The 954,554-nt window shown below is 39.7% G+C and overlaps 2 protein-coding genes, 1 non-coding gene and 1 pseudogene across 15 annotated transcripts; 2 read left to right on the top strand and 2 right to left on the bottom strand.

The window, feature by feature from the left end:
• Positions 1 to 18,260: 18,260 nt before the first annotated feature.
• LOC141416017 (small nucleolar RNA SNORA51) lies at positions 18,261 to 18,389 on the top strand. Its single transcript, XR_012440950.1, has one exon. It is a non-coding gene; the product is annotated as a small nucleolar RNA SNORA51 (small nucleolar RNA).
• A 4,122-nt stretch (positions 18,390 to 22,511) lies between these two features.
• Astn2 (astrotactin 2) lies at positions 22,512 to 910,745 on the bottom strand. Of its 6 annotated transcripts, none has more exons than XM_074051155.1 (23): positions 910,129 to 910,745; positions 793,282 to 793,469; positions 716,857 to 717,241; positions 644,942 to 645,094; positions 607,105 to 607,212; positions 564,677 to 564,823; positions 528,771 to 528,938; positions 488,625 to 488,709; positions 488,032 to 488,106; positions 487,154 to 487,291; positions 386,144 to 386,294; positions 349,196 to 349,362; positions 334,181 to 334,369; positions 271,967 to 272,091; positions 267,724 to 267,828; positions 264,247 to 264,426; positions 204,333 to 204,598; positions 173,723 to 173,856; positions 171,884 to 172,032; positions 74,139 to 74,280; positions 36,545 to 36,645; positions 34,736 to 34,919; positions 22,512 to 23,361 (listed from the first exon to the last, which is right to left on the bottom strand). In XM_074051155.1, exons 1-23 carry the CDS (start codon positions 910,577 to 910,579, stop codon positions 23,124 to 23,126), a joined length of 4,029 nt encoding a protein of 1,342 aa, XP_073907256.1. In that variant the 5' UTR covers positions 910,580 to 910,745; the 3' UTR covers positions 22,512 to 23,123. The 6 variants fall into 6 exon arrangements, with proteins under 6 accessions (XP_073907256.1, XP_073907257.1, XP_073907254.1 ...); XM_074051156.1 differs by having other exon boundaries at positions 487,154 to 487,279; XM_074051153.1 differs by having other exon boundaries at positions 644,942 to 645,091; positions 910,129 to 910,700.
• Positions 228,079 to 240,509, top strand: Trim32 (tripartite motif containing 32). 8 transcript variants are annotated; one of them, XM_074051161.1, is made up of 4 exons: positions 228,099 to 228,148; positions 232,074 to 232,207; positions 235,439 to 235,555; positions 237,457 to 240,509. In XM_074051161.1, the coding sequence occupies exon 4, from the start codon at positions 237,535 to 237,537 to the stop codon at positions 239,494 to 239,496; it is 1,962 nt and encodes a 653-aa protein (XP_073907262.1). In that variant the 5' UTR covers positions 228,099 to 228,148; positions 232,074 to 232,207; positions 235,439 to 235,555; positions 237,457 to 237,534; the 3' UTR covers positions 239,497 to 240,509. The 8 variants fall into 8 exon arrangements, with proteins under 8 accessions (XP_020039694.2, XP_020039692.2, XP_073907262.1 ...); XM_074051159.1 differs by having other exon boundaries at positions 237,454 to 240,509; XM_074051160.1 differs by lacking the exon at positions 228,099 to 228,148 and adding an exon at positions 228,201 to 228,219 and having other exon boundaries at positions 237,454 to 240,509.
• Positions 910,746 to 921,397: 10,652 nt separating the features above from the next.
• LOC109701719 (ferritin light chain pseudogene) lies at positions 921,398 to 921,896 on the bottom strand (annotated as a pseudogene).
• Positions 921,897 to 954,554: the final 32,658 nt, after the last annotated feature.

The following is a 954,554-nucleotide window of genomic DNA, read 5'->3' as shown; positions in this document are numbered from 1 at the left end:
GAGAATCATCTATGCTGTTTTTGGAAAGAGCAGTCAATATTGATTTACAGAATTTAGAAGCATAGTCCACAGGAGGGAAAACATTTGGTTGAAGTTAAAATATCTAGTAGGAAAATAAGTTTTATTTCTAGCTCACTCAAATTTCACATCTGTCTTCCACCTTGTCTTATGTCCATATTCAATAAAAATAGGTAAGCTACCTATTCTTAAAGAGAAGCATTAAAAATTCTTTCATTTTTTTCCTGATTAAAAAGATGCTACGACAGTATCTAAGAAAAAGATAAGCATGACCCAAGACCCAGAAATTCCACTTGTAAGAGTGGAATATGCCTATGTTCACCAAAATATGTGCTATAGTGTTTTTGTAGCAATGGTTTTAATAGCACCCAATTGGAAACTACCCAATGCTCATCAACGGTATGATGAGCAAGTAGAATATATTAATGCATTAACATGATTAACATGCTAGCTAAGGTTGGGGCAAAGGGGTTGACCTGGTGGTACACAGCTTGCTCATAGTATGCATGAGGCCTGTGTTAATCTCCAGCACTGCAAAAAAAAAAAAATGTTATACAGCAATGATCTACACTGATCGTGGATCTACAACTTCATATAACAACATTAATGAATTTCACAAAAATGTTGAATAAAAGAGGTTAAACACAAAAAGTACATACCATATGATATCTATTTTTATGAAGTATAAGAAAATTTAAACAAATTTCAAAATATGGAACAATGAAGTTTAGACATAACCTCATATCATACACCAGTTAAACTTAAATAGATCACAACCTAAATAAAAGAATTAAAACTGGAACACACTTAGAAGAAAATATAAGAGTAAACTTCCATGATGTCATATTTACCAGTGGGTCATTACATATGACAACAAGAAAAAAATAAGTAACAAAGAAAAAGATTAGCTTGGACTTCATCAAAATTAATTGAACATTACCAAAACAATGGAGAAAATACTTGCAAATCTTACATCTTCAAAGGGTCTAATATGCAAAATAAAGTACATTTATAAAAAGACAGACAGACCAATTAAAAATGGACAAAGAGCTTAAACATTTCTCCAAAGATTAAAGCCAAAGGACAATTATTTATTATTTTTGAAAATGGGAAATAAGTGTAGGCAAAGAGGTGAAGAAATTGGAACCCTCACATATCAGATGTAAAATGGTTCAGTCACTGTGGGAATAGTCTTTTTGCTCCTCAGAAAGTTAAATATAGAATTACCATATAACTCTAAAAGTCTACTCCAAGATGTGTACCCAGAAAGCAGAGAAGCAGATATTAAAATAAGTATATCTGCATATATATTTTAGCAGCATTATTCTATAATAGCCAAAAGATTAAACAAACCAAATGCCTAAGAACAGATGAATAGATAAACAAATTGTTGCATATATATATATATATATATATATATGTTTTTATTATTCAGCCACAAATGAAGTGTTATTAACATACTACAAAGTAGATGGACCTCCAAAATTTTATGGTAAGTGAAAAAAGTCAGATAAAAAGGTTATACATTATATAATTCCACTTATATCAAATGTCCAGAATAGATGAATCCATTGACATACAACAGAGATTGATTGTTGTCATGAAGTGAACGAAGAGGAATGAGACAAAAAAGATTAATGAGTAAGGGGCTTTATTTTGGAGTGATTGAATTGTTTTGAAAATAAGTAAAGATGATGCTTGCACAAGATTGTGAACATATTAAATGCCACTCAATTGTTCACTTTAAAATGGTGAGTTTGATGTGAATTTCATGTTACTACATTTATTAAAGACTGGGGGAAACCCAAAGATGAATTGTGTCTTAATCAGCTTTCAGTTTCTATAATTGAATACTGGAAACAGTAACCTATAAAGGAGATAAATTTATTTAGCTTAAGGTTCTGGAAGTCCCAAGATTAGTAGCTACATCTAGTAAGGGCCTCATGCTGTATAATAGCATGCCAGAAAAGTGATACAGTAGTGGGCACTTTCAAAAGAGGCAAACATGAGGCACAGCCTTATTTTACAATGACCCGCTCTCTTGGTAAGCTAATCAAGTCCCTTGAGAGGGGTATTAATACCTCTTAATGACTTAATCACCTCTTAAAGGCCCCATCTCTTACTACCACCACAAAAGCAATCAAGTTCCCACATGAAAGAGAGAACATGGGGTTGAATACGATCAAAACATATTGTATACACATATGAAAATGTCACAATGAAACCCATTACTTCATACAATTAATATACATGAATAATAAAAAATTCCAACATGAATTTTGGAGTGTGAAATCCATACTCAAAATTAATAAGCAAAATATTTATGACACTAGAAGTCAGGATAGCAGTTACACTTTAGAAAGGTGTAAGGGGTCATCACTGCAAGGGGACAAGACTTTTGGAGTACTGGAAATGTCCTGTTTCTTGATTTGGATGCCCGTTACACAAGTGTACTCAGCATATGAAAATTCAAGAAGTGCTTATAAGTTCACATATTTTTCTGAGTGTACATCATATGTCATTATAAAGGTTTGTTGAAGAGTCATTAACAAAAAGTCCCCATAGAAAAAAAGCATTTTTCTCTAGCAACTGGAAGAAGGGAACTAAGATTCCACTTAAGTTCGGCCACAAAATTTGATCCCCACATTTTCCCCAGGTTAGCAGTGATACTTTAAAATATAACAAACTTTGATAACGTAAAGGATAGGGAGGAAAAGCGATGTATGCTGGTATCGTGGAGTAAGAGTAGTTTAAAAGCTCAGGTTTCAGTTCCACTCTTCTGTTTTATATTACTGTGATCATAGAAAAGTCACTCCATCTTCAAGTCTTATGATTCTTCAGCTGGGCAATGGGGTTAATGATGACCAAGGCGAAAGTGGAATGAGCTGGTTTGGGTCTGTTGCTGCCAAACTTAGTGCGGTGATGAATTCTAAGTGATGCCATGGAGAAGAGGGTGAAGAAGCAGCCAAAAAAAATGAGGCTGATACTCTGGGGGAAACTTATCCTACTCCAAACTGAGCAAGAGTAGCTTTTTATCTGCTTTACATAAGAATCTTCCATGTAATCATAATGTACCACTGAACCATATATCCTAGGTGATGTTTGCTTTCTCCTTCCATAGGCCTCATATTTCTGAGATTCTAGCTCAAATGTAGTCAAGTCAAAGCTTCCCCAAACCTGTTTGCCATGCAATCCGATCTTCAAGTTCAATACTTACATAAAATGCCAACAAATCCAAAGTGTTTCTTTTATTGATATGAGGAGAGTGAACCGTCCTAGGCAGCCAACCGTTATTTTCTCTAACCAACACAGAATCATCTGAGCAACACCTCCCGAGAGCTTTGGGGTTCCAAAGAGCATGATGCAAAAGCAGTGGGTCCGATATACTCTATTTTACATACAGGGAAATTGACAGAAATTCACTCAGAATTTGAACTTGTTACTTTACCAGAGCCCCTGAAGAGACGACAGGGATCACTGACTTACGCTGACCTTCCTCCTCATTCCTGGGCTCTACCCACAGGAATCGTCATGGAATCTGGAGATCTTGGGAGCTTGCACACCTGAGATGCTAAGAAGGTGGAGTACTTATCCAATCTCTCCCATCAGTTACTGGTTGAAAGATTTCCCTTTAGGTTAATCTTCTAGCACATCTGCCTTTCATGCTAGTGGGCACAGTGGGCTCAGGCCACCAAAAGGTGCGCTCAGGCAACACGATGTGGATACTGATCATGGGAAGTCAGATCAGCATAGTTTACAGTGACAAGGGATAGTGACTGAAGTTTACTGAGATCTGCTACTGCAGAGAGATGTTCAGAATCTATTCAAAGGACAAACATGGAAGATTTTATGAAAGGAATACCTAGAATAAATTTCAATTGTGAGATAAATTCATTTGTGTTGAACAAAGGCTGCAGGGAAGAGCCAGGATTCACTGGGACCAAACAGGAGGCTAGAGCAGTGATGTAGGTGAAAAAAATGACCTAGTGATGCTATGAGATGATACATAAAAAGGAGTTGGAATTGAGAGTTATAAAAAGTGATAGAGTAGCATTAGTGATATATTTGGTATCGAGGACTGAGGAAAAAATACATGGTATGATTTAGTTAAAATGCACATACTTGCAGTAGACAATTGGATATTCCAAAGTGTTTAGGGGCTAGAAAGTAGCCAGAAAGGTTTAGACATGTGAGGTCAAATCCATACAAACTCATTTTTCATATCAAAGGAGAACTGTACATAGGAGATGATGTCATGATAGAACTGGATGATTGTGTGAGTCATCCTACCACTTTCAATCCACAGAAAACTGTCCAGAGAATTAACTTCCTAAAAGAGCAGAGAACATGTCTTCCATAGCTCATGATGTACTTGAGTTCAATGGAAGCTCTAATGTCCACAGAACCACTTTGGAAATATGATGTTCTCATTACTGTGGTTCCACCCCTTCTTTTACACTGGTAGTCCTCAAACATTAGGATGCATTAAAATTCCCTGAAAGGTTTATTAAAACATTCATTTCTGGGTCCCAGTGATTTCCAGTTCACTAGGTCTTGTGTAATGCTCAAGAATGTGAATTTCTAAAAACCTTCCATGTGATTGTTACTGCTGCTGACTGATAAGGTTGGTCACACTCTGAAAACCAGAGATGTCAGAGCCTCCAATAATCTATAAACTCAGATATCTGCTATGCTAGGTGGTAGAGATTACTTAATGAGTAAGATAAACAGCACATGGCTCCTGCCCTCAGGGAAATTCCTGTCTTTTGGCTGAGATACAAGAGTGGACACATTCTTAAATTCCAATGCAAGGACAAAACCTGGCAAAGACTCAGACTTTGGGGTAAGAATGTGATGCTTAAGTGGAGTTTTGAACATGAGTAATTCCTACTCAAGTAGAAGGGGAGAGGGATATTCCAGGAAGAGAGAGAGTAGCCTGAATAAAGGGAAATGGACAGAAATGTATATAGAAAACTGAAAGTTGTTACGTATGGTCAGAGTATTGTTAGCATATGAGTAATTCCAGAAGATGGGGCTGGAGAAGAACCCTGAACCTTCTTAAAGGAAATAGAATATAAGCTGAGCTTCGAAGAACAATTATCTCCTCATTTCCTCTTCCTTCACCAAATGTGCGAGGAAGTGTAGCAGTGGTAAGTGGTGTGCCTTGACAAGAAGGTGGGTTACTCTCCAATGGTTCTTTCCAGAGGTCTGTCTGGGCCTTGCATGGAAAGGAGCAGGTCATTTTCTTTTATACCACTGAGCCATGCAGAAAACATTCCTTTCCAAGACTGAAATTATTTCAAGGTAAGATAGACCACATATAGGGTAGTGACCAAGTGTCCCATTTCTCTAATCCTTTAAACACACACATAGTGCATCTATCCATCCATTCATCTACACACACATACTACCAACATAGACTCACATACCACGACATTTGCCCCAACATAGAGGGGCAAAATTTCCAAGGACCAGTTGCCAAGAGACAACAATGGAACTTAGTTCCAGACCATTCAATGCACCATCCAAAACCCTGAACACAAACCTTGATATTTCTCTTTGGCTACAAGAATGGCATCTCTGTGAGTTGTTACAAATATTCCTCTGTGTTGATATTTTAAAAATATTTTCCATAAAGCTCCTTGCCAAATGCTTTAATGTCAAGCATTTGTAGTTCTCCTGGACTCATGTTAACAAAGCACCAGTTGTTGGGATTCCACTCACCTGTAAATTTAGGTTGTCTTCAGAGTTTGAAACTGGTAGAAGCTCACTTCTTCAAGAATATTGCTGTTCAGAGTCTCAGTTTGCCTAACTTACTTTTCACAATAGATTCTACTTATCTCACAAGCTTTGTCTCTTCCTAACTTTCTTCCATACTCAACCTGTTTACCACTCCCTATCCACCTGTCGCTTTATGCTTCTGTTAAACTGAACTTTTTTTAGTTACCTTTGTATTCCATGTTCTCATCATTCTGGGCTTTAGATTCAGGCATTTCCCTCTACCTTGAACATTCTCCCTTAACTATACTATACTGTATAACTATACTAAATAGCTCACTTGTATTCATTTTTCATTTCTCAGCTTTGGTAAGTTCACTTATTTAATAAACACAGTAATCCATTGGGATAAATATAATTTCCACTATTCTCATTTTACACATAAGGAAATTAATGCAACAAATTGTAAGTCAGTTTCCCAATGTCATGTGGCTAGTAAGAAGGTGAAATCTGAATTTGAGCCCAAGAAATTCAATTCTGAGCTCCCAAACATCCATACCAAATAATACTTCCCAAATCCTGAATCCTTATCAACACCTACTTCCTCCACAGTTGTTTTAAAAATACTGTGGTAATTGTCCATTTTCTTCCTCCATTGCTTAGAAACTCACAGAAGTTGTCTCTCATTAAATTTGAGTTCCCGGGTACATAGTAGGTTTTCTGTGATTACTTGAGGAAGATATGAGTAAACATGAATAAAACATATGTTGATCTAGTTTGTGACATAAACTTTAGACCATGTCTAAACCAATAAGGAGAACAAAGTTTGTTCAATACTATGGAAATGGCTACCAACACAAAAATTATGTATTAATTGCCAGTCTTTTTCACTTTTCATTAAAGAAGGTGCTCCCCAAAGACCATCAATTGTGAAGACTTCCTGAGATGACCATCTGTTTAGAGGAAGAAAATTTGATCTGATAAACAATAATTCCAACACTTAGTACACCCAACCAGTTGCCTGTGTTTGAGTAACAGATTTAAATATGAACAGTATAGTGGATCAAACAGAAATAAAATGCTTAAATTTTGATGCTCAGTACAGAATTGGGGCACACAGGAGAACACTTGATCACCTGAGGATGGCTAGGTACAACCGAGATGTGTTCCCTCCCCCCACCAAGGAAGTCTGCTAAGTTTCACTTGGAAAATGAATCTTAGTCTTTACAGGCTGAGGTGAGGGGTTATTAAACTCTACCTTCTCAATCTGAGATGAGATCTACTACCCGAACCTCTAACTGGTCACAAGGAACGTAAGGTAACTTCTTAGATTAACACCCCCAAGTTCTAAATGGGAGAGTTGTTGGTTTACAGATAGTTCACAGAGCTGACAATTAGCCATAATTCTCACCTGGGACTTCAAGTGTGATCAGGGTTGCCCAGACCCCTGACCTCTTGATCATCGTCTATCTAGTTCAGTTAGAAATCTGCTTCCATTATTTCCATTGTTATCAGTTTTCTGGTAAAGAAACACATTTTTCTTGCCTTTGCCATCTAAAGTTGGTCATTCTTCCTTCTTTTCTTATGCTTTTTGTTTTTCTTCTTTGATCTTTCTATCCCAAAGAAATTAGCCAGAAGAAAACTATGAAGTTGAAGATATTAGGCTATCCTTCTACTAAACTGATACCTAAAAATCCCATTAACTGATGCCAAAGCCCTGACTCAATTTGTGGCCCATATGACCCTGAATAATCCAGCATGGATCTGTCCAATCTAGTAACTACTAGCCACATATTGCTAGTGAACACTTGAAGGGTAGTCAGCATAAATCAAGGTGTGGTAAAAGTGGAGTACACACAGTAGATGTCAAAGAATTCATACAAAAAGAATGTACGCTCTCATTAATAATTGTTTTTTAAATATTGAAGTGACAATATTTTGGATATTCTGAGTTATATAAAGTTTATCATTCAGTTTAATTTCCTTCTTTCTTTTAAAGATTTTAATTTGACTGCTAATTAATTTAATACTACACATGTGGCTAAAACTTTCTTTCTATTGGGCAGCCTTGATCTAACTGATCCTTAATATTCAGTATCAACTTCTTCCACTCTTCCTATAATCTGTGCTACACACATGATAAGTTCCTTTAAGATTCTCTAATCTTGAAGCCTTTTAAAAGTACTCAACTTGGAATATCTTTTTTTTAAATCTCATCTCTTATTGACCCTTTAGCGAAGAGTTCAGATACAGCTTGCTTGAAAATAGGATGGTGTGTGTTTGGTCTTCCAAGTTTGGTTTCATGGCCCCTGTCTGTGACCTCATGACCCCCTATGCTTCCATTTGTCACAACACTCATTAGACTGCTACAGTGGACTGCTTTGGCCCCTCAGTCTGTAGGCAACAAAACTAAACTTATTGCTGCTACACATGGTACATAATAGGGTTGAACATAAACTTAGAAGGAAAGGAGGAAGGAAGGAATGAAGGAGGGAAAGAAGGAAGGAAGGAAGGAAAAAAAAGTAATCACAATACATTTATAGCCCCCGACATCATACAACAGACATCAGCAAACTACAACCAACAACCTATTTTTGAAAATAAAGTTTTATTGGAACACAACTATGTTCATTCTTTTACATATGTTCTGTGAAGCAAAAGTGAGTAGCTGTGACAGAAGCTGTATGACCTACAGGGCTAGAAAATTTAACTTATGGTCTGATAAAGAAAAAAATTTCTGACTCTTGTCATATAAGATAATGTCCGTGTTTTCAAGACAGGGTCCTGTTTACTTGTCCATACATATCTGAAAGGTATTTCACCTATAATACCTCTCCATTTTGTATGTGTTAATATATTGGCAATGCCAGGAAATCTTCAACACTCCTATGCCAACCCATCCCATCTCCAAACTACACTACCTTTAAACAGTCTCTATCATGTGTTATTCTTATTATATAATATGTAATAAAAATAAATGTACATAACCATACAAGTCTTTCTCCTCCAGAACATGAACTATTCAAGAACAAGGACAAGAGCCAACATCATACGAAATGGAGAACCAATGAAACCATTCCCATTAAAGTCAGGAATGAGACAGAGCTGTCCACTTTCTCCACTCCTATTCAATATAGTTTTGGAATTCCTAGCCAGAGCAATAAGACAAGATCAAGAAATAAAAGGGATCCAAATAGGGAAAGAAGAAGTCAAACTATCCCTATTTGCAGATGACATGATCCTGTACCTAAGAGACCCCAAAAGCTCTACCAAAAAACTATTAGAAATCATAAATTCTTTCAGCAGAGCAGCAGGATACAAAATAAGATAATGTCCAAAATTTCTTTATGTTAAAAGTTAATATAAAGAAATTACAGCTTTTCTATATATCAACAGTGCACAATCTGAGAAAGAAATCAGGGGAAACAATCCAATTTACAATAGCCTCAAAAACAATAAAGTACCTTGGACTAAATTTAACGAAAGAAACCAAAGAAGTTTTAATGAAAACTATAAACCACTGAAGGGAGAAATCAAAGACAGCTGAAGATGGAAAGACCTTCCATGGCTGTGGATCAGTAGAATAAAAATTGTGAAAATGGCCATACTACCAAAAGCAGTCTACATGTTCAACTCAATCCTTATTAAAATTCCAATGATTTTCTGCACAGAAATAGAAAAAGCCATCCTGAAAAACATATGGAAATACAAAAGTCCTTGAATAGCCAAAGCTATTTGGAGCAAAAAGTCCAATGCTGGAGGCATCACAATACCTGACTTCAAACTATACTACAAAGCCATAACAATAAAAACAGCATGGTATTGGCACAAAACAGGCAGGAAGACCAATGGATCAGAATAGAAGATCCAGACATAAACCCACACATCTATAGCCAACTGATCTTTAACAAAGGAGCTCAAAACACACAATGGAGAAAAGACAATCTTTCAACAAATGCTTCAGGGAAAATAGGATATTCACATGTAGAAGCCTGAAACTAGATCCTTGTCTTTCTCCTGTACCAAAATCAACTCAAAGTGGATGAAAGACCTTCACACAGTTGTTTCAAAGACCTGAAACTTTGAAACAACTCCAGGGAGTAGTAGGAAATGCACTGGAACAGATAGGTATAGGAAGCAACATCCTAAACAGAGTTCAAAATGCTCAGCATCCAAGAGAAACAGTGAACAAATGGGACTGCATCAAACTACAGAGCTTCTGCACAGCAAAGGAAGTAGTCACCAGACTCAAGAGACAGCCCACAGAATAGGAGAAAATCTTTGCTATACTCATCCAATAAGGTACTAACATCCAGAAACTACATGGAACTCAAAAAACTCAGTCCCCAAAGAATCCACACCCCAATGAAGAAATGGGCACATGAATTAACCAGGAAATTCTCAAAGGAAGAGGTACAAATGATCAGTAAATACATGAAGAAGTGTTCAACTTGCCTGGTTGTAAAAGTGATGCAAATCAAAACAACACTTAGATTTCATCTCACTCCAGTTAGAATGGCCATAATAAATGACAGTAACAACAAATGCTGGTGAGGATGTGGTGAAACAGGATCCCTTATACACTGCTGGTTGGAATGAAAATTAGTACAACCACTATGGAAAGAAGTATGGAGATTCCTCAAAAAACTAGAGATAGAACTGCTATATGATTCACTGATACCGCTCCTGGGCATCTAACCCAAAGAACGTAAGACAGGATACAGTAGAGACACCTGTAAACTGATGTTCATCACAGCACTATTCACAATAGCCAAGCTTTGGAAACAACCCAGGTGCCTTACAATTGATGAATGGATCAAGAAATTGTGGTATATAAACACAATGAAGTATTACTTGGTCATAAGGAATAATGACATGTGGTTTGAAGGTAAATGGATGCACTTGGAGGATATCATGTTAAGTGAAGTAAGCAAGCATCAAAAACACAAAAGCTGCATGTTTTCTCTCCAAAGGTAAACATATACACAAAAACAAGCATGACCATGTACAAACTCAGATGTAGAACATGTCTGTAGCAGTGGAACTAGTCTATGGAACTCAGGGAAAGAGGGAAAGGAAAAGAGAGTGATAGAACATCATTAATATCACATAACATAAGATGTGAAGATAGAGGATATAAGGATATGTATTGTAAGCTGTTGAAAAATGGGGGGGGTGGAAGGTAAAGGGGTAAGGGAGAGTAATGGAAGGGGTTGAATGGACCAAAGTAAAGCATACTCACAGTGGGAATACACTGAGACACTCCTTTGAATATCAAATTAAATATTAATAACAAAAACCATGACTGTAAAATAGGTACAGTGTGGAGGCACACTAGTGGAAGGGTGGAGGGTAAAGGAAGGAATTTAATGTGATGGGTATATGGCAGATGGACTTCATATACCTATATGAAACATAACTAAGCAACCTCTTGCAATTGCTTTCAGTGGGGTGGGGAGATGGTTGAGGGGGAGAAATGATGGGGGCAATGTAAATAAATGTATGACATAAGACTAATTGGAATTGTGACTATGAATCATCCCCTGTATAGTGAATCTATCCTAATAAAAATTTTATTATGAAAAAAAGAACAAGGACAACCCATTCATTCAGCACATATTTATTTACTAAGTGCCCAAAATACATCATGCTTCATTTCAGGAGCTAGAGTTAGAATGCCCACTATGCTAATGACCTGTGTAACTAATCAATTGTGGTTAAAAGTCCATCCTGCCTCCATTGTATCTCCACTGACAAACCCTGTGCCCAGCATGTTTTAGTCACCCATCACATATTTGAATGAATGAATAAATGTCTCCTACCAGAATAACACTTTTATCTTTACACAATACTAAAAGCAATGATGTGAAACTTAGTCAACTTGCTTTTACCTCTACCTCAACAGCAAGGTAGGCAGGCAGGACAAAAGTTAAGAACAGGGATTTGGCATGCTAAGATTGTAGCTCAATGACAGAAAGTATGTTCTTAACATGTGTGAGGTTCTGGGTTTAGCCCCTAGCACCAAAAGTAAACAACAAACAAGTAAATAATAACTACAAAAGAAAAAAAAACTTGGATTTTGGAAGAAAACTTCCTAGCTTCAAATTCTGGCTTTGCCAGTGACTCTCTCTGTGATCCTGAACAAACTACTAGATCCTTGTGTGACTCTAAAGTTGGGATATAAATACTCTCCTTAGAGAAATGCCATGTAGATTAAATGAGGTAATATTCTAAAATACTTAGACCAGTTTCTGGTCCATGATGAATGCTTTATTGTTGTTATCTGACATTATTTTTACTACTATCACTGCCAAAGCAAGGGCCTGTAACAGTTTTAGGAGCCTCACAGGTAAAATGGGTATAATGATGCCTGTTCTGCTGTGGGAGTCAGATTGGAGATATCAGTAAAATTTGTAAACTGCTCTCCAGATGTGAGACAGAGTAGTGATATCTCCCAGATGTGCAGGACAAACCACTGCTGACCATCTGCAGGAGCAAACATCTGGAAGACTGGCGTGCCACCATCTCAGCCTCTGCTGCCCTTTCTCCTTATAGCCCTTCTCTTACCCAGGGCAGATTGCCTATTCTAAGGTTGCAGTGAGAAGAATAACATTCTTGTGTTCCCTGTCCAGTGTGGAAATTCCACCTCTTTGCAGTTTCCATCATGTCAGAGTCGCACTGAGGGTCCATTAAAGCTCCTTATGGAAAGGGAGGAGGGTGTGGGGGTAAAGAGGGAATGGGAATCCCTTTCACTTGGAGTTTTAACTAGCACTCTTAGATGAAATCTTTCCAACCAGTCACCAAAGAGCTTACTAGGTCATGACTACTGCTAGAAGGTGATCTTTTAAAAAGAGACTAACAGCAAAAGAATGCCTCATTGAGGCAAAACACACATCCATTGCAATATTTTTCAGGCCATTTTTCCTATTTGATTTCCCAAACACAACAGTGTCTGGCTTAGTTCTCAGAGCAATTTTTGATATAAGGTTGCAACTGCTTCATAGGGGTCCCCAGAAATAAGTCAATTCAGTTCCACACACATTTATTTAGCATCAAGTTTGTGCCAGGCTCAATGCTGGCCCTAGAGACCTAGAGGTGAATGGAGTTTCACATTATCTCTGAAGATTGCACAGACTTTGGGAGATAAATCACAAAACTCAGAGCTTCCAACATGCTAAGTCCTGGCTCTTGGGAATCTCAGAGGAGGGGCAGGTGCCCAGGTACTAGGTTGCCTGAGCCCAGCACAGAGCCACACACATAGTAAGTCCTCATTAAGAATACCATGAATGAGTACAGAGCCCTGTCTCTGAGAGATGGCTTCCCTCCCCCACCCAAAATGGTCTTGGATCATGGTTGAATATATGCATCAGAGTTCATAGACTATAAAATGAAGCAAAAGAATTTGGCACCAAGGAGACTTGCTGCAAGCATTTGGAGGAGGCTGGCTCAAGGTTTCAACTTATTCTCAGAAGGCTGAAAAACAAATTTGAGTGAATTAGAAGATCAGGTTGTACTTGGGGTTTTCCAGCAAGAAAAGCTCAAAAATTTCATCCAGGTTTTACAGCTCATCAAACACCTGAATCATTCTATACGAGATTGAGAGTACTGAGAGCTGGACTTCAGTTGCTCACATGCAGGTCAGATGCCTACGCAATGACACGGGATCATCTGAAGTGGGAGAAGACAGCACTTTAAATTACACCAAGACAAAACAAAAGGTGGCAGAGGTGGAGGTGGTTCTCCATTACTTCCCTCCAAATCTATCAGGCCCCTAACTGTTGCTGAACAAAGGCATGGGATTCTGAAAAAAAAAAATTTAACAAACTTTGGCATTACTTGGGTATAAGGCCCAAGATAAAGGATCTTAGTAACAGATTATATACAGAGGCAGAGCATGGGGATGATTAAAGTTGACTCTGCCCTATGATATGATTGGGATAAGGGAGAAGGCAAAGGAAGCCAATGTCATTCTTGTCTGTGTCACTGCTGCCTGGGAATATTGGGTTGTTTTCCTCAGCTTAAAGGGATACAGTGTGTACTGCGACTGTTACATCCCATTGACACTGGGATAAATAGATTAAACAAGTCCAAATACCATTAACCCAATTACAAATATACTCAGCACACTCATAGCTTGGCCCATTCCCAAATGGAAGTTCTACTTGAAGACTTAAAAGTAAGGCAGAAAATTTTTATCTGTAGCCCATGCACCATGCTCCCAGCCAATCAAGAAAACCCCCTCTGTTCTCAAACCATACTTTGTTTTGGTTTTGTTTGTTGATTTTGTTTTGAGTGCAAACCCTAGTGTCTTATGCAATAGAACATGAGCTTGGATGTGAAGCTCCTTCTCCCTGAAGTTAGGTTTTGTGGGAACAAATAGTAATGGCACGGGAATGGACAAGAGAAAACTAAGGAAAATGCCACCAAGAGCTTTCGTTGAGCACTTACTGTTTAACAGGCTTTATGCCAGAGTCTCTTATTTATTTATGTCTTCTTAGCATGGTAGTGAGGTCAATGAGTCTGACAGTTCCTGTTTTTCTGTCAAATAAATTGAGCTCCGGGTCTCTAAAGTTTCCATGTTTGGGGAAGCAGGGATTTGGACTCAAGTTTGACTTTAAAGACTGTATTCATTCCTCAAAATTACTCTATCCTTAGCAATTCCTTCTATAAGTATTTTGTTTCTTGTTACCTGAACACATCTCTACTTGGAGACCTCTCAACATGTTCTTTTCTTCTATGAAAGCAATGTTAGGAATCTCTCTGTATAGCTATCCTTAATTCAACTAGCAAAATCACTTTGTCTTCCTTATTATGCTTGTGTCTTTTCTTCAACAAAATCAGTGATAAGGGCAGAACAGGACCTGCCCTGAACTGAGGGGGGGGGGAAGTGGGGGGAGGAGAGGGGGAGAGGGGGGCAGGGTGGAGAAATGACCCAAACAATGTATGCACACGTGAATAAATGAACAACAACAAAAAAAAAGAAGACTGGTAAAAAAAAAATGTTCTTGTCTAGTGACAGAAAGCTCATTACAACCTCCTTGCCATCCCCACCCCAGTCTCTGAGGAAACTGCATCTCAAATAAAGTCACTTGTCTTGAACTCCAATGAAGAACTATGTTCCTTCAGCTGCATGCCTACTATTGAAATATAGATGAGATTGTCCTTGGTGTATTACTTATGTAAACTCACAGACTGTGTGCACTCTTGTTAGAAAGTCTCTTGGAAATCATCAAAGTCACCCTGGCAAAATTGTAAAAATACAGATTCCCAGGTCTCTCTCTCAATATTTATTCAATTGGAATCCTCAATAATGGGGACCCAAGCTCCCAGTTATTTGGACATTTCAACCAATTACATTGCATGGGAGATCAAGATCCAAAGATAGAATGAAGTTTGCCCAAGGGTATATAGCCAGTTGGTTGTACTTTTATTTTCTGATAAGGCAAAGCATGCCTGGCGGATCTCTGCAGACAGCCCCTCTAATCCTTTGCTTCTTGTTCTGCCCCAGGAAGACTGTTTGTTGACTGTGGAGTTGGATAGCTTGCAAGTGAGTGAAGAAACTACGTCATCTCTGATCATAAAACCTAGTGAACCGCAAGCAAGCTGGTGTTTGTGTTACAAAACCACCTAGGGAGGCTGGTCTGACTTGGCACTTGCCTTGATTCTTGAGAAGAGGTAAGTCTTTCTCCCTGCATTTTCCTCCCTACCCAGAGTTCAGGAACAGGGATAGGTCTGGGGTTACCATGAGGTCAGGAATGCACTGAAGATAAAAATCAAGGAATATTCCATTCTCGATTCTGCCACCTGAACGACCTTGGACAGGTTCATTTTCTTTCCTGGCCCTCAGTCTCTTCATTTCTAAAATGGGAGCATTGGCCTCTGAAAAGGTTATGAGAATGAAGTTTACAGTTACCGTGTCTTAAGTTAGAACTGTATACTGGCTCCAGAGCAATCCTGAGCCTGAAGCCCTGTTCTGTGAAATGGGAGTGTTGACAGCAACCATATGGAGTGCGTATGAAACTAAATGAGATACTGCAACTAACATGCTCGGCACAGAGCCTGGTCATGGAAAGTGCTCAACAAGTGGCAATCATTTCTCTTGTTATTGAAATTTGTCATTCTAATCTGAGTCTCTTGAGACCAGCCTCATTTACGGGGGTGAGCAGGTAGGGAGTGGGGTGCTAAGGCCTGTGTTCAAACAGACTTTTCTAGTTCTTGTACACACAGTCTTCTGTCCTTCCGTAGCTGTTCAGCAATCCCACAAATGGGCCTCTTTGCAGACTCCAGAGGAAACTGGTTTGGAATTCAGAAGAAAGAAGCCCACAGGCCATTTTTTGGCTTAGAGATCCTGTATGAATACAAATCCTTATTTCAGCCTCATGTCTTCATTTGCATAGAACATGAGTGCCACCCTAGAAAATGAAAATAAAAATGAGTTTGAGATAAAATGTGTGTCAGTACACATTTTCTGAGCAATTTAGAGTTCAACCTGTCCTCAACCCTGGAGACATAAAACATGGTCCTATCTAAGAGCTCACATCTTAGGGGAAAATGGACATTTCATTAGGACCCAATGAGATGGTAGAAACATCACAGAAATAGAGAAGTTGGAAGAACCAAACTGTGGGAACTCTTTCCTGAATTTGGTCTGGTCAAAGCAGCATCCCTAGAATAAGTAACTTTTCTCTAAAAGCTGTCTTTATAAACATCAATGTTCTCTACAAATATATAGGATTGTTTACCCCTTCTTTCCCAACCTTGGCCCGTAAGAACTTGAAAATTCTAGAATACTCAAGCTGGGATTCCACAGTGAAGTTCCAGTCCAATCAATCCCTTTATGAAGATATGGATGTTACCACAGAATAGAAACTGAGAAGAAACCAGAATCTTCCAGTGTCACAGCTGTATCCAGAATCTGAACTGGGTACTTGCTGCTACCTGAACTGACAACCTCCCCAGTCTTCTACCACACACACACACACACACACACACACGCACGTGCGCACACGCATGCACACACACACACACACACACACACACAGAGGTACACATGCCTGCTTATCCAGCAGGGCACACCTGTGGCCCCTTGCTCTCCCCTGCTGCCAACTCTTGTAAAAGAGGAAAACAGAACAGCTTGGCTTTGCTATAACATGTACAAACACATGGAGCAAAGTTTCCAAAGGGAGACAGACAGTGAACACCATTCAGGGGCTGGCAGTTTTATGGGCAGAGGCCAATTAAAAAGCACACCCCACACAAAGCCTGTGGATTTTGTTTGGCTGTGGCCTTCTCTCCAGGCCCTCATATGCTGCATTGATGGTGCAAATTTGGAAGAATCACTGTTCTCTATGGATCCTGGGTACTCATGATGATGTGAAGGATTTTCTCTCAGGGTGCATTCATCCTAGGCATCAGGCTCAGTTTTACTGGGGACTAGCTGTAATCTAAGTTCAGTGCAAGTCCCCATGATACACAGAGAATCCAACCCAGATTCTCTTCCTATGGAAGAAAATGACACTGAGTGAGAAAAGACTTAAAGGCAGGGAGTCCCCACTCTAATAGTCCAGAGGAAAGAAAATTGCCACTTCCTGATGGAGGCAAAAGGTCTCAAGGACCCAGTGAACGGCATTTAAGCTGGTTCTGGCCAAACTGCAAAGCCATTTCCAGCAGAAGAGCAGCACAGAGAAGATGATTAAGAGTGCATTTTTGAGATTTTAGTATGGCTGGAGAGTAAGATGTTGAGTATAAGAATTATAACAATAATTAACATTTATATAGCTGGTACTGTTTTAAGTATCTAATATATATTAACCTATGTCATTCTCTAGAAAAGCTTAGGAGGGGGATGATTATTTCTCCTAATTAGCAGAGGAGAAAACTAAAGCATGGAGGAATTGTCATTTTCCCAGGCTATTGGACCATTATACCAGTTTTTGTGGCTATGACTGGGATTGGCATTGTCTCTAGGGTGGTAGAGTTAGCTTGGATATAATCTTATAGGAAAAGCTGAGAGTCAGGGAACCCATATTTTCCATGACCTTCTGTCATCTCCAGAGACCTGAATCCTCTCTAAACTTGTTGATGGGGACAATTATTCTACTCCTGTCAATCTCAAAGGGAGGTAGTCAATATAAAAGAGAAAGAAAAGTATAAGTGTTCTTTATATAGAAGTCACAACCTAATATAGTTCCTCATGTCCATGACACATACATTTTCCCAGTGTAGTGGGAGAATATGGAGAACTCAGAGCCCACAAAAAGTGAATGGTTTGTTTCAGGTCATATACCACTGTACTTACAGAGGGAGGGCTAGAACTTTGAGCTCCCCAGCTCAAGAGAAAACAGAAAATAGTAGTAAAAATACTGAGATCAGATGATAGCTGGAGTGGAATTTAGCTCTGTCATATACTAGCTGCCAAGATAGGAATTTTCTTAAATTATCCTTCATCTATAAAATGAGAATGATAATTTATACATCACAGAGTTGTGAGAAGTACATGAAATAATATATATGTAATAAATCTGAGCCTCCTGTTACTCTCCATAAATTGTTCTTACACTGACTGTATAGAAAGAGAAGGTGAAGGAAACCTACCCCTTGTACACCTTAGCCAGGCCCTGTGTCTGGTTTGTACTGTGAATGCAGAGACACTGGGTGAGAGAAAAAATAATCTAACAATTGACAAGTAACCAATCAATTAAATTATGACATTGATAAAAATGAGGATCATAATGATGATAATGAAGATGAGGAGGAAGAGGTAGTAGAAAAGGAAGATGCAGGACTGGTGTGGTGGTTCAAGTGGTAGAGCCTAGCAAGAGTGAAGCCCTGAGTTCAAACCCCAGAAACACCACCAAAAAAAAAAAAGGAAGATGGGGAGGTGGGTGACTCAGAACTTTTTGCTTAAGTCCCAAGCTTCTCACGATTTCCATATAGAGCTAAATGACATTCTTGGCTCTCTGATGGTCTGGTCGCTGTACCTGCATGATGCAAATCATCCCTCATTCATGCATTGCTCATTAAGACCACGTGATTCATTATCTACCTCATCTCCCAGCTTGTTCTGCCCAGTCTAATACTCAAACAACAGTGGAAAACAGAAAACCCAGTCACCAGGCTTCTTAGCTAGCAAGTCTTCACAAGTCAATTCCTTACTATGTCTCAGATCCAGCATTTCTCTGCAATCTCCCCTCTAAACAATGCCTAACCTCCTGTCCAATCTTCCTGCTACTGGCTCTCTTTTCTCTTCATTTTCTTACTAGAAGAAAGGATCTTTTAAAAATGCTTATCTACCCATGTCACACCTCCACTTTCAATAGCTAATGTGGCCTGGCTCTGACTACCTCTCCAAACATACTCTCCCTCTCACTATCTACACCAGTTAATTACCATCCCTTAAATGTGGCACACTCTTTCTAAGAAATACCTGTTTGCCCACAACACCCTTTCTCTACTGCTCTACTTACTGAACTTATACATCCTTCCACTGTGAAGTCGTTCCTGAGCAGTCCTTGTCTACCATTGCAGAGACCATTGCATCTACCATTTCTTATGTAAGTAAGTCATTATCATAACTATTTATTGAGAGACTTTGTTGGTAAGCACCCATTTAATCTTTTCAACAGATTTTTGAAGCAGTTCATTTAGCCCTTCAATGGATGAGAAAAGTGAAGCTTAGAGCATTTAAGTTGGTGTCTGTTATTTGAGGCTCTTAGCAAGACCTACAGAGTTTGACTTCCAAATTTCCCTGAGTTCAGCCCCTCCCTCCTGTTAGTTGTCCAGTCAGTATTTAAAATCAGATTGGCTTGACTCCAAAGTGTCTGATGTTATCGGACTGTATTTAGTTAGCTAAATTCTGGGAGTTCCTTAAGGGGCAGAAGCCAGGTTTTTTACATCTCTGTGCCCCAATTCTGGTATTAATTGAAAGAAAAATTTAGCATTTAGTTTATGAAGGAGATTAGGAGTATTGCGCCATTTTCCCTATGATGTAGTAAACACAGTACATACCAGTTGGAATTCTTTTGTCTGCCCAAGTTTTGATCTCAGTAACTAAACATCATCACTTACTAGCTATAGAACTTGGGGCAGGTTATTCAGTCTGCCTAAATCTCATTTTAAAAAATGTAACCACAACAACACATGGTTGTTTTGCACATGGTTTATGAGATAAGCACAGAGAGTCATTGATAGCATGAGGATTCCCTACCTGGAAGTTATCAGCATTTTTCTGTGCAATGCTCTCTATACTAAAGTATGCTTAGAGAAGATTATTCCTGACCATGCAGAAGGAAGGGGTCATTTAAGGGTTATTTCCTATACACCCTTAACACACACCACTGTGTGTTCACAACTTCTTTATCTGATGGTGGAGACCACATGAGAAGTTCCATCTTTGCCAGCACAGTGGTACATGAGCAGACTGGCATTTTCTGTGGCAGCACATGAATCAATTTGTCTGTGCAGAGGCCAGGGCACCAGATCCAGCAGCTACATTTGCACTTCAAGAATTTTTCTTTTTCTTTTTCCAATGAAACATCTTAACAAATATTGGTCTAACCTCCTTTCCTGCCATGGCAGAACACATACACACACACACACACACACACACACACACACCTGCCTTACCAATCTTCTGGCTTCTTACTTTTGAGAGCTTTATGATGGCTGGGAAGGGCAACAGACTCTACAGTGGTGCCAGGCAAAAGAAAGCTGAAACCAGAGAGAGTTGTGGGTGAGGAATGAGTTGAAGACAACCTGTGGCAAATATCCTCTGAGACCACCATTCTCTATGAAAGCCTCAGAGAAAAACCACATACTTCTTGGGGATCTTGCATTGCCTTAAGTTCCAACATTATGACACTTCTCTTTGAGTTAAGGTTTTGATACTATTTACAATTGATATACTTCACAGAGCTGTTAGATATTGATTCTTTCTCCTAAGAAGAATTTGCTAGACTTTTCTGGTCAAATTTTCTTAGTCATGTCCCTAACATTCATAGAATTATGCATATTGTCTTTACTAGGAAAAACACCACTGTGGGCTGCAATATAATATGTTGGCTAGGTTCCAGCTCCAATCTTATTGAAGCTGTACAGCAATCCCACCAGATGAGACTATCATTGACCCATTGCACTGATGAGAAAATTGAGGGTAAGATGTAAAGTTGCTCACCTAAAAGCAATAGCTAATCAACAACAGTGGAGTGAGATTCAAAATTAATCAGGCTGAGATCTCACCCCAGCATATCTCACCCCAGTTTATTTTCCTAAAATTGTGGAGCTATATTTTTCCTCAGGTTGAGCCAAGAAAATGGAAAACTGTAGTAATAAATTGGTTCACAGAAGGCCTGGACTTGAGGTTTAGGAAAGGATAAACATGACAGGTATTCAGAGTAGGGCTTGGCCTGTGCCAAGTACTTCATTTATAGTAACTATTTTTCCTTTTAATTTTTAGTAAGATGATGGCTCCTTTGTGAATGTCTTATCCCTTGGAGAAGAGACATCAACACTATAGAAGGAATTTACATATCTAAACTCTACCTATATACTTGTGGAAATGTAAACCCAATAATAATAAAACTTCTTGAAAAATCACCTTTCACCTTAACTTATAGGAGGTTAAGGAGATCTCCAGGCACCTATGTTGTTTGGAAGAATGGCTGTCTGCTTTCTTTTCCTTTGCATTCTCCATTTTCCTCATGTAGATCAGAGTCTTGGGGAAACGAACTTCAGTATGTAGGTTTACTAATCTCATGAGCACTCATCAAAACTGGGAAGTGGGCACCTTTAACTGCTTATGCTTTACTGATACTTGGTATCTTTTCTTCCTCTGAATCCCTACAGTACCCTACTCTCTTCTCTTTAACAGGAGTCATCCTTATACTATGTATGGCTTACCTTGACCCACATCTCATTTCCTTTAGCTAACTAGCTTAACACTGCTAAAACCAAAGTGTTGAGAATGTGTAATTCCTCCCTGTACTCATTACTTTCATCGGGAATCATACAACCACCACTTAAATGGAAATTTCAATTAGGCCTCAATTCTTCTGGTAGTGCTAGGGATTGAACTCCGGGCATAGCACTTGCTAGCCAGGCACTCTATGACTACTACTACTGCTACACACACACACACACACACACCTTGGTACTTTTGCTTTTGGTTTGTTTTTGAGAATAGATCTCATACTTTTGTTCAGGCCAGCCTCAGATCTCAATCCTCCTACCAAGTAGCTGGGAAAGGAGAAGAGCACCACCACCCCTGGCTTATTTTTTAAATCAAGACTCACTAACTTTTGCCTGGACTGGCTTTAAGCCTGAATCCACCTGTCTCCATCTCCCAATGATTCATTTGTGTTAATGAAAGTATTGCTGGCCTTCGAATGACTTATATTTTCTTTTCTCTCTGGGCTTTCCTCATGGTTTTCCTTCTGCCTGGAACAAATCCCATACTTCCCACCATTATCTGATATATTCATCATCATTCTTTGAGAAAAACTATCACTTTTGCAAGGAAGCATTACAGAACTCTTCTAGTGTGACCCAAGGATGAGTTCACAGAACCTCCATTCTTCCCCAGCAAAGACTGAAATCACCAGATAACTTCCTTATAATAACTACTAGGCCATAAGTTCCCAGAGGGCAGAGAACTTCTCTGACTTTAGTGGTACGTCCTGTGTCTTTCACACAATATCTACCCAATGTATATTTGTTGCATGAATAAACACAGGTCCTCAAACATACTCCACTGGTAAGAAATACCACCCAAGCGGAAAGAGAGACAATAGGAATTTTTAATGCACAGAAAGTCCTGCAGGGACTCTGGGCAGACCCACAGGTAGCAGGAAGAAGCAGAGGTGCTGCAAACTCGATAATGTCCAAAGAAGAGAGAAAGAAAGAGAGAGAGAAAGACAGAGAGTCCTTAAAGGCCCAGCTTCCTCACTGCAGCAATCCTCAGGGCTTCCTTCCTGATGCTGAAGAGGTGAAACTGTCTCTCCAGAAGTCTCCTCCAGGGGTCCGTGGTAGGAAGGAAGCTGAGTGTGGCAGGAGGGAGGAAGAAGAGGAAAGGCCGCTCGGTCTCCACCTGAAAGCTCCTGCCTCCCCATTGACTGCCATTCATAAGAAAAGATTTAAAAAGGAGAGACATTTGAGAGAGTCAAATAATATTTTAGAAAAAATAAAAGATAGAGGAAAATGAATAATTCTATTGATTACAAAGTCCTCTGTCCACTACCCACAGGAGAAACAGTTTGCTTTGGCCTTGCTGGCAAGTTTCATCTGCCAGGCCCATCCTTTAGCTGGCCCCCAGCCCACCCAGGCCCCAGGATCCTCAAGACTACTGCTCCCCATAGGAGAGTCTCTGTGCTCATGGAGGGTGGAACCCTCCCTCACCGGCCCTTGGACTCCCCATACGTGTTTCGGGCCATGGACACCATCTTCTCTTCGCATGTGATTTTGGTGTCCTTGAGGATGCTGTACCACACCATGCCTGCAGGCCGGACCTCCTCACTGCGGCAGAAAAGGTAGGGCACAGTGTCCACACGGCTCTGGATGTAGGCGCTTCTCAGGAGGCTGGAGCAGTGGCTGCTCACCCTCTCCAGCCGCCGCAGGATCAGATGCGCCTTCCTGAAAGGCAAAGGAGATAGCAATGGTTAGGGAAGAAGTCCAGAGCAGGTCTTAGGCCTTGGAGGTGGTGAAGAAAGATCAAAAGACATATAAGGGCATCTTGCCCCAATAACTTCCTTATCATTCTCAACCTTAGTGTAGTTCCTTTAAATGCCTATTAAAAATCTACCTTAAGACTTAGCCTCTTCAGGTGTGCAAATTCAAAAAACTGAGGAGGTGGAACCTTTGACTTAGCACTTTCACTTCTAGGATATGGGATCCAGAACAGTTTGAAGATCACTAGCATTGGGACCTGACCACACAAAATTATTATAGTAATGATTTAAAAAATACCTCAAAAAGAACAGCTAAAATTTGACACTTACCATGTGCTAGGCACTGGATGTGTGCTTTACATACATTTTAAAATTCCATTTAATCTTCACATAAAGATGCTTTGCTCCTTTTTACTCCTACATAACAGATGAGGAACACAAGCAAGGCTCACAAAATGACCTTGATTGATTAAGGTCAAATATCAAGTTGACCATTGGAGGTGGGCATTTGAATCTAGGCCTGGACACCCACAAGTCCTCTCCAACTGTCTCTTTTTGCTTCTCTCAGTCTCTCATAAGCTTTTCTCCCAGTTACGAAATTTGGAAATCAAGCCCTCTATGCTTCTCTTTCATCAAAGCCTAAATATAAATGTCCCCAAATCAGAACTTCTCTGTGTCCCATTTTTCCCATCTTTAAAATAGTGATGACAGTCTTATCCTGACTGTGAGATAATCATGAGTGAGAAATTTTCAGTAGCTGGTAAAGAGTCAGCTTCTAATAAGTGAGAGCTACAATTATAAAGATTGACTCAGAAACAAGATTAACATGAACACTAACTGATGCAAGTATCAATCTGTGTGATGGTCATCATTAGGAACATACCTAGAACCCTTTACCAAACACCTGAGAGGATCCTTGAGAGAGGTGATGGTTTCACAGCAGAAGATAAGAGGGATCTTTGTGATTACCCAGTCCAGAGTTTCTCAGCCTTGGCACTATCAGTCCTTTCTCACATGAACAATGAAGTGGGATAGCAGCATTCTGGAGCCTCTACCCACAGATGCCAATAGCTGCCTCACACAAGTTAGGACAATAAAATTAACTCCTGATGTTGTTAAATGTCCTTTTAGGAGACAAAATAGATCTAGTTGAGAACCACTGATCTAGTCTGACCTACTTTCATTAAAAATGTGGCAACTGAGGAGTAGAGAGGGAAAAGAAGATCTTTTTCTCAGGTCACACTACAAATCAGCTTCATTGTCCAAGTGTCTGTCTCCATGTGAAACCGATCTTTTTTACATTCCAGCATCTTCAAGATACTCCGGGATCCCAGGAGGCTAGTCAAGAGGCTCTCTCTCCTTCTGTCCTCTCCATGCCCTTCTGAAACCCCAAGGAGAGAAGGAGTTTTATAACATAGACCCCACAAATGGGAGACTGTATTAGGCACCTGCATGGCTGCTGAAAAAAGGACTGGTCTTATGGATTACATTTTGTGGTCATGATTTATGAGATGCCTTTCAAAAAGTCCTCTTTGTATAGCTCACCACTTGGGCGGAATATTTTCTGAGGTGCCAAGAATTCATCACTTCCACAATCACACTCTATCCGTAGCCCGGCCTCCACTCAGGCCTCACCACCAAGAGGAGTTTGAGAAGTTGATTTCTCATCCTTCTTTCGTTTGAGTTTTTGTCCTGTTACTTAATAGCTCTGTGACCTTGGGAAATTTACCTCACATCTCTAAACTTGTCTCTGCCTTTGAAAAGCAGACTGTTGTGAAGTTAAAGGAGATAGCATAATACATGCTCCTGAGTGGAGGACATACAGCAGAATTCAATGGGAAAGACAAAACAAGTAAAGATTATAATACAGGAAACATGAGCAATGATTTCATTTAAAAATGATCACAGGAGTTGTGTGAAGACAGAGGGAGATTCCCAAGTAGAATTGGGGATATCCAGGAAAGCTTCTAGTGGGAGGGGAATTTGTGTTGAGTGTCAGAAATGAATGGAGTTGAATAAAGAAGAGGGAAAAGGCATAGAAGGCAAGATAGGCAAAGCCACAATTGAAAGAGACTGCATGGAAGTTATGAGAATTTGTGGCTGTAACACAGGGCCTAAGTGGGAACCCGGTGGGTCCAACCAAATAGAAAGGAGCCAGGGTGTTTACATACCATCAATGCCCAGCATTGTCTCCACTTTGTGGAGAAATGATGCATCCAGAGGCTCTAGAGTGCTGGCTGTTCAGATTCAAATTTCAGCTCAACCACTTGCCAGCTAGGTGATATTGAGCAAAGTATACCACTTGTACAAATGTTGTCTTGCCTTTCCTATAAAATGGGAATAACTGTATATACCACAGCATATTGTTTCAAAACTTAGAAAGGAATAATGAATCTATGATAAGCTGTCAAAGTTATCTATGATTATTTTCCTGAGGGAAAGTGGGGGGGGGGGGAGGAGCATTGAAGAGTTTAAAGAAGGAAAGTAACTGGTTTGGAGCTGGAATGTTTAAAAATATTTTTGGCTGCTTTGGAAATTGAGTAGAGAAAGGGAAAAACTGGCCACAAGAAACCAGGTACAGGGCATATCCAGGTGTTAACTGTTTCCCATCATTGTACTTAGGGGTGCTGGTTTGATTTTTCTCTCTGAACTTACTCTGTTTTCTTATCTATGAAAGGGATTGCCATATTGCTCACCTTGTGGGACTTAAGTAAGTTCATACATGTAACTCTTTGAAAAGTGTTATACAGGAAGCTTAGAAAAGCTTACATAGTAAGCATCTGAAACATGTTAAAAACAAACATCATCATAATCACAACCACCATCACTGCATTATTAGGTGTTCTTTATATACCAGGGAATAGGTATGAACTGGTGGACACTGTGTCACCATAAGGCAGGGGCAGAAGACAGACAGAAATATTAATAAGGACAAGTTTGGGGTTGGAAGATATCAAGCTACTATGAAATATATCAGATGGGCATCTAACCATCAATTTGGGGACTCAGAGAAGTCTTCCTAAAGGATGTGACAGCTGAACTGGGTCTTCAATGATGAAACAAATGTTTCAGGTATATGAAAGAGCAGAGGAAATAGGCCATCCCAAGTGGGAAAGAGAAAGCATAAACCAGCAATTGTTTGAAATAACCAATGCAAAGAATGGGTGGGAGACCAGTGAGCTTGGCAGAGATCAGACATTCTATTCTCTTCCATGCCATGTTGAAGGACTTGGCTTTCATACTTTGGGTGATGAAGTATCATTGGCTGATCCAAGCAGTCACAAAAATAAGCAATAAATACAAAATGAGGTTGAAAAGGGTAATTTTCTCAACATGGCCAAATGCTTTGCCTCCAAGGGCCCAGCCATATCCTCAGAAAGACTCTTGAAACACAACTGGACAAAATCTTCTTTTGCATAGTTGCAAAAGAAGGTTTGGAGTGAGAAAATGAATTGCTTGGAATTAATGTTTTGTTAATAATAGGCACATCTAGAAGCAGGGTTTCTGATTGCATAGAGGTAAGATGAAGTATTAAGCTTTGGGGCCCCTGATTCAAGTCCTAACTCTGTCACTTAACAGCTATGAGAATCACGAGCAAGTTCTTCAATGCAACAAATTTTTAGTTAGCATGTTAGTAAAATGGAAATAGTGTTGGCAAGATGAGATAACGTTGGCAATTTGATTAATCCTAAGTAAATGTTAGCTGCAATTAAAAGTAGGATTTATAATAGAAAGGTCATGGGCTTTAGAGCCCATTAGCACATGTCACTTCATCTCTCTGAGCCTCAGTATCCTCATTTGTAAAATAGGAATACAAATACTTACTTTGTAGGTTTGTTGTTAGACTGAAATTAAATGAATACCCTAACCATCCAGCACAGGGCTTAGCATAAACCAATGTTTGCATTTAGACAACAAAGATAGAAAGGAGGATTCAGAAGGTTAAGGCATGGAAAGATGGATTAGAGGTTCAGAAAGGCTGGAGAAGAGAAAAGAGAGCGAGAGATACCAAAAGTAAGAGTGCTGGGTAATAAATTGAAAGCAGTGGAGATCCATAAATCAAAGGTCAGGCATGCTTCAAGCTTTTCCTAGAGGGGAAATCCTAGGTCATGACCACTTTTCTCAAATGCCAGAAATGAAATCTTCCTCATTGGAGTTGGAACTCAAGCCTGCTGGGATTGGAAGCAAGAGGTGAAGGAGGGACACTACACATGCATTTATTGTGTCTCAGCAGGCAAGAATGAGACAGGGATGGCTTGCAAAGGAGTCAGGGGCTGGGCCTGGATGCAATTTCTCCGGGAATTGTAGAACCTTTGACCGGCCATTCTATTCCCAGCACCATTACCCAATCAGCTGCCAAAAACGGTTATCAGAGACTAATTTCTAAGGGGGCTCTTAGATGGAGAAAAAGAGGAGAGGAAACAAGGGAATGTCCCCATTGGACTCTCTCCCTCCTCTCTACCTCGAATGCAGCTGAAATGACTCTATGTTAGCTAACCCCAAGCTTAATGAGAGTTGAGGGCATGATGTGGTTGCAAAAAAATAAAAAAAAATTGGAACACAATCTCCAAACATGGAGGGGGCTTATTAAGGAAAGTAATGACTTCATTCATGCTGCCCTGGTCAGACCACATCTGGAGAACCCTGGTCTCTTCTGGTAAGAGGAGGAATACAAACTGTAGCCAGATTGTGAAGCTGGAGTGGGTCTCAAAAGCCAGCTTGCTGAGCTGAGAGCTGGAATAGAGAGGAGGAGGGGAGCTAGGCAAATGATTATATAGTTGTAGCAACTGAAGATATGTGAGCAAAAAACTTAGTGTGAGGGATAATGATGACTATAATTGAGCATGCACTACATGCCAGAAAAAGCACCCATACAACACCACATTAAATTTAACACTTGCCACACTTATAAAAAGTATAGTTTATTCTCAGTCTATTGGTGACCTATGGCCAGTCATGAGACATGACCAGGATGATAGAGTACTATAATTCAGTTTCAAATCTCTGCTACAAGACTCCCAAGTGTTAATGAAGCCAATCTAAAATGAACAAAAGACAAATTTGGTTCCATATGATAATAATTTTTTGAAAACCATATAAAGTTTCCTTTAAATATAGAATGAGTCCTTGAAAATGGTAGGGGGCTCCCTATCACTGGAGGTGATCAAATCAAGTATGTTTTACAAAGGAGACTGATGGTATGGGAGTTGGAGGAGGTATTTCTTATGGTGATGTGTTAGTGTTTCCATTGTAAAAGAAGTGAAGCCTTAGTTCACAGAGAAATACCATCTGATGTGCTTCTGATGAATAGTTCACAACAGAAACTGCTGTGACACAATTGCCAAAGCACTGAGATTTGAGGCTCTATTCTTGGAATTTTATCTTCACAAAGTCCTAAGTCATGCTTTGCCCTTTGCTGCATGTTATTTATCTGTTGAGAGTCACAATATATGCTCTCTTAATCATGTACACATCTTGTAATGTAATATGTTGTACTACATAGGATGCTGGTTTGTCACCAGAAGGCAGCATTTTTGAATTTGTGCTTCAATTCTTATTAGCTGTGCAATCTTGAATGATTTTGTTGCTTAATCTTCAAAATCTACTGTTCAGGTGATGAAACATGGTATAAATGAGTGGGTCCATACTAGGTGCTCAATAAACATTCTTCAGCTGTTTTTTTGGACTACATGTCATTCCTCTAGTGTCTAACTTCTGACTGTACAAAAAGAAGGGAAATTTTCAATCCCAGGCTTTTAAAATACAGCAATAATCAACAAGTGTTAATGAAGGGAATAAAAAGGCATAAGAGTATCATGTGAACTGAAAGAAAGAATTAGGCAAGTGGACAAAAGTTTTGTGCAAATTTGTCTGTAATAGAAAAGAAATGGAGAGAAATTTAGTTGGTATTAATAGAGAACTAGACTGTGTAGCCATCAAGGGACTTTCAAAAAGATAATGTGGCTATATGCTTACATATATGCATTTATATATGTATCCATGGGAAAATGCTTGTCTAGTATATGGTTAAGTGGAAACAGCAGACAACACAATATAGCATTTATATTTGTTAAATACAGTAGAGATCATAGAGATGGAAATGTGGTTATAGATATAGACATCTCCTCCAACTTGTATCTGTTTCCCTTTCCTATAAATATCCATGCCTATATCCATATCTATATATGGCAAGTTATGTACACACTGTCAACATTTTTATTTGTGGCATAGGGTTGGGATTTTAGTGTTCAGAGGTAAAAAGTTTGGCTTTCTATTTTGTATAATTCTGCATCACTTGTAGAACAAGCAAGAATGATTGAGAATGAAATCCAACAGAAGCATTTCCACTTTGAAAACATGAATATGCACACTGGTGTGATGAATTCATGCAATGAAGCCATAGTTTTATGGCTTCCCAGGAGTTCATTAGGATTACTTTCAGAATAAACCTACATTAAAATTTAGCTTCAGGTCACCTGCCCCCCACAGCTAGCAGCTCAGGTACTTCCTGTGGAGATATATAGATATAGATGAAAAAGATATAGAAACAGACATAGACATAGATATAGATATATATTCAACTTCAGGTTTGGAATGTGGTTTGTAAGGAAGTGAAAATATTTGTTTGCTTCCTCATAAGGAACCATGAATCTTTTTCTTTTTCTTCTCTTGTCCCCTCCTCCTCCTCCTGCTCTTCTTCCTCTTCCTTCTTCTTCTTCTCTCTCTCTCTTCCTTCCTTGTTTTCTTTCATTTTTCTTTGAGTCAGTCTCAAACTTGAACGTCCTGCCTCAGCCTCCCAAGTACTAGGATTACAGGTATATACCACCATACCTGGCCCATGACACCTTTTCAAGAATTCATTTCTTTACTAATGACAATAATGACTGACCCAAAACTATTTCAGTTGGAGTTGATAGACTTCAAATGGTTCTCTCAGAGGAAATGGATCCATGGGATACTTGTTCAAAGGCACAGTGTGTTTCACTAGCATTCTCCATGCTAAGTTATCTAAGACATAAAAGATGTGAGTGCCTTTTGAGAAAGAATGTATTTAATGCACACATTCACTGTATGCAATTCATCTTCATTTCAGAAATGTCACAGCATGCAGGAAAAATATTTAAGTGCACCTAAGATTATAGGAACCTGGTTCTAAATACCTTAGTCTGTTCTTTTTTCCAATACCTTAAAATTCTAAGACAGTTATTCCAAGATACCTAAGAAAGGAGTTAGTATAGTCTTTGAAGAATATACAATGACATCCAGGTTTGCTTACTTTCACTAAAGGAATAGTAATGGATGTGCCAGCTCTTTTTCAGATGGGAAAGCATTTTTCTTGCAACTTTCAGAAAGATCTCAGTCTTAACCAGGCCTTTGATAATTTCTGGGATCTGTTAGCAATGTCTGCCATGGAAGCAAAAGACAACCCCATAAATATAACATTCTTAGTCTAGATTTCACTGAAACCAAATCTCTTCAAGCATTTGCTCTCTTCTTTCTTCCCTATCAATTTGATCAAACATAACTGAAAGTGTAGAGAAGCCCAAGAGTGGTCAAGAATGCTCTGACAGGAGCAAATTCTGTCTCTGGCCACCTATGAGCTCAGTTTTTAAAGTCCCCTAATAGGAACCTTATGGCTGGGACAGCTGGGTGTCAGCAGGTCTTCTTTGAGCAGCTGTTTGCAGTAACCTATAGTTTCATGAGAACCAGGCTCTGGGGAACACGAGCCTGATAGATTTATTAGGCAGAGGTAAGAGATGCCCTTTGTCACTAAATTTTATAGGGGTATGTAAACCCAGATCCAGGGAGGAGTTGAAAACATTTGGGGTTTGGTGATTATATAGGACAAGAGAATCCTGATAGGGTTCCCATGATATCAGACCTCAGTGTGTTCTGGGAAAAGCTCTTATCTCCCTAGCTAACCTGAGTCCCTGAGAAACAGGATGTGTGGGCTGGAGGTGAAATGACACTCAAGTTGTCTCTGTTTTCTGGTCTTTATGACCTTCAGGACTTTCTAGTTTTGGGGCTTTCCAGCTAGAAGAAGCTTTCGAGTTAAGCCCTTTTATGTTCCAAATGAGGTCCAGAATGGAGATGGAATTTGTCCAGGTCACACAGCAAGTAGGTGGCAAAGCTAGGACATAAACCCTGAGCTCCAGCTCCAAAGAAGTGTCTTGCTCCCTCTCCTTTACACTTTGCTTCTGCACACTTGCTAATCTTTGAGAGGCAGACCAAATTTATTCAAATTGTTCCTCCTTTTAAGGCCTTTATATGACTTCTGGAAGAAAGAATAAACTTCTGATCAGGACTCATAAAAGCTAACAATATTTGACCCTGGTTAAACTCTCCAGCCCGATTTTTCATTTTTCCTTTCCCTCTCACCTTGAACACTCTGCTCCAGTGATATTTATAGTTCCTGACTAAAGTATATCCCTTCTCATCTTTGCATTGGTGTTCTTTCTGATGAAAACACCCTCCCCCTTCCACCTGGAAGAGTCCTGTTCATTCTTTGATTCTAAGCATTAACCTTTCTTTCATCTCCAGGGAATTCTTACTTGAGCTCCAGGTTCGAATTTGCTCCTTCAGCATCTAAAATGTTGAGACTCCAAGCATGTTTTCTGTACCAGCAATATTGGCCATGCCTGATAACTTGTTTAAAATGTAGGATTTCAGGCCCTTCCTAAGTGGACAGAGATTGTTATAACATCTACAGGTGAGTCTTGTGTGCATTAACAGATGGTAAGTACTGCTCTAAAACATCCTTCCACTCTCTTTTTTATAGCATGTGTCTTGTGATAATGTTCCACTGTAACTTCCTGATGACCAGTCTTTGTTTCATTAGATGCTGAACTGTGTACAAGGCCTGATCTGTCTTCTTTACTATTTTATTTCCTGCCTCCAGAAAAAAGGAACATAGTTAGCACGGTATATGAATCAATAAATCAGTTAATGAAGTGATGTCTCTTCAAGTCTTCTGATATTTGCAAGGACATTGCATTCTTTAGAATGTTAGAAGACAGAGTTTATGGACTCAGTTATTCCCAAACGTGATCTATATAGTTCCTTGAGAGCTTGGAATGAAATAAGGAACCCTTAGCATTAGATGGAGTGGAGATACACAGAAGAGATTTGACAGGTGGGACTCCAAGCCACCCACTAGAACTTCTACCAGAACAACATGATAACCATTTGGTCTACACATTTATAGATTCATTCTATTATCCAATTATTGTGCAAGTAATTATTTAGCACCTACTTTCAAAAGTGAGGAAAACATAAGAGATCATTAACTATGCATAACTTGCATCATAGCAGGGACAGATGGGAAGTGATATGTAAGTAAAAATGGACAACATGACACCAAAACTAATGAGTGTAACACAGAGAATTAAAATATGAAGGTGTGGTAGAACAAATGGGTAGAAATTTTAAAGAATTCTTTCATGAAGCAGCATTCTAGTTATAATCTGAGGTTCTCTGTAAGATTTATTTAGAAAAAGTAATTCCACTGATTTAAAATAAGAACACCACTGCATTAGTTAATCCAGATCATTTTATAGACAAGGAGGCAGGACCAGAAAGGAGCAGAGTCCAAAGAAGCACAGTGGTCTTACTAATAGGACCATGATAGGTTAGTATACAGCTTCTTTGATGCTTGCTGACATGCCAGGGTATGATATTAGAGAAATCTCAGATCCCCTCTGGGATACTAGAAAAAGCAGAGAATGTGCTACATTGGCATTGGCTGGGGACTGGATAACTGGAGGTTAGCAGGTTATCACAGTCCATTACCAAACGGGTTACCCTGCCTCTGTGGGCGGCCAGGAGGCCTTTCTGGAGGATTTATGTCCTCAAAGGTCATAAAGGATCCTAGCAGGCTGTAAAGACAAAGTCAGGAGTGGGGCTCTGGCTTAGTTTCTACCCAAACTCCCTGAGTCCTCTGGGAATGCTCAATAAAGTGGAAGGCTTTTCTCCATCCATAGGCAAGATGGCAGCTGAGATGACTCATGCAGTGACTTTCATCTAGGGCTCCATACTGTTGCCTGCCAGTCCACCTCCTTTTAGCTTTTATCTAAAGAACCTTCCTTTCATGTGAAGTGGAGAAAGTTAAAGTCCAGGACCCAACAGAACTGATAAGACCTGCCCTATGGAGATACCGCTTTTATCTTCTGACTAAACTTTCATCAAATCTCATCTCATCCCTTGAGGACCTTAAATTCTTGGAAGATCATTTCAAGTGTTATAAGGGATCAGGATGAGAGTTCAAGGCACAATCACCTTCCATGTCATACTCTGTGCAACTCTGGGCAATTCACTTAATCCTATGGGGTCTCCACTACTTCATTGTTCAAAAAATAGAAGAATATCCTACAGGGTCATTTTGAAGTATTTAAAACATGAAGTGCTGTCCACTAAGTACTTTGGGGAGTCACACAATTCTCTTCAATGCCACCAGTGTTGCCTTGGATGAGAATACTAGACTCTCTTCCTGGGACTACTGTCCCAACTTTGGTTAGAGTTTCACTGTCTCCTCTTGCCTTAACTCCTCCACTCCTTATTACCAACTGCAACCAGAGGGATCTTTTTCCCTTGAAGATTTGATAATATCACCCACCATCTGAAAAATACTTGGAAAAACTTGTCATTACCCTAGAGAGAGAATTTAAACTCCTCAAACCTACTTCAAGGGCATTCAAGATCTGGCCTGTGATGACCTCTCCCTTCTTCTCTCTTACCACTCCTGCTGACAGGCACTTGCCTGCAACTGCACAGAAATTCATTTCTCCAAACACAGTGCTCACCTAGGTGTAGAAGGAACTCCTCCGAGGTAGGGGAAAATATTTGAGGATCATTCAAGATGATCCCAGACCCAATGAATCACATTTGGAAAAGTAGTTAGATTTCTTCCTTCATTTTCTTCCCTTCAGGCTACTTTGAAAATAATATCTGGGTTTGAGGCTATCACTTTAACACTTCCCTTACTAATATGTCTTCTATAGGAACAGCCTTGTATTCTAGAATTGGAGAACATTTTAATTTTGTTTAGGTTTTGTTGTTGTTCTATTGCATTGACATTTAATATCAATGACTAGGTTTCCTTTTCTATTAAGGGTAGGTGGTACTGGTTTTCCCTTTATAAGATAATACAGTGTTTTCTATTTAAATATATTTTCAGCAAGAAGTGCTCTGTCATTTTTCATCTTCAGCCCTGACTTGACTGTACTGATCACCACTCTTTTTTGTTGGATACATCTCATTGGCAGCCTGGGGTGAAAGGATACAGTAAAAGTATTTGAAAGCAAAAAGAATCTGTCCCTTCACTTACACTTCTAAACCCATACCTGGGTCCCAGCTCATCCTCACTCCTCCAGACAAAGTCACCAAACTTTTCATAGTGTGAGTTGTAATGGTGTTGGACTCGGAAGAGCATTGAGGCTGAGACCTCCATCAGTGTGTTATAGGCAGTCTGCTGCTCCTTTCCACTTGTGTACCCATTGTACAGGTTGTAGATTTTGTCAGCTATCTCTGGGAGGAAAGAAATGCAGGATCAGATCACTGGCAGTAGGAAAAAGTGAGGAGAAGACAAAAGTATGGCTTGCAACAAGGAAGGCATAGCTGTGTGGGTGTTCATTCCTGGGGTCTTTGGAGATAGAGAGGTCTTCATTCTATCTTGATTATGTCATTGCCTAGATGTGTTAGCTTTTCTTATCTAGCAACTGAAGATATAAGGTCTTCTCTGGAGGTACACTGGGAGAACTAAATTAATATGTGAATGCAAAATACTCAATACAAGGCCTAGCACAAACTCATGATTATAAACTCAATTAGTGATATAATTATTATACTTAATATTTAACAGATAATTCCAAACTGAAGCTGAGACTTTAATCAATCATTTTCTATCTCCCCTCTGAAATATATGTATAATATATTTGTACAATCAGGTCTGATAAGGTCCTGTTCAAAACAGGAAAATAGAGAGGACTCTTCTTGCCATTCAGGGTCATTCCTGTAGGAGACACCTTTTTTTGGCTTTGAAGTATCTAATCAAAATCTGTATGTGTCCCCAGATCATTATTAACAATGGGTATCCCTAGAAGAATATGTGGGACTTAGAGTCAAAATGGGAAATGCATTTACTCTGAACTATTTTCTACTCTAATTTTAATTTTCTTTTATTTTAACCATATATATGTATTATTTTAAAATAACAACAATAACAAAAATAACCAGGAAAATATCTCAAATCCCCTCACCTTTGAGTCTCAAAAGCTCATTGTCTCTTCTCATCTAGTTGCACATAAAACATTTATATAGGATTCTTAGTGATTCATTTGTGGAAATGTCTGTTTATGCATCTAAAATGTGAACTCTTGAAATAAAAGTAGAGACTCTTCTCCACTGCATTACTTGGAGCAGAGCACTTGGGAAATATTTGTTTGACATAGGTACACCACCAGGACTCATGAGCTACCATCACATTTTGCCTGTATAGTTTTAGAAGCTGTATACACATTGCCTAAGTACATGGTGAATCTGATTGGCTAGGTGTATCTTTTGTCAGGTGTTCTTACTAATGTTTACATGGACCAATTAAAGCAAGAAGGTCTAATTTTTGCATGCTAACTCTGACTGATAGCCACTTACCATAGTTCTATGCTGAAGGTTCAGAGGCTACCTACCACGGGACTGGGTAGGTTAGCGTGCTGTAATCAGCTAATGTCATGGGCACAAAAAGGTGAAATAATCTCCTAGGTGCCACCTATTTGCCAGCTCTAGCATAAACTTAAGTAGAAGAAACTAATTGGCCCCTAAGAAGGCTAAACTAAAGACCTCGGACCCTTACCATGCTTTGTCCATTAGTCAGAATGTAAGTGAACACTATAAAGAGCAAGTCTTTCCACTGGCAAAAATATTGTTACTTGATCTCAATTTTTTCCCTCTGACTTTGATTAATTTGGGTCCATGGTCCTCCTGCTCCCTTGGTTCCTTCATTTTCTTCTCCTTGTGCCAGTGTGTGTGCGTGTGTGTGTGTGTGTGTGTGTGTGTGTGTGTGTGTGTGTGTGTGTGTTTGGTGATTTGTGACTACTGGTATAGAATTTAGGGAAGATATTGGAGTTACCTCTCAAGTGAAGAAATAGGTCACATACCTTCTGCCTTGATGTCATCCACCAATGGACAGGCTGTCCTCAGGGTCACGGTGCTGAGCTCTGAGTGCCTGCCCCGTGTATCCACAGCATACAGAGTGAACCTACAGCACAGCAGGAAACAGAACACCAGACTGAGACTTTACAGGAGACCCTTGTAGTTGAAGGGAGGAATACAAAATCACGACAGAAGTAGTAGTCCAAAGAACTCAGGGATGCTTAAACTGCAAAAGAAATTATTTGGAGAAGAGAATGACAATTCTAAAGCATTTACTGAGCATTGAATGCCTACTAGACATTTTGCACTTAATCTCCAAATTTGCAATTACATAAGTCTAAAATTCAGGAACTTAATATTCACCAATGAAGACACTGACACTTAGAATGCATATCTTTCCTTGGACTCATGTTGAGGAAAGAACAGGGGTTTGAACCCAAGCCCCTGACTGAAACTAAGGCCTTAGAAGTAAGCCTCAATGCTAGCCTATTGGATGAGTATCCTCATCCATTCATTTAAAGAATACTCAATCATTAACTACATGCTAGAAATTATTTCTGAGGTTATAGAAATTGTTGCTGAAGTTATAAAAGTAAACAAAGAGTCAAGGTTCCTGCTTACATAAGGCTAATCAAAATAAACAAAGAATCAGATAATGGTAAATGTGCTGGAGAATAGAAGAGGATCACATGAAAAAGGTGAACATAAAAGTGTGGGATGCTTATAGTTTAGGATAGGGGCAGTCCATGAAGGCCTTCTTAAAGCAAGAGCTAAGACCTGAATAATGAGGAAGAACCAGCTTATGGGAGGCAGACCTGGGGAAGAACATTGCAAGTGCAAAGTCCTTGAGGAGAGATGGAACCTTGACTGTTGGAGAATACACAGCTGGTATGGCTGGGACAAGATGAAATGAGGGGGCAGGTCAATGGAGATATTGTAGACTGTGACCAAGGGTCTGGGAGTTATTCTAGCTACAAGTACATCCCACAATGTCATCTGAAGTTCCATGCTGTCTTGGTGGAAGCAGATACAGCCTGTGTGGGTTTAAAGAGAGAACTGGTAAAAGCAGACCTGGTGGATTCAGGTCTAATCCAGAGCCCAGAATTCCTTCTAGAGAAGCCTCTATCTATCTTGGAGAGGCTCTGTGATCCTTCACATCTCCAGGTCTCTGAGTTATGACGTTTTTGAAGTCTAAGGAGGGAGTAGAGAATATTTTCCAGAGGAGGCAAGACTTAAAGGTCAAGAACAGAAAGAACAGAAAGATTATGCATCTGAGTGACACAACCTTGTCATGCCATCCTTTTTCCACCAGATCTTAAGGTTAAAGGTAATAGTGTGCAATGGGTAGAGAGTTCCCTATATTAAGTAGAAGGTTCTGAGTCCTACTGCCCCTATTTCTTTTCCTACTTCCTCAGCCCCTCAATTTCACTCATACTATAAAATGGGCATAAGGTCATGATTGCAAGATTTCAGAATTGTGACTCTACATTTTAGGCACTTAATAAATACTTGTACAAATTAATTTACATTAAGAACTTAATCTGTGTCAAGCATTAAGCTAAGCAGTTTTAGCCATGTTATAACAATTAATTCCCCCAAACACCCCTCAAAAATAGGTACTATTACTCTGCTTACTTAATGCTCAGAAAGGGAAAGCAGCTTATCCAGGATCACACAGTAATTACTAGGACTGGCCCAGGTTTGTCTGACTCCAAAATCCATGCATTAACCACTGTCATGTGGCTACAGGTATCATCTTTGTACAGATATAACTCCATTAGCTACACTTGCTGCATACAACTATGCTCAGGCAGTGCCGCCTCATATGTTTTTCTGATCTCATGAAACTACACTAAAATAATCACCCTCAGTTTTTTCATCTTTTAGAAACTGAAGATAAGGGCTATCAGAGTGGCTCAAGTATAGAGAACACAATTAGCAAGTATGAGACCCTGAGTTTAAACTCCAGTATTAACCAATTAAAAAAAAAAGAAAAGAAAAAAGAGATTTTTTGGGCTGGTGGAGTGGCTCAAGTGGTAGAGTGCCTGCCTAGCAAGACAAGCAAGCATGAGGCCCTGAGTTCAAGTCCCAGTACTTCCTAATAAAAAAAAAAGAAACTGAAGATAAAACAGCTAAGCAATTTGTCTAAAGTCACAGGTTTATAAGATGGAAGTGTCAACCTATCGTCTTACTATAAAACTTGTAACTCTTGCTCTCAGCTGCCACTTTTCTGCACCTGCTCTACCTGCTCTACCTCTCACTGACTTGGAGGGTCTGGTGTTGGTAAACTACCTGGGCCTTCCCAGCTTCCATACCCCATGATCTCATGCCTTAAAGATGGCTTATATAAAATGTTGCAAGAATCAAAACTTCTTAGAACAAAGGAAGGAAAGGGTGACAGAGAAAGATGCCTGGTTTGGAGGATGACCAGATGTGGGTTCATATTCCTGTTCTACTCCCTTGTTCTGTGACCTTGAGCCAGTCATTCACCCCGGGTTTACCTCATCTCTCTACACTAAGTATCTGTAACAGGGAGACTCTTGCTTACCTTACAGGTTCACTGAGATTGAATATGAAAGATAAGTTCTCTCTGAAGTAACTTATCATTGGAAAGCCATGAAAAATGGTTGGGAATAGGATCATAAACTTTCAGACTGGATGTGGTGACACACAACAGTAATCTCAGCATCCAGAAGGCTAAGGCAGGAGAACTGCATGTTCAAGGCAAGCCTAGGCTATACAGTCAGCACGAGCTACATAAGGAGACATGGTCTCAAAAAAAATGGGTGGGGGAGAAGGAAAGCAAGAGAGCAAGTAAGAGGAGGGGAAGGGAAGAGAAAGAGAGACACAGAAAGCATAGAAAGAAAGAGGGAAAAGGAAGAAAGGAAGGAAGGAAGGACAGAATGAAAGAAGAAGGAAGGGAGGGAAGAAGAGTTTAGAATGTGAGCATAGGAAAGTGAAAAGGTATGGAAAGGACACTATTGGGTAATACTGAGTAAGCACTTTCCACCATCTGCATATCAACTCACCTAGAAAGTGCCAGAGGCAGCATCCAAAGCCCGACCTGAAGGTCCAGAGGGACACAATGTAGCTTGGGTAGAGCTACACTGCAACATTTAATATAACACTAGGCACAGATAGTCACTCAACCAATACTTGTGTAAATGAATAAACTTGAGTATACTGCATCTCATTTGTCACCTTCAACTTTTCCATCAATAGAATAGGGATGATTTTACAGACTAAGCTATTTTATAGGGCTCACTCAAGGATTACATGAGGTGATGCATGAGTAAGTGGCTTGTAGCTGCAGATTTTTATAAAGACCATATGTACAACACTTATGTGGGCAAGATTACACATTGCTAAAAACACATTCTTGGAATTTGAAGAGAAGGAGATGTATTTCAACTGAGGAACACATAGAAGGCTGATAGTAGTAGAATGTGATGGATCCTCAAGACACAGGACTTGGGATATGTTTATCACTACTTTCCTATTGGTCACTTGTGTTTTTGCAGTGGTTCTGCAACATATTTCCTTTACCAGAGGGCTCAGGGTCAGCTCTCTGCTTTGCCAAGCAACATAGAGAACAACTGGCTGGGGGAAAAAGCAGTTTTAGAGTTTTTGGTTTTTGCTTTTGTATACTGGAGATTGAACCCAGGGCCCTGCACATGCATGCTAGACAACTTCTCTACCACTAAGTTACATCCTTAGCCCAGTCTAAAGTTATAAAATCTAGGTAGAATCCCTGAATACTCCAACTGCAGGCTGAACATTCTTTGGGAAGTCAACTCACCTTCTCTGAGCTTCAGTTTCCTCACCTATAAAACAGAGTGAAATTATCCATATCTCACATGTTGGGGATCAAGACTCAATGATATAATCATCATATTAATAGGCCTGAATCAATCTTTGTGACTAAAAACATAGCTTCTATTTTTTGTTATTACTGAAACAAACATGTCAGGCCACCCTGCTTGAGGTGTGTGCTTGGGTTGCAGGGGAGAGAAAGAGGAAGATGTAACCTCACAGACCTGGGTCAAAAGTCACCAGGCCATGTGCTTTCTGCCTGTCTCAGCTGTAATTGTAGAACTGTTCCAGAGACACATCTGAAATCTGTTAGGGGACCAGGCATGGCCTAGAGGGGTTCTTTGTGAGGCAGAGAAAGATGGGGAGGAGAGAGAGAGAGAGAGAGAAGAGAGAGAGAGAGAGAGAGAGAGAGAGAGAGAGAGAGAGAGAGACTGTCATACCACACTGTTTCTTGGGACAGGTATCAATCAAGTACTCTCTGCTTGACTCTGCCATTCTCTCTGATACAAACTGAAGTTCAATGACTTTCATGGAGGAAGAAAGCAAGGCCCAGAAGGGAAAGTGACTTGCAAAGCTAATAAATTACAAGTGAAGACAGCAGTCTTCCTGGGTCCTCCTCCCATGATTTTATTTGCTGTATCACTCCTCTGATGCAGCTGGCTGATCTAAGTCCATGTCTCAAAATTTTCATTATAAAAGAGACTCTAGGGGTGAAAGAAGATGGGCTTTCTAGGAGTAGAAGCTACAGTCCCAATCCATTACTATTCCTACTCCTGACCTTGTTTTGAAGGAAAGAACATTGGCCACGGTAGCTGAAAGCCTGAGTTTGACTCCCAGCATTTCCTCATACTGTGGTGTGAGATCTTAAGTACCTAAAGTGATATGGTCTTCATATATCAAAGAGTTGAAATGAAAACAAACAAACAAAACATGGTGTGAAGTAATGCCTTGGAATGACTAACTCAGATGCAAAGAACTTTTTACTCTCTCTTCATCAGTGAGGACATTGTCAGGACAAATGCCTTCCCTTGGGACCCTGGATGTGGCTACTTGATGTCCACTGATTTACCTGTACTCTGTCTGTGAACCCCAAATAGCCCTGGCAGAAGGTCCAGGCTTGTTTGCTGATCTTTTCTTCTTATTCTGTTTCACAGCAGAGAGGTATAATAGTTCTGGAACATGCTACACTTCCTAAGTGGGTCACTTCTCCTTAATTTGAACACTTCACCTTGTCCTTGTGGCTTCCTTCAGACCTAGTCTCTTTCAGAAAGCCTGTTTCGGGGTCTTCCGAATAGCCACTTAGCCTCCTCTTTCACAGGGTGTACATGGAGCTCCCATGAACATGTGAGTATCTTCAGGACCACACTATGCCTCTGCCCATCTCTAAGCACATATGTATACCTGGAAACCCAACACACAGCAAATGCTAGCCAGAATGAGTGACAGACTAAATGAATGCACTTAGTTATTTTATCAAGGTCATTGCTGTCTTCTGGAAATCAGTTTGTTGGTCTTTAACAAGAACAATTGAAGGGTTATAAGAAGGGGTAACAGAAGGGCTAAAGTCCTGGCTCTGAAATCAATTTGTTTTAAAATTCTGGTTCCCTACTTATTGACTGTGTGAGGCTTTGCTCAATTTACTCGCCTTTAAAATGAGAATCAATCACAATGCTAAAACCCACACAAGCAGAGTAGTAGTTGGAATAAAATTAGATGTTGTATGGAAAGTGCCCGGCATGATGCCTGGCGTGTGCTAAGCAATGAATAAGCAATAGCCAGTAATATAATCATTAGTATTATTATGCTACTGCCCAAGGCTCTGGCTTTACCCCCACCTGGGGTAAGTGGCCCTAGTAGATATTAGAGGAGGGTGGGTGGTGGGTGAAAAGGGAGCTGTTGCTGTCCCATTCAATACTCCCAGACCTCCTCACAGCAGGGGTGAGAGAATGAAACTGAGAAGTTAATTGGTGGTGAGAGCTTCTCACGGATCTGACAGGGGGTAAGAGCAGGGATGTTACCCTAGAGGCCGTGTCAGGCCCAGGTCCCCAAGAGTACAGGAGAATGTGTTTGAAGTCTCCAGGCCAATGCCTGTTCTTCCCCAGCTGCCTTATGATTTAGGCATTCTGGGGAGGCAAAAGTCTCCTTGCTGATTTGAAGGGAAACAGATGTTTCCAGGCCAGAGGCCCTGATCTTGTAAAATGCTCCTTCTCCCCACACAGTTTTGGCAAACAACTTCCCATTAGCTCACGCCCACCCCTCCACTCACTCCCCATCACTTCCCTCCCTACCTTCCCAGCACACAATGTGGCAGTCAGGGTGGTGGGAAAAACACCAAATCCTAGAGCCAGCTCTGGTTCTGAACAGCTGGTTGTTGGGGACACCTACTGCTGTTCTCTGAGTTTCAGTCTCCCATCTTTACCGTAGGGAGTTGGACCAAGATCACCTCTAAGGGATGAGTTAGTTCTGATATTCTAGGGACAGATCATTTTTTCCTCTGGTAAAGCTGATTTTACCTTCCAAATCATTCTCCATCAGAATCTTCACAAAGAACATAGGCTTACAAATCAGACTCTTCTGGGTTTCAATCTGGCCTGCAACCAGCTACTGGGAAAGCAAGTTAACCGTTTAATTTCCATTTCCATATCTATAAAATGGGGAAAAAAGTTCCACCTTATGGAATTGTGAGAGTCAAATCAGAATTCAGTCTCTTCAACTCATATTTTAGGTTTCTTATGAACAAAATTGAGTACATACCTTTTTCCATTGTACTACACACAGTGCCCAGACAGTCTGGACCAAGAGTAACTATGCAATAAGGTTTATAACCTGGTTGTTGGTTGGGACTCTACAGTCCAAAGACAGGTTTTTTAATACGGGGAAGAGCATTTTCACCTTCATAATTGCAGTAAGGTAGGACATGCAGACTATGGAGCCTGACTATGGTCTTTATTACTTTAGCAAGTGAATTAATCTCTCAGTTCTTGTCTTTAAAGTTAGTATGATATTATCTACCTCAAAGGGATATAGGAGAAATAATGTACTTGAAACTGTGCCTGCTAGATGCTAGGTAAACATCAAATGTTATTTGATGCGTATATGTTTAAATTATTAATCTTTTCTATAATGGATTTAAAACAAGCCCCTCCCCCCAATTTTTTGATATTTTACCTTGAACATGGCCTGGGTTCATGAGTGCTTTGACTAGCAGAGCATGGTGGAAGAGATACTGTATTACGTCTGAGTCTGGTTATGCAGAGCAATGCAACTTCCACCTTGCTCACAGAAACATTGTCAGTTGGAACCCTTAGCCTCCCATAAGAAATTTGAGTGCTCTGAGGCTGCTGCGGTGTGCAAAAGCTAGGACACAGAGGGAGATCACGTGTGTGAGCATCAGTAGCCCAGGGGCTTGGGCTCCTGAAAATAAGTAAAGGAACATGCAGATAATTTCAGCCCAAGGTCTTGAGTCATTCCAGGGTTGAGTCTTTACAGCTAAGGTCCCACACTTTATGAAGCAGACACAGCCCAACCTGCTGTGTCTCGTCTAAATTTTTGAATCCCAGAATCCATGAGCAGAACAAAATTGTTGTTCTAAGCTGTTAAATTTTGGGGTCAATTATTGTATCATCAATAGTAACTGTAATAACTTCCAAGCATAGAGAGCAGGGTCAGCAAATGATATCCCATGGGTTAAACTGGCCTGCTACCCATTTTTGTAAATAAAGTTTTAATGGAAAACAGTCATGTTCTTTCTTGTTTGCTTTTCATGTATTTTCTATGGCTGCTTTCACACTAGAGTGGCAGATAGGAGTGACTGTGACAGGTACCATAGGGCCCAGGAAGCCTAAAATATTTACTATACTGGACCTCTGGAGGAAAGTTTGCAGACCTGCATGCAGAGCTTTAACATTATTTAAAGAATTAGCTTTTGTTTACGTTATTACATTTCATTAAGGTGACTAGTCTATGGTCACAGTTCTTTTGACTCCTGGTCTGATGCCACAACTGCCTGCTGAAAAATTTAGACTCCAATTTGGGTACTGACACTGAATAAGCAGTGTGACCTTGGGCAAGATCCACCATGATTTCCCCTTGTGTCTAAGTCTTGGATATGAGGACCCTGGGTGAGATGGTCTGCAGTGGCTGCCAGAATTCAGATGTCCAAAGTTTCCCCAACATGTGTGCTGGCTACTAGGCAAAATATCTCTGTTCCCCTTAATCCAGGAATAGCAAAATGAGCCTTAAGAATGAGTAGGTAACGGATACTATGAATTTATGCTCTGTATGCCTCCCACCAGAACCCAACCTCCCTATCCCCCAACTTGGGCTGAAAACCCATGCTTTCTGCCAATGTAAATATTTAATTCTAGTGCCCAGCACAGAGACACTGTAATGGTAGTAAGCACTCTAGTTAGGTTTCTATTTTCAAAACAACATGTTTTGAGGAGTGATAGGGAATCCTTGGCTGAGACAAAGGTGAGGCAGTCTGTAATTGGGTAGGACTCTGAATGCCATCTCCCCAAACTTATACTCCCATCAACCTCTCCAGCTGCATGAGCTAACAAGGAATGAATCAGGGGAGTGGGAAGCTGTCAGGGAGAACTCTGATGGGAGGCCAACTCTGGAGACCAATGCTGGCACTGAGTTTAGGTAGAAACGATGGCAACTAGAATCAGTTCAAGCATCACTGCTATCTGCCATGGCCCTTGAAATTCACTGGCATGTGCACATCACCCTAAAATTTGCAGTGCCAAGAACACTAGAAATAAGTGATTATAGTATTGACATGTAAATTTAAGTAAATATAAAATTATTTCAACTAAAGCATGTTGAACGTATCTCCAATTGAAGAGTAAGTGATTATCCTGGCAGTGCCACTCTTTGTGCCCTGCTACCTGTGGAAAGCCTACAAGGTGTGAAGTTCTCTGCTAAGTAGAGGAGAATAATCCACAAAAAAAGATTCTTTGCTCTCATGGAGCTCTCAGAACAGCCAAGAGATAGTCAGTGAATAAGTAATGGGATGTAGTAAGTACCCCAAACTCCACAGTAAAACTGTATTCTTGGCCTTGTATTTGCTTGAGGTGTTTTCCTTCTTCCTTTTTCAAAACAGTGGACTAAGCCTTGTATATGGGTTCAAGAGCTACTTTGAATTGGATGTTATACTGATGGATCCTACCATAGATGCAAAATGAGGTTATCACATTTTCTCCTATGAAAAAGTGGTAACAATTCTTGCACTTCCCATCTGAAAATCCTTTGATGAGCGGATAAATCAGTAGATTTGAACATGTAACTACTATGTAAATGATCTGAATTCATTCACTCACTCTTCAAATAAACTTACCTCTCTTAAGTGAAAAAAATTAGGCTGGCACTTGACTTGGCCTTAGCAATAGTTATTATCCTGTCCTTCCTTTTCTTCCCTCTCTTTTTCTCCTTCTCCTTTTTTCCCCCAGGGCTAGAACTAAATGATAACACTAAATGGTGACTGACCATTACTCCTAGTTGGAAGATCTTTATCATGTAGTAGGTTATTTTAAGGTAAAGCAGACAGATTAATGTCATGGTCCCAAAGCAAGGAAAAAAATTAAGCACAAAATGTCCAATTGTTCCACTCAAACTTAACATTCCTGGGATCTTTAAAACAAATTGTGGGCTTTTTCTTACACTTTTATTATATATTGAACAGCATCTCTGAAACCCAGGTACAAAGAAGTTTTAAACAATCTCATTTATAGAAATGATGTCACAGGAAAGTATAACTTGGAAGTATATTAAATTGAGAGGTACAGGACATGATATTTAGGTTTTGCCTTGTTAATAATTCACTATGTGGCCTCAGTCAGATTATTTGACCTCTCTTTGCCTCATTTGCATGTTGATTGCCCCATGGGATGCTATGAGAATGAAGTAGTCATTGTGGAAGTAAAAGTGTCTCAGAGATTCCACACACATTTCCTGGGCACTTAATCCATATCAAACACAGTTCAGTGAACTTCTACACATGGGTGTGTGTGATTAAATCCATTTCACAGGGAGGCAAGCTAGCTATGGAATATTTAATTGATTTTTCCAAGGTTGTAGAGACATTAGTAGCAGGGACCAGCAAAGGTCTACCCATTCAAAGTTAATGTTATTTCCAGACAGGCAGAATTATTAGGCATTCATTAGGCCTAACTGGGTCTTGGGTCACAGTTCAGAGGAAGTTAGAGTTTATTGGAAGAATGAACTTTATGTTTCCAACTTTTGACAAGGAAGGGATCGTATTAAAAAATACCTTCATCCATTGCCCACTTTCAACTCTGACATTGTTCTTCTTTTATGTCTTACCCAAAGTCCTTTTCTTCTATGGTACCTTTTAACACCAAATTTTGCTAAAGGAATGGCTGAGAAGACAAGGTCAACCAAAGGCCATTGATGTGGATGTACCTTTGCACATCAAGCTAGGGAATGCTACAGACAGGTCAGTTCTTATCTACTTTAAGCTAAGTTCACCCCCTACCCGGTCTGTGAGCTCTACGTTCCCACGGGCAGAGGGGTGGGAATAGGGAGAATGAACAGGCCATGTACTTGGAGTCTGAAAGACTAAGTTGGTATGACAAATTTGTCTACTTCCCATTTCCACCATCTCTGAGAGTCTTACTTTCCCTATCTATAAAATGGAGTCAATAATACTTGCTTCACAAGATTGTGGAAAGAATGAAATGACATGGAAACACTTAGAACCATGGTTGTTGCCGTAAATGTTACATAGCTTATCTTGCTTACTTATGATGCTCAAATGAGATAAAGTATAAAACAGTGCTTCTTAAAAGTGAAATCATTGCAAAGGCTATGTCCTGGAGGTTGTTTTAAGCAATAAGATCATTGTTTTTTTTTTTTAAGAAATAAAACCAGCTCAGCAACTAGATATATAGGCAAATTGCACCATGTCTACAAGTCTGAGCATTCTCATCAGTTACACAGTGACAGCACCTACTGTCAGTGGTAGTTAAGAACATTAAAGACAATGCAGTGAGAAACTGACTGAGCTGGGGCTGAACACAGGGCTGCCTGACTGTACAGTCCTATTTGCCCCTGATCAACACTATGACCTTAGGTGAAGTTCTTCCCCACGCACCTTGCTTTCTCTTCACTGGTGAATTATGCCAAATGCTAATACAAATTAGTTCTGATTATTCACAACCTTTCCTCAAAAAATAATTGGAAGGGAATACTGACACCTAATTCAAGGAACTGAGAATTGTCTTGGCATCAAAAATCAGATAAAGACATCACAAGAAAAGAAAACTATAGTCCACTATTCTTTATAATATTAGCACAAGATGCAGCTAAATTGAACAACTATAAAAAGGACTCTGCCCCATGACCAAGTAGGATTTAGTCCATGAGAGCAAGATTGGTTCTCATGTGAAAACTAATTAATGTATTGTCATGTTAATTAAATAAAGAACAAAAATTATATGATCAACTCTATAAAAACAGAAAAAATTCTCACAAAACCCAACAACCTTTTACAATGAAAATGCTCAATCAACTGTGAATAGAAGAGAATTTCTCCAATATGATAAATGGTATCTTTGTAAAACCCCACAACTAACATTATATTTAATGGTAAAAGATTGAAAAATTTCCCCCATGACATGAAAAGGATGTCAGCTTTTACCACTTCTATGTAATATTACACTGAAGATTCTAGAAAAGCAAATTGCGGGGGGGAAAGGCACCCAGATAGTGAAGAATAATGTAAAACAATCTCTATTTATAGGTACATGGTCTTATATACAGAAAACAAAAAGGTAATCTCCTCAAAATATCAATATTAAAAAATAAACATATTAAAAACAATAATTAAAAGATTTATATTAGCATGAAGTTAGATGTAGAACAATGAAATACAACTGAGAAATTCTGAAATAAACCCATAGATTTATAACCAATGTTTTGACCAGTGTACCTAGACAATTCAATGGGGAAATAATAGCCCCTTTCTTTTGGCAACATATATTTATTTAGCATTATCTGTATACCAAGAACCCAGTGAGTTTAGAATGGGAGAGAGATAGCTCACTGAAACACAGGTGCTCTTCCCCAAAAAAGCATAAAAGATTTTCTAAAGTCCAAATGATGATCTGGGGGAGCTGCTGAATCAATTAGGGAAAGTCTGTGTGACAGAATACACTCTTGTTCTTCTATGCACATCAGCTACACTCAGTGTCAGCAGCCCTGGAGATCTTGCCCAATTAAAAATGAGAGACCTACAATTCAGAGAACTTGGGGGAATATGTGGATATAGTGAGAAAAACATTGAGCTGGGGATTAAGTGCTTTGGTTTTATGCTTATTCTATAATTAACTAGCTATCCCACCTAGGCAGTATTTTAAACCTCTCAGGGTTTTTTTTTTTTGCTAAATTATTTAAAAAAAAAACAAATACTATTGATCTAATTGACTCAAAGGTCTTTTCTAGTTTTGGATTTCTATGGCTTTAACAAATAGATCTAACACGCCAGCAGCTTCCAAAATAATTAGAGTAACTTCTAACTTCTCATAATAACTTCTTCTAATGATAGCTTGACATACATGGATTACATTTATTCATGTATTTAATAAAGATATTAGATGTTTGCACATGTATGGCAAAGAAAGAACAGTCTCCTTAAACACAGTCTCTTCAACAAATGGACTCACTGACCAGTCACATGTGAAAAAGGAAAAAGAAAATAAAGTTGCAGCCCTAAATCACATTATATACAATGGATTGACAACCTTAAAATTAAAGGTAAAACTCTTAAAAGAAACCATTAGAGAAAACTTTTATGATGTTGGATTCAGAAATGGATGTCTTAAGATACAACATCAAAAACACAAGCAGCCAAAGGCAGCAGACAAAACAGCCTTCATCGAAATTAAAGACTTGTAATTCAGAACACCATAAAGAAGTTAAAAGACAACTCAGAACAGAAGAAAATATTTGTAAATCCTATGTCTGATAAGGGGCCAATATTTAGAACACATAAAGAAGTATTACAGCTCAACAATATAAAACAAATAGCACAATTTAAAACTGGGCAAAAGGTTTGAAAAGACATTTCTCCACAGATGATAAACAAATGGCCCATAAGTACATGAAAATATGTTAAAATCTTCAGTAATTTGGGAAATGCAAATGAAAACTGCAATTAGACACAAATCCTTATACACTTAGATGGGTATAACAAAAAAAGACACAAAACAAAAAGTTAGTGAGGATGTGAAGAAACTGAAATCCTATCTATTGCTGGTGGGAATGCAAAATGGTGCAGCTACATTGGAAAACAGTTTGCTAGGTCCTGTCAAAGACAAAAATAGAGCTACCATATGACCCAATGATTCTAGATATATACAGAAGAAAATTTAAAACATATACACATGGAAAAACTTAAATGTAAATTTTCATTGCACCATGATTCACAATAGCCAAAAAGTATAAAAGGACCCTAATATCCATGAACTGATGAACAGATAAACAAAATGTGGTATATCCATATAATTGAATATTATTCAGCCATAAAAAAGAATGAAGTCCTTACTCAAGCTACAATTTCACTAAACCCTGAAAACATTAAGTGAAAAAATCTAGACACAAAACCCATATATTGTATGATTCCATTTATGTGAAATCACCACAATAGGCAAATTCCTAGAGACAGAAACTAGATTAGTGGTTGCCAGGGGCTAGCGGGAGGGGGTGATGGGAATGACTGCTAATGGGTTACAGAGTTTCTTCTTAGGGTGATGAAAATGTTCTGGAATTTGTTGTGATGGTTATACAAGTTTATGAATATCTGAAATCTGAAGTCTACTGGCTTGTACACTTTACAAAGGTAAATTTTATAGTACGTGAGTTATATTTCCAAAACAAGGCTGAATACAAAAATAAACAAACCTCAGTGGAGCAGATAGGGTACAGTTCAGTCATACAGCATGTGCTCACTGTGACCAAACCTGAAGATCAATCCCTAGCATCAAAAACAACAAGAACAAGAAGAACCCAGGGGAATCAGTTAAAAGGAGCCTGCAGGAGTAATGGTTGCCTTGGCAGGGGTTTGGGCACTATTTGTATTTCTAGCTTTCTGATTTCTGAGTTTGAGCAAGTACCCCCACCCCATATTTTCTATGGAAGTAAAATGGATCACTTAACAGAAAAATAGGAAACTCTTGATAAATTTTAAGTGAACAGTTACAGCTTTGGTTTATTTGTAAATGCAAGAGGAATCTAAGACTGAGAGGATGGAACTAATCAAATCATGAGGATGGTGTCGAACTTAGGAGTACTTACATGAAAGTAACATCTCTTGCTTACAGCTTGTGTGACACTCGGAGAGTACTTTACTTCCTCCAACGTCAGTTTCCTTGTCACAAAATAAACACAGTTCCATTGTACTGTTTGGAAGATTACATGTAGTTGATCAGATATACTTAGCCCAATTCTTGCCAGATGGTAACTGCTCAATCAGTAGTTAGAATTATTATCGTTAATGATTCTCACCTGCATTTCCTAGCGCATTGCTCAACAGAAAAAAAAAAAACAAAAAACTATTTTCAATTGAGTGGGGCTTCACCTTGAACATCTGGCATGATCCCAGCAACATGCATTTGTGCTTTCTTTAAACATTCTCTCCCCATTCTTTCCCTTGTCACTTTTATATCTTTGTGGTAATGCTTCCCTTTCAATGAGGTTCCCTTTAATTTCTACTGTATCAAAAATGTTTTTCTACATTTCTGATATCATTTGTCCAGCTCTACTTTTTTCTTCTAAATATTTATGATTTTCTAATATATTATATATTTACTTGTTTGTTATATTTATTAGTTTTGTCACCCCACTTGAATACAAAGTTCACAAGAACAGCATTTTAGTCAGTTTTATTCACTGTTATCTCTCTAGTGCTAAAAACTGTACCAGGTTACATAGTAAGCCCTCAAATATTTGCTGGATACATACACATACTGAAAACGTGTAGCCACAGAAAAACTTGCAAATTTTTTCCATGGAGATATATGTATATACATGTATGTATGTGTGTATATATATATATATTCAATAAATTGCATGTTACTCCACATCTTATTATAAAATGGACTTTCTATTAAATGAATTTGCACAACTGTAGATAAATATAAGTGTTCTGAGCTTGTTTAAGGTAGACTAGGCCAAGCTATGATATTCAGTAAGCATTAAATGCACTTTGACTTATATTTTCATTTGTAATGGTTTGTTGGAACATAACTCCACAGTAAATAAAGGAACATCTATCTATCTGTTTATCGCTATCTATCATCTATCAAACTATCTGTCTGTCTATCTATCTATGTATCAAATCTGTGCTCTTAGATTGTGGCCTCCCCTACATAAAAACTATGCATGGAATCTCAGCTCCTAGACTAAGATTACTTCAGCTGAGTCCATATGATTCTATGTGATGAAGCATGTGTTATGATTTGGTATGCTTTCTCCAGGTGCACCCCACAGGCCAAGGCATTATAGCAGGTATGTTGACAAGACGATGGAGCCTCCAGCAGAGTGGGTCCCTGAGTGACTGGTATAACAGAGCTCTCTGTCAACATGTACTAAATATGTTAAGTGAGTGAGAATTAAGCCTATGCTATATTATGTACATTCTGGTATTGTTAGTTCAGCATGATTTGGACTATCCTGAATTATATATGTGTCATTTACAGATGGAAGACAATAGAAACCAATTCAAGAACAGTAGATCATATGAACATGAACGTGAATTTTAGTTCAGGTAGCTTTTCTTTTGCTGGGAGGTCTTGTGGAGACTCAAACTAATTATCCTCCTGTCTTCCAAATTCTGAAATTCTAGGTATATGCCATTACACTTGGCTTGGTTCAGATATCTTGTTAGAAACTTTACATGAATTGTCTCTAAGCCTCCCTTTGTCCTGCTAAATAATGGCTATTATTGCCATTTTATAATTAAAAAAATCTAAAACTATGGTTTGACACTATTGTTTACAGTTCACACAAACAGTAATTGGCAAGCCAGTGTTTGAATTCAAGTTTGTCTGATTCTAAAGACCATTTTCTTTCTGTTACAATATGATTCCCCTGTGGGACATTTTTAAGTACTATACCACAGACCTATTGTCTTTGGCTTGATGAAGCACATAAAATGTGCTAGGAGGACCATCTAAGCTCAATTCATAAGTTATATTTTAGCATTGTCCTCTTGTTGCAGAAGAAGAAATGAGATGACAGAGGTTAAGTAACTTGCCCGATGTTCCCTGTCTAGAAAAATGGCAGAGCTAGGATTCACACCTAGGCAACATGGTTTCAAAACCATGGCTCTTAATCCTTTGGCCATTCCACATCTCAATGCTTTAGGAATTCCTGTCTTACTCCATGGCATTTGATAATAATTACATTTCCCTTCTGAAAAAGACAAAGAAAGGGCAATTTCTTGTCTTAGGAGAAGCAGGCGTCAGAAAATAGCCAGAATTATACTTCAAAATTAAAAAGTTTAAAAATCCAATATTTTGTTCTAAATTTACTATTGACTCTGATTCTTTGAAACAATTAGTCACCTTTCAAGGGGCCAGTAGGTTTGGCTATAAAATAGGGACAATATGATAATATTTTCCTTTTTGGATTAGAAGGGGGTTCTTGCTTTTTACCTCAATAGACTTCATCCTCTTAGGATTTCTCTTTAAAGGTATTGAGTGAGTGAGTGAGTGTGTGTGTGTGTGTGTGTGTGTGTGTGTGTGTGTGTGCAGCTGCTTATATAAAAATTCTAAAGTAAATTTCTAATCAGTATAATCCACTATCCCCTGATATCTCCATTTGGATAACCATATATAAGTCAAACACTTGCCTTCACAGTTTTCACCACCTTCCCAAACCATTCATCTTCTGTCTTCAGAAAGATGATTGGATTCAGTTATGTTCTGGGTATTACCTTCAACCTGTCCCTTCATCTCACTTCATATCCAATCATTTTCCCCATTGAGACCAGTCTCTCATTATTTCTCAAATTTATTCACTTTTTCTCTCCATTGCAATTGCTCTTATTTGGGCTTTCATCATTTCTCACCTGTAAAACTACAACCATCTCCCAATCAATCTGTCTGCTCCCCTCTTTACAGCTTACCTCCTCCCTGAAGACATCTCTTTCTGAAATGATTATCCAGTGATATCATGCATCTGTATAAAGTTCTTTGGTCTCCCATTACCCATATGTTCAACACAGACCTTTAGGGACAATTCTCTACCTTGCTAACTCTTGCCTAACCTCCTCCCAACTTCTAACTCCTCATCTGCTTCAATATTGTTTCCCAAAGTATGGTTTTCAAGGTGTATGTTGTTTCCCAAACATGCTGTGTCCCTCAGCCTGTGATGTGTGAAAGTTCCCTCTGCCTGAAATATCCATTTCTTCATTCCTCCAGGATCTTCTACTCCTCTTTTATATGTTTCTTCTTCTGGGAAGACTTCCCAATTCATTTGACAGATATAAGGGGCATAATGTGAGATATGGAGAACAGATCTCATTCTTCTGTGCTTTCCTTAGTGCCATGCACAGAACTTAATTATATCCTCACAAGTTCTTTACATTACCTCCTCCACTATTGGAGAAATTTAAAGGCAATATAAAAACCCAGCACCTATCCTCAATGCGATCCAACTTACTTGTATATCTATCTATCTATCTATTTATCTATCTATCTATCTATCTATCACTTACCTATGTAAATGATCTGACATATATAGTAGCTATATATAGAGAAATAAATAAGACTATATGTTGTGAATGTGAAATTTAGATGATAATCATTTTTGCCAATCATTGGTTATAGGTTCTTTAATTTGCTCTTTATAACAATCCTAAGTAGTAGGCCATATTACCTATCTTTGTCTATAGTTATACATGAATAAATAAAGTGATGAAATGAGATGTCTGAATTACAAGGATAGTCAGTTCCTGGGCAGGGTCCAATCCTAGAGTTTATCTGATTCCATATATGTGGTCTTTGTGTTATATAGTACCCAATGACATGAACTGACAATACTTTAGTCTTAACTGAAAAGGTAGTTTATAATCTACTTAAATAGATAAGACACACCCAGATGAACAAATGGTAAACAAGACAGGATACAAAGTTAGGCCCTGTTAAAACTGTTCAGAGACGGCATAAGGAGTTGGCAAAGTCTTCCCATAAGTAAGAGCTGGGACTTGTCACCCCCACTAAATATACATAGAGATAAACTATTCTGTCCAGACTGCCAAAAAAGGTTAACAATAGTGAAAGAATACTGGATCTCTGATGTCTTGGTAGGATTCCCAACTAGGTAGGAAATGCAGGAAAGATGGAAGCAGCTGAGGAAAACTTTGCTTCTGTTCACCCTGGGTTCCTATTGACAACTCTGAGAACTCTCACAGCTTAGGAATTGTAAGCACCAGGATGAAATTTTTCAAATCTCTCATTCAACTCCTTCATCTAACTAAGGCTGATAGAGACATTCAATTTGTCCTAGGCCACATAATGAATTAAAAAATGAATTCAAAGATAATCCAAGGTTGGGATGCTGTATAGACACTCACCATGATTAGCAGTGTTCAGCAAGGACTGAGAGCAGTGCCAAGAGAGGGGTGCCCTTCCCAAACATCTCACTCTGCCTTCTCTCCTTTGCATGAGCTGTCAGTGTGGTTTTCAGACATTCTTTATGTGGGGAAATTTCAATTCTGTTTGTTTTTTTCCTTCATTTACCTGCCTTCTCTTCTTTGATGCTTGATCTCTGGGTCACATTGCTCTGCTGTTCGCTTGCAATATGGATCAGCTTACCACCAGCCATAAGCATGGTTCTACAGGCACAGTGAGTGCCACAAGCCTGATCCCTAGAAACTTGCAAGGGATGTGGTCCTCCCACTCCCATGTAAAAACAGCCTCAGAGTGGTGATACAGTCACCGTGTAAGGACACCTGCCTGAGATACTGCAGAATGTAGGACTCAAGCCCAATCCTGTCTGCATCCCCCACCAGGGCCGGGTGCTAATCACCATGCTGCCCCTCCTTGTTTTAGCCAGCAGATTTGATTTCTACTTTGAACTCAGGCAACACTGTATAGCCTTCATCTTATATCTCAGAGCCCAGCTCTGAGAAGGAAACCATCCGGCTTCTTTTGCCCCATGAAGATAAGCCTCCCTGGTCGACTGGACACATCAGCCTTAGAAACCTTGAGTTACCAGAATGGAGGCATCAGGCTGGTGGGGCACGATTGGGGCATCCGGCCCAGATAAGACCTTGCCACGGCTGGATAAGCTTTCACAAACGTAAGACTTTGCGTAAGCACAAGATTAGAAGAATACATTATTAAAATATTTATTATCTTACAGGTATTGACAACAAAAAAGGCAGGGGGGAGTTCTCAGGAGAGAGATAAGATCCAGTGGGCCTTTCTGTGTCTTGGTTTTAAGTATGGGTTATTAGAGAAATTAAATTTGTATTAGCAATAAACAAAAACAATCCAAGCTGTAAATGTTGACTAGAAGCAGATGCAGTTTCAACATGTTTATATGAAACTAGAAGTGGTAGTAGAAATTAAAGAACAAAAAAGTAAGCAAATAAGTGTAAGCCTACTGTGCTCGGGGAGTAGAATACTATGGATTCAGGACAATGGTGGTGTTTTCAGAGGGCAGAGAGGGGCAAATGGGGGAGGGAATAGTCTTCAAGTGTACTTTTAATTTAAATTTCTTTTAGGAGAAAAGAAAAAGCTCAGAAGCAAATATGGCAGGGTATTGACATACATTAATCCTTCATGATGGCACATAGTAGATTATTGTACTTTCTCTGGACATCCTAGTATTTTAGTTTTCATAATTAAAACAAATAAATGAACATATCTGTGACACCTATTGATTTACACTTTGCAGAGCTTATTGCACAAATAACCTTGAAAGCCAGACAAAGCAGGGTTTATTGCCTACATTTTACATTCAGAGAATTTGCTATTTGTGGGGAGGGTGTTAAGGGGGCTTCTAAATGAAGGACACCTAGTGGGAGAGTGATAGAGCTGGCACTTTATCAAGTGCTGGGCTCCTTGTACTACATTTACCTTGACTTTGAAGACAAAACTGTTCCCCTCTTGCACAAAAATCACTATGAGGTTTGTATTGGTCCAAGGACTAAGATGGCACCAAGGTACTTCTAATCGCCCACTTCTTGGCCACTACCTTCTCATCACTCCACTGTTCAACAATGAGCCTTGGCGTCATTGGCTCTGCAGATATCTTATGAAGCTTGGATATGAGGCTGGAACTTCTAGGCAGCCTGCTTCACAATTCACATCAGCCTATCCTCTCTGTGACCCTCCTCACCCACTCCCTTTTCACAAGTTTGGCTGTTGTACCTTTGTAGGGTTCTCCAACTCCCCATAACTTCCTCAGACAGAATTCTGAATGTAAGGTGAGGAAGCACAGTGAAGGAGTTAAGGATCCATGACACTGGCACCAAAAAGACTGAGATATGAACTCTGCTCTGTGCTTCAGCCCTATGAACTTCTATTTTCTCATCTGTGTAATGGGGGTAATAAGACTTTGAAGACAGCCATTTTTTTTCTTTTAGTTCTGTTTCTCTTACAGCTATTCATACTCTTTCTGGAAATACAGTACCTGGGAAGAAACATTTCTCCAACTCCCAATGTGGTTTGAGTGAGACTAATTCCTTTCCTGTCCACCTACATCCCACCATTTGGAGTGGTAATATCACCTAGGCAAGGCAATCAGAGTCCTTCTGAATTTACTTCCACAGGTCTGTCTCATCAAGATGGTCTTACCAGTATATTAGCTAGAGTGATCCTACTAAAGAGCAAATCTGGCAATGTCTACACAGCAGTTGGCTCAAGACCCTTAATGGCTCCCTTTACCTCAACTCAAAGTCCACACTTCCTTAGTTTGGCCCAGAGTCCCTTTATGACTTGAGCACTACCAACTTCTTTGCTTCACCACCCTTATTTGTTTCACTGACCCATGATGACCCGAGTACAGTTTGTAAACTTGCCAGATTGCCTTGCTCCTCAATAACTTTGCACATATGGCTTCCTCTCCCTGGAAAACCATTTTCCCTTATCTCCCTATCTTCATCTTACTGATCCTAATCATCCTTTAAAGTTCAATTAAAATGTCATGTCATTGTTTCTGGCCAACTTTCTCTAGGCAGGGAGGCAGTCCCTCCTCCGATCTATCACATCACATACTACATATTATTGTGAGTTCTGTGGAACCAGGGACAATGTCTTGTTCATCTCTGGGTTCTAAGAATGTAGTGCAGAGCTTTACAGAGAAGTAGACACTCACAAAGTAATGGAATAAACACCAATGCTAATAGGGAGGATGTCACCTTTCAGTTTACCCTTAGAGAATAACTATGTGTGCCTTACTTAGGTAAATAAAGAAAGGCAAGAAGTAGTCGGTCCTGGCTACAAAACAACTTCCTGTTTTCCCAATCTTTTTCTCAATAGCTCATGATCTACATGATATTATAGAACTAATTCATCAGTTTTAGTTAGCTTGTGGAGTAGTAATTTTTGTATCTATCTGGCTCTTCCCTAAAGAGTAGGAAACCCAGGGCAAGTACAGTGTCTCATTCCTCTATGCCTCCCATACAGGGTTTAGCAGGGAGGAATGTAGTGCAGAGGGTAAGAACATGGACTCAGGTCAGATACAAGCTTTCAAATACAAGCTCTGTCCCTTATTCTCCTCATGACTTTTGTCAATTTATTAAACTACTATGAAACTTTATTTTCTTAACTCTAAAGAGACAAGAAAGAAAAGAAACTTCATACTTCAACTTATGAGAAGTAAGACTAATACATTCATTTATTTCTACAATAAGCTACTCACTAGAAATAGTTATTGACTGCCTTCTGTGTGTGTGCAGTTAGGTATATATAGTAAAACAAAGCAGACACCATCTTTTCCACATAAACTGTCAAGACAAATAGGGATAAATATGAAAATATATGTAAATATATATTAAAAAGTTTGATAACTGCAGCAAAAGAAAAAGATGAAGTAGATATCAGATAATTCAGAGTATGGATTGGGATATGCCATTCTGAGAAAGCAACATTTTGGTGAAAAACTGAAGATAACAACCAAGGCAAGGATGTAGCATGTGCCAAATTACTGTGGTGGATGAAAGTACTTGATCTGATGTTCAAAATATTCAATACATGCTAACGTGGCTTCTAGGTCAGTTAGTGATTAGGAACTTGGTCTCTGGAGCCATGGTGTCTGATTCAAATCCTTGCTACGCTATGTACTTGTACTGTGTCCTTTGGCCAATTTCTTTACTTCTCTGACTTTTGGTTTTGTCAGCTGTAAAACTGAGATATTGGAATGTAGTCCGTATTGAGAGGACTGGATGAGTTAACTAATGGAGAGCATTTAGCATGGCAGCTGCATGTTGAAAATACTTTTTAAATAGTAGCTATCAATATTGATTCTTGTTTTGGAATCTTCAAGTATGCACATGGATGGTATCATAAAGAAGAAGAGGGAAGTCTTACCTGGAGAAAACATATTCAGGTTAAGAACTGGGCAATCAATGGGAAATTAGAGGAGGTTGTCTGATCAAGTGCCAGGGACTCAGATGCCTCTCTGTAAATAATATAACCCTTGCCTCAGAAGCAGCACATTTTATGATGTCAATGGTGGTGATGAGACATCTCCAGGGGACTCCCTTGGCCTGCTGTTGGCTTTCTAGATTTGAACAAGGATATTGAGATTCCTGGAAAAAAGTTATGACTCCAAGATAATGTAATGTACAAAAATTCACAAGATTAAAGAAAAAAAAAAAACAAACAAATATCAAATCTCTGGAAGTTACCTCTTTTTTTTTTAAAGATATTTTTATGGGTTTAAAATCCATCAAGAAGCCAGCAAAATTAATGTTTATTTATCTGGTGGCTTCTTAGTGTCCTCCTTGCTCCTGTGCTCTCCCTTCTCTCCCTGTTACAGGACATAGATATGATTCAGAAAGAGCTATTTAATGTTATTAAGTCACTATACACTTTGGAGGAGAGACTTCAGGGGACAGCCTGTGATAAGGGTGAGAGGAGTTGGATACAGCTGTGGGAGTCAGATTTGCAGCTCACCCACCCACAACTTTTCCACCAACAAGACAGCTCCTCAAGCCTTCCTTGCTTGCTTTAATCTGTGCATGTTTCCCAGAAATAAATAGTAACTTCTCCTTTTTCTGGCAAGGATGCCTGATGAAACTCCCTGCAAACAGGGCCTCTCCCTCCCCTTCTTGCTGGCCTCACACATGCTAATGCAAATCAGTCCTGACCCAGCCAGGGGTCTAAGGGAAGGCTGCCAGGAGCTTAGAACAAACACGCAAAGAATGTTATTTCATTTCTGGCATCCTGCAGAAAGAGGGACCAAGAGAGGGAAGCTGGGCAGTGAGGGAGCTGGAGAGAGACTGAGAATTAATATGAATACACATAGCAATAAGAGTGGAGAAAATGGAAAAATGGAAAGGATGGGAAGAAGTCTGCATGAATAAAGGCCCTACTAGATGCCAGAAATTGACATGAAACATTTAAATTGCACATGTACTATTTAAGTAGAATTTATTATTCCCACTTTTTAGATGCAAGATAAGGTTTGGCCTCCAAGGTTAAACAATTTTGCAAAGGTCACTCAACTATGAACCCAGATTTTAAAGTTCAAATCTTTAATTGTATCTTCTCACTGAAGCTATCTTATTAGTTGTCCTTTGATAGATTCCCAAAGAAAACTTGGAGCACAGCAACTCCACATTCTATAATTCTCATTATCTGCCTCTTCTTCTTTATCCCCCATTACAGTTTTAATTCCAGACTCATTATTTCTTACAGTTATTATAACACTCTCCTAACTAGTCCCCCCACCATCAGTGTCTTATATTCTAAGTCATATACCACACAGATCTTTCTGAAACTCAAATGTGGCCTTATCACTGTTGCTCAGATCTCATCAGTGACTCCTGGGCTTGCATTGCAAGGTCTTGCCAGTCTATATTTCAACTGTACTGAACTTTCTGCTATCCTTCATATGTACACCTTCAATTTCCCACCTCCTTGCTCTTGTTTCACCTACTCCTTCTGTGTGTGATGCTATAACTTCCTCAGTTCTCAGTGTTTAATGCTGTCCAATCTTCAAAATCAGTTTGAAGTCACCTTCTTCAAGTAGTACTGGAGGCTGTTAGAAATCATACCCTCCTCAGAACTCCCATGCCTTTGTTATGGGGCAAATCACCTTCTTCCCCCACCATAATTAGCTGCTTGCAAGTTTATCCTCACCACTGAGCAAAGCTCTTTCAATTTGAGCAATAAGACTTCAAATTCCAATTGGATCCCTGCCTAAGAGAGGGATGAAACAGAATATAATCATGTTAGAATCATGGTTCTGTCATTTACCAATCAGGTGACCTTGGCAAGTAATTTTTAGACTTTCTGTCTTAATTTCCTTATCTATAAAATGGGATGTTATAGTACTCACCATAGAGGGTGCTGTATTGTTAAGGTTCAAAGAGTTAGCAGAGCTAAAGTTCTCAGCACAATGCTCGCATGTAGTAGCTAAGTTCAAAGACGGTTCATGATGACAGTGAAGACAGGCAGGGACCATGTAATTGCTTTATTCTTGGCTGATAGCTATAATTGTTTGCATGAAACGCGGACTCCATTCAGTCTGTAATGCCTATCATTGATTTTTGTTGCTTGCCAAGTTGAGTAGCCATTAAGTGCCAGGCCATATGTTATGGATTCACAAGTTCCTAAAACATGATTTTGGAAACCTGCTTTGATCGCTAGGCATCTTGGTTCTCTGTGATCACAAGAACTATGGTAGGAATGGGTTCAAGGAACAGTAAAAGAAAAAAGAGAGAGGGAAAGTATTTCTTGTTATGTTATATGTTTTGGGGAAAAGACACCAAATTGGACATGTTTCGTGTCAAAAAGACATGGGAAGATGCTCAAGGAGAGCAGAGAGATATGAGCAAGTGCCCGGAAAGCAAACCAGATGAACACTTATTTAAGAAAGGCAATCATCTTTTTTGTTGTTATTGTTTTGTTTTTTGTTTTTTTGTTTTTGACAGGGTTTTGCTATATAACCCAGGCTGGTCTTGAACTTTCCATCTTTCTGCCTCATTCTCCCCAGAGGTAGGATTACAGATTATGTATGATTATATCCAGCTTAAATAAAGCTCTTACATGATAATATACTGGACACCCTATGCCTGAGAGCTCTGAATGTGTTAACTTCTCTGTTTTTGTCTCACAACAAAATTCTAGCATAGGAAGTAGCAACTTTCCCACATTATGGATATAGAAATTATGACCTAGGGAAAATAAGTATCTTGTATAGCCAAAAAGTATCTGAGATTTGAAGTGATCCTGGGATAGCAAGACTCCATGGTCTTAGAAGATTGGTAACACGTGAATGTTTGGATCTACGAAAAGAGAGTAGCAGGTGAGTTACAGTGGCATTAGGAGCCCTATTATAGCCCAGCTCTGACACTGGCTTTCTTAGTGACCTAGGATAGTTTCTCCTATAAAGAGAGGTTTTAATCAATGATGACTGTGGCCTCAGGTGCTACTATTATGTGAGACAATATGAAGGCAGGTTGGGATTGTTGGTAGATGGAGAAGTCTGTCTTTGGTGGAAAGAACAGAGCTTAAAGAAAAATGCCAGAAGTCTGGATTCTGTCTTGCCTCTGACTCTCTACACATCATTAATGGTGATCCCCTGCAGTCTGCTAACACCTTTCCAGTGGTGACCTCAAGCCTGCTTGCAGCAACAGCCTCCTCCACAAATTGAGGTAGGAGCTGGGAGGGTGGGGGGCAGTGAAAAGGCAATCCTTAGTGTTCAGTGTTTAACTCACAGCTAAGATTATGGGAGCAGAGAAAAGTAAGGAGCACGTCTTCTAGCCTAGGTTCATTCCTAGAGTTCCTATATGGTAAGAGAAGGAAGGGACATTGCCATCAAACCCCTCCCCCTCATTATACTTGGAAGAAACTGAAGTTTAGAAGGACAAAGTTCTTTGCCCAAGCTCCTATGTGTGTGGGCAAGAAAACTGGGCACAGAGACTATGTGAGACTTGTGACCCAACTGTAGAAACCTCTCCCTATTCTGAACTGTCTCTGTACTTGTCCCTAAAGGTGATGCTAATGTAGAACATGACAATCACAGCCTCCTGGTAAAAGCCATGGACTGGGAATTAGGATCACCATGCTTAATCCTGGCCATGCTTAACTAGGAAGCCTATGATCCCTCATGCTTCCTCATCTGTAAACCTAGAGAATTGACTTAGAATTCCCAAAATAAAGACTTACAGGTTAATTGTTACCTACCAAATTGGTTTATTTGGCTAATTTCAAATTGATTGACATACACTGTTTAGGATATTTCACTTGAACATCTAATTTCTGGCTTGGAAAAGTCAATATGGGGTGAGCATTCTCACATATTAAGGAGTAGCAGGAGTAAGTATTCTCTGCTCCATTTCTAGTTCACCACAGTCCCCACTTCTCCCTGTTATCAAGCATCTGGCCACATTGGCCCATTGACATCACTGCCTGGTTCCTCCTTTCAAAGCCAAGTTGACAGTTCTCATCTCCATCAACTGTCTGCTGCCATCAGCATGGAGTTCTTGCTGCCCCTGAGATTTCTAGACATTGAGCATCCATGATAGAATGTTACCTGATGACAAGCTGAAATTCATTTCCCTTGTGTCCTTATACCACTCTCCTACTATCTGATATCACAGTGAGCACACTTGTGCCCTTTATCTTCTGCACAGATCTACAGAGGCTTGAACACAGTGGGCTAGCTTCCTGAGTATTTTAAAAATATGAATAGTCAGTCCAGGTTCGTTGGGGTTGTCATTTCTAGGGCCTTTGGTGATCTGTATCCTCTTTTCCATTACAGGTAACCTCTTCTCTGGAACCATGAATCTCATTCATACCATTCCCTCCCTTGAAGCTTTCCCATGGTCCTTCTGGATCCACAGTACTGCTAACGAGGTTCCTGCCTGCTCTGTTGCCCCAGTTCTCCTATGTCCCTGGCCCTTCTCACTCCAGCTACACTCTCTGCTGCACACTGTGTCTTGTTTTCCATTGTTTCAACAATCTGTCCTCTGCTGAAAACCCCATTGATCCCTGGATTAGTATGTTATGGCCACCATTTTTAAAAAGCCCATGAATTTGATGGCTGAAAACAACTGAAATACATTATCTCACAGTTCTGGAGGGTGGATGACTAAAATCAGGGAGTGAGCAGGACTATGCTTCCTTTGGAGTCTCTTGGGAAGAATCCTTCCTTGCCTCGTCCAGCTTCTGATGGCCCAAGTATTCCTTGGCTTGGAACAACAAAACTACAATCTCTGCCTCCATCCTCACATGCTTTTTTCTCTTGATGTGTCTTTGTGTCAACTTCTCTTCTTACATTGACATCACTCATTAGCTTTGGGGACCAACCTAATCCAAAATGATCTCACCTTGATCTTAAATAATTTTATCTGCAAAGACTATTTCCAAATAAGGTCATATTCTGAGGATTTGGTACACATGAATTTGTGGGGGAGAACATGGTTCAACTCATTTCAATGCCTCCTCTCAACACCTCAGGGAAACTTGGAAGCAAAGCAGCTCCCTAGCTGTGTGAGTGGCTCTTCTTTGGTATTCCAGTGCCTCTCTGGGCATTCCCATCAGAGCCTGAAGGAAAGCATCATGTAACAGCCTGGTTCCTTCTCAGTCTTACTGCCATAACTGTGAAAGCCATGAAGGTAGGAACTTTGTTTAGTTTGGTCAGTTCTGCATCCAAAGCACCGACCTTAGGGTGAGACATCTTGCAAATGGCCAAAAAATACGACTTTCTTGAGCACGCTACTCTGAAGTCAATTATGCAGAAAAGGAAAAGCTGTTTCCAGATCTTTGCAGAAGTGAGGTGAAACTATGCTCCACTGGCCCAACACCTTCCTCACTCAAGAACAGACTCATCAAGTCTTAAACTGTGAGGACCCAAATCTTCCCTTTTTTCTTTGCACCCAGTGGCCTCAATAACTCTCAACCCAGATAATACTCCATACCATATTCTGAATTGTTACAACAAAGCATAGATTAAAATACTTCCTAACCCTCCTCAAAAGCCTTTGATGGCTCCCTATTCCCTTCAGGAAAAAGTCCAGCTCCTCTTCTCAGCCTTCAAGACCTAGCTCCGCAGCACAGCCTCAATTCTAAGCTCCCTCCAACTTCTGAGTTCACATGAGCAGTCTGTGCCCTGTCCCTTCAGAACCCTGGCTGATGTCCCATTCCTGGGAAAAGTCCTGACATAGTCTGAGGAAAGAAACAGCCTGCCTGAAAGTCCCCAGCAGGTTTTAGGAGCCTCACTGTCTGTCAGCTAAAAAACAGCGTTATTTATCCTGTACGAATCTCTCTTGGCTTAAGATGCGTGACTGTATTTGCTTCTGGCTTGTGGACAGCTCTTTCCCTCTCTGGGGCCCCAACTGTGCACTTTGGAGAGGTCAGCGTGACCTGATGTTAGATGGGATTGAGTCTTTAGGCTCCCCCACCCCTCATCCTCACTCTCTCACCAACAGGACTGGGTACCACATCCAAGAATGTTCACATTCCACTTGAGTTTGGGGACACCAGAAGCCCCAGGGCCCTGCTGACCTTTGGGAACCTTTGACACACTCAGCTGTCTCTTCAATGCAGAACCTGAGAATAGGCACATGCCTTTGACCTAGGCTGGTGTGGGGTGTTGCAGGAGCAGGGTGAATGTAAGGGAAAAGGCACAGGAGGATGGAAGGAGAAGAGAGATGCTGGGACTGTGCAAGACAGATGTCAAGAAATGATAGTCAAAGAGAAAGGGACAGAAATGCAGACACAGATAGAACAAGTGGAAGAGAGGAAACACAAATGCAAAAAGACAGAAACAGATGGACAGGAAGTGAGAGTGACACAGAGTGGGAGGTAGCATCCATGACCAAGAGAGAGAACAAAAAACAAAAGAGAAGAAAAAGAGGGGAAAGATAAAAACAATGGACAGAATTAGAAAGCAAAGAAGTGATGTAAAATGAGACAAGATGCAGGAAAGCAAGTAGAAAGGAAGAGGAGGGAAAGAAGGAGGGAGGGATGGAGGATGGAAAGAAGTAAGGAAGGGAGGGAGGGAGGAGGAAAGAAAGGAGGGAAGAAGTGACAGGGGAATGAGGGACAGAAAAGAAAAAGAAGGGATGGAAGAAGGAAAGAAAGAGGAAAAGAAAAAATAATGAGAAAATTTCACAGTGACAAAGAAAAAGCCAGAAAAGATCAGGGCAGGACCTGTGTCAGGCCCCTCCTGGCTTCTTTCCCTGGTGTGTCCTAGATCCACCTTGGTCAGCAGCCTTAGCTTACATTGATTTCAGAGGCTGCGTCCCTGGCCCTGGTCAGCATGGAAGGCTTCCTCTCTGTAAATCTCCTTTCTCATAGTGTCTGGAAGGCCTCTCATAAATTGGCCAGGTCATATCTGGAAGCCCATGGAAGAGATTGTGCCAAGAAAAAGGAGTATACCTAGCTGTGATCTGAGTGAATTCTTTCATCTAGATGTAGACCTTTGCCTCCCCAAATGCCAAGGCTTGATCAATCTTCTTGCTGCCTCCATTTCTTGTGATGTGAAGCTCATGAATTCTAAAAAGATTCTTGGAAATGGCCCTTTGCAATCTATCTTCTAGAAGTGGATTTTCTCAAAGGGAAATCACTTGCCCAAGGCCCCACAGCCATTTAGGGCAAGAGGCAGGATGACCCTTTCAGGTCGTGGCCTTCCTCCCATCCTCTAGGCAAGTAGTTTTGAAAGCCAGCCATGGAGGGCTCCTGATGACTTTCATCCTGTTACCAATAAATTCTGTGCTGAATCTTGGCACGAAGAGAGGAAATGAAGAGTGTAAAGTAGGAATGCAAATAAAGAAAAACATTGGAATTTCATCAAATATATAATTATAGTATCCATAGTGGGGGCCCTGTTTGTGTGATATACTTCCCAGGTTTTACCTAGGGATGGTGGTGTCCTAAGGATGGTGGGGAGCCAGTGATACTCCAGCCAAGGCTCCAAGTTCCCTGGGTTTTTGTAATGGTATCTTTGGGCCAATAGCCTGATACAAACATCAGCGTTTAGAGACTAGCAAACAACAAGCAGATGAGAGCTGGGGATCAAGACATCTAAAAAATTGCACAGGAAGTATGTACCTAGAGAGGAGTGGATGTTCTCAAGGAGGCTCAGGGTTTTACTGTGTGGCACTGTGGGGATTGGTAGGCAGGACAAAGTTTGGAGTTTAGAAATAGGCATATAGCTTTTGATGGAAGAAATGAAAATTGTTTTCCATATTGTTTCCAATCCACCCAAGCAAGGATCTTTGTATAAAAGATTCCTTTCTCACAGCTTCTACCTTGTGGACCCCACCATTTCTACATGCCCAATTCATGTCATAATCTAGTATAGTAATATGGAGTTCAAGCACTGGACCTAAGTTGCCTAGGTGCAAATCTTGACTTTTCTACTTATTATCTCTATTGTTCTGGTCAAGTTATTGAACTTCTCCATGCCTTAGGAGCCTTATTTATTGGATGAGAGCATTACCAACTTCCATATTATCTCAAAGTTGTCTTTTTTTTTTTTTTTTTTTTGGTGGTGGTAGTGGTAGTGGGGTTTGAGCTCAGGGCTTTGTACTTGCTAGGCAAATGTTTTACCTCTTCAGCCAAGTCTCCAGCTCTTGAGGAATAAATTAGATAAGATTTATGAGAAAGGAGAAAGAGGAGGAGGAGGAAGAAGAGGAAGAGAAGGAGGAGAAAGAAAGATTGGAAAGAAGTAAAGACATAGAGAAAAAGACATAGAAATCTAGAAAGAGATGTAGAAATATTGTATTAAACAATACCCTGTTATATAGTAGGTGTCTATTGAATATTTGATGAGAGTCAGTAGGATGTTGTAAATGAGTGAGAGGAGAAGTAAATGTCTCCAGCATTTATGCCTTGACTTAGAAATTTGTTCAGGTCATTCAACAAATATATTTTGCATTTTAAACTAGTGTCAGACACTATATTAGACATCAGGGATAGAGAATGAAAAAGGAAGATACAGACCTTGTTCTTTATGTCTTTTCAGTGGGGAAAGACAGACACTAAATAAGTAGTAACCAAATCATTACAGCTTTACTAAGCACTACAGCTTAGTAGTAGTAGAGTGTGTGTGTGTGTGTGTGTGTGTGTGTGTGTGTGTGTGTGTGTGAATGAGGCGGGTGAGATCTATGTTTGATAGTGTGGTCAAGGAAGTCCTCTCTAAGGAGTGGCATCTAACTGTAGACTTTAAGTAAAACAAGGAACCATCATGGAAAGAACCAAAGGAAGAGCCTTAGGGACATTAGAGTTGAAGACCCTGAAGAAGGAAGAGACTGGTACATGTTAACATGTGTACTTGAGGAAAGAGGATGGTGAGGAATAAAGACTTAACCTACTCTCCCACTGGAATGCTATGAACATAAGGGTGTCAACAGAAGCCATGACAGGCATGATTGCTTAGGTAAATGCACAATCACAAATGGTTACAACAGCAGTTACTACTCTTTCTGCCATTTGTTAATTCTGGACCATGAACTACATAGTATTTTGTGCTGTTTCCAAGCTTTGGAGTGTATAGATCCTATTACAGTTCCATCTTATGTATGAAAAAACTAAAACAGAGGGAGGTAAAAAAAACATGCCCAATTCTACACACTGGGCAAGTGTTGGAGCCAAGATAAAACCTACCTCTATCTGATCCTAAAGGTCTAATTTAAATGAGTGTGTGTGTGTGTGTGTGTGTGTGTGTGTGTAGTGGTATTGAGGGTACAGATTCAGAGGACCCATTGCCTTTCCTGTTGTTACTCTTTGACAAACAGAAGGATATTCATAATCATTTACACATAAACACAACCTGATGAAATGTCAAAACATTTCATTATCTACTATCTATTCTAATATATGTAACAACCTCAGGAGGTACAAATAGTTCTTTCCATTTTATGGAAGAGATCAATTTTACGCATTTTACAGATGAGAAAGATGAGGCATGAAGTACCTTCCTCTGGGATCTGTAGGCTTTGATCTGGGTCTTCTGGTTCCCAGGGCTGGCATTCTTTCCACTGAAAACAATGTTTCTTGCAGTTAGAAAGCCTTCTCTCATCCCTATCCTCCCCAGGCACTTCTTACAATTCAAGTATGTATGGGAAGGGGAGGGAGGACAGCCATTTAGGTATGAAGTCCACCAATACCCCTTCTTTCTTTTTTTCTTCTCTCTTTCTTTTTTCTTTATTTTTGGTGGTGGTGGCACTGGAGTTTGAACTTTGCCTCATGGTTGCTAATTAGGTATTGTACCACTTGAGCCACACTCCCAGCCCTTTTTGCTTTAGATATTTTTCAGGTAGGGTCTTCCTTTTCATAGACTGGGCTGGGCCATGATCCTCTAAAGATTCCTGTGTAGATGGGATCACAGATGCGTGCCACCATGCCCAGCTGCTTGCTCACTGAGATAAGGTCTCCATAACTTTTTCCCAGGCTGGCCTTGATCTTTAATCCTCTGAATCTTTACCTCCTAAGTAACTGAGATTAGACACATGAACTACCACAGTGGGGCTCTATCCCTTCTGAAAGGTGACTGGACAAAATAGTTACCCCCTGAAGCCCCAGTTTTCCCATCTGTGATATGGGAGATGATAATAACTCTGCTACCATCTGCACAGGGTTAAATCAGTTAACACATGTCTCTTACATGGTCAAAGGCACTTTCTGCTGTCCAGAAAGTACTTGTGGCACTGAGAATGAGGATGTTGGTTTGAAGTTTCCATGCCTACTTCAATGTGCAAGATATAGAACTCACTGAGTTCAACCTTTTCTTATCCAGAGGGAACATTAAAGCCAGAGAAGGAAGGGGGAAGAACTGGCCTGAGATGGTACTGAGAGCAGTGAGAACTGCTTTCTGACTCTTGACCTCAAGCTGTTGTTTTTTGCAATGCCCTCCCTTCTCCAGGGCCTTGGTTTTCCTTTTCTTCCTCCAACTTCACCCATCCCTATTAAGGAGTCTTTCCCCTAAGACTCCCATTGCCACCATGGCTGCTGGCACTTAAATGCAATACCCAGGCTCACTTGGCATTCTTTTCATAAAGATGAAGCCAGAGAGGTGAAGGTGGGCCTGGGGCAAGCCTCTGAATGTATGGGAATGAACCCCCACCCCAGGAATCAGGCCTGGCTGCCACCGGCATGTTCACTGAGGACCCTTTGGCAGCCATCCATGATTAGAGAAAGGCAAGGCAGCCAAGACAAGACAGAGGCTAATTACCTTGGGTAATAAGAAATTGGAAAGCAGCTATAAGAAGGGTGTCTAGGCTTTTAGCCAGGCAAGGACAGGGACCACAGATGCCCAGCCTTGCCTCAGTCATTGGTTCTAGTGGAGGCTCCTGTTCAGGATCACCCTTGGAGTCCACATTTCAAGGGAACAGGAGCTGGCCCCATTGTTAGACCTTATAGAGACCCTCTCCCTCTCCTGTTCTTGTTTGTTTTCATTCAAAGCAAAACAAATGAAATAAACAAGGAAATTCCATTTAAATAGGGCATGGGTGCTGATGTTTCTGTTTTGTTACACCAGGGTAAGCTTAGGACAGAAAATCAGCCTTGACTTTCACTCTTCCAGTTGGTCTTACCCTGCAGCACTGTGTAAAATTACATGGATGGAGGGGCTGCAAAAGCAATTTTTCCCACCTAGGTGGGGTGAAGAGATGGAATGGAGATGGAAGGGGGAGGGAGGAAGACAACAGGGAGGAAAGAAGAGAGAGAGAACCAAAAATTCAAGTAAAAAAATAGAACAGAGAGACTGAGATGCATATATAGAAACAGAAACTTAAGAGAATAACAAATTAAAAAGAAATAAGGAATGATAGAGAGAGTAACAGACAAAGACAGGACTCCATATAGAAAATTCTTAGCCAGAGAGGGTTTAAAAAGCAGAAATATAAAGAAACAGAGAGGCACAGTTGAGGCAAAACAAAAGTGAGAAAAGTAGGTAAGCTGGAAGGGCAGGAGTCCAGGAGGATAAAGAGAGACAGAATGAGAATAAATCCCATGGCAAAAACATATATATCCAGAACTCTCAAGCTGTGGGGGATCTAACGTATGTTTGTTTTAAAGATGCTGAAATTGTGGGACAGGGAGAGAATATGAAACTTCAGCACAAGGTCTCAGAGGCAGAAGTGATGGTATCAGGATGTAAACCTTGGCTCCCTGATGAAGAGGTTAGTCCTCCACTCTCCTATCAGCTGACTCCTTCTGAAGACCTAAATGGGGAGGCTGGTGTCTGACTGTGTTTTTACCTAAAAACTCAGCTCTTTCTGAGACTTTTCTCCACTGGATCCATCCTATCCTCCCCTTTTTCTCCTACAGGGGATTTGGATGGTCATTTCTTTCAGGACTAGTAGGACCCCAACTTATTTCATAAGGAACAGTTCCTCCAGGGTTGTCCTTGGAAGAAAGAGATACTGATAACTAAGGACTGAATGAAGAGACTGAAATGGGAACAGAATTGCTAATGCTTTCTGCAGGCCTTCCATGTGCCAGGCATTCTGGTAAACCCTGTTCTTGTCGTTTCTTAATTTAGTCCTCTTTTCTACCACCACATGAGACAAGGGTGATTTCCAGCCTTCTTTTCCAGAGGAAGAAACTCTCTAGAGTGGTGAGAAATGACTTGCCTGGGGTCAGGTTATCAGTACATGCTGGGTAGAATCAGGATTCACACCCAGCCCAGCCTATCCCAAAGTCTGTGCTTTTTCCACTGCCACATGTGGCTTTTTGGGTTTAAGAGAAAGAACACAAATTTTAGTAAAGAATAAGAAGCAAGGAGAAAATGAGAAAGCCCAAGTACTATTTTAAAACTCAAGACTGAGTGGGTCAGCACTCACAGGAGGAGTGCTGCCGGTAGAATGAGAGAATGTTCCAAACAACACCCTGGCTCTTTGTCAGAGTAGCCCAGATCCCAAGGCCATTAATAAAGTCAATTTCAAAAATAAATAAATAAAATAGTGTTCTGAGATAGGGAAGATAAGTTCATGACAAGCACATTTCCAAGACAGAGGAAGATGTTCCTTTTCTACTTCAAGAAGTGGGAAGGAGGGGAGGTCCTAGGCAGTGAGGAAAAGAAGGGGACAGGGAAAATGTTCATTGCTTAAAAAGATGGCAGTTGATTTGTCAACTCTCAATATTAGTTGCTTTTGGGACCTGTAAAAATATATCATTGTTCTCTAATGGGGCTGTAGGCATTAGCCCAGCTAATACCTAGTCCTTATAATGTCACCCAGAGACAGGGTTACTCCTTCTGACTTAGTAGATAGGAACCACCTAACAGGGCTCTAACCCTCTCTGCTAGTCTGCTAGATGCTGTATCTTCCTCCTTCAGTGGAAGGATAAATGTGTAGGGAGATGAAATTCACTGCCACAGTAAGAGCAACAGCAGTAACAAGAATAACAACTAATATTTGTTATACTTTCTACTGGGAACTCATCACCAAGCAGACACTTGAACACTACCTAATTAAGTATCATGGATGGATGGATGGATGGATGGACAGATGGATGGAAAGAGGTATAGAAGGACAGAGGGAGAGAGGAAAGAAGGAAGAACAGGAGAGTCCTGGTGAGTCAGACATCACCTTACTAACATTCTCACAGGGGAGAGAGTGGAGGCTCAGAGGATTGAGCATCTCACTCAGAACTCAATTATCACATAGCTGATAAAAGGCATAGATTTGTACCCAGGTTCAAACTGGGTACAGTTCAAACTCTTGAGGAGTTACAGAGGATCCGGAAACCAGCCATCAGGAAGTCTGTACATGCCATTTTCCTCATATATTCATAGTTTTTAGAGTTTGGGAGGGCCCTATAGCTCTTATTCCAGTTACATGCTTATATTGCATAGATACTGCGACCCTAGAGCCCAAGGAGTTCAGTGCTTACTGGTTAAGAGGCTAAAGAGTCGCACTCTCAAGGTCTGGATCCCATTCCTACCACTCACTATGGTCATTCTTTAAGGCCCAGAGCACATCCCACTTCCTCTGTTTACTTTGCCAAGATAACTCATCAGGAGAAATCTGGTAACCTAGTGTATTTCAGAGATTCCATCTCTAGGGCATTTACTATTCCTAAACAATTTAAGACAAAGTTTGAACCCAACATCTCTGAGATAGTCAGTGGTAGAGCCAGGATGAGAAGGTCCAATTCCCAACTTACTGTGATATTCTTCAGTTTGGTTCACTAATGTATTAGATATTATCAAAACAGCATAAATCTGTCAGATATTCAAAGGGAACCACAGTATTTGGAAAAGTCATAATCTTCAGAAGGGAGAAGAAGGGGGAGATGCAATGTGTTTTAGAGGTGAGAGGTTTTCACAGGACTAGGATTTATTGAGCACATACTTGGGAAGGCTGTGCTAGGGTATTTCTTGTTTAATTCTCACACAATACTTCAAGCTAAGTTTTATTACTTCTGCTTTACAAAGGCTGAAACTGAGACCTACAGAGGCAAGGAAACTTCTTTAAGGTAATATAACTAAAAAACATTAAAGCCACATTCTGAATATAAAGTTTGTGGCTTTTCATGTCACCATTAGGTCATACATTTTCTGAGGACAGGACCTCTGCTTTGCCACATCCATACCTTTGAATGGTGATAGAATACAAAACATAGAAATCCTCAGAAAATATTTAATAAATAAGTAAAAGAAGTATGAATGAGTAAATAAAACTGTAAATAAAAATAATTGATAAATGAATAAGTGAATCAAATGAAGGAATATAAGAGTGGTTAGATGGATGAATGTGATGGATGGATGAATAAAGGGAAGAAGGGAGAGATCAAATGGAGGATGGGTGAATGGTTAGTAGATAGGTGAATGAATGAGCAAATAAATCACTGAGTAAATAAAATTATGGTTGAACAATTAGTAAATAAAACTCAACTTCTTGACAATTTCAGCTTTCTAAGCTAATGAAGGAAGTGATCTATGGTTTCATAATTTGAGTATATGAAAACAGTTCATCTCTAGAACTCTACATTATAGGTTATGATGGCTATATCCAGATGTGCAATACTTATTGAGGAGGTAGGAAACAAATAAAAAATGAGCACCTTTTCTCTTCTGAGACTAACAAATGAATCTCGGAGTGATTTCCTCTTACATCTCCAGAACTTTGAATACAATGAGGCCAATATAGTCTATAAAGCACAAATAGATGTATTTATGTATAAATATGTATATATTTCAGCATATAGGCATCTCACTATGTATACATAAACACATGTAATATACTAATCCAATATTTCTAAAGGGAGACTCCATGGAAGACAAAAAAGAACAGTAGGCAGGGATGTCCATCCCAGTACTCTTTGATAAGTTCTTCTATGATCTTGAAGAAGACAGTTTCCCTCTCTGGACTGTAGATTCTTCATCAGTAGGAAGTAGTGGTTTTGAATTTTTGTCCTCCCTAGGCCCTTTTGGACTAATCTTGTGTCACTCTGTGACTCACTGCAACCACCCTTTTCAAATGAATACTTCTAAACCTTAGGCTCTTGGTGCATATTCAGGCTAGCTAATAAAACATTTGGTTAGCCTGGAGAGAGCAATTCCTGCCGCCATTCCTCCCAGGCTAAAAATCATCCTATCTGTTATATACCCCAAACACCCATACCACCTTACTTGTAGAGACCATCAGGCTCCAAGCATTTGAAGATGACCGAGTAGATACTGACTTCAGGGACCTCTCCATGGCTTCGACCAGCTGCTACACAAGATGTGCCCAGGCCAGAGAGTAAGTCATCAGCAAAACTCAGGAATTCTCCTGGAGGGAGACAAAGAAATGTGAGCTCCCCAGCCCAGGCATTGGTGAGTCTACATTCATGTCCTATCCAAACCCATCAAATGTCTAGATACCATTATTAGGAAAATTAGTGGGCAGAAAAAAACACTGATCTGAAAATGATACCGATTCACATCTAGCCTGATGACTCTTTGTTCAAATTTATCCCTGATTTTTTTCACCTGCAAAGTAGAACTGCTAATACCTACCTTTATGAGGTTATATCAAAGCTAAAAAGAAGTAAATTATCCTATAATAAAAATTCATGAAAAGACAAGGGAATTATGCTTTCTTTCTGTCCAGAGTAACTATTTCGGCCTTGTCACTGCCAGTAACGTCGCCTAAATCCTTGAGCAAAGCCCTTCTTTCTTGGAATTGTGTTTTCCTCCTTCATATAATGACAGAATGACCTAGGGATATAAGAGATTTCATGTCACATGACCACTTTTATGCACTGATGCTAGATTCATGGAGTGTTTACATTGAGACGGACAGAGACCCAGATTGGTTAAAGAAAGAGTTCTATGAGTGATTAGCAATGAAGATCATGGACTCAGGAAGTGACAATGGACAAAGTGCCACATATTTGTGCTCCCTGAACTCCACAATTTCTAAAAGTTCATTTAGCCAATGGATTTTAGGAAGCAGTTGAAGTTTACTAGAAAGAGAACTCTGTAAAGAAGACTAAAAAATAAAGAATGAATAACTGGACTTGTAGAATTTTAGGATCTAGACTTAACTCTGATAAGAATTTGCTATATAGATTTGGACAACTAAATCCCCACATCTGTGCTTTAGCTTTCTCCTATGTAAGGGACAGGTATTAGAATCATTCTTAGAAACATTTTTTAAAAATAGATATATATAAAAATGAAGTTATAAGGATAAACTCTGCAGTACTGTTTATACTTGCAAGGATTTAGAAAAAACTTAAGTCTTTAACAATATAAAAATGGCTATATTAATAGTAGCTTGATGATGTAATGGGATATTTCATAGTCGTTAAAAATAATTTGTGTGCCAGGTGTTGTTGTATATAGGTTCGCACCTATAATCCTAGCTACTTGGAAGACAGAGATGGGGAGTAATTGAGGTTTGAGGCCAAATGTGTACAAGACCCTATCTCAACTAAAAAAGCTGGGCTCAGTAGTGGTGGTCATCCCAGCTGTAATGAAAGCATAAATAAGAGAATCACAATCCAGGCCAGCCCAGGCACCAAAAACCCAGACCCTATTTGAAAAATAATAGAAGCACAAAGGGCTGGAGGAGTGGCTGAAGTGACGGAGTGCCTACCTAACAAGCACAAAACCCTGAGTTCAAACCCCAGCACCACCAAATAAAAAAAATTTTTTTAAACTTGAGGAATAATGTGAAGTTATATGAAAAGATATTCATGTCATATTGTAGGTTAAAAAATAGGTTATACTATTAAAGAATCAGGCAATTTTGTGGAAATTTTACATATGTTTGAGCTTAAAAACAGGAGGAAAAAAGTAAAGCAAATGCTTAATAGTGGCTCTGTCTGGAGAGTGAGATAGTGGGTACTTTTTCTGTCTTATTTTTGCTTATCTCTACTTTTAAAAAATTATCTTCAAAAAACATACATTGCTTTTATAACAAGAAAAAAATCAATAAAATTACTTAAAAATAGATAAAGTAAGTGAGCCAGTCTGAATGGCTTCCTAGTTCCCTTCCAAATGCTAAAACTGGATGATTTAGGAGCAAAATTGGCATATGAGGTATTTTATACCAAACTGCATAAAATTATATGAGGTCTCCCACCTATTGCTTCCTTGTGTACCTTCAAGCTTATGTGGAGACCCTCAGACTTGTATTTGCATATATTCCCAGTAGAAAGTAAGAGGACGATGTCTGCTCAGTTATATCCTTTCTACTCGGGATTAAGGATAAGCCAATGAATTAGAAACATTGTGAAACAAAATGTTGGTCAAGTATTTGAAAGGACTGGGATGCAGAGAAGTCACATGGTATTCTTCTGCCAGGGAACTATTTAGGGAGCATATACCCATCACTTCCTATTGGTCTTTCAAAGAAAAGTTAACATTCTTAAAGAAGCACAGTTAAAAGAGAACCCAAAATATTTCATTCTTCACCTAACAATCAATCTTCGAACACTTGTCTGACTGAATTGCCTGGATAGCCCTGGGATTCAGTGGAAAAACAGTTGCATGATATATTTGCCCATGTAAGTCCAATATAGCAGATCTGATGGGTAGTAGGTTTTGCTTTAATAAAGATAATATATAGTTCATAAACTCATCATATAATTACTGAATTAAATGTCTAAATCAGGCTAATGACAGCAATATGCAATTTTGGCTATTGTTTCAAGGAGAACTGAAAATGACAGCTATTTCCACCACTTGTTGCAAGCCCTTAAATTTCTCAAAGTCTCAGTGTTCCCTTCTGTAACAAGTAGTTCATAGGTCTTTTATGGGCTTAGAATCTAGAAAGTAAAGCCAAGTATCTAGAAAGAAACAAGTATGTCTAGAACCAGAGGTTTTTCTGGAAAATGAGCAGGTAAATAAACTTTTATTCATTACAACCTTTGACATTCCACATTCACATCATCTTTTTCCATGGTACATTTGTGAACCAGTAATATCTCCACTCCAATCGATATCCAAAAGAACAATTATGGGGTGAACAATTTTTTAAAAAAGAGAGAAAACATGGGATTGTTCACTGGATGGGGTGAGGGTCTTGTTTCATTTGGTTTCTCAGGATTTCAAGTCTGGCTGCTTATATTTGTTTTCTTTGAGCATGGTTCCATGTCTGTTTTGCTTTTCAATTTATTTCCAGATAGCCATTTAAAGAATTGGCCATTTGTGAGGGAATTCAGTACTCCTGTGGCCAGTATTAATTAACTGTCTCGAAGCCAAAAGATGGATGACATTCATTTTCAAATGGGCATACCTCTGCAGATATTTTCATGAATTTCAGAATAATTTGGACCATGGATAAAAGCCCCATAAACATGTTAGGTTAGTATCAGCACAGTTCTAAACAGTTCTAAGGTTTATATGTTTAGTTCAAGAGAAGAAATTGTATAACTTGGGGTTAAGTACTTATACTAAGGGTATCATAAGTATATTTAGTGCCTAATTCTAGTCAAGACTATGTGCATATAATGACCTTGAAAAAAGGCAAAAGGAAGGGACCTGATGCTTAGTACATACTTTTTCCCATTTAATCCTCACAGCAACCTAACAAATTAGATGTTGCCATTGTATAGTAAAGTTGAGGTTAAAATTGCAAATTAAGCAAAGAGAGCTGAGATTTGAACCTCTTTTTTTCTAACTCTAAAACCATATCTTTTCTTTTGTACTATGCTGCCTCCTACAGAAGATTTTAAAATGATAGTGTTAGAAAGCAAGCTTCCTCAAAGCTATTCAATTTGTGATTGAATTCATGCTACTCTCTTAGTTCTATGGGTTTGAGGAAGGAGACAATAAAAGAAATGTTCCCTGACTTTCTACAGCTTGTAATCTGACATCAGGAAGGGTTGTTAAATACAAGAACAGACCTATAAAGTGAATTGTAAGATTGCTTTTCTTGGCACTCTATTTCAGAAAGTTTGAATGCAGTGTAGATTGAGACAGGTGAATGAAGTCCCCTGCAGTGTCTTTCCTCATCTAGTGGAGGAGGTCCTAAGAAAGGCCTGGGGGCTTGTCTATGCACTAATGCAATCAAAGCAATTCATCCACATATACTGTAGTTCCATAATATACCCTATTCCACATCTGGCAGCAGTACAACTCAATAAGCAGTAATATAGTGCAGTGATAAAGAAATCAGGCTCTGAATTTACACTGCCTTGGACTAAATCCTGGTACACCCCCACTTACTGCTTGCTTTGGATAAGTTCCTGAATTCTCATCTGTATTTTTTCATCTGTAAAAAGGTAATGGTAGCTGATATAGCATTGCAAATATCATATAAAATACTGCATATAAACCAATTAGCAAAATGTCTAGTACATGGACCTCAAAATCTATATTAACTGTCATTGTTTTTGTTGTTATAATTCTTGTCATCATGACAAAGTGGCGATAAGGACTCTTAGGCATTCTAAAAATCCAAAATTCTTCATTCATAGGTGATAAAACTGAAAGTCAGAGAAGGAAAGTGGCATGTCCATCACCATACATGGAATAACAGGTAGATTTGAAGCAAAAACTTGGTGTCTTGACTCCTATAATACTTAAGATCATTTATGTAAGATAGCCTATGAGATACACAGAGAATTAAAGAACTTTCAAAACTGCCACCAGAGCCCTTCCTCCTCACCTTCTGAATACTTCAGTCAACATGAATATGACATATATTTACCAGGCATTTACTATGCAGTAAGTATTGTGTTAAATAAATGGTTCCACCTTGTTATTTTCTTAAGCCTGGAATTTCTGAGAAAGATCCAAAGAGACAGAATCAGTGCAGTAGGTCTTTAATATATAATATATTGTAACAGTGGTTTCCAAATTAGAATATGTAGAACTCCAAGGATAAGGATGAACATGAATAAGGGAGGGGCCTGAGTTGGTCTGTCCTATATCCACACTAACCTTCAACCAGATCAGTTCCAGTTTGATCTATATATTAGTGGTCCAAGTTTTATTTAGGTTTTTCAAAATGTTTACGAAAACTTAACTTAAAAGTTTTGTTGCTTGCCATGGTTGAATTCCCAGACTGTGCCACATTCCTTCACTGAAACACAGATACTCAAGGATATTGCACCCAAATCCAAGAATTTGTTACTACTTAGGGTGCAGACTTTAGAATCAAACCCCAGGTCTCTTGCATCTGAGCCTCACGTTCCCTACGCTAGCCCACTCTGCCTGGGATACCTCTGTTTGCTCTTTCCTGGCACAATGTCAAGTCCTCCTGGTAGAACCCTCCCAGAACCCAGGTTGCTGCCCCTGCCTCACCCAAGTCTGTCCAAGTATCTAACATTCTTTTTTGTTTGTTTGTTTTGTTTTTCTTTCCTTGGAAACAGATAGGGAGTTGAGGGTCACTGTACAGGAATGTGCCTGTTCCCCATTATAGCTCTTTTGGGGCTGTAACCCAAGTGGGCTGGGGCCAGACCCCCACACATTTCTTCATCCATTCACACTGGAGCCCTGCTCTCCTTATGTTCCACAAAAAAAGGTTAATAGTGATTCTGCTGCAGCTTCAAAATGAACCAACAAAGCACAAAGCAATTTTCCTAAAGGCCCCACCCCCTGTCTCAATTCTCTCTCTCCTTCTCCTTTCAGCACTCCCTCAACCCTCTTTCTCCTTGTTTTCCCTCTTTCTCCCCTCACCCTCTCCCTTCTGATTGGGTTGAGGTCACAGTCAAAGCCAGCCACAAGAGCAAATTGAAAACAGGTTGGGAGAAAAGCAGCAAAGAAATTCCAAAATGGAGAGGGGCGGGCAGTAAGTTATTTAGCCCAGGTGGGGAAAAAGGTCTCCACCTCAGGACTCCATACTCTTTCCAGAAAACACCAAGGGAATTTAGGGGCCACTTCAGGGCTGGCCTCTCTGTAACCTGCACATACTGTGCGATGGCACCCAAGGAGAAGCAAGGCTTTCTCCGAACTTCCCCATCTTTCCCTTTACATGGGCAAATGTGGACATTAATTCTAGACCTTATCGTGACAAAGTGCATCTTTAAGGACCTCACACCTGTCTACTGAAGTTGGTTTGTTTCTTCCAAAACATGGTGTTATTTTAAATCTGAAGAACAGTATGTAATGATTCTCACCTTTATTGTAAAGGCAGTATGAGGTAGTGGGAAGAATGGGAGGCAGACAAGGTCTGGTTGTAAAGTCAGGCTTACTACTTGTGAACTATGTATTTTACCCAGGGCCAGATAACTAAACTCTCAAGAGATTGCTTCTTTGTCTGGAAAGGAAATGATCACGTCTATTTCAGAGACATGGGTAAGGAATAAATGGAATTATATATGTTGTTGTCTTGTATGGTTTACAAATCTTAGTGCCCCAGCCACCATACCAGCTACCGCACCCCAGTATCTCTCATCAGACTTTTGGATGACAAAATTTTTATTGCAAAAACTCACTTGCTTTTAGGTAGATTCCATAATATAACTCCCAGAATCTTCCTGTTTGTGCAAATGTAGGTAATTTGGAAAGGAAGGAAGAAAGGAGAAGAAGGATGAGGATGTTTATTTGCCTCTTATTTTATGGCATCAGTGGTGCAAGATATTTTTACTCATATTGTTTGGTAAAAGATCCAAAACAACTTACTGTGTTTAAACTTAAATACAGTCTTGTGAATTAGGTTAAATGTGTTTTTACAGGTGAGGACATAGGTTAAGGAGGTTAAATAACTATTACAAAGTTCCACCTAAGAATGGTAAAGGACTGAACCAGAGAATTTGGGATTCGATATTTGTGCTGTTCTTACTCCACACTGACTTCCAGATGGGGAGATGCTTGAGGTGGGAATTATGTTTTGATTACATCTGTGTTACCAGAATCCAGTCCAGGCTGGCCCTGCAGCTGTTTACAGAATTCTGTGGAACTGACCTTCAGTGTTTGGATCCTGGATCTACCCCCATTTCATCAACACCAGTACCAGATATTAGATGTCTCTCTTGGGAGAGCCAAACTGCCTCCTGTGTGACATTTCTGCACTGAGTAGGCCTTACATGGCACAGAGAAGAAAAGACTGGCCCTCAAAGGGGCAGTGGTAGACTAAGCCATATCCACTAAGGATACTCATGTGCCAGGGCCTGTGCTAAAGGACTCCTAGTTCATCCATATGCTTACCCTCTAGTGGGACCTAAAGGGTGGCACCTGGTGGTTTGACTTGAAAATCCATGCTCCTTTTTGCCAACAGCATCCCAGTGTTCCATTGGGGATCAGTTCTCCACCTATATAATTTAGGTAGAGCTAAAGCCTGTTTCATCCTTGTAAGATGATCAATAGCCAGTCATCCCATGCAGGAGGCCAAAAAGAAACTGACCCAAGCCTGATCAATCAGGCTAACTCCAGGGGACAGAGACCTAGTCATGATGACATCATTTAAGCTCTGGACCCAGTTGTGTATACTGCTTGATATTTCAGACACACAAGTCAGTTTTTTCCTTTTCTGCCAAAGTTAGATTCCATTTGTTTTCTGTTACTTACAACAAGGCATCCTACCAGATGCAAATCCTTGCGATAAGTTTTGTGATTGCCATTTTACAAATAAAAAACTAAGTTCACAAATCTAAAGCAGGTTGCCCAAGATTATACTCCATCTAAATAACAAAGCTGGAATTCAAATTCACATCTTTAAAATTCTAAAATCTCAGACCTTCCTATCATAAAACACTGCCTAAGACTAGGGCAACAAAGATTTTATTACTCAACAAGAATTCACTATGGTGCTGGTAGAGTTGCTCAAGCAGTAAGAATGCCTGCCTAGCAAGCGTGAGGCCAGAGTTCATACCACAGTTCCACCAAAGGAAAATGAAGAAGGAATTCACTGCTTCAAGGTCCTGCTTCTTTTGCCCCCTCCCCACACCCCCTGCCTTTCATATTGAGTGTGTTCCCTTCCTCATTCGCCCATTCCATTCAGATGACATTCTTCTTCCTCCAACATGTCAAACATACTGCTGCCACAGGGCCATTGTACCCATGTTCTCAATGTCTGGAAGGCTCATTCCCTTTCCTTACACAGATCCTGTTTTAAAATGTCACTTCTTCTGGAAGGTTTTCTATCATTCACTTAATCTAAAGGAGCATTCACTGTCACCCTCTCCCCTTTCCCTGAATACTTCTCCTCACAAAAATGATTGTTATCTCTCACATATTGAAGAATGACTATATTGTGTGCATCCTCCCCTCCTGTGAGTCCCAAAAGGAAGGGACTTTGTTCACCTAGAATGGTGCATGCCCACATCAGGTTCTCCATAACTATTAGTCTAGCAGTGAATAGATTTCCTGTGTGCTATAAAGTAAGCTCATGGCTGGAAGCACGTCTTAGTTTGAATTTTCTCAAAAGTAAAGTCTATGGCAATGGCTTTGGTGAGTATAGCTTATTTGGGAGGCAATTCCAGGAAGCAGACATGGGGGAAAAGGACAAAAAAAAAAAAAACAGAGAGGAAAAGAGGGCTTGCAGCTGGGAGAGATAGGGACTCTGGATTCTGGAGGAACCTTTTAAGAAGTGAATGGGATGTCTTCCAGAATTGTTTGGCTGGAAGTTAGGTAGCTGGAGTGCTTATCCCCTAGTTCCTAAATGCTTCACTCAGAGTGTTAGCTTCCCTATTTCTTTTTTAGCTGTGCTGTGATCTCTCTTAGTCTTGTATGAAGCTGTGTGACAAAAGATGCAAGTATGCATTAGAATCAATGCAGCCCCAGGTGAGCCTCCATTACTCTTCACAGCTGTGGCTGAAACAGCTATGGGCCAAGAGGCTATCGATATGGCCTCAGAGGTATCTGTGACAATGACCTTATCCCTGCTTTTGAGGAGTTTGCAGAAAGAACAGCTGCTTTGCATTCCTCCCTGAGGTCTAGGACAAATGTGTTAGACCCACTGCTGAAACAGTGGGTTAGACAACCACTAGGTGCCAGGGAAAGTATTACAACAGTGGACACAACTCTGAGCCACAGGAACAAAGACCTTTCCTGTGGTGTCCACAGTTTAGCAAGGGAGAATTGCAAGGGTTGCTTTTGCGTGAGACCTACCAAGGAGTCCTGCCACTTAATACAGAATTTAATAATATTAACTCCGGCATTAATATGCACTTGGCTAATAGAGCCTTTCCTTTTCTACAGTTGGATTAATTAAAGCCACAAAAGCCCTCGTCATCCCCACAGTCTCAAGGACAAATGATGCTAATACATTTGGCCAGAGTGGGTATTGCTACCATGTGTGAGGAGGGCTGATCTGAGGACTGGACAGGGGAAGAGGAGGATGGTCCAAGGAAAGACAAGCTTCCCTCCCCCTCCATCATTATTTAAGGACCCAGCATGCATTGACTGCCTGCACAGCACTCCTCCACAGAGAGTTTTCTTTCCTTTCTTTCCTTTTTTAAATCACATTCCCAAATGCTTCACTATTGTGAAGTGGAAAGAACCAACTGTACAAAATGTGCTTCTCATCAGATTCTCGCTCCTCTAACACTTCCAACTTTCTCTGGGCCGAACACTCCATCCAACATCTCCCTCTCTATGTAAAAAGGCAAAACCACGAGGTTGTTGGTGGGTCCTAAGAGACCCTATGTCCACAAATGTTATGGACCAGCATAAGCGGGGTTGTACTGGCAGGATTGAAGTTATTATTCACATTTTGTGAAGAAGAAAAGAGGCTCAGAGAGTTGAGGCAAATTGCCCAATCACACGGCTACTGCATAGCAAAGCTCGGACTTGAACCCAGGTTGATCCAATTCCAAAGCCTGTGGTTTTAGCAAAACAAAACATACTTTCTAATTGTTCTGCCTCCGTAAGCTTCCTTTCTCTGAAACCTGTCTGCAAGGGGTTTATGAAGAGCAAATTAAGTACTACTTAATCTGAAAAGCATGATTTATGTGTAAGGGGTGTTGATAAGGGAAATCCACACAATGTCAAGTAAGGATAAAAATGTCCAATGAGTACTTCTGGAGTTAGAAGGAGGAAGAGGAAGTACAAAGACATATCAATGTTCAGCTACAATGACATGCCAGGTAAAAATAAGTGTGATAGTGAAAGACTTTTCCCAACTTGGAAATATATTCATCCATGACACAAAGAAATTCCAGCACTGAGGAGCTACTAGCTCCTCACAGGAGCAAGGAGTTGGGGCAATGAGGACACTGTAATGATTTGGGACAAACTTCTTGGTACTGGAGCTCTTCTCCAGTTTTCTGAAGAGATGGCTTTCCTCTCTTCCTTCAACTCAGCTGAAGTTCCACCTCTTCAGTGCCCTCCGCACCAGCCTATCTCATATCCATCTTGTTTATTATCCATCTTGTTTATGATCTTCGCAGTGTCTAACAGAGTGTGGGGAACACAACAATTATTCATTAAAGATCCATTGAGTGAATGGAGGGTGGAGTGAGGCTGGAGAAGTAAGTAATGACTCAGACAAGACTTTGTAAATATATTGAGAAGACTCATGCTCATCCTTTAAGTTTATGTTCATGACCAATATTTTTCAAAAAGCTCTTCTTCATCCTTTGCCTATTTCCCCTCCTCTGGGTTCCCACAGTTCCCTGTGCCTCTCTCAATTGTGGTCCTTAACTCATTATTAGTTGTCTTCCTCTGCCCCCATAGCCTGGGAGGATTATGGGAAAGAACCTGCCCTGCCTTATTCACCACCTGAGCCTCATGCCTGGATTTATGCAGAATGAGTGATTTGATGGACAAGTATGGCTTCCTTCCCTAGCTGGAAGAAGGCCCATGGGGTAGGAGGTGGGAGATGTTAGAACTTCCTTGTGCTTCAACCTTTGAGCCATGTTGGAAAGAGTGATGCCATGAGGCCACCCAGATCTTGTGTGAAAGGACTCTGAATATGGACTCAGGGGACGGGACGACCTGTGCCCTGCACTACTGTGAGACTCTATATAAATCATTCACTGGCAAAGCAAATGACCATCAGAGAAAGAGTGCTTATCAGGCTCTCTCCCAGCCTTTAGCTGATTTGGTCTTGGAAGTTACCCAGTATTCTCTCTCCTTTGTATTTTTCTCTATTTCTCTATCTCTTCACTTCCTCAGTCTTGGCTTCCTTGGGCTCTTTGTCTAGCTGCCAGACCTCCACACCCCAGAACATTTCTCAAATTAATATTACTGCTTTTGATGTCTACCCAATTCTGACATTTCTACCTGGCTAATCCCTCTGCTGCATCACTTCTGCCATCCACACTGGCTATCCATTAATTCTGTGACTACTCTCCCTTGATAACAAGATTTGCTTTTCTCTTTCTACAACCTTCTCCTGTGAAGCCCTTGACCATTGCCTTGTATTCCCCCATTGCCTCATTGTATTTAAGCTTCATAAGTTCGAGATAAAGTGGGTACAAAATGGATATGAAAAGTTACCATTTCACAGAAGGGGAAACTGAAAATCTGAAAAGAAATGTATCTACCTAAAGAGATGCTGGGACTAAATGATGCATTTCCTAACTCCTGGTCCTCTGCATTAGTAGCTATATCATGTCCTCTTGTCTCCTCATGTAGACTGGGAATCATTTCCATGACTAATGCAGATTTACAGCCACCCACTGGGTGCTTAGGCAGGAACCTACCCTTATGGAGACCTCTACACATGACCACCAAGTTAGATAGTTATATTTACTGAGACACAAATATCAAGTCCCCTTTGGAGAGGGAAAAGTAGCAGAAAAGGCAACATTGTAGACAGCCTGAATTTGAATGTTAGCTTTGCTAAATGACTCTGAGAAACTTCTATCATCTGAGAATGACTTAATCTTACCAAGCCTCATTTCTACAACTGTAAAATGAAAATGCCTACGTCCATGGGATCAGTGGATCATACGGAGAATTAGCTTCAAGTAAGCAAAGCACTTGGCATACTGTTCTTACTGTGTTGCACGTGGTGGTAATGCTTGATGAATGGCAGCTTTATTGTTACCATCACTGCTAAGAGAAATACCAACTCATGAAACGTTTCATATGGGGTAAGCTGAAATGAAAAAAAATCAATAAACCGGGGAAACTGAATTGTACTTAGCACATGATTTTTTGGTTATATTGAGGTTTGAACTCAGTGTCTCATACTTGCTAGGCAGGTGCTCTACCACTTGAGCCTTGCCCCATCCCTTTTTTGCTTTATTATTTTTTGGATAGGGTCTTGTACTTTTTGTTGACATTCAGCACTTCTTGTTCCTTGTTCCTCCCCAACAACAAACTTTGTGCTGAGGTTTAAAAAAATTTCAGTACTCCCAAAGTTTCCATCTCTTTTCTAAATATAAACCTCAAAGCCTGTGGTTGTTAGATAGCTGGGATATCTTCAGTATATAGCTTAGCCTGTTTTTCACCTGGTCTCTAGCATGGGAGAAGACCCCATCTCTCAAACACATATCTGACCAGGACCTCCAAAGGCAGCCAACCTCCACAACCCCATCAAAGATCCAAGGGGATTGAATGAGAGCCTGTGCCCATTTTCTTCTCCAAACTTACTTCCTCCTCACACATGCATGCTACATAGACATGCATGCTAGCACATAAACACACACATACACACACACACACACACACACACACACACACAGACAAATGTACCTCCCCTCCCCGTTTCCTTCCTGGAGGCAATTAGTCTCCACAAGGGTGGAGAGAAGTCCTGGGCAAAAATGAGTCAGGTTTTCTGGTCATGCAAGCAACACCATTTCACCGGGCTGAGGTGAATCATTATCAAGATGTGGGACCTGGAAGGTAGCAGAGAGAGAGGTGGTTATCAAATGTGTGTGTGAGAAAGAGTGACAGAAAGAGAGAGAGACAAAGAGAGAGAGAGAGAGAGAGACATAGAGAGACAGGGAGAGAGAGAGAGAGAAGAGAGAGAGAGGCACAGAGAGACACAGAGAGAGAGAGAGGGAGAGAGAGAAATGAAGACAGAAAGGAACCAGTAGAAAGAAGGAAGAGGAAAGAAGAAAGGAGGGAGGGAGGGAAAAAGAGAGGAAGGGAGAAAAGAGAAGTGCCTCCTCTGGAGATGGATGCCCTTGAGCACTTGACCAGGGCAATGTTACTGATCTCTGGAGCAAATGATCTGGGAGGTAATGGAGTTAGTGGTGACCACTGTTTTCATCCAACACCCTCCACCTATCTCTCCAACCCTCACACAGATTTTTTTTTCATTCTTTATAAAAATGACTCCCTTGTTACCCATTTACATTTAAAATTTCCTTTAAATAGAAAAGAGGAAACAAGTTTTCTCCTCAATCTAAAATGAAAGATATGGAAGAGTTTTTAAGTTTGGAAATTTTAGCTTGTCGGTTTTTCCTACTGGTTAACACATGCCTTGGGTTACACTGAATGTGTTAAGTATGTTTTACAAGCCTAACTTATACCTAACCCTGTGGGTTTACAGTTTTACACACTACATATACTGTATATGTACGTTACACATACATACTACATAAATACATGAATACACATGCACATACATACCATAAAATACACATATAATGTACATAAATACATACATGAGTGTGCGAGTGTATTCATGTACGTGTATGTGTGTTTGTTTCTGTCTGTCTTTGTGCATACAAGTAATACTTCAAATTTGGATAGTTCATTAGGCTTTACAAAGCACCTCCTTTCTTCATTTGATCCTCAAAATAATTCTTGAGGTAGTAGCATTGATTATCACCTCCTGTTTCCAGGTACCTATAGTTGAGGTAGAGACTCCAGGGACCTGCAGGTCTCTAAGGGGTCACTGCTCATGTCAAAGTTCATGTCATGGTCACATAGACTGACTTCATGAGCTTAGGTAGTATAAGGCACACTTCTAGATCTACAAGGACCCAAACCCACAAGAGGCCAGATGTATCAGTTCTTTCAGGGCTTCATTTTACAGACTGGAATATCAGTGCTCAGAGAGTCACTGCTAGCCTACACGATGCCTCTCTGCAAATCATAAAAAAGAGAAAGAAAAATGGCATCCTTCCTTTAAGATACTTTGTTTCCATGTATCTGAAAATTGTTCTAACATTATGATTTCTTAGAACGAGACACTAGATCAATGATAAACAAATGCCTATGTAGTTTATAATTAGAATGGTGAGCTTTTAGATGCAGAAGCATTGTGAACTGCAAAACCAGTGCTACTATATCTGACATCCTTGGGACGGGCACTCCGCCAAGTTCATAGCAGCATAACAGACAGAAAGAAAGGTCAAATGAGACCTTTCCAGAGCTGTCCTGGATTTCTGAAGCCTAAGAAGAAAACTTATTTTTTTCCTAAAGAACTAAGAGAATAATAGGCAGTACTTATTATTAAGCACTTAAGCCTTTCTAATATATAACCAGCAAGAGAGGAACATATCCCTAACTGCTTCTTGTAGTATTTCTGTCTTGCCTTCTCAATTGACAATAATATTAATAATAATAATAGTGATAGGTAGACACTATGCTTATCACTTTATGTATTTCATCTCATTTGAGCTTTACGACTTTGAGTTAGCTATTTACCCAAATTTACATATAGCTATATCAAGATTCAGAGAGGTGACATAACTTGCCCAAAATCACATGGGAAATTGTAGAGCCAAGATCTGAGTTTTATTAGAAAAAGGTGGATATCATAGACACTTTCACATTCTCTAGAAGTTATTGAAACTCTATGTGTTCAATAAATACTAACTATCCTGGCACAGTAGGCATATAATGCCATATGGAGTAACATCAACACACAGAAGGGGGAATGATTTGCCTCAAGTCACCAGAAAAAGGATCAGAGCTGATCTCTGTCTTCTCATTCCATATGCTTCCCAGTATCCAATAGTCTATTCACTCCTTTAATCACATTGAGAATATTGCTAAATGGAGCCATCCAGATACAGCTTCATAGAGTCTCTGCACACCCTTTCCCTTGTACCCAGCTTGCTTCTCTGTTTCTACCTCACTAGGTGCCCAATGGATATAAAATGGATATGAAAAGCCATCAGATATTTTTAAAGCAAGACAAAACAAAACCAAAACCAGAAATCTTCCACAACAGTCAAAGCACTGTCTTTGCATTCCAAAAGACATGGGCTTCCTGCCTTGTACATTCTCTTTGGTAAAAAAGGAATAAGAAGTACTCTCACTTTGATAGAATGTTTTCAGAACTTACTGTGACATAAGGTGTCGAGCCCAATTCTTGCCCTTGATGCATAAATATGTTCCCAAGACCAGAAGTGGCTGTGGGTTAGAGCATTCACAGTGCACCAGAGTTTTACAGCTTACTTTTACATCCACCAACTCCTCACTATGGTCCATAAGACTCAGGCAATCCAAGAACTCACTGACATTCTCGCTAGAACTTCTCCTCTCCCTTTCTACACGTCTGTAACTGTGCCCTCCTTAGTTGTCCTTAAGCATGTCCCAGGGCCTTTGGTATTGCTGGGTTCTCAGCCTGGTGTAGCCTTTACACAGCTAGCCACATAGCTCATCCCCTTATATCTTTCAGACTTCTATTCAAATACCATCTTCGCAGAGAGGTATTCCCCGATCACCTTAACAAAAAGGTATTCCTAACCCTATCCCAGTATCCTGTTTTATTTTCCTTTCAACTACATATTACTCACTGAAATTATATTGTACATCTGTTATTTTATCATCATCCTCACCCCCAATTAGAGCATAAGCTCTATGATAGAAGCTTGTTCATGTCTTATCCTCAGCTTCTAGCATAGTATCTAGCACATAGTAGTTTCTCAATAAGTTGTAACTGAATGATGTAAGTCATGACTCATCATGAATCCCTCAGGCTGGCAAGTCTGGCCTTTTGGCTCAGTTTATAGGTTTGAAGCCCAAGTTTGTAAAGAAACATTTTCAAAGTCCTTCAGCTAGTTGGTGACAGAGGCAATACTGGTGAACTGAACTGTCAGACTCAAATCCAAAGTCCTTTCATTCCACTGATTTGTGCTTCCTGTTATTGCTCCTCTCACCTCTAAGTATACACTGGACATAGGTGTTATTTTTGGTTCTGTATCTTAGACAAGAAGCCACAGGAAATGGAAGTAGGAGGAGTGATTTCCCAATGTGTTCCCCACGCAGACACAAGCCTTGCTAGAGTCCTGTGAACAAACAAAAGCCTTGGCCCCAGCTGGGAGTAAGCAGCAGAGTTCACATATGCCAGATCAACCACTGGCAGCCAAAAGGAGGAAGGAATTGATACCGAGTTGGCAGAATGTGAGAAGAGGACAGGAAGAAAATCACTCTAGCCATCTCCAAGGCTCAGGAAAGTCAGGCAAGGGACGTTCAGTTGCCCTTTCAGAGTATAAAGAGGTGATGACTTCATTGCCCCTTGGTTCAATTTTTCTTCTGGTGATGGCCAAGTTTTGCAGAGGAGGGAAAAACTTACTGACTCTTCAGTTCTCTGAAGAAGAAAAGAAGGTGGGTTTGGACTTGGACTGTGCTCTGACTTACTTTTTACTTTGTGACTCATCTGCCTTCTGTGGACCTCAGATTTCCATCTATTCAAAGACTTGTTGGACCTACAGGAATTCTAGGGATTGATTTAGAGGAGACGCTATAGAGAAAGGTATGTACTACTGCACATGCCAAGAGTCAAGGTCTTTGCTATATGCAAGTCAGACACTGCACTTGGTGCTCTACATACAGAATTTCTCTGATCCCCCATAGCAATATGGTGATGTTGGCATTATTGTGCTCACTTTGTAATGAAAGAAATGGAGGTGCAAGATCAAGGAGCATCTTCGAACTCATACAGAGAGTGAGGAACAGTTTTAAGACTGGAACTCATAGCTAGCTATATCCTTAATAATTTGTCCCCTTCCAGTATAGAGTTAGAATATTGTCACTTGACAGTCTCAGGGTCAGTTGGGGCCATAGAGACCATTAAAGTGAATCCTCTGTTTGCCACATAAAGAAACAGTCACAGAAAACCAAGTGAGTATCTGGAGTGATGTAGTGGGATAAAAGAAAGATCTACATAAAACCAAACCAGACATGGCTACTGAAGTAGAAAGAGAATGCATGTGCCAGTGATCCATATGCCATTATTATTGCCAACTCAGAAAGAAGTGGGAAGCTGGGTTTTGTAGCTCCTGCTTATAATCCCATCTACTTGAGAGATAGAGATAGGAAGACCATGATTTGAGGCCAACACCAAGCAAAAAGTTAGTGAGACCATATCTAAAAGAATAAGCCAGGTGTGATGGTGCATACCTGCAATCCAAGCTACTCAAGAGGCATAGGTAGAAGGAACATTATCTAAGGCTGACCCTGGGCAAAAAATCACAAGACCCGATCTGAAACATAACTAAAGCAAAAAAGGGTTGGAGGTGTGGCTTAAGAGGTGGAGTGCCTGCTTAGCAAAAGGCACTGAATCCAAACCCCAGGATTTCAAGAAAAAAGGAAAAAAAATGGTTGGCAGGTGAGCTGCTGTTAGTCTGAAGGACAAAGTTTCCTAGTGAAGGTATCTTCCCAAGCCTCTCTGTGGAAAACAGTACTCTAGAGCATACCATCCAGTGCTGGCATCTAATAGAGAGTCAACATATTTTGAAATGTTATAAACTGATTATTCAATAAATAAATGAATAAATTGGTTTCTAGGCCATATTTACTCTACTCTTATTATTCTTGATACCCTTCCCACTTCATGGCACTTTTGGTCATATTTTCTTCCTAGTCTGATGTGTTCTTTTCTTCCTTCTGCAATCTCAATCTTCAGGTCCCAGCCTAAGAATCACAGCCCATTCTCACTACCTTTTCTTTGTTTTAGTTCATAAAAGCTTTATTACATTATCAAGTTGGAGAAGTCTGACAACTTTTCTAAACCTTAGTTTTCTCATCTGTATAGCAAGAATAGATAGTAACTGAGTCTTCAGTGAGCTACTGTGGCAATCATGATGTCAAATGTGGCAAATATAACCATTTACTACATGGGGTGGTGTCACAGTCAACACACTAAAATATCAGTTTGTTACAATCGCTCCTCTAGAACTTCAGTTTCTATTGATGTGTCCTTCCAACACAACCAGCCAACAGCCTACAAGGATGTGTGTGTGTGCGTGCGTGCGTGCGTGTGTATGTGTGTGTGTGTGTATCCACTATTTGGCAAACCATGATTTATAAAGACATCATCAACACCCTGGTCCACAGGCATAGCACTTTACAGTTTACACAGCACTTACTTTGCTTTCTATATTTTGATCCTGGTAGCAGCATTTCTGAGCAGGTGATATTATGTTCACTTTATAAAGGAGAAAAGTTGAGGATCAGAAAGGGAGTTGATTTGCCACAGCCAAAGTTGGAGATGCAGAACTATTGTGAAGGATCAAGGATTTGGACCTAGCTCTGCTAACTGCCTATCAAATATTTGCCTTGGCATCTGTACTCACAGGATAAAGTAGCAAAGAAGGAAATGCTTCCATTGAAGAAATGCTGGGAAGAAAACAGAAACCATGACTCTCAGGGGAAGGAAAGGTGGCCTGGAAGAATCTCACAGGTACCATTTTCTACTAAGAGAAGGGATGGAGCTTCTGTAGCTTCATTTCCATCCTATACCTCTTCTTCACCTCTGAACGTTTAAACACATTTTCTAATAACCTGAAAGTTCAAATTACTCCCATTTAGATATCAATATCTAACCTTGATTTCCCTCTTTTTTTTTTTTTTTTGTCTTGTGATGGAACTCTGACTCTGTTCAGGGGTTGACTTCTTATGAAACAGCAAATCCTAACTCATAAGCCAGTCATTGTTTGACACTGGCTGTTCAGAATGTTGGGCACGTGATCGAGATGTGAGGGAGAATGTGCTGAAGAGCTTCCGAGAAAGGTTTCCTCCCTGTCTTAAGATGGAAACACAGGAAAAGTCCAGTTTTGTTTCTGAACATGTCTGGATACGATGCGAAAAGACCCTGTAAGTTTGTGTTCTGGGGAAGTTACCAAAACTAAACATAAAAAAAGAAGGCCTGCAAGTCATTTTGTGATCATGACAAGGCAACCGTCTTGCTGCAAGCCTGAGGAAGGAACCCATAAACATTTGGGGGATAGAAACAAAGACATTACCAAGAACTAGAGCTGGATGGCAGAGAGACCACATTTGCATATACCCCACCTTTGGATTTTCGGTAATGTTAACATGACATAGTTCTTTTATTGTTTTAATTAATTTGTGTTGAGATTATTGTGACTAGCAGCTAAAGACCACCTGAATCCAGTGGCTCTTATGTGCAAACTGCTTTGTGCCCCAATGCAGCTTTTCCCTTAAGGTGTTATAATACACCAAAAAGGAAGTCAAGAAGCTACTAGTTACCAACAATAAAATCAAAATATCTAAGACTATCTGGCATTTTTGATCTCTCAAATATGTTGGCTGCTCAAACACATCCTCAACAGTCCTCAACAGCTATCAAAGTTTATCATGTATTAAAACCCTTTGGAACAGTCTTGTTAAAATACAGGCAGTGGTACCCAGCTCCAGATCTACCAATTTAATAGGTCTCTGGTGTTTAAGAACTTAAATGTTCAACTGGTACTCAGGTAATCCTGTTGCTGCACCACATTTTGAAAATAACTGATTAAAACAATTGCATAATAATTTCCCTATACTTATTTGCATATAAATGTAATTTCTTGAGCAGGAGAAACAGAAAGTGGAATTACAGCTTATAGCCGGAAACTATAGCTTATGGCTGCAACTGGGAACTTCTCGGGGACAGTGTTATGCCTTGACTAAGACCTTCAAGGGTGTCATGCAGGGACGGGGCAGGAGGGAAGGAGGTGATTCAAGGCTTTGGGTGGTAATTGCTTCAGACTCAGTGATCTTAGGAGATAGACACAATGATGAAAAGATAATATAGAATGAGTTTCTCATCTTCATGTCCTGCCCAGAGGCAATAAGTGACATGTTTGTGAGATCAAAAAGGCTATTGTCATTATCAGTGTGTCATTGTCATGCCTTAAACTTTACACATTTCTTCTGTATCCATCATCTCACTTAATATTCATATAAGGATGATCATTATGGCTATAAATAAGATGGAGACAAAGCAGCAAAGGAGGGAGAAGAGGAGCAAACAAAAGAGGAATGGAAGGAAGACAATGACGCCCACCATACAAATTTGGAAACTGAGTCTGAATGACTTTTCCCTATCATACAACAAGTAAATTCCTGGGCTAATACTCAGACCCATGTTTATCTCCAGTAACTTCTGTAATTTCCCTTCTAAATCATGCTGATTTCAGTGAGTTGCCACGGATATTAACTATGGATAAGAAAGCCAAAATTTAGGAATTCTGGGGCTATCTCATTTTTCAAAATGATGCTAACTTCTTGCTTTGGAAACACTTCATGTGTCCTAATAATCCACAAAGAATCTTCATTTAGAAATTGCAAATACATTTATAAATAGAGTACAAGAAGTCAGCATAACTATCATAAAGTTGTGAGAGACTATTTCTTGACCTCACTTAATGGCTGTTAAGGTATCATTTAAGACGAGACTGGGAGTGCAGTTTAGTGGTACAGTGCTTGCCTAGCATGACAAGGCACTGGGTTCAATACCCAGTACCAAAAATAAGACAAAGTAAAATAAAATATGCAGTTCTAATGAGTTTGATCTTCTCATTACCAAGCCCATCAAATAATTCAGAGACCATTTTTTTATGATAGTCATAAGAAGTGTCAGAAGACAGTGTGGTAGCAAAGGAAGAGATAGGACAGAAAGAACTTCAAAAGCAGGAATAGGAACTCAAAGTTTAGACCCTTAGATTTGCCCTGAAATCTGTCTTGCTCTACAAATCTGTTATGGATGCGTTTTCCCTATTTCATTGACAGAATATTTGTAACATGGGTTGGATTCATGGTGAAAGGAAGAGAAAAGTGATTTATGGTAGGGGAAATATTATGGGGCTCCTATTTGCTTTTGAGATGACTTAAACACTATGATGAAGACATTTTGATAAAAAGGAAAGGTTAACAAGAAAGAGAAGAATAAACCTCTCTACTCTGAGTAAGCCAAAAGCATTTGGTCACCAGCAGAGTGGATTCAGCCTCCTAGCATGGAATAGTCTAGAAAAGAGATGATGGTCATCTTGGGTATGTTACTAAGTTTCTCTGAGATTCCATTGCCTTGCCCTTAGTATGGAAGTTCCTAACACATTTTTTACATTACTGTGAGGACTGAAAATATGATATATAAGAGTCCTAATAATCCCAGGTCCAACAGGCCCTAAATAACATGGAGCTTTTGTGATTTTGATGATGATGAGCACATATGTGGTAAAAGAAGGAGAAGAAGAAGAAGAAGAAGAAGAAGAAGAAGAAGAAGAAGAAGAAGAAGCAGCTGCTCAAATGGGGTGGCTACCAGGTTTGGCTTAGGTAAGCATGGGCACTTTCTATTTAATCAGGCTTTTGACATCAGCTTCAAATACTATTTTCTAAGGTCACACCTTGCTTAACCAAGAAGTATATGGGTCTTACTTCACAAATTATTGCTACACTGTTCCAAAAGCCTTCCATGATGAGAATTAGCCCTTCACAAGGCAGACAAAGAATCAGAGTTGAGTCCTGTGAAGAAAACATTTTATCTGGGGCTAAGCTTCATAGAGTATATTTCTTGACCAGGACTGGTTGGATTTTTTTAGCAAGGACCCCCCCCCAAAAAAAAGCCAAAATGTTAATTAAAAAGAAACTCACACAGTGGCAAAGTTTAGATCCTTAGATTTAGACAGAAATCTGTCTTGCTCTAAAATTCTTTTATGGATGCTGTTTCCCCATTTCATTGACCTAATATTTGGAACATAGGTTGGACTCGTGGTGAAAGGAAGAGAAAAGTAAATCATGGCAGGAGAGCTCCTATTTCTAAATAGCTTCTGCATATGATTGTAACCCTCACCAGATTAGAAAAGAAAGTCTTTTTTTCTAGTTTGTTACAGTCTTACCTACTAGGTGCTATGTGAAGTATAACCAGATTGACTGGAGGACAAGTGAATTGCCAAAACACAATATCTTACTATTTGAGCCACAGATTACAACCAACTGGGTGAAAATGTTTCCAGGGGAAAATGTGGTCAGAGTTCCCTTCTGTGTAGCAGTGCCAGAAGCACCTTTGCTTTGCAGGCTTTCACTGATTTCTGGGACGCGTGATTAGAGCAAAACAACATGAGTTTGAGTCCACTTTACCTGCTCTGTGAGTTGAATGACCCTTAAGCATTCTGCATCTCAATTTCCTTATCTGTCAACCAGGCACAAAAGTTCCTATTCCCTTCTGCTTTAATGAGCTAGAAGGAAAATAACATTGGCAGAATCTGTTTGAAAACATCCCTAAACAATTTTGAAGAGTTGTTAGTAACTCTCAAATATACCAGAGGTAAGCCCCTTTCTACAATGGTTAAGGTTCTCCTTTCTTCCTGTAGAGATGTGCCTGCTTCTCTCTCTCTACACTGCCTAGGACACTCTGATTCAACATCTTCATTTTCCAAACTTCTTAAATTCAAGAAAAGGAGAACTAATAAGGGACAATTTTTGGAGCATATGAGAACAATATATGGTAGAGATTGTGGCCCTTCTTGGGCTCTCTAGATAGAGTATGGGTTTTGAGGATGGAAGGTGAGGCATGGAAGGAAGCACCCGAGCACAGGAGCCAGTGACTCCTAAGGTCAAGGTAGAAACTTCCTCATCTCTTCTCCTATTGTCCAGTCTGGGAGCTTTTGCAGCACTCATGGCTTCTACCCTTTGTAGCCAGTGCAGTAAGTGAATAAATTAAGCTTCAGATCTAAAACTTATTCATTTCCCGCTAACTCTGATGCTTGTATTTGACTGCCAGTGGTCATCCAGGGCAGTGACCACAGAAACATTATTAAAGCAAACCACCTGCATTCAATAGAAGTGTAGAAAAGATGTGTTGAGAATTGCCAATGTGCCTTTCTACTCACTCCTTTATCTTCTGGCTCCAGCCTAAGTTAAGTGCTTACTATGTTTACACTCTTCTAACAGTTCCTTAGTGAATCTTCATGGGCCTCAGAAAAGTCTCTGAGCTCCTAGAAGTTGCCCTAAACAATGCAGTCCTACCTCCATTCTGATCTGCTCGCTCCATAACCCAATTTCTTCAGATTCAGCTTCAAACAAAATTAATAGTCTCATACTTCTGTTCTTTTTTTCACAGGCTATTGCCTCACCTTGATAGATCATATCACCTTGTCCACTTGCTGCCCCTGGCATAGTCCCTCTTACTGAACTCCTATTTATTTCCAAAGCCTAGCTCACATGTCATCTTCTCTAGTGCCTCTTCATCTAAAACTGGTATGACAGCCCTCTCCAATCCACAGCTGACTTCTATTATTTGGTGCTTATTTCATTCATGCAAAGGACGTAAGATTGAGCTTCACATACATGCTTTAGCACCACCTAAATGCATGTGCACAATAAAATGGAAATCCCCAAAAGCCCCTCTTTCTTTATTGGTAATATGAGGATAACAATAGCACTTACTCTATGGGTTTGGTATAAGTAGGAAATGTGACAATAGAGAAAGTAAATTTTAATCTCAGTAATATAATTGATGGGTTGTTATGATCTTTAATATGCCTCCCTATCAGGTTTTCCTAGTTTCATGGTGAACTCACTCTGATATCTGTACCTTAGGTGTTCAGACTTAATTATGTCCCAGGACAAGTGATTAGAAAATGTCTGGTAAGGCATAGACCAATGGAGTATAATAGAGAGCATTTAAGGTCAATTAATTCTTGATAAAACACCAAGAATACACAATGGGGAAAGATGGTCTCTTCAATTTAATAGTGCTGGCAAAAGTGAATTATCCACATTGAAAAGACTGAAATAGACTCTCATTTCCCACCATACACAAAATTCAACTCAAAATGGATTAAGACATAAAAGTAGTATCTGAAATTAAAACTTCTATAAGAAAACCCAGAGGGATAGTTCTATTACATTGGTTTGGTTTTTCAGATGAGTCCAAAGATATAGGAAACAAAAGCAAAGATAGACAAATGAAGTTACCTAAAACTAACTAGCTTTAACATAACCAAGAGAAAAACAATAAACAGAATTAAGAAATAACCTATAGAATGGGGTTATATACTTGTAAATTATGCATATATAATATAAAATGTTATTATATTATCATATAACATATAAGGAACTCAAACAACTCAAAAGTGAGAAAACAAATAACCTAATTAAAAATGGGTAAAAGACTTCAATAGACACTTATCAAAAGAAGACATATATTCATATTAATATATGAAAATATAATAATGAAGCAAATGGTCAAAATCTCTAATCATTAAAGAAAGGAATCACCTCATATTTTTAGAGTGGCTATTATCAAAAATATGAAAGATAGTAAGCATTGGAGACAATGTTAGTGGGAATACACTGCTGGTAGAAATGTAAATTAGTATAGTTGCTAAAGAAAACAGAATGGGGGTTCCTCAAAAAAATTAAAAATAGAACTAACATATGATCCAGCAAACAAATCCAAAGGATATCAAATCAGTGTTGAAGAGATATCTGCACTCCCTTGTGTGCTTGCAGCATTATTCACAATAGCCAAGATATGGAATCAGCCTAAGTGTTCATCAACTGATGAATGGATATATAAAACATAGTATGTATATACAATGGGGCATTTATGAAGCTTTAAGGAGGAAACCCTGTCATTTGTAATAACATGGATGAACCTAGAGTACCTTGTGTTCAGTGAAACAAGCCAAGTATAGAAAGACAAATACACCCTGGTCTGAAAAAGTAGAACTCATAGAAAAAGGAAAAATGATGGTTACTTGAGGCTGTGGGTGGTGGTGGTAGTAGTGGAATGGGGAAGATGTTGATCAAAGGACACGACATCTTAGCTAAACTTGAGCAATAGCTTGATAAATCTATTTTATATGACAGTGATAATAGTTGATAAAAATATATTATATATTTGAAAATTGGTAAACTTAGATTTTTAACTATTCTCACCACACACACACACACACTATACACACACACACAGACACACATACACAAAGATAAGTATGTGAGGTAATGCATATAAGTAGCTTGAATTATATAAATATATAAATACACCATTCCACAGTGTATTTATATATGAAACATCATACATACAATTTTTACTTTTCAATTAAAATAAAATGAGTGTAATTAATGAGTAAATGAATGATTAAGTAAATGATAAAAATAAATAAAACAGGAGTCCAAAAACAGGAAAGACTTTTCAAAATGAGAACCAAAACTAAATTAGGGTTCTCCTGATACTTCTTCTGAAAACACCTAATCCTTCCTTTCATAGCACTTATCACAGTGTGCATTTCCTAAGTGTGTCTGTTGGGTTACCAACAGCTGCACTTGACAAGTCCCCAATAGTGGGGACCATTTCTCTTTTCTTCATTGAATACTCAGCAACTAGGACAGAGCAACAGGCACTAAGTACATACTTATTAAATGAAGACATATGCAAGGATTTTTAATTCAAGAAAACAGAAAATCGTGCCAAGATGAAAGGTGAATAATCAGTTACATTATTAATGTAACCTTCTTGTCCTCCATCCCATCCCTTAGTCAGGGTCAAGGGTGGCCTGTGCTCCCATTGGCTCTTCCACTCTCCCTACAATGGGAACACTTATCACAGTGCTGAATGTGTCTGTGTCCTTGTTTGTTAACCTATAGACTATGATCTCTAAAACAGAAATACCTTTCATCTTTGTGTATGTCCTAAACCCACACCCATGGTTACTGACGCATAGTAATAAGGCACAATTGCATTTATAAAGTTCTATTTGACATGCAGTGTGAAGTCTCTCTCCTTTTTGGCACCCACAGATATGTTTTTCATATTCACATATTGATGGGATAGAATTGTGGTTTTGGCTTTGCAATTTACACTGGTAACTTCACATTCATTTGGAAATTCTATCCTATTTATGACAAGTACAGATTTTCTCTCTACCTGAGACCAACAGACATAAGGTGAAGCAGAATGACACATGTAATGATGTGTTACCTGTATGTGTGGAGGAGACACTGGAAACTGCAGACATATGGGAAAACCCTGGGCGATCAATAATTGAACTCCAGTTCAAGTTGACTGTCCTTGAGTTCCCAAAGCCAGAAAACCCAGCAGAGTTTCTTGGGGAAGAGTTTTAAATATATTCAAAACTTTGGAAAGAGTATTGCAAAATGGTGAGATGAAACAATTCCGTTGACTATCAGAATCAGGGAGCTGGAGCACATGGTACTAACACAGAACCAAAAATATCAGATTTCAAGAGATAAGTGTTGAGGGGATTGTGGTAATGATTCAAACCAGAGAGGCAGTTGGGTTTATGAGAAGTATCATTTGTGCATGCAAGGCACTAGAAGTATTATTTTACATAATTATTAATTATCACCAGAACCACTGTAGGCTGCATTTTTTTTTTTTTTGTGGTACTGGGGTTTGAACTCAGGGCCTTCACCATGAGCCATCCACCATCCCTATTTTTGTGATGTTTTTTTTCAAGATAGGGTTTTGTGAACTATGCCTGGGTTGGCTTCAAACCATGATCCTCCTGATCTCTGCCTCCTAAGTAACTAGGATTATGGGCGTGAGTCACTGGAGCCTGGTTGGTTGCTATTGCTTTATAGAAGATCAAATTGGGTGGTTGGACAGGCCTAGCAATTTGCCCAAAGTTCATAGTGCTCCTAAAAAGTCATTTCAGGATTTAAAACTGGATTTGTATGACGTTAAGTTTTGTGTTTTCATTTATAGGAAGTGCACTGATAGAAAGTAGATTAGTAGTTGTGCAGGGTTTGGGGAATAGCAGGAAGATGCAACTGCCAAGGGGTGCAGGATTTATTTGGAGGTTGTTGAAAATGTATTAGAATGGACTGTTACAATAATTACACAACTCTGTGAATGTGCTGAAAATATTAAATCATACACTTAAAATGGGTGAATTCTACAGCATGTAAATTATACCTCAATAAAGCTGTCTTGAAAAAACTATAAGGGGAAAAAAGAGAAGTGTGGCATGCCCAACTCTATGATTGCCAAAAGAGAAGATAATGTAATAAAAAAAAAAAACCTACAGAATTTAACTACCTTTAGTCAAAAAAGAGATTTAGAAAAGCAGATGCTGAATGTGAAGAAGTTTTATGAATATTTGAACATTCATTTTGCTTTATATCATAAGAATTATATATAAAAATATAACCCAAACAAATGAGTTCTTTCAGTAAGTACAAAATCTAGAAGTTCAATTAATAAGAAAGCACTTGGTGTAACTCAGTTGGCAGTATTTCCTTTACTTTTTAAAAGGCCCTTAAAAAAAACTGACTCTTAAAATGAATGGCATCTCAATGTGATAAAATATACTTGCATACGTTGTAGTTAGGTGAGGCTGACTCTCCCAGCCAGTGAGTAACCAGCTGTAAAATACTGGGTACATCCCAGCTTTCCTATCACTCTAATGGATTTATTTCTAGAGGTTGTCTTGGCTCTGATATTTCCTAGTTCTAATTTAAATTAGTATTCATGTCTGGTGGAACATTCACCATTCATAAGATCCTACACCAGATCACAGGATTAAAAAATAAGGACAAGATCATAACTATCTAAATTTATCTTCCACTGAAAGGAATATGATGGAAGAAAAGAGCGAAATGATTTCTTACAGTTTTCCCCTTGATTATGTGTGGATTTTCATCTCTTAATCCTCTCTGAATTGCAGTTCCTCAGAGGCCTGAGGATGAATGCAATAGCACATTAAATAGAGAACTCTAGACCCCTGCTCAAAATATGCTCACCACGACAGCTTGGGCATCAGTTTTGGCCACTGAGTTGTTCTGCTTGGTGAGTGACCTTTCAGCCAGCAGGTACCTTCTGGCTGATTTGTGTGCAGGACACCAACCGGGTCATCTAAAATCACTAACTCCAAAGATAGCTCATGCAGAGTCAGGGCTTTCAGAAAGAAGAAACACAACAAAAGTAGAGAGGGACTGTTTTTAAGTTTCAGCAGAGAAGTGAATTTTTAAATAGATTTGAAATTTCCCTCTAAGTAGCCAATCTTCATAAAAGATGCTTTTTGTCTATAATCCAAAGACTAGCATTTATTTTAGCAGTCCTCCAAATAAGTGGGAAATTCGAAGTGTCTAAATGTCCAATCCTGCATAAATGGCTAGCAATAACAGGGACAGCCATATGGTTAAACAGTAAGTATATCCACATTTCAAAACGCTTAGAAAAGTTTTGTGATATCATGAGGAAAATCTTGAATGCCTTATCTAATGAGAAAAGTAGAAAAATGAGAATGCATGCATTATGTTCTCCACTATGTAAAGAATAGGAACTGACTGTAAAGGAAGTATGCCGAAATCTTGATAATCTTAGGCTGGTATAGTTCTGAGTGATTTGTTCATGCCTCCACATGAATAAATGCAGAATATATATTTATTACTCCAAATCTATGTATAATAAATGTGTGATATCATATTTGGACATAAAATAATCTCATATCATTTTGAGTATTTGAATTATTACTAAAGGCAAAATATGTTCGTTTTAGAAAATTTGGGGAATAAAGATGAAAATATAAGTCTGCCATGCTTAACTTATTACAACTGGTAAGATGAGAATATTTTGTAAAGCACGCACGTAACCATGTTTGTTTGAAAATAGAACACACACACACAGTGGAAGGATCTTTACATGAGCCTCAGTGAGTCTATTCAGCCTATCACTCTGCTTTCTGAGAACAATCTCTGATTTACACAACACTGGTCTTTTTTAGTCAGGAATTTCCTATGAAAATATTATCCTTTAAATCATAGCTGATTGGATAAATAGTGACAACATGGTCCAATCACATTTTCCTCCAAGGAGTTAAGAGTTGGTACAAGGAAAGCAGGCAGCCCGGGCAAATAGTTTATGAAACCCCCATCTTCAAAATAACCAGCACAAAAATTGACTGGAGGTGTAGATCAAGTGATAGTCTATTTTGCAAGCATAAAGTCCTGAGTGCAAATCCAACTCCCACCAAAAAAAAGCAACATAAACTTTTAGTGCTTATAAGATCCTCTCAGGACCATTGTTATAAGAGAGCATAATTAATCTCATCACTTGAATAAGTTGTTTTACAATCAAGTCAGTTCATGGTAATCTGTTTAATATCTTGGTCAAAGATCATTACAGTGGGTTCAGGGAAAAAACGTAAGTTCAAGGTTAGCTTTAACAGCAGCTTATGTCTGCATGGATATTTCTCAAAAGAAGTACAAATGTCCAATAAATATATGAAAAAATGCTCAACATTGTTATTGGTCAAGGATATGCAAATCAAAACTATAATGAGTCTCTTTCTCACCCCAAACATAATGGCTATTATCAAAAGCAAACAAACAAACAAAAATACTGGCAAGGATGTAGGGAAAGTTAAATCCTTATTCACTATTGGTGAAAATGTAAATTAGTACAGCCTCTATGGAACAGTATAGAGACTCCTCAAAAAACTAAAAATAGAACTACCATATGACCTAGCCTTTACCACTCCTGGAAATAAAACCAAAGGAAATGAAACCAGCAAACCTAGGAGATCCCTGCAATGACATGATCTTATACCTGCAAGATCCAGAAAACTCCACTCCCAAACTTCTACACATCATAAACAGCTTCAGCAAAGTAGCAGGATACAAAATCCATTTACAAAATTCAGTAGTCTTTTTAGATACCAACAATAAACAGACTGAGAAAGAATACAGGAAAACAATTCCATTTACAGTAGTCTCAAAAAAATACCAAGGAATAAACTTAACAAAGGAAGTGAAAGACCTCTACAATGAAAATTACAAGTCATTGAAGAAAGAAATTGAAGATTACAGAAGGTGGAAAGATCTCCCATGCTCATGGATTGGCAGAACCAATATTGTGAAAATGACTATACTATCAAAAGCAATCTGCACGTTCAATGCATCCCCAATGACATTCATCACAGAAATTGAAAAATCAACCCTAAAGTTCACTTGGAAATATGAAAGCCAGCAAATAGGAAGGGCAATAGTAAGTAAAATAAGCAACACTGGAGGTATCACAATACCCAACGTCAAACTATACTACACAGCCATAGCAATAAAAACAGCATGGTACTGGCACAAAAACAGACATGAAGACCAACGGAACAGAATAGAAAATGCAGATATGAATCCACACAGCTAGGCCCACCTGATTTTTGACAAAGGGGCCAAAAAGACAACCTCTTCAACAAATGTTCTGGTAAAACTGGGTATCTGCCTGTGGAAAACTGAAACTAGATCCATGTCTTTCACCCTGTACAAGTATCAACTCAAAGTGTATCAGAGACCTTAATATAAGACCTGAAATTCTGAAGCTAGTGAAGGAAAGAGCAGGGGACACACTGGAACAAATAGGCATAGACAATGAGTTTCTAAATAGAACACAAATGGCTCAGCAACAAAGAGAAAGGATTGACAAATGGGACTATGTGAAACTAAAAAGCTTCTCTACAACAAAATAAATGGTCACCAGACTGAAGAGACTACCCACAGAATGGGAGAAAATCTTTGCCAGCTATACAACTGACAAGGGATTAATAACAAGATTATATAGGGAGCTCAAAAAACTAAACTCCCCAAAACATCAATGACTCATTGAATAAATAGGCAAATAAACTGAACAGAGCTTTTTCAAAGGAAGAAGTCCAAATGGCTAAAAAACACATGAGGAAATGTTCAAAATCCCTGGCCATAAAGGAAATGCAAATCAAAACCTTACTCCTATTAGAATGGCTATCATCAAGAACACAAGCAACGACAAGTGTTGGCAAGGATGTAGGGGAAAAGGAACCCTCACACACTGCTGGTAGGAATGTAAATTAGTATAACTACTGTGGAAAATAGTATGGAGGCTCCTCAAAAAACTGAAAATAGAACTGCCATATAATCCAGCAATACCACTGCTCCAGATATACCTGAAGGAATTTGCACCTGTTCACAATAGCCAAACTATAGAAACAATCCAAATGATCTACAGCTAATAAATGGGTTAAAAAATGTGACATATATATGTATTTATATATATACATGTATATATATATATACATATACATAAACTCATATATATATAAACTCATACATATATATATGAGTTTTATTCAACCATAAGGAAGAATGAAACCATGTGGATTGAAGGTAAATGTATGCAATTGGAGGACATCATGTTAAGTGAAGTAAGCCAGGCTCAGAAAATTAAAAGCTGCATGTTTTCTCTCATATGTGGGAGACAGACACAATATAAATATAAGAAATATTATGGAAAACAGGTTATGCTAAGGCTAGGTCACTAATGGGAGAAGGAGGGTGAAAGAAGGAAGAGAAAAAGGTAAATATGGGTGATGTAATTTCCATATAAGAATGAACAGAGAATTTTTAAACCTGTTGAAATCATAAGAAGGGGACTAAGGACTAAGTTAGAAAGGAGAAAAATTGAAGGCATTAACCAATTGAAGTTATAATATATATACACATGGAAAAGTCACAAGGAAACTCCCAGTAGAGCTATCCTAAACAATCAAAAATGCCTCTTTTCAAAAACAGAGAACAGAAATGTAAAACAGATCCTTTCTGGGGGTTGATACCGATGAGCGGAGGGAAGACATTAGTAAAGTGTGAAGGAGGCTGCATGTAGTGGAAATATTATGTACTCATGTATGAAAATGAAAAAATGAGACCTGTTGAAACTACTCCAGGAATGCAGGGAAAGGGGATGAAGGAAAATGATGGAAGGGGTAAATCCAATTATGATCATAAGAACTTTTGTAAATATCACAATGTTCCCCCAGTAGAGCAACACTTTAAAAAAACTAAAAAGAGGTACTTGCATACCCATGTTTAATGCAGCACTATTCACAATAGCCAAACTGTAAATTGGCTTAGGAGTCCATCAACTCCATGAATGGATAAAGAAAATGTGGTTTCTCAAAATGGATCAAGGATCTTAATATCAGACCACAAACTCTAAAGTTGATACAGGAAAGAGTAGGAAATACTCTGGAATTAGTAGGTATAGGTAAGAACTTTCTCAACAAAACCCCAGCAGCACAGCAACTAAGAGATAGCATAGATAAATGGGACCTCATAAAACTAAAAAGCTTCTGTTCATCAAAAGAATGGTCTCTAAACTGAAGAGAACACCCACAGAGTGGGAGAAAATATTTGCCAGCTACACATCAGACAAAGGACTGATAACCAGAATATATAGGGAACTTAAAAAACTAAATTCTCCCAAAACTAATGAACCAATAAAGAAATGGGCAAGTGAACTAAACAGAACTTTCTCAAAAGAAGAAATTCAAATGGCCAAAAAGCACATGAAAAAATGCTCACCATCTCTAGCAATAAAGGAAATGCAAAATAAAACCATACTAAGATTCCACCTCACTCCTGTTAGAATAGCCATCATCAGCACCACCACCACCAACAGGTGTTGGCGAGGATGTGGGGAAAAGGGACCCTCTTACACTGTTGGTGGGAATGTAAACTAGTACAACCACTCTGGAAAAAAATTTGGAGGCTACTTAAAAAGCTAGACATTGATCTACCATTTGATCCAGCAATACCACTCTTGGGGATATACCCAAAAGACTGTGACACAGGTTACTCCAGAGGCACCTGCACACCCATGTTTATTGCGGCACTATTCACAATAGCCAAGTCATGGAAACAGCCAAGATGCCCCACCACTGACGAATGGATTAAGAAAATGTGGTATCTATACACAATGGAATTTTATGCAGCCATGAAGAAGAACAAAATGTTATCATTCACTGGTAAATGGATGGAATTGGAGAACATCATTCTGAGTAAGGTTAGCCTCGCCCAAAAGACCAAAAATTGTATGTTCTCCCTCATATGTGGACATTAGATCAAGGGCAAACACAACAAGGGGATTGGACTTTGAGCACATGATAAAAGCGAGAGCACACAAGGGAGGGGTGAGGATAGGTAAGACACCTAAAAAACTAGCTAGCATTTGTTGCCCTTAACGCAGAGAAACTAAAGCAGATACCTTAAAAGCAACTGAGGCCAACAGGAAAAGGGGACCAGGAACTAGAGAAAAGGTTAGATCAAAAAGAATTAACCTAGAAGGTAACACACACGCACAGGAAATCAATGTGAGTCAATGCCCTGTATAGCTATCCATATCTCAACCAGCAAAAACCCTTGTTCCTTCCTATTATGGCTTATACTCTCTCTACGACAAAATTAGAGATAAGGGCAAAATAGTTTCTGCTGGGTATTGAGGGGGTGGGGGAGAGAGGGAGGGGGCAGAGTGGGTGGTAAGGGAGGGGGTGGGGGCAGGGGGGAGAAATGAACCAAGCCTTGTATGCACATATGAATAATTAAAAAAAAAAAAAGAAAAGAAACTGCTAAACAACGAAGAAAAAAAAAGAAAATGTGGTTTGCATACATAATGGAGAATTATTCAACCACAAAGAACAAAATCATGTGATTTGTAGAAAAATGGATAGTCATCATGGCTAAGAGAAATAAACGGGATGCAGAAAGACAAGTATTGCATGTCTTCTCTTATATGAGGAAGTAAGAATTGAAAAAAAAAGATATGTAAGTGGTAGAGGGACTACTAGGGAAGCGTAAGGGAGTAGGGAGAGCAGCAGAGAGGGGAGGGTAACATAGGGTAAGTTGGAAGGGTGGATGAGAACAAAGGATGTTAGATGTATTATGGAAATGTCACAGAAAAATCCGTTAGTATGTGAAATTAACATGCATTAATATAATTTGGCCAGCTATGGCAAATACCTGTAATCCCAGCTACTTGGGAGGTGGAGATCATAAGGATCACAGTTCTAGGACAGCCTGGGCAAAGTTAGTGAGACCCCATTTTAACAGAAAAGAGCAGAGTGTGATGGTGTGTGCCTGTCATCTCAGTTACACAGAAGCATAAGAGGATCATGGTGCAGGCCAGCCCAAGCAAAAATGAATGCTAGGCCCTATCTCAAAAATAACCAAAGCAAAAAGGGCTGAGATTATGGCTCAAGAGGTAGAGCACCCTCTTAGCAAGTAAGAGGCCCTGACTTCAAATCCTAGTACCACCAAAATATATATAATTTTAAAAGTATGAACAAAATCAAGTTATATGTTCTGGGAAACATCAATAATATTTTGGTATTATTGAAGAATATCATCAGCCCTATTTATCAAAGTGTTGTTTTAAGACTATTATTTTGTGAATAAATAACCCTGATGTTCACATTTTGAATGATCCAGTCCAAAAAGTCATATAATGTCTGTGTTACACAGAAATATAGCATTTGGGGGTCTATTTTAAACTGAAGATTAGCTACTAGATAATAACCCTAAAGACCATCTGCAAGTTTTTTTGCTGCATAGAAAAGTTTGAAAGGAAATGAGGGGGCTCTTCATACTCATAGCTTTGGAGATTATAGCATAAAAGCAATCTAATGACTATTACTGATAGTCATAATTTTTTAAAAAAATTGCCACTTGAAAAGCAGCTTAATATTGGTTAAAAACCAGAAGTTCTGCAAGATAGGATAATGCACTGCTGTCATACCCTGTGTTGCTTAGTTGAACCAGTGATCCCTTTCAAATTATGTTCCCTTAAGACAATAGTTTTTATTTTCCTTATCCCCGCTCCGTGGCCTCTCTTGAAAAAGCATTCTCATCCACAGATGGTCAACATTATGATGGAATTTTGTTTTCCTCTCATGTGAATTTGGAGCTGATAGAAGTTTCTCAGCTCCTTGCTGGCCCCAGAACTCTCTGTGACGTCAAGATGATGCTCATGAAGTTTCTGTTGGTATCTTCTGCCGAGCTAGTGGACAAGCACTGATAAGGACAGGAATTCAAACCTTGTCATTGTCCTTCACAAAGCCAACATGAGCTAAGGTAGATGACTGAAGCCTGTGAGTGTTCTGCCATTAGAACACGGTATAGTATAGTTCTAACAGAGAGAACAGGGCACAAGTTAGAAATGTCCAAATTCCCTGAAGTCATTCTTTGGAAGAGGCTGCCAAAAGGACCTCATTTTTAGACTAAGGGGGTTGCACTCAAAACTCTCTATGGACACTTCATGGCTGACATTCTAGTATTTTGTGATGAATCAACCTTGAAATTTGCACTGAGGCAATCATACTAAGGAATATGAAGTGTCTGGGGAGAAGCAACACATCTGAATGAAAAATGGAGTGTCCCTAGATATTTGGGGTAGAGATAGGAACAACCCCAAAACCTTCTATGTCTAACCAAATGAGTCACCTTGTGATAACAACATCCACCCAGCTGGCCAAAAAGATATTTAGCATCAAAAAAATCTTCACTGACAAAGGACACGTGTGTCAGACATAATAGTGGTAGGGCTTACCCTTTTATTTCATTCTGTTTTACAGGTGCTTAGCTATGTTTACACATCCCAGAAAAAGAAGAAAGGGTGACTTGGTCGTTCTATTTACACAGATTTCGTGTGCTTCTGTCACATTTCTGACAACTACACATTTTTGTCCATGATGAGTTGTTTGGTGGATAGTTCTTAGAGATTCTAGTTTACACTGGAATACAGTGAGGGCACACAGATCATATACTTCTAACACCAAAGGTCACACTTTGGATTAGGCATTGGGGGCCAGGACTCTAGACCACAGGAGCAAACACAACAGCAGTTTTCCAGGAGCCAAATCAATGGAAAACATGGCAAAGAAGATGAAAATGAGAGACATTTTTTGTGGCTGTTTTAAGGACATAAAAAGTCATGAAGAATAAAAAGGCCTTAGAGGGATTCCCTAATCTTCCCAGCTGCAGAAACATTCTGCCTAGCTTATTTTGGAAATTGAGCCAGAAGACCCTTATTGAGATTGCCAATGGCCAGGTCACTCCTGGCCTAGCTACCTGCTCCCCTGCCTGCCTTAGAAAACATGGATAGACCCAACTCCTCCACAGTCCCTGGGACAGTTGCTTCCAGCTTCTCAGTGGTGTTCTTGGACTGCACCAGCAGCTCCTGGCTCAGAGTTAGGCCAAGTGCCCAGATGTGCCAACTCACAATTAGGGATGCCAGACTTGGCATGGGGGCCGCCTGCTTGGGGCCATGGGCTATCCTCAGGAAAACAGAGTTTGAGAGAGGACAGAGTTTTTAGCCCCTAGCTGAGACTGTGTGCCAGTGGGTTTGTGTAATTCTGTAAAGGGTTGTGTAACAGCCATTAAGGTTTATATAGAAAGTGATGCTCTAAAAACTGGAGATTCAACTATGGGTAGAAGTCTTCACAAGCATCCATCATTCTATATTCAGCACCTCATTTGGGAATATCCCAATTCCTTCTCATTACCCTAAGGCAGTCATTTTCCAAACATTTTCAAAGCAGTAAAATCCACCATCATAAAACCTTATGCATATATATCCTATATGGATCGAGATGGGAGGAAGGCCATGAAAGTGTAGCCAAACCCCTCCCAGCCATCAGCTATTTCATTGAACAGCTTGTCATCCACTAAAATCTAGTCACAGATCACTTAAGCTCTGAAGGAAACTTATTTAAAACTATGGCTTAAGAAGTTTTATAAACAAATACAATCTTAAAATCCAGTTAAAATCTTAAAATGAAAAGTTTATAGCAGGAAAAAAATTCAGCAAATTTGCATATAATTCATGTCAGAATGTATTGAACAAACATTTTCTGAATATAGAATGCAGGCCAACCACTTTTCCTAGGCAACAGAAGAAAAGGATAAATAAAACAATTCTAGCAGCAAAATAGACTTATTTGCTCAGTGGTCTTGGGAAAACCATTTGTACCTTTCTGAGTCTCTGTTGTTTTATAACCTTATGAAGTAACAAAGTGCCAACCATGTGAGAGCTGAAGATTATTTTCAAGTGGAATATCTTCACTTTTACACTATAATAGGTTGAGTTACAGAGTAGGATACTGGACTCAAGGTACAGACCCAACTTCTGGTCTCCTGACTTACAGTTGAGCAGTGTTTCAGATTCTCTGATTGTAAAGTTATAGGAGAAGTCAGCAAGGAGATAATGACAGCGACTTGGGACTAGCAGGGATGGCTGATGCCCTGAGTTTTTCAATCCAGTAGTGAAGACTGAAAACGTTGGTTCTTAGATGATAGTGTGAAAGGAATCCAGAATTTGGATACTCAGAGCTTAGTAGAAATGACACCCAAACTGAATATACCTATTTGATATATAGCAAGTTACTAGCATAAATGACATTCATTTCTGCTTTCCAAATGTGTACAGTTTGCAAAGCATTTTCACTGCCAAGATCTTATTATGTCCTCCCAGAAAACATCTAGAAATAATAGAAAGGACATTGTTCTCACTTCAGAGATAGAGAAGTTGAGTCACAAATATGTGTCCTGATTTGTCCAAGATCAGACAATTAATAAGTTACAGAGTCTGCATATCACAGAATGTCAGGGGTCTTGATTTCTGTGCTTTCTGTTCCAATTGAGTAATATATTGAGTTATAAACACAAATGGATCTGAATTCTGACCTAGGAGCATGAAAACAGAGTGACTATGAGAAAGCTACAGAAGAAAGGACATTTATGGAGCATATGCTATCATCAGAAAATGAAACATAGCTATTGCATTTGAAATTTTCAGAAGAATGAGAAAGCCAGGAATGCAAAGAGGTAAATAGTATCTAGGTTGATGGGTCCCATACCTCCTATACCAGAGATATATGCAGAAACTTGTTTAATTGGTATTGCAACAAGGTGACATATGTTTGTATATATTTGAACACATGTATGTGTATATATTTATACACATGTATATATATACACATATATACATATGTATATATGTAAACATACATACATATATATATGTATATATATAATTTACAAGTCTGATGAGGAAACTGAGACTCAGAAAACCTAAGTAACTAGCCCCTAGGTCCTGCAACCAATACATGAAAGGAGCAAGAGCTGAAATCTTGTCACCAACCCCAAAGACCTTGCCCTTTGTATTTCACCTAACTGCCTTCAGCTTCTAAGAGAGTGTCTACAGGAATGCCAGCTGAAGGGGATAGAAATAATATTATTCCATTTATGTTTTATTTATGTGGCATTCTGATATTTATCTAGAAGCTTTCATCTGGGAGATGTGAAGTATTTTATAAACAGATCCTTTATTATTTTCTCTCTCCCCTTCCATTCCTCTACCTGAGTCCTTGGGAACAAAGGAGGTTGCCGGGGATGGCCAAGGTCACAAGTATGGACAGGTGTATGCATATGGGATGGTGGTTCCCCATGTATGGACACAGCTGTGTTTGGTGATAACAGAAATAATCTCTTACATTTGTATATCTCTCTGTTATTTACTAACCCCATTCATGTTCAACTTTCATTTGGTCCTCACACCCATCGTGGGAAACAGGTAGTGTAAGCATCAATTTACAGAGGAAAAACCTGAGGATCAAAGAGATCAACTAACTTGTCTTAAGTCACATGGACTGTCATGAAAGGAGTGGGGAGTCTGCTGATTCATATGAAAACAGTCTTGCATAGTGGCTGAGGCTGAGCTTTGGAATCAGGCGACCTGAGTTTGATGTAATGGACACTTAGGGCTGTATACCTGGGGCAGTGAACTTAATTTCTGTGATCCCATTTCCTGGGGTGTGAGTAAACTCATCATTCCTACTGCATTGAGCACTGAAGAATGCACGTGAGAGCTGTATAAGTATTAAAATCTTTTCATAGTGTCTGGGACATAGGGAGCACTTAATGAAAAGCAGCTACAACTAAAATCCCAAGCAAGGTCTCTTTCCACTACAGCAAATGTCTGGGAGGAAAGCTTGGAACTGGGATACACTTGACGGTCTATGTGGAGACAGGTCAAGGTACAGGCTTCACTTGAGTTGCCACCCAAGTTGAGGTTCAGTGCCCTATTCTCTCCCATGTAGGCACTGGCCTCTGTGTGGGGTGCATTCTCAGGCAGCCTTTTGGCAGCTGCTATGGGAGGCAAACGCTCCTGACTCACCCCCACAAATTCTGCCCACCTGTCTACTCCTCCTCGCATTTGGCAGCCCACTTTGCCTCAGAGAAGAGCAGCAAACCTGCGTCCTCAGGTGCTCCCCTCTTAGCTCCCCAACCCCAGGATACAGCCAAAGAAAACCAAAGCACTCTGTTTGTTTTCTAAGCTGGAGCCAGGAGCAATTCCCGTAAGGCACTGCCTGGGCTTAATGGGGCTGTGTCTGGGCCTTGCCTCTACGCCAGGCTCTGGCAGAGTCAGGATGCAGCTCCCCTGCCTGGCTCCACCAGAGGCCATGGCATTTGCTTAAGGTGATTCAAAACAAAGCCAAAGGATGATAAGAGACTTAGTTCTGGTTCTGTCTGCACTGACTTACTGTGTGACTCTGGACATGTCCCTTCCCAGCTCTGTGCCCCTGTGCCTCAGTGTCTACCATTACCAAAAGGCAGCTGCTTCAAATACAATAATTCTTCACCCTGGTTGCATAGTAGAATCACCTCAGGGAGCTTTTTGAAAAAATAAAATTTTGTACTCCCAGGCATTGCTCTGTTATGGTGGTCTGGGCAACTGAATTTCTTAGCAGCTTTTTAAGTAAGCAGCCAGGGTCTAGACCCATGACCATAAATAAATGCTAAGAATCTTGTGAGCACTGCCATTTAGTAAATCTATGAAAGGGAGAGAAGGTTCTAGGAACAACACTATCCAATCATATTACTTCATTGGACAGTTGGAGAAATTGAGGCATGGAGAAAATGAGTGAGCCTAAACTCACATAATGAGTCACTGATGGTCTGATCTAGAACCTAGGACTCCTGAATCAAATTGAAAATAATTAAAGTATAGGTAATGAAAGGATGCGAATGAAAAAGGGAAAAACAGAAGGAATTAAAAAAAAAAGAAAAGAAAGAATAGGAGACAAAGGAAGAGAAGGGGCAGGAGGAAGAAAAAGAAAAATGGAAGCCATGACGGGCATGAGGAGCTCAGATTGTTCCCAGTGAGTCAGGGCAGCTCTGAGCCACACTTGGCTGTACAGTCCGTATTCAGCAAATGCAACCAGGCAAGAGCTCCCATCCCAGCTGGGGCCCCAAGCCTGGGGCTGGAGCCTGCGTGGGGGCAGACTGACTCACAGCTGCTGCTTCCTCATCCTGCGTCCAGCCTCTTGCTCAACCCAGGCAACAGGCAGGAAGGATGCTCTTTTGCAAGACGATCCCTGCAGAGAGGGCCTTGCAACCTTTACAAAAGGATTCTGGCTAGGAGTAGGAATCAGTGGCAGGGGACCCCATAGACCTGCTGTGTTGAACAGTTGGAAAACTCCCAAGGAAGCCTAACCTTTCTGCCTCCAGCCCTTTGTTGGATGACATTACCACTGGACTCCCTGCATAGCATGGCATTTGAGGCCTCCCACATCTGGTCTTGCAATATTTCTGTACGTGTTCTTTTGCACACTTTTTACACTACCTATGAGACCACTTACTTCCCTAACTGTAAGTAGAAGTATCCTACCACATCACCTTTGCTTATGATGACGTGCTCACTGGACTCTCCAACTGACCCCACAGGCATCCTTCACGTTACACACACACACACACAATGCCCCGTGCCCACTTAAAATTTTAAATCTCATCTTTTCCAATCAGCTTTCTCAGACCACCAAAGTCAGAATTATTCCCTTCCATAATTCCACATCAATTATTCACTCTGTCCTTTGCAATGCTCAACTTTCTGGACATTTAATAACAGAACACAAAATTGAAAGTTCCCAAGTGACCAGATTTGTATCCAGATAATATTCTCTGGCTGTGGACTCAGAAAGACTCAGGTTTTAACTAGGTTCTACTACCAACTACCCATCTGCTTTGAGGGACCACCTGCTTGTCTGCAATACAAACATGTCAATTTTCTTTTTTTTTTTCCACCTCCTAGGATAGTCATGACTATCAGCCAAATAATATGTGAAGAATACCTGGGATATAGTTAAAATAATCCAGAATTGTTTCTGACCTGAAGTGGTCTTCAGAAATGAGGCTTTTATTATACAATCAAAGTTCAGTCCCTTTCTGAAAGTCATGTGAGACAAGAAGGAATCCTGCAATGCTGCAGTTCAAGGATGCTGATACGCTCTTTTACTGATGAAGAGATGAAAGATGGCAGAGCTAAAGAAACTTTCTTATACAAGACCTCATTCCCTCTTCCCAATAGTACTGTGAGCTAGGCAGGAATTCCTGTTCTAAAAAATGGAGAAAGACCCTATCTAATGATCTAATGTAGGGTAGGTTAAAACCCAGACTCTCTTGAACTCCAAGATGCCTGGTCTTGCTAAAGGGCTCTGCAGCCTACTAAGAAAAGTACTGGTCTCAATCTCCACATGAACAAAAATCAGCCTTAGGGCACAGTGGGACCTGATTGTATGCCTTAAGAAAGCTGAATGTGCCCAGGGAAACCTTGCTTTCTCTATTTTTCATGGAAAACCAGGATATGGAGCCAGGAGGGAAGAAACATTCAAAGGCCTGGGAAACCCTTTGGGGAAACAGATATTAAGTTTCATCATCCCAAGGAGATTATCAATTAGAGTGAGTGTCAAACATTAATAGACATAAGAATCATCACCTGGGGTTGGGCATAGTGGTGCATATCTGTAACCTTAGCTATTTTGCAGGACAGGATAGGAGGATCACTAGTTCAAAGCCACCCTGGGCAAAATAGCAACATCTTGTTTCAAAAGCCAAAAACCAAAAAAAGTCACTGGGAAGAGCATAAAAAATTATTCCCAGAAATTCTGATTTAGTAGTTTGAGGGTCAACACAGTCATTCACATTATTAACATGTTCTCCCTAATGATTCTGATATAATTGGACCACACATTGCAAAACACTTTAATGCATTGCCTGATCTAAATTAGCTCTCCTTCCTCCCAACCTAGCCTACCCCTCCCTAAGAATCATCTTTTACTGAGAACTCAGAATAAATCAATATATATGCCCCTTTCCCGTTCTTCTGCCATCAACCATAATTTTCTCTTGTCCTGTCTCATCTAGGCACTCTAACAGGAGAGGGGTGTCCTTTGCCCTCCATAGGATTTTGCCCATGGGTTCCAGATTCTTAAAGACCTCCTTCTGACTCCTTTGGTACTTAGTTCTATCAGTTACTCTACTTCTTTTCCTCCAAAATTGCTTCTCCTTCACTCTTTTTAACTTGGGAGACTGCTCCAGCACCTATGGTCATTAGTCATGATTTACTCTTGGTACTTATATCCATCTTGGCTTCTCCTGCAGTAATCCTATAATCCTACACACCCACACACACAATTACCCATGTCCTATGAATTCTACCTCTCAGCACTCACACCCCAACCTCACATTCTAGTTTAGTCCTCATTTATTCCTAGGGCACTGTAGTTCAATCAAGCTGGAAAGCAGAGACTGAGGGTAAGAAATCAGGCTGGAGGTTTTGGGAACAGGACCTTCTAGTCTCAGATTCTCAGGATATAAGGAGAACTATGGAAAATTAGAAATAGGTAGAAAAAGAAAATGGTATCTAAAAAAGTTTGTAACCCCATCCATAACTATGTGCTCAAAAGAATTTGAAATAGCTTTTCCACATAGATATAGATAATAAAAAATATTCATATATACCCAAATATATGTATTTCAGAGAAGCAAAATGCTTCTATTAAGATTTTGCTCCCTTTTCCAGCAGCTCCAGAGGCCAAAGTTGGCACACTGGCTCTCCTGACACCAATGATTCATATGTCATGGGATGTTTGAAAGTGTGAATGAGTGAGAAAATTATTTTCTTAGTTAATTTCCTTACCATGTCCCAGATCTATCATCTAGCATGGGCATATTACTGGAGAAATAATGTCTTGTTCATTTTACTTATTTCTTTTGGAAGAACTGGTATGTATGTATATATGTGTATGCATATGTGTGTGTATGTGTTTGTGTGCATGTGTGTGTATGGTGGGGGTGATGGGTATTTTTCAAACACATTTAAACACAGAATGATTTATTCCTAATAAAATCTGATAGAAAGGGCTGGAGGTGTGGCTCAGTGAGAGCACATTTGCCTAGTATGTTTAAGGCTCTGGGTTTAATACCCTAGCACCACCAAAAACAAAAAAAGAATCATAGGAAAACCCAGCAAGTATAGATAAGGCAGTCTGCTACAGTAGGAAGTGAGTAGGCACAAGCTCCTGTCCATTTAAATTTGCCTTTTTTGGTGACTCTTGGCACACCTTGAAGTGTCCATTGTGTCTACTAAAATAGTTTTAAATACTGTTGATCCTGTAAAAACTCATATTTTGTGAACCAGAGAGGGATACATGCTGTAACTCATACCTCGATTTGTAGTAGAACCAGGATTTGAGCTCTCGGTCCTCACTGCCTCCAGCTAAATGACTCTACTTTATGTGCTGGGTGTCAAACCCATTCAGGAATCAGGGGAAAGACAGAGATCCCAAGGCTTTGTATCCTGAAACCAGACATCACCTAGGACCAGGTTTGGGGCCAGCCACTCTGGTCCAAAGTTCCCTGAACATGGTTAGTGAGCATACCCAAACTTTGTCCAAGGTTGGTAGAAGAGATCTCATGGCTTCCTTTGGAAATCTATGAAATTCTTATTATCATGAAGAAAATGGAAAAGGTCCCACCTGTGCAGATCAGTAGGCCTGAAGGTGACAGGGCCAGTACAGAGAAGATTTAGGCAAACCATCAGAGACCAGGGCAAAAGTTCCTGCTTCTCTCTCTCTCTCTCTCTCTCTCTTTAATGTTTTGCTGGTTTGAGGACTATTCTGTGAGTTGGCAGACAGGCCAACAAAGAACCCAGAAAGTCTACTTTTGACTCTAAAACGAGACTGATCAATAACCAATCTGACCTCACTTCATTTTAGTTCCCAAATTAAAAATAAATAAAAGATGCAATTTTAGCTGTTTAAAGAGTTCACTTGTAAGTAGCTCTAAGGAAGGGAGAAGAGTCAAGAGAGCACTGGCAGTGCTAGTTTCCTTTACTGTGTTTCCTCTGAAACTCAACTTATCCCCATCTGCTGTGTCACCATTATCTTCAGCCAATATTTTCTATGCAGCAACTTTGTGTTGTGCACAGTGTTAGACTTTACGAAGAAGTTGAAAGCACATGTTAGAAAAAATGTTCTGCTCTCAAAATACTCATAAGCATGGAGCTCTGAAATGCAGTAGTAAAAGGGAAGCCTGGCCCAAGTCAAAATTTTACCTCATTTTTGATTGGGCTGGTGTGACAGCTAAGTCTCCACTTCTCTACACAGGAGGTAGAGACAACAGCACCTATGTAGAACAGTCTGGGACCCATTGTTCTTATTCAATGAAGGTTACAGCCTCCTTTCCCTTAGAAAGTCTGGGGAAGCTAAATATGGGGGTAACCCTGATTCTTAGGTCTCTGATTTTAGGCAAAAGTTGAAACTTTAGAAAATTGTTATGGAAGGACATGATATAAACCCCCAAAAGGTTTTCTACTAACTACAGGTGGATAGGTCTAAAAAGATAGTTGCTGAAATGAGGAATCAATGAATGAGTGAGTGAATGAATGACTATTCAGACTCAAAGTTCATTGACCTTGTGACTGATTCACATTATAGTTTTTATAATTTAACACAGATTGCTTTATCACTTTATCACTATAATAGTCTGTTTACTTCACATAATTTTAATGCATATCTTAGATATGTAGAAAAGTATGAAGTGGTAACTAGAATGCTGAAAATGATACTACAGAGACAGTGCTGTGGTTAGAAACAAAATATATTTTTCTTGACCAAAAATCATTACCTATGAGACCTCACTCTTGAAAAAAGCATTGTTCCTTCAAAAGGCAACTCTGATGTGATTGAAGGGGCAGGGAGGACCTGCTCTGTGGTCTGGTGTCCTGGGTCTGGCCCCATCATTGTCACAGATTTACTTTGTGAGCAGGAGGCAGTCTCTTCCCTGGTAAAGATCCTTCTACTAGGTTACATGGTATTTATCAAAGTGTGGGACACATCGTAATTAAATCATTTGCCAAAAAAAAAAGAAAAAGGAAAATATTTCCTAATTTTCTTTCAGCTCTGCAAATATTGTCGTGAAGAATGGCTTGACTTAGTGTGGATATACTTTTGACACACCTGCAACATTCACCAGCTTCCTTTCTTTATAAAAGAGAGATGGTGGTAAGCCAGGCATGGTGGGTGATTTCTGTGATCCCAGATACTTAGGTGGTGGACATTGGGAAGATCAAGTTTCAAGGCCAGCCCAGGAAAAAAGCTAGTGAGAGCCCATCTAGATCAATAACAGGCATAGCAATGTGTGCCTGTGGTCCCAGGTATGTGAGAGGTGGTAGGTAAGAGGATAGCAGTTCAGGTGGGACCAGGCAAAAACACACATGAGAGACCCTATTTAAAAAACAACCTAAAGCACAAAAGGACTGGAGGCATAACTCAAGTGGCAGAGTGCCTGCCTAGCAAACACAAGGCTGTGAATTCAAACCCCAGCCAACTGGGAGAGAACGAGAGAGAGAGAGAGAGAGAGAGACTTAGAGATGGTGGAAATGTGGATCAATGGATACTAAACCACAGTTAGAAGCACAAAGTTCTGGTGGGCTATTACATAGTAGGGTATATATAGATAATAATAATGTACTATACATTTTAGAAAGCTAGAAAGATTTCATTGTTTTTGCCATACAGAAACTATAAGTGTTTGAGGAGATATAAATATGTTTACCCTGATTTAAACACTACAAAATGAAAAAAATAAAAGATAAACACCACACAATTTATAAATATGTACAATTATTTTGTTTCATATATCAGTTTGAAAGAAAGCAAGACTGATTCAGAACCTTTTAGGGGTCACAACATCTGTCGAGAATTTTGTAAAAATTGTTTTGTTTTCCATTGCATTGATTTTTAGAGTTATCTTCTATTTATGGCATGCAATCCTGGTTTTCCATTTACTGGTAGTGATATAAATTTCTATTTTTGACATCATTGATTTTAACCAAAAATAAAGAAATGAGTCAACTTGAAGAATACATTAAGTTAATAATTTCTCAGGTATGGCAAAATGTGAAGGCAATGCTTGAAGGGGAGAAATTGTGTTTAGTGTCTTTCCAGGGACCTTTGAGGAGGGAAACTGAGATTATCTACACTCTCCAAACCCTAACACTGCAGATAGAACATTCTAATGGGGATCAAATGAACTTAGGTCTCCAGGATAGAATTTCTGGGGGAGCAAATTTGCACAAAGTGATGCCAGGAGCAGGAGTAATGCTCAGGAGAAGCTATTCTCTTCAACCAGTGCCCGTGATGGAGAAAAGCAGGTCTACAGAAGCCCTGGAAAGAATAAAGTGCCCTTTAACTGTCCAGGCCAGAGCAAACAGCCCACAGCTGCCCAGAGGCCACCACAGCAAGAGGCCCTGCAATCTCTCTGAGCTTCCCCAGTCTGAGCCCCTCTGCTCCCTGGCCAAGGAGAGAGGCGAGGCCAGCTACACAGGCCAGCCTACTTGTGTGCAGACGGGATCTCCAAGCCAAAGTGAATCAGGGGCCCACAAGCAGGTCTTTTCTTCACCCCCAGCTTGAAATATAGCAGGGCATGAGGGTGAAACCAGGACAACCCCAAACTGCAGAGAATAGGTTTAGGTGGGATAGGGACTGGCTTTCCCCTCCCCATTCAGTGCATTCTCCCTCCCCATCCTCAATCCCAAGACCATTAGGCTCACAGAAGACCTTTGCTGAAGTTGACCTCCAGGAAAGCTATTGGGTATACTGTGAAGTTGAAGAAGGAGGAAAAAAAGGAGGAGGAAGAAGAGGAGGAAGAGGTTCCCAGTTCTACAATGGGAAGAGAAAAGAAAGAAAATGAATTTCTGTGTCTGACAGCTGAATGACAGGAATTGCTAGCTGTGGAAAGGGAAGAGGCATCAGGGTGTAGGGGCATGGGGAGAAACTGATTACGATTCAGGATAATTAAAATCTAGATTTAGGGCTGCTAAGTCTGTGATGCACATGTGTGAGTGAGCATACTGACCCATCATTTGGATGTGCCATAAACACAGCATGACAGCAACAGATTAGGCATAAAGGATGTCCATGTATCCATCTAACCAAAAGCACTGTATTTCATAGTTTCCAGGTGCATAGCTCTGTGCTAGGTACTGATGATACAGAAGAGAAGGGCTAGACATTGTCCCTGCTCCCAAGTACTTCACATTTCATCAGGTAAGATGGAAAACCTGAGTGAATAAGTGAAATGAAGTATGAAAATGGCTCTGAGTCGAGTGCTCAAGTCCCATCTCACCATAGTCAAAAGTTTCTGAGAGGGGTGGTATGGGGGTGCATGTGAGGAATACCAGTTACTCAGGAGGCAAAAACATGAGATTGCAGTTTGGGGCCAGTCCTGGCAAAGTTAGCAAGAGACCCATCTCAAAAATAAAGTCAAAGCAAATGGGCTTGAGGAATGGCTTCAGTGTTAGAACACTTGCACAAGACCCTGAGTTTAATTCCCAGTATCAAGAAAGAAGAGAGAAAGAGAGAAGAAAGAAAGAAAGAAAGAAGGAAAGAAAGAAAGAAAGAAAGAAAGAAAGAAAGAAAGAAAGAAAGAAAAAGAAAGAAAGAAAGAAAGAAAGAAAGAAAGAAAGAAAGAAAGAAAGAAAGAAAGAAAGAAAGAAAGAAAGTTACTGGAAGTCTAATGCTGAGAAACTTGGAGAAGTAGCTTTGTGTCCCTCTTGGTCTTGACACCATGTTCCTCTTCACTAGTAACAGAAGTAGGGAGGCACAGATCCATGGTTTTGAAGCCCCAAGTCTCTTCAGACATGCTCACAATCTGCTAAGAAGGAGGCTTCAACCAGAACTAAGTCACTAGCATATATTGGTATTATTTTGTACATTGGGCTTTTCTTCTTTTTTATTTTTTTTAGGATTTTAAAATTAGCATGCATTAATAGTACAAGAGATATTTTCATTGTTACATTGGACTTTTCTAAATTGTATTTGAACAAAGGGTTCTGCTGATAAAAAAGGGAAAGGGGAGGACATTGGCTATAGTGGCACAGATGTTCCTAAGTTTATCCCAGTAATTCAAGGAAATAAGCAAACCTATCTGTGATCATACTCACAAGTTGAAGTAATTTTCCACCCACTTTAATGCTTTGTTTTCTGCAAACACCTAGAAATCTTAAGTTATTAGTGTACATTTATCTACATATTATACAGGCACACATATTTATAGTATATATAGACTATATAAATATATCCACTGCTGGGTTTAGCTTAGAGTAGGTAAATTCAGTGATATAGTGGCTAAAATTATTCTATTTTGAGTCTAAAATGATTCTGATTTAAATAAATTTAATTTCTCCATACCACATTCTCTTTTTTCTATGAAATGGGAAGAAAAATAAGTGACTTTGCATCATTCTTGGATTAAATGAAAGTGTGTAATTGCAGCACTCAACATGGTGGGTATAAAGTAATAGAAGCCTAACAATAATATTTTTCTTTCCTTTTATGCACCTTCCTAAATAATCTAGGCAGGGATGGCCACCATTTTTTTCTTTGTATTTTTCTTGCTCTCAATTTAGACAGGAGCATTGCCACTCAGAAATTGTTCTTAAAGAAGGCATAGGTGTACAGAAGTGAAATACTATAAATTGGAGGATATTAGTTGTCCCTTCACATGCCTACATAAATTACCTAAGTAATGTAGGGTCCTCCACTTAAGTGGTAGAAAGTATATATAAGCAAAAAGAAAAAAAAACTAATGCTTTATAGTACATAGTATTCTGCAGTAACTTCACTTAAAAAAATGACATTTTGGTATGTGTTTTCAACATTGTTTTCCTAAGCATATATAAATAAATGTAATATTTTCTGTCCTTGAGCAATTATAAACTCCCAGGATAAAAAAAGACACAGTAATAATACAGAAAATAAACAAACAAGCAAACATACACCTCTCATTCTCTGCTTTGGTTTCTCAGCAGTTCTGAACTTGCATTTAATTCAAGTACTTCCCACACTCCAAAAGCCTTTTTTTTTTTCAAAAGTCCCATCATGGAGCTATAAACTTGGGAATTTAACAATCATATTCTCCCTGTTGCTTGGTCTTTCCTTCAGTGAATGAGGACTGGGGGTTCACTGTGGACATTGTTCTATGTGATGGGAGACTGACATACAGAGTAGAGTTCCAGTCTCACAGGATCTCAAACCCCTGTTAGCACACAGCCTCATGCCATCTTGAGTCCCTAGTGATAAGGTGATATGAGTCAGTCACCCTTATTTGTGCTTTAAACACAAATCAAGCAATAGATTGTTGCCTTAGGTGGTTTTATGTGGGGGTAGAGGAAGAAGAACTTACCCCACCCTACCTTACTTTGCCTCTTGTCAGCCAATGACAAAGGAACTTGCCTCTTGTGTGAGACCCAAGCCCTGTGGGGTTGTAGGAAATTTTCCCTCTTCTTGAGTGATAAATGTTGCTCTTAGAAGTACCCTTAAAAATTCCTCTCTGGGGAACTTGTTTCACTGTAAACTCCTTGCCCTAACCTTCCTTATTCTATCCCACAGGCCAATTCAGAGAGTTGAGAACTTGGGAATCTCATCAGACCAGATGGATGACAGAAAAATCATCTAGGGAGAGGTAATATAACAAACATGCTGAATACATCTCTATGCCGGGCCTGTGCAGCTGATGCCAAGGAACAAGTTGGAACACAAGCACAGTTTCATTCACAATTTATTTGGAGGAAAATCTCAATCCGAATAGATTAGGATGTATGGGTTTTTCCCTTTAATCCCAATTATTGTCTTTGTGAAAGTATATGTCTTGCTGCAGAAGTAAGAAGTTTGATTATGGGGATGTTGTCTGCAAATGCAACGAGAATGATATCAAATTTACAGAATATGCACTTCACTGCCTTTCTAAAACCAAAATTTGAAGTCCTAAACACATCTAGATAAGGTATTGTAGGCTTATAGTAATATTTTCCCAATTTTATAAATAAGGAAACAGAGCTACAGGGAACCTAGGAAACTTGTCCAAGGTTATATAACCTGTGAGTAACAGAATCCATATTTGAACCTGAGAAGTCTGACATAACCTGAATTTTTGTCTCTATACTATTCTGCCTTCTCCCTGAACTATTATCATATTCTAGACACTTTATCTTACTCTTCTTATTGTTCTTCTTTCCTCATACCAGTCAAACTGGTAGTTACTATTATTTAATCTGTTCTGTCAATAAAGAAACAATTGCTGAAAGCAATGTATTTAAAGTCATACTGGACATAGTGGCAGGACTGAGATTTGAACTCAGGACTGTCTGGCTCTAATGCTTTCACCTATAACTGCTGTACTGTACTGCAACAGCCCACTGAGGACTGAAGTGGGTTATAATTACATGACTACGTTTATTTTCCTTTATGCATCCCTTCTCCTGCCTCCTTGCAATTCATTCTTCATACAACATTCCAGTGATATTTGTAAAATAAAATCTTGTCACATTACTAATTCACTAATTTCACAAACATTTATTGAGCTCCTTGATGTCAAATACTTTTCTGGTCATTAAGAAGAAAATGATGAATAAATAGAATCTTCCCCCAAATTTTCCATTGTATTAAAAATAAAATTCAAAATGCTTGCATCAGACTCAGGGGATCTAGATATACCTATTCTTTCCCTTCCTCTCTTCCTTTTCTTCCTCCTCCATTCACAGTAACCCTCAACAAGTTCATCCAGCATTCCTTCATTCCAGCTTTGCTCCAGCCCCATGAAAGTGTTCTCTCTCTCTCTCTCTCTCTCTCTCTCTCTCTCTCTCTCTCTCTCTCTCTTTCTCTCTTCCAGTGTAACTGGGATTTGAACTCTAGGGTTCTTTTATTGGACTATTCTTCCTTAAACATTTATTGATTTTATAATTTGACTGATGTGATCTTCTCAAACTAGACTGAAGTGCTATGTGGCCAGGATATGCCTTTTCTTGTTGACATATGTTTCTCTGACCTCAAGCAAAATATCTGAGGGACTCAGAAGTATCCATTAAGTATATGTTGAATAGTTGAAGGGATCAACATTATTTTAGAGGAATAGTGTTCAAGTATTAACATTTGGGTCTGGAAGAGGGGTAGAGAAGGGAGATAGAAAGTTTCCCAGAGAAAGTAAAAGTGATTTAAACTATATATTGTAACCCGTGGCTGACAGGCAAAGGATCAGGGACTGATACCATGGGAGCAGCAAATAACATGTGCAAGTTGTTATGCTGTAGGATGGATATAGAGGTGACTAGGGGAACCCAGAGTAGTTTGTAAAAATGAAGCTGAGAAATGGTTTGAGGAAAATAAAGTTGGAGAAGTTGAATATGTTGAAAACCAGTGATCTCTAAAAATAAGACTCTTCCTGCCTCAGACTCATCCCATGAGTATGAATCCTCTACATGCTGTGATCTGGACTCCCCTCTCCACCTGCTTGTATCCTCTAATCTAGTATGCATCGTGTTGTTTTTCCATCACCTTGTAATGCCTGTCTTCATACTATGTGGGAATAGTGGGTAGAACTTATTTATCTTTGTTTTTTCAATGGCTATTGTAGGGTGCCTGGTAGAAGTTCAAGAAAAAATGTTTATTGATTGGAACAAAACTGAAGTAAAATATGAGATATTAAGGTAAAACCTGTTGTATTTTTCTATCTTCTGTGCCAGTTTTCTTCTTTCTATTTCCTCAAGTTTAGCTGGATCATCAAGTTCCAAGTTGGAAAAAGTCATTCCAAATTTATGAGACAAAGGAGACCACCAAAGAGAAAAACAGAAATAGAGAATGACTTGAGAAAGACAGACAAAATGAGACTGAGAAAAACAAGTCTCCTTTGTCAAAATCTGGAGGGGCCTGCTAGTGTCTCCCACAAGCCCCAAGGAGAAAAGATAAAGATCCAATCCCTATGGGTATCAAGCTGAATCCATTACATACCACCACTAATTCAATTTTTACAGCATAAAATGACCTGCCAAACTTTTATTGTTGAGACAACTTGAGAAGGTAGCTATGAAGAGTAAGAAGAAAAGAGCCATGCTCTCTTCTTCCACAGGCCGAGGTCATAGGTGTCCCCTTCTCATTTCCTTGGCTTCCTCCCAATTCTCATAATTGTGACTCTTTATATTTCATTAGAGGTTCCCTACTGGCCGGAAAATTTTAAAGTCTGAAGTCATTTCTCCTTCCTGAGCAGCCTTTTTCTCATCAGGCAAGTGGGAGGTAGAAACCAAAACCAAAACCAAAGTGGCTGTCCTGGGCTGTAAAGCTTGAGTGACAGAGGTTGGTTGAGGGCAAACCAAACATTCCAGATGACTGGGGAATCCCAACCAAGGTTCAACTTAGTATTTCCTGAAGCGGGTTCCTAAAAATTGCATCATAGTCAAATACATTTGAAAGCATCCTTTAACTATTCCTTTGGAGATTCAAAGTACCCTTTAACACAAAGTCTCTGAAGTCACTGCATGAAGAGGCCCACTTACCATTGATTAACAATTATCTAACCTTATAAGGACTCTTTTTGTGTTCCATGTTTCCATTAACATTCCATAAGACTAATATGCACACTGCTAACCAGTTTTCCCAGCAGTTTTTGTTGAAGAGGCTGCTATTTCTCCATCATATATTTTTAGCTCCTTTGTCAAAGACAAGTTGGTTATAGTTGTGTGGCTTCATATCTGGGTCCTCTATTCTGTTCCACTGGTCTTCATGTCTGTTTTTATGCCAGTACCATGCTGTTTTTATCATTATTGCTTTGTAATATAGTTTGAAGTCGGGTATCGTGATACCTCCAGCATTGTTCTTTTGACTGCGTATTGCTTAGCTATTCGTGGCCTCTTGTGTTTCCATATAAATTTAACAGTAGATTTTTCAATCTCTTTAATGAATGTCATTGGAATTTTGATGGGAATTGCATTAAACATGTAGATTACTTTTGGGAGTGCAGACATTTTTACTATGTTGATTCTACCAAACCATGAGCATGGGAGATCTCTCCACTTTCTATAGTTTTCCTCAATCTCTTTCTTCAGAAGTTTATAGTTTTCCTTGTAAAGGTCATTCACATCTTTTGTTAGGTTTACACCTAGGTATTTGATTTTTTTTGAGGCTATTTTAAATGGAATTGTTTTCATACATTCTTTTTCAGTTTGCTCATTGTTAGTGTATAGAAATGCTAGTGATTTTTCTATATCACCCTATACCAATATTAACTCAAAATGGATCAAGGATCTTAATATCAGACCACAAACTCTAAAGTTGATACAGGAAAGAGTAGGAAATACTCTGGAGTTAGTAGGTATAGGTAAGAACTTTCTCAACGAAACCCCAGCAGCACAGCAACTAAGAGATAGCATAGATAAATGGGACCTCATAAAACTAAAAAGCTTCTGTTCATCAAAAGAATGGTCTCTAAACTGAAGAGAACACCCACAGAGTGGGAGAAAATATTTGCCAGTTACACATCAGACAAAGGACTGATAACCAGAATATATAGGGAACTTAAAAAACAAAATTCTCCCAAAACTAATGAACCAATAAAGAAATGGGCAAGTGAACTAAACAGAACTTTCTCAAAAGAAGAAATTCAAATGGCCAAAAAGCACATGAAAAAATGCTCACCATCTCTAGCAATAAAGGAAATGCAAAATAAAACCACACTAAGATTCCACCTCACCCCTGTTAGAATAGCCATCATTAGCAACACCACCAACAACAGGTGTTGGCAAGGATGCAGGGAAAAAGGAACCCTCTTACACTGTTGGTGGGAATGTAAACTAGTACAACCACTCTGGAAAAAAATTTGGAGGCTACTTAAAAAGCTAGACATTGATCTACCATTTGATCCAGCAATACCACTCTTGGGGATATACCCAAAAGACTGTGACACAGGTTACTCCAGAGGCACCTGCACATCCATGTTTATTGCGGCACTATTCACAATAGCCAAGTTATGGAAATGGCCAAGATGCCCCACCACTGATGAATAGATTAAGAAAATGTGGTATCTATACACAATGGAATTTTATGCAGCCATGAAGAAGAATGAAATGTTATCATTCACTGGTAAATGGATGGAATTGGAGAACATCATTCTGAATGAGGTTAGCCTGGCCCAAAAGACCAAAAATCATATGTTCTCCCTCATATGTGGACATTAGATCAACGGCAAACACAACAAGGGGATTGGACTTTGAGCACATGATAAAAGCGAGAGCACACAAGCGGGGGGGTGAGGATAGGTAAGACACCTAAAAAATTAGCTAGGATTTGTTGCCCTTAACGCAGAGAAACTAAAGCAGATACCTTAAAAGCAACTGAGGCCAACAGGAAAAGGGGACCAGGAACTAGAGAAAAGGTTAGATCAAAAAGAATTAACCTAGAAGGTAACACACATGCACAGAAAATTAATGTGAGTCAACTCCCTGTATAGCTATCCTTATCTCAACCAGCAAAACCCCTTGTTTCTTCCTATTATTGCTTATACTCTCTTTTCAACAAAATTAGAGATAAAGGCAAAATAGTTTCTTCCGGGTATTGAGGGGGTGGGGGGAGAGGGAGGGGGCAGAGTGGGTGGTAAGGGAGGGGGTGGGGGCAGGGGGGAGAAATGACCCAAGCCTTGTATGCATATATGAATAATAAAACAATAAAAAAAGACTAATATGCTCCTGTGTAGACCTTTCAGATCACCTAAGGAGAGATGAGTATAATAGTAGAATGTTTCTGGAGGATACAAAGCTTTGCATGAACTTGAATAATTACAGAGGAGACAAGAAAGAGTAAGTTCAGAGGCTTTCTGTTCATTGAACAGTGTATCCACCAAAGATTCGTTCAGTGCCCACTGTGAGCCAAGGAATATTCTTGGTGTTGAAGACACAGAGATGACCAAAAGAGATGTGACCCATACCTTCACGGAACTTGCATTCTGAAGGATAAGAACAGATATAATCAGATAATCACAGAGTAATTCCTCTGCTCAGGACAGTCAAGAAAAGGATCTGAAGCATGAAGGTTAATTAAGAATTCTTCCAACAGAAACAGAGAGGGAAACATGAACAATGGTACAATTATTATACCTCAAAAACACTAGGCATGCTTTTACTTTAGCCTTTTGCATGTGCTCTTCTTTGTATCTGGGACAATCTTTCTCCAGATCCCTCACCTACCTCCAGTCTTTCCTCTAATGTTGTCCTTTTCTGACTACTTTATTTAAATTTATGTGGCCTTGCTCTTCTAACACTTTTCACCCTGCTTTTCTTGTTCTTCACTTCTAGTATCACTTATAACCATATGATAAAGTATATAGTTTGTGTTTTTCTTCTTTTCTAACTCTCTTACTAGGGACATTTTTGAGAGCTGGAGAATGGTGCCCTTGGAGTTATACAGTACTTCAACCTTCTGCTCCAGAATGTTGATTTCTTGAAGACAAGGAGTTCTGTCTCCTGATTCACTCCTGTATCCTCAACACTGTACATGTAAGCATTCAATATACACTTGTTGAATAAATGAATTAGTGAATGAATTAAAACCATGGGAAATTTAAAGGGCAAACAAGAAAGGGAAAGAATAAGGATTTATTTTCCATAAACTCTTTGCAAAGCACATAGATTACCAAAATAATGAGTTATGTCCATTTTATATATGATTAAACTTAAAAGGAGAACGTTAAAGGGCCTTAAACCAGTGTCACACAGCAAATAAGTAGAAAGACTCAGATACAAGCATAGATCTGATTCTAATAGTTAAAATGACTTAGGCCTGATTAACTTTTAGTGAGTTCAGGTGGCTTTTTGGTCCTCATTTTAGTGCTCTTCTTTCATAACTCATCATGCAGCTTTCTGAGGTGGCCCAGAGTACATGGAACTGATTGGCCCCTAGTCATGGGCCTGATGAATAATGGCATGGCAGCACTCAGGGCTGGGGATGACTCAGCAGACCAGAACTGGGGAAAAGAGCCCATCTCTCCCCACCCCAAACACCTCATTCATTTTCTGATGTCAGGCGCTTTGCTACCCCCATGCTGGGCCAGTTAATAGCTCACCCAATAAATGGGTACATAACAAAGTCTAAAGAAAGGCCGTCATCATTTGGTCAAGTTTGGCTGATCTCTGTGTTGTCCACATGATTAATTAAAACTGGCTGTTGTCCCCTGCCTGGGGTCATTCAGAAATCTTTCATTCCTTGGCTGTGAGCCTACAGACTTGCAGTCTGTAGTCTTCCCTCTCTTATTCCCTCCCATCCTTCTTTTCTTCCTTCATCTACCCATTTTCTCATATAGTTAATACTCATAAATTCATCTCTTCATTCATTCACTTACTCATGTAATTATATTAATTTATAGCCTATATTCATTCTTAAATACAAACACTGATGCACTCATTTTCTTAATCAATCCTGGTATTGGTAAGGGATATTATGAGAGATATCTAATCATGGTGAAATTATCTAACTTCTCCAAGCATATTTTCCAACTCAAAGAAGCAGAGAGGAGGCCTAAGTGGCACAAGCTTTCTCAATCTGTTAGAACCAAAGGCCTCTTCCAGCCTATAATTCCATGGGTTTAAGATATACCCCACCCTGTCCTGCAAGAGTTCATAATCTAGAAAACTTTTTTGAATGTGAGTCACATACTTCTCATCCCAATCTAGTATACACATGTATGTGTATGAAGATTATGAAAATCATTACCCTTGCTACATGCAATATAATCAGTTATATTCATTTTGTTTTTTAAATGTTGGCCACAATCCAGTTGATTTCACAACCCACTGGATGGATTATGACCAGAAGTCTGAAAACTATCTAAAACTGCCCTCGAAAGTCTATAGAAAGAGTTTTGGTCACATATTTAGAGACCCTTTTAGAATATCTAGTCTTGTCATCTTCTGAATTCAACAGCCATCTCCTGATACAGGCTGTGTCTCCTCTATTCCTCTTGATTGACTTTGCTTCCCTACATGAATTGTTCCTGCCTCCTCTTCCCATGTGGCCCAAGCTTCCTGTCCTGTCTTTATGCTTCTTGCCTTACCCCTACAGTCCTCCAAACTGCAGCCAATGATCCTTCTAAAATATGCATTTTTATGATGTATATAGCACTCCTCACTTATTTATAGTCTAAAGTGAATGTATCCAGTGCCTGAGCCTTGTCCAGCCTTGATTCCATCTCCTCTGTCATTTCTCAGTACTTTTACTCTGGTGTCTTATGCAGGGTCCATATTTATTGACTCGCAGTCCTTCAGTCTTCCATGCTGTTTCATATCTCTGAGCTTTTGATGATTTTTCTGCCTAGATTTCTCATTTCACCTAATACTAGGCTCATTCAAGGATTAGTTCAATTGCTTATTTTTCTAAGCAGCCCCTCTAGCCATCTACTTACTTTCTGCATTATAACGAATATGCCTTTTTACTTGACAATCTCCCTTGTATGAAGCCCATAAGTTCATGGACTGTGTCCTTAAATATTTCTCCATCCCAGGACTCAACACAGTTTTGGCATAGGTGAGGTACTTAGAAAATATTTTTAAAGTACAAATATGATCTAGGTAAGTGAGATTTGGTGTATTAATGTCTGTGGCAGTCTTGAGAATGTACCTTGTTGAAATCCAATTATAGGAGGCTTAATTAAGCAAAAGCCCTGGGTATTCAGAATTTTTTCCATGCTTCTGCACTGAGACCATGCTTCCTATAGACTACTCCAAGCCAACAACAGGACATGGCAGGGATACTGAGGCAGACTTGTCCTAAAAGATCTGCAGGACTTCTCCTTGGGTGGTGGACTGAAGACTCCCTTAGACTGTTTAACAGTCTGAGATGATTCTTCATTGCCTTCCTTTCTATTCTTCACTCAGGGTCAGACACTCACTATAGTCCTGTGGCCTCCAGCCTTCATAGCAACATCCCATCTTCTTTCATATAGGCCTTTTTTGCCACAACAATCCTGGATGTTTTACCCAATCTCAGCATATGCTTCCCAAATGGGGATGGGATGTAGCTCTGTGGTACAGTGCTTCCCTAACATACACAGGGCTCTGGTTTAATTCTCAACACTGGAAGAAGAAGAAGAGGAAGAGGAAGAAAGAGAAGAAGAAGAAGAAGAAAGAGGAGGAGAAGGAGGAGGAGGGAGGAGGAGGAGGGAGAAGAAGGGAGGAGGGAGAAGAAGGGAGAAGAAGGGAGGAGGGAGAAGAAGAAGAAGAAGAAACAAGAAGAAGAAGAAGAAGAAGAAGAAGAAGAAGAAGAAGAAGAAGAAGAAGAAGAAGAAGAAGAAGAAGAAGAAACAAGAAGAAACCAGAGAACACAAAGTAACATACTCAATATACATATGATGGAACTGAGTCTCAGAGAGGTCATGTGACTTGTGAACAGCTGGTGAGACTGAGTTCAATTGAGGGGGGTAAATGTTTAATGACTAGCTCTCTGGGGGGAAGAAAAGGTACTGATTTGTAATATTGGCTGCTTTCCAAGTTGTAAATACTTCTACCCTGGCCAATGTCACACTACCAATATGACTTGTCTGAACACAGAGTTGGAAATAGAAATGCACAGTGGTCCTCAGGAGTCAGACAAATTGACTCTAGCACACCTCTGTGAGGCTTTAAGGCTAGGTTTCTATCTCTGCCTAGCATCTGTTGGCGGTCCTCCACAGCTCTTCTCATGGGGACCCTGCCCCCGTCAGGCCACTGGACTGGAACCCTTGTGCACATGCAGTGTCTCCAGGGGCCCAGGAGCCTCAAATCTCTAGAAGTGTATATTTTGCTAGAAGAGGAAGGTCTCGGAAGACCCATAACACCAAAATGGCTTTGCATGACCTTTTCTGAATATGACATGGAAGACAGAACTGAAAGAACAAAACCAGAAGGCAGCAAGATCAGTGAGAAATGGTTTAAATAAGAGACATGAGCTTATGTGAATGATGATTGTGTGAGAACTGTTTCACAGAAGAAATCAAGGAAAGGAAGGGAAAGGGAGGAAGGAAAGACCATAGTTGTTAGTTACTGATACTTTATCACCTGCCAGGCTCTATGCTAAGTACTTTCTCATTTCAAATCCTCTTCATCAAATGCCAAGGTGAGAATTATTATCACTATGTTGCAGTTATGAAAACCAAACTTCAGGAAGATTATGCCTATAATAATTATAATGAAAGAGGTTGCAAAAAATAACAGCTAATGTGCACTGAGCCTTTAATATATACGTGAATGGTAAGCCCATTTTAAAGATGTGAGTAAGCAACTAACAAATGGTAAAGCTGAAGCAATAATTCAAGCACACATATTCACTTGACCAGGGTCTAAGTACCCTGCTCCAAATGTTATTAAAACTTCAGTTAAGTCCCCAAATATTAGGTACACTCCTTTACAATTCTTCTTCCTAGATTAGGACAGAAATTTAAAAATGCATAATGTAAAAGGAAATAACTCTGAGATCCATTTCACAGATGGAAAATCTGAGATGGCCTCCCTGTTGGGACAAGGATGCCTTGCATTTCAGATCAGTCTTGTATCATTGGTCTAACCTAGAGCAAACTCACCACGTAGACAGAATTTTGGAGATGTTAACTAGACTGAAGACCAAGAAAATCTAGGGAGAAAATTAAATGTATTTGAGAACAAAGGTAGCCATTAACTTTCCCATCCTGAGAATCTGAGTCCATAGCCAAATCTCAGCAGACAGATCTGGATAATGCCAGCATAAATCCCCTTGTTGAATAAGAGACAGAATAAACAACAGTATTTGAGCACTGTGGCCTCAGCTTTACCAGCCAAGCCTCCATCCTCAAACATATAACCTGGGTGGGGAGATAGATTCCAAATAGTTGTTTCCCCACCATGAGTCTGAACAAGGACCAGCTACTTAGGTCAGTCCTGAAGTGAGGGAAGTTCATACCCTCTGAAGTTTTACCAACTGAACCAGGCAAGTCTTAAGAGACTGACGGGAGAAGATCCAGTTTCATAAAGGAGTCAATTGGGAAGCAGCAATTGGGTGACATGTTAAAGACAAAAGAGGTCCAGGAGAAGAATACCACTTTTGAGAATACCATAAGGACCCTTTCTAGGGTCTGACATCAAACTGAAAAGAAAGTTGATAGGGTCAAGCCTGGTCCAACAAGCAATAAGTAGGAAAGCAGATGAGCAGTTCATAGGTCTATGACTTTGAACAAGATACTCTTCTTTTCTGCACCTGAGTTCTCTTCTCTGTAAATTAGAGCTAACTTCCCCCTTCTTATTTCTCCAAGTTGGTCAGGAAAGCAACAGACAAGTGCAATTAGGAATGAAAGCTACTGGTCAGACAGGCCTGGTTTGAATCTCAATGCTGTCACCCATAGCAAGTTACTGCATGTTTCTCAGCATTGGTATGCTGATGTGAAAGTGACAAATACAGTGCCTTCCTAACAGGAGTGTTGTGAACATTTAATAATAGAAAATGCAAATCACTTAGCATAAGTTCTGGCCTAATAGTAAGTATTTAATAACTGTCTGTTATGATCATCGATCAAAATACAGCAGCAATAAATTAAGGCATGATATTGAACCTCAGCTTTTCTACCTACAAAATGCCTAGATAATCCGAAATGTTTCTTCCAACTCTGTTGTTATCTGATAACCCACAAGAGAAATACAGTGATGCAGAAAAGAAAGATATGCTCCAGACCACATAACCAGAGAACAAAACCAGCCCATGTTTGTATTCACCAATTTTGCTTTCATTTCTTCTTTTCTCTACCTATAAACAGCTAGAAAAACTCCAGAAGCCAGAGATCCATCCCTTACCCCCAACTCGTACCATAGACCAGGTGATGGCAGAGCCAAGGGCTGTACCATGTAAGGACAAAGGGCCTCACCAGGGACTTAAGGGACTAGCACAGACATGATGCCAGAACCAGAAACTGGAGCACAAGAGTCCTTGGGGGAAGAACCACTATTTTACAACCTTTATGTGCTTTCCTCTTACTGACGGGAGAGTATAAAGTGCTCCCTCACACCATCTGACTTAGAGCCTCTGTGCTTCAACTGCATCACGCCCCCTTCTGTTGGCTTTTGCTCAAGACTTAAAAAGTCAAAGGAAATGCTTAATTTTACCATGCAGTAGGAAATACAGGCAGGCTGTGAAGTCACACAGCCTGAATGAATTTGGACTTTCTAACTCTGCTGTCTTGGGCAAGTGGCTTCATATGGAGCCGATAATCTCTATTTTTCATAGTTTTATTTAATGAGCTTTAGTTGAGAAAATGACTACACAGTGTCCCACATAATAAATGTACTAGATTTTCAATTAATGTCCCCCATTTCCTTATCAACATAAAAGAACCAAATTCAATATATTCACCTAACCTTCTCCTCTTTCTTGGTAAGTTTTACATTATATATATCTATCCCACATTAGAGATATATGCATGCTTTGGAGGGTAGATTTTGAGGCTCTTATTCTATATCCCAACATCTTGCATTGGTCTAGGTCAGGTTGATTGCTCGAGAAAGTTTGCTGATCTGAATCTATTTCACTGAAAATCTTGTAATTCCAAGAAGTGAGTTTTACTTGGTTAGTTACATAATGAGCAATCTTTGCTTGAGTTCTGTACCATCCTGACCTGTCCGGCCCTACTGTCTTCTCTGACAGGATAAGACTTCTTAGGTTTACTCAGCCTCTCCCTCCTCCTTTTAAAATATACTTTTAAGAGGGAGAGGGGGATACCCTGAGAGTTTGGGTAATAGTTTCTTTATAATACTTGCTGCCTAGGAGAATCAAATGTGAACCACCAGCAATTCATAGACAACCTTAAGGGGAAGGTTAAAGCAGGTGCCCTGGGAATGAACTGGAAGCTGCAAGGACTTGGGAAGATGTGCTTTTGGTGCCACTGCTCTAGCTGAGACTGAGGCCCAAGCCCTCGCCCCAAGTTAATGGCTCACTCACCCTGGGGAACCATCAGCCCCTGCAGTAGCCACCAAGTCTGTGTGGCCTCCCCAAGGGCACTGCTGAAACCAGCCTGCTGTTTGCTATAGTGACAGATGCAGAGTAGAGAGAAGAAACAAAACTGAGCAGTAGATCCAGACTCCAGTCCTCCTTCCCTGGGGCTCCTCCTTACTCTCCTTTTATTCCTTGTCTGTCTTTCCATCTTTCACAACCTTCTTTCTCTTCTCTTTACCATTTATGGCCTCTCTTTCTTTTCTTTTATAGAAACATTTATCGAATTCTGAGTGGTGTTGATGCCCGTGGACTTGTGTCCTTACAGTGAGTGTGAGTGTTGGGTGGTGTGTGCTGCTTGAGTGGATGCCATTTAATTCATTATGTGTGCTCGTTTGTGCCTGGTAGATGGACATGACATATGGTACATATGTATTTACAGTAGGCCTGCCGGGAGGTGGCTATGCTTATGTATGTGTGTCTCTGTTGTTTATCCATGACATGCCTCTTGGGGGAACTGTTGTGGGTAGAGTAAGAGCTCTGCGTTGTCTGTGTGTGGTGTACTCTCGCCTTACTGTGTGTCTGTGTGTATTGTGATCTGTTGCATGTGTCTGTGTGTTTCCTACGTGTGTGACTATGTGTCTTTGTTATCACCCCTCATGAATTGTGCATAACTTGAATGTCTGTGTGGTGCTTGCATGTGTGTTTACAAGTGTTTGTATTGCTGTTGGGAGAGATGACCGTATGTATGATCTGTGCATGACAGATCGTGTTTATGTTGTGGCTGTGAATTTCATGTAGTTTTTTTTTAAAAAAAACCTCATGGCTATATGCTGTGTCTGTGTGGGTATATTGCGTTTGTTGTTTGTACATACAATGTGCTTATTCTGTGGGTTTCACCGTGCCTCTGTCTCTGTGAAATGTGTGTCTGAATGTTTTCCCTGCCAGCTCTTCTTCCCCTTCTGGTGCCCCAGCCTCCCTCCCTTCCTTCTCCTCCCTAGGCTGTGACCGCTCTCAGCTGACACCTCCGCTGCTCTGGCAACCCAAGAACGGCCTGGAGAAAGGTCAGCTGGCCGCCTTCTCCCTGGGCCTGCCAGGAGCCTTCCAACGCACTGTTGTGGTGTGGGAGCGCCCTCTGTTGGCTGCATGAACCGCAAACAATAGTAGAAGCTGAGGGTTTCCTCTTCCACCTCCCAATAATTGCTGAGATTTCCAACCTCCAAAATAAAGGTACTCAGAAGGGAAATGGGCAAGGTCTCCATATAATTTATTATTCAAAGTGAGACACTTTTTGAGAAAGAGGGTTCTTTTAGCCACACTGAGGCACTGAGTGCACAGTGGATATGTCCAGGGCAGAAGGTGAAAAAGGCTTCCCTGACCACCTACTCAAGTCACAGCCCCATGTAAATGAGCCTGCACCATGCATGTAGCCCTCGTTGGTGAAAAGGCCAAGTCCAGATACTCTCAGTTTACATTTCAGTAAGTTAGACTCTCAAACCCACACTTAATGGATGACCTCATGCTCTTCCTTAGGGAGTCATTTCCCAAGACTTTAATTTCCCCTTTGCAACAGGGACCCAAGGTTGAAACCTGAGTTCCAGGTCCAGAAAGAGGGAGGGATCAACTGTGCAAAATGAGGACTGAAGTTTCCAGTAGATTTAACATAAGGAAGTCAAAGGCACCCTTGTGAAAGGAGAAGGAACAGTCACAGAGGCACCCAAGGTTTGCCCCGACATGTTTCTTAGACAAGAGACAGGGTCTGTGTGCATACCTACGTGAGTGAGTGCATACACAAGCACACACACATACACATACACCCAGAGGTAGAACACACAACAGCTATTGTGGCTAACATCTCTGGGGTTTGAGAAGAAACACATTTACCACTTCTTGATTTATTGATAAAACAGAACTAAAAGACATCATTTCATGAGGAAAAAAATGAGTTTTCATCACATTCTTTTGCCAGTGATTAAAGAGGAGACTCTGATAAGCAGTGGCTGTTTCTGTAAACTAGGACGACAGCTGCAGGGGGACCAAAGGACCACTTGGTACAATTGGTCCAAATAGCTTTTTCTGCAATATTACCTACCATGAAACATTGATCATTATTTCAAGTAAATTTGAAAACTACAGGGTTAAATAAAGTTAAACAAATTCTTTCCCACAGAATATCTCAGAGTATTTAATATGATGTCTTATGAGTTTTGAAGAAGGGGGCAACTGTACTCATTCTTTCATAAAAAACAAAAAAGACATTGGTAATAGAAGTTTCCTCTGGGGAAAAATTCTATATTTACATGTCAGCCTAGTAAAATTCCAAGTACACAATCCACTTACTATTAAATTCTCACTTATTGACTGGGATGGTGGTGTTGCCTGTAATCTCAGCTGCACAGGAGGAAGAGATGGGAAGATTATGATTCGAGGCCAGACCAGGCAAAAATGTGAGAACCTATATGGAAAATACCTCAAAGCTAAAAAGGACTAGGGGCGACCACAAGTAATAGGATACTTGCTTAGCAAACTCAAGGCCCTGAGTCAAACTCTAGTACTGTCAAAAATAAAAACAAAAACAAAAAACTCATTACTACAAGAATCATGTTTTCTATTTTTGCTTTTGTGCATTTGTTTTAGTTTACCTCTTTGGATCTTGTACTAATTTATATAGGCAGGTATCATGTTATCATGCTAAATTTCAAATGAGAAAAGAGACTAAGAGAGATAAAGTGACTTGTCCCAAGTCATGGCACTGTTTAGTGCCAGAGCAAAATGACACCAGGTGTCTCTCTGCAAAACACATGAGCTTTTCCTTGGCTAACTAATGCTGAGCAGAACTTTACAGAAAGTTTAAAAAGTGGCCCCTGCCCACAGGAGCTGTTCATTGTTCTTAGAAACTTCTTTAAAAATACACATTTAAAATGAAAGGAGAACGTAGTACTAAAAAAAAAAAAGAAGAAGAAGAAGAACAGATACTAAGTGGCATTAAACATCTAAGGTAAGAGAACTAAGTGGGAACTGAGATGGTTAGAGAAGCTTTCCAGAGGAGGTGAATTTGAGCTTTGCTTTGAAGGATGGAGGAAGCTTAGTTAGATCAAAGGTCATCAACTTTTTAACATACAGCACCCAACAGTAAATATATTCTTTTTTGTGAGCCATACAGTCTCTGTTGCAAGTACTCAACATTGCCATTGTGGTGTGAAAGAGTCATAAATAATATGTAAATCAAAATCCATGGCTGAATTCAAATAAAACTTTATCTGCAAAACAAGAGGACAGTACATGGGTCATGGGTCATAATTTGCCAACTCTTCTTCTTTTTCTTTTTTTGGTGGGGGTGGTGCTACAGATGCCACCCAGGGCTGCATATGCTAGGTGAAAGTTATCACTGCCCTACATCCTAAACCCTTGTGGTTTAGTTTGTTTAATTTTATTTTGATCCATGGTCTACTACATAGCCAGAGCTGGCCTTGAACTTGAGATCATCCTGCCTCTGCCTCAAGAGTGCTGGGATTACAGCCATGACCCACAATACCTGGTTTAATTTGTCAATTCCCGAATTAGAAGTAGGGAAATGGGGAACGAGGCCTTTCTGAGATAAGAGATTCCCTTTTATAGAACTAGTAAGCAATATACCCAAAGGCTAGCATCAGGACCCAGGTCTGCTTGTAACTGTTCCCATTCAATCTTCCACTCCACCTCAACCTTGCTTCAGTTGTGTTCTAAGCCCTGAGGTAAGCTTATTGCAGCTATCCAAAGAAAAAGCTGCCTGCATTTTATATAAGCTAAATAAGCAGCTCACTGATCCCAGTGGAAAGGTACTTGTGAACAGTGCCTGGATTTAGTCTGCTGGAAAGGCAAAGAAAGACAACAAACCTTTCCTCTTGAAAAAAGGATCGACTCTTTTTTCCTTTCAAGAAGTTAAGGTCAGTACTAAAACCTTTGCCTGTTTCTATAGACTGGGCATGGACCACCTGTCCCTGTGAAAACAGCCAAGTAAGTGTACAAAGTCCCTGTTTTATCAGATGTAATATACTAGAGCATTATCTCCACAATGCTATTTCTTTGTGCATTGAACTTCAGTAATTCACCACTTAGTAGGGGATCAAAGTCAAGTGAACAGCCTAGTATTCAAGGCAACGTGCATGAGACCTCAGTATAATTCCTGTCAGCATCCACTCCATCTAAACTCCACTTGTCTCTGTATCTCTTGTCCCTGTGCATGATTTACAAGTGCCAACCTTCAGACCGTTGGTCTTGCACCTAAAATACCTTTCTTTCCTCCAAGTCCTACCCATCCTTCAAGGCTCTGCTCTTAATTCCTCCAGCTTGTGAAGACATACCATTCTCACCTCTAAAGTACTATAATTCTGATATGTGTTTCTTAGCAGTGTCACTTTTCTTGGCTTCGTTTTTCCTTTGTTTTACAAAATGATTACAAAAATACGAACGTATTGTTTGAAAGACTCAAGAATCCTAGAATCTGTCATGAGAAAAATTCAGAACTGCTAGGTCAAAGATAAAGAGACAATATGGCAAAGTCTTTCAGGAAACAGAAAGACTCAGTGTGGCTGAGTAAAGAATTCCTTTAAAGGAGTGATAAGCAATGAGATGGGAGAGGTTGCAGGTCTAGACCACCTCAAATTCTGTAGATTTCTGTTGATTGATAGATTGTTGGACCAAAAGTAAGTTAGGGACTTTCTCAACTAAGAGACTACCTTGACACATACTAGGCAATTAATAAATACCTGTTAAATTAATAGCGTGTTATATTAATATAGATGCTGAAAAAGCAGCCCTAACTGAATTCAACATTGCTCCTGTAGGAAAGGGATTGTGTGAGAGCGTGTGCAGCAGAAAGTTCAAGTTGGCTGGCTTCTCCAGGAGGTCCCATAAACTAATTCCTTAGTCATTTCCCCCTTACAACAGGGACTGAGTGGCCCCCATATTGGTCCATGTGCCAATGCTAGGCAGGAGAATGCAGATGGAATTTTTTCCACAGTGAGTTGATGAGGGATATTAGAACAATACATGATGGAGAGTCATCCATTTTATGGGTAACAAGGAAAAAAGCTCAACATACTAGAGAAGGAGAGAAGGAAGGGGAGGAAGAAGCTTGTAAATTATTCTCTTGTCCTCACTCTTGACCTTCTCAACCTAGGAAGCATTTACAGAGTAGCAGAATTATAAGTTCCAATGAACCCAAAAGGTCATCAAGCCCCACCCTCAATCTTTATTTGGTTACCATTTGACCCCACTTGGAATTGTCTCCATTACATGGGACTCATTCTATGTTCAGTAAACTGGTGCAGAACAGTGTCCAGATGCAAGTATAGACAATGAAAAGAGGAAGGGGAACTAATCCTCTAAGAATAACTTGCCATATGTCAGGCCATGACTTGGCATGCGGCCTGTGGTGTTTCATGTAACCCATGTGACAACCTTGTGAATGGGGATTAATATCCCTATTTTACAGGCAAGGAAACCGGGGCTCAAGGATATTGAGTCATCCGACCTAATTACAAATCTGTTAAATAGTGACGCTGGAATTCAAAGTCAGGATGTTCTACCGCACCCTGTTTTAGCCACAAAAAAAAAAGGAGCTCTGATCAGACCAAGAAAAGGCAAGACAATTTAAGTAGCTCACAGGAGACTGGGATGGAAGGGGATGACCCTGCTGGTTGGTAAGGCCTCTGGGAGAACGTGAGAGGATGCCAGGCTGGGCCCGGTGTACAGGAAGTGCTTCAGGACAGGATTACTGCACACTGGCAAGGACAGAACTACCAGCTCATGTGCTGCTGGTTCTCTGTGTGCCTGTGCCTGTGCCTGCCCCATAGTGAACACTTTGGGCATTCTCCCCTTCTGACCCTCCTTCCCAACTCCCAAACAAAAGAGGAAGAAAGTAGGGCTCAGGGGATCAAGAGTGCCCTGACTTGATCCCATAATCACATAAAGCAAGCCCCACCTTGTATCTGTTACCAATTCTCCTTTGAAACCATCAGAGAACTCATCCCATTCTGTGTGCTTATAAAGCACTTTAATCCTTTCAACAGTCATTGTCTCTTCTCTGGGCCAAGCACTAGGGATACAGAAACAATAACATCAACAAGAACAGCAAACATGTATAGAGTTCTGTGTATCAGGAGCTCTGCTGAGTGCCTTATGTGAATTTTTTTACTTAATGCTAACAACCTTGTGAAACAGATATCTTTATTCCCATCTTACAGATAAGGCCATTGTGGCTCAGACTAATTCTCCTGAAGTCATATACCATAAATGATGGAGTTGGAATTTGCAATCAGAACCCAAGTACAGAACCAGAAATACTGTCAAAGAACTGACTCACAGCCCAGTAAAAGAGGAAGACATAAGAATGGGTTGGTATGATCCAGTGTGATTTAACACCTGGTTTGTGACAACAGGGAATCTGAGTTGAGAATGAAAAGAGGGAAGACTAAACTGTGAAAAATAATTAGTTCATACCAGGTACTAAGAAAGTTATGTTGGTTATCTCATTTAATTCCTTCTTTGACCCTGTGGGGAGGAGGTTGATATCCTTATTTTATGATGAGCAATGCAGATTTAGAAGAGATTAAGTTATTTGACCTAAATTATAAATCCAATAATTTGAGGGCTTGTAAGTGAAACTCCAAAGATAGCTGCAGGCTGAAGTGGAGCCTCTTAGACAGATAAGCAAGGGACTTTTAGCAGATGGATTACAATCTGCGGTGTCCAGAAATAAAAGGTGGTCAGGGTAGGCCAGAGGATGTGTAAAGGTGAGTTTAGATAGTCAAGAAGCTATAAAATGGCTAGGGCTGTGGCTCAGTGGTAGAGCACTTCCCTAACATACATGAGATATTGGATTTGATCCTCAATACTACCTAAAAAAAAAAGTCAGATTTTGGCAACCTTATAAACCATACTATGAAATAGGGGCTTTTATTGCAAAAGCTAAAGAGAAATATGATTTTAGAATCTCTCTTCAACTGTAAAGTGAAAAGTGGATTATAGAGGTAATGGCAGAGGCAGACTAGTTAGGAAAATACTACAATAACCCAGTAGAATAATGATAAGGATGGGTTAAGGGGCAGTGCATCCAGAGACAAAAGATAAGTCTCAGAGACACTGTATTAAATTCTATTTTATCGATTGGGAAATCGAAGCTTAGAAAGGTAGGTTGAGTCACTGTTAGAACTGGGACTCAAATTTTGGTCTTATTCTGATCACTCTTTTTAGCACTAATCACATCCTTTCTTCTGGAATTTTTTCTCTCTCACTCATTTCTTCAATAGTGTGAGTATCTACCATGAACAACACATCCTACCACATGTTTTAAGAACATGTTTAAGCCAGGCACCAGTAGCTTACCTTTTTAACCCTATTAACTTGGGAGGCTGAGATCAGGAGGATCATGGCTCATGGTCTGTCCAGGCAAATAGTTCTCAAAACTCCATCTCCAAAATAACAAGAGCAAAATGGACTATAAGTGTAGCTCACATGGTAGAGCTCCTTGTATGCAAGCATGAAACTCTTAAGCTCAAACCTCAGTCCCACAAAACCACCAAAAAAAAAAAAATCAGAGAACATATTTAATTCTCACAGCAAATACTAGATAGGAATTTTATGATCATTATTTTGAAATTATGAACCAGAAGTTCAGAAAAGCAAAATAATTGTGTCTAAGATCATGTTAATAGGGAGTAGCAGAGCAATGATTTGAACTCAGGCTCTCTCTCTCTACGAAGCCTATATTCTTTCTACTCAACCAGGCCAATCCCTGAAACAATATTCTTGCTTCTTCTTCTCTCAACCCTACCCACCCCCCAAGCTCCAGCACATTTTATTTTAAAAAGTTGGGTTTTCAAATGGAAAAAATACTGACTGAGGAAACACAGTATGTAATATAATCTTGGATAAAGTTATTTTTGTTCACAGTGCTTTCTCCTCTTTGGAAGAATTACAGAAGGTTCAGATCAGCAGAAAAGCAGCCTGGAAATTTTATGCTTTAATAAGTTCCAAATATTTTTTGTATTATTATTTACTTATTTTCTTAGGAAGTAAATTCTACACTTGGAGAAAAGGAAGGCCAAGAAAGTGGCCACATTCACAGGTTTTTATTCACTCTTAAGAAGTAAGTCATGTGGAAAGACCACAGCCTCCTATTATTGATCCTCTACTATAGTTGACCATACACACTAGCTGGTTGGCTTGTCCCAGCAATCCTAGGAGGGTAGTACTTTGTTCCCTACTTGCAATGGAGTAACTCATGCCTACAAATATGGAGTAACTTACTCAGTATCACCCAGATAAAATGAGTGGGATAAGATTCAAATATAGACTCTATCTGTCATAAAAGATTTTTTCTTTCTACTGGAGTCATCTTCCTCTTCTCTTCCTTTTTCCATGACTGATTTTATGAGAAGGTAGAGAATGCAGCTATTACCAGTGTATAATGTGAGGAACATAGAAAACACCACCTCTCCTCAAGACTACAACTTTCCCTCCCCACCATCATGCTGTCTGAAATTCTACTGTTGGAAAGACATCTTTAGGAAGGATGATGAATGAGTGTCTGACCCAGGGGTTTAGCCCAGGGTCTGCTATGCCATAGGTGTGGGTCTATGTACTAACCATTCCCTTCATAGGCCTTCAGTCTTGCTACCTGTAGAGTGAGAAAATTAGAGGTAACTGAGGCCATTGTGGTTTCACATTTTAGGATGTTGGCACTTCAGGGGAAATGTACGGGATAAATTATCAGAGTGAAGGTGAACATATTCAGGACAGAAGAGGTGAAGGTCTGCAGTGGGGAGAGAAGGAGTGAGGAAACTTGAAATAAGAAAAGATTTCTACTGGACAGTGCAAGAGACAGCACAAGTTGACAATTCTGTCCTCTACTCCAGAGCCTTGCTGCAAGCTTCCAGATTCAGGACCTACAGTCCTAGGAAATCAACTAGGGATTGATTCCAATCTGGGGTGCAAAAGGTAGCAGAAGAAAGCTGGTGACAAATCATCCAGTCATTCTGAATGCTCTGAGAGACCAGACTGTGTTTCAAAAATTTTCTTTGTTGAAGGACAACTGAGTTGGTGGCATAGGACAGCCAGATATAATAGCAGAACCAGCTTAGCCTTCCCTCTCTCTCCCTGGCTGCCATTTTCACATGAAAACCATAAAAGATCCCAGAAATGGGAGGTGCACTTAATGGGTTTTTTTGGCACCAAGAAATTAATCTTTTTTTAAACCAAGGGGAATTTTTTTTTTCCTAAAGATCTTTGGCAAACAGGAGCTAAATTGCTTCCAGGCCTCATGAAAGGTATTTTGTGCAAACGAGGTGTGATTTACACTTCCTTTAATTAGTCTGAACCCTGGAAAAAGAGAGAAATAATAGAAAACAAGCGCTATGTAGAAAACAAGTCCAAACAGCCCTAAAATAACAGTTTTGTAAAGGCATCAGTTGAGGGTGTTAGAAGGAGACCAACAACAAAAAATCCTTCTGGGAGTGGAGCAATTACAAGTGAATTGAAGTTTTGTTGGACTCTTTTCCCTGGGGATGGGGGTGGGGAAAGACTTTGGCAAAAAGGAGCTTTAGTGTTCTCAGAATGAGTTTCAAGTTCTGGTTGACCTTCCTTCCGTTAAGCCTCGGTCTTTTCCTAGGGCATTTGGGGTCTAGAAAGCCAGACTCTGGGAAAGAAGAGGACAGCTTTGCTTGCAATCATGGATATTTTACCATCAACTATGCCTCATAGCTGAGTGGCAACACTGCATTTTGGAAAGGGTATGTCCTCTAGAATCACAGACCTAGGTTCAAGTTTTGGCTCTGCCATTTTCTACCAGAGTGACTTTGGGAAACTCAAGTCTCCAATCTGTTGACCACCCTCTTATTGCTTGAAGTTTCTTTTCCTGGCTACCCTGTCCTCTGCTCTTCTAGGTGTTCTATCAAGTTAGTGACTTTTATAGTTGTACATCCATCTGCCTAGAAATTAGTTGAGGCAGTTGCTCAAGCCTTAGTCTCAAGCCCACTTCTCCTCTTGTTCAGTTGACTTTATGAAGAATGTGTGTTGTTTCACTCTTGATCTGAGAACTCTCAAAATTCTGTTGCCCAGTAGATCTCCCCTCTTCGTTCTGGTCCTTGTATCCTGTCTTGCTACATCATTACTTGGATATTTTCAAGTACCTCAGATTCAAGACATCCAAAACTGAACCCAGAATATTCTATCTTAATCAAATCCACTTTCTAAAGTATTCTTCTCAATAAAGCAACATGCACATCCATGAAAATATCATCTGTGACCCCCCATACTCCCCCTTCTATATCTGATCCAGTATCAGGTCCTATTGATTTCATCTTCGTAGTGACAAATAGATTATTTGAGCCAACTTGCCCTATTTCTATGCAAAATGAGAAAACTGAGCAAGATGGTCTCTGAACACATGTTTGCTTCAACCTTGTGTGAGGATACCATTTTATTTCTCTTCTTTACAGGCTCACTTACAGCTGACAACAATCTCTGACTGCGCCACACCTTGGTTCAAGGAGTCCTTGGAGGATTTTAAGTTTATTGGGACAATACTAGACATAGGATAAACAGCTTCAGAGATGTTCTTATCTTTACCTTCACTAATCCCATTCCTTATGACAATTCCTCTCCCTCAGGGGAAAAAATGGGAAAGAAATCAAACTACTTTTAAGGCAAAAGGAATGGAATGGGTAAGCCCACATTCTACATAAGCTCTAAGAATAATTTCTCTCTGTCTGTATCTCTATCTCTTTCTCTCTGACCCTCCCTCTCCCGTGTGTTTGTGTACTTGTCTGTGCATGTGCACGTGCACACATATGTGTGTGTGTGTCTGTTGTATTGTGTAATGCTAAAGATTAAACCCAGTCTTGGTGCATACTATGTACATGCTTTACTCTTTGCCTTGGAGAAAATTTAAGGACCTAGGGCTCCATCCTTTCTCTAGAATTTCATTGTTCATAAACAAAAAGTAATGAACCAGAGAACCTGGGCTCAAGTCCCAGATCTGCCACTAACTCACTGCAGGATCTAGAATCAGTACCTTATCTCCAAACTTTGATCCTCTCACTATACAATGAAGGGGTTGAAGTGTGTGGTTTTCATGGATTCTGACAGCTCTAAGGTTTGTAGGATTGTATCATAACCTATACAGCGAATGACCAAAAGCTCCAGGAATTTTTTTTTGCAGCAAGTAATGATGACTGATATTTATTGAACACCTATTATGTGTCACACACTAATAATGTCCACTGCTAAGAATTAAACTAAGAGCAAACATAGAAAAAGAAATTATCATACCAAATATCATATGGCTAATAAATGACATGATGGATTTCAGACCTCACCTCAGTCTAACTGATTTCAAGCTTGTGTTGAAACTAGCCATTTTTGTTGTTGTTCTTGTTGTGCCTTTGTTTGTTTATTAAACTATCCATTCATGCTACAAACATTCCTAAAGTACCCTCTCTGTGTATGAAACTATGTAAACACAGGGCATGAATAGAGCTCCACTAGGAACCTCATGGTCCGGCCCACAGCTTGATCCACAGGTTTAGAAAAGTTATCTTTCTTTCCAAAGCACCACTATGATCATTTATGATCCTCTTTGAAAGGCTTCAAAGGGTCTCCTTTGCCTACAGGATAAAGTCCAAATAGCTTAGCCTGTTTTCTAATCCCTCTGAGATCTGGCCCCCATCTCATATCCTGTCAACCTCATTCATCCAACAGCATTCATTAAATGCTAACCATGTGCCAGATACTGTACTAGGGTCTAGGAATGCAATGTTGAGTGACACAGACTTAGTCTCTGTTCCCCTGTAGCTTATAGATATTAATCAAATTATCACACTGATACAAAATCAAGCATTTCCTTGAACATTCAGTGGTCTAGTCCCACTGGATGCAAGGTCTCCCCTTCCAACAGATGCTCTAAGTAAGCATGCAGTGAGACAGTTCTCCTTGGACTTATTACATAATCAGCTAACTTTTAACAATTCAATCCATCCTATTAAAGAGCAGAAATATCTTTCTCTGAAGAGAACTTTTTGGCTCAATTAAAAGTATTTATTTTATTTCAAGATATCTTTTCACCAATAGGTTGAAACTCCTTGTTATGAATTACCATAGAGCACCAAGCTTCCCTTCCATAGGAATCACTGTGCTTAAAGTTAACTGCTTGCTGTCTATGTCCCTTATTCACTATAAATTTTGCTTATTCTTGTTCACTAATGAGTTCCCAGCATTTCAACCATGGCCTGGCACATTGTAGACAATCAGTACATGTGTTGGTTAGATCGAATCATCCTTAACTACATGGAATCTTAATTCGAAAGCAGACTGTGGTAGACATAGATTCCTATCCTTTTTAAGGTAGAGAAATAGTCTGAGATGAAAAACAACTTCCAAATGCCATAGAGAAAGTTGCTTAATTGAAGTCAGAGCCAAAGATAATTGAACATCTTAGCTTCTGCTATACCACTCCCATTCACAAACTCTTGAGTTTTAAATGGCTAGAAAGACAGGGCCTCAAGAAAAGATGGTCCATAACCTGAGGCAAACACAGTCCCCTAGCATTTGTTGTGTATTTACCTCAGAGAGATTCACTGAGTGGGCTGCTCCAGCTAGAGGAGACTATCTTCATAGTCTCCCTTATAGAAACCCTTGCCTGCCCCCTGCCCCCAAAAGACCTCTGACTAAAAAAAAATATTCAATCACTCCCTCTAACCCAAACTCTCCCAAATATCATTTCCTATTATGTCTCCAGAACCAAATTTAACCCACACACATCTCAAGATTTGATCTGTGAGCTCACAAGGGCTCAATCACTCAATTAAGAGGGAAAATCTGATCCTCTCCAAACAAAGTGAAATGTGACATAACCCAGTTGCTAGGATTATGTCTCACTCAGGAAGAAGCAGAGGAGCTAGGAGAGAATGGGTGGGTCATCCATTACAAGAAATTTTCCAGGGAATTTGAATGGTGTAGCTATGTAGATCTCAGTGTTCCAGGCCTTAGAACAATGCTAGAGGCAAGGCTCTGACTTTGTAAGGACCTAATATCAATGATGAGTTTTATATCCAAGCCCAGAAAACCCAAGAAGAAAATATCAGCCCCAAAACCCTACTGAATTAGGCTAATGCAGAGAGTAGAAAAATTCCTCTTCAAAACATGTCCCTTTCCTTCTCTAGGTCATTCAATCTCCACATCCTTAAAGTAGAAACTGAAAGGAAAGTGATTTGAGTAATATCTAAAGTTTCTTCCAACACCTATAGTCTCTGACTCAGTAAATGAGAGTTTGGTATACCAGAAAGGGTAAGGACTCTGGGAGACCTGGGTTCAAATTCCAGTTCTGTCTTAGAAAAATTATTTCCCCTGTCACAGTACCAATATTCCCTTAAAAATGGAAACAAGTTCTGGCTCACAGAATTTCTGTAAGGATTTGAGAAAGTATATTTAATATCCTTAGTGAAGTGTCTGGCATACAGATGTATGCAGTAAATGGTAGTGATTACTCCAAGAAGGTCTTTGGACTTTGGCTAATTACTCAAAAATGTGACCTTTATGGATGAAGTCTTGATAGAGGGTTTGAGTGTGTTCTAAAGTAAAAGATTCTTCAAACTCTTCAGCCACTGGTCATCTACCAGAGGCCGCCAATTAACAGCTGGAAGAATCTACTTTCTATAATCAATTGGCCATGTTAAAAAGGAACAGTGTTCCAGAATGTGCAGATCTCAGGCCAGCTTGTACCATTCTTTTCCATGTGGATGGTTACTAAGAAGGACCTTGGTATGGATGCAGTGATAACTTCTGCTGGTGAATGAACCATGAAATTAACTTGGGCCACATACATTACCATACCCAGATTTCAGTTTTCCCATTTATATATTAAAGATGATGATATAAGCTTCTAGGACTTTTCAGACAGACTGTGATTACTCTAAATCCTTGCAGAGTTGCTAGCTGACAGTAACAGCAGCAGTCCTTTGTATCTGGGTACCCGCTGTATGTCTTGTGTATGTCCTTGATTAAGTTGCTTCTCTTTTTTTTACCCTCCATTTATATATTTGGAAGATGAATCCAAGGATACATCATGTAATGTGGTCATTACAAGACCATTGTAGAAAACTGATGAGGCAATGTGTAACAAAGGTTTTATTTTTATGTATAATGAAAGGCAGAAGATACTGATTCTTATGCCCAATATCTCTCCTATTTTTCTTGTCTTAGAATGATTATACTTCTTTGTAGACAGTAATATTAAGGCTCTATTTCCATCTCTGCCCCTGTGAAAAGGGTATCAATATTTTGTTTGCTTGTCATTTACAGTGACCTGAGGGGGAACTGGTCAGACTATTGTCTTATGTCCAGAGTCTTACAACAAAACTGAAACCCCACCCAAAAACTCTAGTCAACTGAAGAATGAGGCACTGGGCATAAACCAGGCCAAAAATATCCACCCTTTGATTTCCAGGATCCCAAATGACACTGGTCATTGAAAAACCTTCCCTCTAACCCTGAGGGAAAATTCAGCTCTGCCTAAGATGAATTTAATGCCCAATATTAGTGTTAAAGCTCAATAAAGAACCTTTCCAAACTGTGACCTTCTATTCAAGGACTTGCTTTTGTGTGGTTGTATCTTGTAAAACAATTTAGCAGCAAGTTTAAGACTTACAAAATAGAACAAGGCTGGGGATGTAGATCACCAGAAGAGCATGTGTTTAATATGCATGAAGAAGTGGGTTCAATACCCAGCACCTAAATAAATTAATTAAATTAAAAGGGAAGACTGACACCCTTGGAAATTAAAAGAATATTTATTTAGCAGTGATGGTGTCACACAAGATGGTAATTATGCCAGGATTTCTGGAGCAAAGATACCTTAAAACACAGAATCTTAATGGAAGCTAATGTAGAAATTAGGAAAGACTTCATGGAAAACCCAGTTATAATTGCAATAGGTTTTGACATTACAATGGGTTATAATTGGATAACACTTGACCTTGGATATGTTACTTCATCTCTCAGAATAGCAGCGTCCTCATCAGTAAAATGGAATGATAGATTTCCTTCTTCGTGGCTACTGAATAAATGGTAGCTTTCTTCTCTGGCACTTGTTCACATTGATATTTTTTCAAGGAAAAATGTCAGTAACATATAAAATGCTAGTTCATAACTCAATGTTTTTAAAAATGACTGGATTATCCACTTTTATATGAGTGGCTGACTCATGTCATAGAGACATAGACAAGATAAATAAAGGAAAAAGATTATCCCTTGGAGATCTAGGAAACAGATTTATAAAGGAATTTAGACATGAACTTTCCAGCTTTCTCTTTTTCTTTTAAAGTAGGAAAGCTTAAATCCAGAAAGTTGATTTGGGAAAGCAGAGTAGAGAAGGCCATATGATTTTATACTTATAGAAATGATCCCAATAATTAGCAAATTTAGTGTTTACTACTCAGTCCCATGAAGGTAACTTTCTCCACTAAATACTTCAACATCAACTGTATTCAGGAAGATGGAAGCACAAGAAAACTTCTAACCATAGCTCAACCACCAGGTTGTATTAGGTCAGGTAGAGGAGTAAAGAATGCCGAAGAGAGGTACAGATTGTAGCTAATATTGTTACTTCTAAAAGTATTAGACATGTTGAATATATAGCTAGACGAAATTCAATGAGTAATTTTTGAATGCATGATAACTGCTTAGACAACTTCAACTTGGGCTACAAACACTTCTTTTAGTGTTTGTATTAATTGCCCTCTTAATCTCAAATGCACAATGGTCAGAAGTCCATTGTCTCTCTGAGAGTTAATCTCTCTCCCTTTGGATTGTGAAAGATTTCCAAGGCTTCCTAATGCTTTATGGAGAAAGAAGAGAGAATTGCATCATGTCTCCCAAGTGGGTTTTTTTCTTCTTTGCCTGTTAATTCCTGCCATTGCTATATGATGTCACTATATGAAACAGGGGTTCTGCATATTCTATATTGTTATGATGGAGGTGTAAGCATTAGAAGGAAGCATTATACAGATCACAGGGGTTCTCCAATAGAGAGTAATCCCACTCCCTCAAGAGGGCCAAGTTAGGATTCCCAAATCTCCAACTCTTTTTGTTTCATGCTTTATTCTCAGGCCATGTGCTAAGGTGGCCAAGCTACGGCTGACTTCAAATATACCAATCAGATTTCTTCCCTCTCTCATCCTGATAACCACTAGATGTTAGATGTTGGGACATTCTTTTTCTTTTTTTGCGACAAGTTCTCACTATGTAGCTTAGGCTGGCATGTAATTCTTCAATGTAGCCCAGGCTGGTCTCCAACTCATGATCCTCCTGCTTCAGCCAGCCAAGTGCTGGGATTGCAAGCATGTGCCACTATACCCAACTGATGTAACAACAATCAACCCACATGAGAAGTTCTAAGACAATAAAATCAGGATCTTCCACCCATTTATTCCCATCAACTCCTGGGTTTATAAACAAATTTTGACAGCTACAATCCAGAGTTTTTGAACTTTATACACTCATTGAGTTGGTCACTGAAAAGGAAGCCTTCTTCAGGACACAAAACACTCCCATTTAATCCTTTCTACTGAATAATCTGTTGGCTTTATCTTTATTAAAACTTTAGAGAACTAGATGCACCAATCTGTGTCCTGCATACAGTAGGTATTCATGGATGATGCCATGAGTACCCACAAATTTCCCTTGATCCCAATTAAACTTCCACTTATTAAAAAAAAAAAAACTTTAGGGAGGCCATTCACAAGAACCTTTCCAAACAAAAAGTTCAATTCCTGGCTAACTTGCTATGTTTATATTTAAGAACAGCTACCATAGTTTTAAATGACAACATACCTTGAAAAAGGAAAGGGAGGAGGAAGAAGAACAACAGAAAGAAGAGGAGGAGAGGTAGGAAAAGTAAACTATAACTTCATCTAACAATATGAATGGATCTCACAGAATGGTGAACAAAAGAAACCAGACACAATAGAATGCATATCATATGAAATTTTTTTACAAAAAGTTTAAAAAAAGACAACCATAATCTGTGCCCAGTAATTACAAGTCAAAACAATGTTTTACTCTTGCAGAAGGGGTTGTGACTGAATGGGAGTTCTGAGGCTGGTAGCATCTTGTTTCTTTATCTGGATAAAGCACTCTGCCACTAATGAACAAAAGAAGAAAGGATAGTTTGTGTATTTAATAATCACAGAGCCTTGAAGGAATTAAACTTAAAAACATAAAGGCCTCAGAGCTGGTTGATTCAACCAACACAAATTCTCAGATGGAGAAACTGAAGCCCATAGATAAAAATACCCAAATCATATCAGGACTCAGTGTCAAGATCAGGTTTCTTACTGTGAATAGTAAGAAACTACCCACAGCTCATGGATCTTTACCCTTCATGATGTTGCCTTGTTTCCTCAAATGATAGAGGGGAGATGTGGATGAAGTCTAAAGATGAGCCATGCATCAGAATGTCACAGTATAAAAATTTCTGAATTTCATATCTGCTCATAAATGGCCTCAGCAGCTGAGACAAAGCAGATGTGACTACACCAACTGTTGTCTATGACACATGGGTTGAAAGAGTGGGGTGGAGGTAGCTCTTGAGTGAAGGAACAAGAGAGGAATTTATCTGTTTGGAATGCAGTGGGACTGAAGATTCCAAGGGGGTCATCCAGGGAGAAGCTGTGCCTGAATCCCACAGAAGGCTGGGTGCGCACTTACTGACATTCTAAACATCTGTGCTTTTGCAAGGAAGATAAAAGGGAATCTGCTTCTCTCCCTCAAGGCATGATATATGGGCTTCTGAGGCACTGGGTGTGGGCTGCTGTTGAAGGCATGGTGCAGGGTTTGATGGATGAAGGCTGAGGCAACTCACTAGGCAACACATTAATAAAAATTTTCAACCTGTCCTGGACGGTGGAGGAGAATGCTAATGCCATTCTCCATGTGGATGTCAAAGACAGACAATATCTGGAGGGAACTAACCTGCTTTTACATCTTTACCTTGATTCTACTTGTCCAAATTAGATCCTCTTTTTTTTCTGATTTTTTTTTATTGTTGTGCTGGGTGGGGGTACACTGAAGGATTTGCAAAACAAATTAGATCCTCTGTTCTTCTGCCAACTCCTCCATAAGCCAAAATTGGCAGGTTGGGCTCTATCCTGAAACCACCCATGATTCCTCACCTGCCTCTAGCTAGCCATTCTTGCCTTAGAGTGAGAAGGCATACTCTATTCGCAACTTAAGCCCATAAACACCACCCATCCCTCTCCATTGTCCAATGAATAGAGCCCACATGTTTTAACCTAGCCTTTGAGGCTTTCACTTAACCACAAACTCCAGTCTTTCTCATACTCTGCTCCTTTGGGTACCTTCAATTTCCATCTCCTTGCCTTTCCCTCTGTCTGAATTTCCTCTTCCTTTCTTTCTTCTGTTGAAATCCTTTCTATCCCTCCAGGCTGAAGTGAAAGGATACTTTCTCTATTAAGTCATCCTTACTTACCAGTTCCCAATGCCAAACTAATCCTACTTCCATTGTAATATTTTTTACCATACCATCATGCAGTTGTCCATTTTTCATATCTTTCTCCAAATTGAGTGTTCCAAGAAAGAAGCAATGATAATATTTATAATGTTCTCCATAGATTTTCCAAGAGCACAGCAATATTTCTGATATGTGGTTGCATGATATACACATTTTTTTGAATGAGTATGCAAGGGAATCCTTGGAGCATTGGCATATCCTTCACTGTGATTTCAGCTCTATTGAAGTAGAGTTTTGGTGTGAATTCAGATTCATTTTTTGCTGCTCCAATAGTTTCCATCTCCAGTGTACAACAGCTATATATTTCCACTTTCTGCCCAAGGACTTTCTACGATATCTTGGGGATTCTCTCAGCTCACATGGGTAAGCACACCCCAGAAGGTTAAGAAACAGCAATTGTCAAATAATATGGTTGGTGAGCAAGAGTAGAGACTCCAGCTTTGTGTCTTTAAAGTAACAATACCCTAGTTCCTCCATAATAACCTTGCAAACACTTTCTTATATTGGTCTTTTCTTCTTTTGCTGTCTCTGTGATCCCTCACAACTGTTCCTTGTACATATTTACCAAGAACTACTTGCAACCAAACATGCTCAGGCTGTGTTTTTTATTTCATTAAAATGAAAACAAAACAAAACAATATAAGCACGTATCATCTGCTTTGAATTACATTTAGGTCTGTCTTTGGCATTTCTCTAGTGTACAGAACTAATAGCTAATAATCATTTGTCAGCTATAAATGAATTTCAAAATAGGAGCCATTATCATCAACTTAACTTGATGGAGAAAAGCTCCATTTCCAAAATACAATCTTCAGGACAACTGCCCATAGTTTTTTAGTCTTTTGGCTAAGATCAAGTGTGAAGACAGCTGTCTATGTAGCTCATTATAGGTGAAGAACGTTAGAGGACCCCAATGTCACTGACATTTGATTTTGCTGTATCACTTTAGGTTTAGCCAGTTGACTGCACTCTTTGGACTTCATTTTCATCACCTATTATCTCCCTATGCTACAGGCCCAGAATTCCCTTGAGAAGCTTAACTTCTGCAGGACAGCCAGATCTGACCTTCTTAGGCATGATTCATCATATGCTTTATGACAGAACATCTGCACCCAATGCATAAAACATGGTGAGCTGCACCCCTGGTCCAGGATGTGACCCAAGTGGCTAAGAGCTTACATTTTCTAATGGTCCCTGCCCAAAAAACAACTCACAGGGCCAACATTTCCCCTTTTCCCCCAATCAAAAATATATCCCTTAAAATTTTATTTTTCTTATATTCTTTTCTTCTTTATTTCATTAAAAAAGTTATCCCTTTCCTGTTCAGTGATTACTTGGGAGTGATCTAATAGCAAAGATAAAAAGTATGCACTTCTGAACAAGAAAGAATGAGTTTTAAACATTAACTCTCTCACTTAGTAACTATATGCCCTTTAAGCAAATGACCATGTCCCTGAAAACCTCAGTTTTCCTGCCTATAAAATTAAGATAATAATAACTACTTTTCAGAACAATTCTATTGATTATATAATAGCACCTGATACATAAGTACTTGATAGGCACTGGTTTTCTACACTTTCCCTACAATAGCTTTGTAGTTCTCACAATGCTTACAAAACTGCTGGTATGGATTAGGTGCTTAGTCAAAGTTGTTATTCTTGCTTGGGTTGTCTATATATTAGATACCATTCTGCTTCTTAGCTTATAGTGAATCTAGCTAATTTCATGACCTCTGATCATAGTATAATTTATATTTTGGTCCTAGGGATACAGTAGGAAATGAGGCAGGCAAGGTCCTCATTCATATTGAGCTTATACTCAGGAGCATGGGAACCCTTATACACTATTGGTAGGGATGCAAAATGGTGTAACCACTCTGGAAAACAATAAGAAGTGTCCTCAAAAAGTTTTAAAAAGAACTGCTACATGATCAAGTTATCCCACTTCTAGGAATATATCCAAAAGAACTGAAACCCCTTACTTGCACCCCCCATGCTCAGCATTATTCTCAAAATCAAAAAAGATAATAATAAAGAAAATATGATGTAGCCAGATATGGCAGCACCACCTATAATCTCAGCATTTAAGGAGCTGAAGCAAGAAGATCATTACTTCAGGGCCAGCACAGACTACACACTGTGTCCCAGGCCAGCCTGGGCTACATAATAAGACCTTGTTTGAAAGGGAAAGGAAGGAGGGAAGGAAGGAAGGAAAGGAGGGAGGGAAAGAAGGAGGAATGGAGGGAGAGAGGGAGGGAGGGAAGGAAGGAAGAGAAAGAAAGAGGAAAAATAATATATAAATACAATGGAATGTCATTTAGCTTTTTTTTATTATATTCATATGTGCATACAAGGCTTGGGTCATTTCTCACCCCCTGCCCACACCCTCTCTGCTCCCTCCCTCTTCCCCCCACCCCCTCAATACCCAGCAGAAACTATTTTGCCCTTATTTCTAATTTTGTTGTAGAGAGAGTATAAGCAATAATAGGAAGGAACAAGGGTTTTTGCTGGTTGAGATAAGGACAGCTATACAGGGAGTTGACTCACATTAATTTCCTGTGCGTGTGTGTTACCTTCTAGGTTAATTCTTTTTGATCTAAACTTTTCTCTAGTTCCTGGTCCCCTTTTCCTATTGGCCTCAGTTGCTTTTAAGGTATCTGCTTTAGTTTCTCTGCGTTGAGGGCAACAAATGCTAGCTAGTTTTTTAGGTGTCTTACCTATCCTCACCTCTCCCTTGTGTGCTCTCGCTTTTATCATGTGCTCAAAGTCCAATCCCCTTGTTGTGTTTGCCGTTGATCTAATGTCCACATATGAGGGAGAACATATGATTTTTGGTCTTTTGGGCGAGGCTAACCTCACTCAGAATGATGTTCTCCAATTCCATCCATTTACCAGCGAATGATAACATTTTGTTCTTCTTCATGGCTGCATAAAATTCCATTGTGTATAGATACCACATTTTCTTAATCCATTCACATTTAGCTTTTAAAATGAAGAAAAACATCACTTACAACAGGGTGGATAAATTTAAAGGACATTGTATATGTGAAATAAGCCAGCCACAAAAGAATAGATATTGCATAATTCCAATCACATAAAGTATCTAAAATAGTAAAATTCAAAGTAGCAGAGAATATAATGGTGGTTTCTACCAGCTGGGGTGATATGGAAATGAAGAATCATTTTTCAATGAGATATAAACTCTCTGTTATGCAAGATGAATAAGCACTAGAGCTCTTCTATAAAACATAGCACTTATAATTTACAATATGGAATTGTGCACTTTAAAATATGTTGCAATATAAATATGTTACATGGTAAACATTCTTACACACACACTCACAAACACATGGAGAGAAAAGGAAATTTGTGGGTTGATGAGTGTACTTAGTTGTGGTTGTGATGATGGAAACATGAGTGTATTCACATGTTCTACACATCAAGATGTATACATTAAGTGTGTACAATTTTTTGTATATCAATTATTACTCAATAAAGCTATTTTTCAAAAGAGCAGAGAAATAAAAAATAAAGATCAAATGCATAATAAAATGAGTTAATTTCATAAAATGCTAATACATTTCCTGTATTGTATTAATAATACAGAAAAGCAACCTTAGATTTGTAGAGTCAGGAAGACCTTTCTGTGAAGATGAGAATGGGATTAAGATGCAAATTCTATAAAGGAACTAGCAATGCAAACAATTGGGGTGAGAATAAGATGGAAAATTCTAAGCAGAGAGAAATAGATGTGAAGAAACCAGGTTGGTGTGTCTGAAGACTAAAAAGCAGGGTAGTGTTGTTACCTCCCTCACATGTTAGGTTAGTAACCATCTTCCTGAGTGTTAACTCAAAAAGAGGAAGAGGTTGGGTTATATTACTCTCTTTTCCAAGTAAAAAGGAAATATTCTTTAGGATGGTTATATAAAGGGACTTATTTTCATGACTTTTAGGATATATGGCTTCCATTTGTGTTTGACTATTGGAAATAGTATTCTGTCCCTAAAGTAATCCTTTCCAAAAGTGAGACGCCCCCAAGTATGTCTGTTTCCCAGAAGTCTGAAATAATCAGGTTGAAACAATCTGAATCAGCATACTCATTGTGAGCCAACTCTTTGGCATTTGGGGGGTCAGTATTGAGGGCAGGAATTATTCCAGAACTCAAGTCACTTTTTTTCTGAGTCTCATCCCTTATCTATACGATATAACTGAGTTATAAGAGTGGATGGGGCCATTCAGCAGAGGGCTATTGTGATTTCCCTGGTTCTTCCCTGATTTTCTGTGATTCTAGAAGGCCCTTTGAAATCTTGGAGTGAATACTCCCAGGGAACCCAGATGTGTTGAAAAACTGTGCTATAACGCTAATGTTGCTGTGCCTGGACTTTTAAGTGGATCACCAGTCTCCCAAGTTGAGGTAGAGAGAAACCTTGCGATTATGGATTAAAGGACAATTATAACATGGGTCATAGTTTCTCTTATAAGCCCATTCTCATTGTTGGTTAATAACGAAATTCTCTTTCCAGAGGATTTCACCCTCACCTTTTCCCACAGGGGTGAGTGAGGCTGGATCAGAACAGAGTAATTGAGTTCCCCTATGGAGTTTGGGGTCTAGTGAGCACAACTTGTTCATCTCATCTCACATGGCTCCAGGGATGTCCCCAGAATCTGCCTCTTGGGAGGCAGGCCAGCACAACTTAGGGAGAGAAAAGTTGACTGTAAGAAGTTTATGAAGACTAGGAATAGGGTTGGTGGAAAGCCAACACTGGGCTAGGACACAGGAAACCCTGCCTATGTGCTGACCATAACTTACTCATCGAGAGACTGAGGAGAGAGTTCCTTAACCTCTTGGATTCAGTTTTCTCATCTGTAAAATGTTTCTTGTAAATAGAATATTATTTTAGTATTCTAGAAGCATGTTATTGAATGGTCTACTTCTGAGGCTCAGTTTCTGCTTTGTGAAAAAGAGAAAACTATTACCTTTATCATAGATTCTTTATGAGGATTAAATGTATTTAACATAGCATCTCTACTTTACTTGTTCAGTGTACTCATTTAATTTTTATCCATTAGAGTTTACTATAAACCAGACTCTAAGCTAGGAGAGAATGAACTGAATTGTTTATTCACAGCAATGAACTAGAGATATAACTTCACAGTGCTAGAGGTTTTGTGGGGTAGGGTATATAGCAAGCATTCAAAAATGGAAGCAATTTATTTATTGAACAGTCTAATCAAACTTCTTTGACATGTTATGAATAAACAACAGACAAAAAAATTCTAAGATATGGTGAAGAGCTCAAGGGAAGATATTCTCTGTCCCTGGTCTAAATTAGAGATAATGCATTGAAAGAGCTACAGAGCAAAGCAGATAATGTAAAATACTGTATTGGGTTGGATGTCAGAAAATCTGGAAGGAGACTTTGAAAAACTATAGAGTTTGTATGCATTCTCTAACTTGGGCAACTGCTGCTCAGCTCTCCTACCTACTGCTGCCATGTAGGAATGTGAGCCCATGGATGCCAAATCTTTTTTTAGTGGTATCCAGGTCCAGATTTCCATGTAAAAATCATCCAGATTTCCAATGATGGCAACTTTGGAAATATTTTAGCACATATATAGCTACTGGTTTGCTATCTCTAGTTTTAAGCCAATCTTGCAAACTAGCAAGAACATGGTGAATATTTTTAGGAGTAAAGAAATGAAAAGAGAAAGGGGATGAATGATTATTGAATATCCTTTATGTGCCAACATCTCACATACATCATATATCATTTCATATGTTGCTCACAACAATGCTGAGAAGGCATTTAGTTCTAATTTTCTCCCTGATGTTACTCTAACATAGTGAATATGTTTGAGAAAACATTGTATAGACAAATTTGACTCTGGCAGAATAAGGGAGATTGAATATAGGGGCAAGATTAGAGCCAAGAAAGCCAAGCCTGGTGAGGAAGTAGTAGTGGGAATATTGACAATGGCCCTTGTGATGAGGAAAACAAGGATAGACTGAAATAATATGAAGAAATAATTAACTAATATTTATTTTTTGTTTGTTTAATTTTCACTAATAAGCACCAAACTAGAGCCTTGCAGATGCTGAGAAAGCACTCTACTCCTTCCACAAGTCAATCTCTAATGTTTTAGAGGGGAATTCTACTTTCCTTCAACTCCCCATGTCATGTAGAGGCGGGATGACTTCATAGCTATATCTCTTCTCTTATTTTCTCTCATTACCACCAGGCTATGTCTTTAATGTCTCTCTGCTCAGTTCCATTTAAGCCCATCCCTCTACATGGGCAAAAGAAACTGAGTCCTAGATTTACAGACTTTACATGCCTTGATGCCATACAGAATAATTTCTTGGGATGATGATGTTCTGTAGAAAAGACCACTCAGCCATTCTTGATCCCCAGAACTAGGGACTTCTTGGCTCTGGCTGGCATTATATTGGCAGTGAGTAATGGAAAGAAAGGTAGATTAAATTGTCAAAAGACATAAAATCAATTCTTAGCCCCATGCTTCTTAGAGGTTTGACCTTCACAAACCTGATCTTCAACTCTCTCATCTGTAAGAGATAATATTTCCCTTCTACTTGAAAGGATTAATTTGCAGATAAAATGAGGTAATGGATTTAAAGGTTCTTCAATTCATCCTTCATACAGCAGCCACAGACTAAAACTTTTAGTCTTTATCATGCCCTAATTCATGCCATAATCCCACCCCTTCTATAGTCTCTTTCCTTTTTGTTCCATTATTCCAAATTTGTTATCCAGGCACACCACTGTTCGATTCTTTAAGGCCACTACTTGTACATTCCCATCCATCCCTCACTCTTCACTTTATCTCACTATTTCATGCTCATACTTCAGGTCTTTTGTGGGTGGTTGGCATTGTATAAAGCACTGGAGACAGAGTGATAAAAAGATGAACATAACCTTTTTTTCTATAAGGAGATTTAAAGAGCAGATTAAGAGGACCCGGCAAGGGAGACTGAGTTGGAATCAGAGACGAGAATGGAAAACCAGGGCATTATAGTACCAAAGAAATTAAGACAATCAAATGTTTCAGAAGAGAATGGTGGATCTTATAAAATGCATAAAAGTAACAAATAAGTTAGTGACAATAAAAAACTCATTAGAGTTAATATCTAGAGTCACAAATGTTCATGAAGAAAAATGGTTAGTGACTTTATGATAGCAGAAGACATTGTAGAATTAGTTGAAGAATGAGTAGGAAATTAAAAAATTGGAGTCAGCATCAGAGATAATATTTTCAAAGATGTGTTATAAAAACAAGGAAAGAGCTCATTAAAGTAGTAAAGATGGGACGTTTCATTTCTTTGCTTTAAAAAGAAAAGTTTGGGGCACATTTAAATGATGGTGAAAATAAGATATAGGAAATAGAGGATATGTGGAGAGAATTTATATGTAGTTTCCAAAGAATTTAGGAAGGTATAAGAAACACTATAATAGAAAGACCAACTTTAGAGACTTTAAAGCATTTCCTATATTATATGAGGAGGGAAGGGAAAGAGGTGCATGAAGAATCATAGATTTAGAATTACCATGGAGGTAAGCTGAACTACTCCCTGTTGTTTTCTCTGTCAATGCCATGGGGTTAAGGATGATAAAGAAGAATGAAAGTGGATGGCAGAAACCTAAAAAGACTGCCTGGGAGCATGAAGAGCCCAGCTGACATTGGCAATTAATGATATACTGGCACCAATATTGTACATCCTGTGCTTCCCTCCTGCTGTTTGACCATGCTATCATGGAAGATGGGGAATTACATGCACCCAGGTAGGTGTTCGGCAAGCAGAACAATTAAAGGCTAGAAAGGAAATGGAGATCAAAAGGTTGGCAAGAGCAGTGATTAAAATATCAACAATAAATTTACCATGGATAGGGAGATCAGTTTTAAAAATTGTTACTCTTGATGGAGAGTTATGATACAAAGGGACAGGAAGTCCTAATGAGTTAAAGGATAGACATAGTAGGAGGGGGAGATTTACAAACTGATAGGGTAAAAGATTATGGTCAAGAGTGGGATGTCGAAACTAATGGTTTTGATGGAAAAATATCCTGTGAGGGCAAAGTCTACAGTGTGGCCTAGGCATGGTTAGTTGAGGTAGAATGAAGAAAAGGTCAAGGAAGGCTGAGACTGCATTGTTGGATAGTCATACATGAGGACCCTGAAATAGTCTATTATGATGACAGGAATAGAGATGAAGAGAAAGGTCCAAACCACAAACTTAAATAATTAAAGAACCAGTTTCAGTTGAAGCAAAAAGATGAAATCTGGATTTTTTATGATTTTACCTATTGGGGAATATATGATGTTCTTGACACAGATGGATTTGGTCTATGTATGAAATATAGGTACCTACCTAGCATAATTCATACTTGTTCTGGTAGGAGATTCTGGTGAGTACAGAGTATAGTCTCTCTTCTCTTGGCATCTGTAACGGCAGCTGGTACTAGGGATAAGAATGGTAGCAGAGGGCATCAAGAAGGAAGTGAGACCTGCAGAGCAGTCTTTTCAGTCAGGGGGTGACATACATGAGGGTTGGGAACATATGAGGAGTTGCTCAGCATGACTAATACTGGGACCAGAATTTCAGACAATTATCTCACTCTGGGTACCCTTTACTAGCCCCACTAGGCTGAGTTAGAAACCCCTTTCTATGCTCCTACAGTATCTGAGTTATCTCAGTAGCTATCATGCTATGACAGAAATTTCTTACTAAAATTGTTTGTCTTTCCTAATAGACAACAAGCTCCATGAGGGCAGAAATCATTACTCTTTTGTTTTTATTCTATTCCATGCCCAGCATGCATTGATGTGCTTGGACTGTAGTAATACACATTAATGGGATAAATGAGTGTGTTTTGTAACCTGTAAAGAGCTCTGTGATATAGACAGCAAGCTGGGTGGCATGGGGAGATACACAGAATTAAGACTCTTTAAGTACCTTTTCTTTTGGAAGGCTTTTGGCTTTAGAAAGCTCTCATCCAAAAAGCAACTGGAGTGACAGAAACATTTTCTGAGGCCCTAATATCAGTTCCAGATGTTTGCAGTCATGTCGTTTTGTACCTCACCCTGTAAAACATATTTCCCTAGCCCCCCCCCCCCTTCTAGCTGAAGGAGTGGAGTCTAGTCTCCGATGACATCACCTCCCTCAAGTTGGTCCAGGGCAAGCAGACAGCAGGCGGGTGAGAGTCCCTCTAGTTTCTCAGACAAAGCATGGCTCAGCCATGGCCCACACTGCTTAAGAAGCTATGAGTAATTTCCACAGGATTTCATAAACACTCCAGTGTAACTGCTCCATCATAGCCACTGCTTCCTCTATCCTCTCAGCTACTGGAGAAAAAGGGTCTTACTGTTCTTTGCTTAAGTTACTTCCCATACATGTTCACCTCTATAACTTCTCTGCTTTACTTGAGAAGGACCTCATTCCAAGGTCTGAGATGGGATAGAGTGTGTGTGTGTGTGTGTGTGTGTGTGTGTGTGTGTGTGTGTGTGTGTTTCAGGGTAAGAATGTTGAAGAGAGGGTCTTTTCAATTATAGATGAGACTTAATAGCACCAGGAACAGAAAAGGATACGGGGGGGATGGGAGTGAAGAGAGATATCCTCTGACCATTTGGACATTCTTCTTGACCCAGATCTGAGTCTAGATGAGCAACTCATATCATACCCAGTTTGGGGAGACAAAGAAAAAAAAGGTAGACTGAGGCATGGACAGAAAGGGACATGGAGCAAAAGGGAAAGACAGAGAGAAAGACATTGAGAAAAAGAGGCACACATAAAGAGAAAAAGAAGAAAGGAGAGAGGACAAGGAAGATTCAGGAAAGGATAGAGAAAGGAAGAACAGAAAAACGAGTTGAGAGTTGGCAGGAGGCAAGCCTAGTACTAATCAGTTGAGGAGTAGCCCATCAGGCTCCCAGATGCCAGGACAGAAAGGGCATTGACTGGCTCCAGATGTCGTTGCCTTTCGTGAGGAGATGTGGGGGATGGCAAAAAGGTCCTGCTGCCTCTGTAGAAGCCAAATGAACCAGCTGGCCTTCCAACTCTGAACCAAACAAACTGAAACTGTGAATCCTATGGTGAAAGAGAGAAGCTGCTGATGTTTTAAAAGGTTAAAAAAAAATCCATCACAGGAGACTCAGATGCCTAAAGAAAATGCATAGTAGTGCAGTAGGGATATCACCAGACTGGGAAGTGGAAGACTGTGATGCTGGGTGAGACTCCTCTCCTTCTTTTCTAATGCTTCTGATCCTTACATTGAATCCTTAAAGTCCTTGTGTTCCAAACTTTTGCATTTTTAGAAGCTAAAATACATGAAAGAAAACAAAGAAGTAACAATTCTGATAGGATACGCTCCCTACAAGGTCAGAACCTTTTGATTACTATCTAGTAGCAAGGGTTTTCATTCTGTCCAGTCACACATTGTTGCATCTCCTTTGACATCAGCCTCTAGACTTATTCTCAGCCAGAGCAAAGCACATCAGATACAAAGTGGACTGGTGGAAAGATATTGGGCTTGGGGGTGAGAGTGTAGGGAAAATGCCAGTGCCCCAGTTCTAGCTTAGCCTCTGCCACTTACTTACCATGTACGTAAGCTCTGGAGAAGTCCTTCCTCTCTGAGCCTTTTTCTTCATAGGTCAAACAGGGGTTTGAATTCATTAAATCTGCTCGTTCCTCAGGCCCCCTTCTTACTTCCCCGCCCCACATCTACCCTGCCCAAGAGGCTGAAAACCATGCCAATTTCTCTGATGAGGCCACGTGGGAGAACCAGACGTCTGTTTTTAATATTGATGACAGATTAGCGTGCAGGGAATTCAACCACCCCCCCCAAAACAAGCCCCATTTCTGCTCAAAACAACTGGAACAGGAGGCTACTTATGCTTGGCTTTTCCAACACAGTCCCAGAACCAACGCTGCAATGGCTTCAACTGAAGGAAACAAAGAGGTTGCCAAACCCAGGGGAGGGGCAGGGGCAGGAGACAGGAGGGACAGTGAGTATGTCAATAGCCCACAGGGTGTGGAACAGATGGCAGCCATAAAGGGTGTGTGTGTTCTCCTGCATGCATGGGAGAAAAAGAGAGAGATTTGAATAGGCACCTATGTCTATGTGCTCACACACACATGCGCGTGCGCCCGCAGACACACACACACACACACACACACACACACACGGGCTGGTGAATAAATAAATAATTCCAGCATTGGACTTGGCTGCTGCAAAAATCCAGAGAGATCAAAGGAGAAAGCCCACATTTCCTTATCCTGGCCTCACCTGACCAAATGTATGAGTAATCCTAATTCTATCCAAAATAAGATTTAGACTTCATTTTCTTATGAACATTTATTTTTCTCTTCCTCTTTTTTTTAAATTCATGGAAATAGGAAATAAACTAATAAAGTTTATTAGTACTAGCTATGTCCCAAGAATTGTGCTATATATTGATCTTCAGAACGACTTCTGAAATAGGTATTATTTTCCCTATCCCATAGATAAGGAAACAGACCTAGAAAAGATGTCAATTGGTCCTAGATCTCTCAGTAAAAAGTGTCAGAACATGAAACCAGAAGCCAGTTCTTTCAAAGTTCCTATTCTTATTCCTTCATTAGGCTTATGTCCTCCAATATTAAATTCATTCAAGTAAGCTAAAAGATTAAAATCTGGACCAAGTTCAACTTTCAGAGGTGTCATCATTTGGGTATGAAGTGTTCCTCCAAAAGGCTCATGGGTTAAAGGATAGATGCCCAGCTGGTGAGTCCAATCACTGAGAGATGATTGGATCATGAGGGCTCTCATCTAATCAATGGAATAATCCACTCATGGATTTATAACTTAATGGCATTATCGGGAGGTAGAAAACAGGAGGTAGTAATTGGTTGGAGGAAGTCTGAGACGGGAGTGTGCCCTTGAAGGGTATACATTGTCCTTGATCCTTTCTTCTCTCTCAATGATTCCTGGATGCTATGAGGTAAATTGCCACACACTACAATGTTCTGCCTTTGTTTCCTCAGGTGCAAAGCAATGGAGCCAGATGACCTTGGATTGAAACAGTCAGCCCAAATGATCTTTCCTCCTTTTAAGTTACTTTTCTCAGGTATTTTGTCACAGCAATGAAAAGTGACTAACATTCTTGGATAACCTTCAGTGTACCTTAGTACTTACTCAATAAAGTACACTGAAAATTAATATGATCATGATTCATATTTCTCCTCTTGGCCTATTTTTGCTGTAGTCCCTTCTAACTCTCTCTCATCACTTCATTATATCACATGGTTCTTCTCCTTGTTACCTCTTCTAAAGATTTATTAAAATAAGCTGGGTATAGGGAAGCACACTTGTAATCCCAGCATTTGGGAGGTGGAGGCAAGAGAATTTCAATATCAACGCCAGCCTGGGCTACACAGAGAGACTTTGTCTGCAAAACAAAAACTAAAACTAAAAAAAAAAAAAAAAACTCAAACAACAAAAAAGACTTATTAAAACATATTTATGTCACATATATTGCTAACTCTAAGTGAATAGTGTCATTTGCTTGCTAGCTTTCCTTTCAGTGTTCTGTCTTCAAATGTATGGCATCTTATCAGGTGGCAGGGAGAAGCCTTTACTCTTCAGATCTCCCTTTGTCATCTGCTTTTACACATGGGAGGCAGCATCTGTACTCAAAACACCACAAGAGATTCAGGAGGCCTTCCTAGTGCTTCCTCCAAGATTGTGCAATGATCAACCAGACAGACCTCAATAAGCCATCACTCTTGGAGCATAGGCCTGGGAGAGGGGAATCATCTCAGAGTGCTCACATTTCAAGACTGCTCTCTAAGCTAGGTATTGCTACCACTTGCAGAATGGAGAGTTGAGAATTGCAATAACAACCCACTTACTCAAAGTGTCACAGCTAGTGCACAACGGAGTTTGGATTCAAATCCACATCCATCTGAATCCAATTTCATAGTCCCCCTTTGAGGAGAACTGTTACAGTTTGTCTATCAGAAACCTAACTCAATTTCAGTCCTCATTGGGAATCTTTCTGAAAACATTAGACAACCTTGGGAAGTAAAGACTAGAGATTGTAGATGACCCTCTTTGTAAAGTGAAGGACCAACTAGGGTTAAAGGCTATGGACTTCACACTGTAGAGGGAGAAAGTATGGGAGACTGAGCAGACAGAGGCCCAGGGGAAACATTAAAAAAATGATCATTTTAAAATAAATCTCTGAAATCAGCTTTCTACTTTTGAATTGTTTTCCTTGTGTTTCCAAAACAAGTGTAGATTTAGCAGAGTATTGTATAATAAAGATCAATTCCTTCAAATGAGAAAGGATAAGAGACAAAATAATGCATAATAAAGAACACAAACTTGGAAGCAAAATAGTTTTGATTTCAAAACATATATTGGCTACTTCCTAGAAAGAACTCTTTGTCATTTAACTCCTTAGTAAAACTTCGGGATGAATTTTTAAAAAGTGACTAATACAAGAGCATTGAGACATGGTAAAGGTGACATGAAGGCAAAAAGTGATGTGAGTGCTTCAGATAGCAACCTCTACAGCAGAGCTCTGCAATTCAATAATGTGAAGAATGCAAATCAAGTCCCACAAGAAAGGGTTGAAAAAGCCTGTAAAATTCCACACAGATATATCATAATCTTCAACCTTGTGAATGGCTGAAAGAAGAAGTAGGGGGCAGATTACCAAGAAACAAGTTTTACCTCAATTTGTTAAATAAATAAATAAATATTTGCATAAAGCACAATTTCCTCGATAATTTTTTGGATGCCTATTTCTGGACTAAATGGAGTATGAGGTACTGGATTTATTTGCCTCACTGCCTGAAACATTTTTAACAGTTAAAAAATATACACACATAGAAAAAAGTACATAAAGCAAGTTTTCAAACAAAAGGAAATCAGGCAACAAAGGACGGAGATCCTGAAAGATGGAAACCAAAGTCTGTGAGTCTTAAAATATTCCCTGGCTTTTAGGAAGTTTCTAAGCCACTGTGCAGAAAGGGAATACCTAGTAAATTCCCTAAATTGAGAAGACAGAGTTCAGAGTTCAGAGAGACCCAAAGTGACTAGAACTTGCAAGACAGAGTGATGGAAATGAGAAATCTGAACAGAAAAAAAAAAAAGAGTGATCTTCGCAGGGTCCCATTTTAGTATTTAGCAGAGTACTGGTTGGTGCATGTGAATGAAGAGCCTATCAGTGCAAGAGGATTAGAGAGAACAGTGCCCAGTGCGTACCCAACAGCCAGTAACAGTGCCTGTCAATGTAAGCAGAATTGGAAAATTTTGTAATTCATGGCCTGTTGTGTAGAGTATAAAAAAAAGATCTTGGATCTCCCTTCAGCAATATGGAGCAATTAACTTTAGTCTTAACACTGCTCCAGTTCCATCTAACAATTTTTTTTTTCAGTAGTAAGGATTGAAGCCAGAGCTTTGGGCTTGCTATGCCCCAGTCTTTTTAAAATTTTGTTTTTGATATAGGGTCTTCCTAAATTTGCTCAAGCTGACTTTGAACTGATGACTCCTGTCACTGCCTCCTTAGTAGCTGTGACATGTTTCACCATGTCCAGCTTCGCCTGACAAATATTAAAAGAAATATTTAAAAATAAATTGTTTCCAAGTAACTTAACTGTCTCCTAGAATAGAGTTCAAATTATTTTTAGGAATACAAAAATACTTAGCACTCAATAAGGCAAAAATCATAATATTTGGCATCCAATACAAAATTAACAGGCATGCAAAGATAGCAGGAAAATACTACTTATAATGCAAAGAAAAACGAATCAAGTGAAATTGACCTAGAACTGATACAGATTTTGGAACTAGCCAGCAAGTACATTCAAAGTTATTGTAACTATATTCCATATCCCAAAAAGTTAAGATATGGGACATACATAGTGACACATGCCTATAATCTCAGCACTCAAGTGGCTGAGTCTGGAGGATCACAAGTTCAAAGCTAGCCTGGGCTTCATAGTGAGACCCTGTCTCAAAACAAACAAACAAAAATGTTAAGAAATGGGATATACCACCAAGACTAAAAATTGAACTTCTAAACATGAAAATTACAATGTCCAAGATGATAAATTCACTGAATGGGGAAAAAAGTAGATTAGACTTTGCAGAAGGTATTGAGGACATACAACTAGAAATTATCCAAAGTGAAAAACAAAGAGAAGAAAGAATTTCAAAACAATTAAATAAACATCACTCAGATGAATAAGACCTTCACATGGTTGAATATATATATATATAACTGGAGTCACTGAAGAAGAAAAATGGAGAGAGAGAAAACATATTTGACAAAGTAGTAGCCAAAAATCCTTTCAAAAGTGATGAAATTACAAGCACACAGGTCCAAGAAGCTCAATAAATGCCAAACACAAGAAATAATAAAATTGCTCAAAATGAATAATAAAGAGAAAACTCTTAGATGCAGCCAGAGGAAAAAAAGGCATGTACAATCAGGGAAACAAAGCTAGAGATAATGACAGACTGCTCATTTGAAACACTGAGAGGAGAGGAATATTGGGCTGGAAGGGTCAGGAAGGGTCAAGAAGCATTTGTAGAAGAAGCCACACTTGAGTTCTGACAATAGATACTGCGTAGTATCTAAGAACTAACACTGTTCTTGGAGTAAAACAGACCTGGTTATAAAGTCTGGCTCTACATTTACTGGTTGTGGGACTTGGGGAAAGTCACATACCTCTGGGACTCACTTTATCTGTAAAACAAGATTTGTGGTCATTTGTATTTTATATAGTTTTTTTTTTTAATTCTGAAAAGAACAGCATGCTATAGAAATATAGAACATGGTTGTTAAAGTATAAAACCATCCAGAGGAGGACTTTCATTTCCCTTGGTATCTGTGGTCTAGAAATATAAAATAGCATTCCACAAAGATTAAAAGATGAAAAAATACATACTCACCCATTCACAGATACTGGAAAATCTCACTTTACATAAAAAAGTGCAAACAAATGAACAAAAATACATAGACACTTAAGCTTGTACACAAGCTCAGACACTAATCTTGCACAAACACACATGCAACAGAGTCAAAAGCTAGAAAGAATTAACAAAGTCTAAAACTTGAGGTGAAATAAGATGCCCAATTACTATTCCATGACCACCCCCTCTATGAAATTGAAGTTCCCTACAGCCTTTCCTACTTTTTCAGCTAACATCAAACAAGCCATATCAATCCTGGATCCCCAAATACTAGCCCACGTGGCTTCTCTTTTCATTCATAACCTGGGCCTTTCTGACCAATTTCACATTCACAGCCTCATTGTACCAGTTTCTTCTGAATTTCAGGGGACTCAAAGCATAATGGCTTAGAGTGGAAAGTGAGAAAGACAAGGTGGAGAGAGACAGAAAAAGGACAGGAAAAAATGAAGTGTTTTCATTCATTCATTGCTCATTTATTCAACAAATATTTGAATCAGACTTTATCGTTGGTTTGATTTAAGAAAAACAAGTCATCTCTCCTCCTTGTGTTTATAATATAATTGGGTAAATAACCAGATAATTATACTTCTTTAATTGTTTCAATAATCCAGTCTTGGGTCAAGATTAAAACTGTGAATTTGAGGAGCTATCATTAGTTGGATAACCTTGGGTTTCTCAATTTTCTAATCTGTGAAATGGGCACAATGAACACCAGATACCTTAAACTTGAGGAAATTCAGAGAGATGTTCAACAAAATACATAGCTCAGTAAAAGTCATAGGAAGTTTTCTGGCTGAAAAAGAATAATTACTGAGTGGAAGTCTCAACAGAGAGCAAAGAATGCAAGCCCTCAGTACAGGTCACAGGTAAATGCTTAGGTTCTTGGTGGTGTCAGGGATTTGGAAGAACTCAGAACTAATGTTCCAAGTTACAACCAAATGTAGCATTCCTAAAATCCATCTTTCACAGGTGCTTGGCTACCTTAGGTGGTAGAGTAGGAGACTATTAATATCTTTCTCAAATACTATGGCATGCTTGAATCATTTCCAATTCTCTCTTCCCCAGCACCAGTTAACGAAGACTACCTCCATGCATCTAATTTAAAATGACAGTTGTTTGAATGTCCTCAGCTCAGTCTCAGAGATAATATATTTACAGACCAGAGTTTTCAAACATGAGACCCATAGGCCTTCCCAAATGGGGAAAGTTCAAATTTTCAAAATCATCTAACTCTTTCATATATAATTTTGAAAGTCCAACTCAGAGAAACTCTTTCCAACTACAACTTGTTATCTTTTCTTATTCAAAATCATACACAAAAGTAAATATGGAGGGCCACCAGAAAAATCACTGAACAATGAAACTTCCCAATGCCTTCCCAATCAGATGACATCAAGTCCCCAGAGACAGATTCTCGAAGAATCTTTTTCCCTCCTGTCATACTATCCAACAAAATGCTAAAGCATCTATTTACCTGTGTACAGGTCCGTGTCTGTGTATTCATCCACTTTCTTGTGCTGTAGAATATAGTCAGATACCTTGGTTCCAATAGCTGGCTGAACATCTACCCACTCCAAGGAGACCACAGTGCTGGAGGGCTCCACAGTAGGGGACAGCCGCAACCTATAGGGGTAACAGGAATGATTGCTTGTTTGCCAGCCAACATCAATTAGGGCACAAGCATCTGCTTGTGTCAAGATGAAGCAAAGCCTGGGTGAAAATTCTGACTTCACCTACCACCAAATGCTTGGGTGGCCTTATATAAAGTATTTCACTTTTCAAGGCTTCTGTTTTCTCATCCATAAAATAGGGATAGACAGAGCCACATTTTAAGAACAATGTGGAATTCAACAACTTAATACATGCACACAATATGTGTTCAATTGAAATTGATTAATTTTCCATTTATTTAAACTGTTCTCAGTGATGTTTCATTTTCACATAAATTGGCAGTGACTTCAAACGTAGGTTTCAATCTTTTTACAATTCCCTTCAGTTCCCTAATGTGTCAAACAACTATTTAATATTCTTAAATCTCTCGAAAGGATACTTAGTACTTAAAATCTCAAAAACAGCAGGAATCCTGTAATGAATCCTTTTGTAAAGCAACAAAAACCAGAATAGTTGAAGGTTGCAACTGGATCAGTCCTCAGAAATAATGTAGTATAATTCCTTTATTTCACAAAATAGGGAAAGTTAAGACATAGAAAAGGGAAATGGTTTGCACAAATTCACACAGCAAGATGGGGACAGTAAGATGGGGTCATTTTGCCTATCCCCAGCTTGTATTCTTTCTTTTTCCTACTATACCATACTACCCCTTCAAGGACCATCTTACAGTGTGGTTCTTCTCACCCTACAGAAGTATACTATTTGACTCTGCTTCACAGGATTGGCTCCTGGCCACTGCTCTTTTGCTTCTTATACCACTTCTTCTCATTCACATTCCTCCAATCAAAACAAGCTTCCTTTATGTCCTCAAATAAATTCTCTTTGTCAGGGTCTTCTCATATGATGCTCCTTCTGCCTAAACCATGATTCGCACCATCTGTTGCCTGTCTGACTCCTACTGTAATTCAGGTCTCTTCAAACAGATTTCCTGATTACTCCCCCTCCTTTCCTCCTAAAGCATCTCCCCATGATTCTCCCTATGAGAAAAACATTTGTTTTTCTTTATTCTTATTTTTTTGTGTGCTTTTGAGATGGTGTTTTGCTGTGTAACCCAGGCTAGACTCAAACTCAAGATCCTCCTGCTTCTGCCTCCCAAGTGCTGGGATCATAGGTATGTATCACCATGTCTAGCTCTTATTGAACTTTTTCAACTGTGCCTTATTTCCATTGGTATCTGTCTCCCCGTAAACCTCCAGTGCTTAAATGCACAGTCTATGCCTGTCTTGTCCTTTAATATATTCCTCAGTGCCTGACACATAATGGGTGTTTAAAATTATGTGTTGATCAAATGAATATAATGAAGTTCTTAAGGAGAAGTTCTACTCTTTCTTTATCTCAGTAGCTCCAAAATAAGAAGTGACAAGACAGAAGTCAAATGCCCTCTGCTAAAACAGCTGAGTCAAGGAAGATGTGAGACATCATTTAAAATAGGGCACACTGTGGTATCAGCATCTATCTCTGCTCCACTATTCCATTCTTCCAGAGCTCCATTCTTTCTCAAAGAAGGAGTTAGGCACCAGAGATTTCAGGGATCTGGCTAGATATCTGAAGCACAGAATCAAACCATAGCCTGGGCTGGCAAGACAAAAATATGAAACCACTAACAGGGCTGGCCAAAGAAAGAGGGGCCATACATACGTACACCGGCTGCGGAAGGGGGCTGCAGTTGGGGAGCCCACTGACATCAAAGGCACTGAGGTCACACCTGCACCAGTCATCGATCACATCCCCTTTCCCTGAGCACCAGTAGGAACTCATCAGTGCACTCTTGAAGGCCTGGAAGAAAGAATTACATAAGGGGTGATGACTAGGGTGGAGAGACTGAGAATAGCCATGATGTCTGCTAACCAAGGCTCAGATTAGCCTATCTAGACATAGAACACCATCTTTGCTTAAGTTGTTGGCACCCTACCACCAGGTTCTCACATCCTGAGATATTTCTTAACCAGCAGCCAGAATGATCATTGAATACTAACAGCATTCATTGAAACTTCTCCTGACCATGACACGCTAACTACATTTAGTTCACTAACTACATTTCATCTTCACAATAACCCCATATGATAGATATTGTTATTATTGCTGTAATTATCAAGCACACAGAAAGTTGGTAACTTGTATGAGGTTTGCAGCTAGTAAGTGATCAAGCTTGGATCTGATCCAAGGCAAACTACTTGCTCCAGAGCTTGCTCTGTTTAACACTTTGCCACAATGCATCTGTCCATCTCACTGCCCTTAATAAAAACCTATAGAAGCTTTCCACAGTTTCCACAGTTCTCAAGACTCAGTCTTAACTCCTAGTTTTAGCTCCTGGCTACCTCCCCAGTCTTACTCCTCACCACTCTGATGACCTGTGCACAGTGCTGCTCACTCCCATGCAACCACTACCATTTCCACCAGCAGTGAATTCCTGTTTATATAAAGTGTGCTCTAAATCAGAAGACAGTAAACTTTTTCTGAAAGGATCAGAGAATAAATATTTTTGGCTTTGTGGCCAGGTGTCTCTGCCACAATTACTTAACACTGCTTTTGTAGCATGAAGGTGACATAGACAATACTTTAATTGAATAGGGATAGTTATGTTCCAATAAAATTTTATTTACAAAGACAGGCAACAGGCTAGACTATGCCTGATGGGCATGTATGGTTAGCTTTTGCTGTAAATAATGATCAATGTTCTATTTAATTGCAATATTCTTCATTGTCTTTTTTTTTTTTGATGTTCTGTCCTCATCCTGAAATATTCCTCTCCCTGCACTCCAACTCACTCTTTTGGTCTCATATGAAACTTTCCCTTCTCTGAGAATTCCAACATTACTTTCTTAAACCTAGGATTGATCGTGTTCCCTTTTTTAGACACCATAACACTAGACTACTCCCCTCATCACATATACATGCCTAACTCATCCAATAGATACTGAGCCCACCAAGGGTAAAGGTTGGGCCTTATTCCATGAGGATTTTCCTAGGACTTTTATTCAGCCAATATTTAGTGAATAAATAAATGGGTCCTGAAAAACTGACCATGAATGTTAAGCAGTAAAGAGAACTTGGAAGGCATATTCTTTTTTCAGTTTCTGGGAATCAGCCTTGAGTCTTGCCTTCTACTTTCTTCCTTTTCGCCAGGCTCAGGTGTGGACAATACCTTCCAAATATGCTCACCTCTTAAGTATTTCAAAGCACTGGGGACTCAGAATGTGTGACAGCTCTCTTTAAAATGTAAAGGTTCTAGAAAACAGTAGTTTCTTGCTCCTTGCCACATTCGTGATATGCCATCTCTATGTGCTTTCTTCCCTTTCCCTTCAATACTTTTACTTTCTGTATGCTTTTTAAATGGAAGTTGCATACTACCAATCACCAAGGACACGTGATTACCTAGAGATCTCCTTTTCCATCCTGCATTACCCAAGTACAAAATGTTTGTAGAAATTGAGTCCAGGGCCTCCTTACTTAGCTCCCAGAAGCTATTCAGACCAAGAAGAATGTGTATTTCAAGAATTCTGTTGTGAGCTAGGTGTGGTGGTTCAAGCTGTAATCCCAGCACTTGGGTGGCTGAGGCACACTTGAGACCAGCTTGTGCTGCATAGAGATTTAGAGACCAGCCTGGGGTACACAGAGAGATCCCATCTCAAAAAAGAGAAAAAAAAAAAAAAGGAATGCTGTGTGTAAGCCTCCATCACATTTAACCCAGAGGTTTTGATAATAAGAATCTAGTTATTCCCGCCACAAGCTCTTAACCAGATTCTTTCCTAGGAAAGGAACACATTGCCTAATTTCTCCTGAGTTAAGTGAGCATCCAAAGAAATGAAAAAGAATTATATAAAAAGCTACTATTCATGAAGGACCTAATTGCATAGTTTAAGGCATTTACATGCACTAAAAACATAATCCTTTGGGTACCCTCTCTTGGGAATCCCCCCCAACACTAGGGTCTCTATCCTCCCACTTTATGGTTTTCTATCTCAGTGAACTCTTCTGCTTTACTCACACACACACATGAAAATGCAATACTTACAATAATCCTGAAAGGCCCTCATTTATAGATGGGAAAACTAAGAATCAGAGTAGCAAAGCAATTCTCCCAAGATCATAGAGCAAGAAAATTGTGGAAGCAGAATCCTAACCCAGATTTCCATTATTTACAAGTGCAGGTCTTTTCTGTTCAATCATGCAGATCAGTGGGATTAACTCCATGTAAGGTTGCCAGATTCAGTAAATAAAATTATAGCATGCTCAGTTAAATTTAAATTTCAGACATTTGTTTTTAGTGTAAGTATATTTCATGAAATATAAGTTTCTAGGTCAGAGTCTAGCACACAGTAAGACCACTGCTCCAGAATCTATACTGGGAACAAATGTCCCTTCTCCTACCAGTATGAGAAGGAGGTACTCTAATGAGGACAGAAACCAGATGGAACAACATGAGAATATGCTGTCAGACCTTTTCTCCCTTATTTGCAGGTTTCCCCTTAGTGAAATTAATGTGTACAACTGCTCATAGCTTAAGATTCTGTAACATCTCCAATCAGTGATAAGGGTTTAATTACCATAATGGTGAAATCCTGGGCCGTGGGGGAAAGTGACACAGATGGTAAAATTGCACTGGGCTCCAGCAATGGAGAAAGAACATCCTGTTTCGTGTGTGTATGTGTTTTTGTTTTTGCATGTGTGTGTGTGTGTGTTTTCTGTAATCAATAGGAGCTTGAGCTTTTGGAGAACAAAACAGGAAATCTCTCTGGACTTTGTGAGTTTCACCATTCAGGCAGTTCTCAGGAAGAAATCCTGCCTGTGAGTCTCCACATCGACTGGATCCTTCCCAGAACCCTGAGGAACAGAGCAAAGACTGGTGCAATGGCCAGGCAAACCCTGGAGAGAACACAAACGCACTCTGATAAAAGGCTGACATCAAACAGGGAGTTACCGCAAGGCAGCAGAAGCCAGCCTTGTGTCAGCACAGGATCATGCTTCCTTACGTCTTCAGTCCTTGCAAAACTCCATCCAGAGTCCAACTAGATCCCAGAGGAGGAGAATTGTAGAATGTTCCAGCTTCGCAGGACTCAGTAAATCATCTAATCTAATCCATTCACAGATGTAGATACAGTGGCCCAGAGAGGCTAGCTGGCTGCCGCAAGGTCATAGAGCAACTTTGTGATGAAACTACTCTATTCCTCCAGTTTACACTCAAAATCACCCTGAGATGCATTTCCTATCCCCATTTACAGACAAACATGGAGGAGAACGGAAGAACTTGATGAACTAAAATCCATTTGAGTCCTGGCACCCTTGACATTTGTAGGTCACAAAGAAATAATAAATACCAAAATTTCATCCAAAATATCCTTTTCAGCTTCTCTGCTTTGTGTTATGTGCTTACATGAGTGTGTGCTCATGTGTGTGTGTGTTCTTAGAGGAAAATGAAACTTTGCATTGGAGCATCTTGACTCCTGGCTTTTAAGTAAATGGAGAGACCCAAGAAACAAATCCTATACTTAATACAAAGCTACATTTGCATGGTCATTGGTTTTCATAACAAAGAAGATTTGCATTTCCAGAACTTATAAATGCTTCCAACTTCCAGCTAATTAGTTAGCAAACCAAGTTGTACAGGAGGAGAAAACAGCCACAAAAATGTTAAGCAATCAAAATAAACTAGGATTTATTCCTGACTCTATTGTTACTTTTCTATTTGAACTTGCATAAGTGATTCCTCTTTCTAAACTTCAATTTCTCCATCTACACAATGAAAGGGCAGAAGATATATTTTTGAAGGTTGAATTAAGTTCAATAAACATTTACTAAACTTCTTGCTTCTTACCATGTGCTATCTAAAAGTTAAGAAAGAGGATGAACAGGACTCAGTGGCTAACTTCAAAGGATTCATGATTTAATGGTAAAGACACACAAAGAATCACACTTCTTATGGTTCAAATGCTATGAAGTAAAACACACAGGAGGCTGTGGGAATACAAAGGATGGGGCCCTTCAAGCTCTAAAACTTATGATAATGTCTTAAGAATCTTAAACTTTAAGTAAACATCCTGTATTTGATTAAGAAATTTGGGACCATCTACACAGAATATCATTAAGCCAATGAATTGAATTCCATGTGCTATACTTCTAATGACTGTATATTTTACACTCAAAATTAGTCTCATGTGCTGACACCTAGTCAGTTATTTTCGATATTGAGATGGTTATGGTCTATAAGACTCCAAAAAGATGCCATGAAGTCCTCACTCTAAGATTCATAGATATTGCTACCTCCATAGTACAAATAAGCTTGGTAATGTGACGAAATTCATAACAAATAAGGAGAAGAAAATATAATATATTATCTTTTGGCTCCATTTCAGGGCCTAACACATTACCTCATGTATCAGATAAGTCTGTCAATATTTATCAAATTGAATTAAAAGTTCATACAGAAATACGAATGAAACAAACCAATTTGCAAAAGGTAAAAGCAAAGATGTGTGTGATCCACTTCATCCCCACAAAATTACTTGGATTACTCATGTCAATTTGGTGCCTCTAGCCAAAAATTAAGAGTTAATCCTGACTCCTCTCCTTTGTCTCTAAACCAACCTTCCAAGGCATGGAGATGTGGCTTAAGTAGTAGAACATCTGCCTTGCTAGCACTGAGTTCAAACCTCCTTAGACTTACTGTCAAAAAAAAAAAAAAACCCTCTTTTCCCTGGTCCCACTGCCATCTCTCAGTTACAGTTTAGTCATACCTCCTCCATAGGCAGCTACCATGTCTCTGAACTAGAATCCCAGCTCCAACATCAGCTAGTTCAGCACACTGTCTCACAGACTTCTAAAGCATCACTTCTTCCACCCTCTTGCTTAAACCTCTTCAAAATTCCCATTGCCTTTTTGGTCAAAGCCTCAGCTAATTATTTTCACATTCATTGTCCTTTATTCTTCAGCTAGAGTCTCTTCTCCCATATAATCCCCACTGCTCCTACTCTCTGGTCCAGCACAACCCAGCTTTTAGGTTACTGCACTACTTCAACAAACCTTTTTTCACACTGTGACTTTGGTCTGAAATACCCTTTCCCTATTTTCTCCTCTTTGCTGAACTCCAGGAAACTTTCACTGTCCACCAGGACCCTGCCATACCTTGACAGATATTTGTCTTTCCCTCACTTCATATCATTCAATTTTTTTTTTGCAGATTTCACATTCCCTTGCAGTTTGCTTATGTATCTTCCTCATCTATCAGACAGTGAACTCCTCTAGACCCAAGTTCATATATCTGATTCATCTCTGTGTCCCCAACCCCAAGGAAAAAGAATAACACATATCACAGTCCCCCAAAAAGGATATTAAATTCCCTAGAAATAGAATAGAAATCTCCATCAGGAAGTGAACTTGTATACTTGTTATTGTGCTCTTCTAGCAAAACAGATGAGAAAAATGTAGTTGATCACCATGAAAGGACTAAATCACCCTGAAGCCATTGAAAAGGACAAGGGTGGGTTATGTGTGTAGAGTCTGTTTTAGAGACAATCAGTAGTACTGCATGGAGGAAAGTGAATTGACAGCTTTTTTCACCCAGAAATGATTTAAGGCATAAAATAAGAAGTTTCTAGGGCCCTACAGAGAGATGTGAGAAAAAGGCAATGGTGGACATCCCAAATTTGTAGGGAGAGTAGCCGATGAGCCCATGCTAACCATCTGTTTAGCTGTCAGGGCAGATGAGGATTTGAGCATAGGAAGAGGGCATCATAGTACTGTCTATACAGAAGCACAAGTAGAAACTTCTAGTTATCCCGGAACTCTGGGGTAGGCTCTACCTGGGCCATCTGCCACTCAGTCATAAGCACACCCACTTGTAGGGACTGAAAGAGATTCTATTTTGGGAGGGGGCTTCAAGACTATTAAGTAGAGGCCTGGCAGAGTCACATAAGTGGTAAAAGCACATGTGTAGCAAGTGTGAGGACCTGAGTTCAATCCCCCTGCTACAAAAATAAGACTAATAATTGGTAAATACCACATTGTGTATTCCAGAGATACAGTTGTTGATATCAAAGTGGCAGATGAGCACTATTGGACAAGAAACACATTCTGAAAGGAAATTTATCTTGCACATCAGAAATGATTTCTTATTTCTCATGTATCTCACTTATTAAACTAGGTTCATCAAGGGAAATTTTCCATATAAAACCTTCATCTTCTTTTAACTGTTTTATTTTTGTCTGAGGCTGAAATAATTTTCCTTGGTGGTTAATTAGACTCACTTATTATAACCTTTGGTGTAAAAGCAAGTTCAGATGAGGCTGCAGGGGTTGGGGGTGTGGCTCAAATGGTAGAGCACTTGCCAAGCAAGTGCTACTCTGAGTTCAAACCCCAGTATTAAAAAAAGAAAAAAGGCAGATGTGCCTATAGGAGATTCCCATCATTCACTGCCCTAGTAGCTTTAGGAGATAAAGAGAAGAGGGGAAAGGAAGAAATCAGTCAGTGCATGTGCCATGACAGTGAAAGGAGATTAACTGATCAATCTGTTAAAAATCAACAAATGCATAGTTAAATAGCATGTGTGAGAGAAGTGGGTATTGTTAGTTGACTTCAGTCTTATTCCTAAGGAAAGCAGGAAGATAGATATGGTAAGTCATCTCAAAGACTACTTGAAGGAACCAGGGGATAGCTGAGCAAAGGGAAATAGAAACTTTCAACTACATGCATATCTCGAGGAGCTCTGAAGTGCACACAAGCGCTTTCATCAGCACAGATCTTTGCATGGTTCTGGTATGGTGTGCACATGCCATTGTATGTTTGTCAAAATTCATAGCATGTATTATCCCAAGGGAACTTGAATATGAACTGTGGACTTGGGGCAATAATAATCACCCCAAGTGTCAGTGCAAATTCATCAATTATAACAACTGTCCTACTCTGATGTGAGATGTTGATAGCGGGGGAGGTTGTGGGTGTGTGTGGGTAGAAGACATGTAGGAATTCTCTGTACTCTGTGCTCAGTTTTGCTGGAAACCTAAAACTGATCTTAATAGTCAATAAGATGTACTACTAGCTAACATTGATTATGCAGAGATCACACATAGTGTTGACAGTGTGACAAAGACAGGAACAGGATGAAGAGAATAAACCCTATTAAGTCTGGCCTGATTCTAGGCCTGGTAGTAGGGCATGGTATCTGCCTGTTAACTTCTTTTTTTCTTTGATAAGTTCTCTTTGTGTACCCCAGGCTGGCCTTCTAACTCTGAATCTTTCTGCCTCAGCTGAGTGCTGGGATTACGGTCTTGCACCACAACACCCAGCTTCTACCTGTTAACCTCTATAAGTTTTCCCCCTCAATGTGTGGATGAACTTACTGTCTTCAGTATTTCTTAACAGATGAAAGTGGCCCGGGATCACCTAAACAGAATGAGTGGAGTCTACTTTGGGCTTTTAGCCCCCAAACCCACCTTTGCCAGCTTCCTTTAACATTTCTTGTTTTTAGTCTCAGATATCCCTGTTCAGTGAAGAAATACCAGTTTTCAAGTACCCATTTCCTTTGTAAGAAATTGTACGTCTCTATATATGGCTATATATATCATAGAAACAACACCTAATTTCCCCTGTCAGAATAAACCACTTTTTAAGTCATTTTCCCCTAAATGATGAGCGCCCAAAAGAACAGCTCCTTCATCTAGGTGACAGGAAGAAGGCATTTATGGCCAGCCAAAGCCCCATCTTGCCACATTTACTGCTGCTAATGAAAAAATATTAGAGAAATAAATATACAACCCACTGAGACATCCACATGGGGCCCTGTCAGTTGTCTATTTTCCAAGATGTACAGAAGCACAATGACAGGGTTATATGATTCTCAGACATGTAACTGTTTTCTTGCTAGTTAATCCTATAGTTCTGCTCCCATCCATCTCAGAAGATGAAATACTAGGCTTCAGTGCATTAAAAATAAGAGAGAGCATTTTTTGAATGTTTTTGTGTACCAGACACAGTCCTCAGTGTTTGACATATAGGGAATCATTTAATTATTACAGCTATACCAAGAATTTTTCCCAGTATATCAAGGATGAGATTGAAACCATAAAGAGTTTGAGTTCCTTTCCTTACTCACACAGTCAGAATTTAGCACAGCAAAATTCATGCTCATGTTCAGATTCCAAAGCCTAAATGCTTAACCACTATGAACTAATTTAATCCCTATATTAAGCCTGTGCATTAGGCTTCATATATCAAGGATTGCATAATCTTCGTGCAATCTTTGAAAACAAAGATTGATGCTATGATCAGGTGACTTGATCAATGTCACAAATCCAGTATGATTCAAACAAATGTTTGTTAAAAACACTCAGCCCCCTTCTCTGTCCTGGTCATTTTTTCTAAATGTTGAAGAGAGCTGGCAGTTGAGGTAAACTACTTTTTCTTGAGGGAAGGCAGTGACTGGTACCATTAACGTTCCTCTGGTGAGCCCCAAGTCTCAGATTCAAAGTGTTTATGGGACATTAACTGACTTTGAGCTCAACAAAATTGTGGTGGGGGATACATGTTATTTCTATGGTCAAATAAATCTGGAAAAGACTAGATCAAGTAAAACCAAATAGATTGTTCTATATAGGACTTCTGTTAAAGCTTGTGATTTGCTAATGGTCACTGGGAAGTCCTGAGAAGATAATGTATGAAAAGCAGCATTTATCAAACAAACATATCTATAGGACTTTTTTTCCACATGACATCTGGGGATATGGAACACTTCTCCAGATTGTGCTAATCTCGATTCTAGGCTAGACACAACGTCCTCTACCACTAAAAACTGTTTAAAAAAACAATGGAGAGGGAGGGGATAAGACAGAGTAATGAATGTTATGAAAGTACTGATATGCATATATGGAAATATCACAATGAAACTTTTATAAAATTAATATGTGCTAATAAAAATAACATTTAAATTGAAATTGAAAAAACAGTCCTCTAGCAGCCAAGAGCTGCCCAGGAAAAAAAAGTTCACTCAAATTCTGTCAGTGACTGTTCACCCATAGGCAAGGCAATCTTTGGGCCTCTTCTCTTGCCTATGGAATGGAGGTGTTGAGCGTTCTTATTTCCAAGGCTCTGGCCTTCTGGTATCACCGTGGATACCATAAGCCTGTATATGTAGCTATGGGTTCCAGACTAGGCCTTGGGTTACATTAATTGCATGATCCCATCATGACTCTGGCCACGGATTGTGCCATACCCCACTCAACTACTATATGTAATTTGAATGTCAGCTCTCCCAAATCTCTGAGCTCTGCTTCTCCCTTCAACATCATTCCTACCACTACCGATTTAGTGTTCTAGGCTCCAGCTAGGCTTTCTCACTTCTTCTAGACTTGCTATTTCCTTTCCTTTGATGCACCTTTCCTCCATCTGATAATGTTTTTCCATACTAGTCCATCAGCTCTCAGCTTAAAGAACACTTCTTCCAGGCAGCTTTCCCTAATCCCCTAAAGCTGAGGTAGACTTCTTCTTTTGAGATGTATTCTCTCCTACAACTTCCTATAACAAAACTACTTATTTTATTGTGTTATACTTCATTGTCTATTTAATTACTTTACTTGTATCTCCTAATAGACCATGTACATGTTGCATTTGGGGGTCCTATCTGTTTTATTTACTAATTAATCTCTAGTACCTGATATAGTGTAAAAGCTACAAAATTGGCTAACCAATTTATTAGTGTATCACAAATTAACTATCAGGATTTCTGGTTCTGTCATATCTCTCCCTATCAGTTTGCATCAGTTTGTAAGATTTCTCCTCTGCCTGACCTTAGGATTAGTCTGTCCCTTAAAGTTTGCCATATTCCTACTAATGTTATATTCACTCCTACAAATTTCTCAGAACTTGTAAGGCCCAAAGCTGTTGGCTTAAAAGCTTTCCACATCCTCCAGTAAAGTACGGAAGGCTTTTTCAACCCTTTTATACAAAGCATCCTAAATAATAGAAGGGACAAGTGCAGAATTCTTTGACCTCTCTTTTTTTGTCTTAAACAGATACATAAATACATATTCAACTCTATAATGGATGAGTTGGTTGTTGATTATTGTTTCTGGATTTTTATTTCATTTATTTATTTAATTTATTTGCAGAACTGGGGATTGAACACAGGGTGCACTCTTCCACTTGAGTCATGTGCCTCAGCCCTTTTGTTTTTATTTTATCTTTGTGATAGGGTCTTGATAACTTTCCCCTGATTAGTATCAAACTCATGATCTTTCTGCTTCTGCCTTCAGAGTAGCTGGGATTACAGATGAGTATCATCATGCCTGGCTCTTATTTTATTTTATTTTTTAGATAGGGTCTTGCTATTTAGTTTAGGCTAACCTTGAAGTAATGATTCTCTTGTCTTATCCTCCTTAATGGTGGTATTAAAGAAATGCACCACCACATCCAGCTCATTTGGGTTGTTTTTTGAACATAAACAATGGAGATATTTTTCCCCAAAATGTTTCTTATACAGTGATCCCTGGGCTTTGTCTCATTAATGACCTGAAGCACCTGAACCAGACTGAACCCAGATTCTCAGACTGAACCAATAAATCAGACCCACATACGTACCTGTTTCCTGAGAGTGGTGTTTCACAATCTGTGATTTCATAACCTCTCAGGGAATGCTTATGTATCACTAAATTTAAGATTATCTTATCTTTTTATACTGGATATATATTGGCACTTCAGAATGTTTCACCCTGAGTTTGTATACTCCTATTTGAAAATTTTGAAACATACAGAATTTTACCAAATGCTTTCTGGTTTGCTAACTGGATACAAGAGTACAGTTTAGTGGTCATATTTAAACTAAATAAATCTAATACTATGCTTCGACTAAAGATAGTTGGACTGAAGTTGATTACTCAATAAAAATTGGGCTAATCAGAATTTTAGGAATTTAGATTCAATTGTTTTTTGGTCTCACTGAGTATTGAGATTGGTACTAGATACACTACTGGACTTGGTGAGGCTACGTTTGTCATGTTTAGATACATATCAGGAGACCAGAAAGGTTCAGAGAGTGAGAGAAAGAGATCAAGTACAAAGTTAATAGACTCCAGGATTATTTCTGAGAGTGGCAACCTGGATACGTCATCCTTGCCCTCTGCCCTTGAGTTACATGATAAATACCAACATCATTGTAATAATTTATTCATTTTGACTTAGAAAGTTTCAGTGAGTTTGTTTCTTACTATTAACAGAGCTTTGAATATGACAAGTATAAATATTCTGCTTCTTAACTTAACACACAGGGTGTTTCACAAACTGATACTAAATAATCTCCCTAGATCTTATCCCACCACCATAATCTGACCCCACCTTGTATGCCCATGTGTCTTCATACATGGCTTCTCTCAGCCAGTGAGGTCCCTTTCCTCCGTTCCACTTTTGAGAAAATCAAACTCATACTTTAGGATCCACTACAACTATAATCTCTGTTAACCCTTCCTTAATTTCCCAGCATTGAAGGCTTCCATTGTAACTTGGACAATACATCTGTAAGTGAATTTATATTTTACTGAATTTACTTATTTGTCTTCCCCCTCCACTGGACTCTGAGCTCTTTATCTTACTTTATCATAGGCTCTTTGAACAAAGCATGACTCGAAATAGTTGCTCCATAAGTGTCTATTCTATAAAACAAATATTGAATGGATGTGTTGTCAAATCTGAGAAATAGAAAACTGGGAGCTCCTTGGATGCCTAATCCATGGGATCCTAGTAGATATGCACAGTCACCAGGGCACTAGCCTGTGCTGACATTGTTCTAAACTATCTCCAGACCATTTGTCCTGCCTGTCACTGAGCTGATAGCAATTGTGAAAGTGATGGATAGCAGACCAATTATGAGCAATAGGAAACATCAGTTATAACTCCAGGGAGAAGATGTAGCCATATCAGTAGCCTCATCCATCTAATTGTGAGTCATCTTCCCAAGGCATCTTGCCCTGTGACCTTGAACTGCCAAAGCCTTCTCAGTTTTGGACAAATTCAACTTCTTCAGAGAATGGCTCCTCCTCCCAGTCTGTTTCCTATAAGGCGTTGATCCTGGCCCACTCAGTCTTGAAAGGGGAAAGCTGGATGGAACCCATACACTTCTCCTAAGGGAAGCTTTTAGCCAAGGATCCCAGCCCCACCCAATAGAAAAGGCCTATCTTTTAAAGCCTGCTATCGTTTGACAGATAGTAACTCCTCTCCTTTGTGGTAAGAACATCTGGAGATGAGAGATGGGTGGGAAGGTTTCAAGTGCAGGATTTGTCCAAGACTGTGGAGTGTACATGGCTAAATGCTAGCTTAAGTTAATGGCAAGTTCCTGAACAAAGAGCTACAAAATTTCCCTTCTGTGGCCACTAGTGATCTCATTTTTCCAATAAGCCCAGTTACTATAGGAAACATCTTAGGTAGTAAGCCTTTCTTGCTGTTAGAACTTTCATGGTTGGGACTATGAGTGGGGGCAGGGAAAAAACACCCAAAGGACAGGATGGGACCTATATTAAGCTTATCTTGGCTTTGGAAAGGGAGGTGGAAATTTGGCTGAAGAAGTTTGAGAGAATTCTGATCAGAATGAGGAGATGCTTACCAGATTCATCATAGCTTTATTTCAATAATGGCAAGTTGAACTATGAAGAAGCCAATTCTCTTAACCCCAAATAAGACACTGTACATGTTAGAGGGATGTGAAGCAGAACAGAAAGGGAGAGTGTGTTCACTGAGCTCAGACTCGTGTTCAAATCCTAGAACTATCACTAAGCAGGTTGATAGAAGTGACATTGACTCTCTGCACTCTGCATGTTAAAGTGCTTTACTTCTTGCATGTTAAATGGGTGAGATTAATATCCATCTCAATAAGAACTACTATAAGTATCATTACAAAGTGCCTAATTAATGCCTAATTTCTACACAGACACACACACACAAAGGCACACACACAAATATATACATTTAATAATTAAATGAATATTTACTAAGACCTGAATGTGAATATTCTCTAGATCAAAGTAAATTAATGAATATAACAATAAAAAAAGTTGGACATTTATTTGCAGATAAAAGATGTTGTAGACACATCAGCATTCAGTTAGACTTATTTTTATTCCTTTTAATAAATTCAATATGTCAATGTAACCAAATATCAGAGATTCTATTTTTGCCTTTGAGGAAAGATGCTTTCCTTTTCTTTGACTGTCCATCTGATTTTAGGAATCAGTGGATCTATGAAAGTAAAGCAATTCCTATTTATTGTACACCAGCTCTGTGCTGGATCATCAGAAAGATGATCAGAAGCAAAAGTATATGACAGGAGAGAAAAAGAAAAGTATGGCAAAAATGAAGAATGCAAAGGAAGAAAAAAGAAGTTGCTTATAATATTTCTCAAATGTTTAATCATATGAGGCATTTATTAAATATTTTATGTGCATAATCTTACTTAATCTAACAACAACTCTGTGAGTTAAATACCATTATCATTCCCACTGAACTTCTAAACCATTAAGTTGTAATCCCATAGCATATGGTAAAATCCAAACTTAAATCTAAGTCTGGGGGTGCGGGGGGAGGTGGCCCAAACAATGTATACACATGTGAGTAAAAGTAAAAATGATAAAATATTTTTAAAAAAGATAAACAAAAATATCTAAATCCTTATGATTTGTGTACTGTCTTTTCTTTGTATCTATCATTTCATATAATATCTAGAATCACCATGTGAAGCAGGTCCTTTTATTATCCTCATCAACAGATAAGAAAATAGAGCTCTAATAGGTTGCCATGTGTGAAATGCCATCCAACAGGTAAACATAAAATTAGAATTCAAACCTAGATCGGGTTGACCCCAAAACCAAGATTCTTTCTATGATATTTCACTAATCCCCTCAAAATCTCAAAAATTTCACTGAGAACTGTGTCTGCCTTGAATGTAACTAATAAAAATAAACACATAAACCTATATATAAATATATACAATATCAATATCTATGTTTTGTGTGTCTGCACATTTGAGAGAAAATAACCAGGGAAGTACTGTGGTGAAAGGGGAAAAGCATTACTAACATATACTCCCCCTCCCCCAAGCAGCTCCCATGATTCCATTATTAGTGTTCCATCAAATTTTTTTAAAGAGAACCAACGGTTTAATTTTTTTTATAAAAATGATTCAGGTTGGAGCAAGCTAATGTTGAAAAAGTCAAGTGTATGTATGTTCTCAAAAAACAAAAAAAAAACATGGTCAGGAAGAGGTTTTGGATTGAACTAATAGAAAGTCTGTTAGATGGTGGAACAGTACTTACCTTCAGTGGGCTGAGGAGTAACTAAGAAGTGAGAATGAAGTTTTAGCAACAAGGAAAGATGAAGAAGAGGTTACTGATATGAGGGGATCTAGAATCCAAGAAATGCTACTTGATGATAGAACAGGCTTCTTAGTGTCAAAGTATAGTGAAAGAGGCCAACAATGGATAGAGGCTCTGTATTTAACATGCTGAGAACAAGGCTATGCAACCAGAAGAACAGGAGTATATGTACTAGTTCTATAACTTACTGGATATGAAACATTAATAAGAAATTTCTCCTCCTCAGCTTCAGTCATCTCTAGCCACTTAAAAGTTGTGTTCTGAAAAAATATAGAAGCTTTTTTGACTAAGAACAAACTTAGAAGTACAAAAGCAAAAGACTTAGCTTCTACCCTTAACTCTGAAGGGAGCTGTAGCAGTCTCTATGTGTGTTCTAACTTCTCTCTTCATAAATCATAAGTAATACATTAAGAAGAACCTAGACATGCTCTCTCATTTACTGCTCACTTGGGTTTTTTTCTGTATAAATTTTTTTTATTTCTAAATTTTTGTATAATATAATAACGGACAATTAAATTATTTTATCTCCTCCCCCCCAAAATTAGACATTCTGGAGTTCTTTCAGGAACTAAAAATCAGGTTGACTAAGATAAGGCAGAGTATGCTATGATTTGAACAATGCTGACCACTACTAAATTCATGTTGAAAATTAATCCCCAATGCAAAAATAGTAAGAGGTTTAGGCTACCAGGCATGGCAATTCACACCTAAAATTCTAACACTCAGGAAGCTGAAGTAGAAGGATAATGAGTTCAAGACCAGCCTGAGTTACCTAGGGAGACCCTATTTCAAAAGAAAAAAAAAAAAAAAGACATGGTCTTTGGAAGGAGATTAAGTTCTGAAGTCTCTAACCTCATGAATAGGATTAGTATCCTTATAAAAAGCCCCAAGGTAGAAATACTACCATGTGAGGACAGTGTTCCTCCCTCTAGAGAGGGCTGCAACAAGACATCATCTTGGAAGCAGTGAGCAGCCCTCAATAGACACTGGTCCTGCGACAACTAGATCTTGGACTTCCCAAACATCCAAAACCATGAAGAAATACATTTCCATTCTTTTTAAGTTATCCAGTGTCAGGTATTTTTGTATAGCAGCACAAATAGACTTGGACCCATGTGATGAAAAACTCTGGAGAGAACCAAGGATGACTACTGGGTGAGAAGAAAAGTCCAAGTAAGATTTATGGTAGTGTCACATATCTGAAAGATATCACTCAGCACCAGGAAAGAGGACTAACTTTTACTGATTATCTTCTATGTGGCAGGCATTGTTACTAAGCACCTTACATAGATCATCTCAGTTAATTTGCAAAAAAATCTACACAACAGACATTATTAATTCCATTTCACTAACAATAAAACAAAAGCTTGAAACATAAATGTCGAAACATGCCCCAAAACAGAAATTTTGTTGCAAAAGTGATATTTAAACTCTTATTTTGCTGATTCCAAAGTTTAAGCCCTGTCTAGAAAGTCAATAGCTAAGACTTGTTCAATGGATGGAACTAGATACAGCAAGGAGAAGAAATGTATAGGAAAATATTTTGAATCAATATAAAAAAGGTGGATCTAGTAGTAAGAGAACAAGCCTCTTATGGGCCACAGAACAAGTCATTTCTAGGAGTATTCAAGTAAAATCTCTGGCCAGGCAGAAGAGAAAGGAATCAAGCAATAAATAAGGGTTGCCTTAGATCCCAGGATAATCCCATCTGTGCTTCTCTTCCTGTGGGAACTTTTGTGAACATAGAATAATATAAGAAAATGTGGCAAAGAAGGGGGAGGACCAAGAAGAAGAAGAGAAAGGAAGAAGGATACGACAAGTAAGAGCTTGTCCTTACTTAGCATTTATTATGTGCCAGGCACAAGGTTCAGCATGTTATTACCCAACTGTAACACAATAATCTCAGAAATTAGGAATTATTCTCACTAACCTCATATCAGATCTGAGAGGATTAAGGCTCAGAGTCCCTTGTCAAAAGTCATGTAGGAGAAAGGAAAAACAAGGATTTGATGACAAATTTGACCTGCATCAGAGATAAACAAACTCTTAACTACTAGAGTTGAAAGCCCAAACTATTCTTTTTGAACGTGGTCTATAAATATATTAAAACTGGTTTGGGTAGATTACCAGACAAAAATAACAAAAAATGTGGTCAAGGCTCTAGACCTAACTACCAAATTATAAAAAACACACACGAGGAACACACTAAATGGAACAGTGGAGTTGCAATCAAAAGAATCCAGGCTGTAAAGGATCTAGTGCACAAACAACTCTGATTCATTATGAAATATCAAGAGAGAGAGAAAGAAACCATAGACCAAAAAAGACTTACTTAATATCCAACCACAAAACTTAAATCCTACTTAGATATCAATTTGAATGAACACACTAAAACCAAAAATCTGTTAAACATGAACAATGAATGGATTTGATGATATAGAGGAATTATTGCCAATCTGGGAAAATTAGTAGTGGTATCATTGCTATTTTGTATATATCTTTTAGAGATGTGGACTTTACCATTTATGCATAAAATTATCTAAAGTTTTTCGAAATCACCAGGACAGGTGGGAAACTGATGGAAGAGCAGGTGAAACAGGGTACTTTGATCATTGTTGGAATTTGGTGTTAGCTATGTGGATGTTCTTTATGTCTGCTATGCTTCCCCAAAGAAAATTAGTTTTAGGGTAGGTAGCAGATCCTGTAATTTAACAGTAATCCCCCAAATAGTATAAGATGAAAACAAAACTAAAATAGTAAAGAAACACATGTTTCAAGGAGAAGCTACATTCCTTGTGGTCTTCCCCTGAGTATAGATGTATGGGCTGGAACCCTTCTCCTCAGAGATGCTAGGAATGGTGTGACTGTTGGGTAGGGAAGGCAGTGCACAGACTGACCTTTAGTATAATGGTACAAACTCATGCTGCTTTCAACTGCATATGGCTAGTGAGTTGTAAGGCACATCTGGAATGAGTTTTTTTTTTTCCCTCTTAGATTAGAGAGGAATAGCAAGAGAGGGAGTTGGATTGTTAGTGAATTCTCTCTGGGCCCTTAGCATCACTGCTGACTGAAGTTGCCTAATGACCCAAGAAGAGCTCCCTGTGAACAAGGCTAAGCTCCAACAAGAATGGGGCCTGCAGCTCACTCTGTTCCTGGGAGCCCAGCACTGCCCTGGCTGGGGCAGTCTTTGTATGACACCCTCAGATAAATGATGATGGTGTGATGAACGAGTAGATGGGGGACAGCTGGAAAAGGGATTCCAGCCATAGTTCTGGCATTTGATAGCCCAGTGGTGCCTCAAGGGATGGTTGCCTCCACTCTCTGAGAATGTTTTCTTGCCTATAAAATGAAGATAAGCATTGCTATCTTCATAGCCCTATTGTGAGGATTAGAGTCAGTAAATGTAAAAGCACATATAAGCCTACCAAGGCAAGTTTCTGGCCTTTGTTTCACTCTCCATTCATTTATTCTCACTTACATATATTTATTGATTTTCTAATATGTGTCAGACCTACATTATAAGAGGTTGATGCCATACAGAGCAAAGTCGGTCCAGGCTCTGATCTCATTTAGTCCCCTAATGTATGGAAAAATATTTTGACTCAATGGAAGGAAAAGTGTTCTCTCAATCAGGGAAACAGGATACTCAGGGGTCATTGAGCAAACCACTTGAAAACTGGGAATGTTCAAACACAAACTCTATAACCTCCTGCAAGGTGTGATAGAAAGGAGTGAAGAAATAAACTGGGGGAGGGGCTAGGGAGTGAATAGAATTCAAAGTATAACATACACTCTATGTAATTATCACAATGAAAGCTTGTATGCTAATTAAAAATTTTTTCTAAAAAACAGACTAGGGTTTGACCAAATGTATCTGTAATCCCTTCTATTCCTGAGTCTACCTGTTCTTTCTTCCTCACAAGCACTGCTGTGATCATAAATTAAATAACAGAATGTAGAGGAGACATAGACATCAAAACAAATAAAAAATTACAAAACATCAAGGCCTAACTAGAAATTATGATAGCTGCTATGGAAGAAAGATAAAGAGACTCAAGAAAATAATGAACAAATAAATATACAGGAGGGTTTATCAAGTCAAGAAGCCTTGGCAATCTGGAGCATAAGTTGTGGTTCGTTAAGTAGAAAGAAAGGGATGAAACACATTCCAAGCACAGAGGACAACATGTGCAAAATGTCTTTGGCAAAATAACACATAGTGTGTCCAAAAAAATGGAAGAAGATAACTGTTTCTGGAGCATAGAACTAAGGCAGGAAGAAGTACAAAGTGAGTTTTAATAAATTAGAAAGGTCAAGTCTAAGCAGCCCCTTATAGGCCATAGTTAAGTAAGACCTTGGTCTTCATTCCAAGGGCAAATGAAAGCCAATAAAGGGTTTTAATCAGGAAAGTGATGTGAGCATGTTTTAGTTTTGAAGATATCTCTGGCTTCAAACATACAATTGACTAAAAGAGACAGGGTCTTTATTAGCCAGGTAAGAGACTACTGCAACAGCACAGAAAAAGATTTGGATCAGTCTGGATAAAAATGAACATATTTAAGAAATTCTTTTCTTTTTTTTTTTTCATTACTGGGGTTTGAACTCAGGGCCTTATACTTGGTAGGCAAGCGCTCTACCACTTGAGGCACACCACAGACCCTTTTCATTTAAGTTTCTTCTTCAGGTAGGTTTTCTTACTTTGGGCACTCATCCAGCCTCAGACCACAATTCTTCCATCTCCACCACCTGCATAGCTGGTAACACAAGTGTGTGCCACCACACGTGGCCTGAGAAATTCTTAAGAATACAAATCTATAGGATTTGTTAATGGGTGTATGGGGGTGGGATGAGAACTGGTAGGAAGGAAAGATATTTATCTTTCCTTCAGGATTTCAGGATTATAAAAACTAAGAACAGACTGTCAGAAGAAACACAGGCCTTTTGTGGGAAATGTTGTAGAGTGGTCTGCAAGGGAAACAAATGAGGAGAAGTCACTATATTTCCACTGAATGATGGGAGCCACCCCTGGAGTAAATGAGGATGAACCAACACAGACAAGAGACACAGTCTATCTTTTTTTTCAAAAATTTTGACCATTAAGTAAAGGAATGAAGAGACAATATCTGGAAAAGGAAATAGAATGAAGTGATAGTATCATTAGTATCACATTTTATTTTAAAATTTGATGGGAAATAGCTAGTAGAAAGATCACAGCAAAGTAAGAAAGAATCCAAGGTCTCTAGTCAAACCTTTTCTCTATGAGCTACTATTTGTAGAACTTTGGGGCAAGCAAGTGATTAGACTTCTCCGTGCTTGCATTTTCACATTGGGAAAAGAGAAATGATAATATTCACCCTGTGAGGTTGATGACAGGGTTCAGTGAGCTAAGTACATAAACTGCTTTAGCTGAGCTCCTGGCACTATTGCACTGCTTAGTAAAGGCTTGTTATCATTAAAAGTACCACAGAAGGTAGTCTACCAGTTTCTCTCTTCTTACATTTAATAACCAAATTAAATGTCCTATAAAAACATGCCCTACTCTCAGCCGGGCATGGTGGCACACACCTTTAATCATAGGACTCAGGAGGCTGATGCAGGAAAATTATGGGTTTGAGGCCAGCCTGGGGTTCATAGTGATACCCTGTCTCAAAAAGAAAATAAAGTTGGGGCATAGCTCAAGTGGTAGAGTGTTTACCCCAATACTGCAAAAAAAAAATGCTCTCTGACATGCAATAATGTTTGCATTTGCTATGAATACACGTCTTGTAGTCTTCCGGTTCCATGAGAGAGTTGTTTTCCAGTTTAGTAAGTAGGCAGCCAAGTATTAAGCTCCTCTTTAGTAATTGACCATGAGTGTGTTGAGTAATAGGTGGGTAATTTCCCCTTCTCTTCTTTGATCTTCCCTGTTGCCAAGGATTGCCTGACAATCTGATTTCTGGCCCGTTCACCTCGCTCTCAGCATGCACCATGATGGAGAGGAAGTAGCCCATACTAGCAGGGCAGATTTAAGGTAGATCCTAACAATTACTTGACTGTGTTATTCACCAAACAAGGAATTTCCTGTAGGAATTTCAAAATGAGAATGACATATGAACCAGGGTTTTGGTCAGTGATTCACAAACACTGTCAGAATCACCTGAGGAGCTTGGGAAAATTCAGATTACCATCTCCAACCCCCACAAAAACACAATCAGTATGGGGAGGCTAAGAAGCTAGATTTTCAACAAACACTTAGCCTGTGTTACCATAAGTAGTTCACTTTGGGACACTCAAAGATCTAGATCTCCATACTTTACTGAGTGCTCTTGATCTCTCTTATTTGGCTGTACTTAACTGTTTTCCTGCATGTTTGTTTGTTTAACACAGGGCCCCTAGACTGGTCTGGAACTCATGATGTAGTCCAGGCTGGCCTCGATCTCACAATCCTCATGTCTCAGTCTCCTGAGTGCTAGGATTACAGGCAGGCACCATCATGCCTGGCTCTTTCACATTTCAATATTATGTTATTTATTAAACTGATTGCTTATTTCTACCTTTCACACATACTCCAACATAAATGAAGTTTACAGATAGTGGAATGTATGTCTGCTTTTTTCCCCTGTCGGATCCCAAGTTCCCAGAACAGTGTCTGGCCCCTAAGAGGCTCTTAGGCAATATTTTGTAAAAGTAGTTGAACTGAACTTCCACTCTCTTCAATGATTTCACCTAAGGATTTCTGTAGTAGACCTCACAACTAACTAGTCCTCTTATTTTAGTCTAACATTTTTGTCAAGAACATTCAAGAACTAGCAAGTGCAAGGCCTTGGGTTCAAACCCTAGTAACACAAATTTTTTAAAAATGAACATTAGGAAAATTTTCCTATGCCATGGGTCTATTTCCCAGGAAAAACTATTACAAAAGATGTATAATTCTGCAGGAGCTTTCTGAGGATGGGGTTTAAAGTCAAGGTTATACAGACCTCATAACCCTCTCTCTAAAACCAGTCCTGACCTCTGAAGTTCTGTAATGATTAGCCTAAACTTCATATCTAGTTACATCTCTCCCTGGAATAAAAATTAAAGGGCTCTCTAGAACTTACACAGTACCCATATACCTCAATGTAGCATTCAGAGTTGCCCACTATTCATCTTCCTGCATAACACTGTTCTAGTTTATCTCTCTGAAATCTTTTATTTCTATTGCAAGAGTAACTAATTGAACACCTAAGTTTTAGGGTCACACATCTTGGGTTTGAATTCTCTCTCCCCAACTCACTAATTATGTGATCTTATATAGTTTAATTCCTCTCTAAAACTCAGGTTTTGAGATTTAAAATTTGTGAAATTAGCATAAGAGTACATACTTCAAATGTATTATAGAGGTATAAAGAGTAAGAAAATATAATTAATACAAATTTATTAATGTATTATAAAATTATGGCTTATAATAGCATTAAATAACATTTATTATAATAAGCATACATTAATACATACTTTTTTAAATGCCAGATAGGTCTTATTCTTCTATTCTATATGTTTGGCACACATTAGTTGAGATACCTTTCTTTCCCCTTCTTTTCCAATATCTATTAGTGTAGATGATGGCTTGGCAAACATTTTATGTCAAGGACTAGTGAAGAGTATTTGGACTTTGCCCATCAAACTCTTTTCTGTGGCTGCTATTCAGCTCTGCCTTATAACAGGAAAATAGTCACAGATATTATACAAATGATGGTGTGTTTCATAAACGTTATTCATAAAAACAGTTGACAGTCTAGATTTGACACATGGGTCATAGTTTTCCAACTGTAGTCTAAACTAGGTTTAGTTTGTTAAATACTTTACTTCAAGCTTCTGTAGGCTTCAGTCTTCTTATCTGCGAAATAGAGGTAATAATGGTATTTATAAGTTCTTGGATGGTTAAATAAAATAAAGCTAGTAAAGCCCTTATCACTGTTTGAGTATAGTATATACATCTGGTAGATGTTAATTTCAACACAAGTAGACTTGTCTCAAGTTAGTCTACCATTTGCCTATATCTACCTTTACTTCCCCAAGAATTGTTTCCAGACTCTTCCTCTCAGAGTTTCTCTTTCTGTTTTCTACCACTGTTGGAATGCTTATTGTAGTATTTGAAAACAAGTCATGCATTAATTTAGCATATGCAAGTAATTATAGCTGTTTATGTGGCTTCTGCCTCATCTACCAGACTGTGGCATGGTCTATATTTTATTCCACAATGTATCACATTTCTTAGCACAATATCTTGCATACACTAAGTACCTAATACTAGAGGATGATAGTGACAGGGTTATAGTGACGGTAGTAGTGGTGTGATAGTGGTGGTGTTAGTGGTAGTGACAGTGGTGATGGTAGTATGATGTGATTAGTGGTGGTAGTGGCTGTGATGATATTGGTGGTAGTGGTAGTCTTTGTTATAGTGATAACAGTGATGATGATGGAGGTGGTGGCGGCAGTGGTAGTAGTGATGGTGGTGGTAATAGAAGTGGCCATGGTTCTGCTAATGGTGGTGGTGGTGGTATAGTGATTATGATGACTGTACAGGTCGTACTCGTGGATGTGTGATGGTAGTAGTGGTAATAATTAGGGTAGATGAAACTTGCTTGTTAATTTCTTTTCAAATAGTAATCACTTGGAATTCTCTTCACACTTTGAGCCAAGAAATAGAAATGAAGCAAACAAGCCTTTCTGGCTGGGAGAAAGGATCTGCAGGAAGGCCAGACAACCACAACAAGACCAAAATTATACTTCCTAGGGCAGCATGAAAAGAAAAATGCTCTTAGGACTGGAAGTGAGGAAATCTAAGGACTAGAAAAGAATCATCCAGATCTAGGGTATTTTACAGTTTTCAAAATAGTAATAACCAGTGACTTATTTTTTTCTATGTGCTATCCCTGTGGGAAAGTCACTACCATCCACTTTACAGATGAAGAAACTGAGTCTCAGAGAGACAAAATATATTTCTGAGGTCAAATGTCTTTGCTACTCCAAATTCAGATTTGGATGTGTGAATTGTAAAGTCATTCCTTATCTCTAGGCTTTAGTTTTACTACCCAAAAAATAAAAAGGTTGATCAGTAAAATAAACAGGACATGATTTTAATATCTCTTAGCTAATAACTGATTCATCATTGGGATGGACTATAAAATATATATCTTTCTCCTCCTAGTAATAAATTTAAAGAGTAAAACTGGCATTGTCTCTGGATGGAAAATAAATTATAAATCACAGGATGCTTCTTTCAACCTCTTTATATTCTGTTTAAAAGTTAGATCTGACCTTTCACAGAGCCAAAGAGGACCATGAATGAAGTTGGCCTGCATTTCTCATCATACAGATAAAAGAAATAGACAATGGAGGCATGTCCAATGCCATACAGCAAAGCTGGAGCCTAGTTCAGATTCCTGGTGTTCCAATTCTCTAGTTCACCAAAAGAAAACTTCTAAAACTGAAATTAATGTGATAGATATTATAATTCGAACTTTACAGATGAATAAAAGAAAGGTCACATTAGACACTAATTGGCAGAGATGGGAGTAAAATCCAGCTTTCTGGCTCTTCACCATGACACTCCTCTGTCTACCCCACTAGGAGACTCTATTTCACCAACAAGCTGAACTAAAACTATACAAAGTCTTGTACATCTAAGCATAAGCTGTGCTGAGCCAGGAGCTGTGGCTTTGGACCATGTAAGTACCATTTAACAGGTAAAGGGAGGAGATTTATGCATTAATCAAATTCTCCATCACAAAGACTTTTTTTCCCCTGTTTTGCTTGTTCAAAACCATGGCACAAAGTGCAATTAAAGGTTCTTTGGCCGCTGAGGCAGAAGGTATCAATCTTTCCAATGTGATTGCTGGATTGGACCCAAGGTGACCCCCAATCACTCAATGAGCTAGTATCCAATGAGCTTCAAGGCCACCCAACAGTCATTCTGACTGCCATCAGAATTAGATACCAGGACTTCCCGACAAACTTAGGTAAGTTGTATACCCTCTCAGTGATTCCTTGTCCATGCCATAAAATGGGGCTCATGAATTCACTCACTGCTTCATATAACTCAGAGTCAGAGGCTCTCACATAGAAATTTCATTCTGAATTAGAAGGACTGTAAGAAAAGGAAATCCTTTTACCTATCTATAACTCCATCTGTGGTGTTCTTTACCCACAGAGTATGGTATGAGTTCCAGAAATGCTCATGAAGTGAAGAAATTCAGGGCCAGGCACAGTGACTCACTCCTGCAATCCCACTATTGCAGAGACAGAGATCAGAAGGATTATAGTTCAAGGCCTGCCCAGGCAAAATGTTAGCAAGATCCTATCTCAATCAATTAACCAGGTGTGGTCGTGTGCACCTGTGATCCCAGCTATGTGGGAAGTGATAGTTAAGGGGAATCACCATTGTCTGAGACCAGTCTTGGGCAACAACATGAGATCCTGTCTGAAAAATAACTAAAATGAAAAGGGCTGAAGGTATGGTTTCATTGGTATAGTGCCTGCCTAGCAAGGGTAAGGCTCTGAGTTCAACCCCCAGTACTACCAATAAATAAGAAAGAAATAGTAAGGAAATGCTCCTAAGATCACTGCACTTGTAATTTGCCTTTTAGGTGAGCCAATGATCTCATCAATACAAAATGCAAATCCCACTCTAAAATGGCATGCACTTTTGGCATCAACAAAGTTAATTAGCACTCCCTAGAAGAGCAGAAACAAAGAAAGCAGAGAGAAAGGAAAGGGCATGTTAGATATGTATTATTTTAAAACATACCATAGGCATTTGTTTATTACATGCACTATCCATTCATTATCTCATTTGATTTCCATAGAAGTAGGGATTACAAAATAACATTTTACAGATACAAAAACTGAGGTTTGCAGGTATCATGCAGCATCACCTAATGAATACGAGATTAAGGCAGGTGTCCAACACAAACCAGCATGGCACACAGCCTGCACTAACTGCTTCTAGAAAGACAAAGGTTCTTGTAGAAAACTCACTTAATTCTCTGGCTTTTCAGGTAGGAAAAAAAAGTCCCAGAAAGGGAAAAGGACTTATACAAGGTCTTGCTATGATGTAGTGTCAAAGCGTAGGCCCCTTAACCCCAGATCAAGGCCCTTTTGTGCTTTATCCTTGTGGCCTCTTCTTAGCGTGTACAGATGACAGAGAAGAGGAGAAGCCATAGTAGAGGGAGTAACAGAAGTTTGAGGCAGAGATGGACAAATGATGGACAAAAATGAGAGCGCTTTCTTCATTTTCATAAAAGCTTTATTGAGTGACCACATTACCCTCCTCAAGGGTAACTACTAGACCTGAAGTGAATCTCTCCCATACATTCCTATTGCAAATCTGACTTCCTTGAAAATACCTAATGCACCCCAGCCCCTAGGTTGTTATGACACTTTAAACAAGCCCATCAGTGGAGATGTAGAAGAAGCCACTTGTCAACAACCACCTCTGACATTTCTTTGTAGGAGTCACTGAGGGGAAAAGAACATGAACTAAGAGGACAATACCCATGTCTGTCTGTCTGCCCTCCCTTCTCCATGATTCCCCCATACTTTGGTGTAGAACTCCTCACCACAGCCATCACAGCTCTGCCTGACTTTTCCACAGAACTATCCATGGGAGCCCCCAGCCACAATTATTCTCATTCAATTCTTCAAATAGGTTATGTTTAATCATTCTTCAGATCTTTTCAGGAACTGGGCCTGCTACCTGAAATATTCTTATGCTCCTTCTATGTTCACTTTATAAATCTGAACCCAAGAACTCAGTTTAAATATCATTTCCTCAAGGAAGCCTTCCCCAACCCCACAAAGTAAGGTTCCTTAGCACACCCCTTCTACCCATCAGCCTACACTTAACCTTGGTACTTTGCATAGTCTGACTTGACATTCTGCAATTGTTTTGTGAATATTTGTTTTCTCCACAAGTCTTAAACTCCATGTAGATAAAGACCATGTATCAGTAGAGTGTAGCCCAGTCATAGAAGTCCTTGCCTAGTATATATGAGGGCCTGGGTTGGATCCAGAGATACACACACACACACACACACACACACAAGATAAAGACATGCCCATTTGTCTTACACTTCATATTTCAAGGTGTAACATACTACATGGCATTGAGTGGATACTCAAAAATACTCACTGAATTAATGAATGAATGACTAGTACATCTAGCTTTCCAGGTCTGTTACAAGGAGAGCAGTGACATCTAGTGACCATGTTCACACTTTTGGGATTCTCTCATATACCACAAACTGGTCTCAGAAACATTTCACTGGATTTCCAAACTATTAAACATTTCAACAATGCTGAGGAAAACTGGGATAAAGTCCACACAAAGGAAAATCTGGTTCTTAAGCAACAAGGAAAGGAATGACCATCCTCCCTGCTGCCATTCATATTTCAAGGACAAGTTATAAAAGTCCCATGACTTAGCTTGTATTGTGCCCCACTGCAAATGAAGAAAGTATGGCCCAGGGATGCAGTCACTGGGGCAAATTCACAGAGCAGTACATGGGATATTCATGTCCTCATCCATGAAGTTCTGGAAAGCCAGCCCTACACAGCCACCAATGCACAGTTTTTCTCATCCTCACTAACACAACACTATTCAGACCACCCTTTATTCATTGCAAGTTGCAAGAGCTTCTTCACAGGTATCCTTGATTCCTACAGTCTGTTCTCACCCTGAAGCCAGAGATGCGGAGACAAATATGTACAGTTGGTGTTGTTGTTAGCTAGCTAGTTAGTTAGTTAGTTAGTTTAGGGACCTTTAGTGCACACAGACTATTTGTGATGCTTGGTTCAGGATTCAAGCTCATTGTGTTATGTGTGGTCAGGCCTTTTTATTCATTTCATTAGTTAGTTAATAAGTAAGTTAGTTAGTTTTAACACTTTAATAGACTCCAACAAATCTATCACCAAAACACCAGCAAAGAACTTGACTACCTACATGTAACATATGGTTCCTCGTAATGTTATACTATCCCCCAGAATGAAGATTGCCTCATTTCCTACCCTTATCATTTCTTTGGTTCTCCTTCCATGTAGAGTTATTGTTTCTGTACATACTACATAATATACTACATAAAGGTAATATACTTGAGGTGTGTGTGTTTTGGAATGAACCAACCCAGGGTACGATATATGAATATTTGGAAATGTCACAATAAAAACCTCTGTATAACTCTCATATACTAATAAAAACTTTTTTTTTAAACAAAGAGAAAGGGTAGTTCTACTATTGCAAACATGTTCTCTCTATATAAATGAATATATGATCATGTTTGTTTTGTGTATATGTTTATCTTTTGGATCTATCTTCCATTTATGAGAGAAAACATGTGGACTTTGCCTTTCTGAACCTGGACATTATAACCTATAATTCCATCCATTTACCTGCAAATGACATAATTTCATTTCCTTATGGCTGAATAAAATTCCATTGTGTATATATTCCACATTTTCTTAATCCATTCATCAGTTGTAGGGCATCTGGGTTGTATCTATAGCTTACTTATTGTGAACAGTGCTGCAATAAACATGGGTGTGCAAGTGTTTCTATTGTATACTGACTTACATTGCTTCAGGTATATGCCCAGTAGTGGTATCATTGTATTGTATGGCAATTCTATTTTTAGTTTTTCAATGAATCTCTATCCAGCTTTCCAGAATGACTGTACTAATTTATATTACCACCAACAGTGTAAAAGGGTTCCTGTTTGCCCACATTCTCATTACTTGGGGGGAGGGGGAAAGGAAAAGAGAATAATAAGAGAGTCAACAATATTGAAATACATCACATCTGTGCAGGTGAAGAATATAACACTATGTATTGAAAGCTGTGAAATAATATGGAGTGGGAAGGAAAGGGTAAGGGAGAGTAATAGAATGTGTTGAACTGACTAAAGTAAAGTACATTCATAGATGGGCTACATTGAGAAACCTTTTGAGCACTGACTGAAATTAAAAATGAAAGACAGGATTGTAAAATAGGTACAGTGTGGAGAGGTACGTGTGGAAGGGGGAGGGTTAATGGAGAAGATGAAGGTGAGGGAATATGGTTGATGAGCTTCATATACATATATGAAATAGAACAATGAAACCTCTTGCAATTGCTTTAAGTGGGACAGGAAGAGAGTTGAGGAGGGAAGACAGTGGAGATGATCTAACATCTTACATCAATGTAAGGTTATTCTAAATTGTCCCAATGAATCCCCCTGTATAATTAATATATGCTAATAAAAATGAAAATAAAAAGGAGAAAGGGTAACATGTTATACAATGTGCTATCTTTGGAACTTATTTTTTTTCATTTAATTTTATGTTCATTTATTCCCTGTTGGTAGATTTCATAGTAGTTCGTTAATTTTAGCTGCAATAGTATAATCTACTGTATGAGTATCCCACAATTTATCTGTTCTCCATTGGTGGCAGCTTGAGTTTTTTATAGATGGTTCCTTCTGGAACACAAATCTAATTCCATCGACCTTCTACTAACCATGTATCTTCATCATTTCCTTGCCCTAAGAATTAGGACCCAAACTTCATGACCTAGTTCACAATTATCCTAAATGGTCAGGCTCCTTCCAACTCCTTTGGCATCATCTGGATGTCTCTTCATATCTTGGTCTTAGTCATGGAGAATTTCTTTTGATCTTTTAAAGAAATTTGCTCTTCCACAGGTCATCTTTCTGACATCTACCTCCTTATTCCAAACACTTCTCTGTCCTCTATGAAGTCCTGTCTGAACTTCTGTCACTTTCCAACATTTGTCCCATTAGGGCACTGTGAGAAGGTCACATAATCTATTGAGTTCTATCTAACTCAGTCAGTAGTATACCAGATTGACTTCTTTAGAGGCCCAGCTGCTAAGAGTTATTTTGTTCACTTTCCTCTTCCTAGCTAAAGTAGTAGCACCACCATTTATGGTTTTATGTATTGGGGTTCTTAGAGGACTGCATTTTAAAAAGTGTCCCATGAACATAAGTTCTTAAACCAGCGAGCCAAATAATTGATACGATCCTTTCAAGTCAAGATATTCTGAAATTTTAAAATGAGAGACAGAAGAGGAAAATAAAAGATATCATTTCATAATTAAGCACATAAGCTCCGAACAAACCAACTTTAAGAAAATCAGTTAATGTCTTTGAGGTAGGTTTTCTTGATTTTAATATGGCTAGGACATTAGGTAGAACCATATAGAACTGCCCTTTTTATAACTAAGTATGGTCAAATGACAGCAATTTTACACTAATCAGCTCAGTATTTTTAAGTAAAAATCACAGTTCTGGAAGGCAGGTTAAATGAGGTAATCCAAGTATAGTACTGAAGTAGACACTTTTAGGTTTTCACCAAACTTATACCTTCTTCTTCTAGGTATACGGTCAGAATACAGTTCCCTGTTTTTATTGCACACAGGTGTGGACAATGACTAAGTTGTAATCTGTGGGCTCAGAATTGAAATAGCATTTGCCCCTTTCAGGACTCATTAAGAGCTTTCACATGCAACTCTATGGTTCTTTTTCCACAGTGACCATAGGAGCATCAGATCAATAGAGCAGAAGATGGAACATGCTGGGTTCCTGAACCACTTCTCAGAGTAAAGCCATCCATCAGTCAAAAGTATCTATTTAATACTGTGCACAAACAATAAAATAATGTCTACTGTGTTAAAACACTGAGAATTCAAGACTTATTGATTATAGTAGCTAGTGTTACCAAACTATATTAAATTTTTAGAGCATAACAAGGAATCATTAAATGCTAGTAATCATTGTGATGCTGTTGTTGATGATGATAATGATTATGACAATTCCCATGGGCAAAGGGTCAACAAAGGCAGGAGGCTGAAGAGTTGGTCAGGTTTGACTTTGTGGCTAGGTCAGGGGAGCTCACCTCCTTCGTGCCGTTGTCTTGGATGAGGGTGTAAAGTGGTACCACACGGTTGATTTCTAGCAGCACTGGAGTGGGGCTCAGCTGCTCCTTGCCTGGCCGACGGCAAAGGTGGCAGGTAGAGGGACAGCGTCCTTTCTCCTCACAACGAATCTCCACACCTGAGATAAGCTGGTCATCTGACAACATCTGGGCCGTCAGCAGACCTGAGAGGTAGGTGATGAAGGGCATGGACTTGAGCTCTTTCTTGCTACCCAGCTCTGTGGTCTCTGGAGAGGCACAAAACAGGCAGAGGTACAGTGCATATTTAGTATTATTCAAATGGCCAGATTCTTGAACCCACAAAGAGCATGTGCTAAGGAGCTGTTATCTGCTGGAAAAGAAAAAAGATGATAGGGTGATTCCTTCATAATGCCTTGGAAAGACTACTGACCTGAGGGTTTGGGGACCAGAATGCAGTCTTGTCTATCATTTACAATGGGTGTCCTTTCGCTTTCTCTAGCAACTTTGCAAGATGTAATACTTAAGTTATTTTCTCCAAAGAGAAATTTTTCTGTCAACTGTCAACTCAGACAGATTACACCCTTTCTTTTGCCCCAGTTCTATATTTTGCATGAAACAATATAATGAGAGAAACATAAGCTTTGAGTAGTCAAGTCAATTTCAGTTTAAATCCCAGTTCTGCTTGATAATACCTCTGCAAACTTGGAAGAGTCTCTTAACATTCAGTTTACTTGAGTCATTAATTCTATAAAATGAAGTTAGTAATACCAATGCAATCACTTTTGAGTAATAAGATAGGAGTTGGAACTGTCTAAAACACGTACTTCCCCTTTCTGTGCTCACCTGTTCACTTGTTCAAACATTTTTTCCTGTCTGTTTCTTCATGTGCACACTGAGAAGTGAATCATGCATGCTCCATTCTGTATTGTCTTTCATGACCTACACAACTAGTATTTCTAACTTAGTATTTGCCTATTCTCATCCTGACCTGCTTTTCCCCTCTGCATCTCCAAATCTTTTCTGTCCATCAATACTCAATCTCAATCTTACCTTCTTTAGGAAGTTTTTTCTTATTGTCCCAGCCCCTCTTCTCTGAATAAGTATTTCTACTTATGACACCTTATGTTAAATTCACTTTTTCTTCCATTTTCTTCTGACTTCTCCAGTAGTATTACCAACTTTTTTAAAACTCTCCATTTTGAAGACCAGGGGCCATGTCATCCATTCCTGCCCACATTTGGTTCCTACTATGATACAAGAGATGTACTTGAGACTCAGAGAGGGAGCTTGTAGAACTCTGAATGGCTGCAACAACATTCATGATCTAGTATAGAAGCTCCAAAATTCTTAGGTAGTTTTAGAAATCCCAGGAAACATCTCAACAATTGCTTACATAGGACAAGAGGAAACTGAATAGGCAGGACTCCAAACTCCCATCTCTGCTTCAAATAAAGAAGTCCAACCTTCATTTCTTTAATAGACTGGACTTCTATATAAGATTTCATAAAATGAAAGGGTTCTATGCTGTATCAAAAAGCCTAAAGATACAAAGTGATTTACATAACCCAGAGGATTACACTTACAGACCATATGAACGGTGTCCTCAAAGATGTGTAATACACAATCTGTGTGCCAAAAAAGAGGGACCCTATATTAAAGATCAGAGCATGATTCAGATGTCAACTTCTACCAACACTGGTGAAACCAAGGTAAGTCCCAACCTCACTGGACACAGGGGCCCTGGGCAATGAGGTCAGGAATTAAAAAATGAGTTTTCTCCTGCTCTTGCCCTCAGCTTGCAGTGACATGAAGCTGATCTGGAAATGGATTTGCCAATTAGAAATACAAGTAAATGCAGCCTTCATTCATTACTCCCTGGGCCCTCGGGCCTGGGATCTGGGCTCCACCTTTTTCTGTCTGGCTGTCAGCAAATGCTTCTGAGCATCAGATCAAAGACTCTGGGGGAGGAAGACAAGGCAAATTCCAGCTAGCCATTCCTTCAAAGGGATTAAGAAGGGTAGTTACTAAGATAAACAAAACAAGGCTATGAAGAAGGCATCCTAGCAGCTGGGGAGACAGAGATAGTCATACACAGACATGTCAAAAGAAGATGATGACTTTTGGAACTGCATGCCAGAGAATTTTGGATAAAGATGACTTCTAACTTGGAAGAGAATAGCCAGTTGAGGGGAGGAGAAAAAATCAGAGCAGTGAGGATATTAGAAATCAGTTAGCCCATACTCGGGCCTAGAAGTTCACAAACTATGGATCACAAGGACAAATTCATCTCACTTCCTGCATTTATAAATAAAGTTTTATAGGAAAACAGCCACTCTCACTCATTTAAGCATTGTGTATGACCACAATGGCAGAACTGAATAGTTACAATAAAGACTATATATGGCACACAAAAGCTAAAATGTGTACTATCCAACACTTTCCGGAAAATGTTTGGCAACCCCTACAATGGTTCTAGTTTATGGAGGTGCAAACTGAGTTTCAGAGAAAGGACCCACCTGGGATCATAAAGGAATATGGTAATACACTGGATTATTTAAAAAGTAGAAACTTTGGAATCAAATAGACCATCAATATATTTGGAGTGTTATTCTCCGAGGATCAAAAATGGAGGAAGACGTCTTTTCTCCATTAAAAAAATATATTGAAAGAACCCACTTTTGAAAGTGCTTTCTAGTATGAAACCCCCCCATTTTAAATAAGAAGAAAGTGTGTCCCAAAGAGGGAAAGTGACTTCCCAAGGCCACATAGTGAGTTTGTGAGTCTTCCAGCACATGACCTCAGTGTTCTGATAACCAACTCATCACCTGAACTACTGCGGTCTTATATTTTGAAATGCAGATGGCATGCCCTGCATAGCATCTTGTCATATGCACATAATTTAGTTGGGAAGAAATATAATCTGGTATTCGGATTAAAAATTACCTTGATCAAACAAATGTTCATAGGCTTTAGGTTAAAGATACTACTACCCATTCAATAATAAAATAACCCACCATTTTTTGTTACCCTGCTTGCTTCTGTTCAATAAATCTTTAGCATTTTCAATCTATCATTCCAATAAATGGGGCTGAAAGCCAATAGTCTAGGGTAAAAATTGTACCACAGCAGCAATATAGAATAACAACTGAACTAAAGGATTGTTTTTGCAAAACAAGGGCACTTGGTAATCATCTGGTTCAACTCTTTTGCTTGACAGGTGAGGGAAAGAGACTTACCTCTAAGTTCTATGCATATTTATTGGCCATGATTCTTTTCTTAAAGGTTATGTCATGCCTAACTTATGATCAAGGTGAGAGTTATGGCAGGGAAAACCATTAACCATTTCAAAATTATTCCTCTGTAGACATGAGGGTATAAAAGCTAACCTTCTGATATGACCCCACCCTGTGACTAAAGCAACCTTTACAAAAAATCCTCTCCTGCTTAAAACTCTTTTGTGACACTTCACTACTCTTAAGATAAATATCAAAGCCTTTAAGGTGGCAGCCAATGGGGGACCTAAACAACCCACTGCTCCTCCAGTCTGATCTCTTATCCTTTCCATCCAGTTCTCCTATTTTCAACTCAATGTCTTCTTTTTGGTTTCTTGCATACACCACTGGATCTATCTCTGAGGTCTGGCACATGTTTGTTCTTCTTTCTGCAAAATGCTTCCTTCCATCCCGCCCTCAGTGGGATGACTTTATACTCATTCCTAAAATCTAGTTCAGGTGCCAATTTCTTAAAAAAGATTTTCCTGAATTTCCCACATCATCAATGTATTTAATGCCACAGATCCTCACAGCATTCTGATTGTTGTCTCACTTGTTAATGTTAGTTTTGTTTGTTTCCGTATCTACCTCACACAGGCTTTCAAAATATTTTTAATAAATATTTGTTGTATATATAGTATACTTATATACCTGGATCACTGTGCTTTTTAGCAAAGTATTGATGACTAAGAGCCAGGTTTGGAAATTATAAGGATGGTAACTAATTGAGGCTTGCAATCAAGATACATCATCCCAAAGTAAAATGAGTTCTCTCAATGGAAAGGGCAACAGATGAAGAGCTGATCAATTTTTCATTTGTTCTGACCTCTATATTTGCATGTAGGTCCTTGCTTTTTTTTTTTTTTTTTTTTGTAGGTCCTTGCCTTTGAGGGACTGAGAAAGTTAGGTTAAAACAGGCTGTCTTTAGCAGGCCAAGGATAAAGAGCATTTTGAAGAGACTTATCCTCTGTTCACATTTCCCATCCCTCTGAACAATGCTTCCAAAATAGGATCATGTCTGGTTTCAAGCCCAATTCAGTTCCAATGACACTACAACCCATTCATTTGAGAACCTGCCAACTGAACTCTCTTTTTTCTCCTCCCAAATTCCTGCTGGGTATTATTTTGTTGCCACCAAAAAAAAAAAAAAAAAAAAAAAGCCTCAGTTGAAGTGACAACTCCTTGTTGGGAGGGCAGCCAGGGCTTTTCGGCAGGAGGTGATGGCACTGCTTGCCCTCATCCAGAAAACAAAACAAAGGCATCAGACTAAGGGCTTCTGGGAGAGCCAAAGCTGCATGGATGTTTGTTCAATATTCGGCAACAGTGCAGGGCGCTGCCTCCCTAGTCAGACAGGCTTGCTTTGGCAATAGGCTTGTACTTGAAGCATTTAAAGGCTCCACAGGGACCAGAGGGGCTCAAATTAGAAACATTAAGGGAGGGGGAAAAGGGTGAGACTTTTATATCATAAAGAATGGCCTTTCTTACAGCAACAGCCTCCCAGGAATTACTGAAATGGGATCATTTCTTAGGCGGAGTTACTGTCTTCTGTTGGAGGAAAGCAGTTGCTCTGAGGCCTGACCCATACAAATATCCTTAGCAAAAGGGAAAATAGCCAGTTGAAATGCCATCAGCAAGGCCTCTGCTTCTGTGTTGTGCAATCTGAACTTCTTAGCCTAACAAAGCCCAGCATCATCAGTGTGTCCTTTATAAAATACAGTACCAACCTAAAAGAGTCATTGTAAGGATTAAAGAAGGTGCCTGGCATAAGTTACACATCAATATCAGTTGTTGTGGCTGTTATAATTATATTGCTGTTCTTGTAACAGGATATAAAACTCGAAATTTCTATTGAGACACCAAGACATAATAGAAGTGAAATCTCAAAGTTATGCCCCTAGATGGAGAACTTACAAAGTAGCTGAATCCTAACTAGTTTCATAACGCTAGAAACCTCAGCCAGAACAAGGAAATAAAATGAGATCAGAGAGTAGAAAGGAAAGCTGTAGAGGAGATTTTTCTTCAGAAAAAAATTATTACTGTGTTTGGCGTCTCCAGCGCCCTGAGTGGGATGTATGGAGCATGCTATCCTCTAATGCCAAGTTTTGTACCAAGGATCCTCATGAATGCCAATTGAAGAAACTTGTTCTCTACTATCAGCACCTGGGAGGATAATGGGCTAAGGTCTACCATCACCTGAAAATGCACAGGTGGCCTGTGCCAGCAGTACAGAAGAGGCTGCAAAAGGATCAGTGTAAACTCTCAGAGGGTGCCAGGAGAGAAATGCTGCTGCTTCCCCTGGACCAGAGAAAAAGCGGACTGAAATTCTTGAGTCCTGCCCAAGAATTTTAACAGAGGGTGAGGATGTACCCATAGTGAGTCTTCATGAAATCATCAGCCAGAAAAATGGTAAGTGGGATTATTTGAAGCAAAAGACAAATCCCAATGCAGCAATGGGAATCACTACAAAGCCACTAAAAAAAGCTCCCAGGAGAAAGGACCAACTTTAAAAACCTCCTAAGGCCAGAGAATGCAGAGCTAGGTAGAAGGATACCAGGGCAAGTATGATCATCTTAATCCTTGCCATTCTTCTCTCTTTTTGCTTCGGTTGTGAAGGAGAGGAGGTAGAAGTGCAAGATAAAGAAATAGAACGCAGGCCAAACGTGTCCCCAATTCTTAATGCCCACACTAAGAAAAACAAGGATATTTGGCTTATCAAATTTAGATACTTGAATAAAATCTTGGTGTAGATATCCTACTTCTTAATTTGAAAGTGTGTTAGCAATGCAAAATGAACTCAGCACTGTCTATTACACAAGTGATAATACATTGAATGTGGCCTGCTATGATTTTCATATGGGGTAGTAGAGGAAAATCATTCCAGTGAATACATTAAAAGCAGCATGGAAATCAATACACACACATACTATGTATATATATTCATAGATTATTTTCTGACTATTCTCAATTTCCACTAACAACTGCACTATTGACATCATAATAGTGCTTATCATATTTGTAATTTTAGTTAATGTGTGAGGTAAATGAATATCTGTCCTGCCAACTAAACTGTCAGGTCCATAAGAACAAGAACCATGGCTAGTTTTAATCAGCATTTGTATTCTCAACACAGAGCTCACAGTATGAAACTGTGTATGCAGTTTGCAGATAAATACCTGAATAATGCATAAATGAATGCCTGACTGCTTTTTCCTTTAATCCTTCTATTTGTATCACATTCATTAGTCTCCAGACCCACTTAGTTTACCACCGCAGTACCAAAGACAGTTGGCCTTCACCGTATTTTATTCATACACACTCACAAAGGTGAAATCACTTGCTCAGAGCCGCACAGCTACTAACCCAGTTTTAGTGCTCCTTACACTGTACATATTTCCTCTCTGAAACAATTTCAGCACTAATTTTGCCTTTCTGCACCATGAGTTCTCTCTGCTACAAACACTGGTGTCTTCCCTGTACCTGCCACCCCCACACAACACCCCCAATCTCCTCCACCCATTTCCATGAGCCAATAGGTTCTCATAAGTAGAAGGCATCTTAAAGGTCACTTGATCAGAAATCCCACCTAATGTTTCCTTCACACCCAAATCATCCTCCTAATCCTTCTCAGACACTTCTCGTGGTATGGAATTTTTTAGCTGTCCAGTCCCATTTTGGGAAAGCTCTGTTAAACTTCATTTCTCATCTGAAGTATCATATCCAAGCCCAGAGTAATTCTCTTTATGCTATTTTTCTGCAAAATTCAAGTCTTCCCCCTACTTGGGGGTTATGCTAAGATTAATCAACTAGCTAGGTGGATGAAGTCCCTATCACAGAAATTGTGGAATATTTTTGAGTGGCTTCTTGTAAGATGTATGTGTTACGTGCTGTGCATGTACATTTGGGGAATGGAAAAAACAAAAGCAACAATGGAGATTCAAAAAAAAAAAAAAGGGTAGGTTTACAAAGCTTCCAAATTAATGATTCCCAATTTCACCCAATTTGGCAGCTTTCTCACTAAATTCACAAACAATAAAGACACTCATAGAAGCCAGGTGCCAGTGGCTCATGCCTGTAATCTTAGCTACTTGGAAGGCTGAGATTGGAAGGATCATGGTTTGAGGCCAGCCTGAGCAAATAGTTTGCAAGACCTCATTTCCAAAACAACCAAAGTGTCTGCTTTGCAGTCATGAAGCCCATGTTTCAAATCCCAGACCCTCCTAAAAAAAATCACAAAAAGGCAGTTATGCCATACTGGTATGTCTGAGTTTGAGTTCCATTTTCAGCTGGGTGGCTTGAGTCCAGTTACTTAACCTCCCCCAGGCTTCATTTTCTTATTTGTAAAATGCCAATAATATTATTACTTAAATCTTGGATTATTTGGAAAATTAATGAGAAAAAAGAACTCAATGAATTTCAAACTCTACAATGACAAGAGCATTTTCAAAGATCATTTGTTCTGGCCCTTGGTCTTCATCCCACCATTATTCCATTTTTGTGCATGTCTGAATCTATAAACTTATCTGCTTTCTGTCTATTGAGTAGATAGGGATAGAACTGAACACAACTCTAAAGCCATTGAGACAGAATACCTGATTCCAAACCATAGGCAAGTCACTTCGCCTCTCCAATATTAGTTTCCTTGTTTGTAAAATGGAGACCCTAAATCCTTATTCAACTGTTCTGAGAACCAAATGAGAGATGGTGAGTTAACTATGATCTCATATGGTCCTCAGCATCATCCTACAAAGTAGGAATTGTTGCCCTCTTTTACAGATGAGGGAACAGAGTTACTGAATGATAAAGTATAACCTACAGGAGAACTGTTTTCAAGTGAAAGCAATTAATCTTCTGAGGAAAGTCATACTCTCTGTGGGCACTGCCTAATAGCCTCGTAGTGACTGATGTTTTGGCCAGAGTCAGGGACCAAAAAGCATAGAATCATATTATTTATTTCTGCCTCTTGAAACAAAGTAGGTTGTAAGTATAACTGCAGGCTGTAAAAAAATAATAAAGGCCATGTGTGGTCTCCTGCTGCCCTCTAGTGCCTGTTTAAGATGATTGCTCTTGGGAAACATTTGATTCTTCCATGCCAAAGAACTTGCTAGGTACTGAGGATAACAGAGAAGACTGTAAATGCTTAGCTTTGATACAAGAGAACCTAGAACAACAACTTATAAAATTCAGAATGAGTCTTTGCTTTCAGGACCATTCAGTGCCAAGTTTGAGCTAAGGCAATATGGGTTGAAAATACGAGTAACTATTAGTTCTAATCTTAGCGGTGCCCAAATGTAGAGATTTGATTAAGTGCATCAGTTATGGAGGAAAATTCAGAGAGATGAAGGAGAAACTGGATATATGGAAGATGATAGACCTGTATCTTAAAGGAGACAGAAAAAGATAAACTTCCAGATGGCAATAGAAAGGATACGGTGTCAATATCAGATGGATCTGAGTTTAAACTTCATCTTTATCAAAACTATATATATGATCAGGGCTTCTGTGTATATTTATGCAAGTTGAGCCCTGTAGAAGGGTAACATAGCAACAGGTTGAGTGGAGACTGAATCCAGTCTCAGCTCTACTTGCCAAGCTCTGCCCATGTATTTGAACTCGGGTGGAAGAGCACCTTTACCTAATCCACATATAAGTGATTTATAAGCTAGCCACAGGCCTACATGTGACAAGAGGCAAGCTATTTCCTCAACAGAAGCCTCTGTGTTTTTATGTGTAAAAATAAGTGAAATGTCACTGATAATACAATGTTGTTAAAATTTAAGATAATGTATGCTTGTGCCAGACACATAGTAGCCACCCAAGAGATGCCAATTCTTACTGTTTTAGCTATTACCAGCATTGTTGTAGCCACATAGTTGCATCTTTAAGATGCAGTGGGATAAGTGCTTGAAAAAGCAAGACAATGAAAAAGAAACTTGCATTTCCCAACCTGATAGTTTTTGGTAACCACAAAATATTGTTGCTTTCATTGAATCCTCACAACAGTGCTTTGGACTACAAATATTATAACTATTACAACCATATTAAAGCTGTTAAAACAGAGTCTCTGAAAAGTGATAGACCTTAGTCAAAGTTCATTAGCCATTCAGGATATGACTCCAAAGGCCCTTTCCTGTTCAATGGAGCTCAAAGCATCATTAATAGGCCTGCTTTCTCTTCCCTGGGATCCAGTTCATTCACCTTCCTAAAAACTCTGTTCAAAACTTACCCCTCCAGGATTTCAAAGACTAGTTCCTTCCAATTCCTTCTTCCTCCTTCTAGTCATTTGTAGGGTTAGGGGCCAAAGGGCAAATGCTCAGAATGGATCAGTCTTGGCAAGGGCTTAAGGAACAAGAAGCTTTGGAGATGCTAATGTGCTGCTTTAGATGAAAACTCCCAGATTTTCCTCAGACATGACCTGGAGACAAGAGAGCAGATCAACAAGGCATAGCAGGCCACCCTGGTGCCAGGCACGTTGCCAGGCTCAAACTTCCAGGAAGTTTGTGAACCTGAGATGGGGTCAGCTAGAGGCTTTTGTTAGAGGAGTCATTAGGAAATAAAACTGCCACCCTCTGACCACTTTCATAGGGGAATCACAATCTCACTTTCACACTTACCTATTTTCATCAAAATCTAACAATTCTCAGGTTAAAAAATCACTTTTAAACATGTTCACAGGCATTGTATAACATATTCAAGAGTTGAGTTACTTCTCTTAATAGCTGCCCTCTTCCCTGTAGCTGCACTGTTATGGGAAGAGGACTAATGAGTCATCCAACAATAACAATAAAGCTATATTAAATTAAAATAATGGGTTGAAATTCATCAGGGATTCCCTGCCTTAAAGTTGAGGCAACCACAGGTTCAGAAAGCCAAAGGCAGCATGTTCTCTCCTATATTTGGAATATATGCCCAATATAAATGCAAGCATTATCATATATACATATAAATATATATAGAATATTTACCTAAAAATGGGTCTGGAAGAGGAGACTAGGAAAGGAGGAAAAGAAGGAAAGAAAGGTAGTGAATATTAATGAAATACATCACATCTGTGTAGGAACAAGATAAAATGAAACACACTGAAAACTGTTGGACAACATAGGATAAGGGAAAGGTGAGGAATTGCAGTGGAGGGGGGTTGGAATGACTTAAGCATAATACATTTACAGGTAAAAGATCAAGGCAAAAATCCCACTGAACAATAAACAGACACCTAAACAACAAAGGGCAAGAATGAAAAACAGGTCACACTAAGGGGAAGGCATTAATGGAGAGGGAGGTTAAATGAAGTAAGGAAGGTGAGAGTAAAGATGTACTTTCTATAGAAGTATGAATATGGAACATTCAAATCTATTAAAATCACAAGAATAGGACTAAGACAGAAAGGAGAGTAAAGGAGGGATGAACCAATTCAGGGTATAATACATATATATACATGGGAATATCACAGTGAAATTCCCTATATAACCATCATAAACAAACAAAAATGTCTTTTTAAAATGAAGGACAAGAAGGTAAAACAAGTCCTATCTGGGAGATTGGTAACAGTGGGAGGGCAGAGGATATAAGGAAAGGGTGAAGGAGGGAAAATATGGTGGAAGTGCTATGTGTTTATGTATGAAAATGGAACAATGTGACTTTTTGATATTGCTCTAAGAAGCAGGGAGGGGGAATAAAGAAAAAAGATGTAGGGTGTGAATCTAAGATACATTTGTAAGTGTATATTAGTTCAACTATAATATGCTAATAAATTTTTAAAAATTGAGGCAACCAGTAAAATTACTATTAACAATGACTACACTTTTACAGGCACATATTCCAGGCCAGATATTCTGCTCCTTCTTTTGTATACATTATCACATTTAGTTCCTATAAATCCTAATAGCAAACAGAGGTATGTTTCCTTATTGCTTTTTAAAGATGAGAAAATGAGATATCATAGAAAGTAATCAGTCTAAGAAGAGCTGAACTGTTGCTTGTATCTGTTTAAGTTGTAAGAACCATTCCACTAATATTAAACTGCTTCCCACTCTGCTATATTGCTAGACTCCAATACAAGCAGTTATAAATTCTGGATTTGAATATATACTTTATTTTTGTTACTTCTGCCCATTACATTGTAGTGATCAGCAATAAAACTACAGAATAAGAATATAAGCCAGTGTGGTGGTACATGCCTGTAATTCCAGCACTTCAAAGTCAAGGGAGGAGGATCTTGAGTTCAAGACCAACATGGGCTATATAGAGACTTGCAGTACAGCCTAGACTACATAGTGAGACTTTTGTCTAAGCAAATCTAAAAAGCAGTCAGACATCAGTGGCTCACACCTATAATCTTAGCTAGTTGGGAGGCTGAAAGCAGGGTCATGTTTCCAAGGCCAGCCTGGGCAAATAGTTTTGGAGACTCAAACAATAGTTGGGTGCAGTAGCATGCACCTGTCACCCCAAGCTACATGAGAGGCTGAGATTAGGAGGATCACAGTTCTAGGCCAACTCTGAGCAAAACAGTTTGTGAGATCCATCTCAGCAAAAAGGAACTGGGCATCTTGGCACGTGCCCATCATCCAAACAATGGTGGAAAGTTTAAAATAGGAGAGTCATAGGCCATCCTGGCAAAATAACCTCTCTCCAAAATAACCAGAGCAAAATGGACTGGAGGTGTGACAGTAGAGAGCTTGCCTAGTAAATGCAAAGTTCTGAGTTCAAATCCCAGTGATATAAAAAAAAATCTGAAAAGCAAAACAAAAAAAATTGTGGGCAACCAATCTGTTGAAAAAGTATATAATTGGTGGAGTATGGACTAGTACTTAGGGACTTGGCATTAGAACAATTTTTATTATATGTAGTATGGAGTAATCACACACACACACACACACACACACACACACACACACACACACACATATAGGTGGTACTGAAGTTTGAACTTAGGGCCTACATCTTGAGCCACTCCACCAGCCCTTTTTTGTTAAGGGGTTTTTTTTGAGATAGGGTCTCATGAACTATTTCCCTGGGGTTGGTTTCAAACTGCAATCCTCCTGATCTCTGCCTCCTGAGTAGCTAGGATTACAGGCATGAGCCACTGGAGCACAGCTGAAATATATTTTATTAAATGAAAGCAAAAATGTGCAGAGCAGTGTTTATGTAAAAAGAAGAAGAAAAGAAAAAAGAAGTGAGGAGCAGTGAGTGGTGATGCATGCCTGTAATCTCAGCATTTAGGGGGCAGAAGCAGGAGAACTGAGAGTTCAAGACTAGCTTGGGGTACAAACACAGAGACTATCTCAAAAAAAGTGAAGAAGAAAGAAAGAGTACAAATATACACACACATATGATACATATTATGATATTTATCGACCTATTGACCTACCTATTTATATTATTTTTCACTAAGAAATATTGAAAAGATTAACCAAACTAATAAAATGGTTACCTATGGGGGAGCAAAGAAACAGGGACTGTATCTTTGTCAAAAGGGCAAAGATAGAGTTTTTCAGTATATCTTATAAGTTTTAGCTTTGAATCATACAGGTCTATACACTTCTTTTCAAATCAAAAAATGAAGTCACAATTTATCACTATAAATTATATACAAATTGAAAAGAATCTAGCTGTATACTAAAGTGTTGATAGAACTAAATACAGAACATAATCATTTCAAATAACTTTAAAATGCAGTATTTGGTATATGCTTAGTGAAAAATATTACAAATATAAAATGATCTGCAAATAAATTTTAAGCTAGATTTAATGGTTTTATTATACGATGTAATACTGGTATTGTTATTTTGAATATATATATATTATATATATATATAGTGGGTTGTAGCAAAGAAGCCATTACGTCACAGGCACTAGAAAGGAAGACATTCGGCATAAGACAAACAATCCAGGTGTAAAGTCAAAGAGATCAAGAAAAATTATGTAGGCTGAAATTACAATTGGAAATCAACTCTGTCCACTGAAAAGACCTAGAAATAATGACAACCTTCTAGAAATAAAAAGTTCAAATGATCAGGCTCTGGTTCCCAAATACTAGGATCAATGATTCTTTAAAAACATCTGATTTAAGTCTGAAGCAAGTATGGTGCAAACTAAGCCTAGGATGTTTTACTGCACCAAAAAGCAAGGTCAAGACAAATGTAGTTATTTCCAAAGGACATAAAAGCCAACTTACAGGGACCTAACATGAAACAATTTGAACATTAAACTGAATAGCTATTACTGATTAAAATTTATCAAGTAAATACATTTCCATTAATCCACAGTGTTCCTCAAGCTAAATGCAAAATAAAAAACAAATACATAAATGAATAAGTAAATGCCAACAAGCAAAGCTCATTAATCACTATTGAAGACTGGCAAATCGGTGTATTATTCTGAAAATTCTAAAAAAGACTCAAGTATTAGTCATATTTTTATAATATGAACTGGATTTCAAGGCAGCCACATTTTTATTTATGGAAATATTAGGAAATATTACAGGTAATAAAGACAGGAAGAATGATAGAATTATAGGATTACTTTTTTGCAATGTCTAATAATACCATAAACCTAGACAACGATCATCAATGAACCCTAAAGCCATTAGGAGAAAGGCCGATGGGAAATTTCTAATAAATGGATCAGACTGACAGCCACTGAACCTGCTAAGCAAGCTTATCATAACTAGAACTAGTGCAACAAGGCATTAAATTGTAATGCTGTAGGAAGTACATAGCACTGCCTGTGTACTTCAGGTAAACCCATTGGTAGAATTCAGAATTCACATGAACATGTATGAGGAAAAAAAATACATCTTTGTTTTCAGAGTCCTATAATAGCAATTTAGTACTTCCTTAAATTATGAGTACAACCAATACACTATACAGTAGAAAAATTTCCTATGACTTTGACATAATAGAATTCGTATGTACCTTTATTGCATAGCAGTAGTTACAAATATCTCAAAATATTTGTGCTCCACACTATTTAGAAATTATGAATTACTAGATTCTCCTCTAGATCTTAAAATTAATAAAAGGAGCTGTGGTGGTTTGGATGCCAAGTTCGCCCCCCCCAACCCGGCCCATAGGCTCACGTAATAAAGGCTTTATCCTCAACTGGTGGCTCTCTTGAGAGGCTGTTGGATCAGGATGTCCATAGGTTAATCCATTAATATTTATCATGCTGAATGGGCTGTTAGGAGGTGGGTCTGATTGGAGAAAGCAGGTCAGTGAGTGTGAGTCTTTGAAGGGTACATGTTGTCCTGGCTCCTTCCTATCTATTTGTCTGCCTTCTGGCCACCATGAGGTGAGCAACTTTGCTGCATCATGAGCTTCTGCCATGATACTCTGCCTTATCATGGCTCAAAATCAACAAAGGCAAGTGATCCTGGACTGAAACTTGTGAAAGTATGAGTCAAAATAAATCTTTCCTCCTTTAAACTGTGTCTCTCAGGTATTTGTCACAGTGACAAAAATTCTGACTAACATATTAATATATATTACTACATTTTTTTCTGATGACTATATCTTGATATTGTCCTTCAATTTTTTAGTTCCTGTGTATTTTCTTTTATGCATTTTAAAACATCATTCCATAAAGGAAGTTAGTATCTTTATCATTCTATAATAAAAGATCAGTAAACAAACCAAAAACAAAATGGTGAATCCCAAAGATAGAAGAGTAAGTTAACATGACTAGAAAATAATTTGTTAAATTTGCAATGTAGAAAAATCTAAAAGACAAATGAACCAATGTCTTCGACAAATAACTGCACACAAAATTAAATGTTATAACTATTACAGATTAAAACAAGCAGTACAACATATATATATTTTGATCCTTATTTAAGTATATTGACTATAAAAAGACAAATATGTTTATATTTGAAATTTTTAAACTTGACTATTAATTCTTGAGAAGGTAATCATATTGAAATTATGCTAAATATAGCTATCTGTTAGCTGTATACCAAGGTATTTATAGAAGGAATGATATCTAGTATTCGTTTTGATATACTCCAGCGGCAAAACCAATTGAGGATAAACAAAAGCAGAAGCAAAATTGGCAAAATATTAACAACAATTATTGTTGGGTAATGGGTACACAGAGATTCACTACACCATTTCTCTTTCCATTGTGCTTTTCCTTAATAAAACATTAAGACATCTACCAGAAGGACTGTAAAAAGTTAACAAAGGCAATTATTGCTGGGAGTAGAATGGGGGAGTTCATATTCCACATTAATGTAGTTACTTGATTCTTTCTTGTACTGCATGTTCACTTGTATTATTTTCATTTTATTGTTTTGGTTTTTTGAGACAGGGTCGCCTATATAACCCAGCCTGGCCTTGAACTCATAATCTTCCTGCCTTAGCATCCCGAGTGTTGAGGTATATAGGCATACATCATGATCCCTGGTTCTATTGTTTTTTGTTATTTTTTTAAATACTATTTTTAGAGCATTTTGGGGTTCATAGCAAAATTGAGAGGAAGTTACAGAGCTTTCCCAAATACTCCCTGTCCTTACACATATATAGCTCCCCCCACCAATATCATCATTCCTACTAGAATGATATATTTGTTACAATTAATGACCTGGTAATGACACATTATGTCCCCCAAAGTCCGCGGTTTACATTAGGGATCACTCCTGGTGCTGTATATCTATGGTTTTGAATAAATGTATAATGACATGTGTCCACCATTATGGTATCATATAGAATATTTTCACTACCCTGAAATTACTCTACTTTCCACCTATTCACTTCCTCCCTTCTACCATCCTCTGATAACCATTTATCTTTTTAAGATCTCTTAAAAAGTTTTAACTTGTCCAGAATGTTATATACTTGAAATCATATAGTACATAGCCTTTTCAGATTGACATCTTTCATTTACTAATATACATTTAAACTTCCTCCATGCATTTTTATGACTTGAGAACTATTTCTCTTTATTGCTCAGTGTGGTATGTTGTTAAGATACACCAGTTTACCCATTTGCCTACCAAGGGATGTCTTAGTTGCTCCCAAGTTTTAGCCATTATGAATAAAGCAACTGTAAATGTCCACATGCAGGTTTTTGTGTGGATATATGTTTTCAATTCCTTTGGGTAAATACCAAAGAACACATCTGCTAGAGCTCATGATTAAGACTATTGCTTTGTAAGAAATGACTAATCTGTCTTCCAAAGTGGCTGTGCCATTTTGTGCCAGCAATCAATGAAAGTTCTTGATATTCCCCATCTTGTGAGCATTTGTATTTGGTATTGCCAGTGTTACAGATTTTGACCATCCTAATAAGTGTGTAGAGCTATGTTGTTTTAGTCTGCATTTCTTTGATAATATATGATACAGAACAACTTTTCATTTGCTCATTACCATCTGTATATCTTCTTTAATGAGGTCTTTATTAAGGTTTGACTCATTTTAAATAAATCTGTTGGTTTTCTTACTACTGTTTTTTCTGAGTTCATTGTATGTTTTTTGGTTTTTCTTCTTCTTTTGTTTGTTTTTGGTTTTTGGGTTTTTTTTTTTTTTTTGGTGGTACTAAGGTTTGAACTCAGGACATCACACTTGCTATGCAGGCACTCTACCACTTAAACCACTCCACCAGACCTTCATTGTATGTTTTAATTAACAGTACTTTATCAGATGAGTCTACTACAAATATTTTCTCCTACTTTGTGAGATGTCTTCTCATTATCTTTACAATGTCTTTTGCATAGCAGAAGTCCTTAATTTTAATAAAGCCTAGCTTATTATCTCTTATGTATTGTGTTTAAAATTTTATAATAGCAATAAAAAATTCCTATTTTAGGAAAATAAAATATCGAGTAAGCAATGACATAAAAAGAATACGTGGAAAATAAGTGAGGATTTTGGATAAAGGAGACTGTATCTGGCCATGGCCAATCAGTCTTAAGGTGACAATTGATGAAATGGTTAGTTGTAGCCACCAGGAAGAGAAAAGCTGGTTAAAATCCTGGAGCCGAGAAGAACAGGAAATCCGAGTCTATGATTAAGATGTGAGCTTAGAAGAAATAAGGTGAATAGAAAACATCTAGCAATCCTCATTTAGTACTGAGTTGAGTTGAAGTTATTGACACTACATAAGGAATGTCCTCTGGAAAAACCTTTGATGTGTGTAAAGATGCATTAAGTACTTACTTAGGCAATGTTTCATTACTACTGATCTTTAGCTATTCCCACTAGTTCAAACTTTCATAATCTGGGTGTGGTCAATGAACATAACATACATGATATTAAAATAAAGCTTTAAAGTTCTGAACTAGTTGTTGCCATATCAATTCAAGGAATAAACTGAAATGGGGAAAAAATCTACCTTATCAGGACATTTATGCATTCTTATTCATTCAAAAGTGGGTTTGTCGATTTGACAAACTCTTTCATAGGCACTTTGGACAGTTATGAAGCCCAGAGAAAAGTGATGTCAAACATTTTCCCATATTAGATAAATAAAATATCAATATTTCAAAATATCAAAATTGGAAAAACACTTGCTATATACCTAGCATTATCATAAATATGTAGGAACAGAATAAAGAGAACTTTTTAGTGGTTATAGGCATCTAAACATAACCAAAATGGTGATTATATTAAGGTGGTAGGTAAAGGTGACTCTTTTCAAATGTTCTTTTATGCATTAAATGTAAATTGAATTCAAACATACATTTATTAAGCACTTACTGTATATCAGCCATAGCCTAAACTGAAAAGTACACAGCAGGTATTAAGTCCAGAATATGGAGACTAGAGTCAGTTTCACCAAAAATTAGAACTAAGTAGATAGACAAATGCAATAAAAATGGAGAATAATATAGGTAGGGAGGGATGAAAGGAAAGGGAATGGAAGGAAGGCTAAAGGTAGGGAGAAGCATCAAAAATGACTCTCAGTAATACTGTCTCCTGATAATCACTGCCTATTATTACCTTGAATAACTAGCTCCTAAACAACAGGATATGACAATATGGAGGGGGTGCCACTTTTGTGATTAGCTTACAAAAGATTGTGACTTCTATCTTGTTAGTCAACTCCCTCTTCCTGGCTTTAATGAAACAAAATTAATTCTGGATAAGCTCCTGTGGCAAGGAGTTGAGGGTGATCTCCAGGACAAAGCTTATAAGGAATTGAGACTCTCCATCCCAGCAACTGAATCTAGCCAACAACTATGGAATTGATATTGTAAATGGATATTTTGCCACTCCAACCTTCAGATGAGACTCGAGCCCTAGCCAACAGCTTGACTGCTGCCTTAAGACATTATGAACCAGAGGACCTAGCTAAGCTGTGCTTTGTACTTCTGATTCACAGGACTGTGAGATAATACATAAGTGTTGTTTTAAGTGGCAAATTTTAGAGTTCATTTGTTATACAGTAGCCCTAATTTTATATTACTTCATGAAAATTCCCATAATTATAAACCTCTAGACTCAGACTAATTTGGTTAAGATGTATGAGAATTTTAACTGTTTATATATTCTGCTCCATATTCTGTAAGCGAGACATTTCTCTCCTCAGAATTCAGTTGCTAACGTGGGAAGACAAGAAGACTATTTTGTATGGAATAAAAATAACAACAACAACAATGACAATACTAGCTAACCTTCACTGACCACTTTACCAGGTAGGACCCTAAAATCCTTTAGTCATCTAACATCCACATTTGTATGTGGTAGATAACTACTATCATCTCCATTTCATAGAGGAGAAAAGTGAAGTACAGAGATGTTAAGTAAGTTGCCCAAGGTTATAGTTTTGTTAGTTGCAGGAAGTTACCAAGCATTACTTCAAATCATCTTTCTCATTTATACCCCAAAGTAACCTTCAGGTGAGTGGAACTGGGGTTCTATCTGATTCTAACACACTTCCACTTTCTGTATAAGAAAACGTATTTTTAATAACAACAAATGTAATACAATGAACAGTAGTACAGTTTAGGTAAAATGCTAAGTCTTTTACATTCATTTGTTCAACAATATTGTGAGTTAGCTATCTTATTTATTTATTTAGTACTGGGGTTTGAACTCAGGACCTTGCTCTTCTTGCTAGGCAAGCTCTCTACCACTTCAGCTATGCCACCAGCCCTTTTTGCTTTTAGTTATTTTTCAGATAGGGTTTTGTGCTTTTGCCCAGGGTCAGCCTTGAACCTTTATCTTCCTATCTATGCCTTGAGTAGCTGAGATCACAGAGGTTTTTGCTTCTTCCCCTTTCCTTAGCTCCTGGCAACTCTGGTATGTTCACTGCATGAAGACATGCAATTTGATGACTTCTCATAAAAGACATTCCTTCAGGTTGTAGTGATTCATTTACCTATCATCTTTACAGTGGGCTTTGAACTTCCTGAAGGACATTACTTGCTTGCAGCCACATGTGTTAGCACAGAGTCCAACATAGAAGATTTGTTCAGTAAGTGAGTCATACTCAGAAATGTGACCTGAGGCAAATCACATTCGCTGTCTGACTTAGAGCTATTCTACTACAAAATGACTCAGTGCAATGAGTCAGGTAGGAACTGGTCATATTTTGAGCACTACCAACATATATGTCAGAGATATTTATATGTCATAATTAATTCTCTCTACAATTCTTCAAGTAAACCATATTAGCTTCATGTTACAAAAAAGGGAACAGAGGCTCAGAAAGATTAAATAGCTTGCTTACAGTCACCCACTATGAAGTGGTAGAGCTAATAGTACAAATCCATTCTAGTTAGGCCTACACGATGCTCCAAATCACTATTCCAAAGATGAACCACATCTTACAACATGAGGTATTTTTCCATTTTACTGAGTAAGGTTTGTTTATACAACTCAAAAGAGATGATAGGAAATCAAGGAATATGTGGAAAATTATGACTGTTCCTATGAGTAGATAGAGTAATCCTGTCAAAACAGAGGTTCTCACTTGAGAAGTTCTGAGCAATACCACCAGAAAAGAGCAGAAATTGCCCTCTGCCCTCATTTTTTACCGTATTGGAGGTTCAGTATGGCTTGTTATTTTTTCCACTAGAAAGGTAGGGAGGGCTTCAGGACAGGGGCTTGAGACACTTCTACTAGCTACTGTGTTGTAGGTGGGAGATATGGGAGAGTTGCTGTCAAATGGTTTCTAACTTGTGCTTTCTTCTCAGACCAGGTGGGGAGAATTAGTACACTATTTGCTAAAAACAATATTAACAGCCCAGAGTTTCAATTCAGGACTGTTCATATATACATATATGAACATATAATATGATGTATACACACATACATATATATATATACACATGTATAGATATGTGCAATGTATATAGTACATGTATGAATGCATGTAAATTGATATTTCTCCAATCACAGAGAAGTTAATAGTACTCCTGAAACTCTAAGGATAAAAACTCAAGAACGCCTTTAAAGAATTCTCTTTTGTCTTTAAAAAATAGTGTTTCTTTTTAATGTTTAAAATTCTTAACAAATGAATTAATAACCACACTTCCCACAAAATCTCAGAGTAAAATAAGTACTCTGGGGAACTGCACTCATTTTTATTCAGTAGCTTTGCATACTCTGGCAAAATATTAGCATTCCTCTTACACGGAGATATTTTAAAAATACTTTTTGTGCAGCCTGTTAAATACTATTTATTCAGCATTTTAATGTAATGGTTTTTCATTTAACATTTAAACCATCTGTGTCAGTTTCTTGTACTGCAGTAACAAACTACCGCAAAGTTGGTGGCTTAAAACAAGAGAAATTTATTCTCTCACGGCTCTGGATGCTAGAAGTCTGAAGTCAAGGTGTCATCAGGGCCATGATCTCTAAGAAGACTTTAGAGGAAGATTCTGCCTTGCTTCTTTCATCTTTTGATGACCCCAGACATTCCTTGACTTGTGACACCAACCATATTGGATTAAGGGCCTGCCCCACTCCAGTATGATGTTATCTAAGACAACCTTATTTAAAATAAGGTCCTGGGGATTAGACTTTCAACATATGTAACTGGAAGACACAAGTCAACTGATAACACCATCCTTTGAGTTAAATTTTTTTCCTTCATTTTCTATAAAACAGGGATAACAGGCTGGATATGTTGGCACCTACCTGTAATATCAGCTACTTGGGAGGCAGAGATCTAGAAGATCCTGGTTTGAGGCCAACCCAGGGAAAAAGTTAGCAAGACTCCATCTCGATCAATAAGCTGTCCAAGGTTCTGTCTGTATCCACCAGTTGTCAATCTTGATTAAAATCTGCTCTAGGCAATTCAATCTCCAACTGGACTCCCTTGTTAGCCCAGTTCTGACTCAGTCTCTTTCTGTCTGCTCAAACTCTATGTGGCTCTGGATTGCAAGTGTAGCACTGAGGTCTCAGATAGCCAGAGAGCTAGCTCTAGACCAATCTAAGAATCAAGAACTCTGAGGCCTGTTCAGAGGTGAACTGTTCAGTGTGAACTGAAGTTCTGTAAAGAACCAACATTGGTGTTGAAGATTTACAGACTTACTGACTAGATCTTCATGACTGTGAAGAGATGGAATGTTGGAATGTTGCAGATCTAGAGTCAAAATTATCTTGGGCTATTTTTAGTCCCTTTAATAGCCATTTGCTAACAACCACTGTATCTAACCTAACATCCTATGACTATTAGGTTAAACTTGAATGTATTGTTAAACTTTGTAGACTACTAGTTTACATCACCTCTAAAGTTAAGAATGTTATAACATCCAAAACCTATAGAAGAGATTTTCTGCTGTGCTGGTAGCCAGTCTGCCTGATGCCCCCAGCAATGTATTTGGTAAATACATTTTTTTGTGACTCTCTTTTGTTCTGTGACTATAAAAATATATGTAAACTCTTCCACAGTGGGACATGTCATTCAAGGTAACCTGAATCCCAGTTTGGGAGCAACAGTCACTCATACTGAGTTCACAATAAATTCTTATTTCCTTTGGAACAAGAGCAGTGTTTTATATTGACCAATGCTATGAAGTATGCTAACTAAACCTCGTGCCCCCCACCCCATATCTAAAATGCTACAGGCTACTGGGTGCCAGTGGCTCAAGCCTGTAAACCTACCTACTCAGGAGACAGAGATCAGGAATCAGGAGGATCACTATTCAAAGCCAGCCTGGGCAAATAGTTCATGAGACCCTATCTTGGAAATAGCCAACACAAAAGAGCTGGTGTGAGTGGCTCAAGTGGTAAAGCACCTGTCTAGCAGGTATGAGGCCCTAAGTTTAAACCTCAGTACCATCAAAAATGAATAAATAAATAACATGCTAGAGGCTGGAGATTATGGAACTAGCAGCCAAGATGGTGTAAGGGCTATTAGCAAATTTTTAAAAAGTTACCTTTAATTAAATGCAAATCATTCATAATCTCAACTAATCCTTACATCAAATATCATCTGCACTGGGAGATAAAAGAAGTAAGCAGAAAGATTAAAAAGGTTGAGAGGGTGAATTCTCAGAATTAGGTTTAAATCTAGGCCTTGACACTTAGGAACTAGTTAGTGGCTTTGCTAATTAATCATCTAAGCCTCAGTTACTTTGTCAAACGGTTATAATGAGTATTAAGTAAATTATGCAGATGAAATACTTAATTGTAGTCAGTCCAGGGTTCAAAGATGTTAGTTTTGTCATTGTTTTTGTTTGTTGTTTTATCATTGTGCAGGAACACATAGCTAAGTGGAATTTTGTATCCCAAAAACATACTTCAAACTCCTTTTTGTCCCTAAACTGGACAGTGTGGTCACATTCAGAAGAAGACAACTGGTACAACTGCCCCCAAACTACCTTAAAGATTCCTTAGGTCCTGGCCAGCTAGCAGGACAGATCACCTTCCCCATTCCCCAAAGGTAGTCTTGGGTATGGGCTCCTAGGTATTTCCAACTACAGGGAAAGGAACAGCGGTGTTTCCCCACATTTACCTCTGCCCAGGGCCTCCCATCTGAGTAGGCATACAACTCTTAAACAAGAGCTGTATGTTAAAAACTTGTCTCTAGTAAGACAAGTAATGTGTCACAGGCAGAAATACAAGGCCTGGGGCTCTGTCCTTCCAAGGGAGTCAGGTTGTGTGCTTGTCTTCCTTTGCCCATTTCTGAGCTGGGAAAGCTGAGGTTCAGAGAGGCCTTTCTGCCAGGTGCCCAGACTTTCTTGAAGACTGCTGGGGGGTAGGGAGTTCACGGTTTATAGAAGGGTAAGACCTAGAAACTGGAGTCAGACGCAGGAGTTCTCGCTTGGCTTCCGCCTCGCTGAGTGAACTTGGGCGCGCTCTTTTCGCCCATCGGCCTCCATTTCTTCTTCAGTTGGAAGGCAAGCTGAATCCGCCCCTAGCAAAGGCCTCCAGCTGTGGGAGGAGCTCTGGCCCCAGGGCGCCGCCGGGACGGGAGCGCTCGGGCCGCACGGGCCTACAAGCCCCAGAATGCCTCGGGGAGGGGGCGGGAGCTGGGTGATGAACAGGCAGTTCTGCGAATTAGCGCCTAGCGAGGGGGCGCCCGGTGGCGCGTGCGCAGAGGGCGGTGGCGGGCGGGTGGGCTGGCAGCGGTGGACGCGTCGGAGCCGCGGGCGGTCAGGTAGGGGGTGGGAAGGAGGGTTGGGGACCAGAGGCCGCGGACGGAGTCGCAGGTGGTGTGTGAATGTTAGGGTGAGGGGACCCATGCCCCAGTGGCAGAGTCTGAGAACCGGATTGCACGGGCAGGACCGGGGTGGGGGTGGGGTGTGGTTCTGAGATGCAGGCTCGGGAGGGATTTGATGGGGTTGAGATTGGAGGAGGTGCACCTGGGGGAGGGGAGCTAGGGGATCTGACAAGATTCGCAGTTGCAGCCAGTCGGGAGGTATGAGGTAATGTTGGGGCCCTGCGGAGAGACGGGGTTTAGTATCTGTAGATGAGAGGGAGGGAACCTGAAGCCCTTGAGGAATCTGGGTGCAGAATTTTAAAAAGAGGGAGGAATTGGGGGAGAGGGGCTCTTGATGAGACTTGGGGTGCAGAACCCCAGGAGATCTGAGGACTCTGGGGCCGCTAGTCGTTGGGGGTGGGGCAAGATCTGAGATAAGAGGAAGGTGGGTCTAGGGCGATCTTAATTGCTAGAAAGAAAGGGATTTCCGGAGTGGGGTCTGGGAGAGTTGAGGGGTGAGTTCCTGGGAGAATCATTTAGAAGCAGTACCCTGTTAGTAAAAAGGACGAACCTGGCAAGGGTTTGAAGGCAACACGTGATGGTAGGATGAGTAGTTGAAAGAAAGCAGCGATTGGAGATGGGAAATGCCGGAGATGGGAGCTCACATGAAAAGAGGGCAGAAATCCGAGGTGTAGGATTTGGGTGCCGAGCTGGAATACAGGGTTGAAGGCCACAGAGATTTGGAAACAGGGATCAAAGGATATGTTAGGGATTTCGGGGCATATGAGTGAGTGATTGGTTGAGGGTTGCAAGGTTGCTAAATACAGCTCAAAAGATTGAGTTTCAATATTGAAAGAGGGTTGGCTACAAGGATTTGGAGAGAATTGAATGGCTGGTAGAGATGTCATAACTGGGCTGAAGAATTCAAAAGCAGGGTAGATTTGTGGGTTACTCAAGGAATTTTCTTGAAGTTTCTGCATAGGAAGCAGAGGGAGTTCCCGGGACCCAAGGACCTACAAGTGACTTATGAATAAACTATATATGAGTGTATGAAGTTTTAAAAAAACTCGGGGGTTCAGGAATAAATACGTAAGTCTTCAGAGATCCTGAAGGAGAGTGACATACCCTGTGAGGGGCAGAGCCTTCCTTACTTACTAAAAACCCCTTATACTGAGACAGGCCTGGTACTACTATTAACTCTAGTCTGACTATCCCATGCTTCTCACTGCCCACCCATAGTGATAGGCTTTGGGGAAGAAGAGAGTGGTTCATACAGGGGTGAAGTAGGAAAGTATTCAATGTTTTCTCCCTACTCCTTCCTTCTCTGTACCCCCAAGCTGTGATAGCAGATGTAAGAAACATAAAGGGGAATTAGTGGAGCATTGTTTCAGTCCTGAATTAATCCTATACAAGGTCTAGTATAGCCTGAAGAACCAGTGGCTCTGTGAATGAGGTGTTAGAGATGGATGGAACTTTCTCATTTAGTCCTGTGCCATTTTCTAAAGTCATGGTTCCAGGAGTGATTTTTCCTCCCAAGGATATTTGATAATATCTGGAAGCATTTTTAGTTGTTACAATTGGGATGGAGTATACTGTTGGCATCTACTGGGTAGATACCAAGGACCACTGTTATTATAAGCATGGAACAGCATGCACAACAAAGCATTATCTGGCCCAAAATGTCAATAGTGCCAAAGTTGAGGGACATTGCTCTAGAGTCCTGTATTCTGTGTTCAGATCCTGATCTTACCTCTTCTTGACTGTGTTTCTTGAATGAGTTACTTAACCTCTTAGTGATACCTTGGCTTTTCATAAAATGGGGTTAATGGCAAAACCTGTGTCATAGTGAAATAAATCAAGGCACCAAGTGTCTGGGACATAGTGCTTAAAATTTAATAATTTTTTGTTTTTATACTTACTTTCTTAGTTTTCATAACAACCCCTCTCTAAGTAGGCTCTTTTACATCCACTTTTACCGATGAATAAACTAAGGCTTAGGAAAGTGATGTTTAGGGTTCCATAATTAAAAATGGCAGAGTTAAGCTCACATTCAGATCTGTATATTCCCCTCTTTCCTTGCTTCTTGGCTGAGACTGGCTTACTCTTATTTTCTTAGCCCATTCTTCTGTAATGAAAAGGAAGATTGCTCATTGTCACTGAATATCAAATTGAACTGTAAAGGGGGAGGGGATGTCAGTGGTTTTGATTAGGTAGGGAGGAGCTCTAGACTTTGTTTTTTGGTTTGCTCTTAAACCAAAACCGTATAAGGGACTACAAAGTGAGGTATGAAGGCTATTGGCTTGAAAAAAAAAAAAAAAAAAAAAACGCTTCCAAGCAAGGTCTCAGGCTGAAGACAGTTATTTCCAAAGGAGAGAGATTACTCTGTATGATCTCTTTTGGGCATATTTCCTCTGGGACAGAATCTGTCAACTCCAAGTCTAGCTACAGCATTGCTAAAGCCAGTTTAGAAACAAAGCTGGATTTGAGGGCAAGAAACTTAGCTGAAATATCCAAACACATCCCTTAAGAAAATATATAGTGGGAATTGAGTCAGCCTGGAAATCAGAGGCTTCAGGCTAGGCTCTTTACTTTACTGCTTTTGTCTGTGTGATCTTTGTCAAACACTTGTCTTATAAGCCTCTATCTATTAAAAATACAATTAACTGCATTTGTTGAGTGCTTATTAATGTGCATTATCTCAGTAGATCCTGCCAGCGATCTTGGTGATAATCTAGATGTTAATCCTTATTTTATAGGTGAGAAACCTAATGGGTTAAAAGACTTATCTTAGGCTACATAGCAAGTGGCTAAGCAGGGACGCAAACCAAGTACTGTTTGACTCATAAATTCTACTTGTTTCATTCCAAAACTTAAGGGCCCCTCTTAATACTTAAGAGCTTATGTCTGGAGACTGATTAGAAGCCAAAAGTTTATAAGGATCCTGAAGGGGAGCATTGCATGCACACAAATGTGTTGCGTTTTGTGGCACTCCCTTTATTATGTCTTTCTGGTAAAACTATCCAATTTAATAAAAGTCATTCCTACTTGCTTTTACCAACCTCTTAGCCAGATTCTGCCTGGAAGTAAAGTTAGTATAGGGAAGTATAGGTAGTTTAGGTAGTTAGGGTAGTATAACACATCTTTTGAGTGTGGTTTTATGGCTAGGAATTTGGGCATTTCATTTCTGTTCTACTATTTACCAGCCCTAAGGCCTTGGACAGGTTACTTTTCTCTAAGCATTGTTTTCTTTATTTATAAAGAGTAATAACACATCCTTCACATAGTTATGAGAAAAAGAACGATGTACAAAAGGTGCCTACCACTAAATAAATAGTTTTCTCAGAGGTAGCAATTATAAGACAAAAGTAAAGCTGGAGGGATCTAAATGTTGGGCTGGCAAATTTTGGTGACCCTAAGGGGTGTTTGCCAGTCTTCCCCAAATCCCATCCCTGTTGGACCTTTTCCAGTATCTGCTTCTTATTTCTTTTATCCAAAAAAAGAAAGTCTTGTGATTAATGAACATTCATTATATGCAAAGAAAGGAACTATGAGAATTGAATGGGTGAAGATGAGTTGGAAAACCCCTGAGAAATGGCTGTTGATTTTTCCCTTGTCTTATATTCTTGTTCTTTGAGTCATATTGGCAATATAGGTTTCAACTAAAGGTTTGTAGTAGATACAAGGGAATCTTTTTTTTTTTTTCTGGTGGTCCTAGGAATGGAACCCAGAGCTGAGCCCCAGCCAAGGGAAACTTTTTAGCTCTTGTAGTTTTTGAGGAAGACAAACACAGGCACACATTTTTCTAGCAAATGCTGTTGTTGATTTAACTTAACCTTGACTTAGTTTAGCTAAAGTTTCTTTTTCTGCAAACATTTTCTTCTAGGTTGTTTTTTGGGGGCATGCCTGTGTCTGCCAATAAGCCCTTACTTGTTGAGTTTATCTTAGCTGTCTGTAGTGTTTTAAATGCCCTGAATAAACTGAATTTCATCAGAATCCTCTCCTGCAAAACAGACTTGGGTGAGTATCAAGTGGTTACCATGAATGACCTTTGTGGCATGGTTAGTATTCTGTTGAAATGCCTGAGGAATAAATACAGTTTAGAAAGCTGACATGAAAGGAAATGTGATAAACCTTAAAAAAAAAAAAAAAGTCAAACCATGGTAATGTATTAATAGTAGAATGGACCTTTATGTCTTATGAAAAGAATTGTAGTATTTTACATGTGATGTAGTTTTTTAGGTGAGAGCTCTATTCATGTTTGCTTCTCAAAATTGAATCTCCAGTGCTTTACATGAGCATTGACTCTTAGTAGGTGCTTAGTAAAGATGTATTTAATTAATTGCTTTAAGGTTCTTCAGTTTTGCTCATGCTCAAAGCCCCCAGGGACTGATAATGGGCATAGTAAATAGAGACATTTAGAGAACTGTCCCATGATAGAGACTTAAGCATTGGATGAAGATGTGAAACCTTGGGTCAATTCTTAACTTTTGATTCTGAGATCAGATTTTTAAAAATTTTTAAGAAGGCTTGGAATTTTTATTATTTAAGTGTATGTATCTAATGCCTTAGGTATAGTTGCCTATTGAAAATTGCCTATTCATTTTTTCTCAGGCTGGGTAGTAGCAGTGACAGGCAATAGCTATTGCTGTTACTGCTGCTAATAATAATAAGGAAACTATTATTTTCTGTGTAGTTGATTGTATGCCTGACTTGGTACTGTACTAAGTGTTTGACACACATAATCTCACTTAATGGTTGCAGTAACCTTGTAAGAAAGTACTGTGTTAAAGCCTCATTTCATAACTAAACTAAGACCTAGAGCTGTTAAATAACTTACCTAGGTCTCCACAGTAAGTAGAAGAGCTGGGATTTAAATCCAGTATGCCTGATTCCTGAGGGCATGTCCTTAGTCTATATAATACTGCTCACTCACAGCTCAGGACTTTTAGTCCTTGTTCTGCCATATGATTTATGAGTGGTTAATTTTTGCCCTCCTGGTCTCAGTTTCCTCATTTATATTACTCTTTGAGATCACTAATTCTAGCCTTCCATAGTTAGCTGGAAGGAGCTACAGCGGTTTATTTTTTGGTTAAGAAAAGTTGTGAACTCTTACTCATTAGTTTCTAGCCTGAATAGCTAGCATTTTAAATCAAATCCCTCCAAGGCTGACCAGTCCTTTTATTAATCTTCATATACCTTTATATGCCATGAAAAAAAAAAAGGTTCTTCATCCTTTCAAAATTTAGTTTGTAAACTGAATTCTTTGTTAAGACTAGTTCTGGTTATTTTATATACTATTCTTGACTGCTATTAAAATTATGGCAAATAGCATCCTTTTATGTATTATCCCTCCTTATCACATGATTTTTTTAATAAACTAAGAAAATAGGACTAGAGTGGTTAAGTAACTTGCCACCTGTTCCAAACTTATAATTGGTACTGCTAAGATATGATCCCAGTTGTGTCTGACTTCAAGGTTTATGCCATTTTGTTTTGTTTGCTTTTTGTACTACCTGGTTACTTATTTCTTCAACTGGGGAAAACCCCATAGTGCTAAAAGAGGCTAAGGCTGGTGTACAGTTACAGAATTTTCCTGGTGTCTTAGGTCAGCCAGAGCAGAAACAGCTTACAGGCTATAGTCTCATCCGGAGTCAGAGGTGCTGGTGTCAGTATGAGATGAGTAGTATAAATCATAAACTCAGAAGGATAAGGGAAAGGGTAAACAGGTTAGATGAAGTGGAAGGGTAAGATGTGGGCGTACAAAGTCCACAAAAGGAAATGTGCTTAAAAGATTGTGGAGGCAGCCAAGATCATAAATAGCATGTTGGAGTTTCATTCTGGTTGGACAGAGATTCTCCTAGCTGACAGAAATAAACAGCATACTTAAAGGTTTGGGTGATGAGATAATTTCTTTCACTGTGTAGTCTTTTTGGGAAAATTGAGCTTCCGTATGAACCATTCTCAATGTAATGACCAGATGTGCCCTTCTGGAGGAGAGAGGCTGCATTTGCCTGTCTTTTAGTTCCATTTCAGGCTAAGAACTTTCCGAAAGCTATATTTCCAGGTCGAAGGCTTTCCATGCCTAATGCTTTAGTGATGGGTACTTAAGTTGCCGTGCCAAAGTATGGCAGCTTCAGGGCAGGAATTTTTAACATCCCTTGAGAACCTGGTAAAGCTGTAGACATCTTTTGGTATGGATGTGGGCATAGTAAATCCATTTTTATAAACTGATGGTTGAGACAGAGAGGCAAGAAGCTTTTAAATTGAAGGAGATGGTATGATATCCACAAAGCTTGGAAAACAATTTGCTGGTATTTTTACAAGTTGGCAGACTTGTTTAATTAGCTGATCTGTGCCAGCTCTGGGAAGAACAGATGTCCCTGCACATTGTAAGGTAACATGCTCTGGATCCAAACACCAAATGTTGCCCTCAGTCTGTTGTCCCAGATGATGGAGGAGAGAACAAAGCTATTGGTTTAGAACTGAGAAGGTTTGCATGGATCCTGAGTTGAGGTTTCTTTCAGTATTTCCATACCATTGCCCCTAGACCCATGGCATTTTAGGAATTCAGCATTAGCAGTTTCAGATATCCATAGGAGACCATTTAGACTCTTGATAGGTGACAGTTTGTTATTTTGTTGAGACATGGATTTGAGGCATAATAGGTTGCAAGGCTAGTGTGTGGGAGTGGTTCACTCAGCTAATAAATCAGGCTAACCCTCTCTAGCAGCTGAATCTCATAGCTATGTTAATGTTCTTTCCTTGAGGAGAAAATTGTATGTTATAAGGCAACATTTCCCAGAGCACAGTCTAAAGAACACCTGTTAATAAGTGTTATATGGTGGTAAGAGAAATAGCTTGAAAGTAATGTTGAGTTAAACAAACTAAAAATGTGAGTTCTGCAAGCTATCACCATGGTGGAGCTGTGTGACCTTGAGTCAATTTTTCTGAACTTTAGTTTTCTCATCTATAAAATAGGATAATAAAAATATTACTTACTTTATATTGTCATTGAGAGGATTAAATGAGATTAAGTCTATTAAATACTTGGTAATGGTATCTATTACATCCTAGGCAGTAGATGACTACTAGATGAATTCCTTCACAGGAGAGGGATTTCTAGGAGGTAGGACTGACTAGATAAATTGTGTGTTTCTGCTGTAGAGTATTTGTCCGATTGCATTCTGAAACTAATGATGTTGTGATATATATCTCTACATTGACTCCCTTTCTGGATGCCTGGAAAAGTTGACAAGGCCGGCAAAGCTTTTCTCACCTAGCTACATTGTCCTTAAAATCAAGCTAACTTGCTCTCCACCTCCTCCTTCTCCTTGATGGCTGACCATCTATCACCAGACTGCACAGGTATAGCTATAAGATTTACATTTAAGAAGGGCTGCATTTATCCACATGCTTCACCTTTCTAGATGTATTCATTCTAATTTTGGGTATAAAATTGGCAGTGATATAGCATGAGCATATGTGTATCGAGGAGAGTGGGAATTCTCATAATTTATACTAGGGGAAGCAGAGAATATTCCAAGCCTGAAATAAACTATCTTAATAAGGAACTACTATTTTTTAAAATCATCTAGGCGTTCACATTTGGCCAGTTTAGCTCATCACCATTCTACCATAATCCACTCTGTTTTCAAATCTTAGCAGTTGTACTTCTGGAATATTGCTCAAATACATCTTTCCACTTCTACCTGTTTTTTAGTTCAGACTCACCATTATTCTCCTAGGTATTTTGCTATAGCTTCCAAACTAGTTTCTTTGATGTTTTTCCCCACTCCATTTCAACTTTAAATATCACTTCCCTGCTCCCGAACATTTGTTGCCTCATTGTGCCCTTCAGAATGACTTTCAAAAATCACACATTGCCCTGAATACCTTTTATAATCATCCCAATTGACCTTCCCAAACTTACTCTGTTTCCCGCATATTCTCATACAGTTTTAACTAAGGACATGGAAAAACAGAACAAAGGCTCATTCAAGACTCTTTTTTTAGTGCCAAGCCAAATCTTAGCATTCCATATACTACATGTATTACTTCACTCAGTCCTTACATTAGCCCTGTAAAGGCAGTTTTATTTCCATTTTACAGATCAGGAAAATAAAACCTAGTGAGGCCACGAGTTCTCTGTTCTCTGTTCTCTTTCCAATACACAAAACTTGTCTTTTCCCTACTGTCTAACCTTGTTAAGGCTGTGCTCTTTGCCTGGTATTCCTTTCTCCCATCTCCACATTTCTATGTATTCTCTCAGATACACATAAAGTGCCATCTCCCCTCTTGAAATTCTGACTTCCTTCAAATTAGAATTAATCTATATTACTATCTGTCAAACTTAGTTTATAATTAATTTATAAAACTCTTTTCTATCCTGATTATTTACTTACATGTCTTACCCCCTTTTTTGAGAGTTAGAGATCTGAAGAACAGGGTCTGTATCATGAAAACCTTAGTGTCTAGTACAGTATATGATACCTAGACTAAGATGGGCAGATAAGTGAGTTAGGCAGGAGGACAGATGAGTGGAAAGCATGTATTTTTCTTATCTAATGTTTTGCAAATCACCTAAAGGTAGTGATCAGAACTTTGTATTTCTCTGGATGATTCCTAGGCCCCCAAACATGACACAAAACTCTATGGCGTAATGAAGAGTTTTTCCACACTTTTGCTCACAGTTTTCCTTGCCTCAAATACCTTTATCTCTCATTGCCTCATTTCTTTCAAGACATATCTCTGGAGTGGTACCACTCTGGGCAGCCTTTCCCAGTTCCTCTGACTACCATAGTCTCACAGGATGTCCTGTGAACCTTCATGTTGTTCTTTTTACTATACATAATTTTTGTGTGCTTTTCTCTTAGTTTATGAACCATAAACTGCATAAAGTATGAAACAATCTCTAGCATTTATTACAAGTATACCTTTTACCAGGATCTATATTAAAGGCATCATATTTACCATGTCATTTAACACTTAAAATAAGCATGTAAGGTAGACACCATTATTATGTCTCTGTTACAAATGAGTGTTAAAGAAACTGAGCTTTAGGAAGTTTTAAGTTCCTCCCTGAATTCATATACTATGCAGCACTCCATCTGGTTTGTTTCCTTGTATGGCACTATTGTCTAACACATAGTAGACCTGTTAAGTAAGTGGAGACTGAATAATCATAGCTATTCTTCAAGTATTTCTTGTCGGAAATCATTTATATAGGCAGAAGAAAATGAATAATGGTTTCTTTTTCTCTTTAGCAGAACTTTGACTTTCTGGGGCATGAATACTAAGCTGTTTGGTTCTGGGCTCTGCTAGCACGACCTTTGACAGGAAGAACAATGGCCACTGCAGCGGCATCTCACCTGAACCTGGATGCCCTTCGGGAAGTGCTAGAATGCCCCATCTGCATGGAATCCTTCAGTGAAGAGCAGCTGCGTCCGAAGCTCCTGCACTGTGGCCATACCATCTGCCGCCAGTGCCTGGAAAAGCTGCTGGCCAGCAGCATCAATGGCGTCCGGTGTCCCTTTTGCAGCAAGATTACCCGCATTAGCAGCCTGAGCCAGCTGGCAGACAACCTAACGGTCTTGAAGATCATCGACACAGCTGGGCTCAGTGAGGCTGTGGGACTGCTCCTGTGCCGGGCCTGTGGGCGGCGGCTGCCCCGGCAGTTCTGCCGCAGCTGTGGCCTGCTGTTGTGTGAGCCATGCCGGGAGGCAGAACACCAGCCTCCCAGCCACTGCACCCTTCCTGTCAAAGAGGCAGCTGAGGAGCGGCGGCGGGACTTTGGAGAGAAGTTGACTCGCCTGCGGGAGCTCATGGGGGAACTGCAGAGGCGTAAGGTGGCCTTGGAGGGTGTCTCCAAAGACCTGCAGGCAAGGTATAAGGCAGTTCTTCAAGAGTATGGGCACGAGGAGCACAGGGTCCAAGATGAGCTGGCTCGCTCACGGAAGTTCTTCACAGGCTCTCTGGCTGAGGTTGAGAAGTCCAACAGTCAAGTGGTGGAGGAGCAGAGTTACTTGCTTAACATCGCAGAGGTGCAGGCTGTGTCTCGCTGTGACTACTTTCTGGCCAAGATCAAGCAGGCCGATGTAGCACTGCTAGAAGAGACAGCCGACGAGGAGGAGCCAGAGCTCACTGCCAGCTTACCTCGGGAGCTCACCCTGCAAGATGTGGAGCTCCTCAAGGTAGGTCATGTAGGCCCCCTCCAAATTGGGCAGGCTGTGAAGAAGCCCCGGACAGTTAACATGGAAGACTCCTGGGCCATGGAGGCTGCAGCCTCTGCTCCCTCTACCTCTGTTACATTTAGAGAGATGGACATGAGTCCTGAGGAAGTGGTTGTCAGCCCTAGAGCCTCACCTGCTAAACAGCGGGGTTCCGAGGCAGCCTCCAGTATCCAGCAGTGCCTCTTTCTTAAGAAGATGGGGGCCAAAGGCAGCACTCCAGGTATGTTCAACCTGCCAGTCAGTCTGTACGTGACCAGTCAAGGTGAAGTCCTGGTTGCTGACCGTGGCAACTACCGTATACAAGTCTTCACCCGCAAAGGCTTCTTGAAAGAGATCCGTCGCAGCCCCAGTGGCATTGACAGCTTCGTGCTCAGCTTCCTTGGGGCTGATTTACCCAATCTCACTCCTCTCTCAGTGGCCATGAACTGCAATGGGCTGATTGGTGTGACTGACAGCTATGACAACTCCCTCAAGGTATATACCTTAGATGGCCATTGTGTGGCCTGTCACAGGAGCCAGCTGAGCAAACCATGGGGCATCACAGCCCTGCCATCAGGCCAGTTTGTGGTAACTGATGTGGAAGGTGGGAAACTTTGGTGTTTCACTGTTGACCGAGGAGCAGGGGTTGTCAAGTACAGCTGCCTTTGCAGTGCTGTGCGTCCCAAGTTTGTCACCTGTGATGCTGAAGGCACCGTCTACTTCACCCAGGGCTTGGGCCTCAATCTGGAAAATCGGCAAAATGAACACCACCTGGAGGGTGGCTTCTCCATTGGCTCTGTGGGTCCTGATGGTCAGCTGGGTCGCCAGATAAGCCATTTCTTCTCTGAGAATGAGGATTTCCGCTGCATTGCTGGCATGTGTGTGGATGCTCGTGGTGACCTCATTGTGGCTGATAGTAGTCGCAAGGAAATTCTCCATTTTCCTAAGGGTGGGGGGTATAGTGTCCTCATTCGAGAGGGGCTTACCTGTCCAGTGGGCATTGCCCTCACTCCTAAGGGGCAGCTACTGGTCTTGGACTGTTGGGATCATTGTATCAAGATCTATAGCTACCATTTAAGAAGATATTCTACCCCTTAGAGGATGAGAAATACCAATCTCTTTTGTTCCCCAGCCAATTTTCCTTCCCTTAGTCTTTGGTTGTTGGTGGTAACTATAGTGTAGACTTGGCCTATGTCATGATTCCATCTGGGTTGTCGTAGAATTTTAGAAACTCTGGTTTTTATTGTTTTTTTTTTTTTAATTTGATACTCTCCTGTACCCACCCCCAATCCAAATTTAGAGCTTTAACTGGTACATTACCCCAAATAGGACACCTGATGGTATTAGCTAAAGTCTGATTAGAAATTAGGCACTTCTGAGGCTTTTGTGAGACAGCCACTTTAGCTCTTTGCCCCTGTGTTTGAAATTTGCCCCTGTATTGAATCTTTCTTGATTTTCTCCTTTTGGCTTTGATGTCCCTAGTCCATTGTTTCTTTCCTATTATAATGGTCTTCATTAGTGATACTTTCTCTTCATCTCTGATTGCTTTCTGTGTGCATGCTCTAGTGGGATCTGTTTTGCCCTTCAGTGATATGCCTGTAGCATGATGTCTCAGGTTTGATCACCTTTACTAATATGGAAGTGCATTCATTAAGTGCCACCAAGGATGATGCCTGGTCCCTTTGGGAAGCAGTACCTCTTGGCTGGAGGATTTGTGCCATCTCTCATTCCAGATGTGCCAGAGAATGGATTGATCCTAGTTGATTAGTGTTGAAGACTGCAGTCTGGAAATTGCTTGCCTTGTAAAGGAGCTCATGGATTAGAGTTAAGCCACAGCATAGGAAGATGAGGATAAGCAAACATTGATACTAATATAGTCAGCAAACTTAGTAGTCTCTAGGGCTTAGCACTTTCATACACTTTCCACTGACCTGTGCTAAGAGTTGCCTGAGGAACTGTACAACACAAACCAGGAAGGTAGACACATCATTTTCATTATTAAAACAACAGTGTGTTGGGTAGTTACTATGTATTTTACTCAGTGAATGTATACTGTTTGGTTTTGGGATTTATTTCTTCTGTTAAGCATTAAATAATTGATAACTGTTTCATCACTGGTGGTCATGTCTTATTTAAGCATGGGACTTGAAAAATGAAAAAAAGGGTAGATTTTACCATGCCACTTTGTTTTCTTATCTGATAGTACATTCTTTAAGAGCATAGGAATCAAAACTCAGTCAAAAGTACCATTATATAAAAGTAATCCAAATCTCATTCCCACGTAAATATGGACAGAAAATATGAACAGAATCATCACCCCTTAAAGGTGCTCATAATTGAACCTCTACTATATGTTTAGTTCTTGTAATTACAGTTCAAAAAAAGATAGTCTTGTACATTTAAGACCAGAAGTAAGTGAGAAAATTTGTGTCAAGATTCCACAGGCTTTGGTGTTTAATAAGCAACATATCTGGCTCGTTATGTGCAGGGATGATGGCAAGGCAAAGAGCTAGTCCCTTGTTTTCACAGAAACAAGATCTTTAAACTGAGCTGCTCAAACTTATATTTTGGTGGCAGTGGTTTTTTGGGTTTTTTCTTTTTTTTTTTTTGAGGGGATGTTGTTGGCTTGTTTGTTTTTCCCTTTGGCATGTGTTGTGATAGCTGCCAAAGGATAGGTAAAGAGGTAATTAAAGTGATGTTGAAGTAGTCTGTCTTATCATCTGGAGAAGACTCCAACTTCTGATTATGAAATTGCATCCGATTTTCAAAGATTGTGTAATTGAGAGGAAATTGATCCAATTAAAACTGCATCACAAATGACTACTTGTTATTAGTCATTTTATCTGTGGTGGCATTCAGCAGCAGGAGATGTGTCTTTGTTGTCAATGGGAAACTTGCAGAGGCAATAACAGCAAGCAAGGCCTTTGCCACATGGTTTGCAGTGGAGAAATGAATATAATATTGTGGGTTGGTTTGAGATAAAAAAGGGCAAGAATTCTCCAGCTGCCTGTGCTTTTGGGAGGAAGTGCTATCACTGATTGGCACTCAGCGTTTAGGTCTATCTATCTCCTTCTCTAAACTGCAGTCATGCCTTGGCCCTCAAGTAAAGCAAGTATCTGCTGACTCAAAGTGTGGTCTAAATGGTTTTGTTTCTCTTTCCCTTTCGATTTGAATATTTTAGACTGGGCTTAGTATAGTCCATTTTCAGTTATCTGCCATGTTGACTAAATTACAAAGTATGGCTCCAAGAAACTAATTTACTCAATTATAACAGTTGGATTTTGTTTTTTTAAAACAGCAGTACTAAAGTCTTATATGAAAGTCCATAGTATAAAATAGATCAAAGACCAACTATGTTTAAAGCAGATTTATGGGGCTGTCCTCACCACACTTTCCGTGCTACCATTGCAAAATTTTTGTGAATCTAGAGAATAACTTTCTGAATCTTTAAGCTACGGCATTGCTAACTTTCCAGTTCCATCTTACTAGCCACATGGCCTGGACAAGTCACTTAACTCTTTCTCTTCTGGAAAATGTCAGAAATGACCTCTGCCTCCAAGAAAGGTATGAAAAAACGTGAAAATACCTGGCTCAGTTCCTGGAATCCTCAATAAATGATGTCTGTTATTAAATTCTTTTATTGAGTTGCACACTGGTGATATGAGGTGGCCCAGCCACTCCAAACAATACTTTTCTTGCCTGTCTTTTTTCTTTACAGGTTTCTAGTTGGCAACCAAAACTGATCTCAGGCATTTCCTCCCTCCTAGCCACAAGTCTCCAAATAAATCTATTCATCTGTTCCTTTCTATTGCTATTTCATTTTTCTGGTACTGTATAAATCACTTTGTTACTATTATTTGCCCATATATCTGAGCTTTACTGAAGGCTGACTAATCTCTCACTACCAGTATGTAACATGGAGCCTAGTATAAAATATATCATCTTATTTAATTCTGTCAGTCATCTCCTTGACTTGATGGCAACTCCAGTAATCTTAGGCTTGCTGGTACAGCCCCTTTTATCGGATAAAAAGGTATTCTCAGATAAGTGCTTTTAAAGGTGAATAAGAAAAGCTAATAGCAAACAAGGTAGTTAAAATCCTTCCGTATATGATTCTGAATAATTATATAGAATTTTAAATATTAAAGCGTTGATTAATTCAGTTTTTATGGACCACTTGTTTTAGGCCAGGCACGCTGCCAGCTGTTTAAAAAAGAAAAACTTAAAGTGATACTAATGGGATTACTTTTTCATAAACTGTTCCACAGTCTTTCTTGTCTAAAATACAGTATTCTGTCACTGGACTTCTTCAAAGACTGTATCAATCCCAATGTACACTTCAGTCTGAGATACTCTACAGAAGAGTACTCCATTGTTCCAATCAGTGGAATAAACATGGTTTGAGTTTGACAGTGTTTTCATGAGTAGGTAAGTAAGTAAGGCAAATAATCCTTAAGTAGATGTATGTTTTGTTTAGTACTAATTAATGGCCTCTTAAGGAGTGGAGAGCTACTCTGGTCTGTAAGAGAGTAATGGAAGGCAGAGCTTAATATGAGACTCACATCTTTACCCTACCTTTGACTAGGATGCTGATTTACACTCAGGATATGCAGCCTCTCAAGGGATTTCACAATAAATTACAGATATGAAGCAGCAGATGCTTGGATGAATTTTACAAGCAGGGCAGAGGTAAGGTAGAAAGCTTTTTACCAAAATGCACACTTAGATTGCAGACCTTTGGCTGTATCTTGTCAATATCATTATATTCATGGAACCTAAGTGTGAAGTTAGTGAGACAGTTGTGGGACTGATAATGTATTCTAGTGGGAAGCTCACTGGACTCAAAGTCAGGCCTGTATCTGAATCACCGCTTTGCCTCTAAACTACTAGCTATACGACTTCAAGCAATCATCCTGTCTCTGAGCATCAGTTTCCTTACTTACGAAAGAAAGGTATTGAGCAAGACCACTAAAATCCCTTCTAGCACTATGATTTCAATCAATTTTTTAACCAGTGCAAATTGTGGTTAAGGTTTCCCCATTGTTTTTGCATAATATTTGTTATAATTTTATAGTGTGTACATTATAGTAACAGGGATAAAACCCTGCACTTTGGAATCAGCCCCACTTTGGTTCAGTTGTTTCTGTACTCCAACTATTGTGGCCTTGTCTCACTTAGTAGCAGTTGTTACCCTGCTGAGCTGTAGTTTCCTTATCTGGTAAAAAGGGCAGTAGTTGGAAAATTACAAGATCTTAATGGCATGGTATACATTAAAGTACCTAATTAAGAAAATGTGACTTTCACTGTGAGGGGCAAAGGCTTCCTTTCCTTCTTGGCAAGCTTATACACATTCTTCAAGTAAATGCTTGAGGCAATTTCACACCTGTATTGGTGATGCAGCAGCATATTCAGCACTGCCTGACTTCCTAATTAAAAAGCCTATTGGAGGAAGAGTGGGATCTCCAGAGGGGCAGAAAAACTCATTCACAGCAATGTTTCCCACTAGGAAAGCTACATATAAATCCAAAAGTATACTTATTTGATTAAAGCAATTAAGATAGCATCTTGACTCTTTTTGAGAGGTAAATGGAATCAGGATTTTTAAAAAGATTATATATAGTTGCATATTTAAATAAATAATATGTATGGAGAGAGAAAAAAAGTTTTAACTTACAAAGATGCATGTTTAGCTATTCTCATAGATGGCTAACCTAAGGATTTTCCTCCACATCAACCTTCATGAAATCAACTACAGATAAAAATAAGCCTTTGTAATACAATAATTCTGTTTCATACTTTACTATTTTGAAGAAATGATGGATGTAAAACACCTAGCAGGCTATAAAGCATTTTTGAAATTATAGTAAACTGAATATATCTAAAAGCTACCTTCATTTTTTGTGATATGGGATGATATGAAATTGGTAAGGAAACAACCTATACACTAACCCCAAAGGAAAATAATAACTCACTGAAACCCTAATAAAAACCATGAAGAGTTTGTATAAATCAAATGCATGTTTTTCTTGTGCAGATAAAATTAGGATTTTCTTTTGATGATTTATCCAGTTTACCTGGTTTGTAACTATGATGTCATTGCATATTTTTACAGAACAGTAAGACCTGAGATTCTATTTATTCATTCACTTTCTCATTAAACACATATAAGACATACACTGTTTATTATTAGCAATACTTACATGATTAATGAATGCAAAGTTAAATCAATCCTGAATCTTGCAGTCAGATAGTTTGTTGTCTGGCTACCAAGATTTGTAAATGAGTTATACAAATGCAGTGAAGAATAAGATAAATAATACAAGGTAGAAATAACGTTCCAAGTGTTTGGGCAAATATTACTTCTAACTGAGAAGATCTGACTGCTGAAAGGCCTTGAATGTAGGGAGAACATCATGAATAAAGGTGTAACATTAAAGAGAAGAATGAGAAGTTGGATCCAGTAAGTTAAAACCATTCCAGAGTGAGAAGATTCAGAAAGAAAATGCAAAGATCTAAAGAGGACCATTTGTCCATGTCTCTTCTTATACGTAATAATGCAAGTGCTTCTGTTTTTCTTCCCTAGGCTATGACATTCCTATCCAGTAACCATGACTCAGTGAGGTTGCATTCTTAGGTGGTAAGGTATAGATTAGAATCTCCTTAAGTTTTAGCAGTGGAGGATAATGGTATAGTTTGAAAGTGAGAAGAGGATGCCTCTCCTCTCACTTTCATAATATAGGGACTGCAGATTGGCATTGCTAGAAAAAATAAACTTTCTACCCTGAAGTAGCAGCAAATTGATTCCCTTCAAAAACGTAAACCAAATTAGTTTTGTAATCTCTACATAACTTCATAGACTTTGACTCATTTTTTGATGTTTGCTGACAGTTTTCCAAACACACCATTGCTGCTTTTGCTCCCTTTCTGGACGTAATGGTAAGAAATATTCTGCTGGGGTAGCTTAAGCCATGTAAGCTACAACCTTTTTGTGGGAACACTTACTCCAATCCTACCTCCAACCCACTAGAAAAAGCCAAGCTGGTCTCCACTACTTACCGAAGTCATTTTTTAACTTGCTTAGGAGTACACACTGCTGTTTCCATAGGACCTCTTTTTTGTGAGCAATAAATCTTCCATACCTACTTGGTGTGAGAGCATTGTCACAGCTCTCACAGCTGAGCCAAATTTTGGGTGGGGTGTTCCACCTCTTCTCTGCAATGACTACAGCAACTGACAGAACAAATGGGGTCTATGAGATCACCGCCACCGATAGAGGGCTTTTTCTGCTTTAGCTTACTGACTGGCTCTTGCTGGCTAGTAGGTTTTTGTCACTGGCAAGCTTGTGCTTTGGGCTATGCCACTTTGCTGCATTTGCTGAGCCCTACCAATTACTATAGGTATATTCAGCTAGGTTGGAAGTTTTAATAACTGACTTAAGGACAAGAGAAAAGGAGTCCCAATCACATGTCTTATTCCAGACCTGTCTGTGTGTCTCAGACTGGATCGTCTGGATTTCAGCATAAGCTGTGACTAACACTAGGCTCAGAGGAATGACTCTTACCCTGTGACTTTTTGATGGCTTGTCCCAACCAGGCCTTGCCCCCATGGTATAGAACATCCATGGGAAATACTGATGCTGCCATGTGCAATATGCGGGCCTATTGTTAGTCACTCCTAGAGTAAGACTGAAATGCTATGGCCCACATTCCTGAAGGCAGATGGGTCAGTAGGTCTTTACAAAATGCTATGCTACTGGTTATGCCACTGTGGTCCAAAAAAGATCGTGATTCTCATAGTTAGAGGGAAAAGCATTCATGGTACCCTGACAGTGTAGCCAAGGGATCAATTCAAACTTGACTTAAGTCCACAGTCCTTAAACCCTATAAAGTAACTTGTCAAATAGGAGCCAATAATCCTGATAATATAGCTCTAGGACTAGAGAAAAACAAACAGGAATAGTGTAGAGAGCCCCCCCCCCCACACACACATACCAGTCTGTATATAAAAATTACAAACACACAAAGCACTTTGACACACAGGGACAAAACAAAAAAACAGTGGTTCACAATTTCACCCAATTGGAAATCTAAAATGTACTAAAAGAATGTACATAGCAAAATCAAAGTAAGAGAAAAGTTTACTAATTGGTTTTTGTGCCTCTGTACTGTGTTTTGAATTAACTTTTTAACATGTACTAAAATTCACCAGTTGTCAAACCTTTGTGGTCTTACTACAAGGGTTCAAATTACAGTTACCTGGGAATTCTCCTAAATTTAAACAATATAGCCCTATAAGCCTTAGGGCAGTTACATTTAAGTTAGAACATATAAGGAAGACAAATATGCATACCTCATCTTAGTCATCAGAACTATTGCTAAAATTCCCCATAGCTATAGCACCCATTACCCTAAAATATTCCATAGTGGGTATGGGTGTTTTCAAATAATAAATAATAAATTAAAATTGAATTGTCTTTGACACTTAACCATTGTCTTTCCAAATAGGACGGCATGAGCCTTCCCATCTCCCATTAGTTAAAATAGTTAATACAGCCCAGTTTAAAACAAGGCCTTTGAGGTTTCAAACCCTTATAACCAGACATACCTGGGAAAGTTATTATTGCCACAGCTTCACCATTTATTGGCTCAATTTAGCCTTCTCTTAAACCTAGAAATGAATGGTACCTCACAGTAGATTGGTGCAATCCTAAAACCAAGGTTCCATCTATTAAGTAATTTCAGTTATTGAAATTGCTAACTAGCCAGCCAACAATCAAAAAATACTTGGCAGACATATGTTTTAATGTCTCAGTCAGCTTGCTTTCACCTTCAAAAGGACCCAGTACCACTTTACCAAACTATTCATGGGGTACTTCAGTAGCCATGCCCTGAAGTCTTTGAAGATAGAATCTTAACCACATTCAGCTATTTCCAGGAGTACAGTAATGACATCACACTGATCACACCCCTCTCTAGAAGATTTACTTGACACAACCACTGAGGACGTACAAATTAAAAGAACTTATAAAAATGGATGGACCAGCCAGGTTTGGTGGTACATGCTGTAATCCCAGCACTTGGGAGGCTCAAGTGGGAAGATTATGAATTCCAAGCCAGCCTGGGTAACATAGTGAGAACCCCTTCTCAGCAAACAAACAAAGGATGGGAGGGATGGACCATTGCCCGATACATAGTACAAGCTCTTGCTACCTTGGTTAAATTCCTGAAAGCTATTTACCTGAGTGTTACACCACTCTGCCACTTCAAGAAACAGCATCCGTAATGTTAAAATGAGCCCAGTATTTTTTATGTCGTTTTGGGGTTCTGGAAGGATACATTACTCATTTATACATTTCACTCATGCCTATGTAAGCTGTTAAAAACTAACCTAGAGAAAAACACAAATAGCCTACCTTAATTTGGTTCCTGTGCAACAGAAAGTTCTACAATTGCAATACAGTCTTCCACTTAAAGGCTTTAGCATCTTCTCTCATGCTTCCTTGAGTCTGTGGACCATACTTGATGGCTATAAATTGTCCGTGAACATCTGGCGCAAGAAACGGCCTGCTCAGCCCCATGCTTTATGCCTTAGAGTACAACTGCTGCTACATAGTTGACTCTCCAGGCAACAGGTTGGTTGTCACAGGCCCTGAGCTTGTAACCTTCTTTACTCAGCTGCCCCCACTGTGCCTTGAGTCACAGAAAAAGCACCCTGAAAATAGCATAGCTACTAAAGGTCTCTTTGGCACACTATAGAGCCAAACTTGGCATATCTCATCCATACAGAGTGGCCCTCTGCCATCCTCAGTTGTTTGCCAGGTACCATGGTACTGGTAAAAGTTATTGCCTTTCTCAGGCCCTGTGGAAAACTGGGGTACTCCTTGGGTCAACTGAGTTAAAACCAAGGGAATTGATGTCCTTTATAGATGGCATCACCATCATCAGATGGGATGGAACTTGCTGGAAAGCTGCTGATTTTTAGCCTTTAACTGAGTTGCCTCTGATAATGGGACAGGACCCAGGACTCAGCACAACTGGACAAACTTCATGTGGTCTTTTTAGCACTGAATGCCCTGGCCAACAGTCAGTCCCACCTGCACAGTTCTATTAACTCTTGGGTCATTTCCAACAATCTGCTCATCTGTGTCTGGCAATGACAGCAAAAACACTTTCCTATCCAAGATTGCCTCTTTGGGGCAATGAACTCTGAATCTCTTCCCTCATAGATACACAAAAATAGAAATCAGGGACACCTCTGCACATACTTAAGGTCTCACTAAGACATTCCTTGTTCCCTTCAATGTTCCAGACATTACTTACAGTGACCAAGGTGCTAATTTTGGCTCTTACAATACATGGTGCTGAGCTCTTGTAAAGGCATTTAGTAGAACTTTCACCTCCCTTAGCAGTCTCAGGCTGCAGGTGTCATAGAGAGCCATAATGGCTTACTTAAGTTCACATTCAACTAAATGAAAAACAACATCTCAGTTATCAATCAAATGTCAGGGGTGAATTGTGAAAAGATCCTGACTTCATTTTTTTAATTGCTAAAAACTTTCAAGCCCTCTCTTCCACCCTTCCTGTCCAGCCTCATATCTGGGCCAACTGGTAAGAAAGCCTAGGTGCTCTCAATTTTGATGCCAGTAGAAAGGTCAGTCCACACAAGCCCTAAATGGCATGTGGGAATCTACTCCAACTTTACCCAATGCCCTTACATCCGCTACATAAAAGCCTAGTCAGTCTCCTTTCCCTGCTCTCTCAAGCCATTTTTGGACCTGCTTTGGAAACCCCTGTGGTCTCCCACAAAAACTTCATTGTGTGAATGATACATCTTTTTATATACTCCTCTGTATGTGTGTGTGTAAACATCAGTCTCGATATTGGTTCAGTCTATCCCACTACTTCAGAGTGACAACAGATGTTCAGAATTAAACATTGGAAATTACTTCATTATATGTTTGTAAATTTAATCTTTGAGCAACCACATGAATAATAAAGTCACCTGTTTTATAAAATGGTATTTAATAGTTCAATTTAAAAATAATAAATGTATAAATATCTCAAGCCTCAGGATCTGAAACTTATTTGACATATTTAATGATTGTTAAATGGAAAAAATCATGGCTCAAAGGACAGAGATGGATTAGATATGTATATTCTGTCAACCCAATCTAAGACTTATGGGCTGGACCTAGAATAAAATTTGTACTAATTGATACACTGGAAGAAAGGTCACATAAGAAAGGATATATTTGCTGTAGACTCTTCATAGAAGACTTACTGTTAGCTAAATAAAAGTATGTATTCTTCCCTTCTGCTCTGGTGGCAATAGCCACAAAAACACTTTTTTCTTTTCATGAAATGGACACATTAACTCCAGACACTTGATGTGTGCTATGACTGTTCTTCAATGTCTCATAATATTTTGTACAAGTAAAAATTGGCCAAATCTGAGCAGCAAGCAAATGCAATGAAGACTATAAATAATGTCAGGAACAATATTGAGTGTGACAGGAAAATACAAACAAATTGCAAAAGGGGAACTTTATTCTAGATACTGTCTTTTGTATCTTCAAATACCTATGCAAATAGGTCCAAAATCTGTATTTTTCAAGTCTTAGCTTTCTTTGATCACAAGAATGGTATGTATCAAATTGCTCATTTTATATAATCAATTATATATCCTTAGGAACTCAGCATATGCAAAGGAGTTCAGCTGTACCATACCTGATGCTCTTAATTTGCTCCACCCAAGGAACACCAGCATACACTTAGGCACGTAAGCCAGGAATCTTGGAATCACCTCCCATCATTACCCTCACCTCTTACCTTCCATCATTCAATCATAAAGTTCTTTCTGCTATGATTTGAAAATGGTTTGAGTGTCCCCCCAAAGGTCCATTGTGATTGAAGGCCTAGTCTTCAGACTGGCAATGTTGGGAGGTGGTGAAACCTTTGGGTGGTGGAGCCAAGTGGGAGTCCTTGGTCACTGGAGCCAGGCTCTGGGAAAGTATTTCTGAAAGTATTTCTTTTTCTTTTTCTTTTTTGTACTGGAGTTTGAACTCAGGGCCTACATCTTGAGTCACTCCACCAGTCCTTTTTGTGTATGTGCATGATAGGTTTTTTTTGAGATAGGGTCTCACGAACTGTTTTCCTGGGCTGGCTTCCAACCGCAATCCTCCTGATCTCTTACCTCCTGAGAAGCTAGGATTACAGGTGAGAGCCACCTATCTACACCTGGCTGGGAAAGTATTTTTTTATGGGATGTCTTGGTAGTTTTCTCCAAAGAGGATTATAAATGCCTGAATTTGGAGCTGGGTGCCAGTATCTCGTACGTGTAATCCTAGCTACTTATGAGGCTGGGATCAGAAGGATTGCAATTTCAGGCCAACCTGGGCAGAGATTGCAAGATGGAGTCTTGCAAGATGTGATCAATAAATAGCTGGGCTATTGATCCCAAGCTATGTGGGGGTCTGAAGTCAGGAAGATCATGGTTCTAGGATAGCCCAGGCAACAAAAAATTTTGAGACCTCATCTCAACGGAAAAAAGGCTGGGTGCTGATGACATGCGCCTGTCATCCAGCTATGGTAGGAAGCATAAAATAGGAGGATCTTGGTCCAGGCTGCCTGGATAAAAAACGAGACTCTGTCCAAAATAACCAAAGCAAAAAGGAGTGGAGGATGAGGCTCAAATGGTACAGTGACTGCCTACCAACCATGAGGCCCTGAGTTCAATCCCCAGCACCACCAATATGTACATACATACATACATGCATATGTAAAAGCTTGTGATTGGCCTCACCCAGCTCCCTCTATTCTCTGGCTCAAGATGTGACTGCTTTCTCTAATATGAGCTGCCATCATTGCTATCCACTGGCCTCATCAAAGATCAAACAAATGGGGCCTGCCTGATTAGGACTTTGAACCTCCAAAAATGCTAGCTAAATAAACCTTTTCTTCATAAATATTCTGAGTCAGGTATTTATCTATAGTGGTGCACAGCTGACTGATACATAAAGACTAGCAAGTTATTAGTTTTCATATTCATTTATTTTCATACTCATGACTGCTAAATTTTAAGTTGCTATTGTTTTTCTTTTTCAAATACTGCTGAAACTTCCAAGATTAGATCTTTCTGACTCTAATCTAGTATCCCACATACATCTCCTCATATCCTACCCTGTGCTAGATAGAGTTAAATTCTAAAATACAGATGCTAATAATATATAGACCTTTTAAATGTCCTTTACTTGCCTGGTAATTTCTCACATGGTCTACAAATCCCAGTAGGTTTTGGTTCCTGCCTCTTTTCTAGGTTTGTCTTACTATGCTTCCTTCCCTCCCATGAGCTCTGCAGCTACATTTTTTTCTTGTACATGCTTTTCTTGCTACTTGAAACATTTTCCCTCTGCTTTCCCACCTATGTTGGCCTATATCCTTCTCCAGGTTTTCTTTAATGCCTTCATTGACCTGCCTCACTGTTTGGGTCAGGTGTGCATACCACACTTTGTATTTCCTCCTCTAATGTTTAAACATTGCATTGTGACTTTCCAATTACCTCTCTCACTGAGGCTAAAGTGAGCTCTGTGACAGGAGAACACCATTTAATTTAGTGCTGCATCTGCAGCACCTAGCACTGTACTATAGGGGACACTAAAATTGTTCCTGAATACTAGGGTAGAGGGGTCAGCTTAGCCTATATGTTGATAAATATAAGAATACTTTGGGTCACAATTTTTACCAATTGATTATGTCACCCCCTACTCCTCCCATCATTTGTCTCCCTGAATCACAAAGTATAGCTGTAAGAGAAATTAGGCTGTGGTTGAAACACTGGAGGAATGGTTCCCTCTGATTTACTTTACTTTGGAGAATCTTCTCAACTATAAATAATTGAAAGCCATGCTTTCTTCTGGATTTATCCAGTCTTTGTCTTGGTGCAGTCATCACTTGAAAAGAGGGCTCAAAAATATGCCTTCAATTGTGTGGTATATAAACTGTATTCAATAAAGCTGTTAGAAACAGATAACAAAAAAATGTATGTTTGGACACATGGTTTCTTGAATTTCCTCTCAGTAAACTTCCTTAGATGCGGTATAAAGGAGAGGGAGTCATATACTCTTTGAGTCCTAACCTTGCCATCTAATTTATGGTTCCTTTTGAGAAAATTGTTGCTTCTTTCTAAGACTCCAATACTTCCATCTATGTTAATAATTCTATTAAATTAAGGATCTTTCCAGCTGTAAATTTCAATGATTCTTGGAATCATTGATTCTTGAATCATTGAGGTCCCTAGACCTCAGGGACCTCTTGAGCCAAGATCTCCAAAATGAGTCACTTCCATCTCTCTTGGAATGGGAGAGCACAGTAAGGAGGACCCTAAGGACCCAGTATCATAAGAAGAAAAGCTTGAGTCTAGGGCTTGCATGTCAAGTGAAGACTACCAAGCTCAGCTCCAATCCAATTGATAGATGATCAAAAAACCTGGCTCAGAGCCCGCATTCTGACCCAGAGCTAGCTGGGAAGTATCACGTAGGCTTCGATCATACCAATTTGTCTGCCTCTATTTTCATTCTTCTTCACTAAGTACTTCTAATTGTTGCAGAGAGAAGAGATATGTTTCTCAGAGAGAATACACTTTGGAGTGCCCCCTGTGGTTAAGTAATAGCAAGATATAAATGATAAGAGAATTGGAGCAACAAAGCTTAGAAAAAAGAAGGCAAGAGAGGATACAGTTTACTAGCTCTGTGGCTTTGGATTATATATTTTAGCCACAAACCATCCCCTAATCTTAGTTTCCTAGACATAAATATACAAACTTCAGAAGGTTGCTGTAAGAATTAAATTAAATTAAGTATGGGAAATTCCCAGCATACTTCTTGACATATAGTGAGTTCTCAGAACATGACATCCATTGTGAGAGGGAAGTGGTAGGGCATGTAGACTTTGGACCCAGTCTTGGGATGGAAATCTGCCTCTGCCTATTACCAGCCACATGACCTTAAGTTGATGAGTTTTCTTGTTGGAAGGCAGTATTAGTCTGGACCTCTCAGGGTTATTATGAAGGTGATATGATATCATGTGATTAACTGGATCTTAATAGGAACACAAGATACGCAAGTCATTGTTGCCCTTTCCTCTGTTATCTTCTCCAACAAAATACACACACACACACACACACACACATTCTTCTTAAACAATATAACTTGCTATTCAGATGCACAAACATACTCCCCTGCTCCTCACTGTCGGGCTCTGGGATATGCTATCTAATACCACTGCCTACTTCCATTCCCATCTCCAGGTTCATACACAGCTCCAATTCAAAATCTGGCAGTTTATCCAGAGAGAAAGAGCTGTGACTTAAGAAGAATGGCAAGAAGAGGGTATTAGGTTGCTGATGTCAGCACTAGAAAGAGCTACACTGTCACATTTTTCATTTGGGAAAACTAATATTTTGAATGACCATCATTGGCTTAATTATGTCTCATAATAAGAAATAATAATAATAATATCTAGCATTCCCTAAGCGTTTATTATATGGTAGGTGCAGTGATAATCACTTTGCAAACATTGTTTCATTTAATTCTCATAACAATATTGCAAAACAAGCATTATTAGACTCATTTTAAAGATAAGTAAATTGAGACTCAGAGCTCTAAAATGCCTTGACCCAAGTCACACCTCTAAAAAAGGGACAGATGACTCACATGCAGTTTGATATGAGTGTTGTTATTTATTAAGATTTGCACCTTTGGTAAGAAGAGGGCATGAATGTTTGACTTATGTTGAATTCCTGCTATCAGCCAATTAGTCAATCATAGACTCTCATATAGTCTTCATAACAACCATGTGAGATCCAGTTGCTTTTCCAACTATTCCTTGGTACTTCCCAAACTGGCCCATTGTTTTTACTTAATATGCATTTGGAGATTCAATCCTCCCTCTTTGTGACATTTCTCAGCTGTATTCTGAGGCAATGGGAGCTTCTCTAACTACTTGAAAAATCAAGGCACAATAATGTACATTCAAAGTTCTATCAAAAAAGCCAGTGGCATTTCTTGGGAGCACCTGAGGGAATGCAGGCACTATTTCTCCTAACTGGTTCAACATGTCCCAGCATTCCTCAAAAATACCAGGCCTTTTCCCACATCCAGTTTTGCACCTTTGTCCTTTTGCCTCTACTCCCTTCTCTCCACCACTCCCCATGTCAAATGCTCATTCACCCTCCAAGACCCGGTTTAGCTATCTCCTGCAGGGAAACGCCTCAGTTCACCTAAGCAGGTTAGAGGCTCATCTCTCATCCTTGCCCCTTCTACTTCCTACCTTCCATCCATGTACCCACATTCTTCCTCTTCTCTGTCACAGCATTCATCAAAAGGGTAGTAATAGGTGAACAGACTAAAAGGGTGGAAATAGTCTGTTTGCCTGTTAGTTTTTCCCATTTGACTGTGAGCTCAAGAGTAAGGGACTATGTCTCACTTACCTTGTCATCTTTAGCACTTTATACTGATCCCAGCAAATGTTAGAGGTTCAACGCACTACTATGAAATGATGAAGGCATGAGAAAGGATAAAGAAAAGCAACGAGAGGCAGAGGAAGAAAGTGCCCTTGTGGTACGCCACCTCAGGGGACTGTGAGTGAGGCTGCTCTCAGGTTGGTAGGTTAAAACTACTGAAAATGACCTGGGGAAGGCAGAAGCTTCAGTCTTTGTGTCTCTTCTCTACAGATCATTTTTCTTTTCTCACTAAGAGACTGAAGAAGAAAAATAAAAGCCCCATATTCATGTCCAGGGAGATTCCCCATTCCTAGTGCAAGACCACAGATAAAGAAGCATCCTATCTAACAATCCTGATCCTTCAATCCCTGCATCCCATGTCTGGGACTGAGACTGGGACAGGCAGTTGAATGTGGTTTGGCCCCAGTTTGAATACAATCAAAGTAACTAGTTTACAGTGGGAACAGTCCTCAGAGTTTCAGGTAATCATGTAGTTTCTGTGTATTTGTGTGTGAATGCACAAACACATATCCCTTCCATAAGAAAATGAGCAGCCTGCCGACCAATGACTGTCTCTACAAATATGTGGGGCACTTTGGTGACCAGGAGTCTTTAAATTTGCTCCATGTTTCCAGAGGAAAATAGATAAAAGAATACCTCTAGCTGCTTATTAAATTTTTCCTTTTGCAACTGTGGGCTCTAATATTGCATACATTGACCTCAACTTTCCCATCTGTAGAATGAGAATGTCTAATTTAGAAAGGACAGGAAAACACTGACGTCAACATGAGTCGTTATCTCTTATTCTCAGGCCCATGACAGACATGGCTAAGCCATCACCATATACCTTCCCACTGAGCCTGGTGCTAGCCCAGAATATCTTTCAACCCAGTACTCTGAGCAACAACTACCATTTAATCATTGGTACAAATTGCAGGCCTGGCTAGATGATTTCAAAGGACTCTTCTAGCTCTGATAATTTAGAGTCTGGCTTTACCTTATAATGCCATCCCTAAGCAAGTTGTGCAGAGGGTTATTGGTGAATAAAGAGAGTATTTTCACACCTGCCAAGCTGAGATCTAAACTCTGAGTCTTAGCTTTCTTCACTTCTTTCAACTGTGATAAGAGAAATAGAACAAGAGAAGCAAATGGTTCCCTTGGGTTTGATGCCAACATCTAAAACACTCTTTGAGGCTGCTGTGGTGTAGTTGGATGAACACTGACTTTGTGATTAAAGAGGCCTGGGTTCAAATCCCTGCTCTGCCAAGTTTCCTGGTGTGAACTCCGACAAGTCACATCACCCTTCTGAGCCTTGGTATCCTCAAGCATGAAATGCAGATAACACCGCCTACCTTACAGACTTGTGAGGAGTAAATTGGATGAAATAATGTATGTGAAAGTGCTTTGTGAGATGCACTGCACTGAGCACATGTAAAGGATTATTATTCTTGGTGCGCACCAATAGAAAAAAGACTAGGGTGTTCCGTTCCAGATGGACTCAATCTAAACCAGGGAACAAATGCTTTTTTTGGTAATTTCATCTTGTGGAAATGGCAATCTCATGGGCCTATTTGTGCTTAATGAACCACATCCTGTATCGTCTTTTTTGCATGGTTCTGAGAAGAAATAAGTTGGCTCTCTCCTCTGGCATGCTGCAGACTAGAAGGTGGCCAGTTTATATTTAACCTCCTCCAGTCTCCCTACTCTCTCCAAAAAACAAAAATCCTACCAAGAGCTAGACTGATCCTACAGTCAGCTACACAGAAATCAAAGTGTAAGGGAAAGGAAAAGGAAATTTGTCCAACTCCTACCACTATGTTGGATCCCAAGCATAGACTAATGTGTTCAGGCTGAGATTTTAACCCATGTTACCATTAAGGAGGATAAGGTACTGCCTTGAGGTCATATAACTAGAAAATGGAGGAACAAAAATGCTCTCAGGCTCCCACAAAGTGCTTCAATACATCAGTAGTCTTCTTAAAGTCAGAAGACACTTTGGGACTGTAAGAAAGCTATGGAAACTTTCATCCCCAATAAAACACAAGTGCAGACATAATACTAGATTTTCCTATAATACTAAGACATGTCTGACCCACCCAGCCTCATTCATTCCTCTCAGCAAGCATTACGAACGGTACCTACATGCTAGACACTGTCTAATCTTGATGCCACAGTGGTTAGCCAAACAGAATGGATGCTGCATTCATGGATCTTTATTGTAAACTAACAAAGCTAGACATAAACTAATGAATGTGAAGTTACAAACTGGGGTTATGTGTGGAAAAGGAACATCACTCAATGGGAGAATATAAGAAGGACTCCTGACCTAGCCTGAGGCTTCATGAAAGTTTTCCTATAAAAGTGACATTTGAGTTGAGTCATCTGAAGTGATCTAGACTAAAAAAGGAAAACAGCAGCAGAAGGCCAAGTTGCAGGAGTTCAGCTTGTTCTAGGAGCTGAAGGAAGGTCAATATGACTGAAAGTCACAGAGCATGGGGACATAAGCAGCTAAAAAGGTTAGCTAAGGACAGATCATACCTGACAGGGCCTAGGGGCTATGGGAAGGAGTTTGGAAATTATCCTTAGGGCAATTACTACACATGCAGGAGTTTAAATCCAAGGAATAGCGTAATAGGGTCTCCATGATGACAGTCTGTGATGGTTAATTTTATAAATTAACTTGACTGAGCCAGGAGCCAGATGCTTGTTCCAACATTATTCCAGCTGTGTCAGTAAAGATGATTTTGGGTGAGATTAACATTCAAATCATTGGACTGAGTAAGGTACGTTACCTTCCCTGACCTAAGTGGGCCGCATCCAATCAGTTGAAGGCCTAAATAGAACATTGAGTAAGACCGCCTTGAGCTAGAATACTCCCTGCCTTCAGACTCCAACCTAAACATTAGCTCTTCCTGGGTCTGAAACCTGCCAGCCTTCAGGCTGACACATATGTCATTGCCTTTCCTGTTTCTTGGGACTTTGAACTTAAAACTGGAACTGCAATACATTAATTCTCTGGGAACATCTCAGCCTCTGTAAGTGTTCAAGCCAATTTGTTATAATAAATCTATACCTATATCTGTCTACCCAACTCTCTACATAGGTATATCATCCTGTCGGTTCTGTTTCTATGGAAGACACTGACTAATACAGATATTCAGGGCTACCATGTGGTTTGGATTGATGGGGGCAAGAATGGCTGCGGGTAGATAGGAGGCCAATGCTGAACCCTAGGCAATCTGTGATTGTGACTTTAAGTATGGTGGCAGCAGTGAGATGGAAAGAAGTGAGTAAGTTCAAGAGCTATTTGGAAATTCAAATTGATAGGATTTTGGGTGGCTTGAAAATGGGGTAGGGAGAACAAAAGAGAAGGAGACACTGAAAAGGATTCCTAGGCTTCCAGCTCTTCCTCTAAATAGGTAATAGTGTTTTTCACTAGAAAAGCACTGGGTTGTGTAGGGTGGAGTTTGGGCAGGCAAAGGAACTAGCAGAATAGGTTAGAACAAGAGGTAAAAAAGTAGGGACAGCAACAGAGAGCTTGACAGATTTGTACAAACAGTCTAAGAAGCGGGGGTCATAGGACAGGCTTCCTGTGAAGCAACATTTACTGGTTTTTCAGAGGAAGTTGAACCTGCAAAGGAGACAGAGGAACAACAGGCAGAAGAGAGGTGGAGACCCAGGAAGATCTGGTCCCACAGAAGCAAGCCCAAAAACTACCTCAAGCTGGAAGTGGTGGACGCTGTCAAATGCTACAGAAAGGTCTGCAAGATGGGAACTGAAAACTGCCCCCCAGGTTATGAAATCACTGGGAAAGTAAACCAGCACACTGCAGGTCTCAGATCCTGAGAACAAGTCCTTTCATGTCTTGTTGCTGTCTTTGAAGCAAGTTCCCTCAGGAAATGGAAAGCTCTGGAGAGGTCTCCAGCTCACATTAGCCCCTTAGCCACACCTGTCAACACAAGTGGAGATGACATTTTACTGTATCTTTCCCTTCTCCTCCTCTTACCCCTAACCCCTGATCTGCCTTTCAAACAGCCAAAAACTCCTGCAAAAAAAATAGTCTAGGAATGTTTTAGCTGACATTCAAAAGTATATCATAATTCAAATGGGAATGCAAAAATGCATTCCCTTGGACAGACTTGAGAAATTATAATAGAGATAAAACATCTTTTAAAAGTGGAGATGGGTATTTATCTGAGGGGACATCTCTCTCTCTCATAGATTCTCCCAATCAGAACTCCAGAGCAGGTAAGCTTTGCATGGGGAATGTTCTTTCACAATAGTCACAGAGGCTGGGAGATTGCACTCTTGGAAAAGCCATGTTAATTGTATAAATACCTATGTTTCTAGACTATTTTTCCATTTCTCTTTTTGAATTTTGGTTTGCCTTTGTCTATCTGTCTTTGTTTGTCTATCTTCTCTCTCCCTTTCTCTTTCCTTATCAACCTGTGTATATGTTCATTCACACACAGAATAAACAATTACTTCACATACACACACTTGTCACCTTCCAGAGTCATTTTCTCCATGAAAAAAAGGCAACTAAAAATCAGGAAACCTACCAGACTGGTAATGTACATTCCTAGCTAGAAAATGACAGAGGATGACAAAAGTCACAGATCCCTTTTGATATCTCTTTATGCCAGCTCCACAGCTTCTCCTCTACTGATTTCATAACTGCAGCTGAACTAACTGAGGCCCCTCCCCTTCCCAGGCTAGTCTGCCCCATCCTTGAGCCTGGGTCAACTGACAAGGAATGGGAGTAAAGTACCACTTATATATAGAAGTTATATAGTTATATGCCCATATTCATTTCACACACACACACACACACACACACACACACACACACACCCCTGACCCATGATACCAATGGATTTGGCTGCCATGGGTGGAAGGAACGGATTCTATGAATTTTCAGGTGCCTAAGTCAGTTCTAGGTGAATCCATCCAATAACCATTATTCAGTCTACACAAGTAGACTGCATTTTGCATATGGGGAAATTATCTCAGCGGGAGAATGCTTGCCTAAGATCACAGAACTGGCAAGAGATAGACCTAGGATTTTAACTGGGCTCCATCTCGCTACAAAACTTGTGCTTTATCTCCAAATGAGGATGTGTTTATTCAAGGTAGCCAGAGGAATGGAGACTTTGTAAAGCTATTATCATGACAGAAGGCTCATATAACAAGGTCAAAGCTAGGCAGAGCAGTGAATATCAAGACAAAGGGTAAAATGAGCCACAACTGGGATAAAGGGAATAGGAACCTGTAGTGCAAGTATTATACTAGGGCAAGACTCAGGACTTCATATGGGCTTGGAGAAAGGCATAAGGGCAGAGGTGATGGATAAAGGAAATTGAGAGGCTGAGTAACGTTCATGCTAATCACAGCTGGGACTTGGAGATTCCAGGTCTGACTGTGGCTACTCCAGTTGCCTCCTGAGGCTCACTTTTTCCTGGACTAGGGAGACCTCACTTTATTGACCTGTCTAGTGCTCCAGTCCCCTCCAGATGGGTGGAAAACCCCAAAGCCACATCTAATAATAGAAAATTCCACCTGTCTGCCTGGATCTTTCCAGTATTCTTGGTAGACACAGGGCACCCTCTGGAATCAACATCAGAAGATAGATCTCTGTTATTCTAGCTTTTAATTTTTCCTATTGTAGAGAAGAAAATTCACAGGACATGGACCATCATACCCTCTTTCTGCATCTAGAACAGACATTGCTAATTAGTCAGAGCTCTTTCACTGTGGTCTCAATGACCACCATGTAGTGGTCCAGATAAGCAACTCCTTAAATGGTCAGAGTTGGTACATGATAACTACAGGCCATATGATAGTGAGCGGGTGTCCTACCATGTGCCAACCCCTCCCTCTTCCCAGTTCTTCTCCTCCTCCTTCTTCTTCTTCTCCTTCTTCTTCTTCTTCTTCTCCTTCTTCTTCTTCTTCTTCTTCTTCTTCTTCTTCTTCTTCTTCTTCTTCTTCTTCTTCTTCTTCTTCTTCTTCTTCTTCTTCTTCTTCTTTTCTCCTCCTCCTCCTCCTCCTTCTCCTCCCTCTCCCTCTCCCTCTCCCTCTTCTTCTTCTCCTCCTCCTCCTCCTCTTCCTCATCCTCCTTCTTCTTTCTTCTTTGTACTGGAGTTTGAACTTGATAGGCAGGTGCTCTACTACTTGAGTCATGCTTCCAGCTCCTACCAATGGGTATTTTTAAAAGCCTATAACAAAAATGTTGAAATTTTGAGACTAAAGCAGGGTGGTAATGAGCAGGAACAGAGCCTACATCATACCTGTTACAAGGTGTGCAGAGTGAAGTCACTTGGGAAACGTTTAGTGAGCCAACGAACTGATGAATGACAAATGTGAAGGTTTTCCCCCTGTGGAATGCACACTTAGAAGTACTTAAGAAACAAACGTAAAACTTTTCATGGGTAATATTTTAGTCAGGCATACTCACTCCGTAACCCTTGGCATTCTAGTAATCTCCAGTAGCTTCCCCAGATCAAAATAATAGCCAAGGACCCACCTGGAAGGGCTGGAATATTTACTTTCAATGTCTGAGGATGCTGAGTCTAGGTGGAGGAAGACCTGAGCCCAGGCTAGAATCAAACCCTAGCTCCCTCACTGAAAAATGTGTGACATGAAAAGCCTCCTTTCTTCTATAAGCTTTGAGGCATCCTTCTACAAAGGGATAGGTGCATATTCTTGCTCTCTTTGCTTTGTAGGGAAGACAGGAAGATAACAGGAAGGCCATCTGTAAACCATAGAGGGCTGTACAAATGTTCATAGTTATTTTCTGTGTCCTATTTAGTCTTCTCCCTTATCTACTCTTCCAGGAGTGGACCATCCAATCAAGGAGAATCTACCATCTAAGGCTCAGGTCTCAAAGATTTCACAGATTTCAAAGAATCCAAGAACCCCTCCCCTTTGCTGTGTTGAAAAGACATTTGCAGAAATTGTCCCCTTCCAGGGGCATATGTAGTTCACAGGGAGAAATAAAAGTTGAGGTCACACATTAGCAACGGCTAGGGCCAGGGCTAGAAGCCTTAGCTGATCCCCACAATTTTTATTTTATTTCAAGTACCTACTAAGTTCCAGACATTTTATCTGCATTATTTCAGCTTATTCTTCCAAAAGCTATGTAAGGTAATTACTATCCTTCATTTAACACATGAGCAAACTGAAACTTAGAAGTTAGTTGGCCCGAGGTTTTTAAGGCAGGTATATAAGGGATCAGGATGTGAAATCTTTTTTGTCCCACTACAGTGTTGTCCTACCTCTCCTCATCTCACAAAGTCTGACCCCAGAATTATCAACCTTCAACCCTAGATTTATTCTGGGCTGGGTTCCAGTGTTTAGCAGAAGTCAGTGATGTATAACTGATGGCTTGGGAGAGAAGGGCCACAAATTAGCTCTGTATCCAGTGGGCTCCTCCAATTCTACAGACTCAAATTCCAAGCTATTCATCTCTTCACTTCTTAGCATCACTTCCAAATATAAAAACTGAAGTTAAAGTGCTTGATGGACTAATTAGGTGATAATGGAGGAAGAAACACAAAGATAACAATTAAGTTGGACTCCATGTTTTCTTATGCTCTTCTTGGAAGCAAGTATGGATGGAAAAATAAAAGTACCTGCAGTGCAGGAACTCAGAAAAGGAAAACCACAATACCAAGTTCACCCAGGAAGTTTGTGACGGAGTCTTGAAGGAGGGCCTTCACCTGATGTTTCAACATTCTCTTTACCCCCTCTCCCATCTTACTTGTAACAGAGTGCATCTAACCTCTGTATTAAAAATGGGATTTTTTGGAATGAGAATGTCGAAGCTCTGGAAGCCAGCAAGGACAGAGATGGGGTGGGATTTAGCATCTGAGCAGTATACAAGGCCCTGAATATGGCGTGAGGCAAATTAGTTCAGTGGCCGCAATGAGTGCAGGTTTTTATAAACATAACCTAATTGTGTTACTTCAAAGTCCTGAAGCCTATTGCCCTGCTTAATGGTGTGTCACGTTATTTATAGGGTAGTGCAATGAGACTCCTATTGATTTAATGCACTTCCTTAAAGACTGTCATTGTCACGGCCATAAAAACAAGCTATTCCCAGACAACTCAATTATGTCCTCTGAGCCTATAAACCACCAGTGCCCCACACAGTTGCACACAGGAAACGGGCAGGGGTCCAAGAACAACTAGGGACACAAAAATCCTACAGGCAAATGGAAAGGTTCTAAAGATGGCAAAGGCAGGAATAAGGGCTTTCTCCTGTTCTAAGATGTAGCAGCTGAGAAGAGGGTATGGCGCACCCTCACTTGGCCTTGGCCCTAACAGTGCTGCTGTGTGATTTTCAGTGAGGAAAACCAGAGTCCTATACTCAATGAGACCTTCTAGGTCCCTCCACAGTCTGTGGCTTATGGGTTATGATTCATTGAGTTCTTGGTGATAGGAAGGCTAAACCATATGAAGATGCAAAGTTTAGAACCTTGTTCCTCACCCTTTCTACCTTTCTTTTATAATTAATTGATAATAATTGTCGAATTATAACAAAAGGAATTGAAATATGGTTTTGCAGCTAGCCAGTCATGGGTTGCATGACTTATTAGCAGTGTGTCCCTGGGCACTTTACTTAGCATGTCTGAGACTCAGTCTCTCAAATGTGAAATGGAAGTATGAATAAAAATACATATATCTATGTGAGCAATATTATAACTTTCTCTAAATACTAGTCCACAAGCCAATTCTTTCTTTAATAGGGAAAGTACTCAAGAATAGCTACTTAAGTGCCTGTTTCACAAAAAAGAAAAACTGAGATAAGAAGAGAAAGACTTGTGTGAATGGCAAAGATTAGTCTCCTGCACGTGGTGCGAGGACTTCCAGTTCTGAAAATAGCTAAGAAACAGAGGTAAATAAGACTGGGAGACCCTTCATGCGTTAATAGCCTCTCCACTGAAGAGATGTGAAACTGTCCCTTGGGTGTGAGGTGGTCTTTTCCAGAGGAGCCTGAGCTCCTCCTGTGTTCTCTCAAGAAGCCTGGAGAAAAGAAAGCATTACAAGGACACCTGTCCCAATTCCTGGCAGCTGTTTGAAGAATAAAAAGTGGTAAGATGAGAGATCTATAGTCCAGAACAACTTGAGGACTCAGAAAATGTCTGAACTGAAAGAATCCAGAGAAATTATGTTTCTCTCACTCTGCCCCTGGTAAAGTGAAGCCCAGAGAGGGACAGGGACTTGCTGAGGGTTGCACAGCTTATTCACAGCAGAGTCAGGATTTAGATCTGAGGGAGTTCAGTCATCTCCCCAGTAGCCTTCCTTTTACACCACCATGGCCACCACCTCCAACAAGCACTCCAGGCTTACCTTTCTGATACTGGAGCCACAACTGCTGCTGGACCTTCTTGCTGGGGAAGTGGATGATGCAGGTGAGCTCTGAGCCATACAGGGCCTCTGCGATGTAGTGGGAGCCATAGTGCTGGATGAAGGATAGCAGCTCATCCCGACTGCTCTCTTTGGTCAGGATCTTGAGGACATTGGTGAAACCTGAACAGGAAAGGAGCATGTGCCGGTGATCAGATTTCAGGGACTGGTGGCTAGCAAATTATACACTTGCAGGCAGCTCTTTCCAGGTTGGATTTGGTGCTTTATTACTCACCACAGTGGTAGCCTGTTTGTTGCACTAGTCCAAACATACACATTATTCCTTCACTTACACAGTCATGAGTTGACCTCTCTGGTGGAGACTATGATGGAAAGGGACTCTACAGGAGAGGAACACCTTTCATTGGTGAACTAGATGGTGATGACTTTTAAGTCACAATCAAAAATCAAAGCTGGTGTCTACTGACTCAGGAACTAATGTGTACCAAGCACACAGTAGATGTTTTTAACCTCCTTACCTAATTTAACCTTAGCCAGAACATGGTACCCTTGATAACAACCCCCATTGTACAGCTGAGCAAGTCAAAGCTGACAGTTTGTAAGTGACATGTCTTGACCCTCCAGTAGAGAATCCAGATTCAAGCCCACTTCTGTTTTCACTCCAAGGTGCATGCACCAAATAAACTAGGGCTCGAGCTGTCCACAGCTGGAGTACTGAGGTTGGCTGAATTTGTCCAGGTTAAGTAAATGCTCTGTCTCTATTTCAGCTTCCTGTGGTAGTGCCTCCCTTCTACCTCCACTCTTGCCTCTCTGATGCAGTGATACATTCTCTCTCCCCAGATTGTCACAGAGCCTTCTTATTGCTCTGTTTCCCTCAGTCCTCTGCTAAGTTCTTGGCACCTAGCTCAGGGTCCACCCGCACAATCATCGCTCAACTGTTCCTCCTTCTTTTCCTTCTTCAAACCAAGCTATTCTTCCAGGGCTACTCAGCAGTGGGAGACTGGCTTACTGAGATCTCTTGCCACTCAGTGGTTAACACTGTTCTTTCCTCTACTGCTATCAACTTAGCTTTAGTGTGGAAAACTTCCAAGAAAGGTGGGGCTCAGAAAATGATACCCCAAAACATGCTGTTTTGGATTTCAAACTGAGAGTGCCTGGATAGTAGCAAGTACAGGGAAGGACTTTCTCTAAGTTCTGTTATCCACTTCAAAGGCCAGGTCCTTTGGAAGATACTCAGTTTTGTGAATTCCCTCCCCAAACATCTCATCAACAGGTGCATTTTGCAAGAAGGAAGATAACAGCTCACATGGCAGAAACAGATATCCCAGACTATTGTCTCCGATTCATTCCCCTAAAATTGTTTACTCTTCCTCTAGGATTGCCTACAAAACCCACTCTAAAGACCTGCCTGAGCTCCTGCCTGCTTCTGGATAAAGCCCAATGACCTTATCTGAGCATGCAGAGCCTCCAGGATCATCTCCCATGAACTACACAAACTAGGCTTTCACTCTATCCTAACCAGTTTCCTTACTTCTTCTAAATGTGATCTGGGATTTCCAATACATAACTCACTACTTTTCCCTTTACATATTTACTACCCCCAAAACCTGTGCCCATTCACTCCCAAACACAGACACCTGAAACCTCTTCCCCCTAAGTCACACCCAGGCTTCAAGGCCTGGGAAGTCACCCTTTCCCAGGTAGCCCTTGGCCCTGGCAGGAGCATCACTTGAACATTCACCATCTTGTAAGCAGAAGCTGTACCTCATCTTTCTCTGACTTTGTGCAGGCATCTTCCCCACCTAGCCAGATCCACCATACTGAAGCACAGGAAATATGCCAGCCACTATCATCACAACAAGAACAGGCAATTCTGTGCCACATCAAAGAACAAGAGCCTCTTCAACATGGAAAATGAGCTCCAATTTGCCAACATTTGATTTACAAGGGGGCTTCCAGGAGCATCATTACGGATTAATTAAAGCAGTACAACTCTGTAGTTCTAATAGGAACATCACAGTTATATTCACAAGTACAGGGTAAGGAGCTGGTAAGCAAACAGAAATAGGACTCAAAGAAAGGGTGCTTGATTAGAACAACCTCTCTTCATCAACCTGTTAACTTATGCAGCTGAGAAATTAATATAGTAGTATTACTAATGAGATAGTTTCTATTAAGTAATAAATAGCAATGCCTTGGAAAGGTTCTGTAGATCTTTATCCAGTCAGACAAAAATATAATCAAATCTCTGTTCTGCTACTTACTAGCTGTGTGACCATGGGTTAGTTACTTAACCTCTGTGATCTTCAGTTTCCTTATCTAAAGAAAACTGGGATAAGTAATGCTTTCCTTGTAGGACTGTTGTTAACTCATAAGATATGAAATAGTATAAAGTGTCAGCAATAATTACTATTTGTACTTCCCAGGGGTGAAGTCCTCTAATTCCCAAGCTGAAAGAGCTCCATTTTGCTGATGAACAAAGTAATATTGAGAAGGAAAAAAAAGTTAAGAACTCAGGGATAATTAGAAGATACATAGACAATAAGTCAGTGACAGTGATATGAGTAGGATCCAAGGCAAAAACAGTAGGACAGGTCTCATCTTTCCAGAGTCCTATATTCATGCCTTATTTTTTAGTTTTCCCTTACGTCTTAATCTTTTATTCTTCCATCAAACATGAGCAGCAATGAAGTGCTGAGTCTTTTTTAGTTTCTGGGGATCTTGAAGCAAACAAGCCACAGTCCCTGGCCCTCTTTTCAGGTCAGTGAGATTCAGATGTGAATCAGGAACTTAATAGTGATTTGCTGTAGAGCTCCCAATACAGGGAATTCCTTGGTTTGTTTGGAGGAGAATGGAGAGTGGAGAAGGTGTCAAAGAGTAGTTTAGTATATGAGCCACAGACAAGGAGAGCCAGGCAGAGGAACAGTAGGTGCAAAATCATAGGCACGAGAAAATGTGTCTTGTTGTGAGAACAAATTGTTCTCTCTGCTGAAGCTTGGGGTTCATGTGCATAAAGTGTGGATGACCCATGTGCATGGTGTGGGAAAGAGTGGAGCTATATGCTATTGCTATGTAGAGGTGCACAGGAAAAAAATTAGTCAGTAGAGAACAGAGGGATTGGTGCCAAAGAAGAATGTGCAATCCACAAGCCTGAAATCCTCCAAGAACAAAAACATGACTTAGATTGTTGTCTATCCTCTCTGATGTTCATCTTTCCACATGCTATTCAGATATCTCTTTTTTTTTGGGGGGAAGCTCCTTCTCCTGTGCCATGGCTGCCCCACTATTGTGTTGTCCCAATCACAACATACCTATGTCACTGTCAGCTTGGCCCCCTGCCCCACCTGGGAGCTCCTTCATTCCTTCAGCATCCCCAGTGCCAACCAGGGCCTGGTCCTTGGGAACATGTACCAGATTACTGCAAGTCCCTCGGCTGTTCACTCAGGTGATGGTCCTCACCTGCTGAAAGGGTGATGGTGCTAAGCTTCACACGGTAGAGGTTGCTCCGTACCCGCCACTGTTGCACCATGGGGTAACCCATAGCCTCATCATACCTGATGTCTCCTAAGGGGAAGAAATAAGATGATCACATGAGCACAGACTTTAGATGCTTCATACCACAATGGCCATCCTGAATCTCTCAGCTCTGGTTGATGGCCACTTCTTCAAAGTGAGCAGACACTCACTCTTTGAGTATGGGCTTTCATTGGAGTCAGACATTTTATCTGAACCTCATCTCTCTGTGTCTTATCTCAGATACATTCCTGTTATTTCCATCTTAGGCTTTCAAGGTCCCTTTTCCTTACAGACAAGAGCAGTTTCAGACCAGATTTACATCCCACCTAAGCCCATCAGCAACTTGCCATGGGATACTAGACATCTCAGTGCCTCAGTTTCCCCATCTAACACAGCAGCTATCTCTGCTGATCTTATTTCACAGCATGTTGTGAGACCTGAATATAGTAATAGAAGTGGAAGACCTTTGGCGACCTAGAAATTCTGTGCGCACAGACCAGGGGCTAGCAAACCACAGCCCATTTATTATATATTGTCTATAACTGATTTCGTACTACACAGCAGAGTTGGTCAGCTACAACAGAGATCACCTGAAAAGGTTGTCCCCTGATGTTTGCTTAACCTGTGCAGAGCATTGTTTCTTAACACAGAAACATAATTCTCATAAGTATTGTATAAAATACACATGTACCTACATAAAAGTTTCCCATTTCACCTAAGAGTAAGAAACACTGGGCTGACCAAATTAAAGTGTGCAATTTCTCAGCACCTTAAATAGATTAACATGTCTTTTAAGGCTATATGAAGGTAGTGTGTAAACTTATTTGACCACAGAACCCCTTTTATATAGGGGGATCATTAGAACACATTTCAGGAAACATAGGTACTGTATAAACAAAAAAACACACAAAGAGAAAACACAACAAAATGTTGGCAAGTGGTGAGCTCTGGTTATGTATGAAAAATTCTTGCTTTCTGATTTATATCTATCTTCATTTTCTAAAGTTTCTATCCTGAGCTTTGCAATCTCTCTTTTTTTTATAATCAGGAAAAATGCATTAAAAAAGAAATGCTAGTCATGTCAGCAGTTATTACTACTGTTGTTATGTAGCCATGCCTTCTTGTGCTTCTGCAGATAACAGGCATATTTTCTATCCTTTTCTCTTGTCCCCTGGTGAGGAGGCATTTAAAGAGATATTTGATACCAAGATTAAAATGAGAATCTCATTGGAACAAATGATATCTTCCTGGACATTACTGCAGTATTAAAGTTGTCCATTACTGTCAACTTTTTTTCTTCTCCTTCTCAGGAATAATATAATTTTGAGAGGCATCATTAAAGTAAAATATTCATGATTCTCAAAGACATGTCCACTGGAGTGTGGTTGTTTGGTTATAAATATGTCCTCTCTGCTTATCTGCTCTGTCTCTCCTCTCCTTCCTTTGCAGAGGTTGGGGAGAAAAGGAGAGTGAGTGGAGGGAGGCAGGACAGGGTGGTGGTTCTGACTCAGGGTGGAGAAAACGGTCTGCACATGAGGGCTTAGCCACTGGGACTCAGGCAAATTCTATTCCTTCTGCCACTGTTCATCCATGTTAACAGCTGGCTGATGGGGATAGCGGCAACCAAGACCCATTTCCAACAAAGAGAGGCTGAATATTTTGGTGCATTCTATTGAGGTAGTTCATATAGTTGGTGACCTGATGCCCAAAAGGAGAAAAATCTTCTGATTGTGACATAGTTCATAAAACTATGGTCTCTGCCCCTCATTCCATCCCTCGGCCTCCCCGACTTCTTTCCATACCTGGTCATTCTGAAATACAAACTTGTCCAGTAGAATGTTAATATTCCTGAAGTTAGAACATGGTTTGTATGAGTCCCACATCTCTTGAAGTGTCTAGAACAAGGCCCACATATGTAGTAGGATCTCAATAATTACCTATTAACTGACTGACTGACATACTTTCATCCTATTCTTGATCATAAACTCATCCCTGGTCTTCACCCTATTTCTGTCCACATCAAACTCTAGCTACCCCAGATCCTCACCTGGAGATGTGTGATGGAATGACACTCTGGGATAAGGGAAGGAGAGGAAATTTTCTTGGTAATTAGGTTAACAACAGTAAAAACAAAACTATAACAATTCCTTTATTAGGAAACTTTCAATGATCCTTGAATCAAGTCAGGCATGGTGGTACACACCTAAAATCCCAGCATTTGGGAAGCTAAGGTAGGAGGATCATGAGTTTGAAAACAGCATGTGCTACACCATGAGACCCTGTCTTAAAAACAAAAACAACAACAAAACCCCAAAAGATCTGGGTGTGGTGGTGCCTGCCTGTAGTCCTAGCTACTCAGGAGGCTGAGGCAGGAGGATCGCTTGAGTCCAGGAGTTCTGGGCTATAGTGAGCTATGCTGATCAGGTGACTCCCGGGAGTGGGGGACCACCAGGTTGCCTAAGAGGAGTGAACTGGTCCAGGTCCAAAAAACCCAAAAGATCCCTCAGTAAAAACAAGTAATCCTAACATTCTGTGACATTAGCAGAGAACCATAATAAACCAAGAATTTTACATACATGATTTTCATTTCTCACCATAATCGTGAAAAAGAATTGTTATGCTCCATTTTTCAGAATGAGAAACTGAGGTTGAAAGAGGGGAAGCTGCCCAAGGACATACAACAATCAATGATTGGTTCAGGGTTCTTTCCATTACAGCACAATACCTCTCCTTGGGCCATGGACATATCTGCTCTCAGAGGTGGTGAGCTCCCCATCACTGGGGGTATCCAAAGAGGGAGAGTCACTCAGTGGGGATATTGGAGGCCTGATTTCTCATCAGTAAGGAAGATTCAACTAGAGGCTCACTGCACTCCACGTCAGCTCGGCATTTCTATGATCTTATGAAAAATCAGAATTAAGGAAGACACAGAAGTTTTTAGGTGCATTTTACAAACCATTTTTACATCTATGACTTCATTTGATCTATGTCCTTTCTAAGGAGGACAAGTCAGGAAGGTGTAAGATAGTGAATAAGGCATCCACTTTGGAGTCAAGACCAACTAGACTTAACTCTTCATTATGTATCTATAGATGAACCATGTGACCCTGGCATATGACTGCCTTAACTATTTTAAAAGAAAACAATAATGCCCTTGCATGATCACCTGGGTTGGTTGATAAAAAGGCCTTGGCCCCAAGAGGATCTCAAACCATGTGCACTTTTCTCTATTTGTGCCGTTTTATAAGAAAGGATCATGGAAGTTGGATGATTTACCCAGAGTTTGCAAGTGATGCGGTAGGTGGTTGCTAAAACTAAGTCTATCACATTTCAAGGACTTCCCTGGGTGCACATCCTCTCTAAGTGAGGGAGCGTGATCATCCATGAAAGTCACCATTCTCCCTGGGCAGTGGTGCCACCCAACTACTGTATCATAAAGGCAGAGTAAAGGCCCATACATCTTAGGAAATCCCCCCAAAATAGATAGGAGAAGAATTGGGAGAAGACAAGGAGGAGCAGAAAGGCATACTGGGGCGAGGCAGAAAATCAGAAGACTCAGCCGAGCCTGCAAAATATAGCTTTCCAGTAGAGAGAGGGGATGGGGTTGGGGGGTGTGATAGAGTAGAGTGGAAAGGACGAATGACCTGTACTGTGCACAGGGTTCTAGTCCTAGCATATATTCTGTGTGATCTTGGGGTAGTTGCCACCTCTCTGACTCTACATTCTTAATCTATAAATGAAGACAAATAATATCCACCAACAAATGGCTCAGGGCCCCCATGCAAAAACAAGCTGTGTAACTCAAGTGCTTTTGAGTGGGAGAGACTCTTGGTTGGAGAATCCACTGATTTTACTTTAAAATGATTTTAAGTGAACCAAGAAAACAAAATACTGAAAATATTTTTTAAAAATTAGAAAATTGTCAAGAGAGTGAAAGATATTTTGATACTTGGACACAGAAACAAAACCCTCACTGAGCAAGGCTGAAAGTTTGTTTCTGTTATCAGCAAAGCCCCTCATTCTACACATCTTGTAAGAGAAACCGACATAATAGCAGCTCCTCTTCCCATCCTGTCCTTGAAGGAGAGGGCTGGATAGGCCCATCTCAAATCTGCTGAGGACTGTTATACACATGGTATCCAGGTGTGGTCAGGGGACCTGGGGATGTCTGGCATGTGTGTCTTACCAGTGAGCAGCTGGAGGTCTGGGAGGGGCTCGGAGAGTACCCCCCGACACTGCTCCTCCACCGGTAGTGGGATCACCAACAGCCCGTCAGCCAGCTGGGGAAAGTCCTTGATGAAGTTGTTCTCTCTGTGGAGAGGAGCAGAGAGACTGCTGAATGGATGAAGTGAAGACATTGGGGGCCATTAGGTAAAGAGGCAGGAATCTTATAGTTGAATAGACTCAAAGCGGGGGAGAGGGGCTCTGCTGTGATGACTCTGGCTTCCTAAATCACAGGTCTGAGACCACAGTGCTAAGGATGGACTGCAGAATTTAGAAGGCTAGGATTTCAAATCCTGGCTCCACCACTTACTGGCTGTTTGATCTGAAGCAATGTATTGTTTCTCTTGGAACTTCGGTTTCCTTGTCTATAAAATGAGACTTAGATCTCAAGGCTGTTGTAAACACTTAATGGGATAAAGCTGCCAATCGTTTAAGACACTTACCAATGCTCTATAAACTGAACATTTGCCTGCTAACTGTCCCATTGCATAAGCATAACAGTGATAAACTGGGATGTGAGGGAACTGATAATAGCACGGAATCTGAAGAACAAGGTTAGACTAAAGAAAGGAAAGCTTGGAAAAAAGGATGTTCATTAAAGTGAAAGGGACGTTAATATATTGTGGCTCAAACTCCTCCTTTTACAGATGGGGAAAAAGAGGTTGCCTAGGACAACCAGTGGGTTAGACTCAAACCCTGGAGTCTTGATTCCTAGGCTGGTGCTCTTTGCCTTGCCCTAACTGTTCAGGGAACGCCACCCCCACCACCGGCCCTGCCGCCTTATCCCTTCCCTGATGGGTAACTTTAGGTAATGGAAGACAAGCCCCTGAGTGACCTCAGAGGACTAAGCCCTGAACAAACATAGTTTTAAAGGATGGTGACAGTGCAGAACAGGTGGCAGGCTTCATTCTTCTAGACAAGTGGTCTATCTAAAGATGCAATAGCCAGCCAAAGGAGGCAGGGAGCTTGCTGCTTCTGGGGGTACACAAGCAGGAAACTGATAACAATTAGCATGGCTAGTATCAAGGGCATTTCTATAGTGAGCTTGACTTTTAGGGCCATTTCATATTCAGAGTTTCTCAGAGTAAGAGACACTAATTATAATCAGGAGAGGGAGAAGGAGGGGGAGGAAAAGAACAATGGGAAGAGATGTTTATCCCTTCATTCTGCCACCTGGAATGGGCAACCTTGAAATGAAAATCAGAAAGACAAAATCAAAAATCCATGATGGCGAAGCAATGCTTTTGAAGCCTAGACCTCAGGCAGTTCAAAAGCAACTATTAAAGTGTCTGGTGGCCTGTGTCACCTTACTGTAGACTCCATATCCTCACACTCTTCCCCCCAGGCACCTTTGAAGCTCATTGTCAATTCATTCATTTAGTGAATATGCTCTCTATGTTTGAGTTCAAATGAGGTGACATTATCACTGTATTGAACGTCACTAGTATCTCCACCATCTGTATCATCGCTATTATTTATTGCGTACTTGTAATTTGCTAGGATCTAGTTAAGCCCTTTACATATGCTTTATCATTTAACCTTCACAGTAACCCCACAAAATAGATGTTATTATGTTTAAATTACAGGTAAGTAACAATGAGATTCTGAGTTAACAGGAATAGGATTTGAACCCAGGTCTGGCCTCTGTTGCTACAGGTCTTCCTTCAAGGGTATAATGAGATGGAGGGGTGTTCCAGACCCAACCCAGTCAACTAGCATGTACTGGGCATACACTGAAGGAAGAGCCCTCAGCTGGGTGCTACAGATAAAGAGAGGTATCAGATTTTCTCCTTGTCTTCTCCATCTTCCCAACCTGGTCGGGAGGATACAAATTAGCTATACAGAAGAGTGAGTGGGGCCTTCTATCAGGAATTCTGGATTAGCTGAATGCTACTGTGAAGAATCCCTTCCTATGAGACCCCAAACACTTGTTTTGGGGGTGTGAGGATGCAGTGATGGCTGTGAACACTTGGCTCCAGGGCTGCCTGCACCTCATGCTAGCTGAGTGACCTGGAACAAAGCAACTTGAATTTCTCATCTGTAAAATGTGGATCTTAAAAACTACTCAGCCTGCCAGAGCAGAGTAGTGAAAATAACTTTCTTTAGCGCTCACTGTGCATGAGGTACAGTTGCAAGTACGTTACATTGTCTTCACTCTGCCCTGTGAAGTAGACGTCATTAAGATCCCAGTTTAAAGACTGAAAAGCTGAAGCACAAAGAAGTTTTGTAACTACTTAAGGCTACACAACTGGCAAGTGGGAGGTCCTAGGTAGTCTGGCCCCAATTCCCTGACTCCTCATCACTGCTTAGGTGCAGGGTTGAAAGCCCTGCCTAGGACAGACACAGCTATCAAAGCTGGAAGTGTCACATTGTCCATGGATGCCTTGAGCCCAGACAGCCTGCAGCTGAGAGAAGGGGCCCGTGGCTCCTCTCAGTCTGACTGAACATAGGGGCTCTGTTCTCAAGGTGACCTCAGCAATCCTCAGGCCATGTGCTCATGAGGTGAGCACAATTATAATTCCCATTTAAGTAATTGGGAGAAGGAGGCTCTGTTAGATGTGATTTCTGTGCACTTACACACTGAGTGCATTCGGTAAAGAGGATCTAGGGGCAAATTTAACTCTTCTCTTTACCACCTGAGGGGTTGCATTTCAAATTCTCTCTGGGAAGGTTTTTATAACTGCAGAGGAGGGAAGACAATGCCACTCTCTCTGTCTCTAAGTCCTTCTCCTCCAATCACTATGCCTTCTGGGAGGCATTCTTAACTCTGTAGGAAACTATGACACAAATGGACAATGGGAGGAGACACAGTTAACAAGCTCAGGAGACAAGATCCTGACTCATAGAGCCCCTTCTTCTTGGATTAAGGGTTTCCCTCTGAGTTTCACGAATCAGAGAAGGACTTAAAGAAGCACATGAGGGAAGGAGAGAATGGAAGGGATGGAGTTAGCAGACGGGGAGGGAGAGAGGCAGGTGAGGATGAAGCATTGAATGAGAAGAAAGCAGCTGCCTGCGTGATGGCCACAGTGCTGTGTGGCCTCTGCCGGCAGAGGGCGCTGGGGGCCTTTGTATCAGTCAGCTCTGTGGAGGCAAAAAAAAAAAAAAAAAAAACCAGGGATGGGAAAAGTAGACACTAGGAAAGTTCAGCTGGGCAGAGAGTCTCAGAGGGAAGACCAGGGAGCAATGGACTATCCCACACATGGGGAAGGTGAACAAGGAGACGGAAAGAGTGCTGGGTTAAACTCAGGCCATCAAAAACCGAATTCTGATTGTCCTATCTCTCGTGTGTGTGTGTGTGTGTGTGTGTGTGTGTGTGTGTGTGTGTGTGTGTGTTTAGTAGAAACTACTAGGCACATAATTAATCCTAATAATACGAGGATGGGGAGAATATGTAATATTTTTTAATAATATCTGTGATCTAGTTAGTTTATCCAGATGTATGTGTTTGTATGAGTATATTGTAAAACCTGTTAGGTAATTAACCATAATTGTATGAGAAGAATGAATAATGATTACTAAGATTTGTTGATTGTATTTGTTGATCAACACCTATACTTATGGTAAGTGGGTCAAGATGTGTGTGTGTGTTTGTGTGTGTGTGTGTGTGTGTGATCTTAACCTCACAAGAATTCTGTAAGACAGGTATTATTATTATTGCCATTTTATAGATGAAAAAACAGATGTGTAGAGAGGTAAAGGAACTTGTCTGAGGACCACAGATAGGAAATAGCAGTGGCTGTGACTATCTTCTAGCCCATCCAGCTCTTAGCTTGGTGCCTGTTTTCAGTAAACACATATCCCATGATTATAGCCAATGTGTGTGCTCTTGACCTTGGGAAAAGCTGACTTGTTCAAACACAAGACCAGCCAGTGCTCGTGTTCACCACTACAACAGAGTATATTTTCCTGCAGATGGGTTTGGCTGTATGATTGTCTGTGTTTGTTGTCTAAATGAATATATTTTGTTTCAAATTAGCAACAGGGCCACTGTTTGTTTATACAAACATCTCTCAAAGTTCATCAACAAAAACAGTTAAATCTTAGTTGACATTAGATGGAAACAACTCATTAATTTTCATGCAAAATAATATTGATTTATTCAACCAAAAACTCATCAAATTTTTGAGATAGTAGATCCTGGGTCCTGGGGACTCTGGGAACAAGAGGTGCCATTCATCCCACAAATATACACTAACTCAGGGACTATTCTGGGCACTAGGTATGCAGTAGTGGGAAATTAGAGGAGCTACACCCATTCATGAAGATCACCAGAGAATCTAAATGCTGTATTATGGTCTACAAGTTCCCCTACAATGAAGCCTCTGTCTACTCCTGTTGCCTATTTGGGCCACTGTCCCCCAGCTGCATGGACAGTCCTTAAGTTCCTCTTATGGGGCACGCTTGGCCCTACACAGGGCTTTCCTAGGATTTGCCCTTCTTCTAGGTAGCTTTTCCCTCCTCAGAGGAAAAGCATCTGGACAATCATTCCAATTCTCTCATTCTGACCACACAGCACTTCTCACTGCCTTTGAGAAAGTTCCCTAAATCAGTTCTGTTCCACACTCTTTTAGGAGCCTGCTCTTTGAGGAAGAAATTCACAGATTCTATCCTTAGACCTACTCATGGGAAACCTTATTTGGCTCCTCTTTCTCTGGCTAGATTCTGAGCTCCATGTGGACCAAAACTCTGCCTGTGCAATATACTACAGCAACTCTAGGGTCCATCTGCAAATTTAGTAAAACTGAGGAAAAGTGAGAAAGGAAATATGGAAGGGATGGCGATATGTGCACGACCTACATGTTTTGACAGAACCCTTTCGAATATTTTGCCACAGGGACACAGAATGCTTCAGGGTCTGAGGGATGTTGAAGATTCTGATAAAAAAAAAAATTCTAGCTTTTCCACAAGAAGCTTCAAAATCCTAATCTCTTTGACTTAATTCCTAAGGGCACATACCCCCTGACTATGAAGGTTAAAGAGAAGGGGCTGGGGCTCTCAGCTAGTGTACCAGATAGGAAAAGATGACCTTCCTAAGCAGGGGTGGGACAAGTCTCACTATGCATTCAGATGAAGGTGCAGGGGTGGCCTGAGGGTTGGGAAGAGAACCTGTTGAAAAACCACTTCCTCCGTGACACCAGTCCACTTTTTTACTAGTTGGAATAAATCCTTCCTACACATTTTCTCTCATTTATCATGCTTGCAATCAGATTCACCAAGTAGTGGGATCTGGTGGTGAAATATGCGTGGGCTTAAAAGTCATATGGATACAGATCCAATTCTGGCTGGCATGCAGTGGGGGTAGGCATTTAAGTTCTGAGTCTTAGAGAGTTCATCTGCAAAATGGGAACCATGAGTTCAGTTTCAAGGTGTTGGGAGGATTTATGTAAGGATACCTTTAATTAATGATAGTTTCTTTTCCTGAATCCCACATAAGTTCTCAATCTCTTCAACAGTCTCAGAGTCTAGCACAGTGCCAGGCTCACAGTATGTACCACCTAGCATCTGCTGAACCATGTGTAGAGGCAAGGGACAGGCCTCTGTCCTCTAGTGTCACCTGCATATCACCTTTAAGTAGCATAAATCCTACAAAGCATTTCTACTTGGAATGCCCACGTAATATCTACTTCCTTCTGATCAGCCATGCTGACAAGAGCAACAAGCACCCTCCTCTTCTCCAGGCCTTTCCTCTCTCCCTCCTGCCCTCTTTTAAGAATATGTGTAAGTGTTTGGGATACATTAATACACAGCAGCCTGCATGCTAGAGTCATCACCCTCAGTTCTGGGGAAATTAGCATTTAAATTGAGGTATTTCAGGAAAGTAAATCACCCTGGAGCTAGCCATCACAGTCTGCAGCCTTTTCTTACTTGGGAGAAGACTAGGAAGCCAGGTCTGGGAGCTTTTCAGTTTGCAGGGAAGATCTCAAACTCTCTGCCTACCTCTGTGGCTCTTCACAAGCTTTCCAGAAGCCTCCAAGAAAAGGACCTCATCAAACTCTCAATGCTGATGAGGATGGTTGCTCTCCTTTTAAACTTGCCACATCCCTCACCTCCAACTGATTTATGCCTTTTTGCCAAGTGAGAGGGATGACTTTGGCTGAGATCTTGTGAAAACAAGGCCCTGTGTTCCCATCTTGCTCTGTCATGCCTGGCTATAAGATCTGAAGAAAGCCATTCCTCTTCTTAGGAACTGAGAATGGTTGAGGATGGGGCTAATGCAAAATGCCTGTCCCAACCCAGGCTGGGGGGCACTGGATGTGATTCAGCAGCTATTCTGTAGGTGCTGAGGACTATTGGGTCCAATGGTGATTAAACTGATGCTAACACTGGCTTGGCTAACACAGCCACCCTGAAATGCTGGCTGCCCTTCTTGAGGAACAGTTAGAAATTCTGCTCCCCTATGATCTATGATCTACCTTTTTTTTTTTTTTAATGAGATTGGGTCTCTTTAGGTACCCCAGGCTGACCTCAAAGTCATCATCCTCCTGTCTCAGCCTCCTGAGCTCTGAGATATAGGCATACACCACCACACCCAGCACTGTGATCTATATTTTTCCCCCTCAATGGTAGGAAACAAAAAATGATCTATTTCTTAATGGTGGATCTTAGCTGAAGTTCTTGGATCAAGCCCTCAAACTTTCATTCACTCATCAATTTATTCAGCAATCTTTACTATTACATTTGAGGCACTGGAAATACAATTTTCTTTTTTTTTTAAATTCCTGTCCTCCAGTTATAGGCTTATAGGAGACACGCTCTTGCATTAATGCTGCCTACGTATGTGTGCACAGTGTGCAAAGCAAATGTTTTTGAAAATGTTAAAATGAAGCATTTTTCATTCCCCAGAAATCATACCTACTATGACATCCCATACACTAAATCAATGGCAATTCATCTCTTTGGTAGAAGAACAGATATCACCTAGAAGAGAAGAGGTTCACTACTCACCTTTGCATCTCAAAGTTGACTTTGTATTGTCCCAAGCCAGGCAGTTTCCTTTTTAATATCAAAAGCCAGGTCTGGCCAACTCAGATCATTGCATTTATTTTAATATGTAGATGGTGCAGGCAATGCCTTCAGGGGAGTTCCCACCAGACAGGAAAAGGAAATAGAAAAGCTCTTTTTTCTGCCACTAGTGCTTCAAGGAATGGCTGAAGAGGAAGGTCAAGAGGCTAAGAGTTCAGATGAGTGTCTAGATGACCCTTCTTCTGCCCTTTTGGAAATGAACCCTTCCACCAGATGAGATGATGATGTGAGATGATGTCAAAAAATGCTTAAGATACAAACAGAGGATTTTGAAAAATTCTTGGGACAAGTGAGCAGGGACAATGGGGTTTGCTCCCCCAGAGCCACGGAATACTCTGGGTAGTTTGTAAGCGCCATTCATTCAAAAAGCCAATGGGAACTTCTATGAGAATCACCAGAAGCAGATTATGCCCCCCAAGTTCTGCACCTATGGGATAAACGGGATAAAGCTGTCAAGCCTTATTGGCATAATTCCTCTGTTCCAATGTAAGCAGAGATGTTGGAAGAGGCTAAGATTGGAACATGGAGTTTTAGGGTGCAAAGACTTAATGACTAGACTTTGGCAATGGGTTACAACATATATTGCCCTCTTAAAAGATTGCTCAAGTTCCCCATACCATAAGAGATACCAGTGTATGGGCTCAGAGCCAAGCACCAACAAGAAACCATACAGTGAACATCAACAAGGATCCTAGGATCAGTCTGTTCCAGAGACCTTCCCCTACCAACACCTGCCTGCATCATGAAGCTAAGTGGGAGGGTGGGAAGACTATGCTAAGAGACAGATGTGGCTGGTGGGGAGTTCAACTTTGAATGGACTATTCACCCTAGATAAAATGTTTATTTCCTTAATCAACAAATGGAAATGCTTTTTGATATGAATGAAATGGAAACTTGAGGAAATGATTATATGTGTTGTAGAAATTTAAGAAGACTACAGTTATTTGCATATTGAGTTGTAGTGGAAAAATATTGAGACCTTGACTACGATGATTATAGGTTAGAGTGACAAAAGGTGGAGGTTTACAGGAGAACAGAGAAGGAACACCTACTACAGACCAGGGAATTATGGAAGCCTTCCTGGAAGAGGTGAGTCTGGATGGATTAGTAGGGATAATCCAGGGAGAGGGCAAAGAAATTAGATGAGGGAACAGATATAACAGCATGTGGAAAAGCCCAAAGAGGGGTGCATGTGTACGTGTGTGTGTGTGGGGGGGGGTGACTCACAAGGCACATTCTGAAAACTGGAGGATGATAAGATTTTAGATGCTAAAGCACTGAGTGAAAATCATGGATTGGTCTGCAGACAGGAAGGCAGGGGTCAGGTTTTATGGTCTTCTATGTGATCTTTTAGAATGCAGGCTTTATCTTGAGGGCCAGAAGACCCACTGTATTGTTTTCAGCAGGAAAGCATCAGATTGGAGCAGGCTACTGTGTGTAAGATGGACTGGAAACAAATAATGAAGGAGGGAGACCAGTTATGAGCAATCCAGATAAGAATGAAATAACTGTACAGCAGAATACAGAGAAGAAGCACAGATTTGCTATCTCAGGAAGTAGAAGCTGCTGATTTCTATTACCATCTGCATGTCATAGGGAGTAGAAGAAGGAATCATGAATCATGAGATCCACAGGAAGTTCTGAACCCAGACAGTCAAGCCTGTGCCCCTGAGCTGTTTCCACAATCTTCCCTTATTGGGAAACACAACAGCCCTCTGCATATGCCTGTGTTTATTGACCATGGCCAGAGAACAGAGCAGTGTGTAGTGGTCTGCCACTGGAGTCCTTGAACATGTTCTGCCTCTGATGTCAGTCCATCTCAGTTAAATGCTATTGATGAGACTTGTAAGAAGATGACCAGGTCTCAAGAAAGATCCCTGGTCCCAGAATTTCATTCAAACTCAGCCACTTCCCAAATGGAGGCTGTCAAGGCTGCCATTTCTCCTGTAAGGGCTGCCCTTGGATGCTTCTTTCCAGACTGCTTCAAGGATCAGGGCTGCAAAGTTGCCTCACTGACTGTACAGTGATCCACAAGTATGGAGCCATCCTAATCACAGCAGATGAGCCCACTGTTACCATTTGACAGGATAAAAGACAGAGACAGGACAGAAAAGTGACTCCCAGGCTGGTTTGTTTGCAGAGCCAAGACTGGTGTCCAGTCCATAATCTTGATTTTCAAGTAACGCCTGTTCCACTTGCATGTTCTAAACAGGGTAAGAATGACTACTTTACCTGTCTAGCAGGTAAAGTTCTCTGAACTGGGAACTCCTTCAAAGCAGGTGCTGTGCTTGATTCTTCTCTGTAACCTCTTCTGAATCCTCTTGAGAGCTTCCCAGACAAAATTCACAATGTCATTTTTCCCAGGAAGCAGTCCCTGGGCAACTTCCTTGGAAGCATGTCCTGCTTTCACAACATTTGACTCTGGCTCTGATTTCAAGATCACAACACCTTGCAAGAGGTGATTGTTCTCTGCATGTCGGTCTCCCATCTCAGATGATGTGGTTCTCTGTCCTAGGATCTATTTGGCTCAGAGCTCTTTTTCTCCCCACTATCTGAATTCAGGGTCTGGAACAGACATAGCACTGTCTGCTCTGGTTGAGGCCACCATCCCTTCTCCTGGGGACTACAACAGCCTGGTAATTATGTTCTCTGCATTCAGCATTGTCCCTCCAATTTGTTAACCATCAAGTAGCCTTAAGGATTTTTTAAAATGTTGATCCTAACTTAGAAATATCATTGGATTCCATGTATTACTGTTCTACTGCTACCATAACAAATCACCCTAAACTTAGTGGCTTAAAACTTTATAAACTTACTGTCTTGAAGTTCTGTGGTTCAGAAATCTGACATGGATTTCTGAGTTAAAATCAAGGTATCAACAAGACTGAATTTTTTTCTAGACCCTAGAGAGTATTCAATTTCTTTTCAATCTCTAGCTCTTTGAGGCTGCCCACATTGCCTGGTTTTCTTCCTCCATCTTCAAAGGTAGCAAGGCAAATCAAGTCCTTTACACACCACACATTCTGACCTTATCTTTTGCCTCCCTCCTTCATTTTCAAGACACGTCTGATTTTTTGCCTTCTTCCAAGATGAATTTGTCACTGCCTCTCCTTTTATTTGGGGGTTAAATGCCCCATCCCTCTGTTTCCACAGTGCCCATTCTGCCCCTCTGCTAGCATTTTAATACTGGATGCTAACTGTCTGGTTCCTGGGTACCTCACTGGACCATGAGTTCTTGAGGGTAAGGACCCTGTCTGCCTTATTCACTGCTGCACATTCAGCCCTGACTTAGTGGCTGATACATGCACTAGGGACTCCATAAGTGCTTATTCAGTGAATGAATGAATGCTTCAGCTGAACTGAAGTGTAGGAAAGATAATCTGTTGTAGCTGTGGCACATCAATCTCCCTCCCATGGGGCATGGGTATTGCCTTTTTCAGGGTCTTTCTTCCATAGATATTTAGGGAATCACACAGAATAACAAGTATCATTTTTAATGCTAATATCTATTGATTGCTTACAATGTGCTAGACATTATTCTACAGGCTTGCACATGTCATCTCATTTCACATGCACAACAAACCAAAGTGGTAAGTACTCTTATTCTAATTTTTTTTTAAGTAAGGGAGCAGAAACATTAAAATTTTAAATGCACAGAGCTTGAAAGATAGACTTTGAATAGTATACTCCATGTTCCTAAAAACTATGCAAAAATATGCTAGTGAATGTTTAATTTTGCTCATAAATGAAATGCTAAAAAGTAAAGGTTGACTTGTTGAAAATACCAGGGCTGATTGAATGTCCCAGATGGAAGCTGACATTAATACCAGTAACTGCCTTACTTAGAATGCATGCCATGTGTTAGGTGATCTGTAGACTTTGTTTCCAACTTTCTCTGCAATCTTGTGAGGTATGTTATTATTATCTCCATGATGGAAATAAAGGAACTGGGGCTCAGAGAAATGAGATAGTGAGATCACTTTAATAGAGGCACCCATTCCTCTCCTCTAACTAGCTCTCCAACCATATCTCTCCAAATATGGTACACCTATCTTCTTCCTCTCTCACATGGACACACACACACACACACACACACACACACACACACACACACTTAAGCCTGAGTTATCACCTATGCCTTCCCTCTCTAAATGCAAAACTGCTTCCACCCTGGCACCAAACTCACTTAAGCATTCCAGGCATGGCCGTTACTAACTCCTGCCCTGGTAATTGTGATCCCTGAAATTGAAAGAAACTGCAGGCTAGAGAAACATTTTCTTCTCCTCAGCCACTTCGCCCTCCATCTCCTCGCCTGTGTGTGTCAGCACCGGAACTCCTTGTCCTGTCATAATACCAAGAACGAGCCAAGTTGCTGTTACCTTGGCCTCTGGAGCATCCACAGGGCTTTTCCTTCTATTTCTCAGGGGAAGAAATAGAAGGTCCTGATACATGAAACTTTAGAGTTTGACATTGCTGTGTCCAACCTCTGCATTTCTTTCTTTCTTTTATTTATTTCAGTAAAGTACTGTCATTATTTCTTTTTTTTCAGATGCTATAAGTGAAATGCACAGAAGAAAATTAGCCTTGCCTCAGATCACACAGCTCATATGCAGCCAGACATTCAAAATTAAAGCCTGCCTCCTTACCTAGGTATATAGGATCTGAGGGAAGAGTTCCCTGTTTCCAGGGGACAATGAGCCTTTGCATGGAGGGGTGCCTCTAGTACAGCAAGCTGGCTCTAGCCCCATCCCTGGGTTACATCTCCCAATTCTTGAAGGATCCAATTGCTTCCTTATCACACGCAAGGGCAGAAGCCAATATCAAGTTCAGTTAGAATCTTCATCCCTGGCATTTAAGGCATTTTCTGTTCTCAGGAATCCTGTATCTCACATTACTATTTTACTATGCTCTCCACAAGGCAGGGCCTGGACCCCATTCATATTGCTATCCAGGATGTAACATAAAATCACATGCATAGTTGGTGTATAAAAGCATTTAAAACCAAGAACCAGGGCACCTGTATCCTTGAGAATCCTAGTACATTATCATCAGTATTCATGTGACTCAGTTGTGCTGTGGGCAGGCAGTCAGGATGTCACTGCTCTGTCAAGTTCTGCTACTCTCTTGATGTGTGGTCTTGAGCAAGTCATTTCCTGTCTCTGAGGGTTCATTTCTTTGCTGAACACAAGTGTCCCCAAATGGCTCCAACACAGGGGGCAAAAGGGAAGTTCCCAAGCTCTGTTCTCATGGGACACTTTGTGTCTTCTCTCTCTCTTTTTATTAAGCATGCTTTGCAGTTAAACACACTGGATTTGTATCCTGGTTCCGTATCACATTCCCTAGTTAGCTTTGGTTGAACAGAACACTGAAGATTTCCTGAGCTTCTGTTTCCTCATCAGAAAAAAAAAATGGAATAATACTAATCCTTGCCTCACATACTTGCTATAAAAATAAAAAGAGCCCATAAACTAAATTGCTTAACATAAGGCCTGAAAAAGGAGGCTCTCAATAAATGGTAGCTATTGCTGCTGAGGAATGTACCACTCTAGCAAATTTTAATTTAACATTCTTAAAAAGCTTGTGATTGAATAAGAAAAATATAAATTTTAGAACTGGAATGGACCTCAAACCCTTTTCCTACCCAGATAGCATACACAGTTTTCTGAGTCACATGATAGAACAATAAAAAGAACAGAGAACATGCAGCTACTAATTTGGGGTTCCTTTATTTACATCATGGGAGACTGTTTTTTGTTTTTTGGTTTTTTTCCTGGTAAATTTGATTCTTTCTTAACCACATACTTCTCCCACAGCCTCTGGCAGAGTTGTTAATGCTAACGGAACTACCCCCAGCACCATAAATGGAAAACCCCTCCCCCTACTAAAATTGCTATGGGTGTATTTATTTCCCTGAATTTTGGAGCAGAGACTAACTGTGTCCTCTTTCTCTTTACCCAGCTCCTATCAAAGCATCTGCACACATTACATGTTCGAAAAATGTTTGTGCAATTGAACCTCTAGTAGATTGGACTGCAAATTAAAGGAAAGAAATGTTTCAAAATTTCTAACTTAAAGCAACAGACAGACAAGAGAAAAATCAAAGCCACACTTTAACTAACCATACAGCATCAATTCATTCCTGATAATAGTTACAAAGGAAGAAGAATTTTCTTTTATCTTCATACTTAAAATCAAACCATAAGGTAGACTTTGGAATCAGAAAACATGGCTTAAGGACAGCTGGTTCTGGTGTGAATCTGTGGCTGGGGTCATATCTCTAAAAGTTTCTTTTCCCTTTTTGTCTTTCCCATTTCTCCCTGGGGCACCTTGGAAGTCTTTCCATATAGTCACCTCTAATGAGATTTGCAAAATGAGAAACCTGCTGTAGTAGAAGAAAATCTAATAGCAATTGCTTTCTTGTTCACACACTCTCTCTCCTCTTTCTCTCTCTCTCTTTTTTATTAGTCATTAGCAACAGTGAAAGAAAACACCCAAAGGCAGTAGAAAGGCAGCAATATTTGCACATGCTTTCTGCAACACTGTGCTAATGAGGAGCCCAACCAGGTCTCACATCTCCTCTTGCTCAGTTCCGACAGACATCAGCTGCAGCCAATTCCAGAACCCAGTTCCTGTGAACATTAACCGGTTTGCTTCATAACCAAGGTGATGGTGCAGATTGCTATAGGACAGCTGGAAATTTTTTAAAGTGCTCCTTAAAAAACAAGGGATGCCAAGTCTTAAAAAAAAAAAAAGGATATGGAAAAACAAGAATCCAAGTAATGAACACAATTTTTGGTCTTTTCAAATTGGACATAAAACGTAATTGAATTCAGTTTTGAAGACCCTATATCTAGCTTCCCACCTTGATGGGTACTGGTGATGCCGTCACCTGCAAACATATGATCATGCTGAGCCTTAGGTTTGTTTGTAATAACCCCACCCGCACCCACCAAGACAGGATCTTAAGCTGTGTGAGCCTGAGCTAGTTTATAATTTCAGGAGCCTCAGTCACTTTATTTGTAAGATAAAGATCATAATAAGACCCACTTTTTATAGGATCAATATGAGGATTAAAAGGAACAATGAATGTAAAGAATCTACGTGTGTATTTGACTGTATGGTGGTACTATTAATATGGTTATTTTATTTACTGATAAGAAGGACCAAGTTAAAAGTCTGCTTCTGGCTCTTACAACTTTGGACAAGTTGCCATCCTTACTAAGACTCATTTCCTTATTTGTAATAGGAACAAAATAGCTGTGCCAGTGTTGCAGCGCCTTCACTGAATTAATGAGATGATACATTTGGCATAGCACCTGACTCTCATACTATGTGCTCCATAAATATTAACTATTTATTATTATTTTAGCATGAATGTGGTTTATGTTTTCAAAAAATAATGTGCAGCAAAAATTCCAAATAATCAACAAAAATAAAAATCTTCTGGAACTAGTAAGTGTTTATGGCAAGGTTATGGGGTACAGGTTCATATACAAAAGCCAACTGCTTTCCTACATGCCAGCAATGAACAATTGGCATTTAGAATTAAAAATACAGCACAGTTTATATTAGCATCAAACATATGAAATACTTGAGTATAAATCTAACAAAATACAAGATCAATATGAGGAAAACTATGAAACTCTGAAGAAAGAGATCAATGATTTAAAAAATGGAGAATGCTCATATTCAAGGTTGTTAAAATGTCAGTTCTTCCCAACTTGACCTGTAGGTTCAGTGCAATCCCAATCAAAATGCCAGTAAGTTATTCATTCATTCATTCATTCATGGCTGGGAATTAAACAGAGTCTCACACATGCTAGTCAAGCACTGTAACCACTGAGCTACACCTCCGGATTCCAGTAATGTATTTTGTAGAAGTTACAAACTCATTCTAAGTTTAAATGGAAAGGCAAAAGACCAACACAGCATTAAGAAGAAAACAAAGCCAGAGGCCTAATATTACCTGACTTTGAGACTTATTACAAAGCTACAGTAATCAAGACAGTGTGATATTGGTGAAATAATAGAAAAATAGATCAATGGAATAGAATAAAAAGCCCCAAAATATAAATGGATGGAATTGGAGAACATCATTCTGAGTGAGGTTAGCCTGGCCCAAAAGACCAAAAATCATATGTTCTCCCTCATATGCAGACATTAGATCAAGGGCAAACACAACAAGGGGATTGGACTTTGATCACATGATAAAGCGAGAGCACACAAGGGGGGTATGAGGATAGGTAAGACACCCAGAAAACTAGATAGCATTTGTTGCCTTCAATGCAGAGAAACTAAAGCAGATACTTTAAAGCAACTGAGGCCAATAAGAGAAGGGGACCAGGAACTACAGAAAAGGTTAAATCAAGAAGAATTAACCTAGAAAGTAACATACAAGCACAGGAAATCAATGCGAGTCAACTCCCTGTATAGCTATCCTTATCTCAACTAGGAAAAACCCTTGGTCCTTCCTATTATTGCTTATATTCTCTCTTCAACAAAATTAGAGATAAAGGCAAAATAGTTTCTGCTGTGTATCGAGGGGGTTGGGGGAGAGAGAGGGGGCAGGAGGGTAAGGGAGGGGGTGGGGGAAGGGGGGAGAAATGACCCAAACATTGTATGCACATATGAATAAAAATAAATAAATAAATTAAAAATGCAAAATCTGAAAAAAAAAAAAGCCCCAAAATAGACTCACACAAATTTAGCCAACTGAAAGTTGTCTTGACAAAGGAGCAAAGGCAATTTAATGGAGAAAGATAATCTTCTCAATAAATAGAGCTGGAATAACTAGACATCTGTGTGCAAAAACAAAAAGGGAAAAAAAGAAAAAGACTATAGATGTAGACCTACTTTTCGTAAAAAATAAATTCAAAATTATCATAGACCTAATGTAGAAAAATGAAACCACTAAACTCCTATAAGATAATATAGTAGAAAATCTTGGTAACCTTGGAAATGCTATTTTTAGCATGATCTATATAAAAACAATTGATCAGTTAAACTTCATTAAAGTTAAAAATTTCAGCTCTGTGAAAAAACAACTGTTAAGAACAGACATGCCACAGACTGGGACTATTTTCAAAACATATATCTGGTAAAGGACTCCAATCAAAAATATACAATGAATGCTAAAAATGCAGCACTAAGAAAATAAAAAGCTCAGTTACAAAAGTGAGCAAAAGAGATGAACAGACACCTCACTCAACAAGATACACAGATGGAAAATGAGCATGTAAATATATGCACATATCACATGAAACGCCACTACAAAACTATTAGAACTGCTGAACTTCAAACATCAGGGCTGAGGATGTAGTTTATTTAGTGGCAGACTACTTGCCTAGCATGTGCAGTCCTGGGTTTGATCCCAGTACTGCCAAAAAAAAAAATTAAATTAAAATAAATGGTTACACTCAAAACACAAACAACACCAAATGTCTGCAAAGCTTTTGAGAAACAGGAAGAGTTCAGTGCTGGTCAGAATGTAAAATGGTACAGATACTTTGGAAGATAGTTTGGCAATTTCTTACAAAGCTAACAGTCTTACCACTCAGTTCAGTAATTATTTTCCTTGGTATTTATCAAAATGAGTGGAAAACATGTCTACACAAAACTCTGCACAAGAATGTTTATAGAATCTTATTAATACTTGACAATCCTTGGAAGCAATCAAGATGTCCTTCAAACAACTTATGGTTATCTATAAATGGAGTATACTCATCAATAAGAAGAAATGTACTATCTGTCCATAAAAGACATGGAAAAATCTTAAGTGCATATTTCTAAGGTTGTCTGAAAAGAATTCAGACCATATGGTTCTGACTATCTAAAATTCTGAGAAAAGCAAAGTTATAGAAAAAGTGAAAAAGATCAGTGGTTGTCAGGAGTGCACAGAGAGGGATGGAGGAATGAACAAGTGGGATAGAAACTGTAATGGTATGACACTGTGTATTTGCCAAAACCCATACAAATGTACAGCACAAAGTTAAACTGTAACTTCAGTTAATAATATATCAATTTTGGCTAGTCAGTTGTAGTGAATATACAGCATCAATGTAAGATCTTAATCATAGGAGAAACTGGAGGTGGTGGGTACAAGTTATATAAGAACTCTGTACTTTCTGCTCAATTTTTCTAAAACCACAATACTCCTTTAAATATAATTTATATTAGCTAGGCATGGTTGTGCAAGACTGCAATCCTGGCACTTTGGAGACTGAGGCAGGCATTTCATGAGTTTGAGGCCAGACTGTGCTATGTAGTGAGATCCTGTTTAAAAACAAAACAAAAGCCAAAACATACAGTATCTACTAATTAAAATAATACTTATATGTGTAGTTCAGGCAGTTGGTGTATTAAAGTCTATTGTTAAAGGGTAGAAGTCAAGAAACTATAGACTTCTAGTTAATGCGCCTCCCTGGTCTGTTTTTATAAATACTGTTTTATTGGAACACATCCATGCTCATTTATTTTTCTGGTTTTTTTTTTATGGCTGCTTTGGTGTATCAATTGCAGAGCTGATTACTTGTGATAGAGTACACATGACCCTCAAAACAGAAAGTGTTTACTATCTGGTCTTTTATAGAAAAAAAGTTGGCTGGCCCCTGTTGTAGAATATAGACTTTTCTGTTGGGAAGTACATTTGGAAACTGTTTAGTTCGATGGCTTAATAAAAACTGGAACCCTTGCAACCATGTTACCTAGGGAGGAATATTTCTCTACTCTCACCTCTCCAGCTAGTATGAACATTAATCTTGACATTGGAAATCAGCCTGTCTTTCACCCCTCTGCTACTTTCTGACCTAGAAATAACATGTCAGAATGGAACTTGGGCATGTACTCATCATTCACAGCCTTCATTCTAAACTGATTTTTTTAAAAGCCCAATCCCATCCTGTTTCTGAACTTCCTAGTTCTGATCTTACTTTTCATCTCCCTATTCCCAGCTCCTGCTTCTGATTTTTAAATTCAATGTCAGATCCTGGTACTTCAGCGATTGTTCTTGCTCTTTTGGATTCATTTAAATTGAAAGGTACTGTGATAGGCCAAATCATGACCCTCAAAGATAACTGGGTCCAAATTCTTGAAACCTGTGAATGTTAGCTTATGTTATGGATTGAATTGTGACATCCACCCCCGACACGCACAAAAATCACCTACCGTTTAAAGTCTTCACAGTACCTGTTAATCTCAGAATGTGACTATTCAGAGAGAGAGATTTAAAGACGTAATTAAATTAAAATGAGACTGTTGACGTGGACCCTAACCCAATCTGACCAGTGTCTTTACAAGAAGAAGAAATTCAGACACATAAATGCCAGGAAAGCACATACATGGAGGAAAAATCACGTGACCACACCTGCAGAAGGCAGGTACCTGCAAGTCAGGGAGAGAGACCTTCGAAAAATCCAAACCTGCCAAAACCTTGATCTTGGACTTTTAGCCTCCAAAACTGTAAGAAAATAAATTTTTGTCTGAGTCAGCCTGTCTGTGGCATCTTTTATATGGCAGCCTGAACTGGTAAAGATAGCTTAGAGGGCAAAAGGGACTTTGCTATAGAACAACCCCTTAATCTAACCTCTCCAGGCACATTAAGTTAAGGGTCTTAAAGTCTGAATTATCTGGCTAATCCTTAAATGTCATCATATTTTATGTCTCTAGAAGAGAGAAACCCATGTTTTTGGGTACAGAAGGGACGAAAGGTATGTGAAGATGGAAGGAGAGCCTGGAGTGATATAGCCATGAGTCAAGGAATAGTAACAGTGAAGAGACCAGCACTGGATTTTCCCCAGTACCCTCCAGAAGGAGAATGTCTCAAAACCTTCATTTTAGCCCAATAAAACTCAGTTGTTTTGTAGCTCCAGCCCTGTGAGAGAATGTGTGTTGTTTTAATTACCATTTGTGATGTTTCCTTACAGCAGCTATACAAAACTAATCCACACACATTTTCAGCTAAGCACCATTCTTGGCTTAGTTTGGTCTCAGATCCTCTTCTTCCATAGCCACCAGCTCTCAGGTAGGAGTCAGCCACTTAACCACCTCCCATCCAAGTGAGAGCAACCCACTACACAACCCACACTTCTAGGAACTCTGGGGAGCACAAGCTTTGGCATTAGCCAAGACTAAGTTTGAGTCCTTGCTCTAAAACAGGTCAGTCTGTGTGATCTTGAACACATTACTTACTTCATCTAAAACTCAATCTCTTGATTAGTGAATGGGCATCCAATTACGACACTTTTAGAGATGTTGTGAGGATTTTAAGAAAGTAAAATGAAGAATACCCTTTCTGGAATAAAGTAGGTCATCAATGACAATGATTGCTCTCAAAAGTTGTTCTGGGCTGCATAGAAATTCTGAGTGTAACTTAACTGATTTCTATTTCCCAAAGGCACTGAAGGAAAATGGAAACCTTGGCTAGGGGTTTAACTCTGGCCCTGATTGGATGAATTTATACCAGCTATTTCTCTTTAATTCTGTTGATTTCAGTTCTGCTATGTGGCACTTCAGAGAGATTGAGTGGCTTTAACTTCAGAGAAGGTCAGCCATTTACCCAAAGTCACACAGTTAAGTGACAACTCTCTGATTTAATTCATATTTCCGATGTCCATTATGCTACATTGCAACATTTGCTGAGCCTATCTCTCCAAGTTCTCCTCCTAGCAAAAATGCTCTCACATATAGTTCATTCTGCTGAAGTGGTGAATGTGCTTCCTGTCCATAAGGTCAGCCCCCTCCTTCCCTCGTTTGGGAACTCCTTTCCCAGGGAAGCTCCTAGTAAGGAGACAGATGGAAGGACTCTGAGCAGGTGGTGGAAAGCTTTGAGTCTTTGTGCCCTCATATGGAGAATGTGGCACCACACCTAATGTCCTCCCTCCCCCTAGGAAACCAGGAAACCAGCATTACCCAGAGTGCCTTCCCACTCCATCAGCAAGCCAGGCCATATGGTTAATTAGCTAAAATTTGCAACCACATCTGTGATGCTGTTTCTCTCTTTGGCATGTGTGAAGTTAATTACTAAAACCATGGGTGGCTCCTGGCCCTCGTGGGGCATGTAGACATGGGAGGTCACAAAGCATGCCCAGAGTTCCAGTGGTGGGATTAGGTAGAAGGGGGAAATAGCTCAGGATGGGTCTTTCTAGTGTTTGCATCATTGTGTGTGGGACCCAATGTCACCAGAGCCCCCAGCTGTGTAAGTTGGCAAGCATCCTTGGAGAGGCCAACCTCCCTAAATGGCAGAATGTAGAGTTCATTTTCTGATCACCCACTGTCCTTCAAATTGTCTTCCACAGAGTTTCTGTCTCTCCAGCACATCCCCTTATCTCCCTAGCAAACAAGGGTCCTTAACACAGAAGATGTTGGTCCAATGGATGAATCTACCCTTCTGAGCCTTCCTTTCCTCCGTAACGAAGATGATGAAAGTTATATCCTACCGTTTTATTAAGGATTAAATGAGATAAAGCATGTGTAACACCTATCATAGTCCCTAGCATAAAGATAGGCGTTCAATAGGATCTGTTGAATGAGGGGATGAACAAATGTACACATGAATGTCTATCAGAAACAGACAGCAACTGCAAAACCCCCCAAAGATCACAATCTTGTCCCATGCTTCCACTGTGCCTCAGTTTCCTGCTCTATAAAATGAGGACAATAAAATCACCTCCATAATGGGTAGCTTGAGGATTAAAACAGATAACATGTAGAAATTCTAGAAGAGTGACTGGTGTGTAGTACTCAGTAAATCTGGCAGCTCTTGGTATGTATAGGAATAAGATGGGAAGCTGAGCACAGCAGGAGAGAGGGCCTGATCTGATGAACAGCAGCTTGAGGTATGTCCTGCACTGTAGGTCTGGGGTCCTTCTCTCAGTTCACGCTGCTGCTCCCGGAGATGTATGGGGCTGGTGTCCTGCTCAGAGGGCTTCAGGGCTCATAGGACAGACATGCACCAGCTCTCAGGAAGCATTGGTAAGATGGAGCTACTTTGGGCAACACCCAGGCTGAGAAGTAAGGTCCAGAGATGATTTGGCCAATGTCAATAGAAGAGTGCAATCCATGAAGAGGTTTGGGCCTCCTGCAAATGGTTTAGCAGACTGTGTTCAGGCTGAGAGGACAAATGGAGGTTGAAATTTAGACTCTGCAAGCTGAGCTCTGTGCCTATACAAGAGAGGATCTCCATTTTTCTGGTTCACACATAGGCACTGTATTGCAGCTGTGGCCCCTGAGCTTTCTCTAGGGTCAGTGGACAGCCTGAGAGCCTGGGTGGGCATTTCATGAGACCAGTGTCCTTGTCTGACTCACATCTGCATCCCTTGTGCTTGCCCTGTGGACATGGAAGGAAATGCATATTGAACACGCAAACCATTGTATTCTTTCCCTTTTTTTTTTTTTGAGGCAGGGTCTTGCTATGAAGACAAGGTTGGTCTTGAACTCAAGTTCTTCCTGCCTGAGCCTTCTGAGTGCTGAGATTACAGGCACACACAACCATGCCCACCTCCCATAGTATATTTAATATCTCTCCTGGACCTTATCCTGGGTAAATGTATGACAGATGTAGTTGGAAAATTGATACCGTGTTACTCTTACGAGTCGTATGTCCAGCATTAAATCCTTAAATCTCACAGCAGACTTAGTAAATCTTTCACAATTTACAAAGGAGGGCAGGCTCTAATGCTTACTGAGGCTAAAGGATCTGCCTGTGGATAAGCAGCTCCTAGTAACATTGCTATAAGAACTGTTTTTCACTGCTTCCAGTGCCTTTTGTAACCACTGAGTTAGCTAATGAGCTGTGGGGGACCACCATTCCCTCTATCTGCTATGCTACTGCTCTCCTCATGTATAGTGCTCACTCCTTCACTTCATTCAGTACTGTGCCTGAATCATCACTTCCTCTAAGAAGTCTGCCATGATTGCCTGATAGAAAGTGAAACTTTCCAATTCCTTACCAGCTTTATTCTTCTTTCTATCACTTATTACCACAAGAAATATGTGCTGGTTTCTCTCGGCCTTGTGCACATGGTAATGTGTACATTTTATGAGGGTAAGGTCCTTATCTGTCTTCCTAACCAAAATGGCACCTGAAACATAAAAGCACTCAATACTTGTCTATGGGATAGCTGAGAGGATGACTGCATAACCTTGGGTGGGGAACTTAAATGTTTGTCTGATGTCTGATATTCTGTCCATTCCTTGAGCTAGGTTTCTTCCTCAGTGCAAAAAGACAAATGCCACACCTGAGGCTTCCCTGAGTCTATGGGAAAGGCATTGAGACAGGGTTAAGAGCTCACCAAAACAGAAGTTACTATCACTGTTGAACATTTGTGCAGACACCTCATGGGCGTGTGTCCTTAACCATGTCCAGGTATGAAAGCCCAGGTCACAGCCAAAGGCCTCTTACCTCTCCAGGGCTGGGCTGCACAGAAAGCCTAAAGTTTTGTCAAACCCAGGACAGCAGCTTCCACTAACACAAGTCGGCCTGTAGGGGGTTAAGACTGCTTTTGATCAGGAAAGAAGGGCAAGCTCTCCTGACACCCATACCAGGTGGGTGACCAAATAATACTGAGGGAATGATTTGTGCAAAAACTGAAGCAATAAGAACAACATCTTAAAGTGTTCTTGCTAGAATTGAATAAGCTAATGATTTTAAAGCACTTTGTGAACCATGAAGCTTCCCGAACCTGTGTGAGGTCCTAACCTTAGGCAAAGCCAGGTTGAGCAGCTCAGGACTGATGGAGAGTTGGGAGCCATGAGAGGATTCTGAGCTAGGAAGAGGCACATGGAGAAGTCATGCCTGGAAGCAAATTAGTAGTGTGTGCCGACAGGCTGAGCATACCCAGTTCCTTTTTCCTTCTAGATTGTGCCTTGTGAAAAGGGAGGGGACAGAGATAGAGTCTGCAGTGTGGGGAATCCCACTTCTACCTCTTGCAGAAGGGGTGGGGGTGATGGGGAACAGGCCTGGGTGACAGGCACCACTTGTGCCACCCTGATTAGCTGGGAAAATGCAAATCTGCACTTCCTTCCCCGCCGCAGCTAACAAGATAATGAATATTTTCATCAGCTGCAGAGAATACAAACATCTGTAGGAACACCAAACCTACTCTCAGGGGTAGGGGAGGAGGGGAGCATGTGGAGGTGGGGAAGTGCAGCATCTCAGCAGTTTTAGGGAAGAGGAGATGTGCAGAGATGCTTGAAGGGTGGCTGGGAGCTGGCAGCCTGGCCTGGAGCCTCCTGCTATGGCACAGTGGGAAATAGATACCTGTGCACCACCCGCCATGCCCACTGCTCATTCATGGCTGGTGCACTGCCCTGGGTGGATTTTGTTCAGTCTATCCACCTGCACATGCATCCATCCTCGCATCTATCCACTCATCAATTCACCAAACAATTATGGAATCCAAGGCTGTGTGTCAGATATGAGCCAAGGGTCTAGGGTTACACAAATACGTAAGACATCCTTTGCCCTCCTGCTTGTCCACAGGAAGCTCATTCTTTCACATAGTCATGTAATTGTTAAATGCTTATTCACAGAGCACCCATAGTTGATGGGCACTCACTTTCTAGTTGAGGAGGCAAACATGTGATTCAACCTGATACTGAAGGAGGGCCCTGATAGAGAAGAGCAGAGACAGATGGACCACCTAGTCTTTCTGGAAAGAGATATTCAAAGAATACTTCCTGGAGTTGGTGACAGACCTCTTCTGACAAGCAAGGATGAATTAGAAAGTTTTGGAAGAGAAACTGGAAGAGCATTCCAAATAGAGGGGAGATATGTGCAAAGTCATGGAGGCACGAGGAATCCAAGCGAACTCATGGTATACAAGCTGCTGTGTAGAAATGGATGATAGCGGGAAAGGCAAGGACCAGGAGCAGTGACAGAAGATGCCTGGTAGAACACGGACATGAGTCTAGCTGTATGGAATCTTGTCCACCACCTAAAGAGGTTGGACTTTAGGCTGGGCAAAATAAGAGAGCCATCGGGAAGTTTTGAGCAAAGGACTGATCTGGTCAGACCTGCATTTTAGAAAATCACCCTGGCTACTGCATGGAGAATGAATTGGGGATAAAGGTGAGTAAACAGGCAGTTGGGGATTTCAGTTCAAGGCAATCTGACATGGAGGGAGGAAAGTTCCCTGAGCCCTGGCAGAGACCTGCACATGCAGGGAGATGTAGCTTTGTTATTTAACCAGCTCTGTGACTTTGTAGGCTACTCACTCCCTGAGAGTCAGGAGAAACCAATAATCCCAACCTCATGAAGTATCAGTGAAGAACAAATGTGGCAATGTATGTCAAAAGATGTAAGGTCAGGCGTTTACAGAAATATCAGTTATCAGGATTTAATTACAGGAGTAATACTGGGTCTCATCATTGTTTTATTCTGTCCTTCATTTCTGTAGCTGCTATCCAGAAATAGAAAATGCTACATAGTGGGAGCCCCAGGTTTGCTGCTTATTATCTGTGAACTTGGAAAGTTCTCTGAATTTCTGTGCTTTAGTTTCTCCACCTCTGAAATGGAGATGCTATTCATTATTTCTTCTTCTTCTTCTTCTTCTTCTTCTTCTTCTTCTTCTTCTTCTTCTTCTTCTTCTTCTTCTTCTTCTTTCTTCTTCTTCTTCTTTTCTTATAATAGTTGTACGGAGGGGATACATTGTGACATTTACATATGTGCTTACAATATACCTTAATTAAATTCACCCCCTCTATTGTTCTCCCTCATCCTCCCTTCTCCCCCTTCTTAGAAGAATTTCAACAGATTTTGACACTATTCTTCTTTTAGTCTATTTTGCAGGCCCCTTGGGATGGCTAATCTGAATGACTGACCATAAAATCTATGTGCTATGAAAACAATAAATCTTCAGCAACTTGAAGAGAAAAGCAGGTATGAAACCAAATCCATTGAGAATCTTCTGTGAGCTCCATATTTTAAATTAGGGGTTGGTGAACTACTGTCTGCAGGCCAAATCCTGTCTTAGTCTACACCATAAGCTAAGAATGTTTTTAAAATTCCTAAATGGTTATTAAAATCAGAAGATGAGTAATACTTTATGTGACATATAAAAATTACAGAGATTCCAAATTTAGTGTCTATAAATAAAGATTTTTTGGAACACACTCACAACACACTAAGTGGATGGGTGGAGAGATGGGTTCACTTACATCTTGCCTGTAGCTACTACATACGCAATAGCAGAATCAATTATTGTATTTACAGCAAGATCATATGGCTGCAAAGCTCAAAATATTTACTAGTTGGCTCTTTGTGGAAAAAGTTTGCTGCCCTCTCTTTGAAATATATTGACTTATTTGATTATTTTAACTTTATGAAGTTGGAATTTATTTTTTCTCCCTATGATACAAATGATGAAGACATTGGATCACTTGCCCAGAGTGATGCAGAATGGAAATTGCTTCAATTTTATCATTATCTTATTTCAAAGCCTGTTTTCTTTTTACCTCAGTCCAATGCCCCTGGAAGGGGCCAATTTTCCTCCTTCTCTAAGGACATGAATAATCATGGGTTCAATGACTATCTTCATCCCTGGACTGCAAACTGAGGGTAGAGCCCGAGACCATGGTACTCACTATTGCCTCTGCAGTGTCTAGCATGGCGCTTGGCACACAGTAGGTGTTTAATAAGTAACTTTTGCTATTTTGGATGCTCATGGCTGTGGATAGCAATTTTGTTCAATCACAGTTTCCCCCCAGCTCATCAGCCATACATTTATAAGATAGATTCTTTTTCTTTTTGGAAATGAATGTAACCCTGCCTCTGAGTACAGCAATTTGGAGATACAGACACATCTTCTGTTCACATAGCCACTCATGGCATTTGAAGGACATCCAGAATTTCTTCTTCAGGCAGACCCATCACTAGGACTTCCTGCAAACAGGCAAGATAATACCTGCCTAGGGTAGAATGTTGAAACTGCCTGTGTTTGTTTGGGAGGATGGTGTCAGATGGACCTGGATTTTCATCCCAATTCCAATTATTGGATGTGTGACCTTGGGCAAGATCCTTTTCCTCTCTGAGTTTTTGTTTCTTTATAGGTAAAGAGGAGCCCAGCCTGCTGTCAGGATTATGGAGAGGACTGAACAGATCACTCAGTAAGCTCCACGAGTTCCCTTTTTTTATCACACACAAAGGACTATACAAGATTCTTGGATGTGGGGCTGAGGAGAGAAACAATAAGATGATTACAGCACCAGCTGGATAAAAGGGTCACAGAAGAAATGCAAAGGCTTTGTTGAGTGCCTGTGGCTCATACCTATAATCCTAGCTATTTAGGAAGCTGAGATCAGGAGGATTATAGTTCTAGGCCAGCTCAGGCAAAAAAGTGAGACTCCACCTCATCCAATAGTAGGTTGTGGCAGCACATTCCTGTCATCCCAGCTATGTAGGAAGCTAAGATTGGGATGATCATGATTCTAGGCCAATCTGGGCAAAAAAGTTTTTAGAATCCCATTGCAATAGAAAAAGCTGGGCGTGGTAGTGTGAGCCTGTCATCCCAGCTATGGTGGAAGGAGTAAAGTAGGAAGATCATGATCCAGGCTGGCTTGGGCAAAAATCAAGACTCTATCTCAAAAATAACCAGAGAAAAAAGGATTGGTGTGGGGGAGCAACTCAAGTGATAGAGTGCCTGCCTAGCAAGTGCAAAGCCCTGATTTCAAACCCCAGCACCACCAAAAATCAATCAATCAATCAATCAATCAATCAATGTAACTTATACCAAGGAACCCTAGATCCCTAAGGACTGAATATTGTGCTGGGCATATTGCTGACAGAACCTCTGAATCTTCACAGCATTCCTATTATCTAAGGCATTTTCCCTTCATTTCATGGATAAGAAAGCTAATGAGAGAGATTAGGGAACTGGGCCAATATCATTTGACTCATGTGGCAGAAATTTTAATGGTCTTTCCAGATCCCCTTTAGACTGGGAAGACTTATCCCAGCTGCTAGGTGTGTTGTTAACCTGCAGCTGTCATCACCTACAGGGGCTACTTCAGCCATAGGAAGCCACCTTGTCATGCCTGCCCTGCCTGGCTACATGTAATTGGTCACTGTGGGATAACAACCTAGAGGTCTCAGCCCAAAAGGGACCAATACTAAAGGGCCAATTCATCCCAGAGCCCCCTACAGGATTAGTGGATGTTGCCCTTGAACCTGCAGGGCTGCTCACCTTTTTCTAGTCCTTCATCAATGCTCTTCTTTCCAGGTGTTAATCCCAAGACCACTCCATAGTAAACATTCTGCTTGTTGGATTCAGATGCAGAACCCTTAGCAAACACAACTTGCCAGTAGAGCTACTAAGTGAGGAAGCTAACATTTTGATCACATCTATTTAGTTATCAATTTTTATGTCTTTCCATGGATAGCTTCATAACAAGCTAAAGTCATTCATTCATTCATTCACTTCTTCAAATATTTTGTTGTTACTGCTATAATATTCCTCCCACCTTTATGTGAGTGCTGACATGTGAGGATTTTAACTGCTTCTGTTGTTTTAATTGGAAGTTGAAGGTGGCATAAAATTTTGAAATAAAAATGATCTAATGGGAACGTCCATCTGATCCTCATTTCTTTTGAAAGGCCCTCATCATACTTTGTATCTGCATGTGCCTATGCACTCAGCCCCACTACTCTGGCTTTCATTTCCCTTTTTTCCCCTCATTTAATTCTGTATCAATCCTCTTTATCTTTGAGAGACACTGTGTGAGATGCTGATGCCTCTACAGCATGCCTGCTAATGACAAATTTGAGGATTGAGACAGCGTGGGTCTGAATTAGGGTAATTTAGCCCAAGAGGGTTCCTCCTGAGCAGAGGCCAAATTCTACCTGAGAGCATTCTCTGATGCAACAGAGCAGCATAACGAATACTTCCTTCCAGAAAAAGCTCCACTTTCCCTCCCTTCCCTGCAGCAGTCTACCAGGCACCTTGCAGCTGAATTTAGGGACAGTTCCTGGCCCTGAATCCTGCACCAGTCAAGGGCTCGAAGCTTTATCCAAAACTCCTCCCCACAGCAGTGTTTAGAGTTAAATGAGGACCCCAGAAAAATACCAGCAGCTCCCTCTCCCCCAACTCAAGACCTTCCTTAAGCCATTATATTAGGGACTTGAAATATAAACTGGTTTGACCAAGGCTATGTGACATTGGGTATCTACATTTAAATGTGCACATCTCCTATCCAAAAGGTTTAGCTTTGGATTTATCCTAAGCAGTCAGATGTGCACAGCTGTATTTACAGGATGCTCACCACAACATAGTTTCTGATAGTGAAAAGCTTGAAATAATCTGTCTATCAATGGGGGATTGATTAAATGAAGTATAAGACTAGATAATGGAATTCTGCCAGGCATTAAAAACATACAACTGATCCTTACAAATTAGAGAACTGTAGGGATACTCTCAAGGGAAAAAAAAGACAAGTATGTACTGTTTTTTTTTTTTAAGTTTTTCTCAATATAATATGTGACTATTAGCACAGAAGGACTTGTGGAAGGAAGTCCAAAATATGAAGGTGGTCACCAGCAGGTGAAACTTCAATGATTTTTAACATTTTTTTAAAAAAAATGTTGCTGGATTTTCTATAGAAATCTATGTTAAGTGTTGGGTGATAGTGTGTATGTGGTAGGGGGAGATAAAGGCTGTGGGACCTTAAGAAAATAATTTCTCCTTCAATTCTCCATGGAAAGGAAGCTAATATTACTTATTATTGAAGCTGTTAAATATTAAATAAAATGTATCTAAGGTGCTCTAAACACAGTTTAAGTCTTGGCAGACCTCCATTAATGGTCACTGACAATAGCTATCATAAGACACAGCGTTAGGGTTAGTGTTAGGGAGTGGATATCTTAAAGAAACAGACTAGAGTTATGGCAGATAGATGACAATTCAGCTGAGCCAAGCTTCATTGCTTCCACCCCCTCAGGCACACTCTCATACACACCCATGTATATGTAAACACATACACAAACACACACATCATATTCACACAAGCACATTAATACTCATACAAAAATACATATTCACACTCATACTTGCCAACTGTGTACACACAGTCACCACTTATGTATACAAATATTTACACATTCACAGATACACTCAAATACACAGTGACATACATCCATATCACATACACATAGTTACACATAAACAGTTACACATGTTTAGGCATATGCAGACATACACACAAACATGATCACACACATGTAAATGCAAACCACACAGGGTGGTGCACATGGTTGGGAGAGGAGAGGACAAGGCCCATGGAATTCATCCAACAGGCACCTGCTTCTCTCCTTGCCTACCAACCCACTCACACCCCAGGTCCCCTTTGCAGACTCTATCTGCTCTTTGCTGGCTCCCAGAGCTTGTCTCTCTGTGAGAAGAGGGAGGGGTGACTTGGGAGAGGCGATGATGATTGTTCCAGTTTAATTAAGCATGATGCCCAGAGACAGGCTTGGAGGATGCACTGGAAGACATTCTGCTGAACTTGGAACCCTTGTTCTCTAGGCATACACAGAGCTGACAAAACATTTCAAAGCAGAGGAGAACATTAGGAACGGAGGGAGCTGACAGCTCCTAATAGCACAGTAACAAGAAGACACTAATAAAGTGTTTGCCTGTGAGTTGAGCAGCTATGAAGACAAAAAGAGGATACAGGGCTTCAAAGGCATGTAGCCAATGCTTGGGCCTTCCTTCTGGGGCCTTATATCCCCTAGGCACCACAGGAAATGGACAGAAAGTCCCTTCATGGAGAGCCTTCAAGGTTACAATGAGGTAACAGCACAATGAAGTCATGTAAATATCTCCAAAAAAAGGAAAGGAGAGAGGGAGGGAAGAAGAGAAGAGGGAAGAAAATAGGAGGGAGGGAGGAAAAGGAGTAAAACCTCTATGTCCTAATCGAGGATCTACAGTAAAAAAGAGCTCATTACCTCCATAAACAACCTGTGCAATTGTTGATATTTCTAGTTCTCTTTCCAAGACAAAAGTTACTAAACACCTGCTTTGTGCCAACCCTATGCATCGAAAGATCAAAATGAAACAAAAAAAAGCAGAAAATCAAGCAAAGACCCTGTCTTCAAACACTTAGCAGCTTAGCAGAGGAGTCAGACAAATAAAAAGTCAATTAGAATATATTGTAAATTCCCCAAATTTAATGTTTTACCTCTGTTTTCTGGGTAAAGCTCTTCCTTGAGAAACAGTTATGTCACTGGCTCCAAAGTATCATCTTTCACCCTCACCCGACCCATTCTAATTAGTGCTTTGTCATATTTATTCCACCCATCCCCTTTACCAGTTATTGATGACTTCTAATTTGCACAGCCCACTTGCTTCCATCTTCCTCTTAAGTGACCTGTGAGCCACATGTGACACACTTGGCCACACTCCCCACATGCAGCATGTTCTCCTGGATACTCCATGACATCTAACCCTCGGGATTTCCTTCCATGTCACTGGCTAATCCTCAATCACCTTGGATGGCTCCTTTTCTTGTACACATCTCCAAATAATTTCTCTTGACTCTTTTCACTACCTATACTCTCCCTGGACACCTATGTTCTAAATTTCATAGGTTGATATTCTAATCAAAATGAGGTGATGTTATTAGAAGGTGAGGACTTTGGGAGGTCATGAATAATACCCTCATGAATAGAATAAGTACCCTTATTAAAGAGGCTAAAGAGAGACCCATCACCTTTTCCACCACATGAAGATACAGCTAGAAGCTGCTCTCAATGAGGCAAAATGAAGGCCCTCCTTGGACACAGAATCTGTCTGGATCTTGGATTTCCCAGGCCTCAGAATTTTAAGAAATAAATGTCTGCTGTTTGTAACTACCCAGTTTATGACATTTTTATAGCAGTCCAAATGGAATAAGATGACAATCTCATCTAAATTGAGTATTTACAAATTCATCTATAGTCCAGTGACTATCAAAAGGTTAAGTTTGAGATTCAACTGGAAGGTATATTTTCCCATCAAGTAGAGTCATTCTGAGGAAACTCAGGATGAGAGCATTTTTGGAAGACAGCATGCATGTGACACTGGGAACTTTATGGCCCAAGGAGAATGTGTAAGGACTGAGCATTAAGTCCCAAGAAGGCTGAGAAACATCTGAAAAGGCAGAAAGAAAACCAGGAGTGTATACACAGAAGTGAGAGAAGTTTTTGAGAGAGACTGAACAATGGTGTTAAATAAAGAGAAGAGCTGGGTTGAAGTGAAATACATGTCTTGGATGTAAACATGAACAGGTGCACTTTTGGCCTTGAGAGAGGCAGAGTATGTGAATGGTGGGTGTAAAAGCCAGACTGCAGTGGGTGGAGGAGAAAGTGGGAAGTGAGGAAGTGGAGACCATTTGCATAGACTTCCCTTTCTAGAAGGCTGGCTGTGAATGGAAGACATAAGGTGGTAGCTGAAGGCAACTGAAAATTTGAGGAGGGGGTGAGATTGGGGAGGCGAACATATTTATGGACTGAGAGGAAAGATTGGGTGAAAAGGAGATGCTTAAGACAAAGGGGAGGTGGTTACTGATGACATTTGCTTACTTAAAGCATGGGATAAGTATTAGGCAATACAAGAAATATTTCTTCCCTAAGGCAGGAGTGGATGTAAGAAAGGGTGTGTATGTTTGGAAGTTATGCCCTTTCTTGCTTGCCGGTCTCACAATTTACTCTTTAAAATAGTAAAAGATGAAGGAATGCTGAGGTGGTGGTGGGAACTTAAACAAGGAATCTGAAAGTTTAACAAAGCCACAGGGATAGGAGAAAGAGACCAGCAAGAGAACTAGTACAAATACTGAGGACTCAGCTTCTACTGGAGACCATGGGTGAGAACTGGTGCCAATCTGCCCTGTGGTGTGGATTATGCAAACTGCATATGGCTCTCCCCAGGATGTAAGAAAGATAGTCAATTTGTTGATTTACCTGAGAATCTATGTAAACTAGTCCTTCATTTTTCTTTATATCTTCTACAGGACAAGGATAGTAGTAATAGCAGTTACCATTTGTTGAGGGTTGGCTATTTACCAGGTACCTTATATACAATAACTTTAATACTGAGGGCACTGCAGAAAAGCAGTTGAGCAATGCTCCTTGTACTCTGAGGAACCCACGTCCCAGAGAGGTGATGGAATCTGCCCAAGGTTTCACAAGCTTATCTGACTCCAAATCCCTGGCTCTTTCATTTATTCTATGCCTTCTTACAACCTTTGAGACTTGATGTAAGGTCTTACTTTCCCTCTGAGTATTCGCTTCTGGAGGATAGACAACTGTCTTTGAATACTTTCTTATTCAAGCTTGTTTCCAGTCCTATCACTCCCCTGCCTTTCCCTCCAGTTGTTAGTTTCCTGTTCTTGAACACCCCTGTACTTTTTTCAAGGTAGTAATGAGTTCCCTATGGAAAAGTCAAGATTCCTCAGTAAAAAGATCTAGAGAAGGACTCTGTGGGAAGTTTTCCCTAAGGACACCTTAGAAGTGTGAACACTTCTATCTAGTTTCCTCCTTAAACCAATCTGCCAACTAAGATGTCCTTCAAGGAGTCAGGGCAGAATTGCACAGAGATTCACTACCTCCCTACCCCTTCCTCCAAAAATTGACCCTTACATTCCAGAAAAGTCCAACCACTTGCAGTCTTACCTGTTTTATTCCTACAACTATTCTTTGTTCACCTGCTGAACTCTCTGCTTGAAATATCCATTCCTTGGTCCTTTCATTACAACCATTTACCCTTCAAGATTCGTATCAGGCATCCGCTCCTAAAAACTTTCTGGTGTAACCTGGCTACGTCAGGTGGTTCTTGCACTTCATATTTCTATCAAATTACAGGACTACCGGGCACAGTGATCAAGAGATAAGCTAATGGGCTTGATAGTCGGACCTCATAAGATTTGGTACAGGGCACTTCCTGAATGTGTCGCTTTACCTCTTGATATTTCTGTTTGCTTAGCTGCAGAATGGGTATAGTGAATACCTACATCATAAGATTGTTTTGAAGAAGAAATTGAGCTGATCCATATAATCACATGACAGAGCTCAGCACATAATCAATGGCAGATATTTCTTAAAACACTTGTCAAATGTACTCTATTTTATTTATGACTATATTTTCCCTACCAACCCATGAATACCAAGAAGGTATGGATAGCATTTGATTCATGGTCCCCCTTTCAGCACCTCACACAGTTTGGCACATAGTAGAGGATTATGAATAAATGAATGGATGAATCTAACTCATCTCAGTGTTCACTGTCCTCAAGATCACATTATCTGAAAGCACCATTTAGTTTCCATTATTTTTGAAATGGAGATGAGGGGTAAGATATATCTTCTTCATTTAGAGGCCAAGAGGCTTCTCTAAGGACAGAATGGATGCTAGGGAGATTTATGGGTCAATTTCCAGGTCCCATGAAAGACCATGGACAGTGGTGGTGGCCATGCCTAATTGAAATGTGACCTCATCCACATAGAAGTGGTCAAAACAAAGAGGCCAGGCAACCAAGAGTGTAAGGAGGTAAGGGAAAATATGTCACATATGGTGGTAGGAATCTGTATCAGAGCTACCATTCACTGGTACTCATGCATTCAACCTTTCCTCTGGTTTACAACTGACAGTCAGTGTGAGAACTCCAGAGACCACTTTGATTGTCTAGATGCCGTGTCATTATAGTTATAAAACATCTGAATATTCCCTCTCTCTGAAACACCAGGGTTCTATGTTCCTAGCATGGCTAAGGATGGTGGCAAGGAACACAACTAAGGTACTGCAAATCCAAACTATAGATATCAAGTGGTCCCAAGCTAAGAATAAAGCCGCTGAGATCAGGTCAGGTAGAAGTCAGTCACCCAGCTGAATCGATGACTTAGAAATCTGAGCACTGCCATGTAAGCTACTCCATAGAAGACTCTGTCAGTCAGAGGCTCACTATGGTTTGAAATGATCAGCCCCTTGCCTAGGACTGTCTTCTCTATCTTCAACTATCATCTCCTCAGCTCTCTTCTCCTACACCTTAGCCATGTGATTCAGCTAGCACTCTTATCTTGGCTGGAGTTGCTAGGAACTTTGTCCAGTCAAAGGAAATTTATAAGCCCCAAAGTCAGAACTCAAGGAACAGAGCTTCAGGTTAGCACTTGGTTCTCATGTCTGTTAAGTATATATCAAATAGCATAGTTTTTATTTCTTTACAAATGTGTCTTTCCTACTAGCCTAAAACCTTCCTAGAAGTGGTAAGATAAAAGAAGGGAATGCAAAATAAAAGAATAGGAGGGCAAGAAATTAGGCTGGTTTTACTCTCTCCCTATAAACCAGTGTTAGATCTCCATTCTATTTTCCTAGATACCTGTTTTAACCTTCCAGGTGAGCCATGTTCTTTTGATCCTTGATGCTTTCCATTTAAGCACTAGAACTCTTTATATTTTTTTTCTCATATCCTGGGCTTTTAGCCTATAGACATAAACAATTCCCATTGCAAAGACCCAGGTCTCAACTCTGAACTAACATATACCTGCCCTGGGTTACCTAGTAAGGTCCTGCCTCCAAGGTCTGTGGATTACAGAGAGGAAATGCTGTAGTGGAGTTGGGAGCTCATGAGGAAGATGAGGTCACAGAAAAAGTGACAGCTTAATAACAGAAAAGGCAGGTGGGACCATGCCTCATTTTGGGGGGAGTACTTCATGCAATGACAGGCTTTGAAGAATTACAGTAAGTTCAGAACCAAGAATTCAGGTGAGGAAGAGGGAAAGAGGAAATATGTACAGGTGTAACTCTCATACCAAGAAAGGTGAGGTTACATATACAGTATTATCTGTGTATCATCCTTTGCTATAGGAGCCATTACCTCCACTTCTATAGATAAGAAAAGTCAGACTCAGAAATGTTAAGAATCTTGCTCAAGATCAGTCAGGCATTGTGGTGTACACCTGTAATTATAGTACTTTGGAGGCTGAGGCAAGAGGACTCTAAGTTTGAGGCCAGCCTGGGCTATATAGGGAGATCCTGTCTCAAAAAACAAAAATCTTGCTCAATAGTACAAAGCAAATGAGGAGTAGAGCATGGATTTGAATCAGCTCTGTTTGATTGTATAGGTTTTATTCCTCCTAAAGAATCAGATTTCTAGCCAAATAGACATTCTAACACTTTTAAGACATGCTTTGTCCCTACACTAGCCCTACATCTCTCTGTCCTCTGCTTGCCTGGATCCTTTTACTAGTAAGCTGTGCAATCAAAGAACATCAACACTGTAAGTACATTAGTAATCTGTTGGAGCAGTGTTTTCAAGTTTCTTTGCTTTATTAGAATCCAGTTTTGCAATTTTCATACAAGAAACAGACATTCCAGCACACTCTGCATCTCTCTGGGAGGGACTCCTGGGCATTTCTGAAGAATCCATGTCCCTACAAGAAACACAAATGGCCTCTCATTTGTAGATGAGAAGACTGGGGACCTGGTTTAGAAAGGGGCTGGTCCAAGGTTACCCAGTGACATTAAAGCAAAACAGAGACAACAATCTACATCCTGTGCTCTGCATTCCATACAATGGCCAAATCATATACATCAGCAGAGAAGAGAAGGTACTCTGGGTCTATGCATGTGTGCTGTCTGGATCAGATACAGAAGCTTCTTTCTGGCAAGGAATACCAATAATAATAGCCAGCATTTACTAAATATCTCTGTAGTGCTAGGTGTAATGCTAAGAGCTTCACTTGCATTCTTTCACTTAATCCCATCATCAGATTAGAATCCCATTATGCAGTTAAGGAAGTTGAGTTCTAATTCTTCAGCACTAGTTGACCCAGCTGAAAGACAGCTTTGGTAGAATTTGATCCCTGGCCATGTTGCTCCAGAGCCCAGCTCTTAACCAGTCTGCTATACTGTCTTCTTAGGAGCAGAAATAATCTGGTGAAGGCTAGAAGCTCATTCATATTTATCAACATGTACTTCCCTCCCCTCCTGCCAATCTCCCAGCAAACGCTTTGCACGATCAGACATCTCATTTTCCTCACTGTGACCGCCAATATGCAAGGTCTTGGGTATAAATGTGCACCCTCCTATCCTCCTCCCAGCAAACCCACGCGCACCCATAGACACACGTAGGCACGCACTCATGCATAATGTATGACTCGGCGGTCTCAAATCCTGCTAAATTGAGATTCAGCCAGCTGTTGGGTCTGGAGACACCTCAGTGCCTGCGTCATTAGCTGAGCTCTGAAAGCCATCATTACTGCAGCCACTGTGGCTGAGTCACTGAGACCGTGAACAGGTAATAGAATTGAGAGGGCACATAATAAAAGGGAATGGAATGGGACTCGACTGGAAAGGAGGACTATCTGTTATCCATTCCTGAAAGGTGATATGTAAACAAGGAGCTCGAAGCCCACAAGATGGCAGTTCCACTGAGTCTCTCAGCAGAGGATAATAAACAGCCCAATTATAACATCCACACTGTGAGATTTCAAAGGAAAAGAAGAAAAAAAAATCAATGAAATTAATTTAATGTGGGTCCATTCTTTGTTTGTTTTGCTATAGCAGTTGTATGAGATACTCCATGCTCATCTTTCCTCCTTCCACTGTCTTTACTCAAAAAAGCAAAGAAAAAAGGGTGAAAGAAGGGGGGGTAGGGGAAGCCAGGCCTTCAGGTATATTGTCCCTGGCATCTCAGAGAAGGGGGACAAATCAGAGAATCTCAAGACTAGAAGTAGCTTTCAAATCTCATCTTTCATGGCATAGGGAAAAATCCAAGTCTCTACATAGAATTGTGCAGGCAGTGCTCTGCACCAGCATACCCTGTTGAATAGTGAGTGAGTATTGAACTCTGGTGCTTGTTGCAAGTGGACAGTGATCTTGCATGGAGTTGCATTCACCTCTATATAATTAACAGGAAGAGCCATAGGTAGATCTAGTGAGTCACCATTAATAAGCTGTCAGAGATCTGAGTTCCATGGGAATTCACATGTGGCCTTCTACACATTTCCTTTTTCCATATATTCCCTCCTTTGCAAAGACAGGGTGTTGAGTGAGGAGCAGGTTGAGGGGACTGCCATTAACAGGGCATGGAATTCCCAGCAGGCACAATGCTGAAAATATGACGTATTTGTCCTTTCTTTCAGTCATCCAGCTGGGGTATACTTAGCCCTATTTTACAGACAGAAAATAAGGAAAAAACAACGCTCAGAGAGATGTGGTTACCTTCAGATGACCAAACACTTGAATAAAGAAGACAGGATTGCAACTGAAACATGTCTGTGCTCTAAACCAACAACATCCCTCCTCTTAAAAACTGTTTCCACCTTACGTTTTCTGTGACTCTATATGTAAAATGGCCATAGTTACTGGAGTGTGGGAAGACAGGGCAGGGGTGGGGACAGACAAATATTGTTACTATCCAAGTCATGCAACTGGGACTATACCTGATAGGAGTTATTGGGTCTGTGTGCAAGGAGGCAGGTGGTGAGGGAGTGGTGACAGTGAAAATGACCACGTGCAGAACTCATCTTCCAAGGAGGTTAATGAGAGGTAATCCTGAAAATCACTGTCCAGTAAGCCTGGTGTCAATATTTAGTAAAATAATTGGATGAATGTGCCCAGAGAAAATCTGTAAGCATCCAGCAGATAATGGAATAGTGAGCGATAAGGAACATTGGAGTTTCATGCAGAACAAATCATCCTGGACAACTTGATAGCTTCTCCTGACAAAATTACAAAATTAGTGGCTAAAGGAGATTTAGTAAAGGTTATGGATCTGAGCTCCAGCAAAATATTGAATAGCATTATGTGTGGTGCCTAACTTGCCAAGGTAATTCAAATAGCCTGTGATCCAAGCTGAACTGTGTGCATTAGTGCTACCAATTGCAAAATAGAGCCATCAGGTGCTGAGATGTGATACTACTCCAGTGACTGAGTCCTGTCTGTGGGAAGGGATGTCAGAAGGGCCTTTGGGACTCCAAGCAAGAAATAAAGCAGAGGAAGATCCTGGGACATCAGATGGAAAAGATATTTTATAGGTAATTTGCTTACCACCATTTCTCATGAGGCAGGTGTCATCATCTCATCTTCTCCATCATCATTAACTGTCCACATAATTTTACTTATAAGGAACTGGGAATCAGAGAGTGAGTGACTTCCCACACTTTGAAAAGTGTGGACACCTGGTTTCTAACCCAGATGTGTCTGTTTCTAATAACTGGTAATTCTTAAATTTTGGTGCATTAGAATCACTGGGTGAAAGTAGAGTGAGGGAGAGTGGAGGGGTGTTAAAGTATAGATCACTAACTAGGTCCCACACTTAGAATTTCTAACTCAGACGGTGTGGCGTGGGACCTGAGAACATGCATTTCTACCAAATTTCCAGGTGATGTTGCTCGTAGCTTACACTTTGAGACCTACTTCACTGTTCCAGTTTTATTTAAATATTAATTTACATATGAAAATATTATTAAAATGCAGATTCTGATTTAGTGGATTTTTCTGGGAAATGAGGGATATTGCCTTTCTGCTAAGCTTTTAGCGATGTCCATACCTTGAATAGCAAACACCTGCATCATGATGCTAGGAAGTGCGAAATCTAGAAAGACAATACTACCATTAAAGAATTTACTCTGGAATCTACAAGTTGAGGAAACAGATCTTAGGACAAAGAAAAAAATTAGCTGGAGAAAGGGTGTACATGGGGAGACTTAAGTTCAATGTTTGGCCTTGTTTTTCTTTTGTTAGCTTTATGATTCAGGGGATTTCTTTTTCTTTTTCTTTTTTTTTCATTTTTTATTAGCATGTATTCATTGTATAGGGGGGATTTACTGTGACAATTTCAAATAGGCTTGCATTGTATATTGTTTAGATTAGATTGCCAATTAGGGTTTTTCTTTAATTTCTTTAGGTATTGGTGTGATTATTATTTGAAGTTTGATTTATTTTTAATGGTCCATAAGGAAAATATTTGAGGAGTGGGGCCTTGCAAAATGACTGCTGAAAATATGCTCAAGGTATATCATAGCATTCCTGTGTAGAAAGCAATGGATAAAACTGTCATCAGATTGCAGTGCTAGCTGGTCCTCCCCTCAAGACTGCCTATCCCTCCACGTAGAACTCAATATACCCCTCCTTTTCAAGATTGTACCTGACTCAGCACCCATTTATAGTGACTAAATTAGCTCAGAGTTCTAGAATCACTGTTATCAAACTTAAAAATAATGTATACCGCCTGCATTAAATAACTCACTATATGTGTGCAATTTATTACCATCTGTCTGAAGGGGTCTCAATCTAAACTATTGATTGAATAAGTTCAAATGAAAGGAAGAAAGGCTCCTGCCCAGGCTCCTGATGATATACAGGGGAAGTTCAAGTGACAGAAATTAAAGAGGGATTATTGTATACTCTTAGGTACCATTAGAATTGAATGGTTCATTACTATAGTGATTATTATTATTGTACACTAAAAATTTTACACTTTAAACGTGCTATCTGAGGACCTTATAACAAATAGAACTAGAGAATGTCACACTGTGTAGCTTCCCAACCTCAGTAAATTCCTACCATTCTCCATACCTCTATGTGCCCTCCTCTCTTGGTCTGATGTGTTCCTCAAAATTCATGTATTGAAAACTTAACCCCCTGTGGAACAGTGTTGGAAGGTACAGCCTTCCTTTTGAGAGATGTTTAATCATAGGGATTTTCCCCCTCACAAATTCATTAAAGCTATTATAAAAGGGTTTGATGGGGTCAGTATGGAATCTCACCCCTCCCCCCGCTTCTGCATCTTCTTCCATGTGAGGACACAATCTTCTTCCTCCACAGCACTCAGAAACAACATGCCATCTTGGAGGGATATAATACCAGGCTCTTCACCAGACGAGTCCACCAGTGCCTTTGTCCTGGACTTTCTGCCATCAGAACTATGGCAAATACATTTCTATTCTTTATAAATTATTCAGTCTCAGATATTTTGTTATAGCATCATGAAAAATACCTCTTCACCTATTTCTTGTTGTTTTCTGAACCATTCCTGACCTTTTGGCTTTGTGTCCTCACACCACCCCAGTGCCTAGCGGAACAGAAAAGTCTAACTATTGATGATTATTATTTTATAATGTCACTCAAGCCCCAGGAAAGTCCTAACTAGTATTGTTCAACTCTTTTGGATTTTTCCAGAGTAATATATAGTTCCCCAAAGCCAAGTGTCACTTATGGCTCTATAAGCCAACATCAGATTCAGGCTTCCTACATGTCCAGCTGGGTCAATAATTAACTTACTCATTCATTCACTTTTTCACTCAGCTGTTTTTTATTCCCTCATCTATTTCAGGATTCATTCATCACTTCACTAATCCAGTCATAGAACCATTCATTCATGCATTTGTTATCTGCATATTTATTACAGTCACGTCACGTATACTTATGTTCAACCAATGAGCAGTGCATTACAATTTTCATTGACATATCCATTCTCGTTCCATGCTCATTCATTTATTTACCCATTCATTCATTCATTCATCCACCTTTGGGGGCTCATTGGGAGCTCACTCAGTCAGAATCTGTCTTGAACACTGATTCAAGAACAGGTAATCACTGTTTTTGAAAAATTCGCAAACCAGTCAAGAAAATAAATGTTGTGAGTCCAGGGTGGACCAGAGAAGGACAAGAGGTTAGAAAGATAAGTAAATAATAATTACTGCATGAGTACTAGTTGCCCAGTTCTTCTCCTGCATTATCTAAGTCAAATGCCTTCATCCCTTTAATGGATGACAAAACTGAATTTACTTAAGTGAACAGACATAGTTGAGATTTGAACTCAGGAATATTCATTCTGCACTTCAAGCTCTTAGCCGCTCTTCTATATTAAGTTACTATCACCAAGGACCTTAGTTTAGACTAGCATTTCCTGAGGAGTGGTATGGGAGACATCAAATTAGAAAGTTGTGGAGAGCAATTGGAAAGTGAGGAAGTGGTAACAATACATTTCTATCAGACAATTTGTCCTTTCATGGAAGATAGAAAAGGAAACTGAAGAGGAGCTTAGGAGTGAATCCCTGACAGAGCATCAGAAGGTTCTAATGAGCACAGGCAAGCAGATCTATCATTGTAAGTTTCTTCCATTTTTTCCCTTGAGTTGTGTTCATTTCTGTTGTCCCCACTGTGATTGTGAGCTGTTTTATTTACTTCTGTAAATACTAGGACTTAGCACAGGGCTTGTCAGAGGGCAGTTGATAAATTAGTACCTGTAGAATGAATGTCAAGTGCTGTGAAATGGATTCACACATTATCCAGAGTTGCATTTCACAGAAAGAAGGTAGGAGTAGGTCAGCTAAACAGGGCTTCCTACTAGGCAGCTTGTGGAACTAATTAGTTTCTAGAAGCGGTGATACAGAGAGTGCCTATGATAACCATAAGTAATAAAGTAAGTCAACATTGATAAGAAAAGTGTAAATTCAAGCATAGGAAAAGTCAAATTCTAGGCTTAACAGACAACAGGATCAGAGTTGAGGACAGGAATAGACATGTAGGACTGTTTCAAGAGCAGACAGAAAACTGGCCATGGCAAACTTAGACCTAGGGGGCAAATGTCACATGTCTACAACCTTTGGTTGTTTGTACAATTTCCTAGCAATTTGTTTCAGTCCAGGAGTCCCAGCAGAGAAAACAATCTTACAGGTGTGGAGAAAATGGAGGTTTTTTTAGCTCCAGTGGGGTGAGTTTTATTAAAAGTGTTATTAGTCTGTTGTGCAAGAAGTTCATTTAACACTCGTTGGAGCTTTCAAATGTGTGGACAGTTTTTTACAGTGATTTTCCATCTGATTCCTCTACGGGTTTCTTGATACAACCTGAGCACTAGATGAAAGGTATTTAAGGAGGGATGACTTTTAGTTTACTCATCATTTTAGTCCAGGGTCAGAACCTGCAGTTCATGTCCCACATGTTGTTGAAAGAAAAACAAACAAAAAAAAAGGGACATAGCAGGTGATGAATCATAGTAGGTGCTTTGACATGTATTATTTTGCTTCACAATGACCAGATGAAACAGGACCAGAAATTTCGAGGAGCTTTCACAAGGTGACACAGGTAGTTAGTGGCAGCATCAGCCAGTATTCAAACCCTGGTTAGTCTGACTCTAAAACTTATCTTGTTTCCACAGCCCCAAGTTGCCCCCAGCATTGGTTCTCTCTGTAAGAGAAGAGATTTCTCACTACAGGTTGACAATCTAGGATTTAGGGAAGGGAGACTAGGAGGAACAGGAAGAGAAAAGGAGAGGAGAGAGTCATTCCATGCCAGTTTCAGACTCAGAGATCACTCCCCAGCTGTCGGCTAAGCCCACAATCACTGTGGAGTTTTATTAAGGAGCAAGAGTCATAGAAGAGTGAAGTGACAGATTTAAAATTAACTTGCCAAACTTCCCATCAATATTATGACAGTCCCCAAGTGCCAGTTCAGCGACCCAATGCACCAACTTGACAATATTAACATAACTTTGTCAGAACAAAAGCTTCCCCTCTGTCTTTTCAAGAGAAGTTAATTTTGGGGAGACAGGCATTCTCTCTACTGTTTTTGGCATCTCTGTGACAGGTCCCTTTGGGCCAACCTGAGAGTACATGTTCATAAGCCTCCATTATCCTTCTATCTCCCTGGGGATTGCCACCCACGTGGGATGCTTAAGTCAGTCAGAAAGGTGCTTCTCCTCTTTAGGGATCTTTTGAGAGAATAAAGGCCAAGAAAGAGATTCTGCATACCTGTCCCTTCTAAACAATGACTTTGAATTTCCTTTGGCTTTCATATGTGGAGTGAGGATCCAAGATGGCCAGCCCAAACAAATTAGCATTTGAAGCACTATGATCTTTGTACCAGTTTTTATTAGCTCACTAGTCTAGTCTCTTATTCATCCTTTACCACTCAACTTAGACATTAATTCCTGAGGAACACTTAACTGGACTCTTAAACTCCATGCAAATTTGCTTCCACACCACTCTGATTTCCACATGTCATAATGCATGGGTAACTTTTCTGAATTTCACAGAATAAACATCTTTCTTTTGCTACTTTATGAGCTTAGTAGATAGAGTAACTATGTTATTTGTTATCTAACCCAGGCTAGTTTTGTCTCAGGTAAGTCCTAAACTGGAAAGGACTCTAGGATTAAAAATCATAAATTAGAGCTATCCTAGTTAAACTGGGATATAGGATCACTGCAAATGTGAACATATCTTATAACTGTTAAGCCCCCCTTTTATGTCTCTATCACCTCACCCAAAGGTTAAAATTTTGTCAGTGTAGGATGCTGAATACATGCATGAATGATTAATGAGTGGAATACTCTTTTCCTTGTCACAAATTCTACAGACAAACTCATAGAACAAATCCTTCCTTCCCTCCTTCCTTCCTTCCTTCCTTCCTTCCTTCCTTCCTTCCTTCCTTCCTTCCTTCCTTCCTTCCTTCCTTCCTTCCTTTCTCTCTCTCTCTCTCTCTCTCTCTCTCTCTCTCTCTTTCTCTCTTTCTGTGAAGGTAGGTATCAAACCCAGGGTCTTATGCATGCTAGGCAAGCACTCTACCATTGAGCTATCTCCCAGCCCTAAGTTCTGTTGATTTTCTTCATGCACATTTAGCTAAATATGGTTTTTGCCTTGCAAGTAAAAGGAAGAAACCATCAGCATGCCTGAGCATCTATACTATGTGTCAGTTGATTCAAACACTGAATATTATTTAGTCAGCTTTCCCAATGAGGCAGTTATAAAGGACAGTGAAGCTGAGAGGTCAGGTGTCTTGACTGAGGTCAGTGCTAATAACAACAGAGTTTGATTCAATTCCAGGTCTGCCTGAGACCAAACCTATGATCTAATCATTAAACTAACCTATTGTCTCAACTGTGTAGAGGAAAATTAAATATAAAGTAATACAGGGCACAAGCTATGACTAATATCAGTTCCCAGTTTAAAAATGGGCATAGAAGTTTCTCTGATCCACAAAAACTTACCACACCTTCCATGCAAAATTAATTAAAACCAAGAAGCTGGTGGTTCATGCCTATAATCCTAGCTGCTAGGGAGGCAGAGATCAGGAAGATCACAGTTAGAGGGCAGCATGGAAAAATGTTCAGAGGAGCCTATCTCCAAAGTACCCAACACAAAAAAGGATTGGCAGAGTGACTCAAGTGGCAGAGTACCTGCCTAGCGAGCTTGAGGCCCAAAGTTCAAATCCCAGTACTGCCAAAAAAAAAAAAATCACAATCAGTTTCTATTTAAACATTTTTATACAAAAAAAAAAAAAAAATCACCCCTAACTTACAGTGACCACTTTTTGAGACCTTAGTTATGTGGATGATTTGCTAGATCTTCGTAGCCTGTAATGGTGAGCCAAAGATGGTCCCAGACATTAGTTCAGCAGGAGGGTAGACATTAAAGAATCATACTAGTGTTAGTTTAACTTTTCACAGGTATTTCAGATAAAAAGTAATATAAAGACTCAACACACTTTTATTACTTTTCATTTATTTATTTGTTTTGATACTGGGATTTGAACTCAGGGCCTCATACTTGCAAGGCAGGTGCTGGACCACCTGAGCCACTCTACCAGCCCCAACAGTTTTTTTAAATCATTATTTGCTTGGATAAGAAAACTCAGTCATCTTATAAATGGTCAAGACAATACTGTAGAGAACTAAGGTTTGAACCCACATCTACTTGAACCCAAAATCCCTTTTGCTTTTCCTTTTCCTCTTTCTTTCTGGGCAATTCAATCAATAGTCACTAGTGGAACAGAGCAAATCCCTCACTATCACATTTTATGCTCTTTCAACCTCAGTGTCTTTCTATGAGAATGTTCATGACATTGGCTCTTTCCATGGACTTGCTGTGAGGTTTAAAGCAGATACATCATTTGAAGCATTTTGCAGGTACCTGTCCCATAGATGTCTGCTAACTGAATAGCAATTGTTGTCATCACTATTTGGCAGTATTAAATTACTGATGAAGGTTACTTGGTGGTCTATTGAAGACCACTACATTGAGGTCACATTAAGGAGGCAGTTTTGTTTTGTTTTTTTAAGTAATATTTCCTTCACCACCACCATTCTGTTACTGTCATCAGTGTTGGTCCCCTCAGCATAGCACAGTAATATAAATGGAGCAGACTGTGTGATTAACCAAGTAGTATAAAAGTGAGGAATTGTCTGAAGATGGGTTTGGAGCTGGACTACCTAGATTCTAACCCTGACTCCACCATTTACAAGACGGATGACGTCGTGAAAGGTGTTTAACCTCTCACAGCTCAATATCTGTTATAAGTAAGTGGATTAGCTGGGTATGGCAGTACAGGCTTGTAATCCCAGAACTCAGGAGTCTGAACCAGAGGATTGTGATTTTGAGGCCAGCCTGGGATATATTTGTGACCTTAATTCAAAAAACAAAAACAAAATAAACAACAACAAAATACCAACTTGTATGTGGAAGGCTTGATGGTGCCTCAGACCATATTGTAGGTTGTAAGAACTGAATGGGTTAGAAAGGTAAAGCTAATCCCTGGGTTTTCTTCTGATGTCACTGCGAGCTCATCCTCATCTTCCTTTATTGGTGGTTCCTTATCTCTAACCTCTCTGACCTCTGAGTATAGGACTGAGGGCTCAGGCAGGCTCTTCCACCTACTCCCTAGTGATTCACTGCTTGCTTCTTTTATATCTTCTGCATGCTAAAGAATCTGAAATTTGCATTTCAAGTCAGGTTTTTCTTCTAGACTATTGTCTTGTACTGGCTTCCTGACATCTCCATAAGGACCTATGTTAGACATGATCACATGAAGCAGATTGATGACAACTTGGGGTTTCATTATCCACTGCCTACTTTTACAAGTGACTGAAATTTTCCACAATCAAGTTCATTTTTTAACACAGTCAAAACCAAATTTTCGTTTTTACTCCCCTTCTTTCTGCCTATTCCTTTTTTTTTTTGTAATCTTTCTTGACTGCATCAATGGCACATCCATCTGTCCAATGGTTCAGGCCAAAATCAGGAGCCAACTTTGCCTCCTTGCTTCTTCTCCATCACCAGAAAATTTGGTTGTCCCACCTTCAGAATCTGCCTACCTCTCACCATGTCAACTCCTGCCAGCATGCTCTAAACCACTAGTCTTTCATCTGGACCGTGATAAAAACACAGGAACTGGTTTTGCTGATTTGACCCAGCCCCCCATGGTCTAGTCTTCATAAACTGGATGGAATGGTCCTTTTAAGACATAAGTCAGATCACCACCTTCATTTGCTCAAGCAATACATTGACTTCTTTCTCTTCTCACTCAGCGTAAAATCCAAAGTACTGCACTTATATGACTCACTGGACCTTCCCTACCCATAAGGCCCACATGCTCTAACTTGCCACCCACTACCTCTTTATTTATAACTTTTTCTCCTACTACTTATACCTTGTTCTAATGTTTCATCCACTTAGGCTCCCTTTTTATTCATAGAACATGCTGAGATCTATGTACTTGCTGTGCCCTCTACCTAGAAGCTGTTCTCCAGATACGTGCATGGCTCACTGCCTCCCTTGTTAAGATCTTTGCACAAATGTCACCTTCTCAGTCTTCTGAGTCCAGCCTATATAAGACAAATCCCAGGACTGGCACATTCTTGTCACCTGAACTTAACCTGCCTTTTCCCTAGGTTTTATCCACTAGGCAGAGTGTATAATTATTTGTTGATTATTCCCCATACTGCAGTATAACTCTTAAAAGGGAGTTCAAATCCTGACCTTCTTTTTCTTACAGCATTTACTTTAGAAACATAATTGCAAATTCTTTCTCTTTCCCTTTATATAATGTATTCCAAGTTTTCTGAAACAGTGAATGGCATATAAGAGGTAGTCAAAAATATTGATAATATGAAGATACACTAGTGCCTGGGGCAGGGTAAGTATAGTATGTGTGTCACTGTTATTCTTGCTACTTTTGTTATGTTACTGTTACTGCTGTTACTTTACTTTTACCAACTCTTATCTCAGTTGTCTCACAGTGTTATGTAATTATCCTGCTTTTTTATTTTATTAGGGGAGCACTACTGGGGTTTTAAATTCAGGGCCTTTTGCTTGTCAAATAGGCACTTTAACACCTGATCCACACCCCCAGCCCTTCTTTGCTTTTAATTATTTTTCAGATAGGCTTTTGAATTTTTACCAGGGTCTGGCCTTGAACTGTAATCCTCCTACCTATGCCTCCTGAGTAGTTGGGATTCCGGACATATATTATCAGACCCAGCTCAAATTATCTTTATTTTCTGTAGGAGGTGACAGAGGCTAAGAAAGGTGAAATCTTAGGCCAAAAAGCCCATGAGATGAAGTGTCCTGCCTCCAAAACTCAGGTCTTTCTGCCTCCCTGGAGCGCTTCATATTCCATAGAGTCATGGTGTTTGTTCACCAATGGGATCTCACACCCCTGTGTTTGAATGGTAGTATGTTAATGTAAAGCTTACTGTCTATGGAAAGATCATTAAGAGCTATCACTAAGTGGAGGAAAAAAGTGAAAACCAATATATTGTATTCATCTTTTGTGAGAGGAGAGAAATATTTAATCGCATTTTTTTGTATTTACATAAAGAAACACTGGAAAGATACCTGAGAAACTAATAAAAGTAGGGAAAAGGACAATCAGAAACAGAGAAACACATTCACTGGATTTCTTTTATATTTATCTTCTTTTTGAACTTTGTGAATTTAATGCTTTAACCATTTAGAGATAAACCTACCCAACTGTTATAGCCAAGAAGAGCCTATGAAGATGGTCTGCTCAGTGTAATGTGGTGACCAAGATGCCCAAACATTCCCCTCAGCTTGACAAAACTCCAGAATGACTTCTTCCAGACTCTGGATTCAAGACTCCCCTTTCCTTAGAGCATTTACTTTAGAAACTTGTAATTGTAAATTATTTCCCTGCTCCTTTAAGATGTAAATCTTTTTCAAAGTTTCTTGCTAGCTTTACAACCCAGAACACTGACATTTTCAAGGACATGAGAGCCATCCCTTTGAAAGCAATCATTAAGGAAGACAGTGTCCCTGTCTCCCAGAATCTGTGGGAGGGTGAGAGCCTAACCTCCATGGGTGCCAAGTAGCAAACACAGATGGCCTAATAGCAAAAAATACATTTGTAAATACAGGAATAACTCAATGTGCTGGATGCATATCATTGTTTAACCTCCCCTCTGTGTCTCTCAGTACTTTTATTCTTGCTCACCTCAGCACCTAAAAACCTTCCTGCATTTTGTTTCAACAGAACTGAGTTCAGACTTTGCAATAGCTTTCAATAAAAATCTTCCTTGCCTGTTTTAACACTGTCCAATACAATTTTTGCTTTGACAACTGAGTCCTGGATCAGAAAAGGGCTATTAGCTTAAAAACAAAGAAAACTGGAATAAAGTATGGACTTTAGTTAGCAATCTGAATCAATATCCAAGGGAAATAGGGTGTAGGATAAATTAGGACTCTGTACTATATTTGTAATTTATTTTCTTTAAATTGTTTAAAATAATGTTTTAAAAATAATCCTATCTGAAACTGGAGGACATGATACTAAATAAAATAAGCCAGATACAAAAAGACAAACACTGCATGATCTCATATGGGAGATCGAAAAAGTAAACCCATAGTAGAGAGTGGAATGTTGGCTACCAGAGGTCAGAGTGGGAGTGGAGGTGAGGAGACTGGGAGAAGGTAGATGTTGTTAAATTGCACCAAGTTTCACACAGGAGGAATTGTATAATTGTGGTACCTAGAGTTAATAATATTGTATTGCATATTTAAAAATTGCTCTCAAAAGGATCTTGTAAATGTTCTAAACACAAGAAAAATAAAGATGTGAGGTGATGAATAAGTTATAATTAGTGTGACAGTCATTCCATATATGTGTGTATGTGTGTGTATAACACTGTGTCCTATAAATATACACAATTATTATTTGTCAGTTAAATATGAAATCATGTGTGAAGATAGTATAACGTAATGCATGGTAAGCTATTGAGTAATAGGGGAGTAAGGTGACAGAGAAAGAGTAAGTAATAGAGTGGGCTAGTCTGATTAAAATATGATCTATACATGTATGGAATACTAAGGCAACCCCCCCTCAAACAATCAATATATACTTAAAAAATGAAAGACAGGAAGGTAAAGCAGGTCTATTAGGAAGTGGGTACCTGTGGGGGGAGGAGAGTAACCAGAGAGGGTGAAAGAGGGCAAATATGATAGATGTACTTTGCAAACATGTATGAAAATAGAACATTGAAATTGTTCTAAGAATGGGGGGAAGGGGATGAGGGAGAAGGATGGAAGTGATTGTTCTGATTAAGATGTATTGTAAGCACATATGTAAATGTCACTATGTATCTCCCCTCTACAACTACTATATGCTAATAAAAAAAATTGTGTGTGTGTGTGTGTGTATGTGTATGTGAAATCCTATCTGGGTGGAGTATTGTGATATAGAGACCATCCAAGTATCAATATGACCCAGATAAGCAAGACTGTGGCACTAGCCTTATGACTACTGGCAAGTCACCTGACCTCTGAGTTGAATTTCCTCACCTGTGAATGACATGTGTAAATGTACTTACTCCATACTCCTTCATCAGTGGCAGAAATTGTTCCTTGGTGGGAATCTTAGAAGACATCTTAGACATTATAGTGGCAGTGGTCCTTCAATGCTTAATCCTTCTTAATAAAATTGTATCTCTAAGTATTTAACTTCTGTTATCAGGGAGAAATCAATTTTGATTTAACTTTTCTCTGTGGGGTGGTTAATGATTAAACAAACAAAAAACAGGTAAGAAACACTGACTTAGATGATAACCAAAAGCTAGCATGTTCTTTTCTCTTTTATCCGATGTTAGACTCAGGCTTATTCTACTTGAATCCCCACAACCCGGCACATAACAAGAACTCAATGAATATTTATTGGTTGGTTCACAAGGCTGAAGGAGAATTTAATTGCAGTTTAGTTTAATTTTCAAGCTACATCTCCACTTTCTCTGCAAACAGAGATGCAAAAGGCCTGAATGGCCTATGGGCCTCACTGTTCCTAGAAACTGGGTCTTCAGGAACTACTAAGAGATAGCCAGGGAATTACTAGAAAACTAAAGGGGTATTCTTTGGAGTTCTCTGAGCTATGCAATGGCAAGAAAGACTAATTCCTTCATTACTTTTCCTTCCTTCTACTCTAGAAAGCTTCTGAAAGAAGCTAAAGAAGCTTCAAGGTCACAGTGACTTCTTGAGAGAAGGGAAAGGTGGCTGGCTGACTCAAAGTCACAAAGTACACACTGAATTAACCAGCTCTGAGCTACCCAAAAGCCTGCAGCCATGGCTCCTAGCTTGTGCCTGCTAATTAACTGCCCCCATAGGCTCAACTGAGAATCTTATATGGCATAAAAAATAAATGTTCATTTCAGACCCTTAATGCCACCTTTGTGGTATTCCACTAGATTATCATTAATAGTAATTATTCAGTAGGAATGTTACATAAAACCCCAGCTACTGCCCTTGGAGTTTTCTGTATTAATTTACATCCAATAAACTGTGATCATATCTTTCATTGGAATTGTTACCAAATACATTTCTATTCAGGGCATCTCCCTGAAATGGAAATATTTCCCTAAAAATTAATTTTCTTGCTATACATATGTAGGCTTATTAAAGTTAGCTTAGAATAGACGTTTTCATTTCTCTGGAAAGAATACAAAGAAAGTAATGCTGGCAAATTTGCCTCTCACATAATCTCAAATGTGACAGAATGCACACTACAACACAAAACTTCTGAGTGAGTTGTGCCTGAGTGGTCCTTGGATTCATGTTAAGACAATGTTCCTAATATTTGTACATGTCTTTACAAAGCCTTTTAACCTCATCTTAGCTAGTACCACCCCTTCTTTCCTATAATTCTCCTGTAGGTGGGTACTGTTATATTCCTGCTTTAATGGTAAGTAAACTGAGGCTCAGAAAGGTCATTAAACCATGCGTGTTCTTACAGCTAGTAATGGTTTCCTCACTTCGGTGCTTAAGTAGCTCTTCCTGGTTGAATGACTAAACTTTCTCAATGATTTTCCTAATTTTATGATTCCATCATCCCACCTTCTCCTTCTTCTTGTTATGGGGATTTAATCTAGAGCTTTGTGCATACTAAGCTACACCACCACCAGCTCCCCACTTCTTGACCTGCCTGATGTTCACGTCTGGAGACTCTCAGTACTGTCACTGGCCTACTAACAGTTAATGTATCCTTCAGGTCACAGTCAATACCTTTTCCAGAGAGTCTTCTCTGCTGCTTCCCCACTCCAACATAGAGTGAGATGCCTCCACTATGTTCCCTTGGCACTTGTACTTCCTTCCATCATGACCATAGCACAATGCAAAGAGAGCTTACTCAGTGAGCAGTCCCTTCTGTGTAAGAACTGGGCCCTTGACTCTTATTTTCATCCCCATTGCTCAGTACCTAGTAAGTACTCAATAAAAAATTTAACAAATGGGACTAAAGTGATAAAATCACAACTGGAACCTCTGACCTCCAGTGCATCCCTCGGGTGTCCACTCTCATTATTAATAAAACAATGACAATAACAAATGACTTCCCCATGTGATTTCTTCCAGGAGTAAGTTACCAATTTTGCCTTGACATAAAGCAAATATAGTAGAATTTGAGCACAGTGGACTCCATTAATGAGGATGCATAATGCTTGGCCAGAGGGTGGGCTGGATCGGACCTTTGGAGTGTTTATTTATAAAAGAGATTGTAAGCACATTATGCATTAGCAGTATAAACAAGATCGTGGGGGACATGGCAGAAAATACTTAAGAGAACAAACTGCCTGGAGTCACTTTGGAAGCACCCATTATGAACAAACAATCACTGTGCTAATTACAATTGCTCTGCTAATTACAATTACTGTGCTAATTACAATCTATCCTTATCTGTTCCATAGGTTCCCCAAGGACTTTTCCTTCTGAGTGCTTAGACCAGCCTGAGTTACTGCCTGCATTTGATTGTAATGAAATGGTGCGTCTTTAAAAATTGTCTCTGCTTCAAATGTCTCAGTGATTCACATAGGCTTCCCCTCTCCTAGAAAAAGTACATAGTCAGGGATTCTGAAGCCAGAAAAGTTACAACAAAAAGATGTGAAATGGGCCTGGGTGCTTTGGTTGTTTTAGCATCTTTTACAGACTAGAGATGCATTTTTGGATTAGTTGGAGAACACTTGAAATATGGTATATATAATTTGCTTTCCTTCATGTAATGACCATGTTTGGTATATTTAGAGATGCAAGCATTAACAATAAAACTTGAGGTCAGTTGCTGTGGTTCAAACCTGTAATCCCAACAACTGGGAGGTGGAGATTGGGAGGATCATGGTTTGAGTGTAGTCTATGCAAAAAGTTAGTGAAACCCCATGTCAACCAATAAACTGTCCCTGGTGGCATTGGGCCTAGCATCCCAGCTATGCAGAGGGCAGAGGTAGGAAGATCTAGGTCTAGGTATGGCTGGCAAAAGTGGGAGAACCTTTTCAAAAAATAACTAAAGCAAAAGGACTGGGTGGCATGGTTCACATGGTGGAGTGCTTGCTTAGTCAAACCCTATATCCAAATCCCAGTATGGTCAGAAAAAAAAAAAAAGAAAAGAAAGAAAGAAATTAAATCAGATATTTTTCTTTCTTTTCTCACTATAAATAGGGTAAATATTAAAGAGACCTTAAAAATTTAATTACAATTCCTTGCCCTCCTTTGCCCAAAATAAATAAAAGGCATCTTTCACTAAAGTTTAATTTTAATAATTTCTTTCTTTCTAGTAAGTGTCAATGGTATGATACTTTTGTTTCAGTTTTTAAGAAAAATAAAGTTTCATTCCAGGCAATGCCTTTCCAAATGGATATCTCAATACTTTTTGAGAAGTCTGTCTACTGCCCTTGACCTGAATGAAGCAAGCTGTAGCCTGGTCCTCTGCTGGTTAAGTAGGTTTCTATGGCAAGTTATGATGGCTGAAATCTCAGTGTGGGCACATAGAGGAGGCATGGATCTGGGCCTCCAACTGTGGCTTTGAACACTGGAGGTAGAAGCTTACCTCGAGTAAGTGCCTCTCACATTAGCACTGATCTCTGACCATCCCTGTGTCCATCACTGAGCAAGGTGAACAGACATGAAATAACCTATGCTGCCCTATGCACTGGAGCCTATCAGATTGCAGGACAGGTCCTGTTCTGTTCACATGTGCCATGGGAGAAACACCTGCCTATGCCCCTCAAAGATAGGCTTTGAAAAGAATAGAAAAAAGAAGTGTTATAATACTAATCATGTTTAATGGCATCAGAAAATGGACCAGAAGGATATGATGACATCATTATAGGTAAAAAAAATCAGGAAAAGTAGATGGTGTATGGCCCAGTCAGGTTTACTGGCTCAGCTTCATCCTGTTTGGATACATTTCCTTTCCTATTGGTCAGTGTCATTTCTTGGCTAATTATTAAATGTTTTTAATGTTATGATGAAGAGAAGAAAGTAACATACCCCTGACCTAAGTCCATTGCCAGATTTACATAGTAGATATGATCATCTCAGCTCCCATTCTTAGCAAGATGTATTTCACTGCAGGCCTTTCAGAAACAGAGGTACCTCTAGGGCACAGTTGATAAAAACACATCAGAAAGGTTATTCCAAGGGGAGGCTATATACTCCAGGGTGAAGGAAATTTTGAGCTTTGTCCTTTCCACACTGCTAGCTTAGCTGTGTGTCTCCCACAGACCCATAGAGAATAGAGGCTGCTTCTGCCCCTACCCTGGCAATGTCACTAAAACACAATGTTCACCTAATTGTGTGTTGTTTGGAGAAAGTTGAGAGGATGAACCTGACTCCAGCCTGGAGAAAGTTTTGATGGGGAATGAAATAAAAACATCTTCACAGGTTTGAGGGGAAAGTAATACAACTGAAGTCAGAGGAAACAATGTTTATTGACATCCTACTGTGTACTAGAACCTTTGCTTATTAGATTGTTAAATCCTTGTCACATCCCTTATAAGATATTTCAAAATAAAATCCAAATTTAGGGTTGAAGATCTTAGGGTTCATAGAAATTAAGAGATTTGTCTAAATTTATAAAGATAGGAAATTATAGATATGGCATGTGTACCCTGTTAGCTTTTCATGGCAGCATCCTACACTCAGAAATAGGATGGAATTCCTGCAGAATGTTGTACCTGGAGGTGACCCATGCCTAAGAATACTCCTTAGATATGGAATTGCCAATTTCTTTAGCAGTTGAGAACTTCTTATTTGCTAAGAACAAATGTGAAACATACATCAATTCCATTTAGTTATCATAACACCATAAAGGGGGAGTTGCTATTATAATTATTCCTAATTTAAGGATGGAGAAAACTGAGACTTTCTTAAATAATGTGCATATAGTCATAGAGTTGACAAATGGACTCAGACTCCAGAACTCAAAACCAGTCATCTTACCCCAAATTATTGGATATGTCAATCACCTAGAAATACTAGTGAAAATTCACTTTCCCAAGACCCTTCTCTGTGAGAAAATCATATTTGTTGGTGAGACTCCAGGCAATTGTTAACATCAGGTGAGTAGGAAAGTCTACACTAAACCTCTGGCTACGGAGGTTGAGTAGAAAGAGTACTCTGGGCCAGAAGCTGTCATTATTTGTCTGAGATCTGCAACAACCTTCTTCAGTTACAGAAGAGGCAACCAGTGGAGAGAATGGCCAAAGGTGACACAGCAGAAAATGGTAGAACAGTTTCAGAAACCAGGGGAAATGGACAGGGGATGAACGGAAAGGAATTAGGGAAGTGCTGGATAAAGGGTAAAAAGTTTCAGTTCTATAAGATAAGTAGGTTCTAGAGACCTACTACACATAGTGCCTATAGCCATCAGTAATGTATGGAACACTTAAATTTTTGTAAGAGTGTAGGTTTCATGCTGAGTATCTTTACCACCAATACCAAAAAAGCTCAAAATCATGAATGATGGCTATATCTACACCTGTGATAAGGATGATGTTTCAATGATACTTATCTTCAAATTAATTGAATTATTTACATTAAATATCTACAGCTTTTTCTATGTCAATGGTACCTCAATAGACGAATTTTAAAACAGAATAAGAAAATCAGCTTTCTGATTCCTTGAACCGTGGTACAACCTAATTAATTGCCTTCTCCTCTTTATGGAAGGAGGAGTGCTTATGGAGGAGGTTATGGGAGCTAAGTTTCCTTCCATCACTAATTCAGAAATAATTATAATAACAATACCCATTTCCTGGTGGTGTGAAAATTAAATGGGATTAGTACTTGTTTCATATTTGTTCTCAGCAGACAAGGAGGTCCCAGGTGCTATAGGAAGTTGGCAATTCCATAACTAAGGAACAATCTTAGGCAGAAGTTACCTCCAGGTTTATAATTCTACAAGAGCTCCATTCTATTTCTGAATAAGGGGCTCTGCCCTGGACAACTAACAGGGTCCAAATTCCATATATGCAGTTTCTTAAAATAGAATTCAAGGAAACACATAAAGGTAATTCTTCCATCAATTTTGACTACTAAATACTAAAATGACCAAGGCTCCAAACAGTTGAAGAGACTTGTAGTAGCATGACCAACACATCAACACCATCATGTCAAGCCATTGAGGTTTTAAGGTTTTTTATTCTCAAGGCATAAATTGATGCATTTGAGCATTGTGTAAAGCCTAATTGTTAATGATTATTTCATACCAGGTATTGGAAAGATCAAATGCAAAAACGCATAAAATAGGTAGTACGGGACAATACATATAAAAATACACACATGGTTAAAAAGGCAAAATGGGAGAGACAGAAAGTTCTAGAAATAGCATGTGCAATTTACCACGTCTCAGTAAAGAACTAGAAAAACCATAGGCCTGACAGCTTTGAGGGGCCATTTCGTCAGATCTGACTCAGTCTTCTCAGATGGGGAACAAGTTGGTGCCACTAACAAAGACCAGCTTTTCTCGCATTCTTAAGACAGCCCTTCTGTCTCACTAAGCGTGGGTTGCCGGTGCAGAATCCTAAAATCCCACATCTTACCCAAAACTGTCCTCTTATGCTATTCAGTATGCACATCTGATAAGCAGACCAGATTGGAAAGTGCCTTTCTAGTAAATCTGTCATGAGCTCCTCATGTCCTTTGTAGGTCATTCTTGGAAGCCTAGGAGCAAATGTCTGCTACCACGAGGGCTGTCATATATTTATGATGAGGCTTTGCAAACTCTACCATTGCAATTCGCTCAGTCTTTATTCTTTTTTTTTTTTCATTTTTATTATCATGTATTCATTTTACAAGGGGGATTCATTGTGACAATTCTAAATTGATTAGATTGCCTTCACCATCTCCTCTGTCTTTAATCTCCTAAGTGTCAGCCCTAATTCTTGAAAGGTGCTCTTATGGCTTGACTCACTCCCCAGCCCACAGCCCTCACTCTTAAGCAACCTCTATTGATGCCATTTCTGAGACTCCAGGCTCAATAATAGTTCTTTATCTAAATCCTCACAATCTATAACCTAAGTTGACCTTTCTTCCTATAGGAATGAAGTAGAATGGATAGAAGAGGGAAAGAGCAAAAAAGCAAACAAACAAACAAACATCAAATACCAAGAAGCTGTATGAATTTATCTCACTCCAACAGTCTGCTGATTCCCACACTGATCAAGAGCTAAGAGAAGGGGATTCTGATAGTAACCCTGCATGGGTCATTAAGACCAACACTGTACCCGGAAAAGGATTAGAACAGAAAGCCTGACATCACTCACTAGGTTTAGGGGCAATTCAGATGTGAGCTTGTTGGTGCTTCACATTTTCACAGAACTTGACATTTTACCAAAGGGTTTTTATAACTATTCACATCCATTTGAACCTGGTTCTTAATCTCTCTTAGCACCTCCCAGCCTCTTAAAGCAATCCTTATTCACTCTCTAGGAATAAACTATATTTTTATTTTTTCATGACCTCTGTGTCTTTTCTCTGTTATTTCAGGTCTCTTCTTTGACCCTTTTACTCTTCACACTTTCCCCACTGCCTCATCCTTTGGCACTACCTTTTCATTTCTCAAGCCCCTTTCAAATATGTCTACCTTTTAAAATTCTCTCTGTGCTTATTCTTCCTTTCTTCCGTGATCCACTCTTTTTTTATTGTCTTTGTTTCTCCCTCCTTATCTCTCCTTGGATCTCTGACTGCTCTTCTTGACACTCTTGCCCTGTTTCAATCTTTCTGCATGTCTCTCAATGTGCACCAGGCTTACTATTCACACATGGTGCATGACCTTGGCCCAGTCAGAAGTCTTAAACATCTCTAACCATATGTGCTCCAGAGGTAGACTGCAGCCTACCTGTGGCAACTTGAAGATATAGCCACCCATGGGCAGGCATTGCATAAGATCTCTCCTTAGTCAGTTATGAATTTGGCATGCTTCCATGGCACCTAGTTTCTACCTCTGTACTGAAAACAGGAATGGATGGAACACATGCTGGCTGTCCTCACCACATGCTAAAATGGAATATGAAGTTGCATATGTTCCTTATCACAGAACTGGAAACAAGGAGAGCTATAGTCTAAGAATCATGAACTCTAACTTTGGATCCCAGGGAAGACCCAAATCTGTGAGTGCTGGTAAAGATTTATCTTTCCTGGGCTTCAGTTTCTGTGCAGCAAGGGGTTAGGTCTGAACTAGTTAATGTTTAAGTACTTGTCTAGATGAGAATTTTAAATTTTAAAGCATTCTGTAAAGCAGAAATCCAGATTGCTTTTTCAGGGAGTATCGAGAGAGAATGAAAATACAGACCTTTCTTATAACAGCAGTTGCTAGGTTTGGTCATCTGGAAAGGGCAAGAGAGAAGAGCAAAGCAGAGCCATCAGTGTCATATGGAAACTCTTTGGCTGGCAGAGATTTGGTTATCCCAGGCCAGTCAGTTGTCAGGAAAAGAGCCATATGGTAGAACGGCTGGTGGCAGTGTCTGCTGGCTACTCTCTAGGGCTGGACCGGAGATTACTTGGAAAAGGAAAGAAAGGAAGGAGGAGGAGGAGGTGAGAAATGACAACTGCCTTTGATGATGAAAAACTTGCAGGCCTTCTGGAATGTGGAGGACAAAGGAGCTCCAGCCTTCCAAACCCCCATCTGGGGCTCAGGAAAGGAGACTTGAAGAAAGATCAATTTAGACTCATCCAGCTTTCCTTCCGGCACTAGGGGAAGTTGATTTAACATGTGGATCCACAATTGGACATGATCTGGTGATGGAAATAATTACAAAACCCAAGGAAAGGAGAGCTTGAATGGAAAGCATTACTCTAACGTAGTGGTAGTTTGTGAGTACCCTAAATTTTGAGGCTGTCATCAAAAGAGAAAAGCTCTGTTCACTGTATGGCCTTCCATAAACAGATCAGGGCAGACACAGGCCCTGGTTTTTGAGAGACAACTCAAGGATAGTGGAGAGGAGTTGGGAACAATGAGTAAAGTGCTTGAGAAAGAAAGAAGACTCTTGATAGGCTAAAATTCCACCTGGACTTGAGTACTCCCATGCCAGTCTTTGGGTGATATGTTCTTCCTTACTGACCAGTTGTTGGCAGTGGGAAGATAGCATGCTGAGCACTCAAAGACTTTAGATCATGGACCAGCCCTCATTAACTTTTTAAAATATTTTTTGCAGTACTGGGTCTTGAACTCAGGGCCCACTCTTTGAGTCATCCACCAGCCCTTTTGTGTAAAGGGTTTTTTGGAGATACAGTCTTATGAACTATTTGACCATGCTGACTTCAAACCACAATTCACCTGATCTCAACCTCCTGAGTAGCTAGGATTACAGGTGTGAGCCACCGGCACCTGGCCTGACTTGTTTTGTGACCAAGTTCTTCCTCCGTATGTAAAATGAGATCCCAGGAATCCATTAAGTGCATCCAGGATTTAGCATCTTAGTACCCACATGATACTCCCTTTGAACCAAGATAATCTTCACAAAATAGAATAGAAGCTAGTGCATTTGATCATTTATCTCATGCTAACCACTCCAATAGTATCTGTGAGAAATCAACCTACATCAAACATGCAATATGTCTATCACAGTAGCTGGCGTTTGATAAATTACTCCCTTTTAACAATGAGACAGTAGAATTTTGCTTGTTATGGGTGGAGCTGAGATTTGAAAACAGGCTTATTTGGAGGTTTGTTACCCTGATTTCCCTCCTATTTTTTTACATGTCTAAGATGTTATAGGTTCCTTCCTGGACAGGACAATGCCCTGTACCTCTCTCCCAAGAGGCATTGTAACTTCAAACTTCAGTTCCAATGCCTGTCTCTCTTCTAATTCCTTTCAAAATTTCCACAAAATTCTTTGGGAAACATGGGCATTCCTTAGAATACTGCTTTGCAAATTAAATTTTTGCTATTATTTTTCAATTGTGCATGTCATCTTTCATGCTTGCAAATTCCTTCCTCAAAGGGAAGGGATAATTTACTTGTTTTTCATTTGGATTACAAGCAGCATTATTCTATCCATCATGGTGCTCACAACACTTTCATAGACCATCCAAATTACAGAAAACCAGCATTGTAGAATCTCAGTATTGAATAATAGTTTGTGTCCTTACATTTCTCCTAAAACTTTTCCAACAAAGTTTCATTCAGCCTCAGCTTCAGCACCTAAATAGTTGAAGGAACCTTGGTGCTGGGAATTGGAGAATCTGTCTCTGCCAATAAATTGCTGTGTGACTGCCAGTCACTTTTATCACCCTTGAATTCTTTCTCGACCTTTCCTTCACTTGCAACTGCTCATTGGATCTCACAACTATGTCCCCAAATCCCTTTTCCCTCCAATATTTATTTCCACCATCCTTAGTTGGAGCCACCACTTGCTTACGTAGCTCCCACAATAAACAGCTAATTGACACCCCCATTCCACTCTCCTCCATGCATTCTACTTCCCATACAGCTTCATGAGGTTGAAATATGCCAAGCAATCATTGCATATTCCCTTCTTTTAATGATTTAAGAGATCCCCTACAGTTGTTAGAATAAAGACTCCGCCTGCAAAACCTCCACTCTGCCACTGCTTACTGCCCCAGCTTTACGTCCCACCATTCTCCCCTTACCTAACTCAGTTTCAGCAATACTAGACTCCCATTTCCTGAAGCCAACCAACTTCTTTTCCTTCCTAGAACATTTATCTCTGGTGAAAACTTCTGCATTGCTGACTCCTACTCATCTTCTAGGTATTTGCTAAGTAACATTTTATCTGAGCAGTATACTCCAAAACCTGGATTTGGCATATATTAGATTCTCCAAAGCTATCTTATCCAACAGAGGTGCCCTTACAACTTGTTAGAACCACATTAAATCCCATTGTTAATTGCTTTCCTGGAACCCTGTATTTCTGCTTTGTTAAGTAAATGCATAAGATCCCCCCTTTTAATTATGCCTAAGTGCCAGGATGTGGGGGCTATTTGTATCTCATTTTCCATTTTGTACTCAATAATCAACACAGTATCTGGGACAGACAGCATGTGGGGGCCACAAGGATGCATACTCTTAGGGAATTTTCATTTCCATTGTCATGTGGGGGGTATACTTAAAAAATAATAACAAAGCTTTCGAGACAAACTTACATCTGAATCTGAACCCTGCCTATCACTGGATGGTGACATTGAGAAATTCACTCAATCTCTCTGGCATTGACCTTTCAGTTGTGAAGTAGGGGTTATGGTTACCTCAAAAGTTTCTAAATAAGAGGTTATACTAGCATTTTCCTGGATCTCTCATGTCCTAGAAGGAGGTCTTTGGAAAGTTTCTTTAAATTTCTGCTTTTCAACTGTGGAAAGAAAATGATAATAGTTCCTGTTTCACAAGACCATTGTGAGGATTATACAGGTTAATGGATAAGGTAGTGCTACAATACCCTAGATATATGCTGAATTAATACTAGCAGCCAATATATTATTAGCAATAGTAGTAGTAAGGATCGGTTTAACATAGAATAATTCTTAATAAATGGTAATCACCTTGCCATACCCACTATAATAATCATTATTATTTATTTATTCTTTTCTGTTTTTGGTGGTACTGGGGTATGAATTCAGGGTTTCACATTTGCTAGGCAGGCACTCTACCACTTGAGCCACTTTACCAGCAGTAATCACTACTATTAAGAAGATGATGGGATGGGGATGGTGATAACTATAATAATGATTTGATATTACTTCTGTCATGTTTATATATGACCTCTAGTGAGAAGAAGGACTTGCTTTGTAATATTCTATTCCTTTTTCATGAAAAACCATCTGAAATTGTAGTTTTTATTTTTAGAACATCCATTCTTATATACAGAAGAAGACTTCAGACCCGATGACCTTTTGGATCTTCATATTTTGAATCATGAATAAATCCCACCCAATGTCTCTCTTCTCTAGGAAGAATAACCCCAGTTTATTCAGTTGTCCAAGAAACCCTTTCACCATTATCCTGTATGTCTAATTTTCATATAATCTGGCAAAACTAAGTCATCCTTTAATGAGTATTGCTTCTCATCTTTGAACTTTCCATGTACCACTCTATCATTAACAGAGAAAGAGATCTTTGACATATTGCTGGGGAAAAAGAAGCAATTCCTAAACAGCTCTATTAAAATTTGAGGTGTGTGCATGTGTGTGTATGTAGACAGACAAACAGGGAGAAAGAAGGAAGGTTGTGTGTGAGAGAGAGGTATTTAAGAGTGTTCAGACGAATATTAATGCTGGATGTTTCTGGGTGATAGGACTTTTATTTTCTACTTCATTAAATGTCTTTATTTTTAACTGCCTGAATAGCATCTATAAAGATATTTTTATTTTAATAGATTGAAAGATTAATTAAATTTTTAAAAATTCCATTAACTGTACTTACATGATGATTTCAGGTTGAATTTAAAATATGTGAACAGAATTAGAAAAATGGAAGGGTGGAACAAATAAGTGTGAGGTCAGTGAAAAAGGAATCTCATAGAATGGATTTTGATGAGATTTAACACGCCATGGGTGAGTATCAGTGAGCCAAGATGATGGCTGGCAGTATAACAGGTCTCCTTCCCACCATGCTAATAGCTTCCTCTCCCCTGCCTCCCAGATTTCAGGCTATTGACTAGCAATATGAACATGTCTGCCCCATACCTAAAGGTCATCTGGAAAACTTGGCCTTGATTCACATGCTGGGTCCGGTTGTTGTAACCATGTAGCATCTCTCCAAAGAGGGTATCATTGAATTTGGAGTCAGGTTTGAGGCACTTGGGGCCCTCGCAGACATCTGAGAGCATTAGGCAGGATTTTCCATCAGGTGCCAGCTTGTACTCTTCCACACAACTGCATGATAAAACAAAGCTGAGAGTTAGCTCCACATCCTGGGTGTCTTCTTTGGAGGTGACCTAAAATCAAGGCTTCCTTTGCTTAAAAAACAGGTCAGAGTTTAGGAATGGAGACAAGTATGTTGCTGAGATCTATCTAGGGCACAGGTGCCTAGAGAGAAGCATATTAATCCTGTAAATTGGTAAAATCAGGGAAAGTCATTTGTGACATTGTGGAGGAGTCAAGGGGGATACCAGCATGCACATCCATGCACAAAGCAAATTTAAAAATGGTTTTCCATGAACACACAGACTTAGAAAAGCATGACAGACAAATTCATGGGGAATTATCAACTAGTTTCTCAAACAAGAATCGATTCCCAGAGTATCTGTCGACCAAGGTTGAATACTGTAGCAAAAACACAGTATTTATTGCCCTTGTAGCACAGAGGTGACCTTTCCAGGACCATGGACAGCTCACACAGAAGGCACCACTTCTGTTCAATTATCAAAGTTATCAGCTTCTGCTGTTTTCTCGTCACAGCTCCTGACAGCTCCTTTGAAGCAGAGATGGACCCCTCTGTAGACCCATAATGGGTTGTGGAAGTAAGATTTGCAATTTGGGGATGCTTGCAGTGGGAAAAAGCATGGGGCAGGGCTAGGGGTTAAGGAGATGTAGCTTAGTGGTACAGTGCTTGGGGTTCAATCCTAAGCACCATCAAAAAGGAAAGAAGTAAGAGAGGGAGGGAGGAAGGGAAGGATGGAAAGCCTGGGGCATTAGGGGAGGGTGGAGTGGGGCAAAGAAGAGCAGAGCCTCTACTTCTGAAAAATCAGTCCAGAAGAACTGGAGTTCTTTGAGTGTCTACTCTTTGATGGGTCCATACTAGACTTTGGGAGTAGGGCATACATAAATCAACAAGACAGACAAGAGAATAGGGAGCACAGTTCGAGAGACCTCTACAAATGTCAGATCTATGCAAATCTGAACAAGTCACTTAACTTCTTTGGTTTCAATTCCCTCATCTGTACAATGTGTATGATCCTCCAATCTTACCATAATTCACCAGGATGCCATGAGGTCACAAGATACATTGACTACAAAAAGAAATTGAAATGTACTTAAGAAAATAATAAAAGTAGTGATGGCAATGGTGGTGTTTCTACTTATCGAGTAGGTTCTATCTACTGGACAAGTTGCATATTTATATTCTAGCCATGAAAAAAGGCAATAACATCATTTCTGCTGCACACATAAGCAAAAAGAAGATCCAAACATATCACTGTGAATGGCAAAGCTGACATTTAAATTCAGGTCTGTGTAGCAGCTAAGCATCTTCTTTTGCTCTTGTCTTCTCCAAATCTAGTAGTTTCTGTTTACGTAACATGACCTTGGTTAGATTAACTTTGAGGCAGTATAAAGCAGGCACTCCCTTCAAAGGGTGGAGTGGAGACCCAATGAATCTGATTGCAAAAATTCTAAACTCACGGGACAAGACAGAGGCTCTGTGAGGTGGTTTGGAAAGAAAATGTAACCAGGTTGCTGGAATCTGTTGCTGATGGACTCTAGAGACACAGAGCCCAACTAGAAGCAGAAAATAGCAAAGCTGAATACTTGATTGAATATCACTGTAGTGAAAATCCAGGAACACTTTATGCATGAAACAAATTGTTATTCCTTCCTTGCTTCATTCTAGCCCCACCATGTACTATACAGATGCTGACTTTCTATTGTTCACAAGTTCCTGCTCAATGTGCAGAACAAAGATTCTTAGGAGGACCTGTCCTGGATTCTTGGTAATGTCTATTCCCTGCCTTTATTTGCATCTGTTAAATATAAGGAACTTCCCCATAATGCATACAAAAATGTAGAACACATGATAAGTGCCCCATAAAGTCTAGTTATATCCATTCATCTCAGGAAATTCCTGGCAAATACGGAAGAAATGGTTAGATGCAACAGAATTCTGTCTGTCTGTCTGTCTCTGTGTGTCTCTTTTTCTCTCCCTCTCCCTCTCTCTCTATACAAATGACTATGCATTTATGAATAAACACATTATTGTTGTAAACGAGAAAACATTTTTAAAGTGTATAGAGCACAATGTGAAAGCTCGTCATTTCTCATTCTGCATTTCCCATCCCAGTGGTCATCACTGCTGTCTACAATGTATTCTTCTAGAGTATTTTCAATGTATTTAAATGTATATATTTGTATGCAGTGTGTGTATATATACACATATATGCTCTTATATACACACATTTAATTATAAACTCATAGCAGAATTATAAACTCATAGCAGAATTATATAAGGCTTGCCTTTGCACCTAACACTCTTGGAGATTTTTTTCAAGTCAGTAACATGTAGATTTGTCTTTTAAAATGGTTATTTGGCATCGCACAGTATAAATGTACCATAATGCATTTAACTAATTTTTATTGATGGGCACTTTCACTGTTTATAGCTGTTTGTTATTAGAAACAGGGCCATAATGAAGATGTCTGCGCATACATCACTGTGCACATGTGTGTGTTCTATGAGACAGATTCTTGAAAGAGGGATTGCTGCGTCAATGTTTTATGAATTTTAAAATTTTGATATATCTGCTAAATGGCCATCTGTAGAGGCTCTACCAGTTTATAACTCCATCATTGATAAATGAGAGAGAGACAGATTTTTACTCATAATTCATGCTCATTATTGCCTCCCTGGGATCGGAAAAATAACTCATTTTTGTTTGGACTTGCATTTCCCTGATTACTGGTGATGTCCGACATCTTTTTGTGTTATGGCTATTTGTATTTCTCCTTCTATAGATTGTCTGTTATGTGCTTTGACCATTTTTTCCTGTGATCCTTATATTTGTCTTTTTCTCATTGTTTTTATATGCTCTGCATATTTTCTGGATAGTTCTTCTTTACCTTCCATATATATTGAAATTTTCTCCCAGTCTGTGCTTGTGTTTGTCTTATAAACTCTGTGTGAGTATGGTCCTTTTTTGCTTCTGAATCTTATGTAAGAAGCCAAGAGGTGATAAAATGTCTTTCTGTATATTATTCTAGTACATTTATAATTTTTCCTCTTTGGTGATTTAATATATATAGAATTTATTTAGTGTGGTGGGAGTGGTAATTTTAACAACTGCCTTAAAAAAGCACAGCTACCTGAAGTATCCATCATTTCACCAAGTTATTGAAATCCTATTTTGTCAGTATGTATACATCATTAGGAGTTTCCTATTTAATTATTTCTATATTTCTACATAATTTAATTACTATAGCTTTCTGACATGTTTTGGATATGGTAAAGTCAGTTTCCTCCCCCTGATGAATGCTGATTTTCTATTTCAAAAATTTTTGATGGCCCTTCTTTATTTTTCCCTTCAGGTGAACTTTAGAATCAACTTCTCAAAATACACAAAAAAACCCTCGTGGAAATTTGGTGGCATTGCGCTGAGTTTAGGTGGCAATTCACTGAAGTTGGAGGAAAAATTTAACCTTTTTAGATCAAGAAATCTATATTGAGTGGTGGTTCAAAGCTGGGCACTGTTGATAGCTGTGTTAGAGACAAAGTCTTGCATTCACCACACTGTGCTCTTGTCGCAGATGCACACTGTTGACTGCGCATCTAAACCTCACTTGTAGGTGGGTGGAGAGGCCATCTGATTACACTCTGCATAATGGAATCTGCTCTGAGGAGATGGAGTCACTTAAGCCTTTCAAAGCATCCTGTGCTTCTCAGGTAGCTCTCCTCCCTTTTCATAGTAGGCTTGGAGACCATAGGTTCCTGATGCATACTATAAGATGGAGGAGAGCCACCTCAATAATAATGGACCTTGCACAAATAAATTAACTTTCGTGTCCATGCTTCTGGTTCAAGCTGGGAGGGGGAGGGAGAATTCATTTGTTATAGCAACAAAATGTATCTCACCCTGACTAATATAGCATCACTACAGTTTGAAATCTTCTAATTCAGAAATGGAATTTATATTGCTATTCATCAAGTGTTCTTTTAAAATTTTACTGAAGTTTTAGACTCTTTGCCACGAAGGTCTTTCATGTCTTGTGGGATTTATTCACAGACATCCATGGGAGGGCTACACTCTAGAGGTTACAAATATGTGTTTTGTATTCAAGTCAACAGAGTCTAAATTCTTATTCTAACACTTATAAGCTGTGTGGTCTTGAACAAACTACATAACCTCTCTGTACCTCCTTTACTTATCTATGAAGTTCCTAACTTATAAAGCCACAGCATGGATTAAATGTGTTATGTTTTGAGTTGGGTGTGGTGGTACATGCCTGTAATCCCACCTACTTGGAGGCACAGGTAGAATGATTGAAGTCTGAGGCTAGCTCAGGCAAAAGCTTGAAACCTTATCTGAAAAACAAGCTAAAGCAAAAAGGGCTGCAGAATGTGTCAAGTGGTAGTGTGCCTGCCTAGGAAGCACACACAAAGACCTAATTTCAATCTCCAGTACTACCAAAAAAAAAAAAAAGTTGTATTTGAAATATAGTATGTCTTTGTAGAGTGAAAGTTTCCATTGTCACAGTGTTTTTCACTTTAGGAACAGGATCATTTTTCACTTATGTTTTCCCTTAAATTTTCTAGTTAGTTATTACAGCTTTAGGAGAAACTATTACTGATTTTCCTAAGTTGATTTTGCATCCTATCAACATAAAGAACTCATTAGTTTTAATATGTCTACCAGTATTTTCTAGATGTATGAGCCCATATTTTCTCAGTTTGGTACCAGATTTCTTTCTCTGGATCAGCTTTTACAAGAAAGAAATCACTAATTCCTTGATGATTTGATAGGACCTCTTATAAACATGACTCCCCCACATTGCCCTGGGGCTGTGATGTCTTCTTCTCAGTTGCAGATATTTAGCTCTCTCATCTTTTATTTCTACATTATCTGCTTATTTAGATTTTCTTTTTTCCCTTTTTTGTCTTAAATTATTGTGACATTTGCAAAAGTTCTTACAATATATCATAGTTGAATTCGCTCCTTTGATCATTCTCCTTTATCCCTCCTCCCATTTCTGGAATTGTTTCAACAGGTCTCATTTTTTCCCCACATCTTCCCCTTCCCACTGGTACCAGTTCCCCCTCACCCCCAGACAGGGTGTGTTTTGCCTTCTTGTTCTCCTTTTTTTTTTTTTTAAAGGTATTTTTGTTTGTTTAAGATAGCTATACAGGGTATTTCATTGTGACATTTCTATGTGTTTATGTATTATAATCTGAATTGGTTCATCTCCTCTATTTTTCTCCTTTCTGCCTTAGTCCCCTTCTTATGGTGATTTCAACAGGTTTTAAAATTCTATACTCATTGTTGTATAGAAAGAGATTTTCTGTATCATTATGACTCAAACTTGGTAATTTATATTTTCTAAAAATACAATACATTTTCCTAAGACTTTCAAGTGTGTTGGTACAAAAAATTGTGCACTGTATTCTTATTAAATCTGTTTTATCTTCTGTACTTCTGTAGTTATGGCTCTAGCTCATCCTTAATGCATTTATTTGTGATCTCTCTTCCCCTCTCCTTTGAGCAGGCTTTTTGCATTTTTTTGATGGGGATTCTTTTTTTTTTCTGTTCTGTTTCATTTAATCTGGTTTTATTTGTATTAACTTCTTTCTGCTGCTTTCTCTACTTTGTTTTATAATTCTTTTCTGAGCTTCTTGAGTCAAAGACTTCATTTGTTCATCTTCAATCTTTCTAACATCTTAATAAATGCCATGGAAGATCTGACTGTCTTTGCCCACATCCTGCAAATTTAATATGTAGCCCTCCTGCTTCTACTCATTACTAAAGAGGTGATAATTTCAGTTTTCTTTCTTTTCCACTCCAAAGTTGTAGTTAAGAGGCAGATCTTTAAAATTCTGCAAGTAGATTTGTTCTTTCATTGTTAATTTCTGATAGTATTAGATTCTTGTCTGAGAACATAGCATGTATGATTTCTACTTTGGTGCATTATTGATATTTTGTACTCCCTTACTTAAGGGAGATGCAAGGTTCAGATTTGGGAGCTAATTACACCTGAGTTCAAGGAGAGGCTGTAACCTACCAGCTGCATGAACTTGATCAAGACTGTTAATCTGTCTAGGCCTCACTGTCACAATCTATTAAATGAGGATAATTACAGTCTTTACCATGGGGCAGATGTGAGAGTCAGAGGTAACTTAGAGAAAGGAGAAAAACTGCAGCAGCTACTGTACTTAATGTTACTGTTATTATAATTGTTATTTGGTCTATTTCCCATTACACTTTCCAGGGAGTATAAATTTATCTCCAGTGTTTTTAGATCCTAGTTGCTACATTCTTTAGATTCAGAATTCTTACAGGTAACAGAGTTGCCATTTGTTTCTTTGCTTCGAGTACATAATTAGGAACTCCTTACATGTTATTCACTGGAACTAGATTATACATATAATACATATGTAATTGTTATAGGTGAGACATGAGTGAAATAAATGCACTGTATACATAGTTATGTACATGTATACACATGTGCAAAACTCAGTCTGCATTCAAGAGCCAATAGTTGAGTAGAATTCTTTTGTATATATGACCTGATTTGCTCCTTATAACTTGTAATGGATAGAATAGTCCTTTCCAAAAATGTCCATCTTAATACTCAAAACCTGTTGCTATGGTTTGGATAAGTGTATCCCCAAAGGCCCACATGTTAAAGGCTTGATCAACCAGCCTGTGGTGCTATTGGGAGGTGGTGAGACCTTTAAGACGTGGGGCATAGTATGAGAAAGTTAGGTAAGTAAGGGTGTGCCCTTGAAGGGACAATTGGGGCCATGGCTCCTTCTCATCTCTCTCTTTTGTGCCTTGGCCACCAGATGCTGAACACTCTCCTCCAGCTTGAACAGGCCAAAACCAACAGGGTCAAGAGACCATAGGATGAATCTTCTGAAACTATGAGCCAAAATAAACCTTCTTCCTCATTAGTTGATTTCTCTCAGGTATTTTGTTATAGCAATGGAAAGCTGACTAACACATTTGTGAATATACTATCTTACATGACAAAAAAGACTTTGCAGATGTGATTAAGTAAAGAATTTTAGGATGGGACAATGATCTTGTGTTATAATCACAAGATCAATCACAATGAAGGAATGCAGATAGTCTCTAGCAGCTGGAGAAGACAAGGAATCAGGCTCTCCCCTAAAGTCTCCTGAAGGAATTCATTCCTGCCAGTGCCCAGATTTAAAGAATTCTGACTTTGGAACTGTAATATAATGAAATATGTGCTGTTTTAGGCCACTATGTTTTGGGTGGGGGGCTCCTTAAAGAAGCAGTAAATAACTGCATAACCCTCATAGGGAAAATGAGAAAACTGAGGTTCAGAGAGGTGAAATGGCTAGTTAACAATTGTACTAGAATTGAATCTAGGAGTTCATACATCAAGGTATATCTGAGCATATGTGAATATGAGTCTGTGTATGTTATTTTAACAATATCACACCATAGGTTCATAGTGATTTTTTTTTGCCTGGGGGTATCAAAGGATTATGGTCTAGTAAGAAAGGAAGGCAGGAGAGATAAATGGCCTGGGGTATGCTCAGTAAGACTCTTAAAGACATAGGGGAACAAACAGGGAGTCAAAAAGGCAAATGATCCTCTGAATTTTGAAATGTAAGCAATTCTCTGCCCCAAGGCACCTCGGGGCACAGGAAGATTTATGTGAAGGTCTGTTTAGTTGTTGGTTTCTTTTTTCAATCTTATTTTTGTATGATGCCGCATAATTATACAGCTCCCTCAGAACATTCTGTCGTCTGGGAGATTTTTCTTACAGAAATTCTGAAGAGCGTAGGCTCACAGGAAACCAGCCAAGATCTGCATGAAATTATATTTATACATATGCCAAAATGCAAAACATAAAATAAGTACAAAGACACAGACTGGGCATTTTAGCTGAAGGCAAAAAATGTGTTACCTTAACATACCCATCACATCACATGGAATAACAGAAGTAGATGGGACCTTAGAGACTACGCCATAAAACCTCCTCTGTGTTTAGCAAGAGTATGTTTTATTTAATCCTCATAGCAACATCACTAATGGGTACTTTTATTCCAACATCACCACTGAGGACATTTGAGTTTCTTGACCAAGTTCACATTAGCATTCTGGAAAAGGCAGGACATTGACATGAATCTTCTTACTCCAGTTCCAGTGCTCTTTCTGCTGTAGCACAAATTACTTTCTCTAATTTGCTTGTTTTGCAAAGCAGGAAACCAGTATCTACACAAAAATGGCAGATTCTAAAAGTAGAGAATTTGTTATTTATTTATGTATTTACTTGCTTGCTTATTCATTCACTTCTCAGTGGTTTATAGAGCGAATAACATTATTTACTGAAGTACATATACTAGAAACTATTTTTAATACTTCATGGAATCAAATCTTTAAAAAAAGTAAGAATAGAGGAAAGATAAGGGTAAGAAAAGGAGAAAGAACTGTATACCAGATAGGACCAATGTGGGGAAACTAAGCATCCTATCAGCATGGTAACAGAGGAGCAAGTTCCTTTTCAGTTGACATTAACCCTGTGAGAAATTCCACACTGAGGTCATCTAGGTCAAGGCCAGTAGCCAATGCCATTAGTCAATGCCATTGGAGTCTTTCCCAAGGAGACCCTCAGGATCGTCATAATGTTGACCAAAATGAAGATATGTAAAACTATTCTCTTTGTAGTCTTGGTCTGTAGTTGCCACTCAAGGAAAAATTGAATTTCTAGAAAAAACATTTTGGAAGTAATTTATTCAAGGCTATTATTTGAAAAAGAGGGAAGGAAAGGTAATGAATCACAATTCCACAGTAAAGTCTGAGTTAAATTATATAGTATATTTTATCTACTCTAACACCCCCGATAATTGTAAGGGCCACTAGCATTTCACTTAACACTGAGAAAGAAAAGAAAAAAAAAAAACCACAACTGCCAGTTAAACTCTTTTAAAGCATTAAAAATAAAATACAGTTAACTTCATAGGTACAAAAATGTGGAAAATATAGGCATTTCATAATCAAAGAAGTGTTTCTCCAGTGCAGAGCTCCTTGTCAGAGCTTCTACTATCCCAAGGTGTACTGAGAACCTGCAGGAGGCAGGTATAAAGTGCATACTTTCCCACATGGGCCTAATCTCTGTGCTTCCTTCTTAAAAAAAGAATTAAAAATTTATTAGCATATAATAGTTGTACATGAGGGATACATTGTGACATTTACATGTGCTTACTATATAATCTTAATTAGAGTTGCCCCTCCATTATTCTCTTTTATCTACCCCCTTTCTTAGAATAATTTCAACAAGTTTCATTGTTCTATTTTCATGCATGCATACAAACTACATAAATCTTTGAGCATGTTTTAGGACTAATGTTGCACAGAACCTCCCAGAAAACACTTAGCTGGACAAATGGATAGACTTCAAGTGTTTTGCTTAATTCTCCATGAATATTTCTTATATTTGAGATTCTGTAAATATTTAAACATCAGCAAGCACAAGATAATAATGTTTGACAATAATCTAATATGCAGAGGCCAGAATGTGGCTAGATGGCAGAATACTTCCTGGCAAGCATGAGGTCCTGGGTTCAAACCCACCATTGGCATGTAGATACTCAGTGTTATAATTGAGGTAAAATACACATCTGTTGACCAGAAGTCACAGGGGCAAGACCTCAGGCCATTGCCTAAAAGGTAGAAACTATCACCAAACAAATGTCCAATACTGATAGTCAACTCAAAACTGTCATCTCCATCCTCTAACTCGGTGTTGTTTAAAACCAGATCTGACTTCAGCTTTGATGGTGAAAACTAGAGGCTTCTAGTTAACTGTGGATATTGAAATGAGCATCCCTCTCCTCTCCCTAGTAAAGTCAGATAAAATGAACACTAAACAGATAGGCTAATAAGGACTCAGGCTGGACATGTTGTTTGAGTCCATGTTTTAAAATATATTTTCGTTGAAACCAGAATCAAGAGATATTTGGAATGTTTTAAGCTCTAGTCCCAATTTTATTTCCTAACTGGCTGTGAGATGCCTTTGGGCTTCATGTTGTCATCTCTAAATGTCTGAGAAATAAAGATATTTCAAAAATGTTTATGAAATTCTCTTTTACATAGGAATAAGTGGGAAAATCTCTTTCAACAAATAATGTCAGAGGAATGTATATAACCCCTGAAGACAAAACCAGGGGGTTTGTTTTCTCAAGCAAAGATGACTCTATGATCCACAATGTTTTGTTTTGGTTTGGTTTTTTCCTGTTTTCTTTGGTTGCCAAGAAGCACAAAGCTAAATTTATCTCATGTTGAGTGACTCTCTCATTTCAGACTCCTGAAATCATTTTCTCCCTTTCCTTACACATGGCTCTGATCAGTCCTATCTTTATATTAACAGCTTTTTAAAAATGTGTTGGGTTTATATGGATAAAATTAAGTTCTCTTGGAAGCATGCACAGTAGACATTGTAAACACACCCCCACAAATGAAACAGACAAACTTGGTTGCTAGGTTACTTGCCAGGGTCTTCACAGAAGGAGATGCTTCCTCACCTAAATGACTCACTCTAAGTGCTTCAGCTTAGTATCCAATGACCTTCTCAATCTATCTTGAATTGACCTGCTTCTGTCTAGCTCACTGGTGCCTGTGCTCTGCCAACACCAGTCAAGATTACACAAGGCTCAGTCACCTGTTCCCAGTATGTTCTTTGTCCCTGGTGAGCAAGACAATGCTCTATTGCATTCTTAGCATCTCATAAAAGACCACATATAGTATAGGTACAACAGACCTTAGGTGGATGTAATCTTTAGTACAACTATTATGGTTTGGAAGAAGTCCTTGGGTCAAGAAGTAGGGAATGGCAACACAGTCTCCTGTGTAGGTGACTAAGACACAGTCCATGCTTGGGAGGAGTATACAGTGTGATAACGCAGATAGGAGAGAAGGTAAGTCAACCAAGCAACGGGGTTTCCACATGAAGAGGTACTGGGGATGGGCTGAGTATTTCCAGAAAAACATGCTTTACTCTTTTTTGGGGAACTTGGTCTTGCAAGTGGGTGACTATTTAGGCACCTAGCCAGAGGTCCAGTGTAACTAGAGGTGTCAAGATTTCACGGAATAAATTAGAGTTGGAGCCTTGGCAGAAGGCATGGTGGGTAGAAATGAAAAAAGGTAAACACAAATTTGATAAGGAAAAAGTCCTTTCTATATGTGACTTAACTCCACTTGATAAATACTGAGCCAATATTTAAGTAGTTTTCATTTGAAATGAAAAGTATCATAAGCCAGGGCAGGGTGACTGAACATCGTCCTCTTGACCCCCATGGAACTCAGGGGAAGCTTGGTGAAGAAGGAGGTATCTGTATCAGGATGAGAGGATGAAATAGAGATGATCAGGGACAAATGGGCATCAGTGTGGGTAGGAGGAGAACTGGGGGAGACAAAAGAAATTGTTGTCAAAATTCCAGAAGCTGAAGCTAAGAGATCTAACACAGGAAGAGGGAGGTAGTTGGAAATGCAACTGGAAAGGCTGGACTGAGAAAACTTCCTTAGCCACATGAACTGATGAACTTCATTTAATAATTACTAACTAAGCACCTACTATGTGCCAGGCATTGTTCTAGGTGCTGAAGATAGACTAGTAACCATGACTAGTAAAATTCAGTAACTGAATGATTAAATGGAATGCCCTTATACCTATTAGTCTAACTATTATCAGTGTTTACTGAGTGCTTGATTAAGTATGCCAACCTCTGTGCTTGCAGAATTTCATTTAATCCCCAAAATGATGCAATGGTCACATCTGATTGCACATGAAAGAACAGAAGCTCAGAGAAATTGAGCAACTTGCCCAAGTCACATGACTAGATGTTAGCCAAAGTCAACAACTGACATCAGATCTGTACTGTTTGGGATTGAAGCCACACAGCCTAGGTTTAAATCCTGACATTCCCCCACTTACCCAGCTGGGTGACCTTTTAGCAAGTCACTGAGCAACTCTGTGTTTGGTTTTCTTTTTTTTTTTTTAATTTTCTCATTTTTACATTTACACACATGCATATACATTGTTTGAGCCACTCCGCTCACCCTCCACCCTCACTTCCATGTTTGTGTTTTTCAACAGTAAAATGGGAATCATAGCAAGATCTCTCTTGTAGACTAGTTATGAGAATTAAGTGAGATAATGTGAACAAAGCACTTAGAACAGTCATGGCGTGCAAGAAGTGGTTAATAGATTGTGAGCTGCTATTATTTACCAGGCTACAAAGAGAAGCATTAAACCTGCTCCTACCCAGGAAATGCTCAGTAAGGTCACAGAACTTGGCACAGGTTGGGAAGGTGTCCTTAGCAGAGATTTATTTTGTTTCCTCTGCTTAATTCAATAGCATCCCACCTCTCTCATCCAACTCTCTCACAAGTACCTGCTAATCACCTTCATTGTTTATAGTGCTTCTCACAAGTGTGGGTAAGATCTCATTTGCATGCTTAATAGACAATTTCCAAAGCATGTTGAAACTACAGTTGATTTTGGGAGACCTGGGTTTTATTTCCTTTCTTGTCCTGTTTGTCAACATTGGATGGGCTTTGACAGCTAAATCTTATTTAACACTTTCACAGAATTTTCATTCTAAAGAAGATCAGTAAGTCCTGTCTCCCAGATCAAAATATCAAGAGCATGAGGTCACAGAGCAAGTGGTGGGAAACTGTCACTAGGGTCATTCATTTTAGTTACTTTATGTAGTGAATGTATATAGTGCTAACTCCATACAGGGTACTGCTCCAAAATACTTTAAATATTAGTGTAAACTGTAATGTAAGCAATGTTTTTAGTTCTCAGAACAACTTTATAGACAGAGACTATTATACGTATTTTACAGATGAGGAAATTGAGGTACAGATGTAAGAAATGTTTAGTAATTTGCTCAAGGTCACATAGCAAGGGCACAACCAGTTACATAACTAATCATATGACTTTAGCATACTTCTTAACCTAATGGAGTAATAAATAGAAAGTACTTTGCAGTCTCTACAGCCATCCTTAAATTGAGCAGGTATTGTTAACATTTTGCAGATAAGGAAACTGAAGACTAGGTGTTATGGGAGACTGGCCCATAACTTTCCCTAAGAAAGAGAAGTCATGTTGGGATTAGAAAATATGTCTACAGAAGGCAGGGTTCCCTGTTGTGAGCTCTGGACAGAAAGTGGAGATACTTTCTGATGTCAAGCTCCATTATTGCTGTGGCTGATGCTGTTACTGTTTTTTTTTTTTTTTCCCCCACAGAACAACCTCCCCCCAAGTACACAGAGAGGAAATAGCAGTGATAACAGCAGAGCTGCTTCTGTATGCAAGCCTAAAGATCTGAGTCCGTGCATAATTTACTCAACACTGCCATGCAGTCACTTAAGCTGAATAGAGACTGCCATAAATTCAGGTCTGCAATTGCTAACTTATTTCTTTATTTATTTTACTGTTATATAGCTAGGGCCTCCAACAAATTGCTCCAACACCTGTTGGAAGGCACCCACAGCCCCAAGAGTAACTAGGGCAGAAACAAGACCCTGAAATAAGTAGTGAATTCTGTGTACTAGAAACATGTATGGTATATTAATTTATTGGTAAACTGGTGTTAAACCCATGCATGATCCCATCTCTCTCGCTCTCTCTCTTTTTTTTTTTTTTGTAAAACACAAGGCTGTAAAGGTTGCTAAATCACTTATTCTAATAGCTCTTCCTGGTAATGAAAGCATATACTTCTCATATGAGCACAGGATTATTTCTCTAAGTCACAGAATATCAAAAGGTGAGCGAATTTTCTAATGTGAAGACATAAGCAGAAAGGGGATGAAGAGAAGAGAAAACGCTGCTGTTTTCTTAAATGGATACTGAGGATCAAACACAAAGAAGATGTTGTAGGGGGCAGAAGTAACTCCTATTAACACGGATGGCAAACAAGGTTACTTAGAAGAAATGGATATGCAAAGATCTGATTTTACAGGTAGTTAAACTGTGGCCTCGAAAGAAAGGAAATGATTTGTCCCAGGCCACTCAGCAAGTTGCTCTCCTCTTTTTTATTTTTATTTTTTCTCAGTTTTAAAACTCAGCTTATGGGGCTGGCGTTCTAGTGCAGAGCTAGAGCAGCTGACTGGCATGTATGAGGCCCTGGGTTCAATCTCCAGCAACACAAAGTGAAAAAAAGAAAAGAAAAACATCAACCTGAGTTCTTCATGAACCAGAAGTTGTACTACAAGTTTTGCTTTAACTGCATGATTTCCTTTACAATTTCCTCCCCAGTTAGTTGTCTTTACCTAGACGGGTATCAGGGTACCTAAAGGCCAAACAATGAACTCACTACTAAGTTCTGTCCTATAGAATCTAGTTCTGAGCTTGGGCTACACATATGCAGCCTGGGCTGAACATATGCATGTTCCTATGCATCACACCAAGTGGTTTCTTGGTGAACACCTTCAAGATTCTTGCTTGTCTTCTCACACTGACTGGGGCTTCAGAAGAGACATGGGGGGCAGGGAGGGGGAAGAAGGACAAGAGACCCAGCAGGAAAAAAAAAATCCTTATCCTATGAAATAGGTTGGGCAGAGGCTCCATGGATTGCATGTATTCATAAGCTACTTTTCTTCATCCTTTCTTTCCAATACCCGAAAGGTCATACTTTCACCTTTTGGGCTGAAACACAAGAGGCAGAAAGACCATCTCCTTGAAAATCCGCCCCAGCCTGACTGGACTGTATTTCCCCACACACCACGATTGGACCATTTTCTCACATATCACCCATGGCAGTGCAGAAGCTCCTGGATGGTGGGGACAGAGACTTACCCACAAAACATGAAGATAGTGCTGGAGCTGGCATCATAGGGCAAAGGCAATGTCTGCTGCAGGCACAACTGCTCACAGCCACCATTAAAGCCATCAGAGCAGTCAATACCCTTCGAGTGGTCGTAGCAGCCAGAGCCATCCTTCATGGGCCTCAGCTCCTCTGGGCACTGCTCGGAAAGAGGGCAACAGGGAAGTTATTGCAAAGCCAGTGGTGGTCCCCATCACACTATCTCCTCCCACCGTCTAGAAAGGTCAGGTTTGGGATACTGACACAGAAGAACTCAAAATCTGCTTTGGTAAATGAACAGCTATGTGGCCTTGGGCAAGTCTCTACTTTTCTGAACTTCAGAGTTTTGAGAATGAAAGGAAATAACTTTGGCAAAGTGCTTAAAACAAGGCTTATGCAACAACCAAATAGCAAATGTTATGTTAGTTGATACTAATATTGTTACTAATATCTCCATTGTTGTTTTTATGGTTATTACCAGATAAGGCACCCTGCTATATAGGTCACTTAGGGAGGCAGAGAGAGAGATTTTAAAAACACTCGCAATATGAGTTTAAATTCCATCTCTTCACCTTCTCACTGTGTGACTGGAGACAGGTTACCACCCTCTCTGATTTTCACTGTCTTCATCTAATAAATGGATATAATAGATTTCTTGTGAAATTTAAGTAGTATCATGAGGGAGCATACCTTAATTCAGAATTTGACACATAATTTGGCACTCATAAAATGTGAATTATTTTCCTTTCTGTCTTGAATTGCTCTCTTCTCCACTTTTGTTCAGGGTTCCCCTAAATGAGTATCTCAAATACTCACCACAAGAGCAGGCAAAAGGCCTCCTAACTAGTCTGCTGGCTCCGATCTGGCCTGTCTACTCCATCCTCCAATGGGTCACCAAAGTGATATTTACAAATAACATCACTCCCCAGACTAAGTAAATATGTGAATTTTGAAAAACTTCAGTCTTCCTTAAGCTGATATTTGAGGTCCACTACAGGTGATTTCAAATCCTCTGCTTCCTCTAAATAACTCTCAAGTCACTAAGCAAACCCAGGATTCCTATCTTCTATGAGCACAGCTGGAAGGCTATTGTCAGTGTTCTGGTACCTGCTAAGTCTCTGTGAAGGGAGAGCTTATACTGGGGACATCTGGCTACTTATTTAGTTTCCCATCATTTGATAAGCTAAACTAATCTTCTCCAGCCCTACTGATGGAGAAACAGTTTGAACAGTCCTACCTTCAGAGGAGAACACAAGGCACCAGGTTTTAATTTCAGTCATCCTGCTGGCTTTTTTGTCCACAAAGATTTACACCCAGAGCCAAGCCCTCCTCATCCATCACTGGACGTCACTGTTTAAAATACCCTCCTATTGTGTCCCTCTCCAGCCAGCTCTCCAGTCCCCTCCCCACACCATCTTCCTAAGTGACATCAATAACAAAACACACAAGCGATCATGCACATGCATACCACACACACACACACACACACACACACACACACACACACAAAATTAATTTCCAAAAACCACCACAACAACAAAAGGTCAGCTCTCTTGAAAATTAAATTTATGCCTAAGAAAAATTTGTAATTACAAATGCATGAGAGAGTTCTTCAAGACATTTGAGACTGGTGCTGGGAAGGGTGATTGAGAAAGTAGGTTATAAATGGCCTTTGTCAAGCTGCAGAAAGGTTATAAAACTGCTACATTTTGTGCTTAAAAAGAAAAATCAATTTTCCATGTGAGTGAAGTGCTGTACATATTAATACAAGCTCAGAGGAAGGCCCCTGCTTGTCTCTGAACAGCCGCTGTCAGACAGAAGGGCACCTGGTCACAGGGTCATTTGGAGCCACTGGTAGTACAGGAGGCTGGGTTTTGTCTGTCTGCAGAGACTCAGGGACTTTCTCACCGGATAACAGGACTATTGGTCATGTTTCTTTCCCTGCCTGACTGATTCCCCGCCACATTTGTTTATCGAATGAGTGTCCTCTGTAATCTAGGTATTATCTAAGCCCATTACCTGCTCTTACACATTTAGTCCTCATAGCAAGCACATGGGGGTAGTGGTGGAGCTGACACAGGCTCCCAAAGATACCTCTCTGTCTGAAGGCCTAGAACCTGAAAACTGTGTTACCATCTATGGTAAAGTCTTTGCAGATGAGATTCATTTAAAGCTCTTGAGGAGACTATCCTGGGTTTTCCAAGTTGGCCTAAATGTTGTCACAGATGTTCTTATAAGAAAGAAGCAGAAAGAAATTACACCCACAGAGGAGCAGGAAATGTGCAGGTGGTGAGAGATTGGCACAATGTGGCCAAGAATCATAAATTCTGTTGCTACTCTAGGAGATGGACAAGGTGTAGATTCTCCTCCAGGGTCTCCAGAGAGAGCAGGACCTGTGAACACCTTGTTTGAGGAATTCTGACCTCCAGAATTTCCAGAGAATAAACTTTCTTGTCTTTAGACACCCATTGTATTGTCATTTGCTATAGTATCCAGAGGAAATAGTTCTAGTTGGGTACTATCACTAGTCCCACTTTGCAGATGAGGAAACTGAGGAGGGGGTTATACAGATTGTTGGTGGGAGGGAAAGGGCTTCTCAGGATTGCCAACTCTGTAGCTTTTTACTGCATCCTGGGTGTGGTGGTTAATAGTGATTATTAACTTCAATGAATTGAAAGACATGTAGATTAGTAATGCACACCTGTATGTGTCTGTGAGGGTATTTCTAGAGTTCGTTGGATCATAAGGGCTCTGATATAATCAATGGTTTAATTCATTGATGCATTCAGAACATGAATGCACTGCTGGAAGATGGCAGAACTGTGGAAGGTAGGGCTTAGCTGGTAGAGTGGATCACTGGTGGGGTACTATTGAATGGTCTATCTTGTCCCTGGCCTCTTCCTATTACTCTCTCTCTCTCTGCTTCTTCACCTATGCCCTTCTTCCATGATATTCTGCCTTACCATGATCCTGAAATAATGGAAACAGCTATCATGGACCGAAACCTCTGAGAATGTGAACCAAAATATATTGTTTCTTTCAGGTATCTGTCATAGCGATGAAAAGCTGACTAGCATACTGGCTGGTCATTTCACCATCCTGTAACTTTCTGACTGATGGATATTCAGTCTTAGAGACTCAGAGCAAAGCAGGCCTTAGAGCTGGTCTAACCTTCTTAATTTGTAACTCAGGTACGGAGAGTGGAAATACCTCACTCCAAATTCATCAGCCACAGGCATGGAGGACATGGAACCAGGATCCCTGCTCTTAGCTCTGATCTCTCTGCCTTCTGCACTCACAATTGTTCATGTTAAAGCATTGTGTATGTGACAACTAACTTGCAGAGCACTGAATCTCTTTTGTGAAGATGATTTATAGTTGAGAAACTGAGGCTTACGAAGGTAAAAGGACTTGATTAAAATCACACAGCAAATTAAAGCTAAGACAGAAATTAGACTTGACCCAAGAACATGGAGGGGAGTGAAGTGGGCTTACCAGTCACCATAGGGGATCCTTCCTTCATCTTCTGAACTTTATGTCCTGATCTAGGGGATTAGTGGTGCCAGATGAGATCTAGCATTGAGGTTGTTTGTAATTATGTGTATATTATGTCAATTATGTCACTGCTTATCATCTGTCTTCTCCATCAAATGTGAAATATGTGTGGACCATGGCTGCTTTGTCCTCAGCTATATCCTATACTTAGAATAATGTCTGGCACATAGTAGGTGCTTGCCATTTGTTGAATGACCTGGAGAGTGCCACACAGGATGTTCAGTGTATCTGGGTATTTACTGTGGGTCTGGGTCTGAATTCAAACTGCCTGGTATAAGATGTGTAATCTTTGGTCAATGACAAACTTTCTTGTCTTCCTATGCTTATTATGTGCTGGCAAATAGTATAATGGCCTGCTGTAAAGAAGGCCCCCAATGATTCCTGCCTCCTAGTGTTAACACTCTAGTGTGGTCTCCTCCACATTACACCACCACTGATCTATGTGATTCATGGTGCTCTCTCTCTCTCTCCCTCTCTCTCTCTCTCTCTCTCTCTCTCTCTCTCTCTCTCTCTCTCTCTTCCTCCTTGCACTTGGTCCAGGGAAAGCAAGCTGCTGTGTTTTCAGCAGCCCTATTGAGAATCTCATGTGGTTAAAAATCTGAGGACTCTGGGCAACAGCCAGTGAAGCTGAGCTGGATAATACACAGAAGTTTGGAAGTGAATTCTACAGCTCTAACAGAATGTTCAGATGGCTGTAGCTCCAGCTCGCATCTTGACTGAAAATTTACAGTGGTCAGTACTACACTGCTAAGGTACTCTTGAATTTCAGACCCTCAAATGTTGCACAAGATAATAAATGTTTTTTTGTTTTAAGCTGCTTGATTTGGGATAATTTGTTATACAGCAATAAGCTAATACAGTAGATAAATGTATCACATACTAAACAAGTGGTCAAGAAATGGTAGCTACAGTTATGAATATTTTAAGGAGCTTAGAATCTTGCTTGAGAGATAAGAAACATATACCTTTGTCAGACAGAAAACTAATTCTAGAAAAAAAGTGTATGGTTTAATGGAAAAGGAATACTCTGTAAATATGAGAGACTAGGGAATATTGGAGTGGAGAGACCTTAATCAGAGAGGTCTTCCTGGGAGAGGGGGTATAACTGAAGCAGAGGGGAGACATCTGAAGTAGTAGAAGAGGAATGTCAGAACACTTGCTCATGCATTACCATTCATTTACTGTGTGACCTTGCACAAGTCCATGAATGTATTCGGCCCTCAGTCTCTTTAAATTTCAGACACAGCTTGGAGATAAGAATATGGGAACTGAATTCAGACTGAATTCCAGTGCAGGCTTGCTGACAATAAGTTCTGGGCTGGGGGTGGTTCATCTCAAATTCCTCATCTGTAAAATAGGAACAATAATGCTTGTCTTGGAGGCATTTCTGGAGTGTCTGTTAGAAAACACATCATGTTCTCTGTGTCTGGCTTTGGACTGGGCACAAAATAACCACTTGATAAATAGATGGAGAAATTAATAAATGATAAATAAATGAATCCAATGTCCCAAGAGAAAACTCAAAACTGTTTTTCTTTTTCTTTTTCATTCCCATTTTCTAAATCCTTCATTGGACCACTTAACAAATACTTGTTGATCATCTACTCAATGCTGAGGAAATGTGCAAGGTGGTAGGAATGTGGTGGTAAGTGAAACAGCCAAAACCCTGCTCTCATGGAGTTTAAATTCTAGGGAGTAGAGACATGATTAACAAGAAAACAAACAAACAAAATGGTTATTTCACAGAGTAAAACTGTACCATGGAGAAAAAATATAATGTGATAAAAGGTTAGTAAGGATGGGGTGAAGGAAGGATAAATTTACCCTAGAGATAGGGTAAATGGACTTCTTCCACTGTTTTTTTTTTTGATGTTTGTTTTTCAAACCTAATTATCTTCAACTTTTATATCAATCTGTGGAGTATAGGCATCTTTATTATCTGTGTCTTCTGATTCATGAATATCTTTCCTTTTACTTGGATTTTCTTTTATTTCTTTAATCACAGTTTAAAAGCTTTCAACATACATATCCCATATGTGTTTTGCTAGATTCCCATTTTAACATTGCATTTGTTTTAGGGCTGCAAATGATATTGCATTTTTATTGTAGTGTCCATATGTTTAGTGTTAGGATATAAGAATATAATTGATTTATATTTTTCTTGAATACTGAGATGTTGCTGACTCATTTATAATTCCTAGAATTTTGTTTTTTGGGTTTTTTTTTTTGGCAGATCTCTTGGGATTTTATATGTAAACCATCATGAGATCTGTAAATAGGGGTAGTTTTTTTTCTTCCTTTCTTATCTAAGCCTTCTATTTCCCTTTCACGTCTTATTGCACTGGCTAGGACACCCAGCACTATGTTGAATAGCAGTGATTGCTGCTTCTGATCATTCAGAAAAAGCATTCAGTCTTTCATTGTAAATATGTGAGCAACAGGATTTTTATTGGCATTCTTTACAACTCCTTTGTTCATATTTTCCTGACAGTTTTTATCTTTTGAGGGTGTTGAATATTTTTCTTATATAAGTTGATATAATCATGTGATTTTTTTTTTCTTCCTTTACCTGTCAGTATATTTATAGATTTTCAAGTGCTGATCTGGTCTTGCATCCCTGGAATAATCTCCATTTAGCCATAATATAAAGTTATTTTTTATGTATTATCAAACGCTTCCTGCAATGTTTTGTTAAGGAATTCTGCAATTATATACACAAGGGCTATATTGGTCTTACTCTGAAGTTTTCTGGCTTTGCGTGGTCTTTTTCTAGTTTTGTTACTGGGGTAATGCTATATCTGAAAATAAATTAGAAAGTGTTCTCTCTTCTTTAGTTTTTGGGAAGACATTTTTAAAAAGTTGATGTTTATTTTCTTTAAACATTTGGTATACTTTTCTGTTGAAATTATCCAGGCCAAGAGATTGGGGAAGGTATTTAAAAGGTACAAATTCAATTTCTTTTCTAGTTATAGGGCAGTTCAAATGATCTGTTTCATACTTGTGAACTAGATCCATTTAACCTATGTTCTCAAATTTATTAGTTATTGGTAGTATTCCCTTGCTATCATTCTTATGTCTTCAAGGTTGATACTGATGTCACCTGTTTCTTTCCAGATGTTGGTAGCTTGTCTTCTCTCCTCTTTTATCAGTCTTGCTATTGTTTTTCAATTTTATTGACATTTTCAAAGAATCAGTTTTTGTTTCATTGATATTTTTATTTTGAGACAGGGTCGTACTATATAGCCCAGGCTGGCCTCAAACACAATTCCCTGCCTCAGCTTCCAAAATTCTGGGATTACAGTCATGCTCTGCCACATTCGCTCTCATTGATTTTTATCAGTTGTTTTTTTCTGTTTTCAATTGTGCTGATTTCCTTCCTTCTGCTTCTTTGAATTTATTTTACTCTATTTAGGTTCTGAAAGCAAGAGCTTAGATGATTGATTTTAGATTTCTTCTTTTTTAATATATACATTTAGGGATTTACATTTCTTAATATTTAATAGAAAGCCATAGATACATTGCCAGAAAAGGACGAATCACTGCTTTAGCTGTGTCCCACACATTTTGATATATTTTAATTTTATTACATTTGGTTCATTGTATTTTTTGATTCTCATGAGACTCCCTCTTTGACCCAAGGTTGTTTAGAAGTATGTTGCTTAGTTTCCAAGTACTTAGATATTTTTCTGTTGTCACTTTTATGAGCTGAAGGCTTTTGTCTGCACAGAATTATTATGTTGAATTGTAAATGCTATATATGACAAACCTATAGTCAACATCATACTTAATGGAGAAAAACTGAAACCATTTCTCCTAAAATAAAGAACAAGACAAGGGTGCCCACTATTCCCACTCCTATTCAATGTAGTCCTGGAATTCCTAGCTGGAGCAATTAGGCAAGAAGAAAAAATAAAAAGAATATAAATAGGTAAAGAAACTGTCAAAATATCCCTATTTACAGATGATATGATCCTATACCCTAAAAACCCAAAAAACTCTACTCAAAAGCTCCTAGACAACATAAACAGCTATAGCAAGGTGGCAGGATACAAAATCAACTTACAAAAATAATTAGCTTTTCTATACAACAATAATGAACAAATTGAGAAAGAATATATAGAAACAATTCCATTTACAATAGACTAAAAAAACCCAAATATCTAGGAGTAAACATAACAAAGGATGTGAATGACTTCTACAAAGAGAACTATAAACCCCTGAAGAAAGATTGAGAAAGACTACAGAAGGTGGAAAGATCTCCCATGCTCATGGATTGGTAGAATCAACTTAATAAAAATGGCTATACTATCAAAAGCAATCTGCATGTTTAATGCAATTCCCATCAAAATCCCAATGACATTCATCACAGAGATTGAAAAATCTACCCTAAAGTTCATTTGGAAACACAAGAGACTGCAAATAGCCAAGGCAATACTCAGAAAAAAGAGCAATGCAGGAGGTATCACAATACCCAACTTCAAACTATATTACAAAGCAATAGCAATAAAAACAGCATGGTACTGGCACAAAAACAGACATGAAGACCAGTGGAACAGAATAGAGGACCCGGATATGAATCCACACAGCTATGCTCACCTTATTTTTGACAAAGGCACCAAAAACATACAATGGAGAAAAGACAGCCTCTTCAACAAATGTTGCTGGGAAAAGTGGTTATCTGCCTGCAAAAAACTGAAACTAGATCCATGTTTATTTATCACCCTGTACTAGTATCAACTCAAAATGAATCAAGGACCTTAATATCAGACCCGAAACTCTGGAGTCAGTACAGGAAAGAGCAGGGAATATTCTGGAAGCAATAGGTATAGATAGGCAAGGACTTCCTCAACAGAACCCCAGCAGTTCAGCAACTAAGAGAAAGGATGGACAAATGGGACTTCATGAAATTAAAAAGCTCTGCACAACAAAAGAAATGGTCTCTAAACTGAAGAGACCATCCACAGAGTGGGAGAAAATATTTGCCACCTATACATCAGACAAAGGACTGATAACCAGAATATACAGGGAGCTCAAAAAACTAAACTCTGCCCAAATCAATGAACCAATAAAGAAATGGGCAACTGAACTAAACAAAACTTTTTCAAAAGAAGAAATTAAAATGGACAAAAAACTCATGAAAAAATTCTCACCATCTTTAGCCACAAAGGAAATGAGAACCAAAACCACACTAAGATTCCATCTCATCCCTGTTAAAGTAGCTATCATCAAAAACACCACCAACAACAGGTGTTGGCGAGTCTGTGGGGAAAAAGGAACCCTCATGCACTGCTGGTGGGAATGAAAGCTAGTACAACCACTTTGAAAAACAATATGGAGTCTTCTTAAAAAACTAAACATAGATCTGCCATATGATCCAGCAATCCCACTCCTAGGATACACCCAAAGGAATGCGACTCAGGTTACTCCATAGGCACCTGCACACCCATGTTTATTGCAGCAGTGTTCACGATAGCCAGGTTATGGAAACAGCCAAGATGCCCCACTGCTGATGAATGGATTAAGAAACTGTGGTATTTATACACAATGGAATTTCATTCAGCCATGAAGAAGAACAAAATTTTATCATTTGCAAGTAAATGGATGGAACTAGAGAACATCATCTTGAGCGAAGTTAGCCAGGCTCAGAAGACCAAAAATCATATGTTCTTCCTCATATGCAGACTTTAGATCTAGGGCATAGGCAGTAATATTGGACTTGGGTCACACGCTAAGGGGAGAGCATATATGGGAGGAATGTGGATAGATAGGAAACCCCAAACTTGAAAGTGTTGATGTCCTCACTGCAGAGGAACTAATACAGTAACCTTAAAAGAAAAGAGGTCAATATGGGAAGGTGACCGGGAAGATTGATTTAGGTAGAGCTGAATCAATTCGGGTTGTAATACACTTGTGCGTGGAAGCAATGCTAGGAATGAATCTCTCTGTGTAGCTATCCTTATCTCAACTAGCAAAAATATTTTGTCTTTCTTATTATTGTTTATGTCTACTCTTCAACAAAATTGGAGAAAAAGTCAGAACAGGTTCTGCCTGGAAGAAAGGGGGATGGCAGGGAGAGGAAGAGGGCAGGGGTGGAGGGGAGAAATGACCCCAAGAATGTATGCACATATGAATAAATGAATAAAGAAAGAAAAAGAATTATTATGTTGAAATCCTAAAGCTCAGGGAAATGTTATTTTCATTTGGAACCTTTGGAAGGTAATGTATCATGAGGGTAGAACTCTCATGAATGAGATTCATACCTTGTCTCTCTGACATATTAGTACATGGGGAGAAGAAGGCAGAGCCCTCACCAAAGAACTGTATCAACCAAACACTCATGTCAGAATTCTGGCCTCCAGAACTATGAAAAACATCTATTGTTCATCCACTCAGTCTATGGTATCTTATTTTAGCACCTCAAGCTGACAAAGTCACTCTCTCTAGTTTGATTCAGATGTGGTTGGGGAACAAACTCTTGTCTGTCTTTAAACTTTTTGAGAACTTTTTCATGGCCCAGGATTTGGTCTGGCTTGGCAAATGTTCTGTAGGTGCTAGAATATAATACATATGTGAAACACAAACAGAAGGATCACAGTCCAGGCTGACCTGGGAGTAAAGTGAGACTCCATCTCAAAAATAACCAACACAAAAAGGACTGAAGGTGTGGTTCAAGTGGCAGGGTGTCTTCCTAGCAAGTGTGAGGTCCTAAGTTCAAAGCCCAGAACTGCAAAAAACATAATAATAATACAAAATAATACAGATAATAGTATATGGCTAAATATGTACTAAGACCTTTTGGTTGATTGAATTCTTTTATAATGATACTGATTTTTTGTCCACCTTTTTCTACCAGATGTTGAGGGAACAGTGTTCAACTATAACAATAGATTTGTCTATTGTTCTTTTCAGTCCCATCAGTTTTTGCTTCATACATTTTGCTCTGTTATTTGATGTGCAAACATTCATGACTACTCTGTCTTCTTGGGGGATAACCCTTTTATCATTATTTGATGTTCCTTTCTGATAATTTTTATTAAGGTCTACTTTAACAATATAGCTATCTCAGCTTTGTTTTGTGAGCATGATGTGCCGTCTTTATCTGTCTACTTTACCTGTCTTTGTTATTATATGTGAAGTGAATTTCTGGGGGTTTTTTTGGGAGGGAGGTGGTACTGGGGTTTAAACTCAGAGCCTTATACTTGTTATGCTGATACTTTCCACTTGAGCCACACATCCAGCCATTTTTGCTTTTAGTTATTTTTCAAACAGGGTTTTGTGCTTTTTACCCTAGACTGTCTTCAGACCACTATTCTCCTGTGAAGCTGTAATTAAAATTTACCGTACCACACTCGGCTTGTTTTTTGAGATAAGGTCTTGATAACTTTTTGCTTGGACTTACTTCAAATTGTGATTTTCTAATCTCTACCCCTCAGCTAGTGAGGGTTTGTTTTGTTTAGTTATTTGAGACAAGGTGTGGCAGCCCAATCTGGCCTTGAACTCACAAATTTATCTCTACTTCTGAGTGCTGTAATTACAGGTGTTCACTGCCACACTCAGCATGAAAAGCGAACTTCTTACAGACAGTATATAATTGGGTTATGCCCTTTTAATACACTCCATCAATTTCCATGTTTGAATTTGTGTACTTACATGATTTACATTTAATGTGATAATTGATATGTCCTTGTTTATATACGCCATTTTATGTTTGTTTTTCTTATCAATGTTTTTCATTTCTCTGTTTTCTTTTTCCAGTTTTCCTGTGGGTTATTTGAATATTTGTTAGGTTCCATTTTGATTTATCAAAATGTTTTTGATGCATTTCTTTGTATAGTTTTAGTAATTTCTTTAGGTGTACTGTTGATAGTCTATTAGTTACATAATTTTCCCATGTCAAGTGATGTATAGTGACCTTACTTTCCTCTATGTTTTATGTCCCTTTCCACTCTACCATATGATACAATTTTCTCCCTTAATCCTCTAACTGCATTTAGAATCATATCAGACAATGCTCTCATTTTTGGGGGGCTTTAAGTATCAATGTAGATAAACTGAGAAAAGGAAAGTCTATTTTATCCACCCATATTCTTTTCTGTGTTCTTCCCTCCTCTTTAGTATTTAAAGATTCCTTTTTTTATTCTTTCCATTTCCCTCTTTGCTCCCTCTTTTCTCTCTCCCTCCCCTTCCTCCTCCTCCTCCTCCTCCTTCTTCTTCTCTTTCTCTCTCTCTTCCTCTCTCTCTCTTTCTCTCTCTCATTCTGACAGGGTCCCACTGTGTAACACACACTGGCCTTGAATTTGCAATCCTCCTGCCTCAGTCTCCTGAGTGGTGGGATTACAGCTGGCCTGTGCCTGTAACCACACTTGGCTATTATTTCCTTTCTTTCAGAGAATTTCCTATAGCCATTATTTTAGAGAAAGTTTGCTGGCCATACTTTCTTTTAGTTTTCCTCTGAGAATGTCTTTATTTTGTTTTCATTCTTAAATAATATTTTCATTAGACTTAGGTTTCTTTTTTATTCAGCACTTGAAAAATGTGTCACTTTTCCTGGCCTCTAGGTTTTTTTGAGAGTTCCACTATCATTAAAATTGTGTTTCTTTTGCAGATAAGATGTAATTTCTCTCAAGATTTTTTCTTGACAAACTAAAGCAGTTCAACTATGCTGTTTTGGTGTGAATTTGTGTTTATTCTGTTTGGAGATTGCTAAGCCTCTTGAATCTGTAGGGTTTGGAAATTTGAGATGTTTTCAGCTATAATTTATTTGAGTACCATTTTTTCCTCTTCTTCTGGGACTCCAGTGACACAAATGTTAAATCTTTTTAGATAGTCCTAAGGCTCTTAAGAATGTGTTCATTTTCTTTTTAGTCTATTTTCGCTCTAATATTTAGATTAAGCGATTTTACTTGTTCTACCTTTAAATTTACTGATTACTTCCTTTGTCTTCTCCATTTGTTCATCTGTTGAATCTATTCACTGAGTTTTTACTTTGCACCCTATCTTCTTAGTTCTAAGATTTCCATTTGATTCACCTTTATATTTTCTATTTCTTTGTTGAGATTTTCCAGGTTTTCATCTGCTTCAGAAGTGCTCATGATTGCTTATGGAGGCATTTTCTTTTCTTTTCTTTTTCTTTCTTTTGGGGCTTGAACTCATGGCCTTGTGCTTGCTAGGCAAGTGCTCTACCACTCGAGCCAAACCTACAGCTCTTAGTGGAGCCATATTTAATGATGATAATTTTAACATCTTTGTCAGAAAATTCTTATATCTATTATTTGGGGATTGGAATCTACTGATTTTCTTTTCCCTCTGAGTTTGAGGTTGTCCTGGTTCTTGTTATAACAAATAATTTTGGATGCAAACTTGGATATTTTTGGTATTGTCCTAAGTTTTGAATTGGGTGTTATTTAAGCCTTCTATTTTAGTTGTCTTCTAATGACACTCCTTAGCAGGGAAAGGTGTTTCTGACAAAGGGAGACTGAAGCTCAAGTTCTTTACTTGGCCCTGACTAACATCCAAGAGGTAAGGCCCACCAGTACTGCAGGAGGTAGGAATCTGGCTCCCCATAAGACATCAGTGACTATTCCCCACTTGGCCTCCACTTACACCACACTGTGGGGGTATGGCACCCCTTTCTGTTGGCCAGTGGGGTGGGTGTCCTGACTTCCTACTAGTCCTGCTCTGGCAAGACTCTAGCAGGAAGGAGGAGGGAGCTTTGTTGTCATGAGTTATGGGTGGAAGCCCAGGCTCTTCATTTGGTCTCCACTGAAAACGAATGGGTCTGGGTATGGGTGCTCACTATCTCTTGATGGAAATTAAAATTCTGACTTTTCACTTGGCCTGTACTGGCATGAGTAGGGGCAGGAGCCACATTTTTTTCCCCATAGTGTTGGGTTGGATGCAGCAGTTATTGCTTGTCAAATTTTCTGCTTTGCTAGGATGCCCTTTTCCCTAGTATGTTAGCTAGAGAAAGAATGCTTTGGGGATTTTTTTTACATATGCCTATTGGCATTTCTGGGCTGCTGGCTCCGTTATATCCAAGCTTGGTATGTATAAGGCAAAATTCAGGAAATTGACTCCCTTGTCTTTTCTTGAGTCTCAGTGCCCCTTGTTGGTCAGCCTTCTCTCCACCTTTCAGTCTCATGGGGTTTTATATACAATATCCAAGGATTTTAGTTGTATTTAGTGGGAGGAATAAAAAATATATATATATCTACACCCCTGCAGGCTGTTTTTGCACAGCCCTAAAGCTAAGAATGACTTTTACATCTATTTTTTAAAAGGAGGAACGTGAGACAAAAAAAAAAAAAAAAGACCACACGTGACTTGTATAGCCTAAAAGATTTACTATATGATTCTTTATACAAAAAAGCTGCTGACCCATGACTTCCACCATGGAAAGGCGTCTGGAGTTTATTCTAAGTGTACCTGGAGGGCTTTGGAGGGTTGTCTGGCAGAGGAATGAAATGATTTGATTTGCCACTTTGAAGAGATTACCGAAGTTAGTGAATTCAATTATCTCTAAGCATTTTCTTAGAGCTCACAAATGGAGCCTTGGGAAGCAGGCTCTGTGAGACCAGAATGGGCATGAGCAAGAGTGCTGGTCCCTCTAGCAATGAGCTCATCCCTTGGAGGGCTGCTTCTTTACTTGAGAAACTGTACCATAAGTAGATAAGAGAACTGGGGTGTTGTGGGGGAGGTCCATCCCAGGTCAGCTGGACTCCAGTGCCTCTCACCCAATCTGCTCCAATTCAGTGGAGGTCTGACAGGAACTCTGGTACAGGGTCTCTGGTCCTGGAGGCCTTGCAGTTCTAGAGAGAGGAACAGTAGGATGCCTGGGGATTCTCAGCTGTTCCTCCCTAGGCTGACTTCACACTGCTCCCAGCCTCCTCCTCCATCCCCTAAGCCTGTTCTTGCTGCTTCCCTGCCTAATTTTTCATCATCACCAAGTCATTTGTTTGTGTTTGTAATTATGAATTTTAATGTTCATTAATTATGGAATGCAAATTGCTCTGAGTGCAAAATTTGTAATGAGCTGTTCCACCACCCCACCCCCTGGTCTAGAAGGTGGGCCAGCTGTTCTGAGAAGAAGGAAAAACAATCAACTTACAGATTAGAATAACTTCTGGAGTCTGAGTGAATCATAAAGTAAATAAGACTGGGGAATTTCCTCATGGTGCCGGAGAAGGAGCTCTTTCCCTCCTGAGAAACCTCAGAGTGGCATCTTCATTCCTTTTTATAATCTTAATCCTTGAAAGCGGGATAGAGTAATGAAAAAGAACTCTAGCAGAGACCCAGACTCTTATAATGTAATTTTGTGACTTCTCTGAACCTGTTTCTTCATGAAGAAGAAAAGAAAATGAGGACATCATCCTCACGGTGAATATGGTAGGCAAATGGGATAGTGAAGATAATAAGCCAAATCCCAGCAGGCCTCCAAAAATGCATAGGAATGGCTCTCAGGAGCTGAATTCCAGTCCTGCCTGGCTTTAGTCTTTAATGGCTGAATGACTTTAGTCCAACACACTGGACTCAGTGGCTCTGTTTCTTCTACTATAACGTGAAGATATTGGATAGCAGAAGTTGGAAAAGCCATTCAGATCTTGATTTTTGTCAGAGCAACCATGAATTGTAAAAAGAGGAGAATTAGCTCTAAAGCACTTGAAAGGGAATTTCCTGGGAAGTGAATGAATACATTTTAAGATTTCCTAAGGATGTCTTTAATCCTGCTTAACTATGGGAAAAGCATGTCCTCCTCCAAGAACTCAGCAAGTACTTGGTTTCTGTAAGTCTCTTCACCAGAACAAGCACAATAATAGAACTGCCCCCTAGTCATAGTGCTCCTCCTAACAGTTGTGTGCCTCCTAATATCATGGTAGAGATCCAATGGGACAATGTGACAACAGTGAGACTCAACACATATGGGAGGCAGAGCATGCTGCAGTCACACAGGACACACACAACTGGAGTGAGGTTTGAAGGAGACACAATTTCCATAGGTGTCCTTCTCGGTCTGTTTCCACATTTATATGCTGGAGAAAGTGAATGAGATATTGGCTTATGAGAGGACCAGGTGAGATCACATGCCCTGACACAATTCTGACACATAGTAGGTGTTCATGCAGTGATCCTGTTGTGGTTACTTTGCTACTTTCTCCAAATAGAAAACACAAAATGTAAGAGACCACATTCATGAAAAGGATTGACAAACACTGCCACAAGTAACCTTTGTTCTTCTCAGCAATGCTGAGGTAGAATAGTATGCTCCTAAACACTTTGCAGATGAGGAAACTGAAGCCCAGAGAGACCAGATGACTTGCCTGAGGTCACACAGCATCTGAGAGGCAGACTGAGTCCACCACTGAAGATCCCTGATTGCAAATGTGTGTTCTTTCTCCTGATCCACACGGAGGTGGCCTGTGTATAACATTATATGTGGTTCAGACTGGCAAGGGGTACACAGGGATTCTGAGAATCCTCTGATGGGTTAAGAGCAGACTCAGGAACTCTGGGAACATAGGTTATTTGTAACAGGCTTGTCAGATACAGCATTTTAGGAAGAAGAAAGAGGAGGGAAAGAAGCAAGGAAGGAAATGAAATAGACATTTACTGAACACCTACCATGTGCTTGATATTTTCCCATATGCCATCTCTTTGAATCATCACCAAAGCTCAGAGGCATCTCTACAATACACTCATTTTGCAGGCAAGGTTACTGAAGGTCACGTAAGCTAAGCCAGGCTTGTGGGATTCTTCAGTATGAACCATTGCTGTGATCACAGACTGAGTGGACTTGGCTGTCTTCGTTCCAGCCTCTGGTGTGCTGCCTACAACATGAGTGAGTGGGGAAGGCCCAGCCAGTCCCCAGTTCCTAGCTTCCATCCTCAATCTGTCAGCAAGGTCAGCTAGCCCAGCTGTTAACACCAGTATTGATTTGGACAACCAGGGCACTCAAGAGCCTATAATCACTAGGAATTCTAATCAAGTCATGCCAGTTCAGCTGTTGCTTAATTTGTGTTGGGCTTTGATGCTGACAAGAAGGGAAGGGGTGGTTCTGCAATAAGGATTGCAGGGATCAATAGTCCTAGACAATATAGAACAGCAGCTGTAGTCCAGGAGACCTCGGGCCTCAGAGTGGAGAAAGCCAAGCATGCCCCAGCTCCTAGAAGAGCTCCCAGGCACAGAGCCCAAACCACCATTCATCCTGGCTTCTCCAGCCACCTGGGTCTGGAAACCACTCAGACACTACCAAACAGTGCCTGCTCTCCACAGGGTCCAACCTTGGTGCCTTTGTTTGAGCTCTCTCCTAGACAAGCTGCCCCTGTCTCCCCAAGGAATCCTAAATAGCCTATTTTATAGCTCCAGAGGCCCCCCTCTAGGGGTCTCTTCTTGACCTCCGAAGCAGAAGACTGAGGAGACAAAAAGAAGCGAAATCCAGTCCAGATGCTTGCCTTACCTAGCTGTGTGACTTTGGGCAAGTCACTGCTCCTTTATGATCCTGGTTTCCCCATTTTAAAATGGAATTTTTACCTACTCTGAAGGTTTCTGGGAACACTCAATTCCATTATCGACAAGAAATTCTTGTGTGCAAGTATCTTCTTTTTTGAAATTTTTTATCATTTGGTTCAGTGCTGGAAATAAACCCAGACCTTGAGCATTTTAGGCAAGCACTCTGCCACTGAGCCATACCCTGGGGCCTTCCTGGTCAGAAAGAATCATTCCTTGTCTCCCATACTAACTGGGATGATTTCTAGTTCACAGTTCGTCTCTCCATGAATCCATAGCTATTTGAGAAGAGGGACTGTAATATACAGCTTCCTCTCTTCAACCCAGATTGGCATTCAAGGTAATTGTTGTTTTATGATAGAGCAGGGCTACCAGGCTTGAGTCCCACCTGGCATTGCCAGTTACAAGCCAGGAATGTTAGTCACTTCACTAACACTTAAAGCCTCAACTTTCTCAGTATAAAATTTTACCTAGTCAAAATTGCCAGGGAAAATGTGAAGTCCTTAAAACAGTGCCTGGTACATGGCAAACCCCAGTTGTTATTAAGATTATTATTACTCTTAATATTTGATGCCTGGTAAATATTTTTGGAATGTGATAAACTGTCTGGTTGCATTGCCTAGTTTTGGCTTGTATTCCAGTGAAATATCAATAGGGCATTCTCCCCACATGCCAGCCATCTGTGCAGCATTCAGTATTCCCTTACTGAAGACACATGAGAAAGGAAATGAAAATGCCTTTAGAACATATTCTATGCCAGGAAGTACACTAGGTATTATATTTGTAATACTACCTTTTGAAGGCTCACAATTCTCTGAACTTGCTGTCAGCAGCCCAATTTTTTTCAGAAAAGGAAACAGAGGTTTTGAGGCTAAAGGGCCTTTCCCTCATTGCTCTGCTATTAATGAATAGGGACTGAATTCAAATGTGATAGTTGCTGACCTTAAGAAGAATCTGTACCAAAAGAAGTGAATAGATCCCTGGAAGGAAAGAAGTCATGGCTCAAGATGGCTAAACATCAAATATTGTGCTAAACAACGAGAAAACCCAAATAAAAAAATAAACAAAAAACTCAAATAAACGTTTTTCCAAAGAAGATATACAGGTGGTCAAAAACATATGAAAGGATAATCAACAAAACTGGTCATTAGGAAAATGCAAATCAAACTCACAATATGATACTACCTTCCACTCACTAGGTTAGGTTATATCAACAAATAATATATATACCACATATTGGCAAGGATTTCAAGAAATCAGAATCTTTCTGCACCATTGGTTGCATTGTAAATTGTTGTGATTGCCATGGAAGTTTCTCAGAAAACCAAAAATAAAATTACAGTATGACCCATCAGTTTCATTTCTATGTTTAGATCCCAAATAAATGAAAGCATGGTCTTGAAGAGATACTTAAATAACCTGGCTCAGAGTAGCAATTATGCACAGTAGCCAACAGATAGAAGCAACCCAGACAGCCATTGATGGAGGCATGTATTTTTAAAAATGTGGCATATACACTTGAGTGCCTTTGGGTCATGCCTGTAATCCTAGCTTCTTGGGAGGCTGAGATCTGGAAAATCATGGTTCAAGGCCCGCTTGCATAAATAGTGCACAAAACTCCATCTACGAAATAACCAGAGCAAAATGGACTGGAGGTGTAAGTCAAGCAGCAAAACACTTGCCTAGCAAGCTTGAAGGCCTGAATTCAAACCCCAGTTCTACCAAAAAAAAAAAAAAAAAAAGGTTGCCTAAGTTGCCTATATATACAATGGAATATTAGTCTTACAAAGAAAATTCTGACATATGCTATGCCATGGATGAACTTTGAAGACATTGAGCTAACTGAAATAAGTCAGTCACAAAAAGGCAAGCATTAAAATTTTAAACAGGGTAGAAAGCATGATAGCTCCTGCCAAAGTTCAGGAAAGCCTAGAGCAACTGGAGGGCTGGGTGAAGGAAAAGCAAAGTCATGTCTAAATGGCTTATGATGAAGAGCAGTGCTGGGGAGCATGATGTCACTGCACAGCTGGACCTGCTCACACACAGGGTGATTGTAGCTTACTAACTGCCTGTTGTTCCCTTTAGAGGAGCCCCAAGGCATTATAAGGCACAGACTGGCACTTCTGTTCTAGACACAGCCCTTCCATTCTTTGGCCCTCAGTCCTTTTTCTTTCTTTTTTTTTTCTAATTGGTTTCTTTTTTATTTTACGTTTTTATTAGCACATACTAGTAATACAGAAGGGGTTCATTGTGACATTTACATATGTGTTAGAATGCATCTTGATTAGATTATCCTGCTCCATCATTCTTCTCCATAGCTCCTGCCCCTCTTCTTACAGGTTTTGTTGTTCAACAGGTTTTGTTGTTCTATTTTCATACGTGAATACAAAATGCATTCACCAATATTCACTCTCCCTCACCCTCTCTATTTACCTTCTCCCATCACAAACTGGTACCCCCCACTCCCCAGGCAGAACCAGCTTTACCTTCCTGTCCTCCATTTTGTAAAGTGTGTATCGATTGTTAAGGGGTGTTTTGCCATGATACTTCATACATGTATATATTGTACTTTAATCAAATTAGCCCTCTCTATTACTGTTTCTCTCTTGCCTTGTTCCCCTACTATTCAACTGCTTTTAGTGCATTTCATTATACTATCTTCATACACAGATGCAACATCTCAGTATTGTTCACATCCTGCTTAGTCCCCTTAGACAGACCCACTATCACAATCCCATTCTCTCTCTCATTCTTTCTCTTTTTATATGTATATAAAATAATTTATGTATAATTTATCTTTTAAGGTGAGCTTCCATATATGAAGGAAACATGTGACTTTTATCCTTCTGAGCCTGGCTTATTTCACTTAACATAATACTCTCTAGTTTCATCCATTTAACTGCAAACAACATAATTCATTCTTCTTTATGGTTGAATAATATTACACTGTGTATATACACCACATTTTCCTTATCCATCAGTTGTAGGGAATTTGGGCTGTTTTCAAAGCTTGCTATTGTGAATAGTGCTGTAATAAACATGGGTTTGCAAGTGGCTCTGTGCTATCTGGTCTTCATTCTTTTTAATTGTACAATGATGAAAATGGCAGAAGGTTTCTAAGACCTTTTGCAGCCTGGACATCCATGGTTCTCCTCAAGAGGCTGATGGGAATTCCAAGGGAGGTCTCTTGTCATGCTCTGGCCATAGGCAGCACCTGAGCTGAGCAATCATGGAACAGGGGAATGTGGATTGAGAACATTCCCACAGTTCGTCTCTGAGATGTCCCACTTCTGGTGATGGTTCCAAACCTTATGTGTCTCCATCTGGAGCTCCCTTAGGCACTGCACTGAGTGGGACTTAAAGTTAACAAATTTCTCTTTGGAGCCTACTGTCCCCAGGCCTTCTAAAGCCTTATTCCTATTCCTTAAGAAGCATCTCTGATGGTGGGAGGAATAATAACCATATTCTTATAGTCCTTGAGGTTTTGAGGTTTTATATGGTAGGCATCAGAGCCAAGGGCTGAAGGAGGGAAAGCCAGGGACCGCTTTCCCAGGAAAATCTCCCAGGAGCCCTGAAAAATGTTCAATAACGGTCTGGTGATGATAATAAATAGCCTTGGTAAAGCTCATTACTACTAATAATAGCTAACACTTAATTGTGCTTACCATGTGACAGGCACTATTTTAAGTGTGTTTTGAAAATTAACTCATAATGTGAACAACAGCCTGATGATATAGATACTCCTATCCTATTCATTTTACAGAGAAGAAATCTGAGGCACAGACAAGTTTACTAACTTATCCCAAGGCCACAGGACAAGTACCAGGAAGAGCAGAATATAAGCCACACAAGGCTGCCTTTCACAAGTGTGTTAAGGTTTCTGAAGGACCTTGACTTCCCCATCTGTCATATTGTTCCAGTCTCATGTGTCTTTAAGAGGGAGATCCAGATCCCATTTGGAAGAGGAGGACCCAGAGATACATATATATGTTCTTCCCAAGGTCACAAGGTGATTCATGTGGCGTGGAGCTGAGTCTGAACTCAGGTCTGCACCACTCCAAAGCCAGAACCAATGGGCTGATGGCTGGGCTCAGTGAAGAAGCCCTCTGTGTTGCCAAGGTGGGGCTCTAACCATCCTTAGCCCAGGTTCAGGCACTTTGTAGTTTAATGGTGCTAGTAGGGAAATGGCATCCATTGTGCCCTCCCCAGATGCCAGACAGAAAATGGATCACCCCATTTTCCCACCTCCCAGAAAAGGGTACACTACCATCTTCTTTACTCACAGATGAGAACTGAGGCTGGGAGAGGGGAAATGATGCTCTTCAAGTTCACACTGTAGATGTTAGATTTCTTTTAGTTTTCAGAAACTTCGTGTCCTATTTGTGAGCAGCATAGAACCCATGGGATTTTGACAAGGTGTATAGGCTACAGTCCTATGTGCAGGGGACCACATGGGGTAAACAGCTTGGTATGGCATTGTCTAGGTACTTATAATAGAGTCAACTCCCATTCTAAGCACTGAATGTGCATTAACCCATTTCTTCCTCTTAAGAGCTGTAGTGGAAAATGCCATTTTTGTGTCCACTTAATAGATGGGGAATCTGGAGCACAAGGAGGGTCATTAATGTGCCCAAAGTCACACAGCCGGTAAGTGGTACAGCCAGGAGTCATTGTGCCTGAATCTCTTTTCTTAATTCTTCAGCTATACTTCCTCACACAATCACCATGGAAGACAGTATACAAAAACAAACTCAATTTCTCCTAGTTTGCTCTTTCATGGCACTGTCAGAACAGAGTGCTTTTGTGATCTTTAGTCACCCAGGAATGTGTGGAGATTACTCTCTATCAGTAACCTATCCTCCGGTGGGTTCTTCAGTGGACACCGACTGGGTGTCCTCTGGTTCCACTCAATTCTGATACTCTCTACCTGGAGATAGTGTCAGATTCCACAGGTTGAGGGCTCAGTCCCACATACTACCCCTATTTCAGATGTTGATTGCAAGCTCCACAGTTGTTCTGTGTTCATAACTAGCTAGTTTCCCACAACTACTTCTTAGGGTTAGATTGACCTGCTAGAGCAGCTATCAGAACTCAGGGAAACATTTCCCCTGGTTTATTATAAAGGATATACTGGTGAACAGCAGAAGAGCTGCTCAGAGCAAGGCATGTGGGCCGGAACACAGAGCTTCCATGCCCTGTTTGGCACTATGCTCTCTAGGAACCTCCACATTTTCAGCTATCTAGAAATTTCCCATGCCCAGTCTTTTGGGGCTTTTATGGAAGCTTCATTATATAGGCCACTGGGATCAACATAGCCTTCAGTCCCTCCACCCTTTCCAGAGTTTGGGAGGTGGGGCAAAAGTCCTAACTTTCCAATCCTGCCCAGTCTTTCCTCTGACCAATCCTGAAGATACCTAGGGGCTGCCAGCTAACAATCAACTTACGGGCATATCAAAAAACACTGGAGATTACAGGGGAAAAGACCAAATATATACCACAACATCACTGTTACTGCATCTTTTTTTAAAATTTGGAGACCAACACACAAAGAAGTTTAAAGCAATATGTCAAATATTATAAATAAGTGCAGAGACAGGATTTGAACCCACATAACTCGACTCCAAAGAACTCCATGTCTCTTACTACTGTGCCTGGATTGAGCTACTTATTCATTAGGGCTAGAGCCATAGGCCTTTCCAGGCCTACTGGACTTTATTGGCTGGTTTCCCTTCCCTACCTTTTGTATCTAACAACTCAATTTGCAGCTCGAGGCTATGTCCTCACACTGCACCTTCTCATTGATTGCCTGGACTCTGAGTGAGAAATGATTTTATAAGCTAGTTGGCTTTGAAAAACATAGAGCAGCAGCTATTGAACATATGCTTCTGTGGATATATATTTATTCAGCTTATGTCGAGTGTAATTTTGGATGGTTTGCATATTTTATTTTTTGTCGCAGAAAGCAATTTAAAAGAAAGAAGAAAAAAATTCCATCCCTAAATGGAGACAGATGCTATATATGTTGGGCCCTCAGAGAGTTGGAAAGGATGAGGTTCCTCAAGTCCAATGTTCCAGGAATGAAGGTGGGAGGAAGGAGACTCACAGGGGCTGAGGATCGAGCATCAACTCTGATGCCCATGGCAAGGCACCTACCACCCAGGCCCCAGGCAGGTTCCTGAAGTCTTTGTTCCGAAGCATCCCACCAGCTTGGCTGATTCTGTGCTCTAGGTGCTATTTGCTGAGTGCTAAATACTGGCTTTCCATGCCGCTTAACTCCCCCAGCAACCCAATGCTGTGGTACTTGTGTATAAGATAACATTGGATACATCATTACCTGATGTCATCCACCAGCACAGCAGAGGCCTGATTCCAGAACCAGAGAAACCAAAGTCTTCATTAGTGTCCTGAGAGACAGTGGGCAGGTAGCTTACCTTTCTGAATTGGAATCTGCACTTAAAATAGGGGAGACATGACCATTTTTCTGGGGTACTATGAAGATTCAGAGTTCCCAAGTTGTACTTAAAAGTCACTCAAGACATTTGTTTTCTCTCTCCACCCCATTCCCTGACTAAAAGGTTCTCCCTCACCCAGGATGAACTCAAGATGTAGCATTTTAAAATGAGCCTTAGAAAAAGCCTGCAAGGTTTTGGACCAGCTGGAGGAAAAAAAAATGCTGTGTAGGAGCCAAATATTCAAAGGAGAGAAGCAGCAGTCCAACCAGAGTTAACACCAGAGGGAATACGTATGAAGGGGAAACATTCATCCCAATGTGCACAAAGCATCCAAATGTGATTCCAGGTGATGGACCCAAAATGTCACTTGCTATCTATGCAAATAGACATGAGCTCCTTGCTGGTCAGAACACAGTTCATCTTAATGGCCCCAAAATAGTTCTAACAAATAGCAAATAATTAGGTGATGAGTTATGAATACATAGCTCTAAAATGAAAATATGGATCAGTTGATAACCAATTTTGGCTTCAATCAAAGGCAAAGATCAGTTTTACCTACATTAGTTTTACCTAGCTTGTTAGATGAGTTATATGCTGGAGATTTCACCACCAACAGTAAACAATAAAATAAAAGTATTACTCCATGTATTCCACATGGGAAAACTATAAAGAAAAGTTAAGGCAAATGATTGGTATAAAATCAGGGGCATAACTACTGCCAGAGTGGAAAAAGGGATTAAAATGGGGAAAGGAAGCATGGTAGGTATGTTGAGGAAGGGCTTTAGGCAATATTTCCATTCTTAACTTGGGTAATGGTTTGATGGTCATTCTTAATTACTATTGATAAAACTATAAATAACATTTTGTACATTTTCTACTGATATTTCACAATAAAATTATTAAATATATATTATATAGAAAAAGTAACAAGAAAAAATAAAAAAGAAATAAATATTAAAATGTTTGTGGTAGTTATTTCAGGTAGCATGACTATGAGTGATAATGTTGTTTACTCTTCTTTCTATACATTCTAAATATTCTTGTGTGTACCTATTATAATTTCATAATTTTAAAAAGATAAAATTTTAATAAGCCAGAGTGGTGGTACACAACTGGAATCCAAACACTGGGGAGTCTGAGACAAGAGGATTGTGAGTTCGAGGACAGCCTGGGATACGTAACAGTCCCAGGTCAAACTAGGCTATAAAGCAAGACCTTGTCTCAAAAAAAAAGAAGAATAAAATGAAATGAAAATAAAACAAGATTTTTCTTTTTTTTTTATTTGAAACACTTTGTTTCCTAAACTAGCCAACAACAAAACCAAAAAGGTTGATGACTCCACTACTCCTGCTTGAAATCCCACCATAGGAAGACTTCATCTGTTCCATAAGGTTTACTGTGTAAGGAAGAACAGCTCTTCAGTGGAAGCTGGGGGCACCAAGTCCCAGTGGCTCCTGTATAAGCCGATATTCAGTGTCTTCCTTACAGAAACACAAATGTAACTATGACTTATGGACTGTTAATGGGAAAGGAGACACAACAGGGAGAATCAATTTCAATTCTCAAATTGTAGAAAGGTTAAGAGCTTAACTAACAATGTATAATAAACAGACCCATATTGTGAAATGGGATAATTTTGTCACCTGCGTCCAGATAGTGCTCATGATAATGAGCTTCTAGGTCACCCTTCCCTTTCAATGATGGTGAAGGTGACGTTTGAAAACCAAGGAAAGCCAGAAAAGGACACCGTGTTTCCTACCAAACTAAGCTTCTCTTTCCAGAAAGGAACTGACCTTGGGAAGTGAGACCATGGAACTGGTTTTATTTCCTGCCATAGGGTCACACTAGGCCATGCCAACAGCATAGTAAGGTTCAGGTATCATTTCCAATTTACAGACAAGAGAAATTCAGATACATTCAGCAATTTGTCCCATGTCATACAACTTCCAAGTGACAAGGACAGAATTTGAACACAATTGTGCCATGACCAAGTCTGCTATTTCCACCAGACCACAGTTCTGACCCCATTTCCCTTGGAATGTCTATCACTTTGTTCAGGTAGCATTTTCTCAGTGAGAAGAAAAACTAGCAAGTGTTTGATGAAACCTTATTACTGTTTGTTACCTCAAGGTGAAGGAATTGAAAATGTTCCAGCTGGTGGATGAAGACTTTTTAAAATCAGGGATCAGGGAGAAGCTGTAGAACACAGGGGAAGGAGAATTTTTTTTTATTGATTTTATGCAATCAATACTGATGATCATAATGATTATCCAGTTATCTTTAAGACTATAATAACATATAAAATAATAAAGATAAAAGACAAATGCTGTCCTAGGTGAAAGAGAATACTAGAGTGGAAATTAGTACACCTTGGATTCTATTCTACCCATGGCTCTTGTGCTTTTTGGCCTCAATTTGATCTTATTTTATCTATCTATCTATTTATCTATCTATCTATCTATCTATCTATCTATCTATCTATTTATTTATTTATTTATTGTGGTGTTGGGGATGGAACCAAGAGCCTGTATTTGCTAGAGAAGTGCTCTACAACTAAGCTACACCTTCAGCTGCTCATGTTTATTTTTGATCAATTTATTTTCGATAAAATCAATCTACAGAACTAGTTGTCTTTAAAGAGGGAAAAAACAAAGGAAATGCTCTTTGAAAATTATATAGGAAGACATGTAGTTCTGAAATGGAAAATTATCCCAAAGAAACACAACCTAATGCTGTTTGTGCTTCTGTTTTCAAACTTACATATATAAATTCTTATTTACATTTGCATATTCATAGGGAAGAAACATATAGGAGATCTATACATAGACCAACCATAGCACAGTTATCACTAAAGTGGGTAAGTAGTAGAGAAAAAGGGCCTTAGTGTTTTTTCTTTATAGATCTCAGTAGTGTTTGAATTTGTTTAATTTTACAACGAACATAAGCTACTTAAAAAAAACCTCTAAGATAAAAGAAAACTGAAGACCAGATGGGGAAAATACCTTATAAATATAAAAGTTCTATTACTATAATTAAAATGAACACAATTTTCCAATTTTTCACTTCAGAGGAAAAGGTGTCCAAATATCAGAATTCCAATGATTCTGGAGTGAAGCAGGCTTTCCAGGTGCTGGCCCAGCCTCTAAGAGCTGTGCATGGCTTGTGACCTCCCACAACCTCAAGGAGACAGCAAGCCCACTGCCTCATTGACTTCTCTTGCATTTGGCTCCTCTCCCACTTGCATCTTGCACACTTCACTGGACTCCACTCCCAAAGGCAGAATTTTCATCTTATCACTCCTGTGCTTAAGGACCCTTTTGGCCAAACATCCTGCCCTTGAACTGCAACCTGAAGGCAAAACAGGATCCTAAAACACAAAATGTGTAGAACATCATATGCATTGTTGTGCCTTATTTGCTTTTTAAATCCATCCTATGTCTTTACCTACACATCATGGAGTACTATAAAATTGTCCTTACAAACTTCTGGGACCCTCTTCTAAACAAATAACCCAAAGCTCTTTCTGTTCAAATACACTTAGAGCAATGCAGTACATAATGGACTGAAGTTAGAAGCAATCAAAGTGTCCAAGAAGACAAAGCAATCAATGCTACTTTCCCCTCTAAGGACTACTAGCATCCATTACTGGTATTAGGCTGCTTGCCTTAAATTCCCTGCTGTAGATTCTAGTAGCTGTATGGAACCAAGCAAGGTCAGTTTTCTCATCTATAAGAAAAGAAGTAGTAATGAGACCTACCTTAGATGCTTGGAACATAGCAAGTACTTAAACAATTTTAGTTCTCATCATTGCCACCACCACCACCTTCGTCTCTGCAGGAGATATTGATAATGATAATAATAGCGAGCACATTCTGGCTTACTTATAACCATGTGCTAGCCATGTATATGCATTATCTCAGTCAGTCCTAACAGCAGCTTCAGCAGGTAAGTATTATTATCTCTGTTTTACTCAACATGATCCTGACACTCAGAGGTCTTAAGTGACTTGCCCAAAGGTCACATGGCTAGTAAGTGACAGATCAAGATTTTGGCCCAAGTTTCTCTGAAGCCAAACACAGTACTTCTAAGCACTACAGTGACTTAGTGACCACAGGTAGGTGGTAGCAGTAGGAATACACATGTTCTCCTCATAGGGGCACTTTTCAAAAGGTGGAAAGGTGTTTGAGGCAAGTGTACAAAATACAAGGATGCCTGTAGAAGGGAGGTAAAGGAATGGAGATTCTCCCCTTAGTGTATTTGTTTTTCCACCAACCCATAGGTTAAGCCCCATGCTCTGCCCCATGCTGTCCTTCTCTGATCTGAGGGCCTATCTGTGTCAGTACAACTGCCTCCTGCAAACATCAGCTATGACATCATGGATTCCAGAGCCCAGAGGAATCTGAGAAATCCCAAATTCCCTCTGTAATCTCCAAGGTGCCACCCACACAGATGGCACAGCCTTCCTGAAGTGAACTTCTTAGTGTTTACAACCAACAGGTGACAGAACTAGGCCTGTGGCTCCCATTTCCTGCATCTGATTTGGGGCTCCTTCCACCCACACCCTTCTTCTGAGGATCAGAGGATAAAACCTATCACTTTGGAAGAGCAGGGGAGGTCCCCTGACTTTAATAGATAATGACTTCCACACAATCAATCCAGCACACCAGAAATACCATTAGACCCAGAAAAACTGGGTCCCAAAGAAATAAAATGAGGAAAAAATAGAGGAGCCTTCAAACGTCATGGGAAGAATGAAATATTTAATGTCATAAAAGAGTGCATAGGTTTTATGAGAATGCCACATATTATAATCTTGGAAACCCCATGCTGCACCACCCTCTCCTGCTGGGCTAGAAGGGAAGAGGGCTTTGCAGGACATCCATAAAGGAAAGATGCAAATGTACTGCTCCTGGTCAGAAGTGACTCCCTTCTTTTCACTCCCCAAATCTGTGGCAGTTCCAGTTTCCCCTGTACTCATTCTTCTTGTCTCCTTTTTTAATACATCCTCTATCAGTATCCTCCAGATCTCCTAGGAGCACAGAAGAAAGAATATATTCTGGATACTGAGGGTGAAAGAGGAGCTCCTTGATGTCAGGAACATTATCTCTAGGGAACTACTTTAAGCCTCTGGAAGTTCCAATGGATGCAGTAAGAGAACGGGCTTTGGAACAGGGTGCAGTAACTCATACCTGTAATTCCAGGTACTTGGGAAGTGGAGATAAGAGGATAGTAGTTCAAGGCCAGCCTGTGAAAAGTCAGCAAGAACGTATCTCAAAGAATAAGCCAGGTATGGTGGTTCATGCCTATAATCCCAGCTACATAGTAGGTGGAAGTAGGAGGATCTTGGTCCATGGCTGGCCTAGGAAAAAAGCATGAGAACCTATCTGAAAAAGAGCTAAAGCAAAAAGGGCAGAGGTATGGCTCAAGTGAGGCTCCTGAGGTTACAAACAAACCCAGTACAGAGAGGGGAGGGGAAGGAAAGAGAGGGGAAAAAGGAGGGGAGAAAACAGGCTTTGGAGTTTGATAGAATTGGAGTTCAATTTCAGCTCTTTACCTGTCTATTGAACTTGGGCAAGTTTCTCATTCTTTCTGAGTCTGCTGCTCCTGGATAGATAGCATGGGCAAAGGTGCTGGTCTTACAAGGCGACTGTGAGAATTCCATGTCATAGTGCATTTCAAGCACTTATCTCAGGGTCTGGCATATGACCAGCACTCAAAAATTTTCTATAGGCAATACTATCACTCATGCTATTTATGGCATTCATTTATTTATTAATAGCATTAACAATATCAATCCTAGTATTCCTGGTGAAGGAAGAAAAGTCTTTGTCTGTGGACCTATTAGACCAGAAGGCTCTCTGATGAGGACATCATAGAGAAGATGACCCTCCAATTAAGTACAGTTTCTTAGTTTAGACATCTGAAATAGTTCCCATAAAGTTCTCTGACTCCTGAGTTTTTGCATCTTTCTAACAAAAATTTTAAAAAGGAAAATATGGCAAGGATTATTGCTCCTATTTTGGATGTTGGCAAACCCACTCTGGTTGTATTCTGCATTCTTCATACCCATGCCATTGATCTATAGAGATGACTAAGCCTTGACAGTCCACTTCTGAGAAGAAAGGACCCTTGCCCACAAGCCAGACCCCAGGGAGGTTCCGTCCCACTGCACCTGTCCAAGAGGTCTGGATGCCTAGGAAGACAGGGTCAGCTTCTTCTGATTAGCAGTGTCTGGGCTATGCTCCAAGGTGATTTCTCACTCTTCTGATTCTTCCTACTTGTCTTTTCTGCCCTCTTCAATTTCATTCCCTTTAATTACAGACCAATTGAGTCATTTAAAGAGGGAAGGAGAGGAATAGAGAAAAACAGCCTCCCTCTGCCTTATTGAACCAGATTCCAGTTCCTGCCTCCTTCTGAACAGTGTCAGGAGGTGCTTGACATATAATAAATGAAAATTCCTGACTTCATCTTGGCTTTAAAAGGCAGTATCTTATTGTTACCTCTCAGTATCTCTGAGCAAACATGGATTCTAGAGTCTTTCCTATTACTTGGAATGCCAGATAGCTTTTTGGTCAAAATGGAAACAGAAAAAGATAAAGCAGAGAATGTAGAAATGTGTCAGACTGACTGGGTGCTTCATAGAGGGTGGCCTGGCATTCAGAAGCAGAGCAGGAAAATGACACTGGGGACACTCCCTAGAAGATACCATCATACCCTCAGTTCCAAAAGTATGCAAATCTATCTAGCATTGACCCTCCTTTCCTTTTCCACTCTGTGTCTCCTTATATCCCAGTTTGCTACCAGATGGTTTTAATGTCTCTCACATAGAAAGCGAAGGTAAGAATAGTACCTACCTTAAAGGATCACTGAGTGGTCATGTGTGAATGGTTGCTCTTATACTACTAGCATTTCCATTTGTAAAATTAGTGTAACAGTGCTCATCTAGGAGTACGGTTGTAAGTAAGCAAGCATGTAGTAAAATGCTTCGTAAGTGTCAGTTGTCCCCATTCACTACCTCCTTCTCCTCCACACTCGCACCAATCCTCTTAGGTATTCTTACACAGAGAAACCAAGTGACTTGTTCAAGGTAAAACTGTGACTTTGAGAAGTCTACTTTGTCTTTTGAAATAGCTTATAAACAAGGTGGAGGTTTTATTTTTGTGTCTCCTGTTCTATTTAGTGCTGAATACAAGAGTGCTGCTTTAGCACAACGCCCTTAGTTTGAATCCCAGCGCTATCATGAGAAAGAGTGTTGGTAAATAACTGTTTGCATTGATACAGTGGCAAACTAATGCTTTAGGATCGTTAGCAAACAAAGCTACAACTGTGATTAAATCTAGATTCCATTACTGCCTTCTTTCATGAACTTGAACAATTTACGCATCTTTTGAGTCTTTGTTTTCCTATTTGTACAATGGAGAGATGTGGGCCTGGGTTATAAGATCTGCAGTGTCCCTTCCTGTTCTGGCAGTCTTGGCTGTGACTCAGCTGAAAGGGTAAAGGCAGCCACAAATTCTTTGCTATTCCTTTCATTGAAAATGAAGTCCAATTCTCTTCCATTAAATTTGGACTGACATTCATGATATTCTTAACAAACAGAATGTGGTGGCTCTTGTATTATTTGAACTTAAAATGGTCCCTTTGCTAGTCCAGACTCCATGGCATAAGAAGATCAAGTCAAATGGACAGCTCCTGCTGAGGTCCAGCATAAACAGTGACCCCTGCCAAATATACCAGTTCTAACACAGGACAGATAAGAAAGGCACACTACTAGAAATGAATCCTACAACCCAAGATACTCCATCTGTTGTGGATCACAGATAAACCATCTATGTCATTCCCATACTCCTAAACCACAGAATAGTAAGCAAATGAAAGATGTTTTAAGTCACTGAGTTTTGAGGTGGTTTGTTATGTAATAATAGATAGTTGCAACAATGAAGTTGAACTTGAACTGGCAATTCAAAGGTTCTGTGAAGGATGGATTGTGAGCACTAAATTGTCTGGTGTTGGGTCAATTCAGAAGCTTTCTTCCCTTGCTGAGGGAAACAAGAAATTCTCAAAGGAATAAAATGAATGGAATGCTTCAGGGGGCAGCAGTGCCTCAGAAATGGTGGTGGAAGTGTCTCCCCACCATGCCATGATTAAGTGCTTACAGTTTTCTTGTTTTTGAATGCTATCTTGATTAAAATTTTGCAACGTTTATACTGCCACACAGAATAAATGGACCCATAGCTTACATTTAAAACTGTGCCTTGCTGATATCATTACATTTGTCAGATTTGTAACATTTCTAATATGTAACAATCTTTCACTCTTTAGGACACTGAAGGGGAACTGAGGCTCCCTTTCACCCTTTCTGATGCTTCATTCACTGTTACTTCCTCCATTCCTGGTCATAAGGTGAAGTCTTTCTGGAAAAAAATAAAAGTAATAGAAAAATTCTCTGCACGTTACCTACCACATCAGCCTCTCTCCTCATTATTTTTCACTCTGCATTAGTATTGGCCTGATGTTGTGACAAATTACCACACACTTGACAGCTTAAAATGGCACAAATGTATTCAGTTCTGTTAGGTTAGGAGGCAAACACAGGTCTCACTCACCTACAATCAAAGTGTTGGCAGGGCTGTGTTCCTTTCTCTGAGTATAATGTGTCAGTCTATTCCTTGTGTTTTCCAGGTTCTAGAGACCCCCGCTAGAAACATTTCTAGTTTGCTATCCCCTTTCTCCCTCTTCACTGCTATCACTGTTGCATCTCTCTGATGCACTCTCTGCTTTCCTTCTAAGGACCCCTGTGATTACACCAGTGCTCCCCGATAATCCAGGATAATCACCATATTTTAAATATTAAATCTCAATTTTGTATGCAAACTTAACTTCCCTTTCTGTCACAAGGTCAGGTAACATAACACACTCACAGGTTCTAGAATTAGAATGTGACATCCTTGTAAGGGCATTATTTTTCCCATTACATGTTAAGATCAAACTGAGCAATTATATACCAGAGGATTAATATCATAGGGTAAGATTTCCAAAGCAGAATCAGAAAATCAAGCAAAAGATGCCCAATATTTTATTTTGTGTTCAGAAGTTGATGTCTTGATAGAAGATTTAAAAATAATAGATATAATTTTAAATAGTGGAAGATGAATGAATATAATTCCAGCACTTTGGAAACTGAGACAGGAGGATCAAAAGTTCGAGGTCAGTCTGGAATACATAGTGAGACACTGTCTCAAAAGAAAAAGAAAAGAAGCAAAGTAAGAAATAAAAAAAATCTGTGATGTACTGTAGAATTAGTCTCCCTCCCCCTGACTGTAAATCTAGATCATTTGGGTCTGGGCAAGAGAATAATTGTAGAAAGGCAAACAAGGTGACCTTGTGCTAATGAGTCCCTCACAAGGGGCTTAATACTCTATTCCCATCAGGCTAATCAGACAGGTGGTTGAATGAAATGTAGGACTATAGGAAATCAGGTGGCTTAGCTCAGTGGTAGAGTGCAAGGCCCTGGGTTTAATCTCTGACCACACACACACAGGGGCAGGGGTTTGAGGGTTCTGAGGGAAAGGGGCTCTGTGAGTTACTTGCCAGACAGCATCTGGTCAATGACAGACATGATTAAGAGCTCTCCTTTGTGTGAAAACACCTGACTATAAATGCTTTCACAAAACTCAAGATCAAGGGGGCTTCAGATCCATGGGGGTGGTGTAGAAAAACTGTTGGACATTCCTTATGACCTCTTACACATGGTAAAGCTAGCTGATGAACAGAGCCAGCTGGTCTTAAATGGTCCATGATGGAATGAAAGCACCAAACAGAAGATATCAACATGGATTACATGCCTGTGAACCAGATGGAAACAGAGGGGTCCTTACATAGACCAGAAAAGAAAGAGTGATGGATGAGGAGACAGCAGGCACCAGGCTAAGAGGTGTGACCCAACACCAAATAACTCATAGCTCCTAATGCCTTAGGAATACAACAGCTCCCATAGACATAAATGTTCAGAAAGAGGTCAGAGGTAGACAACCAAAATTGACTAGAATTAAGTTTCTTCTGCCTATGAGTACAGTAGAACAAAAATGACATTCAGTTATAGAAATAGTATAGGAAGGTAGTTACTCTGTGCTCATAAGTTTGTGTGGCCCTGATATCATGTATGCCACATATAAATATTGGTAATATGGCCGGGCACTGGTGGCTCATGCCTGTACTCCTAGCTACTCAGGAGGGAGAGATCAGGAGGATCATGGTTCAAAGCCAGCCCAGGCAAATAGTTTGAGAGACCCTATCTCAAAAATACCTAACACAAAAAGGGATGCTGGATTGGGTCAAGATGTAGGCCCTGAGTTCAAGCCCTGGTACCACAAAAAAAATCTGTATAGATAGATAGATAATGTAGTCGGTCTTATCTCATGTAGAAATGGCACTTTGTGAATCTCAAATCTTTGCTAGTTGTATTATTTAACTTTGCTGAAAATCTGAGTTCAAGAACTGTCGTTCCCTTTGAAACATGAAGAAACTGAGACTAATTAGGTCAATCTAGATTCCAACAATCAAGTCAGGGCTTAGGGCTGATCCACTCAGCTTAAGCTTCTTTCCATGTTCTTTATTTTCATTTCCTTTCAGTGCCATGGGGCAAACAACCCAAAATGGCCCTGGCACTAAGAATGGCATTGGAGATGTGGTCTTGATCTTCTATCTTGCTACCTGGTGATAAGACCTTGGAAAGTCCCTCTACTTCCTGAACCTTGTTTCCTCATCCATGAGGGAACCCAAAGTCTAAGCAAATGTGTTTTTAAATTATAAAATGATTATTTTTATACCAGATGGACTTTCATAGAAAGAGAGCTATGAGAAAAAGTTTCTTATGACAGAGTTTATAGGGAAATGAAGGGAATTTTAAATCTCAGTGCAAAAGTGGGTATTTCCCTATCTATTCCATAGAGCACAGCCTTACATCCACTGCACCCTGAAGTTAGTTTTAACATTAATATTCTTAATCAAGGAGGAAGCTCTCCTGACAGCTTCATCACACTGTTGAATTTTCTTTTAACCTACAGGGAATGAATGTTCTTTTTTTCTTTTTCTTTCTCTAGTTTATATTAATGAGAGGGAAAGAGAAAAAGCCCTTGCATGCATGCACACACACACACACACACACACACACACACACACGCACACACACACCTGAATACAACACACAAATGCACCTGCATATGCATATGCATACCTACATACACTCACACCTGCATACACACACACGCTCACACACCTGCATTTGGAGCTTTCATTCTTCTGGGGCATCTTCCCTGAAGAAGGAGCTTAATTACATCAGGAAAGAAAATTGATGTCAAAGAGGAAAGAGGCAGACAACTCAATCCTTTCAAAAAAGTCAGCCCCATGTTTTAGAGATGACATAGATTTGGCACAGTCTTTGGAGCTGTTTGTCTTCTGATGGGTTCTACGACTTGGACAAGCCCTTTTCTTCCTCACCAGGTCTTACTTTTCCAATACAAATAGCTGCTGGATGTCTACTACCCTCACAGCTGTAACTCCCCTTTCCCATTGCTGGACCCCGCATTTCCTCTGTGCCTTTGCCCATCTCAGAGCCAGAGATTTCAGGTGCAGCTTCTTCCTAGCTAAAGATCCCAATGTGACCCATTCAGAGATGAACCTGTCCATCCGCTTGACCATGGTGTTGGGAACCAAGTTGGCCCAGTGAGATGAATTCTGTAACTGTAGCTGGAAGGACTAGAAAAGAGGTGCTTTTGTTCTGTAGGATTCACTGAGTGGAGAAAGTGAACCTGGCCAGAGAACGCTGACACTAAGGAACACATCATGGAATGGGATCCCAACAAAGTTGTTTGAGCACTTTGATCCAACTGTGCCTAAACTTCCATTTGAGCCCTTTTTGCCTGAACTACTTTGTGTTTTTTCTGTCACTTGAAATCCTAAGAAATGTAATTATTAAAAATCTCTATCTACTTCTAAAGACCTGTTGATCTTCACATCTAAAATATGTTTTCATTGCATCACCTCATATTCTAGAATCTTCATCTTATACTGGTTTCCTGCTCTTTGCCTATTTCCCCAGCTGCTGTGTAGGTGTAAAAGGTCATTTGTATATTTTATTTTTCTTGGGTCAAATTAAGATAGCTTAGTTTGGAGCAAGGTTTCCCATCCATGACCTCCTCCCTTCCTTCCTGTTCTTTCTTCTATATTTAACAAGATGGGTATTGACAGGGTGCTGTGCTGATCAGCAGGTTCCCTGGGATCTCTTTCAGTTTATTTGAGGGACAAACTCTGGGAAGCCACTCTGTACTATAAAGTGTCACAGGTGATATAATAAATGTGGATATAGAGAACAGCAGAGCCCCATCAGGGAAGAGAAAGGCTTTGTAAAATTGCTTCATCTGGAAACATGTCTACTTGTTTGTTCCAGGGCAGGTAGAACAATTCACTGTAAGCAAGGGCCATGAGACATTAAACAGGTAGCAGGTTCAAATAACTACATCTAATTATATCTATTTGACTAGTATAGAATGAAAAAAAGCAGTGATAGATGTGGTTGGAGAAGTTGGAAGGGGCCAAGAGAAGAAAAGCATTGAATGCCAGGCCAAGTTTAGCCAGTGGGGAAATATTTCCCAACTATGTTCCTAACACACTCTAGCACACACTCACACACAGATAGACACTTTCATTACCTTGTCAAAATTTCAAGTTCCTTGAACATAACCCCTCTAAAAGTGTAATCCTGGAACTTGCATTTTGAACTACCCAAGACTGTTCTTATAAAACATACCATCAGTTTTGGGATACTCTTCCATTGGCAGCAGAAATCTTCACTTATCTTCTCCTGTGTCCTTATTTCATACTAGATTCTGAAACTCTATGCAAACAAGGCTGCCTACCCTCACTCCTACACTTCTGCCTTGCCATCTGCGCAATTTTCTTGATGTAAGTTGATTCATTTTTTCCAAAGCCATTTCCAATGTCAGTTTCCCAAGGAAGCCTATTGCAAACCTTAGGTCTCACCTGAAACTATCTCTTCTGAACCACACCAAAACTCCTACATTCTGTACTATTTATATCTCATGGACCCTCCCCTGCTCCCAATGTGGTCATATAGATAAGACTTGTGTTATTTTACTCTCAAGTGGACTTTAAGCTTCTGGAAGTCAAGACCACTCAAGGGCCTATTATATGGCAAGCACTTAAATTATAACATCTCATTTCATTCTTCTTATAATTCCAAGAGGTAGGTTTAATTATCCTACTTTACAGACAAGGAAACCAAGGGCACACAGGTAGGAAATTTGACCAGTGCAACTCTCCTTGACTAGCTTCCTGTTGCAGGTAATGGTCTCCAGCAAGTGGCCTTGGCCCCTGGGCTGGCACCATGTTCCTGGGCCAGCAGGCACTTACCACACATCCTGAGGAGTCCACCTGGCGGTCAGACACACACTTGAAGTTGCGAGTGCAACCCCCATTGTTCCGAGAGCAGTCACGAACTGGCCCAAAGGAGGACAGCAGGTCATTGATGGTTTCAAAGTATGTGGACAGCATTGCTTCTTCCCTTGGAGAGAAAGGGGATAGTTAAACTCCAGGGACATCTACATCATTGGATTCAAAAAAATTAATGGGAACTCATTACATTTGAAGTCATTGTTTGTTTTGTTTGTACTCAGAAAAATAATACAAGTAAATGGTTTAAAGGAAAAAAATAAACAGTAAGTATCCCATCAAACAACATGGTGCCTAATCCTGTTGTAATAAAGAGAACTAGACTTAGGATTGGGTACCCTTTATTTCATTGTCATAGTTTTGGGAGGTAGGTATGATATTTACATCTTACCAGCAGGTGAACTGTGCCTTAGAAATGTGAAATGTCTTCCTAAAGGCCACCCAGCTTGTAATGTGATGGAACCAAGTTTATACCAAATTCCACCTGAAAAGAAATCTTTTCCCACCACACAGCTCTGAACTTAGTCATATCTGTTTTTATAAATTCTAGAGCTCCCTATAGCAACTCCATGATTGGGTGCATTCCTATTATACCAACGTTTTTATTTCAATCAGTGTTCAATTTATAAAATTAAAGGTACGAAAGGTGGTGGGACTTATCTCAAATCCTGCAGCCTATAAATGCCGAAGCCAAGACACAAGACAGCAGTATGGCCCCTAGGACAACAGAACATTATTTTTCAGACTATTACATATAAGTTACACTGTCAGGACTGTCAGCAACAACTGTTGGGAAGATCATGAAATTCCAGGGAAATACGATTCTTCCCAAGTAAGGTTCCCAAAAGGTAAGAGTGGACTAGATACCATTATCCATGGATCTGCCAAAGTTTTGTATGGTATAGTACTACAAAACTGATTCTAAAAAATGGGGGTAGAGATGAAAGTTTCTGATGCAGTTTTCTGGAGAAAGGGCCTCAAATAAAGGTTATCCCATAGCTGCAATTGATATTAAAGGAGCAGCTACAGGCAATGGGAAGAGACACTACTTTCTTTCATAGTGTGTGGCTCATGGAGCCCAGAGTTGTAAAGAGAGAGATGCACAAGGGAGCAGGAAGAACCAATGAGTATCACTGATACTGTCTATAAACCTTCTTCTCCTCTTTTCCTATTCTTTCTTTCCCCAGGCTTGGAACTGGAACTACAGATTGGGTTTCTAACTCATTTCCTGCCTTCAGTCTTATCCTCTTCTATCCCATCTTTTATACTGACTGCCAGTGAACCTGGTAAATACCAGTTCTAATTAGATACTTCTCTGATCAATAGCTCCCTAGTACTTACAGAAGAGAGTCTAAATTAGTTTCATTGGTCCTCAAGCCTCTTTATAATCTGATCTTTGACTAGCCATCCAGCTACATTTATCCTGTCCTCAAACTCCTTTTTTTTTTGGTGGTACTGATGTTTGAACTCAGGGCCTACACCTAGAGCCACTCTAACAGCCCTTTTTCGTGAAGGTTTTTTTTGAGATAGGGTCTCACAAACTATTTGCCTGGGGCTAACTTCAAACTGGGATCCTCCTGATTTCTGCCTCCTGAGAAGCTAGGATTACAGGTGTAAGCCATCAGTGCATGGCATAATCCTGTCCTCATATTCTTTATCCCCTAACCACATGCCTTTTCTCAATCCTTGAACATAGAATCTTATGTCAGTTTCCCTAAAAACAGACTCTGAAATGCAGTTGGTGGAGGAGCACCCTTGGGAGATATATCTGTGCAAAGTGATCAAGGCAGAATTGAGTGAAGGACCTGCAATATGATCTGAAACCTCACCTATAGGAGCTCTGGAGCTGAAGGTGGCTCTTTTAAGGGCTATAATCTGGAAGAGAGTACCCTTGGATGAGGCAGTTTGCTGTGGCTGAAATGAATGCCTGGTAGGCTGTAAAGCCATGGCCATCAGTCACTGATAGTCAGAGATGGGGAATTGGTGGGTCAGCCCTGAAGAGGAGGGCTGGATCAGTTTGTACAGGTTGTATATCCCTTACCCAAAATGCTTGGAACCAGAAGTGTTTCAGACTTGGGAGGGTTTTTTATTTTTTTAATTTGAAATGTTTGCATAGACTTTACTTGTTGAGCATGCCTAATCTAAAAATATGAAATTAAAAATGCTCTGAAACTGAAAATGCTCTGAAATTTCCTAAGCATCATTGCATAATTTGTACCTTCGCCTCTCTGAATCCTTAGTCATGTTTTCCCTTCTGTCTGGAATGCTCATCTCTGATTTCTCTTACTGATGAAATCCTAAGACTCCTTGAAAACTATTCATGTCAACCATTCATTCATATATTAAACATGTTTATGGAGTGCTTATTATGTACTAGTCCCTATTCTATGCATCGGGCACACAGTAGTGACATTGGACAATTTCCTTACCTCCACAGAACTTATGGTTACCTCCTTTGTGAAGTGTTCTCTACTTCCTCCCACTAGAATGAATTCCCCTTTTGCTTTTGTCCACCTTGCCTAAATCTATTATCTTATTGACCTTAATTATCAACTATGTGATTTCTCAGAGAAACTGTAAGATTGTACAGCATTGTGCTCAGGATTTAGTCATCCCTCTCTAGTCCCCAGGACAGAGTCTGGAAGAATATGTACTAGGTAATGGTTTTCAAATGAAACAAAGAAAATACCAGAAGGCATAGATGCAGCCTCCACTAACCAATTCTTTTACTAAGAATGTTTTCAACCAGGAGACTCCTCTACCTGCTCCCATTTTGGGTTCCTATTCCATATCCTTCATGTTCAAGACTGTAGGACAGAGACAAAGGAGACTATGCCAGGAGAGCTGCTAGATTGCCCCTCACTCCTAATTTAGTACAGAGTGAGGTGACAGGTGTATGGGGAGAGGGAATTAACAATTCTCTCTGAAATGAAGCTTCTAGGAGACTTGCCATGTTTGAATCATGGAAATATTTGAGGATCCTGGGAAGACATTAAGGCTATTAAAATATTAACACTCTTAGAGGGATCAGAAATGAAAATGAGAGGAAGAGATAAAGACAGAGTGAGAGAAGATCCGAGAGAGCAAGAAAAGGCCTAAAAGTATAGAGAAAGTGCTAGGAAGAAGAAGAGAAACAGAGGTAGAAACACATACAGTCATCAAGAAGAAGATGAGTAAAGAGAGGCAAATAAATGGATAGGCAGAAGTGCTGACAGATAAGCAGAGAAAGACAGACACACATGGAGGAGTGTCTCAAAGATTTTAAGACAGGCAAGTGGAGTCACAGAAAGTATATAAAAGAGGGGAAAAATGAAGAGATAGCTGGGTGAGGTGGCTCAAGCCTGTAATCTTAGCTACTTGGGAGGTCAGAAGAACAGAGGTTTTTTTTGGCCATCCTGGGCAAAAAATTGGGGAGGTGCCTCAGTATGGTGGTTCCCAGATAGAGTGGAAGCACAAATAGGGGGGTGCCATCTAGGCTAGCCCAAGCATAATGCAAAACCCTATCTTAAAAATAGCCAACATAAAAAGGGCCAGTGGAGTGGCTCAAGTAGTACAGTGCCTGCCTAGCAAGTGCAAGGCCCTGAGTTCAATTCCCAGTGTTGAAAAAAAAAAAAGAATAAAAGAAGAGACAGAGTAGGAGAAAGAAAGGGAGAAACAGGAGTAAGGAACAGATTAAAAGAGGAGAAAACATCGAAGTTAAACACAGAACAAATGTGTAAGTGTGAAAGTAGAACAGGCAGAGGGAGAGAAAAAGGGAAGAGAGGGAAGAGACAGGTATAGAAAGATAGAAAATGAAAGTGAAGAGAAAGACACTATTTAGAAAAGAACACACAAAGAGACAGAGAACTACAAAGAGAAGGGAAAAACAAGCAAAAAATGTCATCTTTCTGTGGAACCCAGAGATGGCTCAGGATACCAAACAAGGAGGCTGCTAGCATTTAAAGAGATCAGTTTTGCATAAACACCAGTTACAAGTGAGGAGTGCAACTTAAAATGCAAAGACCTGACACAGGGGCTCTAAGTCAAGAGCAGTGATTGTGTCTTGAAGGGAAAAGAGAGAAAAACAGCTGAAAGCAAATGCTAGCCTTTTCTTAATTTGGGTACTCAATTCATCATCCCAGGCTGAGTCAGGAGTTTGGGAACTGCTGAATGGATCTTTGAGCTTACCAATCATGAGGAACAGTGAAGGGATCAATGCAGCAGCCCTGGGACCAGAGGTGGACTGGACTGATGTGTGTAGCATCAGGCCATCAGGAGACCTGGGTTGAGAGTTCAGGCCTTTTCAAAAGCCACAATCATCACCACAACATCATCGCCACCATTTATGATTTCCTGAGCACATGCTATGAGTTAGGTTCCTTTCCTGAGCTATTTCTTTTGATTTTCATAATAACCCTATGAGCTACACAGTTTTCCTCTTTGGAAAGCTGAGAAAAGAGGTAAAAATACATACAGTTGTCAAGAAAAAGATGAGTAAAGAGAGGTAAATAAATGGGTAGACAGGTAGAAGGACAGATATAAAGAGAAAGAAAGACACACGTGGAGTGTCTCAGAGATTTTAAAAGAAAGGCAAGTGGAGTCAGAGAAAGTATATAAAATTAAGAGATAGCTGGGTGAGGTACTTAGGGAAGTTATATCGCTTTCCCTGGTCAACAGGCAAGGCCAAGCAATATGCAGAGGTTTGCTGGACTTCCAATTTTGAGCTTTACCCAGGCCACAGTTAAGCATCAACACCTTGCTCTGTGTCTTAGGTGGTCAGAGATCTCAGAACAGTGAAGCCACTAGGAATCAGCATCCAATTTCTCTCTGACTTGGAGAAGGACAGAGGAGAAGAGCTGAGCTGAGCCTGTGTGTTGTGTGGAAGTTCTGTATGGAACTTCTAGCCAGACTCCTGGACTGTGTATATAATCTGCAGTAGCCTCAATTCATGTTGGGATAAAAGGAAAAACACAGTGTATTAGTTTACTAAAGCTACCATAGCAAGTATCATTAAGATGACTTAAAACAACAGAAATTCTAGCATAGTTCTGGAGGTTAGAAGTAATGCAAGGTCAAGGTGTTGGCAGAGCCATGGTCCCTCTATAGTACATAGGGAAGCATCCTTTCTTATCTTTTCATAGCTTCCTATGGCTCCTGACAAACCTTAGCTTTCATTCTTTCCTTTGTTTGGGGCTTCATGACTCCAATATCTACCTCCATCATCACAAGACCTTTTCTCTTGTGTGTATCTGTATGTTCTCTCCTCCTCTTAAAAGGATATTGCTACTTGCTATGGTGTGAAAGTTTGTAATGCATCCAAAGTTCGTGTTGAAACTTAATTACCAATGTAACTATTTAGAGGTGAAGCCTCCAGAAGGTGATGAAGTCATGAGGATGGAGACCTGTGAATGGGATTAAGTGGCTTTATAAAGGATTTGACAGTTTTTCCCTTTTGCCCTTCTGCCTTCTGCTATGTGAAGACTCAAAACTCCTTCACTTAGAGGATGCAACATTCAAAGCACCATTCTGGAAGCAGAGACAGGAAGTTCATCAGACATTGAACCTCCTGGTGCCTTTATTGTGGGCTTCCCAGTTTCCAGAACTATGAGAAATAAATTTGTATTCTTTGAAAAGTACCTGGTCTGTTTATTTTATTATATCAGCACAAGGGAACTAAGACAGCCAGCCTTTAGCTTTAGGGTCATGAAAACCCTGAAGTCAGTGTGGGATTTGGTATTTGAACTCAAGCATGTCCAACTGTCCTACTGAAGTCTCTTCTGAACCTCTGTAAATTATTATGAGAATTACAGTAACATGATATGTAAAACTATGTTTTCTAAACTCCAAAACTCAGTGCAAATTTATTCATTATTCATTCATCTATAAATATTTGAGTACCTACTGTATGCCTGGTAGTGAGGCGATTATTATTCTGGCTTTTCTTTGGCCTCTCTGTACCTTGTCTAAAATGTTTCTAAGTATCTCTTTAGCCCTCATATCCTAGTTCTTCTTTATCTCCCCCAAAATACTGGTTTTAGAACTGAGTCACCCGGACTCACAAAGTTGGATGAGACTGCCAGTCCATCATTACCTGGCTGGTCAAGGGCAAGTACATCACCATGGTTTCATTTTGCAGCATCAGCCTGAGCCCCATGCAGCGTGAGCATTAGGCAAGGTGGATGGGGAACAGATGCTGACATGGCTCGCTGTTAATAAACACCAGGAAAGGTCCATGCCACTCATAGAGAGGTGTGAATGAATGACTCGGAGCCCACACAGTGACAAGACCCCCATGGATGCACGCTAATCTTTCTGTGGTAACAATCAGCAACTTTGTTTCCTGAGCTCCTGAGAAAAAGGAAGTTTCAACAGCCAGTTGATAGGAATTTTCCTTCCACCCATCCTTCCTTCTCAGCACTTAGAGGCAAGAGCTGCAGTACAGACTAGTAATAATTAGTAGCATCTGAGTGTCCCTAAAGTTGCCAGAAGCATGAGTAGAATATGTAAAGAGCTCAATGGTGGTCATAGGACATGGGAAAGAGGGTCTGGGACCCCATGTGGAGCATGTACTCTTTTAAAATGTTTCCCTAATTTCAGTTTGTTCAGGGTACTTGGCTGGTTCCTGGATGAATGAAAGGATATGCTACAGCCTGTGCTGGGAGACAGGAAAAAATTTAACCAAGAATATAAGTGGGGCCAAAGGTCCCCAAATATCTTAGAGGTAGGAGGGTCAGAAAGGGCTTTTTTTTGGAGATTCTGAAGTTTGAACTAAGGGCTTCACATTTTCGAGGCAGGCACTGTATGACTTGAGCCACACCTCCAGCCCAGATAGGACTTTTTGGGGAAGGCAATATTGAACCTGAGACATAAAGAAAGGAATAAGAATGGAGTGGGATCAGGAAAGTCCAGGCAGAGGCATCAGAACATGTAAAGGCTTGGAGGTAGGAGAGGGTATATCCTGACTAGGGGAATTTCAAGAGATGCAGTGAGAGGAGAAGGAGAGTGTGGCAAGGAGGCACTGCCAGGAGCCAAGCTAGAAAGGGCTCTGTGTGCTGGACACTGGCGATTCTGAACTTCACACTGGGAGCTATGGGCTACCACCAAAGGGTTCTAACAGCAGATCCTGCTTTTATTCACTGATAACACAAGTGAATAGTTCACAGAAATCATTACGGAAGTAACAGCAACGACAACAATCACAATAATAGTAAATGCTTACTTTGTATTCATAATATGCAAACAATGATAGAAACACTATGTGTGTCAACCCGCTTAGTCCCCACTTAAACACAAGATGCAAATGATATGATCATCCTGTTTTATAGGAGGTGAGGACTAGGCTGCTTTGAGACCAGTGAAGATAATAGACTTAATGCTGTGCTAATGTACACCCTGTCACAAGGCAACTACTTTATAAGGATTAGTTAATGCAAGGCTTCAGGGAGGAGCAGGGACTCCCTGGCACTAAGCCACAGGGAGGTAGATTGGGCTTTTCCAAGATCAGAGCTGTTTGGCAATAGGAATGCTATTTTTACCCGAATGCTGCTGTTCTCTGCTGGATGTGCTGAGGAGGGAGGGGCACTGCCTGGGATGGCTTGGAGAGAGTCCCGATTGATTACTATATTGTGGTGGCAGAAACAATAACAAAGGGTAATATTGTTGAGAACTCATGACATGAGAACCCTTGACTTTTCATAGGTTACTTTATTTAGGTATTGCTATAGCAATAGGAGATCATGTTATGTTTATTTATTTTATTTTATTTTTTGGCAGCACTGGGGTTTGAACTCAGGGCTTCACACTTGCAAGACAGGTGCTCTACTGCTTTAGTCACTCCTTCAACTCCATTTTTTAAATTAAAAAAGATGTACCGCTGAGAGTACATCTGTGGCACACAGTTTTAATGTCAGCACTCAGGTTGAGGCAGCAGGATTATGAGTTTGAAACCAGCCTGGGCTACATTATGAGTGCAAGCCAGCCTGAGTCACATTATAAGAGCTTGTCTCAAAAACCAAGGTCTAGTTATGTAGTTTGGTGGTAGAGCACTTGCCTACATGCATAAGTTCCTGAGCTTGATAACTCCCCCACAAGATGTAGGTCCTTACATGTAGGTCTTGGCTCTTACAGAGGCAAGGGTACTGGAAGTAAGTCATAGTGGCAGAGCTAGGGTCATCCTAGCAGTCTCTAATTCCAGTCTTCTTGGTGTCTTGCCTTGATCTTTAAGATATCTGTCCACCCACAGATTCTGGGGCTAGTGTTCCAGCTGGCTCTTCATATTCCCCTTACACCAGCAATTATGGTGCACACTAATTTAGGTGGAGAATATGGATTGCTGTGCAGAGTGGTCTCAGAGCTTCCTGTGAGTGTCTTGTGTCTTTGAGCAGCTTGTAACTTCCTGCAAGCTGAGAGCCTCTACACTCGCATCCCCCAGTGCACTGGGCATGCCACAGCTGTTCTCTGAATGAGGACAGGGTTGGAGCATAAGGAGGAGTGGCAAGTGAGGCTTATAAGCTGTGAGGTCTTGGGAACAAAAGGAAAATGAATGTGATATCCACTGTTCATCTGTGAAATAGAGACAATAATATTCAACTCACAGGGTCGTGGGTCAGGACTCAATGAGTTTAAAGATAGGAAATTCATCATCACCACAAGGCTCCAATGGGGCCTCTCCATAAAAAGACTGCTATGTTTTAGAAATGCATTTGTTCATTTAACAAGTATTTATCTAACACTCACCATGTGGGTTGGAGTTAGGTGTACAGAAAAGAGCCACACAGATGTGGGCTTTGTATTCCTGGATCTTACATTCATTAATGGAATAGAGTTACTGCCTCAGTAACTGAATGTGTGTTTGTATCTAAGCTCATGCCTATGTTTATGTGATATCTACATCTGTGTCTATGTATCTCTCCCTGTGCCTGCGCCTCTATCTATATCTAAGTCTGTAACTATGAACTGTGATAGGTGCTTTGAAATTCTGCACACGGTGAGAGCATATGAGAGAGTGACCAATCTAATCTAGGGAGTGGAAGTGGGGGGCACATTTCTCTGGAGAGTGTCAGGCCCTGAGCCAAGTCAGCCTGTGGCCTGATGAGGTTTTGCCACCAGGGCTTCCCTAAGAGTGTCAAGATGACATGTGTCCCATCTCCTCTGTCCACAATGACCCTGGCTTCCACCTGATCTACAAGGCCATCATTCCTCCTCTGTACTTGTTCTGACTACTCAGTAATAGAAATTCTCCTCCTCACCCACCCATCTCTTGCAAGTCCCATCAGTATTTTTTAAAAAAAGCAAAAAAAAAAAGAGGTTCAATGACAAATTCTGAGGCTTGTGAATTATTTATTCATGAAATACCCACGCATAGTCACGGAGAGCTCCTCATGGCTCTCATCTCAGAAAGAAACTCATTAAGATGGGCACCAGGGGTGGGAAGTTCAGATTCTCAGTAGTGGGTGCTCAGGAAGCTAGCAACTTCCCCTGCTGCTCAGGAGCATGGGACACTCTGGTGGTGTAGGATGGCAGAGACGGCTTCCTTGAACCAGAAGTGCCCATTGATAGAGAGTAGATGGGGATATGTCTGTCAGCAGGGGAGCACTGCTCTGAACTAGTTCTGTCTCCCTCTGCTGTGTGTCCCTGGGTGGCTCAATATTTTCTGGGCCATATCTTCCACACTGACATAACAGTGGGGTGACCGCTAAGAGACCCTGCCAGCTTGAATTTCTAACAACGTTATGTGGTTCTCCAAGAAGGCCCCAAACCAAGTTTTGCCACTTATTAGCTCAAAGGACTTTAACAAGTCATTAGGCCTGTGAGCTTCAGCTTCTTCATGCAACAGTTATGGATACTCACACTTAATTCTTAGATTACCAAGAGGATACAGAGAAAATAAAAGTCCCAAGAAGGCAGGATCTTTGTTGTGCTCTCTACCATCCAGTTCCTTAAACAGTGCTGGCCAGGTTTGGTTGGTACATACCTATAATCCCAACATGTGGAAGGAGGAGGTAGGAGGATCAAGTGTTTGTAGTCAACCTGGGCTTCATACTGAGTTCCAGGCCAATCTGGCTATATAGGACACCCACCATTAAAAAACAAAACAAAACAAAACAAAAAAAACCCAGTGCCTGGGACTTCACCAGATTCTGAATAATAAATGGATGAACAGATGAATAAATGAATGGAAAGTTTTATGAAAAACTCTGCAAAGCACTGAGCCTAAAACAAAGACCAGTCCATTGGCTTTGATTGTTGCATGTTTTTAGCACCAACAGCAGGCTTTTCATCAATCCTGAAAATTGCTCTAGCCCAGAGTTTTTTTTTTTTTTTGTGGTACTTGGGTTTGAACTCAGGGCCTATACCTTGAGCCACTCCACCAGCCCTTTTTTGTGAAAGGTTTTTTCCAGATAGGGTCTCCATGAACTTTTTGCCTGGGGTTGGCTTTGAACCATGATGTTCCTGACCTCTGCCTCCTGAGCAGCTAAGACTAAAGGTGTGAGCCACTGGCACCAGCCTTACATTGATTTTTATATTGGTGCTTAGGACCTCTCTGTCAGTCCGTGAAGCATGAGACTCACATCTTACAATCCTGTTTTATATACATAAAATAAAATTCAAAGGATTACAAAAGAAATCATTTATCAAAATCTCTTTAAAGCCACTTGTAATATATATGCTTCTTTAGTGACACATTAAATGCAAAGATCTAATAGCAAATGTAATAATAACCATAAATTCAAAGTAGGGATGAACATACACTATATTTTAAGGCATGTTCAACAAATGAAATATAATATCAAACTATATGTAATATCCACTGGTGACAAAGCCATAAGTGTTGTTAACACACCCATTTGTTGCTTATATTTGTAAGAAAAGGAAATGCTAAATTTCAATGAGATGCTGCCAAAAGTAAAGATGTGTTCTTTTCCCTGGTAATTTCAAGACCTTCAGCCTGGATCCCAGGTTAAAAGCTCCTGCCTAGTCTGACAGTTTGCTGGGAAAAGTTCCTCCCTGAATACGTGTCACTTTGTGACTATAATCAGAAGTTTGGGTTCAGACAGGAAATTAAAACTCGTCTATGATCACACCAATATAATTGCATCCTGGAGGGGTACACATGTGATATGGTGAAAGGAGAACAGATTTTGTCATCAGAAAAACAAAACAGTAACAACAACAACAAAAAACCCAAACATTTAAAGCCCTCAGGGGCTTGCATGCATGACCTCCTTTGACCTTTAGTTTCTTCATCCATAAACAGGTCATTGCAGTATTTCCTGGAAGGGTGGCTGGGGAACTGCATGAAAGAAGGCAGAGCACTTTGTTCAAATATGCAAATACCAGCCCCTTTTATCTCACCTTCTGTTCCTTCTAATGGAGAAGATGTATATTATAGTCAACTACACATAGAGGGGCCACGGGACCATAGTGGAGATACATTTATAATTTCTTGAGCATCTACTGTGTGCCATATGCTCAGCACTCACTGGTACTGAGACAACACCCCTTTTGACAGGAAGTGCACAAGCTGGGGCAGAGACAGCAAGTAAAAAGTAAAGACAGAAAGAACGCTTACAGATGCACAAAGACACATCAGGAGAGCCCCTGATGTGGAAAGGAAACTATGACTCCTCAGTCTGGCTGGGGAAGGCTTCCTGGAGGAGGCAATGATTTATTGGGTGTTTAGGAAGAGAAGGACAATGATGATAAGGAAGGAAGATGATAAAAAGAGGTGAAGGGAAGGAGGAAGGATGGGAATTATTAAAGGACAGTACAAACAGAACAACAAAAATGAGGACCAGAGGAATGAGGGGGAGGGCTGCAGAAATAGGCAGTGAGCCTATTATTAAGGTAGGAATGGGCAGAAGAAAGGAAGCTCACTAGGCTCTGTTGTGTGTGGGTTTTTTGTTTTTGTTTTTTTTTGTTTTATTTTGCTTTGAGACAGGATCCACTGTGTAGCTCAGGCTAGACTCAAATTCTCAATCCTCCTGCCACAGCCTCATATGTGCTAGGATTACAAGCATGTTGTAAGTGTTTTATAACATTTTCTAGTTCGTATCAGAAAGAGTTCATTACCCTATTTTACAGATGAGAAAGCTGAGGCTCGGAGTGTTAAAGCCCTCACAAGCCCACCCCATTCCCTATGGAGAACTTGGAGGAAGTGATCCAATTATCTAGGCTGATGCCTGCTTCCTCAGATCCCAGAGCTGGAAGGTTTCCAAAAAGGTGTCCTGGAGGTGAGGGCTCCTTGCCGCAGCTCAGTGGAGCCACAAAGGTATCCAATTGTATCTGACTTACAGTCCACGTGGTCGTTCCAGAATGCCATGTGTAGAAGACTTTGTTCTCTGAAAGTCCGCCAAGTCAGATTCAGGAACAAAAAGCTTTAGAAGCAGGACTTTGGCAATAAGCAAAATGCTGCACTCTCTCACTCTCCTCCTCCTCCAATGCAGCACTCATCCTTTTTTCTTTGCCTGTACATTCTATCTGATCTCTTTGAGCTAAGGGGGTAGGGGAACAAACTGGGGGACAGTGAACATTGAGGTGGTATGTGGCAGCAACAGTGGTATGTGGCAACAACAGTGACTCTGGCTTGCTCTCCAGACAGTTCTTACCCAGAACCCAGATCCAGCTGGGTCTCAAGAGCTTCTCTCCAGCCTGCCTCACACCCACATTACCAGAGGCCTCTGTCTTTGGCTCCCGCCCTGTCTAACCTGGCTTCTGACTTGTGCTGGCAGGTGGTTCCCATGGCAAGCACAGGAACGGGTAAGCCAACTCTTGCCTTCCTCCCAATAGACTGACCAATGGCATGGAGTGAATCCTGGAGGCCAAGACTTGTTCTTGCTGAGCCAGAAGGAGATCTTTCTGAACAGTGCTGGGAGTTTGGAGGAGGGGGTGCAGGAGCCCCTGAGTTTTCCAACCCCACAAGCTGCTCTTTAGCCAGTGCAGTCAGAGTTAGTCTACTGACAAATGCTCATTGTCTTTGAATACCTATCCTTTCTTTCATTCATCTAAGACTAATTAACTTAGTCACATTCTCCATGGCCTCAGTGACCACTCAGTGGGTTGTATTATTACTGATTCTGGAATGATAGCCAAGATACTAAGTTATCCACCTGCATTATCTTATGCAATACTCACAGCAACCTTAAAAGAGAAGCATTTGTCACCTGACTATACAGATGGGAAAACTGAGGCTAAAGGTTGTGAAGAGATTTGCTGCAGATCACACAGCTAATCAAGAGAGAAAAGGGGGCAAAAGAAAGGGGATAGGAAAGAGAAAAGGAGGGTGAATATGATCAAAGTACATTCATTATATGCATTATATTTCATAATAAAACCAGTACTATGTGTAATTTATTACAGGCCAAGAGAAAAAGAAAAAAAAGTATTCAAGCTGTAGGGGAGTAGATGTCAGTCATTAAAGTATGTTATATGCTTACATGAAAATGTCACTATGAAACCCATCATTTTGTACAATTCATGTATGATAATAAAAAGTCTTTGTTTTTGTTTTTTAAAAACAACAACAACCAATTCATACCCAAAGTCAATTAGGTTGGTGCATATCTGTAAGCTCAGTGTTTGGGAGGCAGATACAGGAGGATTGCAAGGTCAAGGACAGCCTGGGCTATATAGGGAGTTCAAAGCCAACTTGGGCAAATTAGGGAGACCCGGTTCAAAAAAAATTAAAGCACAGCTTCATCTGATCTCAAAGCTGGGGACATTTGTAACTTCTGTGACATCCTGGGGACATTTGTAACTTTCATGAGGCTATGTGTTTAGAGTTTAAGTCCACTGTAAGTAGCCTGGCCTGGAGAAAGTATGGTGATGTTTGAGCACACAAGGAAAGAGGAGGAAAGGAGGCACTGGGGAGGGAAAAAAGTGATGTTTTACTTTTCACACTAGAGTGTGAGTGTCTAAAGACAGGAATCTCTCCACTTCCAGGGTTTGGCATAATGACACTTACTAGGGTAGGGGATATATTTCTTGAATGTTTAGATGAATGGCAAAAGAACTTCCAGAGAAGTTAATGAAAGAGCTGGCCCAAAGTTTCCTGTTAAATTGGCTTTTAAGTAACTATAGAGTTTTACAGAACTGAAAGTCCACTCTTGTTGCCTCCCCTTGTGGGAATTACAGTTATACAATATGTGTGGGGGGAGACATAAAAAGACAAACATCAATGTTGAAGTCTCTGCCCATTAAGACCCCTTGAAATGAAGAGTTGTTTGAATGGACATAAAGTTGCAGTTATGCAGGCACCACACAGTATCCACAGTTAATAACAGTACGCTGTATGTGTGAAAACTTGTGAAGAGGTTACTTCTCCTATCAAGTTGTTCGTCTCACAAAAACAACACAAAAAAGACAAAGAACGTTGGAGGTGATGGCTCTGTGCATTGTCTTGATTGTGTTGATAGCTTCACAGGAACGAGGGAGTAATTCTGTAAAGACTCAGGAAGGGAGGTGGCTGAAGCCCTATAGAAGATACAGGATAAAGAGATGATGATGGACCTTGAAACTAGACAATACTTTGTAATCTCTAAACACTTCATGACCAAGCTGATCCAGAGCTAGGATAGTTGGAAAAGCACCAGATCAAGAATTCAGAGACTTAGATCTCAAATTGTTTCTGCTACTGGCTCATGGTGATTATAAGCAAGCCCCTTCCATTCTCTGAGACTCAATTTCCCCATGTGTGAAAAGAAGCTGGACTTAATTCTCTTTAGATTCATGGGAATTGCTTCAGAACTCATTGGGGCTCCCTGAGGTAGGAGGGTCAGAGGACCATGTCTCTCAGCTGTCCTATTCCTGGTAGGGCCTGGAGGAAGTGTTCCAATTCTCTAGACTACTGGAATGTCTACTTCCTCTGACCCAGGAACTGGAAGGCTTCTATGGAGGTGTTCTGGATGGTAGGCCTCCTTGCAGCAGTTCATCCTGGCTCACCCTGATCTCCAGGCTCATTCTTCATTCAGGCTACATTTGTGGAGCACTTGCTATGTACCAGCCATGGTTTTAGGCTTGTGCAGGACTGTGGAGATGTCATTTGTCCTCAAAGAGCCTGTATTTGGGTGGAGAAGCACTGCAGATACATAGAAATGAACTAATGGGAGACCTGCTTGCAATGAGCTGTCAAATTAGCATCAGCAAGTACAGCACTCTATTGTAAAAAGTCCCTTATACATATGCAAAGATACATCATTTTCAAACTGATGGCACATGCGTCATTTTTTGGGACTGTTATGCTTGTGTCTGATCCACTCAGCAGATGAATAACTAAGTCTCTGAGAGGGAGAATCACTAGCTTATAATCAGATCCTGGAATTTCTTGGGCAGGTTCGACACCCTGAAACAAATTGTGGTGGTGTTGGTGGTGGTAGTTGTGGTAGTAATGACTGTGGTGCAGTGTTGGTCCTTGTGGAAAGAGGCCTTAAATGTGGCTCAAACATACAACTGTGGGAGAGAGCATCCCTACACAACTAGGAAGACCATACGTCATTCTGCAAAGAGAAAGAGACAGAGATACTAGAAGCCCTGGAGAATGCACTCCAACTCCATGATAGTGCCAGGAGAAGAAAAAATTCCAAGTGCTGTTAAAAAGAAGGAAAGAAGGAAATGAAGGAAGGGAACAGCTTGGCTGGGAGCATGAAAAGCGACTGAGGATTTGAGGGAGAAGAATCTGAATTGGACCTTGTGAGAGTCTCTTGGTGTCTCTGATACCAGCTTCCTTACTTGTCAAGTGGAGATCATAGCACCTATCTACAGGACCGATATGAAAGCAAAATGAAAAAGTACCATATGCATTACCAGGCACAGAGCAACAGTCCAACCCGTGTAAATTACCTTTTATGCACTTCTCAATGTGAACCTGGGTGGCTGCTGCCTTTGCATGATGTTGACGCACTAGAATAAAGCTCAATTTCCCAACAGACTCAGCTTATATAGAATGCAAAACACCTCTGCCTACCTAAAAGAATTACTTTATAAAATAGAAATTATCAGCAGAGAAAGGTTGAATCCAGTCTATCAACTACTTGCGATACCTTTAATAGTAGATTGTGAGTTATGGTAATTAAACACTAGTTAGTTAATTCATCTGTTGTATTAGTACTTTGCTATGTTGAAGCATCAGTCACAATTTAATGAATTTTTATGTTGTGAAAATCACCAGACAATTGTGTACTGATCATCAGTAATTATAAGACTGTTAGGTATTCAATGCCATAAATGATGATTACTAATATCTTTAGAAACAATGAAATAATTATTCACTTATCCATTTTCCCATCCACTCATTCACCTACCTATCTACTCACTCATCCATCCATCCATCCATCAATTGTTCATTAAAAATACCATTTATTCCTGCCAGTATACATCAGACAAGAGACTGATAACCAGAATATACAGGGAACTTAAGAAACTAAACTCTCCTAAAATCAACTAAGAAATGGGCAACTGAACTAAATAGAACTTTTTCAAAAGAAGAAATTCAAATGGCCAAAAAAACACATGAAAACATGCTCACCATCTCTGGCCATAAAGGAAATGCAAATCAAAACCACACTAAGATTCCACCTCACCCCGTTAGACTAGCCATCATCAAAAATACCACCAACATGTGCTGGCGAGGATGTGGGAAAAAAGGAACCCTAATCCACTGCTGGTGGAAATGTAAGCTGGTGCAACCACTCTAGAAAAACATTTGGAGACTTCTTAATAATCTAAACATAAACCTACCATATGATCCAGCAATCCCACTCTTGGGGATATACCCAAAGGAATGCAACACAGGTTACTCCAGAGGCACCTGCACACCCATGTTTATTGCAGCACTATTCACAATAGCCAAGTTATGGAAACAACCAAGATGCCCACTACTGATGAATGGATCAAGAAAATGTGGTACTTGTACACAATGGAATTTTACTCAGCCATGAAGAAAAATGAAATCTTATCATTTGCAGGTAAATGGATGGAACTGGAGAACATCATTCTGAGCAAGGTCAGCCAAGCTCAGAAGACAAAAAATCGTATGTTTGCCCTCATATGTGGACTTTAGATCTAGGGCAAATGCAGCAATGTTGTTGGACTTGGATCACAAGAAAAGGGGAGAGCACATATGGGAGACACAGTAATAGGTAGAAAACCCAAAACATGAAAGCGTTTGATGTTCCCACTCTAAAGGAACTAATACAGAAACCTTAAAATGACAGGTTATAATGAGCAGGGGATCAGGAACCAAGTTAAAGATCAGTTAGAGTTGAATCAACATGGGTTGTAACACATGGGTACATGAAAGCAATAGTAGGAATCTTTCTGTATTGCTATCCTTAACTCAACTAGCAAAAATGCTTTGTCTTTTTTACTATGCATATGTCCTTTCTTCAACAAAATCAGTGATAAGGGCAGAACAAGACCTGCCTGAAACTGAGGAGGGGAGGGGGGGATGGATGGGGGAGGGGAGCAGGGTGGAGAAACGACCCAAACAATGTATGCACATGTGAATAAATAAACAAACAAACAAAACTGAAAAAAAATCATTTATTCCTAATAAACGTTACAATCACTTTCACTATAAAATATATATTATTTATTAAGCACCTACTGTGCTTTGCCCTATGCTATGAGCTGTCAGCAATACAAATATGAATAAGCTATGGCCTCTGTGTTTAGCAAACTCAGCACTCTTGCAAAGTAGAAAAGACATGGGAAAAAGGCTATTGACAAAGTTCTTCAGGAGCTCAGAAAGGGAAGAGGATTTTGGGAGATTTGGGGGAAAGAGTTGTTGCATGAATTAAAAAAGACTTCAATCTTTTTGTATCTTTGGAAGTTGAACTGTGCGCATAAATGTGCTTATTCCAAAACCAAACAATTACATTATCTTAAAAAAATCAGTGATGGCACTGAGGGAGGAGGAAGAGAAGGAAAAAAAATGGAGGCAAAAAAAGGAGAAGAGGGAAATGAAGATTGGGACTGCAAGTCGTCATTATATTTGAGCTAGTGTTATGAGCAGTAAGGCACAAGGCAAACAAGACTGGATTGCAAAGACAGTGGGGATGGGGAAAAAAAATCTTGAGTTAAACTATTCTCCAAGAAATTATCTATGTCTTCATTTGCATCTATTTGACAAGAAGGTATTGGCTTTCATCAATCAAGTGGGCAAATATTTTTGTTCAATAATAATTCTCGGTGCTGTTGGAGGTATAGTAAAATGTTATTTTCCTATTCCACTTGTGGCAATATAACTTAACAAAATTTATGGAAAGCAATCTTGCAAAATGTATCAAGACTCCTGGAGTGTTCTTATATTTTGACTGAATGATTACAGTAATAAATTGTTGAGGAAAAATGAGCAATGCAGGTGGAGATATATTCGAAAAGATGTTCATTGCAGCATTGTCTATAATGAGGTTAAGAATGGAAATATTCAATCATGAGACCCCAAGTTCAAACCCCAATACCAGCAGAAAAATGGAAATAGTCTGAATACCCAACAGTGAGGAAATGATTATAGACATTATGGTCATTCTCACAACAGGATGTTATCTGAAAATTTAAAGTCGTGATTTCAAAGTCTCGGTAATTACATGGAAAAGTTTATGTTGTGATATTTTCAAACACAAGAAAAAAATAAACTGACATGAACACAGAGGCATTTATAATAGAAAAAAGAGAGTCTTCTTTAAGGAAGAGACAGCATCTAACTGGTGTTGATATGAGGAGATGGGCATGAAACCACACAGTGGACAGTTCTTGTATTAGCTTGTGTAATACCTATGTCCCCCTCTCCTGGTAACAGCATCCCATTTGGCTTTGTTAAAATTCACATCCTCTTCTCACACACATACACATACCCATTGGATACAGCTGTCTTTACTGACAAATCAGTTAAGGAGCCTTTATGTCATCTGGCTTAAAGATGAGCAGCTGAAATAACAACTAGTCCAACCAGATATCTAATTTGAATGTACATCCTCAACCTTCCTAAGAGGCACTAAGATTGAGGATGCAGTAACCAATCATTCTTAAACTTTCCATGCCTTTCTGCTTCTTGGAAGCAGAAAGATGCTTCCAGAAAGATGATAGGTCTACTTTGGTGTGCTGATCATTGTCACAGGACAGCTACTGGGGTTTCTAGGCAAAATAAACAACATTAATGTCTTTTTTATGGTGCTATTGGTGTTTGAACTCAGGGCCTCACACTTACTAGGCAGGCACTCTACCACTTGAGACACTCTGCTAGCCCAAGAAAAAACAATGTTAAGTAAGACTTTTTGTAAGCTTCAGTTCAGAGCATCTATAGTTGACGCATATTCTGAGTTTTGTCAGCAGAAGAGTCAGACTAAAGTAATGTGTTGAGAAAGGAGGCTGAGGTTCAAATGGTCAGACCAGGAGGAATGCTTCTCTTATGCCACTTGAGGGAGACCAGAAGAAGTTAGATGGCATGAGAAGAAGGAGCCTTCATCTTGGCCCTGTCTTCATCCAAGAGAACATGGAGAAAGTAGGAGGGGAAAAAGAAAAAGAGGCAATGTAAACTCAATTTCACAGCAGCTAGACGGGGCTTTATCTGGCAGCCCTTGTCTTACAAACCCAAGGCCTCAGCTCAGAAACCTATGATGTCTGGAGAACCATGGAGTTCAGGAGAAAAGCAGTGGACCTAGATTCTAGAAGTGGATTCAAGACCCCTCTCTGCTACTTAAGTGGCTTTACATTGCTACTTCCCCAGCTGGTTTGCTAGAGTTACCATGACAGAAAGCCACAGAGGGGTTTAGACAGATTTATTTCCTCACCACTCTGGAGACTAGATGTCCAAGTTCAAGGTATTCCCAAAGTGGTTTCCTTCTGAGGCCTCTCCCCACAGCTCATAGATGGTTTCTTTTCCCTCTTTCTTCACAGGGTCTTTCCTCTGTGAATCTGTGCCCAAATCTCTTCTTATAAGAACACCAGGTCACGCCTCTTTTCTCTTTTGATGGTTCATCCGCATCTTGGGTTTCCTTGGCTTGAGGAGATCACCCTGATTTCTGTCTTCATGTTCTTATCCTGTCCAACTTGTGTGCATGTCTGGCTCTGAATTTCCTCTTTTAATAAGGATAACAATTATATTAGATTTGCCCCCATGTCGATGACCTCATTTTACCATAATCACCTCTTTAAAGAGTTTTTCTCCAAGTCCAGTCACATATAGAGGTACTGCCTAGACACACCCATCTGTCTGCTTTAAAATATGAATTTTGGAGAGACATAATTCAGCCCATAGCACTATAACACTTCTGAGCATGAATTTGGTATTTTCAACAGAGTTCTTTGCTGGTCATTTAAAGTTTTTTGGTTTTTTTTTTTTGCTTTTGTTTTTGTTTTTTGCAGTACTGGGGTTTGGACTCAGGGTCTCACACTTGCTAGGCAGGCACTCTGCTGCATGAGCAGCAAATACGCCCAATCATTTACTCACTCAATCATTTATCAAATACTTCTTAAGTGCCCACTGCTAGCATTTAGGGACAACCATTAAGTCTGGGCTTGTATAGGAAAATAAAGTTACTTAGTTTTTTCTTTCTATCAATGGGATAAGTGGCTTTCTTTCGATACCACCCAAAGTAGACAGGGAAGCCAAGGACTCCTCACTTCTGGGCTTATCCCTGTCTCTATGTACTCAGGGCCTATGAGAACATACAATTTCAGGCAGCCAAAAAAGTTAGTCCTGGCCACAGACCTGCAGTCAGAGAGCTACAGGACCAGGAAAGGTGCAAGTTTCTGCTCCATTCTGTTCTGCTCATCTTGTTCTAGACAAGGCCACTATTTGCTTACTTGAAGGGTGTAGAAGAAAGAGTGTGGGGGATGAAGCCATGGAGAGAGTGCTGGTGTGTGAAGTATTTCAAATTCCATGGCAAGGTTGAAAATGGACCCCTCTTGCAACTGATTTTTTTTTTTTTTGGTAGGGAAAGAATTTGGAATTTCAGTAATAGAAAAGAGACATTGAACTGAGCATCTACTACATGGCAGGCATTGCTGTAGGTATAGCAAAGATTGCAATGTGTAGGAGGATTCCTTTTCCTCATGTTTAAGTTGTCGTGGGAGAGTCAGATATCAAACAAGTGTGGAAGGATTAAAGACTTAGGTGGCTCAGGGGTTAAATACTTACTATGAGAGATGGTGGCTAAGGAGAGCTGGGTAGGGTGTGAGGGTTCGGTGAAGTGGTCTGGAAAGGTCTCCTTAATAAGTTCCTCAAGGTGTAGGGCCATGGAGATCATCAAATGGGATAACGAAAGTGGAGTGATTAGCAGAGCTTTTGGATACAGCAAGAGCTCAGTAAATTGCTGCTGTTGATGTTGTTATTGTTAATTATGTTCTAAATTCCTTGCCTGAATATGGGGACATTATGCCTAATTCATAAGGTTGTTGAATAGATTAAATTTGGAAAAGCGTATAAATAAACTTGCATGACATATTCAATGATTTTTGAGTGCCAGCTAGGTACTCTGTTTTGGATGACAGATGAGGATCCTCTAAAGAGATGGCTTTTGAATGAGGCAGGAATGAAATGCTGGAAACAACCCGACTGGTAAAAGCCTGATGCAGGTGCAAAGGTCCAGAGGCAGGAGTGGGGCTGGCCACTGAAGGGGAAGAAGGGGCTGGGTTACAGAGGTCTTGGAGGTGACAGTAAGGACTTTGGCTTTTATTACAGGTATAAAGCAAAAGCATTAGAAGGCTTTAGGCAAGGGGTTTAATGATCTTATTTACATGTTATTTTTTTGGTGGGACTGGAGTTTGAACTTAGGGCCTCATGCATGCTAGGTAGGCACTCTACCACTTCAGCCAGTCTGCCAGCCTGATTTACATGTTAAAGGATAACTCTGACCACCATGTGTAGGTAACACAGTACATGTCAACTCATTAATGTGAAAAATAGCAACTAAATAATATTTATCTTTGACATGAGGTTGCCAGTAACATAAAATGTCTGACCCTCATTCAAAAGTGAATGTATTCATTAAGTGCCTCCTATCTGCAGGCACATCAGATACAGCCATGTAGATAGCAGTGTTACAACACACTGTGCTTGGGGGTCTCATGATTTATGATGGTTTATTGGCACAGGGTAGATGCTCAATAAATTGTTGCATTTAATGCAGAATTATCCATCATGGTATATTATTCACATTTTTATCTCTCTTGCTCCAAAAAGTTAACAGTAATAAAATATCAGTCTTATTCCTGAAGAAGCAGAAGCAGGAAAAGAAAAACAAAAAGAGGAGGAGGTAATGCATTTCATTCTCCCAGCCTCTCTGGTACTGGAATTTGAACTCAGTTCCTACACCTTGAGCCACTCCACCACCCTTTTTCAAGACAGGATCTTGTGAACTATTTGCTTCGGGGCTGGCTTCGAACCATGATCCTCCTGATCTCTGCCTCCTCAGTAGCTAGGATTACAGGTGTGAGCCACCGATGCACTCAGCTCTCATTCTCTCTCTCTAACCTTCCTCTCCCATTTGGAGCCTATTAGATAGACTCCACTTCACCTTCTGGGGCTCAGTTCATTCCTTCAACCACCCTACTCAGGCTGAATTGCCACCAGCCTGCCCTCCTTGGTTTCCACATTCATCTACTGAGGCACTTCTTACTACATAGGAATGTGTTGTTTGCTCACAAGACTCATTCTTCTCACTTATTTGTGCATCCTCAGGGATCAGCACAGAGTCTGATATATGGCTGGTGTAATAAATATTTGGTGGAAAAAGAAAAGAAGGAAGGAAGGAAGGGAGAGAGGGAGAAGAATCCAATTCTTTCCTCTTCCTTTTCCAGATAATGTTAAAGCTCATTTCAACCAGTGAGTGCTGAGTTTATCGATCAACATTTCTGAGATATTGAACTGAGTTTCTATTGACAGAAATAACTGGCAAGCAGGCAGGGGGAGTGAGAAATGTGCTGACAGCCAGGAAACCATACCCCCAATATTGGAGTGCCTGTCTATGCCAAGGGGGACAACCATTAATTTCTTGTTCCTTCGCAGTTACATTTCTTGGGATGACTGACAGGTTCATCTGGCCCTTTATAAATAAACTCCCTTCTCATTCCATGCTCCTAACTGCACCTGCCACCCAGATGATTGGCTGCCTGGGACTCACATAAACATTTCAAATTGGTAGCAATAGCTGAACATGGTAGTTAAAGGAAATCTCCTGGTCATTGTATGATATAATCAAGAGAATCCACTTTGACCAGCATTGTATTCATCTAAACCCAAGGCACAGCACCCAAGAAGTTAGCGTTTATTGTCCTTCCCCATATTCAAATAAATTACGACCAAGCACATAGCAATGAAATGATTCATTGGCACACAGAACTTGAAATTAGGTTCCCTACCAAAGCTTCGTGATTCTGAGTAAGTCACTTAACCTCTCTGAGCTTCAGTTTTCTTGTCAAAAAAATGAGAATACATTAATAGCACTGCCGACAAAGGAAGACAGGTGACAGAAGCTGACTTATTAAATGTTCTATATTGGGGAAAGACACTTCTAATATTATCCTGTTCCATCCATGATGTATCTCATGTTGCTACATGTGCATTTATCTCCCTCGTACAGACAAGGAAACAGTGACTCTAAGAAGAGACAAGACCTACTCCAGGCTGTAGGGATGGGATATGAACTCAGCTGTGCCTGAGGCAGCTGCTCACATAAGGAAAATGTATCATTAATTCTATTAGTGATTGTATTTCTATGCCTGGCCTCAAATTCCATTTGGTGCTAGTGGCCTTGAGGTTAGCATAGGAAGAATTTGGCTCTCAGCTAGGCTTCACATAAACAAAGCAATTCCAGTCCATCTAGAAATAATTCTGTGAACTCTTGGAGACCTCAAAGCAAAGTTCTTAGAACCCAAATGCCTGGCATTGATGCATCTAATGTATTAATTGTTCAGTTTGTTTTGCTAAGAGTAGCCAGAGGTACCTTGACATTTGCATTAGGATACAATTCTTCTTAAGGACTGTTTGTATTTTTGAAAGGTTTTGAGTAGTGCTAACTGTTAACTCAGGCTGAAAAATTTCTCTGTCGAAAGATAATCAGCCATGTGGTGGAGCTTTGTGGCAGAGGCAGGAGATCTTTGCTTTTGTTCACTCAATACACATTCAACTGGCCTGTCTGTTTTGGTGATATTCAGTCATTGTAGCCCTTTTTCAGCTTATGCTAAACTGGGGAAGATGACATTCATCTGATAGTAATGTTTATTAAGTGCTTACTATATGTCAAACAGGGAGCTAGGCACTTACCGTGCACAATTCTGCCACAACAGTGTGAAGTGTCTGTCGACTATGTTGCTCCCACTTTACAGATGAGGAAATTGAGGTATACTGAACCACAGGGTGCGCTCAAAGGGATTGGGTTGCAGACAGGTGTCAGTGAAAATGGGCTTTTATCATTTGAATAACAGCTGGGCTCTGGGCCATGAGATGAGATGCATGATTTTAGGTGGGTGATGAGCACATGGTAAGCCATTGTACTGACAGTTCCTGATTGAGGGTGGTTTGACTTCCAATTTTCGACTTTATCATGGTGCAAAAGCACTATGTATTCAACAGAAACTATATTTTGAATTTTCAATTTTGATCTTTTCCTGGGGTAGCAATATGAGATATGATATTCTCTGTATACGCTGGGCAGCACAGCCAGCAGCAGCTCTCAGTCAGCTTGGAGATCACGAGGGGAAACAATCAGTACTCTACTGGGTGCTGTTGCCAAACAGGAATATCTGGTGGGTTCAGTGTATTAAATGCATTTTCCACTTATGATAATTTCAATTTACAATGGCCTTACTGGGACATAAGCCTACTGTAAGTTGAGGAGCACCTCTGCTATTCTTTCTACATTGAATATGTTTGAAAACTTCCATAATATAAGTTATATATATATATATATATATATATATATATATATATATATATATATATATATATATATATATATATATATATAAGTACAGGCTTTGCAGCCAAACTACCCACACTATTGACTGTGAAGTGGAGGTAACAATACAAATGTTTTGTTGTGGAGTTGTGAGGATAAAATGAACTAATAGGACAAAACATTTAGAATTGATGGAATTGTAAGTGTCGAGGTCATGTGAACTATTGTATATAATACAGAAAATCCTGTAGTGCTTATAGTGTATAGCAAGCCCTCCCCACAGAGTTCTTAACATAAAGCAACCCATCCCTCATTTTCCTGAGATTTTAAGAGTTATTTGATCTGCTTGAATATATAAACCTTTTTCTGAAATGTAAATAAACTGGTACTGGAAATGGGAAAGGTCCAAGAGGGTCCCTCAGCTTCCCAATTTCTATGCAAATCATAGGAACTTGAGATCTACTATGAGAAGCATTTCATGGGGTGTCACAAAAAAAGGAAACTCACGAGTGGAACTTCACCAAGGATTTATTTAGCAAAGTAGGATAAAGTAGGGGGAAACAGAAAAGTAAAGGAGAAACATGGGAACAAAGAACACTAAAAATAGTGATTCTTGTCTGGGGGTATTTATATATCTGACCTGAGACCTATTTGGAATCTCCATCTAGATATGTGAGCATATCTCCTAGAACCCTTTAATCTTCCTAAGTTTCCAAGCCTAGAGACAATGGTTTAGAGTTGGTCTTCTACTGAAAACATGAAGACAAGGGGCCGAGGCCTACCCCAAACACCAGGACCACAGGTGTAATATTTAAGATGGTTACTTTCATCAGACATGCCCTTTTATTCTCTGTCTCCCTACTTATTCACAGACTTTTTAAGTAATTTGACAGCCAAAGGAAGAAGACTGACATGGCTTTTATTCTATGTCTCCCTATTCAAGGACATTGTAACTCACTTAACATCTAAAAGAAGGGAGGGTGAAGAGAGGAAAGCTTACTGTTTCAGCTTTACTTTCTGGTTTGTTTTAATTCCTAAATGTAGCCTTTTTAATGTTTCTGATTTTTTAAATTTCCTATTGCCTCATCTATCTACCTGTCTCAGAGCCAGTCACACATCTAACTTATATTTCACTGATTACTTTACCAATGACTAGATCTACTTAAAGTCATATATCATTATAATAATTAACAAATTTAGAAATATCCCACTGGTCACTATTATTTCAATAAAATGTAACATATAACTTTTGGTGCAGTCTCATGTCTTTTCCAAGCAGTTGTGTTTAAGATAAGTTTGCTGAGAAATTAACTCTCATATGTGAGAAAGTCATGCTCAAGAAAACATTGTCTTTTCTAAGGGAGGTTTTGAAGTGTAAATGTTGGTTTTATATATACATATTTCTGGTAATGTGGTCTAAGGGCTGGTGATCTGGCAAGAGGTCAGGGGCAGCTGGAGCCTAAGAATTTGCCAGAAGCTATGAGAATTAATAAGAGGCAAAAAAAAAAAAAGGCAGTTTGAAAATATGCCAGTTCCTGTCAAACCATAATACACAATATTCAGCTCACTGAATTTTAATCTATTTTTATATTATAAAAGTAATACATTGCTGTTGTGAGGTATTTGGACAACACTAGAAAGTAAAGGGAAAACAACAAATCCACTAATCCCTCTACCCAGAGAGCTCTAGAATCATTTCTTGCTATCTTTGATCCTAGCATGACTGTTCTTTCCCCAGACAGCCTGGTTACTCAAATGTCACTTTGCTCAATGTCATGGGATGACCACTGATTATCAGGATTGCCATATTAGCAAATAAAAAACCAGAGCATCCAATTCAACTTGGACTTTAGACAAACAATAAATAACCTCCTTTTGATATAAACATGTCTCAAATATTGCAATTATACATTGCTTGCTTGACATTCAAATTTAACTATACACTCAGTGTTTTATCTCATAACCCTATGCCACAACCATTGTACTTTAGATCCTTTAGCCATCCTCTAGCACTTCTGATCTCCTTTACTTGCTTTTTTGTCACAAGGCACTTATCACTGTATAATAACTAAAATTATTTATTTTGTTATACTTATTACTTATTTTATGATTCTTCCCCTTAGAATATAAATTATACAAAGTAGAGTTTTTCTGCTTCACTGAAGTATTTGCAATATCTCTTAGGGATATGTGCCATGCACATGCAAACAAATGAATTCACACACACACTTTAGAATGAGTGTGTGAACACACACATGCTATACATATATTTTTGTATTCTTCTTTTTGATTCTTAAAAAACACTCTAAGGGCACTCTTCAGGACACTTTTTAAAAAAAATCAAACACAGGATTTTCATGGCTATTTTAAATTTGATTTCAAAATTATTCAATTAAATTATATAATCCCCTATTAGAGAACACTTGGTAGCTTCAACATTTTCTCAAGTATAATTAATTCCCTGATGTACACTTTGGTAGGATTGTAGGTGCTTATGATTCTGCCCATTCAGAAACAGGAAGTATCTAGGTGCAATACTGGCCCCACCTTTTGAATGCATCAATGGCCTGGAGAAAGTAATTTCGGTCCCCCTATTAGTAAAATGTGTTGCCTGCCTCAGCAGGTTTGGTTGTTTCCCATTTAATGAGATGAAGAATCAGGGTTCTAGGCTGGTGCAAGGCATGGGGCGAGCACTCAGAAGGACATGCTGGTAGTACCTTTCCCTACCCTAATCCCTTTCTCTCCAGCCCTTCTCTCTTTTCTCCTCACCTTAAATGATTCTATTCACCCAACAGAAAAATCCATCCATTCCAAGCTGCCATATCCTCCTTCTTCTTAGGTCCATAATTCCCTTCTTTCTCCAAAGCCCATCCACAGATGAGCCCATCTTGCTTATCTTTGGACACTGCCAGAGATGAGTCCGTGGAAGTGTTTCCAGACGCCCTGATCTGCACGCCCCATATACCCTGAGCATCCGTATCACTCCCATCAGCATGTGTATAGCCTTGCCTGACAGTGACCTGCTTGCCTGTTCTTCACTCTCTTTGAGTATACACCTGCAGACAAGCAAGCATTCGTGTCCCTGCTGATCAAGTCTTCTTTGTGTCCCACTCTACTCATACACAATCCCCCCCACCCAGATTTTGCCTGCTAGGGTCTGGATAGAAGATACACAGGCCTCCTTTTTTCCTCCTAACCCAGTTTCTAGCTAGACTTCATTATTGTTCTGCAAAAGTAAGTGGAGGTTGGGCATAGTGGCATACTTTTATAATCCCCAGCCTTGGGAGGCAAAGGCATGAGGATCATGAGTTCTAGGCCAGCCTGGGCTACAGAGGGACACTCAAAACCAAAAGGAAAAAAAAAAGAAAGAAAGTAGAATGGTACAGTGAATGCTAATTGTATTTAACAGTCACAAAGAATTGCAAATATCTCTTTTTAAAAAGACAAAGACTGACATTACAATTAAAAAAAGAGAACAAAAGCAAAAGCCAAATGGTAGCAATCACATAACAAAAGGAACCAAGTACCCTGCTGGGGGTTTCCACAACATTCTCTGCAATTCTGACAACAATCCTGAGGTCAGATACAATATTGTCATTCTCTGTTTATAGGTAAGTAAACAGACGCTCAGAGAGGGTTGCATAATTTGCCATAGGCTTCAGTCAATCAGGGAGAAGCTGGGATTAGGATCCAAGGTCTATCTGACATCAAAACCTGTCCAACAAGTACAGACTTGAGGTTCCAGAAATTTCTAGGGTGTTAAAGCAACTTTTCATAAGTGTTGTTGGCTTTGTTATACATTTATTGCATAGGCACTTGTGTAAGCTGTCCTGTGAGTTAGAATATTTGGATAGAGTTCTCTGACATCCAAAACATTATGGAAGCAAACTTAATACATTTGCTTATGCTTATTAAGTGCTGGGAACCAACACCTTGGCTGTGCCATCCAGGCATTATTCTTCTGAGGGTGTGTGGTGGTGGTGGCTGTGGGGGGTGATGAGCACTAGATTCCGAAAGCATTCTAGATGGTGTTGGTGGTACCCTGTGAAAGTAATTTGGGCAAAATTTCCCTAGATTCAGATTTTCTTGTATTAGACAGGACAGCAAATGAAGACTACATTGATTTTCTGCTCAGATCAATAAATAAGATAAATTGACCAGAAGAGCTAAATACTGATCAGGGTGAATGGAACATCAACATTTACTAAGAGGAGAGAAGAAACACATATATCAGAAAAATGGAGATGCCAATAGAGCAGGTTCGTTTTTAGTTAAAATCTGTGTTTAAGGATTAATATTTTTAGTCAGGTCTTTAGAAAAAAAAAGGAGTGGAATTAAGTTATTATATACAATAAAACTTCATTTAGCCAGACTGATTGCTGAAAAGCCAGATTGAATTAAAAAAGAATGTCACTGAATTAAAATGCATAGACATGATACAGCACAAAGAACACTGGGTTGGAAGTCAGAGGAGCTGAGTCATTCCGTGTCCTTGCTAAGGGCAGAAAATCATATGTCATTCATACCAATACTCCCCTCGGACTCCTGTGCCTACAACAGAGCCTGGCAGACAAGCAGAGTTTTAAACTGCATTCTTAGGAAAGCAGATCAGCACGGAGGATTTGGGCATCAGAAGTGATTTGGGAGGTGACCCCAGGAAGCATTTCAAGGTCTGAGAAATGATACAAGGAAGGAAGAATGTGTTACTGAGTGGACTACCAGGTGGACAACAGAAACTCCACCTTGTACGGTCTCTTGGAGAGAATGGGTAGGAAACATCCAAGAATCTTTTCACCAAGGGACAAAGAACCTAGGGCATATTCTGGTCAACACTCTTTCTGCCATTGCTTTTTTTTGGATTCTTTTTTGTTGTTGTTGTTTTATTATTCATATGTGCATACAAGGCTTGGGTCATTTCTCCCCCCTGCCCCCACCCCCTCCCTTACCACCCACAAGGACTATGTGTGCAGCATTACTCCTTGTCCCTTCCTTCTCCCCAATAACCTCAGAGAGAGACATTCAGGTGTAGCTAATGGAAGCTGAAGGTGTGGTAGGTGGAGAGAATGAGGCAAACAGTAATCATAGCTAAGGTACTGCACAACTGAGTTCTGTGCACTGTGACCATGATCTGTCCATTGTGGTCATGATCATTGTGCTTCTCTGGGCATCAGTAACCACAAAATGAGGTTCAGACTTTATGTTACTGTAAGACTGAGTTCAGTAACTCTGAAAACCAGATGGTCACACACAGAATGGAGGGTTAGAGGCCTTTGGGAAACTGCTTCTCACAGATAAAGAGGATCTCTAATGAGCATTCCACTTGTTAGCTTTGAGGTGTGATCTTTTCAAGTGCTTGGACATACATACAAAGGCATCCATGTACAAGGTGAGCACTGAGACATTGTTTATAGAACTAAAATTCTGAATAACCTAAATATCCTTTAATTAAGGCATAGTTGAATAAAATTGGTTTATTTATATGCTGAAATGCTCTCTTGTAGTGTAAAGGAATGAACTGAATTTGTATGTGTCAACATGGGTAGAGCTCAAAAAAACATTGCACATGTTTTTTTTTTTTTTGTGGAAAAAGCACATTGCAGAATGTTATATATATCTATCTGTCATGACTCCATTTCAGAAAACACACAAGCATTATAGCTTTCCTGTGAGAAGATTACATATATGGAAATATATTTTTAAGGAACCAAAGTGCTAACACAAACTCATTTAAAGTTATTTTGGAAAGACCTGGAAAGATATAAAGCACATTTATATCAGTGGCTACTTTTGGGTAGGGAAAAGCAAAGGCAAGCACAGGATTAGCAATGATGAATGTGGGTAGGCTATTCAGAGTGGTTTTAGCTTTAGTGATACTGTTCTATTTTATAAAAGCTAGATTGATCTATGGATTTTCAGTAAATTAAAAAAAAATGTGTGGTACACAGCCTGGCATCCTAGTACAGTATATAATAATAGATGAACAGTTTGGGAAATAGAGCCAGAAAGCCCTAGTGATCCTGGAAAACAACTTCGCAGCTAAGAGGACCCCTGTTCCCCCACCACACACACACACACACACACACACACACACACACACACACACACAGTTGCAAAATGCACAGGAGACACCAGTTTCACAAAGCCAAGTGCTATCAGAGTGACCTCAAATGCATTCTGTCTGGGGTATCAGTTTGCATCCACTGACTCTGTCCTTTGCTCTCTTTAAAACAAGACATTCTAGCTATAATTCTTTTATTTATTTTTAAGTATTCTTTTAATGAGTTTAAAGTCGAGATTCCTGCCTAGTCCCAGTGAATCTAGAATTCAAGTTTAGTCCTAGTCCCAGTGAATTTAAGTCTACTGAAGCAGCCTTCAATAGACCCAATAGTATGAGATTTTTGATGTTTTTTTAATTGCCATAGTACTAGTTAACTTTGGAACTCAACAATGATACATCTGAACATGAAAATGTCATTTTGCTTGGTTTTGTGAGCATCAGTAAGAATTAAGGAAGATCCATTTCACAATAACAACATGCGGGGCCATCAAAGTCAAAGGGACCTGCCATATCTCTGATTTAGAACAGGTGAGGTGAATGTTCAGAAGATGGTTGTGTCCTGATATGATCTGTTGGGGCCGACAAACCTCTTTCCCAGTATTCACAAGTTAAATACTGTATTTCTTCTTTCTGTCATTTTTTTTCATGTAGATTCTGTGGATAAATTCCATCCTATCACCCATAAATAATAATGCCATGATAATACATATAATTAAATTCTCACAACAATCTTGACAATTAAACATCCCATTTTATGGAAGAAGAAACAAAGGCTCAGAGAGTGTATTAGACCATGAACCTAGGAGGGTTCTCCATTTTCCAGGGGATCAGTGTTTGGTATCTCCCATCCCTTACCATGGTTATGGCTTCCTAGAGTCTCTGGTTTCTGTGATATGTGATTTGTAGAAAGAAACATCATTTTCAAGGACTTTTCTTGTTGAGAGCTATATTCCTAGGGCTTAGACCTTGGAAACAAAAGTTTTAAAATTAAAGTTCAAATTAGAGAGAAAAAGTCAACATGATCTAAATAACAAGTAAAATTCATTCTTCAAGGCAGCAGTCTCAATGTAGAGGAGGCAGAAATCCACTAATCATTGAGGAAGGATGAGGAGGACCCAAGCGACCTTTTGCTGCTCTCCCACCCTTTCTCACTTCCCTTCCTGCTATTCTTTCTCTTCTCTCTTCTCCCTCTACTTCCATTTGGTTCTCAGGCTCAACAGGAAATAAGTGAGAAGGGATAATAAATTGCCTTTGCCAGGCAACAAGGAGCCTGGTCCTTTTCTTTATGGTCTTTTTTTGCTATTAGTTTGCTCATGGTTGCTAGCAAGTAAAACAATTTACCACACAAAAAACCCTTCCTCCTTCCCTTCTTTCTTTCCTTCCTTCTCTTCTTTCCATCCATCTTCTCTTCCCTCCTTCCTTGTTATTTACTGGACTTCCTGAAAACAAACATAGAAATGTGAAGAAGTCTTCCACTCTCAATCATACAACAAGTGGATAGGACTGCATTTTCACCCAAATTCTGAACGTAAAACCTTCTGGACATGAATCTACCTATCTGTCTATCTATCTATCTATCTATCTATCTATCTATCTATCTATCTATGTGTATGATTAAATTGTACTGTTTTATGGTATTTCTTACTTTATCTCACCTGATATGACTATATTTATGTACATCAAACTAATGAAGAGCAGAATTTAACTTGGATCCATCTCTGTATCTTCCAGTATGCTTAGCCTCGCACCATGCATAGAATAAGTGCTCAGTAAATGATTGCAGAACAAGTGGATGAACCAGGGACTCAATGTGCTGACTCTTAAGACTTCCTTACAGACAGTAATGGGGGAGCGGGGAAGAAACACATTACTCCTGGCAAAGGGCATCATCTGCAGGCAGAAATACCTTGCAGACTTGCAGAAAGGCCTACATACTAGAGGCCAGAAAAATCGGAGCAGCCTCTGGAACAGGTAGAAATAGGAGGCTCCAAATCTACATAGGTTATGTAACTAACACATGGCTACTTTGATTGTCTTCCCCTGGAGAGAAGGTAACTGAAATAAGGCCATCTTTCCCAGAACATTCTGAGGAAGTATGCTAGAGAAAAAATTTTCTGGTGCAAATAGTTTGAGAAATTCTGTGTTTATCAAAGTTAAACAGATTTCTTTTACTTCAGAAATTTTCAGTACAAATGCATATTATAAAGGAAAAATGAATGTAGTAACATTTTCCTTTTATATGATCATAGAAATTGTAGGCCCAGAGCATCTCATAAGGTTAGTATGCCACAGGAAATGGGTGAGACACTTCCTCTGGTTGCTTAAAGTACAAATTAGAGGAAAAAGAAAGAGCCCAGTGAAATCTAAAAAAATAAGTCAGATCAACTTTTTTCTTTTTCTCTTTCTTTCTTTCTTTCTCTCTTTCTTAGTTTCTTTCTTTCTTTCTTATTATGATTGATTAATTTGAGACAGGCTTGCTATGTAGTACAGACTGGTAATAATCCTGAGTGCTGCAATTACAGGTATGTGCTACCACATTGACTTAATAAGTACCATTTCTCAAGGCAGAATGCCCAGGGTATAGATAAGACAAGAAGGCAGCCTTCTTTTCTCTGTGAAGACTAACAATCTTGCAGAATAAATGAGAGAGAAGTACACAGTTGTGCTTAACACCTACCTTTCTGTCTCTAAATTCTAAGGAAATCTGAACTTTAAAATATTTTCTGAATCTAAACCCTTCTCCCCACCTTCAGTGTCACAACCTTGGTGCAAGCCACCATCATCCTGGACCACTGCAGTATCCTCCTACCTGTACTCTCTTCTTGTGGTACTCTTGTGCCTCTATGGACTTGCAATGGTTAATTTTATTAAACTTATTAAAATGTCAACTTGACTATATTCAGAGGTGCCCAGATAGCTGGTAAAACATTATTTCTAAGGGTGTCTGTGAGGGTTTCCAGAATTAACATTTGAATTGCCGAACTGAGTATAGATCATATTCACCAATGCAGGTGGGTATCATCAAATCTACAAAGGACTTAATAGAACAAAATGGCAGAGGAATGAATTTGCTTTTGAATCAGGACATCCATCTTCTGTCCTTGGACATCAGTGCTCTAGTTCTCAGACCTTTGGACTTGGATTAGTAGGGCATCATTTGCAGAATTCTCAGCCTCCGTGATCATGAGCCAATCCTTCAATATAATATACTTTTCTATCTTTTTCTATTTAATCTTAATGGCTCTGTTTCTGTGGAGCACACTGATTAATACAAGTCTATTCTAAACAAATCAGCTGAGGCTCTAGACACTTCAGGTAGATAATGTTCCTCTTCTGTTTAGAGTCTTCAGTGGTTTCCTATTTCTTTCATAGTCAATGATCTTCCAATATCTTTGAAGAATCCTACAGAATTTGGTCACCTATGGCCTCTTTGAATACATCTCTTACTATTCTTCCTGCCTTCTTCTAGGAACAGTAGGAATTCTCTGTCTCTGTTGCTTTGTACTTTCTGCTCTTCTCTTTGGAATAACTTTTTCCAGATATCCATCTCTTCCAGGATCATCTCCTCCTCCTTCTTCTCTTGCCTCCTTTAATTCTTTGCTCAAATGCTATATTCTCATGGAAGTCTAACCTAATTATTCCATTTAAAATTGCAACTTACCACACCCTCAGCACTCCTGATCCCCTAACTTTGCTGTGTTTTTATAGCATGTACCACTTTCTACCATATAATTTACCTATTTTGTCACCTCATCCACAAATGTATACCTTTGTTGGAAATATTTTTGTTTTATATATATAACTATATACATAGCACTTTTTATAGTACCTAGTACACAATGGCTTTTTGTGACAGATTGTATTTACCAAAGATAATCAATATCTCCCATCCTGTTGTACATCTTGCAATGTGACCTTATGAGTTAGGGTCTCTGTCCTTTCTCCTTGAACATGGCTTGATGTTTATGATTGCTTTAATCAACAGAGTACCGTGAGCATGATGTTTTGTAACTTCCAAATCCAGGTCATAGAAATACCATGAATATCCATCTTGATATCCTGGAACTTGTCCACTGGACTCCAAAGAAGTTCAAGCACTCCCTGGTGAAATCCATTTGGGAAGTCACTGAAGCCCTAAGCCCATAGCTGAGTTGAGCTCTCACTTAGTAGCCAGAACCAACTTTCCAGTTTTTGGGAGTGTGCCATTTCACACATTGACCCTTCAGCCCCAGATGAACTGCCCTAGCTGATACACGCAGACCAAAGAAGAACCATCCCTGCTCAAACACTCTCGCCAAACCTTGCTCAAATTGTAGATTTGTGAACAAAACATCATTATCATTTTAGTCCACAAAGTTTTGAAGTGGCTTTTTATGCAGCATAAGACAGAATAGATCCACAGATACTTGTTGAATGCTTGAATTAACAGAGCTAGACATATGAGTCAACGCACAAACTTGAGGATATCTACTGTATTCCTTAATGATAACTAGGAAATCTCAGACCCTGACCACTATAGAATATGAACTGAGAATAAGGTGTTTTCTGTTGACCCAGAGCTTACTTTTAATCCCACCTCTGACCTGTTAGATGATCTTAGACAAAACATACCTCCTTAGAGTCCTCATCTGTTGCATGGAAGTATGTGAGGGACATCAGATGAGATCATGTTCGAGGACTTTTGCAGTGTAAACCTTCTGAAGTTTATGACTGACAACCTGGGTCTCCTTTCAATGAAATCAGTGCAAATGTTAGTCACTGACACATAGAATCTGTAGACTGCCAACCTAAAGTAGTTTTCTATGACTAAAATGATTTTGAATATTATAATAATGACTCCTGTTGATTATGTACTTACTGTGGTCCAGACAAGTACTGCCCTACATAAGCCATTTCCATTTCACATAATTATCTGCATAAGTCAAAATAGGTATATTAGTTTCCTATTGCTGCTGTGACCAAATTTCATAAACTTAGAAGCATAAAACATCATGAATTTATTGTCTTATTGTTCTGGGAGTCAAAAGTTTGAACTTAGTTTTACTGGATGAAAATGTGTCAAGTGGGCTGCATTCCTTTTGGAGGACTGGAGGGGTAGGGATCAGTTTCATGGCATTTTCTGTCTTTCAGAGGCCACCTGCATTCCTTGGTTTCTGACCACTTCCTTCATCTTCATAGTCAGTGTTGTAGCATCTTCTCTCTGATCTGTTTCCATCCCATAACTCTTCTCTCTGATCCTCCTGTCTCCCTTTGATAAAGGCCTTCATGGTTACAGTGGGCCCTCTCACTTAATCCAGGGTAACCCTTCTTGCTCAAGATGTTTATTTAATCAAATTAGAAAAGTCTCTTTTACTTCCTAAAGCAACATATTCACAGGTTCCAGAGATTAGGCCATGGGTAACTTTGTGGGATGGAGTGGGGATTATTTAGCCTGCTACAATGACTGTTCCCTTTTAAGTGTGGTTCACAGAGGGTAAGTAACCTATCCAAAGCTTTACAGTTGGGCAAAGACTAGAACCCAGCCCCTTGTCCTCAGGGGGCTTTCTGCAATGTAACAGTCACATGCCCTGTTATCGAGAAGCCCCCAGTTGGCTGAAAACCATCCAAACAGAGGTAGCTAGAAGAATGGAGCTGCCTCAACAGTGAACAAGTGCAGCTTGACCAACAGGTTTCTGTCAGAACTCTGCAAATCAGGGCTTTGTGGGCAACACTGGATCATGCCCCATGGGCAGGTCTGACATAAAGGTGCAGATGTTAGAGGTTAGTCTTGGATACATCCCTTCTTAAGTGCTGAGTCCACCTCCTCCTCTTTCTGTTTAGGCGGTATGTTCTCTTTCCAGGTCTCTGGCTCCTTATAAGAAGAGTTAAGTGAGATGGCATAGGTAAAGAACTTAGTGATCCTTATGGGACTGTATTTTGATATTTTTGTTCTTCTGTGCAGAGGTCTGGTGATCAAAGAAGAAGTTTGCAAAGACAGCACTTCTGGATATATGCCAACAGGAGGCTGGCCCAGCTGGCGTCAAGAAGGGGCCAGCTCTTGCTTGCTTCCAGGTCTCTGTCAGAGTCATTGGTCACTCTATCTCTCTTTATTTTGGGACTTACAATGTCTGATTCTTACTTGCACATGGAAGTGTCTTTTCACCATTGAAGTTGTCTTCCATGTGTCCCAGGGTACCTGTTCATTAACCATCTTGGCAAGTGGCTGTTGGTCCCTCTCATTCTGCTACATGTGGGTAAGGACAGAGCATGTATTCTCTTGCTTTTGGTGCAGTCCTGGTGCCTCTCACAGGGCTGCCATAAAATAGATCTGAGTAATCCCCATGAATGTATATCCAGGACACAGGAATCCTAGAGGTCAGGCTGTATGAGGCTTTTATGTCCTCCGGCCCAGCTATCTTATAAGGCCACTTAATGGCTTTTTCTTAGGACACAGTCTGGGTATACCCATGAGGAGGTAGCAGGTCAACAGGGCACACTGTATGTGGTCAGTTGATACCTCTCTAGAGGTCACAACATTTTGCGGTTCAAACCTTGTTTTGGAAGTCAGACTGCCTGCTCTCCAATTTTAACTAAGCCTCCTTGTAGCTATGGGACCTCACATAATTTAATTAAGTTCTCTGGGCCTTATTTTCTCATCTGAAAAATGGGAATAATGAGATCACCATATCTCAGAAGGTTGGAAACTCAAGGATTAAATAAATTAGTATATGTAAACCACTACAAATGACATTTGGCATAGTTGAAGTGCTGTAGATGTGTCAGCTGTTACTAATCTGTTTGTTGAGTAGTTTTTGTGTCTGTTTTCTATAACAGGCCTGGACCACTTCTGTTTCTTAAAAACTTCACATGACGAATAAGAGTATAAAAAATAAACTCAAGATTAAGGTTGTGTGATGAACAACTTTCAGGCCCCCAGTGCATTTGTGTGACTGTATGTTCCTGTACATTGAGTGAGAATGTCAAAGCTCTGTGTTGTGGCTCCTTGTAACCATGAAGACCAGGACAAATGCCCCTTGATGTTCCCAAAGCCCAATTCTCCTCCAAGCCCTTTAGGGTGGGAAAGATGGGAATCTTGTGCAAAGAATGAGGAGCAAGACCAGCCTTCTGAAACCTTCTCCACCCCTGCCTTGGTGGCCTCCTGACACACCCCCTTCCTTAGAGTCTTGGCTATTTCAGGAAACTGCAAAGACTGCCTAGGGAGCTAATCGTGGGCTTTACTTCTGGGGAGGCTGGGGGTGGGTGGGGGAGGCAGCTTTTCCTGTACAGAAGAGCGTGTGTTCCTTTTCAAATGTCCTAGCGGAAATAAATGTACAACCTATTGTAAGCAGCGAGAAGCCACCAGCAGGAGTTGGTGTGATACAAAAGGGGCATTTGTAATGGCACAAAACACTTAGCACTTTACTGAGACATGCACAGGATATAAAAAGAGACGAAGGGCCCAACGAATCTGCCAGGAAAGCAACGTGCCCTGAATGCAGGACAGCCAATCACTACATTCCAACACACAGTTTTTATCCTCTCAACGATGCTAGAGCCTCTCTATCTAAGGCAAAAGGGAGCATTCGAATGCAGGTAGGAAAGGCCAGGTCAGTCCTTCTTCAGTGCCTCCCACTCAGGCACTTGAATCTGACTTCCTAAGTAGACAGCTGCTCCCAACATTCAAAGAGACCAGGGCAAGAGAACAAACAGAAGCCTGCCTATAATAAGACTAAATACTGAAAAGCTATACATTCAATTAATAAGACACTAAATATATGTATTTTATTTACCTAGATTGGCAAATGCATATTTGTATATCATAACCTGCTAAAATAAGGCTCAAATTAGCCTCCTTGTATTACTGTAGAAGGTGAGTGGCCTAGAAGTGTCCCACCACTGACATTCATGGTGCCCAAGGCATTCAAATAAGATTGAAAAGCAAGGGACTAAGTGATTCCCCCATTCTCTTTTGGCTGTGAGAGCTTAGAAAGCACAGATCCTTGTGCATGTGAAGAAAACCTTCTACCCTGAGTTCAAGCCTGTCTCTCTGCTGCTTTCTTTTGTCGTTTTCACTCCTGCCCTTCACCATGAAGTAGAGGATGCAGATTCCTGTTTTACATTGACATGTAAGCCTCAGATTTCAGACAAAATCTAAGGAGAGACTTGTGTGCTGGGCTCTGTTCTGGAGCTGTAGAGAGCCAGGGAGGGGGCTGCAAGGACCTGTCCCCAAAGGAACAAGGGAGAAGGATACTGGGGATCATGTGGGCTACTAATAACACAGGCAATAAGGGTCAAAAAGAGTGGATGTGTGCAAACACACACATCTGGGGAGCAAATTCTGGGTTATCAGTCTGGAAAGAGATCAGAGGAACCTTTTTGTTCAATGCTAGGGAAAATTTTTTATAAAGGCAGCAGAATCTTTTAATCAAATGTTACTTTATGTAGAATCTGGATACAGAAACCTGCCAAAAACTTCACTGACTGTTCTGGGTTGAAAGACACTGGGAGTGGGGCATGGAAACTATAGCCCTCCAGACTCCTCACCAGCCTCCATGGAATGTCAGGTGTCTGGGTCATCACATTTTTTAATATTATTGCTTTAGTCTAGCCTCTTCATGTAAAGGAAGAATGGTTTGCTTATGTGTCCTCATGAACATGGGCTGTCAGCTTCTAGGAGACACAGCCTGGACCTGGTTATTTTTTTGTACCCCAGCTTCTGCGACAATGGTGGTTATCAACAAATAGAGGTTAAAATGGGTTGAAGGAGAGATGCCTCCTAAAGCCAGAATGTGTGGAGGTACTTATGTTAGGTCATTCAGCCTTTTAACAAGATGCTTAGAATCCTTTTTAGAAAAGCAAGGAAATACATGGCTGAGAAGTTCCAGGAAAGGAAGAAAGGGGGAAAAAAGATCTGTGAGAATGAATACCTTGAAATGAGACCTCTTATTGTTATTGTTCTTGTTGCCATATCAATAAGCACAGTAATACTTCCAACCTTCCAAATTGTCCATATTTAGTATTTTTCTATTATTTGTCTATTAATCTCTTACTGACTTAAGTTAACAGCTGCTAGCATTTATTGAGCAACTACTGTGGAGCCTTTACTAAGAGCACTGCATGCATTTTATCATCTAACTTCCCAACAACTCTTTCGGTTTTATGACTCCCTTTATGCAGATGGGAATGCTGGGCCTAAAAAGGTTAAGGGACTAGCCCAATGTCATTCAGCAATGAAGTGGCAGATGTGGATTAGAATTCACACTGTGCATTTATTGAATGCACACCCAGAATAGGGGTGGACTTGGCGATATGGGGATGATTCCCTTTTCCTTTGACCTGTAGTCACAGAGCTGGGGACTACATTTGCTACGGTTTGACAATTACAAAACTTATCTGTAATTTAATCCATAGAAGATAGTATGAGATTGGTCCAGGTGGGACTTTTAAGAGGTGATTAGGGCTTTGTCTTCATGCATGTATTAATTCATTCATGTGATTAATGAATTAGTGGAATATCTCAATGTCTACAATATAAGCTAGATTGTCTAGGACTCTCTTGCATCTCTTTTCTCCCAACATGGGATGTCCTGTGCCTCATCCGGACACTGACAGGAAGATGCCCATCACTAGATACAGTGTCTGACCTAGCACAAGGTCTGTGAGCAAAATCAAGCTCTTTTCCTTATAATTTACCCAGCCTGTAGTATTATGTTATTAGCAACAGAAAATGGATTAAGGAAAGACAGTATTTCCCTCACAGAAGTCTAAAACCCAAGAGGTTGAGGTTACCTGTACCCCTGGCTGACAAAAGAAAGCAACAGAGAGACCAGGCCCCATACCACAGAGTGAGGAACTCAGAAAAGTCTCTGCAGCAGCCTCCAAGAAGTGACAGTTTGCCGAAACCTCAGAGCCAAGAAAATCTCCCGAACTCTATTTTGAAGAGCACTGTACCGTTGAAGGGAAAAGCAGGCCTGCTTCCATGTACTCTCCCATTGGTGTTAAGCAGGGCTAAATGGGGGCCATATTTCACCCTAGAAGTGGTTGCATTTCACCAACAGATTGTGATTAAGAAAGATGAATGGCAGATAATATCCGTTACCAACACCTGTATTGTGCACAGGGATCTATTTGGCAGAAAGGGGCTGTGTAAGAGCAAGATCATTACTGTTTGAACTAAAAAACGAAATGTACAGAAGTGGTAAAGAATGAGAGGGGAGGAGAGGAGAAGGAGGGTGATACAGAGACACAGAAATATGTCATAGTAGGAAAATCCCATGCTGCAGGAGTTGGGCTATGGAGCTATAAGCATGGGTCTTGTGCTCCAGCTCTTCTGATAACTGACTGAGAGGACTGGGAAAAGTCACCTCCCTTTCTGGCCCTCAAATTCCTCCTTAATAAGATGCTGATTCCTCAGAGGGCTTGTGTTGCTCATTGTCCAAGTCTGCAGGAGGCATCCTACAGAGCAAGCACACCCCACAAGGCTAGATCAGCCTTGGAGAAGGCCCAGAACGGAGTCATTAGGCAAATACAGATGGCTTTAATGCCCTGTATTTTGAGAAGCAGAGTGCTCTGACTGTGGAGTCTCAAAATGGAAGCATAAAGTGGTACAAGGCAAAGCTCATGAGCTAACAAGAAGGGCACAGACTATATGCCTAGATGGACATTGGTTCCAATGTTTCCTCAGACCCTGTAGATTGATAAATTTGAGCTAATTGTTTTCAGAAAGGGAACAAATGATGGATGGACCTAGGATAAGACAAAAACAGAAATGAGGACTAGATGGATTAGGGTTGGGGTGCCAGTCTCAGGCAAATTATAGCTCTTCTTAGAGTCAGCCTTTTTCTCAACTGTAAAATGGGTAAAAAGGGCCATCTCATAGAGCAACAGTGAGTATTAAATGAAGTAAAGACATCAATTTCTTAGCACAGAGCCAGCCATAGAATTGACTCAATAAATAGAGGCTACCCCTTCCATCCATCCTCCTCTTCACCACCAAAGCCATCATCATCACCATGGTTATCCTGGCTAAGGAAGCTTTCTCTTTTCATTTTGATTGTTTCCTTTCCCTAATGGTGCTCACAGAGAAGAAGGAGAGCCCTGTTCTTTGTGGTCGCTGAGGGAAGCTGGGACCAAGTATAAACTATAGAAAAGAGGTAGCCAAAGAACAGGATGAGTGAGGATTAGCATCATGTATCTGGCACAATCTTTTCATTTGTTCAGGACAACCATCATTTACTATTTGAGTAGCTGGGTATATACATTAAATACAGCATAAATATAAAATGTACAATAATAGAATAATGTGTATATATCAGTAATATGTACATTAAGCATTAAAATATGACATGGATATGTCATCTAGGTAATGGATTCAAAAGACCTGAGTGTAATGATGGGATAGCTACTTTAACATATGGAGATCTGTTTCCCTGAAGAGGAAATATTAAGAGCCAAGGCCTTGAAACAGAACTGAACTGGGAGTGGTAGAAGGATAACAAATAGGCCAGGGACTAGAGGGCAGTGAATGAGGGGGTTGCAGTAAATGGTAGAGATAGATGGGAGTCAGATCATAAACAGCCTTGTAAGCAATGGGAAGGACATAGTATTCATTGTAAGTATGCTGGAAAAACCAAGGAGGGGGCATTTGGGCAGGAAGTGATGTGATCTATTTTTGTTATTTTAAACTGATAGTCCCAGTTATTGTGTGGAGGTGAAGAATGGACTGTGATGGAGATGGGTCCAAGGAGAAGCAGAGACCAGTTGGAAGCTACTGCCATCTCCCAGGTCAGGGAAGGTGATGACTTGGACTAGGAAGTCAATGGAGGGTGTTGTGACATTGTTAAATAATAGGTACATTTTCAAGGTGGAGAAGATAGGTTTGGATGTGGGCTATGACTTGGTCAAGGATAACTCCAAGTGTTTTGGCCTGAGTAATAGAAAATGTATTAGTGTAGTTCCCAGCATGGGGCAGGCTATGGGAGGTTGAAGGAACAATGCATTCATTTTTAGCTATGGTACATTTGAGATGCCTATTACCCATCTAAATGCAGGCACTTTTGAGGTTGGGCCTGGGCCTGTTGGCATTTAAAACTATAGTATTGGAGGAAGTCACAGTGGGTATGAGAAGTCTGAGAATAGTGTCATGGTGCTTCTAACACTTTGAAGTCAGGAAGTAGGGAGAGAGTGAGCTAAGAGAGTGAGCATGAGCTGACTGGGAAGTAGGCAGGAGACAATGTTGTCTTGGAAGCCAAGTGAGGAAAATGTTTCTAGTAGCAAGGAGTGACTAGCTATGTAACAGAAGATAAAGAGTCTCAAGAAATTGCCATCATACAGGTTAAAAGTCCATCCCTGCTTCATCTCAATTAATGCTCACACAAGATAAGAGACTTTTAGTCACTTATCTGTAGTCACACAGCTGTTAAAAAATGTATTATCAAAATTGAGGAACATTCTAAAAAGTCCTGACCAGTGTTCTCCACAACTCTCAAGGTAATGGCAAATTCATAACCTTGCAATGAGTCTTCTGGTGAAGACCATGAAGGTTCAGGAGACATGGCATCCAAATATGAATATAGTATCTGGAATTGAATTCTGGAATAGAAAGAAGGCAATCGTGGAAAACAGTGAAATTAAAGAACAGTCGGGAATTGAGTTAATAGTAAATTCTGATGCTGGTTCATTAGCTTGGCAAATGTGTCATAATAAAGAAGATGGTAACAGAGGAAAATAAGTATACATGGAGACTCACTTTTGTTTCTGCAATTTTTAGGTAAATCTGAAATTAGTCCAAAACAAAACCTTGACTAAAAACAATAACAATATTAACAAGAACAGTAGCAGCACCAATAACAACAGTGTGATTAACTTGGGATTCTCATTCTAGAATCTTTTGCCTCTTTTGATGTGCAGGGCACTGAGATCCATAGGCCATTGTTCTGTATTTTTGTGACTGTGTCTCTGCTTTCTGGTTTTATACCTATTTATGTCCTCCAGCTGAGAGGCAGCCTGGTAGAGTGAAAGGAGATGGCTTTGAATCCAAGTAAATACTGGCTGAGCCTCAGCCTCCCTATTACCTAACTATGTGTAGAGAAATTGCTTTCCGCCTTAAACCTTTGGTTTCTTCCATTTATGAAATAATTTCTTCTAGACTCAGGGTGGGAATTTAACTAGCAACTAGGAGAAGCATAGCACTCAACACACAGTAGGTGCTCATTAACAGAAGGTTCGCCTTTTCTCAAGAGCTAAGAGCGGGGAGCTCACCAGCCCTTTCTTTCTGACAAAAACCTTTCATGTTTAATTTATAGGCTGGTTTAGGTAGTTGCATTTTAAATAATTCATAGTCTTGCTGTTAATATTTGTAGTTGTTGAATTCCTTTAATAAAACATTTAGAGATTTCTTTCCCCCCAAAGTGTATTTTGCCTGGAGAATGATTCGTTTTCTGAAATCTAGGACTTGGCTGCCCTTCCTTTTCTTTTCTGTGTTGAATCCTGTCTATTGCTGTGGCAGAGGTGAGAGATTCAGGCTCGAATATTCCCTCATTTAGGTTTGCAGGCAGGATGTCAGGTCACCTGTGACTGGGGCTTGGGAAGTCGGTTCATTTTAGTGGGGGCTGCATGGCAGTTAAAAATATTGACTTCCACATTAGAGTTGGGATGCAACACACACCTGCCATTCCCGTATTATGAAATCTCATACAGATAACATTTCTGAGCCTTTGGGTCCTCACATGCAAAGTGGGAAAAACACTGTCATTTTACTTTGCCTGATATACTTTTGGATCTATAAATGCTACTTCTGTTCATGGAGCCTGTCTTTCCATTCTCTCTCAACCTCAACCTGCATTTCGTGTATTTGATGTGGCAAGTAGACCTCCCACATACTCTGTTGTCTTGTACCCATGGTTTGGGTCAAGTCCACAAGAACCCCAGGCTTTGTCCTGAATCTCGTGAAACTCCACAAGCTTTGTCATTTCTTGGTTTCCCTGGGTTTGATGGAAGTAAAGAATGATTTGGACATGCTGTGGCATTTTCTTAAAGGAGGCTCTGGCTCCCTCTCAAACACTCAGGAGAATCTAAAAGGCAAGGCAAGCTTCACAGGTGTCAACACTATTGTTCAAAGAATATACTCCTTTTTATAGCACTTATATTTCATTCTCTACTGCCAGAATGGAGACCCATGCTGGGTTTCTGCATTTGTAATTGGGGAAGAACAGATGGGAGAGACGCAGTTGGAAGTAATACTGTCATTAAAATAATCTATACTGCTCGTAACTCTCAGGCATGTGTGAGAAGGTGAGTGGTGCCACGTGGATCGAGTTTCTTCATATCTATTCTGCATGGGAATTAGGGGGCATGTGCCTTCACAGTATCTGAAAAGCTACATTCTCTTCTGGTGTACCTCTGTGAATGTGTCTCTCAATCTAGGGCCCCAAAGAAGAGAAAAAGAACAGATAGGTGGCCATGTTTCCTTAGACAAAGGTCAGGGAGTGTGACCTCCATGGCAGAACAGCCTGGGAAAAGGTACAGAGGATGGAACATATGGACTGCTTTTCATTAACTGTAAGTAGAGCACCTGAGCTGGGAAAGAGTTTGTGATAGGGTAGGGGAGAGGGAAATGGCTGGAAGATCAACTTGTACCACAGTGATGAGATTCTTGACTACTTAAGGAAAAATTGAATGAGAGTTGCTGTGGCATGTTAGAAAGAGAATTAGGTTGCACTCAGGTCCCATTCAGACTGTTAGCTGAACAAGAGAAAGACATTTCCCTTTCCCTTTGCCTCAGTTCTTCACCTTGAAATGGGAATAGAACAGATGTAAACTTCTCTTATTTGAAGGACAAACCTTTTGGAACTTCTGCACAATATAGCTACTTCTGGAGTCTTTTATTTTTTCTCTTCTGGCCATGCAGGGCAGCCCTAGCTAAGCTTATCCCAGTCTCTGTTGCTTAATTGATAGTAATAACAGTTATGTCATTTGTAAAGTAATATAGCTACCCTTTAGTAAGGGCCCATTTTGTGCCAGGCACAGTGAAGTGCTTTGTCAGCATGCTTCAATCTCCATCATCATCATGAGAAGCCTACTGTTCAGATGTCACATCTGAGTATCAGAGAGGTAAGAAGATGTGTTCATGTCATCTAGTATTGAGTGGCAGGGCCAAGAATCATGCTGGCCTTTGTTGGCAGCTGCCCATCTGCCGTCCTCCTGCTAGTCATGTTGCCATAGCAATAATGGCATCTCCTAAGGAGGAGCACTGTAGAACTGTCTAATGTTTGTTGGGTGATTTAATTTTTCACACTGTGCTTCAAAGTGGTCCTTGGGATCCCCATTTTGTGGGTGAGTAAACTGAGGCTGCACAAAGAGAAATCACCATCCCAAAGTCATGACACCTTCACATGCTACAACTGGGCTTTGATCTCAGATGTGTCTGGTATGAAACTTCCATATGCTGCCTTGGGATATTTCAGCCATCAAATCCACGGATGGAGCCTAGGATTAGGGGAGCTCAACACGTCCTTTCCCCAAAGTGTGGGATGTTCTTTGAAAACTCTTTTCTCAGAGATACTCCATCTTGTCAAATGTGTAGACTATCCTCTCCAGCCCTGGGGAGCATTATCTCTTCAGACACATCAATGCTATTGATACAAAGCAGATATCTGGGGTGATATCTTAACATGTCTATGAAAGTGGCCTAAGACTCGCTGAAAGGCCAAGGAGTCCTAGGATGTGTGACTTACTGGTGAAAACACTTTGGGCTACCAGACTAGCATATCACATAAGGTCTATATATTGATTTTTTTCATCACTTACTCCTTGGAAAGTGTGACATAATAAAAAATATAGATTTGGTCTCTCCTGGTTCCTGACACAGAGCTCCTTGTAATTTCCTGAGCAATAGAAATAGCTTTCGTTTCAATGAGGTGATTCTTGGAGGCCCTGGGTAGCTTCAGGAGCGGGGCTGGTCAGTAGAAAGACCAAGCCCTGATGAAAAGCTTGGAACTTTTACATTTTCCCACCACTCCCAGGAAGGCGAGAGATGCTGAAGAGTAATAATCAATCATGCCTACCTGGTAAGGCCACCATAAAAATCCCTAAACTACAGGGTTTGGAGTTTCTGGGTAGGTACACACCTACCAGGAGTCACCATGCTCCAACTCTATGGTCAGGTCCTGAAATTTGGACCTTTGTGGATATCACCCTTCATACCTCTTTATCTGGATTTTCACCTGTATCCTTCATCTTACCCATATTTATATGTTAAGTCAATGTTTCTCTGAGGTTTTTGAGCTGTTCTAACTACTGAACATGAATTGGGAATTCTTGAGTTTGTAGCCATGGGATGCAGAAGTATGGGTTCCACTAGTGAGTTGGAGAATTGATTGGTGGAGGAAAACCACCCACACATATGGTGTCAGAAGTATTGTAATTAGAGAGTTGGGTTTTCCCTTAGAAGAGAACCTATTTCTACACACTGGGGCTCCTGATGTTACATGTGTGCACACGCGCACACACACATACACACACACACACACACACACACACACATGAGTGAGGGTGTGAAAAATGCTCAGCCATGTTCTGGGGTTTGAACTTAGGGCCTCAGGCTTCCTAGGCAGGTGCTCCTACCACTTGAGCCACTCCACCAGCCCATCCTCTAAATGAACTTTGGGTATCTGAGGTAGAAAGGCCAAAAGGGAGGAGAGGAAATCCGACTATTTTGTATAGATTAGCTCATAAACGTCTACTTACCTTACTGCATTGTTCATTATTCCCGTTTTACACGTGAGGAAACTGAGCTCAGAAATGCTTCAATGACTTGCCCAAGGTAAGCGGTGAATGATAGAAAATTATGAGTTCAGACCATCAGATGTCAAAGCTTGGGCCTTTTTATCTTCTATACCAGGAAAAAGTAGACTTGGATTTCCTTGTCTCGCATGCATCCCACTTTTCACCGTGTTCTGAGATTTTTCAATAGATTGGGAACAAAAGTGATAACTTCTTTATGGGGATCTCTTTTCTGATATTATTTGGCTTAAGTAATGAAGAAATTTTTTGTGGGCTCCTATGAATTACAAATGCCCTGGTCACATTGACCATATTCTTGCTGTCCAGAGACTCTGCACATGGTGTTCCTCTGCCTAAAATGGTCTTCCTCATTTTGCCTCACTTAGATCTGAGATTAGTTGTAACTTTAACCCTGCATGTCACTTACATTTCAGATCTGTTTTAACTTTCTCAGAGAAGCTTTCTTCTCTGGGATCCCAATGAACTCTCATAGCATTGCTTTACTTTCTGTCCTGGAAAGACTCCATTTGCAGCATTGACTGATTGGTGTGTGGTTAGACTAATGCTGGCCTCACCCACTAGACCATAATCTCTAATAGGGGAGGGCCATGTCCACTTGGATCACTATTGAGCCCCAAGTTCAAAGCACAGGGTTTGGAATCCAGTATAATCAGTGTTAATGGAATGAAATAATTAATTAATGAATGTGAAAAAGTACAGGATTCTAAACCTTCTGGGTCTGGAGACAATGGATTTTCCTATCTTGTACTTTAAAGAGACACAGTCTTCTCTTAAATGTTTTTTTATAAGTACAGAGCACCATGCTCCATTTCCAAACACTGAATAGGAATCTGCATTTTGACTCAGTCACCAGATAATTGCTATGCATATCAATGACTAATAATGACTATAGCAAGGAAAGAAGGTAGAAAATTATTATGGTAGCCATGATAATTAACTGATCAGTTAATCTGTTAATTGATTTTGTAAAATTATCTGAGCACCAGCCATGTAGTTGATACTGGCCTCTGGAATGAACATGGTGGATATGGCACTTGTCCGAACCTAGTGCTTCACATGCATGTGGATGAGCAAAGCATCCAAAGCTACTGGAGTGGAACAAGGAGTTGCTCAGTGGCCCAGAGGGCAGGACAGACTTCCTGTAGGTGGTGACTGCTGGTGAAAAGTACAGGGGAAGCTTCATAGGCACTGGAATTTATTGTCACATGCCCCTAGACTTGAGGCTGAAGGATGGGGTTAGAGGGTACCTTAATAATCTAAGTCTTTAGTCCTCTCCCCCAACTCTCCCCTGCATTGTGATGCAATTGTGAATCACCTGCCTACATCACCCTCAAAATAACAATAACAGGCTAAATACCAGATAACAGCAAAATCCCATGGGCTTCACTCAGCCTCCCTCTTTCCTCATTTATATTCAGCCCGTCAATCTTCCACCTTCTTCTTGTTTCTCTCTGTGTTTTTCAGTCCATGGCTTCCTTTCTTAGTCTCCCTCTGGCATATCCACTATGTGGACTATTATGCAGACATTAGAAATGATGTTTATAAAATTTGTGTAATAACATGGAACATACTTTTGTATAATAAGAAGCCAAGTGCTAAATTGTATGGACATAGACTATAGTCTTATAGGAATAATTATGCATACTTAGAGAATATTTTAAAAGCAAACATGAGAATGCAATATTTTTGTTTGCATGGGACTTTAAAATGTATTTATCTAAAACTTCTCTGTTTTCTATTTTTTTGATGTATAGAGATTTCTTATTTAGATGGGAAAATAAATAAATACCACAAATTAAAAACTGTTTCTACTTCTTTACTATGTCATGTTGGGCAAGTCTGTTTCACTCCCTGAGCCTCAATTTTCTAATCTCTAAAAGGGGTACGACAGCTTGCAGGAGCCCAGGGTATTCTGAGACCATCACGTTTACCATGGGACCTGGGCTGAGATTAAAAGTTGAGCCCTTAGTAGCTCTTATAATGTGGGTGATCAGCTTTCTCCTCACCTGTTCAGTACAGACTGGATCAAAGAATAGCATAGCTTTGATGTGGTATGGATGGGAAACTGGTCTGGTAGCCCTGACTTTGTAACTAAGTTTGCTCCTAAATGGTTGTGTGATCTTGGTAATTCCTTAGCATCTCTGGCTTTGGCCTCTCCAAATGCAGAAAACGAATTCAGCCCCTATGATCAACAGAACTCCCAGCTATGTGTCTAAAAGATAAGACCTCATCTCCCCTGGAATTCACACTGTGAATGCTTTAATAATCATAAATATTCTATCAGATAAATGCTGTAGCTTCTTTAAATATCTTTTAACCCTCTGAGGTTTGCTGATCTATGAAAAAAGGTCCATCTTTTTCCAGGTCAGAAGGTAAATTTCTTTGTATCCTAAAAGGAATAAGGATTCAACTCCTTTGCTGACCACAGAACAATTATTGGAGTTTCTTACGATTTACCAATTTTTTTTTAAGACAATTTTGCCAGCATGGTGACATGGGCCTATAGTCCCAGGTACTTGAGAAACTGAGACAGGAGGATTGCTTGGGCCCAGGAGTTCAAGGTCAGCGTGGGCAATATAACAAGACCCAACATAGCTATGTTGCTAGCTGAGCAATATATTTGTCTCCATAAAAAATGCCATTTTTATATGTTAGGAATTTTAGGGTGGTGCTCCCCAGTTTGAGGCTAGCAAATACACCTGCTCTTTGCAATTAATTTTGTAAAATAGTCAAGTCTTGCTTCAAATATTGCCTTGTTTGTTTTCTTCCCAACACTGCAAAATGGGATAAAGGTTGGATTATATGATCTTTGAAAATGCTTTGAGTTCAAACAGTCCCCTTCTCCCTGGGACAGCAGTAGTTTCTGTGGATGAAGGAGGACCTTTTCCATGAGCACTTGGCTCTGTGTAAGAAGCAGGCCTTCTTCCTCTCACCACACTCAATGCCTTCTTGTCTTAATATGTGAGTGAAAATATCTTGCTATGCTTTAGGCATAAGGCCAAGTTCCTGAACACATACTGCCACATTTTATCCTCTGCTCAAATGTGGACTCCATGGGGACAAGAGATTTTGTCAGGTCTATGTAGTGCTGCATTCCCATTTTTTAGAACAATGCCAGCTACTTTACATGTCTTCATTCGGTATTCAGTGAAATGATCAATGATGATGCTCTAAACTCACTAAGATTACTGCTCCATTTTACAGACAAGCACAGTGGCATTTCTACAGATTAAGTCACTTGCTCAAGGTCATGCTAGTTAGGAGCATCCCCAGGAGTCGAAGTCTGCCTTATTTGAGTCTATGTGCTCACAGACAAAACCCATCCCTTTCTATTCCCCAACCAAGACTGCTTCCTCTTTCAGAGGTGGCTCTCTGCTTTAGGTCTCTTACTTTAGGAAGTCTTTCCTGACCACTGATTTGGAATGTATCATTCCCTCCTCCCTGGCACAGCAGTAGCTTCTAAGGATGTAGGAGAACCTTTTTCTTTCTTTTACTTATTTTTTACTTTATTATTTATTAATTGAATGCTTATTTTGTACTTTTTATTATCATATTATTGTTGTACTGGGGGCACATTTTGACATTTACAAAGTTTCTTACAATATATCATATTTGAATTCACCCCCTCCCTCATTCTCCTTTATGCCCTGCCCCCCATTCCTGGAACAGTTTCACTAGGTCTCATTTTTCCATTTTCATACATGAGTACATAGTATTTCCACCATATTCACCTCCTCCACTCTTTCTTTACACCCTCCCCCACCCACTGATACCCATCTCTAGACAGGACCTGTTTTACCTTCCTGTTCAAGAAGGACATTTTTCCCTAAGCACATGGCTGTGTCTTAGAAGCAATTATTGTATTATTATTTATCATAGTAAAAATAAAAAACTTAGAGCCAAGTGCGGTGGTATATGTCTGTAATCCTAGTACTTGGGAGGCTGAGGCAAGAGAATGGAGAACCCAAGACTAGTCTGTGCTGCATATATAAATAGTAACTTAAAGGTTAATTGTTAACTGTTAGTCAAAAAGATCATGATACATCTGTATTGTGGAATATTAATCAGTCATGAAAAAGAATATTGTACCTTCTTTATTAATGATACAAACCATAGCCATCCAATCCATTATCAGGTCAAAAGTCACTTTTCCCACCTTCCTGAGGATGGCTGTGTATTATCCATATTGAGAAAAGTCTCAGTGCTGTATACTTTGAATTATTATTGTTGACAAAGTACTCATAACAAATTATTACACTTCTGCAGAACAATTGAATTATTTTTATGTATTGTCACAATGCCTGGTCCATATTCTTTAAATAAACATTTATGAAATAATAATTACTTTATCTCTTATATTAATAGTTGCAGGGGTAATTTGGAAGTGTCTATCAGTATTTAAAATAATTCCTGCTTTACCATATAATCTCAATGGAAAGGACTTAAAAATAAAAGATGGTCACAAATATATATGTATGTATACGTGTATATAATGCTGTTTATGATTTCATTGTTTATAATGGTCAAAAATTTAGCTCAAAAACTATTGTTGGCTGGTGCTAAATAGATGGAATACATCAATACTTGAGAATATTAATCAGTTGTGAAAAATATTGTAGATCTGTATGAACTGATACAGAGGCAGCTTTAACAATTTAACAGAAACTCAAGTTTCACAAAAAAAAATTCAGTGTCACTACATTTGGTTTAAAATTTGCCTATGTAGATGCAAGTCAACCACTCTGGAAATAAAATATCAAATTGCTAAGCAGAGGGTACCTTTGGGGTGGGCTGTAAGTTTGGCAAGTGCTTTTTTAGTCCAAATGCTTCTTTAAAGGAAATGGTGGGGCTGGAATGTAGCTCAGTGGTAGAGCACATGCATAGTATATGCAAAACTCTGGGTTTGATCACCCCAGAAGTAAAACTTAAAAATTAAAAAAAAAAAAACCCACCCCAAACAATGAAGAAATGGTTACTTAAGCAGTAGACTCCCAGACATGAAGATATATGAAACAGGTAGTGCAGGACCTGTCACAGACTGCATATGTATCTCACTTGTACCTTATAACAAACTCTAAGAAGTAAGAATCAGATGAGGACATTAAGGTTCAAAGTTTGCCTGAATCTCAAGCTTGCTCCCTTCTTTATAAAAGTGTAACAACAAGTCGACATTGTGGGTGAAGATTGGGAGACCTGTGCAAACTCACTTGGCTGGACATCAGCAGCCTGGAAGCTTGCTCCTTGCTATGTCTTCTAATTGCTTCTCGCATCTGGAAAATATCATTGCAACCAGCCAAGTAGCTCTTTGAGGAACAGGACCTTTGCCTCTGTTTCTCTGCTCCAGGTCTCTGCTGATCCCTTTTTCAGATACTTCCCAACTCCATAGTGAGAGTCACTCCTCGCCAGTCCAAGTGAGCACTTTCACAACTTGGTCTTGACCCCTTGTCTTTAGAAATGAAATTTCTTGGCAAAATTCAACTTCCACCTTGGCAAGAGTGGTGCCAAGGCTCCAGTTTTTTTGAGGTAAGTTGAGCAAGCAGTGGGGCCTTGTGTTTGATGTGACCAGGTAGATAACACATTCACTGATCAGGCTTGGCAAGATGCCCACCAGCTTTTATCCCTGGGATGGAGAAACCTGCAGGGTCTCCAATGGGTAGCTGGTCTGTGGTAAGGGTGGAGAAATCTTGAAAGGAGCCAGAGGATGGAAACCAAGAATTCAGTGTAGAATCCTTAGCTCTTAGGCTTGGAAAGAAGCTTAGCAGAGGAGATTTGATCCAACTTCTGATTCACGTGAGGGGTCTCTGGAGCATTCCTGCAGAGCAGACCTCAGGTCTTGCTCCAGGGCGAGCAAGGTTGCCACTCCAAATTGCTGATCATGTCTCACCAAGAGAAGGTGTCTGCTGATGGTATTCTGATCCACCTTGTTGGAAGCCCTCTCCCCTGTTCTGAGGAGCAGGACCCTAAGGTGAAAGCTCTGGAAGCATTTTTGAGTGGTGTACAATTCTACACAAGTCATCCAAGCAACTTAGGAAGGCTTAGCTTGGAGAAACACAATCAATCTCACATTTTGCGGATGGTAAAAGTGGGTTCTAGAGAGCTGACATCTTATTAAAATTCAAGACTGTTGGCCCTCCAATCAATGCTAAAAGAAGACTTTCATGTTTGCTTCCTCAACATAAAAAAAAAAAGGAATCATTTCTTCTTTCCCAATTACCAAAATGTTAGACATTTAAGTTCACTTTGCTCAGAGAGACAGCCCCTGATTAATCAACACCACCACCACCATCATCAAAGTAATAGTGATTATTCTCTAAGTGTCTACTATGTTGTCAGAACTTCTGTTAGGTGTTTTATATTTAGGGACTACCTATTGAGAACCTATGGGGGAGGGCTGAGGAGTACCCTAGTAAAAGAAGGGATGTGGCTGGCATCTTTGAACAGCTTTTTATGAGGCAGAAGATGTGCTTCTTCCTGCAAGATCTCAGCATCTGGGGATTGGAATTTCTGGGAAATAGAAAAGTGGGGCTGTTCTTCCCATGTTGAAAGGAAATGCAGATGTACATGTGTGCACACTTCTACACACATACTCATCCAGGCTTCCTGTGACACAAACACATTCAAGGAAGTGTAGGCTGGCTCCAGGGACCACCTTCTCCATCAGGTATTATCTGCAGGTACTGTATACTTCTTTTAATTTTTCAAACAGACCAAAACTTCTTCCTTCCTTCCCCTCACCTTTCGCACTTCTTTCCTTCCTTGTTTATATTTTAGGGCATGAAGACTGATTAAGGAAAACCAAGCTCACTCCAGGTTCTCTTCCTTCCTCCCATACACAAGGGGATACACACATACACACACACACACACACACACACACACACACACACACAAATACATGCTACAGCCATGCAGATACATTCAAAAGTGTCCAGTGATTCCTCACTGCTTCCTGAAATACTTTAGTGTGAAAGCGAAAGTTCTTTATGATTTAAATTCCATCGTTTCATGCAAAGTTTCTTCATTCTTCCTGATGATCTATCTAAAGTGGCCTGCTGTGCATACCATCCTGGCCCACCTTAAGTCCTTTCTTAGGCAGTGTCCCTACTCAGAATGCCATCCTCTGTCCCATGATTAAGGTTTACTTCAAATATCACAATGTCCAAGAAATTGTCACTGATGTCCCAAGGACTCCTGCTATAAATGATCTTTCTGCCATCAGAGTTCCCAAAACCATTTTCAAAAAAATGCCTCAGAACACATATTGATCCCACCCACTTCCACCCATGCTCCAATTCAGAGTCCCTCTGTCCCTGCGGTCCTGGGAATTAAACCCAGGAGCTCACACATGCTAGTCAAGAGTTCTACTATTCAAGGAATACCCTAGACCTTTTGTTTTTTCATTTTGACTTTGAGACAGGGTCTCTTTACCTTTGCACCAGCTGGCCTTGAATTCAAGATCCTCCTGTTTCCACCTCCCAAGTAGCTGTTATTATAGGTACACAGCACTATCCCTTGGCTCAGAGCTTTCTTTTTGGCGTTTATCTTTGCCACCTTCTATAGCCTAGGCAGTTTCATCTGGTCTTGTAGGGACCTCTGTCTCTCCTTCTTCTTTTTGTTCCTTGTCTTTCTTTTTTTAAAATCAGGCCCCACTTCAACCCCTTGGTCCTCATAAAACTAATGTAGGTAATTTTGGCATGGTTATAATGATTTTGACCATCTCTCATAATATTAAGCCTAACTATGGTGATAATAATAATTTAAATAAAATGTGTGAATACTGAGCTAAAGCACTGTCCTAAATGCTTCATTTATATGCATTGTTTTGTTTACTTTTTCATGAATTGTGAACTGGGAGGACCCTTTTAAAATTCCCTTTTTACAGATGAGAGAACTGAGACTTGGAAAAGTTAACTCAAGGTCACCCAGAAAGTGACAAAGCTGGAATTGAATGCCAGGTGGAGCTGACTCCAAAATGCAAGCTCTTAATTACTATCAGAGAATAACCCAGAGGCACTTAATTAGTTATATGCAGTTTACTATCTATGAAAGAGAGGCTATTATTTAGAAACAAAAGCAAAAACGAGATATATAAAAACAGAGAGAAGCAAGAACAATTGAACAGACAGTCTGAGGAAAATGAATCATGGTTTACAAGTCTTAGGTAAACTAATTAGCTGGAATACAGCAAAGAGGTCAGCCTGGACAATCTGTTCTTGAGCAGGCTGAGCATGAATATGAAAGAATCTCATTTGCACTGCTTCTGTTGGGCACTTAGCTGCAGAACATAGGTGGCAAGGCATCTCTGTCTCCTTCTATCAAGCTTCTGCTCTTTTGGTCTCTGCACCACCTCTCTCATCAATCTCTCTCTACAATGCATGGCTTCTTGTTTCCCAAAAGACAAATTTCTACCTTTAAAGGAATTAATGTATGTGGAGCCCTTCACATGGGAACCAATCATGTGATCATCCAGCAACAAATGCAGAGCTACTACAGCCTTCCTATTTACATTTATCATTACTAACAGAAAGCTGGTGAGTTTCACTGGCGTTCATGTACCTTCCTTAGCCAGCTCTGGTATATAACATACTCATGAGTATTCCTAGAGCTCACTGCTTTGGATTGATTGGCTCCATGTATTAGAATTACCTTGGCCACATTGACTGGATTACAGTTATGAAGGAAGGAAGTTTGTACCAGATAGTCTTCTTTTCAATACCTGAAGACCCCCAAGGAGTGGTCCCTAAGCTCAATCTATCTCTAACCCCTCCTGTAGCCAAGAGGGAGCGCCTCTTGAAGCACAGCATTTCAGAATGGATAGAGAGGTCTTTTCTGAATGTATCTTTGTTTACCAAGTACCCACCTCAGGCTCATGCCTGGGGAAGATGTCTAGTGAGTGTTCTTCGAATAAGAGAATGAGTGTTTGAAAACCTCACTATACTATCCTGTTGCTACATACAGTTAGCTGTTAGTACCAATAGCCCATGGTGGGGTTTGTTAACCCCAATTTAACATTGGCCATAGTTCTCTCTGCACACTCTTTAGTTTATGTGCAGCAACTTACCATACCTTCTTCCTGCTTTCTACTTACTAGGGTTCTACATTTCACATGATACTCCACAGCCAGACTCAACTCTCCTCCTCATCACTATCCCTAGTCTCCCAACTCCCTCTTCTAAATGATGATTCTAAAATAGCTGGCATTTATAGAATACCTACTAATAGGCAGGTACTTGGTGCATAAAATCTCATTGAACCCTCAAAACAATCCCCAAGGTAGGTCTATTGTTGTCTATTTTGCAGACAAAAAACTTAGGCTTAGAAACAGAACATTACAAGCCTAAAAGAAACAGCTGAAGTGCAGACCCAGATGTGGCTGGCACTGAGGTCTAGCAGTTTACCTCTTTAACTACAATGTATTATCAACTGGAAACACTGTTAATTGACTTTTCCAGACATTCAAACAAAATTAAATGTGTAAGTTTGAATGCTAATGGGCAGTCATACACCCCAGAACTATTTACTAACAAATCTTACTGGTGACAGCTCTCCCTACTGTAACCTTATAAGTACTTCCAGTGTTATAGCAGATACTCAAGCCTACAGCATGGTGGGAGTTTGCTGGGCAATGCTTGAGTTCAAAATGTGTGTGTTCTAAATCATACAATCCATAAGTTTGTAGTAGAACAGAGACATGAGGGGCAGAAAAGAAACAAAACAAAAAAATATAGTGAGACAAAGACATGTATAGGTGCAAAGGGGTAAGTCAGAAAGATAAAGAATCTTTTACTGAGCAGATGCCGTAAAGCTTGACACTGTATTAAGTGCATTAATAACAACAGTGGTCATTTTAAAGCATCTATTATGCACTGTGGACTTTTCAGACATTATCCATCATCTTCACAAGAAGTTAACAAAATAATAATTCATATCTCTATTTTTCAAAATGAAGAGATGAAGGCACAGAAAAGTAGAAAAAATACCCAAGAGTGCACAGCCAGCCAGCAAGTAACAGAACCAAAATTAGAATCCATGGCCATCTGGATCCATTTGCTGTATTCTTGCTGATAGATCTCTGACATTCCTCATCTAAGCCTGATCAACTTTCAGTTGGATCTGCCACCTTATCCCCATGCAGGTAAAGAGAAAGTGGCAATACCCTCAAAAGGACCTGGGACTAGAATGCTTGTTTGAGGGAAAAATAAGGAAGGCTTCGTGCAGATGTTCTGGAAGGATTGATAGGATTTATTGCAAAGACACTGTGGAAGCATCCTTTATAAGTTTTCTTCTTTGAAGAATTAGAGATTGAATTCAGGGTCTGGCATATTCTATACCATTTGAGCAATGTCCCTAGTACTTTTGGTTCTAGTTTGTTTTCCAGATAGGGACTTGTGCTAATTTTGCCCAGACTGGTCTTACACAATGATCCTCCTACCTCCATCTCTCCAGTAGCTGGGACCGTCATGTGCATCACCATGCCGGGCCTGATTTTGAGACAAGGTCTTGCTAACTTTTGCCAGAGCTGGCTTCCAGTTGCATTCCTCCTCTCTCTGCCTTCCAAGTGGCTGGGATTATAGATGTGTACAACTACACCCAGAAGGTGAAAGCGTTCTTGAAAGAAATGTCTTCATGAGCAGAGGTGGAAGTGCGGCAGATGCAGAAGGAAAAGAAAAAGCCACTGGTCAGTGTGGCTGTGGTCTTAGGCTGAAGGTGACATATTTGGAGTCCTAAATTAGGTCTAGCTACGATGCCTGACTTTGGTTGACTATTTGCATAGATTCAAGGGTATTGACACTATGGAGTCTATTCTGCAGGAAATCAACTCAGAGGAAAACACTCAGTCTATTTTTCTAAAAAAGCAAATTCACTGGTTCCAATTACTAGGCTCCCTAGCTCCCAGACATTGCTTCTGTGCAGAGACTTGGAGTGTTTTGTATGTATTTCTTCCAAACCCAGGGAAATTAGAGTCCACAGTTCCTTTGGGAGATGAAATGGTACTTGTTCCTCACCATCTAATCTGAACAACTCTTTGCTGACTAATTGAATTACTCTGGCCCACAAACTGATAGACAGCTGCTAAAAATGGTTATTGCATTATTAATTTGCTCCAGCAATTTCACATTAAACCTATACTGTTAATAATTTCTCCCCTTCTATTTCTTCCCTCTTAATTAGACTATTTAAAACTTTGAAGGAATAGTCTTTCCATGCTAAATGGAGTCATTGGGAAAATTACATTTTTGATTGAATACTTCTCTGATAGGCCAGCAAATGAGACTGTTGAGTTGTTAATTATTGTCAGAGTTCCACACAACGCCTGCTAATGAGGGAGTCAATCTCAGCTGTCAGTCCACAAATATTAATGGAGGCTGATAGGTTGTACTGGGAAGGATGCTTGCAGGAAGTCAAAGGTGTCCAGGTCCTGGGCTGGACATGGAAGGTCAATGACTTCCTGTTGCTAAAGCTAATGGCAATGTGTGGTGGGTGTGGAAAGGAATGAGCAATAGAAGACAGGTGAGGACAGCCAGGGCCTCATGGCACCATGGGCATCCCTGGGATGGCCCACTTAGTGGATATTCAATATTTGTCAGTGCTAGGGAGGCTTTATGTTTTCAGATTCTTGGTAGATGATGAGTATAAGGAGGTCCCTGTTGAGTAGTCTGGAGAAGATATACTCCAAAGATTGCTAATCTGGGCCCAGAATGACCCAGGCCCAGGATCCAGTACCAGATGATGTCTTGAGATTTTGTGACTTTAGTGTTGGTCATGATGGTATGAATGGAGGGAAATGTTAGGTTTCATTCCGCAAGACTCAGAGTGACAAAGAAGGGATGCTATCCAAGACTGGGAATCAGAAAACCCTATATTTAGGCTGGGACAGAGCAAAGGCTCAATAGAAGGGCAGGGAAGGGAGAGAAATTGGATTTGATTCAATAAATATTTACTGAGCACTTTGTATGCATGATAAAGACTTAAATTCCCTGTGGAAACTCCTAAGACAGACAGTATTTGGGAATCATTCTTGACCTTTATTTCTACTTCACAATTGCCCTCTCCCTATCCCCTCCTTTAGACTGCATCCTAAGGCTCACAGATTATCATCCACCAGTGCCTTGGGAGCCCATTCTTTTCTCCATCTCTTTTCCCCTCCCCTAGTTCAGGCCTTTCCATCATTCTCTGGGTCACTGTCACAATCTAATTTTTATTGGATTTATATCCTCTCACCCTGTTTTAGGCACAATACAATGGGTGACAAAACAGAATCTTTGACCACCAACAGCTTATAGTCTAAAATAGCCAAGTATGTAAATAAAGAAGTAGAAGGATAAATAGATATTTTAAATAACAGATATACCTCTTATGGGATAATGATGTGTGAAAGTGATGGGGTGTGTAATGACGGAATTATTGAGATGTAGATTACAGCTGAGATCTCGTGAAGATGAACTATCTGAATGAGCTTAGTGGGGCGTGGGGAGAGCATTCAGGCAGAGGTAACAGCAAACAGGAAGGGCCCAAGAAAAATATTAGCTTGGCAAATTGCAGGAACAGAAATAATGCCATTTTGACTGAAGTGTGAGGAAGAGAGGTGGTAAGGGGTGATGTAGTAAGGTATGACTTTGGAGAGAGGGCTTTAAAGGCCAAGGTAATAACATTTTTGTTATTTTTGCTATTGGTGCTGGGGATTGAACTCAAGGTCTTGTTCATGCTAAGCATGCACTCTACCACTGAGCTACACCCTCAGTTATAAGTTTGAATTTGATGCCACAGGCAATGGGAATTTTTTGTGCTTTTAATCAACATAAAGATACAATTGAATGCAGGTGCTTCTTCCCATCCAAGTACTAACCAGGCCCAATTCTGCTCAGCTTCTGAGATCAGATGAGATCATTCATGTTCAAGCTGGTATGGCTATAGACTGAATACAGGTGATTTCTAAAGATTGCTAACCCATATTAGTTGGTGGATGTACAATGGTGACATAGATATAGTCACTACCTTCTCATTGTTCCACTCATGGTGGAGACATCCACAATCAGGTGTGTGAAGCAATATAAAGATTGATGTTGAATCCCAACAGCTACTTCTTGCTTCTGCTTACAGTCATAGATATTTTTAAACTGTCTCCTAGATAGTTCAATATCACTTTTCCCAATCTTCCCTTAAGCTGGGTATGACTATGAGATTACTTTGTGGCTACAAGGCTATATTTGGAAGTAAATTATAGCAGCTCCAGGTTTTCCCTTGTTAGCTGGTTTTACATCCTGTGACTCTTCCTTCTGGCTTCATTCTCCTGCTTGAACTGTGGATGGGAGAGTTGCAGCACATCATGGAGCAAACCAAGGAGAGCTGAGACTTAGGGATGGAGGAAAGCAAAGCTGGTGTGACCCTGAATCTCCAGTACTCACTGACAGCTCATTAATATGGCAAAGAGCTATGATTCCAGCCCTATATTGCTCCCTTTGAAGTTTAACTCAAGAGACCAAGATATTCCTCCTGCTCATGTTGATGCCAGTTCTATTTTGGGCCACTGTTCTTGCAGACTGATTGTATCCTAAGAGTTAATCATTGTTGAAGAGACTGTTTAATGGCCATTCAGCAAGGGTCCGTGCAAGAGAGGAAGTAATTCCAGCTTCTTTATAACAAATGGAGTTCCCCTGCTCATTTCTTCTCACTTGCTCTCCACACCTTCTAGCTCAGTGTTGCACAAATGGATAAGACTGGCTCTCTCTGAGACCTGGGGATGATTTGTGTGTGCTTTTGCCTTCCCCTCTGGACCACTTCAGGCAGACAGAAGAGGAGCCAGAGTGAATGTGAGCATGAAGCACAGTCCCTTTCTCACAGAAAAGTATGGATATTCTGTATTATGTTTATGAGATAGGCAAGCCAAGCCAAGTTTGGATGAGAAACAAAGCACTTAAGCAATTAAACCAGAGTATTCATTTCACAGGGGGAGGGAAGAAGATGGAGAGGAAAACAGAACCTAACAAAATGGAGATGGCAGCCCATTTGAAGCTATCACTTATTGGCAAAGATTGTTCTTGAATTTTATTAAGAAGAAAAAAGTCCAAGAAAGTTCAGCAGTGACTAAAATACGGCCATTTAAATGCAATAGGTGGAGTGTAGCAATGATGCTGGAACCCACATGAACTGTGCAAGATGTTAGACAAAACAAAAAGCAACTCTGAGAGGATAAGATGGATGCTCTGTGCTGGACCATACTGACTTCCGGATAAATAATATTTTCAAACAGAGGTAACAGTCAAAATAGTTAACTATGGGTAAATGGAGGGCACCACTAAAGCGCCAATCTGAATGTAGTATGATCCTGGAGCCCTATGACATGCCAAGCGTTAATCCTTTTGGGGGGAATCAATGGGACGTCTAGGGAGTAACCAGCAGAGCAGATGAGGTGGTGAGCAGAACTTGAACTTTAGGCAACAGCTAGCTCAGAACCAATCCAGAGGCACTGCAGTATTTTAACGACAACAGAGTATGCTATTTCATACCTCCTGAATGTTATCTCCATTTCCACAAATGTGAAACTATTGCTCCAAAGAGGTGTCATGATGCCTTGAATCAAAGAAGCCCTTGGATCTTTTCTTCACAGCTGCCAAGGTGCTAACATTCTGCAAGCTTTCTTCCAAGACCCCTAAAGAGCCCTGGAGTACCCATCAGGAGCAAAGCCAGCTGCAGCCAATGCACACAAAACACTTTGCAATTAACAGAGCTGAGTGTGCCATTAAGAGAAACTTATGAGGAAGGCAGTACCCCAAGTAAGCCTTGGAGCATAATGAAGTTAGTCAGGCTAGTAAACACCTAAATGATGGCCTTGTAAAAAAAAAACGGCTTTTCAATTCATTTAGCTCCACAGGCTGTGGCATGGTACAGACAAATGATGTTCTTCCATTATTTTCTGTTGACATTTATATGCAACCCTGTCCACATTTGGTGGCTGTTGGAAAAACAGGCTTAGTTTCCTAGAGACTGGTTGTTATTGTGCATAACCCAGCTCTTTTACTGTCTGGCTGTGCAAAGCTTGGGAAAGTTACTTATTTTCTCTGAGCCATTATTTTTCTTATCTGTAAAAAGATTACAGTAGTAATCTTTGCCCTGTTGAGTTGTTGTTAAGAGTAATTACAAAGTGTGTCCATTAATGGTAACTCTACTAGCACTATTCATATTTGTGCTAGTTGAACATACACTTCTAGGTCTCACAGTTTACATAAAACAGGTATGGAACTGAATTCTAAGAAGAGTGTCCCGCTGCTGAATACACTGAAGATGTAAGGCAAATAGAGTCCAGTGCTTGAAGGCAGGGCCTTTACAGTTTCTTATACCAGAGATTGAGTCTTGTCCCTGCAATTTACAATACTTAGGTGATATTGGACAAATAACTTGGCCTCTCTGGCCCTCCATGAAGGGTGACATGGGTCACCCTTCACATGGAAATAATACTGCTTTTCTCACAGGATGGTTGTGAGGATTAAATAAGGTAATAATGTAGAGTCTAGTAAGTAGAGGACATTCTGTAAATGTGAGTTTTAAAAAAAGATTTACGTTATTCCAAATGCATGTTCCTCTGCAGGTCACAAGTGGAATTTGGAATGAGCTAGACAAAAACTAAAGCTTCCAGGCATATAGTCTAAATCATCATTCTTGCCATTTGGAGGAACAGCATTCAAATTTTCCATTTCTTCCCTTTCTTTGCTGCTAGTTCTCTGTCACTGTGACAAAACACCTGAGATAGACAACTTAAAAGGAGGACACCTTTATCTTGGCTCATAGTTCCAGAGGTTTCAGTCCATGGTTGCTTGGTCCCATTGCTTTGGGCCTGTGGTGAGGCCAAACATACAGTGGGGAATGTGTGTTAGATAAAGCTCCTCACATCATGGCAGCTAGGAAGCTGAGAGAGAGAGGCAGGAACATACTCTTTAAGGGTGAGCTCCTGGTGATCTATATCCTCCAACTAGGCTCTACCTACTAAAGTTTCCACAACTTCCCTACTGGAGAAGTTCAACACATGAACTTTTAGGGGACATCTAAGATACAAACCATAACATTTGCTGTGTTAGTTTTGTTATCTGTGAATTAAGTAAATACATTGTCTCCACTTGGGAGAATATGTGTTCTGTCTGGCTTTGAATATTAACAGTACCTGTATTTATTTAGCATGGATATGTTTGCCACGTGCTATGTGCAGTGATCACATTTTGTAGTTTTAGTCCATTTGACTTTCATCTTCATATCAATACTATGAAGTAAGTACTATTATCCCCATTTTACAGATGAGACATTTAGAAAGAGACAGTGAGTTAACATCCCAAGATCACATGATTAGTGAATGTGTACATACCTGGGATTTGATATCAATATATTCTGGTTTTGATATTGGTGCCCTTTATCACCAAGCTGTGAGGGCTCTAACATAATCAGTGCCACAACCATCACCACCATTCCAACTGCCTTCGCACTGAAACTTATACAACCATTACACTGCAGTCACCACCACCACAGTTACACCAATATTAGAAGCACAATTCCATGTACCCCAAAACCACAGTTTCAGCTATTATTATAACCAGGTATTGCCACAACCACATTATTTCATGAAGATCTTGGGTCCATGCATGGACCCATTCTTATGACAGCCCTGTGAGTGGATTATGTGACTCAACCAAAGTTATCCAATGAGGACCTTTAAGTAACTGACCCCAAAACTCTTGTTCTTTGGTATTTTATTAGACTTTTGAAATTACAAAAGCCCCCAGCACATCACCAGGACCATAAACGACATTTTCCAAAACATCTTTCTCTCTTCGAGAAATTTGCAAGCTCTAAAGGCAGAATTTTCTGACAGCTTTTGAATACTTGGTATCAATCTTTTCCTCTTGCCGGATTTGAAGGGTGAATCCAGTGGCTTCAGATAACAAATGAACTCCATACGTCTCCACCTTGTTTTCATTTAGCACAGCTGTGCCCAAGGCTTGGCACCTTGTTTGTGTCTTTGGAAAAGAAGAATGATCAGCAAAGGTGGATGGCAGAGCCCCATCTAACTCCTTAGGGTCTAAATAAAGTGTTGGATGCTAGAAAGCAATGACAGGAAGCGTCGGAATCCGGGGACCTCAAATGTAGGAGAAGGTCTGAATGACCTATTATTGTTTGCACTATATGGTGTTGGATTTAGAATCTTGTTTATCTTTATAGACACTGGTCTATTATTTCACAAGAGGATCTTGAACTTAGCCAATTCTACGACATCAACCATGGAGTCTCATTCTATCCATCTTCAGTACTGACAGAGAATAATGCTCTAGAATGGAAATCTAATAGTTTTCTCTCCTTAGCAACCACTCATGGTTTCATATTGCCTTCAGCCTTCACTCCGGTCATTTCAGATAACTCGTAGGTCCTGGAACGTGCTAGGTTTTACTTCCCTTTTGTTCAGGAAGTTAGCCTGGACAGTTCAAATCTGCCCAGTCCCAAATCCTCATTTCCTGGCATTATCTATCATTGCTTGGTGTAGTTCTCCACTACCTAGCCTACAGTGTGGGTGGGCCACCCATAAATATCTATTGGTAGAATGAATTCTTAAAATGAGTAATTACAAGGTTCACGAACTACTTTACTTTTTGGGAGGTGTGTAGAAAGAAATGTATTTAAAATACAGGCTAAGATGAAAGTACAAACAGAATTAAAACTTTTAAAAAATTAACAATTGTCCTTTTCTGATTCCTAGTTGATCTTGTTATTATACTTATTTGATTTTACAAATGTTTGTTAGTTTTTCCTGAATTCCCAAAGCAATGTGCTGAATTCAGCTACAAAGATAAATATGACATCTTTTCTGCACCATGAAGCTCACTGTCATATGATGGAGGCCACAAAATACCAAAACTAAGGTCACAACATATACCTCAGCTGTTTGAAGACTTACTGTGTACCAAACCTTTTTCAGATTTTTAATTTTCTCAGCAACCTGTGAGACAGATGTCAATCCTTTCTACAGATGAGAAAACTGAAATGCAAAGAGGTTTAAGCATTTAATTTTCTTTCATTCAATCAAACCAGTAAGTGATAGAAATAATGACGTGACACTCCTTAAGACCTGTGGTGTTTGTACTATGTGAATTTACACTCTATTGTGCTGTTAACACCATCACTTTGTCCATTTTCAACCATTTTAATTCATTTTACCTCATTTCAGTCTTTTTATGTGTGACTCAAATATTCACAGTTTATTAATTTAAATTTGCATATTTATATGAAAATCCATTCTTTTCATCAGACATGCAATTTTTTAATACATTTTTTATTAGTATATATTCACTCTACAGAGGGGGACTCATAGTGACAATTCCAATTAGACTTATTTTGTACATTAGTTACATTGTCCCCATCGCCTCTCCTGGTCAAACCCCTCCCCAACCCTCTTAAAGAAATTGCAAGAGGTTTCTTAGTTCTGCTTCATATAGATATATGAAGTTCACTTATCATAAACCATCAACTTAATCTCCTTCCTTTACTCCCCCCGCCCTTTCAGTCTTACAAAGCACCATTTGTGATATAGACACAGATGCTATTTACAATCCTCCATTTACAGATAGGAAAACTGAGACCCTGAGAGGCCAGGTCACATATTTTTGCAAACAGGAACAGACTGGTTTCCTGATGGTAAAGCCTTTTCCTTGTCACTTTACAAATGCACACTCCAAAGTTGTGTACTTCTCCTTCCAACATATACACTGACATTTCCTCCCCAGGGCACGTGGATGGCCCTGCCCTCAATTTGGATGCTGGCAGTTTCACAGTCCTCACAGGTCCTCAGCAATCCCCCAGCCCCAAGTAATGCATATACTAAGTTTGATTTCGGGCTTTTATCTATTGCTTTCCTGTTAGCTGATATCTGAAAGGGCCCTGGAGAGCATCAGCTCTTGGTTCTGTAAAAGGACAAGACATTGGTCCAAACCACAGCACATTATCTGTGCCTCAATATATTATCATAATGCTGTTTTCTTTAGAATGATATTGATTCATTACTTTAAGTATACAGGGGGGTAATTCCAGAGGAGAATTGATCGTCTCTCTGACATATTTCTTGCTATTAAAAAAAAAAAAAGAATATTCCCAAGAAGGAATTCCTTCTGTCCTCTTTGTTTCTCTAGGTTTGTTTTCCTTAATTCAATCTATCAAGCATTTACTTTACTTACTATGTGCCAAGCAGTATTTGAAGATTTGAAGGAACAAAGACTAATATGAATGGGACACTTTCTGTTAGGGTCTTTATTCTATTACAAAAAGACAGAACCAGACGTGGTGGTTCATCCAGGCTCTACTCAGAAAGCAGAGATTGGGAGCCTGCCTGGACAAAAAAAAAAAAAAAAAGAATAAAACAGGCATGGAGGGTCATTTCTATAATCCTAGCTACACGATGGCATACGTAGGAGAATTCTGATCTGAGGAATGCCTCAGGCAAAAAGTACAAGATCCTGTGTGAAAAATGACTAAAAAACATAAAAAAGTGCTAGGGCTGGGGCTCGAGTTGTATAGCACTCACCTAGAAAGCATGAGGCACCAAATTCAATCCTAGTGCCGCCACCAAAACATAAGCAAAACACAAAAAACAATGGCAGGGGTGTGAAACAGATACACTAACTCAGAGAGATGTACAGTAAATCGTAAATAGCTCAGACTTTGCTGGTGGACCAGCCATAGGTTCAAATCCCAGTTCTGTCACTGACTATCTTCACATCCTTGGGCCAGTGTCCTAATCTTGAAGATTTCAATTTTCTCGTGTAGCATGATGAAGACAGTGACTGTACTAACATTATGGCCTGATTTAAGGATGACCCCGTACCTAGATTAGTGCTCGCCATATTAAGGATGGATGGTAACCAGCATATACTACATCTCCATAATTATTTAAATACTAAAAGTACTTGATTGTACTACTTAAGTAAATTAAAAATACTGTTACTCTTACTCTCCTGATTGTCAATAGCACCGTGACCTCTGAGGGTTAGGGACTGCATGCTTCTCTTCTTTGTAATCCCCATCACTCATATTTAGCAAAGGGCCCATCACACATTTGATATTCAGTAACATGTAGCTGGGTATGTTCTAGACAGACACATTTATAGGCAGAAATGAAGTCATGTCATTCTACTGTACTTTTTGTGGATTCCAATTGACCAAATTAACAAAAAAATCTTTCATGAAAATCTTCTATATATAGACTCTGTTTGTTTACTTGTTTTTGAGACAGGGTCTCAAAACTCCTGGGCTCAATGATCTGCCTCCCTCAGCCTTCTGAATGCTGGAGCTACAAGCACTGCCACTGTGCCTGGCTGACACCCTGTCTAAAGAGAGAAAAGTATGTATAAAATATTTCCCCTGATTTCCCCAAGCTCACAGATCCCAGGTGCCTGGGTAAAGGAAGAAATAACAAAAATGGCAGTCAGTTTTCATGATGATTCACATAGAAAAATGGTAACAAATAAGCAACAATTGAGGCTACTATTCTGGGCTCCAAAAACATGGTTCCTGCACATTATTTAGCACAGTACCGAACCCTGTCAACCCTCGTAAGGCTTTCAAGTCCCTTTACTGGCATATTATCCTACTCTGAGATACTTGTGATTAGGACTTTCATTTAAGCATTTTTTTTTCTGGAATAATTTTAGATTCACTCATGCATACATGCAAATGGATGTCTAACATAAAGAACTGCCTCACAAAATTATGGAGGCTGACAGATCAAAAATCTGCAGAGTCAACGTCCCAGTTTGAGTTCAGAAGCTGGCAGGCTGCAAACGAGCCAGAAGGAATGAGGTCTGAGTTTGGTCAGGCTGGAGAATTTTCTCTTACCTGGGGAGAATCAGTTTTTTGTTCTGTACAGGTCTTCAAGTGATTGGGTAAAAGAGGCAGCCACATTAGAAAGGGCAATCTGCTTTACTCAGTTTATAGACCTACATGTTCATCTCACCTGAAAACACCCCCACAGAAACTCCTAAACAATGTTTGGTCGAATAACTGAACACACATGGCCCAGTTGAGTTTACACACAATTAACATCATAAGACGTCTATCAAAGTTTAGCAGTTAACATTGAGCAGTAACACTCTGAAGGTTTTACTTGAATGCCGATTGTCTTTTCATTAGGATAGGCTTCATGGAGCTAGAGGTGGGGCTTACTAGAATAACCCTTGCCTAGCATTCTTCAGATTCTCGGTTTAATCCACACACTGCAAAAAACAAACAAACCAAAAGAAAAGCTTTATGTAAAACAAATGGCATCAAGATTAGCACCTGCACTGGGACTACAGGCACGTCCTACCACATCAGAGCTAGCTGTTCAGCCATACAACATGAAGAGAGAAGGAGAAACAATACTGCCCTGGTTGGTTAAGTACCTGAATCCAATCTTGACTATACTCCTAAAAAGTTTGGGGTTTTTGTGCAAATTGAATCACTTTTCTGAATCTTTAGTATAAAAACAAACCAACAGCCACGTGTGTAGTACACACCTGTAGAGTCACCACTTAGGAAGATAAGGCAGGAGAATTGGAAGTGTGAAGACAGCGTAGGTTACATAGTGGTAACTTGTCTCAAAGAAAAACAAATGAGCAATCCCCCCACCTCCAAAAATGAAAAATCACACAAAATCTAACTACTTCATTTTTAAAAATTTTAGAAATTTGAGAAGGGCACACTGCACACCATACACCCATACCACCTCAACAGCGTCCTGCCGCTCTGAGATCTCCTCCCTATACAGTGGAGACTGGAAAGTTGGAGTAAGGTTACTGCCCCCATGGGTTCAGCCCTCAGTGCAGGATCAACTTGAAACAATGTAACATTGTGTTAATATATACTCTTTTCTCTATGGTTTACTCAATGGAAAATAAAGTAAAATATTTTGTTGTCAATTATTAGAAATATCACAATTAGACACATTTGTGCAATTAACATACGCTAATAAAAAAAGAAAAAAATGTCACCTTGCAGTTTTAAGTTCAGTATAACCTTTGACCCTCCTCCAAACACAGCAGACTGTGGTCTCAGCTCACTTTGAACTTGTGCTGAACTCTTGTGGGACCTTGCCTAATTTTTCCCTCTTCTATGATTCCTGACCTCCCAACCTCCTTGGGGTTGATGGCCTTTCATCCTCACTGCTAGTTTTCATGAGTTGGTCCTTTGCCCTAGAGGTCCTTTTGGTCTAAGGTACTGGCTCTGTCTTGCCTCAGCTTCCAACTTTTCATCCTACCATGTATATTGGGGGAATTTGTACTTCTGTGACAGCCCTGCCTTTTTTGCACAGGCTGGGGCAATAATTCACTGCTTAGAAGCAGGTGTGTACACCGCCTAGCAGAGACAGTTTGCAGGGCTTCTCTGAGCAGGTGGCCTTTCTGCACCTAATGAAGCTAGCCAGAGACAAGAGGTGTGACATTTAGAGAACATTTTTAGATGCCTTGCAGAGAAAAGAAGACTGATACAATTAGAGGCCAAGTTCTGCCCAAAACAAAGCAAAGGCTTCAGGGAACGCCTGGTTGGCTTAGTCCAGGGACTACAAGGGCTGATGAGTGTAGAGCTGATGCACTTGACCTATAACTTCCAAACAGGCAATAATAACCGAAAGCCTTTTTATTCCCAACTTTCCTCTTCATTACACTCTCATAGATGCTTATACCTTACAGAAATGTGGATTCTATTTCCATATTAGAAACAGGTTAATTAGAATAGATTAATTTCTAATTCTATTAGAAACTAGAATAAATGATGTGCTTGAGTTTCTTAATGATCTTAAATCTATACCTACCATGTGTCATGTCCTGTTGCCAGGAGTTATTAGATGGGAATGGAAAGATGAACCAGGCATTTTGCAAGATGTCAAAGAGCCCACATATTAAAGGGAAATAGCAATGGAAAAAGCATGTAATAAATTATATAAATGCTTAGTCTGAGAGGAAGAGGGAAGACTGAAGGACCAGGAGTTCAGGCTTAAAGATGGACAGATACTCATTCCTACTGCTAGCACCATCTTTTCTGGCCTACTGTTTTAAGACTGTGCCCCAAGCAACCTGCCTTCAGAAGACTGGCTACAGTTTAACTCATCCAAAGCCAAATTCAAATATTTAGATCTTGGAGATGGTAGTAAATTTTGGAAATTGATCAATGCTCATTGAAATGCACACGTAAAGTGGATGAGTGTTATTTTATGTATATTATATCTCAAAAATGTTCTCTAAAAAAGGCAGATCATCTGGATATACTTGGAATTGTGCAATTCTGAAGATCAAGATCATCAATACTTCCTTAATTTCTTCGAGAAAAAAAAAATCCATACTAGCGGCTTGACATTTAGAATATTACAAGCAGTAAGACTTAACTCTGTTCAGTGTCTTTGCTTTAAATGTACTGACTTCCCACATGACTTGCCTGTTCTATTCCATTGCAAGCATTCCACTTCTTTGCATTGTATTCCATTCCATGTCATCCCATCCCACAAAATGTTGTTTGTTTCTTGTTTTGTTCTTAAGAATCTACTTTAGCAATGCATGGTTCTATGATAGGTATTAATGATACAGAGGTGAATTAAGCAAAATTCTGCCCTCCAATAGTTCAGACTAATCAATTAATGATGAAGACCGATTTGAAACAGACAATCATGACAATAATAGTGAACACTAACACAGGCTTACTTTGTGCCATGGACTGTTCTCAGTGCTTCTATACATAAGACCTCATCTTATTTTTTGTAACTACCCTATGTAGAAGGTACTATTATTATCTTCATCTTCCAGAGAAGGGAGATGAAGCAGAAAATGATTAAGCAAAAACACCCAAGGTGGTGCTGGAATTCAAGTCCAAGCACTGCGTGGCTCCTGGGTTCATGCTTTTAACCTCCATGTAATGCACATACAGATCAGAGTTAGAAAGATTCCCCAAGAGAAATGACCCAAACATTGTATGCACATATAAATAAAAGAAAAAAAAAAAGACTCCCCAAGGAAATGGCATGTCAGTTAGTTTTGGGAGAGAAGATGTGGTGACATCATCTGCTGTACAGATATGTAGGAGATGAGACAAAATGAAAAGCAGGTGCGAAGACATGCATGTATAGAATGAAGTGTGTTTGAGGAACCGAAGACACTTTGCTGTTGATATGATGAGAGAGCGGGACAATGACTGCAGATGTGGGATGAATCATTATGAGGGATAGGTTACATCAAGTTGGGGTGCTGTGTCAGTTAGGATGACTTGGCGTCAAAGAAGGAAAGCATAAATGAAATTGACTTACACCATAAATACATGAATTGTTGTTTATATCACAAAGTCCACAGAAAGGGAGGTGCTATAGTTTGGATCTATAATGTTCCCAAAGACCTACATGTTAAAGATTTTGTTCCCAGCTTGGTGCTATTGGGAGATGGTGGAAACTTTAAGAGGTAGGACCCAGTTGGGGGGTCTTCAAATTATTGGGAGTGCCCTTAAAAGGTACATAGGGACCTCAACCCCTTTGTTTTTTTTTTAAAACTTTTTGTGTTTCAGCAACACACAAAAGAGGTGAATGGTTTTGGTCCACCATGTACTCTCACCTTGACACACAAAGGAATGGGGCCCACAAGCATATGCTGAAGCTTCCAAAATTGAGCCAAAATGTGATTTGTCTCTTTACAATGTGATTTGTCTCAAGTATTTGTTGTAGTGATGGAAAGATGACTAACACAGGAGGATTTCAGAGTTGGTCAATTCAGCAACTCAACTGTGTTACCAAAGGACCAGGCTGTCTGTCTCTCCACTGTGGCATGCTCAATGGTGGGTTTACCTCTTGAGGATGACTTCTTTCATGATCTGAAGGAGGCATGACACTTTCAAGAGTCTACACCAGATATGGCAAAGTCCGAAATCAGAAAGCAGCTATCATATATGATGTTTGCTTCTTAAGAGTAAGCAGAAATATTCTGGAAGATCATCTTATGTCTCTCACAAGCCAGGACTGAGGCTCACAGCAGTATTTCTAACCAATCAATGTGAAAGAGAATTTGCAAACTGTTTGTGACCAATCATAACTTAGCTCTAAAAGGGAGAGAGCTCACCTTTCTGAGTCACATGTGCAAGTGGTGGATATTTGCACTAAATCCATGTTCTGTGAGCAATGAAATGTAAACTGAGCCAGTGTTTCAGAGAGAAAAGTTAAGTCTTTTTCCTGAAAATTATGTAGTGATAGGTGGCTACTTGTCTGTCCCCAACAATGTAGAAACACAACCAAACTGATAAACTGATACTTAGAAGCTTTTTTTTTTTTTTTTCTGGCAGTACTGGCAGAAATGCTTCGAGCTTGCTAGGAGGCATTCTACCACTTGAGCCATGCCTCCAGAAGCTTAAAAGTGTGGAACTTCAGAAGCTATCTTTTATTCATTCTTCTATAGCCTTTTTGCCACTGCATTCTTTTTCAGTTTTGCTCCTTTCTTTTCTTTCTCCTCTCTCTTTTTCCATTTGTCTGTTTCCCTTGTTCCTTTTTTTCTTCCTCCTCCTTCCCTCTTTCTACTTTATTTGGGTGGAATACAAATTTACCAAGTCTTTCCTGGTTTTGTTCTTAATGGTGGAGTCATAGCCCTGAGCATCACACACACAGGTTTTTTCCTGCATTTTGTTCATCTGTGAATCCTTGTCTTCCTTCAATTTACCCCATCCTACTTCCTACAGAAATCCTTTTATGAATATCACAGCCCCCTAGTGATCACTCCCTTCTATTTAAGAGATTTTGCCATCCTGGGGCTGTTTGATAATGTATATGCAACCCAGTGTGAGAAAATAGGAAGTTATCCTGGGAGGTTCTATAGACATTAAAAGCATGCTAGAAATAGAGAGTGTGTCTCTTTCCCCCCACCTCCAGCTTAAACTCTCTTCTCCTTCTTTCAGACTCTTTAAAAATCCTCTGATGATTATTATTGGTTTTCTGTAGCCAAAGGGCAAAATTAATAAGTTCTTCAGCTGCACAACTTTTTTATAATAAGCATCTTCAACTGTTAGTGCTGGGATGAAGGATGAAGACAATAAAATGGAAACCAGGATGGAGGGCAAGGCAGTGTGTGTGTGTGTGTGTGTGTGTGTGTGAGAGAGAGAGAGAGAGAGAGAGAGAGAGAGAGAGAGAGAGAGAGAATAAAACCTGTGTACTTCAGAAGTGTTGCCCAGTAAGGGCAGAGATTTGGGCTTTTGTGAATGGGAGAGGAATTCTCTTATCTCCAGGTCTTGAAGTGGAAAAGATGCAAGGAAAGAAGACAGGGTAACTGAAGTGATGGGTAGTCCAGGATGTCTGCTGGCCAGAAGGTCAATGTGCTCCACTTACCTGGAGTTTAGCACCACAGGGCTCAACTAGCCTGAATGATTTTGAGTTTGCCTTTAATCTCAAAGTGGGAAAAAATGGGATAGTTATCAAATACGTATTAAGCTAGTACAAATATGAGCAGAGGGAAGGAATGATGCCAGATCGATATATGCCAGGTAGATATAGACAAGTCACTGGTACTTTGAGAGAGCCTTTGTCCAATGTATATCTTGAAAGGCACTGGATAGACTTCAAGTAGCTTTGGAATCAGACAGTTCTGTGTTTTATTCCCTGAGTCATCACCACTACAGATGTATGACAGATGTATGATATTGGTAAGTCACTTAAATTGTATGGGGCTTACTTTCTTTCATTTTTTTCCTTTTTCTCTCTCTCTCTTTCTCTTCTTTTGTGTGTGTTACTGGGGATTGAACCCTGGGGTTTGTAAATGCTAGATAAGTAAGTGCTCTCCCACTGAGTGAGCTATACTTCCAGTCCTAGGACCTAGTTTCTGACAGTGTGACTTAGGACTCTCGTTCTCTGTTCATTCTGCCTCTATGGACTGTTATAAGGAACACATCGGATAATGAATATGGAAGTCTCATAAAGGCAGGGAGGAGGGGAAGATATATGTATCTTGTTACTCATGACATTTCTTTGGTCCTAATTTGTCCAGCAGAGAAACAGACTCATTCTCAAAGAATAAAAAAGTTGGTTGCAATATTTTTTATTCCTATTCAGAACAAAGAATCTTCCCACATACCATTGGGGAGTGAGTTGCCAACCAGATGTCCCACTACTCTGAATGCATTAGTGACCTTTCCTACAAACAAACATAGCCTCAGACATAGTGACAATGTAATCTTCAATACATTACTACCATGAAATCCTCAGGTCTCATTCAAGTTTTGTCAAATGTTCCTGTAATGTTCTTTAGGGTAAAGTACTCAAGTCAAAATCATGTTTTCTTGATGTGTAATGTCTTTTAATCTTATTCAGTTGATAATATGTCCTCAGTTTCCACTTTGTTTTGAATACCATCTATATTAGGGCTTTTGTCACTATGACAAAATACCTTATATAAATATCTTAAGGGTAGAAGGATTTATTTTAGTTCATTGTCTCAGAGGTTTCAGTCCATAGACCTGTTGATTCCAGGTCCATAGGGGGCCAGAACATTGTGTTAATAGGAACATGTTGTAGAGGCTACACACTTAATGGTAGTCGGGAAGCAAAGACAGCATAAGGGGTCAGCAACAGGGTACAACTACAAAGACACCCTCCCAGCACCGACACATCTAAAAGTGTGTCTCAATCCAATCTCCCACGTGCCTCTCAATTTAACCAAGTTGATGATCAAACTAACCATCACACGTCCCATTTCAGTTCATGTTTATCTGGAATTTCTTTATGGTTAGATTCAGGTCATGTATCTTTGGAAGGACTATCATAGAAGTCTTGCTTCTTTGCTAGGTCATCCTCTCATGTGGCACATGATTTTAATTTGTTCCATTTAGAGTCAGGTTCATTTTACTCATTCCATGCATTGTCTGCTGGTCTACTCTACTGTAAAGTAACTCCTTTCCCCCCTTGCAATTATTAAGTCTTCTATGCAAAGACACATTGAAATTATGTAAACATTTAATTTCCTATTAAACATTCAATGTACACATTTATTAATGCAAGTTAGCATTGAATGGTGGTTTCATATTTATTGGCATGGTTATGTTATTATAATGACTTCGATACTTAACTTGTACAAAATTTGGCCAGTGTAAGCTTCTCTTAGCTGAATCCTGTGTCCTTTAACATGCCTCCACATTTCTGATTTGCTTTCTAGCCCAATGAAATATTCTAGGTTTATCATTTACTTTCCTTTTGCTAGCTCTGAAATCAACCATTTTTTCCAAAGAACTCTGATTCCTTTCACTTGAATTGACATTTAGAAGCCAAGATCTAGATACGATGTTTGCTTAATGCTATTTATTGGGTAAGGGGAGGAGAGGGAAGGAGGGTTGCTGCTCCTGAGTGCTATGAGTAGATTTAAATTTTTTTGCAAGGGGTAAGGGTCTAGGGTGGAGAGGGAGAGGGGGATGATTTGGTTCTTTTAAAGTTCTAAAATGAGAATAGCATTTCTTAAAACATAACCTGGTAAACTGTTAATAAGTAGCCTGTGAAGAAAAGAGAAGTCTGACTGGCATTCTCTGAGGCTGAAGATACTCCTCTGCTTGATGGTCATCCAAAGGGTTGTGTGGTGTGTAGCACCTATTTATGATATGTCAGTCCCAGTGCTAGAATTATTTGTTGCTTCTAAGTGATATAAACTGCTATGTATAAACATGCACACATGAATCATCACTGGCTGAAAAAACAGCATTCTTCCTCTCTCTCTCTTCTCTTTTTGGGGCAGGAAGGAAAGATGACAAGCTGAGACTGCACCAGAAATAGTGTGAGAGACAAGGCAGGGGGAGCTGATAATAAGGTGCTGGCCCTGTCTAAATGGGTCTTTGTGGGTTGGAATAGCTGGAGATTATATTCATGACTTTTAGAGGTATAGGGTCAAATCATGCACATTTCTAGAGTGTGTTAATATGCAAGTGACCCAATCTAGGGGAGAAGGGATGAGGCTTACCTTCATAGCTTGTTGGTATATATAGTGAGGGTTCCAGTGGTTATCAAGCCTTCATTGCTTCTTGGTTAAAGATACAGTCTTTGGAATCAGGTGTATTTGAATTTGAATCTTGGTTTGCTTGTGACAAGACTTATGTGATTTTGGGAACACTGGTGTACCTATCTTAAAATACTTCCTGTGGATTAGATATGACAGCTACATGAAATATCCTTAGCTCATTGCCTGTGACATGGCAAATATTCAATTAATAGGTTTTTTTCCTTTTCTTTCTTTTTTTTTTTTTGTTAGTGATTATTACTTCACCATCACGTGAGAGTTTGCATAGTCTCTGGGAGGTCTATAGAAGAACATACAAGCAATTGGAAATGAAGGAGCTAGCTCCAGGAAAAGGAACCAATACAATACTTGTATTTTGGACTAAATAATGCATTGTTTCATTGTTTATCCTATGTATTGCAAAATTTTCAGCAGCATACCTGGCCTTTGCTTGATAGGTACCAGTGGCACCTTCCCAGGTGTGGCAACCAATGTTGTTTCCAGACCTGTCAAGTGTCCTGGGAGCTGGGTAGAGGGACAAAACTGCTCCTGATGAAGAACCATTAAGATATAGTAACTGATTTTCCAGTGAGTTGGAAGTGAAATAATGAAAACGACAAAAATAAAGAATTAAGAGAACAGGGTGCCAGTGGCTCACATCTGTAATCCTAGCTACTTGGGAGGCTGAGATCAGAAGGATCACAGTTCTAGGCAAGTCAGGGAGAAAAACGTTTGAGAGACCTCATCTCAATGGAAAAAAAGCAGGGTGTGGTGGCACATTCCTATCATCTCAGAGACATATGAAAGCATAAAATAAGAGGATTGTCATCCAGACAGGCCTGGGCAAAACAGAGAGGCTCTATCTCCAAAATAAGCAGAGCAAAAAGGGCTGGAAATGTGGCTCAAGTGTTAGAGTGCCTGCCTAGCAAATATGAAGCCCTGAGTTTAAACCCTGGTACTCCACTGAGAAAGAGAGAGAGAGAGAGAGAGAGAGAGAGAGAGAGAGAGGAGAGAGGGAGGGAGCCTATGGCTAAATATATTAACATATTTAAATATAGCCAATGTTGAAGGAGAAGCTGAAGACTGTTATCATGGAAAGTTATTTTCATTTGGCAAGACTCTTTTTCTATGTTATCTTAGTCACATCACTAGATTTTCTTTTCTTTCTTTTCCAGTATCACTTTTTCCTCACTCCACATGGTTCTGGAGGTCGGAGAGGACAAATGTGCAAATATCCTTCCTTTCCTGATTGGTATACTGCAGCCTTAGCCAAATATGGTGACTGATCTTCCTTTATCAGTAACTGTCCCAGTGAAGGGCAGCGCACCTGACTGCACCAATACAATCCTTCCCTGGATATTATGCAATACATGGAAGCAGACAGAAGTTTTCTGCTTCCTTTGTGTTTAAGATGTTAGAGCAAGTCAGGCATCAGTGGCTCATACCTGTAATCCAAGCTAGTGGGGAGGCTGAGATTGGGAGGATCTAGTTCCAGGCCAGACCAGGCAAAAAGCCCATGAGACCCCATCTCAATATAACAAAAGCTGGTGGTGGCATGCATATGTCTCACAAATGACGGACCACTTAAAATAGGATGATCATAGTTCAGGCCAGCCTGGGTGCAGTAAGACCCTATCTTCAGAATAACCAGAGAAAAAAGGGCTGATAGAATGGCACAAGCAGTAGAGCACCTGCCTACAAAGCATAAAGTTTTGAGTTCATTTCCTAGTATCACCAAAAAAAGAAAGTTGTCAGATTGAAACAGACAACAGCTCAGGGTGGTTCTCCAGAGCTCCTTGTGCCAAGCCCCATACCTTAAAAAGGATGCAGAAAACTTTATAGTCCACAGAGAAAGCTGAGACAGAAGGAGGCTTGAAGACAGAGCTCTGTTACTCAATATTATCATGGGTGAACTCATCTCTATCACAGTCATGTGAATCAACAGCTTCCCATTCACAGGCTTTATTTTAGGAAGAGTCTGGTTTATATTACAAAGATGAATGAGTGGAAGAGTATAATGAATAGAACAAGGACCTTTCCTAAGCTGGCATGCATGAGGTAAGGTTTCAGGCAGAGAAATTTGTCATAGGAAGGAAAAGAACCACACCCTGGAGATCAGTGGAAGAGGGGTAGTGAAGATGAAGTCCAGCTGTTTATTTGCTGGTAGAAATTATTGGCTCTACCACAACTGAGGGTAGTAGGTATTTATGAGTGTACAATCACCACCAAGTTACTTATGATCTCACTGTTATGTCTACACTCAAGACAGCATTCCAAAGTAAGGTCTGGTGATGCATACCTGTAATCTCAGCACTTGGGTGGTGGAGTCACAAATTTAAAGACAGCCTGGGCTACATAGTGAATTTCAGGCAAGATTAGACTATATAGTGAGACCCAGTTTCAAAAATAAAATAAAATAAACCTATAAATTGTGCCACTGCAATTGAGAGCTACTATACTGATAAAATAATAAGATGTAAACATTTAATGTAATCTTAACTTCCTTTTAGTTTATTCTTAACACTAGAGAGCACCTGATAGAACTTGAGAGTTGCAGAAGATAGTCCAACCACTACCATCCCTGGATGAATGACAATGCACTGTGCAGGTCTACTCACTCTAGACCCACTGTGCACATCACTGATAATTCTGGCTTTCATTCCTACTGGGTTTACATGCAGCCTCAAAGTGCTTCTTAACGTCATGCTCCAGAGACTATATTACTCACTTAAAAGATGCAACTTATTTGCTCCTGTTGATTGGATTAAAAACCCTTGGGGTTTGTCTCTGTTGATTTCTTCATGAAGAAGAAAGGGCCTCCCAGATCTGCCAAGACTAAACAGCCTGGAGCAGCCCTGGGCTTCTAACACTTTCTTTCAGCATCTTCCTGCCATTAAGAAGAGGTGAGATGTGATGAGAGGCACAGGCTGTGAGGCCTTGGGCTTTTATCTCTGATAGTGACACGGGCAGCATGACATGCAGGGTAATGAATTGCCCTCCTTGCAGAAATGAATAAGTTGTGGTCGGTGATGCAATGATCAATTTGCTCCATCACGCTAAGCTGCCCATTCATCATCCACACCTGCTGTCAGGAGCCCAGGGCCGCTGATATTGGCCTCAAGCCTTTGCCTTAGTTGACTGAGCAAAAGCCTTTGGAGTTGCCTCCCTAAATTTCAAGGTTGCCTTGATTACAACTTCCAATGAGGGGCCCGATTTCCATTAAGCCACTGGAACTTTTGAAACCAAGAGGTATCTGTGATGACCTGTGCTATTGAAGTGCAGCTTAATAAAACATGAAGACCCTTAAGAGGGACCCAGATGGCCTGTTTCACTGACCCATAGTGTGGCCTTGGGCCAGTGCCATGTCATCCTTGTGCCTCAGCTTCTTCATTCTAAAGAGGAGCAATGGAGGAGACTATCTCCCAGATTGTCTCTGACCCCACAAATCATCCACAAACATCTGTGACAGGAAGGACAGTTTGTGATTTTAACTTCCTCAGTCACTGAGGCAAATAACAACATTTATTAACTGCAATTGTTTGGCATCCATGAATCAGCTCATTGATTTTCACAACTGAATAAAAGGTATAATTATCACAGTTTGCTGATGAGCAAAGGGAAATGGAGTAAAGTTAAGTGAGGTGCCTAAAGCCACAAAGAGAAGTTGTGTTAGAGTCAGAATTGAATCTACAGCTGCTTTACTACAAAACCATTGGTCTTTAAACTGAGAATTGTTTGGTTAAGGAAGGAGCAGGCCATTAAGACTGTCTAACCAAGCAACATCTGGAGGGTTCTGCAAGAACCAGGAGTTGCTAAAGTCCCCTGTCTGCTCAGAACAAGGCAGGGAGACCCAAATAGCCTGGAATGAGACAGGAATGACCTGAAAATTCATTTTTGCATTTTCAGTCCCAGTTTGAATTTTCAAGCCACTAGTTAAGACTCAAGTTATGGAGACTAGGCAGGTATCTAACAAAAATGACTACAGGCTTTTCAGAATTCTGTGGGGTAGCTGCAGAACCAGTGTTCTTGAGTCTTTCTTCCTTTCTTCCTTTCTTCCTAACAAAAAAGATTTTGGTGCATTATTTTAAGCATCTCATTCATGCCAGGCTCTAAACTGTAACTGATCCTTTATCATTTTAGTCACCTAAAAACCTAATGGCATTAGTTGTTTGCATTCTTGGATGGGGAAACCGAAGCTCAGAGAAAATACTAGCCCAAGATCATTTTGCTTATTAATGGAAGAGTTTTAGCACAATTGGTCCATCTGTCATCTGTCTATCAATGCCAGGGAAATGGAACAGGTTATGAAATGGGTTCAGAGGCAAAGAACCTTGTGCTAACCCACACACTTAACTAACCCATTGTGTGAGCTCAGATGTCACATTTCTTCCCAGGTCCAAATAGGGCCAATGGGGTTCCCATTTGCAAAATATCTATAAAATAACAAGGATCCTTATAACAGCAGTTGCCTTTTATTCAACGTTACTAAGAGCCAAGACTTTGAAAGTTTCATTTCATTACAATCCTTAAAATAAGGAAATAAGCCTTGGTATCCCTATTAAATGGATTAGATAACAGGATAGACAGGGAATATAACTAAGTCCAGGGACAAAGTGAATAGGAGAGTTAAAATTCTCTGACTTTAAAGTCCGGTTTCTCAAATAGTTGTTCGGGAGCAATGCTTCTTAATATTTATTGTGCACATAAATCACCTGGGGATCTTGTTAAAATGCAGATTCTAACTTAGTTTGTCTAGATTGGGCCTGCAATTCTACATTTCAAATAAGCAAGGGGATGGATGCCAATGCTGCTAGTCCAAGGACCCATTTTGAATAGCCATTCTAAAATCAAAATCAAGGGTTGATAAAATTTTATTGCAATGAACCAGCTGGTAATATTTTAGGTTTAGTAGACCATATGATCTCTGTTGCAAGGATTCAATTCAGAAATTGTAGCAAAAATAAAAAATCAGTCACTGATAATAAGTTTAACAAAAATGGAAGAGACTATGTTCCAGTAAAACTTTATTAACAAAAAACAGGTGACGGGATGAATTGTCTCATGGGCTATAACATGCCAACATCTGAGACAAGGTTTTTAGATTAATTAGTTTCCATAGCTCATTTATTGTCCTTATGTAGCCACTGTCCTTGCTGTAGTTTGGATCTTAAATTTCTCCCAAAGCCTCATTTATTGAAGACTTTGTCCCCAGACTATGATGCTATTGGAAGGTAGTGAAAGCTGTAAGAGATGGGGCCTAGTGAAAGAAAATCAGGTTATTGGGAGAATATTCTTTTTTTTAGGTTATAAAACGATTAGCTTCTTTTTTAAAATTTTTATTTTATTTTTTCATTTATTTATTCATATGTGCATACATTGTTTGGGCTATTTCTCCTCCCCTGTCCCCTGTCCCCTCCCTCTATCTCCCACACCCCTCACTTCCAGGCAGAACCTGTTCTTCTCTTTTCTCCAATTTTGTTGAAGAGTAGACTTAAGCAATATAAGAAAGAGATAGTGTTTTTGCTAGTTGAGATAGGGATAGCTACACAGAGAAATTCCTAGCATTGCTTCCATGCACAAGCGTGTTACAACCCGAATTGATTCATCTCTACCTGACCTCTTCACTACTTCCCGGTCACCTTCCTTGAAGGAATGTATTCATGCTCATACCTTCCTCTCTCTCTCACTTCCCAGTTGCCATGAAGTTGACAGCCTCCTTCCTCATGGGCTCTTGCATTAATGTACTTTCTTGTCACCTTTCTTCTTTTTAAGGTTATCTCAGGACTTTTGTCACAGTAGTGGAAAGTTGACACAACCCTGAATAATCTCATGCAGTGGTTTTCAAAGTGCAATCCATGGATCAGCAGCAGCAGAAGCATCGCAGACATGCAAGTTTGAAGACTCTACACCAGACCAACTGAGATATCTGAAACAAAGGCAAAACCTGGTGCCTTCCACTTTCAGCAGAATTAGAAGGCAACACATGACAGGGTGTCAGGCTGAAATATTAGCTCTTTCTTTGATTAGTTTTGTGATCATGGACAAGCAGCTCTCTGAATGAACTGAAATATCTTCATTTACAATAACGACAATATCATAAAAAGTACAAAACATCAATGAAGTGAAAGAAATGAGGTGGTACTCACAAAGCATTTGGCCCATTCCTTGGTTCACAGTAAGTGCTCATGTAGTAGAAGGCATTGTCATCAGTATGATGAGGACCAGGTCTCTAAATATTCATATTTGAACCCTAGTCTCATCAAAAATAAAAACCATGCTATTAAATATTCATATTTGGATAGGTATGGACCATCACCTATGGCAACAGGTAAGTTGGATGAGCAAAAATATTGTGACCAACAGTAGTGTCCTGCTTTATCCTATGGACACTCTAATAAGTATGTGTCAATCATTAAAATAAATCCTGATTTGCATCCTCTGAGCAGGGTGGTGACCTAAGAAGTATACCATGTGGTTGAGGTTCTGTTTGAGGTGAAAAGGTCCCAACTTTGTGTGTATATGACTTTTTATCTCTACCTGCTCTGTGGTCTGACTATGTGGTCTCAGCAACTTGCTTAACCTTTCTGAGACTCATTTTCTCTTCTGTAACCTGGGACTACTGTTATAAATCTCACGGCAGTGTTGTGAGAGTTACAGACTTTGACATTAAGTTTTTTCAATGTACTCTGCACCAGGCACTACTGCTATTGATGAATGTGAGGAAGCAAAGACAACCATCCCATCTCAGTCAAGCTTTTCAGTCTTCTGGAAAACTAAACAAGAAATCAAGGTGAAATGTGACACATGCTCTTATGAGAAAGAACAAGGGTCTCTTTCCACAGAGGTGAATCCAGAATTTCTTAACCCTGGCTCTTATTATAACCAACTGAGAGCTTTTCAGAGATTTCACTGCCTTTACTACCACCTTGGACTAACTGAATTGGAATTCTCGAGGCAGGGTCTTTGGCATACAGTTTAAAAATTCTTACTTTCATGTAACATGAAAGTAAAGTTGTAAGATTAAATATGAACTATTGCCATTTTTACTCAGCCTTGTACTGGAGGTTTTAGCCAGACAAATTAGTAAGAAAAATAAATGAAAGTTATCCCAATTGGAAGAAATTCAAAACTATCTCTATTCATATATGACTTGATTTTGCATATAGAAAATCCTAACGCACACATGCTCGTGCGCACACACACGAACACACACAAATTGGAAGTAATCATTGACTTCAGCAGAATATGAGGGCAACTTGCAAATTTCAATTGTATTCCTATGTACTAGTAATGACCAGCTTGAAAAAGAAATTAGGAAAACAATTCAATTTACAGGAGCATCAAAAAGAATGACATACTTAGAAATAAATTTAACAAAATCAGTGCAAGACTTATATCCTGAAGCTGGGTGCCAGTATCTCATGCCTGTAATTCTAGCTACACAGGAGGCAGAGATCAGGAGGTTCAGGGTTTGAAGCCAGACCCAGGCAAACAGTTTATGAGACCCTATCTCGAAAATTACCCAAAACAAAACAGGGCTGGTGGAGTGGTTTAAGTGGTAGAATGCCTAACCAGCAACATTAGGCCCTTAGTTTAAACCCAGTACTGCCAAAAAAAAGAAAGAAAGAGACGTGTACACTGAAAACTGCAAAACCATGCTGAAAAGTATTTTGAAGGACACATTCAAGGGTTTAGAGATGTTTTGTATTTGTTAAGATAGCAATATTCCACAAACTGATCCTTAGATTCAATGTAATCTCTATCAGAATCCCAGCTCAGTTTTTTTTTTCCTTTTTGGCAGAAATTAACAAACTGAATCTAAAGTTCATATGGAAGTTCATATGGAACCCAGAACAGTCAAAGCAGTAATGAAAATGAGTAAAGTTGGGGAATTCACAAATCACAATTTTCTTGTTTTCTGTTTCTTCCTCTCTTTTCCTCCTCCCTTCTTCTTTCCACTTATACCTCTATCCCACTTTCTGTGTGATGTGTTTGTATAAGTTTTATATGCTTCAGTATGCATTTTCTAAAAACCAGAACATTCTTGGTTTATAACTATAATACTGCCAAAGTACCATTACTCAATAGTCAATCTACAATTTTTTTAGGTGTTCCCTTGCTATTCTTTATAGCAAAAGAAAGTCCAAGCTCATGTGCTGCATTCAGTTGTCATGATCTTTTGAGATCCTTTAATTTGGACAGCTCCTCTGTCTGTTTTGCTTTCATGAACTCAGCGTTCTTAAAGATGTAGATCAGTTATTTTGTAGAATGCTCCATGGTCTCAATCTGTCCCATGCTTCCTTGTGATTAAATTCAGGTTATGTATTTTGGCAGGAGCATAGCAGAAGTGATGCTGTGTCTTTGTCAGTTCACCCTATCAGGTGAACTTTACTTATAATATAACTTGGTCACTTGATTAAGATGGCATTGCTCAAGATTCTTCACTGTAAGGTTGCTATTTTTTCTTTCTTAATGTTTATTTGTGAGGAGATACTTTGAGGATATGTGAATATTCTGTGACTCTTTAAAATTTTCACTGGTTCTAACACACCTCTGGGATTTTTAAGAGCTCACCAAGTTATAGGAATGTAGCCAGGGTTGAGAGCCACTCACCTAACAGATCGAAAGTTGTAAAAGTTGTCCTTCTGAGGCCTAAAGAATGAATGGGAGCAGACCTACTTATTGGAATTTGGTGAGGGTGGAAGCAGATGTTATGGGGTCACAATGGCCTAGACATATACAAGTTAACTAGAAATATACCAGTCTATCTAGCTAGCACAGAATGTAGTGTAGGATATAGGCAAGTGGTGCCATCAGGGCCATGCAAGGAGTTTGGACAAAGGTAAGAAAAGACCTTGAAATGGGGTAAATCTGTGAAATATTGGTTGGGTTCAGAGACTGAGAATATTTATCCCTTGATTACCATGTGGGGTATCAATTTGAAGGTGGAAAAAAGAGCAAGGTAGAGAGAGGGAGAAGTGTAGTAAGGATGTAGAAGGAGGTAGCAGTGGCTAAGAGGAAAGGGAGCATGGGCAGTAGAGGTGGGAATCACCCAATGCAGCCACACTGAAACAAGGTAGCACTGAGTGGGAGAGTGAGTGCAGCAATGTGAGAGTGCAGACACCGTGGTCAAAAGGAGAGAGGGTGTCTGCATTGGATTTGGGAGGCCAGATAACCTTCCTGGAGGAGAAGGCTATGCTGAGCCCTGATGAATGAATAAAAAGCATTCAGGTAAAGTGGTAGGTGTGTTCTAGGAAGGAGAAACAAGACATCTGAGGAATTAAAAGCCCTGGGAGAGGGGGGAGGTGCTGGCGTATCCTGTAGGGAGTCCAGGGATGTGACTGCAGAGAGGAGCAAGGCTTGATCCCCCAGGGCCATGAGAATCACGCTGAGAAGTACAGGGAGCACTTGAAGGCTCTAAAGGTGGTTTGTAATTCAGAGGAGGCCATGCCAGCTGCAAAAAGAGAATTGACTGGAGACAGAAAGAAACTCCAAGAGGCTGATTTGCAACACTATGGAGGAAGCGTTGCAAGGAGTCCACCCGTATTGATGCTCAATATATGGAAGCTACACCATAATTCACAGCTCAGAAAGGGCAGTGAGGCAGACCCATCAGGGTCTTTGCAAGCTCTAATTGGGGTCTTTTTCTTGTAAACCTTTAGGAGGACAGGTTAAAAGAAGAAAAGACCTTTTGTGCAGAAGAGAGGGAGGAAAAGAACCTGTTGGCTGGGGATGGGGAGAGGAGAGAAGAGCAAGAGGCTCGCTCCAGTGCAGAATGAAGACAAATGGGCAGCGAGTTCTGGAGAATACATCCTTTCTCCGGAACACTTGCCTCTCCATCAGGGCCCAGCCAAGGCCTGTCAGGCAGGAGTGACGCTTTTGTGCGTTAGCTGGCTGAGCTCCCGTTGCTATGGTGATGGGGCCATAAGTCATGTCTGCTGCTGCTGCACAGAGGCACTGTGATTTATTCCTGCCTGGCTGGGATTGTAAACTTTTTTTTTAATGCTCAAAATCCGTCATTGCAAGGGAGGGCAGGTGTCTCTGGCTCACTTTGGAGGAGGGAAGCTGTTTTCAGACTTTGGGCCACTCCCTGCTAGTGATGTTTCTTTAGGCTTCACTGATGGGGTCAGGCTCTGCAGAGCTCCCTTCTGACCTCAGTCCTAAGAGTTTCAAAAAACTGAGATTGATGCTTATTCCTGAGGCCACGCTGGTGCCTCATTCTCTAGACAAATTCTTTGTCCTGTCTTCACAGCCTACATCTACACATGCCAGTTCTTCTCTTCTTGCTTGTATTTATGGCCTAATAACCTGGACTATTTCCCCAGGTCTCTAGAAAGGTATAGTAGGTTTGAAGTCATACTTTCTAACCCTCAACATTCTCATCTGTTCAATGGGTGTGATGTACCCTCAACTAAGGCAGAGCCTCTCAACCTTGGCACTATGGTTATAAGGGGTTAGGGTTGTGGTATGCACTGTAGGATGTTTAGCAACAACCCTGGCTTCTATCATCTAGATGCCAATGGGATCCTCTGGGTTGTAGACAATAGAAAATGTTTCTAGAGGTTACCAAATGTTCCAGATGGTGGTGAGAATCATATCTCTTAATTTAATTTTTTGAGGTATGGAAGACTGATATTAAGGCCTCATGCATGCTTGGCAAACACTTTAGCACTTGAACTACACCCCTCCCTTTGGCTTCATATTTTGTTTTGAGACAAGGTCTGGCCAACTTTATCCAGGCTGACCTCAAACTCATGACCCACCTGCCTCTACCTCCTGAGTAGTAGATTATAGGCATCTACTATCATACTTGGTGTAAAATCACCCTCTATAAAACTCATTGTACAGGTGAAGGAAGTGAGGCCTTTTGACCAATGCTATTCTTAGCTTTCAGGGGAAACAAAAATATTCCCTCAAAGACCAGGCTTTTCTTGGATATGTGAAGCAATGGTCATCCCTGGTTATTTCCCATCATGCCTTCCAGATGCTATCTTCACCCAGCTAGACCTTACACTGTCCAGTGTATGAATCCAGATTTAGGGCACGAATCTTCTCAGGAAGTTCCATTTCAATACAGTCTCACTGTACCTCAGGGGTGGTGGCAGAGCTGAAAGTTGCCCTAAAGGGGAACAGGTAGCCAGAGGTATACTATAGATCCATGTTCTCTGCTCCAGGAACACTGCAACCAGGATGCCTTCAAGGTGAGTGGCATAATTGGCTAGGCACACTTCCCCCAAACCTTTCTCTTCCATTTTTCTCTTATTTCTTTACTCTGTTTTAAATGCTGTTAAAATACATATAACATAAAATTTACACTCTTAATAATTTTTCATTGTATAGCTCGCAGGGATCAAGTACATATTATGCTGCAATCATCCCATCTCCGTTTCCTGAACTATTTTCATGTTACAAAATGAAACTGTACACACTAAACAATAACTTCCCATTTTCCCCTCCTTCCAGCCCTTAGCAACCACCATTCTACTTTCTGTTTCCATGATTCTGTACCTCTAAGTACCTCTTATCAGTGGAATCGTAGAGTATTTGTCCTCTTGTGGCTGGCTTAGTTCACTTAGCATAATACAGTTAGGGTCATTCACGTTTTGGCATAGGTCAGAATGTCTTTCCTGTTTAAGGCTGAATAATATTCCATTGTATTTTTATACTGCATTTTGTTCATCTATTCATCCATTGACAGACACTTGAGTTGCTTCTTCATTTTAACTATTATGAATAACACTACTATGAGTCTTGCATTGCTTTTTGAAGGACCCTTGAGTTGCACTCCAATGAGTCAATCATTGTAAACTTATTGAATATTTACTGCAGTAAAACTTTAAGAAGGAAGGGTCAAAAAAAAAAGGAGTCATAATTCCTTCTGAAAAGGTAAGTGTTTAGACTCCTTCACTGGGTTAATATTTGAGCTAAATAATTATAACATATTACCAATAATGCCCAATATTTTTGTGTTAAACACATCATGCATCAACTTTATTCTCAAAGTAGCTATAGCTATCTCTATCTTGCAAACATAGGAACAGAGGCAGTGGGAGATAAAGTCACCCATTCCCTCCTGCCCAGATAGTACATGGCAGAGATGGGATTTTAGTGGGATCATCCAGCATTAGCACCTGTGCTGCTAATGGCTGGGCTCTGTTGGTCTAAAGGATTTGAAAATGCTGGGTTGTCATAAGATATTTCTTCTTTCTTCCTACTTTTTTCTCTTTGGCACTTCTTTATCCTTCTTTGCCTATTTTAGGTGACTTTGTATATCTGCTCACCCAGGACTTGCTAGCCCCTGGAATATCCAAGCATGGCCATTCCATCCAAATCCTGCTCCTCAGTGAAGACTGGTGCCTTCTGCAGAGTCAAGAACATAGAACCAGGAACTCAGCAGCTGGCTTGCCTGACTAATGAATCATCAGGAGACAGGCCAGATCCCTACTTTCGTTCCCCCAGATATGTGTGTACTTTGAAAGAAAGTAAGAACCAAATCCCTCTTTCTCTGCTGTTTGGCTTAACTAGTGCAGCCTCTGAGCCTTTCTGGACTAGGTGGTATTACTTGAAGTATGTCTCAAGAGATGTTGGCCCTGCACTTGTACCTTAGTGGGAAAATGCTGGAGAGACTGTAGTATGTAGAATTAATTTGCTAAAAATTCATGACATATATTAACATATAAACACCTCTGGGAGAAACTGTCACCAAGAAAATCAATAACAGCTGCTTAGTTTATAATAGTATTTCTCAAATTTTCAAAATGAAGGAACACGTCTTTTTATTTTATTTCATTAACTTATTCCAAACCACTGGTATTATTTGGGATCACTTTGAGTTAATACAGTCTAACACAAGACAATAAGCATTGTGAGATAGGAAATTTTTATAGGTCTAATTTGTTGCTAGAATTATGTGTACAAGGGATCAGGTGATATTTGGAGATATTTACTGAGAAATATTTGTTGGTAATATTAAAGTATCTTCAAGACCAATAAAAAATAACCACATTAAATTAGTGTCATCAAAATGCTCTGCATCCTTTTCTCTGAGCCACTACTATGCTTAGAACTGTGAATACAATGATGATTGAGTCAATCAACGACCTCCAGGAGCACAGATTCCTAGGTATTGGGGGAGGGAGGCCTCAGCTACAATTAACTGCAATGTAATACACATTTTACTAGTTCTGGAATAAATGTTCTAGATTTATGAATAAATCCACTCTGACACTTCTGCAAGGCTATGATCGATGAGAATTAGTGAGCTAGGTATAGAGGGGACTGTGTGATTGTTAGGCAGAGATACAACACCGGAAAAAGCAAGGAGATAGGAAAGTGTCATTTTAAGGAAATTACAAATAGAGACACAGTGGGAGATAAAATGGTAAAAGAAATGGTGGTCAGACTATGGAGTATTGATGTGTGCTAACTGACAGTTTGAACTTTTGTTCTGAGGCATTTGGGGGGTGGGAAAAGGCTGGCTCGGTTTCTGTAGAGTTTGCACTGGACATGTACATGGGATGGGTTGGGGACTAAATGCAGTAAAACTATTTAAGAAGGGCTGAGACAGTGGGGTGACAGTGAAGATGGAGAGGCATGGACATTTAGAGGGTATTCACAAGAAGGGACATGAATCCGTGTGCCCTTGAACATCCATCCTCAGTTCATTCTTCCCTGCTGTGTGTCTCAGGAGGTTGACTTTGATGCACAACCTCCATGGGATGGGCTCCCTCACCTCATTTTCCACTGGGCTCAACTCTCCCAGTGAGTGAAGTTAGAGCATTTATTCTCCTGGCGCCTTTCCTGCAGGGTCACTACAAGCTGTTTGTATTCCTTGACTGATTGCCACAGCTCCTTGGAATCTTCTCATCATGTTCTGGTAACTTCACCCTCATCTCAACCCACTGACACCTATGGTTGACCAGACACAGGATACTGCATAGTCCTTGTTACTGTTCTAGACATTTCCCAGACATTGTGAATAAATTCTCCCAGCTTGATCACACCACTTGTTTGTTGCTGGAATTCTCTGGTTAGTAAGGGGAAAAGGAGTCAGCCCTACCATACACATTACCTAATTACTCATTGGAATGCCTGGAGTGCGTGTGTGTGTGTCTGTGTGTGTGTGTGTGTGTGTGTTGGGTACATGGGGCCTGGTACTTACCTCACAGTAGTGAAAGATAAACTAAAGGAAACACGTGGTCTTACTCAGCTATGTGATTAAGTCTGAGGTGACAAAATATGATTGCTCATCTTGGCTTGTCTTAGTGATCACTGTCTCTGAGCTGCTGTTTACATAACTGACAGTGTAACCTGTGCAGCTCAGACCAAGAGAGAATTTTTAGGAAACACTTTAAGACTACAGCAGGCAACACAGCAGGATGCCATGAGATACTTGTAAATAGAGGGTGGATTCTATTCTAATAGAGACTGTCCACGTGATAGCAGGGGATGGAAGAAATGCCTCAGGTAGCCCCTTCTAGTCTGTGAGTTTGTAATTGTTTATGCATGCCTTTGGAACACTATGCTGGTATTCAAGGCCCCTGTAATTTGTTTGTAGCTTTAATCAGAATGTTCCATTTTTACTACAAATGACAATGATAGCGCCAGACAGTATCCAGGAAGCACTTACATTGGAGGCCTCAACTCTGCTACAAGTCAGAAATTTATTTCAGGAAATACATTGGCACCACGGTGCACCAAATTCCCCCTGAGATAACATAGATGGATGAAAATCTGTAGAAAAGACAGTTTCATTTCTTTTTTTAGTGTAAAGTGGGAGAGTTTATTGAGGTAGAAAAGTGTAAAGTGGGATAGTAGAGGCCCCAGGGTTGATGGCGGGTTATCCCAAGAGAGGGAGACAGTTCCATTTCTAATTCACCCTCAGCATCTCTATTCATATGAATATCCTTTCTTTTGTGTCTCAGAAACCAATGATCTGACTTCATTTGAGGAACATAATCATCAAATCATGAAATAGAAAATCGAGAGGACTTCTAAATACCATAAAGTTCAGAGATGGTAAATACCTGAGACTTTGTCATAACCCCCATCCAATCCTGAAGGGAGACATCATGAGTTGATCATGAAAAATCTCCCTGATGAATCTGTCTGTAGTATCAGAAATCTCCCCAACATAATATTCAAGGCAGCCCTATCTGTGTATCTGAGTTGGCACATGGGATGCCTGACACCCACTTTCTCTGTGTTAATGTAACCTGTAAGGTATAAGCTCAGGGAGAATTTTGAAAATATGGGCTAAAGTAGATGCTTCCTTGATTCTTCTCTTACTTGTATCTATACTCTGTGGTCCTATACTCTAAGACAGATGAGTAAGCCAGGGTTGGGCTCCTAGACATGCCAGGCCAAAAAATATTCCTTTTCTAGAATTTTCCAAAATGCTATGCAAGGAAGAAAAGCATTGGTCTCTGGCAGTAAGAGGAACAAAATACATGGGAAAACATGATTATCACCACTACGTCCCTGGCAGGGCAGAGGGGAATGGGAAGGAAGTAATTGCACAACAGGAGAAGATGAAGCCATCATCGGAAGATGCAGGGGAGGACAGAATTCTTCTTCAGCTCTGTGGCTGAGCTATTCTCTTACTTTTCCCATGACGACATTCCAATGTAGTTGACATTAAGATAACTTGATCAGGTCTTTGTGCCCTGAAACCAAACTTATCCTTCTTAATACAAAACAGAAAGTGCTCCCATGCAGCAAGGGAGGGAGGCACCAGGCCATAATGGATGAGACAAAAATTTTGAAGCCAGAATTCTCTGTTCAAATCCCAGTTCTTTCCCTGAAGCTGCCCTGCTTGAGGCCTGAGAATGCTGGCTTCCTCATCTGTGAAATGGGAGATTAAAATAGCCTAGCAATCGGAAGACAGCTGTAAGGATCAATGACAGGAAGCTGAGTGGAAGGACTCTGCTCTAGTCACCATGTGTGGCTGTCTTCAGGGCAGGGCCAGGCCTCAGACTCGGGTATGTTGACTGCCAGCCTAACATACTTGCCAAAAATCATACTTTAGCGTCTATCTTTTAAATATAAAGCTCTGCAGACCCACCTCAGCATCAGAAGCCCCATTTGAAAAGTGTTTAACATCTAATGCAGATACAACAAGTTATTTCTCAGTTTCACTCTATCTGTAAAGCCTTCTATAATTCAACATCAAATATTTATTATTACATTTATTAAAGTTTTAATAATTTAGCATCTTCTGCATGTAAGATAGAAGCTTAGCTAACTGGTCCCCCTTTATCCAACCTGGGTCACTTCAATATTTATGTTCCAAACGCTCCATTTGAGTTTCATTTAGCAGAGGCTGTGTCTTGAGCCTTCCACCCAGTCTGACAGTCAGTGGAGGGTACAGCCTCCCCAGCGGCAAAGACTAACAGAAATCTGGTGTTGAATAGTATTTGAAGAGATTTACTGAGCCTGGGCAGAAACTTATCCTAATAGACTTCACTTTTATTATGATCGCTCAACTGAAATGGGGAAAATATATGTCTCCAGGCTCACTGGCTGAGTGACAGGCAGAGAAGGAATAAGAGAAGAGGTTAGAGATTGGATCCATGTGGTAGGGAGGATGGTGGTATATATTGTAATACTTACCAGAGAGGTCTTATTTTTCACTAAAAGGGAGGGATGTGGTGATGCAGGGCAAATTCTAATGTTCAAATTCCACAAACCCAGCTGTGAGTGACAAGGAGACTCCCCATTTACCCACTGTTTTCCCTCCCCTATTTATATTTTAGCTTCTACTTGCATGAAGGACGCATCCTCTCAATGAATCAAGGGGTCAACAAGATTAAGATAGAATTTCTAGTGGCCCCACTGCTCCATCTTTCAGAAAGTTGTCTTGCATCATAGTAACCAACATTTACTGAACATTCATCCAATAGCCTAGGTTCAAATCCAGAGTCAGCTACTAACTACCTGTATTATGTTATGTAAAGAACTTAAAATTTTGTTGCCTCAGTTTCTTCATCTGGAAATAATAGTAACTACATCATTGTTATGAGAAATCATAACTATGGAGTGCCTAAACCTGGCCAGATATATAACAGGAGCTTAATCAATTTATTTATTTATTTTTTATCTATATTATTTATGACTATGAAAGTAAAAGTTTTAATGTATTGTTCAATTCTCAAAAACATCCAAGGTATAGTTGCCAATTCTCAAAAACATCCAAGGTATAGTTGCCAATTCTCATTCCTGTTTACAGATAAGAAATTGAGGGATTTGCTCAAGGTCAGTGAGCAAGAGGTGCAGCTGGAATTTGAATTCTAGCAGTCTGGTTCATGAGCCTGTACTATACACTTTGCCAAATACTCCAGTCTTCTGTGTTTTGAGCAGGTAAGTGGGTTGTCTGTTGATGTTCTCTTGCCCTTTGGGAAAGGAATGTGTAAGTAATTGTTGAGGAAGGGGAAAGTTGGAGGGAAGCCTGATGGGCTTGAGATTCTTCCTGGTGAGGGCTGAAGAAACACACCTCTGTACCACCATCCTCACTAAATAGGGAAATGCCTTTCTAGGTGGCCTACCATGAACACACACACACACACACACACACACACACACACACACACACACACTCATTCACAAAGTCTGCTGAGGTTGTAGGGAAGGCAAAGGTGCCAAGTCCAAGTTTTATTTACCTCTAATACAAGAGAGATATCTTAAGTATCAATTGATATAAGACCTGTAGTAAGAGCCATCCCCCATACTCTGCTGCATGGATCTCGAAGTTAGGTGCTCCTTGGCAATGCATCATCTGGCTGAGCCCCACTCCCACCTACTCTGCATGTCCTGCTATCTTATCTACAAACCCACCCTTGTTTTTCAACTAGTGCCTAATGTAACCCGGAGAAAGGAGGCAGACACCTTACCTCTGTACTGCTTCTGTAACATGAACTACATCTTTTTACGAGCTGGTCACACTGTATAAGCTGGCTTTAATTCCTTATCTGTGCAACAATTCCTACTACTTCTAAAATTTCACAGCTGGGCATGAAGACACATGCCTCTAATCCCAGCACTTAGGAGGCAAAGGCAAGAGGGTCATGTATTTGAGGCCAATCTGGGCTTCAGAGAGAGACATTGTCTAAACAACCAACCAAATAAATAAATAAATAAATGCTTCCCAACATCTGTTGAACATTAATTACATGTATTGTGCTATGCCAATTACTCTGTATACTTTCCTGATCCTAACACTGAACATATGAGGGAAATACACTAACATTCATCTTCACTGTTCTCAGTTGGAGAATCAAGGACAACACTCTTGATCCAAGTAGTTCAGATAACAAACTTGGAGCCAGGATTCACATCCAGACCCAGAAAATTCCAACTCCTACTCCTTCCCTTTCTGGTTTTAAATTTCTAGAGCCTATCTCAAGGTTCACTTCATAGCTCTGTATCCTGCCTGTAGAGAAGATATTTGTGGGTGTTTCTTGTCCAATGGCCTTATGCTGCTGTCTTGATTTTCCCCTGGAAACTATTCTCATTTGTATTCTCAATCCATATAGTCTTTCTCACCCTTCTGGTTTAAAAGATGAGTTGGTGATCCTGGTTAATTAAAACACTGTCCCTTCAGGTATTGATTGGGATATTGGCTAACGTCCCAATATAGGCAAAACGGAGGCATCACAGCCTAGAGATAAGGACTATGGATCCATGAGTCAGGCTCTCAGGATTCATATCCTGGTTTTGCCACTTATGGATCCATGAGTCAGGCTCTCAGGATTCATATCCTGGTTTTGCCACTTACTGGATGTGTGAGAGTGGAAAGTTGTATGACTTTTCTGTGCTTCAATTTCCTCATGTATTAAATGGATACTATGTAATTTTAATGATCTAACCCAAAACAGTGAAGTATAAGAGTGAGCTCTTATGGCTACTATGCAGAACCAGGGATACTGCTTCATCATTTGGAAACAGATCATCTCTTTTCCATGGTGATGTTAAACTCAGGGCAAGTGTGTGCCTGAAAAGTAAGTCAATTCAGAGAAAAACCAGCTATCAGGGATGAAAAGAGCCAGGAATACCAAGTCCTAGCAACATTTGAGAACATGTCAGTTCTACTATGCCCAAAGACATGGTCACTGGAGTTCCTAACCCCTTATAGCTTTTGTTTCCAATTTAAGCTATGTTATTTTATTCCTTGTTTTGTTATCTAGTAATCTGTACTAAAACTAGTGACACTAGAATCACCCAAGTACTTATTCCTTCAGGTTGCTAGGCTAACCTCCATATTATTTGATTTAGTATTAGTTTCCTGTGGTTTCTGTAACAAATCACACAAACTGGAATAGCCACCCAAATCAGTATCACTTGGTCAAAATAAAGGTCATACTCCCTGTGAGGGTTCTGGAGGATAAATTGGCTTTTTCCTCTTCTAGCTTGAGGTGGCTCTGTCTTTCCTGGGCTTGTGGTTACACCATGCCAATGTCTCACTCCTTCACATTCTGTTCTCCTCTGTGTGTCTCAAATCATCTTTTTCTGCTGTTCTATTATAAGGGTGCTTTTTATGTTTTGGGGCCCATCCAGATAACCCAGGACAATCAACCTATCTTAAGATTCTTAATAACATCTGTAAAGAGCTCTTTTTTTTTCCAAATAAGGTAATATATACAAGTGTGAGTGATTATGCTCTGATACTTTTGAGGATCATTCAGTCTACTATAGGTGCAGTCTCAGAATTTGCACTTCTAACAGGCTTCCAGTAATCCTGATGCTAATGGTTATGGGATCACACTTTGAGAACCAGTAGCCTAGTGACTTCCTAGATACTTCAAAATTTGTCTCAAAGGTTCTCCTCTCTGTAAGAACTTCCTTTTCACCTCTAAGTGAGTTTGATCACCTCCACCTTTATGTCATCTCTCTGCCTTGAAATTTCCCTCAATCGTCTTCAACTATCACAAAGTACACCTGCTGGTTTGTGGATTTTGTCTAATCTAATACACTGAGATCCTTGTTTTAATTTTTATAACTCTAAATACTTATCCTGCCATATAATAGGTGTTCAATAAATTCTCAATGTTTGAAATTGAAAGGGTAAAAGAACAAGGAGCCATTTTTAATTCTACTCAGAACTAATTCAATGTGAAAATGATCACCAAGTGAGCAATGCCAGCTTGCACCCTGATATCCCATTATTCTTTCAACATTGTTCAGGAATTAACAGCATTTCACCATTTCATTTTCATTGATTTAAGATCATAGAAAAATCACTGAGGAGCTCCAAAAGCTGAGCTTTGTGGATGATTATTATTCTAACTATAATAACTAGTCTCACATTCCTCTTAAAAGAACCAACTCCAGCTGAAATTGTGAAGAAGGCCCAGTATGAAGCAATAAGTGTTGTTTGCCATGTTTCCCTCACCACAAGTAACTTATTTTGTCTCTTGAGTTAGTCTCTTGTTTCAGGCTCCATGCTAAGCCACAAGGCTCCTGAAAACAGAGATGGGCCTTATTCATCTCTATTCCTGAGGCACCTGGCACAGTGCCTGGCACATGGGAGGGGCCGTATACTTTTTTTTCCAAAATTGAAAGGAATCTACATGAAGTTTAGCTCCTCTACCTTGTAGCCAGCATCAATTGTGACTCCAATGCCAAAAATCTCATTGCCAGCATCTTCCTGTTAGGACAGGTTAGAGAACAGGAGCTGTCCAGGTGAGAGTTCTCTTCTATTGCCCTTCAACCCCTGGAACTTGAAACTTTCCTCCTACCTTACATTCTACACAACCATACCTTATCTACAATTCATGCTTAATTACTAATATTTTCTCTCCTGGAAATAATTGTTTAATTCCTTTGATCAGGAATTTGTTCTTTCTTTTCCAACCCCTTAAAGCACTCAATGTGTTCCCTGCATGTGACTCTTCATGCATTCCATACATACCTCATATACATAAAGCCACAAACCTGACATACTGTAATACAATGTACATACTCATTTAAGTCCTTCCCAAATCTCATGACATGGAGATTAGTGCAAACCCTCAAAACTAAGATACAATTGATTATAAAATGCATCATCAGTTGAATACAGCCTTTTAGCAAAGAGAAAAGAACAAAAAAAGAGAAAAAGAAGAAAAGTCACTACACTACTGTAATAAGCATAATAAAACCACCTCTAGAGAATTAACCATTGCCAAATGCAGTGCTTTAAATGTATCAGTTCACTTAATCTTCACCTGTACTTTGTATAATTAAAAAAACCTCCTATCTCCATTATCTTCAAGTGGAAACACAACCACAGAAAAGCTTACATAGTAAGCAAGTAGTGGAATGAGGATTTAAACTCAGATGGTTCAGCTGGGTTCCATAGCTTGTATTTTTAAATAATAGACTTTATGTCTTCACCTGTCCTTTGTATGATTTAAAAAAAAAAAACTGCCTATCTCCATTATCTTTTGAAACACTACCACAGAAAAGCTCACACAGTAAGCATCTAGTGGATTGAGACTTTATGTTTAATCAATGTAAAACGTACTTAAAGCAAAATGTGCAACTTGATGCACTGTTTGTAAGAATATGCATATAACCACCACCAAGTGAAAGAACTCATCACACAAGGACCCTCATACTTCCCCTTAGTCAATGCCTCTTCATCAACCAAAAGTTATGCCTCCCTTTCTTCTAACAGTAAAGAGTAGTTTTTTTCTAATTAGTAAAACAAGGTTTTAAGATATTTATATAAATATATACATATTCTTTTGTGTCTGGATTGTATAATTCAATATTATATTAGTTAGATTCATTCATGGTACACCATAGAGTTGTTTTGTTCACTCATTTTCTTCTTTAATGGAGTTCCTTGTATATTACTCCAAAACTCATTTATGTACTTTTTGTTGATGGATATTTTTAGGGGGGGAATGAAGGGTTATAAGATGGGTATATGTCTAACTTTAGTAGATACTGTTCAACACGTTTATATGTGGTCATACTAATTTCCATTTCCACAATAAGGATATCAAAGTTCCATTTGCTTCATATATTCATGAATGTTTGTTATTATTAGTTGTTTTAAGTTTAGTTGGTGGGTGACAATCTGTGCATTTAACCACTAAGCTGCTCTGCTTCCAATAGTTAGGGGTGCCATACTTTCCCAAAAGTTTATCATAGACTTAAAATATCAACTTACAATGTACTTCCAACATTTCCTCTCCAATCCTACCTGTGTTTACCTGTGTTTCCCTTTGGCTTTGCTTTTCCACACAACCTTTCCTCTAATTTCTGTATTATAATTCCATGGCAGAATTATTGGCTATCTATAATTATGATCTATTATTTATTAATTTCTAACATATTACCTAACTGGAAGTTATTAATTCCTTAAATGCTCATGATATGCTTGCCTGGGCAAAGTCATGTCAAACATGGTTTATTAGTGCAGCTTGGAAAACTCCATCAACCTAATGTGGATCTTTTCAAATGATAATGACTGCAGTTTTTCATCTACATTTGCAGATCAGGGGTTGAAAGTTGGCTTCACTACTAGTAAAAATATCACATATGCCTCAAGTTTACTTATTTGCTTGTTTATGAATTTTTAATCTGTAAAATAAAAATAATATATCACCTTATCGGGCTGAAGATGTAGTGAGATAACACTAGTGAAGTATCTGTCATGTAGGATATGATCCATGGAGTATGAGCTATTATCATTATGCTCCTTGAAGAAAAGCCATTGTTACTCTCATTTTACAGAAAAGAAATGAAAACATAGGGTTGAACTTGGGTGAGATCATATTGCTCAGACATGGTGGAGTAGGTATTCTCACCCAGCCCTTTGCAACTCCAGAGTGAGTAATGATTAGCCAGTCTGACAGCTGTATCTTCTCTGAAATCATGAATGCAATGTCAACAGTACAGAACTCTGAGGAAAGCTAGCAGAGGCTGCTTTTCAGTTGATTTCAGATAAGGTCATTAGGTCTGAGAGTGGTCCTTCAACCAAATATTCCTTGATCTGACTTTAAAATATGTAATGTAGTAAGATGTTAACACATGCTTTTCTCAAGTTCATCTACTTCAATTCTATAAAAATGGAAATGATTATAATCTTCCATGAATCAACTTTGTGTGTGTGTGTGTGTGTGTGTGCAAAACCATCTTACTTCCTTAGTTCTTAGAAATTATGGCCTCATTTTCAAAAATGCTATTTCTCTATTATTCTATTCTTTTTTCAGGCAACCAGTTTTGGAAAACACATAGCATAACAAACCATGCGAGGCTCATCCTTCTAAGTGAAAGGTGACAAGCTGAGAATAAATTTATCGCAAAGTAGGAGATCTGGTTCTTGGGGCTTTCGATCTAGATGTCATGGACATATTAACAATATCTTAACTCAGAATGATTCAAACACAGCCATGGAATAATAGTATAACAGTCATTGGTAGTCAGTGATGCCATGTTTTAATTTTAGTTCACAAACCAATAAGCTGTGTGCAAGCCAGTCTTAGAAGTAAAACTTGAGTCGACTTTTGGTGACATCAAAATTTTTAAAGGCTTCCTTTAATCAAATTGAGAAGAAAAAAACCCTCCACTTGAAAGCTCCATAATAGTACTAAGATCAGATCTAAGACCCCTGACTTAATTAGATCAATAAACATTTAGTAGTTTTCCAATATATACTAGGAACCAGGGATTAAAAAACTAAATAAGTTATTTTCCTTGACCTTGAGGACCACATAATAGGACAGAATGATGTGTAAGCAACTAATTAGAACGCAGCAGAGTAAGCCTATAATGAAGTTAGCTTAAAAGGTGCAGGACATGTAAGGAAAGAAACAGTCTCTATCCTTTCATAAGTAAAGAACAAGATTTGACTTGAACATTTAGATATCATGGATTATCCCAAAGTTTGTTCCCAGTGCCAGAGTCACAAGAGAAAACATTGCATCCTCCAAACTTTGGCTTCCGTGACTCTCCAATATACTGTAAAGTAATGATTTTTTTCTATGATAAATTCGCTGAGTACAATAAGCAAGATAATATGTTAGTCTATCTTATATTTTATTTAAAAAAAAAAACCAAAAAGAGCAATGGCACTTGAAATGTAAGGCACTGAGGCACAGCAATAGAGGATGATTTTAGGAGTTTAGGAGCCTGGTGGATTTCATAGTATTCTTTACATCCACCAGGCAGCTGCCAGCATCAATAGCACAGATATCACTCCTTTCCAAGAGTTCCTGGTATCCTGAAATAGAAGGACTTCCAGGACTCTGGGGTCCTCGAGACGACTTCCCTACCTGACATCTGCAGGGTCTTCCGTGACGAGCACATCAGTCTTGCAGCTTGCCAGGGGGTTGATGGACAGCTCCACCGGTGGAACCACAAAACTTTTGCTCACCGGAAGCCAGAGGCCTTGGCCCAAGCTGAAAGTAGACCTGCAATGTAAGAGTTTCCATTGGGGTACTCCCTGGGAAGCAGAGAGCAAACAAAAAGGGGCCCCTCTTCCCATCCATTCTAGGACAGTTCCTCATTTTTCCACCCAACCAAATCCCCCACATAGTCCAAAGCACAATGGTGCACAGGTTTCCCAGACTTGGGCGGTCATTTCTTAAATCTGTTCATCATTTAGCCCCTTTATTGATTTTGATTTTTATTGGTAGGTTTTCTTTTCCTTAGTAAAAGGTAGACTCTGTGAAGATAGGGACTATTTCAGCCCTCCTTTCCCCATAGTCCTAATACCCAGTAGGAGTTCCACAAGTGACTGCCAAGTCAGCAGGAACATTCTGGCACAGAAGTTAAGAGCATGGACTCCAAATCAATTCAAACCAATGTCTAATTCTCAGGTCCACCATTTAATTTGCTGTTTGTCTTTATCTGCTTAAATATTGAAGTTTTATACAAGATTTTGTTTAGGTGCTCAGAAGAGGTTCTATGGTCACAGAATATTTTTAAATTACTGTACTTGAGCTTATAAGTCTATATGCCAGATAAGTAGGAATTAGATTCCCATAGCAACCTGGGCCATGATGGTGAATTAGTGCCCATGAGAGTTCTTTTGTGCTCAATGCAGCTCAGAGGTACACAGAATCAATATTCTAAGGATGCATGAACACACCTCCCTACTGGACATTTATCTATTCCCCATCACCATGCCTCAGAAAGACTGTCAACTCACCTGAGAATCTTTTCAGGGGCTTGCTCCCCTGTCACCAAATCATAGCCCCTCTCAAGGGTTGTGTAAGGCCACGGTCTGTGGAACAAACAGAGAAAGGGAAAGAAAATGTGAGAGGAGATGACATTAGTCAGAATTAAGTTGGAGTCATATATGGCACTGCTCAAGTGTAGCTGTACAAACAACCAAATTCAATAGAAGTAATGATTGGGGATAACCTTTCACATTCCAAAGGAATGCTTCCACTTTATAGAAAGGCTCAACACTTTTATTAAGTTCACTTATCCATTTGTGAGTTCATGTACAAAAGCCTGATTTCTCCTCAGTCCACTTAAGGGAGTACGCATTGATTACTTCCTGTTTGGGTGGATGATGTAAATGTCAGCCTTTGTTCTCTAGAAGATTCATCAATCATGTACTTTTAATATGGAAGTGTGAGTCAGTGAGAATGTAAGCTTCACTTCTCATTGGTTTTTGCTCTGTCTCTTTCAGAGAAGAACTCTTCTTTGTCAAGTAGCTTTGGGTGTCTGGGAACACAATAGAGAAGATAGGGATGGTCCACCACTGTTCTAGTCCCGCTGTCCTGTGTCACTCACCCTTCACTCTGTCCCCAGTCACTGCGCACACACAGATGTCTATGCACAGGGTCAGGGGCGTAGCCTTCATGACAGCTGCACTCTCCTGTAAGCAAAGAGAAAGGGATCTTGTAAAATATGGCCTCCCAAAGTAAGCTGTTCTTTGGTTCCTTTGTTTTCCTGGAAAATAAAGTGAGCTGCCTAGTTTTAGAAAAGGGTCAACCCAAAAGGTTGTTTGGGTCCATCAGCCACTTTGGGCAATACAGAGTTTATCCATGTGCTCACTCATTTGTTCACTCACTCATTTGTTTATTCAACAGGTCCTGGCCAAACTGCTAAGTTCTTATCTCAGCACTGGAAACACAGAAAATAAAGGTAAAACCCAGTGTCTGACGGAGTTGACAGCTTGATGAGGAAAATAGGAAGTGACCAGGTAGCTATGAATGCAGGATATGTTTTCAAATAATTAAATAATTACAGAGTGTATTTGCTGTACAAGTATAATTTTAAAATATTTAATTCTCTCTACATGAGTAAATAAGTATTGTATAAACCTTAAGTCAAATGCCGCCTCCTCCAAGAAGGTTTTGATGTACATTTTTGGAAAACTTGGTTTTGCCTATAGTCTCCAGGTTTTATTTTGTTTCAGGTATTTTACTTAAAACTTTAAATTTTGTTTTCCTCTCTTCTCCTTATCTCCCTTTCTTGTCCCCTCTCCTTCTCTTCCACTTTCTCTCTTTCAATCTCTTTCCATCCATCCATCTATTTATCTACTTATCCATCTTTTTCCCCCAACCATCTCTTTGTGTGGTTGCATAAGTACTTCAGGGCTTTCCATACCACCTTAAATATATCCTCCATTGCCCAAGTTCATTTTGGCTGGTCAGTGCATGTCAAATTTTCTGGAATATCTACAAAGTTCAAAATTCTAGAAGAGTTTTCAGAAGCTCTCTGTCCTACACTCTATTAATCATTTCTACCCCACCATGTACTTCTTAAAGTGATGGAATATATTTTTGATTCAATTACTTATTGTCTTTTTTTTCTCATCTGATTACAGATGCTTTACCAAGATAGACTCTCCATGAGGGAGATACCTATGCTTTTCCCCAGGCTTATTTTACTTTGAGAGACTTGCTGGTGGAACAACTCACAGGATTAGTGTTCTCTCTGTGGAATACATCTTGGGAAATACTGGTAAGAACTGCCCTGACCAAGCCTATTGCTTAGAGCAGAGTTAGTACACAACAGTGTGAGATGAATGAATGATTATCTGTTGTGACTTTGGCAAATTTCCAGGCTAGTGTTGTCTCTGTCCCATCTTCTGGTGATTACACATATATATACATATAAAGCCTTTTCATCCTATGGTGATTCTGGTTGGCCTGATCTAAGACTTTTCAAATCATGCCTATAGAAATGTATTCAGTGTGGAAGGTTTAGGGACTTTTCAGTTTTAGCCCTTAATTTTCCTTTAAAAAGCTTCATTTTAAACTGTCTTTAATATTTTGTTTTTAAATGAGCTGGCCATTGTGGTACAAGCCTGTAATCCCAGCTTCTCTGGAGGTGGAGGCAGGCTTGAAGCTAGCCTGGATAAAAAGTTAGACAAACCCTGTCTCTAAATCAAAATAAAACCAAAAGGGGTAGGAATGTAGTTCAAATGGTAGAGTGCTTGCCTACAAGGTCCTGGGTTAGATCCCCAGTACTGCAAAAATCAATTGATCAAAAAATAAAATGAAGGATAAACACTCAGATGTCACATGCTAGAATTAAGGACACTGGACAGTATCATCACATTAACTTATTTTACACAGGCCTCAGGGAAAAAAGTACCTCCTGTTGTCTTTGTTTCATTGAAGAGAATGTTGAGACTGTGAGTCAAGATGCCAACAAACTTATGCTATTTGTAACTACATGTCTTGTAAATCAGGATTTTCTCTACTTCATGAAATCAAAACAAAACATCATGGTAAACATGATACTAAGGAGGATGGGTATTATCAAATAACCTTTCTACTTTTATTGTTGAACTCTAAATGTTATATGTTTTATCTTATATGAAACATGTTGAGTATTAAAAACCTAAATTTTTCTATGTATTGCAACTTTGCTTAATCTTTGAATTGCCAGCACCAAATAAGCATTTAGCAAATAGCCTGAGATTCACACACATTGACCAAATTGAAATGGTACTAAGAGAGAATATGGAGTGGAGCATGGGCTAGAGTATTTGAAATATTCACAAGATTGTTGGAAGACAGAAGGAGAGACAGAATAGAGACAGCTATCTTTCTTCTTTTCTGTGTACTTGGTTAATCACCAGAGGGCTGCTCACAGGCAGGAATGCTCTCTACCTTTTTTTTTTTTAATTTAGGATTGTTTAAAAGTATAAGGGGATTTCATGAGAAAATTTCATATATGCATACAGTATATTTTGAGCAAGTTCACCTCCTAGGTGTACTCTTTATAACCCTCCCCTCTACCATCTTGTCCAGCACTGTCCACCCAGTGGGACTGCTGAAAGTATGTGCAATTTAATGGACTGGCTGAGAGCCTTGAATTTGGATGGGAATAAGTTACCAAGAGGGGAGGGGTAGGAGTCACTAATGATGTGTTAAAATGCAACAGCCCCTTCATGAAATATTCACCAGTTTAAACATGTCTAATATTAAAGATTAAAAGTCCTAGAATTTGTCCTCGGGACTCCCAGGACTGATTTATGATCTGCCGAAAACCAAAGACCTCGTGATTCATAATGGGAGAGGTAAAATGGTTACTCCTGGCAAGAAATCAGGCTGGGGTGGGCAAGAAGGATGCTCCTTCCTTTTGGAAAGGGCCGAGGGCCCTATCTCTTCTATCAGTGACTCCACAGAAGGTGCAGTATACCTCTCCTTCCCCTCTTTTGGGAATATTGGTGACAATAAGAAACCTATGCTGCAAAAGGATGCTGCTACATTTTTCTCTTTCCTCCTGTGTGCTTACTAAACAAGCTTTCCTTGACTTTGAATGGATTGTTAATTACTGTCACTCACACAACAAATACGTATTTTGCAAATGAGAAGCATCCACCCTAGGGGCCCCCAAAAGGGTGCCTGGAGAATAGGAAATAGCAGAAGAAAAAGACAAACTAAGGTTCAATCTTCACAGTCTTCCTGTCTAGTTGTATGGCTTTGGGGACATTGCTTCATTTCTTTGGTCTCAGTTTTCTCATCTATAGAGTGGGAATGATAGTAATGTCTCTATTTCACAGAGCTGATAGAAGAACAAATTGAATTAGTGAAGAGTAAAGGCTACAGCTCAGGTAGAGAAGAGTTTGTGGTCAATAAATTAGTTTCTTCTTCTTTTCCTTTAATTCCAGCATGTCCCTGGATTCTGGTCTATGCTCACTTATTAACTCTACGGACACAAGTAATTTCCCCTTGCCTGGGCCTTATTTCTACAGCTGCAAAACAGAAGGTTGGAGTAAGTGTTCATCAGTTCTGTGCATGGAGATTTAGCCATTAGCACTGCGTTTCAGAATACCACACTTCTGCCCTCTGGACAGTTTTAGTGTCAGCTGTGATTACTCTTAGCAGTGGGCTGGGTCTGGCAAGATCTCCATCAATGCCATTGCTATTGGCTTTATTGACTCCTGTCTCCAATTTTGCTGATTCAGTGAACTCTCCACTATTTGCAACCAAGCATTTCCTTCTTGAAAGATGCAAAGCCTCTGACAGCCAGAGCTGAGAATTACTAACCCCTTCCCTGGCTGAGTCCTTTCTCCAACTCTGTTCCTGTACATCCCAGGGGTACAGGTTATCAAAGAATAGCTGTCTTGGGACATGTGCTAGCATGCTGACTTTGAATGCCTATGCTCTCTCACACTGTCACTACCTTGGAGTCTCCTTAACAAAAGGTGTTCCATCTATCTTGTTCATAATTGTGTCCCAGTACCTCCTGCACTGTCTGGTCCATTCAGTATAAATGTCAAATAAGTGAAGGGACATATTTCACAATAGTAATGTCATTCCCAGTAGGACAGGGAAATTTTTTTACTTGTCTGTTTCCCATACTAAAGTAGGATTTTCTTTTTTTTTTTGGTGGGACTGGGTCTTGAACTCAGGGCCTTAACCTTGAGCCACTCCACCAGCTCTTTATTTTGTGTGATGGATTTTTTTTAGATAGGGTTTCACCAACTATTTGCCTGAACTGGCTTTAAACTCTGATCCTCCTAATAACTGCCTCCTGAGTGGCTAGGATTACAGGTGTGAGCCACAGCACCCAGTTAAACTGGGAAGTTCTTGATTTCAGGAACATTTTCATAACCATTCTGCATCCCAATAAATAGCAAGTAGCTGATAAAGAGTAGGCAGCTAATTTGTTGTATTAATGGATGGATGGATGTGAATTAGGAAATATCTAAATATAATTGTCATGAATTCAGGATGAATGCATTTAGAATTATTATGGGTCTGTAGGGGACTAAAAGAAACTTCTGTCCATGACAGGTATTTGTACCTGTCATGATGTAAACATCAGTGTTAATGAAATGTCTAAAATGAGATTCTATTTCAAATCATAGGAGAGGCCCTTAAAGATCCTTTATTTCAGCTCTTTCTGGTTTCATTTTTCAGATGGGAAACTAAAGCTGGAAAACTCAAGGGATTTGGACAAATCCCTGAACTACCCTCTGGGCCAGCTAGGTTTAGAATCCAGGGTTCCTGGCTACCAGAATCTCTGTTCATTTTGCTACTCTAATGGCATCAATCTTTCAGTGAACCTTGAAGCCCTTTCTAAAGCAAATTTTTATCCTTTATACTCCTCTGACATTTCTGACTTTCCTATAATGAGAATATTACATTTCTAAGCAGGTATTATAAAAAAAATTAAAATTAATTTGAAATATCCTTCAGTACATTAAAAACATACATTTATATGGGGTTAATAATGCAAATTTTAAAAAAAGGTTTAATCTCTTCATTAAAGTGGTTCCCATAAAGGAATTCAACTAAGTGAATTTCCATCATTCTAGTTACTAGAAGCCCATATCATCAGCTATAAATGAGCTGTGTTGGTTTTAAAATATTATTCCTCCTATCCTCTAAGTCCTATTTATTGAGTTCTCATTTTATGTTACCTGCTTTCTTTATAAACTCTTGGATAAAAACAACAGAACTCCTTGATTCTGAACAATCTGGGTAGATCTTATATGGTGCCTTTCAACCCACTTCCAAGTGGTAAACACCTTTCTGTTAATTACATAACACCAGTAAGCTGGTGAAATGGTTCAGTATGTGGGCCTTGGAATCACTTTGTTCTGGATTCAAATCTGCATTTGCCTCTTAGAGTCTGTATGATCTCAATTAAGTTGCTTCACCTTTTTCTGGGTCTCATTCTTTTCACCTAAGGAGGCTGATCCCATGCATCTGCTATAAAGTTCAAGAGACATATTTGAAAACTCCTTAGCACAATCTTTAGCACATTTTTGTTGTTGTTGATGAAAGTATAATAGGCCTTTGAGTTCTTCTTCTTGTTCCTAGGTAAGAAGGCCAGGTCAGCACCATGTTTTAGTGGAAAGAAAAGGTGCTTGGACAAGAAGACCGTGGGGTGAGATCTTCTGGGCACTGAATGAAAATAACTTCAACCCCAGGATACTCTACCCAGCAAAACTATCATTCAAAATAGATGGATCAATAAAAGTCTTCCATGATAAGCAGAAACTAAAACATTATGTGACCACAAAGCCACAACTACAAAAGATTCTTCAAGGGATTCTGCACGCAGAAAGTGAAACCCAACTTACCAAGGAAAGGACAGGGAGCACCAAACCACAGGAAAAGAAAAAGCAAGACAGTAGAGAGTAACCTCAACTGAGGTACACACAATCAAACCTTCAAACAACTAAGACAACTAAATGACAGGAATCACCACATACCTATCAGTACTAATGCTAAATGTTAGTGGACTTAATTCACCCATCAAAAGGCACCACTTGATGAAATGGATTAAAAAGGAAGATCCAACAATTTTTTGCTTACAGGAGGCCCATCTCATTGACAGAAATAAGCATAGGCTTAGGATGAAAGGCTGCAAGAAGATTTACCAAGCCAATGGCCCCCAAAAACAGGCAGGAGTAGCAATACTTATCTCTGACAAAATAGACTTCAAACCAAAATTGATCAAATGAGATAAAGAAGGACATTCTATACTAATAAAAGGGGAAATAGACCAAAAGGAAATAATAATTATCAACTTGTATGCACCCAATGTCAATGCACCCAATTTCATCGAAATACCCTGAAAGACCTAAAAGAATATATTAACTCCAACACAGTGGTTGTGGGAGACTTTAACACCCCATTATCATCAATATATAGGTCATCCAAACAAAAAATCAATAAAGAAATCCAAGATCTAAAATATACCATAGATCAAATGGACCTACTTGATGTCTACAGAACATTTCATCCAACTTCTACACAATATACATTCTTCTCAACAGCCCATGGAATCTTCTCCAAAATAGATCATATCCTAGGGCACAAAGCAAGCCTCAGCAAATATAAGAAAATAGAAATTATACCATGCATACTATCTGATCACAATGCAGTAAAACTAGAACTCAACAACAAAAGTAAAGACAAAAAACATGCAAACAGCTGGAAACTAAATAACTCATTACTTAATGAACAATGGGTCATCGATGAAATAAAAGAGAAAATTAAAAAGTTCCTGGAAGTCAATGAAAATGAAAACACAACCTACTGGAACCTATGGGACATAGCAAAGGCAGTCCTAAGAGGAAAGTTTATAGCCATGAGTGCATATATTAAAAAGACTGAAAGATCCCAAATCAATGACCTAATGATACATCTCAAACTCCTAGAAAAACAAGAACAAGCAAATCCCAAAACAAGTAGAAGGAAAGAAATAATAAAAATAAGAGCTGAAATCAACGAAATAGAAACAAAAAAAACCATACAAAGAAAAATTTGGTTCTTTGAAAAAATAAACAAGATCGACAGACCCCTGGCAAACCTGACTAAAATGAGGAGAGAAAAAACCCAAATTAGTAGAATCAGGAATGCAAAAGGGGAGATAACAACAAACACCATGGAAGTCCAGGAAATCATCAGAGACTACTGCGAGAACCTATATTCAAATAAATTTGAAAATCTAAAAGAAATGGACAGATTTCTAGATACATATGATCATCCAAAACTGAACCAAGAGGAAATTAATCACCTGAATAGATCTATAACACAAATTGAAACTGAAGCAGCAATCAAGAGTCTCCCCAAAAAGAAAAGTCCAGGACCTGGTGGATTCTCTGCTGAATTCTATCAGACCTTTAAAGAAGAACTGATACCAACCCTCCTTAAACTGTTCCACAAAATAGCAAGGGAAGGAAAACTGCCTAACACATTTTATGAAGCCAGTATTACACTCATCCCAAACCCAGGCAAAGACGCCTCCAAAAAGGAGGACTATAGGCCAATCTCCTGAATGAACATTGACGAAAAATCCTCAAAAAAATAATGGCAAACCGAATTCAACAACACATTAAAAAGAGTATTCACCATGACCAAGTAGGCTTCATCCCAGGAATCCAGGGGTGTTTCAACATACGAAAATCAATAAACATAATAAACCACATTAACAGAAGCAAAGACAAAAACCACTTGATCATCTCAATAGATGCAGAAAAGGCCTTTGATAATATCCAACACCATTTCATGGTAAAAGCTCTAAGAAAACTAGGAATAGAAGGAAAGTACCTCAACACTATAAAAACTATATATGACAAACCTACAACCAGCATTGTACTTAATGGAGAAAAACTGAAACCATTCCCTCTAAAATCAGGAACTAGACAAGGATGCCCACTATCTCCACTCCTATTCAACATAGTACTGGAATTCCTAGCCAGAGCAATTAGGCAAGAAGAAGGAATAAAAGGAATACAAATAGGTAAAGAAACTGTCAAAATATCCCTATTTGCAGACGACATGATCCTATACCTTAAAGACCCAAAAAACTCTACTCAGAAGCTTCTAGACATCATCAATAGCTACAGCAAGGTAGCAGGATATAAAATCAACATAGAAAAATCATTAGCATTTCTATACATTAGTAATGAACAAACTGAAAAAGAATATATGAAAACAATTCCATTTACAATTTCCTCAAAAAAAATCAAATGCTTAGGTGTAAACCTAACAAAAGATGTGAATGACCTCTACAAGGAAAACTATAAACTTCTGAAGAAAGAGATGGAAGAAGACTATAGAAAGTGGAGAGATCTCCAATGCTCATGGATTGGTAGAATCAACATAGTAAAAATGTCTATACTCCCAAAGGTTATCTACATGTTTAATACAATTCCCATCAAAATTCCAATGACATTCATTAAAGAGATTGAAAAATCTACCATTAAATTTATATGGAAACACAAGAGGCCATGAATAGCCAAGGCAATACTCAGTCAAAAGAACAATGCTGGAGGTATTACGATACCTGACTTCAAACTATATTACAAAGCAATAACAATAAAAACAGCATGGTGCTGGCACAAAAACAGACATGAAGACCAGTGGAACAGAATAGAGGACCCAGATATGAAGTCACACAACTGTAACCAACTTGTCTTTGACAAAGGAGCTGAAAATATACGATGGAGAAATAGCAGCCTCTTCAACAAAAACTGCTGGGAAAACTGGTTAGCAGTCTACAAAAAACTGAAACTAGATCCATGTATATCACCCTATATCAATATTAACTCAAAATGGATCAAGGATCTTAATATCAGACCCCAAACTCTAAAGTTGATACAGGAAAGAGTAGGAAATACTCTGGAATTAATAGGTATAGGTAAGAACTTTCTCAATGGAGCCCCAGCAGCACAGCAACTAAGAGATAGCATAGATAAATGGGACTTAATAAAACTAAAAAGCTTCTGCTCATCAAAAGAAATGGTCTCTAAACTAAAGAGAACACCCACAGAGTGGGAGAAAATATTTGCCAGCTACACATCAGACAAAGGACTGATAACCAGAATATATAGGGAACTTAAAAAACTAAATTCTCCCAAAACTAATGAACCAATAAAGAAATGGGCAAGTGAACTAAACAGAACTTTCTCAAAAGAAGAAATTCAAATGGCCAAAAAACACATGAAAAAATGCTCACCATCTCTAGCAATAAAGGAAATGCAAATTAAAACCACAAGAAGATTCCACCAAACCCGTTAGAATAGCCATCATTAGCAACTCCACGAACAACAGGTGTTGGTAAAGATGCGGGGAAAAAGGAACCCTCTTACACTGCTGGTGGGAATGTAAACTAGTACAACCACTCTGGAAAAAGTTTTGGAGGCTACTTAAAAGCTAACCATTGATCTACCATTTGATCCAGCAATACCATCTTGGGGATATACCCAAAAGACTGTGACACAGGTTACTCCAGAGGCACCTGCACACCCATGTTTATTGCGGCACTATTCACAATAGCCAAGTTATGGAAACAGCCAAGATGCCCCACCACCAACGAATGAATCAAGAAAATGTGGTATCTCTACACAATGGAATTTTATGCAGCCATGAAGAAGAACAAAATGTTATCATTCGCTGGTAAATGGATGGAATTGGAGAACATCATTGTGAATGAGGTTAGCCTGGCCCAAAAGACCAAAAATCATATGTTCTCCATCATATGCAGACATTAGATCAAGGGCAAACACAACAAGGGGATTGGACTTTGAGCACATGATAAAAGCGAGAGCACACAAGGGAGGGGTGAGGATAGGTAAGACACCTAAAAAACTAGCTAGCATTTGTTGCCATCAACGCAGAGAAACTAAAGCAGATACCTTAAAGGCAATTGAGGCCAACAGGAGAAGGGGACCAGGAACTAGAGAAAAGGTTAGATCAAAAAGAATTAACCTAGAAGGTAACACACATGCACAGGAAATCAATGCAAGTCAACTCCCTGAATAGCTATCCTTATCTCAACCAGCAAAAACCCTTGTTCCTTCCTATTATTGCTAATACTCTCTCTTCAACAAAATTAAAGATAAGGGCAAAATAGTTTCTGCTGGGCATCGAGTGGGTGAGGGGAAGAGGGAGGGGGCGGAGTGGATGGTAAGGGAGGGGGCTGGGGTAGGGGGGAGAAATGACCCAAGCATTGTTTGCACATATGAATAATGAAAAAATAAAAATTAAAAAAATAAAGAAATGGTGCTTGGAATGAAGGATGACTTTGCAAAGCACAAGGGACTGCAGTTTCTTTATCTGTTGATTTTGTACAAATTAATCTCTAAGATTATTGTTGCTCATCTTTCTGGAACCATTACCATCTTTTGTTTGGGTCTCTTGCATCTCCTGCTAAAGGAGGTACAGGTGAGAGTCTGCTGCCTCTTCTGTTTCCATAGCATAGAGGTGCTCACAGTCTTGTCCATGAGAGTGCTGGACACATGCAAAGCAATTTTCCCCAGCCTGCCTGGCTTTTTGACTCCCTTCCTCCCTCTCTGCCTTCCTTTAATGATTCCATTTTCACTTGCCTCCAACTCAGTCATCACTTATCATCACAGGCCAGGGACACTCCCTGCTGTTCATTTTCTTATTTACTTTTCTTGTCTCTGTGGCTTGGAAAGACATGTTTCTGGTCCCTCTGAGCAGTAAGCATGGCATTCTTCTCTGTTTAGACTCTGAATAGGCCACCTTAAGCTTCTTCACTTCTTCAGGGCTAGGGACATGGTAATGAGGCAGAGGTGGGCATAACATTACTGAGGGCTAGATTTTTTTCTATGAGTGTTAGAAGATACCTGATATGTGTTATTGCATGTCATACCATGATGAGTGCTAAGGTATTAATAACCTCATTGTAAAGAAGAAAATGAAGCACAGATTTGACTGCTCACTTGCCCAAGGTCACACAGTTAGGTCTTCAAAGCTGATGTTATTTTATGCCACTATGAATATCACATTAATAAACATAAGCACAAGGACAATAACAAGGAGATTTGCCTGTAAATTGACAGTTATCATGTATCTGACACTCAAGGTTAGGGAAGAAGTAGAAACCTCTGAACCATCTGTGTATAAATTATAATCCTGCTAGTTTTAAAATCCCACTATAAGTAAAAGTTAAGCCTTGTTGTTCATAATTATTCCTATTCAAATTCATATATTTTATGTAAGGATTGTCTTGATGGATTTTTGTATTGATTTTTCTGTCACCAGGTATAAGACAAAGGGTAGCATTATAACTATAGCTAACTGAGTATCTACCACACGTTGACCTTATGCAAATAATTTCTGGTACCCATATTGTTATCGGCTCCACTTCAAAGAGTACAAAGCTGAGGTTTGGAGAGTAGAAGTCGCACAAAGTTGTGAACAGAATCGTAAACATCCAAACTCCAATTTCTTTCACTACTCGAAGGCCCTGTCATAACTCTTTATGTAGACAAGTTTTAAGAAACTTCCCAATCTAAGACAAGTTTTAAGAGATGTGGAAAAAGACATAAAGAATGAGGGACTTGGGACTGCTGAAGGAAAACTCGATGTGTCAGAATGGTTAGACTTATTGGTTTCTAGTCTTCATCTTTCAGTAGAAGTATTTGTCATTCACATCTTTGCCATGGCTAATTGTAAGAAAAATAAACTTTCTTCCCTACTCTTTGTATTCAGGTTAATATGAGTATTCATGGTATGTGAGTTGCTTTGGCCAATGGGATGGTAGAAAATACATGATGAGAACCACAGCTGAAAATATGCTTGTGTGGTAGGCTTTCTCTCTGGTACCCTGGCCTCTTGTAAAAAGAAAAATATTTTTAAGTAGTGGCTGATCTAGATTCTAGATTCAGTCAGAACTTAGAGTCAAATACAGTTAAGTTTGCCAAGATCAACCCATCCAGAAGAGTAATGAAGGAGAAAAAAATCCTTATGGTAGTTGACAATTCAATATTATAGTTATTCTTCAGCATTATTATGGCAAAAGCTTGTGATATACCTCAAACCTATATGGTTCCATCTCTATAAATAATGGTTCAACTTCCTTTTCCAACTAGAAAATTTAGAGAAATCCCAAACTAGGGCCTGCTGTTTACCTTTAGCACATGCATCTCATGGATTCTAACTTCTGTTTTATTCACACCATTCTTTACTTTGTCTCTCTATAGCAATTCCCTGGTTCAAGCCCTCAACCTTGTCTAGGCACACTAATATAATAGTGTTGTCATTAATGAGCCAATTTTCAGTGTTCCCTATCTGAGCAGACAGTTGGCCAGTTATATTTTCCAAGAACAACTGCATCTGTGGCTATCAGTGGTTTCCATCTGCTTTTACCGTAGAGTTTCTCTTCAAAGTCCTTCATGAAAGGCTGTCATCAATCTTTCTATCATTGGCACTGTCTTTCCCTTCCCTGTGCCTTTCCTACTCTAATTTCCATGAGTCTATTGGTGAGAATTACATCACTTGGGATCTACCAGCAGACCCCATGAAGCTTCCTGTAGCCTTGATCTCTCTCAGTGAGAAAAACAGAACCTGGGTACTGGAGAGATTAGAGGGAGAGAGGGAGGAGGAGACAAGGGAAACTTAAGTGAGCATGTGCTTATTTAGTAACAGAATGAGATAATTACAGCAGCTTTTGAATATTGTCAGTGTCATCAAAGATTATATTCTATGACACAAATCCCTCTGCACATTGCCTTACCTTTCTCTGCCTCAGTCTTCCCATCTGAAAAATGAGTAGGTAGTAATCAGAGATCCTAACACTCTTCCAAACTTTATTCAATTTCTAATCCTAATTCTCCTTTAATGCTCTGATCTTGTCTCTTGAAGTCAGCATCTCTCTGGTGACTGGTGAGTGGGGAGGTCATAGGAGGTTCGGGGTTTGGGGAGTAAGGGCTTGGGAAGCAGATGAACATGACTGGAGTGAAATAGCAATAGGATATCATTTGGAGCTCCATGAAGGAAGGAAGACTTTTTAGATGTCTACTCAGTAAAATGTGCTGTGAGACCTAGGGCAGGTTTCCTCTCTCTTTGGGACTCAGTTTCTCTTATCTGTTCAGTGAGGTTTCATGGTGATAGCTGAGCAACCTCATGTGGGTGTCTCTGATATCCCTCCTTTCATCATAGTCCCAGCGTAAGACATTTCAGCATCATTCTTTCCAAAGAGACAAAGTCGTGCACCTACATATTAGCTGTTGTCTCTTCATTGCCATTCATCAGCATGCCTCTGAGAGTGCGGAGAAAAAAATAACCAGAGGCCGAAAGGTTCCAGTGGCTCAGGGTGGTGATTGGAGCCGATGGAGATTAGAGACATTAGTCAAGGCTACATGGGGATTAATTGGCATTGGCTCAGCCCATGTGGGGTGGCCTTGACGGGTGAGAGACCACCAGCCAAGTTACACAAAGGCCCCCAAACCAGGTCTCAGCCAGGTGATCCCTCTCCACTGGTTTCACGGCCTTTTTTTTTTTTTGGTAGCCTGAGTGAATCACACACAATTATCTATACATTGGTGTCTGAGAGGGAAAAAAAAAACCTTCCCATAAAGTCATGGCTGATTTAGGATGGACATGGATGAAGAAATCTCACCTACAGCCTGAAAATCTCCAACCACCAGGAGGATCTGGCCCTGGTAGATGAAGAAAGAATACTTAACAAAGGTACACAGAGCTGGGTCTGCTGGGCAAGGGGCTGCCCTCTCCCTGCTAAGTCATCCTTGCCCTCCAGATTTCTGCATTCTCAAAGCTTCTCAGATGAACTAAGAGAAATGGAGATCCAAGGGAGTCAGCTTGATTGGGGGAAGGGCATCAGCCTGGCAGTCAAGGTATTGTGAGGTCGAATTCTTGACCTATTTATTATCTACCACTATGCAGCCTCCAGTGATCATCGCATCTCAGGGCCTCAGTTTCCTCATTAGGAAATGGGCACCCTCAACTCAATTTGTCACAAGGATTGCAGAAAACATATTAAAAGCAATTGCCACATTGCCAGATACATTAGCAGCTCTCAGTTAGTGAAAGTGTTACCACTGTCCTTGCTGCCAGCACTTCCAACATCATTGGAAACACAGAAGGGGGCCTCTGTCTGTGCTTCCTCCCTATTTAGTAATTTGCACCTCTTGGCTACAGTTCTCCTGGGCTTCCTACTGTGAAAATGTCCTGTGTTTCTCCCCCTTACATGGACCTTGTCTCATCTCTGGTCCATACCTAACACTTTACTTCTTTAGTACATCTTCATTTTTCTGCATATGGGGAGATAGGGGCTCAGTGATGAATTCATCTGATATTCTGTCTTTGAGCAGCTACTTGATCAGCTCACGTAGGAGGGCTGGAAGGAAAATGCATCACTACCACAGGTGTGGTGTGAGCAGAAAGAGGAATGCATGCAAAAGCTGTGCAATCAAAAGAAGGAGCACAGAGCTCTGCCCCAAGGCCAGGGAACACTCTGGGGAAGAGGGAAGATAAAAATAATAAGAGAGAAAATGAAAAGAAATTGGCAGGCAGTGTTGGAAGTATTTCATTTATATTAAATCATGTGATCCCCCAAACAACCCTAAAAAAGCAGGCTATTTATATTGTTAGCCCCATTTTATAGACTAGAGGACTGAGCCCAGAGTGGGTTAAGTAAGCCAAGAGTATAGGAGTCAGCTCTGGAATTCAGGCATACTGGCTGCTGAACTTCTGTTGCTGTCTCAGCATGTCCTGCCTCCTCCATAGAAGTAAGAGTTTTCTAAACGCAGAGAAAGGAGGAGGGCAAAAGCAGGCATAACTCAAACAGGAAATTCTGGGCTTCATTGTTTCACTGAATCAGAGGGGTCCACTGAGGCAGAATCAGAAGACTTAATGGCACTGAAGAATCCTGCCATGCTTCTGCAAGTATGGGGAGCCAGCCCTTGAAAATCTCTAATTTCCTACACAAAAGAGTCATTCCCAAATGCTAAACCCAAGTGAATATCCATGGAGAGAGACAGTTTAAAGAAGAGCAGACAGGCCCTGGGGGGTAAGAACAGAGTTTAAACTCTGCATTTAGCAACCAATGGCTTTGTGACTTTGCAAAATTTCTTGTCTCTGACCAAGAGTCAGCTTCCTCATTTCCAAGTTAATAACCCCTGCCCTTTTCATTGAACAATATGAAGAGCGCTTGATTCCCAGTATGGGCTCCATAGATATTATCAGCAATTGCTATGATTATTGCTAGGGAGTCTGGTTGCCTTCTGGTTCCTTTCTGGCCATGACTATTATTCTGGACTCCTTGGTTATAACTTGGAAAACAGGAAAGGCTAAAAGAGACACTTATGGCACTTGCTAAGCATGATGTGTTCAATCTGCCTTTAATATACCTGGTGAGCAGGTGCTGATCCTGTCCTGGCTTTACAGATGAGGAAACTGGAGTCACCAGGGATTAAAAGACTTAACCCCAATTCCCACAGCAAAAAAGATACAGAATCAGGATTTGAACCTAGATTCACTTGACTCTGGAGCCAGAGGAGTTCACCACTACATAGTATAAGAAAAATGGGTTCAGTACAATCCTGTGTGTCATCAAAAAGAACCACTTTGATGACTCTACCTGTCTGCCATACCTCTAGTGGAGCTTAAAGGAATGCACATGATATAAAGTGATGTAGTTGTCAAAGGCATGGGTCCCTGGATCTCTGTTTTCCTGCAAGTTTCTAGGTGGCCCTACTCAAGCCATTCCATATTTCAGGGATTTGTCTTTCTAACTTAAAAGATGAGAAACATAAGTTCTGTCCTCTCCAATTCACAGAATGCTGTGAGAATAAAATATATGATTAGCCAGTCAAAACCCATGGTGATTAATAATGCAGTTGTTGCCTATCTAAACAAAACCTGAAAAAGCAAAGTGAAGTACACAATATAAATTAATCTGAGTAATTGTTCATTTTGCAAAAAGGGTGCTCACCCCCCAAAAAAGAGGCTCATTGATTTTTCTCTCCCCTCAATACATCAAGTATCAGTTATCTTTAGGACTTTAAAATCAAATTGCATTTATGTAATTAAAATGAAAAGACTAGTGCTTTTCCAGAGTACATCTGACTGCAAAGTGCCATAGCTATGTGTCCTACTCGTGTCATTGATGTCATAAAACCAGGAAGTCCAGATATCCAAGGGGATCAGAGAAGGGTGGGAACTCTGCCTTTATCTAGTCAAGCATTTGGGGAAATGAAAGAACCTGTGGGTAGCATGCAATGTTTGTTCTGTTTCACAGGAGCTACTTCCTCAGAGTGACCTCAACCTCAGCTGCAGGCAGATGGCCAGGGTCAGAGCTGACTTCCCCCAAGAAACTAGAGAATTCTTATTTGTAGTCCCATCCATCTAGATTATTATGCCATTTGACATAATGTGTGCACTCCGCTGAACTCAATAATTTTCACTTTGCTGATCTCATTCCTGTCTTTTTTCATAGTCAGGGCTATGCTCTCCTCTCACTTCCTAGTTTCTTTTCTGCTTTATGTCTCTCTTTTTCCCTTACATCTCTGACTCTCTTTATTTCTCAATATCTGTGCTTTCATTAATGCCTCTGTTTTCCCTTTAGTATCTGCTTCTTCTCTGTCTTTAGCTTTCTCTCTGTGTTGTCTTTACTATCTGCTGTCTTTCTCAAGACCCTCTTTTACAGTACTCTGCTGTAAGAGGAACTTGAGCTTGGAGTCAAGAAGCCCAAGTTAAATCTCCAGGTCCACCTTAATTTCTTCATCTCCAAACAGAAGTAAAAGAATCTACTTCCAAGGTTAATGTAAAGATTAAGTAAGACATGGCACATAAAGCTGCTTATGACAAAGAACACAGTCACTTTTTGTTAATTCCACCCCCTTCTTTATTTCACTTCCTGATTTTCCTTCCTCCCCCCTTCTCTCTCTTCCCATTCCCTTCCTTTCCCTTCCCTCTCCTTCTCTTCCATTCTATATATCCCACTGTCTTTGCCTGGCATCCCTACCCAGTCAGCCATACCACAGCCTTGGGCTCAGTCGCCCCCATCTTCCCCTCATGCAATGATTTAATTGCAGAATAGTGCTGGTGCCGGTTCCCATTATTTAGACACACATTCTTTTACAAAACATTTATATGGTACATTTCCTGGTATATGATGGAGAATCATCATGAATCATTACAATCAAGCAATGCATGTCCAAGCAGCCTGCACTAAGCTTCATTGAGTCAGGTTTCACTGTTCTGTCCATTTCCAGCCACTGAGAGGTTGCAGCAAGCTCTTCACATCATGCAGGGCAGGGCCACCTGACCTCCCTGACCTCTGAAGAACATCTTAAATTCCTGGATACCCTGTCCTAAGGAAGAATCCTGATGAAATCACATAAATTTATTCCCCTGGCACCCATAGAAACCCAAACCCATCCAGTGACACTTCAGTTAGTAGGCCATTCAACACCATAGCCAAAATACTCCTCCTTATCAAATTACGGGGAAACAGAAGATACCTTTATTTTTTCAAAAGAGAGGAGAGAGGACAGTATAGGGCAATGGACAGGTCCCCTGAAAATTACATCAAATCACCAGAAAAGACTGATGCTCTTGCTAAGTGCTGTGTTTTAAATGGCTTCCAGGAGACCCCTTCTGCTCAGAAATCTTCCATTCTATCAAGTCTTTTGTGAGTTCACTATTGCCAGCACTAGGGGGGTCTTTTTTGCCTCTGATTGATTAGTTTCCATTTGCTGAACACATATATTTGCCATATAATGTAGCACATACTTTGTACTGGTTACAATTATCACAATAATAAAGTTGAGTACTTTTTCCTTCCTATTAAAAAAGATTCTGCCTGGAAGTGGGGTGGGGTGGGGGGGAGAGGGAAAGGGCAGGGGGCAGGAGGAAGAAGTGGTCCAAACAATATATGCACATGTGAACAAATAAATAAAAAAAGAAAAAAAAAAGAATTTTTAATAATGTGAATTTTAGTCAACAGAAATTGTCAAGTAAAAAAAAAAGAGAAGGAAATTGAGGCTTATTGAAACAAAGTAATTTTCTTAAAACTGTGTCAATATTCAGGGTCAAAGCCAAGATTCTCATCCCAATCTGTCTGACTTAGGTGTCTAGACTTTTTCCATTTTACCTTGATAACTTCTCCAAAGCCAAAACACCTCTTCCTGGTGACTGAGTCAATCTTGTGTCAATGTCTGTGAAACAAAGACATTCATGAAACTTAGGGAGGTAACTGTCCCACCTCAAACACTCTGGACTGAACTACTTTGCAGGAGTGAATGCACCTGATCCATCCCTATTAAGCCAGCCCAGAAAAATACTAGCTGAGGTCAATACCACCTCCCTATGTTGGAAAACACATGCAAAATCCAATGGCTCCAGTTGTGGCTGGGGGTTGAATTCCCAAAGACAAAATGTTTGACTGCTTAAGATGTTCTTAAGACATAGGGAAATCTAGGATCAACATGGAAGTTAAGTGATCTCCACTCTGCAACTATGTCCAGAGTTACTGAGAGAATCCTTTCTCTGGCCCTCAGCCTTATTAAGTGTCCAAGGAAGAAGATGAACAAGGTGACTCCCAGTCCTCCCAGTCCTATAACTTTTTGTTCTATGCACTCCCATCTTGCTATTGTAGGCGGGTTTTTAAGGCTTCTCAGGAGGAGGGTTTGGAGAGGCAGTGGTTATGAATTAAGATTTCTCCCTCTCCAAACTTAAGGGAGCACACAGGGTTGTACAAGTGCAGGCTGCCACCTGAGAATGAGTGCCTATGTTTTGTGCCCAAGGCTCCTTCCATGCTTCTCTCTGGTTCCAGCTCTGTTTGACATAATAGCCAGCGAACTCTATTCAGCACCTCACTTGTATTATATAATATTTCAGTGTTTCCCCTCTCTCATCCTAGGTCCTTGGTGTCATTCTTTCTTGAGTTTTCTCTTCAGACACAGCATGAAAACTGGGCCTGAAACTCATACACATATTAGACACACAGCAAATAAATTCTCCAATTCTGATGTCAAAGCATGAAATCAGTTTCCTGGAAGCTCCATGGGGAGAGAGATGACAGCTTCTTTAGCTCACTATCTCCAATAGTGAGTACAATTCCTGACATATAAGTGGTGCTCACTAAATAAAAGCAATGAATGAACTTCAGTGTCTGGATACTAACCAGATCTTTTCACCTTCACTGCTACCACCCCAATCCAACCATCATCTTTGGTTTGAATCATCACATCAGGTTTCCCACTAGTCTCTCTATTCCTGCCTCTGTGCCTATAGATTTTTTTTTCCTCAATAGAGATACCAGAGTGATCCTCTTAAAATGTAAGTTAGGCAATGTTCTCCCCTTGCTCAGAGTACTCCAGTAGCTTCCCATTGCATTCAGGGCGAAAGCAAATGTTCTTACAATGTTCTATAAGGCCTACCCAAGGTTCCTGGCTCTCTGACCATTCTCTGATCCCACCTCCTAATAGCTTCCTAGTACCCTTGCAGCCCAGTACATTCTCATCCATAATTCCATAATCCCACCTAAATATTCAAGGCAAAATCCTCTCAGCCTCTGCACTGGCTCTTCCTTTTGCCTGAACTACACTTTCCCAAAGCATGCTTTATTTCCTCACCTTTTCAATTATACCTACCATGAGTAATCTATTTAAATGTGTAACCCTTCTCCTCTTCCTGAAGCCTTAACACACACACACCACCACTACTACCACCACCACTACCACTACCACCACCACCACCATCATCCATCATCTTCTTCTAACATGTGGTACATTTTATTGATCATTAAGAATCTGCTCCTTGTCCCACTAGAAAGGAGAGCTCCATGATGGCAGAGGGTTTTATGATTTGCTCATACCGTCACAACTTGCTTGTTAAATGTTCTTCATAAATACCTGTTGAATGTTAAATGAACAAAGGCACAAATGGAAAAACAAATAGCAAAACAATTTCTTCACTTGAGATGCCAAAACATTAAATCAATGCCTTAGAAAATGGATTTGCCATTTTTTTCTGTAAAAGGACAAAAATGATAATATTTTAGATTTTGAAAGTCATAGGGTATTACTTTTCAACTCTGCTGTTGTAGCCAAAATGGGGACTAATGAGCATAGTGGTTTATTTATAATAAACATCAGTTAGCCTGTGGGTTTAGTTTGCTAACCTCTACACTAGCCTAACTCTGCTAGGCCAGGATTTGGGTGTGCATTTCTTTCCTGGTGAATCCCTATATATAAACACAGTCTTTCACATAGAATTTTCAATGAATAAATATTTTGAATGAAATGAAGTATATACAAAATGCAGCTGTACACTTTACTCTCTGCCGTAGGGCTAACTGAGCTTGCTCTGGTAATGGAAAGACTACCTGTGCTCTCTATCATGGCAGCCACAAGCCACATGTGGCTACTGAGCACATGGTAAACATGGCAAATATGACCAAGGGGCAGAATTTTAAATTCATTTAAGTTCAAATATTTATTATACAAAGTGGGTTTCAGTATGACATTTTCATACCTGTAATACAATGTACTATCACCTATTTACTCCCTACTTTCCTCTCTTGCCCCTATACCTTCTCTTACTGCCCCCTCATCCTCACCAACAGTCCCCTTTTTAAGTTCTACAATTTAATGTAAATGACCATCTATGGCATTCCTTGCTTCCTGATTCAATTCTAGTCACTCTCTCTCCCCATCCCTGCAAAAACCATCTTTTTAACTGTGAAGGTCATAATCACTATTCTTTTCTTTATGATCACACAATACACATTTCATTCATCCATGTTTTTGCCACAGCTATAATAACAGCTAATGTTTGCTGAGCTTTATGTACCAGGCTAATGTACGAAGTGCTTAATATGCTTTACCTAGTTCAATCCTCATAATAATCCACCAAGAATTGTTTACATTAAATTGCTATTATTTTACTGTTAGGAAAAACAGAGATGAAGCATGGATCAGCAGTATGCAAAGTCATGAAGATCTGAAGTGGAAAAAGATATACAGAGTTTCAGTGTTCCAGAGCGCTTAGAAAATCTAATGTCCCCCTCTATTATAAATAGAGAAACTGAGGCCCAGAGAGGAAAAGCAGCTTGTTAAAGATTGCCACAAGTAAATTGCAAAGCTAGGAGTGAAGCTCATAGAATTTGTCTCTAAGTTCAGTGTTTCATCTTTCATACACTCAGCCATTCCATCATTTAGTATTAAACATTAAGAGTAAGCCGTACAACGGGCTGGGCTTGGGAATAAAGCTGTGAACCATGCAGGCATAGTCCTTGCCTTTGTACACCATGCAACCCCTTAGACAGCTAGAAATTGAATATAGACCCACACAAATAAATTTATAATTTCAGGTTGTAATTATGTTTGATAGCACATGCTGTTTCAGAGGATAAACTTGGAAACCAGACTTCTGGAATCAAATCCAGACTCTACCACTTGCCAGATGACTTTAGAAAAATCCATTAATTATTTGTGATTTAATGTCTTCATCTGTAAAGCAGTGATAATAATGTCATTACATTAATCTGAGGACACACAACTTTCCACATTTAACATCCCTGACATGAAGATTATCTAATAATTATTAATACATTATTGTTATTATCAGCTACATTTTTCTTAATGGTAGATAAAATATTGATATATATATATATATGATTGTGTCTTTATTTAATTAAAATATGATTTTTCTCTACCTCATAGTTATAAAGAGATTAAATGAGATATTTATGAAGTGCTTAGAAGAGTACCTGGTACAGAGTTAGCACTATATAGATGTGTACTATTTAATATTACTCATTATAAAGGAAAAATAGGAAGTACTAATGTTTGCATAGCACACAGAAGGAATAACCTAGTCTAGAAGGTCACTACTTTGAGGCAGTGGGATTTAAGATGAAATATGAAGAGTAAAAAGAGTGAATCAACTAAGGAAGGAGGCTTATAAAAAGTAGAAGTGGGTGAAAGGCAGACTATTACATGCAGAGGAAAAAGCACCTGCACAAACCTACTACACTGGCTATCAGAAATTACTCAGCATTAGCAAGTATGGAACATTTTAAGCATAGCTTTATATCCTAATAACACTCCCACCGCCAACCTATGATTTTATCATTATCTCCTTTTTCTGAACTTTTATTTATTGAAAATCCATTTATTACAAGTTTTACAAATGTATTCAGAAGCTTCTTGGGTTTATTTTTTAAGTGGTAGGACATATACCACTTTTAGAGGTCTAATATATTTTAAAACACACCTTTGGATAAAATGAAATACAGACTCTAATTTAAAGGTCAATAACTATATTTGTTTTTTTTTAATTAATGTGCTAAACCCAAACTTCTGTAAACTCTTCCTGAAAAAGACTAGTTTATTGTGAGTGTAAACTGAAGCCACACAACTATAACCAACTTGTGTTTGACAAAGGTGGTAAAAATATACGATGGAGAAAAGACAGCCTCTTCTACAAAAACTGCTGGGAAAACTGGTTAGCAGTCTGCAAAAAACTGAAACTAGATCCATGTATATCACCCTATACCAATATTAACTCAAAATGGATCAAGAATCTTAATATCAGACCCCAAACTCTAAAGTTGGTACAGGAAAGAGTAGGAAATACTCTGGAATTAATAGGTATAGGTAAGAACTTTCTCAATGGAACCCTAGCAGCACAGCAACTAAGAGATAGCATAGATAAATGGGACTTCATAAAACTAAAAAGTTTCTGCTCAACAAAATATATGGTCTCTAAACTGAAGAGAACACCCACAGAGTGGGAGAAAATATTTGCCAGCTACACATCAACAAAGGACTGATAACCAGAATATATAGGGAACTCAAAAAACTAAATTCTCCCAAGATTAATGAATCAATAAAGAAATGGGCAAGTGAACTAAACAGAACTTTCTCAAAAGAAGAAATTCAAATGGCCAAAAAACACATGAAAAAATGCTCACCATCTCTAGCAATAAAGGAAATGCAAATTAAAACCACAGTAAGATTCCATCTCACCCCTGTTAGAACAGCCATCATTAGCAACTCCATAAAGAACAGGTGTTGGCGAGGATGCGGGGAAAAAGGAACCCTCTTACACTGCTGGTGGGAATGTAAACTAGTACAACCACTCCGGAAAAAAATTTGGAGGCTACTTAAACAGCTAAACATTGATCTACCATTTGATCCAGCAATACCACTCTTGGGGATATACCCAAAAGACTGTGACACAGGTTACTCCAGAGGCACCTGCACATCCATGTTTATTGCGGCACATTCACAATAATAGCCAAGTTATGGAAACAGCCAAGATGCCCCACTACTGACGAATGGATCAAGAAAATGTGGTATCTATACACAATGGAATTTTATGCAGCCAAGAAGAAGAATGAAATGTTATCATTTGCTGGTAAATGGATGGAACTGGAGAACATCATTCTGAGTGAGGTTAGCCTGGTCCAAAAGACCAAAACTCGTATGTTCTCCCTCATATGCAGACATTAGATCAAGGGCAAACACAACAAGGGGATTGGACTTTGATCACATAATAAAGTGAGAGCACACAAGGGAGGTATGAGGATAGGTAAGACACCTAAAAAACTAGATAGCATTTATGGCCCTCAATGCAGAGAAACTAAAGCAGATACTTTAAAGCAACTGAGTCCAATAGGAGAAGGGGACCAGGAACTAGAGACAAGGTTAGATCAAGAAGAATTAACCTAGAAGGTAACACACATGCACAGGAAATCAATGCATGTCAACTCCCTGTATAGCTATCCTTATCTCAACTAGCAAAAACCCTTGGTTCTTCCTATTATTGCTTATACCATATTTGTGATAATAAAATCTGGTCTCCTTTTTGGTACCTGCACTCTAGAAATAGTTATCAGAGATATCTCAGGTTGCCTTCTTCTGATATGCTGCTTTGCAACCTGAGATTTCAGATCTCTCACAACTTCTTTCTTTAAGTTCTAAAGCAAAGGTTGCCTTGACTTTCAGTGCAACTGGCAGGCTCCCAATAAGAAAAAGTTTGCATAGTCCCTTCTGTAGACCATTCTAACCTCTTGTCCTCAATTTTGAACAGTCAAACCTGTTGCTTGCTGTTATATCCTTTCTGAAATTTCATGACTTTATCTTTGACACAGATTGTCCATTTTAAAAAGACTCAATCCTCTTCCACAACATAACATTTTGCAACACACTTAAACCAAATATAGCAAGAGTACTGAACGGATATAAAATAGTTTCTCTACAATTCATAAATACTTGAACAATTCCATCTCTCTGTTCCTTACTTTTCTCTTGTCCTCAATCCAACTGGGCTCTTTTATTTTTTTCAAGTGAACTTATTCTATAAATGCTTTACTCAAAGGATTCATCCTACCTCTGAGAATTTTCTTCAAATACCTTAAATGGAGAATGCCAGAATGTCTCTCTCCTCTCAAGCAAAGTCTCTCATACAAGGACTCTTCAAAACAATGACTTGTCATTCAGTTTGGGTTTAAATCGCCATAGAGATACTTAATAAATATTCAGCCTTGGGAATTTCAGTCAACCACATTAAGACCAGCTTCTCTGGAAAATGCAAACAATAATAACTATGTTGATGTGTTTTTATGAAGACTAAGATAGTTATATAAAGTCTCATCATGGTTCTTGTTGCACAGTAAGTGTGTAATGAATTGTAGGTGCTTTTATTTTCACTTTACTATTCATATACCTCTTGATAGCTCATCAAAAGTCCATATTACCTTTCTTAACTGTGAGCTATATCTGGCTATTATCTAACACCCCCATCTGTAGTACATAGAAAATGAGCCGGCATCAAACGGATTGACTGGATGAGAGAATTGGGCTTTTATGAGTAACTGACTTACTTCATGACATGCAAATAAAGAAAATACTTTGGTTTGTGGTTATGTCAATGTTTTTGTTGGAAGTGGTTTTTAAAAGTTTGTTTCCATTATCTTACATGTCTGAATATCAAGGTATGGTCTTCATTAATTTATACTTAATTTCAATGAGTTTTGTTAAATCCAAGTTCTAATGAAGTTCAGGATGGAGGAGTGGTGAGATGAAGTGCATGATAGATTCTGAGGATCAGAGTGACACTTCATGGAGTATTTCCCCAATGTAGGCCTAGGGGAATAGCAACATAGTTTGACAAGGACCAATTCTGAACTGAAGGACAGATCTCATTTTTTTTTTTAAATTCACTAAATTCAAGCAGTGCCCAGCTCACTAGAGAAGGTGACTTTCAGAAAAGACTTAGCTGTTACAAAGTTTAATTTAGCAAACACACACTTTAGCCAGAATGTTCTCGGCACAATGAAACCTATCCATGGTGCTGACCCCAGACCCCACTATTTAACTCACTGACTAAACCATGACCTTGAAACTTGACCTCCTTTCCTTCCCTCCTTCCCTCCCTCCCTCCCTCCTTTCAGAAAAGATGTATTGATACAGGAACTGATTCATTCTGATATAGCAACAAATAGGATGAGCAAAGGCAAGTCTTTCTAAAAATATTCTTGCACTCTAGTCTCTCCTCTCCAGTCTGCCAGAGCATTAGCGTCGATAATTACATTTCAGCTTATTTAACTGTACATCTCTTCTACACACTACCTGACTTCAACATGTCTGGCACACTATCTAGAAATCTCAATGTTACCATCTCCTTCAAAACAGGGACATTTTCCAGCTTTGTGAATTCTTGGGTTTTACAGTTTCATAAAGTCCTTTGTGTCCCCTTATGCTTTAATAACACATGGCTAAGTGAAGTAACAGAAAAAAATCTATAAACGTTAGAAATGTTTAGTACAATAGATGACAGCTATATGACATGACTACATACACTGTATTCTCATTTCGTATCCTATTACAAATGAAAAGTGGCTGCTGAAGACATAGAAATAAACTGAATACGATGGCCAAACATGACTGAAGTTCATGTCAATTCTGAAAAGAAAATTCAATTTGCCATAAATGCCATTTGTAAATTGTTTCAATCCTACTTACGCTCTAAGTTATTAGCACTTAAAAGGTCATAGAAACATGAATTTTGATCTGGAAAATATCTTAGGAATTATTTAGAGTTGTAATTTGTATCTTGCCACTAATTTACTGAGTGACATTGGGCAATTTGCTGTGCATTTGTGCCCCTCAGTCTTCTCATTCAATCAGATGAGATGATGCCCAGGGACTTCTCTTGCACTAAAAGTACATTTCCAGTCAACGCTTAGCTGAAGAGAAAGAATTTCAAATTTACAGTGTGTAATAGACCCAAGGTCAAATGGCAAATTTGTAGCAAGGTTGGCACTAGGATTGAGAGTTTGCAATTTTTTTATTGCCCAAGATTAAAAGTCACACAAAGACTAAATGAAAGGTTACTGCAAGCTTCTCTGCCAGATGGTCAACTTGTAGAAGGTGGTCTTATTTTCTTCTCACACAATTTAATGTAATTGCACATAGCTGGATTAGCTATCTCACAAAGAATTTATGAAATTGAAATGGGAAGACACCAATGATTGGATAACTAATTATAAAAATAAGAGTAAATTTATATCGAGTCTCCCCCATATATTAGCCACTGCACTATTTAAAAGAACCAGTGCATTTAAAATTTCATTTTCCCATTTATCCTCAAAAAAACCTGAAAATAGGAATCACTTTCCTCATTTTTCCAATAATTAAACCCTCTCCCCAAACAAAAAAACAATGCAATGAGACTCAAAGATGTCCAATTGCCGGTCAATAGCCCTACAATCAGTAAAAATTGAAGCAAAGATTTGAAGTTGAGTCTGACTCGAGGGGTACTATAATTCTGTTCTGGTTCACTAAATGCTTGCATAACTAGGTGAAAGAATAACTAAGTGACTAAACGAACTAGCATTCTACTGTCATTTACTTCATTTGGTTTGGGCCATACTGTCAAAAATATACAGAATGTAGCATGATACCACACATGCAGAACCTTACTGAGGTTGTTTCACAATAAGCTATTAACTCATAATGACATTCTCGATGGTCAAAGTCTGATCCTCTGAACTGTTTAGGGCTGCGTTATATGAGACCACAGCAAGCATTCCTTGAGTGATCACATTCTGTCCTTGGAGAGATGAAAAATAAGGATAATCTATTCTGGAAAGGTACATATTTTCATTCTCTGGTGACACGTTCAGGCCTCCACCAACCCATTCTTGGCTTCAGTCCTTGATTGGTTTTGTTCTCAGCCCATCATTCTGGTAAATGTTTAATGATTGATTGACTTTTTTTTTTTTTAAAGAAAATGAACCTTGGTTCTGTAGAACTTACCAATTTTATTAGTGTAATTATCCTTATCCTACCCAATTTCCAAGCTATCCAAATAACATCCACTGAACAAAGAGTTTGGAAGAGATGTTTCTGGCCCCATGGTCCACACGAGCTGGCTCTAGCACAAAATGGATCCAGAATTCTATATGTGGATGATAATAATTATTGAAATCCCTGGAAAAATACACTTGAACTGGATGATGGCACATAGCCAGGAAAACATGACAGGTTTATTAATGAACTATGGCAATCATAAGTTCTTCAGCTGTAGCACTTCACCTATTCTCTTCCCTTTTCCATGTCACTTGAGAGGAATGACACTTAAAGAAAGGAGTACAAGAAAGCTTTAAGACATGATGACTAATGCTTTGACACCATAACTCTGGTCAGCCTTATGGCTTTGATCCAGAGAAGATGAGCCTTCTTTAAAGGAAGCTAAGCCATTTTTATATCTAAGACTAGAAATTGTACAGATGCATGGGAGTTCAGTTTTTCCATTACTCCCCCCAAATTCTTACTCCCCATGGAATGCAAGCAGTTGCATTGCAAGGAGGTCCAGCTGTTTCCATGGGCAGTTAGATGTTCCCCCAAACAGCTGGGCAGACATGAAGGGCAATGTTCCTATTTCAGTGGGCCAATATAGCCTTATTAAATTCTTTGCTGTTTCTCAGAGTCTTTGGATACTTACCCTTTTTCTTTTTTCAGTGTTGGAGATCAAACCCAGAATCTAACACATGCTAGCCAAGTGCTCTACCACTGAGCTACACTCCCAGTCCCTATATTTAACTTTTTTTTCTTTTATTCATATGTGCATGCAATGTTTGGGTCATTTCTCCCCGCTTCCTCCCGCCCCCTCCCTTACCTCCCTGCCCCTTCCTTCTCCCCCCGACCCTCTCGCTACCTGGCAGACACTATTTTGCCCTTATCTCTAATTTTGTTGTAGAGAGAGTATAAGCAATAATAGGAAGGACCAAGGGGTTTTGCTAGTTGAGATAAGGATAGCTATACAGGGAGTTGACTCGCATTGCTTTCCTGTACATGTGTGTTACCTTCTAAATTAATTCTTCTTGAACTAAAACTTTTCTCTAGTTCCTGGTCCCCTTCTCCTAATCTGCATTAATTTCTCTGCGTTGAGGGCAACAAATGCTATCTAGTTTTTTAGGTGTCTTACCTATCCTCATACCTCCCTTGTGTGCTCTCGCTTTATCATGTGATCAAAGTCCAATCCCCTTGTTGTGTTTACCCTTGATCTAATCCTATATTTAACTTTTTTTGAGCTTTCTTTATCTTACTTTTCCAAAGTCATCCACCACTACTCTCCCAGTCCTCTGTATCTACATCCTGCTCATCACATTCTCCAGTGCCAACCCAACTACTCTGCTTTCTGTTCCCTAGAATGACTGCAAATTTTCCTGCTCTTTATGAAAAATCAAGTTCCCTCTGCTGAAGCACCCTTCCCTACTGATTCTACAACGCTAAGCTAAAAAGTCATTTTCTCCATGATGTATCTCCTGAGATTCCCATCTAGAATATATTGCTCCCTCTTCTCCACACAAGGCACTTTGTTAGTGCATTGTTATTGATTCATGTCACAGTCTTTTTTTAAATAATAGGTATATATGAGCAGTTTCTTTTTATCCCTGTGAGAATGTAAAATCCACAAAGATAAGAAGATTGTACAATTTGTCTGTGATTCCCCATAATACTTAACACACAGACTTATGAGTTGTAGAATTAAGAAAATCTTGCTTGAATTGAATCTAACAAATTCAACTAAATTTTACGAAGTGAATTTGAGTCAAGCTTCATGAAAATATGTTCATGGATATTTCTATGAACAGTAGTTCCCATTTCTACTTCTCATCTGTGGATAGTCCCATCCACTTATGCCTGAGGTGATTTATAAGAATAAGATACATTGCTGGGCATTGGGGTGAGAAGGATACAGGGGTAATTAGACATAGTTCCTGGCCTTATCATCTTATATTCTAGAAGGGGAAGAATTTTCAAACCATAACTCAAAGTTTAATCTTATTTTTAGTCAACATAGAACTCTAAAGATGCTGAAGAAGTCATCCATTCTACTGAGAGGAAATGAGAGGCAATTAACTGAGTAGGATTTGGGAAGGCAGATGATTAAAAGGTTGAAGGCATTTCAGGTGGAAAGAAGAGCTTGAAGTCTAGTCAGAGGGGAGGCCTTGCATGAATTGTCAATTGTGAATTGTGAATGTGAGCAGACAGAACAATGCAAGAGATGGTCTTGATGATATGGCAATGTGGGAGGATGAGGCAGGAGCACTGTGGTTCAAATGACTAGCTGTTGTACAGCTTTTTTTAGATTTTTAAGAAGACTCCAAAATTTTTTCCAGAGTGGTTGTACTAGTTTACATTCCCACCAGCAGTGTAAAAGGGTTCCTTTTTCCCCTGCATCCTTGCCAATACCTGTTGTTAGTGGTGTTGTTAATGATGGCTATTCTAACAGGGTGAGATGGAATCTTAGTGTGGTTTTAATTTGCATTTTCTTTATTGCTAGAGATGGTGAGCATTTTTTCATGTGTTTTTGGCCATTTGAATTTCTTCTTTTGAGAAAGTTCTGTTTAGTTCACTTGCCCATTTCTTTATTGGTTCATTAGTTTTGGGAGAATTTAGTTTTTTAAGTTCCCTATATATTCTGGTTATCAGTCCTTTGATGTGTAGCTGGTAAATATTTTCTCCCACTCTGTGGGTGTTATCTTCAGTTTAGAGACCATATATTTTGTTGAGCAGAAACTTTTTAGTTTTATGAAGTCCCATTTATCTATGCTATCTCTTAGTTGCTGAGCTGCTAGTTTTCCATTGAGAAAGTCCTTGCCTATACCTATTAGTTCCAAAGTATTTCTTACTCTTTCCTGTACCAACTTTAGAGTTTGGGGTCTGATATTAAGATCCTTGATCCATTTTGTGTTAATACTGGTATAGGGTGAAAAACGTGGATCTAGTTTCAGTTTTTTGTGGACTGCTAACCAGTTTTCCCAGCAGTTTTTGTTGAAGAGGCTGTCTTTTCTCCATCGTATATTTTTACCACCTTTGTCAAAGACAAGTTGGTTATAGTTGTGTGGCTTCATATCCGGGTCCTCTATTCTGTTCCACTGGTCTTCATGTCTGTTTTTGTGCCAGTAACATGCTGTTTTTATTGCTATTGCTTTGTAATATAGTTTGAAGTTGGGTATTGTGATACCTCCAGCATTGTTCTTTTTACTGAGAATTGCCTTGGCTATTCGTGGCCTCTTGTGTTTCCATATAAATTTAATGGTAGATTTTTCAATCTCTTTGATGAATGTCATTGGGATTTTGATGGGAATTGCATTGAACATGTAGATTGCTTTTGGAAGTATAGACATTTTTACTATGTTGATTCTACCAATCCATGAGCATGGGAGATCTCTCCACTTTCTATAGTCTTCCTCGATAGAAGCTTATAGTTTTCCTTGTAGAGGTCATTCACTTCCTTTGTTAAGTTTACACCTAGGTATTTGATTTTTTTTTTGAGGCTATTGTAAATGGGATTGTTTTCATATATTCTTTCTCAGTTTGTTCATTATTAGTATATAGAAATGCTAATGATTTTTCTACATTGATTTTATATCCTGCTACCTTGCACAGCTGTTGATGGTGTCTAGGAGCTTTTGAGTAGAGTTGTTTGGGTCTTTAAGGTATAGGATCACATCATCTGCAAATAGGGATATTTTGACACTTTCTTTACCTATTTGTATTCCTTTTATTCCTTCTTCTTGCCTAATTGCTCTTGCTAGGAATTCCAGTACTATGTTGAATAGGAGTGGAGATAGTGGGCATCCTTGTCTGGTTCCTGATTTTAGAGGGAATGGTTTCAGTTTTTCTCCATTAAGTATGATGCTGGCTGTAGGTTTGTCATATATACCTTTTATAATGTTGAGGTACTTTCCTTCTATTCCTAGTTTTCTTAGAGCTTTTATCATGAAATGGTGTTGGATTGAGTTGATCAAGTGGTTTTTGTCTTTGCTTCTGTTAATGTGGTTTATAACATTTATTGATTTTTGTATATTGAACCACTCCTGCATTCCTGGGATGAAGCCTACTTGGTCGTGGTGAATGATCTTTTTGATGTGTTGGTGAATTCGTTTTGACATTATTTTATTGAGGATTTTTGCATCAATGTTCATTAAGGGGATTGGCCTATAGTTCTTTTTGGAGTTGTCTTTGCCTGGTTTTGGGATAACTGTAATACTGGCTTCATAAAATTTGTTAGGCAGTTTTCTTCCCTTTCTATTTTGTGGAACAGTTTAAAGAAGGTTGGTATTAGCTCTTCTTTAAAGGTCTGGTAGAATTCAGCAGAAAATCCATCAGGTACTGGACTTTTCTTTTTTGGGAGACTCTTGATTGCTGCTTCAATTTCATTTTGTGTTATAGATTCATTCAGGTGATTAATGTCCTCTTGGTTCAGTTTTGGATGATCATAAGTATCTAGAAATCTGTCCATTTCTTCAAGATTTTCAAATTTATTTCAATATAGGTTCTCAAAGTAGTCTGATGATTTCCTGGACTTCCATGGTGTTTGTTGTTATCTCCCCTTTTGCATTCATGATTTTACTATTTGGGCTTTTTCTCTCCTCATTTTAGTCAGGTTTGCCAGGGGTCTGTCAATCTTGTTCATTTTTTCAAAGAACCAACTTTTTGTTTCATTAATTCTTTGTATTTTTTTTTGGTTTCTGTTTCATTGATTTTAGCTCTTATTTTTATTATTTCTCTCCTATTTGTTTGGGGATTTGCTTATTCTTGTTTTTCTAGAAGTTTGAGATGTATCATTAGATCGTTGATTTGAGATCTTTCAGTCTTTTTAATATATGGACTCATGGCTATAAACTTTCCTTTCAGGACTGCCTTTGCTCTGTCCCATAGGTTCTGGTAGGTTGTGTTTTCATTTTCATTGACTTCCAAGAACTTTTTAATTTCCTCTTTTGTTTCATCAATGACCTATTTGTTCATTAAGCAATGAGTTATTCATTTTCCAGCTGTTTGCATGTTTTTTGTCTTTATTTTTGTTGTTGAGTTCTAGTTTTAATGCATTGTGATCAGATAGAATGCATGGTATAATTTCTATTTTCTTATATTTGCTGAGGCTTGCTTTGTGCCCTAGGGTATGATCTATTTTGGAGAACGTTCCATGTTCCATGGGCTGCTGAGAAGAATGTATATTGTGTAGAAGTTGGATGAAATGTTCTGTAGACATCAAGTAGGTCCATTTGATCTATTGTATGTTTTAGATCTTGGATTTCTTTATTGAGTTTTTGTTTGAATGACCTATCTATTGATGATAATGTGGTGTTAATGTCTCCCACAACCACTGTGTTGGAGTTAATATATACTTTTAGGTCCTTCAGGTATGTTTGATGAAATTGGGTGCATTGACATCGGGTGCATATAGGTTGATAATTGTTTTTTCCTTTTGGTCGATTTCCCCTTTTATTAGTATGGAATGTCCTTCTTTATCTCATTTGATCAATGTAGGTTTGAAGTCTACTTTGTCAGAGAGAAGTATTGCCTGTTTTCAGGGGCCATTGGCTTGGCAAATCTTCTTCCAGCCTTTCATCCTAAGCCTATGCTTATTTCTGTCAGTGAGATGGATCTCCTGTAAGGAACAAATTGTTGGATCTTCCTTTTTAATCCAGTTTGTCAAATAGTGCCTTTTGATGGGGGAATTAAGTCCGTTAACATTAAGTGTTAGTATTGATAGGTATGTGGTGATTCCTGTCATTTAGTTGTCTTAATTGTTTGAAGGTTTGATTGTGTGTACCTAAGTTGAGGTTACTCTCTACTGTCTTGCTTTTTCTTTTCCTGTGGTTTGGTGGTGCCTGTCTTTTCATGGTTATGTTGGGTTTCACTTTCTGTGTGCAGAATCCCTTGAAGAATCTTTTGTAGTGGTGGCTTTGTGGTCACATATTGTTTTAGTTTCACTTATCATGGAAGACTTTTATTGCTCCATCTATTTTGAATGATAGTTTTGCTGTGTAGAGTATCCTGGGGTTGAAGTTATTTTCATTCAGTGCTGAAAGACCTCACCCCAAGCTCTTCTTTCTTTTAATGTTTCTGTTGAGAAATCTGCTGTGATTTTGATGAGTTTACCTTTGTATGTTATTTGTTTTCTCTCTCTTACAGCCTTCAATATTCTTCTCTAGTCTCTGTACCTGTTATTTTAATGATAATATGTCATGGGGTAGTTCTGTTTTGGTCAGGTCTGTTTGGAGTTCTGGAGGGTTCCTGTACCTGTATGGGCATAGTTTTCTCTAGATTTGGGGAATTTTCTGTAATTATTTTGGTGAATATATTATGCATCCTTTTTTCTTGCACTTCTTCTCCTTCTTCAATGCCCATGATACTCAGGTTTGGTCTTTTGATGGAGTCAGTAAGTTCTTGCATTTTCTTTTCACAGGTCTTGAGTTGTTTAACTAATAGTTCTTTGGTTTTTCCTGTAATTACCATTTCATCTTCAAGTTCTGAGATTCTGTCTTCTGCTTGTTCTAGTCTGCTGGATTGGCCTTCCATTTTGTTTTGCATTTTTGTTTTGTTCTTTTTTCTGAGGTTTTCCATGCCCTGAGTTGTTTCCTCTTTAATATTGTCTATTTTCAACCTGAGTTCATTTTCTTTATTTATCATGTTTTTTGTTTCACTTTGGTATTTATATAGTGCTTCTATAGTTTCTTTTATTTGTTCTTGTGCTTTCTCAAATTCTCTATTTTTGTTGTCTTGGAATTTCTTAAGTGTCTCCTGTACATTTTGATTGACCATATCAGTATCATCTCTATAAAATTCTTTTTGATTACTTGAAGGATTTCTTCTTTCAGAATGTTCTTGTCAGCTTCCTTGGGTTCTTTCGCATAGTTTATCTTTGTTTTGTTGGAGTCTGGATCTGGGGTATCTGTTTTCTTCATTTCCCTCTAGATCCTATACTAATTTATTATTGGGGGGAACCTGGTTTCCCTCTTTTTTCTGTCTTCCCATCATTGCCATTACTATTGTTACTGCCCTTGTACTGTGTGTAATTTAGTATTGTTTAGTTTGTATTAAAAACAATGGTGATATCTAAGAGTTCAAAGGTGAGAGGAGAGGGAAAGCAAAGAAGGTAAAGAAAAAGGGAAGAAAACAAACCAAACACACAAACAAACAACAAAAAACAACCAAACAAACAAAAAACAGAGCCAAAGAAATAAATGGTGAGAGATAGTGTACTAATCAATGGTAAGCTAAACAGGCATTAGCAAGACCGAGAGAGGATAATAATAAAAAAATTAAAAAATAATAAAATAAAAAATAAAATAAAAGGGAGTCTGGAGACAGCTTTGTGAATGTCTATCTGAGGCTGCAGCTCACCTGCCTCCTACTGTTAGCCATCTGCTGCTGCAGGCTTTGTTCATTTAGAGTTCTCCTGGATGCATGCCCCTTTTGTTTTCTCCAGTATACAGCCCTACCTGCCTTTTGCAATTGCAGTCTTTTTTTTTTTATTTAGAGTTTGCATGGGATTGTGCCTCTCCCCCACTCTCCATGGAGTATGCCACACTTTAGCACTGTTACAAGCTTTCCCCTCTTCAAGCACAGTGGGGGAGGTGGTTCCACACCTGCCTTCTCCAGCCAGCTTGTTTATTTACAGTTCCGTGAGAGAGTCCCCCTACCCCACTCTCTGGAGCTCAGGGCACCCCGTCCTCTTTGCTACGTGTCCTTTTTTTTTTCAGCTGCTTGTTTATTATTCAGTTTGTTTTTTCTCTTTTTTTTCCTGGGTGGGTGGGTCATTCTGTCCAGGGGACTATGCTGATCTGGACCATGTGCTGCTTAGGTCACCTGGTCATCTGCTTCTCCCAAGCAGGTTAGGCGCTAGCATCTGGTGGTGGCACGGGAGCCCTCCTGGTTTCTCTGTTTAACGTGGAGTGGGGATGCTATGTGTGGGTTGGGGGTATGGAGGTGCTGGAGTTTTGCCTCTTCTTGGTGGTTTTTCCTGCAAGGTGTATTTCCAGTGTCTCTCCAAGATTTTACTTTAGGAAGCACTCGTTCTGCTTCCTCCCTCTAGTCACCATCTTGGAATCTCCCTTTTCTATCTTCCTCTTTTCATTATGTGTCAATTTATTATACATTAAAGATAGAGAGATGAATGAGACACAGGTATCAAACTCCTCTCCTCAGGCTCCCTCCAAAGTTAACAGTCTAGTGATAGAGCCAGACAAAAAAAGAACAATGATTCCACAGAGGGACAAGAATGATAGTATATAGAAGAAGCACAGAAGGTTATGACTGTAAAGAAGAGGACTCTACTCAGGTCAGGGCCAGGAGGTAATTAGGGAAGCTTGTGGGAAAAAGAGTGTTTGTGTTCAATGTGAAGGAAGTAAAATGGAGCCACTGGTCTCCCAGTAATACAAAAAAGGCATTTTGAGGAAGGAAAGAGTCTGTGGGAAGCATGGAAGCACAATAGGGCCTGGTGCATTCAGGGAACTACAGGTGCTTGATGTATATGGCAAATAGAGGAGGGAGACAAGGTGACAGGAGTGAATATGACTTTGTCAAGATAATTTAGTTAACAAATTTGGCAGCTAGGCTTTCCCTAAGCATGTTGAACATGAGAAGACTATTCAGGATGAAGGGTGTTTGAAACCTTGCTGCAACATGGTAACCCTCATAGCCAGACATATCATCAACAGCTGACTATTTGTTAGAAATGCAGAATCCCAGAACCTATTCCTGTGACTTACTAGAGCTTGAGAAACAATGGTTTAGAGCATAAATCCTGGCTCTTCCTTCCTCTGGCTGTGACCTTGGTCCTGTCACCTGCCTCCTCTGGACATCAAAATCATCGGCAATAAAGCTAAGAATATTAACCCAGTGGATCCTAGTGACAGTTCTAGCTCTAAGGTGTGTATGTGTGTGTGTGTGTGTAATTCTAGAGGACATTTTCTTTTCTCTTTTTTAATGTTTTTATTAGTATATGATAGTTACACATAGGGTATTGGTGTGATTTATATATCTGTGGATATATATATATATCCACAGTTTAGTTTATCCCCTACATTAATCTCTCTTTTCACCCACTCCCCTTCATGAAATGACTTTGACAGGTTTGAATGTTCCATATTCATACATGTATAGAAAGTACTGCAACCATATTCATCCTCCTTTACCATCTTCATTTTTCCCTCCCCACTAGTACCCTCTCTGTAACATAATCTAGGAGATACTTTCCAAACTGGTTAACATATCCCTGATCCTTGGATGATGCACTGTTTAGAAGTATGCTCCCTAGCCTGTGACTAAAAGAGAAGATTATCAGGAGCTGCAAACTTGCACATAAAGCACATTAGCTAGGAAACCAGCCCTGCAAACATTCACTACTTGCTGAAGTTGGACTCATACAGGGAGGAACAAAGAGGCTCCCTTTTGCTTCTTTCCACCAACAATCATGCTTTTTTTTTTTTTAATGGAATAAAAAGGGAAAAAGAGGCTAATGTAAGGGACTAGACCCAGAAACAAATAATTCCACAAGTTCTTACCTGGCTGCTTAGTGAGGACAATTAAGTGTGTGTGTGTGTGTGTGTGTGAGTGTGTGTGTGTGTTTGTGTTCATGTGCATTCAGTGGAGGAGTACTGGTTGTGGTGACAGTGGCTTATAGCTTAAAAGGCCTAACTAAGAGAAGAAGTTTCAACTGTCTGAAGAGATGGTCACAAGAACTTCACTGCATTTTCCAAATAGCATCCTTAACAGATCTATGTAAAGGGTATAAAAATGTGTCTAAACAGGTTCTGTACTAAAGGATAAAGGGAGTGGTGGATACAAAGCAAGATTCTTGTCCTATCCTGCAGAGACTCAATAGTTAGCCTGCTGAAGCCCTTTCCTTCTTTTTTCCTTTTTTGTGGTATAGGGGCTTGAACTCAGGCCCTACACCTTGAGTCAATCCACCAGTCCTTTTTTTTGTTTGTGAGGGGAAGGGTTGTTTTCAAGATAGGTTGAACTATTTGCTCAGTCTGGCTTCAAACCGCAATCCTCTTGATCTCTGCATCCTGAGTAGCTAGGATTATAGGCAATGAGACATTGGCACCAGGATCTTAATTTTGAGAAGTAGAGAGGTTCTTTTTTTTTTAATTTTTATTATTCATTTATTCACATGTGCATATATTGTTTGGGGCATTTCTCCCCCCTTCCCTGCTCCCCCAACCTCTCTCCCTCCTCGCTTCCAGGCAGAAACTGTTCTGCCCTTATCTCTAATTTTGTTGAAGAGAAGACATAAGCATAATAAGGAAGACAAAGCGTTTTTGCTAGTTGAGTTAAGGATAGCTATACAGAGAGATTCCTAGCATTGCTTTCAGTAGAGTAGTTCTTGTATAGAAGAAGCATACCCCTGACCTTGGCCACCACACACAGCAAAGAACTTTGCCCTCTACACAGTGCTATCACCATGGTAACTGTTTAATGAGTTTTCCACACAAGCTTCCCATACTCTTGTGAATGGAGAGATTTATGAAGTTCCAAAGAAAAAGACCATTCCACATGTAAGGAAAAGCAGAGGACTGGAGGTAAGGAGACCTGAGTTCTAATCCTACCTCTGCTTCTAACTTCCTTTGTAACCTTGGCAAATCCTTTTCTATCCTCACTCCTCTTTCCCTCCTTGTAAACAAGAACTAATGTTTATTGAGTACCAATTACAAATGAGATATTGTCCATACAATAAACATTTAGTGTAAATAAAACAGTGTGTTTTGAATGTAAGTACTAACACACACTGTTGAATGGCAAATTTCTATCTACAGCTAAAACCATCTCCTTGAGTTATAGGTCTGTAATGAACTCTTACAATTTTGTGCTGCCTTGGTTCCATTCTGAATGCAAGTTTACCTTTTTGTGCCATAAGCAGGGTTAAGACAATTTTGATACCATTTGTACCTTTATACATTCTTTCAGGTACTCAATATGGTCAATCCAAATATCTTCCAGATATTAGGAATGACAGAACAAAAGTGGCTGACTGTGCCTGGGCATTAAAAGTAGAACACTACACCCAAATGGCTCAAGCTGGTGGTCAGATAAGAACTAGAGGCCATCCTTTCCCATCAGCAGATTGAGCTCTTGCCTTCCTGCCACTTCCTTTAAATGGATCGTTTGAATATTTTCTGATGAATTTAAAGTGATCCATACCTTATTCTCTAATACATATTCCTAGGTGCCCTCACCCCTACCTCCCATCTCTTCTTCTGCCTGACTTCATTTCAGTCTTTTGTGATGGGGGATGGAGGACCATCCTCCTGACTATTATACTCTCCCTGCTGTAAGGTCTGTATGCAATAAATCTATGAACTTATTTCTTATTGTGGGGGAAAATAAATGTGTGTCTTTCATATGCAGAAGCAGGACTACCCCAAGCTGTGTTTTCCCCAAGAAGCTAGGAAGAAGACAAAGTTGAGTTCTCCAAACCAGAAAAATGGTCAAGCAGAGATGAACAAGACATAGGCTAGACAAGAGACATAAGGGCATCTTCCATGTAAACAAGTTTCTCATATGACAGAGATCCTGGTCACAGAAATCATTCAGAAATCTAGAAATCATTCAGTCCACAAGGTAAAAGGTATATCCGGTGGAAGGCATACTGAAATTACACCAATATCCCCTTCATTTCCCATTAGGGCAAGGTTGCTAGCCACTCTGACACTAGACACCAATGTAGCCAGGAGTTCTCAAGACAGGAGTTCAGTAGTCAGGAAGTCATATCCAAATCACTGTTCTTTATCTCCCTCAATCAACCCAGACCCTTCCATGACATCTCTTGACTCAGGAAATGATAACTTCATTTATCCCCCCGTCAGACTGAACAATTTACAATTGTCTTTGACTCTACCTTTGTTTCTCACATTCCATACCCAATAGCAAATTCCATCAAAACTATATTCAAAATCATACTGAGTCTGATCATTTCTTACCACTTTCTCTCTTTATCCCCATGGTCCAAGCCACTACTAACTCTTTCTTAGATTAGAATAAATAGGATACTGAACATCTCCTAAACTGATTCCCCACACAGCAGCCAGGATGGTCTTGTTAAAATATAGACCATATTACATGGCCTCTTTGTTCAGAATCTTCCAATGACATTCCATGACACATGGAAAAAACATCCAAAATCCACATCATCCTACACCAAGCCCAAAACCACCCCTACCCCAAAACCTTCTGCTCCCCAGACTTTACCTCCTATTCCTCTCCTCTCTCACTTTCGTCCAGCCATCCCCAACTTCTTGCCAATGTTGAACAAATGATCTATTTGTAGGCTTATGCTGCAGAGGACTGACTCTTTCAGGTCCCTCTGCCTAGAACATGCTCCGCTCCTGCCAGATATTGACATGGTATTCCCATCTTAAGGAACCTACTCAAATGTAACCTCAGAGAGGCCTTCCTTGACTACTCTCTTAGTGAAAACTCCTCCCCAATTCCCTACTGGGTACTCCATATGTTTTGCCCTCTGTTATCCCCCAACACCAAATATATTTACTTGTGTACTTTTTTCTATTGCAGCATTGTCCAATAGAACTTTCCAAATGCTCTATATTTATGTTATATAAGAAAATAGTCAATATTCACATGAGGTTATAGAATGCTTAAAATCTGGTTAGAGTGACTAGGGATATGAAGACTTTTCACAAAGACTTAATTTTATTTCATTTTCATCAATTTAAAATAAATAGGCACCTACATTGTGGGTACCATATGAAACCCCCACTCAAGTATAAGCTTCACTAGGCAGAGATTTTGCATATTTTGTCTTTCATACCAAACAACATACCTGGCTTTTAAAAAAATACCTGTTGAATGAATGCATAAATGAATATCCTCCCCCACCCTCTATTCCAGTCCCATACTCCATTGCTTACCGGTTTCTGGGTCACAGAGTTGCTCACAGGCATCTGTTGTCCTTTGCCCACAGAGATCCCTCACCCATGGTGAAGTGGCATTGATCTGATAATACAGTGACAGCTTGGCAGGGTTTAACCAGTCAGAGATGTCCAGGTAGCTTCCTTCACTCACTACGAAGCTGCTCCCTATGGGTGAACAGAGAGAGATAGCTACTTTCTTCCCATTTCAGAGTTTCACTACTCATGCTTTTAGAACAGAGGTATATGCAAGCCACCATCCCCTTATCTGATTTTATTCAACTAAAAACATTTATAGAACATTTACACTGTGCCAGTATAGTGCCAGGAGTCAACAGAGCAGGAACAAATAAGACACAAGACAGAGTTTAGCCTAGTGATTAAAGGTAGGCCCTTAAGATTGAGGGAGACATGGGTTCAGATCCTGGATTTGCCCTCACTAGCCACTGACTTTGGGAAAGTCATTTAATGCCTTTTGGCCTTGACTACTTCACCAGCAAATATTAATGAGACCCACCTCAGCTGAGAGAATGAAATAGATTAATTCTGATAAAGTGTTTAGGCAGTGCCTGACCTGGTCTAGTATAGAATAATTAAATGTTAAATTTTAAAAACAAAAAGCTAATGTTCCTGTCATGCAGGCATCCCTTCTGGAATAGGAGTCACTAATGCCCACAATGACTGGATCAATGATACTTATGGGAGAGACTGAGCGTAAAAAAAATGTATGTATAAGCTTAGGACTCCTACCCTATCTTGTGTTGTTTTTGTTGTTGTTGTGTTGGTGGTTCTGGGGATCAAACCCAGGGCCTTGCATGTAGTAGGCAAGCTCTCTAACACTGAGCAAAATTTCTAAGCCCATTTTTTTCTTTATTTTGAGAGAGATAAAGAGGTAGAACTGGAGATAAAGATAGAGACACAAAGAAATTTTCAAAGACATCTTTAGGATCTTTAAGAAAAAAACAGTGCTCACACACCAAAAAAATGTCTTGATGCTAAGAAACAATAGGGAGAGGTGGGGTTTAGTACAAAAGAGACACCATAAGCTCCATCAAAGTGGAGCAGCTATAAAGAAATGCCAGCCAAAGACACATGGGACTAAAACCCAGTAACACCATACTAGATTTTCCTCAGGAGAGGCTGAAGATTAAATTTTTATTACAATCAATTTTTCAATGATGACTTAAATATGTTCCTGAAATTTTTTTAAGTAGGCCAAACAAAAGCCTTTAGCTTTGCAATCTTTGCTCTGAAATGCTTCTCATTAATTCATATGGACAAATGATAGATAACATACATAAATACAGATAAATATACATGTATATATGCTAATATATTGTATATTATCAATTGCAATGCAATAATTATATAGTTATAAAATTATAATGCAAACATAAGTATTCTGCACACATACATATGCACACACAATTCTGGGGACACAAGAAACAGAAGATCATTAAGGATGTCTACATTGGTTTATAAATGCTGAGTACATGTATGTAGCAATAAAGCAAAGCAAAGGTTGAATTTTGTAGGTTGGGAAACATGAGTCCAAGTTGGACATGAGTGGTTTTGGATTCATGGCAGATCTAGGAACCTCCTCTAATGGGGACATAAAGTTATGTTTCCTAAGTAACATGACTCAGCCTCTCTTCTGTATCTGTCTCTCTGCCTCACTATCAATCAAATACATCTTTCTGATGATGAAATCCAAATTCCACAAAGAGGGATCCATTAATAAGCATTGGATGAGTTTACAAGGACTTCTCTGTTAGTTCATATCAGATTCTACTGTTGATCTATATAATTGGACTTTTCTTGTTGACTGTGGTGGTCCAATGGTAAATACTCAGGAAAGTGGGATCACATCAGACCATGCTTGGCTGCTGGCACATGAGGCTATGGATGGATAAGTTCCCCTGGAAAGAGTAAGGTCATAGTAGATTATGCTCATCTTCTCTAACTCACACAAATATGATAATTTATATTATCTCATATAATGAGTTCATATGTAAAACCATACCAGACAACATGATTTTCTGTGCAGATGCAAAAGGTGTCTATGTGAAGCAGAGGGAATAGATAGCATCAAGCTCTGAGATAAAGAAATGACCACATTTGAAGTTGGCCCTAAAGTCCTTGACAGTCAAAGCAAAAAAGAGGAGGAGTCTTTTGCATTCCATATTTCAAATTTCTGGCAAGCAAAGATATGCAAATCTCTCTGCAAAGCCATATTTCCCCTGCTGGAACAAAGCCCAAGCAGAAACATGTCACATGGGTCCATGAGCAAGGCACCGAACATCAGTATTAACTACAGATTTTTATTTTAAAAAGCACAGTCATGCTGTTTAAATGGATAATTCTTGTATTTATTCTCACTGAAGACTGAGGGATGGATATTGAATTGTGTCCCAGGGCTGAGTTTGGTTAATCCCACTACTTTAGGAAAGCTATACAATATAGTTATTAAGAGAACAGTCAACAAGATATGAGTTCAGATCCTCACTTTATTACTAACTTTGTAAATGTGGGCAAGAAAACCAACCCTCAACTACCACATATGAAAAGCACAGACCCTGATTCCCTCTTCATAGGGTTGATATAAAGATTAAATGAGACAATGCATTGGTCTTAGGTCAAGGTTACCAGCAAACAGATTCAAAGATAGTCACTGGCATATGGGGGGTTTGTGGGGCAGCAGAAGAAGTCAAACTGTCGTGTGGTTGTAGCAAAGCCCTCTGCTGATCCCATGGGAAGCTCTGGAGCTTAACGGTCCTTCAGAGTTGTTTTAAATCAAAGTGGGCATTTGTACCTCTACATTAGTCAGCCGTAGGCTGAGAGCTATCCCTGGGGAATGGACATAATCTTGGATGAAACAGCCCTTTTCTGTGGAGGACACTGTTCCAAGAAGGATTCACTGGAGAGGGGCCACCCACCAACAGTCTTGGAAGCTGGGGGAATAAGTGCTGTGGTGATAACTGGAGATCAGGGTGCAGCACCACAATATCCACTGACGTAGGTGAAGTCCTGGACATACTATGAAATCTGCTAACTGGAGCTATTTTGGTTATAATTTGGATTTATTATGAACTTGGAAGCTATAAATGCAATACCAGTTAGCAGATTTCAAATATGAGAAATGAGCTTCCTTGGAGGGGCTTGACTTGAAAGTAGGTACAATATACTAAATGTTTGTGTCCCCCAAATTCATATATTAAAGCCTTATTCCCAATGTGGTGTTTGGAGGTTGAGCTTTTGGGAGGTGATTAGGTCATGTGAGTGGAGCCCCTGTGAATGGGATTACTGTTTTTAATAAAAGACACCCCCAGAAAGCTCCCATGCCTCTTCCATCATGTGAGGACACAATGAGAAGGTAGTCTTGTATGAAATAGGAAGTAGGCCCTCATCAGATACTGCATCTGACAGTACCTTGACCTTGAACCCTCCAGCCTCTAGAACTATGACATATGTATTTCTGGTGTTTATAAGCACTAACTCAGCAGGTTATCCTTAACTTCTTTGAAAAGATAGTGATGAGAGATGTACAGTTGGTTTAGTGGCAGAAGGGAGCTACAATCCTTTCAATGTCCTCTCTACTCATCACTGGGATGAATGTGTGACACATTGTGCCCACTTAGTTTTACAACAACCTTGTAGCATAAGTATTTCCCTATTTTACAGAAGGAAACATGAAGTTCAGAGAGAAGTCAAACTGGCTAAATTGGCATAATTAGTAAGTGGTAAAGTGAAAACAAAAGCAAGATTTTTCAGCCTCTAAAGTTGGGACCTTCCTATTATTCCAGGTTGTCTTGAGAATCAAGGACATTGGTTGGGTAGATTTTTGTGGTCCTTTTCCTTACCCTATAGCAGTCTGTGTATTCTTTAGTACTATAGTGTAGTGTTAGAAGGTCTTTGTTTTCTCTGATAGACTGTGATTTCCTACAGGCATCAGGTCATGACTCATTAGTCCTTTCAATCTATCTTTCAGCAAAATGCCTGTCATATGCCAGGAATTTAGTGAATGTCAAGTGCACTAATGAAATCAAAGCTCCATGTTTGACTAGAGGGAATATCAACTCATTTCACCATAGGATTGTGAAGCAGAAATGCTGCCACATTGATCTCAAAGTTAATTTTTTTTTCATCCTATGTAAGTCAGATAACAACAACAGCCTTTTAACATATCTCCAGTCCCAAACTAAAACTTGAGCTTTACTGTGGTGGCTCCTAAGCTCTTATTCACCCCCACAGGGTTGGAGTATTGATTTCTAAAATAGAGACTCAGGTAGAGATGCTCCATGTGAAGGAGTAAGGAGTTATGAGGAGATGCCATATCAGGTAGTGAAAGAAAGTGATTCTGTGCCAAGTTTAATGTGTTCATTTAACCAACACTTAGTATACTCTTTCCTGTGTAAGAAATAGAAATGGGCTGAATCCATTGAGGATACTGTGGGCTAAATAAATGAGATTGAATGTGTGCAGAGTTACAACAAACCAAAGTGTGGTGAGGACTGCTTAGGATGGGTAGACATTGTCTTTGGATACAAGGCAAAGTAAAGGGAGAGATCAGAGAGGAAGCTTGGAGAATTGGCCTTTAAACTAGACCTTGAAAAATGTGGAGGAGAACAAGTAACTGGATGAAAATAGAGGTAAAGGAACTAAGCATAATGAACTTTCTCCTTCGGCATGTAAGGCAATCTGTGTGGCATTTTACTCCTTACATCTCACCTCCAGACTGGCTCGTAACTCTTGTAATTCCTCTAATACTTCTGAGGACTTTTACTTAGCTAGTACCAATATACGACAGGTAACAGATTCTCTCACTCATATATTTATGTGCTACTGTGTACTAAGCTCTGTACTAGGCTCTAGTTGAATAAAATATGGTATCAATGAGAATTTATAGCCCAGGAACCAGATCAGATATGGCAAATCAAAGGTAAAGCGTAAGTGTCCACTCCTCCATTCCCTTCACTTATTGTGTCATCTAGATTTTGTAATCGTTGAAGGCAAAGGCCATGCTGCATTTAACTCAGCATAGTTCTCAGGGTATGATGGAGGTTCAGAAGGTGTTTTTATGTGGGTGTATGGCGAGAGAATGAAAGAAATGGGAAGGCAGGAGGAAAGTTAACACTATTCAGGTTAAAGAGTGTCAAACAGTTCTCTGAATAAATTGTAGCATTTCTTTGGGAATAAAAACTACACAGCAAAGGAATAAAATGCATTATTCCATGTGTCTCATATTTCCCTAATTTACCTCTGAATTTCTGTTTTATTTTCTTGGCTTTAGACTAAAATGTCCCCCATTACTGGGTGCTCTAAGATTCCTTTCTAAGATACTTATATAGAATCCCCCCAGAGAGCAATGACTGAAACAAATCTCTGCCAAAGTCTCAAATTCAAAATGTCATGTTTCCTTATTTTCAAATATATATATATATACATTTTTCTCCCACTGTCTTGTGGGAATATACATCATCTAATTAGCCAAATGGATTTTCAGTTCAGCCCAATCATTTCCTTATCTAGCATCTGAAGCCCTGGGTTGCTCAGGGGACTGCACAGGCACGGAGGTCCTCATTAACTCTGATCTTCAATTACATTGATTATAAGCCTCCTTCTGTAATTGTGCAGCATAGATCAGGGGTAAGCTGGGGAGTTCAGGCTACTCTGAAATGTTCTCTGAAAAGCCAGAGGCACAGCAACCCCCAAAGAAACAGAAAACTACAGATGAGAACTAAAAATACCACGAAGGAGGTATCACCAGACAAAAATTGCCTGGAGATCTGGACGACAACTGCAAATCCCTTTCATTACACCTCGAATCATGAGACAGACACCTGAGAGCCATGGATAGAAGATTTAAAAACCTGGCTCTGGTCACAGTGGCAAATGGCTAGCAGATGAATGAAGTGAGTGTGGCTGAAAGACAGTTTCACAAATGAAGTGCAGAGACTATTTTGACCTAAAGCATTCAGCAATCTTTTCTTTTTCTCCTGTCTGTTACATCACTGCCAATTCTATCTTTTAAGGTTTTGGACCTTAGAGAAATGTCATTCCTTGACAGAGGATATAAAACAAACTCAGATGAAGCACAAATACAGACCACTATCATCCCAGTAGATCCCTGAAGCATGTGGCTAGTCCTGCCCTTTCTCTAATCCACAGAGCCATAAGTCAGACTTGGCTACATTCTACCACCTACCACTGAGAGCTAGTTAAGTAGTCGGTAGCAAACTGCAAAAATGGGGCCAAGACTAAGGTTGAGGTTTGGTGAGAGTGAACAAAGACAACCTGGATAGCTGGATTGTTGTCTCTGAGAGCAACAACTATGGGACATTATGATCGTGGGCTGGTTACCTTATCAGGGTCTCTGAGAGTCATCAGCCACTCTTCTCTATATATTCGCCTCCTAATCATTTCTTTCTTCCTCTCTTCCCTTTTATTTTTGCTCTCTTTTCCTTGGATCACGTTCAATCTTCTCCTGTTTGCCTGTATGGTTTCTACCTATTGTGAGCTAGATTGCATCCCCCTCTAGTTCATTTGATGCAGTCCTAAACTCCGTTGCTTCAGAACATTAGAATGCAGTGTCTATGTAGAAGTAATTAATATTAAATGAGGTCATTAGGGTGAGCCTTAATCAAATATGACTGATGCCTTCATAAGGAGATTAACCACAGATGCACATAAAGGAAGACTGTGTGAAGACACAAGAAGAGGAGCAGCCTTCCACCAGCCAAGAACAGAAGAATCCAACTCTGCTGACACCTTTATCTTTGGCTTCTAACCTCCAGAACTCTGTAGGAAAGACACTTCTGTTGTTCAAGCCACCCATACTGCAGAACCTTTTAAAGGCAGTCCTAGCAATCTAATGTACTGCTCCTGCCCTGTTTAAGCAAATATCCAAGCCTGCCATTTGCTCAATTTACTAAACTTTATTTTGTAAATTACTTCTCAGAATAAAATTTCCAAATGTGTAAAATAAAATGCATAACAAAGGACACCAGTAATTGAAATACAGTTTTATCCATGGACTGATCAGAAGTTCATAGATAAAAACTCAAGTCTGATCTAAGCTCTTTTTATCCATTCCTCAGATGCCTCATTGGGTACTCAGTCTGGTTCCAAACACTTCGAACATTACTGAATGGACATAGAAAGTACAGAGAGATGATACATAGCCACTGTTTCAAAGAGATGCAAATGATAGAAGGAAGAAGGAGCTCTGAAGACACTGAGACTTATCAGTGGCTACTTTAGAAAGTTAGTCACTTTGTTTTGGTTCATTTTACGTGAAAATACTATTTTTTTCAAACTTTGAAGAAGATAGAAACTTGGTTAAGATTAGAATCTTCTTGGAATAATCATGCAACATAACAGAATTATATGATGCTCTTACATATGTAATCTTAAAGAATAGTACAACTTTAAGAGTCCTTCTAGTCCAGAGTTCTAATTTTCTTTATCATTTCCTAAGGAGCCTTTGTGTACATTTTCCCCCAATTTCTCATTCATGAAATTTTAATACCAGAGATATGTCTGCTAATGTACTATCTGTACTGTTTACATACTGCACTTTTACCCTACATAGAATGAATGTGTGTTCTTCATGCCCCCTTCCAAGAATTCATTTTTATCCTTTTGGCCATGTTAAGGTCCTTACTGATTATTCATGTTCTAGTTAGACCCTCTTTTAGAGACAAGGAAACTTAGACTAAAGAAAAGAGAGGGATAGCCAGATGTGTTGGCTCACACTTGTAATCCTAGCTACTCAGGAAGTGGAGATTGGTAAGACTGTGGTTCAAGGCCAGCCCAAGAAAAAAGGTCACAAGACATGGTGGTGTGTGACTATCATTCCAGCTATGTGGAGAAGCACAAATAGGAGGCTGGTACCCTAGGCCATCCCAGACATAAAGCAAGACTTTATCTCAAAAATAGGCAATGCAAATAGGGTTGCCAGAGTGGCTTAGGTGGTAAAGCTCCTGCCCAGCAAGCACAAGGTCTAAGTTCAAATCCCAGTACCACAGAGGGAAGAAAAAGAGTGTGAGAGAGACAAAGAGAGAGACAGACAGAGGAGAGAGAGAGAGAGAGAAAGAGAGAGAGAGGAAGAGAGAGAGAGAGAAAGAGATGTGTTCAAGCTTCCACTGGTATTAGTGAAGTACAGTCACATGCTGCATAATGTCATTGATGATCAGTGATGATCCTGATATACCACAGTTGTCTTGAAGGGCCAGGGACATAGCTCATTGGTGGGGTGAATGGCAGGCTTAAGAGATATTTGTCAACTAGAATGGAAGCAGTTTTTGGGGCTGCTTTAAAACAAAGTTCTGCAATCTAAGTGGATTGAACAACAAAAGTGTCTTTCCTCAGAGTTCTAGTGGTTAGAATCCAGATATAAGGTGTCAGCTGGGTTGTCTGGAGGACAGCTGTATCCACATTTGTCCTTGCATGCACAAATCCCTGGGTTTGGTCCCCAGCACTATAAGAAAACAGTGGTTTCATTAAATTATAGTGGAGCTGGAGACTCCTACCATCCAAGTGATAGTGCAACTATTTTAATGTCACAGTGAAATGCATTACTCACATGTCTGGGGTCATGTGGTTATAAAAACCTACTATGTTGCCAGTACTATAAAAGTATGGCACCTACAGCTATGTATGGCACATAATATTTGAGAATGATAATAAATGTCTGTGTTACTGGTTTATGCATTTATTATACTATACTTTTTACCATTACTTCAGATTATACTCCCAATACTTATATAAAAACCTTACCATAAAACAGTACACTGTGTCACAGCAGCAGCCACATGTATCTCAGTTTATCACATCTCTTGATTGCATCATTTTTCCTTATGACTGATTTAATCTTGTGTTGTTTTGTTTATTATGGTTGTAGGAGAACAGCATATAACATACACATTTACCAGGCAGTCTGGCTAGAGACTATACTCTCTAGCTTTGTGTAAGTACACACTATGGTATTTGCACAAGGATTCAGAATGTATTGCCATTGTTAGTGATGCATAATCATATCAATATCTAGATTCTAGACTTTATGACTGCTACTATCTCAGTGCTAGGAAGGAGGTGAGGCTAGTGAAGTCAACTGGCTTTCCAATGTCCATACAGTTGGAAAAGAACCAAAGTGCTGTGACTTGTAGCTTAGAATTTGTTGCAGTATTTCACACTAACCAAAGAAAGGAGATTCAATGCAAGTAAGTGAGCAGTCACAAAGTTAGAGTTCCCTTTCTGGGACATAGAAATGCTAATACCTTGAAAGGGCCAATCACGGAAGAAATACCTAGGAGCTCTTCACTAGGTACCCCCCCAAAAGAAGCATGGAAATGGAGAAGACACTAGGAGTTTTGGTGTTCTACATAAAAAAAAAAAATAGTTGTTTCCAAATATAGCTAGTCACACCCCTCTCATGGAGGTTTCCTCTGTAGTGTTATGTCCAGATTTCCTCTGGGCAATAGCTGTGCTTCTATTATTTTCTGTATTCATCATATCAAACTGTGATCAAAGTCTGGCTAAAAGCAGATTGCCACAGAATTCTACATGCCTTTATGTATCACTGATCTTGCTTCAAAGTTGAGTTAGGGGTGTTTGGGTCTAGACAAAAGATGTTTAAAGTTTTGACATTTCAAAAAAGTGTTTTACCACTGAGGAATACAACAATTTGATACCAAGTTAGGTAATGGGAAAAGAACAAAGCCATGAAATGCTTCTCATTTTTCTTTAACTCATTTAATTTTTTTAAGGAAGAATTTTGATTGAAGGGGGAAAGTAATTATTCACTCTCAAGAAATTTGTTTACTTTTTGTTCAGGTTTCTTCATTTCTTTGCTGGGAATTTATGCATCAGACTCAATCTAAATGTTGAATTTCTTTTTGCAATGAGAGTAGTGCTTCTTGAATGAACATGTTGGACTGTTGCTCCCTAAGCCCAAAGGTCCTTTAGCTTTAATTTTCTAATACTGAAAGATCTCTTTCACTGTGCTAGCTGCCCAAGAAGGACAAGAACTTAGATGGATTATGAGGTGGGAGCTTTGACAGGGCTCAAAGAGAGGCAGGTTAAAACCTGGCCCAGGGATTAATTGCTGGGTGATCCTGGAACAAATCACTTAGTCTTGGTAAGTCTCCTCCATTTCCATATCTGCACAACAGGAATCACACTCATTTTGTAGAAGTTCTGTGACCATTAATAAAATTTATGTGAATTGTTTATGGATAGTACAGTGACTAATTAAGGTCTTTATGCTCTATTATTGTAGGGGGCAAAATTTACATAGTGAGGAATGCATTCTATGTATAATAACATGTATATTCATAGATACAATGCATATGATTGCATATTTTCATATGCATATACAATTGGGTATACTTGTATATACATATATGTCCCTGTATATACATATTACTCATGTGTACATACAAAAAAGCACAGATAATTCTATGAATAATTGTATCTGATATAGTTGATGCCTTCTGAAGTCATGTGACATGGTTGTCCTGCTTGGGACATTAAAAAAAAAGAGTCATGGTGCTATCAGGTATAATGAGTATAATGTGTGTACACTCATCTCCTCTAGGCTAACTTTTAGCTTATCCTAGCAGCTACTCCTCTCATTTTCACAATATCACAATATTCCAAGGTTGTTTGGGTAGGGCAGAAGTGAAGACATGCTGCAGAAGTGAAGGGCCTTAGAAGGATGCCTGGTACATTTTAGGTTTGGTATATTTGGAATGAAAATGCAAAATGTGTGACTGAGACATGAACAGTGATGGGAATAACAAATGAGTGAATGCACTGTTGCCCTCAGGATCCAACCAGTCAACTGTGTTCCCTGTCCTGTTCCCTTTTCTGGGATCTGCCCTTTACTATAAGATGTACTTCTCTTCTTCTCCCAAGGAATCTGCACAAACGTTAGGAGTTGTTTGGCAGACGGCTCACAACAGTGAGCACTAAGAATAACTATATTAGCAATTCCTCCCCGGATCTGTTTCATTACTATACTGTGGGTTCAATGCCAATCCACCAAATTAGGACCAGACACCTGCCTGCTTTTGTGTCTCCCGCTGTCAGTGTGTGTGTGTGTGTGTGTGTATGTTGTCTTTTCTCTAGATCTCTTGCCTTTTACTCTCTTCTGTTCTCTAGAAATGGCTTCAGTGGGAAAAGCACAGACCTTGCTTGGCCAACCTAGATCTAAAAGATGCCCTTAAACTTGTCATTTGAGTGGTTCTGAGAAATTCTTGATATTTCTTTTCTCAGCTTCCTAGAGTAATAGCAAGTAAAGGTACTTACCTTGTAGCATTTGCACAAATATTAAATGAGACTGTGTTGCCTGACACATTGAATGATCTTGCCAAATGGGAATTTTTATTGCTGCTGTTATTATTAATCTAATTAACCTAAGAAATATCACTATTGGACAGATGTCATTTTATTCCCATTTTATAGACAAAAGGTTTAAGTTGAATGAGGTTAAATGTACATGTCCTAAAGCACACAGCTAAAAGGTTGGTGATTGAAAATTAGGAAATCAGAAGAGAAAGAAAATAAAATTAGAACTCAGTTTGTGCATCCAGAGCTTAGTAACACCAGGATGCTTCCTAGTCTCATCTCAAGGAAAACCTGTTCACACTACTAGGATTATGTTTGTTATGATTTCTTTTGGCTTATGTCAACATTCATCTATGATTATTTTTCTAAGTACTGGCTTTCTTATTGTGGTGACTGAAAACTGAATTGAGAGAGAGAGAGAGATGGAGAGAGAGAGAGAGGAGAGAGAGGTGGCAAGTAGAAGGTGACACAATATTGTAATTCAATATTTAATATCCTCAAAGACATGTAATACATCCTCACGACATTTCTAGGAAATATTTTCTGGAAACTGGACAATAATTCAAATTAATGCTAAGCCTAAATCTAATTGTTTTACGGTACTACAAAGGACTACATGGGGCAAAGCTTCCAAAAATCTGAGGCTTCAACAGTCATGTTGAGGGAACAGATTTTCACTGCCTGGCATAGAATGAGAACAGCTGCCTAAATATATAATATCAGTACGTGGAGAAACACAATAATGGAGATCTGCAGCTTAGCCACAGTGTAGCATTCACAGCAATCAGCCTTTCACCTGCCAAACTCTACTATGAATTCTCAAAAAGTAAAGAGAAATAACAGAGTTTTCATTTGAGGATCAAGAGAACATCCTGGGACATAGCAGGGCCCAAGGTGGCTGAGGTCCACATTTCTAGTATGTGGCACATGAAGATTGACTTCTGATTTTTTCCAGAAGAAGTTGGTGGGGGACAGCCTAAGGGAGCCATGCTCAGGAGTCAAAGAAGTCTGTTGGAACCCTAGTCCTGCCATTTATCACCTGATAGACTTTATGCCCACTACTTGACTTTGTGAGCCTTGGGGTTCCTCTTCTCTAAAATGGGACAATAGCACCTACCACACACCTCTACATATAATGCCACATTGGGATGACCATGGGTCATGAGGATGGCAAGTTGTCCAAGAATAGGTAAGATCTTGTCTCAGGTCTGAAACAAAGACAAAAACAGCAATTGTGTGTGTGTGTGTGTGTGTGTGTGTGTAAATTCTGGAAAGGTAGTCCAAAAAGAGTCATCAATCCAATAGATAAGTGTTGGAAATACAAAAGAGGGTAGATTTAATATTTGCTTATTACTAATATCTATTGCATTATTTTGTAATAATACTGATGATGGTACTACTGCTACTACCATATCACCAACTTCAGATGGTTTGGGAAAGAACAAAGGGTAGAGTATATATAAAATTGAAGAATGATTCAAGCATATAGTAGGTGGCCAAGAAAGTATTCATTCTTTCTTTCTTTACCACCAGCTAGTTTGCATGACTATGTTCTTTCTCCCTCCATTGGAATACGGAAAGGAATGGGAACAAGTCAACAGCAAGGCCTAAGTGGTACATTTCCTTTCTTCTATGTGTGTTCTTCAGAGCCTAACCAACTTGCTTTTTTTCTCATATCCTGAAGTGCCCAGGACTATGGACCATGCCCTTCCTCACTGACCCAGTCAAAGGCAAATTCTTGCTTTCACTCGGAAGTATCTGGCCTTCCCTTTGTCCTGATGACTTGGTGTATTCACCTTTCTCCTTACACCAGTTTCACTCCTGATGCATTGAGTCCACCACACACTCACTGAGTGTGTACCATATGTAAAGGTCTGGGGCATGCTGGTTACTTCTCCCCATAAGAAAAGAGTGTGCTTCCTAAAGGAGAATCCATATCTAATTCATCTGCATGGGCATCTCTTAACAACGTGTTTGGCCTTTGAAAAGCAATAGGTAAAATATTTTGAATGAATGGATGGAGTAACAAATGGTGCTTCCAATCCATTATCTGGAGAGCACCGTGTTAAATGCTATCAAATTGAAGCGAAGCAAGTAATCCACAATGGTCCCACCCCACACTTTCCAATGACGTTCAAATCTTCCTTGCGATTCACTAACTGGTCCTAATAGTAGAACATTTTCCTTTAACATCAATGATACTATATAACAACTTTATATCCAATATCTCACTTGATCATCCAGCAAGAGCTATTAGATGTCCAGGAGTCAGATAAATCTATTTTGAACTTATGTGCTCTTGGACAAGCTTATTACCACCTTTGGGATTTATTATGCTCATTTGAAAAAGATAAGGAAAATAATAATAAACTATTGTATTATCAAAAAGTAAGTTGAGTGTAAGTATTTCTAAATTGCTTGCTACTCTGTTCTATTGGACTTTGCATCAATGTGTATTTATTCTGTCATTCCCATGTTACAGACAAATAAGTGGAAGGCAGTAAGGAAATATTTTGCCCTAGTCACACACACAATCCTGCAATTAGAATCCAGAAATCCCTACTCCAAGTAATGTACTTATTTGCTATCACTTTTCTTCTCAGCAGCCTGATATTGTGTTTAATTTTTGAATATATTTATGCATCAGTCAACACATGTTCATTGAGCATCACTTATGTGCCATTCCTGGTTTTAAGAACCAGGTATTTAGAAGGATATAAATAGCCATATCACTTGGACATACAGAGTGTACAATATTAGGTAGAAGATGAGCATTAAACAAGTAAATGTATCAACATATACATGAATACAAGTATGAAAGAGAAAGGAATAAGCTGCTATGATTACCCAACATGGTGCATGTGTGTATGTGTGTGTTTTATGATGCAGAAGGTTAGGTGGTAGTGTTAGTGAAATGTTGTTTCTTGCAAAGGAAACACAGGGTAAAATTTTTGAGATAGAAAATAGGTAAGCTCTATTTCCATGTGGAACTAAGGATCTAGAAAAATGATGTTAGTTAAACTAGGGGATATCCAGAACATTTGGTATACGTTTATGCTTTTGCTTTCAAGTTTAATTGGCCTTTCTAGGGTGCTAGGAATCTGAAAGAGCACATGATTCAATAGATAAATCACAACTTTGTGAATCTTAAACCCAACTCCATGTTGCACACTCTCAGTTTACACAATAGGAATGGGCATTAGAGGAGGACATATAAAGACCAAACAAAATTCAATTTCAGCTGGGTTCTGGTGGCATGTTTATAATCTTAAGTACTTGGGAGGCAGAGATCAAGAGGAATGTTGTTTGAGTCCAGTCAGGGCAAATAGTTCATGAGACCACATTTTCAAAAAGTAAGCAGAGCAAAATGGACTGGAGGTGTGGTGCAAGCAGTAGAGCACCTGCTTTGCAAGCATGAAGTCTTGAATTCAAACCCTAATCCCACCAAAAAACAAAACAATTAAAAACTGAATTGCACTTTTGCAAACAATCAATTTGCTTTCTTTCTTATTATGAAATTCATTTAGATGATTAAGCCCTAATGTGTTTGAGGGAGATTGAGAGAGAGAGAGAGAGAGAGAGAGAGAGAGAGAGAGAGTGAGAGCGAGCAAGAGAGAGAGAGAGAGAGAGGAGAGAGACTTGTGTAGTGTTTAAGAGCAGAAATATGGAGTAAGGCAGCCAGTATTCATGTTCCTGCCCTGCCACCAACTAACCAAGTGATAACAATCCAGTTACATGGGCTTTGGTTCCTCAGCTATAAAAATGTGGATAATGATCTCACAGGAGTGTGGGAGGTAATATATGTAAATTAAATTTTTTGTTGTTTCAAATTACTTACTTTTAATGTAAATGAGGCAATATATATAAAGTGCTTAAAACACTACCTGACACATAATAAATGCTTAATAAGTGTTAGTATTCTATTACTACCTACATATATTTGATAATCCTATTGTAAATAAAAGAGAAGGCTGCCTTGTTCAAATATAGTTTTACAAAAACAAATACAATAACCAAGACTCCTGTTTAAGAAACATATTAGCTCTGGCTATAGTGGCACAAACAAAAGCCCATTCTGTGACTCATTTCTATTTTCCTAATTGCTTGCTCCTGTTCTGGATCTTATCCAGGAGTCAGTCTTTAGCTGTGCCATGGATATGGACACATCAGATTGTGTATGTGCATAAACAAGAACACATAGCTCCCATTGCCTCTGAGGACTGCAAAGAAATGGCATTAAAAGTGAGTGATTTGAAACAACTGAAATTTAATTAAAAACAAAATTAAAAGTTGTTCCAAGCCTGGTGCTTCAGCCAGCAAGACTCAGAGGAAATTACTAAGTGCTACTAATAGCTGGATCCAATTCACAAGCATCTATGAGGAGACTGTCAGAGCAAAGAAGACGCATACCTTTTAGATGAAACAATTAAAGATCACTTCTGAGAAATAATCATGAACAGTATCCCAGGGCAGAAAGGACCATTAGTTGCTGGTGTGTTTCTTTTGGACTTCCTCATTTCCACTATAAGAAAGTACCTTGAGATTTCCTAATAACATCCTCTATGGCAACACAGGACAGTGATTTTGAAAATCCAACCTAAACAAATGCGAGGTGGGAGTAAATTTCTTTAAAAAATACTTTTCACCCATGGCCTGAAATTCCACTTTGCCATTTTTTTTCATGGTACTGGAGTGTGAACTCAGGGCCTTATGCTTGATAGGCAAGTCTCTACCATTTGAGTCACATCTCCAGCCCTCACTTTCCCAATTTGTTTATCCTTTGAAATTTCAAATAGTTAATTTGCTTTCTATAATCAATTTTCCTCAAATAATGGTCTTAAAGATGACAATTGTCAGCTGGGGACTGGAAACCAAGATAGTGAAATTAAATAGCTGTTCCTGTGCTCTGGGGTGGCAGTCCAGGAGACTCTCAGCACAACATGGAGGTAAAAGAAAAGGGGGAAAACCCCAACTACATCAGGAAGATATCTGAAGGCATAAATGAGGGGAGTGGATGGGATATTGGAACTTTGAATGAATATTAACTGTCAGGAGTAGTGTTGGCCAGCTTAATGCACAAAGCTGGAACAGAAACAAAGAAACAACGTCCAGTGTTTTACCTGTCCAAATAAAGAAAACAAGAATTCCTGTTTCATAGAAGAATGCCTATTTCCCTGCACACCTCTGCAACCCACTTCACCCAGTCTTCCCCAGCCACACTGACCTTGTTCCAGCCTCATACTCAAGTGGCTTTGAATTTGCTGCCCCCTCTGTCAGAAAGAACTTTTCTCTGTCATGCTTTTTATATCTATTTAAATGTGGCTTCTTGGAGAGGCCATCCATATTTGAGCATAACATCCCAGTTCTCCTCCTTGATTTAACTGTTTTCACAGCTACTATCCTACTTTGTCATTGCTTACTTTGTCATTCTGCTAATTCACTTTGGTGCCTGACTTCTGCTGAGAAGAAAAGCATCACGAAGGCAGGAGTCTTTTCTGGCACATCTTCTCCATTGCTCTCTGACATGTAAGGAATATAGAACAAATATTTCTTTGGTGTGTGAACACATTCTACAAAGATTAAATAAGATATTGTAGTTGGAACATTAGAGGCACATGATAACTATGACCTGTTATAATTACCTAATATTATGTTTATTTGCTTTCTAATTGTGAGGATACTCCTGGGAGGGCAGAAGGATGGGGACTGAAAAAAGGAGTCAAAGGCTGGTGTCTTCACATTGAGTTTAGAAAACCCAGAGTGCCATAAGTATATTCTTGTTCTTACTTGGATCTTACTGGACACAGGTTGGAGGTAATGTTCCTGAGGACTAATGCAAGAGGTCAATCAAAGGAGCAAGAGGTCAATCAAAGGAGCAAGAAAATGAAGCCAAATCTCTTTAGCATAAACCAGTCTCATCCCATCCTCAAATGATTTCTTTGAGGAGGAATCTGTTCCAGCTCAACCTACCTTTTAATGTCCAATACAACCTCTCTTTTTTTCTAAGAATCTTTTGAGATCTACCTCAATGATGATGACCATCTCCATCTCCACCTTGGGAACACCATAACTTATATTTGCTGGGCTCAAGACTGGTTTTGAGGATTCTATTTCATTAAGAAATTATGTGTTTTAATTTGGGGTTTCAAGTTAATATGACAATAGAGACAGTAGTCACAGTAACAATATTAAATATTGCAGACTTGTCTTACGAGGTTTTTCTTTTTTTTTACCATCTAGAGTGGGGAAAGGATCTTAGTATATTGGGCCTCCACTCTCCGTTGGATGCTGTGAGAAAATGTGGAAGTTATAAAGGTGGAAGAAGGATTCCCTGCCTGACAGGAGTGCATGGTCCAGTCAGTAGATGACAGAATGTTTCAACACAGCATCATCAGCCTTGAGATGAAAATACGCAAGGATCTTCAAGAGCTCAAAGCAGGGACACTCACCTCCTCTGAAAAATCAAAGAATGTTCTCTACATATGGTCACACCTGAACTGAGTGCTGAAGCACTAGGAGACAGTGACTAGGTGAAGTGGAGAGGGTAGGGTGTTTGTGCAAAAGGAAAGAATTGTTTGCAAAGGAGCAAAAAAGAGTCTGGGCCTGCAGGAAACATCCATAATATGTGGCTGGAATGTGAGATGCCTTCAGAGTGGAACAAGTAAAGATAAGGCTGAAAATAATCTCCAGTTCTAACAGTCTATAATTTAGAAAATTGCCAAGCTAGCTACCTGGCAATATGCCCACTGTGTGCCCTCAGCCCTGTGCCCACACTTTCCCTTTTAAGGTGGTAGAAGCTGCCATTTTTAATTGATTCCATATTTCAAATATGACACTAGCTCCCATCCCTAAGTCCCTGGGCCTGCTTTCAGGAGCTCAGGCTATTGCTTTTGAGTCAGTCTTGTGCCCAGCATATTAATATTGTATTTGAATCTTTTCAGGAAATAGCCACCCCTAGAAGTTTCATACTCATGTGTCATGTCAGCAGCTCTATGGGTGATTACTCTCCCTTCCTCCACTCTGGCCCAATCCTGGGCCAAGACATCACCTGAGATATTATTCAGACCATTCAAACTTTTAGGAGAGCAGCCTTCAGTGATCTGGCCAATTTATTTTGCTCTCGGAGCACAGTGACATCTCTTACTAATAAATTTCATACAGGCAGGATTTATAAAGGTCTTAATACTGTGTATTCTTCATAGCTGCTTACATTTCTCTCTCTTTCTCTCTCTTTCTCTCTGTCTCTCTCTCACACACACACACATGCACACACACATGGCACAAATGTTTCCAAGAGGTGGGCATCATACTCTTTGTCTCATATCAGGAGGATCCTGTAGAATCATAATAACAGCTAGTGCTTGAGCGTGTCTACCACCTGCTAGGTCTGTGCATTTAAAATCACTCACTTCTCACAACAATAGTCTCAATTTTGGTACATTAGCATCCTTATTTTTCTGAAATGAAGCTGCAGTTAGGATTTGAGGTCATAGATGCTGCTGTTGATGTCCAAGTGCTTCCCTATCATACCTCAGAGTCTTGCAAAAGAGATTATTCAGCCTAGCTCTCCCCTCTCTTGGGCCTCTTAGGCTGATGCCCAGGCTCACCGGCCATCAGGGATCTGGAGGCAGATGCCACCTAATCTTTGACTCTTGACCCTTCTGGGCCTCTGGCTGCAATTAGTTGCTACCTCTACAGGAACTCCCTTATCTTCACTCTTATTTCTAATATTCTGTTCAGACATTATCATACAAAGTAAATATAGCAACCTCCCCCCACCTCAATTTGTATGCTGGCCTCCAGCCTTGGCAACTTCAGACTCCCTTTTATATTGTGGTCTGCCTTTAAGTAACTTCAAGTAGCTTTGACAGGGACTATAGTTTTTTGAATATTGAATATGTGCCAAGCAAGATTACCCTTTAAGGTGGTTTACTGTGTTTGTCCCTATTTCACAGATGAACACAGGCTTACAGAGATTAAATAACAAACTCAATAAATATTAGAAATATTTAGAAACAGATATCAATCCTAGTAAGTAAGTAAGAAAGTAAGTAAGTCAGTAAGTAAGATTCTACAGTCCAGTCTTAACCAAATTAGGCATTGACTAAGTAACTGCAAACGTGCTGAGTGCAAAATGGAAAAGTTCAGACCATTTAACAGGAAGAGCCAACATAGACTAGAAGTGATGACGATGGTGTTAATAAAAACTAATATTGCAAGTGCTTTCTGTTTGCCAAGTGTTCTGCTAAATACTTTGCAGATATTATCTTCTTTAATTCTCACAACTGTATAGATTAAGAAATAAGTAACAAGGGTCAAGTAACTTTGGTGACATCAAATGGCTGTGAATGCATAAAGATAGCACTTGAAACCAGACATGACTGACCCTACAGCCTGAAGTCTGAATTACTAAACTGCATGGCCTTTTGCAAAAACAATTGCAACCCCTATACGTTTTTCTTTAAAATCCTTTGGTGCTTCCATGATACTCAATCACTTCCAGGATAAAAGTTCATGACAGGTGTGGTGTACAGAGCATGGTGCCAGGCCCTGGTTTCAAGTCTCAGAACTATAAAAATAAAAGTAAAAAAATCTGGGTATGGTGGCTCATCTCTGTAATCTCAGCTACTCAGAGATCAGAGCTAGGACTTCAGTTCCAGGTAAATCTGGGCAAAGTTAGACAGACCCTATCTGAAAAACAATTGAAAGCAAAAAAAGCTAAGGGAATGACTCAAGTGGTAGAGCACTTGCCTAGCAAAGCATGAGGGCCTGAGTTCAAACCCCAGTATCACCAAAAAGAGAAAAAAGAAAGAGAAAGAGAGATAGGGAGGGAGGAAAGGAGGGACAGAGGGAGGGAAGAAGAGAGGGAGAAAGGAAGAAAGGAAGGGAGGGAAGAAGGAAGAAAGGAAGGAAGGAAAAAAGGAAAAGAAAAGCCCAACACAGAGAGCCCCTGTACTCCCTGGCTGGCTTTCTCTGAGTTCCATTAATGCCCTCCAAGGAACCCCTGCTACTCTGGATATTTCCTGCTCCTGCCACACCTTTGTGTACGCTGTTCATTTTTCCTGGAATATTGACCATCTTGTCTTCAGTCCCTCCCCTATCTCCAACAGAAGTATGGATGCTCACTACCAATCCCTGCACATCCTAATTCTTCAAATGGGAAAAGACCCAAGCAGGCATCTTCCAGGCTTCATCCAGATCTGCCCAGTGGGGAACACTCAAGGCTTCCCTGGCAATGGTGCTGCCTCATGTATGTGCTCTCCAAGCTTCAGCTTGTGATCTAATACCTAATGAAGTCATTTGCTACAGGATGCCATCACTTTAAATAACAGTCATGATGCTGTTGAGGCTGTGATTAGCATTTACTGACCATCTATTTTTTAACTATTTTCATGCTATTCTCTATTTCATCCTCATCTCCACCCTGTGAAGGAAGGGCTTATACTTTACATATATAGATTGTGACTGGTGGCTCAGAGAAGTGGGCTGACTCGTCCAAGATCCATAGTTAGTACGTAGAAGAGTACAGATTTGAACCTGAGGTTTCCTGATTTTAAATCTTACCTTCTCCCCACCAACTTACCATTCTTTAATGCTGACTGAGTCTGAGCTTGTCCCAGAATTTGAGTTCTGGCTCCGAGCAGATGCTTAGTAAATGTCAGCTTAAAGTCTGAATGTATGGACTCACAGATAAAGTTCAAATGCAAGCCAGGGTTAAAGCAGAGAAAGGGATAAACGGGAGTTGAGGGATGGCCCAGGCCTTGGGGACAACTCCCACTGAGGATGAGATGCCCTTAGCAGAGATTCAGAAAGTTGCCAACAGCTTCTGGAAACCCCAAGACTGAGCAGCTGCAGATATATTTGGCTTAGATAATCCAGAGGGGCAAGTTATGGAGGAAAACAAAATAGCAAGGCTTTGCTGAATACCAGGGCTGGGGGAAGGGCACAGGTTTTAATTATTCCTCCCATCTCAGCATTTCCCCTCTGAATACAATGCATTCTCCCCCTCCTTATTCATGCTGGCATCGACGATGATGATGTTCAAGGTCCCTCAGCATCTGGGGCTGAGAGCTAGAGATGAGGATATATCTCTCCCACCGCAGCCTGGGCTTCACACCACTTTCTTTTTCATCCAGACAGCCTTGGGAGCCTACAGTCCCTGCAGAAGCTTGGCTGTGATCCTTCTAAGCTTTCTTCAAATGGCAACTTGTGGGCTGTGGAAAGTTTGCTCAGCTGCCTCTGCTCCAGGCATCCTTACACTGGGGTTGTCTCGCTGCAGATTGTCCCAAATCATTCTGAAGAAAGAGTACTGGGAACACTAACGTGACACTAATGGAAAGTCTTGTCTCTCATGGGATAAGTAAAGGTGGACACTTCTTAAACTGATACATAATCATTGTATATATTCATGGAATACTGTGCAATATTTTGATATACATAAACAATTCGAAATGCTCAAATCAGGGCATTAGCATATCCTCCACCTCAAATGTTTATCAGTTCTTTGTGTTGGGAGCATTCAAATCCTCTGTTCATGCTGCTTAGAAGAATACAACAAATTATTGTTAACTATTGTCACCTTAGTGCGGTATAGAACATCCAAACTTCATTGTACTATCTAACTGTATTTTGTATCCATTAAACGAAATGCCTATCTTCCTGTCCCCTGCCCTTCTCAGACTCTGGCAACCCCTATTCTACTCTCCATTTCCATGACACTCCCTTTTTTTTTTAAAGCTTCAATATGTGAGTGAGAACATGCAGTGTTTGTTTTTCTGAATCTGGCTTATTTCACATACCATAATGTCCTACAGGATTTTAATCCTAGTATTTCTCCCTCTACTTTTAAAATGTTAGGGCAAAGAGGAATTTTAAGTAGCCTCTTGGTCCCCTCCTATGTTTCATAATGAAGAAACTGAGGCCTGGAGAAGTAGATATTTGCTAAAAGTCATGGTGATTTCACATCAGAGCCAGAACCTGATCATAGTTATACATTTCTGTTTATACCATGTTTTATGGATGCTAATTTGAAAGAATTCTGCTCAATCCTTTACTGCCTATGTAGCAAATGACCTCCCTAAGCTCACATGGCCTTTAAATTTTTGCATGTCCTTTAAATTAAAATTAGAATAATAATTGCACCTAATTCAGGAAATAACAAAATCAAATAAGATAAGACCTTGCAAAGTACCTAGCACAGCACATAGCACTTAGCAACAATTCTATAAATGTTCTCAATTATTAGTGCTGTCAGTATTGTAACTATTGGGAGGTTTCTACCATAGGGTATGGAAGGATGCAGTGGAAAGTATCCATGTCCCTCTCTGGTCCTGCCACCAACCACAACACACCTCCAGGCAAACACTCACAGCTTTTAGATCTCATTCAGGTAGCATGTGGTAAAGATAACTTATTTTTTATTTTTATTTTTTTCCTTTTTCTTTTATTATTCATATGTGCATACAAGGCTTGGTTCATTTCTCCCCCCTGCCCCCACCCCCTACCTTACCACCCACTCCGCCCCCTCCCTCTCCTGCCCCCTCAATACCCAGCAGAAACTATTTTGCCCTTATTTCTAATTTTGTTGTAGAGAGAGTATAAGCAATAATAGGAAGGAACAAGGGTTTTTGCTGGTTGAGATAAGGATAGCTATACAGGGAGTTGACTCACATTGATTTCCTGTGTGTGGGTGTTACCTTCTAGGTTAATTCTTTTTGATCTAACCTTTTCTGTAGTTCCTGGTCCCCTTTTCCTATTGGCCTCCGTTGCTTTAAGGTATCTGCTTTAGTTTCTCTGCGTTAAGGGCAACAAATGCTAGCTAGTTTTTTAGGTGTCTTACCTATCCTCACCCCTTCCTTGTGTGCTCTCGCTTTTATCATGTACTCATAGTCCAATCCCCTTGTTGTGTTTGCCCTTGATCTAATGTCCACATATGAGGGAGAACATACAATTTTTGGTCTTTTGGGCCAGGCTAACCTCACTCAGAATGATGTTCTCCAATTCCATCCATTTACCAGCGAATGATAACATTTCGTTCTTCTTCATGGCTGCATAAAATTCCATTGTGTATAGATACCACATTTTCTTAATCCATTCGTCAGTGGTGGGGCATCTTGGCTGTTTCCATAACGTGGCTATTGTGAATAGTGCCGCAATAAACATGGATGTGCAGGTGCCTCTGGATAACTTATTTTTTAGCACTACTATTCATCTCCAGCTTGAGGTCCACGCTGCCTACCTTGTACCTTCAAACTATCCAGTAAATACCACTAGGAATCCTACCACACTGCATTGCATCTTTTACTTGCCACTAAACTGGGGGAGGCCAGAGATTGGGTTTTATCCATCTCTAGTTTCTGAGCATGTCACAGAGGTTATACTCAAATACTTGTTGACCATAGAAAGGCCAGGTGGAAAAGAAAGAGGGGATGAAGGAAGAAAGAAGGAAGAAACAGACACTGTACAAGAATGGGGGACAGTGTTATTAATGAATTTTTAGGTATTTGGCTTCTCCCTTCTGGTCAAGAGAGGTCAAACTACCTAAACACTGTTCCTTTTGCTTACCTAGATTTATGCACTAAGATGCTATTCCAACCCTTGAGTGGTCTTTATAAATAATAAAGCTATGAACAAATAGTAAGAGAAAGGCGCAAGCTTCTCACAATCATAATCACTCTCACAATTGGAGAAGTGCATTAAAACACACCAGCCCACTGGTAATCTTTCAAGGCAGGGATTAGTGACATTATTTTAAGATGAGGAAACTGGAGCTCAGAAGGTGTTTTAATATATCCAAGGTCCTAAAACTAGAAAGCACAACTGATTCTAAAACCTACATCTCCTGTGTCACACACACTTAACATATTACCATCTGTCTTCTAGTCACTGCCCCACTGTCCCAATCTTACACCATTTGGTGAACACCAAGCCAATGATTGTGGAACATCTCATGTTCTACACTTGAGATCCATCTCAGCAAAGCTCTCAGCCTGTTCTCTCTCCTCCCAGTCTAAAAGGCAAAGTGGCCTGCTACTCACAACAGAATGGAATCATTAATGAGAGAAAATTGAGTTTTGCTATCCCTTGCAACAACCCTCTGCCCCCCAGTTCCTGGGAACATATTTTTGGACTCAGTCTGCTATCAAAACACAGGAATTAGTCTCCAATTTTGGACGTCAAATTCAGTTATCTCTTTTGTTAAGGAATGAAATTAGTAATAATTCATTCTGGTTGGAAGCCAAGCTAACATCTTAGCACAGGGTGTCATTAAAAATCTGAATCCCACTGGCTGTTGTGATATCCATAAAAGCTTGAACATGATCAGCTGCTTAGAATGGCTTTCCTAGGTTTGTACTCCTCCAGGCCCCTTGTCATATTCAACCTGAGGATCAACTACTATTTAAGGATGAAATGGCTTGAAGCACTTTTTCTTTCCACAGTTTTGTGGATTTAGACTTTCCTAATGAAGAGGTTTGGAAAAAAAAACCCAGAGTCCACTCTAGGGGGTATCCACATTTCCCAGCACCAGCTCCGGGCCATTGCTGAGCAAGTTGCCCATTAAGTATAAGAGGAAGCAAAAAGAAAAAAAAAGTTTTCACAGTTTATAATTATATCACCAGTTTCATTACAGATCTCATTTTAATTCTGACTGAAACCTAGCCTTGCCTTCTCCCTGTACTCTCTCACGTATAGTTATTAAGTCTGGGTTGGAGTTCAACCTATTCTTTCTGGTTTCAGCATATTAATATGGTTTATTGGTGTTTCATTGCCACCTCCCCCATGGGCTCTCTGAATCTCAGTTCAATTTATATTTTCCCCTCTTCCTGGGCTCTAGGATAAAGCTTGTTTCATTTTGGTGTTAGGGGTAGGAATATGAGTGTGACTGAAGTTTCTAATCTTTGGGGATGGGAGCAAAAACCTTGGGGAATGATGCTTCATATTCCTTGCACAGTCATTCCCCAGAATAGATCTTCTTAGGGCATCTGAGACCACCTGCCTATCCTCCCTCCCTCCATTCATTTACAGGTACAATTTATTACATATCTACTGAGTCCAAACTTCTATTAGGCATTATAACAGGTTAGAACATGAATACCCTATTATCCTACCCCTTGAGGAAATTTAAGCATATCCATTATAATACTTCCTTTTTTTATTGGCAAATACATTTTGGGGGCACCACTTCTGTTTTTAGACACTGTCCTAAGTGCTGAATGCAATGTGCAAAACAAACACATATGATCTCTATCCTCATGGAGAGTGCGACCCAGTGGGAGAGACCAAAATTATCTATCTAAGTATGTAATTTAAAATAGAAATAAGTTCAATAAAGGGAGGATTCAGGGTTCAAGAACAATTAGTAAAGGATCTAACAGAAGTTGGGATATGACAAATGGAAGTCAATCACTATTGAAAAAATGCAAGAAACTGGGGAAGTGGTGAGAAGATTTCAATCAGAAACAGCACTATGTGCAAAGGCCCTAAGGTAGGAGGAAACAGAATATTTATGGAATCATTGGATAGAGTGGTATGTGGTAAGACTGGAGAGGTAGGAAGGGATCTGACCTTACAGGTATGTAGAACTGTTAATGACTTTAGTCTTTATTTAAAAAAAATATATAAAGGAAGTCATTAAACAGTCTTATGGAAAGATGTAACTTACTGAGAGTTTTCATTTTAAAATATCACTGTAGTGTTGAGAAAAAACTGGAGGGAGGCTACATTTAATGTAAGAGGCCAGTTCTTTGATTAGAGCAGTTAGTTCAATGACACATAAACAATGGTAGCAGGGAAGGTAGACAGAAGTCTTTAGGAAGGAAAAAATACATTCATATAAAATATTCAAGGGATGAGAGACTATTTATCTCAGGGTCATGCAACTGAAGGGGGCTTTATGGCAAAAGGAGAAAATTAAACTAGAACTTAGAGATGAAGTAGGTGTAGTATATGGAAATGAGGAAGGGTTCTTGCACTGGAGAATAATGTACAAACAAAGGTATGGAGAACAGTAGATGCAAGAGAAAACATTCTACTTTTCTAGACAGTATCAGGTATATGCAAATGAGTTAAGGAAGAAAAAGGCAGAGGCCACATTGTACAGCATTTCCACCAATTCCATGATGTTCAAGATCTGTGATCAACACTGAATATTTTAAAACAAAATCTGGGATGATTCCTGCAAGCGGGTGTCCAAGGAACTACTTTTCAAAGAAATTACTTGCCAGTTGTGGCTGAACAGCCACTTTTATTGTGGTGTAATTTTCCCTTCTAAGAACTCCTCCCATGAAAATACTCCTCCCATGTTTTCAGATCACTGCAAACTAGCTCTAAAGCCAATTATGAGCCTCACTCCTCATTAAAGGCACAAAGCCATGCATTAGCTAACTCTCCTGGGTTGAAAGACAAGAAATAGGAATGGAAGCAAATAAATGTAGGTAAGATTCATTGTAAACAAATTTGTATTAATACACCTCCATGTGTGGCATATTAATAAGTAGGCTGTCCCAAAGTGTGGGCATTTTTACTTAACGATTTCCTAGACTCTGAAAGAATCCTCAGACTCCAAATAACTCAATCATAGGAACAGAAAAGACTTGAATACCATCTTAGTTCAACCAAGAAGATGAGGTTAATAGTTTAAATTGCCTGAATAAAAAGCCATTTTGACAGAGGTATTTTATCAATAATCATATCATATGAAATCACAGTTTTATGTACATGTGTGTATATGTACATATTTGTGTACATTTAGCTAAGAAAATTATTTAAGAGACACTCTTGGCCTCCCCTATTTCTAAATCTTATTCTATTTCTGAGCTTAGGCAAAGAATGGGTAAGAATCAGAGATGAGGCAGTAAAGAATAAACAAATATATTCTCAAAGTCTTTTAAAATGGTTTTAAAATTTAGATTCTGATAAAATGGTTCCAGATCAAAATATTATACACTCAAGCCAAAAGCATTCTTTTTCTTCTATTCTCTTCTATGGCTTCACAGAAATGTGGCCATCTATTCTCTAGAGGTTCCCTATGATGGGGAACTCATTACCTTGCAATGACCCCCTTCCAATATTAAGAAAATATTATCACAACTACTAACATTTATATGATTTATTGAGCCATTACTAGGTCTTAGGTACTGAGCTAAAAGCTTTATGAACATTATTTCATTTATTCTGCACAATAACTCTAAGAGATAAGTATTGCTATTATCCCCAGTATATAGATAATGAAATTGAAGCTTAGAAAATCTAAGTAGCTAGCACAAAGTCACACAGTCAGTACTAGAGGAAGACATTTCCAGAGCAAGGCAACATCTTCTGCCACTCCTCACCACCCTTATCACACATACAGTTCTAGTTTTGCTTCCTGAGGCCTCCCAAGGCCAGTCTTTTGCAGACAAATGAGAATAATTTTCATGGTACATTTATGGAAGCTTAGAGCATGGAAGGATGTTGGATTGAACTGGGGTTCAGGTAGACATAAGTTTTCATACTGCTTCATCTTTGTGCATTCAGTTGGTCAAATTACTTGGCATCTTTGAGCTCTAAATTTATTTACACTTATTTTTAATTGATCTACAAAATAGTACATATTTATGGGGCACCATGTGATTTTTTTTTGATACATGTGTACACTGAGTAATGTTCACATCAGGGTAAGCATATCTATCTCCTCAAACATTTGTCATTTTGTTATGGTAAAAATATTTCAAGTCCTTTCTTATAGCTGTTTTGAAATATACAGCACATCATCATTATCTAGAGTCACCCTGCTGTGCAATAGAACACTAGAACTTCTGTATAATATTTAATTATAACTTAGTATCTATTGATTCAATTTCTGCATCCTTCTCTTCCCTACACTTTTCTCAATTCTGGAAATCACTGTTTTCCACTTAACTTCTATGTGATAGACTTTTTAATATTCTGCACATTATTAGATAATCCAATATTTGTCTTCATGTTTCTGGCTTACTTCACCTACCATATTGACCTCTGGTTCCACCTATGTTGTCACAAATGACAAGATTTCATACTTTTTTATGCTGCATAGTATTCCATTTTGTATATTTACCATATTTCTTTATCTATTCATCAATTAACCAGCACTTCGCTTGTTCCAATTTCTTGGCTACTGCACATAGTGCTGCCATAAATATGAGAGTGCAGATGTCTGTTGAACATTCTGATTTCATTTCTTTTGGATATAGAACCAGGAGTAGGATTGCTTAATTATATGGGAGTAATGTTTTTAATTTTTGAGGAACTTCTGTACTGTTATCCTTAATGGCTATACTAACTTAAAACATTATCACTTGTAAAGTTCTCTTCTCTCTGCATCCCACTCAGCACTTGGTATCTGTTATCTTTTTGATAATAGTCATTCTAACTGGATTATGATTTTGATAAGCATTGCTCTGATGAAAGAGATGTTGGGATTTTTTCACATACTTATTGGTCACTTGTACATCTTCTTTTGAAATGTCTGTTTACGTCTAGTGCCCATTTTTAAATCATTTTATGGGAGTGTTTTCTATTAAGATGTTTGAATTCCTTATATATTCTGGATATTACCCTCTTGTCAGATGTAGAGTATGCAAATATTCTTCAGGTTGCCTCTTAACGTCTACACTTTTCAGGTATGCAAAATGAGAAGTGCTACATCCTGCCTTACATTTTTGCTATGAGAACTGAGTGAAGACATCTATGTAAAGTGCTCTGTACATTGCAAGATATATAATAGATATGCCCAATAACCTTAAATTCCCTTCTCATCCAGGCTTCTTAAACTCATTTTTTAAAATATTCTTTTCCATCCTTTCCATAAGTGGTCATTAGGTATTTACAATATTTTTTTCAGTAACATTCTTCACTACCAAATCAACTCCTTAACAAACTTCCAATGTACTTTAATTCCCAAAACAGAACAGGGAACTCTAGATATAATATTACTTGCCTATCCTGAAGTGGAACCATCTTGCCCACTTGATGCAGACAGCTTATTCCTTTAAGTGTGGTCTCTTCAACTGGGCTGACCAAATTGTGTGAGTATATTCTGTCTTACATTGGGAACTAACATCTCAGCTAAGATAGGTTTTTTGTTTGTTTTTGCATTGCTGGGGTTTGAACTCAGGGCATACGACTTGAGTCACTTCACCAGTCCTTTTTTTGTGAAGGATTTTTTCAAGATAGGGTCTCATGAACTATTTGCTAGGGTTGGCTTTGAGCCATGATCCTCCTGATCTTTGTTAATGTTAATCAATAACCACTCACAAATTATGCTTCCTGCATGGCAATTTTGATGAGCTCCAAACCTCTGTGATCAGGGTTAATATAACATAAGCCCAAGGAGTAGACTATTCACATTGTAGTAATTGATATAGGCAATCATCAGAGTTATGCTGTCAGGTAGTCTATTAATAAGACATCAATAAAGTAAAAAATGGAGGAAACCAAATATCTTATTATAGACTCATATGAGGATTCCCAGGGTTCTCAAGGAATGACCACATGTGTTATATAGAAGGTAAGTGGGAGAGATATTGAAAGTGTAAGTTGATATTGTGTTATGATTTGGATATAAATCATATAAATATCATATTGCTATATTGATATTGTGTTATGATTTGGATATAAAGTGTCCCCCAAAAGGTTCATGTATTGAAGACTTTGTCTCCAGCTGGTGGACTCAATCATTGAGAGGAGACTGAATCATGAGGGCTGTGACTTATTCAGTGGATTAATCTGTAGTGACACTGTAATTTGATGGTATTATTGGAAGGTGGCAGAAACTTCTACTGCCTAGTTGGGACCTAAGTGGAAGAAGCAGATCCCTCAGAGGCATGCTTTTGAAGGAGCATCTTGTCCCCTGCTCTTCTTCTCTCTCTCTGCTTCCTGACTTCCATGAGATGAGCAACTTTACTCTACCATGCTTTTCTGACATGATGTTCTGCCTTGTCACAGGCCTGAAAGAAATAGAGCTGGATGACCATAGACCTAAATCTCTGAAACAATGAGCAAAAATAAATATTTCCTCCTTTAAGTTGTTTTTCTCAGATATTAAAACTAACTAATACAACATATCTCTCAAAGTTTTATTGAGGGACAATTTAGAATTCTCATAAAGAATATTGATACCTGGGCTCCACCCTCAGGGTCTGATTCACTAGCTCTGGGTATCAGCCAAATGCAGACAATTTATAGATCACAGGTGGAGAAACAATGCTAAACTTTGCCTAGTAGGCATTTGTGCAAATGCATTCCATCTCTTCAGTGTATGCTTAGCAGGGCAAAAAGCCACTAGTAGCCTTATAGAAACCCAGAAAAAAGAAGGGGTGGGATTTGCCAAGGGCTTTGATGCGGACTGTGTCAGTATGTATGGTTCTTGCCAGCTGGGTTCTGGACAAGTGCTCTGTCGTGCTGACCTTTCCCTATAATGGGCAGTAAGCATCAAGTATAACTATACAGTAACATAAGGTCAGAACTCATTTTCTTCCTGAAGACTAGACACATTACTCAGAGCCATCTAATATTTCAGCACCATGGACAGCTCAACGTGCAAGCTTGGCTGATGGCTCTCCCTACCAAGACAGGCCAATGCCCTGGCAGCTGGAGCTCCTGGGGGAGGGTGAGAGAGGGTGAGAACTATGTCCTTGAGAGAACTGGTCTCAAATGGAACTAGTCCTCTTTGACATGAACTTCCATCACCGTGATGGGTCTCATTATGATTTTTTTTTTAACCTGCCAGTGGCCTTAGGGGGCCCTTATAATGATCTAAGTGTAAAATATCATTGAATTGATTGTACACTCTCCATTTGTATTACTTACTCTATTTATGATAGATCATAGCACATTTATAATTATCAATGCCCAGTGATGACAGGGATCCAGGAAAATAGTCACCATCAACACTTTCTGTCTTATCCCCTTACATAACAGCCTGGTATCTCTAGAAATTGAAACCAGAAACCCCACTAGAACAATAAATAAAAAACTGTTCTTTTCTAGATCTTTCTCCACCCCAACAGAAGACTGGATTCTATTCCTCTGATAATCTCTGTTCCCTTATCTTTCAGTGTGGATAACTGTTAAGGGGAAACAGCTGAGTAGTAAATTCAGTTTCTGCCGTAGAAATGGGATCATACTGGGAAGCTGGAGAGCCATCACCTGACTCCAGGTTCTGGCTGCTCTCAGGACTCCTGCTGATGCCCAGGAGTTGAAGATCTTCAAGTGGGAAAGTCGCTTCCATCATGTACCTCCTCATAGGAGAGCAGTTAAATTCACCTATTGAGTCTTCTCTATTGTCTTGCCCCACCATGTCACAGCTTCTGAAGTCCCATGGTCTATGAGTTGTTCAAAGAATAAGAATGCTATTACTTACCATTTATTGAGAAATCACAATGTTTTAGACCTAAGTAGGCACTTTTCACACAAGTGATTCATTACTCTCAAAGTAATTCCCACTTGTGAGAATTATTCCCTATTTGATTCACTTATGTTTCATGGTAATAAACTGACAGAACTGAGATCCAAACCTGAATTTATTTCATTTAAAAGGACACATTTCTAACCAAGACGTAACATCATGTAAGGGCTGGAGACTACATTTTGTCTGGAGACTGAGATATTGTGGGTCAGGCTCTCCCAATGCTGCCTGAGACGCTTGCTCCATTACATCTCCAGAACTTGTCCAGAACTCCATGGTTATTTCTAATTAACTATACTTTCTGTTTTATTTTTTTGTTTTTAATGTTTTTATTACCATATAATAGGGTACAGGGCATTGTGACCTCTCTGTATATGCATACAATGTACCCAGATTTGGGTATTCTTCCTCTTCCTTCTCCCTCTTCTTAAAATGACTTCAACAGGTTTCAGTGTTCCATATTTATACATCAACTAAATTCACCCATCTTTACCCTCTTCATTTACACTCCTCCCATTCTACCCTGCTCTAAACATGACTTGTTTTGCATTCTGTATTCTTGATGCTCTGGTATTCGGGCCTTCCTAACTGAGGAGAGACTGCCCCCTCAGAGACAGCAAAAGACAAGCCCAGGTGCATGACTTTCATATGCAAATTAACCTATCTGAGCCCAGATTGTTTCCTGTGGTTCATGCACTCATCACCACAGGGCAAGAGCCTAGGCAACTAGGGGCAGCATCTAAATTCCTAAACCTCATCACTTGCCAAAAATATTCCAACTAGCCATTCCTAAACCTATCTATCCTGCTTATCCTGCCTCATCCTTTCCTTTGTCACTGACCACAATTCAGGCTCTTGCCTGCACTTTCCATTTGCCCTCTGAGTCTTGACAGGTCCTAGTGTGTGTATGCTGTGGATCTACATGGTGTATTGTACATCCTGTTTCTGGAATCTGTGAGTATAAAAACTTTGTGTTTCATGACAGTTATGTCAATATCTGCATATCTTATTATACCTGATGAAAATAAACTTCAGGCACATTTATAAAACTCTGACCTGGAACTCACTATGTAATAGCACAGTCTGGCCTGGAACCTGTGACCTCCTGCCTCAACCTAACAAGGGCTGAGATTACAGGCATGTGCTATCATGCCTCATCCTTAGTTTTATTTGACTGAGTTTCCTCTTTGCTTAGAAAGCTAGTAGAAGACTCTCACAGAGCCATTAACAATTCTGCTTTAACAAGCAACATTAATGTACTCAATGTATACTTATTGAATATCCATCATGGACCAGGAATTGTGCATCATCAGAGATAACAATATTTCTCCCAAAAAACCCAGTTCCTCCTCACACAGAGATTCCAGTCTAGGGGCAAAAATAGATAAGTGCATAGCAGTTATAAAAATTTATGTCTATGACAGAGGTCAGATGGAATATCAGTAGGCCATTGAAAAAGGTCTGCCCTTGCAAATCATCAAGACTGTCTATAGGTTTCTTAAATAACCCTTTGATTTTGCTATTTCCCAGCTACATGCAATCTCAAAATTTGATAAACATGGGAAAGAAGCAGAAGTTGGAGTATTCACAATACCCCTATGAGACAAGTATGACTCTCATCCCTATTTTGGGGTTAGGAGCACAGTACTTGAGTTTAAAATCAGGGCCTGGCACTTGTTAAGCAGGCACTCTACCCCCTGAGCTATGCTCCTAGCTCTTTTTGGTTTAGTTATTGTTTTTTCCAATAGGTTCTCCTGTGCACCTCCTCATAGTTTGGTTCACAGACATGCAACACCATGCTTGCCTTATTTGTTGAGATAGATCTTGCTAGCTTTTTTGCTTCCTGAGTAGCTGGGGTGACAGGCATGTGCCATATGCCTGGCCTCTTTACCCCATCTTATAGATGCAGAGATGGAAGAACAAGAAGAGTAAGTCATTCACTTGGTTACAGAAGTGGCAGATAATAGAACAGACATTTGGATACATGTTTGTGTCATTTCAAAGCCTGTGCCCTTAGCCATTACACTATTTTACCATAGCCTGGAGTAAGTTAGTCATTAAGAACCACCATTTCTATATATATGCAAATAAATAGTTAAAACTTGGATATCTTTAAGAACCAACACTTAACAATGAGTGAGTAGTGATTGGTGAGGGTAACAGGTGGAGGCATGCCTTTCATAATGGTTATAATTTCCCCTGTTTGTTTTTCAAACTCGGTGCTCATTATTCTTATTCTCCCATCCAATTTTCCAGACCCTCTTGGCTTCTGGCAATTAATTCAGCCCATGAACCCTCTTGCCTTATTGCTCTTGTAAAATTTATTTCTTCTGCCTTCCTCTGCCTTCCCCAGCTATCTCACAGGCACATGTTTATCTGTTTTTATGTACATGTGATTTGATAGGGATAAGACAGAATACTTGTACATAGATCTGAAAAGCAAGTGACTATACATCAAATGAGCTTATTTGCAGTCCAAGTGAAAAACAAGTTCCCCATGGTAAAGTGGGACTAAGCAGAGGATGCATTAATACGAGTATGGACTTTTCAGAGAAAGGGGGTATAAGTTCAGGACAGCATAATTTACAAAATAAAAATGAGATGTGTTACATTGAGCTGAGGCTGACAAACATAGGGAAAGGATCTCAAAACATTCTATACATATCCAATGAAAAAGGATTTTACAAAATTACTAATACTAACATTGTTCTGGAAGTCAAAAGATTGGTTACCTCTGGAGAGTATTAACTGGTAGGAGATGTGAGTGAAGTTTCTGATGTGCTGGAAATGATTTTTGGTTTGTGATGAATGAACTCATGTAATCTTAAGTTAAATGTTCTTAACACACATAAAAGGAAAGAGAACACCTTCAGTGGTGATGGTTACACTTATGGCATCATGGATAGTGACAGTTTTATGGGTACATACTTATTTCCAAACCAATCAAAATGTATAAGTTGAAAAAGCATGAGGCCAGGCATAGTAACTCATGCCTGTAATCCCAGTTATTTGGGAAGTGGAGATAAGAAGGTCACAGTTTGAGGCCAGCCCATACAAAAACAAGTTAAATGGGACCCTATCTCAAAGAACAAGCTGTAAGGCTAGCTACATGGGAGGTATAGGTAGGAAGATTTTGATCCAAAGCTAACCTTGGACAAAAGGCTAAAACCCTATTTGAAAAATAACTAAAAGCAAAATGGGCTGGGACATGACTCAAGTGCGGTTGCCTAGCAAGAGTAAAGACTTGAGTTCAAACCTTAGTTCTGCCAAAAAATAAATAAAATGAAAAATGTTTAAAAACTAAAACATACTATAAGTTATATACTTAAAATTCTGTTCATTATAATATTGATGCTAAACTTTAATACATCTAAAGATAGTAATACACATGAGGACAAAGTTTCCAAGAACCAGTGCTAGTGTGCCCTGCTGGGGGGTGTAAACTGAATCGACTTTTCTAGAGGACACTTTAGCCATAGACATAAAGATCCTTAGTCAGTTTCTTGGATCAGGCTTTGCTAATGACCATGGTGACTACAGTGTCTCATTAATTCAATTTAATTGGGGAAGAGTAAGTGGTAGAATGTAAGATACTTGTAAAGCACATTTACAGGGAATGAGAGATGAGTATTCTCTAGAACATGCAGGACATTCCAATAAGCTTCATGTACTCTTTCTTGCTTTTAATTAGCAAATAGTCTTTGGGGGGCATTTTACATTTGGAACAGGATCCACAAGCACAATCAGAACAAGTAGGTTCTCTGAAGCAGTTGCATCTTTCTGCATTCACATGTGAATTCCTCCTGCATTTAAAAAACCTTATCCTGGCACATAGAATAAAAGTAGTCTTTTTTTTTTTTGGCGGTACTGGGGTTTGAACTCAGGGCCTCATGCTTGTTAGGCAGCATGCTACCACTTGAGCCACTCCTCCCACCCATAAAAGCAGTCTTTAGTTCTAGTAATCCAGGACTTAAAATGATAAGGGTTTCTTCTGAAGCCTTTCAGATGTGTCTTCTTCTCCATTAATGTATAAAACAGAACTCTGAGGTTGGGCCATACTTAGAGCCATTTGATCAGCCAGGGGTGCAAAGTCCTGAGTAGTTGTGGGAGGTCTTCGATGCTGGGTTCTTACCATCTGCAATGAAGTGCTCAGGCACATGCAAAGTCACCTTCACAGTGAGCGGACAGGACATCTGGCTGCCACACACCATGGCCAGGATGCAGGAGCTCACAGCAATCAGTGTCAGGGCTGTCTTATTCACTGGGCTTTTCAGTAAACCTAGTAACACAAACACACACAAAGACATAATTCCATGAGGTGAGGAAACTGGGATGGCATGGACTTTGAAAATTCTATTATTTTCCAAATGGGAATCTGCAGGAAGAAAGAAAGAAGGAAGGAAGGAAGGAAGGAAGGAGAGAAAATGAAAGAAAGAAAGAAAGAAAGAAAGAAAGAAAGAAAGAAAGAAAGAAAGAAAGAAAGAAAGAAGGAAGGAAGGAAGGAAGGAAGGAAGGAAGGAAGGAAGGAAAGAAAGAAAGAAAGAAAGAAAGAAAGAAAGAAAGAAAGAAAGAAAGAAAGAAAGAAAGAAAGAAAGAAAGAAAGAAAGAAGGAAAGAAAGGAAACCATGTTTTCCAACCTCTGTACTCACTCCTTGGATTGTGGCTTAACTCTCTGGAAATAGGCTCATTATTTCTTTTAGTAAAATGTAAGAAACAAGCTTTCTAAAACTTATGTTAATTTTCTCTGCTCCAATTTGGTTGGCTATTCTTGATAACTAAATAATTTTAAACAATCTTCAGAAACAACGGAGAAGACATTGTGTTGTTGATTTCACTAGGAGCTAATGAAATGAGTGTGTGCTTTGGAGTTAGATAATTCTGGGTGCAAATTTGGATTTTACCCTTTGTCCTGGAATGTCTCCCAGTGGCTCGTGTTGAAAGCATGGTCCCCAGTGCAGCAAATTTTGGATTACAAAGGCCCTGATCTCATCAATGAATTAATCCACTGATGGATTCAGAGTTGAATGGAGTATTGGGAGATGGTAGAAACAGTAGGGGTGGGGCCTAGTTGGAGGAAGTTGGTCAATGGGGGCATGTCCTAGAAGGTTACAACTTGTCCCTTACCTCTTCCCCACTCCCTCTCTCTTAACTCACTCCCAGGCACCCTGAGGTAAGCAGCTTTGTTTCACCACATGTTCTCCACAATGTGTCCTGCTTCACCTTGAGCGAAGTAACCATGAACTGAAACCTTCAAAACCATGAGCCAAAATAAATATTTCCTCCTTTAAGTTGATTTTCTCAGGTATTTGGTTACAGAGATAGAAAGCTACTAACATACCCCACAAGTTGTGTGACTTGCTTCATCCTCCAAACTTCAGTTCTCTGACATGTGTGTTGAAGATAATGAACATCTCCCAGGATTGTTATGATGATTTCACAACATATGCATATGTAAAGTCTGTTATCCTCAAGGGCCTAACAGATAGAAGCTGGTCACCTCAAAGCAATTTTATTAGCACTTACTGGGCACCTAGTTTGTGAAACACATTTCATGCAGAATAACATCTCCCGCTCTTTAGGAGTTGCAGTTTAAGACAGAATCAAGTTCATCCACAGCTAATCAGACTCCAAGATAAATTGCTTGGAGACCTAGATAAAGGATAGAGTGTGTGAATGTGTGTGTGTGGGTTTGCATGGGAAAACAAAAACCAATTTTATGGATACAGTGGAACATATAGATGGATCTGCATGGCGAGGAGTTCACTGGACAAGCAAAGAGAAACTGAGTTTGTCCCGAGGTTTTTTTTTGGATTGGTGTTTTTTTTTTTGAGATCATCTCTTTACATTTACTTTCAATGTTTTGATTACCAGCTTTTGAGCAATATTCCCCACATTTCTTTTACCTGGTTGCTCTTCTTTTAAGGAAACTTCTGTCCCCAAACTTCCTGGACACTGCTCCATGGCCACCACATGAACATGTCAACTATAAACCATTCAAAACAGGGCACATCATCCCCTGCTGAAATCCACCCCCTTACTAAGTTCCTTAACGTATTGAGAGCACCACCACCAATTAGATGACCAAACACTTAGACGTCATCATTCAGTCTTCTGTCTTTGCTTTTGCAGAATCGAAATAGTCATGCAGCTCTATTTATTCTAACAATGTAGCATTTTCACATATCCCCCCTTATTTCTTCTATTGTCTCTCTGTTTATGGGATGAGAGAGGTATGGATGTTTCTGTCCACTTCATTGCCTGATGGAACCCATGGAGTGTTCTCATGGGCATGAGAACATCTCATCACAGCATGAGATCCATATTCATTAGCCTGGCACCAATGGCCTTTCACGAAGGTTCCCTGCACTCAGACCCTCTGTGTTTTCTCCTACCTGGCCCAGGTGCTGGGGGTCTGAATTGTGCAGTATCCTCACAATCAAGCTTTCATTGTGTTAATATTGGTGTAGGTTTTGTTTCTTTTGATAGAATTTTACTTGCTTCGTTATCCCTTTCCTCCCCATCACTCTTCTTCCTCTTTCCTCCTCCTCCTCCTCCTTCTCCTCCTCCTCCTCCTTCTCCTTCTCCTCCTCTTTCTCCTCCCTCTTCTAGTACTGGGGGAGTTGAACTCTTGACCTCACTCTTGCTAGTGGTATAAACCTGAACCACTCCCCCAGCCCTTTTGGTTTTAGTTATTTGGGGGATAGGATCTCTTGTTTTGACAGTCTAGGTCAGCCTAGATTGTGATTCTCTTATGCTTTCTGCATTTCTGGGGTGACAGTTGAATGCCACCATGACCAGCTACTGGTTAAGATGGAGGTCTCACTAACTTTTTGTCTGGGCTCCCAATCTTTATCTCCCTACTAGCTGAGTTTACAGATGTAAGTCATTATGATCAACCATCACCACTCATTCAGATTCAGGAAAAATATAAATTACTCATGCCTAGACAGATAAATTACCTACATCCATTGTGTTTCTACAAAAACCTTATTCCAAATGCTGGAGTCTAGTCTACAGACAGTAAAGTCCTTCAGAAAAATGCTGCCTTTTGCTCACCATTATATCCCAATGCTTAGCATAGTGTCTAGCATATGGTAGAATCTCAATAAAAACAGGATCACTTCCAGGAATGGCAGTAACAATATTATAATCATCATGATACAGATAACAACCAATCAAAAAGAATGCCAACTAACTGGACATACTAATGGTTCCAATAGAACAAGAGCCCTCACGACAGCCTTGCTTTATGGATATTGATGTTTCTTAAAAAACAGTGAGCTGCTTGAGGGGAAAGTTTCCATATTCTCCATCTTTATGTCTCTGAAGCATATCTCATTGCCTTGGTCCCAGAAGTTGCTTAGTTTAAGAATAGGATCCTTGTCTTTATTCCCAGTCCTAAGAAAATGCACAGTATAGTAGGAAAGTTCACTTATTTACAGTTGTTCCAATTGTAGAACAAATAAATGAAAAAATAAATTAAATGGAAAGATGGTTTTAGTGTTAGGAGTTGAGAAATTCCTGACACCTAAAATGATCATGGACTAAAAAAACCACGTTTTATCTCTTATCTGAGTGCCACAAGAAGATGCTTCAAACTCTGATAATACAATTATTTTAGTAACTAAATAGTATAAGCAAGCTAACATCAATGTTTTCTATGAGAAAGAAGATGGGCTAGGGGTTGATGTCATGCAGAGATCTCACTTTAAACACCAGACATATTCTTCCAAGCCTAATTACCTAACAAACCCCTCTCAAATAACAGTTATTAGCAGCATTGAAATTCTATTTGAGATTCTATGAAGCCTATCCTGGAGAGGAGGATGAGGTAAAGACAAGTCCAGCATGAACAGATTCTTGGGAAGGTGAATCAGGTTCATAGGATAAGGTGTGAAAGGTGGGTGGAGGCTCCTGGCTTGGGAAGCAAATGCCCAGTTGAGTGAGTCATGAGAAACAGTACCTTGTGCATTCTGAGAAAGCATTTCTCATCTTTGGCCCATGTATCAGCAGAGAGGGATGTGAAGGCATTGCTTTCATTAATTATTCAATTACCAGATATACCACCTGGGCTGCACAGGCAGATTCCTGGTCTGGGGAGAGACAGCAGAGGACCAAGGGGTCACTAATACTTTGCCTGGGCCCTCATTGGACTAATTGCATCTCATAGGTCACTTACAGCTTCAGAGTATTCCAGAGTCTTCAGGAGTCATTGTGGGTGTGAAGCAAATTAATTGCGTTGACTGATTCTCAGGTTTTCATAGAGAAAATAGTAATAAATGACCTACCTTTGTGAGTGTTGTAAAAACTAAATGAGACAGTAAATGTCAAATGCCTAGAAGTTTCTGGCATGTAGCAGATCCTTGATAAATGAAAATTTCCAAATCATCTATAGTGATGTGCCTCATCACTGAGAGCAGAAACCAAAACTTATGTAACTCTTTGTCCTATACAATATCAGAACATATTAGAAATTGAATTGTTCCTTACAGAAACATAAGACAAAAAGGTAGATAGTGACAGGAGGATCATAAGAAGAGGGAGAAAGTGGGAGGGAGAATTAAAATGAATGGTGTCCTGGGGCAATTATTTACTCAGAGAAATGCCTGAATCACCACAGCTGTCTCTGAAGTTCAGGTCAAGCCTGCACTAAGGCCAGATGCCCATGGAGCAGCCACTTGGGTTTGGGGAGTTGCTATGGAAACAGGAAACTTCACAGTGGGATACAAAAGTAACTTCTTAAGAGTTCCTGGCTCAGGGAACTGAGCATAAACACTTATTTCTGAGTAGTGGGTATTGATAGCAGCAATCTAGAAAACATCTATCCCATAATACCTACACCTCACTCCACCCTTGCAGGCTCTGTACTGCATTTCTATTGAGAGAAACAGAGACAGGAAAGAGAATCTCCATTTGTTAGGGGCTTACTATGATCTAGGAACTGTGCCTAACATTCATCCATCCATCCATCCATCCATTCATCCATCCATCCTTTCATCCATCCATTTATCTAACCAAGTTTCGTTGAACATCAACTCTTTTCTGGGCACTATTCTAAGCAAGGGGAAGATGATAGTAAATAAAAAAAACAACTGTACTTGAAGATTACATTTTAGAGGGAGGAATCACCTCCTTTAATTCTCACAGCAAACTGTTGCTACCGTTTCCATTCTATAGAGAAGTACAGAGCAATTAAATGGCTTGTCTAAGGCCACTCAAAAAATGGGATGTGCCTGACACATACTCAGGGCTTCTTTCAGAACAAATGTGTAGCCAAAATATGGTAATACATATAATTAGTTTGGAAAAATGTAATAAATGAAAGTTGCAGCTCCTGAGTATCCTCAGATGAATAAAGTAATAGTTCTTGGTTCCCTTCTGCATTTGTAGGCTCCTCCCAGTCACTAGCATGGGAAAAAGCTATGCTGTAGGAATAAAATTCTGAAGGGGAATATTGATTGCTGGGACTGGAGAAAACTAATAACCTAATTTTCCTTTCATTTCCCTTCCTTCATACCTCTCACGCCTCTCATGGCAGAAGAGAATGGCATGAAATGCATTGCTTAAGAAATTCAACCGGAAATAACTTGGCATTGTTGATCACTTACTGCTTATAATTTGGGTTTTGATTGATTCTTGGTTTGGAAATGCCAGGTTAAGAGAAGAAAATCAAATTTAAGTTAAATTTGGAATCGAATCAATCACATTTCACAATGAAGAAAATAGATCTAACCCCATCAGACCATTGTGTGTGCAACTTAAAGCTGCTATTCTCCCATTGATTTCTTCCTTCAGATATTCCTGAGGGATGAAAGAGTAGGTCCTGTGTTGAGACATAAATTCTTTCTTTAAGTGGCATATAGCATTGAGGTGACAGACAGGGGTACCAGCAATGCAAGATGTGGGGGCAGAAGAGCCTAGAAAGTAGAAAGAGCACTTTGAAGAGGAGGAAAAGCTTAGGCTTTGATTTTAAATGAGGATTTTTCAATTGCGACTCGTCCACTTAATAGCTGTTTAGTTTTTTGCAAAGTACATAAATTCTCAGGACCTCAGTTAATGTGTTCTAAAGCACATTAACTCCAAAATGGCAATGACAATCTCTAACTAGTAGAGAAGCTGTGTGAATTCAATGGGATATCATAATTAAAGCACAAAGCTCTGTGCCTGACACACAGTTAGGGCTCTGCAAACTCTCCATGGCTTTCTTTTCAGCTTACTTCCTTAAAACTTCACTACCCAACATAGCAGCATTTACATGGGCAAAAGCAGTCATATGGTGCTGAAATTCTGGTTTTTCTACTTAGCTTCTGACCACTGGGGACAAGTCAACCTAGTCTACCAAGACTCAGTGTCCTTATCTCCTTATCTGAGAATTAATTGAATCAGTAGTTATTTAATGTGCATTTGCTATGCCAGGTCTCATATTGTATGTACTTTTATTATTTCCTATACTAGTAGTATGATTGAGTATAGTAGCTGCCAAATAAATATCTATTGAAGGAATGAATGGCTTAAATGTGGATTCCCTTTCTACTAAGAGATGTTAGTATTGAAATAGTGTATTTTTTTTTTTTTGGTAAAATGTAATCACTCATTTTATCTTGTAAAGGTTGTTCCCTGTCTGGTCAGAAATCATTCAAAAACCTTGTGTTGAGGTTCTAAGCTGTCTGTAGATTGGAGCAACCACTGCAGATTGCAGGAGCACCTCATTAACTTGCTGAGCACTGTGTGGGATTTCTGTAGCACCTGAGCTCCAGAACCTCTGTGCTACTGTATTTCTGGAAACTACAATTGAGATGCATCAGCTAACAAGTGCAAGTGTCCTGCTGGAGGCAGGAAGAAAAACATTTGAAACTGGAGCTTTCTCAGAAACTTATCTTCAGTCTGTCTCTTACGCTTGTATTCTTCATGCACCATGGGGTGGTCCCCAATATGGGGCCTCTTTTTCTTCAACCTACACTCTTGGGTCCATGTTCCTCTAATGTCCCCTTCTGTCTATGTCCTGTGCCCTCTCACCATGGCACTGTCAAATCCATGGCATTCTTTAAATGATATGTAATCTCCTTAATCTATCATCTTCAGTAGGTGTGTCCTTGATAAGATATATGTGAATGCTCATCTGACTCTTGTTTGCATACTTCAAGAGATAGCAAATCCAACGCTTATCAAGCAATAATTCTATTCTTAGACAGTTTCGTGTCTAAATGGTCCAAGGATCTCACTATACGAACCAACTTCTGCTCTCCAAGTAAAACAGGATGCATCTAATGCCTTCTCTTCAGGGCAGCTGTTTAGTTAGTTAAGGTGGTAATTAGTCACCTTGGACTTTGTTTTCCAACCTAAGTATTTCTAGCCTCATTTTATTTCTCTAATGTCACATTTTGAATCCTTTAATAATACTTTGCAAAGACATAGCTTTTCTTAAGATAGTTTTCCTAGGTATCATCATCATCACTGTCATTACCACCACCATTGCCTACATTTATAAAAACACTATGTGCCAGACTATAACTAAAAAATTCACACATCATCTAATTTCATCTTCACAGACATTTCATGAGATGATTTCTGTTATCACCTATATTTTGTATATAAGGACACTGAGACTACTACTTGCCAAAGGCCATGCAGCTGAAAGGTAAAGGTAAAGGAGCTGAATCAGAAAATGACTTGGCTTCAGAGTCCAAGCTCACAACTGTTACCCTCCACATTGTCCCTGTGAAACTGCTAGATGTAGCCTCAGCAAAGTAGATACAAGAGCTCTAACTGCTGAGCTCCTTACAGACCTCACCTTGTCCTGTAGATCTACGATGACTATGGATAGATTTATCGTTGCTTCACACGATGCTAACCACAGGTCCTAAAAGGACCTCTCCATATCATCAGATGAGAACATAAAAAGGGTAAGAAGCGGAAAGAAGAGCAACCTAGATGGATGATTCTCTTCTTCTCTCAGCTCCAGAAAATACTACATGACCTCATTGTGCTACTTGGCTATCTGTGAGGCCTCTGGGGGACAATGTTGGTAGCTCTACAATATGCATAAGGAGAGTCACGATAGCACATGGTTGGATCATGGTACCTGTTGAAGATAAAGCCACTGGCTGTAGATGTTGAAAGAGGCTAGAAACAGCTGGTTATATTGACTTCTGTTTGGCAATTTAGGCATCTGTGTCTACAAATTCAAAGGTGGTGACAATGGTCTTGCCAAGGGTATTGGTGATGAAGATGCTATAGATGGTACCATATTCTTTTAGTTCTTAGTTTATAAATTACTAAGAAAAATCTCATTGTTTCTTCAAAATGGTATTTAGTGGGGATTACTGTTATCCCAGTGTACAAATAAGGAATAGGAGACACAATGGTGGACTCTTATTCAAACACTGGGCTTAGAAGCCATTTCTCCCTGACTCATGGCAAGCTCTCTTTTCATGACACAATGCTGCATAAGTCTGGCCAGGCCTCACTGGCTGGGCATGAAGATGGGATTAAAGTCTGTGCCTCCTGCTTCTTCCTCCAATGCTTTCTAAATGTAGCCCTCAAAGGAGCAGTACAGTGTTTGCCACACAGCAAACTATATCTTGAAGAGAAAATTTTTCTATGTTCAAAAAATTCTACTGCATATTATATTCTGTATACCCCTCTTAAGATGAAAGAGTATATGTCTGGTATTAAAATTCCCAAAATGACTTACATTAAATTATGCAGAATTTAACCTGATGTTTTCCCATTTTATTAATACATTGTAGAAATATCATTGTATGGAATTAAGTATAGAAACAATGAGCTAGATTAAAAATTTATAAAAAAAATAGTTGTTAGTAATATTAGCAGATTCCCATAAGGAACTCTTGCCCCTATGTCAGGCACTATCTTAAAAGCTGTATTAACATTATTCTATTTAATTTTTTTTGAGACATGGTTTCAAGTTCTGGCTGGCCTGGAACTTGCTATTCAGCCTAGGCTAGCCTCAAACTTGTGATTCGCCAGCCTCAGTTTCCCAAGTGCTGGGATTAAAGGCATGTTCCACTACACCTAGCCTCTAAACTTTTTTAAAATAGTGACATTGACAGTAAAGTTTATTAGGAAAGAGGTACACTTTCAATAGACTGAAAACAGGTTGACTCAAAATGAGAATCACAGTTTCAGCATTTGGAGCCCTAAGATGGGCTCTTGGGGCTGGGTCCTGGTCTTGTTACGTTAAAGTCCTGTATAAAACTCCCAGCCCCAGACCTAGCTGATGTTTAGAGTGTGGGTTACTCTTGTGGAAAGAAATGATTAAGCTTTAAGTGAGTGGCTGACTTTGAAGTATCCTGTGATATTCCCTGGCTCTGGTGGGTTACTCTGACTTTAATAGGGACTAGTCACCTGTGGAACTGGGAAGTTTAATTACAATGATTTTCTTCCTGATTTAAGCCTATGCCCTACACCAGCAAGAAGTAGCCACCAGTTGACTACAACTTCCCATTCCCTAAAATATTTCAGGGTCTCTCATCCTTAAGTAGGGAACAATAGGTAGTAATTAGACATAAGTAGTGGCCACAAGAGGAAGAAAAAAAATTGTATTTAAATTTTTTAATAGCACAGAAAGGCAGAGGTTAATAATTCCATTTAAAAATGGGAAAAATCAAGGATTAACATGTTGGTATATGGGAATGGTAGAGAAAAATTTCATGGTCAATCTTGGCTGACTCCAATGTCTGTTCTCTTCTAGTTTCCAAATGTTAGAAGAAAGTAGTTTTAAATTCATAGGAATAAACATGCAAATAAGGAAAAAGACTGGTGCAAGAAACCAGTTCAGGAGTTTAAAGACTTTTCAACTCATATTTAGCAGGCTGATGGAATGTATTAGAAGTTGGAGAAAGATGCTGTACTCAATAGATGAAATTGTAGTGTGCAGTTGAGAAAGAGTGAAGATGATTCAATAGAGCTTAAGTTTTACACAGGCTCAGAAATAAATGGAAAAGAAGGAGGAAGGAAAGGCAGCAATCAGGTCTCAGATTCATAGGTAATCATTAGCGGGTACTAACAAAAAATTACAGTGTTGGCTGATTCCTAGGTTAGCTCTCTTAGACTACAGACTGTCTAGATGCATCACCATATTCAGCCCATGCCTGAGATGGGATGGAGACTGGCAAAGAAGAGGTAAGGGCAAAGTAGTGCTAAGAGACAGAGCAAAAGAATAGCTTCAAGTTTCCATTTCTACCATAAATAAGGACCAGTCATCAGTTGTTTACATGAAAACCACATTTTTAGCTCCTTTGTTCACAGAACTTTCTGGAAAAGTCACTTGTTCTATCCTAGACAGTGTCAGTGAACTTCAGTCCAAGGTATGTGAAAGCAGTAGCAGGAGAACAACTTTACTCTGCCTTAAGCCCTTTTCCTACAGACTCCCTTTTGCACAATAAGCCTACCTTAAGCTTGAGGTAATATTTCCATTATTTGAAATTGGAGGAAGTGGCAGCACAGAGGATTTAGTTGACTTGCTCAGCATATCAGAACTAGTAAGAGAAAGAAAGAGATGGAACATGGACCAAGAGCTACTGACTTCCAAACTCAATGTTCCTTGTAAAATTCCTCAGCTTTCCCTGACCTTGTAGAACTGTGGTAATTGGGTGGCTACACTGCTTCTAAAAAATAAGGACCTTCCTTGAATCTCTGTGTACTCCCTCCTCTTCAGTCCTTTTTCCTGACATTCAGACTGTACCTAAGAAATAATGGAAAACAAGGTTTTCCTTGATGGTCCATATGCCCTCTGTTGCAATTAAAGTTGCTTGTTCTTTTCCTTGTGACTGGCCACATGCATTTCCCCTTCCTTAGGCTGATGATCTTACTTTTCTCAATAAGTGTTAAGGTAGACCAGCTTTTGAAGATAGAAGAGAATTCCTATCTCCCCACAGTTGCCCTCATCATTGCAGCTCATAAGAACCCAATTTTCCTCTTATCTGCTCTCTCATATATATCTGTTCTAATTTGAATCACAGAATTCCAGAACTGTAGGGCTTTAAACTCAACACATTACACAATGCAGGTAAAATTCCCTACCATGATTTCTCATTGCTATCCAGCCTATGTGTAAACATCACTAAATGTGGAGCAGGTTAACTCAAAAGGAAATGCATTTAATTAATGATGATGATAGTAAAGATAATAATACAAATACTACTACTACTACTAAAGACATCTTTTTGGAGTCCTTGATATATATGAAACATTATAAGTATTTATAGATATTTCTTTTTTTGATCAATTACAGAGATTTGCCAGCTCCTCAAATGAAACTGAATGTAGTCTAAGGCTAGACAGATCTTGAGAAGCAAATCTAGGATTCAAATCCAGATCTCAGCAGAATTATTAGGTTACTTTCCTTCACTGTATGTTCAGGGTGAGAACTATGTCAATGAGGAATGGCGATTTACTCCTGCAACTGTAACCAGCTGAATAAATTCCTGCTCTCAAGAGTTCCACAAACTTGAACCCATTCCTCTCCAAGGTAGCCATTTTGAGTCTGAAACTGGAAAATTATTCCTCATTCTTCTTTTGCTCCAAACACAGATTGTATCATTTATCTGTCACATAAACGAAGCAATCATGGTGCCAGGAAAAGCAAGCTAGATGAATCCCTGTAATACAGTCTTACCTTTTATACTAAAGGTTAGGAGGAGAGAGAAAAGCCTTGCTCAGAGCTAGATTCCATCAGTCCACTCCCATGACCATGTTCCCTGATTTACCACTGTGGGTAGTTGTCATCTTTTCCTTCCTTAACCAGTATCTCCTGTATCAATGACAGTATGTCTAACACCTCTTGTTTCCTGTGGCACTGGGTGGGCATAGTGACCCACAGATAACTGAATGTTGGATGAACCCAAATAGAATCAACACCAACACATGATTAAGATGAGCCACACACAAATAATTTCACTCAGACTGCTGCATAGAAGATTATACAATGGAAAGAACATGGACTTTGGAGTGAGGGACATAGGTGCAAATCCCAACTCTGTCTTTTCTGTCATATGCCCACAACATGACCTTAACAGACTGGTGCACAGAAAATTATAGTAATGGAAGAAGCATAGACTTTGGAGTTAGAGAAACTTTGGTGCAAATCTCAGCTCTTTCATTTTCTGTTTCATTTTTCAGCCAGTCCAATTTTCCACATCTGTAAATCAACAATAACATCTATTCCATAGGTCATTAGAATATTAAATAGGTTAATATGTACGGGATAGCAGAAGTTCAATGAATAGTAGCTTTCATCATCACCATCATTACCATTGTCATCATCATCAACTTTAAGACCAATAAATGTAATTGCTGACCCTTGTATGCAAGAGACCACCTACACAAATTTAGGATGGGTCAGATGTAGGAGAAAGACCATGTTGCTAAGAAGATAGTGAGTTTTTGGCAAAAGAAAGTCCAAACACATAGGAGACTACCTATTATGTCCTCTGCACACTATAAGCTAGGTCTCTGGACCCTTTGCACACATTGGTTAACTTGTTTCCCACTACAAGCTTTGAACACCCATTCTATGGATCAGGAAACTTGAGTTCAGGGAAGAGAAATGGGCTATTTAAGGTCACATACCTATTCATCTGCTCATATCTGTTTGATGCTCTAACAGGGTAGAAAAGTGGTCACTGTTCTGAAAAGTGTCTGAGATTGTCCTGGAGATCAGGTCAGAAAAGGCCACCAGTTGAAGGATTTGGGGTATGTAACCTTGAAATAAGAAAGACTCAGCCAGAGAAACCTCTGATGGTATGTCAAAGAACACATTCACACAAAGAAAAGGGGAAAGAAAGCAGATATTTTATATGAGCACCCATTATGAATCATGCCAGGGTTCCTAAGCATTCAGTGAGCATTGTTTTACATGTCCCTTATTCCGTGGGATAGATACCATGATTCCCATTTTATAAATGAGGAAAATGAAGCCCCAGGAAATCAGACACTTGTTCCATGTTGCTGATAAAATTGTTCTTCCTAGTTCTTACTAGACTTGCTTGCCATCAAGGCCATGTGCACATGTAAGAAACTATAAGGAGTTTTGGCCTGGGGTAGCAGGTCCCAAAGTTCTTGTTCAGCGTCCACATCCTTACTCTCTGGCAAAAGAAAGCATCAGTGGCCCTCCGGGGGACAAGTCACTCTGTCCTTTCTTTGGGGGAGAGGCTCAGCTTCAAGGTACCTAGTACTTGACTGGAATGAGCATGTCCACCCCCACTCATTAAATTAAAGTGCATATTTTCTGATTTCCCAAACTATTCCTTTCTTTTCAGACCCCTAACATTTCCACAAAAGCACATCTGCATTGTGTTTCAATAGCCATCTGGAGATAAACAGCTTTGCCTTTAGACCTTTGAGGATGGAATAGAAAAGAGGATAAAAGAAGAAAAAAAAGCAAGAGAGGAAAAAAATGTTCTTTACAGCATTTCTGCCCAAACACATTTTCACACAGAGGTCTCTACCCATTTCAGGCTGATATTGTGGACATGAACCTTTCAAATCCACTGGTTTAAATATGCCACTTACAAAAAAGCAATAGCAGTCTTAGCCCAAGAGACATTCTAGACCCACTTTCTGTCTTATTACTGTCAAGAAAGTGCCTGAGGATTGTGCAAAGAGCTTTTCTGGGAGTCTGGAGCCCAAACCTAAAAACAGGCTTTACTATAATTTACTGGACTTTGAACAAATCCATTCCTTTGCAGGATTTCTGTGTCCCCATCCACAGCAGGAGGAAGCCCAGTCATTCAACCAATATTTACTAAGGGCCTATTAAGCATTGAGCTTTGTGATGTGGGCTAGATATGTGGCTATCACAGCCATCAAAAGTTTGAATTTTTTGTGGGCTAATAGGTCCCTAAATAGAGGGGAAGAGGAGCAAACCCTAATCCTAATTTGAGGCTTACAGAATAATTACCAAGAGCTGAGAGATAACTGATGGGTAAACATGATGTGTGGTTTCAGAAAAAGCAACAGCTAGAGGGTCAGTTAGGGAAAAGTTCACAAAGGAAGTTGCAGTCCATCTCATGGTAAGTGGACTTCATCATAGATGATATCTCCAGTCCTTTCAAATAAAAAACAACTGTTTTAGCACTTTTCAAGTCTGAAACATATCTTCATTCATTTACTTTTTCAGCAAAAATATGGTTAGGTATCTACTAAGTGCAAGACATTGTGTTGGGTGCTTGGACACAGCCTGCTGTAATCTGAAGGGTGATCCATCAAGTCTATCAGGATCTGAAGACTTTGTGAGAAAGGATAAGATTGACACCCACCTCTGGAGTAGGGGTCAAGGAAAGGCACTTGGGAGAGAGGAAAGAATTTAATTTTTTAAAGAGAGTCTCAGGGTGGAGAAATGACCCAAACAATGTATGCATATATGAATAAAAGAAGAAAAAAAAATAAAGAGCGTCTATAAGAATATCAGAGGATGTTTGCACCAGATAAGGATGAAGAACACCCTTCTTGGAATTAGAATGCGTGAGGTTCAATGGTAAGCCACCCTTCCTATGGAGATGGTCATGAACATGAATGTGTATATGGACATGAACAAGTATATGCCACCAGAATGAAGGAGACAATTGGTTTAGATAGAAGGAAAGAGGGCAAGAGGACTGAGATGGATAACTTCTAAAAGGCTCCCAATGGTCTTGGCATCCTGGTTTCTACATCCTTCTGTAATCTAACCCCTTAGTAACTTGTTCATCTCAAACAGAATTCAGCAGAAGTTTCAGTATGTCACTTTCTTTGTTGGGTTATTAAAGAGTGACTTCCATTTTGCCCACACGCTATCTGGCTCTTCTCACTTTCTTGCTTGGGTGAAATGAGATGCCATGAGGCGACTCACCACAGAGAGGTCCATTTGACAAGGAACTGAAGGTGGCTTTTGACTAACAGCCCTCAAGAAACTGAACCCTGCTAACAAACACAAGAGTGAGCTAGGAAGCAGATTCATACTCCATCCAGCATTGAGATGATGGCAGCCCTAGCTGACAAATTCATGGATGCCCTGAGAGAAAATCTTCAGCCAGAGTACCTGTTACATGAAGTCTGGATTTCTTACTATAGAAACTGTGAAAAAATAAATATATGTTTTCTTAAGCTGCTAATTTTGGGGTGACTTGTTATATGGCAATTGATAACTAATACTAGGACCTATTTAAATCGATAGCTGAGAGAGGCGGTGGGCCTTAAAGTCTCCATCCTTAGCTGGAGATTCAAAGACCTTCAAGTTTAGAAGAAATATCCATTTATTTCAGTTTCCAAGTGCATGATCTTTACCAGACCTTGCACAAGTCACAGGACTGTGACTTGGATAATGCTGTGTGAAGATAACAGCTTTGTTATTTTGCTGAAGATTTTTATATGTGTAAGAGCTAAGAGGAACAAAATCAGGGCCAGCTTCGTGGAGGAGGAAGTGAGCAAGCTGCTCCCTTTTATCTCTGTAGAGCAATCCCTTGTTGGAGACCTATGTTCACACATCAATCTTGGAAGCAACATTGGTGAAATAGAAGGCCCATGAGTATTTCAATCAGGGAAATTATGTTTGAAATGCAGCTCAATAATTTCTTAACACAGTGAACTTAGGAAGTCAATAAAAAGGAAGAGCTAAGAACACAGCCCTTAGAGTCCCACAGGGCTGGGATCAAGCACCGGCACTGTTCATTACTAGTGGAGGTGCTGGTACAAGTAATCTTACCTTTCAAAGTTTCAATGTCCTCATTTGTAAAACAGAAATAATTAAAATACCCACTTCACAAGATTATTTAGTGAAAGCAAGTAGTTTTCAGCATAGTAGCTGATGATAAGGAAAGCTTGATAACTGTCAGCTGATAGTGCTGGGAAAGTAACTTCTTTATGCCTCTTTATGCATGGAAAGCTTTCAGTACATTGGCCAGTACTGTTATACTGCCCAGTGACTGTTAGCTGCTGTACTTATTATTACTATTATTGGCAGATGTTAAATATTCATTGTTTTAAGTATAGGCCCTAGACCCTGTGAATTATCATAGTTCCTCCTAGACTCAAGAGTGTTCACCAATGATTTATACAAGTCACACACCCTATGCAGTTATAAAAAACGTTCCCTACCCCGTTCCCAGGGGCTTTCTGCTTCTTGTGCAGGGATGGGGAAGGCACAGATTATTCCTGCAGGAGGAGTTGTGCTGAGGCATCATTAGGTAGAGATGTCAGGGACAAGGCAGCAGTGGTTCCCTAAGTAACTATAATTCAGGTGCTACACACACCTGGAGCTTCCTGCATGTGCTATTAAATTTACGGGAAAGCAATAATAGTAACAACATTAGCGCACGTTTATTTATAAAAGCCTACACCTGAACAGCCTAAAGAGCTAAAATAGAAGCCCTACTAAATGTTATAGAAATCTATGTATATATGTGAAGATTGAATATATGTATAGGTTTATAAGAATTGAGATCGGGATGTAGGTATGCTGAGAGTAGGAATAACAACAGTCCTGGGAAGCATAACTAAGAGTTTCTTCTTTCGTGTCAGTCATCAACCATGACCAGATTATCAGCAATGATGCTGTCTTCTTGGGTTTCCTGTAGTCAGCAGCTCACAGAATGGAAAATGCCATTACAAAAGACAGCAGGTTCATTTACCAATTCATTTACTAATTACTGGCTACATGACCTTGGATGGGTCAATTCTGGTTTTGTAGTACCAGGTTTTTCACATGTTCGTATCTTGGTACTATTGTGTTATTGGTTCTGTAACCAGGTAGAGAGGATTGTGGAACTTCACTTCCCACTGTGTTACTCCATGTTTCTTAACAGCATGGACCCTGCCTCATTTTCTCTATCACAGAACTTAGTACTGAGTATTAGATAATTAATATTAGATTAATTATTACATTCATAAATGAATATATGGACAGAACCTCCAAGCAATCACTTATTTCAGAGAGGAAACAGGTTTCATGAACTATTTTGAAGGGGGAGAAATAAACTCATCCTTATCTCCTCAATGCATACACTGAAGCAGGCAAGAATTTCAATAGAGATATAATGTCTCACATTTAAAAAAAGTATCTACCATGTTTAAGTACTTACTTTGTGCTAAGGTTACCAGAGTCATTTACAGAGGATAAAATTAAGTCAATATAAATAAAATTTCATGTGTATGATAACATAACTAATAAAATTAGATGCCTGACCCTGTGGCAATCTCTGAAACACTCTGCCACACTGTCTCCCAAGTGATAGCCTTCTGACACATGAGAAGAATCCTTCAAATTTAGTAGAAGTTCAGCCAGATAATGCCAGGCACAGGAAGAAAGAGTTGTAGTGCCCATCCTCAGGAAGTTTCTGGTCTGGTGAGGGAGTGAGTTCAAAGATGTGACTGTCATTTATATACTGAAGAATGCCTTAATTAAGAACAGGGTAGTATGGTTGAATATGCTGGGAGGACACTGTTTAGAAATGGTCCCTAAGCTCAGTCCTGATGGTGGGAAGGAAGGATGCCTCAAGCAGCAGAATGGATGTCCAGAACAAAGAGAAATGAAAAGGTAGTAAATGGAATTAGATGAAAATGGAAAGGCAAGTAGGGTCATGCAAAGCCTTGGAAGCTAAGTTAAGGAGTTTGACCTTTACCACAAGAGACTAGGGAAAACATCAAAGGGTATTGAGAAAGAAGGTGGCATGATGGGGCTATATTTTATGTTCATTCTGTCTGCTGAGGGAGAACAGATGGGGGGTCATGGCTTGATTCCAAAGGTGACATAAATGCAAGGTGCATTATTTATTTATCACTTTTATTATTCTTTATTCAACAAATATTTACCAAAATTCTATATTCCTATATGAGCCAAACTGTGGAAGGCACTGGAGATTTAGGGAAACACAAGATAGCTGTTTCTAAGAAATACATCCCTGTTCATTCATGGTATTGGAGCAATGGCTATAAGTGATTCTGATCGGCTCACAAGAGCTGATTGTTAAACATTAAAGTGATGCTGCATAGCAATTGTTAATCCTAGTGGCTTGAAATTGGCAAATGTCACAAATCAGACTTTTTGTTTTTTTTGCTGGCTGGTTTTTCAGAAGCTGGTTTATCAGCATACTCCTGGGTTGCCTCATGAGGTAGACAGTATGGTGGCTTCTCTTCCATGTTCAGGAAGATAGAAATACATGTGGTAGCCTAGGTGGCAAATTACAAATGAACTTCGAGAATTTCAAGGCCACATTGTAGGTTTGGGGTTCAGTCCTACTGCTAGCAATCACTTGTGTCCAGATTGCACAATTTACTTCACCAACATGATCCTCATTCCCTTGTCTTTCAAATGGAGATAATGCATGTATGTCATGTTATTTGTAAGTGTTTCACAGGCACCTGGACTTAAAAAGCACTCAGTAAGTGATATCTATAGTTATGGTTGCTCTTTTCCCCCTATTATATTCTATTCTAACCTCTTACCTCGTTTTACTCTTGGTTATCCTTAGTAGCATCTAACATTCACTTATATACTACCTACAAAAAGGATCTCTCAATTCTCAGTGTAACCCAATCTGTAGCCAGCTCTGGGTTTAAGAAATATGTTTTTAAACTAGCAGCAGTATAATTCCTAATAATAGTTTTCACTAATTTACTAATGTGCTATGCAAATACTTGGCATATGTACATAGAGTTACTCAAGATGCTCACGGTCACAGACCAAAACAATAATGCAATATAAATTATGTCCACTCTACTGATGACCTTGAAGGAGAATGATGGTTCCAGAGCTGGAAGACCTGGGTTAATATTCCAACTCAGCACTAGGTTTTTGTCAAAGATGAAATTAATTGATATATCCTTCATACTTAAAATAGTATTTAAAATTAAAGCAAAAATGTTTCATGATACAGAGAAGGTAATATTGTTCCTGTGTTCTACCATGCCTTCAGTAAGTAAGAAGTAGGACTGTAATATTAACTGTGTATGGCAAAGTACAATATTGTCATGTGGTATTTTTAAGTAAGAAATGCAGGCTATGAAAAGCACCTGCTCTTGCATAGGCATCAAGGCCCAAAACTCAGAGTCATTTTAGCTCACTATCTGAGCCTCCTTTACCTGTTTCTTCACCTGGGAAATGAGGAATAATAGCTTCATCTACCTCATAGTGAGTTGCAAGAAATAGCATATTTAATGTATCTGAAACTGGGCCTGGGGCATAGAAATTATTCCATGGTAAGAGTGCTGCTTGACAGTGAATAAATTTGACTTCTGTGGTATCCTCAGAAGACCTAACTCTGCAACAGGATGGAGTAGGAATTACCTATTTTTGTGTTTATTACTTTTCTTCACTGCACCCTTCCCTTCACAAAGTATGAATTTTTGTATACTCAAGTTCCATCAAATTCCACTTCAAGTGTTTTTCTTTATGGAAATATAGCCCCACCCACAATTTTTTTTGTGACTTGTAGTTTAGTTTTATTATTTCTAACATGTGCATTGGCTCTTCAAAGGAAGAGCACCTCTGTGTTTCTAGGTGCTGTGTTTGCACACAGATGATGCAGATGCACATTAAATGTCTAGCTTGAGCCTTGGACATGCAGGAGGAAGTCAAGTGGGTAAATCCTGAAGCTAGCAAGAGGCTGTAAATCATGTGTTACAAATGCACATTATGTGATTTGTTTTATACATTATTAATGCCAGTACAGGCTGTAGCTGACTTGCATTCTCTGAACAAGGAAATAAATACTGTCATCCTTGATCTTTCAGTAGAGGAATGAAGAGGGAGAAAAGACCCCCAATTCAGAGTTCACTGAAGACTTTTTTTATCCCTGTGCAAGGAATGAAAAAGGAAGGAAAGAGGAGAGTTGGAAGAAAGGGAGGGAGTTTATACTTGAAAATCTACTGTGAATCACGTAATACAGTACTTCCTTTACCTACATGCTTTTGCTCGAACCTTACTTCAACACTGCTCATACTCCTATAGAGCAAGACAGGGGGCTCAGGGAAAGTGTCACTTGCACAAGTCCCTAGAGCTTGAATGAGGTGGAGTTGGGATTGTAAGATAAGCTTTTAATTGCAGGATGGGTCCAGTCATGAGCAACACATAGAATCCTGCACAGTAAGGGGCATGATTTCATTTAGGGCCACTTCCAGTAGGAATGTCCCTAACATGAAGTTGATGAGTTACCTGGCCTACTTTCAATGTCATGTTCATGGATTTACCAATGTGCCAGCCACTCCAGCCTACCTTTTGTTGACACCATTAGAATAATTTTTCACCTTGGACCAAAATAGCAAAACCACTTCCTTTAGACAGCAGCTCTTAAACCACTCACAATACTTAAAAGGGAGCTGTTTTTCTATAGCACCTTAAACTTATTCAGTAGATAAGGTCTTGCATTACTCCCTGACTCAGAATCTTTTATGGCATGCTAAAAATACCATAATATCTTGCTCTGATCCTTACCTAAGACCTACTGAACAAAAGTCTCAGGGTAGGGGCGGGGAACCAATAAACACGATTTTAAAGTGAGGTATTGTTCCCCTGAATTGTTAACTATTGTTTCTACAAATGAAGAATCAGATATAGGTCCATTAAAAACTAGAGTGATAAGCTATGTCTTATGGGATCTTTGCCACCATGCTGTCCCTGGATGTCTGATGCATTTAGAGCAATGGAGATGGTGTGAGATCCTCTGTGTGTGTGTGTGTGTGTGTGTGCTCTTCTGGTACACCATGAAGAAACAGAGATGATGCGTCTTTTTTAAATTAACTTTAGTAAGGATATTTATGTGTAGTGAAAGCAATAGTACCCATATTTCTCATATATAACTGGTTAACCAGGCCTATAGATAAAACTGAAAATTTAATCTGTAGTCATAACCCCATCACCTTTCATGAAAATCATAGATCTAGAAAACTTTTTGAGGGGATAGTCTTAGCTCCATACCACCACCTTTACTATTGCCATGTCTCAGGCACACTAGAGTAGAAGTTAAATAGAATGTTGTATGTCAGAAGCTAGCTGATCCTCTTGCATTCTTTTACTTCAAGTACATTTCAGATTAAGCAACATTTTTATTGGATGGCCTTAGCATCAAATCCACCAAAATTTATGCCAATTTTCATATTTACTTTCTATGTCAGACATAGCTCTAATTCAAATATACCATGTAATAAAAGTGTTAACCAGAGCTATTCTTAAAAATAACCACAATTCATAACTTTGTTACTTTTAAGGTACATTTTCTTCAAGTTAAAGACCATTTTGACCTCATTTGGGCACATGGGTGTCTGAGGTAGTATTGTATCATTTTTTGGTCCACAAGACAAGTCAACTTTTGTGGGCTGGCATGAGAACTTTGCCCTTTGTAAACTGTATGCTTATTTTTATGAGAAAGCACACCATGTATGTCAAAACATCTTACAAATAATTTGCCAGCAATACAGTATGCTTCTACATTGGGCTCCTAAACTAGGGTGCTGAAATTGATAGGACCACAAGTGTGCAGAAGCAGAGCTAGCTGAGAGCTATAAATTGTGTGCCAAGTGACCCCTACAAGCTCTCTTATCCACTGGGGCTGCTCCAACAGCTTTCCCTTTTGGATACAAGAAAGCAGCTGAAAGGATTGTTTTCCCGAGAGCTTTTTGGCTGCCCTGAACGTGTCAAGGGACTTTGCTGTTTCTAATTATCTCCCTTTATGTTCAGGCCGAGACTTGTTAATACAATAAACTGGCGTTTCCAGGGCATGCTTGCAACGCAAAAACATCTCAAGGTGTTTTACAAGCAGAAGATCATGTTAAATCAAATCAAATACCAATTAAAGATTAACAGTGGTGTTAGGGAGTTGTTATCATGGTCCAGCCAGGGCCTCTGGGATGGCTGGTGTTTCCTCCAAGCTGCTTCAGTCTAGCTCCTGTCCAGATAGCTATTTGGGGATCTTTTGGGCATTAATAGTCATTTCTTGCATCTTGATGTTCCAGAATATCCATGTTGGAAAGATACTAAAGATGACTACAGATGATGATCCCTCTTCTTTCAAATAGAGAAACTGAAGCCTAGTGAGAAGGGGTGACCCAGCATCAAGGAAACTCAAAAATCGAAGTTCCTTGAGGCATTCCCAAGAGCCCTCAGTCATTGACATACAGCCTCATCTGAATACTTTCCAATGGCTTTGAACCTCTTCTCTGGCTGAAATGGGCTGAACTGTGGCCTCTAAAAGACATGTCCACCTAGAATCTGAGAATGTGAACCTATTTGGAAAAAGGGTCTTTGTAGATGTATTTAGTTCGGTATCTCAAGCTCAGATCATCCTGGTTTTAGGATAGGCTGTAAATCCAATGTCTGGTGTCCTTATAAGAGAAAGATAGAGGAAGTTTAAATAGACACAGGGGGAGGGTTATGTATGACAGAAGCAGGGGTGGGAATGGTGCCTCTAGAAGATAAGGAAGGCCAAGGTTTGTTAGCAGCCACCAGAAGGTGGGAGAGCTTCATGGAACAAATTCTCCTGCAGAGTTTCCAGAATAAATCCACTCCACTAATACTTTAGCTTCTGGGTTCCAGAAATTTCTGTTGTTTTAAGCCATTAAGTTTATGGTAGTTGGTACCTACTTTTCTTTTATGTCTCAGGATAGTATTGCTACAACTGGACCCACAAATGGGACTTATCACAATCACCTTGATGTCTCAAAGTGTGTAGATCATGTCAAGGTCATCTCAGCACCTACATCTCATTATTCTAGTTACTTGTCCCTCTCTAATACCAGATTCAGAGTCCATTGAAAGCATGGGCCATGTGGACTCTGAACCATCACATCATTGGCCCTCACAGGTGTTTTAAATCTGTGTGGAATGAACCTGAGCACATTCAAATGACTTAACCCTTGTTAGCTTCTTTCTTTTACCATTATAGAATCACATACATCCCAAGCCCCTCTGTTAAACTTTTTTCTTCCCCTAACTTGAAGTCTATTAAAACATAAACTCAGAGATTTTCAGGCACAGGCATGAGGCAATATAGTGTCAAAGACTAATGCACCCATTTTGGGGTAAAACATACCTAGATGAATGCCCCAATTCTGTCACTTTATAATTAGTAACTTAACCTCTCAGAACTTCAGAGTCATCTTCTTTCACACGTAAATAAACAAAAGATTGAATAAATCAACCTGGAAAATAACTCTGTTTGGCACCATCATTTCTGTTTTACAGATTAAAGCCTTGAAATAAAAAAAGTGAGTGGTTGGCTGGGTGTGGCGGCTCCTACCTGTAATCCCGGCTACTCAGAGGAGCAGAGATTTGAAGGATCCTAGTTTTAGGCCAGCCCAGAGAAAATGTTAGTTAGACTCCATCTCAACTAACAAGCTAAGTATGGTGGTGTGCACCTGCTATCCCAGCTATGTAGGAGACACAGGTAGGAGGATCATGGTCCCAGGCCATCCTGGGCAAAAAAGCCATGAGACCCCATCTGAAAAATACTTAAAGCAAAAAAGGACTGGATGTATGGTTTAACAGGTCAAACACCTGCCTAGTAAGTGTGAGGCCCTGAGTTCAATCTTCAATACTACCACCGCTCTCCCCTCCCCACAACAAAATGAGAAGTGAATTGTTAAGGGTGGCAGATGATAAGCGTCATTACAGGACTTGAATTTAGGAATCTCCAAGTATATGCTCTTAAACACTGTTTTCTATAGAATCCCAAGTCTCTTTGTTGCCCCAGTAAGATTTTCTCAAAACCATTTTCTGTATGACAAAATAGAATTTTTTTAATTGTTTTCAAAAATGGAGCCTTTTCAGAATAGCACACATTGAATTTAGCTTGTTCAGTCTCCAGGCTCCTTGGGAAGCTTCTAAATCTGCATCTAATACAGACTCCTGAAGTCTCAGCTGATTTGAGACACTGTGAATCGTAATGCTGGGAGTATGAAAACAAATGCCTTCTGCCCAAACCATCATCTTTCTATTACAGATCACCCTCTTTATTTGGAAGTGATTCCATATGAATGCAAACATTTTATGTGGTGCTAATTGAAACTGAGAAGACATAGAGGGTGGGGTCATGTGGAGAGCAAGATCTGGGGGATGAATGGGTCAGGCAGAAGGGAAGGAAAAAGGCCACAGCATCATGGACCTTCAGAGCTCATCTAGTTCAGACCCTTCATCAAAGAGTAATTCCCGAGGCCCTGGTCTTTCTATGGATCTGTGGCATTCAAGGAGTTGAGTGGTTGTTCCCAGTGTTATAGAATATGGTAATACAGCTATAATGAAAATTTTAAAGCAGTGGGTGAAACTAAGGTACAGAGAATTTGAATGGCCTTACTATGTTTTAGCAAGGTAATGGCAGAAACAAGAACTTGGGCTTTGAATTCAGTTCTCTGTAGCATATAGGAAATTAATTTTCCAAATTTTTAAAAGATTGGATGTATGAACAAAGGGAGTTTTGCAGGCAAGACAAAACAGAGTTAAACTTGAAAGAAAGAAAATGAGAGGAAGAAGGGATAAAGAAGTGGAGAGAAACCAAGATGACATCTATAGAGGAGACAAGGAGGAATGGAGATGAGGCAGAGAAGGTGTGAGAAAATAGTGGAAGCCAAAGATAATACAATGCAGCAAAAATCAAAACAAGACAAAAGACAGAGTCTGAAGAAATAAAAACATGGGGCTAGATGAAGTTTTAGTTGATTTTACAGATATGCTTTCATACATCCCTACTGTTTATATGCATGAAGTCCTGGTTCCTTACCTGGGTACCAGGCTTCATATGACCAGACCTGACTGACCTTTCTTGTCCCTCACTCAGCCCACCTTTCTGCTTCCCAGGTGTGTCCTCTGCTTAGACTGTTTTTCTCTACTCTGCTTCTCTTATGGGAAATCTGCTTCCCTCATCTTTCTAATGTCCACTCCTAATTCCAGGCTAGGATGGGAGACCCTATTTTGTACTCCCAAGGCACCCACAGACCCCTATCATATTATTTATCACAATGGGCTGTAAATCTCTGCTCATGTCACCTATTTATTTCCCCATTAGGAAATAAATTTCCAGTGTATAAGTTTCCCAGGGCCAGGAATAGTTTTGATTTATTTTGCATAGGATAAAGAATAGAATACACATTGAATGCATGACTGATGAGTACGTGATTAATGAATGATTGAATGAATGGACAAAAGACTCCTCTCAGAGGGGTGAAAAATTATGTCTACCACCACGTGGGGGTGCTCCTGGGTAATTCCAGCAATGTGCCTTGGGGGAGCAAAGTACAATTTTTCTTGACTACTAACACTTCAGCAAAACAGAGAAGGTAGGAATAGCACTGAAGTGAAGAGATCCTTCCAGCCTTCACCAGGTAAGGGTGATAATGGCACAAAGCCTACGTTAGTAGATTAAAGACTGAAATGTGCTGGTTAGTTCTGTGGCCTGGGGAAGTTAACACCAAAGGGCAACAATTCAGTTACACAAGCCCAGGTGAAAGCCATTATTATCATTGGCCCTTACTTGAAGGGAATAAAAGGGTGAATGAGTCAAAGGTTATGATCTATTTGGGGGAAAAAAAAGGAGCTTAATAATATGCAGAATGAGGTTATCAGGAACTCTTACTCTAATTGTCAACATTTATTGCATATCTCCTATGTTAACATGATTTCAGGCACCAGGAATACAGGTCTGAATGAGTCTCAGTCCCTGGTTTCCTCTTCTCTAGAGAGGAATAGAGACATACAGGATGAACCATGATTCTAAGAGGCAAAGACTTGATGATAAAAGAAATATAGGTAACATGCCACCACGATGACATTTGGTCTGGAGGGGTAAAGGGAAAGCTTTAGAAAGGTGATGAAGTTTATTCCACTCAGTCGTGGAAAGACATTTAAGTTTTATTAGACATAGATAGGGCAACATGGCACTTTAGGCTGACAGAACATTCTTGCAGACACCAGTAAACAAAGATGACAGATGTGTTTGTGGGAGTATGAGCAGAAGGAATTGGGAGTTAAGGCTAGCGGGGTAGAACTGACCAATGTTCGCAAAAGGTGATAGCGCTCAGAACAGTGCAACAGCAAAGGCGGAAGTAGGTATAGCTGTAGCTGTAGGGATGCAACAGGAGCTACAGATGGCACTGGGGCCAGTACTATGCAAGGACTATATTCAATGCCTAGTTGGGCCCTAAAAATTATATGCATACACAAATGAATATATGTATGCCTGTTATACATATGTATACATACACTTGCATATCTATCAAAATAAGTTTTAATTTCCATTTCACATGTGAAGACTATGAAACACACAAGTTTTAAATAACCTATTCATCATAAGTAAGAAGCAAAGTGAAGATCTATACCTGAGTCTGTACATTTCAAAGGCAATGATTTTTAATGCTATGCTGCATCTCACTCAGTGTTAGGCTAAGAAATGAAAATTTATGGTGCAGGCCAAGAGAGAACCATCAAAGATATCGCAGGTAATGACACAACATAAGGAATGTTTTCAGGAGATGACTCCAGTGCCACTCCTATCCCAACAGTCTTCCTGTTCCTAGTGAAGACCCTTCTTGGGTAAGCAAGGGTGGACATAGTTCATTTGTAGCAGTCCCCAAGACTCCCACAGCAGCACACCATGCTCCTGGCCTCTCTGACAAATGCTCCAGCCTACTCCTGCCCCAGGGAGTGATTTATCAGTGCAGCGTCAGCGCCTCTGCCCAGCAGCCTATGATGCAAGGCTGGCGGTCCAGGCTGGGATTTTTAATTAGCTGAAAGAGGGAAGAGTCAAGCCCTCTCAGATGGAAGAACAGAGACGCCAAGAAGGCTCATAAATCTAGAACCAAAGACTCATAGACTGGACTCTGGCAAAAGTGTCGGAAGGAGGTGGTGGCAGGGAAGATGGAGGGAGTGACAGATGGTTGTCACAGTCTCCCTTTCTTCCCTGCCCGGATACTATGGGGGACGAGCAATGGGAATCTGGACCACCTTTTAGATAATTCCTGGGATGCACTATTTTCTAGTGTGTATGTGACCTGAAGTCAGGAAACTTCACTTCTAGCTGCACTTTTACCTCTGGTGCCACTGTGTAATTTGAAGCAAAAATTCCAACAAAAAAGCTTTTGCACTTTTGGTTAGACATGAGGATAAATCTCTGTTCCATGATGCTTGCTTAAACTGTGACTCAGGCAAGTTTCTTAACTTCTTTATGCCCCAGGTTTCCAGTCCATAAGGTCAGAATAATAGCTCATATTGCAAGGGATAAATGAAATAACATGGGAAGAGTGTTCAACCCATCATGAATGCTCAATCAATAAAGGCTATTTTTAAATTTTCTTTTCCTCCCTCTAGACTCAGTTTCCCCATGTACAAATTGTGCCATGTGACTTACAAGGGATTTCTATCCCTGATTTTCTATGGGATAATTTTAGCCGGATATGAGAAGTCTTGGCTATGGGGAGAAACAATGTTATTTTCATGTCCAGTTCTGGGGTGAATCTCACATAGGAAGGAGGATGGAGTTTACTCCTTACAGGATTCCTGAAGGCAGGGATGGGGCTAACATAGGACAGAATCTAGAGGGATGCATATTTCAAGAAAGATAATCCTAAATCAGAGCTATCTCCTGCTTCAACAGTGAGTAGCTCCCTAGGAGGAATGCAAGCAAAATTTCCACAGTAATTGGGGGATGCTTTCCTGAAAGAAACCATGGGATGGAGGTGGAACAGGGCCTTTTCCTTAATGCCCTTACTAGCTCTGAGACTAGGTGTGTGTGGTTCACTTACTATACAGCTCGCAATTCAACTCTCACAATAATTCAAGGAGGCAGGGGGAATTAACACATTACAGATAAGGAACCCAAGATGCAGAGAGTTTAAGCCACGGCTCAAGGTTTCTCCCAGAGAGAAGGAGACAAGGCAAGGAGAGATGCCCTGGCGAGTCTAACTCTATCACTCCTTGTCGTGCTGCATAGCCAACTTCCCATCTCTGATTCTACACCTGATGGCAGAGCTCAAGTCTGGCTCATATTGATTGCAGCTGTCCCTTTCTTTCTCCCCAACTCCTGTCTCTCTCCTGTGCCTGCTCCCCCACATGTATTTATGTTGGGCTGCCTGGTAACAAACGGCTCGTTACCATGCGGAGGGCGACAGCCGGGCGATTAGTGAAATTTGTTACCCGTGCGTCTCTGAACAAAATTAAATTAAAAGTGCTGCTTCGCTGTCAAGATAAGGGCCAAGCTGCTGAGATAATTTTTCACTCTCAAACACTCAATTACCCAGTGAGGCTGGATCAGATACAATCGGGGGGAGGGGGGTAAGAAGAAAAAGAAAGGAAAAAATAGTGGCAGGACCTCCAGGAACAGATGTAAGAGTTTGTTATCACTCTCTCTGGCCAGGGATGTTAAAGAGGCTGTTGCTATGGTGATGGGCCTGGACCACACTAGGTGGGTAAGTGGGTGTGGCCTCTGACTACATCCTGTAACAAAGATGTTCTCTCTCCATCCCCATGCTCCCTGCCTTAGGCCAGTTGGTTTCATTTTTCATTGACTTATTGCACAAGCCTCTTAACAGGATTCTCATTTACCCTTCAATCCAGCTTCCACTAAACCTAGGGTGACCTTTCTACTATACAAATCTGAAAACATCACTTCTTTGGTAAAATTTTTTGATGGCCTCCATTGTCATTATGATAAAACCAAATCACCTAGCCAGGGTCATCTCTAGCTCTATGTACCTCAAACTTCATATTCCAATGAATATGAAGTTTCATATGAATGAGAGATATCTTCACTTGTTCTTTGCTTTCCTTCCTTTATCCACCAGGAATTACTTTGAGGTCCTACAATGTGCAAGGAATATGTTGTTTCTCACTCTATTCACAAGGTCTTCACTATCTGGAATAATCTTCTTCCTCTTCTCAATGACATCATCTTATTGTTCACTGCTCAGTTCAGATATTACCCATTCCAGAGTGCCCACCTTAGGTGTTCTTCCTTGTGGTAGTGAGGTAATCCCTCTTGCCCTCTATCACAGCTCTTTTGTACTCTCTACAGAATTATCCACATGACTTTTTCCCCATCAGACTCTGATATCTACAAAGGCAGAAACTGTGTATCACTTGTCTAGGTCTTAAGGGTCCATGGAGCAGGATTTCAGTATGAGCCTTGATATTAAGTGCTAGTTGCCTGCTGAAGATCTCTTTAGGATCTGGAGGAACCTGTCTTCTCTTTGTTTCAATGTCACCATTATGCTTCAGAATTTTTCTCCTCTGAAGAGCCATTTTTGATTTACAGAGCCCATATATCCCAAAGCTCTTATGCCACACTTCTTGAGCCATTTAACATGTGGCCCACTCTATATTATCTTACCTTTTTTTTAAAGTGCCTTCTGACTAGAAGCACAGAATTAAAGAACAAAGAAGGACATTACTGAATTGTGATCTATCTTTTTTTTTTTGGAGGGCAGAAATTGAGGCCACAGAATTAGAGTGGTCTGATATTGCCATTATTTCTTATACTCTATAACTTAAAAATCCCTAAAGTGTAGACTACTAGTCTTACTCATCTTTGTTGTAGTGCCTTAAGGCAATGATTCTTAAGTACAGCTTCAGAGAGACAGAGAGGGAAAGAGAGAGAGAGAGAGAGAGAGAGAGAGAGAGAGAGAGAGAGAGAGAGAAAGAGAGAGAGAAAAAGAGAGAGACCCAGGCTCCACTCAAACCTAGTAAGTCAAAATCTGAATTAAAACACAAAATAGATATTTTCTCTTTAAACTCAAACACATTTGCCATGTATATAGGATTGGGAACCATGCTAAGCGGGGAATAGTGACCTTTATACACAACCACGCTTCAAGGACAGAGTACAAGATCAATCTCCTGGGCCAGAACCCCAAATATTTACCTTTAATTCTTCTTTTTACTCATTAAAATAACATTTCCCTCATTAGATAAAGATGAAATATGTTCATGCCTCGAGGATATCAACACCAGGCATGCATGGTTTAAATAAATAATTACAGAAAGTTAACAACACTTTTCAAGATTTCAAATCCACTTAATTATGCGATAGAACTTTGAGATCATTTGACCTAGTTGCTGAGACAGTCTCCTAATGTGTAAAGTGAAGGGGCCAGACCTGATGTTACCATTGGTTTACCTCATGGTTTTATTACTTCATTGCAACCTGGAAACTACTCTTAGGAGAAGCAGCTGCAAGGAAGCCATTATTCAGCTGAGGAAAGCATTGGTCAGTGAGTTAGAGTGATCTCCCTGAGTTTACATTGCCAGGTCTCATAATTAGGTGATTTTGACCCCAAAGACCATGTATTAAACAGTTCACACTGGGCCACCTCCAGCAAATCCACCCACTTCAAATCCCTTTTGGGAATAGGCAAGATATAAATAATCACAGAAGGATAAATAAAGATATCCATGCATAACGTATTGTGATTCACCCACATATTTCTTTTAAAATGAATTGTTCTGTTTGTCCTCAAAAGTAATCATTGTGGTTTATAAATTCCACCCTTCTTAAAAAATCATTCTTCATAATTATCTGACTGCACAATATTCTAACAAGTTGATGTCTCATAATTCACTTAGCCATTTCCCTATTGTTGGTCATTTGAGCTCATTCTAATTTTTCAGTATTAGAGATTATGTTACAGTGACTATCTTCAGGTTTAAGGCTCCATGAAAAATGCATAGTGTCATAGAAAAAATATGGTAGTATAACAAGAGTACAAAATTGGTTATCAATGACAGCTACAATAACTGGAAAGAGGACATATGTAAGTGAGGATGGGGAGGACATGAAATGAATTCGTTGGTCTAGAAGGTTATTGTTTCTGTTTTAAAATTTTTTTCCTTTAGTAGTAGTATTATGTTGGTGAAAAAAAGGCAAAAGCAACAAGCATAACATCACCACTTGAGCAGCAGTACCTCAACCCAGTACATCAGTGGTCTATGCTTTTTCCACAGACAGACACCTAGGAGTTTCTTATAGGCTGGAGCCACGTGGTACTAACTCCTGCCATTCTCAAAAAGCACACCAATCTTGGAATTTACAGTGTATCTTAAATGAGTAAATGCAAAGAACTTCAGAGCATGAAGAAGTCTCAGATGTAATTTATTCAAACAGTGTAACCCTGTTTAATGGATAGAGAGCCAAAGGGTTTTGACCAAGGTTCCTAGGCATTTTAATGCTTAAGAGAAAGTTGACTCTACTTTTTCTAAATCTCCTCCAATTAGAAGAGGCATATGCTTAGCAAATTTGCTCAAGGACAGCCATGATAGAAAAGTTATTTGCTAGTCCAACACAGAATGAATTTGGCTGAGTGATAGGGGTAACTGCTTTGTTATGCACATTAACTGTGTTGCATTGTTAGTTACAAATCTCTCCTTAATCCGTATGTCCTACAGCCTCTAAGCTGTTCTCATGACAAATTTTTCTGGGCTGTAGCATATGCTTTCTTCACATGGACCTGCTTGGTTTGATTTTGCCCAAGATACTTTCAACCCTGAGTCCATCACTGAGGGTTATACCCAGAGCCTCTTCAGCTTCATCTACACATTTTCCTAGGACAGCCTCCTATTCTCATGCCTTTGTTTACCACCCTGTAGGGGGCAGAATTCTAAAATAGTCCCCAAGATTTCCATCCTTTGCGAACACTGGATATTTCTGTCCCCTTAACTGTGGGTAGAGCTGTGAATAAAATATTATTCCATGATTATGTTATATGACAAAGGTGAAGAGATTTTTTACATGTGACAAAGGTCTTAAATCAGTTGATTTTGAATTCATCAAAAAGGAGTTTGTCCTGGCCAAACACTTACTTATAAGTCAAGATTATCATCTGCAGTTTTGAGAGAAGGAAACTGAGGCCTGGGAGGGTATACCACCCAAGCTAAGAGAGTCAGCATTAAACAAGGTCCTGAATGCAAGCACTGCGTACAGCCCTTGACACACAGCGGGAACTCAGAGGCTATAGTTGTTTTATTTATCTGGGAAGAGGTTTGCAGGGGTAAGAGAATCCTGACCATCTCATAGGTCTGGGAAGAGCAGGGATGGCCGAGGATTCTTCCTTGGGCTGAAAGCAGAGAATAACAGTTTTTCTAATGAAAAGGAGGCAAAAATCCTGCTGAGCCTAGATGAAAAACAAGAAAGCAAGAGAGACTGATTATTCTTTCTCGCTAGTGTAAGCAACTGAAAACGACATGTTTGCTTTATTGCCTTTGGTCTCCCATTTGATTCCTGACAGCCATCTCCCTCCCTTGGATGTAGGGCTGTCAAGTGCAGAGCTGGTTGGCATCACAAAGAAGCAGGAGAACTGAGAACGTTTAAATAATATTTCAGGGCCCGCCAGGGCTTGGAAAGGTAGTATTTGAAGTTGGCTGGCTCTCTCCCTGCATTCAAGGAACCCTCATTTGCCCAGATTGCTTGATGTTTCTTATAGATTTGGGTAGAGGTAGTCAAGAAAGGACCTTTAAGAAAAAGCCAATTTCTATTTCCTCTGAGGTTTAAGGGAAGGGAAAGAAGAGAGACATCAGTAAGAAGCTTTTAAAACCCATCACAATGTCTGAATTCATAATTTTCTTTTCTTTGTCTCATTAAATCAGCCAAATGCAGGCAGAGATCAAAGCTAGGTTTTGGCATTTTACTAAATTTTTCAATAAGTGGAATTCAAATTCTCAATCTCATTTCCAAGACAGGGAACATAGAATCTTTCCAGAAAGCCTATATGAGTTACTGAAACCCTCTAAGGTATCAACCTACTGCAAATCACAAACAGCTTACCACCAGGGCAAGAGTTATAAAAAGAGGGAAGGAACAGAAACCTAAAGATTCCCCTGGGGGACAATTTTGGAGTATTCTGACAATAGTTCTCAGAGCCATTTGGATGAAGTTCAAGCCTTGGTCTTGCAACTATTGATTTTGTGACCTTGGAGAAGTTACTGTGCCTGGTTTCAGTTTTATTTTTTTAAAATATGAAGATAAGGACAATAGCCAATTTCAAAGGAAGATTAGTGGATATACAATAGACTTGGCACAAAAGTGACATTCAATAAATGTCTGCTATAAGATAGTATTCATCTTTTAAATGTTATTCAAGTTCCTGGGTTAGAAATGGGCAGATACACTTGATAGGATCCAGAAGCCTGAATAAGAGCAGGGGCGTGCTGTTGACATGTCAAGAAAGCTGAAAGTGGGAAGACAAGTGCCATGGATGCTGCCTTTTTTCTCACATGTGAACTAGCTTCTCAGTTCAGGATGTGCTTGTGACTATGCATCTTCCTGGTCTCAGCCATTCCCAGGGGCTGAGCAAGTTTCTTGCACCAGCACAAACATGGCGATCCTCCTCCTGTCTCTTACTAAGCATAGGACACTGTAATATGCATTTTATTTGATTTACCTCATTGATGCTTACAATGCCCGACCAGATTATAAAACCAAAAGCTCGATTTATATCCAAGTCCCCCTTACCTCAGAGTAGCTTCAGATAAGTGAATTCTCTTAAGTTTCTGTTTCCTCACCTGTAAAATGGTTTGCTAAGAATTATAAGAGATAATGCACTTAAAAGACAAAGGGAGAATTCAGTTAAATCTTCTTTTTTTTCCTCTTTGTCCCTCCTTATTCCCATTTTTATCATGGACTCTCAGGATCGAATTAAAGAACTAAGAGTGTCAAGTTCTACCTGGGTGTTTGTCAGATGGGAAACTGAGGAATAATGCCTTGCTCAACATCTCCTATCTAAATGAACTGCACCCAGGATACAACCCATGTCTCAGGACTTCCAGAAACTGCATGATTTTTCAGTTGGTTTTTTCCTTCCTCTGATCCTGTTTTCCTTTCCTTGAAGGATCATCCTGAACTCCTTCTCCCTGGCTCTCTACTCTTGTTCTAACTTCTCTGTACTTTCCCTATGACCATATCTATACCCAAGGAAAACTAGACAAACCCACTTTGTGGAGATGCTGCTGTATTTACTCATGGGGTCTCTAGTCATCTTGTATTTAGTGGCAATTCCTCTTGGGTAGGGAGAAATAGGTCATGTCTTTGACCCTATTCCCACTCTCTAGAGCCTGGGCATCTCTTCCAGGTCAATTCTAACTACAAGGGTTTTGGAAGCTGAATAAATGCAATTTGATCTTTCTAGGATGTTAGCTTTCTTCTGATTAGCAAGTTTTGATTAGCGACATGGCTGCAGGCTGGTATAGAGGGTTATGCTTGTAAGAAAGGCTGTCTTTATGCAAGAGGCAGAGGACAGTGAAGGGAAAAGTTGCAGCACAATGTCCCCAAAAATCCAGGACTACTGAATTCATATTCACACTTTCTATGTCTCCCTTTTTTCTCTTCTAGTAGCAAGATCAATTTGTGGACTAGCACACTGTAAGGAGCCTATGAGCTGTATGTGGCTCTGGCACTGATGGGCTGTGCTCAACTAGCTGCCATTTATCTGGTCACATGGCAGGCACACTCAGATAAACATTTCTTTGCATATATTATCTCATTTAATCCTCATATCAGCCTAAGGGAGAACAGAAAGACAACTATGAGACTTACCTTCCTTGAATTCTGAAAAACTGAGGTCAGACAAGGAAAGGGTCTGGCCTTAGGTCACACATCTTGGAAATGGCAGAGTAAGGATTTAAAACTGTGTCTGCTGATTCTGAAGCCTATGCACAATCTAAAAGCACTATCTTTTTTTTTTTTTGAGTGGGTTTTTCTGAGAATAATTTCAAACTTATGGAAATATTGCAATGATGAGAAAAGTACAAAAACCACCAATATATGTTTTGCCTTGCTTTTGTCATCTAAGGATGATTTTTTTATCCTGGGGGAAAATGCTTCCCTTTTCTAATCCTTGGTTTCTATGTGTGTGTGTAATGAAAATTTAAGCGAATTATCTCTAGGACTGAAAATCAGCTGTAGGTTGATGAAAATGATGGATAGGTACATTTATCAATAGTCAGGGCGTGGCTCCCCTGTTTCTCCAGCCTCATCTTCCATCATTCCTGCAGACATAGACTTGGTCTCTACCCAGTTCTGGCATCTCTTCCATCTCCACGTTGGCAGGTGCTAATGTTCATCTTTCATCCCATTCCATTTCCATTTCCTGGTGACTGTCCCATCTCAGTCCTCTCAGTTTAGATTTCAGAACATTTTCCTTCCTTTAATACTCAATAGCCTCCTCTGCAGCTTTGGCTTGAGCTTGAACTTTCATTTACCTGTCATTTTCCTTTTTCCTTTACAACAAGATTTAATTCGTGTGTGTGTGTGTGTGTGTGTGTGTGTGTGTGTGTGTGTGTGTGTAAGGAGAGAATCCTAAGGAAAAAACTCAGACATCCATGCATCTTCACATCAACTTTGCTTACAATTCAAGAGTCTTACCACTCCAGTAAAACCAATTTAAGAATTGCAAGTTAAAACAAGCAACTAAAACAAAATATATGCAAAACTGGAGGCTGTTGTGCCCTAGTTCTCTTTGTTAGGCTATAATCTTAGTAAGATTTAGAAGAACTGCATAGGATGGGGGAATTAGAAGACCTAGGCCTCCATAAATGACTGAACAAACAATGAATAAAAAGGGCACTGGTCAGAGAAGGAGAGAGATTTGCCTAAGGCACACAGCCAGAGTACAGTACTGTGCTGAGAGGCTCAGACTGGATGCTTGCACTGCTGAGACAATCCAGCAGCTGGGGCTGTTCTGTTTCCTGCTCAGCATTGTGCCTGGGGCTGGACACACCATCTGTAGTTTTCATCTGGACCTTCAATTACATACTAACCTACCCTGATCAGCATTGCTTATCTCTGTGAGCAGTATCCCCATCCCCTCAGGAGATTATAACCACCTTAAGGATGCAACTAAGACTCTATTTTCCACAGAGCTCAGCATCATGCTTTGTAAGGTTGTTTACTTAAATACAGGTTAAATTGATAATGGCATGAGCTTCAGACTTGATGGCGTGACATAAATATCTCTGCATGATTGATAGGAAAATGGAGGCTCCGAGGGGACACAGGCTTGCTAAGGGTCCTTATGCTAGTCAGAAGTGAGGTATAGACTTTGGTATACATCTTTTGACTCTGAGTCCAGCATTCTTTGCTGTATGCAGCACCATCTCCAGCTAATAAGGTTAATTCTTTCCAGTGGTAACCTTCATATCAGCCTCTTCAGTAGCTAATTCTGCAGAATTCCCTCAGAATTGCGAAACCTGAAGCAAGTATTATCTCACATGGTTACTTACTTGACCAAACACAGAACTGTTTGCTTGACATATAGACTCTTTAGGCAGCATAATCATATATATGAGGTCAGCTTCATTTCATAAACCATTGTGAAATTGCACACATTCTTCCAGGACCAGACCTGTATAGGGGATGGCTACTTATATCATATAGAAGGTTAAGGAGATGAGGCAGGTAATATGGCCCATGGATGAAATTTGGGTAAGTATAGCCATGAAAAATAGTTTTGCTACCCAGTAAAACTATTTATAGTCTATTTGTGTATATTTATGTGTTGTCTATGGTAATCATCATACTATAACAACAGAGTAGTTCCAATGGAGACTATATGTCCTGCAGGTTGAAAAGTTTACTAATTGGCCATTTAGAGAAAGTATTTTTGATCCCTTTTTTAGGAAGTGCCAGACACACACTTATTGGTCTTTTAGTCTCTGTTTTTCAGTTCCATGTTTCCCTTCTTATCTACCCCATTCACTATATTGATTATTGCGTTTCCTGTTTTGGAATGAGGTTCATCCTGTCCATACCAGACACATTTTCAAAACAGTCCCATTTCCCTCATGAAGCATCTGAGGGATAGTGAACCTATTGCTCCTAAGCCATATCATAAATCTCTTTTTCAATAGATCCCACTGGCAAAATGAAACTTTAGCTGATTTATTTTAGAGAACATATGTTTTCTTTTTTAAAGTCATCTTAGAGCACATATGTTTTAAAGAGAAAGGAAGAATATGGAAAGAAAGAACAAATATTTATCGTGCACCTTTGGATGAATCCAGAAATTTTTTTTCCCTAGACTTGCTCACTATGCGTTAACAGCTCCATTTTAAACAAAGGAAAAGTGCCTAGAGGTTGAAAAGCCATCAAGGCCCAAACAGAGGGGATAAGTTCCAAGTCTAGTTGAATCTAACATCAGTTCTATTTCTCTCATGAATACTGAGAGAGAGAGAAAGAAAAGAAAGAGAAACTACCTGCTAGACCTGTTAGACATGTCTGCTCTTTTCTGTTGCATGTCCCTTCTTCTACTATCAATCCTTGGTGTATCTTTTTCTGCCCCGGAGGCTCCTGGTCTTTTACATTCCTCCTGAATGGTTCATTCGCTAACCATGTTAGAGCAGCAGAGTTGGGTTTTCAACACCAACACTCAGGCTCTTCCACTACTATCAGGTATGTTCTCTGGTGGTCAGGAAGTGTAAAATGGGGAGTGCTGATATGTCAGTTCTCACCAGGAGCAGGAAGGAAAAGGGAAGAGGAGAGGAAACCTTACTATAGTAAGTGGAGATGGAGTGAGGGAAAACAAGGAGGGGCATATAGGAAAGGAGCAGCTACCCTGAACACAGATAATCATTCTAACACTCTGGTAGGTGTTTCATTCATTCATTTTTTTCATCATTCACTCATTCAAAAAATATTAACCCAGTGCCTACTATGGCCCATCTCTGAGTTCGGTGCTGGGGTTAGAAAGTGAGCTATAGTCTGCCCATCCTCATGAAATTTCCAGTTTCATGAGGACACAAAGTTACCTAGAGAACATATCAGTAAATGTGAAATTATTTTGGTGAAGTCTATAAAAAAGGGAAAATCACAGAATCTGTTATGGGAAATTCACAGGGTTGTGGAACAAGTTTGCAGAAGACATCATTTAAATGGAGATCTCAGAGTGAGTAAAGGGAGTCTAAGAGCAGAGGAGAGCATTCCTGGAGAGAAAGTGTGACGGCTTTGGCAGATCACAGGGAAATGTGCTGGGAAGAGGGCTGGGTGGCAGTAGAGGGAGTCCTGGGGAGAAGCTAAGCAAAACCACAAAACCACCTGGGGCGTGGTAGTAGGAAAGAAGCTACCATTTCATCAAATGCAAAAGGAAAGCATTGGATGCTTCTAAATGAAGATGCAATGTGATCCCTACTTACACTTTAAAAAAAAATGATGCCTGTAGTTGCAGGGTGGGGAGTGGATTGAAGCACACCAAGTGAGACTGTTGAGAAAGGGCTTTTCCAGTGTCTAAGCAAACGATGCAGGTGGCAGAGTCCAGGTTGGTGGCAAAAGAGAAAAGAAAAAGAGGTATCGATGAAAGGTAGGATTATGTAGGAGATCATCAACATCTCATTTAACCTTCACAATGACCTTGTGAGGGCAATTGTTATTGAGTTTTCCCCTTATTTTGGCCATGAGAGTATTGAGACTATTGGCTCATGTCATGTGGAGGAGAAGATGCAAAACAATGTCTGAGACCTAGGTCACTTTTCAGCCTCAACTGCAACAGGCTCCTGTATTGAGCCTCTATTCTTCCATCTCTCTCTTTACTCAAAGCTGGAATATCTAATAGCTCAGTTCAAAACCTGGTTATACATTGTTATCCATTCTCTTCTAACACCTCCCCAACTACATACAGCCCAGTGTGGGGTCCCCCAGAACAACTTAACTGGTACTGATTGAGTTGCTCATGAGCAGTCCTATTTAAAGGCTTTACTTACAGACCAAGAAAGTGAGGCTCAGAGATAGCCAGTGACTCAGCAAAGGCCACCCTGAAAAGTTTTGGACTGGAAACCACTATTCCTGAGGTCCACAGATGACCCCAGAGACCCACTTTCTTCTAAGCACCTTGAAAACAGCAGCAGTTGAATGCCTTGGTTTATGCCCACATTCTCTTATATTTGGGAAAAACAGTTCAGATCCTATTTTTCAGATGGACCTGAGAGGGCACAGTGAATTAAAATGAAGTCCCAAATGCTATCGAATGACTGTCCCCAATCAGCATAGGAATTCATCTTTTCTGGTATTTTTATCTTTTCCTCCTTAACCTCAATGCACTTCATCATCTCCTCTGTGCCCCAGCAAGGCTGGCTTACACACCCCTGAGCAGACCACAGGGAACGGCTGATTCACTGCATTTGCTAAGGAGGAGCTTTGATGGCAGTGAAAGAGGTAGGGAGAGGGCTGGGACAATGGCAGTCCACAGAGGCCAGGGGATGTAGGGAAAGGAAAGCAATCAGCATAGCTAAACAGGATGACAGAAGTTATTTGATGTCATGGGCAGACACCCTCTTCAGAAAAGAGAAACCAGAAATGGAGAGGGGGACCCTTGGGTACAGGGGAGGCAAACAAGATAGAAATGAAGCCAAGTCAGAAGCCAGGAACATTTCAGGAACAGGAAGTTCTCAAAGGTGCATAGCTAGTCCCATTGAAACAAGAGTGAGAAGGTCAACATCAAATTCAACCAGCTCCCACCCTTTAACTCTCCCATGTTTCAGGTAAGAAAATGGAGGCCTGAATAAGAAGTGGGAGTTAATTAAATTCAAACAGCAAGTTAACAACAGATCTGAGACCCTCCCCACACCCCCAAATCCATTGATCCCTCCTCAGTACAGCTCAGTCACAATGTCTTCTTCACTCCATTTCTAACCTCCACCTGAATGCTTTATAGATATCAACTAATTTTAATTCTCAGAACAGCATTCCAGAGGTTTAATCTTGCCACCCTCCTTTTGTAGCTCAGAGAACTGATGTGCAGAGGTGTAAATCACACGTTTAATATGGTATCACTAGTAAATGGTGGTGTTGGGATTTGAATGCAGGTAGCCCACCACCAGAATCCATGCTCTTAATGCTTTGTTGTGTGGCTCTTGCATCCCAGTGGGCTCTCAGGCCAACCTTGGCTCACCTTTGTACTGTACATTCTTCCCATTGGGGCAGTGAGGGCTGCAGCTTCCCTCTGGAACACAGGCTTTTCCAGGACCAAATCTCTCCATGCTCCAAGAAAAGATCATAGCAGCAGTAGCAAGACCAACAACCTTGACAGGATCAAGGTTGAATTTTGAAGAATAAAGTACCAAGTGCAGTGTCAAGTGCCTGTGATCCTGCACAAAGTCTAGACTGATTTCGCCTAGGGAACTAAACATGCAGTTCCTTTCCTACCCTCTCAGGGACCTTCCTTGTTACATCCTTTTCCCTTAGCTTTTGCCACCATCTAATATATTCATATCTTGATATAATATAAGTTCCAGGTGGGTGAGGATTTTAAAAGTTGTCAACTTGGCTGTGTCCCTGCTGTCCAGAAGAGTACAGATATGATAGGTGCTAAACAAATATTTGTTGTATGTATAGAAAGAGGGAGGGAAAGAAGAAAAGACTTATTAGGAAATAACTGGAGAAAAGGGCAGAAAAGGAAGAAGAAAAGGAGGAAGTAAGAATGAAAAGGGGGAAGAGAACAAAAGAAAAGATAGAATAAAGAGAAGGAATCAGTAATGGAGAATGGAGAGAAGAAGACAAAAAGGAAGAGAGGAAAAAAGAAATAGGAATAAAAATGAGCCAAGTAAGCAAATAAACCCAGGACACTGGGGAGGAAGAGAAATATGTGGCAGAAACCAGAAGTGGCAGATGAGGGTTGTGCCATTAGTGAAAATAAGTGGAGGAAAGAGAAGAAGTAAGTAGTTTTGGCATCTGCCGGCTGCAGAGCCAGGGAAAGAAAGTGGGAGACATCACAACCCTGTTGTCCTCACTATCCAAAAAACATAGCTGGGCTTTCTGGAGTGTCTGAGGGCACTGAGCCAAATCATTTATCTTGAGTCCTGTGCCTCACTTTTGCTTTTCTTTTAAAACTTAATTCCAGTTTATGGGGGAGGGGGCATGCTCAGTGATGGATGTTTTTCCAATTAGCTGTAAATAGCTCAGTCTTGTGGAGGAGATTCACCAACTTCCCCAGTCCTAATTCTGGTTTAGTGTTGGAGGAAGGAGGAGACAGGTCAAGAATTATCAATCACCAACTTCTAAATCTCCAATGCAGAAAATTCCAGAAAGCTGAAGTGTGGGAAAGAGTGAGAGGCAGAAATTGTTATTTTAATTGATGCAGAGGCTGCAAACCCATCCCAAGGTATGTGTCAATGGAAGCACTCCTCACACAGGCCCCTTCAATGAAATGGTAGGGGGACAGAGACAGCAACAGTGAGAACTGAACTGACATCAATAATGTCTACCTTGATTAGGTATGGAGGGATTATAACAATAATTCCAACTACCTGGGAGGAGGATCTAAGTCTGAGAATGGCCTGGGCAAAAGTAAGAGGTCCTATATATATATATATATATATATATATATATATATATATATATATATATATCCACCATGATAAATGTTATATAACATAATCAAATTTCATCCCCAACACCATAAAGAAATTACAAGGCCTGTTCTACAGATGAGAAAATTGAGGCATAGGGATGGTAAATAACTTGCTTAAGAACAAAAGGAGCCCAGAAAAGCTATGTGATCTATGCCTATCACAAGTGAGTAGAATGCATGCTGAATAGTTCACGAGGATGATTCCTTTTCCTCCTTCTGCCCTAGGCACTTCTGAGGAGTGGTGGGAGAGGCAGGCATCCTATCATATTCCTAACTAATAACTAATAGTAATAACCAATCATTACTTCTCATAGTGGCAGTCATGGCAAGGTGATAACCGTACCTTGATTAAAGGTATTTGTGTGTGACAGTGGTCAGTGGGTGGTCACAGCTCAGAGATCTGCCTTAATTCCTGGAATACATGGAGTACATATTTGCATTCCAAGGTCTCCCTGAAGAATGCAATCTCATACTTGCTACTTTCCTATTCTGCACTCAGAGTTGAAGAATTACATTCACAAGTGATGGCCTGAAATATGCTATATTTTCATATATGGTATATTGAATCATAGGAGAAATATGGACCTTAGTAACAAGACAGAGCCATTTATGAGGCTCTGCTCCAGCACTCTGGCATCACCTTACATTGAATGTCATTGTAAGAAATAATGATGCATCAATATTGACTTTCATTTGTTGAAGACACTGTCTAGAAAATCATATAATGTCTTGTTTATGGGGGAACAACTAAAGGACTTTATCCCTGGTTTCAGTATCAGATAAATAGACTTTTATGAAGAAGTGTTTGATTCTATCCCATAAATCCTGTACATTTTCCTTTTGAGTATTTCCCTTTGCACTTTGGCTGTTAGGAATCTGTGAATCTACTTCTAAGAACTAAGACAGCATGGAATGGGTTACGTTGCATCAACCTAATAACTTGAGTTTGAATAATTTTCTTTATTGCTATTTTCTTTTCAATAGGATTAGTTATTTCATTTCCTGTGCTCAATTTTAGAGAAACTTCATGAACTAAAGAAAAAACTTTCCCCAATTCCTTTGAGGAATGATATAGGAGAGAAAGTAAATAAAGAACGAGCAGGAAAAGGAAGCAATGAAGGTCACTAGTCTTGTCAGGGCAGTGGATGCCAAATTCAGTTAACCAGGTTGAACAACATTTGTGTTTGGCATTGACTATGCAATCTCCACAGACTTTGCTGCTACACACTCTGGTTCTGGAACCTTCGCAAAGACTCTTACCTTTGCTGCGGCGGCGACTGCGGTACTGCTCGGTGTAGAATGTCAGCTGTCTTTCATCATCTGCTTCGGAACCAGAGGTCCCCTTGGTTCTCCCAAAGCTGATTCCCCCTGCAAGGAACCACAGAGTCAGCTCCCAGCCTTCTGAAGCCTGGCAAACCCCTCAGCCATCCCTCAGCCCAGCAACCTATGACAGCCTTCTCTGTAAACTCCAGTGAGCCAGGAGTCCATGTGATTCACGGAATGAGTTCAGAGTCTACAGTGAGGCAGATGTGATTTCCAGCTCTAACTTGGCAGCTTCCCGACTGTGTGACCTTCAGGAGGTCCCTCACTCTTCTGAGCTCAGGCTCTTCCTCTCTAAAACAAGGGCAATGGCTGTTGACCTTGTGAGGCTGCTTGGAAGATGAAAGGAGGTATGATATGTAAAATACCAGGTCCACCGTGGGTACTAAATTATGGAAAGTTACTGTTGCTTTCTATCATGAGCCTAACTCTAAACACTCCGGGCAACTTAATTTCATACACATTTCAATCAAGGCTTACTATATGCCAGGCCTGAGCCAGACACTGGAGACATGCAGATAAATGTGATTCAGTCCTTGCCAGTCAGGGCATCATAAGCTAGTCAGGGGGACAAATGGGATCTTTAAACAGAGTTCATGGCTTATGTTTACCATGCAATGAGATGTTAGGAATGTGGGAGAGAGCAATCCATTTCAACACAGAGGACTGGGAAAGTTTTATGAAGGAGTGGAGATTTAAGTCTGGGTTTGAAAGATGTATGGGGCTTCGGTCGTAGAAAAAGGAGTTCCAAGAAGAAGTCATTGCCGAGCATCCCCAAGGATGGGGAGTTTGACAGTTGGAGGCAACATCAAGCCCAGGATTAACTGAGAAGGACATGAGGGAGACACAATGGGAGGCTTTGAATTCCAAACTGAAGAGGCGGTAGAGGGGCTTTACTTTGGGTGTCACAGAAGGTTCTAGATTGAGAGAAAGAACTGATTAACTGTGTAGACCAAGAAGGATGTCCTGGGGGCACCCAGACCTTGGAGAAGATGCCAGTTGGGGCAAGTAGTTAGGAGGCTCAGTGATCACTCATGTGAGGGAAAGTGAAGGCTTAAGTGGGGGCACATTCAGTGAGGTTGGGGAGAAAGCAATGGGTGCAAGATGTGCTTCACAGACAAACCAGAGGAACATGTAGGGAAAGGGTGATGAATTCAGAGCAGTTGGTTACCAAAATGATAAAGGTAATGGGCTAGAAGGAATTATTCTAAAATACTAATAGTCTCTAATTCTAATAGAAGAAACATGGGAATCACTATTTTTATCTTTATGCTTTCAGTATTTTTTGTTTTGTTTGTTATGCTTCTTATGCAGCCCAAAATGGCCTTGAACTAATGATTCTCCTGCCTCAGCCTCTCAAATGCTGGGATTATAGGTGTGTACCACCATGCCCAATGCTGCTTTTAGTATTTTTAATTGCCAAAACATGATGAAGTATAGAAAGAGAGGGATTAAAAGACTGGTAAATTAGAAACAAGGAGGATAGAGTTTCAGAGCATGGTAGGGGTGAGTGGGTGAGGAGGGGAGAGGAGGGACTTTGAGAACTCTAATGGATGGGGCTTCAGACATCTAGACAATAGACTGTCTCTAGGAGGACACTTAGAATTTGGTAAAAGTGGTTGTCCTGGGTAGAGAATTAAGTGGCCATACAATGAAGATAGAAAGAGGCTACTTTATCCTATAAATCTTTTGTATCTCTTGATTCAAGCACCATGCCAACTTATTACCTATTCAAAAGTTCCACCTAAGGAAAGGAAAAGCATAGATTAGAGGAAAATGTTATTCAATTCACGAAAGGATTTACTATGTAATTTCCTCAGGTAGAGATTTGAAATGACATTCAGTACAGAAAATCCACTTACAGACACACTTTCTACAGCAAGGTATTATACATTCATTCATTCCCTTGATGTAGTTGAGCAATCTATTTTGTGCCAAGAAGGTACATGGCGTTATGCAGTCCTCATCATGATATACTCATGAGGTAGGTGTACCTAAAAACTAGATAATAAAGGGAAGACAAAGGACATGCAGGGATAAAACTGCTTGTCTAACTGCACATGAGTAGAAATAATGGGATTCACTAGCTGATGAGTAGGAATGTTGGAATTCAGGGCTAATCTGATTTTTCCCTGAATTCAGGGCACCGTATACAAATTCCTTGAAATATCTTGAGAGAGAACCTTTGGAAAAGCTTATTGTCCTTCTAATATCAAGGTGCCATGTCTTATGTTAGCGGCTGTGCATTTATCATCTCATTCCAAATCATAGTACCCCTACGAGGGAGGTATCATTTACAGATGAGACAACTGAGCTTCAGAAAAGAAAAGTGATTTTGTGACAATGAATGAAGTTGGACTTTGAAAGCCAGGCATGACTGATGCCCAAGCTCAAAAATTTTTTATTAGTGTGTATTAATTGTACAAAGGGGATTCATTGTGCTATTTCCATATGTATATGTAATGTACCTTGATAATATACTTTGTAACTCACCCCCTCTGTTACTCTTTATTATCCTTACAGCCCCTTCTTAAAATAATTATGTACCTTGATAATATACTTTGTAACTCACCCCCTCTGTTACTCTTTATTATCCTTACAGCCCCTTCTTAAAATAATTTTAACAGATTTCATTATTCTATTTTCATTCATGCTTATACAGTACTTCAATCATATGCACCCCCCACTTTCTTTTTTTACCCTCCCTTCCCAATGGTTCCTCCCCCAAACAGTTCCTATTTTACAGTCATTCATTTTAACCACTTGTAACATTATGTTTCAGTTTAATGCTTCATAAAATGGAAAGATGGATACTGCTTCCCTAACTCCCTTCTCAAGATAAAATTTTGTATTGAATGGGAAAGTACATGGGCAGTCATTGCTGATCTCTGTCCCCACAGGTGTCATCAGACATGGTCTTAGTTCACACATCCCCAGCCCTCTGCAATAACGGCAGGGCCTGAAGACAGCAGGACACTCCAGATTCTACCAGACACAGTCCCCCCCATTTAAAGACTCTGAGAAGGAGTTGGCATGAGCCCGGTGGAGATTCTGGAAGTAACTGGAGAGCAGAGGTCCCAGACGTCAGCAGGACTTTTGAAATTTCCATTAAAATATTTTATGATAAAAAGAGAAGGCAGGGAGGAAGGGAGGGAGGGAGGTATTGAGAGAGGGAGGAAAGAGGGAAGGAGAGAGGAAGAGAGAAGGAGAGGAGAAGAGAAAGAAAGGGGCAGGAAGGGAGGTAGGGAAGAAGGACTTTTGTTTACATCTCCCTAATTCTAAGCTAAAGGGAAAATGAAGGCATCTGATAAAGCAGCTCCCATATGAACAGGAGGTATCTGCCATATTCCCTGCTGTATTTGGGGTAGCAGAGCAGAAAGGAGGAAAGGAGGGTTCTGTGTCTCTAGGAGTCTACCAGACTCTTCCCATAATCCCTTTAGAGTCATTTCTATACTTTTAAACACTCCAGCTAAATCCTCTATCTCCCTCCCTTCCTTTCTATCTCCTTTTTAATCTTTCCTTCTCTGGCAGACAAATGATTTATGCCTCCACCATAATGAACAAATACGATATATGTGAATTCAGACTAGGAAGTCTTTCCCTAGTGGGGGTGACTGAAAAATCTCTAGGAAACTCTAATGTAGTAAGAAAAGCCAATACAACAGAACCATCTCTCTCTACCAGGCATTGTTCTAAGCCCTTTACATGTGCTGACTCATGTCATCCCTATGCAAACACTGAGAGACAGGACACTACTTTTACTTCTATTCATTATAAAGGAAATATAGATAGATAGATAGATATTATACATTATGATAAGAAAAGGCTCCTCCATCCTTTTACAGAAACCACATCCTAAAACTACTATGAAAATGGCTCTCCTGAGGTCAACCCTCCATTCATATACTTCCTCTCATTTTCCTCCTATAAATACTGGGGGACCATTTTCAGGATGGAAAGTGAGGCTGAGAGAGCATGTCTCCAAACCAGCCTGCCAACAGAAGTCTAACACAAGCAGCATATGCAATTTTAAGTGTTCTAGTAGCCACATTAAAAAGGTAAAAATAAGTGGGTCAAATTAATTTTTCAGGACATTTTACCTGACATATGAAAAATGTTAATATATAACAGAAAATTATTTTTGCTAAAATATTTTATATACTTTTTCCTAATAGTCTTCAAAACTCAGCATGTGTTTCATGTGTATAGTATATCTCAATACAGACAATCCACCTATCATATATTCACCACACTGGAGGACACAATTCTAGAGGCACTTGAACAACAAACATTATTGAGCATAATTGTGGCTAGGATCTGGTCACAGAAGACAAATGAATAAACCACAGGCCTCACTAAAACATTAATTTTATTAAATGTGACTTGGATTAAATCTGACTAGGATATCATTAACTGACAATATCTATGGTCGGTCCCTGCTCTCAAGGATCTTACAGTCTAGGTGGTTTCTATCTTGGTTTAATCCAGGAGCTGTAGAGGTAATATACTTCATTAGAAAGAAATTAGGCTACAGGAGTCTGAGTTGAGTTCTAATACTGTTTTACTTTTTAGCTGTTTGGTCCTGGGCAAGGCTTCTAACCCCTCTGAACTCAAGTTTAAAACAGGGACAAAAACTTTCAGCTGACATGGTTATTATGAAGAAGGTGACATGCTACACATAAACATTTAACAAAAAGATCAAGGTGAGAGTGGTGGTGCCTTCCTCACTTACTCAGTGTTTGTCTGGGTTTAATAGGTGGAAAGGAAGTATTGTGGATGATAGTGACCACCCACCCACTGTGATGTCCTGAGAGGTGAAAACCACCCAAGGCAGATAGCTTCTTCATGTCCATATAATCTGAAGGGGCCACAGGCTAATTATAGATGACTTGGAGGTGATTTAGGTGGTTGATAAAGGTCCCTTCTGTTAGCATTATAATGCAAAATTGGTGACTTAGTGTACTAAAATGCAGTGATAAATTACTCAGGATTTCTTGGGTATTTCCACTTAGGGGCTGAAAGAAAGTTAGAATGGCCAGAGACTGTCAAGAGAAAAGAAGAGGCAATCATCGGTCTGCTGGAGCCAGTGGCCTCTCTGTCCTTGTTCCTTTGACCCCTGTTTTAAATGGTCTGAAACAGAGCCATCAAGAAGGTGGCCTAGACATATATCCCAACAGTAGTGTGGTAAGTATTGCTCAGGCCACTTTACATTCCATATCCCAGCTGCACCTCATGAGAAGACTGAGAGATAAGAGTCATTCCCACTTTACTGACATATGAACCAACATTCAGAACTCAGTGTTACTTTTCCAATACCACATAAATTACAAGTGACAGACCTCAACTTTGAGCCTGGCTTTTGCGTGAGTCAAAGCCCCTGATCTCATGAAAAGATGCTCAATGTCATCCGTAAAATCAAGTTAAAGACATAGATACCAGGTCACACTCACCAGATTGGCCATAAAGAAAATAATGCAAAATAACAGATGTTGCGAATAACAGGATGTGGGAATGCAAAATGGGGTGGCCTCTGTGAAAAACATTTTGCCAGGTCCTTAAAAAGTTAAACACAGAATTACCACATGACTCAGGAATTCCACTACTAGACATATGCCCTGAAGAACTGGAGATAGGGTGTCCAAACAAATATCTGTACTGTGTATTGATAGCAGCACTTTTTACAAAGCTAAAAGGTAGCAACAACAAATGCCCATCAACAGGTGAATCAGATAAACAAAATGAGCTATGTCCACATGGAATGTTATTCAGTCATAAAAATAAATGCTCATACATAATACCATGTGGATGAACTCACAACATTTTGTTAAATGAAAAAAACTAGGTATAAAACCCCACAGATGGTATGATTCCATTTATACGAAACATTCAGAAGAGGTAAATCCATAGAGACAGAAAGTAGACTAGTGGTTGTCAGGGCTGGGAAGAGAGAGGAGAGGAATAGGCAGTGACTTTTAATGAATATAGGTTTCCTTTTGGAGTGATAAAAGTGCTTGGAAGTAGATGGAGGTGATGGTTGTACAACCTTGCAAATATGCTAAATGCCACTGAATTGTGTACTTTAAAATGATTAATGGTTAATTTTATGTTATGGGAATTATAGCTCAAAAGAATGCAGAAAAAGAAGCCCTCTGTTCTCTTTATAGCATCACTAAACTGATGACAGACCTGCAGAATGGGGAAATTAAGAGTGGTGTGAGAGAGGGTGGACAGTTGGGACAAAGAGTGGGGATGTTACAGAGCTGTTTTGAAAGAGGCCAGGAACTTGGTCTTCCAAGACTTCCTAGCCCAGTGTTTGAGGATACAGAAGGTGATGACTAGGTTGTCTGAGATCCAGCTGTTACCTCAAATAATCATAGTAATATCACTCATTGATTTATTCATTCATTGAACAACCATTTACTAAGTGCCCACTCTATCTAACACTGTTCTAGGCACGAGGATAAAGCTTCAAATAAAATAGCCAAAAGGTCCTGATTTATTCCAGTTTACTTTCTGAGGAAACATTTAAGATATGTAGGCATGATATTTGAGGGCTTAGAAAGCCCTCTGCATAGGAATTCTCAGGTCACTTTTTCAAATAAACAGACCAGGTGTTTATAGGCCTCATCCATGATGACAAAGATATCTGGGGGCAAAATAGGGACCCAACACCAGGTTTACTTTGGAACAAATCAGGGCATCCAGACAACCTGATTCATAATAGTATGGGGAAGGCCAGGACAAGAGAGTGCATGGTCTTTCCTGAGCCTATGAGAGTTAATTTGCTCCTCCACTTTGCATATCTACCTTCTCTGCTTGGGCTGCCCTGTCCACAGACCTGCTTGTCAGCCTCTGGTAGGCCCGCCCCTCCACACTCCATCTTTCGTTCTCACTATCATGATGGATGATGGTGACATGTTAAATTATTCAGGCTCCGTGTCTTCCTCAAGCTGGTGACAGCGATATTGCATTTTTAGATTGCCCAGAACTGCACCAGATAGAGAAATATGTGGCTCAAGAATGCAAAAACCCATCTAATACCCAACCATCTAAGGAATACAAATGGTGCCAGCTATGGAAAGTGGACAGAGACTGCTTAAACTTACCACATCTCTAAACCACACAACTTATAATTGCTCTCAGTTCTAAGGCTAAACCACAGATGTTCACATGCATCCACCTCTTACAAATATTTTGGCTACAATTGCAACCTGTGATGGGGTACCTGCTATGAACAAGGTACAGTGCTAGGCACTTTATGTAGAGGTGATGATATTATGCCTCCAAATGTGAACACAGTCTGAGAATGGTAGCTCTCCATTCTTGCAGTCACACAATGAGGTGAGTAGTAAGATCTGGATTCAATCACTGATTTATATGAATTCCCAGGAAAGAAGTTGATATTTCTAGGATTCACATTGTATTTTTTTTTTAAAAATTATCCTTATAGTGAAAAATCCTTATGATAAGAATATAATTAAACACAATTATTATAGTGTCAGAAAAAAGGAAACAAATAAGACATACATTTATAGAAGACATTAAAAACTGATGGCACATCTCTAAAGCAGAGTTTCAGGAGACCCTTAAAATACACTGACATAAATTTATGTTTACTGACATGCAAATCACTCCATGATACATCATTGAGTGGAAAAGTATACAGAGAAGAATACAAAGAAGGATTCCACCTGCTTGTATTGGGTATAAATTCTACTCTGTATAATAAAAACAAATAAATTTCAATTTAAAAAAATTAAAAAGAAGTGAGGCATAGCAGCACACCCCTGGAGCCTCAGCACTCGGGAGGCTGAGAAGGATATATAGTGAGACCCTCTCTCATAAAACAAAAAAGACTTAAAAAACCTTTGAAATAAAATAAGAATAAAAATAAAAGGAAGTCAGTAAAAAGATGTTCATGATGTAAGATTATGAACTAAGTGTAAAGAAGCATATTAAAAACTATATGCATGACACAAGGTATATACATGCAAGTATTCATTTTCTAAGAAACATTAATTATCATTATTGCCACAGTTTAAACCTGCTTCTCATTTGACCATTCCTGTAATAGCCATCTCAAAAAGACATCCATCCCATCTCCCATGAAGGGATACATCCAAATTTTCTCCTAAATTTCATCACAAAGCATTATTTATAAAGATTAACTCACTACTTCATGAAAGTAAAGCTTTGTCTACAAGAACATCCTATTGCTCACAATGGGAGGCTTCATTTTCCAAAGATGGCCATAAGAAAATCTGTCACTCCATATTCTCTTCTGCCTCACTACCTCTAAGGTAGGGTCTACTTTCCCTACCTTTGAATGTGGGCTCATCTTATGAATGAAGCTGTAATACACAGACTATAGAGGAAGTGACTGCAAGTCCTTCAGGATGAGATCCTAAAAGGAAATACAGCTTCTTCTTTGTGCTCTTGACCCTTTTGGCTCTCTAGATGCTCCCTCTTTGGAAATCTGCCACCATACTGTGAGATTCTTAGCTATGTGGAGTGACTATACAGAAGTGGTCCAGTCAGCAGTCCCAGCTGAATCCAGCACTGAAGACATACCAGCCATCTTCAGTGGCAAAAATGTGGAAGAAGAAGCTTCTAATTGATTTGAATCCAAAGCCATCCCAAAGTCACACAGATATTTGAGTTTTCCCAGCTGGGGACAAGACATTGTGGAGCTGAGGCAATTCATTCTCTTTACCTTTTATAAACTCCTGACTCTGGGAATCCATGAGTACAATAATGTTGTAGGTTCAAGACACTAAGTTTGGAATGGTGCCTTATATGACAGTAGATAATCACAACACTACTTGTGCTGTCCTATAAAAATTTCCAGACTCCTCTAAGCTGTCACCATATGGCAACCCTGGGCAATGAAAAAGATGAACTAGGTATCCAGAGACCTAAGTTCTAGGGTCCTGTTACTAAGATAATATTTGAAAAAAATTAACATCTAATACTTAACACCTTAACTTCCTTCCAAAAGATAGCAACCCATTTAATCCTCACAATGAGAAGATAAGTATTGTTATTTCATTTGAAAGATGGGGAAGCTGAGAGTCAGAGACACTAAAAATGACTAGCTTAAGGCCACATAGTTCAAAAATGGCAAGGCAGAGATAAAATACAAAGTGAGGTCTGGAAGGTACAGTAAGGTAAGGGGGTGGATTTGAGTGTCTGAGGTTGGCCAGGAATGAAGATCCCTGCAATTTCCAACTTCTAGACTCTTTCTGGTCATTTGGAATGACACACTGAGGCTGTTTCCTAACTCTGTATGATAATCCTTCAGTATCTGATGACACTGTGCCCATGTGCCCATTCATAATCTTTTCATCCATAGCTAAATATTCCCATTCATCTTTTCAGCCATCGTGTAGATCATGTTTAAAAGATTATGAGTTTTTTGGATTATAAATGTTTTTTAGACCAAACACTGTGACACGTTATAATCTCAGATGCTCAGGAGCCAGAGGCAAGAGGGTTTCAAATTCAAAGCCAGCCCAGGCAAAAGTTAGGGAGACCCTACCTCAAAAACAAAAATAAAAGCAAAAGGGATGAGAGCATAGCTCAAGTAGTAGCATGCTGGCATAACAAATGTGTGGCCCTTGGTTCAATATCCAGTACTGAAAAAAAATTACATAAGTATAACACAAAAAGGAAACTAATAATCAAGTGAAATACTATTATTTCCATCTGATTCCTCTGAATTTTTAACCACTCACTTACCTGCCAATGTTTTATAAGGTGAGTCATTATTTCATAACTTGAGTACATCTTCTGAGTTTTGTAAAAATATCTATGAATATATTGATTGATGTCAGAAATAAATATTGCAATACAATTATGTGCTCTCACCAATTTTTCTGTTATATAATTTGTATTTATGATATACCTGTGTTTGTACATGTGTACATTTCTAGATCTCCATGAATATACATGTATTCACTAATACATTAATAGTAACTTTTCTCTGAATACAGAGATTTTCTTCTTTTTGATTACTCTCCCCACCATATTTTGGAAAATGAACATAGATTGCTTATGGAAAAATAAGTCATATATACTTCCTCACTTTTAAGTATTCACCTCCAATATTATTTAGTGTCTGCCAAATATCAACATAATAATTTATTTAACCAATTACCTATTCTTTAAATTTCACATTATTTATAGTTTTTAGTATAACATTGTATCACACATTCTCATAGAAAATATTTTTTTGAGGTGTTGGGGATTGAACTTAGGGCCTCATGTATGCTAAGCAAGTGGTCTATCACTGAGTTATACCTAGCCCTAGAAAATTCTTTCTACACATCCCTGTGCATGCATATGTAGAATTTTTTTGAAAGAAAAGAGGAATGATGGTGTCAAAGGATATTTACATATTTAAGGTCTGTGATTTGTATTGTGAAGTTATCCTCCAGAAAGAATATATCAATTTAACTTCACAAGTTACAGTGGACCTTTGGTATACTTGGACATGCAGTTCAAAGAAGACCACCAGTGAAGAAACACCACAAATGCTTAGGATGCATAGAACTTGAACACAACTGACAATAACTGACTGAGAGCTTGTCCCTTTCAACTGAGTTGCAGAATACACACAGAGGAATTGTTTGGTTTTTTTTTAACCACAATTGGTCAAAACCACCTTTAACAGATCTGTGAATAGGTGGACTTACTATGTATGTGGCTGTTTCACTATACCCTCTATAGTACTAGGTACTACAGTATTGCTTTGAAATCTCAGTGATTTTGATATGCATCCCAAATTTCAAATTCATTTTGTCATACTCTTCCCCAACATCCTCCAATTTGCTTAAGTTGTTTTTGAGTTTTGATGTTCAGAATTAGGCATGAGATCTGACCTGTGCTGGGCAGAAATGGACTATGAGATCCCTTTCTTAGAAAATGAGACTCATAATCATGCAGCCCGAGACTGCTTCAGCCTTACTGGTAGCTGACTTGTATTCCATATGCCCTCTGTTCTTTGTTCACATACGCTGCAAATAAAGCTAGTCTTTCCTGCCATGTATTTGTAAAATTGATTTTTCTAAACCAAAGTAAAGGACATTTTCTACTACCAAATTGCATCTACACATTTCAGCTCTTTATTCTGGTCTCCCAAAATATTTTTTGTTCTAATCCTCTGAACTCATGTTTTCATTATCCCCTGAATACATGCCCTGTATGAGTTGGATAAACATGAAAAGGAGCAAGAGGTAAGAAAAGGAACTCACAGTTACTAGGTGCCCACTAAATGTCAAGCAATGGGACTACAAGTTTATGTATGATAAAATGATTTAGTACATAGGAGAGTGTAACTAAGTTAATGTAGTTATTCAAGTTTTAAGTATCATGAAATTGGCATTTGCAGGGATTATTTGTCTTGGGCAAGACTAAAAACTCAGTAAGGAGAAATAATAAGTTGAGAAGGCTAACCGATTCTTAGTGCTCCTGGTATCCCATGGCAGGTCTTTTCTTATGTAAACCCTTGACATCTCTGTCAGAGAAAACTATATGGAGAATAGAACTTGAGAGGCAATGGTTGGAGAACTCTTTACAGGTTGGTATCAGGCCCTTTATGAAAACCCCTTGGGAACATAAAAAAAGAGCCATCTGACCATGCTGTCAAACACCCTACAATTTTTTTCCTTTGAATTCCAAAAAATATTGTTCACACAATAAGTATCTGGTAAAGTTGTATAATGTACCAAGAACTGGGTATGTACTATAAAGTGGAAGAGAAACACTTTTGGCATCAGGAAGTTTACACTTAATCAAGAGAAAAAGTACTCAGATAAACATAAAAATGAGTATACTTAGGAGAAGTTTTGCCATATATCTTGGTGACATCTAGGTATCCTGTGTCTGTGCTTTCTTCCTGACCTATTTGGGTAGCAAACCACTGAAAGTAGACATAAAATTCACATGTAATATTTATTCTTAGTGAATTCTTGATAGCTTCTAGTCCTCCCAACTTCAAACACACTTACCACATGACCACACAACACTTGACTGACTGATCTCATTGTTCTTGAAAATCAAACTCAATTTTTAGAAGTGGTTTGCCACCTACTGCAGAAGATTTGTTCTTCTGCAGAATTTTTGAAGCTTTTCTGACTGCCTTGATTCTTCTAAGATTATAACTAACTTCGTTACTCTAAAAACAAATTCTCAAATCATTTTAGCACCTGGAAAAGTAATTTGCTTGCATCTGGAGACTGATGCTGAGGCAGGAACTTCAAAGTAAATACTTACTATTTCTCTGTATGTGTGTTAGAACTCCATTCCTTATGAAACATCTTTATTCTCCTTTGGCTGGTTTTCAAGACATTTTTCTTTATGTAAGTGACAGATCTGACAGATTCAGAATGAATTTAGTTCTATACTTTCATCTGGTAATAAGGTCTCAGTTGTTTAATGCAATGGGACAATCATTTTCTTGTTCTTATTATTCCAAAAGCAATTTTAAAAGCTTGCTTTTTTTCTGTTGGATTTCTTTCAAATTTACCCACCATGCATTGATAAATTTGAAGTCTCAGCTTTTCTGGGAGTAGTCTTATATGTTTGGACTAAAGTGTTATGAATTTTGGCCTTTTTTCTATCTTTTAGTTTTCTGTACAAGTATATCTTCTCTTTCTGTGCTTTTGGATGTCCTATCCTTGTATCTATCTGTGACTATTTGTTCAGTGAGTCATTTTTTTCAGTCTTCCTCTCTGCAATACATCTCTTTTATTTCAGCATCTCTGACCACAAAACCTGAAAGATCTATCCTCTGCCATTAAAATATTATGTGCATATGTGTTCCTAAATTTTTAGTTATAATTTTTCATCTTTTGAAATTGAAATATTATTTCTTATTTTACTAATATCCAGTGCTGGCAAGGGTTTTATGAAATGAACATTTTCTTAAATTGCTGCAAGCAGTGCAAATTTGTACAACCCTTTTGGGAAGCAATTTGGCAATACAAGAAAGAATCTTAAAAAATGTTCATCTTTTTTGATCTACTTCTGGGAACTCATTCTAAGGAAACTAACCTAAATATAGGAAAGGCTTTATGCACAATTATACTTATTATAATATTATTTATAAATATTAGAAAATCAAAAATAGCTTTAATAGTCAACTTGAGGAGAACAATAAATAATAGTGGAATATTATACAGGTCTTGATAATGATAAAATATTATAGAAAAAAACATGCTCCAATTCTAATTTTAAGAAGAAAAAAAAATTTCTGTATTAAAAAATGATTATTATCAAATATGAAGGAGGCACTGTGCATATTATACAAGAGTAAGACATTAATAGTCCTGCTCTCCTGAAGACAGAAACAATAAATACTGGGAAAAAACACACAAAAATACCACCTCTTGACTTGGAAGAGAAAATAAAAGCAGGTGTATTCTGCAAAGATGTTGAATTGTGGAGGAAACATCCAGCATAGGATGAAATTCCTACTGTCAAGTTTTCTTGAAGGGCAAGCCACAGGCATGGCTCAGACAACCAAATACCAACAGGAATTTTTTCTCTTTTTGGAATGAGGACCAAGTGAATGCACTTTGTATTAGTTATGTATGAAAATAATCACAAGGAATCTACAAAATAACTATTACTGTATGGTTGAAGCCTAAAAAGTAAATATACAAATAATTAATTACATACTGGCAACAAATGACTGGAAAATGAAATTTCAAATATAATTCCCCTTACAATATAGCAAAAACACTCTAAAATGCTTAATAACATGTTTAACTAAAGGCATGCATGATCTCTTCAATGAAAGCACAAAACACTGCCAGAATAAATTACAGAAATCTAAATAAATGGAGAGACATACTATGTTTGCTGATTGAAAGAAAGACTCATTATTTTTAAGATGCCATCCTCTCAGAATTTTTCTATAGATTAAATGCAATACTAGTTATATCTCAATAGGCATTTTTAAAGTAGAGATTAATGAGATGATGCTACAATGTATATAGAAGTACAAAAAAGTTTACAGTACCAAAGCAATTTTAAAATAAAATAAACTTGAAGGACTTAACAATATTTGTTTTCAAGAAAAACCATAAAACTACAATAATCAAGGCGTTGTAATATTGGCTATTGGCTAAAGAACTAAAATAAAGGTCAAATAAGTGGAACTGAATGTTCAGAAATATGCACAATTGGTGTTTGATAAAGGTGCTAAAAGAACTTCTTTTAACACTTGGTACTGGAGAGTCATATGGTTAAAAAAAAGAACACAGTCCGTTAGTTCATAATATATATACATCTTAACTCAAAATGGGTCATAAATATAAAGGTTAAACCTATAAACCTTCTAGAAGAAAACAAAGGGAAAAATCTTTCCAACTTTAGAATAGCCCTTAGGATAGATCTTAGACAGGAAACCAAATGCAAGAACCGTGAAAGAAAAAAAAATCTATAAAAATTAGATCCTTTACAAATAAAAAATTTTGCTCTACAAAGACAAAACTAAACTGGGTGTGGTGGTTCAAACCTGTAATCCCAGCACTTAGGGGGCCAAGACAGGGGGATTGAAAGTTTGAGGCCAGCCAGGGCTACATAGTAAGATTCTGTATCATAAAAATGAGGAAAATGTTTGTAATAAAGGCATCTGCAAAGGATTTTTTATGTAAAATACATATAATCCATATAACTCAATTACAAAATAGTCAAATGTTCTGAGGAAATACCTCAAAAATATGAATGCCAGTAAGCACAGGACAAGATCTTCAACCCCTTTCGTCATCAGGAAAACACATATTGAAGCACAATGAGTTACTAGCATACAATGTCAAAATAGTTAAATAAGAGAAAAAAATTGGCCTGACCAGTTCTGATATTTTAGAGTGTTTAAAATTGTCATATGATGTTGATGAGAACACACAGCATACATTTACATAGAGAGAAACTGTTTTCTAAAAATGTTAAACCCATAATAACAACCATATGACCCCCACACTGCATTCATAGTTATTTACTCAAGAGAAATAAAAACATATGTACACATAAAGACATATGTTTATAGCAGACTTATTCACAGTAGCAAAAAGACTGGAACCAATTCAAATGTCCATCAACAGGTTAATAGATGAAATAAGAAATAGAACATTTTCATATAGTGAAACACTGTTTGGTAATTAAAAGGAGCTACAGTTATGTATAGCAATAAGAATAAATACCAGAATCATTGTGCTGAAGGAAAGATGTCAGACACAAAGAAGTTCATAGTATATGATTCCATTTATATGAAATATTAGTAAAGGCAAATCCAATCTATAGTAACATAAAAATTGAGCTGCACTTGTCTGATGTTGTGGATGGGAAGAAAGTGGCACTATAAAAAATCCCAAGGATTCTTCTGGGAGTGATGTGAATGGTCATTTATGTATGCACCCTCTAAAACTCACAGAATTGCAAACTTAAAATTGATGCAGTTTATTGTATATAAGTTATACCTAATAAACTTAATTTTAGAATTACATTTAGAAAAATATCAATAAAATTGGAAAAAAATAGAGCAAAATTTAAATATTGGTGGCCCTTAGGATAGATCTTAGACAGGAAACCAAATGCAAGAACCGTGAAAGAAAAAAATATATATAAAAATTAGATCCTTTACAAATAAAAAATTTTGCTCTACAAAAGACAAAACTCAACTGAGTGTGGTGGTTCAAACCTGTAATCCCAGCACTTAGGGGGCCAAGACAGGGGGATTTAATTTTAATTTTTCTGTTTGCACTTTAGCAAACTTTACAAGCTTTAATGAAAATGAATCATTAAATAATAGTCTATGACATTTATTGGATTAGGAGTGGCATATGTAACTAAAATATATAATCTAAAACAACTAAACAACTTTCTTCTTGGTGGTCTTACTTAAGGTAATCTCAAAGAGGTGAGTGTTCTCACTTATCTTCTAACTTTCAGGCATGAAATTGGAATACAGTCAATTCAAATAATTTATCAAAAATTATGTTTTTAGCAGAGTAATTCTTCCTCTAGCTCTTAAGAGAACTGAGTCCTCACTGATACACTATATTAACTCTGAGTTGTTCTGTGTATTTAAAATTCATCATATTTATATCCAGAGTGGAGTAGCAAAAACATCATTGGATCTGGATGGAGAAGACCTGAGTTTGAGTCTTGGTTCTGCAATTTTCTGGTGGTTTTAAACACAGTACCTAAATTATTTGACATACCTCTTATCGAGATGGGAAGATCTCTGATCTTTGAATTGCAGCTTTGACCAAAAGCTCCACATTGTGGAGCTTTATCTTTTCCAAGGCAAGTTCAGAAAAGCCTATGCAATGTCACCTAGCTTTTCCTTGGAGGGCTGCACTGAGAGGAGCCAGGCCCTGTCTATGAAGCCTGACTCCAAAGAGAGATCTGTTGGAAAGAAATGAGTCACAGACCTAATGGAGCTCCTTACCAACAACTAGCAGCAACTGCCAGCCATAGGAGTGGGACCATTTTGGAGGTCCAGCCCAGGTGAGTCTCCAATGACTTCAAATGGGTACAGTCCCATGTGGCGTTTGACCATAACCACATGAGAAACCCCAAGAAAGAACTGTCCACTAGAGTCCTTTCTGAATTCATGACCCACAGAACTGTGGACAAAAGAAAACAGTGATTATTTTTAATAACAAAGTTTTGGACAATTTGTTATATACCAAAAATCACCATTAATAGTGACCTTGGGTGAGTCACTGACCTATTGAAATTCTAAGGCTCACATCTCAAAATGGGAGTGATATTTACTCTATGGAGAAAGGCTTAAGTGATATACTTCATTCAAAGGATGTTGCAAAGATTGGAGCACCAACCAAATATTAGGACTTTTATTTTATGCACATTTGCTTTCATTTACTCAGCACATTTGTTCAATATCTACTATGTGTTATGTGATTTAAGCATTAATAATATACAATCCCTCCAATCAAGGAACTCATATTTGGGTAGAAAAAGTGCTCAAAAAAACAAATAGAATGAACTATGGTAATGGCACCACAAAGGTAGATGCAAGAGCTATGGGAACACATGGCAGGGGTTTCTTCTGCCTCCAGGGGGCGGCAGAGAGAATTGTCAGGATGTGAGATGAGTTGTATGTGGGGTAGCCACACATGAGAAAAGAGGAAATATAATCACACAGAAGACAAAAAGAGAATCTGCTTTAACTCTGAAGTAAATTGAGATGAGAATGATAATGTGAACTTCCATGTAGAGAGTAGGAGTGTCTCGTGACCTATGTAAATCTTGGGTAAACCACGCACTTTTGAGGCCTGCTGGAGGCACTTATAGTGTCTTTGATGCATTTTTCTGTCCATACAGGAACAGAACAACCAAATAAACAAACAAAGTAGCAAAAACTTTTATAAAATGGGCCCAGGTTAACTGCTAAATTGAATAATCTTTGGATGATCAAGGCAGGGGGCTAAGCTAGGGTATAAGATTTCATTAGAAATTTCTCATTTTGCACAGTAAAAGCATAAGAAAATGGTGATAGTGGGAGGTAAGATTAGGAGCTTGACTTTAAAACTGTGAAACCCATATTTCAAAGCAAGTCAGGCTTCTCAGGAATTTGTCTGACTTCCACGGCCTGATGGCTGTCCCATGGACAGTAACGTTATTTCTGGATTGCCAGATCATCATGATTGTCTTAAAAAGTGTGTGTCGGTAGACTGGTAGGAGTTGGGAGGTTCATTACAACAGCAAAATAAGCACTTTCCTATTCATTATCTAATTAGGTCCACTTAATAATTCCATAACACAAGCAGAAGGTCCTATTACCGATGGGTGAGGCCATAAGTCCAGGAGATGACAGAAAAGAGCTGACTCACCATCGGCTCCAGTGTCTTCTCCTGATACACTATTCTGTGGGCAATATGGTAACTTAATGCTTTAGAATGACTTATGGTGGTGATAACAGTGAGGTTTTTCAAAACAACAAAGACCTCAGGCAGGTAATGAAGTGGGGAGGGCAGCTATTGGGAGTGTGAAACCTCAGTTTCCCTTTAGCTGGGTAAGGTCCATTGTTCTCTGTGGCAGACATATGAAGATTCTATATAAATGCCACACTTAATTAACTCAGATCCAAGTGAAAGAGACCAAATTCAATTTGTTATTTGCGCATTTTCTTTTCTTTCTTGGACAAGTTTAGGGTTTTAAAAGCTCTGGAAGAGAGGAAAAAGAGCATAGTTAAAAAAAAAAAAGGAAAAAGAAAGAAAAAACAAACCCAGAGTTATGTCAATAAAGCTGTTTTAAGAAAGAACAGGGAACGATTGGGAGTGATAAGAGTCCTCTGTCCATAATGTCTCAAAATATGGGCAAGAGCTTTTTCTCTCCCTTGGCTCTTGGTATGGTACCTGGCATGCAGTAGGTGCTACCAAATATTAGCCAGAATAAATAAAGCAAAAGGAGATTTTACAAGCTCCTCCCATGGTGCTGCTGATGTTTTGAAGAGATGTTCTCTCTTTATTCTATTTGCTGAGTTATTAGCCTGTTAATTCCAAACAGAAATATTGTACATGCACTGAGACACTGCCTTTTACTTCCCCAAAGATATCACACCCATTCAGTCCTTCTATATTTACATCCTAGTAGAAAATAGCATCTTTTCCAAGTGAACTTTGTACTCCATCTTTCTTCAGACATGACAATGAATCCCAGCTGCACTTCACATGCCTTTGGATGTAAGATCCCACTCAAAGATCCCAGTATCTCAGGGCAGTAGAGAATAATGCAAGTGAAATCTTCTCTTTTAAATCAGTTATGTAAAAAACATAATTTATATCCTTTCCCCACACTCCACGAGGACAAAGCTGTCAGCTAACTTCATTGTTGTTGAAAGCCAATGAGATGGAAAGAGTCATTAACTAAGACAGAATTCTGGGGACCTTGCCCTGGTTCTATTATCATTGTCATATGGCTTCAGGTACATCATTTAACTTTCCTGTTTTATCATCATATGAAAGGAAAATAACCCTATATTCCCCATAGAGGTTCTGTTTAGATGAGAGACCATTATTGACCAAGTCAGAATTCTTGGTCATTTCTCTTAAACAGACTACTCTGGCAGTCTCCTCCATCCTAGCAAATGCTTTCTCCAATCGTGCTTAGATAAAAATAAGGTAATCATTGTTGACAACTTTCTTCCTCTCCTAGGAAATAGCCAACCCATACCCAGTCCCATTGTCTCCACTTAAAAACACATCCTCAAGCCAATCATTTCTCATTACCTCCACAGCTGAAACCTTAGATTACACTTCATCTTTTTTCTCTTTGACTATGACATAGCTTTCTGCCATCCTCCATGCTGCTACTTTTTTACCTTCCCAACGTCTGTTCTACACACATTAGCTAGGGAGCATGTATTATAAATGTAAATCAAACCAATTCCACCCCCTGTTCTTGAGTCCCCAATCGCTGCTCATTAATCTCAGAAAAATGCTCCAAATTCACAACTGGCTCCTAATTGTGTAGCCCTTCACTATGTCTCCAGCCTTATCTTTCACTGTCCTTCCTCACACAGTGTTCCACACTCACAAGGGGATAAGGGAAGGGGATCAAATATATTACATTAATCTTGCTCTGCCCTCAAGGTCATAATTCTGTTCTCTCCCTGCTTGGAAGGAGAGAGAACACTTCAACCATGGTAGACATGTCACCTCAGAAAAGTCTCCCCTGACCATTCTATCACAGACATTTTCCTCTACTACCCCAAACACTCTCTGTCCCTTTCTGTACATTATTGTAGTATTTACAACTCTCTGAGAAGAAGTCCTATCTTCATATTTTGTCTCTCTCTTACATGAAACTACAACCATTGTGGGGATCAGGAATCCTCTTTCAACACCACACTTTGTACTTAGTCTAGTTCTTGGCATATGGTAAGCACTTAGTGAATATTTCTTGAATGCATAAGAAGATAAGATACTGCTTGTGAAAAAAGCAGCAAGTTCAAAGCTGAATGGCTGAAGGGAAAATTATAAATTATCCATTCTACAGGCCCAACCAAAAAGAGAAGAGTATTTATATGGAGGTTTGTAAATCTCTTGTACACATACACACTTTTCAGAAACTCACCTGTTTGTTTAAATGAGGAACTCTCTGGGGACAAGAAGGAAATGACAGTAATGAGTTTTATTTTAGTAGACATAATGTGCTATTTCTCAAACTGCTCTGCAGGGCCCAAGAATTTATTTCAGGTTTACAGAGTAGAGTTTCAAGACTTGTGGTAGCTAGGACAGGAAACTTAAGGATCTGAGATCTTTTTTACACATGCTCTGAGGAGGAGTGGACTGAGGAGTGACCTCCAGAAGTCTCTGCCTCCCTCTGCCAACTCTCTGACCCTACTTTCTCATTTGCAGGTTCCATAGTTTTTTACTCCAGTGTTAATTACAAATCTCACCTCAGTCCTTATGAGTGCTAGAAAGCACATGGCTTGAAGACTGGCTTTGAACACAACCTTTTCCTTACACTCAATTTTGAATAATTTACTCCTCTGACAGATTTTAAAGACTTTTGTTATTGTTTTGTTTTGACACAGGGTCTCACTATGTAGCTCAGCTGGCTTTGAACTCACTACGTAATGCAGGCAGTCTTCAAACTCATGATTCTCCTGACTCAGTTTCCTGAGTGCTGAGATTACAGGCATGTACCACCACACTCAGATAAAAGTTTTATTTTAAAAAAGATTTAGCATGAAAAACAGAAGCTCTAATCCCTAGCTTACAAGATAAGGTAGGGATTGGCTAGAAACTGACAAAAATTATGTGAACCCACTGTGGTATTGCATATTACCCTAAATTTTGTAGGAAAGTTCTGGGATCTGACTTTAAAAGCTTTCTTTTTCTTTTTTGGAGGGATTGGGGTTTGAACTCAGGGCTTTGTGAATGTAAAGCAGGTACTCTACCACTTGAGTCATACCTCTAATCCAGAGGATTTCCAGTGTGTAGAATTCACCAGATAGAGGTGAATGGATAAAATAGTACTAGAATATGAAAAAGTAATTCTCTCACAGTCAAAGCTATTATTTTATATTAAAGCAAATGATACATATTGAGATATTATGTAATTGTGAAATGCTGAAAATTACAAAATATGTTGGCTCTTGTTGAGTACAGGGTAGATACAAAACTCTGGAATGGAATAAGGTGATGGTCCATGGGAAAACTTTACCATATCCCTTTGTGAATGACTGAAAACTCTACCTTCTTACACATACTCTAAGAACTTCCTGCAAAAGAAGTCATCATAGTACGACAGTAATGGTTGCCTAATGTCTACAACATGCCCAATTTCTGGACCTGAGCCATTTCTTAGACCTGAATGGGAAGCTTGGGTACACATGTGGAAAGCTGCGCCCCTGCCACAAGTGTATACAGTAATGGCCCCTTTTATGGCCACTTATTTGGGTAAGCATACTCTGGAGAAAACAGAATGTGCAGACATTTCAAAGGTGGTTGGATACAAGCTGACACTGATATCCAGGGACCCAAGCCATGCACACTAAGTATGGAAATGTCTGGCCTGCCAGGTAATAGAATATGGTCCTATCCTAGGTCTAGTTCACAGAAGGATGGCCATTTTCCTAGTTCCAAACACACACTGACATGGGCAGAATATTCCTCTTTTGTTTTCTTGGACTCTGTGATAAAAGCATCGCATTGGGGATTGCAAATGTAAGCATTTCCATCACCAGCCAAGAGAAAAACCCAAAGCAGTATCTCATCTTGACAGTAATGGAAGTGATTAGTGATACTCTCAAAGACTTTAAGAATATAGGAATGGGGGGCTCTATCATATTCACACTTAATTTACAAGTCTTTTCCCTTCAAAATTCAGACTTTTCCCCTTTATTTTGCAAGGAATGCTGTAGCATCTCACAGGCAACTGAACCCTAAAATATGCACTAATGTAGGGAACTCCTAATTCTTCATAGGCTTTACCTTGCACCTTCTGTAGCACCTGCCTTACCAAGCCTTTAAAGATACTTTTGAGGGTGGATAATAACTCACAAACCTGAGCAAATTGTAGGCTCAATTCCAGCTGCCAGATATGGTGCCCATGCTACAAGCAAGTAACAAAAACCTGTTGAAACTGTGCTAAGAAAGGGAGTAGAGGAGACAAAGGAGAATGATGGAGAGGTTGAACTTAACTAAGATAAATCATAAACACTTTTATACATGTCACAATATACCCCCAGTACAACAATAATATGCTAATTAAAAGGCCTTGGTATATAGTATACCTGTTTCTACTGATCTGGAAAACATATTCTTTCCATTCCTGTATGGAAGAAGGATCAGCACGTGGGCTAGGTACTACAACAAACTTACAATTTCGTCCTGGGTTATGTTAGCTGACATACCCTCTGTTATTGTTTGGAGGGACACAGGTCACTTGGATATTTTACAGAATACCACATTGGTCCACTATGTTGATGTATCATGTTTATTGTGACAGATGAACAAGTGAGGGAAAGCACACTCAAGGATATGGTAAGATATGTGCTCTTCAAGACACAAGATTAAATCCTACAAAGTTCTGGGGGTTCATCACATCACTAAAGAGTTTAGGGTCCAGTAGTTTGTGGCCTACTGTATACATTTCTATCAAAATGAAAAAGAAAGAGCTACATATTATACCTTGTACTTCCAGGAAGGACGCAGAATGTCTGGTAGACCTCTTTGGGTTCTGAAGGCAGCAAGTTACACATGTGGTAACTCTGACTCATTTTCCAATGAGCATGGAAAAGCTGTCTGCTCTGAGTGGATCACAGAGTAGGAAAAGACCATGCACCTACTCGGCCATGGTGCAAATAACACTGCCATTTGTACCAAATGACCAAGTGGAGCTTGTAGTGTAAGTTACGGATAGAAATAGATACTATGAGGAGTTTATAGAAAGAGCCAGTTAGGACACCCACAATGCAGATCCCCAAGCTTTTGGAATAAGGTTATACCATTTACAGGAGAGAGCAATACATGTAGTAGGCAGGAGGGGAAAGTTCCTGATATGCTACAGGATCTCATCATGATCTATCACATCCCATGGTCTGGTTCAGTCAAACTCACCAAGTCTCATCATAAGATCAGAGTGTGAGTACCATCATAAGATGGAGATGGCACATTCAGGATTAGGTCCAAGCAAGGGCAGAGAGTAGAAATAAAGTGCACGAATGGCTCAGGTCCCTTTGTCATCCACCATGTAACACTGGTACCTTTTACTTCTCCTTAGAGCAGAAAGGGATAAGGTCATGATTATTTTTCAATGAAAACAAGCTAAAAATGGATAGTACACTATGGACAGGACATTGAAGAGTTATTTACTCTGTGGGGAAAGAAAAGAGAGCCAAGGTAAGATATATGTGGGTGCATGTCTTGATTGACTGGTCAGAGGCTTTGACAAAAGATGAAGATTATCCTCCTTGCTTGCTCAACACTAATTTAATCAAAGCCTTTAAGAAGCCAACAAGGTGGCCCTAGCTGTGGTTATCAATAGTGGGTTTATGGAGGAGGAGGCAAAGACTACTCTTCAATTACCCTCTTCACTTTTATCTGTTCAGACACATGCCACAAGTATGCTCCACACCAATCATCACCAATCTAGGTCCCTAGAGCTTATTTACAAAGTTTGCAGTCCTCAATTTTTTTAAGCTGTTCTTGATCATACACATAATACAGAACAGCACACACCAAAAAACAGATACCAGATTAATAATTCAAAGCTCCAAAAGAAGCTGATAAGCTATCAGACACTTAGTGAATGATCTTGCTCTGTGAGTATCAATGTTCTCATCTGCAAAGTGGGAATAATAATAATGATATAAAATTTACAGGGATATTTAAGTACTTAGTGAGATAATATTGAAAAATGGCATGGTATGTGGTACATAGCAAGCTCTTGGTAAATGAGAATACAGTGACAACAGAGGATGTGAGTGTGTCTAAATTATAAAGTGCTGGCCAAACATAAGTGACTGTATTTTTAGCCCTTATCCCTCAATTCAAATATTTTTCTTCTGGAACTCAGAAAAGTAAAAATATTAGGAAGTAAGTAAAGAAAAGAGACAGTGATTAGAGTTGTACGGAACCCTATACACTTTTCCTCAGCCCTCTCCTCCATGGTTAGTTTGTAAAATTTGGATGTGGACTTTCTTAGGCATTAGATACACACAGTGCCAAAGGAGAGTGAGAAGCTATATTATTTCCTCCTGCCTCTATAATATGCTTCTCTGTGCTTTGTTAGGCAGATGTAATGACAACAAGCAGAACAACACTTGGCACATAACATAGACCCAAGCCATATTTATTGATTGAACTGAATTTGTAGGAATTAAGTAGACAGGATTTGGGGCTCAATTCCTCTCTGAGTAGAATACATGACTTTGGATTAGCCACTCCCCTTCTCCAGGCCTCGGTTTCTCACTTATCTGAAAGGAGATTTCTCAGAGGCCTCTTCCAGCTTAAGGTTAGAGCTACTGTACAGTGGACAGAAATCAGTACTGGGAGTCAATAAGCCAGAACCAATGGGTCTGATCTGCCACTAAGTGCTGGTGGGGCATCCCAGTGCATGTTTTTTCATATGTACTAGGGGATACTCTCTAAATTCCTAATCCACAGTCTTGGATTAATTTGCGCTTTATTTTAGACCTTTTAGGGGTTCAAGGTCAAGTCCTTTAAATAGTGTCTGATAGTATAGGAGAAAGGACGTGTTCCCTTCTATCTGGACGTGGTCACATTTTACTGGAGGCCTCTGGGCTCTTGCTAGATAAGATCTCTCATAACAACTCACAGCAATCATGATCATTAATATTATATATAATCATTAAAATAAGTAGCATTATATGACATATTAATTAATTAAGTAGCATTATATGACTCTCTTTTAGCTGAGAGTCTCCTGATGTCTTACAAAGAAAAATGAAGGCTAGGAGGAACTGCTATTTGAGCCCCCACATAAATCTTTCCTATATGCATTTTCTAACCTAAAGGGAGGTGGCATGAAGTAATGAAATCAACGTTCAACTTGGGTTCAGAAGCTGTGTCTACAATGCCAGGTTCTTTTACTTTCTAGCTGTGAAATTGTGAGCAAGTGGTTCAACATCTCTGAGCCTCAGTCTACTCATCTGTGAAGGCTTCTCTGCTCACTTCACAGTGTTATTGCAAAGATCACCTAAGATAATGGACATGAAAATTTGTTGAAAATTGTTAAGCTCTCTACAAATACACAGCATTGCCATTACGGTAATAAAAAGTAAATGTCACATTAATATTTCACAAACATAGAGTGGGACAAATTATTTGTAAAGTATTCCCACTTAAATGGGGTTTTGTAAGTACACACTCCCTCTTCTCATTATGAACTTCCTAATAATCTCTTTCCAAATCTTATCTTCACACACCCTTTATCTCCTCCTTCATTTTTCCTTTATCTCTTCTCTCATATAGTGATTTATTACTAACTGTTGAGTGACATCTGGGGAGATGGGTAGAAAAATATACAGATTCACATTTTGTATAGAGACAAAAACAAAGTGAAAGCAGGGTGCTTTGAATCTAAGCCACAATATTAAAACATAAACATCTTCCTTGTGGTCTGTCAGAGAAGCTCATATTAGCAATACTTATGGCTTGAAATTGGGCTTAGCAACCCCATCACTATGTAGGTAGAATTTGTTCACATGTGGCATTGACTTGAAAAGGAAACAAATTAAACATACTTGGATGTATCTTCCCCACACACACACACACTCACACACACATCTTAAAAAAAAAAGTTTAACAAAGCCTTTTGGAGTCTCTCTTGGCTAAAACGGAAATCCTTTTGCCATTAACTGCTCCTGCGGAGACAGCCTGCTAGCTGCAAGATCATGATGAGGGTAAGCATTAATTAAATCTAACTGTGAGAGAATAATTATGTACACATATCCGTCAGGGTAAGTTGTCACTATCCAGTAACAAAGTTGGATACAAACTCCATCAGCAGAACTGTCAGGCGGCTGTTAAAAGGATATAAATGTGTCCCAAAAGGATCATTTCATTTAGAGGGGGAAAAATTGGATTGCAAAGGATTAATGAGGCGAGGGGTTTGTGTTTTCAATTGGATGTAAAATCCAAACCAAGTAAGTTGTGATATCATCATTTAACCTTAATGTTTAGCTACATTTGGATTTTTAACACGTGTTGGGGACAATTAGACCTCGTATATCAAACCAACATTTTCCATCATGGAATGAGATTAAAAGTTAGTTTCTTTCAAGTTAAATTGCACAAAAGCTTACAATAAAATCATAAACTCTAATTTACACAGATGGCATATTCTTAATAATAATTAGGCAAGAAAACAAATAAAAATCCCACTAGAAGAATTAGGGTATTTAGTAAAGGACCCTTTTTTTTGTTGTTGCCTTCATTGCTGCTGAAATTTCACTCCACATTCTGAGGCCAGTATATGTACACAGACTCCACAGAGGTTATGTGAACATAGTCTTGGAGGTAGAAGCTGCATATAGGCAGAGTTAAACTGGAAATGGACACCTAAGTTTACATTCTGAATTATTGTGCCAGCTTGTGCAACTTACTTCAGATCTCTGAACATCAAATTGGCACAAAATCGGTGACCAATAATTGTTGTTGTTTTCTAGCAGCTCTATGTTCCCATGTAGGAAACAAAATAAAAATAATCCAAACCCTGGCTTCAGGATTCATGCATTCCATAATTTCATTTTTGCTGGACAAGTCATAGACAGTGATGGTTTCCAGTCATAGCAAAGGAACAGGAAGTATGACTGGTTTTACTTCAGGCATAGTCAAAAACTACAAGGCCATTTATTCTAATGTGCTTATAATATTCTATAATCATTGAACTTGAATGCTTGAGTGATTGACTGACTTCCTGCTTTTTTCTCTATACCTTGACTCCCACAGGGGTGAGGACCACACATGTCTGGCTTTCCATTGCAGTTCTAGGTATTAGCGTGGTACATATGTACTGAGGTGAAAGAATGAATAGAAGTCAGGTTAGAGACCCAGGACAGGGTCTTTTTACCTCCTTTCCCTCCTCCTCTACACACATAAAATAGTTCCCACCCAAAGCCAAAATAAATCAAAACCAGTTCACATACTTTGCTTCTCCTTAACCCCACCTCTGATTTGGAATAAATGTGCTTAAGAGTTAAAAATTAAACTATACTTATGAATATGTGTTGCAAAGAGTCATTCAAAATAAAATAAAATTATTAGGAAATTGGACCACCCTCAGACAATTGAGATAATAAGACATCAAGATCAATGAAGAGCATCTTCTCAATTCTTAAAAAAAATTTCTAACTTCAAATTCTTGGGGGAAAATTTTATATATGTTCGGATAATCTTTTCAATGAGATTTCCTTATTATTATTACTATTATTTTGTCTACTTGATCTAATAGAAAGTTTTCTATAAAATACATCACTTTGACTATATATTAACTTATCATTGTATTTGTAATTTTTAAAAATAATTTTAAAGCTGTGTTATTACATGTAAATATGCTTTTATGATTAATTCATGACTCTATTACTAAGGATTACTTTCTTATTGTTGTAAGCTATTTTGCCATACATGAATATTTCTCTATATGTCTTCATTTGATTAGCATTTGTCTAAATGGTTTTTTTTCCTTGTTGTTCACTGTCAAACCTTATGTCTTTATGTTTGAAGAGCTACTTTGATAAACAGCATATGGCTGGATTTTGTTTGACATAACCTGTCTCTGAATTTTAGTATGCAAACCGTACTTGTGTTTTCTGGGGAGTTGGAATTATTTCTATCACCTCGTCTTTCATTTTTCCCCTTATGCATGGTTCCTCTTTACTTCTCCCACTTGGAGTCCTCATGGCATCAGCTTCTAAATGTACAGCCTGGCGTAATTTCTTACACCTACATCCTTATTCCTTATACCCAAGGTGGTACTTTCCTCTTTTGAAAGATATGCTTTTATTTTTTAAAAAGTATATACTTTATCCAACATTTTTTGTATGTGTATGTGGGTACAGAAGAGGAAAATGACCTATGTCAGTTTCATCTAACATGCTGTTGAAGGTTCACTACACTTTCCACTTTCTTTCTATGTAGGAATGGGAGCTTTCGTTCTATAAGCATACACACACACACACACACAGCACACACACACACACACACAATGCACAATTGGGAATTTTACCCAAAATATTGATGCCTAATATAAAATATAGAATAATAGGTGCTTGATAGAAGAACCTTACATACTCAGCAACAACTTCCCTACACCCTGTCTCCAAGCACCTATTTAGAGCACAGCTTGAAAACTGCTAATGTCTCAGATACTCTACACTATAGCCTCATAATGTTTAACCATATCTGTCTCAAACATGGGAAAATGTTAAGCTTCTCTGTGTAATCTTCTAAGCAATTTACCCATGTGATTATAGTTGAATTAGAAAAGAGCAAGAGTTGCTAATTTCTATGTACTTCATCAAAATTCACCAACAGTCAATTCTAGTGTAGGTCATACAGCCCACATGATTTTACATATTCAAATGGCATGAAAAGAGGATGATTTGTAAGTCAAGGGATTTGAATTCTATTCCTGGGTCTGCTAGGTTCTTTGTGAGACAGTGATGAGTCTCCCATCCATAATTTTCACATCAATAAACAGTTTGGATCAGACAACCTTGAGATACATTTCTTGGAATCTTCTAGCACGTGAACCAGCCTGGGGGTAGCAGCTGACCACAAGTACATGGGCAAGGTCAGCTAAGCTTGTCTCAACCAGAATAAAACTGTCCAGCTGAACCAATTCCAAATGCTTGACTTGAATCAAGAGCTAACTAAATGGCCATTGATTTAGGCCAGTAAGTTTCCAGGTGTCTTATTATACAACAACACTAAGTGACACCGCATTGTACCATTTTGATAAAAGAAGTATCCTAGAGTTGTGTCATTGGCCTTCACCAGGACCTAGTCCTAAGCCTTCTGCTAAGGCCAATTGTGGTTACATTTCTAACAGTCAGGCCGGGCAGAATTGACTGAGTGTTCTCTGACATATTTTAGATAGACAAAGAAAACCGCCTGGAGGAGACAGACACTTTCAGGATGGCAAACTTCTCTGAATGACACATCAGGAATGATTTATGGAGACAGCTATGTGCTCTGACTTCAGATTAGCTCACTTATGCCTCATTCCAACACAATCTGGGGACCACTGCGTTGGTATTGGTTCTGTCTCTGGACACTTATTTTGTTAGGTACCCATGATCAAAAGAGGGAAAGTCAGACCTAAGGAAAAGGCCTCCTGATCAAAGATGAATGTCATTCCCTGTCTTTCATGGTTTCAGAGCTCTAATTCCAGGATGCAGTTAATCTATAGCATGGCTTTAAAGGAGCATTTCCATAAGCATTTTAGTACAGTCTCACAATACTCCTGATAAAAGAGAATGTCAGGCATTATCACATCCCTAGGTATAGCAAATGGAATCTGAGGACAGTAGCAGTTTCTACAGACCCATTACACTTAAGGTTGGGGTCTGGTTTAAACCATGGTTTTTGACTCCAACTGCTTGATTTTTCATTAGATAGCAGTGCTTCTCAATCAGATTTATACTGCAAGATTATTTGAGTTGGAAGAGATTTGTGGAAATTATCTAGCCCATCACCTTTGCTTTCCAAATTAACAACAACAAAGATTTATTAGGTACTTAGTATGTTCAATGCAGCCTGCTAAGCACTTTACATACATTAACACTAATCTTCCCAGTCTCCCTATGAGAACAATTGTATGATTGTGTGATTTGCACATTAGCTAATGGAGATTTAGCACATAAGTCATTTCCAAAAGTTAAACAAGTCAATGGAAGAGCTAGGATATGAATTCACACCTCTCTGACTTCAGAGTATCAATATGTTGTCAGAAAGTCACACATACTGTGAGATGAGGACATTGAGGCCTGAAGAGTGGAAAGTCTTATCCAAAGTCATGTAGCCAGATTGATTAATCATGCATCTATTTATCAAGTATTAATCGAGCATCTGCTATTTGTCAGGAACTATGCTAGTCAGTGGGAACACAAGCACGGGCTAGACACAGTTGTTGCACTTAAGCTTATTCATTAAGGTAAGAAGTGAATACAAATGACTCTTATAAAAGGTAATAAATGACAAATAGCTCAAGGAACTAGGGAAAGAGGTTATCAAAGCTTGGGGGAAGTATTTATGACTTTCATTTGGGAAAAAAATGAAAAGACTTCATGGAGAAAGTGGCTTTCAGGTTTTGTTTTGAAGAAAGAACAAGTTTTGGTATTGGTATTTGGTATTGATAATGGAAAAGCAGCATAGGGGCAAAGAAAAGAAGGGTTATTTCATTCATTATACATTAGCCTCCAGGTAGGTGGAGTACATCCAGTTTTCCTTTTAACACCTGCTATCATCTCATGGTTTAAGTTGTTCTTCATTTTGATGATTTGGGGTCAAAATTTCCTTTGTCAAGGGGGACACTGTCTTGATGAAATTTTTTCATTTTTTTCACAGATGAAAGTCATGCATACTTCTCAAAGCTTTAATAACTTCTTTGTTTTCTTCCTTGAACCCTGCACAAAATTCCTTGGTAGTAAAAGAAAGTTGCTACAGGGTCTAAAAGAACAGGGGTACCTAAGATAGGGACCAAAGAAATGAAGATAGATTCTGGGGCTGCTTGTTCAATATTTAAACAGAGCAACAACCCATTAAGACAACTAATTTAAAGTCATTAATGTTTCTGACTATTTTCTTCTAAGTGAATAATTTATAGCAACTTACTAATAAAAAGAAAAAAATATGCATGCATATAAGCTTGTATCCTAGGGATAGTGTCCCATAATAAAAGAGCATACTAGAGCTTATCTACTAAGAATAAAGGAGTCAGAATTTGTCTGTCTTCAACAGTTTGGGGCCATGGCTGGAAAACATAGGAGCCTAGTACACGGTCTGGTTCTGAGGGAGTATTGGATGCCTTCTCACCTCACCAGCATCTTACTGGTTCATATTTTCCTCCAGATATTCCTACAATGCATTGCATAGTTTCATGCCATGTGCATTTGCATATTTTCTTTCTTCTACCAGCAATGTCTTCCCAGCCTCTCTCCCTGATTAATATCTATGCATCACTCAAGAATTACCTTTTCTGTGAAGCCTTCTTTAATTATTTTTCTAGTTTAGTAAACATCCCAATCTAGCCCACACCACCCCCAAGTATTCATTGTATTATGAATGGCTAGTGTTCTACTTCTTTCAATAAATAATTAAGTGTTGGTTGACAGAGATCTGAGTGGCATATCCTATGCATGTATGGCATCCTACAAAAGTTGAGTAAATGCCTTAAAAAATGTACATAGCAGGATCTAGTGTCATAACCACTGGGGGCTTCTCAGAACATTTGAAGAGCTCCTTTGGACCATAAACAGCCTGATGGAGGCAGTGCTGACTCTATGTTGGATCAGAAGAGGGTATGTATCTCCTTACAAAACACTGTAGCTCCTAACACTCTCACAGCAGCACTGATGACACAGAAAAACATGCCAATATAAGAGAAACTAGAAGCACTTTCTTCTAGTTACAACACTAAGTTGATATAATTTCACAGCTTGAAGATCTTATCCAGGGTAGCTGAGAGTAGATCTCAAGTCATTTGGTAATTTAAATGTGAGCTCTGAATTCACAGCTCCAAAATCTACTAATTGGGTAATCTTCTAGAAGCCACTTAAAGTGTATAAGCTTGAGTTTCTTCCTTTGTTGAATGAGGATAGCCACTATGGGGTTATTGAGAACTTTCAAATGAAATAACATGTGGGATGAGCACAGTACTAGAACACACCATATGCATAGTAGGCACATCGGTAGACCATACAACATCTAATTTACTTTGTCATTCAATAAGTCTCCCAACTGCCTCCTTTCATCCATCCATCCATCCAGTAAGCCATAGATGCTGCCATTCAGCCACTGATTATCTTATATCGGACTTTGTTAGACATTGGGTCTACAGAGAGCATAAGTCACTGTTATTTCCATCCTGGAAATGTAAGAGGTGAAGAGGTGACAGATGTGTGCACATGTATTTAGGATGTACTGCAAACAGGGCTTGAGATAAAGAACAGTTTTGAGACTGCAATTTTTCAGAGACAAGAGTGGCTCACTGAGGTATGGTAAGGAGACTCCACAGGTGGATTTTGAAAGTAAGAAACAATTTTCTTCCTGGATAAAAGGGGGTGGTCTGTAGGGTAGGTTTTTCAAACAATGCATAGTTAGTACTCAGTACTGATATTGGAGAAGGGAGAAATGGGCCCCTTGTTGGAGGCTGAAGAATACAGTGCCTAGGTCTTAGAGGCAGAAATAGGGTGGAGTCCAGGCTGGGAAGAAGCCTTGTGTAGCAGACAATGGTAAATTTTAAACCCTATTAAACAGTGTGTGCTTCATTCTATATTTCATGCTTCTAAAACTGTGTAAAGGTATCTCTATGAGTAATAATACTGATTAAAAGAAGAGTAATAATAATAGTAGAGAAGAATAACAAATAATAAAATAATAGAGCAGATATGTTCAGTGCATGTCTTTTGCTTGATTTGTCCTAGATGCTTTCCAGGCATTATCTTGTTCAATCCTAAAGAAACCCATTGAAGAAGGTGCCACTGTCATGCTCTTACTAAGTAGCTTAATCATGGTTCTTCTTCCTGGGATATAATATCACCTTATGTACTTGAGAAAATGTTAAATTACTTAAGAGAAAAATAATATAAAATAACATTCATTAAAATAAACATGCACATATAATAAAAAAGAATAGCATGGATTTTCATTAAAGATGGGAACCAGGAATTTGGGCCTTCTGAGCCATGTCTTTTGAGTTGTTGACCCTTAGGGTATGTATTCTCTCTCACTTGCCTTCAAGAGCTGGAGAAGTTCCCAATACAGGTGACAGAGTATAAGGAAAATGTTCCAGGCAGTGCAGTGCTATGGTCAGATTTAGTGTGTTTTCAAAAGATCACTCCAACTGTCAGAGTGGAAGATGGATTTGTGGGGTGACAAGACTGGATAAAGAGGTGACTGCAGGAATTCAGATGAAGGATAATGACACCTCAACCAAAGCTGAAGCCATGGTCCAGGAAATAAGGGATGGATTTGTGAAGCTCTAGAGGCCAAATGGTCAGGGCTTCAATGGCACTGATAATCCTTATAGTGTGTCAGGCATTAGTCCACAGACACATGTGAGCTGGCATTATCAGCACTCTTTTACAGGAGAGAAAACTGAGACTATGTGCAGAGCTTATTCATTTGCTTCAGATCATTCAGTTAGCCAATGAAGGAATTAAATTTCAATTACAAAGTCCCACTATTAAAAACCATTAACTAAAATTCAGGAGCTTGAGGAAGCTCTTCCTCATATTCAAAGAAATCCTCCTCTGCTTATTTGAATGCCAACACCTCCTTTTCACTGCCTGTGGAACATTGGAGAGTGGCTACTTAACAGATGCCTCATAAAACCTTGTCACAAACATGAAGGCAGCAATTAAGTCCTCCACTAGCCTTCCACTGTCTGATGAAAGATGGTGCACTTTATATCCACCTCTCAGGAGGAAGCCATAGCTGTGAAATCACATTGGAGCTACTTTTAACCATGTGCTCAATTCTGTGACACTGGTTCTCTGTTACCCATTCCATCTGCTGGAAACCACTGGGCACCACAGACTGGGCATGGAGCCTAATGAAGCAGAGAGAGGCCAGGTGCTCTCACTTTGGGCTAGAAGGCCCACAGCCACCTCAGTGGCAGAGGGAGGGGAAAGACAGTGAAAGACTAGAGATTTAGACTATCATATTAGGGACTTTTGATGGTCATTGAAGGGTAATAGAGCATTTCTAAAATTATGTTTCTGAAGATGCTTCAGTTCTGCTGGATGTTACTAAATGTTCCAGGGGAAATATAGAGTCTGTGGACAAGATGGTATCACAGACACTCAGTTAAACAATGCAGCACTGTTTTCCAGACTTTAGCAGGCTAAAAGCCATTCAGGAATCTCCAAGAGGAAGAGGTAGTGCAGAGAATTTTCAAAACTTTGTTTTGACCAGGTAATTCTTTTGTTCAAGATAATCTTGATTACTGGTAGTAAGCAAGTGTAGAAGTGCAGGCTGATGTACACCATCCTTACTTCTCTCATGCAAAATCCTTATCCAATGGTGGCAGCAAAATCAGAAGTACAATGCAGTTGAACTGTTTTGATAATTATTTAATAGCATTAAATGTGCACCTCACTACATTTGCTACTTGTGAATAAGTCTGTGGGGAAAATGGATTCCTCTGAGGTCAGTACCAGGAAGCTTTGGTTCAGCATGGATTCCTCTTATACCATAACTTTGAAACTTTGATACCATCACTGTCCAGTAATCTTTGACACTAATACATCCACTTGTTCACCAAATATTTATAAAGCACTGTCTATGCATTAGATTAATGAATATGAAATATATATTTAAGTGAGGAAGATACTAAACAAGTAAGGACATAAAAATAATCGCAGACTGGACTACTGCTATGAAAATTGTTCAAAAAAGGGGGGTTGGTGTAACAGGAGTATCGGGTAGAAAAGGAGCAAAACTTCTGATTGGGTAGCCAAGGGAGATGGTGCTGAGGAGCTGACATTTGAGCTGAGAATGGAAAGATGAGAAGGTGCCAGCTAGGAGAGCAGTCCTGGGCAAGGGAAGGTGTAGAAAGAGACATGGCAAGCAGAAGGAATAGCAAATTCTCAGGCTCTAAAACAGGGAACCGTCAGCTCTGTTCATGAAACATGAAGAAAGCCAGTTTGGCTGGAACACAAGAAAATGCAGAGCAAGTGATATTAGGGAAGATGGCAGGAGCCAAATCCATATCGCACAGGGTCTGCAGGCTGTGCTGTAGAGTTTGGATAGCTCTAAGGAGGATGGGAAACTACCAAAAGATTTTAAGCAGGAGGGTGATCTTATCCGGCTTATGTTTCTAAAAAAATTATTCTGGCTGCTTAGAGGGAGACTAAATTACAAAGAGAGTATAGTTGTAAAGAGAAATGACAGTGGTTGTAACGGTAATGAAAGAGAGAATACATTTTATATACATCGAGGAGATACAAATGGATTCTAGTTCAGAGGCCCCTTCTAACTTGAAAATTAAGATAATTTGACATCTAACCACTATCTATGTCAAATAATAAATATTCATTAATAACTTCACTCTGAAATTCTGCTACAACTGAGTGAAATGGACAGATTCCAAAATGGAGGCCAAATTTTCTGCAAAAAACTTACTATGCGGTATTGCTTATAAGATGAAATATGAGAAACCATCTAAATATTTCATAGTAGAGGCTCCTTAAGAAAATTAAGGTGCATAAAATTAATATTCTTGAAAAATATAAGGATACAATGCTAAGAAATGAAGTCAGATTAGCAGTGAATAGAGGGAGACTACTGACTTAGATTCAAGTGTATTTATAGGTGTGTAACTGAAGGGAGATTTTGGAGGAGATTTCTTGGTGAATGTTGAAGGAATGGAGATGGGTGGGTAAGGCCGAGGGAAATTTTAAGCGACCCTGAATGCTCCACCCAACAAAAAAATCTACGATACCATTGATTTAGTTCCTGACACATGCTGCCTGAATGTTGTCATCATTTCATCGGATTCTCACAGCAATTTTCGAATGTAAAGACTACCATTTTATGCAATGGAAGACTGAGGCTCAAAGATGGCCAATGACTGTCCCAAGCCATACAAGTTGAAAGTGATTATGCTGGGATTAGCAACTTGTGCTTTCTGACTTCAGGGCAACTTCTCTTTACCCCCATGTACTCCATCACTTCCATCTGTTTGGAATTTCACAGGATTAAAAACCTAGATATCCTTTCAACAAATAGCAAGCATCTTCCATCTGTCAGGTATTGGTTTAGGCATAGAAATGTAAAAATCATTCAAACAATAAATCCTTCTACCTTTAAAGAACTCAGCTAAGGAATGGACCACACAGAAGCAAGCTATAATACACAAAAATCAAACAAGTGCTTAATATATCTACATGGAAAACCTGGGATAACTCAGAGTGAATTGTAACTATGGCAATCAACAATGTCTTCATGGAGATGTACCATTCCAGTACTTGGAAAGAGAGGTATTATTTCACTAGTACTGTATGTAGCTAAGCAAAAAGGTTTTGGATCTCAGACTGGTGAGTATTCCCTGGCTCCCACTTACTAGGGTGTCCCCTTAGGGAGGTTACTGGAGCACTTTCTGCCTCAGTGAGATCATCTATAAAATGGGAATTAGTATTATACTTACCTCCAAGAATGGCTCCGAAGATCAAATAAAATAGGATATAATCCCTATTTCTGCCTGGAATAAGTTAAGTGTGAATAAATGGCAAAAATTATTTATAGGGGATGAGGCACAGTGGCTCACACCTATAATGCCAGCTATTCAGGAGGCAGGAGGATCACAATCCAGGCCAGCCAGGGCAAAAACATGAGACCCTGTATGAAAAATAACTAAATGCAAAAAGGACTAGGAGCATGGCTCAAGTGGCAAAGCATCTGCCTAGCAAGCACAAGGCTCTAAGTTCAATCATCAGTACTGACAAAAAAAATTATTTATAGGGACCAGACAGGGAATTTCATGCAGAGCAAATGACATGAGAGGAAACACAGAGGTCAGAGCACATGGATTTAGAGGATATAGCAGAGTTCAGAACTCCATGTAACTTTGAATGTCGTGTTCATAAGCCCAAACGCTTCTGAAAGTGCTACACACTTATACTCAACAGGGATAGTATAATCAGAACCAAGTCATAGGAAGGAGGAGTGAGAGGCAAGAAGAGCAATCAGCTTGAGGCTACTGAGTGTACTGAAAATTAAAAAAACAAAAACAAAAACAGGGTTTCGAAATCAGGTGATAAAGAGTGGGTTTCTTCCATACACAAAGTCAGAATGGGGGATAGACAAGGAAAAAGATGATGATAAAAGAAGAGGAAGAAGAGGACTGGTGGAATGGCTCAAGTAGGAGAGTACCTGTGTAGAAAGACTGAGGCCCTGAATTCTAAACCCATTACCACCAAAATAAACAAACAGAAGCAACAACAGAAGAGAAAAAGAGAAGAAGGAGGAGAGGAGAATGAGTAGGAGGAAAAGTTCAGCTTTTATAAAATGCTGGGCATTGTGCTAAGATTTTGTGACAACTCTGTGGCACTGAAGCATCTCAGGGAAGTCTAATGAGAGCCTAGGAAACAGAGCTAGTTAGCAGTAGAAAACTGAAATTTGAGTGCAGTTTTGTTTAATTTGTTCTAATTACTGTGTTCAGTGGGTACAAATTCCTGTCCTTGGGGCTCCAAGTCCTGGCTCCCAGGCATGGTGGGGGAGGATGTCATGTGGGACTGCTGTGCCTCTCTTGTACTCTCTAGAGTGACAGCAACTTAAAGAGTGTCTGCTGTTTGCAGTTCCTGGTGCTAGAATCTTCCCAGTTATTCTTTCTGATTTTCTCAATCACTTTAAATTCGGAGGGTCCATTCCCATCCTCAGATGAGGAAGCTAGGGCTCAGAGAGTTTAGCTCTACACTGAGTGGCACAGGTGAGCTATCTCCAGGAGGATTTATCAGAGAGAAAGAAAAGCAGAGAAGGTGTTCCAAGATCTCTGGGATTGTGAGGCAGCCTGCTGTCTTCCTGGTGGAGGTGCCAGGAGGTCCTACCTCGAGACTTGCTCCTTCGCTTCCGCTTCCCTGCTGATGCACTGCGTGGGGCTGGCTGCAGCTGGCCGATCTCGATGGGCGTGTTAGCGCGGAAACTCTCCTTGAACTTCTGCATCAGGGACTCCACTGTCTCCTGTGTTGCTTCGGCTGCTGCTACAGGGTGGCAATGGGGCTGAGGTTAGGGCTTGGCTCACCCTTAGCCCCTGGAAGACTAGACTTGGCCACCTTGAGTCTCTGAAACTCCCTCCCTGACCCATTGAAGAAACAAACCCACAAGACATGATCTAAGCAGAGATATAATGTTAGCTGTATTCCATACATACTATGTTCTACACTCTGCCCTAGGCTCTTGGGATATGGTAGAGAAACACTAGACATTTTTCTAGTAGTTGTTAGTTTGGTAGCACACAACTCCAGGCAATTCCAACACTGTGAAACACTTCTGTGATAGGAAAATACATTATTCTTGGGAAGTAACAAGAAGGGTCATTTTACCTATCTAGAAAGGTGACTGCCTTGAGGAGGCAATACCTAAAGGAGATCTTAAAGATGAGGAGAAAGAAGCAGAGAAGGTCATTCAGTGTGAGGTTGGTGAGATCTGGAAAGAGAATGTCCTTGGCAGAAGGAGAAGCCAGTGAGATGATTTGAAGCCTGAAGGAGCATAATTCTTGAACAGGAGAAAGGAGTTTAGTGTGGGCTCAATGGGAAAAATGCAAAAAGGGGGAAGGATACAGACACCTTGTAAACCACATTTAGGAATTTGGATTTTGTCCTAATGTCAAAGTGTTATTGCTGAAAGGATTTAAAGAGGAAAATGATATGTTCAAATTAAGCTAATTTGTTACCAATTACTAATTGGAGTGGGGAGAATGCAAATGGAGGGAGGGAAGGAAGCCAGAAATGAAATGCAAAGAAGCCAGCCAGAGACAATGGTGGCTCAGACCAAGACAGTGGCAGTGAAGTTCACAGGCCATCTTAGTAAATATAATTCCAGCATTGTGGATAAGCAGATCACTTAGCATTACATCCCCATTTTATTGAGTGGAAACTGAGACTTCCTAACAAGTCATACAACTTGCTCCAAGCTGGTAGAGACAAACCTTTCAGCCTTTGGGCCGATGCTCCATCTACAATAACACCTTCCAATGATTTGTTAGTAGCCACATTTCCAATGCTTCAAAATTAAGACTGGTAGGAAATTCCAGTGAAAGAAGAAAGTGAGGTCAGGAAGCAGAGAGTAAAAGGTAGAAGATCAAAGGAAAGAAAACAATGGCAGGGCTTAAGAAAGAAGGAAAGAGAATACATAAAAAGCCAGGAGAGAAAACCAGAAAGAAGAAAAAGGGAAAGTGCTAAATGGCCTAAGTGCCTTTGTTCTGAGAAATTCCCAAAGTGAGTTCTGACTTTGAAATCTTCAAACTGAGCTCTCCCTCCATGTCTCCAGAGGGTAGGAAATATCTTCAGGTCAACTACCTATGTCTGATGTTAGAAGATGGCATGCACCAAGGACTCCTGTACTTTGAAGTGGTTTCACCAAATTAGACAAAGAAGGCTCCTGAAAATCCCAACACCCATTTCTAAGGAGTTCCTGTTTTCCCAGGAATGCTTATCAGTTTAGACAGATGTGTCTATAGGGTTAGTCACACCCGGAGGGCTGATTTGGATATTAGGTTCTGTGGGAAGCCCCATCTTCAGGGACACAGGAGGAATCTTTGATTGCTAAGAAAAAGACAATTGACAATGCAAATGAACCATGTGGTGGCATTATAGCTTCCTCACCTGTCTCTCTTGCTGTCGTCACCCCAGATAACTCAATTAGGACTATTGAAGGTGATCCAAGGAAATTCCAAACATTAGCTTCTAACTCTAACCTGTGATGGAGAACCCTCCAGCAAGAGGCTACAATATGATTTTGAGAAGCAATATCATGCCCAGTTTGATTCCCTAAACACAAAGAGAAGAGTGATTTGGCTAGAATCATAAGAGGAGGGCTAACCTGTGCTCAAAAGTTCAAAACAAGCATGGTCTGAAATCCTCAAAGGGAGGAACTCCAATAGATATGTTAATATTCATTCATTCACATGTCTCCCCATTTATCCATCCCTTTGTTCAAGAGTGTTTGGAGAAAAGCCATCACTAGTTGGGTTTAATTGCACACACCTGTGATCTAGCACATGGAAGGCTGAGGCAGGAATCTGAGGCAGGAATCTGAGGCCAGCCTGGGCTACATTGCCAGACCCTAAAGAGAGTGATAGATAGACAGACAAACAGATAGAGACATGGAGAGAGAACTTGTGCTTGTCATGCATACCCACTGAGGAAAAGTGATATGACTGCAAAGTGAGAAGGCAACATCTGCAGGCCAGGAAGAGGTCACTCATAAGAACTGACCACATCCACACTTTGATTGACTTCCAGCCTCCAAAACTGTAAGAAAATCATTAAGCTACCTAATTTATAGTAGCCACCTACAGTAGCCCAAGAAGGCTTCAAGAAAAAAAAGGCATATTGGGGATTATGGCTTCAATACATGAATTTGGGGAGGGAGATACAAACATTTAGTCCATAATTAAATACAATGGTAAAAAAAAATCCAAAGGAAATGTTTCATAATGCCTGCCATATAGAAACAATGGCTATGAAGAATTAATACATGACACAAAAATTCGCTATAAAGGAGAGGTGAAGGATGCTATGAAATGTTATATAAGAAGACTACAACTTAGTCTAGAAAACTCATGAAAATTTGCTTCAAGTAAGTGAGCAGTGTGCTTAAGATGTGAAGAGTATACTTAGGTTGGGAGGGAGATGTGGGTGTTGGGAAAGTAAGGTAAGGACAGAAAAAGAGGAAGAGAGAACAGTCTAAACAAAGACCTATGGAGGAGAATGAAGTCAAGGGTCTGCCTTTGGTCACTTGGGCTGAAAAACAGATCAAGGATGTGAAATAATGCAGAAGACTTAGGCCTTACCCTTTGGGTCTTGATAAGGTTGTACCAAGCTGAAAGTTGTAGATCAGGAAGTGGTAAGGTCAGATTTGCCTTTTGGGAAGACTGCTCTAAAAGTTAAGAGAATTAATTGAAAACAAACAGGAATGAAAACAACAAGTACAACTAGAAAGACAGTTTGGCAGTGCAAAATTCCAAGAATGAAGTGATGGCACCCTGGAATGTGGGGCAGCCATGGTTGAGGATAGAGAATGAAATAGAATAGTAGAAAAGAATGAGACACAAGTAGTAAAGTAGCAGAGATTGAGAGATGGGTAAATTTGAGAATTGTAGGTAAATCACCCTCTGAATGTGGTGACAGATTGAAAAAGGGAGACAAGGAGGAGGGAGGGACTGGCCTTCTGGCTTTGCACAGTTGCAGAATGATGGCTCCTCAATGAGAAGAGGAGTACTGTAAGAGCCCATATTTGATAGCAACGAATATGAGATTGGTGTGGGATATGAAAAATTGTGTTCTCTTTGAAACATCTAACTGGAGGGTGAATGTGGTCTATATAAGAGAAATCTGCATGCTGTGGACCTCCATACATGCATACCTTAGAAAAGGTAGAGAGAATATTTGCATAAGAACATGAGCTTCTGGCACAGTTCTCATCTTTGCTTGTTGTTCTGCATTTGTACCCCAGATCCCTCTCACTCTGGAATACATTACCTGACTCCTTGTCATCTGGCTCTTGGTTGGACATGGGCAGTGGGGTGTTCTAGCAGGATATGGGAGGGAAGAATATGGGAACATTTGTTCTCTTGTTGCTTTCCTGTTTCTGTATATTTCTGATATTATACACTGGAACCCTCAATATTATTTGTAGCTTCTAGACCAGGAATGGTGGTTGAAGTCTGTAATCCTAGCTAGTTAAGATGTGGAGACCAGGAATTGAAAGTCAGCCCTGGCAAAAAGTCCATGAGACTCCATCTCAACCACTGGCTGAACGTGGTGATGTGTGCCTGCTACCCCAGCTACGTGGGGAAGCACAAATAAGTGGATCATAGTCCAAGTTGGCTCTGGCATATAAAGTGAGACTCTATCTCAAAAATTACCAAAACAAAAAGGGCTGGTGAAGTGACTCAAATGATAGAGCATCTACCTAGCAAGTATGAGACCATGAGTTCATCCCCCCAGCACAACCAAATAAATAATCAAATAAACAAAATTACAATTCTTTCCAGGAGCTCTTTCTCTACAATTTCAATTCTCACAGGATCCAATAAAACTACTTCCTATCCCTGCCCCTTCAATTCATGGAGACAATGATGGCTTCCTAACATTTCTTTTTCTTGTACCTTACCTTGATAGCCTTGTGTTGATTCTCTTCACACTAACTATGCCTCCACGAATAGTCACTTCAGTGCATTCTTTTAAAAATCTCATTTGAAGAGGGCTTTTTGTCCAACTGAGACCTTAACTGATATACGAGCCACTGACTGCCACATTTTTCGTGTCTCTGACATTCATCAATTCCCAAAGATCAGCTCTTCCTATCCTGTTATTTCTATTTTCTTTCTCCTAGGCTGCTCTAGGTTTGACTAGCTGAGGGGACAGGAAAACACATAGAGAAAGAAGGCTTGCTCCCCTGAGCTACAATGGTTTTGGATCCTGACTGTAGCAAATCCCATCCACCTGTTTAGTTGTTCTTGTCTTGGCGACAATGCCAAGAGCCCCAACAGGCTTAGAGGGACAGTGCTTATGCAAACCTTTCTGTGGCTGATTTCATCTTGCATACCACTCTCCCCCCTCCAAATCCCCTAACCCCATTCAGTAGCTCTATCAATATCAATATATCAAGTTGTCCAAACAAGCAACATTACCTCCTGGTACCCACTAAGCTCTGCCTCCCAAGAGCAGCAAAATGCTCACCCATCGCCTGGATGAATGCAACAGATGGTGCTTCATGTGAACATCGCGGCAGGCCCAGGAAGGGGAGGGAGAAGAGGGGGAACACTGTCTCTTTCTAATTGACATATGAGAGATTGTTAAGCTTAATGGAAATGAACCACTGGAGCCTGAGGAGAGGACCCCTGCCCCCTAAGCCATGCTAAAGAGAAAGAGAAGACAGAAAAAGAGAGGAGGGAGGAGAAGCAAACAAAAGTGGGAGGGAGACTTATGCTCAATAAAGAATGGCAGGAAACAAGAAAGGTAGGCAAAAGAGGGGAGTAAAGGAGAAAACAGAGAAGGAAAGGTGTAGGAAAGAAGAGAGAGAAGGGAGAAGATACAGGAGAAGGCAGAAAGGATGACAGACCCTGTCAGTCTGCAAAGGTGTAAGGGGTGACATATGTTGGTTTCCAGATACCAGACAAGCCTGAGCCTCTTGCTACTACATGCTGTGTCTACATGGATAATTAACAATTGTACAGTCAATCTGTCATCCACAGTTCTCTCTCCCCAATAGCACCCAGGATGTTCTACCACTAAAGTGTGGATAGGTTTGAGTTCAAGTTTCAGTAGCATTTTATCACCTCCCTTAATTTTTTCAGACACATTCAATGTGTTAAAAGAAAATTCACAGTTCCCCATCTCTTTTCCAGGAAGCCTAGTGTTTCCTTGTATTTTCTTATTCATGCCTCCTAATAACTTTGAATGATAAGAGCATTAACTCCTGTTTAGAGATGTTTACTGAGACTCTGAGAAGTTAGTTATCTTTCAGGTTCACAAAGCTTAGAAATGGCAGAACTGGGATTTGGACTCAGGTTTCAGGTTTTAGGTATGCCTCTGGTTGGATTGGTGGGTAAAGATGGGTATATCAACCTTTTGGTGTGGATATAATTTCACCAGGCTTGGACAGTGGTTCTGATAGCCTTCATTAGTTCTTGTAGGCAGGGAGTCCCATGCAATCCGGCCCTGGCTCAACTTGGTTGGAGACCGGATTGCTTTGCTTAAGGAACATTTCACAAGACTGTCCAACCTGAAGTTCCAGACACAGCTCATGTCTCAGTCTGTCACTTCTCTCTAGCTATAGAACTATGCTCAAAGAGCAAAGCAACAGGCAGATGGATGCTAATTGGCCACATTGCCTGGTACAAATGAGAAAGCCCACTCAGCTTCAATGTCAGCTCTGTAGCTGTGCGGCCTTCAGTGACTCCTTTTACTTTGCAGCCTTCAATATCCTCCTCTGTCAATATCTGCAGGGTTGTTGGGAGGATTAAATGTAACTATGTGCATACAGTGTCTAACAGAGCCTCTAGAACATAGGAGTACTCCAAAAGGAGTACTCACTAACCCACTTCTCACTACTCCTTCTGTTCCATGACTTTTTACTTAACTCATTTGTTCATTCATTCATTCATTCATTTTGAAAGTCATCAGTATTACTTTGGAAATGTTTTTACAGATTAGATATTTTCCCTTTTACTCAGATGTAAACAGAGGCACTAAGAGACAAAGTCAAGGTTAAAGTCAGCAGCAGAGCAAGGTGCAGCATTCAAGTCTGCTATTTCTACTGCTTCCTCCTGCTCCCCAACATTTGCAATTTTAACTTCAGATCTTGGGGTAAAATTTAACCTGTCAACTTGTCTATGAAATTGTTTTTTTGGTTTGATTGTTTGTTTTGGTGGCACTGGGGTTTGAATTCAGGGCCTCACACTTGCTAGGTAGGTGCTATTAATGCTTGTGCCACTTCACCAGCCCTTGTTTATGTAATTGTATCCAGATACCTGATCAAACATAATGGTAAATGTGTTTGTATTGGTACTTCTTAGAGAACATTAACATTTAAATCAGTGGACTGAGTAATGCAGATCACTTCCATGTTGTAGGTGTGCTTCACAAATCCATTGAAGGCCTTAATGGACAACAGACTGACCAATATGAAAAAGATTAGCTTTAGACTTAAGCTACTGTATTAACTCTACCCTCAGTCTCCAGCCTGCTACTCCGCCCTGTAGAGATTAGACTTGCAAACTCCACAATAATATGAAATAATTCCTTAAAATAAACTTGTAGTGAGGGAAGAAGAGAGAGAGAGAATATAATATATTATGTATAATGTATATTTATGCATGCATGTATATACTGATTTCAATTTGTGTCCCCATGCTTTGGACTAGGATACGCAAAAGCCAGGATACTGAAATGGGAAGGTGAAAAGAGAAAACACCGCATTCTTAAGGTACACCTCAGCTAGAAAGATCTAACACAAGAACTATCAAACTTTGAATTATGCAAATCTAGTCACTGAATACAATATCCTATCTTTTATGGCAGTTACCTCTTCATGAAAAGAAAAACAATTAAGAAAGAAAATAGTCAGTGTTCTTAGACAGAAGAGATTACTCCATTACTAGAACAAATTTTAGAGCCATGTACAATATTTAAAAATGGCTGCCTCTTTTTCTATTCTCAGGGATGAAAAAAAATTGATGGAAAGAATTTTCTCATTTTTTAGTTTTTTTCTCCCATACATTTTCTTAATCCTTTGGTGCCTGCTACAGCTTATCTTTAAGCAAGTGCCTGCAGACAAGACAAATGAACAAACAGGAACAAATACAAATTGAAAAACCATGGAATAGCCTTTTCTTATATACAAGATCTTGGGCCTGTCAGTTAATACTGCAGACTTGTAGAGTGGTCATAATTTCAACGGGGGGAACTGCATGGAGTTTGAATAATGGAATTAAGCTTTGATATTCTCCTTTGTTCTGTTAAAAACAATATTGTCCAGGTTCACTGGAGCTAGTCTCATGCTCCCTAGCCAGAGCACAGATGGTTTCTAAGATTTCTACCAGCTCCAACATCTTGTAGTTCTAAATGTGAACGAATGTGCCTTTATGAAGATGAATTTAATAACTACAAGAACTGCACTCTTTATTATACAAAACTTTCACTATTCTTGCCATCTGAACTCCGAGTTTATAAAGGCCAAAGGTGTAAAGGGGATTCCAAAGGTTGTCTGGAGTTGCTACCAATGGCCAACAAGTCCTCTTATTTTTTTCTTTTATTATTCATATGTGCATACAAGGCTTGGGTCATTTCTCCCCCGTGCCCCCACCCCCTCCCTTACCACCCACTCTGCCCCCTCCCTTTCCCCCCCACCCTGTCAATACCCAGCAGAAACTATTTTGCCCTTATTTCTAATTTTGTTGTAGAGAGAGCATAAGCCATAGTAGGAAGGAACAAGGGTTTTTGCTGGTTGAGATAAGGATAGCTATACAGTGAGTTGACTCACATTAATTTCCTGTGCGTGGGTGTTACCTTCTAGGTTAATTCTTTTTGATCTCACCTTTTCTCTAGTTCCTGGTCCCCTTTTCCTATTGGCCTCAGTTGCTTTTACGGTATCTGCTTTAGTTTCTCTGCGTTAAGGGCAACAAATGCTAGCTAATTTTTTAGGTGTCTTACCTATCCTCACCCCTCCCTTGTGTGCTTTTGCTTTTGTCATGTGCTCAAAGTCCAATCCCATTGTTGTGTTTGCCCTTGATCTAATGTCCACATATGAGGCAGAACATACAATTTTTGGTCTTTTGGGCCAGGCTAATCTCACTCACAATGATGTTCTCCAGTTCCATCCATTTACCAGCAAATGATAACATTTCGTTCTTCTTCATGGCTGCATAAAATTCCATTGTGTATAGATACCACATTTTCTTAATCCATTCATAGGTGATGGGGCATCTAGGCTGTTTCCATAACTTGGCTATTGTGAATAGTGCTGCAATAAACATGGGTGTGCAGGTGCCTCTGGAGTAACCTGTGTCACAGTCTTTTGGGTATATCCCCAAGAGTGGTATTGTTGGATCAAATGGTAGATCAATGTCTAGCTTTTTAAGTAGCCTCCAAATTTTTTTCCAGAGTGGTTGTACTAGTTTACATTCCCACCAACGGTGTAAGAGGGTTCCTTTTTTCCCGCATCCTCGCCAACACCTGTTGTTGGTGGTGTTGCTAATGATGGCTATTCTAACACGGGTGAGGTGGAATCTTAATGTGGTTTTAATTTGCATTTCCTTTATTGCTAGAGATGGTGAGCATTTTTTCTCTTTTGAGAAAGTTCTGTTTAGTTCACTTACCCATTTCTTTATTGGTTCATTAGTTTTGGGAGAATTTAGTTTTTTAAGTTCCCTATATATTCTGGTTATCGGTCCTTTGATGTATAGCTGGCAATTATTTTCTCCCACTCTGTGGGTGTTCTCTTCAGTTTAGAGACCACTTCTTTTGATGAACAGAAGCTTTTTAGCTTTATGAGGTCCCATTTATCTATGTTATCTCTTAGCTGCTGTGCTGCTGGGGTTACGTTGAGAAAGTTCTTACCTATACCTACTAACTCCAGAGTATTTCCTGCTCTTTCCTGTATCAACTTTAGAGTTTGTGGTCTGATATTAAGATCCTTGATCCATTTTGAGTTAATATTGGTATAGGGTGATATACATGGATCTAGTTTCAGTTTTTTGCAGACTGCTAACCAGTTTTCCCAGCAGTTTTTGTTGGGAAAAAGAGGCTGCTTTTTTCTCCATCGTATATTTTTAGCTCCTTTGTCAAAGACAAGTTGGTTATAGTTGTGTGGATTCATATCTGGGTCCTCTATTCTGTTCTACTGGTCTTCATGTCTGGTTTTGTGCCAGTACCATGCTGTTTTTATTGTTATTGCTTTGTAATACAGTTTGAGGTCAGGTATTGTGATACCTCCTGCATTGTTCTTTTGACTGAGTATTGCCTTGGCTATTCGTGGCCTCTTGTGTTTCCATATAAATTTAACAGTAGATTTTTCCATCTCTTTAATGAATGTCATTGGAATTTTGATGGGAATTGCATTAAACATGTAGATTACTTTTGGGAGTATAGACATTTTTACTATGTTGATTCTACCAATCCATGAGGATGGGAGATCTCTCCACTTTCTATAGTCTTCCTCAATCTCTTTCTTCAGAAGTGTATAGTTTTCCTTGTAGAGGTCATTCACATCTTTTGTTAGGTTTACACCTAGGTATTTGATTTTTTTTGAGGCTATTGTAAATGGTATTGTTTTCATACATTCTTTTTCAGTTTGCTCATTGTTAGTGTATAGAAATGCTAATGATTTTTCTATGTTGATTTTATATCCTGCTACCTTGCTATAGCTATTGATGATGTCTAGAAGCTTCTGAGTAGAGTTTTTTGGGTCTTTAAGGTATAGGATAATATCGTCTGCAAGTAGGGATATTTTGACACTTTCTTTATCTATTTGTATTCCTTTTATTTCTTCTTCTTGCCTAATTGCTCTGGCTAGGAATTCCAGTACTATGTTGAATAGGAGCGGAGATAGTGGGCATCCTTGTCTGGTTCCTGATTTTAGAGGGAATGGTTTCAGTTTTTCTCCATTAAGTATAATGCTGGCTGTAGGTTTGTCATATATAGCTTTTATAATGTTGAGGTACTTTCCTTCTATTCCTAGTTTTCTTGGAGCTTTTAGCATTAAATGGTGTTGGATCTTATCAAAGGCCTTTTCTGCATCTATTGAGATGATCAAGTGGTTTTTGTCTTTGCTCCTGTTAATGTGGTTTATTACGTTTATTGATTTTCGTATGTTGAACCACGCCTGCATCCCTGGGATGAAGGCTACTTGGTCCTGGTGAATAATCTTTTTGATGTGTTGTTGAATTCATTTTGCCATTCTTTTGTTGAGAATTTTTGCGTCAATGTTCATTAAGGAGATTGGCCTATAGTTCTCCTTTTTGGAGGTGTCTTTGCCTGGTTTTGGGATAAGTGTAATATTGGCTTCATAAAATGTGTTCGGCAGTTTTCCTTCCCTTTCTATTTCATGGAACAGTTTAAGGAGGGTTGGTATCAGTTCTTCTTTAAAGGTCTGATAGAATTCAGCAGAGAATCCTTCAGGTCCTGGACTTTTCTTTTTGGGGAGACTCTTGATTGCTGCTTCAATTTCATTTTGTGTTATAGGTCTATTCAGGTGATTAATTTCCTCTTGGTTCAGTTTTGGATGATCATATGTATCTAGAAATCTGTCCATTTCTTTTAGATTTTCAAATTTATTTGAATATAGGTTCTCAGCGTAGGTTCTGATGATTTCCTGAACTTCCATGGTGTTTGTTGTTATCTCCCCTTTTGCATTCCTGATTCTACTAATTTGGGTTTTTTCCCCCTCATTTTAGTCAGCTTTGCCAGGGGTCTATCAATCTTGTTTATTTTTTCAAAGAACCAACTTTTTGTTTCATTAGTTCTTTGTATGGTTTTTTTGGTTTCTATTTCGTCAATTTCAGATCTTATTTTTATTATTTCTCTCCTATTTGTTTTGGGATTTGCTTATTTTTGTTTTTCTAGGAGTTTGAGATGTATCATTAGGTCATTGATTTGGGATCTTTCAGTCTTTTTAATATATGCACTCATGGCTATAAACTTTCCTCTCAGGACTGCCCTAGCTGTGTCCCATAGGTTCCAGTAGGTTGTGTTTTCATTTTCATTGACTTCCAAGAACTTTTTAATTTCCTCTTTTATTTCATTGATGATCCATTCTTCATTAAGTAATGAGTTATTTAGTTTCCAGCTGTTTGCATGTTTTTTGTCTTTACTTTTGTTGTTGAGTTCTACTTTTACTGCATTGGGATCAGATAGTATGCACGGTATAATTTCTGTTTTCTTATATTTGCTGAGACTTGCTTTGTGCCCTAGGATATGATCTATTTTGGAGAAGGTTCCATGGGGTGCTGAGAAGAATGTATATTGTGTAGAAGTTGGATGAAATGTTCTGTAGACATCAACTAGGTCCATTTGATCTATTGCATATTTTAGATCTTGGATTTCTTTATTGATTTTTTGTTTGGATGACCTATCTATTGATGATAATGGGGTGTTAAAGTCTCCCACAACCACTGTGTTGGCGTTTATATATGCTTTTGGGTCTTTCAGGGTATGTTTGATGAAATTGGGTGCATTGACGTTGGGTATATACAGGTTGATAATTATTATTTCCTTATGGTCTATTTCTCCTTTTATTAGTATAGAATGTCCTTCTTTATCTCGTTTGATCAATGTAGGTTTGAAGTCTACTTTGTCAGAGATAAGTATTGCTACTCCTGCCTGTTTTCGGGGGCCATTGGCTTGGTAGATCTTCTTCCAGCCTTTCATCCTAAGCATATGCTTATTTCTGTCAGTGAGATGGGTCTCCTGTAAGCAACAAATTGTTGGATCTTCCTTTTTAATCCATTTCGTCAAGCGGTGTCTTTTGATGGGTGAATTAAGTCCATTAAGTATTAGTACTGATAGGTATGTGGTGATTCCTGTCATTTAGTTGTCTTTGTTGTTTGAAGGTTTGATTGTGTGTACCTAAGTTGAGGTTACTCTCTACTGTCTTGCTTTTTCTTTTCCTATGGTTTGGTGGTGCCTGTCTTTTCATGGTTAAGTTGGGTTTCACTTTCTGTGTACAGAATCCCTTGCAGAATCTTTTGTAGTGGTGGCTTTGTGGTCACATATTGTTTTAGTTTCTGCTTATCATGGAAGACTTTTATTGCTCCATCTATTTTGAATGATAGTTTGCTGGGTAGAGTATCCTGGGGTTGAAGTTGTTTTCATTCAGTGCCCGGAAGACCTCACCCCACGCTCTTCTTGCTTTTATTGTTTCTGTTGAGAAGTCTGCTATGATTTTAATGGGTTTACCTTTGTATGTTACTTGTTTTTTCTCTCTTACAGCCTTCAATATTCTTTTTTTAGTTTCTGAATTTGTTGTTTTACTGATGATATGTCGTGGGGTAGTTCTATTTTGATCTGGTCTGTTTGGTGTCCTGGAGGTCTCCTGCATCTGTATGGGAATATCTTTCTCTAGATTTGGGAAATTTTCTGTTATTATTTTGTTGAGTAGATTACGCATTCTCTCGCTTTCACATCTTCTCCTTCTTCGATGCCCATGATTCTCAAGTTTGGTCTTTTGATGGAGTCGGTGAGTTGTTGCATTTTCTTTTCACAGGTCTTGAGTTGTTTAATTAATTGTTCTTCAGTTTTTCCTTTAATTACCATTTCATCTTCAAGTTCTGAGAGTCTGTCTTCTGTTTGTTCTATTCTGCTGGATTAGCCTTCTGTTTTGTTTTGCAGTTCTGTTTTGTTCTTTTTTCTGAGGTTTTCCATATCCTGGGTGGTTTCCTCTTTAATTTATCTATTTTTGTTCTGAGTTCATTTTTCCGTTTATTCATCGTGTTCTCTGTTTTACTTTGGTGTTTATGCAGTGCTTCTATGGTTTCCTTTGTTTCTTCTTTTGCTTTTTCAAATTCTCTATTTTTGTTGTCTTGGATTTTCATGAGTGTTTCCTGTACATTTTGGTTGACCATATCCAGTATCATCTCTATAAAATTCACATTACCTGTAGTATGTCTTCTTTTAAATTATTCTTGTGGGCTTCATTGGGTGCTTTGGCATCATTTATCTTCATTTTTTTGGAGTCTGTATCTGAGTATCTGTTTTCTTCATTCCCCTCTGGTTCCTGTACTAATTTTTTGCTGTGCGGAAACTGGTTTTCCTGTTTTTTCTGTCTTCCCATCATTGTCTTTGGTGTTGTTACTGTCCTTGTACTGTGTGCAATTAAGTATTTTCTAGCTTGTAATAATAACAATGGTAATATTTAGAATGGAAGGGTGAGCTGAGATGGAAAGCAAGAAGTTAACAAAAAGAGGAAAACAAATACACAGACAAGAAGGAGAAAACAGAACAAGGTATCAGACAAGAAAGTTTCAAAGGTATAAACAGGGAGTGTTAGTGTACTAATTGACAGTAAGCTGAACAGACATTAGAGAGACAGAGAGAGGATTGAAAATCAAAAATAAAAAAATAAAGATAAGAATAAAAATAAAAAATAAGTAAATGAAAGAAATATCTATATATAAAAATGAAATAAAATAAAATGAAAAATAGAAAATTAAAAAAAAACCCAAAAAACCTCCAAGTTCAAATGCAATGAAGTTTCAGTCTTAATAATTTCGGTGTCCGTCTCAGTCTCCAATCCTGGAGATGGGGCCTCAGATGTTGTTCTATAGTTGTCTCATCAAAGGGCTGCATAAAGTAGAACAAAACTACACACACACACACACACACACACACACACACACACACACACAAAACCCCACCAAGTGTCCCAAGTTCAAATGCAATACAGTTTCAGTAAGTTTTTCAGCATGCAGGTGTAATTCGGTTGTTCTCTCATCACAAGTAGGGAGAAAAAGAAGAAAAAGAGTCTGGAGACAGTTCTGAGAATTCTATCTGCAGCTGTGTCTTGCCTGCTCGCTGCTGTCAGCCTGCTGTTGCTGGCGGCATTATTTATGCAGATCTCTGGGGTGAGCTTAGCACTCACCTGGCCCTGAAGGCTTTGTTTACTCAGAGTTCTCCTGTGTGGGAGCCTCTGCTACAAGCTTTCCCCTTTTCAAGCACACTGGGAAAGGTGACACTGCACCCGCATTGTCAGGCCTGCGTGTTTATTTACAGTTCATGTGGGAGGTGGGTCTTCCCCCCTCTCCTGTGGAGTTTTCCTCCCACCGCCACTTTCACAAGCTTTCCTGCTCCTGATTACTGGGCGGTGCTGCTGCATCTGCCAGTCGCCATGTTTGTTTACAGTTCACGTGGGAAGTGGGTCTTCCTCCTCTCCTGTGGAGTTTTCCTCCCTTCACCACTCTTACACGCTTTCTCACTCCTGGTTGCTGGGCGCGCGCCCCGCTCCCGCCAGAGGCTCTCCGGCCTGCCCGGCTTGTTTATTTACAGTCCCGGGAAGGATTCCCTTCCCCTAGTCTTTGGCCCTCAGGGCCTCTTTCCCGCGTGTCTTTATTGTTCTTATTGCTTATTAGTCAGTTTCTCTTTTTTCCCCGGGTGGAGGTCAGTCTGTCCAGGGAGCTATGCTGCTCTGGCCCAGGATTTTCTGTGGGAGTACCATGGTACCGCAAAGCTCTCCTGGTCCATGTCTTCCCAAGCCATCTGGGCGCAGGCGACTGGCGGTCTGGGGGCCCTCCTGGTTTCTCTGTTTAACGTGAAGTGGAGATTCTCTGCACCAGCAGGAGGTGTGGAGGAGTCAAAGTTATGCCTCTTCTCAGTGATTATGCTTGCAAAGTATGTCTCCAGCATCTCTCCAAGTTTTCACTAAAGGAGGCTCACTTTCTGCTTCCTCCCTCTAGCCGCCATCTTGGAATCTCTGCCTCAAAGACTTCTTGAGAACCTTCACTACCACTTTACAGAGTGGCATGACCTAAGGCTTTGGAATCAACTACAGTTCGCCGTGATTCTCACCAGCTGTGAGACTTCAACATTCACTTAAACTCTCAGAACTTCAGCTTGCTCACATGCTCAAATGATGTCTGTTTCCACTCCAATAAGCTGTGTTTTGATTAAATCAAATTTTAAATTGATATTATAGTACCTGATAGAGTGGGGATTTTAAAAATGGGAGTTAATATTATTAATTTCCAAAAGATCTTAAAGCCAGTCATAGCAAATCTAGATCTTCTGCACATCTTGGCCAACATAATCCTGTAGGACTCAGAGTTGCTATTAAGATTCCTCCCACAGATGTGTCCCTTCTGCACTTTGTGGGACTGGAGGACCACCTATGTTCTACAGTTGGAATTCTTCATCTACTATTACTGAGGGCTCTTCTAGGGATGGGCACTGCAGACCCATTGATGAACTAAACTGTATTCTTCCAAAAACATGTTATTGTTAGTAGAAAAGGCAGGAATAGAAAAAAATAGAGGTGCCAAATGCACAGGTCAGCATTAAATTGTAAAGAGAACACTGATCAGGCATTCTCTATATCTTCTGTGAGTGGAAAGGCTTAGGAAAATTCCCAGAGGAGATGCAACTAATCTGAACCTTGAACTTTGTAAAGAAGAGAACAAAGGGTAGCCTGAGTTAAAAGAAGGGACAAGAATTATAGAGAAAATTCTACTCAGTTTGGTTCTTCTGGAGCTTAAAGTGAGTTATTATTATTGAGAGAACTCATCTTCCAGCTAGGAAGATAGGAAGGAGAGCTGGTATTCTCTACTCACTCCTACCTCTTTCTCAGATCCTAACTCAAAAATCCCACCTCCTCTAATATCCCTGTTATCCTGTTATTATTATCTTAGATGCCCTGATGCAATTGGTTTAAACAGCATAGAAGGTTGAGAGACATGGGCTCAAACCTTCATTCTATTACATCCTTATTAACTTTTCTGAGCACCAGTTCCTTGCCCATTGAATTTTTTGCATAAATTTCCTCAAGAATTGTGGGTGGCTGAGTGGGAGAAAATATTTGCCAGCTACACATCAGACAAAGGACTGATAACCAGAATATACAAGGAACTCAAAAAACTAAACTCTCCCAAAATTAAAGAACCAACAAAGAAATGGGGAAGTGAACTTAACAGATCTTTCTCAAAAGAAGAAATTCAAATGGCCAAAAAAACACATGAAAAAATACTCGCCATCTCTAGCCATAAAGGAAATGCAAATCAAAACTACACTAAGATTCTACCTCACCCCTGTCAGAATAGCCATCATTAGAAACACCACCAAAACAGGTGTTGGTGGGAATGTAAACTAGTACAACCACTCTGGAACAACAGGTGTTGGTGGGAATGTAAACTAGTACAACCACTCTGAAAAAAAATTTGGAGGCTTCTTAAATATCTAAACATAGACCTGCCATTTGATCCAGCAACACCACTCTTGGGGTTATACCCAAAGGAACAGGACACAGATTACTCCAGAGGTACTTGTACACACATGTTTATTGAAGCAGTATTCACAATAGCCAAGTTATGAAAACAGCCAAGATGCCCCACTACTGATGAATGGATTAAGAAAATGTGGTATTTATACACAATGGAATTTTATGCAGCCACGAAGAAGAATGAAATCTTATCATTCATAAGCAAATGGATGGAACTGGAGAACATCATCCTGAGTGAGGTTAGCCAGGCCCAGAAGACCAAAAATCGTAGTTCTCCCTCATATGTGGACTTTAGATGAAGGGCAAGCACAAAAAGGGGATTGGACTTTGATCACATGATAAGGCAAGTGCATACAAGGGAGGTATGAGGATAGGTAGGTAACCCCCCCACAAAAAGAGATAGCATTTGATGTCTTCAATGCAAAGGAACTAATGCAGAAACTTTAAAGCAACAGAGGCTAATAGGAGAAGGGGACTAGGAATTGGAGAAAAGGCTAGTTTGAGAAGAATCAACTTGGAAAGTAACACATATGTACATGGAAGCAAAACTAGGAATCTCCCTATATAGCTATCCTTACCTCAATGAGCAAAACTCCCTGGTCCTACTTATTAATGTTTATACTCTCTCTTCAACAAAATTAGAGATAAGGGCAAAACAGTATCTGCTTGGAAGTGATAGGGTGGGGGTGAGAGGAAGGGGTTGGAAGAAAAAGGAGGGGGCAGAGGGAAGGGAGGAGTAAATGACCCAATCATTGTATGCACATATGAATAAAGGAAATTAAAAAAAAAGAATTGTGGGTGGTCTTCTGGTTAAATTTCAAAGCAATAATATATGAAAAATTTTAACATATTATCCAAAAATATATTAAGCAATCAATAAGGTATAGCTTTCATTATCAGTACTGTTACCCAGTTTATGTAAGATAAGCTTGAAGAGGGTCTTGCACAGCATCAAACTCAATAAATACAAGGCTCTCTATTTCCCTTTTGTATAATTTACTGTCTTTGACTAAAGGATATGGATGCTGATTCTCATGCTCAAATTTTCCCATCATTCCTGGCCTTCATAATATCCAATTTTCTTCTTTATTCTAATTCAATCAATCCCTATCATGGTTATATCTGACCTAGAACTTGGAATATGAAGATATAGCTTCTGCTCATGATCCTCTGTCTACTCTCATACTTTACTTTGCCGTACTCACCAGGCTTGTACCTTGATCTCAAACAGATCACTAGGTCCTTAATTCTAGGCAAATTGCACCAGGCATTTAGAAAAATATGAATCTGTAACTGACTAGAGCCTAACACCATGTGTGAGGTGAATTTGTTTTTCTGGCAGGTAGTTGTCAGAGAAAGGAAAATCCCATTCTCTTACCCTATCCCTTTCCCCTCCAGACATTCAACTTCTTTTTGTTTTTACTTTTTCCCCCAGGGAGATAGTTTGAACTTCTCTGGTTGATCTGCTTGTCAGGGTTCACCTAATGTACCATTCCAATTTTCAAAGATCATTTCATTAGCCACATAATTACAGTAACAACAATAATGACATTTACTGACTATGGAGTGTTTACTATATTTACTAATATTTTAAGATACATAAGTTATTATTTAATGTAATCTTCACAATGACTGGTACATGGAATAATAAGCCTCATTTCTGCACCCCTCCCTGAATCCTCACCCTTGCTACAGCCTCACTGTAGACTGAGTGACTTGGGCTTGCTTGTGTGACTTGCCAAAGTCAGTGTCATATGGGTAAAATTCAACACAGGCTAGTTATGAGCCTGCTCTTCAAGACACATCACATATTTCTGGTCACACATTTACCTCTGCCACCACCAGGAGAAAATGTGTCTTAGCTCCTGTGCTGGCCTATGGAAAATGAGTGGCAGTAGCCTGCTATTCAGCACAGAACAGTCACTCTAATTTATATAATGTAGGTCATGACCCCAGCCAACCCACAGATGGTAGGAAAACCCTGGTTAGATGAGCTTAATATCCCACTCAATCCCCACACATGTGATTAGTCAATATTTGTCATTGGATACCACTGAGACTTTGAGTTGTTTATTATATAGCATTGTTGTGGCAATGATTGATAGACAACTTTTCAAAACACATGTCATTATCTCCATCTTACACATGGGTAAGGCATACAGGTGTTACTTAAGTTTTCAAGGTCATACATAGCCTATAAATAGTAGAGCTGCACAGATATCTTCAAATGTTACTTTATGCCTTATTTTGCAATGGGAGCAATAAACATTGTTTAATGAATGGCTTCCACATTGGAAAGGATTAAAGGAATCCCCTCCCTCTCAGCGAGCTTCCCTTTATATCATCTTGGTAATAATTATGAAGGTGATTCCAGAAACTGTAACCACCTGATGCTCTGGGGTCCCTCCTTAGTAGCATGAAGTCTTCTATTAACACTTCCATTCATAGTTTTCAGAGTTGAACTATATTTGCTGAATGAATTAACAGATGTGCTAATGAGTGTATGACAAAGTATTCAATGAGGGATATAAAATATGCGTTGTGACCTAGGTATACATTACTGACCATGATATGGTCAGGAGGAGGGATAACGTGACAGCAGAATGTGGAATATGAACAATTCTTCTTACTTCAAAAGGCAGATTTTTTTTACCCATCTTCTTTTAACTAAAGAAATCTTCCCAGTGCAATAGGATGGTTATGAATATAAACACACGCAAGTCCTATAGCAAATGGCAAGGAATTTGTAGTGAAATAATGCAGGCACATTATAAATACATCCTATTTTTCAACATTAAACTCTTAAAGTAGACTGACTAAATATATAGACATTAATGGATTGAGACTGAGTTGGCATTACTATAAAACTCAGAATTTCCTATTTAATGACTTATAATTTCAATTTTCCATTTCGTCATGACAGTAAGATCTTGTTTGCTTTATTATTTGTTATTTCATGCCACCACCATGCAAAAACCCAAGCAAAAAGTGGAACTGTAAAATGTGTTTAGCAGACAATCGTGAAGTGGAAACTCAGCAGATCTGAAGGTAGAAAAATAGGACTCAAGTTCCAGGTCAGCTGATATGTGTCTCTGAACACCTCATCAACCTCTCTGAGTCTCAGAAAATAAACATTTTTGTGAGATGTATGTTAAAGCATTTGGTAAGCTGGGTCAGTGTAAAAGTTTGCAGTATTGCTATTTGACTATCATTGGTAAAGACTGGCATTCTGAATTCTGCTTCTCACATCCTTAAGTATATAACGTACATACACAGGGGTGAGACAAAACAACATGGTAAGAAAAAAAGGTGGTATAAACTTATTATCATGGACACCAAGACCCATATCCTGGTTTTGCATGTTAGCATTTGCTTGCCCTGCAGAGAATGACGATGCAACTCTGATCTCAGGTATTCCTCATTTCCTAAATGTGGATGAGGATATCTACATATGGTAATACCACTCATATGTGTTAAGTGCTCACTGTATGCCACTCATCACAAGTCTGGAAAGCAGCTTAATTAGTATTTCCATTATGGGGACAGAGGCAGACCTGGAGCTCCAGCTTGTCTGATTTCTGTGATTTTAAGTAATGCAAAAGAAAGAGGGAGCAAAAGAAGATGTTAAGGGGGCATAGATGGGATCACCTGTGAAATATTGCAGCTGTATCAAACACCTAGGTGGGGCTACTGTGTGTATATGGGTCCCATGTGCATGTCAGGAATTATTTTCATGCATGGCTAGATACGCCTGAACTGTCTTCTTCTCTTTATTTAGCACTGGTAAAAACTGGCTGAGCTATGTATTATGAATATCTCCTGTCTTCTCTATTCCTTTCCCAGGGAACAGACAAAACTACTGAGCTAAGGCAGCAGAGAGGACTGGAAATCATGTCTTCAGTGGAGTAGAACAAATTCCTTCTCTGATGTTTTTTTTGTGAAATAATAGAGATCCATCCTAGGGAGCCATTTGCACAGGAAGGCTGCATGCACGGGTGAATGGATCTTGAGGAATGCTCTCATTTTGCTAGATGTGCACAATGAGGTAGAGCAATATGATAAAAGGAAGAGATAGAGAGAAAGAGAGACAGAGAGGCTGTGATAGAGAACCTCCAAGCTGAGCTAGTCTCATTGCAACACTGGAGATTATGATAATTCTTAAAGGAATCTCATGGTCCAGCTGGTGTTCTGAAGAAGGGGATCTCAGGATTATAGACACAAAGTGGTATCTCTCTCATCTGGGTGTCTGCTTCTTCTTCCTCAGCTTTTATCTGTTATTAGTCACCTCCTGACTTAAAGCTGCATAAATTGGTCTCTGCATGCCTACATTAGAGGTAGGTATCCAAGCTGATTTTTTGGCATTCACATGAATAATGCATATTTTTATAAAATACATTTAATTAGGTCTTTTCCCCTCCTTTCCTTAATTTTTACTCAGTAATTTTGAGTATCAGAGCAAGCTCAATGTGAGTTAACAGTTAGTTAGCCAGTGAGAAAGTAACATGTCTTCTTACTATATTAAGAAGACATATATATTGTGCTATATTAATAGAAGCACAAAGTCCAGAAAGAAGGGGACAGCACCACTATTCATTGCTCAGACAAATCCTAGAAAATTGTGTTAAAATAGTGTCATATTAAGAACACTATTAGCAAAGCAGAGCATGGACAGATACAGGAAACTAATCTGACATGGAAGCTTATAATAATACCATGAAGAATAATAAGAATCTGTGAGGGAATAGAAGTTAGCTGCCTTCAATTATTTCAAGGACTGTTATACTAGTTCTACTTCTAATACTTACGTTTCATTTTGTATTGCTGTGACTGTTTCTCTGGCTCCTTAATACATGCATTATGCAATTTGACTAACCCTTATTTGAAATGCTTAGGAACAAGAGTATTTCAGATTTCTTAGTAGCTTGAATTTTGCACAGATTTTATTTATTTATTTATTTACTGGTTGAGCATCCCTTATTCAAAAATCTGAAATGCCCCAGAATCCAAAAATGTTTAAGTGTTTTTTTGAGGCTGAAAATTTTTTTAATTTCAAAGAATTAGGGATTTCAGATATTTGGATTTGGGTGCTCAATCTTCACATGTTAGAAGAGCAACTTTTTTGAGTGGTTACACTGGTATAGACATCTGCTAAAGAACTTTGCGGATATAATTCCATGTCATCTTGAGAATACTGCAGATCAAACAATATTTATATCTCTCTTTCACAGGTGAGAAAACTGATCCTGAGAGATTAAGACTATTGACTAAGGCAGGGTTTCTCAGTCTTGCCACAATCTGCATTTGGGGCTGGATTTTTTTTGTGGTGGAGACCATCCCGTGCACTGTAGGATCCCTGGTAACATTCCTTGTCTCCCATCGTTGGATGCTTGTAGTCTTTCCCCCATGTTGTGCTAACAAAAGTGTCTTTAGATATCTTCAAGGGCCCTCTGCACAGAAAAATCATCCTGCAGGATGACAGCAAATTGACTATGGCAACCCACATGGTAAATGGGAGAGTGGGAGTCAAGCTCAGATTTGTCTGGTAGCAAGACCCATTATGTGAAAAATATAAAATAGCAATAAAAGTAACAGTAATAAGAACAACAATTATTTTATGAGCCTATTATGTAATAAAGCTTACTATTGCAAGAAGGTGTTAAGTCCTCTGAAATTATATATAATCAGACAGAGGGATCACATTGTGAAGTAACATAGAATGGGTTGGGGTATTTGATAAAGATAGACTAAAAGGTAGGTCACACCTTTGATGACCTATTAAGTCCATCATCCTGTGAATTTTAAAGATGAAGTTCTTAATTTTATTCTAAACATCTTTCAGTAATTAGAGTTTGGTTAATTGTAGAGAAAGAAATGTCTTCTGAGTAAAAACTGAAGAAATTCACCTTTCTTTATTGTGTATGAGACTGGGAAGATGCCATTTCTAACTCCCTTTGTTCACCCTCCAACACACACACAGATTCAAACTGTGTCCAGGCTTCTGGGCATAGAAACAATTGATCCATGATCTAGTTTTAAATAGAAGAAAGCAGATGCAATAGCAAGGCATGAGCTAAGCTGCAAACTGGCATGTCTCCATTCCTTTGTAATAAGTTAATGATGCCTGAGAAAGGAAGCTACCGATGGGAGGAAAGCCCACAGACTGTCCCTTGGGCAGATCATCTACCTTTTAAGCCATTCTTGAACACGCTGGAGGAAAGCAGAGGGGAGAGGTGCACATCTCTAGTAATTAAGAGGTTGGAATGAATAAAGGTACGTAAATGCAAGTCTATAAGAAACTTGTTAGAAGCCACCCATCTAGGTGGCATTTCATGCTCAGTTCTCAAAAGGGCCTGATGATACAAGGAATTATACCAAGATTAAGTTAAATTAGACTGGACTGAGTTGAGCTGGACATCAAGAGGAATTATTCAATTAACTCATGACTCAAACACTGAAACAAATGATAATAGAAGGATGTGGGGCTTCATTCTAGAAAGCATACCGGAAATCTACCTATCTTGATTACTTTAGCATTCACCTGAAAATCACAGGGAGTGAAACATCCCTTGGATTTGAGTGAGGTAGAACAAATAAGGGTGAAAGTTTTCCTTGGTGGCAGCTTTGTATTAAGATGCAGAAGTACAAAGTTGTCTTTAGTTCAAAAGGTAAGTCACTCAATAAGGTTGGAGATAAGTATTCCTAGAAGAATGGTGCTACAAATGAGGTGAGAGGAAGATATAACCACACCATGAAGTAATCTCAATGCCAAGCTAAGCTGTGAATTTCAATCTGTGTAACACAGTTAATGAGAAGATTTTGATAAGAAGAGTGAAGCTGTCAGAGATGTACGTTAGAAAGATCAATGTATTTGTCACTGAAAAATGGATTTAGGGGAAAGAATAGATAATGATAGTAATTGAAAATAAAGCAGAAATTTATTGAGCCACTCGGCATGTGCCAGGAATTGTGCTAAGCATTTTACATGAATAAGCACAATAACCATAGGAGGTAAACACTTCAATAATTTTCTTTTTATAGAAGAAGAAATTAAGCATAGAATTCAAATTGTGCTCATATTAATTATTGTTAGAGTCAATACACTAATCCAGTTCCAATTGCAGTGAGTATGCATTTATTCAAGGAGGCAGTGTATGTCTAGACCAGAAAAGACACATACCTTAACTATAGAAATACCAAAGGAAATATGAAATAGGATGTCTGTTTGGAATATATATATATTAAAGGTTAGAATGAGCAGGATGACTGGACTTAGATATGAGTTTGAGGAGATAGAGGGGAATAAAAAAAACACATCCTGGTTTTGCCCTTAGGGATGACATATAATTATATACTTTCTAGGAATCAAAGGAGGGGGGAATAAAGGAGAACAATAGAGGGGGTGAACTCAAGTATGATATATTTGACACATTGTCAGAACCTGTGTAAATGTCATAATATACCCTCAAGGGCCCAGCACAACAATAAAGAAAAAAATAAAAAAGTTAACTGTACCCCAATATATTCAAAGTTGCCTAAGTGTTCCCCTAGTCAATTGTAGAAGGATGACTTCCAGTGATTTCCTTAATATGATAATTTGACTACAAAATTAACTCAAAACATTCACTGAGAAATAGAAAGAATCAAATCATGATATGAAGAAATTTCTGCATAACACCACAAATCCCAGAGAGTACAGCAGCAGGGCAGAGATCACAGGGCAAGACCCAGCCCCAGGCTCTGAGATTTGGGCAGGGCTGGGGGGTTCAGGCAGCCAAGGAGGGCACTGGTTTAATGAGCAGGGGGCTGTGGAACACTGAACTTGAAATAGGTAAACACGAGTTATGCAAATACTTACACTCACCTGCTCAATGAGATTATCAAGAATTTCTCTGTGGCTTCAATCCTCAAAGTAAGTCTAATCCTTGTACTCGCACTACTCTTCCTGGACAATAAACAGTTCTCTCACTCTCATCTTCATTGCTCACCTGTTTTGCACCTTTTTTCTCTTGAATGTGCCTGACCCTCCCTAACTCATCCTCTCTCCAGTCACAATTCTCATTCACTTTCAAGCTAATTGTCTTTACCGATGTGTAGAGGAACCATTTATGGGAAATGCCACGGGATGTTAATTTCATTTGGAATGGGGTAATTGCAAAAAGCACTTCCATTTTTTTATTATATAGAATGAATAAGTATTGTATTAATAGTGCCATTTCCAATTACGACCACAATTGTAGGCCTGTCATTTTCTAACTATGAGTTATTTTTCATGGAATATTTTTCTGGAAAGTTTTCTTTTTAAAATCCCCCCAATTCCCTTCCTTGCATCATTGTAATTAAGATAATGCAGAATAATTATAAACACATACGAATCTCAAATGCCAGCACAGACTATCCAATGAGTGCTTACTGCAAATTCTCAAGCAAAAGGGAAAAAGTGTTGGAATCAGTACTGAGAGAGAAGAATGAAGGCTGGCAGAGTCAGCAAGGAACTGACCAGAGGCAGTCCAGAAAACCTGGCCACAGTCGATGCCTGGAGAGTCAAGCTTATTTGAATATTTTGAGGAGGCAATTAGGACGTGTGCTCAGAGATTTTGGGTGTTGAGAAAAAATGTATTGACCACACATCATATATCAGGTGCTCTATATGAATGACCTGATTTTTTACATCAAGACAATTCTATAAGTTTTCTTTTCTTTTAAAAATTGTTTAAATTCTTTATACACTTATTCATATGTGTATACATTGTTTGGGTCACCTCTCCCCTCTGTCCATAGACCCTCTCCCTATCCCTCCCACCCCTCCTTACTTCCAGGTAGTACCTGTTCTGCCCTCTTCTCCAATTTGGTTGAAGAGAAAATAAGAAAGAATTTTTGCTAGTTGAGATAAAGATAGCTATACAGGGAGATTCCTAGCATTGCTTCCATGCACATGTGTATTACAACCCACATTGGTTCATCTCTACCAGACCTCTTTACTACTTCCCAGTCACCTTCCTATAGTGGCCTCTGCCAGTTTAAGATTACTTTATTTGCTCCTCTACAGTGGGCACATCAATCACTTTCAAGTTTTAGGTTTCCTTCCCTTTCCTTATTCCTCCTGTATACATTCTCCCCTTAATGGGTGACCATGTCCAATAATATTACTGTATTTGTATTAGGTCTAAAGTCCACATATGAGGGAAAACATGAATTTTGGCCTTCTGAGCCTGGCTAACTTCTCGGAAGATGATGTTCTCCAGTTCTATCCACTTATTTGAGAATGACAAAATTTCATTCTTCTTTGTGGCTGAATAAAATTTCATTGTGTACAAATACCACATTTTCTTAATCCATTTGTTGGGAGTGGGGCATCTTGGCTGTTTCCATAGCTTGGCTATAGTGAATAGTGCTACAATAAAAAATAGGTATGCAGGTGCCTTTGGAATAACCTAAGTCAAATTCCTTTTGGTATATTCCTAGGATCATATGGATCATATTGCTGGATCATATGGCAGATCTATGTTTGTTTTCCAAAGTGGTTGTACTAGCTTACATTCCCACCAGCAGTGAATGAGGGTTCCTTTTTCCCCTGCATCCTTGCCAACAATTTTTGTTGGTGGTGTTTTTGATGATAGCTATTCTAACAGGAGTGAGGTGGAATCTTAGTGTGGTTTTGATTTGCATTTCCTTTATGGCCAGGGATGGTGAGCACTTTTTCATGTGTTTTTTGGCCATTTGGATTTCTTTCTTCGAAAAAGTTCTATTTAGTTCAGTTGCCCACTTCTTGATTGGTTCATTGATTTTGGGGGATTTTAGTTTTTTGAGCTCCCTGTATATTCTGGTTATCAGTCCTTTGTCTCATTATAGCCAGCAAAAATTTTCTCCCACTATGTGGGTGGTCTCTTCTGTTTAGAAACCATTTTTCTTTTGTTGTGCAGAATATTTTTAATTTCATGTAGTCTTATTTGTCCATCCTTTCTCTTTGTTGCTGGGCTGCTGGAGTTCTATTAAGGAAGTCTTTGCCTATATTTATTGTTCCAGCATATATCCTGTTTTTTCCTGTACTAACTTCAGAGTTTGGGGTCTGATATTAAGGTCCTTAATCCACTTTGAGTTGATACTAGCACAGGATGATAGGCACAGGTCTAGTTTCAGTATTCTGCAGGCAGATAACCACTTTTCCCAGCAAGAAGAAGAAACTGTCTATTCTCCATTGCATGTTTTTGGCTCCTTTGTCAAGAATAAGGTGGGCATAGCTGTGTGGATTCATATTGGGGTCCTCTATTCTGTTCTACTTGTCTTCATATCTGTTTTTGTCCCAGTACTGTGCTGTTTTTATTGATATGGCTCTGTAGTATATTTTGAAGTTGGGTATTGTGATACCTCCAGTATTGCTCTATTGCTGAGTATTGCCTTGTCTATTCATCATCTCTTGTGTTTCCAAATGAACTTTAGGACAGATTTTTCAATCTCTGTGATGCATGTCATTGGGATTTTGATGGGAATTTCATTCAACATGTAGATTGCTTTTGGTAGAATAGCCATTTTTACTATGTTAATTCTACCAATCCATGAGCATAGGAGATTTTTCCACCTTCTGTAGTCTTTCTCAATCTTTTTCTTCAGTGGCTTGTAGTTCTCCTTGTAGAGGTCACCCACATACTTTGTTAAGTTTACTCCTAGTATTTGATTTTTTTTGAGGCTGTTGTAAAGAGAATTGTTTTCCTATATTCTTTCTCAATTTGCTCATTGTTGGTGTAGACAAAAGCTACTGTTTTTTGTAAGTTGATTTTGTATCATGTTACATTACTGAAGCTGTTTATGGTGTCTAGGAGTTTTTGGGGTCTTTGAGGTATAGAATTATGTCATCTTCAAAGACAGGTACTTTGACAATTTCTTTACCTATTTGTATTTCTTTTATTACTTCTTCTTGACTTGTTGCTCTGGCTAGGAATTCCAGGACTATGTTGAATAGGAATGGGGAGAGTGGGCAATCTTGTCTCATTCCTGACTTTAAGGAAGAAGAACTAATACCAATTCTCCTTAAACTTTTTCATGAAATAGAAACTGCCTAACTCATTCTATGAAGCCAATATTACATTCATCCCCAAACCAGACCAAGACATATCCAAAAAGTAGAACTATAGGCCAATATCCTTAATGAACATTGATGCAAAAATCCTCAATAAAATAATGGCAAACCAAATCCAACAACATATCAGAATGATCACTCACCATGACCAAGTCAGCTTCATCCCAGCAATGCAGGGATGGTTCAACATATGCAAATCAATAAGGGTAATACAACACATTAATAGAAGCAAAGACAAAAACCAGTTGATCATCTCAATAAATGCAGAAAAAGCCTTCAATAAGATTCAACACTACTTCATGATAAAAGCTTTAAGAAAACTAGGAATAGAAGAAACGTACCTCAACATTATAAAGGCAATATATGACAAACCTATAGCCAACATCATATTTAATGGAGAAAAATGTAAACTATTTCCCCAAAAGTCAGGAACAAGTTTTCTTTCTTTTTTTTTTTTTTCTTGAGGTGGGTCCTTCCTGTTGCCCAAGCTGCTCCAGAATTTGCAGGCTTAAGCCATCCTTCTAATTTAGGCTCCCAAGTAGCTGGGATTAGAGATGCATGCCATTGAGCCTGACTTGAGGTTTGTTTTTAAATATAACTTCAAAGATGAGGAAACAGAGTGTAAGAAGCTACAGAAGTTGTTCAAAGTGAAGAACTAGAAAAAAAATGGGCTGAAATTTAATCTTTGATTCTACTATGAGCTCATTTTTTGCCACTAAAACCACTTCAAACACTTTTTCATTCAAGGTTGTATTTATTTATGCACCTGTGGGTTAAGTTAGGCTCAGATTATTCATGATGGGCTCAGCCTGGCTCCAAGTTGTAGGTTGAGTTCAGCTTTAGTTCATGTGTTTCTATTCTCTTTGGCTTAGTGAGCTAGGTGGGGCATATTCCCACAGAGATATGAGAAGGCACAAGAAAGAAACTATTGTGCAAGCAAATTTCAGGCCTTTGCTTTTGTTATACCTGCTAATATCTCAGAATCACAGTAACTTACATGGCCAAGCCCAACATCAATGGGATAGTAAAATGTACACTGCCCACAGTAGTGGATAAGGAATGAATATTTGCTGAACAATAATCTAAGCTATTATACTCAACAATGTGTTCAAGTTTCCACTTGGGGCTACATGTATAGAGCATAGAGGTCAGTTCAAAGTGTAGGAGCCATGGTGACACAGAAATGGTACCAAGTTGTGTGATTTGGAGCAAGCTAGTCCTTGATCTTCACATATTCTGTCTGTCTAAATGGCAATAACACTGGACCAGTTTTAAGGAAAGCTATTGAAGGGTGACCTAGATGGTGTAGCAGAGTTTTAAAAAGTAGAACACTTCTTTGTATGTTGCTTTATTGCTTTATACTGCTTTGGTTTTTTCATCAAATATTAATAACATTTATTTCATTATTTTCCCCCATCAACCTGTCTAAATGTAAACTAAATGAATAAAAGCACTTTCTATTTCATTAACCATTGTTTTGCCAGTACCTGAGGCATTGCTGGAATGTAACAGGCACTCAGTGAAGATTTTTTTAATAAATGAAACACAAGATGTGAAAGCTCCAGCTCATAAAAAATCCTGTATGTGTCACCCCCAAAAATTCAACCCATGCCAAGCTAGGTGGTGTTGTGACTATGAAGAGGGAACAATGTTTTTTGAGAGGTATGGTGAGATGAGGATGATGATGATGAAAAAGATAGGTGGTGGTCTGATGTTGGTACCAAAGATGGTGGTTATAATCTATGTATATCTTTTAAAGATCACTAGACTTAGAATCAACAGGATAGATTATATTTTTCCAGCTGTGCAATTTTGACAGGGTTTTTCACCTCTGCAATCCTTAGTAATCTTATCTATCTAACTGGTTTAAGTATATAAAATTTGCTAAATATACTTCAAGTTTCTGAGATAATCTGTTAAATTACATAGCACAAATATATAGCTACCGGGATGATGATGACAATGACAGTAGTGGTGATGGTGGTATTTTCTTGTTGGTTTGGGGAAGGAAAGGTATATTAAAAACAATGCTCAGCCAAGTTCTGGCAGCTCAGGGCTGTAATCCTATCTTCTTGGGAGGCTAAGATCAGAAGGATCATGGTTCAAGGCCTAGTCTAGGCAAAAAAGTTCACCAGATCCCATTTCAACAAAAAGGTGGACACAGTAGCATGTACCTGTTATTCCAAACAATGTTGGGAACTTTAAAATAGAAGGATCAAAGTACAGGTCAGCCTGGTCAAAAAGTAAGACTCTATTTCTAAAATAATCCAAAAAGGGTTTGAGGCATGGTTTAAGAAGTAGAGCACCTGCCTAGCAAGTGTGAAGCCTTGAGTTCAAACCCTAGTTTTGTCAATAATGATAGTAGTAGCAATAAATAATAATAATAATAATAATGATAATAATAATAACTCTTGTAAAAGCAAACCAAATTAAACCTCATTATAGGTATGGCACAGGACTGGGTATAAAAGTGAGAAAATGTACTTCTACCTGAGTAGACTGGAGTAGCTTCATGGAAGAAGATGCTTCTGTCCAGACTCCTAGATACCAAGTAAGGTGTACATGGTGGCAGATGGGACAGCAAAGTCCCAGAACCCCTTACAAAACAATACAAAACAAAAAAATGTACAGAGCGAGAACAGGGCACAGATAAGAGTTAATATGCATCCAAATAATGATTGCACTTTTTAAAGTAAAGAACCTTTTGTTTTATTTAAGTAATTCCAGATTTATTGTATTAGTTCTTCCCCTATAATAGCCATGTATGGTTATAGGAAAGTTACTATCACCATTTTAGATGAAGAAACAAAGATTCAAAGGAATTACATATTATATATGGACCTGGACAAAAATGTAAATTTCAGGTGAATAGCAAATTGACACATATTGCCATCAAAGTGAGTTGGAATCAGATGACTGAGGAGATCACATGAAAAGCAGGTAGGTAAGAACCAGTTAGTGAACAATGAAACACCTCAGCCCAATAATGGGGATGACATGTGACTTTTGAGGAATGAATTCATAGGGAATTCATTTTTTCTTTATTTTTCTAATGATCATTTTTTATTATTACTATTTTATTTTATCATTTTTGCATTTACTGACATGCATATACATTATTAGGGCTACCCCCCACCCCAGCCTCCAGGCAGAACCTGTTCTCCCTTCTTTTTCTGGGAGAAAAAGCATAAAAGATAATAAGAAAAACATGACATTTTTGCCAGTATGAAATAAAGATAGCTATACAGGGATATTCTTTCTGTTGTTTCTATGCAAATGTGTATCACAACACAAATTGGTTCATCAGTACCAGACCTCCTCACTACTTCCTAGTCCCCTTTCCACAGTGGGCTCTGCCAGTTTAAGATTACTTTATTCATTCCTATACAGTAAGCACATCAACCACATTCAAGTTTTTGGTTTCCTTTTCATGCGCAGTCTCCCCTTAGTGTGTGAACCATGTCCAATAATATTACTGCATTTGTTTTGGGTCTATAATCCATATATGATGGATAACATGTGATTTTTGGCCTTCTTAGCCTGAAATAAGATGTTTTCCAATTCCATCCATTTACCTGTGAATGTCAAAATTTCATTCTTCTTTGTGGCTATAAAAAATTCCAGTGTGTATAAGTGCCACATTTTCTTCTTTCATTTGTCAGTAGTGGTGCATCTTGGCTGTTTTCATATCTTGGCTATTGTGAATAATGCTGCAATAAACATGGGTTTGCAGGTTCCTTTGTAGCAACCTGGGTCACATTCCTTCCCAGGAGTAGTATTGCTGGATCGTATGGCAGATTTATTTTTAGTTTTTTAAGAAGCCTCCATATTGTTTTCCATAGTGGTTGGAATAGCTTACATTCCCACTAGCAGTATATGAGGGTTCCTTTTTCCCCCACATCCTCACCATTTGTTGTTGATGGTGTTCTTGGTGGTAGCTATTCTAACAGGAGTGAGGTAGAATCTTAATGTGGTTTTGATTTGCATTTCCTTTATGGACAGGGATACTGAGCACTTTTTCATGTGTTTTTTGGCATTTGAATTTCTTCCTTCAAAAAAGTTCTATTTAGTTCAGTTGCCCGTTTCTTTATTGGGTTACTGACTTTTGAGGAGTTTACTTTTGTGAGCTCCCTATATATTCTGGTTATCCGTCCTTTGTCTGATATATAACTAGAAAAGATTTTCTCCAATTCTTGAGTAGCCTCTTCAATTTAGAGAACATTTCTTTTGTTGTGCAGAAGCTTTTTAATTTCATGTAGTCCTGTTTGTCTATCCTTCTCTTAGTTGCTGAGACACTTGAGTTCTACTAAGGAAGTCCTTGCTTATACCTGTTGCTTCCATTGTATATCCTACTCTTTCCTGAACCAGCTTCAAGCTTTCAGGTCTGGTATTAAAGCCCTTAATCCACTTTAAGTTGATACTAGTTCAGGGTGACAAGTATGGATCTAGTTTCAGTTGTCTGCAGGTAGATAACCACTGTTCCCAGCAACCTTTGTTGAAGAGGATATCTTTTCTCCATGATATGCTTCTGGTACTTTTGTCAAAGATCAGGTGAGCACAGTTTTATGGATTCACATCTGGGTCTTCTATTCTGTTCCACTGGTCTTCATGTTTTTTTGTGTGTGCCAGTACCATGCTGTTTTTATTGCTATAGCTTTGAGGTATAATTTGAAGTTGGGTATTGTGATAACTCCAGATTTGGTGTCTTTGCTCATATTGCCTTGGCTATTCAGTCTTTTGTGTTTCCAACTAAAATTTAGGATAGATTTAGGATAGATTTTTCAATCTCTGTGATGAATATCATTGGAATTTTGATGGAAATTACATTGTTGATTCTGTAAATCCATAAGCATGAGAGATCTTTCCACCTGTAGTTTTCTGTGATCTCTTTCTTTAGTGATTTGTATTCCACTTATAGAGGTCATTTACATCCTTTGTTAAGTTTATTCCTAGGTATTTGATTTTTTTGAGACTATTATAAATGGAATTGTTTTCCTATATTCTTTCTGAATCTGTTCATTGTTGGTGTATAGAAAGGCTACTGATTTTTGTAAGTTGATTTTGTATTGTGCTACTTTGCTAAAGATGTTTCTGGTGTCTGGGATTTTTTTGGGTCTTTAAGGTATAAGATCATGTCATCCACAAATAGGGATAGTTTAACTACTTCTTTAACCATTTGTATCCCTTTTATTTTTTCTTCTTGCCTTACATGTCATCCACAAATAGGGATAGTTTAACTACTTCTTTAACCATTTGTATCCCTTTTATTTTTTTGTCTTGCCTTATTGTTGTGGCTAGGAGTTCCAGGACTATGTTGAACAGGAATGGGGAGAGTGGGCACCCTTGTCTCATTCCTGATTTTAGGAGAAATGGTTTCAGTTTTTCCCCATAAAGTCTGATGTTGACTATAGGTTCATTATATACAGCCTTTATAATGTTGAGGTACATTCCTTCTATTCCTAGTTTCCTCAGAGCTTTTATCATGAAATGGTGTTGAATCTTATCAAAGGCTTTTTCTGTGTCTGTTGAGATGATCAACTGTTTTTTTTGTTTTTGCTTCTGTTAATGTGCTGCATTCCACTTAATGATTTGCATATGTTGAACCATCCCTGCATTCCTGGGATAAAGTTGACTTGGTCATGGTGAATGACCTTTTTGATATGTTGTTGAATTTGGTTTGCCATTATTTTATTGAGGATTTTTGCATCAATGCTCATTTAAGGAGACTGGCCTGTACTTTTCCTTTTTGGATGTGTCCTTGGCTTCATAAAATGAGAGAGGCTGTGCTCCTTTGCTTTCTATTTCATGGAAAAGTTTATGGAGTGCTGGTAATAGTTCTTCTTTAAAGGTCTGGTAGAATTCAGTTGAGAATCTGTCAAGTCCTGGACTTTTCCTTTTTGGGATGCTCTTTCTATTTCAATTCAATTTCATTAAGTGTTATAGATCTATTTAGGTGGTTAATATCCTCTTGGTTCACTTTTGGGTGGTCATAAGTATCTAGAAATTTGTTCAATTCCTCAAGATTTTCCAATTCACTTGAATATATGTTCTCAAAGTAGTCCTTGACAATTCCCTGGATTTCCTTGGTGTTTTTTGTAATCACCCCTTTTTCATTTTTGATTTTACTGATTTGGATCTTTTCCTTCCTCATTTTAATCAGATTTGCCAGGGGCTTGACAATCATGTTTCTTTTTTTCAAAGAACCAGCTTTTTGTTTTGTTGATTTTTAAAAAATTTTTTGGTCTCTATTTCATTAATTTCAGCCCTTATTTTTATTATTTCTCTCCTGTTTGTTTTGGGTTTAGCTTGTTCTTATTTTTCTAGGAGTTAGAGATGTAGCATTAGGTTGTTTATTTGAGATCTTTCTGTTTTTTTAAACTTATCCATTCATGGTTATAAACTTTTCTCTTAGGACTGCCTTTGCTGTGTTCCATAGGTTCTGATAGGTTGTGTTTTCACTTTTTTTAAATTCCAGGAACTTTTTGATTCCCTCTCTTATTTCTTCTGTGACCCATTAATCATTGAGCAATGTGTAGTTCAACCTCCAATTGCTTGCTTATTTTCTGCTGCTGCTATTATTGCTGAGTTCTAGTTTTACTGCATTTTGATCAGATAGCATGCAGGGGCTTATTTCATTTTTCTTATATTTGTTGAGGCTTGCTTCATGCCCTGAGATATAGTCTATTTTGGAGAAAGTTCAATGGGCTGCTGAGAAGAATGTACATTGTGCTGTTGCAGGGTAAAATATTCTGTAGACATCAGTTATGTCCATTTGATCTATGATTTCATTTAATTCTAGGATTTCTTTGCTGATTTTTTGTCTGGGTGACATACCTACTGGTGATAGAGGGATATTAAAGTCTCCCATTACCACTGTGTTGGAATCTATATGTGCTTTTAAGTCATTTAGTGTATGTGTGATGAAGCTGGGTGCACTGACATTGGGTGCAAGTAGGTTGAAAATTGTTATTTACTTTTGATGTATTACCCGTTTTTATTAGTATGAAGTAACCTTCTTTGTCTCATTTGACTAATGTAAGTTTGAAGTCTACTTTGTCTGATATAAGTATTGCTACTCCTCCCTGATTTGGGGGATCATTAGCTTTTAAATCTTCTTCCAGTCTTTCACCCTAAGCCAGTGGTTATTATATCAATGAGGTGGGTCTATTTTAAACAACAGATTGTCAGCTCTTCCTTGTTAATTCAGTTTGCCAAATGGTGTCTTTTGATGGGGGAGTTGAAAGCATTGACATTCAGTGTTAATATTATAGGTATGTGGTGATTATTGTCATTTAGTTGTTTTTGTTGTTTAAGGATTTGAGTGTGTGCAGCTGAATCAATGCTACTCTCCAATTACTTGTCTTTACTTCTGTGGTTTAATACTTCCTGTCCTCTTGTGGTTTTATTTGCTTTAGTCTTCTGTGTGCAGAATTCCTTGTAGAATCTTCTGTAGTAGTGGCTTGGTGGTCATATATGGTTTTATTTTCTGTTTATCATGGAAGATTTTTATTCCTCCATAAATTTTGAATGATAGTTTTGCTGGATTGAGTTTCCTAGGGCTGAAATTATTTTCTTTCAGTGCTTGAAATACCTCACTCCATGTCCTTTTTGCTTTTAAGGTTTCTGTTGAGAAATCTGCTGTTATTTTGATGAGTTTACATTTATAATTTATTTGTTTTTTTCTCACTTACAGCCTTCAGTATTCTTTCTCTATTCTCTGTGCTAGTTGTTTTAATGATAATATGCCATGGAGAGGTTCTATTTTGGTCAAAACTGTTTGGTATTCTGGAGAGTTCCTGTACCTGAATAAGCAATTCTTTCTTGAGATTTGGGAAATTTTCTGTTATTATTTTGTTGAATATATTACATATCCCTTTGTCTTACATCTCTTTGCCTTCTTCAGTGCCTGTGATTCTCAGATTTGGTCTGTTGATGGAGTTGCTGAATTCTTGCATATTGCTTTCACAACTCTTGGGTTGTTTCACTAAGAGTTCTTCTGTTTTTTCTTTAATGTCCATTTTATCTTTGAGCTCTAAGATTCTGTCTTCCACTTGTTCTAGTCTGCTAGAGTGGCCTTCCACTGTGTTTTTTATTTAACTAAAGGGAACTTTTAGTTCCAGGATTTCTGTTTGGTTCTTTTTTCTAAGGTTTTCCATATCTTTTTCAACTCCTCTTTCATATCTTGTGCTGTCTTCTTTATATCATATTTCTTTTATCATCTCCTTTGTTTTACTTTGATGTTTGTTGAAGTCCTTTCTGAGTTCATTCAGTTGTTTCCGTGTCTTCTCAAGTTTTTTTTTTAATGTTTTGAAATTTCTTCAGTGCATCCTGTAATTTCTGGTTAACTATGTCTTGTAGCTTCTCCATGAGTTTCTCAGTGATCTCTTTGATGATTTCCACTTTGAGAGATTTTTTTTTTGTGTGGGCATCACTGAGCTCATTTATCATTGTTTTGTTGGGGGTCAGGAGCTGGGTATTCATTTTCTTCATTTCCCACTAAGTCTTCAATTAAATTTTTTTTTTGAGGAGTGTCATTTCATTGTTTTCTTCTTCTTCCCATCATTCTAATGGTGCTGTGCAAATATGTCCTTGACTGGCTAGATGGCATTTTTAATCGCCTGTTTTCTTTCCCTTGATTTAATTTTTGTGTTCTGACTAGCTTAGTTGTTAGTGTGGTTGATGTGCTATTTCTGTCTCTGGCTAGGAAGTGCAATTAGCACTCACAAATTCACAGGCTCATTGCTAGATAATATAGATATTATCACCAAGAAATCCCCTTGGTGATAATATCTATAAACAGTGGGAGTAATGGTTATTTGGCTTGAGATAGAAATGTGGGTAATTGGCGATAGTTGGCACTAAAAGGGAGGTGCAAAGTGAGGGTGAGGTAGATGGGGGAAGGTGTACGGGCGCTGCTGGGTTTTGTGGTCCTTGTATGTGTGTTTGGGTGCATTTGCACTGTTGTAGTGTAGGGTGCTTGTGTCAAGGATTGCGGGGGGCTGAGAGTTTATACAGTTGGTACAGTAGGATAGTCAGTAGGTGAGTGTGTAGGAGGGAGCTGTAATGTAATGACAGGTTTGGGAAGGATAACGGGGAGGGGAAGACAGGAGAAATAGTGGATGAGAAGGAGCAGAAAGAGTAAAGGAGAGAAAGTGAAGGGAGTAAGAATAGGGATAAGAAAATAGTGATGGTAAAGTTAATAATACACACATACACACACAAACAGGTCCAACAACAATATAAAGTTCAGTCTGCTTGGTAAACATTCCTTTGGCATCCAAGCCTTGTATTGGTGCTTGGTATTCGGGGCTATATAGAGAAGGGTGCTGCCCCTCTTGCTGGACAGCTTGTGTTGTAGATGGACGGAGGGTTTTTGTTTTTTTCTGCTTTCCTTGTCTTTATGAGCCATCCATTACAAACAGGAGCTCTGAAGTGGTCTCACCAGGTGACTGGCTTGTGAGAAGTATTTTGTTCCTTCTGTCCATAGGGCAGGTTGTAATTGGGGTCTGAGGTAACTTACTACCAGTTTGTGCAAGGTGGTCCAATCTGTTGTTGTTTTTGCCAGGCAACAGCTGCAACTCTGTCTGGTCGGATCCTCCCAAAGCAAGGTGGAGCAATTCAGTTTTGAGTACCAACATCAGTCCTATGAGACTAGATCAGCTATCATCCAAGCCCCTGCTTTGTGAGGCTGACTTGTCACCTGACCCCTGCTCTCAGTCTTTGTTCCTTGTCCCACCTTCCTTTACTGAGAGTTTGGCTCCTTGTTCTACCCCTGTTCTCTGAGGCGGGTTCAGATTTTCACTCAATCCCCTCTGTTGGTGCTAGATTACAATTCACTTTTTATGCTTTTCAGTTTTGTTTGGGAGGGGGATGTTTCAGTTTACCCAGGGACTGCACTGGATTATGTTCCCAGGGGATGGGCAGGGGAGTCACGTGTGGTGCGTATTGCCCACTTATTGGGTCTGCAGATTTATGGAGGCAGTTTTGAAACTGGACAGCAGGGAGAGATGGCATGCTTCTTTTCTCAAGTCAGACACTTACTGGGCACATAGGGAATTCTTGAGGAACATCACTACTTTGAGCCATTCATCCTCCTTCCTAGAGGGAATGTGGGGGTCTGCTCTCTTAGCAACAGTAGGAAGAAGAGGGGATGGAGGCATGGCTCAATTGGTAGAGTACCTGCCTAGCAAGCACAAAGTCTTGAGTTCAATACCCAGAATGGGAAAAAAAAAATTATTGAGAAGGGCTCTCACAGGACTACTCAGAAGCTTTTTGTGTGTGGCCCCTACCGAGTGATCTGGTAACCAGGTCCTACCAGGGAGTAGGAAGAGTGAAACAGGCTGGCAAGCTGCTCTGGTGAGAGAAAATAGAAGAATCTATGTAAGGATCAACATACACTGTCAGTGTGTTCCTCAAAGCCCATATGGTGTAACAAACCCAAGGTTGAAAGAATGTATGATGCTAGGTGTCAGAATTCTATGCCATTCTGCATGAGCTCAAATCCTGGCTCCTTAACATTCTATCTGTGAGCTCTTAGCCAAATAAGTTAAGTTTTATTAGGCTCAGTTTCTTTATTTATTAAATAGGGATACAGCCTGTACTGACAGAGGGCATTAAAAGGATTAAATATAGGTAAATCATTAAGCCTACTGCAAATATGATACATGTGTGAGTTACTAAAACTGTTTTAAGATGTGTAGAATAAGTCTGCCTGGTGGGGTAAACAGACCTCATTAGAGGAGGTGGAGAATGACTGAATGAAAACATGGAAACAAGAATACATCCAGTCACATTTGAGAGACCGCAGAGGAGGGATGATTAAGAATGAGAGGTGGTGTATCAGGAAATTATGAAAATGCCCTTTGACAAAAAGCCATCTATGTCTCCCAGGATCATGAAAATTGAAGCCAGCATAAGACAATTCCACCAAGGAAAACTTGATTGCTACTTCTTTTTAGCTGCTCCTCTGACCTTTCTTCCCTTCTCATCCATACCCTAGCTCCAGAGGGGTTAGAAATAGTAGCTGAAAAGTAAGGGAGAAGGGAAGTGAGAAAGAGTAAGTAAGCACATTTCACCTACCTTCCTCAGTTCCCAAATAGCTACAGCTGCAGTTAGGAGAACAAGAAGAAGGCTTGCCTTAGGATGGAGACTGAAGGATTGATAATTATATGGAATCTCTGAATTGAGAGTATGTGTTGCTACATTGAATAAATGTTGGACTTTGTACTACCTAAGACAGATCAGAAAAGTCAAAGGAATGGCAAATTTTCATATAGGAGCAGAGGAGAAGCTTAAGTATAATGCTACTCAACAAAAACAAAGAGTAGTAGGAAAAACAGTAAAGATGCTATGTGACTACATCCCAAGGACCATTCTTGGCTGGCCTACTGTGTTACAACGTTCTAATACTATTTTTGTAACATTTAGTACTTTATTATATTTATATAGCTTTTCCCACTCATGCCAGAGCTTTTTCTTTCCTTAATTTAACAGTATCAACACAACATATTTAGATAAAAATTACTTAACACAGAACTGACAGAATGTGACTTAAGACTACATCTCCCAACTCATGAGTCATCTGCATGCCATGGGGTAATCAGTGTATGTATTTTATGATTCTAATGATTTCATTTCCTTTAACTAAAACTTGAATTGACCATTAATGTGTCTTTTTCTTCTAATTCTTCAGATTTAGGTATTTTTGCTATGCAATCCCATTTTATCACAGACTCTTGCTGCTGTAATACTGCATATTTGCAATGGTGTATAGTAGTTACCAATTGAAAATTAGCTCTACGTGGACAGAGATTATATTTGTAGAGTTTATTCTTGTTCCTGCAGTGAAAATCATAGTGCCTGGCATAGTGTAGCCATTCAGTCTATATCTAATAAATAAATTAATGGATGGATTTATCAGTATTTTTATCTGGGTTTCAAAGCATTGAACTTCTAGATTTATGTGATTTTTTGATTAGTACCTAAATTAGTTTAATACATAAAGACCTGTATTAGAATATATTTCTGATTTTAAAATCTCTTCTATTAGTTTACAAAATCAGTTATAGATATGACAGCTTTTAGCGATAGTTGAAATTTTCAAAACCATGGTTTACAGATGGGGAAGCTGAGTCCCAGAGAGTGAGAACAACATATGTGGCCAGGTCAGGTTCAGAAGGCAGAGAAGCATGCATCCACCTCTACGTCCAGAGCTGTTTCTGTTGCACTTAGCTGAGTGCCTTGCATAACTGATTGTTTTTATGGATTCACACTCCTGGGCATCACCTAGTGAGACTGTCATTGAGTATAAATGAAAAGTGAATAGAAGCCTGGAGGAAGCTTCCACTCTGGCATTAATGAACAAATGGCAAAATCCCTGCCTAATGTTGCATGAAGTTTGGGGAAAGATCAATAACTAGCAAATCAAAAGAGATCTTCATCCTCCTTGTCTCTCTAGACCTCTGCCAGCCACCCTCTTCAGGTGAACAGCAGGCCCTGAAGTGGGTTATCCATGGCTAGATTTGAGGAGGTTAATGAAGCATCTTTATGAGGCATGGGCCTGAGCTATAGGTCCTAAAGGAATCCTTTGGATTTCTGACTTCTCCACAGGACACCTGGCTTAGGCAAAGCTATGGAGACACATGTCTAATGCCTCCTGCTGTAAAAAATGCTGGAAGCCTTCCCTCCACCACCAGGCATCTGATTCTCAGTAGGTATGCAGGAAGACAAATGGTGATGGCCAATTGTAATTAACTGTCTTCGCGATGCCTGAACTGCCTGTGCTAAGTGCATATACAGTCATTTTTCATGTTCCACAATAATCCAATGAGGTCAATAGTTTCTTATTATGACCATTTCACAGATGAAGAAAGTGCATCTCCAGAAGGCTAGCTAGCTAACTCCCTCAAGGTGACAGGACTGGCATGGGGCAGATGATGTATTTGAGCACACAGTCCAACTTCAGAGCCTGTACCACAGCCACTAAGATTTATCACCCCACCACTTACATGGTGGAAACACAATAGTGTAGGGACATCATAGCCTGCTCCCCAAAAGCCTCCTTTATGCTTCCCCTTTCACTCCTCACTTCTGCCATATGCATTCACACCCTCATGGAGTGTGTTTGTAATCTGTTGAACTCTTATTCCTGCCTTAAGGATTTTTATACATTACACTCAGTACTCTTCTTTGGTCTATGAAAAGTTAGTTACAGATATATCTGCCTCACAGTTACCCAAATGGAGCCTCAAAGAGATGGAGGTTCAGAGAAATGGCATAATTTCTTAGAGGTCTCCTGGTCAGGAAAGGACAAAGCTGAGATTCTGAGTACAAGATCTAGGCTCCTTTCATAGTGCTCCACTATCCCAACTTGAAATGATCCCCACCCTCTCTCTTTTCCTTTATATTCAAGAAACACAGTACTGGATGGCATGAAAGCTTGCTAGTGAGCTCACATTAATGAATAATTACTTATTCCATTTGACTTTGGGTTCTTGAGAGGAGGACCACTTATGTTGAATCTGCATTCCCCCAGAAGCCCTTAGCTCAGTACCATGAACACTAAAGATATTTAAAACTACAGTGGCAAAATATTGTACCCTTCTCAACTTTGAGTTGCTCAAAGCCTTTACTGTGAATTGTTGACCAAGTCACTTTGTGTTTCTTGATTCTACTTCCCATGTCTACCAAAATGGAACAATACCATTTCTCCATAAAACTGGTAGTAAGATCAAATGAGAAACTAGATGTAAGGTATCAGCATAATGTCTAAAACAAAGTTAAGTGTTCAGTAAAATAAAATAAAATAAGTTGCTATTTTCATGGCAGAGAAACTTCTGTATTTGAAGGACTATGTGGGCTAGCTGAGGTTTTTTAATCTCTGGTACATAATCATGGAGTAAGAAGTATCTCTAGGATGAAGAAGGGAACAAATGAACCTGCTTATTAGGACTTATAACTAGCATCTAACTTACTCAATTAACTTATTTCTCAATACACTGCTGCTGAATCTTATCAATAAAATTAGTAGTCTTATCAATAAAATCAAGTAATGCTTGATGATAATATCAATCATCTACCCTATATTCTGCAGTTTTAGAGCACATGGCAGTGGAATGGTAAAAGAGAAGAAACAAAAATGCACTCATTGAGTATGAAAGATCAAGCCTTGAGGAAAAGCTGAGGACCCTAGGGGTAGATACTCTCACCCTGAAAATCCACAAGTTGGGTTCTACTGTCTCTCTCCTCTCCAGCCTCACATTTTTATCCATATTCCTTGTAGTCATTTTGATCTACTAAAAATGTAAGTAGAATATTTTGATTCATCTGTCTAAAGACTTCTAATGGCTGCCCCTGTCCTTTGAACACAGTAATATTTTTATGTGGCTCACAAGGAAAGCTGACCATGACTTAGTGAATAACAGCATTCCCTCATTTACACTCATCCATTCCTTTATGAACCACACCAGACAAACCTAACTTCTCTTCCTCTCTTCTACCCCAGGCCCTTACCATTACCCACTTCCCTTAGCCAAGTGCTCCATGCCTTCAGACCTCCAAGTAGCTCTTTGCTCCTCTAAGAAGTTCTTGCCGACACTCTGAGCTGGTGGGTCCCTTGTTAAATGACCCACAGCAACACTTAAATCTCTTATAACATATGCTTATTGTTCAATATTTTCTTCAACACGGACTGCAAACTCCACTAGAATCAAAATAGATAGCCCATGTCTAAGAACCCAGCATGATACCAGGAACATAATAGGATGTTTGACTTCTTCCCTTTCTCAGCTTTTATTTCCTCAAAGGCAAAATGATGCTAAAAACATCCATCCTTCCTATCACACAGGGTAAGAATACATATAAAAGGATGTATGAGTGAAAACAATGATATTAGTCTTCTTTTTAAGAACTATCTTTTTCTGCTATCTATCTTTCTATCTATCATCTAGTGTTGATCACACTGAAACATTTATCCTCCAAATTTCTTTTCTCAATTACTAAATTCTTGAACATTTAAGAATAAATGAAATCTATATAATTCTGAGTCATCTATGGTCAAATCATTAACACATTATTAATGGTTACATATTAAAGGCCAGGACATTTTGGAAAATTTTGAATAAACTCTCTAAAAAATACTGTCTGTTTTCTGCCTTTACTGTAAACACCATTCTCTAACCCAAGGCCACACTATGAAATGAAATTAAATAAAAATACAGCAAATGTTGAAAATATGGTGAGTGAATGAACTCATAAACCAAGAAATGACTTTGTGAGAGCTTGAAAATGTGACTGAAAGTTTTCTCTGAACATGAGTGTGGTGGACAAAACTGATTATGAATCAGGAAAAATAAACATCAGTACAGTAAATATTAGGTACCTATACCAGTCTCCAAACATGCAAACCAAACAAAAAAACCATTAACCTTATCTTTAATGAATTTATGGTCTAGAAAGGGAGAATGATATCAAGTAATATAAAGGAATACACTGAGTAGAAGGTTCTGTGAGGACATAATATGCAAACCTGGTTGGATCAGAGAGATCAGCAAACTGTCTACTGAGGAAAGTACAGCTGGGCTAGCATCTGGTTGGCCTGTAGCCTAAGAATTGTGTGTGTGTGTGTGTTTAGGTATGAGACTGGCAAGAGTAGATGATGAGTTGGGTGGTTTTGAGGACAAAGAAATTCCAGAAAGTGGGCAGTGTGGAAACCACTATCAGTGACCACTAACCAAGTCAACTTCTTTGAGACTTGATTTCTTCACCTCTAAAATAGGCCCTACAATCCTCCTTCTTTTTTTGTGTGTGTCTTGGAGTCACACAAGGGAGGAGCTCTAAGGGTGATGGGCAGTGTTAAGAGTGAGGTGGGAAGAGCTAAGAGGATGTTGGGGAAGGCTAAGTGGATAATGGGAATATCTAAAAAGATGACAGGAGATCTCAGAACATCCCTGGCGTGAGAACACTTCACAACCTGAAAATGTCATGCATGCTGAATTCAAGGGGTTAAAAATCTGCTGCATCCACATCTTCACTTCCACAAGGAAAGGCATAATATGATGTCTTATGGTCACCATCCCTTGAAGACAACTTGATAAAGTATGAGACTTTTTATTTATACTTGGAGGTGGGAATTCTGTATCCTAGAGAGCATAGTGAGAGAGACTGTTTTAAAAGAAAAGTACTTAGAGCAGAACAATTTCATACAATCCTCTTTAGTTTCCAGAGACGTGGGTTTCAGGAATCCATCCCTGGATCTCAGGTTAGGAACTACAAATATAATAGAAAGCCTTCAGTCAATACAGTAGAAACTTGCGAACTTGTTAGACTGTAATCCATATTAAAATATGCATTTATATTAATACCCTACTCAGCAAAACTTCTATAAAACAATTCTAATATATTATACTTTTTTATTCTCTTTATTGTTCCTATTTTATTTGATTGCTATTTTCTTCATGATTTAAAGTGTGGGCTACTATAAATTAGACCTAGTCTGTATGCTAAAAAATAATGTTTAAAGAATGACAAGCATACTTTTCATTTTTACTTCTGTCAGTTAATTGCTGGTGAGTTTTTAGCATGACACATCCTCTCTGAGCCTCTATTTCCTCAGCTCTAGGATGGGAATAATAATGCCTACTTATGAGTCCAGAGAAATGAGGTGATGTTCTGGGAAATCACTACAAGTACGAGGTGGCACAGAATAGGTGTTCAATAAATGCTAGTGATTATAAATAGAGGCTGCTAATGGGAGAATTAGAGCATAGCTAAATCCCTCTTGCCTCAGGGAAAATAAAAAGGAAAAAGGAGGGAAAAAAACCTCATTCATTTTCTACCCAGGGGGTCTTTCTGTCTTGCAAATGTAGCTGTTTGCTGTGGAAAGGGGAACTTGGTCCAAATGCTTCTGTTTGCTGTGACAGGATTTATAAATAAGTAAAATGCTTCATCAAACATTTATAGTTGAGTGTGAGAGTCAAAAAAAAAAAAAAAAAGAAAATGGCACGTGGGTTTGGGGTTTATTTATAGTGTCTCCCTGTTTTTCCCTCTTCAGCCACAATTTCACAGTTTAGCTTTCATTTGCTTATGATTGTTCTTGGATGAACTTCACTTCTAAGCTGAGAGTATTAATTATTAAAACACAGACCTGAAAAAATTCAACCCATGCTGTTCCCCCAAACAATGACAGGATGATGTAGCAGAAGGAAGCCACCAGAAAGACAGGCTGAGAATTACCAACACATGCTTTCAAACGGAGCCAATCCTTGGCAAGATTCATATTAACAAACATTCTGTGGGTGCCTACTATGTGCAGTTTGGTGGCCTTGCCAGATATGCAGGGGCAAAGGCCAATCATGGGTTAAACAGATTCTAATCCCTGTCCTTGTGAGGGGAGGGAGCCCACAACAAAAGGAGGGAGAAAGCATATCAACAGCAAATTGTAGGGGAGAGTGCCTTTGATCAAAGTTCTTTAGGAATGGTAGAACAGAAGAATCCTGCTAGATGTCTTCTGGTCTGAAGAAGCTTGGGGATCAGGCTATCTTGGATTTGAACCCCTGCTCCAGCACATCCCAGCTCTAGGATCAAGGGAACATCACTCATCTCATTTGTGACACAGGTGTCAAATATAATTCTGGCAAAGGTCGTGTGTGAAAAAATAGGATGGGTCTTGACATACAGTAGACACTAAATAAATCTCATATTTCACTTCTTTTTTTTTGTGACAGGGTCTCATTATGTAGCCCTGGCTGGTCTCCAACTCCTGATCCTCCTGCCTTACCTTCCTAAATGCTGGGATTACAGGTCTGTGCTAACATGCCTAGCTCTGCTCAAGAGTTCTAATTGGGTTCCAAAATGCTCCCATCTTCTAGTCCCTCCAACTACGAAGTGTTTATATATCATTAACATCTTTTCTCCATTAAGTGTATCCTCACTTTTTCTTTTTTTCCGCTCTCTTCTTGTTAACATATATTTATTGTACAAAGGACAATAATAAAGCTTAACAAAGCTCCATTGTGATATTTCCATACATGCATATAATGTACTTTGATCAAATTCAATCCACTCCCCCTTTTTAAATAATTTTAACATGTTTCATTATTTCATTTTTATACATGTGTATAAAGTACATCAATTATATTCACCATCCCCTTCATTGTCAGCTTACTCTTCTTGCACGATAGCAGGCTTATTCTGATTCCAAATTTATCTATACTCATTCGTTCATTAGTACTGATCAAGCACTTGCTACATGATAACAATGATGTTGGCACTTGGAATTTGATGAAGGAAAAAAAGACAAAATCCCTACTTGTGGATAAAATCCTTACCTGCATGAAGCTTACCTTCTAATGAGAGAAGGACATCAATGAACACATTCATACTGCAATATAACCTACATCAGGTGATACCAAACATGAGCAAGAAAAATAAAGCAGGGAGAAGGAACAAAAATTACTGGGCAACATGGGTGCTGTTTAAAACAGGGTGGTGGAGAGGGCTTATGGAGAAAGTAACATCTCTGCAGAGATCTGAAAAAGTCACAAAGTGGCCAGGTGGATATCAAGGGGAAGAGAGTTCTAGCAGAGAGAAGATCAGATGAAATACTCCAAGGCAAGAACATGCTAAGCCTCAGCCCATCTCTCACTTTTGCCTTCTGGAAGGAAAGATGGAGCAGAGTGATATGATTTTGCACAATAGCTCTGGTTTTCCCACAAGCTAATATAAGCAATCTATCCCATGTCAGGACATATGTATCCCACGTCCACAGTGGATTCTGCAAACACATTTATGAGGGGACAGAAGCCAGCAGTGTGCTCTGCCTCTGCTCCATGTGTAAACAGAGCACAGTTCTGGGTTGGGCTCAAAGGTATCAGTGACTGTGAGGTCACCACTAGCCCTATCATCTGGAGGGCCTGAGCTCTGCAAGAATAAAAGCTCTTAGCAACATCCAAGAGCATGGAGTTTGGAATAATCCCTGGTGACATTAGGGATTTTCAGGAGGAATTCAAAGCAAATAAAGTTAGAAATATAAACAGAAATAGAAATAAAGGGAACATGGAAATCAGTCTCTTACCAAACTAACTGAAATGTTCATGATTATGGAACATCTGACAAGTGAGAGGTTAATGTTAGTTCCCAAGTAAAAGCTCCAGAGAAATCCTGATTGCCTGAGTTCTTGACCTGGCTATGTGACTTGGAAAAGATTGTTTAACCTCTCTGTGCATGAATACCTTCATCTATAAAATAGGAATAACAAGAATACTGATCTCAAAGAGAGAGTGTTAGGATAAAATAAGTTAATTTGAGTAAAAGTTTAATTCAGAGCCTGGCTTGTAGTAAATATCATAAAACTTACGTAGCATTTGGAAGAATGGATATTTGCATTTTGGTAATTTATTTAATGGAACAACATTCAGCAATAAAATAGAATAAATGATTACTACCTGCAATAACACAGATGAATTTCACAGATGATATATTGAATAAGAAGAAGGTAGACAAAAAACAGCACATTTGTAGAGTCCACATACAAAAGAAACAGAAAATACTAACGGATGGTAAGAGAAGTCTGAGCACTGGCCACTGATGAGGTGTGGATATTGTCTAGGAAGGCACGAAAGAGAAATTTTAGAGGTATGAGAAATATTCTACAAGGCTGCCCAGTAGAACGCTGTGATGGTGACATTGTTCATATACTGAGTTGTGTGGTCTGGCAGGCGCTGAGCTGTGTGGTCTGGCAGGCGCTCTGAAATAAGATAGGCACACGTGACCACTGGGTCTTCTAAATGTGTCTTGTGTGACCAATGAATTTACTTTTTAAGTTGAATTAACTTTAATTAATTTAAATTTAAATAGGCACATGTGGCTAGTGCCTGCTGCATTTTAAGGTGCAGGTCTATATCTTAGCCTGGATGTTGATGACATGATCATACACACATGTAACAAAAAATTTTTAAAATGCACTTGAAATTTGTACATTTTATATATGACTTATGTAGTTTAACTATATATGTGCTAGGACTGTTAATTTATATTCATACCTTGTATATTCATCACAAACGTGAGGTTATATAGGGAGAAAAATCCATGGGGTGTCCATACCTTCAGTGGCTCCACTGCAGCTCACAAAGGATGTGAGTTTTGACTGGTCACAGACCTATGTATAGCAGAGTGGACAACGAGTCCATCTAAGTTTTTCTCAGGAGCAGAAAGAAAGTGATGAAAGATGACTCACTGAGATAATGTCATTCAACAATTAAATCACTGAAAATGTTTTTTTCAGCAACTGATAAGTTCTGGCTGCTTTTTTAGGTGGTTGAAATGGGCCACTGGGCAAGGACAAAGTCCAGGCATCCATGGAATTTACAGTGAAAACCTTTGTTTAGCTCACACCCTGGTCATCTCTTCAGAGTTTCTTACCTGAGGAAACTTGACCATGAGACAAACTAGGTGAAATTAGACACAACTACACATTTCCAGTTATCTATGTGTCATCAGATAGTCCAAGGTCTGAATGCTGCTTCTCCTCTGAACTGCCTACTTGTTCTTCTATCCTTAGCTCTTTCTTCTACAAGATAAGAGAAGGAACACAAGAAGATAAACAGAAAGGAGAGGAAGTAAAAGAGCAACAGGCAGAATTATCAGCAGCAAAGATTCTCATTGCTTATGGGTAAAAGGCCAAATCCCTATGATAAAATAGCAATCCAAAACTTTCTTCACTTAGCAATGTAGTCCCAAAACCAAAACCAAAAACTGCTAGAAATAAATGAAGTTGACCAGTTTAGATTTTGAATGTAAGATTTTAGCATATCTGTCTCAAAACAACAAAAGCAAACACACACACACACACACACAAGAAATCTAGAAGGCAAAAAATTAAATATAGAAATTTGGTCAGTAAAATTGACAAGTAGTATCTAATAGCTAAACATGAAATCTTTGTTCCAATAATTAGAAAGCACATGATGATTCTCAAGCATACCCAAAGCACTTACAAAAAGTAGTCATCAGGGAACAAAATAAGCCCAACATACAACAAACATTTAACAGTATCCAAATCATATTCCCTGACAAAATACAACAAAAATAGTGTCAATAACAAAAACTTTCAAAGATAGTTGGAAATGTAAACAATGCTCCATGTAACTGTTCAATGAAAACAACAAAGAAATTTGAGAAAAGTAGAATTAAGTAATACATGCATAGGAAAATTTGACATCTAACAACAAAGCAAGGCTTACAAGAAAGTTATAACACTTACTGTACATAACAGTAAGGAATAATGATTAAACATTAACAAGGTAGGCATTTAACTATCAAAGTTAAGAAAGAATGACAGATTAATAATAAAGTGTATAGAAAGCAATACTTAAGATAATAGTTAATGAAATAGAAAAGAAATAATATAGTATTCATAAACTGTGCAGTAATTTAAAAATTACTATTAAAAATAATCCCAAGAAGATTGAGATGACATCCAATCAAACCCATAAAACTCATATCTGGAATTAAAATGAACATAAGGACTGGGGTGGTGGTGCATGTTTGTAATCCTAGATAATCCTGAGACTGGGAGACAGAGGTATGAGAATCAAGGTTCAAGGCTAGCTGGGGCACAGGTGAGAGTCTATGTGATAAACACAGTAAAGCAAAAGAGGCTGTGGGTATAACTCAAGTAGAGTCCCTGAGTTCAATACCCAGTAATGCCAAAAAGTGAGAAGATAAAGAAAATGAAGAGGATTATAGACATGTTAGCAATATACGTATGTATATATACACATATTTACGCACATATATGTATATGTATTTTTCAGACAGTATAATATGTGCATGTGTGAGTGTATATGTGTGTGATGAATATATATAAACTTGTTTGTATGTGTGTGTGTGTGCTTGTGAAGATACCATATAAAAAATAGTTGAACAAAAATATTAGGTCTAGATAGATTTAACCAAAATTCTAGCAAACTCAGCTAGATATCACCCATTTAATAAGAGATCCAAATAATGGTATCATGAAGTAGCATGATATCCTAAGAGGGAAGGTGGTATACACCTCATGCTTTATGAAGCTAGGATAATGGTGGCATTGAAACCTGATAAAGATACTAGAAAATGTAAGGATGGTTTAGTGATAGAAGAGATATTATGGTGATACACTTCATAATTATGTTGAAAGAAAAAATAATCAAGTATTTAATAAAATTTAAACTCTAATCATAATTTAAAAAATTTTAGTGCACTAGGAACAGAGGGAAATTTACTTACTATCAAATGCTTACTAACCTTCACTATTTGGACATCTACTGATCACTTACAGAAGCATATCATAATGTTAGACTTTTATGGCTGTTTCCTTTAAAATCAGGTGTAAGAAAGTGACAGGCTTATCAGGATTTTTCTTCAACACAGAAAGAAGTCCTAGCCTATAAATGCAATAGGACGAGAGAATTCAAATATATATATATATATCTGGAAAATGACTCTTAATTGCAAGTTATATGATTTTTCACATGAAAGTTAAAGAAATATAGAAAGAAACAAAATAATAAATCCCATCTTCTAGATTCAAGATCAATAGAAAACTAGCATTTGATGCAGGAAAACCACAATTAAATGTACTGAAAGGGAAAAGATACAATTTACAAAAGTAACAAAAGTGGTGATGCTTCTAGGAAGTAGATATAATAAAAGCACAATGATATGTATATAAATAAAAATTTAAAACTCTATTCACAGATATAAAAGGAGGCCTAAATAAAGAAATATATTATTTCATGGATGAGAAGTCTGAGTTTTCTGAATTTTGCAAATTAATCTGTAAATTAAATGTAATGTCAATCCTATAACATCAAGCCTTTTTGTATAATAAGAATTTATCTTAAAATTCACAAAGGAGAGTAAAGAAAAAAGATACATACACAAAAATAACAATGAACAGGTCCTGCCCTATTTGATGCCAACACATTATAAAATGCTAATAGTTACAAATGGTGTGTTAGTACAATAGGAATCAATAAATAGACCAGTGGAAAAGCAGCAAGAACTCAAAAAGTGACCTCTTGTGCACAGACTCACCCTGTGATACTGGTATTATAAATCACTGGAGTATGCATGGATCTTAGATACTGGGCCTGAATAATTATGCATGTGAGAAAATAAAGACAATTAACTCTCTGTATCACACCATTACACACAAATTCCATGGTTAAAGACCAAGTGTGACAGCCAAAATCTTATTAATTTAAAGAAAATACAAGAGCATTGTTAAACCGCTAGGGTAGCAAGAGATTTCTTCAGTGAACCATAAAGCATTAAGTAGAAAAAAGTGCAAAGTAGAAAAAAATTTATAGCATTAAAATGAAAATTCTCAAAGTTAGGATATGATTCTCCTCACAAAATTAAAATGTTAGTTATAGATTGGAAGAAAATATTTTCCAATGACAAAGGCCTACTTGAGTTTTTATATTATATATTTATAACACTATGTTATACAGAATTTATAATGTACTTAAAATTTTATAATTCTTTAAAAATAACAATTCCTTTGTTTGTTATGGCACTTTTGATTATAATAAGTAGTCCATTGATCATAAAAGCACAGCCCTTAAACTTTGACTTAACAATAGAATTTCTTACATACTATAATATATTTTATTCCTTAATTAATAAACAAAATAGGAGTATTATATCAGCAATACCTGCATTCTATGAAAGGCCTACTTTTTAAAAAAAATTATGGCTATCAATATCTATAAAGAATCCTTTCTAATAAGTTAAAAAAGAAAAAGATATAGTCTTGTGCAAAGGACATAATCAGAAAATTGGCATTAAAAGACATTTTTATATAGGGAGAGATGTTTAATCTCATGTAATCTCTGACGTGAAAATTAAATCATTACTGAAGTTATAATTTCATATGCTACAGACTGGCAAAATATAAATTATCTGATGTGCATTGTCAAGAATTTGGGAAAGCTGGAGCTTTCATATATGCTGGTGCAAGTATGATAATTTATAATATTCAGAAGCACAGGACAGTCCTAGATATGACCATGGATATGAAGTATAAGCAAAAGATGGAAACATAACTTCAGTATAGTAAGGAAAAAGACTGGAGGAGTCAATTAGCTATATAATTTATTTGTAAAAAGTATATGATGCATACCAAAAAATAGTTATAGTTGTCTTAATTTGAGTGTAGGAATATGGGAGTATATTTTTATATTTATTTTATTGTATGGTTATAGTAATTCATAATTTAAAATATGAAAAAATTTGTAAGGAATTTTTAATGAGGATGTTATGGGACAGAAAGAAGAACAAATGCAGGATAGAAAGATGAAGTCATGGGGAAAAAGGAACCCTCTTACACTGTTGGTGGGAATGTAGACTAGTACAACCACTCTGGAAAAAAATTTGGAGGCTACTTAAAAAGCTGGACATCGATCTACCATTTGATCCAGCAATACCACTCTTGGGGATATACCCAAAAGACTGTTACTCCAGAGGCACCTGCACATCCATGTTTATTGCGGCACTATTCACAATAGCCAAGTTATGGAAACAGCCAAGATGCCCCAGCACTGACGAATGGATTAAGAAAATGTGGTATCTATACACAATGGAATTTTATGCAGCCATGAAGAAGAACGAAATGTTATCATTCACTGGTAAATGGATGGAATTGGAGAACATCATTCTGAGTGAGATTAGCCTGGCTCAAAAAACCAAAAATCATATGTTCTCCCTCATATGTGGACATTAGATCAAGGGCAAACACAACAAGGGGATTGGACTTTAAGTACATGATAAAAGCGAGAGCACACAAGGGAGGGGTGAGGATAGGTAAGACACCTAAAAAACTAGCTAGCATTTGTTGCCCTTAACGCAGAGAAACTAAAGCAGATACCTTAAAGCAACTGAGGCCAATAGGAAAAGGGGAACAGGTACTAGAGAAAAGGTTAGATCAAAAAGAATTAACCTAGAAGGTAACACCCATGCACAGGAAATCAATGTGAGTCAATGCCCTGTATAGCTATCCTTATCTCAACCAGCAAAAACCCTTGTTCCTTCCTATTAGTGCTTATACTCTCTCTACAACAAAATTAGAAATAAGGGCAAAATAGTTTCTGCTGGGTATTGAGGGGCGGGGAGAGGGAGGGGGTGGAGTGGGTGGTAAGGGAGGGGGTGGGGGCAGGGGGGAGAAATGAACCAAGCCTTGTATGCACATATGAATAATAAAAGAAAAATGAAAAAAAAAAAAAAGATGAAGACATAGGAAAGACCAGTGCTCTGAATTAATACCTATAAAGTCAAGCACACTTCCTTAAGCTTCAACTTCCAATTAGGCTCTGAGCTTCCCAGCATGTTGAACAAAGAGGGAAAACTGAAGTCCAAAAAGCTAAAATAACTTTCTGGGGACTGGTGGCATGGTTAAAGTGGTAGAAAGCCTGCTTAGCACGAGGCCCTTAGTTCAAACCCCTGTACCGCCAAAAAAAAAAAAAAAAAAAAAAAGCTACCTGATCAGAGAACATAGCAATCCTGATGGTAATTCCTGAAGAGAATGTTCTTGTTTTGGTTTCATATGAGGTATTCAGTAATGTCCTCTACTATAAGAAATTACAGTGGATTGCAAAAGGATCCAATGAGAAAAGCAGTACCTATGTAGGCCAAAGCATTGTACTGAACAGTGGATTCTTTACAACCTGTTTAATATTTACAGCTGGCCTTTATGTGTTATTATCTCCATTTCTTATATGAGGAAGCTGAGGGACCAAAGAATTAAGTAATAATTTGTCTTAATCCTACAGCTATAAAGTGGAGACACATGGAACTGATCTTAGACAGTCTGGCTCTCCACTAACCCTGTATTAATGGCACCCTAGCAAAGCCAGGTGCACAAGAGTAGGTTCGTGATATCCCAGTGAAGGGGTTCTGGTGTGCAGCTATCTGACAGTCTGTCTTCCCCACCAATTACATTTTTTGGAGCAGATAATCCAGTTCTCATCACTCTTGCTTATGCAAGGTGTAGATCTTTTTCCACAAAGGAGTGAAGATACCCTGCTTTCTGCAAATATTTTCAGGGGAAAACTCAAACCTGAGCTTCACATTTAAAAAATACTTCTATAATTCAGAGGAGTGAACAAATTGCATATTCTCAGTTACTGACCTGTGGGTCTACATTTTTGCCACTGGGTATCCATTATCTGGGAAGACTGCAAATGTCATTAGCAGATAGTACATAATAACCACTAATTGTTGGCAGTCATGATTATTGATATTGTCACATCCAACAGTCTTCTAGCTGGTCTCCCATGTTCCATGCATATCTTCTGAATCCTCTATGCTCCTTCCTGAACATTCATGTTTCAAAACATGAATCTGAACTTATCACTACTCTGCTCTAGCTGCACCCTACAATGGCTTCAATTGTACAAATTCCAGCACTTCATGATCACCTCTAAGGCCTGCTACAATCTGAGGTCTCCAATTTCATCACTGAAATTTCTCCTTTTTTCACTTTACCTCATCCCCACCAAGATCCATGTTAATGGGCCCTGTCTCAAAGCCATGGCAATCATACTCTCTGATGGATTGTCCTTCTCAAATATGTGGCTATTCTTTCTCACTCTTTACCTACCCCCACCATAACACTTACTCCACTCTTCATTCAGGTGTCTAGGAAGAGGTTCATGTGATTAATGTTCAGTGCTCCCAGGTGGAATGAAAGTTCCTTGGGGTTGAGGAACTGTCTGTGTTGATCATTGTTCTTTCCCATTATCTGGAATGTACCCCACAGAGAACAGGTACTCAGTGACTGTCTGTTCAGAGAATAAAAGGAGTGAGGAAGGAATGAGGGGTAGTTAGCTGGTTTTTATGACTGTGATTGCTGGATACTGCTATAGATAGGTCAATGCGCTCAAATTTGATAGCCTTGTGGGGTGGCCTTGCTTCACCTCTGAGTGCTAAGGATAAGGGAAGATGTGTGTGCAGCACAGGCTAAAGTCAGCAGCAATTTTCCAGTGCCCCTCATTAATTGCTAGAGGGCTGGCAGAGACAAGTATGCCCTGCAAGGGACAGAAGAAAGACAAGGTTCTAAGGTCCCTGCTAGCTGGTCAAGAATGAGACCTCTTAACACCCCCACCCCTTCTGGCATGAGAGCCTCAATACTCAGATCTAACTAACATGGGCACAGAGAGGAGTAGGTAGGGGAGTCAAAGCATAAGGCACTTGCATCACAGTAGTGAAAGCTGGCCTCACTTGGTTGCACAGAGCAGCCATGGTCCTAGTTAGCTCATTGGACACACAGCGCTGAGAACAGAGTGCTACTGGACCAACCACCAAAGTCATGGTTGGCTCTGCAGGAGACTGAGCACTCAAGATGTGGACCAGGCAGCTCCTACCTTCTCTTTCACCCCTTAATCCTTTTGTAAACATGGTAGATGAAGTGAACACATCCTCAGAGTCATAAAGAGATGACTTATATATTTGTACATAATCCTTTGCAGTCTTCCTTACCAACCATTTCTTTTATTTATGTATCCAACCAATATGCACTGAGGTCTTACTGTGTGCTAGGAAATATAAGTGTTGGATACAGAGTGTGTGTGAACAGACCTAAAATTCCAGCACACGTTCTACTTCAGGAGGGCAAACCTAATGTACCTAGTATATATAAATACATATAATGATGTGTCTTTCTGCATATACTTATTTTGTGTACATAAGATATGTATATAAAATTTAGATGTACTTTATATGTATAATAATATAGAGAAAAAAAACCCAGGGCATTGTCATTTTCTTCACCCACACAGTGGAACAGTCTCTAATGGATCTCTTAGGGTGAGCCACAATCCTAACAGGAGACCCCTCATTTGTAATAACAAGAAAGCAATTAGCATTTTTCTCCTGGTTCCTAAAAAGTAGTTTCTCTTCTTTTCTCTCTCAGGCTTTTACTCCTCTTGCACCTCTCATTTGCCCCGTATCACCCCTCCTTTCCTCCATAAGTAAAAATGAAACAAAAGGGTATCATGAATTCCATCCTCTGCCATCCATCCTGCCATCCAGGACCACTGGTCAGGGAGCAGAGTCAGGGCCTTTCTGCCTCATGTTCCACTCCCAGCTCTTGGTTTCCCTTCATACTCCCTGTAGTTCTGTAGGTCTGCAAAAATCTGTATTTAGGGATCTTTCTTAACCCTACCCCTTTGTTTTGTTATACATTTCGTTCTATTTTTCTACTCCAATTTAAGGATACAAGATGTTGGAGGTGGATGGCCCCTCAGAGAACACTGGGTCTCATTTAACGGATGGAGAAACTGAGGGCCAGGGCATGGTGCCTAATTCAAATGGCAGATTGGTAGAATAAAACACAGGGAAGCCCATTCAGATATCAATACTGTGATGTTGTCCATCTGCTGGAGCTGCTGACTCCTCATCTTTTCATTTGAATCCCAGCAGTAGTTTTCCATTGATTTTTATCCATTGCCCTTATTCTGATCTAAGCTTATGCTGGCATGTTAATTATCCTTCTGGGACAAAAAAATTGTCAGCATGGAACTCCGAAGTTTCAAGTTTTCAGTGGCTCCCCAGTGCCTTCCTGATAAAGTCCAAGGCCTTTGTCTACCTCTCCAGTCTTCTGTCCTGTCCAAGTCTCATTGTTCCTGCCACTCTGAACTTCTCACAGTTCCTAGAATGTGCCAGCCTCTTTCTGTGTCCTTGGGGGGCCTCTGCTATCTTGTCTCCCTGCCCTGGGATGTGTTGATGAACTTATCTTTAAGATTCAGATCACATGTCCCCGCCTGAGGGAAGTCCTCCATGCCTTCCTCAGCACATTTCAATGCTAGTTCCTGAAGTGATTGTTCATATTCACATGCCAGCATCCTCACAGCAAATAAATCATTGGTGGCTTATGATGCTCTGAGCATTGTTCTAAACATATTACATGGAGATATCTCATTTAATCTTCACAGTAATCTCTAAGCTGTTATGATCATATATCTGTTTCATACATGGGGAAATTAAGGTTCAGAGACTTTGAAGAAAGTGCCCCATAACATAGGATTGGTAAATGTCAAAGAAAAGACTGTGTCCTGTCCACATTTTCAAATGCAGGTACTATAGCAGTGATTGCATTTTACCCAGCGTTCTCACACACAGCCATGAACTCAGTGGTTAACCTCCCCATTACCATGGCACTTAGTGCAGGGACACAGTGGAGTGCATATTTAATAAATGACCATTGAATGAAAAAGGTCCTCTCTCACTTTTCTCTTTTGCACATAGCATGCTGGAGGGTAGGTTGGGCAATGGCTACAAGGGACAGACTCTGGAGACTGATACAAGTCACTGCCCCATCTCTGTCACATCATAGTGCATCGAACAATTAACCTCTGTGAGGTTCTGTTTTTGTCCTACTCTGTAAAATGGGTTCATGATGACACCACCATGAAGATTAAATGAAGAAATCCCTATGACTGCATAGCATAGTGCCAAGAACTCAGCAGACAGCAGGAACCCAGAGTTTGTTAGGAAAATCATTATAATTCTATGTGCTCCTTCTCTCACCTGTTCCTCCCTCTCTCCCCTCTCCCCTTAATCAAGAGGTGTCCCCGCAACACGACTTGTTCAGGGGATGGAAAGGCTGAGAGGGGAGCATGGCTGCTTTGGCCCACTGGGCCCAGCATCCTCCTTCCTACTCCACACTGCCACCTTCCAGCTGTGAAATGGAGTCCCTGCTTGACTGGGTCTCAGAGCTGTCAAGGGGCTGCCAATTTCACAGTTCATGAGGCTTCTGTTCCCCCTGATTAATGGGGTGCCAGCAGCCATGGGCAGGGTTGTAACACCAGTCACATGGGGCTCTCTCCCCTCTGTCCATGCTTCTTGAAGTGGGGAGTGCAGGCCAGCTTCATGCATATTTATACAGAGAGAGAAATCATTTTGTACTTACAAAAAATAAATAAATAAGATTTCACCCAGGTCTCATAATTTTTCCCTGAGTGAACACAGCACACTTCAGGAAAAAAAACCAGAGAGAGAGAGAGAGAGAGAGAGATACAGATAACACACAGAATAATGAAAAACTGAAAACACTTTTTATACCACTGATCTAAGCAGGGGCTCCTCATGCCAAGGATGACCCATGAGACACAGGAGATATTAAACCCTGGAGCATGGACAGGGTCATTTTGAAATTAATCCAGTTCTACCCTGTAAGCCCAGGAGAATTAGAACAGGTAAGCCCAGATTCAACTGGGCTCTCCAGGCCTGCCTCCCTCCTGTAAGTCTCTGCTTTGGTTGACAGCATCCTCAACTCTGACATAGCTGCTCTCTCCTCCCTGTAAGAACAGCAGACTCCTGTGCCCTGGCACCATCCCTAGTGGGGCTGCAATAAATGCTTTCTTCTCAGACTGACGCAGTCCGTCCTTCCAGTTACATAACCTCTGCAAAGCCACTTCAGCCTTCAGTGCCTCAGTTTCCCCCTACGTACCTTAAAACACAGTCATTCTCTCTGTGTTTCAGTCACATGGGCCTTTGAGGTCATCGAATGTGCTAAACTATTCTTTTCGAAAGCCACTTCCTATGTTCTTCACTCCTGATTTGATCGGATACCTCCATATCCTGACTTTGGCTTTAATTATCTTTCCTCAGAAAGCTCCTCTTGAGCAGCCCAAATCAAGGCAAGTACCCGCTTTCAACTACAAGGTCACTCAGTGAGGTTCCTTACAGACTGCTCTGTGTTAATTAAATTAGTAATCACATGATGCGCCCTTTCAGGTCTAGGGTCTGATGTCTGACTTCGCCATCAGAAGGTAACATTTCTGAAGGCAGGGTTGTACCAGCCATCATGAGGCTCTGTCCTAATGAGTATTCTGTGAGTGAATAAATGAACGAATTACTGTACAGTTGTGAAGATTAAATGAGGTAGCACATAAGGTGCCTGATCTATTTGCATATGGCTCACAACACACTCTAAGAAGTAACAGTAATTGAACCTTCTATTTGCAATAAGCACTCTTCAAGGCATTGTGACATGTATTAAGTCAGTCAGTCTTACAACAGCTTGGGAATGTATACTCTTATTTTCTCCATTTAGAGATGAGGACAGTGAGAAGCAGGGAAATATGCTAATTTGCCCACACCACTAGCAAATATCAGTAAATTTCAGGAGTTGACTTGGGCAGTCTCACCTCAAAGCCCTATGGATGGATCTTAATTTCATCCCTTCACCTTCCCTTTCAGATCTTTGTTGGCCTTAAGTCCCCTGGTGGAAACCTTCTATTATGAAGTCTTTCCTGATTTGTCAGCCGCACACTTTTACTTCTGAATACTCACATCCACTCCTCAAAGCCATGTGTGGACAATTGCAGTTGCAAAATACAGCCATTGCTGTAAGAAGATTTTCTCTACCACACTCGTGCTGTTTTACAGGTAGGGACAACTTTTGTTGTGACAATGTGAGGACACAACAAAGAAACTGCTTGCTCCTCCATATCCTAGAGGGAGTCTCCTAGACATTTGGCATGAACCAAACTATTATTCCAGTGTACCCTCCCCTCTGAAAATATCCATCTCATCTTCTACCTGAAATACAAGCTCAGAGCAGGAAGAGTGTGTAGAGACAAGGAGGAGAGCAATCAGGCCACATGCACACTAAAGGCAGAGCTTTCTCTGAATGTCCTCCTCTCTGCATACTGCTGCTTTCTCTTCCCTGAAGGAGAGCTGTGGGTACCACAGCCTTCATTGCCAAGTTCACAGCTGGAGCTGCACTGAGCCAAAGCAGGGGGCCTGTCTGTCCTCTGGGTGAGGCTGCTTCCTGGGGTGATGAACAGCGCCAATCAGGCGGCACTTAACATAATTATAATGAAGTGGATGCATCTGGTCTCTGAAGGCTTCATTCACCAGGGAAATCATGAGGAAGTGATATCTCTCTCTGCTGACCTCCTTGGGACACTTACAGGAACAGTCCTGGTGCCAGGCTGTTGATACAGGCTGGAGACTAGCCTCTGCCACTTACGTGCTAGCTCAGGATGTTAGTTACCACTGGGTGTCCTTTCTCCCTTTTGCCTCATTTCTGAACAAGAAAGTAGGAGCAGATACAGCTTTGTATGAGAGAAAGTCTTCCTTTCTTCCTTCCTGGGTTTCTTAAGACCCTTCCCCACTCCCCAGAAATACAACATTAGTCATGCCCACCAGGCATACAGCACTGATCTCATGCCACATGTGAATTCATAGTCCCAGGATTCCAGGGAAAGAGGCACAAACTGAGGAATGTAGGCTTAGACCTTCAAGGGTCCAAGGTGTTCCATATACAGATGTGAAGCCTGAGGTCCAAGTAAAGGATATGATTTTCCCAAAACTATTGTTATTTATGGAGTATGGCCTCTGCAACCAACTATTATTTAACAATTGTTAAACTAGTTTCACAGATGAGAAATCTGTGATTAAAAGAAGTTAGTTACCTCATACAAAACCAAGGTGCTATGTGAGGATAGAATTCATACCCACATCTGCTGCCTTCCAAGCTCTTCATTTTACTACTGGTCATTCCAAGATAGTTCCACATTATGGTGGTTCTTTGCTTTGTAGACCCATGTGCCTTTAAACAAGTTTGCAAGCTAAAAGTTGGTTAAATTCCATTGTCTTTTGCATGCACTAGTGGAGTACTAGATATTGAAAGGAATCCTGTGGTGAATGCTTTTGTAAAATATAGAATCATTTTGGAAAATAATCTGTCACTCCCTGATTTATCTCTTTGCTAAGCTAAGCCTTTCATAAACCAGCTTCTTTTGAAGCAGGGCGCACCAGTCCTTCTCTGAGCAGATGGACTTCTCACTGTTTTGGCCAGGATATGATGATTTTGGGGCTGCTGGGACCACAGATGCCTACTAGTGAACAGAGCTGCAGGTGCTTCAAAGCCCACTGGGTGCCCCAAGAATCCACCATCCAGACAAAGCTGATGGGATCAGAGCTCCAGTCTAAGCAAAGGTGGATGGCTTCAGATTAGCTTGTGAATGACAATGTGGCTTGGTATGAGTGTCTACTGATTAGGATATTCAATATTTAATATGACAAGTTCTCTTTTAGGATGCTTGAATAGGAAACATGAGATAAGACTGAGAGATAGGCACAACATATCTCACAAGGAATAAAGACAAGCAAGTGCAGAAACAATGAAGACACAGAGGCCAGGGGTATATGAGGAGGTAAAGAAAGTTATTTCCAGATAGATCCAAAAGAACAAAGAAAAAGAGACACACTCGATCAATTTAGCAGAACTATTTGAGAAAGAAACAATGTGTCAATGAGTCAATTAGAAACAGTGACTCTTTTTTCCAATGCCTGAGATTGTTTTCTGACCCTGTATTGTTTCTGGTCCCTGTATTCTTCCAGGGACGTGTTAGAGTAAGTAAGTACTTCAAGGTCACACATACCTAGGTACAAATCCTGCCTCTAACAGGAATATATCCTGGATGAAACACTTGATCTCTTTCTGCTGCAGGTCCCTTGTCTGTAAAACAGGAGCAATTAGAGGTACCAACTGCATCAATTTTTTGAGGACTTTATGTGTAAGTATTTGTTAAGTGCTGATCAGAGTTTAGTCCACACAGAGTAACCAATATTATTCTCATTGCAGCTAAAAATAAACTCCCATTAGCTAAACTAGCCAGTTCTTTGAATTCCTTAGAAGCTGATGAAGATACTGGAGACCAGTCAATCATTGATTCACTTACTCATTTGGTTTATCTATTCACTCAACAATTATTTACTTATTGTCTACACTGTGCCAAACAATGTTCTAAACAACCAGCATGCATCATTGAACAAAGCAGAAAAAAATCCCTGAGGAGAGACAAACAATAGATGCAAAAATGCAGAAAGTGGGTCAAATGGTGACAAAGACATTGAAGGAAAAGAAAGCAAGTTAAGGAGACTAGAGACTATGGGGGGTGTGCTTGTGAACATGCATATTGCTTTATTTTCTGTGATCCTGACCCACTAGATGCCAGTAGTATCCATCAACCCCTCCCTCTTCAGTGAAGATGAACAGAAATGGTTTTAGACTTTGGCAAAGCTAAAGGGTTGTGTGTGAGAAAAAGAAACAAAATCACTTCCTGATTGACAACCAAGAGAGTCCTGGTCTATAAGGGAAAAAAATAATAGCACTGAGAGTATCCCTAAGATGGGTCTGGTAAACTACCATCAGTCCTACTCTAGGGACAAACTATTCTCCTGTAGTCATGGATACATTTGTTCACTCATTCATTCATTTTAACTATATTCACCTACAATGTGCAAGAATCAAGGCCCTCTTGACTAAGGAGGAGTAAAGAGGTCTAGAAGAGATGAACCAATTTGGGTTGCAATACTACAAAATTGGAGAACAGGAGGGCAGAACAGGGCTGGGGGAGTAGGGTTGGCACTGGTTGAAGGGGAGAGGTGGCAGGGAAAGGAGTAGGAGGATGAATTCAGTGCAAATAGTGTATACACATGCATGTAATTGCAAAAATGATACCTGTTAAAAGTGTTCCAGGAATCGGGGGAGGGCGGATGAAAGAACTGTGAAGGGCTTGAATTTAGTATGATACATTTGATACATTGTAATAACCTTTGAAATGACACAATGTACCCCTGCCCAGCACAACAATAAAGGGGAAAAAAGGAATATTATGTACTCATGTATGAAAATAGAAAAATGAGACCTATTGAAATTATTCTAAGAATGGAGGGGAGGGAAGATAAACCAGAATGATGGAGGGGGTGAATTTGACTAAGGCATATTATAAGCACTTTTGTAAATATCACAATGTATTCCCAGTACAACAAAAATATGCTAATAAAAAATAAAATTTAAAACAAAATCAAGGTCCTCTTATAGAAGAGGAGCAAAGTAACCATCCAGGAGTGTAGTGGCAGAAATATTAAGATGACATTGGCCAGGAAGTTGGAAAGTCTGTATTAGTAACCCACACTCCTTTATCCAGTGTTAACTTGCTGTGTAACAAGTTAAATATCATCCTCTATCTGGGGCCTCTGTTTGCTGAGTACCATGAACATCTCAGTAAAAATTAACAATGATAACTTGCAGAGCACTATGCTATTTTACATACATGATCTCCTTAATTTTCAAGAGAGTTCTGCAAAAAGCAATCCCATTGTAGAAGTATGGAAACTGAATCACAAAGGCATTAGGGACTCCTTCCAGTTTGCACACATTATGCATTGCAAAGGTGAGGTTTGACCAATGTGATGTAGGGCAAGAAATAAGCTTTATTTCTATTTTTGATAAGGTCTTTCTATGTAGCCCAGGCTGGCCTTAAACTCACAATCATCTTGCCCCTGTCTCCAGAGTGCTGAGATTATAAGCATATGCCACCAAGCCCAGAAATTGCTGGGGTTCTTAATTACTCTCTGCTCTTATCTAAAAGGTTTCCTGGTCTCTGGTCTTATGCTGGTCTCTGTCTATCTAGAAAAACAAAACTTAAGTTTTGTTTTTATTAAATCTAGGACTCTGTCCTAGAGTCCTCCACTGCCCCCTGCTCTTCATATGCAAAGTAGGGTGAATCTATTGCTCCTATCCACTTCCTTTCCCCACTGTGAAGACCACAAGGACTGTTCCAACTTCTCCTTGCTCTGGGAGAAGACCAGAAATAAAGAGACCTAACTTCAGTTGAGGAAGTTGCCCAGGAAGCAGCCATGATGACTTGGAGAACAGCCCTTCCACAGGAGGCATGTGAATGAGTCCAGGGTTCTCAGACTCTCTAGCAAACAAGAGAGGCAGAAATGTGGATTTTTATGTGAAATGTGGTAATTTTAAATATGGAGCATTTACTTCAAAAGTATAAAATATATCCTGTATGCAGATAAAAACCAAACTAAGCAAAACAAATATATCTGTGACTGAATTCTACCTGATGAGATTCCAGGGCTTGACCTCTATTCTCTGGTTTCTCCAGCATCCTCCTTTCCCTATTTCAACTCTTTGTCCAAATCCTTCTCATTTTGGCTCTGATTTCTTGCCATCTTATTAAGAAATCAGCCCCTCCATTTTCAAATGTCCCTCATTCACTCATAGTAAAAGTCAATTCCTAACCTACTGGGTCCTAGAAGATCTTCTTTCTAATGACCCTATTTACTCTAGGGTTCTCTCTCTCATGCTGCTGCTTCCTCCTATTCCTTTAATGCTTCAACACACTGATACCACTGGGCCTTTGTACTTGCTACTTCAATTTCCTAAAAAGCTCTTTCCTCATGTGTTCAAATGAATACTCTACATACACTACAAATGAGTCCTCAAATGCCACCTCATCAGTGAGATCCTTCCCAAGGACCCTAGTTCCATTTTTTTTGTTTTATTTCACCCCATTTCAATTATCATTTGATATTTTGATATTATACATTTTTATTCATTTAAAGGAGAGAAGGACAGGTGTTGAATATTCTTGAAGTACGTGATATGTATGTATGAAAATAGCACAATGAAACCCATCCAAAACTGTTTAAAAGAAGAGGGGAGGAGAGAAGGTTAAGAAAGAGTGACATAGATGGGGTGAATTTGACCAAAGTACATTAAATGCATGCTGTAAATATCATAATGAAGCCCTTTTATACAATTAATTTAAGTTAATAAACATTAAATATAAAAAAAGAAAACAGTCTCTATAGAAACAGACTTTACATATTTTCTTCAGTGCTTTATCTTTAGAGCACCAAATATTTCCTGACACACAGTAGGCATTTAATTAAAGTTTGTTGATTTAATAAAAAAACAAAAATGAACAAAGATTTTCCTATTTTACAAGTGTGTATGGAGATGTCTCACAAAAAGATGTTCAGCTAAATATGTATCAAGGACTTTAAAACATTCAGACACTTGACCCAGTAATTTTTCTCCTGGGAATATATACTGGGGAAATAAAACAGAATGATGGAAAATGAATTTAAGCCCAAATATGGTTGTTGCTGCTGAATACAAAATAGGAAAGAAGGAGAGAGAGAGAGAGAGAGGCAACTAAAACATTCATCAATTAATAAAATATGAGGAAATAATAAGAAAGAATAATAGACATGTTAAATGCTTATGATTGAATATTAAATAAAAATGCAAGATATAAAGCAATTAATAGGTAAAAGAGGAAATATGGTAAAATGTTGCTATGGCTATATCATAAGGCATTTAGTTGCTTCAAGTTTAAGTTTTCTACAATGAGCACACATAACTTTCATATTAGGAAATATTAAGAAAAGTAAGGATAGGCCGTAATTGTGAGTAAGGTAGACAAAATCAGGGAAACAGAGGCTGTCAGGGCCCCTGTAGGAGCTACTTGTGTCTCTTTCTATGACAGTAATCCCTCACTGAGCGATTTCCAGCCATTTCTCAAGAGGCCAGGACTGGAAGTACAATGTCCCCTTACTGCTGGGAAATTGCTGCAGCTCTGATCAATCAGGGAATAGCCTCTGCAGACCCTGACATTTATCAAACCTATTTCACCCTCATCTGTCACCGTGCGGTGGGGCTACCTTGCTGGGCACAGTCTAATCAAGTCAGCAATCCCTAAGGGACCCCAGAGATAAAGAAGAGGGGGGTTCAGAGGCAGTAGGAGAAATGGGAGTTAGGGAGATGGGAAGAGGATCATGATGGAGGAGGAGGGAAGAGCAAATGTTCAGAGAACACCCGTTTGTTTTGCTATCATGGCAATTAACGCTGGGAAGTGACATCTTAAGGGACTCTGATGACAGCTTTGGTGACATTCCTGTTTGTGATTCCATGACAAATCTCTGTCTATATCTTATTTTAGTGAGTGTGGAGACAGCTCAGAGGATGGCTGTCTGAGGACATGAAGCTCTTATCTGCTAGAGGCATGGTGCAGCTTACCCTGCAAGTCCTGGACCTAGGCATTCACACACCAGGGCCAGGTCTGGAGGAGGACAGCAAAGCAGCCAATGCAGAAGTCAAAAATAAACTCAGAGTCATGGTCTGTTCTTAGTTGACTTTGTAAACCCCACCATGTGGTTCAATTAATTGCAGCAAAAATGAACACTCTGTCATTCTACGAGTGACATTTGCTTTGTCTATCCACTGGGACGAAAAAAAGGAGAGGGAGAACAACAAAAGAAGATTCAATTCTGAATAGTTTCCAGGCTGGCTGGTTCTGAGGATCTTGCCCCTTTGTTTTCTAAGCAGCCATAATAAAGGAAATGGAATGGAAACAGATTAATCTCAAGTTTATAATCTAAGAATTGAAAGGATTGCATAAATTGTGTTTAATATGCAGCCCTGCTACACCATCTTTGACCCATGATTGCATGGCTTTATTTGAATACTTCCAGAAAGACGGAGATTACAATCATTATAACTTTGAGGGGAGGGCAATGTAGATGTAACAAGTGGTTTTCCAATGATAGTCAGGATACTTCAGAGACAAAGTGTAGCAAAACAAAATGTAGTGAACTTGAACTCAAGAACTCCACCATCAAATCCTATGTGTCATGCATGACTTAATTTCTTTGGGCCAGAGTCTCTCAAAAAAGGTTAATTTACAGAGTTTACCATGTAACATTTATGAAGTCATTTACAAATGTTAAAGAGCTATATAAAATAAAGCAATCATTGTTGCTTTATACTCTTCTAAACTGTGAGCTCTAATGGGAAAGTCTATTTCTTATTTTCCTTTGTGTGCATACAGTAACACACAGTAGTTACTGTATTGTGTTGTAAGTAGATGAATGAATGAGTGAGTAAGAGAGTGAGGTGTACCCAAACAGAAGAAGCAGGGGCCATGTGTCATCCCATCTTCGTCTCTGACTAGCTACAACTCTGCAGATGGCCAATGGAGGTGCCAACATGACACAGGGAATCCCTTTAGCCTGGGGGACATTCTACAATGGAGAAATCAAAAGGCACTTTGAACTGGGAGAGCAGGAAGCAATTTAGTGTAAGGAAATCAGGGAGGTTTGGTGTTAAGAAAGACATTTCCAAACTTTCCTTCTTTTGATGCCAGGGAGTCTGTCTCAGGAACATCTGTTGAGCCAGTATTATCTGTCCTGCTCTAGTTAGAGAACTTCTGCCTGTCTGCCTTCCAATTGTACCCCAACTAGCCATGGCAGCTCCTCCAGGTGGTGGCAAAACTGGAGCTGAGATTAGGAGGGAGTTTCTCAGGCTCCCTGATAACCTCCATGTTGTTCTGGGACAGCTAGGAAGAAGGCATGTGTTGTTTCCCAGGCAGGGAGCAGAGGAATTTCGGGGGTGAGGATGGAGTATTTAAAAATAATAAAATGAAAGTCATACAAGAGGTCCCTTGAGAGGGCAGGTTGAGCAATTTCAAGAGAAAACATGGAGATGGGAGGAAAACAGGCCATAGGGTTGGGTGAAAGACACCAGTGGGCTTGTTTATAGAATAGATGGGAAGATTTAAGAAACTATTCATTTGAAAATATTAAGCACCCAAGTACCTTAAAAATAATGATAACTCTAAATGAGTTTTTTCCAAAAAGGAAAAAGATAAGGAGACCATGCAAAGATTATCAGCCTGTGAAAGGTTTCTAAGATATCCATGTATCAATTCAATAATTTACTCATTCATCCATCGACTGGCCTAACATGTACACATGTTAATAACTATTATGTATCAGGCACTGATAGGCATGGAACAAACCAAATAGACATGGTACCTTGTATCATGGAACTTTCAGTCTTGTAGGATAAATAAAATATTTAATAAATGAACCCAAATAATAAAAAGTTCTATTAAGGAGACAGGAAGGAGAGTTAAAAGGAGACAGGAAGGAGAGTTAATAGTAGACACAAAACAAGAATCAACTTGGAAAAAAGTGTCATGTCTAAATAGATGACTTTCAGGCTGAGATCAGAATGATGAGGAGTCAGCCCTGCCATGACAGATTGGGAAAGGAAAGAGGGAGATTCTTTTCTTAGCAATGATAGCTCCAGGATATGGAAAGGACCTGTGGGTGGAAGGAGCTTAGCACATTGAAGGACTAAGAAGGGGCCAATGTGGTAGCAGAGAGAAGTCTGTGAATGACTTATGTATTTGACTGTTAGGAACACAGTGATCACCACAGAATAGGTGAGAAAAGTGGCACAGAAACAGGATGGAGTAATGGGTTCAGTCCCATCCTTGCCTCTAGCACAGCAGCTTACCTTTGAACTGGGCTCAGCCACTTTAGACCTGTGTGACCTTGGACCAGTTATTAACCTCCCCATTCATTTAGTGTCTTCTTCCGAAAAATAGGGGCAATATTAGTACATATCTCATAGGGCTTCAATGAGGTGTAGATGACATAATTAATGGAAAGTTCCAGAAGAGTAGTCAGCTAGTGGAGGTGGCAGCAACAGCAGCAATAGTTCCCTATCAAACCCTTCCTTTCATTTCCATTCTGGGTTAAATGTAACGGCATGAGAGAACATGCAGGACAGCGGCTGAGACCTTATAAGCACTCAGTAAAAGTCTCACCTTTCTCCCATCTCCCATTTACCATGAGACTTCCTGGGCTAAAATCCTGAGCCACAGCAAGGTTCACTATACTGAGCTCATGCCAGAAAGAGGCTGACACATCCCATCTGTTCCCATGGGCCACTGCTGGCATGAGATGCTATTTCTCTTTCTTCCTCTACCTTATGTCCTGAGCTGAGCAGCAAAGCACAGAAAGGCTTTTGTTCTGTAGCACTTCACCTAAGAATTATTGTGCAAGGTAACTGAAAGAATTGCCTTTGACAAAGAAAGGAATTTGGACCACTGATAATTAGAGGAAAGAAAAAGCAGTCAATAAAAGAAAGTCAGACATGTGAAATGATGGCATATAAAATGCAAAGACCAACCATGTTCATGATAATTTAAGAATACTGAATGTGATAAGGCAGTGAGTGACCTGGGTAGATCTACATGGAAAAATATAGGTAGGCTCTCTTGAGAGCATGCAACACAGGAACAGGCCCTAGCACACAGCTCCTGATGGCGGGATAGCCAGTATCCTGCCCAAAGCCTAAAACACTGTGTCTTCAACTTTCTTCTTGCCCAGTTTCTTTCACTGCAGAGCGTACTTAAATGACTGTGAAAAGGAGAATTATTTTGTTGAGACAAAAACAGGCAAGCTGAAGGCATGGAGATACATAGCATCTAAAAGATTTGCACAAGTTATAATGCCAGTAAACTGTGGAGTGGGATTCAAGTCCAAATTTGCTCCCCTATACCTCACCAGACTACCTGTTTCTTGTCCATCCAACACTCATTCTCTTTAGACATTTTCTGTTTGGTGTTTCTCACTGCTATTGAAGAGATTTTAGAGAATAAGCCTGGCTTTATTGTTGTTTGAAAAATGTTCTCCTTGAAAGAAAACACATGGGGAAGACTTATCTTTAAGTTGCCATGGGGTGGGAGAAGTACAGTCTCTGGGGCCTCCCAGAAGGCAGAGAAAGCTAAGATCCCCTTCCCCCACTTCTCAGGAGTCAGCCTGAGCACCTCTGGGTCAAGCACAATTCTGTCTCCTGCTATGGCTTTCATTATCATCAGCCCCTACCTCCATCTTTAAGATGAACTAAGGGAGGGTTTGCAGGCAGCTAAAATGTACAAAACTTTGAATGGCAACGCTTTATTTTCATTAAGAAGCACAGGGCATGGGAGGCACCAAACCTCAATGAAAGGAGCGAGTACCCCAATGGTATGTGGTCCATTCTGGGCATGAGTGACAGGCAGTGAAACCGGTGCCTTTAACAAGGGAAGACTGGGGTGTGGCATCATGGATCTGAGCTTCTACCTCATCTCTTCTACATTCTTATATTGTGGCTTTATTCAAGCTTTGGTTTCAGTTTCCTAGCTCTTCCCCTCATGAATTGTCTCCCAGAAGGATCCTGCTCATGTTCTCTGAGGGCATCTCTTCTGCTTTCCTCAACTCTTTTGCAGGTCTGCAATGGTGTCTGGCACAGTGTAGCCACTCTGAAGACTGATGGAATGAGTATAACAGTAGCAGCAACAGGTGTGGGGCACTGGCTGTGAACCTTACACTTCACATTGTTTATCTCATTTTAATTTCCTAACCCCACTCTAAGGCATAATACCAGCATCATGCCCTTTGATGGGAGAGACTGTGACTTGTCTAAGGTCATAGAGTTGGTAATATTGAATGGGAAACTCCATCTCAGTGTCTACCTTCTGTCTCCCTAGCCACACTAATCTCCAGAAGCCAGGCTCTATATCACCACAATATACTTCCCAGAAGGAAGAACAGGGAAGGTGGAGGGAGACATCAAACAAGATTACTGGCAGTGGACTTCTTCCTCTACCTGCCTCCTCACTTTAAAGGTGCTTACCTCCCCACTTTGAAGATGCTCTATTCTCCATCTGAAGCATGGTGGAGGGAATGTGTGTGTATGTTTATGTGCCTGTGTATGTGTGTGTGTGTGTGTGTGTGTTAGGGGATGGGGAGGCGAGAGAAGTTGCCTTTATCAGTTGCATCTTAGCACCTTTCCTTGGTAGTCACTTTGCTGGCATCAGTGACCTCCTGAATTTCATCCTCAGCCTTTCTGCTCTCTCCTGGTTTCTGGCTATAATGTTCAATGGTTACTGCTAACCCTTGGTTTCTGGGGCAGTGAGATAGCTTGAAGCCTGGAACTGAGCATTCTGGAATCTAAGTGATGCTTAGATTTATCTCGATTGATTGACTGATCAATTTTTACAATCATTCTATCAACAGGTGTTTTTTGAGAACCTACTTACTCTTAAGTGTCAGCTACTATGCTGGATGCTAGTGAAACAAAGATTACATTGAATGCTGTACATTCTCTTAAAGAAAAGAGAAAACCAACTGTTATTGTACAGTGTGGTAAGTGGTAAGCTCAATATATAAAAGTATCAATAAAAATATCACATCTCCTTTCATTGGTCCTTCAGTGAGGAAACTGAGGGTCAGACAATTGAATTCCCATTTTTCTAAGATCACATTATAAAAAGAGGAGGCAGGACTTCAACCCAGGTCCAGACAACTATGGGATAGGTACTGGATTTCAACACTGGGTCATTCTACTTGTTCATTAAGTTTACAGGCTTGACAAATATCTCTCCCTTTTTAAGAAGCCCCCACTGTCCCTATTTGTCCATGGCATCATGGAAAGATGGACCTAAGAGGATAATCCTATAGGCAGAAAAGAACAACATAGAGTTGAGAGCTCCAGCCCTTGGACAATGCAGCGAGGGTATCTGTAGACTCAGAAGAGAAGAGGTAGTGTCTGAATTGGGATTTACAGGTCAAACCTTTAACCTATCACAGAGACCAGCTTTATAAAAACCATGAAGAGAAAAAGCAGCAATTTACCTGTGTAACATATCTCTAAAGGAAAATACCCCAATTCTATAAATAAGCTGGAGTCCTAGACACTTAATAAAGATAACTAGAGATGCATCCTGTGCTTATGTCCAAACAATCATCATCCTCCAACAGAACAAAGGAAATGAGCCTTTGCAACAACATATATGAAAAAAAAAAAATGAGAGATGTTAGTCAACAAAACATCTAACATAAGCCAGCAACAGTTGAAAAAGCAAGTACAGGCTCAAGGTGCATCAGCAGAAGCATAACATCTGACCAGAGGACACCGAAAGCCCCACGTTGCTCCCACCTGGACAAAGAAGCATATTGGCTAAGGTATGATACTCCAGAAAGAAAAATGGAAGATCTCCTCCTGGACAATGCCCTGGATGATGATATCTCTGAAAAGTAATGCATACAAGACAGCTGAAGGAGCTCAGTCTATTTAGGTTGATTTATAGAAGTTACAGGTATTTTTTGTTTTTCTGCTGTCACACTTCCCAAGAGATGCCTTGGCGAAGGAAGATCAGATTCTCTTTGTTTGTGGACAGGGAGGAGCAAGGACACAGACGTTAAGTCCCAGAGGAGGAAACCTAATAGTAATTTCCAGGAATGGGATGAACTCTCTTAAGTAGAAAGAAGGCTGCCAAAGAAGGTCTTCAGAAAACACCGAGAGGTGTTGGACCTCATATAATCAGATGCCCCTCAAAACTCCAGTACCAGGAACACAGACATTCTTTTGCTCTCCCAATCACTACTGAAGGACCAGAGAAGACAAACCTGATAAATCCAACAGAGAAATTGGCCCTAAGACCAAATGGACTTAGCTAGGAAGACACTAGGTCCCACAAGCACCCAGCTCTTGTGCTTCTTCCACCTCCCAAAATGGCCCTTGGAGAATGGGATATGAGAAGGACTTACCTTTCTTCTCAAAGTCCATCTTCTCTTCCCCTGGCCGTCCCAAGCTGTCCAGGGTATGAGTCACCTGGCTGTCAAACTCATCCTCACGGGAGACGTGGTTGGCCCGCCGGGGTGGGTCCTCCTCCTCCTCACAGTCATAGTCATCCAGGATGGGTGTCTCCCGGATTGGCACGCCAATGACAGAATTGTGTGCCTGCAGCCGAGAGGAACGGAAGCTCTCTCGGGCCTGGGGACCCAGCAACACTGATGGGATGTAGTGGATCTCGTGCGTGGCTTCTGTGCTTGCACTCTTCTGGGGGATGCGGCGACGCTTTTGCCACCGTCGCTGGGCATACAGTGCCACCGTGAAAACCAGCAGCAGCAGCAATAAAGCAATGAGGCCACCCTGGAGCAGGAAAGAAGAAAAACAAGCAAATGGACTACTACTCTTTAGTCTGGAATGCCAGAGGGGATTTTTCCATCTACCATGCTCAGTCTGGATCCCTGGCTATGGCTTACAGAGATTCAGGAACCACCAGTCATACCTTTGAAGCAAGAGAGACACTGCTTCCAAACTTGGCTTTTTCATCAACAAACTGTGGATCTTGGGCAAACTTGATTTCAGAAAAGAGTCTTGTTCTTCTGTCTTCACAAAATTAACATAAGGAACAAATGAGATGGATAATGGCCAAGAGCCATCCAGCTTACTCAAAGTGATTTCACACATACCTGTTACTGGAGTCTGCCTCCTACCAGCTGAGTGACCCCAGAACAGTTGCCCTTGCACTCTCAGTCTTACATCCTCATCTCTAGAATGAGCTCCCTGAGGTCTCAAGAGAAAGTAGTCTTTCCTAAACGCTGCTGTGAATATAAGACACTATTATCAAATCAAACATAATCTCTACATAATCTTTATTTGCTTCATTTTTAGAAACACTGATCCTTTAATATCTGATTCTCAAGAAGGGGTGTGGGACAAAGGAAGTGCTTAATAAATATTTGTTGAATAGATGAATGAATGAGTGAAAATGCACCTTTCTAGGACTCCCTTAATCAGAAGTTTAAGGTAAAATGTTTATCTTGAACACATCTAACTCCTATGTTCATTTAGGTTACATCACTAATTAGAAATAAGCTAGTATGTTTTTGGAGGCATCTTAAGTGATTCATGAAGTACATGAATCTGTGGTTCCTGAGTATTCTCAAAAAATGTCTGCATCTCCTAGACACCTTCCCAGGCCTTACAGCAGATGTCTTCTCTTTGACCTAACCTCATTTCCTTTGTGTCACAAACATCTCTGAAGAGACTGCCCTCATGGGTTAGCTTGTGTTTTTTTTACTTTATATCATTTTTCATGTTTGGCAGACTGGGGGTCTTGGCTGTGTAATTCTTTAGATTGGAAACATTGTCCTCTCCCTCATTATGTAAGAAAGAGACATGGCTTAGAAACTCAGATGGTGAGAAGCATAGCAAAATCTGAGCTACATCTTAAAACAAATTATTAGTATGCATTAATAATTCAATGGGGAAGGTTCATTGTGATAATTCCATAGATGTATATAGTGCACTTTGAACAAGTTCATCTCCTCTATTGTATTCCCCAATCCTCCATCCTCCTCCTCTGCCTTTTAAAAAATGTTTTGATGGGTTTCATTATGCTATCTTCATCCATATACATTACATACTTTGATACTTTTCACCCCCCCCAGCAACTCTCCTTTCTCACTCCCCTTCCAGTTGATCTGTCTCCAGATATATATTCAAGTTCCATTATTATTATTATTACTATTGTTATAGATTCCATGTATGAGCTTGGTTTATCTCAACATGATACTCTCCAGTTCCATCTATTTTCCTGAAATATGACATAATTTCATTATTCTTTATAGCTGAATAATACCAACATGGTGTACATATACCATATTTTCTTTAACTGTTCATTGGTTATTGGGAACATGAGCTGATTCTATAGATTGGCCATTTTCACTATGTTTATTTTATTTGTTTTGCTTCTTAACTCTAAAGCCAGTATTCATTCAATTCCACCTGTGTGGTCCATAGCTTCTTCTTGAGCATGACCTCACTAGAGGCAAAGACAATGCCTGGTAACCATCTGGAAAGCATGTCATACAGAGGACCCATTGCATACATTGTCTTTGGGGAAAAGATACCTGCTTAGGCCAAGAAGAACTCTGAGCCCTATTCATTAACATGCTCCACCTGTCTGGCTGACTAGACTGGCCCTGGGAAGCTATCCTATTCTACATGCAAAGCACTCATCTCACTAAGCTGGAGGTGGGGAGTGGGTGTGTCCGAGGACTAAAAGATGATCAGGAATGCAAGTACAGCTGGCAGCAAGAAAGCAGACACCAAAGCCCTGCCTTGACCTTGGCAGTGAGGTACTTCAGGATCCCCAGAAAGGATTCTCTGGGTATCAGAACTTAAAACTGAATAATTTAAATCAAAGAAAGTCTGCATATCTATGTACATATTTATGTGTGTGTGTGTGCAATCAGTCAAATATATGTAAAATGTGTGAGTCAAAAACTTCCTTAAAGAAGATGTGAGCTAATGGATGTGGATACCTATTAAAGCCTGGCACATAGTAAACACATGATGTAGGAAAATTTTCAATCATAGTATGCACAAGGTTGTTGTACAAACAAATCTGAAAACAGATGTTGGATTCCTTACAAATTGAAATGTGCTGCCCATGCACAATAGAAGTCAGGAGAACCAACTTGGCTGCCTCTGACCTTTGAGACATTCCAACCAAGGAAAGCAGATGAGTGGCCAAACAAAGAGAAACTGGATTCTGGATCCACATGGACAATCCTGGTCCAAGGTGCTATACTGACCCATGCTTAAAGAGTCCTACTCACATTTCTTGTCAGGCTTCCTTCACCATGGGCAAGCAAACAGAAAAGCAGGAACAATTGATCAGGGTGAGCTGGACCAGAGTTTCTGAGTATGTAGTAGAATCAAACGTAGGCCCTGGAGGTGGAGAAAATGTGCAGGACAAGAGGGGACCCAAGGAGGGAGTAAGCAACAGGGACGAGGCTGTGAATTTCCAGAAAGTAAGTTAAGAAGAGGCCAATACTTGAGGGGTGACATGCTGAAGCCCTGTTGGCCTCAGGACCAACCTGATGCCAAATCCAATTTGGGTGGTACTCACTCTAGGGCTGCCCGAGACAAGGCTACATAAGAACTGAAAGTTCCAGAGAATAAAAATGCCAGTCTATTGGTTATGGCTTTGTTCCTGTGAGAGAATATGCTATGCAGGTATGGGGGTGATTCATTTTACCTCCTCCTTATGGGTGTGAGAATTTCACTGAGCTGTCAAGCATGGAATGTAGAAATGATGAGAGAGGGGAAGTGAGTTCCCATCCCTTCTGGAGTCTTCCTTCCACAAGTCTCTCTAGGCAGGATCTGCCTGCTCCTCCTGTTCTATGACTAACAGTGAGTCTCAGATTGCCTGGCAGAGCCAGACAAGGGTGAGGGCAGGAGATGTCAAGGGCAGAGTGGTATGACAGAGAAAACTCATATCTGGGGCATATGAATCCCTGACTGCCTGCTTGCTGTTGAATGTGACAAATGTACTTTAATTTTTTCACATTCTGGGGCTCCAACAGGCTCCCTTTAAAATGAGGATGATTGTTCTCAATGTGCTGAGTTATGCTAAGGATTAAATAAAACAATAAGAGATGTGAATAAATGTTCTAACATCACAAAATTTAACAAACTTAGCCTCTTTTCTTCAGCTTCCTTATTTCTGTATTCCCACCCAAATCCTTATACCCCACTCTCTCACTGAAACTATTTCTTGGCTTCCCAGGGTCCACAGAAGTGAGCCTGGCACTCAAGGTACTTCATGTCCTTGCTTCCTTCTTATAACTTGGCTCCCAGGAAGCCTCACCTGGGCTACATGGCATACCTCATTCTGGATCCACACTGAGTGGTTAGCATTCCCCTAATGTACAATGTTCCCTTGCTTGCCCTTAAGGCTCAGTTAGTCCAAAGCACTCTCACTCACTCCCTTCTGTGGCTTGAATAATGATCCCCAAAACTTATGTCCTCCTGGAATATCTAAAGTTTAACTTATTTGAAAACTGGATCTTTGCAGATGTAATAAGTTAAGATGAGGTCATAATGGATCAAGGAGGGCAGGGATTGAAAAACTGACTATTTATAAAATAAATGATAAGAAAACTGACCAGTGGTTAAATAGACAATATACAATCCATCATTTAAAAAAAATGGTGCCAACGGATCAATATAAATTATGCATCATCTTCCATGTAACATCCTGGCTATTTCTTTCTAAATGTACAGGCAGATTTATTAAAGCTAGCTGTATTAATTGTATCTGTTAGTCTATACTACCATCTGAACTTAATATTTGAATGGACTATAATGTGTCTTGTTTTTGAATCATTAGGAACAGAGGCATGATATAGGGGGACTGCTAGAAACTCTGTCTTAATTCATGTGAAGAACAGCATCATTCTATTTCTCAAATTGTACTTTGCCCAGTTTCTACTTGGTATAAAAAGATTCTTTGAAAGGGCTTCAAAAGCTGTCTTTAAACCCTTATGAACTAGAAAGTAAATTAGGACGAGTAAAAGCCATTGTCATCTCTGACTAGGAGCTAATGTGAGACTCCTCTGTTGCTGATGCTCTGGATGGCCACCCAATCTTCTCTGATAAACTTTGACAATCAGCGTATCAGATGGAGTCTAGGGCATTTTTTTTTTTCAAATTGCAGTCTGTGATTACCCATTAGGTACTGTGCAATTGTTGGTATGAAACAGCATTTAAAAATATGTAATAGAAAGCTGGTATGATGGTACAAGCTTATAAGCCTAGCTACTTGGGAGGTGGAAATCAGGAGGATCACAGTTCAAGACCAGCCCAGCTCTGGCAAAAAGTTCAGAAGACCCCATCTCAACCAATGGCTGGGGATGGTGGTGTATTTTTTAAATACTGCCTACACCGGGAAGCAAAAATAGGAAGATAGCAGTTCAAGCAAGCCCAGGCATAAAGTAAGACCCTATTTGAAAATTAACCAACACAAAAAGGACCAGCAGAGTGGCCCAAGTGGTATAGTGCTTGCCTAACAAACACAAGGCTCTGAGTTCAATCTTTGGTGCCACCACAAAAAAATAAATCTGTAAGTATATATTAAATGGAATAGATTAAAGGAATAAGGAAAATGTGTGTGTCCAAAAAAACAAAAGGAGAAGAGAGAACTCAGAGACACAGAGACACAGAGAAAGTCATGTGAAGATGCAGACAGAGACTGACTGATGCATCTACAAGGCAAGGAAGGCCAATGACTGCTTGACCATCACAGGCTGAAACAGCTTCTCTCTCAGAGCCACCTGAAGGAACAAACCCTGCTAACAACTTGGGTTTGCACTTCGGACCTCCTGAACCTTGTAAGAATAGAATTCTTTTGTTTTCAGCCACCCAGTTTGTGACAATGGTTATTGCAGCTCCAGGAAGCTGACCTGCTGACCTCAACCAGTCAGCCTTCCCAGCCTAGAGATTGCTTCCTTGGGGAGTGTTTTGCCTCCTCAAGTTGGGGTGGGGCTGTCCTTTTTTTGCTCATCCCTCCAACCCACATAGTAACCAGTTATTTGGCTGTACTGTTGTAATCCCACCATCTGACTGATGACTGAATTTTCCCACTCCAGGTCCTGAACTGCTACTTATCCACTAAGATGCAGTGCTTCTCCCAATGAAGGTACATAAAAAACATCCTGTTGTATAAAACCTTGACAGGACTTGTCAGAGAAATGCAAATGCAAGTCCCTGTATTAGCTCTGACCCCAGCATCCACAGGGTTCATGAATAGACCTTCTACGAGCCATGTTTGCTATTCTGCCTTTTCTTCTGCCAGTTTGCTTACACACAGTACTAAAAACTGAAAGTTGGAGAATTTAAGAAAGAAAAGGTGTCCCCAAACCACCCCACCAACAGAGTGTTCTGAAAGTCAAACTTAGTACGCCATTAGCCTGGCCTCATTTTTATCTATTTTTTGTGATAAAATATCTAGGCACAGAAGGAGCCAGAGAAAGAAAGAAAGAAAGGGATAATGTGAGAAATGCTTTATTTGACAATGTGTCATTCGGAAACTGATTATTTCTGTCTCCGGCCTTTTTAATATTCCCTCACAACGGCCAAGCCGCAAGGGGATTTGGTATTCTAAGACTGGATTTATAATACTCTGTTCAGCAGTGATAAGAACACAGGCCTTTAATCCTCAGAGCTGTGAACATGCATATTCTCCCAAGTAATGTCCTTCCCCTCTTGCCACTTGTTTCTGGTCTCTGGCAGCCAGCTGTGGACTGGTGATCCACTGGGTGTTTTATTTGGCCAGTTGCCTAGTGATAGAGCTAGTAGAGGAGGGGACTGGAGTTCAAAGTTCTCTGAGCAGCTTCCTTTCAGGCCTCAGTCTACACTTAAACTGGAGAGATTATTAGGAAATCATCCAAACCATTAACATTCTAAATAAGGAAATGGAGGCTTAAAGAATGCAAGTGACATGACCAAATCACAGGGCATCCTACAAAGGTTTTGGAGGCAGGGTATGCAACCAGTACCCTCCAAAGCTGCTAAGAAACATGAGAATCATGATAATTGGATATATAAAGCAGCTCCTAGGACTTTCTGTTTTTCGACATTCTATGGTCATCCTAGGTCTGAGTTTCCAAAGACTTTACTGTGATAATTTTAATACATGTTGAATGATCTCTATCTCCCCAGCTCAGGATTCTTAATCTATCTTCCCTACCATAACTACAAGTTCATCTAGAAACAGATCCCTTCCCCATTGACTCAAATGGGAATCCTGAAGCTTACAGTTGAAGTTCTTATCAAATGGGCCTCCATCTTTGTGGATAACCTAGTCTCAAATGTTTGCTTTTGAGACACTTGTAATATCCAGACACTTTTTTAAAGCAATAGGTGACAAATCATCTGTATGTCTTAAAAAGATCACATTGGATATGGCAAGGAGATTGGAACCATGGAGACCATTGAGGTAACTGCTGACAATAAGCTAGGACAGTAGTTCTCATCTGGGGACAATTCCCTTCCCATGCCCAAGCCATTTGGAATTGGGGATAATTTCAGTTGCCAAAATTTGTAAGGAAGGGTGCTATTGGTAGCTAGTGGGTAAAGGCCAGGGAAACTAAAAGCATCCTACCTACTCAGAGAAGTCACATACAACAAAGAATTACCTGGTTGCAATAGTGCAACAATTGAGAGTCCCTTTTCTAAGAGAGATGATGGGAAATGACACTAAATCAGTAGATGTGGGTAGTCAGCTGATAGGGTAAACAAAACACAAACACAATAAGATGGGAAGACATGTGTTTGATTGGTAGGAAGGGGGAGGAAAGGGAAGATACCAACAATGACACTGAGGTCTGGATTCTGTCACTGGATTAGAGAAATCTATCTAACCTATGTATTAATTTTTTCCTGGGTAATGCTCCAGAAGGTTATGCAAGATCCCAGTTCATAATTAAATTGAGAGACATGGTAACATGTATAAATAATCACTTAAGAAAAAGAAGATAAATGCACAAAAAAGCATAAGGAGTTGCACAAATGTATACATATTCATATATGTCAGATATATCCATACCTATCTTTATATGTGTAAGGCTAACCAGACTTACCAACTTATTTCTCTCTACACAGATTTTGTGACCTCTTTAAGGAGGTCCCATTAAAGAAAATAAAACACAATTTCTTTTAAACAAATCATGTACTTATCATGTGTCTATTAAACACTTTATTTTTTCCCAATAAAATGACAAATGAATAAAGTAAAAACACAGTGTGGTTCTTTGGAGTGTATTTTACCCCCATTTACAACTATCCAGCCTAACCATACTTAATCATATTTAGAGAAGATCAGAAAAGAAACCAAATCTTGGGAGAGCACTCTGAATCCGATAGAAATTTATCATGTGGACAGTTAATAAGCTTTGGGGCATCAATATTTGCCATATGTCACTCAAACATGGGTTAGATGATTGCTGTACTATCTTTTGGTCACAGGTTTTGGGTAAGTCACATGAGTTTCCTCATTTATAAATTGGGTTACTAACATCTGAGAATGTTTAGGGAGAACTGAAGAAGATTACATTATATAACACATTTAGCATAATGGCTTGCAATGAGTATATCTCAGGAAACATAAGCATCCTTATTGTTGAGACAAGACCATTTTTCATTTAAAAAAGTACATACAATCAATTAGAGTAGTTCAAACCTGTAATCCTAATCACTCAGAAGGGGGAGATTTAGAGGACTGCAGTTTGAGGCAATCCCAGACAAAAAATGCAAGACCCTATTCAAAAAAATCACTAAAGCTAAGCAGGTTATAGGTGTGACTCAAGTGGTAGAACTCTTGCCTACCAAGCACAGGACCATGAATTCAAACCCTAATAGTGCCAAGAAAAAAAAATACAAAGTAGTGATGAAGCCCCCTTTCCCCTTATGTATAGTAGTATGAGATATTCTCTGTACAGTACCAATTGCATTCCCACTATAGCTTCCAAGTTATGAGACTATGACCATGTTGATTTCCTTTATGGGGGTGTGTAAGAGAAATGGGATAGTGTATAACAGTCATTCCAGCTCTAATATTCTAGAAGATTAGAAAGGCAAAAGTGGTCTTGAATGTCTTTTTGAACAGATTAAATAGATATATGCTTATGTCACAATGTCTGACATACAGGTAGGGGTTCAGGTACCAATCCAGTTACCCAAACCAGTTAATCCTGCTTCTGTGCATTTGATTGGGCTAATCCCTCTTCCTGAAGTACCCCTCCCCAACTTTGTCTAGTACTTTAAGTCTCAGCTCTTGGGTCATGAATTCTCTGAACTCTGCTTTTCTCTGGCTAGGTTAAGTGTTCACTTATTAGGTTCTACTGTGACTCATGCTCTTCAGTCAGAGCACACCGCAAGTTGTAGGATACTTTGACTATCTTCCCATCCCCCCAGAGTCCTTCGAGTATGCTCTTAGTCACCTCTATGTTCCCAGGACCTAGCTCAGGGTTTGACACCAAGTAGGCCTCATTATACATTTATTGTATTTCTACATTGAGAAATGATAAAGGGAAAGGAAGGATTTTATTTTTGTCTAAATGAATGTGAATAGTACATGGTCGATCCTCAATTATTTGTTGAAAGAAAGAATGAATGAATCCATTATAAATGACTCTTGGAAGGTAGGTGGCTGAAATATACCTACATCTGTCTGGCAATTCTCCGTCTGTGCTTAATAGAGAACAGAGGATAATTCACATGAGCCATTTAGCACAAATCAGTATCCCACTCCATGTCCTCAGGTGGCCTCTCAAGTTCTGTCTCAAATCCAGAAAGATGGATAAATTGAGTGGGTGGGAGAAAGTACCTTTGAGAGGATTGCTTTTCTTCCTATTCTTTGAGTCATGGAAATAAACAGATAAACCTGGCTCATGAGGGAGTTCTGCCCTCACTCATTGATTTACTGATTTGCTAGGTTAAGGGACTGTCTGGAAGTAAGCAAACCCAAGTTCAAATTTTTACTCTACCACCCACCAGTGTTGTGACCTTGAAAAATTCTCTCTGTGATGCTCAGGTTTCATCGCTCTAACATGGAAGTAATACCATTCACCAGAAAGAGTTGTTGTGAGAAAAATGGTATAGAATACGTCATATGACCCTTGGCCTACAGGAAACATTCAATGCACAGTACTCATCAACTTAATTGCTACTATCATTACTGTTATATCCTGACCCTGTGCCAAAACTTTTGCCTGGATTTAAGAATACACAGATATGCCCTTGAAAAACTTGCAATTGTTTTGGGGAAATAGATAAGTAAGCAGATAATTACTGTAATGTACAGTCTGATAAGCTCTATGCCAGAGGGAAACAGTAAGGAGCAAAGAATTTCTCACAGTTTCCTAGTGAAAAGCATAGAGGGAATGGGAATATAAGAGAGTTCCTTGCTACTCCAATTGAAGACAAATTAAAGGGGATAGCTGCCCATTCACACATAAACATACACCTAAAATGTGCCTGAAGGACTGGTTAACCAACTAAATGACATAGGGGTTGGTTGGTGGCTGAAGTACCAGCTGTGGGGCCCAGGATAGTTCCGTGCACTTTCCTGGCGTCAGCTTGTTCATCTGAAAGTAGAGGACAGCTGTCTTCACTGAATGAGGGTACTGTGAGAATTAAATAAATCACTGCATAAAAGGGATCCAACAAACCAGTGCTTGATAAATGACGTTTTTGAGAATTCTGGCCTAGGAAAAGCACACTGAAAAAGAGATAAAAAACCTTAAGCCCTAGCCTTTGCCTTGTCCTTTTATAAATTAAAGAAGCCAGCAGAGAAAGAGTTCAGGTCCTCAAATCTATATTTTGTTGTTTTTTAAACCAAGTAGTTAAAGCGGTCAGATAAGCTAGGTATTCTTAACTTTATTTAATACTTGACAAGAGTGAGCATCCAATGGCTCTCTGCGCAAGGTTGCAAAATCAGTGGTGGCATGACACACATTTGATTCCAGAATCCAAAGTCCATCTGCTACACATTTCTGTGACCATCCTGAAATTTTCACTGTGTCTGTAGAGTGGGTGGTTTTTGGAGCCTGTATTCTATGCATCCACTATGATCCATTGCATCATTCCCTGAGACTGTTTTCCAGGTCCACGAAGAGATCTTTAATACTGTGCCAACCTTCAGATGCTGTGCCAACAGTTTTCTGACATGGAAAAGAGGACTAAAACTTGGGAAGGTAGAGGCCTCTGAGAGTATGATTAATATTAATGTATGTAAAATAAGCTTCACATCAGCAGGGCGTTTGCTAGTGGCACAAGTCAGCCTGGTGCTGCTTCTTTAGAAATCGTAGGTATAGAAAAGGAGATTTGGTATGGCAGCAGGGCAGGGGCTATAGAAGAGCTATGAAGGCATAGCCCAATCCACAGTATTCCTTTTGTGTTCCTTCTTGGATAGCGATCTTTACCTGTGTCCCCGCTGCAGTACTTCTAACTCCTTTCTTTGCTTTAACTTTCTTTACTGAATATATCTCTCCCTACTATTATGTTACACATTAATTTGTGAACTTTGTTTTTTGCCCTAATGTAATGATATTTCCATTAGTGGTGAACAGCAAGGACTGTTACTCCATCCTCAGTAGAATGAAAAGCATGTAGCATGTTGTTGATTTTTCATAAATATGTTGTAGCAAAGTATATGGATGAGTAGATAAGCAGATGTCTCCTCAAGGGATCTGGTAGCCTCCTAAGCACAACAGCTGAGTCTGAATAATTTTTAAGCCCTGTTCTCAGCTTATAGTATAGGACAAGGAGAATGAAAGTTATTTAGGAAATCAAGAAATCATCACTAATAGTCTCCTCTTGGTTCCTCAGGGAAGGGGTACTGGTTATGAGGGTCATTAGGAGGCAAATGTAGTAACTGACTGGTTACTTCTCTTCGCTGTTGGTCTAAAGGGAAAAATTGGTCTGTATTTGAAGCTTGATAAGCCATTTATTTACTTGTAAAAAAAACACAGGAAACACTAAACTAGAATGTAAAGGGTTGAGGAGATGTCAGATCCAAGTCCCAAGCACAATCACCCTCCACAGAGAGCAAAAGAATAGCTGTATCTATTACTATTCCTGTCCATACAGGGCTGGAAGTCATAGTATGTAAGTGAAAAGTAAAAGGGGGCAACTATGATGTATACAGCTCAAAGGTCACTGAATTTGGGTTCAAATATTGACTGATTAACTGTACAGCCTTAGGTCACTTTATCTTGCTAAGCCTTGCTACGGCAACCTTTATTTTACTTCAGGTTGAAAAATGAATATCTTCCACACTGTTCACTGCAAGATACACAGTGTATTTGTATTTGTATTCACAAATACAATGCTGGTCATCGGAGGAAATGTAGACACACCTCAATTTCTCCTTCATGCTTTTTTTCTTTTATAAAGGTACTGTTTGCCAAAAAGAAACCTCAGCAATGCTGGAAAAATAATTTTCCCAATAAATTTACAAAAGCCCAAGATTTCCAGTGGAATCAAGATTATCTTCTCACTACCAACACTTTATTATAATCACATACTTATTGGAATACTAGAATTTACACACTAAGAGTAATTTACTCTCAACAACAACAGTGTGGTAAATGTAACATGGATCTCTTTATGTATTAAATATCTGAAATAGGCAGCTAATACTGAACTTAATATTATCTTATAAACAGTTGTTCCTTTTGTAGTAAACATAAGTCTACACATTCACAATTGTCCTACAAAATAAATGTTGTGATTATTTATGTCCAGTATGTTTTGACAAACTCATTTCGAAGAATACAAGTTCAACATCTTCATAAAAAGTAAAGGCAGGTCTCTCTATGCTAGGCCCCTGTGAGAATCATTTTTAAAAAAGAACTGTTTATGTTATACAGTGATTTATACATACCACCGCTTAGTACAGAAAGTGCTGTAAAAGAGAGGAGAATCCAAACACCACCAGTGCAGTGAATCAGCAAAACCACAAAAAGCAAAGCTGAAATTCAGAGGATTTCTACTGTATCTGATACTTTCCATCATCTATCCATGAAGCTGCTTCAAAACCTATTACAAGTCACACAATAGGAGTCTTTTAGAGGCACTGTTTTGCTGCCATTTTCCAGCATTGGTGATGGAACTGTCAATTGTCTTGAAGGCATGTTGTGATGGCCTCAGGATCTCCCCTACTGGGACTGATCAGGAAAACCCCAGGAAAGTTAGTTACTAAGGGCAGATAGTCAAGCACAAGATGCCAAGCAATGAGAAGGGAAAAGAGAGCGGACTCAACAGGAGGCCGATTCCTGCAATGACAGGAGCAGGAAGCAAAACCTGGCCAATATGTTTGATGCACCTAACAGAGTAGTTTCCAACCTTTCCTCTCCATCTTCCTGCTCCATGCCTTCTACATTCTAAAGATATAGAATTCAGTATTTTCTCAGAACCCTAAGTTAGCAGAAAGAATTACCAACAATCTGCAACTTTACTCTTTCTTTTGACATAGTAGAGTTTGAACTCAAGACCTCTCACTTGTTAGGCAGGCAATCTACCACTTGAGCCAAATCCTTACCCCTTTTACTTTATTATTTTTTTTTTTAGAAACAGGATCCCATTTTTCCTCGGGCCAGCCTATTTCTGTCTCCCTTGCAGCTGGGATTACAGTTGTGTACCACAACACCTTGCTTTTAGTTGAGTCTCCCTAATTTTTTGCTCAGGTTGGCCTTAGATTGTGATCTTCCTGATCTCTGCATCCTGAGTAGCTGGGATTACAGATGTGTGCCACCATGCCAGGCCTCCACTACCTTACTCTTAATAACCCTTCTCACCAATGAGTTGCCCTTCAACCATTTTTGACAATGGGTCAGGCAACCCAGGGCATAGGTTGCAGGAGAAACCAGTGGACCATCCTCTTTATTCTGATTCAGGGAACATCTCAATTGTAACATTGATTCCTTTTCCCAGTCCCACCATGAGTGTTAAACATTTCAAAATGTGATCTGAGAACTTGCAGTCACACACCGGGCTGCCCCAAGGTAGATCTCCATGTCTTGCTCCTTGCTACCCTCCTCTTCTCAACCAAGATTCTGCATCTGTATCTTTCTAAGGTCCATTCGTAGATCCAGCCACAGCTGTTCTCTGTAGTACAGCTATGAACAGTGCCTGTAGCTCAAATTGAGCATGGAACACAAGCACTGAAAGCCCCACCACATTGTAGCCTGAAGGAATCACTGAAACATCCCCTAAACTGGTCAGCCAAGAAGACTTATCTTTCTGGGGTCCTGGAGCCTGAGACTGGAAGCATGAGATCTGGGACAGCCTAGAAATGTGTAAACTTCAGGTGAATTAAATGTGTATGAAGAGAATCCAAAAGCGATAGGACTATAGGTGAGTGTCCATGTCACAGGGCAGTCTTCTATCCATATTGGTGAGTGGCCTGGGCTCCTTTAAGAACAACTACTCTAGGTCAGGGCCCCTTGGAGCCCTGTGCACTCATAATCAGCTGGAACGGCCTAGAGGGGCAGATGGAAGTGGCATAGTGGTTGCCCCGGAGAACGCCCTCCTCCCAAATCTCACATTGATTCTGAGCCTCCAAGGAATCTGGGGCGTTCATGTCAAAATGCGTGACTTCAGACAATAGATATTTATTCTTTCATGTTCAGGAGAACTGAAGTGAAGGAGCCAGCGGGGACATGTGACCTCCAAAGATTCCAGGGGACAAGCCTTCCTTGCCTCTTCCAGTTGTTGGTGTTTCCTAGAATCCATTGGCTTGTGACAACATCATTCTATTCTCTGCCTCCATCTTCCCAACATTGCAACCTATTCTCTTTTTATAAGGAAACCAATCATCTGATTTGGGGCCCATCTTAAGTCCAGAATGGTTTCTTCTTGAGACCTTTACTAATGACATCAATGAATATGTTATTTCCAAAGGAGGTTACACCCTGAGGGTTGGTGTAGACATGAATTTTGGGTTGACAATGTTCAGCCCATTGGGCAAAAGAAAGACTTCTGGGACCATTATTTAGATTCAAGAGTCTCTGAAATAATTCATAACAGGCAAACTGAGAAAATTCAACCTGAAATGAAAATAATCAAGAGAGGATGGAAATAAGACCCCTTTACCTATACGCCATGTCTATGGTGAGCAGAGTAGCAAATGGTGTTTGCATTGTGAGAACAAGGAATCAGGACCCAAAAGGAAAAATTCCAAAGAGAAGGATTTGTATTAAAAGCAAAACAAAATACAAAAAAAAAAAAAAAAATCCTTTGCTGTCACAGCAAACTCAACTCACTTTTTAAGACAAAGTTGCATCTTTCATACCTTCTTCTGGATCCTCCCAGAGAGAGCTGGTCATCTCCAATCCTGCCTGCTGGTTATAATCCCCTACATTTTACCTAACCTGCAGAAGATATCTCCAGGAGACCTGATCATCAGGAGGTCATAGTACTGCTGGCATAGAAGGTAAGCCATAGCCAAGGTGGAGCAGAGAGTTCCAATCCTGTATATGGCCCTCTGAGACTATGACCACAGGCCAATAGAGTGATTTTCTGAACATCATTCTCCCTGTCTAAGTTATGCGAATTGTGGTGTCTACTGAAGGATAACATGGGCCACTCTCCAGAGTGACTAAAACAAGGGAAATTCTTAAATAATAGGCAGCCATAGCCATTGCCAAGAGCATGACCACCTGTAATACTCCTTGGAACATATTTGCCTGTACATGTGTCTTCCTGATTGGGTTGTCCTCCTTATTTATAGGTGTCAATTTAGCTTCTAGGTTAAAGTTGAGGCTCTGAATCTGGTAAATCTGAGTTTGAGAACTAGTGTTGCTCTTCTACCTGAGTGGTATCTTATAAGTTTCTTTGTTCTGTATCTAGAAAATGGAAATGCTAATCAAATAATTCCCATGAAGCTGTGCAAATAAAGTAATCAATATATTGATTTGCATAGATTTAAAACACAAACAGAAAACAGATGTTCATGGAATTTTGAAGAAGTTCAAGGAGAAGGAAAAATCACTGGAGAAGTCCATGTAGGTGAAAATTTAGGGGGAGTTCGGAAAAATGGAGGTAAGAGAGTAGAGAGGAAGAGATGAGAGGAAAGGGAACATGAAACACAGAGGAGAGTGGGAGGTAAGAGGAAGTAGAAGGAAGCGGATGAGCCTAGAAAGGGGCTTCTTATCCAAAGATCCCAGTGTGGTCCAAACCATTCTTCTGCCCACTGCACGGAGAAGAATCTCTTTTGTTTTGGTCACAAGATGCTTCTTTGTTTCTGTGCAAACCCCGAGGCTGCGCACCGTAACCAGATGTCACAGGAATACTAAGGTAGTAGGTCCTCTCTTTGGCATCACTGTTTTTAAGAGTCCTGTCCTCTTGGGAGCAGCATAGAAAGGGGTTAGATCTCTGGAGACAGACAAAACTGTGGTAACATTTTCACCCTGCCACTTTAGTGGGGCTATATCACAGTCACAAAAGTCACCCAGGATAAGTACTATTACTAAAGGAATGACAAAGGCAAATCCTCCTCCCAATGACTGCAGGAGCCCTACTGTACTCACCACTGTGTAGTGCACATGATGATGTTCTAACTTATTGTACTATCATGAGCATCGAATAAAAATGTTCACTTATGCACTCACAACAGTGTTAGAAAGAAATGCGTCTTCCCCAGGCCTCTGGTTTTGATCTGAATGAATTTCTCCAAACACTTTCTTGCCCAAGCCTTTTACTCGTCCCCAGTGAGGCAGAGTGCATATGGGCTGAAGACCTGGGTATGCATAGCTTGGTCCCCTCATTTCCCCCCTTACCCTTCAGGAGGGAGCAGCTGTCCTCCACAGGTAGTCTTCTGCAGTGCCCTCCAGTGCTTCTGTTTTGTGTGCACCAATTTCCACATGAGAGGATGCCAGGCACCCAGCAATAACCATAAGTGGGGAAGTACTTGTTTTTGTCACATTCTCTAAAGTAACCTTTCTCATTAAAAGAGACAAAATGTTAATTACCATCTGCTTTACTCTTTCTTCTAATTTTTTCAGTTGTTCTGGATTCAGGTGGGGTTTCCACAGACCACATGCCCACCTGCATGCAAAGAATGTTTTCCATAAATTGTTGTTATTATTATTATACTCATCTGGAAACACTATTGACTATCCTCATTTCATAGAGAACATTTTCCTTTTCTCTTTCTCTCTAAAAGCATTCTCGTTGTTTCCTCACTTTTATCCATACAGTTCTGAAACTTCACTACAATGCAACTAGGTGTGGATTTTTCTCCTTTTTGTTCATCATTCATTATTTTTGGTTCTCAATGGACCTTTTCAATCAGTTGCTCCTGTCTTTAGCTCAGTTTGGCATTATCCTCTTCCTCCCACTGACTGTGCCTAGTTTCCTCCTTTTTCTGTCAACAGGGAGATTTATGGAACTTTTGTTCTTTGCCTTTCGGTAGAGCTCCCCTCATCCAGTGCTGTCTGTCTTTCTGAGAAGCAGAGAGTCTTCTGTGAGTGACTGGTAAGGACAACAGAGAACAGTTGCTAACAGGAAGGAGGTTCTGGTTCCACTTCCCTGGAGCACTCCTTTCTCTCTCAAAAGCAAGATACCTCAGAAAATTATTGAACCTAAACCAGTATCTGGCTCAGAGGAGGCCAGGAATTGGGAATTTAATCCTCTTAATGAGATTTTGGGCAAGTCACTCAACCTCCCATAGCCAGCAACAATAACTTATCTAACCTGACTCTTAGGGTGCTTGGGAAAATCGAATGAGCTGATGCATGTGAAAAGGGGTTTGAAAATTAAATGAGCATGTGTGTGTGTACACAATTAAAACGGGTTCTCCAGACTATCACTATATTACTGAGAAAGACTGAAGCTTACTTTTACGGTTAGGATATGAAATGTTCCCCAAAGGCTCATGTATTGAATGCTTGGTCCCCAACACAATGTTCAGAGGTGGGCTTTTTTGATGTGATTGGATCAAGAGGGCTCTGACCTAATCAATGGACTAATCCACTGATGGATTCAAAATTGAATGGAGTATTGGGAAGTAGTGAAACTGTGGAAGGCAGGGCCTGATTAGAGGAAGCAGGTTGCTGGGAGAGAGGGGGAGGCAACTTTAAAGGGCATATTTTGTCCCCAGCCTCTTCCTCTTGCAGGTCTTACTATGGCTTCCTAGAAACCAAGAGTGGAGCAGCTGTATTCCACCATGCGTTCCATGCAACAGAGTTCTGCCTCATTATAAGCCCACAGCAAGGGGTCCAAGCAACCATGAACAAAAACCTCAGAAGCTTTGAGCCAAAATAACTCTTTTCTCCTTAAATTGGTTACCTCAGATATTTTTTCAGCAAGGAAAAAATGTGACCAACACACCTACTAAAAAATTTCTGCTCATCTTTCATAATCCAGTTGAAGCATCCTGTGTTTATTTATTTGGCTCAAAGCCTAAAATTGCTAGTACAATTTTTTTAAATAAAAAACATATATTTAAATAAGGAATATCATTCAGGGATGAATAGTGTCCACTACAAACAGCTGGCACAGACCAAAGAAAAGAGTAGTTTTGTGTTTTCCACCCCAATGTTACTCTGGATTATTGATGCTCATTGAGAATAATGATCCAACTCTCTTCATATCTGTCTGTTTATATTTCTTGTCCCTCATAAAAAATGTTGATTAATTCATGTTAATTAAATGCAGATTTCACAGGACTCTGGTTATAAATTGCTGCTTATATGTATCTTATGAATTGGAGATGACTGTAAGATTCTATTTAGACGAATGACTCCCTGCTAAAAATGTTAGTACACTCTATCTCTCTGTAACAGGAGGATGCCTTTGGAATATATGCAAAGGCTGGGCAGCAGGAAGGGGGACTCTGGGAAGAAGGGAGGGACTCAGCAACCAGGCAGAGAACAGGAGGTTAGAGCCAATTCCTCTGGTCCATAGACCAGAGAAGGTAGTCTTGATACCTCACTGCCCACCCCCAGCCTGAGAGGAGAGCCTAGAGCAGACACATATTGTATTTGGGTTGGAATGGAAGACCAATAGCTCAGCAGAGACAACACAGAAATGCTTTGCATTCAAGCCAACTCACAATGATCCCCCTTCCTTTCTCTCCTCCATGCCCCTCGCCCCTCCAATGCCAGCTAATCCTTCCCGAACAGGACATGTGCCACCTACTGTGCTGAACAGATGCTCAATAGGGGCTGGAGGGAAACCCAGCAGAGGCAGACACACTTGTCTTACTAAACTAAAATCTCCCTTTCCAAATGTCACAATCCATGGGAACTTAGAGCACTAAGGTTAGCGTGCATTGTTAGAATTATAAGTGATTTTGAACATTTATGTATGAAAAACATTTAATTGGGAACCTGTTTCCTAACAAAATTATAAAAAATGAGTTGTTCCCATTTAGATGGAGGTTGGAGGTCTGAAATTATAGAGCAGACTAGTAAAAAATATAGTCTTTCATTTTGCAAAAAGAGAAAAAAACATTAAGGCTAAGAGAGGACATGAAATTTTTCTACACTGACCATAGCTAGTGACAGAACTAGGACTGGAACCTGGATCCTTGGATTCTTGGTGGCCAATTCAAGGCTTGTTCCAATAATCAAACACAAACCAGAAAACCATTTAGAGGTGATGCATGCATCAGTCATTTCAAAGAATTTAGGTAAGCAATTGGTGATTGCTGTTTTATAGTACTAGAAGAACAAAGAAATGCTAAATCCCATTTTGTAAGCCCTTATTGCATGTCACTCATTAACTAATTAAGCTCATTAACTAAATAAATCAATAACTCAGTCTTCACTGAAAATCTATGAGGCTGGTGCTGATCCCTATTCTGCAGATAAGAAAACAGAGAGGTTAAGCAATTTGCTCCAGGTCACAATATTAACCCGTAGCAGAACTATTATTAGAATCCAGACCCAGTGAGACTCAGGACAAAAATCAGAGAGATTCTCCTATCCTCCAGAAAAATCTCCTGTCTAAAAGTGTATTACTGAAACTACAGGCAAACAATAGGAAACAGACCGTCAGCACAACAAAACAAGAGCATTTAGTATAAAAAGCTTTCTCTCTGTTAGTGCTACTACATTGTAGCAGTTCTGAATCCCATGGCTGGGATGAGGGTGCAGGGAACAGGTGCTTGACTTTCATGCAGAATTTAAGGGGACTCCAAAAGCTCAGCAAGATAAAATAGTGTTTTCATCTTGTCATGTTTTGTTGGGCAGTATTGAGGTCTGAACTCAAGATCTTTAGGTTGTTAGGTAAGATCTCTACCACTTGAGCCATGCCTCCAGTCCTTTTTGCTTTAGTTATTTTTCAGATAGGGTCTTGCATTTTTTTCTGGGCTGGCCTCAGGCCCCTATCCTCCTACCTCTGAGGCAAGGCATTGGGCCTCAGAGAGGTTAAACAATTTGCTTTAAGGTTGCTAGGTGAATGGCTAGTCAATGATCCAAAAGGATCTGAAAGTTGAGTTCTACCCCTGGGCTATGCTATGTCCCAACTTCTTCTGTCTCTCTGTAGGCCTAGAAATTAACTAAAAGCAAGAAAAAAAACTTGGCATTCTTGCCTCCATTTTATATCTGTCTCCTTTACTTTAAGTGTCCCTATCCTGCAATCATCTTGGATTTCAGTATGGACAGAACCGATTGATAGTATCTTCATGACAAAGGACCAATACTTTGCTCAAGGGAAGGAACAGCAGATCCTCCCAGGACAGACAACTCCTCAAATGAGAACAGCTACTTATAATGATGAAGCTAGACCTTGGAACAGGAATAATCATCTCTTGGAAACCAACTTGCTCCCCTCAAGTGATGACAGTCCTAACAACTTCTCCAGAATCACCTCCCCCCAACCAGAACTAATAATCACTGGAGCTACACAGCCTGTGACTGTTCAGTAATGCATATTCCGTGCCTACTGTTTCAATTCTTTGTTTAAACCTAAAGTTCATATACCCCTAAAATGGGCTGAAAAGCTTACTTTGTCTCTTTTCATTGTGGGTGTGTGCTATGTAATAAATCTCCCTTCTCTGCCCTTCATCACTGCTCTCTCTTTATTTGGCATTATTGAGGAAAGTAGTTACACCTGATGTATTAGAATCTAGAGTTGGGCCTCTGGTCTAGAAGTTCTGGTTACATGAATTGATAAATACAAAGCCAACACAATGGAGTCAGACCTACCCTTCTCAGTTTTCCGCGTTGCCTTTACTTCAGCACCTTCAGTAATGAGGTGTTGGTGGGGAAAACAGAAAGAGGTTTAGGTGCTGCTTTCACTGAGTTTCACTGACTACCTATAGAAAATAAGACAAGAGGGTGAACTCTCATCTCTGATTCTCAGTTTTGTCATAAGAGAAACAAGGATATCAGTGCCCATTTCTGAGGATGTTGTAAAGATTAAATTAAGTAATAAGTATGTGTATGAAATGTCAGGTACCCAAGAGCAATTCAAAGACATTGGCTATTATTCTCCAAGTTGTCAAGCTGCTTCTCCCTCAACTAGAAAAGCACAATTAAAAAGGATAAAAGAAAATCATGCTCAATTTATATGCAGACATTAAAAATTTCAGCTATAAGATAGTCCATAACACTTAAAGATGAATCAAGTAAAGAGTTCTTCATAAAACTTGAGATACATCACTTTGTCAATGTGAAAACTGAGGCCCAGAAAGTTTATTTCCCTTACCCTAAAACATAAGGCAAAATAGCAGCAGACTCAGATTCCTGAATGGCATGCTCTTCCTATCTCCACTTGCATAACCAAGAGACCCTGCACCACTTGGGCAACAGCCACATTCGGGGTCGGGGTGGGAGGGTAGGGGGGCAAAAGACACACAAGATTCCCTGCACTGGTGCAGTATTTTCTAAGCATCTCCAAAACCCAAGCATTAAACTAGGCACCTGAAGCAGGGAGATGAATGAGAAGTAGTCCTTCTTACCCAGACTACCTGTAGGGGAGGGGCAGTGGAAGATGATGGTGAAACTTGTTCATGTAATGAGATCTTTCCTCACTCCTTTGTTCTCTCTCTCCTTTAAAAGCCCAGAGAAGCAGCCAGATGTTGGTAACATCTGGGCCACTGTTGTCTGGGCAGCAAGTGGCTCTGGGCTGCCACTGGAGAGAAGAAGCTGTTGGTGTTAGGAAGAATAATAAAGAGCTAACATTTGCATAGCGCTTTCTCCTGTTTCAAGACACCTCCCCCTCTATCCCACCCTCATGTATTAGCCAAAGCAATACAGACAGAAGCTCCCTAAAAGCCAAGTAGAGCAATTTTTATTTCTCACAGACGCTAAGCTTTCTGCTTCAAATCACAGAGCTAACAGGGAGCTAAAGCCCAGACATAAAGACACATGACCCTTAGTTGGTGCTGGATCTATGTGCCAGGTCCAAGTAATCTCAGTGAGTGTAAACACATATGCAGCCCTTTCTCCAGACTTGAAGAAACATCTGGCTGTGTGCTTACCGTTACTGGGTGCAGTGTCACAGTATGTAGGTTAGTATGCTTATCTCTTTTAATTCATAACACTATGAGATAAGTATTATTTTATATGATTTCTATGAGTGCAGGGGTTGAAACTCAAAGAAGTTAAGAAATCCACTGATGGTCACACTGGTGAAAAAAGATGAGCCACTGGTGAAGTGGGTAGTCCAGTGACTTGGGAAGAATTGAAACACCAGGTTCCTTGTACTAGCCTCTTTGCAGACTGCATGACACTCATGGTTAGTTCCATAGCCAGGATTTGAATCCCCCAAATCAGTCAGTTTTGGATATGCCCTTATGTAATGATAGAAAGGAACTGGAGAAGGTCTTGAGGATGCAGAAATGAGCCCTTGAATCAGAGTCTTCCAGGACAAAGAAAAGGGTATTACAGGATGAAGCAATGTCCTCCATGGAGGTTAGTGCAACTGAAGTAGAGTGAGGGAAGAAGGAGGAAAGGGGTATGAGATTGGGATATATCACAGAGCCAGATAGCAGAGGACCAGGGACAAGACAAGGAGAAATGCAGTTGTTGTAAATCCAGAGTATATGTTGGACTGCTGTGAGACACACCTTACAGAACTGCCATGCAGCAGGCATCTGTTTTCACCTTACAGGGCCAGTTCTTCCTCTCTGATATGGATCATTGAGAAGATCTCTTGAGCTTATCAAAGTCTAATCCCTGTTTTGAAAATTAAGGTTGCAAGATCACCAAAGAGAGCTCATATCAGGGGCTTGGCTTAGGATCTAACCCAGCCTTTCAGCATCTCTGGAAGATACTTTTCAGCCCTCCCTCTCTTGTTATCTCTGTCTTATTTTCTACACAGCCTGAGGCTTTTGCATAAGGCTCACACTCTCTCACTGACTGAGTCCTGTTACAATTCTTTCCACCTGAGCTTTTCTGGGCTTCTTCTTTGTCTACCCTAAAAGAGCCACTCAAGATGAGAGGGAGAAAAGGACAGTTCTCTCTATGCCGTCTGTTCTTTCCAAGCGTAAGGCCATTCAAAGCCAGTAGGACCATCAGCACTGACATGAACTGAAACAAATAAACAAAACTCCACTGAGGTGAATTTGTCCTTTTAATGCTTTTTAGAGTTGACACAGTAGTTCCTCGGTCTGCAGAATTCATGAGTTCCTTCTAATGGGTCAGTTTGGGTATATTTTCAGCTAGAAGAAACATTGACAATTGCACTCTTATGATTTAGGAGTACCTTCTAAAGGATCCATCTGGTTTTACTCAAACGAGAGATTATTTTAACATTTGTATCACTACGAGCAGTGAAAATCTTATGAAGTAAAAATCCCAGACTCCAATAACTACACAGCACAAAAATGAGGACATAAGCAGGGTACAATAAAAAGACAATAAAGAGTGCTAGGGACTGTGGTAAACTAGAGAACATGTGATGTTTCTAAAGAGTTATTTACCACCGAAATTCAGCCAACTATCACCACTCTGAACTATGTAAGTAAAACATGCAATTTTCATACACACACACACACACACACACACACACACATACACACATACCAGTGCACATCTGTATTTTCATATGAAACTGACTTTCAAGTTTTTAACTACCAATTCTTTTTTTAAATTGGATGACCCAATTATAGACAAAATGAGACTCATCTGTGGCCTAGATATGGTCTTGGGATCTCAGTTTACAACCTCTGATCTACAGGGTCCAATTAGTTTCATTTAACTTGAAGCTAACTTTGACATTCACATTACTATAAATCCTCTTAGCGCATGTTCCCCATTTGGAAAGGTTCCCCTGGACTTAGCCAAATCCTGCTAAGCATTCCTATAGATTGCTGGACTGAAAATTGGCAAGTTTCCACCTAGAGGCTGTAACCTATAAATATATCTCAAACTTCCATTACTTTTACACTCTGCTGGTGGATATAATTGAGTTTCTCCCTGTACCAAATGAGCTCTGAGTCTTTAGTACTTGGTGTACTTAATGGAAGAAAGTCAGGAGGAGTCTGGAAAAGGAAGAATCACACAGAAAGGGAACAGGGTTGTGCTGTTTGGAAGTATCATAAAGATTTTTTCACCTCTTGTTAGAAGAGAAAAGTGTATGTGATGTATCATCTCATACTCTGTGTAACAAACATGTTATGGTATTCTGCCCAGCTATACACACAGAAGCCTGGAAGACATGGTTGAGGGATTAGCACTGCTGGGAGTTGATTGTGAAGAAGAAGCAAGAGACCTAAGGATGATTGGAGATGATGTTTGTTGGGAAAATCTGCTCTCTCAGGGATATGATCAGAAGACTTCCCTAAGGGAGCACTTCAGTTCACTTTATTTTGTCCCTGTTGGTGTGTGGAAGTACTGCTATGGCTACCCAGAGCAAAAGCTGCTTTCTGAATCCCACAGGGAGCTTAGCTCTGTGTGCTCCCAGTGTACCTCTGTAGGAGAAGGACACTAATACCATGCTTCTATTTTGCTTGTTGATTCATTCAATCTTTCATTTATTCATTTATTCAATAAATACTGAATGATTCTTCATCACAGGCATCATTGTCATCCCCATAACCATCACTGCAATTTATCTAGACCCTTCTATTTTTCAGTTACCTTGCACTGGCAGAGATAATCCGATACAAATCTTAAGACAAATATGCAAGGAAAATATTGCTATTCCCTTTTCCTAATAAGGAAAACTGATAATCAGCAAGGTCATGTCATGTTAAGGTTATGAATATGGCCAAAGTCATATATTTAAGAATTGGTAGAGCTAGAGTGTGAAAATAGATTGTCTGATTCCCTAGTTTGTACTTTTCCCACTACAAACAGCTGCCTAATGATCCTATTGCACTTTGTTATGTGTCAGGAAGTAATTCTTTTATTCTTATAACCAAGAGTAGATCAAATTATCCTTATTTTACATAAGGGAAATTGAGTTTCAGATAGGTTATTCAACATGCCAGAGGCCACACAGCAATTAAGCAGATCCTAAACAAAGATTTTCTCACTCCAAGGCCAGAATGGCTTAAAATAGAATACAATAACCATTTCAGTGATTCCTTCAGTGATCACGACAACTTATTAACAATCCTGAAAGTTATCAATTATTGATGCCTCACTACGTGCCAGAAGCCCTGCTAAGCATTTCATTAGAATTCACTCAATTTCATCTCCATTGCCCTCCTATAAAGTGCAGTGAGACTATTACCATAATAAAGAAATTGGGATTAAAAGAATTAAACAAAGCTTGCCCAAGGCACAGTCTATAAATAGCTTAGCCAATATGTATATCAAGGTTTATCTGATGCTTATTTTTAACCAAAATTCTGAACCCCAAACTCTGATATGTAAGGAAGACCTTGTGAAGGATAATGGCACCAATTCAGGGCCAGACATACAGTCAAATTCTTCAAGGTAGCTCCCAATATGCATGCTTCCCTCTTCCTTTGTAACAGACTCTGATTTTAGTACAAACAGAACATTCCAGCTAACAACTACCTCTCAATCAGGTGAATACATTTTGGCCAATAAGCTGTACCTGTAAGTTTTGGGAAGGGCTTTTCAGAAAGTTCCTGGAAGGGAACTGCTAACCTGGAAGGTGTGTCTCCGTCTCTTTTCTTTTCTCTTGCTTTCTGTTAATTAGGATTTGAACGTGATAAATGATTTTCCTGTAGTCATACTGTAAGAGTTGTTGTATCAGACTTTGCTCTCTTATAGTTAGACCTGTGTTCACCTTTTAAAGGCATTATTATTTGGACTTTTATTGTGGTATGCAGCCAGTCCTAATGCTAATGAGTAAAGATCTGCCCTCAAGTAGCTCACAATCCTTTAGGGAAGATGGATATGCAATAAACAGATAATCAGGATCCAAGTATAAAGTGGCTATATCCCTGAACAGAAGTGAGAAAAGAGTCCCATTCATCCTTAGCCTCTACGGTAATGGCCCTGACAGAAAAATCCACGGTTGGGGCGCGCTCTCTGTGTAATGGCAATGGATAAGCTGTCCATTATGAAAGGCGAATACATCCATTTCAATTAGATGTGCCCAGTGCTAGGATTGTAACCAATTAATCCTGCCCATCGGAAGGCTGATTAGCCAGAATATTTGGGTGAATGGATAATAACAGGCTAATAAGCCTGCTATCGGGATGCCGCTGCACGTCTCTTTCTTTGACACAATATTGCGGATGTGTTTGCAGCATCTGTGACTAATCTTTCAGTGGCGGGAGGCCCAGTTTGCAGAGTGGCAGAGGAGCAGGGCTCAGGGCCTCTGGAGGTCTCTGCTGATGGAGTTTACTCCTTCAGCCTCTGTGTTTGGCCCTGGGTAGCCAAGGCTTTTTTTCTAAATGGCCCTTCTGCTTCCAGACAGGTGGAGACCCACGCTGAAGCAAAAGTTACTGGATGCAGGGCTAGGAAGTAGGGGGTCTTCACTATAGTTTCTACCATGAATGTGCTGGGTGATTCAAGCAAGTCTCTGCCCCACTAGAGTATTCAACATATGCATTCATGCAACCTGCAATAATCTTAAACCCATCTGATTTTTCCTCCTTAAATTTGCACACATTCTTTCTCTCCACACTCGTATTCTTTCTCATTTTGCCCAGTAGACTTTTTCCTATTTTTTAAAATATGTTTTTAAAAATTTTTAGGTTTCTGAGACAGGGTCTCACTATGTAGCCTCCTCTGGCCTCAAGCTTCCAATCCTACTGCCTCTACCTCCTGAGTTCTGGGATTGAAGGTGTGCATCACTGCTCCTGGCACAGCTTCTTCCTGTTCTTTAGGTCTCTGCTGCCTCTTTAGCCACCTTTTGCCCAAGATTCTGGATAACACAGAATCTTGGCATCCCTTGTCTGATAAACACTGCACAAGTATTTCCTACTCCACCTTCCCCATTCAACTCAAAGCTCTATGATAAAGGTCAGGTCTGATTGCTCACTATTATATCCTTGATTCCTGGCATAATACATGGCCCAGAGAAGACAAAATAAAAATGTTTGCTACAGCCTTATTCTTCCCATTCCACTGAATTGAGTAAGAGACAAATGGAATCTGAGATTGAAAAAAAAAAACCACTTTGCAAACCTCTAAATTGATACACAAATGCGAGGAATTAGGAGTAATGGAAAAGTCCTGGAAGGTGCAGAAAGAAAGCATTTCAATTCTTCCAAGAGATTCACTCTTCTCAATATGTCACCAATAATTACTCTGGCTTTTCCTTTCTCCATTTGTTATAATTAAGACATAGTGTTTTCATTAGAGGCAAAACCAAGACCAAGGGCAGCAGAAATCATACAATGTGCAAATTCTGGTACCAGGCACACTACTTGCATATTTGAAGACAAGTCATGGGCCCCTTTTGAACCTCTTTGTCCCCTCTGTACAGTGGAATGAAAATCTCCACATCACAGGTTGTTGTGAAAATCAAACAGAGTTAATGTGTGTAAAACAGCTTGTAATCTGTAAAATGCAATGGAAGTGTCAGTTCAATTGCTTTCTGCTGGCATCATTCCTGATCAGATAGTGTGTATAAAGACTCAGTTCTTGGATTCTTCCGTTATGAGGAAGAGGGCAGAGGTAAAGGGCAGTGGGAAACATCTAACACACAGCTCCACCGAATTCACTAAACCTTTACTGAGTGTAAAGCATGCCCTTCCTTCAATGTCTTTCCGGTCTCGATGGTTAAGGGGTGAGGTGGTAGGGTGAATGAATGATTCCACATGTCGAGGTGTCTCTGCAGCATCATGAGTGGCTGGAATGAAGGGACAGCACATGCTGGCCATGGCGTGATTGTTCTGACCGGATTCTGAAGGAACATTGGTAATAGGTGAAGATGCCTGGTTCTTTCTTGTGAGCAATTTTTATCAAGAAAACAACAAGGCCATATTTACCAGTTAAAAGAATATTCTAGAAAGAGGCAAAGAAACAAAATCACTGATAAGGAAGAGCATGACAGGAGGCTAGTTGAGTCTACCTAGCATTTTGAAGGAAATGGAAAAAAAATTATAACAAAATGAGAGAGAAGAATGAGAGGGAATCAGACAGGAATGTTAATTGAAAAATCTAAGGAGAGAAGGCCTAATAAGAAACTTGTATAGATAAAGATAGGAAAAGCAAAGATGAATGACTTGCTTCCTTATCTTGAGGCTTTTGAGGCCATTCACTGCCTATACCGTTCATTACTCAGGATGCCCTCCTGGCTGTAGGACAGAATCCTGCCCATGGTGATTGCCTGTCACTAATGAAAACAGAGGAACAGAGAGAAAATGCAGCCATGGATTCTTTTTTAAAATTTCCTTTGAAATTATCTATTTTTAAAATTGACATAAAAATTGTACATATTTATGAGATACTATGAGATGTGTTAGTACATGTATACTTTGTGTAATGTTCAAAACAGAGTAAACACATCCATCCTTCAAACATTTCTTGGTGGTGAAAACATTCATAATTCTTTCTTCTAGCTTTTTAGAAATACACAGTATACTGTCATTATCCATCATCACCCTACTGCGCAATAGCATATCAGAAGGTATTTCTCTTATCTAACTGTAACTCAGTATCCATTGGTCAACCATTCCCAATTCCTCCTTCCCCAGACATGGATTCTGTTCCTGGCTCTGGTGTATCATCACAGAAGGAGCCTCAGTACCTTCCTTGGTGACATGGGGGCAAAGACACCTGCTTCAGAGGTGCTAAGGCCTCAAGGATTGGACAGTTTCTGGCAGACACAGTTATGAAGGCAATCTGGGCTTCTGGCATCTTCAGAAAAAAAAAAGCAAGTGTTCTCTCCCAAGGCCAGCATTCTTCCTCACAGCTGAGACAACAATGCAGTTAGAAGGCAGCAGTCCAGCCCTCTAAGAAGTGGATGCTGAGATCTGGCTGTGGTACTTTTCTGGATATAAACAAAAAGCTTTAATTCTGAAGGTAAAAGAGAGGAAGAATACTGTGTTATCGCTCTCTCTCTCTCTTTTTTTTTTTTAGAAGTCTGGGGCACCTGGCACATGGCCCTGAGTTGCAGCAAGCACTTGTGAGACATGATCTGTGTATGACTATTAACAGAGACAACCCTTTTACTCATGTGGACCATGGCTCATGGCACCTTTTTATACAGTGTCTCATTTATATCTCTCAGAGAGCTTGGCCCTGTGGCCTTATAAATCTCAGCATCCAGCAGAGAAGGAACATGAAGCCCAAAGGGGCTCAGGTGTATCCACCACCTGTATCACCTGAAGGTTTATTTACCTATCACTGTTATGTCTCAGGCAATGTGCCAGGCTCTGGTAGAAGAGTAAGATAAAGTCTCTGATCTCAAAACATTTCCTGTCCTGCAGTTTGACAGACAGGAAGAGGCTATTGTGTCTACACAAAGTTAGCTATGATGATGGAAATAAGCTGACGATGCAGGGTGCACATTTAAAATGGTCATGCAATTCAAACAATGAGGACAAAAGTCCATAGCAGATTCTTAGAGAAGCTGAAACTTGAATTTGAGCCATAAACAATGAATTGTAGCTATCATGGCTTAAGTAGTGTCAAATAAAAAGAGGAATGAGTACTTCAGGTAGAAGGAATAATTTCAGCTCAGACTTTAAGGCTAAAACATCATAGAGCATGGTACATATTACAAGGAGTTCATATGTCTAGAACAGACATATAACTTGGGAGTGACAAGTGTAGTTTATGCAATCAGATATTTGATCAAAAGACAACATAAAGTACAAACCCCAGATAGCCCAGTGGGGAAAAGGTAAATGATGTATGTGAGAGAGAAAATAAAAAGATGTGTAAGAGATGTTGTGAATGAGATGCATTTGAAGTCAAGTTCAGTAACTACCATGCCTTCTTTGAACTACTTGGTATTATGTAACCCAGACTATTTACCTAGGCTTCATGGATTATCAGATCTACTGATGATAGTGAGATTTGGGGCTCTTCTTTCTCCAGGATTCAATTTCTCCATTCGAACAATGAGAAGATTGAAACCAGAGGCTTTCTTTTGTTGAATCCACCTTCAGCATATGATGAGTCCTCCTTTTTGATGAACTTTTCAATGACTATTTTAAACATCTGTTCTCATGACCAACTTCTGGAAGTCACACTTTTAAGTGAAGGAAAGAACAAAGCTTTGCCTTGATAACCCATAACTGCTGAAGTCATACAAAATTCTTCAAGAACTTATCAGACAAAAGATGAAAGATTTTTTTTGAAAGCAAATAAAATGCAAAAGAAAGCATCATTGGGAAGTCTGCTTTCTCTATCCTTAAATTCACAGAGAAGATTGGTAGATTCTTTCTGTCCTTTCTATTTAATCTGACTGCTATCTCATACAACCTGTGCTCTCTCTTTCCTAAATTGAGTGCTTGAAATTGAAGTCTTTATTTTCACTCTGATTTTTCTTTCACAGATTTACCAAACTGGAAACCATTATGATCATTTTGCCCAGAGGTTTCAAACTTTATTTTGTAGCAGAACCCTTTGTCCAAATGAAATTTTACACTCAAAGGCCAATACACAAAACATGTAGAAGCAAAGTTTCTCTAAGATTGAGGGCACGACAGCAGGCATGTTGTTCTTTTTACCCTTGGTGCCCCTTGGCTCTGAGCCATAGCCACAAATCTCTAGGGTCCCAGGGAACATGACTTAAAAACCACTGCCCCCTCCCCCCTTTCATTTTAAAGATGGGGAGACTCAGGACCGGGTGAGAGAGGGACTTTGCCCATGCAGCATTGCTGAAAATTAACTCAGCTGGAGCTGGAATCCAGGTCCTTGAGCTCCCAGGCCACAGGTGCATCCCTGAGACATTGCCTCTTTGTCTGAGCCTATTGAGACCTCAGCCTTAAGAGCCCTGAAGATATCTTTTCAGAGAATGTCATCACCTCTTCACTGCTCTCAAAAAACTCTCTAGCCTGGCCCAAAAGACCAAAAATCGTATGTTCTCCCTCGTATGCAGACAGTAGATCAAGGGCAAACACAACAAGAGGATTGGACTTTGATCACATGATAAAAGCGAGAGCACACAAGGGAGGTGTGAGGATAGGTAAGACACCTAAAAAATTAGCTAGTATTTGTTGCCCTCAATGAAGAGAAAGTAAAGCAGATACCTTAAAAGCAACTGAGGCCAATAGGAAAAGGGGACCAGGAACTAGAGAAAAGGTTAGATCAAAAAGAATTAACCTAGAAGGTAACACACATGCACAGGAAATTAATGTGAATCAACTACCTATATAGCTATCCTTATCTCAACCAGCAAAAACACTTGTTCCTTCCTATTATTGCTTATACTCTCTCTTCAACAAAATTAGAGATAAGGGCAAAATAGTTTCTGCCTGGTAACGAGGGGTTAGAGGGGGTAAGGGAGGGAGTGGGGGGGTAAGGGAGGGGGTGGGGGAGAAATGACCCAAACATTATATGCACATATGAATATAATAAAAAAATTAAGAAAAAATACCTCTCTAACCACTCACACTTGGTACCAACCCTGCATTTTAGAAGTGGATGAGTCACGTGTATTAGTTGCTGCCCCACAGGGATGCCTGAGTCTAGGTAGGGCCAGAAGCCTTCCTATGAAGTTCCACTCCCTTAACCCCCACTGTCCACACACACACACACACACACACACACACACACACACACACACACGCTTACATTTCCCTAGCCTTTAGCAATGCAGACATGGGGACTGGTAAAGGTGGCAATGGGCTAGGAGTCAGAAGACCATGTTTGAATGCTGATTCCATTCTTTTCAACCTCACTGATCTTGTCTGACACAGTTTTTTTATCCTTTGAGGTCCATTACCTATCATAAAGATCAAATAAGATCATAGGTAACCTTTAAAGGACTGAGAACTTGTAAAGTATTTCTACATATGAAAGGTTTTATTTGCTAAATTTTTCATCATTTCCACATGGGCAGGACATTTTAATCAATTATTACTTAAGAATTTCTATTGGTCTATTGACTTATCAATGGATTGATTTTGAAAAAGATGTTTATAATCATTATTTGATTCTGCCCTCTACCCAAACCATTCATTTATTGATTCATCTGTTCAATGAACACTCATGAAGTACTGGGTATATTCCAAACACCAGATCAGATGGCCTTATGAAGCTCAAAGTCCCATGAAAGGTACAGATGCTAACAATCCTAAGAACAGGGCAAGAAATGGAGGAAATATGGGGTGAAGGATCATTGAAGCATTTACCTCAGCCTTGGGGTGGGAGGGTCACCAAAATCTTCCAGGAGGCAGAGATGTTTCAGTTAATATATGAAAGCTGGTTTGAAGAGATGGGGTGAAGTGAGTAGGTGAGGATAATAGAGGAAAACAGTCATTCAGCTGGAGGGAAGAGCACGTAGAAAGAGGCTCTAAGTGGTTCAGTGTGGCTGGAGCAGGCAAGGAGTGGTCAGAAATAAGGCTGAATCAAGAATAAGCAAGGGTCTGAGCATTAAAACTAGTTCTGTGGTAAAACTAAGAAATCAGAACTATCAGTACCCTTCTATTACAGAGCAGAAATTGAGGACAACAGAGATGAAGTAACTTATCCAGGGTCACAAATTGAAAGCAGCGGAGGTAGAATTCCACTGTCCTGGAATTCCACTTCAGATACTCTCAAGTATTGCTCACTCCCTTGCTTCACTCATGGCTCCATGAAAATGCTACTTTCTCAAGAAGTGCTCTGTGGTAATCTTTTGAAAAATAGGACCAACTATCATTCTGTATTACTTAATTTTCCCTCATGATACTTGCCACAAGTCTGCTAATATGCTATACAAATTTACATGTTGTTATATCATCTTCTTCTCTGAAAAAACATTAACTACATGAAGATAAGGATTTGGTTCCACTTATACCATATTCATGGCAATTATTACCATGTCTGCTAGTGGAAGGCATTCAATAAGTGTTGAATGAATGAATGAATTCAATTTATCTAAAGCCCTTGCTATGATGTTGCCATATTATATTCTTGTGAGTGATGAGGAGCATCTGGTCTCTAAGTTCCATTAGGAGAATATCAACATGATAGAGTTTAGCTTTAGAAAGTCCATGCTGGTAGCAGTGTGGAGAATGAGTCAGAGGGAGGTAAATCTGGAGGTCAAGACAAAAGTGAAGAGGAATGAAGTAAGATGGCGGCTAGAGGGAGGAAGTAGAAAGTGAGCTTCCTATAGTGAAATCTTGGAGAGACACTGGAGACACACTTTGCAGGCATAATCACTAAGAAGAGGCATAACTTTGACCCCTCCACACCTCCAGCCAGTGCAGAGAATCTCCACTTCATGTTAAACGGAGAAACCAGGTGGGCCCCTGGGCCGCCAGTAGCCCATGCCCAGATGGCTTGGGAAGATGCGGACCAGGTGAGCTAAGTGGTACCACGGTACTCCCACAGACAGGCCAGGGCCAGAGCAGCATAGCCCCCCGGACAGACTGACCTCCACCTGGGGAAAAAAGAGAAACTGAGTAATAAGGAATAAGAACAATAAAGACACGCAGGAAAGAGTGTGGGGCGCCCTGAGCGTTGAAGATTGGGGAAGGGAAGCCTTCCCGGGACTGTAAATAAACAAGCCAGGTGGGCCAGAGAAGCTCTGGCGGGAGCGAAAGCGCGCACCCAGCAACCAGGAGCGGGAAAGCTTGTGAGAGTGGCGGAGGGAGGAAAACTCCACAGGAGAGGAGGGAAGACCCACTTCCCATGTGAGCTGTAAACGAACATGGCGGCTGGCAGGAGCAGCAGCACCGCCCAGTAATCAGGAGCAGGAAATCCTGTAAAAGTGGTGGTGGGAGGAAAACATCATAGGAGAGGGGGGGAAGACCCACCTCCCACATGAACTGTAAATAAACACACATGCCTGACAATGTGGGTGCAGTGTCACCTTTCCCAATGTGCTTGGAAAGGGGAAATCTTGTAGCAGAGGCTCCCACACAGGAGAACTCTGAGCAAACAAAGCCTGTGGGACCAGGTGAGTGCTAAGCTCACCCCAGAGATCTGCATAAATAATGCCGCTAGCAACAGCAGGCTGACAGCAGCAGGTAGGCAAGCCACAGCTGCAGATACCATTCTCAGAACTGTCTCCAGACTCTTTTTTTTCTTTTTCTCCCAACCCGCGATGAGAGAACAACCGAATTACAACTGCATGCTGAAAAACTTAATGAAACTGTATTGCATTTGAACTTGGGATGCTTGGTGGGGGGTTTTCTTTGTGTGTGTGTGTGTGTGTGTGTGTGTGTGTGTAGTTTTGTTCTACTTTATGCATCCCCTTTGATGAGACAACTACAGAACAACATCTGAGGCACAATCTCCAGGATTAGAGACTGAGACGGATACCCAAATTATTAAGACTTAAACTTCATTGCATTTGAACTTGGAGGTTTTTGGTTTTTAGGTTTTTTGTTTTTTTTTTTTAAATTTTCTATTTTTCATTTTATTTTAATTCATTTTTATATATAGATATTTCTTTCATTTACTTATTTTTTATTTTTATTCTTACCTTTACTTTTTTATATTTGATTTTCAATCCTCTCTCTGTCTCTCTAATGTCTGTTCAGCTTACTGTCAATTAGTACACTAACGCTCCCTGTTTATACCTTTGAAACTCTCTTGTCTGATTCCTTGTTCTCCTTCTTGTCTGTGTATTTGTTTTCCCCCTTTCTTTAACTTCTTGCTTTCCATCTCAGCTCACCCTTCCATTCTAAATATTACCATTGTTATTATTACAAGATAGAAAATACTTAATTGCACACAGTACAGGGACAGTAACAACACCAAAGACAATGACGGAAAGACAGAAAAAACAGGGAAACCAGTTTCCCCACAGCAAAAAATTAGTACAGGAACCAGAGGGGAATGAAGAAAACAGATACTCAGATCCAGACTCCAACAAAATGAAGATAAACTATGCCAAAGGACCCAATGAAGCCCACAAGAATAATTTAAAAGAAGACATACTACAGGTACTCCAATGAGAACTTTATAGAGATGATACTGGATAGGGTCAACCAAAATGTACAGGAGACACTCAAGAAATACCAAGACAAAAAAAATAGAGAATTTGAAAAAGCAAAAGAAGAAATAAAGGAAACCATAGAAGCACTGTATAAACACCAAAGTGAAACATAGAAGACGATGAATAAACGGATAAATGAACTCAGACAAAAGTAGACAACATTAAAGAGGAAACCATCCAGGATATGGAAAACCTCAGAAAAAAGAACGAAAGAGAACTGCAAAACAAAACGGAAGGCCAATCCAGCAGAATAGAACAAACAGAAGACAGAATCTCAGAACTTGAAGGTGAAATGGTAATTAAAGGAAAAACCAAAGAACTATTAATTAAACAACTCAAGACCTGTGAAAAGAAAATGCAAGAACTCACCGACTCCATCAAAAGACCAAACTTGAGAATCATGGGCATCGAAGAAGGAGAAGAGGAGCACGGGAAGGGAATGTGTAATATATTCAACAAAATAATAATGGAAAATTTCCCAAATCTAGAAAAAGTTATTCCCATAGAGATGCAAGAGGCCTCCAGGACACCAAACAGACCAGATCAAAATAGAACTACCCCACGACATATCATCATTAAAACAACAAGTTCAGAAACTAAGGAAAGAATATTGAAGGCTGTAAGAGAGAAAAAACAAGTAACATACAAAGGTAAACCCATCAAAATCACAGCAGACTTCTCAACAGAAACATTAAAAGCAAGAAGAGCGTGGGGTGAGATCTTCCGGGCACTGAATGAAAATAACTTCAACCCCAGGATACTCTACCCAGCAAAACTATCATTGGAAATAGATGGAGCAATAAAAGTCTTCCATGATAAGCAGAAACTAAAACAATATGTGACCACAAAGCCACCACTACAAAAGATTCTGCAAGAGATTCTGCACACAGAAAGTGAAACCCAACTTAACCATGAAAAGACAGGCAGCACCAAACCACAGGAAAAGAAAAAGTAAGACAGTAGAGAGTAACCTCAACTTAGGTACACACAATCAAACCTTCAAACAACTAAGACAACTAAATGACAGGAATCACTACATACCTATCAGTACTAACGCTTAATGTTAATGGACTTAATTCACCCATCAAAAGGCACCGCTGGATAAAATGGATTAAAAAGGATGATCCAACAATTTGTTCCTTACAGGAGACCCATCTCACTGACAGAAATAAGCATATGCTTAGGATGAAAGGCTGGAAGAAGATTTACCAAGCCAATGGCCCCCGGAAACAGGCAGGAGTAGCAATACTTATCTCTGACAAAGTAGACTTCAAACATACATTGATCAAATCAGATAAAGAAGGACATTCCATACTAATAAAAGGGGAAATAGACCAAAAGGATATAATAATTATCAACCTATATGCACCCAATGTCAATGCACCCAATTTCATCAAACATATCCTGAAAGACCTAAAAGGATATATAAACGCCAACACAGTGGTTGTGGGAGACTTTAACACCCCATTATCATCAATAGATAGGTCATCCAAACAAAAAATCAATAAAGAAATCCAAGATCTAAAATATGCAATAGATCAAATGGACCTAGTTGATGTCTACAGAACATTTCATCCAACTTCTACACAATATACATTCTTCTCAGCACCCCATGGAACCTTCTCCAAAATAGATCATATCCTAGGGCACAGAGCAAGTCTCAGCAAATATAAGAAAACAGAAATTATACCGTGCATACTATCTGATCCCAATGCAGTAAAAGTAGAACTCAACAACAAAAGTAAAGACAAAAAACATGCAAACAGCTGGAAACTAAATAACTCATTACTTAATGAAGAATGGATCATCGATGAAATAAAAGAGGAAATTAAAAAGTTCTTGGAAGTCAATGAAAATGAAAACACAACCTACCGGAACCTATGGGACACAGCTAAGGCAGTCCTGAGAGGAAAGTTTATAGCCATGAGTGCATATATTAAAAAGATTGAAAGATCCCAAATCAATGACCTAATGATACATCTCAAACTCCTAGAAAAACAAAAATAAGCAAATCCCAAAACAAATAGAAGGAGAGAAATAATAAAAATGAGAGCTGAAATCAACAAAATAGAAACCAAAAAAACCATACAAAGAATTAATGAAACAAAAAGTTGGTTCTTTGAAAAAATAAACAAGATCGATAGACCCCTGGCAAACCTGACTAAAATGAGGAGAGAAAAAACCCAAATTAGTAGAATCAGGAATGCAAAAGGGGAGATAACAACAAACACCATGGAAGTCCAGGAAATTATCAGAGACTACTTCAAGAACCTATATTCAAATAAATTTGAAAATCTTAAAGAAACGGACAGATTTCTAGATACATATGATCATCCAAAACTGAACCAAGAGGAAATTAATCACCTGAATAGACCTATAACACAAAATGAAATTGAAGCAGCAATCAAGAGTCTCCCCAAAAAGAAAGTCCAGGACCTGATGGATTCTCTGCTGAATTTTATCAGAGCTTTAAAAAAGAACTTATACCAACCCTCCTTAAACTGTTCCATGAAACAGAAAGGGAACGAAAACTTCCGAACACATTTTATGAAGCCAATATTACACTTATCCCAAACCCAGGCAAAGACACTTCCAAAAAGGAGAACTATAGGCCAATCTCCTTAATGAACATTGATGCAAAAATCCTCAACAAAATAATGGCAAACCGAATTCAACAACACATCAAAAAGATTATTCACCACAACCAAGTAGGCTTCATTGCAGGAGTGCAGGGGTGGTTCAAAATACGAAAAACAATAAATGTAATAAACCACATTAACAGAAGCAAAGACAATGACCACTTGATCATCTCAATAGATGCAGAAAAAGCCTTTGATAATATTCAACACCATTTCATGATAAAAGCTCCAAGAAAACTAGGAATAGAAGGAAAGTACCTCAACATTATGAAAGCTATATATGACAAACTACAGCCAGCATAATACTTAACAGAGAAAAACTGAAACCATTCCCTCTAAAATCAGGAACCAGGCAAGGATGCCCCCTATCCCCACTCCTATTCAACATAGTACTGGAATTCCTAGCCAGATCAATTAGGCAAGAAGAAGGAATAAAAGGAATACAAATAGGTAAAGAAACTGTCAAAATATCCCTATTTGCAGACGACATGATCCTATACCTTAAAGACCCAAAAAACTTTACTCAGAAGCTTCTAGACATCACCAATAGCTATAGCAAGGTAGCAGGATATAAAATCAACATAGAAAAATCATTAGCATTTCTATACACTAACAATGAGCAAACTGAAAAAGAATGTATAAAAAAATTCCATTTACAATAGCCTCAAAAAACATCAAATACCTAGGTGTAAACCTAACAAAAGATGTGAAATACTTCTACAAGGAAGACTATACACTTCTGAAGAAAGAGATTGAGGAAGACTATAGAAAGTGGAGAGACCTCCCATCTTCATGGATTGGTAGAATCAACATAGTAAAAATGTCTATATTCCCAAAAGTAATCTACATGTTTAATGCAATTCCCATCAAAATTCCAATGACATTCATTAAAGAGATTGAAAAATCTACTGTTAAATTTATATGGAAACACAAAAGGCCACAAATAGCCAAGGCAATACTCAGTCAAAAGAACAATGCAGGAGTTATCACAATACCTGACTTCAAACTATATTACAAAGCAATAACAATAAAAACAGCATGGTACTGGCACAAAACCAGACATGAAGACCAGTGGAACAGAATAGAGGACTCAGATATGAAGCCACACAACTATAACCAACTTGTCTTTGACAAAGGTACTAAAAATATACGATGGAGAAATAGCAGCCTCTTCAACAAAAACTGCTGGGAAAACTGGTTAGCAGTCTGCAAAAAACTGAAACTAGATCCATGTATATCACCCTATACCAATATTAACTCAAAATGGATCAAGGATCTTAATATCAGACCACAAACTCTAAAGTTGATACAGGAAAGAGTAGGAAATACTCTGGAGTTAGTAGGTATAGGTAAGGACTTTCTCAACGAAACCCCAGCAGCACAGCAACTAAGAGATAGCATAGATAAATGGGACCTCATAAAGCTCAAAAGCTTCTGTTCCTCAAAAGAAATGGTCTCTAAACTGAAAAGAACACCCACAGAGTGGGAGAAAATATTTGCCAGCTACACATCAGACAAAGGACTGATAACCAGAATATATAGGGAACTTAAAAAACTAAATTCTCCCAAAACTAATGAACCAATAAAGAAATGGGCAAGTGAACTAAACAGAACTTTCTCAAAAGAAGAAATTCAAATGGCCAAAAAGCACATGAAAAAATGCTTAACATCTCTAGCAATAAAGGAAATGCAAATTAAAACCACACTAAGATTCCACCTCACCCCTGTTAGAATAGCCATCATTAGCAACACAACCACAACAGGTGTTGGCGAGGATGCGGAGGAAAAAGGAACCCTCTTACACTGTTGGTGGGAATGTAAACTAGTACAACCACTCTGGAAAAAAATTTGGAGGCTACTTAAAAAACTAGACATTGATCTACCATTTGATCCAGCAATACCACTCTTGGGGATATACCCAAAAGACTCTGACACAGGTTACTCCAGAGGCACCTGCACACCCATGTTTATTGCGGCACTATTCACAATAGTCAAGTTATGGAAACAGCCAAGATACCCCACCACCAACGAATGGATTAAGAAAATGTGGTATCTGTACACAATGGAATTTTATGCAGCCATGAAGAAGAACGAAATGTTATCATTTGCTGGGAAATGGATGGAATTGGAGAACATCATTGTGAATGAGGTTAGCCTGGCCCAAAAGACCAAAAACCGTATATTCTCCCTCATATGTGGACATTAGATCAAGGGCAAACACAACAATGGGATTGGACTTTGAGCACATGATAAAAGCAAGAGCACACAAGGAAGGGGTGAGGATAGGTAAGAGTCCTAAAAAATTAGCTGGCATTTGTTGCCCTTAACACAGAGAAACTAAAGCAGATGCCTTAAAAGCAACTGAGGCCAATAGGAAAAGGGGACCAGAAACTAGAGAAAAGGTGAGATCAAAAAGAATTAACCTAGAAGGTAACACACATGCACAGGAAATTAATGTGAATCAATTCCCTGTATAGCTATCCTTATCTCAACCAGGAACACTTGTTCCTTCCTATTATTGCCAATACTCTCTCTTCAACAAAATTAGAGATAAGGGCAAAATAGTTTCTGCTGGGTATTAACGGGGTGGGGGGGGAGAGGGAGGGGGCGGAGTGGGTGGTAATGGAGGGAGTGGGGGCAGGGAGGAGAAATGACCCAAGCCTTGTGTGCACATATGAATAAAAAAAAAAAAGACAAAAGTGAAGAAGTAACAGCATTAATTTTGTCAGGGAGATGATGGTCTAAACCATATAGTAGTAAGATGAATGGAGAGAGAAGCCCCTCAAAGGGCCTTAAGCAAGGGTAGAAAATAAGCCCCAGAGTTGGGGGCCCATTAAGAGAAAAGGTTATATCCAGGAAAGCAGAACTGTTCTCATGTCTGAATATTATACATGAAAATGGCTTGAATAGTCTCTCAAATTAAATTCCTTCAGAATAGACTTTGACAAAGTTATATTCTCTAGAGGATGGAGGAAAGGTGTCTTTGGCAAAGAAAAAAAAGAAGATTTTGGATTGAATAATGATGATGGGGATGAATACTTAAAGCATATGGAAGTCAAATCCAGACTGACCTGATACAGAGGCAGCTTTCCCTGAGAGGAAAGAGACTGATATCCAAGGGACAGTAGGCTGCTATCTGGACAGCAATTTTAACCAGGTATATACATACCTATCTGTGGCCAAAATTCAAAGGCAGAACTAAAAGGTAGTGGTTTTCATCCTGACAAAGCCTGGGCAGAAATAAATCAAGGTGCTGCAAATACCTAATTTGATTTCATTAATCCACTTGCTCATTCATTCATTTAATTAATTAATCCTTCATAATGTAATTCAACTAGTCTTTTCAGATATCTTCAAAGTGCTAGACACGATACTACCATCAAGGACAGAATAAGGACTAGAACAAATATAGACTGTCCACACGGTGTGAATGACCCCATGTTTCCTGGCTGTGTTCTTTGCACAGGGCCATTAAAAAAATGAAATCATCCTTACATTGTTAGAGTGTTTTGTATTTGCCAGGGACTAGAGATGTCTTATGCCATTTAATCAGCAACTCTATAAGGCTGTTTTCATCACCCTTGTTTCTCTATTAAGGAAGCTGAGGCTCAGCAAGGTTTAGGAATTTATAGGGATCATGCAGTCTGGGACGTGGAAGCATGGATTAAATCTGCATCAGGATTTTCCCAAAGCCCTTTCCTGGTCTTCTAAAGCCGCTTTGCTTTGCAGAAATAGGTGTCTGATGTCAGACAGCCCTGGAATGAATCCCAGCATGAATAGTGTGCTGTGAAGCACACAGAACAGGATCTGGCTCTCAAAAAGTGCTATATGATGTGATCTGGTATATTTGCTGTTATTACTGTTACTTAAGTACATGGCTTTACCTCTTGAGTCATAGAATACTCCTCTGTCAAATGGGACCACAAATTCATCATGAAGTTTTGATGGGAATTACAAAGATTGTATAAGCTTGCTGCCTGGAACGTTGAATGTTCACTTGTAGTAGGGGCAGAGACCCTGATTGTCCCATGACAAAGGGACACTGCTGCAGCTCTGGAGGTTGAACATGGCCCTAGTCACAGGAGAAGTCCCTTCCTCTTCATTCTGGTGTTTACTGGTTCAGACCAATCTCCCAGATCTCTTCTGCCATTCCTAGCTTCTCTTCAGCAAGGGGAGTAGAGTGAAGGAGAGGAAGAAGTGCTGGGTCATGAGGCTAGGAATAGCAATGCCCTCAGGATGCCTTGTGGCAACCAGAGCTCCAGGCTAGGGACCATTCCAGAAAACTAATCCTTGGGCACCATCAAGGCTGTCTCCTTCCTGCTGGAAGGGTCCCTGGGGCTAGAAAAAGTACCAGTGTGGCAAAAATCCAGCAATTCAAGCACAACTGGACATTGTCACCAAGTGGGGAACAGCATCTTCATTTAGTGAGGGCCTACTCTGCCAGGCTCCTACCTCTTTCTTTGCCTATATTCTCCATTCTTATTCTCATTACATCTCTAAAACAAGCAGTGATCATCCACCCCATTTAAAAACTAGCAAATGGAAGCTAGAGAATATAACAGAAGTTCCTGGCTATCTCTGTTCCTCTGGCCAGATAATTTCTGGTGTCTGTGCCACAACAGCCATGAAGGGAAAGCTGAGGCACCATGATGAAGTTGATGCTGGGTCTGTGACAACCACCTGTACCAGAATGAAGCTGAAATCAGTCTCAGGACAATGGGCACTAGAAATACAAGTGCCTGACTAGTTCCCACAACTTCTACCTCCCACCCTGTCCAGCCATACACATAGAGGCCCTGATAAATAATTTCCAGCTTCTGAACCTTCCTGTGTCTTAACACTCATGGTCTGCCTTACAGGAACAGCCTCCTAACATTCTCAGAGAGATAAGAGAACAGTTGAGTCTCAAGGGGGCACGGGAGTGCTCTAATGCCAGCCTGTTGTTACTGAAATTTAATTCCTTGGGCAAAAGACTCCACATCTTTGGGCCTCAGATTTTTCCATCTGCCAAATGGAGGCATTAAAAGCAACCCTAGAATTATGATTAAGAGGAATAAATGACAAGATGCATTGAAGCATCCGGTGAGCATTTAGTAAGTGGCAATAGTTGAGGAATTGGGGTAAAACAATAAAGGCTATCATTTATTGAGTACTCACTATGTGCCAAGCCCTGTTCTAAGTATTTAAGTATGAATTACTATTATAAGTAAGATTTATTATTATTAATGATTTATTTTCTTAAATTTCCTATACATGTCAGTCACTATATCTCATCCATTTGGAACAACAGATTTTAAGCACATATGAAGGCTGGACTCACAGCAAGAAGATGAAGGACCCAAATGGGCTAGTTATGGTCCCTGACTTGATCAGGGAGCTAAGTGTCAAGTTAAGCAATGCAACAAGAGCTTTGCTGATGAACATGATATACAGCAAGGGCATTTAGCTTATGGGCCATTGAAGTTCACAATAATAAATACATTCAGTTGTATATATGTATATGTATATAAATAATCGACTAGAAGTTTTCATACACATACAAAAAATTTGCTGTTACTACAATGTATGTACACTAAAATGCTCTGTTCTGTTCTGGTCTATTCTATTCTCTTCTGGTACATTCAGTTTCATTATCTACCATTCTCTATCAGTTCCTATTTTATTCTCTTATATTTCATTGTATTCTCGTCTATTCTTTTCCTTTCCACCCCATATCACTTTCTATTCTTTTCTATTATATTTCATTCTATTCTGGTCTGGTCTGTTCCTTTCCATACCATTCTGTTCTATTACTTTATATTTCATTCTACTCCACTCTTTTATGTCCTTTTCTATTTCTTTTAAAAATGCTTGCTATGAGTCATTAAATATTTCATAGCCGATTAAATGGTTTTGACCCATCTTCCAAAAACAACTGATATAAGGAAGTTGTTCATGTTATTTACAGCTAAGAAATTAAATCCTAGCTACTACTAGTATCTTAAACACAAATAATGGAAATTATTCTGACTAAAGGTGACATCTTCCATTCTAGACACCTGTAAATTGGTGAGAACTCTTTTGGGGTGACATTAACTATAAAGGACTAGGTTCCAGATACTGCTTTAGAGAAAAAAAATGTGAAATTATTTAAATTTTAATTTATCCAGTTTATTTGTGTATATTTCTCAGATGCTTAATGTATGCCAGATCCAGTGCCAGGACTTGGATGTAGTAAGAAACAAAAGATTCTTACCATCACTGAAGTTGTGTTCAAAGTCTATCATGTTCTAAAGGCTCCTACACACAGCACCACACCCTCTAGCCCCTTGAGAGACTGTTAAACCCATTTTAAAGAAAAGCAGACAGGGTCAGAAGTAGCCTAAAGTAAAACATTGGTAAATGTTGCATTGGAATTAAATCCCAGTTTTTTCAAGTTCTGGATTCACTACTTCCACTGGGAAAATCTGAGAGAGACTCACAGTGGGGAAGCTTTCTGAGATGAATCGAGCTATAAGGCTGAAGGGAAACCTCAATTCTAACCCCTCAGAGTACAATGGTGTGAGCAAAATATAGGAAGAAGACTGAAACTGCAATGCATGTTGGGGAAACATTGAGGAGCCATGCTTGACTGGAACACAGAATGTAGGAGAGTGAGAACTGCAGAGGCCCTTGGTGACAATGCAGACTACAGGGACAACAGGTAGAAGGAGGCGCAGTACTCTTTCAAAGAGCAGAGCAAAAATCACACTGAAGGGCAGATTGAGCGGGCCTCAGGAAGGGGAGGATCTTTAACCTTAAGGTGAAAAGGGCACAGTCCATGGCAGGAAAAAATTCCTTTTCTGGAAACACGTTTCTGGAGATAGCCACCTATCCAAGGAAAAGTATATTTGGTCTTAATTAAAATGATGTTCACAAAAGTAAAATCATCCCATTGAGATCTCTAACAAAACATTGCCTCACTCTGAATTTCATGTGATGTTCACACCAAATCTGTATGGTAGGGAGGGCAGACATTAACATCTTCTCCATTTATGATTGGGAAGTGGAGGCTGGGGGGAGTGGCTGGGCCCAGACCTGGTATAACCTCTCCTGGATTCCCACTGTGCTCTTCTTCCCATGCCTTCCAGGAAACCTGTTCCATTTTCCTGTGCAGAGGCTGCTGTGAAAGTAGGGCAGCTCACACAGTTATTCGAGAACCTGGGTCATCTGCAACCATTACTCAGGGTGGGAAGAGGATAAAAGGAACTAGTATTTGCCACACACGTGTTGGAAAACTCATTTGCACATTAAACCTTGTTGTTAGTTAGGCACACAGATTTTCATCTTAAAGATAAAACGTCTGAGTCTTAGTGAGATTAAAATACTTGTTAAGATCAATCAGTGAAAGAAGGTAGACTTGAACTTAACTCTGTTCACAAAGCCTCATATCATGAGGCTCCATGACTTAAGAGCTAATAATAGAAAATCCAAACCACTAAAGTAGTATAAAAAAGGACAATCAGAAAAAGAGAAGATTAAGGAGAAGAAGAAGAAATAAAGAAGCATGAGGAGAAAAAGGTAGTACTCTTTTTTTTTTTTCCCCCATGGCTACTACCATTTCACTATGACTTAGACACACTCACTTTATAAGTGAGTTTCACATTCAACACCCTATGCTCTCCTTACAAGAATGCTGTGGAGGACACATAATTTGCTATGATTTTAAGGGACAGGGAAGTGTTGGTGTGGTGGTCCATGCCCATAATCCAGCTACTCCAGAGACAGAAGCAAGAGGATCAAGATTCTGAAGCCAGCCCCAGCAATGGCCATATCTCAAAAAAAAATTCAAGAGTATTTTAGGATGTGGCTCAAATGGTAGAGCACTTGCCTAGCAAACACAAGGCTGTGAGTTCAAAACCCAATACTACCAAAAAGAAGAGAGAGAGAAGGTTAGAGAGATTTAGCAGCAAGGGTTGAAGACAAAGCTAGAAAGGAATTCAGTCCAAAAGATCTTCAGCCAAAAAAAGGGAAGTTTTCCAACACTATTCCTTGAAATGTGTATACCACACCACTCATGGCAAGAAAATACTTTTTTATAGGACACAGTGCATATACATGCACACACACATATACATACATCGAAAGTTTTAGAAACAAAGCTTAAACTTACTTTCTGTAAGCTACTCTGATAATCTCTCTCTCTTTTTTTTTTTCTTTAGTGCTGGATATCAAACCTAGGACCATATACATGTCAGGAAAGTGCTCTATCACTAAGCTACATCTCTAGTCAATATTCTCTGTCTTATTCCATTTTATTTTACTACAAAAAATGTTCAGATGCTCATTCAATATTCAATGGATTTAATATCAAACTAATCAAAGATTAGATTTTTTAAGGAGAAAAATATTGTCCTCAGGACAACATGAACACTGTTTTAAATGATCCAAAATTTTCTCACATAGAAGAAACACCAAACTCAGGCTCCACTTCTGGAGATGTCAGAATTATGACCAAAGTGTAGAAATGGCACAAATAAAAATTTTTGTCAATGTGAAGAGGTCTTTTCATAATAAGCAAAACTATCCCAAAATAGAAAGACTGCCTTGGGAGGGAATGAGATCTACTTTACTAAGCCATACAGCTTAGGTCTGAAGATTTCTTGACAGGGATTCAGCAGATGGAATTGAAGGTGACCTCTAAGTTTCTTTCTAGGACAGAAACACAGTTTAATCTCTTTTTCTCATTTTTCTCCCCATGACAGCAGACACCATAGGAAATTTTGGCTTTGGTGTCAGAGCCAGAGGACACAGGACTCAAGGGAAAAATAGAGATACTGAATTTCAGTTCCACTGGTATAAACAGGAAAATAATATACACCCCTCCCCATTTTCAGAAAACAGAAGAAATGAGGAAGAAAATAGTGGAGGAATCAAGGTACTAAAAGATATCAGAGAAAAGAAAATATTTGTTTTAATTCCACTCTGTTCTGTTTTCATTGTGGTACAGAAAGCCAACCTCATTTTCTCCAGCTACATAACGGGGAATACAAATGAACTGCTCCTTCAAGGACTGCCTCAGTTCTCCGATTCTAGGTATACCCTATTGCCTTACTCCTGCATCCAGGATGCCAGCTCAACAGTTCAGGAAGGTAGAAAAAAGAATGGCGGAAGGCTTAGCCTCTCTGTTACAGGGAAGAAGGAAAGAACAATGATGGCTTATCCCCATGGTCATATGCTTACAGAGCCTCATCCCATCAAATGTGTGGGTCAAGGAGTTCACTTCATTAATTTTTGTGTAGGAGGGAGGTTGACAGGCCTGGTGCTGACATGAATAATGATGGATCACTAGGAAAGGGCCCTGCAAAATCTGCAGCTTAATCAGACCCAGAGAGTCTCTGTGGGCATTAATGTAGGCCAAGTGCTTTCCAGCCAATCAGATCCCATTTCAATTTAATGTTGCAAATTGTCACCATGCAGCTCAGCCTCTCAACTTACAACACAGCTTCAAACTGGGTTACTCATCTATTCCCTTTTCCTGCTCATTTTGAAGCACCTGTCTGGTCATTGTCTGTGCAACAGTCTGCAGCAAGAGAGGTGGATAGAGTAGGGGGCAAGAATCATGCAGGACTGCACAAAGGCAGTGGGCATTTCTGTGCCACCACTTTCTATTCATGTTGCTAAAGCCCATGTGTTAGTTATAAAGGCTAGCTGTTTCTCCACAGCTTGCAAGATAAAATTATTTTATTTTTAATCAAACTTCTTTTTCCTTATGTCTACCGTGCTTCCCTGAGCATCGTAGTCCTCATTGTCAACAAGCCACTTCTGCTCTTATGAAGGTGCTGGGCCCTTATTGCTTGAAGCATCCTGTGTTTGCCCTCCACCCAGAATATCTGCTTTTGCTCCCTTCTGTTCTACACTTCCCTGAACCTACCATCCTTTTATCTAGAACCCAGTGCTACCCTAGAATAAAGCATATACCAAACTAGTAGACTCCTGTGGAGTTAGGATTGTCTATGTCTGCTCTTGACCAGAGTAGATGTAAAGGTAAGATAAATGGATGAATTGAGTGAATGTCCAACTTTGGACAAGACATTTCAAGTTTCTGATCCTCTGTTTTCTCAGTTATAAAATGAGAAAAAAATAATAAAACTAGCCCTTTCAGAGGTATTACTGTGGCTACTCATGAAAAATATTTTCCTTTCTGGCTTTTCAACCCTCCAGATGCCCATCAGAGCCTTTATTTGGATGAAATTGAAACTGTCAGTGTAAGTGATGTCCTCTTGAGCCCTCCTGTTAGCTTCTCTGTGCTTCTCTTCTCTGTACTCAGTTTCCTTGTATATAAATGGTAAATACTGAATCAAATAGGTCTGGGAAGATTAAAAGCATGCATTTATTCATCCCTGATTTCAGTATTTATGTCAGATGCAAATTATTGAAATGACGAATGTGAAAGCAACATTCAAGGATGAGGTCCAGAGTGGCTGCTCAATAGCAGCTTTCTACCTTTCTCAACTTTCTGGCTTCTATTTTTTACTTCTCTTACTGGCCCCTCTGATCTTGCTTATCATAAAGGCATGAATATGGAATTCTCATGGACTCTGGGGAAGGTGGTCTGACACAGTTTAATTTTGATCTTCAGAACTCTCAGCTTTGAAACCCACTACCCCTTTAATAGAGCACATCAAAAAAGAGCAGTGACTGTCCAGTGATTATATCCTCACCAATTGATATGTATGTTGGGCTTTGAATTTCTCTGAGCAATCTACCACGTGAACAGAGGGTGAGAGATTAGTGTTAATTAAGGGAATTGGGAATCTTTGCTTTCTTCTGAAAATCCATTGTGAAAGAAATATCTCATCATTTCATTTTATCTCCCAGTAAACAAATGTCAAGATTGAGAGAGACTGTGAAGCAATGAGGTTTCCACTCCAAACTTCACCTCTTGGTAACATATATCACATCCTTTCTCACATAAATAACACACCTAAACTTGTCAGGAATCATATATAACAATTATATGTAACAATCTGTGGGTATTGGGAAAACAGCATTATCACTGGGAAGAGCCAAATATTAGAAATCATAATATTTTTAGGTGTTTTCTTAGGGGTTTTTTCTTCTTTTTTTTATTGTGCTGGGGGTACATTGTGACACTTACAAAAGTTCTTATAATATATCAAATATTCGAGTGTTCTTTGAATTTAGTCAAGGTAGTGAGGTTGGAAGGTCCAGAGAGCAACAATGTGTAGGGGTAGCTAGGTCAAGTGTCAGAGTTCTCCACCATTAGCTAACTAATGGATGACCGCAGATCATCCATTTCTGTCTGGATTATATTGCTCTTTTCTATAAAATCAACTGACTCCCATTTAATAAAAAATACTGGGTACCTACCATATGCCTTCCAGTCATAGAACTAGGAACAGATGCAGAAGAACTTAAATTGACTGGCAAGATTGAATTTGAAGTCAAGAAATTCATACACTGCAGAGTTCACTACAGAGATTTTCTCTAGACCTTTTGATTCATGTGTATGTTTGTATGTGTTTACATATGTATGTATGTATGCACATATGCATTATTCCAGTAAGTCCATGGGAAAATGAGGACAATATGATCAGCAAGTGCCTATGACACAAATTAAATGTCTAATATGAATGGTATGTTATTCCAGGCTCTGTAGATGGAGGAATGAATATAATCAATTCCCTGCTCTTATGAACCTTTCGTTGCAATGATAACACAGTCACATTTAAGGAGACAAAAGAAAAAAAGACACCTGACATTCTCACATAGTTTTGGAGGCATAAGTAAAGTTAAATACTTGGTTACAAATAGTAAAGCAAGTTGAGACTATTCTTTAGCAGAAATTAGTCCAAACAGTCAGTTGCCCATGTGCTGATTCAGGACTTGGGACAACACCACCAATGACCAATCTAGTCATTGCTTTAGGCATTTCATGGGTTGCTGATCTAGGATCAAACTGAGGTGTGTATACACCATCATTGCATGCTTAAGCCCATGCCTGCATTGTACAGGAGTTGCCTACCATCAGCAAAGTTTTCCCGAAAAAACTGCCAAGTCAAGCACTCTGCTTGAACACTTTGGACTCTAAGGTCTGAAAGAAAATTTATGTCACATCACTTTTTCTAAAATGTCTCCCATGACTCTCTTCTTGTTCCTATCTTTGCTTCCTATCTCTTCCACCATCTGTAGCCATAAACTGTGCATTTGACTGGAAATGTATCACTCAAGGCACCTGTGGTGGAGTGAAATTGGTTTGGATTTCATGGTCCCATCCAATTTCAGCTAGCAGCAGGCAGGGAAAGGAGGGAAAAATGTTCAGTTTTGGAAAGCTAGTTTTTTTTTCCTTTTCTCAAAGCAAAGTTTAGGAAGAAGGGAGTTTCATTGTTGTTCCCTTAGCTGACTTTGTCCTTTGAATTATTTTGCCAAAGAATGTCATGGAATATTTTAAGGGATATCCTTAAAAATATCCTCCTTGGGTAAAGAAGATAGTACTCTCTTTTTTTTTTAAATTAGCATTTAAACTTTCTTTTGAACAGCATTTCTGTAGTGGCCTTTGACATCAAGAAATCAGAGAACCACAGAAGGAAGATAGTAAATTTAAGCCTAGGAGTTTTAAGCACCTGCCTCACCCAGGAACAGAGGACAGAATTTATATCATTAGAAGGGATCGACAATTTGCTTTCCCTGTGGTTAGGAAGAGAGATAGGATGTAGTCTTCAGACATCAGAATATGAGAAAAGCTGCAGTCACTAATTTTTTTCTCCTCTCTAACAATGAATATTTCTACCCTACATTGCAGGTGATTTTCCCCCTCCTTAACATTCTTCTTTCCTCTGTTGTAACAAGGGCATAATTTTCCTTTGAGAAACAAACTAATCTATCCTTCAACACTCTCATTCTATGTGGTTTGGATCTACTTGGCTGGAGACTAGATTCAAGGATGGCCTCCTAAGCCAGCGTCAATCAACTAGAGATTGTAGCAACTTGTCAGTGTTTGTGGTAAGCAGAATAAGGTCCCCCAAGGATGTCTATTTCCTTATCGGCACAACCTATGGGTATGTTGAGTTGTATGACAAGGGCTAATCAGGTTGCAGATGGAATTAAGGTTCCTAATTTTGTAACATTGTCAGGGGGACTTGTCCTTGGTTATCTAGCTACTTAATATTTATAAATGAAAACGAGAATAAGAGGAAGTCAGAATGATGTTGACTTTGAAGATGGAAGGAGGAAGCCATAAGCCAAGGAATGTTGGTGGCCACCAGAAGATAGATTATTCCCTAGAGTCCACAAGAGGGAGCAAACTCCTGCCAAGACTTTGATTTTAATCCATTGAGACCTGTTCCAAATTTTTGAAATTCAGAACTCTAAGATCATAAGTATGTGTTCTTAGCTGTTAAATTTTTCCTAATTTATTAAAGCAGCAATAAAAATTAATAATTTTCATCAGTTAATTAATAAAATTTTATCAGTTAATTGATAAAATTAATAATTTCTTTTATGGACACACAAAGATATGAAAGTTTGCCTAGGTACTGTAGTTAAAAATAAGAGTAATTCATTCATTTTTTTTCCTGTTTACACTAATATATAAAGTAATGTTATGACCATGCAAGAGTTTGCCCAAGAAGGAAATTTACAAAGAATAAACTAGTAAAGAAATACAGATTCCTGATGGTTTTGTATGAATATTTCTTTGTGACCATTTCCTAACACTAAAAGTATCCTTACATGCTTCAGTTGTTTCAGGAACTAAATACCTTATTTGAGCCGGGTGTGGTGGCTCATGCTTATAATCTGAGCTACTCTGGAGGTAGAGATTAGGAGGATCATGAGTTGATGCCAACCCAGGCAAAAAGCTAGTGAGACCCTATATCAACAAACAAACCAGGCATAATAGCACAACCTTTTGATCCCAGCTAGGTGGTAGGTAATAGGTAGGATGACTGCACTCCAAAGCTGACCCTGGGGCAAAAATATAAGACCCTCCCTGAAAAATAACTAAAGCAAAAGAGAGCTGGAGCATGGCTCAAGTGGTGAAGTGCTTGCCTAGCAAACACTAGGCCCTGAGTTCAAACCCAGTAGTTTCTAAATAAATACATAACACATACATACATAAATACCTTGTTTGCTTTTTAGCTGGCTCAAATTGGGTTTATAACACTTGCAAATTAAAAAACTGATAAACAGACTTGGTGTAGTAAATCAGTTCTTGAAATAGCTTACTCCAATTTTGGCTACTTTTTATTGTTCCCTTTTAAAATAAGGCTGAAATCAGCTACCATGTGGCTTCTACCCATTGATTCCTATGTCCTGAGGCCACAATAGACAGGTTTAACTCCCACTTTCCCTTGAGAGTCTCAGGTTTTGAAGTAGTAATCCCCCCAAGATCCCCAAGTCTTCTTTTCTTCAGGCTAAATCAGGCCTGTTATTTTCAGAATTCTGGTAATGTGCTTTTGAACACTTTTCCTAGCCTGTGGTTAATCTTCTCTGGACACATTCAACTCTGATAATGTTTTTCAAAAAGATAACACCATGGCTGAGCACAATATTATAAGAAATGGCTAGCCCATTCTCAATGGAAAGGTATTGATGAAATCTATATTGAAAAAAATCATGTTTGGGGTGTCCAGATAACACTGTTCCTTCACTTAGCTCACTCACTGTCCTATAAATCCACATTTTTCTTGGTGTTGCTGAGTTATTTCTCTGCATCTACCTTTACCTTTACCCAGTTCTTAGGAATTACACTTTGAGGTACACTCAGGTTTAGAATTACACTTTCTGAATTCTTTTATCATGCAGAAAATCAGACAATGATTAAACTTTATGATTTTAATCTAGGCAAGCCTAGATTAAAACCCTAGCTTCACCTCATTATGGGCTGAGTAGGAAATGTCCCTTAGAGACTCCTGTGTTGAACATTTGGTTCCCAGTTGGTGGTACTATTTGGGGAAGTGGTGAAAACTTGGAGGTGGGGCCTTTGTTGGGGAATTAAGTCACATCAAGGGAGGCATGTCTTTGAACGGGATAGCCTCCTTCCTGTTCCACTTTCTATTTCTTATCTACCTCAAGATGAACAGTCTCTCTGATACATGCTCTCAGTGCCATGGTGTTCAGCTTCATACCAACCCAAAATCAATAGCACCAAGGACAACAGGTGGAAGTCTCTGAAACCATAAGCCAAAATAAGTATTCCTTCCTTTAGGTTGTTTCTGCCATGTGTTTTGTCACAGCAATGAGAAAAGTGACTAATACAACCTGTTATGGCTGCACGAATTTGGGCAACTGCATAAACTGCAAATCTGAGCTTCCTCATGATACAATAATAATGGAACTTCCTGATTCTACTGTTGGAGAAATAAGTAAGAAGATGTATGGAAAGTGCTTGGCAAAGAGCCTCATAGATACTAAGCTCTCAAAATATGAAACCTATTACTACATCCATTTTTTTTTTTAAATGTCAGAACTTTCAATCTCAGGACAGTCCTTTTCACATATAGGAGGGAAAAAGTCAGTGCAGGGGGAGAGAGAAAGGTAAAGAAGAGGAATGTGAAAATCCAACTAGCTTCCTCATGTTTTAGGTTTACATCCAAAGTCAAAAATGAGTTGTCCTAAAAATCAGGAAAGGCAAATTTCCTTAATACTGCAAGTGTGAAGCTTAAGAAAATGGGTCCTGATAAGCAGGAAGCATATAAATTTCCTTAAAAAAAATGAGGAAATTCTTGAAAATCATAGACATGATGAAAAAAAAGGTGTTAAGTGGATATTGGACAACCACAATTTCAGGAAGGGCTTTGGTAACATCAAAGTCAATCTTTTCACTTTGTGAGTAAGGAGTGTAGGCTCAGAGAGTGAAAGTGGTTTTCCTTGTTTCAATCAGGAAACCTGTTTCAGAACCACAACTGGAAGTCAAGGTCATATTTTTCTTCCTCTGAGCTCAGACTCCCTACGCAAAGAGCCCATTGAAGTCTCTATTATTTTTTCAGAGCAGTTCAGAAGTCAGAGATTTGAGCATAAATACAGGTACTCCTCAATTTATGATGGGATTACATTGCAGTAAATCCAACATAAGTATTTATATGGAGTTACATCATAATGTGATTTACACATCATAATGTATTTATTGCACCTAGTCTATCAAATATTGTCTTAAAAAAAAAACAGTAGAGAGAAAAAGTTGAGATTGTGTGGTTGATGGGGGCTGTAGCTTATGCTACTGCCCAGCATCCTAACAGAGGTCTAACCCAAGAAAAGATCAAGATTCAAAATTCCAAGTAGTTTTTACTGAATGTGTGTCCCTTTTGTATTGTCATCAAGTAGAAAAGTCAATAGTCAGACTGTAATAAATTGAGGACTCTCTATAGTTATTTGGAAAGTGGTTCCAATAATCACTGGTTGGGAATGGCAAATAGGGAAGGCAATAAAGGATGAATTTTTTAGACAGATTCCATCTCTTGTGGTCAACAAGAGATGTATTCAGCTGTGGTACTTTGAGAAATAACAGATATATCCCATGGAGTAGCAAGGGAGCTGGGGCGGGCATGTTTTAGTCAGCTGCCAGCAATCAGCAGTTATGGGCTTCCCCTGAAGGCTCAATGGTTCTGTGGCACTCCAGCTTGCTCCGATAATGAGCAAAGGGGTATTGAGCTGCCAGAGAGAACTTCTAGTCGAAACTCAGTGCATTAGTATCTGGGAGTCAGGTCAGCATTCTTGGATAGGTTGGTGCTTGGCGGATATGAGCTAGATAATTACAGTGCTGCAAAGTCCAAGTGGTCATGAGACAGTCTCTGAATGGTCAAATCTACCAACCAGCCACCCCACCAATCAAACAAGCAACAGTTACTGATACTGACTATTTTGGGATTTTAAAGATACATAAAGAAAATTCAAGTGTTTACTGTAGTGATGCAAGGAACACAATCCCACTAAGTTTTATCATCAAGATCTTATGAAACCTAACCAAGGATTCAAGGTGGTCTAAGTGAGTGCTCAAGCCTATGGGCATAGTTAAGGAAATATCTGTGACTCCTAAAGCCCCTGAATGCCATAGACTAATAACTATACTCACAAGGCCAAAAGGAAACACAACACGCCACAATACACAGAAACGCACACACACACACAGAAAGTGGCATGTTAAGAGACGTATCTGTACCAGCTTCTATAACTGGGTGCATTTTAAAATGAAATCTGGGGAGAAAATGGGCAAGTATTATATTGCTCCAAGCTGACCTTTTCTTGAGAGCTAAAATAAGCACCTTTGGCATCAGAACGTGATAGTTTCTGACAGTGTCATGAAGATGCCTACAACATCCTTCTGTTCAGTAAAGATCAGCAAAGCTGATGAGTATGGTGCAGCCCTCCCCTAGATACCTACCCTGACCCGGGAAGATAGACAGAAAAAGGAGGTTGACATTAATAAGCATGTATTCTTTAATTCTTTTCCTATCTTTTTCTCTTCCTATTTTTGTTTTGCTTTAAAAATTCCTCTTTTTTTTTACTAAGGTAATAAATTGCTATAGGCAAAATCAACTAATGAGTGCCACAATTACTAAGAAAATATTATGGAAAAGTAAGATATCTGCAGTCTCAAAATGTATCCCCCAAATATTTATTTATGACTGTGGTGATTTTAACAAATGTCTACAAATTCTTTGACATTCCTCCCTTCAGTAGGGAGCTCTTAATCCCCCACTCTCTGAGTATGTGCTGCACCTAGTAACTTGTTTCTAAATAATAGAGTACAAAAGTGGACAACTAGCAAATTGAGAGAGGAGAAGCCTGACAGATACCACGTTAAACAAAACTGATCAAGTTTAACATCATCAGTAATTAGCCATATTGACACTGTGTACCTCCTGATATGATGTAATGAGGTCACCTCACCTTTGTGACATTCTTCCTCCAAATCTCCAGACTAGCTATGAGAAAACATAAGACAAACTCAAATTGAGAGACATCCTCGAAATATCTGAACAGTACTTCTGGAAGTGCCAAGAGAACTAAATGTAATATGGTAACCTGGATTGGATCCTGGGTCCCTAAAAGAACATCAGTGTGAAAACTGGAAAAATAGGAAAAAATCTTTAGCTAATATTGTTTTATCCATTTCAAATTTCTTAGTTTTAACATCCCATGTTTATGAAAGACATTACTATTAGGGGAAGCTGAGTAACGGGTATATGGGAATTCTCTGTATTCTCTTTGAAAATATTCTATAGATTAAAATCATTTCAACATAAAATGTGAAACATAAAAGAAATAAACAAATCAATTTATGCCCCAAACGATGTTGTAAGCCTTGAGATAAGAACACTGACTTTGGTGATACCTTTGCCTCTGTGGGCACAGTTCTTCCATAGATTATAAGATGGGGAAGCGGAGAGGAGTGGTTTAGTAGTTTTTGAGCTGTGTTCCTGAGGGCACAGCTTTGATGGTATGTGGAATGAACTAAAAGAAACTGAGATCAAGTTTCTCCAACTCCTCCACTCCAAACTTCTAGCCAGGGCAGATCCACTTTGAACTGTTACATATTTGATGTTCACATAGTATTTCATTTGATGAAAAGTTTCAGCGGCAAAATGTTGAAAAGCACTGAAACAGATCATTTAGAGAGCTCCATTCTAAGCTTAGTTTCACCGCTTATCTCTGGCAAGTCTTCTCTGACTTAAACACTTTGTTCTCTTCTTTCCACTCTGGTATATGAATTTTTCATGAGTGGGAGCCATGTCTATGTTGATCATTTATTCAGTCATTTGTCATGTGACAAAGTAGTCAATATCAGGTGAATCTGTATTGACAGAATCCAAGAGTCTAAAAACCGCTTGGAAAAAGAGTGGGTATGAGACTCATCCTGTCCTTAGGATCTTACCACTATCATCTACCAGGAAATGATCTTGACTAAGAAACCGAAGTTGTAAATTAATTAATTTACAAACTCATACTACAGTGAAGGCCTGGATCAGGAGGAATTCTCCTCTGAGATCTCACTGTCTTTGGTCTTTATCTCTGACACAGTGCCACTTCCATTTCCTGAATTCTTGATTTGGGCCCTACAAAAAGTATGGAAACGTTCATATTGGAATGAAGTCCTTAACATAATCTTTGTGCCTATCAGATAGCCCATGAAAGTTGAAGAAGTGAATGAAAAAGCGTCAGTTCTCTTTGTTTTAAAAGGGTTAAAACAAGGGTCCATTGAATCTGCGTTTGAATTTCAGCTCTGCCAGTTCCTACAGTGTAACCTCAGAGGAGATACTTAATATCTCTGGGGTCTCAATCTTAAAGTCCACTCTGGTTAATGTGTTGCTAAGCCCTGTACACCAGATCACAATTCTGGAGGTCAAACACAGTATTTGACATAGTGTTGGAGGAAGGGCATTATTCAAGAAATATTAGTTAAATAAGTAGCTAAATTTAATTTCTCTGACTTTCTTTTTCCATTTCATTATTTGGAAACTAACAATACAAATACCTACTGTTGATGTGGTGGTGAATTAAACAGCAGAACACAGACAGCATTCACTAAGATGCCTGGTGCATAGCAACAACTCAATAAATGTTTGTTTCTCTCCTACTCTTTTCTCATTAGGTATTCTCTCCAATGAAGACTCCAATTTAAGCATTTCCCTCAGTCATGTGCTTCATTATGAAGGCCAAATTAAGAATCCAAGGTACTTACATTTGAGAAAAAGCAAAAGATGCTAGACCAGGAAGTGCTGCATGGCGTGTAATGTATTCACAGTAGCTCTGCTAAGAAAACATCCAGGCCCCCAGTGGCGAGATTAAGCAGCACCATTAGCATAACAGGTGTCTTTGCTATAAGAATGACACTTTAAAGGCAAATCCCCCCAAAGCATTCCTCAAAGCAGGAATGAATATTCAATTACATTTAATGCCATTCCCACCCCCGCCCCCTTACTCTGGTACTTAGAGGGGACACAGCACTCCACAAAGTTGGGAAGCTTTTAATAGAAATGGCTGGAATCAGAGCTATTTATCAGCTATAGGCTCAAAGCAAAAGTAGCAACAATGGTGTTTCAGGGAAGGAAACATGGGCTTTCTTTGTTTGCTGGAAGAATATCTAATTTAGAAAAGATGGGATATGAAGAACAGAACACACTGGGAACCAGGAGAGCAAGGTTCACTATGGGCAAGGTGCTAGGCTGATCATTGTCATAGGCTACTTTTAGTTCAAACAGCAATAAAAGGGCATGAAATACAACCATGATTTTAAACTGAAGAGAAGGAAACTGGGCTTTAGATTTGAGTGATTTTTTGCTGGTTATACAGCTAATGACTTAAGAGCTTAGAGTTGAACCCAGAACTGGCTCTCAGCCCATGCTCTTCTTCCTTATCTACATCAAAAAGGCTTTCATCTTTTGGACACACATTCTGTGACATACACTGTGCTGTCAATTTTATGTACATCATCTTACTAAATCCTCATGCACATTTGGTAGTGTATTTTTCTACTTCATAACAAAGGAAGCCAAAGCTCAGAAAAATTAAGTTGCCCTAATTCACAAGTAGAGTTGAAAGGAAATTAGAGAATAAAAATAAAGTCATTCAAGTTTTATGCTCAATGTTTTACTACCTATATATGTTTGAAGAAGTAAATCCCATCTTTCGGTATCAGCTTTCATTAAAAAATTTTTTATTATGATAAAAACACAGAACATGGGATATTGAGATCTATCCTGTTAAGCTTGCAGGTGTACAATTTATTACTGTTGACTATAAACATAGGAACGATGTAGTTCTACAGACTTCTAGAACCTCTAGAACCTACTTATCTTGCTGGACTGAAACCTTATGCCTATTGATTGTTAACTTCTCATCCTCCTCCCTTGCCAAGGCTTAGCAATACCATTCCATTAATTGATTCTATAAGTTTTAGTGTTGTAGATATCTCACATAAGTGGAATTATGTAGTCTTTGTGTGACAATTGGGGGGGGGTCACAGAGACCTTGAAGGTTTCTTGTGTCTCTAATGTACCTTGATGTTATTATGAGCCTTGCTATCATCAGCTTTCCCCCCCTGGCCAACACACAGTTTCCTTAAATTCTCAGTCTTGCCCAGGGAATCCTGGATAGCCAGTGTGAGGATATTTGGCTTTCCTGTTGAATGGTTGTGCATGCAATCCCAGACATGTCGATTATTTCTCAAATTTTTTCTTTTCTAAAACAGGAGCAATAATAATAATAATAATAAACACCATACCAATGTCTAAATATGCAATGATGGTTTTGGTGGTGAAATGCAGTGTAAATGTCTTAAAATTGCCAAAGCACTGTACATAGCTGATATTATTATATTAGTAGTAGTACTTGATAATAAAGTAAACGAATTCTCTGTGGGTGATTAAGTTCTGTCAACATAGGGTTGATTCATGAAAGCATAAATTGTTCTCCTTGGACCACACATGAAAATTTCTGTTTTTCAAAATCTTCTCTTCAAATTTTTTCACCCAACTTTTATCAGATACTTTCAAATGGATATAAACAGCATTTGATTAGGAGGGTGAAGAAATGCTGTAATAGCCTAAGAACTAAAAGCATAGACCTGGGACTCCTACACCCTAGGTTCAAGCCTGAGCTCCATCACTTGTAGCAGATTTCTCTTCTTGGCCCAGTTTTCCTGCATATAATTTGCATTTGGCAATAGCCTCCTTCCTAAACTGTTGTGGTGATTAGATAAGGTAAGGCTGAGTAAACCATTTAGCAATGTTCACAGCCCAGAAAAAAACTCCACAGACTACACTACTATTAATACTAAAATTTTACTGATACACAAACAGCAGCAGCCAAAAGGATGGGTCTATGCATGTGAGCACACAAACATGGAACAAGGAGAGGACTCAGGTGTCCCATTTCAATGTCCTTTCCTCCCATGCCTCCTGTTCTGATATGTCCCCTTTCACACAGGGTTAAAGGGTGAAAATTGCATTTGGTTAAAATCCATCTGCTTTTTATAACTTCAAGAAACCCAAATCTGCACAGACAGCACTTCTTTGCTGCTCCTAATTAATTCCTAAACAAAGACTGCTCTGGCAGCAGCACAGTTTATGAAGTCAGTTGACCTCCTGGTGAAGAAATGATGACACAGATGTGTTGCTGTTTCACAGCCTCATATTTCAGTTTGTACCACTTGATCAGGCTAGACATATCTCTGCTTTCCCAGGAGCAGGAGATGATCCACAGGGTGGCTCTGAGACTCCAACTGTTACCTTCCATGGCTGCAGGCCTTCAAGAAGTCAGGAGCCTATCGACAGTAGCCTGGGGTGGCACAGGCCAGAAAAACATCAGCTTGGTCCCCAATTGATCTGAGAGACTCCCCAGTTTAGGAATCTCAGTTTAAGAGACTACAGGTGATAACAATCACAGTCGCCACGGACTGAGTATCTATCCTGTGCTAGCCATTATCCTGGGCATTATATTGGGATTATCTTATTTCATTCAACATGATATTTTTAAGATATGAGATACTGCCTTAAATTTAACTCTAAGAAACCAGACATTGGAGCTATAAAAAAGAGGACTTACAACTCTTCCTTCACGTGAGGTACCAAGCACTTTACTACAGTCCCATCGTGGAGGCCTTGCTCCACCATCATAAAGCGCTGATGGGTCAGACGCTTTCTTCCAGTTTATAGAAGTAGTAGGTAGAGAAACAGAAGGTGTGGGTCTCACCTCTGAGTTAGCTTTTTCCCAGTCTCACTGGTCTTAATGAATATGCTAGAGAGCATAGCATAGGCTCAAGATGCAGGATCCAAGTCTTGGGTAAATATCTTACCTTGGTAGTCTCAGTTTCCTAATTCCTAAAGTGGAAATATTCTTACAAATCTCATCTGTGAATAACCATTAACAGGCAGACTGTTATAACATTTAATAGTTTATTTAAAATTTAAGTAGTATATGACAAAGAACATTCCAGTATACAATAACCACTCAAAAAATTGTTACAGTAACTGAATGGAAGGGGTTTTCATCAGCTGAGCTCCCTTCAACCTCTGAATCTTCATTCAGTGCACTGAGCTATGAAAAGTCACAACTGTGATATATGGATCAGTCAGTCATCTATCTTCCAATCCATTCAACAGTTTATTATATGCCAGGTACTCTGCCTATCCCTCTTGTCTCTCTCTTTCTATCAGTTCCCTTACTGCTTGGTGATCACCTTCTTTCCTCCTTCCAAAATTTCCCCTTTGTCTCTGGAACAAGAGCAGGGCAGAAGGAAGCTTTCTTCAGCTTCTCTGGTCCCTTCAGCCAGTGAAGTGTTGGGTAAGCACCAGCTACAATGGCTATACAAGATTAACAGACTGGGAGAGCAGAAAAGTGCTTAAACAACAGAAGTTTATTTCCTCACAGTTGGGAGGTCTGCAGTCCAAGATCAAGGAGCCAGCTTGCACTCAGGTATTTTCATTCTGTGTCTTCCTGTGACCTCTTCTCTGTGTATATATATATATCATTGGAGTCTACTCTTATAAAGGCACAGTAGGCCCCAGCTTTATAACCTCATTTAACCTGAAAGACATCATTAAAGACTATCTCCAAATGCAGTCACTTTGGGGCTAAGGGCTTCAATCTATTAATTTAATGGGTCACAATTCGGTCCATAACATTCACTATTCTAAATCTCAAAAAGAAGGGTGGCCCAACTTTCATCTGGACCTTACTTCTGCAAAGGTTCTGCAGAGGCCTGACTACCCACACTTGACCAGGTACTCAGGGAGTCCTCATTCTGGAACTGACCAACTGTGTGGTCCTAAACTGACCCTTGTCTAAGGCTCTGTCTCCTCTGCTATAAAATATTATAAAGAATACTTACTTAGTAGAATGTCAGGAAGATTTTAATGAGATTTTAAATAGGAATGTATTCTATTAATGTTACTCTAGCAAGACTATTTGTGCTTTAAAAATAGTTACAATTTATTGGGCAATTTCAATATATCAGACTCTAAGTTTGCATTTAACATGGATGCTTGCATTCTCTACAATGATTTTTATTGGAGGTGGTGTGATTTTTGGCTGTATTCTACATTAGAGGAAGCCATGACTTAAAAAGGGCAAGTAGCTAACTCATGATCACACAGTTAGAAAAAGGCTGACAGATTCAGGTCCAGCAGATTCCGCACTCCTCTCACCAAACTTGTGCAATCATTGTAAGGGCCCAGCCCTTCCCTACGGATGAGATGAGACTTCTTCACCTGAGATCATCTATAATGGGGAGGAGGGAGGAACATTTACCCAAGACAGCTTCCCGTGGCTCTCTGCACTATCTAAACAACGCTTCTGGCAGTCACCCACATATTTCACTCCCTATTAAGGAAAGCAGAGACAGGGCAGGCCTCTGGACACTTCATTAGGAGAGCATCAGGATACATTGGAGCTGTAATAAAACAGAATTGAAGAGGTGTCTGTGGGGACAGCCCATTGCTGCTCTTGCTTGTGCCCCTGCAGAATTTTAGAGGAGAGGGAGGACTGAGGATTAAAGAGACAAGGACACGGGTAAATAGGCAGATGAGATAGGATCTCTGGGAAAGAACAAGAGCTTTAATGGCAGCAAGACAGACACAGGTTCTGGATCCCCACTGTGTCTCCCCAGCAGTGTGATCTGGGCAAGGTCACTTAAACTGATGTGCTCCAGGTACCAGGCTGTAAGATGGAAATGTAGCTGGTTGTCTGGCAAGGTTTTGTGAGAATTAAATAGTAGTTTGAAAGTGAGCAAGGTGAAGCTCTGACTTTCTTCCTTCCTCCCTCTCTCCCTTTCTTTTTTGTGGAGCCAGGGTTTGAATTCAGGGCTTTGCTACTTGCCCAGCAGATGCTCTACCACTTGAGCTATACCTCCAGTCCATTTTTCTCTGGTTATTTTGTAGATGAGGTCTCAAATGATTTGCCTGGGCTAGCCTCAAACTACGATTCTCCCCATCTCAGCTTTCCAAGAAGCTGAGATTACAGGCCTGAGCCATCTGTGCCTGGCCAAAGCTTTGACTTTCATACTGCCACACTAGTGAGATGGATATTAGTGATTCTCCACCTCTGCACACTGCCCAGAACCTTACATGGATGTTCAGCTCAAGCACACCTGGGAAGAGCCTTTTAACAAACACACCAGGTTGTTCTTTTTGCTGGTACAATTAGAACACTTCATTACTTTTGGCTGGGCACACTGACTCAGGCCTATTGTCCTACCTACTCAGGAGATGAATATCAGATAATAACAGTTTGATATCATCCTGTGGTATCAAACTTCACAAAGACCCCATCTCAACCAATAAAAAGCTGGACATGTAGGTGCATGTCTGTCATACCAGCTAGAGGGAAGTATGCAGTCCAGGCCATCATTGGCATAATGTGAGACCCTACCAGAAAAATTACTAAAGCCAAAAAGGCTGAGAACTTTGCTCAAGTGATAGAACTCCTGCTTACCAAACACAAGGCCCTGAGCTCAATCCCTAGTACTGCCAAAAAATATTTGTTTTGTTAAAGTATTCACATGAGATAAAATTAACCTATAAGGAGTTGTACATGATTATTTTGTTTTTGTTTGATTTTTGGAGACAGGATATTACTATGTAGCCCAGGCTGGCCTTGAACTCATGATCTTCTTGTCCTGGCCTCCCAAGAGCTAGAATTAAGCATACATACTGCCACACCCAGGTTAAGTTATACATGTTTAAATGTATACAACTTGATAAAAAGGAACCCTGGTACACTGTTAACAGAAATGCAAGCCAGTAAGGCCATTATGGAAAACAGTAGGAAGATGCCTCAAAAAAAGTAAAAATGAGACTATCATATGAACCAGCAAACCTAGTCTAGATAATTCTCATGTAGGAAAATTATTTTGTTCCATACCTAGTGAAACACCAATGATTCAACTTAACAATATTAGGAAACTTTTTTAAAAATTCTAATGCATAGTGATCAGGCAAAGGCTTTTAGAACCAAGACACCTGGTTTGTAATACTATGTTGCTAAAGTTGGGCTTCAGTTTCCTTCAGCGCAAACTTCCCTGAAGAATTATCATAAGAATTAAATAAAAGATTGCACACATTTCCAAGCTTATAACAAGTGCTCCGTATTATTCCTTTGATAAGATTCATTTTTACCTAGTCCTTGAAAGGAACTTAAAATAATCCCCAAATTGTGGAAACATAGGGGTACTAAAAATTTTCTACCTCTGTTCAACCTAATATTTTGTTTAATCAAGCAATTTATAGGGGGCAAAAATAATTAGTGATTTTAAATGTTTCTGATACAAGCAGCACTGCAATCATGATAAATCATCTCTGACATATGCCCAGCTCCTCCAAGTGACAGATGACAAACAAAAGCAGGACAAGGTCCTTCCTCACAGGCAGAATTGTTGAGTTAATGGAAGAATTATTGCTTCTGAAATCCACTCCATTCCTATTGTGGGGAACGTTCCAATTTATCAAAGCCAAATGAACATTAATTGCAGCAGTCTGCTAAGTCTTCTAGCCGCTCTGACCTTCATTGAATTTTAATCCAAAACAGATAAGATTTCCTTCCACACAAGAGGAAACAACACAATTAGTTCAAAATGACAGCTAGATTATGAAGTGGGCACACACACACACACACACACACACACACACACACGTTTCCCACTCATGCACACCCTGAGAACACAAATATTCGATGTGACTTAAAATTCAGGTAGGCAAAGGAAAGGCAAATGAGTACAACCACACATCTGCCTTACCTCTTGCCCCTCCTTCATTCCGGAGAGAAATTTGGGAGGCGGAAGCCAAGATGGAGAAGGTGGCAGGCAGTAATAGAGACAGAATTTCAGTTAACTGCTGTAATTAATGTTACATCTCATTGGGGAGAGATTAGGGAAAAACAGAGAGGGAAGGAAGAAAAAACAAGTATTATTTTTCTATTAAAGACGCCCTTGAGCTCGGGAACATTAGCAGCAGAAGTTTGAATTGGGTAATTGTTTGACTGTATCAGTGGATCCCCAGGCAGGAAGATTACCACAGCAAAGTAAAATATGGTTGTGCAGAGTCTCCACTGTGTATGGCTCCCTCCACATGGGGTGAGAAGCATTCTGCTGGGGTTGGCTAATAGCTGTGGAGGGTAGGCAGTGCACAGCAGGGGAGATCACACAGCACATGCGCACCCACTGTCATTAGACCCACATGGACGGCAGCTCTCATTCACCTGTCACATGACACCGTGGAGACCTAGAGACATTGTTTTTGCAGTCATTTCCACTCTAAGATGAAAAGGGTGAACTAGTTGACTTTTAAAAGAGGTATTTTTGTTTTTGTTTTGTTTTGAGAATTAAGTCAGAAGTTTTTCCTTTCATTACTTCTAAATATCCATGGCCAGGAAGAACTAGCTGCCTTTTCCACAATAAGGGGTACAGACTGTCTCAATAATGCAAAATTGGTAATTGTCAATGATAGAGATGAGCCTATAAAAAAGGTCTGCATCCATCCTTGCTTCTGCATGAAAGGAAATATTGTAGAGCAGAAGGACCACCTCGAATCAGAAATATAAACGTAATTCTGTGCCTGAGGCCTGCTTGTGTGATGTTGGAATAGAGTTTTCATTCCCTTCTTGACCTTGGTTTTATCATTTGTGAAATGGAACAAAAGAGCAGTGGCATCAATTACCACAGCAAATGATTGTCACCATAGCATCTGTGTGCAGTTTACATATGTTACATCATTGTAATTATACATACCATCATGATCACCATTACCTAGTTGAAGAAACTGAGATGCAGAAAAGTTAAGCAACTTAAACGATGTCTCACTGCAAGTGAAGTGGTAAGGCCAGGATTCTAGTCAAGGCAGTGCTTTCCAGAGTTGACACTAACATTTGATTTTCATCTTCTTATTTTGGAGTAATTATAGACTCAAGAATTTACAAAGTTAGAGAGAGTTCCTGTATAAGATTCTTCACTGGCTTCCCAATGTTCATATCACATATAACCACAACAAAATAAATCAGGAAAGTGGCAATGGCATATTATAAACCAAATGATAGGCCTTAAATAAATTTAATCACATTTCCTGTTAATGTCATTTTATTTTGTACAGAATCTAATTCAGGACCCCATATGGCATTTTATTGTCATAGCTCTCTTGTTCAGTCTATGATAGTTTCTTATTTCTTTCTTTCTTTTATGACCTGCACATTTTGGAAAAGTGCTAATCAATTTTTTTGTAAAATGACCCTCACTGGAACTGGGATGTAACTGAAGCAATATAGTGCATGCCTAGCAAGCATAAGGCCCTGAGTTTAAACCCTAGCACTATATATGTATATATACACATATATATGTATATTTTCATATATATATATATATATATATATATATATATATATATGGAAAAATGTCCCTCACTGGCTTTTTCCAAAGTTTTCTCATAATTATAATGGTTACACATTTTTTGCTAGAATGTCACAAAAGTGGCATTGTCATTGTGCCAATGCATCATGTCAGGACAGTTGTGATGTTGACACACCTTGTTACTATGGATGATAATCTCAATCACTTAGGTAAAGTAGTATGTTGGCTTGTGGCAGAACCCAAAAAGATATGTCCACCTTGTAATTCATGGAAACTGTGCATGTTACCTTATTTAGAAAAAAGAGATTTTGCAGATGCAGTAAAGTTAAAGAGTTCACAAAGAGGAGACCATCATAAGTTATCAATGTGTACCCTTAGCCCAGTGACAAGTGTGCTCATGAGAGACCCAGAGGTGAGAAGACACAGAAGAGAAGATGATATGAAAACAGAGGCAGAAGTTGTAGTAACGACAAACCAAGGGACACAAGAAGATTAAATATGACAGAAGAGGCAAGGACAGATTTTCCCTTGGAGCCCCTGGAGGAAGTGCTGCATTGCCAACACCTTGATTTCAGACTTCTGTCCTCCGGTACTGTGAGAGAATAAATTTCTCTTGTTTTAACCCCTCAACAATTTGTGACAATTCCTTCCGCTAGCTCTAGGAAACTCATACAATTAGTAGGAGCCAGGTTAATCCAAAGTAAAGGCCCTAATTTCCTTTTGTAATTCATAATATCCAGGCAGTTATAATTTGAGACTGCAAATATCCTGTTTTTCCTCAAAATTTCACCCATTAGTTTTAGCACACATCAGTAGATCTTGTCAGCAGTAATTATTACTGTGGTGATTGCCTAATGGTGATTTTCCGGTTTTCCCCTTTTCTTCTACATTTATTAATTGAAAATTCTACTGTAAAGAAGAACTATCTCTTCTACTCCATTTATTTAGTTAGTTGATTATTTCTCACGGTATTTTAAAGTTGATATTCATAATGACTCTTGCACAACGTAGCTCAAAGGATATTTGTGAAGGCCAAGCATGACAACAAATTAGGAAGAAAAATATTTAAAGGCAAAAGAAAAGGAAAGGGATGTTCACTGGGCACCATGCTAAAATAATTTATGAGCCTTTTCTCTTTTATGTCTCCCCTCAGTTCCGTAGCCTAATTTACAATTCAGTAGAAAATGAGAATCAGAAATGTCTAGTTCTGTACCTAAGGACAAACAGCAATAAGAACCATGATTTGAGTCCACATCTGTATGTCTCAAAGACGATATTATTTCTACCAAATCAAGCTGTCTTTGGAGCATAGGGAAGAAAGGAGAAAGGGGAATTAATTGAAAGGGGAGGTGGAAATTTCAAAGCATCCAAAACCAAGCTCAGCATCCATTTTTTTACTGTGGGCTGACTTGGGACACGTGGGGAACTGAGTAAACAGAGTGAACACCTCAATGCATAGGCATACCCCAGTCTTTTTGTGTTAGAGGACTTTACAAAGGCCCCAGGCTTTTGAAGGAAAACAAAATGTGGATGAAGAGGTTGGAGTGGGGCAGGTTGAATGTTATCAAGGGGAAATTCCTCCTTGACTCTCCTGCCTCAGTCCCTCCCCTCTTTACTTATCTATATGGATCTCCTCATTTCCTTCCCTCATCCAGGGTTTGCACTACAGTTCAACCTACCTTCCCTCTGCTTCTTTTCTCTGATTCCCTGTTCTGAGGGCTCAGCCTCAGGCCTCCCTATCTGTACTTGATGTTGGCTCTTTCCACCTCTGATTTCCTCCTGAACCTCCTGCTGACCCTGCTGCCCTGTCTTGCCCTGCACTCTATCCCAACTTCACTGATTTTCCATGGGTTTGAGTCTGTCTGTCCCTCTTGTTCATTCTCTATTTCTCTTTCCTTACTTGTCTCCATGCTGTTCTTCCTCCATGTCTTACTCTCTGTTTGTTCCTTTCCTGTCTCTGGTAGATGTTTCTGCCAATTTCCCTTTATTTTCTGCATCTCTCTGACTAATCTTGGCTCCTCTTTCTCACAGTTTCCATTTACTTCTCTCTGTCTCTGGTAGCTTATATTTTACCTAGTATGGAATAGTTTCTCAATAAATACCTAATGTTTTCTACTTTTCTAGTCTGGGTTTCTCTCTGCCTCCCTTTGTCTCTATTATGTGAGATTTGTTTATTTATTTATTTATTTAACTGTACACACTCTTATCTGGCAGTCTGCCTTGACCAGGAGGTTTGGAGTAATCTCCCTTCAGGTTGCTTTCTCAAACTTCAGGTTGCTATCTCCAGGTTGCCTTCATCAACATTTTCCATTTGGGATTCATCTGCCTGATAGGGCAGAGATGGAAAACATCCATTCTCCGACCAGGAAAATGAAGGTGGGGCATATTCTCTTTCTGTTTGCCACTGTTTGTATCCATGTCCCCTATAAAGGATTGATCACCCCACCACTGACTCTGTACTTTGCCCTATGATGTGTTTTGGCCAATGGAAGGTAAAAGAATTCATATCTGAGCATCGGCTAGATTTCTACCGTTTCCTAGATTTCTGTTGCTTAAAAGAGCTGTTCCCTCTGCCATAACAACCAAATGTTTCTGACTGAGGAGTCTCTTGAGCCAAAATTTAAGAATGACATGCATATCTGAGCCACAGACCCTGCAGCTGCATAAGAAATAAAGCATTGGTTGGACAGTCACTGAAATTCGGGTTCAGTTGTTTTTAGAATAAAACAAAAAAAAGTTGCTAACGTAGAAGAGTAGAATTCTGTGAGGTCTAAAGTACTTTTAGCTCCAACATTCCAACCATATTTTATAGTTCAATTGCTTGGGGAAGATCTTGCCAAATACTTTCACGAGTATTATGATTTTAATTTTATTTCTATCTTGCAAATAACCAAACAAGAAGCTTAGAGAGGTGAAATGACTTTCCCATATATCTACAGCTGGTATGTGACAGAGTCTAAGCTTAAATCCATGCCTACTGACAACAAACTCCTTATGTGTTCCACTTCCTATGGTACATTCCTAAATGATAGGCAAAATAAGCAAAATTTCCAAGAGAGGGAAGCCCTGGATTATTCTCCCACTTTACTCATAAGTTTAGTTAGAACCCCAGAAGGCTTTCAGTAAATCATTATTGTTAAACCAAGTTGGGACCAAGCAACAGGTTTCATAACTTAAATTCTTTCAGCTGAAAAAAAATCTATTTATGAATTTTAAGAATTCCTCTTCCTAAAAACAACAATCTTTAAAAAAGGGAAAAACAAAAAAACACCAGTGAATGGGATTCATGAATATGGCTCACTTAAGTAAAAAAATACTTGGTATATTTACATTGCAAAAGTTCCTCATGTCTTAGGAAGTGTGAAAATCTGGTGATCTTAATTTGCAGATAGGGACACTGAGGTTGAAAATGAATGTGACTTGTACAGGGTCATGGAACATACCAGTGACAGAGCTGGGACTCTGGAGGACAAATTATAGATGTCTGTATATGTATCACCTGCTCTTTCTCCCACCAGATTTTTGCCACCTTCCCAATTAAATTAATCCTTCTTGGTTAGGATCTGTTTTGACCACTATTCTACCTACATTGTGAAAGACTTTGTACATTCATGTTTGAAAAAGCTTGGCTTCTCCTTCCCTGACTGTTCTGGACCTCCTTCAAAAATATCACTTTCAAAAATAACACAATATTAGCACTAATTGTTATTGCTTCAGTTGTGCCCATAAAAAATGTTGGGCTCCTAATTCCTAGGACCTCAGAATTTGACCTTTTTTGGAGTTAAGGCTTTTACAGAAGTAATCAAATTATAATGAGGTCATTAGGGTGGACCTTGATCCAGTATAACTAGCGTCCTTAGAAGAAGTGGAGATTTGGACAGTGAGACAGACATCCACACAGGCAGAATGCCATGTGAAAATCGAAGTTAAATTGCCACAAGCCAGGGAACTATCAGAAGCCAGTAGAGAGGCTTGGAGCAGATCCTCTACCAGCACAGTCAGTCCTGTTGACTAGGCAATCTTGGTCTTACAGCTTCCAGAACCATGACGTAATATATTATTGATGTTTAGTCACTCTTGTTGGTGTTTGATGGTATGCTAAACCTAGGAAGCTAGTGAATTTACAAATGGCAGAGTCATAAAGTCAGGGCAATGTGCCAGGCTCTAGCATATGTGATTGAGAGATATGTTTTAGCTAACTCACACAACACTCCGGCCCTCAAGGTACTTCTGCCACCACCTCCTTACAGATGAGAAAATGGAAACAGAGAGAAAGCACATCTTCAGTCTCATTGCTGGTAAGTCAGTTGTGGAGCCAAATGTGAATCTCAAGCCACACTGAGGGCTCAGTGCTTATAAATCAGTTCCGTTCTCTAAGCCTACGACTTCTCAGTAGTAGACTAGGAATGATAATGACGTCTATTGAATTGCAGTTACTGTACAAATAGAATGAGTTGTATACGTATCAAATGCTGTGCCACTACCCAAGCACTGCCCAAGTGCTGCTTAGCATTGTTACTAAGAGTCTCCACTTTCTCTCAATTCGTTTTCTCTAGCTTTTCTACTTAGTTAGACATAAACACAATATTTCAGATCTCACCTCAAACCTCTAGAGCTACTGCTCAGAAAAGAAGTCTTTTATTAATACAACTTAAAATATACTCCTACTTTTACTGTTCAGACTCAATAGTTCACCTTTTCTGAGTTTTTGTGGACTTTTTTTTTCATCTTAACATCCCACACCAAAATTGTGGTTGATTTGTTTAAAGCATTTTTCCCTTTTGTCTTTTCTTCCTAGCAGAGAGGATATTCCTTATTAGATTTACTAGGCAGGTACACCATTACACATGATTGAGTGATAAAAATGAATGAATGAATGAATGATATGCCATACTTAAAGAAATACCTTGGTTGGTGAAATGATCTAAAACCATCTTTTACAGAAAACGTTTATTAGCCCAGTGTTACACAGATACTTCAAATAAAGCTACTGTTTGGACCAGAAATAAAAATTTCTTAGATTTATGTGACATTTTAAAATCCTCAAAGTAATTTTCTACATATTATTGTATCATTGAATTATAGATCTTCTAAATTTGAAGGAACTACAATTCTCATCTAATCAAGAATCTCAGAATCTCAATGAGAGGGACTTCCAGCATTTGCTGACATCCCCTCAAGGACAAGAGACTCATTATGCCCTGACTGGGCCACTCCAGTGCTAGAAAGCTCAAAAATGCTACAACGTCTGTCCTGACATGGAGGGGAGTTCTGGTCCCTTACTGTCATCCCCTGTGGGGGCCCACCAGTACAAACCTGCACTTTTGAAAGAAAAGTGCCCTCTCAGTCTTTTCTTCTTCTACATCAAACCAAACATTTCCTTTCATCCTCTTTCTAAAAACATTTTGTCACAAAAAGACCAAAGATTAAATAAAAAAGAGGGGTCCATGATGAAAGATAATGATCTTAAGCAGTTTCTATAATAACTTCTGTGGGAATCTTTAAGATAAGACATACCATATCAAAATGAAATGAAAGTAGAGTTAGATGACTAACCTCTGAATCACAGTGATAACCATTTTCTTTGAAAGAAACTTTGATCAACACAAAAATAAAATACATCTTAAAAGGTCAGTGTAAATAATAACAAAAGGCAAAACATCTAAATGTAAAAAAAGAGAAAAGAAGTTCTGATCATATTTGCTAGGAGTTTTTACATTTTACCTCAAGACTACCTGAAGCAGGTAAACTCTTCCCACTTTCTAAGTAAGAATATTCAAAGTGCTTCTTTTCCTACTATTCAATTTGTGTGTGCAGATCTCAAAATGAGCTGGCAGACAGTAAAGCACCCATGATAGCTTTTGCTGATGAACAGTGTAAAAGGCACCTACAGGATTCAAGCCAAAAGCTTCCTCTGACTCTGCACCTGCAGACAAATCCATCAGCTTCCTTTCGGTTTCTTTTCTCCTATTGAGAGGCTGCTGGCATGAGCAATACTTCTCTCCCTAACTGACACGATTCCAAGTTCTATCGAGTGTTTTGAGCACCCAGAGTGAATACTCCATAAATAACGGGCACGGTAGACCCTCACTAAAGCTAACATTTTAATAACAGCTTTTGCTTTCTGAGCACTTACTGAATGTCAGGCACTGTGCCATGCAGAATTGAGCTCAGCACAGACTCTCAATTTGGACAGGCTGGAGTCGGAATCTCACTTTAGCACTTATTGTGATAGGAATGAGCAAACTGTGAAACCTCACTAACTCCCAGGTCCCTCATCTGTAAATGAGGAAGATAACTGTACTTATCTTACAGAGGTATTATAGCAATTAAACAGAATAATACACATGCTACACTTAGACTGACATGCAGAAAGTTCTCAATGATAGGAGTCATTATTTTCACTGTACAGAACATTTGTGAGTGTGACCTCATTAGATACTTAGGAAAAAAACTCTAAGAAGTGGGTATTACTATCCCAGTTTTATAAATGACATAGGTGATTTGGTCAAAGGCATAAAGTTAGTGACACAGAATTTGCTTAACTTTAGTGTTCATTTCTAAATCATAAATCCCTAAACATATCCACGGATTCCACATAAATTGGAGTCTATAAGAATTCACTTACAAAATCTTATAATTTCAGTCAGTAACAGAGAAGAAAAATGATAGTCTAGCATGCAGACAAAGAACAGGGGTTAATCTTTATAGAGTGAAATACTAGTTTTACCATTGGGGTTAATCTTTATAGAGTGAAATACTAGTTTTACCATTTAACCTTTGTGTGATTAAGGGCACATGGAGAGATACTTACTTTATTACCATTTTGGTTCTTCATCTCAGAAATAGTATCCACCTTAAGATCTGTTGTGAGAACTATATGTGACAGTTTGTGCAAAACAAACTTTGGAAAACAGCCTAGCATATAGTAAATATTCGAAAGAAATGTCAAGTATAATGACTATTTCTCTACATCAGGCAACAATAGAGCAGCAAAAATAAGAAAAACAAAACAATGTCTTCTTCTAGATTGGAGTCCTTTAAACATTGTTGTGAAGGAAATAATTAATAGCCACTATGATGATGTACTCCCTCTGTGTCATACCAGATACTGCTTACTATTTATGTTTTCTCTGCTCTTTTTAATAACCCTGTGAGACTGATATGATCAGTTTTGTTTTATAGATAAGAAAATTGAGGCTCAGAGAGAGTCAGAGTTCCAGTCAAGGAAGGAAAAAGACTGAGTTCAGAGTCAGCGCATCTAAGTTCCAAACCTCTCCTTTCATTCCTGCATCCTACTGCATGAACAACAGAGGAGAACATGTAACTAACTGTGCACAGGAACTGAAGCTGGCATGGGGAATTGAGATGATAGGCCACTCTCTTTTCCTGACTTAACTTTGTTGAGTACCTCCTCCTTGTATTATCCTTTGGGATACTAACAGTCAGAAGATGCACCCTTGTGGGACCAGGTAAATGTGCAATTCAGGGCTTAACAAGCTTAAGGTGCATAGGATTCCACCCAAGTAGTTATGGATTGAAGAAGGTTTCAGAGCCTGAACTGGAACTGATTTTCCTGCATGGGCAAGAGGGATGTTTGTGCTGCATAAAGGAGACAGAGATCGAGGGCCCTTGCCACCACACTTCTTTGAGATTTGACTGGATGAAGGTCTTGTCACAAACTGCCTCAGATCTTCATCAAAGATGAAAAGGTGGCTCATCCAGTAGCCAAATGACAAGGGTTTGGAATTTGAGGGATACCTGGTGCTGTAATTGCCTCTTTGGTACCCATGTAGCCATGGACAAGTCAATAATCTGTTCAGTCTCAGATTTCTCATCTGTGAAATGGGAATGCATATCTCAGCCATCTTAATTGAATGGTTACTTGGGGAAGGGAAAAGCAAACACTCTTTTTGTTATTGCTGAGTTGCCTGTAGCCAAGAGGACAAGCACAGAGTCTTGGTCACAGAGAGACCCGATGACTTCTCAATCCCTGCTGATCCCTGAGGAATTGCAGACAAGTCCCAGCCTGTTGTGGACCTCAGTTTTCCCATGAAGTGAAAGAATATAACAAATTAGAACATCTTGAAGTTTTTGACTTCAGTGCCCTTAATAATAAAGCAAATGCTCCTATAATCTAAGCTCCCCTGATCAAAGGATTCAATATACAAGTATTAGTACTCCTCAGTTTACAGATAGAAAACACAAAGTAGAGAGAGGGGTTAAATAATTTGCTCAAGGTTACCAAGAAAAGGAGGTAGGACAGAAGCAGTTTAGACCCAGATACTTGAGCTCTAGAGGCTACAGTTATAACCTGCCTACCTCCTACTTTTAGAGAGTGAGGAACATCATCAGTGTAGCTAGTCCAAGAGGCTACTTTCCATAAAGAGCCACTGTTGGGTTCAGTGTCTCCAAGACATGACTGTCCCCCAAGGTTGTGTGTGTGGGATTAGTGGAAACAGATGTAACCCTTTGGGGCAGAGAGGGTCTGAAGTGTATTGGCTTTGTTATTTCCTGCATTATAGTCAAATCCTGAGTTATAGAGAATTTTAGTGACACCTGGGTTGTGGTGAGCTATTCCTTTCCATCTGAACTCACTAAGAAAAAAAGAAAATCAAGGGATACTATCCTGGGGCAACAGTCTGATTTAGTGGAACCCATACTGGACCTGGAGGCAGAAAAAGGCACATTCATGGCTCATTTATAATTGAGATAATTCATTGTAGGTTACTGGGTTATTGGAAGAACGTGTGTAAGTAAACACTATGTAAAACACAGAAAATACCTAATAAATATTAATCAAAACTGAGTCTCTTCTCAAACAGTAAAGGCAGAAGAGCAGTTGCACACCTTAACTCTTCTTAACACCAAATGGTTCCCCTAACCCTATGAGGAACCCAACAAGTACCCTGACATGATGCTTACAAATTTGCACCCCAAAGTTGTCTTAGCGTGTGGCTGCATCATTTGCTAAATATATATATGGAAAAAGTCTATCACATTCACTCCATGAATAACACAAAGGCCTTGATTTGTTCTTCTACGTGATAAGCATGCGTTAGGTCCAAATTTAACGTTGCTATCTGGATGGGGTATGTGTATGGTTTTCCAAAAAGAGAAAATTTCCAAGATCTTACTCAGCCCTAATCATAATGTCTAATGCGTACTGTTAGTTGAAGAGAAGCAAGGGATAGAGACCCAATCCAAAGGTCTGTTCTATTGTGGAATCTCAATAAATATTGACTCTTAATGGAAGGAAGAACTGAAACGTATGAGGTAGCACTTACACCAGTCACTTCATCTCTCTGAGTTATACCTTGTTCTTAAATAGGTTGGGGATATGATTACCTACCTTCATAGATCTGGTAGAGCCATGCTAGAGAACATGATGTAAGAGTGGTATAAAATGTCACAGAGTAGCAGGTATTTTGCTATTATTACCTCTCATCCTGACCATTACCACCTATACTTTCTGCATACCGGATTTTTTGTTAACTGGTTTTCTATTTACCATGTAATACTATTAATTAAAACTTCAAAATGAATCATTAATATGAGATTATATACCTTTTAGACTACCACTTGATGGATTTAAACCCTAGTAGCTTTCTCAGAGGACACAACAGAGTCACAGGACTCTGTTATGGGAGCAATAGAACTGGAAGTCCACTTCGCCTCTCTGTGCCCACAACTTTATCTCCAATAGAGCAGTGGCATGCCATATTTTATGATTCTTAGCAAGAATATAATGAAATAATTTCTATAAGTATGCCCAACATAGTGCTTGGCACATGTTAGATACTCAAGAAATTCTTCAATTGAGAGAAAATAGGATGTACAGGACATAGTTCAGGCTTTGTAGCTAGACAAGTAGCTCCATCTCTTACTAGCTATGTGACATTGGGCAGGTTTTTTTCCCCTCTGCCACAGTATTCATAACTCTAATGTAATGGAGGGGCCTCTGTAGATGACTGCATTGAGTACTCCAGGCCATTTCCAGTGGCCATCATGTAGTAGTTGTGAGGCTTAGAGCACATGACACATCAGGGCACTTAGGAAAAGGCAGATCATTCCCATTTTGTTCCAATTTTGTTTGTTCAGTCATTCTTGGAAAGGCTAACTGTATTTTGGAGCATTGAACCTCAGCCCTTGGCAAAGCAGGCTAAACACGTGACAGATGTTAAACAGTTATTCCCAGAGATGTCGGCCAAAAGGCCAAAGAGTTGGAGACCCTTTATTTTCTTCTGTGAAGCACAATTAGTTTGTCACAGCTGACAGATGATGGATAGGTATGCATCAGTCCAGGTGACACAGTGGAATCCACATGACCTACTGATAATCATTATAACCTCTTGCACTTGGCCAGCTATTTCTTGCCATCTGCAGACAATTCTCTGCCTCCTTTCATCTCTCCACCATTTTGCCTCCCTCCCAACCCCCACTGCGCGCCCTGCACTCACCATTACAGAAATGTGGAGGATGTGCATCTGCTCCTCTACGATCTCCGAGGGCTCCTGGAGTGTGGTGGCGGTGGCCCGGGCCAGCTGTCCAGAACTGCTCATGGAGACGTGGAAGTACAATGTGCCATTCTCCAGCCACTGCTGTCTCCAGTGCACCATTGAGATGTCCGCTGCTGTGCCAGACATCTCTGCAAGACAAGAACCAAGGTATTGGGTAAGCTACATGCCTGGCTCTGGTGCTCTGGGGAGGATAGGAGTCATACAGAGTCATGGCATTTATTTGTGTCAGGATGCCTTTCCATACACCAGCTCTATGAGTCAAGGATCATCACGTTCATTTATTAATGGGACAAGTGTGGCCAAAATTTTCCCCAAGTGAAAGAGAGGCAGAAGCAAGATTTGAACTTAGTGTGCCTGGCATGCTTTTTTGTGACCTCATGCAAGATAACTCATTCTACTCCAACAGTGGTATCAAACTAAGCAAATGAGTGACAATGTTCTATTCTTCTGAGGATATGTAACTAGAAGAAAATAAAGAGAGGAAACCCATGAGAGGAGTAGGAGTCCAGGTGTGAATTCCTTAATAGCTGAGCTGGAAGTCCTCAAGACAAGAGCTCAGAGCTGGAAAGATAAGATAGCATTCAGCTCAGCCTAGATACCTAGGGCCATCCTGCATGGAAAAGGAGCTTTGAGTTATTCTGAGCCTTTCTCTGTGTCCATGAGTGATCCTTTTCTGGTAAAATGTGTACTGTACTTCCAAGCAAAAGAGCATTAGCATAAAAGTTTCTATTGCTTAAAAAATGCTTGAAAAAACACCACCCCATTCCTCTATTGTCCTAAAGGGAAGCTAAAACTTTCTAGTAAATTGTTAAAAGAGTGGAGTATCTGACACTTGGAACTTTGGGCCCTCCTTCCGAAACACAGAGATGATCTTAAGACAGTATTTCAATAGGCACCAAAGAATTCACATGCATTTGCACACACACACACACACACACACACACACACACACATAAATACACAAACACACATACACAGACACACAAAGGAGGACTGATGGGCAGGCCAAGTTAGAAGTTCTCCTTATCCAATCAATTCTACCTATTCCTAATTGTCTGGTGACACTGAAAGAGTCACCTTGGAGAAATGAGATATCTACTGACCAAATTCTACTGAATTATCCTTGTATCACCCATTCCCAACAGCTTCTAACTCTTGGAAATTTGCAATAAAAAATCAACCCTCAGGGGAAGAATGTCTGGCACTTAATAAGTGCTAAGAAAAAAGTTAGCTATGAAATTTTAAATTAGCTATTGATTTATCATCATCATTGTAATTAATATGGATAGAATCTGATTCACCCTTCAGCTACTCTGAAAAAAACCTATACACATCTTTGACTGCTTGTATTTTCTTCCACTCTTCATTCAATATGTCAGGAAATACTTCAAAATCCTCTAAAATTGAACCTTGCTAAACTCCTCCTTCTGTCTCCTAGACCATGGTCCCATCCTATCTTTTCTGGCTTCCTGCAAAGGCCCCTTAACTTGGGTTCTCTCCTTTCACCCTTGTCCCTCCTGTCTACTCTCAACCAGATGCCAGAAGAATCTCAACATAAGTCATCTCACCATACTGACTACTACTATAAATCCTTCCAGGGCCTCCCACCTCATTCCAAGTAAAAGACAGAATAGACAGGACATAGTAAGTTATCAGTATAGAAGTACACAGACTCCAGCTTCCCCTGCTGCATGATAGATTGAACAAGTCTGGTGATAATCCCAGAAATTCATCAGCTTTTATAGCCATGGACTCCCAAGGACCCTAAGGCTCACTGTGTTGCCCAGGTGAAAGGCACTGGCTAAACTTTTCCAAGCACTATCTCTTCTTCCTTGGCTGGGGTGTTCTGCTCCTTCACCACCTCACCTCCCAGCCTCAGCATACAGGACCCTGACAATACCTTCTGTTGCAGCCAGCCAAGTGGGCCACAATAAGGTATAGATATTATGATAAATGGCCTTGCTTAGAACTTCATTCATTTTTGTCTTAATGCATCATAGTCCAGAACCAAAGGTCCAGGGAGCCAAGAAACAATAGTGTCTAATTCAGTATCTTACAAAGGCTGGTCAGGCACTAAATGTATTAGGTCCTGGGGACTGACACCAAAAGAAAGCCCAAGGCAAGCCACATCTGGCTTACGTAGCCTGATATAGACAGAGACAGAGTAAGCCCAGGGAGGTTAGTGGGAATCCAAGTTCCTTTCTCCTGGAGCTCTGTCCAACTTGTGGCTGAAATCCCACCACGAAAGAGGTTTTCCATGCCCATGTCCCAATTTGAAAACAGAGTCACTAAAGGTTGGCAACTTAGTCAAGGTCATTGCTGAATCTGTTCTCATCTGGACCCAGTGGATTTCCAGTCAACACAATTTCTACAATGCCAGTTGCACTTGCAATGTCTCCTTTTCCTTGACTAAATTAGTCCATGAAACAAAACTAGATTTTGCTCTTTGTTTGCTACAGCGATGAGTGCACAGTCAGCAGACAGTAAACGTTAAATGATAATAACAGTGTGTGAAACACAGTAAATATTGAATCATAGAGAATAGCTCTGGACTTACTCTATTACAAAGAAAAGAAACTGTTGTTGGGGCAGCAGGAGGGGGAGCATGAAACTGCAAAGAGAAAACTGTTTTAGCAGAAGCCGAAGGCTTTGATCATTCATTCACTCATTCATTCATTTGTCATGCAGTTGTTTATTCATTCAAGGACCTACTGAATTGCATTTAGCAGCTCAGAATATGGAATAAAATGGAATATACCCTTGCCTTTAGGGAACTTAGAGTCATTTAGCACTAGAAATTCTACCGAGTCTACTATTCCTGAGGCTTATTCTACAGCCTACACACATGCATACTCTTCAAGATAGTGCATTATCTGGCCTATCTCCTACTGTAGCCCTTTCAGGACATGCTCCAGCCTTGTAGGCCTTACAATTGTCCCTCAAACATTCCAGTTCCCTCATCTCAGGGCACTGTACTTTCTGTGAACTATTCCTGGCACTTTCCTCCCAGAGCTTGCAAGATGGCTTCTTCTCAGCATTAGCCTATGTCTAAATAACACCTCCTCAGAAAGTCTGTGCCTGACCACTCTAGCTAAAGTATTCCTCTCTGAATACATCTAATCTCTATTTTATCCCCTTTACAAGAACTTCCTTCAGCACTTGTCACTATTAGAAATATATTGTATGTATTTACTTGAACATGTGTTTATTGTCTGTCTCTCCAGGAGAGCAAGAAACTTACATGTCTTATTTCCTGCCATTTTTAAGCACTTTGAAAAGTGCTTGGCACAAAATAAGTGCTCAATAAGTACTGAATTGTTAAAATATATAAGAGTATGCATATACATATTCATACACATGCATGTCCATAATAAAATGGTGGAGGTAGTAAAAATAAATTCAAAGAGTAGTTAAGTCTCATCAGAGAATTTAAAAAGAATAAGTAAATGTCTGTTTGGAACTCAAAGTGGGACATGACCTTCTAAGCTTGTAGACCAAGAATTACTCCCAAAACATGGTGGTATGAGTACTGTGGAGAATGGATAAATTAATGCTCCTCAGGAGAGATCAGCTGTGTATCCCAGAGGCACAGAGTTTCATATTCATGCAAGAGGGCAACAGAAAGTCAGATTGGAAATGAAGCTCCAACACAGACATAAGGGCTTTGAATGCTTGTTTTAAAGCATGTATTCTGTCAGGCATGTGTTTGGAAACCAGCAATGTACACTTGATCACAGAGCCAGTCCTGTGTCCATTAAAAACAGGTCAAAGAAACAGTAGCATGACCAAAGCCAGTCCTGAAATTCCCTGCTGATTGATTTTTCAACTGCATTTTCCCTTTTCTCTTTCCCTAGTCCTTCCACATAAACATTTCATTGAAGTCTTCAAGTCATATTACAATCAAACTTAAAGCAAAAGAGGAACTAAATGCATTTGGTCGGGAACCAAGACGATTCCCATAAAGGCAGATTATGCTGACATGATGAATATAAAATGAAACAGCAGATATTAAAGTGGGAGAATTGGTGTGCCATGCCTTCCAGCGGTAGGCTGACTCCAGCGCCTGCCTCCCTCCCACCCCACATAGCTTGGTTTTATATTGGAATCATAAAGAAACACAGGGATTGCCTTTTCACCTTTCTCTCTTCTCCCCCCTGGGTTGCAACTCGTGAAATATTCAACAGGCTCAAATGCCCCCAACCATCCCACAAAAGCCAAGCGAGAAGATCAGCCTTCATCAGTAATTCTGGGTAGACTGCCATCCTGTCTTGGTGGCCACAGATGCCTTTCAGCTTCCTGGAAAAGAAATTTAAAAAATCCCGAAGGCGTGTTGTGCTTTTAATTGGCTTGTTCTTCCTAATCTATGGCACTCATTGTATTTTTATTTAATTCCTGAAGGTCATTATGAAAATAAGCAGCTCTCCTGATCTCCAGCCATCCTGGTAACATCTCCCGAGAGGCTAACTAACCAGCTCTCTGATTCCACAGCACCAGCTGACCCTCCAACAGATTATTCACAGAAACCCAGAGAGAGCTTCCAAGGAGTTTGTAAATAGCCTTTGCCTCACTCCAGGGAAAACAGTCATTATATGTGATCCCATATTAGGACTCCCTTCCTAGGCAGAAAGCAGTACAAAAGGTGGTGATGTTTACTTCAACCACTCTTGCCACTAGCTGTTCCAGTATTCATGGATGATGATCATGCAGTAAGACAGCCGAGTAGGTCTGGGACATAATTTCAAAAACATGTTCTCTTTGTAATATCTACAATGGTTAATTAATACGAACCTTTATCACCTCTCTCATGAGCTACTTGTAAATTGCTCTGTGCAATTCAGAGTCATTGAGAAAAGATAAGACATTCTCACTAAGGTCACTGAGTTGTTTAATGAAAGGACCATTTACAAAGGCTTGGCCAATACCAAAGAACTGTTACATGGCCATGGGCAGGGTGGCCAGTTCTTCTGAAACTCTGGAAGAACAATAGTTGTAGAAAGGATATATCTGCCAGATAATAGCTATACCCTCCAGGGGAATGACCCAGCCACTACTAATGCATACACCTGAGGAAAGCTGTCAGAGGAATAAGTGCTCCATCCAACTCTACTTTCCATCCACTGCCAACTTCTTGCAGGTGTCCCACATAGGTGGACCTCAGCTAAGCATCCAAGGGTGCTTAAGTGAAGGAAATCATGACTTCCAGGGCTCACAGCAGGGTGGAAATGGATAGAAAATGGATCCTAAAGGGACAAATGGAGAGTATTCAGTAAGCTCCTTTACTGATGTCCCACTGCCAGGCTTCCTTCCTTCAAACCATCCATTAAATTGGACACCACAATGAAATTCCTAATTTGTAAATCTGACTATGTCATTTTGTTTTTAAAACTCTTCTGTGATTCCTAATGTTCCTTCTGAAAATAGTTTCATGATTCTGGCACACAGGTCCTTCATGAGCTATAACGCTTTTCTCTGCACTCTAACTTCTTTTTACCCCTTTCCTTATATTTATAAATCAATTCTCATTAGATATTTTATATAATGTACTACATACGCAGTTGTGCCTCAGCTTAGAAGAGGATTACAATTCTATAAATCTATCATAAATTGAGAACATTAAAAGTCAAAAGTGCACTTACACCTGTCCTGACCTAATTTAAACCTGCCCAGAACACTCACTTTTAGCCTACAGTGGGGCAAAACCATTTCATGCAAAGCCTATTTTATTAAAAAAATGTTGGACATCACATGTAATGTTTACTTATTAAAAGTGAAAAACAGAATTGTTGTATGAGTAGTAGAAGAATGGTTTCTAAGAAATATGCATCACATTCACATCATTATAAAGTTGAAAAATCCTAAACTGAACATCATAAGCCAGGGTACCTCTGCACTATGCTATTTCATAATTCAGTGTCTTTGAAGATGCTTTTTCTGAGCCTCTAAAAGCTCTCCCCATTCAACCCCTTGCCCTGCTCTGGAAGTCTTCCATGATCCCCACAGGAGCTGAGCACTGCTCTCTGTTTCTGTAAGGAAGAAATATTGCAAACTGCCCAAGAGTACACGCTCTAGAGACCAACTGCATGATTGAGGATCCCAGCTCCTCTGTGGTCAGTCTGTGGGTCATTGGACAAGCTCCTAATTTCTTTTTGCCTCAGTTTCCCCATATGCCAAATGAGGGGATAATAACTCAAGCTGAGTTTATGGTTAGTTGTAGAATCAAATGTGATTGTACAAATAAATAAGCTCACAGCATGTTCTTCATACTAAATATATACTTCACAATTACATTTGTTACATATTGCATGATATACACGCTGTAGCATCTTGTTATACCACTTTCTTGATCTTTCTATAGACATGTGTGTATTTGTATGATATCTTTTTACAGTTGACTCATTGGTTTCAAGTGTGGAGATCTGTCATCTGTGTAATGTGGAGTCTGACATATTGTCTGAACACAGAGTAGGGCTCCATCAGCCTTTTACAAGGTGAACTGAGCTCCCTCAACTTCTGAATTCAGGTGGGTATTTCCAGAGGACTGAGATGAGACAGCAACTCAGGGTGTCAATGATGGCTTGATTCTCATCTAGCAACTCTACAGAAATTTATCTAGCATCTGTCTCAAGTTTAGGCACTCTGGAGAATATAAATGAAGAGGAAGAGAATTTTAACTTTCAAAGAACTTACATTGTTGTTGAGTGAGAGAGAGGAAGTTTATATAGAAAACAGGCAATTTTATGATTTTGTTTAGCTATGTCTGTGTATATACAGCTGGAAAGAAAGATACTAGAACATCAAGAATAGTCTTTATGTGCTGGGATCAGAGGTGATTGTAATCATGTGCTGATTCATTTTTCTATACATTCTACACTAACTATAATTACTTCTGTAGCAGAAGCAAATACATGCTCACTTTAAAAACTCACTTAGTCAACTAACCTCTTCTGAGATCTGGCATCGAGGGACTCTGTCCTCAGGAGCTCAGGGCAAGGGACTGAGAAAAAGGCATGCTATAAATAGCTCTAAATCACTGTAAGAAGCTTAAAGGAGATGGCTTCTGCCTGAATCTAGAAAGTCTTCAGGGAGCAGTATTAATGGATGGGCAAGATTTCAACAAATGTCCATGAGTGAGAAGGTCCTTCAGATGGAGAGAGAGCACAAAGGTAATGAAAGCAAGAGAGTTACAAATATACAAAGGGATGCAGAAAAACCCAAAAGCTACGGAGGCTCATCATTACAGAGGAAGCAGAGGGAGATTGGTATATCAAGTCTATAAAGAGCAAAACATTGCTGGGTGCTGATGGCTCACACCTGTAATCCTAGCTACTCAGGAGGCAGACATTAGGAGGATCATGGTTCAAAGCCAGCCCAGGCAAATAGTTCATGAGACCCTATCTTGAAAAACCCTTCACAAAAATAGGGCTGGTGAAGGCCCTGAATTCAAGCCCCAGTACCACAAAAAAAAAAAAAAAAAAAGAGAGAGAGCAAAATGTTTACGGGGCCACTTATTACCATGGACCATCTCCTAGCAAAATAAACACTTGGGGATCCTTCATCCAAAAGACCAAGCTATGATTCAGAGGTAAATGAAACTTTCCACATGCCATAAATAAAAATGACAGGATGAATGGACTATAGGTGGATAGATGACAAATGTATCCCAGTTGCTCAGACTTAACTAAATAGCCTGGGTTAGTGAAAAGAACACTGAATTTTCAGTCAGAAGCTTACATTTGTGTTCTGTCTATACAAAGGAATAGTTTACTTTAGGACAAATCACAGAGGCTCTATGATTTTCTTTGTTTGTAAAATGGGGGTCAAATCTGTCCTACTTACATAAAATCTAATGTAGAATTGAGAGAAAATAATTCCACAGTTAGCAATGTGCTTGCAAATCTGTAAGGTTCTGCAATTAGTCCTGAAAGTAAATGCAATCATTATCCTGGTCATCCAACAATATGCCTCTCATAAATTATTGAGTGACTGCCTAAAATGTGCCTGGCATAGTGCAAGGTCCTGTAGATAGACTGGGAGAAGAGATAAATTTGATTGCTTCCCTTGCACACTTTGATGCAGCCTGGAATTTTCCTTTGCTCCCACTAAAAAGCATCAGCATTATTTCCCCTTGCTTGTTTATTCATCCACCCATTTAATCACTCATTCAAAGCATAAGACTGTGGCTATCTAGGTCATTGCTGTCCTTAATACTTAGGATATAGTACTCATACAATAAATATTTGTTGAATAAATGCACCACTCAGTGCACATTTACTAAATTTCTTGTCCTTGAGAAAATTACAGTTTAGGAGAGCAGAAAAAGGAAAATCAACAAAGTGCTGTGTCTGTGGTAGTGGATACAAAAGAGGATGCACAGCTTGATACAAGAGTATGTGTGAGGCCATCCTATCCTCCTTGTGGATCAGGGTTTGGACAAAGCAGACAGGCAAAGTCTATGATCTTGATGGATCACGATTGGAAAAGATTCTGATGTCAGGCCAGTTAAATGTCTGCAGGATGATACCAGTGGGGTGCTGGGTTTGGGAGGTGGCCTCAGGGAACAGAAGGTGAAGAAGTGGTGGGAGCTATGACACAGCCAAGGCCCTGCAGCAGTACTTGGAGAAGAACATCCCAGGAGTACCTCAGACCCACCTTCTACCCGTGGCTGTCAGTGCTCATCTCAGCCTCTGCCTTCAAAATGCCCATTCCCACCTCCTTTGGGAACTGCATCTTTTATACAAAACTATTTTCCTAAGCCACTGGGTAGAGATAAATAATACAGTTATACGCAGTTAAACAAGGGAGGGGAAGAGAAGAATTAAGAGATATTGGCAAGGGAGAAAAGCGTATCGTTTCAGATTAGATTTGAAAATAGATGGAGGGTTGATGGAATTGATTCTCATTACTCCTAGTTACTCTCTCCTGAACCATCCCCCTCCCTCTTTGCCGTGTTACATATATATATATTTTTTTGTTGTTGTTGTTGTTTTGGCTGGGTATTTCTTTGTCATTTTGCTTTTGCTATACTCTCTTGTTTACTTCCATGTGCTTGCAGTTCCTTTTGTTCCTTTCTTTTAAAAAAATGTCCAGCCCAACAATGAGTTTTAGCCTCCCTCCTTTTCCCTCTTCCACAACGTCGCAATCTGAAGCACAGAGTGGGTGCTCAAGGACTAGGGACAGAAATGACATTTGCTAACACATATTTAGGCATCATGCTAGGAGCTCTCATTCACTGTCTCCTATAGTCCTCATGAGAATCCCACATATGTCAGCCGGTAGTGTACCCATTTCTCAGCTGAGCCTTCTGAGTCCCCAAAAGGGAGCTAGTCATTCCCAGAATCTTCCACTTACCAAGTGGTACAACATGATTTCATGCTCTGGCTTTCTGATTCCAAACTCAATGCTTTCACCATGGTCCTTGGGCTAAGAAAAGGGAATCTGCACATTTGAGTAAAGAAATCCAGGGTTCTAGTCCATGTAAGGGTTTGATATGAGAAGTACAAGGACAGGTCCTCACAGTCACACAATGATCTTTCTACACATTTCATCATTATAAAATTGCATGCTAGAGATACACAATACTCCCCGATTCTAATATCCAAATATCTACAGGGGGTGTAACTCAAGTGATAGAATGCTTGCTTAGCAAGCAGGAGGCCCAGAGTTCAATCAGTAACACTGCCCCCCCCAATTTTTTTAAAAATTATGATCTAAACATCTCTTGAGAAGAAGGCACAAGAAGTATTCTGCCCTGTGGTCAGTTTTTATAATCACTTTGGTCCTTTCTACATTTCACTGAATTTGCCTTTAACTTTCACCTCTCAGAGCCTAATTTGCCTCATATGAAAAAAATGGGAACTATAGAATGAATCTCTTATGATTATCATGAGAATTAAGGGAGATGAAGTGTGAAGGAGGCTAGAACAGCATTTAGCATATGGATATTCCTTGACAGTTGTCTGTCTTCTTGTCACTCTTTTCCATCTCCCCACTGTCAAGACAAGAAGAGTCAGGCTGTTTTGAGAGCAAAGGAGGTGTATAAGACATTATCAAATATAACAAAAAAGGAAGCAGAGGTCACAGAGATGAAACTTCCTACTTCACTTGCAAACAGTTTCTGAGTCACTTCTGCCTGGTCCCCAGTGCACCCCACCCTTAGGTCATCCCTATAATAATGAGTTAGAATTATGGAAAATCATGAGAGAGTGTAAAGAGATGAAGATCAGTGACCTGATCCACCCATTTTACTGATCTGGAAAATGAGGATCAGAAAAGAGTAGCAACTTGCTCTGAGTCACATAACCTCATAATTCAATATTCTTCTTGTCTCAATGCTAGACACAAGGATTCAGAAAGGGTCTAGAGCAGAGGACAGAGGCAGAGCCTTAAAAGTGATTTTGATCATGTGGGCCATAGGTGATGAAATTCACTCCTAAGGCCAGGGATCCCTCAGCCTCTCCTGAAGATCTGCCGATAAGTCGCCTTACATCTCTGCTGATCAGTCTGATGTGCCAATCTCCCAGTCAGGAGGCTCAGCAACCAATGTCACTACATGGATTCAGGCATGACAGGTAATAAACTGTGATGAGTCAAGAGAGTGTGGCACCAAGCAGTATGGAAGTGAGGGAAGGAATGAGAGGTATAGAAACCAGAAAGTGAAAAGAGACTAAGAGATGATCATACCTGATGTTGATTGCACCAGCTATTTTCAGAAAGCTGGAAGAGGCTGGACTTGGAGGAACACCTTTTCATGATGAGTCTACCCCATGTCAAACCTTGCCCTGAACCCACTGTCTATGGAGGCTACACCACCAGCCACTGCCCCAAATGCCCTTGCCCTCATGTAAATTCTCAATTCCCTGGTAGATTTCTTCTCCCTTTGGTGGTTCACCAATCTCATTCCTCCCTAATTTGCATTGTCTTTTCTAGGTAATAAGATTCTTCTGGGCCAGAAAATGTTGTTATCTTTTCTGTCTCCCCCTTGGTAGTTCCACACTTTGTGCTACAGAAGAAACTCAATAAATATGAGCTGGTTCAAGATGAAAACAGCAGCTCAAGTAAAAGAGAGCAGCATAGTGAGATTCCTGATTCCAATTCCATAGAATGTATTACTGAAAAACAGAGAGCAGGAAAGTTAGAGATTGAGATCCAGAAGTAGGAGGTACCAGAAGGGAGTGCTCCAGCCTAAAAACATAGGGTTCCTCTGTCTGTCCCCTGCACTCACACCACCCACACTTCATAGCCCCCAATAACATTTACAAAAATTGCACTGACCTGAATCCAGTGGGCAGTCATGACAAGTGAGCACACCTGTGCCTGCCCACCTCTTCAGGTCTCTCCTGCCCTCTCTGCTCCCCTGCCTTTATACTCATAGTTCCAAGGTCTTTTTCATGCTGTTCTCACCCGTTTTTTTGTCCATCTGACACAGTCTTCAGTATTCAGCTATAAGTAGACTATATAAACAGTGAGGCACTCTCTTCCTTACATGGAACCCTGTGTGATGTGACATTGCAGAATCTCTTATCACAATGTGATTCTATTTCTCCTTCCCTTGAACTCTGGTGGGCTGCATGACCTCCTTTGCTCAATGGGATAATAACAGAAGTGACACATACAGAGAATGCAGCTTTCCTTCTCTCACTATTCTTGGGAGTCCTGCACCTGCCTTGTGAAAGAGCCAAGACTAGCCTGCTGGAAGGTGACAGAAACATGGCCCATTTGCCTATGTCTGGGGCTAAATTTGACCTTGTCTGGGGCTAAACACCAGCTATGTGAGAGAGGCCACCAGGGGGCATTCAGTTGACCAGAGGCATAGGAAAGAGTCCACTGAGGTTAACCAAGACCATCAGAACTGCCCAGTAAGAGCCATCTGAATTACAGGTCCATATGAGTAAGAGCTAAAATTTGTTTTAAACCAGGAATCTTTGGCATGTTTCTTATACAGCAATACCCAAATGGAAGAACAACTCAGATGTCTCTTCTTTGTGAAGCCCTGCTCAATTCACAGCTGGGCTAAACATCCCTGCTCTGTGTTTCTGTCTACTATTATGCTTATCCCACAGTGTGCTACCTGGTGATTTAGTTATTTCATACCTCACCTACTTTTGCTCCCTGAGTCTCTGGGCTTCTTCAGACTAAAGGCCTCCTCTCCCTTGCTGTCAGCTACTTCCTCAACTCTAAGCTCAGAGCCAGTGCTCCACGGACATGTGTAGCACAGAACAAACAGAAGTTGAAGGTTTCCCCTAACAGCATCCTACCATATTTCCCTCAGTCCCTCTTCCTCATCATCAAAATCTCCATGGCCCTGATTTGAGGGACTGAGTGGGTATTGATTGGCTCCAACTGCACTGCTTTGGGAGCATAATCTGCTTCTATATTCCTTAAATAAGCTCCATGCCTGTTTGGTGTGTTCATAGCAGCCTTGATTATAATTCAGCCGCTACTCCATTACCCTTATTTATATCACAGTGCTGGAGCAGGGAGCCTCGGGCATCAGCGGAATGATTACAGGACCCTTTTGACTTGCAATTCCGCACCATTCAGTCCAATTTAGTCTGGCCACAGATGGTGCCCTGTGGCAGGATAGGGATGATTAGAGGATGCCAGACTGAGAATGGAGAGGAGGGAACAACCATCTTGAATTTCTCACTGCATCAGAGAAGGCTGAAAAAACTGGCTTAGGTGATCAGGACAGCTAGTACCAGAACGATGGCAAATCACTCCCTTCTCCAGCATGGCCAGGCACCAAGAGTCCTGTGACCCTTGCAGGGCCACCTCTTTCTTCAGTTTAAATGCCAGATGCCTCTCCTCAGGTGACATAATGGAAGATCATTCTCATATTGCCATGTTGTCTGTAGGAAAAGTCAAATTCCATTTTTGTCTTCGCTCTGTGACTTTGTATCTTCAGACCTGAATCCCCCATCCGTCAAATGGAGGCAGACAGAACTCTTCTATTTCCCCAGGTCACTGGGAGAAGAAAAGGGAGCAATTCACCAGAAGGAACTTAAAATTAAAATATTGTTTGTGCAAAAGTCAAGATCATGATTAATGGCAATAACCTGATAGAAGATGTCTGGAAAATGGAAGTCAAATGTCTTAAAATAAAAAGGTTGAAATTCCCTCTGAGTTTTGAATTCCTTATTCTAACAGAGGGCCAACACTCAAGTCTCTGAAACCAGCCACCTGAGTTGACACCTCTACCACTTAATTAGTTTAGAAACCTTAAGAAAACATATAACTTCTCAAAGCCTCACTTCCACCATGCAAATGTCACAATAATCCTGGGAGTGTGAGAGACAGGAGAGCAAGGACTAGATTCTTATTGATCCTTGTGTCTCAGTGCCTAGAACAGTGCTTGGAAAAAATGTAGCTTCTCAAACTATAAATAATAGAATGACTGATGCTATTTTAGTGCTCAGAGTATTCCCGGCTGATGTAAATGCTTTCTCATTTCATTGTCTGGACATTTCCACAACTTATGGATCATAATCAATCCAGAAGTGCACAGGGTTAAGTGTCAGCACAGCATGGGCTCATTATGGTTTACAGCAGCGACGGCTACTCCTACTACCACCTCTTCATTGCTACACAAATAAATAACTTTTACTCCAGTTAATACAGATGTTTGGGATCGCTTGCTCCAAAGCACCCAGGGTTATCTATGATTGTAAATTCCTGAAGAATAAGAATCACATCTGTTGGATGTCCTCTTGGGGAACTGTGGTTACAATCTGGAATTTCCTCAGGATGTTAGATTACAAATTGTGAGAATGAGTTGTTACATCTCTCTGGCCCCACCCCACCTTATTCCCTTCACTTCCAGATTCACAGAGACTAAACTTAGACTGTGTCAACTAAGAAACATTTCTAGTGAGTCTTACTGCACCTAGTCCTTTACTGGAAGCTTTTGGATGTCATTTACCCAAGTCCTCATTTCCCATTTAGTGTCATGAAAACCGAAACTAAGAGAGAACAGAGTGGATGTCACAGTTTGCATAGTAAATCACCAGTAGGACTGGTAAGAATCTAAGCCCTTGACCTCCAGGACTCTATCTGCCAGATTCTGAGTAGCCTCCTTGCTCTGCCACTGAATTGCTATGTGTCTTCTGGAAAAGGTGCTTCCCTTCCTGAACTTAGCTCTTCTCACCTGTAAAATGGGAGCAGCAATAGCAACTTCATTGTCTCCTCAGAAAACTTAGTAGAGAATGAATGCCCACCTTGTGAGCAAGGTGCATTGATCTAATTTTCTTTTTTTTGGCAGTACTAGAGCTTGAACTCAGGGATTTGTGCTTCCTAAGCAGGTGCTGTACCACTTGAGGCATGACTCAGTCCTTTTTGCTCTGATTATTTTGGAAATAGGGTCTCAGTATTTTTTTTCCCCAGGCCAGCCTGGCACATTCCTCATGTTTATGCTTCCCATCACAGCTTGGATGACAGGGGACCACCACTACCTTAGCTATTGGTGGAGATGGGATCTTGCAAATGTTTTGCATGGAATTTGTCTTGAACCACAATCTTCCTGCTCTCTACCTCCTGACTAGCCAGGATTACAGGGGTGAGCCACTGGTGCCTAGCTATGTCTCTGTCTTGATGGAGACCATGTTAAGCCATCAGAGAACAGGAAGAAGTATGTCTTCCATTCCACAGTTTATATGATAAACCTCATACACATGCCTCAGCTATGTTATGTTGCTGAGAATTACAATGGGAAGTGGGAGAAGAGGGGCTCACCAACCTGGTTTCCTACCCATTCACTCCATGCAACCCCATTATAGATGCTGAAGTGTCTACCATCATAACCCCTCCCCCATTCCTGCCCAGTGTGGTGTGTGATACACCAGAAGGAACTGTATTGCCAGGAGCTAGGAGGAGTGCCTTTGTGATAGGCAAATGTGACAATCATAGAAGGAACCAAGGCTGCTTACTGGCGTCAGGAATGAGAACCAAGTTTAAAACTCATCTCTAGGGAGCATATAAGGGCAATCAGGCCAGGTGAGTCACAAGTATATGTTTGCACATAAAAATGCCTGCAAAGATGCTCAACCAGGGACTACACATGTTTATATATCTGTTCTCCCCAGGCACAAGTGTGCAATCAAATGTATTTCAGGAATCTGTATCTGTGCATTGCCAGAAAAGCACATATCACCTTGAGCACAAACTTATTCATATTCACTGTTTAGTAGGACTATTTCCTCATATACATGAATGTACACTCGCAAATGGATGTGTTCATGTATGAATTAAGACCAACCAGTGCTACAGAATTTTGAGATTTTTTTCATGGAGACACATACTTTCTGTGAAATTTCTCCTTCTGTACCTGGCATCATGAGTATTTGTGCCTGTGTGCATGTTATGTGCATTCCCTGACACACAGGAATGGACTTCTACAGTTATATATGCACACACACGTGAACACTGACAACACAGCACCAACAGGCATATATGAGGCCCTCCCACATGAAGACTCACACAATACATTTACCTAGCTCACCCTTGTGCATGTTTTTCATCTGTGCTTCATCATGCATGATCCATCATAAATGTTCAGAATAACATATGTATTCACTGATTCATTACACATGTGTGTATATAGCTATCTACATGAACAGACATACATATATATGCTCAAGCATGTACATACCAACTGATAAGCATATGGTTAACACAAGGACAAACCAAAGACTTCATTGTGTTCTCACATATGCAGGCATATCACTGGCATTAAAAAATGCCCTTCTGAGTCCCTGGAATATCTCTGCATCTGTCCTCCTGGAGGCTTCACTTTGCACTTAAGGAGAAAGTCCAAATCCTCTCTTGCCACCTTCTGAAAGCCTGTTTTCTCATATGACTGACAGGCCATCATGGAGCAAAGAAGAGCAGAAAAGTCTCTGTTCCTGAGCTGTCCATCCACTTAATCCTTTCTGATTTTGTTATTGGGAAAAAATTTCCAACAATTTGCTATTTCATCCCCTCAGCCTAGTGTCCTTGAAAGAGACAGACTGACATAAGGCAGAAAGAAAGCCACTGATACTGAGCCCCAGGCATCCTAGTGACATTACCATGGAACTCTGGCTTGTATGTATTCCCCATACTGTGCAGAAAGCTGAAGCCAGTGTCCTGGTTGCTGGTGTAAAAAAATAAACAGCAGAAATAATGCACTGACATCCCTCATGTGCTTTCTGCAGCCAAACACTTTGCTTGGCACTGTCACATACAGCAATTTACACGATGCTAGAACACTCTCAAGGGTGCTACCAGTAAGCCCATTTTACAGAGGAAGAAACTGAAGTTTCCCAAGGTGAAGGCATTAGTCTAGGCACTGATCACAGTGAGCAGGCAGAGCAAGAGTGGAGATGTAAACTCAGGTCTGGCTGCCTGCATAAAAGTACTCTCAACACTCAGTAGAATCTGAAAGGAGGCTGCCTAGCCATATGTTACTGCCAGGCCTCTGGAGTCCTCCTCATTACAAGCACAATTTCAGGAGTTTCAGCTTCTAGGGAAGGGCCAGTGTGTTGCAGAGACATTTCCATAATCTGATAAGATAATGGGTAGCTGAATCAAATAATGTAGAAGGAGAGTTTGGGGAACAAAGAAGGGAAGGAGTAGGAAGGAAGAATGGGATGGAGAAGAAAACAGCTTTAAGAGACAGGATAGTTCACCTTTCTTTTTTTCTAATGACTTGCACTGAAGTCCTTCTCTGTGTGGAATCTTGTAGGAGATGATGGCAGTGCTGAGAGAACAGAGTGGGATTGTCATCCATGGAACTACTGGGGCTGATGTCTGTTATAATGTTAAAGCATGACAAGTTTTAAAATATTTGCATGTTTTCCAAATCAGTGAAGATGGAGGGCTGGAAAATGACTTCCAACTAATCCTGTCCCCTGCCATAAGTCCATTCACAATGAGCAGTAATTATCCATCAAGCCTTTTCCCATGGAGCATTTTCCCACACAGTCCTCACGGTTATCTGCATGAGATAGTTACCATACCCATTATATATTCATATTTGTATCCTTATGTACATATACACATGTACATAGGCATAAACACACACATATTTGATTCAGAAAGGTGAACACACTAAAAGAAGTTCATATAGAATTTCAAGGTAGCATTCAGACACCCTCAATCTAACTCCTGGTTCCTTGGCCTAAGGCATTGCTTTTACTGCCCTTCTGTTTATGACCATATCCATTACTGGCAGTAGCTAATTATCACAAGATTGGATCTTTAGCATAAGATAGTAGAGATGAATGGACCCTAAGAGGTCATCTAGAAATAGCAAAACTGAGATCAGAAAGGGAAGAGGGCATGGTCAATGAATGCACAGAGACTATGGTCCAGTCTTCTGACCTTAGATCAATGCTCTTTTCAGAATGTGCTTTGTGGCAAAGCATACATTTTCACAAATAAGAAATCATCACCTTGAGGTTGCTGACCCAGAAAGCTAGAAGGAAAATGTCTTCAAGTTCTCCCCCAAGTGTAAAAGAGAGAGCAATCTTCTAGTCTTGGGACTATATGGTTAGCAATCCTATTTTACAGATGAGTCAACTGAAGTCAAGAGAGGTGAAGTGGAGTTGCCTAAGTGGAGCTGCCTTTTCAATGGGAATCCAGGTTTCTTTCAGAGATGAGCCACTCTGAGCAGTCCTAGAAGCAAACTGCATGAAGAGGTCTAGAATACAAGTGTGGGAGGCAGTTGACCAGTGGTTCCAGAAGTGTTACCTCACAGCTCTGAGATCTTAGACCAGGGCTGGGAGCTTTGTGGGCTCAAGACTTTGAAGGTACATGGTTCAGCCTTTACAAAAGTCCACACTTAGTTTAGGATTCTGCTATCAATGTCTTGAAATTATTGAAAAGGGGGCCCACATTTTCTGTTTGCACTAGGCTCTGAAAATTAAGCAGCAAGTCCCATCTTTGACACATTCACTTTCTCTCAGTTTTGAAATAAAGTTAATAATACTGTGATATGACAGGGAGCATAGCCAACTCAACCTTAGCCTTGCCCACATCTTCTGTGATACTTACCTTGCAGTACAGTCAGCCCTCTGTATCTACATGTTCTGCATCTGTGGATTCTATCACCCACAGATTAAAAGTATTTGGGGAAAAACTGCATCAGCACTGAATATGTATGGACATTTTTTTCTTGACATTCCCTAAACAACAGAGTGCAACTATTTACATAGCATTTTCATTGTCTAGAGATGATTTCATGATGGACATAGCTGTGTAAATGGGATGGGCATAGATGCAAACACTGTGCCATTTTATATAAGGGACTTGAGCATCCACAGATTTTGGTACCAAAGGAGGGTTCTGGAACTAGCCCTCTACAAATTCGGAGGGATAAGAGTACAGGCCAGTAGAGCTTTCTCCTGCAAGCACTTGCAGTCTCTGCCCAACTGTTTTCTAGCCTTCTGCAGGGCAGGCTGGAAATATCAAGGAGTTTAATGTCCTTTACCCATCCCCCTCCACCTGCCCCCACCCAGGAGTACTCCTTGGTTAATGACAGGAGGGAGGCAGAGGATAAGTGCCCCAGCTTGAGATAATTCTGGGCATGTTCTATACTCTCAAGCCCCCACAACAGCCCCAGTTCAATTATACACCCCTCCACTGGCTCCCTTCCCTGCCTGCCGTTCACTACTAGGGCTTCCTGGGACTACCTCTCAGATAAATTACTTGCACTCATCTCATTCCAGGGTCTGCTTCTGGAGAACCCAATTTAAGACAGAGCTGCTGAAGCTTAATTGAGATAATGCATGTAAAGTGCTTAATAAAGCATCAGGCATAGATACAAGCCCTCAATAAATGGCAGGCTTACTTTAAAAAAAAAAAAAGAGCTGCTTTACAAGAAGACATGAGGAAGACAACAGAACCTTTATAATTGAATTCTAAATTTATCCTCCTAATGAAATCCTCTGTGTAGACCCTGCTCATGACCAGTCAGGAATGGTTTCCAAGTCCCTTTTTCCCACCAGAGGCACATGCCAGTCACTTTGGTTTCTGGGACTCAACCCAAAGTGACAACTCATGGAATTGCTCTCCACTTCCTCTGGGCCTTCGCAGTCAGAGGAGGAACACAAACTCATCCAGAATCTCAGGCTTGGCATCTGATTATTATTTTTAGTATCTCCCAAAAAATATTTTGGGAGATATTTTTATTTTATTTATAATCTGACACATACCAGATTATAAGCCCCACAGCTGCAAAAGAGTTTGTCTATCTTGTTCTCTACTGTGTCCCCCCTGGAGCCTAGAACAGTACCCAGCAAATAGTAAGTACTCATGAACACTTCTTAAGTGAACAAAGGCTCTTACATGACGCTCATAGTATATCCCTGTTGAAGCTCTTCTTGGCCTGCTTTGGGAGAGCAACAAAGGGCCTCCCTCCATTATAATCAGAAAGCATAGTTAAGAGGGGTCTCTGGAGACATGCCACCAATATGAACCCCAGTTCTGGGTGTTAGTCCTTAAAAGACCTTGGCTAATTACTGTCCCTCTGTCTCCCCATCTTTCAATAGGGCACATGACTACATGTAAAAGGAAGGGTCACATGTGCTCAGTGGAAGCACTCAGTACATATTAGCTACTATTAGGGCTGAAAGGAAAAGTCCTTTTGTCCCCTAATTCTTCTGTCTTGTAGCTAATATATTAGGAAGACTTCATCCAAATTTTATGGAAAAATGCAGTAATGCCAGTAAGGAGGATGAATAAACATTAGGTATTTTCATCAAATTATTAAATACAGAGTAACAAAATGAAAATGTTGTATGCTCTCCCTTGTCTTTCAGGCCTTTTGGTAAGTCAAGGAGGAAGTGACAGTTAGGTATTATGATGTCTTTACCAATCCAGAGAGAGCAGGCCTCAGGCTCAAATCCCGGGTGGACTGTTAATATCAGTTGGCTAAAATGCAGTTGCTGTGGTTTGCTTTTCTTGTATTTATTTTTACAGTAAGTGATGTTGGTGTTCCATTTATCATTATAATATTAAAGTTTTCACTGGTAATACATAAAACATTTTAGAAAAAGAAAAAAATTGAAGAAAAGAAGAAAATGCAGATATGAACAAAATGATACCAGTTACCCCCAAATCACTGAGGTTTGGGACTTGTTGGTCTAGTTGTGGTTCATAAATCCCTTTGGGACAAGGACTCAAGGTCCAGGGGCTCCATATTGGCCCTGCCATTCACTTATGTTCTGTGAATTTGAACAAGCCCATTCCCCTCCCTGGACCTTTATCTTCCTACTTCTAAAACGAAGGGATCAGAAAACCAAGGCTTTTGCGTTTGTAAAATGTGTTGAATCCTTTCAAGGTGCCAATAAAAACTGTAACAAACCCATGGAAAATGTATCAAGGCCATGTGACTGCCTCTGCCTGTCTCCACGATGTCTCACTCCCAAATAAAGTTTGCAAACTTTAGAGCCTGTTGACACTCGTATGTTTACTAACACAGTTTCGTTTCTTATGTTGCTTCCTCTCTCCCTGCTTAACTCCTAACAAAGGAAATGAAGCCAGAGTTGAGGAGCCCATGTTTAGAAGCTGCATTCATTATAGCACACGGAGTGTTCACACCTAACACTGGGTGGCAGTTGCAATCTCTTTTCCCATTCACTGCCTGCAGTTGAGCCCCCTGTACAGCCTTTTGGTGGGAAGAGTCTTAGGGAAGACACATATGTGGTTATGAGATTCTCAGGAAAGTGGAAAACTGGGCTCAGGCTCTGACCTATATCTTTTGTATAGATTTTCTCATATTGACTGAGTTCTAGCTGTAAATCACCTTGTGAGCTAGTAGGGCCCAGGAGACACAGAGGAATTAGATAAGGTGTCCCCTGCTTCTGTGAAGCCTTAGGGTACTCAGTGGGTAAGACATTCAGGTCATCAGATGCATGAGATGTACAGCCCCAGAAATGTGCACGAGACCAAAAAAAAGGATCACAGAAGGGGATGGATCGTAGAGGCAACCATGGAAAGTTCCCTAGACAGATGACAGATGTCTGTGTCAATCATAAAGAATGGACAGGTATTTGCCAGGTGGAGGGGGAAAAGCCCTATCTTGGATTGTTTCGAAGATATACAAGTCATTAGGTCTCACTAATTCACAAATGGGGACTACTGCACTCTGGTGATTTAGGGACATCACCAAAGCTCCAAGTCTCCAAGACTAGGAGCCTCCAACACTTTCCAGTCCCAACAGGCATTGAACATTCTAGAAGAATTCACAGTACGACAAGAAATCCTCCTGTGAATAATGACTCAGAACACAGTTGCGGGTATGCATGGAGGAGCTGACCTCACTGAAGGAAATTAAAAAGGGTACAGAAAGCCTTAAAAACCAGATCCAACAGATCCTAGCTTTCTTTAGCCTCCTAAATTTTCCCTGAATCTTTTTTCCCCTTTTTTTACTTTGACACTTATGTACCTGGGTCCTGAGTTCTTCCTGCCACTCTCTTCCCAAAATTCCCCTCCTTTTCAGAAACAAAACAAAAGCAATATATGTCACTTCCCTAACTAGCAAACTTTTAACACATTTTTAATGCACTGCTAGACGACTCCTTAGGTTTATATCCCTAAGGACATTTTGCTGAGAAGGATAGAGACATCTATGGTTACTGGGGGTTGGTTTTGATTATTTTCACAAAACACTGCTAACAAGATGTCTATTTCACTCACAGGTAGCTACACACAAAGATAGTTACCCATCCCCTCCTGAAAGTTTAATCAAAATAATGTGGAGATGGAAAGCATTAGCATCCCAGAAGAACGAAGGTCTATATGAGCATTGAGGATGTGTGGTTCAGAGACTGGGTATTAGTAGCTAAACCTAGAGCATCACTTCTAGCTCTCTCATCCCAACTCAGATCTCTTTTACCAAGATCTAACTATAGCATACAATTTATAAAATCTGAATGAATGACTTGTAGCCCAGGGTTACCCTCTCTTCTTTCTGACCGTATCTCCCTACTCAGTGTCTAATCCCGTCCAAATGACACTAGTATCATGTACTTCAAGGTATCTTGATGTTTTCCATCAAAACCCTTGAATTTGTGACCTTTAGCCTTAGTAGTACATATAAGTGAGAACATTTACTAAGGGACCCAAAGCCCTTTAAAATATTTTAGGAAGTTAAAAATAATATAGAAGGCCACTTTCTTCTTTCTCTATCTCAAGAGAAAGGAAGAGTAATATTTAAGAAGTCCTTACCCAATCCTTAACAGCAAAACCAGATGCCCATTTCCCATATTTTTTAAAAGAATAACAACCCAGAGATGCTGTCTATTAACTCACTTAGTTGTTAAAACATTGAGAATGCATTGCTTCACCCACTAGGCTGACTGTCAGCCTAGGTCTGCTGATAGGCAAATGGATAGCACATGGCTTTGGAGCCAGCCTGGATTAGAGTGTTGGCTGAAGTCCTCACCAGACGTGTGAACTTGGACAAATCACTCCAAATCCCTCAGGCTCAGTTGCTTTATGTATACAATGGGAACACCAGTACCTTCTTACCAGGGCTACTGTGATTTTTTTTTTTTTTTGCACAATCTGGCATGGTGTAGTATTTAGTAAATGGTCATTTCTTTTTCTTAAGAACTTTGTGCAATTATTTTGTTTATAAAAGTATGATCAGAACTTTTCATTATGTTAAGTTTCATTTCCTTAAATTCAGCCCATCATGAGCAGGTCAGCTCTCCCTAACCCTGTCTCCTTGGACTCATCTTTGCCCAGAAGTCATCTTAATTTAAAGTGAGAGCATTCTTCAAGAGCAAATGAAAGAAAATTCAACATTAAGTATTTTCACATACAGAAAGTTCAGGGAGCACACAAGTGCTTCATATCCACACAGGAAGGTATGGACTTATTATATAAGGTGGGTACATAGCAGTCATAATAGGCAATGATTATTTTTTCAAGTAACCTACATGAAGTGTTTCATGTAATCCCTACAATCGTAGGGGGTAGATACTCACACCATCTCTCATATGAAATAATACTGAAATGTCCCAAGATTTGACAGCTTGCAGACTCAAGATCACCACTCTCTAGCTCTCCACCTATCCCCTCTAATGGTCTCCCTGATGTAGGTGTTTAGAATGAGGCAGCATTGTGATACATTTTGGCTCTAATGCAAATCAACTGAGTACCTTCTGGGAAGTCAGTTCCTTTCTCTGTGCCTGAGTATCTCATCCATAAAGTGAGAGTAATTAAATCTAATGTACATGACAGTATTGAGAATTCAAAGAGAGTGAGAGAGAGACAGAGAGAGAGAGAGAGAAAGAGAGAGAGAGAGATACATATAGACAGACAGAGACAGAGAGAAAAAGAATTAAAAAAGAGAAAGAGGGAAAAGAGAAAGGAAGGAAAGGTGGAAGAGAGGAAAGGAGGGAGGGAGGGAGAGAAGAAGGAGGTAGGATATTAGGCTCTCTCTCAATGGCAGTTTCTTTACACTCTCCCTCACATTTTGGGTTCATGGACCAGAGTGCGTAGGTGATGGTGCTATGAGTGCTTGTGAAGACGCCTAGAGCACTGGCCAAAAGTAATGTGGGATGATGCTGTATCTGATAGGATGCCCACTGACTGAGGACATCACTACTCAGAGTTGTGTTCTGCCTCCACCAAATGGCTGGAACTATCTGACTCCCAAAATCAGAACATTGCTGGACCTTCCATCTTCAGATTTCCCTCTAGGCACTGTGGGAAAAATAATAAACCACATACTGGTGAAGGGTAGTCATTTTCCTGACACTCAGATAGCTTGTGCAAAACTCATAGATGTAGACTTGGGCCTGCTGGTCCTATTACTCCTGCGGGACAAGAGAGGTCCCAAGAAAGATGATGACCCCTAAAAAAGGTGAAGAGGATGTGGGTAAGATAAGAAGGGTATGTTCTGGATATATCTGGGCCCCAAGTGTATACACAGGGGACTCTCTAGTTCTGTTTAATTCTCCCCCTTTTCTTATCATTTCCTTTCTTCCTATTACTTACTTTGTCCCCTTTTCCTTTTCCCACTCATTTCTCTTCACACACACACACACACACACACACACACGCACACAACCACACCACAGAATCCCACCTTCCCCTGGATGCTCAAATGAGACATTATGAGCATTTATTTTTTCTTTTTAATTGAAATCACCTCACCTCAGATAATATTTCAGAGCCTCAGGAAGCATACCTATATCTCTGCCTCCATATATACTACCACCTGCCCACCATAGGATTAATGGTTGCCCATGGACCCTTGGATGCCAGAACTAACAGGAAACTAAGGGGTGATTGTATCTAGCTATTCTTCTGTGCTAAGTCAGCAAAACCTAAAACAATGTCTGAGAAATCGAAGTGATGGCTACAGATTTCATATTAGTTACTTTTGCATCACTGTGACCAAAATACCTGACATAAACAACTCAAGGTAGAATTTATTTTGGCCTCCAGTTTCAGAGGTGTCATTCTATCCTGTTATATAGAGCAGAGCAGAACAGAGCTGTTCACTTCATGGTGGCCAGGAGCAAGATATAGCCCCAAGGACACCCTCCAGGGACCTATTTCTACCAACTTGGCCCCACCTGCAAAAGTTTCCATAACCTCCTAAAATAGCACCAATACCTGGGGACTAAGGGTTCAAAACATGAGCCTGTAGGGGCATTTCATATTCAAACCAGAACAGATTTGATGAATTAATAAATTAATGATTGTAAACTTTGAGCACATTTTGTAGGTGAGAAAAGTAGTGATCCAAGGTAGTTAAGTGTCGTGTCTAGAATCACAGAGTAAGTTAATAACAGAACAAAGATTTTTAACTCCATCTCCTGATACCCTGCATCATTAACAATCCCCTCACTCTTAGGATTACCAAGTGTAGGTATTTTATTCTAAAGCATTTCATGTGTCACTGTGAGTCTACAGATTTTTCAGGGAGGACCAAGAGAAATGCCAGTCATCGACACCACGGCAGACTCTCAGCTTAGAAGAACTGATAAGAAGATTCCCCAGAAAGCCCAGAAGCAACCCTCACTGGCTACAACATAGCAAGCTGAATGCTAGACTTAAATGTCCACTGCAAAGGGGGGAAGTGACCCAGGGCAGAAAGCTGGCAGCACTAAGAAGCATAAGTTGATAATACTCCTGGCCAGATATGCTGGTAGCTCAGCAAGAATACCCAAATTCAAGGAGTCCAATATATCAGCCCTATTCCCTTTGGGCTCTTTTTTTCTGTCTTTTGGACTCCTGCTGGAGCCACCTTGACATGCAAAGAGAATGGGACAATGCTACCAAGTTACATCATACCCAATTAGCGAGGCAGGGAAACAGAGATAAAGGTGTGGTCTCTGGAGTCAGCCAGACTAGGTTTACATATCATCCCTGCAACTCACTAATTGGCATTCCTTTGGAAATTTGTTCACATTCTCTTTGCCTCAGATTTCACATTTGTAAAATGGAGATACTAATAACACCTATACCATGGCATTTTGTGAAGATTAGATACGTTACTATGTACAAAGCACTTGCAGTTTTGCCTGACAGAGAAATCTCAATTCTGTAAATGTTAACTCGTAGTATTATCATTGAGAATTTGAATCCAATGTGACCATAGCAATCTTACAGTTTGAGTTACTCCAAACTCCCTAGGAACCCTATCAATTCTTGGTCTGCTTTAGACTTTCCTTCTTCCCGACTGGAGAAGAAAGATACATGCAAGTCATCAGATGCTGAAGAAGCTTTGATACAAAGAAGGCCCGGAATCCAAGGTCAAGACTTATTTAGTTGTGGTGTATACTTTGAGGAATGAGTCACCCCTTTGCTGTTTGCCCAGCGTGGGGCTGCCCTAGTGAGGCTTCAGTTATAAATGAGCAAACAAGACCACCAAGGATGATGCTGGAGAAGCTACAGAATGAAAATTTCAGTGTCCTTATTCTGTAATGGAAAATTGGGTACCCAGGCTGGGTGACATCCTAAGCCATGTGTCTGAGCCATCCATTGTTGCTTCACCCACATGATGCTGTCCTGCAAAGGCCTGGTGGTACACAGGTTCTGAGACCTCATCATTACAAAGCACTTTGTGAAAATGAAGCACTCCAGAAAAACTAAGCCTGGTGCTAGCTTGGCTGCTTTCCTGAGCTGGAGTATGGGATAAAAGGGTTGAGTAGTCACCATGGGAAGAGAACTAAGACACATTTGTTTTATACAGGTCACCACTTAGAAAATTGTTTCTTCTTAAGACTCCTGGGAAAAATCTCTTCTCTTCCATGGGGTGAACCATTTGCTCTAAGAGAACCATTTATTCTGATAAGATCAAAGTAATCATTAAGGGCTGTGCTCCTCTCTGGATGTGCTTTTATTAAATAGGCAGTGAGGACATATTATAAGAGGTTTTATGCAGATATATAATTAGACTTTCTGTATGTTATAAGTTTATATGTATATTTTGGTCAAATCCTTCCTCCCAGCAATACAGTAAGACATTTATTGTAGTCAAAAAATAACAGAGCCATGATAGTACCACTTTATAACTATTATCTCAGGTAAGTGACTTTACCTTACTTTCCTATAAAATGGGAATAACAATTTCATTCCAGTCAGTTATCAGGGCATTATCAAAAGTAAGTCAGATGACTGAGTCCACCCCGTGTCCATTGGTCCCCATGTCACACATCAGGAAACTTAGGCAAAGATATCTGGATGTGGAGGTGGGTAATGCAACCAAACAGTTAGATGGAGAGATAAGCTACCCAATTCCTCATCTCATAATTTTTGTACTGCATGGATTTGAGTCAATAAAATTTGAATTGGCTCATTGAAAACTGATTCAAGTAGGTGTTGTCTTAAGTAAATTTTGTGTTCCTCTTGCCTCAGCAGCAAAATGGACACAATGCTGATACCTACTTCCTATGATAGCTGGGAGCCAAATCAAGCAACCATGTGGACCTGCTTCGTCAGCACTGAAGAGATTCATTTCCTTCAGAAAACATGAAGGGTTATTCTCCCTTCATATAACTGCCAAGGAAACTGAGGCTTAGTAGCAGTAAGGTCCACTGGGCTGATTGCCTAAACACAGACTGCCAAGGCCCACATTGATTGGACCCAAGCAGGAATTTGACAGGGTCCTAGTGATCTGCATTTTAATCAGCTTCACCTGGGGGTGATTTTATGCAACATTCAGGTTGGAAAATCATCAAACATGACTATCATGGATGATTCTGAGGAAAAATGAAAAAATCTTACTATAGACCAGGCCTTGTCCACATAGAATCCTATATCCTTCTTAGAATCATACTAAAGAGTAAGGATTACTATTCCTCTCAATCAATGAGGAAATAGGAATAAGTAGCCCAAGGTCACAGAGTTAGGAAATGGTAGCTCTGTGTTTCCTATCCCAAGTCACTTTAACTTTAAGTCCATGTTCACTTCATGTCCTTCTGTTCCTCCTTAGTGATCAAGGCACTCTGGGCCGCATACCAAGAATTCTTGGCTTCTGGATGGATGGCTCTTCAGATGTGAGAGTTGCCCCTCTCTCAGCTTTTTGATTTTCTTACCTACAGTCTTATCAAGGAGTTAGAAGTCCCTCCCTCACCTTATGCTCCCATAACTGCCATCAAACTCATCATGCAGCATGGCCCATCAGAAAAGAAGTACCCTATCTCTTCTTTACACCCTGCCTGAGACTGCAAGGGTCAAAGAAAGCCTTGGAATTAAAATGTGAAGCCTGCAGAGGCAGCCTGAGCTGATGGACACCCTGGAGATCCAGCTTGTTGCTTACTTATGCTCATTTTAGATACATAAAGAGCCGTAAAGATCTCCATCACTACTCTTTCAAACAAAGACATGCATTGCTGTCCCTATCAGTGGGAAGTCAACCTGGGCACCAGGAATGTTAGTGCAGGTTCTTTGGCTTTTGGCAGTAGCATTCCCTGTCTGGGTCTCAGTTTCCTTACAAGTGATACAGGATGGTAAAAGCCAAACTATGACATTCAACACTTTTAAGTGTCTTATGTATAGTGTCCAATGAATATGTGTGGGATGAACAGATGCACCAGTGAAATTATGGAGAAAATTATACAACGACATGATTAGATCAATGCCAGGTCAAGAGCACATTCACAAAACAAGGTTTTGCTTCTGGGAAAGCCATAAATGTCTCTGGCTACAGGATTAGTCTCATATCACAGGACCCATCTGTGGCCTTCTCAGCCCACTAAACAACCCAGTCTCAGAAATTTACAGACATCCATCCAAAGCTGTGTGCCCCACTCCAGCAGTTCTTGCTAAACAACTGGATAATCTAGTGAATCAATTCAAGCCAAGGTACAATGGCTGCTGGTGAATAATTCAGAAGCATGGATCCATGTCATAGATAACATCTGCATCTCACTCATTGTCATGAATCTTCAGTTCAGAGAAAAGATTGGTCAGTAATGTGATTAGGAAATGTTTGGAACAGGAGTAGGGGAGTGTACGACTCATCTTAAATCAAAAATATGCAAACACTTTCTCTGCCAGACACAGTTCTGATGTTCTGGAGTAGGGTATCTCAACACTGGAGCTACTATCATTTTGAGCAGGATAATTCTTTGTTGTGAGAACTGTCCTGTGCATTGTAGGACGTGGAACAGCATTCCTGGCCCCTACTCGCTAGATGCAAGTAGTACTCCAACCCCCACACTCACACTCCGTTAGTTGTGACAAACAAAAATGCCTCTTAATTTGGTCAAATGTCCTCCAGGGTGCAAAATCACCTCCTATTGAGAACCATTTCTCTAGGGTAGAAATAATAGCACAGAGCTGATCTCTAGATTCTTGAGTTAGCCATGGTAACTTTCACCACTTTAGTCTGCACATATTTTCCCTTCTCTCTGGAATCTTCTGACTCTTCTTGAACCTCTCCACCCGTAAAACCAACAGTGCTCCTCAACTCCAGGGTCATCTCCTCTACAAAGTCTTCCATGTCATCATAAAACAGGATCGAAGAGAAATCCTTTCTCCATTTTGCAGGAAGTCGCCCTCCCTTCTGTCACACTGTAGCTGTCTCTGCACACTTGAACTAATCTTTTCACTCTGAGAGGACAGGAGCTCTGCCTTTTCACATTTAATTCCCTGGCAGCCAATATCAACCTCTAGTATGGAATAAATAAATGTAGGAACAGAATGCTAACTCTTAGTGATCACCTACTATGTGTCAGACCTACCATGTATCCTGTCTCAACATGTGTTCATGTCAGTGCTACATGACAGGCTATTACCATTGCAGTTTTTCAGAAATTAATTGGCTTCCAGAGAGTAATGATACCTCACAACGTCACACAGGATGCAAATGGAATATACAGCTTGGCATATGATCTTAAGTCTGTGTGACTTGTACTCTGCCAGTCTGACCCCTGTCTTCTCACTTGCATGCTGGCCTGCCTTGCTTTGGACAGTAGCTGATTGCAGAGTCCTCTCCCTATAGCCCTGAGGCCCTGGGATGTATCTGATACTTCCTCTTCACCAGGCCCCGGGCTCCTGTTGACTCTGGGCAGTGAAACAGGAAGCAGGAGGGTATGAGTAGTTGTTGATGTGTGTGCCCCAGGTCCCCATAAGACACAAGTGGCACTCCAGCCAAGCAGCCAGAAACCCAGGGCAATGGGAGGCTTCTCCCATAGCATCATGGACCAAAGGAGAGGACTGTGGGCATTTTCAGCACTCTCTCCTGTCTCTGGTGGTGTTATTACATTCCTTCAGCCTACCCAGTAATGGGGACCTTTGGGGGTTGGAATAAGAGCAATGATTATTTTTCCCTTCCTGCTCTCCAAAAGTTAAGTTCAGAATTTAATAAAGGTAAAAAAAAAATACTAAGGTATTCCAATTCCTCTTCTCTGCAGACTTCTTTTTTTAATTTAGATTTAGCACTCATGTAAGATTGACAGTCCTGGAGGCTGAAGTGTATCCATTCCCGCAACAGATCTGATGCAGGGATAGAGTGATCATTTTATACACATACACCCACCTCTCTCTTGAAAAGAACAATTTGTTTTTCAAAAACAGAAAATTAGCTGCATTAAACTGATCTAGACACAGTCTGTCTGTCCCGCCTCTGAACCCTGAGGCTTCATTCTCAAATGCAAACTGGCATTCCAGGCGACTGACTATGACCTTCCTTCTCAACCACCACCACCACAACCACCATAGGACTCTACCTGCATTTACTCGATGTCTGGACTAGATCTCGTGACTCTGGCCCTTCCTAGATAGAACCTCTTTAGGGAACATGGATCTTGGCTTCCAAAATAGCTTGCCACTCTACCAACCCAAGGAACTCCCAAAGTCTCTGGCAAGGGATTCCACTCTAGTCTCCACTCCGCAGAACATCATTGTGCCTCCTGCTCTCATCTTACATTACAAACACTGGATTCACCCAAAGAGGCTGTAGGTTGAGGAATGGTTGAGAAAAGATTCAGTGACCACAAGGAAACCTTTAATATTAGAAGTCACCAATGCTTCTGGTGTGAATTATGTCCAGCACTGACCTCTCCCTCATATTAGTTACTCCAATCAGAGAAGCACTCTACAGAAATTCTAAATTGTTCTATCTCCTGATATAACATTTTGCACTTCATTTTTGTGTTGGCCAGGTAACTATTAGGACACACCCACTTTGTAGATGAAAAATAATGACTCAGAATAAAACTGACTTGAATTTAAATCTATTTAACTCAATTCATTTATGCAATCCACAAATATTTACTGAGAGTCTATCAACCCAATGCTATTCCAGACTATGGTAATACAATGAGAAGCAAGACAGCTGTGGTCATGTGCCCTACTTAATGGGGAGAAAGATACAAGAATCAGTGGTATGGCACACAATACCATGTGGAAAACAGTGATGGAGTGCTGTGGGAGCCAGAAGAGGACAAGCAACCCAGCCACAATCCGGCAAGCTCACAGGATGATGTGACATCTTTGTTGGAAGTTATAGAATGAGTAGGGTTTTCCACAGAAAGTAGAAGGAAAAAAGTGTTCCAGAAGGAACCAGTGAGAACACTCAGGAAAAAATAGATACAAATATGGATTCTTCAAAAACCTAGTAAAAAGTTCAGCATGGCTTGTTCACAGATCTGGGGAGGCAGAATAGTTAGTGATGAGGCTGCAGAATTGGCCAGGGACTAACTCATTCCAGACCTTGCAGACTGGGCTTAAGATTTGAAATTTCTCCTGATATCCAAGGGGAGCAACTGCAGAGGTTCGAGAAACTTTGGAAGAGACAAGTCACCTTGAGCAGCCTTCTATCTACTCTACCTCCAAAATAAAATAAAATAATATAAGTAAATAAAAACCAAGAGAGGGACAGTATCTGAAGACATTTGGAGTGGGAGGGAGGGAAACTTAAAGAGGAATCTGCTCTTGTTCTGGGTCCCTAAAGCCAGGGAGGGCTGGGGTGCCTGAGGATACTCGATACAGTGTTTCAGGAGCATTGAATTCAAGAGGACAAGAGTTAGATACTGCCGGAACAGCTGGTTGGCAGGAGACTATGAAATCACCCATGTAACTTATCTATTAATAAAATAGGCAGACAAGAGACGCCATTTGAAGTATATGTAGACTTTTGGCTATGAGCCATGGAAGAAAGGTTGATGACAGGCCAGACTTCTGCTGGTCCAGCACTGAGTCTGGCTTCCCCTTCTAGATAGCACAAGACTGTTCCAGAGTATCCATACAAGGATGTCTGGGCCAGAGGACAGGGACTCACCAATCAACTTCTGACCCCTACAACTAAAGACAGACAGTGCTGCCCTCCTCTGTCTTCTTTATTGTCAGGGCTTTTCCAAATACTTTCTCTGATGTCCAGTGGAGCACACAGACCAGTTTGTCCTGAGTCTGAAATGGGCACCAGACAAAAGAGCTGAGCACATGGGCCTGGAATCCCCATTCTCCTTATTGGATTCAGTCTCTGCTTTCCCTTTTCCCTCTGCACCATACTCCTGAGAAAGAAAAGTCATCAATTCCCCCACTAATTACCTGCTGTGTGTTCTCATGGAGACTGATAAGGAAGTAATTAGGATGGACATGCAGGGATTACAGAAGGGGGAAATGTTCTATTGTCAAGATAATATCACTTCCCCTTGCCCCCTCCCAGATAAATGACTAGAGCAGGATTCTGGAACGGTTTAGAGATGGGCAGGCTAGAAAAAGGAGGGAGGTAAATGGGGATGGAAAAGGGGGTGGAGATACACATTTCAGATATGCTCTTAATAATCATCTAACTCAGAAGTACCAAACTCAAAGAGCCCAGGCAGGTTGTATAAATGAGTGAGGCAGAATTGATGAGAAAACAGCAGCAGCACATGCCTGATGACAAGTGACAACTGACACTTGGCCTTAGGGAGTCACTGTGAGAGTGGGGAAGGGTACCCACATCCCTTTCAGAGAGGCAACAAAACCAAGCCCCATCAGCACATTGCCATGCAGGAAGGAAGCCCATGTCTGGCAGCTCTTCTTATTTTTCAAAAGAAGCTGGAAATCCAGCTGTTGTGTGAAATTTCTCATTTTTCCCCTCATTTTGGAAATAGATCTGCTTTAAAAAAACAAAAAACAAAATACCTTATATGCCAAACAAAATGATATCTGAATGCCGGATGTGGCCTGTGGGTAGTCAGTTTGAGGTCCCTAATTTTATCTAATGTCTTCCTTATAGATATGGAAACTCGGTGGGTATACAGAGGTAAACAGGGACTTGCCCAAGGTTACGGAGTAAGTTAACAGTGGAGCCAAGACTCAAATAAGCTTTTATTCCTCATCCTCCTATCTTTCTAATACTCAAAATTGGAAACTGATCACAAATCATAGAAATAAAACAAGCATGCAAATAATACCAATGAGTGCCAGTAGAGATATCCAATTGCCCACAGAAATTACAAAGCAGAAAATGAAATTGTTTCTAGTGGTGGCAGTGGAGGGAAGGAGAAGAGTAGACAAATGGCTTAATACAAAAAGTATTGAACTGTTTATTGGTTCCACATAAAAAGTAGAGCACCCACCTTTGTATTATGGGATTAGACTATGAATGTAGACAACCCTCCTAGCGCTAATTAACTGAAGCAGTAAAGTTTTCCAAGGGAAGGCATCTTTATGAAACTGGGTGAACCAAAGAAAAGGGGTGTCTGATCTGTGTGTAAGTGACAATGATAGGAAAATCCTCAAAGACAAGATGAGACCTGAAATATAATCTAAAAGGTAAATAACTTACTAGCAGGTAGGGCAATGGACATAAATTTACATCACAAAGATGGAGAGGATTGGGACATTTGAGAACATTGTAATTACTGCCCTATCAACCTACACCTATAGAAGATGGGTTCAAGGCAATAAGACCAGATAAGCAATGGTCCTGAGACAGACATGCATAGAAATGTATACAACTGGTGGGTAAAAGTTATAGTAGTTAGAGATTGTATTCAGAAATGTAGCCATGGGAAGCAAGGACCAAGTAGAGTAGAGCCCACATTTGAGAAGTACAAGTAAGGAAATATATAGGAGCAAAGTACAGATACGGTGACATTGTCAGCATTGTGTCCGAGGAAGATTCACCTGGAAGTGCTTATACAGTGAATTGGAAGTTAAAAACCTGATAGAAGTCCCTTGGGAGGCTGCTAAGAGATCATTCATCATCACTTGGCAAATATTTGTTGAACAAGTGTCATGTTCCAGGCACTATCCCAAAGCCAGGGGAATTCATCAATGAATAAGGCAGTCATTCAACACATTTACTGTAGACCTATTACGTGCTTACATCCTTAGTGGGCAGGGTTTTGGTCTCATTTATTTTAGAGTGAAGCACAGAGTTTGGCATATAGTGAGTGCTCAATATCTGCTTGCTGTATAAAAATGACTAGGCCTAAATAAAAAAGTTGAAGGACTGAAGTTAGGGGATTCCAGCAGAGCCAGAGACATAAGTGGAAGAAGAGATGCAGGCAAGATTAAATATCCCTTATTCTTAGATCATTAGTTCTAAGTCTTGGTAATTCTGCTATAACCCTAAGCAATTCTCTTCCCCAGCCTGGGGTCAGTTTCTGCACCTGCAAACTTGGGCTAATTCCTGAAAGTCGTGTATGAAATTGAAAACGTGATCTGATGGGATAGGTTTGAATGAAGAAAGATAGTATAGCATGTGCACAATTTCTGAGGCTGGAAAGATGTGCCAAGAAGAGAATAGGGAGGGAAGCCAAATTTGAGATCCTTTGGGAATACTCAGAGCTGTGGAGCTGAATATATGCCAACCCAGAATCACTTCTCTGCCATGACCCACTCTTTGAAACACCTCAGACTGGATGGCCACTGCTGTTTCCCCACCACTTTCATTATTATGCTTACTGAGTTCATTGGTGCTCTCTGGATATCCTATGCACTGTAGAAAAGCACTTTCCTGATGACTGTAAATGAATCCTTCACCACCTCTGTGTCTGGCAGGGACTACTGAGTAGCCTCATTTTTTATCCCTGAGAAATGGGCACAGAAAGAAAATGAAGTCTGACACGGTCACTCAGCCAGACTGAGGCAAATTTGGAACTGGAATGTGGGAACTTTCTCCAGCCATTCATAACTTGTCCCTTGGGTGAGCCAGCCAGAGAGGCACAGTGTGAATGGGCTACAACAGGTCACTGAGTGAAGTAAGCAATCCATTAGAGTGGGTGCTGAGAAGCAGTCTCTTTAGAAGGACACAATGAGAACAGTGAATGCCCTGGATGCATTGAAAGGCGAAGGAAGGTGAAAAAAAAAAAAAAGCACGAACACCATCCGAAGGACTTGGGACTTCAGGAAAAATCTAACCTTCCACTGAGGTAAAAAAGATAAGGCCATGGAAGACTGACCTTCAACTGGAGGTTTGGGGAAATAGGACCTTCTGCAAGAGATCAGGAATGATTGCTGGGAAGAGAGAAGTTATTTCAGCATTGAGTCCCCTTCCTCCCAAAGTAGCTGGATTAAGATGCTGTTCCAGCTCTAGGCAAGAGGCAACTACTCCACCATATTCAGGCTAAGCAGCTAATTTGTCCAACTTTTTGTTTCCAAATCAAGTTCTTCATTTTTTTTATTTTTTGAAAATTTTGTTATATGCATTTTGTACCTTTTCACATAATCTAAACAGGATAAAGACACAGATCACTGTCCTTTGTCCACTATGTACTTCTTATGTAGTGATCAGGTCTTGGCCATGTATGCAGAGGGTGTGCTCACTATATCTCAAGCACTGATAGATACAAGAAAGCATGAACTACTCATGTGGCAACCAGCAAGAAGGGGGAATGGTGGAAGAGAGGGTCATGCTCCCTTCTTCGAAAGATAGGACTAAGTTCAGTTTTTAAATATGCATTTAGGGTCTCTCACTGGTGAATGAAGATGAAATAGGATTAGGTTTTTAAGGAAGGGACGAAAGAAGAGAGACAACAGGAAAAGGTGAAAGGAAACCATTCTGTTTTTAATCAACTAAGTGACACAGGGCAGGGTTATTGATATGTACTTCCTTCTCCTTGGCAAGAGCTACTAGCTCTCTGGAGTCCATATAACATGGCCATATTCTTACTCCTAAGGACAGAAATGCAGGGCCTAAAAAAGCCAGGAGACTGTAATGATAGTAGTTACCATTTATTGGTTATTGTATTCCGGGAGCTGGGATCAACACTGAAATAATGGATGTGACTACCATTTGTAAGCACACGCTGTCCTTGAAGCTTGTGCTCAGCATTTCTCATGCACTGCCTCTTTTAATTCTCTTACTGCCCTATGAAGTGTGAACCCTTACCACTTTTATTTCCAGAAGAAGAAACTGGGACTCAGAAGGGTCCTTTAGACAAGGTAAGTGTTAGAATATGCACTGAAGCCTAGGTCTTTGAATATCTACAGCCCTAGCTCTTAATCACTTATGCATCCATTTGTGAATTTATTTCTTTGTACCTGTATCTTCCTATTACCAAAGAAATAAACAGATGTGGTCAGAGTCCTTGACAGAGAGACTACACAGGACATCTTGGCTTTTCCCATTATACCTTCCTTCCATGTCAGTCCAGGCAATTCCAAGGAGGGAATGCTTCTGTAGCCTGAAGGTAATAAGGAACTCCTGCTTATTTTTGTATAACTCAACCTAAAGCTTCAAAAAACCCAACTAACATAGCAGAAAATGATCCTACCTGAAATAGTGAAAGAGACCTTAGCCAAATTTGGGGTATGGGTAGAAAAACAGAGCAGTTTTTACACTGAGCCCTTCTCCAAAGCCCCTTTAGGTTGGTCCTAGGAGACTCTGGTCCATAGGAGGTTCTGACTCAACTGCAGAGAACACAGTGGCAGACAGAAAGATACAAAGCCCTGAGCTACAGGCAAGAGAGGAACCAGTAGCACATGTTCTTCATCCTGATTTCAATAAACACTTCAGCTTGACCACTGGTGTGATCTGCCTCCAGATCAAATAACCTTTCTTTCCCCTTCTCCTCACTACCTACCTCTCCTCTGTGTCTCCATGAATTGATGTGTGGAGAGAGAATGTAGCAGAGACAGCTTGCCTTCCCTCCACAACTGAAAACACAATCTTCCTCTTTCATCAGTAATAGTGTCTGCCAAGTTCACTTTGCAATTTCTACCTTCCCTTGGAGCTGGTTGCAACTAAGAAAGGGAATGCCAGCTGAAGAGATAAATCGAAATTAGTTTGAATTGTAGACAATTCCCAAAATTAAGGGACATGCCCTTCTCCTGGACCTTTTTTCCTCTTTAAATGGCCAGAGTTTGGATACAATGGAAAGAGCCAGGCCTATGAAATGAAATTGGAATACAGGCCATACACTACAGGGTAGTGAAACAGAAGGATCCTAATCCCAACACAGTGACCTACAGCATGGGATAGCTGAAAGAGAAACAAATATCCATCTTATGTATGCCACTAGGATGTTGGATTATCTATCATTTATAGCTGAATCAGTACTAATACGGGGAGTGAGAATTAGGTAGTGGAGACTGGAAGTGTCTTGACTGTAGAGATTGCATTTCCTTTTACATATTTGCTTTGAAACAGTGTGGTTTCATACAAAGAAGGACTTTGAAGATAGAAATTCTAGTATGTTTCTACCGCTTAGCAGGCAGCATAAATGTACTAAACCTCAGTGTTCTCATCCAGTACATAGGTCTGAGGGTTCAATGAGAAGAGTTGTGCCTTCATGGAAGAAGAGGTAGGTCACTCTTGTTCACTGATGTATCTATCCACCAATGTTAGTAAAATTAATTGGCATATGGTAAATGGTGGGTTAAGTGGGCAGTGTGCAACAAGCACATGGCCTCTTATGGGTGAACTTTGAATATTATTAATTACTATCAGACCTTATATACCTTCCCTACTGGAACTTCTGGCTCTGATGGGTGCTTTTGAAGACTGCACCAAAATCTTATCAGTAATTTTTTTTAAAAGTCTGTGAATTTAATTTCTGGATTCCACAGTAAAAACAGAGTAGAGAGGTGAAGAGAGTATCTCTCTTCTCCCTTTTAAATTTGGAAGACAGAAAGATAATTACCTTCCTCTTTCCACAGCATTCTCAGTCCATCTCCTCAACAACACTCCATTCATGCCCCATTTAATTTTCACACATATTCTAAGATGCTAATTTTCTTTTAGACGTCACTGAGCAAGCTCCACAGCTTTTGTCTGAAAGGGATAGGACCCTGAAAACTAGAAAATGGAAAGCTCATTGTTGGAGTTAGCATCCTTCCTTCAAGATACTCCAGGTTTAACACAAGAGGAAGAAAAAAGAGTAAAGGAATGAGCACTTTTTGTTGTTTTGTTTTTTTTTTTTGAAAACCTACTTTGTCTCATAATAATAGTAAAGAACTGTTTATCAGAGATCTGCCTTATAAGGTTCTATACTGGATGTGTTGCAATCCTTTATCTTATAACCTTCAAAACAAGCCTATCTGAAACAGTATGGAGGATTAGCCTATTTAATAAATGAGAAAGTGGATATGTAGGGTATACACCATTGGCCTAAAACAGTAGCTAATGCCTTTTCATAATGTGTGCACAAACACTTATAGCAGCTATTTACTACAGTCAAAATGTGAACACTACTAAAGTACCCATCAATCAATGAACATTCAGCTTCACATGATATATCTGCAAATGGGACACTACTGGGCCTTAAAAACAATGATGTACTGATATGAGTCATAGTGTGGATGAACTTTTAAAACATTAGGCTAAGTGAAAGAAGCCAATCACAAAACACTACATATTATAGGACCCCATTTATAAGATGATATGTCTGGAAAGTACAGTAGTGGTAGTTTGGGCTGGGGTGTGGGTGGGAAAGGGAAGATAAGGAGGTGATGGCTAAAGAGGATGGGGTTTATTTTTGAAGTGATGAAAATGTTCTAAAATTGATGGTGATGACTGCACATATCTTTGAGTGCACTAAAATCTATTGAATTGTACACTTGAAATGAGTGAATGATATAGTATGTGAATTATATCTCAATACAGCTGTTAAAAAAAATGATGATGCCTGAACCTGTCTAGAAGGCACTGGTATTCTTGTTTGTTCCACCTTACCCACCTGGCCCTTGGCTTGTGCCACCTCATTGAATTCTCAGGATGGTTCTGTGAGGTGTGGACGATCATTCTCCTTTCATAAATGAAGAAACTGAGGGCCAGAGAAGAAAGATAATATTTTTCTCTTGCCAAAGGAAAATTTAATTTACAGTGAAGAAAACTGATTTTTCTCCATATCTCCATACCTGAAGAACCCACCGAGGTTCATTATAAACAAAGAACCACAATGGACCCAAAAATGATCATGTGCTTTTCAAATTGCTTCTTAAATGCCATAATCTCATGGTGCCCATGAAGATATGCTAAGGAGGACTAAGATATGAAGGAGGACTAGAGAAGTTCAAATGGAGTGGTTTTTAAAATTCTATTTAAGATATTGGGCTTCCACATAAGATTTTCATAAAAAGTACAGTAAGCTAATTTGGAAGCTACTGATCTTGTCCAACTTGCCCATTTTAAACATGAGATAACTGAAATGGAAGAGGAAGATCTCCTGGAGTCATATGGTGAGTCAATGTCAGTGCTGTGCAGGGGACCAGTATTCTTCCTGTATCACTCATACATTTTATTCCAGATTAATGACTGGCAAAAGAAAACTAGGCTGGAGAACATTTGGCTCTCCAACCCATGTTCCACATCAGGTATCATCAAACCTTTTCTGTCAAGAGCCAGATGGTAAATACCTCTGTCTTTCCAGGCCACATGGGCTCTGTAGCAATTAACCTGCCCATTGTGACGGGAAAGCAGCCAGAGACAATACCTAAAAAGGGGCATGACTGGGTTCCAAGAAATGGGATCAGGAGCCAGATTTGGCCTGTGGGCCACAGTTTGCGGACTCTTGCTCCAAGCAGATCCCTTACTGAAAGTCACTCTTCTTTCTAAGCACAAGTGATGGGATATGATAGAAAAGTGGCCCCTCTCTCTCAGTGCCCTTTGTTGTGTGGAGTGTTGTGGGTCAGCCAGATCTGCTTTCAGGTGCAAGCTTCAATCCACCCACTGACCTCTGAGACTAGCACACATCAACCTCTTTGAGACTTTTCGTTATGTGTAATGTCCTTTTTCTCACCAAGCTTGCCCCAACATTAGTGGCTTTATATCCATCACTCCCTCTCCACAGAATGTTTTTCTGCAGATATCCCTCTGGCTTATTGGTCTGTTTTTCCAAGTCTCAAGTCAATTGCCACTTCCTGGCAGTTTTCCTGATCAGTCTCACTCTATACTCCCAGGCACTCCATTGCATTATCCTGTCTAATTTTCACATAGCCTTATTGCTATCTTAAACTTCATCACTTATATATTTAAATACGCATTGTCTGTTTCTTTTTAGGATGCAGAGGATCTTACTGGATCTTTCTGGTGTTCTAGACTCTAGGATGGTTCCTGGAACACAGTAGGCACTCAACAAATATTTGTTGAATACAATGAGGGAATCATGAGCCTCACATTGCTATCATTTTATGAATTCTTTTCTCCACCTTAAATACCTGTGTTTGGGTTGTACTAGGCTTTAACACAATATAAACATTCCTGTGTTAGGAAGGTCAATCCAATGATGTATCCCTCAATTAGGTGCAGACATACCTGGAGCATAAAAATCCTGTGTTTCAAATTACCTGGGCCTCTAATGACATTGGTTGCTAAGAGATGGCATTACACCTGAATTGTAGAAAGGACATTTCATTATCATTCATATTAAATTAAACCTTCAAAGGTCTTTTAACTCCATCCTTTCTTATATATTGCTAATGGGGAAAATTAGGCTCAAAAAAGGAGAATGGACCTTCTCACATTCATGCTCTTCTTGGAAAGATGAATCCCTTAAGTCAATCAAGTCATGCAATCCAACAGCCATAAAGTCCCTTAAACATCACCCCCACTTACTAATATAAATGAGAGCTCAGAGCAAGAAGGAAAAAGGGATTTTCTCAAGCTCACAAAGCAATTCAGTTGCAGAATTAAAACTGGAACCCATGTTTATTTGTACCTAGGGCTGAAATCTCATCCCTCTCCTTTCCTGCTGCTCTTTGGAGAAAAACAGAATAGAAAGAGGAGGAAATTATTCCAGGCACACATTTAGCAATGCTCATAAATCCTGACAATATTAACAACACACGACAGCTTCATTGAACAAATTGGCAGCAAGTGTAGGCAGCTTAAGGAGGCAGGAGGTCTGGAATGAAAAAAAAAAAAAAAGACCACCAGGCATGGAAAAATGTTCCTATTCTGCTCTTTTCTAAGTCTGTCTATAAAGCAAGGGCTCAGATAGGAGACGCTGGGGTGTGGTGAGAGTCTGAAGGAGGTGTGTATGTGGAGTGTGAGTGTGTGTGTATGTGCATACTGGTGAACAGCTCCCAAAAGACTCTACAGGGAATAATCCATTCGTAAGATGTCACTCATCCTTTATACAAATTAACCTCCAGCCCCCTTGTGCAGGGATTAATTTGCTCTTTGTTTCCTTGACATCCAACTGACGAGAGCTAAGAATTAAAGCAAGTTCTTCAAGAGGTGAAAAGGGGAAATCAGGGCTTCTGGGACCTGGAACCATGGGGAATCGGCACCTGCTGTACTTCCTTCCAGGGACAAAAGGAATCTCACTTTGATCCCTATCTTCTATCTGTAGAAAGAAGCTCAACTCAGTCTTCAACCTCTGGGAAGTAATTATAGCATCCTATATTTACTCTGTGTCTGGTCTGCATTGAGTGATTTGTAAATACCACACCAACTCCCAAGAACTCACTGCTGTTGAGGTTTTGCTCAGCTTAAGTCTTCTACAATGTCTTTGGCCTCCACTAGGATGTTTGATTTTCTACCCTTCAAATGAAGGGCATCAGGTATAAAGGACCATTCCCATTGTTTCTCCCACTTTTCAGAGGGATCCACCCCTGTTCTCGAGTCAGAAACCCTATGTCTAGGTATGTCTGTGCCCTCCAAGGGGCCATGTCTCATCACTCTCCAAGTACTGGAAGCTTTAACAATTATGTAAAGTTCTGCTAAAAGAGTGACTTTAAAAAGAAACAAAAGCACCATCAGAAACATGCTCAAAACCATGGATCTATCATTTTTCCCCTTAAGAATGTATCTGTTCACTATCATAGTCAGTATGAATAAATAAGCAATCTCATATTATTTATGGAAAGAGGAGCAATATAAATAAATAAATATATAAACAAGAGTAAATAATGTTAACATCAAGTTAATGAAGATGAGTTTTAAAAATACATATATGCAAATCATATTTAATGGAAAGAGTCCATGAAATCACACATATCCTTAAGGCGCCTCTGCATCTATGAAAAAAATTACCATGAGACAGAAAGTTCCTAGTCAAGAAAGCATCCACAGAGGACAATAGGGAAGAAGACAATCATGTATTAGATGGTTTATCCAAGGAATTAAATTACTTCATTGTTCACGGGTGAATGACCTACAACTCTGGGTTCCAGAGATCAAAATTCCAGCATATTAAGATCCATTCTAGCAATCTTTGAAAAATGAGAATGGGATCAATGAAAAGAGAGGTCATTTTTCATTTATTTATTACTTACCACAAGTTACAAAACACCAGGTAAATGACCATGCTGGCTTTTCACTAGGTGGTTTGCAAACCTGATTCTTTTAATTCTTATAACAGCCTTATGAAACTTGTTTTGAACAGGCATGAACAGTAAGCCCACTTTTCAGATAGATATATTGAGGACTGAAGAAAAGTGACTTTATGGAGGTCATGTAGCTCTTAAGTATATTCTGTGCATTTGTATAACACCAACAGGTACAATTTTTACTTTTGGTACTCTTTTAATGATGCAGATATCAAGTAATAAGAAATCGTAAGAGGAAAATATGCAGAACTTCTCTTCAAGTAGCCATCAAACAGCTACTGTTTTAAGTGAAATCACTATGTAGGGCACACTAAATTAGTTCACAGTCAAGGGGGAAAGCAGGAAAACCACTCTGTTGACCTAATATCCAAGGCAACCAGAGGTGAGGTCAGGTCAATGGACAGAGCAGGTTGATCATGATCTTCTTCAGCAAATAAATCTAGTGGCTAATCTGCCTTTGGCCAGTTAAATGAAGTAACAGATGTTATCATGATTTGCTATGTAAGCAGTATTACCAAAAAAAAAAAAAAAACCAAAACTATATTCCATGAATTTTCCCATGTAAAAAGTATTGTCAAAAATCTATGTTCCATAGAGTTATCTTAGTCTATTTTGTTCTTATATTACAAAATAAATCAAATGGGGAGTCCATGAAAATCCATCCATCATTGTTCCGTCTATGATTTCACAATGTGTAATAATTCTTCACCATCCTCTCATCTTCATAGACTGACTGGAGAGAAGTATAAGGGCAGATTGCCATTTTGTAAATGACAAGGTTGAGGAGACTAGCCCTTTATGAAATACTGGACTATTTTAAGAAGTCTTTATTTTCTTCTCAAATTACCCTTTAGGAGACTAAATTTCCTGATCCAATCATATGCTCAAGATGACCTCAGTGAATGTGTCTTCTCAATCTTCTAATGCCCTAAATAAAACAAACCTACTTAGCCTCTATTCCTCCTAGATCTAAATTTCAAAATTTTGCTTTTAGCTTACAAGCTAAACTCTTTATCTACATCTCTTATCCATGTATTAGTTCATCCATACATTCATCCATCTTCCAAAAGCTTTTTTCATATAGCCTATCTTGTGCTAGGTACACATATGACAAGGTCCTTTCCCTAAGGTTCTTAGAAACTAATTAGAAAAAATATGTGATGTAGCATACTGTTAGACATAGAAAAAAGAAATAAATTCATTGCAATGAGAAAGCTAAGAACTGGTCCTTGTACAACTACAAAAAAAGGATAAGAGGAATCAGGGCAGACCTCAGAGCAGAGGACTGCTTTCATTTACTTGGTTCCCAATCTGCATCAGGCATCACACTAGACATTTGTAATTCTATTGTTTACTCACTATTAACAATGAGATCAATCAATCATATGAGATAAATACAAGTGAAGGCATTTCTGATACTTGTTTCCATCACTACTACTAATCAATCAACCTTAAGGTCTTAAATGGTTTGGTGTGAAATTAAGGCTGGTCAGAAATTAAACAGCCCATGTACCCACGAGAATGCTCTTTTGTACCTCTCCTGACCTCACAGTTGTATGGGCAAATTCAATCATTCAGCTTTGCTGGCTGTGTCTCATCAACCATGGGAGTTTATGCAGCTCTCCAGAGATAGTTAGATCCAATGATTGAGAGTGACTGAGGGGTGATGTTGAGGGATTTGTATACTTATGTGGGCCTCCAGTTGAGTAGCTGGCTTCATGCCAGACTTCCCTCAGGATAACATGAGGTAAAGGGAATGGGAGGATTTTGGCATCCCTGGGTTCCTGGCTGGAACACCACCAATCTGCCAACTATATTCTCTTAACAATTGATAATAGTATTTCCCAATTTGCGGACAAAGAAACCAAAGTTTGGAGGAGCTGATTTTGTTCCAATCATGCAACCTTTGTTGTTACAGTTATTTTGAGACAGGGTCTTGTAATGCATCCCAGGCTCTCCTCAAATTCTCAATCCTTCTGCCTTCACTTCCAAAGTTTTGGAATTAGAGGTGTGGACTAACACATCCAGTTTTGTCACACAACTATTAAGTGGCAGGTTAAGGACAGGAACCTGAACTAGTCTGATTCTACTACAAGTGCTCTTTCCTCCAACTCATACTACATGTGGGCTGGGATCAGAAGTGTACATAAGATTAGTATATTGTGGGGGCAGAAGAAGCTAAGGACACCCTGTCCCACTCCAAAAGATACTCTGAGATCACACACAAATATCTGTTGCTGCCACACCTCCAATGCTATCAGACAAACTGCTCTAACAAATGCAAAAAAGGAACTGCTTTCTTGACCTTCCATTTGCAAAGTATCCAGAGGAGAAACACCATGCCTTTTCCTGGGGAAACTTTCCTGTTAAGAAGCAAAAGCCCAACAGCTTCCCTGAGACCCATTTTTCATGCGATTAATGTCAGGCCTCCCATGTTTCCTAATGAAACCTGACACTAACTGAGAAAAATGGACACATTAATATTGAGTTCATTAGTAAATAGATTACCCAAATGTTTGGGGTAAAGGGAGGAGGAAGGTGAAGGGAGACAGAGAAAGAGAATAAGAAGCACAGATACCACTCAGCTATTCTGACAGGAGCCTCTCAAAGGACCACATGCTGATCAAATATTTATGGATTTTAATGCAGCAATCTGTTAAATCAGGAAATATTCTCTTTTACCAAGAATTTTTAAAAAGACACTCATCTGGTGCCGTAGCATTTTACCCAGATGGGAGCTGAGGCCCACCGAGGAGAAGGCACGGCTCAGAGCATGGCCATGGACATGCGGTACAAATGGCTGCTTTTGGGAGACATCACACTGCTATTCCCCCACCCTTTACACCAAAAATAAAGGAACGTGGAGGAGAGGGGAAGAGAATTGTAGCCTTGCAGTAACAGTGGTTGCAGAGGAAAAATGCTCTGTCCTCCGCTAAATTCTCACTACACTGTTAAGAAGTCAATGCCCCAGTGGTCACTGCTATAAAGCATGCTCAGATCCATTAGGTGGGGGTGAGAGTAAAGCCAAAATAGAGGCAAAAGAAGTCAAGAGAGTGGAAAAGTCTGGCTCTGTATCTTCCTTCATATGTAACCTTGGACAGTGCACCTCTCCTCTTGCCTCTGTAAAATGGAGATACTGAGGGTAGACTTTGTTTCTCTCTCTGAATCAGATGATAGCATGGAAAGAGAAACTTTTTAATGTAAAGTGTCCAGTGACAACAAGGTACAATGTTGCTATTTTATAAAACATCTATATCCTTTCACTTCCATGTGATAAAACGCAGAGTAAGAACAAGGAGACCAAGACACAGTCTCGGCTCTGTCAGCTATTTACTGTGCAACTTTGGGCATGCTTGGCCTCAGCATGCCCATCAGCAGCATGCCAGGCAACCCTCAGGGCTTTTGTGTGTCTGTGGAATCCTTGATGAGACTTCAAGAGGAGCGAGACAATTAAGCAGTTCCAGCACCAGGCTGGGTTCTTGGAGGGCCCAAGATTAATCCTTGATTATAAGGTCAATGTGAAGAGAGACAGAAGATCATATGATTTCTCAGAACTATTGTTCTTACATTTTGTGTTTCTTAAAGTCCTTGAGCAGAGAAATCTCATGTCATGCTTGAAGGAGAAAACAACTTAATAAAAGTGAAGATGGAAAGAAAGAAGGAAATAGTCCAGGTAGAAATGGACCCCAGAGAAAGTAGATGTTCATGAATCAAATAGTTTCTTTTCTGGTTGCTGCATTTCACTCTGTCATGGGTACTTTATTTGCTGAGATAGGAATGATCTGCCAAAACATTTTTACACACAAGAGACGGAGATACACAGACAGATGGTGAGAGACAGAGGCAGACACAGCCTCGAAGCTGGAGCAGAAACTCGTATTCATGAGCAGGAGGTTAAGAAAACAAAACCAAACGAGAAAAGAAAAGAAAGAAAGAGAAAGAGCAAGAAAAAAGAAGAAAATGAAAGCAGCAAATAAGCAAAGATAATGCCACATTCAAAGAAGGTTCTTTGTATTCCAAACAGCAGTGACATTTCCTTAAACAGCAAGGCAAATCCTTTTACAGAGACCTTTTTTCTTTATTTATTTTTTTTAAATACGGGCCTCTTGCCACCAAATTTACTAACAGAAAGAGAAATGCATAAAAAAGGTGTAAAGTGCATAGAAGTTTGCAAAGCAGGAAGCAAAAAATGCATTTTGTTTCCCAAATCTTCTAATGTGACTTACTAGCTCTATTGTGACAAAGAGGTCTCTGAGGAGTTCATTTCATGTCTCATCCATCCTCAGAGTAATGGGAAAATCCTGTCTTGTTTCTGCAAAATATCAGCACACAGTGTGTGCTACATACACTCAATTCCATTAGAGGTAATGGAACAAGATTGTCCCAGAAGTTGTTTTCAATTGCTTGAGTGCATTCTTCATTTAGGAAAACAAGAATATATGAGCTGTTTGACTCAAGTTGAAGTGTGGACCCAAGTTTGCTGCAATCACTGTGGATGGCTGTGTGGAGACCTGGTCAATATCACCTCTCCCCTTGGCTGAAGAAGTAATATTTAGCATTTCCACGTCATGTAATATATTGCAAAGTAGCACAAGGCTATTCATTAACTGCTGTTAACTGAATATAAGTCCACTTCTACAAAGGCATTATCACTTTCTAAACAGGACAATCTAATTCAGAGACTGCAGAATACATATGCTGGAGTGCCAGATGGTCAGGAGTTTGAATCTTCCACTCTACCATGTCTAATGGCTTGACTGTTGGCAAGTCTCTTAGCCTTCATGAAACCTGGTTCTAGCAGCAGAAAAATGAGCAAAAACAGTACATGTGTGTTGGAATAAGTTGATTTATGTAGGAAGGATGGTATGAAACCTGTTGGAAGTCATATAGAAACTGGAAAATGCTAGTTAGCAGTGAGGTGGAATTTCTCAAAGTAAGTCCCACTGGAGTACATTCTCTTCTATGTGTGATTTTGTAGGTGCAGGTTGTCTGGTACCTCAACTTTAATTCATATTACTCCCATAATTTACTAGGAATATTTGGTCCCTTATCTCCTCTGGATGGGTCCCTGTTTCTTCACCTACAAAGTGAAGGGGATGAGCTTGATATTTAACTTAGTTGTTTGCAAGTTGTGATTTTAGAACAAAATTACTTTTAAAAAACATTTTCATAAAAAAATAATAGTGGGTATGAAATAACCAAGGAGCCAGGAAACATATACACCTGTTCTCCTGACCATCTTTAATAGAATCTCCTCTGGGAAATCCAGGGTATTGTGGAATATAGTGAAACAAAACTGTGTCTCCATGACATTGAGATTCCTTCAAATAACATTTTTTCAGACCATGGGCCAGAGGGCATGAGAATTTCAGCCACTTGTTCTGTTGGACAGCTCCTGTCTGATTACTTTCCAAAGCTGTTTCTCTAGAAACAAAAGACAACCAAAAGGAGTTGTGTCCATGGTCATTTCATGCCTACACATGGGCAAAAATATATTAAGGGACCACCTATCTGCTGGTGTGGAAATACATGCACAACACTACTGATCATATTTGTTTCCTTATGTTTTAATAAATTACTACAAACTTGTGGGGCTTAGATGAAAAGAAATTTGTTCTCTTGCAATTCTGGAGGTCAGAATTGTATCAGTGTGACTGGACCAACATCAACATGACAAAACTGGCATGTCACTGCAAGTAAATGTTTGTGTGACACTCTAAGACCACACTCCCCCTGAATGCTCCACAGGAAGGTACATTCCTTGCCTCTTCCAGTTTTGGTGGTTGCTAGCATTCCTTGATTTGTGTCAGCATCACTCCTATTTCTGTCTGTCTGATCATATTGCTTCCTCCTCTTGTGTCTGGAGTGAAATAGGGGTCCTGTGACTATTTTAGCACTGAGACCATTCAGATAACAATAATCTCCTCATCTCAATAATGTTATCTTAATCACAGCTGCAAAGATTTATTTTCATATAAGGTAACACTATCAGGTTCTGGAGATTAAAATGTGGGTATATTGGGGGGATATTATTCTACCCATTACTCTGTTGTTCCTTGTGCAGAGTCAACACAGCGCACACAGGCACACCTAATATTTTACTAGTGGAATATTTTTGTATACTATAGGGATGCAGAGAAATCTCCAGGGCTCTTTTGTCACTTTGCTCATGTCCCTTTTGTTTTACTTCACTATGTTCTCATCCTCAACTCAGACATACATAGCCTACTCCTAAAGAATGAGCTTGAAAATAAATCATCAAAGAAGCTTTTTTCACATAGCCACATGTCTGAACTTGCTTTTCCCTGGGATAGACTTGTAGAAACTGTGAGTTAAACTGGCATGTCATTGTCAAGTAGATAATGTTTGTGTGACACTTTAAAACTGAAACATTGTGTTAATGCTTTACATGAATAACACCATTGCATTCACACAAATACCTTCTGATATATTTAACCGCATTTATAGATGAGAGTACAAGAGGTGGGGAGGTTGAGACACTTGCAAAGGTGGCTCAGCTACCAAGGAATAGAAAACACTAACATCAACACATTTTTACCATGTACTCTTTTACTCACATTTTTACCATGTACTCTTTTACTCACAGCCTTCCTGGTAATCCCATTCTAGATCACACTAATTAGTCCTAAACCAACTTTGTATTTCTTACTAGAACATGGATTTCTTAAAGGCTAAGCATTTTGCATTTGTATACCCTTCCTTCACCTGGCATAATCCCTGGTTCCATGAATAAATGAATAATTAAGTGAGTAAGACCAAAAAGATAAAATGAAGGAGGAAGAGGTCAAGGAAACCAAGGAGGGCAGAAAGAAAAAGAAAGAGGGAGAGAAGAGGAAAGGTGAAAGTAGAAAGAAAATGAAACTACCCAGAAAATGCTACACAGAGCATCTCCCTCTTAGCTAGCGCTCCAGAAATTCCTGAAGCAGGAAAAGCATCTCCCAAGGTGGCTTCATCAGTTCCAGTAGAGTATGAGAGAGAGAGAGAGAGAGAGAGAGAGAGAGAGAGAGAGTGGGAGGGAGAGAATGAGGAAAACCCATCCCCACAGGTAACATTAACAGGAGAATATAAGCTGTACACCACAGCACAGCTAATAAGACTTCAAAGCTCTCCATATATGGAAATTAATCCTGTAGGCAGGTTTGGGAGCTGGAGTAGGACACTGAAGCTGATGAAAACACAGGCAGTGTGAAGATTCACTAAGCCCAAACAAGTCTAGAAACCTAGGTACCCTGCCCCTCCCCAGCTTCATCCAGGCCACAATCCTGGGAGTCCCCAGAGGAAAAGTTCTGCATTAACTCTTCGCGCCATAAGCAATTTGGGATAGATCTGGACAGTGAAAAACAGCAGTGCCCAAGTGTGGCCTGATTCTGGGCATACACATATAACCTGTGTGCACCCCACAGAGTGACAGAACCACAGGCAACACGGCTCCCTGGAGAGGAAGATGCATTTCCTTTATGTAGTCTGCCCTCCTACTCCTTGATGATTTATTTTGTTTTCATTTTTTCATACCTGAGCCTAAAGCTAAGGAAAGAGGAAAGAATGAACATATTTTCAACTCTAGACCTGAGAGTAATGAAAAGCATGAGGTAAGAGGAAGGAAGGGGAGAGAGCAGATTAGTGGAGGTATTGTGTGCAATACTGATGAAACCATTGCACTCTCATTGCTCATTTTTCCTAAGGGCTCTGATGTATTTTTCATCCACACATAAATTAGTTTTATTTATTTATATTCTCCAGAATGTGGATCTCAGTACTGACACATGCAGCCTGTAAAGAATGGAGAACATTTCCCCTCCTTGGGGCAAGGGCAGGCTGTGGCTAAATGAAGAGGCTCAGGACACTAATGAAGACAGGGTTAGAGTTGGAGAGGTCCATTGGCATAAAAGAGACTGATTTTCCTTGAAGTTGTGTTTGCCACAGGACAGAGAAGCCCAGGAAGCAACTGCTTGCAGTCAACTCTGTGGTCTAAAAAATCCTACAGCTACAAGGCTTGCTCTTGGTTCTCACTCTTTGTTTTGTTGTTTTACATTCATTCCTTCATTCATTAAAGCTGTATACATTGAGTATTAGTATCTAATGCATAGCAGATATAGAATAGGTTCTTGGTGGTCAGTAGAGAGTAAACAGATAAAATCCCTGCCCTGATAGGTTTACAACATAAAGGAGCAGCAGACATCAGCAAGCATGAATCATAAGCACAGCTGCTTTTTTGAGAGCTCTCAGTGTACCTTGTGCAGTTTTATGTGCTTCAAATGTAGTAAATCATTTAATCTTCACAACCCCCTATAGTCTCTAGACAATAGACTAGAAAAGTGTGACTCAAAGGGACTAGGAATTTGCTCAAGGTCACACAGCTGGTAGATGGCAGAACTCAGTTTTCAAACACAGACAGTCTGGCGCTTATTCAAAAGCCAAGACAAAACAAAACAAAAACAAATGCAAGGCCATGATTGGTGTTAAGTGGCACAGAGAAAATCAGATGGTACAATGATAGAGAATGACTGAAGGCTCCTTTAGGTAGCAAGGTCTGGGTGGGCTACTCAGAGGAGGTAACATTTAAACTAGAGTCGGTGTCAGGCGAGAAGAAGCTGACTATATGAAAAGCAACAGAAAAAGATTGCTTTAGTAAATACGTGAGCGGGTACACTACCATAACCCCAACCACCTGGGAGGCTGAGGTAAAAGGACTGCACATTGGAGGACAGCCTGGGAATCTTAGCATGACCCTGTCTCAAAAAACAAAATAAATATAATTAAAAAGGGCCAAAGGTACAGCTCAGCGGTAGAGCACCAGTCTACTGCTGGTTCTGGGTTTAATTGCCAGCACAGGAAGGAAGGGAGGGAGGAAGGAAAAAGGAAAATGTAATGTAATGTACTTTCCTACTACATTTTCTTTCATACTTTAATTTCATCCTGTCTTCCACTTCATCTTTTCTTCTTTCTTTCTTACCTCTACCCTGAATATCTTAATTCTTCAGTTTCCTCTGTTTCACCTCTTACACCTCCTTATTCTTGTTAGTTAGTTCCCTCCATTATAATTCATGCTTTCTGTGACTCTCATTTTAATCTTCCTGTTGCAGCTAAGCAAACTAAGAGACAGAGGAAGGGAAGGAGGAAAAGAAATGATTACACCAAGCATTTTCTAGATGTTTTCTTGCTTAACCACCTGTGGAGGCTCAGGAATGTTACCAAATTTTCCCAAAGCTGCAGGGTTCATGGGAGTTATAGTGAAACTATTTTGTACTGACGTTTTCCTGTACGCCATGCTATTACATCAGAGCTTTGGCTACTTTTTTTAAAAGGATTTTCAGATCTCAATTAAACATAATGCATAGAAAGCAAAGAAACAGAATATAATCCATGTAACATTTATGAATTTTCCAAGTAGAATCCAGAGCTGTGCATCCTACTAAACTCTGAGGCTGACCACTCTTTTAGAAAGCATTTGCCCAACAAACCAACAACCAAACTCCTAACACATTCACCTGTGTTCATTCTCTGTAATCTAATCATCCTAAATTCAGGAAGGATTGCCCAATCCTTTCATTTTGGAGACATGAGAACTGAAAACAAACATGATAACAGAATTTAGGTTTTCTGATACATCATTAGGCAGAAATGAGCAATTAAATATCAAAGAAAAATCACTCTGCCTTTCATGTGTGAAGTAGTGACATAGATACCTAGATTTTTATTCTCTATCTTCTTCTCCTACCAGTGGAATCTGCCCTGGGCTACTCTGTTCTCTCAGGGTAATATGCAAGGTACAAGGGTATGAAAATTATATACACTTTGGTTCAAATCCTATCAACTTTGTCTTGACCACTTACTTAATTTCTCTTAGCCTCATTTATACTGTCCCCAACACCTTTACATTTAGGATTGTTATGGGGATTAAGTGGGAATAGAGAGGATGAGGGGACATACTGTTTAACAATCTCTGCTCAATACATGTGCATTCCCTTTGACTCCTGGGGAAAATGAAATGCAAGGTAACTTGAACAGAGTGACAGCTGCAGTCAATTATTATTAAATTTATCAGGACTTACTACTCTATCTACCACCAAAAGGGCATTCTGCCACTTTAGCAGTGTGACTTGAGATAGGGTGACTTGATGTATCTAGCACCTAAGGACATCCAATGAGGGGGTTTTGGAATGGAAACTATGGGAAGTACAATGGAGGCAAGGTCAAAGTGAAAAGAAACATGCAACTTTTCTCCAAAATGATTAAGGAATTGACAGTTGGAGTCAATCTTCATCTAGACTAACAAGTTTTGTGGAGAGGTGACTTTTTGGAGTAAGATGCTTTAGTAATTGCTTCATAAACACATTGTTCAGCTTGTTCACACATAGATGGCTCTCCATAGTAATAAAAGCTCTCCTCAATTCAGTTTCTCATTTGCTCTTACCACCACCTGGGAGGTTCCCCAATTATTCAAGAATCAGCTCTTCATTGTGCATAATTATGCTAGACAATCTGCTAAGTCTCCTTACATTGTCACAGGAATCCTGTGTAGTTCCTATCATTCACCCCATTTTATAAATGAGAAAATCATGGTTCAGAGAAGTTAAGAATTTGCTGTGTATCACACAGCTAGCTGATAGTCTTCTGCTTTATTTAGGGCAATACTCTTTTTCAACCTCACCTAGCTCTGCTCTTTATATATAAATATAAATATAAAGCAAATGCATTTTTCTGGAAATCAAAATAACCAATACAGAGAGCAATAATATGATGACTATACCCACACACAGACAGAAGTGGATGCTCAAGGGGAGAGAAGGTGTGAATCACTAAAAGGAGCAAAAAAGGTGCATTTGACCTCACAGCTTTCCTTGCTCACAGTCCCCAGTGCTGGGTGACAAGGGTATCTGTGTTAAAGGGCAGAGAAGGCCTAGGGATCTAAGTGTTATGTGTCTAACTTTCTAAGGACACAAATGGCATATGAATTTAGATTCCAAAGTACTGTGCATGCTGCTTGTCTAGAATCTGGAGGAAATGAAGCAGCAGTCTAATTAGAGTGTCTATTGCCAGATCAGAAGATTGCATTTGACTTACATTCTCATTATTTTAAAGTTTTCAACCAACACTGCACTGCACAAAAGTTAAAATCAGAAAGGAACATAATCTATTTATATGTATATAGGTAGGTTATTACAGAAGCCTAAACAGCCTGGGGCTGGGAGTTCAGGTCAACCCTGCTCCCAGGGCAGGGAAGAGAAATCAATTTTGTCAAAAGAAAAATGAAACAAGAAGTCAAGGAAATTTTTAGGTAGTTCAGTATAAAATTTACTACTCTCACAGAAGACACAAAACAAGTGAGGAAAAAAACAAAATACTAGGAGAGCTGGGAAGGGCATGGTGATGCATGCCTGTGTCCCCAGCTACTCTGGAGGCACTGGTAGGGGGATCACAATTTTAGGCCATCCCTGGCAAAAGCGTGAGACCATTCCTGAAAAGCAAACTAAAAGCAAAAGGGCTGAGGGCATGGCTCCAGTGGTACAGGGCTTACCAGAAAAATACTAGGGATTGGTTGTATTTTCCTTTAAACTTTATACTTATTTCAACTTGTTATTCTCAGCCTGCACAGACATAATCCAGGAGGTGCTGAGAAGTGTCTGCAACATGTTTGTTTCTCAAAATGTGTTCCATGACCCCTATACCCATAAGACATTAATAAGAAATAGGGAGTTTGAGGTTGAGAGAAATGATAAACACCTGCAATCCCAGGTATTCAGGAGGCAGAGATCAGGAGAATTGCAGTTTGAGGTCAGGCAAAAGTTAACAAGACACTATCTCAATTAACAAGCCAAACATAGTGGTGAACGTCTGTAATCCAAGGTACTGAGAAACATAAACAGGAGGATCACAGACTAAAGCTGATTCCAGGCGAAAACACAAGACCTACTTGAAAAATAACCAAAGCAAAAAAGGACTGGGAGCATGGCTCAAGTGACAAAGCACCTGCTGAACAGCTGTAAGGCCCTGAGTTCAAACTCTAGTACCACCAAAAAATAGGGTGTTCTATGATTATAAACAAATTTAGGAGATGTTGAGATAAGCAAAGATAAATGGATCTATTTACTGTAAAGATGTTCAGAGTTTATTTGGTTAATATTTTGATTTGACTATGAATCTAATATGTGGGATATGACTTTATTTGAGTATGAGTAGCCATTTGTCCGTATTTCATTCAGGACCAGAGTTTAGAAAATTTTGGTTTTGATGCTTCAGCTCTACTATACTGTGGGAAAAAGAAAGGCATCTAGGCTTTTATTTTATAAATGTCAAACACTGGGTAAAGCCAATGATTTCATTGCTATCATATTAGAATGGAGTATTTCATTAATAACTGATCTCCTAATTCATGTTTTATGATCCTGTCAGCACACAGAAGCATTTGTCTTTGTCCAAAAAGAAAGAATGTGCAGTTTCCAATATCGTGCACTCTCCTCCCTTTGCCCCATTAACTTGGAAAAGAAGAATCACTGAAAAAGGTAGACGAAAGTCAAAACAATTGAGTTGTCTTTTTAAAGATTTATCGAGTGGCAACTGGTGCCATAGAGGGAGCTAGGCGAGAGCAGTGAGGCATGTCAGGGAACCCATTGATCATCAGGCACCTGGGTCAAAAAGGATTTTATCCTCTGTTCTCAAAACTAAATGGTAAGGCTGTGGATACATGCAGCAAGGAGTCAGCCCTCCACTATAGTCCATCCCATGAAGAGATAGTCAAGGTCAAAGTGGGGTAAAAAAACATGACCATGCCTAGCCTAGGGGCCATTGATTTCTGACTGTTCACTTTTTACAGAAAAAATTAAGGACCAAACAGTGTGCGTGGCTTGCCTCCCTATTTACAAGAAGTCAACTTTGGGACAAACTCTTATCTGGGAATCTATCAGGGTCAAACTTTTTGGATTTGGACAAATTAGACCTGGCTCTTGCCTTCAGGATCCACTGTTTAGTGGTAGATAGAGAATTGTTCATGCTATGAAGAAGAACACTCAAGATTCAGGAGAAATATTTAAAGGAATCCCCCCTTGGCAACATTACATCATGGTAGGAATGGATGTCTCTGTGTGGAATTTCTCCCTCTCCTTGTAAAGTCAGCAGTATGCAATCTTGGGGTTCCACTCTAACGACCTAATCCAACCCAATCCAATTACTCCCAAGAGGTCCTACCCCTAAACACCATAGTGAGATTAAGTTTCTATCTTCTTAATATCATTAACATAGGACTTTTTATATCTATTGTTTTATGTGGTACTATTGTTTTTACAAAGCTTCACAAATTCTTAAAGTGTTAGGTCCTTTCAAACCACAGAAGGTAAGACTTTGAGGATTAAACTTCTGCATGAGTTTGTATGAACAAATCATATTCAAACTACAATGCTGTATTATCTGTGCAAATTTACTAAAAATTTAAAAATATTCTAAAATTGAAAGTCTTTTTAAAAGAGTCAGTATACTTTAGAAAGGTTTGGAGAGATTAATTATTCCTGTAAGGCAATTTGCAGCAGAAAGAAATGCAAACCAAACAAAGATTGTAGTCAAAGGGAAACATATGTTCAGAATGATAGAGAATGTGTTCAGACCACTTGTGTATTTGATTTGGTGGCAGATCAAGCTGGGCAGAGGAGAATTATGCTGGGAAGCAGAGACAATAGTATAAGGAATCTTACAGGCTAGGCTAGGAATGCTAGGTAAGTCAGTGAAGGTTTCAGAAAAGAGAAAGCCTGTCATATAGGAACAAAATGCCTAAAAGTCAGATGGGTTTGCAATGATAAGCAGAAAATCGTATCCAGTAGTGAAGAAACGAAGTAGGGAAAAAAGCATCTCAGTTGGGTGGACACTATCTGACATGACTTCCATGTGGGGTGGTAGATAGGTGAAGGACAAGTCACTTCACATGAGTTGACTTCAAACATAAAGGTACAAGGCTGCCTGTTCTTTCTGCATACCGAACTATACACTGCTCCTCCTTCAGTCAGAAAAAATAAGGAGCATTTGGGGAAAGATGTAGATAGACACTGAGAAATGGAGCAAAAAAATTAAGTTCATGATGGCCAGTCTAACATGAGACATAAAGAAATAGTTGGATTTTGGAAATAGATCATATCATTATCTACTCAGTCTCAGAGTCAAGTCCAAAATCCTAAGCCTAGCATTTAAGGTCTTCTATCATGTCCATAAATCACTTTTGTACTTCACTTCCTTTCTTGTTGCATTTTACTACCGGTTTCTCAACCCTATGTCTTTTTAAAAAAAATGTAACAAAACAAGGCAAAACTAAACTCTCAACATTTGTGCCTATTCATAAGTTATGTTCTCAGGCTGAGCTGCCTTTATATAAGCTAAATTTTTATAGCATTTTTCAGTATTTCATGCATACGTCTCTGCCACTATAAAGTCGTCCCTGACTACACAGATAGTACAAACTCTTCCTCCCTTCCAGTTTCTGCAAGTTTCATATTTAGCCCTTTAAAAGACGAAAAGGCTCACTTTCCCAGCCTCCCTTGCAGAGAAAGATGGCTATCTGATTTGTTTTTGGCTAAAAAGTCATTAAGGTAAAATCTTTGGAGGCTCCTCTAGAAAAGACTTGTTCTAATAAAGAAAAAGCTAACATGGAGAGCTCTGCATTCTTCCTTCCTCCCTTCATGCTTGTTTCAGATATTGTGTTAGTTCATAAATACTAGGGGTGCTATTTTCATCTAAGAAACTCAAAGATCAGGGGAAAACATTCTAGTTTTGCACACTGAAATGTTGAACTGCAAAGTAACCTATCACTAAGTTTTTTATCCCATGATTTAATTGAATGTTCTCATTGTCTAAAACCTTAGGGCACAGGTTAAAGTAACTTAAAGAAGTTACTACTTAATATCTTTTTAATTGAATAAGATGTGAGAATTGCTGACATTTTTGGATAGGTTCTCCTGGCCTTCTCAATGTATCTCCATCACAGAGGAACCATCCTTTGCAATTCAAGACTAACTCATACCTCCAGCCCTGGACTAGAGAGAACACAGGCTTGACCTCAAAAACAATTACTCTCTCATGTGAATTTCTGATCTGGCCCAAGAAAAGCTATGCAAGGCCAAGTCATAATCTCCTTATGACTTCAACTACCTTTAAATGTCAGGTACTGATTTTTAGTGCACTTCCCCTGAGAGGAATTGTTAGCTTAATGAGGAGTATGGATATCATCTGCATCTCAGGACTTATGACACGTTAATTATTACTTCCACCAACCTGGAACCTCCTACATATTAAACACACAGAAATACTATCTTCATAGTTTGCAGTTCAAAAATCCAAGAATCAGTAACTCAAAAACAGTTGTGGCAATTGTCATGTTTAGGGTTCCAGGTACTGAGGTGGTAGATAGCAGTGCACAAAGGGTAAAGAGAATTTTCAACAATAGTCATGCCCTCAACCATGGTTTCACTTTCTGCAGCTTCAGTTACCTTCAGTCAACCACAGTCTCAAAATATGAAATGAAAAATACTAGAAATAAATAATTCATAAGTTTCAAATTGTGTGCCATTTTGAGTAGCATGATATATCTTGCACCATTCTGCACCATCCCACTCCATCCCATCTAGGTCAGGAATCATTCTTTTCTAATGTACTCGTGCTGTATACATAACATACCTGTTAGTGACATAATGGTCATCTCTGTCATCAGATCAGTATTAATTTACTTAATATTGGCCCCAAAGCACAAAAGGTTTGTATAGGAAAAAATGCATTGCATATGACATTTGATGCTATCCACAGCCTCAAGCACCTGTGAGTATCTTAAGATGTATACCCCATGAATATGGGAGGACTACTGGACTGAATTGAAACATTATCCCCATGCTTTATCTTTGCTGTTTCTTCTAGTTTCCACAACAATTCTAGGATTTGAGGATTAAAGTTCCCTTTTTATTGAAATGAAATTCATAAAAGTTAATCCAATTGTTTAAAAGGGCTCACTAAATCAAAATGTGAAATAATCTAAGTGTCCATCAGCAGAGGGATAGATAACACAATGGTATCTCAGTAGAATGGAATATCATTCAGCTATGATAAGAAATGAAGTTCTAATGCATGCTTCACTCAAAATAGATAACACTTGAAGACACTACATTAAATGTAAGAAACCAAATACCAAAGTACACATTGAATGAGTCCACATGAAGTACTTTGGATAGGAAAACTCATGGACATAGAAAACAAATTGCAAGTCACCAGGATTTGGGGGCATGTGTGAATGGGGAATTACTTCTTAATGGTTGTAGAGTTTCTGTTTAGGGTGATAAATAAAAGTTTTGGAAATAGATGGTAGTTATGGTTGTGTAACATTTGACAGTAACTAATACCACTAAGTTGTACAGTAAAATAATTAAAATGCCAAATTATATTATGTATTTTACATAACAAAAATTATATCACTAATAAATATTTTGACAGTTCAAACCTATCTTTGGCTCAAAAGTCAATAGTTTTTCTAGCAAGTCATAAAAAAATCCACAAAGAAGTAGTTTAGTATCCTCCCATAGAACTTTGTGCAACAATGAAAAATGTTCTATATTTTTACTGTCCAGAGCTTTATTCATCAGTCACATATGATTGTCGAGTGCTTGTAATGTGACTAATGTGCCTGAACAACTGACATTTTAATTTTATTTCCTTTTAGTTTAAATTATAGCCACATGTTGGATAGTACATGCCAAGTTGAAGAGTTGACATACAGATACCTGAGGAGACATTGTTGCAATAGGATGACAGCCTGGCAACTAAAAAGATCAAAGTTTTTTAGACAAAAACATCAGTATTAAAAATGCGAAGCCAAAGCTCCAAAGACCACCAGTACAATCTCCAGTCTATACCCTTGATTTGGTTCACCTTGACCTCCTATCCGTCTATCACTCACAGCAGCCTTGAAAATGGTAGATCCAATCATGTCATATTCTTTCTGAAAATACTACAAAATAAGAACCTTAAGTGCTTATTAATAAGGAAAAATCTAAAAAGACTATATACTATATGAAGCCAACCATATGACATTTGGAAAAAGCAAAACTGCAAAGACAGTGAAAAGATTAGTGGTGGTTATTGGTTATGAGGGAGGGAGGGATGATTAGATAGAGCATGGAGGATTCTGAAGGCAGTGTAACTATTCTGTATCAATAATGGTGGGTACCTGTCACTATACATACATCTGTCAAACCCATAGATTATTTGACACCAAGAGTGAAAACTAATGTAAATTATGGACTTCCGGTGAAAATGGGAGACCACTGCTGGCTCATTGGTTATAACAAATGTACCACTCTGAGGCAGGAGTGCTGATAGTGGAGAAGACGCTGTGTGCCAGGAGGTATAGGGGTACATGGAACTCTGTACTTTCTGCTCAATTTTGCTGTGAACATAAAACTTCTCTAAAAATAAAATTGATTTTGAAAGCACACCTTTGAAACTCACAATTCCATGGCACATAGCATGCTCATACTCTAGCCTCCAAGTTTCCTCTGGTCTCCTTTCTCATTGCCCCTCATCCTGTTCCTGCTATGAGCCAGCTCCGTAAACTCCTCAGCTGCTTTTCAGCACAGAAGCTTTGTAGATCCTGGTCTCCCTAAACTGAATGCTCCTTACCTTACTACTAAAGCTACCTGGCAGAATCCCTCATATCTTTCAAACCAGAATCACCCTGTTTGAATATTTTCTTGAACCATAAAAACTGCATTAACTCTTCCCTCTTTTGTGTACATGTGCACTGAATAAATATCACAGCTCTTACTGTTTTGTTACTGGTCTTTCTCTTCAAACAATCGATCTTTCAGTTGTTTCAGGGTACATCTTATTCCTTTCCACTAGATCTTGCATGATCTGGCCCCACTCAATCTCTTAAGGCCCTATCACTCCTCACTCCCTACTTCCCTTTCTCCCTCCAATCATATGCTCACTGTCATAGGACCCACACCTGAACCCACACCAACAGAACAACTCAGAGCTGCAGCCCTGCCATTGTCTCTTCTACTAGCACTCTGTTCCCAAAGAATTCAAACTCATCCTTCTGCTCAACTCCCACCTACTTAGGGAAGTCCTCCCTGAATTCCCAGCCTAAAATAAATGCCCTGTTTATAAGTTCTCAAAATACTTGATGGTTTTTCCTCCAAGGCACTTACTAAAAATGTGTCTAAATAACTGTTTATGAAAGTAGTCTTATTTTTATTTCCTTCTTTTGACTTTAAACTTCTTGTCCTATTTTCCCTTCTCCCTTTTAGTTTTATACTTGTTTCTTGCCAAATCAGTATGTACTTGTTGAATAAATGAAATAGTTTTCATATCAACCAGGGTGCAGGTGGGTACTGCATAATTATTTGTAAAATGACTTAATCTCTTTTATTTCCAAGGTATAGGACAGTCCCCTCTAATACACAATGAATGGTTAGCAAATTCAGTATTTGTTAAATATAAAAAAAGAATGAAAAGTACAGAAATCTTTGCACATATGAACTCCTTTCGTGGTAGAAACTATTTCGACTCACATTCAATTTTAGACTAAAGAGTTTTATACTGAAGTGAAAACAAAAAATAATACTTATGAGTATGAAAACAACAGTTCACTTACCAAATATTATTTCAAGCGTGCTTATCTCATCTTATTCTTTTAGTAATATGTGTGTGTTGGATAATACAAAGCTACTTTCTAGGAGTACCTTGTAGCTTGTAGCTTTTGAGAGATGATGTAGCCCACCATATGTAATATAGTGAGCGTGTGACCAGCAAGACACAGGGTACCTGACTCCCAGGCAAAGCCATACAGTGGGAGCAGAGGCTGACAGAACAGAGGGGCAAAACAAGTGCATGAGATTCCATGGAGACCAGAATTGGATGGAGAAAGACAGAATGGACCCTGATTACAATCTAAGAGGGATTCTTCTGCTGAAAGAGAGTTGATTGGATTCTGCTGCGATGCCAGCATCTGTCAGCAATCAAACACCCTCTGGCTACCTCTGAGCAGCTGGAATTGGAAAACTGGAGGAAGAGGCTATTCTGCAGCTGGAGAACATGCTGAGGGACACAGGAGCACCTCAGCTTCAGGCTACAGCCAAAGTGGTAGATGGCACACTTGTCCATCCACAGCACCACTCATGAAAAATGGGAATAGTCCCTTACAATTAGAGGTTATGCAAATGGTTTGAAATCATTATACCTCAGATTACCATTAGATCCCTTTCTGACACCTAATGAGTTCACTGCTACAACTTCCATTTTGTAGATGTACATAATGAGGTTAGTTGAGTGGAAATGTCTTGCTGGAAGTTACGAAGTAAAAGTGGTACAGCCAAGATGAGAATTCCAACTTTGCCTGATTCGAAGTATCATGTACTCCAAAGCAAGAGTCTCCAACACAAAGTCAAGGTCACAAAATACTGAGAGGGGTTAGATTTCCCTAGGGAGATTAATAAAGACGCAGATTCTTCTTGGACACCTACTACCTGCAAGTAGGTACCCTGTACATTCAACCTAAGAGATGAGATTATCATGCTATGTTTCTTGGTGTGGTGAAGTAAGAGAAGTGAAATCATTTTCTGTGAGAGTCAGGGCCACCAGTTAAAACCAGACCAAATCCTCTTGATCTGAAGTCTGAGAATATGAGAGGCAAAAGCAAGCAGAAAAGTAGCTCCTTTATTCTTTCTCAAGCAATATTCTAAGATTGGCCCCACAATTAAAAAGTGGCACAACTGCTGCTCAATCTGACTTCTAATTTCAATGGTCTTCTATGCAAAATATGGTTACTTAAAATAGGAAAAGAAAATTGGAGGAGGTCAAAAGTGGTTGAATCAGAAGCATTAAAAAAATGAAAATAAAAGAAGGAAAGAATAAGACGTTATCACCTTGAGCAAAATAAAGAAACGGATATGAAATATGTGATAGCAAGCTGATCCATGCATAAGATACCATGAAGTATATCATGACACACAGTACTATTAATGGAGAATAAAGATATTTTAATTTTTCTTTAAACTAGAAGAAGATAAAAAAGGTAGTTTCAGGTCAAAGAAAAGGCTTCAATATATAGTGTTTATATAGTTATCTTTACAACAACAGAATTATAAAACACTTTAAATAATAATAAATTTCTATAAGGTTTTTGTGGAGGAAGGGCCCACAAAAGTGCCTAGGCTGTTAAAAGGCAGAGTAGACTTGTATTCTGGTGTTAGATGATTGCCTTGGCCATTGAGTTTTGAGATAAAATGAGCTAATAAGGATTCATGGAGTTGAGGAAGAAAGCTCCAGCTATGTTTTGATGAACTCCTACATTGAGTTCTCATAAGCACAGCAGGTTCTGAGTATTACCAAGAAAAATGAACTATCTTCTTCAGTGCAGGTTAGCATTTCTTCCTTGGCTATGTCAAACAGAAAAGACTAAATTAAAGGTACTTTTAGTGTTATTATCTTCTCCATCTTGAGAATTACAATTATTGTGGGATCATAGGCCTCCAGGAGATTGAAATCAATATTTAGTCTCTGATGAAGCAGCCCTTTCATGACTAACCTAAATCTTGCCTATTTTGTTTACTGTTTCTAATGTTGCTTTTAAAAAGCAAAATCTCCAAATATTGTTGCTTGTCCCAAAATCGTTGTAAGGATTTCCATATAATAAGGTCCTTTTGGAAATTTTAGTACTTAACTCTTTGGAATGCTGCTGAGAAAACACAAAACTAACATTTCAGTCATTAAGTTTTTGTGACCTAGGCCAGTCACTTTCCCCTTTCAGGTCTTAGTTTCCTCTACCCAAGAAAGGAAAGAAATTGACATATGTAAAGTTGAAGTTTCTTTTAATACTGAACTCATGGGCTATTTCTTTTAAAATCTTATCTGTTAATAGTGTCCTATCATAGACTTCCTCCTGTGGTAAAACAAAACAAAACAAAATAAAAAAAACAGTGTTAAAGTGGAGATCTATCACTTTTGGTGTTTATGGAGCATTTGTCTAGTTTTTTCAAAAGCTGGAATATGCCTATGAATTTCTGCATAGTTAATATCCTGATAAGAATGTTCAGAAGGAGAGAAAGGAACAGACAGAGAGGCTATGGTATACACACATGATGAACCTACACACACCTACATACATGTTCATACAGACTCACACACATACCAAAGGACACAGAGCATATCAGAAGTACCTCCTGTATGAGTCTTAGAGGTGCAAACTCTGTTTCAGGACATGACAGAAGGAAAAATCTCTTTCCTCTCAAATTATTTGCATGAAAAAAGGAAAAACATTAAACTGGGGGCAATTGTGTTTATGTCACCCTGGGTACCACTTTTAATCACAAACTGGCAGACCACTAGCCTCTTGTAGTCCTTATATGGAGTGTGGAAACTATTATGTAATTTATGACAGGCAGTGACTAAAAGTGACTTTCTCTGCATCTGTTCTCTGGTAGTCCCAAGAGCAGAAAAATGAAGAAAGCTCCCTGAGTTGCTAAAGAAATATAATCTCTTCAGTAGCATCCAACTACTCAGTATCCTCCCTCCAAATTCTTCATCATATGTCTTTCCTCTGCTTCCCTCATCCCATGATACCTTCCCCCACCTCAGCTGTTTAAAGTTCCCCATCCTTCAAAACTTCCCTTAATAAATCCTACCTTGCTGCAAGAGCCTGCCCAACAGAACTTACCACCCACTACCCTCTTCCTGGGATATCAGATCCCTCATCTGTGAATTTGGGGGAGAGATGGGAATTGTTCAAATTTGACTCAAATATAATGACTCTGAGTAAAGCTTGATTGAACTCTCATCTCTCTCAAAACCCTTTTCTCTGTGCAACAGAAGGCAAAGATTCAGTAAAAAGAAATATTGACAAATGCAAAGAGGTTCAAACTTGCATTCTGGACAATACCATTCCTCCCCAATGTTATACTACTGTAAAATCTTCTCTCCATCTTTAAGTCTTAGATTCCCCATCTGTAAAATGGGAAGAAAGTACTTAAACTTAAGGCATTGCTGTGAGAGCTAAAGAAAGATTTTTCTTTCTTAAAAAAAAAGAAAGAAAAAGTTGGTTACCTTTCTTGTAAAAAATTATAGCCATAATCTGATATGCAAGTAATTATTATTATTTTCACGCCAACTGGAACAACTGATGTGCTATGGAAAGCAACATATAAATGTGATGTTTTCCTTATTTTTGGCTCAAGAGTGGCAAACACTCTTTTTCAAGGTTTATCTGTTTTATGCTGGGACAAGTTTAGTCATCCAACTATGACTGACAGCCTATCACAAATCTCCTTCTATGTACCTAAGTTCCAGCGGTGGGGGAGTGTCATGAAAATACCATGCAAAGAACTGAGCTTTGTGTCTTATCTACAACTTTCCTGAATCATAAGTTTCTTAAAATCTGTGGGTCACTATCTGGAGTATGGGAAGTCTTACGGCTAGAAGCTAGCACGGTGTGAGTATGTAGCTAGTATTTGTGAATCTATTGCATGAGTGCCACAATATAGAGTTAGTATGAAAACTGAAGAAGGAATCCAAGAACCTAGATCCTGAACTGTCAGAGGCAGAGAGTGAGAGTGCCCTCAAAGATAGCAGATCTAACTTGACTTTGACACTTTGTCTTGGTGTAATCCTGTATCAGTGATTTTACTTCTTTGAGCCTCAGTTTCCCTAAAAGTAGGGAATAGTTTTTTCCTTTCTCATTCAAAAGATAATAAAGGAAATAGATTTATTCTGCTGTCATGCTTTGAAGAAAAACCCATGCCTCCATCTCATTCTGTCCTCAAGGCCTGAACATGACAGTGCCTCTGATTTGCTTTCTTGGTTTGTGATATGTTGTGGGTATGTGTGAACATGTATACATGTGTGGATTTGTGTGTGTGTGTGTGTGTATGTGTGTGTATGAGTTTGTGTGCAATCATTATAGCAAGAATACCCTGAAAAAAAACAAAATATAGAAGCCGGAGTTAAGAAGTCAAATACTGGTGGACAGTAGCTCTTATCATCAGGAATAGACGAAGGGATAAGAGAAAGCAGATGCAAACCCATTGGCTTTCAGGACTGTTATATGTCAGATAGTAGAACTCAAAGAACATTTTAATGACTCTTTGACCTTCAACTCATGTGGGTAACTGTCCAGCATGCAGAGATCCTTGGATTATGCTCTCTGGTTAGGAGGATCTTGACTTCACTCCATGTATCTGTCATGCATTTGCTATGCTTTTCTATTACGTAGACTTAAAAAAAAAAAAACCACACAAGACAGCCTCTATCTCTGCTTTTCAAAAAGCTTATAGTCTAGTGACTAAGACACACAATTAAATGACAATGAGAATGAAGTGTAATGTGGAAGTCAGGAAAGAGATCAGGGAAAATGGAAGTATAGGACAGTGTATATCTAACCTAACTGACAATCGCAAAGGGTCTCTCATTTGAAACTTATGGATCGTGAGCATTTAAGGATGAACAGAAAATAGCCAGGCAGAGAAAAGTGGAAACTACTCAGAGTAAGAAAAGAACAAGTGACATAATTCCTTATGGAGCTTCAGCCTACTGGCGAGAATGCTGAGTTGAGCAAACAGACGTTCTAATACAGTGTTTCATGAGTTATACATATAACCACCACTGAATGAGGTCCCTTTCCATGTCCACAACTAAAGTGGGCATAGTATGATCCAAGGGACACGGGAAGTGAGCAGCCTACCTAATTTTAAGGCTTGTTTTATTGTTGGTGTCCATGTGACTATGGACAACTCCGTTTCCCTGTCTGCCCTCAGTCTTTCCATGTCCAAAAACAAGAGGGTTATGATGAGATAATCATGAATATGATTTTTATTCTGAAAGATCTTTGCTTTAGAATGACTTAGCATTTTCTAGGATTCCTTTTGTATTTCTAATAGAAATACACTTTCTCCCTTTTTGCATTATTCCCTTTTTATGGAATGGGTGAAATTATTTCTCATATCCTGAGGACTAAAACCAGTGAATTATTCTAAGTCTTTCCCAGTCCTGACATCACAAATAAATTCTCAATCCCACAGGCATGGAGATAAATGGGGGCTGCCACTGCTTGTGACCTCCATTAGGGATTTGGCTCCAACATTCTACCCAAGGAAAATATTGTACCAAGTCAGGCTAGAAGGGGAAGAAGCACATGTTAAAAAAAAAAAAAGTAAAACAAATGGAAAAGGCACATAAATCTGGTTGTTTATGAAAAGACAAAAGAAGATGTACCTCAAAGATCCCCAGGAGATACAAGGGATTTAATGTTGGGTCTTTGTTTCTTACTTGCAAAAGCAAATAAACTTCGGCCTCAGTGTGACACAGCCAAGCATGACAGATGCTTCCATGCACAGGATCCTAAAGGGTGGAGTTAGAGTCCTGGTTCTGCCCATTAAGATATGTGATGGGGCAGTCATTTCATTCATTGCCTCAGAGACTCAGTTTCCTCAGCCATAAAGTAAAGACACCATCACCTGCTTGGGCAGTTGCTGTAAGGATGAAAAATATTGTGCAATATTGTGGAAATACTTAGCATAGGCTCAGGCATATTCAGTATTTAATGAATAGTATACAAAACTACAGGCAGGTTCTCTGTAGAAGGCTGGCAGGAAATGTCAATGGCTCTCTGCTTGCTGATGCCAGAAGCCTCACATGATTCACTTCTCATATTCTAAACCTTGAAGGTACAACACAGTCTAGTGTGAAGTGTATGGGTGTTGGCATCTAACTGCTGGGTGCAAATCTTAGCTTCATCAATTTCTAAGATTCCTCAAAATTTTTTTAGCTTTAGGTTCTTCATCTGCTAAAAATAGTATCCACCTAAAACTGGGTAAGAATTTACAAAAAAGAAAAAGAAGAAAGGAAAGAAGGAAGGAAGGAGGGAGGGAGGGAGAGAGAGAAAGAGAGAGAGGAAACAAACAAACAAACAAACAAAGAGAGAAGGAAAAATGCTGCCTATACAGTATTTGACATGACACCTGGCACATAATTTGTTCATCATAAGTGATGGTTAACTTTGTATGTTAGTCAGATTTCTATCACTATGACAAAATACCTGAGAAAGTCAATTTAATGGAGGAAAGACTTATTTTGACTTACAATTTCAGAGAATCCAATCCACAGTTGACTGGATCCATTGTTTCTGGCACTATGGGGAGACACACTTAATGGTGAGGAGCAAGTGGGGGAGCAAAACTCCTCACCTCAGGAAGCAAAGAGATAGAAGAAGGGGCCGAGGACAAAATATACCCTTCAAGAGCATGTTCCCAACAATCTACTTCCTCCAACAAAGCCCACCTATAAAAATTTCTACCATCTCCTAATAGCCCATTAAGTTATAAACCCATAGATGGATTAATTCATTTTTGAGGTCAAAGCTCTCATGAGCCAATGACCTCCCAATGGCCTCAGCTTTGAATACTGCTGCACTTGACACAAAGTCTTCAACACATGGGGCATTTCACATGCAAATCATAACACTAACATTCATGGTCTTGGTGGTTTCCATGTGATCCTAACCCATGCTTGTTACATTTCATTCACTCTGCCCCATCCTCAGACTACTTTCTGTGTGTTCCTTGCCCCAGGAGGCTGACCTTTATAGACTGTGTATGTCACCCACATTCTGCTACTAGTTGAGTTCTACTATGAAGAGGTACTGGCAGGATATCAATGCACAGTAGAGAACAGAAAAGCCAGAGTATTTAGAGTATTTATAATCCACACTTCATCTCTGTTTACCTATTGTCTCAACAGTGGATGGGCATCTTTCATGGCCAGTCCCTGGAAGAAGTTGCCTTTTACTGGTATCACTGCTCCCGCTCTTTACTCCTTCAGGGTAGAACGAGTTTCCCCCTTGTAATAGAAAAAGCATCTCTCACACACACACGCACACACACACTGTGCCCCCTATCTGTGCAAGGTGATTAGAAAACTTGGATTTACCTTCTTCTTGGCACTGACTGCTGATTCAAGCCATGCAAGGTCCTGTTTGTGTCTCATCCCACTATGGGACCATAATAAAAACCCAAATCAGTCTTTGTTTTTGCTGTTTTCAAGTTCTTTCACCCTGCTTGAGAGGACTACCATGATCTCCCCAGAAACTTTGTCACATCATTCCTCTATATGTAGTATTACCAGTTTCAACACCAAAACCAAATTCGAATTTAAGATCTCTTGTACTTTTTAAGAGTGACTGAAACATCCCTGATGCTGGCCTGCAATGTCTTATTACCTCTGGTTGGTTCCCTTGGTTCTGCCCACACCCTTCTCTAATGTTCCCTCTTCTGAGTCTCTATTTTCTGTTCCCTGCTAAGATCCTGACTGATGTAACAGTGAATGCCCATGTTCATTTTCATTCATCAAACATGTGTTAGTCACCTATTTATATAGGTGACAGTGTTCAAGGGAGAGCCATAAGGATAGCTTTATGGTAAGAAAAGTGAACAAAAGTTTTACTTATATCTTATTTCATTCTCCCAACAGTCTTGCAAAATCATCATCATTAGTCCCATTCTATAACTAAACCAAAACACAGAAGAAACAAGAAAACTGTTCAAGGTAACACAGCTCACTTACAGCAAAAAGGAGATAAAAATCTAAGACTGACTCTACTCCAGCATTGCATCTATATGAAGACACAGACATCAGTGATTGCAACATGCAGTAGAACAAGTATGAGACATGCACAAAGCAGCCTGGGAAAGGACAACAGGTGCAGAGGTGATTTGGGCTACACTTGAAGGCCTGAGAGAAGGTAGCATATAGGTAAGACTAGAAGTATGGATAGGATTTGAAGCCACAGTGATGGGGAAGAGTGTATAGCCACAGGGCTATACAAAGTCAGGTCTTGTTGACTTGTCTGTCCATAGTGCTGAGGATATAGCATGGAGATGTGGGACAGATTGAATCTTGGCATCAGAGATCTTTCATATCATCAGTCATCCATTTTATTTAATGCAACCATGAATATATATTTTCTCCTAAACAAGTAGGATAATTGTTTCTTTGTAGAATCTCACTATCCTCATCTACAAAAGGTGGGCTGCTTTGTTTCACACTCACCTGATTAAATATGGATTAAATCCATTAGGAGGATGACAGTTGGTAATGGATCCTAACAGTTAATGCTTTCTGACTCTTATTCACAGTAACTGACATCTTGTCTTACCCATCCACTTCCACTAGCCTTTAAGCCACCTGACTGAAGATATGCCCATATGTACAGGTGCTCCTCCACTTTTACAATAGGACTGTATCCCATCAGTTGAAAATATAGTTCAATCAAAAATGCTTTTAATATGAAGTGGAAATAGGAGGATCATGGTTTGATGCCAGTCTGAGCAAAAGTTCAAAATACTCTATTTCATAAACAAGCAGATGTGGTAGAACACACCTCTAATCCCAACTACTCAGGAGGCTGAGTTAGAAAGATAGTGGTTTGAGGCTGACTGGGCAAAAAAGTGAGACCTGAAAAACAAACTCAAAACAAGAGGACTGGGACATGGCTCAAGTGATAGAATGCTTTCCTAGTGTGCTAGAGGATCTGAGTTTAAATGCCAGTGCAACCAAAAAAATGCATTTAATGCACCTAACCTATCAAACATCATAACTTAGCAAGACAGTACACAATAGAGTACTGTTTTTTCACCTTCATGATTGAGGGCTAACTGGGAACTATGGCTCCAACATCTCAAGACTGTATACTGCTAGCATAGGGACATCTGTATTCCCTCTCTATAATACCTACTCCAGCGTATTATGAATGAACTTTCAGGAGGATAAATTGATGTAGACAAGTTTCCTCCTCTGATAACTTAGAAAACTAAGACAACTTAGACCACAAAGTTAGTATGTTGCCTAATGTCTGTCCAAACATATTAATAACTCCCTTGGAGCATCACCTCAACACGGTCTCACTCTTAGTACCTGTCCCTCTAGCTTTGCTTTCCTGGCATTAGGTGGCATTTGCCAACCCATTTATCAGCAGCAGTGTAAAGTTAAAACAAGTAACTAGTCAGGTGAGTCTTTCTTTCCATAAGCAAAGACAAATATGATCCTTTGGAACTTGTTGGAATTCTCTCACAAGTTTAATCAAGTACATAATAAAAAGCAGGCAAGATTTACTTAGGTTTCTCAAACAGTCTTGATGAGTTCCTTATAAAAGACTACAGTAGAAGACAAACAACTGGGGATGGAGTTTAAAATGTGGTTGCAGAATAGGAGGTCGTTGAACCTCAGAAAGCAATGATTTGACAGCTTCAAAAATGAAAACATCTTGGTTGAGTAATTCTCAGAAAAGCATCATAGTCTTAAGGAAAGCTGGGCTTGAGCATTGGTGGCAAAGTATATCAGGAGCTCTGAGTATCCACATCACATCATCAAGGACCCTGTAGAAGCTAGGCATTGTGGTATACCCCTGTAAACCCTTCACTCAGGAGGCTGAGGCAGGGAGATTACAAGTTCCAGGCAAATCTGAGCTACTAGCAATACTCTGTCACAAAAAGAAGAAAAAAAATTAAAAGGACCTATAGAGTGGCACAAATAAATAAAAAAACAATTATTAATGTTGTCTTAGTCCATTTACGTTGCTATAACAAAATATCATAGACTGGATAACTGATAAAATATACAGTTCCAGAAGCTGAGAATTCTAAGGTCAAGGTGCCACTGGATTGGTGTCTTATGAATGTTCACTAATACCTCAGAGACGGCACCTTCTTGCTCTGTCCCCATATATTGGATGTGGCAGGACAAGCAAATTCCCTTGGGCCTCTTTTATAAGGTTTTAACCCCATTTACAAGGGTTCTGCAATTCATCTGTTTATCTGATTCATCTCCCAAGGCTCCATCTGTCAATACCACCACAGTGGACATTAGGTTTCAATAAATGAATTTAGGGAGCACAAAAACATTCAGACCACAGCAGCAATGCTCTCTCCATCTCTGCTCTTGTACCAGTTACCATTAGTTATAGCATACTTCAGTGACAACTCAAGTCCTCAGGGGCTTAAACAAGAATGCTTTGGGTTTCATTCACACTCTGTGTTCATCCCATGTTGTAAGGGTCTTCAACTCATTGCAGACAAGTGTGGATGGAGAAGCAACCATGTAAACATTGCCAGAATCCATGTGAGAGGGAAAAAGGGAGATTTGGAGTGTGGTGTCCTGGTAGGTCAATGCGCTGGACCATCAGTGGCATTCACCACTTCTACACAACAACTTACATGAGCCATCCAGTTACAAATAAGTCAGGATATTCAAACTAGCACATGTCCAGCAAAAGAGGAGCAAGAAATATTGGACAATACATCATTAACTGTTTGGCCAATAGGTCCTCCCAACAGGAACGCCTGCTGTCTACTTATGATGTGGAACAGCCAAGCAAGCATCTAAACTTAGTGAAGGGTGGAGGCAGCATGTATTCATCGGTGGGAAGGCCCTGGGAGAAGTGTCTGGAGGCTTCTTTGGCAGGCCTCTCCCCTGGCTGATGTGTGTAGGTGATGCTCTCTGAGCTCCTTCCCAGCTCTTTCTGAGCAGCAGCTTCACCTCTGCAGAATGTGACAAGCTAACACAGCATTCTGTTTGCTCTGTGTACCTGAAACGTTACATAATTGAGCCCTGTTCTGCAGTTATCCAAGGTCTCTGCTCATTTCCCCTTGTAAACTCCCTGAGGGCAGAAGCCTTGTCTTACTCATCTTGCAAAACCTAGCACAGTTCCTTACATACTGGAGGCATATTTCCCAGTTATAAATACTGCATGTTTATTTAAAAAATGAACAGACTAAATTTTTTTTAAAACTGATGACTTCCAGGAGTCTGCCTAGCCAGCTTGTAGATGTCTTAATTAAAATGTACAGTGATGACACTCACAATGTCAATGATTGGTGGATAATATTAATTATAAGTAATAATAAAAATAATATACATGGAGCATTTTCCAATTTACATATCCCTTTCATTTCAAATTTCCCTTTTGATGTTCTCATTGGCCCTGTGTGGGAAGCAGAGAAAAGATTTTAATCCCCATCTTATAGAGGAAAAGAGAAGTCCCAAGTGATAATGGAACTGTCCCCAAGGTCACTTGAATAGGTAATGTAGAGCTGGTTTGAAAATGTGAGGCTTTTCACTCACTAACCATGATCTGTGCATAAGAATTTTCTTCCTCTCTCTAACTCCTCCTATAATGCAGAAACAATCCCAGCATTGTTCTTGTTAGATGCCTGAGCCATCTCATGACCTTGGCCTTCGTGCCTGACCTCTTTATACCCACTAGAGCTACTCACTTTGCTGCCCTGCTCCTGCAATTCAAGCTTTATGGGAACACCAGTTCTGAAACACAAATAGCATCCTCTTCTTCCTCCTCAGTGAGTTCTCTAATTCATGAAGATATTTTATGAGCAGAATGGAGGCTATCTTCTGTGGGCACACTAGTTCTCCATTTTGTGTGGTATTTTGTAATAATAACAATAAACACAAGAAAATGATGACAAAAATAAGAAACGTTGTATAACCTTCTCTGGAAAATTTCCTATAACTGCAATGTCCCTCTACATCACAGATTAGAAGTGAGACTCTATAATAATTAAGCCACAGAAAAAAATAGTATGGTAATAGTGGAGAGCATCCAACATGAGTGGAGGCCGTATCTGTGCTATACTGTTAGCTTGGCCACACATTGGCTCTGCAGCCTTTTGCTATTTACTAAGACTTCTATGTCTCAGATTTGTTCTCTGTAGAGACATTTTCACAAATCTCTTAGGGTCATTGTAGAGATAAATGAGACTGTGTGTGAAGGTTCTGAAGACCCTGCTCAAGATAAGCCCTGAACACATGAATTACATTCTCCCTGTCTGCTTTTCCTCTAGATGTTGATCTCCCAAGGCTGAAATGCTCTCTGTGTTTCCAGTGGACTCTCCAGATTCTAACACAGTGCCTGAGTTATGCTGGGTGCTTTTTTAAAACTCTTGTAATCATTATGGAACTTAGTCCAATAGAGATATTTAGTTTATCAAATCACCAAGGCTCTTACTTCTCAGACTTGTAGAACTTAGCTAGCTTTCACCTCTCTCACTGAGTATAATTTTTAGCTTCAGTTAGAATCTCTGAAATCTTGACATGGAAGGACTTTAGGTCAGACCCCATCTGTCTGCAACAGATCCCTCTGCAAAGCCCTCTCTTATTCCCATACAATGAGCTCTGTACAATATTCTCCACAGCACACAGTATGTGTTCCTTTAATTAACAACTTCTACTTGTATTTCTTCAGTGCCTTGCTTGTGAATAGAATACCAATCCCATGTCACAACCTGACTATGAGAAAATTGAGGGTGAATAGAAAATTACTTTACTATGACTAAAGATCTAGAAGTGGACGTAGCTTAAGCAGCTGATAAGAATAAAAGGATCACAACTATGGGTGTGGCTCAAGTGGTAGGTACTTACCTAAGCAAATGCAAGACCCTGAGTTAAATCCCCAGCTCCATATAGAAAATAAATAAGTAAAACATAAATAGGAAGGAATAAGAGATTCACAAATCTACTGTAATGTTTATGTAGCAGTTCTTCATCAACCTTGGAAAAGCACAATAGTTGACAAGAATAGTTTTGAGAAATCAAGAATTCTTCTCAAATGGGGCATTCTGGGAAACAAGTGCTGGTGTACATCCATGTACATATATACTCACAGTTGACTCTCATACTCAATACTAAAAGAGTCATCATTAAAACAAAAGAGTGTTTGGGAAACTATTGAGGTAAGGAGAACTGAGAAAAGAAATTTGTATATATGTTTTTCCATTATGGAAACTGTGCTTTACTCAAAATTTGGAGAACACAGCTGGCAGAGTGGATCAAGCATTAAGAGTGCTTGCCTATCAAGTATGAGGCCCTGAGTTCAAATCCCAGGGCGGCCAAAAAAATGGAGAACAAACTATTCACCTGTGTTTAGGGAGGCACCTTTCATCTTCCTTCTTAATTTTCCCAATGTGTGTTACTGTGGTAAGGGCATAAGGTGTTGGAGATAGTATCCCAACCTATACTCAAAGGTGAAAGTGAATATAGCCCTCTAATTTTCTATACTAGTCTACAGAAATATCTGTATCCAGAGGACCAGAGTAATGATTGTCATGCACTGTTTAAGAAAATTGATCTGAAAAGCTCCTACATAAAAATAACACACATTTTAACATGTTGGTTTATAAATATAAATCCTATTATCACAAACCCACAGTTGGCCAAGTCCCCATTGACAAAGGATTACTGTGTATTTAACACAGCAGGAAGAACAGTCACTTGTAGGCTTAAGAAATGCTCTGAACCTTGATTGTGAGTGTCAGCATAGAATAGCTTTCCTTGAACTTAGGTCAAGAAAAAAATAGGACAATTTTATATAAACCATCATTTACTTAAGGGAAACTAAAGTGCTGTTAATAAAGACAGAAAATCTTATGAATGAAAAGATAACACTTGCCAACCAAAGTATGGGGCAGCTTGGGTTAATAAATTCTCTACATGTTCCTCCTTGCCATGGCTATTTGTTTAAAAAGAAAGAGTGCTTTTCAATGCAAAGTCATTCTACTTGGGTCTAATAATATTATTTTATTTTCTGGGCACTAGTGATCCTGATTACTCTTGAAACCTTTTGGGGGAAAATGTCTTTATGTAACATAATTATAATGACTCATTATATTCGTGTAGGATTTTGTAGCTTAGGAAGCACTTTCTCATCCATTATTAACATTATCATTATTATTAATAATAGCTACCATTTATCATGGGCTTCTTAGAGGTCAGACACTGTTCAGTGTGCAGTAAACACAGTATCTCTGATCTTTATAATAACCCTGGAAGGAGGTTATAATAGATAGGAAACTGAGGCACCCAGAGGTCAAATAACCCACCTAAGATCACATAGCTCCTGCCATCCTGACTCCAAGATCCAGGTCATTTTCCCTCTGGCTTTTCATGTGACCCTAAAATGTACTGCTTACAATTATCTGTCATTCTTTTAGACATAATGCTCTTTGAAGGCAGGAAATAGATCCTGTTCTGAGCTGTAGGCTCTCCTTCAAGCATAGATCCTGGAACAGTACACGTATTTGATGAATATTTCTAAAAGAATGAATGAACAAGGGGTTAAATGATAGAATTCATTTTCTGGGGCAAGGAGACAACCTGGTATTTTTCCTTGTTAACAAGCAGGAATATGGAGGCTCTAAGAAGAGAAGCAACTTTCCCATGGGTACAGAGCTGATCAGCACCAGAGTTAGGACCCATGACCCTTCTGACTTCCCATCTCATTAGTCATCCACAAGCCCATCCTGTCTCCTTATTGCATCAAAAGCATGCATCTTTGCTGTGGCATGGCACATTGGTTGACAAGTGGTGAGCAGGAGCTACAGGTAGAGCCTTATTCCAGGAATATTGTCCTTCTTGCTCCATAACCCACTCTCTATCAGCCAAGCAAGGAAGTCCATGAATGAATTTGAGTACAAATGTGGAGGCTGCTACTTGGAGGTAGATGAGGATGCTGACAATTCAGGCAGCCAAATTCAATTTGAGGGAATTTGGTTCAGTGCTTTCCATTAACAACTCTAAGAAAAATACAATTCCCAGTACTAAAGAAGGAAAGGGGGGAAAAAACCCACAACTTTTCATCTTGAGCAGTCAATGCAAAGCAAATCAATCACACTCTTTCTCCAGGGCCCAGCAATGGCTCAGTGAGTGCCAAAGCACAGGGTGTCTGAGCTGTCATTGAGTCCTCAGGGTAGCAGTGGAGGGAGAGAAGAATCAGGACAACAAACAAGTGACCCATAAAGGTTATTGGCATTCCAGCATCTTCAATCATCCAAAGAAAACTTTACAGTTTAGAAAGCACTGCATCTACATTCAGATATTTGTTACTCACAGAAACCTTTTAGGGTAGGTGTTATTATAATTCCTACCTTGGCAAATTGGATCAAAGTCATTAAGTAACTTGTTCTACATGAGACAACCAGTAAGTGGCCAGGATTTGAACCCAGCTCCCTTTAATTCCACAGGCCAAACTCTTCAGTTCCACATTATCAAATGTTTCCAAAGATCCCGAGAGAAAGTCAAAACTAAACCCACCTGGATGTTTTCCACACAACTGGGCATTTTCTGTTCCAACTCCAGTTTATCCCAACATAGGAATTAAAAGGGCCTGTGTATTTTTAATAAGATAACATCATTCCCAGCCTTGCCTCCCTCATCCAAGCAAAATTTGAGCAAAAATAGCAGTGCCTTAAATTCCTTCAGTGCTATTCCTGTAAAAGTGTCCTCTCACCTGCCAACAGCCGGTTGGGGAGCATTGTTTCCAAGGAAGGCTTCCAAGGAAGTTAAAAATGTACACTCACGAGCTGGACAATTTTGAGTCTAAATCCCAGCTTCACGCTTAGTAGCTTGTGACCTTGAGCAAGTTTCAGATCCTCCTTGTGCCCCAATTTCTTGATCTGTACAGTCTAGATAGCACTTGAACTTCATCTCAAAGGGCTGGTTTGAGGATTAATGAGATAATACCTGAAGCTAGACAGTGCTGGGAAATGGGAAACTTTTCATAAAACTTTGTTGTTACCATTGTAGATGGCAAAGTTCTGACAAAGCATCATTGGCTTTGGGATGCTAACTCAAGGAGGCTCCTGCAGTTACCCAGTCGAATGTTCCGTTCTATAGCAGTTCAAAGAGAGGAAGCCCCACCCTTACCTCCTATGTCATCTCACTCAGAGTTGGCAGTGATGTGTCTCCTATGTCTAGATGGTGGGTCTATTGCCACCTTTTACACCATTCTCAAAATCTTACATTCCCACAGATTAGTCATCTGAAAAGAACTTCTCTCCTCTTACAAGAAGTAGTGGGCTGGTCTTGATAGAGCGGAGTTTTCAGGGATTTTTCTAATACTACTTTGCCAAGTTGCTACTGATATTTCCAGTTTTATTGAGTATCTTCAATGCAAAAGCTGCATAAGGCCAGAATGCAGTCCCAAGGGCCAGTGTGGGTACATTAGTGTCCAGCCAATGCAATGACTCAAGAGCTGATTATGTCCCTGGTATTGTGCTACATTATTGGCTCTTTCTCTCTTTTCAGATGTTTCATGGTCATTTTGTGGCTCATTGATTCTTGTCCCACAGGGTCAGAGGGAAGGGGAGAACCTGAGTCACTGATCAGTCAAACACTATTACTAGCTAGCAAGTCTTTCCAAAGTTTCTCATGCAATGACTAGATTTGCAAACTAGGATCCCATTCATACACACTTTTGGGAGCTGAGATCTGTTTCCATAGTATCAAATAAGATATTGGATTTTGAGGGTTTAAAACCTAGCATTGCCACTTAGCAATGTGTATTTGATTAACTCACTTCATCTCATTGAGCTTCAGATTGCAAAGAATGCTAGTTTCTTCAAAAGGATGCAATAATTAAATGAGATCATAAATGCAAAACATACAGCAAAATGCCTGATACATAGTAGGGGCCAGATAAATGGTACTGAACTAATTTTACGCATTATTCATAGAAGAATAATTTTTAAAAATAAGGTCTGCTATTTTGTGGTCCAACTCTCTGGTGTTGTTAGTCACCACTTCTCGGCTCACCCTTGGCTAATGCTGGCAACGTAGAGGAATCTTTTCTAAATTCATTAAGCAGGTTCTTGTTTACAAGCACATTTGAAAGAGGTATAAAGTGAAGACTTGGATTTGGAAAGAGATTTTCACTTGAGTTCCGTGGTTCTAACACTTCAGTGTGGTGGTAGTATGTCTGGTAAGTCACTGGTCTTCTCTGAGACTCAGTTTCCTTATTTGTACATTGGGTTGATGATACTCCCTAATTTAAAACCTGAATGTGAATGTGGGAAAAAGTAGTTACCATCATTAGCAACATTATTGTAATTGTTAGTAGAGGAATTTTCACAATTATTGAGTGTTAGATATAAGCAAAATACTTGAAATGTACTTACTTCTATGACAAAATGGAAAAGTTAATCATACCATCTACAAATGCATAAATTATGGCTTATAAAGAAACTGGCTAAAATATCACATACTTTTTTGTGATGCCAAACTCCGTAAGTTTGAAGCTTACATTTCCTAAGCTGCTAATATGATCTTTAACATTTTATTATTTGTTATTTGAGCATGTTTACCTATGTGAGATGCTCAGACTAGGGACAAGAATCTTCATTTTGGTGTCCCAGAAACTTCATGTGGTGCCTTATTTGTAATAAATATCAGCAAATGCACATTGCAGTGAAAAATTTTCACGTCTGTGTAAGGAATGCAGACCAATGGAATTCTTCTCATAATGTGAGAAGCATCCATTCAGAAAGACATCTTTTGAAAGATAAATGTGATTACAGAGCTGCTGAGATTATCAAGAATTCTAAGAAGGAATCCAGGTGGGAAATCAGACTGCAAACTGGAACATATTCCTGCCTTCATAATGAGGGAGGAAGGAAATTAATGGTGACTCTAAGGTGGCAAAGATCCTGAACTCATCTTTGATAATCTGTCTTTTGCCAGAAGAAGAAAAAAGAAAAGAGAAGAAATGTGGATGATTAGGAAGTAATTAAGATCTCACAGAAGCAGCTATGACAGAGAGCAGTTAAGGGAATACTTAGTAATTGGGGGAAAACACAAATCAGCAGGTTGGATAGCATGTATTCCAAGGTGTTCCAGAAGAGCACTGATATAGTTACTGAAGCTTTTACAATTATTTCTGAAAAGTCACTGAAGAACAGCAGTAGAACATACACTTAAATTTTTTAAAGCACCAAATGTCATATTGATCTTTTAGACAGAGGAGAAAAATACATGAAATAGCTTTAAAAACTAAGAGAAGAGCAAAGTACTTTCAATAGGCATGATAGGCATTTTCAAACACAGCATCCCATTCGATCACCCACTTATTCTTCCCATTTTCCAGGCCAGGAAACAGGTCTGGGATGGGGAAGCAAATCATCCAAGGACAGCCACTAATCATTGCCCAGACTTGGATTCAACTCCAGCCTCCGCCTCACACCGGCAGAGCCCATGTCTTGACAGTTTTTATTGCTCTTCTATAAGAAGGATTAACAAATTGGACATAACCCAGGAAAACAAAGGAATTATGAGACTGCATCAGGATGGGGTTATAAAAAAAATAAAGCACAGATCACAGCCCACAAACATGATAGCTTTTCAATAGAATTACAAAGACATTGGATGAAAGATCACAAGATGACTTAATCTTGACCACAATAACTCAAAAATGTTTCTCACAAAATTAATTCAAATGGACTGGGAGATGCTGCATAGCTCCAAGACTTGAAAATTAACTCAAAGGCAGTAAACAAAGAATAATGGTGGAGAGAATTCAAATACAGAGAGGGCTTCCAGCCTGGTACATCTCAAAGGTCTTCAGTATGTCATTTTAGTAATCCTGCTGGCTAATTGGCAATGCCTGTGTAGGAATGAACAAAGCTTTGGGCAAGTAGAGTCTTGTTGAATGAAGCTGTGATTTGAAGTTTAGGGTTTATAGAAGTAAGGTTCTAGAAGGAGAAGTAGACTAGTTTCCTTTTTCACATAAGCACCTATTACAGGTAAAGAGGAGCTGTGGTCAATACCTAAAAGAAGAGTGAGTTAGGTTGGGCAGAGCCTGACTATATGGACGGTTCAAATACTATAAATCCAGAATTAAAGACCTTTATTTCATGTCCTGTCTAGACTTTGCAGTCCCTATTCTCTAATTCTAATTGACTGAGTCAGCAGGACCAACTTTCTTCTGCATCTCCCTAATCCCAAGTCTTTATGTAGCTATCCTCTCTAAGTTCTATGTTTCATCTGATAATACTAGACCCAACACCCTCTGATAAGGGTTTGTTGATGCAACCAATGTCCTCATGTACCATGTCCCTATGTGCCATGTTCTGTACTAGGTCATAAAGACAGAGAGAATGGCAAGGGGAAGTCTTGTCCCCTTTCACATCTCAGTCTGGGGGAGATGTATGAACAGTATTTTTGCACAATATATTTATTTAACATTGATTGCATTTATGCTTGAAGGATTATCATCCTTTATAGAGGGTGATATACATCATACAAAATATATCCTTTCTGTATATCATCCAAGGGTCAGAATTAGCAAATACCAGAACTGGCACTCAAGACTTTGACTCTGGCATGAAACTTCACTTTTTTCCACTCAAGTACACATGGTCACCAAAGCCTTCCGTAACTGTTATCTCTACCACCAGTTCACATCCATAGGCCAAGGACAATATTAACTTTTTTGAGCATCATTTTATTGTAGGCATTTTGTTTAACACATTATCTCATGCATTTCTTCATAAATCCTACTAAAGAATTATCACTAACTCCATATGGCACATGAGGAAATGGAGGGTCTACTAGAGAAGCAAGAATTCACACTGAAGTCTACAAATGTTAAGAAGCCCACCATTTTGTAAGGATGTGTCTTAGTTTTTAATAACTGTTATACAAATCACCACAAACTTTGTGAAATAAATTAATGTATATTTATTACCTTAACTGTTCTGGAAATCAGAAATCCAAAATGGGTTTTATTTGGCCAAGATCCAAGTGTCAGCAGGGATGCAGGTCTTTTTGGAAGCATAGGGGAAAATCCATTTTCCTGAATTGCAATCTTCAGCTCCTGGTGCCTCCCTCCAGAGTGAAAACACCACAGGATAGCATCTTCAAGTCTCTCTACATTTTATCACTCAACTCCTCCTCTGAGACTAATGCTACTGCCTGATTCTCATAAGGACCTTTGCATTACAAGGATCTCTTCCTATCCCAAGATCCTTAGGCACACCTGCAAGGTTCCTTTTTTGCCATATTCCACAGAATGTTCATAAATTAATGGATTAATCATTGACATCTTGAGCAGTGGCATTACTGAGTTTGACAAAAGATGGTAGAAGCATACTTACTACCACAGAAACTGTAATTAACAAGCAAATTTTCCTTTTTTTTCCAGTTAATGCCTTTTCTTTTTCTTTTTTCTATTAATTTATTCATATGTGCATACACTATTTGGATCATTTTTCCCCCCTCCCCCCTCCCCCACTCTCTTCCCCCTCCCCCCTCGCTTCCAGGCAGAACCTGTTCTGCCCTTATCTCTAATTTTGTTGAAGAGAAGACATAAGCATAATAAGAAAGACAAAGCATTTTTGCTAGTTGAGTTAAGGATAGCTACACAGAGAGAGTCCTAGCATTGCTCTCATGAACAAATGTGCTACAAGCCAAGTTGATTCATCTCTAACTGGTCTTTACCCTGGTTCCTGTTCCCTTTTCATGTTGACCTCTGTTGCATTAAGGTTTCTGTATTAATTCCTCTGGAGTAGGGACATCAAACTCTTTCAGTTTTGGGTTTTCTACCTATGTCCATATGCAAATTTTCTTAAAGAAGACACTTGAGGTTCACAGAGGTAATATACTAAGTGCTTGGGGACATGTATCTAAGTGGCAAGGATGGTGTAACTTCCAAGTCCATTCCTTTTTACACAGCACATAGTCTTCAGGAACATGTCACAGACAAATAAGCCACTAAGCACATTCAAATAATAAGTAGCAAAATCAAAATTAACAATCATCAGGGATAGTTTCAAGCCAGAGTTGGTAAACGCTCTGGGTTAATATATGGAAATAGTTGTGGATGGTGTGGTGTTTGCATCTTTAGAAATACAAAGATATAGCTAGATAGATAGAAAAACAGATAGATACAGATATAGATAGATATATAGGAAATAGCTGAATGCTGACTAGTGTGACTAAAGGTAAACTTTCTCCTTTCCAATAGCCAGACACAGTGGAGGAAAAAAATCCTGGGCTAGGTTTATGACCACTCTAGTCATAAACAGATTAGGTCACTTCTCTTTTCTGTATTTGAAAATAGAGGAGGCAATATCTTGTTAGAAAAAGCAGATAACATTTATGTGGTGTACAACATTGCTGCCAACATATAGTACGAGCTCAATAAATGGTGAGAATTTTTATTCCCCTCCCACCACCCTTGTTTTGACTCAAGTTTCAGGGAAAAAAAGCACAGACATTTGAGCTTTGTTTAAAAGGACTGATAACTGTGCAACTAATCTTTCAGAAACTAACCACTCCTTCTTGCCTGTGCTTAAGGCTCAGCAGAAGGCTTAGAGACAGAAAGTAGACAAAGAACGGAAAGCAAGCAGAGGAAGGGAAAATGTAGCCATTCATCAGACAGAGGGACTAAGTGTGATGCATTATTCAGGGAGTTCAGTGGTGGGCCCTGCTAAGAATGGGAGAGGGAGCTGTGAGGTCTTCTGAACTCCTAGGGATTTGGCTGATATCCGAGTAAAGCCAGATGCCACAGCCCCTATTAGAAAGCTGTTTGCAGACCTTGACAATCCACTGGGAACTTTTCAGGAAACCTAGGGCTCTGAACAGGGCGGGAGGTTAATCAAGCCATTTCCCCATTCTGGGAAAGCCTTTTTCTAAAACTTTGTTTTGGAAGCCATGCAAGCACTTAACTGCAAGAAATCAGGCCCAGAAGGCACTTGGGTCAGGACCTATCTCACCTGTAAACAAAATTCTTAATGGCTTGCAGAGGGTATTTTGAAAGGCAATGGGCAGTTCTAGACCCACAAAAATCACCAACCCTTTGTCACCACATTTAAAATTCCACTTTGACTTTCTCTTTTTGGAGAGTAAATATCATATTCAAATTGAAAATGCCCATATTGTTTGACTTAGTAATAATACCTCTGGGTATCTAGCCTACAGAAATATACATAGCAGAACTTTTATATGCATACATATATATATATATATATATATGTATATATATATGCATAAAAATTCACTGAAGCATGCTTTTAGCAATAAAATATTAGGAATAACATAAATGTCTATCAATAGGAATAAATCAACAAGACAAAACTTATAGTAATCAATACAACAGAATAAGGTCATAAAAATAATGAGGTAGGTGTAAATGTTTTGGTGTTAAATGATTTCCAAACATTTTTAAATGAAAAATATATACATACAAGTTTCAGAATAATAGAACAATGATTGTGTATGTGGGGGTCTGCTCTGTCCTTCACTCACCTGGCAGTGTTTTAGAAACTCTGAAATAGTCTCCACACTTTGTCCTACTCAAATTCTCTGAATGCCTTTAGGACCTTCCTACTTAGGAAGAGGAAAATTAAATTATATCTTTGGGTCAAAATGCATCATAAGGACCAAAGAGTCCAATATACTTCCCAATTACTGGGACTTGATTGATGGGAAGGCAAGGCAAGATGATCTCTGGAGAAAAAGAGGGACCTGGCCATCTGCAGTGGGCAAAAGGATTCATTAAACAGACGCCCACTGACCCCATGAGAACCATCCCCAAGTTCACATAGAAGAAGCTACCTTGACAAGAAGAGGTGATGAAGATTGGTTGGTTCCAAAAATTTCTCCCCAAACAGTCTGCCTTAAATGCCTGGAATTCCATCATTAATCCTTTCAGTTAAGACTTTGAAGGCCTCTGTTAGCATGTAAAAGTTTCTCCAGGGAGAAATAATAAAATTTAATTCAAGTGAACATTTACTGACTATAGTTTCAAACCACCCATTTGTGAAGCATGGTAGGGTATCCGAAGATGGATAAGATTCTTCTCTGTCCTCCAAGAGCTTATAGCTCACTAAGAGTAGTATGGTATATAGCAAATAACTTAACACAAGGGAGTAAGTTTGAAAATAAGATAGAATGAAAAGAGAGCTTCTTAATTGTTCTTTCCTCTATATTTTATCAAGAGCTGGATTATAGTACTATCACCTTGTGGGGTGGGGGGGCTCCTATTGAAATGGATAAAATTTGGGTATCTTATTTAGAATATAATAGATAGTCATGGGTGTTTCTGAGTAAACAGATTTTGAAAAAAAATTGAAATTATTTTGAAAAAAATATTTTATAAAGATCAATCTGACAATTTTTTGGAGGATGGATAAGAACGGGCAAGGCTAAAGGCCAAAAGAAAATATGAAAAGCTAGTATGAAAGATTTTAGAAAGCAAGAAACAATAGTAAGAATTATGTGGCAGGAGATGGTAGGCTCTGGAAAGATTGAAGGAATCCACTCATGTTTTTACTCACAATAATTATTATGCTGGACTCAAATGCAATAAAAAAGGTTGGACCTTCATTGATCTTAGAGCTGAGTGTGGGGTCTCTTAATAATCTAATATCATAAAAACAAGTGCATAACTCAAAAGCAATGATAACTATTCTGGAGAAAAGGGTCATAGGATGCTATGGAGGAACAATGAAATGTGCTCTAGCTTGGGGTGGGACTACTGGGAACATTTTCTTAGAGGGAGTAGACATAAAGGATAAGTAAGAATGAAGTAGGTAGGGTTGGTGGGTGTAGCTCAGTGGTAGAGTATGTTCTTAGCATGTGCAAGCAAGGACCTAGATTCAATTCCAACCTACTTAAAAAACAAGTAGGCAAATGTGTATATCACATCATCTGAGCTAGAATGACTATAATAAAAAAAAGAACAATCAATGCTAGAGAAACTGGAACTGTCATGCTCTACTGGTGGGAATTTAAAATGATACAATCACCTTGTAAAACCACCTGGTACTTCCTCAAAGAATTAAATATAGCATTACCATAGTATCAAGAATTTTCACTTCTATTTATATGCCCAAGAAAAATAAAAACATATGTCCTTGCAAATGTTCATAGAGGTATTATCTATAATAACCAAAAAGTGGATGGAAGCAATTCAATGTCCATCAATAGATGCATGAATAAATACAATGTGGTATATCCATACAATGGAAGATTATTCAGCAATAAAGGAATGGTGTACACATACATATTACAGCATAGGTGAGCTCTTAAAACATTTTTAGGTGACAGAAATAGATTATAACACCACATATCATTGAAATCCAATTAGATGAAATGTCCAGAAGAGGTAAATCCATACAGACAGAAAGTAGAATAGTCCTTGTGGGAGAGGGAAAAGGCAATGACTGCTAATGGTTATAGGATTTTTTTTTAAGTGATAAAATATCCTGGAATTAAACAATGCTTATAGTTGCACAGGCTTATGACCATCCTAAAATTCACTGGATTGTATACATTCATTAAAATTGTACATTTTATGGTACATAAAATGTCTCAATAAAAGTATTTTAAAATACTGACTGAGGTGAAGGGGGTATATTTAAAAGTAGTATTCTGGTCAGAGGGAAGAGAACATATAAATGGCCAAGGGAAGGGAGATGTGACTCTCAGGGAGAACTGAAGTCAAGGTTAGTGTGGCTGTAGTGTTAGGAACAAGGGAGAGTGACAGCACATAAGGCCAGAAAGTAGGTAGGAACAAATCATGTATACCCTTCAACCTTAGTCTTTATTCTCAGAATAATGTGATGCTGACGGGGAGCTTCATGAATGGAAGAAGCATAATTGTATTCTTTGCCTATGTTGGGCAGCATGAAATGGAGGGAGGAAAGGAGAGATGACCATTGGCATGGGTCCAAGCAAGAGAAAATGGCAGGTCAAGAAAAGGTAATGGTGGTGGGAGTATGCATGGATGGTATAGACTATGACTGAGGGCTAGGGAGCAAATGACTAGGATTCTAAGTTCACTAACAGGAAGAACAGTAGGTTTGGGGAAACAGGGCAAGTCCAATCTGCAAAGACACTTATTTAGTACCTACTATGCTTCAGAGATCAAACAAGGCATTTTATACCCACATTTCTTTTCATGCTTACACAAAAATATTAGGATACTTTTTATTATCCCCACTGTTTAGAGAGAGAAACTGAGTGAGGCTCAGGGGTGCTAAATAACTTGCTAAATAACTAATGCACAGAGGTAGATAGGAGGAAGCAGAAGAATTTAAATCCAAGTTGTCTAGTGCCAACTTCTCTGAATCATTGTTCTGCACTGTAATGCTTCTAAGGCTAGGGTGGAAAAATATTTTCCACTTTCCTTTCCACATTCACCCAACTCTGATCTCTTAGTAGTGACTGCCTGGAGCACTGAATTGAGACAAATTCTGAGCCAAAACCCAGACCCAGCAGGAAAACAGCATGATTGATCAGGAATGCATGCCATGGGAACAGAGAGGCAGTAGTGAGGAAAGTGTATCACGTCTGCCATTCCTGCCTGTGAGCTCAAAGGAGAAAGGCATAACATCTGGATGACAGAATTACAAGTGTCCACCTGTGAACCATTGACACACTCCACCATAGATGAATCTCAAAAATGTGACAGTGAGCAAAGGTGTCAGAAACAAAACAGTGCATATTCTATCAAGGGACAAGAAACTTTTTTCTGTAAAGGGCCAGAAAGTAAATATGTTAGGCTTTGGGGACTAGACAACCTCTGTCACAACTACTCAGGTCTGCCAACGTGGTATGAAAGCAGCCACAGACAATCTGTAAACAAATGAGCATGGCTGTCTTCCAATAAATCTATTTATAAACACTCAAATTGGAATTTCATGTAATTTTATGTAGCATGAAATATCTTCCTTCTTTTGATCTTTCTAGCCATTTATTGTCTAACCATATACATTTAACCATGTATAAATCATTCTTTGCCTACAGATCACAAAAAAAGTGACAATGGGCTACATGTGCCAAGAAGATCATAGTTTGCTGACCCTGCTATCTATCTATCTATCTGTCTATCTATCTATCTATCTCCTTTTATAAGAAAGTCAGGAATAGACAAAATCAATTAATAGTTACAGATCAGAGCACTGGCTGTATCTATGTGGAGGAGGACTGACTGGAAATGTGCATGGAACTTTCTGAGGTGATGGACATATTCTAAGTTACATGGACATGTATATATGTATTGTATATATACAAATATATCAAAACTCACTCAAATATGCACTTAATAGCTACTCATTTCATGGTATGTGAATTTAACCTCAATTTTAACTTGTTGTTTTGAACTGAAACTACATTGGGCCAAGGACAATGGCTCCCTGGAGGAGGTTTTATTTTATTGAGCCTTGAACAATGACTTCAATCTCCAAGGTGGGGAAGAGAAAGTTGAAGGGGAGTAGGGGTAAAATTTAATCAAGGCTCACACATGAACATAAAAAGTGGGAAGAAAATTTTATTTCACAAGAAGCAAGGGATGTATACCTCATCCATATACCTTATTCTGCAAAAGCTCCAGCTCAGAAATAATTGCCTTGCACAATAACTGGGAGATACAGTCTGGGAGCCTGTACAAGTGGAGCTGGGTGCAATTTGGGGAGATTTGTTATGCTCAGCTCCCTTCTATCAATTCCAGAGGCTCAGATGTTCCTGACCTGTTGCTTGGCATATTGTGACAACGGCTTTTATTTACTGCACTTCCATTAAAAGATGAAATCCACGAACAGGGGCTCACAGGCCAGAAAATCACCGTTTACATCTCCACTTATCTCTCAGTGGCAGCCAAGAACTCGTCTTCTTGGCGCCTGGGATCTGGCTTCAGCAGTCGGCTTCAGGGCTGCCTGGGAATATCCATGGAGCAGCTTAATCCTGGACCATAAGATAAGGCTGCTGGATAGGACTGGGCTAGGTAAAAATGGTGGTCTTGAGAAGGTAAGCTGAGAGCTTGGCCACATAGGTTAGGCTGGATTGCAAGCAAAAGGGATGGATGTACACTTAGGTTTCATGCAGAGCACGAGGTATCTTGGGAAGACTGGGGTGAATATGGGGTGGTTGATTATATGAAGTACTGCAATGAGCTAGTCTCATTTCAGAGCCTTGGTCTCCTATCTTTGAAAGGGAAAGAGGAGTGAAATTCCCAGTCACTGAGATCCCATTATGATAAACTCCACTGCATATATTCTCAGATTTCTGAAGCTTTCTGGAGCTTCACTTCATGAAATAGATTGTAACACACAATAGAAGCACACATCATGCCTATTAATAATAAGCTAGTTGTGAAAAGAATGTAAGGGAATATGTGCTCACCTTCAACTACTGGGAAACATAAGTCAGATTCAGGAAAGCATGTAGTCTAAAAAATAAACTACTAATTTTTAGAAAAATGTTTCTTGGGTATGTGGGCCAGGCAATAAGAATTGAATTAGGAGTTTTAGGAACAGAAATTTGTAGGAAAAGGTAAGTGGGGGAAGGAGCAAGACTGAGCCAGAAAAGAGCTTTGAAAGATGGGAAGGAATCCATTGGACAGGAGATGAACATGGGAGACAGTGAGGAGGCATGCAGGGATGTGGCTATTGACAACTGCTTGATGAAGACGAAGGAGCATCATGGTTTGGTTATGGACTGGTTAGGACTGGTTAGCTCAATGAAACATGGGTAAATCTCTGTCCCTATCCTTGCTCTAGAAAAGATGGAGGGAAATCAGAAAGCATGACAGAGACAGAGACAATAAAGACAATAACAGAGACCAGATAGAGAATGAGAACAGCAGAAGTGGTGAACAAGGAGAGAGAGGAGAAAAGAAAGTTCAATAGAGATAAAAGAACAGAAGCAGGTATAGGGAATTCTCTGTATTCAGGATCCCTGATTAAAAAAAAAAAAAGGAACACTGTGGCTGAATGCCATGTGGCAGCAGAAAAGAACCAGGCAGTTTTTCAGTCAGCTCTAGTTGTGGGGATGCTGGAGACTGATAATGGATGCAGGGGGCAATAGTGCCTGGCTCCGAGTGCTTAGTGCTGGAGCAAATGGGGCACCTGTCCCTTTCTCCACTGCCAGCTTTAAGTTGCTAAGGTTACCTTCTCAACTCCTAATTAAAGAAGCTGTCACTCTTTGACAAAGATCAGGAGGGAAGGAGAAAAAAAAATTGAAGCAGATACTTCATACTCTTGGATGAGAAGAAAATAATAAAGCCAATCTCGCAATCATAGAAATTCTGCCTGCAGCCAAAGATGACTGTGTTTATAGCTGGACCACCCTCTGACACCAGCCTGGAGAGTGCTGGACACCAGCAGTTATTCTCAGCTAACAGGGAGGCTGCAGATAGCCTCCAGAAAGTTAGATCAAGGCATAAAAGATGGGCAGTCAGGAAGAAGGAGAAGTGCATTCATTCTGCTGCCCTGGTCTGGAAAATCTTAGTCACTCTATTATACAGTAAACTTCTTAGCCAGAAAGGGCTACACCAAGCAGATTCACTCCCCTGTATCCCTCAGAACCCACAACTGTGGAGGACACAATACTGTGACCAAGCTAGACTATGAGTAGCCTTCACTTTTGTGGGAGAGCACTGAGAAAGAGACAGGAAGTGGGGTGGAGCAGGAAGGGACCCAGAGGAAGTATAAGGTGAGTTGTGTGAGTTCATCAAAACTGCAGCACCCATACGAATGTCTCCCCATCGGAGAGCAGTGTGAACATCACTGTGAGATGCCAGCTCTGAGTTCCTCACCTGCCTTGGGTACCACTGAGTCATCCAGAACTTGGAAACCTACATGCACAGCAACATGCTCCTTTGTGAAGCTATTCCTTAAATTTTTACTCCTGGACCACAGACATCATCTTTTCCTGGTCAAAATTTCCTTCTCCTTAGGAGAAAGCAGAGCAACACTTCAGGCTGTGTGCAAGACATTCCTTTTATACTACTTTTATCACTTCATGGGGTAAGCAGAAGAGCACTGTTCTAGAAGGGAGAAGCACAGGCTTCAATTCAACCTTGCCAGTGACTCCTTGGTCTCTTTTCCTCTTTGGGCCTTCATTAGTCTATACCTTGTTGATCCTTCTAGGGTATGGAGTAAATTGGAAAAATGAAACATTCTCTTGTCTAAGAAAATGAGTAACTTTGGAACTTGAATTTATGTCCATTTAGCAATCCATCCCTAGCCTATAGCAGAGGACCTAGTATCCAAAAGATGCTTCATAAATGATCCCTGAACTGAAACACCACTACTTTGAGAATTGTATCCCATACAAATATTTATATTTCTTTTTTCATTATGTAAACATTTTTTCAGCTCATAATAAAAATATGACCCTTGCCTTCACTGAGCTTCCAGTGGACAGTGGAAAAATAGGCATCAATTAGAAATAAATATATTATTAAAACATCTGCTTAAATGTTACCAATCACAGAAACTTATCTATAAAATAGGGAGACCAGTTCTGACCTGAAAAGCTAGGGAAGGCTTCTCTGAGACAGTGACATTAATTTAATCTGAAAAATTTGCAGGAGTTATCCAGGGGAAGGGAAAGAAAGGCAAGACCTTTGCAAGGAAAGGAAACAGCTTGTTCAAAGGACCAAAGACAGACTCAGACTTGTTATGCTAGAGGAATCGAAAGATCACTATTTGGATTGAATTATTAAACTAGAGGAATTGAAAAAAGACCAGCAGAGACAGAAAAGCTGAGAATACTAGGGAGGTCTATGGCCATACCACCCTGAACCCACCCAATCTCATCTAATCTCAGAAGCTAAGCAGGATCAGGCCTGGATAGTACTTGGATGGGAGAAGAGAGAATGACAGGATGTGAGGCCAGAGACCTAAACAGAATTTGAACACACTTTCCAGAATTATTTCTCTAAGGGAAAGCCTCTTCTTTCAGAAAGAATCTGCTGAGTTCTGACTTATGGACATGGCTTGGGGTATGCCCAGTAGGCCAGAATATGGTCATCATCACTTATCAGGCAACTCCAAGGCTATGTAACTACTTCCATGAATCACTCGGTCCTCTATACCAAGTCTTTACCTAGCCCTGAATTAGACACTTTGTTTTGCTGCAAAAGATAGTGTGGGAAAAAAAAATCATATGGCCCATAATAGCTAGTGTTTTCTGAAGCTCTAGAGCCACTTCAGGGAGAGGTAGAGAAGGCCTGCAGGGAACGACTTCAGGCTCTCTCCCCACCTCAGCCAGAGAAGTCTACTTTCCTCTGCTTTTACAACAGGATCTCCAATCCTTCCCATATATTCCCTTTGCTTATGTAAACAGAGTTAGCTTCTATTGTTTGAAACCCAACAGCCTACAATGCAGGGGAGTTTGCTCAGGGCACTCAGAGTAAGGAGTGCAGTAAGATCAGAAGTCAGAGCTGGGGTTGGTGGAGTAGCTCAAGTGGTAAAGTACCTGCCTAGCAAGCGTGAGGTACCCCGAGTTCAAACCCCAGTGCAAAAAAACAGAAGTCAGACCTCTTCCACTTCAGCCCACAGCTACTGCCCTGGTGACTGCTTGTAGCTCCACATTAATCCCTACTCCTTAATCCCAAGTATTCTGCTTTATCTTCCCAGCCTCTCCCTAAATCTCACAGGGGTCTAAAAGTGTAGTTGCCTACCTTCCTCTCTATATCCTACAACAGAGCTCATAGCCTATCTTGCCCTCAGGGTTGTTCCTCATACATGTGACATCAATTAATTCTCATTGGCCATAAAATAAGGAACTGAATGCAAAAAGAAACAAGTGTAGATATTAATGCCAGGATCTGAAGCTTAAGCTAAACAATAACAGGATAAATTTTTAACTGTATCTTACTGTGCCACCCCAATGGTGTGCATGTTCCTCTTTCTCCCACCCAGGCAAGGATTAAAGGAATCTTTTGCAATTTTCCCTGCTTCAGAAAGCACCTGTGAATCTCCTGTTTCTACACCACTCTTCCCTTTGCTCGCAATCTAAAAGCAATTTAATTTCCTATATGAAAGAAGCAGCAAAGGAGGCTGGCAACGGGGGGAAGAGGGCTTTTGGGTTTTTTTTTTTTTTCCTCTAAGCTTGCTCATTGACTACAAAGCTGTTTCCAACACTAGCAAAAGTCACTCCCAAAGCACTTGAAGGAGAGGGGAACACACGAGCCAAATTGCATTATACTGCAGTTTGACCAAGCGATCACTAACTTTATTACAGAGAAAGAAAATAAAAATGACAGAGACAAATTTAACTCTTTCCTTCCCTTACTTGCACACAGGATTCAGGCCACTAGCTGGAGGGCAAAGGAAATAGAAGGACATGTTCATGGGTTACTAAGAGAATTAATTATGTCCTACAACCCCCTTGAAAGACTAGAAATGGGGTATGAGCACACTTCTCCTCCCTAATTCCAGCAATCCACCACTCTTCCTGGGTAGTCTACTCTGACTTGCTACTATGGAGCAGGAGGGAGGAGCATATTAAACTTAAGAATCTATTTCTTTACTCCACAAATATTTACTGAGTACTGATGGTGAACCAAACCTTGTGAGAAACAGTGAGCATCATGTTGAAGAAAACAGTCTCTGTCTTTAAAGAGCTTGACTTAGAGGGGAGCAGTGAGAATAGATATGAACAAACATCTACATATCGTGTGGATACTTGAGTGACAAGGAAAGAGCGGGTTTTTGTGAGAAAGACTGTGGATGAGGATGGTAAACATAGATGTGGATTAAGAACAAATGGCCAAAAGGGTCTCTGAGGGATCTCAGACAACACAGATTTAGGTAGAAGTGGGCAAGGCCTAGAAGGGCAATGCACTTCACCCTAAATGGCACTTTAGCACCACCTAAAGTGCTCACAAACAAAAATAAACACAACATTGCTTGTCCTGACACTTTGTTAGTATGATTTGACTGGCTCAACTTCTGGCTATTTTTTATTATAGGCTTTATTTTATATATTTTGGAGTAGTTTTATTTTGATTTTACGTTATTTTTATAACCATATTATATTGTACAGGGGGTACATTGTGGCATTAATGAAAGTGCTTACAATATATATTAGTTAAATTCTCCCCCACCATCATTCTCCTTTACACTCACCCCATTAGAATTGTTTCAAAAGGCCTCATGCTCCTGTTTCTTTAGAGTACATAGTATTTCTACCATGTTCCCCCCCCCCCGACATCTGTTCCTTATATCCTCCCTCCTCCCACGGTGCAAACTTCAAGACAGGACCTGTTTACCTTCTTGTCCTCTGTTTTTGAAAAAAGACATTTTTGTTTGTTTAAGATATCTATGCAGATAGTTTCTTTATGTCATTTCCACATATTTATATACGTTTACAGAAAATTTGGTGGAAAAGTACAAAAATTCCTATACTTCTCCTTTCCCAACCAGAGCCAGTTCTCCCATTATTTACTTCTTATGTGAGGGTGGCATACTTGTTACAACTGACGAGCCAAGATCAATACATTATTGTTAACCAAAGTCCATAATTTACATTAAGGTTCATTCTTTGTTGTATATGTTCTGTGGTTTTTTGACAAATCTAGGAAACTCATGTCCATCACAAATATATCACATATGAAGTTTCACTACTCAGAAAGTCCTCTGTGCTCTGCTTGGGCATCCTTTCCTCTGCTCTCCTTCCCAACCCCTGACATTAACTGATCTTTTCCTTGTCTCCATAGCTTTGCATTTTCCAGAATGTCACATAGTTGAAATCATAATATGCAGCCTTTTCGGGTTGTTTTCCTTTCTCCATTTAGCAATATGCTTTGAAGGTTCCTTCATGTCTTTATATTTTTATTGCTTAAATAATTCCATTATTTCAATGTACACAATTGGCTTATCCATTCACCTAATGACAGACAACTTGTTTTCTACCAAGTCTTGACAACTATGAATAAAGCTGCTATAAACATTCTTATTCAGGCTTCTTGGTGGACACACGTTTTTAACTCATTTGAGTAAATACCAAAGAGTGCAACTGCTAGGTCATATGGTAAGAACATGTTTACTTTTATAAAAAAAAAAAAACTGCCAAACTGTTTAGTTTGGAAATTATATTGATTTAATTGGACTAGGATAGATCTTAGCTTCTGGCATTTTTCAAAGTTTCTGAGTATTCTAATGTACAGCTAAGGCTGGATACCTTGTAGGCCTTGATGAGGGGCCATACATTTCATTATTAAGGACAATGGGTTGGCATTATGAATTTAAGTAGAGGCATAAAGATATATGTGTTTATCTAGCCATTCTGGCACCATGTGAGGATGGACCAGGAAGGGTTAGATGGGAAGTAGAGCAAGAGAAAGTCTGAGAGACCAATTAGAAGACTACTGAATTACAGGTCAGAGATGACAGTAACTGGTACCAGGTTAGAGATGGAGAAAAATGGATGGATTCAGAAGATACATTGGGAAGAAAATCAATAAGCTTTGATTATAAGTTACATGTTAAAACAAAGGGAAACAAAAGGAAAAAATCAAGAATTACAAGAGATACTTCCAATTCTGCTCTAAAGCAATTTTATCGAACAAAATAGTGGGTTTCATTATGACATTTTCATGCATGTGCACAATGCACATTTGTCATACATATCCCCCATAATTCTCTCTTGTCTGCCACCCTTTCCTGTTGGTCCTCCTAAAATAGTCCCCATTTTATGTTCATGTCTTATGTTTGTTTCTTTTTAGACTTATATTTCACATATCAGAGAAAACATTTAATGTTTGTCTTTCTGAGTCTGGCAGAAACAAATTCATATCTGCCCTGGAGATGGGCACAGCAGGTTGCTTTCTTTTCTTTTCTGTTGTCTTTTCCTTTTCCTTTTCTTCTCCATCCTTTGTTTTGTTTTTGAAATAAGACCTTTTCTTCATTCAATACCAATTCCTGTTTTAAAAGGCAACTAGACCCTATTCCCCCATTGAGCATATGCCCTTTGAGTCAAACTCTATCCTGCCCATATCAGCAGGACACATGTTATTTTGGGAATCTGTTAGCCTAGCTCATGCCTTCCATTATCAAGTATAAACAATGGTCAAATTTTAGAAGGAATGCTCTCTTAAGAGTGTTTATCAGTCTTGCATCTTTTCTTCTGGAACTCTACAGAAGGTTTTTTTTGAGGGGAAGTTGGGGTCTTGTGAACTATTTGCCCAAGCTGGCATTGAACCACAATCCTCCTGATCTCAGCCTTGAAAGTAGCTAGGTTACAGACCTGAGCCACTGGCACCTGGCTCAGAAGATATATTACAGCACTTTAACAAAGAGCTGTCAGTGTACAGTACAAGAGCAACAGAGGAAGTTAAGAAAGAGGAACCACCAGAGTCACAGAATAAGAGAATAGAATATTTAGCAAAACTAGACACCTAGGTCTTCTTTAGCTGCCCTCAAAAACTCATCTCACATCTAACATCAAGGTCATTGTCAAAGAAGATGGACCATGTGGTCACTGAGCCTCTAAGGTCACTCAGGTCATTTGGAGTCACATTTGACAGCACAGTCAGTCAAGGAGGTAGCACTATCAGGACAACTTGAAATAATGGGGTGCATACAGACAGACTAAAAGATGTGGACAGACAGGGAAAAAGACAGCTAGACTAACAGTAGGGCATGCACATGCACACCCCCCCACACACACACACAAACATGCAGAAAGAGAAAGAACGAGAGAGAGAAGAGAGAGAATTGTAGGGACATTAAGAGTAAAGAGAAAGAGAGGCAAATACACTAAAGAAGACAGAGAGGAAGGATAAGAGATAAAGTTGGGATGAAGAGAAAAACTGAGGAAGAAAAGAGAAAGAGACAAGAATAGGGAAAAAAGGAGATTTGTGCATTCCATTTTCATGCCATCACTCATTTTTCAGGAGTTCTCTTTTGAACAAACACTCATAAATCTTCAATGAAGCATCTATGAAAGCTCAAACCTGTGTGTTCATGTCAGACAGCTCCATCTGCACTTGTTTCCCAGAGACTAAGAGCTGCAGGGGCCCTCTTCCTGAGACCCAGCTGCTGAGATGAACAGTCTCTGAGGTTTGGGGGAGGAGGAGAAAATGGAAAAGAAAGGCATAGCTGAAAAATGACCCATCAGGGACCTGGAAATTCTACTGGCAAGTGTGATTAATGGCTTAATCTAAGATATCTTGGATTATAAAAACAGACTTTGCCAATGAAACCTTATGGTGCAACATTTTTACTAGCACACCTTGGTATGTTTTAAAAAAATTGCTCTTCACTTCCTCTTTAAAACTAGATCTGTGGGGGATTACAGTTTACAAAGTTAGTTGCCACAAAAATCAGTTCTATCAACATTTGAGAGCACCTGTTCAATAATAGGCCCTGAGAAAGAAAAGAGAGGAATGAGATAAGGATGGGGAAGGAAAAGAAAAAGAGACTTGTGCATTTTAGGGGAAAGAAAAGATAAGACTCCTTCCATTCACTCTTGGATCTCATAGGTGGGCTGTCCAACAGAACTTTCCATGATAGCAAACATGTTCTATATCTGTGCTGTGGCTACTGGCCACATCTGGCTATTATTGAGATTTAAATTTTAAATTAAGGATAATTTAAAATTTATTTCCAAATGCCCTAGGTACATGTCAACTGCTCAATATCTATATGTGGTTAATGTACTATAAATGTAGAAGATGAAACAAGAGATGAGCATAAATATCTTAAGAGAGGGGGTCTAAGAGAGACATTAATATGTTTCCTGAATAAAGTTGTTCAAAGTTAAATTAGCATATGAAGGGAAGAGAAGGAAGGAAGAAGACATGGAGATATCCATGAAGAATGTGATTACAAAAGGATAACAGCTTTCAAACCATCTTGACAGGTGATAGAGCTTGGTTAGAGACTTGCCTTTATGTTAAGTAAGGTGGTTGCCTTCTGTGGGTCTTGGCAGTAATGAAGAAGTACAGCTTATTTCTGGGAACAATAAAAAGCCCAGTTTGATTAAAATATTGGCAGAGGAATAGTGAGAAAAAAAAAGAAGAAGACAGGTAAGTTCAATCCTTATGTGGTGTCTTAGATACTAGGGAATTTGTTATTAATCCTGTTAGCAGGAATCCATTGAGAATTCCAAGCAAGGGAGAAACAGTCCGATTCTTTAGGCGGCATCTGAAGTAGGTACTTAAAGGAAGACACTGGAGCACTGGAGCAAGAGACTGCAAGAGAAAAAGAGAGGTTGGGGGAGAAGATAGAAATGTGAGAGAGAGAGATGACATATCATGAAGAGGTCAGGAAAATGAGGAAGGAGTAGCTGCTATTGGAATACAATATAGAAAGCTATAAGAGAGCCATATGTTGCCCAAAATATGAACAGAATTCAAAATTCTAACTATCATTGTGAAAAGCAGATCCCTGAAGTCATTGCCTGAGCTAATCTTTACAGAGGAAGAATCATTGAAGAAAGGTGAGCTTTTTCACAATTATTTGCCAGCCCATTAACTTATGCTACAGGATCCCTTTCCCCCAATGCTACCTCCACTGACTGTGTCCTCTTATAATCCCCCAGGGCAGGGTCCCTAAGAATTGGGTAAAAGAAAGGAAGCAGAAAAAGAAAATGAGATGAAGAGAAGAGGTATTTAAAAAACATGTGCTGGGGAAGTCAAAACAAATTCCCAGCCTTTCCTGCTAGAGGAGACTTTATGGGGCGAGACGTACCCAAAATGGGTTTTGAATTATATTCCACACCTCATAAAGCACAGGAACTCTTAGCAGCCCACTCACACACACTGCCCTCTTATTACCTGCCCAACCCTTCCCAGCAGGTAGGCATGCTGGGAAAGCCAGTGAAGGCTAAAGAATATAGGATTGGTGTTGTGGGGTCTGCATTCAGAAGTAGCCTCAGTCCCCTGACTTTAGGCAAGGTAGTGAATGGCATTGTCCTCCTTCTGTGCAATAAGAGGGCTGATATGGATGAGGCATGAGGGCCCTGAGTGCTCTAAATTTGGATCATTGGAAGAACTGGTGTGAAGACAAACAGAGTTACTACACGATTGTTCTCAAGAATGGGAGGGGAAGAGGACCAAGGGGAAACCTTGCCCAGCATGGCCATAGAGAAATAATCTTTGATAATGTTTATTTTTTTTAAATGTTGAAAACTACCTCTGACACACAACTCTGTGTCATATTCATGGGGCTCAGCAAGTCAGTGTAATCTGGGAATTTAACAACAGTTGTAACATGCTGTATATCTACATTAGATTACTTCTGTATTCATACCATGGTTTTGTCATGTATAAGCCAGGGAAAGTAATGGGATACCTCCCTAAAAAGGCCACCCAAAGGTTAAAGGTCTCTAACATCAATTGCTTTGTGAGTTCTAAAGTGAGCCATAAACTATAAGTGTTCAGTGACTTAAGAACCTGACTCATCTATGGGGTTCTGTTTCTTCTCAAAATCAGAGTTTTGGGTAAAATGACACTGAGAGCCTCAACCACTCAAATTGCTATGACTTAATGCCTCTGTAAGTCTGAAAAAAGCTTTCAGCTGGCACTATCTCTGTGGAGCATTCTGGGGCTCACAAGCCATGCACGCACACACTAGTGAGGTACCTCTTCTCCAGCTCTCTAAAGACTTTACCAATACTTGAGCTGCATTTTTTACAAGGAGCCCATTTGTTTCCCTAACTTGCTCATACTCATTGTGTGTGTGTGTGTGTGTGTGTGTGTGTGTGTTATCATCTTAAAAATTTAAGGAAATATGGTCCAAGCTAAAAATTTATGAGCATCCAAAGGAAGCAGTGGAGGACTAAGTTGATTTTACTGTTTTAAAAAAGTCACTTAAATATTGGTAGTGACTTAGGTCAGGTGTGATGACTATAAAAATTTAGAAAGGAATCATAAAACTCTAGAAGAATTACTTGGCAAGCACCTTTAAGTCCTCAGTCTCCTTTAATGAAACCAACACTGGAGGTCCTCATTGGGGCATTATGAGCATGGTTTATACAAAAAAGGTGGCATGGAGTTACAATCAGCTGACCCAGACTAAAAGAGGAGGCCTTAGGCCTATATCCAAAAGTTGGCAAATACATGTACATTTATGTATTTCAAGTTAAAATGAAATGTTTAAGGTGCAATCTATTATTTTTTATGATTATCTCCTTTAATAGACTTGCTACTAATGGACCTGCCCATCCAAATGTCCTCAGAAACAAGAGTTTCTAAGGTAAGCAACTCAACCCAAACCCAGGTAGTCCTCCCAGGAATAGTCTGTCACCCTGCTCAAGGGAGATATTTAAGGAAGGAGAAGAACAGACTGCTTTATCAATCATGTCAAATACTTCTCTCCTCTCCTCTTCCCTCCCCTACACTACCTTCCTTTTTTTCTCTCTCTCTCTCCTCATCTGTATGTAGGTAGGTAGTTGTGTATATGTATAGGTGTATGAACATAGATATGTGTTATATAAGTATGAATGTAAGTATGTATATCTGGTGCATCCATCAAGCAAGGGAAGTAAAGAGGAGGGCTCTCTGAGACCTAGAGGAAGTCTGGAGGTAGATTTTTAGGATCTGATCATGTTCAACATGGCTTTGTAGGGCTGGGGCATGGTTCAAGTGATAGGGCACCTGCCTAGCTAACAAGCATGAGGCCTTGAGTTCAAACCCCAGTATTCCCTTCCCTTCTTGCACTACCCAAAAAAGAAAGCTCTTGAAAAGATAGCTTAATAGCAAGTAAAAGATGACCTTAGTGAACTTTCTCTAATCATACAACCTCCACAATACATGGCAGAAATGTTAGCTACCTTCTCTCCAGTACACTGCATGTAAGAATGAACAGCAATGCTGTGGTTTAGGCATAGTGTTGGGCTGGCAAAACATTAGTAAGCTGTTGAATCTTTTGTTCAAATAAAATCTAGAGGCCCAGTATTGTAGACAAATGAAAGTGGAGCATTTCCTTATGTGAGAGACTCATACTCCTCTGTCATAGAACCCAGTTTCAAAAGCCAATGCCCTAAGTAAACAGAATTTCATCCATTTTCCTGAGTTGCCTAGAAACTTGCAGAGTCACCTTGGACAAATCATCTCCCTTTTGTTGTCACGTCAAAGGTGGCTAATTGGGTAGGACATGTTATCTATTCCACACTCCACAAGGATCCCAGCAAACTCTTCCTTATGACTACCTCTGGGGAGTGAACTTGAGTGGAGGAGAGACTTTTCACTTTTTCCTTCATAGTATTTCTTAATTGGCTGAATTTGTTATAACAAGCTTATACCCTTTTTGTTAAAAATTAATGTTAGAAAGTCAATAAAAATATATACACTAACTGCTGGATTAAAGATAGTAAAGAAAAATATTGAATTTAGAAAACTTACAGACTAGCAAGACAAGCAGACAATTAAATGCTTGCAATATTTCCTTAAAAATATGGACCACTGCACTGAATATTCAAGACACTTGGAAAATAACCATTCTTGGGGGAGTCACAAAAGTGTTCTTAGAAGCAGTGAAGGGAAATCCAAGATAGATCTTAAAAGATAGCAGAATGAGGCAGGAAATATATTTTAAAAAACTTATCTTTGGGGTCAGGCACAGTGGCTCAAGTCTACAACCCTAATTTCTTGGGATCCCAAATTTCTTGGGAAATCCAGAGGATTTTCCCATTGCCTAGGCAAAAAATTTATAGGACCTAACTTCAATCAATGGTTCGGCACAATGGTGTGCATTTGTCATCCCCAGCACAAATAGGGAAGCACAAATAGGAAAATGGAGGTCCAAGCCAACCTAGGCATAAAGCAAGAGCTTATCTCAAAAATAACCAACAGAAAGAAAAAAGGGCTGGAGGCATGGGGAGGCCCTGAGTTCAACCCCCAGTACTGTAGGAAAAATGTTATAATGTTTATATATAAATATATTTATATTACTTATGTATATATAAACATACATGTTCATATTTATATTATATATATGTAAATTGACAATTAAGCTGCACAATTTGAATTTTAGAGGACCATCCATGTCTCTGTCTCTGTGTTTGGCCTGTTTCCCACTGTATGAGAGTGTCTTTTCCATTGTATGAAAGATGAATTTAGATGGCACAGGACTAACTTAAAAAAAAATTCAATAGTTACATACTTACTTTAACAGGCAATCTTCCATTTGTAACATTATTCTGGAGTTCCACTCATGACATTGATACAGTTTCCTTTTCAAAATAAATACAGCTAATCCATTTACTATGTGACCTTATGTAATAGACTTGATCTCTCAGAATGATCATTTCTTCATTTGTAATATGGAGATACTAAAAATACTCAAGGAAAGGAGTTTTGTAAATCAAGACAAACAAATGCTATTCCCAGTTACTGGGATTTCTTTGCACTTCTGTACCTCTGGAGACCCAACACAGGGTCTCAGATGGAAAAACCACTGAATAATGACTGACTGAAGAGGCTTACCTCCAAGCAAGGATGCTAGGTCTTCAGCAGAACTGGTTTTGTCTATGGTGAATAACATTTATCACCTAGGCTAAGCTCAATTGAGTAGTAGTAGGTAATGAGGCCTTGCACTGAGAAGAATCTGTGCTGTGATTAAGTGGTTGATTAGCAATGTCAATCATGGATAAAAAAGTGGAGTGTCACCATATATATTTTCTGTTCATCATTCATTCTTTCAACAAATACTTATTGAGTGCTGATTCTATGATGGGCATAACTCCAGGCACCTGGGATTCCAGCAACAAACCAGACAGGACAATTTCTGCTCTCTCATGGAGAGTTCCCAGCTTCCTTCTGAAGGAGAGTGGGCTGACAACGTTTGCTTAATCTTGACCGAGGTCCAAACAGGGGCTGTCATTTATTTGAAATCACACAGCAAATTGACTGCAGAAACTGAACTAGAATCCAAGGCTTTTGCCTCTGAATCCAGCAGTTGTGTCCTTATCAGACTTGCAAAACCTGTTTGGCTTTCTAAGCTTTGTGGCAGACCTTTCTAAGCCCCCAGTCTTCCCACCTGCTCTCCCTCTGGGAGGAGGAGAGACCTTCTGTTCTATGTTTGGAAGCAAGGAGGCAAGTGAAAGGGGCAACTCCCTAGAGAACTCTAGGGTTTGCAGAAGTGTTTTAAAGAGACCAGGAGAACAAAGAGGAGAGAGAAAGTGAGGGAGAGGAACAGGAGGAGGCAAGCTATTGATAGATGAGTAATTGGTTACTTTGAATGGTCAGCTTCTGCAGTATCACTCCCTAGGGGAGGCTAAAGAGAAAGAAGTTGAAGAAGGTTCCCTAACAAATTAGTGTGAGACTAATCTTGAAAGCTACAGTCACACCTGGGTTCCAAGCTCAGGATTTGATCTTCACAGACCCCAGGTAGGACACAGAGTAGGGAAGGAGGAAGAAGTCTTCATCAGCTGCAGCTCCCACCTCAAAGACTCCAGGAGGGGGCTCTTCTCTCCCTCCATGGGTCCTGCAGAGAACTTCACAGATCACTTGGTTTAATCAGAGTCAAGAGGAACCTTACATATCACTTGGTTTAATAGCATCACATTTGAGACAGGGGACAGCCCAGAAAGGAAAAGAGACTTGTCCATGTCACCCAACAGAACTGGCATCAAGTCTTGAGACTCCTGGCCCCAGTTCATTCTACCATATTACCCTGACCCTGAGGTCTTTACCAATAGGACTTCTTTTGAATTGTTCTAATTTTTTTTCAACTGCAAAGAAGATGGGGCAGGGGTCTGATGGGTGATTAAGGCACAGGACTATTGTGTTCATTTAATAAACATGTAGGTGGCATTTACTAACAGCCAGACAATTCTTTACATCATAAATTTTAGCTCTTGGAATCCTCCTCATCTCCTAACAAGAAACAGAACCTGATGAGGTAGCATGTACATCACCCCTAGTCCTGCTCAATTTACTCAGCACTCCTATGTGATGTGGCCTGAACTATGAAGCTCAAGGAGTAAAATGAGGAACAAGATATTCAGTAATTTCCAGGACCTGTCAGATAAAAGGTTTTAAAAAATAAATTGGATAGGAAGCTATGGCCAGAGAGGTATTTAAGGATTCTACTTTGGTCAGAGAAGACTTCTTGGAGAATATAATATTTGTGTTTCATGGACAAAGGGGAAAGTGATGGAGAGGAAGTTAACCTATCTAGGATTTTATAACATTAAAAAAGAATTAGAATTTCCTAATGAGAAGCAATTGATGTTTTTTTTTTTTAATTTTTTTTTTCAAGCAAGGAAGTAGCAAGAACCAATTTCCTTTTTAGAAAAGATTATTCTGGCTACTGTATGGAGCTTGGGTTGGTCACCTTTTTCCATTATGAGAAATAAGTAAATATTTTAAGTTTTACAGACCAGATACTTTCTGTGGCTATGCAACTCTGCTATCGCAGAGTATCTGCAAAGACAGAAAATAACATAGAAACAGATGAGTGTGGCTGTGTCCCAGCAATCCTTTTATATGGACACTGACACGTCTGAATTCCATACGATTGTCACATACCAGAAAATATTCTTATTATTTTTTTCATCTTTTTTTAAAGTTAGTCAGCTTATAGGCCTACAAGAACAAGCAGAGGGATGGATTTGGCCCATGGGCTATACACTGTATGGCACAAAGAAAAGTCAGCAGGAAGACCACTTGGGAAGTTCATGTGAGAAAGAATGACAGCTTGGATAAAGGTGGTGACAGTGGGAATTACAAGAACTAAAATTTGAAAGTCATTTTAGGAGTAAAACCAAGAAGGTTGGCTGAAAAAAGTAGATAAGCAAGGGAAATGATGGGAGATGATTTTATTTTTCTGGTACTGGGAATTGAATTCAGGTTCTCCCACTTGCTAGGCAATTATTCTACCATTCAAGCAATACCCCCAGTCCTTTTGCTCTTAGTTCATTTTCAGATACCATATCATACTTTTGCCCAGGCCAGCCTTAGACACCAATCTTCCTATCTCTGCTTGTCAGGTAGCTGGGATTACAGACCCAAGCTATCATTTCTGACTTGTTTGTTGAGATTGGAGTCTTGCTAACTTGCCCAGGCTTGCCTCAAACCATGATCTTCCTATCTCTGCCTCTACAAGTAGACAGGAACGCATCACCACACCTAGGTGGGAGACTATTATTTAGCTTGAATACGGTTTAATTCTCTGAAATGGGGAGATGTGGTTAAAATAAACTTGGGAAACAAACCAAACATCAGTAGTATGCTTCCAAAAAGGAAAGAAAAACACAGGGTCCCTAGAATTTCCAAGTAAAATATAGGATACTCAGTTAAACTTGAATTTCAGATAACAGTAAACATCATTAGCATAGATATGCCCCAAATATTGCAAAGAACATACATATATTAAGCAAGTATTCATTATTTATCTGAAATTTACCTGGGCATTCTGTATTTTTAATTGCTAAATATGGAAATCATAAGGGGTATGGGATGTGGGCATTCAAGGAAAAAAAAATATCTATGTAAGTGTGAAAGGAAGAAGAGAAGTCTTTTTGGAGGAGGCAATAGTGGGGTGGGGATTGGACTCTGATCACATGATAAAAGCGAGAGCACACAAGGGAGGGGTGAGGATAGGTAAGACACCTAAAAAACTAGCTAGCATTTGTTGCCCTTAATGCAGAGAAACTAAAGCAGATCCCTTAAAGCAACTGAGGCCAATAGGAAAAGGGGACCAGGAACTAGAGAAAAGGTTAGATCAAAAAGAATTAACCTAGAAGGTAACACCCACACACAGGAAATCAATGTGAGTCAACTCCCTGTATAGCTATCCTTATCTCAACCAGCAAAACCCCTTGTTCCTTCCTATTATTGCTTATACTCTCTCTACAACAAAATTAGAAATAAGGGCAAAATAGTTTCTGCTGGGTATTGAGGGGGGGGAGCGGGAGGGGGTGGAGTGGGTGGTAAGGGAGGGGGTGGGGGCAGGGGGGAGAAATGAACCAAGCCTTGTATGCACATATGAATAATAAAAGAAAAAATGAAAAAAAAAAAAAAAAGTCTAGTACTTGGCCAGATAATCAGGGACAGAAAGTATACTACAGAGAGAGAACAGCATTCCCATCTGGGATCAGGAAACTGTGTTATCAGTAAGGCCAGAGCCACAAGCATGAGGCCAGGGACATCAGGAGGCTGAAGACAAGTGAAGGAACCACACCTTAGAAGTCCTCCAGGAACAGCCCAAGGAGCTGTCAAATGCAGATTCTCAGGCCCCACCCAGGTGCCTCAGCACTGCTGGCCTTGAACCCAAGATTCAATGGTGATTCTGATGAAGAAAGGCAAGTAAACTTTAGGAAAGACTGAGCTATAACTCTGAGACCTTTTCCATCTACAAATCACAGACAGCTGCTGGTGGCTCTGAATGTTTTTTTTAATTTTTGGTGGGACTGAGGTTTGAACTCAGGGCTTTGCACTTTCAAAGCAGGCACTCTACCCCTTGAGACACACTTTCAGTTCCTTTCGCTCTGGTTATTTTGAGGATGGGGTTTTGCAATATTTGCCCAAGGTGGCCTTGAATTGTGATCCTCCTGATCTCAGCCTCCTAAGTAACTAGGATTACAGGCATGCTCTGAAAATCTTGAGAAGCTACTTAGGTTAACAGGAACAAAGATAGAGTAGATAAGTGTACAGTCTCCTGTGGGGACAACTCAAATGGAGTTCTGTCCATTTGTAGGGCCATTGGAGGTCCAGAGTGTTGGTTAAAGGACCAGCCCTGCTGTAGAATAGTCATCCTGCATTTGGCACTTGGCTCTCATGAGGTGCTGTCTCTCAGCTCTGTGCAAGTAGACCTGCTGTCTCTTTGTGCCTTTCTTTGCCACCCTGCCCCCTTCCCTCTTCCACCTACAGTCAACACTGAAATGATTCCCCCAAATGCAGCTATTACTATGACTGGAAATCTCTTTACTGCTGATTCTGCTAATGGAAATGTTCCTTCCCTTTTCGGCTGCTTGCAAAGCCACTCGTGACTTTCCTGGGTGCCTGAGAGTAAGGCTTTGTCAGCCAGCCACAACCAAAAGGGAGAGAAATCTACCCTGCCTGCCACCCCAAACACCCACCAGTCTTAGACTCAGTCTCTATGTGCTTCTCTGCCTGAGCTGTCCTCAGACAACCCCAGAATTCCCTGCTTCTTTCTCCCCTCCCCAGAGCAAGGGGAGATCAATGGTCAGTTTCATCCTTTTATGCCTTTGCTGAGGAGGGGGAATAGAAGAGTGCAAAGGCATAAAAGCAGAGCATAACAGAGTAGAAAGTGGGAGAGGGGAAGGGAACTCATTGTTATTTATTCATACCTCCACCTCCTTACTGTTTTAGAAAAGGATTCCAGGTGGCAAAGAGGCACTGAACACAAACTGTGTCAGACATTGTGCTAGGTGCTATATGAACACCATGTCAGAGGATCATACATCTTAGGGTAAATGAAAGCTGTACACAGTGCCTGGCCCTAACTAAAAATTGGTTTAAAGGAGTGCCCTCCAAAAGTAAATAACATAGAAAACCAGAAATGTGATTATTACTATATTTCCTTCATTTTGTTGATGGGCAAGCAGAGGCTCAGAGAGGTGGCATACCTAAATCCTAAGTTAGAAATGAGGGCATCGGGGATTTATTCAGAGGGCTTTTGGTCCTCAGACCTGGCATAGGTTCCAGTTCTGCACACTGCCTCTCAGTCAGAGGACTTGGGCTAGTGACTGGATTTTGCATTGGTTTAGCTGTGGGATCTTGGAAAATATACTTCTCTTTGCTAAGTGACTGAGGGAGTTGGTCTGGAACTCAAAAGCATTATATTGTAGACAAGTATATATCATTTATTTAGATTTTTACAGCACTATAATTTATAGATAATATTTTATATGTATAACACACATCCCATTTTCAAATTGAAAGCATAAAAATTGTACAGTGCAGCTAGGAAGCATAGAAACTCAATAAAAATTCAAACTTTTGAGTTGAGCAGAGAAGTGACAAGAAAGTTCACCTAAGACTGGTGGGAGTGGCTCAACTGGTAGAGTGCCTCTAGCAGGCAGGAAGCCCTGAGTTCAAGCCCCAGTACTGCCAAAAAAATAATAATAATAATAATAAATTTTTAAAAATACACCCAGCTAAATAGGGGTTTTACCTCAGACAACAGATGTTCTGACCATTACTGGAAAGATAGCATTAGCTAATATAAATTCCTGGGAGAACAGATGATAGGTCCTCCAGTATAAGACTGTGTATAGCATAAAGTGGGAAATCACTAGGGACTGAGAGAAAGATAGAGGGAAGAAGAGAGAAAGGGAAGGAGAAAACCAAGAAGACATAGAAGAATAGGTGTGGGGATAAACAGGACCCTAGGGAGAATATGTGACAAAGCCTGGTGCTCTCTGCAAAGCAGCATGGAGCATGCAAAGGGGCTGGGGAAATGCTGAGCTCACTCCTGGCAGCACAGGAACAAGGTGCCCATTCCCACGGGCCTCTGAAGCTGTCACACTAAAGTTCCTACATAAAAACTGTGTGCAACTTCTTGGTAACGGGAAAAGGAAGAGATAAGAAAAGAAGCACGAGGGGCCAGATGCAGGGGCCCAGCTTCTTGGAGGCAGAGAATGACTGGGAGAAAGCATGATGGCTTGAGGCCAGCTCAATCAACCAGATTCCCATGTCAACAAAGAAGCTGCTCATGTTTGTTCATGCCTATAATCCCAATTAGGCAGGATTAGGTAGGAGGACCTGATCCAAGGCCAACCCTGAGCAAAAATGAGACACTATTTGAAAAAAAATAACTAAAGCAAATAGAGCTGGGGGTGTGGCTTAGGTTGGTACCTGCCTAGCAAGTGCAAGACTCTGATTCCAATCCCTGCACCACCAAAACAAAAAAACAAAACAAAACAAAAAAAAACATAAAAGATGTTTTTTAAAGGGGTAAAAACTCAAAGCATCCTTTGTAGCATGCAATGCAGAAATAACACAGGCTGTAGAACCAGGTAGACATGGCTTTGGACCGAGCTTAGCTGTGTGATATTGAGTATGTTCCTTAATTCCTCTGAGCCCAGTGCTCATCTACAACATACTATGAACCATATTTGTCATTCAGCATTGTAGAAATAATAAAATGACATAACATGTACTAGCACAGCACCTAAGGCATAGTCAATGCTTGATAAATGGCTATTGTTTTCCAGCATAATAAAGAACCTTATCTTACACCTCTGGATTTTCATGCCTCTTTGGTGGCCAAGCTGACCTTCTTTAAAACAGAAAAAGACACACTGGACTAGAGTCAGTAAATACGGGATCTGGCATTTGCCCCACCACTGACTTGCTGTGGGACCTTGACTTCCTGATCTTCATATACCATTGTGTTTAGGTAATATCCTAAATTTGTTCCACTTTTGACATCTGATAATCCCAGGACATGGTAATCATTACCACAAATATTTAGTGCCTCCTTGTTTGCCATACCATGCAGGTTCTAACCCTTTATCTGGCTTCTAAGCTTCTCCAAGTAAGGTCTCCCCCAAACCCAGCACTCTTTCCTCTAATCAAATTGCTCTCATTATCCATCCTACAGACACCTAAGATGATAAAGAGACAGGAGAAGGTGGAGAAAAGGCTGTGTAAGGGAAGTGGGAGGGCTCCATGAAAGAAGTGACATTTGAGGTCATCCTTAACGGGAAAGGTGTGATTTCAGTAACTCCAGTTTTGCCCAGTATGAACTCTGGGGTGAGACTTGGCAAACACAGGGTACTAGTTATCTAAGATCTCCTGTAAACTGTGACATGTCAAGCATAGGGTGAATTATTGCAACCCTAGAGATGAAGGAGGTTTGTTCACTGCTTCGGGGGTGCACAGATTAGCAGTGCAAGACACATGAAGAAACATATGAGTATGACAAGGTCTGCTTTCATTCTATTCCAATCCACCACCCTCTTTCACTTGAACAATCTTCTGCAGGGCTTCCTGCTTCCATCCCTCCTCCTTGGCAATGCAATCCATAAATCTTTTCAAATATAAGTCAGATCTTGGCCCCCTTCTGCTTAAAATCCTGAATAGTTCTCCACTGCATTCATAGCCAAAGCCCAAATTCTGACAGTCATCATTACAAGTTATGTGTGACTTGGCTCCAGTCTTCCTTCTCGACCACTCCACTATCCACCCCACAAGCCTTCCTATCCCTTGAACAATCCAAGTACGCTCCTGTGTCAGGTTGTACTGAAGTGGTCATCTGCCTAGACTATTCCTTTCCTAGATATCTTCTTGACTAACTCCTTCATCTCTGTCAAGTTTTCCATTTTCAATAAATTCCAATTTCACATTTCCAATAAATTCCTCTTACTCTACACTACTTGATATTAAAACTAATCACCTCATCTGAGAACTCCTAATTCTCTTTTCTCTCTTTTGTTTCCTTTTATATGGGATTTATCACATTTTCAAACACTGAAATTCAGTAGGACAATAACAGTCCTTGAACAGTGACATAAAAATGCATGCACACGTGCACACTGTGTGCATAAACTTCTTAAATGCCCGGGTCCTTGTTTTTTGTTCTTTTATCTGTCCTAAGCACCTAGAACAGTTCCTGACTTGTCATAGTTGCTCAGTAGTTCTCAAGGGACTGGTTATTGTCATAATAGTCTTTGTACTGACAGTGACACCAAGGTCCAGAGTGTTCAATGCTGGTGCAAAGATGTCAGGATGGTTTCAAAGATAAGTTGACATTTGAATTTTCCCAGGAGCTTGTGAGACAGTTGCAGTATGAAAAGTATTGTATTGGACAGTCTGGTAGAATGTGCTCTTGGACCTTGGATTATAGTAGAGAGCTTGAATTTCACCATAAGAACAATGAGGAGCTATGAGGTGCTTTAAAAGAAGATAGCTATTATCAGATTTGGGCTTTTAATGAAATCCCTCTGTTTGCACATACAGAAAGGATAAGACTAGAGATAGACAGACCAGTGAGTTGACTGTTGAAATTGTAATGGGGAGAAGTGATTCTGAGTCTGACAGTAGTGGTGGCAATGTGGACAGAGAGGCAGTTCTCTCTCATAGTTAAAACCCTATAGTTTGCAATGCCTTTCTCAAACTTCTGTTGCTTGTGTGTTCAGATATTCCAGTGAGGAAGATAAATATTTCAGTCTTGAAGTTTACATTGTGTGTTCTCCACCTTTCCATTTTCCACTCAAAAGGGAGGTCTTCCTGGGAGCTACTGTGCAAAAGAACTATGGATTACAGAAAAGACAGTGAAAGCTTTTCTAGACAGCAAGTGATAGAGAACAGAGCAAGCCCTGCCAAGCACTACTGCCTGCCTCCTTCTGGGACAGAGATCTGTATGCTCTGCTGCAAGGAATGGAAAACCAGCTCTCTTGCTATAGTTAATCTTTGTTGCCACTAACTGGTCAGTATGAGAACTTGGGAAAGTATCAGCTCTGCAAAGGGAATATCCCCCAAATGCTGTTCCACCCAAGGTCAAAAATGACTCCTCCTTTCCCTTCTTTTCCTAGTAAATAGCAGATGATTCTCCCACCCATGCCCAAAGACAACTAGAGAGAAGGGCAGTGAGGCTATTCCTTCCCCCTGAACAAAATCCATCAGTTCAGGTGTTTAGCAGAGATTCAGCCAACCAGCTGGATACTTGGGCAGAAGAACAAATTCAATTTCCCTAAGGAAACTTTTCTGCTCAGATTTTTTTTGAGGGAGGAGCAGAGGGAAGAGGAATGATAAGTACAATTTATGATATTCAATCAAGTTACAGACACTGAAAACCCAGTTCCTTGTGTAAGATGTGCCAGCACTGAGACAGAAAAAAGTGGGATGTAAGGCCATTATGTTTAAGGGTGACTCTGGTCACTGGACTTGGTTTCTTCCCTTGTGTGGACTTCAGTGTTGCCATATAAATGGAAATGGAGTTAATGCCCTCTGAGTGTCTGAATACGGGGCCCATCAAAGGAGATGGTTTCAGGACATTACCAAGAAATAACTGTCAGCCTCTACTGGCCCATCCCCCAGCACACATGCTCACACTGCCAGATGGCAGAGAATGTCTCCTGTACAACAAAGCAAGGAGGTGAGAAGCAGGCTTTGCCTGCCAAAGGCCTGGGCAAAACTCCTGCCATACTCACTGTAAATTAAAATTATAGAATGTCCTTGTGGCCTGAGGGCCCAGTTCAGGAAAACAATCAAGCTCTAGATCACACCAAAGTTCACACAGCTGTGCTATCTCATTGATATCACTGCCTACCCCCACCCCAAAACAGCAAATCAGGTTGGCTTGGACCAAATCTGAAATTCTCTGACAACTGGAACAAATCTTCTCTTTCCTCTGCCCCATTAACTTCCCAGTAACAGTGCTTTCTGAGCGCTGACAAGGCATTTCTCTCTGCCCTGACTATTTAATAAGCTCCATCAACTTTGAGCTGGCAAGAAGGAAGTGAGTAGAAAAGGGAAGACTTAGATTACAGGTCACTTAGACACGTGTTTACAACAATGTCCAGAAATCTGGACCATCACAAGAAAGGACCTTGCAGCCTGAGTGTTATCCAAATGCTTTAATGACAGTAGACTTGGTGCCCAGATGAGGAAAGTATATACTGTTTGTTCTTGCTTGCTTGTTTGTTTTGAGATAGGGTCTCACTAGGTAGCCCAGGCTGGTCTTGAACTCACCCCTTTCCTGCCTTGTCTCCACAAATGCTGCAATTATAGTATATGCCATCAGACCCAGATTTTACAATGCTTTAAACCCAGTAGTGTTTTGAGACAAGGTTCGCTTCTTCTCCATTCCAGAATCTCTTTCTCAAATAACAAGAGAGGAATGCTGGAATTGATGCTTATGAGTATTCTGTGGCCAGTAATCCCCACAGCTGATGCAGCTTCCTACTATTTGTAACTATTTTTCTTCTTTTCAAATGAAGGCCCTCAACCTTCAGAATCAAATCAGAAAACAAAAAGAACATTTAGTGCAAGTATCTCCAAGGCCTTGGGTCCCTTCTCTGAGTGACTGCCAAAGAGCTGCTAGTGCCTGCTGGGACATTTACTTCCTCCAGCATGACCTGACCACCATGAGGGTCAGCAGTACACTAGCTTGCTGGACAGCTCCATAGATGTATCCTCCTGTACTGTAGGGCTCAGCTCTGTTCACTTTGTATTTTGCACCTTTTGAACATTCTTTAAGTCAGACCACTCACACACACACACACACAACATATTCCTCATTGTGTGTTGACATTTGAAGAACATTTCTACAGCCCTTTGTGGATTGTTGTTATTTGACTAAATTCCATGCTCCCAGAAACCCTTCTTGGCCAGGTGCATAGCTCTTCACTCTTCTGGGAGTTGCTTCTCTTTGGGTATCCATTTTTGTCTATATTTAAGGGACTAACCAAGTTAGCATTTCAGACTGTATTTTTCTGTTCTACCCAGTTCAGTCAGCTTCTCACAAAGATCATCTTTTTGGACAGACTACTCATGCAGATGCATTTAAAGACATATTACTAAACAGTTTTTCCTTCTTTTCATCCCTCCCCAGAATACAGAACATACTATTCTCCTGTTGGATACACATGGCAAAATTACTAAGAAATGCTGACAATGAGTGGTTACTCAAAATTGTCACTTTTTTTCCCTCTCTATTTTGCTGAATCAAGACAGGTAGCGAACAGTTTGGCTTGGACACGATCAACTACAGGAAAAAGAATGGCATTTTCCTACTTGTGGGTGTGAAAGCTAAATCCACAAGCAGACTCTAGGGCTGCCTGGGGGTAGATGAGCACTGAGTGACATGCAAGTTCACCTCAGAAGCCCTGCACTGGCAGTTGCTATTATTAAAAGCTTTTCTTTTCAATCTCCCCTTCCCAACACCCCCATTACTGGCAAAGGAAAACAGATATAAGAAGCAAGAGCAGCTAGTCAGAGTCACAGAGTAGGTCAGGGCACTTCAAGTTCATAGAATCTTTACACCACAGTATTATTTTAGGGCTCATCTACCCACTCACATTACAGCACAAAGAACTGAAGCTCTGAGGGATAAATGACTTGTTCAAGGTCACAGTGAGCCAGAGAAGAGATTTCTATATCCTAACTAACATTAAGTTCCCAAGCTGCATTTTAGCATTCCATGTCTCCTCAAATTTTCTTTTAAAACCTTCCATGCCTAGCTCACATTCTTTCTGAGCAAGTGTCTTCAATCTTCTCCAAGTCTATAGAGATGCCTTTCTTCCCTGATGTTAGTGAATGCCCTTTGACATCCCATGAGTCATGGAACTTGCTGCTGGCAGGGTCACTGGAGGCCACTGAACTCAGGTCTCTCTTTCAAACTCTCATTCAGCTCACCAATGCAGCGTAAGTTGATATGTAGAAAGGTGTTTGTCTTGTTGGTGATTGGAATCCTCTCTACTCAGCACCGTGGCCTGTATAAATACCATATTTGATTCACTATGCCAATTTGGCAATTATTAAAAATGTGGATGTCCCGTGGACTGGGGTTCCATTTTCTCAGTGTGTAGAGTAAGTACTTGACAGCTAAAACTGTTTCCTTATCTATCATGTGACTGCTTCATATACTTTATTTGAATTAATAAATAACACAAGGCAGGAGTAATATCCTTAACATCACATTAAAGATTCAATAACTGCTTACTAGTCCTTGATCACGTTCAGGGAAATTCACTTTGTCAATGTCATTGTTTACTAATCAGATTCTAAAGAAGAGGTGAAGGAGCAGAAACTTGGAGGATCTTTCACATCTGAGGGGAACTTCCATCTACATAAAACAGTATGGACTTGATGAGGAAAGTAGAAAGAAAAAAAGAAAAAGCCGTAAAAAATGTCTATTACAACATAACTGTAATTGAGGGACTATGTGGTGGGGGGGAAGGGAAAGAAAATGATGGTGGGGAGACAATGCTAAAATACATTGGCTCTACTTATGATGATGGTACAAGGCAATCCACTGAAAGCTGTTGTAATAGGTGAAAGAGGATGGAGAAATAAGAGAGCAATAGAGGGGGTTAATCTGGTCAATGAAAAAATATTCACTTGTGAAACACCATGGTGTAACCCCTTGGTACAATTAATATACACTTAAAAAAAAAAGGTTCTTTTCACTCTGGGCATTACTAATAAGAGAGACAGAATGGAGTGAGGCAGGACCAGGTAGGCATGTGACTTTGGTGAATGGGGATGGTAGGGAGTGTGTGCAAAATTACTCTGAGGACCCTCAATTGGATTTAAGGTAAAATAGGAAGTCTGCCTTTTATTTGTTTGTTTACCACGTGTAATATCAGGGATGTTTTACCACCAGCAACTCTGGGCCAAGGCCCAAGGCATGGCAGGAAAGCTTTGGCAGACACTATCACCCCCTAGTGGTGGCTCTATACTCCCCATCACTGGCAAGGTTTGGGCCCCAACTTGGCACAACCATCTCTGACACCTGGCCATCCCCAAATTCCCTGAACTGACAATCTAGTAGTGAAAGTCTTGTCTAAGTCACCAGAGAGGAAAGCTGGGCAGTTGGTTTGAAAGGTCTGGAGATGGGATGGAGCTGCCTTGGGACCTTGGGAAACCTATGATCATAAATAACTCCTCTCCACCGCTCCTCACCACCACTACCAACCCTCCTTGCCAGCCAGCCTGGCCCTCCAAGAGCTCATTGTGCACTCCGTGTTTACATGCAAACAGTCGAAGACCAACACAAATAAAAAGCCCACGTCTCCCTACACAGCTCCTGCTATACCCTGCCATCTGGTGACTACCTCGCTAGCCAAATCCCTGTTGGGAGTGCTAGAGCTGCCAGTCCAGGGCCCTGGGGGGAGGAGGAGGTGGGAACCCAACTCTCTGCTTGCATCCAAAAAACTCTGTGCAGCTGATGCATAAAGCACCCGGCCACTCTGGGGGCAGACATTCCCCAGCCACCAGGCTCCAGGGCTGTGCATCAAAGTGAAGGTTCCAAGTGGAGACACCAGGGACTCTCAAGCTGACACATGGATCCTGGGGGATTCCCTACTTTCAACTCTAAGGTCAGCTTGCCTTAGGCCTCCAGGCACCCATCCCCTTGAAAGGCACAGTTTAAAGTGACAAGGAATAGTAGCTCTAGTAATTTCGGGGCACCTCTGTAGTTGTCTGGACCAGGTCCCCATATCCTTGGGAACTGGAATGCTTTGGGGTTCTTACTGCCAAGTCAGACTGTACTCAAGGACTGATTCCCTTCCTCCCTCATTTCAATGGCCATTTAGGGGGATATCCGCTCTTGAGCTCTCAGTGTATCCTGGAGTAGAGCAATCTCAGATGGATGAACAGAGAAAATTTGGAAGTGGTGGCAAAGGGATGACTTCTATGTCTTTGGCAAGACCCCACTGCTGCCACCACCAAGTAGCAGGAGCTAGGGGTGACCCTAGGTCAACTCGGCACCCTAAAGAACTCCACCTTCACCCTCAACCCTTTCCTTGGATGTAGGCAGTCCCACAGGTGTATGTGGGAAGGGCTCTGGTTTGTTTAAAAGTACTTGTGTGTGTGTGTGTGTGTGTGTGTGTGTGTGTGTGTGTGTGTGTTGTATGTGTGTCTCGAGCCAGACGAGCCGCCGCGGGAAATCCCCCGGGAACCTGGGAGGTTCACTCTCTCTTCTCTCTCCTGCCTCGCCTCCCAGTAAGCTCAGCGTGCTCAGGTTACAGTCAGTTGGGAGAGCCCGAAACCCGGAGGCTCAAGCTCAGACCTAGAGAGGACCTGGCACCCGTTCAAAACCCCAGAGGCAGCCCAGCTTTCCCCATCCTCCCCTAGAAATATTTCCTTGTAACAAAAATACATTTTAAATGTCAGGGCTCCCAGGGAGTGGTCTGGTCTTTGGTTACTTTGGAGGGCTTCCCAGGAGAGCAAGGAGTTAACGTCAGAGGTTCAGGCAGGGAACCTAAATGAGCTGAGCACTAAGGACGGTCATCCCGGCAGTGCCGGAACCCGACTCCTGCGAAGACAAGGACCGGGTAGAAGAGCTCGGGAGTCTAGGTGCAAACCCCTGGCGCCTTACAGGCGCTGTTGTTGGCCTGACTCAGACAACCAATCGGGCCCCGCGCCCCCAAGAGGGAGGAGAGAGGGAGCGAGCAGCGAGCGCGGGAGAGCTAGGGGGAACAACATTTTTATAAACGCTCTCCGAGATAATTAAGCTATCAATTACCCGGGTGGGAAATCAGCCGTGCTTCCCACAGCTCCACGGAAGGGCCGACTCCTCCGGGATTCGCGCCGGGAATCAGCAGGCAGCAAGCTGCTGGCGAACTTTCTGATTAACTTTTCTATTTGAACCTTCTACCCCCACCAATTTCCTCTCCCTTCCTGTTTCTTGCCTTTAAGTTATTATTATTAGCCCAGTAAGTGAACAGCGAGGACAAACCTGCTCTCTGCTGGGAGGAGGGTAAAAAGGGGAAGGCGATACATGAGGGTGGAGGGAGAATCTAAATGTGGAGACCTTGGGCTCAGAATCCCAGTCCTCACAAATCACTCAGTGGATTCCAGTCCCATTCCACAGAAGGCCAAAACTGAAGCTCAAAGAAGGAAAGGGACTTAGCCAAGGTCACCCAGCCCATGCGAAAGTCGAGATTTTGCGGACTGGATCATCATACATACAGCTCTGATTCTCGAGAAAATCGTTCTGGAAGGGCAGAACCTACAACTCTGAGGCTATAGCGAGGGGGCGGTAACAGTGGGTGGCCAGTGGCCGCGCCGGGAGGAGAAGTGGGCGGCTTGACTGCGAATCGGTATCAGAGAAGGGACTGCCTCAGCCCCAAGACAGAGCTCATTAAGAGACTTGGGTTTCCGGGGCCCAGGATGGATGGGGCAGGGCTCAATGTATGGACCGACAGACAGGTCCCCACTGCGGGAGCTTTGGCACGCCCCCGGGCACCAGTTGTTTGCTGTCTAGTACCTCCTGCCCCACACTCCTTTCCAACCACCTGTGCGCCCTCTGGGCCCCTCAGCTGCCCTTTGTCAACCCCACTCGGGGAAGCCTGGGGCGGGGATCCCCAGGGCGCCCCCACCCGTCCGGCCTCACTTAGGGGTTCACGGTTCCTTGGGACTCCGCGTGTGCTGGCACTCAGCCTTACCCAGGGTGAAGAAGGGCAGCTCTGTGTTGTCCAGGTCATCTTGCACCGCGATGCGCCCTGGCAGCTCGTTACGCACAAAGAGCAGGAGGCGCGACTCGGCTGCTGTGCCGGCAGAACCCGCGGAGCCTGGAGACGCGGCGGCGGCGGCAGCTCCGGCTCCGGTCCCAGCCCCGGCCCCGGCCCCGGCGCGGGCGCCGCTCCAGCCGATGTCGCTCTCCCGCAGGGCGGGCAGTGTGGACACCGTGACTGTCTTGAGCCGGCATGGGCTGTCGGGCTCCCGTGAGGCGGCGGCGGTGGCGCCAGCCAGCAACGGTGGCGGCGGCAGTAGGAGCAGAAATACCAGCAGCAGCAGCGGCGGCGGCGGCGGCGGCCCGGGATGGAAGCCGAGCCTCGGCCGCCCCCGGAGCCCCGAGCCGGGGCCGGGACTGCGCCGGGCGCCGGCGGCGGCCATGGCGGGAGGGGCTGCGGTGCTGCAGGCGGTGGCGAAGGAGGAGGAAGAGAAGGCAGCGACGGAGACGGCGGACGCCAAAGCGAACCAGGACGCCCGAGCTAAGGAGCCGAGAGAGCCGCTAGCCAGCAGCCCCCAGCTCTGGGCTCCGCCTCCTGATCGGCCCTGGACCGCCCCCCCGCGCCGCCTCCCCGAGCCCCGCCACCTGCCCCCCCCCCCCCTTCGCCGGCTCCCCCAGCAGACCCCGAGCGTTTCGGAGGCTCCGCCCGTCCTCGTGCAAGTACCAGTCGCTCCCTCCCCTTTCCCAGGATCCCCCAATACCGCCCTCACAAGGTTCTTTAGTCCCAACAACCCTCTACAAAATTCTTAACACTTAAGGACCCCCTTGCATCTTCTCTACCCTCTTCCCCCCGGCTCTCCGACCCAACCCAGCTCTTCTGTCTTCATCGCACCTAGCTGGACGCTGCACCGAGGGGCGCGCCTTAGCCCACCCTTTCTCAAGGCCCCGCCTTCCTCGGTAGAACACGCTCCTGGATGGCCACGACTTAACTTTGTCTCCTCTCCTGAACAAGAACAAGTCCTGTCTTCCATTCTCTACCCGTTTTAGCCCTTGAAGTTACTTCCTGAGGTCTCAGAGCCCCCTCTCATCCACTTGTCTGCAACTCATACATTCATTCCCACACTACTGCCAGGACCACACCTCACCCCGCCACTGAGGCCTCCGAGATTGAACTCACTGCGAGTGGACACATAGGCTTTGAACTCCATTCCCTAGTACATCCCCTATCCCTGCCAACTGACTTCAGCTGGTCTGCTCTGGCCCCCTAGCTGCAGCCCTGCAAGGCACCCACTCACGCACTTTTATTTTGGATCCCTGCTCATGGCTTGGCGTGGCTCTACTTGGCTGCTTCTGCTCTCTGTGAAATTCCTGAAAAGGGTGCAAGGCATTGACCTACTCTGATGACTCTTCACTCCCCTAGCTTCTAGATCCTCTGCCCAGTTCTCAGAGGAAGGGGCTGCATACAAACTCTTGGCCTCCAGTCCATCCAGATCAAGTGGAGTTGTAAATCTAGGTCCTCAAACATAGTCTTCTTTGGCCTTTTGCTGCCTGAGTTTCTGATCCACATACCTTAAGATCCCCACCAAGGAGGCTTCCCCTCTTGAAAAGGTCCAGGGTTCCTATATTCCCCCTGCTCCACTCCCTTTCTCTTCTTCATCTTGGGTTTTTCTGTTATCTCTTTCATCTTTCTACTCATTTCCTTCTTCTTCATCTTGACTTTAATCTTATAAATGCTTCCTCCCTATAATTTGTGAGCCATTTCCCATCTCTGTCTAGCTAGTCCATCTACACCTTTTGTGCAGTCTCTGCATTAACTGTTCCCTTCTTAGTTCTTCCCTCTTCTGCCTCTTTTCCTCTATCTGTAACCCTTCACAGGAATTGTTCTTTCCTATCACATCATTTGTTACCTTTTTTTGAGACTTTAGATAAAGGCAGAGGACTGAAAATACAAGGGAATCAATCTGTTTTGTGACCTTGGACTTAATAATACTGTTTATTAAATATTCTCCGAGTACTAGATATGTACTTACATTAATTTTATACATAACCATTATCCGGTGAGATGGGTATTATGAGTCCCATTTTCTATACAGGAAAACTGAGCCTAGGAGGTGATGGGGGTGAAGGGACTTTCCAAGGTCACACAGATAAAGAGGTTATTCTGAACTCCAGGCTTCAAGGCCCTGACTATTTCCATTAAATACACTGTCCTCATTGACCTTGGAAAAACCCATCATCAAAGATGCTGTAAAAGCCAAATCTGCATGTGCACAATTGGGTCTGTATCAGCTTTGAGGTTTGTAAGGTATGCATGCACTGTCTCAGTTTACTAATCTGTGAACCCAAGGGGTAGGGGGTGGAATCTGGCCTTTCAAGTCCTCTGATTCTAAACCATCTCCTCCTTCTTTGATGCCTGCTTCAGTTCATTTACTCCTCCAAAATATGTCACCCTGTCTCCCTCAGTCTCTCCTTTGTACCCTTACAATTCGCCACTATCCTCTGCAATGGGGCTTTCTGATTCTCTATGCCCCTTTCTTCAAATATGCTGACATAGTCCATTTATAGAAGTGCACACCAGGAAAAAAGGGCTCCCTTATGTAAGGCAGAGTCTGTGCAAGTCCTTCATGGACCTTTGGTACAAAGGCCTGTCAAATGAGGCCAACACTTTCATTCATTCATTCACTAACAAATATCCTACCAGGCACTGTATGGGGAGGCAGGGATGGATAAACACAGCTACTGACCTTAGAGAGCATATAGTGATGGAGGAGGGGCATAGGAATGAGATCAGTACAGAAATATCTCAGGTAACAGGTAGGTAGGCAGGCAGGCAGGCAGATATGTTTCCTCTATGAGGCATGTGATGAGTTCTGGTTAGAGTCAAAGAAAGCTGTCCAAAAGTGGTGGCATTGGAGTTGAGCCATAAAGGACTAGAAGCATGGGAGGGAGAGGGGGCATTCCAGGTTTAAGATGGAATTTGACACTTTTTGCAACTGTTTAGCATTTTAACAAATCCTTTTCCTACATCACAAGGTGCTTCATCTTCTGAGGCAGGACCCACCTCCCAAGAAGATGCTAAAATTTCTACTTTACTAGCTCTCACCACAGTTAGGGCTTGGGCATATGACCGAGACATCAGCAATCATACTGAGCTACCCAAAAGCTAAAAATGAAGCTGGAATCAGGCAGAATCCATTAGAGACCAAAGTGGCAACAGTGGGGGGCAATTACATCCAGGTTTGATTGCTAGTGGAAACAGTAACTACTTGGAGCCCAATGTCATTGGTGTCAACCAATGGTAATCACTGGTGAATTGCCCTATTGATGCCTGGTTGCCATTGTAACAATATCTCTGTGAGTCTAGTTTGTGATGTGATTTGTAGAAGTGCTCTTGATGAGGTGCTCTTGACTTCATGGACTCTAAACCCAGATCCCATATCATATGTAATATAATCTCAATTATCTTTGTGATTAAATTATTCAGCATTAGCTTCTGTTGCTTGCAACTAAGACACCTGCCTGATAACACAGAATGTGGAAACAAATGTAGGTCAGAGAGGGCAAAGCTGATGATGGGAAATAGAGCAAGTTCAATGAGAGAAAGAGGAAGTGACTGAAGGCCAGACTGAACAGGCAGACAGGCAATACCAACATCATGGGCATCAAACCTGGAATGGTCGTGAAAAAAGAAGTAATGTTTTGAAGCACATGTCTGGGACTTCAGAACTTTATGTGATATACTAATGAAGGATGATAATAATTTCTGCCTTCTAGTGGTTGTGAGGCTTCAGAAATAACTACACAAAGCACTTAACAAGTAGTAGGTGCTCAAAAAGTTCTGACTACTACTTTGACATAAAGTAGCATCTGGAGTAAGACTTGTCACCCCATCTCCAGATGTGAAGTCTGAAGCTTAGGAAAGCTAAGAAACTGTATTTTGATCATGTAGTTACCAAATAGTGGAAGATAAGAATGCCTGACTCCAAAATTCTTGTCCTATCTGCTAAGCACAGGTCCTCCTTTCACCAGCCCATCTCCACACTTTCCCAATGTGCTATAATTGTCTTCCTCATACTGTATTATCTATCTTTGTGTCTGATGCCTACCACCCTGCATCACCCCCATTGGCCTCTTCCCTTCTTCCTCTCTCCTTTCAATTACATTTCCTTATTGATCTAATTTGTTTTCATTCATTATTGATTTAAGGTGTGATCCTCTAGAGCCCCCTGTACCTGACTCCGCTGAATGAAAATTCCTTTTCATTCTCGTCCTTCTCAGAATACATTTTCTCTTGTTTCATTTTCATATTTCACATTTGCCTTCTAGGTAGATTTGTAAGTCCCCCTCCCCCTCCATTCTCTCTCCTCCAGAATCTATTCTATCTTACAAATTCCTTTCTATCCATAACAGCAGATCAAGGCAACCTGGTGTGTTCTGAAAAACAGGAGCCAGGAGGTGGACAAGCTTAGGTTTACTTATCAACTTTGCAATTTATCTGCTGAGACAGGTCACTTAATAGAACCTACCAGACCTTTTGTTTTCTCATTTGTAAAATGGAAAAAGTAGTACCCACTTCTCAGGGTCATCATGGGAATTAAATGAGACCATGCATATGAAATTGTCTAGCACCTATGAGGCTCTCATTAATGCTATATGTAAATCCAATCATCTTATGTTATCTCACCTGCTGTTTCCTCCTCCCACCTCCTGTTACATGACCCTCACCACCACCTTTTAGTTCCAGCCACACTGATCTCTTTTTTTGTTCCACAAAGCTCCCTCTTTTGCCAGCACAGATTTTCCTCAGCCTTCTTCATCTGGTCATCTTTCACTTTCTATATGTCCAGCTAATAAAGCACTTTCTCTAAGATGACCTCATAGCCAGTCTCTTAGTCCCTCTCTGTTTCCCCCATTATGTCCTTTTACATCTCCTTACAGGCTTTTTAATTGTACTTATTCTATATTTTAATAATTTTGTACTTACTAGTATATTTTCTGGATGTGTTTTCCCCAGTACACTGGAGCTTTAAGATATTAAGGATGTCAATTTGCAACATAGCTATTACAATAACCAACTCAGGAAAGAGACACTAAATATTTTTCCAAAGAATGATCATATATTTGTTGAGCTTTTACTCTTCTAAGACAGTCCCTATACTAGGCACTAGCTCTACTTCCACAGAGAATAAAGTACACCATCCTTTTTGATTCTGTAATAAAAACATGCCTCTTTGTTCTCCCCCACCTGCTCATGTGTTCCTCTTCCATCCCTTCCTTCTTTTTTCTTTCCCTCCTTCCTTCCCAGCATTCCATGATTCCAGTAATTTTTTAAATGGCTTTTCTTTCTTAAGCCTCAAGATGATGACTAGACCATAGATAAACTCCAGTTCAGCACAACAGAGTACTATCTCGGGCTCCATCTCTACTCTATCTGAACTCAATCTTCTATTAATCCTCTTCGTGTCTGTGTCTCTCCACCATTTGTGTTCTTTGGTTTCAATCATTGCCTTCCCTGTAACTCACATCCTCCTTTTAATCCTGCTTTGCTTTCCCCGCATGTTGCCTCTATTCATCACTCAGCATGGCCTGTTTCCTTTTCTTTTCTTCAGCCCCCTCCACACCCACACATACATACTCTCTTGGCCTTCTGGCTTTCCTTTTGCCATCTCCTGAGCATCTTGACCTATGCTGATCCCAGCTCTGTCAGGTTAGGATCAATGATAAGATTTTGGCCAATCTTGAAATTTCCCCTTTTATTGTTGCTGGATCCAGAATAGATCACTATAAATATAACTATCACTGCTATTTCTTTGACTCAGGAGCCTTTCCTGGTGATATAAGTTTAAATTCTTTTCTCTACTACTATATTTACTAGCTGGCTGATTGTTGTTGTTGTTGTTGTGACACATAATTTCACTTAGCCTTAATTTCCTTACCTGTCAGTAAAGGTAATATGGAGGCTAAATGAGGTAGTAGGTATAAATGGAAGCACCTAGTGCTATCTGGCACAGAGTAGGTCATCTGTAAAAGTAATAACTTATTTCCATCTCCATACAACTATTTATTTGGTCCTTCTATGGCCTCTGTCTCTCATTTCCATTTTTAGAACATTTCTGCTAGGTCTCATTTAGAGCAAACTTTGCCATTGTCTCTAACTTCTCTTTCATGAAAAAATGAAAGAATATTTTAATCACTATTGTTGATTAAAATAGAAATCACTTCATTTCTATTTGCATCTGTTTGATCGATTTCTGCTTCAGCCCAGTACTCTGACTCTTTCCCTTAACGATTCTCAAATTTATTATCTTTTTTTCTCCAGCTTATATCTCTCACTACCTCCCACTTTGGCTGTCCCCAGTTCTCTAAATCAACCCCTTCTTGTTCTGTGATATACTGCAGTTCTCTCATATTCTTCTTACAGTCATAATCCTCACGATACTCCTTGAGACTCTCTCTTTCCTCATTCATCTTTTTGCATTTTCTTTTTCGAGTTCACTCATCTTTAATTCATACCCACCATTCATTTGTTTGTACCCAAATCTCTGTACCTTTCTGCCTACTTAATCATTTAATCTATTCATGTTGCCTTCCTTATTTGTTACCCTTGGTCATCTTTCATCATTAACATGTGGTAGTGGGTGATGCTCCTTTGGACCTCCTCTTACAAATCTTAATCCTGGTGCCATTTCAAGACCCTCTTTCTGGGTCCCATTTCTGGAATCTTTTCTTCCAGTGATTCTGCTTTCGTTAGGAAAAAATAATAGTCTTGCAATATCTGCTTTGTATTTATTCAAGCCAAACTGCTAACCTGGTACATTCGAATGTATCTTCCTGATGAAAAGTGCAAGCTTTATTCTCTGCTATACAGCACTGGGCCATTTTCCTTTCTGAAGCACATTATTTTTATTATTATATTTTGAGCTGGTGAAGGCAATGTCAGCATAGAGTCACTGTTTTCACAATATTTATGGGATGCTTACTATGTGTTAGGCACACATCACATTTTCTTATTTAGTTCTCACAAGAAGTCTGTGGATTGGGAATTTTTAATCCCTGCTTTACATATGAAGCATTGAGAACACATAGAAAACATAGGGCTTGAAATATGCTGCTTCTTTACACCAGATAAAGTCCTTCCATCTTTTTGGTGCAGAGAGAGTTTAGTTTATGAGTTAAGACTTTCATACTTTTATAGTAATTAGGTGACAACTATTTTCCTGGAGTGTTACTTGGTATTTGTCTTCTCTGCTAAATTATAGCTTCTACAAGTGCAGGAATCTTATCATTCTTGTTTCCTGCTGTCTGGTATGTCTTAGGTCATTAAAGATGATTGTTGAATAGATAAATGAATGCATGCCTACAGGTCAAACCCAGAATTTCTTGCATAAGAAAACACTGGTTTTTGAATTCCAGCTCTACTAGTTAATAAATATGTGGCCTTGGACATAAAAGGGAGAGAACAGATATCTTCCAACAATCTGTATCTTTAAACTTTGTTGGTATATACTCTTGTAATGTGTTGTTTCTAATTTTTGTGTAATGTGGTTTGGCAATAGTCAGAGCCAAGCAAACCCAGGTTCAAATCCCAGCTCTCCCACTCCCTCACTTTGATACCTTACACAAGTTTTCTATCTTTCCCAGTATTACTTCTTTATTTATAAAAATGAATGATTCCATCTCTCCAGGGAAGGTGCTAGTTTAGTTGACAACTCAGATGGTAAGATGTCCTGATGTTAAGCCATCTCCATTTTTTCTATATCAGGGAACTCATTGCTCTGACTTCCAAGTCCCAAATCATTGTCTTCCACTACTGAAAAGAACTTTAAACAAACCTAACTCCCAGGATTGTGCCCAGATGTTTCCCAGGGGCCACTCCCCACTCATGACCCACTTAGCAAGCTATATTTGATGACTGTCTATGATAATCTGCAGACTCAGCAAACTAGGGCTGTGCAGGTCCCCTGTATCCCCTGGAGGTACAGCCTCACTGCATCTCCTTCTAAGAGGCTTCCAGTGAAATCTATGGGATATTATGGGAAGTCCCTCATCTCAGATCTAGGCCATTTTTTTAAATTGAGGCTCCGCTCTACAGAGGAAAAAAAGAAAAAAATAAACTCAAAAGAGCCTTCTTTCTCTCTTCTTTTCTCTTCTTTCTTCTTCATGAAATACTGCGATATACTATTTTCTAGGCAAGACCTAAAAATGGTCCCTGAACTCATGGAGATTATGGTCTAATCAGGAGCTAGAAAAACACAAAAAAATAAAAAATGAATACATCTGAACATTTTAAAATGTGCTATGTTGAAAAAAAGAGCATGGTTCTGTGAAATAGCATGAGAGAGGTATTTGTCTTTGAGGGCCAGGTGAGGCATCTCTAAAAAAAAAGTAGTCCTTTGTTAGAAACCAAGGAGGATGAGTAAGAGTTGTTATGGCAAAGGGGGTCAGGTGGGAATTCCAGGCAGAAGGAGCCACAGGCACAAAAGGCCCTAGAGAGAATATGGCAAGATCTTGCAGCCAAACATATGAAGTCAGATGGCTAGAAAATTGAGAAGAAAGACAAGGAAAGAATGAAATGATTCTCAGAAATTAGTATGGTTTAAATTATTCAGGCCTATGTAGGCCATGGTGAGGAGTCTGGATTTAATTCTAATTTCAGTAGAAAGCCACAGGCAATTTTATGTAGGGGGATGGCATAGTCAGATATACATTTTTAAAATGCTACTTTGGCTTTAGGTAGAGAATGGATTTACATAGTTCAAGAGTGGGTAGAGGAGTCTATTACAGAGCCTGCCTCAGCTGTCCAAGTGCAAACATGTCAGAATGCAAGTGTACCTGGTGCTATCTCCTCCCCCAAGGGTCTTTCAGCTTGTCACACAGGGAAGAGGCACACATTATCTCCACTGCACACTACTTCTACCTTGTTGGCTTTGATCAATAGGATATATGATTATTACATTTTCTTTATTAAAACTACTACTTACTGATTCAAATTTTGTATTCTTGGAAAGCCACATAAATCCTAGAAGTAAGTAAAGGCACATACATTTTCCTCCTTTCCAAAGAATGATTGCACTATTCTCTGTCTAGATGTTAAAGGTAAAACACATAGCAAAACAAAACGATAAGAAAACACCCAATCGAAACAACAACAATAATTAACAACAATTCCCATTTACACAAGCTTCTTTTAACCCTAGAGTCAGAGGGAAAATGGATGGAGGATAAGTTGATATGTTCTGATGTCAAGCTGATAGTATAAGTTCACATTTTGACTCTAATATACTTGCTGTGTGACCTTGGTAAAATTACTCCATCTCTCTGAACTTCAGTTTCTTAATCTGAGAATAAGAAGAGTGCCTCTCTGTTGGAATTGGATGAGGATAGCATGAATCTATAGAGTGAAAGCTTATCAGCCTTCTTTTCTCTCTTTTTTTTTTGGGAGGGTTGAACTGGGGTTTGAACTCAGGGGATTGTGCTTGCAAAGCAGGTGCTCTACAGCTTGAGCCAAACCTCCAGTCCATTATGCTTTGGTTATTTTTGGAAATGGGGTGTTGTAAACTGTTTTCCCAGACTGGCCTTGAATGGCAATCCTCCCCATCTCAACCTCCCAAGTAGTTAGGATTATAGGGATGAGCCACTGGACCTGGCCTTTGGACTTCTTGGTCAAACTCAGTAGTCGTGAAATACCACTATTTAATATATGATGGCTTGGCTAGGGTACTAACTCTGCCCAGGTGCCATGGTAAAGTGTTTAATCAGAGAACTGGTTCTTCACCCATAAAATGGGGATAATCGTACCTAGCTCATAAAATTGTCGCAAAAGAAAATTCTATAAATAATAAGAAAAATTAACTGACACCAAGAACTGTGTACTTAGTAACAGTTAATTTTCCCTCCCTCTGCCTCGATTTTACATCATTCCCCAAGGGAAACTTCTCTGATGACCTATGCTGAGTTGGGTACCACTTCTTTCTTTGTTCTTAGCATTTTACACTTACCTGGAGCAGAACATAAGTCACATTGCATTAAAAGTATCTTCTTTTCTGTCTCTACCTTTAGACCAGAGCTGCTTGTATGCCAGGCACTCTTCTAAGTACAAATAATACCATTGCCGATCTTCATATGAATCCTATGAAGGAGATTATGCAATCATCTCCCTTCATACTGATGATTAAGAAATAAGGCAAGCAGTAACTGAATCACGTACCTCTTGTTGCAAGGCTGACACAGAGGAGGTACTCACTTATAGAGAGAGAAGGCTCCTTCTGCTACACATGAGGCCATCTATACTCTCATGCTCACTTCCATCTGAGCAGCTGGCCAGCAGCTGGAGAGCTTCCCTCCCCTTGCAAGACAGGAGGGGTTCTTGCTCAAGGTGACAGGATGGGAAAGCAGGAGGAAGCTGCACAGAGAGGAGATATACTGCAGTTGTGGCACTAAGCCCGAGGTTTGAGATGCCCACAAAGATTCACTGGGAAAAAATAATACTTGAAAAAAGTGTAATGTCTGCTATTTATCACCCCCGTCTACTGATAGTTCATTCTCCCTGACATCTATGGAGATTCTTAGGAACTAATATATCTTCCAGCGCCTACACTGCCAATGCACTATGCACCTTTTTTGTTAGCTTTAATTCTCACCTGTTATTTAATTAATTTTGTTGCTTTAGGTCTTATGCAATCCATTAGCATGATATCCGAATTTCCAAACAACCTTTCTGATTTTCTCTCTATTTCTCTGCTCTCATCAAAATAAGGGTCCTTCCTTTTCCCTGAGCATATTCCAAATTCCTTTATCACTGTCTGGATTATCTTCCTCTCAAATGCATGAAGCATGAACGTGCAGCACCCATCCTTCAGGGTCATTTCTGATTCTCATATTTAATGCATAATTTTTTGGCCATTGTATGTCATTATTCTACATGTCACTTCATTATTACATTTAATATTTTGTTTCTTTTTGGAGTACTGAATTTTGAACCCAGGGCTTCACACTTGCTCTGCCACCTGAGCTATGCCTCCAGCCTTTTTTGCTTTGGTTATTTTGGTCTTGCCTTTTGACCACCCAGGCTGGCTTGAATTACAGTCCACTTATTTTTCTCTCTTCCTTTTTTCTTTTGCATGCAAAGCTTTATTTTAATTTGTTCCAAAATTTGAGAGGGGCTCCAGGGCAGTTAAGAAGCTGCCTAGTGGCTGGAGAGGCTCAGGCTGAAGGTGACAGCAGGGATGCTGAAGTGCCCTCCAAGGCTGGAGGGAAATGGTTTAGTCGTGCTTGAGGATCAGGCACTGGAACAGATACTCACTCAGCCTGGCCTCGTGGCCCACCTGCTGGCAGAGGTTAGTCAGGTGGTCACCCATCTTCTTGATAAGCATCAAGGAAGTCACCTCCAGGAAGTCACAGAGGTGGGGGTCTGTGTGAGCCGAGCTCAGGGCATGGAGATCCAGAATGTCTTGGTTCAGGCTTTTCTCTAGGGTCAAGGCAGCCTCCATGGCTTCCAGGGTTTTGCCCCACATGTCTTCAGAAGGCTCTGCCTGTCCTGGAAATCGCGCAGCCGCCAACCTGCTTCTGCATCTTCAGGAGACACTGGGCACCCTCGCCCTTCTCTTCCACCAGCTCGCAGAAGTGGCCCACGCTATCGTCACAGTGGAAATAGAAGCCCAGAGACAGGGAGGTGTAGGAGGCCCGCAGATTCAAATTGACCAGACGGTTGACAGTAGCCTCCACTTTGGTGGAATAATTCTGAAGAATCTGATAAATCATGGTTGGTTGTTAGTTCAAAGGTAATCACACACACACACACACACACACACACACACACACATACCGCAAAAGAAAGAACGGTTGGGCTTTTCCTAGAAGAAGATGGGCGAGATGGTTCCAGAGGTAGTGACTGAGAGGAGATCCCAATGAAGACAGTGACTGAAAGAGAGGGAGTTTCTGGGTCTGTTCAATCCAAACACTGTTGAAGCAAGAAACAGATCTGCAGGATCTTCAGGAGAGCTCCAATCCTCCTATTTTAAGCTTCCCATTGTCACTGGGATGACAGGTATGTCTCACCATGACCAACTTGTCTCCTTGAGATGAGGTTTCACTAACTTTTTTGCCAGGGCTGAACTGGAGCCTCAACCCTCAGATCTCAAGCTTGGGATGACAGGTGTGTACCACTGCACCCAACTATTAGTTGAAATGAGGTCTTGCTAATTCCCTGCTCCAGCTGGTCTCAAATCAATGTCCTCCTGATCTTAATCTCCCAAGTAACTAGGATTACAGGTGTGAGCCACTGTCACATATGCTCTTTGTAATGAAAGCTGTGATGATTTAGAAATTTGCTCAGCAAAATTTTAGCTCCATTTTCCTCTCTCTACACAGAGCTTGGTGATAGTGAGTATGACTGTGTGACATGCACTGACCAGTAGAAATCTGACAACCATAGTGTGGGCCAAGGCTTGCCATGATAGAGCATGTTGTGCCTAACCAGCTGGCTCACATAGGGTGACAGACATAAAAGCAGAACCTAACCAGTAAGCTGGAGCCAACCTGGCCAAGCCAGCTTAAATCACAGATTGCCCCAGGCCATGTTCACATGTTTCAGTGAGAATAAATGATTGCCACTTTAAATCACTAAGTTTTAGGGTAGTTTTATTACATAGCATCTGTGTGGTAAGAGCTGGCTGATACAAGGCCTGAACTTCTCAACGTGATTCATCTTATTTTACTCATGTGAAGTTCTAAGGCACATTCCTGGTGCATATTTCTTGAGCAAATGAATGGATGAATAAAGGAATGATTAAAGAGCCCTAGAGAAAGATTGAAGATCCAGGGAGCATAAAGTACTCATTAGTTGAGTGAAAATTTACTGAATACTTTTTTCATGTCAAGCATTGTGCTGTTGGAAGGGCATTCAGTGGTCAGCAAACTGGACTTGGCTTGTCGATGCCACTTGGTGGTTTGGGATAGCTTGAGAGCCAGGGATTCATAATGCAGGCAATATGCAAACTCTGATTATCCTCGAATCGCATGCGAGGGCACCAAAGTAATCAGAGAAGTGATAATGAATAGGAAAGAGCAGAAAGATCCCTCTCTCACTGCTGATTCCCATTATCTCAGGTTAAGAGCAAATCCCAGGCAGATAGGAGGCACTTGCATCCATTTGAAGAAAATGAGTTAGTAGAAGCTGCCCAATGGGTAAAATCAAAATCTATTGGTTGGTCATTTTCTGATTGTGGAATGACACCTCTATTCCTTTCCACTATTATAGAAAGGCTATAACACGCTGAGTCTAAATGCCATTATCATTTGGAAATTAAAAAAACTGGATCCATGACATCCAGATCTGACAGTGTGATCTCAATGTCCATCAGGGATTCTGCCTGAACCTTGATAAAAATAACAATGTGTCCTTTCTCTGAAAGCTTTTCCTAACTACTAAGCATTTCCATCATGCTCTCCTGCCTCTCCCACCTACTCACTCCAAAGACATGCCTAAGGTAGCTTGTGGCCAGATGCCTTCCATTTCCCACAGAAAAAGCGCCAGGAATCTGGAGCGTGTGCTGAAATTCTTAAACTGCTGGAGGCACCAACCAAGTCAATTTTAAGTCCAGCCTCTCTTGCTGTGGACAATAGCCACTGGGTAGAAAAAGTCATCCAGCATGTGTTTTAGTGTCACCAAAGATTTTTGTTTATTTGTGTCTATGCTTTGAAAGAGCAGGTGGCTAAGACAAGTAGACTGTTAGAGAGAAAAGGCAACTTTTGCAGGGCTCAGAGAATGACACATGGCTTTATCCAAAACTAGCACTTTCAACTTGAATGAATAACTTGGGACATTTTACTCATTTCAATAAATAATGGTTTGAAATTTTTAAAACATTCTAATGAGGACAGAATCTGTAAGAAAATAAACTTTCCAATGGGGACCTGTTTTCTAATCACTATGCAGCTTAAAGGTGGTAACACATGAATAGCATTAAGTATACAATTTAGCATATGGTGGCAACAACAAAAATAATAATAGGGCCATTTATTGAGTACTTATGATCTGGCAAAGAAGTATGCTAAATGCTGTGAAAGTTCCATCTTTAATTAGCCTTTTCAATAATTCTAAGACCTACGAATGGCATGCATTGCCATTTTACATGCAAGGAGGTTAAAGTTCAGGAAGATGAACCTCCTTATCTGAAGTCACACATCTAGAATGGAGCCAGGATTTAATCCACACAATCCACACAATGGATTATTGTCATTGTCATCATCACCATCATCTAGAAAAACTGTAATCAGAAATATTAGGTGCCATAAATAGAAAAGTCATTTCATGAAGGTGGTAGTTTTCTGGACTATTACTACTAAGAGAGGTTGTTACTTACAAATTTAAGTGTGATTTTTAAGGCCAAACTGTAAGAGATGGGTAAAAAGAAAGGAAAATGTTTTGAGTCCAAATGACTTTGTTCTGGCTTCACACAATAGTACAGGCAAAGTACCTTCTTGAGTGTAGACCCCAATTCCCCAACCTCTGCGTGTGTCCACCACCTCTACCATGTGACTTTGCAGTTTTCCTTACTAAAGCTGCAGTCAACTTCACTATGCCTTGAATCAGAGTTTGGCCATGTGTAATGGTTTGGGTATGAAGTACCCCCCAGTGGCCTGTATATTGAATAGCACCAGTTGGTGGTGCTATTTTGGGAGGTTCTGAAAACTTTAGGAGATGGAGCCTACCAGGGTGAAGTTGGTCATTGGAGGCATGTCCTTGGGGGCTTATCTTATCCCAGTCCTCCCCTATTTCCTATTTACCATGAAGGGGGTAGCCTCTGCAATGCTCCTGCTGCCATGATGTTCTGCCTTACCATGTACCCAGGATCAACAGAGCTATGGACTAAAACTATGAGCCAAATCCATCATCCCTTCAGTTGCTTATGTCAGGTATTTTGTCTCTGTGATGAACAGCCTGACTAACACACAATGTGATTTGTTTAGGCCAAATGAATGGAGTAGAAGTGACTGTGGGCTAATTTGAGTCTTGTGTATTGCTGTTTGCCATGTTTTTCTGCAGTCACTGAGATAAGCACATGTTTAGGCCAGCCTAACAGTTCCAGGAAGAACTGCCATGATTTCCTAGCTAAGGTGTCACAGTCATAATCAAGAACAGCCTAGAGCTGAATCCAGGCTAACTTATAGAATCATTGATGAGACCAGCCCATCAGTCAACCTCCAACCAACCCACTGACATGAAAGCTGTAAGTAATTGCTATTTCAAGCCACTTCATTTTGAAGCCACTTGTGATGCATTATCATATAACAGTTACAGAATAACTACATGTATGCCCAGTACATGGCACATAGCAGCTATTGAATAAAGAATAATTCTTTGTCATATTGCTTCAACCAATCAGAGAAATCCCAGTTCATCCCAGTGAAAAGTCACAAAATTATGCTAAGTTCACCAATTAGAAGGTTGAGGAAGTGATTTCAGGGACATCATTTATAGATGCTTCTACTTTGTCTCCTTGCTGGTAGTAAGGGAAGCAAAGCAATAGCCAGATTGTGGCCCTCCTGTGCCAGAAAAGTGCATCTCCACCTTCAGCACATAAATGGTCTGACAGCCTCAGAGCAGGTTTTCCCAGGGTAATTATTTCCATTGCCACAATCAGTTATTTCCATGTCATAGTCAGTTCTCTTTGCTCCTGACTTTTCATTTCTACAAAAATGACAGTGTCTGATTTAGCTCTTGGAAAAGGATAGGTAGTTTGGGAGTCTGGAGGAGAAAAGGAAGGGAGGAAAGGAACAAAATTACTCACCAAAATGAGCTTTACAATTATAAAGTGCTAATGAAATTCGAAATAACAACAATAATTATGCTTCCAAGGCCGAAACCTCACATTCTTTCACCATGAATATTCATTCCCATGTTATCTTTCTGAAGAATAAAAAATCGAATCAAACAGTAATATGCATGCTGGGTGGTGTTGCTGCGGGTGTGTGTATGTGTGTCCCTTTCTCATTTTCTATTTTTACCTGGATCAGGGAAAGCCTCTGCCTTGAGATTGTATATTCTAATATATTTTGTAGCTGTGATTTGTGTCTCACTGGGTATCCATGTGCAGGCACCTTAAGTAGAAGATGATTAAAATATAAATAAAATGTAAGTTAAAAAGAAGTATGTATATAAAAGAAGAATGTAGGGCTCAAACAACTTTTTACAATTGCTAAATGGTCACAGGTGGAATATCACTTTGACTTAGAACTTGGCAGCCAGGATTGTGTACAAGGGAATCCAATGTATCTTGTATCGTCTGGCAAGGAAGATCAGGAGTTCATTGCTCTGTTATCAATAGAGGAATGCAGTTTCCTATCTGAAGTTGTCTTCAGTTGGCTCCCATGCTCAGAAATTATATCTGTACAGCAGCCAACATTATAACACACTGTAAATATATGTGCAGGGTATTAGTCGGCTCCAGCTGCCATAATAAAAATGTCACAAGATGGGGGATTTATTTTCTCACAGTTCTGGAGGCTGGAAGTCCAAGCTCAGGGTACTCCTGGGTTAGTGTCTGGTGGGGGCTCTCTCCTTGGGTTGCAGATGGCCACCTTCTCTTTATGTTTTTATGTGGTCTTTCCTGGGCCATGGGCTAGGGAAGGAGAGAGAAAGAGAAGGGAAAGGGAATGTGTGAGGGGGAGATCTTTCTCTTCTTATAAGGCCATAAATCCTTCCTTTTGACCCCATTCATCTTTAATTAGATCCTAAGGATTCTATCTCTAAATATTGTGACATTGGGATTCAGGGCTTCAGAATATGAATTTTGTCCATAGCACACAGTATAGTCAATTCTTTCTATAGATTCTGTTGAAGGTGGCATGATTCCCATTGTTACCCAGGAGGGAAAGAACGGCTCAAATCACCCAACTATGATGCAATCACTGGTCTGTATTTCAGGACTGAGAGCCAGAATGTCGGCACAGATAACACCACTCGAAAGGAGGGGTAAATAAAGCAGTGAGAGGAGTCACAGCCTTCAGCAAATCCCATGGGAGCAACTAGGGCCAGGGGCTGTGAGCCAGAGCTCTCCCTTTCCCAGGTTTCTGAAAAATAGCCAAGTTCTCCCAAAACAGCCATCAAGGGAGAACTGTGGAGGCTAGGGAAGTTACCATGTGCTGCTTCACCTTAGGAGGACAGGGGGCCTGGGCAGGGCCCTGACTGAGTAGGGTAGGAGAGAAAGCATAGTAATATGGCAAATATTGACACAGTAGGACTCCTGAAATATAGCTCTGATGATGTCACCCACAACTTTGCTCACAAACTATCAGCAGGCTTTTGGAGTTTTGCTAATGATGTTCTAAAGTTCTTAACCTAGAATTTGTAACTGCTGGTTTGGGTTTCAGCTAACTCTTGCAATCTGTGAGGGTCACACTCATAGATAACATGTTGGAGTGCTTATTTGGGGCAGACACTTCTCTGAGCCCCTTATATATACAACCGCATTTAATTTTGACAATAACTCAAGAAATTAGAAGCTACTGCCCTTTTTATACAGAGGAAAAACTGAGGCTCATCGAAGTTAATTGCACAGCCAAGGTCATGGAGCTAGTAATCAGTAGAGTGGGGATTCAAACCCAGGTAGACTAACTCCACGGTCATGCTCATGAATATTACACACATGCTTTCTTCATGGACTTTATTCAAAAGGATCTCTGGCCTTCTCCCCAACATGTCCCACATTTTCTGATTCTGCAGTCTTCAACCTCATCCCCACTTCATCCATTCTCTACAGCTCTCAATTCTTGTCAGTATTCAAAACCCAAATAAAAACTTCTCCAAGAAAATATCCTGTAAATAGTGTCTCATGCTTCAGACTCCACTGGTCATTTTATTATTTCTTCTCTTGTAGTAATGGCTTCCCAAATGAAACTTAATGTTACTGCAGTGACTTATGTCAATTGGTCTCAAATAGAGCAGCACTGAAGCTTTGTTTTAGGCTGTGTATTCCAAACACCCATACACCCATATCAGTAGGTCTCACAATCCTTAGTGCAGTCTATGAGTTTAGCAGCTGCATCAGTTGGAATTGAATTTGGTGGCAAATAACAAAGAACCCAAACCAGGGAATTGAACAAGCTAAAAACCCATTTATCTATCACATAAAACAAATCTAGAGATGGGTAGTATGGAACTGTTCTAGCAATTCCATAGTCTTCATGGATCTAGTTTCCTTCCACGGTTCAGCTTCTTAAGCCCTCGGGTGTGGCTCTGGCTTTCATTGACCAAAATGACCGAGCTCTAGCCACCACATGCCTGATAGAGACAGCAAACATAGTAAGGGAAGACCTCACAGAAGCATAACACAATACTACTGTTTATATCTCAGTGGCCAGTATTACACAGATCACTTGTTATAGTAAAGGATCTGGAGTGTCTTTTTAGCTATTTAGTTAGGGTTTAGGTAAAAATGAAAACTGTGTTACTAAAGAAGAAACGGTAAGTAGGACTCACTAAGCTGGGAAGCAACTAGTAATCTCACCAAACCAGGTCCTCAGTACACAGTCAATTCAACAACCATTGTTTGAAGACTACATAGGTTATTACCTCTGTGAAACACTGAGGTCACAGAATTCAACAAGAAATTCAAGGCCTCTGTTTACTAAGAGCTTATACTTTCCTTGGGAAGATGAATAAAACCACTTACCAAAAATTTGTGATGAGGCCTAAAAACTCACCTACTTTGTGATAAGGGTGAGTACAGGGTACTATAGAAATTCTGAATGTATAAGGCATGACCAAGTATCTGATGGAATGAATGGATTCTTTGAATGCAAAGATGAAATATGCTTCCTTTTGTTTCATTTTAGGAGGCCTGGATGTGTGAGAGAAGACATGTGAATACTGAAGGAATACAGGTTTGGAGCCAGACTCACTATATTCCAATGTGGTTGACATGCTTCTTATATTTTGAACAAATTACCTAACAGTTCCCAAATTTAGAAAAATGAAACTATATTGAGTATGGGAGAAAGCTGAAAGCTGAATCAGCACAGTAGGTGCTCAACAAAGGTTATTTTTCTCCTTGGAAGTCAAAGAGGTACAGCTGTACAAACACTTCCCTTCTTGCTTCTACCCTTCAACCCCAGGCAGAGGCCTCCAGTGTCGACACAAGTCAGTTGTGGATGAAGCAGAGATTGAATTTGATTTTTTTCCCCCTTGAGTTGACATAAAGGGTTCTGTCTCTTAATTACTAGCCATTGCCCTTCACACAAAAAAATGGTAACTGGTTCAGCCCATCAAAGCCAACCCTTTGAAATGCTGAACTAGACAGTGAACAGAAAGTGTCTGCCAGAAAGCTTCCTTTCTCCTGGAGATAAAAGCAACCTGAAATGCATGTAAGTCCTGTGCCCTTGTTAATTAATCAGGATTCGCATTAAAAGCTTCAATGTCTTTGAAGCAAGAGGCTTGGGGAACCATAACCTTTGTTTTTTTTTTTCTTTTCATTCTATAGAGGGAAGATGGGTAGACAGGGCAGTCCAAAGAAGTATGTGTGGGGAGGGCTTTGGACAGTTGGTCTGTTGCCTACAGGACAGGTCTCAAGAGGTGCCAAAGGGCCGAACTACCATATTTGTGCAGGTTCCACCCATTCAGTAAAGAGAAACTTGGGGCTCTGAACTACCAGAGCCACTGATACCACTTTCTTCCTGACCTTCATTTGTTCATAGGAGTTTGCTGAACCTTCTATTCATTCGTGAGACATGTTCTCAGTAGCCTTCTGCTATGTGCCAGGTTGAGGACAGGGTAGTAAAGAAGACGTAATCCCTACCTTCTGAATAATCTGGCACAGTGGTCCTCAGATAGGGGTGATTTTTATAAAAATGTGTATTTGGAAGGAAATACAAAGATCATCTGTACCTTGGCAATCTGGTAGGGAAAATCTGGTAGTCTTATAATCAGATAATTATGATAAAGATGACATGTAGAAGAAGCATTGAGACATATTAATTTCCATTTACAAAGCTAGGTGAAATTAGTCCTTTTTGAGATCATAAGGAAGAAGGGATCCTAACATTAGGACCTGCCTGGAACAGGGGGGGTGGGAGGGAGAAGAGGGTGTGGGAGAAGGGCAGGGTGGAGAAATGATCCAAACAATATATGCACATGTGAGTGAATAAAAAAAAGTGTATTAGGTTCTCCCTTGCTTCTTGGTTGTGCTACTCGGGACATTCTGCCTTTCTGTCCCTATTTTCACTTCATTAACATCTCACAGCCAGAAGGTCTCATAGTGGACATTTCCTTTTCTGGAAACTTCATAAATATCTCAGTCTGAAGATAGCAATTGTTTAATTGTCAATCATTCCATCAGACTTTACTCTCCTGTGGGCAAAATACATGAATTGTTGTCCATGGCTTTACCCTATTCATACAAGCCTAGCAAGTAGCAGGTGCTGAACTGTGCATTGACTTGACTTGAAGCTGGAAGACAGGAGAATACAAAGAGGGTGGAATCTATCTGAGGAATGACTCAGGGTCTGAATCAGAGTTTTAGTATTGTGGTTACAGACTCCAAGAAGGCAGGAGTGCTATCTATATGCTGTCGGGGTTGGCATGGGTGAAATTCAGGGATATGTTAATAAGGTGAAACGGTACACAGAAATTACTTCCTTAGAGGGAGAGAAGTCCTGGAAAGCTTTGTGAAGGAAGTGGTATTTCAGATTGGCCTTGGCAGATAGACAAGTTGGTGTTGCTATTGCATGAGTTTGTTAGCTCAACATGGCCTGTGTTGATGTGTCACATTTCTCTCTGCACACTACTACTGTCTTTATCAGAACACAGGTGCAGCTTAATGTGCAAAGTATCACCTAGGTTATATCTCACAGAGGGTACCTATTATGTGCTATAATGGGCTGGGATGTCCAGGCAAACACATTCAAAGCACAAAATACCTATCACACATTCAATACAGTGTACATGATGTATTCATGATCATGAACAGTGTATGTTTGTGCAGATCCATAAAAACTTGCATTTTGTTCAGGGGCTTAACTTCTCAAAGAACTTCCTCAAGTAAAGTCTCACTTCTTCTGCATAACAATAATACCTGGCAGGTGAAGAAGACATTGAGAAATTAACATTACAGATGAGAAAATAGGGCCATAGAGAGGTTAGGTAACTTATTCAAGGTCACACAACTATTGTTATGCAACAAAGGATGGAACCCAGCCCTCACAGCTGCCAAATAATCTGTTCTTCCCAGGTGAGTGTAGGTGAACTCTACATTGTGAGAATACACATTCTAACGTGTTGAGGAAAGTATGTACCATGAACTGAACTTACTGTCCATGTTTACTGGAGTCTTACAATATGACCATTTGGTACATGAATCTTATTTACTGAGAAGTTTTATTTTCTTGATTGACCTAATGAATTTATTTCTGCAAATAGAAATACAAAGTTCTTATATTTTAGTAGCATGCCAGGGTAAATTTTAGAAATAAATGGATACTTGTCAATAATGTGAAGTTATATTCATCTAAAATTTTTAAAGTTTTTTATATGCCCAGCTTACCTTGAAATCAACTGATGCAAATCACTGAGAATCAAAATTCTTCCCTGAATTTGTACAACAGGTAAATAATCACCAGGCTAATATTGAAGAGATCTGGTTAAGGGCAACACATAGATACAGACCCAACTCTAACTAGTTACACTATTGTTCAAAATCCTTATAAACCCTTTCAACTTAAAGCTTGTGAAAATACACACACTTTCTTTCCCTTTGCTCCCCTCCCAGCAATCTTTCTTTTCCATTTTCTTTTTTGTTCTCCCACCTATTTCTTTTCTATGATGGTTTACATAATAAAGATACTAATAATGCTGGCTCACCAATTCTAAAGGAAAAACAAGTAGAGCTATGTTGAATCAGACAGAAATTCATTTATGGGGTCTGAAGTCTTTCAGCATAGTATGTTTTCAAGCATTTGTATAAAGAAATGCCTTTTTCTGACATTCACAGTGTCTTTATCTTCCATTCTCCTTCCTATGCACACACTCACATACACACATGCTTGCAGAGACAGAGGCTGTTCCTACGCAGACTTTGCTGTAGCAGTGTTCTCCCACAGATAAATCACTTCCTTCCCAAGGAAGCAAATACCTTTGCCACATGGCTAGAGTGGGCGAGAGGACTTTTCCTCCTGAAATATTCACCCTGTCAATCATGTAGCTCAGGAACAAGGAGAGTCTGTCTGACTATTGAGCATTCAAGAAGGTGGCCCACGCTAGACACCAGCACAGAGGTGCTTTCCTCAAGGTGACTCCATTTACCAGCCTCTGCATTGTGGGAATGACCATGTGTCAGGAGACGAATCTGATTAGTAGTAGTAACCAAATAGAATGACTGCTAAGATCTGACTGAAGAGAAAAGCGTGCATGAGCTTCCCAGAGCTAATATCAAACTAACCAGAAGCCTCGGACAGATGAATTATGACTGGGAGATCCCACAGAGGGCACCTCCCTCCCCCCACATAACATGGTGTATGTGTGTGGTGCCCTCCCCCCACATAACATGGTGTATGTGTGTGGGGGGGATTACACACAACATACTGATAGGTTGCAAATATGCGGATGCTGATAATGTGCTTCTCCTATTGCACAAAGGAAGAAAACACATAAATGGGTTAATTAGCTCCTATGCAGAATTTAATTAGAGCATCTTTGTTCACTCTCTTTCAGCCAGAATCTCAATTATCAATCCCTGTTTCCAGGATTTTTGAGCATGGACATAAATTTTCACTAGGGGCTCCACATTGGAAGCTTTGGGTCTCAGCTGCCTTCCGCATGGAAGTAGTAAGCAATTTTAACATGAAAGTTTGATTATTTCAAAGTCATCCCATTACCACAGGGAACAATGACTCTTTTCAGCTCTCAAAAGGTATTCCCCACTCCAAGCTGCCCTTGAATTTATATTTATAAGGATAACTTTGTTTTTAAAATCTAGAATGGAGCCAAAGCTGGGAACTTGGTGATATTTTCCCCGTAAGATAAAACATAAATATACCTTTGTAGTAGGTATAATTATTACCAGTATTTGCTAGTTAAAGAAAATGAGTCACATAGAGGTATTCTAGTTTCCAAGTCCACTTCATATTATTGTGATGTATCGCTCAATAATACAATAAACAGTCTCTTGCTGTAAGAAAGCCAAAATCAATTCTATTGGGGTCATAAATTTAAAAATTCTTATAATAGAAATGGCATTGTTTAGAGCTATTTTGATTTGGAATAACAGAAATCAGACCTGTATTTAACTTATGCAAAAACAATATAATAAATTTGGAGAAAGAGGAAGGTTCTTGAGGAACTCAAGGCCAGAAATGCAGCTTGACTTTAGAAACTGCCAAAGCCAGGAACCAGAATGGGGACAGAACTCTCCAGGCCCACATCTTATCTTTCTTATTCCACATTATTGTCCATTTCCTCTTCATTCTGCAGAGCTATATCCTCCAAATTCCTGCCACAGGAGAGAAGCACGTGCCCACAGATTCTAAGCTTTAATGTTTGATTCAATATTTGTCTAATATTTGTTGGTCCAATATTGGTCCAATATTGTTTCTCGCATATCCAGAGAGCCCCAAATGAAAATGATGATGATGACAGTGATTATGATTGTCACCACCAAGGCCCTTGTGGTGCTAGAGCTATTGATTGTGTGTCTGGTGTGTGGAATTGCCTTCTACCACTCACATGTAAGAGCAGTTATTTTCAAAGCACAAGAATTTCAAGGATCTCTTAATCCTTACTGAACAAGTAAGGAGCTTTCTTGGACTTTTTACAGATCTGTGAGTGCTTTTCAGAAGTTGATACTTGCGGCAGTACCCAGCAAGGTAAGTACTGTACTATTATTCTTTCTGAAACAGAGGCTCAGAAAACTATTTTTTACCCAAATTCTCACTGCTAGCAAGTGGCATAGTTCTTAGTCAAAGTCTCTTTGTACAAGAAAATCAAAATTCAAAATTCATCTTTTAGTCTTGATCTATCCTACACTGGAGAATCAAAGACAGTGCCCTTGATTTGAGGATGAGGGGCCAGATCTCCTGACTTCTAGTCTTCCACAAAATATTTCTTTGTGCTCCTAAGGGGTCTGAAACACATGTTTTGTCAGCCCAGGCTTCAGAATTTAACCTTTTTCCTAGTATCATTCTTCTTCAGCACTGAGAACATACGATTTTCTTTTATTATTTTCTACTTTAGCTTCTTGTTCCCCTGCCAACGTTGGATTTTGAAAAAGTAGCCAGTGTTGTAGATGTCAAAGCTTTGAATGTTCAGAATTGCCATATAGAAGCTGGGATTTCTTTACTCCTTCCTCCTTTCTTTAAGAGTATTTCTACCACTCAGAAATCTATCAATTATTGTCATCAATTAATACATGTTTCACACTAAGCTAGGCACTACTCTCTTACAGGGATTCCTGCAACACATTTTCAGAGAAATTAGAACAGATCCCTTGAGTGAATGAGGTCCTACAAATCATGAATATAAAGTTAACCAGCTGTACAGCATCTCACACTTGATGGCACAAAAAGTTGGTTTTAATTCTGCATTTGAAACAAGAGAGAACCAAGTTGAATGAATATAAAAGACAACTTCTTGTTCACCCAGAGGAAAAACATTGATATGATCCACTCAATGAAAATGTTGCACGATTGTCCCTAGAAACCTGTACTAGTGCTGGCTTTGTGGTAGTTAGTCTCCTCAGTGGCCTCTAATCATCCTCACCTCCTGGTATTTACGCCATTGAGGAGGCCCCTCTTACCATGAATAGGGATGACTTGTGAAATCAATAGAATATTGCAGAAATGACAATGTGTGTCTTCTGAGGTTCAGTCATAAAAGACATTGTAGCTTCCACTCTAGTCTGTCCTGGATTTCTTAGGGGAAAGCCAGCTTCCATGTCATAAAGACACAGCCTACAAAGAGACCAGTAGGGGGAGCTGCTGAGGTCTTCTGACAAAAGCTAGCATCAACTTTTAGGTGTTTGGAGATATGTCATGGATGAGGATCCTCCAGCCTCAGTCAAGCTTTTAAGTGACTATAAATCCAGCTAACATCTTGACTTCAACTACATGGAAGATTTGGAACTACAGTCATTCACCTGAGCTGCTACCAAATTCCCAATCCCTAGAAAATGTGAAGTAATAGACATCTGTCATTGTTTTAATCCACCAAGTTCTGGCAATTTGTTATACAACGGTAGATGGCCACTATAGCTTTAAGATCCTGCTTTTCCCCTCTCTTAGAGAAGCTATGTGTAAGGATGCCTAATAAACAAGCACATCTGTGCTAGGTGCCAGTGAGTCCTTTGTCCTGACCACAGCAGGCTGGAACAAGCAGCTGGGTGCAGACACAATGGTCTAGGCTCATCCAATTCTTCTTTCAAGGGTTTGGTTTGAGTTATTGAAAAACAGTCAGTAATAGTGGAATACTGAAAAAACAAGAAAGACTTGGAGGTTGTGCCAGTCACCATGATCCAGGGATAAGCAAAAGGTAGTAGGTGTCTGGGATTGAAAAAGCAATAACAGATGCTAATAGAAGTAGAGAGAAAAGAAAAAAAAAATGAGAAGTTAGCTTTGGAGTTCAGTGACTTCATAGTACTTCTTTTCAGGGAACTTAAAGTCAAATCAAATTGCTTAGTCTCCAAGAGATTACAGATCCCTTGATTTGAATCAACTAGAATTGTTTAAAAGCAGCTCCAACCTTTCTAGGTGTTTGGCTATCTACCTAGAAGATGGAAGTGCTCAGCACTTGACTCTTAAGAGATGGCATTTCATGGTGGCAATGTCTTTTTTGCCATTCCTTCACTCTAAATCTGAAGAATGACTCTGAGAAATTGGCTTGTACAAGGTCCCATTGTGATGTAAAGAAATAATACACTCTTCCTGGCATCAAATAGGAATATAACTAAGGAAACTATGTCTTCTCTAAACATGTCTCTCCTTTCTACCAACAAATTCAAAAACAGAAGAGAATTCACATAAATCTGGGGCAGTGACCTTTGCACCCTGAGCCCCATGATTTGCCGTCATGGCTGGCTGGAGTAGAGGGTTTTAGAAAATATGGCACTTACCTGTGTTACTTATTGATATCCTATTTCAGGGAGAGCACAATTCCTCGAGGGACCTTGAATTTGCTTTCATAATAATTCGATATTAAAACTGAGCCCTCTGAGTGGACAGGTTCCCTGGTTACGAGTTGTTAGTTTCCATGAAACACTAATGCTAAGTACACATATGAGATTTGAGCATCTTGGCCTGGTGAGATCTCATAAAAAGGAGTCTTTACATGTGAAATTTGGTAAGATTGCCTTTTGATTTTCATTCAAAAAGGGCATATCATAATGGACAGTATAAATGAACTTGAGAAAATGAGGTGTGTGAGGAGCTCAAGGCCAGAGAAGTCAGATTAGGAAAAGGTGGTTGAGGATGGATGCAGCTGAAGATGCAGATATGCAGGTGGAGAGTGGGGTATGACATACATTTTGCACAGATGGAGAGGGCAGGTGTGAGGGGAACCAAGCAGACCAGAGAGGCAGAGGAACACAGCCCTTGTGCTCGTGTCCAAAGAGAGCCTGAAGATGCTTCTATCATGTATACAAAATGATGTCCTGTGCAAGGAATGTTTCATGCTTCCATAAACAGCCCATGCCAGTATGATTTTAGGGTAGAATTTCACCATAATGGTAAGGGATTTCAACTTGTAGGGAGTTTTTAAATGAACTGCAATGATGTGGCTTCAATAAAAGAAGAAATGAAACACCAGAGGCACTTTAAAACAGTCTTGTAACTATCTTCCTCCTTTGGTGTCTCTGGAGAACATTGGCTGCTTTGTTTTATATTCCTGTTTCTTAGCCCAAGAGGATTAAAGTTTGGATAGCGTGGTCCCATGCACCATTCCAGCCTCAACTCTTTCATTCCCCTTCCAAGTCTGTGTACCAGCCGTACTAAACTATTGCTATTTCCTAGAAACAGCACACTTACTCCCATCTCCAGTCTTATGCACTTGCCATTGCATCTACCTGTTTTTACCTGGCTAATTTTTTTATGTTTCAGACCTTAGTTGAGACATCAATATCTTGTCATACTTGTTTTTCTTTCTTTTGGTGGGACTGGGTTTGAACTCAGGCATTCATCCTTGTAAAGTGGGCGCTCTATTGCTTGAGACACACCTCCAGACCATTTTGCTCTGGTTATTTTAGAGATGGAGTCTCACCAACTATTTGCACTGGCTGGCCTTGAACCATGATACTCCCAATCTCTGTCTCCCAAGTAGCTAAGATTATAGCTGTAAGCCACTGGCACCTGGCTTGTCTTGCTTTTTTGAATGCTCAACAGCTTTTACATGCACATACATTCTTTTCTGTGCTTATACAATATCCTGCCTTATTCTCAATGTGACAGCCTCAGCCTGACCAATTCCCACACTTGGGTCAGAATTTATTAAAACTTCAGTGACATGAAGAAAGGGACATATACAAAGTCTCTTTTTTGGCCAGTCTGGTAGCAAAAGTGTCTAGCGTTTGGGTCAGAGGGGGTAGAAGTTATGGAGTCCAGCACTCAGAAGGTTTATCTCTGGCCAGGGGCAGCACTGTAGAGTTTGCTGGCATATTATTATGCAATAATTTGGATGTTGTGTGTTATACAAGCCTGGCTCTCTGTGAGCCACCTTTAATGCATTTCTTTCATTTATTCATTTTCTGTTGAAATTAGCTGGAAGGGTTGCTTTCAGCTAAGAACCCTGGCTGAGGCAGAACCCCCTTCTCTGTGCCTTAATGCCTCCCAAAAAATCCACTTTTCACATCATGTTGTGAGTTCTTATATCTGATCATCTTCCTATTTGTAACATCAGTTTCCTCAGGCCAGGGAGGAATTATGCATTCTTTGTAATAATTATATACCAATATCGATTGTAATGCCTTGTGAGATAAATATTTGATGATTAAATGAATACATAAATGAAGATTTTTCCAAGTGTCTCTTAGTATTTTCTATTCAGGAGGACCTTTCTCTGGGATTGAGTTAACCCCAGACCACGTACTTGAGAATAATAGGGCTCCTAGAAGTTATAATTAGTATAGGGGTATACTTACCCAGATAGCCATAAGTAAAACAGAGGGACTTGCACCTAAATAAGGGAAAGAAGGGCCTTACTTGGCAAGCTAGATATCAGGGACTTTTGTCAGAATGAAGAGGTGACTGCAGGTTCCTGGATAGAGAATAGGGAAACCAGGGACAGGGGCTGAGGATAGAAGTAGGTCCTCAAAGTGCAGTGCCAGTTGGAAGGAAGATGAACAAGCCCTTCCCTTAATTAGTAGAGGACAAATGGGAAGAAAGGTGATATACAAAGACCTTGAGGTGGAAAGTATAAGCACATGCCAGGACTGACAAGAAAGCTAGGGAGGTTGGGGTTAGTGGTAAGTCCAAATCCACAGGCATGGAAAATCCACACTCCTTGAGAAAGTATCAGCTTTCAGCTAGAATGACCCTAGGTACCATTTATATCATCTGGTACCAGAGTTCATCAGGGACATTTTTCTGATCGTGGTCTTGGTTTGGATCATTCGCTGGAACCTAAGAGGCCCCTGCTGTTTGTGTCTAAGCACCTAGGGTGTTAGTGTTTGCATGCATATCTAATGACAGAACTAACCATGGAAAACAATAATAGTTACCATTTACTACATGTCAAGCACTTCATTTACATAATTTATTCAATATGTTTTATACTTCTGTAACATAGGTATATTATTATCCTTATTTGGATGGTGAAAGTAAGGTTTAGAGATGCAGAGTGACTGGCCTATGATTGCACAGTCAGGAAGCAGCAGAAAGGAGATAGGAACTCAGGTTTGCCTGATTCCGGAGCCTCTGTCCTTCTGCCCTTAAACTCTATAGTGCCTTAAGGCTTAAGGCAGCTGAATATACAAGCTCTTGTGTGTGTGAGTGTGCATGCATGTGTGTGTGTGTGTGTGTGTGTGTGTGTGTGTGTATTATCCTTATTGAAACTCAATAAACCAAGCAATAATCTAGGAGGAAGGACAGAACAGTAACTTGTTCAGATGACACAGACAGTGATTGGCTGAGCTGGAACTGGAATCCAGCTGTCTTGGCTCATTCTAGAGAGAGCATGCAGCCTTGGGAAAACTATCTAGGAAGACGAAGCTAACTTAGGCAGACAGGGGTGGGCTTGGGAGAAGGAAGGGACTGGCAGCTGGCCCTCTTGATGGTCCAACTATCTGTGCACAGGGAAAATGCCTTCTTCACTGACAGTGGTCATGTCTGTTAATTAATGCCCTGTGAGTCTGGATGAGCTGCTGCTATTGAGGCTAGCAAAGCCTGTACAGTCTTGCTGCCCCACTTACTTGACATATCTAGATACTTAGATGCTTCAAGGGGAAAATGCTTCTGATCTGCATTGGCTCCATTCCCAAAAAGCTGAGATTTATGGGCAGGCCCATTGGATGGGAGTTGAGAATGGCTTGAGGCTCAATTTCAACAGCTTCACACTCAGCCCAGCCCTCCCTTTGCTGACTTCCCAGCTGACAGGTAAAAGGACACCAGAAGCATGGAATCTTGGGCCTGTTTGTGTCCTCAGGGATCCCTTAGTGGGGGTTCCCAGACATAGCTGGTTCTCATAATTATCTGGAGAACATACATTGGAAGTCCCACTAAAGATCCCAGAAGCCTGGGTGTCTATTGCAATCCCATGAGCATTTGGAGGGATGCTGATGATCAGCCAGTAGGAATCCCTGATGTAATCCAACAGAATGAGAGACACATTTTACAGATGGCAAAATAGAAGCACAGGAAGGGAGAGTAGGGACAAGCAGCATAAAAAGTGGTTAAACCCTTTTAACCACTGTGTTTGCTTTATGGCTTAGGGAAAGTAATGGAGCCTTCTCAAACTCTAGTTTTCTCACATTAAGAAAAATGAATATAATAGCAGAATTTATCTCAAAGCAGTCTTGTAAGATGTAAAGTTATACAGTTCTTGATAAAATAAATGTTTGCTCCTATTAACTAGTAGTGAAGAAGTAGACAAATAAAATATATAATTATAATTGAATAGGCTAAATGATTTTTATCATTATTGTTGTTGCTACAGAAACCAGCAGTAAAAACAGCACAAGTGGATCCCCCCACAGGTGTCTATGCAGATGAATGCCTGCACAGTAATGTTGAATTCTTTCCTTTGAGTTTTCCTCTTACAGCAGGTCAGCTGCAAGGACTTAAACAAACCCCATGCCTGACCTGCCATTGAAATCCTATTTGAGTGAGCATCTGAAAGAATAGGCCTATTTCAGAAACTGGCAAGGGCATGGTTGATTACCAAGGGATGATTTGCTCAAGGCCTGGCTACAGGCTCTCCAGTTCATACTCCATGGGTTTGTCTCTGGAAAAAGACCAAATGCAGAGAGCTAGACATAATGGATGTTTAGTCCTGGATTTATTTGTGTGTTTGTATGAATTCAGGTGCTGTGTTTTTCTTGTGGTTTTTTTTTTTTGGCATGCATATGTGTTCACATATCTGCAGGCACAGAATAGACAAATCCAACTTCCTGAGGTTGAACAGGAAAAAAAGGCACTGAGTCTTTCACATCTTTTATGGCAATAAGTATGCAGCATGTGTCTGTTAAATGGATGAATAAATAAATGATAGAATGAGGGAATAAATGACAAATGAATAAACACACAAGTGTCTCAAATGAAAGCTAAGGGAAATGTCTCTAAATCCAAAGTCAAGAGCTGACAAATCCATATCCCTGAAAATACTCATCCCTCCATTTGAGGTGGCATAATTCTGAAAGCCCTGCAGACTTTGTAGGTAGACAGGCTTGTTCGAGAATCTCAACACTAGCTTCTTAGTCTTTTTAAGCAGCAGTTTCTTTGTTAGTAAGTCAGAGGTGTCAAGTCTCACTAACTATTGTGATGCCGATTAAATAAAAAGTGCTCATATGTTATGTGCCTACCACAGTGCTTGCCACAAGGGAACAAAATCCATCCTTCCCCCCTCCGTCCCTCCCTCCTTCCTTCCTTCCTTCCTTCTTTCCTTTCCTCCCTTTCCTGTCCTTCTTCTGCATCCTTCCTCTCCTTCCCTGCTATCCTCTCTCCTTCCCCTCCCTATTTTTCTCTCTTTTCTTCCTTCCCTCTACATTTCCTCCTTCAGGGATATAGCAATATGTCGCCTTTAAAATGCCTTACCAAAAATGTTGTTACAGATGTCTGGAGCTGGGGTAATGTCAAAAAGGAAAATGTTGTAGTTGAGTCCAGACATACTCCCCAAACTTCAAGACCTATTAGGGATTCACTAATGAAATTCAATTTCTTCTAAAAGTCCGTGTAGAGCAGTAGAAAGAAAATACAAGCAAAATAGATTGGTTTGGCATTGCCTCCTGGTCATGTCATTATGGTAGACTAGAGACCCTGGATTAATCCCTTTCTGGTCCTCAGTTTTTCTGTCAAGTGGGAGGATTCGATTAGATGAGGACCTAAATTTAAAACCCTACAATGCAAGATAAGGATATAATATTTTGCTAAAAGGTGTGACACTCAAGGAGCTCTTGAGTGTCCCAGTAATTTCCAGATGTGAGATGTTAGGATGTCCTTCAAAAATGCCTCTCCCTCTTAGAAAGAAATGGTAACAATAACAACTGCCCCCTATTAATCATTATTCTATCCCAGAACCCGCACCAAGTGCTTTGTATGCAGCATCTGGCATGTTTCTTACAAAACATGGGGCTGAAGCTACTATTATTCTTCCCATTTTGCAGGTCTTAAGTGAGTGTCAAGGCTAGACATGAACCAAGACTATTTGGCTCCACAGCCTGTGTGCTTACCAGTCAACAGGCCCAGCATCTCTGAGACCAGTTACAGCCCAGGAGACACTACTAATGGCCCTGTCACTACCACCACCAGAACCACTGCAAAGACTGAAGGTGGTGATTATAGGATGTACTTGATGTAGACATTTTGTGCTTTTTGCAGTACCATAACATATGAAGTCAAGATGGAATTATTCCTACTTTTCAGATTAAGGAAATGATGTTCTGGAAATTTATTGGTGGTTTAAGAACATACTTACCAAGTCACAGGGAAAATACTATGATTTCAAATACAGAGTAAAGTGCAATTGCACATCTAGCAAGAGAGTACATGTAGGCATGGAACATTCTAGCCTTTTGCCACATTTCTTACAAGGAATTGTGAATGCACTGGGCAAAGGGATAAATTCTCCTGCTCATTGTCCCCACTGTTTCAGCTGCATGTCTGCTAGAAGATTCCCTGGCATCAGACCATAGAGCAGCCCTTGGGGTGGATCAGCTCTCTATGCCAAATACCTCAGTTCAGCACTGAGCAGAGCTCAGATGTCATTAATCACTGCTCTGTTTCCCTAACGTGCTGTCATCCTGTGTCCTAGACAAAGGCAGACAGGCTCAGGGGAGAAACTCTAGAAAGAGAATCCAAAGCATGCTCCCTACCATCAGATGGGAAGGAAGGAGCTGAGGTTACTGGGGTGTCAGGAGGGTGAAATCTTTAGCACTCCTATTGGGAAATAGTTTTGCTTAGAGACCTGTCAGACAATCAGAATCTTAGCTTCCAGGAGCAATTCACCCAGAATTAAATCCTGATGCCCTCTGTTGGTGTTTTCAAGTAATGGTAAAATTTCAGAGATTTAGAAAGGAGACAAAAATTTGTGAGACATAGACACAAACCCCAATAAACCCCATAATTGCATACACACACAAATTCATACACACCACATTGTTATTCTCAGAGCTCATGAAACAAGGTCAAAGACAGTCAGACTTAGCAGATCTTATAAACATATGAACCTTGTCCTTTTTTCCAAATGAAGAAATGGAGGCTGTCAGAAGGAAAGTAATTTCCCTAAGCAAAAAATGGTAGCCTTCTAATGGCATAGTGCATGGAACACTTACCATGTGTTGGCCATGGGCCAATTTCTTTACACATACCCACCACATTTAATCCTTACTGCAGTCTCATGTAAGAGATACATTCTCCCATTTACAGGGGAGGAATAAACAGGACCCAAAGTTAGTAAATCTACTCCTTGGCAGGTCTAAGATGTTAACCCAGGTAAGTGCAGCTCCAGAATTCATGACAACTTCCAAATTAGAGATAGAGCTTCAACTTGAACCTGGATTTGATAACATTTACCAAGTGGCCTTTACACTAATAAGTAAAATATAGATACTTGGTCTTTCCAGTCAATGAGACACAATAAACCAATTTTACTCTTCTGTCCTGAACACCACTATGGATCATAATGTTTTCTTCAATAAATAGCATCTCACTTCTTCCCCCTATGTTTAGAACCAATTGAGAGAAAGACATGGTTATAAAAAGAGATAATTAGGCTATCATTTTTGTTACTGTTAAAGGTCTCCAGTAATGAGGCTTTGTATCTGTTGCCCAAGTAAGACTGTTATTATTTATTCTCTCAGTAACTTAAGCTTACTTGCCCATTCACTGGTATAGTGAACAATCATAGTCTTCTACTCTCAGTGGGAGAATCTGTCCAACTAAGCTTAGCACATGGCAAAGACTGAGAATGAGACCATCTTACAGGCAGGTAAATTTGAAACAAATGCAAAATCAATGAAACAAAGGTGCAGACTGAGCTCTGCACGTCCATTTCTTTTGGACAAACACACCAATCAGGTAAGTTTTCTATGGGCTGAGACCATAGAAAAGCAGGAATGTTATGCTAATGGAAAATTCTCCAATGAAAACATGAGAAGCTGAGAACATGTGATTCTAATTAATGTCATTATTTCAAGGGTCCACTAAGTCAGAATTCATAAAGTTCTTCTTTGCATTGTCTGTAAAGTTTGCCAAGCAAGTTTGAGCTATAATCAAGAGCATACAGAACAATTAGATTTCTGAAGATAGTCATTTTCAAGCACTGTGAAATGCTAGTAACCCATGAATATATTTTTATTTTTATCAGCATATCTCCATGCAGAATTCCAAAACATAGACTAACAGTTTGTAGACAAGCCTTCTCTTAATTAGTATAAGTAACAAATGACTAGTCTGGGTCAATGTGAATGTATTAGAGTTGACTTATGGGAGCTGCAGTCTCACACAGAGGACAGTTTTCATTATAAGCCCAAATTTTTCCTGCTTGGAATTCTCTGAAATGCCTCCTTTTGGGTGGTAACTTGTCAGATCCATGTCTTGTCATAAGTTGGAGGAAAATCAATCTCACTATTTGGGAGTTGGACTCAATTTGAAGGCAATAGGCTTGTCACATTTAATTATTTCACACTCCACTCACCAGGCCATGAAAGTGTCAATTTCACCTGAGGGATAATGGGACCAGGGAAGAAAAACTGGCCCAAGTGTAGAAAATAATAAGTTATGGTTAACAACAACAGCAACCTTTAGTAGTTAAGGAAAAAGTTTTCCCAGTGAGAGAGTAGAGGGAGATTGAAAGCTATAGATCCGTGCATTGATTTTCTTCTAATTTTACTCATAAAAGTATTAGAATTCTAGGAAATATGTCTAGAAAGGGACCTTAGAGCTTATCATATCCAACTGAGTTAGCTTATTGATACAGTGACTAAGGAATCTCTGATGGTTTAAAAATAATAATAACCATTATTTATTCAGCATTGATTATGTGTCAGTCATATTTCCAAGCCAGTCAATGGAAGAATAGGCAAGAAACTGGGTTTTGCAATTGCTATTATTTATATACTAAATTCTATATTAAGTGGGAACTACATAGAAAACCTGTTAATTTTGTATTTTATCCAACTTCAATTTAAAGAAGTGCAAAGTTCAAATGGCATTATTTGCTGAACTCTAGAATAGGCCACAGCATTTAACTGTGGCATAGACTGTGGCAAGAGATTTTCTCCCACAGAATCAATACTGATATATTCTTTATTAAAGAACAAATGTTGGAAATAGAAAACTCATTACATGGTACAATGTCTTATTGAAGGCATTACATCAATAAAACAAAAAGCATAGTATTTTCAACCATTGGTGATTGAGGAGTGAGGGTTAAGGTTCTTAGCATACAGGATCTAAAGTCATGAAAAATGATCACCTGTTTGACATTTCTAGATGCTAAAGACAGGAAAGCAAAGGGACAGTATCTACACGAGTAAAGGAATTCATGTGAGTGTGTACCTCCACTGCAGCCTACAATTTCCCTTGTCTCTCACTTCTGCTACTTATTTACTGTGTGACTTATGCAAGTAACTCAATTTCTTCTTTTATCATAGTAACATATATACTGTAGAAAATTTGATATTTTAAACATTTAAACATAAAATTTATTGGCATTAATTACATTCACAATGTTGTACAATCATCACCATTTTCTATTTCTACATCACCCCAAATGGATACGCTGAACCCATTAAGTGATAGACTTCCATTCTCCCCACCCAGAGGCCATTGTTAACTCTAATCTACTTCCCATGTCTATGAATTTCCCTTATTCCATTTAAGCAGATTCATATACCATTTGTCCCTTGAAGTCTTTCTTTCTTTCTATCTTTCTTTCTTCTCTTTCTTTCTTTTTTTCTTTTTTTTGGCATTACTGGAGTTTTGAACTCAGGGCCTACACCTTGAACCATTCCACCAGCCCTATTTTTGTGATGGGTGTTTTCAATATTGGGTCTTGCGAAATACTTTCTCAGACTGGCTTTGAACTGTGATTCTCCTGATCTCTTCCTCCTGAGTAGCTAGGATTACAAGTGTGATCCACCAGCACCTGCTTGATATGTTTCTTATTACAATGAACATGTTTTTTAGGTTTATCCATATTATAGCATGTGTCGGAATTTCATTATTTAAGACTAAAGAATTTTTATTTTACATGTATACTATATTTTATGTATCTATTTATCTGTTGATGAACACAGTTTGTTTCTACCTTTCGTTGACTATGAATAATGCTGCAGTGAATGCTGGAGCATAAGTATCTGTTTGACTTGTCTTCAATTCTTTAGGGCATATGTCTTAAAAGAGTGAAATTACTGGAAAATGTGGTCAGTCTATGCTTGTCTTTGCTAATGATGTGATTATTCTATGTTTACCTTCTTGAGAAACCACTGATCTGTTTACTACAGCAGCTGCACAATTTTATATTCCAACTAACAATACATGAGAGTTTTCGTTTCCCTACATTTTTGCCAATACTTGTTATTTCTCTTTATTATTTAAAAATTTTAGCAATTCTAGTAGGTGAGATGATGTCTCTTTGTGGTTTTTGATTTGCAATTCACTAATGAAGTAGCAGCCTCTTTGAATGTTTGGATACCCATTTACAAAATGATTAGAGTAGTGTTGATCTTGTAGATTTTCTGTGCAGAATAAATAAGATTGCATTGTCTGAAGCATAGTAAAATCTAATAAAGGGTAGATTGTGGCATTGATGTTGCTGAAAATAGTGATGCCTTTGTCCATTCAACCTGTACCTTCATTTTGAAATACCTTCTCTTCCCAAATTTCTAGCTTTTAAAATAATATTCATAGTCCTGCTTGTTCACATGGGAGTAAGGAAATACACATTCAAAGTTAAAGGGGCAATATAAGGAGACCCATGCCTTGCTGGAAAGGATACAGAAATATCATCCTTGACTAACATTTATTCCTCTTCTTCGTTTGTCATCAGAATTAGAAAGAGTTTTTTTTAAAACAGTCTTCTAATATTTTGCATATCTTTTGAGTGGGACAAATTGGTAATAAATAACTCTCCCTTTGTTTAGAACATTTCAATTTATCTCTTAAAGTATATGTATAGGATACAGATATGTTTTCTCTTTTTCTAATCTATTGAGTAATCTATGAGCAAAAACTAAGTGGATAACATTTGCAACAAGATGGGTACATCCCAGACCTTCTGATTGGTGCTTTAAATTATAGGATGCCAAGGCTCACAAGAAAAAGAAAGCTTTCTGTGTGAATACAAACATCTCTGAACCAGAGGCAGCAGTTCCTTGTGATCTCACTCCTCTGATCACTGCTTTAAATTAATTAATGAGATGGTGAGTTAATGTATTTCAGTATTTAAATAATAATCTATTACAAGTTAAGAAATGAAAGCGTTAGTTCTTACATGATTGCAGAGTTGTTCCTGGGATGTGACTTTATGATGCTGGAGCTACTGAATTTTGGGAGGGGAAACAAGTAACATATAAAGGTAAACCCATCAAAAATCACAGCAGACTTCTCAACAGAAACATTAAAAGCAAGAAGAGCGTGGGGTGAGATCTTCCGGGCACTGAATGAAAATAACTTCAACCCCAGGATACTCTACCCAGCAAAGCTATCATTCAAAATAGATGGAGCAATAAAAGTCTTCCATGATAAGCAGAAACTAAAACAATATGTGACCACAAAGCCACCATTACAAAAGATTCTGCAAGGGATCCTGCACACAGAAAGTGACACCCAACTTAACCATGAAAAGGCAGGCAGCACCAAACCACAGGATAAGAAAAAGCAAGACAGTAGAGAGTAACATCAAGTTAGGTACACACAATCAAACCTTCAAACAACTAAGATAACTAAATGGCAGGAATCACCACATACCTATCAGTACTAACGCTTAATGTTAATGGACTTAATTCACCCATCAAAAGACACCGTTTGACAAAATGGATTAAAAAAGAAGATCCAACAATTTGTTGCTTACAGGAGACTCATCTCACCGACAGAAATAAGCATATGCTTAGGATGAAAGGCTGGAAGAAGATTTACCAAGCCAATGGCCCCCGAAAACAAGCAGGAGTAGCAATACTTATCTCTGACAAAGTAGACTTCAAACCTACATTGATCAAACGAGATAAAGAAGGACATTCCATACTAATAAAAGGGGAAATAGACCAAAAGGAAATAATAATCATCAATCTGTACGCACCCAATGTCAACGCACCCAATTTCATCAAACATACCCTGAAAGACCTAAAAGCATATATAAACGCCAACACAGTGGTTGTGGGAGACTTTAACACTCCATTATCATCAATAGATAGGTCATCCAAACAAAAACTCAATAAAGAAATCCAAGATCTAAAATATGCAATAGATCAAGTGGACCTAGTAGATGTCTACAGAACATTTCATCCAACCTCTACACAATATACATTCTTCTCAGCAGCCCATGGAACCTTCTCCAAAATAGATCATATCCTAGGGCACAAAGCAAGTCTCAGCAAATATAAGAAAATAGAAATAATACCATGCATACTATCTGACCACAATGCAGTAAAAGTAGAACTCAACAACAAAAGTAAAGACAAAAAACATGCAAACAGCTGGAAACTAAATAACTCATTACTTAATGAAGAATGGATCATCGATGAAATAAAAGAGGAAATTAAAAAGTTCTTGGAAGTCAATGAAAATGAAAACACAACCTACCGGAACCTATGGGACACAGCTAAGGCAGTCTTGAGAGGAAAGTTTATAGCCATGAGTGCATATATTAAAAAGATTGAAAGATCCCAAATCAATGACCTAATGATACATCTCAAACTCCTAGAAAAACAAGAACAAGCAAATCCCAAAACAAATAGAAGGAGAGAAATAATAAAAATAAGAGCTGAAATCAACGAAATAGAAACCAAAAAAACCATACAAAGAATTAATGAAACAAAAAGTTGGTTCTTTGAAAAAATAAACAAGATCGATAGACCCCTGGCAAACCTGACTAAAATGAGGAGAGAAAAAACCCAAATTAGTAGAATCAGGAATGCAAAAGGGGAGATAACAACAAACACCATGGAAGTCCAGGAAATCATCAGAGACTACTTTGAGAACCTATATTCAAATAAATTTGAAAATCTAAAAGAAATGGACAGATTTCTAGATACATATGATCATCCAAAACTGAACCAAGAGGAAATTAATCACCTGAATAGACCTATAACACAAAATGAAATTGAAGCAGCAATCAAGAGTCTCCCCAAAAAGAAAAGTCCAGGACCTGATGGATTCTCTGCTGAATTCTATCAGACCTTTAAAGAAGAACTGATACCAACCCTCCTTAAACTGTTCCATGAAATAGAAAGGGAAGGAAAACTGCCAAACACATTTTATGAAGCCAGTATTACACTTATCCCAAAACCAGGCAAAGACACCTCCAAAAAGGAGAACTATAGGCCAATCTCCTTAATGAACATTGATGCAAAAATCCTCAACAAAATAATGGCAAATTGAATTCAGCAACACATCAAAAAGATTATTCACCACGACCAGGTAGGCTTCATCCCAGGGATGCAGGGGTGGTTCAACATACGAAAATCAATAAACGTAATAAACCACATTAACAGAAGCAAAGACAAAAACCACTTGATCATCTCAATAGATGCAGAAAAAGCCTTTGATAAGATCCAACATCATTTCATGATAAAAGCTCTAAGAAAACTAGGAATAGAAGGAAAGTTCCTCAACATTATAAAAGCTATATATGACAAACCTACAGCCAGCATTATACTTAACAGAGAAAAATTAAAACCATTCCCTCTAAAATCAGGAACCAGACAAGGATGCCCACTATCTCCACTCCTATTCAACATAGTACTGGAATTCCTAGCCAGAGCAATTAGGCAAGAAGAAGGAATAAAAGGAATACAAATAGGTAAAGAAACTGTCAAAATATCCCTATTTGCAGATGACATGATCCTATACCTTAAAGACCCAAAAAACTCTACTCAGAAGCTTCTAGACATCATCAATAGCTATAGCAAAGTAGCAGGATATAAAATCAACATAGAAAAATCATTAGCATTTCTATACACTAACAATGAGCAAACGGAAAAAGAATGTATGAAAACAATTCCATTTACAATAGCCTCAAAAAAAATCAAATACCTAGGTGCAAACCTAACAAAAGATGTGAAAGACCTCTACAAGGAAAACTATACACTTCTGAAGAAAGAGATTGAGGAAGACTATAGAAAGTGGAGAGATCTCCCATGCTCATGGATTGGTAGAATCAACATAGTAAAAATGTCGATACTCCCAAAAGTAATCTACATGTTTAATGCAATTCCCATCAAAATTCCAATGACATTCATCAAAGAGATTGAAAAATCTACTGTTAAATTTATATGGAAAAACAAGAGGCCACGAATAGCCAAGGCAATACTCAGTCAAAAGAACAATGCAGGAGGTATTACAATACCTGACTTCAAACTATATTACAAAGCAATAGCAATAAAAACAGCATGGTACTGGCACAAAAACAGACATGAAGACCAGTGGAACAGAATAGAGGATCCAGATATGAAGCCACACAACTATGAGCAACTTATCTTTGACAAAGGAGCTAAAAATATACGATGGAGAAATAGCAGCCTCTTCAACAAAAACTGCTGGGAAAACTGGTTAGCAGTCTGCAAAAAACTGAAACTAGATCCATGTATATCACCCTATACCAAGATTAACTCAAATGGATCAAGGATCTTAATATCAGACCCCAAACTCTTAAGTTGATACAAGAAAGAGTAGGAAATACTCTGGAGTTTGTAGGTATAGGTAAGAACTTTCTCAATGAAACCCCAGCAGCACAGCAACTAAGAGATAGCATAGATAAATGGGACCTCATAAAACTAAAAAGCTTCTGTTCATCAAAAGAAATGGTCTCTAAACTGAAGAGAACACCCACAGAGTGGGAGAAAATATTTGCCAATTATACATCAGACAAAGGACTGATAACCAGAATATACAGGGAACTTAAAAAACTAAATTCTCCCAAAACTAATGAACCAATAAAGAAATGGGCATGTGAACTAAACAGAACTTTCTCAAAAGAAGAAATTCAAATGGCCAGAAAACACATGAAAAAATGCTCACCATCTCTAGCAATAAAGGAAATGCAAATTAAAACCACACTAAGATTCCACCTCACCCCTGTTAGAACAGCCATCATCAGCAACACCACCAACAACAGGTGTTGGCGAGGATGCGGGGAAAAAGGAACCCTCTTACACTGTTGGTGGGAATGTAGACTAGTACAACCACTCTGGAAAAAAATTTGGAGGCTACTTAAAAAGCTGGACATCGATCTACCATTTGATCCAGCAATACCACTCTTGGGGATATACCCAAAAGACTGTTACTCCAGAGGCACCTGCACATCCATGTTTATTGCGGCACTATTCACAATAGCCAAGTTATGGAAACAGCCAAGATGCCCCACCACTGACGAATGGATTAAGAAAATGTGGTATCTATACACAATGGAATTTTATGCAGCCATGAAGAAGAACGAAATGTTATCATTCGCTGGTAAATGGATGGAATTGGAGAACATCATTCTGAGTGAGGTTAGCCTGGCTCAAAAAACCAAAAATCGTATGTTCTCCCTCATATGTGGACATTAGATCAAGGGCAAACACAACAATGGGATTGGACTATGAGCACATGATAAAAGCGAGAGCACACAAGGGAGGGGTGAGGATAGGTAAGACACCTAAAAAACTAGCTAGCATTTGTTGCCCTTAATGCAGAGAAACTAAAGCAGATACCTTAAAGCAACTGAGGCCAATAGGAAAAGGGGACCAGGAACTAGAGAAAAGGTGAGATCAAAAAGAATTAACCTAGAAGGTAACACCCACGCACAGGAAATCAATGTTAGTCAATGCCCTGTATAGCTATCTTTATCTCAACCAGCAAAACCCCTTGTTCCTTCCTATTATTGCTTATACTCTCTCTTCAACAAAATTAGAGATAAGGGCAAAATAGTTTCTGCTGGGTATTGAGGGGGGGAGCGGGAGGGGGTGGAGTGGGTGGTAAGGGAGGGGGTGGGGGCAGGGGGGAGAAATAAACCAAGCCTTGTATGCACATATGAATAATAAAAGAAAAATGAAAAAAAAAAAAAAGACTATTACCTTTGTTGACATTGCTTTCAACAGCAAAAAAAAAAAAAAAATCTATTACAAGTTAAGAAATGAAAGCGTTAGTTCTTACATGATTGCAGAGTTGTTCCTGGGATGTGACTTTATGATGCTGGAGCTACTGAAATTTGGGAGGGGAAATTGGTCTCAAATATTCAGCGAGATGGGATAGTATTTTGCATTTTTAACATGTTCTTACTTTGCATTGTCTTATATGCCATAGATTTCCTCTGGATCAGGAGCAGAAGAATTCCAGTTCCACACACTTAGGTAGCATCATTCCAGCGACAAAGAATTCAGTTTCTAGTCTTTGAGTTTCAGAATTAGATTTTGGAACCCATAATTTATTTTTTAATTTAAGATTTATATATCTATCATCTATCTATCTATTTGTTCATTTATTTATGTATTTATTTATTGTGGAATTGGGGATTGAACCCAGGGCCTTGTGGTCTATTATTTGAGGTATGCCCCAGTAGAACCCATAATATTTGACAATAGTTAAAAATAAAAGGATTTTGAGTTTTAGAATTCTGCACAGTAGAAATAAAAGCCTCAAAATTTACCTGATGGATGAATGGATGATAACTTTCTTTCTGTCATTATGCCAAAGGCCATACTATGGTAAACATAGCAACTTATGGTTTGGGAGAAACCAGTTTCAAATAAAGCTAGAAAGGAAAATTGAAATCTTGACCATAGTAACAGCTTCATGAGAAACTTGTATCATCTTTTTGAAGGGGAATTCACTAATTACTTTTGAGAATAAATGATTTCTCTTGCCCCAAATTCTGTAGTAATTTGTTTGAACATTCTTTAGGGTACTTAATTACTTCATTCATTTTATTATATTAATTTGTACATATGACTTACTTTTCTCCTTAATCTTTAGGACCCTGAAAAAGAAGAAGTACAGTTCATGAGTGCTATGATAGCAGATTTTCATGGTGCACCTGAATCACTTTAGTTAAGGATGCACATTAAAATATAGGTTTCTGGTCTCTACCTTCAGAGATTCTAATGCAGTAATCTCTGATGGCATCCAGGAACCTGTCTTATAGGAATTGTACCAGATGATTCTAATTCAAGTCTGAAGTCTACAGTTATAGTATCTTTGTTGCATTGAAAATTATGTCTTGTACACAAAATGAATACAATAAATAAATACTGAATTAAAGTAAGAGTAGAATAAGTTATTTGTGACTTGAAGGGCTACTCCCTTTGCAAGTTGTTTTCTTTAAATTTAATCTCAAGAAATTCTTAGAAGTAAGTTAAAGGGAAATAGAACCTCATTGATTGAGTGCCTCTCACTACTGCCAAAACTTCATAATAATCCTGCCAACAAACTGAGGCTTACAGGGTCAATCCCACAGCCAGGCTTCATACCCTGATTGGTCTGATTTTAAAATATGTGCTCTTTTTATTCCTCCATGTTGCCGAGGATAAAGGCTTAGACACACCTTATCTAGAAACAACCTTTTCCAGTGAAACTGAAAAGGCCATTTATCCTCTCTGTGCCTTAATGTACCATCTGCAAAGTAAGAGCAAAGATAATTAAACAGGGTGTGTTTTGTTAATTCATCAGTGGAGTTTTGGAATGGGAGGCGAAAATGTAAGTAGCATCTAATCATACCATTACAATTGTGAACAATAATACCATCAACATTAGGTCATAACTTAATCCATGAAGCATTTACCCACCAGCTTTGATTATGACTATTGATAATTAATAAGGACAATACATAAGGTTAATGAGGGTTCTTTGTGGCTTCAAAACTTCACTGGGTAGGAGGAGGGGAAAATTAAGTCTTTTCTTTGTACTAAATATAACTGGATTTGGATTTGTTGTCTTTTTTTGTGTTTCTTTATCTTTCCTTTAAAATTCCCTGAGGCCCACTTAGGATAATGGAGTAAATGAGTCAGTCTGTAAAAATGCATTTTAAAGCTCACAGTGGTGGCAACTGCGACACGTGGCAGCTGAGACAGTGGCTCATCTGGGAAATGTTGGCTGTTTTCTGAAATTCAGAGGAAGGTGCTCTAGAGGAAGATAACCCCTTACAACTGTGAGCTCAGGAGTTAGGAAACCTCAGAGAAATCCCTGGCTCCATGCATGATCAGTCTGTTATCAGCAAAATGAGGGCTATAGCCTTTGCTCTATAAGGAAGGTTGTTTTCAAGACCAAATAATGTGATCTTTTGAAAGACTTAGTGATCAGTTTGCAAAGGTTATCAGAAAGAGAAAGCAAAAGAAAATGAATCCTAGACACACATATAAATTGCTTCTTGATTAAGAGTTTCATAATTAGCGAGTTGCAAAGTTAGAGGAATAATTTGGACCTGATTTGCAGTACTATACAATGTTTATGGTACCCGAAAAGTCAGACCACTCAGCCAAAACAAAATCCAGGGTCTATGTCACCATCTACCTAGAACATTGCTCAGCAGAGACCCCTTCCCCACCACCCCTGGTCTCTGTAAGGCAGAAGTTTGGAAACGTTGATAACTTGCTT

The sequence above is a fragment of the Castor canadensis genome, chromosome 13 (assembly GCF_047511655.1).
Source record: "Castor canadensis chromosome 13, mCasCan1.hap1v2, whole genome shotgun sequence".
Taxonomy (NCBI): domain Eukaryota; kingdom Metazoa; phylum Chordata; class Mammalia; order Rodentia; family Castoridae; genus Castor; species Castor canadensis.
This window is presented reverse-complemented; position numbering and strand designations above follow the sequence as displayed.

Coding starts and splice junctions, on each gene's coding strand:
- Trim32 (XM_020184105.2), top strand. CDS start 237,535: ATGGCCACTGCAGCGGCATCTCACCTGAACCTGGATGCCCTTCGGGAA.
- Astn2 (XM_074051155.1), bottom strand. CDS start 910,579: ATGGCCGCCGCCGGCGCCCGGCGCAGTCCCGGCCCCGGCTCGGGGCTC. Junction 349,363..386,143: donor TGGACTCCTCAGGATGTGTG/GTAAGTGCCTGC, acceptor CTTTCCGAGCAG/TGCCCAGAGGAGCTGAGGCC. Junction 272,092..334,180: donor GTTTTCCAGATGACCTTTAG/GTATGGGGCAGA, acceptor TCCTCTCCACAG/AGAGAACAACTTCATCAAGG.